This window comes from Schistocerca gregaria, chromosome 7 (assembly GCF_023897955.1).
Source record: "Schistocerca gregaria isolate iqSchGreg1 chromosome 7, iqSchGreg1.2, whole genome shotgun sequence".
In the NCBI taxonomy this organism is placed as follows: Eukaryota; Metazoa; Arthropoda; class Insecta; order Orthoptera; family Acrididae; genus Schistocerca; species Schistocerca gregaria.
The window spans coordinates 55,448,568-56,602,000 of record NC_064926.1 but is presented as its reverse complement, the minus strand read 5'-3'; the positions used below and the strand labels follow the sequence as shown (position 1 = coordinate 56,602,000).

Below are 1,153,433 nucleotides of genomic sequence, written 5' to 3'. Positions count from 1 at the left end.
TTCAGAATAAATGTTCCAAGCACATACCGTTTCAAGTGTTACTCTCCTGGACAGAAGCCGGAATAGGGCCTGTTGTATTGAATCCTGATGCAATTTCTATGTTTCGTCGTCAATGTGAAGCTACAAGGGATTCCGTAAACTTGCAGTTGTGCATCGGAAGCTACTACTGGACTCTCAGGAATGGTTCGTAGCATAGAGCAATTGAAGTGTTACTCGCCTGCAGGGAAGTCGGCATAGGGCCTGTTGTACTGAATCCTGATGCAATTTCCGAGTTTGGTCGTCAATCTGAAACTACAAGGGATGCAGTAAACCTGCAGTTGTGCATCGGAAACTGCGACTGAACTCACAGGAAAGGTTCCAAACACAGACAGGTTCAAGCGTTCCTCGCCTTGTAAGAAGGCTTCAAAAGACTTGTTGTATTGAATCACGATGCAATTTCTGTGTTTCGTCGTCAATCGGAAGCTACTAGGGTAACAGTACATTGGGAGTTGTGCATCGGAAACTTCTACTGGACTCACAGAAAAGGTTCGAAACAGAGACCAGTTCAAATGTTACTCGCCTGGAAAGATGCCTTCATAGGGCTAGGTGTATTGAATCGTGATCCAATTTCTGTGTTCTGTCGTCAATGTGAAGCTACAAGGGTTTCAGTAAACCTGGAGTTGTGCATCAGTAACTACTACTGGACTCACAGGAAAGGTTCGAAGCAGTGACCGGTTCAAGTGTTACTCGCCTGGAGAGAAGCCTGCATAGGACCAGTTGTATTGAATCCTGATGCAATTTCTGTGTTTCGTCGTTAATCGCAAGCTACAAGTGATACAGTAAACTTGCAGTTATGCATCGGAAGGTACTACTGGACCCATGGGATAGGTTACAAGCAAAGAGCAGTTGAAGTGTTACTCGCCTGGAGAGAAGCCAGCGTTGGGCCTGTTGTATTGAATCCTGATGCAATTTCTGTGATTCGTCGTCAATCGGGAACTACAAGGGTTTCAGTAAATGTGGAGTTGTGCATCGGAAACTACTACTGGACTCACAGGAAAGGTTCGAAGCATAGACCAGTTCAAGTGTTACTCGCCTGGTCAAATGCCTTCATAGGGCTAGTTGTATTGAATCCTGATGCAATTTCTGTGTTTCGTCGTCAATGTGAAGCTACAAGGGTTGCAGTAAAGCTGCAGTTGTGCATCGGAAACTACTACATGATTCACAGGAAAGGTTCGAAGCACAGACCGGTTGCAGTGTTACTCGCCTGGACAGAAGCCGGTATAAGGCCATTGTATGGGATCCTCATGCAATTTCTTTGTTTCGTCGTCAATCTTTAGCTACAGGGGTTACGGTAAATCTGGAGTTGTGCATCAGAAACTACTACATGACTCACACGAAAGGTTTGAAGCAGAGACCGGTTCAAGTGTTACTCGCCTGGTCAGACGCCTTCATAGAGCTAGTTGTATTGAATCCCGATGCAATTTCTGTGTTTCGTCGTCAATGTGAAGCTACAAGCGTTACAGTAAACCAGCAGTTGTGCATCGGGAACTACTACTGGACTCACAGCAACGGTACGGAGCTGAGACCGGTTCAAGTGTTAATGTCCTTAATAAATGACTTCATAAGGCTAGGGGTATTGAATCCTGATGCAATTTCTGTGTTTCGTCGTCAATCTCAAGCGACAAGGGATACCGTAATTCTGCAGTTGTTCATCGGAATCTACTACTGGAGTCACAGGAATGGTTCCCAGCACAGAGCAGTTCAAGTGTTACTCGCCTGGAGGGAATTCGGCATAGGGCGTTTTGTATCGAATCCTGATGCAATTTCTGTGCTTTTTCGTCAATCTAAAGCTTCAAGGGTTACAGTAAATCTGGAATTGTGCATCGGAAACTACCACTGGACGCACAGGAAATGTTCCAAGCACAGACAGGTTCAAGTGTTACTCTCCTGGAGAGAAGTCGGCATAGGACCTGTTGTATTGAATCCTGATGCAGTTTCTGAGTTTGGTCGTCAATCTGAATCTACAAGGGATACAGTAAACCTGCAGTTGTGCATTGGAAACTACTACTGGAGTAACAGGAAAGATTCCAATCACAAACCAGTTCATGTGTTACTCGCCTGTAGAGAAGCCAGCATAGGGCCTGTTGTATTGAATCCTGATGCAATTTTTGTGTTTTGTCATCAATGTGAACCTACAAGGGATACAGTAAACCTGCAGTTGTGTATCGGAAACTACTACTGGATTCAGAATAAAGGTTCCAAGCACATACCGTTTCAAGAGTTACTCTCCTGGACAGAAGCCGGCATAGGGCGTGTTGTATTAAATCCTGATGCAATATTTGTGTTTCGTCGTCAATCTTTAGCTATAAGGGTTACAATATATCTGTAGTTGTGCATCGGACACTACTACTGGACCCACAGGAAAGGTTCGAAGCAGAGACCGGTTCAAGTCTTCTCGCATGGGGTGATGCATTCAGAGGTCTAGGTGTATTGATTCCTGATGCATGTCTATGCTTCGTCATCAATCTGAAGCTACAAGGATTACAGTAAACCTGCAGCTGTGCATCGGAAACTACTACTGGACTCACAGGAAGCGTTCGAAGCAGAGACCGGTTCAAGTGTATCTCGCCTGGAGAGAAGCCAGCATAGGTCCTGTTGTATTGAATCCTGATGCAATTTCTGTGTTTCGTCGTCAATCTGGAGCTACATGGGTTTCAGTAAATGTGGAGTTGTGCATTGGAAACTATTACTGGACTCACAGGAAAGGTTCGAAGCATAGACCAGTTCAAGTGTTACTCGCCTGGTCAGATGCCTTCTTAGGGCTAGGTGTATTGAATCCTGATGCAATTTCTGTGTTTCGTCGTCAATGTGAAGCTACAAGGGTTGCAGTAAAGCTGCAGTTGTGCATCGGAAACTACTACATGATTCACAGGAAAGGTTCGAAGCACAGACCGGTTGCAGTGTTACTAGCCTGGACAGAAGCCGTTATAAGGCCATTGTATGGGATCCTGATGCAATTTCTTTGTTTCGTCGTCAATCTTTAGCTACAGGGGTTACGGTAAATCTGGAGTTGTGCATCAGAAACTACTACATGACTCACACGAAAGGTTTGAAGCAGGGACCGGTTCAAGTGTTACTCGCCTGGACAGACGCCTTCATAGAGCTAGTTGTATTGAATCCCGATGCAATTTCTGTGTTTCGTCGTCAATGTGAAGCTACAAGCGTTACAGTAAACCAGCAGTTGTGCATCGGGAACTACTACTGGACTCACAGCAACGGTACGGAGCTGAGACTGGTTCAAGTGTTAATATCCTTAATAAATGACTTCATAAGGCTAGGGGTATTGAATCCTGATGCAATTTCTGTGTTTCGTCGTCAATCTCAAGCGACAAGGGATACCGTAATTCTGCAGTTGTTCATCGGAAACTACCACTGGACGCACAGGAAATGTTCCAAGCACAGACAGGTTCAAGTGTTACTCTCCTGGAGAGAAGTCGGCATAGGACCTGTTGTATTGAATCCAGATGCAGTTTCTGAGTTTGGTCGTCAATCTGAAACTACAAGGGATACAGTAAACCTGCAGTTGTGCATTGGAAACTACTACTGGAGTAACAGGAAAGATTCCAATCACAAACCAGTTCATGTGTTACTCGCCTGTAGAGAAGCCAGCATAGGGCCTGTTGTATTGAATCCTGCTGCAATTTCTGTCTTTCGTCGTCAATCTGAAGCTACAATGGTTAAAGGATATCTGGACTTTTGAATCGGAAACTGCTACTGGACTCACAAGAACGGTATGAAGCAGAGACCGGTTCAAGTGTTACTGGCCTTAATAGATTCCTTCATAAAGCTAGGTGTATTGAATCCTGATGCAATTTCTGTATTTCGTCGTCAATGTGAAGCTACAAGAGATACAGTAAACCTAGAAGTTGTGCATCAGAAACTACTACTGGACTCAAAGGAAAGGTTCGAATCAGAGACCAGTTCAAGTGTTACTCGCCTGGACAGAAGCCGGCATAGGACCTGTTGTATTGAATCCTGATGCAATTTCTATGTTTCATCGTCCATCTTTAGCAACAAGTATTACAGTAAATCTGGAGTTGTGCATCGAACACTACTACCGGACTCACAGAAAGTTTCCAAGCACAGACAAGATCAGGTGTTATTCGCCTGGATTGATTCCTTCATAGGGCTAGTTGTATCGACTCCTGATGCAATTTCGGTGTTTCGTCGTCAATCTGACGCTACAAGGGTTACAGTAAACCTGCAGTTGTGTATCGGAAAATACTACTGGATTCAGAATAAAGGTCCCAAGCACAAATCATTTCAAGTGTTACTCGTTTGGACAGAAGCCTGCATAGGGCCTGTTGTATTGAATACTGATGCAATTTTTGTGTTTCGTCGTCAATATTCGGCTATAAGGGTTACAATAAATCTGTAGTTGTGCATCGGACACTACTAGTGGACCCACAGGATCGGTTCGACGCAGAGACCGGTTCAAGAGTTACTCGCCTGGAGAGAAGCTCGCATAGTTCCTGTTGTATTGAATCCTGATGCAATTTCAATCTGAAGCTACAAGGGATAGTGTAAACCTGCAGTTGTGCATCGGAAACTACTACTGGACTCACAGGAAAGGTTCCTAGCACAGAGCAGTTCAAGTGTTACTCGCCTGGAGAGAAGTCTTCATAGGACTAGTTGTATTGAATCCTGATGCAATTTCTGTGTTTCGTCGTCTATCGAACGCTACAAGGTTTATAGTAAATCTGGAATTGTGCATCGGGGACTACCACTGGACTCACAGGAAAGGTTCGAAGCAAAGACCGGTTCAAGTGTTACTCACCTGGACCGAAGCCATCGTAGGGCTAGTTGTATTGAATCTAGATGCAATTTCAGTGCTTCGTCCATAACCTTTAGCTATAAGGGTTACAGTAAATCTGGAGTTTTGCATCGGACACTACTACTGGACCCACAGGAAAGGTTCGACGCAGAGACCGGTTCAAGTGTTGCTCGCCTGGACAGATGCCTGCATAGTGCTAGTTGTATTGACTCCTGATCCAATTTCTGTGTTTCGTCGTCAATGTGAAGGTACAAGGGTTACAGTAAAGCTGCAGTTGTGCATCAGAAACTACTACTGGACTCACAGAAAAAAGGTTCGTAGCGTTGATCGGTTCGGTGTGACTTGCTTAGAGAAAAGCCGGCATAGGGCCTGTTGTATTGAATCATGATGCTATTTTTGTGTTTCGTCGTCAATCTGAAGCTATAAGGGATACAAAAAAACTGCAGTTGTGCATCGGAAGCTACTACTGAACTCACAATAAAGGTTCCAAGCACAGACCTGTTCAACTGTTACTCGCATGGACCGATGCCTTCATAATGCTGGTTGTATTGAATCCTGAGCAATTTCTGTGTTTTGTCGTCAATGTGAAGCTACAAGGGTTATAGTAAACCTTGAGTTGTGCATCGGAAACTACTACTGGACCCACAGGAAAAGTTCGATGCAGAGACCGGTTCAATTGTTACTCGCCTGGACATATGCTTTCATAGGGCTAATTGCATTGACTCCTGATGCAATTTCGGTGTTTCGTCGTCAATATGAAGCTACAAGGGTTACAGTAAACCTGCAGTTGTGCATCAAAAAATACTACTGGACTCACAGGAAAGGTTCCAAACACAGACAGGTTCAAGCGTTCCTCGCCTTGTAAGAAGGTTTCAACAGACTTGTTGTATTGCATCATGATGCAATTTCTGTGTTTCGTCGTCAATTGGAAGCTACAAGGGTTACAGTACATGGGGAGTTGTGCATCGGAAACTTCTACTGGACTCACAGGAAAGGTTCGAAACTGAGACCAGTTCAAATGTTACTCGCCTGGAGAGAAGCCTGCATAGGTCCAGTTGTATTGAATCCTGATGCAATTTCTGTGTTTCGTCGTTAATCGCAAGATAAAAGCGATACAGTAAACCTGCAGTTATGCATCGGAAGGTACTAATGGACCCACGGGATAGGTTACAAGCAAAGAGCAGTTCAAGTGTTACTCGCCTAGAGAGAAGCCAGCATTGGGCCTGTTGTATTGAATCCTGATGCAATTTCTGTGATTCGTCGTCAATCGGGAGCTACAAGGGTTTCAGTAAATGTGGAGTTGTGCATCGGAAACTACAACTGGACTCACAGGAAAGGTTAGAAGCATAGACCAGTTCAAGTGTTACTCGCCTGGTCAAATGCCTTCATAGGGCTAGATGTATTGAATCCTGATGCAATTTCTGTGTTTCGTCGTCAATGTGAAGCTACAAGGGTTGCAGTAAAGCTGCAGTTGTGCATCGGAAACTACTACATGATTCACAGGAAAGGTTCGAAGCACAGACCAGTTCAAGTGATACTCGCCTGGAGAGGAGCCGGCTTAGGGCCTGTTGTATTGAATCCTGATGCAATTTCTGTGTTTCGTCGTCAATGTGAAGCTACAAGGGATACCGTAAACTTGCAGTTGTGCATCTGAAGCTACTACTGGACTCTCAGGAATGGTTCCAAGCATAGAGCAGTTCAAGTGTTACTCGCCTGGAGAGAAGTCGGCATAGGGCCTGTTGTACTGAATCCTGATGCAATTTCTGTGATTCGTCGTCAATCTGAAGCTACAAGGGTTACAGTAAATCTGGAGTTGTGCATCTGAAACTACCACTGAACTCACAGGAAATGTTCCAAACACAGACTGGTTCAGTGTTACTCGCCTGGACCGATGTCTTAATAGGGCTTTTTGTATTGAATCCTGATGCAATTTCTGTGTTTTGTCGTCAATGTGAAGCTACAAGGGTTATAGTAAACCTGCAGTTGTGCATCCTAAACCACTACTGGACTCACAGGAAAGGTTCGAAGCAGAGACCGGTTCATGTGTTACTTGCCTCGACAAATCCGGTATAGGGCCAGTTGTATTGAATCATGATGCAATTTCCGTGTTTCGTCGTCAATCTGAAGCTGTAAGGAATACAATAAATATGCAGTTGTGCATCGGAAACTCTTCCTGAACTCACAGGAAAGATTCCAAGCACAGACCTAATGAAGTGTAACTCGCCTGGCCAGAAGCCTGCATAGGGCCTGATGTATTGAATCCTGATGCAATTTCTGTGTTTCGTCGTCAATCTGGAGCTACATGGGTTTCAGTAAATGTGGAGTTGTGCATTGGAAACTATTACTGGACTCACAGGAAAGTTTCGAAGCAGAGACCAGTTCAAGTGTTACACGCCTGGTCAGATGCCTTCTTAGGGCTAGGTGTATTGAATCCTGATGCAATTTCTGTGTTTCGTCGTCAATGTGAAGCTACAAGGGTTACAGCAAACCTGCAGTTCTGCATCGGAAACTACTACTGGATTCACAGGAAAGGTGCGAAGCACAGACCAGTTCAAGTGTTACTCGCCTGGAGAGGGGCCGGCATAGGGCCTGTTGTATTCAATCCTGATGCATTTTCTGTGTTTCGTCGTCAATGTGAAGCGACAAGGGATACCGTAAACTTGCAGTTGTGCATCTGAAGCTACTACTGGACTCTCAGGAATGGTTCCAAGCATAGAGCAGTTCATGTGTTACTCGCCTGGAGAGAAGTCGGCATAGGGCCTGTTGTATCGAATCCTGATGCAATTTCTGTGTTTCGTTGTCAATCGGAATTTACAAGGGATACAGTAAACCTGCAGTTGTGCATCGGAATCTACCACTAGACTCACGGGAAAGGTTACAAACACAGAGAAGTTCAAGTCTTACTCGCCTGGAGAGAAGGGTGCATAGGGCCTGTTCTATTGAATCCTGCAGCAATTTCCGACTTTTGTCGTCAATCTAAAGCTATAAGGTATACAATAAACCTGCAGTTGTGCATCGGAAACTACTACTGAACTCACAGGAAAGGTTCCAAGCAGAGACCGGTTCAAGTGTTACTAACCTGGACCGATGCCTTCTAAGGGATAGTTGTATTGAATCCTGATGTAATTTCTGTGTTTTATCGTCAATGTGAAGCTACAAAGGTTACAGTAAACCTGCAGTTGTGCACCGGAAACTACTACTGGATTCACAGGAAAGGTTCGAAGCAGAGACCGGTTCAAGTGTCATTTGCCTCTACAGAACACGGTATAGGGCCTGTTGTATTTAATCCTCATGCAAATTTTGTGTTTTGTCGTCAATCGGAAGCTACAAGGGTTTCAGTAAATGTGGAGTTGTCTATAGGAAACTACTACTGGACTCACCGGAAAGGTTCGAAATAGAGTTTATTTGAAGTGTTACTCGCCTGGACAGATGCCTTCATAGGGCTAATTGTATTGACTCCTGATGCAATTTGTGTGTTTCGTCGTCAATGTGAACCTACAAGGGTTACAGGAAACCTGCAGTTCGATGCAGACACCGGTTTTACTGTAACTTGGCAGGACAGAAGCTGGCATAGGGCCTTTTGTATTGAGAACTGATGCAATTTCTGTTACGTCGTCAATGGGAAGCCACAAGGGTTATAGTAATCCTGCAAGTTTTGCATCAGGAACTACTTCTGGACTCACAGCAATGGTTCCTATTATAGACCAGTTCAAGTGTTACTCGCCTGGACACAAGCTGGCATAGGGCCTGTTCTATTGAATCCTGATGGAATTTCTGTGCTTCGTCGTCAACTACAGCTACAAGGGTTACAGTAAACCTGCAGTTGTGCATCGGAAACTACTACTGGACTCACAGGAAAGGTTCCAAGCACAAATCGGTTCAAGTGTTACTCGGCTGGGCAGATGCCTTCATAGGGCTATTTGTATTGAAGCCTGATGCAATTTCTGTGTTTTGTCGTCAATGTGAAGCTACAAATAATACAGTAAAACTGCAGTTGTGCATCGGAAGCTAGTACTGGACCCACGGGAAAGGTTATGAGAACAGAGCAGTTCAAGTGTTACTCGTCTGGAGAGAAGCTGGCATAGGGCCTGTTGTATTGAATCATGATGCAATTTCTGTGGTTTGTCGTCAATGTGAAGCTACAAGGGTTACAGTAAATCTATAGTTGTGCATCGGAAACTACTACTGGTCTCACAAGAAAGGCTCCAAGAACATACCGGTTCAAGTGTTACTCGCCTGGACGGGAGCTGGCATAGGGCCTGTAGTATTGAATATTGGTGTAATTTCTGTGTCACGTCGTCAATCTGAAGTTACAAGGGATACAGTAAACCTGCAGTTGTGCATCGGAAACTATTTCTGGACTCACAGGAAAGGTTCCAAGCACAAATCGGTTCAAGTGATTCTCGCCTGTAAAGAAGTCTGCATAGGGCTTGTTGTATTGAATCCTTATGCAAGTTCGTTGTTTTGTAGTCAATCTGAAGCTACAAGGGTTACAGGAAACCTGCAGTTGTGCATCGGAAACTACTATTGGACTCACAGGAAATGTTCGAAGCAGAGACCGGTTCAAGTGTTACTCGCCTGGAGAGAAGACGGCATAGGGCCTGTTTATTCAATACTGATGGAATTTCTGTGTTTCGTCGCCAATCGTAAGCTATAAGGGATACAATAAACCTGCAGTTGTGCAAGGAAAACAACTACTGAACTCACAGGAAAGGTTCCAAGCACAGACCAGTTCAAGTGTTGCTCGCCTGGACCGTCGCCTTCATAGGGCTAATTGTATTTAAACCTGATTCAATTTCTGTGTTTTGTCGTCACAGTGAAGCTACAAGGGTTACAGTAAACCTGAAGTTGTGCATCTGAAGCTACTACTGGATTCACAGGAAATATTCCAAGCATAAACCGGTGCAAGTGTTACTCGCCTAGTCAGAAGCCGTCATAGAGCTACTTGTATTGAATCATGATGCAATTTCTTCGTTTCCTCGTCAATCTGAAGCTACAAGGGTTACAGAAAACCTGCAGTTGTGCATCGAAAACTACTCTTGGACTCACAAGAAAGGTTCCAAGCACATAACGTTTCAAGTGTGAATCGGAAACTACTACTGGACTCAAGGGAAAGGTTCGAAGCAGAGACTGGTTCAAGTGTTACTTGCCTGGACATATGCCGGCATAGGGCCTGTTGTATTGAATCCTGATGCAATTTCTGTGTTTCGTCGTCAATCGGAAGCTATAAGGGCTACAATTAACCTGCAGTTGTGCGTCGGAAACTACTACTGGACTCACAGGAAAGGTTCGAAGCAGACACCGGTGAAAGTGTTACTTGCCTGGACATAAGCCGGCATATGGCCTGGTGTATTGAATCCTGATGCAATTTCTGTGTTTCATCGTCAATCTGCAGCTATATGGAATACAATAAACCTAAAATTATGCATCAGTAACTACTACTGAACTCACAGGAAAGGTTCAAAGCACAGACCGGTTGAAGTGTTACTCGCCTGGACCGATGCCTTCATAGGGCTAGTTGTATTGAATCCTGATGCAATTTCTGTGTTTTGTCGTCAATGTGAAGCTACAAGGGTTACAGTAAACCTGCAGTTGTGCATCGAAAACTACTCCTGGACTCACAAGAAAGGTTCCAAGTACATAACGTTTCAAGTGTTACCCGCCTGGACAGATGCCGGCATATGGCCTGTTGTATTGAATCCTGATGCTAGTTCGTTGTTTCGTCGTCAATCTGAAGCTACAAGGGTTACAGTATACCTGCAGTTGTGCATCGGAAACTACTACTGAACTCACAGGAAAGGATCCAAGCACAGTTCGGTTCAAGTGTTACTCGCCTGGACAGATTCCTTCATAGGGCTAGTTGTGTTGGCTCCTGATGAAATTTCGGTATTTCGTCGTCAATGTGAAGTTACAAGGGTTACAGTAATCCTGCAGTTGTGCATCCGAAACTACTACTGTATTTACAATAAAGGTTCCAAGCACAAATCGGTTCAAGTGATAGTCGCCTGTGCAGAAGCCGGCATAGGGCCTGTTGTATTGAGTCCTGATGCAAGTTCGTAGATTCTTCGTCAATCCGAAGCTACAAGGGTCACAGTAAACCTGCAGTTGTGCATCGGGAAATTCTACTGGACTCATAGGAAAGGTTCGAATTAGAGACAGGTCCAAGTGTTACTCCCCTGGACTGAAGCCGGCTTGGGGCCTGTTGTATTGAAACCAGGTGCAATTTCTGTGTTTCGTAGTCAATCGGAAGCTATAAGGGATACAATAAACCTGCAGTTGTGCATCGGAAACTACTACTGAACTCACAGAAAGATTCCAAGCACAGACCGGTCAAGTGTTACTCGCCTGGACCGATGCCTTTGTAGGGCTAATTGTATTGAATCCTGATGCAATTCCTGTGTTTTGTCGTCAATGTGAAGCTATAAGGGTTACAGTAAACCTGAAGCTGTGCATCTGAAGCTACTACTGGATTCACAGGATATATTCCAAGCATAAACCGGTGCAAGTGTTACTCGCCTGGACAGAAGCCGGCATAGGGAGTGTTCTATTGAAACCTGATGCAATTTCTGTGTTTCGTCGTCAACTGAAGCTACAAGGGATGCAATAAACCTGCAGTTGTGCAGCGGAAACTACTTCTGGACTCATAGAAAAAGTTTCAATTACAGACCAGTTCAAAAGTTACTCGCCTGGACAGAAGCTGGCATAGGGCCTGTTCTATTGAATCCTGATGCAATTTCGGTGTTTCGTCGTCAATGTGAAGCATCAAGGGTTACAGTAATCCTGCAGTTGTGCATCGGTAACTACTACTGGATTCACAGGAAAGGTTTTGAAGCAGAGACCGGGTGCAAGTGTTACTCCCCTGGGCAGAAGCCGGCATGGGGCCGGTTGTATTGAAACCTGATGCAATTTCTGTGTTTCGTCCTCAATCTGAAGCTACAAGAGTTACAGTCAACCTGCAGTTGTGCATCGGAAACTATTCCTGGTCTGACAGGAAAACTTCGAAAAAGAGACCAGTTCAAGTGTTACTCGCCTGGAGAGAAGCTGACATAGGGCCTGTTGTATTGAACCCTGATGCAATATCTGTGTTCCGTTGTCAGTCTGAAGCAACAAGGGTTACAGTAAACCTGAAGTTGTGCATATTAAACTACAACTGGATTCGCAGCAAAGCTACCAAGCACAGACCGGTTCAAGTGTTACGCGCCTGGACACAAGCCGGCATAGGGCCTGTAGTACTGAATCCTGATGAATTTCTGTGTTTCGTCGTCAATGTGAAGCTACAAGGGTTACAGGAAAAATGCAGTTGTGCATCGGAAACTACTACTGGACTCACAGGAAGGATTCGAAGCAGAGACCGATTTAAGTGTTACCTGCCTGGACCGATGCTGGTATAGGGTCAGTTGTACTGAATCCTGATGCAATTTCTGTAATTCGTCGTCAATCGGAAGGTATAAGGGATACAATAAACCTGAAATTGTGCACCGGAAACTACTTCTGAACTGACAGGAAAGATTCCAAGCACAGACCGGTCAAGTGTTACTAGCCTGGACCGATGCCTTCATAGGGCTAATTGTACTGAATTGTGATGCAATTTCTGTGTTTTGTCGTCAATGTGATGGTACAAGGGTTACAGTAAACCTGCAGTTGTGCATCTGAAGCTACTACTGGATTCACAGGAAATACTCCAAGCATAAACCGGTGCAAGTGTTACTCGCCTGGACAGAAGCCGGCATAAAGATAGTTGTATTGAATCCTGGTGCCATTTCTGTGTTTCGTATTCTATGCGAAGCTACAAGGGTTACAGTAAACCTGCAGTTGTGCATCAGAAACTACTACTGGACTCACAAGAAAGGTTCCAAGCACATATTAGTTCAAGTGTTACTCACCTGGACAGAAGCTGGCATAGGGCCTGTTGTATTGAATACTGATGCAATTTCTGTGTTACGTCGTGAATCTGAAGTTACAAGAGATACAATAAATCTGCAGTTGTGCATCGGAGAGTACCATTGGATTCACAGGAAAGGTTCCAATCACAGACCAGTTCAAGTGTTATTCGCCTGGACAGACCTTCATAGGGCTAGTTGTATTGATTCCTGATGCAAATTCTGAGTTTCGTGGTCAATGTGAAGCTACAAGGGTTACAGTAAATCTGCAGTTGTGCATCAGAAACTACTTCTGGGTTCACAGGAAACGTTCCTATTGCAGACCAGTACAAGAGTTACTCGCCTGTACAGAAGCCGGCTTGGGGCCTGTTGTATTGAAACCTGATGCAAGTTCGTTGTTTCGTCGTCAATCTGAAGCTACATGGAATACAGTAAACCTGCAGTTGTACTTCGGAAACTACTACTGGACTCACAGGAAAGGTTCGAAGCACAGACCTGTTTAAGTGTTACTCGCCTTAACAGATGCCTTCATAGGGCTAGATGTATTGAATTCTGATGCAATTTCTTTGTTTCGTCGTCAATCTGAAGCTACAAGGGATACAGTATACCTGCAGTTGTGCATCGGAAACTACCACTGGATTCTCAGGAAAGGTTCCAAGCACAGACGAGTTCAAGTGTTACTCGCCTGGACAGACCTTCAAAAGTCCATTTGCATTGATTCCTGATACAATTTCTGTGTTCCGTAGTCAATCTGAAGCTACAAGGGATACAGTAGACCTGCAGTTGTGCATCGGAAGTTACTACTGGACTTACAATGAATGTTCCAAGCGCAGAGCAGTTCAAGGGATACTCGCCTGGAGAGCACCTGGCATAGGGCCTGTTGTATTGAATCCTGATGCAATTTCTGTGTTTCGTAGTCAATCTTTAGCTACAAGGGTTACAGTAAATCTGGAGTTGTGCATCGGAAACTACTACTGTATTCACAGGAAAGGTTCGAAGCAGAGACTGGTTCAAGTGTTACTCGTCTGGAGAGAAGCAGGCATAGGGCCTGTTGTATTGAATCCTGATGCAATTTCTGTATTTCGTCGTCAACCTGAAGCTATAAGGGTTACAGTAAATCTGGAGTTGTCCATCGGAAACTACCACTTGACTCACAGGAAAGGTTCCAAGCACAGACCGGTTCAAATGTTACTTACCTGCACAGATGCCGGCATTGGGCCCGTTGTATTGAATCCTGATGATATTGCAGTGTACGTCGTCTTTGCGAAGCTACAAGGGTTACAGTAAACCTGCATTTGTGCATCAGAAACTACTACTGGACTCACAAGAAAGGTTCCAAGCACAGGCCGGTTCAAGTGTTACTCGCCTGGACAGAGACCTTCATAGGGCTAGTATTTCTGAATCCTGGTGTAATTTCTGTTCTTTGTCGTCAATGTGAAGTTACAAGGTGTAACATTACAGGACATATTGGGACATATTTGAGTATTCGATACTGTAGGCTTTTGGGGGATGTCGATACAGATATGCAAGATGTAAAGGGAGGCTTTGGTGATGTTTGAATGTAAAAAAGTATTCTAGATAATAGATGTTTATATACTTTTGTATGTAATCTTACCAGGATATTTTTGTATACTTTGTTATGTTGTATTTATATGATTCCTCAGGAGAGCATACATTCTTTGTGTGCTAAGTGTTTGGCGAGCACTAGGTCCCCTAGATATGCAATTGTCATATTTCATTTTCGTATTCTGGCATTGCATCTTACACTTATTCTGTGATCCTGTATAATCAATTTTCTCCATCTGTCAGTCTATCCTCTCTTAGCTTTAAGAAATTATTTAGAGTAAATTTTCTTGAGTAATTAGACTTTAGAGAATTCAAATTTCTGTGTCCTTAAAAACCGGTTCACCGACTATTAAATGCTTTTGCTAATGTTTAACTGGGTTTGACCACTGTATGCTGTATATTCATAGCGGACTGTGCTATTGCAGCCTGTGATAGCCTGCAGTGTATATGGAAACCATACGGACTGTGAAGATGAGACTGAAATACAGTGTGTGGCATTGAGGTATACCGACCTTTAAGGAAGAAGATCACTGACCTTCAAAAAAGAAGATCACCAGTCTTCAAGAAAGAAGACACGAAAGATATGTGTAAAAACTTTTCTGTTTTGTAATGTAAGGACATCAACCCTTCCGTGTTTCATGTGGAAGTGCTGATGGGAGGGTTGTGTAACTTTACAGGACATATTGGGACATATTGAAGTATTCGATACTGTAGACTTTTGGGGGATGTCGATACAGATATGCAAGATGTAAAGGGAGGCTTTGGTGATGTTTGAATATTGTACTGTGTCAATATTGGGACATTTTGCACAGAAAGAACAAAAATAGAATTAATGTAAATATATATTAGTGTTAGTAACCTATTTTCATTCAATTTTGTAATTATGTTTCATTTTGTAAAAGAAAGACTCACTGTTTGCTGTAGCTCTGATTAGTTGTATAAGTTATCAGTTTTTAGCTGAATTGTTTCGTATAATATGGACGAGATACTTTTAAAAACTCACGAGCTAAAGAGAAAGTCTGTAAATGAACGTTTAATGCACACTTCTGGAACTTTCTATGGAGAAATTCTATATTATGATCGCAAAAATACGAAAACTTGTGAAAACTGTTTCATAACCTAATTTCGAAAGACGATTTGTATCAAGAAATATTGCTAAAAAGATTTATTTACGTTTTGAAACACGATTTAAATCATTTTACATATAAATAGTTGTTCTAAATCACTCAAGAAATATCCAGAATCAAATGTCAAGATATTTCTGGAAACATCGGTACAAATCTGGTGAAGGTTATCCAGAAGCTGGTAGAAAAATGTTATAAAATCTATTTGGAAATTATGCTTGTAAGAATTTATATGTACTGATCCTTTTACTTACTTTAATCTGTACTAAAATTCTGTAATGTCTAATTTAGTTTTAAGTCGTGAATTGCTATCGTATTGTAAACAAAACATTGTCAAAGACTCTCATTGTTTGGAAAGATATTAATACACCTACGAGTTGTCAGTTGCCAGTTCGGATACGCATTGCGGTTAGCTCTGAGAGTCAGTTGTTGAGTCTGTGAAGTCTGGCAGTTCTGTTTGTAAATAAACGTCTGTAATGAAGAATTACTTGTTGTCGTCAATATGAACTAAAGACCTTTTGCACGAAGCAGACACCTCCTAATGCAACGTTTTAATTTGGTGTTGAGGAGCTGAAATGTTATAAAGGGTTACAATAAACCTGCAGTTGTGCATCGGAAACTACTACTGATCTCACAGGAAAGGTTCCAAGCAGAGACTAGTTCAAGTGTTACTCGCCTGGACAGAAGCCGGCATAGGGCCTGTTGTATTGAATCGTGATGTAATTTCTGTGTTTCGTCATCAATCTGAAGCTACAAGGGTTATAGTATACCTCAAGTTGTGCATCGGAAACTACTACTGGACTCACATGAAACTTTCCAATCACAGACCGCTTACCTGGACAGATGACGGCATTGAGCCCGTTGTATTGAATCCTGATGAGATTCCTGTGTTCGTCGTTTTTGCGAAGCTGCAAGGGTTACAGTAAACCTGCAGTTGTGCATCGGGAACTACTACTGGACTCAAAAGAAACGTTCCAAGTACAAACCGGTTCAAGTGTTACTCGCCTGGACAGAAGCTGGCATAGGGCCTGTTGTGTTGAATGTTGATGCAATTTCTGTGTTACGTCGTCAATCTGAAGTTATAGGGGATACAGTAAACCTGCAGTTGTGCATCGCAAACTACCACTGGATTCACAGGAAAGGTTCCAAGCACAGACCAGTTCAAGTGTTACTCGCCTGGACAGACCTTCATAGGTCTAGTTGTATTGAATCCTGATGCAATTTCTGTGTGTCGTCGTCAATGTGAAGCTACAAGGGTTACAGTATACCTGCAGTTGTGCATCGGAAACTACTTCTGGACTCACAGGAAAGGTTCCAATTACAGACCAGTTCAAGTGTTAGTCGCTTGGACAGAAGCTGGCATAGGGCCTGTTCTATTGAATCCTAATGCAATTTATGTGTTTCGTCGTCAACTGAAGCTACAAGGGTTACAGTAAACCTGCAGTTGTGCACCGGAAACTACTACTGGACTCACAGGAAAGGTTCGTAGCAGAGACCGGTTGAAGTGTTACTCCCCTAGACTGAAGCCGGAATAGGACCGGTTGTATTGAATCCTGATGCAATTTCTGTGTTTCGTCGTCAATCTGAAGCTACAAGTGATACAGTAGACCTGCAGTTGTGCATCGGGAGCTACTACTGGACTCACAATGAAGGTTCCAAGCACAGACCAGTTCAGGTGTTCCTCGCCTGGAAAGATGCATTCATAGGGCTAGGTGTATTTAATCCTGATGCAATTTCAGTGTTTCGTCGTCAATGGGAAACTACAAGGGTTACAGTAAACCTACAGTGGTGCATCGGAAACTACTACTGAACTCACAGGAACTGTTCCAAGCACAGACCGGATCAAGTGTTACTCGCCTGGACAGAAGCCGGTATAGGGCTTGTTGTATTGAATTCTGATGCAATTTCTGTGTTTTGTTGCCAAACGTAAACTACATGGGTTACAGTAAATCTTCCGTTGTGCACCAGAAACTACTACTGGACTCACAGGAAAGGTTCCAAGCACAGACCGGTTCAAGTGTTACTCGCCTGGACAGAAGCCGGCATAGGGACTGTTGTATTGAATCCTGATGCAATTTCTGTGTTTCGTCGTCAATCTGAAGTTACAATGGTTACAGTAAATCTGTAGTTGTGCATCGGTAACTACTACTGGACTCACAGGAAAGTTCGTAGCAGAGACCGGTTCAAGTGTTACTCGCCTGGACAGATGCCTTCATAGTGCTAGTTTTATTGAATCCTCTTGCAATTTCTGTGTTTCGTCGTCAATGTGAAGCTACACGGGTTACAGTAAACCCGCAGTTGTGCATCGGAAACTACTATTGGATTCACAGGAAAGGTTCCAAGCATGGACCGTTTCAAGTGTTACTCGCCTGGACAGAAGCCGGCATAGGGCCTGTTGTATTGAATCCTGATGGAAGTTCTGTGTTTCTTCGTCAATCTGAAGCAACAAGGGTTACAGTAAACCTGCAGTTGTGCATTGGAAACTCATACTTGACTCAAAGGAAAATTTCGAATCACAGACCGGTTCAGATGTCACTCCTTTTGACAGAAGCCGGCATAGGGCCTGTCGTATTGATTCCTGATGCCATTTCTGTGTTTCATCGTCAATGTGAAGCTACAAGGTCACACTAAACCTGGAGTTGTGCATTGGAAACTACTACAGGACTCACAGGAAAGGTTCGAATTAGAGACTGGCTCTAGTGTTACTCGCCTGGACAGAAGCCTGCATAGGGCCTGTTGTATTGAATCATGATGCAATTTCTCTGTTTCGTAGTCAATTTGAAGCTACAAGGGTTACAGCAAACCTGCAATTGTGCATCGGAAATTACTGCTGGACTCACAGGAAAGGTTCCAAGCAGAGACCGGGTCTAATGTTACTCGCCTGGACGGAAGCTGTCATGGGTCCTGTTGCATTGAATCCCGATGCAAATGCTGTATTTCATTAGCAATGTGAATCTCCAAGTGTTACAGTAAACCTATATTTGTGCATAGGGAACAACTACTGGACTCACGGGAAGGTTTCCAAGAACAGACCGGTTTAAGTGTACTCGCCTGGACAGAAGCTGCCATGGGGATGTTGTACTGAATACCGATGCAATTTGTGTGTTTCATCGTCATTGTGAAGGTCCAAGGATTACAGTAAACCATCAGCTCTGCTTCGGAAACAACTACTGGACTCAGAGTAGAGGTTCGAAGAACACATAGATTAAAGTGATACGCGCCTGTACAGAAACCTTCACTGGGCCTGTTGTATTGAATCCCAATGAAATATGTGTGTTTAATCGTCAGTGTGAAGCTACAAGGGTTACAGTAAACCTCCACTGTGCATCGGATATTCCAAAAGATCCAGACAGCCCACTAGACCTGCTCATGCTGGTGTGCGCCCGCAGGGAGGAACCGTTCGATATGTGCTAGTTTTACAAGTATCGCGTAAGGGCTCATGGGAGAACATACTTCGATTACAAACTGCCAGCAAGTGCTACTCCACCGTTAAACACCCAATCTTATGGTATGTGGAGTATACTTGTAAATTCGGAGCTCCCATGGATCCTACGTGAATTAAAAAGTGACATTCTGTGCATACAGTAGTCCTACACTAGACAAGGGCATATCCGCAACTTTCCTCCAAGTGCGACGACTGTGGCGGGAGGGGGGGGGGGGGCAGGTTGCATAGCATCTGTCATAATCCTAAACAAAGAAACTCATCCAGTCAAAAATTACAGAACTCTGTTCCGAGCACCTAGTTAAATTTGAAGTCACACACAAGGGGGATACTTGGATCATCGCGTCGCTGTACGCCCAATTCTGTCATTCCATCAAACGATACGCAGATCTCATCAGAGATGTTGCGCAATACGCTGGCAACAAAAAACTTCTCATCTGTGCAGACATAAATGCGAGATCAAGCCTGTGGCATTCAGACAGAACTGACGACAGAGGTAGAATAATAATTGACATCATCGAAGAAAGCAGACTACACGTACTGAACAAGGAAGGACATCACCCGACTCACATCGGACTCAACGGTCAATAATCAAACATAGACATCACCCTCGTTGACAATGCCGCCATCAACCACGTACGAGACTGGACCGTACTCGACCAGATCACTGCTAGCGACCACAACATCATCACACTAACCTTAAGTGGTACGCCAAACGTCAACACAGAAACACTACCACAAAGACTTTTATTCGACAAAACAGACTGGGACAGGGTCAGACAAAAATACACGAGGTACCGTACGACATCACCGGCAGTGTTGATTACAGAGCACACATGCTGACAGATATCATCACACACACACAGAACACCTGCATAACCACACAAAGAATGAAAAGCACCAAAATATTCCCTGGACTATGTTGTGGTTGGCTGGAGAGCCAACCCTCTGTTATTATAAAGGAGGCCGAAATGCACGCGTTTTAGCTCACGCAGGCTGGCGTGAAGTCTGGAACATGGCAAGGGAAATAGAATTGAGAAAAACGGACGTAGCTTCTGGAATACTTAACTTTAATCCACTCATGGAGAACGTCGCTCTTTATGGTACATGATTCACAATATCAATAGTACGAATACTGGCGCCTTGCTAGGTCGTAGCAAATAACGTGGCTGAAGGCTATACTAACTATCGTCTCGGCAAATGAGAGCGTAGAAGTCAGTGAACCATCACTAGCAAAGTCGGCTGTACAACTGGGCGAGTGCTAGGAAATCTCTCTAGACCTGCCGTGTGGCGGCACTCGGTCTGCAATCAACTGATAGTGGCGACACGCGGGTCCGACATATACTAACGGACCGCGGCTGATTTAAAGGCTACCACCTAGCAAGTGTGGTGTCTGGCGGTGACACCACAGACTACACAATTAACACGACTCAAACAAGACTCAAAATGTAAACGTAAGCTTTACCGTCGAGCAATTTCAGATAGAGAAAGACAACCACGACTACACGACTACCGGCTTGCCAAGGACAAATATAAACTTGAGCTGAATAAGACCAGGAAAGACCACTGGAACAGCCATGTAGCAGCACAGACACAACTACACATTTGGGGGGAACCATAGAAAATCGTGACAGAGAAAATTAAGAGCCCAATGGTTCTGTGAACGCTCCGACAGGAGGATGGTGAGATGACTAAGGGCTGGAGACACACAGCGGAGTTCCTGATGAGCAAACTCCTGCCCTACGACATCACAGACACAGACACACCGCAACATGCAGCACTGAGACGCGAAGGAGACACAGTATACACCACACCAACCGTCACCTGTCCATTTGCGCAGGAAGAAGTGGCGACAGCGATCTCAGAACTCAAAACCAAAAAGGCGCCTGGACCGGATGGTATCCACTACTGAAACACACGTGGTTAAACGATGCATTAAGGGTGGGCCGTGTGCCTGCAGTATGGAAGACCGCGAAGGCGGTTATCATCAAAAAGGCTCCAGACAAAGACCCATCAGACCCCAAGTCATACAGACCAATTTGCCTTATCAATACACTCGGTAAAATGCAAGAAAAACTACTCTGCAAAAGACTACAAGCACACCGAACACTACGGGGACTGACACCACACCAACACGGCTTCAGGGAAGGGAAATCTATAGACGACGCAATTAACAGAGCACTCCAAATAGTACACGACACACCCTCCAAATACACACTTGCAATTATGACAGACATCTCAGGTGCCTTCGACAACCTCTGGTGGCCAGCCTTGTTCAAGAGGCTCAGACACCTGCAGATACCGGAGTCTCTGTATAATAGTTTCATGGACTACTGCAGAGACAGAACGGTCGTTTGGCAAATGGACAACCAGAAAGTGATTAGACGAATTACTAGTGGCTCTCCACAAGGGTCGATCTGCGGCCCCATCTTCTGGGGCATAGTTATAGAACCGCTCCTACCGTTACTAGAGGAGCACATCTTGACAGATGGAGTTGTCGCTTATGCTGATGATCTACTCCTCGTAGTTTCAGTTAACAACCCTGTCCAGCTAGAAGAAAGAGCCAATGGAACACTTAGGACAATAACCCATTGGTGCACAGATAATAAAGATAGCAGGAAACAAAACAACTTATACATTGCTAAAGGGTATCCTGCACAGGAACCCAATAGTCAAAATTGGTGACACAAACATAAAAAGACTAGCAGTCGCACGCCATCTTGAAGTATACATTGATGAACGATTGAACTTTCACGAACACATGCGAATATACACAAACAAAGCAGAAAAGATACTACACAATCTGGTTAGGCTAAATTCGGAACAATTCAGACTACCCCTGTCAGTGACACGAACATCCCATTGCGCTCTCTTCGAGTCAGTGCTATGCTTTGCTGCCAGTACGTGGGCCCACAGGTTAAATCTCTCAACCAGCAGAACCACTGTACGTCGAGGCCAAGGAAGTGTTCTACTTAGACTAACAGGGGCATTCAACACAACATCAAATGACGCATTATGTGTCGTCATGGGAATCTTCCCCATAGATTTCACCATCAGGTACCGCGCAGCAATGTACTGACTTAGGATGGGGACAATAGACCAGGTTCGGCAGATCTCTGGTGTACCGATTGAGACAACACGCCAACTCAGGGCATGGCGAGTGGTTACCTGGCACAGCGAGTGCGCCAACAGCGATAAGGGCCGCCGTGTATACAACTTCTTCCCTGACATCCGGGAAAGACTAAAACTAAAACATATTGATTCCAGCCGCGGTATGGTACATTTCGTCACAGGACATGGCCCTTATCCTACGGACCTGTACCGCGTGAGCCTGCACATGCGGGGAAGAAGGTTCCCCTGAACGTATTGTCTTCTTCTGCGGACAACGCACGAACATAAGACACACAGTACACATAAATCGGCTGAACACACAGAACGAACTACGTGCCATAACACGCGACCCGGAAAGGTGGACTGGACTCAACAAATTAACGGACGAAATCTCGAAGATCCAACAAACAGAATACTTGCGCAACAGACACTACCGAAGGCAAGTCGGTCCAAACGGACGTCAATATGCCCAGCGGAACATAGTTATGATTAGCACCATGAGTGATGAAGAAGAAACAGATACAGACCAGGGCACCAACACAGATATTGAAGCGTCCAGCACGGATGATCCATAGTGTCAACCAAGTCAAATTCAAAGAACAGAGTGGAACAACCGACAAGAGGTGCACAAGTCACACACAATCCTAAAAACAGATTGCACCTTATATGTAAATAGTTAACAGCATCTCCATGTCTAATAAGAGCTTAAAGCTAGGTATCTCTTCAAGGGATCTACTCCTTCGGTTAAGAGGCAGTGCACAGTCTGAATGGAAGGATCTTAATTGTGGTCCCTCTCTTTTGAGCCCAACCCGACGGATACCTATGGTAGATCGGAGAAAATAACCGTTCAGGCTGTGTTGCTGACGGGGCCGGAAGGTGCTAACTGCCACACCACGTATCATTGTCTCATTGGCTCAGCGTGAACGGTTTGTATAACCAACCTACACAGCCTATACCTCAACTTCCACTACACTAATAACTTCTCATCTGAAGCTTAAAGTTCGGCACCACTTCAAGGGACCTACGTCCCCTGGTAAGAGGCAGCGCACAGTCTTGATGGAAGGATCTAAATTGTGGTTCGTCTCTTTTGAGTCCAACCCGACAGATACCTATGGTAGATCGGTGAAAACCACCTTTCAGGTCGTGTTATCGGCGGGGCCGTTAGGTGCTTGCGTCTGATGTACTCTACTGGGAGCCTTGTAGGCTCAACACAAACCGTTAGCGTCATTACCTTATTACTATTACCACAAGTACCCTTTCATCAGAAACTTGGAGCCAAGCACAAAACTAGTTATCTCTCTATTGTATATCGCATATAGTTTAGCAGGCTGGACATGGAGGTCTTAGTTTCTAGCATTAACGTACTCTAATCTCTTCTAGTTATGTTAGCTTTTAGGATAGTAGATGTTAAATGCATGGTGAGCAACGGCCAGCGGCTTGACGGTCATTCCAAGACCCGGGCCGCCTCCCACAACCAGGAGACGGGCAATATTATACCTATCCCTTCTCTATTCAGTTCTCTTCATTTCTTCTTTCTAAATATTTAATTTCGTTTTGTTTATTAATATCTTACTCGATTTTGTATTAATTTCAAGTTTTTCTAATGCTGCACACACACACACACACAAAAAGAAGATGGATCTGAACAGAGCCCGCCTCAACGTGGCGAGACACGGCAACGGTGTGAGTGGGGTCGGGAGCCGGTGTGGTGTTACTTTCAGTCACTCCGAACACCGGACCCAGTCACAGCGGCTAAGTGGCAACATAAGACCCAACATAAGAAATTAAACGGTGGGTCATAAAATATACGCAGGTAGTGGAAAAAAAAAGTGTGCGTCGGAAACGATTACTGGACACACAGGAAAGGTTCCAAGCACAGACCGGTTGAAGAGTTAATCGCCTGGACAGAAGCCAGCATTAGGTATGTTGTATTGAATCCCGATGTATTTTCTATGTTTTTGAGTCAATGTGAAGGTGCACGTGCTACAGTAAATCTCCAGTTGTGCATCGGAAACAACTAGTGGCCTCACAGGAAAGGTGCCAAGGACAGCCCAGTTGAAGTGTTACTCACCTGGACAGAATCCGGTATGGGGACTCTTGTATTTAATCCCGAAACAGTTTCTGTGCTTCATCGTCAGTGTGAAAGTCCAAGGTTTGGAGTATACCTGCAGGTATGCATCGGAAACAACTACTGGACTAACAGGAAAGGTTCAAAGCATAGACCGTTTGAAGTGTTACTCACATGTATAGGAGCTGGCATGTGTCCCGTTGTCTTGAATCCCGATGCAATTTCTGTGTTTCATCGTCAGTGTTAAGAACCAAGGGTTACAGTAAACCTGCAGTTGTGCAGCGGAAACAACTACTAGACTCCCGGGAAAGGTTACAAGTGGAGACAGTGTGAAGCGTTAATCGCCTCGACAGAGGTTGGCATGGTGCTTGTTGTATTCTATCCCGATGCAATTTACGTGTTTCGTCTTCAATGTGATGGTGAAAGGATTACAGTGAACCTGAAGTGGTGCACTGGAAACAACTACTAGACTCACATGAAATGTGCTCCCAGCCGCCGTTGGATAAGCAGCTGCCAGCAGAAAGTCGTATGCTCCTAGCTCACTCATTTGTTACATAATTTAATTCTTAATTTCTTTGCGTGTTTTTGGGTACTTGCATTGTTTAATTCATATATTTCGGGCGTATTATAGTATTTGAGAGTTGTAGCATCGCGCCTTAGTACCTGAATAGTGTAAATTCGCGTAGTCGTCTGTCTTCTGGTTTGTTTTGAACGGCCAGTGTCAGTTGGTCACAGCCAGTGTGGTCCCTGCCGCCGTTGGATAAGCAGCTGCCAGCAGCAAGTCATATGCCCCTGGCTTAAGTATTTGTTACATAGTTTAATTCTTAATTTCTTTGCGTGTTTTTGAGTGCTTGCATTGTTTCATTCATATATTTCAGGCGTATTATAGTATTTGAGAGTTGTAGCATCGCGCTTTAGTGTTTACTTGGTAGATTCTTACTTAAACTGCGTGTGAGTTTCGTATAGGAGGTGTAATTTCGAGTTTTAGTTACTGTAATCGGAAATTCAGGCAGATCGTAGCGCAGTCGTTAGGAATTTGTACAGGTTAGTTGATACATTCTTTGCGTGTTTCGCTTGCGTTATCTAGGCACGGACTCGTATTTCAGTAACTGTTGTTCAGCATCGATTAGAATGGACAGGGACTGCGATTGCTGTGTTCGGATAAGGGCTGAGTTGGCTCACAGCTGCAAGCGGCGCTGACTTCGGTCGCGCAGCTGGAGGCTGTTGCCAATGGGCACCACTGTGGGGGCCGGACTTGGGTATCACGGGGATGTCAACCTCGTCCCGTCTGCCCCACATCGGTCTGCCGCTGTGGTTGCCCCGGTTGCTGCCCGCAGTGGTGATGAGCTCTCGCCTGTGGTTGATTGGGAGGTCGTTCCAAGGCGTGGCAGGCAACGAAAGACGCCCCTGGAGGCTGATCAGAAAGCCTCCCCGGTGCGTCTGACAAACAGGTTTCAGGCACTGTCTCTGGCTGAGCCAGATGCAGCTGCCTGCCCTGTTTCAGAGGATCATTCTCAGCCTCCAAGGTCCGGGCAATCGCAGAGGGTGGGCTTATTGGTAGTTGAGAGCTCCAATGTTAGGCGCGTAATGGGACCCCTTAGGGATATGGCGGCTAAGGAGGGGAAGAAATCCAGTGTGCACTCCGTGTGCATTCCGGGAGGAGTCATTCCTGATGTGGAAAGGGTCCTTCCGGATGCCATGAAGAGCACAGGGTGCAGCCAGCTGCAGGTGGTGGCACATGTCGGCACTAATGACGTGTGTTGCTGTGGATCTGAGGAAATTCTCTCTGGATTCCAGCGGCTATCTGATTTGTTGGAGGCTGCCGGTCTTGCTTACGAGATGAAGGCAGAGCTCACCATCTGCAGCATCGTTGACAGAACCGACTGCGGACCTTTGGTGCAGAGCCGGGTGGAGGGTCTGAATCAGAGGCTCAGGCGGTTTTGCGACCGTGTTGGCTGCAGATTCCTTGACTTGCGCCATAGGGTGGTGGGGTTTCGGGTTCCACTGAATAGGTCAGGAGTTCACTACACTCAGCTGGCGGCTACACGGGTAGCGGAGGCTGTGTGGCGTGGACTGGGCAGTTTTTTAGGTTAGAAGGCCTCGGGAAAGTACGGGGTGGGCTGCAATGTCAAAGGGTGCATGGCATATACAGGACGTGTTTGGATCAAGGAACAGTCGGAATTATAGTTGTAAATTGTTGTAGTTGTGCTGGGAAAGTCCCTGAGCTTCAAGCACTAATAGAAAGCACAGAAGCTGATATCGTTATAGGTACAGAAAGCTGGCTAAAGCCTGAAATAAGTTCTGAAGAAATTTTTACGAAGGCTCAGACGGTGTTAATGAAAGATAGATTAGGCAGAATTGGTGGTGGAGTGTTTGTGTCTGTTAGTAGTGGTTTATCTTGGAGTGAAGTCGAAGTAGATACTCCGTGCGAATTGGTATGGGTAGAGGTTATACTTAACAGCCGACTAAGTTAATAATTGGCTCCTTCTACCGACCCCTAGACTCCGATGATACAGTTGTGGAACAGTTCAGAGAAAGTTTGAGTCTCGTAGCAAATAAATACCCCACTCATACGGTTATAGTTGGTGGGTACTTTAACCTTCCCTCGATATGTTGGCAAAAATACTTGTTCAAAACCGGTGGTAGGCAGAAAACATCTTCCGAGATTGTCCTAAATGCTTTCTCCGAAAATTATTTCGAGCAGTTAGTCCACGAACCCACGCGAATTGTAAATGGTTGCGAAAACACACTTGACCTCTTAGCCACAAACAATCCAGAGCTGATAGAGAGCATCATGACTGATACAGGGATTAGTGATCACAAGGTCGTTGTAGCTAGGTTCAATACCGTTTCTTCCAAATCCATCAGAAACAAACGCAAAATAATTTTATTAAAAATAGCAGATAAAGTGTCACTAGAAGCCATCCTAATAGACAATCTCCATTCCTTCCGAACTGACTATGCAAATGTAGACGAGATGTTGCTCAAATTCAAAGATATAGTAGCAACAGCAATTGAGAGATTCATACCTTCGCTGCGCAATGTTACCGACGACTGTACCACTAAAGCGGAGTTATTGAACGCAGTTTTCCGAAATTCCTTCACCACGGAAGACGAATGGAATATTCCAGAATTTGAAACACGAACATCTGCTAGCATGAGTTTCTTAGAAGTAGATACCTTATGGGTTGCGAAGCAACTCAAATCGCTTGAGACGGGCAAGTCTTCAGGTCCAGATTGTATACCGATTAGGTTCCTTTCAGATTACGCTGATACAATAGCTCCCTACTTAGCACTCATATACAACCGCTCGCTCACCCATAGATCTGTACCTACAGATTGGAAAATTGCGCAGGTCGCACCAGTGCTTAAGAAGGGTATTAGGAGTAATCCATCTAACTACAGACCTATATCATTGACGTCGGTTTGCGGTAGGGTTTTGGAGCATATACTATATTCAAACATTATGAATCACCTCGAAGGGAACGATCTATTGATACGTAATCAGCATGGCTTCAGAAAACGTCGCTCTTGTGCAACGCAGCTAGCTCTTTATTCGCACGAAGTAATGGCCGCTATCGACAGGGGATCTCAAGTTGATTCCGTATTTCTAGATTCCCGGAAAGCTTTTGACACCGTTCCTCACAAGCGACTTCTAATCAAGCTGCGGGCCTATGGGGTATCGTCTCAGTCGTGCGACTGGATTCGTGATTTCCTGTCAGGAAGGTCGCAGTTCGTAGTAATAGACGGCAAATCATCGAGTAAAACTTAAGTGATATCATGTGTTCCCCAGGGAAGCGTCCTGGGACTTCTGCTGTTCCTGATCTATATAAATGACCTGGGTGACAATCTGAGCAGTTCTCTTAGGTTTTTCGCAGATGATGCTGTAATTCACCGTCTAGTAAGGTCATCCGAAGACCAGTATCAGTTGCAAAGCGATTTAGAAAATATTGCTGTATGGTGTGGCAGATGGCAGTTGACGCTAAATAACGAAAAGTGTGAGGTGATCCACATGAGTTCCAAAAGAAATCCGTTGGAATTCGATTACTCGATAAATAGTATAATTCTCAAGGCTGTCAATTCAACTAAGTTCCTGGGTGTTAAAATTACGAACAACTTCAGTTGGAAAGACCACATAGATATTATTGTGGGGAAGGCGAAAGAAAGACTGCGCTTTGTTGGCAGAACACTTAGAAGATGCGACAAACCCACTAAAGAGAGAGCTTACACTACACTCGTTCGTCCTGTGTTAGAATATTGCTGCGCGGTGTGGGATCCTTACCAGGTGGGATTGACGGAGGACATCGAAAGGGTGCAAAAAAGGGCAGCTCGTTTTGTATTAACACGTAATAGGGGGAGAGTGTGGCAGATATGATACGCGAGTTGGGATGGAAGTCATTAAAGCAAAGACGTTTTTCGTCGCGGCGAGGTCTATTTACGAAATTTCAGTCACCAACTTTCTCTTCCGAATGCGAAAATATTTTGTTGAGCCCAACCTACATAGGTTTAGGTGTTCGTTTTTCCCGCGCGCTGTTAGGGAGTGGAATAGTAGAGAGATAGTATGATTGTGGTTCGATGAACCTCCTGCCAAGCACTTATACGTGAATTGCAGAGTAGTCATGTAGATGTAGATGTAGATGTAAATGTGCCAAGCGCAGACCGGTTGAAGTGTTACTCGCCTGGACAGAAGGATCTGGCATGTTTACTGTTGTATTGAATCCCGATGCAATTTCTGTGTTCATCGTCAATGTGAAGGTCTAAAATTTACAGTAAACGTGCAGTTATCCATCGGAAACAACTACAAGACTCACAGGAAAGGTTCGAAGCAGAGAGAGTTCGAAGCGTCACACGTCTGGGCGGAAACCGACATAGTGCCTATTGTTATCAGTCCCGATGTAATTTCGCTGTATCATCGTCAGTACGAAGTTCCACGTATTACAGTAAACCTGCAATGGGGCATCTGAAAATACTACTGGGCTCCAAGAATTGGTTCCAAGCACAGAAAGGTTGTTACGTTACTCGCCTGAACAGAAATCAACATTGCGCCTGTTGTATTCAATCCCGATGCAATTTCTGTGTTTCATTGGTAATGTGAAGGTTCAAGTGTTACAGTAAACCTTTAGTGCTGCATCGGGAAAAATTTCTAGACTCCCAGTAGGGGTTTTAAGCGCAGACCGTTTTCAAGTTACTTCCCTGGAATAGGAGTCGGCATGGTGCTTTTTGTATACACCGCGATGCAATTTCGGTATTTCACCGACAGTGTGAAGGTCCAAGGGTCACAGTAAAACAGCAGTAATGCATCGAAAACCAATATTTGACTACCAGCGATGGTTCCTAGCAGAAACCATTTGCAACGTCACTGCCTGGACAGAAGCCGGCATGGTGTCAGTTGTAATACATCGTGAAGCAATTCTCCGTTTCTTCGTCAATGGGAAGATCGAAGAAATACAATAAACCTGCAGTGGCGCTTCGGAAACTAATACTGGACTTCCAGGAAAGAATCCAAGCGGACACCGCAGAAGCGTTACTCGACCGGACAGAAGTCAGCATGGTGCATTTTGTATTTAATCTCGATGCAATTAGCGTGCATTATCGCCGATGTGAAGGTACAAGGTATATAGTAAACCTGCAGTGGTTAATACGAAAATACTACTGGACTCCCAGAAAGTTTCCAAGCACAGACCTTTTGCCCGTTAATCGCCTGGAAGAAAAGTCGGAAGAGTGCTTTTTGTATTCAATCCCGATGCAATTTCAGTGTTTCATCGTCAATGTGAAGGTCCAAGTGTTACAGTAAACCTGGAGTGGTGCATCGGAATCTAATTCTACACTCCCAGGGATGGTTCCAACCACAGACCGTTGAAGCCTTAGTCGACTGGATAGAAGTTAGCAAGGTACCTATTGTATTGCATCGCGATGCAAATGTGAAGGTGCAATGGTTATGATAAACCTGGAGTGCCAAATCGGAAAGTTCTACTAGACTCCCAGGAAATTTCCAAACACAAATAAAAAGTTGCACATTAATGAATCCCGCTGCCCCCAAACTCAGAGAACAGCCAAAGATCCATAAGCAGAACTCTCCAATTAGCCTAATTGTTAACTCCAAGAACACACCTGCATATAAACTTTCACAGTTGTTAAATAATATCTCCAGGTAAGTTTCCAAACACAAATAATAAGTTGCACATTAGTGAATCCCACCTCCCCCAAACTCAGAGCACAGCCAAAGATCTATAAGCAAAACTCTCCAATTAGACCATTTGTTAACTCCACGAACATACCTGCATATAAACTTTCGCAGTTGATAAATGATATACTCAGAGAATTTTACACTTTTGAAACCACATACACAATAAAAGATGCACATGAGTTAAGAACGCTCATCAATTATGTAAAAATCCCCAGAGAAGCTAGATTTGCCTCATTTGACATTATCAACCTGTTCACAAATATACCTGTCAAAGAGACAATAGAAATTATTAGAGAAAACCTCATCTCACACAAGAAACTAACCATACCAGAGACTACAGAGTTAGTAGATCCAATTGAACTAGTACTGTCCCACAAATACTGTTCATTCAATAATAAAATCTATCAACAGAAAGAAGGCTTAGCTATGGGTAACTGCTTGTCGAGTTTCATAGCTGACATTTTCATTAACCACTTACAGAATATGTTCTTCAAAGGAGAAAATAAACGTGTTCAAAATATTGTATATTACAAGAGATATGTAGATGACACACTACTTTTAGCTGATCGCTCTAAAGATGAACTTGAAGAACTCCTCACATATTCAACTCACTACACAATAAAATAAAGTTCACAAAAGAACATGAAACAAATCAATTCATAAATTGCCGGCCTCGGTGGTCTCGCGGTTCTAGGCGCTCAGTCCGGAACCGAGCGACTGCTATGGTCGCAGGTTCGAACCCTTCATCGGGAATGGATGTATTTGATGTCCTTAGGTTAGTTATGTTAAAGTAGTTCTAAGTTCTAGGGGACTGATGACCACAGATGTTAAGTCCCATAGTGCTCAGAGCCATTTGAACCAATCAATAAATTTCTTAGACCTCACAATTGTGAATGAACAACAAAAACATAACTTGTACATTTACCGAAAACCAACCTGCACTGACATCACAGTACATGAATCTTCATACCACCAGAACACACATAAGTATGCTACATTTAGATCAATGTTGAACTGGGCAAATACATTACCTTGAAAACCCAAAGCACTAACACAAGAAAAAGATACTATCAAAACAATTGCAGTTAATAATGGTTACTCTGTAAAATCAATTGATAAACTATCTAGAAAAATTCAGACGAACATCACTCACAAAAACACTGAAAAGAGAACTACCGACACAAAACAAATCATCACAAGCATTCCATTCTTAGGCACAGTACCACAAAAAAATAGCTAACTTATTAAAAGAATATATTAAAATATCTTTCTCCACAGACAGCAAACTTGGATACCACTTACCTCACACAGTGAACACAAACAAGCCTATAACACAACACAGTGGAATATACACTCCTGGAAATGGAAAAAAGAACACATTGACACCGGTGTGTCAGACCCACCATACTTGCTCCGGACACTGCGAGAGGGCTGTACAAGCAATGATCACACGCACGGCACAGCGGACACACCAGGAACCGCGGTGTTGGCCGTCGAATGGCGCTAGCTGCGCAGCATTTGTGCACCGCCGCCGTCAGTGTCAGCCAGTTTGCCGTGGCATACGGAGCTCCATCGCAGTCTTTAACACTGGTAGCATGCCGCGACAGCGTGGACGTGAACCGTATGTGCAGTTGACGGACTTTGAGCGAGGGCGTATAGTGGGCATGCGGGAGGCCGGGTGGACGTACCGCCGAGTTGCTCAACACGTGGGGCGTGAGGTCTCCACAGTACATCGATGTTGTCGCCAGTGGTCGGCGGAAGGTGCACGTGCCCGTCGACCTGGGACCGGACCGCAGCGACGCACGGATGCACGCCAAGGCCGTAGGATCCTACGCAGTGCCGTAGGGGACCACACCGCCACTTCCCAGCAAATTAGGGACACTATTGCTCCTGGGGTATCGGCGAGGACCATTCGCAACCGTCTCCATGAAGCTGGGCTACGGTCCCGCACACCGTTAGGCCGTCTTCCGCTCACGCCCCAACATCGTGCGGCCCGCCTCCAGTGGTGTCGCGACAGGCGTGAACGGAGCGACGAATAGAGACGTGTCGTCTTGAGCGATGAGAGTCGCTTCTGCCTTGGTGCCAATGATGGTCGTATGCGTGTTTGGCGCCGTGCAGGTGAGCGCCACAATCAGGACTGCATACGACCGAGGCACACAGGGCCAACACCCGGCATCATGGTGTGGGGAGCGATCTCCTACACTGGCCGTACACCTCTGGTGATCGTCGAGGGGACACTGAATAGTGCACGGCACATCCAAACCGTCATCGAACCCATCGTTCTACCATTCCTAGACCGGCAAGGGAACTTGCTGTTCCAAGGGGACGATCCACGTCCGCATGTATCCCGTGCCACCCAACGTGCTCTAGAAGGTGTAAGTCAACTACCCTGGCCAGCAAGATCTCCGGATCTGTCCCCCATTGAGCATGTTTGGGACTGGATGAAGCGTCGTCTCACGCGGTCTGCATGTCCAGCACAAACGCTGGTCCAACTGAGGCGCCAGGTGGAAATGGCATGGCAAGCCGTTCCACAGGACTACATCCAGCATCTCTACGATCGTCTCCTTGGGAGAATAGCAGCCTGCATTGCTGCGAAAGGTGGATATACACTGTACTAGTGCCGACATTGTGCATGCTCTGTTGCCTGTGTCTATGTGCCTGTGGTTCTGTCAATGTGATCATGTGATGTATCTGACCCCAGGAATGTGTCAATAAAGTTTCCCCTTCCTAGGACAATGAATTCACGGTGTTCTTATTTCAATTTCCAGGAGTGTATAAATTACAATGTAACAGTTGCCCTGCATATCACATAGGAAACACTGGAAGAACCTTCCACACACGGTATATAACCCACCTTACGCCTTTCGAAAAATCTACCATAGCTAACCACATATATATTAATAGAGACATATTTGACAACATCTACAACAGCCTAACTGTACTTCACACACAACCCAAAAGTCGAAAACGTAATCTACTAGGACAGTTAGAAATAATGCTACACAAAGAAAAATATTCGAAAAACTTGTTGAATGAACAAACAGAGTTTAACAGCCACCATTTTTTCCACGCCTTTAAAGGTATATTTTTTCCTGAGGAATCAAATCTCTAATAGTACAAACAGCTGACAGCCTACAACATGGTGTCAAATAATTGTTTTATTAATACCTGTGCACTAGTAAACTATATCATATTATTTTCTGTGAAACAAGTAAATCGATTATGTTTAGAAGTGGAACATCTGTATGAACGAATGATCTTTGGCATGTTTACGATCTGCTACTACAATGTGCGATAAAGTGTGTGACAATGTATATATCATAGTATGCACTGCCAAATTAATGATGTGTATTGTGTATACCAACTGCACAACAGAAGCAGACATCATACAATGTTAAACTGTAAGTTAGTTTCATATTATTAACGCTGTTAAGCTTATATCTACAATATACCATGTTGTAACACGAAAATGTAATATTAACAGGCAAACAACTAAAACACTTGATGTAAATCACTAAAAAAGCACCTGAAGATGAGTCTCCAGGGATCGAAATGCATAGTGCAGTAAATAAACACAACTTGTGAGTGAAGGAGGTTTGTTCTTCATTTTACAGACCATTTGTCCGTTACTCGCCTGGAAGAGGGGTCACCATGGTGCTTGTTGTATTCAATCCCGTTGCAATTTTTTCCTTTCATCGTCAATGTGAAGGTCCAATGGTTACAGTAAAACCGCAGTAATGCATCGGAAACTACTACGGGTGAGAAGGTTCTTAGCAGAAACCATTTGCAGCGTTACTCCCTGGACAGAAGTTGGCATGGTGCCAGTTGTATTGTATCCTGATGCAATGTTCCTAGCACAGAGCATTACTCCTCTAGACAGATGTCGGCATGTTGCCTGTTATGATCAGTCCCGTCTCAGTTTCTGCGTTTCATCGTCCATTTGATGGTCCATGGGCTACACTAAAGCTGCAGTTGTGCATCGCAAATAACTACTAGACTGCCAGGAAGGGTTCGAAGCACAGACCGTTTGAAGCGTTACTCTGCTCGTTAGAAGTCGTAAAGTTCCTTTTGTGTTCAATCCCGATGCAATTTCTGGGTTTCATCGTCAATGTGAAGGTCCAAGGGTTACAATAAAGTTGCAGAGGTGCATCGGAATTATCTACTGGTCAGCCAATAAAGGTGACATGGCCACAGGCAGGAAAATCCTCATGTAAAAAGCTTTCCCTAAAGTCCTGGATCGTTTTCAACCAAACTACGTACACGTACCACTTACTATCAGGAACGAAATTGTGTGGGGTAACAACCAGAAAACTCCTACTGGCGTGGAAGTGATAAAGAGCAGAGAGAAGTGTAACGATGAGATCCACTGAGAGGGGGAAGGAGGAATTCGACACAGGTTAGGGAGGAGGAAATGGACAGTGACTGGGCAGGGGGGAATTGACAGAAAGGGAAGAGGTAATGGACAGGTAGGGAGGTGGACGAGATGGAAACGTGAGGGGGAGGTGGAGAATGACAGGGATAGGGAAGGTAGATATGAACAGAGAGGGAGAGTTGAGGTTGAAATCGACAGAGAGAGAGAGAGGAGATGGATAAAGAGAGAGGGAGGAGAAGCTGCAGGATTTTATGGAGAGATTAGAAAGGAGCAGATAGACAGAGGGAAAAGTAGCAGATAAACGGAGTAAGAAAATAGGAGGGGATGGACAGGGAGAGAAAAGATGAGGAAATGGACAGAGAGACGATGAGGACAAAATGAACTATATGAGGGAGGAAGGGGAGATGGACAGAGAATGGGGCGAAATAAGATGGACAAAGGGCTGGGGAAGGAGATGGACAAGGAGATGGGGAATAGGAGTGGGGAAAGGAACAGATGGATGAGTAGATGGACAGAGAAAGGGAAGAGGATAAGATGGAGAAAGGAATAGACAGAGATGGTCAGGGAAGGGGGTAGGAGGTAATTGCTACACGGAGGGGAGGGGATGAAAGAATTATGAAGGAGGAGAAGGTCTTAGAGTTGATGAGAACATGATGGAGGGGTGGAAGGGGATTGGCTTAGAGTGGGGAGAAGTAAATGGACAGAGAGAGTCTGAAACAAGACGCAGACTAATAAAAGACTGGAGTAAATGCATAACTGAACAACACTGAGTAGTCAGCTAGCAAGTTGAAACTGGGAAATATTACACCTATTAAAATTCTAGATTTCTAGATCCACAGTAAATGATCTTAGAAAGAGCTCACTGCACATGTGTCTCAAGTTTTCACTAGTCCTCTACCTTCTGTAGAAACTTAAAAGAGTTATCACGGAACAGTACCAACTAACATTCCATCATTCCTTATTTGATGTAGACACAACAAAAAACGTTTTGCAGCACCCCAGTTCCCAGAACTCCTGATGATAGACGTTTACTGCGCCTGTCAGACGAAGGGTGTCCGACAGCCGATCAGTTCCAGTCATTCCACCATGAAGAAGGTACACGGCTCACGTGTTGTCTGTAGTACAACCATGTCTGGACGGTCAATACCGCGGTTCGATCGCGTCCGCATTGCTACTTTGTACCAGGAAGGGCTCTCAACAAGTGACGTTTCAGGGTGTCTCGGAGTGGACCAAAGCGATGGTGTTCGGACGTGGAAGAGATACGGAGAGACAGGAACTGTCGAAGACATGCCTCGCTCAAGCCGCCCAAGGGCTACTACTGCAGTGCGCTACCTACGGAGGAATCCTAACATCAACGCCATTAAGTTGAATAATGCTTTTCGTGCAGCCACAGGACGTCGTGTTACGACTCAATCTGTGCACAACAAGCTCAGGATGCGCGACTTTACTCCCGACGTCCATCTTTGCAACCAAGACACAATGCAGCGCGGTAAAGATGGGCCCAGCAATATGCCGAATGGACTGCTCAGGATTGGCATCATGTTCCCTTCACCGATGAGTGTCGCATATTCCTTCAACCAGACATTCGTCGGAGACGTTTTCTGAGGCAACCCAGTCAGGCTGAACGCCTTAGCCACACTGTCCAGTGAGTGCAGCAAGGTGGAGGTTCCAGGTGTTTTGGGGTGGCATTATGTGGGGGCGACGTACGCCGCTCGTGGTCATGGAAGGCGCCGTAACAGCTATATGATACGTGAATCCCACCCTCCGACGGATAGTGCAACCATATCAGCAGCATATTGGACGACAATTCGCGCCCCCATCGTGCACATCATGTGAATGACTTTCTTCATAATAACAACATCGCTCGACTAGAGTGGACAGCATGTTCTGCAGACATGAACCCTATCGAACATGCGTTGAATAGATTCGAAAGGACTATTTATGGACGACGTGAATCGCCATTGAGGAGTGGGACAATCTAGACCAACAGTGCCTTGATGAATTTGTGGATGCTATGCCACGTCGAATACAGGCATGCATCAATGCAAAGGATGTGCTACTAGGTATTAGAGGTATCAGGTTGTATAGAAATCTAGACCACCATGTCTGAAAGTCTCTCTGTATGGTGGTACAACATGCATTGTGTGGTTTTCATGAACAATAAAAAGGGCGGAAATGATTTTTATGTTAATCTCTGTTCCAATTTTCTGTACAGATTTCGGAGCTCTCGGCACCGAGGTGATGCAGAACTTTTTTTTGATGTGGCCACAGTGGCCGAGCGGTTCTAGGCGCTTGAGTCTGGAACCACGCGACCGCTATGGTTGCAGGTTCGAATCCTGCCTCAGGAATGAGTATGTGTGATGTCCTTAGGTTAGTTAGGTTTAAGTAGTTCTAAGTTGACAGTGCTCAGAGCCATTTGAACCATTTTTGAGCAAACTCGCCATCACAAAGCCCAAAATCAGTACAGTTTAGACAGATCAGCATGTCAGTTAACCAGCACAGAAGACGGCCGCTGTGCACGAGCGGTTCTATGCGCTTCAGTCCGGAACAGCACTGCTGCTACGGTCGCAGGTTCGAATCTTGCCTCGGCCACGGATGTCCTTAGGTTAGTTAGGTTTAAGTAGTTCTCAGTCCAAAGGACTGATGACCTCAGATGTTAAGTCCCATAGTGCTTAGAGCCATTTTGTACCAGCACAGTAGATAGCTTCCCAATGGTGCAAATGAGAATATTGAGTTTTCTGTAGCTAACAACGAAGCCGTTTAAAGCAAAAATGCTGCGCGTCTAAAAAAGATCTCATATTATATACTCCAGGGAAATGTTATAGGTCCTCTACTGTTAGCAATCTGTGCTAACGGTTTACCAGACAATCTGAGGAGCCTTCACAAATCGTTTGCAGATGATGCCGTCATTTAGTGTCTACAAAGTTGGCAGAAAATCGAAATATCATTCGAAACTATATACTTATATTGATATGGCGTCTGTTCTTTCAGACATGTCCGTAAGAACGGACATCATATCGATATAAGCATAAAGTTATGGACTCACCGGCAATGACCTTCTGTGTGGATGCACACATATTCCCCAAACTCTTACGGGACCTGGTAAGAATGTCTTCCACGCGTAATGAGTGTGTTGGCGTGGGACACTACGAATGTAGTGTGGACATAGAAGGTGAGAATGTGGGTCTCGCAGGAGGCGTCCGCGAGATAGTCACTGCAGTCGCACTATCCTGTGTGCCCTCGGTGGCTTAGATGGATACAACTTCTTCCATATAAGGAGGAGATCCCAGGTTTGAGCCCCGATCGAGGCACACGTTTTCACCTGTCCCCGTTGATATATATCAACGCCCGTCAGCAGCTGAAGATATTAATATATTTCTAATATCTTGAATCTATGGAAGCTGCATGTTAGCAGTGGACTATTCAAGCCGGTGGGTGCTGTGTGAAGTTTGTAGCCCCTCTATAGAGAGTGGGTATTAGGAACGAATATTAGATTAAAATCTGTAATACGAAATGACCAAAGAGCCAAAAAACTAAAGTGGTATTTCAAATTGATAGATAGTTAAAATTTTACGAAGAGTAGATATATGAAATAGAGTAACTCAAAGGGAATCCAAAGAAGACATAACAGAGCTGGGTTTGGTTTGAATATAATATATGAGCCAATGCCCAGCATTGTTGGCTCTCTTTTAGTCTTTGTTTTCAATGGTGTATGTTCGCAGTCTTCCGTGGTAGTCGGAATTTAGGGATTATAAGCCTAATTAAATATCATTCTGATAACTGGATTAGACATGTAAATAATAGATTATTCTGCGATATTGGGACGGAAAATAGTTGGGCCTTATCATACTAATATCTTTACAGAACCCTGTCAATGCGACTCTGCTAATAAATGAGATGTGGGATGTAGTGCCTGTGAAAAGACTAAATTTGTGTTGAACAGACATTGAAAGAACTCGAACTTATAGTTAATATCCTTGTTGTTATTGTGGCCTTCAGTCCTGGGACTGGTTTGATGCAGCTCTCCATGCTACTCTATCCTATGCAAGCTTCTTCATCTCCCAGTACGTACTGCAGCCTACATCCTTCTGAATCTGCTTACTGTATTCATCTCTTGGTCTCCCTCTACGATTTTTACCCTCCACGCTGCCGTCCAATACTAAACTGGTGATCCCTTGATGCCTCACAACATGTCCTACCAAGCGATCCGTTCTTCTAGCCAAGTTGTGCCACAAAATCCTCTTCTCCCCAATCCTATTCAGTAGCTCCTCATTATTTATGTGATCTTCCCATCTAATCTTCAGAATTCTTCTGTAGGGTCAGTATTGCCTCACGTCTTCCCGTATTTCTACGGAATCCAAACCGATATTCCCCGAGGTCTGCTTCTACCAGTTTTTCCATTCGTCTGTAAAGAATTCGCTTTAGTATTTTGCAGCCATGACTTATTAAACTGATAGTTCGGTAATCTTGATATCTGTCAACGCCTGCTTTCTTTGGAATTGCAATTACTATATTCTTCTTGAAGTATGAGGGTATTTCGCCTGTGTCGTACATTTTGCTCCCAGATGGTAAAGTTCTGTCAGGACTGTCTGTCCCAAGGCTGTCAGTAGTTCTAATGGAATGTTGTCTACTCCCGGGGCCTTGTTTCGACTTAGGTCTCTCAGTGCTCTATCAAACTCTTCACGCAGTATCGCATCACCCATTTTATCTTCATCTACATCCTCTTCCATTTCTATAACATTGCCCTCAAGTATATCGCCCTGGTATAGACCCTCTACATACTCCTCCTACTATCTGCTTTCCCTTCTTTGTAATATCGTATCGTGAGGATTAGGAAGCTCAGACATTGTAAAGCCAGAGACATATTTATGATTTTAATGGTAAATAACAGTTTCATGGGAAATCAAAACTTTGCTGATAGGAACGCGTAGGAATGTGGTATGGACTGACTGCTATTATACCAAAAAGATACACACTAGGATCAACACCTTCTTCACTGTTTCACCAGTGGTATCTCTCATGAATTTAAGAAGTGAGTTTTCTCAATAAAACAGAATATATACGAGGCTTTCTCCATGTTTTCTAAATCTCGAAAATCAGCTAGTACATAAATAATTATATCTGTGAAAATGCAAGGGTTATTGAGAAAAGCTGATTAATCTGTTACAAACAGATAATAGGATTTAACGAAGGCATATTGACTAAGAAGGTAGCTGAACCAAATTATTTGGGGAACAAAAAATAGAAAAAATAGACTGCAACCCGATTGCTATGTTATTCTGGAGTAATAAATAAAATCACTGTCTTTGGATGCGTAATGGTTGAAAGTGTATGAAATATCTCTAGAAATAGAAAACGAGATAAATTTTCAACGGCTAATGCACACAATTAGATTAACAACGTGACTCAAAGATGTTTAATGCCCGACCCACACGGCAGGGAATGGTTCTCTACTAGCCGGGACAACACAAACTTGTGAGATCAGCTCCGCTGCCGAAGGAGGAGAACGTGAAGCGCAATCAGTGCAGTTGCGACGACGTTGGGTGTGATGGTTGGTTTGTGGGATTGAAGGGGCCAGATGCTACAGTCATCGGTCCCTTAGGTGGGTGTGAGGGCATATGTTGGAGTGATATGGGACCCCTGATAGGTATAGATACGACTGTGACATGTGACACGTACCTAAGCACCTGCCTGATCATCTGAATCCATTCACGTCCACTGTGCATTCCGACGGACTTGGGCAATTCCAGCAGGACAGTGCGACACAGCACACGCTCAGAATTGCTATATAGTGGCTCCAGGAACACACTTCTGAGTTTAAAAACTTCCACTGGCCACCGAACTTTCCAGACATGAATATTATTGAACATATCTGGGACATCTTGGAAGGTGCTTGTCAGAAGAGATGTCCACCTCCTCGTTCTCTTGCTGATTTATGGACAGCACTGCAGGATTTACGGTGCCAGTGCCCTCCAACACTACTTCAAACATGATACGTGTGAATTAATGCAGTCCTGATACTGCTCATACGGTCTAAACTAGCCAATAGTATAGCATTGGTTCTGAATGGTAATGCACACCAGGGAGATTACGATATGTGTGTGTGTGTGTGTGTGTGTAAGGGCAGCATCCAGTGATTTCTTGTCGTTACAAAAATTGTGAATCAGTGACATCGTCTAAGTTCTTCCAGAAAGCGACACTAGCATTTGCCTCTGAGTTACACATCACGGATGCACAAAGCAGTTAGAGGATATGTGGCGCTTGCATCGACACTGACGACGCCCGCGTATTCCTCCGCCTTCGGCCGTAAAATGCGGTGGTAAGAGTGCGAGGCGTACCTCTCGGCGGTTTTATTCGGCGACGCGTACGTGCGGTTTTTACGCGCTCGCTGGCTGCCGACGCACGCCGAAGCCCGAAGGCCTCTGGGAGCGGTGAGTCGCAGACACGGCTTGGCTTTAATGTCTCCCGGGGGCGCCCTCCTGCCTCGCACCGCCCCGCCGAACACGGAACACGGACACGCCGTCTGCCGGCGCAGGTACGTACCTCACCGCGGGGAGCGCGCCGAATGGCAGAACGGCCCAGCGCAGGTGTACGTGGTTCGCTGGCGGGCTTCTCGGTACTGTGGGGCGGCAAAACGTCCTCTGTCCATGCCGACAACGAAGAAATGCGGCGGTACTGTTCACCTACACCGAATGTCACTTTCTTTGAACTCGAATATTTTCCGTCTGTCCTTGCCATGACTGATATTGATGTCGCATTAGATGTAGGAAATACCAACTCATTTTCCATAGACGTAACGTGTGGGGCGGGGGTCCTTAAGCGCACGATGAAAAATTAAAAAAGGAAATTTCGTTAATTGTTGTACACATTTATTAACAACATGGCTTTTAAGTAGGTACTGATGTGCAAGTTGGGTCCAGAACTTGGAAATATCTTTTATCAGAATCTTGGCAAGACCAATGAATTTCCCATTATATGTACACAGAAAGGAGCAGTACTTTGAGACCACCACAAACAATAAAAAGAACATACCAATTTCGTTAATTATTGTTCTTGACTTTTATTTACACTATACATTTTAAAGATATACAAGGCGAATAACCTAAAACTTGCGCCGCACATGTTGTGGAAATAGGAAGAGTTGTTGATGTGTGATTTTCACTGAATGCACTGGTAATCAGCAGCTTGTATTATTAGCCAGTAAACAGACTGTAACAATACTTCGAAAGTGTATATTTCCTGCAAACCTGTTTTTTTTTTTAAATGGAGCATTGCCTATCGACAATAACAAACTAAAATTAGTATAAATTAGAGTGCTAGTGCTGTCTGTTCCATCACTCTGGCACTAGCCATCTACAAGATATGGTATTTTGGAAAGTTTCCATACTGACACTTCTGCAATACCTGTAGCAGCACATACTAAAGAACAACGCAAGGGCACATACATATTAAATAGTTGATAGTACTAATACCAATTCTTCAATATTTATTTCTTAGTCGCTGTAGAAAATAAACTATTGGATCTAGTAAAACATGTCTCCAGATTTTATAAACCATGTTTGTTTCAAGAAATTACATACTCTCTCTCTCTTCAAAGATTTATATGCAATTAATGGGCAAGTAATTAAAACTGATGACTATAAAACATGTTTATCCAATTTTTCTCTTTTGTCTTGATTATTTGCTCAAATACATATTTGTATTCCAGTTAATTGTTCTATATTTTTGTTACCTCAATATTCACTTTGCAATTGTTTTTTGGAGATAAGGAAGCAACTATTCTGTAATGAATATGTTAATTTTTGCCATGTTAGCTAGTGAAACAGAATAAAAAGAAGCATTCTCGAAATGTTTGTTATTATTTCTTTTTTCCAGAACTCTGAGTTAATATAATTATAACTTGTTGCTTCCAGTCTTGTAATTTCTTTTTATTTAGCGAATGTACAATAAAATGTTTCTTTTAATCTTCTGTTTGGACAATTTGAAAATCTCTAACAATGCTACTGAGTTGTTTATTAACTCTTGGACTAAAAATAACTCAAATAAATTATATGTAGATTTTACTCTGGAATTATAATTTGTCCATGTTAAACAGGCTTTTCCTATAGCATTATCGCTGTCAACAATTACATTACTTTCTTCTTGCTTATGCAAATTAAAAGGTGTTGTTTTATATTCATACACTTCTTCTTAGTTAAAAATTCGTGCAAAATTTTGTGATATGTCTAAATCTAATAAATAATAGTGTTCTTTACTAAGTTCTTTCTGGTAACTCTATTAATATTTTATCAATCTTAGTATGTGCTATTTCTACCTTGCCATGAATAATAACAGGATTCTATCGACATCTACTTTAATAGCTAGTTTAGTACCTTTACATATTGATGTAATCGAATCTAAAAATGAGGTAACTTTGCTTTAACAACCTGTTTTGCAGAACAAGCCTTAGAAAATATATCTTGAAAGAAAGTATTAAATGATCGACATATTTCTTTCTTATCTAACTACATTTTTTGTCAGAATCTCTTGTATAATGCATTAAATCTATAAATTTAACTACCATGATATTATTATTACAGAAAGGCTCTGTACTTGGCATAAACTCTTCAGTCTTTTTTTCCTTTTGTGTAGATAATATCTCCTATATTTGCGATAACATTATTGTTATTTAGATTTTCTGTAAGTAGCAGTAAGCCAAATTTATCACTAATTGGTTTTGATTTATTGCAAAGTAGTTGTACAATAGTAAATTTTTTATTTGTAGCATACATTTATTTGCTACACACATTTATTTACAGCACACATTTTATTTTCAGCTACCATTTATATGGAAAAAATTTAGTTCGATATGTGAAAAAGCAGCTAAAATTAGAGATGCAATATATAAAATTTAATTTTTTTCAAAAGTACCTGGAACAATGTAGATGAAAGTAAAGTGCAGTGATTTTCTTTTCTATCTGAAGTTGTCAAACCACTGAATCCAAGAGATGATTTATACAGAAGTCATACAAACACAATAACCTACAAACACACACCTACAGCAGATACTGTTAGCAGAAAAATAAGATATATTCATGTTTGTAGTCTCTATCCAACTGTGCAATATCATGATTATCATCATATAGGTCATCCAACAAAGATGCATAAACCAAAATATTGTAACAGAGAATGGTATGGGCTTATAAAATAAAAAGTAGTGGCACCTAGAGGATAGTATCACTCTGTTTGACCTGCATGAATGAAGATGGATAAAAATGAAGAACTGTTGTTTCCTTTGTATGTTAATGTGCTCAAGAAAGAAAAAAGAAATTTAATGACATAGAAGAGAAAAGAAGATTTATTGGAACTTTTATTACTATTGAAGTAACTAAAGCAATATAAAACGGATGTAAAATTATAGGTATGCATGGTTTATGGAATTTTAAAATAAAAGGAACCATCTGTTTAAAAATCATGCAAAAAATCATTATGCATAAACTGGGATACTCACCTCCATAAATCTGAAAGTAATGAGATCTATGTTCAGTATGTGAAAGAAAAAATATGTATTGGCTTAGATCCTGCTAAGATAAAAGAAAATTCAGGAAAACAAGCTTTTCCAAAGATATGTCTAACTGCAGTATAGGGGAAACTTTGAACAATGCTGAAATATGAAAAAAATGAGTATGTTGCAGATTTACAACAATTTTAGGAGATACTACTGGATGATTGATTAGATAATATAGGTTTAAATGAAGTAGAATTTCAAGGATTATTATGTGAAAAAAAACACAACTACCAACACTTTATAGCAACATTCACTACATCAAATGCAACATTCAGATTATGTGATAAGTCAGATAAACTAGGAAAAGTTATTATATATTTTGATACAGGCAGTGCAATTTATATTGATGGTTAAAATATTGTGGAAACAGGTTGTATGCTAGTTGAATGGACCAATGAATTAGAAAATAGCTGGATTCCAGATTGGGCTTCAAATGGACCTAAAAGTTATTGTTTTGAGAAAAATGACAAAAATATAGATACGAAAACAAAGAGAATCACTTTAAACTATAAAAATATTCAAAAGCTGATGGCATGTCTATGGTACTATTAACTGGGGATAAAGTGAAAGAAAAGATACACTTAGAGTACAAATAAATAATTGGAGATGTAATTACTAAAACTTGAAATGACATACAAAGAAATGAAAAAACTTAACAATAATAGTAAATGAATTTCATTATCTGTAATTTCTGCATTGATGATTTCAAAATAATCTAGTATTGGATAAACATCTAACATTGAATAAAATGAAAATATTCAATTAATTTTATTTAAGAAACTCTTTGGTGATGTCCATCCCCTACTGAATTTGGTCCACCAACTGAATTTTTTTAAAATTAATTGTAGTGCACTCAAAACTGGCTTGGATTTCTATATATGAAGTAGTAACTGGGTACATTAAATGCACCTGGCATGTTTTTGGTGCACAATCTGTTTTAAGAGTTACTTAATTTAATCTTCTATTTTTCTCTTATATAAAATCTTTGTACCAAAAATCTTTATAAATATAATATAATGTGATTAATTTAATTAATTTGTAAAATAGGTTGTGTAACAAAAACACGCCAAGTGCAGTCAACGTACCCACTTAGTACTGTTCGGTGTACCCAGCTTCTTATCACTTCCAGATCGAGGCTCATTAAGACTTCAATGGTAGCAGATTGTGCCTCCAAAGGTCTGCGTTTTTCTTATAAATAAATAATTCCATAAATATTTTCGTAGATAATATGTTTGTCTTATGGTGACAAATTGTACTGCTTGTTTTGTCGGTTTCCAGTGATTGTAACTGTGGAATTACTCACAGAAGTACGAGCTTTACTGGCCATATCCTTCCTGACAAACAACTAACCTAAAAAAAGGGTGAGAAATTTAAATTCTGGTTTACTTCAACAAATATTTAACTTGAAATTTTGAAGTTGTAATGAACGTTACTTGACTGTTAAATGTGAACGTGCTTCACAAAGAAGCTCTTCCTGTTAGTTAAGAATGTCTTGAAATGGACCTAAGCTTTCAGGACTGTCCAGGAATGAGTATGTCTAATACGTTTACTTGTATGATATAGGATCATACATTCGCTATAATGATCAAGTGGTAGCGATAACAAACTGTAACCTCCACACTGTGCATTGCTGATGCTGCCCACCTCTCCCCTGAAAAGCTTATTTAATTTTATTTTTCACGAGACACATGCGTTGTCATCACTTAGGGATGTGTGAATGCAGTCGTCTCAGTTTTTGGGGGAGGAAATATTAGTAAATTACAGTTCCAATGCACAGTAGGTCTGTTGCGACAGATCTGGGCAGCATGTGGGCTGAAACTACGCTCATAAAATTCCGGAAATGTATGTTGATTCGTGTGTATATGTAAACCTGCAGGACACATTTCCAAGGTTGTTTAAATGATAAAATTCATCACTATTTAATGAATATTTATTTATATGATAGTTCTCTTTAACAAAACAACCACTTCCTTATTTCTGTTCATAAGATATTACGCCTCAGCATTTAAATAAACTTAATTCTCTAGCTAATTCCACAATGGCTGCCACGCAACAATACAATTAGATCTGCTCTGACAGTACCTCTTTCTATTCTAGTGCCTCAAGTCATAGTAAAAAGTATTATTAATCTAATGGCAAGAATGCTTATCAGCAAATAGCAGAGAACCACTGATTCCCAAACTGGGGCTAATTATCCGCTGTGAGGTAAAATGAAAATTTCTGAGGGGTAAAAACTAAATGTTTCGATACTGTTTCTGTTACCAAATTCAATTATTTTCAAAATATAATTATTATTATCACATTTCTGTAAAACCCTAATATTGATTATAAAGTTCTCAATAATTACTTTTCTCACTAATTCTATGGCGGGGTTCTTCACATAGTCCAACTACTACACACATATTCTTTGCTTTGGTTTGTGCCTCGCTGATGATAAAAGTGAGACATATACGTAAAAAACACTAAATACCTGAAGAAAATGTCTTTTCCAAGTTGTAGATAGCACCTGTGGTAGTCCATAAATTACTTCATTACTCGCTTAGAAACAGATAACTGACAGTATGACACCGCAGTAACTACATAAGGGCTAGTGTAGGGCTGCACACTTATAATAATAATTATTATTATTACAGTGATTAGACACAGACCCATTAACAGCCAGAAGTCGTCCAATTTCTGGCAGTTCAGAAGTAAGGAGTGCAGTAATGAAGACTAATCCACCCATCTCAATCTGTCTGATGTTAAATGGAATTGCAGTGTCCACGTCAAGCAGATGCCGCAGTGGAGAGGGGTAATGCAGGGGAAACATGTATTGACAGAGATGCGTGCCCTGAATATAGATAATTAGCATTCTTTTCTGAGAAGAAGTTGTGGATTGTACTAGCGATGCACCAAAGAAAGTCTTTCATTGTACAGTTTAGTTAGGTGCTAAAGGTGGTTGTAATGTGGGAAGAGGAGGGGGCAACAGATCGCAGGAGGCACTAGTTACTGTCTGATTGCACTCAGGGGTAATGGTATAAGAAAGGTTGGAACCACTGGTCAAGTCTGTTGAACAACAGTCCGTGCCACAAAACACTGTCGATACAGGTAATGTATACAATCTATTTCAAAACCAGCACATTTCTCATTTCTTAAGTGAATTTGTGTCATTATATCAACATAGACCAATTGATGAATGTGCCTTCTGGCATATGGTTTAGCTCTGCTTCGGGCCTTTGTGGATCACTGAGTGAGGCTGAAGATGGTCTGTGTAGTTGAATCCGGTCACCACTAATACATTACCTTCCGATTTGTAATCAAGACTGATTTCTGCATTATAACAGAAATTACATTGCTGTTAGTCCAAAACATGTTATAAAAATTATTACCTTTAAGTATTTTCCCCAAATACTGTGTGTAAGAAATTTGGGTGGTTACAAAACAATCATCAGCATTAAGAAGGATCTATCTTTGGGAACTCTGAACTCCGACATAAGGTGGTCAGTCAGTTAGTGTCAGGACTGTAGAATAGGTAAGCCTGATTCTACAATTCACTTCGTCTTCTTACATTCCAGCCTCGTTGAAAAATCTATGTTAAGCTTTCTGTTGATATTCTTGAGCCTCTGCTCCACACTAAAAACTGTAACCGATATATATTTGTGGTGGTTGACGCATTTACTTATTTTCTTTAACTACTTCTAAGTGTGCCACCTGGAGCTACCGCCCAACACTAACAAAAAGTTTTCTGTTTTTGGGGAACCCATGGCCATTGTGAGAGATAAAGTTTCAATTAATAACGCAGTGTGTGAAACTCAGAGGACAACAGCAACTAAGTTGATGCTCCCACTTCCAATTAATATGCCTATATCCGATCTGCTTTGATAAACAACCTCCTTCCTGAGGATGTTAATCCCAGTGACATTAAAGAAAACCGGCAAACTGAGAAGAACAATATTCGTCTCACGCACTGGTTGAAGGCTGCAACCCATTACAGAGGCAGACGTCCCATATTGTTTTTAATTTTTTTTTTTTTTAATTTTTGGGAACAGAGTAGGTTAGCCAGAAGATTTTAGCAAACATGGTCCCACACCTTGTTTGTTTGTATGTTGCCATCAACAGTGTATCCTCAATTAGATTTATTGTTCAACACAAAGCCACCAAGAAACCGAGCAGGCATGCCAACCCTGGCACAACCGTGATGACTAGGCTGCAGAAATTTCGCTGGGAAGCCCTTACACATCTCCCATACAACCTCGATCTCTCCCCATGTGATTTCCATGTTCTTGGAGCTCTGAATAAAGACATTTGAGCCTGCCTGTTGGTATGTTTCAGATGAAGAGATGTATGCCTGGCTGTAGTCACAGTCCCGCAGGCAACCGCAAATATTTTTCCATGAGGGCATTAACTGATTTGTGTCAGTGAGGTAAGCATATTAACTGTTACAGCAATTGCTTTTGAAATAATAAACAGATTTGGCGTGTCCCAAAAGCCGTCAGGCGCCGACACCAAATACACACCGCCATTGGGTTGTTAGCCAGCTCAGCCCCTGTGACTACACTACGTTCCGGCTCCGTCATTTGCAGCGCGATCTGCAAAGGGTATCCGTGTGCATCAGACCAAGGCACAGAAGGCTTGAAAATCGGCAAGAGAGGTACCTTCTGTCACGAACCTTTGCTGCATCCACCATTGTCACATTCAGCCAATCAGAAGGAAATGTATCTCCGCCGTACGGGTATTTCGGACGGTGCCCGCCACCGTCATGGCAGTTACGAAGCAGCCAGTCAAGAGAAGTAGTGTACTCCGACTTCAGCGAGGCCTCTACCGCTCGCCACTTTCGCAACCACGGGGCCTCGGCAATGTGCTCTCGGGCCTGCTGGTATTTTATCAGACATTTGTGGAGACTGTAGAAACTGTGAACTCGTACAGATCGTAACTTACGTGTTAGTCTGTTCCAATGTGCTTTGCTCAGGGAGAGTGAGGATTTAAATATTTCGTAGTCAAACTAATGGAGAACGAACTGGGACAGTAGAAGCTTTCATTGTGTTGTTTCCTCACCCAAAGCTTGTATTCCAAGCACTTGCATTTAGTTGTGTACTTATTCTCCTGGTACGAACTAGTTATGAAATGTGTTACTTGTTTATGACCGTCAGTGAAGACTGTATGTGTTGAACTCATTGTGTTCATAAATACGAGGGTTGGAACTTAAATTGTGGCTACTATTTATTCACAAACTGTCTATTCACAACCGATACAAAAGAGTTACATGTTTGCACCTGTGACTGTCCTTCAAAGTAGTCACCAGCGTTGTGTAGAACCTGTTGCCAGCGATGTGGAAGGCGTACTTTACCGTTGGCAGAGCCTGTTCTGCTAATGGTGCGAATGGTGCGGCCAGCTCCCCCTACAGCCGCACACAGCATACACACATTCTAATCATCCTAGCAAGAGTGACTGAAGAAGTAAGCTAGGATAATGAGGCAGAATACTAGATATTCACCTTCTACCCTCCTGACGTGTCACCCATGCTGATGTGTTGTGTTAATGAGCTATGCAGTTATGAGTAACTACTGAGCTACAGAGTGAATGAAAGTACACTGACAAAAACGTAAGATTAAACCTCTTAAACAGAAAAACACAAACGAAATATAATAAGTGTAGTACGAGGCAAATACGAGAAAAGATAAGCATATAACTTGCCGCTCTGTAGACATATATCAAGTGAGAGACTTTGTACTACACTCTCATTGAAATTGAAATCAATTTTTTTTATCTGACATATCGACAAGAGTTCTCACACAAGAGATACGGACTGCAAGGAACTGGAACGTTTAGTCGAACCAAGAGTGAGATTATGACATCCTGAGAATGAAAAATATCATAGTCTGGATGTAGGTCAGAATCTATGGACTGAAATTATTGGAAAGCATAAGTCTGCCACATTTCTATCGGAAATATTAGGCGTAAACTATAATATCAAATACTAATTTCTTCAAATGAGAAGGATGGCGTATTTTATGGTTCTAGTTGCTGTTTTGTACCTTCTTTGGGATGTGGAAGGTTTGCATTAGTGGTCCACAAAAATGATTTTTACTGCTTTCTGGTGTTTTTAAGTGAGAAGGCTAGTGATTGTGTTGTATATAGTAGTATGTAAATGTGGTATATGTGTTTCTACTCTTCAGAGCTTTAAGTGTTCAGATTATCTTATTAGAAGATTTATGCTTGTCTCTAATACGTATGCTGCATGACAGTCAATAAAGCTTACTTGACATATGACTGTAAAACAGCGAAACATACTGTTTGCAATATTGCTTTTTAATCTAACCACGAATTATGTAACATAACTTTCCTACATGTATCTTAAGTATTAGTAAAACTTGTATAGCTATTCCGATTGTTATGACAAGACGGAACTACTTCCATCTGGTCGTAACTGAAGGTTCTTTGATTGCTCTGGGAGAAGTTTCATCAAACTAGAACACATGAAATATTAGTTCGCTTTATTATGTAAATGAATAAAAGATTTGAAACAGTTCTACGTCGCAGTACTGCTTGATAATTTACAACCGTAATCGACTATGAAAGCATCACGTGGTGCACAGATTAACAAACTATCGCTCTTTTTAAAATATTAAACATTTACAGCAGTATAAGTTCACCTCAAACTTTAACAGTTCGCTGGTCCTACATCGTGGTGTTGACTCCAGTAGATAAGACAACGTGCTGGGGTGACGTCTTGCATGCTTGACACTATATTGACCTCAGTGCGAGGGCGCTGCAGTGCTAGGGGAAAGGCGTGGTCTCCAGAAGCGCCTCCCATACATCGTTAAGGATTGCAGTGAGTTCATACTAACGTCTGTCGTATGGATATGCGTTGCCGACTTGGGTGTGACACCGTGACCTCAGGACGATACCGCACCAATAACTAAAGACAGAGTGTACAGTACTCACCATTTTCATTTCGAGACAGACATAGCTCATTCTCATGCATTCTGTGTCTTTTTAATATCAAAAGCCCCACTGCAGTATTCGTCTCCAAGCACAGAGGTTTCGTGGTATCCACGCAACACTAGGCTGTTAAAATGTAACCTACATTGTACGTAGAATAGATTCATCCTTCACCCCACCAAAAGCTGGCGAAGGACATCAGATGCCCTGTGGCCAAGCTGTCGGCCGTGGGGTGACATCCGTTGGAGGCGTCTGATCGCTGTCGGTGCAACTGTGAACGCAGCCTTATTAGAGTAGTAGTTCGACCATTGGGCACATGGGTGCTCAACAGAGGGCCGTGCTGCAAGTGGTACTGTTGAACATCGATAACTGACGAAGGTTAGACAAGTTGACGGACACTGACATACTTCATTGGACCATATGCTGGTAGATCGCTTGACAGCAGTCACTGACTTGATGCTCTTTGGCAGCTGGGAGGTATGGTATTCCCATCTCCTAGTGAATTTTATTTCATGTGTATCTGGTCATATGTTCGAATTAAGGCATACAGACTATAACTTTATTGTGAGCACTTCATTTTCCATATTTCATGTAAATTTACATAATGCAACAGATCATGTCCAGCGATGTTATAACACTGATGATGGCAGGTTAGCTTGACATACTCTCTTATAATTCAAACGACTTCTCTTGAACTTTGATAGGAGATATAGTAATGGTAAATGTATTAATGAGAATTACATGAGTACTGAATAAATGTATTAAAAATATCGATATTGTTACTAAGTTCTGTTGTTTGCCACCATTGTTCAAGATATTGTAACTTAATGAAATGCTTCCAGCGTGGATGCGTCTACGATAACAAATGTGAAGGTCATTATTGGGGATTGTGAACTATCAAATAACGGTATATATACAACGGTACACACACAATATATATATATATATATATATATATATATATATATATATATATATATATATATATATATATATATATATAAAATGCACAAGAAATTTTGTCAACATAGATTACAGCCATGTGTGAACGATAACGAGTTTTTTCCACAGTCCTTGCAATTTTGCGTGATTCTCTAATGAACGTAATTGCATTTTATGGTAGAAGATAACTGAACCACATCCACCCTCCAGGCAGTGCTCTCTACTGGCGCACATATGCGGTCTCCCTGTATCTTCATCAAGATGCAGCAAAGATCTTAGTGGAATTTCAGTCTTTACGCACTGTAGATATACATTGCTGTTGAACATAGAATTCTCAAGGTAACAGTGCTCAACTACATCTGCAATTTACGGAAATAAGTTCCTTGCACCATCCTGATACAGAAGCGACATGATTTCTTGTCTCTCACTTATGAAGAGACAGAATTTTCTCTTGACAATGTGATTAAAGAATTGCTAACTGAATATTACGTCTTTACTTCAAAGTATTATAGCGATAAGAGCAAACACTGTTTACGAATTTTAGTAAGAAAAGATAAAATTATATTCTGACGTCAAAGTTTGTTTGAAAATACAATTTACTCTACATTCAACGTTAGCGACTCTGCTTCTGATCATTTCAGATAATTCACGTTTGCAGCACAGTCTTGTACATATGTTATTGTAATTGCCGTGTAGCATATACACGTACATTATGAATACTGTATCTGGACAAAAAAGTTGTACTTCATTGTAACCTGTTTTGTATTTTGTTCCCTGTACTGCTGTGGACCAACCTGGAGGAGACCATCCGACCTACTTAGTACTTTCCCTTCTCTCTACGCGGCATTCCTTGCGTTGGTGACCCTAACTCTACACATGAATAATGGACAGATTCTCCTGGGTGCCTGTTCATGAGTAGAAGCAGAGTTTGTCTTCTTCTATCATCACAGGATACCAGTATCTGTTGTAACTTCTGTTGGTAGTAGCGTTGTTTTCATTTGTCATTAGTTAACTCCTTAGTGAAGTAGATTGAGGCATAGATTTCGTGAACATTCTTATGTATATTAGATATGTGATTTAGGTAGTTTAAGTGTCAGTGTGGACATAAAGGAGATAATGTCAAGTCATCTTAGGATAGTTATCAGTTTTTATTTAATTTATTATGGTGAAAACTAGATCGCAGTTCAACATGGCTTAACAGCAAGCGGATGTACAGCCTGTTGAAGAAATCGAGGGGATTTGAGAAATAGCTAATGCATGTTCACCTGCTTGGAATCCGGTGCTTGAAATTTTAAACTAATAAAGATTAATCACTCTTTGCAAAAGGATATGGCAGTTCGCCAGGAAAGCTTACCAACCAAAGAAGATATCAACGTCTTACAGAACGAATTGACAAACATACCCACCGAGGAGGACTTATCAGATTTACTAACCGAGAAGGAAGAAACTGAAGTTATGCAACAGCAAGGTAATAAATAACCTTGCTACCCACGTCACAGGATAACCGATTGATGTTGCAGGACATAAGAGGGCACAGAAGCAATTTCCACAGCAGACATCATATCTTACAAATGAACTACCAGAAATGAAAACTCGTCATGAATCGACAGATTCCCCTTTTGCTGAATTAATTAAACAAGTGTCCTACATTAACTTTCGACACGAGAAATTGATGCACAAAAATTTCGATCAAAATAAGCAGCATTTTTTATCAGAGATAAAAGCTTGGCATTTAGAAACGAAGCTGAAGCTACTCAGCATGTTGGTGCTCAGATTAAGTTAGCAATAACGTACCTACTGTGCTGTAATATCTCCCGTATCCTGAAATAAAGAAGGGAACTGCCTATTATTAAACAACAGGCCAACAACAGGTCGGTTAGAGCTACGAACAGTGAAAAACTCAGATAGTTTCAGATGTAGAAAAGGCCTCAAAAGGGTCTGAGCAGTCCCTGGGGTCTATACAAGATGCTGAAGCAGATGTATGTGATTCTGCACGGCCACAGACCTCGAGGCCACATCATTGTTTTGGGGAGCCCTATCGTTGTCAACCAGCAGGAACAATGCATGGAAATTCAAGTCAAGATAGAATTCTACCCACTAGTGGATTTGCTGATAAGCTCACGGGAGAAAAAATTCTAGAGCCTACGTACTTTCAGTCCTTTATATGCATCAGAAAACAGTAAACCCCATAGTCTTTGTAAATGGATGTAACAGTATTTTTGCACAATCCTGAATTGACAAACAGAGAATAACTTATGCATCAGGGTACATACAGGGGCAGGAAGTTTGTGGGCAACGGATCTTTCGAGGTGTTCCTCAAGAAGCATCGTCACATATCAGTGACTATGCAAGGATGTCGTCAGTCCAGACCCCTTTTCATTTCACAACAACAGTCCACGACATTATTTTGAAAAGTACATTAATTCTGAGAATTCTACAGACTAATTTACCGATAGATGTAAGGGAATACCCATTATATACACCGGAAAGAAATTTAGGGGGATATCTTTCATCGCTTGACTCAGTTGACATAATACAAGAAGTAGTGTGAGCTCGTTTATCAAATAACGGATATAATTCCAATAGCGTGATACTGGCCATCTGAGAGATAACGACCAGCTGGGATACGAAACAAAGGCAAATCTTTCAGGAGGCTATTATGAGACGTCTAGTTTTGGAAGTAATGAGAATCAGAATCATAATGGGAATAATAAGTCCAAACAGAAGCTGTAACAACCGTTACGATCGCCGCTATAACCCTGTTTGTATTGCAAATCAGAATACTCAGCAGTGGAATCAAAGCCAAATGCCAACCGCAAATAATAGTTGCTGGAAAAACCAACCGACGGTAATTAAAGAAGCGGCTGGAAAGCGCAATGCTCGACCAGGGGCTAGTACATTAAATTAAGACCTGCTGCCTGTAGTCACAGTTGAACAGCTGAACGTTGGGACAGGGGCCAGTCACAGTTAATTAGATATTTAAAATATAATGAAGGCAAAGATATAAGGCAACAACTCTCTACAGACATATAAAACTATGACAAGAAGTACCCAACGGTACCAAAATCAAGCCGTTCGTTGTGGCCGAGTGATTGTAGGCGCATCAGTCTGGAACCGCGCGAGCGCTACGGTCGTAGGATCGAATCAAGACTCGGACATGGGTGCGTGTGATGTCCTTAGGGTGGTTAGGTTTAAGTAGTTCTAGGGGACTGATAACCACAGATGTTAACTCCAATAGTGCACATAGCAATTTGAACCATATTTCAACCAAAATCAAAGATGGGGACATGGTGGAGGGCAATCATTTAAATATTGTTATAGGCATTGGAGCTCCCGTAAATGTGATACTGGCGATTTTTTTCGCAAGATACCGGATGGGAAGAAGTTACCCATACTCGCAGTTAGCAACTGTAAGATTATTAGAGCTACTAACATGAAATGTTGGAGCGTAAAGATGCACGTGGAGATAATGATTTCATTAGGGAATATAGCAGCGGGTGAATGCGCATTTCTAGTTCTTAATTGATCAACTGCCGGGTGCATCTTGTAACTGACCTTCTTTCGTGAAAAGGACGCAAAATTCGACTTGTCAGCGGGCCATCTCTCACTCTGGTTTAACGGAGCTATGATTGAATTCGAAAGGAGGATGACAGACGCGGAAGATTCTGTAGACAAATCCAGCTTCACCTTGTTATGATCAGTGCCGCAAACCACGAATTTCTCTTGTCTGGAATATACAAATGCTTACAGTGTCAGAGCAGGTACTGCAAAAAGTACAGGAACTGCAGACTCTTAATGTGTTACAGAAGCAGTAGTTAGGAGACGTCCTATTACATTATTCTAAAGTAAATTGAAGGGGATCATTGTTGTCAGTTGCAGCCGGACATTACGCGGAATCAGTGGCGACTAGTGAAAATGTGTACCAGAATGGGACTCGAACCCGGGATCTCCTGCTTACCAGACACGTGCGTCACACACTGAGCCATCTTTTTTTTTCCAAAGAACAGACAGCACGCACAATCCGCAGCTGTGAAACATTATATGTGTGTTTAAGGGGATCGATGCTGGCAGCTGGAGTGGCACTTCACGCGGAATCAGCGGCGACCAGCGAAAATATAAATGATACGAATAACTTGGCAGTGGATCCACCTTCTTCTGTGCGGATGCTGAAATAGTCCGACCTCTTGTGGGAATCTCAGAGTAGTGAACATGGAATCAATAGGCAGGAACTGTGGATAAGAGGCGCTCAATGGGAGAGCGGTTCGACTGCGAGGCGTGCGGAGATTTACATCTACATCTACATTTATACTCCCCAAGCCACCCAACGGTGTGTGGCGGAGGGCACTTTAAGTTCCTCTGTCATTACCTCCCTTTCCTGTTCCAGTCGCGTATGGTTGGCAGGAAGAACGACTGTCGGAAAGCACTCGAATCTCTCTAATTTTACATTCATGATCTCCTCGGGAGGTATAAGTAGGGGGAAGCAATATGTTCGATCAGTCCCCTAGAACTTAGAACTACTTAAACCTAACTAATCTAAAGACATCACACATATCTATGCCCGAGGCAGGATTCGAACCTGCGACCGTAGAAGTAGCGCGGTTCCGGACTGAAACGCCTAGAACCGCTCGGCCACCGCGGCCGGCTGCCGATTGGGAAGAAGACACTGGATATCAAGAAAATGGAAGTGAAGCAGAATCGTAGGAAGATATTGAAATACCGCCAAGAAGAATTCGACGAACGCTACGGTTGCCAACTGATTCGGTGCACAGTACCCAGTACACAGTGGCCAGACTTTGATTTACGGAGGACAGATAATAAATCTGAAGGATCACCGGGTCCAAACATATTTCCCAAAGATACACAGAGCCTTGAGGATATCGTAGAATTATATATTGGGAACGATTTATTTGAATATATTAGCAACGAAACCAACGAGTACTACAGACAAAATTGCAATAGAAGGAAATTGGATTTAAAAAATGACAAATTTGTCGACGTTACGGGACCCGAACTTAGAAAGTGGTTTGGGTTTGCTATCCTTATGGGAACTGTAAAAAAAAGCAAGGATCGATGATAATTAGTCAACGAATCCGTTGATAGGCACACCGATATTTCGCGAAACGATGTCCCACAACCGATTCAGACAAATATGATCGTTTTTACATTGTTCCGACAGCAAAAATAAACTGGGTAATGCCGACCGGCTTGTCAAAGTGCAATTCGTAATTGATAATTTTTTCAAAAAGTTTAAAGAAACGTTTAATTTAAGTCAAAACATCTCAATTGATGAAGGAATGATACCGTGGCGAGGACGGTTAAATTTTGAAATTTACAATCCGTCGAAAATTACGAAATACGGCATACTCATTCGAATGCTGTCTGATTCGAATACGGGACACATTTCCTCAATCAAGATATATTACGGCGCTGGACAGCCTTCAGCAAAAACGGTGATGGAACTATTAATACCTTCTGATGGAAAATGGCATTACCTCTGCATGGGTAATTATTATAACAGTGTAGAACTCGCAGAGAAGATACTTGAAGAGAAAATTCGAGTTTGCGGAACGATACGGGAAAATAGAGGTATTCTGGAAAATTAAAGCGGGCAAAAGTCAATGTGTTTGAAGCCTGTCATCAACGAAAAGGTGACAAGCGGCCGGCGACAAGCCAAGTAATCCGCGTTAACGCTGCCGGCACCAAGCGAATAAATTTGTACGAGATGTGCGGAAGGCAAAGTGTTAATAGAGATGGATGTTCCCCAGAGGCTGTACAATAATGGTTGAGTAAAAATTCCACGGAGCTGCTGTGAAAACACGGAAGATTAGTAAATAGGCTTTCCTGCACAAACATGAGCACACACACAAATTATGTATAGTTATTCCTGTGCTCCAACTTTTACACATTGCAATAATACAAATTCTTCTACAGAATAGAAGAGTTGTCAAGGATGCATGTTTGTTATTCATGTCATTAAACAAATTACGCTTAGTTTTGCAGCTCCGGGAAGTGAATGGGAGATTAGTGTCTGTATAAAAAGACGTAAACACTGGGCCAACGGAGGCCCGCGAACGACAGACAATAGGTTCGGTCGAACGTTGGTCGGCAAGGCACTGGCGTTCCGCCTCTCACTCTCACCAAAGTGAGAGGTTGGGGCCAAGAGATTCGGCCGTGTGGAATCGCAGTCGGCTAAGATAACTAGTCAGTGTTGCTCCGATTTTGTTGCTGCTATAAAGCAGCTTATTAATTACTATTCCACTGTCCGGTATTTCGAGGAAGTAAGAGGATTTAGCAGTCGTTGTATGTGCAGCATCTATAGTTCTGCAACAACCTGGTCTTTAGAAAAACAACAAGAAGAAACGTCTCTGGTAGACGACCTATCTTTTGGAAGTTAGGAAGCAGAGTCGTGGGCTAAATTGATGTCTCACCTTAAAGGTGACTGTAATATGGGCTATTTCATATTTTTCTTGAATGAAAGCTACAGTTCTCAAATTTTTATTGAATTATGTAGATCCTAAGATGACACTTCTTTTAGGAGAACTCTACCTGTAGCACAAACTTTCATCATCACCTCCTGTTTCGTTTGTTTCTCTTTGTTGTTCACAGTAAAAATACGTGAATAAAGAGTCCTTTTTCTTTTACTTTACAAGAGCTCGCTTATTTCCCTGTAAGGCTTTTAATATTTTTAGTTTGTTTTTGTCATCGCATTTCTTATGGTCCCACAAACATTCCCGTTCACGATAAAAGTGTCATCTTTAATAGTGTCACTGTGCTCTAGATTTTTAAACACAGTAAGTACACACGGACTCAAGCGACAGTCGCTACTGAACCAACCAACAGTGAACCCGGCGTCCACACCAGGAGACGGATACCAAGACAAACACACCGGCAACGCTTTGTTGTTGCCAGCTGCTTCTTTCGCTTCGATATGTCACCCATAGACATTTTGACCATCGAGGGCATTAGTTATCGTTCTTTGGCCTAGTATGTGCGCGCCTTTATATTTTGTTCATTTTAACAATAAACCTCAAGTAAACAAACACAAACGCGGTGATTGTTCAGCAGCCATAGCGCACATACAATGGTGTGGTTACGCTCTTGGAAGCCGGTCCTGTTTATGCATTACATGTATTATTACTAAAGAATAGTAAATGCAATATATTAAGGGCCATCAACATTTCTCCCAATCATACTTTAGCTGTGCAGATTTTATTTCAAATCTCATGTCGAGTTTCAGCCTCTGCACTGTTATCCTCTGATAGCCGCGCTGTTAATACGTACTGTCAAAATTCCTGATGCCCCAATGCAGCACCAAAGCGAAACACATGCGTGGACCGCCGCGGCGAGAAACTAACTGTTGTTCTTGATGTTTATCATAAATTTACTACGTTAAAGGGTCTGTATACCGGATGAGTAGCTAAACCAGTATAGTAGTGTCGGTACAGTTCGTGGATCGATGGTAGAAAGCTCACTTCTGTCGGTTATTTTCGAATACTTAAATCTTTTAAAGGTAAGATTTATCAAATACATTTTACTTAACATATATTTAATGTTCATTATAATCAAAAATGCACCTTCTCTTGTTTTTATAACACACTGCAGTCGTTTCCTTGCAATATGAACCCAGCAGAACATAACTCTAATGGAGCTGGAGCTAAGTGAAGGGATCCGTCACAAGAAATGACAAGGCATTTAAGCTGCCAGACGTACTGCAATTAGTCAGCGAAGCTTTTGTCACACATCACTTCCCAACGCTGGCGGGACACAGCACGGCGCGTCTTAAGAGAAGAGGAGAAATGTGGCGCTTGGATGGCTTTGTAGATTCCTCTACGCGTTACCAGTGCAGCAGATAGCGGTTCCATTATGGAAATGTATATCTCAGATTCCAATATCGTGGGAATTCAGAGATTAGCAGACGACTGAATGTAAATAGTACGTTCAGTTCAAATGGTTCAAATGGCTCTGAGCACTATGGTACTCAACTGCTGTGGTCATCAGTCCCCTAGAACTTAGAACTACTTAAACCTAACTAACCTAAGGACATCACACACATCCATGCCCGAGGCAGGATTCGAACCTGCGACCGTAGCAGTACGTTCAGTGACTTCAGCACTGATCTACCTAGGGTTTTCCAGAAAGTTAGTCTGTGGAAACCACAGTGAAAATCAGAAACATTTTATTTGCAGGAGGTTGCTACACTTTCCAGATACTTATCTACATATTCGCCGCTCCGACTTACATTTGTCGGAGCATTATACCAAATTTACAACACCATCGTCATAGAAGGCAGCCGCCTGTGCTTTCCGATAATTCTCCACACTGGTGTATAGCGCAAAGCCTGCGTCCAAGTGTTTTCGTATCCAGCGTTTCATGTGAACAGATATGATACTCAGAAGGAGCCAATTAGGGCTGTGTAGTGGGTGATCGAACACTTCCCATCGAATAGGCTGCAGGAGCTTCACTGCCCCTGCAGAGCGCGGCTGAGAAGTGCCGTGAAGAAGGAAGTGCGTGCCAGTTGTGTTAGGTGGGCTGCATTCATTAAGGCGAAGCCTCTCAGCGGGCCCTTCTACTTGGCGGGAGACATCGTTGTCCTAGGCACCTTTACTCTTTCACAGTGCGCTCACAACTGAAAAGATCGTGTTGATGCAGTCGACGGTCATACTAGAGACACTACGCAACACATCTGTGCAAAGCTTCATTGGTACTTTCTGCACAACCCTCGTATACGGGTATACGGTGAAATCCCTGCAATACGCTAACGCAAGAAAAAGTTATTACAATACATCCAAATGTCCGCTTCGTATCACAGCATTTTCACGCAAACTGTAACTAATATGCTTTTTGGTGACACATTTTACTAGCAGAAAAGTTATCTTGTGTTTAAGTTAGGAATTTTAACCACTCTTGTTTTTAATTGCGATACTGTGGCAGCTCTAAACGAGAGCACTTGGTGCTTTCCGCCTGGTCCCCTAAGAAGCGTGCGTAATTGGAATTTCGCCGAATATTATTTCATGCTCTCGAAAGACTAGCACCCAAAACTATATTCTTTCTCTACTCGTCTCTTTTTACGTCATAACTGCAACTGTTCACATAAATGCAGGTTAGTTGGACTAGATGTATAGCCAGTGCTGACCAAGTTAAGTGCACCGGTAAAGCTGTTGTCCCGTGTTATCGCTCAGTGGACGTGCGCGTAGCTCACGGCATAAAACCTATCCTTATAATCGTACTTCAGCTCCACGTGAAACGAAACCCAGTGAGATTCCAGCAAACTCTGAAGAATACATGGTGTAATGTTTACATCAGGTTTATTCTTACGATGAGCACAGTGTAGGAGAACGTAAGTGGGACCGACGCCGCCGTCCTACGGGCTGCAGCTGTTTGCTCTGGGCGGCAAACACGGGTCTTCCTGCGGCGGTGGCTGGCGGGCAGGGGAACACGCCGGTTGTTGACTGTGGCGCCGCCGCCGCAGCCACCGGACCCGCGCGACACCCTTCATTAAAGTGTAAACACCGCCCCGCGCTGTCAGCTGCGGGCACTTTGGAAGCTCCGCCCCTTTGACGGCGTCTTAAGGCAGAAGCGTGTTTCCAAAGCCAGGCAAATGTTTGTCTCCACCGAGCGATCGATTTGATACAGTTTGATCGACTCAGTTTCAACAATGTTTCAACCTCTCGCTGTTTCTCTCCTGCTCTTTTTCCCATGTCTTTTCTTAAAGGAATGTACTGTCATAAAGTATGTAAAACATTTTTGGCGAAAATGGTATCAGAGTGTTGCTTGAAATAGCAATAGATCGCTTTAGTTATAGAGGGTGAACATTCATAAAACCGACAAACTGCAGGGATGGATTTCTGACTGGAAATGGAGGAAGAAAGTTCCTACGAACATGTGTGAGGAAATGGACGGTGTGACCGCAGAGAACAAATCGTTCCGGAGCACAGTATAGAGCTAAAAGGCATATACGTCACAACACATGGCACTGTATGCCAGCCATCTTCGGGTGAGCCGGAGCCCAAAGGTGGCTGGCATTTGTCCAGCCGAAATATCGTGCAATGAAGTTTACGACGACCAGCTGCAAACCCGAAATCTTTTTGAACCAGTTGATTGGAAGGGAAAATTTCAAATTTTATATAGTAGCGGTTGTCGTGCAGGATACACATAATCGTAATTTGGCTTACTTTATGTTGGCGGGCCAGTTGCCTGGAACTTATGCTAGTGTTCGGCTCCATATTCTATAGAACAGAGTCGTCCAAAATTGATGTACCCACAACTTACAAACACACAGAACCCACATATGAGCACGCATTACCAAGAAACACCCACAATGACAAACAAGTGGTTCACTCTCACCTACAACAACAAAGCAGTCCACAGAATAGGCAACATACTAAAAAAACAAGGGGTTAAAACATCGTACAGGACAGACAACTAAGCACAGAGAAACCTAAGGACAACCAACACAAGCACAGACAAACACAACACATCTGGTATTTACCAACTAACATGTCAGGACTGTAAATCAGTTTATATAGGGCAGAGAAGCAGAAACTTTAATACCAGATACACAGAACACAGAAGAGCACTAAAAAGAAACAGCTGTCATTCCACGCTTTCTGAACACCTCACGGACAAGAAACATAACCAACAAACATCAATGCTGATTTGAAAATTCTCAAAAGCAGCAACAGGCCCCCACAGAAACTAATAACTGAAGAAAATTATCAGATACAAAAAGCCATAGTAGAAGGGAAACAAGTCATAAATGAATACACAGCTCTCTGCACTGGAGCTCTTTTCTCTGTCCTCAAAGAATTATTAGACAAGACCAACCTATAGAGCTCCCACACAACCTCCCCCAGACCACCCCCCACCCCACACACAAAATCCCTAAAACACACACACACACACACACAAATCCTAAAACCTACTGTGACATTCATTCTCTTTCTCTCTCTCTCTCTCTCCACCTTTTCACACCACACACACACACACACACACACACACACACACACACACGTACACAAATTCACAGACACCTCTGAAAGATTCAGAACAACCGCCAGGAAGGCCTTCAACTGTGTTCCACTGCCCACCATGTTTGTTTTTACAGCTGGTAAACACTGAAACAGTGGCAACTCAATATATAGTGAAACTTCCTGGCAGATTAAAACTGTGTGCCCGACCGAGACTCGAACTCGGGACCTTTGCCTTTCGCGGGCAAGTGCTCTACCATCTGAGCTACCGAAGCACGACTCACGCCCGGTACTCACAGCTTTACTTCTGCCGGTACCTCGTCTCCTACCTTCCAAACTTTACAGAAGCTCTCCTGCGAACCTTGCAGAACTAGCACTCCTGAAAGAAAGGATATAGCGGAGACATGGCTTAGCCACAGCCTGGGGGATGTTTTCAGAATGAGATTTTCACTCTGCAGCGGAGTGTGCGCTGATATGAAACTTCCTGGCAGATTTAAACTGTGTGCCCGACCGAGACTCGAGTGAGGCGTGAGTCGTGCTTCGGTAGCTCAGATGATAGAGCACTTGCCCGCGAAAGGCGAAGGTCCCGAGTTCGAGTCTCGGTCGGGCACACAGTTTTAATATGCCAGGAAGTTTCATATCAGCGCACACTCCGCTGCAGAGTGAAAATCTCATTCTGGTCAATATATAGTGTTTGACAGTGATGAAAATGAGGAAAATGAAATCGTAAGTAAAACACTATGTAAATAGACTCTCAAACACACACATAGAATTAATTAGTTTCAGGCATAGAGATAACTATTCCAAATCGGAATTTTAGCTTAAGCAATTTATATACTTTAATGTGTAAGTGGTAGCAGATGACAAACTGTGGAACAAAACAGTCACTCTGGAAACACAACACATCAGAAAAACCACACCATGTGGTAAAAAGGTATGAATTAATCATTTATGTTTTTTCAAGTACCTATAATTAAGATTTTAAAACTAACAATTTCACGTATACAAACAGTAAAGTTCTTCTTCTTTAACAGATGAGAAATAAAAAACCACTGAAGATGCTGCAACTGCAGTGAAACATGTTCGGGTTAAAATCAAAATTGTGTTTTGCTAAAGGCAGACCCTTTCCCAAAACATACGTATTGTTAAAGCAAAAACGGCAAAAAGAGCTTCAACCCCAAGATGATTTACACCCACCTTTATTGTTATCTTATAGTTAAACTCCGCATACCTCTCTTCTAATTCTTCCTCCAGACAATAATTTGACGGGTATAAGAAGACAAGTCCTGGAATTCCAAAATTATATCTAAGTATTTTTCCTATAAATTATCCCTTATTGGCTTTAACTGTAAACTCTGTTCCTTCCAGCAGTTCTTCTACATGAGTACATCCGGTGGTTTAAATCTTGCCTCTTATTTCCAGCTTAATGCTGTTGTTGTAACATTGAGATAAAATTGTAGTAGTTAAAATATGTGATCAAGTGGTCAGGATCAGCTCGAAAAGGGACGATTTGTAATGTTAAAAGAAGATGATGTGTCGCTCCTTCAATTATTATCTACATAGTAAATTCTCCAGGTTCATCAGTGCAAGACATGGTGTCAAGGCGAAGCTACCATTTCACCTGCATGGTAGTGACAGTCTGACTTCAACAGAAATGCGGCTATACCATATAAAATGAAATTCTCTTACGTTAAAATGGCTGTTCTAATGTGAGCTACCTGGAATGTTGTAAGAGCTATGTGTATATGACTATTACCTCCTATATTTGGACATTACGCAAGATTTTTGTCAGGATTTTTAGTAAGATCTAGAGTTGCGATTACATAATATCAAATCACGGCTTCTGCATGGAAGGAGACGGCCAGGAAAGCAGCAATTTGGTGTAGATAATTATAAGACAGTGTTTGAAAATCATTCCATCCCTTCTCTGGTAGGACTGAAAACTGATTGTGCATTATATCTGTGCTCTATGGGTTTAAGCCTTCCACATTTTTGTCTATAAGAAACATCAGTTACGTATTTTATTCCAACTATCCTGTGTGTTTTCTGAGCAGCATAGTTTACACCATGTGATGTCCAGTTTTAAGTGAGACCTCCTGCATTGTAATGTATTAATGTCAGTTTAGCACCTGATAGACACCTTGAAGTTGTGGTGGAAAAACATGATGTATGACAGTGTACAAAGCTGTAGTCATACACTGCTTGGAAGTGTTACAGCAGAAAAACAAAGTATCAAACTGCTTACGAAAGAACAACACAGGGACTCTTTCTTGCAATTGATAGTTTGTGGTATACGGTGCTTCTTCAGTACACTGGTTTGTGTAAACGACTTTGGTCACTGCCCACCTGCTCCTGTGGACCTATACCTGTATAGTTAATAGGATCGCCTCAGGTGCTCAATGCCAACATGCAAATAATAATTGTTTTCGATATATCGGAAGAGAGGAAGATGGCAATATCTTATCGAGTTCTGTACTGGGTGACATTAGGTACGATTTTATAGTCCATAGTTTTTCTCTGCTGGATGTTTAAAAATAATGAGGATACAGAGAATGTTTGTGTGACAGACATTAATAAACCCTGAGGCACACAGATCTTCAGACTGCACTTTCTGTATGATATATGAAAATGAAGTGAAATGCAGTAGCAAATCTTTCTTCCAGTGATGTGGAATCTTCCTAATTTTGCGGATGACAAATACCACTGTAAAGGCTCATACTGTTTTTCCTACTACCTAATGTTGCAGGAGAATCCTTCGTTTGGCACTGGCCTTATATGAACTACACAGTTGGCAGAGCTACGAAAAAACTATTCCTGCAGTATCGCGATAGATACGAGAGTTAAGCCCCTTTATGACACACCAAAGTACATGCTTACTATCATTTGCCAAAAACCTCGTTTAGATATCTAGAACCTTTCACAAAATAGGAAGATTAATCAATTAATGTGAAGGGATCCACTTCAACACTTTCTTAACTTTTTGCTTGAATATGGCGTAAAAAATTCCGTATGTTTGATGCTTTTGAGCACAATGTTAATTAACTTAAAATGTTACACTATGTGCGGAGTATGTAATTTTTTTGATAAATATTTATGGATGAGACAGAAAAAATTCAGCCAATTTGGGTACTTTTGACTTCTTTGTAAAGTACCTTCAAAATTCGAGACCTTGCACCGTTTATGTAATTTTTGGATAAATACTTCTGAATACAGTACAAAAAAATCTGCCTTTTTCATACTTTTGACAACGGTAAGTATTGCTACATTGTGAACAGCTATTTTCTTTTAATGATCTGTAAAGTTGTGGGATTTGATTGAAGAGCAGGAGAGGAGGGTCGAGAAGGATGTTACAAACCACAGCTGGACTAGTTCTGCTATAATGGATTTTTTAAATATTTTCCTCAGCCTCTAATTTTTAAACTATGCTGCATCAGATATTTTAAAATCACCAAATCTGAAATCTACATCTACATCTACATGACTACTCTGCAATTCACATTTAAGTGCTTGGCAGAGGGTTCATCGAACCACAATCATACTATCTCTCTACTATTCCACTCCCGAACAGCGAGCGGGAAAAACGAACACCTAAACCTTTCTGTTCGAGCTCTGATTTCTCTTATTTTATTTTGATGATCATTCCTACCTATGTAGGTTGGGCTCAACAAAATATTTTCGCATTCGGAAGAGAAAGTTGGTGACTGAAATTTCGTAAAAAGGTCTCGCCGCGACGAAAAACGTCTATGCTGTAGTGACTTCCATCCCAACTCGTGTATCATATCTGCCACACTCTCTCTCCTATAACGTGATAATACAAAACGAGCTGCCCTTTTTTGCACCCTTTCGATGTCTTCCGTCAATCCCAACTGGTAAGGATCCCACACCGTTCAGCAATACTCTAACAGAGGGCGAACGAGTGTAGTGTAAGCTGTCTCTTTAGTGGACTTGTTGCATCTTCTAAGTGTCCTGCCAATGAAACGCAACCTTTGGCTCGCCTTCCCGACAATATTATCTATGTGGTCCTTCCAACTGAAGTTGTTCGTAATTTTAACACCCAGGTACTTAGTTGAATTGACAGCCTTGAGAATTATACTATTTATCGAGTAATCGAATTCCAACGGATTTCTTTTGGAACTCATGTGGATCATCTCACACTTTTCGTTATTTAGCGTCAACTGCCACCTGACACACCATACAGCAATCTTTTCTAAATCGCTTTGCAGCTGATACTGGTCTTCGGATGACCTTACTAGACGGTAAATTACAGCATCATCTGCGAACAATCTAAGAGAACTGCTCAGATTGTCACCCAGGTCATTTATATAGATCAGGAACAGCAGAGGTCCCAGGACGCTTCCCTGGGAAATCTTGGATTTTATTTAATTTCCCACTAATTGTCAACTGCCATATTTAAATTTTAAATTACCCGCTATCTGCCATCTTGATGTCATCACCTATCTGCTGCACAATCCACCGTGTGCAATTAATAACTTTCTTGCCATGTGACTTGTTGGTGACATAACGTGAATACAACGACATCTGCTAACACTAATTTTTAAATATATAATTTGTTATATCTCCTATGTTATATGTGGATAACTCGGACTGAATCTATTTTGATTGACAGTTATTGTGAACTACAAAGCTGCAAGTTAGCAAAAAAAGCCAACAGTGAACAGTGACGCTTTGCTGTTTAGGGAGCACGGCACGGTCACTGAAAATTCATCCTAATGGCCCTAATGCATCGGAGCTGTAAAGTGCACACCATACATCTACAGGAGTCTGCAGCGTTGCGACCAGCGAGCCTCCACATCGACGCGAATGGTGGATACAGTCTCCCTTTCTCGTCCCAGTATTTGTGACCGCATCTCGAGATCAAACCCCAAGCCACACTCTAATGCAATTCAACAGCTCTCGCCCGAGTGTATGATCTGACTTGCTTGCTGGCCAAAGCGCAAATCATTTCTGCGTCCGTCATTTCGCTCTCATTTTCCAAAACATTACGTCTGCGGTACCCTTGAAAAACTGAAACTGCCGGTGGAGACGGGGCAGCACTTCTTTACGCTAATAGCATAATCCTCGTCTCTCGGTGCAATCTCCCTCCAGGAAACAGCCAAATTCCTGTCCTCCAATCCCGTCATGTTCCGCGGCAAAGAACATTCGCCCTCCCAATGAAAACGCTGTATCTCTGCTCGCATGGGAAGCCACTTGACGTCTAAAAAACGCAGTGGCCTTCCGACGACAGTGTGTTGGGCCTCCTACCACGCCGCCTCTTTTTTTATTTTATTTTATTTTATTTATTTAACCTGATCAGATTAGGGCCATCAGGCCCTCTCTTACATCGGACCAGTGTTCCACACATGCAGCATTTCACACATCAGAGTTACGTCATGACAATAGTTTAAATATGAAAAGTAGATTAGTGACAATATGAATAAAGAGTAATGACTAAGACCTAATAAAGTAAATGCTGGCAATATTTTTACAACACGTGCTATACATACAAATTATGATACAAGCAATAAAAATAACAGTAAAAAATCAAATAATAATGATAAACATGAGAAAGTTGACAATAGTAATAAACATTAGTGCAGATGTGCATCAATATCTTGGTGTGTAGAGTAGATGTTTACTAGTATAGCGAGTTTTGGGGAAATGATATTTAAGGAGGGGGAAAGAGGGAAGTAATGAGGTGAAGTGCATTCATGTACAGGGGGAGGCATTACTGTTGCTTAAGTAGATACGTCATTAACTGTTTTTGGAGCCGGACATGTTTTTAAGTTCTCTAACATAACGAGGGAGGTTATTCCAGAGTCGGGTTTCCGCTACTGTAAAGGGCTTGGAGAAGGTGGCTGAGCGATGCAGTGGAACAGAGAGCATTTTATTATGATGGGAACGTGAGTTTCTGACATGTTGTTCCGACATAAGCGTTAATGGCCAGGAGAGACGAGAGGGACAGTGTACATTTATAAGGCGTAGATGAGACAGAGTGTATGGAAATCTCTGCGTTTGTCTGCACGCAGCCAGGACAATTTTGCATATGCTGGTGAAATGTGATCAAAAAGTACAACGTCACAGATATATCAGACGCAGGCATTCATAACCAGTTCCAGATGTAGCAAATTTTTTTGAGAGAGGCCTTGTAGGATAATTGCGCTGTAGTCAATGATTGGGACAATTAGCGTTTGTACTAATTTATTTTTCAGATCGAAAGGGAAGAGCTTTTTTTTTATTTTTGTAGAACATGATGCTTTTTTGCACAGTGCAGGTACGTTCTCTGCCCAATTTAGATTTTCATCTATTATTACTCCCAAACTCTTTGCTGAGGGAGAGAAGTTAATATTTGTTCCATTTCGATTAAGAGATGGTACGGATTCCCGAGTCAAAATGTTTTCATGACCCTTACAGAGACGGATGTAGCAGCAACAGCCACGGAAACACATCTGGTGGATACATTTGCATCCACATCTTCATCTGCATCAATACCCGTAGCTCACCGTACGGCGTGTTGCGAAGGCTACTCCGCACTATTATTAGTCATTTCATTTCCTGTTCTACTCGCAAATAGAACGAGGGGAAAACGGCTATCTACATGCTTCCGTGTGAGCCTTAATTTCTCGCATCTTTGTGATCCTTGCGCGCAATCTATGTTGGAGGGCGTAGAACCGTTCTGCACTCACCTGGTGACAGTTCTAAAGTCCACAGTCTCCCATAAATAGCTGGATCATGTAATACTAGTTGGGGGCGACTTTAATCTACCGAGTTTAAACTGTGATGTCTACGGATTCATCGCTTCATCGCAGGAGGTGCAGACAGACATGTGAAGTACTTTTCAATAAGTGTTCTGAAAATTGTCTTGAGCAGTTAGTTCGGCATCCTACACGCGATGGAATTATATTACATCTTCTAGCGACAAATAGGCCGAACCTTATCTACAGGTACAACAGAAAGAAGGATTAGAGGCCAACGGTGGAGGAGCGTATCTCGAAGGTGACACCAATGGACGCTGATGCCTCAGGTGGCTGTTCAAAAGAAATGAAAACTGCGGTACAGATAAACATTAGAGAATGCAGGTTTATTTAACAGAATATTTTTCCACTAGTAAATCACATCAGTACCAGTGCCAAAATGCCTTCCTTTGAGAAAGATTGCATGTAAATTACAATAAACACAGGACAGTTTAAGAGTACATTGTGATTATAATTAAAGTTGGCCGGCAGCTGTGACCGAGCGATTCTAGGTGCTTCAGTCTGGAACCCCGCGACCGCTACGGTCTGCCTCGGGCATGGATGTGTGTGGTTAGTTAGGGGACTGATGACCTCAGATGTTAAGTCCCATAGTGCTCAGAATTATTTGAACCATTTTTTGAATTAAAGTTTAGGTACTTGACAGTGTCCCCATGGAAGCCAAGTGATCGTAGGACAATGAAACTTGGTGGGAACGTTTGTAAGCACATGCGGAAGTGAAATAACGAATAAACCATTGAAAGGAACATATTTTGTTTTCCATATGAGAGGGCAGCCTTTGTTCAAAAAATGGTTCAAATGGGTCTCAGCACTATGGGACTTAACTTCTGAGGTCATCAGTCCCCTAGAACTTAGAACTACTTAAACCTAACTAACCTAAATACATCACACACATCCATGCCCGAGGCAGGATTCGAACCTGCGACCGCAGCGGTCGCGCGGCTCCAGACTGTAGCGCCTAGAACCACTCGCCAAAGCATTTGTTAATTGCGTACTATGTTCACGCTCCAGGTTACAAACGTTGCTCAGTGTGACGACCACCTGCAAACACGACACTCGCTTCCCACGTCCGGGTTCCCGGGTTCGATTCCCGGCGGGGTCAGGGATTTTCTCTTCCTCGTGATGACTTGGTGTTGTGTGATGTCCTTAGGTTAGTTAGGTTTAAGTAGTTTCAAGTTCTAGGGGACTGATGACCATAGATGTTAAGTCCCATAGTGCTCAGAGCCATTTTTTTTATTTTTTTTTGGGAACACGACAGCCTGGAACCGACCTAGTGATTCCTCCACCGTTGCCCGAAACAAGGGTGGACAATGAAATGTTCAGCTGTCGTGACACATCTAGTGCACCGTTTGAAAATCTCACATTGGGTCCAGCTTTCTCAGCCATGGCAACAGTAACTTCTTAAACAACTTGTGGCCCATTTGGCTGGCGGACGCGTCTAGGAACAATTACCAGTTCGAGTCTCGGTGCGGCACACAGTTTTAATCTGCCAGGAAGTTTCATAGCAGCGCACACTCCGCTGCAGAGTGAAAATTTCATTCTGAATTACCAAATCGTTTGTTAATACGAATTTCCGAATCACGTTCTTCAAGCCCGTTTCAGGAAGAGGACCTCTCCGTACTCATTTAATCAGTCTATAGCAGCGGAGAGCAGTAGAATATTGCTTTTGTTTTAATAAGACGGCTTTACGAGTAAGGCTTTGCTCAACTGTTGCAGACCCATGTTGACTCCTTGCAACTATCCTGCGATGGTATGCTGTTACTTGTGTGTCAACCTACTTCGCAATGCTTGTACCGGCGCGTAACGACAAGTCACGGCATTAACACTACTAATAACGCAGATCCAGCAGACGTAACGTCATTCCCACAAACTTGTGTTCCCATACCGTAAATACCTTCCCGTTCAGTAAATACCTTCCCGTTTGCACTCGCTCAAGTAGCGACAGTTTAATTACCGGGTGATCAAAAAGTCAGTATAAGTTTGAAAACTGAATAAATCACGGAATGATGTACGCAGAGAGGTACAAATTGACACACACGCTTGGAATGGCATGGGGTTGTATTAGAACCAATAGCAATAATTAGCATAACAAAGTAAGACAAAGCAAAGATGATGTTCTTTACAGGAAATACTCAATATGTCCACCATCATTCCTCAACAATAGCTGTAGTCGAGGAATAATGTTGTGAATAGCACTGTAAAGCAAGTCTGGAGTTATGGTGAGGCATTGGCGTCGGATGTCTTTCAGCATCCCTAGAGATGTCGGTCGATCACGATCCACTTGCGACTTCAGGTAACACCAAAGCCAATAATCACACGGACTGAGGTCTGGGGACCTGGGAGACCAAGCACGACGAAAGTGGCGGCTGAGCACACGATCATCACCAGACGACACGCGCAAGAGATCTTACACGCGTCTAGCAAAATGGGGTGGAGCGCCACCCTGCATAAACATCATACGTTCCAGCAGGAGTTTATCAGCCAGGGTGGGGATGATGCGATTCTATAACACATTGGCGTACCTCTCACCCGTCACGGTAGCACTTACTGACGCGTTGCTGACCACCGCCATGTGTCAGACATTTTTTAATTTTTTTCGGTTCTAATAAAACCACATGTCATTCCAAACATGTGTGTCAGATTGTACCTCTCTATCTACATTATTCCGTGATTTATTGTCTTCAAATTTATACTGACTTTTTGATCACCCAGTATAGCCAACCTGTAATGATAAAACAGCCTGGGTTCTCCATAACCCGTACAACAGGGGAAGTGAGGAGTTTCCCAGATGGACTGATTATCCCCAGGAGTCATAAATCAGCATAACAAGAGGTTTGGACCTGAATGTATGTGTGGATGGAACCATCATTGACAAACTGTCCTCATTTTCTCTTTTCCCTACTACCTATGAGAAGTCTTTCTGAGGACCGTGTTCGATCAGTGGCGCTTGTTTGTCTTTTCTCATAACCTCTGCGATACATGTACCAAAGAAACTTTGTCTCATCACACACAGGATACCTCAAAATTTGTAGCGAAGACTGAGAGAGGTGAAAGTACGTGGTAGTGGAAGCAACAACATTCTAGTAAACATGGATCTGCATATAAGCCATTTGTGAGAAATGAGCCACCGACGATATCAGTACGATGTTCAGGGCTATTCAAAGCCATTCAAATACTTTCATGTTATTGTGAAAAATGTTTGTATTGTGGTTAAGTACTACATGATTTTATGTATTGAAACACCAGCTCCAGGAGTTTTTTGTGCCATGTTCACAAATGTTCAACGTATAAACTGTTAGTCACACAGCACACGTCAGGTTTATGGTCTAAAGCGACTCGCTCGCGCCCCAGTGTGTCTGCATCGATGTGAGTCGCAGCTGTCCTGATACGATGTCAACAATGCTGTGAAGAAGTAAACGTGTGAAACCGTGTCTTTAATGTATCCCATAGTTACAAGTTACTCGGCGTCAGGTCCAGAGAACGTTGGGAACATTTCAGCCATTGCCAGCTGATGCACGAACGATACATCATCGTGGTGGCTCAGTATCTAAGAAGTCACAAACATGATTGTGGAAGTGCAATGGAACATCATCCTGTTGAAAAATGAAATTGTCACCTTGCCCTTGCTAATACGGCATGAACCACGGAAATTGCCTTCTCCATTCGTCTGGCAGCCACGAAACTAGAGATCACTGTAACAAAATAAACTTTTGGAGTTGCTGCTGCGAGACACGCCTCGCTATTAAGGAGGGTGAGAAATAATCGTAGCTGGTTATCTATCTAGCACTCTCTCCCAGTGAACCACACGAATTAAACCGTGCAAGGCAGAGTAACGCTAGTATTCGACCCAGAAGCGGATCAATGCATAGGGGTAAAAACATAGTTCCCTTAAATATGAACAGGGGTGACTTGCTGTGAAATCAAGTTCAAAATTACGAAGAATTCCTGATTTTAGTAACACAAGTTAATTTCGTTGAGAAAGCATTGCCAAGTCATTCAGTAAAATCTACTCCAGATCCAAACATAATAATAATAAACGCAAAACTGAAAATAGAATTGAAATGTTGACAAATTTCAGGAAGGGAAGCATGTGATCCTACACTGAAGAGGCAAAGAAGAAAAGCCGCAACACTACGTGGCATGGACTCGACTAATGTCTGAGGAAGTGCTGGATGGAAATGACGCCATTAATCCTGCATGGATGTCCATTAATCCGTCAGAGTACGAGGGGGTGGAGATCTCTTCTGAACAGCACGTTGCAAGGCATCCCAGATATGCTCATTAGTAGATCGGCGAGCCAAAACGCGTCCTCCAGTTGGACGACCGACCGACGATCCACCAAGACCGTGGCCCGGCTCAAGTCATGTGTGGTGGCGGCAGTGGTCAGGCGAGCCATGGTGACGCAGGCCCCACTGCGGCTCCAACCCGACTGGGGGGTCCACACCGCGCTCCAGACGCGTTCCAACTGACTCGCAGGCGAACTCGCCACCCGAACACCCGACACGAACTGCCTAACTTACAGCAGACAACGAGCGGGTAGTAATAGCAGTCGAGCAAAGATACTACGAGAGAGGATATATTGATGCGGGGTGCTAACGTCGCTCACGGTCAGACAAAGCAGCAACTCAGTGACACTAGTAATTGAAGTTAACGTAGTGAGATGGAAGTGCGTTAAAATAAGGGTGTAAAATACAAAATGGCGGGAACACGAGCCAGGAACTGCTCAACTCCCACAACGGGAGGAAAAATATCACTTTCCAATAAAATGTGTCGAAAGTCCTCTTCCCGAAACTTACGTCTGAAAATTGTATGTCACTATAAGCCAGCTAATGCAGATGTCTTATAACTGGAACCTTTAAACGCTGTTTTCTAGCGTCCGGACACAAAAAGAGAAAAACTTACATACAAATAATGTTGGTCTGGATGCCGAACAGGTGGCGAAAGCGGGTGACCGACATTCCCAGAAACTGCCCAATTCTATTAGAAATCTTTCGAGATAGTTATTTCCCCTAGAGACTTTTCTCTTAACAATGCCTCAAAATACTGGCCGCATTATGCTGACAGTCTCTCGAGGAACCCGACAGAGCACAACGCATGTTTGTCTGCAGCATCCGTCCTGCTCCTTCCTGAGTCCATGTCCGGAAGCTGACACAATCCAGCGCAGGGTAGAAAGGTCCTTTTTGTTGGACTCCTCTTGCTGCTCTGCGGCTGGCACAGCACACAGATACCGTCTCAGCCCATATCCTGTATATGAGATCGAATATATACAAATGTCTTGATGCAATAAAAGGAAGAAATCACCCATGCAGTGGCTGTTGTTGGACTGCAACTGGAAACAAACAGCCTCCTGGATTTCGGCAGGATTAGTTTTGACACGCAATTGATTTTAATGTCAAATTGACTCCAATTTATATACAAAAACTTAGCCGATTTCCATAATTACGTGTTACTGGACTGAAAGGAGGTAAGACAATCCACCTTGACCCTTTTAACTGTTTCCATACATACAATCAAATAATACCTTACCCCAATAGAAACATTTTTTCAATCACTTCAAAGTCTCTAGATCCTTTTGAAAATTCCTGTATTGCTCTCGTTAATACAAGTGTGCTTTAAATGCAAACTTTTAGGTTAAGTTCCCGTGTATCTGGGTTAAAATTCCATCTTTGGCCTACCTTAGAAAGAACCAGAGTACTACCTCAGAAAATTGCATGTTAAAACTTACTGTGCACTGACAGTTGTTAAGGGAGATGTTCCACGTGCTGCCCTCGCATTCGATGCTGCACCTATCTCTTCAGTGGGTTACGCATGCTTTCGAATAGCTTTGGATCATCTCCTGGATCTTGGCAGGACTGTAAAGTTCATTGCTTCAGATCTCCAACCGCATCAGCTGCACATTTCACTTTTGACATTAGCCCCTAGTTAAAATGCGGATGACTGAAGTTAACTGACCTTGCAGGCCAAGGTACTGGCCCTGATAGCTTGGACTATAGTGGAGCGTGTGAAGTAGTCCCACATCAGTAACAGAACGTGCTAGTGCCCCATCTATCAGCCACGTTCATCAACCATGGGCCATGACTGAAATTCGAACTATTTTGAACTGCAACCTAATCGAAAAGTTTACATTTCAAACACATTTCTAGTAACTAGGACCATATTACACGCTGAAGTGAGTGACAGCACCACGCCACACATTCGCAATTATCTCCCAAACGGCTGCTTTGTGGACCCATGTTTACTGGAGGAATAGGTACAGATATACAACAGAGTAGTGACATATGAAAATCTGTGCCATATAGGGAGTCGAACCGGGATTTCCTGCTCATCGCGAGCCGTCAGCTTACCCTCTTCGGCTATCCGTGCACACACCCCGGACTGACCCAAACTTCCATATGTCACACAGTATACCTTCTTATGTCGTACTACACTATATTCATGACCTAACTGCTAGGAACATTACTTGGATTCCCACAACAGTCAGATTGTGACAGCGAGGAATCGAGACCCATCCTCTTATCGTCATGTACCCGGCTAGACATGTAACACTGGCATGCATATCTGTAAAGAACAGACCTTGTTGATGATCTACAGCTGAACGCAGTAATTCAGAACTGCTTCGCTGACTACGAATTCAAAAATGGTTCAAATGGCTCTGAGCACTGTGGGACTCAACTTCTAAGGTCATCAGTCCCCTAGAACTTAGAACTACTTAAACCGAAGTAACCTAAGGACATCACACACATCCATGCCCGAGGCAGAATTCGAACCTGCGACCGTAGCGGTCTCGCGGTTCCAGACTGTAGCGTCTAGAACCGCACGGCCACACCGGCTGGCACTGCGAATTCCTTGACGACAATTGTGTTAGGTGTATATATACTAACCAATTGTGACATGTGAAAATTTATGCCAAACGGGGACTTGGCCTAGGATTCCCAGCATTTCGCGACCGGTCAGCTATTAAATTCCAATTATTTAGTACAGTACTGGATCGTAAGCAGTGTCCGTTCTCACAGACTTAGTAGTAAGTGTGTTTATTGGAACTCCGATGCTTCTGTTCTAGAACACGTTCACTTGTTGCTCTCCATATGACACATACTAAAGAATGCATACAATGCTGCTAGTTGTTTTCAGCTGTAAAACGCATCTTTAGGGTGATAATTTCCTTCCCTTCTATACCGTCCCTCCTTTCAAACACAGGCACTCACGTGATTATAAATAAGTACAATTTGTCACTCGGTGGAAGACATGTCCGCTTTATGGACCTGCATCAAGGATCATTTACTGGTACACCTCTCACACAGGTTTTTTTGCACTCGTGTTTAATACTGTTAAATACTGTCGTCTTAATTAACCGGTACGATGGCGGGAGGTAGTGGACGCCACGTGCCCATGTGCCATAAACATAGCAACGGCGACAGCTGAGATTTTTTATGCAATGCGGTAACAGGCCCCTAAAGCATTTCTACGAGACGGGTTAAACTGTAAACGTAGAGGCACGGTCCACCTCGTGAATTGCTTATCGAGCAGTGAGGACAGCACTGCTGTTGGCTATTCCTAATGAAGAAGATGAGATTGGTGTTTAACGTCCCCTCGATAATGAGGTCATTAGGCACAGAGCACGAGCTCGGCTTAGGGATGGATGGGGAAGGAAGTCGGCCGTGCCCTTTCATAGGGACCATCCCGGCATTTGCCTGAAACCATTTAGGAAAATCACGGAAAACCTAAATCAGGATGGCCGGAGGCGGGTTTGAACCGTCGTCCTCCCGAAAGCGAGGCCAGTATGATAACCACTGCGCCACCTCGCTCGGTCTCCTAATGAAGAAGAGGAATATATGCGGGGTGTTTGTTTTACACTGATCATCTTGCTTAGGCGATGGTCAAAGCATGTAGAAGTTCAAAAAATGTGTAACACTGTGCTGTCTGCAATAATGTCATTATTTATTATGTTACTGGTTTCGGTTGTGAACAATCATCAACGGCAGCTGTACAGCAAGGACAAGTGGACAATGTGATAATGTCAAATGAAATAAGAAAAAAAAGTTAAATCTATGTCGATCAAAATACTCATGAAATCAACAGAGATGTATCACATGTCATACATGATTTAACGTAAGTTACTACAGAAAACCGTAAGTGCGCAGAAAAATCATAAATTGTGAGAAGATTAAAATATGATGGCACATTAACACAAGGACAATATGTGATGAACAGCAAAATAAGTCAAAGAACTTGAAAGGCAAAAGTTGACAGTCTTCACCAAATCTAAGTAACTCCCATTGAATACTTCTGTGATACTCAGATTAAAAAACTGAAGTATTATTAGTAGCACACTTGACTGATATTACATAAAATCACCAATAAAATAAAATATAAAATAAGAAGTAATCAGGACTGATGAATGTAAGTATAAAGTCAAAAAATGTACGCATGTAAAATGCAAGTGTTCTGGCGTAAAAGTCAACGCCGCCACGGCGGTTAGGAATGGTAGAGCAGGGAGTGCTGTGAGGAATACGACAGCCAATATTGTGCTGACCGACCCCTCTCTAGGACAAAACGGAGACAGCAGCGGCCTCTTGGCGAAGGGAACGTAAACGCCGTGCCTCCTGGCCGTGCCCAGGTTCAAGAGCTCTACAGTAGCGACTTGGCAACTGTATTGTTTCCTCACATTAGGAATTGTATGTACTGAAGAGATTTTTCTATTTTGCTCGTCGTCCATTGCTTGCGGCGCTCCACTGTAAATTTACAAGGTTAAGAATTGTCATTTATCTTACTGTCATAAAAATTCATTAATACCATTTGCTTCGATTGTCGTCTAGCGATCCAAGAAAGCAGTTTCATAGGTACCCCATACTCGACGAGTAGGCAATTCACATCATTGGCGACGAGAAGGTCAATCAATTCCAAAGCGACAGCCACCATTGATCGTCTGTTTTCCTTTATCGTGAGTTTTTCTGTTTTGCTGGCGCCTTAATTTTACTTTGTCTTTTCCTTGCAGCGGTGTATTTACTTCATTAAATTGTCTTTTACAGCGTTTTGCTAATCAGTGTTTTCAGGTGGGCGTTGCAGAAATTTTCTTTACTTTCCTACATATTTTTATCGCTTGCATTGGTTGGTTGGTTGTTTTGTGGGGGTCGAAGGGACCAGACTGCAAAGGTCATCGGTCCCGTTTTCCACGACCACGAAGCACCCACTAGAGATATAAAACAAGCAACGGAGATGACTATGAACGACACAGAACGAGAAAGACACAGAGGACGACTAGATAACTTGAATTAAAAGCACACGGAGTGTGACAGTGGTTGGCGACCATGGAAAAGAAAGGGTAAAGCAACCACCAAGAGACACACTAAGAACTCCTACGTAAAACCGTAGGCCAAAGGCCAGGATCAACACAAAAGAAAAGGACAAACACTTAGACCGAGTGATAAAAACACCCGCACGAATAAAACTAAAAATTAAGTCTGCCATTACAGCGTCATCTGTTAAAAGTGCAGGGAGCGTACGAGGAAGTGCAAACGTCTGCCTGAATGCATTTAAAAGCGGACAGGCCAACAAGATGTGGACCACAGAGACAGAGAAGTGGGTCCTCACGACGCAAGAGATGACCGTGCGTCAGGCAGGTGTGGGCAATGCGTAGCCGGCAGAGAAGAACTACGTCCTTGCGGGAGTCCCGCAAGGAGACTCACACGCATGTAGTCTCCTTGACGACCCGAAGTTTGTTGGGTGAAAGCTCCGTGCGCCATTCGTCACGCCAGGTGCCAAGGACCTTCTCCCGCAAAACTGATTGCAGATCACACTCCGAAAGGCCAAACCCCCAAGACCGCCTGTTTGGCCATCGTGTCAAGACGTTCAACACCCGGGATGCCGACATGACTCGGGATCCACACAAAGACCACGGAGCGGCCGCAATGGGAAAGAGTATGGAGGGACTGCTGGATAGCCATCACCAGACGAGAGCGAGGGAAACGGTGGTCGATAGCTCGTAAACCACTAAGGGAGTCACTACAGATAACGAAGGACTCATCTGAGCAGGAGCAGATAAACTCAAGGGTGCGAGAGATGGCGACAAGCTCTGCAGTGAAAACACTGCACCCAGTCGGCAGTGACCGTTGTCAGATTGTTCCCCAAGAGTGAGAGCATAACCAACTCGACCAGCAACCATCGAACCGTCGGTAAAGGCCACGTCAGTGTCGTAAAACGTGGCAAGGTCGAAAGAAAGGGGTTGCGGATGGCCTCAGGAGGGAGGGAGTCCTTCGGGCCCAGTGCCAAAACAAGCCGAAGGCATGGGCGGGAGCACAAGCCACGGGGGTATACGTATATGGGCCAGGAAAAGAGGTGGGATAGGGAAAAACTCAAGCCCAGAGAGAAGAGCCCGGACGCGAAACGCGATCGTACACCCTGACCTAAGCAGGTGTTCTGTGAGATGGACGACTGAGTTTGGGAACAGAAGGTAATCTGGATGCCCTGGCAAGCTAAAAACATTTGCATTATAAGCGGCCGGTAGTCTTAGGCGCCGGATCCGCAGTGGAGGGACACCACCCTCCGCAAGTATGCTGTTTACAGGGCTTGTGCGGAAAGCCGCTTGCCTTGTGTACATTTATTTCTTCCAACACGGCCACTGTACCTATCCCATCCTCTGCACAGGCGTCTCAGCTTTAAGGGATAGATGCGACACAGCTCATGCAGATGTTTCAGTTTCAGAGTCAACAAATCGCGGCTCTACTCGATGTGGCACAGCACTGCTGGCGAATCAAACGAATTGTGTGATTTTGATTGACAAGTTATTTTAAATGCTTTTGTACTGGCTTAGAGGAGTCGGTCGGATGGTGTGGATCAGCCAGGAAATTTCCGCGGGGCGCAGTGGGCTGGGCCCGCTGGCGCTCTCTACGCACTGCCGGAGTGCGTGGGAGCTGTTGCGATTGCTACGAGGTTCGTGGCTCACCCACCCAGGAGCTCAAGGTTGAGTAGTAATTTAATTACCCAAGTCAGTCTGTTCACATTGTGGCGTTGGTTTTCATGGTTGGTTGTTGGAGGTACTCACGTGAGCAGCAGCGAGTGTCCGAGTTAGCGAAAGTTTGGCCCCATCCGGTGGAGTTTAACTGCATTATGGTTATTTGAAGTCCAAGTGCACCAGCGGAATTTTCTGCCTTGTGGCCGTTAGCTTCCGTTTACCTGCCCTGGCCGCTGACGTAAAATTCAGGCAGTGTCCTTTCCTCACTGTGTTGTCGCTGTCCAACACGTTTGTGTAGTTTTGACAGCTTTTGCATACTTGGTTGTGGGCGACTACTCCTTTTACGTTTTGGCATTGGAGTTCCTTGAGTACTGGTCGGGTGGAAAGCAAGTCGTCTTGTCGGAGGGTCCGTTGACTGTCTCTTGGTTGGGTTACCGGCGGATCGGATATAGTTGGGCCGACTACCTGTCTTTCCTAAGCGAACGTTAACTTCTGAGCTTCGCTGGCTGTGCTGACTTTTCTTATTGGTGTTTGATTGTGTATTTTAATGGCTCATAGGCGATGGTTGGAATTTGTATGCTTTTAGTTGGGTTTTAAATAATGAGCCTTCAGCCGTTTAGAAATTGAAAGTTCCTTACTTGTCAAGTGTTGTACTGTTTGGACTTTCAGCCTCATTTAATTTTTTTTCCCTGGATAATGCTTTGGGCCTTCTGTCTTTTGAAAATATATTGTAGATGTGTATGTTAATCATGGGCCTCAGCCATTTTAAAATTAAAATTCCTTACTTGTCAAATCTTACATTGTTTGGGCCTTCAGCCTCATTGAAATATTATTTAAGGATAAAATCTTGCGCTTTGTGCCTTTTGAAAATTTATTGCAGTTGTGTTTTAAATCATGGGCCTTCAGCCGTTTTAAAAAATTATAGAGGTTGTGCCCTAATCTACAAGATTGTGTGGCATATTCAGTCGATAGTTAAGCTCGAAAATTTCCACTGTTATGTTTGGGCAACTAAATAAAGTTATATGTGTTCGAGTGTAACTGACAGTCACTCCCTTTTGGCCCCTTTCCACAATTCCAACTACCTGTTCTGTCCTGCGGATTTAAGCAGGCGTTTCAAGTAGACTGGACCAGTTTGATTTTTTTTAAAACTTGAGTTGCCTTGGTCATGTCGTAAACGGTCAAGGTGTACATCCTCTTTAGTTTCATTTGTTAGCCATACGAGACTTGCCAGTTCCTCGTAATGTCACAGAATTGCAGGTAGTCGGAAGGAGGATGAACTATTACATTCAGTTCATACCGAATGCTGCACAAATAGCAGCTCCATTGCATAGCTTGCATCGCAAGAATGTCCCCTTGTTTGGACAGATGAGCGCCAAGTAGCTGCTCAAAAACTTAAAGAAGCGTTGCTCAGTGATCGATGCTTAGTTCACTTTGATCCTGAGAAGTATTGCAAGTTAACACTTCCGCTTACGGAATCAGTGCAGTGCTTTCGCACAGAATTGGTGACAAAGACAGATCTATCGCTTTCGCATCAAAATTGCTGTCCAACGCTCAGAGTAAAAAGAGGCTTTGGCTATTGTGTATGGTATCACCAAATATCATCACTATTTGTAGGGCAGAAAATTCGAATCAGTAACGGAAGCTTTTTCATTCCTTATTTTATCCGACGATTTGTTGTTGTCCCAGTACCAGTATGAGATTGTGTCGACTGATGACTCAACATAATAATGCGGACGCAACTTCACGTCTTTCCATTGGTCCTGATACAGATTTAGATTCTTCTGTTGCATCTTGTTGTCACATCGATACTCAGCATTCTGAATTTCTTCAGCATTTTCAGCTGAATTATAGGAAAATTGTACAGGCCACAGAAGATGACCTAGCTTTGAACTTTTGCTAAAATACATTCGCACATCTTGGCCTCACTCATTGAAGAGCACAAAGAACTCTGTGGTGCGCCGATACTTTGCCCTTGGGAATTGCCTCGATGTACAGAAAGGTGTAATTCTTGTTCAAAATGACAGTGGACAGTCACGTGTGTTGAATTCCACCACATGCACTTAGCCAACACGACGGGGAGCCATCCCCCATGTGCCACAACAGCACGGATCTTCTGCCTTGGAGGACAGCAGTTCGCACCGAGGACAGTACTGCTACCATCCCTCCACACCAGGGCCAGCTCCTCACCCATTAACCGTTATCACCTACAGGAAGTCATTGGACGTACGTGTTGCTGGCACTGCTAAGGGCCACATACTGCTAACTAAGTGACGTAAACAGTGTCAGCAAAGCAGGAAGGGGGCATCAAATGACCATCCCACTGCCGCTGTCTACCGACTTTGCCAAAAGAAGTGTTGCAGTTACTTCACCGAGGACACTGGGGGTTGTTTGTATGAAACAGTTAGCGCGTCGACACTGTACTTGGCAGGATATGGACGCCCAAATAGAACAGATGACGACACAATGTCACGCATGTGCAAGAAATCAATTCGCTCCACCACAAAAATTCTTTGCTTCGCCTAAGTCGCAATCGCCATGGCAACGTGTGCACACAGACTTTGCGAGACCTTTTTTGTTCAAATGGTTCAAATGGCTCAGAGCACTACGGAACTTAACATCTGAGGTCATCAGTCTCATAGAACTTAGAACTACTTAAACCTAGCTAACGTAAGGACATCATACATATCCATGCCCGAGGCAGGATTCGAACCTGCGATCGTAGCAGTCGCACGGTTCCTGACTGCGCGCCTGGAACCGCGAGACCACCGCGGCCGGCGGAGGGGTACGCCGGAAGCTTGACGTCACCTGCAGCCACAGCTTCCGGCCCAGTGACACGCCCGCATTCCTTCCTCCGCCGCCGTTGTCACACTCCCTACACGAGGACGGTCCGTTACTTTAGTGGGTTATGAATGTTGTGACGTTATTACAAACGCGGGAACGAGGATGAAGAACGCGAGAGAAGAGAAGGCGGTGGAACGACGTCGGCCAGTGGTGGGCTGATTAGGACCGCACCACGACACGGGCGGCCTCTACAGGAGGAGGATATAAGCTACGCTCCTGCCACCCTCCGCCGCTCAGTATCGGCTCAGTATTCGGGCAGTATTCGCCCTGCACAGTATTCGCACAGTTGTAGACTGGCACTCGCGCAACAGTTCTTAGTGATCCCTATCCATTGATTGTTTGGACATTGTCTACAGTGAAGTACATTATTATCTGCATGTCTCCCATCGCTTGCGACACTTGTTTAAATACAAGTTAAGTATTGTCATTCTTATTTGTAATAAAAACTATTGATGGTATTTGCTTGAATTCTTCTATGGCATTCCGAGAATGCAGCATCGTTTAGGCACCCTATACGGGACAAGTGGGCAAGGCCCCACACAAGTAGCTGATATGGCAAAATTGTCAATGCCTAGTCCTGTTGCTTGTACTGTACAGTCACTTTTGCAACACCCAAGTAACATTTCATCATCAGTATCATCGTTAGAACACAAAGGTTCACATTTACGTGTTAAATGAAACTTGTCGTTTCTCAATTGCAAAAATAGTCTCTCTTGATGTATGTCGAATACTGTGTCATCTATCATGATTGGGGAAAAGTGTTTTGGTAAAGGGCATGTATTTTTTGTCGTTGACTCCGAATGTGTAATAAAAATGACGGTTCCCATTTAAAAATATAAAGTTCACCCCATCACGCAGGAGGGGTCGTTAGGAAGTGGTTAGCTGTAGCGTACACACATGTACTCTTAAGTAATATTAGCTTCTCACCTACAAAATATTTTATGTACAATGCCTCGTAATCAAGATATTTAGCACTGTCAAGTCAGAACAAACACATTATATGTACGGGGACGCGGGTCGAATATTGAATAGAGAGTTTTAGCGTTTTGTTATCGTTATATGCGGAGGCGTTTGCTACAGTTCCCCATAGTCGTTTAATGAACAAAGTAAGAGCATATGGGCTATGAAACCAATTGTGTCATTGGACTGAAGAGATCCTACATCACAGAACGCAGTATGTCAGTCTCAATAGGAAGAATTCTTCGAAGTAAGAGTGTCTTAGGTGTGCCGCAGGGGAGTGTCGTAGGACCATTGCTCTTCACAATATATATTAATGACCTTGTGGATAACAGCGGAAGTTCGCTAAGACTTTTTTGCGGATGATGCTGTAGTATATCGAGAGGTAGTAACAATGGAAAATTGTACTGAAATGCAGGAGGATCTGCAACGAACTGACCTCTCGATGCACCACAGTATCATCTGCAAAGAGGCTCAGTGAACTTCCGATACCATCCACCAGGTCATTTGAGTATATTGTGAATAGCAACGGTCCTATGACACTCCCCTGCGGCACACCTGAAATCATTCTTACTTCGGAAGACTTCTCTCCATTGAGAATGACATGCTGCGTTCTGTTATCTAGTAACTCCTCAATCCAATCACATAATTGGTCTGATAGTCCGTATACTCTTACTTTGTTCATTCATATGCCAGACTGAGATTCATTGGAAGAATCCTAAGGAAATGCAATCCGAAAAGTAAGGAAGTAGGTTACAGTACACTTGTTCACCCACTGCTTGAATACTACTCACTGGTGTGGGATCCGTACCAGATAGGGTTGATAGAAGAGATAGAGAAGATCCAACGGAGAGCAGCGCGCTTCGTTACAGGATCATTTAGTAATCGCGAAAGCGTTACGGAGATGATAGATAAACTCCAGTGGAAGACTGTGCAGGAGGGACACTCAGTAGCTCGGTACGGGCATTTGTCGAAGTTTCGAGAACATACCTTCACCGAAGAGTCAAGCAGTATATTGCTCCCTCCTACGTATATCTCCCTAAGAGATCATGAGGATAAAATCAGAGAGATTAGAGCCCACACAGAGGCATACCGACAATATTTCTTTCGACGAAGAATACGAGACTGGAATAGAAGGGAGAACCGATAGAGGGTAGTCAAAGTACCCTCCGCCACACACCGTCAGTTGGATTGCGGAGTACGGATGTAGATGTAGATGTACATGAAATATGGAACAAAAGAAATAACTGAGTAGAGTTGGTTTAAATAGTGAAGAAAATTGTAAATTACTTGCAAAACATTTACATGTTTTGCTAACTAAGTCATAATTTGGACTCCTCAGATTTCATGAATATGAAACCAAACATTGAAGAACGGAGAGAAATTAATAAAAATCCGGAAAATGCATTACAGCTGTAATAGCTCGAACAAAGATCATACAGTGACACCAAACGTGTTTGGAAAAAATACGAAAAACAGAAAACATATCCGAAGAACGGGAAGATACCCATCTTAAGAGAAGAGACGAAAACTTACAGAGGATAATTTAATCGTAAATCTGACAGTAAATTATTTTCAAAAGTTTCGACACTGTTAACAACCAAGTGCGAGGCAAACCAATTGGAGAATTTGGTGTTAAAACTGAACTGCCGACAATTATCTTTTGGAAGTTGTAGCTCTTCTTATTTTCCACGTGTGCTAAGAAAAGCTGCGGTTGATGTACGCCATGTGCACGACACAGCTTTGATACATTGGTTACTTCATTAAGATATTTCAGCGTTTGATGTGCTATCTTGAGTGAGACTTTTTTGATCTTATTTCTGAGAGGGAGCTGCTAGTTCTTCGATGGCGTAAAAATCCTGGTGATTTGCTGATAAAACAGGGCCACGGTGTGTGTAACAGCAAAAAACATCTAAATCACAAGAAATTTGTATTTTAACGCTCCTCTTCCTTTCCTCGACCCATCGACCTTGTCAAGGAGTTGAGGCTTGTGTGCCCCAGTTACGCAGAAAACAGTACTGAGGATGCAACCACAACGAAGGTATGTCTATCGAGAAACAAGACTAACCCATAAAACCTGAAGAGGAACAAAACATTTTCCCTTGTTTCAGGGCCAATTGTCTGGATAATTGATTGATCTGGCCTTTTAACACAATCCAACACGGTGTTGCTTCACATTTGCTGCGGACGGCTGCAAGCAAAGGGGAAACTACAATTGTTTTCTTCCCAAGGGGACGCAGCTGTACCGTAAGAAACAAAACTTACACTCTACCGATTGGAGACCGGAATGTTGGATCACTTAATCGAATAGGTAGATTAGATAATTTAAAACGGGAAATGGGTGGACTAAAATTAAATACCTACATTGTGGGAATTAGTGAAGTGCGGTGGTAGCAAGAAGAATGCTTCTGATCTGCTGAGACTCGGGATGCTAACACAATGTCAAACAGGAGAAATACAGGAGAAGGCCTAATAATGTGTAACAAAGTAAGAATGCAGGTAAGCTACTACTGAACAGCATAGCGAAGTCTTCATCTTAGTCAAGACAGACATCGAATACAGCATGACAATTAACTAACATTACGTGTCTTACCAATAGGAGATTCAACTGTGATAATGTTTACTCTCTTCCCATATCCTCGATCCCCATATCCTTAGTTGCATTTGTGCGCTTCTATATTTTGCGACACTGGTGTGCGCTGAGTGGTGTTTTCAGATAAATGCAGTTCATGAAATCGTACTACAATGAGGATGTAAATGAAGCTTTATATGTGGATTTTGTACTCCTCACAACATGTAACACATAGTTGACATTTCTGGTATTAGGTTTACTTACTACGTCTTCGTATCCAATGTTAGGTGATTTGTAATTCGGAAATGAAGCTGTGATAACGTTCATTCCTTTCTTATTTCCACTATTTCCTTTCTTTGGCTGGATTAGTGATATTTTATGGTTTTTAACACTGACGTGCGCCGATTGGTGTTTAGATAAGAACGCAGTTCATGTAACAGTACAAGATATATGACGCAAATGAGGTTTCACGTGTGGATCGGTTTCATACGTCGATTTTACATTTCTCAATATATGTAATACATAGCTGATATTCCTGCCATTGGGAGCAGTTAGGTATAACGTCGTAACTTTTCTTACACGTATTCTCTTGCGAAAATGAGGCACATAATTATCTCCATTCCTTACGCGATGAACAGAGAAACCTATAACGCGTAGGCATATGTTATCGATATGAACTTGGAGTGCCTGTTGGAATATTATTGCTGTACGTTGGACAGCTGTTTCAGACTTCAGTCTGGATGTGGACATATCGAAAGAATAAGTTGATGCTCGTGTTTCAAATGATGCTGTGTAGATTCTCAGTGGCTAGATGTTAAATTAGTGCTGAAGATAAAATGTGCGTCACTCTACCACACGTATTATAAACGTCGGTTCCATTTTTATACAGATAAAGTGACTGCTCGTAAGTGTCTCCACATGAGGGCTGCTCGGACTTGTATGTCACATCTGTTGCGACGAGGCTGTATTCCATGTTAAATTGACATCTCTGCCATTCGGTTTGATTTTATATAAGTTTAATATACAAGTTAAACTTTATTCTTTCCGTATTTGGTATGTTTTGTAGGTTTCTGGACACTGAATATAAAGTCGAAATTGACCAATAGCAAATAAACCGAAAATTGTACAGCCCACAATAGCCAACGGTTTTTTTTTCTGAAAGATTTATGTACCAGCTATCTCCTCAGATGATGAGACTGTAAGAATGAGGTACTTAAGGAACATGAAAATTTGATTCTGAAGCGTATCTAGAGTTAGGTTGTAGGAATAGAATGGAATTTAGAACAGAGCATGATTTAATAATTACGAACACTTCGTCTGAAAACCATAAAAGAAAGTCATATACGTGTAACTTACACAGTGACACCGGAAGATTATATGCTCGTAAGACAGAGATTTAGAAACTAGATTTTAAAGTACAAGACATTTCCTGGAGGAGAAGTTGGATCCGACCATAATTTATTGGTTATCTACTGTAGATTAAACCCGAAGAAACTGCTGAAGAGTAGAAAGTAAGCAGCTGGAACCTGGATAAAATGAAGCAACCAGACGTTGTTGCGTTCCAGACTGAGCGTTAGTCTACATTGGATTGAAACAAGGGAGATGAATGTAGCAGAATGTGGATGTGTAGCTTTGAGAGGTGAAATCGTGAAGGCAGCAGAGCATCACATGGGTACCACACCAAGGTTTAGTAGAATCGTTGGATAACATAGGGAATTTGATTGACGAAATAAAACATGCAGCATATAGACAAAAGGAATTACAGACGTCTAAAAATGAGATTAACAGAATGTACAAAATGGCTTAGCCGGAATGTCTAGAGCACAAATGCAACAAAGGTGCATAACCAGGGGAAAGACAGATGCCGCCTATAGGGAAATTGAAAAGGGCTTTGCAGAAAAGAGAAGCAGCTGTATGACAATCAGGTAGCGAGCCAGTATTAAGCAAATAAGTGAAGCTGAAAGGTAGAAAGAATATATAGAGGATCAAAGCAAGGGAAGAAAAACTGAGGACAACACTGTAGAAAGAGAAAAGCAAGGAAGATAAGACGAAACAGGTGTCATGACAGTGCGAGAAGAATTTGGCAGGGCACTGAAAGATCTAAGTGAAAACAAGGCCCCTAGAGTAGACAACATTCCTTCAGAATAATTGAGATCCTTGGGAGAATCTACTATGACGAGGTTATAATGCGAGATTAATCTCATTTCATATAAATAGGTATCAGTAGCGAAGTACCCTCTGCCTCCCTCAAGGTCAGCAGACGACAGATTGTCCACTCAGTTCCCATTCAACCACTGGCGCATGACGATAGCAACAGGTAAACAGCACACATACACATGACATGTGCCAGAGTTTATGTAACGTCAACGTCGTACAAGTTTTTGTAAGTGATTATACCTGAGGAATAGAAATTGTGTAAGACATTAAAGACATGTAAGTTGTAACAGTATGAAAATCTACATGACAAATTTCATATGTGCTGTCATTGGCGTGAAAAATGAGTGTGTGTTAATACGTTGTTGCAACATAAAGCACAAGCAAATAGATTCCTTGAAGATTACGGAAATTGGGCGTCAAGTGCCAGTCGTCACGGAAGTGAGCAAAGATTTGTTCCTGAACGAACGAGCGTTCACATATTCAAATGTGTGTGATATCTTAAGGGACTTAACTGCTAAGGTCATCAGTCCCTATGCTTACGCACTACTTAACCTAAATTATGCTAAGGACAAAAACACACACACCCATGCCCGAGGTAGGACTCGAACTTCCGCCGGGACCAGCCACACAGTCCATGACTGCAGCGCCATAGACCCCTTGGCTAATCCCGCGCGGCTCTTAAGCAGTTGAATGGGTAACAACACATAGAAAGACTCACGTTATATTGATAAATTAGTTGGGGCGTCGTTGAAGAAATAAATTTTCAACTAATAGTGACAGTAGTAAGTTGTGATCAGAGAACAGTTATCAAAGTAGTGCTGTGGAGACACTTGTGAGACAATGGGCAATGTTTCGTGTCAGATGTGATCGCCAAACACTCAACACACAGGAGTCCTCGATCCGAGTCTGTGGTCAATGGAAATAGGTTGGCGCCGGTGCGTGGTTGTGCTAGCAGGAGAAGATGTGAGTAGTTGTGGCAAGGGCCGGGAGTCGGCAGCAGTGAGCAGCGCTAGACATTCTCGGATCCTGATAGATGCACCGACGTCTAGACCATGTGGCTCTCGTGTTGCAGCGGCAGACGACAGTATTACGCATCTACTTGGACTTTGTCTCGGGCAGCAATAGGAGCAATGAGTGTGACCCAATCTGGAGTGTTGAACGGCAGATGCATCGCCCTCACTGTGGGCCTCATCATTCGTGGCTCTACCTGAGACACTGTTCGACTGTCCGGGGACAGTCTCATTGTTGTCGCGAAGGAACGAGCAGAGAAAAAGGTCAACACAAATGGACACGAATGATGTATTGTTGCCATTAAGTGGTCTTAAACGTGGATATCTCATTGGTCTAAACATGGCACACAGCACGGGCTCACTTCCTCTAGCAGAGCAAACAAATACAGTAGAATTTGTGATACATCAGTACATAGCACGGAGTTGCGCTTAGCTTGCAGTCCAACCGATCGTGTGAGTACGGTAACTCGGAAGGGTGTTTGTTGGCGTGTGTAACATCCACGAGATAAATTTTAGCTACAGTGCGACGAGAGGAAATTATGCCTCTAATAATTGTAAATATTATATATTCGACATATGAAAAAACAGTGAAAACGATGATAAATATTAGTTATTTATATAATATTTTATGATGTGATTGGACATAGAGTTCATTATTATTATAAATATGAGTGAATAATTATTTGTGATTTTCTTACACAGTAAGCATTATCTGTGTTAATTATTTCTTTCCGCTGCAAGGAGCGCAGCCATTGATGATAGCGATTTGTATGGCGTTTTTGTCTGTGTTTCCCTTAGAAAAAAATCAAATGTTTGCTTGATGAAGTCTAAATAGTGCACACTACGAAAGTAAAATTTAATAAGCATTTCAAATAATTATTTGTTCTAACAACAGGAAGTCGCTATCAATTGTCTGCCGCCAACAATTATCTCAGCGGAAAATTCAAATTACTCATCTCTGCAGACGTAAATGCCGAATGTAATACAAATGTGTAAAAATAAATGTACACCAGTGGTCCCGAACTCATTTTAATGAAAATAATTCGAATCAGATTGGTTCTTTAAAAACAGTGCTCATAGCACGAACCTTATAACAAACTTTTCTAGCCGATGTATGGAGCCGAAATTAATTACGCACGAGTTGCGAAGAATATTGTTTCAGGTAACATACGTGCGTTGTGGGTGGCTATATTCGGTGGTTTTAATGATCATTTTGCTGAAGATAACTGCTTCCATCATAATCAATAGTTGTATAGGATCTCTTGTATGAACTGTGATTTAGCGACACTTACACAACTTCCAGGCAACACTTTAACACGATTTCTTTAGCAACTTGACCACATCTTTAGGCGGTAGAAAAATTATTTAGTAATTACTCAATGTAATAAAATAAGATTATCATTCTCATTTACAAATTAATTAAATACCAAACCACTGAAAAAGTCAGCGAACGCCACACGTGTCACTAGAGGTAGTGTCCTCGTAGAGATATTACAATGTTACCAGGCAGAGGCCTCTGCAGTTACTCGTCTCTGCCACTGCGATGGGGCTTCCTGGAGCAACAACTCCCCCACATCCGAAACTCCGTCTACTTCTCGTGTGTTTATCAACAGGCCTATAGCGTTCTGCGGGACGCTCTTCCTGGCTAGCCTGCTGCTGTAGCGTGGCCGGGTAAAGTGTCGTATCTGTTCTTATCAGTTTAAAATCTTATACGCCCTGCTTCGCAAAACCAGAATGTCAAGCGGCAATCCGTGCCGGCCCACGTGCCCCTAACACACGTCGGAATGCGGACTGCACGTCTCCTGCTCTGCCGTCCGGTCGACCTGCTCCCACCTAGGTTGTGCGAGCCGCTCGTAACCTTAGCAACTGGTTCTTATTTACGCAGCTGCAGCCTACTCCTTTCCACCTCCACAGTACTATTACGGCCTCTGCACCACTTGTTAGCAGCAGACACAGAGGCTGCGCTAAATGCTGAGACGGGGTGGAGTTTTACAATTATTTATTGAACTTTCTTTACAATTTCTCCCTCGTCGTTGCTGCCCAGCCCTGCGGATCTCTACGCCTGGCTGCTGATGTGTAGATTCTCCGACAATGCGCGCCGCCGATCGCACTCGGGAGCCTCAGGCCACCAGCGCTTCGCTAAAGTCAGGATGCCCTGTGGTTGAGACGATTTCGTCGCCACCCGGCAGCCCAGTACGGGCACGCCCACGGAGCCCTGCCGCCGCCTGCTGCACCGGTGGCTGGGAAGCCGTCAATCGCGTTGTCTGCGAGGTCCCGTCATGGACGGACCACGTTCCGTGGGGCCGGGTTTCCGTGAAGTCCGGGCGTCAGTCCCCGGCGCCGCCTGTGACTGAGACCGCGCTGCGGCCGGTCCTACTGGAAGTTCTCGCTGTAGTCAGTCAGCCATGGTGCCGACCGGACTCGGGCCGACCTCCAGAGTTGAAGTTGGCATCTGGCAGCGAACGGATGACTCCTGCGAGCTGGAACAGACTTCCGGAATCGTCACCTACGAAGATTGAACATTCGGACACGGACCACGTCCGTTCTCAGATCCGGACTGCTTCCTAATGGCTTCTGTCTGTTGCTGCCTGCGATCGACTGTTTATATCCGGCAGGAGGACTTTTTTACCCTCGGTGGAGCTTCTTGTTATTACTCCTGTAGTATATTGCAGCGTAACGTAGCGTGCTGGCCTCACTTCCCGTCACTCAGCACTCTCCAAGCTTTGCTCCGCGCTGTGTGCGTCCTTGCGCCAGCCTGTTGGTAGACTGTCGCTGTCAGCAAGGCCATCTGTGCCTGCCTACATCGCAACGCCTCGGTCGCCCGCGTGCCTCTGTTTTACCATTCTCCACTGCGTGAAGCAACGCCTACTACATGTGGCCGCAACAATACTAAAGTGATGTCTGTTGGTAGTTGTCCCCAATACTGTCAAAATTCAATTGAACAAACACATGACATACAAACCAAGGAATAAAAATGTTCTTAAGCTTGCAATGTCTATCACCAATTTATGAAAATAATGGTAACGGTGCAGTTATAATGTACGGAAAGCCTTATCTGAATAGACCCAGAAGACATACTTATTTGCAAAATACACTGCCCAACAGTGAAAATGTAATTGGGCTGAAATAAATGTTTGTTAACTGCAAAAACCACACTGATAAATAAAACGACGATGAATTAGCTCTCGTTTCCAGGTTAAAGAGGGTAGTATTTGATTATAATTATATTTTATTAGGATTCATTCCGTTCCCATCTAGGCTTAGAGATCCCGCTGATGGGAGACAGGATGGTGAAGTTTCAGACAATAGCTGTGTGTATTTCGTCGCTGTTTCAGCCAGGGCTTGTAGCAATACGGAGAAGAGGAAGAGGCAGTGAGGAAGAGTGCATGTTTCAGTCTGTTCTAAGCTGTGTTCTGTTCGTGTGCTGGAAGAAAGTGTTACTGATGTGTAGTTAGTGCGTGTCGCCACTGCAATTGCTGTCATTCAATTTGCCTTGCAAATGTGTAAAGAGCACTGAAAATGTTTGCTACGGGTTACATTGAAATCGTAAAGGAGACCAATACCCCGTATATTAGGAAGGCATACAGACTGTTCTCTTGCTATTAAATCGTGGACCAGTGCAAGTCCTGGGCTCCTCAAGTATGTTCCATATTTTGTGTGTCGAGTCTTCACTCGCTGTTGAATCGTAAAAGATCTTCCATGGGGTTTGCTATACCCATCATTTGGCGAAAACTCTCAGCCCATGTGAATGATACTTTTGTATGACAATTCCATTAACACGTGGCATTTCCAAGAAAAAATTATTGCTTGACGAAGCCTAACAAACTGTCGGCCGTGATACGGTCTGCCTGCTATTGTCTCTCCTGATTATTACAATGACGAGGCGGGTAGTGAAAGTAGAGGTTCAGCATCACACTCAAAATCCATTTCTTCGAATGATCCAGATTTTGGGCGTAGCGACGAGTGTACAGAGATTTATAAAATAAAACAGTGTGAACTTAATAACCTAGTGAGGAATCTGAAAATGCCAAATGGTAAAGTTTCATTGGCAAGGGCGCCCGTACAATAGTTTGTATGGGAAGGGCTACAACTGGGGGAGGGGAGGGGGGAATGGCATATTTTTAATATTTTGGAAGGCGAATGGCGACTTGTAAGTAGCAATAAAAATTTCGGTTCTGAGTATCTTGAAAACCTCTGTAATACTGACTTTTAAATCATTTTCTAGAAAAAAAAGGAAAACAGCAGAGGGCACTATATTTTCCCTTCCCTAAGAGCAGGGTGGAGGACGGCACCTCCTTGGCTGTAGGTGTGGGCGACCTCGACCGTTGGCGTTAAAGCTACAACAGCGGAATTGTCTTGATAAGCAGGTAAATGTGACTGCTTTCCGTAAACGACGTATACCGTTCCTCCCGCCTTTCGTTAGTGAAAAGAACTTGATATTTCGTAGTGATGTACACTGTCTTACGGCAGGTATGGGAACTGACTATAATCTGATGACTGGAGGTTGTTCATAGATTTTTCCAAAGTACTGCATAGTGGCAACGTATTACTATCGATTCCGATTGAGTATGTACCTTATATGAAAGAGAGATATGATAACATGAAAAAATTATTATTGTGATTGATCTATGACAAGTTTAAATGGCAGATTCCGGGGGATCTGAAAGTCGTAGGCAGCACGGCTACAGCAAATTCTGTTGTTTCCTGTACTTCTGAAATAACCGCGCCAAATCACTTCATTATAAAAAGAAAAATTGGCTTAAGTGTCAATTACTTGAACCAGGTCTCACAATGTTTTGAACGAAGCACTTGTCGAAACCAAGAACATAATTCTCCCGTTGACAACTGGTCCTAATGAAAAACTTAATTAATATCATGGACGAAACTGGGGAAGCATTTCTATATTTGCAAGGGGAATTTTCACGCCTTAGTGAAGAGAAAAGAAAAGAGGGAATTTTCGTGGGTTTCCAGACACGCAAATTGTACGAAGACGAGGAATTCAACACCATCCTGACAGGTGATGTAAAGCTAACGTTCGATGCCTTTGCCCAAGCTTCAATAAACTTTCTAGGAAATACGATGGCAAAAAATATAGGGCTCTTGAGGAAAATTTTCCACACTGGTACAACAGACTGGCGTGCAACATGTCTTCAAAGATACATATTCTAGATTCTCACCTGGACTTCTTTCGTGACTACTGTGGTACTGTAACCGAGGATAACGGAGAACGCCTCCACCAGCAATCTTCGGACATGGAAATGAGACACCATGAAAAGTGACTTGTACAATGCTATCCGATTACTGATGGACATTAATCAGTAAATCCCAAGCAGAACACTACAAACGCCTAGCAAAGCTGTTGCGCCTTCGGTGACCTTCATCGGAGGGATAACGACAAGGTAAGTACATACATAAGCTTATACAGGTAATAATGTAAAGTTATCATAACTTCACGAGAGCTAATCTTGTATTTTCACTAACATTTTTGCTACCAGCACACTCGAAAACATAAAGATTAGCTATTTCCAAGCTAGTTACAGACAAAAAGTAAATGTTTGTTGGCTAGTGATATTGGCCACTCTACATACTAAGAGTACTGTTGCACAACATACTATGTACTATACGGACCGGTTAAATAAACGTTATTCTTAATTGGGTATTAGCTTATTGTGATTGCTGTATTATTATAGATCCAATCACTAAAGATAATCATGCTTAAGAAAGGAATGCTTATTTAGTGAACAAATCCTTATCCTAACAGGCAATAAAATGGCTAAATAGAGACTTAACTGAACTTTACCCGCCACCAGATGACTTATTTAAGCATACTGATTAACTTTTTGCTAGTTTCACGTAGTCACAGTTGGCGAACATATCCCATAGTTATCCTGTAAACAACCATGAACGAAACACAAAACACTCAACACAAATCAAGGAAGAGCCCACCGATAATCAAACTCTGCGAGTTCAGCAGAAGGATAACTAGTGAGAAAATATTGGACGCCTATACATGGATAAATCGACCATAGTTAGACCTCACTGACTGCTCTGATGCCATGCTGAGACGACCTAATGAGGAGTGACTACTCATCAATTGTAGGGTATTTTGACATGAGAATTAAATAAATTGATAAATTTATTATTCCCCCCCCCCCCCCCCCATACTCCCCACCTCCATCTCCAGATGTCATGAGTTTTCCTCAGCCTGCACGGGTCGTAATGCAATACATGTACTGCGGAAAATCTTCATCCCAGAAGGTTGCACAGGGGCTGGTAGTTGACTGTACGTTTCCTGGATGAAGGATCACAAACTGCCGAAATTAGAGGCTCTCCTACCTCTACTCATCCCTAGTCCACCTATGCTGACGACATATGATTTTTCAAATGGTGGAACCGCTATCGAGCTCTTCGCGGTTTTTCTGTGGCCCACCGCCCATCTGCTGGCAGACGAGTGGCACCTGGCCTGCCTTAAGGCGACGGTCCAGCATAGGCCCTTCGCTATCTCGAAAGGATGTATAGTCAGCTAAGCAATATGAGATAAATTTAATGTCACAGCTCCGCCCCATATGCCGAGCTTTTGGTACAGAATTACGATCGACTGCAGGACAAAATGAGCATCTCATTACTTTGTGACACCCAACGAAGTGCGTCACCGGTGATTACAGACGATCGAACTCCAGGGGCCTATACATGTCCACCCTGCGTAAAATCAGAAAAAAATCTTCCAATATTTTGCTACAAAAACTATTTGTGCTAACCAATTTATTTTTGCTTGATGGACAAATTACGATGACTGAGAGCGTATTTTGCATTCAAATAAACTGTCACGCACATATGTATTATGTACATTTAAGACACATGAAATGCCATTACAGAATACAATCTTTCATACCATTTAGTCATATGTCGGAAAAAACACAGTCATTTTACGTTTGACAACAAGAAGCTGTAATACAAGAGCTCGTTGCTGCTTTGTACACGATGGCAGGTTTCATTTTATCAGTGCCATGCTCTACCACACTGACATTTACGAAACAGATCGCGAGAGCCTGTCTTCTAATAGAACCACCAACAAGATTTTACTGTTCTATATCTCTTCCAATACATCGAAATCAAATTCCGTTTTCGTACTTACATTTGACGTTTTCGATCCATAACTCAGTTCTACCAACATGTCTGTGTAGTTTCTATCATATAGCAGATTCTTGTTCAAAATGGGATCTGAGAGCTATGGGACTTAACATCTGAGGTCATCAGGCCCTCAGAACGTAAAACTACTTAAACCTAACTAACCTAAGGCCATCACACACATCCATGCTCGAGGTAGGATTCGAACCTAAGACCGTAGCGGTCTTACGGTTCCAGACTGCCGCGCCTAAAACCGCACGGCCACTTCGGCCGGCCAGATTCTTGTGTTCTAGTTTTGTAAGTAAATTCATCATCGCAGCCTGTTTTACACAATCTTGTCACATGTCGGGAAAAACAGTCATTTCCACAACTAGCTATAATTCAAGTGGTGTCTGCTTTATAATTAGGGGTAATGAAGTACAAAATTACATAGGACATTGGATAACACCTATTTTAAACACACAATCGTGACGATAAAGCAAAAACATTTATGATCCTATGAAAACAGACACAGACGATTTCTATTAGTTTTATGAACGAAATTGATGTAGTTTTGAGACAACTATCTTCATCCAAACTTTAACTAAAGGTTTTCAAACATAGTCAGATCCGAAATTACTTACAAGTCGCCATTCGTCTTCAAGCAGAATCTCCTATAAGATATTATCATGTCTCTCTCTCTTCCAATATATCGAAAAACAAATACCATGTGTGTGTTGAAATCGAGCGTATTAAATATACATGTATCGATGCACTGAAGCAGATAGCCAAGCCTCCAAGTCGCTCGCAGTGATCTGTGTAAATTTTTGTCAACTGTACTGGAGGAAGACAGTATCCAAGACACCTTCAGTCACAAAAGAGGGTTCGGGTTCCTGTATAGCTCCTTTATAAGCAGTTTAATACACTTTTGTTTATTTAACTGTAACATATCCAAGCAGCGTACGACTATCTGTACACCACCATATACTTCGTTTTTCCACTATCACTTCAAGGTCTGTGCCAAGAGCTAAACCTACGTTAACACGTTTCAATCCACTGGCTCTCATCATAAAGCTGGAGAAAGCTGGACGTTCCATGGTGTAAATTATGCAGCTCCCACAACACCGAGGTTGGTAGAAATACAACACAGAGGCAATGTCTCTTATTGACAAAGACTTGGAAGACATTACAGTATATAGAAACTGGAAGAATTTTTGCCATAGTAGAGTGTTTCCAACAGCTATAACTTACAGTTATAATCTCTTCTTCCACAACGACACAATAGAGGTGCCTCGATTTTCCATCTCAAAAAGTATTGTTTCCTTATTTTTCCGTCATGCACATGATTGCTGTTCTGGTGTTGATTATGGCCCGAATGTGGTGTTCATAACATGTGTGAGGTAGTAGAACTTAAAAGATGTACTGTGGATGGCATCACAATATATGGAAGTTGGTTGAGTGTGAAGCATTGAGGAGAACTTCAAAACAGCTGCCTGAATGTTATGACCTTTATATCTAATACCAAGCTCCACAATGACAAGTAGCAGATACCCAGTGTAATGCCAAGGCTGTCTCCCTCTCAAGCAACTGGTTTCAGTCAATCATTATGTGCTAGTCAATAGCGAGCCAGTGGTCGGATGGGATGGGAAAGACACCATTGATATGAGTCAATGTACTGTCATACGCGCCACAGTTGATAACGCGATCAATTTTACCAGTTGTTCCATAATTTCAGCGCCAGCTAGTAACACAGGAGAATGATTCCCAATGTCGGCATGATCACTAAATCAACCCTCCACTAGTTTGTACATATCATATACTAGATCGTGAATCCAGATAAATGACCATGTGTACATCCTATTCAGTCACGTACATACCATTTGCTTAGTAATTTCAACACTAGCCAATGACGCAGAAGAATGCTTCCCAATTTCTACATCATCGCCAAATCACCCCTCCATCACTTTTCAGATGCAAAATACTACATTGTAAATGCAGTTTGATGACGGTGCAGTATGTCCATTAGGCCACATACACAAAATTATATGTATGTATATAACATAACTGCCTTGGTATAGGATGCTGTTCGGTATACTTTGGAGTATATGGCCGAATGGTCGTACTGTACTGTCATCTGCCTGTATTCGCAATATAGTATACTATACCTGCAAAGTAATGGAGGGATGCTTTAGCGATAATACACAAATTGGGACGCATTCTGTTGAGCCACTGGCTGATGTTGAAATTACAGAATAACTGGTAAAATTGCTAAACTTCACCATGCTATTAGCGGCAGTGCATATAACAGTTAACAGTGCATGACTCATATCAATGGTGTCTTTGAGATGCCATCCATTCACTGGTATGCTGTTGATTGCCACATAGTGATTGACTGGGACAAATTGGCCGAGATGGAGAGACCCTTGGTGTAACGCTGGATTCTCCTATTAGCTACTTTGGAGCATAGGATTAAATGTAGAGGACATCACTTTCAGACAGTTGTTTGGAAGCGGGCCTCAGTGCTGCAGACACCACCTACTTAGATATGCTGCAATGTCTTTCACATTTTTTCCTCACCAATAAGGTAATAATACCTCTTTTTATTTTTGCTGCCTTGCACGTTTTGTGAACAGCACCCTCCAGCGATAGTCAGCATTGGAAGAGTCATGATGTGCAAGACGGAAAAATGGGGAAAAGATCCTTCAAAACACCAAGATATCCGCAACCTCGTCGCTATAGAACATGAGATTAACTCTATAGCTCTTCAGATAGCTGTTAGACACTATTCCAGTTTCTATATCGTGCCATTTCTTCCATATCCATATTTTGTCAATGAGAAACTTTGCCTCTGGGTTTTAATCGTACCAAACTGTGTGTTGTGGGAGTTGCATAGTGTAGACCATGAGATGTTCAGTTTTCTGCCGAGCTAATTGATTGGAACGTGTTAATGTTGGTTTAGCGCATGACACAGACTTCGAAGTCATGGGAAAGGAACAAAGTGTAAGGTCGACAAACCTTTTTGCAGATCTGTGCAAACAACTTGGAGCGCTCCAATGGATTGATACGTGTATGTGTAATATGCTCAATGTCAACATGTAGGAGGTAATTTCTTTTGATATATCAGGAGATAGAGAGAGACGTGGTAAAATCTTCTAAGAGGGTCTATTACAAGGGGCGGTATGATTGGTGAATGTTTGCATGAAGGTAGTTGTCTCAAAACTACACCAATTACGATCATAAAACTAATAGAAATTTGCTGTGTCTGTCTTTTTGGATCATGACTGTTTTTATTATTTTGGTCACTATTGTATGTTTGAATATGGGTGTTACCTCAAGTCCTATGTTATTTGATACTTCATAACCCGTAATTATAAAGTAGGCAACACTTGAATTACTGTTCCTTTGTGAACCTAGAAATTAATGACACTCTTTTTACCCGACATGTGAATAAAGTCATGGTGATGAAATTCCTGACATAATTAGAATGCGAGAATCTGCTGTATGATAGAAACTTTAGAGACATATTGGTAAAGGTGAATTATGGATCAAAAATATCAAACGTATCAACGCAGATGGTTTTTCATTGGCAGAGAGAGACATCGTAAAATCTTATAGGAGGTTCTATTACAAAACTGGCACACTGGACATGTTTTATAAACCCCAGTGTGATATAGCACTGCATTGATAAAACGGAACCTGAGATTGTGTACAAAACAGCAACATCCTCATGGTTTATAGCTTGTTGTTGTCATACTTAAAATAATTGTGTTTTTCCGACATGTCACTAAGTGGTACAAAGATTGTGTTCAGTAATGTGATTTCACATGCCTGAAATGTTTGTAATACACACTTGCATGAAAATTTATTTGCACTGATTTGCATGTGAGAGACGCTCTCAGGTCGTGCAAGTTGTGTATAAAACTGAAAGAAATTGCTTAACATAAATGTTTTTCCTTAAGAGATTAAATTCTTACTTTTTTTGTTTTGATGGCAGTTTCGAAATAATGAGGACTTTACTCGATGACTGGTAGTTTTCGCAGCAAAATAGTGGATGTTTTGTGCTGATTTTACTCTAGGTAGACATGTATAAGCCTCTGGAGTTCAATCATTTGTATTCGGCGGTGGTGCACGTTATTGGATGTCGCAAAATAATGAGATGTGAATTGTATCCTGCAGTCGAACGTCAAAACTATTCTGACTTGACTCTGAAAACTAAAACAAAATTTACTGCTCCTGTTTTAGTGGAAAGATGACTGTTATTATCATCATGATTGTTTCCTGTTTTAATAGATACTTGCTTCTAAGAGATACGTTTTTCCCCTACAAACGTTCGTCACTTGTGGGGACGGTGTGTGGTTGCCCTAGGCATCTGTGTCTCGCCCAGGGTGTGGCACGTGAGGCAGGGCTGTGCCACTAAATTTTAGATGAGCAAACATGTTGCACCTGTGGCAGCCCTCCATTTATCTCCTATCGTTTAGTTGACTATACATCCATAAGGGCCGATGCTGGACCGTCGGCTTAAGCCAGACCAGACGCCACTCGTCTGCCAAGGGAAGAGTGGTAGGCTACAAAACAAAACAAAAAAAAAAACCTGAAGCGCATGGTAACAGTTGACCATTTGAAAAAGCCTGTGTTCCCACCTAGGTGGAGAGCGGGGTAGCGGTGAGGGGAGGTAATAAGACCTTTAATTTAGGCAGTCTTTGACCGTACATCGTGGAGAACGCACATTCAACTACCACGCCCTCTGCAATCTGCTTTTGGAATGACGATTTTCCCCAATACATGTGTTTCGTTATGACCCATTCATTACACTTGCTGGTTATTTCACGACAATTTCAATGTACAATGAGTGCAGTGAAGTATTTTCCACGAATTGTGGTAGCATGTATTGACTTCGATGATCTGTGCTGCAAGATGATTGTCAAGCAGGAGTCTGTAGCAAACTCTGACGCCAAACAGCAATAGACACACTTCTCAGGTGATACTTACTAAAGTCATGTGATACTAAACTGGTCTTTGTCCAATACCAGCACTCCAACCTTTTCGCCCGCAAGTTTGTAGCTGAATGGTAGTGTTGCAAAGCGTCTGCCTTCAGTATCGAGTGGTACTGTGAATTTTTTTCCAGTAGAATAACACCAGTTGTATGGTACCATCAATCTTTGAACCGTACTGCGTACAGTGGTATGGATATAAACTGAAGCGCCACAGAATATTGAAATACAGAGATATGTAAACAATCGGAATATGGTGCTGCAGTCAGTAACGCCTACATAAGACAACAAGTGCCTGCTGAGTTGTTAGATAGCTTACTGTTACTTCAGGCCGGCCGGGGTGGACAAGCGGTTATAGGCCCTAAAGTCGCAGGTTCGAATCCTGTCTCGGGCATGGATGTGTGTGATGTCCTTCGGTATGTTAGGTTTAAGTAGTTCTAAGTTCTAGCGGAGTGATGACCTCAGAAGTTAAGTCCCATATGGCTCAAAGCCATTTGAACCATTATTTTCTTGCTACAGTGGCACGTTATCAACATTGAAGTGAGTTTGAACTTGGCGTTGCAGTCTGTGCACATGCGATGTGATACAGCGTCTTTGAGGTAGCGATGAAGTGGGTATGTTGCCATACCACCGTATCACGAGTGTATCCTGAATATCAGGAATCTGGTAGAACATAAAATCTTCTACATTTCTGCGACTGGGAAAATATCCTGCGAGAATGGGCCAAAAGGCCCACTCGCGTACACTTGATGACTGCACGACACAAAACTTTACGCCGCACGAAGAAGCTTCAACCCCGACATTGGACTGTAGATGGCTGGAAACATGTTTCCTTGTTTGACGAGTCTCGTTTAAATTATATCAAGGACATGGACGTGTACAGGTAGGGAGACAACCTCATGAATCTGTGGACCCTGCACGTCAGCAGGGGACTGTCTAAGCTGATGAGGGCTCTGTAATGGTATAGGGTTGGAGTGATATGGGACCCCTGATACGTCTAGACAAGACTGAGAGATGACATGTACATAAGCATCCTATCTGATCACCTGCATCCATTTGTGTCCATTGTGCTTTCCGACTGACTTACGACACCATACACGTCCAGAATTGCTGCAGAGTGGCTATGTGTTTAAACACTTTCGCTGGCCACGCAACTCCCCACACATGAACAGTATTGGGGATGCCTTGCAACGTGCTGTTCAGAAGAAATCTCTAACCCCTCGTACTCTTACGGATTAATAGTGTCAGTTCCCTCCAGACATTCGTGGAGTCCATGCCACGACCTGCTCTGGCACTTCTGCATGCTCGCGGATGTCCTACACGACATTAGGCAGGTGTACCCGTTCCTTTGGCTCTTCAGCGTGGTTCTGCAATTGAAGCCCATTTTTGTGATTGATTTGATAATTAGGCCCAATCTACTCTTCAGCTTCCCAACAAAAATAAATAAAGTACACTAACCTAAACTTCCTCATCTACATCTGGAAATTTTCATGTGTTGATGGATGTACTTGGGCTTTCCTTTAAGTAGGACCAGGCTTTGAGTCCCAGAAAGGGCACCACCAATTTTAATTTCCCATCTGTTTCCAAGTGGGAGGTGAGGTGAGAAGTCAGCACAGCGTGGGACGAAGAAATTCCCATAATTTTGGAAGTTCTCACCAAAATTCGAAATTCACAAGAACAGGCCGTTGGGAAGAGGAGTGTTGATGGGGTCGAGGGGGGGTGGGGCTCGGGGAAACCACGTGCATGCTGAGGGAAGCACATGACGTCATCTTGGTGATGGGGTGATGTGAGGTACTGAGGGGGCGTAATTAATTGATTCATTTAATTAATTTGCTTGATACCAAAATTGCATCAGGAGCCTCAGTTCCCTACTAACCTCGTTATCGGCAAAACCGTCGGGGTGACCACGTACTGTGTGATAGGGTTATCGGCTCATGATCTTTCCTCCACTTTGGAATTGACCGTAACTGAAACTTAGAGAGTGCTAACCATAAAAGTGACTTCACATTTGTGGTGTCACCGCTAACACCACAATTGCTAGGTGGTAGCCTTTAAATCGGCCGCGGTCCGGTAGTATACGTCAGACCTGCGTGTCGCCACTATCAATTGATTGCAGAGAGAGCGCCGCCACACGGCGGCGTGCATTTCGGCCTCCTTTAACCATACGGTTGGCTCTCTTACCAACCACAACATTGGCGACGAGGCAAAACCGTCGGGGTGACCACGTATTGTGTGATAGTCAAATTATTTCCCCGACGTGTCGTAGCAACTCTGTCCTACGAAGAAATTTTGACTGCATTAGATGCATATTTTAAAGAATCAGCCAATGTAGTTGCGAAACGGTATACCTTCTTCCGTACGAAACGTATGGCAGATCAGACTAATCGGGAGTGGGTTGCAACCTTGCAAGGTCGTATAAAGGAACAGATTTTGAAACTAGTCAATCCTTCCCTTCAACAAGTGATGGACATATTGGATCGGCAGGACACACTTGACTTTGCTGAGGAATCATTTGAAACTTTGCCAGCCGTGTGTCAGGTTAACCGGCCCGCCGAGCGAGCTGCACGGAGCAGTAAACAGGCCTCGTGCCCGGCTGCGCCGCTGCCGCCAGGCTCTCAGACACGTGTACCGCGACGGCAAGCTATTGCAGTGATCAAATCATGCCCGCGGTGTGCTACACAAAACTTGTGTCATTTTAAGTCCTTCGTTCTTCTTCTGCAGTGAACTTGTTTGGTTGCGATTTATTTCAGTTGTTTAACTTGTCCATAGTACATCAGTGAACCAGACTGTGCCTTCTGACAATGTTTCTCGTCTATGTGAAGAATTTACAGACATTTTTGCACCGGGCCTCGGTTGCGCTAAGAACTATGAAGCACGTTTGGAACTGAGAGTAAACGCGCAACCGAAATTTTTCAGAGCGCGCGATGTTCCCTACGCATTGCGTGATGAGGTCGCACAGACATAACGCGATTTGGAATTACGAAGTGTAATTGAACGTGTGCGAGCTTATCTGGGCATCACCCTTAGTAATTTTGCCAAAACCTTCCGGAAAATTGAGACTTTGTGTGGACTTCTAGGGAACAGTGAATCCGCAACTAGTGTTTGCAACTTTTCCTTTACCCCGCCCGGAAGATCGTTTTGACAAACTGTGCCCGGGTAAATATTTTTCGAAGTTGGACCTCGCTGATGCGTACTTGCAAATACCGGTGGACGAAGAATCCCAGCGCGTTTTGGTAGTTAACACGCATCTTGGTTTGTATCGATTCAAAGGACTGCCATTCGGGTGTGCATCCGCCCCTGCATTGTTTGAGCAATATCTACAAACTGTTTGTGCGTCGGGGCCTACTGCAGCAAATTATCTGGAAAGACGGAAGAAGAACATTTGACCAATCTCAGAACATTACTTCAGGTCTTGCGACAAAATGGTCTTCGCTTGCGAAAGGATAAATGTGTGTTTTTTGCTCGGGACTTGCCATACTTGGGACATGTACTCCATGCCCAAGGCATACATTCAAGTTCGACGCACATCAGAGCCATACAAGACTTGCTTTCGCCGCGGAATTTGAAGCAGCTACAGAGTGTCCTGGGAAAAATTACGTATTACAATATATATGTGCCGTATGCCTCTTCCATTTCAGCTCCGCTTCATCGCTTACGCCGTAAGGGTGTTCCGTTCGTCTGGACGACGGAATGCGAACGCGCCTTTCGCCAGTTGAAATCGGCGTTGCTTTTCAATACTTGCCTTACGCCATTCGATCCCCAGAAGCCCCTTTTGTTGATGGTGGATGCATCGGATTTTGGGGTCGGTGCTGTTCTTGCGCACAAAGATGGATCTCACGATCGCTCTATTGCCTATGCGTCCAAATTGCTCTCGTCTGCTCAAAGAAATTATTCACAGATCGAGAAAGAAGCATTGGCACTCGTATTTGGTGTTACAAAGTTTCATGATTTCTTGTGTGGTCGTCATTTTTCCATCATCACTGACCACAAAACTTTGACATCGTACCTCCACGTACAGCGCAGAAATTCATTCTCTGGTCTATTTACCTCTCGCAGTACCGCTACGATATCTTGTATCGGTCCACTGCTAAGCACGCAAACGCCGATGCGTTGTCCCGCTTGCCTGTTGCTGAGGATAGGGCATTCGATTCCTCCGAACTTGCTTGCATGTTCATTGATGCGGAAACTGATGATGTGGTCGAATCGTTTCCGATTGATTTTCGTCGTGTAGCTACAGCCACAGCTGCCGACCCTGTCCTTGCTCCCGTTCTGCGTTTTGTTGCTACGCAATGGTCCTTGTTAAAGTCGCGGATCGGGGACCCGTTGGTTCGCCGATTTTTTTGCTCACAAGGAGAGACTTTTTGTACGACGTGGTGTTTTGCTGTTGCGTTCTGATAATGTTCAGTCCAGGGTCTTGGTACCACGTTCGTTACAGTCCTCTGTATTACAGCTTCTCCACCAAGGACATTGGGGTATAGTGAGAACGAAACAACTTGCTCGTCAGCACTGTACTTGGTTGGGAATCGATGCCGCGATTACGAATATGTGCTCTTCTTGCATGGTGTATGTCGAACAACAAATCAGCACCACCGTGGAAATTCTTTGCATGGCCAAACGCCACTTCCCCTTGGCAACGCTTACACATCGATTTTGCTGGTCCATTCTGGAATTCTCGATGGTTGGTTGTGGTAGATTCATTCAGTAATTTTCCTTTTTTTTTTTTGTCCGGATGTCTTCCACGATGTCATCTGCCACCAACCAAGCGTTATCCGCTATCTTTTGCATTGAAAGTCTTCCACAGACTATTGTTTCCGACAATGGCACACAATTCATGTCTGCAGAATTTCAGTCATTCTACAAGGCCAATGGTGTTCAACATCTGACGTCCGCACCGTTTTCGCCACAGTCAAACGGTGCCGCTGAACGATTGGTCAAGACTTTCAAGTCACAGATGTTGAAGTTAAAAGAGTCGCATTCTCGGGAGGACGCGTTATTGCTCTTTCTGTCCTCGCATCGCTCTCAGCCCCGAGATGGTCGCTCGCCGGCTGAGTTGCTCCACGGTCGTCGTCATCGAACCTTGATGTCTTTGGTACATCCGCCGCATCAGGTTTCTGTGCAGCGGCAGACACCTGCTTTTGCTCCCGGCGACGTTGTCTACTATCGCCAATATCGAGGTTCACGGCGTTGGATCGAAGGGCGCATTCTTCGCAGCCTCGGCCGCGCTATGTATCTGGTTTTGGGGGCCTTTGGTGAGGTGCGTCTGCATCTCAATCAGCTGCGCCTCTGTCGTCGCACGGGATCTGCCGCTCGCCGTCTTCTTTCAGCGACGGTGCGGTCCGGTCAGCGCCCTGGGGACCCATCTACTGGCTCGTCTCAGCCCCAGGTGTTACCGACGCTGCCTTCCATTTTGCCCCATGGCGACGCGACGCGCCGCCGCCGCCGCCGCCGCCGCCACCGCCTGTTCTCCCGCCGACGCCCGCACTTTACGCGTCGCTGCAACCGCCGGGCGCCTCCCTGGGTCACGCGCCGCCGATCGCTTCCCGTGACCAGTTGTCCTCCGACATGGAACTCTTGCCCGCTCCGGACCATATGTCGTCTTCGCCCGTCGGTTGCCCCGGCCCGATGGAGGTCGACCCTTCGGCCCCTCCTTTCTCTCTGCGGGCGCATACACCGCATGTTGACGTGCACCCTGGAGCAGGTTTACAGGCGTTTCGTAGCTCCCCGCGGTCCGAATGGCAGGGTGCGGGTGGCACAGCCTCGCCTGTTGTTAGGCTCCCCACCTCGTCGCATACGTCAAAATGCTGTCCTCCCCACGGCGGGCGGAAGCTTTATGCCACAACCGTACGCCGATTTGCGGGGGAGGAATGTGGTGTCACCGCCAGACACCACAGTTGCTAGGTGGTAGCCTTTAAATCGGCCGCAGTCCGGTAGTATACGTCGGACCCGCTTGTCGCCACTATCAGTTGATTGCAGACAGAGCGCCGCCACACGGCTGGTCTAGAGAGACTTCCTAGCACTCGCCCCAGTTGTACAGCCGACTTTGCTAGCGATGGTTCACTGACTTCTACGCTCTCATTTTACAGCTACGTTATTTGCTACGACCTAGCAAGGCGCCAGTATCCGTACTATTGATATTGTGAATCATGTACCATAAAGAGCGACGTCCCCATTAATGGATTAAAGTTAAGTATTCCACCAGATACGTCCGTTTTTCTCAATTCTAATTCCCTTGTCATCTTCCAGACCTCACGCGAGCCTGCGTGAGCTAAAACGCGTGCATTTCCGCCTCCTTTAACCATAGGGTTGGCTCTCCTACCAACCACAGCAACATTCACTCCTACTTTTTTAACATTGCTGGAATTTTCTAAATTACTGCGGAACTCTTGTATTCGCACTTAACGGACTTGCAGCATACTGCACGAAAAGTCACTAGAAAAAGTTGCTCAGCTCGATCAAAGGCGTACCCATACTTCCAATACTTCCACTAAAACTCCCTCGCAGAATGGTGCAGCGCGACCAAAGTCGTGCCCATAGTCCTGCGAAAAAGGTAGTTTCTTCCCCAGCGTCATGTACGACACCAAATGGGCCATGGTATCATATCAGGTATTCAATAAATATTCTCTTCTCTTACTCGTCAATGGATGACAACGATTCCACCCAACAGAGAACCGTCTGATGTGGACGAAAATCAATCCATGAAATTTCTTCCCATACTGTCGCAGACGGCATCTAATTCGTGCAAGATAGCATAGCGCGGGTGATCGACATTATAGACCATCCAACATAAATTGTAACTAACAGACTTCAAAAAACTGCAGTTCTGCCTATACTTCTATATTACGAACACACAGGTGAAAACGTCACTACACTAATCGTAATTCATATGAGCTCTAAAGACGAAAGTGTTCTCCAAATGGCCTGATACGTGAAATATAGCGCTGACAAATTGATTTCTGGTTTTCAATCATTCTAGTTCAAAAGTATTTTGCGGGGAAATCCTCCTTATTCGGTAGGGTCAGTTTCATAAAGAGAAAAATTTCTGACTATTGTTTCTGTTTGTTCAGAAGCCGAAAGGATTTTACTAGTACCTAGAGTATGCAGAATTCTCGTTCCTGCGCTTTCTTGTCGACGCGATCCTTCCTGCTCCGAGCTACCAACTAAATGCTGTGGAGTGCTTGCTCCACGATTCCACTGTCCTGTATACTAGCCTCCACTTTCTAGATGAGATCCTGTGGTTGTCGGTTTTTCAAACCAGTAACAGTATTCTTGACCACATGTAGTGCCTCATTATGACGTCTCGAAATTCTTTGATGAGACGTCCCACGGCCTGTGCTGCCTGTTGCAGTATATTCTGAACAGGTTTCCCAGCTCTTTTATTACCCGTTAGCCTGAATTCAGACTCTGATGATAGGATGCGAAATAAGTTCGTTCGATTTTGCGTCTTCTTAACGTCTCTTTCCACCTTCCTGACCTGAATTGTGGTACATTATCAGAAAGAATTCTACATGCGCAACCTGTGGCAATATATCTTCAGATAGGATATGCGATATTGTCAATCCTGTATCCTCTTCCAGTGGGGGTTCGAAGGAGTCTAAGGCAAGACAAACTGATCCGTCTTCCCTGTTGAGTAACTTGAGCGGGTTGTTAGACGTTGACCTGGCGGGTTCTGTCACTCCACAGGCCAGCATTTGCGAAATTGCTGTATCGGCTTTATCTCTGTAGACCAGAGAAACTGGATAAAATGAACAAAGAATTTCTTGGTGCATGGACCGTAAATCCATTTTAGAAATTCTTTAGAGTTCCAGTTTTTGGCAGAAAAGTTATTGCATTCTACAATAAAATGTCACGTAATTCATTACGCTCATCAGGTTTAGTGTATTGTATTGCCTTTACTTTCTTTTCAATCATCTCTTCAGTTTCTCTAGTGACTACTTCCTCGTTCTGCATGTTGGCGTTGTTGGACACTTTCTCATATGAATGGACTTCCACATTATGGCAAGTCTTACGGTGTTGGTTGGCAGTTGTGCGTGTACCGTGTCCTCTTCAAGTTACCAATTACCGTTTTACGAATTCAAGTGCCGTTCCACAACATAACTTCGCCTCTCCTGAGGACAAGAATGATCCTGTATTCATTCGAAAATTTCATCTCAATGATCATGTCTATTGACCAAAGTTGGCACGATCAGGAAGTTGGATTCAAGTTTGTGTACTTCACACATGAATTCTAGTCGAGTCTGCAAGTATTCTTCTGTACAGAGCCCTTTCTAGTTTCATCTTATTCATCGACTCTTTTCCAGAACTTCAGTGTTGTGCTGCCTCCCATATTGCAGCAATGTAGCTTCCACTGTCCAAAATGCCATGCAACTGGACGTGTCCTATGGTGACAGTAACCATGCCTTTTTACTTCTTTTCTTTTTTCCAGCAGAATCTCTGAAATGTCCACATAATTCAGAACAAGTTCTCAGTTCGGTCCGATAACAGTTTCAGAGTTGTGCTGAACCCTTTTCGCAGAAGCCTGGCGTCAAATTCTTATTGGTCTACGATTCAGTTTTGTCTGGCGGAGTTTGGTGGGCGTACCTCCATCTGCTCGACTTCCTAATAATTCTGGTTCGTTTCGCTCCAGTTGCGTTCATGGTGTCGCTTGTTATTTCTCCTACTGAATAGTTGCCAGTTTCCTCTTAGTTCGGATCTCTGTCCTTGATTATCTAGTCTACCTGATGCGTCATCGCTCTCATTTCTCCTGTCGTTGTTTCTATGATATGAACAAATACATAGATATGTAAACAGGCAGAATACGGCGCTGCGGTCGGCAACGCGTATGCAAAACAACAACTGTCTGCAGCAGTTACTGCTGCTGCAATAGCAGGTTATCAAGATTTAAGCGAGTTTGTACGTGGTGTTGCAGTCGGCGCACGAGCGATCGGACACAACATCTTCGAGGTAGCGATGAAGTGGGGATTTTCCCGTACGACATTTCACGAGGATATCGTAAATTCCAGGAAACCGGTAAATCATCAAATCTCCGACATCGCTGCAGCCGGAAAAAGATCCTGCAAGAACGGGACCAACGACGACTGAAGAGAATCGTTCACCGCGACAGAAGTGCAACCCTTCAGTAATTTGCTGCAGATTTGAATGCTGGGCCATCAGCAAGTGTCAGCGTATGGACCACTCAACGAAACATTATCGATACGGGCTTTCGGAGGGCCCACGCGTGTACCCTTGATGGGTGCACAACACAACGTGTTACGCCTAGCCTGGGCCCGTCAACATCGACGTTGTACTGTTGATGACTGGAAACATGTTCCCTCGTAGAACGAGCCTCGTTTCAAATTTTTTCGAGTGGTGAACGTGTATGGGTATAAAGACAACTTCATGCCTCCATGGACCCTGCATGTCAGTAGAGGACTGTTCAAGGTTCTGGAGGCTCTGTAATGGTGTGGAGCGTGTGCAGTTGGAGTGATATGGAACCCCTGATAAGTCTAGATGCGACTCTGACAGGCGACACGTATGTAAGCACACTGTCTCATCACCTACATCCATTCATGTCCATTGTGCATTCCGACGGACTTTGGCAATTCAAGCAGGACAATGCGATACCCCACACGTCCAGAATTGCTACAGAGTGGCTCCAGGAACACTCTTCAGAGATTAAACACTTCCGCTGTCCACCAAACTCCCGAGGCATGAACGTCGTTGGGCATATCTGCGATGCCTTGCAACGTGATTTTCAGAAGAGATCTCCATCCCCTGGTTCTCTTATGGATGTTTGGATAGCCGTGCAGTATTATGCTGTCAGTTCCCTGCAGTACTACGTCAGGCATTAGTCGAGTCCATGCCGCGCCCTACAACCATATCAGGCATGGGTACCAGTTTCTTTGCCTGTTTGAAACTATATGCTTGTACCTGTTTCTTCAGTGTAAAACTATCAGCACACGTAGCTAATAGATCCGAGATCGCAAAAAGATGTAGACATGCACAACATAAAAGCAAAGGAAACTGCAGAAATTGTCATGAGTAAATCCGCAACAAAATGTACTAGAACCAAGCGGGAACCCTACGAATGGAAGTATAAAAATGAAGTGCTCAGATTAAAAAGGGAGTGAGACAGGAATACAGTCTTCCGCCCCTGCTGTTCAGTCTATACATCGGAGAAGCAGTGGCGGATGTAAAGGAAATGTTGAAGAATGGCATTTAAGTTCACCAGAAAAGGATATCATTGATAAGATTCCCCGGTGACATTATTACTCTCAGTGAAATTGAAGGAGAAGTACAGAAAATCTAAATGGAATGAACAGTCTCACGAGTACAGCATGTGGATTGAGAGTAAACCCAAGAATGAAGTAATGAAGAGTAGCAGGCATGAGATTGACTATCAACTTGCCATCAAAACTGGCTTCCACGAAGTAGATGAAGTTAACGAATTTCGTTAAATACACGATAGACGAACCGAGGAAAAATAAAAAGCGGACTAGCAAAGGCAAATACGGTGTTTCTGACAAAGAGAGGTCTACCGGTATCAGACAACCAGACATAACTTGAGCAATGAATTTCTGAGAATATACATTTAGAGCACCGCATTGTATGGTAGTGATTATTTCACTGCGGGAAAACCGGAAAGGTATAGAATCGAAGCGTTTGAGAGGTGGTGCTACAGAAGAATGTTGAGAATTAGGTGGTTCGATGCACTAAGGAAGGGGAAGATGTTCCGAAGGGTCGGCTTAGGAAGGAATATATGGAAAACACGAAATTACAGGGAACTGAAGAGGGTAAAAAATTTAGGGGAAGAGAAAAATTGGAATTCATCTAACAAATAACTGAGGACATAGGGTGCAAGTACTTCTCTGAGATGAAGAGACTGGCACACCAAACGAAACCGAGACGGGCTACATGAAATCGGTCAGAAGACCGAGGGGAAACAAAATGTATCTAGCGCGTTTTGAAGAGTTCAGCGTAGACACCGTAGAATAACGATCTGTAAATAGTGATGTATCGCTTCGTACAAGGAGATAAAGACTCTGCACTTAAGAGTAATGAGCTTAACGTTCACAAGAAGGGTGCATAAGACGTGTCACGCAGTGGTTGCCATCTAAGATGATGCTGTCGTCTTGATCGCTAACTGCGAAATGGGCTGACCGTTACTGTGCTCCGCCGTGAATAGGCCATCGTTTGCGGCCGTGTAGCGAAGCTCTAGAGGGTGTTACTACGCCGAAGTTGTTCGTTTGTCAGTGCGGCATGCAGTGTCTATACTTTCCTATGTTTTTGTTGCGAGGGGCCAGCCTTGCTTTGCCACCCCACACTTTGTACGACATCACAGTTTATTGTTCAGTAGTATTCTTTCCTACACGTGGTTCTATCCTGTCCTTCGTACCTTCTACCTTCCCTCAGTCTAATTGCCTCTGCATATTCTCATAACACGTTTTAAGTACGTCTGTCCTTGTGTGTCCCAATGAATCTATCATCTACAGATATTTTTTACAGGCACGTTAACTACTTTTGGATATATAACGTACCCACTAAAAACCTGTTATTACTCCTGGCTGCGGTAGGCTTACGTTCTTACTCGTTCTTTCCAGTTTCGTTCTGAAGCACAGCGCTCCTTCTGTTATTTCAGTGCTGGAAACGGTCGCTACCAGACTTCCTTCTGAAGCGACCGAGGGGATGAGACGCGAGACGACCCGAGCATCAGTATCTTAAAAAAATACCCCGAGAAAGGAGCAAGAGGTAGGGCCGTATCTGAGGAAGACGGCGCAACCGTTCCGTTACCAAAAGAGGGTTCCATGCAAACGTCGAAACGCCCCCAATCCGATGCTGCCTATAGAGAGTTATAAAATGTCTCTAACGTTCTAATTGAACTTAATGATAAGTTAAAGATGTTAGTAGATGGATCAAATGCTGAACATAAATCTGTTATCATTTTCAGGTCAGGGTTTTTATTTCCCTGATACTTCTCCTGAACGAGGTCAAGAAAGAAATTACGTACATAAAAAGACTTCTTCCCTAAAATCCGATGATTTTAGTAGAATTCGCAACAAAGCTGTACCCCTAGATACATTCCTAGGAACATTAGGTCTTGTCAGGCAGTTGGCGGGCACTCTCCCATATGTACTTTAGCAAATGGGAAGAGAATATTCACAACTTGTCAGTTCTGATGAGCGGTGACAGGCGATTTGAATTTAACCTTGTAAAATGTTTATTTTTGTTTGTGTGTTAATTTAAATGTGAAACGTACCACTTATGGGCAATCGGCATTTCTACATTCAGTGTGATTGCAGTAAGATAATGTCTTTTGATGTTGAGTCCCATAGCGCTTAGAGCCATAGTGTCTTTTGTATGTGGGTGTACAGTTACAAATCCTGGTAACATAAGATTAACTGTTCTAATCTGAATAAAACCATGTCACTGTGAAAGGGCCCCGTATCTCTACAAAAACGTGAGAACCAAATCTAACTGGAAAGTATCAAAGAACAAATATTAGCTCACGATGAACATGCATCTGTCCCCTAGACATTACTACTGCCTTATTAATGCTTTGAAAATCATTCATAACTATACACCTACATCTACACAGATATTCCGCAAGCCACCGTACGGTGTGTGGTGAAGGGTACCCTGTACCACTATTTGCCATCTCCTTTCCTGTTGCTCCCGCAAATAGAGCGTGTGAAAAACGACTGTCCATATGCCTTCACATGAGCCTGATTTCTCGTGTCTTATGTTCGGGGCCCTTACGCGCAATGTTTGTTGATGGCTGCCGAATCGTAAGGCAGTCAGCTTCAAATGTCACTTCTCTAAATATTCACAATAGTGTTTCTCGAAAACAGCGTCGCCTTCCCTCCAGGTATTCCTGTTTGAGTTCTCGAAGCATCTCCGTAACACTTAGGTGTTGTTCGAACATACCGGTAACAAATCTAGCAGCCCGCTCTAAATTGCTTCCATGTCTTCCTTCAATCCGACCTGGTTCGGATCTGAAACAGTCGAGGAGTACTCAAGAAGAGGTTGTACCAGCGTCGTATATGTGGTCTCCTTTACCGCTGTTTTCTAAAATTCTCCCAATGAACCATAGCCGATCATTCGCCATCCCTACCACAAATTTCATTTGCTCGTTCCACCTCACACAGCTTTGCAACGCTACCCCCAGATATGTAAACGACTTGAGCAGGACAGTAGTAACGCTGTACCACAAAATTACAGGTTTGATCTTTCTACACATCCGCATTAACTTAAAGTTTTTCCACATTTACAGCTAGCTCCCATTCATCACACCAACTGGAAATTGTCTAAGGTGCCTTGTATCTTGCTACAGCCACTAAACGTCGACACGTTACCGTACAACGCGGCATCAGCAAATACGGTTACCCTCTCCATAAGATTTATGAGGCCAATGTAGCCATTTTAGCTCTGGTTTGTCACTGCTTGACTCCGTCAATGGCGACACTGGTCATTTAAACTGAACTGTAAGAAAGGAAAGGCTGATGAACCAAAGCATGATGACCACAGCCATACGCGAAGTTCAGTGCTACATGATGGCGCTGAAGACAAAACAGGCAGTAAGGAAAGTGCTGGTATACGAGCGAAGCTTAGAAGAATGGCAAACCGTTCTAGACACAACACTGGTGGTAAGTGGGTAATCCACTGACATAAGCGACTCTGATAAAAGGCAAGTTGTTCTGAGCCAGTGACTGCGCACTGGCGAGGCTGTTCAGCTGCCCGTGTCCTACTATCTTGGTTGGAGAACGGTGAAACGACAAGTAGAAAACAGGATATCGAATGTGCTCACCTCATCATAGCATTTGCAATTCGGAGGCTTGCCCAGACTGTAGACAAGTTTAGGCAGCGATATGTGACTGATCTGGCGACAGCGTACAATGCTGGTTGAGGCACAAGTGATTCGGAGCACTCTATTCAGCTTATATTGTTGGAGCTCCGCAACAGATAATACTTACTTGTCCCAATGTTAACACGATGACATCCACTTTTACGACAGCCGTGGCCACGGGTTTCCCGATGTTGGACTGCGGGTCAGCGACAACGTGTCGCACTTCTCAATTTCTGAAATTTCAGACGCCGGAAGACACCTATTCGACTATACAACCCTCCCCCACCCCACCCCCCTTTGCACCCCCAAACATAATAATCAAAACTTTCTATTTCTGAAGACTTGTAGTAAATTCTACAATAACAAATTATTTTTTACAAGACACTTTTCTGAAATTCAGGTTTATGAAATATAGTTTGTTAGAATTCAGGTGATAGAACCCCAAGATTCAATACAAACAACAGATTCTACCGTCTGTCGCCGTAGCTGTGTCACTCGGGTCTCTTATTCTGCTCGATACGTATTGACACAAGCTGGTAGCCTTCGTGGCTCTGACTTCATGTTTCCAACTGCTGCCATCCGCAACGTTCAAACAGTTGCGTTGTAGCTGTTCGGTGGATGCGTGGCCTGTGTTAATTAACAGAGCGTTTTGCGACGAATGATGATGAAGGTACTCCTGGCCCATCGGGGTCGCGTACAATCTCACTTTGGCTGCATACACATGTTTCTTCAGTCAGATTCTGTTTCACCTCAGATTTTTAGCGCAGCTTCTCTCGCGTTCGCTGATCAAACATTCTCTTTCGGCATTTTACTTTCTCCTTCACCGCCACGCCCCAAAGAGAGTTCTTTCAAGTAATCCCTCGAGTAGCTCCTTTCCTCCATACACGGCTCCTGCTTGCTTACATCCTTGCACTCCATTTTCATAAGACCGATGCTGGCTTTCAGTGTAATCATTTACGACACACCTTGAGTCGGGAGAAAAGCAACGACAAACAAATTTATCCTATACATCACTGCACGCAGTTTGCTACAGTTGGCGATGGAGAAGATAATATTTACAATGAAGGCGGAACATAGTGGAAAACTTGATGACAACATGAATAAGATAACTAATTCAGAACGCGTTACTGTACAAGTGTTTGGTGAAGCAAACCGAGTAAATGCCTACCTGATTAAACGACTAGGGTTGCTATAGAAACATCAGATTTTGTTTTTGTTTTGTCAGCTGTAGATATGGATCTAGATTGTAACAGTTTTGCGTTATTTTTATAATATGTTAAAATACTTATACTCCTTGTATCTTACATGTTTTTAGAGTAAAAGAGGCACAAGTGCAAAAGCATTTCTTTACTGTGCTTTATTCTGAAGAGTTGCTTCTGGCAACACTCATGACACTCAGAGTAAGATAAATGTTCGTTACAAAACAAGTACGTAATTAATGAAAATTTAATATAACTAGCTGAAAAACAATAGGTAAATAGCAAATAAAATAAAATAACCAAAACAACGATACATTGGTGTGGTTCCAACGCGTACAGAGATTTTTCATTGCCACTTTCCATAATCGTCTCACAGTCAGCGACATGATAGAATGAGACTCATTTTCATCGTGGTATCTCTTGAAGAATGGCCTTCCTGGAGCAACGCTTGTAACGCTGTACCACGGAGGCGTGCATTTTTCAGGCTCTCTGGTCCCTTTCCTTGACCGTGTGCTCTTTTTACACCCATGCTGTTTGGGAATGGGATATATTATCGTAGAACTCATGATAAATTGTAGGGATAAAGTCCATTTTTCGCAGAAGATTTTTCCATTTCTCAAATTTTACTTCATTCTCGTCTTGAAGCAAAGGCTGCAGAAGAGTAATTGATGGGCGACCAATACTGTGCCTCCTAAAATTCGCTTCAATAAACTCAAAATCTCCTTTTAGTTGATATCCGAACTGCATTGTTAGAGATTTGGACGTTTGATGGTTCTGATCCTACTAATACTCCTTAACACAATTTTGTTTCTTTGAGTGTCTGTAGCAATGTTATCCTTTGCTGTGGCATCCATGGCTTTAGCTGGGAGAAAGTTTTCTGTTTTCATTTCCGCTACGGGAATGGTATGCATGCATTCGCACTCTAGTATACTTCCTATTTTACCAGTAAGTGTATCCCAACTCTTGGATATTTCGTGTTATAGATGCATCCCACTCCAAAGAAGCACAAAAATTTCTGTATACTTGTTCTTACACTCCTCACCATAAACGAAAGTCGATGGATCTAAGAGAGCGCACTGCCCTGGGGAAGTAAGGTTAACTCTTAAAATACGCGAATTGTCAATATACTTTGATTTGAATGTCTTTGAAGCTGCCGGATAAATCGAAAAGCTGGTCCCCTTCTTTTACACCAAAGATTGTGCCCAGGACATATTGACCACAAAAATTTCTGTCTACTTGTTCTTACACTCATCACCATAAACGAAAGTCGATGGATCTAAGAGAGCGCACTGCCCTGGGGAAGTAATGTTAACTCTTAAAAATACGCGAATTGTCAATATACTTTGATTTGAATGTCTTTGAAGCTGCCGGATAAATCGAAAAGCTGGTCCCCTTATTTTACACCAAAGATTGTGCCCAGGACATATTCACCACAAAAATTTCTGTCTACTTGTTCTTACACTCCTCACCATAAACGAAAGTCGATGGATCTAAGAGAGCGCACTGCCCTGGGGAAGTAAGGTTAACTCTTAAAATACGCGAATTGTCAATATACTTTGATTTGAATGTCTTTGAAGCTGCCGGATAAATCGAAAAGCTGGTCCCCTTCTTTTAGACCAAAGATTGTGCCCAGGACATATTCACCTTTTTTCTGCTGCGACAACAGCATTTTTCATTCTGGTTCGCAACCTGACGTCCAGCACAGTTTGGACACTAGACCGCCATTGCCTGGCAACCGATGTAGATTTTTGCTGACGCGGACGACGGCATCCAGTGTAGGCTTTTCTGTTGTCTTTCGAACCACGTTCCCTATGTCGTGGTAATGCATAAAGCTTCGAAAGAACACCAGAACGACCTTAATTACATGCACTTGTCTACCTTCTTACGAAATTTGAACTTATTCGTACATGTTTGAAACATATAAGTGGCGCGCACAAAAATGTCACAAACAACGTTATTTTTGCGCTTAAAATCAGAATGAAGCCAGGTTCTTGAAAACTAATTATCAATTTTACCATAGGAATATATCTTTATTTATTGATCCACTTTAAAATGTTTCCTCGTATTCACTTCACATTCAGTTTACATACCACATTTAGTTCGACTTTAAACCACCGCCGACAACAGATAAAGATTACTTGATGTACCCTCGTGCAGAGTGTGAGCCGATGAGTATAAGTTTAAGGTTCAGAAATAGCGCGCTTCAAAATCCTTAAATAAAAGCATGCTTTTTGAATATTCACCCAGACAAAACAAGATTTTTTCAAATGGCTAAACCGTATATTAGACCAAGGAGGACCAGATTTGAACCATCAGTCTTGATTCAGTCCGGAGTGATTTATGGGTGACTGTTTTTAAACGTAAAATCCGAACGAGGGTGTCCGTTCTTTTTGCACGCAAAATCCGAACGATGCACCTGAAATTGGTGTCATTAGCTGAGCATCAGCTACAGCCCAATGAAAGTCTCTTGCAAAAAGAAATTATTCGATTCATCCAAGTTGCCGTTCATACCTTGCTTAATATACAGTAACATACACTATGTCATCAAAAGTATCCAGACTCCACCATAAACACACGTTTTTCGTATTAGGTGCATTGTGCTGCCACCTACTGCCAGGTACTCCATATCAGCGACCTCAGTGGCCATTAGACATCGTGAGAGAGCAGAATGGTGTGCTCCGCGGAACTCACAGACTACGAACGTGATCAGGTGATTGGGTGTCACTTGTGTCATACGTCTGTACGAGAGATATCCACACTCCTAAACATCCCTAGGTCCACTGTTTCTGACGTGATAGTGAGTGGAAACGTGATGGGACACGTACAGCGCAAAAGCGTATAGGCCGATCTCGTCTCTTGACTGACAGTTGAAGAGGGTCGTAATGTGTAATAGGCAGACATCTAACCAGACCATTACACAGGAATTCTAAACTGCATCAGGACCCACTGCAAGCACTACGACAGTTAGGGAGGAGGTGACAAAACCGGTAGATGCCAAACAACGCCTCGCTTGGTGTGTAGAGGATAAACATTGGGCGATGAACAGTGCAGAAACGCTGTGTGGAGTGACGAATGACTGTAGACAATGTGGCGATCCGATGGCAGGGTGTGGGTATGGCGAGACGCCACTGAACGTCATTTTGCAGCGTGCGTAGTGCCTAGAGTAAAGCGGTGTGTTATGGTGTGGTCGTGTTTTTCATGGAGAGGCTTGCACCCCTTGTTGTTTTGCGTGGCACTATCACCGCTTAGGCCTGCACTGATGTTTTAAGCACCTTCTTGCTTCCCACTGTTGAAGATCAATTGGGGGATGGCGATTGCATCTTTCAACACGATCGAGCACCTGTGTATAATGTAAGGCCTGTGGCGAAGTGGTTATACGACAATAACGTCCCTTTATTGGACTGGCCTGCGCAGAGTGCTGACCTGAATCCTACAGAACACCTTTGGGATGTTTTGGAACGCCGACAGTGTGCCAGACCTCACCGACCGACATCGATACCTCTCCTCAGTACAACATTCCGTGGGCTGCCAGCTGTCACCAGGGCTAAGGGTGGGCCAACACCATATTGAATTCCAGCATTACCAATGGAGGGCACCACGATCTTGTAAGTGATTTTCAGCCAGGTGTCCGGATACTTTTGATCATATAGTGTAGATTGAAATCCCTGGGCTAGCAGGACAGAACGGATGAGGTTATATTTGTGGAAAGGGGCCAAAATAAGTTATTGTCAGTTGCACCAACATATAAGATTTATTTGTTAAAACACACAATCAGACAGCAAGAATCAAAAACTCTCAAGGTTTTAACCAAACATCTCCTTTGATTTAATTTAGATCGGCTGAAGGCCACGTCTAAAATCCCAGGCACAAGCAATAATCAAAGAATTGTGGTACAGGAGTTCTTCTGGAAGTTTCACTTGTTTAGAAAAAGAAAATTATCTTCATTGTAAATAGGCTGAAGGCCTTAGCTTAAATTTTTCCCATAGAACTCGGCTGAAGGTCTCACATTAATCAAGAACAGTGTTACGGCTTAGGGTCGTGACAAAGGTTTTCAGTGTTTAATCTAAACAGGCTGTAAGCTCGGCTGAAGGCCGCATATCAGCAAAACAATTTAACGGCTTAAGACCTAGGAAGAAGCGCTGTCAATTTGAAAAGGCTGAAGTCGTTATCTTAAAATATTTTGTGTAAAACTCGACTGAAGGTCTCATGGTAAAGAATAACAATATTATGACTAAAGGGAAAGAGAAGGACTTTGAATTTTTAATTTAAGAGAATTAAAACTCGGCTGAAGGCCACACACCATGCAGCAAACTATTTTGCTTCTGAAGGCCTAAAGGGAAGAGCTTCTAAATTTCAATCAAAATAGGCGAAAGGCTTGTGGTACCCCCCTTCACCCATTTACCACATATGTTCACGACATTAGCAGGCGAAGACCTAATCAGCGTCATAGTATCGACCATGCTCGTTACCGTGCCTCAGGTCAAAACAATCTGATTTTTGTGGAAGTCGCTTATGTCTACGAACTTACCAGATTACGGCCCGCATGAGTGCTAGAGTACTTCTCTATTCGTTACTCCATCAGGTGTCTGTAACGCCACCAGATGGCACTCAGTCTCGTGGTGGGCAGTGGTTATAATATGCATTGTCTGGAGGAAAACGCATGGTCCAATGTTCCCCAACAACTGTGGTACCACACCTCGAACGTTAGGTAACGTGCATTCTTCAAACGGAGTGGCAGAAAATTAATCTACATCGATTGTTTCCATCTCTCGAAATATTCAGTTTGGTTTGGAACACGAAGTGGTATTCATTTCGTATCGCATACGAATAAGTAGCATAACACTGCAGATGCTAAAACAAGACGTCGCAATTCATTCATGATATGGAGCTTCGTGTGGGAAGTCCTTCTCTGCCTTGGAAGGCGATCAACGCTGCAGCAATCGATGCTGAGCTGGTAGATGTGTACGGCTACAGTGCACGATAATTTGACACAGTAGCTAGTTAGTATAGGCGTTTTCAGTGTGGTCACACACGACTGAATGACGAAGACCGAAGTGGTCCTGAATCGCTTTGTGATGAACTGGGATTCGGAAGAGAAGCGAATACACTGGTCCTCAAAGACCAGCCTATCACCTGAGTCGATAGTGGCATAATAGCTTATCATGTAGAGAAATGTCCAAAGTACCTCAGGATTGCACTCATACCTATCATATTAAGCAGGATCTCAATGGTCTGGAAGAAGCAGCAGAAATAACGCCGTATTGAGATTTCTTTACACTACGTGAACTGAATAGAACCACAAATGACATAAAAGTTTGGAAAACTTCAGGTGGTATCCATACAGATCGTCAGAAAATTTGTCGCAAGTATACAAAAGTATGGTTGGTAGAATTTCTTAGTCACATTTTGCAATCTGGTGTTATACTGCATCGATTTAAAACAGCAAAAATTATCCCCATTCTGAAGCCTGGTAAACAGAACGGCACACTTGAAAACTACCGCCCCATACTGCCCCTTAGCGCAATTTACTAACTACTAGGGCGTACACTTGTTTACAGAAATGCTCAGAAAGCACTGAGCACTGTAGCTCTTGACCAAACTTTCTTCCGACCAGATAGACGTTGTGTTGATCAGGTTTTGACTCTTACAACATTCACTGAGGCGAGACATCAAGGAAAACCCAAATCTCAGTTGCACTTGTAGACCTTCAGGCAGCGTTTGACACTGTTTAGAGGGAGGGTATAATTTAAAAGTTTCTTCGTATTCACCCATGTAAAAGGTTGGCAAAATTGATAAATAAAATGCTAGCTCACAGTTCCACACTACCATGGAACTCACAACAAGCAGACGAAGGAAACTCGCTAGTGGCCTTCCACAGGGGTCAGTCCTGGCACCACTGCTTTTTAGCATATACATCGCTGACGTCCTTGAAGCAACATATTTAAAATCAGGATATCCTGACAATTGGGCGCTGGCCATACAGGATAAAGCCATGGAGGAAACTAATACAACATTGATATACGATCTTGTCATTATGACTAACTACATACAAAATTGGAGAGAAGCCATTGGAGGGGTTGCTGGTGCCCCTTTCGAATTCCTGGCACCACTAGCGCTATCTGTCTTGTGATGTCCCTCTGGTCTGGGTCCACTAAGATATTCGCTCGAGGTTGTTGATGAAGGCAGGGGGTGTTGTGGCGTGGCGACTTGGGGAGTGGTAACAGAATGAAGAGGACAGCGTGATTGGTCCAGCAGGCGAGTAAGGCAAGCACCTGTACAAACATCTTGGGCACTGAGCTTCTGGGGATATTTGTGGGCCGATTTAAATCCGTGGTTGACTTCGATTCCCATCTTCGTGCATAGGCTGGCCAGCAAGCTCTGTCACGTGACATACCGATGAGAGTTGAAGCCAGTTTCGTTGTGCCGAATTCTGGGAACCACTCTGGAACTGTCAGTTTTCAACTTCGATTCCTGAACTCCAGTTAAGTTTTGTATTTTGTGGTCTTAACTCTCATTATTGAGGGCCAGCCTGTTTTCTGTTTGGTTTTTAATTAACTGAAGTTGTTATTGACGAAGCCCCCATTTTCTCTACTTGCTAATATTATTTAACTCGAGCTGTTATTAAAGAATTCCTGCCTGTTTTGTGTTTCATAATTTTTCTTAACTGATGTTCTTATCAGAGGGGGCTTGCCTGTTCTGCATTTGGTAAATTTTACTTAACTGAAGCTGTTATTGAAGAAGGTCTATCTCTTTACTATTTAGTGAATTTACTTATCTCATGCTGTTATTATTGATGGCCTGACAGTTAGCATTTGGTAATTTTGCTTAAGTGAACCTCATATAATTGGAGGCCTGTCTGTTTTCTATTGCTAACTTCACTTATTGAAGCTGTTATTAAAGAAGACCAGCCCCTTTTCTATAAAGTGATATTACGTAACTCAAGCTGTCATTATTGAAGGCGTCCTGTTTTACACTTGGTAATTTTGCGTATCTGATGATCTTATCATTGGAGGCCTGCCTGTTCTGCGTTTGGTAAATTTTACTTAACTGACGGTGTTATCATTGCTGGCCTGCATGTACCCTTTTAATTGAAATAAGAGCTATTTCATACTTTAATATTAATTAAAGCCTTCCTATTTTTACAGCCCTATTATTGAGATCTGGTATCCTACATAATTTGGGTTGTAACTAACCGAAATGTGATTGCCAAAGGCCTACCTCTTTCAGAGGTATTAGGTCAACGTGGTAGTAACAGGAAACGACACATTATGGTACGTGGGCCCCACCCTTTCGCCTTAAATCCCTTTATCTATAATCTTAGGTTTCAGGAGGCTACAACTTAGTTCAGCAAAAACTGAAGTTACTAACCTTAGGACATCACACACATCCATGCTCGAGGCAGGATTCGAAAATACGACCGTAGCGGTCGCGCGGTTCCAGACTGTAGTGCCTAGAACCGCTCGGCTTCTGCGGCCGGCAATGATATCTCCTGGGCAATATTAATTACACCTATAAATTATAGAGCGCAGCCTTCAGTCGTCCTTTTTTGTGGGTTGTATTACGCAAATATAGATTTTGGCTATTGCCTAGCAATTATCAATGCACTATTTTCTAATCTCGATGCATTTTAGTTCTCTGTTGTTCGGGCGTCAGTCACAGTTCTTTGAATACTACTGAAATGGACGACAGATGGCTGCGCTCTATGATTTATAAATCTCATAACAGACGCTGATTGCATCCACTTTCCTAATGGAAGGTAACCTGATTAAGTATACCTGTCCATTGGCTACAGATAATTGGTTATATTCCACAACCCTCACTTGTGCAGACAGCATGCGTGAGTTAGAGAGGACAGAAAAATACAAAACAAAGCTCACTTCCCTATTCATGCATTCTCAGAAGACGTAAACTTTGCTTAAGAACTGCAACGAAATGACTTCGACATAATAGAATGTTGACGTTGAGACTGGGAAATGGTTTTATTGTCTTTTAACTTACGGGTGAGTGCATATCGGGCTAAACAGCATGGTGCGAACCACGGGAGATGTGCGGACTGTATCTATAAATGACACATTTATTCTCCTGACCCTCCCCCCATGAACCATGGACCTTGCCGTTAGTGGGGAGGCTTGCGTGCCTCAGTGATACAGACAGCCGTACCGTAGGTGCAACCGCAACGGAGGGGTATATGTTCAGAGGCCAGACAAACGCGTGGTTCCTGAAGAGGGGCAGCAGCCTTTTCAGTAGTTGCAGGGGCAACAGTATGGGTGATTGACTGATCTGGCCTTGTAACACTAACCAAAACGGCCTTGCTGTGCTGGTACTGCGAACGGCTGAAAGCAAGGGTAAACTACAGCCGTAATTTTTCCCGAGGGCATGCAGCTTTACTGTATAGTTAAAGTGATGCTGAGGGAATGAGATTAGGAAATGAGACACTTAAAGTAGGAAAGGAGTTTTGCTATTTGGGGAGCAAAATAACTGATGATGATCGAAGTAGAGAGGATATAAAATGTAGACTGGCAATGACAATGTAGATTAGGGTGTCAGGAAGTCATTTCTGAAAGTATTTGTATGGAGTGTAGCCATGTATGGAAGTGAAACGTGGACGACAAATAGTTCGGACAAGAAGAGAATAGAAGCTTTAGAAATGTGGTGCTACAGAAGAATGCTGAAGATTAGGTGGGTAGATCACATAACTAATGAGAAGGTAATGAATAGGATTTGGGAGAAGATGAGTTTGTGGCACATGTTGATAAGAAGAAGGGATCGGTTATTCTCAGGCATCAAGAGATCATCAATTTAGTATTGGAGGGCAGCGTGGAGGGGAAAAATCGTAGAGGGAGACCAAGAGATGAATACACTAACCAGATTCAAAAGAATGTAGGTTGAAGTAGGTACTGGGAGATGAAGAAGCTTGCACAGGATAGAGTAGCATGGAGAGCTGCATCAAACCAGTCTCAAGACAGAAGACCACAATGACAACTATTCTTCTGACTCTAATGCCAAACCGGAAAGTACCACAGCGAGAATGATGATTTCCTGAATGCGACTGAGGATGCCATAGATTATATTAGAAGCCCGCACATACGTTTGTGTCTTTGTGTAGATATTTATATCTTTATTTATACTTATATCTATATTTTTCTTTGCGTAATTGTAATTAGTTTGTAAATTTTATTTGTTTTCTTCTTGAGATTTTGTGAATTTATGTACTTTAGTAGTGTTCTTTACAATTTGTGACATGTGCCTTAAAGGAGAAAAATTGCTTATCTGCCGTGGATCCCTTTTCGTCTCGCACGGCTATTTGGACATGTTGAAAGTCGTCGTTGACTGGGTTCCTTAAATCGCCCCACCTGTAGAGGAGAAACCGGCACACCGACGCATCAGCAAAACTGTTGGACCTGTAAGGCAAGAAGAGAGACAAAACTTAATCCTACCGTCGACAGCGATGCCATTAGACACACAGCACAAGCTGGGTAAGGAAGGTTGGGTAAGGAAACCGACCGTTTCATTTTCGAATGATGTATCCCAATATTTTCCTGGAGCGATTTAGGGAAATCACGGAAACCCTAAGTTTGGATGGCCGGACGGGAATTTGAACCGTCGGACTCACCAAATGCTAGTCCATTGTGCTAAAGACTGCGCCATTTCTCTCGTTCTTTGCAACTACGCCAGTCCAGACCCAGACGTCTTTAGACGCATAGCCACTATGGACGAGTGCTTTCTGTACTACTAAACGTCCTAGGCAAAAGAAGCAAAGTAGAGTTAGTGTTCATAACCAAGGTAAACGAGAAGATCCGAAACCATCGTCGGTTAGTGTGACGGTAGATGCATTTTGGGCCCAACATGATGTGGTGCTAACAGATGTAGCTCATTAGAAGCAAATCGTCATTGCAGCAAATTACTGGAATCTCCTGACCATTTTACTGGAAACTGTAGAGACATAGTGTTACGGCTCATTCTAAACACTGTTGACTCACCCATGCAACTTCCGTGATCTGCAAAATTCACTTCCGTGATCTGCAAAATTCTCCCAGCATGGCATCCAGTGATTCCTTCCTTTTCCTTCGGATGAAGAAGCTACTCCCTGGCTGACATTTCCAGAAGGAGGAGGAGAGATTTCCGAAGAGCAACGTTTCGTGAAACGCTAAAATGCTGACTTCTATAGCCGAGGTCTCCGCAGAGTCGTCTATCAACGGAAAAAACCTGTCGAACTACAGGGTGAATGACCAGAAAACGACTAACACCAACAGCATTGTGTTTCATGGGGGCACCGTGATTTTTTCGCGGTTAAAATAATAATTTATGCGTACCTCGTAGCTCTTGCTGCACGTGAACTTTGTCGTGAAGATGCTGCCCCGACGAAACTGTACGTTGCTGTCTTGCCTTGACTGTGACAGTATGCGTACCCGAGCGGTGTTCTCGTGACGCTATTCATCTGATGACGGCTGTCTCTGTGTGCGTGCGGAAGCGCGTGTGCTGGTCACTCAGCCGCACGCGTCCCTGCCGCTGCCGCGTTCTGCATGCTGCATGCTGCACGCTGCATGCCGGCTGCTGCTGTGCCCGTCGATACGGCCGTCCAGCCCACGCCGCGCGCACCACGTGTCGAGCTGCCGGATGTCGTCCACGCAACGGAGGCTGTTTACATACTGCGGCCTTCCCACAGCGATGATCAGGAACTACAGAAGCACAGTGCTTTGCTGAGCCTCTACCAGCAGTACATGCGTACTCATCCGTTCCATCTCGGCGTTCTGATTCAATAACAGTGGTGTCTCAAAATGTTCAAATGTGTGTTAGTTTCTAAGGAACCAAACTGCTTAGGTCATCGGTCCATAGACTTACACACAACTTAAACTAACTTATGCTAAGAACAACACACGCAACCATGCCCGGGTGGGGTCTCGAGCCTCCGGCGGGAGGGGCTGCGCAGTCCGTGACATGACGCCTCAAACCATGTGGCCACTCCGTGTGGCCAAGAGTGTCTGAAGTAATTAGTTTTCCCAGAGATTGTCCATGTTGCAATCGAGCAACACCTGTTTCCAGTAGCTGTTGTGCGAACAGTCCTATTGCGTTTTAACTGGCTGTGCTGTTTTCTGTCATTAAGCAGCTACTTATTTTGGAGCACCTTCCCCTTACAGCGAAGTTTTGTCACCAGACGGCGTGATAAACAAGAAATATGAGCTGGCACCCGGTGCACCTTTTTTAGTTTTTATAACTTCGTTGGGAGTAAACAAAGACTTACACGCAGGACACGTATACATTACATTACATAATAATGAACTATACTGGGGGTGTCAGGAGGGAAGGTACACGCTTTGGAGGGATGGTAGCATTCGTGACTCTGAACTAACAACTTCACATGGGCGTACGATCTATTTCGAATGGTTTCCGAGGTACAACACTGTTAATGGCACTTTTATAAGTTTTTGTTCAAAGATTGGAAAGCCACACCCTCCAGCAAAAACAAGTCACAGTACAAAATTAAACTACATTGTTTTGCTACTAAGAAAGGCCCTATTCATTTATCTCTAGTACTGTGTTTCCGAGAAGAGAGCGCGAACATATTGAAATTCTCGCGCGAGATGCATGCACTGTAGTTTAGGTAGTTTTTCTAAGCCATACTGAAGTGTTTTCCGACTTGATAGACCTCAAGTGTTGCGTATCGAACTGTCCGTCTCAACTTCCTCCACAGTACTGTAGTAGATTGTAAACAAGGACTATGTTTGAATAACGCAGAAAATAAATTAAAAAAAGCACTCCGCCTTCAGGCCACAAGTTGCCCATCGGGGCCATCCGACCGCCGTGGCACCCTCAGCTGAGAATGCGGATAGGAGGGCGTGCGGTCAGCACACCGCTCTCCCGGTCGTTACGATGGTTTTCTGTGACCAGAGCCGCTACTATTCGGTCGAGTAGTTCCTCAATTGGCATCTAGAAGCTGAGTGCACCCCGAAAATGGGCAACAGCGCATGGTGGCTCGGATGGTCACCCATCCAAGTGCCTTCAACACCCGAAAGCCCTTAACATCGGTGATCTGCCATTGCAGATAATAAATAAGACTGTACATTAATAACTTCTCCCTCGGAAACCATTTGAAAATGGGTACATGTCCGTATGGAATTTTATATTCAGAATCACTGATACCAAGTTCGCCTGCACAGTTCAGTAGTCAGCGTACATGGCTACGATACAGAGGACCCAGGTTGGATTTTCGGTACTTTCAATGCTGTTTCCTCGGTGGGAGGACTGGTACCGCCTGCACTCAGTCTCGTGATGTCTACTGGGGAGGAACGTGACCGAGAAGTGACGGTTACACGAGCTGAAAAGGGCCGGGAGATGTGTGCTGACCACATGACGCCCCATACCGCATCCGGATGATGCCGCAAGGCAGAGGGTAACACGGCGGCGGGTAGACATCCCGTCAGCCTTCACGGTCTGGCGAGGAGCTCGTTCACTAATATTGTCACCATCACCATTCCTTTTCCCTCGCATGGTATTTAAGCACTTCAATGATATCATTTCTTAATAACAGTATCCTCTTGGGCCGTGCGTGGCTCGTGGTCATGCCGTTACTGCTTCACATTTTATCTCGGCGGTACTCCCGTCTCGTTTCTTATTTGATTTACTGACGTCACTAAGTTGCTGGCTTGCTTGGCCGTGAGTGGCCGCAGCAGCGCTTATCGATAAGAGCACTGGTACTATCTCTGGAGCGACCACTAGTATTTGCGGGTCGTCGTGTGACGGGAGTTCAGTCGGGACGGAGCAGCACTGATGTCCAGACAGCCATGACTCGCCAGACCGCTGCCGACACACATGAGTAGGTACGACCGTGGTTAGTCGTTCGATCGATTGTCTCATCGGATGACGTATATTTGGTCACCGACTGCTTCTGGGTTCTCCGTTTGTGTCGACTTGTGATTCATCCATGTTGTTCCACAGTCACTGGTATTCGTGTTGTTCGAGTTGTTTGTGGAAGTGTTTTCGTGGAACCGTGTGTAGCTTGTGTGCTTTTGACTGAGCAACTATTTTAATGATGTCTGCGTGCTGCATTTAGTCAGTTGGTTGGGACGGAGCAGCGAGGAAGTCTCCGCGGTCCTAGGCCAGGCCGGGACCAGTGGCAGCGTGCACACCCTGTCGGACAGTGAGGCGCTAGCTGTGAGAGTGACAAAGTTCGTTGCCTTCCTAACCTGGATGCTGAAGGTGACTGATCAGATAACCTGTTATGAAACGTAAACTATTGTGACATCTCTTCGATCATTTACAGGTTGTTGCTCCCTGGGCCTTTCGGGCTAGCAGCAACGTATGATGTATTGGAGACAGTGAAATCTTGCAGCAGTCTTGATTCATTATTAAATTGACTGTTACTTGCCAATGAGGTGCACTATTGGTATTTTCTGCCCTGTAGCCGTTAACGTTCCAGTGACCTGCCCAGGTTGTTAGCGCATTTTTCCAGAAATGTGCCTTTGCTCGTCTTGTTGATGCCGTATGGCACGGCGTGTGGTTCGACAGCCTTTAAGTTGTTTGGTTCGTATTTTGCTTAGAGTGCTTATTGTTCCCCTGGCTGAGTTTAGACGCTAATTTCTGAAGATGTAGTGCTGTCCGTTTTCTCGTCCTCAGCCGATATTTTCCATCGTTGTGCCGTTGGTCGGATGGAAGGGAAATGGTTACATTGTTGGTTGGCGCTTGGGCCGTCCCTAGATTGGGTTTCCATCTGATTATTTAACTACAACCCTTGGCTGCCTGCCTCACCTCACCTTACGTTTGAGCTGCCTTCTCAGGCTGACCCTTGGAACACTCGTGAGCACCATTCGTTCTGTTTGTTTTAGAGTGTGATTTTTCATGTTAGTTTGAAGTATTGTTCGAGGCATTCGTCCTTTTATTAATTCAGTTCCTTTAAGTTTTACATAAAGGCTTTCAGCCATGTTAAATTAAAATTTTGAAGATTGACTTTATTTTATATAAAAAAGGTTTTCCTTAAAATGGGTTCTATCAAAAAAATTTGTAATCCAGGTCCTAAGCCGTTAGTTGATCGATGTGTCATGTGTGGCCTTCATCTGAGGATTTATGTGAACCCCTTTTAATAAGGTGTTCAGACGTGCGTTTTTTTTAAGGAAATTTTTTGAAGAAGGAAGATGTTTTAAATTGTTGTCTGACTTGTTGCTCAGGCCTTCAGTAATTGTTTCAAATTTGTTTGTGGCCTTCAGCCGTATGTTAATATTTCTTTAATTAGATTTTTGGCCGTTCTGTTCTAAGTTTAAAATGAAATTTCTTGGCTAGTAAAATTGTTTATTAATGTATTTTAATTATAGCTGTCCTTTACACGTGTAGTGTAGGCCTTAATTCGCTAATTGTTTCAATTGCATGCTTTTTTTGATTTTTTTTACCTTCTATTTTTAATTGTTTTTGATTTCTAAGTGAGAGCTTCATCCGTTCTTGTTTATGGTGTGGTTTCGGGCCTTCAGGCCGAGAAAGCATCTCAGGTCTTCTTTAACTAGGCCTTCAGCCGTGTTGTTAATTGTGATCTTTAAAGCAATGTGTAAATAAGTGTTTCTTAGAAAAATAAAGTTGTGTGTTTGATTGTGCAGCTCACACTAACTGTTTACGACCCCATCCACAACCTTAACCTCATCCTATGCGCTCTCTGAGTACCTACCAACCAGGTTTCATCTCTATTTTCAAAATAAGTACAAATATACTTACACAATAGTTGATCACTATAATTCCTTTATTCGAAGAAAACAACAGAAAATGACATCTTAATACCTGAATGAGATTTTCACTCTGCAGCGGAGTGTGCGCTGATATGAAACTTCCTGGCAGATTAAAACTGTGTGCCCGACCGAGACTCGAACTCGGGACCTTTGCCTTTCGTGGGCAAGTGCTATACCATCTGAGCTACCGAAGCACGACTCACGCCCGGTACTCACAGCTTTAGTTCTGACAGTACCTCGTCTCCTACCTTCCAAACTTTACAGAAGCTCTGCTGCGAAACATGCAGAACTAGCACTCCTGAAAGAAAGGATATTGCGGAGACATGGCTTAGCCACAGCCTGAGGGATGTTTCCAGAATGAGATTTTCACTCTGCAGCGGAGTGTGCACTGATATGAAACTTTCTGGCAGATTAAAACTGTGTTCCCGACCGAGACTCGAACTCGGGACCTTTGCCTTTCGCGGGCAAGTGCTCTACCATCTGAGCTACCGAAGCACGACTCACGGCCGGTACTCACAGCTTTACTTCTGACAGTACCTCGTCTCCTACCTTCCAAACTTTACAGAAGCTCTGCTGCGAAACATGCAGAACTAGCACTCCTGAAAGAAAGGATATTGAGGAGACATGGCTTAGCCACAGCCTGGGGGATGTTTTCAGAATGAGATTTTCACTCTGCAGCGGAGTGTGCGCTGATATGAAACTTCCTGGCAGATTAAAACTGTGTACCCGACCGAGACTCGGGACCTTTGCCTTTGCCTTTGGCGTGTCTTTCGTACTACGAGTTGGGCCAAGACATTCTGGATGCCGTGAAAATGAGCTAGGGTATTGTGTTTTTTAACTTTCTCGATGACCAAGTGTCGTGCTTTCTTCTACATGTCAATGATGGTGTTGTGGAAAATCGCGAATTTCAAAATGACGCCAGCAGCGCTTACAGGGTGCGGTGTCGGTTGTGATTGGATGCTGACCCTTGCGATGCACAGGCCCTAACACTGGTGACCAGCTGAGAAAGGACCCACCACACAAGATCACACAAATTAATTTAAAAAAAGGGTACAGTCACTTAGTATTAGCGTCTTATTTAAATGAATATTAATAGGGCGGCCCAATTCAGTACGAAACAAATGGGTACCACACAACTCTCATAGATATATTAATAAGAGCTTCTGTATTCATTAAACACGGAAATCACCCAATTCTATTAAAAGAAGCGTTAACAAACGGTCAAGGAATCACAACACTAACGCGTAATATTGGTACACGTGGGTGAGGAAGATGAAACTCAGATAACTTAATAATTTGCACACATGACCAGTGACTGGATACATTGTTATTTACATTGAAGAGCCAAAGTAACTGGGATAGGCATGCATATTCGAACAGGCAGAGTACAGTGTTGCAGTCAGCAACAAGGTAACAAGTGTCTGGTGCAATTGTTACGTCGGTTACTGCTGCTACAACAGCAGGTTATCAGGATTTAAGTGAGTTTGAACATGGCACGGCGCTCGAACGATTGGACACGCATCTCTGAGATAGCGGTGAAGTGTAGATTTTCCCGTACGACCATTTTAAGAGTGTACCGCCAATATCAGGAATCCAGTAAAACATCAAATCTGCGACATCGCTGCGCCCGCAAGAAGATCCTGCAAGAACGGGACCAACGACGACTGAAGAGAATCGTTCGACGTGACACAAGTGTAACCCTTCCGCAAATTACTGCAGATTTCAATGCTGGGCCGTCAATAAGTGCCAGCGAGCGTCACATTCAACGAAACATCATCGATACGGGATTTCGGAGCCGAAGGCCCCCTCGTCTACCCTCGATTACTGCGCTACACATAGCTTTATGCCTTGCCTCGGCCCATAAACATCGACATAGGACTGTTGATAACTGGAAGCATGTTGCCTGGTCGGATAAGTTTTGTTTAAAATTGTATCGAGCGGATGGACATGTACGGCTATGGAGACAACCTCATGAATCTATGGGCCCTGCATGTCAACAGGGGACTGTTCAAGCGGGTAGAAGTTCTCTGGGGCGTGTTAAGTTGTAGTGATATGGGACCCCTGATATGCCTAGATACGACTCTGACAGGTGACACCGACGTAAGCATCCTGTCTGATCTCCTGCATCTATTCGTGTCCATTGTGAATTCCGATTGAATGGGCAATTCCAGCAGGATTATGCGGCACCCCACACCTTCAGAACTGCTACAGACTGGCTCCAAAAACGCTATTTTGAGTTTAAATACTTCCGTTGGCCACCAAACTCCCCATACATGAACATTATTGAGCATATCTGGGATGCATTGCAACGTGCTGTTCAGAAGAGATCTCCACCCCTTCGTACTCTTACGGATGTATGGACAGCCCTGCAGGATTCATGGTGTCAGTTCCCTCCATCACTACTTCAGACATTAGTCGAGCCCACGCTAGGTCGTGTTATGGTACTTCTGCGTGCTCGCGGAGATGCTACACGATGTACCAGTTTCTTTGGCTCTTCAGTGTAAACATGGAAAGCCCACGGAAGATCAGAGCGAATACCACGATACTGAGAAAATGCGGATGCAAAACTATAGGCTAGACGTGTGACTTCGAATTCACGTACTCGGCTCCTGAAAGGCACGAGCTGACTTCGTGTGTAAACTGCGACTGCGCACGCAATGGAGACTCATCGTATCAGGAGCGCATAACGCGAATAAACCGGACAGCGCCACTAGAAGCTGGACTTTCAGATTCGGCATCCTTTTCGTACTTAATGCCAGTCATCCTTTTAGTGGCAGCAAGGCTTGTCTCCTCAGTTACATGCCCTGACCTAAAGCCTTTACTCTGCAAAAGCCATGACAGAAGTCTTTACTCTGCAAAGACCTCTACACAAGTGTTTAATTCCTGGATACTCTGGAACTTTGCTTTCCATCACAGCGTGAAACAGCTGGCAAATGGTGGCTCCGCCCACAAATACAACTCAACTGATGATGTTAAACAGTCTCCTACTCTTGTAGATTTTTACTGTGTTCAGCCAATAGCCTTCCGAGGTGTGGATTAAGGCCGAAAATCTTCCCCGCTGCTTGACACATTTCCGAAAATTGTCTGTCAGTTTCTGTGCACGTAAACACAGAGAAAAGGTGCGGTATCTCCAGAAAGTAACTCTATGACTCTATCATGAAGCTGGAGTTAGAAAGCTTAAACCGAACAACATTCAGATGTATCGTAAAGAAAATTTACACGTCCTGTGGGAATCCGCACTTGCCTAGAGATTCTTATCTTGCTGAAAGTCTTCTGCAAATAACTGGATGTTTCTTTATACATAAAAAGGAGTGTCGCGCATCCTGCCTGGAGAGGGAGCTGGAGGACAAGAACGGCCGTCAATAGTTGTCTGTATACCTCCGACTTCGTTTCTGCCCAGGGTTCAACATTTTTGTGATGGACAACTCCTCTTAAAAGATTTCTTATAACGTGCTGCCAGCTTGTAAGTTTGCAACTCTCGGGAACTCCAGGATACTGCAGAGGGAAGGTAAAGGAGCAAACAGTGAAATGGAAACAGCCACTGATGATGTTCACTCAGATCTGCAATTACAGAGCTGTGAAACTCAACTACTACTTGATCAAAGAAATCTGCAGATCACCTTTTGAAATATGTTATTAGACAGTTTCAGAGAAAAGAGGCCATGTCACATTAGGATTGCTTGCATAAGCTCCTAGTTTGATAGACGTTGAACTACTCTTTCGTTGAACTAATCATTCGAAGTTTATCCAGTTCGAGATGTCTAGAACTCTACGGAACAGCTAGTGAAACGTATCAGTCAACATCCCCACAATTTGGTAGTTCTACAGGACCAAATGAATGGCTTCAGTTACGTGTGGCATACGTGGTAGTTCTCTTGCTAGCTAAACTAGGACCATTATCAAAGCTAGACACAGTTTTACATGATATTATCGTGATGTTTCCTATGGGTGACAACTTTTCTACACTAGTTCCTGCCGTTCTATGTCTACCAAACTGTTGATGGGACTTGATGTAACACTAATGTAAATTTCAATACTACTTCCCCTATACTTTGCTGTAAAAGCTACAAGTATTTTGCGAAGAAGGTCATTATTTTTGAACTTCTAACTTCTTCACGCACCCACATCCGCTGGCTGCTACATTTAACTTGCTGAGCTTTGTAAGTGTCTGATTTTACATTACGATATGGATATTTATAAATGACGTTACACTGTAAACACTGCTTCTTTAATGTAATTCCATGCCTTCCACTTCCTTCACTGTCTTATATTTAGTTATTTGATGTCGATGAACAGCTTCTCTCGCCTTGTTGGCAACGATGGGAAAATTTTTTACTTATGGTTGTCTGCAGCTTCTAAAGAGACATCTTGTCTCTTAAGAGACATCTTGCTGTATACTATTACCCACCTTACAGTCAGGCTACCTTTGGTGACCTCTGCTACAGAGCACAAACAAATAAATGTATACATATCGATGTCTATACGACAAGAATCTTTTGTGTACCTTATGGTAGAAAAATACACATATTGTGCACATCTATAGCAAATGACATGTGTGTTAATCATAAAATCTATGTTACGTTATAAATGATGTCGGTCGAGAAAATACTGAACAGATAGATATTTTAAATCTTATTGTGACCATGTATATATGAACAAGTCCGCTGTTCGTGGTCTCGCGGTAGCGTTCTCGTTTCCCCGACCACGGGGTACCGTGTTCGATTCCCGGCGAGGTCAGGGATTTTCTCTGCCTCGAGATGACTGGATGTTGTTGCGTCGTCTTCATCATTATCATTCATCCCCATTACGGTCGGAGGAAGGCAATGGCAAACCACCTGCACCAGGACCTTGCCTAGTACGGCGGTGCGGGTCTCCGGCATCGTTCCCCTACGCTCTTTTAATGAGTATGGGACTTCAACATCATTTATGAACACAATACGGTCCATTATCTATCTTACTTCTGTGGTACACAGCATGTTATGTTTACGTTATAGCTTACAATTTCTAAATGGGCACATCTCTTGGTCGTATTAAGTCAGGGCTGGCGGAGAATTCGGCTCGTAACTCATGCCTCTGCCCACGTGCCACAGTGATCAGCTAGACTGAACATTTCCCCCATCATCACGCCACACTCTCTGAGCGAGAAGAGGGGTAAACGGCAATAGAGTCGTACTGCTTTCATACTTGTTTTCATATTTCATATTTCTCATCTCCGAAGAGATGGACACACAATTCTAATTTTCGTTCCTGCAATCCTTTTTCTTTCATGAATTTGACAATATCGAGATTTAAATAGAAAAATAGTTCCCGGCATGCCCGTTGAGTTAACCAACGTACTTCGCAGTAATAAATGGTGTCTCCAAACTCTTTGTTCAGTTCCATCGAAAACTGTTGCAACAGACAGCGGATTAAAGCGTGACACTTCTGAAAACCACCAAGGTTCCAGTTATAAAATAAAATCCTTCTGATACCAGTGACACTGCAGGCTCCTTGCTTTCCACATTTTGAGTGGTAGTATGGATCAAAACAAGAAAAAAAAATCCCAGTAAATGTGGCCTGTAAAGAGCATATCTCAGATGCTATGAGCTCTTTTTCATATTCACTATTCTCTAACACGTCTCTACTGCTAAGCAAGTGCTCATAGCTCTGAAGGTATGCAATGCAGAACTGTTGTTTTCTGGATACTTCTTTCTTGTTTTGGTCCATTCTAACAGATCTCAAAATTTGGAAAGGAAAGAGTTTGTGCAGTAGAAGAGGTCCACTGTCAAAGTTATCAGAAAGGTTTTAGCATATAACTTTCGACTGCGGCGATCCCAGACCAGGGGCCCTTACTTCATATTGACATATTTACCCTTTTCCATCATCCCTGAAAGTTCGTCACATCAGTACAGACTCACCCTGCATACTGCATACCACGTTTGGACAAACAACAAGTTTTATGTATCGATAGAATATATAAAGTATATAAGGGTAAAATGTATAAAGAGGTAAATTGATATCACTGTTATCACTGTTATGTCCAACGTACTGCCTAAGGTGGATACAATAAAATCTGAACCTTCATCTTTGGAGACACTAACATATTTTGTCGAAGTTTATCGAGTTTTACAGAAAACTCTTACTGAACTTGGTTAAAACATCGTCAAAGGTCAGTCTGTAAATCAAGCAGTGGTTCGAGTGTTTGGTCATGTAAGTGTTTAACTCTATTTTTTTTTTATAGGATATTATATAATAGATCTTTTTCAGGCTCTTGAGGAATGGTGACGCGTTTAGTGATGTAATTAACGGAATGCTTGCACTCTCTTAAATGAGCACTAAGTGATGAGGAATTTGCTTTACTATGATTCAGATTTTCTCTAAACCACGTACTGAATTTCTCACAGTTTGCAAAACAAACTTCTTAGCGCGGTTGCTACGTATTGTTTTATGTACTCCATATATGTTAATGCCTGACTCTTACTTACGTTGTGCATAACGCATGTTCCTGAAGAGTTCTCTGTCGTGAAACCAGTTAGCAGCCCAGTTTTTCGAAACAAACGATTAAACTTATCGAAAATGTGAACCTATCATGGTAAGACTATGAACGTATATATTTTTTATTTTGCTCATCCCTTTGTAACATTAGATAATCTCTGCTTCTGATCTGCTTTCTTCTGTTTCTGGGCGTATAACCTAACAACTTATGTTGGGTCAAAGCATTGTCAGTTGCTATCTTTTCCACTGCATATAATTCGGTATTATTCATTTGAAGGATATTTGTAGATCCTGTCCTGGGAAGCCTGCAAACGAGTTCTATACAACTGCAGGCAGGGAACCTCCCGACAGTCGACACCCATGCGACCCTACCACGTGGCTAGGACTACTTAAGGTTGGCCCAGTACAGGTACATTTTTAAAATTCTCCGTAAATGCGGTCTGGTACTACCGACAGTGTTGCAGACCTGGAGGATGGGGGGAGGAGGGGGTGTCATGGGACACCTTGCTGTTTTATTCACACATGAGCCAATGTCACGCCATTCCCTCCTGCTGTGTGATCAGGCCACAGGTGGGTGCGCAACACGGAGGCTCAAAATTCATAAACGATCTTTGCTGCCCTGGATCGAGTTCAAATTCCGTCGAATGGCTGCTGACGGTCCATAGTGGTTTGCACCCTGTACACGAAAGCAGAAATTGTGGTCGCGCTGCAGTCCACGGGGGTGTTAACACGAGCAGTCGGGATGCTGCCCCAAAGTGTCCCTAGAGAAGGGCTGAAACATCCGGGGATATCAAAGGATGTCGAGAATGTCATCATGCTGCCCATCGCACTGCAAACTGCCGGTTTTGATCGCAAAATCCTTGGGAATCAACGCCCTAACGAAAGGGGTGGTTTCAGTGACGCTCTTTATATGCCACCCCTAAGGCCTTTTCGCGGCCACTCTGAGCGGCGGTGTGTCTGAAATGTTTTTACCGGCCACACATAAGGAAACTGCGATATTTCAATGTTGGGCGTCACGGTTCTGACCTCCATCATAGAGGAGTCAAAAGAAGGGGTGAAATGCAGGCAAGAGGAGACGTGACGACCTTCCCATCGTGTGAGACATCCACGATGGTGATGGGCAATGTTGTCGTGAAATCCGATGACAATTTCACATCATTCACCTACCTTAGACGTCACATGGATTCATGAGCACTGGCCTTTCTTAGTTTGTGTCGACAAGTGCTATCTGAAGCGTCGCCGTGCGCAAGGGTGAAGTTGCAAGGCGCCACGCTTTTGAAACATTACAAAAGACGTTTGGAGGCCCCTTTGTGTCAAATTTGAACCTTCTGTGTCACATTTGGAGACAATAATGGGTTTACAATAGTGATCCTTTAATTGTGTTGCGCAGTGTGTATTTTTGTAAGATCCATATGGGCTGTTTCTTGTGCCTACGCAAACATTTTGTCCGTGTACCTGATTCCTAAGATAGAACTATGGGCCCACTGATCTTGGACATGACAGCTGAGTCCTCACTTATTATCTGTCGTCAACTGTTTACATTTCTTTGTTTGATCCTGGTTGTTGCTTTCGGGACATTCCCTCGATCAACAACATGTGTGTATTTAAGTCGGCTAAGGTTCCAGCTGTCTTTCTATGAAATTTAACTTAACTTATTCCCTGTTATTGAAATTCACGAGCGGTATCTTCTGCCTTGTGGCGGTTACGTTCCGGTTATCTTCCCTGGTCGTTGACGTAATTTTCTGCAGTGTCTTTTTCTAGTCGAGTTGTTGCTGTCCAGTGCGGTGTGTAGTTCGACAGCTGAGGCGTTGTTGGTCGTTGTGGACGCCAATATTCTGTTTGTCGTGTATTGAAATCTTGTGGTTGTTTTGCTGGTTGCGGGGAGCGGAACTGATTTGATTGATTGGTCGATCGGCTGTCTGTAGGTTGGGTTTCCTCCAGTTTAAGAAGTCGTTTGACAGGATGCCTGTCTCACCTAAACGGGCGTTAGTGTCACAATCCCATTCCGACCCTCTGAAACTTCTGAGCGTTTTTCCGTGTCTCTTACTTAGTAACTTCCCTGTTTGAGTTTTAGTTATTTGGTTGATGTGTGGCCTGCAGCCGAGTGTTTATATAACCTGAATTGATGTCCCGTTATTGCCCTTTAGGCATAAAATTGTTGTTCCTTATATGGGACTTTTATCCGAATTTTACTTCAAATCTTTAAGGCTTTAAGCCGTTAGATTATTGTTTTGAGGTGTGTCCTTCAGCCGAGTTTTAATTTCTCTTAAATTAATGTTCTTGTCCTGCCCTTAAGAGATAAGAGTGTGATGCTTTTGTACGGGCATTCAACCGAATTTTGCATTCAATGTTTTAGGATAAGGCCTTCTGTCTTTTGATTAAAACTCTTCTTATTGCTTAATATGCTACCTCCAGCAAAGTTCCATTAAAATAAAGTTGTTAAGACCTTAAGCCGATTAGATTTAAGATCCACAAAATATTCTTGGGTAAAACCTCCAGGAGAACCTCGCATTTCAATTTTTGCTTAGGCCTTCTGTTTTCCATTTTAAATGTGGCCTTCAGTCGATCTGAGGTTAATCAAGGAGGTCGATTAAAGTTTTGAGTGTTTTACATTCCGGTTGTAATACTGAGTGTTGATAATAAAGTATGCATTTTGAGTGCAGCTGACAGGAACTCATTTTGGCCCCTTTCCACAACCTAGCCCGCTCTGGTCTACTAGCTCAGGCATTTCATCTATGTAGTATTTTATAGTCTCTCAGATACGTATCCGGTGTTTAAATGATTTCTGACAAGAGATTGTTCTGTCGTATTGGATACATGCTTCACCGATACACCCCGTTATAATTGAGAAACTATATACTTCCTTAACTGCCCTGAAAAAATTGACTGGAACAGACATACAATCGCTGTCGTTCAGGTGTAACGAATTAGCCCCACAAGGAACAAAAAAATGCTCATACTTTAAGATGTTTAATACTTTTCGCACTTTTTTTTCGAAAAAGAACCTTTCGTACCTTTTCGTTATTGAACCCTTATGATGTCTTTGGAACATCATATTTTTCAGAGATCCTGGCATTTTACCAAACGTTTAAGAGAATATTTGTTTGACATTCACCAGTTATTTCTGTAACTGGACTAGAGTAGCGGAAATGTCATTTGTTATTTTTTTTCATCAGGCTCTGTCTGAACTAAATGAATGACCCATAGATATCTCTTCTACGTGGGGTACGTCAGTAGTGCTGTCTGAGGTAACTGAGTTGTATGTTGCATTCTGAAATCCATTTGAGAAATATTACTAAATACATGTTGATAACAATGATGAATTCATTTCGTAATAATTTACCGAGATAGAGAACACTGGTTTCACGGGAACTTGCTTGTTGCCGTCGCTGTTTCAACCTGACATCAAACATGACAGTTATTATAGTAGTTGAGTGAAAGTCGCCTTATTGTGTTTAGGGAGAGTGTGTGTTGTTCCCCGAAGTGTCAACCACTGCGTCCCGAAGAACTGTGTTACCCAAAGCTACTAATTTAATATGTCTTTCGTAATGCTAGGTTCCAACAAGAGAAAAGAAATTATGACCCAAAACAAATATGAAATAATATCTTACAAGGTTTTTCTCCAATTGCAGAATGCGAATAAAAACAGTTTCACATCCTCAGATGGTGTTTAATTTCTCTTCCTGTTTTGTGCTTCTCTTTTTCGACGACATGCGGCAGGCAGTTTAGTTTCTCATTGTAAAGACAGTAGAAATACGGAAAGGGTCTCCTATACGATAGTTTGTAGGAGGAGACTAGACCTGGGGGTTTGGAACATTTTTAATATTTTGGAAGACAACTTACAACCAGCCATAAAAAAGTTCGACTTCCGACTCTGCTAAAAGCTGCGTAATACGGACTTTTATATCATATTATTGGAACACGAACGCCCGACTACCCTATATTGTGTCCTTTCCCTTAGACCCACGGCGGTCATTGATTCGCAGCCTACCCTTGTCCCTCCTGTAGGCTCCCTTAAACACAGATTAACTTCACTGAAGGGCCTGGTAGTAAACAGATACATTTCCCTTATTTTATCGTGATGATAGTTTGTTCCTATGTAATTCGGCGTCAAACAGATGTTTTCGCATTCGGATGAGATAATTGGTGATCGAAATTTCGTGAGAACATCAGTTACGACGAGAAACGTCTTTGTGTTAATGATGTACACCCTAATTCCTGTATCACATCCGTAACACTCTCTCCTCCATTTCTCGTTAATACAAAACGTGCTCTCTTCTTTGAATTTTCTCGAGGTGCTCCGTTAGTACCACGTGGTAAGGACTGCACCGGGCTCAGCAGTACACCGGACGCTGACGGACAAGTGTAGATTAGGAAGTCTCTTCAGTTGATCTTTTGCAACTTCTAAGTGTTCTGCCAATAAAACGAAGTCTTTGATTCGTCTACACCACAACATTTTTATGCGTTATCCCCAATTCATTTTGTTCGCAACTGTAATTTCTAGGTATTTAGCTCACTTTAACGGCCTTTAGATTTGAATTATTTACAGTGTATCCAAAGATTAACGGTTTCCTTGTATCACTCACATGTATGATCTCACACTTTTCATTATGTAGGGTGACCTTCCACTTTTTGCACCATGTAGATATGTCAATCAAATCGTTTTTCAAGCGGTTTTGATCATCTGACGACAGAAGGATAGCATCTTATGCAAACAACCTAAGACGGCTGCTCAGATTGTCTTCTAAATCGCTTATACAGATAAAGAACAACAGAGGGTCTATAACACTAACTTGAGGAACTCTAAAACACTCCTGTTGAACTCAATGACTTTCAGTCAGTTTCTGCGAACTGTGACCTCGCTGACGGGAAATCACTAATCCAGTTGCATAACTCAGACGATATTCCATAAGCATTCAATTTGATTACTAGTTGCTTATGAGGTACGGTGTCAAAACCCTTCGGGAAATCTAGGAATGTGGAATCAATTTGAAATCTTTTGTCGACAGCACTCAGCACTTCTTATGAGTAAAGAGTTGGTTCAGTTTCACAAGAACGATATTTTCTAAATCAGTAGTGACTATGTGTCAATATACCGTTGTCATAGAGGCAATTCGTAATGATCGAACACAATATACGTTGGTGAAGATTTCTCGGGACTCCAGCCGGGTGGTAGCGTTGATTCTCGCGACGTTTCGGGAAGTGTCATACTACCCATCTTCTGGCGACACTTCCCGAAACGTCGCGAGATAGCAACGCTTCCACCCGGCTGGAGACCCGTGAAATCTTCAAGAGTTTACGCCAGGAAAGCCTACAGTCACATATACAATATACGTTAAAAATCCTGCTGCATATCGATGCAAATGATTTGGGCCAGTACTATAGTGGATTCCTTCTGTTGCCTTTCTTGAATACCTTTGTGACCCATGCAACTTTCCAGCCTTGGGTACAGATTTTGTATCGAGCTAGGGGATGTATAAGATTTTTAAGTATGGAGCTATTGCATGAGCATACTCTGAAAGGGACCTAACTGGTATACAGTCTGGACCGGAAAAGGAGACCTACTTCCAAGTGACTCATGTTGGCAGCTGTCATTGATTCAAATTCTGAATATTTACTTCGTCTTGCTTGGTGAAGGAATTTCGGAAGGCTGTGTTTAGTGACTCTGTTTTAGTAGGAATATCATCGATAGTATTTCCGTTGCTATTGCTAGGAGAAGACATTGATTGTGTCTTGGCGCTAGCATACTTAACATACGACTAGAATCTCTATGGATTTTCTGCCAGATTGCGAGACAAAAGTTTCGTTGTGGAAACTATCATAAGAAATTCGCATTGAAGGCCGCGCTAAATTTCGATTTAGCATTTCGATTTAGTTTTAAATTTATCCGATAGTTGTAGAGGAGAGCGTTGTACATAAGGAACCGTATATGCGTAATGTCTACCGGTCGGTGTTTCTGTCTAGTGAAAGATTTTACAATAACTGGTAGGAACGTCAACTAGAGGCCGCCATATGGGGTTCTCTACATTTTTTACTATTTTTGTTGTTGTAAGACACGAGGTTGTTTTGAGCAGCGTTTGTAAATGTTTTCAGTTGTGTACACTTAAGGGCTGTTTAAGGTATTAAAGCTGCTTTGAGGGTATTAATTATTCTTGAGTTGCAGAGTATCATGGTGAGTGCAAAACAGTATATTTTGAAAACTAGTTACATGCGTGAGGACGGGTAGGCTATACATCTACGTTCGTGCGCAAACCTGTACCTTGAAACGGAATATCTAATTTTACCACGGTACACGTGACACGAACTGAATTTCCCTGATGTCACAACAATTTTCCATGCCTCGGAAACGGAAAACAGTGATACTTGCGAATTCCTTCTCTTTTGAAATATTTTTAACTTGTGGCGTTTTCTTACTTTGGCTTCACATTCTGTTTATTAGCATTTAGTACAGTAATAATGTAACACACACGTTATTAAATACAGTGTGACACGGATTGCTCGACTGCGACACTTTCAATTTTGAAGTACATCAGTGAAGGAGGAGAAGTTGAAAAATACACGTCTTCAGAGACGATTCCGAAGTAGACAAATATTTAAAATCTCAGATATTTCATAAATGCTTTTTTTACCTATAAATATATTGTACCATGCATAGAAGTAATAGATTAATGGATTATTGATATTGTAACCTCTGGTTGCCCATTACAGAATCAGAATGTAATTATTATTTATTCCAATTGGTTCCTCAATGACATTTCTCTCAGAGAAGATACACTGAGGTGACAACGTCATGGGATAGCGTCACGTTCATATACAGATACCGGCAGCGACATCTACACAAGATACGAAGAGGCAGCGCATTGGCGGAGCTGTCATTTGTACTTAGGTCATACATGTGAAAAGGTTTCCAAGTGATTATTCCCCCACGGTTGGAATCTACAAATTCTCAACGCGAAATAGTAGCTGGAGCTATATGCATGGGAAATTCCATTTTAGAAATTGTTAAGAAAAACAATATTCCCAGATCCGCTGTGTCAAGTGTATGCCAAGGATACCTAATTTTAGGCATTACCTCTCACCACACATAACGCAGAGACCAGCGGCCTTCACTTAACGACCGAGAGCTGCGAGACTGTGTAGTCAGCTGTATATCGAGCAACTATTCACTGCTAAACTTATAGATTGTGCTGTGCGTCAGCCTCAGCGTACAAGTGATACCATCGGAAAGCTAACCTAGGATACAACAGAGATATACTAGTTGCAAGCTTGAGAACGAAGAGTAAGGTGAGCGTTATTGTTGTCAACAGTAAGAGCCGTGAGTGAATACAACAAGTGTGTTTCCAAACGGACACATAGCGCATACTGGGAACATTACACTGTTTTTCAGAGGAATATAAATACGAACATAAATGGAGTTAAGAAATCAAACTATATTAACTTACGTTAACTGATTATTTCATAGGTTCTTGGTATAACAACATCATTGTAAACTAAAAACACAATATTTGTGAGCCATGGCGGCTGGCGGTAGGGTGCTCTACTTGCATCGCTGATATCGATATTCGGCTGTTTTCTATCTTTGACTGCTGCTCCCGGCGGTTTTCCGGGTGGACGTGTGACTGGAGAGTCTCCGGTCGGCGTTCAACGAGCCAGCTTGTGTTGAAAACAATCCCGCGTCCCTAACCGTGGTGCACGGGCCTCGCCGCGCTCGCCGCCCTTGTCTTTTGTCGCGCCGGATGAACGGTGCCTACCATTGGGGGCTTTGACGTGCAAAATTGTGGTGGGTTCGTGGTCTCACGGTGAACAGCTTCCCAGCTCGTAATTTGCAAGCTCCCAGTTACGTATGACTTTTATTTTGTGCTTAACTAAGAAGATTGTAGAAACTTATTGTGGCATGAGTAGCTGCCCGTGATTGTTCTGAACTTGGTGCCACAGTGGCTATTTTAAGAAGGCTGATGTTCCTCATTTCGTTTCTCATCATCTGCGGAGTGTGTGCTTTAAGAGGTTTCCATGCAAATTTTAACTTGTTTTAGGACATATTGACCGCTTGGGGACTGGTTGCCGTTCTGTACGCTCCCGGTAGCCGTAGAGTTAACGGTTCAATCATTTGTCACGGCAGGATTTGGTATGTTTATTTAATGTTGAAAGTGCCTTAAGGCAAATGGAAGTGATCTCTAAGTTTTCTGCTAATTTTCTGGGAGACGGGTAATGTTGGAGTATTCCTCCATAAGAATTTGGGGGCATGCTTATTATATATTCCAGTTGGCTGTGATTTGACCTTGATTTCACTGCAATCTATTTGTGCTGCAGGCCATTTGTTAAGTCTGCTCTTTTCCTGGCGTCGTTGCTGTTATGGATTCTTGTCAGGACCGCTCACTGTGAGGCCGGTCGCACTATATATAAATATAAACCGCTTGCTAGTGGGCCTGTGCACAAGCCGTGGGCGTCAACGCTAGTATTGCCTGTCGGTCGTAGCGTTATAGCTTCCAAATACTGCTGTGGGCCTTAACGCTGTTGTCTTAAGTGCAATTTGGAAATCAATCTGAGTCATTATGTCCGTTAGTTAAGTGAGGCCACTTTGTTAGTATTAGCGTTTCTGTAAGTCACTTTACTGGTTGAGTTATTACTAGCCATTCTTATTCAACACTTACGTTAATCATTTGTGTATCTTTAATGAATGTGCAACTTGTTATTTTTCCTGTGTACCGGTTTGCGACCTTGGTTGACCCACTTTGCATTTTCAGTATAAGCATGTTTCACTGTGGACCTTTATGTAGGCAGTTCAGTTTTATTAAGCTTTAAGATCTTTATTTTTTTAATGAAGTTGTGGCATTATGTGGCGGTCTAACTTTCGGTAGGACGTGTATAGTGTTACTAGTCTTTTGAGATATGGTTAAACAGGAACGATTGTATATGATTGATTAGTCACCATGCCTACTATCTATGATTTTGGTTGGGGACGCAATATATGATTCTTATTCGTGTTTATGTAATTCAATTAAAGTGAAGATTTGTATATTGCATCAGTAAGAGGCCAAATGTCCGAATTGAAGTTTATGATAAAGTCTGTTTTGAGTAAAATTAAAATTCTAAAACAATCACAAGCTTTTCCATCCCCATTTGTACCAGGCTTCCTATTTACTTTGAATAACTGCGATGAAAGTGTAATTTTTGATTTTCTAAAGAATTGAGTAGAGAATTTGTATGATCCATGGGATTATTTATTTATTTAATAGGTTTACGGCTTAGAAGGCCATCGTCAGACGTTAACTGAGTATCATTGTTAAAGACGTCACAATATTTTTAAGTAAAACTAGAACAAAATGTATCTCATATAGATAGAAGCATGAACCCACACCAAATTTCAGATACTGTAGCGGTAATGCAATTTGAAGATAATAAGTTAAACAGTAAATCAATATAAGGAGAGCAAACCAGGAGAAACATTAGCACTAAACTCGAAAATAGTACCTGTATAGCAACTTAAATTAACAACTCCAATAAAGTAAAATAAGTACTTGATAACTTTACTAAAGAATGGCTTGAAGAGGTATTACCTACGGAAAGTGATACATAAATACAAAAAAGACAGAAGTGACATTTGTAACATCTATGGATAACATAGACGCTCACAGTAAAATAAATATAAACAGGGAGATGTAGAAATAGAAAGGAAAGGGTTTTCGGCCTTTGTTCGCTAAGGGAAGGACATGGGTCTGTGAGTGCTGGTTGTGGCCCTCACCCAGTACATGCACAGGTAATCTGGAGTTAGAATTCTGCCATCTCCACCTGCTTTAATGTCCAGCCAGCTTGGTTGCTATGCCTCTGCCTAATTAATCAATAGCCCTATACTTTATTCCAACGTTTTCCTGTATTTATCTATTTTGTTGTGATTGCTTATGTATTCCTTTTGCAGTGTTGTTACGATTGCCATTTCTACCTTTTACTCTGTTTATATATCTGTCTCCAAATGTAACATTTCTTCAAGCCATTCGTTAGTACCTTTTTCAAATAATAATTTTATTCTATTTGGGCTGTTAATGTAAATTGAAATATAGTGACTGCATTTTGAATTGAAGGTTAATGTTTTTCTTGCTTTTCTCCTTTTGTACTTATTTGTTGTTCAACTTTTTATTATTTTAATTGCATTATGGCTGCACCGTGTCAGATGGCATGTACATTGGGTTCGTACCTCAATTTAGATGAGTAAAATATTTTCCGAGGTTGCTTACAATTATTGGGACATCTTTGACGACGATAGCTAATGTCTGTGATCTTGTAAGACGAAAACCAGTTACACAAATAAATCAATCCTATACATAGTACACAATAACGTGTTTCACTTCTTCCATTTTTAAAATGAAATTACTCGCTAAGGGGCTACCAGAGACCACCACTCCCCTGCATCAAATTACTATGAAAGTAGCTCTAATGAACCTGAGAGATTTTGTCGATGGAATTCGGATTTACTCTCTACAATTTTGAAATTACACACGCAAATAACATGAATGCATCGTCATCCGTTGTTAGTTCCAAACATCGCATCTATGATGGTGTCTGATATTTATAACCACATTATCAGCACACAGTTGGTTTCAGTATACGACTTGCAGCTCAGAAGAATGAGGGATTGGCATAAGTACTTGTTGTACATACTGTGAAACTCAGAGCACGAATAGATTCCATTACCACAGCACAAAGAGGCAACCCCACGAAAACTGAAGACTGTAAAGGGCAATCCAGTACAGTCAGGTGGCAGAAAAGCGCTTCAAGGAGCACTTGGTTCTGATCAATCACTTCACATTATTCTAAATTGTTCTGCCCTGTCCTCTACGAAGTGAATCGTGTCATTAGTCTGCAGTAGTACTTTTGGAATCATACAGAGCTCAGTAACTCTTTTTTTTCTTGAAAAAATTTATTCAACTTCACTAGTTACGAGTGCTGTAACATCCATCATCTGAAGGTCTACATTTCTTAAGATGTCCTAACGCAATTCGTTTCTTGTCCGTCCCTGTAATGTCTCTACTTCTTCATTTATACATACTATTAAACTCCCCCTCTCCCCCTCTCCATCGCTTTTCTCTGTCTGTATGTGAAGGATATTCTGAGGACTTCGGCGGTATACGTAAGGCAATCACTAACACACAGACGGATCGAAAGGAAGATTTGTGGGTCTAACGTATAAACATTTTGTGCAAATTGCCTGGACTATGAAGGCGTTTGTCGATTAAGTCTTGCGTACTGCGGAATTTCCTGTCGTGTGCTGTTTAAATCGTTTAAGTTATGCTAGTACGACAGATACAAACATTTCTCTTGGACCAGTCTGTCTATTACAGAAACGTATCAGAATCCCTACAGTTGTTCACGACATTAGCCTTCATATACAGGCCGAAACATACTTCGGATGATTTTAATTCTTCACAGTTCAGCCAATTACCATGAAAAATTTATAAATTATCCACACAAATCTTCCTTTTGAATCAGTCTGCCTGTTATTATTGAAAACCACTTCAGTACCCCTACCGTAATTTATACGATTAGCCCCCATATACACACAGAAAAACACGGCGACGGTTTTTAGTATATATTAGTTAGCCCTACAGAAGTTGTCCTGTCCAAATTTCAAAAAAATCAATTTTTGATCATTTTATGAGTTAGTGAAAAGCTATCGGAAATGTATATGCAAAGAATAATGAGACTACACCTTATTTTTGACTGGTCATTGTGTCTGTTAACGATTGTGGGCATGGATATTCATTTTGTCGAGGAGTTCATTCAGAAGTAAGTCAATAGGAAATATTGCACGCGACATTAATTCTATCCCCGTTGCTGGAAATGTGTGCTGTATCTGTAATGAGCCATTCACTTTTGTTCCAAATTGTAAGTCTAAATTGAATTAAATCGGAATTTCATGTCAACCAAGTGGTTTATCTTGTGTGGAAGGGTCCAATTGTGTGGAAGGTGCCTACGTTGCGATTACCTAGAAAGTTTTCAGCAGACTTCCACAAAGCATATTTGTTGCGCCAGAAACCAACGACAATGGTTGTGTGCGAATGGGACTGACTTGACTTTGTCACTCCAGGGGTTTCAGGGGTTTCTTTTCTGTCCTTCAACGCTTTATAATGGGTACACGAATCATTCGTAGATCAAAGAGCATCTGATTGGTGTGCACGATACTCAACTGTTACGTTGTACGAGACTGTAGCTTGGTGAGTATCGAACGCAAAATTTGCCTTCTTGGACAATTATTCTAATTCATTGTCGCTCGATTGGTCTCTACTAATCGATGATGTTTCATTCGATGCATATAATCCTCGTTTGAATTTTTCTTCTCGAGTGCGTACTGAATGTGTCTGTGACAATCAATACGTTCAATTTCATTTCGCTCTTCCCATTACTCTGCTGTTCTATTAGATCGAAATTTGGATTGGTCTGTAGCATGCGAGTTCTGCGACCTAAAATGCTCCGTGTTATTGGCGAAATCGCAATACGGGTAAATTGTATAAACTGAGGGGTTATCTCCATTACGAAGCAATTTGCGATGCGAATAATCATAAATGACCTGATAATGGAACATTGATTCACAGTTTTGCTACCGTGTAATAGTCTGTCTCTTCAAACGTCACATTAATTCTCATATAAAACGACAAAACTTTACTCATTTCATGAAACGACTGCAATGAACTTACATCAGAATCACAGTTCAACTGAAAATGCATTACTGAAAATGCATAACGGAAAAAAAGTCCAGTTATGGCCGAGAATGCAGTTTGCCCGAATTTTCCGACTTTCCTTTGCAATTGTCCAGAAGCTTTTCCTTGAAAAATGTGCAGGTCCATGATAAAAAAAGAAAAAAGAAAAGAAGTACACATATGTATGGTTCGAATCGTGAGTTACGGTCTTGAACTCATACAAAAATCCCATGTTGATGTTCTGGTTTTCAGTCCTGAAACTGGTTTGATGCAGCTCTCCATGCTACTCTATCCTGTGCAATTTTCTTCATCTCACAGTACCTACTGCCACCTACATCCTTCTGAATCTGTTTAGTGTATTCATCTCTTGGTCTCCCTCTACGATTTTTACCCTCCACGCTGCCCTCCAACACTAAATTGGTGATCCCTCGATGTTTCAGAACATGTCCTATCAACCGATCCCTTCTTCTAGTCAAGTTGTGCAACAAGCTCCTCTTCTCCCCAATTCTATTCAATACCTCCTCATTAGTTACGTGATCAACCGACCTAATCTTCCACATTTTTCTGTAGCACCACATTTCGAAAGCTTCTATTCTCTTCTTGTCTGTTTATCGTCCACCTTTCACTTCCATACGTGGCTACACTCCATACAAATACTTTCAGAAATGACTTGCTGACACTCAAATCAATACTCGATGTTAACAAACTTCTCTTCTTCAGAAACGCTTTCCTTGCCATTGTTTGTCTACATTTTATATCCTCTCTACTTCGACCATCATCAGTTACTTTGTTCCCCAAATAGCAAAACTCCTTTACTACTTTAAGAGTGTCATTTCCTAAGCTAATTCCCTCAGCATCACCTGACTTAATTCGACTATATTCCATTATCCTCGTTTTCCTTTCGTTGATGTTCGTCTTATACCCTCCTTTCAAGACACTTTCCATTCCGTTCAACTGCTCTTCCAAGTACTTTGCTGCCTCTGACAGAATTACAATGTCATCGGCGAATCTGAAACTTTTTATTTCTTCTCCATGCATTTTAATACCTACTCGGAACTTTTCTTTTGTTTCCTTTATTGCTTGCTCAATAAACAGATTGAATAACATCAGGGATAGGCTACAACCCTGCCTCACTCCCTTCCTAACCACTGCTTCCCTTTCATACCCCTCGACTCTTATAACTGCCATCTGGTTTCTGTACAAATTATAAATAGCCTTTCGCTCTCTGTATTTTACCCCTGCCACCTTCAGAATTTGATGGACAGTATTCCAATCAACATTGTCAGAAGCTTTCTCTAACTCTACAAATGCTAGAAATGTAGGTTTGCCCTTCCCTAATCTTTCTTCTAAGATAAGTCGTAGGGTCAGTATTGCCTCACGTGTTCCAACATTTCTACGAAATCCGAACTGATCTTCCCCGAGGTCGGCTTCTATCAGTTTTTCCACTCGTCTGTAAAAAAATCGCGTTAGTATTTTGCAGCTGTGACTTATTAAACTCATAGTTCCGTAATTTTCACATCTGTTAACACCTGCTTTCTTTGGTATTGGGATTACTATATTCTTCTTGAAGTCTGAGGGTATTTCGCCTGTCTCATATATCTTGCTCACCAGATGAGAGGGTTTTGTCAGTACTGGCTCTCCCAAGGTTGTCAGTAGTTCTAATGGAATATTGTCTACTCCTGGGGCCTTGTTCCGACTCAGGTCTTTCAGTGCTCTGTCAAACTCTTCCCGCAATATAATATCTCCCGTTTCATCTTCATCTACTTCCTCTTCCATTTCCATAATATTGTCCTCAAGTACATCGCTCTTGTATAGGCCCTCTATATACTCCTTCCACCATTCTGCTTTCCCTTCTTTGCTTAGAACTGGGTTTCCATCAAAGCTCTTGATATTCATGCAAGTGGTTCTCCTTTCTCCAAAGGTCTCTTTAATTTTCCTGTTGGCAGTATCTATCTTACCCCTAGGGAGATAAGCCTCTATATCCTTATATCTGTCGTCTAGCCATCCTTGCTTTGTCAGTTTGCACTTCCTGTCGATATCATTTTTGGGATGTTTGTATTCCTTTTTGCCTGCTTCATTTACTGCATTTTTTTATTTTCTCCTTTCATCAATTAAATTCAATATTTCTTCTGTTACCCAAGGGTCTCTACTAGCCCTCGTCTTTTTACGTATTCGATCCTCTGCTGCCTTCACTATTTCATCCCTCAAAGCTACCCATTCTTCTTCTACTGTATTTCTTTCCACCATTCCTGTCAATTGTTCCCTTATGCTCTCCCTGAAATTCTGTACAATCTCTGGTTCTTTCAGTTTACCCAGGTCCCATCTTCTTAAATTCCCACCTTTTTGCAGTTTCTTCAGTTTTAATCTACAGTTCATAACCAATAGATTGTGGTCAGAGTCCACATCTGCCCCTGGAAATGTCTTACAATTTAATACCTGGTTCCTAAATCTCTGTCTTACCATTATATAATCTATCTGATACCTTTTAATATCTCCAGGGGTCTTCCATGTATACAACCTTCTTTGATGATTCTTAAACCAAGTATTAGCTATGATTAAGTTATGCTCTGCACAAAATTCTACCAGGCAGCTTCCTCTTTCATTTCTTAGCCCCAATCCATATTCACCTACTATGTTTCCTTCTCTCCCTTTTCCTACTGACGAATTCCAGTCACCCATGACTATTAAATTTTCGTCTCCCTTCACTACCTGCATAATTTCTTTAATCTCGTCATACATTTCATCAATGTCTTCGTCATCTGCAGAGCTAGTTGGCATATAAACTTGTACTACTGTAGTAGGCGTGGGCTTCGGGTCTATCTTGGCCACAATAATGCGTTCACTATGTTGTTTGTAGTAGCTTACCCATACTCCTATTTTTTATTAATGATTAAACCTACTCCTGCAATACCCCTGTTTGATTTTATATTTATAACCCTGTATTCACCTGACCAGAAGTCTTGTTCCTCCAGTCACCGAACTTCACTAATTCCTACTATATCTAACTTCAACCTATACATTCTCTTTTGAAATTTTCTAACCTACCAGCCCGATTAAGGGATCTGACGTTCCACGCTCCGATCCGTAGAACACCAGTTTTCTTTCTCCTGATAACAACGTCCTCTTGAGTATTCTCCACCCGGAGATCCGAATGGGGGACTATTTTACCTCCAGAATACTTTACCCAAGAGGACGCCATCATAATTTAATCATACAGTAAAGCTGCATGCCCTCGGGAAAAATTATGGCTGTAGTTTCCCCTTGCTTTCAGCCGTTCGCAGTACCAGAACATCAAGGCCATTTTGGTTAGTGTTACAAGGCCAGATCAGTGAATCATCCAGACTGTTGCCCCTGCAACTACTGAAAAGGATGCTGCCCCTCCTCAGGAACCACATGTTTGTCTCAACAGATACCCCTCCGTTGTGGTTGCACCTACGGTACGGCTATCTGTATCGTTGAGGCGCGCAAGCCTCCCCACCAACGGCAAGGCCCCATAAAAGTAATTTGAGATTTTCCCAAATTTTCTGATTTTCCTGGCAAGTTTTCCATTTTTTTTATGAAAACCGTATTTGGTCCATTACGAACGTATAAAAGAAACAAAATTGTCAAATCAGTCCAGCCATTCTCATTTCATGCCCTTACCAACGAACAGAATTCAGTTTTTGCTTCTTTACTAAAACTGTTAGTCTGGACGACGTGAAATGCAACGAGAAAGTCTGGATTGTAGTGAGGAAGGCGAAGAACCGACTTCCGTTTATTAGGTGGATGTTAGGAAAATGTGGTTCATTTGTAAATTAGATGTCACAAGAGCACTAGTTCGACCTATTCTCGAATATTTGGGATTCCAATCAGGTCAGGTTAAAGGACGACGTCGAAGCATTCCATTGGCAGTCTGCTAAATCTGTTACCAGTATTTTCGATCAACACGCAAGTATTTCGAATATCCTTTGAGAATTCAAACTGGAATCCTTGGGGAGAAGGCAACGTTCTTTTCGAGGAACACTATTGAGAACAATTAGAGAACCGGTATTTGAAGCTGACTAGAGTACGATTCTACTGCCACCAACGTGCCTTTCGCGTAAGATGAGAGAAATGACGGTTCACACGGAGGCATACAGAAAGGCGTTTTCCCTTCGCTCCGTTTGCGGGTGAATCCGGAAAAGACATGAATAATAATGGTACAAGGTAACCTTTGCTACGGATCATGCGGTAGATTGTGGAGTGTATATGTAGATATAGATGCAAAAGCCATGGACAAGGACTGAAGTTAGAAAATGTGCATATGTTTTGAGGCAGTGTAGCGTCACAGTGCGCAAATTTTCCAGACTACGCTCATCCAGGATTTGAGATTCAGAGCACTTAGAACATCCAACAAACTTTACACGTAATTTCAAACTTTTTCTAAACTTTTCATCGCTGACATATCCCAAAAAATGATTAACGGTGAAGGCTTAATCGGTTCCAACGTTATCGCTGTTCAGAATTAGACATGGCATTTCAATTTAAAGCATCGACATATACTTCAGAGTGTATTGCGAAATTAGAGTACGACTAAAGATATATCAGAAACGTTCAGATGCGTGCAAAACTAACTTTTCTTAAAACGGAGAGCAAATTATCCATGCTGTCTTTCATCGAGTGTTTGACAATGAAAGATCTTAGTGACTTCCAACAAACTTGATTTCAACTATGTTGGAACCTTTTTCTCTCGTACAGTCCCTCAAAATAATGAAAGGCAAACAGTTTATCTCTTACTAAATTTTCGATATTCAAGTTCTGGACCTCTTAATGACCAACTCATGGGTGAATAACACTTTTGGCTCTTAATTTTTTGCTGCCTGAAAAAAAGTGACGCATCCAGCAGACATGGGCTGGTGCTAACGTGACCTCTTCAATGTACGCGCCGTTGGTGGTTACGTGAATGACGGGAAATGTAATTCTCTGGCACAGGAATAATGGTCATGATAGCGCATTACGGGCGTAATGTTTCGACGTCGAATGTTTGGTGACCACTATGAAGGAAACAGAGGTGCCGCTTACTCGAGTTATCACCAGTCCGAGGGGGCTTCATTGTGTATCTGTATTTCGCCGGTTGGTGGAAACGTACAGTGTGCATATTTCGGGTGCATTTCTATGTGACACTTGCATGATGTACGACTGCATGGGAACGTGAGAACAGCCACGCTCTTGAAGGTTCTTATCATCTACGTCTGAACCTCCCAGGGGAGGGTCGAATACAAATTATAACCCCCTCACATCTGCGCCTCCCATCCGAGAACACGCAATGGATTCCATGAAAGATTTCGTGTCACACCACACCACTGGTGAGAGAGTTGCAGCGGTGTATGGTGTGTCAGGTGGCAGTTGACGCTAAATAACGAAAAGTGTGAGATGATCCACATGAGTTCCAAAAGAAATCCGTTGGAATTCGATTACTCGATAAATAGTACAATTCTCAAGGCTGTCAATTCAACTAAGTACCTGGGTGTTAAAATTACGAACAACTTCAGTTGGAAGGACCACATAGATAATATTGTCGGGAAGGCGAGCCAAAGGTTGCGTTTCATTGGCAGGACACTTAGAAGATGCAACAAGTCCACTAAAGAGACAGCTTACACTACACTCGTTCGTCCTCTGTTAGAATATTGCTGCGCGGTGTGGGATCCTTACCAGGTGGGATTGACGGAGGACATCGAGAGGGTGCAAAGAAGGGCAGCTCGTTTTGTATTATCACGTTATAGAGGAGAGAGTGTGGCAGATATGATACACGAGTTGGGATGGAAGTCATTACAGCATAGACGTTTTTCGTCGCGGCGAGAGCTTTTTACGAAATTTCAGTCACCAACTTTCTCTTCCGAATGCGAAAATATTTTGTTGAGCCCAACCTACATGGGTAGGAATGATCATCAAAATAAAATAAGAGAAATCAGAGCTCGAACAGAAAGGTTTAGGTGTTCGTTTTTCCCGCTCGCTGTTCGGGAGTGGAATAGTAGAGAGATAGTATGATTGTGGTTCGATGAACCCACTGCCAAGCACTTAAATGTGAATTGCAGAGTAGTCATGTAGATGAATCACCGTGCCGTTAGCACCAAAACGCAAACGGCTTCGTTTGGAGTGGTTCTGTGAAGCATCGACAGCCAATAAATGGCGTCGTACTCTGCTTAGTGGTACATCAGGGTTCCTCACCGCCCTGCATGAGTATCTGTGACCTGAGCAGATGAGCCATTCTTCCCACGTTTTGGTGACGCACAGCGGTGCTATTCCTGGTATCATGGCGTGGGGAGCCATCGGATACGACCTCAAGTCACTGTCTATAGTGACTGAGGTGACTCTGAGGCAAAACGCTACGTCACGGACATCCTGTGTCCTCACGTGTTACCTTTCATGTGACTGTTTCGTGACACCGTTTTTCAGCAGGGCAACGCTACTCCACGCATGATACGTGTGTATATGAACTGTCTGGGCGGTGATTACGTACTTCCGTTTCCAGTAAACTCCCAAGACTCGTCTCCAGTAGAATCTGTATGGGCGCAAATCGGATGTCAACTTCCTCCCAGAACCAATATTCACTACATCGACGACCAGTTACAATAGTTTGGGGCTAGTTTGCCTCAGGAGGACATACAACGGCTTTATGAAATCGTTGACAATAAAATCAGTGCCAACATCCGCGTCAGACAGGATACAGTTTTATACTGATAAGTGAGTTCGTACTGCCCAGTTCTTTGTTAATATTACTCGACTTTGTCATCACCGAAATATCATATAGACTCTCAACCCGTGTAATTTCATTTTGTTACCTTCTATTGGGTCCTTCACTGTCTTAGTCAGACAATATATTTGGAGTTTCTTGAAATTTAGAAGGAAAAATGGTGTGAGTCATTTAAAAAAATCCGTTAAATTTCAAATCCTTTATCCATCTTTCTCGTGGTTGTTTAGGTGTAAAGTGATGATAGATTTTGACGATGGGACTGAGACAAAATATAAAGCCACTGTCAGCAAAAGACATGCCCACTCCGCTATGTCACAAAGGGTAGTCCTTTGTCTCCGCTCTTCCTTCTAATTAACAACGACTCTACTTTTGTAGGGCCGGAATCTAAGTAAAGTATCGTGACACGAAGTCTATGAAAATACGATGTTCCGCCGCTACCACCTGCATACGTCCGGACTGAGGACCGCTGCAAGACGATAATGAACGTTTTTTGCTCTTGACAGGTGCAGCCTTGTAGTTACTCATTGTTTCTCTTTCCCATACTTGGACCAGAAAGTCTTAACGTCGATGGAATACAGATGTCACAGCTTTTACGCGTACTTGGGCAGCGTGACTATCTCGAACACCAATACCGCCAACCAAGTGGGAAGAAACAACCGAATCCACCCCGTTAGTCGCATGGTTCAGTATTTCATGGGTTCAATATTCTGACAGCTTGCAGTGATGTGATATCAGTGACAGCCTCAGTGTAGTTGCTTACATTTTTTAAACAAATTCTGAAATATAAATCGTTGTCTAAAAGGGAAACGAGATAGTTTTCATATTATCTTGTACCGTTCGTTTTCATTAGAATTATGTTAGTACTCCGAATAAGGAGTGTTCATACTGTGTGCGGACGCAGGAACAACCGGACACAGTTCACGAACAGCTAATTTGTTCTGAAATTTTGAGGCACACTCAAGAACTACTTAAAGAGGGCATCCACTAAGAACTCTGTGGATAGCCATCTGAGAAAACAGAACTCACATTCTTCCAAGGGAATGAAAGAGACGCTAACTATTCAGGATCGTTCCTACTCGAACGTCGAGAATCAAATTACCAGCATCCAATGTGGAAGGCATGCGTGCTCGGAATCGTATAGCTGCGTCTCTGCCGACGGAGACTGTTAGGAGAAAACGCGAGGGAATTTTATAAAACATTATTTGCAACATTACATGGAAAACAAAAATATATTCCGTGTCACTGGAGCGCAATGTAATAAAATCGACCTTCCGCGTGAAGAGGAACATTAGGATTGAAGAAGGAAACAAAAAATCGTCAGTAACAATTGTTGTTTCATACTGTTTAACGGCAGTAATTTCAAACACGAGAACCGTATACGATCTTGGGAAAGAGAATTGTAAGAAAAACCACTCTGTAATTGTGACCACTGAAGATGCTTATTTCAGTGCATATAATCTAAATAAGACTATTATTAAAGTCGCAAAAAACGGTGTACGAGGTGTGGCAACAAAACAACGGCATTGTTGCTGTCACGGAGTGCGCCAAAGATGAATGACCAATTAACTGTAAAGTTTGAAGCTTTTTCAGTCGAATGCAGCACCTCTGATGTCTGCAGACAAATCAGTTGGGACAGCTGTTATCTTGTTTTGTCAGAAAAAATGAAAGTGTAATAACAGGGTAATGAATTGTCGTTGAGTTTCACACGGAACCTGGAAAAACCGCTACCGGAATCTAACTTTCAGTACAAAAAAAGTGTATGTCGAAGACTGCTCGTCACGCACGCGAGTTCTTCAGTGAGTCAAGCGTTTACAACATGGGCAAGAAGCTGTTGAAGACGACTTACGCCGGGGCCGCCCTTCAACGTAAAAAACGGATGAAAGTATAGAAAAAGTAGGTTATCTGATTCGATCTGACAGTCGTTCGGGTATTCGACCGCTTGTTGAAACTGAAGAAATTGACAATGAATATTACAGAACCAACTGAACATGAGAAAAGTGTATGCGAAACTGGTGCCGAAAATTATCACGATAGAACGAAAGCAAGCTCGTTCCAATCAAATGGCTCTAAGCACTATGGGATTTTACATCTGAGGTCATCAGTCCCCTAGACTTAGAACTACTTAAACCTAACTAATCTAAGAACATCACACAAATCCATGCCCGAGACAGGAATCGACTGTAGCAGCAGCGCGGTTCCGGACGGATGCGCGTAGAACCGCTCGGCCACAACGGCCGGCAAAACGAAGCTCGTGATAAAGCTTGCACTGACACTTTGAATATCATCGAAAATGATCCTAATTTCTTGGCAAGAATGATGGCATGTGATAAGTCTTGGTTCTTCACTTATGATCCAGAAACTAAGCACCAATACATGCAGTGGAAAGGCCCAACTTCCCGAAGAGCACAAAAAGCTCGAATGAGGAAGTAATGATTTTTCTCGATATTCATGGAACGGTGTATCTCCACTGGTTTCCTAAAGATCAAACTATTAAACGACATTACTACCTAGAAGTTCTTGCTCAACTCCGTGACTAAATAGGAAAATAACGACCACAAGTGTGGAGGAACAACACATGGTATCTGCATTAAGACAACTCACTTGCTCATATCGCATTGCCTGTTAAGAGATTTCTAGCTAAGTAGAGCATCCCAGTGTTAGAATGCTCTACTCTTCGCTGACCTAGCACCATGTCCCTTTTATCTATTCCCCAAGCTCAAATCTGGATTGAAAGGAACAACATTTCAGTCCGTTAGAGATGTGAATGGAAGAACTACATGCATCATCAAAGAGCTCACAGAGAAAGACTTCCAGCACTGTCTCCATAAACGGAAAATTCTCATGTTGTGTTTGGGGGTAGAGGATAGGAACATATTGAGGTTGACCATAGCTAAATGTGGAAATAAGTGTCATAGCAATAATAAAATACCTCGTATTATTTATTTAAGTCTACTGGAGTTCCTTCAGTAACAATATTATGAAAAGGATAGTATAAGTCGCAGATAGGCACAACACAAACACTGTAATAGACAGTTGAGAATATAGTAGCAAGCAGCACACATCGTAGAATGATGCTCTTGTAACTAAAGCCGACAAAGACAAAACAGTAATTGTGGCTTATACGAATGAATATATAGAAAAAAGTTCGAAGAGAATGGCATTGTAGAGGCAGAGGTGGACCCGGTGGATAAACTATAGATAAGAATTAGAATCGGTATGAATAATGCCGAAAAATTGGTAAGCCAGTTTCGTAAAAATGGTTAGTAAATGCGAATCCTAAACCACCAATGCTGAGGAGCCAATTTGAAGTCCAAAAACAGGGGCATCCGATCCGTACAATAGCAGACAGCACTCATAGTTCTCATCACAAGTTTGCTTGTTTTTTGAACACAAAGCTTAAAGAGTGTTATATTTTTGGGAAAAGGCTTTAGGTGAAAAATTCTGAAGACTTGATCAGTAGATTAACTAATGTTAAATGCTCTCCTGAGACAAAATTACTTTCTTTCGATGTAGTTCGCTTATATACTAACATCCCAGTAGACACTATTCTGAGAATAGTATAGAAGAATATGGTAATGGCAAGAAAATAACTGTACCGGAAATTACTGAGCTCATGGATCAGCTTAGAATCGTTCTCAAATATAACTATTTTAACTTTGACTATAAATTGTACACACAGCCTTTTGGTTTAGCCAGGCCGACCTGCTACCAGAGATTTTCTTTAAATTCTTTTCGCCTTTTTGAAATGAATCAGTGCTCATGTTAGTTTCCTGGCCAGTCGGCCACCCTGTCATGTTTCGCACGTGGCCATTAAGTTTGCATTTATAATGACAGGTGTACGCATTTTTATTGCATATTGTAATAATATCCACTGTATGAATGGTGTGTTTCCATTCATTCGTAATTTCTTGAATATTTCGTTTATCTTGATACATTTATTTCTAGGTAATAATACTTCTGAAGAAGACCTTCTTGTATGGGTTAAAACCTAGGTGAAGAGCTTTTGACTATTACTTTTTGCAGCTCGTGGCTGTTTCTATTGCATTTGCACAATTGTTGCTGCAGCAGTGCTTAAGCACACACACAAATGCACACACCTTACGCAAATGCAACTCACACACAAATGAGCACAGTGCCTGGCGGCTGAGTGCACAGTACAAGCAGCAGCACATGATGGGAGAATCAACTGGGTGACGGGGGTAAGGAGGAGGCTGGGGTGGGGAGAAGGGGGGATAGCAGAGTAGAGATGGGGGTGCAGTAAAGTTCTGCTTATGGGAGCCAGAGGGACGAGTGTGAGAGATGGTAGGGCGGTTTACATGTAGTTGGGGGATTAGATGGTGGCCAGGGAGGGGTAGCGGAAAAGGAGAGAAATCGAAAGACTGTTGGTGCATTGGCGGAATAAAGGGCTGTGTAATGCTGGAATGGGAACAGGGAGGGGTCTAGATGGATGAAGCCAATGATTAACAGTAGTTGAGGCCACGAGGTTTACGAAAATGTGGGCAAAGCAGAACTATTTTTGTACAAAGCTGGAAGGTTCATTACAGTTCTGTAATTACCCTCCAGCAAAAACAGATCTACCAATCACCCACCACCTCGCAAAGTCCCACTGCCCACCCAGAGAGGAGCATTCCCCTTGTGACTCAGTATCATCCACGACTGACCCAACTGTATTGCAATCTCCACTAGGGTTTAGATTAGTTCTTATTGTAACCTGAAATGAGGAATTTCCTACCCAATATCCTTCCCATAGTGGCATTCTAGGCTCATGCCCCTGTCATATGCTTAGATCAATGACCCGTCCTATACATCCTCCAACCACCACCTGCACCAGTATCATCTATCCAATCAGAGGCAGGGCTACCTGTGAAAACAGTCATGTGATCTTCAAGCTAAGCTGCAACCACTGTGCTGCATTCTACAAGGCCATGACAACCAACAAGTTGTCTGTCTGTCTGTATGAATGGCCACCGCCAAACTGTGGCAAAGAAACAGCTTGACCACCCCACTGCTGAGCACGCCATCAAACATGGCGTTCTTAATTTCAATGACTGATTCACAGACTGTTCCATCTGAGTCCTTCCCACTAATACCAGCTTTTTATTAATTACACAGCTGGGAACTCTCATTGCCGTATATCCCACATTCCTGTAACCCTCCTGTCCTCAACCTTTGTTAATCATTGTCCTCACCCATCTAGCCCCTTCCCTGTTCCCATTACATCGCTACACAGCCCTCGATTCCACCAACACACCCACAGTGTTTTTATTTCTCTCATTTTCCGCCGCCCCCCATCCTTCTTCTTGCCATCCATCAAACTTCCTAACTGCAATTAACTGCCGAGCCCTCTCTTCACCTTGTCTGTGTGCTCCCACAAGAAGCACTTTACAACTCCCCACCCCTACCCTGATATACTATCCCATCCCCACCCCAGCCTCCTCCTTAGCTCTACCAGCCGGTTGCATCTCCCAGCTGATCGCAGAGCCGCCTCGTGTGTGTATGTTGTGCATTTTCGATGAACCGCCTCTTGGCTGAAAGCTCATTTTCTGACAGTTTTTTGTTGTTCCTATCTTCGACTGAGCATCTCCGCTATACTCCGAGTAGCAACTACACTTTTCATAATATCGTTATATTCCAGCGTGCACTTTCCATTTTTACCGTTTCTTAGGTCCTCTATATGTCTCCAGACATTTCGACACTTGATACGAAATCGACCCTAGATACATTTGACAATCGCAGAGTGTGGAAAAAATTCATTGCACTACCCTTACTAATACAAACACATTATGGGCCTAGTTGTTCATGTATTTCAGAGAAGAGATGAGCATTTTGATACTGATGCCACGTACAAACAAGCTGCAACTCCGCCTAGTAGAAATGCTCTTAAGTTACAGAGGTTTACACACACACACACACACACACACACACATACCATGTGTATTTTAAATCTGCTGAACACGAAACACGTTTCACACCTTAGTGCAATTTGTGGCAGACGCTATGAACGAATACAGGGAGCTGGTAGTGGTGATGAGGTGAACTTACGTTTACAAGAGCCCTGCGCCATACAAGGCGGCATACGACACATGTTAGGAACTGCACAAGTTATCACTGCAATAATCAGCCTTTGTAAAAACTTCAGTGTGGTACACATGAGAAAGTCATACGACGACTAGGCCCTTGTAATACAATTAATCTCTCTTTCCGACACATGTAAATATGACAGAGAGTGGTGAGACGTCTGTCTATCTATATAGCAAAACTAAAGCATTTCTTCGAAGTTTTAATTGTGATCACAGATGCTAATAAAAATTAGCATTGCGGACCAGCAGAGGATCGGATTTTCGTTTCACTGACTTGCATAACGTACTGCGGAACTTCGGCTTCACGTGCCAAATCTATCAGACATCCCATGGAAACATGATGAACGAGGATGGACATCACCAAGTACGACACTACCATAACGAATAGTCGGCACTGTACATTTATGCAAAGTGACTCAAAGTCAAGCTATAATTAATCTTATCCTAAATAACTAGACAACTGAAATACAGTTTAAAAATAGCTTCGAGAAACCTTTTGAATATTTCAAGAGAACGAACAGGGAACAGACAAGACAAATACTATGTGACAAAGATTTCGAGAAGAAGGTTATAGAGATCACAGGGGATCTAACTGATGCAGTTGGTACTGCAGTTCCTGGAAGCAGGAATGCCATGCCTGCAGAAAGCACACTGTGAAATGCGGAGGTCACGCAGCTGTGGAGTAAGATCTGTAGAACGTATCAAAGAGGTCTTTGTGAAGGTAGTGGCGCAGCAGTAATTGCTTATTAGTGACAGTAAAGCAAGATTTCTAAAACAAGTTACGATGTCAGTTAAGAAGGGACGGGTGGGACCAGTTTGTTTTCGAACACCTGCAGATTAACTCATGCCCATGTCCTGTAAACGTGTGACACACAGGTCGAAGTCACTGACGATTCTGTCGACGTTGACAGATAACGGTCAGATAAAGGTGGCAGCAGTCAGTCGAACAATCATTTACAGTTCCATTGCCAGATGGCCGGCGAGAGGAAAACATTGATCGTCTTTAGATGTTGAGGGAACAAATGGCTGTGAGTTATGAGAACATTGTGATTATTAATGAAGTTGACTTACCATGTGCTGACAAAATTATAGCCGAGATATTAAAGTGTTTGGGAACATCCTTTGCTCACGCATAAACTGTTTGTGTCTTGCTCGTGGAAAATTTTGAGATATTTTGAAAGAGAAGAAATAATAAAACGTGAAGGAAGTTAGCCAGAAAAAAACCCCACATACCCTTTTGATTTCTGAATGCGGCAATGAATCTATTTTAAAAAGTACGAAAAGAAAAAAAAGGAGATTCATTTCCACATGATCGAAACTGGAATGGACTACAGTCAGTCTGGCGTAAGTTAGGAGATGTTTACTGAGAACGCTATTAGTCAAGCTTTAGAACTGGTTCAGGATTAGAAGATGCTGTGCAACACCGCTATTTTGATTGGTATATCTGCTGTCTTTTATAATATTCAGTATCACCGTGGTTGAGGCATCTTAATGCTTCAGTTAAATGTTATAAATGTTTCTTGAGCGCTGTGCTCATAGTGAGGTTACTCTTTCTGTTCCCAAGAACATTCCAGCAAAAATAATCAACAAAGACTTGTCTCAAGGCTCATTCATTGGGCGTACCCTTTGGGTTATCCTTCTGGAAACTGTTTCAGACAGTCCATAAAGCATATTAGATCCACTGTGTGCAACTGTTTATGCTAATGATCTGCTACTAGTCAAGTAAAAGAACAGACTACAGCTAGAGACGGTAGTGGAAGTAGCCCAGCATAAGGTTCAAGACGTGGGCTAATTGAGTTTTCCATCACACGCCAAATGTCTACTCATAAAACCTTACAATCTGACCCTGTTATCAGAATTAATGATGTCCCCATACGTAAAAGTGTCAGATGTATATGGTCTCTCATTCCAAAATAGCATTCGAAATTTCATTATCTGTAAGAAGTTCGTGTTATGCCTCGAGTAACAAAGGGAAATATCTACCCGGAACCGTCCGATTTACATAGCAGCAGAATTGTTACCTACCGGTAGTACAGTTTATCGTTGCACAATATTGCTGCTCGTATTGCTGCTCGCATTGGCTGGGATTCCATGACGGTCATTCAGATACATTATCGATGGATTAAAGAGGGTTCTACTTGACTCCATGATGGATAGCAATGGTCCCACGTGAGTAGCACCCGATACGACATCAACGATCCCATATGACTATTGGCGTAGACAACAGGTAAATTGATCTCTTGGGCGTGCGCGATCCCACGTCACAAGTACCTATATGGAGAGTCTAACGATGTCTGGAGCACATGGAACTGTCGACCATCTTTTCAGATGAGACCTAGTTCTGTGTGCAGCTTCATAATAAATGTATCAATGTGTGAAGGCTCTGGGGAGAATGAACGTTGCTGGACTGCATACGTCATCGCTGTACGAGCCCATCACCTGACTTGATTTTTTTTTTTTTTTTTTTGGTGACGTTGGGTCGACAAGACGACCACTTCTGGCTCACATAGCTGACTATTTGGACAGCAGGTATTACTTTTCCCAACTGTTAGGGCCGATGGTTGTGCCCTAGTCTATGCCTCGGTGACGTTATTTTTGAATATGATAACACAGGAGCACTTGTCATCCTTGCTGTCCAGAACTGCTTCGGTGCAGGTCTTATGCTGCTATTCTGGCCAGCACGTCCTCCAGTTGTCTCGATGGTTGAGAACATCTCGCCATGGCTTCTCATAGACTCGCACGCCATCACATAGCAGCCACTGCTGTTGACGAACTCTGGTACAGAATAGACGATGTACGAAGTGACGTAGCCAAATCGGTCATAGCAACCCAGTTGAAATTGACGACCAGCGAAGGCGGAGTCGGTGTTGCAGGTGACATCTGTATGCAATAATTTCCGCAGCTGCGAGTTTAGTTACATATTATTTTCCTTGTAAAATACACTCAAAAGATATATTATACAACACATGTTGTAACTATAGTAAAGAGTTACATTTTGTTTTCCTTCTCAACCGGTGTGTAGACTGTCTATATTTATCATAAATATCCGCTATTTTGGGATTGTTATGTGAGTGACCGCAGTATAGAAGAATAAAAAACATGCAAACAATCGAAGTAATTTCCAGAAATCAATAACTTTTATCAAATGGTTTACTATTACCGTAGTAGAAATCTCTTTCTTTGTCGCTAATTGCTTCTTAACGGTAACACTTGCAGCATAACAGACCCAGAAATTGGAAGAGAGTCACTAACTTGTTTATTGTTCTGTTAAAAATGTCACCAGCCACGACACAACCACTTTGAGTGCTGTTCTCAGGCGCGAAGTGAGTTACTTGCTGTTCTTAAGCAGCCGGAAATTGCCCTGTTTACATGCTATGAATGGATGTCTTGAGAGGGCACAGATACCAAGGGAACCTGAAGTGTCTTTTCTTGTGGATACTGTCTCCTCTAAAATAAGCACATGATTCAACACCATTCGTCTTTTGAACGTCTGTGGCGTTTCAATGGTAACGCTAGGCATCCTGTACAGGTTAGGTAAGAGAAATTAGAGTTTTGTACCCAATACGTTAAAGGTACTATTTTCCACCCAATACTAAAGCTGAGTCAGCGAGACACAATTTACCTGTTTAAAAACCGGCGATATGCCTCGCGAAGCAGAGGCAAACACTCTAGGTTGGGGTTCATTAATTGTCGCCAGATCAAATGTAAGCGAATAATGCTACCCTTTAGGCAAATGGCAGCAGGGAATGGGAAATAACGCCAGATGTACTCATTGTGTACTGTTGGAAGCTTCATTCAGCATGCTGAAGAGGCACTTCGGACATCTACTGGGGTATCAACGGACGATCAACCAGCGGGTTGTGGCACATTTTGGAACAAATGGTGCCTGTAGTCTGGGCTCAGAGGTCGTACTTGGATAATTCAAGCCGAGAAGCTTGCTCTTGGAATTTCAGTGCTCACAGTCTGCATCAGTCTCCCAGGAGTTGTTAGTGATCCTAGTTTTGAGTAGAAAGGAAGCCATAAATTAGCGACTGCAAAGGTTCTGTTATGGTCTAGACTGCGACTTTCTAGACTTGCATGGTAGACAACTATAGGATCCAGCTAAATTAGTCAGGTGCACACTAAACAACAGAGGTAGCTGACTGCTGATGCACACAACTTTTTTATTTTGTCTTTCTTTCGCAACAAAGTGCCACAATTTACAGCGCTCATAAACAGCAGTTAAGCTCTCGTAATAATAGATTCAGAGAGAAAATTAAAATCATAAATATTAAAATCAGAAATTCTTAGTACGGAGATTTTTATGAAAAATTTACGTGCGCATCAACAATTAGGCTAATGGGTAACAAAGGTGTTTTATTTGTCACAGTAGACACCAAATTCAAATCTACCGAGAGTGAAATTAAAGCTGTGTGTTAGATTGTTTTGGAAAGTTAGGGTATACATGACTGGGAGCTATCTTTAGATTTACTCAAAAAAATAAAAGAAATCTTCTGAAGCCAGGATCGCTAAATATTATTTAATTCACGATAATTGGTTTCCACAGACTTGTTGACATCTTCTGATTTACGAATGTAATAAATGATTTTGAAAGGTTTGTTTTATAGTACAGCAAAAGATCAGTTTTTCAGGAGTTGGTTATTATATAACAAAATAAATTAAAGTGTACACATATAATCACATAGCGGGAAAACGTTTCATTCGTAACATAGAGTAATAAAGCAGAATGTGTGTTGTACCCTGGTTATTAAGAAACTTATCATTGTTACCTAAGATTCTATGGATAACATAACTGTGGGTGTAGGTCATGTAAATGGACTGTCTTACTTTTAATACATTCACTTATTTGTTACAAAAAATAGTAATTATGGTCAACACCTAGCTAACAAAAGTATTTATTTGTGTTCCACTTGCTTTTTATGGTGCTGTAACTACATAAATGTTACTTTTTACTTCCTACATAACTCTTTATCCTATCCTAGATAATTAATGACGTTGGTCACGTACTTCTTTGTATAGAAATTCATTATGGACAGTTTCAAACTTTACTGACGTACCTGTGATATGACCGATATGAGGCTGATACGGTTTTGGACTTAATACTCCTATGTCCACATATACAATACTGCATACCTGTCTTTCGTATTTTACTCCAATTAAGTGTACTTCTAGCAATTTCCCACATGTTTATTATTTTCACACCTGTCATTTTAATGTATCTAAGTGTCATCCAGTGTTTGTGTGTATTCAACCACACACTTGTGTAAATTAACTTTTTTAATTACTACGAAAGCGCACTGACATATGATCTTAACTGGCAATGGCGAGATTATCATCTTCATTCACGAAAGTTGCTCTAAATAATTAAAAAATATATTTCCTGATGATATCAGACAATCTTTAGAGGACTATGCTACGGTGCCAATAACGTGTAACTAACGTTGTTTGGTTCATAGTAGAATCGACATAGAATCCCCCATCATTAATATTCCATTTTAACGCTAGTAAACTTCTCTTTGTTGTAGAAACTTTCTTCTGTGAATGTATGATTCACAGAGTACGTAAAGTGTTACAAAATTGTGTAAGTTAAACGATGTAGTTGCATGTGTACTAGCGACAGCTGTTGATAGCTTCTCGCTGAGCTGCACTTTTGTTCAGTTCCTATGTTGTTGCACTTTATATACGACTTCATATTTTACACTTATGTCCCTTGAGTGAATGTATTGACGTTATGTGTATTTTATATTCTCATCTTCTTAACACTGACAAACCAATGCGGAACTTGTCCATACTATGTGATTCATATGTATACAGTTTACATTTCTGAAAGTATGTAATTTATTTTACTATATATTAACCAGCTTCTGGAAATTTATTCTTTTGCAGGATCATAAAATTCGCCTTCTAATGTCATTTATGCTTCGTTACACTTGTAGATCTGTAAATGACAGAAATCTTCTGTCGGAACCGGTCAGTGTGAAATAAATAATACATTGCAATCTTGGCTTCAGAAGAAATATCTTTTCATGTTTGGGAAGGACACAGTTTCTAGTATGATCATAAACCTGAAATTAGGTCTTTCAACCGGCCAAAAGACTCGCCTCCAGATGTAACCATGAACTTCCGACTATGTGTATTCCCAAATCATATCGTCATTATCAGAGCAGACATTAATCATCCAACAGACTATTGAGAAAATTACTTTTTGTAAGTGGCAGGCGTGGCACGAAATTCATCAGAACAATGCTAAATACATTACCTATAACTTCAAGTGCGCCGCAACGTACTGGTTTGGATCGGTGAAATTGTTGCTGTACGTCAATGACTTTGATAGACGCAAACTATCGCATTAAAGACTAGCTTCACATCTACAAGGACCAGCTCGAAATAGGAATTTAGGAAGATGCTATAAATAACTACGTGTCGCTCTCGTATGGAACGGGGAGACAAAACTAGGCAAGTTAAAGCACACACGAAGGTGGTTAATTCATACCCCGCTCAACATGACCTTTGAACATTACACCTATATACTTCGAGGGGATGTAGAAGGTGTCTTGTGCAACATAATGACCCTTGTTTGGAAACATCATCCAACGACGCTACAGAGCCTCAGTTATAGACACAGGCATTTATATATGTTAATCCCATGATGATGTTACAAACTTTCAGGAATGATAAAGAAGGATAAACGTATAAATTTCAGTTAAGGGACTCACGTCCGGATACGAGAGAGTCGAAACTTATTAGCGAATGTCAGTCTTGGTACTGTTCTTGCTAAAACTGTAGGGTAATCAGCTTTGAGAGATGGAGGTATAGACCAAACTCAAGAAAAAAATATCTAGTGAACAAAGGCACTAAAATGCATAGCTTAAGAGGTATGTGCACTTGTTCCGTAAAGAAGATGAGTTTCACAGTAGCGAAGATGAGCAAAAGCTCATAGCACATCAGGTACGTATTTTGGAACCCATATTTACTGGAAATTTTTGTCCATCCTAACATCTCTGAAAGTGCATACATTACAGTCTAAGTAACAGTACCGGTACATGTATACCACGCATACCGAAACGATTATCGCATGTAACTTTCGACTTCTGCATATCCGGACCAGGGTCCCTCATCTCAAATTGATACATTTATCCTCGGCATCATCCTTGAAAGTCTGTAAAATCATTATGGAATTGCCCTGTATATACTTACATACAAGGGCTTCCGAAATCTCCGTTAGAAACTTGTAAGACTTGAGAGTGGGTACACAATATTTTGATTAGGAAGACATCTCAGGAAACGTACATCTTCCATTCTAGATCGGTTTCAATTCAGACTTGTAACACGTCCCGTCCCGTAACAAAACTCTTGGATTCATGTCCTGGTATGCAATGGGTTAGACAGTATGACTTAGACAACTTCTTGTAGAGTCTTATGCAAAGTTTAATTTACGAAACTACTGTAGCGACAGAGTAAGATGTACTGGCACGAGCTTTGGCCGCTCCATTAGAAATTCAAGAGACAGCAGATGGGTCACAGAGAGTGTACCAAAACATGCTTCGTAGGTACACTGTCTGTAGCAACGTTAGTGGTCGCCACATCGAGCCTTAGCTGTAGTGCATTAGCACTGTTCTGTACGTATGGTATGCTATGTCCTTTATTGCTTTCGAATAATGTAAAGAGGTAATGAAACTTCCTGGCACATGAAAACTGTGTGCCCGACCGAGACTCGAACTCGGGACCTTTGCCTTTCGCGGGCAAGTGCTCTACCAACTGAGCTACCGAAGCACGACTCACGCCCGGTACTCAGCTTTACTTCTGCCAGTATCTCGTCTCCTACCTTCCAAACTTTACAGAAGCTCTTCTGCGAAACTTGCAGACCTAGAACTCCTGAAAGAAAGGATATAGCGGAGACATGGCTTAGCCACAGCCTGGGGGATGTTTCCAGAATGAGATTTTCACTCTGCAGCGGAGTGTGCGCTGATATGAAACTTCCTGGCAGATTAAAACTGTGTGCCCGACCGAGACTCGAACTCGGGACCTTTGCCTTTCGCGGGCAAGTGCTCTACCAACTGAGCTACCGAAGCACGACTCACGCCCGGTACTCAGCTTTACTTCTGCCAGTATCTCGTCTCCTACCTTCCAAACTTTACAGAAGCTCTTCTGCGAAACTTGCAGAACTAGCACTCCTGAAAGAAAGGATATAGCGGAGACACGGCTTAGCCACAGCCTGGGGGTAGCTCAGTTGGTAGAGCACTTGCCCGCGAAAGGCAAAGGTCCCGAGTTCGAGTCTCGGTCGGGCACACAGTTTTAATCTGCCAGGAAGTTTCATATCAGCGCACACTCCGCTGCAGAGTGAAAATCTCATTCTGGTAAAGAGGTAATGTTTGTTTAAGTGTTTATACAAGCAAATGTGCTTAAGTGATAAACGGAATCTGATAAACGTATGTTTCTTTATGTTTCCTTTCGAACTGTTACGTAATAACTGTGCTGCGTCACCCCTAGTTCTGCTCCTCAATCAGAAGATGATGATTTGAGTCGCCGTATAACCGAGACGGTAGGTTTCTGGACATGGGTTCCTATTCAAAGTAATATGTACTGACTCCCCTCTCCAAATCCTAGACGTTTGTTGCGGGAATTTCCAAATCCCCTATCTATAGGCACCGGCGCCAATAGCTTGGAATCTCTGTAGCATCGTTGGATGACGTTTCCGGAAACTGATTCCTATCTTCATTTTGTTCCTCAAGACACCTTCTACATCTGCTCGAAGTCTGGTTGTGTAATTGTGAAACACCTTCCACATGAGGAGCACTGCCGCACGGGATTATCCGAGCGGTCTTAGGCGCTGCAGTCATAGACTGCGCAGCTGATCCCGGCGGAGGTTCGCGTCCTCCCTCGGGCATGGGTGTGTGTGTTTGTCCTTAGGATAACTTAGATAACTTAGGTTAAGTAGTGTGTCAGCTTAGGGACTGATGACCTTAGCAGTTAAGTCCCTTAAGATTTCACACACTTTCTTTTTGAGGAACACCAATAACAGGTGCCCCCTGTCATGCACATCGCAGTGCTTTGCCTAATATGGATAATGACGCAGAATAATCAGCCACGTCTGTTTTCGCGAGATTGTGGCACAGCCCCTTCGTTATTCCGTAACTGAGTTGGCCGAGCGATTTGAAACTTATTGCAAGGCCAGGAAAAAATTCAAAGTCGAAGAATAATCTCGCAGGAGTACGGAAAGAAAAACAAGCAGAGCGGGAAAAATAATTAGTCATCCATAAGGAACGTGATTACCAGCGGTAACATCGTTTGTAGTCTTAATAAGTTGTTGTTGTGCTCTTCAGTCCGAAGTCTCCTTACCTCTCTATAAATACCGAAACCTACGTCCTTTTCTACATCTACATCTACATGACTACTCTGCAATTCACATTTAAGTGCTTGGCAGAGGGTTCATCGAATCACAATCATACTATCTCTCTACCATTCCACTCCCTAAAAGCGCGCGGGAAAAACGAACACCTGAACCTTTCTGTTCGAGCTCTGATTTCTCGTATTTTATTTTGATGATCTTTCCTACCTATGTAGGTTGGGCTCAACAAAATATTTTCGCATTCGGAAGAGAAAGTTGGTGTCTCAAATTTCGTAAAAAGATCTCGCCGCGACGAAAAGCGTCTTTGCTGTAATGACTTCCATCCCAATTCGCGTATCATATCTGCCACACTCTCTCCCCTATTACGTGATAATACAAAACGAGCTGCCATTTTTTGCACCCTTTCAATGTCCTCCGTCAATCCCACCTGGTAAGGATCCCACACCGCGCAGCTATATTCTAACAGAGGACGAACGAGTGTAGTGTAAGCTGTCTCTTTAGTGGACTTGTTGCATCTTCTAAGTGTCCTGCCAATGAAACGCAACCTTTGGCTCGCCTTCCCGGCAATATTATCTATGTGGTCCTTCCAACTGAAGTTGTTCGTAATTTTAACACCCAGGTACTTAGTTGAATTGACAGCCTTGAGAATTGTACTATTTATCGAGTAATCGAATTCCAATGGATTTCTTTTGGAACTCATTTGGATCACCTCACACTTTTCGTTATTTAGCGTCAACTGCCACCTGCCACACCATACAGCAATTTTTTCTAAATCGCTTTGCAACTGATACTGGTCTTCGGATGACCTTAATAGACGGTAAATTACATCATCTGCGAGCAACCTAAGAGAACTGCTCAGATTGTCACCCAGGTCATTTATATAGATCAGGAACAGCAGAGGTCCCAGGACGCTTCCCTGAGGAACACCTGGTATTACTTCAGTTTTACTCGATGATTTTCCGTCTATTACTACGATTGTATTCAAACTCTATTTTCCATGTAAAATTTTTACCCTCCTCCCCCCCCCCCTTTCCACTTCCTTGCCTTACCAAGCAGACAGTTGCTTGATGCATCTGGATGTGTCTTACAAACTGATCCCTTGTTTTAATGTGGATATGCCACACATTTCTCCCCTATTCGATCCACTACCTCCTCGTTAGTTATCCAGTCTCCCCATCTGACCTTCAGCATTATTCTGTAGCACCACATTTCAAAAGCTTCTATTCTCATCTTGTGTGAACTGCTTATCGCTCTCTTTCACTTTTGTACAAGTCTACAATCCATACGAATTCCTTCAGAAAAGACTTACTCACACTTAAGTTTATATAAGATGTCAGCACATCCCTCTTTTTCAGAAACGCATTCCTTGCTGTTCCAATTCACTTAGTTCCTACTTTGGCCGTCATCAGTAACTTGGCTGCCAGCCGGAGTGGCCGAGCGGTTCTAGGCGCTTCAGTTTGGAACCGCGCGACCACTACGGTCACAGGTTCGAATCCTGCCTCGGGCATGGATGTGTCTGATGTTCTTAGGTTAGTTAGGTTTAAGTAGTTCTAAGTTCTAGGGGACTGATGACCTCAGATGTTAAGTTCCATAGCGCTCAGATTTGAACCATTTTAGTTACTTGGCTGCCCTAGTAACAAAACTCAGTAAGTAATTTCGGTATTTCATTTCATATTCGAGGTCCTATAGTATCGATTACATTCTATTGCCCTTGTTTTGCAACTATTTCTTTTCATCTTATAACAACTTTGTAAGACACTGCTCATTCCGCTCAACTGCTCTTCCAGGTCCTTAGTTGTTTCTGACGGAACAACAATGTCCTCAGCAAGCAGCAAACGTTTTATTTCTTCTCTCCGAACCTTAATTCCCTTTCCAAATTTCTCCTTAATTTTCTTCGCAGCGTGCCGAATGTCCAGACTGAATAACACTGCGTACCGGCTGCAACCCTGTCTCAGTCGCTTTTTGTATACAGCTTCCCTTTACTATCCGTGGACTCTTACTACTGCAGTCTGGTCTCTGTACAAGGTTTAAATAACTTTCTGCTCCGTGTAATTCATCCCTGCTACCTTTAAAATTTCAAAGTCTGTGGTTTAGTCTATATTTTCAGCACCTGTCTCTATATGTACACTCCTGGAAATTTAAATAAGAACACCGTGAATTCATTGTCCCAGGAAGGGGAAACTTTATTGACACATTCCTGGGGTCAGATACATCACATGATCTCACTGACAGAACCACAGGCACATAGACACAGGCAAAAGAGCATGCACAATGTCGGCACTAATACAGTGTGTATCCACCTTTCGCAGCAGTGCAGGCTGCTATTCTCCCATGGAGACGATTGTAGAGATGCTGGATGTAGTCCTGTGGAACGGCTTGCCATGCCATTTCCACCTGGCGCCTCAGTTGGACCAGCGTTCGTGCTGGACGTGCAGACCGCGTGAGACGACGCTTCATCCAGTCCCAAACATGCTCAATGGGGGACACATCCGGAGATCTTGCTGGCCAGGGTAGTTGACTTACACCTTCTAGAGCACGTTGGGTTGCACGGGATACATGCGGACGTGCATTGTCCTGTTGGAACAGCAAGTTCCCTTGCCGGTCTAGGAATGGTAGAACGATGGGTTCGATGACGGTTTGGATGTACCGTGCACTATTCAGTGTCCCCTCGACGATCACCAGAGGTTTACGGCCAGTGTAGGAGATCGCTCCCCACACCATGATGCCGGGTGTTGGCCCTGTGTGCCTCGGTCGTATGCAGTCCTGATTGTGGCGCTCACCTACACGGCGCCAAACACGCATACGACCATCATTGGCACCAAGGCAGAAGCGACTCTCATCGCTGAAGACGACACGTTTCCATTCGTCCCTCCATTCACGCCTGTCGCGACACCACTGGTGGCGGGCTGCACGATGTTGGGGCGTGAGCGGAAGACGGCCTAACGGTGTGCGGGACCGTAGCCCAGCTTCATGGAGACGGTTGCGAATGGTCCTCGCCGATACCCCAGGAGCAACAGTGTCCCTAATTTGCTGGGAAGTGGCGATGCGGTCCCCTACGGCACTGCGTAGGATCCTACGGTCTTGGCGTGCACCCGTGCGTCGCTGCGGTCCGGTCCCAGGTCGACGGGCACATGCACCTTCCGCCGACCACTGGCGACAACATCGATGTACTGTGGAGACCTCACGCCCCACGTGTTGAGCAATTCGGCGGTACATCCACCCGGCTTCCCGCATGCCCACTATACGCCCTCGCTCAAAGTCCGTCAACTGCACATACGGTTCACGTCCACGCTGTCACGGCATGCTACCAGTGTTAAAGACTGCGATGGAGCTCCGTATGCCACGGCAAACTGGCTGACACTGACAGCGGCGGTGCACAAATGCTGCGCAGCTAGCGCCATTCGACGGCCAACACCGCGGTTCCTGGTGTGTCCGCTGTGCCGTGCGTGTGATTATTGCTCGTACAGCCCTCTCGCAGTGTCCGGAGCGAGTATGGTGGGTCTGACACACCGGTGTCAATGTGTTCTTTTTTCCATTTCCAGGAGTGTAGATATGATATAAGGGTATGTTTACCTTTCCTGAACCTATCATCTATAACAAATCATAGAGTCCGCATTTCCTCGTTTCTCAGGATCGAAATCTGATCTTCCCTGGTGTCGGCTTCTACCAGATTGTGCCTTCTTCATGAATAATTCATGCCACTATCTTGCAGCAATGATTTATTATACTATTGGTTCGCTGGTATTCATACCTGTCAGGAACTGCCTTATTTCGTATTGGAATTATTTCATTCTTCTCGAAGCCTGAGGGGATAACACCTGTGTTACGTCTTGCATAACAGGTGCAACATTTTTGCCACTGCTGACTCTCCCACGTATATCAATAATACCGTGGGAATGTCGCCTACTCTAGGGAACCTGTTTTCGCATAGGCGTTTCAGTGCTCTGTTAAATTCTTCTCGTATGAATATATCTCCCATCTTATCTTCACCTACTCCTTCACTTCATATAATGTTTCCCAAAAGTCTATTCGTCTTGTTTAGAAAATCTGCATATTCCTTCCACTTTCTCTCTCACTACTGGCTTGCCGTCTGAGCTCTTTATATTAATAGAGCTGGTTCTCCTTTCTCCAAAGGACTCTTCAATTTTCATATAGAGAACCTCTATCATTCCCCTTTTTATGAGTGTTTCTGCAGTTTTGAATTTCTTCGCTGGCCATTCCTGCCAAAGACAATTGGCATTTTCTGTGATTGTTATGTGTTAGACGTCTTTCGCCTGCTTCGTTTGCTGCTTCTTTAAATTTTCCCCTTCAGTCACTTGAATTCATTATCTCGCCATTGATACAAGGATATCTACTTGGCCTTTTGTTTTACCCATGCGATCCTCTACTGCCTTCCTCATTTCACCTTTAGAAGCTACACATTCCGTTTTCATTGTATTCCTTTCCTCGATACAGTCCAACATCGAGTAGTACTCGCTCTGAAACTGCAAACAACCTCTAGCTCCTTCTGTTTATCCAGTTGCCATACCCTTAATTTCCTAAGGTTTCGCCATTTCTTGGGTTTTTGTGTGCAGCTCATGACCAACATATTGTTGTAGGAGTCCTCATCTCCACCTAGGAATGTCTTACATTTTAATGGCTCGCTCCTAAATGCCTGCCTTAGCATTACATAAGCAGTCTAGAACCAATCAGTGCCTCAAGCCCTTTACACGTATACAACCCTCTTTCATGATTCTTAAACCAAGTGTTGGCCATGATTAAATTATGCGCTTTGCAAAATTCAAAATTCTACCAGGTTAATTCCTCTTGAATTGATTTATCCCAGCCGAAATTCTCCTACTACTACACTATGAGATCAAAACTATCCGGACACCCAGAAAAACATATTAGGAACATTGCGCTCCCACCTACTGCCAGGTTCTCCATATCAGCTAACTCATTGGTCATTAGACATCGTGAGAGAGCAGAATGGGGTGCTCCGCGGAACTCACGGACTTGAACGCGGTCGGGTGATTGGGTGTCAGTTGTGCCATACAGCTATATTCAACATTTCCACGGTCCTAAGAATCTCTAAGTCTACTTTTTCCGTTGTGATAGTGAAGTGGAAACGTGAAGGGACACGTACAGCACGAAAGCGTACAAAAATTCAAATGGCTCTGAGCACTATGAGACTTATCATCTGAGGTCATCAGTCCCCTAGAACTTAGAACTACTTAATCCTAACTAACCTAAGGACATCACACAATCACACACATCCAAACCTGAGACAGTATTCGAAGCTGCGACTGTCAGACTGAAGCACCTAGAACCTCCGACAGTTGAAGGGGGCCGTAATGTACAATAGGCAGACATATATCCACACCATCACACAGGAATTCCAAACTGCATCATGATCCACTGCAAGTATTATGACAGTTAGGAGGGAGGTGAGACAACTTGGATTTCATTGTCGAGCCGCTGCTCATAAGCCACACATCACGCCGGTAAATGCCAAACGACGTCTCGCTTGGTGTAAGGAGCGTGAACACTGGACTATTGATCAGTAAAAAAACGTTGTATTGAGTGATGAATCACGGTATACAACGTGGCGATCCGACGGCAGGTTGTGGGTGTAGCGTAAGCTCGGTGAACATCATCTGCTAGCGTGTGTAGTGCCAACAGTAAAATTCGGAGGCGGTGGTGTTATGGTGTGGTCGTATTTTTCATGAAGGGCGCTTGCACCCCTTGTTGTTTTGCGTGGCACTATCACAGCACAGACCTAAATTGATGTTTTAAGCACCTTCTCGTTTCCCACTGTTGAAGAGCAACACGGGGATAGCGATTGCACCTTTCAACACGATAGAGCACCTGTTCCTAATGCGCGGCCTGTGGTGGAGTGGTTACACGACAATAACGTCCCTGTAATGGAGTGGCCTGCACAGAGTCCTGACCTGAATCCTACTGAACACCTTTGGGATGTTTTGGAACACCGGCTTTGTGCCAGGCCTCACCGACCGAAATCGATACTTCTGAGTGCACCACTCCATGAAGAATGGGCTGCCATTCCCCAAGTAACCTTCCAGCACCTGATTGGCCATATGCCTGCGAAGTGTCATCAAGGCTGAGGATCGGCCAACATAATATTGCATGCCAGCATTACAGATGTAGGGCGCCACGAACTTGTAAGTCATTTTTCGCCAGGTGTCCGGATACTTTTGGTCACGTAGTGTACTTCTTCTCTTCCTTTTCCTGCTACTTAGTTCCGTTTTCTAATCACTTCTTCATCTGCGGAGCTACACTTTCATGCGAAATTTAAGTACGACATAGATAAAGTAAAATACTAACTACATGGTTGGAAAGAATGAAAGTGAGCAGAATGTTGTCAGAGGCCTCACAGTTGTGCGTAGATGTCTAGGCTCTAGCGCGAAATACGGCTTACCCGCAACGCGAGGAAGTTGAGGAAACGCATATAAACCGTGCATATAAAGCGAGCAGTTAGTGGTTAAGTGCGGTGGTGTTTTTCATTACTAAATGTCCAACGAAGAACATGTGGGTGACTTCACACGGGGAATAATCATCGAGAAAATGGAAAAAGGACGAAATGTGACTGGTGTAACCCCCCAGAAGCTTCATTTTGTCACAGCATTGTTCCACAGTCACTGTTGCCCGGACGAGAGGAACTTACATAAATGACCACAGCACTATGTAACAGGTAATAAGGGACGCTCAACGGGCAGCGGGTGTAGTTCCAACTTAACAGGACTACAAGGCACACGATCTCACTCTCCACAGTGGCAGGGCGACTGCAAGGAGAGGGACTTTTTTGCGCGACAAGTACAGTGTTCTGCTTACAACCGGATATCGCGTGCACTGATATCGGTGGTGGCTACAGCATAGGGATTTGATTTTTATCTGAAACGAATTTTTTTTAAATACCCGGAGATGTGTTTTGAATCATTGTCCTGCTGAAATAACCAGCAACGTCGTATAATTTTTCTACTATGTGAAGCCATAGTCTTTTCTAAAATATTGGCGTTCAGGATACGATCCATTTTACCTTCTATTTTGGCTAAAGGACCATCACCACGTCTAGAAAAACATCCCCAACCCAAGAAAATAGCACAACTGTGCTTAATGGTCGATAGTTGGTAGCTTGTGTTGCCGCTTAGGATTTTTGGTGCAGTGAAACATTAGATCAATCCATAGCATGTTTCTCTGCAAACTCTGTCCTGGTCTTCCTATTTTTTGAATTTGTGAGTGTATTACGTGATGGTCTTTTTCCATTTAAATAGCCTGTTACTAGGCTACGTTTTACAGTAGAGACCTGTAGGTTCAGTCCATGAAGGTGGTCCATATTATCCTTAATTTGTCGAGACGATTTTCTTGGATCAGCAGGTGACTGGTTACAAATAATTCTGTCCTCCCTCTTGCTTGTTTTACGAAGACGACCTGACCTTTACATATTGGTTGCTGTTCCATTCTATTTTCTGTTTCCGTGTAGACTCCACATACTTGTAGACTGTAGTAATACGCCATAGTTTCTAGAAACGCTAGACTGTGACATTCCCTTCCTCATGGCTTGCAATACCGGTTGGGTCAAACCAACCGCATATTCTTTGTGCTCTGGCTTGATTCTAGTTGTCCCTACAAATAAACAAACACTGTCTGAATCCGTAAGTAACAATAGTTAATGGGTATCATACCACCAAAGCAAATTAAGAAAGACTTTTGAGGTAAAGAAATATATATGTATATTGTTATATTAAGACGTTGCTTGTTTACTAGATATGTACCTAGAGTGACGTGAAGCTCTTGATGGAGTAGCGCACTTTTGCATCCGTTGCTCCGCTGTGACTCGAAGCAGACATTACTGACAACATAAAACGGCAACTACAAACTACCTTTGAGCGCTGCTGTACTTTCCGTCTTTGCAACTAAATAAAACACAGTTCTTTTCCGCCCCCGTTTCACTTTTTTTTTATTAATGATACGTCTTCAGTAGCGATCTCCAGTGTTGTTAATTTACGTAAATTATCAGTTTCGCTTCTTTCATTTATGAAGCAACTTTAGTAGCGACCTTCATTGTTGTTAATTCACGTACATTGTTCTGGAGACGCCTTTACCCGGTCTCCAAACGCCAGATGGCCGATTTTTCGAACGACGGAAAACGAAAAAATTACGCTAATTTAGTTTAGTTTAATTTTGTACTGGGACACCCTTTCGTTAGAACCTGCAGTTTTATGCAGGAAGGACAAAAAAAAAAAAGTTACCCTTAAACCTCCATGCTCACCCCCAAATCCCATCCGCAAGGCGTTTTGTACAGTTCGTTCAAAAATTTGCGGTTACACGAATGTTTTGGCCTAAACATCTTTCGTTGACTGTATATTCTGTCACTACTCCAGGTCGACCCACCTTTATGCGCTGATACGTGTGAACTGGCTCGCACCACCGCTTCACCGTTATTACGAACGTAGCGGTAGAGGTTTAGACAGATCCTTGCTACCCGTTCTGCATCGTCTTCGCTACCCCAAAGCCAAGATTCCATTCTCCAAGTACGTCACATACAGTTTATCCGGTGACCTCAGCGCTCATTACCGTGAGCAGTTTTTATTACTTCTTGTCTTTTCTCCTATCTGTCTACATCTGCGTACACACTTCGTAAGTCGACGTATCAGTTTTGATGGAGGGTTCCTTGCACCACCACTAGTCATTTTCCTATTTCACTACCAAATAGAGCGAAGGATGTCTGACCTTCGTGGTACATACACGATATGTTCGTTGGTAGCAGTGGAATAATACTGTACTCAGCTTCAATTGCGGCTTCTCTAAATTTTCTCGGTAGTGATGTCCAAAAGAATGCCGTGTTCCCACCTGAGATGGCTACTTGCGTTTCTGAAGCATCTCGGTAAAACTTGCGTATTGTTCAAACCCTACCAATAGCAGAGGTATCATCAGCCCGTCTCTGAATTGCTTTGAGCCTTCATTTAATTCGACCTGTAGCGGATTAAAGGAGCAATACTGGAGAATGGCTTGTAGAAGTTTCGTACAGGTCATCTACTATACGGATGAACTACACTTCCCTAATGTACTCCAAATAAACCGAAACCGAGGTCGATCGTTCTCCTTCCCAGCTACCATGCTCGTTCCATTACATACCGCTCTACAGTGTTACGCCTAGATATTTAATCGATAAGCAGCACATTACTAATGCAGGATTCGAACATGATGGGATTGTTTTTCATACTCATCTGTGTTAATTTATGTTTTTCTACGTTTAGAGGAAGCTGCCATTGCTCACTACAACTAGAAATTTTGTTCAACTCATCTTGTATCCTTCTACATTTACCCAACGCCAACACCATCCAGTACACCACAGCATCATCAGCAAATAGCCTCAGATTGCTGCCAATCCCGTTCATCAGATCATTTATGTATACAGAAAATGAACACTCGTCGTTGAGGACAACCTATTCGTTTCTAGTACTTACGAAGTTCTCGAGCCCCTCGGAACTGGTTCTCTATTTTCGTACCTTCGTCAACAGTCCTCAGTGTGGCACAGTGCCAAACACTTTTCGGAAATCCAGGAATATGGAATCTGTCTGTTGTATTTCATCCATGGTTCGCAGAATATCGTTTGGGGAGAAGGCGACCTGAGCTTCGCACGAGCGATGGTTTCTAAACGTGTGATAGTCTGTGAAAAGACGTTTTCTGTTTCAAGAAAATTGATTGTATCTGAGAATACGTTCAAGAATTCTGCAGCAGAGTCATGTTAAAGCTGTAATTTTGCGGGTCCGTTCTTTTGGGTTTTTTACATTCAAATTTTCACCGTTCACAGGGAGACTTCGCGCTGTACGAGAGATCTGCAGAGAGGTTTGTTTTCCAGTACTAAGAAACAGCCCAATACGTGACAGTAAGCCGTTGATTACGACACTGATCACGCGCGTGCGTCTCAGTTCGTAACTGTAAACTATTTCCATGGAATAAAAGTTGTTGCAAATCCTCGTGCTCTTTTCTCTCAACAACTTGCGGGATGAAAACTCTGACCTTGTTTCGAAGAGAGTGGCGCGTAGAAATCATTTGCTGACGCCTGCCATAAAGTTGCCTGACAATAATCGGCGAATAGATAACTACAGAGGGACCACGGGGACCGTGTTATGTCGTCTCTGACTCCTTTGTAGATAATGCCTGCTGTCGAGTCCAGCGAAGGCCATGTAGTTATTTCCATTAGGACTGAAAATAATTTGTTCGGTTGTTGTAAGCCTGCAGAAACGGGACCTCCAGATTACGTGATACAGGGGATCGTTCAAGAACATTTTTCCCCCACAAGCGACATGTTATTAACTAGCTCCACCGCCTGCCGCCTGCCGTTCTCCACCACACCCTCATCCCCAGCCCCACATATCTAATGTAAGTTACATTTTCTTCCATTCTTTACAAAAAAATTTAGTAATAATTTTTAGTGTGATGTCTTTGGGAATGTCTTGTTTTTTAAATTTATAATAAGTACTAAACAGATATTTCTCTGTAATAAAAATAAATTTCAAAACCTTATTCCAGAGCAAAATATTAAGAGAAGAAACCGTTCATTTCCATTTAAAGTATTAGGTCCACAATATTACTTCTTTTTTTTCTCTAAGTTCGAGGCATCATTGTGAAAACTTTACAAAAAATTTGAGGTTCAAAGTATTGGCCATCGCTGGCCACTATTTTCTCCCATCCTTCGGGAAGCGTAGGAATCCCGTGACGCAAGAACTGGGAGTCCATTGAGGACATCCTGTTTTACACTTGTTCATATGCTGAAATGCTTGTCAGCCAGGCCGTGTGCCATTGACCGAAAAAGGTGGTAGTGAGACGGAGCAGCGTCTGTAGAATACGTCGAGATGGGTAGGACCTCCCATTTCAACTTTTCCGAGTACGTTTCGACCTCTTTTTCAGACGTGGCGTCGATCACTGCTATACTGCAAAATCGCAGTTTCATGTTTATCGCTGTATTGCGGTCGTTGGTCTGTCAGTGCACGGCTCAAATGCCTCAACTGCTTTCGATAACAATCTCCTGTGGTTGTTTCCGTCGGTTTCAGTAGCTTTGGCAATCTTCTCTCTTCCAGGCCATGGCGGTCTCAGACGTAAAAGTCACCGTTCTTGACAAGTTGAAACCATTCTCTGCACGATGTTTGACTAACAGGTGCCTCCCCCTAGTTCATACCGAGCATTGTATGAGCCTCAGCCGCGGATTACTTCTTCTTAAAGCAGAAAATTAAAACTTCCCGCCAATGTCAATGACGAGAACAGTCCTCGTAGGTCGACGTATTCGGTGGAGAATAACTTCTTGATACAATTAGACATCGAATAATATGTTGATGGCGTTATGTTTATAAATGCCTAAGCTTATTGTATGGTGGCGCGTCAATAAGTAAGTCGCAGAATGTGGTAGAGTCGCCAGTGCCGTATGTACTACCCTGAGATTTTTTCCTTTGTAACAGGCTCTCCCTGTAAATACCGGCAGCATGGCGTTCTTCAGGCAGCTTTCACAGTCAACGAGTGACCTCTCGGGCTGTAACAAGTTTATTCGTTTCTTAAATTTCTGCAACCCACCAGAACTCTGGCTCGTGCAGGTAGCGAAATACCCCTAGATGGCAAAACAATGTGACACCAATGTATAAGCAGTGAGACAAGGAAGTTCATTGTTTGTCTTCTTTTCATATTCAATAGAATAAAACTTTCCATGAGACGAATTTCACTATCAACGTTCTCTGTGGACCGTCCCTGGTCTCATGAAAATCTTGCTGTCTAGTCGGGCACACATTTAGGGCAAAGCTTCCAAGTTGCTCTGACCGTCGATCATGTAGTGCTGCCTGCGGCATCCTGCGCTACGTTCCACGCGACATGTTTTCTATTTTCTAGATATATACGGGCGCAAAATTTGTAATGACGTCTGGCAATTGGCGTTTGCGACTTGACCCACCATCGTATGACGCTTGCGACATACTACATCCACCACTACTTCCAGCTACTGCAATCTATTGCGAAACGCCGAAATCCAAGTTGTGGACCTAATAATCACCGAGAATTTTAAAAAGTTTTAGTGAAAAGATTTTCTAACTGTATATCTAGGGTCTATGACTTGTAGACTCCGTAAATGACGCTGTGGAAGCGTCAAATAATAATGGAAATTTGCCCAGTTACTTAAGGATTTAATTGCAAGGTTTAATTTTTAAATATGCTTGTACTAACTTGGAAAATATTTCATGTTGAAGTCAGTGATAGCTCTTAGCCACAGATGAGCTGTTATTGCCTAAATGACTCTTTTTCGGCTCCAGAGTTCCTGGAACATTTTTGTTGCCACGAACCTTATCGTATACTTTTATGTGTGTCAGTTAAGGCTACTAATTATTTTTCAGACTTCACGCATATATGGAGAAGAACTGACAGATAAGACAACAGAGGAAGAATAGTAATTAGAGGAGAAAGAATGAAGACTGTACAAAAAAAGGAAAATCAAGCACTGCTAGTGGAATCAGCAGAGGAGCTACAGAATATGGTGTAAGTAGGCTGTTTAGGTTTTCTTATTGGTAACGCCACATAGCGCTCGGTATGAAAAGTCACTGGCTGTGCTGTGCGCAGTCTGTGTTTAGTTTGCATTGTTGTCTGCCATTGTAGTGTTGAGCTGCGGCAGCTGGACGCTAACAGCGCGTAGCGTTGCGCAGTTGGAGGTGAGCCGCCAGCAGTGGTGGACGTGGGGAGAGAGATGGCGGAGTTTTGAAATTTGTAAGAATTGGTGTCATGAACTGATATATATATATTGTGACTATAAAGGTAAATACATTGTTTGTTCTCTATTAAAATCTTTCATTTGCTAACTGTGCCTATTATTAGTTAGTGACTTCCGTAGCTTGAAACTTTTAGTTAGCTGGCAGTAGTGGCGCTCGCTGTATTGCAGTAGTTCGAGTAACGAAGATTTTTGTGAGGTAAGTGATTTGTGAAGGGTATAGGTTATTGTTAGTCAGGGCCATTCTTTTGTAGGGATTTTTGAAAGTCAGATTGCGTTGCGCTAAAAATATTGTGTTTCAGTTTAAGCACAGTCTTGTATAAATTTTTCTAAGGGGACGTTTCATAATGGTATCGATAGCTACGATATCACTGCTTAGGATGGCACGGCGACAGACACCGACGACAGCGCCCTCTAGCCGGCGCCGGAGAGCTCTACGAGCATCGCTACAGTGTCGCCCATTTGATCAGGTGCAGCCAGCCAGGACACTTCGTACAAAGTTTTGTAATCGTTTATCACCTGTTTTTGCAGCAGTAAACTATTTTCTTGCAGTATCGACTTGTCTTACCTTTTCCCGTTCTTACCCACGCACCGCCTCCCTGGCGGGATACAAAACAAAAAATGTTGTATATTATTACAAGATGGGAAGAAGAGTATGGAATAAAGATAAACATACGAAACACAAAAGAGATGAGAACAAGCAAGAAGAAAGCTCCAGTTAACGTGTCCTTAGACGGTAAAAAAGACAGAATAGGTAAAATCGTTTCTCTACCTGTTAATTTAAATGAAATGGACCGGAAGCTCTGCTGAAGATGTAAGGAGGAGGAGATCTGCGGAAAAAGAGAATTTGAAGAGATGACGCAGTTATTAATAGCTAGAAGAATTGCAGAGGAGCTGAGGAGAAATTTTGCTACATGTTATGTCTGGACTGTAGTTTTACTCTGCAGTGCATCATGGAGAGTTGAAAACAAAGAAGAAAGAAATGTAGAAACTTTGGAAATGTGGTTATGGAGTAGAATATTTAAGGTGAAATGGACCGACAGACTTAAAAAATGAAAACAGAATGAAGAAAATAGGAAAAGCAAGAAAATTAAAAGAAGTCCTCCGAAACAGGAAATTATCTTCGCTTGGCCACATACTGCGTGGGAATTCTGGAAGAGGGAATTACGGATGTGAAAATGGAAGGAATGAAAGGGAGACGTAGGAAGAGATGTGGAGTTGTGAATGACATTTGAAGAGAACGAACATAGAGACAGGTGAAGGAAGATCGTCAGAACAATATGCGATGGAGATCCGTTTGTTGAAACGTGTCAGAAGACTGATACAGCAAATAAAGAAAAAAGAAAGACAAATTTTGCACTTGGCACCTCTTGTGCGCTTTCCAATTTGGAGATTTAGCTGTCGCTTGCGTCGTTGGGGCCCTAAACTACATCCGAGTAGATCCATCTTATGTCATAAACTCAGTTTCATGTCATTCTTCTTTATCTTAAGGAAAGTCTCATCATTACTTCCACTACATTTCAGTAAAGAAATTTGTCGCAGTACAATTGTTAATTCATGCTTGCATATTACACAGTGGATACGTACGATGGAAATTGTCCCACGTTCTCGGAGTCTATCATGATGTAATGTTGCAGGCATTCCGCACATGAACTATGGTATTTCCTGAGTAAGAACGCTCTCGTGATTGGTTCACTGTTGAAAGTTTTCATTATATGCCCAATGTAGTTTCCGAATAATAGAAAAGTGATTACAGATTTTACGTGAAAAATGGTACATAACTTCTCTATTACTTTCAACGTAATTGGTATGTCATTTCATTTAATGTTGAGGAGCCAACCGGCACGCTACCACTTACGGTGGATCATATAGACACTGAGGCATTCTTTAATGATGATCGCCGGTAACATTCGTCGAATCGGTGAAACACATTTAAATTTATATTGAAAGAAACTGAGAATCGAACTTTCATGCCATTAATCTACTGTTTTAATGCATCCAGGTAGTCATTTGAGACGTGCCTCCGCACATTATAGGATTGTCAGTTTTTATGAATTTTGTTTGCAGTTTCCCATACGAATTCCTGTTCTGTGGTAATTTAGTTTATTTTGCAGTGCGACCTAAACATATTTTTAAACGCAGGACAGCTACGTCTAATGAATACTGCTCCAAGCTACTAATATGAAAGTCTGATGTCTACAAACATATACACAATCGACCACACGTATAAAAAAATAAGAAAAAGAGATAAAAAACATTTGCTGTCGTAATTAAAATGCTACAGCACGGTAATGTCTTTAGCAATAGTTTTTCTTATTATATTTTTACCAATCTTTGAAAATCTCGTGATGATAAGGGAATAAGAGTTACTCGCATAATATCACGACATAAAATTTTACTAATAGAATTCAAATTATTCAGTACATAACTTAGTTGTCAAGTTTCGCTTGTGACGAAAGGAAACAACGACACCTTGTAGCTGCACTCTCTACCATCAGGCTTACTTTAGAGATTAGACGATGTAATCTAATTCGGCTGAGGTGTGACTTAGTTATCCATATTTATAGGATGTGGTAATTTATGTCACGTATTACAGTGAGATATTAAAGTGCTATTAAGTAAGCAATTAGTAGCTTTGTTAACGGTCTACGATCGCGAGGAAACAACCGCGTCCGTTCACAGTATCGACTAGCTACACTTCAGCGAAAAGAGTGCGCGCTGCAGCCGCTGGTTGTGTGGTTGCCTCCTCCTCGTGCGCTGCAGCCCGCTCCACTACTCGCGACGCGCGCGGCGCGTGACGTCATAGCGTGCGATCGATGCTATCCATTATCCTACAAACGGCGCCCAGATGGCAGCACACGCGCGCATGCGGGACCCCCTTTTCAATTATTGTTCCCGTGCCCAAAGTGCAGGCGTGTGTCGCACGTGTGCAGCTCACACGCAGGCACGAACACGTGGCGCGAGCACGGCGCCGCCACTGTAATGACGCAAGAATGAGCCAACAGACAGATCAGGTGGGTTAGCAAATCGTTACGGTGTGACTCTTCTTTACACTTATTTATTTAACGTTAGTGATTATAAACATTTTAGAACAAACTTTTATATTTATTGCAATACTTTCTATGTATTTATATACCACTTTCAAATTCACATGTAATTAAACCCATTAATTGAAACTATCTACTCTATGGCTTTATTAATTAAATTATTATTAAATTAAAGTTTATTAAAATCTCTGTAAGTGTTATGTAATGGTTATCGGTAGAATAAGCACATTTAGACAATTTTTCACTTCTGGCAAACAAATCAGAAATGGAGAATCTAACACTGCGCCTTCCATGACACACTAAACCAAATTATCTTTTCCTACTTTTAGAATCACTGAAAGCACATGACATTTAAGAGAATTTGATTCGAAAACTTTAATAGTTAGTGCTGCAGTATTTAATGCATGAAACGTGACAGTTTTTTTCATAATCAGTTATGGTGTGTTGAAATTTAACGCAACATATCAAATTTGCATGTTTTGTAATTACTCTTTGTATAACAATGACAAACAATTGAAAGTCAAGATACATATCTGCTCAAATATTCTACAGTTTATGGAGACAGTTAACAATGGACACAGAATGAAAATTTAATGGGCGTGGTGGGTTGTAATCTGGATTGGAATGGAAGACATTGATTGAACAATGAAGGAATAGACAGTTCACAAAGACAAGAGACCGAGAATGAACACGTTGTAACGTTGTGTAAAGTAAGCGACTGTTTTCATCAGTACATTTTTCTTTCGTTAAACTAATGTTGTTGCAGAAAAAATGGAAAAAAATGTGGACGAATATATGGGAAAATAAACAACTAAACTCTTAAATCAGAAATGTGGTAAACGTACGTTGCTTGCTGTTGTACAATTGAGGAAAATCTTTTTTTCCCTAGAGCTTTTTTCATATTTTTCATTATTCTGTACACAACCTTACAAGATTAGTGATGATTGTCTTGCTAACTCAGTCACGCTATTATAAACTACAAACAAAACATTGATTTGTTAAATGAAAAATTTAGTGCTGCGTAGACGTGTTCGGTCGGAAGTTAGTTTCGATCACATTAACTATTTGAAACAGTTGTTCTTACGTATAACCTACACCCTTCGAGAGGTTCTGTTTGAGAACGACAAGAAAATATGATTTGATACATTTATATTAACATTAATTTACGTAAGGTAGACACGTTGAGCATAATTCGTACTTTTATACTTTGTGGAAGTTTCCTTGAGAACCAGCCACTCGGAATACTGAATTTTGAGCTGTCTTTACAACTAAACGTACAAATAGTGTATTTCATTTACATGTATACAAAGGGAGGTTTGTGAGGGGAGACACATTGAAACGAAGGTTTAGGAAGAGAATGAGGGTGGATTGTTGAAGAGGTGTGTTGTTTGAAGCAGAACGGCAACAGCAGAGAACTGTCGTCGGCTGGAGGTTACAATACAGCAGCAAATTAACGTGTCTGCGATGAAGTTCACGCTGCGAACGGCCCAGCTGCACATCCAAAGATCCCCTCGTTGCTGTGTGAATGAAAAATCAGGAACAAATGCTGAAAACGGATCAAAAACACTTTTTTCAAACAGATAACTCCACTGATAATTAAGTATCTTCACAAGACGCAGGGAATTTTCTTCCCTAGAAGTTCTAACTCTTCACGCGAAGTTCTTTCACCATCCTTTAACTTTGGCACAACTGGTCACAATTCTTCTCTTTTTTTATTCCGTTTTTTGTTTGTATGTTAAAATCAACAGCACCATACGTCACTTGTCTACCAGCGCTTCGGTTCGCTGTGTCAGTCGCTGTGTTAAGACCTGCGTGGTCTTCACAGTTTAATTCACATCACGTCTCTACATAGGAACATGTTCGCACTAGCGACAACTGCAGCCGACTTCAGGCGGCCGAAACAGTACATAAACGGCAGCAGAGTACGACGAATAACAATTTTCGATGTAAAGATTAAGCGCTTCATATTGCAACCCCGTCGGGATGAAGTATCTTTGAAAACATGACGGCAGTTTTCGTAACTACCGTGACGACCGCGTAACGTAACTCGTGCTTTGTTACAACATACACCTGAGTTAATTCATTCGACTTCCTCTACAACTTCGAAATGGTAAGTGTCATTAAAAAAGAGCTAATACGCTTAAAATTTAAATATACTATAAAATTGACGAATTACTTCAGTTTAAATTTAAAATACACATTTTTCATAAAATGTATCTGCGAAATATTTAAACATTAAGTACGATAACTAGAATGGGTAATGCTTACAAAAAATGTTCACCGTAAACAGCAGGTGACATAATATCATTCTCCAAAGATTAGATAGCAACGGAACTACACATGCAAGAAGAACATTGATCTAACAAACATTGCACAAAAGCCGCATCTACAAATTGAGCAGTGTGTGTACACAAGAATACAAGGTCTATCAGGCGTTTGACAAAACTGTAACAAGAAAATGAGCCGGATGGAACAGAGTGACAAGAAGATAAGCTTTTCAGTGGTGTGAAGAAACGAATGTGAGATGGAGCACATCAGTAGCGTAATGAATCGTACCTAACGCAATTTCATACGGAGGGAGGTGATGGCTTCTGAAACATGTTTGATCTGACATAAATAAAGGTATTGGTTCGACGCTATAGTTCTTCCTGTAACTGCACGCTTGGAAAATCCTGGAAGTGAAAACGGATCATGTGGGAGAAGGCTTCATCGCAATTCATCCCATATTTGACTGGTTATAAGGAGTGGGATTTCAGTTTTTATAAAAGGCTTCTATATGACAATTCTGTACGCACTTTCACTACTCTTCTGGTTAATTTGGTTTATCAGTGCATCCACAGTGAATATGCTTGAGATGAGGAATTCAATAACTCACTGTCGAAACTACCTTGCAATCATAGCAGTTGGCTGTTCTAATATTATGAAGAATACACGTGATTGGAATTAATGAGTGTCTCGCTTTGAAACTGTTTGTCGGCCATAAACCACTGGAATGAATCCACTTGGTGTCAGAACGAGGTTAACCAAGACGCCTGATATCCTGGCTTTCCTAATCGGTTTTCAGACAGTGAGATGTCCTGGGAGGAAAGGGAAGATGGAATTAGAAACCATCTGTTATATATCTGGAACGGATTGGTTCATGGTTCATGCACATAGCAGAAGACGAGAAAACAGAAGAGTCACCATCAACGACTGCTAGTGCTGGAGCTGTTCATGGAGGAAATTCACTGACTGTTAAATTGTTACAAGTATGGCCCCTACGCGATTGTTAACTGAAGCTACCTGTGACTTCTTACATTCGATTGCCTGAAAATGCTAAAACCTTCCCCTCTCCCGCCCTCTCTCTGTCTCCTTTTATCTGATTACCTAAAATGGGATCCACACATGGCCTTGTGGGCAACGAAAGGGACAAATACGCTTAGAAATTGTCGTGCACACAAGCGAAGCCACGTCGTATAAAAGTTTTCGCCTGGTTATTACCCACACGACAACTTTTTATTTATTTTTAGTTCTTTTTTCATTGCTTGTTAACCGATCATGACAAATCTTCACCACGTTGAGAAGCTACTCTAAATTAAACTCTGTGGGATGTGAGAAGCGGGTGGACAAGCTAACCGTGATGAAAAGAGACAATAAGGCGAAAAGTATGTACAAACTGAATGACGTTTCTGAATAACATTCTGAAAACCGTTAACATCACTTGTTTTCTGCAAATAAAGTCAAAACTGTGCAGAATGGTATAAAATGTTCAAAAAATTGTGTAAGCTACAGAGAAGCACCAGAAATATATAATATGCACAAAAACTGAGAGGGCACACTAATAATGAAGCATCAAGAACGAAGTGCTCCGACTGAAGATGGCGCAAGGCAGGGAATCACATTTTCACCCCTACTGTTCAATCTTTATGTCGAAGAAGCAATGCCAGAAGTGAAATAATGGTCCAGGAGTGGGATTAAAAATCAGTGGAAATAACATCGGTGATAGGACTGGCTGATAACATTCGTATCCTCGCTGAAAGTGAAGTAGAATGAACAGTCTAATGACTACAACAATAGGGATTGAGGGTAAATCGAAGGAAACTGGAAAAACCTTAAGGACTGTTAGCAGAAATGGGGCTACCGACCAGCTTAACATCAAAATATAATAGCAAGAAGCATATGATGGAATTCTGCTCCCTTCGAAACAAAATAACACGTGATGGTCGATGCAAGAAGTGCATAAAAAGCAGACTGGCGCAGCTGAAGAGGGTGTTCCTGACCAAGGAAGTCTACTAGTTTAAGATATCGGTTGTAATCTGAGGAAAGAAGTTTCTGTGTACGAGGTGCTACGGAATGGTGTTGAAAATTAATTGGATTGAAGAGTTAAGAAATGAAGACGCTGTCCACAGGATCGGAAAAGAAAGAAACGTATGGAAAACGCTGACACGGAGACGGGACAGGAAGAAAGGATATGCATAAAGAAGTTAGGGAACAGCTTTTCATTGAACGAGGGAGCTGTAAGGAGTAAAAAATTAGGGGAAGGCAGACATTGGAGCATATTCAACGAATAATTTGAAGACTTTGGATGAATGTGCTACTCCGCATTGAAGAGGCTGGCACGGGTCAAATACGCGGCGGTCTTCATCAGTCATCTAACAAGTCATGCAACTGACGACTCGTAAAAAAGGAGGTCGCGTATATGGTAAACCTGTAGCGTCCAGTTGCAGGAAGAATTCGCCTCATGAGTTCGCTACCATCTCTATGTTCTCTACTTATTTTCTCCTTTCCTGCATAAGTAATACATATCCATAAAAAGTACTGATTTTGCTGATGCATCGAACTTTTTGGGCCTGTACGTACGTCGGGGAGGGACCAACCAATGTAGCTCGCGCTGTCGTACTCGTACAGATTCGTGACCCGTTTTCTGGTACGGTAGTACGTGTGGCCAGCTGCTCCGCCTGCAGTCGTCACGGCCACCGCGCTCCGAGCATCACCACCAGAGACTTGGGCGCGCGGCGTCTCCTACAGGTAAACGGCTGACCGCGCTGTCTCGCCTTTACGAGAGCAGCCACAGAGCGTAGGCCAACTTGGCGAAGGGGGAGGGCAGTGACGAAGAGTTTCCCATTCCGACTGGGGTGTGCAATGTGAAGCGCCGGTCCTAGCCCTCCTCGGGGCCCATCATCATCATGAACTTCTTCTTGGCGATCTTGGAGTACTTGATGTCGATGGGCCGCGTCGTGTCGTACAGCGAAGGCGCCTGCAGGATGATGAGCGCCGTGCCCATGACGCACGCGATGGTGAAGATCCACAGGAACAGCCGGTCCAGCACCATCGCCACGTACTTCCAGTCCTCCTCCACCTGCGGGCACCGCGTCACACGGCGTCAAGCAAGTGGCACACAGTAGAGAATCGAAAAATAGCAAGTGGAACAGGTAGGGGACAATAATAACTGAACAATCTCTTCACTTAGAATGAAATTTTCTTTCTACAGCGGAGTGTGCGCTGATATGAAACTTCATGGCAGATTAAAACTGTGTGCCGGACCGAGACTCGAACTAGGGACCTTTGCCTTTCGCGGGCAAGTGCTCTACCAACTGAGCTACCCAAGCACGACTCACGCCCGGTCCTCACAGCTTTACTTCTGCCAGTACCTCGTCTCCTACCTTCCAAACTTTACAGAAGCTCTCCTACAGGAAATCTCATTCTGGAAACATTCCCCAGGCTGTGACTATGCCATGTCTCCGCAATATCCTTTCTTTCAGGAGTGCTAGCCCTGCAAGGTTCGCAGTAGAGCTTCTGTAAAGTTTGGAAGGTAGGAGACGAGGTACTGGCAGAAGTAAAGCTATGAGGACGGGTCGTGAGTCGTGCCTGGGTAGCTCAGTTGGTAGAGCACTTGCCTGCGAAAGGCAAAGGTCCCGAGTCTCGGTCCGGCACACAGTTTTAATCTGCCAGGAAATTTCAATCTCTTCACTTGTTGGCATACATCGAAGTGAGCAGCATATGACAAACATTCACACTGGATAAAACGCTTGTTACCGTCTAGAACATCACGGTAATATTACATTATAACGCCGCCACTAGCCTTGGTAATAGCCTCAGTTCAAAAAATGTTCAAATTGGTGTGAAATCTTATGGGACTTAATTGCTATGGTCATCAGTCCCTGAGCTTACACACTACTTAACCTAAATTAGCCTAACGACAAACAGATACACCCATGCCCGTGCGAGGACTCGAACCTCCTCCGGGATCAGCCGCATAGTCCCTGACTCCAGCGCTTCAGACCGCTCGGCTAATCCCGCGCGGCAGCCACAGTTCGGTCAGGAAGAGAGTCCATAAGTTCCTCCATGTATCCCATGTTTTGATGAGCGGAACAGGCAATGCTACCAAACTGCTGGGATGCTGATTGGCATAATTCACCGGTTGAAGAGCGCCATGTCTCTATCGCTATATATCGCTTGCGCCTTTGTCGCGCATATTACGCCGGGTTGGGGTGGTTAAATCGTATTTGGGAAATTAATGTGAAGGGGTGGCCGGATGCTCTTCCTGCCGCCACCCCGTACCCCCCGGGAAGGGATCAGAGTACCCCATCTGCCTGTGTCCAGTGTAAATCACGGAAAAATGCGGATGTATTTCAAATGTCTGTGATTCGTGTAACTGAGGCGGGAAGTAGGGACCAGCCCAGTATTCACCTATAGGGATGTGGAAAACCGCCTAAAAACCACATCTAGCCTGGCCGGCACTCCGGTCCTCGTCGTTAATCCGGCGGGCGGATTCGATCCGGGACGGGTTGAAGAATGCCATGTGCACGCGAGGGCAACTATCAGATGCCTCTTAGACTTCAGCAAAGCGTTTGACGCTGTCGACTTGCAAAACTTAGCGGCCTAAATTTCTCACCAGATGGAGTGCAATGGTTTCGCTCATGCTTGACGTCTCATCTGCTATGTGGCGTGTCGGGCAACATAAGCACACTATGGAGGCAGGTAATATCAGGGGCCCCAGACTTCGGGTGCATTTCATTGCACGTAAGTGATATGTGAATAGTTTTGTCCTTCTGTAAATACCACATGTACGCTGATGATCTCCAGCTATACCTACGTGTAAAACCAATAAACTTGAAGACAGCTGTCGAGGTATTTACACGACGAATTAAACACATCATGGATCCACATTCTTTGAATTCAATTGACTGATAGTGAGGCACAGACAAGGCACGCAATAAACTGTAGCCGCTACATGGCTCTTATATATGCATCTGTAAATCTTAAAGTACATTTGTTTTTATTTTATTTAAAATTAAAAATTTCTTTGAATGTCTTTAACTTACGAAAACAAACCTACTTTACAGATATGATTTTATTTTTTAGTTTTATTTTTGTTATTATTTTATGGATAGTATTATATTACTGTATATATGCAATCGGTTCGTATCTCAGACAGTTTTTTCTTTTTTTTTCAGTTGCTATTCAATATTCCTACAAGACACGTAAAATATGACGTGATTCTTGAATGGTGGAAGCGGTCTGAGAGTGTGGGTGATGGAAATAAGTGTATATAAATGACTTGCAGATAACTTGAGCACTGTAAGTTGAAGATTGCTATGTCTAGGCCTAGCGAAAATGGAGGGGGCGTCTAGATCCAAACACAGCCATTTTGCTGTGCTCAAGTTTTTTGTATGCACTTATTCCCATCCGCAATACCCCCTCGACCGCTTCCATCTTCGTTTTACATGTCTTGTGGGGATATTCGGTAGCAAGCGGAAAAACAGCTGAGGTATTTACCGATTGTATATACACAGCAATGTAATGTAACAAAATAAACACTAAAATTCCACGTATAATTCATATTATAAGAACTTTTTCTAGAAGTGTATAAACACTAACTTCATAAAAATCAGTATCGTTTTCAAACGTTAAAGAGTTACTCACAAAGAAATATTTAATTGTAAGTGAAATGTAAACAAATACTGCAGTTATCTGTACGCCTTATCTGTGCCCTACAATCACTCAGTTGAACCATGTACTTCAGAGAATGTGGACCAATGACGTATATAACTCCTCCTGTAAACGTCAACATTTGCACTAATGCGCACTGTTGCGAAATGCATCAATGGAATGTTACGGGTGCCTAGACAACCCTAGTTACACTAGGCAGTTTTTAACTTTGTTGTTTTTATTTGTGACAAACCTGTTTTTATTTTTAACAATCCTGTGTGGATTGTGCTACACACTATTCACTATAGCGTCAACAAAGCACATGTGATATAGTCATAATGGAAAAGGACGTATAAAATAAGATTTTGGGGATATGAAAATGAAGAAATTCCATTTCTGTATTTGTGATAGCAAATATAAATATCGATTTTATATGTACTGTATGTAAATGCATCAACTTACATATCAAAAGATGACAGCCTTAACAGTTGACAGCCTTGACAGTTGAAACTGGTCGTCAAACTAAGTAGTATTGAATGCAGTCTTTGCTATTAAAAGTATCTTTGACGCTATTAATCGAACAAGAGGGATGAAGGACAACTCGAGGTTTGCTATTAAACTGGAAGGTAAGCGGTTCTGTGCTGTCCAAGATACCCAATTAATAGCAAGATGTCCGTGTATTGCAGCCAAAGTTAATGGCTTTGAGACAACGACTTTTATTGCCACTAGGTCAGAAGCGTGTTTACTGTGAGTTGGTCGACTGCCAGAGGGGTTTGCGAGGGGTAGAGGAAAGTGAGCCTGGTCACCAATAGATGGTATCAGGGTTAGCGAATGTGCAGAGGGAAAAGTCCCTGCTGCCTCCTGCAGTGCAGTCACCCAAACCTGTACGTCATGGACTAAAAAAAGTGGAAATCTCGCACGGAGGTAAAAATATTTTAATGTTGTTACTAATCTAAACCGAAATCAGTTTTGTATTTACATGTTTAATAAAGATCGTAATTGCAGCTACTACAAACACGGCGCAATCAGAGAAAAACGTCTTGGAAGGAAAGATCCAGTGCACGAGACTTACTGGGAGAACAGGAAGCAGGTAGGTACGACAAGACCAGATCACGAAAATCGCCAGACTCTTTCTTTTGCAGTCCAAAAGAGTAGTTAGCAACTGTATGGTTCATGGGTCATGACACTCATCAATGAGTACATTAACATGTATTTCTTCTGCTGTTGATGGTTACAAGCAAAGGAAATAGCACGAAATAGAGGGATGTGCTGCTCAGCAAAACAGCAGAGAGCAGTTGATATCTCACACAGTAAAAACCAGGCAAGTGCTAGTAGGAGTCAAACTCCAATGCTTCTGTACAAACGAATGTGTGTTCTTCTTCTTCTTTTGCTGGTGCCTTGTCCCGCTGTTTCGCAGGGTCAGCCAGGTAAATTTTAAGGGGAGGCCGGATGCACTTCCTGCCACCCTGGATGGAATTAGTGTACCCCATCTGTCTGCATCTAATGTAATCCATGGAATAGTGTGAACGTATTCAGACTTTTGCGAGTGGTGTAAATCAGGCGTAACATGGGAACCAGCTCCGTATTTACCTAGTGGGATGTGAAAAACCACCTAAAAGCCACATCCCGGCTGGCAGTTGGTAATCCGCTGGTCGGATTCGATCTGGGGCTGTCTCGCCTACCCAAGACCAGGAAGCAGTTAATCCACACCGAGAATCGAACATCACGACGAATTTTCCTTGTCAGCGAAATCGACACTGGCAAAGTATGTGTTTGGGGAATTCCAAGGTTTTCTACTATGTATTAATTTTTTGTTTTAAGTTTGAATTTTTTGTGTCATTTCGCACTCGTCACATTAATTAATTAATTAATTTTATTATTTTGCTGTTATATTAACATGCTTCGCTAACTTTCAGTGGTAGATGCTTTGAATTCGTCAGCTGTCACTCTTTTGCGATTACTGATAAGATATGTCTGACGACTTTAGAGAAGAAACTGGCGGAGCCGGCAACAGTGCTATTGTTGGTTCGCAGATGTCGCATTGTTCTGTGTAACAAATTAAAGGGTATTTTATGGGATTTTGGAAGCTTATTCCAAACAATGCAAGTGCAACCGTGCACCGGTTACGAGAATTGCGTTGCTCTGAAATATAGCAGATGATGTACGTATCGTAAACATAGACTCTCAGGAAATGTATGTATGCATCGCTCAGTTACCTTCTCCAACTCCTTTACAGTAGCGGGAACCCGACTCTGGAATAACCTCCCTCGTTATGTTAGAGGACTTAAAAACATGTCCAGCTTCAAAAAACAGTTAATTACGTATCTACTTAAGGAACAGTAATGCCTTCCTCTGTACATGAATGCACTTCACCTCATTACTTCCCTCTTTCCCCCTACTTAAATCTCCATTTCCCAAAACACGCTAAACTAGTAAACATCTACTTTAAACACCAAGATATTATGTACATCTGCACAAACCTTCATTACTATTGCCAATCCTTCTCATGTTTTTCATTATTATTTGATTTTTTTTACTGTTATTATTATTGGTTATTATTGCTTTTAATCATAATCTGTATGTATAGCACCTGCTGTAAAAATACTGCCACCATTTAATTTATTAAGTCTTAGTCATGTTTATCATTACATTTTTTACTGTTATTATTATTGCTTTTATCATAATCTGTATGTGTAGCACCTGTTGTAAAAATACTGCCGCATTTACTTTATTAGGTCTTAGACACTACTCTTTATTCATATTGTCACTAGAGTAAGCTAATATTCTCATTTAAACTATGGTCATGATGTAACTCTGATGTGTGAAATGCTGCATGTGTGGAACACTGGTCCGAGGTAAGAGAGGGCCTGATGGCTCTAATCTGATCAGGTTAAATAAATAAATAATAAAACGATAATGAGCCGCTTGGTGGATAAGTCGGGCGGCGTTATGCCTGTCATCGCTAGCCGCAGAGGACTGCACTTCATCGTATCCTAGCCAGTTAGTACGAAATATTTGTAAAGTATATACTAAGAATTACTCTGTCTCTTACTGAAAATCAGATCTAAATTTTTATAGTACTTCCTGATATATTCTACAGTGCAATGTAAGTCTGTCATCTCTCTCGCTCTCTCTCTCTCTCTCTCACACACACACACACACACACACACACACACACACACACACACATACAAACACACACACCCCAAGTGTGATAAAATTAAAAATTAACTATTTCGGGATTTTTTTCCTTTACTTTTACTGCGAAACCTTGCTTCATGTGAAACATCATGATTCTAAACCAAGGGGAAGTACTCTATAAGTTTTGGTGAGTGACCCAGTGAGTATCTTTTTATTGCATTTACTTAGAAGCTTGAATCTCTTACACCTCCGAAACACCGTAGACCTTAGTACGTATCATAAATTTCAACCAGATACTCTAACTACTCCTGTGAAAAAGGTGTCTTTACAGTCGGACAGATCGATAGACAGATGGCAACAAAATGATCCTATAGTGCATGGGTGCCTACCTTTTTAATTTTTCTGGACTATATTAGAAGAGGACGAGTATTTTTATGCCTCACCTAATACACTTAACACTATCTGCTGAAGAAAAAGAACAATGGGACAATAGGAGTTTCAAATTCAAAATATAACTTAACAAAAGTCGAAATTTTATAGATTTTCTTTATTTACCGGTCTTGTGACAGATGCTACCTTCTTGGGCTGAACGGAGACTTGCTTTCGGCTATAAGGCTTACTGTTTTTACTAACCGAGGTAAAATAGTGCAGTGTTCTAATACTGTCAACAAAGTAGTGTTGGCTGTAGCGAAATACTAACGACTACCACTCGATGCTTTCAGACCGATCAGAAAATTGATCGATCAACTTACAGTTAACAGATTCTACAGAAAAGGGAACTTAAGAAAATTCATAAGGGCTGCACGCATAGGTATGGAGGAGACTACGTGTATGGTGTCACTCATCACTGATCAACTGACTGCATCTTTCGCCAAGAGACTTGACACAATGATAGGCGAGCACATCCCTCATGAAGACGCCAAGGTGTGAGTATCCAGTGCCTAAAATGTTTGCTATGTGCCAGTCTGGACTTTCGAGGTGTCCAACAATGAAGGATTCTTCAGATCCTTCGAATGACGATGAGGTATCATTTTCCACTAGCACCCGACGAACATTTTTAGTGCGCCACGCAACAGCATTCAGGGCCCCATGAGGATTAAATAATGAAAAATACATCTCACACGCAAGCTAATCGTCTTTGAGACGTGTTGGGAAATTGTGCTATTTCATTCTGTAACACAACACAATAATTAATAACAGATTTCCGATTCAGTTAACATCATTCCTTATTAGTCACATTTCCTTCTTGTAACCAGTTCCCAGTTCTATAATTTTGATCTCTGTTGCCTTACCTTCAAAAGATTTGCGCCCAGCGACAATTAAAACAGCAGATAGAACGAGAGGGTCAGCACCTAACTTTCCGCCCACTGCGATACCGCCAATGTGACCACAACAATATTCAAACATGGTATGTGGAAAAAAGAAGCAGGAAGAACATTGCTTGAAAAAGATGAAATGAAAAGCTGTGTTAATGGTGCCACTGAAGCTGAAAGAAAAAGAAATTTGACACTGCCGTAAGAAGTGATATGTGTCGTAGGGAACGTTAAGATGGACAGTGGTGTGGCAATGCAGAGATTAATTTTAGAAAGCGTAGCTGAAACTGAAGGAATGTCTTCGTAAAGGGCTATAAATGTAAGGTAGACTTAAAACCACAAGAGCTGTTTAAATTTATGTTTTACTCTATTCTGATAGAGAAAAAGTAGATAGTAGAATAACGAAAAATTGAGGATAGTTTGGGAAATATTAATAACCGTCAGAACTTGAGAGCTGCATCTTTTGTAACCGTGTTGGTACATAAACAAAGCATGTGAGTAGTTTTCACGCACATAATCTGAATAAAATAATTAAATTTGAAGCTGACCGTTTAAAAAAACTATGTTGGTGCAATAGTTTGGTAAGGATACAAGGTCATCCATGACGTGTTGGAATTAACAAGTACCTTTGACACAAAGGAGCCATAAATACCTAAAGTTGTATTTAATGGTAGACGCTACCAACACCGAGTTGAGCTTTTTGGTTTGGATGTTACCATGTGAAAGTTTCCTAGAGCTCTGGACAGTGTACTGGGGCAGGACTCACAACAAGGTGGATGATATATTAACTACAAGATTCACGTTTAAGGAGCATTGTACAGTTTTGGAAAAATATTTCTGTGCTTTGAACAGAGTATAGATGATTTTCAAATTCGGCAGAATGGAATGTATGATAGAAAGGCCAAAAAGTGTTGACTACTGTGAAACCAGATCAAATGAGAATAAGCAAGTATGCTCCTTCCAAGTTCAAAAGACAACTGTGTTCGCTATTTGGAATGGAAAAAGTATTCAGAATTTTATCAAAACGGACATTTATTTGGCTGAGACAAGTCAGAAAGAAAGAACGTGATTATGGACTCAAAGGTTGCTGCAATTATTGGACATTGTGAAGGAAGAGTTGACGATACTGAAAGAAAGCCACTAGCAACACCTGAGTTCCCCTATTTGTTTAACCACATACAACATTAGGTGAAGTACACGATGTGAATTGTTACTTTGTCAAATAAAAAACTGCATAGCAAAAGAGGCATATGAAGTACATACATAGTTACACTGACATTAACCAAATGTATACCTCTAGTACAGCTTTTTATGAAGTCGTTTTTTATCAAATTGTTTCAAAAAAGTCATTGTGAGGTAAGAACGTCCCACAGTCCTGAGTGAGGAAGGAGATAAAATCCTGGTTTCGTTCTAGGAGATTCAGAGAGAGATACAGGGTGTTTCAAAAATGACCGGTATATTTGAAACGGCAATACAAACTAAACGAGCAGCGATAGAAATACTTGCAATATGCTTGGGACAACAGTACATTTTCAGGCAGACAAACTTTCGAAATTACAGTAGTTACAATTGTCAACAACAGATGGCGCTGCGGTCTGGGAAACTCTATAGTATGATATTTTCACATATGCACCATGCGTAGCAATAATATGGCGTAGTCTCTGAATGAAATTACCCGAAACCTTTGACAACGTGTCTGGCGGAATGGCTTCACATGCAGATGAGATGTACTGCTTTAGCTGTTCAATTGTTTCTGGATTCTGGCGGTACACCTGGTCTTTCAAGTGTCCCCACAGAAAGAAGTCACAGGGGTTCATGTCTGGCGAATAGGGAGGCCAATCCACGCCGCCTCCTGTATGTTTCGGATAGCCCAAAGCAATCACACGATCATCGAAATATTCATTCAGGAAATTAAAGACGTCGGCCGTGCGATGTGGCCGGGCACCATCTTGCATAAACCACGAGGTGTTCGCAGTGTCGTCTAAGGCAGTTTGTACCGCCACAAATTCACGAAGAATGTCCAGATAGCGTGATGCAGTAATCGTTTCGGATCTGAAAAATGGGCCAATGATTCCTTTGGAAGAAATGGCGGCCCAGACCAGTACTTTTTGAGGATGCAGGGACGATGGGACTGCAACATGGGGCTTTTCGGTTCCCCATATGCGCCAATTCTGTTTATTGACGAAGCCGTCCAGGTAAAAATAAGCTTCGCCAGTAAACCATATGCTGCCCACATGCGTATCGCCGTCATCAATCCTGTGCACTATATCGTTAGCTAATGTCTCTCGTGCAGCAATGGTAGCGGCGCTGAGGGGTTGCCGCGTTTGAATTTTGTATGGATAGAGATGTAAACTCTGGCGCATGAGACGATACGTGGACGTTGGCGTCATTTGGACCGCAGCTGCAACACGGCGAACGGAAACCCGAGGCCGCTTTTGGATCACCTGCTGCACTAGCTGCGCGTTGCCCTCTGTGGTTGCCGTACGCGGTCGCCCTACCTTTCCAGCACGTTCATCCGTCACGTTCCCAGTCCGTTGAAATTTTTCAAACAGATCCTTTATTGTATCGCTTTTCGGTCCTTTGGTTACGTTAAACCTCTGTTGAAAACTTCGTCTTGTTGCAACAACACTGTGTTCTAGGCGGTGGAATTCCAACACCAGAAAAATCCTCTGTTCTAAGGAATAAACCATGTTGTCCACAGCACACCTGCACGTTGTGAACAGCACACGCTTACAGCAGAAAGACGATGTACAGAATGGCGCACCCACAGACTGCGTTGTCTTCTATATCTTTCACATCACTTGTTGAAAATTGTAACTACAGTAATTTCGAAAGTTTGTCCACCTGAAAATGTACTGTTGTCCCAAGCATATTGCAACAAACGGTGTATTTATATCGCTGCTCGTTTAGTTTTTATTGCCGTTTCAAATATACCGGTCATTTTTGAAACACCCTGTATAATGCAGTTATCAAGTTTCACTTGTACAGAGCTTCTTGTAAGGCTGTTACTCATTTAGACTCAAGAACTGAAATTCATCTGTGGTCCAAGTGAAACTTTTATCGGCCATCCAAAATGACAGGAGAAATCATTAAAGTATCATAGAATACTATTAACACATAGCCATTAAGAATCAGCCCATGATACCCCAAAGACGCAGAAACGAAAATATGTCCATTGAAGTAGCTTTCTAACAGTTATGGAAAACGAAGAACAGGAAGCATCACTGGTTTTATTTGCTTACGACATTTTACTCCTTGATATGAAGTACTGGACGTGGTCGAGCGGTAGTTAGGACAACGGACCTGCATTCTCGATGAACGAAGTTCAAATCGAAGTCTGGCCATGCAGATTTAGGTTTCCCATGGTTTCTCTAAATAGATTAGGTTGATTGCTTTTACGCACCTGAATAATTGGAACAGTAATTCCGTTCATAGTTATAGCAACTGCATGTATATGTTATGTTCTACCTTGAGGTCAAATATCATTCTGAGGTGCAACAGTAATTACGAATTTACTATCGGCAAATCCATAATTAGGAAGAGATTTAGTTCTTTTGGGAAGGACTCAGGTGATTCGTGATGAAAATGTTTTGGGTCTCCAGCCGCTTTGCTATATCGAAGTCCCATGACGTTTTCGGACACCTACAGACAATAGGCACTGTCTCGACGCTTCATCAGTAGAAGAGAAGACAATCATCGAAACATCGTAGTACGTCTACAATGCCACCTGGCGAGAACCCTGAGACCTTGTGATATAATATCATAATCGGTTATCGAAGCAATGTCTATCATAGCACATACGAACAAACACTTTGAGGCAAATCTGAATATATATCACCTGAATTGTATTTTTAGGGTTCCGAAACTCAATTAGTAAAAACGGAGCCCTTGTAGGTTTACTTTGTTGCTTTTTTGTCCATATGTTAAGACCTCTGTCAATCAGGAAGGGCTCCGGGTGTCGAATTGAAATTTGTGTCAAATGATTAGGTCTATAGTCCATTGGAGGTGTAAAAAAATTCAAAATTCTAAGTCAATACAATTAAAAGATGTGGCCTTTCGTGCCACATACTTTGATACTCGGAAACTCACTCATCAGAACCTATAGATGACCTATCTACAGGGTCATTCATCTGACCCTCCAAAATAATGTCGTTTTATACAATTTACAAGGAATCACCAACTACAGGATGTAGTTCTCTGCAAAGCCTTCAAACGCCACTCGCGAGATTTTCCTTTTCTCTCGCTCGCTTGTTTTTTTTTTATGCGGCCCGCCACGAATTCCTTTCCTGTGCTAACCTCTTCATCTCATAGTAGCACTTGCAACCTACGTCCTCAATTATTTGCTTGACATATTCCAAACTCTGTGTTCCTCCAGTTTTTGCCCTCTATAAGTCCCTCTAGTACCTTGGAAGTAATTCCCTCATGTCTTAGCAGATGTCCTATCATCCTGTCCCTTCTCCTTATCAGTGTTTTCCACATATTCCGTTCCTCTCCGATTCTGCGTAGAATCTCCTCATTCCTTACCTTATCAGTCCACCTAATTTTCAACATTCGTGTGTAGCACCACATCTCCAATGCTTCAATTCTCTTCTGTTCCGGCTTTCCCACAGTCCATGTTTCACTACCATACAATGCTGTACTCCAGACGTACAGCCTCAGAAATTTCTTCCTCAAATTAAGGCCGGTATTTGATATTAGTAGAATCTCTTGGCCAGAAATGCCGTTTTTGCCATAGCGAGTCTGCTTTTGATGTCCTCCATGCTCCGTCCGTCATTGGTTATTTTACTTCCTAGGTAGCAGAATTCCTTAACTTCATTGACTTCGTGACCATCAATAGTGATGTTTAGTTTCTCGCTGTTCTCATTTCTATTACTTCTCATTACCTTCGTGTTTCTCCGATTTACTCTCAAACCATACTGTGTACTCATTAGACGGTTCAATCCGTTCAGCAGATCATTTAATTCTTCTTCATTTTCACTCAGGATACAATGTCATCAGCGAATCGTATCATTGATATCCTTTCACCTTGTATTTTAATTCCACTCCTGAACCTTTCTTTTATTTTCATCATTGCTTCCTCGATGTACAGAGTGAAGAGTAGGGGCGAAAGGCTACAGCCTTGTCTTACACCCTTCATAATACCAGCACTTCGTTCTTGATCGTTCACTCTTATTATTCCCTCTTGGTTGTTGTACATATTGTATATGACTCGTCTCTCCCTACAGCTTACCCCTACTTTTTTCAGACTCTCGAAGAGCTTGCACCATTTTATATTGTCGAACGCTTTTTCCAGGTCGACAAATCCTATGAACGTGTCTTGATTTTTCTTTAGCCTTGAATCCATTATTAGCCGTAACATCAGAATTGCCTCTCTCGAGCCTTTACTTTTCCTGAAGCCAAACTGATCGTCACCTACATCATTCTCAATTTTATTTTCCATTCGTCTGTATATTATTCTTGTAAGCAGCTTCGATGCATGAGTTGTTAAGCTGATTGTGCGATAATTCTCGCATTTGTCAGCTCTTGCCGTCTTCGGAATTGTGTGGATGATGCTTTTCCGAAAGTCAGATGGTATGTCGCCAGACTCATATATTCGACACACAAACGTGAATAGCCGTATGTTGTTTTTTTTTTTGCTACTTCCCCTAATGATTTTAGAAATTCTGATGGAATGTTATCTATCCCTTCTGCCTTATATGACCGTAAGTCCTCCAAAGCTCTTTTAAATTCCGATTCTAATACTGGATCCCCTATCTCTTCTTAATCGACTCCTGTTTTTTCTTCTATCACATCAGACAAATCTTCACCCTCATAGAGGCTTTCAATGTATTCTTTCCACCCATGTGCTCTCTCCTCTGCATTTAACAGTGGAATTCCCGTTGTACTCTTAATGTTACCACCGTTGCATTTAATGTCACCAAAGGTTGTTTCGACTTTCCTGTATGCTGAGTCTGTCCTTCCGACAATCATATCTATTTCGATGTCTTCACATTTTTCCTTCAGCTATTTCGTCTTACCTTCCCTGCACTTCCTATTTATTTCATTCCTCAGCGACTTGTATTTCTGTATTCCTAATTTTCCCGTAACATGTTTGTACTTCTTCCTTTCATCAATCAACTGAAGTATTTCTTCTGTTACCCATGGTTTCTTCGCAGCTACCTTCTTTGTACCTATGTTTTCCTTCCCAACTTCTGTGATGGCCCTTTTTAGAGATGTCCATTCCTCTTCAACTGTGCTGCCTACTGCGATGTTCCTTTTTGCTCTATCTATGGCGCTAGAGAACTCAAACGTATCTCGTCGTTCCTTAGAACTTTCGTATCCCACTTCTTAGCGTATTGATTTTTCCTGACTAATGTCTTGAACTTCAGGCTACTCTTCATAACTACTATATAGTGATCTGCGTCTATATCTGCTCCTGGGTATGCCTTACAATTCAGTATCTGATTTCGGAATCTCTGTCTGACCATGTTGTAATCTAATTGAAATCTTCCCTTATCTCTCGGCCTTTTCCAAGTATACCTCCTCCTCTTGTGATTCTTGAACAGGGTATTCGCTATTACTAGCTGAAACTTGTTACAGAACTCAATTAGTCTTTCTCCTCTTTCATTCCTTGTCCCAAGCCCATATTCAATGGTTCAAATGGCTCTGAGCACTATGGGACTCAACTGCTGTGGTCATTAGTGGAAACTTGTTACAGAACTCAATTAGTCTTTCTCCTCTTTCATTCCTTGTCCCAAGCCCATATTCAATGGTTCAAATGGCTCTGAGCGCTATGAGACTCAACTGCTGTGGTCATTAGTCCCCTAGAACTTAGAACTACTTAAACCTAACTATCCTAAGGACATCACACACATCCATGCCCGAGGCAGGATTCGAACCTGCGACCGTAGCAGTCGCACGGTTCCGGACTGCGCGCCTAGAACCGCGAGACCGCGAGGCCGGCAAGCCCATATTCCCCTGTAACCTTTTCTTCTACTCCTTCCCCTACAACTGCTTGCTAGCGTACAGAAAAATTTAACAGGAGGCTTTCATGAGGAATTTAATGTAGTTAAATTTTGTATTGGAATTCGTTTTTCCTAGAGGCAGTAGTTTTTAAGATATTCAAGAAAAACGTACAAAAGTGAGCTTTAAGTGCATACCCACTCCCATACTCAGCCTCCACCGGACAGGATTTCTAGTATGTTGTTCATGGCACTTCCGCCAAAAACTGAACGAAAATTTGCGACTGCGCGAGTTATGCTCCACATTCGACCTTCCTTAGTCTTCTTTGACTGGCTAAGTCGAGCAATTACAAACTGAGAAATTGAAAAACTGTGGCCTCCAACGGAAATGTATCCTAGTACAGAATTTAAATACATCAAATTTCCTAAAAATTTTTCTATAAGATTAACAGTTTGCGAGTAGCGAGCGGGTGAATATGAAAATCTCGTGTATGCATTTCGGAGGCCAGGTATAACATTGCGGTTTGCATGAGACGACATTGGTAGATGCAGTTGAATCATACTGCTTATACGTGAATAAGTTTTTACGGAACCTCAGAGCGTGAGTCCCAATCATATCTGTCTGTTTCTTCATACACACGACATACACATAGCAACATTGATACATTGGCGTTTCCTTTCTAATTCCGTCCTAGGGCTAGACTTGTGATGTATGTTATGTTGAAAGGGAATTAACTGTACCAAATTTAAGAGAGATTTTAGTTTCTTTAGATCTGCACATTGAATGATGTTGATATTTTGTCAATTGCGACAATAACCTCATGTGTGGTGATATCCTGTGAGGGACATGTATTGTACTGTTGCAGTGCAGTCCATCTGAAACGTGCTGCCTAAGACTTGGGACTGCACCTCTCTGATGTATATATTACTGTTTAATCGTAAATGTCTTGGATGTAATATGGTTGTTGAGGATTATGTGACTAATATTGATCGCTGGTTCCTTAAAGGAAGTATTTCGTTTTAAAATATGTGCTCGGTCAGTCTATTTAAATATGATTTTAACTCATCTTTCAAATTTTCCAGTCTTGTTTTCTTAAAAAACTTTCAGTAAATGATTGCTACTGCCTGTTTAAATGTTTGACCGACTTAAAGGAAAAGAATGTCTCTTTTGTAGTTTGTACTGATTGTTCCTTTTGGGTAATACCTGACTTATGTCTTCAATAAATGAGTTTCTAGTCAATGGTGATGCACTGTTCTATTGCTAGCCTACCCCTTCCACTCCACAACCTATTGAGCTGCTTTGTGTCGAAATTGTGTTCAGACCACCTCTCTGACCTGACACCTGAATCTGTAAACGGATTTTTGAGAAGGTCCGAAAGGCACTTCTGAGTGAACTGATGTGGCAGATTGTGTAGATCTGAGGTATTCTTAATTTCCCTGAATACCATCCATAAGTAATTATGCAACAGTGCAAAAACATTTCCGACGGCTGCTGTATGTGACACTCCTTCGTGAGTCGAATTTACGTGATAAATACTGTGATATGTGGACATGTTTGGACTAGTCAGTATGTACATGGCACATAAATAGAAAAAAAACTGAACGATCAAGCTAACTCTGGGACCACGAACTCTGAACTGGCTGCAGATGGCTTAGCTCTTCATATGATACTGATGAGATGCACGAAGATTTGTATCATTATTGACTGGAGCCAAGGCGTAGGAAGCGTCAGTAGCATACGCCGGTAAGGTCTACAGGGACAAATGTCGCCCCTTTGCTCTCCGGCGCCGGCGCCGGGGGAGGGCACTTACGCTCTCGAACTTGTCCTTGTTCTTGACGTGCTGGGCGATGAAGCGCGCGTCCTCGATGGTCTTCTCCATCTCGTGAGTGGGCTTGTCGAAGGAGGGGCTGACGTCGTGCGGGTGCAGCGCGGCGGCGGCGGCGGCAGCGGCGGCGGCGGCGGGGCAGGAGGCGGCGCCCCCGAACAGGTCGTCGTCGGCGGCGGGCAGCGGGATGCCCGGAGGCAGCGGCAGAGGCAGCGGGGGCAGGCCCTGGTCGCCGAAGGCGGCGGCGGGCAGCGCCAGCGGCAGGTCGTAGTCGGCCGAGAAGCGCTTGCCGCCGCCCCCGCCGCCGCCGCCGCCCCCGCCGCCGCCCAGGCTGACGCTGCCGCCCACGCTGCCGCCCAGGCTGAGGCTGCCGCCGCCGCCGCCCGTGGCCGCCGCCGCGAAGCCCAGGTACTTGTCGACGTCGGGCGGCGTGTCCAGCAGCACGCCGTCGGGCGCCTCGTCCTCCTCGTCCACCGCGTCGTCCTTCTTCGGCCTCTCGATCAGCAGCACCTTGGGCAGCATCTGCGGGCCAACAGTACAGAGCGCGGTTACCTCAGGCGCACACTGCAGGACAGCTCGCGTGTCCAGGTGGGGAGGGTTGACCAAGCAGCTACCAATTAGGTAGGACTAGGTGCGGCTTGGCCAAATGGTTTGCGCCTGCCCAGATGCGAGTACTAGGGCCGTCTGGCGGGTTGCATACACTATATGCGCCTGCAAACGTACAACACTACTGGCTATTAAAATTGCTACACCACGAAGATGACGAGCTACAGACGCGAAATTCAACCGACATGAAGAAGATGCTGTGATATGCAAGTGATTAGCTTTTCAGAGCATTCACACAAGGTTGGCGCCGGTGGCACCTACAACTTGCTGACATGAGGAAAGTTTCCATCCGATTGCTCACACACAAACAGCAGTTGACCGGCGTCGCCTCGTGAAACGTTGTTGTGATGCCTCGTGTAAGAAGGAGAAATGCTTACCATCACGTTTCCGACTTTGATAAAGGTCGGATTATAGCCTATCGCGATTGCGGTTAATCGTATCGCGACATTGCTGCTCGCGTTGGTCGAGATCCAATGACTGTTAGCAGAATAGGGAATCGGTGCGTTCGGGAGGGTAATAAATACGGAACGCCGTGCTGGATCCCAACGGCCTCATATCACTAGCAGTCGAGATGACAGGCCTCTTATCCCCATTGCTGTAACGGATCGTGCAGCCGCCTCGATCCCTGAGTCAACAGATTGGGACGTTTGCAAGACAAGAACCATCTGCACGAACAGTTTGACGACGTTTTCAGCAGCACGGACTATCAGCTCGGAGACCATGGCTGCGGTTACCCTTGCCGCCGCATCACAGACAGGAGCGCCTGCGATGGTGTACTCAGCGACGAACCTGGGTGCACGAATGGCAAAACGTCATTTTTTTTCGGATGAATCCAGGCTCTGTTTATAGCTTCATCCGTGTTTGGTGACATCGTGGTCAACGCACATTGGAAGCGTGTATTCGTCATCGCCATACTGACGTATCACCCGGCGTAATGGTATGCGGTGCCATTGATTACGTTCGGATTGACGGCACTTTGAATAGTGGACGCTACATTTCAGATGTGTTACGACCCATGGCTCTACCCTTGATTCGATCCCTTCGAAACCCCACATTTCAACAGGATAATTCATGACCGCATCTTCCACGCCCTGTAAGGGCCTTTCTGGATACAGAAAATGTTCGACTGCTGCCCTGGCCAGCAGATTCCCCAGATCTCTCACCAATTGAAAACTTCTCATCAATGGTGGACGAGCAACTGGCTCGTCACAATACGCCAGTCACTTCTCTTGATGAGCTGTGGTATCGTGTTGAAGCTGCATGGGCAGCTGTACCTGTACACGCCATCCAAGCTCTGTTTGATTGAATGCCCAGGCGTATCAAGGCGGTTATTACGGCCAGAGGTGGTTGTTCTGGGTGCTGATTTCTCAGGAGCTATGCACCAAAACTGTTTGAAAATGTAATCACATGTCAGTTGTAGTACAATATATTTGTCCAATGAATACCCGTTTATCATCTGCATTTCTTCTTGGTGTAGCAGTTTTAACGGCCAGTAATGTATTTCAGGCACAGATGATACAGAGTCTGCATGACATCTTCTATTGAAACCAGCATCTCAGTGAACTGATTAGCGTCGACATTTTTTTGTAGGCGACTTCTGCGGCACTGTCCAGATTATCTTTATCTCAGCAGCAGAATTCTTCATAAAGCTTCCTTAATACAATTGTAAAAATTTGATCAGTGCTTCAGATATGTGAAATGAAGTAATTTTTTTGAAATGCAACAAATGTTGTGAAAACATTTATCGAGATTAACTCAGTCAATTTACAAGCTGAAGCTAGGGCGTGAACGATATCCTGTAGATTTGAATGGTCTTTCGGTTCAGAGTACTTTTTGTATCTGAATATTACGAACTGAAATATGAGGCCCATTATATATCTATCTCGCACAAATTCATTGGTCCTCAGACCTAAAGCTTAATGAATGACGAAAATTTCGAAACGGTAGGATATTAATACGTAACTAAGTAGAATAGCTCGAAAGACGCATGCAAAAGAGCACTTTAAATATTTCAGTAACTCGTAAACTATTTTGTTTTCGTTAAAATTTTGCAACTACGTTCTGTAACCGTATCGATACGTAATGTAGGTTCTTTCATTTGTCTCTCGCTGAGACGTCGCTGCAGAAGCATACTGCCTTTGGTGACTTCCGTTCGTAGCCAGTCAGATGGTTGGTTGGGTGATGATCGCAATGAGTTTGAAGGACATACTTATTTCTTCAGTCATGTTATCAGTCAGATCAGAGTCTGTGGCAGCGGCCACCAGAATTGGTAAAAATGTTTCATTTATTATGCTGACAGACAAGGTGCTGTAGTGAATCCATTTGTGTGGTACTCATGTCGAACGATTCCTTGTCCACTGACCTCATATGTAGGTACTAGGTGTTGTAAAATTTCAGTCTTTACAGTTTTCCTGAGCTTTTAAGTTTGTTACAGGATCGTGTCCTGGTCATTTAGTCCGGAACATTCTGCATTCAATTCCGTCACTCTCTCATACAGATAAGGTCATTCTGCATTTTACTGGAAGTCGTGCATACAAATTTGAATATGTGTGATTACTGAAATTTTTGACTTTCGTTTTATGTGTACCTCGGTAGTCGTGTGGCTTGAATCCTTTTCTTACTTCATTTCAAGTCAATATAGATAACTTAATTTCCTTTTTGTAAGTTTTACTTTCCTAAGTCACTTATTGAACATTTATTGGTATTATGGTGCTGCTTTTGCCTAACGCCGTTTTGCACAGATGCGTTGTCTTTCTCTCTGTTATTGATTGTAAATAGCTGAGATTATAATTAATTAATAATAAAAAAATGCAGCTCTATGGATGCAAATTCTCAAATGTAAAGTTTAGATCGCAGAGTTCAGAGGTTCTGAGACAAATTATCTACAGTCTGTGCCTTTATCTTCCATTGTATATTCAGATCTTTCGAACCACATCATTATTCAAATAACTTGGAGAAGTATTATCAGCAAATAGTTACTTACATATCTACGATAAATGTACAGAGGTTGCAAACAGGATCTAATATAACCATTGCTAAGTGTTCAACTGTAAGTTGGTTACTGTTATACACTAGTAATTTTTAAACTCTTTTACAAGGTTTTTTTTAAAGTTTGTGGTAAGATCTTACGGGACCAAGCTGCTCAGGTCATCGGTCCCTAAGCTTAGACACTATTTAATATAACTTAAACTAACTTACACTGAGAACGACACACACACCCATTCCGGAGAGAGGACTCGAATCTTCGACTCTGTAGAGCCGCGAGGACCGTTACAAGTTTTAACAGTGGTTGATGTTCAGTTACAAGAGCTGTACCCGTCTTTTATTAGTTTCTCAGTTTACTGTGTATGCTAGTGAGTTAATTTCTTATTCTGTTCCTCAGTCAAATAGTGTTACGAAATTATTTATTAGGTCATGAATTTGTTAGTAACAAGGGACGGTTTCGCTAAATCAGGTGTTAAAGATACTACTTGCAGTGTTTAATCATATTTAAAGCAGTAGACTCTTCGCGAGTTTTCTGTATAATTAAGGTTTTATAATAAACTATGTTTCCTGTTTTGTTGTTCTTTCTGTTTGTGTATTGGATCAAAAGAAACTCTTAAAACATAAATGCTTATTTTGCATAAAAATCAAATATTACAGATAAAAGCAGAAGTAATTTCCTATGAAATCATGAGACAACTTATCACAAGTATTTTTGAGGAATTGTATTTATCTACTCGTTTCCTGCCCAACTAATATTTGATCTTCTACTCCTCTGGAAGCGGTGACAATGCAACAAAAACACAAATTAACTGTTTAAATGTATTTCCGTCGTTCGTAAATAGACAGTACTGCCAGTACAACTTTTCGGTCTGTTAGTTACCCTGTCAGCTGGAAAAACGTAAAACCGATAGCCATCGCATTAATATGTGGAATTTCAGAGGAATTTAGTAAACTTTGCTACTTCATGTGTAACACTAATATAACAAGTCGTTCAGTTGTTAAATACAGTGGTTCATTCCAGCTATAAATGAGTGAAGCTATATCTGCCCTCCGTCATGTGGCTTATATGTTGCTTTCAGACCTCAACGCGACACAGAAGGGACGAGTGTGGCATACATATATATAGGATTTAACGCCATTACGTATATGGACGTAGGTATTCGTGGTCTCTGTGAATTACCATAAAGGTCTTCGCTATTGGTTTCTGTACTTCAAGTAAGTCACTTTATTAGAAATTTGTGATCTGCCACCTCCACCATTTTTGTTGAGGGTTTCGTTCAGGAACTAGCTATTCACTGTGCGACACTATCAAACATGCACTAATTAAGGTCAGTATTTCCCGCGTTTGTCGACACAGATGTTGATGACTGGCTGTTGAATATTATCGCAGAGAACGGTGCAAGCATTTGCTGGTGCGCAATCTGTTAAGGGCATAGTGTGTGTGGCGACTTCTTTGTGTTTGACACATGCCACTTCTCTGATAGAGGCACTGAAGACAGATGTCCATGCCGTTGTTAGTGTAAAGCCATCATCACTATTACGATTGTTCGGGCGTTGAAAAATTTCGACTGCCTATCTTCATTTACATTCAAAAATTAGTTATCTAAAGATGCAAGTACTGGCAGCATGTAAATCCTGTCCGAAATTTTTGATTTGTTCAGTTACAGTTGACTTACTTGGTTGCATCAGATGCATGTCCCATTCGTGCCCTTTCACAACGTGTCTCAAATATGAACACACCCTAAGGAGTACATAGAAAATTGTGCTGCTGAAGCCTCGCGGAATGAGCGCGCGGTTTGAGGCGTCATACACGGACTGCACGGCCCCTCCCGCCGGAGGTTCGAGACCTCCCTGGGGCGTCGGTATGAGTGTTGTTCTTAGCATAAGTTAGTTTAAGTAGTGTTTAAGCCTATAGTGACTGATGACTTAAGCAGTTTGGTCCCTTAGGAATTCACACACATTTGAATATTTTGTGCTGCTGAGGCTCACAGGAAACTTTGGAGGAGCACCGATGGAGGCATTATTAGTCACACTAAGCGAGTGCACAATCCATATTACTATAAGATACAGAGGTTCAGTTTACTGGCTTCGCAAAGGGAATCTTCCCAAGGTGAGAGAAGTTACTGGACAGGAAATAACAACCAAACTGCAGCTAAAATTATGGAAAGGCCGTGAGTGGCAAAGACGTTGGGACAATATCAAAATAGGTCACCAAGTGTATGGTCTATTTCCAAACATCAAGCAAAGGATGTTTATGAGCCATGTAAATCCGTATGGAGATGTGATTCACTGGTAGGCTATGGAACATTCACCGAACGTTTATACAGGATAAAAAAAGTCTGACAGATATGTATGCTTGTGGCGTCATTGGTGCACCAGACGATATCGTACTAGAGCGTACTGACAATGAAGCCCTGCGGATTCAAATAAAAGATATTGGTACGCTGACATAGTTAGATACAAATAAAAATGGCACCTGTGGATGAAGTAATATTATAATCTTTCTGGGGAGATCTGAGTAAATAATTAGAAAATAAATGCACTGTAAGAGGAAATACGATTGTACATAAAAAATGTAAATGTCGTGTGACTAGGACCTCATGTCGGGTAGACCGTTCGCCGGCGACAAGTCTTTCGATTTGACGCCACTTCGGCAACTTGCTCGTCGATGGGGATGAAATGATGATGAATATGTGGCCAATAACGAGGCGACTATTGCTGAATTAACAGAACGAATGGTAACTGGTAAGTGACTTACTTTTGTCTCCCATCAAGAACAGGTTGCGTAGTGAGGCGGGGGAGGGGGGGGGGGGGGCTAGTGGATAAGTTAAATCCCAAACCAACTGCAGTCGACGGCACTAGCTTACCTGTAGCCCCATCTCAGGACCGAACAAAGTAAGTTTGGCTTTCCTTGTGGATAGTAAGACTTTCCTGGACTAACAATCGGGTATCACTAACATGGACGAAAGTTAACGTACGCGTATATCATATACGTATAAATCGGCACTGAATCTGCGTGAGAGGTAAAACGAGTAACACCTGTTCCCCATTACTCGTTCTACACGTGGTCACCGGTTCGTCACTCACCCTCAGCAGACGGGCACTCGCAGGGAGCTACCCAATAGGTGAGTCGTCCCTCCAGGCAGCTAAGGAAACATGGTGGTAAGCTACACCGTAACAAAGCGCATGACGTCTTCTTCGATTAGGAACTGTATTGTGCGATATTTAACGAGTAGACTCCAGCAATCATCCGCAAGTTTTGTCTCTTCGGTCTGGCGGTCATTCTTTCTCCATTGGACTGTATTCTAGCACCACCTTTTCCGATAGAACGCCATTTCTTCTGAGAATATGGCTGGCCCCTTGCCATTTCGGTCGGCCGCTGTGGCCAAATGGTTCTAGGCACTTCAGTCCGGAACCGAGCGACTGCTATGGTCGCATGTTCGAATCCAGCCCCGGGCATGAATGTGTGTGATGTCCATTGGCTAGTTAAGTTTAAGTAGTTCTAAGTTCTAGGGGACTGCTGACACCAGATTTTTTTTCGGTTTCGTAGTGTGTGTTTTCTATGGGATATTGCAGACGTCGGTAACTGATCTGATGTGTTGTGCCCTTTTCTCGTCTTCCCTACTCAATCTCGACACAGAGCTTTTTATGATTATCGGAGCAGTTCTAATTTTCCGCCTTGAATATTGATGAAGTGTCCAGATCTCATAGCCGTAAGTGAAAACGGGGAGAACACATTGATTAAAACTAGTTTTTTCAGTCTTATTGCAATGCTTGATTTGCAGTTCTTCTAAATGCCTGTCACCCTAGTTTGGTACGTCGAAAGACTTCCGATCTTATCTGTTCTGTCCTACTTACAAGATAGCTGAGAGCTCTGTTTATTAGACATAATTTTGATATAGGAATTTCATTAGGTAGCAGGAAAAGGAAAGAAGGGAAAATAGCAAGTGAATATTCACTCGGGGAAAGAAATGAAAGAAGAAGATTCCCGGTGAAATTTTGCACTGAGAGAATCATGAGAGAAGGTTATATACGCGAAAGAGATATGAAGATACAGGGAGCTTTCAGACTGAGTATATAACGGTAAGACAGAGATTTTGGAACCAGATTTTAAATTGTAAGACATTTCTAAGCACAGATGCTGACTCTGAGCACAATTTATTCTTATGATCTGTAGATTAAAACTGAAGAAATTGCAAACAGCAGGAAATTAAAGCACCTGGATAAGTTGAAAGAACGAGAGGCTGGCATTAGGCAACTATTGATTGCAACAAATATATATGGTAGAAGACGAATGAGAAGCTTTGCTAGATGAAATGGTGAAGGCAGCAAAGGGTCAGACACTAAAAAAAGATAAGGCCTTGAAGAAACCCTTGTATGTCACAGAAGACAGTGAATTTAATTAATGAAAGCAGCAAATTTAAAAAATGCAGCAAATGAAGCACTCGGAAGCGCATACAAACGTATAGAAAATGAGACTGACAGGAAGTGAAATATGGCTAAGCAGAAATATCTAGAGGACAAATGTAAGGATTTAGAAGCTTATATCACCAGGATATACAGAAAAGTTAAAGATACCTCTGGAGAAAAGAGCAGCAGCTGCATGAATATCAGGAGTTGTAACCAGTCCTATGAAAAGAAGGTAAAGCTGAAAGGTGGAAGGAGTGTATAGAGGGTGTATACAAGGGAGATGAGCTAGAAGACAGTAACACAGAAAGTGAAGTGACGTAGATGAAGAAGAGATATGATACTGAGAGAAAAATCTGACAGCGCACTGAAAGACTAAATTCAAAACAAGGGCCCTAGATTAGACAACATTCCGCCAGAACTACTGATAGCCTTCGAAGAGCCAGCAAATGACAAAACTATTCAATCTGGTGTGCAATATGTAAGAGACAGGCGAAATACACTCATACTTAAAGAAGAAAGTAATAATTCCAACTCTGAAGAAAGCAAGTAGTGAAATGTTACAAAATACTAACACAAATTGTTTACATAAGAATGGAAAAACTGGTAGAAGACGACCTCTGCGAAGATCGATTTGGATTCCAGCGAGTTGTAGGAACGCGCGAGGTAATACTGACTCTACAACATATCTTAGAAGATTGGTTAAAGAGAAGAAAATCTAAAGTATTTTCAGACTTAAGAGAAAGCTTTTGACAATGTAGAGTGTAAAACCATTTTTGAAATTCTGAAGGTAGCAGGGGCAAAATACAGGAAGCGAAACTCGTACATAAAAGAGACAAAAATTATAAGAATGTAATTACAATGGAATCCAGACCTTCAGCTGCTTACAGGTGTTGATAAATATCAACGGGGTCAGTTGAAAACGTCTGCGCACTTTGGGACTCGAAGCAGGGAACTCCCGCTTACATGGCAATCGCTCTATCCGTCGCAGCCACCGAGAACACAGAGGCTAGAGCGACTGCAGAGACTTACCTCTCTCACGCTCTCCGTGAGACCCACATCTCCATCTTACTGTCAACACACTACAAATGTGGTGTTTCCCGTAAGATTTCGGGGAATGTGAGTGCATCCGCACAGAAGACGATCATTGGCCGGTAAGCCTGATTTGTATGAAGATGGTATCTGTTCTTTCGGGCATGTCTGAAAGAATAGATACAATCTTCATATATAAAAATTGTGAGTTGAGGGGCGTGAAAGGGAAGCAATGGTTCAGAAAGGTGTGAGACTGGGAATGTAGCCTACCCATGTTATTCACTCTATACACTGAGCAGGCGGTAAAGGAAACTGAAGAAAAATGTGGAGTAGGAATTGAATTTCAGGGAGGAGATAAAAAACTTTGAGGCTTGCCGATGACATTGTAATGCTGTCATAGCCAGTAAAGGACTTAGAAGAGCAGTTCAACGTAGTGGACACTATCTTTTAAGGAGGATATAAGATGAGCATGTGGAGCTACAGAAGGACACTGAAGATAGGGTAGATAGCGTAACTAATAAAGTAGGTCCTGGATAGAATTGGGGAGACAAGAAATTTGAGGCACTGCTTTACTAAAAGAAGAGATTGGTTGGTATGACATGTGCCGAAACATCAAGGGATCACCAATTTGGTATTGGAGAGAAATGTGGAGTAGTTATTCACAGATGAAGAGGGTTGCACAGGACAGAATAACATGGAAAGCGCCATCAAACCAGTCATCTGACTAAAGACAGCAATAATAACAGAAACAACAACAACAACAACAAAAACTCTGGGCTAGAAATAATTTGTGATCGGCCCGCTGTTTGACATACCTGGCGAGATCGGATACCAACTCGTTACCGGTACAGAAAATTGCAACAGAGATCAACATAAACATCATTTCCACCCTTTTTATTGCTCATGAAAACCACGCATTGCATGTTGTACCGCCATACAGCGAGACCTTCATAGCTGGTGGTCCAGATTGCTGTACACACCGGTACATCTAATGCCCAGTAGCATGTGCACTTGCAATGATGCATGCCTGTATTCGTCGTGGCATACTATCCACAAGTTCATCAAGGCACTGTTGGTCCACTCCTCAACGTCGGTTCGGCGTATATCCTTCAGAGTGGTTGGTGGGTCACGTCGTCCATAATCAGTCCTTTCCAATATATCCCAGACATGTTTGACAGGGCTCATGTCTGGAGAACGTGCTGACTATTCTAGTCGAGCGATGTCGTTATCCAGCAGGAAGTCGTTCGTAAGATGTGCACCATGGTGGCGCGAATTGTCGTCCATGAAGACAAATGCCTCACCAATGTGCTGTCAATATGGTTGCACTATCGGTCGGAGGATAGCATTCACGTATCGTACAGCCGTTACGGCGCCTTCAATGACCACCAGCGGAGTATGTCATCCCCAAATAATGCCACCCCAGAACATCAAGGAGACTCCACCTTACTGCACTCGCTGGACAGTGTGTCTAAGGCGCTCAGCCTGACCGGGTTGCTTCCAAGCACGTCTCCGACGATTGTCTAGTTAAAGGCATATGCGACATTCATCATTGAAGAGAACGTGATGCCACTCCTAAGCCGTCAATTCGGCATGTTGTTGAGCCCATCTGTACCACGCTGCATGGTGTCGTGGTTGCAATGATGGAACTCGCCATGGACGTCGGGAATGAAGTTGCGCATCGTGCAGCCTATTGTTCACAGTCTGAGTCGTAACAGACGTCCTGTGGCTGCACGAAAAGCATTATTCAACATAGTGGCATTGCTGTCACGGTTCCATAATCCGTAGGTAGCGGTCATCCACTGCAGTAGTAGACCTTAGGTGGCCTGAACAAGGCATGTCATCGACAGTTCCTGTCTCTCCGCCTCTCTGTATCTCCTTCATGCCCGAACAACATCGCTTTGGTTCACTCTGAGACGCCTGAACACTTCCCTTTTTGAGAGCCCTCCCTGGCACTAACAACGCAGATGCGATCTAATCGCGGTATTGGCAGTCTAGACATGGTCGAACTACAGACAACGTGAGCCGTGTATCTCCTTCCTGGTGGAATGACTAATAGACGCTGCTCATGCACGGTTGTTGACATCTCTGGGAGGGTTTAGTGACGTCTCTGAACAATCAAAGGGACTGTGTCCGTGATTCAATATCCACAGTCAACGTCTGTCTACATGAGTTCTGGGATCCGGGGTGATCCAACCTTTTTTGATGTGTGTATTTTCTCGTTGATTGTAATTTCTCTCTTCCTTCCCAGCTCAATATTTGTGACCTGCCCAATCTCCGCAAGGGCAGCACTATGCACCTAAAGTCGGACGAATTGCCTACACAGTAGTAGTAAATTGTATACGTAAACCTGCCGCGCCATCATTCTATCAATTAGTGTAAAACGTATCAAAATCCATATCAGTTCCTGAGGTTGGGCTTCACATACTGAAAGAAAAACGCGCCTGAAGATTTCACATCATGTATAGCGAAATGCGGGCAATGTACGCAAAACTAGCAAAAAATATGACTTTTGGTGCAACCTCAGCTTCATTGTCGCTATGCAAAGGTTGTTCGACGCCACGCCACAATGGATTCCGTGTGGGTCACATACAACAAAAAGTGTCGTTGAGGCGACAGTGAGGCTGCTGCGAAAAAGGGCGATTACATAGGTAAGGTGCCACATCGTCAGAATAATTCCACTTCTAATTCCTTCTACGAGTTTAATATTGTCTGCTGCATTGGAACTAGAAGCCGTGCCCTGCCGTTGGCGGACTGGTTAGTACGCTACCAATTTCGATATCCATCTCTTTCGGTCTGCTTCTGAACTGAGCTGCAACTTTCACGGTCTCTTCTTATAAACACCGCAAACTCGTAGAGGTTCTGTTGGCGTGTTGCAAGAGCCTCCAAGAAAATGGATGTGGCCAGGATTTGTGCTTACGGGATGTTTCCGGCAATGAATTTCCCTGGGGGAAAACATTGACTCTGTCAGAGTCGCTAATTTTACAAAAAATTAAGGTGGAGCACCTACACAAAATTAACCATCAAATTACGCTCATATTCTCAAATTAGCAGTACAGTGACCTAGCAGTTACTGATACTGAAAGCGGGATGCGAATTCCGTGATTCTTCTTTCATACGTACCAGCATTAGCAGTAACAACGTGGTGAACAAGAGTGAGGGTATTGCGATATACAGCAAATGGAAGCTGATGCACTCTTAACAAGACACGGGGATGCCACCCCAATGTAGATTTTTTAAAGGCCTGTGGATGCCTGCTAACCGCACTTCACTTCTCCTGTACGTAATGTAATACGAATTACGAGTGTAAAAAAGATCTTTCAGCTATTCCAGTATTAACGACTTCGTGTACACTAATTAATTTGCATTTACAGTCACTCTAATTGGAACACAAAGGGAAACATAGTCGAAAGTAGGCATTAAATAACGATGTGTAATGTAAGAGTAAAATAGCTGCCTGTGGCTTTAGAGGTGGTGGCGGGAACGGAGTTTCCACTTTGACAAACTGGCTCTATAAGTGGAGTGATTTACTGCGGACGAAGTCACGCGAAGTGCTTTTCCACAAGATGTCCCTAAGTTGCGCGCTGGCTTCAGGTGTCAGCTTGGTAACGCCCTTCCAAGTAGTAAACCAAGCTTCAGAAAGATAACACCTGATAACATCTTTCCACGTAGTAAACCGAATCCCAGATAGCGAAAGACGAGCTCCGTCCAAATGTTCCCTTGCTCTTAAAGCGATTTATGGGCGTCAGCTTGAATAATTTCCGCCACAGGGAAGTGCAACCTGTCTGATATAACTCTATGTGACTAAACCAACAGAACGGGAGTACAGACGCAAAGTCCCATTACCAGGATGCTCACCTACAAAAAAAATTTGATTTTCGATAATCTACTCATTTAGGGCCTAATACAATAAACCATGTACTGAAGCTAGAAACTATGCACCAGGTGATCAAAAAGTCAGTATAAATTTGAAAACTGAATAAATCACGAAATAATGTAGATAGCGAGGTACAAATTGACACAAATGCTTAGAATTACATGGGGTTTTATTAGAACCAAAAAAAAAACAGAAGTTCAAAAGATGTCCGACAGATGGCGGTTCATCTGATGAGGATAGCAATAATTAGCATAACAAAGTAAGACAAAGCAAAGATGATGTTCTTTAAAGGAAATGCTCGATATGTCCACCATCATTCCTCAACAATAGCTGTAGTCCAGGAATAATATTGTGAACAGCACTGTAAAGCATGTCCGGAGTCATGGTGAGGCATTGGCGTCGGGTGTTGTCTATCAGCATCCCTAGAGATGTCGGTCGACCACGATACACTTGCGATTTCAGGTATCCCCAATGCAAATAATCGGACGGACTGAGGTCTGTGGACCTGGGAGGCCAAGCATGACGGAAGTGGCGGCTGAGCTCACGATCATCGCCAAACGACGCGCGCAAGAGATCTTTCACGCGTCTAGCAATATGGGGCGCCATCCTGCATAAACATCGTACGTTCCAGCAGGTGTTTATCAGCCAGGTTGGTGATGATGCGATTCTGTAACATATCGGCTTACCTCTCACACGTCATGGTAGCAGTTACAAAACCAGAATCACGCATTTCCTCGAAGAAAAAAGGCCCGATAACGGTAGATGTGGTAAATCCAACCCATACCGTGACTTTCTCGTAGTGCAATGGAGTTTCCACGACAGTTCTAGGATTTTCGGTAGCCCATATTGTGCAGTTGTGGTCGTTGACAGGCCTTCGGAGCGTGAAATGAGGTTCGTCGGTCCACAACACGTTACTCAACCAATCTTCATCTTCCGCCATCTTTTGAAAGGCAAATGCCCTCCGCTTCACTAAATCGCCAGGTAACAGTTTATGATGCCGATGGATTTTGTACAGATAGCATCGGAGGGTGCGCCTCAGTGCCAACCAAACAGTAGTGTATGGAATGCCTGCGCGACGTGCGACTGCACGAGTGCTGACTTCCCCGTGCATAGACGAACCCGCTGCAGTCTCCATTTTTCCTGAACTGTCTCAGCAGCATTACGCCTTGTGCTCGGTCGGCCACTACGGGGTCTATCGTCTAAACAAACCGTGGCTTCCAACTCCGAAATCACTCTCACCACAGCTGTATTTGTCAACGGACCTTTACCGGTTCTAATCCCCATCCTATGGCGATAGGATGGTAACGCTGAACTAGCACATTCCCCATTAGATAATACAGCTTCACTAAAAGCGCCTTTTCAGGTAACGTCAACATGCTACGACTGCTGGCGCATCTTATTCTCTCTCTCATTCCAGCTCCTTTCATACACGATTGCCATGCGCAGTCACTGACGCTTTTCCGTCAGCGACATCTGTCGGACATTTTGTGAACTTTGTTCTTTTTTGTTCTAATAAACCCTATGTCATTCCAAGCATGTGTGTCAATTTTTACCTCTCCATCTACATTATTCTGTGGTTTATTAAGTTTTCAAATCTATACTGACTTTTTGATCATCCAGTATATGTCTTGAAGCAGGTGATACGCGGCATCAAGCTGTCCAGACTATATTCATCCGGTATTTAAGAGTTGTAAGTTCCAGCGACTTCAAGGAAACTGTAAAGATAATTCCAAACAGACGCCAAACTGCTATTTTTCCTTCAGCCGAAAGAAGCCTTCTGTCCACATTCAGAGTACATTTGTCTGCACTGGCCTGTCTATTTCGTCAGACTGGGGAAAGCGGAAAAATTTCATATACGTCTTATTCATTACATATTTTTATGTGCGGCAAGCTTCTATATACAACTGTATTTTCGCTAAGAATTCAGTTTTTCATAGAGCCGCCGCTTCACCCTTCCTTATTCTAGCTGCTTTCGGTGCAGTGCCAGAGGGCAGTGGTGGTGATAACGAGACTAGGCAGTGTGCACAACTTCGAAGACTCTTGCAGCACGATAGAGAAAACGCGTCAAAGGAGACACGGTGACGTCGCTGCGATAGGCGGCGTACCTGGATGAAGAGGCGGTGCACCCAGGGCCGCATCCGGTGCGTGACCGGCGACCGGAAGTTGACATTGAGCACGGCGATGGTGACCACGACTGACAGCGTGACGAGCACCATGGTGAAGAGCAGGTACTTGCCCAGCAGCGGCACCGTCAGCGACGTGGGCGGGATGATCTCGGCCAGCAGCAGGAAGAACACGGTCAGCGACAGCAGGATCGAGATGCACAGCGACACCTGGTACACGACACGGCAGTCTCCTCAGCGGAGCCACTCCCAGCGACCACGAAACGGATCAAAAGTAAGGTGTGGCGCAAGGGTCAGTATTGTGAATGTCAGGAACTGAAGACAGTTTCTTTGAACTGTTTGTTAACTTGGATGAAAAATGCGTTAGTATCATCATTTAGTTTAGTGCGTGCTGGAAGCTACATTCGGAACTGCTCTTGTGTCTCCCGTTTACTGAGAATGCAGTAACGAAGATCAGCTCGCCAAATGAAGTCCTCAGAGTCCACCTGTAAACATTTGAAAGGAAATAGTGTAAAGTACCGACTGGCTACTGTAATGTAATTGCCACTGTCAAGTCGTATTGTAGAACACGATACTCAAAAGTAGTGTATAATCTTATAAATACACATGATTCCTTATTGTAGGCTATCTCTTCAGGCTTTGCATTGTCTTTTAGTTTTGAATAGATAACTCTTAATGTTGATTATTTTCCACAGAATTTTCCTTTATTTTGCGCTTGAACCTTACGATTCGTTAAACTGATAGTGAGTGATAAAAATACGAACGTATGAGGCAGTCCATCGTTAACGTCAAATAAATTTCAAATTCGTCAAAACCTATCTTAATTTGAAAGCCGAACCTAATTTTACATTCCAATTAAACTTAAAGAACAGAAATCATGTGGGCGACTTTCAAATTCTATAATTAAAGAAATAATATATTCGCTAAAATGCACAGTAACATCTTTAAATTTCAGTAATATAAATAATTTTGAAACGAGAAAACATTCATCGTAAAGAAAAAGCTGAACATTCTAGGATGTAGCAAATAATGTAAAACTAGTGTCAACAGGCAACGCAGCTGTACTTCACGCAACGAAATATGTATCACAATAAGCTTGGTCAACATGTGAGTTGCAGTCAGCATATTCGTTGGCAGTGTAAGTATGGTAACGACCACTTCTATAACGTTGTTATGCGCCTTAGGAATATAAAATAAAACTGGAATCGATGTGTGTCGGATAGTTACAAAATAAGAAAACACGTTCAGCTAATCCTGTCGCAAAGAAAAGCATAAATTACGAAAGTAAAATTCTGTGCTATGTGTCTAACAATGTTTACTTCAACAATTATTTGTGTGGAGACTGGAAATTGATCCTGAACGTAAACAGATGTTGCCTATAGCGAATGAAGAGGTGAAGAGATGCATTACTATTAGATCAGATCATTGGTTTGCGGCTTAGTACAGATTCAAATGCAGATTTATGAAAAGCACAAAATTACAAAGCATAATTCAATCAAATGTGGAATATGCACACACGATTATAATGGAAGTTCAACCGCAGTCTAGTAACGTCAAGTCATTTAAAACGTGGTATTTCAAACTTGTTGAGAAACGAAGAATGGTGGATATAGCCTACTTCTTCTGAAATCAGTGCCTTCCGAATGATACAACACGTGTTCTACTAGCACAAAGTGGACGCTGTACACTTCACAGGAGTACAGCAGAGACACTGTTGATTGCTTTTCTCACGTGATACCGTGAAGGCCATAGATAAAAATAATCAGGTGGGTGCAGTATTTTTTGACTCCCGAACTGCGCTATACTCCGTACAACACGACCTTTTATTTAAAAATGTACATTCGTTGGCATATTATTTTAACTGAAAAGTCAGAGAAGTTAAAGAAATTTCGAGCGTGTCCCAGGTGATGTATTTGGGATCCTTGCTGATCGTGTTCTTTATTGATGTCCTGGGAAACAATATTAATAGTAACATCAGGTTTTTATATGAGAAATTTTTTTCGTGAGGTTCAAAGTGTTTCAGATGTTGGCATTTTACTTTAAACATTCAGAAATATAAAACTGTTTTCTCTACATAAAGCAGAAAAGTGCTGCCCTTTGACTATAATATCAGTAAGTCGCAATGGGTTTCAGTCAACACAAACCCGGTTATAGCAAAGGCAATCTTGGGTAAGACAGCCGTCCGACTTGTTTGCATTGCAGCGTTCTGGGGAGGTGCAGCAAGATTACAATGGAGAACGCTTACAAAACAGCATTGCGTCTTATCTTAGATTATTGGCCGAGAGTGGGACCTATGTGAAACAGGGGATACATAACGTATACCAAAAAGCGTGACACGTCTCGTCATAGGTTTGACTGAGTCACTGCAGAAAATCCTTAATTTGCAGACGCTTGAAGACGGTCAGATATCCGTTGAAAGCCTGCTTACGAATGAGGAATCTGGAGATACTAATCAGCAGCCCTCCCGCAGGGACGGCAAACAGCAGATTAGAAAATTAGCTCTTTATACTCATGAGGTAACAGGTGCTATTGACAGGGGATGTCAAATTGATTCCATATTTTTATATTTCCAGAAGGCTTTCTACACCGTTCCTCAAAAGCGTCTTCTAATCAAACTGCGTGCCTACGGAGTATCGCCTCAGTTGTGCGACTGGATTCGCGATTTCCTGTCAGAACTGTCACAGTTCGTAGTAATAGACGGAAAGTCATCGAGTAAAACAGAAGTAATATCCTGCATTACCCAAGGAAGTGTGATAGGCCCTCTGTTGTTCCTGATCTACATTAACGACATAGGAGACATTCTGTGTAGCCGTCTTAGATTGTTTGCAGATGATGCTATCATTTACCGTCTTGTATAGTCATCATATGATCAAAACGACGTGCAAAATGATTTAGATAAGATATGGTGCGAAAAGTGGCAATTGACCCTGAATAAAGGAAAGTAACAAGTTATTCACAAGAGTACTAAAATAAATCAGCTAAATTACGATTACGCGATAAGTCACACAAATCTGAGGGCTGCAAATTCAACTAAATACTTAGGGATTGCAACTACAATTAACCGAATTTGGAACGATCACATAGATAATATTGTGGGTAGAGCAAACTAAAGATTGCGATTCATTGGCAGAACACTTAGAAGGTGCAACAGCTCTACCAAAGAGACTGCTTACACTACGCTTGTCCACCCTATTCTGGAGTGCTGCTGTGCGGTGTGCGATCCGCATTAAGTGGGACTGACGGATGGCATCGAAAAATTTGTAAGAAGGGCACCTCGTTTTGTATTATCGCGAAATAGGGGAGATAGTGTCACAGACGTGACACTTGAATTGGAGTGGCAAAAATTAAAACAAATGCGTTTTTCGTTGCGACGGGGTCTTCTTATGAAATTTCAATCACCAGTTTTCTCCTCCGATTGCGAAAACATTCTGTTGGCACCCACTTACATAGGGAGAAATGATCAACACAATAAAATAAGAAAAATCAGGGCTCGCACAGAAAAATTTAAGTGCTCATTTTTCCAGCGTGCCGTTCGAGAGTGGAACGGTAGAGAGACAGCATGAAGGTGGTTCATTGAACCCTTTGCCAGGCATTTTATTGTGAATAGCTGAGTAATCACGTATATGTAGATGTAGACGTGGGTGTGCACCACTCACATAGGAATGTAGGCAGCAATTCCTCCGGGTTTTCAGAACATGTACACTATCTGATCCAAAGTATGCAGACAGAGCTATCAGTGGACTTTTATATTACAATAGTGCACCCTTTGTCCTTAGGAATGCCTAAACTTTGCTTGGGACATTTTGTGTGAGCAGTGAGAAGGTCTGTGGGGTGATGTCAGCCCATTCTTCCTCAAGACGCGACACGTGAATGCTGGACAATGGGGTGTGGAGCTAAGTCGAGCCTCTAAATCATGTGTGAGGTATTCCATTGATATCCGGGAAGGACTCGGGACAGGCTATTCCAGTTACGCATTGTTATGCAGTGAAGCGTATTCATGTCCTTCCGCATTCACCGTTTTCTTAAGAGCAATATGGGGGCCACACTGTTACCACGAGAGGCACCCACATACCACGCCAACACTTCCTCCGTACGTCACGGTTGCCGGTCCACGTGATGGTAGGTAACTATCTCCCGGCTTTCACCAAATCCATAACATTCAGAGTGCCACAGGGTACAGAATGATTCACCACTTCACTTGTTTCTAGCCATTCACTGTCGAGAGGCGTCTCTCTTTCCACCGCATGTGTGGCTGCTCGACAGTTGTATCCCATTATCTTTAACTGCCTACGCACTGTCACTCTGTTAGCTATATTTCTGGCAGCACAGTGCACCTAATGCTTCCGTTGATTTCATACGATTATTTACAGCCCCCCCTCCCCATATCCCCCCCCCCCCCCCCCGTACACACACATACAAAGCACGACGGTCCCGTCCCTGTCAGTGACCACAGGAGTTCTGCCCGATCTTGGTTTAGGTGAGCTTGTCCCTTCAATTTTGCTCTTTACATTCACACCTTGTAGTGTACTTTGGCAACATCAGAAATGCTGAAATTTCTCCAATGGATTTTTTGCTCCAAAGACTAGTCCACGTTTGCAGTCACCGAGCTGTCCTGACAGACCTGTTCTGCCGTTAGGGCTTCTGTACTGACAGCACATACCTTTACACTGGCAGGTCCGCCTATCGTGACAATATGTGGTAACTTCAGGTTCACATAGGTGTGTCCGGATACTTTTGACCAGATAGTTTATGCAGATGTAGGTGCCCCCCTCTTCAACTCCATCTCCACTGCTTCGATTTAACTTCCATCGGAATCGTCAGCACTAAACGCATCAACGCTGTCAACTGTGGAGTGTACACTAGTATAATGTTTCTTCGGTTATTTTTCTATGCGACGCAATTCATGCCCGTAACCTTCTTGTCAAATAGAGAACATCAAACATATTTGTTTAAGTTAGTATGTCATACACAACGCATTTCAAGAGTACAGGTAAATATTGTAAGAGGTGGAAGTGCAGCAGTGGAAATCAGTATAAAGGTATGAGTATTTGCAGGAAAATTAACGTTGTCGGTTGGAAGAGTTGTGTACAATGTACGTAACGACAAATCCAGTCAAACGGTAGCGTATTTGATGTAAGTAGTACAGTAGAGAAATACATTTGACGATTCAGGTGGTAGAGCGTGGAACTTGGTAAAAGAAAGTCTGTTGTGAGCAATGTTAGTGTGTGTGTGTGTGTGTGTGTGTGTGTGTGTGTGTGTGTGTGTGTGTGTGTGTGTGGGTGGGTGGGTGGGTGGGTGGGTCGGTGGGTGTGTGTATACGTGCCTTTACGGGTGATAGGAAACAGACACCGTTAGTGAAATGTTTTGTACGTAAACCGCATCTGTGACAGTACCACGCGGAAAACACTTACCATGTGACGAGAAACGTAATGGGACTCTATTCGCCAAACTGCAAAGAAGTTGAACCGTTCAAGTATAGCGATTGATAATATCTTTACAACGGGCGCACGATGTGCACAGAAGAAAAATATGAGCAAAGTACAGACACAGAAAGGGTTACTTTTGGGAAGAGCAAGGACCACAAAGCATTATTCTTCTCAGCTCGTTGCTGATTTAAAGTTGCCAGTAACTGCGAGTCATGTAAGCCACATTTTATCGCATGACCATCATCTTGCGTTCAAAAAACGACTGCATAAACACACCCTAACAACCTAATATAAACATGCTGGACCAGACAGTGCTGAAAAACTTATGTCATCGGCTTCAGAATGGGATAAAGTGATCTTCACTGGCGAGAAGAAGTTTAATGTAGATGGACAGGATGGATTTCAGTATTACTGGCATGATAGGATAACAGAGGAGCAGGTAATAATGAGAAGAAATTTTGGTGGTGGAGGTGTTATGATTTGGGCAGCCTTTTGCGCTAAAGGTAAATCACGTATTGCTTGGCTGAACTCTCGAATCAACTCCAACATGTACACTGAAATGCTACGGCCAAAACTGACTAGAGATTATGATGAGGTAGTGAACGAAGGCTAATGTTTCAACAGGATAATTCATTTGTGTATGTTTCAGCTCCAATCAAAAGGTAGTTTGAAGGCAAAGATATCAACGTCATGCCCTCGCTCGCATGTAGCACGGATTTGAGCTCGCTTGGAAAACCTTTCGGGTACGCTTGTAAGGTGGGTTTATCGCAATGGAAGGCAATTTGAGGCCTATGTGACTTAAAAATAGTGATACGAGAAGTGTGGGTGACACTTTCAATAAAAAACATATAAACGCCATGCAAATCAATGCCGTAAAGAAACTTTGAGGTAATTAGGAAAAGCAGAGATTGGACAAAGTACTAACAATGCAATAACACAACAGAATACTGAGTGCCTTTATACCAATTTCGACCCAGGAAATGCAGGTACCTTATTTTGTTACTCGTGCAAAGAAAGAAACTGTGTAATTTCGTCATGATGTCTTATATGAATTTACTAATTTTATGGTAAGTTCGATACATGTCTGCTTCAGACATTGTACTATTGCTTTCGTGCAACCTGCTTTTACACTGACTTCATCTACTGTACAGACGAATTAGTATAAAACAATTAATATAATATACGTATTGTTCTTATTGGTTACGGAGGTAAGTTTTCACTTCTCGTGTTGGAACCACCGTCGATATAAGTTTACGTATCGATTACCATTTTTCTTCAAATTCAAGTTGTAGAGTTGTGCTTCAGCTCACAGAAATGAATTTTTCAACTGTGATTGTGATTTTGATTTGTTGGTGAGTTCTGCTGCATCATCTAAGCATGCGGCGGTTATTTACAAATGTTGAACACGACAATAGAGTATTTGTAATGGAACGGTGCTGATATCTGTGAAAAATTTCCTAACACCAGAATAACAGAGTATGAGTGTTTAGTCACGTTTTCACTTAACTTCAAGAGACTGGTGTAGTGCTCGGGAGTCACATGACATCTGAAACTGCAAATGAACACAGTGCGGATGAAGTACGAGGCGTTATGTTATTGGTGGAATGTAGTCCTTTAATAAGCACACACAGAATTTCTGTGTTCCGCATGCGAGATTATGGTGAACAATGCATATGCATGCAACAACGATAACACGACCTCGGTGGTTGTCCATTCGAAAGTGCCTTGATTTAGTTAGTTTCAAGTAGTTCTAAGTCTAGGTAACTGATGACCTCACATGTTAAGTCCCATAGTGCTTAGAGGCATTTGAACCAAAGTGCCTTGCTGTCGGAGGTAGAAATTACGAAATGTAATTTTGAACATAATCGTCTACAGAATGAGATTTTCACTCTGCAGCGGCGTGTGCACTGATATGAAACTTCCTGCCAAGTTAAACCTGTGTGCCAGAGCGAGACTCGAAGACAGTGCTTGGGTAGCTCAGATACTGGAGCCCTTTCCCGCGAAAGGCAAAGGTCCCGAATTCAAGTCTCAGTCCGGCATACACTTTTAATCTGCCAGGAAGTTTCATATCAGCGCACACTCCACAGCAGAGTGAAATTCTCACTCTGGAAGCAATCCCCTGGTTGTGGCTAAGACATGACTCCGCATATCCTTTCTGCCAGGAGTGCTAGTTCTGCAAGGATCGCAGAAGAGCTTCTGTGAAGTTTCGAAGGTAGGAGACGAGGTACTGGCAGAATTGAAGCTATGAGAACGGGTGGTCAGTTGCGCTTGGGTAGCTCAGATGGTACAGCTTTTACCGGCAAAGGAAAAGGTCCCGAGTTCGAGTCTCCGTCTGGCACACAGTTTAAATCTGCCAGGAAGTTTCATAATCATATACCTTTGCTCAACACCGCCTAGGGATATTTATTTGGTTTGCATTATAACAGCTGTACCTCTGAAACCAATAATAATTGCCGGCCGCTGTGGTCTAGCGGTTCTAGGCGCGCAGTCCGGAACCTCGCGACTGCTACGGTCGCAGGTTCGAATCCTGCCTCGGGCATGGATGTCTGTGATGTCCTTAGGTTAGTTAGGTTTAAGTAGTTCTAAGTTCTAGGGACTGATGACCACATATGTTAAGTCCCATAGTCCTCAGAGCCACTTGAGCCAATAATAATTTGACAGATGTTACACACACACACACACACACACACACACACACACACACATACATACATACATACATACATAAACACATAAACACAAACATCACTTGTGTTTAAAAAATTGCATTTCAGACAGTAGTTTAAGCAGTCTCTTTTTGAATACCTTTAACGTAGCCAATCAATAGTCACTCTTTCCATTAATGAGGTTATTTTTACACGAATATTAAAGCTGCAAGTCCTTTCAAGTTATGTACATGCTTCGCCACAGGATACAGACTACTCATATGGACAGGAATGTTGGTTTTTTCAACGTTGGAACGGCTGTTTCGTGACCTTGCAGTGACAAGCAGTATGTTTTGGCCACTGATTGGCTTACCTTCTCCCCCGAGTCGGAAGGCAGGTAGAAGACGAGCACGGACAGGAACGAGATGCCGACGCAGGGGATGATGAGGTTGACCGTGTAGAAAAGGGTCTTGCGGCGCAGCGTGATGTTGAAGATGATGTCGGGGTACGGCTCCTCGCAGCAGCTGTAGAACTTCTCGTTCCGCACCGCGGGCACCCTCATGATGTCCCACTCGACGGACAGGTAGTAGTCCTGTAGGTCGATGCCCACGTCGATGGTGTCAGAGTCCGGCGACTGCGCGATGTGCCGGAGGTCCACCTGAGGGCGACAACATTTAACTAACAATCCCTCACATGTGTGGGACTCCCTTACCCTTACACAAGTCTTCAATTAAATGGCTGGATGCAACTTCAATCCTGTACGCAGATGTGGAGCTATCAATGTTACACACTTTGTGAAAGAGCTCCAATAGCTACAAATGAAATTTGATCATGCCAGACAACTAAATACAAATAGCATGAACAACTTTAGGCTCCAGATTACCTCCTAAACTATCCACTACTGTAACTTCCTGCAGATTAAAACCTTCTTCCGGACCGCTGTAGAGTGAACATTTCATTCTAGAAACATCCCCTAGGCTGTGGCTAAGCCATGTCTCCGCAATATCTCTTCTTCCAGGAGTGCTAGTTCTGCAAGGTTCGCAGGAGAGCTTCTGTGACGTTTATAAGGTAGGATACGATATACTGGTGGAATTTAAGCTGTGAGGACGGGGCGTGAGTCGTGCTTGGGTAGCTCAGTCGGTAGAGCACTTGCCCGCGAAAGGCTAAGATCCGGAGTTCGAGTCTCGGTCCGGCACACAGTTTTAATCTGCCATAAAGTTTCATATCAGCGCAAAATCTCCGCTGTAGAGTGAAAATTTAATTCTATCCTCTGCTGTATTTTACACAAAGTACTTGATCATTTCTGTTGGATTCTTATGCTGCGGCATCTAATTTCTCCAGCAAGGAGATAAACACACACATTAATACAGGTACAGCCACATTCGGAACATTCTTGCTAGAACCCATTTCACCATTGTCCTCATATAGGTAAATTGCACCCTAAGCACATTTATGTAATCATCAGAGTAACGAACCAGCCACGCATAGCAAAGCTTGCTGTCTGTTCTACATCTACATCTACATCCGTATTCCGCAAGCCACCTGACGGTGTGTGGCGGAGGGTACCCTGAGTACCTCTATCGGTTCTCCCTTCTATTCCAGTCTCGTTTTGTACGTGGAAAGAAGGATTGTCGGTATGCTTCTGTGTGGGCTCTAATCTCTCTGATTTTATCTTCATGGTCTCTTCGCGAGATATACGTAGGAGGGAGCAATATACTGCTTGACTCTTCGGTGAAGGTATGTTCTCGAAACTTTAACAAAAGCCCGTACTGAGCTACTGAGCGTCTCTCCTGCAGAGTCTTCCACTGGAGTTTATCTATCATCTCCGTAACGCTTTCGCAATTACTAAATGATCCTGTAACGAAGCGCGCTGCTCTCCGTTGGATCTTCTCTATCTCTTCTATCAACCCTACCTGGTGCGGATCCCACACTGCTGAGCAGTATTCAAGCATTGGGCGAACAAGCGTACTGTAACCTACTTCCTTTGTTGTCGGATTGCATTTCCTTAGGATTCTTCCAATGAATCTCAGTCTGGCATCTGCTTTACCGACGATCAACTTTATATGATCATTCCATTTTAAATCACTCCTAATGCGTACTCCCAGATAATTTATGGAATTAACTGCTTCCAGTTGCTGACCTGCTATTTTGTAGCTAAATGATAAGGGACCTATCTTTCTATGTATTCGCATCACATTACACTTCTCTACATTGAGATTCAATTGCCATTCAGTGCACCATGCGTCAATTCGCTGCAGATCCTCCTGCATTTCAGTACAATTTTCCATTGTTGCAACCTCTCGATACACCACAGCATCATCTGCAAATAGCCTCAGTGAACTTCCGATGTCATCCACCAGGTCATTTATGTATATTGTGAATAGCAACGGTCCTATGACACTCCCCTGCGGCACACCTGAAATCACTCTTACTTCGGAAGACTTCTCTCCATTGAGAATGACATGCTGCGTTCTGTTATCTAGGAACTCCTCAATCCAATCACACAACTGATCTGATAGTCCGTATGCTCTTACTTTGTTCATTAAACGACTGTGGGGAACTGTGTCAAACGCCTTGCGGAAGTCAAGAAACACGGCATCTACCTCTGAGTCTCGTGGACGAATAGCGTGAGCTGGGTTTCACACGACCGTCTTTTTCGAAACCCATGCTGATTCCTACAGAGTAGATTTCTAGTCGCCAGAAAAGACATTATACTCGAACATAATACGTGTTCCAAAATTCTACAACTGATCGACGCTAGAGATATAGGTCTATAGTTCTGCACATCTGTTCCACGTCCCTTCTTGAAAACGGGGATGACCTGTGCCCTTTTCCAATCCTTTGGAACGCTTCGCTCTTCTAGAGACCTACGGTACACCGCTGCAAGAAGGGGGGCAAGTTCCTTCGCGTACTCTGTGTAAAATCGAACTGGTATCCCATCAGGACCAGCGGCGTTTCCTCTGTTGTAGGAGTTTCGTGAAAATAGCGGATTCACAAAGAAATGGACCTCTTTAAGTTCCAGTGCCGTAGTATTACAAAAGTTTTAAAACGGTTTCCTCTGCACTCACTGAGACATGGTCCTAGATTGTTCCCAGAGAGACTATTACTTGCGAAGCTAAATAGCACGCACATAAAGACCTGTGGGAAGTCCCATGCTTCGTTTCAAGGAGTTTTGCAAGCGCGTCAAGGTAAAATTTCATTTGAAATGTAGCAGCTTCGAGGCATGTGAATCTGAGTGGTTCCTCTGACTGTTTGATGCAGTGTGATGGCATGACAAGGATAAACTGTACACTGTGAAGTAGAAGCAGTAAGACAAAACCACTCAATTCACTTGAGGTTAGCATCTCACCTGCGAAAGATGTGGCAGGAAATGTCGAGCTGCTTTTGCACTGCTTTTATATGCAGATGTAGCAAATTTAATAGTGCTTTACGGAGCGATGTGTCACAGTGATAACGCACTTGAGTTCTACTCTGTACCACGCTGGCATAAATTTGGTTTGATTAACCTAGATCGCTCATGGCGCACACCGAGACAGTTCCAAAGCACATACTTCGAGACGTATGAGCACTTGTTCACCTTCGATACTATGGAACACACATCTTCTACTGTAAGCTCATTGCTTTATTTGTGTCGGTGGAGTAGTATGGACTACAACAAGATAAAAATGTGTAATAAACATGGGCTAAAAAATAAGTACCATAAGATCTATGAGTACATGTTCAGTAGAAAAGATGTGTTTCTTACAAGCGAAGATGAGCAAGTGCTCATAGCTCTTAAGGCGTGCACTTTAGACCCCCATGTCTACTATACTTTTTTCTTGTTTTGGTTAATACTTCCTTCTCCCAAAATATGGAAAGCAAAGACTTCGCAGTAGTAAAGATCTGTTTCATACTATAGAAGATGAACAAGTGTTTATACCTCTTAAGGTATGCATTTTATGGCCATGTTTACTAGATATTCTTACTTATTTCTTGTGAAGAAACCCGCCCCAAAATTTTGTCGGTGCTTTTTTGGGACACCTTGCATATTTCACTCACAGATTCTCTTAATCCAGCAGGAAAAAGGGACTGGACTGTACTGGACTTGCAGTTCCATATTTTGTTACAAAAAGGAACAAAATGATAAGCACTGAAATGTATTAGTAAATTTGTTGCTTATCTGTAGCTTGTAATTGTGTACAAATTATATAACCGTAAGGATAAAAACTCAAACGGAGTTCAGTTTGGATTTTGCTGTTAAATGTCAAGTAGAATTAGCTTCTATCACTTTGTGGCAATGAGCTGCACTTCTTGCTCACATCACAGCTACATCTGCATGCTGGCTTCAGATTGAACTATATTAAACTACGTGTAGCACTATTTGTTAATTTTTATTTAAATTACTAACTTGTTATTGAAAAATGAGTTCATAAAACCATTTATTTGATATGAATGATAGATTTTTAAAAGCGGCTGACATTAATCTGTGCATGTTGGAGAGTTTGATATCAAGAGTCCTCTACATTAACTATAAGAGTTTACAAAACGTCTGTGATGCAAGTTTCCAAGTTTGTAATGGTAATGCGGGCTACCACTCTTTACTTCTATTTGTCAAGTAATACCCTATGTGATAGATCCACCCTTCAACTACACCACCAGAAAACAATGTGCAGTGGACGTCTGACTCCGTGTAATCATTATTTTGGCTCTAATGATGAGACTGAATTGGACTCTAACTACATTAATTGAAAAGCTCTATAGAGTCTGATTTCTACTTAAATTAGTGGTATACAGTGTGATTACACATCTGCTGTCGAAAAAGACAAGGGTGAAATCTCATGAGCAAACACAAAAAACACTAATTACACTCCACCAATGGCGGCACATCCTCCATGTTTTTCGGCCAAGAGCATACTTAAAAAAAAATACCCGTTACTGCCTCTCGAGAACAGAAGAGCAGATCTTTTTTACCAGACGTCTCTCTCTATTGTGGCATCGAGCAGACGCTCCCTGCCAAACTTCCATGTCTATGTCGCGACACAGATTCCCCATGCACATGGGAACACTGGCTTGGTAACCGACATCCCCATCAGCTGCAGCTCTTGTAATGCGCAGTACGGTGGACGCCAAGCTGCGCCAACCTATTACAGTGACCACAGCAAAATATTTTCCTTAGCAAGCCGATACGGCGTTCTCAGAAACGTCCACAGGAGAAACATTGTCAGGGCTGTCTATGAAAGCTGAGTTGCACTCTCTCTCCACTGCATGGATGTATTAGGAGGGCCTCATGCCGACATGATCTGACGAAAGAGTCATAAAACTCAGCCCCAGCCTTCGCACATACATGTCCCATTCCCAAGAGACGTACATCCATTAGGCACACAGGCAAATCCCCTTCTGCTGAACCCTATGCACCACCATTCCTTCCATAGGCGAAAGCACAGACCAAAACCCCTCACCTTTCATTCCACAGTAGATGAGCTCAATCCTTCACATTACATAAATCCAACTAGGGTAAGATAGATACTGCCTACAGGAAAATTAAAGAGACCTTTGGAGAAAAGAGAACCACTTGTATGAATACCTGGAGCTCAGATGGAAACCCGGTTCTAACCAAAGAAGGGAGAGCAGAAAGGTGGAAGGAGTACATAGAGGGTCTATACAAGGGCGATGTACTTGAAGACAATATTATGGAAATGGAAGAGAAAGTAGATGAAAACGAAATGGGAGATACGATACAGTGTGAAGAGTTTGACAGAGCACTGAAAGGCCCGAGTAGGAACAAGGCCCCGGGAGTAGACTACATCTGCAGCTCGTGGTCGTGCGGTAACGTTCTCGCTTAACACGACCGGGTTCCCGGGTTCGATTCCCGGCGGGGTCAGAGATTTTCTCTGCCTCGTGATGCCTGGGTGTTGTGTGATATCCTTAGGTTAGTTACCTTTAAGTAGTTCTAAGTTCTAGGGGACTAATGACCATAGATGTTAAGTCCCATAGAGCTCAGAGCCATTTGAACCATTTTTGAGTAGACAACATTGCATTAGAACTGCTGAAGGGAGAGCCAGTCCTAACAAAACTCTACCATCTTGTGAGCAAGTTGAATGAGACAGGCGAAATACCCTCAGACTTCGAGAAGAACATAATAATTCAAATCACAAAGAAATCAGGTGTTGACAGATCTGAAAATTATCGAACCATCAGTTTAATAAGTCATAGCTGCAAAATACTAACACGAATTCTACACAGACGAATGAGAAAACTGGTAGAAGCCGACCTCGGGGAAGATCAGTTTGGATTCCTTAGCAATATTGGAACAAGTGAGGCAATACTGACCTTACGACTTATCTTAGAAGAAAGATTAAGGAAAAGCAAACCTATGTTTCTAGCATATGTAGACTTAGAGAAAGGTTTTGACAATGTTCACTGGAATACTCTCTTTCAAATTCTAAATGTGGAAGTGCTAAAATACAGGGAGCGAAAAGGTATTTACAATTTGTACAGAAACCAGATGGCAGTTATAAGAGTCGAGGGCCTTAAAAAGGAAGTAGTGGTTGGAAGGGAGTGAGACGGGTTTGTAGCCTCTCCCCGATGTTATTCAATCCGTATATTGAGCAAGCAGTAAATAAAATAAAGAAAAATTCGGAGTGGGTATTAAAATCCATGGAGAAGAAATAAAAACTTTGAGGTTCGCCGATGATACTGTAATTCTGTCAGAGGTAGCAAAGAACTTGGAAGAGCAGTTAACGGAATGGACAGTGTTTTGAAAGGAGGATATAAGATCAGCATCAACAAAAGCAAAAGGAGGATAATGGAACGTTGTTGAATTAAGTCGGGTGATGCTGAGGGAATTAGATTGGGAAATGAGATAAATTAGTAAATGAGTTTTGCTATTTGGGGACCAAAATAACTGATGATGGTCGAAGTAGAGAAGATATAAAATGTAGTCTGGCAATGGCAAGGAAAGCGTTTCTGAAGAACAGAAATTTGTTAACATCGAATATAGATTTAAGTGTCAGGAATTCACTTCTGAAAGTATTTGTATGAAGTGTAGCCATGTATGGAAGTGAAATATGGATGATAAATAGTTTGGACCAGAAGAGAATAGAAGCTTTCGAAGTGCGGTGCTACAGAAGATTGCTGAAGATTAGATGAGTAGATCACATAACTAATGAGGAGGTATTGAAAGAATTAGGGAGAAGAGGAGTTTGTGGCACAACTTGACAAGAAGAAGGCACATGTTCTGAGGCATCAAGAGATCACAACTTTAGCATTGGAGGGCAGCGTGGAGGGTAAAAATCAAAGAGGGAGACCCAGAGATGAATACACTAAACAGATTGAGAAGGATATATGTTGCAGTAAGATATGGGAGATGAAGAAGCTTGCACAGGATAGGGTAGCATGAAGAGCTGCATCAAACCAGTCTCAGGACTGAAGACCACAACAACAACATGTAAATTGCTAGCAACTGAGTGGCTGTTCTCCACTGATGGTAACCGCTGTATCCAATAGCAGACTTCATTGTCAGTGAGAAAGACCCACTTCCAACATGAGTAGAATTTCTTCACCTGAAAAGACTGCATGTAAAATTACATTCCAACCAACACAGTGCCTAATTGTTGCTAATTCTCTGTATTGTTTATTGAATTTGGCACTGTGCCTCCTTAACTCGATATAAGTGGCCTAATCTGCATACTGTCCATAACTGTGATCAGTTATGTAAAAGACAGCTAAGCCCAAAGGACTAGCCACGTGCTAGCTCTTTTATACATTTATTTGCAGCATAAAGTCGCGAACAGATATTTAGTTCAAGCTGGAAAAGGCTTTCAGATGAAACTTCTGAAAATTCTGTGATAAACTATTTTCACAACCTACATTCATGGTAGATTGATATGTGGGTACACTCCTGGAAATTGAAATAAGAACACCGTGAATTCATTGTCCCAGGAAGGGGAAACTTTATTGACACATTCCTGGGGTCAGATACATCACATGATCACACTGACAGAACCACAGGCACATAGACACAGGCAACAGAGCATGCACAATGTCGGCCCTAGTACAGTGTATATCCACCTTTCGCAGCAATGCAGGCTGCTATTCTCCCATGGAGACGATCGTAGAGATGCTGGATGTAGTCCTGTGGAACGGCTTGCCATGCCATTTCCACCTGGCGCCTCAGTTGGATCAGCGTTCGTGCTGGACGTGCAGACCGCCTGAAACAGCGCTTCATCCAGTCCCAAACATGCTCAATGGAGGACAGATCCGGAGATCTTGCTGGCCAGGGTAGTTGACTTACACCTTCTAGAGCACGTTGGGTGGCACGGGATACATGCGGACGAGCATTGTCCTGTTGGAACAGCAAGTTCCCTTGCCGGTCTAGGAATGGTAGAACGATGGGTTCGATGACGGTTTGGATGTACCGTGCACTATTCAGTGTCCCCTCAAAGATCACCAGAGGTGTACGGCCAGTGTAGGAGATCGCTCCCCACACCATGATGCCTGGTGTTGGCCCTGTGTGCCTCGGTCGTATGCAGTCCTGATTGTGGCGCTCACCTGCACGGCGCCAAACACGCATACGACCATCATTGGCACCAAGGCAGAAGCGACTCTCATCGCTGAAGACGACACGTCTCCATTCGTCCCTCCATTTACGCCTGTCGCGACACCACTGGAGGCGGGCTGCACGATGTTGGAGCGTGAGCGGAAGACGGCCTAACGGTGTGCGGGACCGTAGCCCAGCTTCATGGAGACGGTTGCGAATGGTCCTCGCCGATACCCCAGGAGCAACAGTGTCCCTAATTTGCTGGGAAGTGGCGGTGCGGTCCCCTACGGCACTGCGTAGGATCCTACGGTCTTGGCGTGCATCCGTGCGTCTCTGCTGTCCGGTCCCAGGTCGACGGGCACGTGCACGTTCCGCCGACCACTGGCGACAACATCGATGTACTGTGGAGACCTCACGCCCCACGTGTTGAACAATTCGGCGGTACGTCCACCCGGCCTCCCGCATGCCCACTATACGCCCTCGCTCAAAGTCCGTCAACTGCACATACGGTTCACGTCCACGCTGTCGCGGCATGCTACCAGTGTTAAAGACTGCGATGGAGCTCCGTATGCCACGGCAAACTGGCTGATACTGACGGCGGCGGTGCACAAATGCTGCGCAGCTAGCGCCATTCGACGGCCAACACCGCGGTTTCAGGTGTGTCCGCTGTGCCGTGCGTGTGATCATTGCTTGTACAGCCCTCTCGCAGTGTCCGGAGCAAGTATGGTGGATCTGACACACCGGTGTCAATGTGTTTTTTTTTCCATTTCCAGGAGTATATATATATATATATATATATATATATATATATATATACTGTACCGCAAATACTGAGGAATGGACAGAGCTACTTACGTGCAGGTTTCAGAGGATCAGATGGTAGTCAGGGGCTCGTATTGTTGGCCAATCAACAGATTGTAGTAATACTTAGAAACTATATTTTTGTGCTGACGTTCACTATTTTAAACGGAAATACTCCTATTTACTATAAAAAGTAAAAGTACGGTAAATTAGTGCGTTAGTGGTGTCTGTTGCGCGATTGCAGTGCAAATCGTGTAAGAGATATCGTAATTTAAAAAATCTCCCACACTGACAATTTTATAATATCTGTGGTAACAGATTATAAAGACCAACACAAATGCATGCGCTAGTTATGGGGATTCTGACCAGTAACGAGATAACTGACCGTCGCAGGTTGTGTTTAAAATGACTACCGGCGTTGATAATACACATTTCCAGAGGGGTATGGAATGATCCGGGCTAGCATTTCAATGGATATATCCGCGCTAGCTGCAATAATACATCGATGCGTATCATCGTGTGTAGTTGGTGTGTTGCAGACAGAGTCTTTAAGGTTTCTTTAAAGAAAAAAGTCTGCAGGCGTCAAATGTGGGGAACGGTCCGACCAAGGTGTAGGTCCTCCGTGTCCAAGTCAACGATTTGGAAACAATTCATGAAGACATGATGTAGTACTTCGGGCACTTGGACTGGGGCCAGCTTTAATTTTGGTACCACAGGTTCCTCCTAATCTGCAGAAGAACGTCTTCTAGCATCCGCAAAAGCCTGCGATACTTGTGCGCGTTCCGTGCTCTGTCTATGAAGAGCGGACGTATGAGCTGATAGCTCTGTCCCACACCACATGTTTAAAGTCCATGGACGCTGGCGTTCCATCTGATGAGGTCAAAGGGAATTGTCAGCAGACCAAAAGTGCATGTTTTGGCGTTTCACCTGACAAAGATAGATAAATATGTCTTTATCACTATACAAGATACATGATACATCTAGAGTTTCCTGTCTTAATGGCCATGTACAGAAGTTAAAACGTTCCTCAAAATTATGTGCATGGAGATCTTGCTCAAGGGAGTTGTGATATGGGGGCAACTTACATGAATGGAGAATGTGTTGGACACTTGCCTGACTCATGCTACTTTCTCGTGCGATAGCGCAGGGCCTGACGTGCGGATCAACTGCAACAGCAGCAGAAACATTAACTGCCACCTCTTCTGTTGTCACTTATTTCCTTCTCTTACGTGGTCTAGTTATTACCTACCACTTCAACGTAACAGTTTGAAAAGGTTAATAAATAACTGCTGAAATGGTTGGCGTCTGTTATGATATGTTGCCGCATACACTGTATAAGTACGAACTGCATTCACCCTACATTGTCCATACACCATGAGCATGTCGGCTTTTTCTGCATTGATATATACCATCATCCGCGACCTACTGCCTGGACTGTGGAAACACTAAATGCCTAGCAAGTCTCAATGCACTCAGGGAACACACAAGCACACGGTAAGCAATTGTAACAACATCGCACGTAGCAACTATGCAGATTGAATGGCTCAAACAACTATCTCTGTGGAAACTTCTCAAAATATATCTCGTAAACGACTGGCACTAGAGTCCTGCGACAAACACCAGTGACAAACTAATTGACACAGCTTTCACTGTGCTAGTGTCAATAGGCATTGTTCCATTTAAAAAAGTGTTTGTTTGCTAAAAAAACATTTTCAAAATATTATTGCCGCCTTTTTATCGGTTAAAAATACGAGCCCTTGGCGACCAATCCATTCTGTGAAAACGGCACGTCAATAGCACTTCCCATTTCCTCTATATTTGCGGTGCAGGTCTTTGGTGATTCACCCTCTATAACCTCTGAATACAACACACAGACACACACACACACACACACACATACATACATACAAATATATACCAGATGATCAAAAAGTCAGCATAAATTTGAAAACTGAATAAATCACGGAATAATGTAGATAGAGAGGTACAAATTGACACGCTAGCTTACAATGACGTGGGGTTTTATTGGAAACAAAAAAAAAAAACAAAGAAAACACATAAGTTGAAAAAATGTCCTAGAGATGGCGCTTCATCTGATCAGAACAGAAATAATTAGCATAAAAAAATTAGACAAAGCAAAGATGATGTTCTTCACAGGAATTGCTTAATATGTCCACCACCATTCCTCAACAATAGCTGTAGTCGAGGAATAGTGTTGTGAACAGCACTGTAAAGCATGTCCGGAGTTATGGTGAGGCACTGGCCTCGGATGTTGTCTTTCAGCATCCCTATCGATGTCGGTCGACCACGATACACTTGCTACTTCAGGTAACCCCAAAGCCAATAATCGCACGGACTGAGGTCTGGGGACCTGGGAGCGCAAGAGATCTTTCACTCGTCTAGCAATATGGGGTGGAGCGCCATCCTGCATAAACATCGTACGTTCCAGCAGGTGTTTATCAGCCAGCCTGGACATGATGCGATTCTGTAAGATATCGGCGTACCTCTCACCCGTCACGGTAGCAGTTACAAAACCAGAATCACGAATTTCCTCGAAGGAAAATGGTTCGATAACTGTAGATGTGGTAAATCCAACCCGTACTGTGACTTTCTCGTCGTGCAATGGAGTTTCCACGACAGTTCTAGCATTTTCGGTAGCCCAAATTGTGCAGCTGTGAGCGTTGACAGATCCTCGGAGCGTGAAATGAGCTTCGTCGGTCCACACCATGCAACTCAACCAATCGTCATCTTCCACCATCTTTTGAAAGCCCACATCGCAAATTCCCTCTGCTTCACTAAATCGCCAGGTAACAGTTCCTGATGCCGATGGATTTTGTACGGATAGCATCGGAGGGTACGCCTCAGTGCCAACCAAACAGTAGTGTATGGAATGCCGGTGCGACGTGCGATTGCACGAGCGCTGACTTCCCCGCACATAGACGAACCAGCTACAGTCTTCATTTCTTCCTGAACTGTCTCAGCAGCATTACGCCTTGTGATCGGTCGGCCACTACGGGTTCTATCGTCTAAACAACCCGCGGCTACGAACTTCGAAATCATTCTCGCCACAGCTGTATTTGTCAACGGACGTCCAGCCGTTCGAATCCCCTTCCTATGGCGATAGGATTGTAACGCTGAACTAGCACATTCCCCATTCCGATAATACAGCTTCACTATAAGCGCCTTTCAGGTAACGTCAACATGCTGCGACTGCTGGCGTATCTGATTCTCTCTCTCATTACAGCTCCTTTCATACACGATTGTCATGCGCAGTCACTGAATTTTTGCTGTCCAGCGCCATCTGTCGGACATTTTGTGAACTTAATTTGGTTTTGGTTCTAATAAAACCCCATGTCATTCCAAGCATGTGTGTCAGTTTGACCTCTCTATCTACATTATTCAGTGGGCTCCCGGCACATCCATTGTAATTTCATGATAAGACGTACCGGGAACAAACCCGTCAAGAGCTGTTAGTTCGCGTATAGAAAGTCTTTTACAAATTATGTTAGCCTTGCAAAGGGTCTTTTTTGTAGCCAGGACATTGTTTACTTATAGCAGGTGCTTGATATGGCGACCCTCTGACGCGACACAAGCTTGGAAACGCCGAATGGTGTTTTGCCGAACTCTTTCAAACATTCCTCCCATTGCCCTGATTGGAGGCACGTCGAACGCGGTCAATTAATTCCTCTACGTCTCTTGGTGGGTCGGGTCCAGGTGAGTGAACTAGAAACTTGAAGAATCCCCACAGGAAAAATTACGGTGGCATGAGTTCTGGTGATCGAGTGGGCCATGTCCTACGAGCACCTCTGCCAATTACCCGGCCGTCGAAGAATTCAATTAAATATCCGCGCACAGCACGACTGTAATGTGCGGTCTCCCTATCATGCGGCAATCACATGCGTAGCCGTGTGTCCAGGGGATCATCTTCCAGCAGGACAGGTAGAGTTCTTGCCAAAAGGGAAGGTAATTTGCACCAGTAAGTCCATGATGTAGACGGTCCGGCCCAATAAGATGGTCACCCACAAACCCTGCCCAAATGTTGAGCGAAAATGGTTACTTGTGTCCGTGGACAGATGTAACCTGAGGATTTCCCCTTGCCCAGTAATGAACGTTTCGAGAATTGTAAAGGCCATCCCGATGGAAGGTGCCCTCGTCGGTAAACAACAAAATGGCGGGGAAGTCGGGATCTGGCACAACATGTCATGCCGGCCGTCATCCCTCAAAATCTCCCAGACTAACCGATGCGTGACCCCTATGTCGTGTCCAACCTGTCGAGTACTTGTCTTAGGTGCTTCCTCGAAGCGTTCGAGAACAGTCTCTCCAAATGCAGCATCCCGACGTGTTGGAGGTCTTCCAGCATCACCACGATATCCTACTAACGAGCCTGTTTGACAAAGTCGAGGGTGAATTTCTGTGGACATTTGCGAGAGTGGTTTGCGTCTTCCTAAGTACCGTTCCTCATGCAACCGTTGAGCTTCATGCGCATTATCTTCGGCTAGTCCTTAAACAAAAACCATATCGTTGTTCTTTAAACGAATACTGCGCCGCCACGCTTAGGTTGTGACTAAATCACAGTGACATGTGTGTGCTCCGAATCGAAGCTTATGTGTGAAGGCCTCTGGAGGTGGAGACAAACAGCAAGACCTATTCGAGAAGTGTGCATATGACGTTGGGGCAGTGAATGGGCGAGGCACGTTTGTATGTGTGAGCCGACAACCATAGCGCTGCCCGTCAACCGGCGAACGGCAACAGGGCAATCCCACGGCCAATCGGAGAGCGTGGCGTCAAGTTTCCGTAGTTTAAAAATGGTGCGTTGCCGACCTTCATAACATTTGTAATTTTGGTTCCTACTGGCAACAGCTATCCAGGGTTAAAATTTCGTGTCACAATTTTTCCCCACCCAGTAATACGTTGTTTCAAAGTATTTATGACTAACGTCTGTATTTATTCCCTGAAATCTTTATTCGTCTGGGAGAAATAGAACACATTATGGAAAACAATGTTTGTTACAGACATAATGTTCGATGATGCTTCCCAGCAGTGCTGGACAACCTTCAAGATGTGGCAGCCCTGGGATGACAAGATTTTACTGAACTTGTAGGGCCTACTAAACATTTGTGCAGAGTAGTGCTTCTCAACAAGAAAACGGTAAGCATGAGTGGCTCTAAGGGTAGAAAGGTATATTAGAAGCGAATCAAATACTTAAATGTTTCTCGTGTGTGTGTGTGTGTGTGTTTTCATACGTCAATTACTGTCAGATTATTTTTATTACCGCTAGACTTAAACTTAATTTGTTCTTTAATGCTCAGTGATTTGCACTTCTATACGTGTTACTGTAACATGCCAAATTTGTTATGTATTAAGTAACTGTGGTGGCATTGCCATAAAATTTATGAATTTAGCATTGTACGGTCCTGTATCTTTGTTTTAGAATACAACGTCGTAACAATTAGGTAGGCTGATTTACAGGTATAGAGGTCTACCATATATGATAATTATATCCATATCATAACATAACTGATGTGCGGCAGGTTACCAGGCGTACAGTGAGAAAAATTTAATTATAACTACCCGTGTTTATAAAATAGAGCGTCCCTGACCACATTACATTGTGTCCTAAACTTCTGAAATTATCTTAATTTGGGAAGTGTTACTACGACGAAACAGTTCAGACTGTTTTGTTAGTTTTGAGCAGTTCCTCTGGAAGTGAAAACAAATGGATATTTTACATAGTTATTCCGGAAATTGAATGGCCATCAGAGTGGCGAAACACCGGTTGTCACAGAAGGCCAGGAACAATGTAATTACTGAGAAAATATCAATACGGGGAAAATGCCAACAGAAATTGAAGTGATCGACAGAGAGGAAGATATGATCGAGAGTGTTACGGAAACACTAACAATACCGTGGTACATTCCTTTTGGCAGATTCAACTGTCCTGCTTAATTTACGAAACTCAGTTTCAGGGTGACGCAACTGACTGACTTAAAACCTGATAATGTGTCATCAAGCAAAGGTGTCCCTGACAGCTTCTCCGAGTGACTTCAATAGAGGGACCAGAAAATTATCTCACTCAACAGCCCAATACACGGGCTCATTATATTGCTATATTGCTCCACGTGTGGTCCATAAACATTGGTGTGGAAGAGAAGTGTCACGTAATATTTAAGTCTTAGAGAACAGTCCTACGCCTTCTGTGGTATGACTGGTTCGTAGAGCTGAGTATGAAAGCCGTGTCGTGCACGCCGCATGTAAATTCTAGGAGAAAACGTGTATATAAACTATGTTAAATACTAAATGAATAAAATTAACCATGGAATACTTCTCTTTATAACTGCAGAGCAAACTTAGATTGATCTACACTTGCAATGGATTATGACTTAGTGCTTATGTCTTCGAAAATCATAGATATGTTTTTCATGAAAGAGTCCATATGAGTTTTGCGGGATACATATTGCACAAAACTGTGAAATGTGTTTTAACAACTTCAAGTCTGACATCTGCAAACCAAAACGCTGGTACTCGTCTATCTCAATGATGAGAGGAGCGTAGGGAGAGATGCGGGAGACCCGCACCGTCAACTAGGCAAGGTCGTAGCGGAGGTGGTTTTCCTTCTTCCGTCCGTAATGGGGATGAATGATGATGATGAAGACAACACCACAACACCCAGTCATCTCGAGGCTGGGAAAATCCCTGACACCGCCACGAACCTAACCCAGGTCCCCGTGCGCAGTAAGCGAAAACACAATCGCAAGACCACGAGCTGCGAACTCTATCTCAATAGGGAACACACTTAACCTGAGGGTTCTGGTTCCAGACTGAAGCTGGGCAATGGAGGGCTGTAAATAGATGGGAAGCCACCTTGTAAGATTGCACGATTTCAGAGTAAGCAATGGAATAAGCAACGCCCGTTAAACAGATGGGGTTGCGCATACGGGAAGTTTTAAAGTGGACCGAGCGCATGAGACTAATCTCAAGGAGAGGCAGGTAGGAAACCGTGATTCGTCAGAAGAATATTTAGGACTTTTAGTCCACTCACGATTACCAAAACTTGTTCGAGTGACGCTTCAATAGTTTTCGTTATTCTAGGACCCGTATCACATAGGACCGAGAGAAGAAATGGAGGTAGTTCAGTAAGTCCAAATGCGACAAGGATATATTAGTCCATCTCCAGTGGCAGGCGTGAGATGTGAGGCGTTGTGCGTTACTCTTTGGTTTTCTCTGCAAATTTTGTGAGCGTTCTCCACTAGGAGAGTCAGCCAGTATAAAACTCATTCCTACGTATGCATCGTGGAAAGATCATGGAGGGAAAATAAGAAGGATGCGGTCTCACACAGAGCCTTACCAGCAATCATTCTTTCATTCACATTTTACGACTGGAACACGAGAGGCGATATGACAGTGCCACGAATAGTGCCCTACTCCATAAGAGGTCTGCGAAGTGAAAGTGGAGAAAAAAGGCATATGTATGTAGGCTTGAAACAAGAAAAAGAAAGTGTTACGGAAGATTGTGAGAAGATAGTCACTTTACTGAGGGGAAGATAATGCAGTTTACCTACTTCTGGAAAGGGAAGCGAGAAGTAACCGGGCCGTTTGAGTTCTGAGGAAATGTGGCTAGAGGTAAGGCAGTCGAGATGTGTTGTTACACTGATTCGACTTGAGGCAGAGGAGAGAGTGTCACGGTTATACCAGTTTCAACTAAGGCGGGCCAATGATCGCACTGGTGGCAAGTATCTATAGGATCGTCAATAAGTACTTCCACCATTTCAGAGGATAACTTTGCAAAAACTAGAAGATGTACAAAATAGACGCATATCTGGGGTAGAGCATATCTTGTCATCACACGTGTTCAGTATGGGAACCGTTTGTGACGCTGCAAATCTCAGCATGTGCGTGCAATTCTACATCTACTTCTACATAAACATCTACATAAATACTCCACAAGGCACCGTACGATACGTGGCGGAGGGTACCCTGTACCACTACCAGTAATTTCCTTTCTCGATCAACGCGCTGACAGAGCGAGAAAGAAATGATTGTCTACGTACCTCCATTTGTTGAGCTCTAATTTCTCGTATCTTATTTTCGTGGTCCTTACACAAAATGCATGTTGGTGACAGTACGATTGTTCTGCAGTCAGTTTCAAATGCAAGTTTTCTATATTTTGTCAGAAGTTTTCCTTGAAAAGAGAGTCGCTTTCCCTCCTGGAATTCCTATTTGAGATCCCAAAGAATCTAAGAAGTATTTGTCTGTTGTTTGAACCTAGAGGTAACAAATCTGGCAACTTGTAAACATAAACTTCAAGGACTCAAGAAAAATTTTATTATATTCGAAGTAAGGAATATTTTAAGATTGTGCAGCAGACTGATGTTAAGGATAGTGTTGGAGCAAAGGGAATATGAGCACACTCTCTATTGTTGCCTGATATACCCAATATGGCAGCGATGACATCATACAAGATGGCGGCATGTAGACTTGGCAACAGTGTATGATGGCATCCAAGATGGCGGCTGTGACGTCATCCAAGATGGTGGATTTTGGTGGGAAGTTTGAATTTTGCTGGGAAAGTGCGTGGCACTTTTCCACCAAAATTCAAACTTCCCAGCAAAATTCGCCAACTTGGTTGACGTCGCAGCCGCCATCTTGGATGCCATCATACGCTGTTGCCAAGTCTACACACCGCCATATTGGATATCGCCATCCTGGATACATCTGGCAACAACGCAGTGTGTGCTCATACCCCCCCCCCCAGGCTCAATACTAAGGATATTCCTGTGTAATTCTGAGGGTGCATTGTCTTACCAGTTTTTTGGACAGGAGTACCCACACTTTCTTCCAGTAACTTGAGACTTTGTGCTGGGTGAGAGATTCGAAATAAATGCAGGCTAAATAAGGAGCCAATGCCGTAGAGTACTCTTTGCGAAACTGAGTTGGGATTCCATGTGGACCTGGCGACTTATTTGTTTACAAATATTTCCCTTGTATCTCTACACCCTGGATGGTTATTACTATGTCATGCATATAAGACTGTGCTGTGAACTCTTTTGAATCGAGAAAGTGACAGTCTTTGCTTCTTCAGTATTTTACGAGTCGCCCATATAGTTTTTTTTTCTTTATTGTGATTTCATTCCCCTGCCCCATATGGGCAGCGGAGGGCTGTCAGCGGCACAATCCGCCGCTCTTCAGTCGAGTGACACAACAGTTAAAACAAGAAGGAAACGATACATACATAAGGAAATAAAAAAGGGTAACATAAAAGAGAGTAAGGGAAGAAAATGGAGGTAAAATATACACTAAAATGGAGACGTTCATGGGGGCAGTTAAAAAAAGTCACCAGAAAGTTAAAAAACACAATTGGCGATTCTTAAAACACAGAGAAGACACAGGATGCGCAGGCACAGGTTAAAAGTGGGCCACAGTAGTAAAAACACTCCAGAACAACACACTTAAAACCCACTTGGAGCACACATGAAGAACAATAAAACTACCAGGTGGGACCTGCCGAGGGAAAAGGTCGAGAGCATGGAAAAGGATGAGAGAGCAGGCGGCAGTTGGGGAAGTGGCGGGATGAAGAGAGGAGGGGCATCAGTGGGTTCACGAAGAGGCAGGAGACATGTGGGGTGGGAGAGGAAGAGGGAAGGCAGGGCAGGAAGGAGTGCAGAGACACTTGAAGGAGGCACAAGAGATGGAGGGGAGTAGGAGGGGGAAGCCGCTCAGGAGGAGGGAGGGGGAGGAAAGGGCGCCCAGAAAAAAATGGTTAAAATGGCTCTGAGCACTATGAGACTTAACATCTATGGTCATCAGTCCCCTAGAACTTAGAACTATTTAAACCTAACTAACCTAAGGACCGCACACAACAACCAGCCATCACAAAGCAGAGAAAATCCCTGACCCCGCTGGGAATCGAACCCGGGTGTGGGAAGCGAGAATGTTACCGCACGACCATGAGATGTGGGCAGGGAGCCCAGAGGAGGATGCTGGGAGAAGGGGTTAGAATTGGTAGGAAGGGTGGATGTCAGGGCGCAACTCATCATCCGGGAGGTGTAGATGGTGGAAGTTGTGTTGGGAAAGGAGATGGAAGGTGTGAAGATGGAGAGAGAGTGGGACACAAGGGTAAAGGCGCGGCAACTGGTTGGGGGTGGAGAGGATGGGAGAAACCAGGGGGTGATGGGGATCAAGGCGGCGGACAATATACAGTGTGCAGATGTGTTCAAGGAAAAGGAGAAGGTGGGGGAAAGGGATTAGGTCGCACAGGTTGCGCATGGGGGATGGAAGGCAGATGGGGAAGGCGAGGCGGAGCGCATGGCGTTCAAGGGTTTGGAGGGCTTTATACTTCCGGGGAGGGGCGGAAATCCAAGAGATGCTGGCATAACAGAGGATGGGGCGGATCAAGGATTTGTAGGTGTGAAGGATGGTGGAAGGATGCAGACCCCACGTCCGGCCAGGCAGGAGTTTCAGGAGGCGGAGGCGGTTGTGAGCTTTGTTTTGGAAGGTAAGGAGATGGGGAGTCCAGGTAAGGTGGCGTTCGAGTGTGAGGCCAAGGTATTTGAGGGTAGGAGTGAGGTGGATAGGACGGCCATAAATGGTGAGGTAGAAATCATGGAGGTGGAAGGAGTGGGTGGTGCGGCCTATGATGATCGCCTGGATCTTGGAGGGGTTAACACAGAGGAACCACTGGTTGCACAAAGCGGTGAATTTGTCTAGGTGGTTTGGAGGGTACGTTGGGACCGTTGAAGGGTAGGATAAAGGGCTAGGAAGGCGGTGTCATCAGCAAACTGGAGAAGATGAACAGGAGGGGGAGGTTTGGGCATATCAGTAGTGTACAGAATATGGAGGAGAGGGGAAAGGACAGAACCTTGGGGCACGCCGGCAGAAGGGTAGAAAGTATGGGAGTTGGAATTGTGGATAGTCACATAGGACTGACTATGGGAGAGGAAGGAAGCAACAAGACGGACGAAGTTGATGGGGATAGCATAGGTCTGAAGTTTGAAGAGGAGCCCGGGATGCCAGACATGGTCATAGGCATTCTGGAGATCAAGGGAAACAAAGATAGCGGATCGAGGGGAGTTAAGTTGGAGGGAAAGAATATTGGTAAGGTTAAGGAGCTGGTCGTCAGCGGAGAAGGAAGACCGGAAGCCACATTGGGTAGGAGGCGGTGCTGGTTAAGGTGGCGGTGAATACAGCGAGAGAGGATGGCCTCGAAGACCTTACTGAACACGGAGGTGAGGCGGATTGGACGATAGAAAGATGTATCAGTGGGGGTTTGTTAGGTTTAGGGAACAGCAGGACACGGGAAGTCTTCCACAGGTCAGGGTAAAATCCAGTGGAGAGGAGGGCATTGTACAGGGTAGCAAGGACAGACAGGAAGGATGGAGGGGATTCCTTGAGGTGACAGTAGGTGACGCCATCATGACCAGGGGCAGTGTTGCGTTTGGAGCGGAGGACACGTGTGATGTCTTGTGCGGTGATGGGAGTGTTGATGTCTGAGGGGGTAACCGATCCAAGTACTGGAAGCTAGGTGCGAGTGGGGGGAGAGAGGTGTCAGTGCGGTCAAGGACATTGGGAAGAAGAAGTAATCAAAATGGGGATCGTTAGGAATGCAGAAGATCTCGGATAGGTGGGAAGCAAAATGGTTAGCGTTACTGAGGTTGTCAGGAAATGGTCAATCGTCATGGAGGATGGGGTAATGAGGGGTGGGATGGCTACCAGTAAGGTGGTGGAAGGCTGACCAGTAATTGGAGGAGTTGACAGGGAGGGTGGAGTTGAGGCGTGTGCATGTCTGGCGCCAGTCCCGGCGTTTCTTGGCTGTAAGGAGGTTCCGGATGTGTCACTGTAATTGCCGGTGGCGGGTGAGAGTATCCCGGTCACGAATGTGGAGGAAGGAGCGGTAGAGCCTGCGGGATTCACGCAGAACAAGGACGGCCTGTGGAGGAAGCGTAGGGCGGTGAGGGTGGATGGGGTTTGTAGGGACATGAGCCTCCACAGCGTCAGTGATGGTCTTCTGAAGGAAGGAAGAGGCATGGGTGATGACATCAGGGTGGTGAAAGGAGAAGGGGTGGCTTTCGACCTGTAAGGCAATGGATTCCCGGTAATCCCAATTGGCACGGTGGTAGTCATGGACAGACTTTGGAGGAGCAGCTGGGGCCCATATAGTTCACAGGCCCGTTTATATAGGTCTCCTGTGTCGGCCCCCTGGCGCACTCCAAGGAAATACTATTATTTAAGCGACAGCAGACGAGTGCTCGGTCTGTTCTGAACCCTGTATTACTTTTTTCCAGGTAACGCCTTCAGTGCTAAGCACAACCTGTGTCTTATGTGTTGCTGTATAAAGCACTACGTTCCATAAATCGTCTTTGTTCCTCCTACAGCAAACTTGGCGACAAGTGAGGGTTATGTTTTCTTCGCGTGCTAGTGTCAGTGGTAAGTCACCCGACAAACATCTCGATGGAAGAAATACTCCAACGTATCATTATAGATATACTCGAACTGCCCAGTAGCAAGCTTCCGTGGAACAGGCTCTCGCCACTGCTCTCAATAAAGTGGTGTCTGTGTGTTCGCAGCAGGTTACCCTTCCGTCAGTACAACAGTCGCCTTTTCCGACATATGATGAATCGGCTGAAGATTGGGGCCCTTACGAGACACAGTTACGCCAGTATTTCCACGGCATCGTCGGTTATGATCACAGTAGCCCCGTGCTCCCCCCTTCTTGCCCTTGCTCCTTCGTCCAACTCGAGCATGCTGCTTGCTCTAAGCGTTCGGCTGTTTGCAAGAAGTGTTTAAAGAAAGACCTCTTTGCATCGGTGTGTAACTCCTCTTCAGACGTGGCGGATACAGTAGCACCGATAGACATAAACTGTACCTCTACAGGTCTTTTCCATCTTTAATCCACTTACTAAGAACATGCTTGTCAAGAGCAGTATTTACAATGTCTAAAGAGAGGCCTCGTTGCATCGGTGTGTAACTTCTCTTCAGACGTGGCGGATACAGTAGTGTCTTTTCCATCATTAATCCACTTACTAAGCACATGCTTGTCAAGAGCAATATTTACAATGTTTTTAAGCTTAGTCCGTAATTCTTCTATATTCATCACACTGAAATAAATATCATTTCATCGCCTAAGTGAGAAACTAACAACAGCTTCTCTGCTCTTTCTAGCATGAACTCTCTCTTAGCCTTCGTGGCTTATTTCGTAACCGAAGTCGCTGTGATGACACCACGATCTCTAATCCTGGTCTCTCTACTGACGTCACAAACAGAGTGCCTGTTTGTAGCTGCAAGGTGTAAGACATTTCCATTGTGCGTGGGCCGTCAAAGCAGCTGCACAAGAGTAGTGGAGAAAACAGGCGTTTTATTGTATGTTCCTATCAATGTTATCACAGTGCGGTACGTACATTTTCATGATGTCAGATTCATTTTTGTTTCTCATTTTTTTTCGCTTCTAACTTTTCTGTTTTCGACAGTTTGTCTATGAATGAAAAAGCTTGAACTAGTGTCCTGTATGTATTTGTTCACTTGTTTTTGTTTTAGTTTCTGCGGCGCGTTAGTAAATGGTGCAATAAAAGAACGGAGACATTTAAAAACTGTTGCTAAATGGTCTAATAAACTTTTAAATAACTGTCTTCTACAAACGAATTTCAGTCCAGAAGAAGGGGACAGGCCACATACTAATGAACTACAGTGCTTGTCATTAAAGTTGCAACATTATGAAACAAACATGCAACTAAGGACCAATTATCATCCAGAGTACTACATGCTGGAGTAAACAAACGATCAGTATTTCAGCGCAGATACAGAATGTAGGTAGGAGCAATGCTAATACTCAAGACAGTTTGGGAAAACGTGTTAAAAAGTACTTCACGAGATTGTCTGTCTGTAGCCCAGCAATGAAACCAAAGACGTCCCAGTCTTTATCCAGAAGTTTAAAGTAGCCTCCAGCTGGTATTGCACCAACTGGGTATTTACGCGCTACTGACTGTAAACAACATTCTTTGAATGACTCTAAAAGTGTCAGAGCGGAATCGGGTGGCCACTAAAGACAGCAGCCCACTTTGCAAACCGAGCGAGGTGGATCAGTGGTTAGCACACTGAACTCGCATTCGGGAGGACGACGGTTCAATCCCGCGTCCGGCCATTCTGATTTAGGTTTCCCGTGATTTCCCTAAATCGCTCCAGGCAAATGCCGGGATGGTTCCTTTGAAAGGGCACGGCCAACGTCCTTCCCTGTCCTTCCCTAATCCGATGAGACCGATGACCTCGCAGTTTGGTCCCTTCCCCCAAAACAACCAACCACTTTGCAAGTCAGTTCACTGAGTTGTCGGTCTGCAAGTTCTGACTCCCCTGCCCATTTGTGGTACTCTCTGATTATGGTGCCCGATACATTGATATGTGTAATTTTTATTGTACGTCTAGTAGTTTTTATGCTTCTGAAACTCCAGTAATGCTGAATAAATAACTCTGCATGTCGTTCTTTGTGATTGTGTTGCCAGCTCTTCTGCCGAATACTCCGAGACTAAATGTGCTACAAAATCGTGGGAAGAACATTCAATGTAACTGATCCTGCGACAAAGAGTATGTTCTGAAAGCAAAAATTTTTCAAATTATCAAGTACGTCATTTCATTCAGGTCATACACTTAGTAAACAATATAAAAAAATGACACAGGAATTCAGTATCCAGTAAGGATTCCGTGGTGACCACGTGCTACATTACGTTTACGTTTCACAGTCACAAACAGACAGCAGAGCAGGCGGTTTCGCGGTGCCACCCACCAGGTATCCGTCGTAGGTCCACGAGCCGAACTTCATGAAGCACGTCTGCTCGTCGAACGGGAAGTACTCGACGTCGATCTCGCAGAAGGACTTGTAGATGGCGGGCGGCTTCCAGACGACCTTGCCCGTGTGGTGCAGGATCGCCTTCGTCATGATGGTCACCTCGTAGTTGCCGTCCGCGCTGCGAACACATACGTCACCTGCTGGAGGACACCAGAGTGGCTGCACACCCTGTCCCAGGGCGACATACGCACAGCCGTGGCAGAGCGCAACAAGAGGGTGCCCAGCGTGGAAGCCTTTTAGCGTTAGTCCACGCTGCATTGAAAGTGATCTACCGTTACACTGGCGGAAATAAATGAACATCTGACACAGGGACACAGTTTGTTTGGGGCACAGAGCATAAGACATGTGAGTGCATAAGAACAGTATTTGAATTATTGAAAGGGTGTCGTTCGAGCATCGTACTAGTTTAATAAACTCTGGCGACAAGAACGGATGGGAAGGAAGATAACGCCTCGAGGAACTGCTACCGTCTGTAAAACAACCTCGTCATCGCTGCTTCATACTGCTAAATACTGAAGTAGGCTGATGACCTGCATTAGATATCCAACTACTGTTGTCGGCAAGGTAACTACACCATTAAGCAGGACTAATTTTAGAGCTGCGTTGCTGGCTGCGACCATTCGGAACAGTTTTCTATATGCTAGAGTACCAAGAAATGCTCACTGTTGCACTTCATCATATGGCATTTTTCTTACTGAAACGATTCAACATGTGATATAATACGAAATGCGATCGCTATATGACACAGAAGCAACCTGCATCGGTGGAGCACATATAAACATAACTGAACAGACTGAATGTGGTTCACTCTGGGACGACAGCGATACGATGCTGATATGACTCTCTTATCGCCGGCCACAGCACGAATTGCTGGCTGTTCTACAGCTAGGAAGGACATTTCACGTCTTTTGATGTAGGTGTAAAAAAAAGTTTTCTGTAAATGAAGCAGTGCTGCATAAGACTCTATAGTTAGTTTCTCAGTAAAGTTTTTACTTTCAGAGTAGGAAATTAAGTAACTGTTTTTGGATTTGGGTGTATTCCCATTACGACGTCTTTCTTCTTGGAGTCTGAGGAAGGTATTCGATAAAGAAATATTTTTTCCATCTTACAGTCTGATACCACAGGTTGATAATGAACTGATTTATTTCCGATAATGCCCACAGGTGCTCCGATACTTCGAAATTAAGTAAATCATGGGGAATATTTTATTTAGAGGTTTGTAGTAAAACTGTAGTCGTTCACCAGTTTACGTTTGGTGGTATTCTTTTCCTATAATGCTGCATACCAAATGCACCTAAGATATCGAAATTGATTTTAACGCTAGAATGACAGACATTATCTTTCCAGTCCTAAGAGGTGTACATTAAATACGACGGGCATTCAACAAGCAATACAACTCTCTCTGCCAGTTCCGGTTTAAAAAATGCAGGATTTGTTGTGGGACATCGTGGCCTATTCTCGCTTCAGCCCCTTTAGTTTCACGAACTTCCAATTGGTGGCGGTGCCACACGCTGCCTTCTAGATCGCGTCCGTAACGGAGATGCGTTCCAAGCAGACAGCTGTAGTTGAGTGTCTTTTTGCGCAAACCCAGAACATCGTAGGTACTCACAGAGGCTTGCAGGATGCCTATGGAGACCCGGCAGTGAACAAAAGCACGGTAAATGGTCGAGAGAGACGAATGTCGTCATCTCAACACAGCCGCTCAAAACTATCCCATCTCCCGCACGGCGTACGCAGCTGTGCTACCCTCAGAAAATTGAGGAAAAGACTGCAGCGTGTTTGTCGCCACAAAAATGCAAACGAACTCCTTCTTCTCGATGACGACGCAAAGCTTCACACAAATCGGCATATCCTAGAGCAGCTCACAAAACTTCACTGTATTGTTCTTCCTTATCCTGCCTACAGCTCGGATCTCGCACCTTTCAACTCCCGACTGTTTCGATCAGTGAAGGACGCACTCCGCGTGAAGCAGTGTGTGGATGATGGGAACACTATTCATGCAGCAATCCGTTGGCTCTGACGTCGACAAGTAGAATGTTATCATGCGGCCATACAGGCCGTCCCAGTAAGGTGACGTATGGCCATCGCACTGAACAGAGATTATGTTGAAAAATAGGGATTTATTGCCAAAAAGACAGGGACATAGTAAAGTGTATTGGAACCCTGAAAAAAACCAACCCACTTTCAGAAAAATATGTGTTGCATTACTTACTGAACGTAATTATCCAGGCTGTGACGTGCCAGAATCACGCCGCCTGCCTTGACTTGCTGTTTGTCGCACAACTGCTGCCGAAAAATGGGTGTAACATCGATAACTACCACGCCTCACTACCGTCATTGCTCAGTGTCGTCTCGCATATCGCATCGCCTCAGTGAGTAGCCAGTTTCTGGCGGTGATAAACGTACAGCGGCGTTGACCATGTTAATGATACTATGGTACTGGTAAACTAACTCTCACGTTAGATAGTCTGCCGTGAAGGAAACGACAGCGAGGTCGGTCACGCTGTCATCTTCCACTGATCCGCTCCTAACGAGATGACGCATCATTTTGAGGCTTGGAGATTTGTATTTTAATGTCCAGTGCCGTTTATATTGGCAACTTTTTTACACTCTATGCTCTACAAGAAAGCGAAACACAACCCCACATTAAAGGTTTTGCTGAAATCGCAAATTGCTGAAAACTGACACATCGCGTTGGTTTGAAGTTCTACAAATTTTACACTGTAATTTATATTTTAAGATGTGTCCTACATTACAATCCGTGACAATATTTGCGAGCCCCTCGCCTCATCCTCATACTGAACCGCAGAGCCTAACACTCCGTTACCGCAGCATAACATGGAAGGAGTCTCTATGTGTCCTCGGAGTCTTCCGCGGCGGCATGACTAGGTAATATCTTATCGGTTTTCCAGCAGCGTCAATTCCAATAAAATCCTAGAGCTTTCTATGGCTAGCTCCGCCATGTAGACAATTTTGTTGGAATTGATGTGGCTTGAAAACCTAAAATATTTTATCAAAGGAGTTTATACGTCTATTGTCTATAGGTATGCACACGAAAAATTAAACATCGCTAGATGTTTTAGACAACGTGGGAGCCTATATTGCTGCTGATTTATTTATCCCTTATGCTTAAACGCTGTGTTCAATAAGTTGCCGAAGCGCCGCTATTTAGTAGTACTGTACATATGCAAATGAATTACAACTTATCATCACAATATTACGACGTGGTAAGATCTTATGCGACCAAATTGCTGAGGTCATCGGTCGGTTGCACACTACCTAATCTAATAAACTAACTTACGCTAAGGACAACACACATACCCATGCCCGAGGAGGGACTCAAACCTCCGGCTGGAGGAGCCCGGCGGACCTTGACAAGGCGCCTCAGACCACGCGGATACACCACGCGGCTTATAATTAAACAAAGTATTCTAAATTGTCACGCACTTTCGGAACCGAAATTGTCTGTGTCTGTGTATTACACTGAAGCGCCAAAGAAACTGGTCAGGCGTGCTAATTCAAATATAGTGATATGTAAACAGGCCGCATCCGTCGTAGAGGTCGGCAACGCGTATATAGGACAAAGGATGTTTGGCGCGGTTCTTAGATCGGATACTGCTGCTACAATGGCAGGTTATCAAGATTTAAGTGAGTTTGAACATGGTGTTATTTTCGGTGCACGAGCAACCGGACACAGCACCTCCGAGGTAGCGATGTAGTGGAGATTTTCCAATACGACCATTTCTCGACTGTATCGTGAATATCAGGAATTTGGTAAAACATCTAATCTCTGACATCGGGCGGAAAAAGATCCTGCAAGAACGGGGCCAATAACAATGAAGAGAATCGTTCAACATGACAGAAGGGAAACCCTTTCCCAAATTGCTGCAGATTACATAGCTGGGCCATCAACAAGTGTCTGCGTGCGAACCATTCAATGAAACATCATCGGGTTGGCCTTTCGCAGCCGAAAGCCTACTCGTGTTCCCTTGATGACTGCACGACACAAAGCGTTACACCCCTCCTGCTCCCGTCACCAAAGACATTGGACTGTTGAGAGCTGGAGACATTTTGGCTGGACGGACGAGTCTCGTTTCAAATTGTATCCAGCGTTGAGCGGATGGATCCTTCATGTCAGCAGGGGACTGTTTATGCTGGTGGAGGCTTTGTAATTGTGTGGTCCGTGTGCAGCTGGAGTGAAATGGGGCCCCGATAGGTCTAGATACGACTCTGACAGGTGACACGTACGTAAATATCCTGTCTGATTACTTGCATCCATTCATGTCCATTGTGCATTCCGTCGGATTTGGGCAATTTCAGCAGGACTATGCGACACCTCACACGTCCAGAATTGCTACAGAGTGGCTCCAGGAACACTCTTCTGAGTTTAAACACCTCCGCTGGCCACCAAACTCACCAAACATGATTATTGAGCATATCTGGAATGCTTGCAACGTATTGTTCAGAGGAGATCTCCACCCCCTCGTACTCTTACGGATGTATGGACAGCCCTGCACGATTCATAGTGTCAGTTCCCTCCAACACTACTTCAGACATTAGTCGCGTCAATTCCACGTCGTACTGCGGCACTTGTGCTTGCTCGCGGGTGCCCTACACGATATTAGGCAAGTGTACCAGTTTCTTTGGCTCTTAAGTGTACAATGAACGTACACAAAAGTAAAAGTAGGAATAGATATCTACCTAAATCCAATTAAAAAATTCATTCATTGCCAATGCTCACGTGAGTATAATTTTCAGAAGCAGAAAAGGCAGGTGCTAACAAGTATGCAGTTGGACAAGTTTTCCACCTTCAGGTCTACAGTGTGAAGAATCAAGGAAGCGACAAACCTTGTGGGGGGGGGGGGGGGGGGGGGAATTGTGTTAGGATTTACTTATTGACAATCGATCTGCCCGCTTGAGGCTCTTTCATAGAAGAGGTGAAAGTCTTGCCTCCAGTGAGATTATAACCGAGAAGAACATCCTCGTCCGCTTCCAGGACGAACACTTTACCTCTAGTCTAGGATGAAACTGTGTCAAACAGCGCTCCCTTCTTATCCCCATGGGAACTGAGACACGGAATTCTCAAAGTAGGTAGCGAAATAAGCTAGAGTTTTTGTTGGAATGAGCTCTCAGCAGTTAAAACTATGAATCTGTTAACTCTATGCCGTCTCTTCAGTGAGAACAATCAGGATATCTAATCTAAACGACAAGAAAACATCAAGTGAGTTTATCAGGATAAATCTGAACCATACAGGAGGTAAGTAGACGGACACATAGATGCCAAACGTTTTCTACAGTGTTGCCAGTTTGCCATTAGATCAGTAACAGGCAGACTATGTTCGCCTACCCAACGTGAATCGTGAACTGGGCGGCTCTTGGGAAACGCCCTTCACTTACCCGTTGCAGTCTGCTGCCACTGCGTTGACTGGAAACAGAAATGACTCGTATAGCTCAATGAGTTTTACTCGCATTTCTGTACCTATAATTTTGCTCTAAAGCGTAGTTGTGAATAAGTTAATGGCAAGGAAAATTATTTAGGCAGTACTCTTCTTCAGTAGCTTTATATTTATCTGTGCTAAGCAAACAGCAAACTAAAATATCTATTCAGCGGAAGCCATTCGTTTTTCAGCATCACCAGATTCTACTGCCATTATGAGTAAATAACATTCAAATATTTTATGACTGAAAACAGTTTACCTTATGAATGGAGTTATGTGACCTATAACACATAATAACACAAATGAAGATGCTGCTTGTTGATGTTCACATTTGGCAATCAGATTTCATATGCTGTAAGTAACATACCGTTTCAATCACAAAAGTAAACAGCGCAAGTGAGTTTTTTGTAATGACCAAAAATTAGAATTAAAAAGCCACTAAGATAATTGAGCTAGCGAATCTTCGCAGTGCAACTTCGATTCCAGATTCGGATAACACGACAGAAGGAGCAGTTATGATGAGAATGTAAAGCAACGAACAGAAATGGCTGTCAATTATGTTCCAGATACACTGACGGGAAAAACATCGCTGTATCAAAGCGGATTGTGTGACATACGCGAAAGTAGATAACGGTGTTTCTGCATCTTAAAGGTGGTGCATACTGAAATTTCACGCTAGTCACGTAAGAGTTTCGCTAATAGTGTCACTATGAGGTTGCAAATAAGGTTTGCTTTAAATAAACATTGCAGTGGTTGCGATCTTTGTCCACATTTCAGGTTGGACATGGTGAATTGATGTTAGTCAGGTTGCATTTGAGGTGAAAAAGATGCTATTATCAACACCTCAATGAGTATGAACGCGGTCGTATAGCAGGGCTACCGGAGCCTGAATATTGCTTCTGCGATGTTGCAGAAACACTTGTGAGGCAAGCAGCCACTGTACATGATTGTTGGCACCGTAAGTCACGAAAATGTAGGGTCGTAAGAAGACCGGGCCCCAGACGGCCGTGTGTCGCTACCGAGAGGAAGGATCATCGTGTACGACGTGAGGCCCTGGCGCATTAAAGTGCCATCTAAGCCACGGCACACAGGACTATTACAGATAGGTTACTACAGGGGCTGCTCCAAGCCAGACGCCCTACAGCGTGCATTCCACCACTTCCAAACAACGGCCTTTTGCAACTTCAGTCGTGACAAGCGAGAGCTAATTGGAGGGTAGGATGGAGGATGTTCGTGTTTTCTCACGAAAGGTGAATCTGCCTCTGCGCCACTGATGGAATTGTGTTGGTTAGGAGGAAAGCTGAGAGCCTGCACTCTACATGCGTGCTAGACACACTGCACGTACACCTGGAGTTATGTTTTAGGGTGCGATTTCATAAGACAGCAGGAGCCCTCTTCCAGGTATACCACACACCCTGATTGAAAATCTGTACGTTAATCTGGTGATTCGATCTTTTGTGGAGCCATTCATGAAAAATGGTTCAAATGGCTCTGAGCACTATGGTACTTAACTACTGAGGTCCTCAGTCCCCTAGAACTTAGAACTATTTAAACCTAACTAACCTAAGAACATCACACACACCCATGCCCGAGGCAGGATCCGAAACTGCGACCGTAGCAGCAGCGCGGTTCCGGACTGAAGCGCCTAGAACCGCTCGGCCTCTTCGGGCGGCGCCATTCATGAACAGCACTCCAGTGGGTGGCAGTCTGGCCTCAGTAGCCAGAGACTGTCATCACATGTGCGTGTATTGCGTCTGCGTGAATGCCTGTGCAAGTTGTCTATTTCCGACAAAGGCCTTGTAATCCTAAAGCTCACGTTCTGGCAGCCTTTTTGTTGTGCCTGTCTGCGACTCAGCATCTTAGCCATGTGATGAGTAGCAACCATCCTTTTCATAATATTGTTAAGTGAATGTTAACTACTCATAATGTCAGTAGCATCGAGGTTTGCTAAAAAAACGAAGCGTTCCCAGTGAATGATGTTTTTACATTGCAGTTTTCTTAAAGCAGAAAAATATAAACACCGAATACAGCTACTAAAATGAAGGACTGACGAAATGATGTTCGACTTGCATTTGGTAGATCTGGATACGATCTGTAGCTACGCTTTAAACATAAATCAAAGTTACAGAAATGTGAATAAAACTCATTGATGTATACTAAGTATTTCTACTTCCAGGCTATGCAGTTGCAGCTGACGACAACGCGTCTATGAAAGGAGAGCTCCCCAGTTCCAGTCAGCTCAATATTGAGGTCGGCTGGGGAAACGTAATCTGCCAGTTGATAATGTAATGAATAATTAGCAGCACTGTAGAATAAACTAGCGTCTACGTAAACGCCGATTTACTTCCTGATTTGGTCCAAATGTACTCTGGTAAACTCCCTCGATCTGTTCTTAGCATTTAGATCAAATTTTCTTAATTATCCCCATTTATGGGTTGACATAGATGTAGAAAATCAATCGTACTGCGTCAAGGAAACTCGTCCAACAGGAATTGCTGATTACTTCGCTACCAACGTAGCGACTTTCCTGTCTCAGCTATTATGTGTGTGAATTCCTAAGGGACTAAACTGCTGAGGTCATCGGTCCGTAGAGTTACACATTACTTAAACTAACTTACGCTAATAACAACACACACACACATGCTCGAGGTAGAGCTCGAATCTCCGGCGGGAGGGGCCGCGCAAATCGTGACATGGTGCCTAGACTGAGAGGCCATCCGTGCGGTCCTCAACTATTATATTTCGGGACAAAAAGGGTGCGCTGTTTGACTTAGTTTTGTGATATATTAGCAGTAAAGTGTTCACCATTCAAGCGGAATAATGGGTTAGTTTTCGGTTCAAATCTCAAAAATGGTTTAAATGGCTCTGGGCACTATGGGACTTAAAATGTGAGGTCATCAGTCCGCTACAACTTAGAACTACTTAAACCTAACTAATCTAAGAACATCACCCATACCCATGCCCGAGGCAGGATTCGAACCTGCGAGCGTAGCGGTCGTACGGTTCCAGACTGAATCGTCTAGAACCGTTCGTCCACAGCGCCCGGCTTGTTTCGAATCTCGCTGGAGACTATTTTTATTTTTCCCTTAAAAGCGCCACTAGCACGCACATCGACGAACTGCAAATATCCCAAGACAATCCTCCATACGTTTTGCCGCTACCTTAATTCTGTATCTTGTAGATCTAGAGGTGAAACGTTCGTCGAATTGCTCACTCGTAATGGTGTCTCTTTTGTCCTAATGTTTGTAATAAAGTCCCAACGTTATCTAAAGCGGTATGACAGTGTTGGGATAGTTTTCGACTCAACGCCTAAAGAAATCGTCACCACGCATATTATGCTGTGTTAGCAGATATTAAAGCTGTGCAGTTCAGCTTAAAAATGAAGCGAGCGATATCGTAAATTCCGTCACTGACTGTTCATACTTTACTGGACGAATTAGCTTCCCCATTTCTCCAACTGTAACTGTAATTGATGTATTGCATGGATGAAATTATAGTTCATGAGGAACATTCAGTTTCTATGGTTCTTGTAAATTAAGAAAACGATATGTATAAAAAGAAGAGAATCGAAGTGTCTGAATTTTGATACTACAGAAGAATGCAGAAAGTTAATAGGGTTTATTTATAAAAGAAAAAGACGGACCTGTGGAAAATATCAAGTAGAGAAGTGAGCAGGATGATATAGTTTGAAGACAACAGGGACTAACTTGTGCGATACCAGAGCGAGCCATATATAGTGAAAATTGTAGGAGAAGACAGAGGTTTCAACACATTCTACAGATAATTAAGGATGTTCCTGAACAAGTCCTACTGTGGTACGAAGAGGTCTCAGGAGAGGATGTCACACGTGGTCTGCCCTGTCCTGGTCTCCGGAATACAATTTCGGTCTCTATAAACTGTCGTCTCATCCGAGAGGCAACACAACGATTCACATTAAGCCATTGGGTCACATCAGTCTGCGACTCTCCTGCTTCAGTTTGCTGCTTTAATTTTGGAGACAAGTGTAGAAACACTTCAACAGCCTGTGTTTGGCACCTGTGACGCTATGCGGAGAGAGGCCTGAACGAGTGAAAGAGGACGGCAATCCGTGATGCGACGTGTGAACGCGCGCATTCCATCCTGTGGAGGCCATTTTGGATATCTGTTGTGATGTGGATGCAGTACAGCTCTGTACTGTGTTCCAGGACAATTTGTTGTCGTTGATTGTACTCCGTACACTTCCGGACACATGTTCATAGGACTTCTCCATTTCCAGTCGAGAATACGACCCTGCAGTTTGTTAGTTTTTTTTTTTTTTTGCTTGTATTCTTTTACGCTATATAAGATATGGCACAACTTGACTAGAAGAAGGGGTCGGTTTGTAGAACATATTCAGAGGCATCAAGGGATCGCCAATTTAATATTGGAGGGTAGCACGGAGGGTAAAAATCTTAGAGCTAGACCAAGAGATGAATACACTAAACAGATTCAGAAAGATGTAGGTTCCAGTAGCTACTGCACAGGATAGAGTAGCATGGAGAGCTGCATCAAACAAGTCTCTGGACTGAAAACCACAACAACAACATATAAGATATTATTATTTACCAGTTTAATAGTTCAAAATGGTTCGAATGGCTCTGAGCACTATGAGACTTAACATCTGAGGTCATCAGTCCCCTAGAACTTAGAACTACTTAAACCTAACTAACCTAAGGACATCACACACATCCATGTCCGAGGCAGGATTCGAACCTGCGGCCGTAGTGGTCTCACGCTTCCACATTGAAGAGCCTAGAACCTGACGGCCAAATCGGCCGGCAGTAGTTTAGTGCTCAGATACGAATAGTACGTTCTCTTTGATCAAGTGATCGCTACTGACAGTAAAGATGAGTTCTGGAATAGTGTGATCTAACGTTGTGGGGAGTCGTTTATGGCAACATATACTGAGTCATAATCACATCCGACCTTAACAGATACGTTGCTATGTGAGAAGCCTGTTGCTTCTCAAAACTGGAGTGCCGTGCTTCCTTTAGGGAGATCATAAGCCGTTTTCCTAAGAGGTTTGATCTTGCTACTTGTGGTTACCATCTAATGGTACGTCTTAACGGAGATACGACGTATCTGATAGTCACATCAGAAGGAAACATTAACTCACAAGTAGGTGCGCATTTGCGGAATGCCGTGACATCTGGCACAGTTCACACGCTCGCAGTAACTAGAGATGGAAATTTAATTAAGCCGTGGCCCGCTACGTCGCAGCAGAAAGTGGCGCTGTTTCTCGAGGAGGTTACTGAGATCCCCATTGCAGCTGCAATAAGCAGTAATGCAGCGGCGGATCTGGTACCGCGGAGGCTTAATTTTGGGTGCCATTCCGCTTAATGTTAACGGCGGGCGGGCTCTTATCTGGGCAGCAGCAGCAGCGGTAGCGATGACGTCTTCTGCGTGCGTGCGAGGAGGCGGGGAAGCACAGGGGTCGCAGTGCAAGGATCTTGACTTTACCAGCACTCTCAGAATCAATGGGCAACACAGTCGGTGGTTATAATTAAACTACAGCTATCCACAGAGGTCCCGAATGGGCTGTTATTATCGTATGGCAGCGAAGCTTGATATGTATTCTAATATGTTACTGCAGAACCGATTTGCGCAGGAATAAAAGTAGTCCAGATTTGGCTCCAGGTGCAAATCTGGCGCTGTGAATGGAAGAAAGCCTAATTGAAATGTTTCCATATGTAATGGATTAGGAATTGGACGTGGGCAGAGGAGGTCAAACAAGTGACAATGCCGTAATATTGATCTTATTACGAAGGTGAGTCAAATGAAAAGCGTTACCCTGTAAGCTGGTAAGCGTGCTCCAAAAATCGTGCAGAATGGCCCGTAGGTGGCAGCATAAATATAATAGACTGGCCCTGACGTCTTTTTCGTGGCTCCAACATCTCTGGGATAAAGTGAATGTTGGCAAAACATGGTTGTTTCGTGTTCCGCTTATGGCTGTACTCAGCGTTTTGTCGGGGGAAATGGCGTTACTTTTCAACTGTAAGTGTTTCTATGATAGTGCAGATGCGTTTATTGAAATCTGCTGAAGTGACTTTTATATGCTTTTTGCACTTGAAATAGAATATCACGTAAGTTAAACTGTTGAAAGTGATGCATTTGAAGTCAGACTCATATTACATTTGGGAAAGTATTTGTGATTATTCGGTTACAGAAGTAAGTATAACTGATTCTCGTTCCTACTCATAGGTTCCCTAAGGATACAGGTCCTGAAACGGAAAAACTTTAAGCCATCTGTACATACGCGCCTTTTTTGTATATACATGTGAGATTATAATAAGGTAAGAGCACCTATAGTCGACACATGAAGAGAATGTTTTTCTACCTTCTAATACTATTTAATAAGTGTAGACTCCAAAATTATTTTCTGGAACTTCAAACTCTCATCTGTCATCTAAAATTTAATATTTTTTAAACTGATAGTTTAAAATCTTGTAAAAATAGTAGGAACTGAACCTTTGAAGCGCACCTAAAATTCCTACTCTAAAATGAACCAGCTCCTTAAGTCGACAATTTTGGCACCTATTTTTGACATAATTCCCATACCCCATTTTCTTTTATAAGTGACTAGAGCTCAAAACGCGGCGAATCCAACGTTTAAAATTTTGACACGAGTCCATTCTCACCGTTTAATAGAATTTTAACGACATTTTACTTTAATTGATTGTTTATAGTAATTTCGTCCTGCTGCCCACCAGAGGGGCGTTCGATATATTTGTTTGATTTTATGAATGGTACTGTGAACAAATCCAGGTCAAATGTAGTTTTGCCATAATTTTTCGCAAATAAAAAAGTAATTTTTGTTGGAAGCGTTTGGCAGTAAACTGAGAAATGTGGGTAAAATACGATACAAACATAGTACGGCAGATCGCTGATTTGAAATCCCTTCACGTTTTGCCAACAGTCACGTGTTTTCATGTTTGAGCCACACCTTCTTCACAGCAAGGCCAGTCTACTAGTATCTATGGTCGAAGAGATGCACACATACCGTCGCAGTATTAGTATAAAGATGGCCGCCCCACTTGCGACTTGAACCAGGGAAGAACAGCGTTCTGTTATTCGGTATTTGCGTAGTGAAGGTGTGAAACCTATTGAAATTCATAGACAAATGTAGGCTCAGTTCGGTGATGCATGTTTGTCATAGCAGCAAGTCTACGAATGGAGTAGGAAGTTCGCAAATGGAGTGACTTCAGTGGAAGATGCTCCTCGTCCAGGTCAGCCACAACGAGTTGTGACTCTACAGAACATTGCAGCAGTTGAAGCCTTAGTGATGGAAAACCGCCGAGTGACACCCAATGACATTGCAGAATGTTTGCAGGTTAGTCATGGGTCAGCACATCACATTGTGCATGCTCCTCCACTTTCACAAAGTGTCTGCAAGGTGGGTGCCACGGCAGCTGACTCCTGAAATGAGAGAACGACGTGTTGATGCTTGTGAAGAACTTCTTCGGCGCTTTGAACGAGAAAGTGATTGCTTACTTGCAAGAATCGTTACTGGGGACGAAACCTGGGTTCAGTTTCACCAACCGGAAACGAAGAGAGCGAGAAACACAAACCTTGCCACAAATGATTTCAATATGTTTGGACCACTCAAAGACGCAATGGGAGGAATGAAGATCCGTTCTGATGAAGAGGTACGCCACGCGGTGCATGAGTGGTTGTGCGCACTAGCAAAAGAATTTTTTTCTAAAGGAATTTATGCACTCGGTAAGTGCTGGAGGACTTGCATTGATCGTGGGGGAGATTATGTTGAAAAGTGATACAGCTTTGTACCACTTATGCACAATAAATAATGTTTAAAAAATGTTTAAGGTTTTCATTTGACGCACCCTCGTACTAACCGTTACTTACATAACTTGTTCAGTATGAGCACTGGAGATGTTGACGAGATGCACCAACCGTAAAACGATGTGATCACCTGGTTTTTTTTTTTTTTTTTTTTTTTTTTGGTAGCAGTTCCCGCAGCCGTGTTGGTTTAGGTACCGTAAGACTCGCACGTCACGTGCACGCAGATCAGCCCAAGCATCTGCAATACCTCTGGAGATAAAGATTCGTGGAAGGTTGCACTGAGCAGACCTTTCACTCGGCGAGCGAAAAGAGGCGTTCCACACAGCAGCGCTCTTCCAGGAATGGCATGCTGTGCAGGGAGGTGTCGATAACGTGCAGACATCAAGGTACACCTGTCAGGCCCTCTGGGTGTGTTTCTTCAAGGAGGAATGGACTAAGAGTGATGGTACTTGTGAATACATACCACAGTCACATACGGCGGGTGCAATGGTTGTTCGTGCACGGCACACGGTTTAAGCGTAAGTTGACCCAAAATTCGAGTTATGTGTGGTCACTACACCATGTAGTGCAATATGCGCCTAGTCATTCCATAAAATACTGACTGGCCACATCTCATCAACTTCGATCAGCCCCAGAAACCGAAGAACAAATTCAGAGCGTACCTGCGGATCGTGAGGTTTCATTTGCTACACCGTCTGGATCTTATACGAGTACCAGTGCTAAATATACTTTACGTATTTTTGACCATGGGACGGACAGTTCTCTTGTCACTGCACGAGCATTAGCTCTATCCGGAGTACGTGCTTCATGGACAGTTACAGCAACAGCAGCATTGTCAGTAACTTCCAAGTGGATAGGACGCCTTTCTCTTCTATGTGCCACACTAAGCTCACCCGTGTTTTCAAATTTAATCATCATCTTCTTTCATCATTTAATAACATCGGACATCTCCTCAGTCCTTTCAGTTGGCGATACTCTCTCAATGCACAACATTAAACAGTAAACACTATCAGTGCACGTTATCGGTAGCCATGCTGTCCACTCACGTTATGGCTTGTCACACGGCACCGTAGATATCATACCATCACATAAACGGTGTCCAGCACCTGGTGGCCAAGATTGGAAAAGAGTTTTTCTTGAGTACATCGGTTCCACATTAACGCCTTAGCATATCTACCAATTTTCACATCCATACGACAATTACAGCCCACAGTGTACCTCCGTGAATAACTAACCATGCAGTGTATACAACTGTCTCCACATTTATCTTCCATAGACATTAAAACTCACTGTAGAGACATCAAGGAGAAAGAACGTAAAGCAGTAAAATAAGATAAATAACAGCTAAAAAGGAGTTATGTGCCTGATGGTATAAAGACTTCTCTTTCATGACTTGATGTACGGGGATCATTCCGAATGCAGGACATCCCATATACCACCATGGAGACAAGACCATATACAGAGACCACAATATTACAGTTAAGGGGAGCAAGCCTGCAGCAACATACTGGCATTTTTGAACACAGTTACCAACACTTAGTAAGCACGTATTCCGACGACGAACAAAAGCCTGCATACAGGTCTCGTAAAACTGTTAAGATATTGACAGATCTCTTTCATTTGGAAGTATGACATGTTCCATGGTAACTGACCTTTCTCTGTGTCATGGTACAGAATGTCGCACGATCGACTAAGTTATATAAATATTTCTGAAAAATATACAGCATTTCCTTCTTCTGCTCAGCGATCAAAGGCCATGTGCTGCATCAACTCTCTGCTTCCACCGCCTATCTCTCGCAGTCTCTGTCCACACTGAGGAAATTCCTAAGGCTGCGATGTCCTTCTCCATGTCATCTTTCTTGTACGAGGTCGGCCAAATGCTCTTGTTGCCTGGAGAGTTCCTTCAAATGCTTTTTTGGTGATTCTGTTCTTTTCCATTCCAGCCCATTGGAGTCTCCTACTTTTTAATTTCTGGATTGTAGTGGGTTGCTTCATTAGCTCATAAATTTCATTGTTCTTTCGAATTCTCCACACGCCATTCTCCAACATAGGTGCCCAGATCTTTCTCATTACTTTTCTTTTGAAAATATTTCATTCTCCGTAAGCGTCCGTAGAGTACTATGGGAGAGATAATAGTGTTGTATATCTTCATCTTTGCGGTGATTGACAAAGCTTTGTGTTGGTTGCTTGGTGAGTACAGACATCTTTCGTTTATATCCATTGTTATGATATTTTTACTGGTGAAAGTTGATCTAAGGTATTGCATAGATGTAAATTACTCTCCCCTACCACTTTCTCAAATGCAAAGTTGAAGAGGACACATGAAAGAGTGTATCCTTGTCGTAAGCCTGTTTTAATTGGAAAGGTGGGAGATATGGATCCTCTGAACTTCACTGCTGCCTGAGAACCACTCATGCACAATTGTATCATCCTAATGATTTTACTTGGTATACCAAATTTCCGTAACGTGTTGTTCTTCTTCTATGGATGCTGTCATAGGCTCGCTGGAAGTCAATGAAGAGACAGTGGATGTTTTTGTTGAATTCCGAGTATTTCTCAAAGATCTGTCGTACTACGGTCGCAGGTTCGAATCCTGCTTCGAGCATGGATGTGTTTGATTTCTTTAGGTTAGTTAGGTTTAAGTAGTTCTAAGTTCTAGGGAACTGATGACCTCCGATGTTAAGTCCCATAGCACTCAGAGCCATTTGAACCATTTTTGAAATGTCGTATAGTAAACAAATTGTCAGGTGTGGAACGGTTTGTTCGAAATCCAGCCTGGTAATCTTTGATAATGTTTTCAGTTTAGGGTTTAAGTTTTTCCAGGATGATCATTGACAGGATTTTGTACGTTATGTTCAGCAAACTGATCCCTCTGTAATTTTTCCATCCCATTCTGTTTCCTTTCTTGTGCGTGGGACAAATTATTCCAGTTTTCCAATCTTCAGGCAGGGTACAGTTTCCCATATCATTGTGATAAGGTTATAAATTTCTTTGTGTAGTTTGCTTCCGCCTTCTTTTAATATTTCTGCTGATATCTGGTCTTCGCCTGCTGCCTTGTTTTTCAGATTTTGAATGGTATGGTTCCCTTCCAGATCTGTGATTCTACATTCGTCATTATTAATGGTGTCACTTTCAAACATTAAATAATTAAAGATTATGTGCGGATCGGTGGAATTTAACATTTCTGCGAAATATCCTTTCCATCTTTCGAGGATATCTTCCAGCTGTGTTAGCATCTTTTGATTTGTATCTTTTATGAGTAGGTTTTTACTTTGATAACCTCTCTTACTTGTCTTTGTATACTGAAAAAACATCTTCGAGTTTTCATTCCTGCTTTCCACTTATATAGATTTCAGGACTCCAGTTAAATACTTTCTTTCCTCTGTTCGTAGAACTCTTGCTGTTTATCTTCTAACCGTCTTGAAGGTCTCTCTCCTTATTATGCACTCTCCTTATTATGCAGCCACACCATCGTGGCTTCTTTCCTCTTGTCCATTGCTCTCTGACACTTTTCGTGGAACCATTTCTGTTTCTTCGTTTTCTTTTTCCCGTCCAGTGTCTTTCTGCTACCGGTGCCGGCCCTTTGTGGCCGAGCGGTTCTAGACGCTTCAGTGTGGAACCGCGCGACCACTACGGTCGCAAGTTCGAATCCTGCCTGTGGCATGGATGTCCTTAGGGCAGTTAGCTTTAAGTAATCCTAAGTTCTAGGCGACTGATGACCTCAGATGCTGAGTCCCATAGCGCTCAGAGCCATTATTTTGTAAATCGGTTATTTATTTCAGTCGCATAGGATTGTTTAACTGACTGTTCCTTCACTAGTTCGATGTCTAAATTGAGTTTTGGTGTGACTTTTGGTTGTTGATTCCAAATCGTGTTCATTTTCATCTTTCCTATCACTAGCAAATGATATGAGCGAATTTCAGCTCCTATGTACGTTCTGACATCTCTTATAAATGAAGTGCAACAATGATCTGTCATAACATGGTAAATCTGATTTAGTGTTTTGCCCTCTGCAGCGCACCATGTAACTTTGTGTATTTCTTTGTGTTGGAACATCGTCGAGTAAATTCTCATATTCTTTGACAGTGCAAAATTGATCATTTTCAATCTATTTTCGTTTGTGGTCGACTGCTTGCTGTTTTCCTATTGTTGGGATGAAGATATCCTTTTTACCATTGTTTTCGATTAAAGTCCCCTAGCATAATTCTCATATTTCTTGTTGGAATACCTTCCACTACTCTTTATAATTCTTCATAGTACTCATCTTTCTCATCTTCAGCTGAATCTTCAGTCGGTGCATGGACAGTTATGAACGTTATATCGTACCACCGGTGTTTGATTTTTATGTAAGACATTCTTTTGTTAATGGGATGGAATTCCTTAACCCGATTAACAATCCTGTTCCTGTGTAGCTACAATGTCCATCTTGCATGTTTTTACTTCAGATATTAAAGTTGCTGGTTTATTAAGACTACGAACCTTCCATGTTCCAAATGTGAAGCAGAGTTTCATTTGTTTCCATTTCGCGAACATACTGAATTTTAGTGGCCATAAAATTCTGTATCTGAAGAAATAACAACACATTCCAAATACACTCCTGGAAATGGAAAAAAGAACACATTGACACCGGTGTGTCAGACCCACCATACTTTCTCCGGACACTGCGAGAGGGCTGTACAAGCAATGATCACACGCACGGCACAGCGGACACACCAGGAACTGCGGTGTTGACCGTCGAATGGCGCTAGCTGCGCAGCATTCGTGCACCACCGCCGTCAGTATCAGCCAGTTTGCCGTGGCATACGGAGCTCCAGCGCAGTCTTTAACACTGGTAGCATGCCGCGAGAGCGTGGACGTGAACCGTATGTGCAGTCGACGGACTTTGAGTGAGGGCGTATAGTGGGCATGCGGGAGGCCGGGTGGACGTACCGCCCAATTGCTCAACACGTGGGGCGTGAGGTCTCCACAGTACATCGATGTTGTCGCCAGTGGTCGGCGGAAGGTGCACGTGCCCGTCGACCTGGGACCGGACCGCAGCGACGCACGGATGCACGCCAAGACCGTAGGATCCTACGCAGTGCCATAGGGGACCGCACCGCCACTTTCCAGCAAATTAGGGACACTGTTGCTCCTGGGGTATCGGCGAGGACCATTCGCAACCGTCTCCATCAAGCTGGGATGCGGTCCCACACACCGTTAGGCCGCCTTCCGCTCACGCCCCAACATTGTGTAGCCCGCCTCCAGTGATGTCGCGACAGGCGTGAATGGAGGGACGAATGGAGACGTGTCGTCTTCAGCGATGAGAGTCGCTTCTGCCTTGGTGCCAATGATGGTCGTATGCGTGTTTGGCGCCGTGCAGGTGAGCGCCACAATCAGGACTGCATACGACCGAGGCACACAGGGCCAACACCCGGCATCATGGCGTGGGGAGCGATCTCCTACACTGGCCGTACACCTCTGGTGATCGTCGAGGGGACACTGAATAGTGAACGGTACATCCAAACCGTCATCGAACGCATCGTTCTATCATTCCTAGACCGGCAAGGGAACTTGCTGTTCCAACAGGACAATGCAAGTCCGCATGTATCCCGTGCCACCCAATGTGCTCTAGAAGGTGTAAGTCAACTACCCTGGCCAGCAAGATCTCCGAATCTGTCCCCCATTGAGCATGTTTGGGACTGGATGAAGCGCCGTTTCACGCAGTCTGCACGTCCAGGACGAACGCTGGTCCAACTGAGTCGCCAGGTGAAAATGGCATGGCAAGCCGTTCCACAGGACTACATCCAGCATCTCTACGATCGTCTCCATGGGAGAATAGCAGCCTGCATTGCTGCGAAAGGTGGATATACACTGTACTAGTGCCGACATTGTGCATGCTCTGTTGCCTGTGTCTATGTGCCTGTGGTTCTGTCAGTGTGATCATGTGATGTATCTGACCCCAGGAATGTGTCAATAAAGTTTCTCCTTCCTGGGACAATGAATTCACGGTGTTGTTATTTAAATTTCCAGGAGTGTAGCATTCGTACGTTCTGCAGCAATTAAATGCATAGAATTAAATAAATTTACAAATGGTGCACAAAATGGAGTGTCGTATCTCACAACAACATAAAAAGACAGCTGAAAATAACAAAAATCTGCTGTTGGCTGTCTCTAGTATGTATACCTTCATCTACCCTCAAAACAGAACTGACATAGCGTGCAGTAAACATCGAGTGTTCCTACGACTCCATCGACTCCTACCTCATTTTTATGTACTTACTTCCGGCCGTGCTCTTAAAATGAAAATGAAAATGAATCATTAATTTGAAAATCCTGCTAGCACACGTGCAGGCTATCTACTACATACACTCCTGGAAATTGAAATAAGAACACCGTGAATTCGTTGTCCCAGGAAGGGGAAACTTTATTGACACATTCCTGGGGTCAGATACATCACATGATCACACTGACAGAACCACAGGCACATAGACACAGGCAACAGAGCATGCACAATGTCGGCACTAGTACAGTGTATATCCACCTTTCGCAGCAATGCAGGCTGCTATTCTCCCATTGAGACGATCGTAGAGATGCTGGATGTAGTCCTGTGGAACGGCTTGCCATGCCATTTCCACCTGGCGCCTCAGTTGGACCAGCGTTCGTCCTGGACATGCAGACCGCGTGAGACGACGCTTCATCCAGTCCCAAACATGGTCAATGGGGGACAGATCCGGAGATCTTGCTGGCCAGGGTAGTTGACTTACACCTTCTAGAGCACGTTGGGTGACACGGGATACATGCGGACGTGCATTGTCCTGTTGGAACAGCAAGTTCCCTTGCCGGTCTAGGAATGGTAGAACGATTGGTTCGATGACGGTCTGGATGTACTGTGCACTATTCAGTGTCCCCTCGACGATCACCAGAGGTGTACGGCCAGTGTAGGAGATCGCTCCCCACACCATGATGCCGGGTGTTGGCCCTGTGTGCCTCGGTCGTATGCAGTCCTGATTGTGGCGCTCACCTGCACGGCGCCAAACACGCATACGACCATCATTGACACCAAGGCAGAAGCGACTCTCATCGCTGAAGACGACACGTCTCCATTCGTCCCTCCATTCACGCCTGTCGCGACACCACTGGAGGCGGGCTGCACGATGTTGGGGCGTGAGCGGAAGACGGCCTAACGGTGTGCGGGACCGTAGCCCTGCTTCATGGAGACGGTTGCGAATGGTCCTCGCCGATACCCCAGGAGCAACAGTGTCCCTAATTTTCTGGGCAGTGGCGGTGCGGTCCCCTATGGCACTGCATAGGATCCTACGGTCTTGGCGTGCATCCGTGCGTCGCTGCGGTCCGGTCCCAGGTCGACGGGCACGTGCACCTTCCGCCGACCACTGGCGACAACATCGATGTACTGTGGAGACCTCACGCCCCACGTGTTGAGCAATTCGGCGGTACGTCGACCCGGCCTCCCGCATGCCCACTATACGCCCTCGCTCAAAGTCCGTCAGCTGCACATACGGTTCACGTCCACGCTGTCGCGGCATGCTACCAGTGTTAAAGACTGCGATGGAGCTCCGTATGCCACGGCAAACTGGCTGACACTGACGGCGGCGGTGCACAAATGCTGCGCAGCTAGCGCCATTCGACGGTCAACACCGCGGTTCCTGGTGTGTCCGCTGTGTCGTGCGTGTGATCATTGCTTGTACAGCCCTCTCGCAGTGTCCGGAGCAAGTATGATGGGTCTGACACACCGGTGTCAATGTGTTCTTTTTTCCATTTCCAGGAGTGTATGTGTATATTTTGAGAACCGTAATTTCGAAAAAATTGTAAAGGTGCCTTAAAACCAACTGAATGTTTTGTTATATAACGCGTTTTGGCATATAGAGACCAGTTTACGTGAAGATACTAGTTTGTGAAATTGTGTTTCGAAAACTGCGGTACCCGCCACTGCACACGTATAGTGCCTGGTTACGCAAGAACTACATAAAATACAACCAACTAAAAGATCTGGTTATGGAACTGACCGCATTCACAAGACAAAAGTCCCTTGGTTCCAGTTGGCGAATGCATTGTAAAGGAAGACTGTGTCCAGAAAGAAAACGTAAACAATTGGTTATTCTGAATTTTTTATTGTGTATGTTTTCCTATGATTGAAATAACTCCTTGGGTATTTTAGAATAATTTATTTAAGTAAGTTCGCTTAAAAACCAAGCTGAGGTGTTTTCTTTTATCCATTCAAGAAAGACGTGTGTTATTTCTTTTCTTATACAGCGATTTCATGCATACAAGCATTAACTCCGTCACATTCGTGCAGCTGCCAAACCTTTCATTTCAGACAGGAGTTCGGCACACAAAACGGCGAAATTTAAGATTACACTGCAGTCACTATGTCTGCAGCCACATACGAGACCATTTTCGCGAACTGTCTCCACGAAACAAATTTTGCAACCTAATGTTGTTGTGTATACTAGCATTAACTTCATCATTGAACTATCCTTTTGGTGACTACCTTTAGCTTTTTGTTCAGTTAATGAGGAGTTTAGCATCGATACTTTCGACTGTGGATTGAAACCCAGCCTTAGATTCTTGCACTTGGATGTCACCTATGAAGCCTGTTTCACTTCCTTCCATGGACTTCTTTAGTTACGCCATCTAGAATAAACTAGTAAATTCATTTTCTTCCTCCAGCTTTTCACGATGTACTTTGGGTACTCTGATTTTGTGATTGATTTTCGTGAGCAGCGATTGAGCTATCGTAGATCTGGCTGAATCTATGGTTTTGAAACAAATGCACCTTCTTAATTTTTCCAAGGACGTGATGAATATATTATCTACTGTTAATGTGTTTTCGTTCAACAGGTCTCCTTCGAATAAACTTTTCTGTAAACTAACCAGCAACTTCGGACACAAGGCGAGGGACACATCCCACGTGACAATGACTGTACCTTTGCATTCTGAAGTCCAGACTTACAGATTATCGGATATGTGTTTGTTGATGACTGTAATCATTGACGATTTGGCTTTCTTTAACTTTCTGGAAACTGAACACCTCTAGGAACTCGATTCTCAGTGATGTAACTTCGGCTTGCATGTGACAGATGATAGCCACATTCTTCTATAAAATATTCTTTGAATTTTTGCCGCGTCAGTTAAGGGTAAAACATCGAGCTTCCGACGGTTACCACCAACGTCTTCCTCAGAAGCAACTGGCGGACAAGGACGCGGACGGAGGAGGCATTCCGGCCCTGAGTAGAGAACTGAATTACGCCCACACACGTCACACTGTACCTATTGTGGATATTATTAGTGGGCAGGAATATCTCACAGGATGACGCCAATGAGGTAAGATCGGCACCAGTAGCGTTTTAGCCACAGAGAAGCCTCCCGTGACAAGCGGCAACAAAGCAGAAAGAGATAAGATGTTAGCGCATTACGGAGAGATGACGATATTCTTGTGCTACCGGGTTGCAGGGAAAATGTCACATTTGTTCTTAATGTTACTGAATATCATAGAAAATGTCATCCTCAATGGAGGATCATACATACAAGAGCCTAAAATGGGACCCAACTCCGTTACGCAGCAAAATATCGGTGGAGCCTCTGAATAATTTATTGTCTACCAGTGGACATCACGAAAAATTTATGAGCTCTAACTCTAGACCGACCTGGCTCTTTGGATTACATAGAGTCCGCAAATAAGGCATGCCACTGAGACCTGTCACTAGCACTGCAGGTTCTGTCACCTGCATTTTGGCCAACGATCTAACCAATTAAATGAATCTGATTGTTGGCCACTCCGAAAAACACGTTAAAAATTCTGAGATGTTCACTGAGAAACTTAGGCAAATCAGACTTCACTCAAACGATGTTTTATTCAGCTCATATGTGGTCTCTCTCCACAGGAGTGGAGATCACATTGCAACTGTTGGTATGGATTTTTTTCTGAACTAGTGAAGTATTCTGGACAATATAGCGACCACCAACTACTTGTATGATATCAGTTTTATGAAATGAATGAGGGACTGACTACGCGTACTGCCAGCAGTGCCCTACATCTACACTCCTGCAAATTGAAATAAGAACACCGTGAATTCATAGTCCCAGGAAGGGGAACTTTATTGACACATTCCTGGGGTCAGATACATCACATGATCACACTGACAGAACCACAGGCACATAGACACAGGCAAGAGAGCATGCACAATGTCGGCACTAGTACAGTGTATATCCACCTTTCGCAGCAATGCAGGCTGCTATTCTCCCATGGAGACGATCGTAGAGATGCTGGATGTAGTCCTGTGGAACGGCTTGCCATGCCATTTCCACCTGGCGCCTCAGTTGGACCAGCGTTCGTCCTGGACATGCAGACCGCGTGAGACGACGCTTCATCCAGTCCCAAACATGGTCAATGGAGGACAGATCCGGAGATCTTGCTGGCCAGGGTAGTTGACTTACACCTTCTAGAGCACGTTGGGTGGCACGGGATACATGCGGACGTGCATTGTCCTGTTGGAACAGCAAGTTCCCTTGCCGGTCTAGGAATGGTAGAACGATGGGTTCGATGACGGTATGGATGCACTGTGCACTATTCAGTGTCCCCTCGACGATCACCAGAGGTGTATGGCCAGTGTAGGAGATCGCTCCCCACACCATGATGCCGGGTGTTGGCCCTGTGTGCCTCGGCCGTATGTAGTCCTGATTGTGGCGCTCACCTGCACGGCGCCAAACACGCATACGACAATCATTGGCACCAAGGCAGAAGCGACTCTCATCGCTGAAGACGACACGTCTCCATTTGTCCCTCCATTCACGCCTGTCGCGACACCACTGGAGGCGGGCTGCACGATGTTGGGGCGTGAGCGGAAGACGGCCTAACGGTGTGTGGGACTGTAGCCCAGCTTCATGGAGTCGGTTGCGAATGGTCCTCGCCGATACCCCAGGAGTAACAGTGTCCCTAACTTGCTGGGAAGTGGCGGTGCGGTCCCCTACGGCACTGCGTAGGATCCTACGGTCTTGGCGTGCATCCGTGCGTCGCTGCGGTCCGGTCCCAGGTCGATGGGCACGTGCACCTTCCGACGACGACTGGCGACAACATCGATGTGCTGTGGAGACCTCACGCCCCACGTGTTGAGCAATTGGGCGGTACGTCCACCGGGCCCCCCGCATGCCCACTATACGCCCTCGCTCAAAGTCCGTCAACTGCACATACGGTTCACGTCCACGCTGTCGCGGCATGCTACCAGTGTTAAAGACTGCGATGGAGCTCCGTATACCACGGCAAACTGGCTGACACTGACGGCGGCGGTGCACGAATGCTGCGCAGCTAGCGCCATTCGACGGCAAACACCGCGGTTCCTGGCGTGTCCGCTGTGCCGTGCGTGTGATCATTGCTTGTACAGCCCTCTCGCAGTGTCCGGAGCAAGTATGATGGGTCTGACACACCGGTGTCAATGTGTTTTTTTTTTGCCATTTCCAGGAGTGTATATGGAACATTTAGAGGAACATGCACTAAATTTGTTTCCATTGCGCCCAACTTCATTGTATCACTGTATCGACAACACGTTTATGGTCTCGCCACATGGCACCAAAGTTCTTGCGGATTTCCTTAAACACATTAGTGGCATGCACCCAGTTCACTGTCGAGAGAGAGAGAGAGAGAAAAGGCAAGTTGCCACTTTCATATGTTTTGGAACTGATTTATATCACAATACATAGATTATTCACCATCCAGTCCAAAATCGAGCCATTTTAAATAAATTATTGTGCAAGACTGCAACTGCTTGCGATGGGAACCTCTTGGATTTCGAAATTAATCATGTCAAGTAGACTTTCCGAAAGAACAGTAATGATTCACGTCACGTGAAGGTGGCGCTCTTCAAGAAGCAGAAACATGAAAATACACTCCTGGAAATGGAAAAAAGAACACATTGACACCGGTGTGTCAGACCCACCATACTTGCTCCGGACACTGCGAGAGGGCTGTACAAGCAATGATCACACGCACGACACAGCGGACACACCAGGAACCGCGGTGTTGGCCGTCGAATGGCGCTAGCTGCGCAGCATTTGTGCACCGCCGCCGTCAGTGTCAGCCAGTTTGCCGTGGCATACGGAGCTCCATCGCAGTCTTTAACACTGGTAGCATGCCGCGACAGTGTGGACGTGAACCGTATGTGCAGTTGACGGACTTTGAGCGAGGGCGTATAGTGGGCATGCGGGAGGCCGCCGAATTGCTCAACACGTGGGGCGTGAGGTCTCCACAGTACATCGATGTTGTCGCCAGTGGTCGGCGGAAGGTGCACGTGCCCGTCGACCTGGGACCGGACCGCAGCGACGCACGGATGCACGCCAAGACCGTAGGATCCTACGCAGTGCCGTAGGGGACCGCAGCGCCACTTCCCAGCAAATTAGGGACACTGTTGCTCCTGGGGTATCGGCGAGGACCATTCGCAACCGTCTCCATGAAGCTGGGATGCGGTCCCGCACACCGTTAGGCCGTCTTCCGCTCACGCCCCAACATCGTGCAGCCCGCCTCCAGTGGTGTCGCGACAGGCGTGAATGGAGGGACGAATGGAGACGTGTCGTCTTCAGCGATGAGAGTTGCTTCTGCCTTGGTGCCAATGATGGTCGTATGCGTGTTTGGCGCCGTGCAGGTGAGCGCCACAATCAGGACTGCATACGACCGAGGCACACAGGGCCAACACCCGGCATCATGGTGTGGGGAGCGATCTCCTACACTGGCCGTACACCTCTGGTGATCGTCGAGGGGACACTGAATAGTGCACAGTACATCCATACCGTCATCGAACCCATCGTTCTACCATTCCTAGACCGGCAAGGGAACTTGCTGTTCCAACAGGACAATGCACGTCCGCATGTATCCCGTGCCACCCAACGTGCTCTAGAAGGTGTAAGTCAACTACCCTGGCCAGCAAGATCTTCGGATCTGTCCCCCATTGACCATGTTTGGGACTGGATGAAGCGTCGTCTCACGCGGTCTGCACGTCCAGGACGAACGCTGGTCCAACTGAGGCGCCAGGTGGAAATGGCATGGCAAGCCGTTCCACAGGACTACATCCAGCATCTCTACGATCGTCTCCATGGGAGAATAGCAGCCTGCATTGCTGCGAAAGGTGGATATACACTGTACTAGTGCCGACATTGTGCATGCTCTGTTGCCTGTGTCTATGTGCCTGTGGTTCTGTCAGTGTGATCATGTGATGTATCTGACCCCAGGAATGTGTCAATAAAGTTTCCCCTTCCTGGGACAACGAATTCACGGTGTTCTTATTTCAATTTCCAGGAGTGTATAATCCTGGAGTGCGCTTCTACATTTCTGTGGTGCTACAGGTAGGAAAACAGGCAGAGCCCTGGCAAGACAAACAATAAGACCTATTTACCGATTTCCTAAGGCGATAAAGGAAATGCCGCACCCAGTTAAGGACACTTAAGGACAACGTCGGCCTGAGGTCCCAGGGGTTTATAATATCCCCCGTGAGCGCGGAAGTCACTGCATCCATTAGTCCACCCGTGCTGGTCCCGACTGTTGTGTAGAGCATAAATGGCACTTTAATACTGTAGTAAAAGGAAGGTTTATCCCAAGCTTCTAGTTATTGGGATTCTGTTATTAAAGACTGTAGAATTAAAAACGTGTAAATACAACTTCAGTCGGAACAGCGGATACAATATTAGTGTTGCACAGAAGCGAGTTCCCGACGCAGGGATGAAGCAGAGTAGTTCGCAGCAATTTTTAGGATTCTACAGGAGCAGTGGCGCCATCCGTGTATATGTTGAAACCATTTTTGGCAGCATGACCGAATTGTCTAAGAATCACAAGCCGGCGACAAGCTATTTAAGGTCACCACAGCTGCATTAACGACAATCAGTTGCTCCTTGCTCCAGACGAAACACAACGATGGTAATCGTCGTAAGGTCACAGTTATACCCAGGACTGAAGCGGAAAGAAGTCCGATAATATTTTATACAGGAGTTAGTCTATTTTTCCAATACTGAGTCTTTAACATCAGCATACTCATATGGAGGTCTATATCAAGTTTGATGGTAGTTGCTTTATAATTGCAGCTTTTTCGAAAAACTATAGACAGTAATTTGATTCTGAAATTTTCAGCTGTTTTTTGCATCTGGATTTGGTTTATAATCTTTGATTCCCTTACAAACATGAAATCCTTGGTCACAGTGAAAGTTGTTGAGATGATGTGACTTGTAATGAGTGAATCACGAATCACAAATCCAGAAAAAAAATCGTCTAAGTATGTATATTAGCTTGTAGTGGTGTAGGGCTCTTCATGGTATCCATTATCGCACCAGCGTCATTTGATAACGACCCACTAAGTTCATTTATTTTAAGTATTGTGTAATAAAGACAATGTTCATATGGATTAAGAATTTTTTTTGAAAACTAAAAATGTGTGTCTTTGTGTCTTAGGCTTCATGAGGGCCACAGCAGATAAGCAGCAGCCGAAGGGATCTTCAGCCTGACACGAAATGTTGATTTTTGCCACACATAGATTTCACAGAGCCAACAGCCGCAAGTAGAAAGAAAAAGCCGTAAGCTTCCCTTAGGTGCTATGGCCAATGTTACGAGTAGATATCCCCATCCCTTCGTAGATTTATGCACAGCGATGCAGGATTCATGGTGTCAGAGCGCTCCAGCACTCTTTCAGACATTAATCGAGTCCATGCCACGTAGTGTTGCTGCAATTCTGCATGCTCGCTGGGGCTCTACACGATATTAGGCTACATACCATGTTTCTTTTCGCTCTTCAGTGTATATCTGCCAACAGCCGATTTTCGATGTGTAAAAACGAGCCTCCACCTGACAGTGCCGAGCAGTTGTCTCTGAGAAATGTTACGTCATTTACACAATGTGATCCATAAGCAGCATTTCCTATGACCTAATAACTGTTCAAGTAACATACACGGCCACTGAAAGGAGTAGCTTGTTTTATAAGTCAATTTTTAAGCTGGCAGTTTTCAGGAGTTCACTCGCTGAGCAATCGTTTATGTAAATTACACAGAACTGTCTTCAGTATATTAGGAAATAACAGTAAAACCAGCAGAAATAAAATTTGAAGAACTGTATCTGATTGTGGTAAGTGATTTGTGAAAATTCTTCATCTTTGATTGCATAAGACACCGGATGCATTGGAGACGTGGAAGAGACGCTGCATCAGTAAAACTACGTGATCATCTGTTGTTCGCAGCAGTCCCGTGGAATCTTAGAATCGTGTTGCCGTATACTGGTCTTTATATTAGGTAGAGACCCTACGCATCCCTGGTAAACGCTTTCTTTCAGATATTCCCAGATCACAATACGCACGGATTCACATCAGGTGATCTTGCAGGTTATGGATCTGCAAAACGTGAGGCGAGATCAACTACGCGGAAGTAAGCATTAAGTAGATCTTTCACTGCAGGAGCACCATGAGATGCACTGTTTAGCAGGAAAACAGTGTTTTCCATACACTTATTCTCTTGTGCAGCAGGTGTCACATACTGTACTAAGAGATCTGGATAACGTGGAGACGTCACGGTACTCGTGACAGGACCTCTGAGCATAGTCTCTTTAAAGAAGAACGGACTGGGGATAAATGTTCTTTGGGATCAACGCCACAAAGCCCCTAAATCAACATTTCTGTGTACTCAGTGCACCTTGTAGTGTGAAATGTGCCTCGTCAACCCATAAAACAATGGCCAGTCAAATCTCATGAACTTTCAATCCGTTCCATAAATCGAAGAACATATTCAGAACGTTGCTGCTGATCATGAGGTTTCAGCTGCTGCATCGTTCGTATCTTGTACGGATTACTATTGTAAAATATGCCGCAAAAATTTTCCAAACTCTTGACAGGGGATGGAAACTTCTCCTGCCACTTCACGAAGACCAGCATAACCCGGCGTAAGTTATCCACGGTCAGTTACAGCAACAAAAATGTTCGTAAATATCTTCTACCGGGTTAGGGTGCCTTTCTCTTGCAGGTGCAACAGCAAGCTGACTCATGTTTTTGAAATTCGTTATCATATTAATTAAACCTTAATAATATCAGGCCTCTCCTCTCCCGGCCGCGGTGGCCGAGCGGTTCTAGGCGCTTCAGTCCGGAACCGCGCGACTGCTACGGTCGCAGGTTCGAATACTGTCTCGGGCATGGATGTGTGTGATGTCCTTAATTAGTTCTAAGTTCTAGGGGAGTGATGACCTCAGATGTCCCATAGTGCTCACAGCCATTGGAACCTCTCCTCTGGCCTTTCTGTCGGCATTACTGTAACTGCTACCATTCACGTAAAGCACGATCTCACTTCTCGATAGCGAAACTATTCACTGTTATAGCCTTCCAAATGAGATCATGGTTGTCAATACTGTCATATACACAGTATACAGCGCCGTATTTTCATCTGGTGGACACAACTGGAACTAACTTTTTCCACCGCAAATCGGTTCTGCTGTAACGCGTTAGCATTTCAACCGTTGTTCGATGTTAACACCCCACACTGGACCTTCGTGATCAGCTGCTCTTTAATTGTAACCAACCAGTACAATAAGGATAAGATTAAAACTGAGGAAAGAGTGTTTGTTTTCAAATTGTTATGTCACCACGGAAATGTTAATGCGACCCATGTTAGGTTTACAGCCCCCAGTTTGAAAAGCCATTGTGTAGACAATTGCCTCGTAGCCTACAGGCTAAGATGTCGAACACTACGGCGCCTGGGCAAAGCAGAAGTTGGCGACGTAATGTAAACAAATCGGGCGACAACAGTGTAGACGCAACAGGCGTCACCAATGTCAACACGAGAAGCGTTATAGGGCAGTACAAAGGCGGGGTGCCACAGCAACGTTGTAGGCGAGGCATCCATGCAGGCGGTCGCTGCTTCGATTATGTGCGCCGTGGCAACACATACATTAATTCGTCAAAAGTGTCCTGATACCCCTATATAACAAGGACTTGGCCACGAACTCTCACGAGCCTCTGACTCCCCAGTGCGAAATCCAAACCGTTAGGCAAATTATCACAGGGTATTTCGTGAGTCATCATTTCAGATCACTTGTAAGAAGTCGACCACTGTCCATTAACGTCGGTCATTACACAGCCTCACGCGTCGCTTAGCACGAATAGAGAAATGTTGAATCTCCCCCCCCCCCCCCCCCCCCAGCCCTCCGGGACAGAAGTAGTGTACCCCAGCTGTCTGCGTCTAGTGTAAATCGTGAAATAGTGTGCATGTGTTTCAAATGTCTGCGAGTCGTGTAACTGAGGCGGGATTTGGGGACCAGCCGGTATTCATTGAGCCGTGTATCGACTGAGCATCCCTGAGTGGGTGATTTGTGGCCGCCTTAGACGGGTCCGTCAAATTTCTTATGTTCTAATGACATTCCAGCGCACTTCTGTATAAAAAAATTTGAAATTCTTCCAAGTTTGTAAATTCATTTTATTGCTATTAATCGGGTGTTTTCTGAGACCTATTTCATTTCTTTAATGGCCGTGTAGGCAGCTTAACTACCTCACCGTACTTTACTAACAAATTCTGTATTTACCTTAGTAGCCTGTTTCCTAATGTTCTTTAATTTTTTTAAATTGTTGTATTGCTATAAATCACTTTGATTGCCGTTAGCGGCGTGTTGTAAAATGTTGTTTATTACCGTACTGCTACTTCTGTGTTCTATTTTTTAAATTTTTAAATTGTTGTATTGCTATAGAATACTTGATTGCCATTAGCGGCTTGTTTAAAAGGCTGTTTATTGCTGTACTGCTAGTTACTGTAAGACACGAATAAAACAGTTGTGAAAATCTTGACTCGACAGTAAACTACTAGAAATTTGCCCCCGTTTCCCAACTTTTGGTGTGGCTTGTAGTAACCATAACCAATGTGTGTGTCATTCACCTAGGAGGATGTGGAAAACCGCCTAAAAACCACATCCAGGGTGGCCGGCACACCAAGCGTCGTCGTTAATCCGCCGGGCGGATTCGATCCTGGGCCGGCGCGCCTACCCGAGTCCAGGAAGGAGCGAGTTAGCGCGCTCGGCTATCCTGGCGGGTAAAAGTATGAATGTGAGTGTACAAGGTAAATTTCAATATCTAGATCTGTGGAATCCGAGGTAGTCTGCTAATGTGGCAGAACAGCACGTACAAGCTTGCCGAAGTGGCCGGGCGGTTCTAGGCGCTGCGGTCTAGAACCGCGAGACCGCTACGATCGCAGGTTCAAATCCTGCCTCGGGCATGGATGTGTGTGATGTCCTTAGGTTAGTTACGTTTAACTAGTTCAAAGTTCTAGGGGACTAATGAGCTTAGCAGTTGACTCCCATAGTGCTCAGAGCCATTTGAACCAAGCACGTACCAGGTAGCAAAGAGATCTCTGGTCGCCTCTCTTGTACAGGTCGTCACTACGCAATAGGGAGTTTCCGGAAGAACAGAACACGTGGGTTCCAAAAGAGTCCGCTCGGCAGTGTTCCGGGAGACGCGAGACGGGCTACACCGTTAAGTGTAAGTGTGCCTGTTCGTAGTTGATTCATTATTTTTTGTAGATTTCAGCTCAAGTCAAAATTAACGTCTTGCTCTCATCTCTCATCGCTTGTTGAGCGGTATACGGAATTTTCTTTGCTAATTTCGGAACATGATGAGCAGTTGCATTTAGCCATTCATGTTGTCCATTGTTCTGCTCTACCTTTGCTCAAACACGTGGACTCGTCATGAATCATGTCAATTCAGTCTGATTTAGTTCGTTGTAGATCCCACGAGTGTAGTATAATTAAACAGATTTCTGAAACTTGGCCAATTTAGATTTCAGTTAATACTCTAGTTTCCACTTTTCTTTCTAGTCTCAGCACGTCTTAAGTACGGATCTGAGAGCCTTAAGTTCCCAGATCGCATCTCACACTAAAATATCCTGTCCAATTTGGTTATCTATTCTGAATTTTAGCACTCATGTTCTGCAGAATTTCTGTTTGTGACGACCACGTGTTCGTGGATTGTGAGAGCCATTACATGTCACAGTTACTGACTCTCGGGGTAAAACTTCCAAATCAGTTTCAGAACCTCTTTCATGGTGCAAGTATTAACAGTGTATTCTTATCGGTGAATTCTTGTTCACTTGCTTCGTGCACTGAAGGTAACGACCGCTTGCCAACCACGTGCACACTGATCAAGTTTTTCTTGATTCTTATATTTGTCCTGAATATCGATTATATGTGTATAAGTGAGTCAATGTCACTACTTAAAGATTACTCTGACCATTCCATAATTAATAATAAATCATTCTGGGGTCTCCAAGACGCAGTTGTAAATGTGACTATAATTCAGCCGAAAGTGTTGCGAAGAACAGTTAACATCAATCATTTATTAGTTGTTTAGCTTATTATTTTGTTCAGCTGTTCTTGAATCAACATGATATTTTTTTCAGAGCACACGCTTACATATTCCCTACGAATCTTCCATTTTACGTCGTACTGCTATCCATTGTGCAACAGATAAACATGGCCAAGTTATTTATTTATTATTTATTATACTATCTTAATTGTGCAGATCAATCAGCGACAGATACCCTTCAAATGTCCGTGTGGGGTTCCGATAATTTCCAAAAACCTTAGTAAAATGTGAGGTGAAATAAAGGTAATATACACTCAGCTGCACAGTCTCTTTTTTTATGTGGCCTACAGTTTGCGCCCAGAATTGAAGTGGCTGAGGTGGCTACATTAAGTTAAATTGTTAAACAAATAGATGAAGAGGCTGATGTAGAAACCCTTCCATGTGTGGCTTATGAAGAGCTCCTCCGTCAATGTACTCCACTATTTTCTGCTCCACGCACATAATTATTGTCCTACGTGGACAGTTGGTAGCACTTTAAAACTCGCAAGTTATTCCTTCTAGTGACTCGATGTGAATTTTTAGAAACCCTATTGGCGATACATGGTGGTCCCTGCCCGTCTGTACCGTAGATCTACCTGCTCTCTTTTCTGGCTGCGGATGTTACTTCGCATTTCCACTGCACAATAACATCACAAACAGTCCACTTGACCAGCTCCTCTTTTCAAGCAAACAGTAAGTCCAGCAAGTCCAGGCCAGTGCACTGTCTAGTAGTCAGTGTGACAAACAGGCAAAGAGCCAGTGTTGCAAATAATATGGCGCGACCCGGAAGCTATTCTTTCACTCGCTCTAGAGTGAAGTCTCAATCGTTGATTGAGCAACGTGACATCACCGAGGGGGGATCATGAGGCCATTCTGATAGCACGAGTAAACACTTCAGAACAATATCTCTCAGTTTGCCGATAGGGAGGAAAAGCACCAAGCTAAAGCACTGAAAGCCACTGTTGTGACAACGGTATGTGGTAAAAAAACGCTGATGAGTCCAGTAAACTAGTACGTTCGCTCTCATCTTCAGCAAGACATAACGTCATTACCTGACAAGAGCAGCAATAAATATTCAGCCTTCTAAGCCCATATGCAATTCAGTTACAGTGAGTCAGCAACGGTGCCCACCCTGGGACTCACTGCCGACCAGCCGCCAGATGATTACCGGAAGTCGCGCTGAAGACTGCTCCTCCTTACTTGTAATTGTAAGCAGACAGCAGTGTCCACAACCTACCTCTGATGGAGATGCCATGCAGGAGCTCTGCACTACCGCGTACATTCCCTGAATAGCTGCTGGAGTTTACTGCGGCACACACCTTCCACAACCACAAGAATGCCCTAGCAAAAAGCAGTCAATGATCTGGTGGTCAACGGCCCTGAACGAGGTACACCTGCTGCGTGCTGCCCTGCACAGGACCGCGGTGTTACGTAAGCAGCCGCAATCCAGACAACAGCATCGAGAATCTGCAGATGTGGACGATCCTGTACATTCGAAGGCTGTGTGCTGCGTTCATTGCCCTAGCCACGGCCATGGAGAAGATGAATCAATTTTGACACTTAAATCGTATAAATGCATGTCTACTAATGCAATATCATTAGGCGCAGATAGCGGACACTGTTCTTCAGCACCCTACACCACGCCTCGCAATTCTGCAACTGTGAGCCGAAGTCCTCATAAATTGGAATTAGAAGTGTTTACGTTGGCCGACGCCACTGTAGTGCGACCTAGTCTGTATCATCGTCATCGTCGCCAACCAGAGATCTATTCCGGCATCATGCAGTGCGGTGAGTGAGCATCTTACTGTTAGCCTTTCTGGTGGTGTTTACTGTGTATGGCCACGTCGAATAGTGTGGATATTCATGAAACTCTCATCATATTGTTTGTAAAACCGCAGGAGTCTGCACACTTGTCATTCTTTATGGGAGATAACAGGGAATATACAGGGTGGTCCATTGGTCGCGAACAGGTCAAATATCCTACGAAATAAGCGTCAAACAAAAAAAAAACTACAAAGAACGAAACTTGTCCAGCTTGAAGGGGGAAAGCAGATGGCGCTATGGTTGGCCCACTAGATGGCGCTCTCATAGGTCAAACTGATGTCAACTGCGTTTTATTTTTTTTATAGGAACCCCCATTTTTTTATTACATGTCAGCGTAGTACGTAATGAAATATGAATGTTTTAGTGCTTTAGTGGACCACGTTTTTCGCTTTGTGATAGATGGCGCTGTAATAGTCACAAACATATGACTCAATATTTTAGACGAACAGAAGGTAACATGTAGGTTTTTTAAAGTTAAAATACAGAACGTAGGTACGTTTGAACATTTCATTTCGGTTGTTGCAATGTGATATATGTACCTTTGTAAACGTTACAGCGTGATTACTTGTAAATAACACATTAATCCAATAAATGTTCAAAACGATCTCCGTCAACCTCAGTGAATTTGGCAATCGTGTAACGACATTTCTCTCAACAGCGAGTAGTTCGCCTTCCGTAATGTTCGCACATGCGTTGACAATGCGCTGACTCATGTTGTCAGGCGTTGTCGGTGGATCACTATAGCAAATATCCTTCAACTTTCCCCACAGAAGGAAATCCGGAGACGTCAGATCCGGTGAACGTGCGGGCCATGGCATGGTGCTTCGATGACCAATCCACGTGTCATGAAATATGCTATTCGACACCACTTCTACCGCACACAAGCTATGTGCCGGACATCTATCCTGCAGTGAAGCATCTTGTAGTAACGTCGGTAGAACATTACGTAGGAAATCAGCATACATTGCACCATTTAGATTGCCATCGACAAAATGGGGCCAATTATCCTTCCTCCCATAATGCGCGCACCATACATTAACCCCTCCAAGTTCGCTGATGTTCCACTTGTCGCAGCCATCGTGGATTTTCCGTTGCTCCGTAGTGCATATTATGCCGGTTACGTTACCGCTGTTGGTGAATGACGCTTCGTCGCTAAATACACTCCTGGAAATGGAAAAAAGAACACATTGACACCGGTGTGTCACATCCACCATACTTGCTCCGGACACTGCGAGAGGGCTGTACAAGCAATGATCACACGCACGGCACAGCGGACACACCAGGAACCGCGGTGTTGGCCGTCGAATGGCGCTAGCTGCGCAGTATTTGTGCACCGCCGCCGTCAGTGTCAGCCACTTTGCCGTGGCATACGGAGCTCCATCGCGGTCTTTAACACTGGTAACATGCCGCGACAGCGTGGACGTGAACCATACGTGCAGTTGACGGACTTTGAGTGAGGGCGTATAGTGGGCATGCGGGAGGCCGGGTGGACGTACCGCCGAATTGCTTAACACGTGGGACGTGAGGTCTCCACAGTACATTGATCTTGTCGCCAGTGGTCGGCGGAAGGTGCACGTGCCCGTCGACCTGGGACCGGACCGCAGCGACGCACGGATGCACGCCAAGACCGTAGGATCCTACGCAGTACCGTAGGGGACCGCATCGCCACTTCCCAGCAAATTAGGGACACTGTTGCTCTTGGGGTATCGACGAGGACCATTCGCAACCGTCTCAATGAAGCTGGGCTACGGTCCCGCACACCGTTAGGCCGTCTTCCGCTCACGCCCCAACATCGTGCAGCCCGCCTCCAGTGGTGTCGCGACAGGCGTGAATGGAGGGACGAATGCAGACGTGTCGTCTTCAGCGATGAGAGTTGCTTCTGCCTTGGTGCCAATGATGGTCGTATGCGTGTTTGGTGCCGTGCAGGTGAGCGCCACAATCAGGACTGCATACGACCGAGGCACACAGGGCCAGCACCCGGCATCATGGTGTGGGGAGCGATCTCCTACACTGGCCGTACACCTCTGGTGATCGTCGAGGGGACACTCAATAGTGCACGGTACATCCAAACCGTCATCGAACCCATCGTTCTACCATTCATAGACCGGCAAGGTAACTTGCTGTTCCAACAGGAGAATGCACGTCCGCATGTATCCTGTGCCACCCAACGTGCTCTAGAAGGTGTAAGTTAACTACCCTGGCCAGCAAGATCTCCGGATCTGTCCCCCATTGAGCATGTTTGGGACTGGATGAAGCGTCGTCTCACGCGGTCTGCACGTCCAGCACGAACGCTGGTCCAACTGAGGCGCCAGGTGGAAATGGCATGGCAAGCCGTTCCACAGGACTACATCCAGCTTCTCTATGATCGTCTCCATGGGAGAATAGCAGCCTGCATTGCTGCGAAAGGTGGATATACACTGTACTAGTGCCGACATTGTGCATGCTCGGTTGCCTGTGTCTATGTGCCTGTGGTTCTGTCAGTGTGATCATGTGATGTATCTGACCCCAGGAATGTGTCAATAAAGTTTCCCCTTCCTGGGACAATGAATTCACGGTGTTCTTATTTCAATTTCCAGGAGTGTAGGACGCGTGCAAAATTTCTCTTGTGCCCAGTGGCAGAACTGTACACGACGTTCAAAGTCGTCGCCATGCAATTCCTGGTGCATAGAAATATGGTATTGGTGCATTAGATGTTGATGTAGCATTCTCAACACCGACGATTTTGAGAGTCCCGATTCTCACGCAGTTTGTTGCCCGTTGAGTATTTTGATCACAATAGCCATACATCAACACGATATCGACCTTTTCCGCAGTTGGTAAACGGTCCATTTTAACACGGGTAATGGATCACTAAGCAATTACCGTCCGCTATGTACAGAATGTTACGTGATACCACGTACTTACACGTTTGTGACTATTACAGCGCCATCTATCACAAAGCGAAAAAAGTGGTCCGACTAAAACATTCATATTTCTTTACGTACTACACGAATATGTAATCAAATGGGGGTTCCTATTTTAAAGAATACGCACTTGATATCCGTTTGACCTATGGCAGCGCCATCTAGCGCGCCAAACCTAGCGCCATCTGGTTTCCCCCTTCAAGCTAGGCGAGTTTCGCTCTTTGTAGTATTTTCGTTTGATGCTTATTTCGTGAGATATTTGGCCCGGTACTATCAATTGACCACCGTCTACATTTACTGACAGTCAGGTGCAGATGTTTTAATATGTCAGGGCATGATTTGGCATGAACTAAATGAGTACTGCCTGCATGAGGTACTTACAAATTACTTCGTAATTTGTCACACGACTGTTCTGAGTCACGTTGGTCCATGATCCAACATAAAACTTGTTCTTTTCATTGTTGTGTCTTATGTAAGTGTAGCAGTCGTCATATCACTGTCACTGTTACGGGAGCTGTAAAATACGCAAAATGTGTAGAAACAGGTTCTGCTACTACAGGTGAAACTGTTACTACTTGAGTGGAGTAAGTACAAACTTATGAGCAGGAAGATGAAGAATAACGTAGCAGATTGTAACTTCATAAGCAGTAGTACAGCAGCAGCAGTCGGGACCAGGGTGAGCCAACGTTCTGTAGAGTGTATCCTCCCTACCTCTAGATCTATAAGCAGAGGAACTGATAACGAGGATTCCCGAAAGACAACGGAGGATGTAGATGTGCTCACTAAAGTTGTGTTAACTACAGCCAGATTCGGCAATTTGACAGATGGAACATCTTTACGTATGACTAAATTAAGGTAAGTGGGCCACTTTAAAATGAAATAATGTACCACGAGTCGCTTAGTTAACTCAGAAACAGTCCCGGAGTTAGCAGATGGCTGTGTCAGCATTACCGCAACAGAATACATAGAGATTTTTCGGGGTAAAGGTGTTCTGAAGCCCATTGAGTGAGCAGAATCCTTCCCGGACAGAATCTGGAAAGTTAGTGCGCAAATATTGGAGCTGACTCTAACTTCAGAGGCTGATTCAGTTACCTTGCGTGAAATTGTATGACTGTTGCTATCATGTGACCAAGATGGTGATAATTTTTTTCGATTGGTACAAAATGCTTTTGTCGCTGCAGCGTCCCTCTTCCACCGGATGTATAGGTCAATTTTGTAGCAGCAGGACCACCTCCTAGCAACAATTATTGTGTGACCAAACAGTTTATTGGAGAGGGATGATTCTGCCTTATTAGAGATATTATTCAAAATAAGCCACATCAAAAACAGCCAATGATGTCTTCGGAACGAGTCTTTTTAGTGTTGTTTGTGGAAATGATTAATTAGACTCTCCAGGAAAAGTACTGTAATGCTTACCATACAGATTACTCATGAATCACAATATTATAGTCGTACTTGTGGCGTAATGTGGTACGTAATTTTATCAAGGAACTGAACTTCACAAGAGCTATATGCTAGGAGCTCAAATGCAGTTAATGCAAACAACGAAGCAAGCGTTCTGGAATAGGGAAGAAGAATGCAAACGGGAAAGCATTCCCAGCAGAATGTACTACTGCACGTAAGCATGCAGAGACAGAATGGTGCTCGTTACACACAGTACAGGGCAAGGAACACACATTTTTATTGTACGTCACTGACAGGTTCGCACCTGTCAGTCATTAGTCTGCACCTCTGTGACAGGAGAGACTTAGGTGTCCACTATACTGGTAACATGTGGTAGGCAAAAATGACGTGGAGTCATTAGACAGAACACTGTTCAACTTAAGCATTGGTCATACGAGTTTTAATTAGTACATGGGAATGCTGCTACCTGTTTATGTATATTATTCTGCAATTCTCAGACTAGACTTGCTTGAAGAATATAACACTAAATCCGATCTTTTGCAGTTTAGAGCTGAAATCAGTGGAACTTTATTTCCATTGGGATCAACAACTGCAAGCGAGGGAATGCCTCAAAGTACACCATCACGAAGGTGTTTCCAACTGAACTGCGACCTCGTAGACTAAATATTAGTTCCCATGATAACGTACCAACAGGTATAGGGATTCCTGTAGATTGCGATGTGCCACAAGAAATGTCGTGTGTAGTAGAACAACAATGTAAGGAAGAGTTAGGTAAAATGCATTGTGTTTTGTGCAGAAGTGTGGTGCTCATTAAGCAACAGAAACAGAGGGTTTATAGGTTGTATTAGCCTGAATAATTTTGGCATATATAAGGACAGTCTGCCAAAGTGCTTCAAGATGGCCAGTTTAGATTTTCTGGATGAAACGGACATTGATAGATAATGCGATGAGCAGGATCACAAGTAAAGCATTATTGCATCTGCAGTACATATAACAATGAACAGATTTAGACGAAGTGACTGACAAGTGATGGGAACTTCGTTGGCACAATTTCTAAATTTGTTTAACACAAATGGTTCCTTACCAGCGACACCTGTTGCACAACACCATAAACCCATAGGTAACGATACAGATACTTGAATTCCAGAGCTGTGACGGACACTTATCCCTTCCAAAGTGTTACTGAGACATTTGACAATCTACGCCAATCCAAATATTGTTCAACAATCGATCGAAGAATTGCCTTCACAACGATGCAGATACTTGAATGCCAGAGTTGTGACGGACACTTATCCCTTCCAAAGTGTTACTGAGACATTTGACAATCCACGCCAATTCAAATATTGTTCAACAATCGATCGAAGAATTGCCTTCACAACACCATAGGACCATTATCAGTATCTAAGAGTGGCATTTGGACACTAAAATAGATTTCAGAAACTGTTAAATGAGAACCGAAGAAACTCTCAGAAAATATTGGACATTAAAGATATCCATTGGCTTGTGAATCAAGACAGCCTAATAGTATGGGACAGAATTACTCCAAGACAGATAAGGAAATGCTAGCAGTCGTTTATGGTATTCCTTATTTCCGCTATTATTTGTATCAACAGAAATTTAGGGGGCTAACAGGCCAGCCAGCACTAAAATGGTGTTGGAATTAAAGGATCCTTGTAGCAGATTGACAGGATGGGCGTTCACACTGAATGAATTTGGTTATCAAGTGGCCCATAAACCAAGAAAGATGCGTTAAGCAGCAAAATCGGTGTACTGCAGACACTAATAGTGTGGTTCAGTGGCAGAAGTCACCAAGCAGCTGATGTACATTGTCAGGTATTCAGACCACAGCTACAGTTCGTGGCACACAACAGCTTAGTCTGTAAATTCGCAAAATGTGGACCATGTGTGATGGTTCTGGCAGCATTCAGGGACGAAGTTTTGCAACAAGAGCATGACGTCATGTTACAAGGTGATGGTGGTGACAGAATTATGGAGAGGCGATTCGCCGAAAAATAACGGTGGAAAACTAGAAGATGTGATATGGGACAGTGTGTAAAAGAAAAACTTTGTCTTGTATGCTGAGTTCTGACCATGGTCATGAGAAATACGTGACCGAATATGGACAACCATCAGTTGTATAATGGAGTAGTGACAATGAAAATTTGGCCCAGGCTAGTATTTAAGACAGGATCTACCACTTAACGCAATTAGTCGCCTTAAACTGACTTTAGAGTTTGCTGTATATTCGTTATCTTCAAGTACAGCTGTGAACAGAATTCAGACTACACGGGACCAAGAATTGAAAGCCAGAGCGTAGATGGATGCGTGGGACTAAAAACGAAACACCAGCACTTACCGGACCAATGAGGAAACGCCTAAGGACGTTACTAGCGTTAGCGGACAGCCGACGGAATCCTTGGAACCAAAAACGGAGAAGGAAGAGCATAAGTGTAAATAATAATAATGAGCGTATGGCATTGGTGGCCGGGAGACCCTCGCGGGGCGGTTCAGACGCCGCTCCACAAGTTCTTTAACGCCACTACAGCGACTTGCGAGTGATTGAGGGTGAATTGATGAAACACACACAACCCAGTCATCTCGAGGCAGAGAAAATCCCTGACCTCGCCGGGAATCGCACCCGGGACCCCGTACACGGGAAGCGAGAACACGGACGTAAGTATAAATAATGGACCTCTCCCGCACTATTGACCGATTTCCCTGCTTAATCATCCCCGCAAACTCCTAGAAATCCTAATCCAAATCCCCGTAAACCAATTCCTGGCAACCAACAATACGCTGATCCACGAAGAAATCCGTTTTCGTGCTGGGCATAGCACGTTGTAGCAAGCCATTCTCCTTGTGGAGCACATATGCTCGCAAAAATACGAAGGGGACACTGCATCGGATGCATTTCCCTCGACATCGAAAAGATGTTTGACATAAGTGCAAATTATGAAAGATATCCTAATCTAATCACTGCACATCTTGGAAATCGTCAGGTCCTTCCTAACCAACAGGAAATCCTATTCTTCGTTAGACGGAGGAGACAGTCCACAAATGCGGGAATGCCCCAAGGTTATTTGCTTGGCCCCCTGTATACTAGACAAGGGGAGGGAGCGGCACAAAAAGCCCTCTGTGCCGATTGCACTGCAGTATATCACATCGGCAGAAACATCAGTTACATACTAGCCAGATACGGCGCCATATAAACCCTGTTGTTAATGGTGTGATACAGTGAAATCTGAAATATACGTAGAGAAATGTCAGGCAACATCTTCACCACATAGAGGAAGCCAACAATCAGAAACATACAGGGAAACGACCAGGGCCTGCGAAAGAGAGGTTTAATTAATTATCTCGGACTAAAAATCAACAAAACACTTACCTTCAATGTGCCAGACTCTTTCAGTTATAACCACTACTCAAAAGCAGAGTGTTATCAACAGAAGATAAAATATAAACATCGAAATTTGTCATTCTACCAGTACATCATAAGTATGGACGTAGCAGCAGGCATAAGTTTGGACAACGTCGAGAGACCCCAGGACAGTGTACTTCCCATCATCTCAGATGCACCACGATTCCACCAGCAACGAAGGGCTTTTGGTCACACAAGGGCACCCCACAATCTATCACCTGATCACACAAAAATCCATCTCATTCTATGAAGCATGCCATAACTCACAGTTTCTTCTCATCAACTGACATAGTGAAAGAGAGCACCCACGTCACAACACGCCCACCATCGCTATCCATCGCCAATTCAGATTATAGGCTCCACTATCATCGTTTAGTGTATAAGTAACATTTCCATTACCATGAAAAATTCACTTTTACGTACACCATCATAAGTCAGGTAACACAGTCGCCAGGCTATTACACATGTTCCCATTTTCTTCAAAAACTCCACGTTAACCAAGAGGAAGACAGAGCGCCACACAATGCTGGACTTCTTAGAAAGAAAAAAAAAAAAAGCTTGAAAACGCACAAATTCGATGGAGTCGACAAGCATGTCGAATCTGATGAAATATCGTGCAAGAACGACTCTGATATCCGCCAGAATACCCAACACCTCAAGATGTTAACAGATAGCCGGAAAAGTCTGAAGAATAACACTATTATTAACTTCTTACTGAAAAATAATTAGTACTGCTTCATCCCTTCCCCATGTTTTCTTTTCCCTTCTTGAGTCCGTGTTGTTCTTGATTTCTTATTCTTCTGCCTAGAAAGACCAAGCTTAGTATTTTATTCTTAAAAATGTGTCTTAGATGTTGTTTCTTTTTAGTTATTTTCTTATTTCTGTAACCTCTGTTACTTTTGAATTCTTTTCCCAATTATGCAAGACTAATTTTTTTTTCTTTAGCCTGTTCCCATTCAGCATTATCATTATATAAAAACGTTTCATACATTTTATTTCAATTCTAATGATACATTTCCTACATTGCAGTTGTCCTTAAAAGCCAAGTTATCTGTTGTAGGGGTTTTTTTTTGGAGGGTGGGGGGCGGTTGGGTTCTATTGTCCAGATACAGCAACAAAAAGTTACCTATCCCTTTCCCCACTAAAAAAGCAACGAATCGGAAACGTGCCTGTATTGGCGCCTGGTTATAAATAGCCTGCTAAACGTAATGTAAGAGGATATCACAATGTCAGCAGACGAATACGACTGATTGATATAGAAGAAAATTGAGGGACAACCGATTTTTATCCGAAACAGATGTTCATTGTTGTCTAGTGTCTACATTAGCTGGAACAGCTAGACCTTGAAATGGGTGAGATACATTATAAGCTATAAAATCTCATGGCACAACCCTCTGAAATTTGGTATTTCTGGAGAAGGATTGAGGACTGAAGAAAGATCTAGGAATTACGTTTGATACAATTCGAGAACCCATGAAATGTTTCAAGCCCCATTTTGGTATTAGAGATCAGTGTCTGGTGCGTTTGATAAAGCTGTCTTGGGAGTACATACAAAGAGGAGAGAGAAATAGAGAATGGGAGCATGAGAGAGATAGGACGCAGGGGTATAAAGAGACAGCAACAAGGAGAGGTGGAGCCAGAGTCGCGGCGTGTCGGTAAATTCCAGGTTTAATTAAACAAGTTGGACCCAACGGGGCAATCCCTGGGGTAGTGAGAGACGGGCCCCCACCCTTTAGCCTCCCAATTCCCCTCCCCCCCTCTCAACACGTGCCGGGTAGCGACCGCTTTTAGAGAGCCCGGCTGTTCCCGGAACTGCTGGCTTGTCGCGTTTCCCACTGTAGAGACAACTGAACACACCGTGGCTTGATGCACTTAGCAGAGTTAAACGCACGGCGATTTACGTCTCCTATTAAACCAGTCCGATCAAAGTGTTAACTTGTCACTCACTTCATACTGCAGCTGCACGTTTCACCACACTGTGCTAACAGTTTGATGGGGCTAGAACACCTGGGCGGACTGACACTTTTACAGCGAGACGTTTCTGCAGAGCCTGGAATTCTTGCGGGAAAGCGGCTTTTACGAGATAGCACTGAGCCACACTAAGAATTTATTTCCTGTCTTGAATTGTAGCGCAGCCTACTATAGTCTACGATACCCTTTACTAGGAATTACACTGTGTGATCAGTAGTATCCGGACAACCCTCAAAACATTCTTTTTCAATATTAGGTGCTTTGTACTCCCACCTACTGCCAGGTACTCCATATCAGCGACCTCAGAAGTCATTAGACAGCGTGAGAGAGCAAAATGGGGCCCTCTGCGGAACTCACGTACATCAAACGTGGTCAGATGACTGGGTGTCACTTGTTTCATTCGTCTGTACGCAAGATTTTCACACTTCTAAACATCCTTAGACCCACTGTTTCCGATGTGATAGTGAAGTAGAAACGTGAAGTGACATGTACAGCACTAAAGCGTACAGGCCGAACTCGTCTGTTGACTGACTTAGATAGACAACAGTTGAAGAGCGTCGTAATGTGTAACAGGAAAACATCTGTCTAGACCACAGGAATTCCAAACTGCATCAAGATCCACTGCAAGTACTATGACAGTTAGGCGGGAGGTGAAAAAATTTGGATTTCATGGTCAAGTGGCTTCTCATTGGCCACACATCACGCCGGTATATGCCAAACGACGCCTCCATTGGTGTAGGGAGCGTAAACATTGAACGATTTAACAGTGGAGAAACGTTGAGTAGAGTGACAAATTACGGTACACAATGTGGCGATCCGATGGCAGAGTGTGGGTATGGCGAACGCACGGTAGACGTCATCTGCCAGCGTACGTAGTACCAACAGCAAATTTTCGGAGGCGGCGATGTTATGGTGTGGTCGTGTTTTTGATGGAGGCGGTTGTACCCCTAATTGTTTTGCGTGGCATTATCACAGCACATGCCTAGATTGATGTTTTAAGCACCTCCTTGCTTCCCGCTGTTGAAGAGCAATTCAGAGATGGCGATTGCATCTTTCAACACGATTGAGCACCTGTCCATTATACACGGCCTGTGGCGGAGTGGTTACACGAGAATAACATCCCTGTAATGGACTGACCTGCACAGAGTCCTGATCTGAATCCTATAGAACACCTCTGGGATGTTTTGTAACTCCGACTTCGTGCCAGGCCTCAGTGAGCGAAATCGATACCTCTCCTCAGTGCAGCACTCCTTTGAAGAATGGGCTGGAATTCCCCAAGAAACTGTCCAGCACCTGATTGACCGTAACCTGTCATCAATGCTAAGGGTGGGCCAATACCACATTGAATTCCAAAATAGCCGATGGGGGGCGCCACGAAATTGTAAATCATTTTCAGCCAGGTGTCTGGATACTTTTGCTCCCATAGTGTAGTTCCAAAATGCCTTTAAAAGGTTGCAAAAATAGCGACCATCCACTTTTTATTACACTATTCGGCGTCTACTAGCTTCTGGCTGCATTGCCCATCTTCAAACGAGGTCAACGCTAGGTTGGTCGGTGACAGTATGGTAGTGAGCTAGCCCACGCAATGAATATGAAAGCAAAAAACTACGATAAGTGTCTAGGATTCCATCAACACGTATCACTTCCGCAAAAATCTGTTACAGACTCTAGCTCAGCTCTTCTCACATTTCGGTGGTCACGTCATCTTTTGATAAAAGACGCAAATGTGTAGAAACAGTATTGAGATATTGCACTTACGACAGAACTAACGTGCATCACACCTATCTCTTCACTAGCATTCAAAAAATGGAAATACAAAACGAACACATATGTTCCATAAACAGTCACGAAAGGTAAGAATTTATAAATGTCCTTCATTACAGCACACGCTACTTAGACTAAATGGCCTGGAAGAACAAGTTAACAGATGCACAATCCATGGACGAAAGTATAAGTAGCGTCTGTTTTATCTTAATACAGATAAATATCTCGAAACGGACGATTCGCGCGAAAATAGCGTTGTAAATGAAAAGTTGATATCAGTAAAGGGGACATTCGTTTGTGCAACACTGGTGACCTCCTAATCACACCTTCTGCGCGGGTGGGGTTAACTTTGTATTTTCAAATGGGAAACCCACGTCCGTTTTTATTACATATTTGTATTCTACACTCAAAAATACACTAGTTTTAATCGAACCATTGTTTCCCATTCGTGGCAGATGGTGCTGTAATCGACCAATATCAAGTGTGTCTGTTTTTGCAATTCATAACCGACGCATTTGGTTCTATATTTCATTTGCGATGTAAATGTACAGCTTTGTGTTCTAACAGTTGTATTTATGTTCGAAATTTACTTTGTTGTTTCAAACTTGATTGTAGAGAATAATATGGTTAGCCGTTTCAGTGTCTGGTTAGTGTCTGCTTAGTGTAATCCAGGAACAACGACGTGGCCGTAATACTTTTCTGTTCCCACTGGACTACTTGATATCGATGTGTCTCCTTGCCTCTCATCACTGTGGTTCATTGTTTCGGTGGATCACCTTGTACATCACAATTTGGGTGCTTCTTGCAACCTCGCCATGAATTAAAATTATTTCGATCCCCTCTGCATTAGATACAACATCCATTAGGCTAGCTGTGCCAGAATAAGCTGTATAACGAAGTGGTGCTGAGACATTCGGTATTCGTGGTTATAAAAGGGCCCAGCGCTGCAGTGGGGTGTACCATGTGTCGCTGAGCGGTGGGGCCAGCTTGTCAATGTGTAGATGGTACGCGTGTATCCAAAGTAGGTGCGCTTTTCACTATCACTTAATGGGCACTTTTACCTTATTAAAATGGTTATGATTTGTATTCTGTCGGTAGCTGTGTACCGCCAGCTCTAGAGCACGGTGGTGTGACGGAAGCACAGAACGCAGTGACTAATGGCGGGATCCGAGTGCAGTCACCGAAATGAAGCATTCCGTCGGTTTAGGGACTCACCACAGTCAATCTCGTAGGGAACAGAAAACGACCTTACAGTTTATCTGCCATAAATATCAATGTTTACCCATGTTATTTGTAGTGTACTGCTATGTCGCCCGAACAAGACAAGCCAGGGCAAAAGCACCACACGCGCGAAGATGCGAGCTGCTGCCAGTGCCATAGAGACTAGCCACTTGCGCGAGTTCCACCAGCGCCACGAGGGGCGCATAGGATGAAGACATCAACTTTGTCTCGGCTCATTAACCGGCCGAGTACAATGCGCAATGACCGAACGACAACGGACAAAAGCCTACTCTGAAGATGGAAGAGCAGCTCTCGCTCAGTTGCTTACAGATCATCGTCCACGGCTGATTTAGATAGGGAACGTCGTTTACTGAACACTTAAAAGTGAACAGACAGTTGTTGCAAATTGCGTTTGCTATGTACTGTGAATTTCATCTACGATTACTTGCATTTAGCCATTGAGGGCCTTTTTTGTGTTTATTACATGCAGTGTTGCAGACTTAATCATTCAACATGTCGCAAAAGTAAGTAAACCTTTTCAACTCACTTTGTGTGACTTCGTTATTAATTTGTTGGAGTGATGTAGAACCTTCGTCTTCCTATCCATTTACCTGACCCTGGGGCATAGCTGTATAACAGTGACGGGGAGAAGTCGCCTGCACCGGAAGACGTTTCACGAAATAACTCGGCCTCCTCAGCAGTAGCGACGAGGCGTTAAGAAAACTGGTGACGACGGTTTACAAAATGTACAATCGCACTTGCAACATTCAAGTAAAGTTTCAACATCAGTGTCAACCGGTAGAACGTAGATTCAAATGTGTCGGTTATTAACTGCGAAGACAGGCCCACTTGATATTTGTCGATTGCAGCGTCCTCAATCAGCAATGGAAAACAATGGTTTGATTCAACTATGCGTATTTTTTTGGCGTAGGATTAGAAAGTAGGATAAAAATGGGCGGTTCCCATTTGAGAATACAAAGCTGACCCCGTGTCCACGCGAGGGGTGGCTAGAAGACTGCCATTTGTAGCAGCGACAGATATCTCCTTTAATAACATTAACTTTTCACCTACAACACTTTTTCCCCACTATGTGTCGTTTTCGAGATGTTTAGTTGTCTCGATTATGAATTCTGTGTCACTGCCTGAGCCGTGCACGGCTCGCGCTCATGCCGTTTATTGTTCGTCATCTGGTTTTTATCGTTCTGTCGCCTCGTGTTTTTCTTTTAATTTGATTTACTGGCTTCACTAGGTTGCTGATTTGCTTGCCCGTGAGTGGCAGCAGCAGCGCTTATCGATAAGTGCACCATCGTACTATATGTGGAGCTAAGGCTGGCATTTCCGGGTCGTCGTGTTTTAGGAGTTAAATGGGGAGCTCAGTCGGGACGCAGCAGCACTGAAGTTCAGTCGGGGACGGAGCGCCAGTGAGGTGCGGACAGCCAGTGCTTTCCGACCGCTGGCGACACACATGAGCTGTCCGACGGAAGGAGACTGGAGCGGGACGACAACTGTTGGCTGGTCGATCGGTCGGTCGTCTCATCGGGCGACGTGTATTTGACCGTTTTTAGGCTTCGTCAGTTGGTCATATTGCCGAAAGTGCGTCGTTTCCTTCCTTACGCAGAGATCTCGTGGCCAATTGGCAAGAGTTTCCTCTGCGTGGTTGGGTCCGAGGCAGTGCGGACGGGTCGCCGTCTCTCCGAGTTCCGAACGGAAATCGAGTTGGCTCGGGATGGAGCTGCAGTGAGCTCCAGACAGCCAAGACTCGCCAGACCGTTGCTGACACATATGATTTGAGTGGGGACGACCTTAGCTGGTCGTTCGGTCGGTCGTCTCAGTGGACGACGTGTATTTGGCCTCCGACCGCTTATGGAGGCTCTGTGTGTGTCGACTTGTGATTCGTCCTTCTTGTTCCACAGTGATTGGTTTTAGGTTTGTCGGAGTTCTTTGTGCAAGTGTCTACGTGGAACTGTGTGTAGCTTGTGTGATTTCCACTGAGCAGTTATGAATGCTATCTGCTGGCTGAAGTAGGCAGTCGGTCGGTTGGGACCGAGCAGCGAGTGTATGTTTCCTCGCCGTGTTGAGTGCTGCTGGCATCTTCGTTCTCGCTAATATTTTCGGTTGTCTTGCCGCTGGTTGGGTGCAAGGGAATTGATTAAGTTGTCGGTTGGTTCTTCAGTCGCCCCTAGGTCGTGTTTAGCGTTATACTTTGCTGTCTGTCTCACCTAATCCATTGTTAAATTTTCCTCCCCAGGCTGACCCTTGGAACACTTCTGAGCACCACTGTTCTGTTGTTTGTTGTTGTGATTTTCTTTGTCGGAAGTACTGTGCCAGGCCTTCAGCCATGTATTAATTTGTCTGTTCTATGTTTAGTATATGGCCTTCAGCCTTGTTTTATTTAAAATACTTTTTGCTCTGTATTTAGGCCTTCAGCTGCGTTTGTTTCAAAACCTTTGACTTTCGGCCGTAATATGTAAAACCTTGTCTCTAAGATTTCTCTTTACTTATCTTGAATTCTGAAAGTAGCCTTCAGCCGTACTGCCTAAATGTTTACCTTAAGGTTGTCTTTAATTATTCGGAGTAATTGTTTGGGCCTTCAGCAGTCAAGATATTTCAAGTTTCATTAAGATAGTTTGCTGTTGTACTGTGCAAATGCCTATCTTTAAGGGTTCCCTTTAATTATGTTGAAATATTATTGGGCTCCCAGCCGAGGAATTAATTTGAATTTTCCTTAATATGGCCTTCAGCCGGAATTTGTAAAGTCTTTGCTTTTAAAGAATTTCCTTAGCTGACCTGAAAAATTGTTTCGGCCTTTAGCCCAGAAGACATCGTAATTTTACTTAAGTAAGGCCTTCAGCCGTTACTCTAAATCCTGGTGTTTTAAAGGCAATCATGTAAACTTATTATGGAGAAGCTACTTGGGCCCTCATCCGTGAATTGAAGTTTGTTGTTTTAAAGAGAAAAATGTCCATTGGTTTGAGGAATAAAGTTGTGTGTGCTCTTGTGTAACTAACAGTAATTGACCATGGCCAATTTCCACAACTTGATCACTCTGTCCTGCGAAAACAGATTTCACTGCCTACATTTGCTTCCTAAATTCTAAAAAGGCCTTCCATTTTGTCATGTGAGACACGTTGTAGCATGTGCTCAACGAGTCGGGAGTTCCAAAACACCCGGTATCCTTAAAGGTCTTTATAGTAGCCACACTGCAACCATAAAACTAGATGGCATATACTCGCAATTTTTCGATGTGACAAAGGGCGTCAGACGAGGTTACATACTGTCACCTCAGCTCTGCAGTATCAGGAAAGGGCCGGATGGTTGGGGGGGGGGGGGAGGGGAGGGGGAGGGGATTTCAACTGGCGACAGGAAAATCAACAATTTACGTTTTGCAGATGATACTATAGTCATAGCATGAAGTGAGGAAGAACTTGCTAATCTGTTCTCAAGCGTGAAAAATATTAATCTAAACCTTAGCCTAGAAATAAACATGAAAGAAACGAAACTAATGGCTATAAATCGCCAAGGCATCGATAAAAACCAACTTACAGAATGTTTAAGGAATCTGGAGATAGCGAGTGATTATGTATATCTAGGCTCTCTGATCAGTTTTAAAGGAAAGCGTGATAAAGAGGTAAGACGACGAATCGTTCTTGGCCGAGCCGCAATGGTCAGACTCACTAACAAATGGCAGTATCGGTCAATATCCAAGACAATGAAGATGCGCTTGATAGAAGCACTGTTGTTTCCTGTATTCTTCTAGGGATGCGAGAGCTGGACCGTGAAAGGTGGTGACAAGAGCCGAACTGATGCCCTCGAGATGTGCTGTTGGCGGAGGATGCTACGTGTACCGTGGACACAAAAAGGAACATATGTTTCAATAATAGAAGAACTTAAAACCACAAAAAAGTTCCCGTGTTAGCCAAAGATACCTTCAGTTCCTTGGGCTTATCGTGAGAAGGAAAGGGGATAATTTAGAGATCATCGTGCAGGGAAAAACTGAGAGCAGAAGACCACGTGGGAGAGCAGCAAACAGATCGTTAGATCAAGTGAAGAAGATTACCAGCCTGCCGCTTCTAGTAATATTAAGAGAAGCCGAAGATCACTTTGGATGGAGACATCTGTCTGAAGTTTCAACTACATAAGAATGAATGAGAACATGAGTTCACGACACTGAGCAGTGAGTAAAACGACTAGTAATGGTGAGTTGTCTCGGATTAAAGCAATGGCCCTGTGTACACTGACGGAAGGGGGCAGTTTACACGACGATCAAACGCTACGAAGAAGGTACTCCACTAATTCTAAGCCTTTGGAAAATGTTGTTAAATTTTCCATCCTAATGTGAGCTGCTTTTTAGTATAGAAAATGATCATCCTATAGAAGAGGAACGGTACGGAAAAGAATGGTCATTCGGCGTGTCTAACGTTACTGGAAGTTTCCAGGTGGAGATCGCAACGCAAGAAGCCCACAGGAGGTGAAGGTGTTAATTAGCATCTTTCTGACTTTGAGAAAGATGGGATCAGAAGCATGAGGTACTTTGTAACATGTACTGGCAGAACGCGAGGACGGATGGCTGTAGAGCAGAGAGTGCAGAACGAATGGTAACGGTACTGACTAAGGACGACAGTGCACCAAGGAGACTAGTGACAGGTCCTTCAAGGAGAGCTATACCGCGACAAGGCGCTGGGATTGTTCGTCTTGCTGTTATGGCGGATGACAGCAACTGATATCAGTACATTGATTATGAGTGTAGCCGTCAGGAGCAGATGACGGAAAGCTGCGTGAAAATCTGTAACGTGTGGACTACTCTGAAGGAGTCCTCTGGGCTCTGCAATTTTCCTTCTGAGGTTTTTATAGATCAGTTGGCACTCAACACGTAGGTGTCGATAACATATGGAGCAGCAGTTGATAGTTTATTCGGTAACAGCTCTATTCGCCAATGGAGCCCTTGATAATGGAATTAAAAACCGCTCGACAGTGTAAAGTGCTATAAGCTATTGTAATTCCACAGAAATGAAAACATACTAACAACAGGGAAAAGACATATAATGTACAGAATGACCCAAAAGTCTGTTAATATTTGATATTGCATTAATTCTTTGAATATTGTAGGTAGAGAAGTAAAGCTTGACACACGTGCCTGAAGTGACAAAGGGCATTACTGAAAGTTAAAAAAAAAAAAAAAAAAAGACTTCGGCCGAACAGACGATGAAGGCCCAACGGTACCGACCGGGCGCCGTGTCAGCCTTAGGATATGGAGGAGCATGTGGTCAGCACACCGCTCTCCCGGCAGTATGTCAGTTTCCGAGACCGGACCCGTACTTCTCAGTCAAGTAGCCCCTCATTGTGCCTCACAACGGCTGTGTGCACCCCGCTTGCCAATAGCGATCGGCAGACCGGTCGGTCACCAATTCAAGTGTGTAGAATCAGATGTAGTGAGAAAGGGAGTAAGATGCGACAGGAAAAGCGGCATGTTGACGTTTTTCAGAAAATGCATTGTTACTGGAGCTTTACTATCAGAATGGAGAGTCCGCCAGACCAGACTTACGAACCTATCACGTTAAGAAAGGTATTCGAACGGCTAAAGATTTTGTGACTGCTGACACTGTGAGGAAAATGATAACTAAGTCCGATGTCACGTGTTATTTAGACTATCGGCCCAGTAGCGGGCAACCAGACTCAAGTGCTACTGTCGCTTGGATAGTTCAGGAAGAAATTGAGATTTTAGCAAGTTCATCGCTGCTTAGTGAAATTGCACGTCGCACCAGAATTCCATGTAATATTGTTCGGAGAGCACTAAGACGATTCCTCCAATGCTATCCCTTCAAGGTCCAGTGTAATCATGAACAGAAAACTAACAATTTTGTTATGTGAGAAGTATTTCCGGTGTGGGCACTTAAATAAATGTGGGAAAATGACGACTGGTTGTCTTAGGTGCTGTGGATCGGTGAAACCCATTTGACCTTCCGAAGGCCTGTCAACACCCACAGCTGCAGAATTTGCGCTACCGGACATCCTAGAACTGTCGTGGAAATTACACTGTGTGACGATAATGTCACGGCGTGGCGTGGATTTACCACAACAGTCGCGATCGGACGCTTTTTCTTCGAGGAGATAAGGGGTGCTGCTTTTCAAAGTGTGAGCGCGTCAGGTGCTAGGTACGCCGATCTGTTACAGAATCGAGCCATCCCTAGACTGGCTAGTAGAAACCGACTTTTATGCAGGATGTCGCTCCACCACATATTACTTCACGTTATGAAATATCTCTTGCGGAGATGGTATGCTGAGGATCGCGTGCTGAGCTGCACCTTCGTTATGTCTGCCCTCCTAGTCCCCGAGATTTTAAATCGTGTGGTTATTCGTTGTGGAGTTGCCGTAATGGTCCAATATCGATAGGAATGTTAGAAGACAATTTTCGAATGCTACTTCTTACCATACATATTGATATGCTACACAGCCCTGTTCGTAGATTTGTCCCCTGATTACAGGTATTGATGATGAATGACAAACGGCATGCTGAGCATTTCCTATCAAGAAGACTTTGTTAGATAAAAATCAACTTTTATGCTAACTATTGCCTTTGTATCTATAAAACGCCACCTGTTAGTCGTTTTGTCCATATTATTTGTTTCAATAAAACCCCTTGTCATTCCAAGCACCTGTGTCAATTTTTACTTATTTGGCGACATTATTCCATGAGTACTGAATTTTCAAACATTAACCGACATTTTCATCTCTCTTTACATATATGCAAGAAACACGGGGGAATAACGGGAGTGTAAGACAAAGTGGGATTCGCTCAGACCAGAAAGTGTGTAAGGTGAGGATATAGTCATTCTTCCCTACTGTTCAATAAGTAAATCGCTGAACCAATTATGGAAATAAAATAAAAGTTAAGGACTGGGATTAAAATTTACAGCTGAAGCATATCAATGACAGGACGAGGCCATATAAGACATTTTGAACAGAAAATCAGTGTGATGGTCATGTAATGTAGACTGAGAGTAAACCAAGTAAAGACTGAAATATAGCAGAAGTGACATTAGCGATGAACGTGACTTCTAACTTGTGGTTCATTAACTAACGTGGTTGGGTTCACATACTGTTGTTTAAAGGACAAAAGTCTTTTGCAATACCACTTGATGGCCCAAAGAACCGTAATTGAAATTGTGAAATAAATAATTCCTGCAGTCTACGGCGAATACGATTTCTTTTAAAAAAAATAACTGTGGGATGCTGTAGTAAAGTTACTTATAGAATTCTGCTACCTCGGAAGCAAAATAACATATAATGGAGGAAATGAGAAGCAAGGAGGATGTAGGAATCGGACTAGTACTGGCAAAGAAGGCATTCCTCGCTAAAATTAGTCTATTGCGTAAAACACAGGATTCACAAAAGGATGCTGAAAAGTGGTCTCTGATAAGATGATAAATGAGAGGTTCAGCAGCAGAAACTATGAGAAAAGGAATATGCGGGAAATGCCGACCAAAGAACAGTAGAATGATAAGACATAGGGAGAATATAAGGGAGCCGTTGCGGGAAAGAAAGGGGGAAGATATACGTTGAAGTACATCCAACAGATAAAGGAGGGCATTGGGTAAAGTGCTGCTTTGAGATGAAGTGGAAGACTCTAGAGAGAAAGTCATGGCGGGACGCATCAAATCAGTCTCCGAAGGGTTCCCAAAGGGAAAAAAGGTGAGCGATGTCGTCGCTTTTATAGTTTGTTTGCTATGGCGCTCAAGAATGCAGACCTCTGTTGCCAGTTGGAGCGACATCGACGGCGTTTACGTGTCCATTGCAGTATAAGAACTTTTTTGCGACGTTAGAGGAAGCTGGCACAATATGATTCGTGCCACCAGCCCTGCTCTAATCTACGGCGTATACCTGTCGACGCAAACAGGTGCACATCTGTAGCAGTGACACAGTGCTGAGTGTGGACGCAGATGTTCTGTCCATTACAGTGGTACTTTGATGCTGAAACGCTCTTGTCGCTGCATACGACCCTCTTCTACTCGATGTTTCCATACAGTTTTGCAGCAGCAGCACTACCGAATCACCAAGCATTTTCTCGGAACTGATCATTCTGTCTCGTTGAACATATTATTCGAAACGTGTCTTACTCAACAATTGCCGATGACGTCTTCGCAAGATTAGATTAGATTAGATTCAGTATTGGCTCCATAGACCCAAAAGGTGAGCTGATTCTGGTGGGTGTGGAACATGTCAGAAAGTATAACATAAAAACATACGACATTTCAATATAATATCAGGAGATTGTCGAAATAGGTGAATACAATGCTGTAAACTGGAACAGCTAATATTTACAGAATTATCACGCTGACAGAATGAAACATTGTTATGCACTATTAATAAATTTATCGTACACAAAATACATCTTGAGTGTGACCAAGTGCTGTCAAAACTGAAATCAAACACACATTTTTACTTAAGGTGGCATAACACTCTCTGTTAAGGTATTCATCTATAGCGTAGAAGGGGTTGCCTATAAAAAGTGTTTCAAACTCTGTTTAAACCTTATTTTATCTGAAACCAAGTTTATAGTGGTTGCTGGCAATTTATTGAAAATGTGTGTTCCTGATTATTGGACTCCTTTTTGGACCAAGGTAAGTGATGCTAGGTCTTTATGTAGATTCTTATTCCTAGTATTGATACTATGTATTGAGCTATTGGTTGCAAATGCATTATTTACAGAAAAATTCCGTAAGGAATAAATATGCCGAGAAGCAGTGATAAAATACAAAGTTTCTTGAATAGATTTCTACATGATGTTTTTGAATTTACACCTCAACTGATTATTATCACACGCTTTTGAACCCTAAAAACGTTTGCTCGGCTTGATGAGTTGCCCCAGAATATGATCCCATACGACGTAATAGAATGAAAGTAAGCGAAGTATGCAACAGTATCTTTATATCTCATACATCTGACATCACTCTTTCTCACTGCAAATATTGACTTGTTTAGGAGATTAAGCAATTCTGTGGTATACCCTTCCCAACTGAATTTATTATCGAGTGGCAATCCCAGAATTTTAACACTATCAACCTCTTCTATCTGCATGTCTTCATATGTTATACACATGCTGGATGGAAATCTCTTACACGTTCTGAACTGTTATGTGCAGCTTGGAATTGTCAGGTTCTCTGAACAGTGCAATGGATTATCTGAGAGCAGTCTTTAAAAATAACTTCAGTAAAATGGAAACGACACTAACGTCTCCAAAAGAAGTAACATTTATCATCAAATCCTCAAAATCTAAGTATTCCAGCGGGTATGGTAACATATCTACGAAGTTAAGCAAAGAGTGCTCATGCGAGTTGAGTTCTAACTTATTTCTGTAATCAATCTCTCATCGGTGGAACATTTCCAGACTGGCCAAAATCTGCTGACGTTAAGTCTCTTTACAAGAAAGGGGATATACAGATACTATCAGACTATCGAACAAGTTCACTTTTGCCGGCTTCCTCAAAAATATTTGAAAAGTTGCTTTCAAGTGTCTCCTTAAGTATATGACTGCAAATAATATATTGTCCAATCACAGTTTAGATTTCTTAAGGGTTCTGATATAGAGGAAACTATTTACACTTGCAGTGAGAATGTACTTAATTCATTAGATAATGAATTAGATGCTACCGGCATTTTCTGTGAACTTTCAAGAGCCTTTGATTGTGTGAACCACATCATTCTCTTAAGTGAATCAGAATATTATGGTGTAACCGGCAATGTTGCGAAATAGTTTCAGTCTCATCTATCTAACAGGAAAAAAAGGGTGTCATTGCGAATACCTGTGCAGTAAACAGGTCAGTCTTCATCTAATTGGGAATTAATTACATGTAGTGTTCCTCAAGGTTCCATCTTGGGTCCATTGCTTTTTCTTGTGTACATTAATGACCTGTCATCTGTTACATTACAGATGCTAAGTTTATTTTGTTTGCAGATGATACAAACATTGCAATAAGAAGCAAGTCAAGTACAGATTTAGAAATAGCTGCCAATCAAATTTTCACTGACATTTATAAGTGATTTAAAGCTAATTCACGATCATTAAACTTTGAGAAGACCCACCATATGCAGTTCAGAACCTGCAAGAGAAAGGCTTAGTTACACTTTCCAGGAACAAAAAACTGCAATGCTTACGATACAGATTACTCACGAATCAGAACATTATATTCGTATTTTCAGCATGATATAGACTGTAATCTTATAAAGGAAGTGAACTTCACGAGAGCTGTTCGCTAGGTGCTCAAATGCAGCTAATGGTAACAAAGAACTACCCAGTTCATAAAAATAGAAAACGGTGTGTCGACGGCTGCAGCGGGTGGAGGGACACTCACTTGTTGTAGAGGACGATGTCGGGCAGCCAGATGTGCTCCGAAGGAACGTGGAGGGTGTCCACGCCGCCGTAGTCGTCCGGGTTCCACTTGAGCTTGTAGTCGTTCCACTCCTGAAACACGAGGCCCCCGTCTCAGTTCCAGCAAGCACCGTCGTTAAGTTCACTTAATGACAATCTGAAATGCTGCAAGATTTTCGAAATTCTGAGAAAAACAGAAGTAAGCTGTAGGAATAGGTGGATGATGTACGAGATATACAACAACCTAGTTGGACAGTAACAGTGAAGGATCAAGAACAATGTGAACGCATTAAAAACAGTATTAGACAGGCATGCAGTTTTTCAACACTTCTGTTCAATCTCTACATCGAAGAAGCAATTACAGAAATAAGGTAAAAGGTGAAGCGTGAGGAATAAAATTTAGTATAAAAGACTGACAGTAATAAGACTCAGTGATGAGATTACGATCCGCAATAAAAGTGAAGAACAGTCTAACGAATAGACAGAATGGATTGACAGTAGTCGAAGTAAGACAAAAGTAATGAGTGGCAAAATTGAGAGTAGCGAAAAAATTAACATCAAAGTGGGGCTGCAGGAAGTACATGAATGCCAAGAATTCTGTTACCTCGGAAGCAAAATGACACACAACAAACGAAGGAAGGAGAAAGTAAGAAGCAAATTAGCACGGAGAAACAAAGCATTCCTGGCCAAGACAAGACTACTAATACCAAACATCGGCCTTAATCTGAGGAGAAAATTTCGTAGATTGTACGTTTGGGGGAACTGCATCGTATGGCAGTCAGTAGTATGCCGTGGGGCAACAAGAAGACGAGAATCGAAGCTTTTGAGATGTGGTGCTTCAGAAGAACGTTGAAAATCAGATAGGCGGGTAAGTAATGAAGGGGTTCCCGCAGAATCAGCTAAGAAAGGAACGCATGAAAACCACAGACAAGAAAATGGGAATGTGGCATGAAATGTGTTAAAAAATCGGAGAGCTACTTCTACAGTAGTATAGGAAGGGAAGGTAGGTTTGAATACATTCATCAACTAACCGAGAACTTAGGGTTAAGTGCTACTCGGATTCGTAGCGGGCCGCATCGAACCTGATGACTCATCTCTTTTCCAGTTTAATATCAGTATAAGAGCGCTATTTGGAATGTGAATTGACCAACAACATTGATGATTTAGTAACTCTTACACTATCGAATGCTTAATTAGGTATGCCCATGATATGAGGGGATATTTCCTAAGGATGATTACTCAATGTTTGAAAAGAAAGTAAAATCACAAAATAGTCATATACACATACCAAAAAATGTACCCAGTAAAATTCTGAAACTGTAAAAACAATTTTTAATGTCAACAAAACGAGGTACACCTTCCAGGACATAAAACTATCAATAAACGGCAATACAATCCACAGATGTCACACATACTTCGCAGCACCATCAAATGGTCTCATTATGTTTGATTCAAGATCCCAATTGGCAGCCTATGTCAACCGTCTGGACATTTGAAAAAGTCACTGTTGGCAGCTGGTGATCATCAGAGCAGTTTATCCAATGCATTCGGGCATTACAGTTCGTGAAAAGTAAAACTGGAACAAGTGCAAAGTCCACCAGTGAACAGCCATACTTGTGGCCAAAGCTATGGAAGTCTGGGTGTTAGCAGTAATCCTCTGCCACCAACTATAATGTAAATATCGCTGATGGCTCCATCTGCGCGTCGCCCGTCAACAGGACAGTCGTCTGTTCCACGTCGTTACTGTGAACTAACAATTAATCATTTTCATTGAGGGTTTCTTGCGATTCTGCAGCCTCCAGCGCGGTTCATATGTGGAGTGAACTTTCTCCAACTTCTACAATACAATACAAAATACGAGGGAAAGATAGATACCAACAGACATATGGAATACAGATGAAATACTCTGTAATATGGATTTTGTATAAAAAGTAACAGGAAATTTGTTATTTCGTGTATTTTTCACTCCTGTTGATAGGTTATTTTCGAGGTTGTGTTTGCAAATATACCTGAAAAATACATGTATGATGTTGGGCATCGTGCTTAGTTAATCTTTTGTCACCTGTCAAAAAGGCTACATCTGTTTTCGTAGTAAAGCTGATTATGTATTTTCTGTAAACATGGTTCAGTAAATTTGTGTGACATTTTCATACCAGAACTTAATTAGGAGCAGTAAAGTTTTAGAAGTGTTAAATACGGCTTTTAGTGACTCTGTATTGAGTAAAACAAGATTCCCAGTCATATTTTCGTTTCGAAGAGGACCGTGGTGAAGTTGAAGATGGCGAGCACCTTGGACGCCTCAATGTATGATCAACCGTTGGAATCGCGGTTAAAGTGAAAGAAATGATTATGAAAGATCGGCTACAATCAGACGCTTATCATGTTGGCATAATAGTTGACATGCTTTGGAATTCTGTTGTGTGTTTTGGGTGCGAAACGCATGGAAGCTACATTTATATAAAACTGAAGAATTTCGAAGATGCACAGTGTCGAATTCAAGAACAACGTAGCAGTACGACTGCAGATAACGGTCTTATCTCCACGCCCACGCTTTCAGGGAATCCTTCCCCCTGTGGACGCCTGTCGGCTAATCGTCTGAGGTATATTCGAGGTAAGGATGTAAACTGACAGATGTTGCGTCTCCCCCAGTTCCACCGCCCGTGCATGTAGATTATTTGTGTATGTACATTCAAGGTCATAATGAAATTTGATGGCAGTGGCTGACCGTTCCCCCTTTTCGCTGCCACGCCTATGGGGCACTTGTGTGTGGCACATTCAATCTCAATATGTAGCCTGGTACACTGTCCACGTGACTCTTGTAATTACGTGACGATTAAAACGACGGAAAACCAATCAACTCCTCCAATTCTAATCCAGGTCGTCCAAGATGAGGTCATCCTCCCCCGATCCCCATCCCTCCCGTCGCATCCACCCTTCTCTGCCTAGACCAATTGGTAGACTTGAATCAAGTCTACCGTCCTCCCTGTCATGACTATTCCAATTGTGGCATACATGTTTGTAAACGATTAAATCCAAACAACATCGTGGCGGCACAGAATTCTATGTTGCGTACAACAACGAATAGCTATACAAGAGAACGACGACAGTGAACATTTGTGCCTAACTGCGATACGAGACCGGATATCCCAGTCTACGCGATCGGTCGCCTTGACCACCATGTCTGTCCTGTGCAGGAATCACGGCCAGACCCAAACTTCCATGTGTCGTCTTTCCTGTGTCATACATCCAAAGGAATAGGCACTGTGACGTCTAGAGCTGTTATGAAATACATGAAATGTATTCGCAGTTGCGAGTACGAACAACCATCAACTCCATCTACCCTGACTATAGACGCCTTGTGGTGTGCTGATTTTAATGATGCATTACTGGAAATATGCTCAGGAATTCGAGATATGTAATAAAACGTAGATTGTTTTTTAAGAGTGGCTACATTCTCCTCTGCTGCCAGATGCCTCCTATAGTGCTCAGAGCCATTTGAATCATTTTTGAACCAGTACACGTGATGCTTTTCGGTTGCTGGCCGTGTGTCAGAGAGAGAGAGTGTACCCTCCATCTCTCTTATTTCTCAGATTGGTGGTTGGTCCTATCATTTTCAGTCATCTTCATGGGCTGTTGCCCACGTCGATGGCGGTGCTTCTCCAACCCTCAAGTTGTGGCTACGCATTTGGTTATGTGTGGCAGCATGAGACCGTCACAGCAGCAACAGGATGGTCGTCATCATACAGCGGCGTGCTGTAGTGCGATTCGCTCAAAGATAATTACAAATGGGTATGAGCCATGAACTTTTTATTTGCTTTCAAATAGCGTGAATGTCCATCCCATTCTTAACCTATTCAAGTGCTGTTGGTGGTTATTGCATAATATTTTTTGTTTTTGTTTTCGCGATGTGGGGCCACAATCATAATATATTTCTTTAAAGTCAGTACCGCCACTAGACTGTTTTTATTTGCAGTGTTACATTTACACGGTCATTATTTCGGCTTCAAAGTGCCTTTATCAAATGTTCTAAGTGTCATACAGCGCGTAAGATGGCATAGAGTCGTATTTAAAATATACAATGTGTCTAATAGTGTATTTTAAATATGACAGTATGCCATCTTAAGCACTGTAAAACACTCTAAACACTTTATAATGGCACTTTGAAGCCGAAACGATGCTCGTGTAAATGTAACACTGCAAATAAAAAAAGTCTATAGGCGGTACTGACTTTAAAGAAAGTTATTAAATAAAATGTAAAAATAGAAACGTGTTGTCAGTCAACATTTTTCCGTCATTATTTACAAGTTTACTGTAGCGCCATATCATCATATTCCACTAAGGTAACCATACCCTTCGTTTCTTAACACTTTATTAATCCATATATAAGTTCCTTGTAGACTTAGCACATACTGGTTTCAGAGTGCTATTAGTTTAACATGGGATGTAGGTGTATTTGTTGAGATATCACGAAGTTCTCATAAATTAGCTTGTGACATTGCTGTATTTATTTAAATATCACGCTCCACTAACAGTTCAGACTCTTACTTAAGTGCATCATTAGTTGATGATCTTGAAGAGCGTGTGTTTGGGTAAAGCGGGTCTAAAATGCAGCAGATTCTAAATAGCAGTGGGATGTGGCCATATTTAGGAATTCCTACAGAATAAATGTCATACATCATTAATTTACGTTAATTCACTGGTATCCCAGACAATCATTGTAATGAAAATGTATCTTATGTAATATACAGTACTTACTGTCATTTTGAAATTCATATTTTGATGTGATTAAGTTACAGTATTTCATCAGCAATCCAGTTATGCACTGTAATCTCAAAGTACTTTACATCATAAATTATGTTAATATTACCCACCATTTTTCAGAGAAGGCCATGACTTTTTTTCCAGGCGATTGAAACATTTTACAATAAATTGTGTTTATCACTGAAATACTTCCATAGAACTGAAGAAGTAATTTCAGAAAAAATACTCTCGGAATTCAGAACTGTTACGAAATATATGGAGGACAATGATTTAACTAAGGAGTAATTGAATAATGTGGTGCTGCTTGGAAAGTTACAAACCTGTTATTATAGTGACAATAATTAATCGCTCTGTCAATTTGGTGTAGTGCGCCCAACACTACAGATATTTGCGCATATAAATTATTTTTGAAGTAGCAGCGTGCCTAAAACTTACCAAACCTTTCCTTTCAGTATGTTAAAATATTAGTAACAGTCATGAGATAAACTCTGTTATTAATCACGTAAAACTACCTCAATATTTTTTCTCGAATTGCCGCTACTGATCATTAATACAAAAAATGGTGTGGCCTATACGTTAAAAGTTTCACAAGCGTGTCTGCATTTGAGTTCTCACAAACACGCGCGCGTTACAAGATAAGGTCCGCCTTAGGTAATATTGTTACATGGATTAGCTCAACTCACCACTGTTATGGTTTACAACAATTCTTTGCGTGAAAGAGTTCATACTTTTGATGAAATATGTGTTTTGCGGTGATGATGGTATGCTGTAAGGATGTTGTTGGTAACTGCTACTCTGTAAGATGCCTGTCATATCATAAAACTATGCAATACGCAAGGAAGCCTGGATACTGTGGATGTAAAGTAAGTTAAACGAATAGTGTAGTGTATGTAAGCAGTGTTAACATTAATTTCAAAATAAATACCATACTCGCTGATAATGCCGCAACAGTGGTGGAACTTGTTTGGGTGAGAAGAAATACAAATGGTTTCCATAAGCCTGACCTGTTCTATAAAAATACTATATATTTATTAAAAATCTAACAGCAACATAAGAGTGTTTCACTCTATTTTTCTGGGGTATGTGGCTGACTAGCCAATAACATGTAAAAAAACATACAGCATAGCATTCTTCAGTGTCTCTTGAAAGCTTATGATTAACATAAATAATGGTTCCATTACAGAATACCCAAATCTACTATCAAAAGAAGTATACGATGTTGAAATAAGGATGTGGTAATGTAAAACATGTATTGCTCATGCTGAGTGAGGAGAATATTCTCTGGTAGTATCCGAAACATTTCTCTACATTTGAAATGTTCTTCTCATAGTGATGACGTTCGCAGCAGTTCCTCTTTGTGTTCAACGATGTTGCAGCAAAGCAAAGTCTTTCCAAAAACCCGTTGCCTAATTTTGTGGACGGTTTAGATTTGGCTTCGCTGTACCGAAATTTGCATATTTTTTGCGTCATGGCGTCTGCTGTACTGTACCCAGGTTCGTAGGGGTAACACTAGGCATAGCATAAGAAAATATTGTTTTTCTGTCTGTCACGTAGAAACGTCGATTTCTTATGGCGTTATGAAAATCAGTACCTGAACACGTGATTAATTTATACGCACAATTTCTCTTTTTTTTCCCCGGCTCACTGTGTGGCTTCTTTAAATAACTTTATAGAAAGCCGGCATGACTCGATTGAACAGAAAGTGCGTCCCTCAACAACAGAGTAAGTTATCAGTCTGTAATGACCTCATCTTCCGCGGTACTTTAATGCTATCATAGCCGTATTTTCCGTTTACTAATCCGGGCGTCAATCACGGTATTTAGTCGTATGAAGAGGGGTTTGAACTGTAAGCTGCAGTCGTCGTCAGATTAAATGTTGTTGCAGAGAATTATAAAACCGCGGAACATGCATTGCTATAGAGGTGTGCCTTAGCCTATTCGTGAATCCGATATGAGTATGACTGCAGTTTGCAGTCGAAATAGATTTGTGTAAGAAGAAAATCTGTGATTATAGTCGAGATAGATCAAAGCTAAGATAATGATTTTATTCCATACTCAAATATGACTGTTGTTTGGCATTATACTTCCTCGATTTTTTGCCTCACTGAAAGGGAGAAGTCGGAGCATGGTCTCCTGAAAATGTGTTCGTAGCCAGTACAAAGGCAGCAAAGATATTAGTCCTTTATACGGGGTGATCAAAAAGTCAGAATAAATTTGAAAGCTGAATAAATCACGGAATAATGTAGATACAGAGGTACAAATTGACACACATGCTTGGAATGACATAGTGTTTTGTTAGAACCACAAAAATACAAACGTTCAAAAAATGTCCGACAGATGGCGCTTCATCTGGTCAGAACAGCAATAATTAACATAAAAAAGTAAGGCAAAACAAAGATGATGTTCTTTACAGGAATTGTTCAATATGTCCACCATCATTCCTCAACAATACCTATAGTCGAGGAATAATGTTGTGAACAGCACTGTAAAGCATGTGCGGAGTTATGGTGAGGCATTGGCGTCGGATGTTGTCTTTCAGCATCCCTAGAGATGTCGGTCGATCACGATACACTTGCGACTTCACGTAACCTCAAAGCCAATAATCGCACTGACTGAGGTCTGGGGACCTGGGAGGCCAAGAATGACGAAAGTGAAGGCTAGGCACACGCTCATCACCAAACGACGCGCGCAAGAGTTCTTTCACGCGTCAAGCAATACGGGGTGTTTTTTGTTTTTTCTTTTTTTTTTGGTTCTAATAAAACCCCATGTCATTCCAAGCATGTGAGTTAATTTTGACCTCTCTATCTACATTGTTCGGTGGTTTATTGTTTTCAAATTTATACTGACTTTTTGGTCACCCGGTACATAACTTTGAACACAGTTAAGCAAATTTTTATTTTTAACACCGATGCATACTGTATCGCAAAACAGTAGTTGCGTAACACGTGTTATGACTACTATTCATTTTACGAGAGTAGGCATCTATGTATGTGACCTTTACGTGAGTTCTGATAATTATTTCCGTTGCCTTCCCCGAAACTGGCAGAAATTATTTTTCGTGTTTCGTTAACACACAGTTCGTTAGGAGAAGCGAAAAAAATAGAAAACCGCTGACGGCACTTGTGGCTGAGAAGCACCGGGACAGCTTTTTATTTTTCGGAAGGCCTTGCCCGAAGCGGGAACAGTTTGTGTTGGCAGCAGCGGACAAACTGGGCGGCGGTCACGGTAAATTGTGTGCGCCGACATCAACTTTTTTAATGACCAGGCGGCAAATGCACAGTGGCTCGCCATGGGGAGGGAGGGTCGAGGTGGGGGGGGGGGGGGGGAGAGAAGGGGTGGCCTCGTTGCAGCGGACGAGCAACTCCGATGGCCGGCGGGGCTCCAGTGCAGCCGAACTAAAAGCGACCGCCACATCAGCTGACGGTATGCTTGACAATAAACTGCACAATTAACAGCCTCTCTCCGATTTTAATTTATTTACCACTCTCGACGGTCACCATAAATCAAACTAATCTTGATCACAGTGCGGCATACTGTTAAGCCGCCTGCGCTTATAGCTGAATATCCTTATAGAAGGCGGTCGACGAAGTCAATAATTGGGTTTAAACACGTGCCATTTAGCTGTTTATGTGGCCGTTAGTAGTTTTTTGAGACACGATCCTCGTAAATTCTTCTGCTGAACATGGTCATTACATTACAACCCGTTTGGTTGTAATGTAATAAATGCACATGTAGTAACAGTTGTTATGGGTTTCACTAATCTTCTCAAAAACGAAAGTGATATTTGTCGTACAAAATAAAATTTATCTTGACAAAACACAAATAGTGAAATTTCCTAGGGTTATTAGTCGAGCCGTGGTGTCGTGATGTCGTAACGTTTCTATGAATTTCCTACTCGCTATCTTCAACTGACGTTCACTTCGACTGATGATGACGTACACGAAACTCGTCGAGATGTAGCGACAACGTGACGGTGCAACTCGGAGGATAACGGGAGAAGACTTAATCAGTGAAATCCGCTAAGAAACCCTGCATTCTCACAAACACTAATAAAATGTTTATGTTCATGCTTCAGAAACTTATCAGATGTGGACGATAGTAGTCCAGTACTGAGCTGCACAACTGATGTCTCACCAGCAGCAAAACAGCACACAGAAAAGTTTGCAGTGAATCGTTGACGTGTTTTAGAAACGTGAATTTCATGCAACTTGTTATGACCTCACTAGACCTCTCGAGTCAAAACAGAGGGTTCTTTGATTGATCTGGTAGATGACTGTTCGGAAATGAAGCACATGATGCAAGGCGTATTCGGAAAGTAATTAAGCGAATAATGGAAACCGCTGTGAAAATCCGGTGGTACTTCGCACAAATGTGTTGGGCAGTGTCTTTAGTGTGCCTGCCGATCGTTTGATGTCACTCTTTTCGGTTCACACATTAAAGTGATCATGTAGAAATGCCTAAAACAACAGTGTCTCCCACCAAGTATGTGGATTTGGTGAGAGATTTCGCCTGAAGCTACGCAGCCCACATAGCATATACACTCCTGGAAATGGAAAAAAGAAAACATTGACACCGGTGTGTCAGACCCACCATACTTGCTCCGGACACTGCGAGAGGGCTGTACAAGCAATGATCACACGCACGGCACAGCGGACACACCAGGAATCGCGGTGTTGGCCGTCGAATGGCGCTAGCTGCGCAGCATTTGTGCACCGCCGCCGTCAGTGTCAGCCAGTTTGCCGTGGCATACGGAGCTCCATCGCAGTCTTTAACACTGGTAGCATGCCGCGACAGCGTGGACGTGAACCGTATGTGCAGTTCACGGACTTTGAGCGAGGGCGTATAGTGGGCATGCGGGAGGCCGGATGGACGTACCGCCGAATTGCTCAACACGTGGGGCGTGAGGTCTCCACAATACATCGATGTTGTCCCAGTGGTCGGCGGAAGTTGCACGTGCCCGTCGACCTGAGACCGGACCGCAGCGACGCACGGATGCACGCCAAGACCGTAGGATCCTACGCAGTGCCGTAGGGGACCGCACTGCCACTTCCCAGCAAATTAGGGACACTGTTGCTCCTGGGGTATCGGCGAGGACCATTCGCAACCGTCTCCATGAAGCTAGGCTACGGTCCCGCACACCGTTAGGCCGTCTTCCGCTCACGCCCCAACATCGTGCAGCCCGCCTCCAGTGGTGTCGCGACAGGCGTGAATGGAGGGACGAATGGAGACGTGTCTTCTTCAGCGATGAGAGTCGCTTCTGCCTTGGTGCCAATGATGATATGCGTGTTTGGCGCCGTGCAGGTGAGCGCCACAATGAGGACTGCATACGAACGAGGCACACAGGACCAACACCCGGCATCATGGTGTGGGGAGCGATCTCCTACACTGGCCGTACACCTCTGGTGATCGTCGAGGGGACACTCAATAGTGCACGGTACATCCAAACCGTCATCGAACCCATCGTTCTACCATTCCTAGACCGGCAAGGGAACTAGCTGTTCCAACAGGACAATGCACGTCCGCATGTATCCCGTGCCACCCACGTGCTCTAGAAGGTGTAAGTCAACTACCCTGGCCAGCAAGATCTCCGGATCTGTCCCCCATTGAGCATATTAGGGACTGGATGAAGCGTCGTCTCACGCGGTCTGCACGTCCAGCACGAACGCTGGTCCAACTGAGGCGCCAGGTGGAAATGGCATGGCAAGCCGTTCCACAGGACTACATCCAGCATCTCTACGATCGTCTCCATGGGAGAATAGCAGCCTGCATTGCTGCGAAAGGTGGATATACACTGTACTAGTGCCGACATTGTGCATGCTCTGTTGCCTGTGTCTATGTGCCTGTGGTTCTGTCAGTGTGATCATGTGATGTATCTGACCCCAGGAATGTGTCAATAAAGTTTCTCCTTCCTGGGACAATGAATTCACGGTGTTCTTATTTCAATTTCCAGGAGTGTATGTCATGCGTTTCTTTCTTCAAGACCATTTTCGGCCGCATTCTGCAGTGCTTATAAAGACGATCCTGCAGCGTTTTTGGTGGGAAGTATTTGATCACCCATAATACAGCCCATTATTGACTCCCTCTGTTGTTCATTCCTGCTCACATGAACAACAAAGACAACATTTTGCCAAAACAGCGAAAGGCAGACCAGCCAAGAGAATTGGCGAAAAGCACAGGCGGCTGCTGTCAGTGACAAGGGTACTGAAAAGCGGTGACTGTTTAGAGAAGTAGCTGGAAGGTGTAGCTAATTGTTGCTGGAAATTTTTTTTGATTTTCACAGTGGTTTTCGTTTCGCGACCTTGGTTTCGGAAAAGCCATTATACATTATATAAATGTATAGTATCCGTTGCCATAGGACTGTGTCGAATATTTACAACTGTCTTTGAACTGCAACACTTCAGTGGATGAACACAATCATAGCTTTGGTGTCTCCCTCTGGTGGGAAAGGTTGCTGTTCCCGTGCATTTAAAGGACGCTATGAGCTCGTCAGTTGCCCCTCTACCATTCTCCACATCTACAAGTCCTTAATCCGTCCCATTGTCTGTTATGCCAGTCCCACCTGGATTTCTGCCCCCCCCCCCCAAATTCTATAAGTCCCTCCAGATCCTTGAGCGCCATGCACTCCACCTCGCCTTCCGTATACGCCTCCCGTCCCCCACGCGGATCCTCTATGATCTCATTCCCTTCCCCCATCTCCTCCTATTCCTTCAACATATCCACATCCTCTACACCTCCCGTCACCTTGATCCCCCTGACCCGCAGGTTGCTCCTCTCCTCTCCCATTCCTGCCCCCTGCCATGTGTTCACTGTTGTGTCCCCCATACCCTCTATCTCTACACCCTTCATCTCCTTTCCCAAGGTGGCCTCCATAAACTCCCCCTCCTGGATGATGCCCTCTCGTCCTCCATTTATCCCTCCTATCTAATCCTCACTCCTTTCCTCTGTCCTTTTACCGGGCCTCTCCTCCCCCCCCGTCCTCTTATTTCCCCACCTCCCCTCTCTACCTTTTCTCATTCCCTCTCACGTCTGCCCTGCCCCGCTCCCCCCTTATGAGTCCTCTCCCTCCTTGGTTCTCCCCCTTTTCGTTTTTTCCTCTCCTCCCTCCTTGTTTTCCCCCTCCTCCAGGTCTCCCCCCCCCCCGCCCCATCTGCCATTGGCTTGGGAATGTCATATTTGTGCCGCCATTTTCGTGCAGTGTTTTACAGTGAGTGTTTTCCAGTGAGTGTTCTGTGTTGTGTGTCTTTTGGGAAGTGTTGCGAACAGCCATCGTGCTGTCGCTGGGTGTGATTTTTTCATCTCTTGCGACCAGAAACCAGACTGTCAGCATGTTTTTTTTAATTGTGTGTAGTATGTTACTTGTCAGATTCATGTGTATTTGATTAACATTGCCATCTCCTTTGATTTCTGTTTTAACTTTCCACATTTTTCCGCCATTTTACACATTAAGTTACCGTTTTATAGCCCGCTTTTCTTGTTTATTTTCTTCTTCCGTTTTTAAAAAAGTCTGTAGGCTGTAGAGCAGCGTACAAAGCTTCCGCCCGCCCACCCCCTTCGTGGGGAATTGAAAATCAATAAAGGAAAAAAAAACAACTCGCCAGTTGATCAGTCTCGGTGAGCCTGGAGTCAGTCTGGGGTCAGTCTCTCGTCCCCAGGTTGCTAGTGTATCTCTCGTCCGAATTTGTGGTGCAGTGAGAGAAGTCAGCGAGTGGTCGCCTGGCATCTAACAAGGGGAAACCACGACGTTTAGACGCGGATTTACTGCATACTTGTTACACTCGTAGAACTCCATGAGGACAACAAAATGTGTAAGCAGTAGCCCGTACTTCTGAAGCGTTACTGAGAAAATCGCAAGATAATTTCGGTCGTCAAATGTAAATCTGTGCATAGCCATTTTAACCATGAAGAGGCGGCGGCTGAGTGGTGCCGGCACGGTAGTTCAACGTGTTCGGTTAGAGCGTTAGCTTTCCTTTCTAATAAAAGAACTGAGCGAACGGATGAACGACAAAACTGAACGGGTACCATCGGACGTCCGCCCTGAACAAATTCAACCATGAATATAGAACAGAATTTTTTTTAAAAAAAATGTGGTTGGCGTTATGGCCGCTGGATTGCTGGATCGAGCTACGTTCGTCAGGTTTCTTTTATTTTCAACACAGTAATTTTCTTTGTTATTTATATTAAAATTGATATAGTGGGGAAAATACGTGTAATCGGATGAACTTTTATTAAATTTACAATGTTATTCGACAGTCTACTAATTTTTATTATCACAAATAATGTAATATGCATAAGTAGTGACTAGTAAACGACCAGACGCATAAAGTGATATTGAAAATGTATGCTCGGCCGTGATTTGAGAACTCCCTTATACCTGGAAGGACCCCGAAATGACTTGTTACCTCCAAGTTTTGGCCGGCACAGACGGCTTTCGAAGGATGTACTATTAATCGTCGCTTTCGACTTTACGGGTACAAGTTGGAGGATGGTATTCTTCGTAAACACATGGAAAACGTGAAGTTAAACGGCACCAGCTGCATTGAATAAATGCTATATTTTCTCATACGCAAGGTCTTTTGACGTTTTCCGTGGAAAAACAAACCTCGTTAACATTTTCTAAAACCTCTCTTTCAGACGATAGTTTGGAAGCAAACCATGCACAACACAGCATTTTCTTCAAAATCGGCGCTGATAATTGGTTATGCAGTTCAGAGTATATTTTAATAGCGTCTTCCTGGAAGCAATTACTCGTTCTCTTTCGATTAAATACGAATAGTTTTGAAGACACGGACAAGCATACATTTTCAGTATCACTTTATGCGTTTGGTGGTTTACTAGTCGATAGTTATTAATATTATACTATTTGTGATAATAAAAATTAGGAGACTGTCAAATAACATTGTAAATCTACTAAAAGTCCATCCGATTACACATATTTTTCCCATTATATCAATTGCAATATAAATAATAAATAAAATGACTGTGTTGAAAATAAAAAAAAAACTGACGAACGGAACTCGACCAAGCGATCTAGTGGCTCAACGCCAACCACTTTCTTTTTTTAAATTTTGTTCTATATTGTTCACCTAATTTGTTCAGGGCGGACGTCCGATGACACCCGTTCAGTTTTGTCGTTCATCCGTTCGCTCATTTTTTTATTAGAAAGGAAAGCTAACACTCTGACTGAAGAAGCTGAGCTACCGTGCCGGCACCACTCGGCTGCAGCCCCTTTATGGTTAAAATGGCCACGAACAGATACATATTTGACGACCGAAGTTTTCTTGCGATTTTCTCAGTAACGCTTGAGAAGTACGGGCTACTGCTTACACATTTTGTTGTCCTCATGGATTGCTACGAGTGTACGAAGTTTACAGTAAATCCGCGTTTCAAACGTCGTGGCCTCCCCTTGTAAGTCTGTGCGTTACGCCGCCAGTCTGCTCGAGCTGCTCACAAGGGAACCTCCCCATCGCACCCCCCACAGATTTAGATGTAAGTTGGCACAGTGGATAGGCCTTCAAAAACTGAACACGGATCAGTCGAGAAAACAGGGAGAAGTTGTGTGGAACTATGAAAAAAATAAGCAAAATATACAAACTGAGTAGTCCATGCGCAAGATAGAGAACATAAAGGAGAACATCAGGTCAGGAGCGCCGTGGTCTCGTGGTTAGCGTAAGCAGCTGCGGAAGGAGAGGTCCTTGGTTCAAGTCTAAGTCGTTCGATCCACATGGTACATCACAGATCGCCGTATCACGCCTCCACAAGATAAACATGGCGGAATCGCCTCTCTGCGTAGGCTGCGGGATACCAGACACGGACGAACACGGTCTCACATGTGGCGCGGCAGAAGACATATGGCGCTTGGTGCGACAAATTTTGTTGTATTTTCTGCTAGTGACTCCGGAACACATTACACCTCGGTTTCTACTATTTCCGGATCAACAGTATTTCCCGCGCGCCAAGACCAACGCTGTCACGTGGATTCGTGCGCATGCGGTACACTACTTATTTCATGATGGACCTAAAGACGTATTCGACTTTTGGAACTACCTACAAGAACGTCATTGCAAGATCGTACGGAAACCAAAATACAGACAGTATTTTTCTAATTACTTAGGGAGTGCCCTACGCGACCCTCCACGCAGCTGGATCATCAACAGGTAGGAAAAGACACCCGTTGAGTGACCTGACAAGACTAAGTTCGATTCTCGGTGGAATAACGTGATATACGTGAAGACGTACCTGGATGACGAAGCGTAAGGAGAGTAGCGACACACCCTTCTGCATCCTGTATGAAGCACTTTTTTTCGTTTTCCTAATATACATTACCTCGGTGTACGAACGTGCCGAGATATTGTTTCCTTTTTCTCAGAGCACGATGCGGTGCTAGATACATTGATTTTTGTTGTGGTATAAAGTAAAACAACAGTAAGAATGCATTAAAACAGAAAATAAAAATAAATAAATAAATAATAATTCCCACAAAAGATTTCCCCTTCCCATCTCTGATTCCTTGATTCCTTGACGGACGAGGGGACACTGTGACCAGGCCTCGGGTTACGATCATTCTGCCTTCCCCACTGTCCCCCTATAAAAAAAATTTAAAAAGTCTTCCCTGGAGTGAAAAGATTATTTTTTTTTATTTTCAGTAAACAATTATCTGTCCGTCTGTTGGGAGTTATTATCACATCCACGAGAAAACCTAAATCGGTCAAGGTAGAAGAATCTTTTTACGCATTCGCCAAGTGTACAAGTTAGGTGGGTCGACAACATATTCCTGTCATATGACGCACATGCCGTCACCAGTGTCGTATGGAATATATCAGACGTGTTTTCCTGTAAAGGAATCGCTTGACCTATGACGTTGCGATCAAATGTTTTCGGTTCCCATTGGAGAGGCACGTCCTTCCGTCTACTAATCGCACGGTTTCGCGATGCCTTCGCAAAACAGACACTAAACTTATTACAGTGAACAGAGACATCAATGAACGTACGGGCAGACCATGTGTTGTTGTTGTCTTCAGTCCTGAGACTGGTTTGATGCAGCTCTCCATGCTACTCTATCCTGTGCAAGCTGCTTCATCTCCCAGTACCTACTGCAACCTACATCCTTCTGAATCTGCTTAGTGTACTCATCTCTCGGTCTCCCTCTACGATTTTTACCCTCCACGCTGCCCTCCAATGCTAAATTTGTGATCCCTTGATGCCTCAAAACATGTCCTACCAACCGATCCCTTCTTCTAGTCAAGTTGTGCCACAAACTTCTCTTCTCCCCAATCCTATTCAATACCTCCTCATTAGTTACGTGATCTATCCACCTTATCTTCAGTATTCTTCTGTAGCACCACATTTCGAAAGCTTCTATTCTCTTCTTGTCCAAACTAGTTATCGTCCATGTTTCACTTCCATACATGGCTACACTCCAAACAAATACTTTCAGAAACGACTTCCTGATCCATAAATCTATATTCGATGTTAACAAATTTCTCTTCTTCAGAAACGCTTTCCTTGCCATTGCCAGTCTACGTTTTATATCCTCTCTACTTCGACCATCATCAGTTATTTTACTTCCTAAATAGCAAAACTCCTTTACTACTTTAAGTGTCTCATTTCCTAATCTAATTCCCTCAGCATCACCCGATTTAATTTGACTACATTCCATTATCCTCGTTTTGCTTTTGTTAATGTTCATCTTATATCCTCCTTTCAAGACACTGTCCATTCCGTTCAACTGCTCTTCCAAGTCCTTTGCCGTCTCTGACAGAATTACAATGTCATCGGCGAACCTCAAAGTTTTTACTTCATCTCCATGAATTTTAATACCTATCCCGAATTTTTCTTTTGTTTCCTTTACTGCTTGCTCAATATACAGATTGAATAACATCGGGGAGAGGCTACAACCCTGTGTCACTCCTTTCCCAACCACTGCTTCCCTTTCATGCCCCTCGACTCTTATGACTGCCATCTGGTTTCTGTACAAATTATAAATAGCCTTTCGCTCCCTGTATTTTACCCCTGCCACCTTTAGAATTTGAAAAAGAGTATTCCAGTCAACATTGTCAAAAGCTTTCTCTATGTCTACAAATGCTAGAAACGTAGGTTTGCCCTTCCTTAATCTTTCTTCTAAGATAAGTCGTAAGGTCAGTATTGCCTCACGTGTTCCAACATTTCGACGGAATCCAAACTGATCCTCCCCGAGGTCTGCATCTACCAGTTTTTCCATTCGTCTGTAAAGAATTCGCGTTAGTACTTTGCAGCCGTGGCTTATTAAACTGATAGTTCGGTAATTTTCACATCTGTCAGCACCTGCTTTCTTTGGGATTGGAATTATTATATTCTTCTTGAAGTCTGAGGGTATTTCGCCTGTCTCATACATCTTGCTCACCAGCTGGTAGAGTTTTGTCATGACTGGCTCTCCCAAGGCCGTCAGTAGTTCTAATGGAATGTTGTCTACTCCGGGGGCCTTGTTTCGACTCAGGTCTTTCAGTGCTCTGTCAAACTCTTCACGCAGTATCGTATCTCCCATTTCGTCTTCATCTACATCCTCTTCCATTTCCATAATATTGTCCTCAAGTACATCGCCCTTGTATAAACCTTCTATATACTCCTTCCACCTTTCTGCCTTCCCTTCTTTTCTTAGAACTGGGCTGCCATCTGAGCTCTTGATATTCATACACTTGGTTCTCTTCTCTCCAAAGGTCTCTTTAATTTTCCTGTAGGCAGTATCTATCTTACCCCTAGTGAGATAAGCTTCTACATCCTTACATTTGTCCTCTAGCCATCCCTGTTTAGCCATTTTGCACTTCCTGTCGATCTCATTTTTGAGACGTTTGTATTCCTTTTTGCCTGCTTCATTTACTGCATTTTTATATTTTCTCCTTTCATCAATTAAATTCAATATTTCTTCTGTTACCCAAGGATTTCTAGCAGCCCTCGTCTTTGTACCTACTTTATCCTCTGCTGCCTTCACTACTACATCCCTGAGAGCTACCCATTCTTCTTCTACTGTATTTCTTTCCCCTATTCCTGTCAATTGTTCCCTTATGCTCTCTCTGAAACTCTGTACAACCTCTGGTTCTTTCAGTTTATCCAGGTCCCATCTCCTTAATTTCTCACATTTTTGCAGTTTCTTCAGTTTTAATCTACAGGTCATAACCAATAGATTGTGGTCAGAGTCCACATCTGCCCCTGGAAATGTCTTACAACTTAAAACCTGGTTCCTAAATCTCTGTCTTACCATTATATAATCTATCTGATACCTTTTAGTATCTCCAGGGTTCTTCCACGTATACAACCTTCTTTCATGATTCTTAAACCAAGTGTTAGCTATGATTAAGTTGTGCTCTGTGCAAAATTCTGCTAGGCGGCTTCCTCTTTCATTTCTTAGCCCCAATTCATATTCACCTACTATGTTTCCTTCTCTCCCTTTTCCTACTGCCGAATTCCAGTCACCCATTACTATTAAATTTTCGTCTCCCTTCACTATCTGAATAATTTCTTTTATTTCATCATACATTTCTTCAATTTCTTCATCATCTGCAGAGCTAGTTGGCATATAAACTTGTACTACTGTAGTAGGTGTGGGCTTCGTATCTATCTTGGCCACAATAATGCGTTCACTATGCTGTTTGTAGTAGCTTACCCGCATTCCTATTTTCCTATTCATTATTAAACCTACTCCTGCATTACCCCTATTTGATTTTGTGTATATAACGCTGTAGTCACCTGACCAGAAGTCTTGTTCCTCCTGCCACCGAACTTCACTAATTCCCACTATATCTAACTTTAACCTATCCATTTCCCTTTTTAAATTTTCTAACCTTCCTGCCCGATTAAGGGATCTGACATTCCACGCTCCGATCCGTAGAAAGCCAGTTTTCTTTCTCCTGATAACGACATCCTCCTGAGTAGTCCCCGCCCGGAGATCCGAATGGGGGACTATTTTACCTCCGGAATATTTTACCCAAGAGGATGCCATCATCATTTAATCATACAGTAAAGCTGCATGTCCTCGGGAAAAAGTACGGCTGTAGTTTCCCCTTGCTTTCAGCCGTTCGCAGTACCAGCACAGCAAGGCCGTTTTGGTTAATGTTGCAAGGCCAGATCAGTCAATCATCCAGACTGTTGCCCCTGCAACTACTGAAAAGGCTGCTGCCCCTCTTCAGGAACCACACGTTTGTCTGGCCTCTCAACAGATACCCCTCCGTTGTGGTTGCACCTACGGTACGGCCATCTGTATCGCTGAGGCACGCAAGCCTCCCCACCAACGGCAAGGTCCATGGTTCATGGGGGGAGGGAATACTTATATGCCATTGAAAATATGTTCAGAAATTAGGCACCTGTTGTCTTCGATTGTTATTTGAAGGAGCGACTTGTTTGGTGTCCACGTCGTGGCATTTTCGGCATATGTTTATGGTTCAAGTGTAGATAAACAGGAGGAAAAATATAATATACGAGGATCGTCCCGAAAGTAATGCCTCCTATTTTTATTCATGGAAACTACAGGAGATACAAAAATCCCAACAGTATAGCTAAAGAGACCAATATTTCAGCAATAGACCATTCGTTATGCACTTTTACCAACGATGAACGACAGCCTGCATGCCGCGCTTGTAAGAATCGAAACTAGCTGAGGCTAACCACTGCCTTACAACTTAGACAACAGCATTCTAGTCCTGAAAATATTCGCCACGTAGTCCATCTTTCAGAGGCTCAAAGAGATGGAAGTCTGAAGGTGATAAATTGCGACTGTACGGTGGATGCGGTAAGACAGTCCAGCCAAGTTTTGCGGAGAGTTGCATGGTCGCAAAACTGGTGTGGGGCCAGGCGTTATTACGTTGCAGTTGAAAGTTGGTATTCCTCTCTTGCCTTATCCTGAAAATTCGGGCTTTCAGTTTAATGAGTGTTGTCTTGTAGCTTGCTGAACTGACAGTTCTTCCCGGCTCCAGGACATCCAAAAGAACCACATCCTGGCTATCCCAGAAGTCTGTGCAAATCACTGTGCCAGCAGAAGGCTGTATCTTGAATTTCTTCTTTGACAGGCAATTCGCATATCACCATTCGTTCAGTGCACTGCCTTTTTGATCCGGCTTCTAGTTGTGACACCACGTCTCATATCCGGTGACGGTGCTATTCAGAATATTTTCACCTTCAGCTTCATATTGGTCCAGCGAGTCCCGAGAAATTTTCATTCGATGAGTGTTTTGTTCTTCTGTAAGCATTCGCGGGACCTATCTCTCACAGACTGTGCCATAACCAAGATGTACCAACATTATTCCCACGGCATTACAGGCGACATTCAGCTTTTCACACAATTCTCTGGTCGTTATGCGCCAATCAGCTCTTCATTGCGAGGGATGACACCTGTACGTGGTCCACCAGACAGTGGCTTGTCATCCAAACCCTTTTCATCACCTTGAAAATGCCGTACCCATCGCCTCACATTTCTCACGGTCACTGTTTTGTCTCCATACACCTTTGGCAAACGTCGATGGATTTCAGTCGGTGCAATTTCTTTAGCAATGAGCAATCCAATCACACATCGCTGTTTTATACGCGCGTCCATATCGGACTCCACTTTGGAATACTCCTCTGGCGCCAACTACTGCAGAACAACGGAACTATCTTCAAATCAAAGAGGTGGGTTGAAGCATTAGCACTACACGACATCTGGCGCGGATATCCCAAGTCATCACAAAAGGGTAGAAGACAGTACTTTCAAAACGGCCCTTGTATAAAAAGACTCACACAAGAGAAAATATAAATGACTTCATCTATCTAGGAAACATGATTGACAAACAACTGTATCGAGAACTCCAAGGGAGAGAGTGAAACTTATGTAGAAAGCTTTCTTCAAGCAAGAAATGTTCTGCGGTCTAAATTTGTTGTAGTGCTTATGAAGTGGATCCATACGTTACAGGTTCATCTGAAAACTGAGTGCTCGATGTGGGAAAACCAAAAATAAATGAATTGGAAGTTTTCACCTGCCTCGAGATGTCTGGGTGTTTGTGTTGTCCTGATCATTTCATCATCATTCCTGAAAGTGGCGAGATTGGACTGAACAAAGGTTAGGCAATTGTACGGGTGCTGATAACCGCGCAGTTGAGCGCCCCAAAAAGCAGACATCATCATCATTATCATCATCATCATCATGAATTGGAAGAATGGGAAACGTAAAACTAAAAAATTATACGATGTGAAACAGAAGTGCTACAATAGGTGGACGAAGACGAAACGTGTATAAAAATCTGAAGGGGTGATAGTTAAGACACGCCCGAGACATCCAGGATTAATTAGAGCGACAGGGAAGGAAGAAACAAATAATATACTTGATGGAGCGTGGAATAGAACTTGACCCGGTCATAAAAACCACTGGATTCCAGAGGAGATGAAGTTCAAATCACCTTCGAATTACGCTGACTTCAAGTTTCTTATTTGTTTCAGTTATTGTCGGATGAGTAGTCATCTGATTCCTTTAATATGACCATGTTTTTCATTCGATTCCAAATGACCTAAGCTTCCAGTATCACATATACAACATAATTTCAAGGCTAAATACAATGTTGTGGATGAATGCACTCCATTCGTCATTGATTCCGGACAATGTCTTCTTTTAGTAGATTTGTTTCCTGTCACGCTGGTAGGGTAAGCTACCAGCAGACTTTTACGTTGACCAGTATGAGTCATGTACGTGTAAAGTAACTAAAATGGGTTGAAGTTAATAGAGGCGATGTTAATGAAATTACTTTGATAGCAGTCACCTGTTGGTAATTGAAGAAGTAAAATATTAGTTCTTACATTTGCGAATATAGACAGTAAACTTGCGTCGATTCAAAGATCAACTCTCAAAATTTCGCAGGAAATCAGAATCAGCTTTACCTGAAGGAAACTCAGTAACTAATTAGCGAGCTGCAAAGAGACGGTGCACCAGAGAGAGAATTCTTAGGACGGAGCAACCATTTACATTTCGAAGGGTGCGAAGTTTTTTGCCGATAAATGGCGGTAAAAAGAGAAAATAAGATAAATGATTCGGTTAAAGCAGAAATAAAACGGGGTTTTCAAAAAGCCTCTCCGCAGTGCCGTATTATTGTTAGCAGTGCGTGCCGTATGATTGTTCGCCTGCCTGGGTTTTTCAAAGAAACAATAAACGCACAACGATACTGCAGTGATATTCTGTAACAATCCACAGTAGAACTCGTGTCAAGTGAAACACAGAACGGTTATTTTCAACAAGATGGTGAAACCGCGCATACAGCCCTCGTTTCAATGTCGCTGTTTGCTAATGTTTTTGGTGCTTGCATAATTTCACAGGGATTTTGTCCTGCACGATCGACTGAGCTAACACCATCTGACATTTTCTTCCAGAGTATAGTGAAAGCAACTGTCTATAAGAACCGTTCAAAATCCATCGATGAATTGAAAACTGCAATATCCGCTTTCACCGAATTATTCAATGAATTAATACTTGCATTTCACTGAGTTTCATTTCGGTATATTCACTTCGGCATAAGGCACTCGCAGCTAACAATAATACGGCACTGCGGAGAGTCTTTTTGAACACCCCGCATCTGGTCGTGGAGGTAACCAGGGGAGCAAATGATGTGACAGAATAGGTGCAGATTTAATGTTCGCAAGTGAAGGCCCATTTTCTAAGCGCTCCTCGCAGCATTAACGCATAAATTTGTTGCGGCCTCTCCTGAGCCCTGTAACCCATAAATTCTCGTAACATTTCGTTTTTAACACCACTAGCGCCCCCTTCCAGCACCGGATTACTAATCCTTGTGCTTCACTGTGAAAATAAACACGCTCTCTCCACACCAGCTTATCTTTATACTTGCTACACTTCTCACAATCTTCCTTTTTTATGCGCCCGTATTTCATCCTTAAAGAAAATCTCTGGCATATTTTCCATGCCATTTCAGAAAGTACCTTTCACAAAGCGAAATCTCTACATTTTTGTTAAAGCTATAAAATTCATGAAGTACTCGTCTGATTACAAAAAAAATACCTTTATTTGGCAACATTAATGTAAGGTGACTTTACTACGTAAAATAAGCTATAAGACAAAATAAAATAAAATAAAATAAAGGAAGACGGATCAAGAAGGAATTATCCGAATGGGGCAGAAGCGAGTAGATGTGATGTAACTGTAAAGACAAACAAGAGATTTCAACTTCTGAAAAATTGGATGATTTATTCCAGAGAAAGAGCTTCGCAGATTAAGCAAGTCAATAATGCGCTGCTCCACTTTTGACGTGCAAGCAGTTTTTCGCCTTGGCCCTGGTTGATAAAGAGCTGTTGGGTGTCCCCCTGATCGGTATCGTGTCTATTTCTGTCCAACTGGTGCTTTGTGTTGTCAGAATCTCGAGCTGGTTGGAGGGTCCTGCCCATAACGCTCCAAACTTTCCCAATTGGGCAGTGGTCCGCTGACCTTGCTGGCCAAGGTGGGGATTGGCAAGCGTGAAGACAAGCAGCAGAAACTCTCGCCGTGTGTGGGTGGCCATCATCTAGCTCTTGACACTCTAACACACCAATTGGACGAATTTAGGTCCTGTGTCTCAGGAGGACATCCAACAGTTCTACCAATGAATGATAATCTGAATAACTATTTGCATGAAGGCCAGATGTGGACCAGCGCATCATTGAGTTGCTCGATTTCTGAAGCTATTTCTCTTTTTCTCTTAAATAAATCATCCAATTTTTCTGAAAATGAAAGCATCTCTTTGTCTGCACATGTACATTACTTCTACTGTTTTTCGTTTCATTCGGATAATTACCTCGTAGTGCTTCGTTTTTTTCTCATTTTTATAATTTTCTTCCTTCTTCTTCTTCTTAGAGGGTATTAGCCTAATTATAAGTCTCACCAGATGTATTTTACTACTATTTCATTACCTTAAATTCATCAATCAAAGATCCTTAGACTACCGTATTGTTGTTTTTGTGGCTTCAGTCTGAAAACTGATCTGCTGCTGTACTCCACGCAGTTCTACATGTGCAAGCACCTCCACGTCTACATATCAACTGCATCACCCACCACGTCAAACCCACTTATCATAGTCAAGGCTCGGCCTTGTCTCGCAGTTTTAACCTTCAGTTACCTGATTAGTTCTTGCTTGACGCCTCAGAACTTGTTGCATACACTGATCTCTTCATTTAATCACGTTCTCCCATGTTCATTTTTTTTCTTCGTGATTAGACAAAACCTTCATCACTCATCCGGTGTACCCATCTAATCTTCACGTCTTCTCTGCAGTTGTACGTTTCAGAGATTGTCTGTACTGTTTATTTTCCATGCCTCACGGCCATATATTGCTACACCCGAAAAAAATTCTTTCAGAAAAGAAGTCTTCCTAACACTGCACTTTATATCAACTGTACTTTTGCAACCGTCAATTATTTTGCACTTCAAGTAGTAGAACTCGTCTACCATTTTTATTGTATCATTTCTTAATATAATTCACTCAGCATCGAATCATTTAATTCGACTGCCTTCGTTTCCCTTGTTTTAGTTCCGCTGATATGTGTATTTTAACCTATTTTCAAGACACCACCCATTCCGTTCAAGTGATAATACAAGAACTTTTCCAACATTGGCAGAATTATCGTCAAAATTTAAGGTTTATAGTTCTTTCTCTTGAAAGTTAATTTCTTTTTCAAATTTCTTCTTGGTTTCCTTAATTGTGTGCACAATGTACAGCTTGAATAACGTGGAAAATAAGTTACAGCATTGCGTAACTGCCTCCATTTCATGACATTCGAATGTACCTACACTGTGATTAGTATAAAAATCGCAGATAGCTTTTCGCATCCTTTATTTCATCTCATTTACCCTCTTAATTTCAAGATTCATATTTTCAAAGAACGAATTCCACTCAAAAACGTCAAAAACATTCCGTAAATCTATGAATTCCATTAATTTACTTCAGTCTATGTTCTAAAACTAGTTGTGGGATCAGAATGGAAACACTCAAATAAAATTATATGCAAGTTTCGTAAATGTAACCAATGCTCCTAACGGAAATCCTTAGTGATCTGACGCAACAACAAGTTGTGGACACATCTTTCTTCCGAGTGTAGCAACTATTGTATGTAAAAACTAAATAATTGCCTGGTATTACCTGGTGTGTGTTTTCTCCAGTCTTGCATTAGTCCCTCTCCTCTTTCCCTGTCCATCTGTCAATCTCCTTTTGCAATCTCTCTCTCTCTCTCTCTCTCTCTCTCTCTCTCTCTCTCTCTCTCTCTCTCTCTGTCATGTCCTACTCCCCCACTTTTCTTCCATCCCCTGCTCCCCATCTCTTTCGATTTCCTCCTAAACCGACCTCTCTCCATCTCATACTCCCCCTGCCCTGTATCCATCTCCTCATCTGTCGAGTTTGTTCTGCTTCTCCTTTGTCAATCTCCTTCTTCCCCTCTTTAAGTAAGTATCTTTCTTTCCCCTTTCTCCATACATCTCCTTCTCCCCCCCCCATCCCCTCCATCAGCACCTCTGCCCACTCTCAGTCTATCTACTCCTCCCCTCTTTCTTTGCCCATATCGTCATTCCCACTTCTCTGTGTCTATCCCTTCCTTGCCCCTCTCTGTCTCTCCTTCTCCTCGTCCACCACACTTCTCTGCCCATCACCGCCTATCGTAATAGGACGTTGGCCGTTCTTACGCCACAGTATTTCATTGCAGGCAGTAAGAATCATGTGCACCAAGTTTGGCTGAAATCGATCCAGATGTTTAAGAGGAGCTTTTTACCGGCAGCTTCACCAATGTACATACATTTAAGATATATTGAACACATAGTTAACCCATTTTACAAATATTTGCACACATATTTCACCTATATCTGTAGCCCATTTTGCCCTGGAGTTTTGTTTTCACGCATCTCAGTGTGTACGACGTCTTAATTACTCTTTGTCGTAGAATGATAGTTTCCAGGCAAATTCAGTGGTATATGTGAACCCTTTGTGTAACACGTGTCGCAAATACAGTTAGTAGTAAAGACGTAATGAATCAAAACGTCATGCCTGACAGTTTTACTGCATGAACAACGAAAATACATTAAGCAATCCCCTTAATTTTTGTAAGAGTGCGTGTCAGCGAGAAGAAATTTCGTAAATGTTTGAAATTATTAGTAAAATTTCTGACAAGTCACTAAGTGCTCTCATTTTCTAACACTGGATGAATAAATTCTGGATATTCGCAAGTCGTGGGAACACTTTTTTTTTCGTCACAACCGCACCCCTTTGTTAGATGCATGGTTCTTACCCTGACAGTGACATTTATCGGACAACAAATGATATGTTTTGCAATTTTGAGCCACGCAGGATTAGCAGAGCGGTCTTAGGTGCTGCAATCATGGAGTGTGCGGCTGGTCCCGGCGGAGGTTCGGGTCCTCCCTCGGGCATGGGTGTGTGTGTTTGTCCTTAGGATAATGTAGGTCAAGTAGTGTGTAAGCTTAGGGTCTGATGAGCTTAGCAGTTAAGTCACGTAATATTTCACACACATTTGAACATTTTTTTGCAATTTTTGTTGAAATGGACCCAGTGGTTTAGGAGGAGATGTGGACCACATACATACATACATACAGAAACACATTTTTATGAAATGTATGGATATGTAGGGATCATTAACCTGAGCTGACGTTTTGATATTCGGATGAAAGCAACAGTTGCCATTACAAGGGGTTCAGCGCTATTGGCAGCGAGGTATGAAAACGTAAGGCATTTCTCTTAGCCAGTGTATTCAACACACACACTACGAAAAAAACTTCGCACCACGAACTAATTTCCGAATATGACGGAAAATCGGTAGATATGACGTACATGAAAGACAAATAAATAATAACAACTTTCAGAAAAAAATGAATGATTTAGTAAAGAGTTCCACAAATTGCGCAAATCAATAACGTGTTGATCCACGTCCGACCTTGTGCAGGCATAGTTTTTATCATAGCACTGATGGATGCAGTTATAAATGTCCTGCGGAGGGAAATCGTGCCAAGTTCTGTCCAGTTACTACGTTCGATCGTCAAAATCCTCAGCTGGTTGGTCTGCCAATTATGCTCCAAACTTTCTCAATTAGGGAGAGATCTGACGACATGGTGGGCCAGGGGAGAGTTTGGCAAGCAGGCAAAGATGCAGTAGAAATTATCGCAGTGGGCAGACGGGGGTTATATGGCTGAAATTTAAGTACATGATGACTCGCCACCAAGGACAACAAGGGGTCCTGCTATGAAAAGAAATGGTACCCGAGACCACCACTCTTGGATGTCGGGCCGTATGGTGGGCGACAGTTAGGTTGGTTCCACACCGCTGTTAGAGGCGTGTCACAAATCATTTTCGACTTCTGACATCATTTACTGGAGTATAATCGTCTTTAGTGATGAGTCGCGCTTCGAACTAAGAGCCAGCGAAGACCTCTCTGGAGACGCCCTGCAGAGTTTTGCGATACGAACCTTACTGTTGCGTATCATGAGACACGACAAGCAGGAGTGCTTGTCTTGTATCCCATTCTTTTTCATAGCAAGACCCTCTTGGTTGTCATCCGATGCACCCGCACATCGTAGCGGTACGTCGAAAATTGTCTATGACCACTTTAGTTGCCCTTCATAGCGAGCCATCCTGGACTTACACGTCTTACAAGACAATGAACGAACGCATTCGGCGAGTGTTTCACTGTTGATTTCATGATTGCCAAGCAAAGTCACCAGATCTCTCTCCAGCTGAGAACGTAATCGGATAGAATTTTGCACGAAATCCGTCAGGAAGACGACCAACAAATCTATCAATCAATGCCAATCGAAATAATTGCTTGTTAAGGACAAGAGGTGGACCAATGGGACGCTGACTTGCTCATGTAGTGAAGTTCTTTTTTCTGAAAATTTAATCATTTGTTTGTCTGTACATACATATCACATCTACCGATATCTACCGATGTACGTCAATTCAGATAATTCCTTCGTGTTGCGTGTGGTTTGGTTTTGTGTCTTAGAGTGTACTTCGCAGAAGATTTAGCTTCCACTGTAATCGAATATTCCACTGCTTCCAGTTAGCCTGAGCATTATACATTCTGTTGCCAGTGCATCATGTGTAATTATTTCAGCCTCAAAGGAAGTGGCTCGCAGTTTGTAATGAGTCCGTCACACAGTGAAGCTGTCAGTCTGTATTCAGGTGGAGCGAGAGCAATTTACTCGGTGCAGCCACCTAGCTGAAGAGAGCATTGAAGAAAAGCATCCTCATCTAGGCGACATTCAGGTGGAGAGTGTACTCGGGACGAGATGCAGAGAAAATCACCGTACAACCCCAAATCTCGCAGAAAGGGCAAGTCGCGTCTTCGCACCAACCTTTTAATGAGACCACGTAGGACTGGAAATTGAAATATATGCCTTAATCTTTTCACTCAACTGTAAGTATAATTGCGGTAACGTCCCACGGCGGTCTGACATACCAGACTAGAAACTTAAACCAGACACACTCCTTTCTCGCTCCCCATGATATTACGTCTACCATCTACTCAAAATGATACGCGAATCTGTGCTTGGAGGTATTCACATTAACATAACGGCAAGCGCCTCCATGTAATGCGGAGCACTAATTATCTCTAACACTTGGCGTCGTGAAATGGTATTGAGTTGCCGACAAAGTCATGTTTCCCTCGGAGTTCACTGTAGCGCGTTAAGCTAATACCATGTAGAGCAGATCATGTGATTCTTGACCTCACTCGATGTGACACAGTTCCCAAAAGGTAGTGTCTCGTCATATAAATGGGGTGGAGAGAAATATGGAAACTCCAAAAACACGACACATTACCATATCAAGCACGATACAGAAAATCTGTTGTAAATCAAGACAGCTTAAAATCGTCTCAGAATGGGCCGATGGAGGTACTGCGTGACAAAATAGTTTGCAAGCGAATGGCCGGACGTCAGTGTACAACGGGCTCGATACTTCGGTAAACGATCACGTTACCATCATCAAGTACGCTGACGAACGAAATGCCTCGTTTTCAGTTTCCTCTCCCTCAGGCAGAAGAGTCAGCTGTTTGAGGGGATCCTGCATACTCTTTTCAGCTTTACGTTTTTCACATTTTATTATTTATTACATTGTAACATAATTTTGTTTCATATGTGCAGTTTTCGTGTAGTAAAGATTAAACAGTTTTGGATAAGAGAGGATAAAACTAAATATATGAAGCTCATACGAAGTAACAGGAGAGGGCGATTTCTGGCACAATAAGTGCATCGTCCCCCTTAAGTTATCAAACTAGCGTTAACCTAATCTAATGACTCTTATTTCAACAAGGTGCTCCCTTGGGTACATGTTATTTTTATTTATGATATAATTAATACGCAATAATTGTCAGAATCATTACCATGATTTATTGGCAATATGGTGGAGTTGGTACATGTTTACACACGTCTCCAATGCTTTTAATATAAATTCCAACTGTCATTTTTAATTAAATACAGAATTCGCTGCTATTTTATTGATTTTTGGGAAACTCACTTAAAATATTGTCTTTAAATGTTCAATAATTTTTTCCTTGTATTTCACCTGTGGCTGCTTTCTTCAGGAAGATACATGTAAAATTATTGACCAAACAATAGTGGTAACTAAAAATTACAAGGATATACAGCACTAAAAATTTTTATTTAACAACAAAATGCGCGCCTAGCCCGTTTCCCTTAAACGAACTTAACACCACACGCTTCGTGTGTTACATAATTATCAATCGCCCTAAAACTATTTGATTATCGTGTAACTGTAAATAAATTAACGGTTGCTTCGACACTCCTGGAAATGGAAAAAAGAACACATTGACACCGGTGTGTCAGACCCACCATACTTGCTCCGGACACTGCGAGAGGGCTGTACAAGCAATGATCACACGCACGGCACAGCGGACACACCAGGAACCGCGGTGTTGGCCGTCGAATGGCGCTAGCTGCGCAGCATTTGGGCACCGCCGCCGTCAGTGTCAGCCAGTTTGCCGTGGCATACGGACCTCCATCGCAGTCTTTAACACTGGTAGCATGCCGCGACAGCGTGGACGTGAACCGTATGTGCAGTTCACGGACTTAGAGCGAGGGCGTATAGTGGGCATGCGGGAGGCCGGGTGGACGTATTGCCAAATTGCTCAACACGTGGGGGGTGAGGTCTCCACAGTACATCGAATTTGTCGCCAGTGGTCGGCGGAAGGTGCACGTGCCCGTCGACCTGGGACCGGACCGCAGCGACGCACGGATGCACGCCAAGACCGTAGGATCCTACGCAGTGCCGTAGGGGACCGCACCGCCACTTCCCAGCAAATTAGGGACACTGTTGCTCCTGGGGTATCGGCGAGGACCATTCGCAACCGTCTCCATGAAACTGGGCTACGGTCCCGCACACCGTTAGGCCGTCTTCCGCTCACGCCCCAACATCGTGCAGCCCGCCTCCAGTGGTGTCGCGACAGGCGTGAATGGAGGGACGAATGGAGACGTGTCGTCTTCAGAGATGAGAGTCGCTTCTGCCTTGGTGCCAATGATGGTCGTATGCGTGTTTGGCGCCGTGCAGGTGAGCCCCACAATCAGGACTGCATACGACCGAGGCACACAGGGCCAACACCCGGCATCATGGTGTGGGGAGCGATCTCCTACACTGGCCATACACCTCTGGTGATCGTCGAGGGGACACTGAATAGTGCACGGTACATCCAAACCGTCATCGAACCCATCGTTCTACCATTCCTAGACCGGCAAGGGAACTTGCTGTTCCAACAGGACAATGCACGTCCGCATGTATCCCGTGCCACCCACGTGCTCTAGAAGGTGTAAGTCAACTACCCTGGCCAGCAAGATCTCCAGACCTGTCCCCCATTGGGCATGTTTGGGACTGGATGAAGCGTCGTCTCACGCGGTCTGCACGTCCAGCACGAACGCTGGTCCAACTGAGGCGCCAGGTGGAAATGGCATGGCAAGCCGTTCCACAGGACTACATCCAGCATCTCTACGATCGTCTCCATGGGAGAATAGCAGCCTGCATTTCTGCGAAAGGTGGATATACACTGTACTAGTGCCGACATTGTGCATGCTCTGTTGCCTGTGTCTATGTGCCTATGGTTCTGTCAGTGTGATCATGTGATGTATCTGACCCCAGGAATGTGTCAATAAAGTTTCCCCTTCCTGGAACAATGAATTCACGGTGTTCTTATTTAATTTCCAGGAGTGTACAGAGAAATGACGCGAAGCCCGCGTTAGGACGCAGGAACACGCCTGTGTGTGTGTGTGTGTGTGTGTGTGTGTGTGTGTGTGTGTGTGTGTGTGTGTGTGTGTTCGCATGAGCCAAGCGCATAGACGTCACTTCCCGCTGCTCCCGACGTTGCTCTGCATTTTAGGGACGAAAACAGCCCGGACAGTACACGAATTTGCCAGGAAGTTTCATATCAGCGCACACTCCGCTGCAGAGTGAAAATCTCATCCTGGAAACATCCCCCAGGCTGTGGCTAAGCCATGTCTCCGCAATATCCTTTCTTTCAGGAGTGCTAGTTCTGCAAGATTCGCAGGAGAGCTTCTGTAAAGTTTGGAAGGTAGGAGACGGATACTGGCAGAAGTAAAGCTGTGAGTACCCGGCGTGAGTCGTGCTTCGGTAGCTCAGATGGTAGAGCACTTGCCGGCGAAAGGCAAAGGTCCCGAGTTCCAGTCTCGGTCGGGCACACAGTTTTAATCTGCCAGTAAGTTTCATATCAGCGCACACTCCGCTGCAGAGTGAAAATCTCATTCTAGTACACGAATAGTTGCTGCGTCTATGTTCAAGCAAACGCTACGCAATGTAGTGTCTCCCAAGCGTAGCAGGATTTACTGCCATGATGACTTACTTATAATATGTCTCGCACTGCTGAATGATCGAGCAACGCTCACGTATGTAACAAGAGAGGAATACCCTCTCCCCCCCCCCTCCCGCCACCCTCATTTCCCGCTGCACCTCTGGACGCAAGTAGAGGTCAGTGCGTGCGACAACGGTCGTGTGTGCTCTCTAACCTTTAACAGACGTGCCCTCTGCATTCGATGTTGAGATGTCTACTGTTACTGCTGTACTGCTCGCCAAATGCTGGTGCCTCTGTTGAGAGATGGCGATCCATCAGATAAGAAACATGTATCATCTGATTTTTCGAAAACCACTGACTGCAAAAATTTAATTTTTGGGCATCCGAGAGTCTGATATCCTCCTTCGATAAAAAAGTGCATTTCTTTCATTTGCCGTCATGCAAACAGCGCAGCATCAAACTAAGTAAAACTTAGAAATTAAAGAATTTTCAGAGGTTAAAAACACGGTGTGTTAACTCTGTGTATGTTAATTTTCCCAATTATTTCAGGAAATGGAATGTAGAGACATCAAAATGTCCTTTAAAGTCTAGACTAGATTGATGCCTCTCTTCGTTTTCGAGTTACTGGGTGCTACAACCGATGGACTTCCGTGTGAGTCATAGCCACTTCTGATCATGCAGATTTATAGGCTTCTATGAATACTTATAATCCGATTTTAAGAAAACCACCAGGTGAGAAAACCTGATTCTTGTACATCTTACAATGTGTTATCTTGGACAGAGGACTGCTCTCGATCAAATTAAGTGAGACTCAACGCGAAATGTTAAAGATTTTGCAGAGGTAAAAACAAAATGCGCAATCGTTGTGTATAGTTGATTTTAGCTCCTTCATTGCCTGGAATAAAAAGTTAATGAGCTATCGAAATTTTACTCAAAACTGAGAGCAGGAAGATACCTCATTTCGTTCCCGAATTACTGGTTTTTATACCCGACAGGCGGTCGCGACCGTTGACGTCCTTGTGCAACACGAATCATGAGGTCATAAAAATCGTCATATCTCTTAAACGATTCAATGTACCGAAACGAGTTTTTTTTAATAATAGCGCTCAATGAGGGATATATGTTGGTCGTTAAATACTAGTAACATTTTTATTCACTGAGACCTGAAAGTCAAAAAGTAACTGCTCTACAGCTCTTAAAAGTGGGAGGCTCAGGACACATACAGAAAGAGAGTTAAACGGCAACCTCCTTCCCCCCCCCCCCCCATCACCCTCACACACACACACACACACACACACACACACACACACACACCCGCTCGCCATAGCCAACGGGACAGAGAAGCGAGGTGTGTGCCTCCGTATGATCGGTAAGCGTATCTCGGTTAGAAAACCAGCAATGTACCTTTTTTCCCCCTAGCCCTACATATTCGTGCAGACCACACGTGCATGAACTTGCATCGCTTCTAGTCGCTTGTGATAAAAAGTATCCGGACGCTTTGGCACCCGCGCGCGCACTCACACACACACACACACAACCTCTTTATGTATGAAACTTGTCTCTTACTTCCTGAAATGTAACGTTATTAATATCCCTTCACCATGGCACATTTTTCACCTTTGTAAGACATGTACAATAAGCTTTGTTACGTTCATTGTGCTATATTTTGTAACGAGTAATAGCGTTACTGTTGTGGTATACAGTGTACACTTTAATAATGCATATGCACAACACATCAGTTCTCCATGACACGAAGCATTTATACTTTTGCAGTGATATATGCCTACATACGTATGTTTTACAAAATTCACATTCAGTTCCGTTTTGACGATTCCTGTATTTATTTTTCCTCATTCTGACAGAATGTGTTCCAATTACGTTCCACCTATGGCAGATGGCTCTCTCTTCATTTCAGTTCCACTATCGTTGCAATCAGATATACACCATGTCATTCGAAGGAGTCGTCAAGCAATTTTTTATTTTATTTATTTATTTATTTATTTGCCTACAGCTAGAACCATTCATGATGGCGCACAGAGAGAATCTCTGTACGCTGGTGTGAATTTTTCTTCTGCAGAGTAATTCCATAACTTTATTCGCTGTGTTTTATCTAGGAGTTTTATCTACAAGTTAATTTAGTCTGCCTTTTAAGATGTCAGACGACTGTTTAATAGACAGACAAAACGAATGCAAGGATGTGCACTATCGACCAAGTTTTCTCTGTCACTCACGAACTCTCTACCATTTTATTTAGCCAACTGGGACTTGGCATAAGGGAGAGAATAACTGTCGAACTAATGTAATTTTATTCCATGACTGAGAAGTTGAAAGAATGTGCTAAATAACAGCTCAAGTCCTATTTTAAAAAAACGCAGCTGATATCCGTTTGTCCTATGGCAGCGCCATCTAGCGGGCCAACCATAGCGCCATCTCGTTTCCCCCTTCAAGCTATACAAGTTTGGTTCTTTGTAGTTTTTCCGTTTGACACTTATTTCGTGAGATATTTGGCCCGGTCACGATCAATGGACTAGCCTCTATGTCTGATTCAATGGCCGGTTTCAATCGTAACAGTCATCTTCAGGTACAAATGAACAAGAATTCTGGTCAGGTAAATACAGAGTTATAAACACTAAATCAAATAGGGGTAATGCAGGAATGGGTTTAACAATGACTAAAAGTACAAGCACGGGTGAGCATCAATAAGATGAACATAAACAAAAGCAAAATGAGGATAAGGGAATGTAGTCGAATTAAATCCGGTGATGCGAGGCAAATTAAACACTTAAAGTAGTAAATCGGTTTTGCTATTTGGGGAGAAAAATAATTTATGGTTGTCGAAGTAAGAGAGGATATAAAACGTAGACTGACCATGGCAACGAAAGTGTTTCTGAAAAAGAGAGATTTTTTAAACTCGAGTTTAGATTTAAGAGTGAGGAAGTCTTTTCTGGAAGTATTTGTTTGGAGCATAGCCATGGATGGAAATGAAACATGGACAATAAATAGTTTGGACAAGAAGAGAATAGAAGGTTTCGTAATATGGTGCTACATAAGGATGTTGAAGCTAATGAGAAAGTACTGAACAGAACTAGGAGAAGAGGAATTTGTGGCACAACGTGACTAGAAGAAGGGATCGGTTGGTATGACATGTTCTGAGGCATCAAGGGATCACAAATTTAGTATTAGAGGGCAGCGTGGAAGGTAAAAATCGTGGAGGGAGACCAAGAGATGGATACACTAAGCAGATTCAGAAGGATGCAGGTTGCAGTAGTTATTAGGAGATGAAGAAGCTTGCGCAGGACAGAGTGGCATGGAGAGTTGCATCAACCCAGTCTCTGGATTGAAGACCACCACCACCTCAACAACAAGAACAACAATAAATCAGCATATTCAGTTATTGTCGTAAGAATGACCAACACGTATATATATCTATACGTGCTTATGGAACGGACAACTTTTTATTTATTTAGTGTCAAACCTACTAAACTTGGAAGAGAAATTCGATTAGGTAAACTGAATACCGTATTTTTTATTTTCACTTTAGAATTTTTTGGGTAAGATAATAATTTTCATAATATCATTACTTTCATTTTTGCAATATTGCTTACATGATGTTACAGACGCAGAACTGGAACGTTTTCCACAATTCACCTGTATATGGCTACACAACGCAACCTGATGAACCTTGTTGGCCTCATTTCGTTAGTCCCCAGTCAATAAGACCTTTGGAACCCAGTGAGCATGGCTTGTCAATGGAAACATAACTTCAACGTACAATGTATCGTAGCTTTGTTACTAACGGGAACACAGACCCCTCACTGTGTCCGTCTACTTTTCCAACGACACAACAGAAAATGGCAAATTAATAGGTGAATTCTTCGCAATATGATGTTAGCAATACACTAAAGACAGATCCAAAGTAAATTAGGTGAAGGGAATATATATGATGATAGTATACTCTCGGGACCGAAAGCTGCTGAAACCATTGTCTTTATTATGGTCGGGCTGAGGGTGAAAGTCACGTCTAACAGGTCTAGGTGAAACCAAGCTAATTGCTGGATGATTTTATGGGCCACCCGAGTCTTCTGTGACCAATCTAGAGCAATTCAAAGAATTTCTATGATCAGAAGCGCTTTAATGCTCAGATAATGCAATACTTGTTGGAAGCGACTTTAACCTACCGAATATAGACTGAGATGTCTGTGCAGGGGGTACAGACAGTCATGTTGAACACATTTTCTGAAAACTGTCTTGTGGAGCTAGTTCGGCAGCACCAATGTGAATATCTTAGACCTTATAGCCACGAACACGACAGATCTTATCGACAACGTCAGTATATAAGTAGGAATAAGCGATCACGATGTCATTTATCAACTACGATTAGGAAAGTCAATAAATCAGTTAGGAAGGCTAGAAAGAGCAGATAACCAGCTGAAATTATCTCATTTAGACAGTGAATTGACATCATTTAGTTCCAGTAAGGTGGATGCAGAGGAAGTATGGGCAAAGTTTAAGCAGATTGTAAATCGTGGTGTGGTGATATATGTGCCTCGCAAGTGAATTAAGGTCGGAAAAGATCAACCATGATTTAATAATGAGATTTGGAAAATGCTGAGGGACCTGTTGCACTCTCAGTTCAAAAGAGAACTTGTAAATGACGACAAGCAAAGGCTAGTAGAGAGTCTGGCGTCTGTGAAAAGATCTATGCGCGAAGCATACAGCTGCTACAACCGTCATACCTTAACTAAATATCTTGCAGAGAAAGCGAGAAAATTCTGATCTTATCTCTCAAATCACTGAGTGGGCCTGAGGCTTCCCTATAGTCACTAGTTGACCAGTCTTGTGTGGCTGTTGAAGACAGCAAAAAGAAAGCTGAAGTTTTAAATTTCACATTCAAGAAATCGTTCACGCATGGGAATCGTACAAACATACTGCCGTTTGTTCAAAGTACTTACGGGCATTCAGCCAGGTTGAATTTTCGACAACTTCCGATATTTCGGCGGATGCACACTCCGCCATTTTCAAGGCTTAACTGCAACGACCAGACGAAGTGCAGAAAACACGAGAGCTCGGTTCTGCGAGTCTAACAGAGAAGATAACACACACCTAAACAAAAGCCACCAAAGATGAACGAAGTCAGAGCTATCGATAGTAAGAAACTATGGACTGGTAGTTGAGGAAACGTTAACTCTGTCCCTATGTTTTTTTAACAAGTGAAAGAGTAGGATTCCAGGCCGAGTTTAAACAAAAGCCTCCATCCCTATTCACAAGGTTGCTAGCCAATTTAATTTCAACAGACTCCTTAATCACACTATCCCAATAGCCGGACGTGCATGCTAATATCTCGGTATTATTATACCACATGGGGTGACCAGTGTCCAAACAATGTTCGGCAATAGCAGATTTGCTAGGCTGCTGTAGTCGCGTGTGCCGTTTATGTTCAATACATCGGTCCTCCACGGTCCTGATGGTCTGACCAATGTATGCCATGCCACAACTACAAGGAATGCGATAAACACCTGCCTTACGTAAACCAAGTTCATCCTTAACAGACCCCAAAAGCGCTTTAATCTTAGATGGAGGTCGGAAAACACATTTCACATTGTATTTCCGTAAAATACGACGTAGGTAAATATTTGCATGCACGTCCGGCTATTGGGATAGTGTGATTAAGGAGCCTGTTGAAATTAAATTGGCTAGCAACCTTGTGAATAGGGATGGAGGCTTTTGTTTAAACTCGGCCTGGAATCCTGCTCTTTCACTTGTTAAAAAACATAGGGACAGAGTTAACGTTTCCTTAACTACCAGTCCATAGTTTCTTACTATCGATAGCTCTGACTTCGTTCATCTTTGGTGGCTTTTGTTTAGGTGTGTGTTATCTTTTCTGTTAGACTCGCAGAACCGAGCTCTCGTGTTTTCTGCACTTCGTCTGGTCGTTGCAGTTAAGCCTTGAAAATGGCGGAGTGTGCATCCGCCGAAATATCGGCAGTTGTCGAAAATTCAACCTGGCTGAATGCCCGTAAGTACTTTGAACATAGTTTACGCGAGGAGAAGCTCAGGTATCATATTGTCGTTTGTCCTTCGCATAGACTCCCGTATGGACGACACAGTAATAAGCATCCCTGGCGTAGAGAAACAACTGAAGGAGGTGAAAACAAGTAAATCACCAGGTCGGGATGGAATGCCAGTTCGGTTCTTCCAAGGGAACTGCATGGTATTGTTCCTTTACTTAGCTCGCATGTATCTTGAATCTCTGGGAAAGTGCAAATTCCAAACGACTAGAAAAAAAAGTGCAGATGACTCTGTGTTAGAAGGTCAAAAGAACGGACCCGAAAAATTACAGACCAATATCCCTAACATCGGTTTGGTACATATCCTTGAGCGTATTCTCAGTTACAATATAATAAATTTTCTTTGGACCGTGAAGCTTATGTCCACGAATCAGAATAGTTTTAGAAAGCATCGTTCGTGCGAGATTCAGCTTGTCCTTTTCTCAAATGATATACTGCAAATTATGGATGAAGGGTAACACGCAGATCCCATTCTCCTAGATTTCCACAAAGTGTTTGACACCTTGATACCGTACACCATCGCAGGCTGTTAAGGGAGGTACGAGCATATGGAATAGGTTCACAGGTATGTGTGTGTCTCGCCGGATTACTTTGTTATAGAACCCAGTATGTTGTCTTCAATGACCAATATTCGTCAGACACAAACATGTAGCCAGGAGTGCCCCAGGGAAAAATGATAGGACCACTATTATTCTTTATACACTTAAATGGTTTGACGGACAGGATGGGCTGCAATCTGCGGCTCTTTGCTGGTGGTGCTGTCGCGTACGGCATGGTGTCGAAGTTGAATGACTGTAGAAGGACACAAGACGACTTGGACGAAATTTCTGGTTGGTGTGATGAATGGTACTTTAAATGTAGAAAAATGTAAGTTAATGAAGATGAGTAGGAAAAACAAACGCGCTATTTCGAAAACAATGTTAGTAGTGTCCTGCTTGACACAGTCACGTTGTTTAAATATCTGAGCGTAACGTTTCAAAGCGGTACGGAATGGAACGAGCATGTGTGGACTGTGGTAGGAAAGGCGAATGGTTGACTTCGGTTTATTGGGAGAATTCTAGAAAATTGTGTTCATCTTTAAGGGAGACCGCATACAGGACGCTACTGCGATCTATTTTTGTGTACTGTTCGAGTGTTTGGGATTAAAGGAAGACATAGAAGCGATTCACATTTGTTACTGGTAGGTTCGAAAAACAAGAAAGTCTTACGGAAATGCTTCATAAACTCAAATGGGAATCCTTGGAGGGAAGGTGACGATCTTTTCGAGGAACGCTGTTGACAAAATTTAGAGAACCAGTATTTGAAGCTAACTGCAGAACGATTCTGTTGCCTCCAACATAAATTGCGTGTAGGGACCACTAAGATAAAATACGAGAAATCAGGACCTCTACGGAGGCATGTAGGTAGCCGTCTTTTCCTCATTCCATATGGGAGAGAAAAACAAAAGGAAATCATTAGTCGTACGGAGTACCCTCCGCTACGAGCCATAAGGTGTATTGCGGAGTGTCGATGTAGATGTAGGTAGCTCCTATGAAGAAATAGAGCGAATGACGTAATATAACCGTGTTCTACCTGTGCTACTGTGATTTGTGGACACACATTCGACTGTTAACTGCGGGATCCGAGTAGTTAATGAAAGAGAAATTCAGCTTTAATTGCGCAACAGTTAATTAAATTGTCTTGCATATGCGGTATCAAAAATCTGTTACTTACGAATTGATAAAGAAACTTGACTTGTCACTCACAGTCAGTAAAAGCAGCTGATTGTCTCTCTCTTTTCTAACGGTGTGAGAGGCTGAAGCGTCAATACTCTGATATGCAGAACAGTAAGCTCTGAAAAAAGTAGTAGAATCAGACGTCTTGAACATGAGTTGCTGCTGGCATCCTTGGGAACTGCGATCAAATTCAAACTCTCCCGAATTGTCTGTGGGGGTACCTCTCTGTAAATATTTGAAGAAATTTCTCCGGAATATTTTCCGCTTGTTCAGCGGTCGTATTCCGGTTTTGTTTGAGTTCTTTCTTCTCGTCGAGCTGATTTGCTCTCATCTCAGATAGCGTATAAAATGTGATAGGATGAACTCTTCCCATACCTGTGCTAACATTTCAGAACTGTTGTGCACTTTATGCTGAAATTTTTCACAGAAAATGGCTTAAGGGTAACCATGAAATTACACGAGGTGATGAATGTCATGGGACAGTGATGTGCACGGGTAAAGATAGAAAAGGACAGTGCATTAGGGGAGCTGTCATTTTTACTCAGGTGATTTACGTGAAAACTTTTTCGACGCGATTGTGACTGCAACGGGAATTAACAGTCTCTGAACGCGGAATCGTCGCTGGGGCTTCACGCATGGGACAGTACATCGTTAGGGAATTCAGTGTTCCGAGGTCCATAAGGTCAAGAGTATGCCGAGAAAACCACATTGCAGCCATTACCTTTTATCATGGACAACGCAATGGCCGATGGCCTTCAATTAACGAGCGAGAGCGGCGGCGTCTGCATAGAGTTGTCAGTGCTAACAGACAAGCAAAAAAGTGTGAAATACCTGCAGAAATCAATGTGAGATGTACGACGTAAGTATCCGTTAGAACGGTGCGTTAATGGACAGTGGCAGCAGACGACAGTCGCGAGTGCATTTGCCAATAGCACGACATCGCCTGCAGCGCCACGTCTGGGCTCGTGACCATATCGGGCGAACCGCAGATGACCGGAAAACAGTGGCATGGTCCGATGAGTCCCGATTTAGGTAGGTAAGGGCTGATCGTAGGGTTCAAGTGTGGTGCAAACCGCTCAAAACCATGGAGCCAAGTTGTCAACAAGTCACTGTCCAAGCTGGTGGTGTGGGCTATGCTCAAATGGAATGGACTTGGTCCTCTGGTCAGACTGAACCTATCATTGGCTGGTAATGATTATGTTCGCCTACTTGGAGACCATTTTGCAGTCATTCATTGTCTTCATGTACCTAAGCATCGATGAAACTTTTATGGATGACAATGCGCCAGGACAATGGGTCACAGTTGTTCACGAGAGGTTTGAAGAACATTCTGGACAGTTCTGGACAACGATTTGACCGCTCAGATCACCCGAAAGAGATCCCATAGAACATTTATGGAACTTAATCGAGAGATCAGTTCCTGCACAAAATTCTGACGTTTTATCCATTGTGGACAGCTACAGAGGCAGCATGGCATATTTTTGCAGCTAACTTCCAATGACTTCTTGAGTCCTTGCCACATGGAGCCCCTGCAGCACCCTGGGAAGGAGGTGGTCGTACACGACATTACGGAGTATCTCATACCTCTTGTTACCTCAGTGTATAGCGCCAGCTGAACAAATATTGTTATAAAGTCAGCATGTCACGCAAAACATCGAAATATGAATATAGGATAACATGTGAAATAAGGTATTAGTAGCAGAGTTACTTTGAAAGGTGAATTATAAGACAGTGATTGCTTTGTATGTATAATTTTACAAGCTGCCTATAGAATAAAGATTTACTTGTGATCTAAAAGAAGAGTTGCCTTCGGAGGACGTGAAAGGTGATACTCTGATCATGTGTGAAGGTGGTTACAATGAGCGAACACGGATTGGGGTATTGCATGACAACCAAAATATAGGATTAATCGCACACAACAAATGTGAAGCTTTCTGTTCTTAAAGATGGCACAATGTACGATACGAAAAAGTTAAATATGTAGTGGCTGTCTGCTAGGGATGAGGAAACAGATGTAGTCTCAGTTAATATTATCTGCATATGCTCATGGGAAGGGATGAAGTGAACACACAAGTGATACAACTACTAGTATAGCATGTAAGTTGCTGCAGCATCATTTACATAATTGTTTCTTACTTGCAGCTTCTGACATTGTATGATGGCTACATTCACAGATATGTCAGATGACACCTCACATTTTTATCGAAGTACATTTTATTAAATTATACAATGAGGAGCCATAGAAACTGGTACATCTGCCTAATATCGTGTAGGTCCCCGGCGAGTAAGCAAAAGCGCCACAACACGACCTGACATGGACTCGACTAATGTCTGAAGTAGTTGTGGAGGGAACTGACACCATGAATCCTGCAGGGCTCTCCACAGATGAGTAAGAGTACTAGGGGGTGGAAATCTATCCTGAACAGTACTTTGTAAGGCCTCCCACATTGCTCAATAATGTTCATTTCTGGGGAGTTTGGTGACCAGCGCAAGTGTTTAAACTCAGAACAATGGTGCCGGAGCCACTCTGTAGCAATTCTGCACCTACAGGTTTTGACATTTTCCCGCTGGAATATCCAAAGTGTGTCGGAATACACAGTGTATTTGAATGGATGCAGGTAATCAGACAGGATGCTTACGAACGTGCCACCTGTCCTGTCAGAGTCGTATCGAGACGTATCAGCAGTGCTGTATCACTCAAACAGCACACGCCCCGCACCTGCTTCAACAGTCCCCGTCTGACATGCAGGGTCCAGTGACTCATGAGGTTGTCTTCATACCCGTGTACATGTCAATCCGAGCGATACGATTTGAAACGGGACTGGTTCGACTAGGCGACATGTTTCCAGTTAGCAACAGTGCACACTCGGTATTGACGGGCCCAAGCGAGGCGTAAAGCTTTATCTCGTGCAGTCATCAAGGGTATACGAATGGGCCTTAAACTCCGAAAGCCCATCTCGATAATGTTTCGTAGGATGATTCGCACGGTGCCACTTGTTGATGACCCAGCATTGAAATCTGCAGAAGGGTTGCACTTCTGTCACATTGAACGATTCTATTCAGTTGCCGTTGCTCCCGTTCTTGCAGGGTCATTTTCCGACCGCGGTGATTCCGGACATCTGACGTTTTACCGGTTTCCTGATATTGACGGAACACTCGTGGAATAGCCGTACAGGAAAATCCTCACTTCATCGGTACTTCGGAGGTGCTATGTCCCATCGCTAGTGCGCCGGCTATAACACCACGTTCAAACTCACTTAAAATTTGATAACCTACCATTGTATCAACAGTAACCGATCTAACAGTTGCGCCAGACGCTTATTGCCTTATATAGTGCTTGACGAACGCAGCGCCGTATTCTCCCTGTTTACATATCTCTGTATTTGAATATGCATGGCTATACCAGTTTCTTTAGCGTTCCAGTGTAATATATATATAGGTACACTATACACAAAGAGTGAAGCGACTGGAAGACATGGTTGGATGTCAATATTACGTGCACAAAATGTTCAAATATCTGTGAAATCTTATGGGACTTAACTGCTAAGGTCGCCATTCCCTAAGCTTACACACTACTTAACCTAAATTATCCTAAGGACAAACACACATACTCATGCCCGAGGGAGGACTCGAACCTCCGCCGGTACCAGCCGCACAGTCCATGACTGCAGCGCCATAGACAGCTCGGCTAATCCCGCGCGGCTTAGGTGCACACCATTGGCGGCTATACAAATGAGTAGAGTAGCAGTTCTGTGTGACATGTAGCCACCAGAGTGGTTATTGTTGTCCGTGTTTCGTGTCGTTATGAGGCCTGGTGGGGTATATAAGGAACGTGACCAAGGTCAGATGATGAGTGGTCACTGTAAAAGGCCACAGAGTTGTAGCATACTCTTGTGGGTGGCCGTTACTAGCACACGGCAGAGTTTCAAAGGGGCCGTAAACCTCCATTTGGCTGGCAGTTCGAATCGTGTAACATCCAGATTTGTGAGGAATTAGGACGTGACAGTTTCCCAGATTTGGACTGAATGCGAACGTCAGGGCAGGCGGACTAGTAATGGTTCGAGCCGACAAGGGAGAACCAGCGTACTGTGCACCGGGAATATCGTACACCTTTCATTTCTCCACCTGCTTTCCGAAAACATGTAAGGGATTCCCTGTAACCTTCTGCACTATCTCGCAACATAGCTCGTACACTGGTGGAAGCCGGACTTCGCTTTCACCGTCCCAGGTGCAGGCTGCAGTTCACAACAAACACGGCTGCCTTTTGAGTGGTGCCGGCCTCATATGTTACCTCTCATGTGACAGTGCCATTTTTCAACAGAACAATCCTCGCACACATACAGCACGTATCTACGTGTCTAAATGAACTGTCTGCATGATGTTGGGAAAATTCTGTGGTCAGCAAGAACCAGAAATCTGTCTCCGACAAGACAGGTGTGGGAGCAGATCTGACGTTTACTCCGTCCCACTGCCAGTACCCACTATAACATTGACAACAGTGGTGAGCCAGGTTGCCGCAGGAGAGCGTACAACAGCTCTTTATGACACCATTCAGAACCGAACTAGTGCATGCATAGAGACTAGCAGGGTGAAACGTCATACCAGGAGATTGCTAGGAAATTTGATTCAATTTTGTAATCACGGGAATGCCATCAGATATCCTCTCAATCCGTGAAGTTTCACTTCATTTCCTCATACTCTCCTGAGTATTTCATTTTCATTAGGCTGTGTACATTCCTTGGTTCAGCACCCGTTCGCCTCGATTCTTTCGATTCTGTGAGAAAGGAATCGTTCAGGAAAGTATTGTGCTTGCCAGATTACCACGTGACGAAAACATGTTTCGGTATTATGGTCCTTTGTGCGGTGTTCACGCACTTATAGTGTGCAGACACAGTGCTGCAGGGAACCATCGTGGCAGCCTGAGGCTGGTGACGGCCATAGAGGGACGGAAGAAGGCAGTAGAGAGAGAGAGAGAGAGAGAGAGAGAGAGAGAGAGAGAGAGAGACTCCGGAGAGACAACAGTGAATGAGTGCAGCCACGGTCGGGAGTGTGTGTGTGTGTGTGTGTGTGTCTGTGTGTGTGTGTGTGTGTGTGTGTGTGTGTGTGTGTGTGTGTCTAAAACTGACAAAAATTAACGATTGTAAAAATGAAGTCGAAGGTGCAGAAGAGGCGTAATGTGATTGACAAAAATTGTACTAGTTATGTACGATAACAGTTGGTGCTGAAAATATAAGTGCTTCATAACAATTCGGCCAACGGCCTTGCCGCAGTGGATACACCGGTTCCCGTGAGATTACGGAAATTAAGCGCTGTTGGGCGTGGCCGGCACTTGGACGGGTGACCATCCAGGCCGCCATGCGCTGTTGCCATTTTTCAGAGTGCACTCAGCCTCGTGATACCAATTGAGGAGCTACTCGACCGAATAGTAGCGGCTTCGCTCAAAAATACCATCATAACGATCGGGAGAGCGGTGTGCTGACCCCACGCCCCTCTTATCCGCATCCTCCTCTAAGGATCACGGCGGTCGGATGGTCCTGGTAGGCCACTCGTGGCCTGAAGACGTTGTGTTTTAATAACATTTCGAAACTAAAAAATAAATATGGCGGTGGGCTTATTATTTACTAACAAAATCGTCCTCTTACTAATATTTGATAAAGAATGTACGTTGATGTCATCTTAATTTGTGTAAACTGCTCATCTAGGATATGCCACCATGGTAGAGGTGAAGAAGGGTATATTTTTGCCATGCTCTACAAACCATCACTTTGGATGTAGAGGGCGTACCAAGACACAATGTAAGCATTAAAAGAGTGGAATTCAGTATTCAAGAATAAATATCAATATTATAATCCAGTGAAAGTATACCTAAGTAAAATGGGTGCACAATAAACGGTTCAGTGTCAATTACATGGCTACATACAATAAAAGAGATAGTTTTATACTACATACTTAATATCTAATATTACTGCAGTTCAGTTAGGCTTGGCTTTCCTTGCCAGAAAAAATCCAACGGTTTCATTTCAATACCTTCCCATGCGAACTTCATACACAGTATCTGGAGGAAATGTTTTCGAAAGATGAAACAGCGCGATTTGGAATTCAGTGCTCTTCTCCATTTGACTTCATTATAAATGGTGAATAACGTAAGTGGTAACTCCCTAATATTTCATAGTCATGTCAATGCAAAGAGACAAGTTGCTCCGCTAAAAGATAGTGTGACAGAGGCCGAGTGATATAATTTGCGATTAGTGATCGAAATCAGTCGAGATGTAAAACCAGGTAGGTTTTTTTTCTAAACGTGCTTTTTTAACGAGCATCAGTAAGCTGTGCAAACAGAAGTACAACTATGGCATTTGTTAAAGTTTTCACAGAAATTTTCAAAATGTGAGAACAATATTCACTGGGCTGGTGATATGGTGTTTCAGCTTCATCTCATTATAAACATTGCCCTACAATGTGGAAACAGCCCTCTGGTAGCAGACTTCCGATTTTTTTTCTTTTTACATAAAGTCGTAGTTGGAACATTGATACGTTCTATACAACTATCCTCCTCACCTTACGACCTGCCTAATGCTATTAAAAACTTCCCTCGTTTCATCAAAAAGCAGTTCCTTTAATAACGTTGCTGGTAATGATGACACCAAAGTATTCTCATTTCCTCTCACATTTTAATTTGCTGAAAACCTCGTTGCAGTATGTTTAGCAGACTTCAAACGATATGGAGTGCGATGACTCAATTATACAGTATCACATCGATGTGTTCTCACGGCACGATGATTGTCAATCATCGTGGAACCTTTCATCGAATTCTGTTTGTGTTTTCCACTCCGGGTTACTCACTGTGTGATTTATGTATGACACTATGAATTTCAGTGTAATGTAATATGTAACTTACATGCTTTCAGATGAAAGCCAGAACAAGGAAGCGTGTTATCTGATATTACAGATCCAAAATAAGATACATAATGGAAGTAGAAGGTTAAGTTACAAGGCGTATTTCCTAAGAGTTATCAGGCGCATTTTCACTGGCGTTTCAGCAGATATTAGGGATTTCGTTTTTGCATTGTGTCAGCAGAAAGAAATACTGTTAATCACGTTTCTCATACGGCGCCCATTGTAGAGATGACAGTTATCGCTGAAACAACCGGTTTTTGGTTATATCGGGTTTTCACCACGACAGTTCAACCTGACTCTTTAAACCGTGGATTCTCAGATAAATGATTTTCGGTTTTTTGTTCGTATTAGTTTTATTCCTATTTTTTCCTGTAATAACCGAAGAAGTCGAACAAAGATTGAAAAAAAATATTGACTATCTCAGTTTCAGGATACATACTATAAAAATATTAAATTAAATAGGCAAATAAAAGGACACTTGGTCTGTCCATCTTACACTGCAGTTTTTGAAAACTGGTAAGTGGTTCAACGCTACAAAAAATCATCAGAATTCTCCAGTTATGAAACTTTGTTCAAAAATTATCTTGTAATCTTGGAACATACCATTATTTGGCCATTACGAATAGTCATACTGTTTCTCGTCTTAATTTGTCCCTTTTCATGCACTACAAACAAATAATGGCGTATTATATAGACACAAGGCAGCAGATCAACTACTTTCTACTTTCATTGTATACTGTGAGTGAATTGTTAACTTTCACTTTATTATTGTTATCAGTAGTTCCTGCCTCTTTTATTATTTCGCAGAAATATCAAGAAAATATTTCATTTTTAGTGCAAGCGAACCATTGTACTACATTACTACGTCACTTCATAAATTTATTTCCGCCCTAGAAACTACCGTATACACGACGTAGAGTAAGTTTTGCACTATGAACGGGCAGAAGCACCCTAAACCACCACACATGGGAACAAGAAATTATTGTCTCAGAAATGCTGTACCAATTCTTATACCATGTGTTTGTTATTAAAATAACTCTGGTCTCTCTTTCCATTTTCTGTAACAACGGATTCCTTCAAACTAATCTAAATCTTACGAAAAAAATTACTCCTTTTCTTAAAAATGGTTCATTCAAAAACGAGAAGTATTTGGTACAGCTGCTATGGGCAATTGATATTTCGGTTTTTTACTCGTTTATTAGTAGAAAATAAAAAAAGTATTCTTATAGGCTTGACTATGCGAATACCGAAATATATATTAAAACTAAAATACAGGTATGGGTTTTAATTAGTCGACTTTTGCCAATCCTAGCCCTGTGTCGACGGGATGTGTCGGTTTGTTTCTCGTTCCATACAAAACGATTTTAAAATAGGAATTTTACTTGTCCATTCTATAGAGTGGTCCTGAATTAGTCTAACGCGGTATTTGTTTTATCTATCTGTAGTAACAGGGACAGTAAAACGCGAAGAATTATGAGTACTGCTCTGCTCCATGCTGACTGCTACCGCCAAGCTTGCAGCGCATATCAGATGCTGCTGTGTTGTTATCTATTCTTCATGTTTTACTCTACCTGTTAATACGCAAAGATAAATAAAATATCGGAATAGACTACTCTGGAAACGCACTATGAAATGGGTACTTAAAATTCCCATCGAAAAATAGTTTTGTTTTTAATGGGAAACAAATCGAAGTCTTTTGTTGACACTGGGCATCGCTTTAAATACGGGAAGAGCAGTAACTGTTTGGTCTACATTGCTACACAATGCAAAAACGAGACTGCAGATATCGGCCGAAACACTAGGAAAGATACCCGGTATATATTTGAGCGTGACTTCACAAGTCACGTCAAAGTGTTCATTCATTATGAAGCAATCATAAAATAATATGCTTAAAAAGAAAGAAATAGGGAGCTGCTAAAATACTTGTACACTAAATTACAAATTTAACTAACTTATTTTGAGGACTATACACATACGTCACATAGTAAGTCGTTAACGGAGCAGGCCGTGGGGGACCGGAACTGGAGCATATAGTATATTTATTGGTGCTGTATCGCTCATCGTTATAACCTTCATAATCATTATCCGTCACCAGACGGATCCTGTAAGACAAAGCACTTCTCCAGAGTGCCGTGTGTACTATGGTAGATGCGCCTATTTAGTTTCTGCGTTCTTTGTCGTCACACATCCATCTTCCATCACGTCGACATCTCGAATCTTTTTATCTGTTGGCCTGCTCATCAGTTACCACAGTCCGTTTCCCACAAACCTCCATTTCGTTTCCGTTACAGTCTCGTTCAAGTCTTCCAACTGTCTCTTGTTTGTCCCTCTAAGTAGTTAGCAATTCCTTTATAATTTTTACAAGAATAGTCCATGTCTCACTGCTATAACTGAAAACTGAAATTAGAGACTGTTACTAAACTTTCCTTAAGCTCAGTTTTGAAAAAAATTGTAGAAGTACTGTACGCTCAATTCAGGCATGTGTTCATTTCTTTTGCTGTCCATCTTGTCATCGTCTGCAGTTTCCTTAAATAAAAAATCTCGTTCAGCTTGTTGCATGAGATCGTTATTAGTCAGTATCTTTATAGTTAGTTTTATTTCATTTTCTTTAAGAATTTTTTCAAACTTATCACTGATTCCTCAAGTAGTAATTGCTGTTTATCTGCCCTAGAGACAAAATGTACATTGTCGTAAGAAAAAAGGTGGTTCAGACATATTCTTCTTAGGATCCTGATATAATCTGATGGAAACTGTAGTATTGATCCATATTTTGTAAATTGGAATATAATAAGGTGAGAGGCAAGTTATCTACAGCTACAGAAATCAGAGTGTAGTTATAAAACCCGGGGAGTAAGAAACGGAAGCTGAGAAGTGAGTGAGACACGGTTATAGCCTCTTGCCTTTGCTATTTCCCCTATACACTGAACAAGCTGAAAAGGAAACCAAGGAGTAATATGGAAAGGGGAATAAATTCAGACAGAAGAAACGAACCCCTCAAATTTACCGATGTCGTTATAATTCTGTCACTTACTACAAAGCAGTTGGAGGAGCAATTAAACTGAATGGATAATATCTTGGCAAGAGGCAATAAGATGAGCAAAAACATAAATAACACAAGAAAATCGAATGTAGTAAAAATAATACACGCGATGCCGAGTGAATTAGATTAGGAAATGAACACTAAAAGTATTAGATGATTTTAGCTATTTGGATAGAAAACTGATCATGGCCGAAGTGGAGACGACATGAACAACAGTCTGTCAACAGCAAGAAAAGCGTTTCTGATAAAGCGAAATTTCTTCTACATTCGAAATGTAGGTGCTGCGAAGTTTTCTCTGAAGGTATTTGTCTATACAGGTGTTGAACGCGGTTGATAAACAGTTCAGACAGGAAGAGAAACTCGAATAACTGATGAGGAAGTAATGATTCCAGCTGGAGAGAAAAGAAATGTATCGGTCAACTTACCTGAGAGCAGGGATCAACTGGTAGCACACATCTTGAAAGTCGACATAGCGTCAATACAGCAATCACTTTTGAATGACTGTAGGTTGCAGTATCTACGCAACGCTGAAGAGACTTCCACAAATTGCTGCCGTGTGGACAGATGCATCAAAAAGATCTTTGGCTCAAATCAGGTTTGTACCTTGTTTCCCAAGGCTAGGTATGACTGTATGGTATTGAGTAAATAATATTTAAGTAAAGGAACTCCATGCACTAGATATTCCTGCCTTTTTCGTAGTGTCATTTAAGTTACATTCTGTTTTTAGAGGTTATAAACTTTGTCCTAATTTGGTAGTACGTTAGCCGAATAGAGGCTTGGGAAAATTATTACCAGTTACCAAAGTGGGGCAGATCCTGTGTTATTCCCTTAGGAATAACCCAGGCAGATAATGCCGTGTGAGATTCATTTTATGTCACAATTGATTCTGTCGTTTTTCAATTTTCTACGTTCCTTTAATGTACTCACCAACAGGAGGAACTTAGTTCAAAGGTTGATTCTTATTTAGTCACTGTCTATGTCAGTGGCTTGGCACCTTGTATTTAGAATGATTATCGGCTGAGAAGGGCGCAACAGCAGCTAGACAAACAGTGTGAGGAGTTTGATGACGTTAATTAGTTCCGGAGGTACTGCATAATTTAGCGCGTTAGGATTACGGCCGGCACTTAGGGTTCTCCCAGCGTGGAACTAGAGCAGTAAAGCCCTTCAAGTGGAACGGAGAACTTGGAGCAGGGCTACAGAGCTGAGCGGGTCAGTAGTGGCCTTTAATTTTCTGTTGTAGCTGTCAGTCATCGGTCGTGGCTCTTCAAGCCAGCCCCAGAGCTCAGCTTCACTGCAGTTCGCTTTAATAATGTACCACGTGCAGTACTTTTATGTCAGATATCAAGACCCAACTTTATGACCCTAAAACTAATTTAATATTATCTTAGAACTTGGCACAAAATTTTTGTTCCGCGGACCGTTACACGTACAAAAGACCAGTAACAACCCCGTTTTAATCTTTAAGTAATCGAACTTCCGTACATAAAACAGCTTCGGACGTCTGGTTATTTTAAAAATCAGTTAATGTGTCAAATATTTAACGTTAAGAACGTAAATTTTTTATCATTAAAATATAAACCCCTATTTCCGAAAATTTTTTAACCAAAACTAGTGGAACAGAAAGGTGATAACCTCTTAATATGTTTAGAAAAAGTTTGATATTATGTGTAAAATTTATTGAATGTTGTTAATTACTCTTATTACCAAACACCGGATGAGAAGAGTTTGGGTAATTTAATCTCCATTTTAAGAAGAGCCACTTCCTGAACTTTGTGTCGTACTAGGACAGTAACAGCGAAAATGTAGTAAACAACAAGGTTTCTACTTTCTTTATTTATTGGTGGATGTTAGAGAGAAAGAGTTTCACAAACGTTTCACACTATGAGTAAAGTTTTCTTAAGTCACATTCTCAAATACCAGTGACAGTAGTCTGTTGGACAGACTGCGCGACTTGAGTTACAATGCCTCGATACTTCACTGCTTGACTTATTGTCTGGGAACGGGAATGTAGTAGTATACCTCTTCATGGATTGATTGGGGATAGTATTTTAAATTTTTTAATTTAAAGCAGTAATTGCCAGGAACGCCGAGACTCAAACTTTTGTCGCCACTGGAGTCCATTAGACAGACCGCAAGTGACATTGGGTGATCGTTTCATCCATCTTGTATAATAGATCTTGTCCCTGGTGGTCTTGCTGCAAGGCAGATGGCTGGAAATGGGAAAGAGCCAGCGTCGTAGCTCACCAGGGAAGCTTCCTATCGCACCTCCAACCCCCTTCTCCCTCCCCCGTCGAACCACCCGACCAGCTTTAGTGGTAAGATGGCGCAGTTGCCTAGTGAAACGTTGCTGCGATGTCTCGTGTAAGGAGGAGAAATTCGTACCATCCCGTTCCCAACTTGTAGCCTATCGCGATGGCAGTTTATCGTATCGCGACATTGCTGCTCGCGTTGGTCGAGAACCAATGACTGTTAGCAAAATACGGGTTCAGGAGGGTAATACGGAACGCCGTGATAGGTCCCAACGGCCCCGTAGCACTGGCAGTCGAGATGACAGGCAACTTATCCGCATGGCTGTAACGGATCGTGCAGCAACGTCTCGATCCCGGAGTCAACAGATGGGGAAAATTTGCAAGACAACAACCATCTGCACGAACAGTTCGACGACTTTTGGAGCAGCATGGACAATCAGCTCGGAGACCATGGCTGCAGTAACACTTGACGCTGCTTCACAGACAGGAGCGCCTGTGATGGTGTACTCAACGACGAACCTGGGTGCACGAATGGCAAAACGTCATATTTTCGGATGAATCCAGGTTCTGTTCACAGCATCATGACGGTCGCATCCGTGTTTGGCGACATCGCGGTGAACGCACATTGGAAGCGTGAATTCGTCATCGCCATACTGGCGTATCACCTGGAGTCATGGTATGGAGTGCTATGGGTTACACGTCTCGATCACCTCTTGTTCGAACTGAGGGCACTTTGAACAGTCGACGTTACATTTCAGATGTGTTACGTCGCGTGGCTCTACCCTTCATTCGATCCCTGCGAAACCGTATATTTCAGCAGGATAATGTACGACCGCATGTTGCAGGTTCTGTAAGGGCCTTTCTGGATACAGAAATTGTTCCACTGCTGCCCTGGCCAGCACATTCTCCAGATCTCTCACCAATTGAAAACGTTTGGTCAATGGTGGTCGAACAACGGGCTCGTCACAATACGCCAGTCACTAATCTTGTTGAACTGTGGTACCGTGTTGAAGCTGCATGGGCAGCTGTACCTTTACACGCCATCCAAGCTCTGTTTGACTCAATGCCCAGGAGTATCAAGGCCGTTATTACGGCCAGAGGTGCTTGTTCTGGGTACTGATTTCTCTGGACCTATGCACCCAAATGGCGTGAAAATGTAATCACATGTCAGTTCTAGTATAATACATTTGTCCAATGAATACTCGTTTATCATCTGCATTTGTTCTTGGTGTAGCAATTTTGATGGCCAGTAGTGTAGTATTGTAAGGCTCCAATGAGTACGAACGTTGTCAGATTGCATTCGTCTTCGTCATACGGGTAAACGACTTAATGCGATGGTGGGGATTGCCTCCCAGTTTGCTTTTCCAGCAATTTAGACAGACGCTACTGCAACTTTGAAGCGTTAATTCCAGTGGCTGTGACCTGTCTTTGATTCCTTGTGACTGTTGTGCCCTACGAAAGTGCACTCTCTGGCACAACAGTATGTTCTCTGGTTCGCTCCGAAAGGAGACTTAGTGGAACTATAACATGTAAAACATTGGTTCTCATTATTAAAATATAGATATGAGTACTTAACCTTAGGTCACAAAGCCTATTCCTATAGTACATATACACATATCCTAATAAATATTACCACTAGTTATTATTTTCATAAGAAGACACTACAATAAATTGAAGATATAATTAAAATGGTATAATTCAAAACAAAACAATCACTCTAAGTATTTTTTTGCACTTTTACAGTTTTTATTGCTTCATTTACACCACCAGTCTGTGCACTGATTTTATCGATGTTCTTTGCAGTGAGCACGACGGCATTCTCTGCAATATGAAATTGTCACGCTACTTTTTTTTAGAAGTAAAGATGTGACAAAGAGGTCTCTTGCCGTTCGTAGGTTTTCCTTGACTTTGTGATGGCAACCCATTAGATAGGACATCTCGTGTGACACTCGAAGACTGAGCGTTTCTAGCCTCTTCGTCATGCGGTGTTCAGCGAGTTCTTCACGCAGGCATATAAGAAAGTCCTTCATTGGCAATCTTTTGGCTCCCCGCAGCTGATATTTATGAGTATGGATCACCTAAGCGTACCCACACCTAATATTTATGGTGTCATAAAAAACAAGATGTGAGATATCTGTAGTTAGAAACTTATCACATGAGCTCTAAGTTAATTACTGTTCAGGAGTCAAGCGGTGAAACACACATAGTGGCCATCTTTTTCCGACTACATGAATAGTTGCTGAACCTCTGGTCCAGCACGTATACTCCAAATTTGGTGGCACTGTAGTTCTCCGTTATGTGTGGCTTCTTACTGGTGTCATGGATAGTGGGTTATTCGTGAGCAGTTGACAGAAGGACAACCATTTTATTTGGTTTTGGTTTGTATGGAACTACGGTCATCGAAGGAAATCGTAGACGTACCTACACTTCTTAAGTTATAATGAAATCTACACCTTTAGCTGCTTACAGGCCGTGATAAATATAAACGGGGACAGTTGAAAAATGTGCACCCCGACCGCGACTTGAAACTGGGACCTCCTGCTTACATGGCAGACCCTATATCCGACTGCTCCACCGAAGACGCAGACCATATTGTGACTGCAGAGACTTATATCTGGCACGCTCCCCGTGAGACCCACACTTTCCAACTTTCCGTTCACACACGACATTTGTAGTGCACCCGCCCACCACACTCATTATTCGCGGTAGTCAGTCTACCGATTCCCGTAAGACTTCGGGTAATTTGAGTGCATCCACATTGAAGACGATCATTGGGCGGTAAGCCAATCTATATAAAGCTGGTATCAACGCCTGTAAGCTGCTAATTTCATTCTCCTAGAGCTGCAAGATCACCAATGATATCTGTACAGGTACCAGCTTCATACACCTATATTTCTGTTTTTCGTGGACAGTATCTCTAGCGGTATTTGAAGTTTGTTTTTGTTAGATGGGGTGAATTTATACTTCAAAAGATCATGTGCCGGTTTCACTGAGGTAAACCAGTTGTCTACTATGACCTTTCTATTTGACTCTCGTAGAGTCTTGGTCATCTCCTTTACACAAAATACCCAGAGAGGGATTCCATTTACATGGAACATGTACGTTGTTTTTGTGTCACAAGACGTTACTATTTTGATCACATATTATTTGTTTTATATGGGATATACACGCGGAAAGGACATCGTCCACGAAAACCCAACAGTTGTCCATCTACAGTAACAAATGAGCCTGGTTTATAACAGGTTCTGCAGTTATGAACAAACTGTTCCCATATTTCGAGTGTGGTGCGAAATAATCGTTTTATCTTTTAGCATGACGGGTTTCTTTGTTATAAAATACACAGTCGAATATCACATTCGGTTGAACTATTCGGCAAGTCTTGGATTACTTCTGCTATCTTGGATCCGCTATAGAATCAAACACGTCTGTCGACATGCAAATTGATGCTTCATTGGAATTTCTGCGACAAGTTATGGCAAGCTCCCTACGCGTGTTTTGAGAAACAAGAAACTCTCTCTGACCCGCAAAATTATTGTACACCGAATCTGCGTTCTCAGTATCCTTTTGTATGCATCGGAAACATGGACTACTAATGCCAAACAAGAACGTCGCCTTATTGCTTTCCACATGCGGTGACTGAGATCCGTCCTCGAAGTAACGTTGAAGGACTGAGCGACCGACGAAGCAGTACTACCAAAAATTAACTGCAACAGCATTTCAGCTATCGTGAAGCAGAGACGCCTCCGCTGGCTAGGGCACGTCTACCGTACGGATGCTGAGAGATTTCCAGGTGAGGTGATGCTTAGAGGGATTTCCACAGGCAAAAGACCGGCAGCACGTCCTGTTTTGAGATTCAAAGACTCCTGCAAACGGGGTATGTAGAGCTTTGGCATCAACAACAATAGGGGGCATGCACGGGCCACCATGAGACCATAGTGGCGTAATGATATATCATCTCGAATGGCGATGCTTCATGAAGGCTTCTTAGGGAGATTAAGGCACAAAAAGCTTCGCAATGCTACCACTGCTCCTGTCTCAGCATCTAGATATACTTGTGACAAATGCGGCAAGAGATGCAGTGCTGTTATTGGCTTGGGGAGCTGTATGAAAAATGTATCTCATAATTACACAGACACTGTAATAATCATCTACCAAGATTTGTAGCCAATATACTGTGTTTGTCAGGTTAGACACTCATGTTTTACTCACGATGAAGTTTATTCGCCCAGATCGCATAAAAACACAGAACGATAACTAGTTTCAGAGAAATTCAATCGCCATTTTCAAATACACTCCTGGAAATTGAAATAAGAACACCGTGAATTCATTGTCCCAGGAAGGGGAAACTTTATTGACACATTTCTGGGGTCAGATACATCACATGATCACACTGACAGAACCACAGGCACATAGACACAGGCAACAGAGCATGCACAATGTCGGCACTAGTACAGTGTATATCCAAATTTCGCAGCAATGCAGGCTGGTATTCTCCCATGGAGACGATCGTAGAGATGCTGGATGTAGTCCTGTGGAACGGCTTGCCATGCCATTTCCACCTGGCGCCTCAGTTGGACCAGCGTTCGTGCTGGACGTGCAGACCGCGTGAGACGACGCTTCATCCAGTCCCTAATATGCTCGATGGGGGAGCGATCCGGAGATCTTGCTGGCCAGGGTAGTTGACTTACACCTTCTACAGCATGTTGGGTGGCACGGGATACATGCGGATGTGCATTGTCCTGTTGGAACAGCAAGTTCCCTTGCCGGTCTAGGAATGGTAGAACGATGGGTTCGATGACGGTTTGGATGTACCTTGCTCTATTCAGTGTCCCCTCGACGATCACCAGAGGTGTACGGCCAGTGTAGGAGATCGCTCCCTACACCATGATGTCGGGTGTTGGCCCTGTGTGCCTCGGTCGTATGCAGTCCTGATTGTGGCGCTCACTTGCACGGCGTCAAACACGCATACGACCATCATTGGCACCAAGGCAGAAGCGACTCTCATCGCTGAAGACGACACGTCTCCATTCGTCCCTCCATTCACGCCTATCGCGACACCACTGGAGGCGGGATGCACGATGTTGGGGCGTGAGCGGAAGACGGCCTAACGGTGTGCGGGACCGTAGCCCAGCTTCATGGAGACGGTTGCGAATGGTCCTCGCCGATACCCCAGGAGCAACAGTGTCCCTAATTTGCTGGGAAGTGGCGGTGCGGTCCCCTACGGCACTGCGTAGGATCCTACAGTCTTGGCGTGCATCCGTGCGTCGCTGCGGTCCGGTCCCAGGTCGACGGGCACGTGCACCTTCCGCGACCACTGGCGACAAGTTCGATGTACTGTGGAGACCTCACGCCCCACGTGTTGTGCAATTTGGCAATACGTCCACCCGGCTTCCCACATGCCCACTATACGCCCTCGCTCTAAGTCCGTCAACTGCACATACGGTTCACGTCCACGCTGTCGCGGCATGCTACCAGTGTTAAAGACTGCTATGGAGCTCCGTATGCCACGGCAAACTGGCTGACACTGACGGCGGCGGTGCACAAATGCTGCGCAGCTAGCGCCATTCGACAGCCAACACCGCGGTTCCTGGTGTGTCCGCTGTGCCGTGCGTGTGATCATTGCTTGTATAGCCCTCTCGCAGTGTCCGGAGCAAGTATGGTGGGTCTGACACACCGGTGTCAATGTGTTCTTTTTTCCATTTCCAGGAGTGTATTTTTTACAGAATTTTTTCTCTTCTTTTTTCAACACGGCCAAGCGATTTACTCTCCTTAAAAAAAATTTGAAGATGGCGATTTAATTTCACTGAAACTAGTAATAATTTTGTCAAGGGCCTTGCCCCTGTGATTACACCCGTTCCCCTCAGATCACCGAAGTTAAGCACTGTCAGGCTGGGCTAGTGCCTGGATGGGTGGCGATCCGGTTTGCCGAGAGCTATTGGTAAGCGGGGTGCACTCGGCCCTTGTGAGGTAAACTAGGAGCCACGTGATGCAGAAGCAGCGGCTTCGGTCATGAATACTGACATACGGCTGGGAGAGCGGTGTGCTGACCACACACTGCTCCACACCCGCATCCAGTGGAGCCTAGAGGCCGACGATGACACGGCGGCGGGTCGGTACTGTTAGTGTATTTCGACACCCGTTCGGACAGAATTAGTTTTAGTTTTTAGTAGTAAGCATAGTGTATTTTTATGCGATAATGGCCAATAAATAGAACCAGTAGAACAACTGTGTTTAGATTCTGAGATCGCCTTCAATACAGCTGACAATGCCAGGTAATTATCACAATTATGTCAGCTGTTGTTCCAATTAAAATGGTTTTAAATTTGTCTGTATCAAGTGTTACTTTAGTAACCGGAGACAGTTGTGAATACTCAGAAAACTTATGTGGAGATGGATTACACGATTTTAACCCTCGTCATTTTGACAACGTACAATTGGTAGAAGCTTTAAGTGTTATTTTTTGTATTTTCAACATTGCAGCACTGTCGGTAATCGTGATAATCTAATATATAAGAAACTATCAGCCTCTAATGCGACAATGAAACCAACCTTTACCTACGTTTAGCCAAAGTAATTGAGCCGTCTTCAGAAGATATACCTGAATCTATAATACGTCTAAAATGGCATCGTCTAGGCTGTTTTAGTTTTATTTCTAGACCATGCTTTTTTAGACATATTATAGATTCAGGTACATCTTCTGAAAAAGGCTCAATTACTTGGGCTGAAACCTAGGTAAATGTTGGTTTCATTACCGCTAATCGAGGCTGATAGTTTCTTGTGTATTGAAGTGTTATGTTTTTTTGTACCGCATTGCTGTATTTCATTATTGCTTCCCAGCTTTCGTAATGGTTGTACAGTGAGTATGCATTGTCAGAATTCGTTTGTTTGATTCAGCGGTATTGAGTACTGTGTCTTAAATTTTACGAGAGTTTGTGTCTAAGTATCCAGAATTACAAAAGGTAACTATTTCAACCATTTCAAGCAGGAACTATTTCACTATTAGTTGAATAAGTGTATGCGATAATATGACGTCCAGAGTATGTGACGGCAAGTATTTGAATTTTTATTTTATATCATTTTGGATGAGCATTCTGAGTGGAGACGACCAAATTTCAAAGAAAAGCTTACAAAAATACTTGAAGAAGAAACAGATAAAATGGACCTGACAGTGATTCTGGTTCCAGCGAAGAAATTGACAATGTAGGGATGGATCGAATTGTAATCACTGACGTTGATCGTGAAGATATCTCAAATCGAAGCAGTCCCAGAGACAATCTTGCGCTTGGACAAAGTGGACGGAAACGGAAGCAGCTTGAATCTGAAAATTCTAACGAATCTACATCTGGAAGTGAAGAAGATGGTAGAGTTTCCTCGTCATCAAGAAATACGAAAATTGTGTTGCCACAGTGAAGGTTCTAAAAGGTAAGAACAATTCTCTCTGGCCTGCAGTATCTGTCACTCCTTCAAGCTGTCTCACGCCAAGCTGTAAGATTATCCACTCCACTCAGGCGCACATTGGACAAGCTAAGGGAGTGAAGACTCCTCAAGCAGACATTTTCTTTGTTTTTCACGCTCAGACGTTACGCGCTATAGTGGCACATACCAATGAAGAAAGAGATAAAAGGAAATCAGAATACAACGCACAAAACCAAACCTGCGTAGCAGAGATAAAAGCCCTTGTCCGGACCTTCTTAACAACAGCAGCTTTGATAAACAGTCATCTGTTTTAGGAGAATCATAATTTCGGTCTTACTGCTGTTTACACTCAACGATAATAGGTGGCATACATGACTAAATCTTGATAAAAGCTCTCGGAGCTCTTCTGAAGAGTTCGCAACAATTGCAGCATCAGGAGGAGGTCAATAGCGGTTATCTCGTAGCTCTTTTTCTTACTTTTCAGAAGACTGATGTTGAAAAGCCTTCCATCTTTTCTGTTATGTAGGTGTACGCCAACGATGCAAATCCCAAAAGCCACTTGGAGCAGAACCTAGAAGAAAATTCCTAAAATTGACAACACACAGCCTTGTTTTACTTAACAGTTCATATTGAATGTCTTAGACAAACTATCATCGACGATTAGAGAGTCATGCATATTGTCATTAAAAGATCTTATTAAGGGCAACGAAGTAGGTGGACATTAATTTTTTCCAGTATGCTGTAGAGTCCTCCCCCACCGACGGTATCAAAGGCCTTGTTGAGATTGACAAAAGCAACATACAATGGAACTGTACTTTCGCGGCACTTTTCTTGAAGCTCGCACAAGCGCGAATATCATTTCACTTGTGGATCTGCCAGTTCGAAATCCGCACGGTGACTCAGGGTAGATCGAAACAGCCAAAATTTGAAATATTTTCAGGATTATCCTCGCATGCACTTTTCCAGAAATGCTCATGAGAAGTGTTCCTCTATAGTTGCTACAATCCCTCTGTCGCCTTTTCCCTGATAAATTGTTACTGTATTTGCATCTCGCATACCTTGAAATATTGTGCCTTCTTCCGAGCACTGCCCTAGGGTTTGAAACAATATCGGCGAAACATTGTCAAGTTTGATGATGTCAGCCGGTAAGTTATCACGGCCTGTACTCTTGCCTAGCTTTAGGAATTTAAGTTCGAATTTTAATTCGTTGATATTAGGACGCTCATCAAGTTCAGACATAACAGTGTAAGTTGGTAAAGTACCTAAAACTTCTGAAGAAATGTTGACTTCTTCTGAGCATAGGTCAGCATATTTCTGCACTCATCTATCTACCTGCTGGTTTTTGTCGTTGATTGGGTCACCATTAACATCTTTTACTGCTGGTCCAGTGGCCGTTTTGATACCCTGATACATGCCACGGCAATCTTCTTTGTCTCGGCAAATCTGACTACAGTTTCAAAGGCTGGTCGAATCTCTATTTGCACAATGGCGAGAAACTCGTTGCAGATCTGTTTTGCGGGCCTTGTAATCGGCTATCGCTCGATTGTTTTCAGGATTATTCATCACCTGTATATGAGAACGACGTTTCTAGTCTATAAACGGACGCAACTCACTTACACATTAAGCAAACCAGTCGCTTTGAGTCCTATCATAATTCCGAAATATTCTAATAGCGCTTTGCATAATATTATCTTTAGCTAGATGCCACTTACTTTCGGCGTTCTGTGCAGTTATGAGCTGCTCAGGAATCAGTTTCACCTCAATATCTTCTCTGAACTTTTTGTATAGCCCATCATTCTGGACGGCTTCAGTGTTGATCTGCACTCTTCGCCAAACGCTCTCAGCTGAGTGAATGTACTTTGGTGTAAACAGTGATTTGGTCATAACTAAAGAGTTATCAAACACTGCTTCAAGTCATTTAGGGAAAGCAGAGGAAAATTTAATTTGGATGGACGGGCATTCAAACCATTCTTCTCCCGAATATGACTGCAGTGTTTGAATATTGCAGTACCTCCTCCGAGTATACTGACGTCTGTACTTTCGATAAAGGCAACATGGAGCCCAAGGAATCCGATCAGCAGATGGTTTTTCCGTCTGACGACTATACAGGAAACATTGTAGGGAAATACAGCGATGAGTCATTAAGGCTATCATCACTGACCACCTGCTAAAATTATGTCGGTCCAGCTTTGGAACGCAATACAGCAGGGATTTTGCATAGGTATGGATTCGACGAGTCGTCGCTAGGTTCCCAGATTTATGTAGCAGCAAATGTCTAGACTCAGGTTGTAGAGTCCTCTGAAGAGCGAGATGCCGAAGCAAGGTTGGCACCTAGCACACAAACACCGGAAATTATAGTCGCTACAAACCGCATCGACGAATGAGCGACAGCGGCGTAGCCACGCCCAGGAATGTACAGTGAAGCGCAGTACCGCTGAGCCTCATTTCGCGATCATGGTAGGCCAGCTATGTGATCAATGTATTAGGCAGAAATATAAGTGAAAGATATTTTTAAATGTACGAGAGAATTGCATTTTGTATGCATCAAGTGATAAGTTGATCAATGCATATATATTTTAAAAGAAAGTGTACAATGTACATGCAGCTAAAACTCAGAAACGATTCCCGGTATGATGAATGGAGTCACATAGTGTGGTAGCCCTCTATTCCTCATTGATGAAGAAGGTTGCCATTTCTACCTGAAGGGCGTACTATTGAAGATATAAGGGACGGAAAGTTTCGCCCTCTAGAAATTTGCAGTTCATTCGAGAGTATTTTAGAACAATTCAGAACATTATATAGTTTTTTAGAGAATTCCACAACATTCCAGAATATTCTAGAGTGTTCCACAATGATGCGTGATGTTCTGGAACGTTCGGGAATGGACTGGAACATTCGGGAAAAATTCAGAATTTTTGGGAACATCTGGAACATCCTGGATTATTGTGAAACACTCCAGAACACTCTCGAATGTTGTGGAATGTTCTGGAACATTGTGGAGCATTCGTAGCCGTTTTGATACTTTGTGAAATTCGCCTCTGGTGGGGCTACCAATTGGTAGGGGGGCATAAAGCAAGACCCACCGTGGGTTCGAGCATCAGTTTCTTATCAGTGATGAAGGGAGGAAACGAAAAAGTCCTGCAGTGAGTGAATAAAAAGAAACAGTGAAGTGTAAATAGTCAAAGTGGTACAGTGAGTGAATAAAATCGACAATAAAGCGTTAAAAGTGTGTAAAGTGTACTTAGTGTAGTTGTTAGTAAAAAGTTAATTTGATTTATATTTTAGACAATGCCCAAACATAAAAGTGGAGGAGAGATGTGTGTACATATTGATGTACCATGTATTCAAAAATCTGCTCTTATGCCTGTACACCCTGTACATGTTGTGAAAAGTTATCGCGCTATAGCACTGGCGTCGGTTATAGCCTAAGTTACTTTTCTGTCTGGGGAATACTCGTGTGTTAACAATCACGTGTTCTGCTTCATAGGAGCTCTTCAGTTCACTAAAGAACCTGGTGTTATATCGCTGTACGCTGGCGTTTTATTCATTAGGTGACAGTCAGGAAGATTACCGAAAGGTTACTGGAAGTCGTGGAAAACGGCATCACTCTTAACGCTGGAATTTACTGGATGTCGGGTATTGCGGACCATCGGATCGTGATGGCTTTCACACGAGCGTTGTTTCTGAATTTTCTGTCGTTATCTGCAAAGCAGATTTTCGGTCTGAAGAAATTTCATAATGCTTGACAGTAAAAAACGTTCCAAAATTTCACAACATTCTGACGTCAGTGAAATATACTTTTGTGCGTCTGCTCGACAACCCTTATTGGAAAAGGGAATGACCTGCACATTTTTCCAGTCACTTGGAACGCTTTGCTCCCGTTGCGACACACGGTCCTCTGCTGATACAAGAAGAGCAACTTCCATCGAATTAAGCGGTTTTACTGACTTTAGGTTATACATTTAAGGTCACTTACTGTAACGCTGTCTGAAGCAGCGCACTATCAGACCAATAAAACATAAAACAGTTAATCGGAAGACGCCCGCATAATCTCAATAAATTGTTCCTTGACAGAATCTGTTAACTCCCTTGTGGTTTTGTTCGTGCAAAAAGGAACAGAATCTGAAGTGTATAACATATATTTCATTTGATTTGTGTATTTAGTGTGTATACCCTACAGAAAATCGACAAGCATTGGGACATTATTGTCTGTCAGCTCGTAAATGTAGAGAGGTGTAGACATTCTGCCTGAAATATGGACAGTTCATTTTATTTAGAGGGAAATACACTGTCCCATCTTATGCGACTGATTCGCTGACAATTAATGGACACATAAAAGATAGTAGGCACTGCAGTATTTCTGATACCGGTTACTTAAAAACGTATTTAACTTTATATTGTGAAGCACATGCCTTTACTTAATATTATTCGTTTATAATCGAGTATTAGGTTAGCTCCTTTGCCGTCTTTACCGTCTAAACAGTGTCGAATTTGTCCAGCAGATGTCTGCATTGTTTACCACAGTTCGTATTACGAGTTACACAATCAGGGTGGGGAAAAAGTCAGGCCCTGAAAATAATTGATTCACCATAAGATAACCAGCCCAATTTCATAATCCGATCAGGTTGCATGAAATGTCTCTCCTAGTATATCAGTTTCTGCGAGAACTCATTACGTCGTTTGTGCACAACAAAACAATGTATGAGCAAACCGCCAAGAAATAAAGCAGGATAATTTTTGTGATAAGCCGGTCATGGTACGTATCAGGCTGTGATTTTTAAAAGGTAGAGTAGAACTGTAACCGCTATTGTACTAGTTGCGAAACTGATAATTTCCTACTTATGTTAGCCGGCCGGTATGGGCGAGCGGTCTAGGCGCTTCAGTCTGGGACTGCATGACCGCTACGGTCGCAGGTTCGAATCGTGCCTCCGGCATGGATGTGTGTGATGTCCTTAGGTTAGTTAGGTTTGAGTAGTTCTCAGTTCTAGGGGACTGATGACCTTAGATGTTAAGTCCCATATTGCTCAGAGCCATTTGAACCATTTGAACCGTGCTTATGCTAAAATGCGGAGTCTCCAATGTGATAGGCTTTTGTCGGCACAGAATCGAAAAAGTATTTTGTTTTACATTCTAGCACCATATTGAGGCCACCTTCCAGCAGCTAGGAAGAAGTTAATGTAGGGCAATACGCGGCGGTGCGCTCAGACAGTCGCAGATCATGATGTTGTTTAGGTAGACGTCACTGGAAGCGACATGACGTAAGTGGCACATGTGGTGAAGTCATGGCGTGCCGCGGTATCGGATCTTCTAGCCAGATATCTGCTGTAGCCATTCTTGCATGTGGAGTACAACGCTTTAGAATGTGTACCGATCTGTTCACTAATTTATATCGTGAACTATACTGCAGAGAATCAAGTGTTGCTGCATATCAGTCTCTTCGGCTGAAGTTTTCACGCTGTATTTCAGCGGATAATACTTATAACTGAAGTGACTATCTTCGATAAACTGTCTGCGATACCTATAGTTACTTAATAGCATAACAATTGATTTATATTCTTACGTCTAACTATGATAACAAATAAATGTGGAGCTTGTTCCTTCGGACATATCCGAAAGAACAGATGTCATTTTGATTCTGCAACCACTATGAATGAAGACATAAAAGTATGAAACACATTAGCTGCCAGTGGCCACTGATTTATATCAATGGGGAAAGTTGAAAATTTACGCCTGACCAGGATTCAAACCTGGACCTCCAGCTCACTGGGCAGATGCGCTAACCACTAAGCCATCGTGAGAAAGCTATCAGCAGAACCCCGCTGGCTACCCTAACACGCCTCCCGTCAGACTCAACTTGAGAAAGCATACTTTAAAGCGTAAATCTCTGCAGAGACTTTCAGAACAAATTCGGAGTTCAAATTTCCTTTACTCGTAAATGCCAAACCTATAAGCTATATTTCCACATAAAATATGATTAAATAAATATTGAATTAGATCACTAAAAGCATTAGTATTTCATGCGTTTCTATTATAAATATTGTGCTATTTTAATCGTCAGCAAAAGCGGTCAAAACATTACAATTTTATTGAATCTTGCCGTGTATCTTCGAAATAATGTTGGTTTGCTTTAGCGAAAATGGAAGATTTTTATTTGACATTCCGCAGTCATCTATTAAAATACAATATCTGCACCTGAAATGCGCAACAACGCAGGGTCAACGTTAAGGAGACCTAAACAATAAAACGTAAGTAAAAAAATCAATTGAATGCACTCCAGTTATTCTTAGATTTTGATCTCGTTGTCCTAGCATCATGTAATGAGTGATTACGATAATGAATTTCTGCGTTGAACTGTGAGTGGCGTTTCAGATGAACGGTAGAAGAACTTGTAAGTTACACATCTCAGCGCTATATTAATAATCGCATTAGCAATGCTTTGGTTTTAGCGTAAAATGGTGATGGTTGGAGCGTAAGACGGAGGAGTTGGGACTCAGGGGCATTAGAGAATGTCAGTAGCACGTTCGCTTCTCAGAGCCATGGAATGGAATGTAAAGACAAAAAAGTCGTTTTTTGCGCTAAAATGTACTTACTGGTGTGCGCGCCGCGATGTTGTTGTTGTTGTTGTGCTCTTCAGTCCAGAGACTGGTTTGATGCAGCTCTCCATGCTACTATATCCTGTGCAAGCTTCTTCATCTCCCAGTACCTACTGCAACGTACATCCTTCTGAATCTGCTTAGTGTATTCATCTCTTGATCTCCCTCTACGATTTTTGCCCTCCACACTGCCCTCCAATACTAAATTGGTGATTCCTTGATGCCTCAGAACATGTCCTACCAACCGATCCCTTCTTCTGGTCAAGTTGTGCCACAAACCTCTCTTCTCCCCAACCCTGTTCAACACTTCCTCATTAGTTATGTGATCTACCCATCGAATCTTCAGCATTCTTCTGTAGCACCACATTTCGAAAGCTTCTATTCTCTTCTTGTCCAAACTATTTATCGTCCACGTTTCACTTCCATACAGGGCTACGCTCCATACAAATACTTTCAGAAATGACTTCCTGACACTTAAATCTATACTCGATGTTAACAAATTTCTCTTCTTCAGAAACGCTTTCCCTGCCATTGCCAGTCTACATTTTATATCCTCTCTACTTCGACCATCATCAGTTATTTTGCTACCCAAATAGCAAAACCCATTTACTACTTTAAGTGTCTCATTTCCTAATGTAATTCCCTCAGCATCACCCGACTTAATTCGACTTCATTCCATTATCCTCGTTTTGCTTTTGTTGATGTTCATGTTATATCCTCCTTTCAAGACACTGTCCATTCCATTCAACTGCTCTTCCAAGTCCTTTGCTGTATCTGACAGAATTACAATGTCATCGGCGAACCTCAAAGTTTGTATTTCTTCTCCATGGATTTTAATACCTACTCCGAATTTTTCTTTTGTTTCCTTTACCGCGATATGCAAAAAAATAAAATAAAATAAAATAAAAATAAAAAATAAAAAATAAATAAAAAAATAAAAAATAAAATAAAAAAACTAAAGCCAAATCTTGCGTGAACAGAACCAGTAACTGCATAATTACGCCAGACATAGGCGATAAGTGGACTTGCATTCAGAAACATTCAGATTCATGTGTAGAAGAACAATGCTAACAGTGCAGCCCTCAGAAGGAACTGATGGGGAATTCAGTGATAGGTCCTTAGAACTGTGTCACATTAATTTATAGTATAGCATCCACTCATTTCCCTCGTATTGAACGTCATACTGTATGATACATTGCAGCATAGCTGAAGATACCGGCGGTATGTTTGTTGTCGTGTTCCTTGACTTCAGGAAGGAATTCGACATTGCTGGTTGTCGGAAAAAAAGGAGAAAGAGAACGAACTTACAGAGTATCGGACCAGATTTGCTACTGTAATCAAAACTTCATTAAAGACAGAGCTCAACTCGCCACTCTTAACGGAACAAAGTTGAGAGATTCCGGAGTACCCCAATAAAGTGTAATAAGTCCGTTACTATTTACCATATATGTAAATGATCTAGCAGGAAGCATAGGAATGTCATTAAGACTGTTTGCAGGTGATTGTCTATACGAGCCGGCCGGGGTTGCCGAGCGGTTCTAGGCGCTTCAGTCCGGAACCGCGTGACTGCTACGGCCGCAGGTTCGAAGACTGCTTCGGGCATGGATGTGTGTGATGTCCTTGGGTTAGTTAGGTTTAAGTAGTTCTAAGTACTAGGAGACTGATGACCTAAGATGTTAAGTCCCATAGCGCTCAGAGCCATTTGAACCATTTTTTGTCTATAAGAAAGTAGCAACGCCCAAAGGCACTATCGATTTGCGGAACAATCTGCAAAGTGTTGATGAACGGTTCAGGTTCTTACAGTCTAACACCAAACATAAATAAATATGACATATCGTGCACTCATAGAAAAAGGTATCCACTACTGCACAACTACATTATTGATGAGAAACTGGCCGTAAAATATCTAGGAGTGACTATCACAGAACGACCTTGAACGGAATGATCACATATAAAGATTTTAGGAAAAGCGAATGGCAGACAAAGATTTGTAGAAAGAATATTAAGGAAACATTACCTACCCACGGCAGAAGTGGCTTACAAGGCGTTTGTTTGACCGACTCTTGAGTATTCTTCACAAATCTCAGATCCTTACGAATCATCTCAGATCCTTACGAATCAGGACTTACAGAAGATCCAACGAAGAGAGGCGCGTTTCGCCACTAAGTCGTTTCGACGGCACGAGAGCAGTACAGAGATACTTGACGAATTCAAGTGATTGACGCAACAAGAGAGGCGATGTGCTTCACGAAAAGTTTTACTATTGAAATTTCTAGAGAGCACTTTACGGGGAGGGACGAACAACATATTATTCCCTCCCAAAGACATCTCGCGAAATGCCACGACGAGAAATTTGGAGCAATTAGAGCTAATAGAGAGGCTTCGCGACAATCGATCTCCTCATTCTGCATTCGAGAGCGAAGCAGGGATTGGAGCAAAAGCTACTGGTACCAGAAGTATCCTCCACTCTTCCAGCGCAACGAAAAGCACAGCCATCGGACATTGCTCGGCCTACTCCACGCTCTTCAGCATCCGGCGCCGAAAGAAGGCCCCAAGTATCGCTTCGCGCCGCATGATGTTGTCTTTTACGGGGTTTTTAGAAGCAGCTGACGATGGGTGCGAGGCGAGATGGTCCGCCGTCTTGGCGCTTGCATGTACCTTATTTCAGGTCGAGATGGCTTTCAGCGCCAACATCAAAATCAACTTCGCCTCCGTCATGTGTACGATGTTCTTTCGGAATATCTTCCCCAGATTCACGGATCCAGAGGACAACGCGGCCACAGCAGCCGCCCGAGGGTGTCATCACAACACCGCGGGACGATCCCAAGGAGACGGAGCCTTCGCCTCCAGCGTCTTCTCTCGTCCTTCCGATGGAGCTGGACCCGTCCACACCGCAGCAGTCGCCACCTCCTTCATCTGGCTCATGGAATCAGGAGGTGGAGACGAGTACCCTTCTGGTGTATTTTTTTTTTTTTTCGGGGGACATTTCCGCCAGAGCGAAGGTCGTATGGCGGAAGCTTGACGTCTCCTGCAGCCACAGCTTCCGGTCCAGCCGTTGGACACTAGCAGAGGCATTAGCAGAGAGGCCTAGAAGAGTAGTGATATTAACCATAGCAGTGACTTATGAACGAGTGTGAATAACGTGCATGGACATTGTATACAGGGTGGTCCACTGATCGTGACGAAGCTCCATGAGAGATTGTTAGGCAGATTAAGGCACAAAAAGCTTCGCAATTCTACCACTGATCCTGTCTCAGAATCTAGATATACTTGTGACGAATGCGGCAAGATATTCCGTGCTGCCATTGGCGTGATAAACTATATAAAAAAAGTAACTCATAACCTGACAGACACTGTAATAATCATCTACCAAGATGTTGTGGCCAATATACTGTGTATGACAGGTTAAACATGGATGTTCTTCTCACGATCAAGTTTGTTCCTCCATATCGCATAAAACACGCAATGGTAAATAGTTTCAGATAAATTCAATCGCCATCTTCAAATACACTGCTGGAAATGGAAAAAAGAACACATTGACACCGGTGTGTCAGACCCACCATACTTGCTCCGGACACTGCGAGAGGGCTATACAAGCAATGATCACACGCACGGCACAGCGGACACACCAGGAACCGCGGTGTTGGCTGTCGAATGGCGCTAGCTGCGCAGCATTTGTGCACCGCCGCCGTCAGTGTCAGCCAGTTTGCCGTGGCATACGGAGCTCCATAGCAGTCTTTAACACTGGTAGCATGCCGCGACAGCGTGGACGTGAACCGTATGTGCAGTTGACGGACTTAGAGCGAGGGCGTATAGTGGGCATGCGGGACGCCGGGTGGACGTATTGCCAAATTGCACAACACGTGGGGCGTGAGGTCTCCACAGTACATCGAACTTGTCGCCAGTGGTCGCGGAAGGTGCACGTGCCCGTCGACCTGGGACCGGACCGCAGCGACGCACGGATGCACGCCAAGACCGTAGGATCCTACGCAGTGCCGTAGGGGACCGCACCGCCACTTCCCAGCAAATTAGGGACACTGTTGCTCCTGGGGTATCGGCGAGGACCATTCGCAACCGTCTCCATGAAGCTGGGCTACGGTCCCGCACACCGTTAGGCCGTCTTCCGCTCACGCCCCAACATCGTGCATCCCGCCTCCAGTGGTGTCGCGATAGGCGTGAATGGAGGGACGAATGGAGACGTGTCGTCTTCAGCGATGAGAGTCGCTTCTGCCTTGGTGCCAATGATGGTCGTATGCGTGTTTGGCGCCGTGCAGGTGAGCGCCACAATCAGGACTGCATACGACCGAGGCACACAGGGCCAACACCCGACATCATGGTGTAGGGAGCGATCTCCTACACTGGCCGTACACCTCTGGTGATCGTCGAGGGGACACTGAATAGAGCAAGGTACATCCAAACCGTCATCGAACCCATCGTTCTACCATTCCTAGACCGGCAAGGGAACTTGCTGTTCCAACAGGACAATGCACATCCGCATGTATCCCGTGCCACCCAACGTGCTCTAGAAGGTTTAAGTCAACTACCCTAGCCAGCAAGATCTCCGGATCTGTCCCGCATTGAGCATGTTTGGGACTGGATGAAGCGTCGTCTCAAGCGGTCTGCACGTCCAGCACGAACGCTGGTCCAACTGAGGCGCCAGGTGGAAATGGCATGGCAAGCCGTTCCACAGGACTACATCCAGCATCTCTACGATCGTCTCCATGGGAGAACAGCAGCCTGCATTGCTGCGAAAGGTGGATATACACTGTACTAGTGCCGACATTGGGAATGCTCTGTTGCCTGTGTCTATGTGCCTGTGGTTCTGTCAGTGTGATCATGTGATGTATCTGACCCCAGGAATGTGTCAATAAAGTTTCCCCTTCCTGGGACAATGAATTCACGGTGTTCTTATTTCAATTTCCAGGAATGTAATTTGCACAGAATTGTTTGTCTTCTTTTTTTCAACACGGCCAGAAGAAAAAAAAGTTGTACAAATGATCTGAAGATGCCGACTTAATTTCACTGAAACTAGTAATCATTGTGTCAACGGGCTTGCCCCTGTGGGAAAACCGGTTCCCGTCAGATCACCGAAGTTGTCGGGCTTGGCTAGCAATTGGATGGGTGGCCATCCGGTCCGCTGTTGGCAAGCGTTGTCCACTCAGCCCTTCTGAGGCAAACTTGAGAGCTACTTGATGCAGAGGTAGCGGCTTCGGTCACGAAAACTGACATACGGCTGGGAGAGCGGTGTGCTGACCACATGCCCCCCCCCCCTCCATACCCGCATCCAGTGGCGCCTAGAGGCTGAGAATGACACGGCGGCATGCCAATATTGTTAGTGTCTTCCGAGACTCGTTCGGACAGAATATAGTTTTAATTTTTAGTAGTAATCATTGTGTATTTTTATGCGAAATGGTCCAATACACCATTATAATAAGAAGAACAAGCGTGTTTAGTTTCTGACATCGTCCTTAATAGAACTGGCAATTTTAGGTAATTATCACAATTATGTCAGCTGTTGTTCCAATTAAAAAAATCGTTCTAAATTGGTCTGTATGAAGTGTTACTTTAATAAACGGAGACAGTTGTAAATACTCAGCACACTATTGTGAAGGTGGATTAAACGATGTTAACCCTAGGCGACAAAGTCTCGTCATTTTGACAACGCACGATTGGTACAAGCTTTATGTATTGCGTTTTTTTGCGCCACGCTTCACAGCTTCCCCAAATATCTCACGAAATAAGCGTCAAACGAAAAAACAACAAAGAACAAAACTTGTCTAGCTTGAAGGGGGAAACCAGATGGCGCTAAGGTTGGCCCGCTAGATAGCGCTGCCTTAGGCCAAAATGATATGAACTGCGTCTTTTTAAATAGAATCCCACATTTTTAATTACATATTAGATGTAGTATGCAAAAGAAATATGAATGTTTTAGTTGGACCACTTTTTTCGCTAAGTGACAAATGGCGCTGTAATAGTCACAAACATGGTATCATGCAACATTCCGCCAGTGCGGACGATATTTGATTCGTGATAAATTACCCGTGTAAAAAAGGACCGTTTACCAATTGCGGAAAAGGTCTATATCGTGTTGATGTATGGCTATTGTGATCAAAATGCCCAACGGGCGTGTGCTATGTATGCTGCTCGGTATCCTGGACGACATCATTCAAATGTCCGGACCGTTCGCCGGATAGTTTCGTTATTTAAGGAAACAGGAAGTGTTCAGCCACATGTGAAACGTTAACCACGACGTGCAGCGACGGCACATAGCTCGCGTGCCGTTGAAGCGGTATTGAATACCATATTTCATGACACGTGGATTGGTCGTCGAAACACCATACCATGGGCCGCACGTTCAACGGATCTGACGTCCCCGGATTTCTTTCTGTGGGGAAAGTTGAAGGATATTTGCCATCGTGATCCACCGACAACGCCTGAAAACATGCGTCAGCGCATTGTCAATTCCTGTGCGAACATTACGGAATGCGAACTACTCGCTGTTGAGAGGAATGTCGTTACACGTATTGCCAAATGCATTCAGGTTGACGAACATCATTTTGAGCATTTATTGCATTAATGTATTTACAGGGAATCACGCTGTAACAGCATACATTCTCAGAAATGATAAGTTCACAAAGGTACATGTGTCACATTGGAACAACTGAAATAAAATGTTCAAACGTTCCTACGTTTTATATTTTAATTTAAAAAGCCTACCTGTTACCAACTGCTCGTATAAACTTTTGCACCATACGTTTGTGACTACTACAGCGCCATCTATCACAAAGCGAAAAAAGTGGCCTAACTAAAACATTCATATTTCTTTACGTACTACACGAATATGTAATAAAAAAGCGGAGTTCCTATTTTAAAAAAAAGACGCAGTTGATATCCGTTTGACCTACGGCAGCGCCATCTAGCGGGTCAACCATAGCGCCATCTGGTTTCCACCTGCAAGCTACACAAATTTTGTTCTTTGTAGTTTTTTTCTCTTGACACTTATTTCTTGAGATATTTGGCCCGTTCACGATCAGCGGACCACCCTGTATTGTGAAGGACACTGACTGTTCCCATGTCGCCCATCGCTTGCGACAACTCGTGGTAAATCCAAAGTTAGGTATTGTCAATCTTCTTTATTGTAATAAAAATTATTAATGTGATTTTCCTGAGTTGTTGCATAGCTATCAGAGAAAGTAGCATCCTATAGGCACCCAATAAGAGACGGGTGGGGAGGACCCCCACATCAACCTCCTACCATCAGGCAGCTAGCGGAGAATGATGTAGATGTACATCTAGCTGCAGTGACGGTACTACGGAGAAAAGAACATTCTTTGCTGGATCTGACATAGGCGGGAAAAGCATATACACTCTCTTCCACATATTTCACATGGCCAGCTTACAAACTGCTAAGCCCAGCTGAATTTCTCGTAACAGTGGCCTTGCTACAGAGGTTTGGGAGATCATATCGTTTCGTTCATTGTAACCTGTAGCGACGCGGAAGCATACACGGTAAAGTGTAACTGCCGCAGTAGTACACGATGTAGTCACTGCTTCCGCTTTGGTGATGAAGTCGCTGCAGGTATCATACGTGGCGTTAACTCATTCCAGTTTGAATAAAAAACCTTCATGTATTTCGTAACTTTGCAGATAATTCTGCTGAAATGTTACCGTTTGTATTTAAAAAAAGACCTCCCCCAAAATATCTCAAGAAAATGAAACAGCTTATTTTGCTAGAAATTGTAGAAAATAAATTGCTCGCCCATATATAAGGAACGTGTATCCGTTTCCAGAAGGATTCGCGCTTTTTCCATGACAAAGATGCTCCTACATTATAATACGTACGAGTTCTTGTTATTGCAGTAGACCATCTCCTCCCCTCTCCTCTCCAACTCTTTAAGTAATTGAACTTAGATCATAAAACAGTTTCTTGACAAATTAGTTTGTGTGTGAAGTACTTGACTTTAAATGTGAAACATTTATGGTTGAAGACACAAAATTCTAATTATGATGATTTTAGTAGTTCGTGGCTAGATCTAGAAAGGCATATGACCGGGTTCCTAGGAGGAAGTTATAGTCTGTTCTACGAGATTATGGAATAGGAGGCAAACTTTTGTAAGCAATTAAAGGTCTTTACATGGATAGTCAGGCAGCAGTTAGAGTTGACGGTATATTGAGTTTATGGTTCAGAGTAGTTTCAGGGGTAAGACAAGGCTGCAACCTGTCTCCACTGTTGTTCGTATTATTTATGGATCATATGTTGAAAACAATATACTGGCTGGGTGAGATCAAGTTATGTGAACACAAAATAAGCAGTCTTGCATATGCGGTTGACTTAGTTGTGATGGCAGATTCAATTGAAAGTTTGCAAAGTAGCATTTCAGAACTAGATCAGAAATGTAAGGACTATGGTATGAAGATTAGCATCTCCAAAACGAAAGTAATGTCAGTGGGAAAGAAATATAAACCGATTGAGTGCCAAATAGGAGGAACAAAGTTAGAAGAGGTGGACAATTTCAAGTACTTAGGATGCATGTTCTCACAGGATGGCAACATAGTGAAAGAACTGCAAGCGAGGTGTAGCAAAGCTAATGCAGTGAGCGCTCAGCTACGATCTACTCTCTTCTGCAAGAAGGAAGTCATTACCAAGACTAAGTTATCTGTGCACCGTTCAATCTTTCGATCAACTTTGTTGTATGGGAGCGAAAGCTGCTTGGATTCAGGTTACCTTATCAACAAGAATGAGGTTACGGATATGAAAGTAGCTAGGATGATTGCAGGTACTAGCAGATGAGAACAATGGCAGGAGGGTGTCCACAATGAGGAAAGCAAAGAAAAACTGGGAATGAAGTCTATAGATGTAGCAGTCAGGATGAACAGGCTTAGGTAGTGGGGTCATGTTACACGCATGGGAGAAGCAAGGTTACCCAAGAGACTCATGGGTTCAGCAGTAGAGGGTAGGAGGAGTCGGGGCAGACCAAGGAGAAGGTACCTGGATTCGGTTAAGAATGATTTTGAAGTAATAGGTTTAACATCAGAAGGGGCACCAGTGTTAGCACTGAATAGGGGATCATGGAGGAATTTTATAATGGGGCTATGCTCCAGACTGAACGTTGAAAGGCATAATCAGTCTTAAATGATGATGATGATGATGATGATGATGATGATGATGATGATGATGATGATGATTGGAAGCCGTTCCATAGCCTCCCTGGAAAGGACTATGTGATCTTTTAGGCGCTTGTCGTCCGATTCACGAAAAATTGCGGTTCGTGCAGGTCGACACACTGACGGGTATTGAATTGATTCCGGTTCCAAGCGATAGTTCCTGTACGGGCATACACGTGCTTTTGCCCCTGAAGAAACCTTGTATCTGGCAAATTATGTCTCTCGCTTGCCTACGTAGAGTTTATCGAAGATGACAGCTCGCAACAAATGGAATGAAAATTGCTACAGTAACGTTTCAATGTTCTCATTGACTAAGAAATTCACAGAAAAGCTTTCAGAACACTATTGAACGACCATTTGCTATTGAAGAGTGACTGACGTAGTTACGCAGAACAAGCCTAAAATCGACCGTCGTTGTTCGTGACTCCAACTATGGTAATACAGATATGCCTGGATTCCCAGAACGACTCGGCTGTTTTACATACTAAATATAGCCCCACATCATAATACATCCCTGTTGTTATTATCTTGGCCATGTATATTGTTAGAAACCTGTGCGTATAAGAGAAAAAAAATAGGAAGCGAAGAACGGCTTCGATATGTGGCATTCAACTAGTGTTTGTCGATGTACTTCACTGCGTACAGATTTTCATTGTTTTCGCGAATGACGCACTTGCAAACATACGGAATATTTCATTGACGTCAGTGTTACAGTGCGCAATAATAGCCACACCTGTTAAATAACCTGTAGCGTATCGGTTGTTGCAGCAATTAACACTGTCTGAATTATATGGTTACACAATAATCGAGGTGTAGATTAACTCACGCTGGACGGTTGCAGGGGTTTTAATAACTCCTACATGGAGAACGAATTAAATGACGTAACAAGTTTTATGGTGTGGGCAGCATATTGCTTGATATAATAAAGAGTTCGTGTTGAAAATCACGCAAAACGTCTTACTTGCGAAACATTTATAAAGAACACAGAAAAGCGCCTGGTGAAACTTCCAGCTGCCTGTCACATCGTCACAATAGATCTGTGCCATTTCAATGAGACCGATAGCAGGTCATTGTAGCAATGTCAGGACTACGGCAAAGGCAGTCTAGATGCGTCAGGCCAGTCCAGATAACTTCTGTAGTCGTTTGGATTGGCCTGACACAAATGCAAAGTTTTCGCTGTTGAGAATTAATGCTCAACATTCTACTAGCGGCGTGCTACGCTAACGTGGAGCGGAGATTTCAGGTCAGAAGACATGCACCTGCAAATAAGCAAAAGATTAATTATGTAAATTTGTTTTTCGAGTTAATAGTTACTACTTGACGCTTCCTTTCACCTTCAGAATTCTGTTTATGTGACAACATTGCTCGTTCGCTAAAATAACAGACCTCAGGTACCTTTTTTCTTTTTTTTGAGAAAAATTTCGTCATTCGACTGTTATTTCTATTTATTACGACGACATAAATTTGTTTAATGCACATATCTCCAATAACTGCTATATATATATTGGAATGAAATATTACGATCGATTCACAGAGTAGTATTAAAAATTTATTTAAATTATTTATTAAATACGTTAAAGTTATAAGTTTTAAAATAGAAAAAAATATTATTTAGAGACTAAACACTGACCTGTTCAACCCACACGTTCGTCGTCATAATCTGATTCTTCAGATTCTGGAAAAAGAAAAAGTTAGTTTAAGGTGACTGCAGTTACATCTTGAAGTTTAACAATTTACAAAATTCATGTTTATTTATGATAATTATTGGTTTATTTAGGTTTCTATTTTATAACACAAGAACCTCTCTTAGATGGTACAACGCTTTCAAACGAAGCAACTGGAAAGTGAATACTTCGTCCACTGATTCCAAAATGTTATTTCAAACCTGAAAAACTAGCTTTGAATTAATTCACGAAACGGATGCCTGTATTTGACTATAATCAGTAACACATTTGCCGTCGATTAGTGAAGAAATGTAGACTCCACTAGCTAGATTTATAAACCAAAGAGCGATGCAAGGAACCAGGTGTTGAGGTAAGTGGTACGTATGTGTAAAAGTGGGACTGCTAACGAACTTGTAAGCATGATCACCTGCAGTAACAAAATTCTGATGTTTTTCGGTGATATTTTCAGCGAGTTTTGGTTCTCCGGTTGCTTATACAAAATACTCGTAATTATATACTTACGACCTCTCCTGTTTTTTTCAGAAATGCATTTGTTCCTGTGAATACACTTCCAAAACACTTAATAGGCATCCAGAAAAATGTATAACAGAAACCGTTGATTGATAAAAGCACTCTTACACAAAAGACGTACACTTTCATCAGAGTGTGTTCGTTATATTCTTTCTGAATGCAGTATAGTACGTAACAAATGCACTACTATTCTCTGACAAGTGTTGTTCGCAATAGTGTGTTGACTGCAACAGTGTTGACCACGATAGAGTCGGCAGTGACGCATCTTCGATTACCTTATACGTTAAAGAATACCATGAGTAAGGATTAATACTCCCGCAGCTGCAACGTGGTCCAGATATCGAGAAGAGTCTTGTAAAATAGGCTCCTCGCATGAATTCAGAAAATGAAGACCACTAGTGTTGGGTCCGGTGACCGCTCTGCCCGTAGAACACCAACACGTGGCCAACCTACTATTATACAAATTTTACATAGTGTGACACCAAACATGGAGTACAAATTGTCTCGTCATGTGGAAATTACAGCAACTAACGAAGGCACAGTCGCTCATCTAGGAACTGAGAGAGGTTATGCTGAAGAAACGTTTTGTACACGATTCCGTTCAGTTTACCCGTAAGTATGTAAGGTCCAATTACACAATTGTTCACAACACTATCCAAAACACTCACAGCGAAACTGTGTTGGTAGGATCGTGCTCCAGGGAGCGTAGTTTTTAGCCATAACAAACATGCCTTTTCCTACTGTTGAACATGCCGTCCTCTCTTGTAAACATGGTGTCGTCTGTAATAAAACAACAAATCAGGAAGACTGGTTTTCTCCACAGTCCACATCAGGTGACCCGGGCTGCTGCGTACGGCCATTCTCCCGTAGGCGCCTGCATACAGAAGCGAATGTACCGCGATGCAGTTGGCATTGTCGCGGGACAAGCTTACAGGGAAACTTTCCATCGCACCCCAATCAGATTTAGTGGAAAGAGGGCTCAGTGGATAGTCTGTCAAAAACTGAACACAGATCAAGCATGGAAACAGGAAAAAGGTGTACTGAACTTTTAAAAAGAAGCAAAATAGAAGTAGTGAACGTTTGAAGGATCACAAGTGCGGTATAGACCGACTTAAATTAGAAACGGTGTCGCCGTGGAGAGGTCACAGTGTTGGACTGCCATGCGGGCAAAGCCGCATTCATATCCTTCTCGTGCCCTACATTTTTTTTTTTTACAATATTATGAACTGTCTTTTGGTGACATTACCAGCAACGGTGGTAACATTAAGAGTGCAACGGGAATTCCACTGTTAAATGCAGAGGACAGAGCAGATAGGAGGAAAGAATACATTGAAAGCCTCTATGAGGGTGAAGATTTGTCTGATGTGATAGAAGAAGAAACAGAAGTCGATTTAGAAGAGATTGGGGATCCAGTATTAGAGTCGGAATTTAAAAGAGCTTTGGAGGACTTACGGTCAAATAAGGCAGAAGGGATACATAACATTCCATCAGAATTTCTAAAATCGTTAGGGGAAGTGGCAACAAAATGACTATTCACGTTGGTGTGTCGAATATATGAGTCTGGCGACATACCATCTGACTTTCGGAAAAGCATCATCCACACAATTCCGAAGACGGCAAGAGCTGACAAGTGCGAGAATTATCGCACAAACAGCTTAACAGCTCATGCATCGAAGCTGCTTACAACAATAATATACAGAAGAATGGAAAAGAAAATTGAGAATGCGCTAGGTGACGATCAGTTTGGCTTTAGGAAAATTGAGGGCACGAGAGAGGCAATTCTGACGTTACGGCTAATAATGGAAGCAAGGCTCAAGAAAAATCAAGACACGTTCATAGGATTTGTCGACCTGGAAAAAGCGTTCGACAATATAAAATGGTGCAAGCTGATCGAGATTCTGAAAAAATTAGGGGTAAGCTATAGGGAGAGACGGATCATATACAATATGTACAACAACCAAGAGGGAATAATAAGAGGGACGATCAAGAACGAAGTGCTCGTATTAAGAAGGGTGTGAGACAAAGCTGTAGCCTTCGCCCCTACTCTTCAATCTGTACATCGAGGAAGCAATGATGGAAATAAAAGAAACGTTCAGGAGTGGAATTAAAATACAAGGTGAAAGGATATCAATGATACGATTCGCTGATGACATTGCTATCCTGAGTGAAAGTGAAGAAGAATTAAATGATCTGCTGAACGGGATGAACAGTCTAATGAGAACACAGTATGGTTTGAGGGTAAATCGGAGAAAGACAAAGGTAATGAGAAGTAGTAGAAATGAGAACAGCGAGAAACTTATCAGGATTGATCGTCACGAAGTCAATGAAGTTAAGGAATTCTGCTACCTAGGCAGTAAAATAACCTATGACGGACGGAGCATGGAGGACATCAAAAGCAGACTCGCTATGGTAAAAAAGGCATTAGTGGTCAAGAGAAATCTACTAATATCAAATACCGGCCTCAAATTGAGGAAGAAATTTCTGAGGATGTACCTCTGAAGTACAGCATTGTATGGTAGTGAAACATGGACTGTGGGAAAACCGGAACAGAAGAGAATCGAAGCATTGGAGATGTGGTGCTATAGACGAATGTTGAAAATTAGGTGGACTGATAAGGTAAGGAATGAGGGGGTTCTACGCAGAATCGGAGAGGAAAGGAATATTTGGAAAACACTGATAAGGAGAAGGGACAGGATGATAGGACATCTGCTAAGACATGAGGGAATGACTTCCATGGTACTAGAGGGAGCTGTAGAGGGCAAAAACTGTAGAGGAAGACAGAGATTGGAATACGTCAAGCAAATAATTGAGGACATAGGTTGCAAGTGCTACTCTGAGATGAAGAGTTTAGCACAGGAAAGGAATTCGTGGCGGGCCGAATCAAGCCAGTCAGTAGACTGATGACCAAAAAAAAGGTCGACAACGCAGAATTCTTAAACTACGGAAATTTGCGCCACGAGCTCCGATTGTCCTCGGCATTGACTGTCCGTCCGCTCACTGAAATGTTTGTCCTTTGTCTGTAACCTTGACAGTTGTCATACTATTCACTGCTTATAGAATATAAGTCATATGGTAAGAATACTTTACCGTCCCAAGTAAGCACAATGAATAATGAGAGCAGGCGAGATACCACTAGGACATATCTCAGAAATGAAAACAACAGAAGTGTGTGACTTTTTTTTTTTTTTTTTTTTTTTTTTTTTTTTTTGAGGTCATCATTCTTCTGAATGGTTTGATGCTGCCCGCCTTGAATTCCTCTCCCCTGCCAACCTCTTCCTGTCGAAGTATCACAGGCAACCTACTTCCTTAATTATTTGCTGGATGTATCCTCCGTCTTCCTCTACAGTTTTTGCTCTCTACAGCTCCCTTTAGTACCATTTATAAAGAACACAGAGAAACACCTGGTGAAACTTCCAGATGCCTCTCACATCGTCACAATGGATCAGTGCAATTTCAATGAGACCTTCAAGTCCACAGATAATACCTCTCCTGTCCGATTCTGCGCAGAACCTCGTTCCTTAACAGTCCACCTAATTTTCAACATTCTCCTGTAGCACCACATCTCAAATGCTTCTATTATCTGCTGTTCCAGTTTTCCCACAGTCCATGTTTCACTACCGTACAAGGTTGTGCTTCAGACGAACATTCTCAGAAACTTCTTCCACAAATTAGTGCCTGTCTTTGATACTAGAAGACTTCTCTCGGCAGGAATGCCCTTATTGCCGGTGCTATTCTGCTTTTGATACTTTGCTTGCTCCGTCCGTCACTGGTTATTTAGCTGCCTAGGTAACAGAATTCCTTAACTTCATGTAGTTTGTGACCATCAATCCTGATGTTAAGTTTCTCGCTGTTCCCATTTCTGCTACTTCTCATTACCTTCGTCTTTCTTCTATTTACTCTCAATCCATATTCTGTACTCAATAGATTATTCGTTCCATTCAGCATATCATGTAATTCTTCAATTCCATTCAGTATAGCAATGTCATCAGCGAATTGTATCACTGATATCATTTCACCTTGTATTTTAATTCCACTTCTGAGCCGTTCTTTTATTTCTTTCATTGGTTCTTCGATGTACAGATGGAATAGTAGTAACGAAAGACTACATCCCTGTCATACACCTTTTTCAATCCCGAAGGTTTCGTTCTTGGACGACCACTCTCATTATTTCCTCTTGGCTCTTGTTCATATTGTATATTATCCGTCTCTTCCTATAGCGTACTCCTATTTTTCTCAGAATTTCGATCATCCTGCACCATTTTACGTCGTCGAACGCTTTTTCGAGGTCGACCTGTGAACGTCTCTTGATTTTCTTTTACTGTTGCTTCCATTATCAACCGCAAAGTTAGAATTTCCTCTCGGTGGCCTTTACCTTTTCTGATCGTCATAAAGTACATCCTGAATTTTCTTTTTCAATCTTCTGTGTATTATCGTTGTTAACAACTTGGATGCAAGAGCTGTTAAGCTATGCGATAATTCGAACACTTACCAGCTCGCGCAGTCTTCTTAACTGTGTGAACTATGTTACAACAAAGGAATTCAAGAGCCAAAACTTCCAAAACGGAACGAAATTCAAAAAAGTGAAAAACGTATGTTTTGACAGAGCACGGAGAAACTGTGTGATTGTGAAACTGTTACGCTCATTTGTTGCAGCTTATGTGACAAACTATTATGTTTTCATCATTTCCTGAAGAGTGATCACATTCACATTCATACGATCACCTAAATCTCACAAGGACATAGTCTCACTCATTCACCAGGTGTACAGATTAACCGTGTCGGTAAGAGACTGCCCTGTTACGACGCACCTACTGTCACTAATGCCATGTGCGGACGTACCAGACGTGTTTCTCGGTGGAGGATTCGGTTGACTTGTCGCGTTGTCATGAGATGTTTGTGGTTCCCATACGAAAGCCACTTTCTTTGGGCTGCTAATAAGCCAGTTAGTCAAAATCAGCTGTCACTACAGGTCCCAACCTTACAGCTCGCTGTTGCAAACGGACGTTACACTATGACACAGACACAAATTTAAATACAGCGGACAGACAAAAAATAAATAAAATAAATTTTGCAGGAGGGAGGTTTCAACACGGCTCGCCCGGATGGCAGTTGCAGGACACTGACCATTTGACCATTAAGCCTTGCTCTGTATTGCAGTTTTCTACTTAAACCTTTCACTGTTCTATTTTGCATTTTTTTCACAGATCAGTTGTCATGCTAGATCTGTGTTTAGGCTTTGACAAGTTGTCCACTGGGCCATCTTACTACTAGAGGGGTGCGATGAGGTGCTTCCCTTGTTGGTAAGTATCGTCGTGCCGCGCTTCCATTCCATTCAGTGAACCGACACACGAGACGCAAATGAGCCAACTCTTCATCAGTGAACCTATCGATATTGATGTGTTTCACCCTTTAACGTACAACTAACTCTGCCGCAAGAACAAACTAAACAGGATCATGCAGGAGTGGCTGAAAACTTGGAGGCAAAAAGTACTGTTGTCAACAGCGAGTGAGCCGTGCTCACTCCGAACTATGCGTTTCCTTTAACTTGGCTGTCAATCTGCGTTTGGTTCCCACCGTTGTTGCCGTTATGCCATGGTTCTTCCTCATTCTACGTGTGGCAGCAGCAATGTGTGCCGATATTTGCACCGTGTACCAGGTCTTGTGCATGTTGTTTCCGGCTAGGGTGCGTGCGGGCAGTCGGTCTGGGTCTGCTGGCGGTCCCTGTGCAGTGTCGGAGCGTGTGTGGAGCTGTCCGATCGCTACGAGCTTCGTGGTTCACCGACCCAGGGCGTCAAAGTTGAGTGGTGTCTTAAGTGCCCAAGCCACATCCGTTCATGTTGTGTCGTTCTTTTTGGTGGATCGCTGTTGGGGAGCTTTTCCTGTGAGCAATACCGAGTGTTTGTCGTGGTGAAATCGAGCCACCATGAGGTGGAATTAACTATATTGGTTCACTACAATTCAAGTGCACCAGCGGAATTTTCTGTCTTGTGGCCGTTAGTGTTCCGGTTACCTGCCCTGACCACTAACGTAATTTCAGGCAGTGTCCTTTCCTCACTTCTTGTCGCAGTCCAACACGGTGTGTAGTTTTGACAGCTTAATACATATTTCATTGTGGATAATCACGTCCGCAACAGTTAGGTCCTTGAATTCATGTACTGATTGGTGGCTATCAAATCGTTTGGTCGGTCTGTCCGTGACTGTCTCTTGGTTGGGTTACCGACAGGTCAAATGAAGTTGGGCCCACCACCTGTCTCATCTAAGTGAACGTTAATGTTTTGAAGGCAGCCACCCCCCCCCCCCCCCCTGGAGGCGTCTGAGTGCCGCGTTATCTATACTGTCATTTTAATGGGTGTTTAATGGTCTGTTGGCAATCTATTACAAAAAATTGTTCAAATGGCTCTGAGCTCTATTGGACTTAAGTTCTGAGGTAATCAGTCCCCTATAACTTAGAACTACTTAATGCTAACTAACCTAAGGACATCACACACATCCATGCCCGAGGCAGGATTCGAACCTGCGTCCGTAGCGGTCGCGCGGCTCCAGACTGTAGCGTCCAGAACCGCTCGGCTACTGCGCAATCTATTGCAACCAATGACTTAAAATAAAAAAAAACAGTTTCATTGAGTTTTATATAAATCAAGGGCCTTCAGCCTGTATAAGTAAGTTCTAATTCTGGCAAGTGGATATTTTGTTGAAAGTTACTGTTGCTGTGCTTTCTTTTCATTCAGAGCGCTTTCAACTACTTACAACATAAAGATTAATTTTTTGAATTTTTGGAAAGTCAACAGCGGGTCTTCAGCTGCTTAAAGCCTTATTCTCAAAATTTCCCGTAAGGGAAAAAATTGCGGCCTTCTGCCTTAAAAGATTATGGTAATACATATTTTAAAATTTTGAAATTTAATTGAGGCCTCCAGCCGTTTGTATTGCACCTGGTATATGTTGGTTCTATCCACTTTGCCGTGCCGTGAAGCATTCAGCTTAACTGTCTTATATGTATATATATATAGCTTTACGATCAATGACGAGCAGGGATATTTTAAGTTGAGAAAGAAATTAGCATAAAGTGTGTGGGCTTAGTGGATCCTGTTATGAAGGCAACCACCATGAAATAAAGGAATTTACAGTCTTGTTAATTTTGTGCGTAACTCTTGTAGGTGACGATCCCTGACAGAGTGCCAAAAGCCTAAATGAAACTGTTCGTACATTGCTATTGAGTATACATCCATCATAAGTGACTTCCTAGCTCATAGATTACGTGTTTGGTAGGAGCGTGCGTACACAAGACGTCTTAAAAGAGATGGTCAGGGACGTGGGAGGAACGATAAGTCGAAGCGAAAAAGTCGAGCAAACTGTGCTAAAAAATGCATGCCTTGAGAGCTATGAACACTACTTCATGTTCGATACTATGAAATATATATCATTTACTCCAAGCTTTTTGCTTTCCATACGTTGACAGGAGTTACACTACTGGCCTATAAAATTCCTACACCACGAAGATGACGTGCTACAGACGCGAAATTTAACCGACAGGAAGGAGATGCTGTGATATGCAAATGATTAGCTTTTAAGAGTATTCACAAAAGGTTGACGCAGGTGGCGACACTTACAACGTGCTGACGTGAGGAAAGTTTCCTACCGATTTCTCATACAGTTGCCCTTTGTTGCCTGGTGAAACGTTGTTGTGATGACTCGTGTAAGGAGGAGAAATGCGTACCATCACGTTTCCAACTTTGATAAAGGTAACCTATCGCGATTGTAGTTTATCGTATCGCGACATTGCTGCTCGCGACGTTCGAGATCCAATGACTGTTAGCAGAATATGGAATCAGTGGGTTCAGGAGGGTAATACGGAACGCCGTGTTCGATCTCAACGGCTTCGTATCACTAGCAGTTGACATGACAGGCATCTCATCCGCATATCTGTAACGTATCGTGCAGTCACGTCTCGATCCCTGAGTCAACAGATGGGGACGTTTGGAAGACAACCACCATCTGCACGAACAGTTCGACGACGCTTGCAGTAGCATGGACCATCAGCTCGGAGACCATGGCTGCGGTTAACCTTGACGTTGCATCACAGACACAAGCGCCTGCGATGGTGTACTCAACGACGAACCTGGTTCCACGAATGGCAAAACGTCATTTTTTCGGACGAATCCAGGTTCTGTTTAGATTTGATGGTCGCATCCGTGTTTGGCGACGTCGCGGTGAACGCGCATTGGAAGCGTGTATTCGTCATCGCTATATTGGCGTATAACCCGGCGTGATGGTATGGGGTGCCATTGGTTACACGTCTCGGTCGCCTCTTGTTCGTATTGACGGCACTTTGAACAGTGGAAGTTACATTTCAGATGTATTACGACCCGTGGCTCTACCCTTCATTCGATGCGTTCGAAACCCTACATTTTAGCAGAATAATTCACGACCGCATGTTGTAGGTCCTGTACTGGCCTTTCTGGATACAGAAAATGTTGTTCTGGCCAGCACATTCTCCAGATATCTCACCAATAGAAAACGTTTCGTCAATGGTGGCCGAGCAACTGGCTCGTCACAATACGCCAGTCACTACTCTTGATGAACTGTGGTATCGTGTTGAAGCTGCATGGGCAGCTGTACCTGTACACGGCATCCAAGCTCTGTTTGACTTAATGCCCAGGCGTATCAAGGCAGTTATTAAGGCCAGAGGTGGTTGTACTGATTTCTCAGGATCTATGCACCCAAATTACGTGAAAATATAATCACATGTCTCTTCTAGTATAATATATTTGTCCAATAAATAACCGTTTATCATCTGCATTTCTTCTTGGTGTAGCAATTTTAATGGCAAGTGCTGTAGTATTGTCACAAATAACAAAAAGTTGTCCAGTAAAAATCGACTCTAAAGTGTTTACCTTAAGAACTATGAGAACTTGTTCTGTAGAGAAAGATGTGTTTCACATTAGCGAAAGTGAACAAGTGCTCGTAGCTCTTAAGGTATGCATTTTAGAGCCCACGTTTACTGGTCTTTCTTGCTTCGACTGACCACTCCTTTCATATCCCTGAGTATTGACCATTCGTCTTGAGCCGTGACGGACGGTTCGGTGCAGATGATACACCCGACATCATCTGCCTAGGGCACCAGATGGACGATTTAAGAATCGCCATAGGATCGGAACACCATTCTTCCGGCCGTTACTAGTTTCTCAAATCTTGAAGCACTCCGTCTGCAGGCCACAAGTGACCCAGCGGGACCGTCCGACTGCCGTGTTATCCTCAGATGAGGATGCGGATAGGAGGGGCGTGTGGTCAGCACACCGCTCTCCCGGTCGTTATGATGGTTTTCTTTGACCGGAGCCGCTACTATTCGGTCGAATAGCTCCTCAATTGGCATCAAAACGCTGAGTGCATTCCGAAAATGGCAACAGCGCATGGCGGCCCGAATGGTCACCCATCCAAGTGCCAGCCACGCCCGACAGGGCTTAACTTCGGTTATCTGACGGGAACCGGTGCATCAAGGCCTTTGCCTCAAATCTTCAATCTGCTACTTATTTCTAAGTAGCTCTTCAGTGAAGAAAGACCAGTTATCAACATGCTTGTCAACATTATTGACAATCACAGACTTTGCAGTGTACACAAAAACTATACTCATTTCCAACGGAAGTGAAAGGAGAGGTATCAGCTATCTCTCTTCTCTCTTAAATCCTTATTGCACAGATAAACGGTGTTGAAATTCCGGCGTAATTTCATCCTGGCGTTCCTTCAGTCCGACAGTGTTCGCAGGTTGGTGGCAAGTGCGGCTAACTGTAATATGGAAGAATCGAGTTCGATTTCCGGCACTGACAGAGGCTTTTTCTTAGTGTAATGAGGGGAACGAGATGCCCTCGACCTCAAGATGACACTTGAGGAACTATTTGCGCAAGTTTGTAACGACACCAGCTCTGTTGAACCGACAAACGCAGGGAGACAGATGTGGTAATGTGTATAACGTCAGGCGGTCCGTCTGAGGCCAGAATCGCGGTGCGTGCTTTCTTTACTCGAGCAATGATTTCAGGTGTTTGAACTCTAACTCTTTATGGATAGACACAGTTTTTACTTGCTACAGAGGCGATTTAGAGCAATTTTGCCACCATGTTTTTTATTGCGTATTTTGCTTGAGGTTTTGCCAAATCACTTCTTCTCTTGCACATGTTTCCATAAATTATACTTCGCATATCTCCCCACAAGTAACATGCACTGTTTCAGCTTTAGCACCATTTTGTGCAGCATTCAACTGGCCACAACACACGTCTACTTTTGTCGCTCTCCGGCCGTGGTGGCCGAGCGGTTCTAGGCGCTTCAGTCCGGAACCGCGAGACTGCTACGGTCGCAGGTTCGAATCGTGCCTCGGGCATGGATGTGTGTGATGTGCTTAGGTTAGTTAGGTTTAAGTAGTTCTAAGATCTACGGGACTGATGACCTCAGATGCTAAGTCCCATAGTGCTCAGAGCCATTTTTTTCTTGTCACTCACTTAAAACTACTGACACAGCGAAGAACTCGGGGCAGCCAATACAGGAGATGCACACATGCAGACTTGTGACAGCAACCTATTTGTGCAACGAAATCTCGGCTTCCACTATTTTCCGTGCAGTTCCACGTCAATCTTACAAATATTTTCCAGGAAAGTTTTATTTCACCCACCCTGTCTAAAGATCAGTGTACTGTTTGTACTGCATATGTGGGGTGCAGATATTTTTATATGTGGTACCTCAGTGTCTTGACACATCAGTGTGTACGCAGATCAAAGTGTTTTTTGTCCCTTTTCTACATCGAGCAGTCTACCCACACACATGTCACAAACTTTGCTACCTGATGTTTACAGCACAGTCATAATTGCACCCCTAAGTAGACTTTGCGTGTCAGTATAGACTACCATTTGGATCCATATGTACACACTTCAACACCTTATCTAAAGCCGACAGAAAAACAAACGTTAATGGGTTATTCTTGCCACATATGCTTGGAGGTACTAACCAACTATAAACGTAGGATTTTTAATAAGTATTATCATTCTTAGTCTGTAAACGACGTAAATACTGATGTAGTGTTGTTCAGTACATCGTCGTCGATCACAAACAGAAATAATGTGTACTTATACCCGTTACAACGTGTATAACACTTAACTGTTATATCGGTTAATGTAGCGCAATGTTTTACTTTATACTTACTTAGACTTAGCTGAGTAAATGATGAGAAGCTAGTATGATTAGAACGCATGGTCTACAAGCCACGTTTGAACAATTCCATCTAAACATTCGAGGTGCTGCTGTTTTTATTTCGAATACTGTCACTGCGTAAATACGCCACTGCGCCCGTTACATGTGCGTATATGGTAAATTTGTGTAACCACCCTGAGTGTTTATAATAGTTTTTGACTATCTAGGTCAGGAGTTTTAACAGCTGGTCGTTTCAGCTATTTTTTTTTTCTTTTTTGCTTTTTGCATCTTTAGGTATTATGTTCGACTACTTGAAGCCTTTGCCTATGCAGTACATCATCAGTGGTCTGTCATGACGTACATCGTCACGTGAGATGTACCACTGAGATAGATCGAAGAATCTAGTACTTCGTCGTCGTTATATTTACGCAGAATGAAGTGGGAGATTGTATTGTTCATGTATGTCCCATAAACCGAGTTTTTATTTATAGTAGTACAAATGAAAACTCAACGTAATGTGTATCTTTACTCCAAATGTAATTTATCCTGACCAAACATTATTCACATGGTTATAATTTACTGTCATAAACTCCCTACAACATAGACATTTTTATTAAGTCAGGACCTCTAAGTATTATGTCAAATTCACTTTACCAGGTTCAGGACGTTAGTTTCTCCGAGTGTGGAAAATTCACAAAATGCTACAATATATAATACACAAGATGCTATAGAATAAAATGCTGTATATAGCAACGACTACATTAATAAACACAATTTTATTACAGTATAGGTACACTTAACTGCACAATATGAAATATATGTTGCAATGAAATGAACTTATTTTTTGGGAGATCAGTAATGTGCACGTGTTAACCCAATAAAAAGTTTTCTGAAGAGAACTATATTTCCTATTAAGATTGAGACAAACCTTATGGATAAATGTCTAATGATAATGATAGCTTGTGTAATGTATAGGTAGATGTACTTGCATATTAAAGCTAGGAAGCTTGATTCGAATCGTGCCTTAATAAAGCAGTGGGTAAAGGCATTTCACATGAACATTAAGGGTCAAAATTCAAACAGCGGTCCGGCGAACGATTTTGTTGCCCTCTCGGTTTATCAGAGTGTGTATTGCAACTCAGGGTGAAGAGAGTAAATGCAGGATCAACGTACGAAATGATTGTACCTGAAGATTTATTGGAGAGTTCACTATAGTTCAGCAACCAGTTCTCAGTCACTGAATAGTATGAAATTAGTAATAAGCAGTAATACCAATACCTTCTTGGGATGAAAACAGAAACGAATAGTAAATGTTGTTTAGCCAAGGAGAACGATTATCTGTTTTGCAGGGAACTCTGAATAGGCGAGAGACTCCGCGACTTGCAGCTTCTGTTTCTCTAGATTCAAAATAGACGACGGAAGCTTTGCTGGCAGCAGGGGAGACGAGAGAGAAAGACGCAATTCGAGTAAAAGGTTGGCTGGATTCGCACGACTGTGGGTTGTAGGAGCGAATACAGCGGCGGGTCGGTGAGACAGCGGTGGGGGTGGGAGTGGGTGAATGTGGATGAGAAGGGGGGGAGGGGTAGGGGGGGGGCGGTTGCAGCTGAGTCCGACGGCAGAGCTGCCAGTCCCCTGAGAGCCTGGATTATCCTAACTTACGACGTACGCGTCCTGAGATTCGATCCGCCGTCCCCTGAACTCCGAGACAGTCGAGCGTCTCTATTTGTTGCGTCCTATCCGTCGTCCACTTGCCGTAAAAACTGTGAGTTGCGACTGCTGTGGTAAGCGTAAGCTCTACAGACACTTTTATTACCCACTAAAGAACACGTACGACTTCACTCTGCACAATAAAAGCAAACCGAAGCCAACTGTCGATTTCGAGTCTTTCCTACCGTGTTTAGTGTTTGTTGCTGAAACTGGTTTTAAATTTTAGGCTCTCTGATAAGCTGATGCTGCCTGTCAGTGTGTGAAGTGTCATACTGACGACACGTTTTTCTTACTATTTATTCCTTGTCATTAAAAAAGCCCTGTCTGTAATTCACGAAAATTTGCATACTTAATTGTATAACATTCTCAAGCTCTGTCATAACCGGTTGATACAGTCCATCACTCTCCCGTCACTTAAGCCGTAGGTCTCCATTTGAGTTAGCCAAGGTTAATATGTATTGATAAATGAAAAGACATAACAAGTACGTTGCTGAAAAGCGAATGTGTTTTGCTGTAACTACCACAGAGAGGGTTCGGACAACCACAAGCTCGTCACCTAAATACACTCCTGGAAATTGAAATAAGAACACCGTGAATTCATTGTCCCAGGAAGGGGAAACTTTATTGACACATTCAAGGGGTCAGATACATCACATGATCACACTGACAGAACCACAGGCACATAGACACAGGCAACAGAGCATGCACAATGTCGGCACTAGTACAGTGTATATCCACCTTTCGCAGCAATGCAGGCTGCTATTCTCCCATGCAGACGATCGTAGAGATGCTGGATGTAGTCCTGTGGAACGGCTTGCCATGCCATTTCCACCTGGCGCCTCAGTTGGACCAGCGTTCGTGCTGGACGTGCAGACCGCGTGACACGACGCTTCATCCAGTCCCAAACATGCTCAATGGGGGACAGATCCGGAGATCTTGCTGGCCAGGGTAGTTGACTTACACCTTCTAGAGCACGTTGGGTGGCACGGGATACATGAGGACGTGCATTGTCCTGTTGGAACAGCAAGTTCCCTTGCCGGTCTAGGAATGGTAGAACGATGGGTTCGATGACGGTTTGGATGTACCGTGCACTATTCAGTGTCCCCTCGACGATCACCAGTGGTGTACGGCCAGTGTAGGAGATCGCTCCTCACACCATGATGCCGGGTGTTGGCCCTGTGTGCCTCGGTCATATGCAGTCCTGATTGTGGCGCTCACCTGCACGGCGCCAAACACGCATACGACCATCATTGGCACCAAGGCAGAAGCGACTCTCATCACTGAAGACGACACGTCTCCATTCGTCCCTCCATTCACGCCTGCCGCGACACCACTGGAGGCGGGCTGCACGATGTTGTGGCGTGAGCGGAAGACGGCCTAACGGTGTGCGGGACCGCAGCCCAGCTTCATGGAGACGGTTGCGAATGGTCCTCGCTGATACCCCAGGAGCAACAGTGTCCCTAATTTGCTGGGAAGTGGCGGTGCGGTCCCCTACGGCACTGCGTAGGATCCTACGGTCTTGGCGTGCATCCGTCCGTCGCTGCGGTCCGGTCCCAGGTCGACGGGCAAGTGCACCTTCCGCCGACCACTGGCGACAACATCGATGTACTGTGGAGACCTCACGCCCCACGTGTTGAGCAATTCGGCGGTACGTCCACCCGGCCTCCCGCATGCCCACTATACGCCCTCGCTCAAAGTCCGTCAACTGCACATACGGTTCACGTCCACGCTGTCGCGGCATGCTACCAGTGTTAAAGACTGCGATGGAGCTCCGTATGCCACGGCAAACTGGCTGACACTGACGGCGGCGGTGCCCAAATGCTGCGCAGCTAGCGCCATTCGACGGCCAACACCGCGGTTCCTGGTGTGTCCGCTGTGCCGTGCGTGTGATCATTGCTTGTACAGCCCTCTCGCAGTGTCCGGAGCAAGTATGGTGGGTCTGACACACCGGTGTCAATGTGTTTTTTTTTCATTTCCAGGAGTGTATATTAAATGGTAACTCATGCGACAGGAAAAGTACTAATCACTTTTGCCGAAATGATATAAAAAACTATAAAATTTGATGCACATATTATCTCATGGATATACTTCATAAATTTACACTGCAGTCAGTTGCTTCATCTAACAGCCTTGAAAGATATGTTTACCATATTGTGACTTCAGCACACTTTTAATATTTAGGATACTCTGATCTCAGAGCTGCAGAGTTGTAAACTTATGAAGGTCCAGTTAGAAACAGAACTTGTAACTAAGCAACACAAATCATGTGAATTGGTTATATAGACAGTTGGTTGTAGAAATAGCCATATTTATACACGAAGACTACAACTTCATTTATTCGTCTCGTTAATCGATTTTCCGAGTAAAAGACGATACCATATTCAGGAATAATATTTTGTAAAAGACGTTGAAGTAAAAAGGTGATACGCAAAAGCTCTAACTGAGACATTAAGCACAAAATTAAGTTCTGAATAAATGAGTTAAATAGAATAGGATGGGAGGAAGTGCAGGTGAGCCATGTTCCATTATACGTACACAGTGCGCCAGAAATATTTCCTGTTTTAAATTACAAATATTGTTTTGATCAACGCATACTCTTTATACACACAGTATTCCAGGAAGAATGCTCAATATTTACGAATATGATAGGAACGCTCATTAGAAAAGCTTCAGATGGACATACACACTACGCCAATTGGTTTACAATATAAATGATATTTAAAATACATTTGTTTTCGGGATAGTGGTGCGCAAGCATGTTTCTTACTCACCTAATCTCTTTGATGTTTTATTATAACCCCATATACCTCGTTGCTTGCAATCGCTCTGCTAGGGGTGTCTTTCTGCCATTAAAGCAGCCCGTTGAACGTAAAGTAGTGCGAGAGATTGAGAGTGTATCAAAGAGACTGAGACTGTATTTGTACACGCGATGGCTGAAATGCCACACAACTGTGCTACAGAAGAATATGCAGATATGATACATGTTTACAGTTTCTGCCATGGTAGTGCTCCTGCTGTTGTTTACGAGTACCTCGGTGCTTTCCGACACGTCGAATACCTGATCGAGTTTCCAGTACACAGCGAAAAACAGGTATTCTTCTATGTTCCCATTTTCCTTCTGAAGTTGTAATTCAACAACCTGCGCGGTAACAGCAACACATAGTTGAAATGGTGCAACGTGATCCTTCTACCAGCGCACGGCGACTCTCTGCACGTATCAATGACCCACTAACACGTGTATAGCGAAAATTGCATGCAGAAAACTTCTACCCACTTCACATATAGTCTCCATGATTTTCACATTGGAGGCAGTGCCACACAACACGAATTTCGTGACTTGTTAAATGATAATCAGCATTTTCTTCTGTTAATATTATTCACTGACGAATCCGCGTTTTCACGACATGGCATTAACGATACACGTAACAGTCATCGATGGTCGCAGGAAAATCCACACGATATAGTGGAAACCGAGTTCCAAGTTCGTTTCTCGAGCAACTGTTTGGTGCGGCATGACGGGTAACATGTCCATGGGTCCAGTCATTTTAGGAGAGCAAATGATGTGACAGGATTACTTCCTTATCTAAGAAAATTCGTTTGTTGAAAACCCTTATGACATTCCACGCTAACTGCGTTGTTCTTCCAGCATGATGTAACCCATCGTCATTTTACCTGACGTGGAGGAAACGAGTCAAACGCATTAACCTAGCCGGCCGCTGTGGCAGAGCGGTTCTAGGCACTTCAGTCCGGAACCGCGCTGGTGCTACGGTCTCAGGTTCAAATCCTGCCTTTGGCATGGATGTTTGTGATGTCCTTAGGTTAGTGAGATTTAAGTAGTTCTAAGTCTAGGGGGCTGATGACCTCAAATGTTATATCTCATAGTGCTTAGAGCCATTTGAACCATTTGAACGCATTAACCCTAATCGCTGCATTGGTCGTGTTACTACAGTTAAATGGCCACCAAGATCACAAAACCTTACGCGATTGGAATTTGGTTCATGGTTTTGAATGAAGTCTGAAGTGTAAAACCGAGAACTGAATACGCGAGATGAGCTGCTTAGTCGCATCATGGACGCTGCTGCCGTATTAGGACACGTGCAGAGGCTTTCCGACAAGCAACACAGCACGTTCTTGCAAGAGTGCACAAATACACTGAAGTTGACAATGAGCTATTTGAACACTTATTGTGAACTGTAGAACAGCCATAATGTGACACGTACAATACAGCTTCGAGGTAACTGTGATACATTGCAAAATGCGTGTCGTAATGTTTACTGTCGTGAATATGTACGTGTGGAAACCTGACAACGTATTGAATAATATAGAAAGTAAGCAACAATGTACGAGTACATTTAATAAGTTCTATTTCGAAAACCGCCGCATTAGTACATTGTCTGTATGAAGCTTTATGCTTCAAACGATCGTTCCTGTCATATTCCTGAATATTGACTGTTCCTCCGGCGGCACTTTGTATGGATACAGATTCCGTATACAGTAATGTTAAACAGTCGCTATTAGGGAGTTCAGAATACATTGCTTTGTGGAGGAATTGGAACATACCAACAAATTAATCTTCGTTATGTCTTGGACTTCCGTGAGATGCCTCTCAGGTTCGCAGCCGGGGTGGAGGCATCCCTAGCCATGTACCGCGAACGACATAACTATGTGTCGTATCGCCCCGCTGGTTAACGAGGAAATGCTTCTCATCATGCGTACCTGAACCTGCTACACTTACAATTCAGTTCCGCTTTGAGCGCACGACAGCCTTCATATCTTCCTTACTTCAACAACAGCAGCATATACGCTGTAGTATTCCAACTGTTTTCAGGAAGTTACATAGTCCGGTCACTGGAGTTGCACTCATACTTCGTTAATAGTACAGCATCTCCAGCCGATTCTTCTCAACTTCCCGAGAAAAAATGGCCTCAAAAGCAAAAAAGTGTAGCAGTTGAAAGCTACGAACCAGAAACACTTCATGCTACTACGGAACCTAAATTCAGTGTTTAAGCAGTGAGTATCTCATGTGAAGAGCGACTCTTTCATCAAATACAACACCTAGTCCCGTCCGGGTCCAAGGTACGTTTCCTGGAGAGGGAAAGAGGGTCATAAACTGTCCAGTAACAGTAATGGGACAACCTGTTAAACCCCTGAATAACCATCTTCTGCAGCGCAGACCATTGTAAGACGTACAAATAGAGAGTCAATGGAGCTCTGCACTGTACGGATAGGGATATGGAGCCATGCCGGCTCCAAATGTTTAAGGGTGTGTGAATTCCTTCGTGGGTAGTCCGCTTCGTGAAAATGCTGGACTTCCTTTTGATAATAAGGTTACAGTAATTCTTCACGCAACATGCGATGAACAGTTATGTAAGATGTTCCCAACTGACGTGCTGAGCATCTTGGTCTTATGGTGAGTAGTTATTCAGCTATTCGTAGAATTCCGTTGAAATGTCTTAAAGCTGCAGAACCACATTTTGGTCACCAGCCCGACTTAGAGGACCTCATAGTTTTTGGTGCACTACAATGAAGGATCTTGTGTTCAGAATGAGACAGATTTTTTAAATCTGAGACGGCATATCTCCCTTTTCCTTACCGCAGATTACTTAGCTTCTCCATAAATAAGTCGTATCTCAGCTACATCTGCAATAGTGTATGCCTACATTATGCTAGAGTCGTGTTTGCACAGTTCCTGCAAGGCTAATGTCCCTTGACTACATGGCCTGTGGGCTGTAATTGAGGGGTGGACGCAAGAAACAAAACCGATACTCTGCACTGACAGGTATCGATTCACTTCACAGCCATGCAGAAAATATCAGGTCGTAAAGTTTTTGGGAAGACTGTTCGACGCCGAGGAAAAAAAGTACCCACGCGCTGCTGCGTGTACGTATTAAGGTACCACATAAAAATACATGCACTGATAACTGTTTTACCCTGTACGCACACGCACACGCACACGCACACGCACACACACACACACACACACACACACACACACACACACACACACACACACACAGAGAGAGAGAGAGAGAGAGAGAGAGAGAGAGAGAGAGAGAGAGACAAAGAAATTTCGAAACAATACGCTTACAGTAAGACAGTAAGTTGACTGAAAGAGGGGAAAGACTGATAGTACAAACCGTGAGGGATTAACGAATCATCAACTTCGAAATGGACGTAATTGTGGGTGTAAAAATAGTAGACGAAGGCCAAGATTTGAATAAAAATAAGCAGATTAAAATGGAATTAGGATGCGTTAGTTAAGGCAGAAATGAAGAGGCTTGCACAGGATAAACTAGTATGGAGAGCTGCATCAATCAGTCTTCGGTCCAAAGATCGGGAGAATAGCAACACATATTTACCATATTCAGTGTATAACATTTTATGTGTTGCACAATGCTAAGGAGAGATGCGTTGCACAGTGATGTGGTAACTGCCATCGTAGGAAAGGTGGACAGGGGCAGAAATTATTAGGATCAAATTAACACTGTGAACAGAAGGTTTACTTAACATGTATTTCTCCATGTCTACCAACACTACCAACATTGAGAAATAAAGCGTCCAGTTATCACAAGGTCAACAAGGGTGGGCTCTCTCTACCAATGCACCAACAGTGGTGTCGGAGCCGCAACGAGGTGACATTTGCGTAGTATCACATAGTGAAGAGGCTCTATGGAGGAATGGACTGCCTGGGTGCCACTGGAGATGCTATGTCGCTTGTAGTCCAGTGCTGCTGGAAGCATGGCTCGCTGGCCGCGCGCCATTGGGTCCACCAGGCCCCATGCGATTGCAGTATCACTGGATATATAGTTGTGTTTATGAAAATTAAGGAATCGGTACAATAACGATAATGAGAACTGAGCAGTCTGCAGTTTGGACTACAGCAGTCGACGTACAGCTATTAGCGCATATAAATTATATTTCGTAGACTACTGAGTCTAAAATTAATAAAATCTTATATTTCATTATGTCAGAATAGTACTAACAGTGATCAGCTTACCTCTTTTCAGCAATAACATTTTTTTTTCTTTCGATTGTCTAGTGGCAGAATGTCGCTCCAAAGGGAGAATGTCAGAGGAAGACAGTGGCGTACCACTTCCAATATTACCATGCCTTGTAAATCACTGTGGTGTTCAATGCAGTCGTTCGATTTTTCACAGAATTACTTTCTTAACTTCTCCTCAACTATCTGCTGTGTTGAACTGTTGGTCCAAGTTCTTGGCCCTCGATGACAGTGTTACAGTGTCATCTGCAAACCTTAAATACGTCATCTCTTATCGCTGAAATTCAAATCTCTTTCCAAATTTCCCTTCCGTTTTGTAATCTACAAGGGACGTTTAATGAGCAACGCAACTTTTTTTTGTAACCTTGTTGATTTTATCCAGGATTCCAAATATACCATATTATTCCCCATTCTTTCGGCTACAGAACTTTATTTTTCAACATAACCTCCGCGCGGTGGCAAGAAGCCATCCTACTGAGAGAGGCTGTATTCCCGCTTGGTATCACTCAACGGTGCGACGTCGTATCCAACGCCTTGGTGCATCAACAACCTCTCCATAATCCATCTACTGCTTCTCACGGAGTGCATCCTTCATTGCGTGAAACACGTAGGCGTTAGAAGGTGAAAGATCTGGGCTGTAGTGTGGATGCGGAAAAACAGTCCAGTGGAGTTTTGTGGGCTGCTCTCAGGAATGCACACTTGTATTGTCATGAAGAAAGACAAGTTCGTTTGAACTTTTGTTGTGACGAACACGCTGAAGTCCTTTCTTCAATTTCTTGAGGGTACCACAATACACTTCAATGTCGATCGTTGCACGTTAATGTAGGACACCAAACAGAAGAACCCCTTGAGAATCCCAGATAAACTTCGACGTATGTGTAACGATTGGGAGTGAGACTTTGAACATTTTCTTCGGAGCAGAAGTAGTGTGACGCCACTAAATGAGTTACCGCTTCGAAGTCATGAACCAGTATTTCATCGCCTGTGATGATTTTCGAAAAAAAATAATGCGACGATCAGCCTCGTGATACGCAAGCAATCCCGCACATATGATCTTCCATTGCTCTTTATGGTCTTCTGTTACGCTGCGCAGAACCCTGTGGGCAAACACCTTCGAACACTGCAACTAATGGACGACTGTGTCAGCATAATCAACAGAGACGTCCAGGTCAGTAGCGAGGTATCTGAGTCAGATCTGTCAGTCACCTCGAATGAGAATGTGCGCACGTTCCGACGTCGCGGCAGTCGCAAATACGAGCGGCTGGACGGTGTGTGGCAGATTGGTAACGTTTTCGCGACCTGTTTTCGATCAGGACAGACGCCTCGCCCAACGACTCAGTGTGCTTTTGTTCACTGACAGGTGTCCATAAATATTCAGCAAGTGCCTATGAATATCTGCGATGGTCTGGTTTTCCGTCAAAAAAGTCAGTCACAGCTCTACGATTGGAACGCACCGCTGTTACATAGGCCATTTTGAACGGTACGTGTAGTGCAAAACTTTAACATAATGCAGCGCTTCGTGAACCGTGAATTGTTCAGACAATAAGAAATTCAGCCTTCAGTTGCAAGGTAAGATTTTTTAGTATACCTAGGTTTCCATGCCAATAATGGTATATTCTTCAGAACCTATAAATTAACCCATACGGACATACATTAAATATTGTAATTGATCATCAGTCTAATAATTTCATAATAAGGAAAATCGTGATACTTATAAAAATTAAATTATTTTGAGAGCCAATCGTTGGCCATGCCATTAAATAAAACTTGTACAGTATAAAGAGGCATAATCATAAGATTTTGTCTGTCAATACTTAAAACTATAAGAGAAACGTAGACGGAGCTACTCCGGGCCAGGAATAAGGGTCACACATAGCCACGGGATTGCTCGCGACGCCTACATTCCTTGTCGCTTCCGTGTGACCCTTATTCCTGCCCCAACGTAGCTCCGTCTACGTTTTTCTTATAGTTTTTAGTATTGACAGACAAAATCTTATGATTATGCGTCTTTACTCTCTATTAGTTTCATTCTGTGGCATGGCCAACGTTTGGCCCTCAAAATAATTTTTTTTAAAGTATCACGATTTTCCTTATTATGAAATCATTAGACTGATGACGTATTTCAATGATTAATGTATGTCCGTATGAGTTAATTTATAGGTTCTGAAGAAGGTACCATTGTTGACATCGAAACCTAGGTAAACTAAAGAAAATTACCTTGAAAGTGAAGGCTGAATTTCTTATTGTCTGTACGTATAGTGTCGCCATCTGTCGGAACTTAATGAAGCTATAGGGGCTGGGACAGGAATATTCTACGAAGTCCCAAAACAAATTATGATTCTTTTAACCGAAATTTTCAGAGAAAAAACGTGTTGCACTGTATTTTACGGCCTTTTGTTTCTAGTCGATTTGAGCTGGGTTTGGCAGACATTACACAGGGAGAAATACGCCGCCAAATTAATGGCGACGGAAATCGTTCCGCAGTTACGGGTGATGAAATTTTTCCGCCCGTGCCAGGAGCTGCCCGCAAGGTGGGCGGTGAGACCGGACGGCAGCTGCTGGGAGCGGCTGGCCCGCGCTCGGCTACTTTAGGAGCTCCCCGCCTGTCCTTTGTGAGCGCTAATTACGGGCTTACCCCGCGGCGGTCATCCCGCGGGGCGGGAACGGAAGGGGAGAGAGAGCGCAGTGCGCTTTGGCCGACTCGACTCATCGACTTCCGCGCTTCCGCACTCCCAGAATTAGAAAACCGCTGCCGCCCGGGTGAAACCGTCGGAAAATACTGCCGCTGCTTTCAAAAGTTCGAGCACCTGCCGTCGATGGCCCCTGGAGCGCCAAGAAACGAGTCCCCTTTACGTTCTGCAATCAGCGATCTCGTCTAAAATCTAGTACTGAAAAGGCTCGAACAAAAGCTCATTCATTTCTGTAGTATAGACTGAATGGTACGGGTAATTTCGTTCGAACACGAGGCGCTGCGCACTTCAGTACCGAGCTGAGGGTGCACAGGTCTCTATAGTACGATGCAGGGATGGAGAGATAAAACTGGCCCGAGGAATACTTCATGCTCCTTAATGTGGGATACCCAGTCTCCATCATCCACTGCTGGAGCGGACCATTAAAGCTTGGTTGCCTATCTTAAGGGGCACGGTGTATTCTCTGTACCAGTTTTGTTTACCCTACCCTGTATTGGAAACAACAGTCGTCCAGCGCCGACTCGAGAAGAGCTCCAGCGCCACGAGACATATCTGTTTAAATACAGCTTTAGCTTTACCTTAGCCGCTAGTGTGGAGAAGTGAATAGTATCCGTGGAATACATTACCCAGTTACTTTGACCTAGTCCAAAATCATTCTGTGTTGGACGATAGATTAAAGCTTTATCTGGTGTCGTAGGCGTACTTTCCCCCTGGCAAAATCACCACTACTTCCTTTCTTTCCAACAGGGGAACAATATCTTTGTCGCATTCTAAACTATTTATGCTGTTCCAATCCTATTATGTTTCTGTTTTCTTTCTTCCATCTCATCTACTAACAATTTTCTTTTGAGCAACTAATTTTTTGACTCACATTCACCAAGAACGTAATGAGGAATTTGCTTAATACAATTTTAGTAGCACATTTCTTCAGTTCTACAGATTTATTACTTTACGTGTTATTATTATTATTATTATTATTGTTGTTGTTGTTGTTGTTACTGTTTTCATTATTACTATTATGTTTTCACAAGACGATTCAGGCGCCACTACCGATGTCGTTTTATGCAACTCGCAATTTTATATGTCTCGAAAATATCTGTCCATCCGGTACTTTCAGCAAATACAAACATATCTTGATACTTACGGCCTCACCATAACAGGGAACAGTAGTATTATTCTACTAGTAATGGAACTTATGAGTGTGCCTTCTAGAGAATATGTCACTGAAACGTGGCGAAGCACTGAAGTGATATTGTGATGACCTTAAAACTAATATACGCTGTAATGTTCACCAGTTGTGCTGCACAAAACTGTTTGATAGTTGATAAGGGCAGAGCGGGCGTTGCGGAGTCAGCTTTCGTATGAGGTGCGAGTGTTCGAATGTGGGACGACGATTCCAATTATTTGTATGTTTATTTAGTTTTTAATTCACATAATGTACGTAAATATCCTCTTTTTATGCCAACTGTGTGTGAATGAAAGTGTTCGTGACACTAAGAAGGGCCGATTTGTCTTCAGGCCGGCTAAGTACGGAAATGAAATGGGGGGAACGGAACTGCACTGCAAATGTTTAGTATTTCAGTCCGGGCTCTAAGTGGTGACAGTTGTGGTTTGTGCACATCTGGGCCCGCAGCTGAGTAAATCTTCTTGTCCGGTGTTCTTGATCTGCAGCGTTCAGTGATTAGCTGCCGGAGGTGCTCTGTATATTCCGGCACTTGATTGTAAACTACTTCTTTCAAATTCCCCGACAGGATAAAGTATAATCGTGTTAAATTCTCGGTCCAAGCAACAGGTCCTCTTTCTCCTATCCATATCCCTGGAAGTTCCTCATTCAGATGGTTACGAAACAACATCGTTAAGCGATCTCGTAATGGCTCACCCTCCTTCAGCGGTGAGGGTGCCTGAAACAGAACATGCAAATAGCAAATGCCCGTCAAACTGCCCTAAAGCAAGTACGGTCCAATAAGACGATCACGCAAATATTCACTCCCCATAGTACACAACCAGTGATATCTTGCAGTTTTCCAATTGCGCATGTTGTGGATGCTGTCGCTTCCGTAATTGTGGATCTCATCTGACAACAGGTGTGTGATAAGAACGCTGTATCATTTTTCAGTTATCCTAATAGCCACTGACAGAAATTCATTCGAGTTTCGGAATCCCAGCCATGGATGTTGTATTGTAAATGTTATTGATGATATTTATTTGAATGGATGAGTGGCTGGTGTTCGACTGTTGTTCAGTTTCCCTGATACCTATGCGTAGATTAATGAGAGCTGTATCCAGGACGCTCTCTTCGTTTTCACCAGATATTACGGTCATCTCTGGAACAGAAGTTACTTTTAGAATCATACATGTTGGCCTTATGTGTCTTTCAACAGTGTGGAATGTCAATGCAGTCGGGTGAACCCCATCTGAATACCGTTCCTGATACTGCCTCTTGATAGTGCCTCGAACGCATATTGTCTTGCTTCCCGGTGAATAACGAGCATTTATACGTCGAAAACATAATGAATGACAGCAGAGGCCTTTCAGACCGTATGCCAGCGCAGTGTGCGCAGGGCGCAATACCAACAACAGAGTCGTTCTCTCATTTGAATGCGGTAACATATATGTGCATATATGCATTTGGCTGGACAGCCATCATGTTCGTACCAAGGTTCCTCCTGGTCTTCAGAGGAAAGTCTTCTTGCATCGGTGGAAGATGGCCTGTTAGGAGCCTGCGATACTTGTAGCCGTTAGGTGTTCTCGCTATGGAAAACGGGACTATTAACTGATGGTTCAGTATCCCACACCACGTGCTTAAATTCCATAGACACTCAACGGACCAATAGTGGATGTTTCGACCTCTTACCTGGTTAATGTGGCTTCATCACTAGACAAGATAGATGATAGATTTGGAGTATCCTGTCTTAATGCAGAAAATGGTTCAAATGTCTCTGAGCACTATGGGACTTAACATCTGAGGACATCAATCCCCTAGAACTTAGAACTAATTATACCTAACTAACCTAAGGACATCATACAAATCCATACCCGAGGCAGGATTCGAACCTACGACGGTAGCGGTCGCGCGGCTGCAGATTGAAGCGCGTAGAACCGCTCGGCCACACTGGCCGGCTTCCTTAATGCACATATAAAGAAGTTAATACGATTCTCATAATCGTTTACACGTAGCTCTTGACGGAGATAGATACGATAGAGATAGAACCTATGTCGATGGAAAATGCATAGGACACTTGCTTGACTTATACGACTTCGGGTTTTCAATGTACGAGATCTCGTAATTGATACGCACTAGAATCTTGCAAAAATGGTTCAAATGACTCTGAGCACTATGGGACTTAACGTCTGTGGTCATCAGTCCCCTAGAACTTAGAACCACTTAAACCAAACTAACCTAAGGACATCACACACATCTATGCCCGAGGCAGGATTCGAACCTGCGACCGTAGCAGTCGTGCGGTTCCGGACTGAGCGCCTAGAACCGCTAGACCACCGCGGCCGGCTAGAATCTTGCAATAAACACTACTGACGTTCTAATTTACCCTACGTTTAGTCTGTTAGTGTCAAGAGACGTGGTTCCCTTTAAAGAAGTGTGTTTTTGCACAAAGAATATACTTTCTAATTATTATTAAAATCTGTTTATTACCTATTAATGCGAACCCCTGAGTACTAATCCGCTCTGCGAAAACCGCACATCAGTAGTTCTTATTTCCGCAATATTTGCGATGCAAATTTGAGATCATTCGAACTGTATAAGCACCCAAGTTGTGGAACAAAAGAGCAACGATGTGGTTTTCTTTTAGATTGGTGACTGTACCGCTGTCTGTGCTAGAGTAGCAAACAATGGTGACAGCGAGAGGGAATGATTTATAGTCAAGGACAGAAATAGATGTTGCTCTGCGATACTAGAATTCTCCACCCATGGTGGACAACACCAGTAATTCTTTAGAATGCTTCAGCAACTACCTGTAACATCAGCCATATTTTCCATCTATACCACGAAACTGCCGTGTGCTGCAGCCACAATGCCCCTATGATGACGCCATCACTACCGCGGCTACATATTACCGCAAAATACGGCCCGTATAGAAGCACCGCGCAAATTGAGCCGCGTACCGGTATAGCACGTGTGACGTGAATTGACGCTAGAGTGCGACGCGCACGTTCCGCACGTGTCGCGCTTTTCCAACGCATATTTCGATGCCTACACATATTTCGCATGCGCCGATTGGCGACGCTCTGCGCTGATAGAACAAAGCTGTGGCCATCCTGAAATGATTTTATAGAAACTATTCTGTGAAAATATATGATTTTTGCCTTTCTTGTAGCGGTATGTCAGCTTCGTGGTGGATTGCCCATCATCTCAGTTATGGTCATACCTATTGTGCTATAGTTTTAGTAAGACACTGCGCAAAATTCAAAAAGTTTGCAATGAAGAATAGAAGTTGCTACGATTTTCCGTTTGGTGCGTATTACACCATACGTTGCTGAGTATGAAATTTAGCTAACATACTGAATTTTTGTTGAGACTTGGGAGGAGGTCTCGATCTGTTCATATGGTTGAAATGGCTCTGAGCATTATGGGACTTAACATCTGAGGTCATCAGTCCCCTAGAACATAGAACTAATTAAAGCTAACTAACCCAAGGACGACGCACACATCCATGCCCGAGGCAGGATTCGAACCTGCGACCGTAGCCGTCGCACGGTTCCAGACTGATGCGCCTGGAAATGCTCGGTCACTCCAGCCGGCCAAGTCTCGATCTGTCTCCATTCTTGAGACAATGGATCCTATGTAGCGATTCGCTCCCGATCTCACGCCTGCAGGCTTCAAACATACACATCTTTCATATCTCCTAAACCGATGAACCTTTTGGGGAATAACGGCACACAAGGAGGCGATTACTTTACAGTTCGTAAACACACCTAATTTTTTTTTATCTATGACGATATATCAGAAGTTGTATTTTGCATTAATTTTTCTTTCATTCCAGTGACAAGTGAAATAAGCGCTCCCTAGTATGAAAATAAACATGAAATTTCTTCTCTTATGTTACCGCAAACCGACACAATGACGTATTTCGTAAGTTATTGAGCTCTCTGGTCATCAATTACTTGTTTAATGAGACACTCTGTTTCAGAATTATGTGACTGTTGCCGTTGCAGAAATGAGTTTGTGCAAATTATACTTTGTTCTGGCAAAATTGTAATGCTTCTTCGAATCACACAAAAATAAATTACCAATTCTGTTAGAATTTTGATTGAATTCCATAACTTATCGCATTTTTAACACTGAGCGATTGCTACGGAAACTTACCAAAGGATTTTATTCTCTTTCTTCACCTCAGAAGTATTAAAATAATGACTACCGTACCCTTCAGGCGGAATGAGACGCACAGGCCAGATGCTGGTTACTGACCTACGCCTTGCCAAACTAATAATGTATGATTAGCGAATAAAATAGTTGTTACTGAGAAAAGTAAACAAGGAGATCCCTTGAATTCGAAACAGCTTTCCTTCGACTGGAACAAATACTGATAGTATGAACGGATTTCTCGTGTAAAACAGCAAATTATGACAATCAGGGCAACTTTAACGTAAGACACACAACGGAATTCTGTTTGGGCAAGATTGTGGCAACAGCCATGTCATCAATACTGGCTCTTATTTAGCTGTCCTTTTAAAAACATGATAGTATAAAACAACACCCTCACATTTGTTGTTTGTTAAAATATTCATTTAGGGACACTTTAATCACCCAATTACTTAGTTTTTTATTTTAATAATTAAGCTCTAACTATACGTATGCAGCTGTTTAAGCGTATGTTTGCCAAAATTTCTGTCTGCCAAACCGGGTCATTTCCTTTACACTGACTAAAAGTTGTCGTAAAGACAAACGGAGACGCTTTTCGTGAGCTCATAAAGTGAATTAATAAAGGTAAATATTTTCTCGAATTTGTGATTCCTGCCGTCTGTAGCTACGACAAAATTATGGGCGTTTGAAAGGTCATCACATATTTGTTTGACAGTACAGTGCGCTAACACTGATTTTGCAGTTACTGTTGATTTTGTTCTGCCCAACATAACGTTTTTCGCTGTCTCGGAATCATTAAATAGTTTGCAACGTAGCCTAGAAGTAGAGTCCACTGATTGGAAAGACCTATGCTGTATAATAGTACATTGGTTATATCGCTGATGTTATTAATTTGCACCGTTTAAATGAAATGGAAATAAATAACTGTATTTTTAAGTGATTGGAGAGTACACATTTGTGTCATGACTTACCCTACCTAAATGATCTTTAATGTCGCGCCGGCCGCGGTGGTCTCGCGGTTCTAGGCGCGCAGTCCGGAACCGTGCGACTGCTACGGTCGCAGGTTCGAATCCTGCCTTGGGCATGGATGTGTTTGGTTAGTTAGGTTTAAGTAGTTCTAAGTTCTAGGGGACTGATGACCACAGCAGTTGAGTCCCATAGTGCTCAGAGCCATTTTAATGTCGCTCTTCCTCCAGGTGCAGTGGAAAAATAATACAAATTACAAATTCCACTTCACAGATACTTCTCTCTCAATTTATGAAGAATCACTCTTCCGAATACTTTTCTTGGAATGAACACGTTCTGCTTCTCATTTTGAGTTCTTCTGACACAATCAAACACTTAAATAACTAATTAATCGTAATAATTTTCAAGTAGAGAACCGAAGTCCATATTGGTGCAAAGATTATATTGAACTGAGATAAGGGACGGTAATAGAAGCACAATAGTACTCCTTGAGCGTCTAAGTCACCTGCCACGATAAGGACTTCCGTTATGCACCATGACGGCTGGAGTTGACACACAGACGGATGCAAGAATTTGGAGAAAAATAGGCAGTATAAGAATATTTCCCTGGAAACTGGAATCCGGGACACCGATTTCTTTAAACTGAAAACAGGGCTGTCCCTGGAAACCGGGACATCTGGTAACCCTGTTTAAACGTACCAGAGCACCTCTTTCCTGCCTGATATAATTACACATAAAAGTTATTAATTTTACATTTACTATACGCAGGTTTGGATGACTGAAAGTTTTGTAACTCGTCTCTACTGCTGTGGAGGCAGAGTTGCCACTGTTGTTACGGTAGGCCGAGTTTGCAAGTTCGTGAAACGGCTTCTGGTGCAGTACACCGCTAAGGCAATTTCTCCCTGCCACTATTACGCAGATGTGCCCCAAGGTCAGGTAACAGGATAGGAGAACAAAGGTTCTGCAACACTCCAACAAATTAGTAACAAAGTTACACAAATATATTAAAAAGGTCTGCTTATCTTTGTAACTTGTTTGTAGAATAACTCAAAAGAAAGGCCCTCAGTGATTAAGTGCAAATATTCTTAGGTAAACATCTCAGTACATAGCAAAAGCAATTTCCAACAGTTGTCTGTTAATTTCTAAGAGTTCAGTAAACGACGTTTCCTGTCTATGTCCGCCCTGGACGATCATCTGTAAGAAAGAAGCGAGAGCTGCTCTTCTATCTTCCGTGTAGGCTTCTGCCCGCTGTCGTACGGCCACTGACGGATTGTACTCGGCCGGTAATTGGCCAAGGCGAAGTCGATATGTTCATCTTCAGTGCCGTCCGTGGCGCTGGTGGAACTCGCGCAATTGGCGAGTCTCTATGGCACTCGCACCAACTTGGGTGTTTATGCCTGTGGTGCTTTTTCCGTGGCAGTATCTTGTTCGGAGGACACAGCGGGAAGTGTTTAAAGTAATAATTTGGTTACACCGCATATAGCGTTAGAGACACTATTACGTCAACTACTTCTCCTAGATCGTTTAAATCAGCGAAAATGGACTTAAATTATCAATTTTTTTGTTTTTTCTAATACTGACATGCGAATCTGGCGTCGTAGCCAAGGTCGCTGACGAATGCTTGTGCAGTAGCACTCGACTAGGAGTTAAGCCGGTTCGAATCTGGGTGGTGGAAAATGTTGAGGAGAGGTGGGAGCGTAAAATTCCTGGTCGCAAGTGTTTGAGAAAATTTTTTGATTAAAGTCCAGACCTCTCTGCGGTGTCTCATGCAGTGAGGGCATGTGACACCATTGATGGTGATCTGACCGTTAGATGGGACGTTAAGGTTCCCGGATCCCTTGGTACTCTTAGTAAGGAGTAGCCTATGTCGTGCGACTGCTACGGTCGCAGGTTCGAATCTTGCCTCGGGCATGGATGTGTGTGATGTCCTTAGGTTAGTTAGGTTTAAGTAGTTCTAAGTTCTAGGGGACTAATGACCACAGCAGTTGAGTCCCATAGTGCTCAGAGCCATTTTTTTGAGTAGCCTATGTCCCGGTACCGGGTTTCGCCTCCGGTCTTCCTTTCATCGCTGTACAGACACTAATCACCGTCATACACACGACACGAGTACACGCTTCATACTCCATAACAGGTCCAAGAAGGCAATAGCGAACCACCTCCACTATGATCTTACCAAGGACGTTGCCACAGGGTACCTGCATCTGTTCCCCTACACTCGTTATTTCAGTGTCGTACCAAATTGGCTTTCAGCTACCATGTTAAGAAGAGGAAAAAAGAGACAGATGTGCCAGTAGAGCACAGAATACTTCTTGACTTGTAGCTTCGAAATGAGCCAAGCGTTTACATCATTTACATCTACATAGTTACTCTGCAATTCTGCCTGGCAGAGGGTTCACCGAACCATTTTCATACTACTTCTCTACCATTCCACTCTCGAATGGCACGCGGGAAAAACGAACACCTAAATCTTTCCGGTAGAGCTCTGATTTCTCTTATTTCGTTATTATGATCATTTCTCCCTACGTAGGTGAGTGTCAACAAAATACTTTTACATTCGAAAGAGAAAGTTGGTGATTGAAATTCCGTAAATAGAACTCGCCGCAAAGAAAACCGCCTTTGTTTAAGTGACTACCAACCAAACTTCCATGCCATATCAGTGACACTCTCGCCCGGGTTCCCGGGTTCGAATCCCAGCGGGGTCAGGGATTTTCTCTGCCTCGTGATGGCTGGGTGTCGTGTGCTGTCTTTAGGTTAGTTAGGTATAAGTAGAACTTAGAACTTAGGGGACTGATGACCATAGATGTTAAGTCCCATAGTGCCCAGAGCCATTTGAACCATTTGACACTCTCAGCCCTATTGCGCGATAACACGAAACGAGCTGCCCTTCTTTGCACTTTTTCGATGTCCTCCGTCAATCCTACCTGGTAAGGATCCCATACCGCGCATCAGTATTCTAGCAGATGGCGGACAAGTGTAATGTAGGCTGACTCATTAGTGGGTTTCTCGCATCTTCTAAGTGTTCTGCCAACAAAGCGCAGTCTTTCTTTCACCGTCCACACTATATTATCTATGTGGTCTTTCCAATTTAAGCTGCTCGTAATTGTAATTCCTAGGTATTTAATCGAACTGACAGCCCTTAGATTTGTGCGATTTATCGTATACGCAAAATTTATGGGATTTCCTTTAGTACCCATGCAGATGACCTCGCACTTTTCTTTGTTTAGTGCTAACTGCCACTTTTTGCACAATACAGAAATTCTTTCTAGTTCACTTTGTTATTGGAACTGACCATCTGATGATTTTACTAGACGGTAAATTACAGGGTCATCTGCAAACAATCTAAGGGGGCTGCTCAGATTATCACCTAGATCATTTATATAAATCAGAAACAGCAGGGGGCTAAGACACTACCTTGCGCAACGCCAGATATCACTTCTGTTCTACTCGATGATTCACCGTCTATCACTACGAACGGTGACCTCTCTGAGAGGAAATCACGAATCCAGTCACACAACTGAGACGATACTCAATATGCACGCAATTTGATTAATAGTCGTTCGTTAGGAACAGTGTCAAAAGCCTTCCGGAAATCTAAGAATATGGGATCGTTCTTTACTACAAACAGAAAAACACAGGAAGTAAGAAAAGAATACAGATACTGAAACGTCCTGCTCTTTAAAGTAATTTAGACGAAAAGTTGCTTAGTAAAGTTGAAGTGTTGTATCTGACGAAGCTCCAGTTCGTGCTGTGTCGTCCAAACAACACATAGCCAGGACAAAAGCACGACAGGCGCGAAGATGGGAGCTGGTGCCATTTGGATTAGAGTGATTTGGGGGAAGAGGCCATACAGCGAGGTCATCGGTCTCATTGGATTAGGGAACGTTGAGGAAGGAAGGCGGCCGTGCCATGTCAAAGGAAGCATCCCGGCATTTGCCTGAAGCGATTTAGGGAAATCAAGGAAAACCTAAATCAGGATGGCCGGACGAGAGATTGAACTGTCGACCTCCCGAATGCGAGTCCAGTGTGCCAACCATTCTGCCACCTCGGTCGGCCGTGGTGCCACTGCCACAGAGACTCGCCACTTGGGTTAGTTCCACCAGCGGAGCGGGCGGCGCCGCTGAGGATGAAGATATCGACTTCCTCTCGGCCCATTGCAGGGCAAGTACAATCCGCCAATCATAGGACGACAACGGATAGAAGACTACTCACAAGACAGAAGAGCAGCTCTCGCCCACTTGTTTAGAGATCATCATCCACGGCTGACTTAGACAGGGTATGTCATTTAATGATCTCTTAGAAGTGAACAGACAGTTGTTGTAAATTGCATTTGCTATTTACTGTGAAGTTCACCTACTGTTATTTGCACTTAGACATTGAGGGACGTTTTTTGTTATATTTCAAGCAGTGTTGCAGGTTTCATTATTCAACAAGTCACAAAGATAAGGAAACATTTTTAATTCATTTGTGTGACTCTGTGACAAATTTGTTGGAGTGCTGTAGAACCTGCGTTCTCCTTTCCTGCCTGTTACCTGACCGTGAGGCATGGCTGTGTAATAGTGTGAGGAAGAACCAGAAGCCGTTTCACAAGTTCACAGAAGCGGCCTACCATGCAAAGCCGGTCTCCACAGCAGTAGCAACGAGGCGTTTACAAAACTTGCGACGAGAGTTTACAAAAGTTCGTGTACGGAAAAACCTAAAACAACAGATTCCTCAGGTAATTTCAAGCCTCATTTTACTTTATAACAAGTTGGTTATTCCGACGAGATACTCACAAGCAGTCGCAATATTGGTTTCCGTCGTCAACAAGGGTTCGATGGATGTCTGGAAGTGGATGTGGGTTCACTGTCAGCGTGACTATCTAATTAAGAATAGCGGAAATGGACGCAAATTCAACCCCCGATATGAGATAAACTCTCTGAAATTGGGCACATCGCTGACTTGTAAAAATAAGTATCAGTATCGGTGAAAGTTAAAGTGAGCCGCCCTTCTAATGGTGATGATGAAAATGCAGGTGATATACAGTTCATATAGCAAGTTTTTGAACCAAATCAAAGATTTTCTTTCACGTGGGAAGTGGCTTACTGAACGATTAACCATTATCCCGAACCGCTCTGTTGACGTAGACGTTTAATAGAGTTGCTACGTGCTAGTGACGTTTCTGCTTGTGGCGATGGCGCAGTCTACGATCGACCGCAACTGTTCCGCTGTGCCCCCACTGTGGCAGCAAATTTCTCAGCCCGGCAGCTGACGCTGTTCCCACGCACCCGTGAGATTGATTCCTTCCCTCGAGTAACGAGTTTGTTTTGGTCGATCTGTGTCTTCAGCACGAGCACGCTCCCTACTTTACTGTCGAAACAATTTATTGGAGTTAGTACATGGCTGACCTTAGCATTCACTTGGCAAATCTTATTTTAGAATTGAAGGTTAAGTACTCCCTCCAAACAATTGTTGTAATGCGATTGTTCGTTATTCACTAAAGGATTTAAATTGTCGTTATTCACATATTTTAATGTTACAGCTACGGCGGCTCAGCGTGACCATTCAAGAATTGGAGCATTGTTTAAAAAAAAATGTTGATTACTGTTTCATAATAATTTCAGTCAGTTTCGTTCGCCACGCTTTCCGTCATATGTTGTAAGACGAAGGTGCAATGAATAGAAAACAATTATAATTTTTTTCCACAGATCCAGATCTTACTCACATAGCAGTGACCTGCTGGAAAAAATAAGCTCCAACGCTTTAAGTTTTTCAGCATCTAATCACTTCATTGGACTCAGTTTCAATTGAGATAGTCTTCTTATTAGTTACCATCCTGAGGCAATTAGACTTACACTTTATTTATGAGTCACACGATATAGCTAATCTCTGACCTTTTAATTGTATAAAATTATACCTTACTTCAATCTCAGAATCAAAATTAATGCTGCCAAATTGCAGCACATTTAAGATAACAAATTAAAAGTATTTATATTTCTGTTCACATACACTACTTCGCACGCCCTCAGAAGTGTTCCAAAACACAACTTCAATAACACATAAATTTTTGAACAGAATATTTTCATGGCTTCAGTAATGCTAGCATGTGCTAATGACCTTCAATAATTTATAGGTAAAAGCTCTTATTCTATTATCATATAAAGGAAAAGTCATTTATGAAACTTTGTTTAGTAATTCCACTCTTAAAATCTTAAGAGACACAATGGCTCATAGGCACTGCTTCCCTGACGATAGTTATTTTTGTTTTGGTTGCAGAAGTTTCACTGAAATGGTCACACATCGCCCTTCCATTGGCAGCAGAATTGCAAGGGGTGTGTACCTATTTCTGTCTATGTAACACATTTAAACGTTTTTTTACCTCAAACGTCGTCAACATATGCCCAGAATAAAAATCTGCCGGCCGCGGTGGTCTAGCGGTTCTAGGCGCGCAGTCCGGAACCGCGCGACTGGTACGGTCGCAGGTTCGAATCCTGCCTCGGGCACGGATGTGTGTGATGTCCTTAGGTTAATTAGGTTTAAATAGTTCTAAGTTCTAGGGGACTGATGACCAGAGTAGTTAAGTCCCATAGTGCTCAGAGCCATTTGAACCATTTGAATAAAAATCTACAACAAGCGTATTAAAAAATTACTAAACTCCGCCCGAACACGCCGTGAAGTACCGACCGGCCGCCGTGTCATCTTGAGACCACAGGCATCACGGGATGCGGATATCGAGGCGCCTGTAGTCAACACACCGCTCTCCCGGCCGTTATGTCAGTTTACGAGATCCGAGCCCCTACTTCTCAATCAAGTATCTCTGCCTCACAAGGACTGAGTGCACCCCGCTTGCCAACAGCGCTCGGCAGACAGGATGGTCAACCTATCCAAGTGCTAGCCCAGCCCGACAGCGCTTAACTTCGGTGAACTCACGGGAACCAGTGTTACCACTGCGGCAAGGCCATTCGCAACAATCGAGTCAGAAATATTTAAAATGACCATTCCTACAGCAATGGGTTTGTCAGGATAGCCTTTAGTAGGTACAAACCAAATATGTCTTACAGATATACCGTGAAATCTTAACTTTCAATAGAAGGTACTTACAGTCAACATTCGACTCGCATGGTGTAAACGCTTTGCCATCTCAGCAGACAGTTTCTACACTTGCTGGCCTACTCCGTGTTTCATTAGCTGCTTCGAGATAGTGTCAACAATTCCTTGAACAACCGGTCGGAGTGTCCGAGTGGTTCTAGCCGCTTTAGGCTGGAACCGCGCGACCGCTGCGGTCGCATGTTCGAATCCACCCTTGAGTGTGGATGTGTGTGATGTCCTTAGGTTGGTTAGGTTAAAGTAGTTCTAAGTTCTAGGCGAGTGATAACCTCAGATGTTATGTCCTATAGTGCTCAGAGCCACGTTAACCATCAATTCCTTGAACGATGATTGTTTTGAAGGAAAAGTGCTCCCATAAGTCGAATGTTGACAGTAAGTATATATTTTATAATAAAATTGAAGAGTTCCCAGTACATCTGTAAGGAAAACTTGGTTGCTGATGATTCTAGTACACATAATATTATTTTCACGAACCCATAGCTGGAGAATTAGCTATTTTAAATATTTTTAAACTCATCTTCTAGATTCCATTCATGGATATATATTGAAGAAATCTGAGTAAAAAAATAGGCGAAGATAGGTTAGCATGTAACTACCTCTAAAATTTAATATTTTATTAAAATGATGTGGGCATGTGGTATGATTCTTCAGGTAACCCCACTAATAACATTTCTAATTGGCGCAACACAAGTTATAGAGGAAGTTATTACAGAATTCATAGGACCCAGTTCTATGAATTCTGCAATGTGCACTCTCAAAACTGAGACGCAAAGTGTAATGTAGATAACGGAAGATGATAAATGCTCCTCAACTAAGTTGCTAAGCATAGATGATTACCGAGAATAAAGGGAAGTAACGTACTCTTGGAATCAAATATGCACACCAGCCAGTCCTTGCACTGCGACAGGTGGGAACGAGGGCAGGGGTGCAGTGAGAAGAGCAGTGGTGGCCAGTCTGGGTACCACTAAGCCAACGCATACGTCTTTAGATCTTCCACTAACGGCCCTGTATTTTAGCAGCCGCTCAATAATGAATCAGTATATACCACAGTGCCGCCACTCCTACTTGCCGCCCAAAGATTACTGATTTCGGTCTCTGTATCCACTTCACGCAAGGCACAATGCGTCTTGAAATTAAGGGTCACAATGTTATTTCCATTTCTAAATTTATTGCATTATTTAACATAGCAAGTAGTGATAATAGAGCAAATATAATAAATTACTGACGATGAAAAACGACTGGTGTTCGAACCTCATACTCCACATGGATCTATCAGACAGTTTCTAAGCCAACACACTCATATTTAGATTTCCAAACTCAGCACAGCATTTTACTGGCTACTGAAATGAAATACTCAATCATAAAATTATCCCAGAGGTGACGAAATTTTTTCTTTTTACCATTTGGCGACCAAGCGAAACTGCTGTTTAATCTTTGTACCTACTTACGGCAAAGCATATGAGAACCTCAAATGAAATGCCACAAAGCTACTTCCAAGCCGGGATATCTGTATTATTTATCAAAATACGTTAACATTTGTTCTGTATCAGTACAAATCATGCATGGCTCACATTGGTAATTTGTAATTTGTAGGATAATTTACACTTGACATCAGAACATGAGTCTAGTTCGAACTCTGAACACACCTGATGCAAGCCAGTTAGTATTCCTCAAATTAAAAGCCACTATATTATTCCCACGTTTATTATGCCTATTTATAAAAATCCTTTCTTAGTTAGGCTGTAACCGGCCAAAAAATGGCCAGAGTCCAATATTAGGGCACAGCTTACGTGGTGGTCGGACACAGTGTTTAAGACAACCTACTTCCCGTACAACACTAACATCCAGAGTCTGCTGATCATGCCGCAGAGCATGGGCTGATCGGGTCCTGGTACTGGAATCACACACACGGCACTCGTGTGGACCCCGTACAAGATCGCAGAGTCCTTACAGTGTTCTGTAATCCACACCATGCACGACACTGCACATGATTGCACCCTATATAACAGTTCTTTTTACAGAGAGCAATTTAAAATTCTAATTTTGCCTTTTAATATCTATGTTATAACATAGTTAAGAGTATCCACTTCCTGCTGGGCGTCACATGGCAACTCTTCCAGATGTGATAGCGGAATTTGCTTTCAGAACTTGAAGTTTATGACTTTAAGAAACGAATGGTTGTGAAATGGTGCTAGTCCGTCTGCTGTAAGCTTTGCAAATCGCTTTTCTGTTGCTGTATACACAATGACAAGATCATTAATTAAAAACAGTGATAACCGTCTTTTTAGTAGATTTAAATCACTATGGAGGTTTATAAACAGATATTTTGTGTGTCCTGTTATGTAGTAAACGCCCTTAGATCCATCACTTTCAGTTTGTACTCCAACACATGACCGTTTTCAATTCTTACTTGCAGAAAATTCTGATACCATGTATAGCATTCATATCCATATTTTTCCATATACTGTTTTTAAAGTAATTTTTAACTGTTGTTCGCACAGCTACAACGAATTGTTCTCTTCCTAAGTCCCTTAGTGCTCAGAGCCATTTGAACCATTTGTACCTCACACTGTAAATTACCCCATTGGTGTCAGATCTTTATGTACACTCCTGGAATTTGAAATAAGAACACCGTGAATTCATTGTCCCAGGAAGGGGAAACTTTATTGACACATTCCTGGGGTCAGATACATCACATGATCACACTGACAGAACCACAGGCACATAGACACAGGCAACAGAGCATGCACAATGTCGGCACTAGTACAGTGTATATCCGCCTTTCGCAGCAATGCAGGCTGCTATTCTTCCATGGAGACGATCGTAGAGATGGTGGATGTAGTCCTGTGGAACGGCTTGCCATGCCATTTCCACCTGGCGCCTCAGTTGGACCAGCGTTCGTGCTGGACGTGCAGACCGCGTGAGACGACGCTTCATCCAGTCCCAAACATGCTCAATGGGGGACAGATCCGGAGATCTTGCTGGCCAGGGTAGTTGACTTACACCTTCTAGAGCACGTTGGGTGGCACGGGATATATGCGGACGTGCATTGTCCTGTTGGAACAGCAAGTTCCCATGCCGGTCTAGGAATGGTAGAACGATGGGTTCGATGACGGTTTGGATGTACTGTGCACTATTCAGTGTCCCCTCGACGATCACCAGAGGTGTACGGCCAGTGTAGCAGATCGCTCCCCACACCATGATGCCGGGTGTTGTCCCTGTGTGCCTCGGTCGTATGCAGTCCTGATTGTGGCGCTCACCTGCACGGCGCCAAACACGCATACGACCATCATTGGCACCAAGGCAGAAGCGACTCTCATCGCTGAAGACGACACGTCTCCATTCGTCCCTCCATTCACGCCTGTCGCGACACCCCTGGAGGCGGGCTGCACGATGTTGGGGCGGAAGTGGAAGACGGCTTAACGGTGTGCGGGACCGTAGCCCAGCTTCATGGAGACGGTTGCGAATGGTCCTCGCCGATACCCCAGGAGCAACATTGTCCCTAATTTGCTGGGAAGTGGCGGTGCGGTCCCCTACGGCACTGCAGGATCCTACGGTCTTGGCGTGCATCCGTGCGTCGCTGCGGTCCGGTCCCAAGTCGACGGGCACGTGCACCTTCCGCCGACCACTGGCAACAACATCGATGTACTGTGGAGACCTCATGCCCCACGTGTTGAGCAATTCGGTGGTACGTCCACCCGGCCTCCCGCATGCCCACTATACGCCCTCGCTCAAAGTCCGTCAACTGCACATACGGTTCACGTCCACGATGTTGCGGCATGCTACCAGTGTTAAAGACTGCGATGGAGCTCCGTATGCTACGGCAAACTGGCTGACACTGACGGCGGCGGTGCACAACTGCTGCGCAGCTAGCGCCATTCGACGGCCAACACCGCGGTTCCTGGTGTGTCCGCTGTGCCGTGCGTGTGATCATTGCTTGTACAGCCCTCTCGCAGTGTCCTGAGCAAGTATGGTGGGTCTGACACACGGGTGTCAATGTGTTCTTTTTTCCATTTCCAGGAGTGTATGTTGAGAAATAATGAAGACATTTTAGATGTGAAAAGAACACTGTAGCAGTTAACATGGAAGTTCATTTAACAGTCGTGTTGGGCACCAAGCAGGGATATTGGAAAAAAGATTGCTGGCTCTGGGGTACATGGTGACAGGCTGTTTCGTTTCAAAAGCTAGTAAAATATGAAGATTTGAATGGAATGTCTAAGTCTAAGTATATCAGTTTAGAAGAACCCTGAATGACATATTTGCGGTGCAACGACGGAACAACAGTTATGTTTTGTCGTCTGGTGTACCGTAACCTACAGTTTACAGCAGTTGGGTCAGTATCTTTATGTCTCGACAAACAACGCAGTCAATTCAGACGTGGAAATAACATTGGGGTTTTTAATTTTGAAAGTCCACTGTGTCTTGCGCCAAGTGCTTTCGTATATTCTACAACTCCCGTATTTGGGTGCCACGTAGAGTGCAGAGAACAAAGTGGTTGGCTTAATATGTTACTTACTGGCCATTACGCTTCAGTTTCCAGTAAACTGCTGGGTTATGGTGTCTATGCTGGCTTCGTAGTTGTCTGATTGCCCTATTCCCAAGAAAGGGGCCTGGCTGAAGAAACAGTTGAGAAAAGCGATTGGCTGTTTTCTTGGCTGCAGATGATGAAGTTATTGTAAGAGTCAGGTATCTGTATAAGAAATATTGTTTTGTAAATAAATAAAATCCCCTTTTCTTGCTGTACTGTAATTTATTTCTTCCCTATGCTGGTAACATGCAGATAAATAAACCAAACAGAAGGAAACATATAAATGAATTCACAATATTTACGGCTTTAAAAGGACAGTTTCCGAGCAAATCTCTGTAAAGAGTGGCAAAGGAGTAATAGTGCACCACAAAAATAAAGGTAAGCATGGCGGAATATAAAAAGTGCTCCTGCTGAGGAAATGAAGTGGTAGTGCAATCTCCAGATGACACGACACGCAGATGGCAACAAACTGTAAGTAATTACTTATTTACATAAAAACGTGAGGTGAACTGTTTGACAGTTTAAATGTAACATATATAGAAACAAAACTGTATCGTTCCAGATCCTACTGAAGATGCCTTAGAGTAGAAAAAAGCGAAACAAAACAAATATTTATGTGCTTGCTGCGGAGGGTGGCCATGAAAACAAAAGTTGATGCGTGTATAAAAATTGCCTTAGTAGTTCTCTGAATTTGTCGTTTCCAAGAAAGGGTGTGGCTTAGGAAACTGAAGGGATGGGAACGGGAGGAGGTATAACTCCCGACAAGGAAAAGGAATCATGAGATGGGAGATGAGTGGATGGGTTTGTGAGGGTAGGGGGATGGGATTGATGGGAATGGGGTGAAATGGTCAAGGTCAAAATAAACGTCAAAGTACGTTAGGAAAAGCTGTTACCGATAAATTCTAGTTGTCAGCTTTACGAATATAGACATATGAATACACAGTTAAAACACACACACACACACACACACACACACACACACACACACACACACATATACACACATTAAGAAGAAGAGAGAATGTGACAACATATTTGCGTGCGTAATGATAGTAAGAATGGACACTCCATAGGCATTTGCAATATTTAATCCATTCCTTTCCTTAGATGAAGAAACAACCTAAAAGACACGCACAAGTGAGAATGTGCAGCAGCTCATTATTGCCATGCATCAGAGAAACCACATTTTCTACCTACAACTTTGGTACTGTAATACAGGACATGTAAATAATACTCATATGTTGTTTTATGTGGTGCATAAAGGACAGAAGACCTGGCGTCTGGTAACTTACTCCAGTAGTCAGTGAATGAATATCTCCTACACCGTAAAATATTCGGCTCATTACCATAAAAAAGCTGCGGCCATAGAATCAAAACGAAACACCTCAGCAATGGGGGCTAATGATTCTACATCTGTCATGATTGCATTTCCGAGTAGTTACTTTCTAGAGGTATAAGACCACGAAAAAAATTTTTGCATCATTAGCAACAACGCGTGCACGTCATCAAATATCACAGAGGACTATCATGAAGACATGTAGCAATAACAACTGTATGACCGAAGCTGATTTCGATGGCTGAAGACTACCGTATAAACATTAGATAAGAAGTAGATATTTTGTGGGTGGCTCTACAGTTGCCATTGTTTGAATTCGCAGCCACTTCTGGTGGAATCTGGATGTTTACGTTTCTATTTCGCTAGTAAAACCTGCAATGCTTGGCAATTCCTAAATATGTTCTGTAGTTGGATAAGCGTCCTAATCTCCTTCTCCACTCCCTTCATTTCTTCCTCTGTCCTCCCTGTTAGTGCAATTTTTGTTGGTCTTCATAATGTGGTGTATGGAAACAGACAGATTCAGGACAATGTAAGGAGACAAAATTCAGAAAGCAAAAACCCTATCGTAGAAGAATCAACTGCATACCTACATTACAACTACATCTACCGTAAATGTCAAATATAAGACACAGAGTCATCTGTATCTATCATTCAGAAAGCCTCGTCCTGTTAATGATGTGAGGGCCTGGCTTGTGAAAAATAAAAATTACGATACACTTATGGTCAAATGGAATACGAAAACGTCAGACAAAAAACGTAAACGGGAAAGCTATATGCTTAAACGCAAATAAATACAGATGCTTGGCGATTCACGCATAGACTGCTGTTAGCGGATCAAAGTTTTCATTTTACGTGCTTGCAAAAGAACTGTGTTTCCCGGAACAGGCAGAGGGAAAGAGAGAAGCGGCCCTGCGTTGCTGGGGAAATAAAAACTTTATGAGAAAAACCGAAGTACAGAAAGCTATCACGATAACTTCATTCGTGAGAAATGTTGAAAATAAATAATAGACTCGACAAAACATTTACTTTTATTTGCAACTAAATTCATACAATATACGAAAATATACGCAATATAAAGCCTACTGCAAGCAGTGCTGTGTGCTACGGTCATACTAAGTTTGCTGGAAGAAGCCGTTTGGCGAAATTAAATACAGGATGCAAGTTGATGGAAGAGTCCTCAGGATGGAATTTCTGAGCCTTTGACAGTTAAGTATACGCAAATACTCTGTCTGTAGAAGCTCTTTCCATATCTCTGTTTTAACGACAGTGAATGAGAGGAGAAATTAGTACTCTTCTGTCAGTATTCTGTATACTTTCCTGTATTTTGGATCAGACTATATCTTCCTTGCAGCTTCGCCTGTGTCCATGTATGTCACATATAACACGCACGTCGTTTGGTCCATCTCCTGCTTCCCTATCCCCTCGCATCACCTATTTGCCTCACTCTCTGTCAATCTCCTCTTACCATCTCTCAGCCCGTCTGCTCTTTCTTTCCCCTCTTTCTGTCCATTTCCTCCACCCCCTCTGTGTTTGTCTGTCGGTACGTTCTTTTCTTCATTACGCTACATGTGGTTATCTCTTAACTTCGTTAAACGCTTTTTTCTATACTGATAAATACAAGTGTTGGCAATGGCGTCTTTATAAAAGAAACAGACCTTAGCCAAGCTATGTTGGGTAATCTAATCCGTCGATTCTTCTGTCTGTTACTTCTACCTCAGATTTTAAACAGAGACATAACTTCCGTCAAATGCACTGTTCTGGGCTCAGCTCTCCTGCTCCAGTACATATAAAAATATATTTAGCAATCTCTAACGGAGGCAAATTGCATCGCATCTAAGCAATTAATTATTGATGCCATCCATGGTTCTATAGTTTTCAAGAGCTCATACATTCCGTCACCTTTTGTAATCGTGATTCCATTTTTTTCCATTTTCCCTCTGCGCGTCTTCGTACCCCAAAGAATATGCGATTTACCACAACTGCACTACGTTTTTTGTGTAATGATAATCTCTCGGCTTTCTTAACGTTTTCATGCGTATTAAAACTGTCTAAAACAGCCCATCAAACCGTGATTTGGAACCACACGGTTGTCTCCCAATTCTAGCTGGTAATGCTTTCAGCATCTAGGCGGGGCACTAAGGCAGCCTGCCATCAGAACCTCCCCCTATCTCAAGAACTTCGTCAGGCAAGATCTTTCCGATTCTCCTGATGTGCCAACACTGAATCCGAACCTCGACAAGGTCGAAGAAGGGTCCACTACTCAACACTTGATTCCCGCAATTTGTCCATCGGTAAAACAGCACGTGTGTCCGCCAAACGTAATCCGCGGACTAGGTAGCTCGTGGCTAGCGGCGCGTACGTGTGTAGTAGCAAAGTGTAATTTAACAGCCACGTCACTCTTTCTCGTTTTCGTTACCTACCGTGATAGCAACGCGCCAAGCGACCAGAAATCTACACTTCTGAATAAGATAACTGGTGAGTGCGAATTATATGGTTTATATTGATTTGTAACATCGATTTTACAGTAGGGAGCGTAGGTAAAGGCATAAAAATCAACAATAATTAAAAACGACGTCACATTCGCCTTTCTCTGGTTTCCTAAAGACACTGATATGTATGAAACAGTGCATTAAAGGACAATTTACTAACGATTCTCTTGTTACATTCAGATATTTTTCGAATTGCTAGTAAACATCGGAAGAATTGACCTTTTTGCAAAAAGGTGTCATATATAAATTCAACAATGGGAAATTTTTTTGCTACACTTCCAGCGAAATCAGTAAATATGGAAGGTAGAAAGTTCAAGGCAACGTAATAACTACATAATTTGACTTACTAAATAAGCCCACCACGCCTGTTCCGGAGGGGAAAACCAGTCAGAGGTGATAATAAAACGTTAAAAACAATAAAACTGTCCCCCAAGACATAAGGAACTTATTCCAGAGTTGTTGCTACATCTGAATCACAAAGGACAAGAATTGTCAACAACTGTTGAAGCAAAAGTAATTACATTCACAAAATATCCGGATATCTGAAAGATATAGAGATATAAAGAACACATGAGAGCATTCAAATATGGTACAAATCATTCAACATTTGCTGATCATCTAAAAGGAGAACACCATAGACCAAGCAATACTGAAAACGATATGAATATCATAAAAATCGGTAAAGACAGACACCTCCTCCATTTCCAAGAAAATTTCCACTTACAAAAAGCATTAATACAAAATAAACAGTTGCTCAGTGACCATATTAATATTGGATACAAGACTCTCTATACAGAGTAATTGATGAAGTTACATTAAAAAGAAAGAATCTTTTCCATCCATCACGCCCTGCCACTATCCCACAACCCCCCCTAGAGGGAGCTGTAGGGAGTGTGATAGAAACTGAAGGGAAGACAGAGATTGGAGTACATCCAGGAAATAACTGAGGACGTAAGTCAGTGAGAAGAATGACTACACAAAAAGGTACCTCATGCGCCCAGTTGTGGATGGCGTTAAGTCTGGTTGCTTATCTTAAGGTACACGAAATATCTTCGAAATCAGTTTTATTTTGACCAGCCTGCCAATAGACGGACCTAACCTGAAATTTATTAACATAACAGCCAGGCTTAGGAAGAATAATTTCATCTTTGCCAGCAGAAATACGGATCATTCACGAGACCGTTACGTCGCAGGTGTGTGAATGAATCGAACTTTACCAGGTGAAGATAGTAATCAAGACCTCTTTTGCGTAATACATATAATTGATTTGCGTTAATGGTGAACTAGCTCAGCGGTTACGGTGAGCGAGAGTAAGAGGATTGGCGGGCACCGCGTCGTCGCCTGCGCACCAAGGCCACTGCGGGCACCCCTGGGCCCCATGCAAATCACGTCACCACAGCACGGCACGTGCCGGCTACGTCACATGGGACGTCAGCAGGGGGCGTGGTCAGCCGCAAGTCAAGCCCGTAAGATCGATCTTTACAGGATATACGTGAACCTCGTTACATTTCGAAAGTAAGAGGATTTTCCTAGCCATTCTCGGAAGGGAGAGGGATAAGATCAACAGCACTGTTGGCATCGGCGCAAAGGTTGCTTATGTGCTCGTTAACATGAAGCAGGTTTCCACGTAGTTCTGCACTCTCACCTAGTAAATATGGCCTTCTTCTTCTTTATCATCTCCTCTTTCCACATAAAGCCAAATGTGGCCTCTTACAGTTCCCCCATCTTTTATGCTGTGCCAGGATTTCTTTTCCCATTTAAAGTTCTTTATTTTACTCGATATTCTCTTTGTTTCCATCCATTTATTCCTTGCACAATCCGAATGTTTATCCAATTTTGACTGTTTTCATTTCCTATTTTATTGATTGAACAAAAGACAGGAGAAAGAAATACAAGGAATGAAAATGTGTTTTATTAAAGGGATGTACCCTTTAATAAAACACATTTTCATTCCTTGTATTTCTTTCTCCTGTCTTTTGTTCAATATGGTTCACTCCCATATACACACATCAAAAAAAGTTTTGCATCGCCCCGGTTCCCAGAACTCCTGAAAATAGACGCTGACTGTGGATGTTGTATAACAGACATCATCCCTTCGACTGTTCAGAGACGTCACTAAACCCGCCCAGAGATGTAAACCACCATGCATGAGCAGCGCCTATGAGACGCAGCGGGTCCGACAGCCGATCAGTTTCAATCATTCCACCACGAAGGAGGTACATGGCTCGTATTGTCTGTAGTTCAACCATGCCTAGACGGTCAACAAGAGAAGTCTCCAGGCGTCTAGAAGTGAACCAAAGCGATGTTGTTCGTACATGAAGCAGGTACAGAGAGACAGGAACTGTCAAATGGTTCAAATGGCTCTGAGAACTATGGGACTTAACATCTGTGGTCATCAGTCCCCTAGAACATAGAACTACTTAAACCTCACTAACCTAAGGACATCACATACATACATGCCCGAGGCAGGAATCGAACCTGCGACCGTAGCGGTCACGCGGTTCCAGACTGAAGCGCCTAGAACCGCACGGCCACACCGGCCGGCAACTATCGATGACATGACTCGCTCAGTCCGCCCAGGGCCTACTACTGCAGTGGATACCCGCTACCTACGGATTATGGCTCGGAGGAACCCTGACAACAACGCCACCATGTTGAATAACCCTTTTCGTGCAGCCACAGGAAGTCGCGTTACGGCTCAAACTGTGTGGAATAGGCTGCATGGTGCGCAACTTCACTCCCATCGTCCATGGGGAGGTCCGTCTTTGCAACTACGACACCATGCAGCGCGGTACAGGTGGGCCCAACAACATGCCGAGTGCACGTCTTAGGATTGGCATAACGTTCTCTTTGCCGATGAGTGTCGCATATACCTTCAACTAGACAATCGTAGGAGACGTGTTTGGAGGCAACCTGGTCAGGCTGAACGCCTTAGACGTACTGTCCAGCGGGTGCAGCAAGGTGGAGGTTCCCTACTGTTTTGGACTGGCAGTATGTGGGGCGACAAGCGCCGCTGGTGGTCATGGGAGGCGCTGAACGATACGTGTATGCCGTCCTTCGGCCGACAGTGCGATGATACCGGCAGCATATTGGCGAGGCATACGTCTTCATTCTCGCCCCCATAATGCATATCTTGTGAATGACTTCTATCAGGATAACGACATCGCTGGAGTAGAGTGGACAGCATGTTCTCCAGACATGAACACTATCGAACATGCCACTCTGAAGGACCTACCCCGAATCGCTGTTGAGTAGCGGGACAATCTGGACTCACAGTGCCTTGATGAACTTGTAGGCAGTATGCCACGACGATCACAGGCATGTATCAGTGCAAGAGGACGTCCTACTGGGTATTAGAGGTACCGGTGTGAACATCAATCTGGACCACCACCTCTGAAGGCCTCGCTCTATGGTGGTACAACAGGCTATGTGTGGTTTTCATGAGCAATGAAAAGGGCGGAAATGATGTTTCTGTGAGGTTTCCGGAAGTCTCGGAACCGAGATGATGCAAGACTTTTTGTGATGTGTGTAATATTTATACAATTTCGGTTATGTTTTTTTCTTTGTTTTATGCTTTAATGTTCTATTATTTATTTAAATTTCTTTAATCGTCTGGGGAACAGCTCACAGTGACACTGGAATTGTCATGCTAATACTGTGCACATCAGTAGCTCAAAATGTGTATTACACAGAATAGGTAGCACGTTTTATGAGGATCGGACAGGTAGTCGGTTGTGGAACAACCATCACACTATTTGCTTAAGTGCTTTATTAAAGCTACAAACACCCACATCAGGATGGCCAGACACAGCAACTTCATGTTCATGAATATGTGGTCTGTGTCTTAAGAGGTGCTCTGCCTCATTCAGTTGGTCTCTATTGCACAATGATTCTGGATTTACACACTGTTTGTTTCAGGTTAGTCGTTTCACAAAAGAACACAATTTCGTTCTCCTTCGCCGCACATACTGACGACACCTACTGGTGACTCTTCTACTGTGATCATGTTGTGATCCTTGCCCCACCTACCGTCACTTCAGAAAAGTGACCTCATGCCCCTACATATTCGAATAAACTCCTCAGTTCGACACGCAAAACTTCATTTAGTGTTTATTTGTGTAATGTTACTGGCAGAAAGCTAAAAAATTACGACCAACGTCTCAACAGTGTGTTGTTGTACCTATGGAACAATGTACAATAGCCGTTCTGCGTGGTATACATTTGGCAAGTTCTTAGTAAGACTTCCGTAGTTATGTGGAAGCAGGTATCTAAGCACAGGTCACCAAATTCCCATAAATTAGAGGCCTGTGGTTCATGGGCATGGGACTGGTGCCTGATATCGTCCTAATTCTGTACCACTGGGTGCTCCTCACGCAAATTTCGTGATAAAGACATCCGCGTGAGTCCACTGTCATGATCTGCAGACCACTATAACTCGATTCTGGCCTTGGGTCATGGACAGTTCTCTTGCCACAAGAAGTTATGGCCCCTGTGGAAGAAATTAAGCATGAAGAAATTCAATTATTGCATAGTAATGTGCATGCAGTCCAGAGGTGTCATGGTGCCTTCGATTACTAACAACAGAACCAATGGAAGTCTATGTGAATACCCCCACAGCATGACATTGCCCCATGGGGCTTGCGTTCGTGGCGGCGTGAATGTTTCGAACAGCCGTTTGCCTGGATCCATCGATCTGTCGTAACAAGAAACATGGTTCATATAGTTCACCCGACCACGCGACATGTGTTAAGTTATACACTGTCCCATCTCAGTAATCCCATGCCAACTGCAGACGTAAATGTCTATGAAGTTAGGTCAACATGGGAATACACAGGGATCTTCTGCTGTTAAGACCCATTGTCAACAATGTGCGCTAGGTAGTGTGCTCTAAAACACTTGTGCCAGCACCAGCATTGTACTCTGTCTGCAGGTTGCTGCCTATCCTACCTTGTTATAGATGGGTGTCTTTGGCCGGCAGTTTCTGTGATGAGGCTTGGGCGTTCATCACCTTGCGTCGTTTCACAGTCCGTCTACTACTGTCCTGTAGTAATACAACAACACATCAGGTTCGCCATTTCCAAAATGCTCGTTCCCAGTAGCCAGGCAAAGAGACTCCGCCCTTTATCAGAGCGGCTATGTCAGTGGATTTCCCCATTTTCGGCCCACATCATCACTAGGATATCCTGCCATTCGTCTCTCCCTTGGCTATATTTATTTTATTTATTTACTTAACATGAGCTGTTTATTGCCATCAGGATCTTTCTTACATCGCACCTGAGTTTTATATAAACAGTACCTTTTTTAGACCTTAGTTACCTATGAAATAACAGTTTTTATATGATAAATAGTATTTAAATGAAATAAGTGTCAGAAGCTGTAATGTTAGTAAGTAATGCTGGCCATGACGTAGTAAAGTTAACACTGGCAGTGCTTCTATTACTGCAGTTGTTTCCATCAATAATAATAATAATAATAATAATAATAATAATAATAATAATGAAAATAATAGTAAAGATAATAACAATAATGTCGGTGGCATATCTAAAAGGAATTTATAGGTGTTCGAGAGAGAGAGATTTTCTGATATAGCGAGTTCAAGATTACTACACCAGCTAAGACTACTGGGGGAAAGAAGAAGAAGATCTGGGTGGAAAGAACGGTGTACAACGGTAACGACTGTGGTAATCCTTACTCTTACTTCAGTAAATATTTCATTAACGGTACTTCTTTATATTTTCGTGGCGTAATAATTGTTCCAACAAACATCGCGTGGGAAGCAGCATAAATGCCACTTCTTCTTCTGATATTTCGAATGTATCCCGCTCAGCCATCTTCAGAGTGAGCCGAGCTGACTGACTCTGTAACGTTTGCTAAGTCGTTTTAAACCCTCAGACCGTGCCACTGCACATGTGGACACAGATACACAAGGCGCCAGAGACATTGACTACCGGCAAAGAGGTAAAACACATGTATGAAATTAGATCTATGGCTCACAAAGGCGTCGCAACTGTGCAGCACGCATACATACATCGATATCGCAGCCATAGATCTAATATGCAAACGTTGTTGAGCCGTGCTTCAGCTCGCGTTGGTGCCGTTTGTAGGTTTCTGTCCTCTGTTGGAGGCCAGACAGTATCGTGTAGTTGGCACCACTTGGTTTCACCTGTCTGCAGCGGTTACCCATGTGGAGTAACTGTGTCCCTATCTGTGGGGCGACGTTGTTCTTCTTCCAGGTCGTGTCAGTGTGCAGTTCGGTTGGGGGCTCAGGAGGAGCCAGGTCTGCGCAATGCGACAACACGCGGGGACCGCTGGCGGCACGCATGAACTGCCTGATCGGAGGCCTGTGGTCACGAGGGAACACGACCTCGTCGCAAACCGCGTCCTGCAAGGTTTAAATTGAGTGCATTTGGATTCAAGTAGAGAAACCTCCACCATTGTGGTATCTCGCGATTCTCCAGTGACGTGGGTTCGTGTTGCTGCTCATAGTGTTGCCAAAGCAAAGAGCAGCGAGTGGAGTGCTTGAGGGAGGCGAATCTGATTAGCTTTCCTGGATTTCTAGTTACTATTTATTGCGTTCAGTTAGTTACTATTTATTAAGTTCAACTAGCGGTATTTTTCCTGCCTCGTGGCCGCTAACGCCCCAGTTACCTGCCCTGGGGGTCACTGTATGTAACGGCAGTGTACGTTTCCTCGCCTGGCCGCAGCTGTCCGGTGAGACGTGTAGTTCTGACAGCTTTCTTGCCTGTAGGTTGGTTGGCGATTCTTCTACTCTGGCGGTAGTGATTCATTTCTCGTTCTGGGCGCTCTAAGAACATTATTCTGCAGGCAGAGTCCAGACCGCTAGTTTTGCATTTGGCGTATTTTTACATCTTTGCATTTGGTTTCTTGGACGTCAGGAAGACTGCAGTCATGGATTGTACGGCTGATCCCGGTGAAGGTTCGAGTCCTCCCTCGGGCATGGGTGTGTGTGTTTGTCCTTAGGATAATTTAGGTTAAGTACTATGTAAGTTTAGGGACTGATGACCTTAGCGGTTAAGTCCCATAAGATTTCACACACATATGAACATTTTTTTCAAGTGATTGCAACTCTTGGCTGCCTATCTCATCGCTCGCGAAAGTGTTTTTGACAGACCTACTCACAGGTTGATTTCTGGTGCACTGTCTGTGACTGGCCTTTGTGTTCTATTATTGTATTTGTTGTTTTATTGTATGTTCCTAATTGTTTTCAATATAATTGCCATTTTTGGCGATACAGTAGGTTTAAATGATTGTGCTGCCAAGTTTATCATCATTTTGTCTCATCTGTTTGGTGATCAGCTACTTGTGCTTTAAATTAACCTTTGCTGTTGTATTTGTTGTTTTACTGTTTGATTTTTAATTTTTTTTATAATTGCCATTCTTGGCCCTACAGTAGGTTTAAATGGTTGTGCTACCAAGTTTACCATCATTTTGTCTCACCCGTTTGGTGATCAATTGCCTGGCTTTTTAAATTAACCTTTGGTACTTCATTGCCGTCTTACAGTATGTTTGTTAATTTTTTTTAAATTACCGGTCTTGGCGTTAAAGGCCTTCAGCCATGACTGTGGTTACTTGCCTTAAAATTCTAATTGGTATCTCACTGGCTTGTTTTTAAAACATTATTGCTCTTCGTGTAGTTGCTAAACATGGAAACAAATACAAGAATCTCCTGACATATTTTTCATATATCCATTCTACAATGTCTTACAGACTAATTTTCAAGGGTAACTCATTACTTGGGAAGATAATATTGACTGCACAGCAGCGAACACTAAGGATAGTATTTAGCGTTCACTCAAAGATGTCATGTAAATGTCTGTTCAAGGATCTAGGCATTTTAATTGCTATGTCACAATACATATATCTGCTAATGAAATTCGTCTTAATAATCTATCACAATTTCAGATGCACTGGCATGTCCATACCAGCAACAGACGAGGGGAGAACGACCTTTAATACCTATGGCTAAAACTGTCTGTGGCTCAGAAAGGAATTCAATATGGGTAATAAAAATTTTTGATCATTTGGCAATTAACATAAAAGTCTGTCAGATAGCGAAGAAAGTTTTAAATCTAATTTAAAATTATTTCTCCTAAACACCTGTGCTATTACTTTGACAGATTTCTATCTAAAACTGGTACCTACTAATTATAAACATAGTTGTATTAGTAGAATTACAAATAATAAGGTATTTGTTAATATTTACACTAATCACGTATACATATCCTCTAAAGTGACTCGTTCCGCATAACTTCGATACAAGACTCGTTCAAATAAACAATGGAACATGTAACTAAGTAACGAAGTTGAGATGCAATCTCCCGTCATCCAGTGCCCCTTTTTAATAATGCACACAAGTTGGTACTGACATTCTGGATAGGTTCCTTGAGGTTTGTTAGTTTTGCACTTAGCTACAAATGTTCATCATCAGCGTTCATGTTGTATTACCACTAGGATAAAACTCATGACACATCATTTACTCACAATAAAAAGATTATAGGACTTAACACCGAACCGTGTTGGATGCCTGACACTACATGCCACAATTATGACATTATCGTGTCGGACATGACGTCCTGCTGGCCAGACATCATGTACGTGAGAAAACACTGCACTGCAATCGGCGAGATGATTAGACTGCTATGTGTGGCTACAAAGATGTCGAAGTCGACACTGTCAAAGACTCTGCTCAAGTCAAAGAACCACATGATAACTGCCTGTTGTGAATCCTTGGCAATCTTCAGGTCATATGTTACCTTTATCAAGGCAGATGTTGTGCTGCGATGTCTATACAAGGTGGTCATTGATAGTGACCGGGCCAAATATCTCACGAAATAAGCATCGAACGAAAAAACTACAAAGAACGAAACTCGTCTAGCTTGAAGGGGGAAACCAGATGGCGCTATGGTTGGGCCGCTAGATGGCGCTGCCATAGGTCAAACGGATATCAACTGCGTTTATTAAAATAGGAACCCCCATATTTATTACATATTAGTGTAGTGCGTAAAGAAATATGAATGTTTCGGTTGGACCACATTCTTCGCTTTGCGATAGATGGCGCTGTAATACTCACAAACGTATAAATTACGTGGTATCATGCAACATTCCGCCAGTGCGGACGGTATTTGCTTCGTGATACATTACCCGTGTTAAAACGGATCATTTACCAATTGCGGAAACGGTCTATATCGTGTTGATGTATGGCTACTGTGATCAAAATGCCCAACGGGCGTGTGCTACGCATGCTGCTCTGTATCCTGGACGACATCATCCAAGTGTCCGGACCGTTCACCGGATAGTTACGTTATTTAAGGAAACAGGAAGTGTTCAGACACATGTGAAACGTCAATCACGACCTGGAACAAATGATGATGCCCAAGTAGGTGTTTTAGCTGCTGTCACGTATAATCCGCACATCAGAAGCAGACAAATTGCGCGAGAATCGGGAATCTCAAAATCGTCGGTGTTGAGAATGCTACATCAACATCGATTGCAAACGTACGATATTTCTACGCACCGGGAATTGCATGACGACGACTTTGAACGTCGTGTACAGTTCTGCCGTAGGTCACAAGAGAAATTACGGGACGGGCAGATTTTTTGCACGCGTTCTATTTAACGACGAAGCGTCATTCACCAACAGCGATAACGTAAACCGGCATAATATGCACTATTAGGCAACGGAAAATCCACGGGTTAATGTATGGTACGGCATTATGGCAGGATGGATAATTGGCGCCCATTTTATCGATGGCAATATAAATGGTGCAATGTATGCTGATTTCCTACGTAATGTTCTACCGATGTTACTACAGGATCGCCGGCCGCGTTGGCCGAGCGGTTCTAGGCGCTTCAGTCTGGAACCGCGCGATAGCTACGGTCGCAGGTTCGAATCCTGCCTCGGGCATGGATGTGTTTGATGTCCTTAGGTTAGTTAGGTTTAAGTAGTTCTAAGTTCTAGGGGACTGATGACCTGAGACGTCGAGTCCCATACTGCTCAGAGCCATTTGAACCAATTTTACTACAAGGTGTTTCACTGCATGGCAGAATGGCAATGTACTTCCTACATGATAGATGTCCGGCACATAGTGCGCGAGCGGTTGAAGCGGTATTGAATAGCATATTTCATGAAAGGTGGATTGGTCGTCGAAGCACCATACCATGGCCCGCACGTTCACCGGATCTGACGTCCTCGGATTTCTTTCTGTGGGGAAAGTTGAATGATATTTGCCATCGTGATCCACCGACAACGCCTGACAACATGCGTCAGTGCACTGTCAGTGCATATGCGAACATTACGGAAGGAGAACTACTCGCTGTTGAGAGAAATGTCGTTACACGTATTGCCAATCCATGGAGATTGACGGACATCATTTTGAGCATTTATTGCATTAATGCGGTATTTACAGGTAATCACGCTGCAACAGCATGCGTTCGAGAAATGATAAGTTCACAAAGCTACATGTGTCACATTGGAAGAAACGAAATAAAATGTTCAAACGTACCTATACTCTGTATTTTAATTTTGAAAAAACCTGCCTTTTACCAACTGTTCGTCTAAAATTGTGAGCCATATATTTGTGACTCTTACAGCGCCACGTATCACGGAGCGAAGAAAGTGGTCTAACTAAAACATTCATATTTCCTTACGTACTATACGAACATGTAATAAAAAATGGGGATTCCTATTTTTTAAAAAACACAGTTGATTTCCGTTTGACCTATGGCAGTGCCATCTCGCGGGCCAACCGTTGCGCCATCTGGTTTCCCCTTCAAGCTAGACGAGTTTCGTTCTTTGTAGTTTTTTAGTTTGATGCTTATTTCGTGAGATATTTGGCCCGGTCACTATCAATGGAGCACCCTGTATACACTGAGCAGACAAAAGTCATGGGACACCCCCTAATATCGTGTCTGGCCTCCTTCTGACTGGCACAGTCCATCAAGTCGACGTGCAATGGACTCAACAAGTAGTTGGAAGTGGCGTGCAGAAAAATTGTCATGCTGCCTCTACAGCCGTCCATAACTGCAAAAGTGTTGCCGATGCAGGATTTTGTGCACGAACTGACCTCTCGATGTCTACCATAAAAATGGCTGCAAATGGAATCCAGGTCAGACGATTCAATCCACTTCACAGCCCCACGCGATTATGGAGCCACCAACAGCTTCTACGGTACCTTCTGACAGCTTGGGTCGACTACTTTTTGAGGACTACGCCACAATCTAACCTTACTGTCAGCTCTTACCAACTGAAATCGGGACTTATCTGACTAGGCCATAGTTTTCCTGTCGTTCACGGTCCAACCGATATGGTCACGGCCCCAGAAAGGGCGTCGCAAGCGAGGTATTGTTAGCAAATGCACTAGCGGCGCTCGTCTCCTGCCACAGCCAATTAACGACAAATTTAGCCGCACTGTATGAACAGATACGTTCATCGAGGTTACTTCAGGCGGTGTAGCTTGTCTGTTAGCATCGACAACTGTACTGAAACGCCACTGCGTTGTCCGTGATGAGAGATAACGCCTGAAATGTGGTATTCTCGGAATATTGAATTCCCAAACGATCTTCGAGATGCAATGTCATATTCGACTAGCTCCATTCCGCGTTCAAAGTCAGTTAATTCACGTAGAGCGGTCACAACCACGCCGGAAACCTTTTGACATAAATAACCTGTATATAAATAACAGCTCCGCCAATGCACTGGGCGTTTGTGCCTTGCGTACGCGATACTACCGCCATCAGTTTGTGCATATTGCTATACCACTACTTCGGTTACGTCAGGGTACTTTCAAAGCCGCATCAGGTACCCATAACTCCAACGGACTACAGCTCGCGTTGGGCAGTTGTGATAATATATTGGCACGTCGGCGTAGAATGCCACAGACAGTTATACACAGCTTGGAAAGTTCACTGCCGTAAATACGTATCTGAGTCCACGACTTTGAGACATATTTCTCGTGTAATTCCAAGAGATAAATAGCAGAGCGTATCTGTAACGGTCACGATATTACGGATACAGGCTATGGCGTCTGAATGTATGTGAATATCTTCACATGCGAGTAGACCTGGTTGTGGGGTGCACTCCGTATTCGCTGTAATGCACTTAGGGAGTGTTGTAGCGGTGTCGCAGACGCTGCCCAAGTAATGGCGACGGCAGTGATGGCGGCGAGGAGACCGTCTGCGGCGACGTGGAGGGCAGCTCGGTGTTTGCGCGCCCGCGGCAGCACTCGTCGCGGCGTTCTTCTCTTGTCTAGCTTGGCGCCGCATTCAGGCGTCGACCGCGACTAAAAGCTTGTCAGCGCCTCTGGCGGCCGCTGCCCGCTCTATAGCTAGCCGCACGACCCCTGGGGGACCCCGAAATCTAGACCGCCCTTCCCCGCACCAACCATCGCCAGTCACCAAGAGCGTTACAGATTAGGTCACCAACTCTCCACTCTAATTCCTTCCCCTCTCCCCCCCCCCTCCCGCACCGTCATACCGAGACAGTCTTATACTACAGAACAATGTTGGCATGAGCGCTAGATTTTTCTTTCGTGGCCTACTAGCGTCAGAATTACACTGCAGCATGCCAAAAATGTGGCGACATCACACCATTACAGTTACTATGTATACAAAAATTTAAGTTCCCTCCTGGGGTCCATATATACATTCTAATCCGAGAAAATGCAGTATGGATTTTGGCTCGTTTGTAACTAATAACCGGAAAAAAACGTCTCGACACCAGTCAGGAACAGTTTGACGTAAACGACAGTTGTTGGGCGTTTTCCTCCATCTGAGAGATCATATCTATTCAAATTCCTCGCCAGTGACAAAGAGTGGTGCTTTTGGCACAACTATGAGGGTACAAATCACGTTTGCCCTAAAGACACGTTGTAACGGTCGTGAGCGTTGGTTGCCTTTGCGACTGGACGTGCTGATGTTAGTCAAGAATGCCTTTAAAGCGACAAAGACACCCCACTGTGCTTGAATGAGGCTGTGTAATAGGATTAAGACAGGCTGGATGTTAATGCAGAAAGACTTGGCAGAAATGTCAACACTGCACGTGAATGCTGGCAGTGATGATCACAACAACGTATGGTCGCAAGAAGACTCTAATCCGGACAGTCACGTGGCACTACCGAGAGAGAAGACCATCGTGTTCGGCGTATGGCTCTGGCTCATCGTACTGCCTCGGAAGCGGAAATTTGAGCAGCAGTTGATACCACAGTGGCACAACGAACTGTTTTCCATCGGACACTTGAAGGACAGCCCCGAGTCAGATGCCCTGTAGCGTGCATTACAATGACCACAAACCACAGCCATTTGCGACCTCAGTGGCGTCAAGCGAGAGCTCATTGGACGGCAGGGTGGAGGTCTGTTGTGTTTTCTGATGAAAGCTGGTTCTGACTTGGTGCCAGTGACGGCCGTCTATTGATTAGGAGGAGACAAGTTGAGGACACGCAACCAAACTGCCTACGTGCTAGATAGACTGGACCTACACCTGGAGTTATGGTCTGGGGTACCATTCAGTTTGACAGCAGGAGCACTCTTGGGGTTATCTCACGCGCCCTGACTGCAAAATTCTGGTGATCGACCTGTCGTCATGAGGAGCACTTCAGGTGTTGATTTCCAACAGGATAATGCTCAGCAACATGCTGCTAATTTAATCCAACGTGCTCTAGAGAATGTCGACATGCTGCCTTGGCCTGCTACATCACCAGATCTGTGTCCAGTAAGCACATATGGACCATCATTGAACGACATCTCTAGAGTCATCCCTTTATTGACCATATAAATGTAACAGGAATGGAACACCATCGCAAAAACTGACATCCGGTGCCTTTATAACACAATGCATGCATGTTTACATGCCTGCATTCAGCATTCTGGCTATTGGCCGAATTTCGCATTTGCAATGGCTTATCACGCGCTTAAATTAACCTGTGGTATTGCAATGTTAATCACTTAAATACATTACCTAGACAAACGTATTCCGAAATTTCGATACGCTACATTAATTATTTTTTGGTGTTGCGACTTGTTTTTCTTCAGTGTACATAAATTGAAGTCGCCTCGCCACGTCCGTTTTTCAATAACAGATACGCTGATTCACGATGTAGGTTTTGTATGTAATTTATAAATATTTCGTACAAACTGTCTGAATTACGATCAATTACAGTTAAACTGTGACGACACAATCATTGACGCCTGTGATGATTGGCCGAACAGCCGCCGTAACTAGAGCAAAATTGACCTGTTGTAGCAGGGAGAGTGGCCTAATTACTATCTGGTGTGATGGTATTGTGGTGGAGCCTTGGGCTAGAAGTAGATTGGTTTCAGGGTCTAATACTGGCTCGATTACATGTTTTTAGATCTGTCTTTTAACCTAGCATTCGTTTTTAGTTATATGGAGATTTCCCCGTTTGAATAACTGCTTAGAGAAATGCAGGTCCCTTTGTGTTATCCAGTAGACTACAGTAGTTTCACACCAACTACATTGCGACATAACATGAGTCCTAAACCTGAGATTTTTCAGTTATTAATGCTTAGATTAAAAAGAGCAGGGAACGAAGCTTTACACCTTTTATACAAAGACTTTTGCAGCAACGCAACAGATTACGCAAGTTTAAGTTTTCTTCTTTCCTCGTATCAAAGACAGATCCGAATACAATTCCCTGGCTGGTAAGACGAAAGATATTATTTGTTGGGACGTTAGAATTATGAAGAAGACTGGTAAACGAATCTCCACTGGCGAGGAAGATATTTTAAAAGCAACGGCACGATCTTCTCGAAAGAGATTCAGAAATTTCTTGATGATGAATACACGGGATCTCGGAATAATTCTACAGAAGGTTGAGGGTCGCATTTAGATACAAACAAGAATTTCAAACTGACAATTTGTTCTTACTTCAGATAACCGATGGCAAATCTGATTTTCAATTCACTGCAAATTCTTGGAACAACGGGAAGTTAGTTACACAAATTTGATGTTTTATAATAAACATGATTAATAACGAAATGATAAACACCTCATCGTCATGCTGTGATGTTTGCCTACAGGTGTGCAATAATGAAGCATTTCTGACCAGTAGTGTACCTGCGATCTTTCGAGAGCAGTTATTGCATAATGTAAACCTTGAAAACCCAAAGCATGTGGTTTTCTTTTATTGTACAAGTAAAACGTGTTAGAAAATGTACTTCAGAGACTTTGTTTTCTGTACATATAGTACGTTTCTTCAGCAGAGCAGCAGATGACTTGACTTTCAGCTGTCTAGCTTCATAAATCAAATTTAAATATGGATACGATTCTTTACACCCCACGGTGAAAAAGTCCGTCATAATCAGTACACGACAAAGAACTGTGGAAATGATCTCAACAACGCATCACAGTGCGCACTAAGCTTCACAAGTGAAGTGCAGTCACACGAGCTAAACACTTACTTTTTTCTTTTATTTGTTCCATCCCAACCAGACTCCGATTCATATTAATCACTTACGCGTATCTACTGTTATATTTACTTTGGTAGTCAACAAGTTACGTCACGAAGCTCTGCAATCATTGCCATGTCATTCCATGTGCAAATTCAACATGAAACACAGAACATTCATGCCTCCAAACAAATCAAATGAGGTGGCGCAGTGGTTAGCACAATAGACTCGCATTCTGGAGGACGACGGTTGAAATCCGAGTCTGGCCATCTTTATTTAGGTTTTCCGTGATTTCCCTAAATCGCTTCAGGAAAATGCCGTGCTGGCCCCATTGCAAAGGGCACGGTAGATTTCCTTCCCCATACGTCCCTAATCCGATGGGTGCAATGCTCTCGCTGATTGGTCTTTCCCCCAGATCAACCAACCAAACTCCAGACAAATACCATGCGATGCGCCGCTTAGCCACGTTAAGTTGTATGAACGTCATGATAGTTACTTACAGAGCGTTCTTCTTTGAATAATTTTGCTGTCTGAAATTTATTCACGAACTAGCACAGTGGGCCGCGAAAGAAATACGCCATGCCACCAAAGCCGTCAGGGCGTAGATACTTACTGCTATGTGTAGGAAGCCGGACCGGGTCGCTAGTTCATTTATAAAATTCATATCAAAAGTAAACTTTAAATTGTGTGATAAGCCGTGCTTCAAGGCATATTCCTCTGCAGTACGGTTGGTCTTCCAATGTTGAGTACATCAGCAGAGGAAATAACGACCCAGAAAGTAATCTTGCTGAAATTATTTGAGATTGTAACTGACTTTTGAGTTATTAAGACCTCTGATAATCCCTCCAGTTGCTAGTGGACGAAGGGCGTGTGCATAAGAGTTCGTCTCTTAGGCGAGCGAAGTATTTTATGCAGCAGTTATTTTAAAGGATCGATCGTTAGGATATCAGACCAAAAAAACCTCTGTCTCCAAAGTACAGGTAAATTTTCTCTTTAGTACTGTGATACCAGATTAAGTTAAGGCCAATATTTCGCTGGATAGCAACGGGTTGATGAAGTGACACAACGAATCCATACGTCGTAGATACGATACGTATCCAAATTCTTTAAGAATGTTGTTGCATCTCCAGTGTTACACACTGGGAGGCCGGAACTACTATATACAGGGTGTATAAGTGCAGATATTTTTATATTTGGTACCCTGACATGTTCACACATCAGTATATTGATTATTTCTTCTTTGCGTCTAAGTCTCCACATGAACACACGCTATAATTTACCTGATATTTTCTACGTGGTCGTAATTTCATCACTAAGAGGACTATGCCTGTCAGTGTAGGCTAACCGTTTTGCATCCACACATCCAGACTTTAACACTTCACCTGCTGCCCATCGGAAAATAAGCATTAGTACTTGCTTCTGTCATATGTACTTGGAGGTACTAACTAACCCGAAAAGATATGACTCTCAATATGTTTAATTATTGGTCTACAAATGAAGTAAACACGGATGTAATATTCTTCCGAACATCGTTCTCAGTCACTAATGAAAATATATGCAATTATACGGGCTATATTCTGTATATACAGAACAGCGTGCAGATGTCTTTGTAACCAAAATCAACCAACTAGCTTACTCTCTCACAGCTGTGATCTTACAAGGAAACCAAAAGGCAACTGTCACAGTTTGACTAACTCTTGTGATAAGGCTTTCTATTTTTACTTACTGGAAGAATATGTTGTGGAGCTAGACATCCATTTGAAAAAAAATAATCGTAGTCGGCTCCCACATGTTCGCAGTGCGGTCCGATTTGAAATGGGTCATTCTCATCAACAGCTATCAACCATAATTATTACTCGCTAAAAGAAGTAATTGAAATCTTGTAAAGAAATAGCCGGCTGTAGTCTCTACAATGAAAAAATTAAAACATTTGAGATTACTTACAACACCCGTAAAATAAGCAATCGATTACAAGCACCGGGTGATTAAAAAGTCAGTATAAATTTGAAAACTTAATAAACCTTGGAATAATGTAGAAAGAGAGGTAAAAATCGACACACATGCTTGGAATGACATGGGGTTTTATTAGAACAAAAAAGTATTGCTAGACGCGTGAAAGATCTCTTGCGCGCGTCGTTTGGTGATGATCGTGTGCTCAGCCGCCACTTTCGTCATGCTTGGCCTCCCAGGTCCCCAGACCTCGGTCCATGCGATTATTGGCTTTGGGGTTACCTGAAGTCGCAAGTGTATCGTGATCGACGGACGTCTCTAGGGATGGTGAAAGACAACATCCGACACCAATGCCTCACCATGACTCCGGACATGCTTTACAGTGCCGTTCACAACATTATTCCTCAACTACAGCTATTGTTGAGGAATGATGGTGGACATATTGAGCATTTCCTGTAAAGAACATCATCTTTGCTTTGTCTTACTTTGTTACGCTAATTATTGCTTTCCTGATCAGATCAAGGGCCAACTGTCGGACATTTTCTGAACATTTGTATTTTGTTTTGCTTCTAATAAAACCCAATGTCATTCGAAGCATGGGTGTCAATTTGTACCTCTCTATCTACATTATTCCGTGACTTATTCAAACTTCTTGATCACCCTGTACTTCACAATTTCAAATTGTCTTTCCTTTCTATAACTTAAAAAGAATTTTCTTGTGTTTTTTCTTTGTTGCTATTTCATGCCCCTCGTCCCTAATAGGCGGGAGAGTGGGCTGGTACCGGAACAATGTCCTGCTCTTCAGCCAAAGGCCTCTACAGTGCAAGTAAGTGTCATCACAAGACGAAATTAAAGACGCAGACTTAAAAATCCTTCAAAAACTATGAGAAACTGGTTGTAAGATGCTATTCACATAAAAAATACAAAATGTTTTATTAGTTTTAAATTAAAATAAAGAATCCTACCAGTGAACCGAAAAAGAAAAAAATGGAAATTTAAAACTTATTGGTTAAGGAATGATGCGAATTTGAGGCGATGGTAGAGGAACCATGTAGGTGAAAGCAATCGGATGGCGAAAGCAAGGCATAATGCATAATTTGCAAGGACTTGGAGGGACTTATAGAATTTAGGAGAGATAGATATCCAGGCGACATTTGCATGGGGGATAATGACTAGTATTAATTTTTGTAGGTGTGGAGTATAGTAGAGGGATGTAATCCCCAAGTTCGTCCAGTTAGTAGTCTTAGACTATTGGGAGCGAACTGTTAAAGGCTTAGTAGATGGTCTTTCCTTCTTAACTGGCGGTCAGTTGTTTGCCCAAGGTATTTTATTGTGTCCTCTCTTGCATTAAATCTGCTTTTAATATCTAATTTTAATTCTAGAGTCCTTTCAATGCCCGAAGATCAAACATGAACCATGGACTCTGCCGTTGGTGGAGAGGCTTGCGTGCCTCAGTGATAAAGATTGGTGTACGGCCTGAAGGCAATGAAAGGTGTTGAAAGGCTAGACAAACGTGTGGTTAGTAAAGAGGGGCAGCAATCTTGTCAGTTGTTGAAAGGGCAACACTCTGGATGACTCACTGATCTGACCTTGTAGCATTAACCGAAACGGCTTTGCTGTGTTTGTACTGTGAACGGCTGAAAGCAATGGTAAACTACAGCCGTATTTTTTTCTGAGGATATGTAGCTTTTCTGTATGGTTAAAATATGATGGCATCCTCTTGGGTAAAATATTCCGGAGGTAAAATAGTCCCCCATCCGGATTTCCGGTCTGGGACTACTCAGGGAGACGCTGTTATCAGGAGACAGAAACATGACGTTCTACGGATCGCAACGTGAAATGTCAGATCCCTTAAGCGGGCAGGAAGGCTAGAAAATCTAAGAAGGTAAATGGATATGGTAAAGCTAGATATAGTGGGAATAACAGAAGTTTGGTGGCAGGAGGAACAAGACTTCTGGTCAGGTGAATACAGGGTTTTAAATACAATATTAACAGAGGTAATGCAGGAGTGGGTTTAATAATGAATAAAAAATAGGAGTGTGGGTAAGCTACTACTCACAGCATAAAGAGCATATTATTGTAGCCAAGATAGACCACGTTTACCACAGCAGTACCAGTTTATATGCCACCTAGCATCGCAGATGACGAAGAGATTAAAGAAATGTATGATGATATAAAAGAACTCATTCAGATAGTGTAGGGAGACGAAAATTTAATAGTCATAGGGGCTGTAATTCGATAGTAGGAAAAGGAAGAGAAGGAACAGTAGTGTGTAAATATTGGCTGGGGGTAAGGAATGATAGAAGAAACTGCCTCATAGAATATTGCACAGAGCATATCTTAATCACAGCTAACACTTGGTTTACGATTCATGAAAGAAGGCTTTATATTTGGAAGAGGCCTGAAGACAATGAAAGGTTTCAATCTGATTACATAATGTAAGACAGAGATTTAGGAACCAGGTTTTAAATTGTAAGACATTTCGACATGTCCCTCTGACCACAATCTATTGGCTATGAACTGTAGATTAAAACTGAGCAAACTGGAATAAGGTTGTAATTATGTAATAGGCGTATTTAAACTGTTTTAGCATGTAATTATCTGAACTGTTTCTTATTTAAATTGTTTTGTTAATTAAATTGCATTGTGTATTATTGAGAAAGAGCGGGAAACCGCGCATAGATACATTTTGAGAAAGAGCGGGAAACAGCGCGCAGTAATACATCTGTAATGGTAGCAGGGATTGTCTGCACCAAAAACCATTGTTGGCGGCGAGACCGCACTTTTGTAGCATTGAGCGTTGGAAGCGAGCAGTTGAGAGTAAGATGTGAGACGAGGCAGTCGTAGCTAGCGAGACATGAGAGGAGGTCGCTGTAAGCGAGGTATGAATTAACACTTTGAAAGAAGCGGTGTGCTCGCCAGCCACTCGCTATATGTAGCGCAATGCTAGTTTTTAAGAATTTTTGTAAAGAACTATGCCCCTTGTAATTGTTTGTCAAGATCGTTCTCAGAATATAGTTATGTAATTTTGATGGAAAATTAGGTATGTAGCGCAACGCTACTTTTTAAGAATTTTTGTAAAGAACTATACCCCTTGTAATTGTTTGTCAAGATCGTTCTCAGAATATAGTTAACTTCTACCAGATTAAATGCATTAAGAATTTTCTATCCCAAAATCATTCACGTAAATGCTTTACGGAATTTATTGTTATCATAAAAGAAAAGTCTAAACTGAGCTTCAGCTTTTATCAAATCTAAATTAACTTCAACTTAAAGAATTCCAGTCACAAAGTATTATGAAACTCCACCAGCAGCTTATAATTATGTTAAAGAGAAGTAAGTATATTCATTCCATAGTTTGCTGTAGCAGTCAGATGGCGATCCAGTATAAATAATTAAAGGTAAGAATCAGTCTTAATAATTTCAGGTAACGACTGAGGGCCACGGCGACAACACATTTTATGTTTCGTCGTAATAATCAGCAGGTAGTCTTGACAGAGCAGCAGTTAAAAGATTTTAAGAGACGCAGCGTTCAGTCAGCAAGCAAACGTGCATCCAATATTAGACGGGAAGGTTTCACTTGGCGATATCCATCCAGTACGGCATTTTAGTGAATCTACTGTGGATATGAATATACTGACTTTGATAATAGTGTGAATAAGTTACTGTTAAGTGGCGCAACGCATATACTAAAGTGTATAACTTTTATTCACAGGTCATCGGCAATTCTGTTTGCTTTATTGATTCGGCGTTGAAAAGTGTTTGTTCAGTGTTGAATCCGCTTTGAACAGTGATATATTTTGTTGCGTGTGATGATTATAGACAATGTCCCGCAGAATAATTACTCGTTCTCAAACTGATAAAACTTTTTGTTGCGTGTGATGATTATAGACAATGTCCCACAGAATAATTACTCGTTCTCAAACTGATAAAACTGTACAAAATACTGACGAGAGATTCTTTTCTGGAATAGGCAGTAATAATACGTGTGAAAACCCTGATTCTGAAACGTTAGGTGAACAGACATTTAATAACTGTAACAATATGGAAGCGTTTAACGAACAAGTAACTTCAGAAATGCCCACAGACAATGAAACGGTAGTGCAAAATAATTTGGCATTAAATGCAACAGACTGTACACAGTCACAAATTCCGCATAGTAGACATAACAGTTTCAGTAACGAAACCACTACAATGCAGTCAGACAGAGAGACTCCATTAAGCACTGATTTAGATTCAAACGGTACACAGCTACACAACCTGCGTAGCAGATCCAACAGTTCTCATGACCAAAATTCCGAAATTACGGAAAACGTGACGCAGTCACAATCATCTGAGGATGTTCAAATGAACACAGATCTACAGCCTTTAACAACGAATACAAATACACACAGAAGTCAATCCGAAACGGATCCAGTAATGGCATTTTTGCTACAAATGAGACAAGACATGAATCAAAACTTTAACAGAGGGTCACAAGAATTAGAAAAAAGGTCACAAGATCTAAAAAACGAAATTAAGGCAGAACACGCACACACAGATCAGAAATTAGACAACATGTACCAAAATCTAAAACACGAAATCAAAGTAGAAATTCAAACAGTCGCTGAAAAATGTTCACAATCAACACAAGAATTACGCGACAAAATTCAAGAAATATCCGATAACCAAGCAACATTTGCAGTTAGTATACGGGAAACAATGACAGAAAACTTTGCTAAACAAAACGCTCAGATTGATGAACGTTTTAACAATCACACAGAAAACTGTTTGATACGTCACCGTAAACTGGTGCGATCGCAGGATAAAGAACGAAAAGAATTACTACAAACAATCACTAAACAGCGTCAGGACGACAAAAAGAAAGTGTTTGCCCAGGGCAAAACATATGTAGACAATCACATACAGTCGATCTCGGAAGAAATCGAAACGGTCAAAGAAACAAATAATCAAATACAAGACAGGCTTACAGAAATCCAAACACAGACAATCGATGTGAAAACTTCTACAGACACTGAAATCCAGAATGTTAAAGATAAATTAACAGAGGACGTTCAGACACTAACTGACAAAATAGAACACATAGAAATTAACCATGACACAGAAAATTTAAAGGCAGATTTTAAGAAAGTCACCAAAAGCAACCGTAAATTACGAAACGAACTGACAGAAAAGATCAATGAACTCACTACAAGAATAGATCTTTTAGATACTAACAATGACGAGAGATCAGACGACACTGCACCAGTCCCAGTGCAACAGAACTCTAATAGTAATAACACGCCATTGACAAATATACAACAAACTATCACAGATCTAAAATCGCGTAATGATTCATTGCATCAGCAAATAAATTCTCTACAGCAAGAGATAGCGGACGCACAAGAAACCGCCGCACATAATCATTTTCAACAGAACACACACCGTTACGAAATGCCTCAGATCCATAATACATATAATGTTGGTAGACTTCAGAGAGTAAGAGATTTTACCCAGGAAGAAAGACACCCGAATCCATATTCAAGACAATACGACAACACTTACACACACAGACATGACAGTTTTGATCACAAACATTTTCTTTCAGTTAGAAAGTTTAAAACATTTAAAAACGACAGGGCGCAAATACATCCGTTGGATTTTATCCAACAGTTCAGGGGAGCACTTCCACCATCATGGCCAGTACAACATAAGTTAGAATTTATTGTCAGTTTTCTTGAAGGAGAACCAGCACGACGAATGCGACCAATTGCTAGACAATGTTTTTCCGTAGAAGCATTTGAGGAAGCATTTTTATCAGCATATTGGTCTGACACTACACAAAACAGCATCAAAGATCGGCTACTTAGTTTGCCAAACTTTGAAAATTCTACCTTTCCAACAATCACACAATTTTTCGAGTACATGGTGGAATAGAACCAGTACCTCAACGAGCCATACAGTCAATCGGCATTAATACAGCTTTGCATTTCAAACTGACCAGAGCTTTGAAAGTGTCATTACTGACAGGGCAACAAAAGGACAATGTATCCGCTTTTAGAGACATCTTACAACTATTAGAAGCACACCAGGCAGACTACGCATTTGTTAACAAAAATTTTTCACGACAGAACGGAAAACAAACAAACTCAGCTACTTTTGAACAAACACGATTTGGTAATAACAATCCGAGTAAACGCTTTCGCAGCGAAAATGACAACGAAAACAGGAGTAATGAAAAACATTATACTGACACGGTAAATTTATATTCAGGACAGCAACAGAATCCGAGACTTAACACGCAACCGAATAGGTCAAATTTCCATATGAATCATCGCTCAGATAATGCGACCGGGGAAGGCCATTACGCGGGTCGACCGCAAAATGAACAAAAACAAACGTTTCTACGGGGTGCAGGTGGGCTGCCGTACAGTCACAGTTATAACGACAGGAGAAAAGAAAACGAACGCAGACCGCCGAGGACGTTCCACAATGACAATTTTAACGGAAACTACAACAGGGCCCAACAGCTGCGTTACCGTATGAATGTACCAGACACCAGATTTCATCCACCAGACACTGCTAATAATCAAAACGGCAGAACTGTACAGTTGATAGAACACATACCAAACTCCTAAGCTGAAAATCACATATCGGAAGAATTATGACTAGAGAAAACCTGCAATGAATCTCTTAATGTCGATACTATGAAATCACACAGAGAAAACATAACGACCGAAAATGCCATTACATTTGACGACGTGAGAGACACATTGTTACAGGAAAAACCAATCCTACAGAAAACAATATATCACCCAATAATAGAGATAAATTTACAGTCGCACAATATTTTAGCGATAATAGATTCAGGTTCACCTATGTGCGTAATTAACGAAGACACATTTAACAGATGCAATAGCAATAATGATTACCCAGTATTTCCTTTAAACAGAACGAAGGTCAAGGGAGCTTTTGCAGGAAAAGGCATTGAAGTTAAAAGACAGACACAATTAACATTTGTCTTTGCAGGGGAAACGTTCCACAGTGATTGTTGGATAGTTCCGAATTTAACAACAGACATGATATTAGGAATAAATTTTCTTGTTCAGTACGATGCGAAGATTGACTTCAAATCGTCATACCTCACACTACAAAAGGAAAACAGGGAAGTGATCGTAAGATTTCAAAACACAGTATCCTCCGAAGAACAAAATATGCACAGGATCGAGATTATTACTGATTCTCAAGATAACGATTGTTATATCGCACTATACACGAACACACTTAATAATGACTTGGTAGAGGAACAGGAGTACAATATGTTCGAGACAATTACACGCAAGGTAGACAATAGTGTAGCAAAATGCGACGCAGAACGCATAGAACTTGAAAATATTCTGGTACAACACAAAGCAGTTTTTGCCAATGTTCCAGGAACAATGACAGGATTTATATACGAATTTCAGGTGAAACCACACGAGACTTTCAAAGCAAAGCATTATCCAATCCCACACATACACACAGAAGCAGTTAAGAAAGAATTACGAGCAATGATCGATCAAGGAATAATAGAACCAGCAGCCAGCCAATATATAAATCCACTACACATTGTTGAAAAGAAGGATGGATCACTACGTTTAGTTTTAGATTCACGTCAAGTTAATAAAATAATCATTACAGAAACCGACCGACCACAGACGTTAGAAGAGTTACTGCAAAAATTTCATGGCACCTCCATTTATACTACACTCGACCTCAAATCAGGGTTTTGGCAAATCCAACTACACCCAAATTGCCGAAAATATACGGCATTCCTTTGCTTTGGGGAATGCTATCAATTTTGTAAACTTCCGTTTGGACTAACGATTTCGTCTGCCGCCTTTATACGAGGCATGAATACTATTCTACCACAAGATCTGAAAAACAAAATTACTACATATGTCGATGACATTTTAATTGCAGCAGAAAACTGGGAACAACACAATCATACTCTTCAACAATTACTGAATACATTCGAGCAGAATGGTATAACTATAAACTTGCGTAAATCTGAATTTGGTAAAGCGTCAATAAAATTTCTAGGGCACATTATCTCACAAACAGGTATCGCACCAGACCCTGACAAATTGCAAGCACTGAAAGACATCGACGTGCCAACAAACAAAAAGGAACTTCGGAGCTTTTTAGGTCTTATCAATTATTTTAGAAAATTTATCCACTACAAAGCATTAGACACGCCCTTGCTATACCAGCTTACAAGTAAAAACACACTTTGGTCATGGAATGAAGACGTTGAAGCTGAATTCGAGAACTTGAAAGAAGCATTATTAAAAGCACCTTTGTTATCACACCCTGACCCAACACAAAACTTTTCCGTTGCAACAGATAGTTCAACCACAGCACTAGGAGTACATATTTTCCAAGAAATAAAGGAAGAAGATAAGACAGTCGTGAAACACATTGCTTTTGCAAGCAGGATACTTTCTCCAGCAGAGCGCAATTATTCTGTAACAGAATTAGAGACACTATGTGTAATTTACGCTTTTAAGCGATTCCGTCATTTTCTATATGGCCGACATACAACAATATATACCGATCACCGAGCAATCCAGTTTTTATTGTCAGCAAAACTTACGCACGATAGATTAAGCCGCTGGAAATTATACTTACAAGAGTTTGATTTTACCATTATACACATTCCAGGCACGCAGAATACTGTTGCCGACGCATTGTCGAGGTCCATTCACAATAAACGCATGGAGAAAGAAAATACCTTTTGCTACAACAACCATAGTATTATGTATATTAAACAAGTAGCTTTCGAAAACTTTATATCAGCAGCATTACAGGATATAGAGAGAGAACAGCAGAAAGATGAAACACTGAAAGAGATTGTAACGCTTTGGAAAGACTGAAGTAACGCTAAAGTCAGACTGCATTACACTGTACATCAAAATATACTCTTTATTCGATCATACCGAGACGGTAATAATTGGCTTTTATGCATTCCGGAAGGGATCGTAAATAAACTGATATGGTATACACATCTAAGTTATGGACACTACGGAGCGAGGAAATGCTTTCTGATTCTGCGACAAAATTGCCACTTTAATAACATGGAAAAACACATAAGAAAAGTAATAGCATCATGCAAGATATGTCAAAAAGCTAAATCATCAACAGTGTCACACATTCCACCATTGTATCCCATCATACCGGTTAAGTTAAGACACATGGCAGCAGTGGATCTTTTCGGTCCAATCCCCAGAACAAATAATGGTTATAGTTATATTTTTGTAGCTGTAGAACTAACATCCAAATTTGTAACATTTTCTCCACTAAGGAAAGCAACAGCAAGAACAGTATCAAGAGCGTTTGTAAGAGATTTTCTATCAGTAGTAGGACGTGTACAGAAGGTTATTTCGGATAACGGTCCGCAGTTTAGGTCAGACGTATGGAAGAAAATGTTAGAAAGTAAGAACATAACACCTATTTACATATCAAGATATCACAGTTCTTCCAACCCATCAGAAAGAATAATGAAAGAGATCGGGAAGTTATGCAGAATTTATTGTCATAAAAGACATACAACATGGGATAAATATATTTTACAGTTTCAAGAAGTGATAAATGCAGTACCCAATGAATCTACGATGCTATCACCAACCGTAATACTGACAAATAAAGACCCACCGAACAAAATTACCGAACTAATTACTTTTCCTAAGACGTGTAGGCTTCGACATTGTGAAATAATAGACACAGCATTAGCAAACACTAAAAGAGCTGCAGATCGGCGGAAGAAACAACAGAAGCAGGTAAGTCGACTACAGAAGTACGAGATTGGCGACAAAGTACTGATTCGCACTCATTTTCTTTCCAACAAAGGTAAGCACAGATGCCGTAAATTCGAACTTCTGTATGCAGGCCCTTACAGAGTTCGTAATATTCCACACGCTAATGTAGTGCATGTGGAAACGCTACGTAAGAAGAAATCATTAGGGAATCATCATGTATCCAACGTGAAACATTTCTTGACTTAAATTTTTGCATTTCAGCTGACGAAAGGACGGCGTGACACGTAAGTATGCAACAATGGTAGTTTCAGCGCGCTTCAGTAACAAACAAAGCCGCGACACGCAGCGGGCCGCTAATATTTCACCGTACCTTAAAGAACACAGCAGTACTTAATGATGCTACGCCAGCCAAGACAAATAAAAACACGAGAAACATTTCCTAACTTAAAGATAACATGCAGACAACGACACGACGTATGAATTTGTGCACTGAGAGCTCATAAATGAAAGAAATTTTTTTATAACGTGACATAATTACTTAAGAAAATGTCGATTTTTGCAATAGCTAAACTGATAATATAGATCGTTCATTAATCAATTATTTTAGTGGTAACATTAACATGTACTGTTTATTCCAGAATGCAGCATTGTTGTCACACATCATCAAAATGAAACGTAGTTTTAGTTAGAATAAGGATGTGAATCTTTAGGTCACGCAGATAGCTGACGCTAATTGTCATTACAGAAATTTTATAGGTCATGCCGGGAGCTGACGTGATTTTGCAGCAGTTAATATTATGATAAAGTGTTTTATAGGTCATGCCAGGAGCGGACGAGAAGTACCGGATGATGTTTATTGAAGTCATGCCGTGCACTGACGATAATTAATACTGAATGTTTTATAATAAGTCATGCCGTGCGCTGACGTTAATTAATGCTGAATGTTTATAACAGGTTATGCAGAGAGTTGACACAGATGCAGAAGAAGAATGTGTATGTTATGTTAGTATATAAGAAATGTATAATGTTAAGAAATAATTTTGCTAGCATGTGACACATTGCAACACTATGGATGGGGACCACACATTACAATGTCTAACCAGAATAATGTTTACCTTAATTTTCAGCTGCAAAAGAATACTTTAAATAATTTTATGACAGTAATTTTATTGTATATTATGACCTGACATTTGACGACTCATAACTGACGACTACACCCCTGAATGGAAGATAAAATTTTAGGACAGTAAGTCAAGAAATGCATTGTCAACAAAATTTATAATTAATGATGTAAGAAACTAAGATATGTAAATACAGAATAAGTAATAATGTACTTGTCTTTAACAAATCTGTATACTATCAAATACTGAATAAGTAGGAACTTTTATGTCTTTTATATATGGGAATAATTTTCTGGAAGAATTCTTAAATTAAAACTACATATTGTTACAAATTACGACACAACATATTTTGTCATAGGGAAAATTATTTGGTAGTCAAATTATGGTACCAACAATGTCCGTGAACCCATTGCCAAAACAATTTTACCCGTACCTTAATTCCTGTGCATCCCCATGGTTATTGAGCACAGAATCAGTGAATTGTGAAACACGTGACTTCAACCAATGATGTTCTCGACGAGGTGTTTGCATACCTAGATGCACACCACAGTCCGATGTATGTCAATTGGTGCCTGCATACCTAGATACACACCACAGTATGATGTACGACAATAGGTGTTTGCATACCAAGATGCACACCACCAACCTTAATGGACCATTGGAGATGGAACTTAATCCTGATGTGGCTGCGGCAACTCAGGCTATTCGACGACGTACTTAGTGTTTGGGTACACTAAAACTATGGAGCAAGGCGATGATGGAACCACATGGCGAAACCTGGTGTTGTGCTATGTGAGGGAAAGGAACAGACTTTTGAGTGCATTCACAGACAGTTGCCAGTGCTGTGACCATGCTATCCAATTCCTTTTGTACCTTCCTTAATTGTGGTACTAAGAGATGCCAATTTGAATTAAATGTTTCATAATGTAAACTTTCAATTGCTTCATATGATCTGTATATTGATTTTCACATTTACTCTTATTCTTGTTGTTAAATTTAAGGGAACCAAATTTTACTTGATGTACAATTCCTACTAAAACCCTTTCTATTTACATATTCTCTTTATTAGAGATAGACAAATCATTTCGTATGACAGCATTTGTGTATACACTTTGTTCAAACTATTTTCTATAATCAAATTTTATACTTATGTTGAGTCCATATGACTCAACAACGTAGTAAAATTTTAAGAAAGCCGAGTAGCGGCATATGTAATTATGTAATAGGCGTATTTAAACTGTTTTAGCATGTAATTATCTGAACTGTTTCTTATTTAAATTGTTTTGTTAATTAAATTGCATTGTGTATTATTGAGAAAGAGCGGGAAACCGCGCATAGATACATTTTGAGAAAGAGCGGGAAACAGCGCGCAGTAATACATCTGTAATGGTAGCAGGGATTGTCTGCACCAAAAACCATTGTTGGCGGCGAGACCGCACTTTTGTAGCATTGAGCGTTGGAAGCGAGCAGTTGCGAGTAAGATGTGAGACGAGGCAGTCGTAGCTAGCGAGACATGAGAGGAGGTCGCTGTAAGCGAGGTATGAATTAACACTTTGAAAGAAGCGGTGTGCTCGCCAGCCACTCGCTATATGTAGCGCAATGCTAGTTTTTAAGAATTTTTGTAAAGAACTATGCCCCTTGTAATTGTTTGTCAAGATCGTTCTCAGAATATAGTTATGTAATTTTGATGGAAAATTAGGTATGTAGCGCAACGCTACTTTTTAAGAATTTTTGTAAAGAACTATACCCCTTGTAATTGTTTGTCAAGATCGTTCTCAGAATATAGTTAACTTCTACCAGATTAAATGCATTAAGAATTTTCTATCCCAAAATCATTCACGTAAATGCTTTACGGAATTTATTGTTATCATAAAAGAAAAGTCTAAACTGAGCTTCAGCTTTTATCAAATCTAAATTAACTTCAACTTAAAGAATTCCAGTCACAAAGTATTATGAAACTCCACCAGCAGCTTATAATTATGTTAAAGAGAAGTAAGTATATTCATTCCATAGTTTGCTGTAGCAGTCAGATGGCGATCCAGTATAAATAATTAAAGGTAAGAATCAGTCTTAATAATTTCAGGTAACGACTGAGGGCCACGGCGACAACACATTTTATGTTTCGTCGTAATAATCAGCAGGTAGTCTTGACAGAGCAGCAGTTAAAAGATTTTAAGAGACGCAGCGTTCAGTCAGCAAGCAAACGTGCATCCAATATTAGACGGGAAGGTTTCAAGGTAGGAATTTAAGGAGATGGTACCAGGACAAAATGAAAGACCCAGAGGCTGTAGAGGGTTTCAGAGAGAGTATTAGGGAACGATTGACAAGAACAGGGTAAATAAACACAGAAGAAGAGGAATGGGTGGCTTTGAGGGCTGAAATAGTGAAGGCAGCAGAGGATCAAGTAGATAAAAAGACGAGGGCTAGTAGAAATCCATGGGTAACAGAAGATAAATTGAATTTAATCGGTGAAAAGAGGAAATATAAAATGCATTAAATGAAGCAGGCTAGAAGGAATACACACGTCTCAAAAAGGAGATGGATAAGAAGTGCTAAATAGCTAAGCAGAGATGGCTAGAGGACAAATATAAGGATGGAGAGGCATATATCACTAGGGGGAAGATAGATACTGCCTATAGGAATATTAAAGAGACCTTTGGAGAAAAGAGAACAAGATCTGCGATCGAAAACCAGTTCTAAGCAAAGAACGGAAGGCAGAAAGGTGGAAGGAGTAAATAGAGGACCTACACAATGGAGATATATGGAATGGAGATATTATGGAAATGAAGAAGAAGTGGGTGAAGATGAAATGGGAGATATGATACTGAATGCAGAGTTTGACAGAGAACTGTGATACCTCAATCGAAACAAGGCCTGGGGAGTAGACAATATTCCATTATAACTACTAATAGCCTTAGGAGAACCAGCCCTGAGAAAACTCTACCATTTGGTGAACAAGATGTGTGAGTAAGGTGAAATTCCTCACACTTCAAGAAGCATATACGAAGCCAATTCGGAAAGTGAGGGACGATTGGTTTGGAAATGGAAACCACTGTGAAAATCCGACAAGGCTTCTCACAGTTGTTTCGGGCAGTGTCACACGTATGCCCATCGATAGCATCAGGACGCTCTTTTCAGTTGTGAGCGCAATGTGAGCGAGTAAAGGTGCCTAGAACAACGATGTCTCCCACCAAGTAGGAGGGCCCACTGAGAGGATTCGCCTTAATGAATGCAGCCCACCTAACACAACTGGCACGCACTCCCTTCTTCATGTCAACTCTCAGCTGCACTCCACAGGCGCAGTAAAGACGCTCTTGTAGCCTTTCGATGGGAGTGTTCGATCACCCACAACACAGCCCTAACTGACTCGTCCCGAGTATCATCTCTGTTCACATGAAATGCTGGATACGCAGACAACACTTGGGCGCAGGCTACATGGTATAGACCAGCGTAGAGAATTATCGGAAAGCACAGACGGCCTGCCTTCTATGATGATGGTGTTAGAAATTTGGTATAATGCTCAGACAAATGTCTAAGTCGGAGCGGCGACTATGTGGAGAAGTATCTGGAAGGTGTAGCCGAATGAGCAAACAAAACAGTTTCGATTTTCACCGTGGTTTCTATTTCGCGACCGATTGTCCCTTACTTTCCGAACAACCCTCGTAGATTGGGAAATGAGACACTTAAATTAGTAGCTGAGTTTTGCTTTTTGCGGAGCAAAATAACTGGTGATGGTCGAAGTAGAGAGGATATAAAATGTACTCTGGCAATGGGAAGGAAAGCGTTTCTGAAGAAGAGAAACTTGTTAATACCGAGTATAGATTTAAGTGTCAGAACGTTTATTCTGAAAATATTTGTATGGAGTGTAGCCATGTATGGAAGTGAAACATGGACGATAAACAGTTTAGACAAGAAGAGAATAGAAGCTTTCTAAATGTGGTGCTACAGAAGAATGCTGAAGAATAGATGGGTAGATCACGTAACTAATGAGATGGTACTGAATAGAATTTGGGATAAGAGGAATTTGTGGCACAACTTGACTAGAAGAAGGGATCGGTTGGTAGGACACGTTCTGAGACATCACGGGATCACCAATTTAGTATTGGAGGGAAGTGTGGAGGGTAATAACCGAAAAAGAAGAGATAAATACACTAAGCAGATTCAGAAGGATGTAGGTTGCAGTAGTTATTCGGACATGGAGAGGCTTCCACAGGATAGAGTAGCATCAAACCAGTGTCTGGATTGAAGACCACAACAGCAACAACGGATCAATGCAACGGACCCCAGCAAAATCCATCAGAATCATTCGCAATTCTGCGTGCCCCTAAAATTAATTATAACTATTGTTATGTTATTTAAAGCCAAGAAAAGTTTTGTAATGACAGCAATGCTGCTTCACATTTAAAACTCTGTGGTCCAGTTCTACGTTTATGTTATACATGTTCGTTTGTTCCATTGTCTTTCTATTTAATTCTGATCATTCCCAGCAGATGAAATATTCGTGTCTGACAAAGAAAGGTTCTCTCTCACTTTCTGTCTGTGTCTTTCTCCATTGTTTGCCGTATTAAAATGAAATAAAATACGTATTATCTACTGTGACCTCTCTTTCCTTCAAAGTTTAAAATGTTTTACTTAAATTACATTCCATGACGGTGTGAAAGAGGAAATATTTGCACCATGAGCGCACAGTAAATACGAACATTTCCAACGGAATACGAGTGAAAAATATAGAGGAGGAAGTGTTACCTTAAACGTTACTGGAATACGAAACATTAGGCTGAGAAATACTCCACTGACAATGGCCTAATGCTCATCAAACAGAACGGCTCGCATTCATTCCGGTCAGCACATTGCCACGTTCAGGTGACAGGGATCACCTGACGGTGCAGTTGACCGCGGTGTGCTGACATTTGCCACGCCGGACATTTGCCTCGATTTTACCTGCCCCCAAGGGTTGGGTCCCTTGTCTCCCCATCCTCCTCCTCACCCACCACCCGACCCGCAGTAAAGGTGCTTACTGAGCCTTTCCCCTGGTTTACTTAACATAGGACCAGTATCTCTATGGGTTTCCCGCAACATTTCTAGAGAGAGTTTCGTTGTGGAAACTATTAAATGCATCTCGCATTGAAATCCGCATCAAATTTCGAGCCCCAGGAAAACTTCGCCAATCTTGGAGATTTTGCGCTCGTCTAAATTATACGTGCCTTTTTCGGTGCTCCTGCAGCAGCCATCTGTCGTGTTTTGTGTACCATGGGGAATCAGTTCAGACTGTTATCATTTTATTTGGTATGAATCTCTCGAGTGCTGTTGATACTATTTCTTTGAACTTAAGCCACATATGGTCTTCACTTACATAGTTTGGTGGGATTGGAGACTGTCTCTTAGAAAGATTTCAACCGAATTTTAGTTGCTTATAGTAAATAGATATATTTCGCGTTTAGTTTTGTTAAATTTCTTTGTTAGGGAATTGCGCCTCGCTACGACTGTGTATTCACTAACCTGTGTATCTGTCGTGACGTTCAGGATTATTTGTGGCTAAGAGGTCAAGTGTGTTTTCGTAATCATTTACAATGTGAATGACCTCGTGAACTAATTGTTGAACATAATTAAAAAAAACATTTAGAACAATTACGGAAGTTGTTTGCTATCTACAGTAAGGTCTGAAAATGTATTTTTGTCAACATACAGAATGCAGATTCCAGTCACTGCCAACTATAATTGTATGAGTAGGGTACTTATTTGCGATGAGACTGGAGTTTTCTTTGAAATGTTCAGCAACTATTTCATCTGAGACCGGGGGTCGGTAAAAGGAGCCAGTTATTAATTTATTCCGGTTGTGTAATATAACCTCTGCCCATACTAAGTCACAGGAACTACCTGCTTCAATGTCGCTTGTCAGCTGGAAAACACATTACATTATTTTTCTTTAAGTAGTGATTCTTGTTTCTGTTGTTGTGGAGATCATTACGGCTTTTCCCTCCCAAACCTAGGATGCTTTCTCTGTGACCCTGTAAATACCAGAGCTAGACAGTGTAGAAGAACAATGTACGTTACAAGCAAAGCATTCTGTATTACTTTATTTCCTTATTTCTAACACCTTAAAACTGTACGTTCGAATTTAGATGACATGTCAACCATAGATGTTCTTATCTCTGTTTATGAACGTACTTTCAGTCATGTTTTGAACATTGTCCCGCTACACTTTATTAACTAACGTTTCGCCGCAAGGGATATCAGATTTTAGAGAGTAAATTAATATGCTGTATGTCGTTCTTCTTTTCGAACATTCACATGCCCATTTCTTCTTTCCTTGTTGTCTTTTGGGCATGCAGTTGTAGTAATTAAAGTAGACACAAATTCAGTGATCAAAAAGAAATGATTAACGTACATTCGCATTCTCTTTACATCGTTCGTTTCTTGTTGCTCCCATGTTGATGGACTGTTTCTATAGCAATCAGGAAGCGTGAAAGGAAGCTACCGTACAGACAGAGGGATCTATATTTATACTTGGAAAAACTAATTACATACTGACATAATCGCCGGAATTGCTCTCCTTTCCCAAAAGTTATAAATATTTCGATTTCGGAAAAGAAGCTTTGTATTTCGCCAGGATGTCGAAGAAGAAGGTTCCTTGCCTACTTGTTGTATTGAGGAAGATGTGGAGACGGCGGTTTGAAAGCGGACAGAAGCAGTACGAGGAAGGGCGTCCCTTACCTGAGGGATCGCTACTCAAGCTACCTGGCGAAGGGGCAAGTGTGGCAAATGTCCGGCGTGGCAAATGTCCGGCATTCGTTGACCGCTGCTTACCTGGGGCGTAACAAAGGAGCAGAAGGATGGGGGACGTCCCACAACCGCAGCGTTCCTGTTGATAAACAGCCGCTGCAGACAGTAAGAACCCAGTTTGGACGTCGAGCCAAGAGACAGTCCGGTCCTCCGACAGCGATCCACAAGAACTCACGATGGTCTTCACTGGCTAGAGGATGCTATACGGCAACATTACCATTAGGGAAACTCTGAGTACCAGCCCACTACCGTAGCATTCTTCGAAGCTTTGTACTCAAGCTGCCAACGGCCTTACCGAAGTGGAAACATCGGTTTCCGTCAGGACAAAGGGACTTGGCTAGCACTAGGATAGGTGTCCGTCCAGGTCTGCCGAGTGCTGTTGGCAAGCAATGTGCACTAGGCCAACTGAGGAGCTGAGGTACTGACCACTTGTCCCTCCATATATGCATGCGGTGATGCATAAGGGCTGAGGATGACACCGTGGTTGTCAGTGTCGTTGGGCCTTCAAGGCCTGTTTGGACGACATCTTTTTTTTTTTTTTTTTTTTTTTTTTTGTTCTGAATCTAGCAGCCAGTCTATAATCATACACAGCTCTGTGCCTAGCAATGTTCATATCAGAATTACATGTTGTTTGTCTTCTTCAGCAGGTCAGGTACTCACCTCCAAATAACTGAGGAAAGCAACAACTCTCCTGTTCTACTATTCTTGCCTCCATTTACTCACATCTGAGTGACATACATGTCACTGTTACCCAACAGTCGATAAACAATCCCAGTGCGTAGCCACAGACGAAGAGGTATACAGCGGGAATGAAACCTGTGATGTGTTATTGTAAGTCAACACGTTGAGCCACATTGATACAGCAGGGTGCCACCCTACGACGAAAGCCACTTGCTCCTGCCTATGGTCTGAATGCCGTGTCGGAAGCATGTCTGCTGCTGCTCACTGCCTCCCACTGCTGTTCCATATCCACACCGCTGTGTGGTGCTCCTTGCCACTGCCCACGCATTCCATACACTTTGTACACCCACCGACTCAGACCTATTTCCTTGGACAGCAATGAATGTATGAGATTTTCTGAGTACTGAGTGTTAGAGTGGTGCTATGTGCTCGCGAGTGACACTTTTCCCTGATTCTAGAATCTCCAAGCCCTATGTCTCGTTTAACGCCATGTCAAAATACAAACAGTGCATTCCACAAATACAAAATAAATTTGTCACGTCACGATTTTTCTCCATTTACTGTGGTTAATGTTGTCATTTTTTTCTATTATTGTGTTACGTGTGGTTTACCATTTAAAGTCTCATCTGACACACAACGATTTTCTTACCACACATGTGCCACGCAGAATGTTTATGCAGACAGTTCACTGATGATAATTTTTTTTGGGGGGGGGCGGGGGGGGGGGGGGGGTAGGGTCTTGTTAATCTTATGGAATACACAGCAGCCATGTAACATTATTTGGTCACACTTCTGTCACAATTTATTGTGTTGCTCAAAAAAAAAATTGTCTCAAGGACCCATCACATATGTAATAGCCTCTGTATTGTTACATATGTTATAGTAGTTGTAAATCTTTGTCACTGTGCACACAATCCTGTTATCATTACGAATGATCACACAACTTACATACTTTTTTTATCAATAATTTAGTTGTATATTACATTTTATGCCACTGCCACATTAAAGGAAGTCTTCTGTCTACATTTTAGGTTATTTATATAGCATAAATATACACTGTGTTACATATCTGAAGTTATTGTAATGTACCTGTATGTTCCTTCTTGATACACCAACACACCATAGTAATGCAGGGTGAATACAGGGATGGATTTCTGACTGGAAATTGAGGAAAAAAGGTCCTATGAACATGTGCCCGGAAATGCATTATTGCAGCAGTAGATGACGCTCTCTGACCACTTGCTGTATGTTTCTTGTGTGTTGCAGATTTTGTTATTGACGCAGGGCACTGTAAGCAACATAATGGTCCGGTATTCATGACGGGAACAAGCCGAGATTGTATTTGTGAAGGGCATCCTGTACAAAACGGTCCTCCCGATCTGGAGTACTCACAGCAGCCGCCTCCCTGCACGTTCGTCTGTCTGAAAGCACCCATGATCACACAAACGCCCAAAAATTGCTCGAAGTGTTACGTGTGGGTACTTGTTTTGGTATAGCCGAGCTGCCTCTCGAGCGTTTTCATCTCCTTAGCCTCACACAAACACCATCTCAGCTTACTCGCGACATTCATGCCCTTGTTAAGTCGGCAGGTGATGGCTGAAGTGGTCACTGCAACAAATATCTTCTAATACCAGTATTTCTGGCCCCTGTATTGAACACAAGCGAGGGAGATTATTCCAGCGCGTCTGTCAGGATCCTGAAGATGACGTGGTAAAACGCTCAAACTGGTTGCCCAATAATATAAGGTTGGAAAGTAACGGCTGAAAGGCGTTTAATTTGACATACTCTTTTTCCAAGCTAGATCATGAACGTGTCTGTGTTGTTCTAATGATCTCCTCTGGCCAAGAGCTCGAAATGTTCTTGTCACTTTTGCTCACCTCCTGTTACTAAACACCAAGATGTGTCGCAAGGAAGGAAGAAGATCGGGGAGCAGTTGCGCTTTACAAATCTTGTTGAACACTGACGGTAAGTCAGTGCTTATTTTAAGCTACGACACAAAGTCGTGCGGGAGACTTGCGACCATTGTGTAAATACTGCGCACATCTGTTCCATCATTATTTGGTTGCTAGGAACAATAGTTATTGTTAAAACTTGATTAATTTAAAACTTCGGGCATACCTCACCGTCAGAATATCCTATGAGAGAAAATACTTATTTGATATCCTGGTGATGTGCTGTGCCCAAAACGCCTAAATGAACAGAGTTTTAACAACAAGCAGACTGTTATTATTAGCGGCCTCGTAAATCTTACTTGTTTTCTAAGCTACGATAGTTTGCAACATCGCACTGATGTGACGAAAGTTATGCGTTGTTGCTGATACATGTTCTATCTTCGATATTAATGATGTAAATAAATTTTGAAATATTTCAGGAAATGTGCATATCTGACAGTCTGACACCTCAGTTGAAACGTTGATGAAACGCGGCCTTATCAGTACGACATATCAACACAAGTACAGAGAAACAAGTGGATGTTGAGGATAATGATACCCCCAGCAGAGACTAAAAATTTCTTCTGCGTCAAGAAGATAATGGTGGCTGTTTTCTTCGTCATAATGGGAGGGTGAAAACGTAAGGCGCTCGACTTTCTAAAAGCACTGCGAAGTGGTCCACAGAACAATGCCAGCCTCAGGCACCAGGAGACGCTAAAACCATTCATCCCAGAGCAATGCCAGACAGTCGGTCCTTTCAGTACGAGACTGGTTCAGTACACTGCCCAAACATTCGCGAACTTCAGTGCCCTTCGTTGTACTTTACCAATCACCACATATCATCGACCTTGCAAGCAACATGCGAATTTCTCTAGTTTCCACGCAGGTGGCCTAAATCTAGGAAAAACGTATAGGCGGTATATGATAAATTTCTGCATTTAATTGAGTGACTTCGAAAAAAAAGGTCTTGTTAGTGGTTTTAAGAATGAACTGACGTACTGATTGGAGTATTTTTTAAAAGGAAAATGAAACCAGTTTTACGAGGAGCATTGAGTAAGCATTGGGACTCATTATTTCTAGGCCAATTCCGTTTAAAAAGTGATGTAATTGTAATGGAACATCGTAGAATATTCCCGATTCAGTTCCTACAGTTTCATGAAGTTTAGATAAATGATGGTGCTATATGTAGCCTTCAAAATAGTGTATGAGACGGAAGCGCGTTCTATGCAGAGAACTGTCATTGTGTTTCTTTTGTCGGAAAAGAATGGCACCCCAGATATTCACAGGCGCTTGCAGAATGTCTGTCGAGACCTGACAGTGAAAGAAAGAGCGGTGAGTCGTTGGACGATTCGTATGTCACCATCGCAATAAAGTCGCACAAACATAAAAAACTCCAAGATGCCACTCCAGGTGGGTATAAAAATGAATGTGAGCAATGGAAAATAATGAACAAGAAAACGAAGCAGATCTTAGGATATCATAATGGTGTTATTATTTCCTCCTTCTTACTCTTTAACATATAAATTACAACGTAAAACATAAATGAATGATTAAGGGAACTAGTAACTACAAAATCATAAATGTTTTTTTCTGCTGATACATTTATTGCAGATGAAAACCCTTTTATACCACAAATGTTTATATATCAATGTCAAATGGACATAAAGAGATACAATGAACTTCCTAACTAATATTACTGATCAATTGCCCAGATCTGCCCTTTTCATGGATGCGCTATCTAATATAAATAACTCGAGATAACTGACATCATCTAGGTACCACATACTAGAAGACACTTCTTTCAAAGACGACCTACTGTGGTGTGCAACCTCAGTGGAAATAAAGTTACGTGATCACAGCTATTTAGCTTCATAGCTCTAATAAGCAGAAGCGATTATCAATATCACCTTATCCGCCCGATGTGTCGGAGTGATGGTTTTCGTACACGTCTTCGACGACAGAAGGACTCCAGCCACAAAACATATTAAAAAAACCTCATTCAAAAACTAGGACGGCAGAAGGCGGTCCTCTGACTAGTATAATCTAGTACTGTCTTCTCCTCTCTGTGTTATACAGAGCAGAAACGTGAACTCCTATCCACAAGGATGGAATGCAGATAGCATCTCTCCGTGAGTATACACAGAATAAGTGCTCTCAAGCACTGTACGCTGCTTACTTAAGGACGACTCCCTACCTGGAGGTGCAGTCCAGAATCGTGTAAGTTCACAACCGTACAATGCCTAACCGTTCAATAACTATAAACTCTCCTGAGAGCAAAGGTAGCAAGTCCATCCGGACCAAAAAAAGCTGATACTGAACGACTGTCAAACACGGGCGCTCAAAATGGAAGACCTCTTTCTCTCCACCACTGGCTTCCCAGAGAAGCACGGCTCCCCTTCCTCGTAATTCTCACTCTCTACAGATTCTTCTGAACGCCGACCAACCATATTTTAGTCTTTTATTGTCCAGCTCAGAAGGTTTGCAAGGAAATACCTACTGCCCTAAATTAGGAATTCATACTATGGTACGCTTCTCAGATTTCCGAGGTAACACTTCCTCGTTCCTCTCTGTCACGTCCAAGATTTCAGAGTTTCCGAAGTATTATTCCGTTATCCTTTCGGCCTCGCTACAATACCGACGGCCGCCGCTCTATTGTGCTTCAGCACTCAAGTGCCCTAACCGTCCACCTTGGGCTACTTCCTGTGTTAAGCAGGACCAAGACACTTGTGCGGGATTTTCCACACAGGGCCTGAGTTACGCTAGCCGTTTCGTTTCCACTGGCATTCCAACCTCTGCTAGTATAAGCAATAATTCATTACCCCATTTTGATAATAAAGACAATCCAATACCTTTCATGTAATAAGCGTGTATTACTAAGTGTATGTGACAATGTTCATATATACGAGGCACAGCCTATCATATGACACCTACTTGATTGATTGAAATCATGGCAAAATATGTAGATGAGTCCTTATAAGGTGCGAAATTATAGCCACCCAACAAAAGTATAAGGTTCTCGCGCATGCTGGCCGGCCACATACAGCTGTGACTACCGCAATGTTGGAACGTGTTGACACTCTCATTCGTGATCATCAACGGGTCACAGTGAAGTGCCATGCTGCACAAGTGGACGTCTCTGTAGGTAGTGCTGATACGCTCTTCCACCAGCTGGGGTACTCAGAGGTATGTATCGGCTCGATACCTCACCGTCTAACAGAAGACCATAAAGAGCAATGAGTTTGACCTAATGGAAGACACATTCCGCGGTAAGCAGTACGTGGATGAAGGCGAGGCTATTGATGTAGCAAGACATTAGCTCAGACATGTGGCCATACCGACCCTCCGAATATGGTGGCACAAGGTCGTCGCATTCCAGGGAGAGTATGTTGAGCATCAGTGTTTTGTAGCCAAAAGAGTGAGGAATAAAATGGTGTATTAGATTCCTGAACAAAAACAGCCTGTTCCAGAAAAAAAGTGTTGCTTAGTTGTTTTCCCCCCTTCGTGGTTACAAACCTGCTGCATATACCAAGAGTACGCCTGTCGGACCGGCATCCCTGCAGCCAGATAGTCATCGGATACGCACATACCGTCTAGGCGTCGCCTCCCAAGACTTCGGGAACCGGCGAGTGTCATACCGCAACAAAAAGACGGAGATGCAAGCGTCCGTATAGGTCCTCCTCGCAGGATATCTACTTCCCTCCGCCGTGTCACTTGCACTTAAATTCATCCACAAGTGTACCTCCGAACACTGCTATATACAGCGGTGCTGTTCCACTCATCGGTAGTTAACAACACTGGCTCCCAGCGGCAGCCGGCGAGTGACAGCACCGCACAGTGTCAAAGGTATCGACGTGCATGGTAGCCACTACTAACAAAGCCAACCCTTGCATGTCCTGTAGTAGGCAGCAAGACAACCGCTACTGCTCTTATAACCCAACCCAACTATCGGAGAAGCTACCTTGGCTCTTCCCTTGGCAATGTTTTCCCTCTGCCCTTCAAACCGCTACCCTTTCTTCAATTTTCAACCCAATATATCTCCAGATGTGCGCGAATTAATGATTAACGTTAACCAGACTAACGCAAACATCACAATAGCCACATCCAGCGTGACCTCACTAGTGAAAACTAACCCTTTTGCAGAGATGGCAGTAGACCTCTTGTGTTGGCCATCATGCCGGTGTGGACATGGAAGTTCTCTACTCATCGGTAGATCTCCGCCGACGCTATGGGCGGGTGATCCTAGCCCTTCAGCAGCGGCCCGTTGGAAACACAAGACATCGGACTTCGCCGAATTCGCCTCCGAGGAGTATCTTCGACCAGGTTCCGCCAAGTACACTCTCCTTTCTTCCAGTGGGAAACTTAGTTGGAACAGGAGACACAGAGAGTTTGGTATCATGTTTTGTAAGAAGAAGATGTTGTTTTGCCAATGTCCTGTTGTCTTGTAATAAACTTTTCGATTCTTGATTTAGTACATTTGTCTCTGAGGCGTCTCACTACGTGAAATACAGTACCCGTGAATTGTAACAAGGGAATGCCTTAAGTTTCACTATTCCGGGATGCGGGGAAGCGCGCCTGCTCGGAACCGAATACACTCGTGGGATTAGCGACATGGGTCTGTGTGCTGGCCAGCTTGGAAGAGATTTCAAGGTGGGGAGGGGGCGACGGGAAGGGCAACGGCCATCATCCACCGGCATTAATTTTTTATCGAAAGAACAGGTAACTAATGGGACACAATGCAATTGTTCCGGGGCCATTTTTCGTCTATCATGTGCTCAGAATTACGAGTGATTGAAAATTACCAGGTATCATTATGGCTCATGAATAATAAATAAAATATACGAGGAACGCAGGGTATTTATAAAGTATCTGAAAGACTACGAATAGTCTTGACTGGTTGTCACGGAATAATAGGAGAGAGAAAGCTAGACAGCCTAAATGGAGATTTTGGCACTAGGACGAAAATAAGGGAGAAGAAAAAGTTCTAGGTTACAGTTTCCAACAATTGTTAGCCAACATCCTGTTTTAAAAATACCAATGAAAATGAATCTCCTTGAAAGAGGTCAGGAGATGCCCGAGGACACCTAGACGACTGTATTAGAGTCTCCCTCAGATTTCGAAATGGAATAGTTCACTGAAAATAAACGAAGATGTAGTGGATAGTGAATTGTAAGAATAATGGAATGCAATAATGGAGTAATTATTCAGGGGGTGCAGCTCCCCGAAAGAACAGCAAAAGTGTAGGAAAAAATATATAAATCACTTATAAAATACTTGGCATTTTGGACGAAGGAAGGAAATATAATTACGTAGGAGACAACCGCACTGCAGCTCCCCACGGCCGCACTTATGCAGCTGCCTGCCAGAAATGAACAGTTTCTGTAACACCATATGTCGCAATGCTCGAGAAACTTCTAAGTAAGACTTGAGAAATCCTCAGACAGCAAATACACTCCTGGAAATGGAAAAAAAGAACACACCGGTGTGTCAGACCCACCATACTTGCTCCGGACACTGCGAGAGGGCTGTACAAGCAATGATCACACGCACGGCACAGCGGAAACACCAGGAACCGCGGTGTTGGCCGTCGAATGGCGCTAGCTGCGCAGCATTTGTGCACCGCCGCCGTCAGTGTCAGCCAGTTTGCCGTGGCTACCGGAGCTCCATCGCAGTCTTTAACGCTGGTACCATGCCGCGACAGCGTGGACGTTAACCGTATGTGCAGTTGACGGACATTGAGCGAGGGCGTATAGTGGGCATGCGGGAGGCCAGGTGGACGTACCGCCGAATTGCTCAACACGTGGGGCGTGAGGTCTCCACAGTACATCGATGTTGTCGCCAGTGGTCGGCGGAAGGTGCACGTGCCCGTCGACCTGGGACCGGACCGCAGCGACGCACGGATGCACGCCAAGACCGTAGGATCCTACGCAGTGCCGTAGGGGACTGCACCGCCACTTCCCAGCAAATTAGGGACACTGTTGCTCCTGGGGTATCGGCGAGGACCATTCGCAACCGTCTCCATGAAGCTGGGCTACGGTCCCGCACACCGTTAGGCCGTCTTCCGCTCACGCCCCAACATCGTGCAGCCCGCCTCCAGTGGTGTCGCGACAGGCGTGAATGGAGGGACGAATGGAGACGTGTCGTCTTCAGCGATGAGAGTCGCTTCTGCCTTGGTGCCAATGATGGTCGTATGCGTGTTTGGCGCCGTGCAGGTGACCGCCACAATCAGGACTGCATACGACCGAGGCACACAGGGCCAACACCCGGCATCATGGTGGGGGAGCGACCTCCTACACTGGCCGTACACCTCTGGTGATCGTCGAGGGGACACTGAATAGTACACGGTACATCCAAACCGTCATCGAACCCATCGTTCTACCATTCCTAGACCGGCAAGGGAACTTTTTGTTCCAACAGGACAATGCACGTCCGCATGTATCCCGTGCCACCCAACGTGCTCTAGAAGGTTTAAGTCAACTACCCTGGCCAGCAAGATCTCCAGATCTGTCCCCCATTGAGCATGTTTGGGACTGGATGAAGTGTCGTCTCACGCGGTCTGCACGTCCAGCACGAACGCTGGTCCAACTGAGGCGCCAGGTGGAAATGGCATGGCAAGCCGTTCCACAGGACTACATCCAGCATCTCTACGATCGTCTCCATGGGAGAATAGCAGCCTGCATTGCAGTGAAAGGTGGATATACACTGTACTAGTGCCGACATTGTGCATGCTCTGTTGCCTGTGTCTATGAGCCTGTGGTTCTGTCAGTGTGATCATGTGATGTATCTGACCCCAGGAATGTGTCAATAAAGTTTCCCCTTCCTAGGACAATGAATTCACGGTGTTCTTATTTCAATTTCCAGGAGTGTATAACGGTACCAGTAGATATATGGTGATTAGGAAAGTCATCGCTGTAGACAGAAGAATGATGAGCGGCATGATGAATACCAAAGTGACGAAATTATCCACGAAATGAAGATAAGTACTCACTTTTCAAGCAAGAAACAACGGAAATGAGATCGGAATAGCACAATGAAGTTACTAGGCCAGTGAGAGGAAAACTGTCTGTAGAAGGACAGAAGGGAAGTACTTGGATGCAACAGAAAGAGGTACAGTTATCAGAAATAGGCAGAATACTGACCACTCTGTACCCAGAAAAACTCCGTGGAGACGATGAATGACTTTCAGAGAGACCATAGCGTTTTTAGAGAAGCATGGTCGTCACTGTACCGCAAAAGGTAACAGCGGACAAAAGTGGAAACTAACGTTCATGTGGTTGTGCAAAATGAATTTGATTCAACGAGTGATGAGAATACTAGAGGAAGCAATCTTCACCTTGTGCTTAGTAATAAAGAAAATTTAAAGAAAGAAACAGAATGCCTTCATGTCATCCGCGGACCTAGTGGCAGTCTTTTGTAATTCTAGTCGTAATAATACACCGGACATAAAATGGAATCTAGGTCCGAGACGGAATAGTGATTGCATCTTCTACAAAAACAATTTAAGTCCCCGACATTTAATGCAAAAACGAGAATTTTGCCTTTTTATTTGAACATCCGCTTACAAGGTTTAACTTCCGAATAAAAAATGTACATCTAAATCCATAAGTGTCATGGAACGCAAATTTTCGTAACGAATTTGCCTGTGAAGAACACAAATGGTTTAGTTGTCCATAGTAGGAGTTATCACCTACAGGTTTCACATGAGCATATATTGCTTTTCGTAAGTTTCTAAATCTGTTCATGTGGTAGTGTAGTTAAATCAGTTCTTTCAAGGAGTGACTCCCTAATCAGTAGACCTCTCTCTGTATGTGTATGTGTCTGTATAACACTGGTTAGGATCATATAGCTTCTTTCAAAAATGGGTTAATTATTTAATACTTTCAGTAGTTAAATACTTTTTCTCAAGTCTGTTGATTAATGGCACATCATATGCTAACTCTATTGTTATACGATTCAGTTTGCCGTTGCGTCATCTGACATACTGCTTTCTATACATTTATTATTGTTATTATTATATTATTATTGTTATTCTATGTCATCTATGACATGAATCACTTCTTGATATTTGGTCAACGTTCGGTCTTTACAGAGAGCCAGTCTCTGCCTTTCCTTGTCATCCGATTGCCTTTCTGATAGCATACCAGCAGTCTTGCACTTCATGCACACTTCCCTGTTTTTTGTATTAAAATTTCTTAAAGCATCGGTCGTCATACATGTCGAGAGCCAGGATTTTAACGTCCCGTCAGAATGGATGAAGCGGCAAGAACATGCTCTAATAGAGAGGGTGAGTGGCAGGTTCTTAAAGCGCTGGCAACTACCAGAACGTTGCTGCACTTAGTGGTCTCCCTGAGTTAGTGCCAGGGTGTTGTGAGAACAGTTAACAAATCCAGACACAAGAAACCGTAACTGATTGTCGCTAATCAACTATTAAAAATAAGAAGTGCTTTCTCAAGAAAGGAGTTGTTCGCGAAATATTGATGAGTGATATGACGATAAGTTTTGTAATGTTTGCCTGTTTGAATCTCTTGCGAACAGACCATTTCAATTCACTAAGTCGATTACAGTTTCCAAACTGAACATGACGTCACAGTTTTATCCATCGCTAATTTTCCGGAACAGAAATCTCTTTGTCAGACGTGACTGATTCGCGTAGATTCTGTACACATATTATTCGTTGTTTATGTACCTTTGGCTTATTGTAATTCACAACAGCCACGTCTTATTCTTCTACGCCAAAAGTTGGTATCCTGGCATAGTTTACTTTCCATTTTTAAACATTTGCCTTTATATTTTTCTTCCTGTTTTTTTTACCTTTATAAACACGTGTTGCTTTTATTTCATCTCCGAAAGAGGCGAATGAATTTTTTTATTTGTTCTTTATTTATTATTTTTATTGTTGTGTATGTGTCTTTTCTAGAAATACAGTATTACGGTTAAAAATGTATACTATACTTGAACACTGGTTTATTGTTCAATACAACCAAAATTTAGACGAAAAAGATGAAATGTTTTTCGTAGGTAACACAAACCGATTCAGACCCATTAACAACTTACTGAATGTCTTCAACAGTTGCATGTGCAACGGGTTCATCTAAAAAACTTTGTAGCAATTGTGGGTCCATGAACAAAGACCATATTAAAAACAAATCACTCTCTAATAATAAGCATACATGGGACTAAGCGACGTCAAAGCCATCAAATAGCTTTATTTAACGTTTCATTTCCTATTTTATAGGGATGCGTTTATATTGCAGTAAAGTTCCAGTCCGGGTCTGAAACAGTTCATGTACAGGGTGATTATGATTAAACTTTAAAAATGCTGTGTAAATAACACCACTGGTCATAATGACGTCAAATTGCAACGAAATATTATAGGAGAACGGGGGAAATGTATGTCAGAAGAATAAAAAAAGTCCAGTGTGAAAATTGATCTATACATTGCTCTGTATGTGTCAGAATACATAAATAAAAACATTTAATAAGGTAAAACAGCCGTTTTAATACTCTTACTACAATCTAGTAACTTTTCAACGGACATATTAATAGATAAGATTTATCTCCTGCTCCCTGCTGCTGCGAAGTTGTGGTTGTGTTAAAGACTAGGTATAGACTGAATGATACTTTCGTGACATTTGGAAGGAAACAACGACGCATAGAAAATCTTCAAATGTGTTTGAATTCCTAAGAAACCAAACTGCTGAATTCTTCGGTCCCTAGACTTACACACTACTTAAATTAACTTTAACTTATGCTAACAACAACATACACACCCATGCCCGAGGGAGGACTCGAAACTCGGCGGAAGGGACGACGCTGTCAGTCACAATGGACTTACTCATGTACGTTCCACCATTTATTAATTTTACACTAAAACACACAGCAAAATATTGGAACTCATATTTTCTCATGAAAGAGCGTTCCAGTTGCAGCCCAGCTGCATTCAGGGCATGTTATACAGTGTTCAAAAGAATTTGGGGGACACGCATATCTACATCAGACATGGTAGATCTGTTTGACACAGAATGTATCTGCGGCCTTATTGGATGGTACGAGATCTACGCTTTCATTGTAGGCAACAAATAAAAATGCTCGCCATCTATTAGCTGTGTTAGGCATTACATTGTCACGTGTCGTCTCAGAAGGAAGTGATTACCCGTGTTCCAGTGTTTTCTAGTCAGGTAGACAGATGGCAGTTGTAATTTGTGGACGTTGTATTCAATCAAGCTCATGCAATGCGACTTCTCAGTGCAGTGCAAATTGCAAAGGCGGTCTGTTCGATCGAAAAAGGACGGACTTTCGCTCGTGTTGCTGCAGATACCACTGCCTTTCCGTGCGTCATGCATAGGTGGTGGAGACGCTGTAGCCAGACATGTCAGCACGCAAAGCGAGATGGACAAGGTCGCCGACGCATTACAGTCCCACGTGGAGGCCAAAATCTGACAGTCTCTGCGTTGGGACGACGTGCGGCTGCCGCTTGAACACAGAAAGCCGCTCTCAGAAGAGGCATTACATACGTTTAATAAGGTAAAACTGCCGTTTTAATACTCTTACTACTATCTACTATCTTTTCAAAGGACATATTAATAGAAAAGATATCTTTACTGCTGCCTGCTTGTGCTAAGTTGTGGTTGCCTTAAAGACTAGGTTTACACGATAAGTGTCAGGTTTTAATGAACAGATTACGAGGAAGGACCTTACGACCAAGACGTCCTGTTCGAGTATCCCACTTGATACGACAACATCTCGCAGCTCGTCTTCAGTTCTTAAGTTACCAGGTCAAGTGACAACTTCGTTACTGGCGAACAGCGTTATTTGTAGGCGAATCCATATACCCTCTGACGCAAGGTATAGGAAGTGTTCGTGTGCGCAACCCCTTGGTGAGCAGTATCTGCTAAAGGTTTTCCAGGAAAGCTAGGGATCGCCAAGGTTCTCTGATGGTCTGGGGACGCTTCAGTCTTGAAATCCGTACGGATCTTGTCGTTGTCCATGGTGTCTATCCACCTGATGCAGCACGTAGTGGCTACTACATAGGCTACTGGCCTTCAATTGTTTCTAGTGACAGGCCGTAGTTGGCGGGTATCAGCAGCGATGTCTTCCAAAGCTTGGACGTCGAAACCCCATCGTGCGTGTGTGGAACATGCTCGGCAAACGTGTTCGTGGTTGTCCTGTACAACTGCAGATTCTCCGAGAACTTTGGCTCTCACTGAAGAATCAGAACGGATACCTAAGGCAACCACGTAGGCGTCAGGGAGGAATAAACGCTCTTGGAGGGCATGCACTTTATTGAAGCTCTCAAAGGCCAAAGAAAAGCACCCAGGAATGATTGTCTCCACTTTCTTTTCGACGGTTATCGGACAGAGCGGTTCTTGTTACCTAAATGAGCGGAGGTGTAGTAGTATTTTGTTTGGTACGGTATAAATTTATAAGTTTCAGTAAGAATGACATTTATTAATCAGCACGAGGACATCCTATCACAGAATATTCAGGACACTCATTTTGATGCACCAGTCAGTAGCTGACACATGTCTCCACATGCGCATCTCATGCACGCTCTGTCGATAGTAATTATCTGTCATTACGCATGAATGCGTGACAGGATCAGACGTGTTTACTGACTAATTCAATGCAACACGAATTGATGCTCACCATAAAACAGCGCGTGTTCATTGTCGAGAGTTAGGTGAAGCACAAATCTTGAAAAACGGTTTGCACAAGAGCTTAAGATTGCCAAGTGTTTTGACAAAACCTTCAGCAAAGCGTGCGTTGCAAACTTTAGTGGAAAAACAGCGCAAAACGGGCCTTATACCGAATGAAAACTGTATCAGTTCGAAAACTTTGTTGAACATAAGTCCGACCTCAACGCCGTTTATCTGTGTCAGAGAGTATAAGTGACCGTCATGACACAAGAATATCAGAAAAGACCTATATCAGTAACCTTGTAAATTTAGCATTGTGCATGGCTTAACTAGTCCACTTTCACGTGTTGAGTTCTGACAATGGTATCTGAGTGATAAGGAATCAGGACTTTTCGATTTCAGCCCGTTCTGATAGATGCGCCATCACTCATCACAAAATCCAAATCCATAGAATTAGCATTTGCATAATGTCTATATTGGTGATAATGATTAGTGGTTGGAGGCGCTAAACGGATCAAAACAAGGAAACAGCTCTCTTGTTGACGTGATCTCTAAAGTTCATACCTTAAGAGATAAGTGCATTTGTTCAACTTCACTGCTGTGAGACATTCTTCTATTGAACAAGTGATTCTAGCTCTGAGGGTATGCACTTGAGAGACCACGTTGACCAGACAGCTCTTGTCAGGGTTCGCTCGGCTCCCCCCGTAGGAGGTTCGATTCCTCCCTCGGGCATGGGTGTGTGTGTTGTCCTTAGCATTAGTTCCTGTAAGTTAGATTAAGTAGTGCTTGAGCCTAGGGACCGATGACCTCAGCAGTTTGGTCCCATTGTACTTACCACAAATTTAAATAACCAGACAGCTTTCCCGTTTCCTTACAAAATTTGGAATGGAAAGCGTTTACAGTAGAAGAGATTTTTTTAACAGTATCTAAGATGAAGAAGTGCTCAAAGGGCTTAAGGCATACATTTTATAGACTATGTTTACAAGACTTTTTTGCTAATGATGGTATCCTTCTCATATCCGTGAACACTGACTAGTCAACGTGTAATGATATTTCCCACCGTGTTGCTAGTTATATCTGGTTGTTTTCATAAAAGACGGCTGTAGTGACACCCCAATGTTTTCTTTGACCTCCTTGCATCTATGTTTTTATGATTGGGTGGTCGTAGATTTTTTCATAGTTCGATAACGCTCCATAATCGTAATAGTTATTGGGATCATAACGGAAATGTAAGTCTCTCATAGGGTGTAGAACAATTTCCGCTACCAGTCACAATAAAAGTTTATTTATCCGTCACACGACCGCTCTCGAGCTGGTGCTCACCCTCAGGTGTTTATACATTCATGTACGTGTCACCACAGCATAATCATGTAGGTATACTTCATATTTATGGTAAGTACAGATAGATTTCTGACAAATTCTGTCTTACCACTTACAATTGTTCCACTCGTATCTGTTTAGTCACCAGAAAATAATTTTCTTTGTATTCAAACAGTGATCTCCAGCAATATAAACATGAACATGAATGAATAAACACCTGATTATGGGCACAAGAACGAATGCGGTCGTTTGGCGAATAAATAACCTTTTATTGCGACTGGTTGGGGAAATTTTTCCACACCCTGTAAAGGAAAAGTCATGGAGTTCAACAGCATCCACTATGGATAAAATTCACTTAAGTCTCACATGGTCAGTTTCAGTGTATTTTTAAAATCCTGTTGCGAAATAAAGTACTAATACAAGTTATTGTATGAAGATTTCTTAACGGAAGAAAGTATTAAGTGGAATTTCAAAGTCATTCTGTGTATCATATGATATGGATGATTTTCCCAATATAGGAGCCTCGACTGAGGTTTCCAGAGCCTGTTTCACACGGTTAGTCCTGCTAGAACATGGTCGACGCACTTGTGTATGCAGGTCGGTAGACGTTCTAGTTGAAGGTATTAATTCGTTGTTTGCCTTGCTGGAATTTTGTCACGAATTCTGTACTAGTGCTATGCAACCAAGAGATTACACATTTCTCTCAAACCCTCGCAGTGCACACTAATAGTGATGAACTGAATGGGAGGAACGACCACGTACTGGGTATGAAAACATTTAGCCACAACAGCTGTTCACGACTTTTTTAAAGAGTGATCTGACGTTCGTAGACAGGCAAGCATGCCATCGACGAGTTCAGATAACGCGTTAGATGGTCCTTAGCGTCTCTATTACAGGCATGTTATTTCCATTTCCTCCCTGGTAATTTGATCTGTCGTTCAGGACATCGTTCAGGATTTGAAATGACTACCACCCTCGTGTCGTTTTCCATTCCACGTACCCACGAACCTTTATATGACAGTTTTTACAGGTACCTTGTGCAGCAGTTCTAATCGCTTTCTATTCTGCCTGTTGTGTGTTTCACACTTTGGCCATCATCTTAGGTTTCTCCACGCAGGAATATCTTTATCCTGTTATTTCATTCTAGTGCCATTCTATTTGTTGTCTTTTCATTGATTTTAATCCTGTAGCTCTTTTTTATCCTCAAATACCTCCACTGTTTCCAGACTTCCTGCAAATTTCTTTCGGCCTTTGCTAGAAGGACCATATTGTCTGCAGCCTTCGCCCACAATTTCATTCTTTCTTCTCGCATAGTAAGCGAGACTCAGCTACATTCCCTGACTACAGGCTTAAAAGTGCAGGAGACAAACAACAGGCTAATCTTATGGTTACTCCCACAATACAGCCCGCAAACTCTCACTGCCACTTTACAATTGGAACATAGAGAATTAATAAATCGCTTGCTTCTCCATTTCACTCCCTTACGCTCCTTATACACTCCTGGAAGTGGAAAAAAGAACTCATTGACACCGGTGTGTCAGACCCACCATACTTGCTCCGGACACTGCGAGAGGGCTGTACAAGCAATGATCACACGCACGGCACAGCAGACACACCAGGAACCGCGGTGTTGGCCGTCGAATGGCGCTAGCTGGACAGCATTTGTGCACCGCCACCGTCAGTGTCAGCCAGTTTGCCGTGGCATACGGAGCTCCATCGCAGTCTTTAACACTGGTAGCATGCCGCGACAGCGTGGACGTTAACCGTATGTGCAGTTGACGGACTTTGAGCGAGGGCGTATAGTGGGCCGGGAGGCCGGGTAGACGTATCGCCGAATTGCTCAACACGTGGGGCGTGAGGTCTCCACAGTACATCGATGTTGTCGCCAGTGGTCGGCGGAAGGTGCACGTGCCCGTCGACCTGGGACCGGACCGCAGCGACGCACGGATGCACGCCAAGACCGTAGGATCCTACGCAGTGCCGTAGGGGAACGTACCGCCACTTCCCAGCAAATTAGGGACACTGTTGCTCCTGGGGTATCGGCGAGGACCATTCTCAACCGTCTCCATGCAGCTGGGCTACGGTCCCGCACACCGTTAGGCCGTCTTCCGCTCACGCCCCATCATGCAGCCCACCTCCAGTGGTGTCGCGACAGGCGTGAATGGAGGGACGAATGGAGGCGTGTCGTCTTCAGCGATGAGAGTCGCTTCTGCCTTGGTGCCAATGATGGTCGTATGCGTGTTTGGCGCCGTGCAGGTGAGCGCCACAATCAGGACTGCATACGACCGAGGCACACAGGGCCAACACCCGGCATCATGGTGTTGGGAGCGATCTCCTACACTGGCCGTACACCTCTGGTGATCGTCGAGGGGACACTGAATAGTGCACGGTACATCCAAACCGTCATCGAACCCATCGTTCTATCATTCCTAGACCGGCAAGGGAACTTGCTGTTCCAACAGGACAACGCACGTCCGCATGTATCCCGTGCCACCCAACGTGCTCTAGAAGGTATAAGTCAACTACCCTGGCCAGCAAGATCTCCGGATCTGTCCCCCATTGAGAATGTTTGGGACTGGATGAAGCGTCGTCTCACGCGGTCTGCACGTTCAGCACGAACGCTGGTCCAACTGAGGCGCCAGGTGGAAATGGCATGGCAAGCCGTTCCACAGGACTACATCCAGCGTCTCTACGATCGTCTCCATGGGAGAATAGCAGCCTGCATTGCTGCGAAAGGTGGATATACACTGTACTAGTGCCGACATTGTGCATGCTCGGTTGCCTGTGTCTATGTGCCTGTGGTTCTGTCAGTGTGATCATGTGATGTATCTGACCCCAGGAATGTGTCAATAAAGTTTCCCCTTCCTGGGACAATGAATTCACGGTGTTCTTATTTCAATTTCCAGGAGTGTAGTTGTACGCTACACAGGATTGTTTAAAATTAGGTGTGCTGATAAGATAAGGAATGAGGAGGTTCTGCACAGAATTTGAAAGGAATATGGGGAAAAGCCGTCCTGGGTGGCCGAGCGATTTTAGGCTGTAAACGCGCTACCCCTACGGTCGCAGGTTCGAATCCTGCCTCGGGCATGGATGTTTGTGATGTCCTTAGTTTAGTTAGGTTTAAGTAGTTCTAAGTTCTAGGGGACTGATGACCACAGCAGTTAAGTCCCATATTACTCAGAGCCATTTGAACCGTTTTTGAATATGTGGAAAACTGATAAGGAGAAGGGGCAGGATGATAAGACATCTGCTAAGCTATCAGGAAATGACTACCATGGGGTTGTAGAGGGAGCTGTAGAGAGTAAAAGCTGTAGAGAAAGACAGAGATTGGAATAGATCCAACCAACAATTGAGGACACAGGTTGCAAGTGTTAATCTGGGATGAAGAGGTTGGCACAGGACAGGAATTCGTGATGGCTAGCATCAAACTAGCAATAATAATAATAATAATAATAATAATAATAACAAAAATAAAAAAATAAAAAATAAAATAAAATAAAAAATAAGAAAAAAATAATATAAGCGTAAGGATAAGTCCCATTAACTTTCTACAAAACTCAATCCCAAAATTGGCAAGAGTCTTCCTGCGTCTGGCGTTAGGCAGATCCCAGATGAGGGTTGTCAATGACGTTGCTCACGCCTCAGGCAGCTGCGAGGCTAATTTGGTGTCGAAGTTTCTGATAGGTACATTTTTAAAGTGCTCTTGCCATCTTATTTTCGTGCATATCAATGTTGCACGCCACAGAAGGACTAGAAACAGGAGGTCTGAAAAAGCATAAGCACACTTCGCTGCTTCTTATCACGTTAGAATTTCGTCCAGTTCTATTGAACTTTCCCCAGTGATTCTCCCACAATGTATACAAGAGCAAAAATTGTGGTCGCAGTCCACAGTCCCATAATTTCCTTGGTCCTTGAAGTACGGCTGAAACGCCCAATGGATGGCAGAATTACCATATTATCAAGAACGCATTGCGAACTGTCGTCTTAGATCGCGAAATGTGCAACAGTCAACGCTCTAACGGAAGGAGTTGGGGTATTGACGCTCTCTGTGCCACCTGTCGAGATGTTTTCTCGTTCCTTTTCAGCGGCGGTGTGTCTGAAACGTTTTCCTCTGCCACCTATTTTCAATGCAGGGCATCGCCCTTCAGACCTCCATCGGAATGCCGTCAAAAGAAGGATGTGAGGACCATCCCATTGTGCATTATGTGAGACGCACACGGTGGCGTTGGGAAGAATCGTGGTGTAATTTGGAGCCAATGTGACATCATTAACCCATCTTACAGTTCAAATGGACTTCTGAGCTGCGGTCTTTTCATGGATATGTCGACACCTCGACGTTTGAAGCGTCGCCCAGGCAGAGAGTGACGCCAGAGTACGTCACGCTTTGGCACTATTACAGAAGAGGGTTGTAGGCAATTCGAACCCAAATTTCAAACTTTTATGTCGCAATGGGAGGCAACTGCGAGGATCGAAGAAGTCATTCTATAGTTGTGTTGAGGAATGTAATTCAGGTTCTATCTCATCTGTTCCTACAACTTTCCTATTTCCCATTGCGTCAATTGAAATTTTTACTTCTTTCATTATGGTTGGTCTAGTTAGTGTAGTTACCTGAAATTCATTAAGTCGTGTTGACAATGCACGCGAGGTGTCCACTGAGTATGGATGATTGTAGCTGCGTCTGACCCACCAGATGTCCGTGCTCTCTGTCTTGGCTGCGGGTGTCAGCGGTAAGTGTATTCACTCTTGCAATGCCACAAGAAACGAGCAGCTATTGATGTTTCGATAGCGGCACAAAATCAACCTTGAGAAGTCTGTACTAGGAAAAGTGAAGCTCTCTCTATAGTACACAAGTTGTTAAATCTGATCAAAACCATTTGCAACGCGGTCATTATTTGAGGCTGGTGCATTTGCAACAGGCTCATTGTTTGAGGCAACGATTTCCGTTTTCCATTACATTAGGGGATTAAATAAGTGGAGAAACGTTTAAAAGAAGTCGAAAAGTCAAGAGGTACACGAAAGATATAAACACTTCTAAAGGTATTTTATGAAATCTGGAAAACGTAATTCAGCACCAGGAGCTGTTCATACAAATTTCTTTTTTATAAAGCAGTTTCGGTCTAGAGGCCATCACCAGGTATCATGAAATACTCACAATAGCATACAAGTTTATACAAAACTGATAGCATCAAATGTTATACAATCCTGATTCGTCACTGTTGTCAAATTCATATATAGTATACAAAATGGATGAGCGTATTATTTGTGTACATATGTTCCAAACTTACTTCTAAACCACTGGACCGATGTCGACCTGGTAGCATATCACTTCCTATCAGGAAAGAATCCCTGTACGTTAAGAACCACCTACCAAAGACGTGGGTATGGATGTGGATGAGAAAAAGATGCATAGCCCACGACACTCGAAGACCCACTTTATACACAATTTCAATATTTTAAGAAACCTTTTCTCGCCGACAACCCCCACAAAATTATGAAAAAAAAAAGATTTTCGCTTACTACATTTTCGCTGTTCATGCAGTAAAACTGCCGTACAATTTCATTACTTCTTTACTTTTAACTTCACGGGTGATACATTTGGGTACAGTATGAACATATACCACTAAAGGCACCAGCAACATTTTATGACTATCCAATACTTTGTTCAGCAGATTTGGCGTCATAAACAATGAGATGCTTGGGAAACTGTCACATCATGCAAGATGTTTAAAATTATTACTTCGTTGTTACTAACTCTATTCGCAACAGATTTCACAGACTGTATCTACATGTGTCGCTGTATGCACCTACAAAAATATATCACTGTACGAACTAAAATTAACGACATATCGCGTCAGATACTGAGAATGCATGGAAAACTGTGGCATCATGTATGACTCTTTAATTTATTACCTTTTTACTTCTAACTCTAACGGCAAAAAATTTTATAGACAGCATTCACATATGCCACTGAATGTACCTCGGAAAAAGTTTCATTGTATGGTAGATATTTAAGAAATATGTCAGAAAAATTTAGATGTGTGAAAAACTACGGAATCATGCATGACGTTTTAATTTATTACTTCTTTACTACTATCTCTCTTGACAACACATTTCACATAGAGTAGCAATATATACTACTGGATTTACTTCCAAAATTTTGTAATTGTACAACACATAGTTCAACAGATAAGACGTCATAAACATTGCTCTGTGTGGAAACGAAACTGCAGGACCAAATTTACTACAGATATAGGTAAAATATGTATACAAGTACGTAGAAAACATGTGAAATATATTTGAAATGTTCGGACGTGGGCATAGCGATGGGTAGAAAGCTGATATCAAACCCCTGGAATGACTGAACCAAATTTGGTTCACATATTCGTTACGTTCTGAAAAGAATTACGTGGGGATAAGAATCATCCGCCTCGTGAGACCTTAACTTTTCCAGGCGAATTGAATGTTCGAACAACTTACGGGTTTTCTGCCGAGTGACGTCGTCGACCACAGCCGATATTTCGACAGGAGCACACCCTGCCATTCTCAAGGAACAAATTCAAGGAGGAAGAAATGTGCAAGGAAATTTAATACCTCGGTTCACAGAGGAGAAACAAGGAAGATACCACACACAGAACAAGTGTCAACACAAACAAAGATGACTAACACCAGAAATATCGAAAGTGACTAATCAACAGGTGAGGTAGCACTAATTCTGTCCCTCTGTTTTTTGATGAGAGACAGAGCCGGATTCCAAGCAGCATTTAAACAAAATCCACCATCTCCGTTAATTAGGTTTCTTGATAGTTTGATTTCAACAGCTTCCTTAATAACACTATCCCAATAGCTGGACGTGCAAGCCAGAATCTCCGTGTTGTTGTATTCCATAGGATGACCGGTGTCAAGGCAGTGTTCTACAATAGCGGAATTGGTCGGCTGTTGTAAGCGCGTGTGACGCCTATGTTCAGTACATCGGTCTTCCACAGTCCTGATTATCTGACCAATATATGACATGCCACAACTGCAAGGAATACGATAGACCCCAACCTCACGCAAACCAAGATCATCTTTTACGGACGCCAACAGGGCCTTAATCTTAGAAGATGGTCGTAAAACACATTTCACATAATTTTTCCGCAAAATACGTCCAATCCTGTTGGAAATGCTTCCTTCGTAAGGCAACAAGGCCTTAGACGTAGGTGCCACTTCGTTGCTATCGTCACTCATCCGTTGCACAGAAGGCTGATAGCGCAACGCACGTTTGATCTGCCTGTCACCATAACCATTGTGACGAAAGGTGACTTCAAGATGTGATAGCTCAGCTGCCAAACTTCCAGGGTCTGAGATAACGTGGGCCCTGTGAACCAAGGTACGAAGTACTCCTTCACGCTGAGCAGGATGGTGACAACTATCAGCTCGCAGATACAAGTCAGTGTGAGTAGGCTTCCTATAAACAAAATGTCCCAACGTACCATCAGTCTTCCTTTTAACCAACACACCAAGGAAGGGAAGGCAACCATTATTTTCCACTTCCATAGTGAACTGAATATTCGGGTGGATTGAATTCAGGTGTTCCAAAAACCAATATAAATTCGCACTACCATGAGGCCAAACAACAAAAGTATCGTCTACATATATGAAAAAACACGGAGGTTTCAAAGTCGCTGACTTCAATGCACGTTCCTCAAAGCCCTCCATAAACAAATTGGCCGTAATAGGTGACAACGGGCTTCCCATTGCAAATTCATCAGTCTGTTCGTAGTACTGACCATTGAATGAAATGTAAGTGGAAGTCAGCACATGTCGAAACAAAATGTCAGGGTGTGCTCCGGTCGAAACATCAGCGGTGGTCGACGACGTCACCGGGCAGCAAACCCGTAAGTTGTTCGAACATCACCAACCTCCTTTTGGAGTGAGCATGATAATGCTGAGAGAGTATGCGGAAGAAGAAGATGGACAGAAGGGGACAGAGTAGGCTGACAAAGGGGGAGGAGGAAATGGACAGCGAGAGTGGGTGGGAGGAGACAGACAGAGAGATGAGCAGGAGGAGATGGGGAGACGGTGGGGGGTGGCGGGTGGCGATGGGGGGTAGAGACAGAAGGTGTTGGAGATGGAAACAAAGGGGGTGCAGGAGGAGATGGGCAGAGAGAGGGGAAGGAGGAGCTGGAGTAATAGAAGATTAGAATTTTAAGTATCCGTACTACGCGGGGTACTCAGCATGTACTAATATAAATAACGAGTACGTCGTTTATGGTAATAGTGCACTAGACAGTGCTTCCCCTCGTGTTATACGAACGGCCAGCACACAACGCTTCGTACGACAGGATATACTCTACATACCGCACAAGTGATTACTGGAACATTTTTGTTATTAATGATGTTATCTACATTACTATTTGACAACAGCGACGAATCTCGGAATTTACATTAGTTGACGCCATAGTTTTATATTGCCTTATATGCAGTTGTAAATACTTTGTTGTAAATACTTGTATGTTGTGATACCTCATGATGGATCGTGGAATGAAACTATTTGTACGATGAAGAAAACTTTATTAGAGGCTCTTTGCTGTGAAGCATGAGGCTTCCTAATATTTACGAGCTGTGGGCACCTAGTTAATGGAATATTATGAAAGAACCGGAAATTTGTTGAACGAACCGCATAACTCAATATTTACATGACTTTAGTAGTTCGATAGGCTGTTTCAATCATAATAAAGTCAGAAGGCTGACTGTTCACATTTCCATTGCAATTTTCGCAAATATCTACGCAGAAAGTACGCCAAAAAAAGCAGTATTTGAGAGTGCGATCCCATACGAAAGTCAGTGCGATATGGAGTAAATGCATTTCCTCCGGCATTTACTTTCTGAAACGGGCGGAAGAAGGTTTTTACCATTGATTCCGCCATTCGACGCCGGTGAAAGGAGAAGAAAGGCCAGAGAAATTCAGCGAGAGTCACCGTCGACGAGAAGTGCGGGTGTGCCCTCCGCGGTGCGTCTTTACATTAGGCGGCCAGCTCGTACGCCACCTTTTCAGCAGAGTGATGACGTGGCAGGGGTGCGGGGCAGGGGGAGGTTCGCGGGCCGCAGGGCGGCGTTAAAAACGCTGTCAGCGGCGGGGGCGGCTGAGGCGGAAATACGGCGCGCGCCATTCACTGGGGATTATTGCGAGGGCCCGGGGCTGCGCGGGCCGTTGCTAGGCAACGTGGCGCGGTGCGGCGCGGCGCGATGAGATTATTCGCGGCCCAACACGCGTCTTCATCAGCGGGGCGGCCGCCCCGGATTGCCGCCGCGGGCGCTCCGCTCTGGAGTCCAGCCACTTCCAGCCAAGTGGGTCGCAGAGGGCGAATTCCACACCTTCCCGGCTGGCCTCGGCGATTCGGAGAACTTGGTACGACTGAAATGCTTCGTTACTTTTCTGCACATTACGTGTTACTGGTGGCCTAGCGAACATAACTGGCGGCTGGGCACCAGACTTTATTGGCGCCATCCTCCCCTCCCACCACCAGCAGCCGGGTCGCAACACTTTATTGGCGTGCCCCCCCCCCCCCTCCCCCCTTGTCTGCTCCACAGCGTGCGGGGTACGGCACTGCACTTTGTAGGCGCACCCCCCCCCCCCCCCCCCCCCCGCCGTCCAGCCATCCCCCCTCTTACTGAAGCACATACGGTATGAGGGTTGCACCGCCTTTTTTCTTGAACATTTCTCTATGGAACATAATGCGAATTACACAAACAAAAGAATAGTGTTTTATGTACGCACCCTACTTCTCCACGTAATCCCCATCCCTCTCTATAGCATTCCTCCAGTGCGGAGAAGGGCGTGTATGCCCTGTCGGCAGAAATCTTTGTTCTGTTTGAATCACCTTCTCATAGTTCACAAAATGTCTTCCTCGAATGGCTACCTTTAATGCCCCAAACGAGTGACAGTCCACATCTACATGCTTAGTCTGCAATTCACACTTAAGTGCCTGGCAGAGGGTTCAGCGAACCATTTTCATACTACTTCTCTACCATTCCAATCTCGAATGATTCGTGGGAAAAAGGAGCACCTAAATCTTTCCGTTCGAGATCTGATCTCTGGTTGTATGATGATCATTTCCCCTTACGTAGGTGGGCGTCAACAAAATATTTCAGCATTTGGAAGAGAAAGTTGGTGATTGAAATTTCGTATATAGATCTCGCCGCTGAGAAAACCGCCCATGTTCCAGCGACTGCCACCTCAACTCGCGTATCAGTGACGCTCTCACCCCTACTGAGCGACAACACGAAACGAGTTGCACTTCTTTGCACTTTTTCGATGTTATCCGTCAATCCTAAGTGGTAAGGATCCCATACCGCGCAGCAATATTCCAGCAGAGGACGGACTAGTGTAATGTAGGCTGTCTATTTAGTGGGTCTGTCGCAGCTAAGTGTTCTGCCAAAAAAGCGCAGTCTTTGTTTCGCGTTCCCCCCAATATCATCTATTTGGCCTTTCCAATTTAAGTTCCTCGTAATTGTAATTCCTAGGTATTTAGTCGAATTGGCAGCCCTTAGGTTTGTGCGATTTATCGTATATCCAAAATTTATCGGATTTCTTTTAGGACCCATGTGGATGACCTCGCACTTTTCTTTGTTTAGTGCCGACTGCCACTTTTCGCACGGAACAGAAATTCTCTCTAGATCACTTTGTGATGATTTTATTAGACGGTAAATTACAGCGTCATCTGCAACCAATCTAAGGGGGCTGCTCAGATTATCACGTAGAACATTTGTGTGGATCAGGAACAGCAGAAGACTTACGACACTACCTTGCGGATCGCCAGATATCATTTCTGTTCTACTCGATGATCTACCGTCTATCACTACGAACCCTGATCTCTCTGAGAGGAAATCACTAATTCAGTCACACAACTAAGACGATAGTCCATATGCAAGCAATTTGGTTAATAGTCGCTTGAGAGGAACAGTGTCAAAAGCCTTCTGGAAATCTAGGAATATGGAATCGAAATTGGATGGGTTGGTTACACTAGAATAAAATCCTTGAAAGGGACTGGCCTGTACAGAGTCCTGACCTGAATCCTACAGAACACCTTTGGGATGTTTTGGAACGCCGACTTCGTGCCAGGCCTCGCCGACCGACATCGATACCTCTCCTCAGTGCAGCACTCCGTGAATAATTGTCTGTCATTTCCTAAGAAATCTTCCAGCACCTGATTGAATGTATGCCTGGAGAGGGGAAGCTGCATCAAGGCTAAGGGTGGGCCAGCACCATACTGAACTCCAGCATTACCGATGGAGGGCGCCACGAACTTGTAAGTCATTTTCAGCCAGTTGTCCGGATGCTTTTAATGACATAGTGTATTTTCATTAAGTTATCTGTTAGAGTTATTAGTCTATTCCCATGTTATAAATACGTTAATCTTTACATAAGATGATTTTGAAACTGTTATGTAAGTTTTTCTAGTAACACGTCAAGACAAGTAATTAGTAGTTGGGTCTTGTTACTTTAATATGTTTTTCCTGCTTCTAATGCGAAACTGTCAAGACAGTACCCATCACACAAACTTCTGCCTCTTTTCCAGTGTATGATTCAGATGCATCAATTCTGACCATTCAGTCTTCGGCAGGGTCGCGAACTGAACAGTGACCAGTAAATAGAATAAATTTTCTTTACTTCACGTCTGTGGTAAAACTTTTTTTGTCCTCAGACTACCTGTTTCGGTCTGTAATGATCACTTCTAATCTGTGTTATAAAAAGTGTACTAATACGTTTGTTTTGAATAGTAGTGCTGCCGAGAAGATGATTCTTTTGTAGACTATTTGACGATGCTGGAGCTGATTTTTTGTTTAGCATTTGACAAAGTCACTATGAGTCCAATATATTAGGACATGTTTATATAAAACATGTTTTTTTTGAAAACGGGTCTGAAGATGATCTTTATAGACCGAAGTCTGAGAATAAAAAAAAAGAAAAACAATAATTTGCGACTATAGACGTGAAATTAAATTCTGGCATTCGTGTTGTTTACATTAAGGTGAACAAATGTATAAGTATTTTTGTCTACATATGCAACTATATATAATACCACCATAAATGAAATGATAATGTAGCATAATTGGGCAGGAGAACCCTTCTCGAGTTGTTCGGCCGTATAATACAAGTCTTTATGTTTCACGCCTCTCCACTGACTTCAAGGATCCAGCAAGGATAAACTAATACTAAGATTGTTTATTAGAGCAATAGAAACGCCCAGTCCCCGAGTGAATAAAATCTCCGACCTAGCCGCGATTCAAACGCTGGACTCAACGATCTTGGCGTCGCAGCCATTAACCCACGAGCTGCAGACAATGACACCGTGGTACACCGCAGTGTTTTATTTGTAGGTGTGTCCAGACAGTCTGTGATATTTTTATGATACTATCTGGGTGGTACATTCTACTCCTATATCTACATGATAATTCTGCAATTCACAATTAAATGCCTGGCATACGTTTCATCTAGCCACCACCAAGCTCCTTCTGTATTGCTCCATTCTCCAACATCGTGCGGGGAAAAAGCGAATACTTAAATCTTACCGTGATAGCTCTGATTTCTCTTATTTTACTATAGTAACTATCTCTCCCTTTGTAGAAAGGCGTCAAAAAATATTTTAGCGTTCGGAGGAGAAAGTTGACGATCGAAATATCGTGAGAAGATTCCGCCACAAAGTAAACCGCTTTTGTTTTAATGTTTGCCACTCCAATTCGCAATCATATGCGTGACAGTCCGTCTCCCATTTTTTGATAGGGAACGATGACCTCAGCAGTTTGGTCCCGTAGGAACTTACCACGATCGAAATATCGTGAGAAGATTCCGCCACAAAGTAAACCGCTTTTGTTTTAATGTTTGCCACTCCAATTCGCAATCATATGCGTGACAGTCCGTCTCCCATTTTTTGATAGGGAACGATGACCTCAGCAGTTTGGGCCCGTAGGAAGTTACCACCACCATTTCTTGATAATATAAACTGAGCTGCCCTTTCTTGAATTTTTTCGAGGTCATTCGTGAAAACTATCTGATGCGGAACCTACGTCGCATAACATCACTCCAGAAGACGGCGGACTCGCGTATTACTAAGTACTCTTTTCAGTAGACCTGTTGCATTTTCTCTGTTTTCTGCCAATAAATCGCATTCTTTGGTTTGCTTTCCCCACATCGTTACATAACTGATCGTTTCTGTTTACGTTATTCTTAATTGTAAGCCCTAAGAATTTAGCTGAATTTACAGCCTTTAGATTTATGTGACTTACCATGTAACCGAAATTTAGCGGATTCCTTTTTGCACTTATTTGGATGACTTAATACATCTCATTATTTACTATCAGCAGCCACTTTTTGCACCATACATGTTGTATGGATCATTTTGCAATTTGTTTTTATCATCTGCCAAGTTTTCAAGACGGTGAATGGGTGTTGCATGAGCAAACAACTCAGATTGTCTCCTAAACCATGTATCGGGATCAGGAACAGGAGAGGGCCTAGAACACTTTCCTTAGGACCGTCATATTACTACTGTTTTACACTATGACTTTTAGTCAATTGCTCCTGTCACCTATCTGACTGGAAATCACTAATCCAGTCGCGTAACTGACACGATAATCCATAAACACAAAATTTAATTAGAAGTCGCTTGTGCAGAACGGCGACAAATGCCACCTGGAAATCTAAAACATGGAATCATATTGACATTCCCTGTCGATAGGACCCGCTATTTCGTTACGATAAAGATTTAGTTTTGGTTCACAAGAACGGTATTTTCAAAATCCGTGTTGGATGTTTGTCCATAAATCGTTCTCTTCGAGGTAATTCATAAGGTTCTAACTCAGCAGATATTGCAATGTCCTACTGTAAATGGACGTTAGTCATATGGATCTGTAATTCAGCGGATTACTCTTACTTCCTTTCTTGGGTATTGGTACTGCTTGTGTTACATTCCAGTCGTTAGGTACGGATCTTTCGACGAGAAGGCGGTTGTATATAATTGGCAAGCATGGAGCTAGTTAGCAATCAGCGTAGTCTGAGAAGAACCTGACTGAGATACAGTCTGGACTGGAAGCATTGCCTTTATTAAGTGATTTAAGCTGCTTTGCTTCACCGCCGATATCTACCTCTAAGTTACTCATGAGGGCCGTTGTTCTTGACCAGAATTCTGAACTATTCACTTCGCGCAGTCTGGACTAACAGTTCAAAACAATTTTATGAGAAGGCCGTAAGAACTATTTCGGACGATGCTTCATGCCAACCACCGACTTTAAACATGTATTTTCACCGAGATATTGACGGTTAGATTGAAGTCAGTACCAACTATGATTTCATAAGTTGGGTACGTATTTGAAATGAATCTCAAGTTTTCTTTGAACTGTTCAGCAACGGTCGATGTGTCGGTAGAAAAGAACGATTATTAATTTATTCCAACTGTCAGTTATAACATATAATCAAACTATGTCACAGGAACTATCTAGTAAAATTTCAGTACAAGATAATTTACTTCTGACAGCAATAAACACCCCACCAAGATCTGAATTTTATCTGTCCTTTCTAAAAAACGGTTAGGTCCTTAGTAAAAACTTCGGCTGAACTTACTTCCAGCTTTTCTAGCTTTCCATACCTGGAACGATTTGAGCTTCAGCGCTTTCTGTTAATGCTTGGAACTTTGGTTCTTTCCCAACACAGCTACTAAAATTTACAACCACAATAGTGATTTTGTTAGGTCTACTTTCCCGTCTTTTTCCTTGCAGCATTTCAGTCTAACGCACTTTCTGTAGTTTCCCGTGACCTAGTAAGATATAACTGGCCTGTCCCCTTCAAAAAGTCCCCAGTCTTAGGTTGGTCACGGTGTTGGCCCTGTATTCTCACAGAGTGCCATTCTGCTCTACGTTTTGATTTGAATTATTCACGGTTACCCACACCACGTCGGATGGCTGCTACCAACTTTCTCCCATTCCATTCTCCAACTGAGCTGAGCTTTTCTCTCCTAGCTTAGAACTTACGAAGTGGTTCGAAGTCGTCTGCTGTATGTCAAACGCGAGGACAGTGAGCTGTCCCGTGGCCCATGGTTTTACAACCTGGTGACAGCAGCTTGCAGCTATTTGTCTCTGCAGACTACGGAACACTTTATTAATAACTTTCACAGGGTGACAATCATTGAACTATATGAAAAAACCTAAATTAATTACCAACTAATGCGTGCGCACACTTTATTCAACATGTAAACGTCATTACAACTGTTTGGATTTATGGCCCAATGAAGTGTCGGCACATCGATGCTGTCAATGACCTCCTGACTGGCTGCTTTCGGCTCAGCAGTGGTTTTCGTGTTATTGCTGTACACCTTGTATTTAATATAGCCCCACGAAAAGGACTCACAGGTGTTCATATACGGAGAATGTGGTGGCCAATCGAAGCCCATGGCAGTGGCCCTTGGGTGCTCCAGAGCCGCAATTCTGTCCCCAAAGTTCTCTTCCAGGACACCAAACACTCTCTTGCTTCGATGGGGTCGCGCTCCGTCTTGCAAGAACGACGTCTTGTCGAAATCAGGGTCACTTTGGATAATGGGATGAAATCATTTTCCTAAAACTTCACTTACCCTTCCGTGGTCACCGTGCTATCAAGAAATGTCGCACTGGACACTGTACATCACACAATCACCCTTTGAGGGTGAAGAGGGTTCTCGATCGTATAATGCGGATTCTCAGTCCCCCAAATTCGCCAATTTTGCTTATTGACGAACCCATCCCATTGAAAGTGGCCGTCGTCGCTGAACCAAACCATATTCACATCAAAGTTCCCGTCATTCCCGCAGCCAACCACGTAGTTTGAACGTTCTAATGCAAACCGTCCAGAAGTTATGACGATATTTCTTCATATAGTTCAATAATTATCAAATTGTAAATTAAGACAGTTTGACGGTAAAGTTATTGCATGTGGAACAACGGCGTTAAGTCCGGTTCCCAATTTATCCTGATGTCAGGGAAAGAATCATTTTTATGCCATTATGAGAGTGAGAGTAAATCTGTCGTCAACCCCACGGTTGGTTTGGACACTATGGTGGTTTGCGGGCTATGGTCTTATTGAAGGTGATACCTGTCTTCCGCCGACCTTTGAACTGAATCTACATCTACATCTACATTTATACTCCGCAAGCCACCCAACGGTGAGTGGCGGACGGCACTTTACGTGCCACTGTCATTACCTCCGTTTCCTGTTCCAGTCGCGTATGGTTCGCGGGAAGAACGACTGTCTGAAAGCCTCCGTGCGCGCTCGAATCTCTCTAATTTTACATTCGTGATCTCCATGGGAGGTATAAGTAGGGGGAAGCAGTATATTCGATACCTCATCCAGAAACGCACCCTTTAGAAACCTGGAGAGCAAGCTACAGTGGATGCAGAGCGCCTCTCTTGCAGAGTCTACCACTTGAGTTTGCTAAACATCTCCGTAACGCTATCACGGTTACTAAATAACCCTGTGACGAAACGCGCCGCTCTTCTTTGGATCTTCTCCATCTCCTCCGTCAACCCGATCTGGTACGGATCCCACACTGATGAGCAATACTCAAGTATAGGTCGAACGAGTGTTTCGCATGCCACCTCCTTTGTTGATGGACTACATTTTCTAAGGACTCTCCCAATGAATCTCAGCCTGGTACCCGCCTTACCAACAATTATTTTTATATGATCATTCCACTTCAAATCGTTCCGTACGCATACTCCCAGATATTTTACAGAAGTAACTGCTACCAGTGTTTGTTCCGCTATCATATAATCATACAGTAAAGGATCACACAGCCGCTTATAGGTGGAACTACACTGTATGGTGAACTTGGCATCTTTTACATCAACAAACCTTTCCATTGCTGAAAGGACTCATGAGCTCAGAAATTAAGTCCCATAGTGCTCAGAGCCATTTCAAGCATTGCTGGAAGAAGTGATACGTGATAAATACAAATCCTCTAACTGTTAGTACACTCCTGGAAATGGAAAAAAGAACACATTGACACCGGTGTGTCAGACCCACCATACTTGCTCCGGACACTGCGAGAGGGCTGTACAAGCAATGATCACACGCACGGCACAGCGGACACACCAGGAACCGCGGTGTTGGCCGTCGAACGGCGCTAGCTGCGCAGCATTTATGCACCGCCGCCGTCAGTGTCAGCCAGTTTGCCGCGGCGTACGGAGCTCCATCGCAGTCTTTAACACTGGTAGCATGCCGCGACAGCGTGGACGTGAACCGTATGTGCAGTTGACGGACTTTGAGCGAGGGCGTATAGTGGGCATGCGGGAGGCCGGGTGGACGTACCGCCGAATTGCTCAACACGTGGGGCGTGAGGTCTCCACAGTACATCGATGTTGTCGCCAGTGGTCGGCGGAAGGTGCACGTGCCCGTCGACATGGGACCGGACCGCAGCGACGCACGGATGCACGCCAAGACCGTAGGATCCTACGCAGTGCCGTAGGGGACCGCACCGCCACTTCCCAGCAAATTAGGGACACTGTCGCTCCTGGGGTATCGGCGAGGACCATTCGCAACCGTCTCCATGAAGCTGGGCTACGGTCCCGCACACCGTTAGGCCGTCTTCCGCTCACGCCCCAACATCGTGCAGCCCGCCTCCAGTGGTGTCGCGACAGGCGTGAATGGAGGGACGAATGGAGACGTGTCGTCTTCAGCGATGAGAGTCGCTTCTGTCTTGGTGCCAATGATGGTCGTATGCGTGTTTGGCGCCGTGCAGGTGAGCGCCACAATCAGGACTGCATACGACCGAGGCTCACAGGGCCAACACTCGGCATCATGGTGTGGGGAGCGATTCCCTACACTGGCCGTACACCTCTGGTGATCGTCGAGGGGACACTGAATAGTGCACGGTACATCCAAACCGTCATCGAACCCATCGTTCTACCATTCCTAGACCGGCAAGGGAACTTGCTGTTCCAACAGGACAATGCACCTCCTCATGTATCCCGTGCCACCCAACGTGCTCTAGAAGGTGTAAGTCAACTACCCTGGCCAGCAAGATCTCCGGATCTGTCCCCCATTGAGCATGTTTGGGACTGGATGAAGCGTCGTCTCACGCGGTCTGCACGTCCAGCACGAACGCTGGTCCAACTGAGGCGCTAGGTGGAAATGGCATGGCAAGCCGTTCCACAGGACTACATCCAGCATCTCTACGATCGTCTCCATGGGAGAATAGCAGCCTGCATTGCTGCGAAAGGTGGATATACACTGTACTAGTGCCGACATTGTGCATGCTCTGTTGCCTGTGTCTATGTGCCTGTGGTTCTGTCAGTGTGATCATGTGATGTATCTGACCCCAGGAATGTGTCAATAAAGTTTCCCCTTCCTGGGACAATGAATTCACGGTGTTCTTATTTCAATTTCCAGGAGTGTATATTTGTTAACTAATCGAGAAGAGTATTGGTGTGACGGTAGGCTTTTGTTCAAAAAAATCGCAACACTGATGTTACTTATGGAGGAATGGTAAGTCGTTTAGGTAGACTGACAACCACAACCACACGCATAAGGCATGAACAAGTCTAATGTTACACAACTCATTACCTGTGGTGTCGTCCGAAGAAGAAGGTGCCAAAGCAGCCTTGGCAACTCGCAAGGAAACCACACAAGAATACTGTCACTACTTGCCGCACCAACGAATCAGCAAAGCGGGGCGTAGCCACGCCTCCTAGAGCTTCACTACGCCAACGCAATCGATGCACTACTGACGTCTGAGCAGCGGAACGCTCGGATCGGTTGACAGTTACCGATCAAGACGACAGCATCGTCTTACTTAAGCCACCAGCATCTTATAGGGAACAGCAAGACTGCGAGTTCGCTAAAGGCCAGTGATGTTTCCGGTACTCGACATCCCTCAGCTCCTAACTGCCATCGCGTATGTGCTGCCACAAATCCTGTCTCGACGCCCAACAACCAAAGTGTCTGTAAATTTCTTGTAAATTCATCCTCACACGGGATGAGTTAGCTAAAGTCGATATGGGGATGAACGAATTTTAAGATGACACTTCCTGTTGAAACTTCCTGGCAGAATAAAACTGTGTGCTGGACCGAGACTCGAACTAGGGACATTTGCCATGCTTTCTTACAGGAGTGTTAGTTCTGCAAGGTTCGCAAGAGAGCTTCTTTAAAGTTTGGAAGGTACACTTTCCCGCGAAAGGGAAAGATCCCGAGGTCGGTCCGGCACACAGGTTTAATCTGCCAGGAAGTTTCATATCAGCGCACACTCCGCAGCAGAGTGAAAATCTCATTCTGGACACTTCCTGTTGTTTCGTGTTGCAGAGATATTGCCGTGCTTGAAACACAAAATAATTTTTGCGATATTTCGGGAATGTGCTTTGAAAGGTTGAGCCAATAAGTGACAAGAAGGCTCTCTACGTCACAAGCAGAAATGGCATGACGCAATTTTGTATTTGATATTTTCAGTTGCAGTCCATATTTGTTGTGTTTTGTACACCATAGATCCAAAGAAACTGGTTCACCTGCCTAATATCGTGTAGGGTCTCACCAAGCACCCAGAAGTGCAGCAACACGACGTGGCATGGACTCGACTAAAGTCTGAAGTAGTGCTGGAGGAAACTGATACCATGAATCCTGCAGGGCTGTCCACAAATCCGCAAGAGTACGAGGGCGTGGAAATCTCTTCTGAACAGCACGTTGCAAGGCATATACTGAATAATGTTCATGCCTGGTGAGTTTGGTGGCCAACTGTAGTGATTAAACTCAGGAGAATGTTTCTGGAGCCACGCGTGTTTCTGGAGCCACGCTGTAGCAATTCTAGACGTGTGGGGTGTCGCATTGTATTGCTGGAGTTGCCCAAATCCGTCGGAATGCAAAGTGGACATGAATGGATGCTGGTAGTCAGACACGATGCTGTCAGAGTCGTATCTAGACGTATTACCCTCCCATATCACTCCAGCTGCACACGCCCCACACCATTACAGAGCCTCCACCAGCTTCAACAGTTCCCTGCTGACATGCACATTCCATGGATTCATGAGGTTGTCTCAATATCCGTCCACGTCCACGTACACGTACGCATCCAGCCAATCCCGAGTATCCAGCTAATTTTTGATTTATACAACTAACACGAAGGCTAAATTTCTCTCCTCCAATAGAGCTGTCATCTTCACTTCTAAGTAAACGTTTTTATCTGAAATGTGGTTCATTTATTCATGGTTAACTCGTGCACAGTTTGATCGGACACTCATATTAACAATATCTATGTACTCACGCAATATTCGCACCATATTAGGAAAACGAAACAAACAATGAAATAGAGAGGGTGCCCTTCGACCAACTACTCTACTCTTGCCGTTTTCTCTTCCCACAGTTGGTTCCACCATGCTTCCACATCTTCATGTTAAAGTACCATTCTGGCCATATAAGAAAAATGTTGTCTTCTCGGTTCGCAAGGCTGGAGCCTATAGAATATCATGCCTATGTGGCAATTCGTACTTTGGTCAGATAACACACACAGTTCAAGCAAGGTGCGTGGAACATGATGGTCACACTTGCCATTTTATATCCAGCAGGCCGCGAGGAGTGGCGGCTCGGTTTGAGGCGCTATGTCACCGATTCCGCGGACCCTCTTGCCGGAGGTTCGAGTCCTCCCTCGGGCATGGATGTGTGTGTTATTGTTAGCATAAGTTAGTTTGAATAGTGTGTAAGTACAGGGACCGACGACCTCACCAGTTTGGTCGCTTTGGAATTCCCACACATTTGAACATTTTGAACTATCCAGCAAGTCAGCCAACGCCGCGCATTTCACCTCCACATTACATTTTATGAATTATTCTACCACGTAAGTGGAGGCCAGCCATCCTCAGGGTGAGTCACAAGAGTGTCGATAAGATGCTAAGCGCGGCCTTATAGTGTCCACCGTGGCGGTACTGCGCATACTGGTCAGAGATGCTGGTCGGCGGCAAAGAAAGATGCTGACACACGCGCCACCTGTGACTAAGGCGTACAGACTACCGATTCGCTCATCGATGTATGATCGGCGGCGGTGACACCATGACGGCTGCTCTGCAGTTTAATTACCCCAAGACCCAGATTCCATGCTTTGTCCGAATTAAAACCATGATCTCTGTCTATTAAATTATTAGCTAATCTAATCTCTATAGCTTCCTTGAAGACAGATTCCTAAAAGTAACAGGTAGATGTTAAAATTTTCACATCACTGTAATTCATGGAATGTCCAGTATCAATACCATGTTCAGCCACAGCTGACTTGCCTGCCTGCAATAAGTTTTTGCATCTTCTTTTCTCCACGCGTCACTCATGAACGGTGCGTGTTGTTTGACTTATGTACGACGTCTCACAATTTCCGCAAGGAATCTGATACACACCCGTCGATATATGTTCACGGATAATCTTATTAACTGTGATGGTGGTTTTAGACTTGATAAAGCTTGGGACTTGTTCATTGCTTTGATGACTTGGAAAATACAATATCTTACGCCTGACATGTAAAGCGACAGTTAAATTTAGACAACTGAATCTTAACTCCGCAATCTGGGAGGTCGACAGAAGGCGCGCATGCAATAGCACTGTTGCGCATTTGGCAAACACAACTCTGATTGAAGATAATAATGTCAAATAATAATAATGAACATAATAATAATGAACATAATAATGTCAAATATGACAGAGGGTGCTAACGCAACGCGACCGTGAGCCCCCGAGCTACAGGCATGCGCCACAGAATCAATCTTCAGTATAAAGCCAGTGTCGTACCCCCAACGATCTCCAGTGTAAATCTCGCCTGGAGATGATTGAATCTCTGGCGAAACATCTTCCCTAGGAGTCGACATCATTTAGCTGCAAACCTAATACCCCAGGAAATGCCAATATGCCGAGAAAGTTTCAAAAATCACATAACATAACCATATTTTATATCATAATATTTGGCTGGCGTGTGGCCTTGCACAGAGGTGTAATATGGAAGGTAATCAGAGCATAAAAAAAATAGATTTCAGGATACGGTGCTTCAGCAGAATCCAGAAGCCTGGATGGGTAGGTCGTATGACTTATGAAGACGTACTATGCAGTTGTTGTTGTTGTTGTTGTTGTCTTCAGTCCTGAGACTGGTTTGATGCAGCTCTCCATGCTACTCTATCCTGTGCAAGCTGCTTCATCTCCCAGTACCTACTGCAACCTACATCCTTCTGAATCTGCTTAGTGTACTCATCTCTCGGTCTCCCTCTACGATTTTTACCCTCCACGCTGCCCTCCAATGCTAAATTTGTGATCCCTTGATGCCTCAAAACATGTCCTACCAACCGATCCCTTCTTCTAGTCAAGTTGTGCCACAAACTTCTCTTCTCCCCAATCCTATTCAATACCTCCTCATTAGTTACGTACTCTATCCACCTTATCTTCAGTATTCTTCTGTAGCACCACATTTCGAAAGCTTCTATTCTCTTCTTGTCCAAACTAGTTATCGTCCATGTTTCACTTCCATACATGGCTACACTCCACACAAATACTTTCAGAAACGACTTCCTGATAAATAAATCTATATTCGATGTTAACAAATTTCTCTTCTTCAGAAACGCTTTCTTTGCCATTGCCAGTCTACATTTTATATCCTCTCTACTTCGACCATCATCAGTTATTTTACTTCCTAAATAGCAAAAGTCCTTTACTACTTTAAGTGTCTCATTTCCTAGTCTAATTCCCTCTGCATCACCCGATTTAATTTGACTACATTCCATTATCCTCGTTTTGCTTTTGTTAATGTCCATCTTATATCCTCCTTTCAAGACACTGTCCATTCCGTCCTCTTACTATGCAGTAAGAGGAGAAAAGAGGCTTATGCCACTGCTCGACCACAGGTACAGATCGGTTGGTACGATTCATTCTGAGACATCATGGAATAGTTAATTTTAGTTAATTTTGTGATGATGGAAACTGTGGAGGTTTGGCGGGAGGGAGGGGAGGTAAGTAAAGTGGAGGTTCACTATAGTAACCAAGTTCAAATGCATGTAAGTCAGAGTAGCTGTACAGAGAAGAAAGGACTCGCAAACAACAGATTAGCAAGGAGAGCTCATCAAAACAGTATTTTTGGTGAAAATCATAACATTCATAACAGGGATAACATATTGTTGACATACAGTAATTGATTAAGATCTCAACCCTGTTGTACTACAGTGAGTTTCATGGTGACTTCTCCAATATACATATGACTCGTTGATATCTATCTTAAACGTAGCTGCCAACTTACTGAATTAAATTGTTGGGAAAAATCAGTTCTTTAATTTTCCAAGTAATATATCGGAATTAACAATATCAAAAACATTGTTGAAATGAAGCAGTGTTAAAACGGCCTCGTCAACCGAACCATGGCGTGAGTAATGGCGTTGGTCACATTGATTAACGCTGTTGCTCAGCTATGGTGTCATCAGAGGGATGACTAAAATTGGAATGTTTAGAGATCTAAGCTAACTGTTAATCCGTTCACGAAAAATCTACAGGGTGGACCAAAAGCCTGGTAACATTTGAAAATTCAGTACTTCACGGAATGATGTAGATAAAGTGTAAAAATTGACACACATGCTGGAAGTGACATGGAGCTTTACTGAAACCAAAAAAAGTACACAAAATGACCAAACAGATGGCGCTTCCTGTAATACAGAAGCAACAAAAAGTAGAACTACTAATTTCTAGCAAAGACAATGTTCTTCATAGCAAATGCTCAACACGTCGGCCAACATTCATCTACCATACCTGTAGTCGAGGGACGATATTGTGAACAACAGTGTACAAAATTCGAGTAGGTATGGTGAAAAATTGCTGTCGCATCTCTTCTAGCATCCCTACTAAGGTCGGACGATCGTGGTAAATTTGCGACTTCAGGTAATCCCACACCCAGCTAAGCAGTCAGACGGTTTATTTAGTAATCTCAGACCACACAGTGAATTTGTCTTCATGCGCAGGCGTTTTCACGACATTTCTATGATTTTCGCTGCCCAGATTTTGAAGTTGTGGGTGTGGACTGTCCGCCGGTGTGTGATATAGGTCTTGTTGGTCCACAGTATGTTAGACAACCAATGCTCATCCTGCTTCATCTTTTGATGTGCCCGTACCGCAAATTCTCTCCATGTCACAATATCGGTGGCTAACAGTTCATGATGACGCCGGATTTTGCACGGTTAGAACTAGAGGGTACAGCTTAGGCTCTCCAAAACTGTAGTGTGTGCAATGCCAGTGTTGTAATGACCAGATGAAACTAAAGTCGTCCAGTTGTAGCTGTGGGTTGTTTGACTATTCCGGAAAATGGTTCATCTGAACGACATACGAGAAAAACCACTTCACTTTACTACAAGAATGATAAAACATTTACCCAACTCGATACAATACATGACTGCTTCATAATTTGCAACTACCACAGACTATTAAAATATCACTTGATGAAGCAATTAACAAACTCTTCTCTTAAAGCACAATGTTCTACTATTGCAAAAGTACATTTCCGTATGACACATTAATAATACATTGGTGCAAGTCGATGACGTTGATTGCATCAGCTGAGATCATAAATTGGGGCAGACTGCATCCACTCTCAGCTCTGTATTGTCCTCTGAAGGATGGAGAGGGCACGTTTTATTCAGTCTCTCCCAGTCTTTATCGCGGACTGAAGTGGAACGTCGCTAATGTCTGTGGCATAGATGAGCATTGCTGATTGTGGTGTGGTATCACGATCTTACCACAGGAGCGACGTGGCATTGGACGTCTGCTGACTTCACCGTGTGCAGATGAATTTGCAAAAATCTCCATTTCTTCCTGAGTTCTTCGAGCAATCGTAGCACTTCGATGTTGTTGCCCACTATGGGGCCGATCGTCTAAACAAACCCCTCACTTCGAACTTGGAGATCATTTTCTTCATAGAGACACTTGTCACAGAATGTTTACCTCTTCGAATAATCTTTTTATGGTGGTATGGTCATAGCTGCAGTAGGTATCGTCCATTCTGATAGTTCCTTTTCTTGTGAAGTCAAGTTGCCGTGTTTCGCAGACACATGTGACTTCGTCGAACGTCCCATGTCGTTTCTTCAGAGATTCTTGATTCAGAGATTCTTGATTGTGCAGTTCTAATCCTTTTGGAAGTCCTCTGCATACATTCTTGGGGTTGGGAAAGACGTATCTTCTCTTTACCAGGGTCGTGGTTGTTGTTGCAGTCGTTTCTGGCTCTGTGAGTTCTGTAATGTCGTTTTGTCTCACACAAACACATCCATTCTCTCACGATCGCATACTCATAATGATGACGGGAAGCTTGTGATTTGGTCGATGACGTAGTTTTTGTGGTGATCGCTCTGTTACACTCAAAATGATGTATCTTGTGTCTTTAGCTTGTTACGAAGTGTTGTGTGGCGGTTTTTCCTTTATTTCTTTCTTTTCTGCGAAGCTTGTGATCTGGTAATGATATTTTTAGTTATGAGAAGTGGTTTTTGTGGTGTGCGCTTTTGATTTACTCAGGGTAGTAATGTTTGCCGCGCGAGGTAGCCGCGCGCTCTGAAGGGGCTGCCCCATGGTTCGCGCGGCTCCCCCCGTCGGAGGTTCGAGTACTCCCTCGGGCATGGCAGTATGTGTTGTCCTTAGTGTTAAATTAGTTTAAGTTGGAATAAGCAGTGTGTAAGTCTAGGGAACGATGACATCATCAGTTTGGTCTCATAGGAACTTATCACAAAGTGTTGTGAAGAGATCAATTTTGTTTTTTGCTTTATAATTGTGGGAAGCTTGTGATCTGGTGAAAGAGATCATTGGTAGTGACAAGTGTTTTTCGTGGTGAGTGCTTTTGACTCGCTGAGACTGCGGTATGTTGTTTCTTTGGCTTGCTGTGATGTGTTGTGTATCGAATTATTTTTATTTGTGTCCAACGTTACCTTTTGTCCGACTTTTGCACTTGTTGTCGGTTTCAGTGAAAGCACACATCGGTTGAGGCACGTGTGTTGAGTTTTACCTCTCTACGTACATGATTCCGTATTTAATGCACTTTAAAGTGTTAACGGACTTTTAGATCCTCCTGTACACTTATTATCCGAAAAATTATGACCACCTGCACTAAAGCTTGTTGGTCCACATTTCGAACGAAATACATCAGTGATACTGCATGGAACTGAATCAGTAAGTGATTGGTACGTTTCCGGAGGTATTTGGCACCAGATGTCGATGAAAAGGTTATGCAAGTTCGTTAAATTATAGGTCGATGTTTTTTGGGTTGAAAGAAGACGTCTGATAGCGGCCGAGATGTGTTCAATCGGGTTCAGACCAGGGGAAATTTCTAAACGAAGCAATCAACGTGAATTTACTTGCACGCTCGTCAGAATAACGTAGCGCTATTCTGGCCATGTGACACGGCAAGTAACCTTTCTGAAAGATTCCGTCACCGTTTGAGACGAAATCAAGCTCGGAGGGAGACGTATGGTCTGCAATAAGTTTCACATAGTGGTGGTGGTGGTTAGTGTTTAACGTCCCGTCGACAACGAGGTCATTAGAGACGCAGCGCAAGCTCGGGATAGGGAAGGATGGGAAGGAAATCGGCCGTGCCATTTCAAAGGAACCATCCCGGCATTTGCCTGAAATGATTTAGGGAAATCACGGAAAACCTAAATCAGGATGGCCGGAGACGGGATTGAACCGTGGTCCTCCCGAATGCGAGTCCAGTGTGCTAACCACTGCGCCACCTCACTCGGTCTTTCACATAGTCCACAGTTGTTACGGTACCTTGAGTTATTTCAACACGGCTCACGGAGTCCTGGGTGAATGTCCGCCATAGCATAACACTGCCCTTACCAACCAGCCTCCGTGGCTTGGCGCATGTTTTGAGCACCAGCTCGCCTGGAATTCATTTGTGGACACGACCATAGTCCTTGTCTAAGAACAAACGTGGTTCATTCGATCAGGTGACACGTTTACATTTATATAGGATCAATGACGACATCGGATTCCCAGTGCAATCGTAAATGACGATATTGTTGGACCAAGATGGGTAGAGGTAGGATCCACTGCTGTGGGCACTCACGTTCAACAATGTACGCTAGACACTGTGCTTCGAAACACTTGTTCCACACAAGCACTGTACACTGACGTCTGATCTACCACAGGTCGCCGCCTATCGCCCTTTCAAGAACGAGCAAGCTTGATCCGGCAACACCTGTGATCAGGTATTAATGTCCAACACCTTCTCAGGTATTCGTTGTTTCACCGTTTTTCAACCACTTTCCGCAAATGTTCATGACAGTAGCAAGCGAACAGTCGACCTGCTTCGAGATTTCTGAAATTCTCGTTCCCAGTGCCGAGTCAATAAAAATCAACTCTTTGTCAAAGTCGCTTTTGTCAGCGGATTTGTTTAATTCTGGACCATATCGTCGCTACAATAATTTCCTATCGGCCGAGGTGGCCGAGCGGTTCTAGGCACTACAGTCTGGAACCGCGCGACCACTACGGTCGCAGGTTCGAGTCCTGCTCGGGCATGGATGTGTGTGATGTCCTTAGGTTAGTTAGGTTTAAGTTCAAAAAAATGTGTGTGAAATATTATGGGACTTAACTGCTAAGGTCATCAGTCCCTAAGCTTACACACTACTTAACCTAAATTATCCTAAATACAAACACACACACCAACGCCCGAGGGAGGACTCGAACCTCCGCCAAGATCAGCCGCTCAGTCCCTGACTGCAGCGCCTTACAGCGCTCGGCTAATCCTGCGCGGCTAGGTCTAAGGAGTTCTAAGTTCTAGGGGACTGATGACATCAGACGTTAAGTCCCATAGTGCTCAGAGCCATTTGAACCAATAATTTCCCACTTGTTTCTTCCCCACTCGTATACTTTCCTGAACAGGACACGTGACGGCAACGTCACTAGACCGTACTCAGTCACGCGGTGGCCGAAGATCTTAATATTTTGGCTCATCAGAGTATTTCTACGATGTCGTTGTTGTGGTCTTCCGTCCTGATACTGGTTTGATGCAGCTCTCCATGCTACTCTATCCTGTGCAAACTTCTTCATCTCCCAGTGCCTACTGCAACGTACATCCTTCTGAATCTGCTTAGTTTATTCATCTCTTGGCCTCCCTCTACGATTTTTACCCTCCACTCTTCCCTCCAATACTAAATTGGTGATCCCTTGGTGCCTCAGAACATCTCCTACCAACCGATCCCTTCTTCTAGTCAAGTTGTGCAACAAAATCTTCTTCTCCCCAATCCTATTCAGTACCTCCTCAATAGTTATGTGATCTACCCATCTAATCTTCAGCATTCTTCTGTAGCACCACATTTCGAAAGCTTCTATTCTCTTCTTGTCCAAACTATTTATCGTCTATGTTTCACTTCCATAGCTGGCTACACGTAGTACAAATACTTTCAGAAACGACTTACTGACTCTTAAATCTACACTTGATGTTAACAAATTTCTCTTCTTCAGAAACGCTTTCCTTGCCATTGCCAGTCTACATTTTATATCCTCTCTACTTCGACCATCATCAGTTATTTTGCTCCCCAAATAGCAAAACTCCTTTACTACTTTAATTGTCTCATTTCCCAATCTAATTCCCACAGCATCACCCGACTTAGTTCGAATACATTCCATTATCCTCGTTTTGCTTTTGTTGATGTTCATCTTATATCCTCCTTTCAAGACACTGTCCATTCCGTTCAACTGCTCTTCCAAGTCCTTTGCTGTCTCTGACAGAATTACAATGTCATCAGTGAACTTTTAAGTTTTTATTTCTTCTCCATGGATTTTAATACCTACTCCGAATTTTTCTTTTGTTTCTTCTACTGCTTGCTCAATATACAGATTGAACAACATCGGGGAAAGGGCCACAACCCTGTCTCACTCCCTTCCCAACTACTGCTTCCCTTTCATGTCCCTCGACTTTTATAACTGCTATCTGCTTTCTGTACAAATTGTTAATAGCCTTCGCTCCATGTATTTTACCCTTGCCACCTTCAGAATTTGAAAGAGTGTATTCCAGTCAACATTGTCAAAAGCTTTATCTAAGTCTACAAATGCTAGAAACGTAGGTTTGCCTACTCTTAACCTAGCTTCTAAAAAATGTCGTAAGGTCAGTATTGCCTCACGTGTTCCCATATTTCTACGGAATCCAAACTGATCTTCCCCGAGGTCGGCTTCTACCATTTTTTCCATTCGTTTGTAAATAATGCGCGTTAGTATTTTGCAGCCGTGACTTATTAAACAGATAGTTCGGTAATTTCCACATCTGTCAACGCCTCCTTTCTTTGGGATTGGAATTATTATATTCTATTTGAAGTCTGAGGGTATTTCGCCTATCTCATACATTCTGCTCAGCAGATGGTAGAGTTTTGTTAGACCTGGCTGTCCCAAGGCTGTCAGTAGTTCTAATGGAATGTTGTCTACTCCCGGGGCCTTTTTTCGAATTAAGTCTTTCAGTGCTCTATCAAACTCTTCACGCAGTATGATATCTCCCATTTCATCTTCATCTACATCCTCTTCCATTTCTATAACAGTGCCCTCAAGTACATCGCCCTTGTATAGACCTTCTAAAGGTCTCTTCAATTTTCCTGTAGGCAGTATCTATCTTACCCTTCGTGAGACAAGCCTCTACATCCTTACATTTCTCCTCTAGCCATGCCTGCTTAGCCATTTTGCACTTCGTGTCACTCTAATTTTTAAGATGTTACTTGAAAATAGAATTGAAAGGGAGCGAGAATTAACTCTAAACAGACATCAGAAGAAACTATTTAACCTAGGTGTAGATTTTAATATTGATAACGAAACGGCGTATAAAAAGTTGCATACTTTTGTGAAAGAGTCGTTAACTTAACTGAGATAGAATTAACAAAGGATGAGCAGAACCTTTTAAATATGTTGTTGTTGTGGTCTTCAGTCCTGAGACTGGTTTGATGCAGCTCTCCATGCTACTCTATCCTGTGCAAGTTGCTTCACCTCCCAGTACTTACTGCAACCTACATCCTTCTGAATCTGCTTAGTGTATTCATCTCTTGGTCTCCCTCTACGATTTTTACCCTCCACACTGCCCTCCAATATTAAATTGGTGATCCCTTGATGCCTCAGAACATGTCCTACCAACCGATCCCTTCTTCTTGTCAAGTTGTGCCACAAACTTCTCTTCTCCCCAATCCTATTCAATACCTCCGTATTAGTTATGTGATCTACCCATCTAATCTTCAGCATTCTTCTGTAGCACCACATTTCGAAAGCTTCTATTCTCTTCTTGTCCAAACTATTTATCGCCCATGTTTCACTTCCATACATGGCTACACTCCATACAAATACTTTCAGAAACGACTTACTGACACTTAAATCTACACTTGATGTTAACAAATTTCTCTTCTTCAGAAACGCTTTCCTTGCCATTGCCAGTCTACATTTTATATCCTCTCTACTTCGACCATCATCAGTTATTTTGCTCCCCAAATAGCAAAACTCCTTTACTACTTTAAGTGTCTCATTTCCTAATCTAATTCCCTCAGCATCACCCGACTTAATTCGACTACATTCCATTATCCTCGTTTTGCTTTTGTTGATGTTCATCTTATATACTCCTCTCAAGGCATTGTTCATTCCATTCAACTGCTCTTCCAAGCCCCTTACTGTCTCTGACAGTATGACAATGTCATCGGCGAACCTCAAAGTTTTTATTTCTTCTCCATTGACTTTAATACCTACTCCGAATTTTTCTTTTGTTTCCTTTATTGCTTGCTCAATATACAGATTGAATAACATCGGGGAGAGGCTACAACACTGTCTTACTCCCTTCCCAACCACTGCTTCCCTTTCATGCCCCTCGACTCTTATAACTGCCATCTGGTTTCTGTACAATTTATAAATAGCCTTTCGCTCCCTGTATTTTACCCTTGCCACCTTTGGAATTTGAAAGAGAGTATTCCAGTCAACATTGTCAAAAGCTTTCTCTAAATGCTAGAAACGTAGGTTTGCCTTTCCTTAATCTTTCTTCTAAGATAAGTCGTAAGGTCAGTAATGCCTCACGTGTTCCAGTATTTTTACGGAATCCAAACTGATCTTCCCCGGCTTCTACTAGTTTTTCCATTCGTCTCTAAAGAATTCGTGTTAGTATTTTGCAGCAGTGGCTTATTAAACTAATAGTTCGGTAATTTTCACATCTGTCAACACCTGGTTTCTTTGGGATTGGAATTATTATATTCTTCTTGATGTCTGAGGGTATTTCGCCTGTTTCATACGTCTTGCTCACCAGATGGTAGAGTTTTGTCAGGACTGGCTCTCCCAAGGCCGTCAGTAGTTCCAATGGAATGTTGTCTACTCCGGGGGCCTTGTTTCGACTCAGGACTGCAATATAACCTAAATCCCGCAATTAACTGAAATACAATAAAAAAGACTGTCGCAGAAGTGAAAATTGCATGTGATATCGCACAAATGAATACATACGAACAGACCAACACGGCAGTTGAAGTATAGAAGTCGATTATAGATGAAATGCAGTCTGCTCACAAGAACAGAAACGAACTACTAACTCTTAAGGGCTTGAATAAAAAGTTAGAATCACATAAGGCTATCGTCACAAAGGCAGATAAGGGCGGCACAATGGTTATAATACATGATACAGACTATATAGAGAAAACTGAAAAGTTCTTTATGCAAAACGGAATAGTAGAAGTCAAGAAAGATCCAACCAAGAAATTTCAAACAGAAATAAGGAAACAAATAGATAACAGTTTATTTCTATTCACAGAGGAGGAAAAGTTTAAACTGAAAGTAATGAATACTCGAATCCCCGATTGTGGTCACAAATAAAGCTCCATAAAGTTGAAAAATCGATTCGCCCAATCGTTAATAACACCAGCAGCCCAAGTTCTAAATTAAATAAAGAGGTAAATAACAGATTGAAGGCGGCATATACATATCGTCGGACTTTCAACATTAGCAACAGTTACGAATTTGCCGAGCAAATTAAAGACGTACTTGTACCTCAGAATGCGTCATTAGCTTCATTGGATATCACCAATCTGTACACAAACATTCCCGTAAAAGAAACGATTGAGATCATTAAGGACAATCTCCTCACTCATTCTAAATTGGCACTGGGGGAAGTGATTGAACTAGTGGAAATGTTGGAACAAGTCTTGTCGTTCAATTACTTTACTTTCAATGGTAAAATTTGTCAACAGAAAGACGGGCTGGCAATGGGGAACAGTTTAGCTGGGACGCTGGCTGACATATTTGTAAATCACTTAGAAAACAAATTCTTTGATGAAAATCCTAATATCGCTGAGAAAATTGTATATTACAGGAGATATGTTGACGACTCCATTTTATTATACAAAGGAGATAAAAATGATATTGAAAACTTAGCACAGAAAATGAGCTCTCAACATCCGAAAATTAGTTTCACCATGGAATTTGAAGAAAACAACCGTATAGATTACTTAGATTTAACACTAATAAAGAAAGATGGCAAGCATGAATTTAGCATATTCAGAAAACCTACGTGTACAGATCTCGTTATCAATGAGCGCTCTTGTCACCCATATGGGCATATTTTACTTCGATGGTATACAGGCTACTAAGATTGCCACTAAGCCTACAGGAAGTAGAAAAGGAGTTAAGTGTTTTAAAACAAGTGGCCGTAGCCAATGGATATACGTGTAAGCAGGTGATGAATACAGGTATTTATAGGAAGAAAAAGAAGAGGCAAATGGAACAAATAAAAGGAAGTCAAGTAGCAGTTAAGAGGAACAACAAGAAAAAATATGTAGCTCTCACTTACAATGGAAGAAATACAGATAAAATTGAAAGATGCTTTCGTAAATCCGACGTTAAAATAGGGTTCCGAAAAAATAACACGTTAAAATTGAAGCTCCGGCATAGAATATGTAATAGTAGGAATAAATTTCAGGATTCAGGTTTATATAAGATCAAATGTAATGACTGCTGTAAACAATATATAGGGCAGACTGGTAGGAACTTTGAAACCACATTCAGGGAGCACACCTACTCTCAAAACAAAACAGCTTTTGGGGCGCATATGGCTGCGACGAAGCACTCAGTCACGAACATTGAACACAATTTAGACATCCTGCATAGAGCTCATAAGGGACGGTTTCTTAACATTTTGGAAGAAATTGAAATATACACCCACAAAAATAAAGATCCGGATTTAATCCTCAACGAGCAAAGCGAATTCAGTCATAACGCCTATTTTAGCATTTATGACGAGCTACTAAGATGACAACTGTTGCGTGTGGAGATCCAGGCCGAGGGATGAGAGATGGTGCGCGGTGGAGAAGCCGGAAGACGCGTGCAGTGCCTGGCGTCGTTGACGGGGCCCTCCTGTGCGGCCCTCTTGCCCGCGGCGATGGACGTCAGACGACTGAGCGGACCGCGGCACAACACCGAAATGGCGTGAACCACGGAAGCAGACCGTAGAGGAAAACAAGTTCACACCATCACCATAGATATATAAATCGCCCTATGTTTTTTAGATCGTATAAAAATGATAATTTTACTGTTTTTTATTAATGCTGACAAGTACAGATTTTAACCTTGACATCTACATATTTTAATTAAGTATTTTTAATTAATAAAAAAAGCTCTATTGAATACAGTATGTGCAAATGGAATGTAACAAATGTACCAGACGCCACCTGTCGGTAATAGTGTTATAACTAATATAAATGACGTGCACTCTGCCAACCAATTTTATGTGACGTAGCATGTGAAAATTGCTGGATTTGGACGGTTTACTCCTGTAACTGAAATATCAGGCACGCTCTGGTACATTTGATGTTGATTAGATAGGATGAAAAAGATTTGCTTCCGTGAAATAGTAAATTAGTATCATTATTTTTACAGATCTGAAGATGGTTCTGAATTAACAGAAACCGGTCATATGAATAAAAAATTTGCAATCAAGACGGTTTTTAAGTAACATTATAAAATCACTGATTGCTGTTATCCCATAAGACATTATGTCTGTTTTTGCAAAATCATTTTTAAGACGTTTATATTCCTTTTTTCCTGCTTCATTTACTGCAGTTTTATATATTTTGTATATTTTACTGCATTTTTTATATTTCTACCATGGCAGGAGATAATGGGAACGCGGTATCTCAGATTCTGTAACAGAGGCCCCGGCGGCATCGGCCCCGCACGCACGCGGGTGGAAACAACGAAGTGAGGAGTGACGCGGCTGGGTGGTGGTATGGGAATCGGAGGCGGCGGGGGAGGTGGCGGGGGCGGGGCGGCTGTTTGGCGCAGCCGGGTGTCTGAATGACGCGCCGAGGCGCCGCCATTGACGACAGCAGGTGGCGCTGCGCCGAGCGCCCGTCTGTTTACAGGGCCGCCGCCTCGCGCCCGTATTACCGTTCGCTCTGTAGCGGCGGGCGCGCAAACCCCACCCTCCCCGCGGCTTTGTGCGGTCCGCTCCCCAGAAAGGAATTTCCTTTCCCCTCTGCCTTGACGTGTGTGTGTGTGTGTGTGTGTGTGTGTGTGTGTGTGTGTGCGCGCGCGCGTGCGTGTGTGTGCGCGTGCGTGTGTGTGTGTGTGTGTGTGTGTGTGTGTAACCCCGCGGCTGGCGGGCGAGAGAGCTGTACCTAGTGAACGGGCGGTTTTTCTTTCGCCATAAAGGATAACGCTTGCAAAATAATCCTTTATTCAAAGAGTCTGGCTCGGCGAGCTTCCGCCTCGGGTAGTGAGATTCTTCCAGATACCCCCCGTGCAAAGGCATTATTTCTGCCTTTATGTGTTCACCAGCCCATGTCTTTTTTGTGTGGGGAGAAGCCTGCTGGGAGAGATCTCATATTTTGCTTCTGCAGCGGCAGTCAGATCACTCCCCAGTCTATCGAGCAGCCGAGATGACAGGTTATGAGGTAACACAACTACAGGCAGTAAGTAGTCTATATCTAAATCTGCATCCATAGTCTGCAAACAGCTGTGAAGTGCATGACTGAGGATACCTCTCACTGTGCCAGTTATTACGGTTTTACCCCATTCCATTCACGACTGTAATGTTGGAACACTGATGTTTAAATTGCCTCTGTGTGTGCTGTAATTAATCTTATCTTGCTCTCATGACCCCTATCAGAGAGATACGTTGCGTGTTGTAGTATCTTCCTAAAATAATCATTTGAAACTGGTTCTGAATACTTTACAAGTATGCTTTCTCGGGGTAGTTTACGGGTCTGAGTCCCCAAGTTCAGCTCCTTCGCCATCTCAATGACACTCTCCCGCGGGTGAAACAAACTTGTCACCTTTCGTGCTGCTGTTCTCCTATACGTTCAACTTCCCCTGCCACTCCTATTTGGCGCGGGTCCCCCACACTTGAGCAATATTCTAGGAGTGATTTGTAAGCAATCTCCTTTGTGAATTAACTGAATGTCGCCAGTATTCTACAATAAACCGAAGTTTACCACCTGTATTTCTCACGACTGAGTCTGTCAGCTCATTCCTGTTCATATCCCTGCAAAGTGTTAAACGCACAGTATTTGTACGAGTTACTGGTTGCAACTCTGACATATTGCTATTGTAGCCACACAGTGCTGCGTTCCTTCGTTTCGTAAACAGCACAATTTTACACTTATGAACATTTAAACCAAGTTGCCAACATTTGCACCACTTTGATTTCTTATCAGGATTTGACCGAATATTATGCAGATTCTTCAAGAGAGTACTTCGTTTCGGATAATTTCATCACCAGTAAAAAGTCTGTGGTTACTGTTAACATTCTCCGGAAGGTCACTACTATAGAATATGAACAGCAAGAGTCCTAACGCACTTTCCTGCTACACGTCAGCACTTACTTCCATATCTGTAGAGGACTCTCCATTCAAGAAACCTTGCTGCGTCTTTAGAAAATCCTTGATCCAGTCACAAAATTCGCTTGGTAATCCGTATTATCGTACTTTTGGTAATAAATGTACGTGCGGTACTGAATCAAATGTTCTTCATAAATTATGAAATATTGCATGTATTTGACTGCCTTGACCCAAAGCTTTCTGTACGTCAAGTGAGAAAAGTGGTGTTTGATTTCACATGATCGATGTGTCCCGAATTCCGCTAATTGGAGTGGAGGAGGTCATTCTGATCGAGATCTGAGTGTATAAAAACAGAAAGAAATATGCAGAAGCGTAATACATACTGAGACTGACGAACTACACGTAATATACGCTTAGTGAAACCACCTACCCCATAATGTCAGCGATATTTGAGGGAAAGAAGACCCGCAGATTTTCGTGCATGCAACATAATTAGTCACAAGGCAATTATAATAAATCAGTCAATTTTTATTATCACTATGTACAGGCGGATCTTGCTAAACTGAAAGGAACTGCAGAAAACGATTCCTGACGATAATGAGTAGAAAAGACCATAAAATGCGTTTCAAGTAAGGCACAGCTACTTGGAAGCTGGAGATAAAAGCAGGTTGTGAAATAAAACAGAGTGAAAGCACTCTGTAGGTCTCAATGACTGAAGCACACATGTGAAATAACCGAACAAGTGTCCATACTAGTGTTTTAACTCCACATTTAGGGCTGGAAGCGTACTGTCAATGCCAGAGATCGCCTCGGAGACAAGTCCGGAGGTAATAAATAAAGCCTCCACCCATCGTTAGTGATAAGCATAATGACAATTGTCGCGGACAACAGTCCTGCCCTGTTGAATGAAGGGCTGAAAATGTAGGCGCCATCCGGACAAGATAGAGAGATACGGATGAATACTGAGGTACTGAGCACGAATGGACGGTTTCTAATGTGCCCAGAGATAAAAAAAAAATGCTCCTCTTCTCCTATTGTCTCATCATTCAATTAAATGTTCAAAATTCTGTTTGTCATAATCTATATATCTCCATGATTTATCTCTAAAAATAAATTTTATGCCTCCCGTTTCAGGTAGTTACACATGCATGTTAAACTGTCTTTAGACGTATATATCTTGCAAAAATTGGAGACAATAACAATAGTCGTGGTAGTTCAAGGTGCGTTAAGTGATCTATATGAAAACTTGGTAGTTTCAACACAGAAAACCGAAACGACAATGAGTTATCAATATTTGTAATTACAACGCATTTGGAAAAAATGTTAGGTAAAACGCAAATATTTTCTGAAGGAGACTGAATCCGTAAATAAACTAATGAGGGCTGTCATTTGTAAAAGTATGCGACTTTGTGCTGATCTCTCTAGTTAGATCCTCATTTTTATTTATTTCGAACACAGGTAGGATTCTCTAAATGGATCACCAGATACGGGCTGACAGATCGGAAAATAAACTAATGAGGGCTTGTAACACCATAGCTCCAATACTCCAGTGATTTATTTTGCTTTTGTTTCATGTAATATTACTTTGTTAAGCTTCTGTAAATGTGTTTGAGTGAATAGATAACACAGAATTGTATACTCCTTTCTTTGTGCAGACTTTGATGTCATGGTTTGGTTCTAGGCAAAGTAGTGTATCTGTCATTTAAATTCTTTGTCCCATTTGGAGGGAACAAAACTTACTATACATAATTGTGATTTTGTGTGAATAATTTTTTGTAGAAATGTCAATGTGTGGAAATGTTCTGTTTTATTTAATGCATTTGGTTTCTGTTATGTAAACTGCTGATCCTCACTTAGGGTTCTTAGTTAGTTTGTAGGTAAATGGTGTAGTGGTTCCCCTCGGGAACGGAACTGTGTAGCGCGCGCAAATTGTGGTTGGCCTAGGTAGAAAAGGTGGAACAAGAGTCAGTCGGGGACGAGCTACGAGTCGGCGACGAGCTACAAAACTGTGCACTGCCATGTAAATGTTGCATATTGTGCTGGTCCCGAGAGAGGCTTTTTCTGCTACTTTCCAATGCCTCGGATGGATGGATAAATAGCTGGAACTATTCTGGAATTTGTATCTATCATCGCCACCAAGAAATGTCAGAGTCCAGCAATTCTACCTGCAATTCCACCTACCGACATGCAATCGCCACCACATTGCGCAATCACTATCATGGAGCACTATAGTAATGTACAGTGAAGGATCAGCTTAATGGATGTGTTAGTGTGCTGAAATATAAGGTAATTTATAATTGAGGTTATGTACCTACCTTGATTTTTCTCCTTATCATGACACCTCTCAGGTTCCTCTCCGTTTGAACTAAAGTGATTTCCGAGTGTCTCTACAGAAAGAACATTAAAGACCAGTGTTTTTGCTAATTAATGCCTCTTGAACATAATAAAAAAAGAAAGTTAATGAAAGTAATTTTCCTAATAAAACTGCTTATTAATGTATTGTTGCCAACTTCAAATTAAGAGTTCGTAAGACTGAGGCTTATAAAGTTTTGCTTCGTAAATTATCTCATTACTGCCTGTTGTAAATCACAGAAGGTGAGTCAGTATCTTACATATATGTTAATTTTGTCTCTCAATGTAGTAAGAGTGGAAAACTGCAGTATGAAACGTTATATACTCATGTTTGCTAAGTGTTTGTCTCTCTTGTGTATTAGAAGTGCATATGAATAGTATACCAGGATCCAGAGTCTGTCTATTGTGTTAATGCTCGGTAACAAGTAACGGAAAGACCATTAATTATGAAAATCATAATTTCTTTATTCAAATGATACTGAGAAGCAACCTGTTATTGGATTCCAATTAACTTTCATTTAAAATAGTAAAGAGACTTAACTTATATCCAATTAATGATTCTGTAGTGAATAGTAATAATAACGTTATAAAGACCATCCAGTTTGTGCAAGCCCTTAAAGTAATAGTGTGTTTCGGTATCTGTTATAAATTTGCAAATAGTTTGTGCTGCTCCAGTTGTTAGCTTCAATCTTAAAACATACGTATGTGTCAAGAGTTCACTGCACTCGCGTGTGACAAAGTATAGGTTGTGTTTATCCATTAAAGTTACTAATAACTATTTTCTTGAACGAGAATGTTAATCATTCTCTTGCCTAGTTAGGCTGGCGACCGTTTTCTTTACCCGTTAAACAGTACAGATAGGTAAAATTTTGTTTGTTACTGTTCAAATGTTTCCGTAATTCTGACTTTCACTTCCGATAAGCCACCTCCGTTAGGTACAACACGGTCAACACAACAAAATTCCTCTCATAGGGTAACACTGCTCTGTTGCGTTATACCATAATTGCTTTAATAAGATTGTTTTATTTTACAACCTGCTTTAAGGTTATGGTACAACAGCAGTAGCAAATTGCAGCAGATGGTAGTGTTATAGGCTGCCATTTGTAAAAGTATGCGAGTTTGTGCTGACCTCTCTAGTTAGATTCTCATTTTTATTTATTTCGAACACAGGTAGGATTCTCTAAATGGATCAGCAGATACGGGCTGACAGATCGGAATCTGAAACTGCTAGATCCTCTCTGCAGTGTCGTCCGAATTCACAGCCAGGGGAAAGCACCCAGAGGCGCAAAGATGCGGCCCGGTGCTAGTGGCGTAGAGACTCGCCACTTGCGAGAGTTCCACCAGCGCCATGGGCGGCGCTGAAGATGAAGGTAACGACTTGGCATCGGCCAATTGCCGCCGAGTACCGGACGACAACGAACAGAAGCCTACTCGGAAGATAGAAGAGCAGCTCTCGCCCACTTGGTTGTAGATCATCGTCGAGGGCTGACATAGACGGGGAACGTCGTTTAGTGAACTCTTTAGAAGTGAACAGACAGTTGTTGTAAATTGAATTTGCTATGTAGTGTGACGTTTAACTACGATTTGCACTTAGCCATTGAGGGCCTTTTTCGTGTTTATTCCAAGCAGTGTTGCAGACTAGTTACAACGTAAGTTTGCAACTAGTTACCAAGTAAGTAAACCGTTTGTCTACGTTGTGTGACTTTGTTACTGGTTTGTTGGAACGTTGTACAACCTTGGTTCAGCTATCCTGTTACCGATCCTGGAGCATAGCTCTGTAATAGTGGCAAGAAGAAATTATCTTCCAGAATGAGATTTTCACACTGCAGCGGAGTGTGCGCTGATATGAAACTTCCTGGCAGATTAAAACTGTGTGCTGGGCCGAGACTCGAACTCGGAACCTTTGCCTTTCGTGGGCAAGTGCTCTACCAGCAGTTTTAATCTGCCAGGAAGGTTCAGAAATTATCTTAGCGGTGTACTGCACCAGAGGCCGTTTCACGAAATCACGAACTCACCCTAACGTAACAACAGTGGCAACTTGGCCTCCACGTTAGTAGCGACGTGGCTTTTAGAAAACTGGCAACGAGGGTTTACAAAAATCTCCCCTTGCGCCTTACAAACGGGCGTAATGTGTTATCATAATTATGGTAACCGACTACTGTAAGAGAGAGCAGTGGGAAAAATCAGTCCGGAGGGGAGGTTGTCTTATACCCATAATTCTGTATAATACTTTTACTGTGTACTGGATTGCAGCGTAATTAGAAATCAGTGAACATTCCGAAAAACTATGTTTTTTCAACAGAGCTTATCACAAAATGGAACAATGTAGTTTCAAGTTTGGACTATATTTGCACTCAAAAATTTAGGAGTATGTAAACTGGCAATATCGAAATCGTTGGATTGGGCACAAACTGGGTGCAAATAGGACCTCCAGAGAGGTCAAATCTATTTATGGATGATTTCTTCACTTGCTGATTTTTCAGGCACAAAGCTTACACTACACCTGCTCCAGCCATGAGATCTTGAATAATAAGTAATATTATTACAACCAAGTAACCTCACACTAGATCTGACTACAAAGCAGGTAATAACAAAATTTTGAAACTTATTACAGTATATCTAAAGTGAGGCCTAGAAGATTTGATAAATACATACCTCGCTAGACAATGACATCACATACGAACCTACAACCCTGTCGTAGTTGCGGGAAAACAAACAGGTGTACCTGTAGTCGTCGAGTAAAAGAGAGTTAGATTCAGGAACTATAAAACTTAACATTTGTACAAATCATCAGTTTTTTGAGACTCGAGGAAAATATTGATGAAATAATATGTTACAGTGAAACTCTCTTGGACGGATTTCTTACGAATTTGGGTGTTGTCACCACGAGGGACAGGCTTTACGTTAAGAGGACTAAGAGTTGGAATCAAACAGAACGATACTGAGCTTACCATTTGAAAGCAAGTAAAGGACAAAAGCCAATAACAATTTGTCCATTTTATTTGGACAAAAGCCAAGTTATGTGAATACCAGGAGACTCTGATATATTCCTACTGAGGTACCGCTGTAATGTCTAGCGTGAGACACTTAGTTTATGAGCACTTTGGTCACGAGCAGAGATGTTGTGATGATTGCCCTAGTGCGAGCGTCAATATTTATTTTAATCCTCAGTTATATCGTCAAGGTATCACAATTTCAATGGCCATTACCTGCCGAGAGGCCAAGCGGGCTGCAGGTAGGGGAATGATTTTATGCTGATACTTGTACGACTCTATTACAGAAGTTACGAATTAGAATGAACTTCGTCGCATCCTGATGTACTGAGGGGAGCAAACAGTATCCGATAACGGGATGGGCGGTCAACCACAGCAGAAATGCAATCCAGACATAAACGAGTCTCAGAAGGTCAATCCAGAATAACGAAAAAATATGACAAACAGATGTTTTTAGTAGATTTGGAGATTGTATTGTGTTCGTGAACGACTTAACCGCCCTGCCATGGCTACATTCCCAACCTTTTTGGCTCGTGTCTCATCTTGGTACAAATAAGTTAGAATATCTTAAAAGGCGCTTTATATATAAATAATACAATGCAAGAATATTTCGCGTCTGTATTTGCGTTCTTATGACTTGTAGTGTGGTGTTTAACCATGTGATTGCCTTTGGCAGTGGTTATTTAATGAAGTTTAACACTGAAACACTAAACAGTTTTACTTAAATCAATAGGTACACGTTTACCGAAATTGACAAATACGAGGAACATTCAATAATTAAAGAGACCAAATGATGTAAAAATGAAATAGTTTCCAGGAGGAGTTCGACACTTTCATGACTCTCGGCTGGCACCACTGGGATGAGCTGAGAACAGCTCATGGTTAAAATTCTTTTATTAAATCCTCAATATGGCATCTGACAATATCGCTGCCGCGTGAAGTTTCCACATTATTTGAACAACGTTCACTGATTTGTGTTCTACTTACTGAAGGTGAAGAACCGGCTTTAATCTTTTATCGAATGTTTCTACTTTAAGTTGAAAATGGCAATTATCGTGAAAATTTTTACAAGTAATAGAACCGTTCAAAAACTGTCAGACCTCAGTGCCTGATGTCTCTTGGGATGCCCAAGGTCTCATCTTTTGTGATTATTTGGACGATCAGCGAGGTGATAATGCTAAATTACAATGCTGCCTTCATAACGCCAAACATGCCCAAGAAAGCGTTTGGAAATGGGTTGGGAGATACTACCTCATCCTCCCTACAGACCAGTTTTGGCTCCCTCTGATTTTCATTTGTTTGGTCCATTCAAGGAGGCATTACGGGCAAATAAGCTCAGCAGTTACGAAAAGTTCAAATAATTTGTGAGAAAGTGTGTACGTAGGCTGTTTAGGTGTTCTTATTGGTAACGCCGCTTAGCGCTCGGTATGAAAAATCACTGGCTGTGCTGTGCGCAGTCTGTGTTTAGTTTGCATTGTTGTCTGCCATTGTAGTGTTGGGCAGCGGCAGTTGGATGCTAACAGCGCGTAGCGTTGCGCAGTTGGAGGTGAGCCGCCAGCAGTGGTGGATGTGGGGAGAGAGATGGCGGAGTTTTGAAATTTGTAAGAATTGGTGTCATGAACTGATATATATATTATGACTATTAAGGTAAATACATTGATATTCTTCACGGGTTTGCAGCCGGATCATTTCGTCCTCCAGACACAATATTTCGGCGGACGAAATGATCCGGCTGCAAACCCGTGAAGAATATCAGCAGTTATTACGCCGGGAAAGTCTACGAAATCACAAGGTAAATACATTGTTTGTTCTCTATTAAAACCTTTCATTTGCTAACTGTGCCTCAGTAGTTAGTGACTTCCATAGTTTGAATCTTTTATTTAGTTGGCAGTAGTGGCGCTCGCTGTATTGCAGTAGCTTGAGTAACGAAGATTTTTGTGAGGTAAGTGATTTGTGAAACGTATAGGTTAATGTTAGTCAGGGCCATTCTTTCGTAGGGATTTTTGGAAGTCAGACTGCGTTGCGCTAAAAATATTGTGTGTCTGTTTAAGCACAGTCTTGTATAATTGTTCAAAGAGGACGTTTCACATAGACCAGTCGTGTATACGTTTCAAGTGACTCAAACAACAAGGCAAACAGTTCTTCGCATCAGGCATAAGAAAACTATTTCATCATTGGGAAACATGTGTTAATATGTTCAGTATTATGTTGATAAGTAAAAGAAGTCTCAATTTCTAAAACTACACAGTTTTTTTCTACATTTTCTTTAGTCACACAGTGTTCGTTACAGTTATTCTATGGAAACGCTAGAATCTTCGTGTACGTTGAAACATTTATCACCTGTATGGAAAAACGATTTTAGCTTGAATCCCAACTTATATACATGAGATCATTTCTATCAAGGCGATAGCAGCTATGTATTATTGCGAATTCTAAGAGAAATGCATTTTGGGCCCATTCAGCTGGCAGATGCACCGGGATCGGGCTTTAGAAACTGTGTGAGTCCAGGTTCGACAAGGAGGGAAAGTAAAGTGACTTACTAACCGTGGTTTTACTCTCCAGTCATAGTTTCTGCTTTAGGCACTTGCTCCAGTGCAACTTCACTGCAGCCAGGAAGTACGCAGTATCCATTGCCTGAAGATTCTGCTTTCTTCCTTGTACAGTCTGATCACCATGGACCATCAAGTGGCATCGATATACCATTGGTGGCGCGGTAATGTCACACAATAAAACACTTCAGTAAAAGTCCCTCTGTTAGTGTTCACATTGTCTCAAGTCATTAATGTAAACATGTAAGCTAGTTAATTTGAGTTTATTATTGATAGAAGTTGTATATTATTACATTTGAAACTTAAAATTGTGACTGTTCTTTAAACGATTCAGCATAAGATGTTAATTCTGGAAAGAGCAATACCGATCAATTTAGTTGTGTTATAACATACATAATTTGAGTAGGAATGAAAATAATCCTACTTTTTATTAATTGCATGCGGCCACACAAGGTGCTTTACTTTCATTAGTCTGCCTTACTGCGATTTCTTACGTGTTAGGGCAATATTTGTGATTAACAAAATTAATTAACCCAAGGTACGTCTCGAATCTAGACAGTGCAGTAAATGATCAGCTTTGCCGGTATGTACTTGAAGGAAGAAGAGAATGGTGTGCATACAGTAGCTTCGAGCCAACAACTATCTATGAAAACACTTTATTACTGTCCATCACGATGTATTACGCGTTTGCCACTTGTTAATGCAAAGCAATCGGTGTACAAGATTTTTTGGCAAGGGATAACAAGGGAGAGACGGGACTGCAGGTATAATCCGTTAAAAAAATGTAATTGACGCTGTGTACGTTGAGAGGATACACGTCTGTTGTCCAGCGATTGGGTGGATTAGGATTTAGGACTCGTTTTCCGATGGGAAGAGTAGGAACACTATCCACTCAGGTTCGCTAGGTCAAGTAAGATCCTGTTTGAGTAGCTGTGCAGCTCATTTAACACGCTTGCCGGTAGAGGGGTGTTATATCCAAAGTTATTTCAGCGTTACTTGAAGTCTGTCGTTTATTTGTGTCCTTCTACAAAAGGGACGTTCAATACTAATGTTTTCTTTGCGAGTATGTAAATGATAGTAGCTACAATATTCGTAAAACGATCATGTCAACACTAAGTCTTTTATACACAGCACGTAGGTAAATGACATATTATTGTATAATCTCATTTGAGTAAATACGTTTGTGGACACGAGTGAATCTATTCGATGCTTTAAGATCATTACTAGTAAAGGTACAGCGTCGCGGTTACGTCTGTGAGAACCAATTATAATATTGCAACAATCCACTGGTCTTTCCAGATAAGTCAAAAATGGTTCAAAATGGCTCTAAGCACTATGGGACTTAACATCTGAGGTCATCAGTCCCCAAGAATCAAAACTACTTAAACCTAACTAACCTAAGGACATCACACACAGCCATGCCTGATGCAGGATTCAAACCTCCGACCGTATCAGCAGCGCGGTTCCGGACTGAAGCGCCTAGAACTGCTCGGCCAAAGCAGCCCGCCCAGATAAGTCACAATCACTCTTTTATAACCAGATTACGACTTAACAAACCCACAGACAAACTGAGAATATCTTTGTCTGATACGAAGCCATGTGTACAAGTTTACGCTTTCACTAGTTCCTGTACTCGTACTTGTCATTAACACATCGAAAAGTATGTCATATAATAAAGGACGATACGCATTTGTGGTAGACCGTCAGGCCCCGAAGTGAGCTGCATGCCACACAGGAAACATTCGGAAAACGAAATGTATTACAGAGGGCTGGACTTCTACTTCTAGTGTTTGGATTATCACTAATTTACTAACGAATACAAGTGATTTCTCAGCATGAGTAGTTCGTGAGTGCTCGACTGAATGTGTATACTGCCCAGTAACTTCCTTTCGCTTTGCACTCTTACTTCGTTGTGCAAGCACTGCTCGCTAGCTCACTAGTTTAAATAGCGTACAGCAACAATGTTCACCTGCAATACAAGATTCGGTTAATACACTTTATTACTGTCCCTCCTCTCGTCTGCAGTTCACAAATATAATTTGCGGTCATCATTTTTGACGTGATAGAAATGTCTACGATTTTAAAAATGTTACAACAGCCATTCTTCGCCGTGGCACGAGGAAGTAGGGGTGCGGTTATCGCTAAAACAATCTGCGCCATTTTAATGTTAGTGTTAAAATCGCTCAAAATAACAGACTTCTGAAATAACCGATGTTGAGCTGTTGATTCTTGTTATTTCCTTTCATAAATGTAGAAATAGAATGAAGACTGAAAAATTTTGACATCGTTCTAAAATACATAGAACAAAAATATTAAAATAAATAAACAAATAACAGAAAACTTAATCCACCCACCGTTCACTGGTTTTATCGAGAAGTGATAAGTGATTGAATACTTCAAAAATTCACTAGCCCTTTTGATTCTAACATGTAGAAACAATGCTCAAAAATAATGTTGTAACTAGCGATCATATCACTATTTGGCCTTATGAACAGTCGACACTAAAGGGTGAAAACTGAGGTCGAAGAACTATGTCTCGCTGTGTTAATTTGTCCGTTTTCAGATAGTAAAAGCAGACAAAGGTTCATCAGGTAGACACAGCTACTTTCTATTTTTATTGTAGACTATGAACAAATTTCGTTAACTTCTTATTATTGTTACCATAATTTTCTTCCTCTTACATTATTTCATGGCAAGTCAAACAAATCTTTAATTTGTTAAAGCAAATGTAGTATTATACCTCATTGCTATGTCACCCCATAAAAGTATTTCCGGAATAGGGATGGTGTCATTGGGCAATACAACAAATGCTGGCGACGACAGAGAGAAACTAGCGTATAGACCAGGCGAGGGCAAGTCTTACACACTCAACGCAACGAATGTGTCTACCTTGAACCCAGGCACGCGGCAACAGGGACATTTGCTGAGCAGTGCTTTACCACTACCTATATAATGTGTTCGATGATCGTTTCTGTCGACATTGTATTAAAATACCACTAATTGCTTTTCCAATTTTCTAAAATCGCGCAATACTTCAAATCAATAAAGTCTTTAGTAATAAAGATTACTTCTCTTTTTTTTAAAACAAAGAAGGTTTATTGAAAAACGAAGAATTTCAGTATTGGTGCTATAGCTAACTGATTTTCGGTTTTCACTCGGTTATTAGTAAAAAACAAAAGAAATTACAACTGTTATAACCGACACCAAAAAAATACCTAAAAATACCGCTTATACAGAACTAAAACTCCGGTGTCGCTTTTAACCGACCGTTTTTTTCCCACCCTACCAGGAGGGTGCACGAGTCTTGCCCAACACCCTTGCAACCTTTTACCCCAGGAAAACAAACTCAGTACGCATTTGATAGCAGGCTGCTTGGAGTTAGGGCGGTACTTGAGTGACTGGAAAGATGGAAAGTTCCAGGATCGAATCGAGAGCTTCCAGGATAGACTCTTTTGCTCTGTCTACTAGAACTTTACGGTCAAAATAAGGTACACAGTGCCCAAAGTAACAGGGAGACGACGGAGACTGAAACAAATATACCCCCAAAAGCAACCGTGTGTAGGAAATACATATTGTGCGAGAACGAGAATGTAGGAGGTTCTTGTGTGTGATTGAGAATAAAACTGTGTTAAATGTAAGACATTACACTATTGTACTGATCACTATTACACTACAATAAATGTTCAAAATGAGCGCCATTAACCTCAGCCCAGAGTCTTTATCGACGTAACAGGTGGTACAATGTTAGGTAGAAGATGGATGTCTGTTCTGTATTTGTGTGGCTTCTGCAGGAATTCTTGCAACCAGATCCGAATCCGAGCCTACATTGGGAGAATACACCTCTCTTTCACGTCGCCCCAGAGAAACAAGTCTGAGGATCCTGAAGGCCGATCTACGGGTCCTGTCCAGGCCGATCCACGGATTGCTGAAAGTACTTACTGGTTATTACTGCTGGCACTGGTACTGCAAGGTGTGCTGGGGTCACATCGTGTTGAAACCATATCCACCTTCTGATATCCAGGGATACCTTCGGCAATAACGTTGGCCAGTGAACTTCTAAAACATGTATTAAGCAGGCATGTAACAAGCAGCCACCATGTAAGGCCTGTAAGCAGTCGCCCACGATACCGGCCTACGTATTTTCTGCAAAACGTCTCTGATCACCTCCCACAGGTGTAATATGTGGTTCTTCATACAAATTGTGACGATTGTAAATGCCTTACCGACTAAATTGGATCTCATCTGTAAACATAACAACGTCAGGAAAATGGGGTCTTCGTTAGCCTCTTGCAGGAACAGTGTACATACTCAGGATGAGATGAATAGTCACGTGGTCCCATAACCCGTACTCTCATAGGACGATAAGGATGGAGCAGCTGTTGGCGATTGACGTCGGCCACACAGTGAAAAAAGTGCATGTTTCTCATATCTCCGCCTGTGTAGGGCTCCATGTTGACACAGCAACAGGCTCTAACACTGTCCGCTATCTGCTGACTCAGTGCCGAATAGCATGACACCACACCATACTAAATATCTCAAACTAACCTTTAGTGTAACAACATTAGACACAACAGTTTTTATCTGCTCCGCTGGTGTATTACTTACGGATGCTCATTGCTCACACGATATGGGTTTCCGATACGTGGTTTTTCTACTAAATATACGAGTATTTGTTCTTCTCTTCTGCACCATCCATTTTAGTTTGGGCACTGAACACCCTGTATATAAAGCTTTAACGTAATAATAATAAACTACTGACATAGAGGAAAATATTTCAACACAACAGTTTGTTTACATGATTGCTCTGTACACCGCTTTAGCATAACGTCGAAGAAACTGAAATTCTGAGAAACACAGCATTTGAGAAACGTAAGTCTGAAAATTTGAGAAATGCATATGTATCAATAATTTATGGTTTGTGATAGCACCAAATTATCTCAACTTTCATAATTTACGCAGTATCAAAGTGTACACTTACCCATATCACTATTTCACTAATCACTTCGAAGAGAGATATACCGACTACGTCTATGCTAAAATGCTGTGCTTCAGCCGTTTCCCCCTGTATTCTTTATTTGGCTCTTTCACGATCTATGTTCTTTCACTGAAACTCCTGTAGTTTTCCGTTTCTTCCTGAGGACTTACGAACTGTGGCGAATTTGTTGTTAACAGCAGATATAGCCAGCCTATGCTTGTGTTCGTTTACTGGATGGAGTGTTAGCTATCAAGCACATCCAGCATGGGCCGGCCTTCGTGTAAACGAGGAAGAAGTAGCTGATACAAATCACACTCACTGAAAAGTCGCAGTTTTCATTATAACAACTTCACTTTATCTAGGTGCAGTTTCAGTCACAACTAGAAGTCGAAAGTAGCATGTAGCAACTAAAAGTGCCATTTAAAAAAAATGCATTAAGTTCCTATGGGACCAAACTGCTGAGGTCATCGGTCCCTAGGCTTACACAATAATTAAAATAAGTTTAACTATCTTACGCTAAGGAAAAGACACACACCCACGTCCGAGGGAGGACTCGAACCTCCAACGGGGGCCATCGCACGATCCGTGCAAGGCGCGTGAGACCGCGCGGGTACCCCGCACGGCAGAAAAAATTAACTTTTAAATCAGTGTGGCAAGTGTTGGCGGTAGTTCGCAGTTCTTTTTAAGAACATAGTGTCACTCCATCGAGGACAGCGCCGATTTCAGAGACAAGTCTCAACTAGAAGTTGCAAGTAGCGACTAAAATTAGCATTTAGCATTCACGGTCGTGCGCCATCTACTGACCGACGCTCGTAATTCGTCCTATGAACATCCAGTGCGAGGCTGTACCTGTATAAGGTAACGATGGTCGAAGAAATGAACCAATAACCTAATTTTTTCTAGGAAATGTTTCACATTTAATGTTTTAACTGGCAGCATCCGTTTGGCTACTGCGTATGTAAACATATATATGATGCACAGTATATGTTTATTTTAAAAATGTGTGATAACATCTGCCTATGGAGAAGTTGTAAGCTGAATAAATGCACATAACAGTTTTAATGTTTATTTTAGCTTCTTAGTACGCTTAAACATATTTTTGTCGGCCATATGGCGGGTTTACCGTTTTTTTCTCATGTACGGCTTAACTTAAATTCAAACTTCTGTATTTCTGACTATTCCTAGCGGAGTAATGTGTGCTATCATATATGTTGAACTACGTTCAATTTAATTAAATACTAAAGAAAAATATTGTTGAATACTGACTCGTTGTATAACCACTGACCTCTTCACATATGGAGCTATCGAACTCCAAATAAATAAACAAACAATAAAATATTGGGCCCTCCTACCCTTCTTTCTCTCGCCCCTCTCCCTCCACGCCCTTTCTCCTGAAATCTGGGTTGTGGTGACAGGCTGGTCCCTAGAGTAAACCTTAGTCTAGGTTACGTTCAATGGTTAGAATTCGCGACTAGCAAATAGAGTGTGTGGTAACAGATGGGCCTATAATGTTACTTAATTTTTACGTTCGCGCCATATTTCAAACCACACAACAGACTTTTCATCATTATTAGGTAATGGACAAGGGTCTGACGGATATTTCGATATGTATTACACACATATACAGTACATAATTTACGAGGCATTATCCATTACTTAACTTATGGATATTATTTTCAATTCTACAAACACATGTGTTATGTGCATCATCAACCATTGACTGAAACTACTGACGATGGCAGCTTTTAACTGGATGATCCGTACTTCCTGCTCTTTTTACTTGCGTATCACGAACCTTAAAACACATAATATCATCTTTATCAATAATTGCTTGGCAGAAAATTTAGGTGTGGGACGACTTTGACAAGGGCCGAATGGAATTTTCATTATTCACCCAGAGTCTGTTTCACAATTATTCATCATCCGTTTTAAATTGTATAACGACTTCAGTGACAAAATTGACAAAATGTCGAGAAACTGAGTTTGCCCGCTTCGCATGCGAGAACATAACACTACAGTTGCGCTGATACATTCAATTCATCTGACAAGAAATATTAATAATCACATATACTTGCCAATCCCTATTAGTTACTACTTGCGAGTGATCACAGTGTAAAATCTACTGCGATAAATTTCAGAAATCGCATTTTAACTTTAGTAGATAGGGGAAGGTTGTATTTGTCGTGGCCTTCAGTTCAAAGACTAATTTGTTGCAGCTCTCCATGCTACTCTGTCCTGTGCAACAATCTTCATCTCCGAACACCTACTGCTCCTATATCCTTTTGAATCTGCTTACTGTATTCGTTTCTTTCTCACCTTCTACAATTTTTACAGCCCTGCCCTTCCGTTCAGTAGTAAATGGTGATCCCTTGATGTCTCGGAAAGTGTCCTACCGTCCATCTCTTCTTCTAGTCAGGTTGTACCACAAATTGCTTTTGTCCCCTGTTCTTTTTAGTTCTGTCTCATTATTTACGTGATCTATCTATATAATCTTCAGCCTTTTTCTGTACCACACATTTCTAAAGCTTCTATTCTCTTCTTCTATAAACTGTTGATCGTCTGTCTTTCACTTCCATATATGGCTAAACTACATACAAGTACTTTCAGAAAAGGCTTACTAACACTTTTATGTATATTGAATGTTAAGAAATTTCTCTTCTTTAGAAATGTAATACTTGCAATTGCCAGTCTACGTTTTATATCCTTCCAAGTTCGGCCATATGAAGTTATTTTGCTGACAAATACTAAAGCTCATCTACTGCTTAAAGGGTCTCATTTCCTAATCTAATTCGCTTAACATCGCCTGATTTAATTCGCCTACATTCCGTTACCCTTGTTTCTCTTTTGTTAATGTTGATCCGATATCGTCCTTTCAATACACTGTCCAGTCCGTTCAGCTGCCCCTCCAACTCCTTTACCGTCTCTGACAGAATTACAATATTATCGGCAAGCCTCAAAATCTTTATTTCTCCTCTGTCCTACCGCATATTTTTCTTTGCTTCTTTTGCTGTTTGAAGTAAGGACACAAGATGTGAATTTGTGAATTGCGATTTTAAACTGTGACGAATGGGAACTAAAATTCGCAGTTACCGAAAAGTAATATTCACAGAAATGAGTGACATCGGAAAGTAGCTCACGTCTAGTATCCACGGTTAAGAGTAGTTTCTAATTTCTAGAACTGCTTTTTGTTTCCGAGATTTTTGCTTCTCGACGTAGTTTATTCTCCGAAAGGCAGCAGTTCCTACACATAAAATTGCAAGCCCTTCCCCAAAATCATTTGGGTCCTCTCTTCCCACCTCTCCCTTGGATTTGCTTCTGTCAACACTGTCAGAGTTCCACCCAGTTGAGCAGTCTTCCACTCGGTTTCCGGTTGGCCGGCGTCCGTCTGCTGGCCCAGAGGGCGTGGGAGAGCCGGGGTAATATCGGCCGGTAGTGCGTGCAGGCCTCACCTCGGCCCTTCCTTATTGACGACGACACCGCTGAAAGGTTGCGACCGGAAGCTGAAAAGACCCGGTAAGCGCCTTACGGGTACCGTGCGCTGCGCCGAGCGAGGCGAGGAGCTGCCGAGAGCGGGCCAGGACCCTCCCGGGCGGGGAGTGCGGTGGCCGGGGTGGCCGCCTCTGACGTCACGCCCACACAGGTAGTCTCCAGGGAGACTGCGAGGGGCGTGCTGCACTGCCGCACTGGCCGCGCCAGATGCCCAGAGAGCGGCCCGCCATTTTGGGCGCCAGGCTCCAGCCAACACTCCGATTTACCATAACTGCGTCAAATGCAATGTCTGTTTTCCTCCTTGATGACCTCTTCCACTTCTTTTCTTTTTTTAAAAAAAAGTTATCGTGAGTGGTGAGACCATTAACCCCTGTATGAACATCTTAATCTGCTGACGTTTCCTATGCTTCGAATAGATAAAGTCTGAGCACCATTCAACGAAGTCATTAATCAAACTTGGAATTTTCAGTAATGTCTTCTGATGAACTTTGTCCCTCCCTGCCTAAATCATAAATCAACACTTCAAGTAATTCACTATTAGTCAAGGGCTACTTGCCCCGTAGTACAAGAGACAAGTTCCCGTCAGTAACTTGTTCCTGCTATTTCCTGAAATTCCTGTAATAATTTCTCCGAGACAGAGACGGGCCGTCTCGCTTCAGTGCTAATCCACTGAATACTGAAAATTTCTAATTAGCTTGCAGTGTTGTTTGTCCATCAGTCTGTCACAGTCTTCTCGTAGCTGAAGTGTCTGTTGCTCCATCACGTGCTGCTGACGAGCACCAGAAAGCTCCGGCTGCTCGGACTACTCGCTGAATCTCTACTCCAGTTTAATCTGCCCCTCTCTGAGCCTTTATGTCTTTCTACTTTGATCCTGGGTGCACAAGGCCCTCTGCAATATTTGTCTCGAATATTCCTTTGGAAACTTTCCTCGACGTGCGATCGTGTTAATGTTCGACTATTATTCTAACTTCCATTACAAATTTTCCATTATGGGCTCCAGAATGTTAACGCTGACACGTGCCCTAGACCATCGAACTAGAATAACACTCAGCGGTGTGTTTGATCAGCCGCTGAGAAGCAAAAGGCTTCGGTTGCCTCGGGACTCGTTACCTCATCCCGTCTGTCACTCACCTGTTCCACACGTCTGAAAGCCTGTATCTGCTTCTAGTTATGATCGAACACATAATCCAAATTATTAACAATTTCTGTTCTGACACATCAATAAAATTAATAGCACTGTCTACGGTCATGAGAGATTCCTGGTCCCAGAATTAACTTGGGCTATCAACTGTTTCTACACTGAAGCGCCAAAGAAACTGGTATAAGCTAAACTAAATTCCTCCCGAACAGGCAATGAAGGCCCAACAGTACCGACCCACCGACGCGTCATCCGCAGACCATAGGCGTCACTGGATGCGGTATGGAGGGTCATATGGTCAGCACACCGCTCTCCCTGCCGTATGTCAGTTTACAAGACCGGAGCCGCTACTTGTCAGTCAAGCAGCTCCTCAGTTTGCCTCACAAGGGTTGAGTGCACCCTGCTTGCTAACAGCGCTACACTGACCGGATGGTCACCCATCCAAGTGCTAGCCCAGCCCAACTTCGCTTCACTTCGGTGATCTGACGGGAACCGGTGTTGCCACTGCGACAAGGCCGTTGGAAAAGAAAGTAGTATGGGCATGCGTATTCCAATCAAAAGATATGTAGCCAGATATGGCTGTAGCAACGCCCTTCCGTGTTTAAACACTTCCACAGGCCACCAAATTACACAGACATGAAAATTATTGAGCATATCTGGGATGCCTTGCAACGTGCTTTTCAAAAGAGATCTCCAACCCTTCGTACTCTTGCGGATTTATGGACAGCCGTGCAGGATTCATGGTGTCAGTTCCCTCCAGCACTACTTCAGACATTAGTCGAGTCCACGCCACGTCGTGTCGCAGCATTTCTACGTGCTCGAGAGGTCCTATACGTTATTGGCAGGTGTACCAGTTTCTTTCGCTCTTCAGAGTATATATTTACGTCGGTGTATGTACTTACGTGTACTTGGAATAGACGCCCATTTTGCATCAGTTAGTAAAATGTCGGCTATCTCTTTGTTGCTAGATTGTTACAAATCACGTAATTTCTACTTTCTACTTCTGTAGAATTTTTCCGTGGAAAGCTTTTGTCAGCTACATTGATTGTTTATTTCCTTTGATGCTTTATGTTTAAAGTTGAATTTGTGATAGTCAGCGATGTGAACTGTGTTGAATTGATATTGTAGTTTCGTTATGATTTTTATCGATGGTTCTCTTTTGTTTTCGTTTACTGTGTGTTATTATCCGTTCTCTATTCCAATATGTCAATAAAATTTTCTACATAGTTTCTACGTTTAAGATCGATTTGTTCATTTAGAATACCGTTTGGATGACTTTTTGTGTGCGTATCTCTCTTCAGTTCTTCCAGAATCTCGGTATTTTGTGGAGAACTTGTAGTGCGTGGTCGATATCCTCTGTTTTATGATTTTGGTGTTTTAGATGTATTGAAAAGCTTGATTGATTGCTGTCGTAATATCTTATGTGTTATTTAACCAAATTAGAGCCCTCTAATCTGTGAAACTGAAATGTATTTTCTGCGATACGTTCATAGTTTCTGTTCAGCATGTCCTTACAAATATTTACACAAATTATCGTTATCCAACGATCATTCGTTGTTCATGGTGATCCTGCAAAGAAGCGAAAATTTAATTAGAACCACTCTGTCTTCAGTAATAAGATTAAGCTGCCTGTGGACGACAGATATTTCGCTTTATGTTAGTATTAACATAAAAAAGATTTCAACAACTTCGTATGGCATCTTGGAAAAGACAAGTAAATGTAATTTTCTCTATGATTAAAAAGGCTGATGGTTTAGGAGTACAGGTCAGCTCTCTTTCGGATCCCAAACCTGTTCACAGATTTTCTGACCCTGTAATCTATTAAAGCTATGGCTCATTTAATTATGATTTATATTTCAGTAATATCAATCAGTTGATAAGTTTCGGCTACATTTGTACTTGCAAAGCATTGTCATTTGTCCGTCAGGGTCAGATGAATGAACGCTGTTTTTCAAAATAGTCGGTTAACTGAACTGCTACATTTTTTGAATCAACCAAACGGGCAGGACCCACATATAAGCTATTATGCTATTATCGCCTTTAGTTTGTATAGATTCCCAATTCTTGGTAGCATACTACAGGGTGACATATTAAAAGCGTTTCAACATTCTAAATATGAATTTATTACAGAAATACTAAAACAGTATTACAGGACGTTTGTATGGTATCTATGGAATCACAAGCAGTCAGCAATGTTGTGTGTTGTTCTAGAGATGGCTTAGTGATAAAAACACGAATGGAATTCACGCCATATAAATTTAGATTTGGGTCAAAGATTATGTTTCCGTGTGTCACAGTGGACTTCGCTGCGATAATCGATTGTGCAACTATAACACAATCTCATTAGGGCTGTTGCATTGTAATGTACCATTTCAGAATCACAGCTGTCGATGGCTACTGGTCACATTAGCGCAGATTTTTCAGTTGCTATTCTCCACTGGGGCTCTTTTCCAGCCTGGAGATAAGGCGCAGGCCTACCTTTAATCAGGATAAATGGGTGGTGATCTGGGCCGATCCTATAATTGTTAAAGGCGAGTATTTTCCACAGGGCGGCCGGTGTTCCGCAACACCCAATAGGAAGAAAGAATTAAAAGTGTTGGCAGAACGCAGCACAGTACAGGAGGATCTGTGAGTGTCTGTAGAAAACAGCCAGTTCAAGGACCTAAATTCTGCTTAGGAGACTGATGGGCTGTAAGGACTAGATATAAGACTAATTTGGGGACCACAGCTTGTGAAATGGCTACAAATTAAAATTGTGAAATTTGATTTATTTCAGGAGGTGGTTATACAACGGTTCTACCCTGTGCCAGTCCAGTCAGTGTACACTACTGTATTCTTCCTGGCGCAGAGACTGCCGTATTGGAGTAGTGCGTTGTCGATGAGCGGTAGAACCTTTTTCTGACAAATTAGCTGGAATGAACTGGAGTGGTAACAGCGGCTGTTCCTTGCTAGAACCCTGGCTGTGAAGCCGAGGAGTGCGGCTAATAAGACGTTACTTAGTGACACTAAGTTCAACGCTATATGTGCCCTGTGATTTTTGGCGCGGAACGTAGTTACTGTTCTGCTAGCAACTTACGCTGGTCGCCACTAAAGTTTGCTGGTGGACTCACTGCGCCTGCCGTGTAGGCTTTCCCGATCAACGTCCGTTGCCGGAGGGATGTCTAGGTTACATGAGATGCTACCCTAGGTCACACTACCGCGTCCGTCGACAAGCGGTTGGTAGTAAACCTACGGAGTAATAAACTGATAAGTCAAAACTTATCATCGTCTACCGTCACGTTGGATACCGCCTTATGGCGTTGCGAGCACGTGAGTTAGTAACAAAAATATGTAAGCGGAGCAGATACGGACGGAGAATCAGCTCAGCTAAGATGTGGGCTGAAAATTGGGAAATCCATTGAGATGAGCGACTTTGACAAAGATAATATTATTATTAATCACAGAACGTGAAGAAGTATCTCGAAAAGGGCGAAGCTGGTCGAGTTATCACGTACTACTGTTTGAGCATCTATCGGAAGATGTGGGAGGACAGTGACACAACGACTAGGAGGTAAATGTTTGGACATCCACGACCCTTCACAGAACATATTATAGTGCTTAAGAGTTGTAGCATAGCGTTTTTAGTACCTGAATAGCGTAAAATCGCGTAGTCTCCTTCCGCCGCCAAGCAGTGTGTCAGCAATGCGCAAGTAGCAGCATTACAGCATTTACTAGGCACTCTTGTATTTTAATAAACGTTTAAATTTTGTGTCGAATTGTTTGTGCTCTCTGTAGATTAATTCAGACGTTCTTCGCACAACGGTTTTTAGCATGGATAGGGACTGCAACTGCTGTGTTCGAATGCAGGCTGAGTTGGCATCCCTTCGTTCCCAGCTTTAGGCAGTGTTGGCTTCGGTCACACAGCTTGAGGCTGTTGCCAATGGGCATCACTGTGGGGGTACGGATGTGGGTTTGTCAGGGACGGCCAGCTCGTCCCACGCATCCCCCAATCGGACTACGACTGTGGCTACCCGGGATACTGCCCACATTGAGGCTGATCCCTCACCTGTGGTAGAGTGGGAGGTCGTCTCGAGGTGTGGCAGGGGGCGAAAGACATTCCGGAGGGCTGAACGGAAGGCCTCTCCAGTTTGTCTGACGAACCGGTTTCAGGTTCTGTCTCCGGCTGATACTGACGTTCGGCCGGAGATGTCTGCTTGTCCTGTTCCAGAGGTTGCCCCTCAGTCTGCAAGATTCGGGCAGTCGCAGAGGGTGGGCTTACTGGTAGTTGGGAGCTCCAATGTCAGGCGCGTAATGGGGCCCCTTAGGGATATGGCAGCAAGAGAGGGGAAGAAAACCAATGTGCACTCCGTGTGCATACCGGGGGGAGTCATTCCAGATGTGGAAAGGGTCCTTCCGGTTGCCATGAAGGGTACAGGGTGCACCCATCTGCAGGTGGTCGCTCATGTTGGCACCAATGATGTGTGTCGCAATGGATCGGAGGAAATCCTCTCTGGCTTCCGGCGGCTATCTGATTTGGTGAAGACTGCCAAAGCTCACCATCTGCAGCATCACCGACAGGACTGACTGCGGAACTTTGGTACAGAGCCGAGTGGAGGGTCTGAGCCAGAGGCTGAGACGGTTCTGCGACCGTGTGGGCTGCAAATTCCTCGACTTGCGCCATAGGGTGGTGGGGTTTCGGGTTCCGCTGGATAGGTCAGGAGTCCACTACACGCAGCAAGCGGCTTCACGGGTAGCAGGGGCTGTGTGGCGTGGACTGGGCTGTTTTTTTAGGTTAGCTGGCCTCAGGCAAGTACAGAAAGGGCAACAGCTTCAAAGGGTGAGGGGCAAAGTCATGACATGCGGGGACCAAACAGCAACCGGTATTGTAATTGTAAACTGTCGAAGCTGCATTGGTAAAGTACCGGAACTTAAAGCGCTGATAGGAAGCACCGAAGCTGAAATCGTTATAGGTACATAAAGCTGGCTGAAGCCAGAGATAAATTCTGCCGAAATTTTTACAAAGGCACACACCGTGTTTAGAAAGGATATATTGCATGCAACCGATGGTGGCGTGTTTGTCGCTGTTAGTAGTAGATTATCCTGTAGTGAAGTAGAAGTGGATAGTTCCTGCGAAATATTATGGGTGGAGGTTACACTCAACAACCGAGCTAGGTTAATAATTGGCTCCTTTTACCGACGTCCCGACTCAGCAGCATTAGTGGTAGAACAGCTGCGAGAAAATTTGGAATACATTTCACATAAATTTCCTCAGCATATTATAGTCTTAAGTGGAGATTTCAATTTACCAGATATAGACTGGGATACAGATGTTTAGGACGGTTGGTAGGGACAGGGCATCGAGTGACATAATACTGAGTGTACTATCCGAAAATTACCTCGAGCAATTAAACAGAGAACCGACTCGTGGAGATAACATCTTGGACCTACTCATAACAAACAGACCCGAACTTTTCGATTATGTAAGTGCAGAACAGGGAATCAGTGATCATAAGGCCGTTGCAGCATCCCTGAATATGGTAGTTAATAGGAATATAAAAAAAGGGAGGAAGGTTTATCTTTTTAGCAAGAGTAATAGAAGGCAGATTTCAGACTACCTAACAGATCAAAACGAAAATTTCTGTTCCGACACTGACAATGTTGAGTGTTTATGGAAAAAATTTAAGGCAATTGTAAAATGCGTTATAGACAGGTACGTGCCGAGTAAAACTGTGAGGGACGGGAAAACCCCACCGTGGTTCGACAACAAAGTTAGGAAACTACTGCGGAAGCAAAGAGAGCTTCACTCCAAGTTTAAGCGCAGCCAAAACCTCTGAGACAAACAGAAGCTAAACAATGTCAAAGTTACCGTAAGGAGGGCTATGCGTGAAGCGTTCAGTGAATTCGAAAGTAAAATTCTATGTACCGACTTGACAGAAAATCCTAGGAAGTTCTGGTCTTACGTTAAATCAGTAAGTGGCTCTAAACAACATATCCAGACACTCCGGGATGATTATGGCTTTGAAACAGAGGATGACACGCGTAAAGCTGAAATACTAAACACCTTTTTCCAAAGCTGTTTCACAGAGGAAGACCGCACTGCAGTTCCTTCTCTAAATCTTCGCACAAATGAAAAAATGGCTGACATCGAAATAAGTGTCCAAGGAATAGAAAAGCAACTGAAATCACTCAACAGAGGAAAGTCCACTGTACCTGACGCAATACCAATTCGATTCTACACAGAGTACCCGAAAGAACTTGCGCCCCTTCTGACAGCCGTGTACCGCAAGTCTCTAGAGGAACGGAAGGTTCCAAATGATTGGAAAAGAGTACAGGTAGTCCCAGTCTTCAAAAAGGGTCGTCGAGCAGATGCGCAAAACTATAGACCTACATCTCTGACGTCGATCTGTTGTAGAATTTTAGAACATGTTTTTTGCTCGAGTATCATGTCGTTTTTGGAAAGCCAGAATCTACTCTGTAGGAATCAACATGGATTCCGGAAACAGCGATCGTGTGACACCCAACTCCCCTTTATTTGTTCATGAGATCCAGAAAATATTAGATACAGGCTCCCAGGTAGATGCTATTTTCCTAGACTTCCGGAAGGCATTCGATACAGTTCCACACTGTCGCCTGATAAACAAAGTAAGAGTTTTTAGCAAACAGAACACAGCATGTTGTTATCAATGGAGAGACGTCTACAGACGTTAAAGTAACCTCTGACGTGCCACATAGGAGTGTCATGGGACCATTGCGTTTCACAATATATATAAATGACCTAGTAGATAGTGTAGGAAGTCCCATGCGGCATTTCGCGGATGATGCTGTAGTATACAGAGAAGTTGCAGCATTAGAAAATTGTAGCGAAATGCAGGAAGATCTGCAGCGGATAGGCACTTGGTGTAGGGAGTGGCAACTGACCCTTAACATAGACAAATGTAATGTATTGGGAATACATAGAAAGAAGGGTCCATTATTGTATGATTATATGATAGCGGAACAAACACTGGTAGCAGTTACTTCCGTTAAATATCTGGGAGTATGCGTGCGGAACGATTTGAAATGGACTGATCATATAAAATTAATTGTTGGTAAGGCGGGTACCAGGTTGAGATTCATTGGTAGAGTCCTTAGAAAATGTAGTCCAACAACAAAGGAGGTGGCTTACAAAACACTCGTTCGACCTATACTTGAGTATTGCTCATCAGTGTGGGATCCGTACCAGATCGGGTTGACGGAGGAGATAGAGAAGATCCAAAGAAGAGCGGCGCGTTTCGTCACAGGGTTATTTGGTAACCGTGATAGCGTTAGGGAGATGTTTAGCAAACCCAAGTGTCAGACTCTGCAAGAGAGGCGCGCTGCATCGCGGTGTAGCTTGCTCGCCAGGTTTCGAGAGTGTGCGTTTCTGGATGAGGTATCGAATATACTGCTTCCCCCTACTTATACCTCCCGTGGAGATCACGAATGTAAAATTCGAGCGCGCACGGAGGCTTTCAGACAGTTGTTCTTCCCGCGAACCATACGCGACTGGAACAGAAAAGGGAGGTAATGACAGTGGCACGTAAAGGGCCCTCCGCCACACACCGTTGGGTGGCTTGCGGAGAATGAATGTAGATGTAGATGTAGATGTAGAACGTGGGGTTAGGAGGCTTGTCAGGTCTGTAAAGTAGGATAAATGGTGGTGTGTGGTATATCTGCCGATAGAGCACAATGCTAGTGCACGCACAAGTGTTTCGTAGCGCACCGTTCATTTTACATTGTTGAACATGGAGCTCCGGAAGAGACCACCCCTACGTTTTTACATGTTGAAACAACGACATCGTCACTTACTATTGCAGTAGTCACGGAACCATGGGTATTCTTCGGCCGTCAATCGATGGAAAAGTGTTGGCTCTTTGGGGGAATAACATTTTTACAACGCTGGTCGTCTCCACAAAACTCCGTCATTGAGGTGAACGGTGGCTTGAAACGAGTAGCATGTCACGGACGCAGAATTGGGCGGGGGGGGGGGGGGGGGGAGGGAGGGAGTATTAAGCGTTGGGAGACATTCTCCTGCGCTTGCGTGGGATCTAACTGCATCCCTTCAGCAGTATTCCGTGACTCGGAGCCAGAACAGTCTGAGGAGCATTATAGTGAAATCATCAAATGCGCTTGACGTAAACCCTATGGAACCCGTCTGGGTCGCTATAGAGCGCCATCACCGCGCACCTAAATCAGCGGCCAATCAATCACACGAATCACATTTCGTTCTAAAGACGGACAAACAAGCTATTAAGCAGTGTCCACAAATTTTTGGCTCATCACTGTATGTCGCGTAATTTGTTTCGCTCATAGCACGGCGCTTAGTGTGCATGGACTCCACCCGCGTGACTTCCCGCGACGCTAATGGATTTCCGATACGAGAGGTGAGAAGGAACGTTTCAACGTGCCGTACGCATTCGCTACTGAGTAAACAGTGTCCCCGAGACTCGAAGCATCGTGATACTAAGCACAGCAAATATTTCGTTAGTCACGCATTTTGCTCCCCGTGCGCAGACCGTATTTGAGTCGGACCGAGTGGTAATTTTTCTATCCCTCCATTTCATTATCTTTGGTAGACTGAAAGTTACGGAAAGATTCCGATACTCATCTGTCGTCTTTCCCATGCTCTTATTCCTCTCACTTCTCTTTCTCATCGGAGCAAGTCGTTGATAACATCGAATAGCGTAAATTTTGTACTGTCAGTAGTCATGTTTTTCTTTTCCCCGTGCGATTCTTATCCATCTCAGGCAGATTCGACAATATTCGTAATCCCCCAGTTCCTACTATTAGATCCGTTTAGCCTGTGCATTAGACAGCGTGGCTTGTGCGGGAAGCCTGAGTCTCCAACACAACTTATGCTACCTTTTTTTTTACTACAACACATAACACTGGTGGTGCGTATACCAATGCTCTCTCTTAGAGTCACAAATGTTTAGCTGTCAGGATACTGGCATATCGACACTACAGCGCTGCTGGTACCTTGCTGGTAAGGCGCGGACCCAAGGGTTTGCCCCTGCAGCTGTCGGGGGCCTTAGGCACCACCTCAGTGGAGCCATTATGCGTTATACTTGGAACATACCCGATATAGGTAACTATTAAGGATCGCGAGGCAACACATTGGTTGAAACCAAGCAGACCAGAGACAGAGACCTCAACGAGAAGGCAATGCCGGCCTGGAGGGTGCTCATCATCTGGAGAGTGAAGTGATGGCAGATAGAGTTAGGAAACTGCGAAAAGGCCAGTTAGAATACATGTATCAGAGCGTGCGTTAGACAGAAGTATTTAACTGCAAGAAAAACGTAGATATGAAGCACAGCACGCACTGCCGTACAGAGTAACTTATCCTAGATGTAGTATCGCACTATGTCCTGGTAGGATGCTGTAACTAATGCTGTGTCCCTCGATCTCGTATGTCGAGTAGTAGTAGATCGGGCGATGGGTGCCCGGGAGAGAGAGGCTTAGGGTCACGAGGAGCAAACTAGTAGACTCTGGTAGTAAGTCTTTCTTCTTTAGACTGGACTATATTACTGGTGCAGTAATATAATCCTTTAGTAACTGTTGGAGACCTCAGTGTGTATTTACTTCTTTAGTTGTAACTGAAGTAGTAGCACCTTTTTACTATAGAAGCAAGCCATTACTACACACTACTGGCACGTGCGTTACGTTCTCTCTCGGAAAACATTGACTGTCGGCATACATCATTGCATGACCTTTCGCGTAATTTGTGTTCATCACTATAATTTTAGAAGGTAGAAAGGATTATTAAATTAAATTATTAAAATTGGAAAATCTAAATGCTATTGTATTAATTGGTGATAATGTATGTGCATTATGAAAAACAAAGGTGCTATTAATGGATGAGTCTACTGTAAACCCTGCCATATACAGCTACAAACGTCCATTTCTTGTAGGTGACACCTATTAATTTAAGAACCAGTTTGGGATACGAGATAGCAGGCAACATGGGGGCAGCCTAGAAATGTTCAAAAACATACCAGAAAATGAAAAAGAGCGGTTTGATAAAATACTGAAAAAGTACATAACTACTATTGAATCTAAAAAGTACGAAGTCTACACGCTAAAAATGAAAAAGGATGCTTTGGAAAAGATACACATTGAATAAAACGCAGAAGCCCTTACACAAAGATCACAAGAGTAGCTTAAAGGGCATGAAAGTGAAAGCATAGAAAATGAAAGCTAAATGTAGTGGAGTACAATTCCAAACTGGCATCGGAGTAGGTGAGACTAAGGTCGGCGATATAAGCCAAATGCTTGTTGACAAGATCCCACAAGTTTTCTAGGGGACAGCTGAAGTTAACGACCATGACACATCCGAAGATAATGTCATGCTTTCAAACTACTGCCGGCCGCGGTGGCTTTGCGGTTCTAGGCGCTTCAGTCCGGAACCGCGAGACTGCTACGGTCGCAGGTTCGAATTCCGGCCTCGAGCATGGATGTGTGTGATGTCCTTAATTAGTTCTAAGTTCTAGGGGACTGATGACCTCAGATGTTAAGTCCCATAGCGCTCAGAGCCATTTGAACCCTTTTTTCAAACTACTTCGATGATGAAAGCTGCTCGAAGGTGGTAATGGAACTGCTGAAGGTGGAAGTTTATCCCACAGTCAGTAACCTCGGCCTGCATTCTCTGGTGGGAACTTATTAGAAGGTGCGCCAAGAAAGATAGGGAGAGAACATGCGGTTGTAGTGAAGAACCGAGAGTTATTGAAAAAAGCAGACGAGCTTCATTCCTTAAAAATGCGTTTAACACGAGACGAATACAATGCAAAAATGTTATTAATGCAAAGGCAAAGAGAAACCACGATATAAGAACATAACCCAAAATGGAAATTAAAAATAAGTTCTAGAACTTAATGGAGCGAACTTCAGGTTTCAGTTCTTCAGCCAATGTGCTCGAGATATATGGGTTTTGTGAATGAATTAGAAAATATTCATATGTATAAAACATCTTTTATTTCCTTCATACTTTTTCAAATGGTTAATAGGTTCTTGTTTCTTGAATGGCATAACATTTGTGTTTATCACTTCAGAATTGGTACTAATTTTTGTTGACACTACGTTCTAATATGTATCTGCATTTGTAGAATTATAAAATAAGTCTTCTTTTTTGAAATATTCGAAACGTTGTATGCCTTTGCGTGCTCAATTAAGAAATAAAATGAGTATGTTAATTCCCTAGCAAAAAAGCAAAAAACAAAGTAATTATAAAATTACACATAAATAAAATGTCACTTTACAGTGCAGTGATAATAATCCGGTGGCTTATTTATACATTTAAGGAGAAGTCTTTCCACTATCATCTCATTTGATTAGCAAATTACGTACAATTTTAATTCAAGTAATTAAGTATAACAGACCTGGCAGCTTGCCCTGCAGTATCTGCTTCTGGCTGAAATGCATATTGTTCGATGTCATTCCCCTCCACAGCGTCAGGGTGGAACACATCTCTAACTTCTGTTCCAAAGTTATGTAAGACTCCAGCAGCCACAACAACACTCCCACACTTGTTTGATTTAAATCACATTGTTTTAGTGAGAATTTGGGAAAGTTTCTTCCAAACAACGAGCGCTCGCTCTATTACACATCTAGTAGCAATATGGGTTTCACTGTAGCGTCGTTCGGCTCCTGTGTGGGCTCGTAACACAGGCGTTATAAGGCGTCTGGAGAGCTCCAGCAAGCAACACATCATGTTGTCCATTTTCAAATTCTGCAGCAACTCTGCCATTGTCCCAAATGCGTGCATCATGTGTGGATCCCGGCCAACTTCTTACCACGTTCAAAATCTTTATATTGGCATCACAGATGATTCGTGTATTGACAGAAAAGAAATTCTTGCGATTTCCGTATAGTTCTGCTTGTGCTCCAGGAGGACAAAGTATGAGTGTATGTACACAATCTATGATCCCACCAGTTCGATAGAATTCCTTTTCGTTCTTTGAAATATTTTATTGGCTGTGTGGTATGGACACATACAGTGGTCTTAAGGCAGTTAAACTGTTTATCACACTGTTAACAGCTCTTGCAACTGTAGTACGACGGATATTAATGAGATTCCCTGCTACTATTTGATAAATACCTGTGGGAAAGAGTCACCTTCCACGAATAAGTTGCAGCCCAGGAGACAAAGCACGGTTTTTGTCAGAATTACGATACAATAAGGCTCCAGCTTCCTTACGAATCCGAAACCGCTCTTTGAAACCACTGTCGTTACACATCACAAATGGGTCTCTTCTCTTCTTTACAACCCTCATTCGTGGGATGTTCACCCCTTCCCCCATCTCCGTATATTCTTCTTAACCCAGGTAACCCATAGAATTTGACACTTAAAACGCAGAACTCAAAGACTGCACCTTAGTCTAGTACTTTACACCTACTATTGGCCTTATTTCCTCCTTAAGTTACTACCGTGGTAGTGTACTCTTCAGTGGTGCTCTGTGCCAGTAATAGAACAAATAAATTTGCTTCGGGAATAAGTGGAAAACTTACTCCTGGAGTAATTAACCAATTTAGTTCAGTACTATCGACTGGAAGTCGTCGGTTTCCTTCTATCTTGTAACTTACTACTTTAGTTTCACTTACTCCTGGTTGGTGTTCGCCACCCTTAGTGTTATTTCTGAGGTACTCCGCTCTGGATAATATTGGAGGTGGCATCTACCTCTTTCTTATATGACTATCCTCCCAAAAGGAAAACTGCTTATTTAAAGTGTTTCTATTTCCTACATAATCTTAGGTTTAGAAGTATTTATAGGTTCAACATTGTTATAACTTTTTTAAGATTGTAGGAAATGAAATGAGGTTCATAATATGTATATGAATAATTTAATATATTGAAAACACGATCTGTCGCAGGGTACTTTGTAGTAGACAGCAAATAAACGAAAAAAATATACCATAATAAAGAAACGTGGCTGTCGTTTGAGGAAAAACAATTTTTTCGTTTTACTACCCATACATGTTTTCGGATAGTTTCTCCAACGTCTGCAGGGTTTCTTTATTATCTGTTGAACAACACACGAACGATTTATGCATTATCGTATTTATCAGTTTTTTGAGATTACGGTATTTACTTTACTTCAAGCAATGACAGAAATATTAAGAAGAAATATAATCATATAACTTATTAATACATATTATGTTCAAGAATTTGTTTGGTATTTGCACAATAGCTATAAATATTGCCTTCTGGTATGCAATCTGAAATCGATAAGCGTTTATCATCGTTTTGTTACGTAGTTTCTTGCAACATTTTAAGGTGTAATATAATATTATCGTTTTCTTTTCTTCTTTTTATAGCACTGCTGTCGTTATGTTGTTTTGCGAAATGTTGATTTGGGTGGGGGCAGATTATGTATGGAAATGTGTGTACTTACTTTTTGTACATCTCGCATTTCCGTGTTTCTACAGAGTTTTTAGCGGACCTTCGTAACAGACGCTGCTTCACTGTTTGTATGATGTTCATCTGTCCCTCCATTTTTTTCTGGGTATTCTGTGCAGGAAGCTTGAATTTTATAGGGACATTAGGCTATGAGAGCGTTTGTGTCTATATTTGTTTGTGCCTGTGTGTTTGCACGTGTGCGTGCGTGCGTGTATGCGTGTGTGTGTGTGTGTGTGGGGGGGGGTGTATGTGTGTGTGTGTGTGTGTGTGTGTGTGTGTGTGTGTGTGTGTGTTATGTGTCTTGGTTTTCCGATAATTCCTTTAGAGCTGAGAACAGAGTTCGATTGGATAATGCTGTGTACCCATTCATCACTTCTTTTCCTTCCACTGAGCTTTTTCTGTATGGAAACTTTCCTCCATTACAAGTTTCAGCGTAGGACTGTTGCTGCATTTACGAATTTTAAACTGTGTATTTCTGTCTGTTGATCTGTTTCTCTTGTCTTTGAGATGATCTGCAAATGTGGAACGACCGGTGTTACTCTCAGGTACCCATCTTTGTTAAGTTGATATTGACATTTCTATTTCTTGGTCCAAAATAAATTGAGTTGCAGTCTTTACACATGAGTTGGTAACCCTGGGTACGTTATGTCTTCTGTGTCAGTATTAGTTGGCCTCAGTTTCTTTTGTCTAGAGCTGTCTGCTCTGTAGGCAACTTTCAGTCTTTGTTTTTTGAGTATACTGCCTATTCTGTGAGCTGCATTGTTGGTGTAGATGAGTGTGTTCCATTTGTTTCTTGTTGTCGAAAGCTTTTTTCCAGATGTGTTCTATGTGCTTGTGTTCTCTGTACGTATATTGTGTGTGCCGGTGGTTGTGTATTGGTACTGATCTGTTTGCTGCCTTTTGTAGGGTGCACTTTTCACTTTTGTTTCAGTTTTTTGGTTTGTTTTATACTCATTTTAACAGCTGTTTGATTATTTATAGCTAATTTTTGTAATTATCTACACTGAGGAGATGTCTTCAGTATCTGTGTTGCATGTATCGGTATCCAGCCTCCTTTTGGGTTATAGGGAGGCTTGATTGTGATGAATTGCTGTGCTGGTGCGTGTGGATTTTCTCAACATGAAAGACTGGTGTAATGTGATGTGCAACACATTTAGCTTTTTGTCCTTTTACGATGCCAAGATGAATTTTATCTGTGGGTGTACCGTCTATAGATGACTATGGAGTTGTTGTGTGTGGTCGGGTGCTTTACCTAGAATGCATATGAAGTCATCTACATAATAATACCAGTATATTGTTCCGTATTGTTTGAGCTTCGCTATGGTGTCTAATACTATGTTTTCAGTTTGACTTAGGAAGATGTTGGCTAATATTCTACTGATTAGTGAGCCAATGCGGAGACATTTCTTTTGTGATTAGAAGTGGATGTCAAATGTGAAACAGTTTTGGTCTGCGACTAATTTTACAATGCTTGTTTTTTTTCTTTAATGTCTGGTATTGGAATGTCTTTTTGTTGTTCTAATATTTGGTAGATGATGTTGATGGCTTCTGTGGTTGGGATACTGGTACCACATGGATGTGACGTCAAATGAAGTGACTCTGGCTGTTGTTGCTATGTTCATGTGGTTCATCTCTCCTATAAGCTCATAAGTGTTGCATACACTTCTATTGTTTGTTTGTATATAATATTTATATAAGAGTGCGTGCTTTTTTCTGGCTAGAGGATAAGTGGGTGAATTTCTGTATTTCATGAGTGGCCATATTGATGTCTCCTGTTTGTGGATTCTTGGTAGACTGTTTATTGTGTGTGCCTTGAAGGTCTTTTGTTTTAGCCATTTTAGTTTCTCTTTTGTGAATATGTGTGAAACGGATTTTAGAATTGCCTCTGAATCTTTCTGGTACCTATGTGTTGGGTCACTGGCTTGCTTTATTGCGTTGTTCTCTTCCGTAATTTTTGGATTTTTATTTTTGTACTCTTCCTGTTTTATTATTACCACTGTGTTGCTGTTTGTGATGACAGCTTTGTTGTTTTCAAGTTAATTTATTGTTTCTATGGATTTTTCTTCCTCATCTCTTCTGTCTGTCAATATGTTATTTTCTTTCCTTTTTACTAATTTGATTTCCTTTGCTATTAGCTCTCTTCCTACCCCTTCATTGAAGCTAGAGTCGTTGTTCATCTCTTGTTGTTTTATTATATATTCTCCTTCCATTATTATGTTTCCCATTATTCTGTGTCCGACTCCGGTAGCTGAGTGGTCAGCGCGACAGACTGTCAATCCAAAGGGCCCGCGTTCGATTACCGGCTGGGTCGGAGATTTTCTCTGCTCAGGGACTGAGTGTTGTGTTGTGCTAATCATCATCATTTCATTCCCATCGACGAGCAAGTCGCCGAAGTGGCGTCAAATCGAAAGACTTGCACCAGGCGAACGGTCTACCCGACGGGAGGCCCTCGTCACAAAATAAAAAAACATTGTATTTAAACCGTCCTTCGAGTACGTTTAGTTTTTGTTCTCTGAATTGTATGTCACTAAGGTTGACAAGTCGTGTTTGGAATGTGAACGTTGTTTGTAACGTAAATTGTGCTAGTCAAAGACTGAAATAGCAAATCTTTGTTTACAGAACATCATAATATAACGGCATATCAGTGCTATAGAAATAAGAAAAAATTGTAGATTCATATTAGGTTTTAAAAAGATGACCGAAATTACGTAACAGGGCTACGATGATTGCTTACCAACTGTAACAATAAGATATAATTTCACTCTTAATATTAATATTTTTCTCAGTACTTATAATAATGTAAACACAACAGTATAAAAAAACTGATAAATATCATAGTGCATAAATTCTTTATATATTGTTAAAACACATAGTAAATAATCCCACTGAAGATGGAGAGACCTCTTCGAAACAATTATGGGTAATGAAACAAGGAAAACTATGTTTGCTCAAGGCACCTGCAAGATCTACCACAGGTTTCTACATTGTCGCCACCGCCAGAAACAGCTTTTCTTTCGTCGCATACAAGCTACAATAGGAAAATCACTCCATATGGCACTTTACCTTCAGAACTAAGATATCAAATCTGGTGACGAAAAGTAACTTCAACCACGACAGCTAATGTCATTAAATAACTAGTTTGCCCGTAGCTATCGGCAGTTCTTGGTGTGTTATTTGTCGCACCGTTCATTTGTGAATGAACGTCAGTGCGCTCAGTGCTCTGTGGAAACGGTGTGTTTTGTAGGCTTTATAATTAATGACTTGCAGTAATGATACTAACGAGTAATCAATACTTCGTAACGACTGTGTATATCAATAATAGCGAATACGTACGGTATAACCTTTAGTTGTTTCGTTTTTTCAGCATTACATGATGGAGCACCTGTTTTCCCCTAAATTTTGGCCTTATGGCTTCCTCTGGTACCACGGAAGTTATTCCACGATGTCTTAAGATATGTGTTGTAATGCTGTCCTTTCTACCATTTAGTGTCTTCATACACACTAAAAAACTCCGTCCAAATACGCCTGGGAAGCCCCTAAGAGACCAGCCGACCGCCGTGTCCTCATTAGCGGTAGCGTCTCTGAAAGTACATGTAGAGGGGCACGTGGTCAGCACGCCTTTCTTGTGCCGTTGTCAGTTTTCGTGACCGATTTCATATACACGGCTTATCATTATAATTTCAACACCTGGAAGCGTAGGATAAAAAGAAATTTTATTTACTACTTACGTACAGTAAAGGAGGGAGAATACGTCAATAATGTTGTAGGTGTTTTGGGGGTAAACAGGGTGCAAAATTTATCATTCGGAGGTGCCACCTCTGATATCGTCAATGGCTAGTAATCCAGTGGGGCATCGAGCCGAAATGACATTGGATGACAGATATGGCTACATCATTCCATGCAGTTATTACCCCATCCCTGAGTTTATCAACTTTAGTGGATTTTCTGCTAGGTTAGCTTTCTGCTTGTTCAGTTTACTGTCTGACTGACATACAGGAGAGGCTACAACCATGTCTGATCCACTTCTCAAGTAATGCTTCTCTTTCACGCCTTCCATTCTTCGTACTGTAGTTTGCTTTCTATACAAATTGTGGATAACCATTCAGTCAGTGTCTTTTATTCCTGATACCTTCAATGTACCCCAGGTAATTCGTCAACTTACTGACCAGTATTTGCCGAAGCATAACGACGTGTCATCTTCGAGATCACATAACAGCACAGGTATGATCCTGACTTCCTCTAAGAATTAATGAATAGCTGCGTTTCCAACGGGCACGGTAACAATTCATTCAGATTCTGACTAAATACGTGCTTGTTGGTCTCCAATTTGAACTAAACTGCAATGGATAATATGTGCGATTCAGTAACATCGATTCCAGATCAAGCGTCTTGAAAAGTACTGGTACAGAAGGCTCACCTCTCCCTCAAAATTTCTTCCGAAGATGATTTTATTTGTCTGATGTCTGGAGGGTAAATAGAAAATGTCTTTTTCCAGAAGGTTTTCAGTCAAAACCCACTTATCTCTTTAAGTGCACTGCTGTGCAGAAACTGACGTTTTAATTTAGGAATGACAACCCATTCAAAAAGAGATTTATAGATTACTTTTGCATAATCTGTTCAGCAGTAAGTTAGTGGGCCGAGACATTCCTAAAATTATCAGCGTTGAATTAGAAGTATTTCCTTTATTTTTTTCTTTTCAAATTGTTTTCCATGTAAAATATTTGTATCTAAAAAGGGAAGTAGCTTTCTCGCGCATGTCTCCACGTGCAGGCAAATCTGCAGAACTGCTGTAGGGATTCTGATCTGGTTTTGACTAACAGATACACTAGTTGACTAGGGAGGTTTTTCTATATCAGTTGTAAATAGTTCGTACAAACGCTGTGAATTTTAATGACCTGAGACGCAAGCACTCCGTCTTTAGGCCACAAGTGGCCCATCGGGACCATCCGACCGCCGTGTCATCCTTAGGTGAGGATGCGGATAGGAGGGGCGAGTGGTCAGCACACCGCTCTCGCAGTCGTAATGATGGTTTTCTTTGGCCGGAGCCGCTACTATTCGGTCGAATAGCTCGTCAGTTGGCACCACGAGGCTGAGTGCACCCCGAAAAATGGCAACAGCGCATGGCGGCCTGCATGGTCACCCATCCAAGTGGCGGCCATGCGCGACAGTGCTTAACTACGGTGATCTGACGGGAAGCGGTATGTCCACTGCGGCAAGGCCGTTGCCATAATGAACTGAAGTTAACTAATAATAGCGGTGCCATTTCCACCTTGCTAACAGCCGCCATAACGCGAGAGATTAGCAAACGATAGCTAGTTCATATCTGGTGTGGCAGTCTAGCGGTAGAGCGTGCTGGTGGGAACTGAAAAATTGTGGGATCTAATTCTAGCTGGGTCGCGTTTTTCGCACTGTCTTTTAAACTAGCATTCACCTCTCATTGATACGGGGATACTCGTACGTACTTCGAGATATGACGACAATTATAGCCTTCCAAACTCTGTTTCCCTCATATTAGCAACCGCAATTCGCCCTCTTCATTCACTACAAATTCTTCGAACTATGGGCAATGAGTTACTTAACTTTGAATTTTCGTAATAAATACAATCAACGACGAAAAGATAACCATCTTATCGTCAGGCTGTTATGTGAGGCTTACAATTTGAAATAATCAAATACTTTAACCAATAGCTTCACTGCAATCGTTTGAGGACAATTGAATCGCGAGAAAGATGCGAACCCAACTCGTGTGGTGTTTCACTTTTTATGCTACAAGTAAAACGTTTTCGGAAACTACTTCGGGAACTCTGCTTCGTTTGCATACAGAACGTTCTTTTAGCAGTGCAGGAGATGACGCAACTTTTAGCTTACTTTCAATCAAACCAAGATTTGGACACGATTCCTTGTGTGGAACAGCGAAAAAGTATGCCATGAAGAATCCACGACAAAGAATTGGAGCAATGAATCTTAACACTTAATCTCAGTGCGTACTATGTTTCCCAAGAGGAGTACTGTAACACTAGCCAAAAAAGCTGATCATGCGTGTTTTTCTTATTTTTTCTTTTACTGGTGCCATCTCAGACATCCTCCGATACATTCTGAATCACTCACAAACCCATACACCATTGATTCGCATACATTATTTACCATGGCTGTAAACATATTGCTTACGTCATGATGTGCTGGCATCATTACCATGAGATGGCACTCCAAACGCCATTCAATGTGGAACACACAACATTCACGCATCTAGACAACCCTCCTGCCGTGTGCAGCGTGCATCGCGTAAGTTATATGGAAGTGATGATATGCAGTTACTTAACGTTGTTCCCTGAAATTTATTCAAATCTCTACGCAATGGCCCGCAAGCAGAATACGCTACGGCACACAAGTCGTCTGGCCATAGCGAATTAAAGCTAGCCTTGCGAAGCGGAGCCAGGTCGCCAGTTTATACTATGAATACATAAATTACTGAATTTTTAAAATTGATATGCGGCTCGCTCACGCATCTTTACCGGCGCCTCTGTTGACTCTGAAGGTACATGGCTCAAATAACTGATGAACGATGCCATGCGTGATCGTTACCTCCCGTTTCTTTCACTGAACAATTGAAAACTTGTCATGTCCAGTATTAATGGTCTTCAAACCATGTCTATGTGCTTTGTCCTCTGTTTTTTAAAAACAAATCTATTCGTTTCGATTGTGATCCGCCAACTATCTTCCAGCATAGTTTTGTTGTTGCTAACATTGATGAACAAATCCTTTAATTTTGATAAGCAGTCTGTTAGTTTCTGGGTAAATTTTACAGAACTTTCCTAATAAATCATCGCTTCCTACACGTTTAGTGCAGCAATTTGATGCACAGTTAATTTACACGTGCGAAAATTGTAAAAAAAGAGTAAATATATTATCTCGTGTAAACGAATTTAAGAGGAAGGCGTTATATTTCTATGATGACTACTTTCTCTCTAAAGTGGAAGACTACGGGGCTGATCAACTTTGGTTCGTTGAAATGGTTACATATTGGTAGTTTTGCACATGGGGCCTCCGACGCGTTTCGTTACACGATCGATATGAAATTTCAAATGAGAACGCATTTAGTTGAAGAAAATTGAAGTAAGGCTATAAATTTGTAATGTGGAAATAATATTGTGCAAAGCTGACCTTTTGTCTGGAATTAACGATTGTAATGGCCCAGGATGACCCTTTTACTTTTATGAAATTTAATCTATATCACACACATCTCATTTGTAAACGGGATGAAACGGGAACTAGGCGATAGTCCACAAAAATATGAAGGATTTCAAAAAGTACCAAATAAGTGGCACCCTACTGTACATCCTTACCGATCATATTCTAACAGTAAGCTCTTCCAAGTTTCACTGGGACAGATGTTCGCATTTGCAATTTTGACGTAATTTCTGGTGTTCGGACTCGCTTCTAATTATCTCTGTGTTGAAAAGGTTGTTCCGGAATACTGAAACTGTTATACAGTCGTCTTTTATTTTGGGCACCTTGTATGAGGAGAGTGTTGTGCTCACTTCAACACAACACCGCAAGGAGAGTACACGAGCTGAGGACATAGTGTAGCGGGATCCGGGACAAGTTATCAGATGGATGCAGTGTCATCTGGAGAGGACAGTCGGTTGTGAACTGAGATCATCTGAGGTCGTAGCAGTTGCGGAAACAAACTATTTATTCATTAAACCTTCCCCGTTTCTCAACGACCGGATCCGAACTTTGGGGCAGTTTTAGAATTCCTTCTAACACGGGATCTTTGTTCAATTGAGGAATGTCTTGTAAGGAGGCGGCAGGTAACTTGTCCAGAGATGCATAACTAACCTCGCATTGGTTCGTTGAGCTTTGGGAACAAGAAAAAGCTAAACGGTGGTAGACCATGTGGGGAATATGAAATAACGCTGCCCAACCACATTCGCACATCCTTACAACTCATGGAACTGTTTGTCTGTAAGGATGAATCTGTGCCAATTATGATTTTTGGTCAAACTCTGCAGTCGTACGCCTGTGGTATTAACTGTGGCGTAAAGTGTCTGCTCTATATTTCATCAATAACGACAATTCGGTGCAAGGAAGCTAGTTCATAGACGTGTCATGGTCATAGTGTTACCACATCGACATAAATAGAAATTTGACTCTTTTTTAGCTCTGCCACAAATAGCTACATGTGGGTTTATGTGTCAGATTAGACCTTGTCTACTAGGTTTAACTGGGACATAAATACCATGCAAACGAAATTAGTAATGGGTAAAAAATGAATAATCACCTCCGGGTGAACAACAAAGCGAACATAAATGTATACAATAGTCACACTGCCTTTCATCAATAAAGAATCACAAGCAATTGTCGATTTCCAATGAAAACAACAAATCCACAAGATAAACGATAGGTACTGTACTCTAATCAGGCTATTGTATTAATAGCATTCTGTGGAATCGATTAGAAGGGCAGCCGTTATTATGGTGACACCACCTACATAGGCGGGCGATAAATTTGCTTTAGATTGTGTTATAGTTCTTGAATTCCAATTTGGCGATGCTACCATTCTATTTTCAGACTACATTCCCTTTCGTGGCTGGGACTTATCACTCCAAGATAAAACTTTAACCCCAGTATATGAGCTACAAAAATGTTGAGACCAACATGTAAAAGCATCACGTCTGTCTCGCTTTTCCAGATAAGCGTCAATCCTTTACCCATAGAAAAGCTGTGAAACTAGAGTTTGATGAAATGTGGCTTCATCAAATCATGTTCTAGACGACGGTTCTAGACGTCAGTTAACATACTGACCTCTCTTATAGACAATAGAGGGTCATTACGTATTAGCTCTCTCATTGTCATGAACGAGTCATTATTCACCACACCTATTATCTAACTACAGATATTGTCAGCACAAACTAAAATCTAAATAATTGAATATAACTAATTCAACAAAGATCTGCATATTACAGAATCAGAAACATAATGGAATTTCGCAGGGTCCAGTTCAAATTATGTATGGAGGCCCAGAATCACATCGGTGGCCTGCCTTGGCCTATCAGTTATGAGTATGGGCTGATGGAAGCTCTGAATTCCTTTGCAAGATACGCACTCAGCGAGTGAAACTCTCCTCCAAGTGCTTTTAAACGCAATAGCCACTACTGTCTGTTGATCAAAATCTGACGACTTCTGAATTTGAAAAAAAAATGCGTGAAAATACGGAGGGAACGAGACTGCTTATATTTCGTCCATACTATACATGAATGGAAATAATTCGAAAGAGATCGGATAAAGAATAAGAAACTAGGCCTGTAACTGGAGGAAAGGATACCAGAGATGCATCTAATCAATGAACTCACTCAAAAATTTTTTGAAGCAGATTAGGAGACAGGAAATACAGGGTTATAAATATTGACCCGATATGTGGACTTACATTTCCTAACGCGCTAAGGAATCGCCTGCATGTTCTACGACTCACAGTCGAAACTGATCAGTGTAATGCAATTTTGTCATATGATGACATGATGGAGATCGTGGCTGTTGTTTGAAGACAAATGTTGATGGTGTTAGGACAGCAAGCAGCCACAAATTTACTTTGAGTTCCTTTATTCAAAGGAAACCGTTACCGGTTTCGAATCGTTGTGATTCATCATCAGACGGTTTACACGCTTTCTTTCTGACATTTGGTGTGTTTTATAGAAAAAAAACACTCGAAACCGAGGTTTCACGACAATTAATCTATAAAAACACACCAAATGTCAGAATGAAAGCTTGTAAACCGTCTGATGATGAATCACAACGATTCGAAACCTGTAACGGTTTCCTTTGAATAAAGGAACTCAAAGTGAATATGTGGCTGGTTGCTGTCGTAACACCATCAACATTGATCAGTCTAACGTGCAAGTTTGATCTCTCGCAAACCAGTCGCTTCGCAGATATAGCTGCTATTCCTCATTACCATCTGCTCCATCACCACCCTCCACATGTTCCCCTATGTCGTCGGCAAGTGACTGTCATCCGACTCAAGTTCTAGGTGACCACCAGTTTACCTATATTAAACCAACTATTCAATTTTTGCGGCAGCTGATTGTTGTTTCTATCTGTACGCCAGAGTTTAGGCTGAATCGTCGCAACACAGGTTCTGAACCACCAGTGAGTCAAAAGTAGAACCCATTACTTCATTAAATGCATAGTTAGGTTGACTGGCATACTGATCTATAAACTCAGAGATAGAAGTCTCATGCATGGGTAAACATCTAGTGGTACTATAACGCACACATATTCTTCGTGTTGTTTATGTTCATGGAGTGAGAATGAAAACACATTTCTGAATTTAGGTATTTCATTCATTTAAATGTTAGGACGGCTATTCTGAAAATATTTGACTCTAGTGTAGCCTTGTACGGAAGTGAAATATGGAAGATAAGAAGTTCAGGCAAGAAGAAAATAGAAGATTTTAAATTTGGTGGTGCAGAAGAGCGCCGAAGACTATATGAAGGAAATGGAAGATTAGGGTTTAACGTGCCGTCTAAAATGAGATCATTAGAGACGGCCGAAGACTATATGTGTAGATCGAACTGCTGTTTGTAAGGTACTGAATCCGTAGAGGATGAAATTTGGTGGCAGTAATAGTAGAGGGATACCAAAGGTGGAATAAAAGTTCACATGGATCCAAGTTGTGTTAGTTAGGCAGCGATGAAAAGGCTTGTGCAGGATAGAGTAGCGCTTAGAGTTGTATCAAACCATTCTTCAGACTGAAGACCACAACAATATCAACAACAGTAGTCTTTTCATGAAGCAGATTTTAGATTCAGTATTGACTGTCGTAAATTTGAATACGATACATGGCGCCCAAAATGGAATCAAAGAGTTATCGAGACAAACATGTTTCTTTTATTACATTTAACTGAAAGAGATTTCTCAATTGCGACACCTATCAAACACAGTTGCAGTTATATCGAGTGGGTAGTACGTCATCATAATAGATCTTAGTGAGGCGTCTTTACAGACATCGTTATATGAGGATCTCTTTATTAAATTATAGTATAGAACAAAGCCCATGATTTGTACCAATTTTTTCTGTCTTTGTTCGACAGCGACACTGCCATACTCAAACACAGTATGCGAGCCATTTAAAGGATGTAAAAGTTCTTAGGGAGAAAATGGTAAGCATTAAATGCACTTAGAGTACTATTTAACACACTTAAAAAAGATCATCTAGAATGAAAATTAGTAAATGCAATTCTTCTGACGAAGCTGTGGATACGTTGGTTACATTTCGATTAACTAAAAAAGTATACACGGTAAATAGAAGAAAAAATTTAGTTCCGTTGTGTTGAAAAAGCTCCACTGCTTCATTTACAGGCCAATCAGTGGTTCACTAATGGCTGACACAGAAAAGTAAAGCACCCAGAAGATACCGCCGGATGCCAATATAAATTCGTAAACGTACACGTCATCAGCGAGTATATACATGATTAGCGCTGCAATTCTCTCTGACAGGTTTAGAATGAGCACCAAAGTACTTTAGTTTTGTTGGTGTTTAGTGTCTCTACCACACATAGTAGGATACAAGTATATAAGGCATGTAAGGAATGTCATAGGTTGAGTGATTATTGTGGAAGACATGGCGATGCGGTTTACTCTTGTGAGACGGCGTTGTCAGCATTTAACAGAGTTGGAAAAGGGCCGCATTGTGGGTCTACATTTGGCCGGCTGGTCGAACCGTACAATATCCAGTTTCGTGCGACATTCAGATTTGACAATGGACGATCATGGACTGCATGGTACCATGACGGCAGGCATACTGGTCGCCAAGGTTCCTGTCGGCCACGACTGACCACCACGAGAGAGAGACGCCATGTTGTAACCGCTTCACAGTTGCGCCTACTACTCAAGGATAACTAATGGATTCCCTCCAACATTCTTTGTCGTCCTGCACCACTCCTCAGAGATCATCAGCAGCTGCACAGGGGAATTATTGTCCTGTGAAAGGGCTGCCATTAACACGAGAAGCTTGGCCGTTACCGGGAAACATGAAATGGTGATAAATGACGTTGCATTGTGACCAGCGACGAATCACCGTCCTTAACAATCCTGAACTTGAGAAGGATTCCTATTCTTACAATGTCTTCGTTAGTATCAGCGATGTAACTCGCCGTGTCATGATGTGGGGAACCATCGTGTATGACGTGAGGTTTGCGGCAGCACACCGGTACGTCACGGACAGCTGCTTCATCTTACCTCTCATGCGACAGTACCACGGTGCCGTTTTCCAACTGGACAATGCTCGTCCGCTCATGGCACGCGTCTCTGAGAACTGTCTGCGAGATGGTGAGGTACTAATGTCGCCAGCAAGATCCCCGTTTCTGTTCCGAATAGAACATGTGTGTGACGAAGTCGATTCAATCACAGCGTCGTATCCAATTAACAACAGTTGTGAGGCGACGATACAATCGCTATAAAAGAACCTTCCCAACCGAATCAATGCATACATCCAGGCCAGGAGGGATGCAACGTCATAGTTATAAGTGCGCTCATCCTGACAAGCTGTTGTTAAATTTCACTCGAAGTGATAATTACTGAAATAACAACACATACCCTCCTCCACTTACGGGAGCTTCACGTTTTCTGTGCCGCACTGTAGTTGGCGGTCGCGTACTTCCACGCAGACGTTTTGTGAATAACCCTGATGATAGTCATCAAATTGCATACCAAATGTCGGGAGAGTACTTTCGGAAAACAAACCCCAGAATTCCAAAACTTGGAAGCAAACTCGTCTCCAGCACCTAACCTATTCCCTTCAGCGGTTAATAACAAGGAGTTTTAGCTAGTCCAGACCTTGTAAAGAGAACCCGGAAAGCAATGATTACGCCATTTCTTCCATCTCCCAGACAATTTGCAATTCTACTCTTGTCCAAGGGTGCAGATCCAGCTCCTAAAAGATGTTTCACGATTACCGGCACTCAACAAATCGAGTGTCATACTACCTCAAAGTCTCTTACACCTGGCTATGTCCTGTGGCAGATGGGGGTCTACCGACGTTGGCAAAGAGGTACATTATTCGTCTCTGTAACTGAACGGAATAGCTGACGCGCCACCGGAACCAGCTGGGACTACGGAATTACCGTAAACGTGTAAGACACTTTAATCCAAAGGTCTCAAAGTCGTAGTTGCCAGCGACCACCTTCGCCTCTGAACATGCACAGCGGACGTCTGCAGCACAAGAGCGCAGACGAGATATGAGGAATCACCGAGGAACTCGTGAAGATTAATTCAGCCTTACCCTCCGTGGAGGCGAGTACCCCCGCTGTACCGGATGATGAACAAACCACTAAGAACAGATCGGGCTGGTCTCGATATTCCTTATTAATCACAAGAGATATATTTACTTGTAATATTCTTATCTTGTACGTATTTTTATTGGTCGTGCTTTATGCTCTTCTCGATTTGTGAATTGGCGATATACTGTTATGAAGAAAAACGCAACACCAAAATGTAATTAACAGAGAGTAATAAAATTTCGGGAATACGTTTGTCTGGGTGACATATTTAAGTGGCTAACGTAACAGGGTCACAGGTTAATTAAAGCGCCATTGCCAATGTGAAATGCTCGTACATTAATAACTGGTGTAACTGCCAGAATGTTGAGTGCAAGGATGCGAAGGTGCATACATTGTTTTATAAAGGTGTCGAATGTCAGATTGCGGAACAGAGTTCAATGCGTGCAGCACCTGGCCCCTCAATACAGGGACGGCTACCGCTGGCTGTGGATGACGCTGGAGTTGTCGTCCAAACATGTCCCATACCTGCTGGATTGGAGACGGACCTGATGATTGAGCAGATGAAGGAGACTTGTTGACCTGTAGAGCATTTTGGCTTATTACAGCTGTATGCAGGTGAGCGTTACGCTGTTTGAAAACATCGCATGGAACGCTATTCATGAATGGCAACACAATAGGTCGAATCATCGGACTGACGTTCCAATTGCAGTCAGGGTGCGTTGTACACTCATGAGAGTGTTGCTGGTGTCGTAGTGAAGCGCAGCCCAGACCACGTCTCCAGGTATAGGTTCAGTGTGTGCAGCACGCGAACAGGTTGGTCGCAGGCCTTACCTGGTCTCATTGCAATGAATACACAGCCATTACTGGTATCGAGGTGGAACCAGCTTTCATCAGCAAACACAAAAGTCCTCCACCCAGCCCTCCAATGAACTCTCACTTGATACCACTGAAGTCGCTACCAGCGGTGGTTTGGGATAAATGGAATGCATGCTACGGGTGTTCTGGCTCGGAAATCTCCCCGAAGTAACCGATTTGTAACAGTTCATTGTATCACTGTGGTTCCAACTGCTGCTCGAAATGCCGCTACAGATGCAGAACGATGCTCCAGAGTCAGAATCCCAACAAGACGGTCCTCGCTCTGCCACCTGCTCGTCCGAAGCGCAGTCTTCTTGAGACCTAACGGTATCGTAACAATAACTGCCAGCAGTCGTGTACAGTGGCCACATTCCTCCCACGTCTATCTGCCATATCGCAGAAGGAACATCAAGCTTCTCGTAGCCCTATTAAACGACCTTTTTCAAGCTCAATGTGGTTGTGATGATGACGTCTTTGTTGCCTTAACCCTTAACTCGCCAGATGATTTTCCTGTGACGTATCCCACAAGGTGGGGTCTCTGAGACCTGTATGTTTAAACCGAGATTTAAGGCAAACATCATTTGAAATTTTTAATTTACCGTACATAACATTTATTTTTACAATTATTTAAGGGTAGTTTAAACGCTTCTAGTTTATTTTACTGTACTAAACAAAGGCGGCTGCGTTTTAATATTTATCACACAAAATCACATAATTTCGTGTGGTTCTTTTAAATAGTACACACAAATGGACTGTTAGAGTGATGAATTTTACATTCTGAAAATTTATACAATCTCTGTAGCAAATATATTTTCAAATAGAACTATCTGGCAAGGATCCCGCACTGCGCAGCAGTAATCTAAAAGAGGAGGGACAAGCGTTGCGTAGACAGTCTCCTTAGTAGGTCTGTTACATTTTCTGTCTTGCGTTTGCCTTCCCCATAACATTTTCTGTGTGTTTCTTCCAATTTAAGTTTTTCGTAATTGTAATATCTAGGTATTTGGTTGATTACGTTGATTTACTGTTTAACAGAAGTTTAACGAGTTCCTTTTAGCACTCATGTGGATGACCTCACACGTGCCCTTTAGATAGTCACTCAACATCTGACGTTGTTCACGTGCCTTATGTACGCTACATGGTCTGGTAAGAACTTAAAACCTAGTGGACTATGATGGCCGTTCTCCCTGTCAGGAGAATTGGAACACTAATCATTTATATGTCCGCTGATGGTGTGTACGTGTACCAATCAATCATGTTATTCAGAGTGGACGTTTCAAGATAATTTCTCCTGTGAATCATTCCGAAGTATGTCTTCCAATACTCTTTACAATAGTTTTTAATAAACACTTCAATTGTATTTGATCTGTTTTGTACCGTAATAAATATTGATTTGATGTGTAACTCACAATGAAACGAAAGAGAACAAATTTCAACAAGTTCAGTAATATCTCAGAAGAATTGCTCTTACCTGTGTACATGGGCTTGGCACTTAAGTGTTTTACGATATGGGTGAATTAATTCTCCATGCAAAGTGCTTTATGCAAAGAAGGCTCTACGTCTCAGCGCTTCTAATGTGCCTAAGAGCTGCTCCCGCTCCTCTAATCTGCATAACTGAATATCTTAATGTACTCAGGGCTGACATTTCGCAGTAACTTAACCACTTCAACCGCAGACGCATTTATTCGCATTGCCGCTATATTTCCTTACCGCACGCGCACGGCCAGTGGCAATCATGTAAGTGCAGACATAAAGTTGTGGCTTTTGTATTTCTCGTGAAACGGCTATGATAATTCCAGAAAAGCATTTTTCTGTTTAAAAAAGTTACGTTCCTTATACGAGTTTCCTGTCCGTAAGTTCCATTTTCATTGTTCTTATTTGCATGGATTTACGTTACTTAAGAGAGCTTCCTGGCCGTGAAATGTATTCTGCGATTTCAAACACGATAGTCTTGTTTGGCCAAACTAATGTCACCTCAGATTCTTTTTGATGTCACGAGTCTAAGTTAGCCTTATGCTGATCACCAATCGCAGACTGACATTGAATGAAATTGGGACAGTCATTAGCATCAGGAGAGAGTACTTTCAAAAGCCAAGAATCAGGACGTCTATTAAATGTTTCTCTGGTCTCCATCATTCAGGCAGTATTTAACGTGCCGTCGTTTCATGTTTGTACTGTGGGTACCTCAATTCGGAGACGCTGCATTCTGAGCTACAGTAGCCTAAAATGTGTTGATGACTTGGGTCACCGGTCGAACAACAGCTGAAAGACGGGATACATTACAAGAAATCACTTACTAACTCAGTGCGCATACATGCCTTTCCAGAACTCCCCGCTCCGCATGGAATGTTGAATCCTACGCTCCACACATTCCTTATGTAGAGCAGTCAAATTAGAACTGCCCAAGAAATTATTTCATGCAGCCAAAATTACATATCTGCATCCGGCACAGATAATATGAGTTCGGTTGTCTAATTTGTAGAACGTCACAAGGGACAAAGCATATTCGCAGGAGAACAGCCATTAAATGTCGTCTAATGGGTCGGGTAGATTGATGGGAGTAGCACAAAAGACCTCGTATATTATCAATGTGGTAACTTTTAGTGTCAGTGTAATATGTTAGAATCCACATTTAGTCTCTTTAAACCACCGGTCGTTCAATTCTGATACTCATTTTTTGGTAGAAGTTTAAGGTGAAACATCTTTTTTAACGTATGTCGTGACGTTAGCATATGATCAGTCGTTTACTGTGGCACCTTTTGAATCTATTTCAAAACAGACAGATCCATTTTATCTGAGAGTTTCCTTGCTATGTTCGAAGTCCACTCCTGGGTGACACAAGCCACGAAGTTTTTGGAAAGTAGAGATTTCTTTGAGTAGTTACTTAGATCCTGCTCAGCATCGCAATCCTCCTGTTGTAATTTACCCGCCTTCGACACACTCAGCTTAAACATTCAGTTTGTTCGTTGAACCAACTTTTATGTCTGCATAGTCACAGTTCTTTCCACCATACCATCACTAAATTCAGAGTCGCTGACAGCAACAACCGTGTCTGCCAACAAAAGTATTTTCCGTGGTCATTCGTTATGGCTGCATCACGAGACAACAACGTGCACTACTTTAGATTGGAACGTGACTGTAGAAAGACACGTAATCATGTTATTTCCCGCTACAAGAGGTTGTAACACCAACACTTTATGTCAGCCAAAATTTTCAGTCGTTTATAGATGATGTTTTGCCTGCACGTTGTGGATATTCGGATATTCTGTCGCTATTTATGATTGTTTGTGATTTTCTACAAAATATGAACCAGTTTTATACATGTATGGTATGGATTACTGGTCCTTGCGTAGGGTCGATAGAACTGTAATGACAGAATATAGAAAGCTTGGTGGTGAGGGTTAGGGGGGTGGGGGGAAGACCCCTCTGTATTAAGAATGTGCCAATGGGACTGGTGGAAGACTAGAAGAGGGCGTGACGACGGAGAATACAGCACGGGTCTTCAGTCTGGGTTCATTGTCAACGCATCTCGCATGGTATACGAGGCCAAAAACTTTATGGCTTTCTGGAATCATTGCCTCTGATGGTCATTGGCTTAGATGGTAACGATGTGGAATGTGTAAACATTGCTGCACGAGTCTGTTAATTTGAAGGATGGCCACATATGAGCCACTTAAACGCTAACGCTGAAACTACACAGTATTCGACGACACCAACAAAGACCTTCGCATCGTTGTCACGAGACAATGTAATGTTCTCTTTAGCATTGTGAATCACTTGGGCAAATGTTTATCACGCGTTCTTTTTCCAACACAATTTAATTATCGTATGCTTCAAGAATGTTACTAAGCCAAGACGTTCGGTCTGTGATAGATTCCTGACCTAACTCCTGAGAATTATTTAAGCTTTATAATTTTAAGTAGAAAAAGTCTTCCTTTCTTAACAAAGGCTTTCGCATATTTCAGTTGTCTACAGAAACAAGTGTAATTTTCAGTCTAATAAAAAAGGGCCATGAATTTTCCCTGCTGCGTAATGTAACAGAGTTAGATTTTCTTGAGAAGTCAATAAAAGTTTTAAAAGTGAATTAATTTTTGCAGCATTATTAAACAAACATTCAAGATAAAAAATGAAGGCGTTTTCTTTAATGTTTAACTGTTCGCGAAGTGAGCAGAGTGTATTTTAATTTAAGTGTACCTGTGTATTTGAGACATCTACTGTGGCGTCGCAACTAGTGCGAGCGCACAGTTTTCTATCAAATATTTACTGTGAAATGTAGACAGACTGTAAAGTAGCCATCAGATTAGCATATGTGCTGTAGCGGGCAGATTACCGGTGTCCGTTCGTCTGACGTCACGACCATATGGCATGTCTGTACCGTGAGAATGTAAGACCTGTGCGCTAACTAGCCGCGTGTATAACGTGGAACTTTCATCTTTAATAACTTCTAACTGAGGAACCTGAGGAAATTAAAAGTTAATATACTAGTTTCTGTTATGAATAAAAATAAGTCATCCAAATTTGAGCTTTGAAACCTGCATATTTTGGAAATTAGAAAAATCTTACAGAAAACGCAAATTTCTACAATTTTCGAGTCTAAATAAATACCATTATGTATAGATCACCTTCAGTGACCATCCAACTATGAAACAAAATCACCTTCCGTGCTTTTGTATTTATTTTGAGAATTTTACTTTTAGAAATTCACCTATAACTTTGTTAAAACCATAAATGTTTTGAATTTTTGTGAACAGTTATTTTATATGAGTAGGTGAGAGTGAATGAGTGTGCCTGAGTGAATGAAAGAGGGACATTCGCCATTCTTTGCAAGTGTATAAAATCTAGGTTGGAACTCGCAAGTGTTCAGACGATGTAACCGTGGGAACAGAGTCGCCAGTGGTTCCCCATCTTAGTGAATGTCGGATGTCCAAGAGTGTATGGTATTGTACAAGCAGCCAGAACGTTCGCGAGTATTTAAATAATTTCTGGAAATAAAGTAAAGTCTAGTTTTCCTTTCGGTTTGTTAAATTATACAGTAAATTTTGTGTAACAAGAAATCATGACGTAAATGATTCAGAAGTCATGACTGGTGCGTGCTAGATTTTGGCGCGAGGCGCACCCAAAGAGTTAATTCTGATTGGCTGTGTGATGTGTGAGCCAATGAGATGCGAGGACGGTTAGCAGACTAGGAGAGTGAGTCGCGAGTGGAGGAGGAGTCGCGAAGGAACTGTGATCGAGAAGAGACATGCTTGATGTGTCCTCGCGAATAATGTGTAAAATGAAGTCATAAAACGGCTTCATCGGTTCGGTACTGTGCGATTTGAGACTGGAAGAGTCCAGTAACGCGTAGTGTGAGTTTGAGCGAGTTGTGACTTTTCGTTCCGCGAAAGACGCGAGTAACTTTAATAATTAAAAGCGTGGCGGTACTTCGTAAACTTTTACTAAGTGCTTATGGCGAGCATTAACGTTAAAAAAACGAACTATTATTGAACATCGACTGCAAACGTGTATGTTAGAAAATCGTCTGTGTTGCAGTTAAGTAAATTCCGTAACTTTGAAAGCTAATTCTGGCGGGGTTTGAGTGTGGATAGAATTGTGAACTGAACTTTCTTCAAACGTAGATTAGCGGGCTGATGATCAGGCTTAAAGACAATAAAGAGCTTAAATAGAATTACCAACTTCGCGTTCTCGTTTGAGTAAACAATTACTACCATTCCAATAACTCAATTTATTTAGGAAGATTGCTCATAGATTGTATTTCAGCAAACATGTATCGCGGCCTCCGGTGAGCGGCTATTAAATTGCAGTTTCTTCAACACTGCTTTTCTGCAATTTTTCCAGTAGCTGCTATCAGGAGAGGCGAGTGCAGCAACTACCTAAGAAACGAGGTAGGTGGATTTTCTTTCAGGGAAAGGAAACTGCGCGATAAGAGCCTGACCCGTCGCAAGTGGTGCATCGGCCCGGGAAATAAAAATAGTAAATTCCAGTGAATTTCAAAAAAAAAAAGCAGTAGTGACAATTACCGGACAATACAGAAGTGCTCGCTATGTGTAGGAACTGTGTAGCGTACAAATTGATATCGCCACGTGAATAGGAAGGACAGTGAAAGTGTCCGTGAACTGTAATGTGTTGTACGGAACGGAAGAATTTTTCGGTGACTACGCGCCGATTGGAATAGCAGTCTACGACGGCGTCTGGCAGACGACGAGCTACGGAGACTACGCAGAGGCGACGACAGCAGTGGCAGTTGGCAGCGCTGATTCGAGCGGGGGCCCGGAAACTGGTACAGCATTGCAGTGTATGGTGAACGGACCCGCAGTTTCATCTAGCAGCAACGCAGCACGCCGAAGCACAAAGTTAAGTACAGTGCTTTTGAAAACTTTGTGTGTTTGTGGAGTCAAACTGAGAAAAATGGCTGAGTTTCAACCAAGTGACAAAAAGGCGGAACTAAGTTGTGATAGTGGGATGGAGACAGGGGAAAATGACCCCATGAATTTTAGTTTAGACGTGTCTCAACCCAATTTCAGTAGTAGTTTGACTGATTCATCCTATGTTAATTATAGTTTGGAGTCAGATCCAAATATGTCAGTGCCCAGTGAGTTACAGTTACCCATGCCGGTAGTTAATGTTAATAGGGACATTGTATCAGCAAATGAGGGGGCGAAGGATAATGTCGCCAGTATGCTGATGAATCTATTAACTAAAATGAACGTGTTGGATTCCAATATGTCAAGTAAGATGGATTCCATTATGTCAAAAATGGATTCCAGTATATCAAAATTGGAAACTAATATGTCACAAATGGATTCAAAAATGTCTAAATTAGGATCTGATTTAAGTAATGAGATGACTAAAATGGGCGCTGATTTAGATTCCAAAATATCCGATCTCAGAGACTGTTGGAAGCAAGATTTAGCAGTGCTCAGTAGTAAAGTAAATGTTGAAATACAGCAGGTTAAACTAGAATGTACAGAAAATATTGTTCAAGTGCAAAGTGAATTGACGACACGAATCGAACAGGTTACTGAGGATCAACAGCAATTTAAATCCCATGTTGATGCAGAATTAGATAAAGTATGTGAGCACATAAAAGTGGTAGAGAATTCCAATGAAATTAATCATGCCGCCTTAGAATGTAAAGTAAATGATACCAAAATTCGGTGTGAGAAACTTGGAGAGCAAGTTGTAAATAAGGTCAATAATTTAGAGACTCACATAAGCCATTTCAGTGAAAGTGTGAATGAGCAACTTTGTGGGCATGAATGCAGACTAACCAAAGTAGAACAGTGTGTTTCTAACCATAGTGGTAGTATAATTTCCAGTGGAATAATTGAATCTACCGAGGTTGCGTATGTTACCCACAGACAGTTTTTAAAATTTGACCCAAGTAAGAACATGCACCCCAGAGAATTTTGGAACGATTTTGAAGACGTTTTGCCGAAAGTATGGAGCGATAAACAAAAGATAGGCTTTATCACTTCAAATTTGATGGGAGAGGCCAGAGTATGGGGGAATTTAGCCTCTGAAAAATATGCGAAATTGTCAGAATTTAAATTAGCGTTCTTTGAGGAATACTGGGGAAAGAGAAAGCAGATGGATGTTCTTAATCGGTTCTGGTCGGGAGAGAAGTATGACCCCAAGAGAGAGGGCATCAAACGATTTGTTCAAAGGTGGGTAACAACTCTGTCCTACCTTAGTAATAAGTTAGAAACAGAACAGATCATATTAGGGGTAGAAAATAAGCTACCGTGGAACTGGAAAACTAAGATCATATCTGCGCCCCGAGATAACATTGACAAGTTTGTACAGTATTTAGAAAGGGTTGAATCCGTCCAAAAAGAAGAAGAAAACATGAGGAGGGAGCATCGCCCGCCTGCTAGGCAGAATGACAATCGCGCGGATGTAAACATTAATAGGATGGGTGTTCAGAGAGGCGGCGGATACCGTAGCAGTTCACGTGGTAGAGGAAGAACATATGTTAACAGGTTCAATGAACGCGAGCAGTATGACAGCGGCCGACAGATGTCAGGAGGTGAGGCGGTCAGCTGGAGGCATAGTGATGACGCACCGCGCTCGGAAAACCATTAATTGTCTACGAGTGTGCTGGCGATCGTAGGCAACAGCGTTTAAAGTTAAATCCGCTGGCAAAACCATTCATAAGAAAGCAGCCTGAACGACCACCTAACATAAATGTTGTTGCTACAAAATTTAGGGAGGATAACGTAAAACAGACAGAGATAGTAGCTTTAAGTCAAGTGGAGGTTAATGAACCAATTAACTGTAAGAATAATCATAAGAAGCCACTTATTGAAGAACTAAGTACTAGTTATAAGGGTAACAATCAGAAAGACATTATGCACAGTAAAACTAATGAAGAGCTGTCGGATAGGGGTGAGAACAGTAATAATGGCAGGGTTGTGACTGTGCTTGATAAGATAATTGATGTTGTAGATAGTTACGAAGAAGAGGATAGATTAGAGGAGGAGGTAGAGGTTAATGACGACGCCTTGGATAGGGTCGTAGAAAAGGAGGTTAATGAGAAAGAGGGGGAAACATTGGAAAAATGTTTTGACTTAGCAATAGTGGATAGGCTAATAGGAGCTGCCACTAGAATTGAGGGTGATAATAAGCATGAAATAAACCCTGTAAGTGTGAATGTGATTGCCACCCAAAAGACAGGCTTCGAAAGGAGAGAAATTGTGCAAGATTTATTGGAGGAAGCAGAACCCAAAATAAATAAAGAGTACTTAGGGCAACCGATAGTAGAGCTAAGAGTATTAAATGAACCAGTTAAATGTTTGATAGATACTGGATCGGAAGTCTGTGCAGTATCCCAGAACTTGGTAAAAGAACTCCCTAACAGTAAACAGATTGTTAAGATGCCAGTAAGTGGCTTGAACATTGTAGTAGCAACCGGTAAGACTAAGAAGACAGTAAAACAGGAAGTGTTTCTACCCATAGCATTTAAGGAAGTAGAAATAAGACAGAACTTCTTAGTTATAAATGGACTGAGTGTAGACATGTTGGTGGGGGCTGACTTTTTGAATAAATATGAAGGATGGGTGAATTTTTCTACCAATGATGTTATGGTAAAAATTAAGGGTAAACTAATTACTATACCTTTCATTGGTAAGCAGCTATGTGAGGATCCTGAGCAGAATGATTTTCCTATATGTATTTGTAAAACAGAGAAATTCTTGGAGGGCTATAATGAGTACGGTGGCAAAAAAGTAGAGGATCCGTCTGAGCTTGTGAGTGTCAGAAATAGGATCGAGGAGAAATTACTAAAGAGAGACGTGGCCAGGAGTGAGTAGTTACCTCAGAGAGCTTTGCACTCTTTGCAGAGCTAAGTGCGTGACGAGCACTAGGTCTCGAGTCGTTTGACAATATTTCTTCCACTTTCTTTTCCGTATTGTCAACCTACCTCTTCTTTCATTCAGAACTAAAATTCTATCGTCTTTCCTTCTTCTCTATCGTAGTTTTTAAGTGATAAAGTGTTTAAGTAATGAGTAGGAAAGAACCTCAGTGCAGTATAGGTTAAGCGTAAGGAATGAGTGTAAGAGAAAATCAAAAAGGATTAAGATACCTCAGATAAGTAATAAGTCTCAGTAAAGTAAATGTTTGGCCTAAGGTGTGAGTAATGCCCTTAGAAAGGTAAAATAACTAAGAAATGTAAGAGCCTCAGAAAATATGGTGACGAACATTGAAGCTGTTTGTTAAGTAACAGAACGATATGTTAAGACGTAGCATTAAGCTAATGTTTAGGAAAGGAAATGGAGCAGTACAGCAAAACTGTCTGTTCAATGAAGTCAGAGCCTCAGGAGGTGATTTAGTGGTAAAATGAGTAAAGGTACAGTGCAACAAGGTTGACTGTCAAAGGGGTAAAGGAAGTTAAGTTAAAGGGACAGTGCAGCAGGACTGACTGTCAAATGAAGAGAAATATGTGAGAAAAGGAGAAAGAATGAGCATAGTGTTTGGCTAGCTCGATATTAGGAAAAAGTGAGGCTACGAAGGTGAGTAAATAAAAAGCTTAATGTTGGTAACCAGAGGTGGCGTTTGTTGGTAAACAGAGGAGATGTTTGTAAACAAAAGGAAGTGAGGCTACGAATGTAAACAGAGCTGAGGCGACGTTGGTAACTCAGGAGGTGGATGTATGTTAGAAAGTATGGGTAACGAGGTTTCGCAGATTAGTAGGAAACGCTTTAACAAATACTAACCTGAGTGTGTGAAGTATGAGTATGAGAGTTGTAAATTAAACCCGAATGTGACTAGAGAAAACCTGATGTTGACAAGAAATTGAAGTAACTCCAGATATGTGAGATGAGGAAAGTACCCATGACATCGATTCCATTTTTGACCAGAGACACACAAAGCTCCCCAAGTTTGTCGTAGAGATTAGTATAAGGATTGTAGTGTTGATAAATGAATAAGTAAATATGTATTTTTCAGTGTTTAATTTATGATACAGGACTACAGGAGATTGCCTGGAGACAGAATTGTAATATTGATAATTTTGTGTATATTTTATATTGTTGTGTATTGTGCAGGAACTGGAGAGTCACCAGTGCTGGCGGAAATTTATTATGTATTTGTGAACTATTTGTAGGAATTGTTTTTCTTAGTATTTCTTATGTAACCATAACTTGTTTGATTATGAGATGAAGAAGTAATTAAAGAGTAAATGTGCCACTTCGGTACTGCATTAGGAAAGTCAATTCACTTTTCACTTAAAAAAAAAAAAAAAATTTGAAAATTGTACATACTGTAAAGTAAATTTTATCAAAAATATGAGACTTTAGAGTCAAGCAGATAGCGCCATTTATCGCTGCTGTAGGTTAAGACGTAGCAGTTAGAAAGGGAACTGAGGCCAGCTGATGTTTCAGGTGCGCCGAAGTAAACAGAGGTGGTAGCACGAGACTTGAAATGGACCTCCCAAGCAGGACCCGGTCGAACTACAAGTGCTATCAAAATCTTAAGTGTAAGTGGTAAAAAAGTGACGCTCACCATAGCGATAGTAGTGTTAGTGTGCGTGTGACGTACATCAAGATAGTATTTAGGTTTGTTTTCTCTTTCAGGAATTTGTAAATAGAATTTTGTAATCTGAAAAATTTTTTTTGAATGATGATAAAAGTGCATGTTTAGATATAAGATGTTTTGTAGGTCGTCAGCCCTAGGTATAAGTGGATGATTGATGTACAGGAACTATAAATGTTAAATAGCTGTTTGAGTAAATCTTTAATAGAAATTTTTTTAGAAAACTAAAAATTTGTCATGAATGAAAAAATTTAGTTTCCTCAGGAGGTGTGTGGCGTCGCAACTAGTGCGAGCGCACAGTTTTCTATCAAATATTTACTGTGAAATGTAGACAGACTGTAAAGTAGCCATCAGATTAGCATATGTGCTGTAGCGGGCAGATTACCGGTGTCCGTTCGTCTGACGTCACGACCATATGGCATGTCTGTACCGTGAGAATGTAAGACCTGTGCGCTAACTAGCCGCGTGTATAACGTGGAACTTTCATCTTTAATAACTTCTAACTGAGGAACCTGAGGAAATTAAAAGTTAATATACTAGTTTCTGTTATGAATAAAAATAAGTCATCCAAATTTGAGCTTTGAAACCTGCATATTTTGGAAATTAGAAAAATCTTACAGAAAACGCAAATTTCTACAATTTTCGAGTCTAAATAAATACCATTATGTATAGATCACCTTCAGTGACCATCCAACTATGAAACAAAATCACCTTCCGTGCTTTTGTATTTATTTTGAGAATTTTACTTTTAGAAATTCACCTATAACTTTGTTAAAACCATAAATGTTTTGAATTTTTGTGAACAGTTATTTTATATGAGTAGGTGAGAGTGAATGAGTGTGCCTGAGTGAATGAAAGAGGGACATTCGCCATTCTTTGCAAGTGTATAAAATCTAGGTTGGAACTCGCAAGTGTTCAGACGATGTAACCGTGGGAACAGAGTCGCCAGTGGTTCCCCATCTTAGTGAATGTCGGATGTCCAAGAGTGTATGGTATTGTACAAGCAGCCAGAACGTTCGCGAGTATTTAAATAATTTCTGGAAATAAAGTAAAGTCTAGTTTTCCTTTCGGTTTGTTAAATTATACAGTAAATTTTGTGTAACAAGAAATCATGACGTAAATGATTCAGAAGTCATGACTGGTGCGTGCTAGATTTTGGCGCGAGGCGCACCCAAAGAGTTAATTCTGATTGGCTGTGTGATGTGTGAGCCAATGAGATGCGAGGACGGTTAGCAGACTAGGAGAGTGAGTCGCGAGTGGAGGAGGAGTCGCGAAGGAACTGTGATCGAGAAGAGACATGCTTGATGTGTCCTCGCGAATAATGTGTAAAATGAAGTCATAAAACGGCTTCATCGGTTCGGTACTGTGCGATTTGAGACTGGAAGAGTCCAGTAACGCGTAGTGTGAGTTTGAGCGAGTTGTGACTTTTCGTTCCGCGAAAGACGCGAGTAACTTTAATAATTAAAAGCGTGGCGGTACTTCGTAAACTTTTACTAAGTGCTTATGGCGAGCATTAACGTTAAAAAAACGAACTATTATTGAACATCGACTGCAAACGTGTATGTTAGAAAATCGTCTGTGTTGCAGTTAAGTAAATTCCGTAACTTTGAAAGCTAATTCTGGCGGGGTTTGAGTGTGGATAGAATTGTGAACTGAACTTTCTTCAAACGTAGATTAGCGGGCTGATGATCAGGCTTAAAGACAATAAAGAGCTTAAATAGAATTACCAACTTCGCGTTCTCGTTTGAGTAAACAATTACTACCATTCCAATAACTCAATTTATTTAGGAAGATTGCTCATAGATTGTATTTCAGCAAACATGTATCGCGGCCTCCGGTGAGCGGCTATTAAATTGCAGTTTCTTCAACACTGCTTTTCTGCAATTTTTCCAGTAGCTGCTATCAGGAGAGGCGAGTGCAGCAACTACCTAAGAAACGAGGTAGGTGGATTTCCTTTCAGGGAAAGGAAACTGCGCGATAAGAGCCTGACCCGTCGCACTACGTAAAGAAAGAAGGGGCAAGAGAACAATCTCCTTGGTTGCCGTAGATGTAGTTTGACTCCGAACGGTGCATAATAGTTTCGTAAGTAGTGATTTTCTGGTTAATCTGTGTTTCACATACAGTTGTAAACCTACCAAAGGCTACCGTAGACTATCATACATTAGCAGACTACGGCTAAGATCTTAACCGGGTTGTCATTACGTTAGGTTTGTTGCATACCTATTGAGCGTTACCTAATTTCGATCGCTCAATGTTTTACTAAATTCCCGTTGAAAGCGCAAGCGGTGAAACGTATAGAAACTGAGCGAGGATATATAAAAGGCCAAGTAACAAACGGAACGTTTTGTTGTACGTAGTTGTACTCTAGTATGTTGCTTAAAATGCCCAGCATTTATAGCTAAATCAAAATTTTCAATATTTAATTCAGGTTTTATTCTAAAATTTTTGATTTGTGACGTGAAAGAGCAAGATGTTGTATGCTAATACAACGTGTAATCCTACCGTGTAGGACATTATTTGTATACTATACCAAAACTACCGAACTGTAGTTTTGGTAGGTTGAAACTCTAGTCTCACATTAAAGTATATATTCAATGTTATACATGAAAGTTGGATTAATCTCTTTCTCATGGGCTAGTTAACGCAGAGAGTTGATTAGTATTGTATGTAATGCGTATTTGAACGATCAGCTGCTTTTATTTTACACTCAAACATCTATCGGTTTCCGTCTTGGAACATTTTCACTGATGAAGGATTAAAATGGTTTTTAGCCACCATGGACTAACGTAATGTCTGAATATAACAGTAAAACAGCTGATGGTTCAAATATGCATTTCATACATTACTTAAAGGCTATTGATAGTAACCTTCTAAAAATGTTTAGTTAATTAGTAACTGACATTTTACTCAATAAGAAGTTTGTCCGAATATGGTTGGCAACCGTAATTTTACCTCACTATAATACGTAATTACAGGTTTGTGTAGCCCAACGAACACGATTTTCTGTCCGCATAGTTTTGTACGCTGTTCATGCCATGTTTTTGGAGAAGATTAGATAACTTTTAGTTCCATTGCGAACATTGACCATTATTAGAACGAACATGGTCAACTTTTTTTTGTAAAGTAATAGCATACACAATTTGTGTAATAGTTTTGTGTGAAGGGATGCAGTAAAGTGCACCGTTCATTTCGCCGAGTAACACGGTACTAACCACGGTACGAGGTGTACATGGTGTGAAGCCAGCCACCCCCGAAATACGTCCGCAGTTCATTCTGTCGTGTGATACCGCACCTCCCAGTGTACGATGTTCACACTATGTGAGGACACGCCTGAGATGCGTCTCCCATCGTCTGTAAGAGTCGAGTAGCACAGCAACCTATTGCCTGACAATGTGCCTCCGTTCCTTTCACAGTCGTTTCATGGACATGAAGAGGTTTATGTAGCTTCACACGTGACGTTCACGCTGACCTCGGTCTTATCGATAACGTCATTGCCTCTCCACTTAGTGACTGGCTGGTGGCTGTAGAGAGCGGTTACGGATCGAGATGGCTCCCAAAACTTTCGTTGCTTGTACGATAGATCATCGTGGCCGCCATCAAGGTGGAATGATGGTTTAGACACGTCTAGTTAGGTACCTCTTAATTCTGTTGGCCACCAGCGCACTGTCTGTGTCATGTGAGAGGGTTGCCCAGGAAGTACTGCACTGCAGTTTTTCTTCAACAAATCTTTACTGAACACATGGGAACTACACACTCTATTTTTCTACGTAATCTCCATACCGTTCTACGCCCTTCTTTCAGCGTGAAATAAAGACGTGTATGCCCTGTCGGTACCAATCCTTGTCCTGGTGGCAGAACCAGTGCTGTGTGAATTACCTCCTCATGTCTTCCAGGAATGGCCCAGACAAGTGGAAGTCCGAGGGGGCTAGGTGAGTTGTGACAGCCGTGGAGGGTCTCCCCGACTTCTGCAAATCGTGGACATCCGCCTCCTCATAACCTTACCCTTCGTGCCAGCGACTAACTGTACATCTGTCGGCAGCAGATGCTCCATAGACTTTGCAGAAGCGTTTGTGAATATTCCCCACCGTTTCTTGCTCTGCAGTGAGAAATTCGATGACGGCACGTTGCTTGTAACGTACATCACCTACAGACGCCATTTTGAAACTATTCTGTAGCTACGCTACCAGTAGGAAGTGACGGGAGCTTGTCGTGCTAACTCAAGAGACTTCACATAATATATACGTAACGTTTCGCATTCGTAGTATTGTTTTCGGTTGAAAAAAAAAGTGGTTTATTACTTTCTTGCAGCCGTCGTAAGTCGATGGTTGAAATATTAGTCAGCCCGCCAAAAATCACGCTGGTATCTGTGTAGGGCTGAAGTTGGTGTAGAATTGTACAAGGTGATCGTCTGACCCTCCACCAATGTCGTAAGTCAGGGCAGTAGAATCTGTGTGTATGTGGCAGTTCGTTGTGTCAGCACAGTAAGATGGCTGAACGTGGTCATTTGACAGGATGGCTGAAGGGAGCTATCGTGTTTGTGTGTACCCATTATCACAACATGAGTTATGTTGCGAGATCTATTGGCGTATAAACGTGGAATTTCCGGCGCCTTTACAAGGAACAGTGTACTACTCGGATCCTTGTAATGTGGTGCAACAACAGTAATCGTAAAAACAGCATAACCGACAGGCACGATGAATGAGTGTCGGTCGTTGTCAACGGAAACAGCTTTCGAACTCGACAGAAACTGGTAATTCCAGTGAATGCAGGTCCATCTCAAACAGTTCCCGGGTGAACTACATGCAGTAGACATTTGAAATCGGATACCTCGCAAAAGGCCATCGTTCGTTATGGAAGATAACGCTGCACGTCTTCGGTGGACGAAATTACTAGGTAAGTTGACGGGAGGCGACTGGTGGAATGTAGTGTAGTCCGTCTGATCGCATTTTTGGATCTTTGAAATGAGGCAAGGTCTCGATTGACGCCACAAAAGATGCGTTTAACTAGGACTGTGATATTTTGGAATTGTTCCACATACCACAATTTGGGCTCACATATTCCCGTTACTGCGAACATGAACAATAATGTTTATTGAAACGTTGCCAGTGATCAGGTTTTGTCCTTTCTTCTACATCTTTAGTATGAGTATGCTGTGGTCAATCCCATTTTCCACGACGATAATATTTATGTTTAGACGATTGTAAAGGTACTGGGTGGTTGTAGTTAAACAAACAGTGTTTCCAGAGCTGCAATACGGGCTGTATACATTACAGGAAGCTGAAACATAGTTGGTATATTCATTAATCAGTGCGCTCACGAAGTGTGCTGAAAAATAACAGTTTCAGCTTCTGCCACCAGGTGAAAACATGGCTCTGTAAACAGTCAAACTGTGAAATCTTCCCTGTTTTGATGTCAGTATACTGTTTGTCACTTGGCGACATGAATTGATTTCTTCTGTAAAGCGGTTGTTGGTGTAAAGGGTTAAGAAGGTTGAAGTTTTCCGTACGAAACTCTACGGCTATTGAGAGGAAAGAAGAAAGACCGCGGACTGCTCGTAAAGTTGTTTTATCAGCTGTAGCAACGCCACATTGCGGAAAAAGCGCCGACAGAAACGGTCGTGAAGAGGTCCCATGTCAGTAAATAGGCTAAAGAATATGATGGACAAATTTGCAGAAACAGGTGAATAAGGTCGTGAGGCATGGAGAGTGCGAGACAGATCAGTCCCAATGGCAGTTTTTGATGAAGTTGCTGTAGCTATAGCCGAGACTGCTGTACGTGCCGCAAATTCTGCAGCCAGTGGTCGAGCTGTGTCATGGAACTATAGACGACATAATCGTCTTGAGAGCATTCTGCAACTGTATACAAGTAGTTATTTAGGATATTCTCGTTTATTGTTGCGTCTCAGTTGCAAACTTTTAATTCGGTTACATGTTTAGATTATTCTATACCATCTTCAGGTCTCAGTAACAGCATCAGCTACCCGTCGTGTCTTCTCGGAGCAACATATCAGAGTACATTTTGTGCTCAGCATGCAAGACGGGTTGCTGAAGCAGTTAATTCGATCCGAAGATAATACAGAGGGATCGGAACATGAAACTGAACAAAAAAAGTGTGCAACTGAGACGGAACAATAAATGAGAATTATCTTAAATATCTATGTCATAGAAATTGTATCTCTCACAGACAACAGCTCGAACGATTTTGGGGTGCATTTTACAGTTGTAGCCCAAAAATATTCAGAATGTGTACCAAATGAAGTCCGAAGATAGCCTGCGAGGACGTGACATTGCTCTTCGTTTTGTGGTCCGCAGGGAAATGGATGACATGTGGCAGGGAATTATTCTTGGGTCGGACGAGGCAGATGTTGCTATTTACGGTGCCGTGAATTCACAGAAATGTTACATCTGGCTTTCTGCCGCACCACTAATCGCGCAGGAACATCCACTGCACTCGGATTATCTGACCGTGTGTTGTGCTTTCACAGGCTTCTTTATTCTCGGTTTTTCTTCGACGAGATGACACTTCGCGGGCCTTCTAGTTGTACAGTAACATCTGCTCGTTATGAGGACCCCCTTGGGCAACAAACGATCCCACATTTGCCAGAAAACAAGTATGTCCACACCATTATTTTCATGCAAGTTGGGGCGGCACCACACGTCGCTCTTTAGGTGAAAGATCTGCTTCAAGAAATCTTCAGTAATGGCTACATCACTTATAGGCAGTTTCAAGATCTGTGACATTCTAGATGCCTCGACCTAAATCCATGTGTTCCTGGTTCTTGGCATATCTGAAATACAGTGTCTGTCAGGGGACATGTGGACTCTTCCTGATGTGAGGGATAGCACACGACGACATATCGGTCTTATTACACCGGATGTGCTGCGGTTTACCTTTGACAATGTCTTGCTACAAATGCAGCATGTTGCTGAGTTGGGAAACCATATTGAACACATGTTGTAACTTGTGACTACACCCTAATAAACGAGAAAGAACCACCGTTACCATGTGTTTCATCGTTCCTCTCCTTTTCCTGTATACACATCTCATTCTGACTGCTTACAGTGCCTTATTTTCACCTGGTGACAGATAGTGGAAATATTACTTCTTGAGCATGCTCGACCAGCGCATCTCTTAATGAAAATACCTACGATGTTTCAGCATATTACGATGTACACAGCCCACAATGCAGCCCGTGGAGCACCGCCAGTTTAATTATAACCATGCAGTCCGTTCCAGGACCGACAAGCACTCAGGCAGTCTATCGCACCTCGGCAAGCCTGGTAAACCACCAGATCTTAATGCATTTCCGATCTCTAGGACTATTTGGAACAGCGTATGAGGCGTAGAGAAGTGGTAGCTCTACGTGATCTAACCGTCAGTAGGTGGCTTCAGCTGGATGTGGCATAACTGAACAACCTTTTGGACTATATCGCTCGCGGGCTCGAGGCCATTATCAGGACTTAGAGGCGGTGTTCAAGGTCGCTCAAGATCCGGTGGCCGACGCGCAGTGACCACTTATCGTCCAAAGCAATGGGCGAGTTCATTCCTTTGTTCATAAGCGAAGCCTACACGTGTTTGCCGCCTTGCGGCCAGTCGGCAATCTCAGACTCAAGGCACACGCTTTGCAATCTATAACAAACGATTTTACAGAAACTATTCAGTAAAAAAATCATTTTTGCTTTATTTGTAACTTTATATGTGAGGTTCAGTTTGAGGTGCCCATCATTTCGTTAATGGTGACAGTTACCGTAGTACTTACGTGGAAGTAAGAAACTGCAGGAAATTCGAAAAAGTTTACAGTGAAAAATAGGGGTCGCTGTGATTTAGTGTCTGGTGCGTATTACATAATATGTTGCTGTGTGTCAAATTAAGCTAAATGAATTCTTCTTTAGCGTCTGGTGCGTATTACACCATATGCTGCCGTGTGTCAAATTAGGCTAATAAACTGAATTCTTCTTTCGACTTGGTTGGAGATTTCTATGTGTCACCAACCTCGAGAAAAGTAATTTGACGTCGCCCACTCATTTGCGAATGCACCGCGCCAGTGATAAAAACAGAGTGAAATATGCACAATATTCCTCATATTTCATAATCGGTTTCAGATACCGAAATCAAATGCTGGCAAATGATAACACTCAAAGAGGAGCGCATTTTGCCATATGGTTATTATGCAAAACTTCATTATTTAGTATATTTTTTTTAACTATCTATAGACTTTCCCGATGAAAGAATGTACTTTCTACGGGCCATCGACGGCTGGTGAAACGAAAAATGCTATGAGTTTTGGAACAACATAACTGAAGTCATAAGACGTTTATTTTCTACCGAGAATGTGCGTTTTCATAAGAAGCTGACATTACTTTTCCTCAGTTCGTCACTTAATAATCTTAGAAAATCACTGTTTCTGGACTGTCTCGCAATTGCATCTGAACAACATTTTAGTGCGGTGACTTTGTGTAAACTCCCCTGAGTTTTGGCAAAACAAGCAAATTTTAACATGGCAACAAGATAAATGTGTTGGTTTTACTGAAAATTCCCCACTCGTGACTCTTCTCTGAAAGTTACAAATAGTTAACAAAACAGGCAGAAATAAATTGCTGCATTTTCGGCGGAATTATTTTAGGTACTAACCAAAGAATAGGTGGCATGTCTTGTTGACTGGTCACCATGCAAGTGTGGGCGTGAAGGGGCCCCGCTTAATATTTCCCAAAAATGTGGGTGTAGGCTTCAGTTTACGAGGGTTGCCCAGAAAGTAATGCATCACTTTTTTTCTTCAATAATGAGATGTACGTACACAATAGAATGACGTTTTATATACGCACCCTATTTTTTTACGTTATCTAAATCCCGTTCTGTGGCCTTGCTACAGCGTGAAACTAGGGCGTGTATGCCCTGTCCGTACGAATACTTCTCCTGGTGGTGGAGCCAGTCTTCCACTACGTGAATCACCTCCTCATCGTCCTCGAAATGTTTTCCGTGAATGCGTCTGTCCTCGCGAATTACATCAGTTCGCTACAGTGTGACAACCGTGGATGGTCTCCCGGACAGCTGCAAATCGTGGAGCTCCACCGAACCGCCTTATCATGACCTCACTCTTCGTGCCCAGCGACTAACTTTACTTCTGCCGACAGCAGATGCTCCATAGACTTTGCACAACAGTTCGTGAATATTCCCCACAGTTTCTTTCTCTGCAGTGAGAAATTCAATAACAGCTCGTTGTTTGTAGAATACATCACCTGCAAACGCCATTTGGAAACTGTCCTGCAGCTTCGCTATCTGTCGGAAATGACGGATACTTTGGAGCGCTCACTCAGGAGACTTCAAATAACACATATGTAACATTTCGCAATCGTAGAATTGCTTTCCACCATTGTTGTTGTTGTCTTCAGTCCAGACACTGGTTTGATGCAGCTCTCCATGCTACTCTATCCTGTGCAAGCTTCTTCATTTCCCAGCACCTACTGCAACCTACTTCCTTCTGAATCTGCTCAGTGTATTTATCTCTTGGTCTCCCTCTACGATTTTTACCCTCCACGCTGCCCTCCAATACTAAATTGGTGATCCCTTGATGCATCAGAATATGTCCTACCAAACAATCCCTTCCTTTAGTCAAGTTGTGCCACAAACTCCTCTTCTCCCCAATTCTGTTCAATACCTCCTCATTAGTTATGTGATCTACCCACGTAATCTTCAGCATTCTTCTGTAGCACCACATTTAGAAAGCTTATATTCTCTTCTTGTCCAAAGTGTCTCGCGGTTCTTCTAGGCGCGCAGTCCGGAACCGTGCGACTGCTACGGCCGCAGGTTCGAATCCTGCCTCGGGCATGGATGTGTGTGATGTCCTTAGGTTAGTTAGGTTTAAGTAGTTCTAAGTTCTAGGGGACTGATGACCACAGCAGTTGAGTCCCATAGTGCTCAGAGCCAGTTGAACCATTCTTGTCCAAAGTATTTATCGTCCATGTTTCACTTCCATACATGGATACACTACGTACAAATACTTTCAGAAACGACTTCCTGACACTTAAATCTATACTCGAAGTTAACAAATATCTCTTCTTCAGAAACGCTTTCCTTGCTATTGCCAGTCTATATTTTATATCCTCTCTACTTCGACCATCATCAGTTATTTTGCTTCCCAAATAGCAAAACTCATTTACTACTTTAAGTGTCTCATTTCCTAATCTAATTCCCTCAGCATCACCCGACTTAATTCGACTACATTCCATTATCCTCGTTTTACTTTTGTTGATGTTCATCTTATATCCTTCTTTCAAGACACTGTCCATTCCGTTTAACTGCTCTCCCAAGTCCTTCGCTTCCTCTGAGAGAATTACAATGTCATCGGTGCACCTCAAAGTTTTTATTTCTTCTCAATGAATTTTAGTACCTACTCCAAATTTTTCTTTTGTTTCCTTCACTGCTTGCTCATCGGGGAGGAGCTACAACCCTGTCTCACTCCCTTCCCAACCACTGCTTCCCTTTCATGTCCCTCGTCTCTTATAACTGCCATCTGGTTTCTGTACAAAATTTAAAAAGCCTTTCGCTCCCTGTATTTTACGCCTGCCACCTTCAGAATTTGAAAGAGAGTATTCGAGTCAACATTGTCAAAATCTTTCTCTAAGTATACAAACGCTAGAAATGTAGGTTTGCCTTTCCTTAATCTTTCTTCTAAGATAAGTCGTAGTATTAGTATTGCCTCACGTGTTCCAACATTTCTATGGAATCCCAACTGATCTTCCCCAAGGTCTGCTTCTATAAGTTTTTCCATTCGTCTGTAAAGAATTCGCGTTAATATTTTGCAGCTGTGATTTATTAAACTGATAGTTCGGAAACACCTGCTTTCTTTGGGATTGGAATTCTTATATTCTTCCTGAAGTCTGAGGGAATTTCACCTGTCTCATAAATCTTGCTCACCAGATTGTAGAGTTTTGTCAGGATTGGCTCCCCCAATACTGTCAGTAGTCATGAAGGCCCGAAGGTACCGACTAGCCGCCGTGTCATCCTCAGCCAATAGGCGTCACTGGATGCGGTATGGGGGGTCATATGGTCAGCACAATGCTCTCCCAGCAGTATGTCAGTTTACGAGACCGGAGCCGCTACTTCTCAATCCAGTAGCTCCTCGGTTTGCCTCACAAGGGCTGAGTACACCCCGCTTGCCAACAGCGCTCGGCAGACCGGATGGTCCAAGTGCTAGCCCAGCCAGACACCGCGTAACTTCGGTGATCTTACGGGAACCGATGTTACCACTGCGGCAAGGCCGTTGGGGGGGAAAAAATGCGGTACGTTACTTTCTGGGCGTTTCCTCTACAGTGCTCTGAGCGATCCACCAGCACTGCCACTTTCCCCACCTTCCCCAGCCGACTGCGTGTCTATCGGCCACAGCATATTGCGCACTCTATACCCGGTATTATAGTGACGTCACGGTGTGCCCTTATAAATTGGGTGAGCTTGCTGAAGCGGCCGCGCGCGGCGCTAGGCGCGGCAGGTGGGCTACGTACCACGTCGATGAGCTGGGAGAGGCGGAGGCCCATCTTGACGGTGAGGCGGTCCGAGTTGTTGCCGACGGGCCGGATGAGGCGGTTGTAGTTGGACAGCAGGTCGTCGTACAGCCGCTTGGCCTCCGGGTTGGCCTGCGTGCCGCTGCCGCCCACCACCGCCAGCACGAGCGCCAGCAGCACGCTCCCCATCGTCCGCCTAGTGCGCCCCTGCAGACACCACGGCAACAGCCGCGCTCACCAGCTGCGTCCTACACGCCGAAGCTCAAGCAATGTGACAACACACTGTGCGAAGATAAAGGACCAAACTACTTCCCGCATGGTGTGTGTCTGTCAAGCCTATGTTCCCGCCACTCAAAACGTGAAGGTACGTCCACCACTGTAAAACATGATCGTTACAGTTGCCCAGCTTTTTTGGTGTAGGGAGGCACAATGTTGCAAGGACGTACTGACCTCCAGATCTTTGAACACCGTACACCAGCAGGGCAGCGTTGCTGATAAGGGATCCTGCCCATCGTACCGTCCTCAGATTTATTTATAAGTTGGCACAGTGGATAGGCCTTGAAAAACTGAACATAGAGCAACAGAGAAAACAGGAAGAAGTTGTGTGGAACTATGAGAAAAATCAGCAAAATATACAAACTGAGTAGTCCATGGGCAAGATATGCAACATCAAGGAGAGTGTGAGCTCAGGAGCCCCGTGGTCTCGTGGTTAGCGTGAGCAGCTGCGGAGCGAGAGGTCCTTGGTTTAAGTCTCCCCTCGAGTGAGAAGTTTAATTTTTTATTTTCAGACAATTATTATCTGCCCGTCCGTCCGTCCGATGCGAGGTAACTGCGCCGTAGTATGGGCACACATAATCAACTTCGCTCTCCAAAATTCTAGGACACGTTCAGATTTTCATGGACATATGCAGGATTTGTCGGTCTACACGCGGAAAAATTTGAAAACTCTAAAAACATATGTTTTGATAGAGCACAGGGAAAACTACACGACTGTGAAACTGTTGTATTCATTTGTTGCAGTTTATGTGACAAACTCTTATGTTTTCATCATTTTTTAAAAAGTGATTATCACATCCACAAGAAAACATAAATCGGGCAAGGTAGAACAATCTTTTTATCCATTCGCCAACTGTACAAGTTAGGTAGGTCGACATCATATTCCTGTCATGTGACGCACATGCCGTCACCAGTGTCGTATAGAATATATCAGACGTATTTTCCTGTGGAGGAATCGGTTGACCTATGACCTTACGATCAAATATTTTCGGTTCCCATTAGAGAGGCACGTCCTTTCATTTAGCAATCGCACGGTTTTGCGGTGCGGTCGCAAAACACAGACACTAAACTTATTACAGTGAACAGAGACGTCAATGAACGAACGGACAGATCATAACTTTGCGAAAATAAAAGAAGAAAACTTTTCGCCCGACGGAAGACTTGAACCAAGGACCTCTCCTTCCACATCTGCTCACGCTAACCACGGGACCACGGCGCCCCTGAGCTCAGACTATCCTTCGTGTGGCATATCTTGCACATGGACTACTCAGTTTGTACATTTTGCTTATTTTTTTCATATTTCCACACAACTTCTTCCTGTTTTCTCGATCGATCTGTGTCCAGTTTTTCAAGGCCTATCCAACGTGCCAACTTACAACTAAATCTGAGTGGGGGGGAGGGGGTGATGGGAAGGTTCCCTTGTGAGACCCAGTCAGATACCCCATGTGCGTCTTTTCAGGGGCACATTCCACCCTGACTTCGTTTTTATGGATGACAATGCGCGACCGAATCGGCAAGTGCAGGTAGAGGAGGTTTTGGAAAGAGGGGACATTCGACGAAATGACTGGCATGCCCGTTTCCCAGAGTTAAATCCCATAGACCCCGTGTGGGACGTGTTGGTGAGACGTATTTCAGAACGTCCACGTGTACCAATGACAATTCAACAGTTGACAACCGCACTGGTGCAGGAATAGAATGGCCTAAAAACAAAAACCCTTTACGAACCGTTATGTGAGCACGTTCCAGACCGCGCCCTGCCGTCAATGGTTATGACAAATCCTTCTAAGAACCACGTCCCACCTTGTTTAATGTCCAGTGGAAATTGGGTATGGCAGTGACTTCAGTGCAACTACAGGGTGTTTATAAATGAATATCGGGGTTTTAACACTTTATAATATTTATTATATTAAACTTATAAATGATATATCAAATGAAAGAGCAACTCAAACAGTTTTACCAAGAACCTTATAAATGCACGGGACGCATCAAATCTATAGCCTTGTTCTTCCCAAACGTTGATAAGTGTGTCTTCAGTGATTGTAGCAACAGCTGTTTTAATCCGGTTTCTTAATTCAGGGAGGTCTGCTGGTAGCGGAGGCAGGTACACACGATCCTTGATGAAGCCTCAAAGGAATGACTCGCATGGCGTTAGGTCGGGTGAACGTGGAGGCCATGCAAAGCAAGCCCTGTTATTGGGACCCTTGTGGCCTATCCAGCGCTTGGGTACAATGAAGTTGAACCAATGTCTAGCGGATTGCGTCGGAAACATTGGGCGCTGCGCAACCGCACTGGTGCTAAACACAACTGTTTGAGTTGCTCTTTCATTTGGTATATCATTTATAACTGTTAGTTTAATGTAATGAATATTATAAAGCGTTAGAACCCCGATATTCATTTATAAACGCCCTGTATTTTCATTGAATGAAGGTGTCATTTCTCTTCGTCGCTTTCAGTATTTCTTCCAGTTACCCCCTGTGTTATACTGCAGTAGTTTTTCCATGTATGATTCAAGTTTAATCGAGCTTTGTTACTTGGCAGTGACACGCCTTGCCAAACTCATTTCCGTCCTTAAGTTTTGCACACCAGTGTACGCGTTACTGCACTACAACACTGTAAAGAAAGAGTTTTGTCATCAAATCTAGGACTTGTCTAAATGTACAAACTAGGGACATAAACTGCCAGATGATAGGCAAGAAGATGGTACCAACTGCCATTAGGTATTGAGGAGAGAGCTTCGAGGAGTATTTACAAAACTATGGAAATCTGCAGAAGTCGTAATCCCGAGGAATGTCAGCGTTAAGCATCTTACCCAAGCAGAATCTCATAGACACATCTGTCCACCAAGTATTTTTGACATAATGGTTTACTACGTGCTAAATAAGATGCCTTACGGTTGAAAGAGCTACAAAAGAACGAATGACGCTCAGGATGGTCTGATAAAGTGGAAAAATGTGGAGGACACTATGAGTCAAGCCCTCGAGCTGGCGACGATTTCACAGTCGTCGACAACATGCCTGAGATAAATGCTTCCTACGACCACCCTTGGTGCCTGTGTTTATTAGAGCGGCGCAGGCACTTAAACTGTCCACCTAAGGTACAAAAATGCCTTATAACCCATTGTGCACCAAGAGAGGCTACTCTGCTCAACAGAAATCTTACAAAATTAATCAAAAAAGACAATTATCTGTGTTAGATTCATGGGTCCAGTTCCTGCTGTAGAATACACGTGGTAGCCCTGGATCATTCAGAAGGCATAAATTATCTATTTCCGCCAGCCGTTCTAGAATTTGTCCATTCTTATCTGTATTTCTGTGACATGGCAATTGAAGTCTCTTCAAATGAACTGTGCTTTCTGTAGGCGAAGCTGGTGACAAGGTTAGGCTATACTTCTCTACTGGGGGGCTTGCATACTGATGTTACACTATAGGAGCCACAATCGACAGTCAGTAATTCTGTGTCGAATTGGGTCGATGTTACGGCTATCTCATGCGTTGTGAAGACAGCCCTGTCTTACGATATGGGTGTCATAAAGCTAATTTGAATCCTTCTGGTTTTTTCTTACTCTCTCGCCTTTGTATGTCTTTCTTAGATACACAGTACGTCCCATTAATGCATGCGTAAAAATATTGACAGGATTTGTTGTTTGTTGCCTCTGAAAAGAGTATTTTATTCCGGACTTTCCGACGTTGCAAGGATTGGTTTGCCTTTTATTGCAACGTTTAAACTGGACCCTAGCACTGATAGACGTGTCTTGGCCTCTATTCTTACGTAGTGCACGAGTGGAGGCTCCTCCCTCGTTATTGTTATGAACTGAAATTGATGACTCACTGATCTAATTCGCTTGATGCAAGTCCTATGGAACCCACATGGGTCGCTATCGGGTGCCATCACCACATACCCAAATCAGCGGCCCTTTATTTACGCGAATTACATGGCATTTGCGTAGGCATTTGTTGTTATATACTTCCAAAAACCTAACAACAAAATCTCGGGTCCCTGATACGCAGAATCACTCATGTATTTTTTTTTCCAAGGACAGACTAACAAGCTATTAAGCAGGTAGTCATAATTTCTGGTTCATCAGTGTGTAATAATGTGGCATCGGATTTTTAGGTCGTAAAATAGGCTCCTTCTGGATCTCAGTTACTGTGTATAAGAAACCTAACATAGTCCATAAAAGGTATTATGCACAAAAACTAAAGATAATGTTAAATTCACGGTGTTGACATATGACCACATTATTATTCATTAGAATGAAGGAAAATGAAAATATGCACAAACACAAAAACGTTTGTTTGGACTGATCCTAAACCTTTCTAGTTTCTCCAAGATATTATTACATTATAAAACATGTACAGCCATGTGATGAAATGCATGTAATACGTGGAAGTAAATGTTGGAAAACCAGTGTTCCAACATTCAGAGAATAGTTGGCTTCACAGAAAATAATTTAAACTTTTTCTATGTTTTCCAGAGAAAAACTACGGCGCTTGTCACTCAGCATTAATTTATATGCCGGAAATGAATATTCCATATTAACGGAATTGGCAGGGGCGTGCTGCACGTTCCGCACGTGTTGGACAGGAATGCTACTATCAGGGGCGCTGGCTTCCTGCTAAGTATGCGTGCCGCTGCTCGCTAGTCCTTCGGCCATTGTCCTTCTGCAAAACAGTTAGCATTTTTGCTCGCACTTTTCCTCTCACTTCACCTGCCACTTCATTAATTTTCTTTTTTACTTCCCCAATAAACAAATGTTTTTATAGATACATCGCCCTGAGGCTTCTGAAGTGGAAATACTTCTTGCCATGAATGCGTCCTTGGCTCTAATATAAGCAGCGTCCCGTTGAATTGAGACATCTTTGAGTAATTCTTTTGCCAAAGGTGAAGGGTGGCATCCTGCAGTAAGTTTTCAGTTACCTCCCGAACGGCTGGGACGGTTTACTATAGTTCGCAGCTGCTGCTCACCGCGTGCCCCAGTGGAAAACAACCGGTTTAGGTGGCAAGGGGACATCTCGAAGTTGTTCTCCGAATGATCGTATAATTGACGGTGCCTGAAGAAAAAGTTTCTTTACCGTGGGGACTAATTTATTTACCTTAAAAACCTGTTAAACGCTTGATACCATGTGCTATCAAGTCAAATGCAGTACCAACCGATGGAATAGTCGAAGAAATTGAAGCGCTGCAAACATATATGCACCCTGTCTTCATCGACGTTATTTGTGTATAGTAGCTTCAGCTCATTGTTGACAAAGTGGGCAGTTGTTTGCAGGTTAGTCTTTGAGAGCTGCTTTGAACAAATCAAAGAAGCTGTTGTTGCTGCATCTAGGTCCAACTTGCCAACAATCAGATTTATAATGTGCTGACCAAGATTGGAAGTAGTTTCATCAACAGGCATATATATATATATATATATATATATATATATATATATATATATATATATATATAGTCCAAATGTCTTCTCGAATTTTTTGCAGTGCGTCAGTGTAAATTGAATTCACATAATCTTTACGCGACGTTGACTCTGCAGGAACAGACTAATGGCCATACATCTCAAGAAAACCTCTGAAATTAGAATTCTCTAGTTTCCTAAAATGAGTGTTTGCTGCCACAACAGTATGACACAAGTTAATGCAGAATTCACTCTTTTTGTTGAATTCATCAACTGTCTTTGTTAAAAGCGTTTGGTTCAGTTTCTATTTTCTTACGTTTCGGCTTACGTAACGCTTCATCTGCGTGCTGAGGTAAGCAGGACATTTTTCAATCGAAAGCCAACAAAACTAAGAAACCATAGGCTAAATAGAACTGTGTATAAAAAGTATTCGGGATCGTTGAGGGACACCGCTACTTAATTTTAGTAAAATAAAAATATAAAATAGAAGACATACAATACATTTTAGCAGCTTTAGTTGTCCACTGTCCTGTCACTGAATAGATTTTTATTACAACTCGAAACCATAAGAAAATCGGAACTTGGTGCGCCATTTGAAAAAACATTTATGCTTCGTCCTATGGCTATGGCATTTTCACATGCTTACTTTTCCTTTATGTCAAAACTGAGCCCAGCATCCCAAACATTATGATGAAACAGAACAATTGAGTCCTGCAGCCTCTTAGCATAGTTTTAAACGATACTAACAAAAATAAACTGCGTTACAAATGCTCTGGTGTGGTAAAATGCGAGAAGAAATTCACACTTTGGAAATGGTAGGAAAAACTAAGAACGATTAGTCTCTTGGACTTGGCAGAAAATAATCTTACAATTTTGGCAGACTCAGTCTTGCACCACTATAGACTGAAGTAGCTGTTTTCGGCATTTTCTTGTTGAGCTATTCTCACACAGAAACTAGAGTAGATTTTCATCAACGAAAATGTTACTCTTTGTACGTCCATCAGGACATTACGTACATGTTTAGTTTGGCGGGTGGGTAACAAAATTTCGACAGTGGCCTCGCAGTCCTACGATGAGAGTCCGTGTGTAGCCAAGAGGAGAGGCGAGGTTCGTTTACTAGAGTGGCTAGGCAAGTTTAAATCTTCCCATGCGTATGGTTTTTTTTCCCCTCTGAGACCAGTTTAAGGAGTACTAATAGCTTTCATTATGGAAACAGACAAGTGGCAGGTGTTCTATGAGCTACAGTCCTTTTCCCAAATATCGCTTCTAGCCCTCCCACCTTAGATTCTTGTTAGCAGATGGACTTTATCGTCTTGAAACACAGCATAGCCACTGGGGAACAATTAGGGAACCGACATTGTGCTATGGGAAGGACGTGGTCAACAAAAATGGTCGTATAACCTTGGCAGTAATTTGACCTTGCAGAGTAACAATGGTGCCAATGCAACACCGCTTTATGCCTGCCCAAATGATCAAAGAATACCCTGATGTTTCACTCTTGTGATGTTAACTCTGCCAGAAGTTGGAACTGTGGGAAACAAGACTCATTCGTCCAGATGAATTCCTCCATTTCTCCATTGTCCAAGTTTCATGACCCTCGGCACCACATTTTCTTGTCACTGGCATTTGCACCATTGATGAATGGCTTTTGTATTCCAGTTCGCCATGCAGTGACCTGCCTACAGAGCCCCCTTCTTGTTGTTTTGTTGCTGACAGGGTTCGTGAATGTGACGTTCAGAACTGCAGTGACTTTTGCAGCTGCTATCCTCTTATTTTTCGTCACAGTCCTTTTGAATGACCATCTGTCATGATCACTGAACTCACAGTTTCCTCTGTGTTGTGACTGACCTGTTTTGCCGTTTCCTCTGCAAGCCGTATAAATCTTGCATACACTGCCTCTTGGAACACCATTCACTTTGGCTCCCATGATTAGGGGGGTACCGGCTACATGAGCACCAACAATGTGCCCACTTTCGAACCCACAGACCTCTAATATAATGGACTCACAACAGCACAGAACACTGTTCGGAACACGACGTCCCCTTACAACGTATTGAGGACATTGCTCAGGTGTCGCTAGTGGTCAAACACAACTGCACAACCAGTAGGCTTGGCTGTCATGTGCAGTTATGTTTGTAAGGCGTCCGGATTTTACGGACCTTATATGAGCTTGATCCATAACGACAGTACGATACAGCATGAGACCCTCAGAATGTAATAATTACATTGTATCAACAAAAGGCAATTGCAGTAATCTGATGTACCAAAAACGAACAAAACAATATCTACCAATATGGACAGAGGCATGAATAATTCAGTTAAAGTGAAACGCATTTTGGAGACGAACCGAGAAGGTGGTTAATGGCATCGGAAACCTCGCTGAACAAGAGAACGGCGATCTTCAGCGCAGAAAAGCTTAAGGCTAGAACAATACATCATTCCTTTTAAAATAAATACGGTCGGGACCGAGGGTAAATGGCTGGACGGCATTAACATGGCTAGGCTGCAACTCGGTCATGGAACATAAAATTCACCTCTAACAAGACGGCGATTGGCTGAAGCTATACTGGGCGATGCAGACTTGACATGTTGGGGAGATCCACATTATATAAAAGCATTTTGAGAACTAAAATTTCTATATATCTCTCTTGTCTCGCAGCGGACCGCACAAGTATTTGGAAAATTGCGAGGGCGCTGAGCGTTTTGCATTCTGTGAAGTGTGGACGATACGCTTCACGTATTGTGGCGACAGACAGCAAAGAGGTATTTAATTATTACTATGGGAATTTTTGCAGGCAAAGAGATTGTGCACATCGCTCCAACCCATAGCGAGTGTGTAATAGCCATTATTTCGATTAGGGAACATTAACGTTCTGCGGAACACAGGAAAGTTGAGACTGAGTGAAATCAGTACCATCATGCATTAGCCCACAGTAAATGTTGAGTTGAGAGTTTTGCTCACTACAACTTGCGTATGCTTTGACCAGCTATGATATCATAGATGGAAATGAGCTAATGAAGAGTTTGATCATTCTTTCCTGTGAAAAAAAGTCTTATGTAGAGATAACGATTTTAATAATCGTCAGTTCCATATGTCCACGAGTTAAATATTTTGTTATTGAGTGTTGAAAGTAATGCAAATGGTGCAAATTGCTCTGAGCACTATGCGACATAACTTCTGAGGTCATCAGTCGCCTAGAATTTAAAACTAATTAAACCTAACTAACCTAAGGACATCACACATATCCATGCCCGAGGCAGGATTCAAACCTGAGACCGGAGCGGTCGCTCGGTTCCAGACTGTAGCGCCTAGAACCGCACTGCCACTTCGGCCGGCTTGAAAGTAATTGAACATGATTGTTATGTATCACTTGTAGCTGTTTTGTATTTCTAGAATAGACCCCAAACTTTCACTTTTGTGAAGTCGTGCATTCTTGTTAAGTGACAGCAGCATTTCTAATGATTTTTGTTGCGATATGCGCATGACATTAGATGACTTACAGGGCCAGATTCATATTTATATAGAATGTCTGTTTAACACCCTGGGCTTGAGAAGACAGTTCAGATGTTTGTCCATTTACGCGCTAAGTGGTAAGCTAAGTTTGCAGACATTAGTCCACTCGTTGCGCAGATACAAAGTGTAGACAATCTCACATGTTCAAGCACGCATTTCTCGCAGTATTTTCGTTAAACCCACGTATGTATTAGTTACTCTAAGAAACTGCATAAAAAGTGTATGTGTTGTTGTATAGATCGTTCCAAAACGTAATGTATAGTGTGGGCAATGGAATATTTTCTGGGCAAATTTTATTTTTCCGACACTGTATTAAAAAGGATCCATTTAGTTAATTAGATGATGAGTCACTGGTAAAGATAAATAAATGTTTGTGAGTATTCGCGACTCCAGCAGGCAGTACGAACCAGTAGATGTCGAGACAGGATAGTTGGTGAACGGCAATTTTATGGCTGCTTAGTTGAAGGTTTTATACAGAGGGATTTATGGCTTCCTTGTTAAATGCAAGCTTCAGACGACAAGGAGGGCACCTCAAAACTTACAGAAGAGACGGGCATAACACTATTTTCTTGTGCGCATTAATCTTCAATACCGGTATGCTGGAGCCACCTCTCATTTCACTACAGGTGCACAGGCACGGCTATATTACTTGATAGAAAGTGTCCAGGCGCTTGTTAGTGGTTTTAATTCTGGTAGAGATATATCAAGTGGGGTGTCGCAATGTCTGTGGAAGAATAGCAGCCCACTACTCCTCAAGTGTCATAATCTGGGAAGATAGTGATATTCGACACTGCGGGCTGGAGTGAAGCCGACGTTGTTAATCACCCCAAAGGTGCATCAATGGGTTCATGTCACCTTTGCTGACAGATTCTATTTTATGACAGGGTGCATTGTCATGTAGAAGCAACCTATCGTCGGCTCCAAACTGTTCCTGTGCTAACTATCGGTACTATAAATGATCTGATGTAGCGTTCTCGAGGCGTTCGCCAAACCCAAACCTCTTCCATCTGATTACCACTCCAAATCGACCATTGTTTTTGTATCCCTAATCACATTGTCTTATCTGGACACTGGTAGCACACTGCAACTCACGATTAATTTCTTCTGTTGATTTCAAGTGATCCTTTGCACCCGCTCTCCGCAGTGCTCGACGACCCCTGTCCGTCGCCAAATGAAGTCGGCCTGGTCCTGGTTTAGTGTCTGTGGTTCTTCCTTCCCGTTTCCACTTCACAGTCACATGACCAAGAGACGATTTCGGCAGCTTTAGAATGGCTGAAGTGCCCGTGATGTTACTTTCCTAGGCCACTGACCTCTCCTGACCGACCCGTTCTCCTCTTAGTCCTTCCCTCCTGACAAGAAACTTGTACCCACCTCCTTCTGCAATGCTGCGTCAGCTTCTTGTGACGTCTAGTGCTCAGTTCCGCATAATCGTTTATGTATCACAGAGCGTATATGTAAACTTAAAGGAACCTTTTATAGTCTGACCTAACGGTTGTGTGGCATGTTTGAATGATTTAACGCCCCGTGATTCGTTGTTAGGTGTCTGCTGAGCTGTCATGCACGTAAAGCTAATACCCAACAGACCTGCACTATTTTCGTTAATCAACGTAGACATTGCGTCGCAGTCCCGTTAGGACACTTTGGGTCAAATACAAAACTGCTATGCTATCTTGTGGCGAGTTACGGCGTTACGACCCTCGAAGATTCAAAAACAGCTGTGTAGAAAGTCAAAGCGCTAGCGTTGTTGCAGCTGACATTCTGGCCGCCAATGTAATAAAACGTGTCAGATACTCGTCGTAATATGGCATTCGTTGAATTCGACCAGAACACCGGGAGGCAGGTTCCTGGTTGCTCCTCTATGACGACGCCCCAGCCCACAGAGTGAAGTTTGTGCAAAACTTTTGGTCAGCAATTGGACCACAGTGGAAGATCACGCACGGTATTCGCCGGATATGGTACCAGCCGACTTCTGGTGGTTCCCCAAACAGAGGTTTGCTATTAAAGCACACTGTTATGACACAGTTGAGGACATCCAAGGAAACTGCACTGTAGTACTAAATGTAACTCAAAAGATGAACTGGAATTACTGTTTCAAAACACTCTGAAAACAATTTCAGCTGTGTTTTGATTCAGGAGGAGATTATTTTGAATAAAGGCTGTCCTTCTGAGAAAGTATTGCCGGAATTTCAATTTTCATAGCTACACTCCTAACGGAACTGGGACACACTGTTCAGAAATTCAGGATAAGAAACGGAATCGTTATATGTTCGGCGGAGTTGCATAACTGCTGAAGTATCAAGTGCATAACGATGGTCTGAGAAGATTCAACGTCTGTTGTACGCTATCTGAACATGTCACCAAGAAATATTTCGGGGAGGCTTTCGTCTGGATGAAGGGGTAGCGTATCCAGACACGACAATTTACCTGTTGTAACGAACAACGCAAAGATTGCCAGCTGAGGGGCTCCAATCTTAAGAACGTGCGCTGAACGGTGTTCACTAAGACATATGCAACTCCACCGGCACTGTACCTTTCCGTCCTATCTGCTGCCCATCCTGCTCTTCAGATTGGGCAAGCGTACAGCTATATTCTGTGATGGCGTGTGGACGTCGAACAGTTAGACACCACGCTTACTGTTACTGTCATTCAAACATTATCTATAGGCATTCATGACAGTAGCCCGCTCACAACCAGTCTCATAGTTTGTGATAAGTACATTCCCAGATGACTAACCATACCAATTTGCCCTTTGTCAAAGTTACTTCTGCCAATGGTTTTCCCAACTTGCGGGCCGCTTCATCACAGGAGTGATTGCCCATTCATTTTTTTCACTTTTTTTTTCATCTCCAACAAAGGGGTGGAATAGCAGCAGACAACAACCGGTATTCTATAAAAGATTATAAATATGTGGGAGCGGTTCTGAAATACACACTAAAAAAAAAGTTTTCCATCACCTCGGTTCCGAGAGTTCCGAGATCAACATAAACATTATTTCCGCCATTTTCATTGATCATGAAAACCACACATTACATGTTGTACCACCATAAACTGAGACCTTCAGAGGTGGTGGTCCAGAGTGCTACACACAGCGGTACCGCTAATACCCAGCAGCACGTCCTCTTGCATTGATGGATGGCTGTATTCATCGCAGCATCCTATCCATATGTTTATCAAGGCTCTATTGGTCCATATTGTACCACTCCTCAACGGTAACTCGGCCTAGATCCCTCAGAGTGATTGTCGTCCATAAAAAGTCCTTTTCAATCTACCCCAGGCATGTTCGTTACGGTTCATATCTGGAGAACGTGCTTGCCACCCTAGTCGAGCAATGTCGTTATCCTGAAGTAAGTCATTCACAAGATGTGTACGATGGTGGCACGAATTGTCTCCCGTGAAGACGAATGCCTCGCCAATATGCTGCCGATATGGTTACAATATCGGTCGGAGGATGGCATTCACGTATCGGACAGCCGTTACGGCGCCTTCTATGACCACCAACGGCGTACGTCGGCCTCATATAATGCCACCCGAAAACAGCAGGGAACCTCCACCTTGCTGAACTCGCTAGACAGTGTGTCTAAGGTGATAAGCCTGATCGGGTTCCCTCCAAACACGTCTCCGACGATTGTCTGGTTGAAGGCATATGTGATACCCATCGGTGAAGAGAATGTGATACCAATCCCAATTCCAATTCCAGTAGCGACGTAAAGAGTAAAATTAACCCTGCAGCCATGGAAAAATATAGGTCCATTTAATATAGCTGCTTGGTATGTTCCATTTTCTCCAAGTCTTGTAGGCGATGACATCTCGATCGGCGAAAGATTCAGGTCCAGAAATGGAGGCGTTTTCACAACGGACGATCACTAGGGTAAACCAACCAGTACCAAATTTCCAGTAGCGTTGTCCAGAGTAAAATTAACCCTGCAGCCACGGAAGAATATAGGTCCATTTAATATAACTGCTTGGACTGTTCCTTTTCCTCCAAGTTTATTCTCGAGGCTAATAATATGTTTGTAGACAGGCATGCGGTGGCGGCGTTGACGATACACATTTTCTGAAAGTACACCAAGTAACTGGAGACATTACTTCGTACTATAATTATTAGTAAAGTGTGATCCGTGATCTCTGTAACCGGGAAGCGAACATCGCGAACCGGGTGCTCAAGGATGCAACAGCTTGAAAAAATTCGAAAGCATAGTGCCGCACTGCCCGCCTAGCGAGTCGGTGACGCAACCCGCCTGACATGGCTCGGCGCACCAGGGTACAAATGCTGCGAGTAAGACCACATACAGCACGTGTACGGGAGAACTCCCACCGGCCAGCGCGTTACGTAATCAAGGTCACTCGTCTCCTATATAAGCGGGCAGTGCTTGCCGGCAGATACATTCTGCTGTGAGCTTTATCTGCAACAGCTTTAAACACTATGCCTCGTCGACGTGTGTATCGTCAACGCTGTCACCGCATGCCTCTCTACAAACATATTATTAGCCTCAAGAATAAACTTGGAGGAAATACAACAGCCCAGGCAGTTATATTAAATAGACCTATATTCTTCCGTGGCTGCAGGGTTAATTTTGCTCTGGTCGTCGCTACTGGAAATTCTGATAGTGGTTGGTTTACCCTAGCCATCGTCCGTTGTGAAAACGCCTCCCTTCCTGGACTTGAATCTTTTTGCGACCGAGATATCATAGCCTACAAGACTTGGCATTGTGGTATTGATCCGAAGACGCGAAGTAGACCTAGTTATGTTTATAGTAATATGTCATTTACATTGTATACACGCTCCTGCAGAAAAGTTAGTAATGATGATCGGCATGTTGTTGGGCCCATCTGTACCGCGCTGCATCGTGTTGTAGATGCAAAGATGAACCTCACCATGGTCGTCGGGAGCGAAGTTGCACATGATGCGGTGCGCACAGTTTGAGTCGTAACATGACGTCCTGTGGCTGCACGAAAAGCATTATTCAGCATTATGGCATTGCTGTCAGAGATTCTCCAAGCCATAATCCGTAGGTAGTGGTCATCTATTGCTGTAGTAGCTCTTGGACGGCCTGAGCGAGGCATGTCATCGACAGTTCCTGTCTCTCTGTTTCTCCTCCATATCCGAACAACATCGCTTTCGTTCAGTCCGAGACGCCTGGACACTTCCCTTGTTGAAAGCCATTCCTGGCACAAAGTAACAATGCGGACGTGATCAAACCGTGGCATTGACCATCGAGGACTTGTTGAACTATAGACAACACAAGCCGAGTACCTCTTTCCTGGTGGAATGACTGGAACTGATTGCCGGCCGCGGTGGTCTCGCAGTTCTAGGTGCTCAGTCCGGAACCGCGCGACTGATACGGTCGCAGGCTCGAATCCTGCCTCGGGCATGGATGTGTGTGATGTCCTTAGGTTAGTTAGGTTTAAGCAGTTCTAAGTTCTAGGGGACTGATGACCACAGATGTTAAGTCCCATAGTGCTCAGAGCCATTTGAACCATTTGAACTGGAACTGATGGGCTGTCGGACCCAGTCCGTCCAATAGGCGCTGATCATGCATGTTTGTTTACATGTATAGGCGGGTTTAGTGACATCGCTGAACAGTCAAAGGTACTCTGTCTATGATACAATATCCACAGTCAATGTCTATCTTTAGGAGTTCTGGGAACCGGGGTGATGCAAAAATTATTTGATGTGTGTACATGCAAAAATGTCCACGTGCGAGTAGGACTCGAGCACTGTCGGTTCCGTACAAACTTTATTATTTATACAGACAGTTCATCCATAACGGTAATAGGGATCTGGAAGATTTCTGCCTATTATCGACATTGATACTGGCAAGATATCGGCCCCAGGAATTCCAAGACTACCGAGAATGTTTTAATTTCAATTAAAGAACGTTTCAGCCAGAACTGGGATAACCAATAATAATAAACGTCGTGTGGCCAGGGCCTCCTGTTGGGTAGACCTGTCGTCTTTAGAGTTGACGCCACTTTGGCGACTTCCTTCTCGATGGGCATGAGTGATGATGATAGATACAATCCAGTCCCTGACCGGAAAAAAATTTCTGACACAGCCCTTGGCGTGACAGTCCGTCACGCTGACCACCTTTTTTTAAATTTTAACCATCAGTTTTTTAAATCTTATTTTGTTCGAATTTGTTCATTGCATTTCTTCGGGGCGGACATCCCTTGACACCATTCAAGTTCATCGTTGATATATACACTCAGTTTTTTTTTTTATTACAGAGTGGCAGCTAACCCTCTGACAGAACACGCTGAGATATCGTGCCGGCATTAAATGGTTCAAATGGTTCTAAGCACTGTAGGACTTAACATCTGAGGTCATCACTCCCCTTGACTTAGAACTACTTAAACCTAACTAACCTAAGGACTTCAAACACATCCATGCCCGAGGCAGGATTCGAACCTGCGACCGTAGCAGCAGCGCGGTTCCGGACTGAAGCGCCTATAACGGCTCGTCCACAGCGGCCGGCGACCACTCAGCTATCGGGGCGGACTGGGATTACGAATGATAAAATAAATATTTTGTTCGTTTAACGTCGTTACAACTTAACAACTTTGAATTTTTTCCTTTGGTTGTACTGTGAAATCTTAACGCGTTGCAAACTTTATGTTTATAGGCCGAAGGGAAGTACCCTGGAGGTATTCATAGTGAATATTCGAGCATCAGAATATGTGAGTTAAACAGCGTAGGTTTTGGTTGCATTGACTTAGAAGCTTACACTTATTACATTGGCAAGCAACTATAGACCTTACTATCTGGCATGAATATCAGCTTGATACGTCTAACCCATCATGGGGAAAAGGGGCGGACGGACAGACAGAGGGTCACATAACAAATTATAATTTATTTGTATGATATAGTTATAAATTCACAATTTATGGATTTCTTTTCTATAGTTGTACTGTGTAACGTTGCTTCTTGCGAAATTTCTACATATTACGAGAAGTACCCTATAAGTTTTGATCAGTCAGTTTTCGAGTATTGAAAAATTTGACAAGAATGGCCGTATCTTTTGACTGCATTGTTTTAAAAAGCTAAACTTTGTTAAACCGACAATGGACCGTAGACCTTAGACTTCAGAAGTTAACACATTCCCGAGAAAAAAAAGAGTTGAAAACACCATTACAGGCAGACAGAATGACGGGCAACGAAGTGATACTATGATGGTTCCGTTTTTATCGACTGTGGTGCCCAGACCTAAAGAAACAAATGATCTTTTAAAAGACACATTAATGAATTTTTACTATCTTCAATATTTGTTAAAAGGTTTGAAGCAACAGTTACAATGTAAACGCCGACAATAATATTAATAACGCCGTAGAATTATCGTGACGCTAGCTGGGGATGAACATGACAATTGTGATGGAAGTTGGAACGATGACTATGGGGCATCGTGCTCTTGAGGAAGCGGCGGAGAAGGAAAGGGAAGGCTGTTGTGAGGCGTAGAAGTATGATTACGGCTGGAAAGAGGGGTACATTTCATACACTCCTGGAAATGGAAAAAAGAACACATTGACACCGGTGTGTCAGACCCACCATACTTACTCCGGACACAGCGAGAGGGCTGTACAAGCAATGATCACACGCACGGCACAGCGGACACACCAGGAACCGCGGTGTTGGCCGTCGAATGGCGCTAGATGCGCAGCATTTGTGCACCGCCGCCGTCAGTGTCAGCCAGTTTGCCGTGGCATACGAAGCTCCATCGCAGTCTTTAACACTGGTAGCATGCCGCGACAGCGTGGACGTGAACCGTATGTGCAGTTGACGGACTTTGAGCGAGGGCGTATAGTGGGCATGCGGGAGGCCGGGTGGACGTACCGCCGAATTGCTCAACACGTGGGGCGTGAGGTCTCCACAGTACATCGATGTTGTCGCCAGTGGTCGGCGGAAGGTGCACGTGCCCGTCAACCTGGGACCGGACCGCAGCGACGCACGGATGCACGCCAAGACCGTAGGATACTACGCAGTGCCGTAGGGGACTGCACCGCCACTTCCCAGCAAATTAGGGACACTGTTGCTCCTGGGGTATCGGCGAGGACCATTCGCAACCGTCTCCATGAAGCTGGGCTACGGTCCCGCACGCCGTTAGGCCGTCTTCCGCTCACGCCCCAACATCGTGCAGCCCGCCTCCAGTGGTGTCGCGACAGGCGTGAATGGAGGGACGAATGGAGACGTGTCGTCTTTAGCGATGAGAGTCGCTTCTGCCTTGGTGCCAATGATGGTCGTATGCGTGTTTGGCGCCGTGCAGGTGAGCGCCACAATCAGGACTGCATACGACCGAGGCACACAGGGCCAACACCCGGCATCATGGTGTGGGGAGCGATCTCCTACACTGGCCGTACACCTCTGGTGATCGTCAGGGGACACTGAATAGTGCACGGTACATCCAAACTGTCATCGAACCCATCGTTCTACCATTCCTAGAGCAGCAAGGGAACTTGCTGTTCCAACAGGACAATGCTCGTCCGCATGTATCCCGTGCCACCCAACGTGCTCTAGAAGGTGTAAGTCAACTACCCTGGCCAGCAAGATCTCCGGATCTGTCCCCCATTGAGCATGTTTGGGACTGGATGAAGCGTCGTGTCACGCGGTCTGCACGTCCAGCACGAACGCTGGTCCAACTGAGGCGCCAGGTGGAAATGGCATGGCAAGCCGTTCCACAGGACTACATCCAGCATCTCTACGATCGTCTCCATGGGAGAATAGCAGCCTGCATTGCTGCGAAAGGTGGATATACACTGTACTAGTGCCGACATTGTGCATGCTCTGTTGCCTGTGTCTATGTGCCTGTGGTTCTGTCAGTGTGATCATGTGATGTATCTGACCCCAGGAATGTGTCAATAAAGTTTCCCCTTCCTGGGACAATGAATTCACGGTGTTCTTATTTCAATTTCCAGGAGTGTATTTGGGTTGTGGTACTTGGTTGAAGTTCCGGAGGGAGAAGAATGATGAGGCATGTAAGTGTATGGAAGGTGGAATGTGGATGCAGTGGCGCAGCAGGGTGCCTGATTTGATGATTATTGTGTCTGATATTGGGTGCTGAGTCTGGGTTTTGTGATTAATGTATTGGTTTCGAAGGTCCTCTACGAAGAAAAGAATCTTTGGTAAGTGGAAGAACTGGTGTAGGGTGCGAGTTTGGGAAGGTAGGCGGATGCGAAGCAGGTGTTTCCGGAATTTTAAGGAACTTGCGGACTTCAGGAGAGGAGATGCAGGCGACATTGCCGTAAGTTAGCATGGGGCGGATGACGGGTTTCTGGTGAGGATAATGGTAGAGTGATATGGAGCTCATATGCGGCCTGTTGGTAGTTCTAGGAGTACTAACCTGTTTCGTGCTTCTCTTGGAAGATAAGGAGGTTTGTGTTTCATTTTCGTTTTCTATCAATTGTTAGACCTAAATACTTTTCTCCGTTAGTGAGAGAGATGGTTGTATTTTAGGCGGAAAGGTGGGTGTTTGGAAACACAGGGTGGTGCGATCAAAGATGGAGGCCTGGCATTTCTGTTTACATGCTTCTTGTTTGCTGCTATTACTTCTTGTTTGTTGGTCTCCCGACTAAGAGATGCATGTGGCGATGGAGTGCGGCATGGGAGCGTTGGGAGGTATCTGTATGTCCTTCTTTTTAGAGATGGTTGCGGGACTCGGCTGTTCGATACAGCAGGTCAAATTAGACACCTTCCAGCCCTCTAGTTTTCAACCTTATGTTATTTGGCAACCTCTTCCAACGTTTTACTACGCCATTATCAGGCCTGTAGCCAACGTGTAGGAAGATTCTACCTCGGTTGTGATGGAAACAGGGGCCATCAATATTGGTATCAGCAGACTTTTGCTATAGTGATCGATGTAGCAAATGGCTGCTCATGCCAGTATTGCTGGCCCCTGGTTTGATCACAACCGAGGTGGAGTCTTCCTACCCGTCGGTCAGGGCCTGAAGATCGTGTAGTGAAACGCTGAAACTGTTTGCCAAATAAAATTAGGGTGGAAACTAGACGGCTGGCAGGTGTCTCGTTTGACATGCTGTTGGAAAGTATGGTGGGAAGCTAGGTAAGCAGAGTTGTTCGCATGTTGCAGGAGGGTTGCGGAAAGGTGGTGGTTAGGGAAGGCCTACAGTGACGTGATGTAAAGGAAAGTGGGGTGGACACGACGCAGTGTTCACGCACACCTGCAATGCGATGAAATTTGTGACAGTAGCTGTGATTGACTGTGATACGTATAGCTCACGTTGGTGAAGACAGGATGGTATTTTGTGGCTGGGTGTGGGTTTTTAGTCTAAAGAGCAGTCCAAATTGCAATATGCAGTGATAGTCTTTTGCACACCATGGGGATAAGTATAGTTTATTTTAATTTATTTAGTCCGTGGGAAATTGAAGTTATCAAGGCATAGAAGATAGTGGTCGATGGATTGGTTGAGACGAAAGCCACACTGGATCCTGGGAGTGGCTAGATTGCCTGCATGGTTCTTATGTATTGGTTGGAATAGATTTGATTCAAATGTTAGTTCCAGGCGTCTATGATCTGCTTATTTACTTATAAACCGAGTCACTCACATGTAACTCCGCTAGACGGGATTAAGTCTCGCAGTGACTATTGTTCGTACTATTTTGATTCATGAGAGTATGTCACGTTGACAGGGAGATGTGTTCTGAGAAACCCACGACCGTGCATGCCTCTGTTTGCTTGGCACGAGTTGCGCCGGTCTGCGTCACATAATGGTTGTGTGTGTGTGTGTGTGTGTGTGTGTGTGTGTGGGAGAGAGAGAGAGAGAGAGAGAGAGAGAGAGAGAGAGAGAGAGAGACGGAGAGAGACAGAGATGCTGTTGGTGGTAGTGTGTGTGTACGTGTGTGTGTGGGAGAGATGGGGACAGACAGAGAGAGAGTAAGACAGTTGGAGTGTGTGTGTGTGTGTGGGTGTGTGCGCGTGCTCCGGAGAGCGCTAGCCGAGATTGCCGGTGAATAATAGAGCAGCCGTCCGTCCGTCCAGGCGTCCAGGAGTCCAGCCCTGCCGATCGCTCAGCCGTCGCGTCCCGCCCCGGCCGACCCGTCCGCTGGAGGCTGGAATCTGGAGGCGGGCTGGAAACTGGAGAAGCCATCGGCGGCCGCCGGCGCCCGCCCCTCTGCCAGCATCCCGCGCGCTGCTCCGCTACTCCCTGCAGTAGACGGCGGACCCGCTCTCGCCTCGGAATGAGCGCGATGAATATTCCAGCCGCGGCGGATGATTTACGAAACGACGGAGAACGCGCCGGCGCCGGAATTGGAGGCGGCGGCGTCTCTCCCGGCCGGGGGCCGAGCGGCCGACTCTGTCTCTCTCTCCCTGCGGGCTGTCTGCGGACCGACTCGTGCTCACTCGCTGGTTAAGCGGCCAGCACCGGAATATGCATATGCCGCCATTAATACTGCACGCGGACGCGGCTCTGCGCCCGCACTCTTGCAAAGCGAAGCAGACGCGAAATATCGCTACCCGGGTGCTGCTGGTACTACAGCCAGGGCCATGCGCTCAGTTCTGCCAGAAAAATACAAAAATTTGCATGTGATTACAGTACGACCCTGTACCGCAGATGCCACCGTTGTTGAGGACCCAGTTTCTATTTCTGGTAAAGGCGACGATTGGGACTGCACTGGATACTCGGGTATGACAACAACTGTGTTACTAAACGCCTAAAACGACCTCCAAGTCTCACTCGCAAGTATCACGTCCAACATCTTCTAGGGAAGAAAATAGAAAATTGGTTTTCAGTATTTCGCATAATTATTGATCGAATTTTAGAAATTTAAAAGCAATCATATTTTACCTGTTAAGTAGTATCTTCCGTTAAAGGTTCAAACAATCAGGGAAGTGTTACAGTCATAAACTGTGTACAGTCCCGTCAGTCAAACCTTTTCGAGGCTGGGTTAAAAAAAAGAAAACGGACAAGTTCGAGTACGAATAGCTTTCTGAGTGCGCCATGCGAACTTAAATAAAGCACTCCGTCTTTAGGCCACAAGTGGCCCATCGGGACCATCCGACTGCCGACAGTGCTTACCTTCGGTGATCTCACGGGAACCGATGTATCCACTGCGGCAAAGCCGTTACCTCAAACTTAACGATGTATGTAAGTAACTCGTCCATAGGGTTTGGCGAGAGTTTCAGAGTATCAGAATATGTAACATATCTTCTAATTGCAATGAGTTACAAGCTTAAAAGTTTTACATCACCAAGCGAACGCAGACCTTACTATTTTGCATAAATTTCAAGTTGACACCTTCAACCGCTATTGACATAACGACGGCCATATCTCCTGACTGCACTGTCATAGAACGCTGCGGAACCGTTGGCTTTAGTATTTGTCATGAATATCAACTTGAAACGTCTACCCGTGATTCTGTCATGGTTCCGTTTTTAGGTACTGAGTTACGGAGCCCTAAAGAAACAAATGGCGTTTTAAAAACACATTGATGAATTTTAACTATCTTACATAATTTTATAAGGTTTTAATCAACAGTGGAAATGTAAACACTAATGATAATATTAAGTGGTCTTAATGGACTGATAGACAGACTATCAACGGGCAGAATTTGCAATTTTTTATGTGTCGCAATTACAAATAATCAATTTCAGAATTTTTTATTTTACTTGTACAGTAAAGACTTGCTTCTTGCCAATTTCGTTCATTCTAGGTCAACGAGATGCACAAAGTACGTTTTGATGGATGACTTTGTGCATATCAAAACATGAGTTGGTAAATCGTGTGGAGTTGGCAGGACTGATCTGCTGAAGCAGCGACTTTTTACCTTTAGTCACTTCGTTTAATGTTCTAACCAACGAATTTGGTTACGCAGGTGTCAGACATCTCAACAGAATGTCAGATACTTTAAATAATTACTAACACTTAATTTCATCACATACATGTGCTTACATTGCCCCTCAGTCTGCTAACTACTGGCGACATGGCCTAAATCATAAATCATCAACACTTAACACACTACTGGCCATTAAAATTGCTACACCACGAAGATGATGCGCTACAGACGCGACAATTAACTGACAGAAAGAAGATGCTGTGATATGCAAATTATTAGCTTTTCAGAGCATTCACACAAGGTTGGCGCTGGTGGCGATACCTACAACGTGCTGACATGAGGATAGTTCCCAACCGATTTCTCATACACAAACAGCAGTTGACCGGCGTTGCCTGGTGAAACGTTGTTGTGATTCCTCCTACAAGGAGGAGAAATGCGTAGCATCAAGTATCCGATTTGGATAAAGATCGGATTGTAGCCTATCGCGATTGCGGTTTATCGTATCGCGACATTGCTCCTCGCGTTGGTCGAGATCCAATGACTGTTAGCAGAATATGGAATCGGTGGGTTCAGGAGGGTAATACGGACCGCTGTGCTGGATCCCAACGGCCTCATATCACTAGCAGTCGAGATGACAGGCATCTTATCCGCGTGGCTATAACGGATAGTACAGCCACGTCTGGATCCCTGAGTCAACAGATGGGGACGTTTGCAAGACAACAAACATCTGCACGAACAGTTCGACGACGTTTGCAGCAGCATGGACTATCAGCGCGGAGACCACGGCTGCGGTTACCCTTGACGGTGCATCACAGACATGAGCGCCTGCGATAGTGTACTCAACGACGAACCTGGGTGCACCAATGGCTAATCGTCATTTTTTCGGATGAATCCAGATTCTGTTTACAGCATCATGATGGTCGCATCCGTGCTTGGCAACATAGCGGTGAACGCACATTGGAAGCGTGTATTCGTCATCGCTATACTGTCGTATCATCCGGCGTGATGGTATGGGGTGGCATTGGTTACACGTCTCGGTCACCTCTTGTTCGAATTGAGGGCACTTTGAACAGTGGACGTTACATTTCAGATGTGTTACGATCCGTGTTTCTCATTCGATCCCTGCGAAACACTACATTTTAGCAGGATAATGCACGACCGCATGTTGCAGGTCCTGTACGGGCCTTTCTGGATACAGAAAATGTTCGACTGCTGCCCTGGCCAACACATTCTCCAGATCTCTCACCAATTGAAAACGTCTGGTAAATGGTGGCCGAGTAACTGGCTCGTCACAATACGCCAGTCACTACTCTCGATTAACGGTGGTATCGTGTTGAAGCTGCATAGGCAGCTGTACCTGTACACGCCATCCAAGCTCTGTTTGACTCAATGCCCAGGCGTATTAAGGCCGTTATTCCGGCTAGAGGTGGTTGTTCTGGGTACTGATTTCTCAGGATCTATGCACCCAAACTGCGTGAAAATGTAATCACATGTCACTTCTAGTCTAATATATTTTGTACAATGGATACCCGTTTATCATCTGCATTTCTTCTTGGTGTAGCAATTTTAATGACCAGTAGTGCATAATTCATTAGCATTCGAGTGCCACTTGGCCTATAATAGGAGGAGACAAGTACCAATCAGTAACTTGTTCTTGCTATTGTCTGAAAGTCTTCTTACTTAATTCCTCGAGTCTTAACGGACGAACAGAGAGAAGGACAACAAAGTTACCTATTGAGTTACTAAATCCTAAAAACCTAACAGCGTTAAGATAATGATTTTAATGCGACCTGTACCGTACATACTTCCCATCACTTAAGCGCATCACACAGGAAGTTCAGTTCATACATCCATGTGAAACTGTCAGAAAAAAATGTCGTTGGGAACTTGCAGAACTCGCTCGGCGCATTGAATTGGGTATGGGTTACGTCATCAAACCGTTAATCCTTCATGTGAATTTCTCCGTATTTTCGTTTTGTGATAGGTTTGTTTTGATAGGTCCAAGTCTCGTAATGAGTGATAATTTTTTCCAGAAAATAATTATCCGCGTTTAGCGTTCCAATCGAGTTGCGGCATGCGTTCACGCGCCCCTCTTTTGTTCGGGAGTCAAGGTGTGCGGGACAAACTTCACACGCACTTTTCTCTTATTGCAGTCTTTCTGCAGACTATATTCAACACTCGATTGAGAGATGTTGCTCCATTTGCGATTAGTAACACAAAAATCTTGACACACCATAACCGCATGCCCACTATCTAACACTTTCTAGTCACAACTTATTGATCGAACGCACATCCGTTCCTCATACTTGTTTGTTCGACCTCCACCGCAGTCACTGCGCTGACGCTGCTTGTACGCCAGGAATAAAATCGGTATCTGAACTTTTAGAACGCGTAGTGTTAAGTGTTGAAACAGCGTAACTCAAGGCGTGCCAATTGTCCATGTTATAACCAGTGTTTGAAAACTGGTGCACTTAGAGACTTCCAACAAGTTTTAAACATAATTTCGACCTCTTTTGAAATGTCCCTGAATAGCTGAAAGAAAACGTTTATTGCTTAGTACATTTTTCCTATTCACACAGTAAAACTTCAATATTAGGCATGATGTTTTAATTTATTACTTCTTTACAACTAACTCTATGCGAAGCACGTATTGCAGACATACGCCAATAAATGTACCTGCAAAATTACATGATTATAAGACACATTTCTTCATAAACACTGAGATGCCTGAAAAACTAACAGTTCTTAAAGTGATTCTTCAAAGAACCGGGGGCAGGGTGAAGACTGGTACTTTTAAAATGTCCATTTACATGTCTATCACATGTCTTAACCACGTTTCCTCGCAAGCTAACGATTTAAGGAGAAATCTTTCAGAAAATTTGCCGTGCTAAGACCGTATGCCAGTGGAAAAGAGGATTTACGTCATTTTTCGCTCTTTCCAAATTTGAAACGTCACCGAACGACTGTGCTCCAGTAGGCTCGCAGAAGCTTTGAGCTGCGGATAGCTACACAACAGCACAGTCACAACAAATTTTCCGCTACAGTGCGCGCTCTTTCATCTATTAGAATCACGGAAAGAACTGACAGGACTCTTTCACAAGTTTCATCTCTTCCGTTCTAATTTTATTTTATATGTTCAAAGGAATAATAAGATTGCCAGCGCATTATTAGTCCCCATTTATTTTCATATGGCGTTCAGTTGATGTATTGACGATGCTGTATAATATTACCGAAATGAGTTCTAAGTAACTTGGGAAACCATGAATGCAGTTATTGACTACTGACGTTTATGTTTTGCCGTAGGCACTGCTGTAGAAATCAGCTCACGAAGCTTCTTGTACGCAATGACAACATCATCTGACATTTTCATGCGGATTGCTTGTCCATCACATAACATGTAATTCAAGATTACTGTTGCAACACGCCGTTACACGGTGAACACCTCACAGAGTGAAAAACACGTTTGTGTTTAAGAGAGGGTCTCGAAAAATGTAGGGAATTTAGTCAGGACAGACACGATGGAAGGACGTTGCAAGTCTCAGCCTCACCACAAAGGTTATTTACACCGGACCGCGAATCAACACTCATTTAAGTCCAAGTGCATGAAGACGTGTTCTAAGAATTGTATTTGCATTCCTAGTGCAATGGGTTCGCGATATTCAACATTTCTTCCTGATTCAAAGCACTGTTTGGTTACATAGACCATACAAACAGATTTACAAATTTTAGACACTTATTGAAGTAGTGAGGCGATTAGAACAGTGCAAGTCAATTGAGAGGGGCCTCCAAAATGCAACACCTTTCATCCCTGCCAGTTTTTCTAAAAAGAATTGTATTTTGTTTGCAACATTCTTATAGATTCCCATGTATTATTATACACGTATTTCCAGTAACTTACGTTAGATGGGTGCTCTATGACCAACCTTCAAAACGGCGTCTGAAACTGAAGTTCGTTAACTTGGTGGAAGACAGAGCACGACAGATATTTACAGGCGCTTACAGAGTGTGGACTGAAGCATATAAGTTACTGGATGAAAAGTCTTTCGTCGACAGAACGAGTAGAAGGAAATCTGTTCCGTTTCCCACACCCTCGCTTCTAAATCATCGACAAAATCAAGTAACTCAATACTCAGCTTGACACCTATTTGGCTGTACTGAGACACCTGTTTGATACGCTTGTCTTCTAGTCAGTGAACTCTAAACATTTGTGCCGAATGGGTTTCCCGAAGCCTGACGGAAGAATATAAAGAACACAGAAGGGACATCTTTGCCGAACTACCTGTTTGCAGCAAGGCTGATGGTGACGATTTCTTGTCAAGCACTGTCACAGGCAACGAGAGATGGAGTCACCACCTTCAGCGTGAAATATAATGGCAACCTATGGAGGGGGAGGGATTACCACGCAATGTCTCCTCCCAGCAAGAGGTTCAAAGTAGTACCTTCAGCTGGTAAAGTCAAGGCTAAAAGCTTCTGGGGCTCTGAAGTGGTTATTCTGGTCGATGCTCTTTCTCATGGTCAAACAATCACTCCACAGTCAACTGTCTGATTAGTAGCAAATTGAATAAATGGTTACAATATGTTCATAACCTAATACGTATGCACATCTCCATTATAACGCTAGATGGCATACAAGCCTGCGCATCCAAGTGGAGATCACAAACCTTCGGTGATCTATTCTTCTTCATCTGCCCTACAGCGCTTATCTCGCAACGTCTCACTTCATTCCCTTTGAACCACGGTAGGATGGACTCTGCGGAAAGCTCTGAGGCAACGATGGTGTGAGGTGTCGGTGGAGCGTTTAGTGTACCATTGAGATGCTACAGAATCACCTATGGTGACAGATAACTTCCCATAAGATCATATAAATTAAAAGAAAACAAAGCCACGGAACAGAAAACGGCTTTTGTAATCAAGTTACCACGAGCAATTCAATGAAATAATAAATGTGGGTACCACATATTGATAACCCTATCCGACTGGAAAAAGAGATTAATGTTCTCTATAATAGTACGATTTATTTCTGAAAGAAATGAAAAATGATTTATCTTCTGCGTCAGGAATACAAATCTTTATCAAAGGGACAAGGGACCACAAACATGTACTTGTATGGGTGGATACATGACAGAAACAATATAAAACCCGTGTTCGCCATCGCCTAAGCAAATAGCGGATAGGTATAACTGGCTGTCAAAATTAGATAAGCAAATCGCAATCTCGATGCAAGATAAATGGTTTCGCACTTGCCTCATTTCTGTGAATGCAAATATGGCCCATATTTAGCACTCTAGTGATGTTCCAGAACAGAGAATGGCAACAGTAATGGCTGAGAATTCTAAGTCCAGGCCCAGCATCTGAGTCCAGCTCAGCTGAAGACATGTCGCTTGTAGCTCGGAGAGGAAGGGTGCTGTACTTAGTCCTGTCTCTGGTCCAAGTTAAGGGCTCACTGTCAAGCCTCTTGAGCAGTTTCTATCTTACTCTTCCTCACAAACCTTAGCTGCTTTTGGAAGCACCTGAATCATGCTGACCAACTGCAACGGACCTTGTGGGCTCGGACCAGTGATAATTCAATCAACATAATAATTAATACCCTACACTTACAGAGTTTGCTGTGGTTAACCAGTGAAGTACATTTCTCTCTGGGAGCTGTGTAGAAGACACAAAATCTTTCTGTCTATGTGACAGATTTGTAGATACAACCAATGACAAGCCAATAGCAAACAAACAAACAAACAAACACACACACACACACACACACACACACACACACACACACACACACACACACACACACAGAGAGAGAGAGAGAGAGAGAGAGAGAGAGAGAGAGAGAGAGAGAGACAGAGAGAGAGAGAGAGAGAGGGAACTCTTCCCCGATACCATAATAACTGCTATGAGTAAATCAGGGCTATCCTAACTAAATTTTCAACAACATTTCAATTGGACTCCTTTGAGCGTATCGGTTGAGTCCCATGCTAGCAGTGTCGTTCTTTTCCCTGTCCTACAGATCTTATTTTCTCTGAGAGGAAATCATTGTAATTCGCAAAAAACGAAGTTTTATAAGTGATTGGGTCATCCCGACCTATCACTCCCGTCGCGTTTGGCTGCCAGAGTGCTCTTCTCTACGTGTAACTGGCTGAGACTACATTTTCACCGAGTGAGGTCGCGCAGTAGTTAGTACAATAGACTCCCATTCGAGAGGATGACAGTTCAAACCCGTGTCCAGCCATCCTGATTTAGACTTCCTATGATTTCTCTAAGTCGCTTCAGGAAAATTCAGGGTGGTTCCTTTGAAAGGGCACGGCCGCTTTCCTTCCCCATTCTTCCCTCATCCGATGACACCAATTATCTCGCTGTTGGGATCCCTTCCCCCACATCAACCAACCAGCCAAACTAACCCAACTTTCAAACAGTTTTATTTCACAATAGAACTGAACGGTTACTACGTTAAAAAGTAGCGTTCTATAGGCAAAGAATTGGGGAACAATATGCTGAATTTAAATCGCAAATCATCTTGCTTTGCTAGCAAATTGCGTTGCATTAGATATTGGCTAACCACCGTGTACGACATTTAAATGAAGTTGAATGGCTCTTGAGATCAATACCTGCAAGAACGTGTCGGAAAAGACTGCTTCTAACAAACTGACGAGTAAAGACTCACGCATTATGGATCGCAGCTGCTGCTGACACTGATTGCCAGCATTTTTACAGGGTACAATTATTGAACAATATGAAAAAAAGAAATGTAAATTAGTTACAAACTACGGAATGCTCACACTTTATTGAATATGTAAACGTCACTACAGATATTCGGATTTGGGTGTTCGATAGGCCTGCCATGATTGGCGATATGTGGCGCAGTCGAGTTGCGAAATTCTACATGACCTGCTGCAGTGTCGGAGTATCGATGCTGTCGATGACCTCCGGAATGGCTGTTTTCAGTTCAGAAATGGTTTAGAGGTTATTGCAATAAACCTTCTAGACCCACCAAAAGAAATTGCATACGGTCAGTTTCGGAGAATATGGGTGCCAATTCAGGTCCATGCCAGTGCTCTCTGGGTACCCCAGAGCCAAGATGCGGTCTGCAAAGTGCTCCTTCAGGACATCAAACACTATCCTGCTTCGATGGGGCCGAGCCCCATCTTGCATGAACCACATTTCGTCGAAACCAGGTTCACTTTGGATACTGGGGAGGAAATCATCTTCCAAAACCTTCACATACCGTTCGGCAGTCACCGTACCATCAAGGAATATCGCACCTATGCACCTATTATACCGTGGCTGGACGTTCACGCCACACAGTCACCCGTTAAAGGTGAAGAAACTTCTCGATCCCGAAATGCCGGTTCTCAGTCCTCCAAATGCGCCAATTTTGGTTATTGGCAAATCCATCGAAATGAAACTGGGCTGCGTCGCTAAGCCGAACCATGCAGGCGCGTGCTAGTTCCCATCATGTAACGCGGCAAACCGCACAGATTGAACGTCGTAACGCAAACTGCACAGAAGTTATGATGATTTTATTTCATATAATCTAGTAATTGTCATACTGTACTTTGGGAAACAACTATATCCTGTTTCGCTATCTCATAATGTCAGCTACCCATTTCAAACACTCGGTGAAGTTTGAAAACTAACGAACGGACTGACCCTCTGGTAGTCCTGTTTCAAACTACAGTGTAGTATGCACTAGTTTTCCGAAGTAGCAACCCCACAGACAAGGTCATTGTCCAGTTTTAAGTGGTCTCGTACATCATCAGCATCTCACGGTGTTCCACACCATTTGCAGTGCTTCTGTCCTTAGCGATATTGACCCTCCACTGACAAGAAGTTGATCGCAAACCAAAATATTTTTTCACATCAACAGGAATTGCATTTTCATATATAAGAACATTCAGCTTATCTTGAGGAAAAGAAGTTAGTTAGTTACTTACGTCCACGTTCCGTGGATCATTTTGTACGATAAATCGTCACGATGTGGGACGATTCATTTTACACTCATATTGCAATTTAATTTGTACATCTATTTGTACTCTAAACATCACCATTATTTTCCTCCACCGAAAAGAAAACAAGGTATACAGACTGAGTTATAAATTCCTCCCCACCATTTTTTAGACATTACGAACATAGAAATTTTTGTACGGAATAGAAGGAGTTGTCAAGGAGAAACTTTTTCAATTTATTTTCAAATTTTATCTTGCTGTTTGTTACACATTTTATATCACTGGGTAAGTGGCCAAAACTTTTTGCTGAAGCATTGTTCACCCCTTTCTGTGCTAGAGAAAACCTCTGTATTGAGTAATGAATATCACTTCGTCTTCTAGTATCGTAATTATGTAGCTCATCGTTCCTCTTCACCAGTAGTAGATTATTTACAACAAACTTCACGAGGGAATAAATGTTCTGTGAAGCAACAGTCAAAATACCCAACTCCTTAAACAGATCTCTACATGACGGAAGCGTGTGAGCACCACATATTTTTCTTACAGCACGTTTTTGGGCAATGCAGACCTTCCTTCTTAAAGATGAGTTACCCCTGAACATTATTCCATATGACATCACTGAATGAAACTAAGCAATATATGTCACCTTACTGATTTATCTCTCCCCAAAATTGGCTATGATTCTAAGTGCAAATGTGACTGAACTAAGTTGTTTTAGAAGTTCTAAGATGTGTTTTTTTTTTTTTCAATTTAAATTCTCATCAATATGGACACGTAAGAATTTTGAAGTTTCCACCCTATGTCTTATTTCATCACCATATGTTACACTTATCACTGGTGTAGTAGCCCTAGATGTGCATAACTGGATATGACGTGTCTTTGTGATATTCAGGGTGAGACCATTCGCAGAAAACGTTTCAATGATACTTCTGCCAATTTTGTTCACCATTCCTTCCATTTCTGTATGTATACTGGGATTGATTACCATACTGGTGTCATCTGTAAAAAGAACTAAATCTGCTTGTTTTACATTAGACGGTAAACCATTTACATACTTGAGAAACAGTAGTGGACCTAACAGATGACCTAACAGTACGGCGAAGCCGGCCGCTGTGACCGAGCGGTTCTAGGCGCTTCAGTGTGGCACCGTGCGGCCGTTACGGTCGCAGGTTCGAATCCTGCCTCGGGCATGGATGTGTGTGCTGTACTTAGGTTATTTAGGTTTAAATAGTTCTGATGACCACAGATGTTAAGTCCCATAGTGCTAAGTGCCATGTTTTGAGTACGGGGAAGGACATACGTGATTTCTCTCCAGTCAGAATTATGTCCTTGTATTCTGTTGGTTGAATTACTAGTAAATACAACTTTCTGCATTCTTTTGGTCAGCGTTGATAGTGAGTAAATAAGTAAGTAACTAGATAGGAAGGAGCTTCCCGTTGTTGACGACATTATTAAGGAATGGGTTTATCTTCAGGCAGGGAAATTAGTCAATAACTCTGATCCAAAGGGAGACTGAAGGAACTGGAGCAAGAGGGTGTATAAACAGCAAATTTGTGTAAAACTCCATACGTTAGGACACAAAGATTTTTAGTGGCCAGAACATTTTGGATACATGCTAACCATTCCTGAATAAGGAAAGGGCTTTAAAAGACAATCTGATGTTCGTGAAATCTTCGGCACTAAACATAGAGTATGTAGTGCCTCAAGAATTTGTATATTCAGTTTAACGCGCAGTGTTTTTTTGAATATCCGTTCATTAAGTAAATTCCATTCCGTCTTGCAAACATTTGATTGAGGGCAGTAACATGCAACAGGAATAATAAAGTGCAAGAGGCATTGGCCTTTGTAATTCGACTTCTGAACTGAGTACCTAAGAATGTCCCAAAACGGCAACAAATTGACGTCGGTGGCCTTGTAAGGAGCTCCAAAAAATACTGTCTTCAAGTACAGAGAAAAATCAAGTAAATAGATAATTAACAGCAAAATGCAAAATATTCTCATCGTAATCATTAATTTTACTGCTACCCGCGTAAAATGTCAACATCATAGAACAGTAAAAACAACATTCTATTCATTCTACGAGCAAGTTACAAACTTTTGTGTTTGTCTGACAGTGAGGAAAATAAATTTTGAAAAAAAATCATCTCTGACCCATCTGGCGGATCATATCCAGCGATAAATCGGCCAGCGCTTTTTAAATCAGTCCGTGATTTTATTTAGGATTAATAACTGACGTCCAACACGCTGAAAAATGTGATAAATGATCATTATTGTATCAAGTGTCCAACGCAAGAGATAACGTTAATGGATTCACCGCTGCAATAAATTGTTTTGACATTTTACCAAAAGCTGTAGTATTGGATAACAGAATAACAATAATAACAAAAACGCAAATGCAATGTCGCTACTCAGAAAGTGTGTAACGTAAGACAAGCCTGCCGCCACTACCAATCAAGAAGCTCAGTAGCAGCTTATACTGTACACTCTAACAGACAGACAAAATATACTTATTCCACACAATAGATTTGACTAATTTTCGTCGTAAATATTGAAGGCAGTAAAGGTAAGACGTTGCAGCGACGTTGTTATACTAGCTGAGACTGCAGGCTAGAATTAAACGTCCAGTAATGTACATTGCCAAAAGTATACAAATATTTTGACTAATTTCCCTTTCTATTTATAATAATGTGTTGTTGCATCCCTTTATATGTCATTACAAACATCTGTTCCCGGTCTTAGTTACAATTTGTAAACAAAAGGCCTGAAATATCGATTTTCTTCTGAAGTGGAGATATAGCAACACTGTATCTAATACCCTACGTTTAAAGCCAGTTAACGTGAAGGTCTGTTTTACATGCAACAGTCTTTGCCTTGACCAGTATCCAGGATCGACTTTTCACTTGTTTCGCCGATGTATCGCATCCGGTAGCTAGATACTGTGCGATGTAAATGCAGCACTAACACTTTGATATAAATGAGTGTGTGCAAATTTTTTTTCTGGAGTTAGTTTGTTAAGAAGGGCATTACCTCCCACGTAGATAAGAAAAAAATATGTTTCCCATTTCGCGCAATTTTTTACGTTTGTAGCATTTATTATAGGATTTTGAAAGAAGTATTAGCCTAAGTATAAGAGTTTTAATATGTGGTGAAATAATGCCTCAGCTTCCTAACGAACACCTTTCCTTATCATTGTATGTCATTGTTAAATCTCACCATTGGTCAGTCATCCTTTATTTCCAAATGTGTGAACGTGTGTGTACCACTCTGTAATGTGAATGCTGTTGCAGATTTTGGGACGTTCTCAAGAAACGGAAGTCAACTCATTCAGTCCCATAATCACTGAGTGTTTTTAAGTTCCGTGAGGATTCTGCATTACCGTACTCTTAACAGTTTCGAGATGAACTATGTTTATTCATCATGTCCATGTATTGACTACATTATTGTAATATATTCTCGTTATGTGTATTAGTAAACTGCAAAAACTGTTCACAGGTTGGCTATCTAACGGGTTCTAGAGGAAAGAAAAACAGATTTTCAGTAGTGAATACATTTATTGATCAAATTTAAAGCGCTTTCAAAGTCTACCAAGTCAGAATTATAACTTTAGGATGGAGGCAAAACAAAGTAAGTCAGACAGAAATAGTGGATACAAGTATGTCTTGAGGAAGAAACTACACGGCGCGAAAATTAACCACACTATATTCATCTCGTATTCAAGAACGAGAGCACATAGTAACGTTCAACAAACACAGTTTCAAACTTTTACCAAACTTATATTGCTAACACCTGCTTCCGTCAACGTAATAAAAAGAAAAATAGTTCAGAGCCACCTAAATTTTCACTCTTCCTGCAGCAAAACTTCTACCTTATGGATGGTATTTTAATTATAACATTCTCTGGCTCATATTTCAGGACATACAATGTCATATACATTGAGATGCGTGAAACGCTAGTTTCTCTTAAAACGGAGCACAAATTACGTGGACAGTAAAAAGGCTTATCACTGATGTGGTTTACTAGTTTTAACTGTAAAAACAATCATAACTAAGGTTTTTCATTCTCAACAAGTCTTAAATACATAACACCATTTCGACTGTTCAAAGAATAGTGGGTTGTGGAGGAGGTTTTACAGTTACTGACGCCTCTGGAATGACACGAAGGGAGATGATGTACCCGACGGTGTCTATGGCGAAATACTCATCAACAAATGTGGCCCATTATCTCACTTTGCAAGGCCATTGGGAGAGGATGAATTATCCAACCTGGAGATTGGTGCAACGTCTAGTGATCAAGAATTTTACTGTGTTGTCTGTCGGCACCTTATGGACCACTTCCAGTGATTAAAAATTCAACTCCTACGATTCGAACCATATACCTCCTGTTCGAATAGACAAAGAGTAATGCTTAACACTCTGTGTACATTAATATTTCCAAATAACCATCCCGGCTTCCGCAGTGAGTAATTTAGTGAAAATATGGAAAAGTAATTTTTTTCTGGGATCTGAACCACAGTTCCTGTTGTGTCACTTATTCGAGAATCACTGCTCTTGAGTGTTTAGTGACATACGTTAGGACTATATATGCTTACTTCATTTAGCACCACCCGAAATGCGATAAGGATTAATTGACCTTCAATGAACGGTTGGCAACAACTGTGCTCAATTTGCGTCAACGGATTCGGTTGTTAACGTGAAAACTCCCTCACTATACACATTTATCAGTGAAAGGTGTGATTTCGTGTGTTCAGTCGAGTAGTTGATCCAATTTTTCTGCAAGATATTTCGGTGACAGACGCAGTTTCGTCCTTCACGTGCGGCAAGAAGCGTTATTATGCATGCTCAAAAGTCCTGGCAGCGAGCACGTGTAATAATGTGCTCGCGGCATATGCAGGACGAAACTGAATCGGTCGTCGAAATATCTTGCAACAAAATTGAATCAACTACTGGGCTGACCACACGAAAGCACAGCAATAATGAATGACTCCAAGAAAAGCTGGTGGAGTACATTATATTCCAAAGGTTTTCTTCTTTTGATGCACTGCCAATCACTTCACCGCCGAAACGCCATACACTCAACGCCTTTTGATTACTGTGACACAATTCGTCTTCCTTTTCTCACAAGCTAAATTAACGATTCCCTGTCCGATTTCTTTAAGATATCATCTACCTCTTTGTTCTCCTGCATTTAATTTATATGGTAATTTTATTCGCTTATTCTATCTGTGTTTCCGTCGTTGTTGTGGTCTTCAGTCGAAATACTGATTTGATGCAGCACTCCATGCTACTCTACCCTGTCCAAGTCTCTTATCGCCGAAAATATATTGCAGCCTATATCCTTCTGAATATTCTTACTGCATTCATCTCTTGGTCTCCCACCACCCCCCTCCCCCCCCTACTTGCTTCCCTACAGTACTAATTGGTAATCCCTTGATGCCCAAGAATGTGTCCTGCCAACCGATCCTTTCTTCTAGTCAGGTTGTTCAACAGGTTTCTCTTCTCCCCAATTCCGTTTAGTATTTCCTTATTAGTTACGTGATCTATTCATGCAATCTTCAGATTCATCTGTAACACCACATTTCAAAAGCTTCTATTCTCTTCTTACCTAAACTGTTTATCATCCATGTTTCACTTCCATAGATGGCTACACTCCAAACAAATACTTTCAAAATGTTCAAATGTGTATGAAATCTTATGGAACTTAACTGCTAAGGTCATCAGTCCCGAAGCTTACACACTACTTAAACGAAATTATCCTAAGGACAAACACAAACACCCATGCCCGAAGGAGGACTCGAACCTCCGCCGGGACCAGTCGCACAGTACACGACTGCATCGCCCTAAACCGCTCGGCGAATTCCGCGCGGCCAAATACATTCAGAAGGGACTTCCTGACGCTTTTAAAATTATTATACTCGATGTTAACAAATTTCTCTTTTCCAGAAATGCATTCCTTGTCATTGCGAATCTACATTTTATATCCTCTCTACTACGACCAGGATCAGTTATTTTGCTTTCCAAACAGCAAAACTCGTATACTACTTTAAATGACTAATTCCCTAATATAGTTCTCTCAGCGTCATCTGATTTAATTCAACTAAAGGCATTATCCTCGTTTTACTTTTGTTGATGTTCATCTTACAGCGTCTTTCCACGACACAGTACATTCCGTTCAACTGCTTCTCCAAGACATTTGCTGTCTCCGCCAGAAATATAATATAAACGGAAACCTGAAAGTTTTTATATCTTTTCCCTAGATTTTAACGCCTACTCCATTTTTTTTTTCTTTCTTTGACTACTTGCTACATATACAGATTGAATAACATCGGTGATAGGCTACAACCCTGTCTCACTTCCTTGTCAACCACTGCTTCCCTATCGTACCCTTCAACCTTTATAACTGCCATCTGCAGTATCATATCCCCCTTCTCATCTTCATCTACAACCTCTTCCATCTGCATAATATTGCTGTCAGGTGCATCTCTCTTGTAGAGACCTTCTATATGCTCCGTCCACCTTTCTGTTTTTCGTTCTTTCCTTAGGTCTGATTTTCCTTTTGAACTCTTGACATTCCTACAGGTGGTTCACTTTTCTCCAACAGTCTCTTTAATTTTCCTGTAGGCAGCATCTACCTTACCTCTATTGATAGAAGCTTTTCCATCCTTACATTTGTCCTCTAGCCATTCCTACTTAGCCATTTTGCACTTCCTGCCGTTCTCATTTCTTAGACGTTTGTATTCCCTTTCACCCGCTTCATTTATTGCTTTTTTTGTATTTCCTCCTTTCATCGATTAAATTTAATATCCCCTGTGTTACACAAGAGTTTCTAATAGCCCTCGTCTTTTTACCTACTTGTTCCTCTGCTGCCTTCCCTATTTCATCTCTCGAAGCGACCCATTCTTCTTATGCTTTACTCCGTTTCACTGTCTCCTGTCAATAGATCCGTAATGTTTAGTCTCAGACCTTCTACAACCTATGGTTATTTCAGTTTATCAATATCTCACCTCCTTAAATTCCTGCCTGTTTCCAGTTTCTTCAGTTTTACCTTGTAGTTCATAACCAATAAATTATGGTCAAATTCCAGATCTGCTCTGGAAATGTCTTACAGTTTAAAACCTGGTTCCGAAATCTCTGTCTTACTATTATATAATCAGTCTGAAACCTTCCGGTGTCTCCAGTTCTCTTCCTCGTATACAATACAATCTTCTTTTATGACTCGTAAACTAAGTGTTAGCTATTAATAAATTAAGCTCTGTGAAAAATTCTACCAGACGGCTTCCCCTTTTATTCCTTTCCCCCAACCCATATTCACCTAATACTTTTCCTTCTCTTCCTTTTCCTACTATCGAATTGCTGTCCACCATGACTATTAAATTTTCGTCTCCCTTAACTATCCGAATAATGTCTTTTATCTCATCATACATTTCCCCAATCTCCTCAGCTGCGGAGCTACTTGACATATACACTTTTACTACTGTGGTCGGTGTCGTTGTCGTGTCTATCTTGGCTACAATAATTCGTTCACTATGCTGTTCCTAGTAGCTTATTCGCGTTCCTTATTTTTTACTCATGAAACCTACTCCTGCATTACCCCTATTTGATACTGTATTTATAATATTGTATTCACCCCATCAGTAGTCCTGCTCCTCCTGCCACCGAACTTCACTAATTCCCACTGTATCTAATTTTAACCTATGCATTTCCCTTTTTTAAATTTTCTAACAACCTGCCCGATTAGGGGATCTGACATTACACACTCCGATTCGTAGAACTCCAGTTTTGTTTCTCCTGTAACGACCTCCTTCTGAGTAGTCTCGCACGGATATCCGATTGGGGGACTATTTTATATCCACAATATTGTACACGAGAGGACGCCATTGTCATTTAACTACACAGTAAGCTACATGCCCTCGGGAAAATTTACGGCTTGTTCACAGTACCAGCACAGCAAGGTCACGTTGGTTGATGTTACAAGGCCAAATAAGTCAATCATCCAGACTGTTGCCCTTGCAAGAACTGAAAAGGCTGCTGTCCCTCTTCAGGAACCACACGTTTGTCTGACCTCTCAACAGATACCCGTCCGTTATGGTTGCACCTGAGGTATGGCTATCCGTATCGGTGAGGCATGCAAACCTCCCCACCAACGGTAAAGTTGATGGTTCCATCTAATATCAGTTAATAGCGTTCTTTATGTTCAAGGTTTCGTTAACTTCCTTTGACAGAATTGCGTTAACAGCTGATCATCTGAAAACGTCTTCCAGTTTTCCACCCCATTTTGTGAATACCCCCTTTCCTGTATTGCAGTGCTATAACTCTTTTCATTGCTCTAAAATTTCAAAAAAATGCCAAACGAACTCGAAAGTCATTCAGTTAACGTCCTCTCAATAACGCTCAGATTAATAATCGCATACGTACATGCATATCGTGGATCAACTGTTTAAGCTAAACTTTCAGTGTCGGACCTAACAGATCTTCCTCTGGGGAATGCTTACAGTCCAGTGATCTGAGAACTGTTGCGGATCTGCTGATGAAAGAAGAGCGGACACATTCGCATGCGACTGATCTGATATGGCCAACAGAAACGCATTCATTCCACACAGAAGAGATACTGTATACATTTGTGTCGTGAGCTAGCATCAAGCCGCGCGGGATTAGCAGAGCGGTCTAGGGCGCTGCAGTCATGGACTGTGCGGCTGGTCCCGGGAGAGGTTAGAGTCCTCCCTCGGGCATGGGTGTGTGTGTTGGTCCTTAGGATAATTTAGGTTAAGTAGTGCGTAAGCTTAGGGACTGAAGCAGTTAAGTCCCATAAGATTTCAGACACATTTGAACATTTTGAACTAACATCAGTTGGTTAATAACGACTACTCTATCGATGAAATCCTGTTTCCAGAACGTGTCCTAACCTGACTGTTTCCCTTTGCAAGCGATATACAGCCTCTGCTTCACAAAACTAGCTCATATCTTCTGGCTTCCTTCCGCTTACACTCAATGTATATTCTGTACTCACTATACTGTATACTCTAGATAACAGATCCTGAAAGACTTCAATTTCACTGAAGATAGCACTGTTGTTGGCGAAACTTTATCACTGATATCTTTTCACAGTGAATTTCAATCCCGTTCTTCTATTATTGTTTCTTCGTTGTGAATATTGGGCTGTAGTCACTAAATATTTTACACCTGTCTCACATTCTTTTTAACCCCAGCACTTCGTTCATCTTTTCCCATTGTTATTCATCCTTTTTGGTTTTTGTATTATTGTATATTACCCTTCTTTCCCTGTAGCACATTGCTGTGTTCCTCGAACTTTCGGAAACTCTCTACCATTTTAGATTCTCGAATACTTTTTCCACAGAATCCCACGAATCTGAGTTGATTTTTTGTTAAGCTTATCTTGACAGACAACAAGACTATGATAATCCTTTTCCTCAGATAGACAGTGATTCCCCCATAACTAGGACTCGATTGTACAAAACGTTTGTTCCACTTGCACGACGAGACGCCGAAGTCGTCTGCAGCGGGTTCGGTGTGTAAGTCAAGTGCCACTTACCGGAACTTGGTAACTTGCGAGTGTACTTAGCTGACGAATTCGCGCAACTAGAACTGCACTTGGGAACGGCCCATCAAATTAACGCGGTTTGCTCACTTTTACGAAGTACCGCCTCACACTGGTAGACTCACACACACGGCGAACTGCCTTATTCAATTTTATCCCGCTTTAGGAACTTTAATTAACTGCTGAGTTTGTTTGCTGAGAGGACAGGCGCTCGGCACCGCCGCTCGTTAGGCTTAACGCGCCGCGCACTTGGCGACCGCGCGGCGTATTGCCCGGGGTGAGGGTTGGAGGGGGGGGGGGGGAGGCAGTCGTATTGCCAGAGAGCCGAGGCAGGCAGTAGAAGTGGAAGTGGTGCGTGGGCGTGGCTACTGTGCTGGCGACCGGCTAGGGAGCACGAGGGAATGACGGCGTGATGGAATGCACCAGGCTGCGGGGATCAGAAGCTGGATGAAGGTGTGGCCTGGGGGGGGGGGGGGGGGGAGGTAGGGGGGTGGCATGTCCAGCATTAGCGAGCCTGTGACGTGATGCTGCGCAGCTCAGTTTCAATCAGGCAGATAGTAGTTCGCTACAGCTACTACATAATTGATGTATGCTCAGTTGTACTGCACTTGTGCTATCAGTAAACCTTTAATCTATGACTGAATACATTATTGAATGTGTGCCAACAGTATTGATTGGAATATGATCTCTTAAACCTAAATCTATCAGTGATTGATTACAGTTAGAGGAACATGACGCACAGACATGCAACTTCAATTACAACAGTCGACGGACGTGAAATGGAACCAGTAATTGAGTAGGATTTGAGGCAGGATTTTGGGCTACGCCTATCTATAAAGGTTTGTGTTGCAGTCTTCAGTCCCATAACTGCCGGAACCTACATCTGCGTGAGCCTCTTTGCTACATTCATAACTACATATTACTTTTGAATACATTCTGGGAATGGCACTGATCAATATCTTACAAATATTTACTATTAAAAACAGTCTTGATCGCGATTTTTTTCTCAAGGTGACCGGTTTCGGCCACTACTGTGGTCATCTTCAGACCATTGAGTAGGAACCTCTGTCTGTTGGAGAATCCCTACTCACCAAAAACAGTCTTGATCACGATTTATTTATCAAGGTGACCGGTTTCCACCACTACTGTGGTCATCTTCAGACCACTGAGTAGGAACCTGTTTCTGTTGGAGAATCACTACTGTGATTCACTACTGTGATTCTCTAACAGAAACAGGTTCCTACTCAATGGTCTGAAGATGACCACATTAGAGGTGGAAACCGGTGACCTTGATAAATAAATCGTGATCAAGACTGTTTTTAATAGTAAATATCTATGTCTGCCTCTGCAATTTCTACCTCTCATACTTCATCACCGAAGTGATGATGCCTTGATGCTTGTGGATATGTGATACCAACCGATCCATCCCTTTGTCATATTGTGCAATAAATTTGTTTTTTTTTTTCCCCTACTTCGATTCTGTACCTCTTAATTCGTTACTGGACCTGCTATCTAAACTTCAGTATCCCTCTTTAGCACCACATCTCGCTTCATGTCTTAACTGCTAGTGTATGTATTTCAAATCCGTACGTCTGTACACATCAGACAAATGCGTGCAGAAAGCTTTCCTAACACATTAATTTCTATTAGATGATAAAAAATCGCTGGTGTTTTTAAAAATAATTTTCATGCTACAGCCAGTACGTATTTCACATCATCTCCAATTTTCCCATTCACAGCATTTTGCTTCCAAATTAACAAAGATCTTCGAATAATTCAACTTTCCCACTTACAAATTTAATTCCTTGAGCATCACTTGATTGAATTCAAATACACTACTGGCTATTAAAATTGATACACCAAGAAGAAATGCAGATGATAATCGGGTATTCATTGAACAAATGTATTATACTAGAACCGACATTTGATTACATTTTCACGCAATTTGGGTGCATAAGTCCTGAGAAATCAGTACCCAGAACAACCACCTCTGGCCGGAATAACGGCCTTGATACACCTGGGCATTGAGCCAAACAAAGTTGGATGGCGTGTACAGGTAAAGCTGCCCATGCAGCTTCAACACAATACCACAGTTCATCAAGAGTAGTGACTGGCGTACTGTGAATAGCTAGTTGCTCGGCCACCATTCACCAGACGTTATCAATTGGTAGAGATCTGGAGAATGTGCTGGCCAGGGCAGCAGTCGAACATTTTATGCATCCAGAAAGGCCCGTACAGGACCTGCAACACGCGGTCGTGCATTATCCTGCTGAAATGTAGGGTTTCGCAGGGATCGAATGAAGGTTAGAGCCATTGGTCGTAACTCATCTGAAATGTAACGTCCACTGTTCAAAGTGCAAACAAGAGGTGATCGAGACGTGTAACGAATGGCGCCCCATACAATCATGCCAGGTGATACACCAGTATGGCAATGACGAATACATGCTTCCAATGTGCGTTCACCGCAATGTTGCCAAACACGGATGCGACCATCATGCTCTTGTAAAGTGAAAGAATGCCCTTTTGCCATTCATGCACTCAGGTTCGTCGCTGAGTACACTGTTGCAGGCGCTCCTGTCTGTGATGCAGCGTCAAGGGTAACCGCAGCCGTGGTCTCCTAGCTGATAGTCCATGCTGCTGCAAACGTCATCGAACTGTTCGTGCAGATGGTTGTGGTCTTGCAAACGTCCCCATTTGTTGACTCAGGGATCGAGACGTGGCTGCACGATCCGTTACAGCCATGCTGTTAAGATGCCTGTCATGTCGACTGCTAATGATACGAGGCAGTTGGAATCCAACACGGCGCTCCGTATGACCTTCCTGAAACCACCGAGTCCATATTCTGCTGACAGTTATTGGATCTCGACCAACAGGAGCAGCAGTGTCGCAATAAGATAAACCGTAATCACGATAGGCTACAGTCAGACTTTTATCAAAGTCGGAAACGTGATGGTACGCATTTCGCCTCCTTACACGAGGCATCACAACAACCTTCTCCAGGCAAAGCTGGTCAACAGCTTTTTGCGTATGTGAAATCGGTTGGAAACTTTCCTCGTGTCAGCACGTTCTAGGTGTCACCACAGGCGCCAACTTTGTGTGAATGCTTGAAAAGCTAATCATATGTATATCAGAGCATCTTCTTCCTGTCGGTTAAATTTCGCGTCTGTAGCACGTCATCCTCGTGGTGTAGCAATTTTAATGGCCAGTAGTGTATATTCCATTACCCTTGATTTGCTTTTGTTGATGTTCATCTTATCACTTCTTTGCAAGACACTATCACTACCGTTCAACTGTTCTTCCAAGTCCTTTGCCGTCCCTGACAGATTTACAATGTCGCTAACTTCAAGGTTTTTATTTCTTCTCCCTTAACTTCAATTCGCCTCCGAAATTTCTCATTGATGTCCTTCATTGACTGCTCAATGTTACACTGAATAACTTTGGAGGTACGACACAACCACTTCTAACTACGCCATCAACAACTGCTCCTTCCTCATGTTCTTCGACTCTTATAACTGCAGTCACATTTCTATATAAGTTGTAAAAAAATTTTATCTTGTTAACATGCGAATTTTAAACAGCGTATTCCATTCAACATTGTGATAGACCTCAAATTCTACAAAAACTAAAATTTATGTTAGACTTTCTGTAACCTATCTTCTAAAATAGGTCGCAAGGACAGTATAGCCTCATGCGATACTACATTTCTCAGGAGCGCTGACAGATCTTTTCAAAATCGAATCTACCAGTTTTTAAGTTCTCTGTTAACAATACGCTTCAATATTTTCTGTCATGACATTTAATCTGATATTTCTGTAGCACCTGCTTCCTTTGGAACTGAAGTCATTGCATTATTGTGTTCATCAAAAAACGTGAAGAAATTAGAGCAGGTTATGATGGTGGCAGTGAGCAGTGGCAGGGTTCTCTGTCACGTCATCGTCACAGCTCGCTATTCTGCATACCTCTTGAGCCCTAGAGCGTATTCCACCAACTGTGGTCCAGAGACCCCACAGATGACTGAGAGCGAAGTAAATAAGTGTTCCGGAAATAAATTAGCAGTTGCTACACAGCGTGATTCAGGAAGATAAGCAAATATTTTAATATGTTATTCTACAAGTAAAACTAAAGAAAACAGTTCATATAAACATAGGTCCACAAATGTTTAGTTAAGGAGTTACGACTAATAAGGGATTTCACCTGAAATTCAGCAACTTGGCTAGTATGAAGCCATCGCAAAACTGTACGAGGTTAAAGTAAAGCACGGTTTCCATTTATTTTGTTATTATTGGTCTGGTGAATCTAATAAAACATGTCCCAGATGTGTATCTGTAGCAGTTTTCCAGAACATCTAGAGAAGCAAAGATTATTATACAAGTAAATTTGTTTACTTTCCACTAAGAATGTAGAAACGTTTATATCATTGTTGGCAACCGTTAGTGAGATGCTTCAGTCGTTTCCTAAGCTTGAAACGAGTTAGTTTTCTGTGTTGTTTAGTGTGCTACCGTATTAATAAAAGCAGATTATCTGACACACTCATAGAGTTTCAGTTAACGTCATTACCATCATTTTTCCAAAATTAAATTCTTTGAAAACTTTGTGCAGTTGTCTGGAATTAAAAAAAAAAAAACAAATTGGGCCAAGTAATTATTAAATTAAAAATTTTACGAAATTACTTCTACGCTTCTGTGGATTTCTGGAAAACTACTGCAGATGCACGTGTGAGACATGTTTTATCAAATTCACCAGATCAATAATAACAAAATAAATAGAACTCGTGCTTTTCTTTAACCTTGTACAATTTTTCGGTGGCTTCATATTAGCGAAGTTTCAAAATTTCAGACAAAATCTTTTATTAGCCGCAACTCCGAAAATAAACATTTGCGGATCTATTTTCATATGAACTTTTTCCTTTAGTTTTACTTTTAGAATAACATATTAAAATATTTGCATATGTTCTTGAATCACCCTGCAGAGGCAGTAAATGTACCCCATTTCCACTCTCCCATGGTCGTGGGGGTTCGGTTTTTATTTCTTTCTGTTAGACTGTATTTGTTTCATAGCATGCAACCAACTTGCAACGATTGTGCACTTTTTGCGCTACGTATTTCTCTTATTTATGCTGCCACTCGGTTCCGAGGGATTAGAGGCGTGTATTCCAATTTTATCAAGACGAAAGCACAAGGGCTTTATTAGATCAGTAGCTCGTAATTTCGATAAACTGAGTTGTTTCAGCGATGGTCTCCTTCTGACTGCTTGAAAATAACTAAATAATGTGGTGTTGGCATTTACTAGTAATCTAACGTCGATGTATCGTAAGGGAGTTGTGCTAACGGCAATTATTAGTAGTCTACACCCATGCATCGTAATATTGCGTTAGGTTGGTACTACCTTAGTCTCGAATTGACCAGGTTCTTTGTTCGACCTATCACGGCATCTTGTACAGTTTATAGGCAAGCTTCGACGCACATTATCTTTGTTAAATGCAGGCTTAACAGAACTCCACTACGAAATGTGAGTTTTCTTCTACTATGCCGATTTGGACCAGATTTTAAAATCACGTCTGTCATGTAAAGATGTGACACAAGCCTAGTTTTGAAATCCAGAACTTCGTTGGTTTTGAGTTCTGAATGTCAAAATAATTTTTGTGGTATTCTTGAAATATAACTTTTACTACTCAGGCATCAATTTTCGCGTTCCAGATTTCTTAGGTACATTCACAAGACAAAGTTGTACAGTTGCATGGATTCATTTTTTGAGAAATACCATTTATTTACTTTTTGTATTATTTTCAGATTTCAAACTGAAATCTCTTTCATTATCGGTACACAAACGTAGTGTTATAGAATAGCGAGACATCGTTTTAGATTATACTAATGCAGAGAAGTATGCAAATACTTAAAGACTACTTCATACAAAAATTTCATTGAGGCTGGTTAATATTTAGGATGAAAGAAATTGGCAGTGAACTTAGAAAAATGAACTTAACTGGAAAATGGGCTTAATAAAATAGTGCTAGTACAAGATCGTCTATTAAAATTCATCAGTATCATACATCTTTCCTTCCGGCTATTGTATGGCTTTTTCTTCTCAGAATTTTAAGACTAGGATAGCCGTCTTCTTCTCCACGCAGCACCTTGTGGACTGCTTCGTTGCTCTCTCGATAAGCAGATGTTCCTCTGGGAGGTTAATAAAGAAGTGCTGGGACTGCAGCGCTCTTCATTTTTCAAATGTTCCACACTGAGCTCAGAAATAGTTTCTACAAGACCCGGAAGCATCTTCGGTTTAGACACGAAAACTTCTCTCGGACACTTCGACCAAATGACACTGTCCCAAGGCTCATTTGCACTTTATGTCTTGTCATCAGTGCATCTTGCCAGTAGTGCACCAGATGCAAATTACTGACAGACAGGTACTATCTTGACCATAAGATCAGTGCTAAGAGGAATGTGAATATTATCTCTGTGAATTGCTAGTACGTCATCCGATATTTGTAATACGAATACGGCCAAATCTTTTTGGCATCCCACAGCACACACTTCCCGAAGATGTGACACAGGAATTAATTTTTTTTAAGAAAATAGTGTTTCATGTTGAAATCTCCCCTTACAGGATTGTAGTTTGATGGGCGTTTCGCCAATATTTACTGCACTTCGTAGATCTTTCAGGTGTCAACTGTTGATTTCCGCACAGAGAACACTGCCTTGAAAACCAACCTGCGAGAAAGACCACTGTGCAGCCTCATAAACTTAGCATCTCCCTGGCAGACATTCATTAGAGTTGATCAAATAGAAGGAAGAGGGCAGATGTGTGTGGAGCGCTGCTAAAATATGAGTTAGTCATATAAAAACGGATAAAAATATAGAAGTCTCACCAAGAATCAGGCCCGAAAAAGGAATTCTGTTAGTATTATAAGTAATCTATAGTGGATGACAATTGGTCACCACGAACAATATACTCTATGAACACTGTTGCACCTGAACAAACACGTAAACAATGTAAATAAAACGTAAAGTATTTCTGTTTTGCAAAGGGGAAAGATTGTAATGAACTTATTCACAAAAAGTGAAAGGCAAATGCACAGTGTATTTGTATTAGACACTTTTCTATTGATTATTGCGTTTTATGGCATAAAATATGAGATATAAACTGTGTGATATTTCGGTAGCATTTCCATGAAATAAGAACGAATTTGCACTAATTATTGTTCCTTTCCTATTAAATAACAGTGAATTATTTTTGTACTATTTTTTTCATTGTATAATATGCTAAAATAGGCAGAGAATTGAAATTAAGTGTTCATAGTGGGACGGGGTCGATCAAAAAATGTGTACTGCAATTTTGTTTTTGTTAAAGATGCAATGATAAACGAGGGAAGTGAACTGGTGTTGCCACGCCGTAAGTCATAAGATGGAGAGGACGCTGCTAGATCCACCCCAGCCGCTGGGGAGACACGCTGCTGGTGGTGAAAGATGTCGCAGACAGTGGCGCCGAGATCATCGCGGGCGGCTGTGGCGGGTCTGGGGTGGCAGCAATCTTCTCGCTTCTGCCTCCGGCGCGCCTCGCGGGGGTCGAAAATAAAAACTCGACGAACGCTCATTCTCTCCCCCTGTCCTTCTCTCTCTAGCACCCCCAATCCCCCCTCCCTCACTCTCTCTCACCACTGCACCCTCCTCCTTCGCCACTCAAGTGCCTGACCGCAGTAGCAGTTTCACGAGAAGCTCTCCGTTCAAGCGGAACTTTGGTCGCTGCATTATACGTCATACAGAATCCTCCCCGGGCGCGAAACCAAATTTTTTATCTGCTTCCTCTCATGAGGAGGACTCAGATGCCTGGCACACCACCGGCTCTCTCTCTCTCTCTCTCTCTCTCTATCTCCCTCCCCCTCTTGCGAACAGTTTGTCTCCGACGTCACTTGATGTAAACGATTTTCTCCAGAATCGTTTACGGAAGACGCCTCCTTGGCTCACATCAATGTGACTCTATAGCGAAAGGGGCTACATACATATCCTATTCTTGATTTATTAGCATCATAGGTTTAAATAGTGTATTATTTTCGGGTAATGGTCATCACAACCACCAAGTCTCAGTGTCCATGCGAGTTGAAAAACTTACTTTTCACTAGCATTGCATAGAAGGTGTAGCGATTGCACATGTAGATATTGTTATATGTGGTCCCTTAGTGTATCCAAACATTAGAGCGTTTTTTTTTTTTTTTTTGTTTTCTTCCTCTCGGTCAAACAGTCCTGCCACAACAATCTGTGCGAACTTACGTTTTCTGCACAGTCACAACTGCACCACTTAGTGCATTACGCCCGTCAGTATAGACTAATTGCTATGTGTCTACACTCCGAAGTAAGACCTACTGTAAATGGGAAAACCATAAGACCTACTGTGAATGGGAAAAATAAGCATAATGGCTTGCTCTTTCCGCATGTCATTGGCGCTACTAACCAACCTGAAAACATAATACTCCTAACAGCCATATCTGCACTTGTACCTGTTACGCACACTATATATGCATAATGGAATTGATATGGAGTGATACATCCTTATCCTTATATTCAAAATTCTTGTGTAACAGTGTTAGTTACCTTACTCCTCCGAAACAGATCAATCGATTCTGATGAAATTTGACATGTATATTCGGTACGTCTCAAAATCGGTCACAATCCATTTTTCATACCCCTAAGTGGTGAGGGTGGTCCACCCCAAAAATGCTGTTCTTATTTTCTGGACAGAAACTTTAATTTTTATTTTTTAGTGATGTGGCGATAAAAAATACACACAACCCTAATTTTTCACCCTTCTACCACAAACCCCTATTTTTAATAGCGATTTTAATAATTTAATAATTTTCAACCCTGGTCAATAACTGACCAGTTATCACTTGATCAACGGCTAGATCGGTTCTGATGAAATTTTACATGTATATTCGATACGTCTGAGAATCGATCTGAATCTATTTTTCATACCGCTAATTGATGAGAGTGGTCCACCCCAAAAAATTTTTCTTATTTTTTGGACAGAACTTTCTATTTTTATTTTTTTATGATGTGGCAATAAAAAATACACACAACCCTACATTTCACACTTCTACCACCAGCCCCTATTTTTTAATAGCGATTTTAGTAATTTAATAATTCTCAATCGCAGTCGATAACCTGATCTGTTATCCCCACCAGGTGTCTGCCAGTGACAGTCTTTCACTGTACGATATATAGGTAATGGAAGAAAACGTACCAAAAGCAACGAATCGAACATCTCTTTTTGAATCGACGTAACTACACCGAGAAGTTTAACTAGGTAGGACGCATCTTTCGGCAAACCGACATTTATGCCTAGCGCATGCGTATCGATTTCCATCATACGGAAATATATCACACAATGAAATTCTTTTAGTTGAACAAAGAAGATCCTATGCTCTCCTTTGTTCCTCTAAAAGAATTTAATTGTACAATATTTATACGTACAATAAAGATCGATGCGTGTGCGTTTGGCCTTATTCATTATGCTGGCGAACACGTTTCGACACAATATTGCCTCTATGTTTGTATGCTCCTGGACGAGCCTTGACCGCGCGATCTACCGTGTAATAGAACTAATAGTGGCCGATACTGCTAGACTTCCCCCTAAGCCATCTCTCGCTCCATACACGGTTTTCGGCCATCATTATTGTTTGTGTCACGAGCTGCGCCAACAACGGCTATTGTGTTACACGTATATATTGTGTTACACTCGTACATTATTCTTATAGACTAGAGATTATTTATATGGCGAAACAAAGTTTGCCAGGTAAGCTATAACATATACAGACATACTCCATATCGATTTTACTATACTGGATGGGCACACTGGGACAGTCATCCAAACTTACATCAGCCCCTGCAGCTGTGTACGATGTAAGTTGGTTTGGCTGCCTTAGGATGGATGAAATACTTTCCAATCCACTTTCACTTTGCTCATCCTGTTGATGGATCTCTGTGATGTGATGGTGATTCAGAGAAGAGTTTAGGCATATATTTTCTGTGCAGATAAGAGAAATTGATGCACATCTGCACGTCATATCTTACCTGCTCATTCCATATCTGTGAGCCAATTATTTGAAAGTATTTTACCGAAATCCGCAGTTATTAAAATTTTGTAAACTATCTCGGAATGTTTCGTAAGTCGTAATTCAGCTCTCATTTTGCCACATTCTTGATCCATTCTGTGAATCATTTGCTATCGTAATTAATGCCCCAGAGCACACTTTGACAGTATGAACACGTGTTACTAATTTTTTGTCCGATAGACTCTTGAGTCAATAAATTGTGACCAAGCGCTTAATAGCCTGTTGGTCTGCCAGTGGAACGTAAATAGAAGTGATTCTGTGTACACGGATTCTACAAATCCCTAGTAGGTTGTGGAGTCATAGGTATCACATACCTGTGCACACGTCATGCAGTTGCAGTGAATTATTGCCTGATGGTTTGTGGGTTCACAGCAGAAGTCCTAAATTGTCCAAAATTTGTTTCTTCGTGTTTATCTCAACGTGAATTCACTATCGCGCTCCTCAAACCACTATAGCACGTTTCCCCCCTTGTCACATGCACAATTATTCTACTGGAAGGTGCTGTCTGGTAAGGGAAGACACTAAGCATAAAACGATGGATATAGCCCGCAGTAATGATCATCTAGTCCACAGTTGTCACAACATCCTCGATTAATACCACAGGTAGCATGAAATCCGAGGTCAATGTCCCCAGTAGCATAATACTGTCCCCATCGACCTGTGTCCAGGAAGTTTAATGTGTATCGACAAACCTTGATAAAAGCGTACCCACACATATGCTGTAATAAGAAACGTGATTTATTTCATCAGGTGACATATTTACACTAATCCTAGATCCTATCTCGATGATCCTGTACTACGTACAATCGTAATTGAGGTTTTCGTTTGGGTCAACATGCGATTACGTAAGGGTCGCTTGCAACGGATCACAATATGCTTTGCCATTTCTGAGATGCACGGTTTCAGGTGCTGCGACATAACAATTGAATTCCGTCAAAGTGGCTTATGTCAGTGAATTTCTCCATTTTAGATCCACATCGACGCTGAAATGATTCTCCAGTCATATTTGCTCCGCTTCAGTAGATCCTTTACCGGATCATGTACCAAAAACTCCACCAGTCTTCTTTCCGTCGTCGTAATGCTTTGACTCATCACTGTGTTTTATACTTCTGGCCACATAGCTTACTTATAAAAAGTATATTCAACGTACATAGAGATCAGTTTAACTTATTACACTTTTCAGTTTAAAAAGCATTGTGTTGCGTCCTTTTCAATATATTTAAGACAAACTCTGATTCATTCACTATTTGTGTCGTATCTAATAAACAGAAGTCTGACTATGAAGCGAAGATTGCAATGGACTCAATATCGTACAATACCCTCAGGAAGGTATGTGATAGCCTTCAGATACTTCATAGGTGAAACTGCTCTTTTAAGCGGAACAGTAACGAAACGAATAAACGGAAGTTGTAGGTACGAGGGATTAGGATACATGTTAGATTGTGTGCAAAATAAGAAAGAACACGCCAGTATGGGAACCAATATAGAGGCAGTCTGTCGAATATTGGTAAGTATTGGTAAAATAGTAAACACTGTTATTTTCCATGGCATGTAATACAAACATACGAAAATCGTAATAATGACACTGTTCTTTAACTTTTACCACAAAGTAATAAATATTACAGATGTCAACATATACACACATGTCCATCCTTACTGACAGAAGTTTATCTCTGTATGGTACACCCTTTTTTATTTTCTTTTGCATGTGCCGTTTTTCCCACGGATATGCAGGGTCGACGTGGTTAATCGGATGTGGTAATGTTAGTTGAAGGGGTAGTCGGATGCCCTTCCTGCCGCCACCCCGTACCCCCCAACTGTCTGCGACTAGAGTAATCCATGGAATAGTCCGAAAGTGTTCAGTAACTGAGGCGGGGCGTGGGGATGTGGGAAACCGCCTAAAAACCACATCCAGGCTGGCCGGCACACCGGCCCTCGTCGTTAATTCGCCGGGCGGATTCGATCCGGGTCCGGCGCGCCTACGCGACTCCAGGAAGCAGCGCGTTAGCGTGCTCGGCTAATCTGGCGGGTATCTCTGTGTAGTACACTGTGCAACACTGTTAAAGGACCATGTTTTCGGAACCCCATAGTTACTCACCATTGCGATGTACGTATTAAAAATTGGGCTCAAATATGCCTAAAATTTTCATCTGTATCGACACAAAAGCGTAGCGCTTTATGACGTCAGCCTTGGTTTCAGGAACGCTTCAGACAGCAAGGTGTCGAGAGCTACTACAAAAACACGAGAGGTCAGAAATTCATGTGAGGTGTAAGGTGTTTTAATGACGTCACACTGGCAACACAGTTCACCACAATTCTGTGGAAAATCATCGCGAGCGTGTCACACGATGGGTAGGTTGCCGCACCCATTTCTACCCACCTTTTACACCCTTTGAGCCTCGTATTTATGACCGAGGAATACGTTTTAGACCCACCGCCTATCAGAATCGAGGCAAAAAGACTTCAGAGGTGGCAATACGGCGTCTAAGATACTTTTACTCTTCTGAAACCCCTCAGACGCTTTTATCATTTGCTGTGGATATAGTGGACTAGCAACCCCACTGAACGTCATCACACCAATATGGAGTGCAGTACGAATGGACTTTTTGTTCTAATGTAGAGTATGTAACCATAAGGGAGAAATCAAAACAATACGACGAAATTAGTACGCTATCCGGAGCCTATTCAGCCGTCTTGCTTTGTGTCCTCATGTGGCGCAATCATTAAGGTGTGTGACTTTTACATGTCTGTGATTAAAACGAAAAAAAAAAAAAACGCTCCCTCTAAGGCACCTCAGTTCAACAACACTGCCGGTGCCACCCACTTCACATTTTTCGAGCACTTCAAAAATGTAGCTACACAGAAAAAACCCGTGAGAGAGTCCTGGCTACCTGCTAACAGGCATGCCAGGAACCCTGAGTTGTCACGTGGTTGCATACTTGCAGGATCCTAGGATTCTCGGCAGGGATTCTCATTGCGCTGGAAAATATTTAGAATTTTGAAGTGAGGGTTTTGCCGAACTGGAGGGCCATGAACGAACCCTTTGGTGTCTTATTCACACATCTGTTAATGTCGGATTCCTCCATGATCATGACACGTGAAGTCGTAAGGCAGGACAGCAGAAAAAGCATGAGCACCCTTTGTTGCTCCGCATCGCATTGAGACTTCATTCAGTGCTTTTGGATTGTCCCTTGTGGTACCACACTGTATACCACAGCAAAAATTCCCATCACACTGCACTACGAAGGGGAGCGATAACCTTCAGTGGCTTTTGTGGCACACGATGCCTTTAGGCGAGGGCTGAAGCGACGGCAGGGTCTCAGCAGTGGCAAATATTACCAAGAAAGTCATTCTGTCGATCATGCCACTGTGAACTGTCGTTTTCACCAGATAAATGTGTGGGAAACAAAGTCTGAAGGGAAGCGTCGGTTTCCTTAAGCTACCTCCCGAGGCTTTGTCGTGTCTATTCTGTTGCGGCGGCGTGTCTGAAATGTTTTCCTCGGCCAAACACAAAACAAGCTCGTGATTTCAACGGTGCCGTCAAAGTTCTAACCTCTGTCACCGTGGTGTCAAAATCTGGGGTGAAATGTTTGTGTGAAATGTAATACCAACGTGATGTGATTAATCCACCTTGCACCTCGCGTGAGCTCCTAATTTGTGGCCTCATTTCGCTGTTTAAAGAGTCGTCGACGCAGAGGGTGACTTGGCGAAGAGTCACGCTTTAGGATCATTGCTTACAAAGGTTGTAGGACTCTATGAACCAAATCTGAAACTTATACAGCATGTTGTAGTGGGAGATACTTACGCGGTTTCAAATAAATGAACTATTAATGTAGTTGCACAGTGTAGTTATTAATGTAGATATTCGCTGATAGCCGCCTCCAAGCAGAGCTCTGGTCAGACAATTGTTTTCGGAATCGTCTCCAAATCTGCCTGAAATGTCTTAGAGACTCCGGAACGTAGTCGAATTAGACTATTCGCTCCATTTGGAGACGAGCGCAGAACCATATCACTACGCCTCCTCATCCTTACTACGACACTCTAAATCATTTGATGTGGTCAGAGTAACAAAGATCGCTGTGTCTTCCGCACTGACATTTTCGCCATGTACTGGATACCTGCAGTATGGAATACTACAGTCTCTTACGGATCGTTTACGAGCCTTAAGGAATCGTATTTTTGATAGTAGTAATTTATTTTCTGATGTCAAGATATATGGGACGCATACAGTATGCACGTTTTAATAGCAGAGTTTCCCCCGAAGCAGTGCTCCGATACCATCTGGCTTCCCAGAATAGGGTGGTGGTGGTGGTGGTAAGTTCCTACGGGACCAAACCTGAGGCTATTTGTCACTGTGCTTAAAGTAACTTACGCCCATACCCGAGGGACGACTCGAAGCTCCGACGGGGGGACCAGTACAGGGAAGCCAGCTGTTCTAAATCAAGTGAGAAGAAATTACATGTGTTTTGTTTAAAATATGGTCAGTCCAGCTCATTACAAAATTTCAGTGATACTGACAAGCAGTTATGTGAGTTAGAGAGTGTATATATCGTTTCTAAAAAGAAAGGAATGTCAGCAGCTTACGAAACCCAGAAAACTTTAAACTATGTAGAAGGGTAGGGTTTCAACATCGGTCGTCAGATGTGATCACTGTGACACCTGGAAATGGAAACTGAACTCAGGAAACTAATTATAATGGTCAGCGGTGACTGTTTGGAGATGCTGTCTATCAAGTTTCCTTACTAGCAGCCCAGAGGATTGTTTTGGGCCCGCATCTCGTGGTCGTGCGGTAGCGTTCTCGCTTCCCGCGCCCGGGTTCCCAGGTTCGATTCCCGGCGGGGTCAGGGATTTTCTCTGCCTCGTGATGGCTGGGTGTTGTGTGTTGTCCTTAGGTTAGATAGGTTTAAGTACTTCTAAGTTCTAGAGGACTGATGACCATAGATGTTCCATAGTGCTCAGAGCCATTTGAACCATTTTGAACCTTACTAGCAGCAACCCCATGATGTGTTTATTAATCCATAATCATGTTCCAGATTTCAGCATTCGAGCGTTTGTTCCTGAACGTAATTTTTCGTTCTGAATCCTACTTACCAGGAAATTACGTTAGAGCTGAGAAATTGGGGGGGGGGGAGGGGGGGGGAGGGAATAGGCATGGAAAGAATGGTGCTCTGAGTCTCTTATGAAAGTGGACGACAAAAGTAGCTCCATGATGAAAACGAAACTTTGCAGCCCAAGTAAAAGCTATTTTAATATTTCATGCCAGTTTTTTGTGAATATATTGTATTGGACTGAAGGATAATCTTCTGTAATAACCCTGCTTCAAGCACATCTAATTCACGAAAAAATGCGATAAGTTCGTGAAAACTCCCTAATCAGTGAAAATACATACTCGTTTATTTTCAAGAGATGGTTTAATCAATGTGCGTGTGGTTTTCAGGGCAAAGCAAAAGTGCAGATAGTGCTAAGGAACAGAATGTGGCTGGGTACGAACTTAAATACGTTTATTAACCGTAGCAGAACTGTCCTTCGTTTTCGAAACATATCTATTCAGATGTTGAGGGATCACGGATTTCATTGCAGATTTGTTGAACCGTCCGTGAAACTGTAGCTTTTGTATTGCAGTATTGCACTCGACGTGTCAGTGCTGTTCCTGGAAAAACTTCTCGTCCCTGGTCACATCGCTGAGAGAGCAAAGAACAGTGTTAGTAGCGGCGTGCGAGAAGCAGATCGCATTACGCTGTTTCAGCGAACCGCGTCCCGTGTTTGTTTAGCCTTCCGCCAATACCGGCCGTGGCTGACGAAACAAAGCACTAACTGCGCCACACTCACTGCGCTGCCAGGTTCACGCCACATCCGGAAGATAGCAGCACCCATGCTGCTCGGCTGCAACTCGATACCGATAACATACGCAAAAGTGAGGTTTTAAACACCGAATATTTTCAGAATGAGATTTTCACTCTGCAGCGGAGTGTGCGCTAATATGAATCTTCCTGGCAGATTAAAACTGTGTGCCCGACCGAGACTCGAACTCGGAACCTTTGTCTTTCGCGGGCAAGTGCTCTACCATCTTTTTTTTTTTTTAACGCTCTCCCAACAGAGCTATTTTTTTTTCTATCTAGCCACGTTTTTAACAAAAATGAAAAAAAAAGGATTTTGGAAGGTTTGTTTTTCTGCTTTTTTTAACTTTTATTTCATTTTATTTTTATACAAATGTATAAAAGGAAGGCCGTTCCTCTTCGGCTACATAAACAGAATAATAGGAAGTCGTCCCGTTACGATAAAGGATGCTCCATACTATAGCCCGCTGCGAATTTTTCGATGACTGTCTTCTCGTTGCTGTGTTGTTTCCGCTGTTTGTTCAAATCTCATTAAAAAAAAGGAACTGGGAAGAGGTGCTATGGTTATCATCTCATGTCATCGATAATCCAGCTGCGAGGCGGATTATGGAATGCGCTCCAAAGGAAATTAGAAAAATATTGCCTATATTTAGGGTTCTTGACGATCGCACAATGTCGTTCGTTGAGATAATACCAAAAATCGGGTACTGTCTTTTCGCCATTACCGAAGAGGTAGTGAACAGCGTGGCCGCTGATCCACGTCACAGAGTTCGTTTTTACTCTTGGGAAATAAATCTTATCGGGGAAAAGAAGTGATCGGGTAGTTATCCTGTCAGGAGTCTTGCGTGTGAGAAAAGCCAATATCTGACGCACCAAATACCATACGTCCTTTGCCGACCCGCATTCGAAACGATGTTCATCTGTGTCAATCACTTGGTATGTGGCACACAAGGGTGAATAAGCGAGGTGGATGCGATGTAGGCGGGACTGGCACAACTGTTTCCCATTAACAGTTACGTACCATGCAGATTGCACGTCAGTATCAAGGGTGGTGGCATTCACTGCCTGCCACACAGCGCGCCACTTTGTATTGGGGTGTTTGCTTTCAATCACATTCGGCGTCCTGTTCATTTGCATGGCAGCATATATCGCCCTCGTCATCATCAAGCGTGTGGGTAGTAGTGCGGTGCGGATGTAGCTTAATTCAAGGAAGAATTGACTGATGTAGAAGAAAGGTGCAGGGATGTCCGATATCATCAAAAGGGTGTGCGAGATTGGTCGTAAGGCTTCCAGTAAGGGACGAGTGAGGCACGTCGGACTTCGTCGCCACAGTTGCAGGTGACAGCTGACGAACAGGGCCTTCGCTCTGTTCTGAACATGACGAAGGCCTAAACCCCCTCTGCTCCTCGGGAGGGTTAGGGACTCGTAACGAATCTTAAATAACATGCCCGTATTAACAAAGGATCCCAAAACCGCCAACATGCGGTGAGCCAGGGTAGGTGGTATGGGGAGTATCTGTGCAAAATGGGGGATACGTGACGCCAAATAGACGTTAGCATATCGTGTCCGTTGCAGGAGGTGTAGATGTCTCAGACGGTGGTCACTTATTCCTGCTCCCATCTGATTCAATAAACGCCTGTAGTTAAGGGCTGTTGAACGCTTCATATCAGATGTGAAATCAATGCCAAGACAGCGGATTGTGTCACTGATTAGTAGCGGCGCGGCGCTCTCGCCGGGTAGGCCTCTGCCTATAGACAGAACGTGTGATTTGTGGAGATTGAGATGGCTCCCCGATGCCGCACCGTAGGTCGCCACCCACGCCAATGCTGCACGAACATCGTCATTATTGCGAAGAAGGAGTACTAGATCATCTGCATAGGCAGTGCAGCAGAAAGTGTGTCCACCAAGGGACATCCTGGTCAGGCGTTGTCGGAGGCCGCAGAGGAGTGGTTCCAAGACGAGGGCGTACAATATCGCCGAAAGAGGGCAGCCTTGTCGCACCGATCGCTGGATCTGTATCGGCGGCGTAAGTAACTATGACGTCCGGATACCCCATGTGTCGCAGTACCTCTATCAAAAATGTGTGGTCGATTCTGTCAAAGGCCTGGCTAAAGTCGAGTGAGGCCAAAACTCCTGGCAGTTGGCGAGCTTTGGCTAGCGATATCTCTATATCGGCACAATGCAGTGCGAATATTATGGTCAGCACCTAACGATGCCCGGTCCTGCGACACAACACATCGTACTGATCGCTTTAGGCGTGCCGCCAGATGCCGGGTGAAAATCTGTTGAGTAAGGTCAAGGGTCAAGGTCAAGGTCAAGGGCCGATAGTCACTGATCCTGGATCCGCCTCGTGGTTTGTGTATGGGCACAATCAGTCCTTCTAGGAAGGTCCCAGGTATCTGCGTCGTGGGAGACGTAAGATCGCGACAAATATCATTCCACGCTGGTGCCAGCAATTGTTGATACGTCCGGTAAAATTCCAGAGGAAGGCCATCAGGTCCCACGGACTTATGAGCAGCCCCAGCCTGTATTGCTTCAATGATTTCCTCTTCCGTTACATCAGCAGTCAAATCCGCCGCCGCTGTCGGAGAGATCGAGCCATAAGTGAGTTGAGGGACTTCGATCACCTCTGGGGGATGTCGATGTTCCGGGTACAGCCTAGTGTAGTGAGCATGAAGGGCGTTTCCTATGTCGCGCTGGGTATCAAGGCGTCGTCCGTCTTCCGTCGTGATAGCTTGGATTAGTATCCTGCGTCGGCGCCGTCGTTCTGCAATGACGTGGTACATAGACGGTTCCTCCTGGGCCACTCTGTCTTGAGTGCGCGCTCTGACGATCGCACCCTCAAGGTGGCAACGTGTTAATCTGATGATCTGTGCCTTGGCACGGTTCAGCGTCACCTGCCGTGCAGGTGAGTACGGCAGTGTTGCACATTCCCTTAAGATGCTGTAGTAAAAGTCCATGGTATGTCTCTTCCATGCTGCAACATCTCGGCCGTAGCCTATCAAGGTCTTTGGCGCAGAGTAACCACCACGACAGTGTAGACCGGTAGGTGCCACGCCGTGTTTTCTATAAGGCGGCGGCATTCCTGAGAAGCTAGGTGGGCGACGTTCAACTTCCAAGGACCACGGCTGTGCCATATCTTCTGGCGGCCGAGTGTAATAGCGCAGATGTAGGCGTCGTGGTCAGAAAAAGCTGTGGGCCAAACTTCAGCAGCTCTTGTCCCCACAGCTATGGAGCGCGAGATGTAAATCCGGTCGATGCGGCTGGAGGAGTGGCTGGTGTAGTGAGTAAATCCTGGCCGATCGCCACAAACATGTTCCCACGAGTCCACCAATTGAAGATTATTTATAATTGTCGTAAGTTCTGCGCAGGGAGAATGATGTAGTAGCTGATCCTTAGGTGCTCGGCTACAGTTGAAGTCCCCTCCCATTATCAAGGCGTCCTGACGGCCCATAAAGAGGGGCGTGATTGTATGAGCGAAAAAGGTGGATCGTTCGCGACGCCGACCAGATCCTGACGGTGCATAGACGTTAATAAGTTTGACTGCTTGGATAGTAAGAGCCATGCCTCTCGCGTCATGGAGATACTCGACGTCTTCTGCGGATGTACCGTCGCGGAGGAGGATCGCCACACCACTGCCATTGGCAGATGCATGTGAGACCCAAGTCTGGTAGCCATAGGGTCCCTTGAAGTCGGCGACATACACCTCTTGAAGGAGCGCAATGTCGATGTCTGCTGCGTTGAGTAGATCCTGTAGCATCGCTAGTTTATGTCGGGCACGTATGTTGTTGATGTTAACCGTCGCTAGACGGTATGTTTGGTCAGCCAGGTCGGCAACTGGGTTGTGTAGGAGGCCAGGTGTGGGCGGCAGGAGCGGCCCCACAGAGGCTGACGATACAGCCGTAGTCACTGTTGTTGGCTGGTGCTGGGTACAGCCGAGGGAGCATCTCTGCCTTCGGCATCCTCCTGGTGCTTTGGCTCATCCTCGACATCATCCGCCCAAGAATCAGATGCAGCAATTGGTAACTGTTGATTAGTGCTGTCAGTAGAGCGCTTGCGCGTATGTTCAGTAGCAGAAGTGATGTTGTCAGACCGAGGCTCAGAAATTGTATCCGCCGTAGCATAGTGATGGGAAGGTTGAGTTGCGGTGGTAGAGTCCTGAGCGTCGTCCGACGCCGGATATTCGTCTGGGTCGCACATCCGAAGCAGGCAATCATCGGACGGCGTATGGCGCCGTTTCTTGCGTTTTCGAGGGGACCGTTGTTTCCGGACATGTTGTTCTGTGTCAGAGTGCGGGCGACAATCATCTGATGCGGTCTCCATTGGTAGGAAGGCAGAGCTCGGGACAATTTTAGTTTCTACTTCCATCTTCTCTTTAGGCTCGTCTTGGTGGCACAATTGATCACCGTCTTGAGGCAAGTCTGCCGAAGGCGTCGTAGAGGGGGATATGCTGTCCGCCACACTGTCATCGACCACTGACTGCAATATGGTGTTACGATCCTGGGCAGGAACAGCTGCTGCGGTTGCAGCCGCTGCATACGTGATGGGGAGTGAAGTAGGCGTCGCCGGGGATGGAACTTCACCAACCGGTGTCTGAGTCAGTCGGCGTTGAATGCAGGCCGATCGGACATGTCCTTCCTGGCAACAGCCGGCGCAAGTACGCGATTGTCCGTCGTACATGACAATGGCTCTGCAGCCGCCCACGTTGCCGTACGGTTTGAAAGCTGTCATCACAACATCTGGCGGGACTTCGAATGGCAGCTCGAAGACCCTCAGAGTGCGAAGGCCTAATCCAGCGTGGTCGATCGTGACAGTTCCTATGTGACCAACAGAATGCTTAAATTTAAGGCCATGAGCGTGTCGGCACACAACATCAGTGCACGCCTTTTCATTGATCATTTTTATGTAGACGACACTTTGTGTTATAGAAAAGTGGATCCCAATGATGTCTTGAGGTGCAATATGAAGTTTTTCTCGGATGAAACGTCAAGTGCTCGAGGTCTTGCGTAGTCCGCTTGAAATGTGATCTTAATTGTGGACTTGCGGTACGAGTGCGCCATAGCACTACCGAGACACGGACGCGTGACACTCGCCGCAGCGGAAGGTAAACAGTAAACACTCGGGCGCGCGGTGCGCTGACAGGGGGACACGGGCACGACGACCTTGTCCCACCGCTGCTAACAGCGGACTAACCTTGCAGACCTAGCGCTCCTGAAAGAAAGGATATTGCTTCGGTAGCTCAGATGGTAAAGCACTTGCCCGCGAAAGGCAAAGGTCCCGAGGTCGAGTCTCGGTGGGGCACACAGTTTTAATCTGCCAGGAAGTTTCACCGAATATTTTGTTTCCACCTCTTCGGGTAAATTTATTTTCCCGTGTTTGATGCCGTCCTCATTTCTTGTGATCCGTGGTACAAACAGTCATCTCTGCACTGCCACATGGCCTACGTTTTAACTCAGCTGTCCACGCTAGTCTCCCTCGAGTAAGCCTCTTCATCTTTGCATAACTACTGCAACATACGATTATTCGAATTTGCTTATTAGTCCCATACCTTGATCTGTGACTGGAAGCAGCCCTTGCATTTTTTTCCCAGTATGGTATATATACAATATGTAATACGTTTAAGTGCAGAAGTTTCTGTGTTTGGTACCTTAATATGTACGTGAACAGTGTGATAGACGTTTATTCTCTGATTTGAACGTTCTTCCCACAGGCACGTCACAAATTTTACGACCTGATGTTTTTTGCATGGCTGTGTCTAGGCTGCGAAGTGGATGATACGGGACAACAACATTACCAGCGCATTTAACTTGGACAGTAGTGGCTAGCCTGCTGCTCCAACTAACCTGCAGTGATGTGAAAAGTTGCTGCTGCGACGTAAAAAGAGACACACACAGGAGGAACATAGCTTCAAACCTCATTTAATTTTTAAATGGAATGAAATAATATTTGGCAAAACTCCAACGATGCTGCACTCTTCTTAAGTGACCATAAGGAAAGCATATCATGCTATTCTTCTTAGCCAACGTACTATAGTAATTAAAAAGATGAGTAACGGAAATTCCTAACTTGATCACAGGTTGATATCTCTACGTGAGATACCTGTATGTGATACAAAGACGTTTGCAATGATGTCCCAGCATAGCAACATATCGAAGCCACTGAATGTCTTACAGTCAGTCGTCTGGTAATCTCTTTACTTCTTCCATATCATATTCCGAGAAATACATTTCAGTACTGAAACTGTTACAGGCTAGACTGATAATGAGCTGACCGAAAACAGAATCCACGAAGCCATCCAAGCGCCACATTTCCTTCTTTTATTTTATGGCGTGTTCTGTATCTCTCCAGCGTTCGACAGTGATTTGTGACAAAGATTTGTGCATTAACTCCATTACGTCTTGCAACTTAAATAACTCACTTTTTCTCGCTAAAATCTCTTAACTTGGCTGAAGATCAGATCTTTGGAGTACATGTTGCATTGTTAGGGTAGCAACCGTAAAATGCAGCATCTGAATGGTGTGCCCAATGCTGTGAAAATTGTTGTTGTCATGTTGCCTTAAAGCTTATCACTTTGGCTTGTACGGGACAGCATCTGAGGCATGGAACGCTGCACAGAGTCCAAATAAAGATAGTCTTATCTTTCATTTTTGTCCTAAACATTTAATAAGTTATTTTTTCTTAAGTTAAGCATCCATGATTAACAATCTTTTAGAAAATATCGATAATTAAGGCTTTCTATTTGCCAAGAAAACCGGTTGTGAGCAATGTGTAATTAGAAATATGGAGTGCATTTTCATTGAAAATGATGATTAGATGTGTTAACAAGCACATATTTTATGAATTTTACACAGGGCGAGGTTTGAACCCTCATTTCACTAACTGTAATGCGTACCTATCTACAACGTTACCGCCTAAGCTATGAATCCCGTTTATAAAATCCTGTGAATTTAGAAAATACAGATGCTCGGAAACGCTCAAAGCTGGTTCTTTACTGCAAACTTGTGAAAAACATTAAGAACGACTTGTTTCCCGCCACTTAGTGTATTCATGCGCATGTTTTAAGAAGGAGCAGGAAGCAGAGTCAGCCATTCTCACACTATGCGTTAAAGCGCGAAAATCAGAGCACAACAGTAGAGAGACATCGGCTGCATGCGATATTTGAAATAAAAACTCTAGAACTGAAATATGATTAAGAGAAATTTTGATGGCTGTTAAATGATTAGAATACCTTGAAATGTCATTTACAATAACACAGTAATAAGGAATTTAATACATAAGCAGGGCGTGCTTGCAAGACCATAACAACACCAGTGTAGCTATAGTACGGCTAATGGCCAGTCATCGCGTTAGTGTTTGTTTACATCACGTTCGTTCTTACAGCGAACAAAGAACATCATGTGCTGTATTCAGGCTCTGAATCTGGCAACCAATTGTGGTGCACTGAGAATTCTTCTATGCTATGGGACAGGAAATGACTACTACACGACTAACGAGATTGCTACACGTTGGGAGCCAACAATTAATTGATACCAATAATTAAATGAAATCAAACGCAAACGGCACGAAATTAAGGGTTTTTTGTACAAAGGTAAAAGGATTGTTTAGATGATTAAAACATGAAAGAAATGTATTTATTTCAGTGGTGTTGACGCAAACCAAAACAAAATTACAGATTCAGGACCGATTTGACTGGGCGTGGACACGAAACAGATATTAAGGGGAAGGGGGTGGAGGTAGTGGGGGGGGGGGGGGACGAATCGTCTCACCATTATTCGTTATCGATCGTCGTGTACTGCTGTCGGTGGCAGGCGCTGCGTCTTCTCGGAGCTGTGCTGCATGAGTCGGCTGCCCTCACCAGCAATCACGACTTTGCGGTGGGTCCCAGGTACGCTCTCCGCCGCCCGTTGTTGGTTGCGTGGCCGAAATTGTGGTATCACGGCGTCGGAAGGCGGATGTTAGCGACAGATGGAAGAGACCATCCACTCTCTTATTTGCCTCCTTATCCATTTCTCAGCTCAACTCTTCTTCGAAAATTCCTTCCTTTCGTCTTTGTCATTAGCGAACAACATTTTCAACACAATCCAATGACGGATCGCCGTTTCATGTCCAAGCCTCCTCGTGCAGTATGGGAATTTCGTATCTGGCATGTGGCTCGGGAATTAGCATGTTTCTCATGATTCACATTCTTACGGTGTTTTCCTGCATTACCAAGCTGTTGGGAGAGTAGTTCTTCGTAACTGTTATCTGTGCCTGAAGCTTGGACAGACTCATGTCTGAGCTTCGTTTCACAGTCTGCTGGCGCCTAAGATTTGTACGGAACCTCCTTAATGCCGAGAATAACGTATTCTTAAGAACGCTGACTTCCCTTTACACACCACTCTGTATGAATTCTCCGGGCTTTGTGTTCACTCCTCCCTGTGCCCCTGGGGTGCCGGAATTTTCGATATATTCCTACTGCCTAAGGCAGGTAAAATGTCTGCTGCCAGGCCAGAAGAACTCACATGTTTCCACGCATACATTCTTGGCGTTCGGTCCTTATGGCTGCAGGTGTCCATCAGTTCTCGGCACCCTTGTCGTTGTCACCCACGCCCTTCACAACGTGGCCCCTTTTGAGCGAGGTGAGGGCGTCTGCACGGCTTCCCAGCGTGTGCTTGCAGAACCTGCAGTGTCCTCCTCTCCGGCGCTCGCTACCGGGTGTCTGTCTCCCTCCTCCTCCACGGGCGCTGGCACTGCGAGTTGGCAAAAAGGCCGGAAGAGGATGTGACACGCAATCGACTGTACAGACAGCAAATACTGATATGGGATAAGTTATGCAACGTCTGTCCCACTTTTTTAAGTAGTTTTATAAGAATTGTTGATGAGTCGCACAAGTATCTTCTAAGCCCATCACATCCGACAAGTGTCCGAGTTCGTGGTGGTAAGGAAAGTTGCTGCACATTTTGCATAGCAGAGTGAGTTCCCCAGGCAGTATTCGGGTGACCATCATCCTGTTGGAGCATCAGCTCGCCACTGGAAACAAAGCCACTGTGCACTTGGTATGTCTGCTAGAGGCCTCATCGGAGATGTGGAGGCGGCGTTGCCTTTGGCCATCGAGTGTGCAGGGTGCAGTTGTCTTCAAGTTGTGGCTCACGTCGGCACCAACGACATCTGTCACAAGGTTCTGAGGCTGTCCTCAGTTCATACAGACTGCTGGAGGAGGTGGTCAAGACTGCTGGTCCTCGTGCACGGGGTGCAAGCGGCGCTCACAATTTGCAGCATCGTCCCCAGAGTTGAATAGGGTCTTTTGGTTTCGAGCCGAGAAGAAGGTCCCACTCAAAGACTTCGTCGACTCTGTGACGGCATGGAGTGTAGATTTCTAGATCGTGTGCGGATTTGTAGCACTCACCTTGGTAGGTAAGGGGTGCACTACACAAAGAAAGCAGCTACTCGGATAGCAGAGTACTTGTGGAGTACTTAGGCTAGGCAGTAGCTTGAAGTGCTCTAATGAGCACTCACCAGTCGATTCACGGCAAGTGAAGTCAAAACGGCCTTCAGGATAAAGACACTTCGACTGTCACTTTGAAGTATTCGTAATAAATCTCCCGAATTTACTGCCCTCCAAGAAAGTTTTCGCACTAAGTTTATTCTTGGGGCAGAAAGCTGGCTGAAACCTGAAATAGAAAGTTCTGAAGTATTTTGTGAGTCGTGGAACGTATATATGAAAGACAAATTAGAGGCCATAGGAGGGGGAGTGTTCAGTGCAGTTGATAAAAATATTGTCTGCCTTGAGGTCGAAGCTTAGTGTGGCAGTGAAGTCGTCTTGTCGCGTATAAGAAGTGTAAATAAAACTAAGTTAATTCTTGGATTTTTTTACCGGTCGCTCAATTCCTCTCTGAGAGTTCTAGAGTCAGTATAGAAAGGGGTATTAGCGATCATGATGTCATTATAGCAACTATGATTACGAAAATAAATCAGTCAAGAAGCCTAGGAGAGTGTTTCTGCTAGATAGAGCAGATAAGAAGTTGTTAACATGTCACTTAGACAGTGAATGGGCATCACTTTGTTCTAGTAAGGTGGATATAGAGGAATTATGGGCAAAGCTTAGGCATACTCCAAATCGTGATCTGGAGAGTTACGTGCCTAGTAGGTGGATAAAGGATGGTAAAGATTTAGTAACGAAATTCGGTGGATGCCGGGGAATCAGAGATTGTTGCATTCTAGGTTCAAAAGGAGACGCACAAATCTCGACACGCGAAGGTTAGTAGAGATTCGTGCGTCTGCGATAAGAACTATGCGCGAAGCATACAACAGCTACCACCGACACATCTTACCAAAAGATCTGACAGAGAACCCGAGCAGATTCTGCTTGTACGTAAAATCGCTAAGCGGATCTAAGGATTCCATTCAATCCTTGTTGACCAGTCTGAAGTGGCAGTTGAAGATAGCAAAACGAAAGCGGAAGTTATAAAATTAATTTTCAAGAAATCGTTCGCAAAGGAGAAACGTACAAGTATACCATCATTTCACCATCGGAAAGACTCTCGTATGGACGACATACAAGTAAGTATACCTGGTGTAGAGAGACAATCGAAAGATCTGAAATAAAGTAAATCACTAGGTCCTGGTGGAATCCCAGTTCGATTTTACAAAGAGTGCGGCACTTTGCCCCTTACTTAGCTTGCACTTGTCGTGAATCTCTCGTCCAGTGCAAGGTTACAAAACTAAACTAAATTCCGTCCGAAGAGGCTTTGGAAGGCTCAACGATACCGACCGGCCGACATGTCATCCTCAGCCCACAGGCGTCAGTGGATGCGGATATGGAGGGGCATTTGGTCAGCACATCGCTCTCCAGGCCGTATGTAGTTAACGAGACCGGAACCACTACTTCTCAGTCAAGTAGCTCCTCAGTTTGCCTCACAACCGCTGAGTGAACTCGGCTTGCCAACAGCGCTCGGCATCCAAGTGCTAGCCAAGCCCGACAGCGCTTAACTTCGGTGATCTGACGGGAACCAGTGTTACCACTGCGGCAAGGCCGTTGGCCACAAAGTCCCAACTGGAAAAAAGTGCACGTGAGACCAGTATATAAGAAAAGTTAAAGGAACAGACCTGCAAAATTACAGACCAATATCCCTAACTTCTGTTTTCTGCGGAATCCTTGAACATATCCTCAACTATATTGTAATAAATTTTCTTGAGAGTGAGAAGCTTGTGTCCACGTATCAGCAAGGTTTCCGAAATCATGACCCTTTTCTTACATGATATACTGAGATCTATAAATGGAGGCTAACAGCCAGATTCCATATTTATAGATACCCCGAAAGTATTTGACATGGTGACCCATTGCAGACTGTTAACGAAGGTACGTGTATATGGAACAAGTTCACAGATATGTGAATGGCTCCAAGACTTCTTAAATAACAGCACCCAGCTTGTTGTCCTCGACGGCGAGTGTTCGAGACAAGGCTATCGTCAGGAGTGCCACAGAAAGGTGTAATAGGACCGCTGTCGTTCTCTATACACATAAAAGATTTGGCGGACAGGGTGGCCAGCAGTCTGCAGTTGTTTCCTGATGACGCCATGGTGTACGATAAGGTGTGGCTGTAGGAAGATGCAAGACGACGTAGACAAAATTTCTAGTTTATGTGATGAGTGTGAGCTACCTCTAAATGTGGAAAAATGTAAGTTAATGCGGATGAGTACGAAGAACGAGTCCCTGAAGGTTCGGATACAGTATGACTAGTATACTGCTTGAGAGTCTACATCTACATCTACATCTACATGACTACTCTGCAATTCAAATTTAAGTGCGTGACAGAGGGTTCATCGAACCACAATCGTACTATCTCTCTACTATTTCACTCCCGAACAGCGAGCGGGAAAAACGAACACCTAAACCTTTCTGTTCGAGCTCTGATTTCTCTTATTTTATTTTGATGATCACTCCTACCTATGTAGGTTGGGCTCAACAAAATATTTTCGCTGACGTATATGGGCGTAACGTTGCAAAGCGAAATGAGGAGGAATGAGCATGTGAAAACTGTGATAGGGAAGTAAAATAATTTCTTGGGAGAGTTTTAGGTGAGAGTGGTCCACCTGTAAAGGAGAGCTCACATACGTGACGCTGGTACGACCTCTTCTTGACACTACTCGAGTGTTTGGGGTCCGTACCAGCTCGGATTTAGGGAAGACATCGAAGAATTCAGAGGCGGGCTGCTAGATTTGTTACCGCTAGGTTCGAACAACACGTGTTACGGAAATGCTTCGGAAACTCAAATGGAAATCCCTGGAGGGGAGGCGACGTTCTTTTTGTGAAACGCTATTGAGAAAATGTAGAGAACTGGAATTTGCAGCTGACTGCCGAACGATTCTTCTGCCACCAATATACATCGTATGTAAGAAGTATGAATATAAGATACGAGAAATTATGGCTCATACGGAGGTGCAGAGACAGTTGTTTCGCCCTAGTTCTATTTGCGAATGGAACAGGAAGGGAAATGACAAGTAGTGCTGCAGGGTACCCTCACCCACGCACCGGACCGTGGCTTGCGTAATATCTATGTAGATGTTGATGTAGATGTACTATAAGAACGGCAAAAGAACAGACGTAGCAACATTCTGCACGTACCGAGCGCTGGTTAGTGTCCCCTCCAGATACATCAAAGGTGAACTTCAGTTGTGCCTCATCGCTGCCAGGCTATAAGATCTGGTGTCTGGCCACTGTATCTTGGACGAATGCACTCTGTGCATGCAAAAACGACCATCACCTGCGGGCAGGTAGAATCCGCTTACATCGTCGAAGACCAAGACGCGCCATTCCATCTTCCTAGTCACCCTATAACGGCATCAGTTGAGCCGCACACGTCTCTGCTGTGGCGTGAGTAGAAGACAGGTTAGAGATGTGAATGCCATGAATCCTACTGCTAATGACCAGTTCACAGCTCTTCGTGTTGACATGTCCCCTTATGTGTGCTGTAGTAGCTGTACGATCTGCCGCTGCTAGTGTTATAATACGAAGATCCTGGCAGGCTTCTGCGCTGCGTGAACGTCCAGAACCTCGTCTATGGGTGATGAATACTCACGTGACTACTGATATCAGCATCGCAGCACACCTGATTTAGCACCATCCCTCTACTTGGAAGGACACAATTTGACCCCTTTCGAACTCGTTCACTAGGAAAGCATGAGTGCGTCTTCGTTTCATGGCTGTCTGCTACCTTCACACGTTTGCACCACACTGAGCCTTATGGCTGTGAGCATTCTCTATTGGAGCACAGATCTACATCTACATCCATACTCCGCAAGCCACCTGACGGTGTGTGGCGCAGCGTACCTTCAGTACCTCTATCGGTTCTCACTACTATTCCAGTCTCGTATTGTTCGTGGTAAGAAAGATTGCTGTATACCTTTGTGTGGGCTCTAATCTCTCTGATTTTATCCTTGTGGTCTCTTCGTGAGATATACTTAGGAGGGAGCCATATACTGCTTGACTCCTCGATGAAGGTATGTTCTCGAAAATTCAACAAAAGCCCGTACCGAGCTACTGAGCGTCTATCTTGTGGAGTCTTCCAGTGGAGTTTTTATCTATCATATCCGTAACGTTATCGCGATTACTAAATGATACTGTAACGAAGCGCGCTGCTCTCCGTCGGATCTTCTCTATCTCTTCTATCAACCCTATCTGGTACGGATCCCACACTGCTGAGCAGTATTCAAGCAGTGGGCGAACAAGCGTACTGTAACCTACTTCCTTTGTTTTCGGACTATATTTCCTTAGGGATCTTCCGTTAAATCTCAGTCTGGCATCTGCTTTACCGACGATCAGCTTTATATGATCATTCCATTTTAAATCACTCCTAATGCGTACTCCCAAGTAATTTATGGAATTAACTGCTTCCAGTTGCTGACCTGCTATATTGTAGCAAAATGAAAAAGGATCTTTCTTTCTATGTATTCGTAGCACATTACACTTGTCTACATTGAGATTCAATTGCCATTCCCTGCACCATGCGTCAATTAGTTGCAGATCCTCCTGCATTTCAGTACAATTTTCCATTGTTACAACCTCTCGATATACTCCAGCATCATCCGCAAAAAGCCTCAGTGAATTTCCGACGTTATCCACAAGGCCATTGATGTATATTGTGAATAGCAACGGTCCTACGACACTCCCCTGTGTCACACCTGAAATCACTCTTATTTCGGAAGATTTCTCTCCATTGAGAATGACATGCTGCGTTCTGTTATCTAGGAACTCTTCAATCCAATCACACAATTGGTCTGGTAGTCCATATGCTCTTAATTTGTTCCTTAAGCGACTGCGGGGAACTGCATCGAACGCCTTGCGGAAGTCAAGAAACACAGTATCTACCTGGGAACCTGTGCCTACGGCCCTCTGAGATGCAGATGGCGTTCGGGTAGCTGTACGTATGTGTTGGCGGACGGTCTTGAAACCACTATAAGTATACCTACTCCCTCCCCCAGCTGGCATATGGTGTCAAGGGATCAAAATCGAAGTTGCGTTTCAATGTGTACTATTTTTTTCCGGCAATGTATGTAGCGTTGGTTTGTTTTACATCACAAACAAAGTGATTATTAAAGCGAAAATGTACGTGCCCATTCGATAGAGGGACCTCTATTAGTCTAGTGCGATATTTGTTTTACCGAGACGTATTAACAGAAACTGTAAAACATAAAATACTCCGTACTTGAGAAGAGAGTGAGCTGCCCAGTCAGCGAGAGATGGGTAGGTGCTGTCGTTGCTGGATTTCTGGGCATTCTTCGTGACTTACTGGCCCTGGTAATACTCATCGATAAAACGAATATTACTGAGCCGTGCACGGCTCGTGTTCATGCCATTTATTGTTTGTCATCTTCTATTACTGCACTGCCACCTCGTTTTCTTCTCCCATTTACTGGCGTCACTAACTTCCTGCCTTACTTGCCCGTGAGTGGCAGCAGCAGCGAGTATCGATAAGTGCACTGTCCTACCATCTCTGGAGCGACCGATAGTATTTCCAGTTCGTCGTGTGTCTGGCAGTCAGTTCGGAACGGTCCAGCAGTGCGGGCGGGGAACGGAGCGCCGGTGAGGCGCCGACAGCCAGTGCTCGCCGACTGCTGGCTACACACATGCACTGTCCGACGGAGGGAGTTTGGAGCCGGACGACCGTTGGTTGGTCGTTCGGTTGGTCGTCTTATCGGCCGATGTATACTTGGTCCTTTCACCATTTACGGGCCTGGGCAGTCGGTCGGTTCACGTCACGTTGGAGTGGGTGAGACCGTTGACTGTCTGACGGTTGGGTTGTCGTCGAGTTGACAATCGTCGAATTGACAATGGTTGGGCCGACAGCCTGTCTCACCTAAGCGAGCGTTAGTGTTTGAATTACAGGCGGATCCTCGGAACTTCTGAGCGCCCTTGGGTGTACTGCCTTTTCTGGTTTGTTCTTGTTGTTCGTACTTGTATGGCCTCTAGCCGATTTTTAGATTATGGTTGTTTTACCCTTAAGGCCTCAGATCGTCTGGACCTTCAGTCTAATTTAAGAAATGTTTAACGTAAAGCCTTTGGTATTTTTAAAAGTAATGTTATCCAGTCTTAAGTATTGGGCCTTCAGCCTATTTTGAATTTAAGTTGTTTTGCTCATAAAGTGTCAGACTCTTTGGGCCTTCAGCCGATTTTGAATTAAAGTTTTTCTGCTCTTAAGCTGTCAGATCGTTTGGGCCTTCAGCCTAATTTAAGAACTGTTTCACGTAAACCCTTTGCCATTTTTAAAATTAATGTTATTAAGTCTTAAGTGTTGGGCCTTCAGCCGATTTTGAATCTTACGTTGTTTGCTCTTAATGTTTCAGATTCTTTGGGCCTTCGAAATAATTAAGGAACTCTTTTAAGATAAGGCTTTGCCTTTTAAATTTCAGATTTTGGTTGAGCTTTAAGTTATTAGCTTTCAGCCGCTTCTAAATTAAAGGGACGGGATTGTACGGCGCATTCCGTCAATAATTAAGTTCCAAAACTAAAGCTGTGTTTTTATTTTTTAAAGTTTTCTTGGCCCTTGTAATGTTTGATCAAATAAAAGATTGTATGTTGGAGTGTAGCTGACAGCCGCTTGTTTTGGCGCCTTTCCACAACTTAAACTACCTATTCTGTCCTACGAGTTTAGCAGGACGTCTCAATTACATTGGACTAATTTGGGATCATTCTGTCGAATGGACGTGTAAAATTCCGCATTAATAATCGTTTAGTTGGCCACGCTTTCAAATTTAGATATAACATTTGCTTGTAGGTATATAACCATGACGTATCTTGAAATGTGCTTTCACGTTTGGAAAAAGAAAAAAAACGGAATATTTTTTTGTAATTTCAGAAAAGTGGATTGTATCATTTACAAATAGAATAAGAAAGAAATACTAAGCCTCTATCAGGGCGGGGCAGAGGCGAAAGTCTGGAAAGACTACGAAGCTGAAGTGAAGTTAGTGCTCTAAGCACGGAATCTGTAACATTTTGTGTTACTTTCTTGCAGTAGTCCACTTTTATTTATGTACTATACTAACTACATTTTTTCATATATGAGCGTGTGCGGGAAGTTTTTCAGAAGGAAGTTAAAAACCAGAGTAATTGAAAAGTCAAATACAATAATAGACTATTACATTTCCCAGCTATGCTGCTGCTTAGACTCTCAAACGTGGACAAAATATCACGTTTTCATCTTAAAAGTAAGGATGTTATTTTTGTGTTTAATAATTCGGCATTGGCAGTTTTGCAACGGACGCTGACGCAGGGATGGTACTGATTGTTGCCCTGGCGCAAATTGCAGTTGTCTGTCTACTGTCTGTTTCATTACGATGCAATTACATCACGATGCCTCGTTCATCTATACTCATAAAAACCAACAAACAAACAAAAATTCATTTCGTTTTCTTAATCACTATATCGTTCCCATTTTAAACAAATGAATTTTCCTCTACCAGACTGACATTTCACTCCGCACCAGAGAGTGCTCTGATTTGACACTATCTAACAGATTGAAACTGTGTGTCGGATCGAGACTCGATACTGTAATGTTTACCTTTTGCGGGCAAGTGCTCCCCTGATTGAGCTACGTTTTCTTTTTAAGAAAAAAAAACAACTTATTACAATTTATTGTGATTAAATATAAAATAATGTAACCCAAACTTCATGATAATGTTGATACATTGCTTAAGCATTATCAGCATGTCTTTACAATTATTTACATTAAGCAAGAAATTAAACAATTGAAAAAATAGGTAGGCTAACAGAATAGGATACAAGGTCAGTGTGTACTTTCTATCCAGAAGAACATAACTTCATAACAAGAAAACAGCATTGTCGTTAACTTCTTCTTCGCCAGCGTTTTCTCTATACTATACTGATACGACTTTTGAACTGATATTCTAGCATGATTCATACTTGCCCTCAAGGCTTTACTTTTGTCATTTACTGCAAATTTCACACAAGTTCGCCTGCTTGCTACGAGGAACTAGCTTCCCTGGATGAATCTATATGGAGTATAAATGGATGAGGCAGGACGTCAGATTGTTTACAGAATGAATTTTCACTCTACAACCGTGCGTGTGTGCTGATTTGAAATTTTCTCGTAGAGATCCCGGGTTCGAGTCCAGCTCTAGCACATGGTTTTAATCGCTTTCCCCTACACAGCAACTCATAATGTTTCAGTAGGTACATTCTAACTTATTCCCAAAGTATACTAGAAGATTGACGTAAACTCTAAAGTAAACCTGAAGGATGTGAGAGCAAAGAAATTTCTGACATACTGCTTACATCAGTTCTTGTTTTGATTTCGTAATAGCTCGAGCATCTTTGAGCTACCAGTTTTAACGTAACCATCCTATAGTGCTAAATAATAACGAAGTTTATTTGACATTAGCAAAAAGAGTAAGTTACAGACTTTTAGTTGATTTAACCGGAACACCGAGAGACAATTTCATTGAATGGTAACAAAGAAATTAGATACTTTTACACAAAAAACTTTTCGATGCTGAGGAATTAAGTCCTGAAGTTTTGCACGTAAATTAATCACATGACAACTGCTTTCATTTCAACTTCCGTTTATTCATCCCATTAGCAACAGTCAGATGCACCACTCAGTAAAATATTCGTTTCTACTTTTTAAATCATTACAAATATTTTTCAACTTCACTAATGAACACAAAAATGTTCTGGAACATTCTGTGAAAATTGGGATAGCACTTAACAAGGATTGCCTAACAGTTAACTACAGGTTAAATGGCTCACGACTAAATGGCTGACGAACTAACTTGTCGGACGTATCTGTATAAACGTAGTCTATATATGACTGTGTCAATTAAAGTCTAAGAATGGATTATTCGAATTATAAGACGAATGGACTTACAATAAAAAATTGCATGTTTACGAAAACTCTGATATGACATTACACATTGCAAATGGTAAAGGTTTGAGATAATTAGTATTTTGGTTGGTGTGCATTTCCAGAATGTAGATTTAGAATTTACTCCGGTTCATTCATCTTGAATTGTACTGTAATTAGGTAATAATTCTGAATGTACCATTTCAGAGAATGCTGTTTTGGTATGTCAAATTGTACAGCAATTGATTTCGTAATATACAGTTTGAATATGCTGTTAAATAGAATCACTGTTATGGAAATTTTCGAGAATGAGGAATTTGCGCCACAAAATTAAAAATTTTGCGTTATCCGATATTTCATTCAGGAGTGCCTGCCTCTGACGTTTAAATATCGTAAGTATAACAAATTATGACCATACGCGGACATCAGAATCATCACTGATAACGACATGCACCCACACCATCGCGAGGGCATTAATCATGCCGCGCGTCTCCATCAGCCCATCTAAATCTACATCTACATCCATAATCCGCAAGCCACCTGACGGTGTGTGGCGGAGGGTACCCTGAGTACCTCTATCGGTTCTCCCTTCTATTCCAGTCTCGTATTGTACGTGGAAAGAAGGATTGTCGGTATGCTTCTGTGTGGGCTCTAATCTCTCTGATTTTATCCTCATGGTCTCTTCGCGAGATATACGTAGGAGGGAGCAATATACTGCTTGACTCTTCGGTGAAGGTATGTTCTCGAAACTTTAACAAAAGCCCGAACCGAGCTACTGAGCGTCTCTCCTCCAGAATCTTCCACAGGAGTTAATCTATCATCTCCGTAACGCTTTCGCGATTACTAAATGATCCTGTAACGAAGCGCGCTGCTCTCCGTTGGATCTTCTCTATCTCTTCTATCAACCCTATCTGGTGCGGATCCCACACCGCTGAGCAGTATTCAAGCAGTGGGCGAACAAGCGTACTGTAACCTACTTCCTTTGTTGTCGGATTGCATTTCCTTAGGATTCTTCCAATGAATCTCAGTCCGGCATCTGCTTTACCGACGATCAACTTTATATGATCATTCCATTTGAAATCACTCCTAATGCGTACTCCCAGATAATTTATGGAATTAACTGCTTCCAGTTGCTGACTTGCTATTTTGTAGCTAAATGATAAGGGACCTATCTTTCTACGTATTCGCATCACATTACACTTGTCTACATTGAGATTCAATTGCCATTCCGTGCACCATGCGTCAATTCGCTGCAGATCCTCCTGCATTTCAGTACAATTTTCCATTGTTGCAACCTCTCGATACACCACAGCATCATCTGCAAAAAGCCTCAGTGAACTTCCGATGTCATCCACCAGGTCATTTATGTATATTGTGAATAGCAACGGTCCTATGACACTCCCCTGCGGCACACCTGAAATCACTCTTACTTCGGAAGACTTCTCTCCATTGAGAATGACATGCTGCGTTCTGTTATCTAGGAACTCGTCAATCCAATCACACAATTGATCTGATAGTCCGTATGCTCTTACTTTGTTCATTAGACGACTGTGGGGAACTGTGACAAACGCATTGCGGAAGGCAAGAAACACGGCATCTACCTGTGAACCCGTATCTAAGGCCCTCTGAGTCTCGTGGACGAATAGCGCGAGCTGGGTTTCACACGACCGTCTTTTTCGAAACCCATGCTGATTCCTACAGAGTAGATTTCTAGTCTCCAGAAAAGACATTATACTCGAACATAATACGTGTTCCAAAATTCTACAACTGATCGACGTACTGTCATTGCACGGATGAGGAGCAACAACTACGCTGGCGGAACCACAAGGTTAGTACACCCTTTTAGAGGTTTCTAATTAATTCAAGATTTAGCGTTGTAAGAATGCATATGGGATACATGAAATGATTACATTTAGAGATGAATAGCAAAAGCCGTTCTGAGACCCACATAGGTACGTGGTGTAGCCTGCAAGACGAAAATGCAGGTACTGATTACGGCATCAAGTCGATCGTACAGATGACGAATAGTGTCCAGGGGTATGTTACACCTGTTCACGTAGTTTTATAAGAGTTGACTGACGAGTCACGTGAGTCGCTTGTCGTCCCGCCATATCCCACACATGCTCGATCGGAGACACGTCCGGAAAGCATGAGGACCAGTTATTTGCGGCACGCCTTGCACAGCACGTTGAGTTTCATTGGTAGTGTCTGGGCTCGCGTTATCCTGTTGGAGTAATTTACCACTTTGCTGTTGCAATAACGTCAAAAGAAAGAGTCTTACAACATTCTGCACGTACCGAGCATGGCTTAGGATCCTCTCCGGAAAAATCAATGCTGAACTACCCCCAGATTATAAGGCCTCGGGTAGGGCTAGTGTGTGTCGGACGAATCCACTCTACCTGACAGGACTGCGGCGTACTCTCAAACGACCATCACTTGGTGCAGGCAGAATCTGCTTTTATCGCTGAAGACGACGGCGCGACATTCCATCTACCCCGTGATCCTCTGACGACACCAGTACAACCGTGCACGACGATGCTGTGACGTGAGTGGAGGACGCGTTAAAGGTTCGGGTGCTCGTAGTCCCACTTCTAATGCACTGTTCTCAACAGTTCATGCTGACACGTCCGTGCTTCAAGCCCTCTTACCTGTGCTCTGGTAGCTGCACGACCTACCATTGCCGCACTTATACACTGGAGCGCCAAAGAAACTGGTATAGGCATGCGTATTCAATTACATAGATATGTAACCAAGAAGAATACTGCGCTGCGGTTGGCAACGCCTGTATAAGTCAAGTGCCTGGTGCTGTTCGCTGCGGTCGGCAACGCCTATATGAGACAACAAGTGTCTGGTGCAGTTGTTAGATCGCTAACTGCTGCTACAATGGCAGGTTATCAAGATTTAAGCGAGTTTGAACGTGGTGTTGCAGTCGGCGCACGAGAAGCGGGACACAGCATCTCCGAGGTAGCGGAGAATTTGGGATTTTCCCGTAAGACCATTTCACGGGTGGATCGTGAATATCAGGAATCGTGTAAAACATCAAATCTCCGACGTCACTGCGGCTGGAAAAAGATCCTGAATGATCGGGACCAACGGCGGCTGCGGAGAATGTTTCAACGTGACAGAAGTGCAGCCCTTCCGCAGGTTGCTGCAGATTCCAGTGCTGGGCCATCAACAAGTGTCAGCGTGCGAAACATTCAACGAATCATCATCGATATGGGCTTTCGGAGCCGAAGGCCTCTCGTGCACCCTTCATGACTTCACCACAGAAAGCTTTATGCCTCGTATCGGCCCGCCGACACCGACGTAGCACTGTTGATGACAAGAAAGATGTAGTCTGGTCGGACGAGTCTCTTTTCAAAATGTATAGAGCAGATGGACAGGTATAGAAACCAATTCATAAACCAATGGCCCTGCGTGTGAGTAGGGAGCTGTTCCAGATGGTGAAGGCTCTGTTATGGTGCGGGGCGTATGTAGTTGGAGTGATGTGGGACCCCTGATACGTCTAGATACGACTCCGACAGGTGACACGTATGATCACCTCCATCCATGTATGTCTATTGTGCATTTCGACTGACTTGGGCAATTCCAGCAGGACAATGCGGCACCCCACACGTCCATAATGGCTAAAGAGTAGCCCCATGAACACTCTTCTGCGATTAAACACTTCCGCTGGTGACCAAACTCCCGAGACAAGAACACTACTGAGCATATCTGGGATGCCATGGAACGTGCTGTTTAGAAGAGATCTCCATCCCCTCTTCCTCCTACTGATTTATGGACAGCCCTGTAGGATTCATGGTGTCAGTTCGCTCCAGCACTACTTCAGACATTAGCGGAATCCATGCCACTCCGTGATGCGACACTTCCGCCTGCTTGCGGGGGCCCTACACGATATTAGGCAGGTGTACCAGTTTCTTTGGCTCTTCAGTGTAATACGACGATCTCGGCGGGCATCTGCCCTGCATGGACGTCTAGAAGCTCGGCCACAGGTGTGATAATTTTAGTGTGATGACTGGCACCTGCATCGTTGCACAACTGAAGCAGCACTTCAAACTTGTGTGCCAGTTCTCCGAAGGGATCATTCCACCACATGGAAGACCACAATTTGATCCGTTTAAACACGCTTGGTTGTCTGTAAGAATCACGAGTGCGTCCCTGTGACATGGTTGTCTGCTTTCCTCAGACGTTTGTACCATACTGAGCCTTCTCGCTGTGAACATTCCGTATAAAAGTGTAAACGCAGACAGCGTTCTTGTTGCTATGCCACTTTTTAGATTAGATCAGATTAATTATTTATTCCATAGACCCATAAAAGAGGGAATCCTCCTGGGTGTGCAACATGTCAGATAAACACATTACAAAAATGTAATAATAAAAACTTGAGTTTCATTAATTTTAGTGATCCTCAGTCAATAAACAGTAAAATTATGTACATTAATTAAATTTAAACTTCTAACTTTTACAGGTTTAATACTTACATCTATTTAAGAAATTTCAGCCACCAACTTTCTCTTCCGAATGCGAAAATATTTTGTTGAGCCCAAGTTACATAGGTAGGAATGATCATCAAAATAAAGTAAGAGAAATCAGAGCTCAAACAGAAAGGTTTAGCTGTTCGTTTTTCCCGCCCGCTGTTCAGGAGTGGAATGGTAGAGAGATAGTATGATTGTGGTTCGATGAACCCTCTGCCAAGCACTTAAATGTGAATTGGAGATTAGTCATGTAGATGTATATGTAGATGTAGATCTGCTTTCATTAAATCCATCATTCAGACATTTGCTAGTTTCGTGGCTATTACAACCAAGTATTGTCAAAAATTAAAGTGAATTATTCATTTCAGTGATGCTCAGTTAAGAACAGTCAGATTATGTACAAGATTTAAAATAAAACTTCCACTATTTAGAAACTGAAGACTTAAATCTGCTTTCTATACATCCATCATTCACACAATAGGTAGTTGCTTGGCTGTTGCAACCGAGTATTGTCAAAATGTAAAGTATAATAAATTTTAATGAAAATGGTCTATTGCACTTGAGAAACTCATGGATGGAATAGAAGGAGTTGGCCACCAAAAATCATTTTAAATTATGTTTAAATTGTGCCTTGTCTGAAACTAAACTCTTAATGGTTGCTGGTAACTACGCCATACGTTGGCAGACGACGTTGAAAGCATTAGTAGCACATCTATTATCTCCCAGATGGCATATGCCGACATCGGATAAAAACCTGCGTCGTCTTTGCAGGTGTACTAATTTTTTTCTGGCAAAGCAGTAGGTACGGGTCTCTGGTGAGAGGAGGGATGAGACGATTGGGATAAATAGAGCACGGCTCAGCAGGGCGCAGCACGCAGCACGGGGAATCGATAGGCGTGGCGTGCGCTGACCGCGGCAACGCTTCGCCCAGAGAGGGTCAGCCGTGGCCCGCTGCCAGTGCAGAGCGCAGAGCTGACATCCCAACACTGCCGCTGCCGGCGCGGACAGCTCGGCAAACTGGGGGCCCATCTAGCGCCCGCGCTGACAACTATCGGCACGCACTCATCCCGCCGGCGCCAGAGAGCAGCAGCGGCGGCGGGGGCCGCGATTGGCCTCCTATCGAAATATGAAGCGCGCGCTAGGATTGCCTCTCTTGCAACAGCCGCGGGCGGCCGCGCAGCAGAGGCAATTCTGTTTCGCTGTATCGCCTATCCCCGACCCGGCGAAGAGCTGCATCGGCGGAACAGATAATTCCCCCCATCTGACCCGTATTGAAAGCTAAACGGGTATCTGGACAGCACACTTTTCTGCACACCCGTGTCACAGAGCAGAGCGGTCTAATTCACTTTTCTGAAAGCTATTGCTGGAATCATTCCCTGGACACTTTTAATAATATTTTCTTAAGCAATATTCACAAAGAACCAATTAATTAGATATATTATTAAATGTTAAATCCGAAAAATCTAACTTCCCTAGTCGACACTTCTTTTAACAATTTCGGAGATGCATTTGGGAGGGCGACGGTTCAATTCACAAACGACGATCTCCATTCAGGTTTTCCGTGATTTCTGTAAATCTCTCCAGCCAATATATATATATATATATATATATATATATATATATATATATATATATATATATATATATATTGAAAGGGCGCGTCTGATTTCCTTCTCCAACTTCGTAACATATCTAGCCTGTGCTCCGCCTCTAGTCATGACGGACGTTGAAAATGTGTGGTGGGCCGGGACGAGAATCCGGAGACTCCGTTTCTCTAGAACGATTGCCTTAACTGTTTTTTTAATTTTTTTTCGTCACCAATGTGTTGCAAAGGTTTAACAAATCTCATAATACGTAGAGGAAGGTACATGGAAGCCGGTCCAAGAAGTCGTCTCGTTTCGACGTTAGGACGCTCATGGCGCTAGTAGCTGCGGAATTACCGATGCACACATTCTCGTATCGGTATGATTGCCGTTGGTAGTTCAGTCCCAACAAAGAAATGGTTCGTGGTTCAACTTCTTCTGTCATGGATAATCCAGCTGCAAGGTGGGTTATGGAACGCGCTCCAGAGAAAATCGGAGACGTATTGCGTTTGCTCGGGGTTCCGTACGATCTCACAGTTTTCTTCGTTCAAGTATAGCCCAAAATCGAGGACTGTCTTCTAAACCATACGAAACGAGTATTGGAAGGAGTAGCCGCGTATCCATGTCACAAAATTCGCATTTTCTGTTGGAAAATGTACCGCAAGAGGAGCGACAGTGCAGTTATCCGATCGGGAGTCACGGGCCTGAGGAAAGCCATCACGTGGTGTCAAACATCTTCGCAGATAAGGCTACGGTCATCCGCAGGTGACACACTGTGGCGAGTCCGCGAGGTGAATTGGATTTAGGCGAACTGGCACACCTGCTTCCCATTAACCGTTATGTACGGGAAGTCCGTATCAAGGCCGGACGCACTCACTGCCTGCCTCACAACATGCTGTTCCGTATGGTGGTACGTATTTCCCTACTATGGCGTTTAGTGCCCACCCCAGTTTTAAGTAGGAGTACGGGTATATCGCCCTCGCCGATATCAAGCGTATTCGCTCTATCCTGAACATGAATAAGACACAAGGCACCTCTGTCCCTCTGGGAGGTAAGGACTCCTAGTGCACCTTAGACAGCATTAGCATACTACCAAAGGATCCGAAACCTGCCAGCATGCAGCAAGGCAGAGATCCTGGGCTCTGAAGGGTATGCACAAAATTGGGAATGCACGACGCCAAATAGACGTTGGCATATCGTGTCTGTTGCAGAACGTCTATAGAGTCCTAAGGTGATGATCAGTTAGCCCTGCTCTGATCTGATTTAACAGATGCGTGCAGTTGATGGCTATCGAGCACTGCAGCTCAGTTGTGTAACCAGTGACCAAGCAACGTATTATATCTCTCAGTGTACTCGTTGTCTGCCCCTGTTAGCTGAGTGGTCAGCTCGACGGAATGTCATCCCTAACGGCACTGCACGTCCCTGGTTCGATTCCCGGATGGATCGGAGATTTTCTTCCCTCAAGGACTGGGAGTTGTGTTGTCCTCATCATCATGCTTTCATCCCCATCGACACGGAAGTCGCCGAAGTGGTGTCAAGTCGAAGCACAGCCAGGCGAACAGTGTGCCCGACAGGAGGCCCTAGCCGGACAGCATTTCCATTTCCATTTCCTGTACTCGTAGGGAGGTGACTCACCCATCAGGCAGCCCCGTATCTACAGACAGGCAGCGCGTGCGATTTCTGGACGCGGAGGCTACTGTCTGATACCAGGACGTTGGTCGCCGCCACACGAATGCTACGCGGTCATAGTCGCTGCTGCGAGGGAAGACCACTAGATCAACACCATAGGCATTCAGCAAAACGCATGTCCACCAAATGTCATTCCCGCCGGGCTTTGTCAGAGGCCACAGAGCAGAGGTTAAAAAGCGAAAGCGTCGAATATCGCTGAAAGAGGACAGCCCTGTCTCTCCGAACGCTCAATCAGGATCGGCGTCGTGAGACCTTCATCGTACAACTCCCTGGCGTCGCGCCACGAAGAATATGCATCACTATCTTTATAATGGTGTCCGGATCACCATTTGTCGTAGTACTGCCGTTAAAAGCGCGTGGTCAATATTACCAAAAACGCGGCTGAAATCGGGGGAGACCCAGGCCCCAGACAACTGACGAGCCTTGGCAAGTGCAATCATGTGGCGATAGTGACAGAATGCTGATCTTATGCAACAAGCAGTTGAGTGATAATCTTCATATAACTGTTGAGTAAGATCCAGGGACGATAATCGCACTTTCTGGCTCCGCCTCGTGGTTTACGACGGGACGATCAGCCTTTCAAAGAAGGCTTCACGGAGCTGCACCGTGGGAGACAGCAGATCACAGGAAATGTTCGTCAGCTATTGCTGGAAAGACCAGTAAAGCTCAGGGAGAAGTCATTGCGTCCTGACGCCTTTTATGTGGCTACTGTCTGTATTGTTTGAAGAATCTCCACCGCTGTTTCATCTTCAATGATATCCGTTGCATGGACAGTGGGATCGTTCCAAAAGTGAGCTGAAAGATCGCCGTCATCACTCCTGTCACCAATGCCGTCCCCTTCTGCAAATGATGTGGTACATGGACGGTCCCTTGTGAGCCAGTCTGCGCGCCTTGACGATCGACCCCTCAAGGTAGTGGCATGTGAGGATAGCGATCTGGGAGACTGCATGGTTCACCATCGTCTGCCACGCATGGGAGTGTGGCAGTATGGACTGTTCCCATAAAAGGCTCTAATAGAAGTCTGTGGAATGTCGTCTTCATGCTACCACGTCTCTGCCTTAGCGAATGAAGGTCTTCTGAAGGGCATGTTTGGTGTAGAGTAACCACCACAAAAGAGGAGACTGATAGGCGCCAAGCTGGTGAGTGCAATACTTCCACATGTCCTCTATGAGCCACCATCATTTCGTCGAGGTGGGCTATATTTAACTTTGATGGACCGCAGCTGTGCCATACCATCTGATCGCTGAGGATGAGAGCATAGGTATGGACCGCTTGGTCGAAAAACGCCAGGGGCCGCACATCAGTGGCTTTCATCACCCTGACAATGGAGCACGAGATGTGAACCCGTCCGATGTGGCTTGAAGAATCGCTAGTACAGTGCTTAAAGCCAGACCAGTTGCCACGAACGTGTCCCCACGAGCCGATGTGCTGGAGGTTATCTTGGCAAGTTCTTCACATGGAGAGTAATGTGGTAATTGATCCTCGGGCGCTTAGGTGCAGCAGTAATGTCCTTCCAATTCCAAGGCGTCCTGCTGTCACACAAAAAGAGGTATGATCACATCCAAAACCAAGGTAGACCGTTCACAACGCTGACCCGATCTGGACGGTACCTAGATGTTTATGAGCAGCGTCACAGAGACACTTGACGCCTTTGGCAATTATACCGTAACAGAGGAGAACTACGACTCTAGTACCAGTGACAGATACATGTAAGACAGAACTCGTGTATCCGAATGGTCCTGCGAAATCTTCGACATGCACCTTCTTAAGGAGGGCAGTGTCAGTGACCTCTGGGCTGAGCATGTCTTGGAGGTTGGCCAGTTTATGGTGTACATATATGTTACAGATATTAACTGTTGCTACGTAGTAAGTCTGATCCGCCACCACTTCCAGTAAACCAGTAAGCTGTTCGGTACAGTGTTTGCGGCCACCAGTGATGGTACCCTCAAAGCTGTCGATGCAGGCGTGGTGAATTGATAGTGCTGTAGACAACGGAGAGGCCACCTGCGCCAACGGCCGCCCACGGGGTGATTCGTCATCGATTTCGTCTGTCCAAGCGTCAGATGTCACGCTTGAAACCGATGGAGAGTGCTGTCAGTGGAGAACTCGTGCTCGTCCTTAGGAGCAGAAGGTGGATCGATGCGGCAAGCGCAGGTACTGTAGTCAGTGCGACATCGGGCTACTGCGTTAAGGACAGGCGTAGTTGTACCCGACTGCCGGCCGCTGTGGACGAGTGGTTCCAGGCGATTCAGTCTGGAACCGCGCTACCGCTACGGTTGCAGGTTCGAATCCTGCCTCGGGCATGGATATGTGTAATGTCCATACGTTAGTTAGGTTTACTAAGTTCTAGAGGACTGATGACCTCAAGTGTTAAGTCCTATAGTGCTCAGAGCCATTTGAACCATCTACAGACGCATGGGTGGAAGAATTTTTTGCATCATCCAATGGCAGGTCCTCTTTCTCGTCATGCATTCGAAGAAGGTAGTCTTTAGATGTTTCACAGAGCCGCTTGTTGCATTTTCGCGGGAGTAGTCGTTTTCCTTAAGCAGCCCAGCAGAAGACAAAATGGAATGATTTGTGCTGTCGTCAGCAGGCTGTGTCTGTCCTGGGCAAGAACATTTTCTGTTGCTTTCGTAGCCGCAGCGTAGGCCGGAGGGAGTCGCAGGGGTGCAACGTCGACTAGCGATGTGCGAAGCAGTCTGCGACCGGCACAAGTTCGCGGCTGTCCATCACAGATGGCGATGGCCCTGTAGTTCCCCCCCCCCCCCCTCCCCCCTCAGCCTGATAATTAAGTGAGAATGCTGGTGCTTGGTACCTTTTCAATTCCATCATAATTTGCCGCACACCGTTTAAGACGTGTTACGTCTGAAATGGTTGCCACTTTTCAGTCAGTTGTCTCATAAATCCACCGTACGGTTTGAACACTCTCATCAGAACAACTGGCAGGATTTCGAAATTGAGCTCGAAGACCCGCAGACTGCGGGTGCCAAATCCAGAGTGGCAGCCCTATATGACCGTCAGACTGCCTAAACTGGAGATCATGAGCGGATCTACGCGTGACATCTGTGCACATCTCGTCCTTTATCAGTTTGATATAGACGACGCAGCTAATAATTAATAAATGAATCCTACTGATGTCTCGAGATGCAATATGGGGATCGTCTAGGATAAATCATTCAATTTGATGTGCCCTAGGTCTTGCCTGGTCCGCTTGATATGAGATCTTAACTGTGGCCTGGTGGTACGGGCGTGTCGTGGCGCTCTCGAAAGACGGCCGCCGTATACACAAGTGGCCATTAACATTGCTACACGAGGAAGATGACGTGCTATGGACGCGCAATTTAACCGACATGAAGAAGATACTGTGATATGCAAATGATTAGCTTTTAAGAGCCTCCACACAAGGTGGTGACACCTACAACGTGCTGACATGAGGAAAGGTCCCAACCGATTTCCCATACACAAACAGCAATTGACCGGCGTTGCCTGGTGAAACGTTGTTGTGATGCCTCGTGTAAGGAGGAGAAAAGCGTACCATCCCGTTTTCCCACTTTCATAAAGGTCGTATTGTAGCCTATCGCGATTGCGGTTTATCGTATCGCGACATTGAGATGCAATGACTGTTAGCAGAGTCTGGAATCGGTGGGCTCAGGAGGATAATACAGAACGCCGTGCTGAATCCCAACGGCATCGTACCAATAGCAGTCGAGATGACAGGCATCTTATCCGCATGGCTGTAACGGATAGTGCAGCCACGTCTCGATCCCTGAGTCAACAGATGGGGACGTTTGCCAGACAACGACCATCTGCACGACGTTTGCACCAGCATGGACCATAAGCTCGGAGACCATGGCTGCGATAATCCTTGACGCTCCATTACAGACAGGAGCGCCTGCGATGGTGTACTCAATGACGAACCTGGGTGTACGAATGGGAAAACGTCATTTTTTCGGATGAATCCAGTTTCAGTTTACAGCATCATGGTGGTCGCATCCGTGTTTGGCAACATAGCGGTGAACGCACATTGGAAGCGTTGTCATCGCCATACTGGCGTATCACCCGGCGTGATGGTGTGGGGTGCCATTGGTTACATGTCTCGGTCTCCTCTTGTTCGCATTGACGGCATTTCGAACGCATGTTGCAGGTTCTGTATGGGCCTTTCTGTATATAGAAAATGTTCGACTGCTGCCCTGGACAGCACATTCTTCAGATCTCTCACCAACTGAAAACCTCTGGTCAGCGGTGGCCGAGCAACTGGCTCGTCACAATAGACGAGTCACTACTCTTGATGAGGTGTGGTATCGTGTTGAAGCTGCATGGGCAGGTGTAACTGTACACGCCATCCAAGCTATGTTTGACTGAATGCCCAGGCGTATCAAGGCCGTTATTACGGCCAGAGGTGGTTGTTCTGGGTACTGATTTCTCAGGATCTATGCACCCAAATTGCGTGAAAATGTATTCACATGTCAGTTCTAGTATAATATATTTTTCCAATGAATACCCGTTTAACATCCGCATTTCTTCTTGGTGTAGCAATTTTAATGGCCAGTGTACTTGCTGAGGCAAGAATGCGAACAGTGAATACCGGCAGACAAATTGAACGATATGTAGCACGCGAACGAGATATCTGCCCCTTACCTCAGCCAAAACTCAGCTGACTCAGCCGTTGCGGCCACAATGACACGCCTCCCATCCGACCCAGATTATCAACTTATCGCACGCTGCGTTGTAGCGTCCCTAGTCTATTACACATTCTGCTCGCACCGCACCAAAACATATGTCATAGACCAATTTCGCTCAATTACATGAGTGTAACTGAGTGGTGTTTATCCAGTCGGACATGTCAGAAAGAACGGAGAATCATTTACATGGGTTTGGTGACTTCGACGCCTTCGGACCCCTAAATCGTAATCTTCCTTTCTAAAGTAAATTTCACATTAGAATGCGGGATCGTCGTTGTAACCTTCATCTGGATTTCCGTCTGATTCCTGTCTTCTTTAATTCTAGTGCAATGAGAATAATAAAAGAAAAATTTCAAGATTTTCCGCGGTCACTGCCGTTCTGTTAGAAACGCCAGAGGGCGAAGAAGATGAGTTAAACGGATAATATCCGGCCATTGTGGCCGAGCTGTTCTAGGCACTTCAGTCTGAAACCCCGCTGCTGCTATGGTCGCAGGTTCAAATCCTGCCTCGGGCATGGATGTGTGTGATGTCCTTAGGTTAGGTACGTTTAAGTATTTCTAAGTCTAGGGGACTGATAACCTCAGATGTGAAGTCCCATACTGCTCAGAGCCATTTGAACGATTTTAAATGGATTATAGTGTCTCGAGAGGACGTTATCAGATGAATGTTGATTTTTTTTTTTTTTTGTCATTTCGCCACCTAAATAACTGAACATGACCAATTTATGGGACATATACACAGGCCAGTCACGTTCGTGTGACCACCGCCTATGTCCGACGTCAAGCAGTAACCACTCGAAAGCTGCAGGTGTCAGCACTAGCAGTGAAGGGTATATAGAGCGAGTCGGGGGAATGTGGGAAGCAGTGTAGCCGCTGTCGTAAAGCGGAAACGGAGCGACTTATCTGGCGTCAACAGGGGCTTTCGGTTCCAAGGTGGAAGCACATTCGTAACGGCGAAGTCTCTAAACAGTTCACGTGCTGCCGTGGTTAAAGTACCGGCTGATCAAAATGTCACTATCACTTTGAAAATTTAATAAACCACGGAATAACGTAGATGGGGAGGTAAAACTTGACACACATGCTTGGAATGACATGGGGTTTTATTAGAACCAGCAAAAGCAACCCATATTGTTAGACGCGTGAAAGATCTCTTGCGCGCGTCGTTCGGTGATGATCGTGTGCTCAGCCGCCACTTTCGTCATGCGTGGCCTCCTAGGTCCTCAGACCTCAGTCCGTGCGATTATTGGCTTTGGAGTTACTTGAAGTCGCAAGTGTATCAAATGGCTCTGAGCACTATGGGACTCAACTGCTGTGGTCATTAGTCCCCTATAACTTAGAACTACTGAAACCTAACTAACCTAAGGACATCACACACATCCATGCCCGAGGCAGGATTCGAACCTGCGACCGTAGCAGTCGCACGGTTCCGGATTGCGCTCCTAGAACCGCGAGACCACCGCGGCCGGCGCAAGTGTATCGTGATCGACCGACATCTCTATGGATGCTGAAAGACAACATCGGATGCCAATGCCTCACCATAGCTCCGGACATGCTTTACAGTGCTGTTCACAACATTATTCCTCGACTACAGCTACTGTTGAGGAATGATGGTGGACATATCGATCATTTCCTGTAAAGAACATCGTCTTTGCTTTGTCTTACTTTGTTATGCTAATTATTGCTATTCTCCAGAATGAGATTTTCACTCTACAGCGGAGTGTGCGCTGATATGATACTTCCTGGCAGATTAAAACTGTGTGCCGGACCGAGACGAACTCGGGACCTTTGCCTTTCGCGGGCAAGTGCTCTACCAACTGAGCTACCCAAGCACGACTCACGTCCCGTCCACACAACTTTACTTCTGCCAGTACCTCGCAGGAGAGCTTCTGTAAAGTTTGGAAGGTAGGAGACGAGGTACTGGCAGAAGTAAAGCTGTGAGGACGGGGCGTGAGTCGTGCTTGGGTAGCTCAGTTGGTAGAGCACTTGCCCGCGAAAGACAAAGGGCCCGAGTTCGAGTCTCGGTCCGGCACACAGTTTTAATCTGCCAGGAAGTTTCATATTGCTATTCTGATCAGATTAAGAGCCATCTGTCGGACCTTTTCTGAACGTTTTTTTTTTTTGTTCTAATAAAAACCCCTGTCATTCTAAGCATGTGTGTCAGTTTGTACCTCTCTATCTATATTATTCCTTGATTTATCCAGTTTTCAAATTTATACTAACTTTTTGATCACCCGGTACACCGTGCATGGTAAATGTTTCCACCAAGTTTCATTATCTTACTTTCATTCGTTTTCTCGTTGGTCCTCTCTGAAGTACCGAGAGTTTAATTATAACCATCTTGTACTTTATTCATTGGATATCAGCGTACATTTTTCAAGTTACAATATTTATTCCGCTGATTTAGACTGAGCTAATAAGCTATCCTCTCAGCTCCCACTAAAATCTATCTGTTTTGGCAATCCAAAGCGACGCAAGAGTTTCCATGAACATACTGCTTGGGCGGCACAATCACGTAGTGCTCACGTAATACAAAAATTACCCGGAGGTCGTAATATAGTCAACTTTTTGGAACCATAGTTTGTTGGCATCAATAAATGTAAAGAACAACCATAAATATGTAAAGTAAATGTAAGGAAACAATACTGATTCCTCATAATAGGAATGGGGGCTATTGCCGATACAACAGGTTATCGGATTGACAAGCACATTTCGTCTCCAGTTTAACTGTTAAAACTGCTAAAAATAACTGGTTTCTGTCATAAAAGATTATCGGTTTTTTGTTGCTACTACTTCCAGTAATAAACGTAAACTTCGGAAAAAAAACGAGAAAAAGTAATGAAGGTGAATGAGTAGGAGGTGACGATCGTTATGGGGTTCAGGCTGCGACAGAAATGGGTCTCATTGTCCCCAAGAGGGACTGCGAAGATGAGGGAGACGGGCACGGAGACAACGGAAGCGAGAAGTTGTTAAGTTGATCACTTGCCTGCGTCTTCCCTGCGACGTCACTCATTGATGGTGTCAATTTTTCAGCTTGGAGCAACCAAAAAATTATGGTTCCCAAGTTTATAGCACTTCCGTAAAATTACAGATATATCTATGAAATTTACTTTCTCTTCCAAGGAACATTGTGGATGTTTTCTCTTTGTGTGACGACGAACATGGAAAAACGGGCTAACCCTCCAATGTAAAAACTTAGAGATAATCGCTGCCATCTGTTGCTGGGTACGGGAACTAACAAAATTTATATTGGTCTCACCCCTAATTATCACTTGAGGCAACAGATGGCAACACTTATCTCTATGTTCTTATATTCGAGGGTTAGCCCGTTTTTCCGCATATGCCTTCATAAGCTGTCAGATGGTTGCTGTGCTTCCTCCCGTTTCTAATCTTTTACAGTACGAAATATTGGAGCGTATTTGTTTGTTACCGGCATTTGTAAAATACTTCCAGACGAGAGACGACACCACTCTGCAACTCATAGATGTCCGAGGACGAAGGAGAGAAACTACCGTATAGGCAAAACGGGGACGTTCTTGCACACTGCATATACCGTCTAATAGGCTACGCCACAGGGCAGGAGGCACATTATTGTGTATGCAATGCTGTACCTATTCTTATGTCGTATGCATGCTGCTAGTTTTTAACTGAAGGTGTTATTAATAGAATAGTGCTGGGCGTTTTTCCCAGCTCTATGATAATCCGATGTTTCAAAGCAATGAGAACTGATACGTGTTACAAACCGGAGACAATAGGAAGGACCAGGCACCTCTGCTTTTTTCTTTTATCACTCGTTTATTACATCAGAGAAATGCACATTTTAAGACAAAATTTAACTACATGGAATATTGCTCCTAGTAAAGGTTAACATAAGCAGTGACAAATCTTAGTTCTCTTAAAGGTTTCTGCTGGCAACAAATTTTAAGGAGGCAATGTAAGGTTCATATCAATATAGTGCAAACACGTGGCTAGTGACTGAATCGCGACACAGACACTTTCACAACTTCGGCAACAAATAAATTGCGTGAATTTGTACTCACAGTGACCAGCTAATCAACAAAAAACGGCTCTGAGCACTATGGGACTTAACTGCTGTGGTCATTAGTCCCCTATAACTTAGAACTACTGAAACCTAACTAACCTAAGGACATCACACACATCCATGCCCGAGGCAGGATTCGAACCTGCGACCGTAGCAGTCTGACGGTTCAGGACTGAACGCCTAGAACCGCGAGACCACCGCGGCCGGCAGTTCATCAACAGCCTTGCCATTCAATAAGTAATAGACCATCTGGAACGAAATAGCAACACCCAGGAACTAGGGGAGATAATACCAACAGTCTTTAAATGTCTTGCTCCCCATTAAATAAACAAACTTACAGTAATTAAATGAATAACAAATGAAACACACTACGCTCCAATCAAACTCTTCATTGGGAGCCAAGCCAAAATGAAGGTTCCATTAACCGACTAGCACTGAAGTCACACTAAAGCTCATCTCTGTGTTCCCAGACACACATGGGGCAAACTTATACAAGACAAGATTTTGAAGGGAGCACATCAGTAGAGCTAACTCAAGCCACTGAAAATTTAGGTACTAGACCGGGGCACAAGGTGCTATACAATGAGGTTGCCTTAGTGCTACACTGCGTTCCAAAATATTAATTGAAATGGCCACTTCAAAATGAAGTACACGTAAACCAGCATTAATTAACGAGAAGTGATACCAGGTCGCTCGAAGGGATGACAACACTTACTTGAGAAGATGAATGCCGGAGGCGGCAGTAACATTAAACACCTTCTCCGAGTTTTAACCAGGAGCCATTTACCACTATACAAGTAAACATTTAACCAAGCACTAGGAAGGAACCCCAAAGAGAAAATTTAAATAAAACCCCCTGAAGATTATAAACTATTTAAATTTAAAAGAATTAGCTCTCCCGAAAGGCACTGTAAGCAATAAGGCCACACTTAAGAGGCCACCAAAATTGGTTACAAAAGGTCTTATACATTTGCTCCTTTTCTATAAAAGAAACACAAGGCCGCTTAACTTCTGCTGGACGTCCGGTATGCCTCGTGTAGGATACACCAGGCAGCAACCCAAGCTAGGCGGTAGCAAGGAACGGCGAGCAAAATCAGGAGAGCAGACAGGCAGGCAGCCAACACATATCCTCCATCCTGAACCGGCAGACCGCGTAGAACCAACTCCACATATACGTGGCTGCTTCCCACCTCGTACCTCGTACCGAGAGAGGTGGCGCAGTGGTTAGCGCACTATACTCGCATTCGGGAGGACGACGGTTCAATCCCGTCTCCAGCCATCCTGATTTAGGTTTTGCGTGATTTCCCTAAATCGTTTCAGGCAAATGCCGGGATGGTTCCTTTGAATGGGCACGGCCGTTTTCCTTCCAAATCCTCCCCTAACGCGAGCTTGCGCTCCGTCTCTGATGACCTCGTTGTCGACGGGACGTTAAACACTAACCACCACCACCACCTCGTACCTCGCGGCGGCTCTGCAGGTAGCCCGAGCAAACGTCAACTGCCATGTGGAAAACAGCAAGGCAAGCCAAGATAAGGAACATCGAAGAATCGATAATGGACATCCAAAGACTGGCTCCCCAGTAACGAGCGCCACGGCTCAAGAATTTTACGAATTAAAATTACATGTTTGTAAAAAAAATAATTTAAAAAGCAATCAGTTAAACCACTGCTGAAATGGCTAATTTCATTGCCAGTTTTTTAACCGATTATCAGTAATAAATGTAAAGAAAAACCTGTTGTAACTGGGACCAAACAAATACCGAAAATAACGATTATTAAGAACTAAAATACCGGTAATGTTCTTAACTGATCGACTTTTCCAATTCGGTCACGTTGTCCCGGGTTCAATGCCCGGCAGCATCGGGCATTTTCTCCGCCCGGGAATTAGGTGTTTGTGTCGTCCTAAACATTCACCATAATTCAGGAAAGTGGCGAGACTGGATATGAGAAGATTGGGAATGAGTACCGGCGCTGAAAACCACGCCGTTAAGAGCCCTACAAACCATGCCACCATCATCATCTTTCCCAATCCCTACAGAAAATTCTGGTGCTCGCGACGGACACCTGCAGGTGCCTGCGTGCCTGTGAGAGTCGCAGCTGAGGCGGCAATAGCAGCAGCTGCGGCCGGCAGCGGCACTGTGTGTGCGGCGCGGCGCGGCGCGGCGCGGCGGTCAGAAGCGGTCGCCTCCGCGCTTGGAATCGTTACGCTGCCGGCTGCGGGCCGCGCGCCACGCCTACTTTCCCGGGAGAGAGCTTGCGTTGCCATGGCGACGGGAACGCCCCGCGCCTCTCGGCACGGCGGTGCGGCGCGACGGTGTGTGACGTCACGCCCAGGTGCTGGCTCCTGCTACCGGCTCGGCCGATGCCCGGCCACCTGCCTCGTCCCCCAACACAGTAAGCTGCACCTGCATGCGTACTCGGCAACATACCATACTGTGCGTGGCGATGGACGTCTTATACCGCGACAGTAACTCCCTTTCCTGAGCCACTCGCAAATGGGGTACGGGGAAAACTACTGTTTTTGCGCTTTCGTACTTGCTCTGCTTTCTTCTATCTTCCCTACATTACGTCATGTAAACGTTGGTGCCAGCTGAATTATGCAGCATTCTATTACAATTTCGGTTGTCTAAACTTTCCGAATAGCATTTCACAAAAGTTTCCATGATACTATTGTTTTCATAGAACGTACCGGTAACAAATCTAGCAGCGCGCCTCTGAATTGCTTCGATATCTTTCTTGAATCCAATCTGGTGCGGATCCCAAACACTTTATTCCGTACGTGTCCTCTTTACACACCACTGTTTGCGTATATTTCAGCAACCAGAAGTAATGGTTTCAGTCACTCCAAAATCGGAGGATGTGTAGAACAAGCTTGTCCAAGCTGTGCCCTTTTGTGGCTGTCCAGACAGGTCGGTATTAAGGCTTGCTCAGTCGCTGCAAGGCCACCAAACGAACCGGAAATGTGCAACAAGCGCCGGTGTTACGTCAAACGGTGCGTTACCAGCATGTGAATCCGAATGAGGCAGAATGAGTAGTCTCTGGAAAACGAGGTTTATCGTACCGTGACAGAGCAGCATGCTGGTATGACAGTGATGCGTGCGTTGAATCAGTGGGTGGAAGAGGTTCGCACAGAGCAATGAGCGGGTACCGGACTACACAGTGTCACGACTGGAGGGGATGACGCCCATATTGTCAACAGTGTTTTTGATCATTGTAACCGGTGTGGACAGGTCTGCATCGACGATTAGACGCCGTATGTTGTGGGCTCCTCTGTTGGCATGGAAGCACGTCCTTTGACCAGAAACCACCATCGCGACGCACTGAAATGTGCCAGTGAACGCCGTTACGCCCGAGATAAGTGACGAAGGGTAGTGTTTTCGAATCAAATCCGCTTCAGCTTGTCCTACTGGTGTGGCCGTGTGTTAGACGTCACCACCACAAACGCCACCGAACAAACTTCTTTGTTGAGCGGCCTAGACGACAAACGGCATTTACGAGGGTTTGGCGTCATTGTTGAGCGGCCTAGAGGACAAATGACACTTGCGAGGGTTTCCGCACCTAGGTTACAATAAGCAACATCGCTTCCTACGTATGGAGCAGGAACCGGTACGTCGGTACATCATGGAAGATTAAGAGCCTCAGTAATTTTTCCACCTGCAAGCAGCTCCACAGGCCATATTCCAAGAGGATAATGACTGTCCGTATGTGTATGTGGCGAAGAATGTGCAAGACTTCTTCACAGAATGAAGTGTACCACTGTTTCCCCGGGTAGAAAATTCGCCGAAGTCGGCCATCAAACATGTCTACGAAAATTTGTTCTTTCTGGCCTTCATACAAACACTGTCGAGGCTTAATGGACGCGCCTACAAAACTTGTGGCACTTTTTTCCTTAGCATCATATCGACACGCTATTTGATTCCATACAGGCTCTGTTTGCAGCGCGTGGCGGCTCCACGCCGTACTGAATTCTCACGGTTTTTTTACTTATTTGAATCAGCTTATACACATTGCAATCAATCAATCAAAAATTGCACTAACGTTTGAACACTTGAACTAATGGAACAGTTACTTATTTTGTCGATTGGGCCGTCATTTTTTAATCACAAACTCAGATCACTGTCGGCCAGCCATTCCAATGTTTCGGTGGTGAGGTCGTGGATGTCTTGTAATACACCCCTGTGAGATGTACGGAGGTTAGGTGGGCGACTGTTCGCTCTTCAGCTGCACATCGAGGGCATTCTGAGGCTCCCCATGGAGTCAAGCTCTTGTTGCACATATCGTGCTTTCCGCAAATCACGTTGATGCTGCGCCGTCTTCTGAGAAGCGAAAATCCTAGTAAATTCGGAGTAGGATCTGTGACTTAGTGGGAATTACCGACATTCTGATATTACCGAAGTGAGTCCAGTGACAGAAAATTAAACTACATGAAATAGGCAACAAAATAGGTTTCATTCATTTTTTATTATAAATTATTTAAAAAAAATGTGTTTTAATGATATAAAATCAATGTTTAGTGTCAGTAGAACCTGTAGCTAACGGGCAATCTAAATTAAATATTGTAAACAAACATCTTCAACTGAATGCGCACTTCTCAAAAATCAACAAATGAATCATCATCCTGTTGCAGATCCGGTTACAGTGAGCCGTAAGTACGGGTATTGCGGCACACGTCACAGAACACGGAGCATGGCGCGCCCGTCATTCGACATCCACATCGTCTCCCAGGTTCAACAGAACGCTAGGGCAAGAGGTCGTTAAGGATCGCTTCATTTAACAATACCCATTTTGTACTTTATTAACGACTGTGGAATAGAAAAAAACTGCGGCAGCGTACTGTAAAGCCACGTACGCCAACCATTCTTTACAGAAACCTACCTTTGTGTAAACATTTTCTTCATAGCTGCAAATAAATGCGCAGTTACTGAACTGAAAATAGCTGAAATCGAACACTATGAAGCTATGTTGCCTATTGAGGAGAGTGCGGGAAATTCCAGGGAGGTGGTGACCGAGTTCTAGGAGGAGGGAGAGTGGGGAATGTCCAGAGGAGGAGTTGCTCGACGCAATAGTGGCGACCTACACTCCATCGCGCTTCTTTCCACGTCGTCCTCTCGACCTTCTTACAGATCTGAGAACAAAACTGAATGCCTCGAGTGTAAACATGGGAACGGCCTATCGGTGTTTCGAGAAACTGCGCACTGGAATTCATTAATATCCCATGAGTGTGATATTTCTAATACATCTACGTCTACATCTACAGCTACATGACTAATCTGCAATTCACATTTAAGTGCTTGGCAGAGGGTTCATCGAACCACAATCATATTATGTCTCTAACATTCCACTCCCTAACAGCGCGCGGGAAAAACGAACACCTAAACCTTTCTGTTCGAGCTCTGATTTCTCGTATTTTATTTTTACGATCATTCCTACCTATGTAACTTGGGCTCAACAAAATATTTTCGCATTCCGAAGAGAACGTTGGTGACTGAAATTTCGTAAAAAGTTCTCGCCGCGACGAGAAACGTCTTTGCTGTAATGACTTCCATCCCAATTCGCGTATTATATCTGCCACACTCTCTCCCCTATTAGTGATAATACAAAACGAGCTGCCATTTTTTGCACCCTTTAGATGTCCGCCGTCAATCCCACCTGGTAAGAATCCCACACCGCGCAGAAATATTCTAACAGAGGACGAACGAGTGTAGTGTAAGTTGTCTCTTTAGTGGACTTGTTGCATCTTTTAAGTGTCCTGCCAATGAAACGCAACCTTTGGCTCGTCTTCCCCACAATATTATCTATGTGGTCTTTCCAACTGAATTTGTTCGTAATTTTAACACCCAGGTACTTAGTTGAATTGACAGCCTTGAGAATTGTACTATTTATCGAGTAATCGAATTCCAACGGATTTCTTTTGGAACTCATGTGGATCACCTGACACTTTTCGTTATTTAGCGTCAACTGCCACCTGACACACCATACAGCAATCTTTTCTAAATCGCTTTGCAACTGATACTGGTCTTCGGATGACCTTACTAGACGGTAAATTACATCCATTGTGGTTTTATTATTCAGACTACCTGAATAAATGGTGTTTCCAGGACATGTACTTATTCCAATTAACTCCTCCTGTCCTTCTCTCTGTCCATCTGCTACTCCTCTCTGTCCATCGGTTCTTTCCCGTTCTTTGAATCGCCTCCAACTCTACTCGGAGTACACCTCCTCCTGCGTTTCTATCTCCCCCTCTCTCCATTTAATTCCATTCCACTCTCTCTGTCCATCTTCTCCTTACCCTCTTTCTATCCATTTCTTACTCTCTCTCTTTCCATCTCCTCCGCTCTACCTCTATCCATCTCCACTTGCCTTTCTCTGTTTTATTTCTTCCTCCCTATCTCTCGGTTCATCTCCTCGTCCCATCTTTCTCTTTCCTGTTTATTTCCTCATCTCCATCTCGCTGCCGATCACCTCCTCCAACCTCTCTCACACTATCTCTTCCTCTTTCCTTACTCTGTCCATTTCACCCTGCCCCCTCCCCCCCCCCACACACACACACTGTAACACCCTCAATCATATGTGTGTCCATATCCTCCTTTCTCACACACTCAGTCCATTTCTCCATCTCTTCGTCTTCCTTACTCCCGTTATCACCTCCACCCCAATAAGATGTTGCTGTATCTTACCCCTGCAGTATTTCTTTCCAGATATAATGATACCACTTCCGTTACAAATCGATCCAGTTGCTTAGGACGAGCTTTCTAGCCGCGCTTCTACCAGTGTACGCCCATTTCATATACATTAAACGTATTTCACACATATTTGTACACATATTTCATCTGTATCTATAGCGAATTTCGTCCAGAAGTTTTTTATGCACATTAATCTCTAGGGTGTTATATCTCCTGAACAATGTGTCGTACAATGATATAGTTTTCCAGGCACATTCAGTGGCATTTTATTATGCTGTCAGCTAAATACGTTATGAATGAAGTTGTAGTAAAAAACGTGTAAGACGTGTATATTTCTATTGTCTATTGTCAAACCACAATTTATGAAACATGTTTATATTTTATTAATAGGATTAAGTAGGAATAATTAATGGTAGCAGGGAATGTGTGCACCAAAGTATTGTTGGCAGGAGAGACAGCACATTGATATAATTTTAAAAAGGGCGGGAGAGACCGCGTATGGATACATTTTAAGAAAAGAACGGGAAAGACCGCGCATTGATACATTTTGTAATGGATGCAGGGATTGTCTGCACTAGAAAACATTATAGCGGGAGAGACCGCACTTTTGCGTTCGCAGGAAGTCAGTAGTGAGTGAGATGTGAAACGAGTCGGTAGCACGTCTGAAGCGAGAGGTTGAGAGGAGCGGTGTGCCTGCCAGCCACCAGCTACGATTTAAAAGAGATTATAAACGAATATACAGAGACATGGGCTAACTATTATCATAAGAGGAACTAATATTACTGAATTATTTTTTTGAGATACTCAAGAATACTGACGGTATGTTTGCGCAATGCTAGTTTAAGATTAATGTAAAAAGTAAGTCCCATTTGAAGGTTTGTAAAATCATTTCATTCAGAATATAATTAATTCTTGCCAGCAATATTGCCTTACTGATTATAATACATCCCAAAAACCATCAACGTAAAACTTTGCAAAATTATATTGTTGTCAAGAGAAAGTTTAACTATGAATTACGTAACTTCAGTCAAATTAATTAAAGAATAACGTCAGCTTTGCTATTAAAGAATAACGTCAGCTTTGGTAATAAATACAGCCACTTATTATGACAGCCCACCAGCAGCTAATAGAGTATACTAAAACAGAGTAAGTATATTGATGTCGCAGCTCGATGTAGCATTCAGATGGCGCTCCAGTAACAGTAAAAAAGGTAAGGAACAGTTTTGGGTTATTACAGGTAACGACTGAGGGACACGACGGCGGCACATTCTATGTTTCGTCGAAATAATCGGAAAATCACTTTTAAGAAGCAGCATATAAATTTGTATGCGAAGATTGTGAGAGAGAATTAATTTCAAAGTGAAGATTTCATTTGTTATTACTAAGCAAGAGATAGAAATCCTAAGAGACGGTTTCATAGGTTATTGTAGAATGGAAGGTTGCGTAACAATAGAGATATAGAGGAGACTGGAAGGTTCCAAACGTAATAACTTTTTAACGCCATGCATAATGCTGTATGTTTTCAGGCATCTCAGTGTTTATGACGTCATATATCTGGAACTATGTGCTTACATTCATAAATTTTGCAAGTACATTCAGTGGTATATGTGAAAACTGTTTCCAAAATATTTCTTGAATACAAATAGTAGTACAGTAGTATTAAATTAAACCATCACACCTGATACGTCAGTTTTACTGCATGAGCAGCGAAACTGTAGTAAGCGATAAACTTTTTTCCTGTTATAATTTTCTTGGGGTTGTCAGTGTGTATCGACAAGGTCACAAACGAAGTGGTTCTGGAAAGAGCAATTGAGAAGAGAAGTTTTTGGTGTTTCATCGTTAAAAAAAGAATGCAGGGCGTCTATAAAGACATAAAGGACTCCTGAACACAGTCATAGAGGGATATGTCGAGGGAAAAAGACCCAGAGGAAGACCACGACTGAGGTATATGGATCAAATCGTGAAAGATGTGAGATGTGACACCTATAAAGAAAGGAAGAGAAAAGCTGAAAGACCCACAGAATGGAGACAAGCTGCCATTGTAGCTGTTGCAAACCTATCCTTGGATTGACCACTACGGAAGAAGAAATCAGTGCACAGAGGTTTCGTATAGGTTTGAGATTATGTGTGAAGTTGGTTGCATGTCACTAAATGCTCTCACTCTCAAGTACTGAATTATGGGTATTAACACGTCGTGGGGTACAATGCTTTCCCATGCCCACTCCTTTAATAGATAGGTGGTTCTTACCGCCACAGCGATGATTTCCCGACAGTAAGTGACATATGTTCCCAGTTTTATTAAAATCGGTCCAGTGGTTTAGGAAGAGATGTGGGTACATACATACATTTATATGTAAATACATATAGTTACATACAAACATACATTAATTTTATAGTGTCTATGGATAAGTTATCATTTTTAAATAGTCAATTACATTTTTTAAAAATTTCAAAAATTTTCTTGAAAACTAAATGCACGTAATGTGTGTTAGCATTGACTTGTCGCTGTTTAGCCGCGCTGAGTAACCACGTGGTTTAGGGCGCCTTGTCACGGTTCGCGCGGGCTGCCCCCTTCGGAGGTTCGAGTCCTCCCTCCGACATGCGTATGTGAGTTGTCCTTAGCGAAGTTAGTTTAAGTTAGATGAAGCGGTGTGTAAGCTTTGTAAGCTTAGGGAACCATGACCTCAATACTTTTGTACTGTAGGATCTTACCACAAATTTACAAATTTACCGATGTTTACTTGTTAAGCGAGCTAACAACACATGATTGTGAAACTTAACAAACATACGAATTTGAACTGTCTTAATTGTTCCAGTTTATGATACTAAGATATTCGTAATCACTTTTTGCAATAACGAAGCATAACAATCTCAAAAGATTAAACTAATTTTATTTTCGCCTTGAAACAGCCGGTAAACAAAGTTAAATATACCCTTACCATTTCTGTCATTACACTGTGACCAAAATTCACGGAAACTATGGTATTACTTCAAAATTTATTCTCATTTATCTGATTATCTAAAATTTTTCAAACAAATTTGTGTTCAGAAACATATACAGGTTCTTTATATGAGTCGTAGTTATACACATCATTTCGGTTTTGTGCAAGTAGTCCCTGAAAAACATTTTCCTGGCACAAATACTCCACGCGTTACAAGTACTGGCAGCCAGATTTGCGACTGTCTACAATGACGCTTTCTGACGAAGTTGTTAATCGCGAGAATCTGATATTAGAGGTAGAGCTGCCATTTCTCGATATATCGCGGAAATCTCAACTAATACACTGAACAACAAATTTGAAGTGAAAGTGTGCAAATTGTATGATATTGATACAAAATCATCATATTCATAAATATTTACCTCTAGTTTATGTTAATAAAGTGATCTACAGTTTTATATATTTATTTCATATTTATTTATTTAATTATTTCATGTAACTATTAACAAAAATTTGAAAATTAAAATTGTTGTCATAATCTACTCATTATCTTGAAGGTTTAAAACAGTAAGACAAGTATTAAAGCTATGAACTATCTACGTGTCTTTTGGCAGCGTGGCTTGCAAATCACCTAGACAATTTTTACCTAATATTTGATAATGAAATCGCAGCTGCCCCCCCCCCCCCCCTCGAAGATATTAGCAGTTTTTTTACTAGTTTACTGTTTTATTTAATAAGAAATGCTGCATGTTTTCTCGGATTGTACAAGTGCATTCTTGTATTTAAAATGTTTATTAAAAGCAGTTTTTCACTGGTTTACTACTTTATTTAATAAGAAGTGCTGTTTGGTGTCTCGAGTCCTTGTTTCGTGAGACAACATTTCAATCCTTTTATAACTTTATATTAGTGTATTCGTCAATAATCTGCAACAAATGAAACCAACATTATTACTATTTCACCTCTTGAACAATAAAGGTTTTACGTGCTTAACGTCAAATGTATAACACATTTGCAAGCTAATATGATGTCTGAAGCTGTTTAATATGTGGGAGCTTGATTCATTAAAGAAATGGAGATGAGAGGACCGCGTTTATTTGTTAAAACAGTATTTTAATGTGTGCGATTTTCTAATCCTTTGTATCGTGTAAATGATCAATTCTTTGGAAAAATAAATAGGATATTTTTGGTAGATTATTTAATATAGTTTTCTTTTCTATGGGGAAAAGATTTCTCTAGATGCCGTGTTTCTCGAGGCATTCCAGAAAAACTGGAATTTGCTAGCATTAAGCGGCTTCCCACCTCCGAACCGACGCTTATCTTCCCCCCCCCCCCTGCCCCCCCCCCCCACGCACAAGGAGTCACTGACTCCCTCACAGGCCTAAAAAAAATTGCGACTATAGGAACTGTTTCTCCTATTCGTCCTTCGACCTGTTACGATCTCCGTTTTCTGAGCGTAGTTTAGGAGTTGGATATCTAAGTCGAATAAATTAAGGTCTGAGACTGTAGCCACGGGGAAACTGACAAGTGAATGTCAAGGTGAGAAGAAGTTTAAGGAGTTAAATCGAAGAATAAAATATTTACACAAAAAACTTGATTAGGAGTCGTGAGTTCAAGAAATCTCCGCGTTGTGCAGTAGGAAGTTTACGAGGCCGGTTGTTAACTTTTCGATTTTTGCGAAAATTTATGGTTAGCGTCGACACCGAGCCCCTTGTTCATAATTTGATTGTATTATTAATCATATTCGTGCTATATCAACACGAAATACCTGTGGCTTCTCTGGAATAAATGGATATTGATTAGAGAATTTTGTTTGTGCGAGTATAAGGACGTAGATTACTGGCGAGGTCAGTTGTCTGAACATTAGTTAGTTAAACAAGTGGACATGATACTTTAACCTTTCCCTGATCACTCACCGTGATTGCCCTGTGAGGTTTCAACACGTGCAGTTGGTCAGTTAGCCACCTTACTTCCTGCTGGGACCAGATCTGTGGTCCACTATGTCTAGTAGTCCTCTACTGCAGGAGATTTGTGTGTTGATTATATTCAGAACTAAATAAGATTCTAACCATTTTGGTGAGCTCCTTTGTGACGCTAAGATGACTACCTGCAACTGGAAATAACGGACGAAGTACTATGCTGCAGCAGTTCGATGCTGGAATGGTGTCTGAGACGGCGCCGGTTTAGTTCCCATCCAGCTATGCTGATTTAGATATTCTGAAATTTAACTAAATCACTGAGGCAAATCTTTGTGGTTCCTGTGGAAAGGACACTCTGGCTTCCCATACTTACACAGTATGAGATTGTACTCTGTGTCGACGGAAATTTAGGTCCTACACTTCCTCCAGATTTTTGTTCCGATACTTTCCTGCTACAGTTGTCATATTCCGTTTCTGTGGAATCCTGCCCACTCATCTCTTATAGGGTGCCTAAGGAATGCTGATTTTTCGGATAGCTATATAACAATTCAAGCAAATCACACCAATGGTTTTTTATTACAATGAAGTAGATTGACAAAACTTACATGAGTTGGCGCAAGCGATGGGCGACATGCAGACAAACGATGGCCTTCGCTATAGACAATGTCCATACAAGCAATTAATATAAGGCACTTGTCTCACTATCCACATCCATACTTCGCAAGCCACCTGACGATGGCCGTATTCAAGCTGTGGGCGAACAAGTGTACTGTAACCTGTTTCCTTTGTTTTCTGATTTCATTTCCTTAGGATTCTTCCAATGAATCTCAGTCTGGCATCCGTTTTACCGACAATTAATTTCCTTTCTACATCACTCCTAATGCCTACTTCCAGGTAATTTATGGCATTAACTGCTTCGAGTTGCTGACCTGCTATATTGTAGCTAAATGATAAACGATCTTTCTTTCTATGAATTCACGGCACATTACAGTGGTCTACGTTGAGATTCAATTGCCATTGTCTGCACCATGCGTCAATTCGTTGCAGATCCTCCTGCATTTCAGTACAATTTTCCATTGTTATAACCTCTCGATACACCACAGCATCATCTGCAAAAAGCCTCAGTGAACTTCCGATGTTATCCACAAGGTCATTTATATACACTGCGAATAGCAACGGTCCTACGACACTCCCCTGCGCCACAACCGAAATCACTCTTACTTCGGAACACTTCTCTCCATTGAGAATGACATGATGCGTTCTGTTATCTAGGAACTCTTCAATCCAATCTCACAGTTGGCCTGACAGTCCATATGATCTTTGTTCATTAAACGACTGTTAGGGTGAAGGCTCTTCTCGCTCCGGTCTACAAGTCTGCTTCTGCTACTGTCCGGCCGAGGCTGGAGGCTGGTCGTGTCGTGGTGCGGTGTGCGGTCCTAGCCAGTAAATTATCGGCTCACGTCGTCTCACAGCCTTCTCTTCCCTTGCGTTCTTCATCTACGTGCCGGCGCTTGTAGTTACCCCGAAACAATTTCGAAACACGGTCTGCCAAAAACTAACTGCAAGAGCATTTTTGAGTAACAGTGGGACGGACCCAACACTTAAGGGGTTGATCCATTCTACTGAAGCAATAGAAAGAGCGTCATTGGATTTATTTGTATGAGAAAACCAGTGGCACTAACTCTGCTAAGTAGTTGTAGTGTTGTAGAGAAGCGAAAGAGCTATGAGGATAATTTAGGAGGTAACTGGTTCGAATTCTCGCGGAAGACGAAATTTTCGCCATCGATATAGAAAATGTTTCCCTAATGATGATACAGGTATCCAAGGATGTATGCGAATGGCAAGTTTATTATTCAGACATAAACAACCCAACTTCTGTAACGTCGAAGTGCAAGATGAAAGTCAACATCTTGAAGAAATACAGCAAGTCCCTATTTATATATAGGAGCTTCAAGTATTACGTGATACCACTTACAATTGTGAACATAATTTGTGCTGGAATGATAACAAGCCGGCCGATGTGGCCAAGCGATTCGAGGCGCATCAGTCTGGACCCGCGCGACCACTTTGTTGACAGGTTCGAATCTTGCCTCCGTCATGGATGTGTGTGATGTCCTTAGGTTAGTTAGGTTTAAGTAGTTCTAAGTTGTAGGGTACTGATGACGTCAGATGTTAAGTTCCATAGTGGTCAGAGCCATTTGAACCATTTGATTACAAACCGTAGAATCAAAACGGATAGAGACAGTACGTTATTGTGATATATTAAATCTTGTGATGATGTTATTTGCAAACTTAACTTCACTTATTCGTAGAAATCACAAATATAATCTTCCATCTCTGAGCCAGCACAAGCTGAGTGAGTACACAGGTTTTGCAACCTCATTATGGGTAGACGCAGGAACTACAACGCAGGAAAACAATTTAGACTTCCTGGACAGTTTTGACATGAAAAGGCTTTATTTTTAAAACGGGAACTACACTGCAGGTGAGTGAGTTACGTCTGCGCATGCATAGCTTTGCTTTCTACTGAAACGGCAAAAGGTCTCAAAAACAGTACGGAAACAGATGTAAGACTCGCAGTGTCCTCAAATCGTTTAGGAAACTATCCTTGTAATTCTCTGAAGCCCACAATGGATTCCTCAAACGTCGTGTTTCCTTCAACGCCAGTGAGCTTAGGGAACTGGACTGTTGTTGTCAGAATTTGTTCCTTTTACAGTGCGATTTTCTTGTTAAATGCATCCCCATCGAAAGAGGAATAACTCGTTCCCACCCTGCAATGTCTTATTGTGGGCTGTGTGCAGTCAAGTACACTTCAAATAAGAGGCCTGCAAATTCTTTTGGAGATTCTAATTTTCTTTCCAGTACTCTTTTTACCTCCATAAATCAACAATAGCTGGTACCAACTCGAAAAATATTTCCAGGCGTGCCTCTTCACTTAAACAACGTACCTTGCATTAATGTGTGAGGTCTCAATCTCTTAGTTCAGTTCAACGTAAAATTGTTGCTACTGACAGTGTAATTGTGCATGTGACTTCAGAAAGTTTCGTAAAACTAATTTTTTCACGTGATGCATGCAAGTTTAGAATAAAATGCTGCTTTATGTACTGACCAATGAATGCTGTTTGTCAATCGTTACAATTTCTTGCCCTTTCACTGTCAAGTAAATCTTTGAAATATTTCTACATGCTACTGCAATGTCTTGCAGTACCCGTAGAGTACGCATAATAGGTACCGAGAGTTATCATATCCCAGTTCTGCCATTCCCACTAATCTTTATTGTGTCGTGTGAAAGTTTTACCGACTGAAAAATGCCTAAACGTAACACTAATGGGACGTCGTGCTGCACTGAGTACTTCCGAGAAGGCCCAAGGAAAGTCAAGACAGGCTGAACCTCGACCCCCATGCGTTCCGTCCATCTGGCTCGTGTGCAGTTAGGCACTCCGTGGCTGGCCATGATTGTAGAGTATGTAGTCAGTCGGGATTCCGATTTAAAGTAAAACAATATTTTTTTATATAATTTGTGTTAAATGCTCTCTATGAAACGGCAGGGTGTTGTTCTGCAGCTTATCGAAGCAGCTGTCTCGTTAGGAGCACGGTGGTAGTTTGTCCTGCGCCCCCCGATATCAGGACGAGGTGCCGAGCCGCCAGCCTTAAGCGATTTTCGATGACCCAGCGTTGCCGCCGCGTCTCAAAGGATTCCGCTAGTATCAGCTGCAGGCCTCTAGAGCTCCTAACTACGCCAACAGAACTCTGTGTAAAAAGAAGGCGGCAAAAACAGGCCGTGAACTTCTGCCATTAAAGCGTAAACTACTGCCACCAAATACTCTTTCATACTTTAGTCAAGGCGAGAGGAGTTATTTACAAAAAGTATTAGATAACATTATCCAGGGAAAAGGAATCATTTCTAAAGGTTACTGCTCTAGATATCCCTAATGATACATATATTGTTGCCGCATCCACAACATAGTGCAGTTTGTTTAACAACAGAAAATGTCTAAGGTTCTGTTAAACTGAATAAAATGGTCTAAGTAAAGTATTGCCGTTCAGATACAAAATGCTTAGGAGTTGGTCTACGACCAAATGAGTGAAGGTGATGAAATTTTGACTTTAAACAAGTATTTCTGAAACCAAGTAAATTAATATAGTGGTTTCTCTCGCAGAGCGTGAATACTGAAGTGCAGCAATAAATTTTTTGGTCTTTATTAACTTTTCCTGCAACAGAGAGGAAAAGTGGAAAAAGCCGAACGATTATCAATTATATGATAATTGAGATTTGCTTTTATCTCTAGGGTGATGTTAATTGTTCTGAAAATTCATCAATAATACGAAAATAAATCTGGCATAGTAATACAATTATTATAATGATTTTTCTTTCAGAGTATGTGTATTGAGCTGCATCAATAAAATTTTGGGTCTTTATTAACTCCTACTGCAACAGAAGGGAAAATTAAAAAAAAAGAGAGCATTTGAACTATTACCTGTTACTTTATCCTGCTTGTAACCGTAGCACGACTTTTATTGTTCTGAATCCTTTATCAATAATTGAAAAACTAATATGGCACAGTAATTAAATGTTAATACTAATTTCAAAGTGACATATAAAGAATGTTTAGGAGCAAAAAATGAGATAACAAATTTGTTTCATAAAATTCCGAAAAAAACCTCACAAACATGCGTTTATTGCCCACTGAGCCACAACATGTCAACTTCAAAAGAAAAAAATACGCTTTTCTTACGACTATTAGGATTGATTCGTTTGCGACATCTCAAACTTTTTTTTTACTTTTCTGTCACCTTCATTCCAGTGGTAATCTTCACACCATTTGGCGTTCACATGTAATGATAAACATCCAGGATACATTTCTTCAATTCATCCGATTTACATTTGTACGCCTGAAGTGTATGATGGTCAAACAAAGTCGTGGCCTACGTGACAGACTCATACGTTGACATACAGACACTTGCAACAATGACCTCCTCAACCCACAAGTAGCCTCTTATGGGCAGCTGTTGGGTATCCACCGTGTCACATTGTTGTTGCAATCATCAGGTCAAATTTTTGTCTCATTCACAGATGTTTGTCCACAAAACAACCGCTCGAGAAACGATGGTAAAATTAACTCCAAGTTTCTTGTATGGTCAACTCACCCCTATTCCACCAAGAGCCAAAAAAGGTTTATGTGTCTATAAATAGTTAAGTATAATAGATTAACTTCTGTTACTGCTCTAGTTGTCATTGCGAAGGGTCGATGCACGACAGACATCAAATCTAGACACATGAATTTTCTTGTGTCAGTTTCATATCATTAAGAAAGTAGAGAAAAACAGTACTTCTGAAAAAAAAGTTAGTTTTCTTATACATGCACGGGAAACCACACATTTAGCCATTGCCACCAATTACAAACTAGCGAAGAGTAAATATAGTAGCTAAAATAAATCACATCACCAGTGTGTAGTTTGAAATAAAATATTTTTCGAACTTTTCCTCAACTTCACTCCAGTAGTCAACTTCACCCCATTAGTACTGCAGAAGAATTTTGGAATTACTCCAGCAGAACAAACGACTGTCCGGCCAGTCATCCGCATTGCCGTATCGAATTAGTTTGCGCCTAGAGATAGGTAACCCAATGAACATACTAATAAAAACGGCTGCTGTCGTTGCACCTTCCCAGGCAGCAGAAGCACTGACTTCAATGAATTGCACGTGCGCATTGACGTTTGTCGTCTAAAAACAAACGGTGCCCATACTGAGCACCTGTAATGTGAGTTAAAAACTTGGAGAGATGCTATACCCACTGATATGAGTCTATTTTCTGTATGGACTGTAGAGTTCGCGCCATTGTCTTCCGGAGGACAACAGGTGCTTGTGAATAACGCTGCATACCGATATATTTATACCTGCAGGGATGGAACCCAGGGATGGAACCCAGAAAGAATCGTAGCGGACATGTATAGCTTATATCACAATGTAAAAGAGATGATCAGGAACGCAGGTGAGCAATTTTCGAAGAGATGTGACGTTATGTGATGACATACGCGTGTGGAAATTAGAGGAATGGAGTTTGTGGAGGTCTGCGGCGGTTCTGCTGTCTCTACTGTATCTGTCGCGTTCCGAGCATAGAAATATTGTAAAACAGGTTAGGGCGTGAAGTGAGACACATAGACAACAGATTTCCTTTCACACCATATGCAAATGGCATACCACACAAAATCAAAACACATTATAAAAGTAAGCGCACAATGTGCTTGCCGCAGAATCGTATTAACGTTTCTTTCTCTGATCTGCGAGAACGAACATCCTTTGAGAGCCGCTCTGGGATAGCCGCGCGGTCTAGGGCGTCTTGTCACGGTTCGCGCGGCTGCCCCCGTCGAAGGCATGAGTCCTCCTTCGGGCATGGGTGTATGTCCTTAGCGTAAGTTAGTGTAAGCTAGGTTAAGTAGTACGTAAGCTTAGGGCCAATGACCTCAGCAGTTTGGTCCCATAAGGCCTTACCATAAATTTCCAAAATTCTTTGAGGACGTTGTGGGTAATTTATCACGCAAATCGTCTTTGATATGAAGGGAAAGTTCCTCTAACCTCTAAAAGCAGCAAGCGAACGTCACACGTACTCCGCTACCCTAGTAGCCGCTTCCCGTGTGTGTCGTACGCCTGATCTATTAACGGGAATGCCACAACTTTGCACCCCGTAGCAGAATTTTAGAAGTTAGCATCCGGTACTGTCGCAGAGTCATCTGAGCCGCTGGTTTAGACCTTCCACTCTGCTCCACACCGGAGGACAGCGATCAACCTGGGTACGATGCTACAAATAGTCATCTGAGCATGCAACCTGCGTAATCATAGTCAACATCCACGGAGGCCAACATGGAACATGGAACTGCATACGGCCGAGGACGATCACTTGAATTTTTACGCAGAAGAGCGTAACCGCACTTGTAACACTTTATGTACAATCGGTCTTGCTGCTTCCGATTGTCATGACGCACGGCGAATTTCCTCATGAGGAATGCGTTTGAAATGCATCTTGCACTCTGTTAACACGTGTTTGACACACGAGGGGGGGGGGGGGGCGTCAAATTCTGGGATGCTCTATAACACTCCCCGTCTCTTATAGATACTCAACTAGTTATTCTTGTTTTCACCTGCGGTGCCCATCTATAACGGTATCGATGTTTTCGCAGTACAGTTACCACACATTTAGATTCTACCTACCGGAGAACGTATTGCGTCCTCTATTCCACTGTTGCCAGTTTAATGCATTCCATTTCAAATCTGTAACAAAGGGCAAAGGAAATTAATACTTTAGGAGTCGCTAACCGTTGCATGATAGATCACAGTTCTCTCTGTGTAATATTTTCCAAGTTGTAATTCTTTGAAATGATAGCTGGTTTTTGTCGGCACCCAATACTTATTTGTTCACTACACTTTCCCCTGTAGATAAATTTGTTCAATGAAGTGATTGTAAGTGTTGTTGCTGACACTATTTACCTTATTACACGGGTGCCTCTCCTATCATCTCTCCCTTTTTGTTACAGATGTTAAATCTTTACAACGAATCCCATGCTGCGGAGCCTGCATTTATACTCATCTGTCCGAGCTTTGCAGTGATCTGCAGCACAGACAACGTGGGAGAGGGACGCCGGGACGACAGTAGGTGCTTTCGCACTCGGAAGTTTCTGAAGGAGGGAAGCCCGTTCATTCAGTGGGCTATCGCAGCGCTGCAGTCGGAAGTCCCGCGGCAAGGTCGCCAACTTGTCTGAGGGCCCTGTATAGTGTCGGGGGAAGTTGGCCAGCCGCTATCGCTCCAATTACTCGTGAAGTGATTTGGAAACTAGTGGCAAAGTTCGCCCTCAAAAGACCCAATCAATCTGCGGGCGGCCGGGCAGGGCAGGCTGTGCTACGCGGGTGGCCGCTGCTCCAGGAGCACTGTCCGTGCAGGCAGCGACGCCGACAGCCAATCTAAACTACGCACCCGACAACACCGGATAGCGTGACCTAATTACCCTCGCAAATTAAAATAATTCAGTTTCATGTTAGTTATCCAAACTTCTGAAAATGCGCAGATGAAATTGCAGCAGGCTAATAATTTGCATTGTCCCTTTTACTCCCGTTTACAGAGTTCTGTTGTACTGGTTTGCACACAACTTTTCAATGCTTTCGACACTAAATCGCTGGTGCTTTGAGCTCGACCTTTATTTTTTTTTCTGTGTGACTTGATGCGGCCCGCCACGAATTCCTCTCCCGTGCCAACCTCTTCATCTCAGAGTAGCACTTGCAACCTACGTTCTCAATTATTTGCTGGTTGTATTCCAATCTCTGTCTCCCTTTACAACTTTTGCCCTCTAATGCTCCCTCTAGTTCCAAGGAAGTCATTTCGTGATGTCTTAACAGATGTCCTCAGTCTGGTCCTTCTCCACGTCTTCATTCCTTACCTTATCAATCAACCTAATATTCAGCATTCGTCTACACCACCACTTTCAATTCCTTTGAGTCTCCTTGTTCCATTATGCTCACAGCCAATGTTACGCTACCATACAGGACTGTGCTCTGGACGTATATTCTCAGTAATTACTTCCTCAAATTATGGCCTACGTTTGACACTAATAGACTTCTCCTGGACAGGAATGCCCTTTTTGCCAGTGCTATCTTCTGATAACCCTCCTTCTCCACAACTTCTTTTTCCGAACTTGCTAATATTTACAGCAATACAATACAAAAAGTTCCAACTCTGGGTCTTTATTGTCGACTAATTTTTGAGCCTGCTTGATGACTGCTGGGTCCATTGAGTCTAGGGCACGTATGGAGTGACTGATTTACCAAAGTTGTCTCACAAGACAGCTTCACGTCTTATCCAAGGGCCCCACGTTGTGTTGACAGGATACTGTTGAAGGCGGAGCCCTGTCATTTCTTTATGGAGAACTTGACCAATGGGAGCCTTTACCAGAATCTTGTTCAGAGCAGCAATGAAATCATTTACACAGCAGTAACTTTCGCAAACTCTGTGTAATCCATGTACATAACGCATGGTTGACGGGGTACAAGGCATTCAATTGTTGGGAAGCCGAAAGAATGTAGCCGGCTTGATCAATCACCATAAGATTGACTTTTTCGTATTGTATGCCCCTGGCGAAAGGTTCATATATTAATGTTTGCATTATCTCATAGGCATTTTTCTTCTTAAGTTATACATTTTACAAAGCATTCACAAGGTAAGTGAAAAATCGTCCCATTCAAGATATATCTTTCCAGATGTAGTTACATCTGAAACTAATCCCAGTTCATGTTTGTCAATAACCTCTTTTAATTTGTGCAAAACGTTCTGACAAATTGGCGTTTGTGATTTTATCTCAGGGTGCCCTCATCCAGTACTGGCCTTTGTTTGTACTTCTCAAAAAATGATGCGATTTCATATTCTGCTAACAGTCATTGGATTTCGACCAACTTGAGCAGCAATGTCGCGATACGATAAACCGCAATGGCGATAGGCTACAATTCGACCTTTATCAAAGTCGGAAACGTGATGGTACGCATTTTTCCTCCTTACACGAGGCATCACAACAGCGCTTCACCAGGCAACGCCGGTCAACTGCTGTTTGCATATCGGTTGGAAACTTTCCTCATGTCAGCAAGTTGTATGTGTCGCCACCGGCACCAACCTTGTGTGAATGCCTTGAAAAGCTAATCACTTCTACCTGTCGCTTAAATTTTGCGTCTGTAGCACGTCATCTTCGTGGTGTAGCAATTTTAATGGCCAGTAGTGTAATAGTCGATGTAACCACCAGAACGTTCAAGGCTAGCAAGCAAACGCGCATGCATTGTGTTGTACAGGAGTCAGATGTCTGTTTGTGGGATGGAGTGACACCCCTGTTGCAAGTTGTCGTTCAGTACAGGCACGATTAATATCGTTTGCGGATAAGACACTAGTGTTTTCGTCCAATAACGTACCATACGTGCTAGATAGGGCACAAATCTACCGATCGAGCCGTTCAAGGTAACATGTTGACACTCTGTAGAACATGTTGAGTTACAACAATGATATGTGGGCGAGCGTTATCCTGTTGGAAAAGCACCCGTTGATTTGCTGTTAATGAATGGCAGCATAACAGGCCGAATCGCCAGACTCACGTACAAATTTTCAGACGCGGTGCATGGGATAACCACGAGAGAGCTCCTTCTCTCATACGAAATCGCACTCCCGATCAGGTTCAGTGCGTTTAGCGCTCATCCCTCATCGTAATATACGTGTGCGGCAGTGAAAAAGACAAATAAAAAGATTTTAGCCTGTGGGCGTAATGTGCTGTTCCAGTCTCTTCTGTACCTAAGGTCCATCGCCGTTCCCTTTGGATTCCTACGTAATTCGGTGCTCTCTGATACACACGATCGAACAGCGGAGAAGGGGTACTCAAGCGTCAACTTTAGGTTACAATATCTCCGGATGTAATTAACATTTTACAATGCAACAAACGGCACTGATTACGTATTTATTTATATGTTTAGATGTTCTAACAAAACTAACGGGGTTCCATTTAAATAAACGTAGGTTTATGTTAAAAGAACATACCTCCGTGCATTTTTATGGTTTGTATTAACCAACTACACTAGCCCCTCTCCACACGTTCGGTCTGTGGAATCAATTCGTCAGTGTTTGATGTGGTTTACGAAATATATCCAGTGGTAACTTTAGGTGACTCACCCTGTATAGTGTTGTGGTAAAGGCGAACCAAAAACTAAGATTTACAGGCAGAACACTTAGAAGATCTGTCATGTCTACTTGAGATACTGTCTACACTACGCTTGTGCATCCTCTTCTGGAGTACTGCTGCATAGTAATGGTTCCTTAGCATATGGGATTGACGGAGGACATCGAAGAAGGCTCCACTCCAGGAAACGTTTCCTGATAACGTTCAATGTTAACAAATCTCTCTTCTTCAGAAGAGATATTCTTCCTATTGCTGATATGCATTGATATACTGTCCGCTTGTTCTGTCATTAGTTACGTTGCTCCCCGAATAGCATAGAAGTGGGTTATGTTTAGTGTCCCATTTCGTGATCTACTTCGTTCAGTGTCGACTGGTTTAATTCTATTAAATTTCATTTCCCTTATTCAACTTTAATCCGTATAAAACTTATAACTCTTTCCAAGGTACTACCTATTATTGAAAAATAATGATTCGCACAATAGTTGTATGTCATTTTGTTATTAGTTTTTCAAGTCTTGTAACTACACTACTGGCCATTAAAACTGCTACACCACGAAGATTTGCTACAGACGGGAAATTTAACCGACAGGAAGAAGATGCTGTGATATGCAAATGATTAGCATTCACACAAGGTTGGTGCCGGTGGCAACACCTACAAAGTGCTGACATGAGGAAAGTTTCCAATCGATTTTTCATACACAGATAGCAGTTGACCGGCGTTTCCTGGTGAAACGTTGTTGTTATGCCTCGTGTAAGGAGGAGAAATGCGTACCATCACGTGTCCGACTTTGATAATGGTCGGACTGTAGCATATCGCGAATGCGGTTTATCGTATCGCCACATTGCTGCTCGCGTTGGTCGATATATAATTACTCTTAGCGGAATATGGAATCAGTGGGTTCGGGAGGGTAATACGGAACGCCGTGCTGGATCCCAACGGCTTCGTATCCCCAGCAGTTGAGATGACAGGCATCTTATCCGCCTGCCAGTAACGGATCGTGCAGCCACATCTCGATCCCTGCGTCAACAGATGGGGACGTTTGCAAGACAACAACCATTTGCACCAACAGTTCGACTGCGTTTGCAGCAGCATGGACTATCAGCTCGGAGACAATGGTTGCGGTTACCCTTGACGCTGCATTACATAAAGGAGCGCCTGCGATGGTGTACTCAAAGACGAACCTGGATGCACGAATGGCATACCGTCATTTTTTCGGATGAATTCTAGTTCTGGTTACAGCACCATGATGGTCTCATCCGTGTTTGGTGACATCGCTGTGAACGCACATTGGAATCGTGTATTCGTCATCGACATACTGGCGTATCACCCGGCCTGATGGTATGGGGTGCCATTGGTTACACGTCTCGGTCACTTCTTGTTCGCACTGACAGCACTTTGAACAGTCTACGCTACATTTCAGATGTGATACGACCCGTGGCTCTAGAATTCATTCGGTCCCTGCGAAACCCTACATTTCAGCAGGATAATGCACGACCGCATGTTGCAGCTCCTGTACGGGCCTTTCTGGATACAGAAAATGTTCGACTGCTGCCCTGGCCAGCACATTCTTCAGATCTCTACCAATTGATAACGTATGGCCAATGGTGGCTTAGCAACTGGCTCGCCAAAATACGCCAATCACTACTCTTGATGAACTGTGGTATCGTGTTGAAGCTGCATGGGTAGCTGTACCTGTACCATCCAAGCTCTGTTTGACAATGCCCTGGCGTATCAGGCTGTTATTACGGCCAGAGTTGTTTGTTCTGGGCATTGATTTCTCAGGATCTATGCTCCCCAATTGCGTGAAAATGTAAACACATGTCAGTTCTAGTATAATATATTTGTCCATTGAATACCACTTTACCATCTGCATTTCTTCTTGGTGTAGCAATTTTAATGCCCAGTAGTGTAATATAGCAGCATTCAACATTTGCAATGGCTTATCTCGCCCTTACATTAACCTGTTACAATGCAATGTTAATCACTTAAATACGTTAAATAGACAAATGATTTCCTGAAATTTCATTTTTCTACATTAACAGTTTTTGGTGTTGCTATTGTTTTTCCGTCAGTGTATGATATATGATAATAGCTGCGCAAACACAGGTGATGGTCAGCGATGGCCAAAAGTGACCCATCAAATATTTTTGAATAAAAATAGGAAATTAATTAAAGCGCTGTATACACTTCAAAAATCACCTTCAGGAGACACTTCAAAGCTGCACGGCATGCAAAATTCAAAGTTCTGCAAATATTTTCTTGAATTAAAGAGTACTTTTTGTACCAAAAATTGATACACACATCATGAAGAATCGTCTGACTGTAAAGGTGTACGCCAGCCGGGGTGGCCGAGCGGTTCTAAGCGCTACAGTCTGGAACCGCATGACCGCTACGGTCTCAGGTTCGAATCCTGCCTCGGGCATGGATGTGGGTGATGTCCTTAGGTTAGTTAGGTTTAAGTAGTTCTAACTTCTAGGGGACTGATAACCACAGACGTTACGCCCCATAGTGCTCAGGGCCATTTTTTTTTGTAAAGGTGTACAGTATTGCATCGTAATGAAATACACGGTGGCTGAATTAAAACTGACCCACATAATATTTCATGCACCCATGACAGGCAGGCAAGCCTTGATAATCCTCGGTGTGGATAATGTAAGTTGAAGCTGTGTTGCATATCTTAAGCTCTATGAAATATTATGCGGGCCATTTTTATTCCGGTCATCCTGTATATGCTATGGGAAACTAGGTGGAGCAAGAAGTGTAATTATTTTAAATGTCGCACTATTGATGTGAGTGAGACACTTAGTGCACAGATTAGATACTAAAACAATAGGTACTGAAAAGAATGAGAGATGAAAAAATGTACGAAATGTATGTGTCAGAGAGTGAGACTAAGAAGAGAAATATTTACTGTCCATAACGTTTATAAACTTGGCACAGGATGAGCAGCGTGGGGAAACATTGTACAAGAGCTCGATATATGAAAGAGGCTACATGTATTAATTAGGCGACGGAAAATGTACCTCAATGCAGAAAATGATGAGGGCGGTACGAAACCACATGAAAGACGGATTCTGAAAATAAACAAAGCAAAGAAGGTAAAGCGGCTGTACTTGTATGTTAATTACGGCTTACCATGTCCGATACTTTAATAGGCACACATGGCAGTAAAGAATGAAAGATGCATCTGTTCTGTCAAAATCCATAGCGTCGCAATTTCAGCTACAATTATGATACGTGGAGCGAAGTACCAACCAGCGCGAAGGGTTCCAGAACGTGCGAGCGACAATGTCACTGGTGTAATCTAACGTCATACGCGTGACACGCGGCTAAATAATTCAGAGTCACTCCGGAAAGCACTCGAGCAGAGTTAAACATTCATTGCAGTAACGACCACAGGGCCGGCGGGATTAACGCAAGAGGGCGCGGGTTCCAGCAGCTGGAGCGTTGAAGACTGCGCTGCTGCTGCAGGACACGAGAAATTGCTTCTCAACCGCAAGTGAAGGAACGATCAAGCAAGTTGAGGGCTGTGCCCACAAAGGAAAACAGAACAGCCGATGCTGAACAAGTAGTATGTGAGACAGTGTGCTAGTCCTCAGCTAGTGTTCAAGTAATAATCAATGAGATCGTTCCAGAAGGTGGGCCAAGAAGCTGTGGTACTGTAGAAAAATCTGAGATTTTGGTTCAAGCCTGTTGTTTTGGTCCTCAGTCCAAAGACTGTTTTCATGCAGCTCTATACACGAGTCTATTCTGTGGAAGCGTCTCTGTCTCTGGATGATTACTGTGACATGCGTCCATTCGAGCCTTCTTACTGCATTCATACTTTAGACTCCTACTACAATTTTTAGCCCCCACCCTTCCCTGAATTACCATATAGGCCATTCCATAATGCATCAGAATCTGTGTTATCAAACGATACATTCTTTTAGTCCAATCTGCCAATAATTATTTTCCCAATTCGGTTCAGTACCTACTTATTAGTTATTCTATTTACCCATTAAATCTTCAACATTCATCAGTGACAGCACATTCCCACATTCGTAAAAGCCTACACTCCCAACTTGCTAATACTTATTTTTAGTCGGCCGCTGTGACCGGGCATCTCTAGGCGCTTCAGTCTGGAACGGCGGGACTGCTACTGTCGCAAGTTCTAATCCTGCCTCGGGCATAGGTGTGTGTTACGTCCTTAGGTTAGTTAGTTTTAAGTAATTCTAAGTCAAGGTGACTGATGACCTCAAATGTTAAGTCCCATAGTGCTTAGAGCCATTTGAACCATTTAAGTGTAGTAAATTAAGTTTTCCATAAACTATGGAATGTGTGTAAGAGGATGATTTCTTGATTAATGTCATTATGGGCTCAATTTCAGACACTTTCTACCACGGTACGTTCCTCAGTTTATATGATAACAAGCAAGCTGTTAAGATCTTCGAGGAAAAGATACAACACAGAAAGTGAATAATGTCGGAAATTCTGCGGTACATTCAGACATAATGGATACGTAATGACAGTGCACTAATAAATATCAGTTGAGCGCTTTGTAAGAGATATATGTCCGGCCGTTCCAAAACGTAATTCAAGAAAACTTTTTAGGTTATAAGCATCGTCTTTCCGGAGTATCTGTCTATTACAATAACTATTACGCTTTATCGTTCTGGGTTCCATATATGTGAAACATTACAAAGAAACTCAGGGGGAAGTATCGGTTTCATAAAGGACAAGATAATCAGCTTAGTTTCCGAAAATTAGTTCAGTGGCTCTAAGCGCTATAGGACTTAACATATGAGGTCATCACTCCCCTAGAATTTAGCACTTACTTTAACCTAACTAACATAAGGGCATCACACCATCCTTGCCCGAGGCAGGATTCGAACCCGCGAACGTAGCATGCGCGCGGTTCCGGACTGAAGCGCCAAGAACCGCTCGGCTACAGCGGCCGGCTTAGTTTCCGAAATATGAACGGAGATTTCATGTCTGTCGCTGCACATCCAATTCATCGTTACATGAGTGACAGGAAATTAGCAAAGCACTACTGCCTTTGACAAAACACTTTTCAGTACAATGAAAAATCAGTGCGAAGTTCGAAATTTTCCTTTTCTTTATTTCAATGACTAGTTTCGGACTGAGACACATTTTCAAATCTTCGTAACAGAGACAAAAACTATATTTCCGAAGATGTGAAAACCAGATAAAGTATGTGCAACGAGCAGTTACAGCGCATACAGATGGAACACTTTTCTGTCGAGTAGAAGCCTCCCCGTCGCTCTCCTAGCACTCTGACGTTTGCTGTGTCTTTCTGCAGCAGAGATAAAACAGGGCGGACGCGTGCACTGCTTCGCCACTTGGTGGTTGGAGCTCCCGTTTCTGCGCCGACGCGTCTCTTTCACGTTTCTGCTGCGCGCCTTTACGGTGCAACGCGGAACCACGCATATTTGCAGTAATTAAAACGTCGCACGTTCCAGTCCTAATTAAACGAAAAGACAGCTTTAGATGGACTCTCGGCCTTATACAACATCCACTTTCTCTAGTCACGCAATTGCAGAGTGAGAAACGTTACGAGAACATTTTCGGAGTAATGTGCACCCCAACTTTTGATTCGGCCGTCGCTGGTCAGAGTTTTCTGGAAATTACCAGCTTTGCAAGCGAATGCTATAATTTTTATTCATTGTTCCGTACCTCATCGATGAAAAAGGGAACCCTTATAAGATGATTCTGTCGTATATCTGGCTGGCTGTTTATCCGACTCTTAAGACCCCTTTGTCTCAGGAACTGGTGGAGGTACCAAGCTGAAATTCATGTCGCACCGTATGGTCCTCGGGTGGTGTGAAAAAATTAAGCTTCTTTATCAATGCCATGAAAAGATAGCGTCATTTATGTCACATATTTTGATACTCAAAAACTCATTCATCAAAACGTATAGGGTACGTTGAACTAGAATCATGAAATTTGTGGAAAACCAGGGTTTCTCGGCATAAGTGAAGAAAAAAATCGGAATGTTGTTAATTTTTAATGATATCGAATACAAAAAATATTGTTTCGTCCTTAGTTCTCCGTCTCTCTATTTTTCCGCCTGTTAAAACTACCTTTTCCAGTGAAGGGGTAGAGCCATCAAGTTTAAATTTAAATCAAATATTAAGATCTACGGTACCTTGGTGGTGTAAATGAAATAAGCTTCCAAGTCAGAGCATGCAAAACGCCCGTTTATGTCATCATTTTCACACTCGCAAGTTCACTCTTCAAAAAGTGTAGACGAAGTAACTGCAAAGACTTCGGGCCTTGCAGTCTAGCGAGCGAGTATGATAGCTCAGTCTGTTCGATCGCTGGCTGCCCTCTGTAAAAAGAAAAAGAACTGGACAGAGAGAGAGGGAGAGAGAGAAAGGAAGGGAAGTGTTCAGAGATGTATTTGAAGAGGTGTCATGTGACGTCCACCCAGACTAAATGACGACAAAACGAAGAAGAAAGCAGTAAAGCGCTTACCTGGAAACCGAGAGATCGCAGGGTCGATTCTCGGTTGCATGGTGTTTTTCTGGTCTTCATTTTTCATTTTAGCGCAGCCTTCACCTCTAAACGATTTGGGGAGTCGCCAGAAACCACGCGGGGTCGGATTCTACGTTAAAATTTTGATCGTTTTTCCTCATTTGGATAACAGGCCTGGGTGAAAAATAAGCGGATCACTGAAGTGCACTCCAGGCGATAGAGCCACATGAAAATATTTTTTATATACATATACATAATTAACCTTTTACGGAAGCCCCAGAGCGCGAGTCCTACTATCAATTCTCCTGTTCTTTAAGACTACAAATTGTATTCATTCGCGTAGAATGAAAGAAACCTGCAAAATGAAATACATTTAAGTGTTATATAAATTTAAGTGTGAGTCTATTAAATGTTGATGGAAGTTTTTTCATCAGCATGGGTAACAGCAAAATGATGGACGACAGTTGCAGACAGTAGAAATTACAGTGCTGTACATTAAAATTGCCGCACCTTTAAGATGGCATACAACATAATATACCACATTAGCTTTGATGTGCAGCCGCACGTGACTAGCGCCGCCGAGGACACATTTTTGTGTCGTTCCTTGATGTGGCAACAGAGCGAAATGCGCCGGTATTGGTGTAGCAAGAGACAACAGTGGACGCAGGAACGGCACCACGTCACTCTCAGTTCCAAGTACAGAATCGTGAAAGAGATATCAGTGTGTGCATGCTAAGGTAACTCTCGTCACTGCCAAAAGGGCGTAGCCCTTGCGAGAAAGTATCTGTGCCACTGGACAAAAATACGTTCATCTCAGATTCACCCATAATTCGGACAACAGCCGCCAAATTTTGACATGTGAAGGCCTGTGGCTGTAGACCATGGTTCATTCAGATAACTCAAGTCCCCTTGCTGCCAATCCTGTCCTGACCTACCCTGGTACAGAGGGCGATCGACTGCTGACGTGGTCAGCATGTTGTCCTGATCTGTCACCCACTAAAAATATCTGGTCATGGCTTATCGAGACACTGGGATGTCAGCAATCGCCAACTACGACGACAGATAAACTGGCACAGAAAAGCATTTAACTTAGCACCGGATCTACACTTATTATCGAGACCTTGACGGTAGGGCATGTTAGTTTCGACGGAGAATCATCGACAGATACAGAAATAACTTCAGGTGTGTCCCAGGGAGGCTCACATAGTTACCTACAATGAAGTACTGTCGCTGCAGAAATATTCAGTCGGACGTTGATAACATTTCAAAGTGCTGAAAAGATTAGTAAACTGCTAGAAATGACCGAAACTGTCAAATTTAAATTCACAAAATGAAAAAAACGTAGTATCCTAAGACTACAATATCAGAGTCACAACTTCAGTGTCACAGCCTAAACAAATTCCAGGGTGTAATAGTATGTTGGGATGTCAAATGGAAAGATCACACTGTCTACCAGAAACTCAACTGTAGATTCAAATTAAGGCGGGATACGAACGATATGGGCCCCATTTCCAAAACAGACCACTATGTTAACGCTTTCTGAACCCAGAAGTTTAAGGACAGTCCGGCAAGTAGCTGCGGCAGTTCCATTTGTACACAGTTGCCTGCTTTCCACTGCCACATCTGTAACGACCTACTTTTTGACGAAACCACAGAAGATTTGGTACTTTGCTGCGAAGAAATATCCAGGATTTCATTTTAACGAAACGAAATATAAGAAATTATAGTTACAACTAGTTTCCAAATTAAGCCATGAGAACTAAATCACGACACAAAAACACTCTCGAAAACGGAAAAAATTAGAAATTTCATATTCTTCTGATTATTTCTGAGGGATACGTCACATGGTTTTATTGCGGCCTGAGTATCTGCAGAAAACTTTCCAGGCTGGACAATTCGCCGACTCAAAGCCCATCACACCTTCGGTGAACAACAATCCTCACACGTTTCGTTATTCACAGGAGATACTGGCAAACCATAGCCACATGAATTAAAGCAGACATAGATGGAAATATGGCCCATTAAAGAAAAAATAACAGTGAGATGGACTTTCCAGAACGTATACGGAAACTAATGAAAGGTACAAATTCCCCATTTACTCGCTACCGGCGCATAGACCGTAGACCTGGGTTCATAAGAGTTAAGTGACGGCCAATTTGGATTTTATACTGCAGAACTTATGAAGACGTAAAAATTGTAAACGTTTTTGATGTTATACACTGATAAGAACAAAGCCGCAACACCAAAATGTAGTTAAAGTAGAATAATGTAATTTCGGGAATACATTTGCCTAGGTAACATATTTAAGCGATTAACATTGTAAGATCACATATTACTGTGCTTGCGAGGAAAGCCATTCCAAATGTCAAACGCTGGTATATTAATGACCGATGTAACCATCAGAATGTTGAATGCAAGCATGCAAACGTGCATGCATCGTCTTGTACCAGTGCCTTATGTCAGTTCCTGGGATGGGGTTCCATGCCTCTTGCACTTGGTTGGTCAATACAGGGACGGTTGGTGCTGGTTGTGGATGACGCTGGAGTTGCCGTCCGATTTCCAATATGTGCTTGAAGACAGATCATGTGATCCAACAGGACAATGGAATATGTAGACACACTGTAAAGCATATTGGGCTGCAACAGTGGTGTGTGCGCGAGAGTTATTCTGTTGGAAAACCGTCCCTAGAAAGCTGTTTATGCCACAGCACAACAGGTCGAATCACCAGACTGGCGAACAGATTTGAAGTCAGGGTTTGTGGGACAACCACGAGAGTCCATCTGCTGTCATACGAAATCGCGCCCCACACCAAAGTTCCAGGTGTTAGTGTGTCTAGCACGCAAACAAGTTGGTTTGCAGGCTTTCAACTGACCTGCTTCTAACCAATACATGGACATCACTGCCACCGTGGCAGAGCAAGCTATTATCAGAAAACACAACATACCTCCACTAGACACTCGAATGAGCTCTTGATTGACACCACTAGAACTTGGAACTACTTAAACCTAACGAACCTAAGTACGTCACACACGTCCAAGCCCGAGGCAAGATTCGAACCAGCGACCGTAGCAGCATCGCGGTTCCGGACTGAAGCATAAAAAAATCACATTGGATATACATGCTATACCTAATTTATGAGAATTTCTTGGAACTAGAGTGCGATTTCGGGAAATGTCGCTTAACATTGTTTACATCAGAGGTCTTCATAGAGTCTTTCAACCATTTCACTTTTAAATGGCAATACTGTAATGAAATTCTGTTTGTTGTCGTCGACTGTACAGAAACAGCGATTTCGTGAAGGTATTAACTTTAATATTCATTTGTGTCATAGTGGTAGCCATGTGGCCCACTGACACCCTATTGATTGTGATAACTTTGTTCTGCTGAAGGTCAGAATTTTGAAATGACAGTGTGTAAGGTATTTGTTGTTGGAAAGCACAGTACCAAGTTAGTGTCCTCGGGACGTAAGGATGACTGTTCGTTATTTGCCCAACCTGCAAACCGTTGATACTAATCACAGTGGTTGTGAGCTATATCATTTTTAACAGTAGTTAGATCTCGAAGTCCAGGCTGAATATCTGGAGGAAAGGTCATAGACACCGAGTCTTCGTGGCAGAATGCATCTTGCCACCATGGAGGGCGCATTTCCACGCCCGTGTCTATTAGAACGCAGTGAATAACGCGGCACTGGCACTTGCCGCTCACCCTTTCGGGGCCGGCCGCGGTGGACGAGCGGTTCTAGGCACGCAGTCCGGAACCGCGCGACTTCTACGGTCGCAGGTTCGAATCCTGCCTCGGGAATGGATGTGTGTGATGTCCTCAGGTTAGAAAGGTTTAAGTAGTTCTAAGTTCTAGGGGACTGATGACCACAGCAGTTAAGTCCCATAGTGCTCAGAGCCATTTGAACCATTTTTGTGCCTTTCGGTATCCGCCACTGAAAGTGGAGTCGCCTCTGGTGACGAAACGGTTCACTCACTGGACTGTTTTGTTCGAGCTTAAAAAGACATCTGCAGCTCCCTGGATATTGCTCCTGGATAGCCTCTAACACTATTACCGTTGAAAAATATCGGCATGTCGATATATCCACATATTTCAAAAATATCGATATGAATCGGCGTTACATTTTCCACGAAATATCGATGTACTGATTTCGGAATGGTGATATCAAAGGCCAATATTTTTATTGTGCATTACATCTTTTTTGCATTTTTCGGTAAATACTTGAAACTGTTCTTTTGAAATTTTATTAGTACGTAATTTTACTTTTACAATGTCAAGGAGTCTTTCACCTCTTCCAGTCTTTCCCATTGATTGTATGAAGCAACAATAAGTCCCTCGAGGAAGAAGTGTGATTGCGCTGGGGGAAGGCGGTGTGAATGAAATAACAAGATTTCCGGTGCGAAGAAACAGCACGTCAGTTGCTCTGAAAAGCAATTTTCAACGTAACTGGCGTGCTATTCCTTCATCAACATTCTTCAGAAACAGTTGCTGAAAATGGACAAAAATCTAAATGAAAAGATTGTTCTGTGTGGTGGGCGGAGACTTGTGAGGGAAAACGCTGATGTAATCGGCGCTACCAGCAGAAACTTCAAAGTTTAACATCACCACGCAGGTTTGACACTACAGCTGCTAGTTCCCTGGCGTTGACAGAAATGGAAAAGACAGGGAAGTCGACATAAAGTGTTTCGATATGTGAGGAAACCGAACGATTCGCCTATCGGACATCTTTTATTGTGCCACTTACGTGCAGTACACCATTGTTATCAAGGTGGTTATCGCTGATCGTGAACGCCTATCGTTTTCCTTTAAATTCTTGTTCTGAAGGAGATAAGCAGGCTGCTAGCTTGTTGATGCACATAATATCGAATACTAATCAATACTTACGTATACAGCTCTAAAACTGGCAGTATATATATATATATATATATATATATATATATATAATGTGCAACCAATATTTTTGTAGGCAGAACCGTCTATACTAATTCAGTCGATATATCGATACGTTTTACGATGTATCGTAGGTCGATAACGATGTATTTTTAAATTTAGATATAACATCTTTCCGATGTCCTTGGAAATATCAAAAGTCATAGCTGACTCCACGAACTCCACCATCATCAGCGACAGGTACCGTCTGTTACTTTTTCAGCTTTTTTCCCGTCAGTGTGACGTGAGCGATTATAATCTGCGTTCTAGCCACGCCGAGTAGCGCAGTGAAGTTTTTATAGTGGCTGCGAGTGGGTCCAAGATATCAGACGATTGCTAAGCATGTTCATTGCCCTTTATGCCGATGCGGTGTAGTATCCACTGAAAACACAATTCATGGGGGTGTCGTACGTACTGCAAATTGTAACAGTTGCACACCCGCGAGTCCATCATGCCGCTTGTGGTCGACTGTGAAGTGTTTCCTCACAGATCTGGGGACAACATGGTTGTGAAGAGAAGCAGCGATTAGTATATTAATCAATAATTCAAGAAGAGTCTTAAATGCATTTATTATTGTTATAATACCGCCAACCGGTTTCAACCCGACGTAGGGGTCATCTTGTCGGCATTTATACCATTGGTCGACTGCTGGTGGTGTCTCTCCTGTCTACATAAGGGCAGGACACTATCCTGGCATTATGTAGACAGGAGTGATACCACCAGCATTCGACCAATACTATAAACGCCCAGATGATGACGCCTACGTCGGGTTGAAACCTTTTGGCGGTATTATAACAATAACAAATGCGATTAAGACCTTCCTTGAATTATTGATCTGTCCTCACAGACTGGTCGGCTGTTCCACACAGGTCTTTCTGCTATCGTCTCCGTGAGTGTCCACAGACTACGTTTCTACTGTTTCCTGATCACCATTGGGAGAAATAGTGTTGATAGTGTTACACTGTATTGTGTCGATAGCGCGACCGGAAGACACGGCTGGCTGCCACCGCGAGCGGGTCACCTGCGATGCCCGCTCGACCCGCCGACACGGCGTGGGCGTAATCGCTCCGGCGCGGCGGTGGCGGCCGCAGCTGCGGGGCGCGGACGGCGCACAGCTGCAGCTGCTGTTGCAGCTGCGAGGCCGCAACTGCGGCGGTCATTGTCCGGCGTGTCAGCGCCACTCGCAATTATTTGGGCCGGGCGAGGGCTGTGTTTCCGCTTTTTATGCCCGTGATGAATGGTGGCCGTGGGTAGGGGTGGCGCGCCGCCCGTCAAATCGCCCGTCCGCCCCCACCTCACCTCACCTCTCACCTCCATCACACTCGCTGCCACTAACTCCGCCCACCACACTTTTTTTGTCACGTACAATTGCCGCAGCCCTCTCTCGCCGCGGGAACATTTTTAATCCGCGCATTTGTACCTCTCTCCCCCTACCTCCTTCCCTAAAGTCCACTGTTCGCCTCTCCTTCGTCACTGTTAATTGCGGACCTTAATGAAATGCCGTATATGTGTGGAAAAATAATTTTGAGAGATGGATTCATGAAACTTTAACTTCTTTGGCTGAAACGCGCTGCTTTGCGCTAACATCTACATCTACATCTACATCCATACTTAGCAAGACACCTGACGGTGTGTGGCGGAGGGTACATTGAGTACCTCTACCGGCTCTTCCTTTTATTCCAGTGTCGTATTGTTTGCGGAAAGAAAGATTGTCGGTATGCCTCTGTGTGGGTTCTCATGTCTCCGACTTTATCCTCATGGTCTCTTCGCGGGATATACGTAGGAGGGAGCAATATACTGCTCGACTCCTCGGTGAAGGTATGTTCTCGAAACTTCAACAGAAGCCCGTACCGAACTACTGAGCGTCTCTCCTGCAGAGTCTTCAACTGGAGGAGTTTATCTACACTCCTGGAAATTGAAATAAGAACACCGTGAATTCATTGTCCCAGGAAGGGGAAACTTAATTGACACATTCCTGGGGTCAGATACATCACATGATCACACTGACAGAACCACAGGCACATAGACACAGGCAACAGAGCATGCACAATGTCGGCACAAGTACAGTGTGTATCCACCTTTCGCAGCAATGCAGGCTGCTATTCTCCCATGGAGACGATCGTAGAGATGGTGGATGTAGTCCTGTGGAACGACTTGCCATGCCATTTCCACCTGGCGCCTCAGTTGGACCAGCGTTCGTGCTGGACGTACAGACCGCGTGAGACGACGCTTCATCCAGTCCCAAACATGCTCAATGGCGGACAGATCCGGAGATCTTGCTGGCCAGGGTAGTTGACTTACACCTTCTAGAGCCCGTTGGGTGGCACGGGATACATGCGGACGTGCATTGTCCTGTTGGAACAGCAAGTTCGCTTGCCGGTCTAGGAATGGTAGAACGATGGGTTCGATGACGGTTTGGATGTACCGTGCACTATTCAGTGTCCCCTCGACGATCACCAGAGGTGTACGGCCAGGTGTTGGCCCTGTGTGCCTCGGTCGTATGCAGTCCTGATTGTGGCGCTCACCTGCACGGAGCCAAACACGCATACGACCATCATTGGCACCAAAGCAGAAGCGACTCTCATCGCTGAAGACGACACGTCTCCATTCGTCCCTTCATTCACGCCTGTCGCGACACCACTGCAGGCGGGCTGCACGATGTTGGAGCGTGAGCGGAAGACGGCCTAACGGTGTGCGGGACCGTAGCCCAGCTTCATGGAGACGGTTGCGAATGGTCCTCGCCGATACCTCAGGAGCAACAGTGTCCCTAATTTGCTGGGAAGTGGCGGTGCGGTCCCCTAAGGCAGTGCGTAGGATCCTACGGTCTTGGCGTGTATCCGTGCGTCGCTGCGGTCCGGTCCCAGGTCAACGGGCACGTGCACCTTCCGCCGACCACTGGCGACAACATCGATGTACTGCGGAGACCTCACGCCCCACGCGTTGAGCAATTCGGCGGTACGTCCACCCGGCCTCCCGCATGCCCACTATACGCCCTCGCTCAAAGTCCGTCAACTGCACATACGGTTCACGTCCACGCTGTCGCGGCATGCTACCAGTGTTAAAGACTGCGATGGAGCTCCGTATGCCACGGCAAACTGGCTGACACTGACGGCGGCGGTGCACAAATGCTGCGCAGCTAGCGCCATTCGACGGCCAATACCGCGGTTCCTGGTGTGTCCGCTGTGCCGTGCGTGTGATCATTGCTTGTACAGCCCTCTCGCAGTGTCCGGAGCAAGTATGGTGGGTCTGACACACCGGTGTCAATTTGTTCTTTTTTCCATTTCCAGGAGTGTATAATCTCCGTGACGCTTTCGCGATTACTAAATGATGCTGTAACGAAGCGCGCTGCTCGCCGTTGTATCTTCTGTATCTCTTCTATCAATCCTATCTGGTACGGGTCCCACACTGCTGAGCAGTATTCAAGCATTGGGTGAGCAAACGTACTGTAACCTACTTCCTTTGTCATCGGATAGCATTTTGTTAGGATTCTTCCATCGAATCTGCATCTGTTTTACCAACGATCAACTTTATATGATCATTCCTTTTTAAATCACTCCTAATGCCTACCCCTAGATAATTTATGGAATTAACTGTTTCCAGTTGCTGGCCTGCTATATTGTAGCTAAATGATAAGCAATCTTTCATTCTATGTATTCGCAGCACATTACGCTTGAGTATATTGAGATTCAATTGCCATTCCTTGCACCATGCGTCAATTCGTTGCAGATCCTCCTGCATTTCAGAACTATTTTCCATTGTTACAACCTCTCGATATGCTACAGCATCATCCGCAAAAAGCCTCAGTGAACTTCCGATGTTATCCACAGGGTCATTTATGTATATTATGAACTTTCGGGAATGTTGTTGCAAAATTCATTGGACAGGCTGAAAAAAAATAATGCGGTGGATGATAAGAGGCACGCCTCACTCATCTTGTATGACAGGTAAGAATATCACAAACTACTGAGCCACCCCGACGTCTCACAGGTAGCTTTAAATATATATGGCTGGACCATTTGTCTGGCGTACCGGTAATAAAAGATATACGCAAATATTCCTCGTGGATCAGTCTGTCTATTAGTAAAAATCGTATCAATATTACTACAGTAGTTACTAATATTAGACTTCACATACAGGCATGAAAAATCGGCGAGGGACTTTAATTTGTAATATTTCTAAATTTGTGATGAAAGATATCTGTAAACGAGTACCTCGCCTGTCCGTGAAGGCCCAAGCTGGCGCCTCATATGATACGAAAGCCATAATTAGCATAACTATTTTCATGAAATAAGACATTCTCTATAACAAATGCACAATATGACAGCTACCATTCATCAACAATACCTGTAGTCGAGGGACGGTGTTGTGAAGAGCTCTGTACAGGATGTCACTAGGTACGGTGTGACAAGGTCTTCGGATGTTGTCTTTGAGCATCCCTAATAAGGTCGGACGTTCGCTGTAGACTTACGACTACAGGTAAATCCACAAATAATAATCACGCGTATTGAGGTCTGGGGACCGGGGAGGGCAAGCGTGACGGAAGCTGCGGCTCAACACGTGATGCAAGGGACTTTCATACGTGTAGGAATACGGTGTGGAGCTCCATCCGGCATAAAAGTCGTATTTTAAAGGTGTTTATCAGTGTGAATATTGATGATGCTATTTGGTAACATATCAGCGTACATCGCACTCATCACGTTGACAGTTTCAAAAACAGCACATCGCGCCTTCTGGATGATAGAGAGTCCGATCGCGACTGATGTGGTAAATACACATCACACCGTGACCTTCATGTCATGCAGTGGCGTGTCCACGGTAGATCTAGGACTTTCCGTAGCCAAAATTCTGCACTTGTGGATATTGACAGACTCTCGGAGTGTGAAAAAGGGTTCGTCGGTCCACAACACATTACACCACCAACCATCATGTTCCCCAATAATACGCTCTCATCGTCACAAATGGTTCAAATGGCTCTGAGCACTATGGGACATAACATATGAGGTCGTCAGTCCCCTAGAACGTAGAACTACTAAAACCTAACTAACCTAAGGTCATCACACACATCCATGCCCTAGACAGGATTCGAACCTGCGACCGTAGCGGTCTCGCGGTTCTAGACAGTCGCACCTAGAACCGCTTGGCCACACCAGCCGGCCTCATCGTACCAAAATCAGTGGCTAACAGTTCATAATCACGCTCGATTTTTAGTGGAGAATATAGTACGGTACGCCTTAGTGCTCTCCAAACAGTTGTGCGTCTAATTCCGTTGCGACTTCACGAAGGCTGACTTCACAATGCTGAAGTCTCCATTTCTTCCTGGACTGTCCGAGCAACAGTCGCACTTGGGTCTGGTCGCCCACTGAGGGGCCAATTGTCTAGGCATTTCGTCCTTCGAACTTTGTGATCATTTTCTTCACAGCGACAATTGTCACAGGACGTTTACCTGCTGCGATACTCTTCTTACGTCATTAGGATCGTACATCTGTAGTAACGGATTCTCCATTCTGATAGTAAAACTTCACTGACAGTGAATTTTCTGGCAAAGTCACGATGCATCGATTGCTGGCGCATCTGATTCCCTCTCCAACTACAGCTCATTTTATACACGATTTTTATTTGGCGTTACTAACTTGCTGCAGTCCAGGGCACTCTATTGGCCAGATTTTGCACCTGTTTTCGGTTACAATAAAACTTCATCTCATTTATGGGATGTGTACCTATTTCTACCTTTCTACATGCATTATTCTATGAATTAGCGCATTTCCAAATGTTTACCGACTTTTGGATCATGCTACACATTCCAAAACACGTCATATACTCATAACGCCTCTAGGACGCATTCGAAATCGTTCTTCACAGGGGTCACATTATTTTCGATCACCACTATAAATTCTTTATAATCACTGGCATTGTGTTAAGTACTAACACATTAATGCCGTAAAACTGAGCTACTAAACTGAACACAGCAGGACTGACAGTGAAGTATCCTAATAATGCAGTAGTAAAATATTTTCTGGAAGGCGAATAAACGAGGCCATGGAAATGCTGGGTTCAAAGTAAGCCAGCGAAAGAACGGATACCCCACTCTGCGAGTCACCCTCGCAGTCAAAATCGCCTAAATTGCGAGCAAGACGTAGTCGCCCGTTAAAATATGGAGGTTATTCGGAAAGCAAAGAACGATCGATCGAGAAATGAAAACCACGGTGAAAATTAAATCAGTTTTATTTGCAACTGTTAGTGACACCTTCCACATACTTATTTACGTAGTCGCCGCTCCGAATTACACTACTGGCCATTAAAATTGCTACACCACGAAGATAACGTGCAACAGACGCGAAATTTAACCGACAGGAAGAAGATGTTGTGATATGCAAATGATTAGCTTTTCACAGCATTCACACAAGGTTGCCGCCGGTGGCGACACCTACAAAGTGCTGACATGAGGAAAGTTTCCAACCGATTTCTCATACACAAACAGCAGTTGCCCGGCGTTGCCTGGTAAAACGTTGTGAATCCTCGTGCAAGGACGAGAAATGCGTACCATCACGTTTCCGACTTTGATAAAAGTTGGATTGTAGCCTATCGCGATTGCGGTTTATCGTATGGCGACATTGCTGCTAGCGTTGGTCGAGATCCAATGACTGTTAGCAAAATATGGAATCGCTGGCTTCAGGAGGGTAATATGGAACGTCGTGCTGGATCCCAACGGCCTCGTATCACTAGCAGTCGACATGACAGCCATCTTATCCGCATGGATGTAACGGATCGTGCAGCCACGTCTCGATCCCTGAGTCAACAGATGGGGACGTTTGCAAGACAACAACCATATGCACGAACAGTTCGTCGACGTTTGCAGCAGAATTGGCTATCAGCTCGGAGACCATGGCTGCGGTTACCCTTGACGCTGCATCACAGACAGGAGCGCCTGCGATGGTGTACTCAACGACGAACCTGGGTGCACGATTGGCAAATCGTCATTTTTACGGATGAATCCAGGTTCTGTTTACACAATCATGATGGTCGCATCCGTGTTTGGAGACATCCCATTGAACACAAATTGGAAGCGTGTATTCGTGATCACCATACTGGCGTATCACCTGGCGTGATGGTATGAGGTGCCATTGGTACACGTCTCGGACACCTCTTGTTCCCATTGACGCTACTTTGAAGGGTGGACGTTACATTTGAGATGTGTTACGAGCCGTGCCTCTACACTTCATTCGATTCCTGCGAAACCCTACATTTCAGCAGGATAATGCACGACCGCATGTTGCAGGTCCTGTACGGTCTTTTCTGGATACAAGAAAAGTTCGACTGCTGTCATGGTCAGAACATTCTCCAGATCTCTCACCAATTGAAAACGTCTGGTCAATGGTGGCCGAGCAACTGGCTCGTCTCAATACGCCAGTCACTACTCTTGATGAACTGTGGTATCGTGTTGGGCAGCTGTACCTGTACACGCCATCCGAGCTCTGTTTGACTCAATGCCCAGGGGTATCGAGGCCGTTATTACGGCCAGAGGTGGTTGTTCTGGGTACTGATTTCTCAGGATATATGAACCCAAGTTGCGTGTAAATGTAATAACATGTCAGTTCTAGTATAATACAGGGTGATTCAAAAAGAATGCTACAACTTTAGGAATTTAAAACTCTGCAACGACAAAAGGCAGAGCTAATCACTATCTGTCGGCTAATTAAGGGAGCTATAAAGTTTCATTTAGTTGTACATTTGTTCGCTTGAGGCGCTGTTGACTAGGCGTCAGCGTCAGTTGATGCAAAGATGGCGACCGCTCAACAGAATGCTTTTTGTGTTATTGAGTACGGCAGAAGTGAATCGACGACAGTTGTTCAGCGTGTATTTCGAACGAAGTATGGTGTTAAACCTCCTGATAGGTGGTGTATTAAACGTTGGTGTAAACAGTTTACAGAGAATGGGTGTTTGTGCAAAGGGAAAAGTTCTGGACGGCCGAGAACGAGTGATGAAAATGTAGCACGCATCCAGCAAGCATTTGTTCGCAGCCCAGGAAAATCGAATCGCAGAGCTAGCAGAGAGCTACCAATTCCACAATCAACTGTATGGAGAGACCCACGAAAAAGGTTAGTTATGAAACCTTATCGTCTGAAATTGGTTGAAGCACTGTCTGCAGCTGATAAGATTAAAAGAATCGATTTCTGTGATTTTATCCTTGCTCAAATGGGAACAGATGAATCTTTCGTTTGAAAGATTGTGTTTAGTGATGAAGCAACTATCCACACTAACGGGAAAGTCAACCGTCACAATGTCTGTATATGGGGCACTGAGAATCCGCGGGAAACAACTCAATATGAACCTGACTCGCCTAAGGTGAACTTTTTCTGTGCCATTTCAGCCAATAAAGTTTTTGGTCCGTTTTTCTTCGAAGGTGCTACTGTAACCGGACTACAGTATCTGGAGATGTTAGAGAATTGGGAGTTCCCTCAGCTCGAACAAGAAGCACAGCAATTCATATTTCAGCAGGATGGAGCGCCACCACATTGGCACTTATCTGTCCGTAACTACCTGAACGTCAACTACCTGAGGCGATGGATCGGCCGCCAGGCAGCCCGTGACAGAGCACTTCATCACTCACCTCCAAGAAGCCCTGATCTAACCCCCTGCGATTTTTTCTTATGGGGGTATGTTAAGGATATGGTGTTTCGGCCACTATCTCCCAGCCACCATTGATGATTTGAAACGAGAAATAACAGCAGCTATCCAAACTGTTACTCCTGATATGCTACAAAGAGTGTGGAACGAGTTAAAGTATCGGATTGATATTGCTCGAGTGTCTGGAGGGGGCCATATTGAACATCTCTGAACTTGTTTTTGAGTGAAAAAAAACCTTTTTAAATACTCTTTGTAATGGTGTATAACAGAAGGTTATGATATGTTTCTTTCATTAAATACACATTTTTAAAGTTGTGGTATTCTTTTTGAATCACCCTGTATATTTGTATAATGAATTTCCCTTTATCATCTGCATTTCTTCTTGGTGTAGCAATTTTAATGGCCGGTAGTGTAGATATCTGTCGTATTGTTCTACCTGCTTTCCGAACCCTCTTGTGCCTTCCGTCAGTTTTCTACACTGGACTGCATTCTCTTGTCTGTGACAAAATGTTATTTTAGTGACCAACGGTTCACATGAATGGAGATGGATATCAGAGGGAGCCAAGTCGGGGCTGTACGGTGGGTCATTCAACATATCACACCGAAAACGCTTCAGGGCGTCCGCATTGCCCCTGCAGTGTGCTGCCGAGAACTGTCACGAATAAGGAAGTGCATGACGGTTACTTTATGGGGGGTTACGCTAAATTAGACGAAATCTCACGGCAGGCGCCCATACTTGGCTGGAGGCACTATTTCCTAGGCATCTTTACGCCCTCACTTTGCGCTCGGAACGGAGAAGAAAGACGTTTGAGACACTACCCAACCCACCTGTGCAACGCTTCATCGGATTTCCACTGTGGTTTCCATTTCGCAACCGACCATTCCTTACCATAGGTCTTGTACAACGTAGTTTAGCTGTTGATCCACCTGTAACGGTAGAAAATTCAATATCACGTCACAGGACACATTCCAAGTCACAGTTTCTATCACAAAAAATTTATTAAACAAAATACGAAATCGACTCTGGTGTATCATAAAGTTGCAAAGAATACTGTGCAATGTTCGTACGGTAAGTAGTTTTGTGAGTGTTACGTACTACAAAGGGAGGAAAATAAAACTGACTGTCAAAATAATTTCCGCACTTAAAGGTAGATCACACTCCGGGTGAATGAAATAAGTTAGGACGCCTATCTTAAGGGTTAAGTAATTCTTTTCGAGAAACATTGATTTGGCCCACTTCTAGTATCTTACCTCTTGCTTCCTCAAAGCTGTACATAATTCTCAGTCCTTCTTGGCTCTAAACAACGCAATACCTGCACTTGTTTCGTGTTGTTGAAGATCCTGGATAAAGAACGCAGAGCTGAGCATTCAGACTCTTTTCGTGTTTTCGTGACGTGTCACTGTACTCGTTTTCACTTACTAGTGCAATGTTTCTTCTATATTTTTCTCAGAGACATGAAGTGCAATTGCGTATTCATTGCGTGGAGCTTTCGCGTTACAATAAAATCTATCAATTTAGTACCATTTTAGATGATGTAATGCCAACAGAGCGGTCATTTCAGTTCCATTTCACTGTGTGATAAATAGTCCTCTTATGCTGGACCAACATACGCTACTCGGACATTAGGAAAGACAGACATTCTACATCCAAAACATAAAAGCCTCGTCTTTGCTTCAAATATTGTGCAGTGGTTTCGGGTATACCCCGCCGACAATGTGTAACGTTTGGAAAAACGAGGTAATGATGCAGAAATGTAGCCATAGTTACTCCAGAAGTATTGGTACCATTCCTTAATTTTATTATATATTAATGCCGCGTAACCTCTACTCTGCCTTTGAAAAGTTGCATATACGCTAACGCCCCTTCAATTATACGTTGGTGCAATATTCCACGAACTCTTAGGAAGCTAACCTTACGTAAACGCTGCCTTACTTGATTTATCACAGTGGACATAGAATACAGATTTCAAACTTAATCCTATCTAAAATTCAAGCAATTCTAGTCGCTCTCAAAAGACTCATCACCAGTCATTTTAGATTATTACTTCCACTCCTAACCCTAAATGATATAGGAATAAAAGAAATGACTGTAGTCTGTAAGAATGTTTTTGCGTCTCTCCTTGTATTATAGAAATTTGAAAAATTTTCCTCTTGAGCTAAAACAGAAATTCGCGGGATCGCTAATATTACCATTTCCCATCCATTTTGAATCTCTCGTTCCAGGATTTTTATTTGGGAACAGATGGCGGAAGGAGCTTACGATACACAATCGTGTGTCATATATGTGTCACGTTCACTTTTTCAACCATCCTAATTAGATAGACGTGCAGACATACGCCACCTTCCATTTGCTGTGCCACCTGTCCACTCTTCGCCCTCGACTTATTTATGTTTCAGTAGAAGACTTGTATCGTGATTCCACCTTTCTCTGACGACGGTTTCAAATGTAAAGTATGGTTAACATTATCGTTATACTGAAAGGCAGCTATTACTTTTACGTTGCTGCCGTGGGCTGCGCACAGTGCAGTGTGACGTAACGGTTAGCGTTGCTAGTTGGCGTGCTGTCGCTCACAAGTAAATCTACCAGCAGCAGTTATTTGTCATTTAGTCTTTATCATCTATGGAAGATTATCGGAATCTCTTATGTTTTTAATATTTGCATATTGTGGAGTATTCGATGTATGGACGAACAGTAGCATTCGCTTAAAGTGTTAAGTATTATAATTTATTTGGGAACCTACGTTCGGATTTGGACTTGGCTCTAGTTACTACGTGACCTTCTTATTCCGGCTATAACCGAATCAGTTATTATTGTTATTTTAAATTATTACTATTACTTATGTTACAAATTTTGGTTATTGGCATAACTATACCTCAGATGTTCACGTAAATGAACCAGAAGTACGCAAAGAAACCAGAAGAAAATGATTGTGTCTACTTAAAAAAAAAAATGGCTCTGAGCACTATGGGACTCAACTGCTGTCGTCATCAGTCCCCTAGAACTTAGAACTACTTAAACCTAACTAAGCTAAGGACATCACACACATCCATGCTCGAGGCAGGATTCGAACCTGCGACCGTAGAAGTCGCACGGTTCCGGACTGCGCGCCTAGAACCGCAAGAGCACCGCGGCCGGCTTGTGCCTACTTACGTGACCATGTTTTATATTATAACAGCCTTTCAGAATTGGAAAAACATTTTGTCTACACAGTAATTTTTGTAATATCAGAAAAAATATTGCACACAGAAATAATGTGTCGTATCATTTAAAAATAAAATGAGAAAATATATTTTACTTCTATTAAAGCACTACCTAGGTGCGAAAATTTTGAAATTGTTCCACGGTACATTACTCACCCCTACAGTAAAATTGCAACAAAGTAGTTCCCCTCCACCCCTTCCTTCTCAACATTAAATTCTTAAATTAACATTTCTATTGATAGTTTAATTTGCATTCAAACCAGAAGTTTTTGTAACAAAATTGAGGGAGATTTTTCTTAAAGCTTCTGTATGTTCCTTGGGGTGATTAATCAGAATTACACGTTTGTTGCCTTTCAGGAGATCGCCTTCAGAACGAAAAATTTAAAGAGCTCATAATTTTCGCAGTTTGTCCAGTTGTTCGCTCATATGGAGGAAACTGCAACATTAAAGTAGAATAAATGTCCCCAAAAAAAAGTACTAGCCCCGTTGGATTTTCTGACGAGGAGCGTCGGTGATAGAGTCTACTCAGAATCAGAAATTTTATGGCCCTTGTGCGAAAAAGTAAAAAACGCTCACTCGCACCCTCTAAAACTCGAAAGTTGTACATGTTATCAACAAAAACCTGTACACCACGTGAAAGTATGTTAAATTTCTTACACTAAACCTCGGAAACTTTCAGTTGTCTCTTAAGGGGGTGGGGGCTAATCGGAAAGTAGGAAAAATGCCATCTGAGCACTGCCGCCAAACGAACCGTACTCTACATCTACGCTACTACTCCGCTAATCACAATAAAGTGCCTGGTACAGGGTTCAGTGAACCACCTTCAAGCTGTTTCTCTTCCAATCCACGGCGGAACGGTGCGCGAGACAAACGATCTCTTTAATTTTTCTATTGGAGCCCTGATTTCTCTTATTTTATCTTGATGATAATTTCTCTCTTTGTAGCTGGGTGCCAACAGAATGTTTTCGCAATCAGAGGAGAAAACACGTAATTGAAATTTCATGAGAAGATACCGTCGCAATGAACAACGCCTTTGTTTTAATGATTTCCACTCCAATTCACTTATCATATTTGTGGCACTATCTCCCCTATTTCGCGATAATACAAAACGAGCTGCCCTCTTCGAACTTTTTTGATGTCATCCGTCAGTCACAACAGGTGGGGATCCCACAGCACACAGCAATATTCCAGAATAGGGCGGACAAGCGTGGTGCAAGCTATCTCTTTAGTAGGCCTGTTGCACCTTCTAAGTCTTCTGCCAATGAATCGCAGTCTCCGGTTTGCTTTACCCACAGCATTATCTATGTGATCGTTCCAGTTTACGTTACTTGTAATTGTAATACCTAAGTATTTAGTTAAATATGCAGCCTTCAGGTTTGTCTGACTTATCGCGTAATCGAAATTTAACGGATTTCTTTTAGTACCAATGTGAATAACTACACACTTTTTTTTATTCAGGGTGAATTGAAACTTTTCGTACCATACAGATATCTTACCTAATCATTTTTCAATTCTTCTTGACCATCTGATGACTTTACAGGACTGTAGATGACAGCATCATCTGTAAACTATCTAAGAAGGCTACTCAGATTGTCTTCTGTGTTGTTAACACTTCCTTGGGAAACGAGGGATATTACTTTTGCTTTACTCAGTGGCTATGCGTCTGTTAGTACGAACTGTGTGACCGTTCTGATAGGAAACCACGAATCCAGTCTCACAACTGAAGTGATATTGCATAGGCACGTAGTTTGGTTAGAAGACGCTTGTGAGGATCGGTGTCGAAAGCCTTTTGGATATCTCCCACCTGTCTCTCTCTCATGGGCACTATACTTTCAGTGTATTGTGCTATTTTGAATTACTGATGGGTAAGCGAATGTGATGAAAATATTACCAGTCGCTTTACAATATGTTAGGGTACATGACCTGAATGGAAAGATGAAAATGAATTCTGTGTGTAGTAATGTACATGTGTCATGAACTGACTGAATTTTGAGCCAAGGAATGGGTCATTACATCGCATAGATACTCCATCTAATAAAGCAAGAAGCAATTTAGTGGTAGAACACGACAGATAAATATGTTGTATAGGGAACAATCGATGTATGAAGAAATACCTGTAGTGACGTCATGTGCACAGTTCGCATTTGGTGACCCTGGGCATGTTTATTTGGCAGTAGCACATTGTGATGAAGGGCCTTTGGTAATGAAGGTCCAGACAAATTGTGACAGTCTGTGGGAGGTCCCGGCTGAACAGTGAGTTGTTGCTGTTCGTCAGCTGAAAACCTTGTAACTAGGGAATTAATATTTTTACAGAAAAAAGTTGATGAGTAGAGGTGCATAATGCTACGAAATATTACATGAATTAATACATTCTATTGCCTCAGTTGCTTCAGAATGTGGTACATCAAGGGGCTTGTCCACGCCACCTTTATCTTCGCCTACCACATCGAAGCTGAAGTCGATGTTACTACACAGCCCCTCACTTCACTGGTACAGTTTCCTGCTGAACAGTCCGCCTCTCCTACATACACGATAGCCTTGCAAATCTGTCTTGCATTTTCGAGGTTTAAGACGAAGAAACCTCTCAGAAGCCTGGAGCTTCAATGTGGTAACGGCAACCAAACCATTTTTTTTTTTTTTTTGTCAACTTCAACCTCCAATGTCTGGATCCAAGTAAATCCCTATCCACTGTTGCATCTGATGGAAAACTCGGCAGGTGTGTTGTCGAGCTGCAGCTTTAGCGAAGGGTATGGAAGTCGTATTTTTCTCATACTTTGTAGCTTGATGTCACATACTGCTTATACCTCAACTGTTGAGTGTTCTGGTTGTGTGGTTACCGCCATACAAGGCAATCAAAAGTTTTCCACCAGCAGTTGTTATTGAGTTTTGAGGGCTGAAGGATCACTGAATTTAGTAATGTGTGATTCGAGATACGTATTTTTGGAGAGGGTTTTGAGAAATTTAACCTTACCTTGGATCAATAATGCGGCTGAAGAATTACAACCACTCACTGAGTGGAGGCAGAGCTTGTGGTTGACAACACTGTCCTCCACTGCACTTAACAAGTGGTAGAGGAACTGAGGGCCTGTACTTCTCCCTGGTTCGAGGAAATATGCGAGGAGGGAGTTTAGATTCCAGTCACTACGACCAGAAGGTCAACGTCTTCCTCCACAGCTGCGACGCTTTTGTAAGTTGAAGCCAGCGATTCTGCCGTCCACAAACCACCAGTGTGTCTGGATCATTAACTGCCAAGGTCAGAGTGAGTGTCGACGAGCGGGAATGCTCAGCACGAAACTATGCCAGTAAAGGGAAGGGTCGTTGTGCAACGTGGACAATTTTCACACACAAAACAAAGACGCCCGGCACAACCCCACTGCACTACCAGAAGATGAAGCAGCACAGGCGACGGAAGGCATTAATTCCTGTAAAATTTTGCAGCTTTATCCACCTCTGCTAATCAGTTTTTCTCCATCATAACATTAATCATTCAATTAGAATTTCTTCAATTGAAGAACAGCAACAACTCAGTGTTCAACCTGGACGTTCCACGGCCTCTGACGCTTTGTCTTTAACTTTCACAGCCCAATACCCTTATCCTTGAGCTCCTAGTCCCCCAGAACCATTGCATGGGTCACCAACAGCCACACGGAGACAAGGAAACTGCGCACATGACGTCAGTACAAGTATTTACTGATACATCAAATGGTTTAAATGGCTCTGAGCACTATGAGACTTAACTGTTGTGGTCATCAGTCCCCTAGAACTTAGAACTACTTAAACCTAACTAACCTAAGGACATCACACACATCCATGCCCGAGGCAGGATTCGAACCTGCGACCCTAGCGGTCACGCGGCTCCAGATAGTAGGGCCTAGAATCGCTGCGCCACTCCTGCCGGTTTACTCATACATCGATTGGTCACTATACAACTTATTTGGTTGTTGTATCCATATTATATCACTAAATGCTTTCTTTCTTTTCCATATCTGCGTGATATGGTGACACAATCCTGCTATCAACATTTACTCAGTTCATGACACATGTATATTACTATACGCACATTTCATTTTCATCTTTATATTCAGTGTGAAGTACCCAATACGCTGAAAAATTAATTTCATAACGTTTTCATCACACTTTCTTTCTTATCATCTTGAAAACAATCTCTGTACGCGTAATACAGTGAACTTATGGGGCCAATGACGGAGGGACAGGTAGGAGGGTTCGTTCGGCTGTAGGGCGCAGATGGCATTTCTCGTACTTTTCGCTCTGCACCCTCCTCCCTTATGAGGAAATTGAATGTTTCCGAGGTTTCGTATACAAATTTTATTATACTTTCACTTGGCGTGGAGGGTTTTTGTTAGTAAGATGTGTGTGAGTGGTCGTTTTTAACATGTTCGCAGAAGAGACATAAATTCGCTGATTTTCAGCCCACTCTGCCACCGCCGCTCCTCGTCAGAAAATGAAACGTAACTAGTCCAGTTCTAGGAAATTTTGTTTACCTAAATTTTGTAGGAGGTAGTCATCTTAGAAAAACGCATTTTTTCGAGACATAAGAGGAAAACGGCAAAAAGTGAGAAAAATATGAGGTTTTTCGTTCTGAAGGCGACCTGTCACAAGGCAGAAATTACGAAATTCGGAATCAGTACTCCAAATAACATATACAACCACTGAGAAACGAATTTCGCCATTTTGCTACAGGAATACCACATTTTGACTCGGCTATAAAAGGAGAGAGATACAGCAAGCACAATTGCAACAGTAATTAAAGAAATACTTTGCTATATGTTGTAGGCGAATGACATATTTCGAATGTGATACAAACATTTATTCGTGTAATCACACTTTCAGAATTGCCGTAATTTGGGAAACGCGAAAATAATGAGAAAGCTATCAAGAGAATCTGCCGTTTAATAAGTGAGTGAAATAACAGCGAATTAGTAATCCTGATTTCTTGTGATAAAATTGACGGTTTTGTCATAAATAAACAAATAAAACAAGCTTTATTGGAAGGAACATTTTTACCTGCCTACAACAAAGACGGCGTAAATTTAAAAAAAAAACTGACACGAAATATGTGTAAAGATGTAGATCACAATATACGTCTGAGGAACATCAGCACTGAAGAGTTAAGATGGTTTAGGTAGTTTATAGTAAGAATTTTAGATAAAGTACTCTTAAACATAAATGTTTCACAATTAGGTTCCACTTGCAACTTGCTGTCAGGATAAGCTTCTGAAATATTTTCTAACCCGACAGCGTTAGAGAACCTTTCAGTGACGAGGGAATAACACTAATCAAGGACCAAATCAGTGCAATATTGCAAACGCAGAGAAACCTAAATGTTATATTTGAAAAGCTAAAAGACATTAATTAGAGCTCTTTCGTAGATCCAGTATCAGGAACGATGTTGACGAAGGGGAAATGCAAAAATCGTTATTGATTACGGAAACACATTTCCGATTTCCATTTATTTAGTGGTTAATTTAGGGTGCCGAAACAGCACAATGTTAAGTACACAGAAACACAAGGCAAATAATTGTGGAGTGAAAAGGTTACGCTTTCAATGATATAAGAGATTGGAATAAACAGTACACTTTTAAAATAAACTCTGTACTTGCTTTTAACGAAATTCAAATGTCAATACATATATAAAAACAAACATTAATTTAGAGAGAATTTGTGCCCACAGTTAATCTTGCCAGCGACCCACTAATGACACTATTGTATCTAGGACTGGATTGCGTTGGTGCGAAGACTTAATTTAGTGAATATATAAAAATGTCTTAGCCACATCCAGTATCTAAAACGCCCATGCCAAAGCTTAACGTTCAACAAACGTTTTTTTGTAAAAATAGGTCTTTTATCTACTGTCCAGTATAACGCGATTTGGGTGTTACAATAGAAAGCACTACACATCGTTCATCCCTCGAAAGTCAGTCGCACAGACCCCTTCAGATGAACTTCAAAGAGTGACGCTGTTTGACTTGAGTCTTGTATTCCTATGAGGAGAATCGCGGGTCGGTGGGTGGCTGGTGAGGATAATGCTACTACTAGGAGCGAGACTTGCCTCCTTCTGAGAAATCATTCGGCAGCTGTCACATTAAACGGGAGAAGTGTGAGGCGGGGCAGGAAAAGGATGGAGAGGAGCGCGACAGACGACGTGACAAGGTACACCACATCGTCTCCACTGAGAGAACACTACCACATAGGTACAACACGCCAATCCTTTCCAGTGGGAATCTTAGAGAGCACCGACAAATAGCTCTCCTCACACGGGCACACAGTGCAGTGCTGGCAAACTCAAGAAATAAAGAGTGCAACAATTTGTGAGCAGGTAGCATTTTCATTCCATACTTTCAGAGTGCCAGATTCTTCTTAGGACGTTGCTTTTTTATGGCAACACTGAATGACATTATGTTAAGCAGTAGCATAAATAATATTTATTTATCTATAATAGTTTAATTACTGCAACAAATTGTTCATGCAATGAATTTTTAAGACATGTTTAGTTTTGGGTCCTACCTGGGACATCATGCGTCTAAAATCATTCAGACTCTGTCAACCTTCTCTCAGTATCCATAGTATTAAGTTGGAGCATTCTACACATCGTTACTGATTGCCATTCCTACAGAAAATAATGTTTAGTTAAAACTTTTTTTAACTTAACCTTCATCAAGTTATAAAATGTGAGGTATAAAATAATTCTATGAATGTTGATAGAGGCCTGACACAGACTGAGTGATGTTAGACGCTTGACGTTCCAGATAATGGCACCGAAAACTAAACCTGTCTTCAAAATTCATCACATAAAGGAACTGTTGTAATAATTAAATTATTATAGCAGAATAAGTAAATATAATTTATCCTATTAATTAACTTACTGTTTTTCGATGTGGGTATAAAAGACTAACGTAAGTGTTGTAACTGAAATTATGGGTTGGAAGTGCTACTGTTCCATGAGCATCTCCCCATACGTACTGTGTTTATATCCTGATATTAAAATGGAGTGAGACTGCAATGTTAACGATTTCTTAAATATTTGTGTAATCTGAAATATCAGTATAATGTCATACAAGACAACAAACTGACTGAAAACATTCATAAAATGATCATTCTAAAGCTTCCTAACGTTTCAGGGAAATATTCGTTCACAATGTTTTGTAAAACGTGAAGGAATTACTCCGTTTTCCATCAGGTATACTACTTTTACAATTCTGAACTGGAGGGCTATAAAATAAATTGGTCAGTTAGTAAGTTTACTATAAATTTCCCACCCGCCCCTTTATCACCAAGTCTTTAAATAGTCTAACTCTCATGTGTAAAACAGTTAATGTTAATGTTAATGAAACTACTCAGTTTAGGATTATTCATACATAACCTGTTCAAAAAGTCTAAACCAAAAGTGGTAAATCAAAAGAGTGATAATATTATTATATCTTAACGTAAGACCTTTTCCCAAAATAGTGCGTAGTGTGAAACCGTTTATTTTATGCATGATTACAGCAAAAGTAAGCGGCAGTTGCAAGACTATGCTTTCCGATCTAAGAAAACCTAGTTCTTCACAAGCATCTCAATGTTTATCACGTCATATTACCTTAAATATAGAAAAATATAATTATGCAGGTGAATTCATTGGTATTTATGGGTACTTTCTTTAAAACATGTTGTGAGTGGAGTTAGTGATAAAGAAATAAACAATTAGAACTTCGTCTGATCCTGGTGCTTCAGAGCCCGATGAGAGAAATCGTAGTAAGCGATAATTTTTTTTCCTTTCCTTATTCTGTGTCTGGGGGAGGTGGTGCGGCTCAAAGTCAAAAAGTTTAAAAAAGATTTGAAATTCTGTGTAACGTTTTAGGTAGTGGTTCTGTTCATCATTCTCAAATACAAGTGAATATAGTCTGGGTACTTAACGTGCCGTGATTTATGCTGACTTAAGAGATATACACAGTTTGAAAAGCTAATGATTCTGTTACTGTGTAAGAACTATGACGTAGGATTACCTTGCTTAATGAGTAGATTGTGAAGATAATTACATCTGCTAGAAGCCACATTTTTCGTGTCCGTAGAAACAGTGAGATAGACAACCTGCAATTGTAACTAGATGATCCGTCGACCGTTTTAGCAGCTTCCTAGTGTAGATTTGTAGATTAGGCATCATTATTTTACCGCGTCAGAGCTTTGATAGGTTTTTTGGCGTCCTTATTCTATTCTAAGCCTAAAAACTTTTACAAAAATGCTACACCCCTACACTTAGGAAATTTTTTCACATCTCCCTTCACCATTGCATTTTATACAATGTATACTGATAATAGTTTATCTCCAAGTCACTTTCAATATTAGTACGCATATGGCACTCGGATTTGCTGGTACACTTTCCCGTAGTATGTAGCTGACCATTTCGTAACTGTGCCTGGAGGCTATACACGTAACCGATATTTCAGTGAGAGCAGAGAGTTCCGTGTGGTGGGTGCTGGTTAGTTACGTGATTGCAGTCTGCTCAATGAATCACCACATTGTCTGTCTTCGTACGCGATAATGTTGGTAGAACAGAATTAGACAGACCTTGATTGTAATACTAGTGATCGTTAAATAAGTAGCATTCTTCACAAATTCTTTATTAATTGAAGAAAGAAGAATCCAAACAGTTCCAGTAGAATATAGTCCATGATAACTACCAGACAATCAGTTCAATGGTTCACGCATCCAAACTGTTAACGAGCATAGTTAGAAGAAGAAGTGTCTAGAAGTATCAGGGATCCACATCAACTACAAACTCTCCACACCATCACAGAGCCTCCACCAGCTTGAACAGTCCCCTGGTGACATGCAGGGTCCATGGTCTCCTGTGGTTGTCTCCGTACTCGTACACGTCCATTCGCTCGATACAATCTGAAACGAGACTCGTCGGAGCAGGCAACATGTTTCCAGTCATCAACAGTCCAATTTCAGTGTTGACGGGCCTGGGCGATGCGTAAAGCTTTGTGTCGTGCAGTCATCATGTATACACGAGTGGGCCTTCGGCTACGAAAACCCATATAGATGCTTTCTCGTTGAATGGTTAGCATTGAACGATTTTCTTCAGTCGTCGTTGGTCCCGTTCTTGCAGGATATTTTTCCGGGCACAACGACGTCGGAGATTTGAGGTTTTACCGGATTTTTGATGTTCACCATATATTTGTGAATTGGTCGTACGGGAAAATCCCCACTTCATCGCTACCCCCAAGATGCTGTGTCGCATCGCTCGTGCATCGACTGTAACACCATGGTAAAACTCACCTAAATCTTGATAACTTGCCATAGTAGAAGCAGTAACTGATCTGACAACTACGCAAGACACTTGTTGTCTTATACAGGCGTTGCTGACAGCTGCGCCGTATTCTGTCTGATTTACATATCTCTGTATTTGAATAAGTCTGCCTATACCAGTTTCTTTGGCGCTTTAGTGATCTACAGGTATCGATGCAAAATATGCAACATCTAAAAAATCCAATAGGGACAGATGACAGTGGAAACCCAAGAGAGAAGTGCTTGGATTGAACAGGATGTAAGGCGAGGGACAGACTGTGTATTCCAGTTGTCAATTTGTGTATCGAATAGGGAATAAAGGAAATGTAAGAAATCTGCAATAATGGTGTCAATATACAAGGTGAGAGGATATGAATGGTAAGATTCGTTTGGTGGTGTTATTACTCGTATCATGTGCGACAGGTAGGAAGAAGAACAAAATTTTTTGATTGCGGTGAACGGTCTACTGCGTTCTGAATATGTTCTGAGAGTAAACCAAAGAAACATGAAATTATTGAGGACTATCAGAAAATAAATTAGCGTCAAACATCATTATAAAACTAGGGGCCACGTGAGAGACAAAATGAAGGAATACTGCACCCTTGCAGGTAAATAAAGGATGCTGCAAGGGAAGCAGTGTAGGAGAGGCAAAGATACCATATTCCTAGCGAACGGTGTGTATTGCTGTCAATAATATGACTTGACTTGAGAAAGAAAATTCAATGTAAGACGTGACGACAGCATTGTGCTGAAGTGAATGGTGTACTGTGGGCAGGTAGAGGGTAAAGAGAATCGAAGAGCTTGGGATAATGTTTTACAAATGGAAGTTGGGTATTCAGTGGAATGGAAAGATACGAAATGACGCAGCTTCCACAGAATGGATGAGTAATATGTCGAAACCGCTAACTAGGAGACGGGATGTGGTGATAAGACATAAGATAAGGTGTCAGCAAGAACAGGAAGGCAAAACCAGAGATGTCAACTCTAATTCCAAATGTTCCTTTAAAAAAGAAAAGCCAGAAGTATTGCCCCAGTTTAGTCCTCGTAACAATGGAAAACCTGAGTGAAGTAGCCATTAGTGTCAGAGGCGATGAGAAATAACAGAAAGCGCTTCAAACTGAACAAAAGCCCCAGGGCTCGATGGAAGTCCTATTAGATTCTATACACAATTTAAGGGCGCGTTAACAACTCTGTAAACGTTAACCTATCGTAGATCCCTCGAACAAAGACAGCTGAACAATCAGTCTCCAGTTCATATTGTAGATGAACTAACGCTTAGAGAGCGGTGATTTTAGTTAGATTTCACTGTACGACAAATAGTCCCCTTATTCTGGACTAACATAAGCTATTCGGACGTTAGCAACGATTTCGACATTCTACTTTCAAAACCTTAGTAGCCTCGCCTTTCCTTTCAAGTATTGTGCAATGGTTTAGCTTATATCTCTCCCAGAGAGTGTAACGTTTGAAGAAGCAAGGTAAAGAAGGAGAAATGTATCATCTGTGACGCCAGAAGTATTGGTGACATTAGTAATTTTTATTATTTATTAATTACGTGTAAACTCTACTGTGCCTACCAAAATGTTGCATATATGTTAATGACCCTTCAGTTATTTGTTAGTGCAATATCCAACGAGACCTAGGAAGCAAACCTTATGTAAATGCTGTCTTACTTGATTTATCACAATGGACATAGAATATGGATTTCAAACTTAATCCTTTCTAAAATGCAAGCAGTTTTAGTTGCTCGCAAAAATTCGTCACCAGTCATTTCAGAGAAGTTCTTCCACTCCTAACTGTTTCAAAAAATTGGTTCAAATGGCTCTGAGCACTATGGGACTTAACATCTGAGGTCATCAGTCCCCCAGAATGTAGAACTATTTAAACCTAACTAACCTAAGGACATCACACACATCCATGCCCGAGGCAGGATTCGAATCTGGAGCGAAGCGGTCGCGCGGTTCCGGACTGAAGTGCCTAGAACCGCTCGGCTACTATGGCCTGTGAAGAACTGTTTCCTCTTGCGCTAAAACATAAATTCGAAGGATATTACCATGTTTAGACTATATTGATGCTATTGTTCCAGTTTTTTTTGTGAGAACTCATGACGAAAGGAACTAATCATACAGAATCGTATGTTCTACATCTGTGACGTTCAGTTTTTCATCCATCCTAATTACATATTATCATGACTACGAGCAGAGAGATGTGCAGACTTAGGCATCATCTCTTTACTGTGCCGTCTATTCAGACCTTACACTCGACTTACTTAAGTTTCACTATAAAACTTGTAAAGCGTGTTAGAAACACTCGTTGTCAGCTAAGGACGATACTCACTATGCTGCTGGTTAACATTATCGTTATTCTGAAAGCCAGCTAATAAATTGTTGCAGCCAGTTGCGCACAACGCTGTGTGGCACAACGGTTAGCGTCCATGGCTGATGTGCTGTCGGTCGCATGTAAATCTACCAGCAGCAATTATTTTTTATTTAGTATTTATCATTTACGGAAGATTATACAAGTCTCTTATGATTGTAATGTTCACGTATTGTGGAATATCGTTACAAATGCCGGCCTCTGTGACCGAGCAGTTCTAGGTGCTTCAGTCCGGAACCGCGCTGCTGCTACAGTCACAGGTTAAAGTCCTGCCTTCGTCATGGATATGTGTGATGTCCTTAGGTTAGTTAGGTTTAAGTAGTTCTAAGTCTAGGGGACTGATGACCTCAGATGTTAAGTCCCGTAGTGCTTAGGGCCATTTGAACCATTTCGTTACAAATTGAATAAAAGCCCCAGGGCTGAATAGAATTCCTGTGAGATTGTATACCCAATTTAAGAATGAGTTAACCCCTTTGTTAACCATAAGCTATAGTAGATCCCTCGAACAAAATGCCATGTCCAGTAGCCGGAAGAGAACTCACGTCACACCTGTCTACAAGAAAAGTACCACAAATAGTCCACAAAACTACCGTCCAATATCTTTGACATCCATTTGTTGTAGAATCTATCAAGATATTCTGACTTTAATAAAACGAGGTATATGGAACAGAACTACGACCCCCACGCCAAACTGCATAGATTATAAACACAGGTCATTTGAAAACCCAACTCGCACTTTTCTCACACGACATCCTGAAAGCCGTGGATCAAGGTAGGTAGAAGCAGTATTTGCGAATTTCCGAAAAGCATTTGTCTCAGTACCATAGTGACGCTTCTTGTCAATAGTACGATCTGTGGGGTATCAGGTGAAACTTGTGACTCAACTGAGGATTTATTGGTAGGAAGAACGCAGCATGTTATATTTGATGGAGAATAATCGACAGATGTAGGAGGAACTTGCGGTGTATTCGATAGAAGTATGTTGGGTCCGTTGCTGTTGATGTCGTATGTTGATTATCTTTGGATGATATTAGCTGTTAACTTCCCACTTTTTGCAGATGATGCGGCTATCTTCAACTAAATATAAGCCGGCCGGATTGGCCGTGCGGTTGTAGGCGCTACAGTCTGGAGCCGAGCGATCGCTACGTTCGCAGGTTCGAATCCTGCCTCGGACATGAATGTGTGTGATGTCCTTAGGTTAGTTAGGTTTAATTAGTTGTAAGTTCTAGGCGACTGATGACCTAAGAAGTTAAGTCGCATAGTGCTCAGAGCCATTTGAACCATTTGAACTAAATATAGTCTGAAAGGAACAGCACAAATATTCACGATCAAATAGGTTCAGTTCTGGGCAAAGCACCTACCAAACTTCGGTTTATTGGCAGAATACGAGGGAAATTCGGTCAATTTACAAAGAAGACTGCTTGCAAATCACTCGTGCGACGGATCCTAGAATATTGCTTGAAAGAGTGGGACCTGTACCAATAAGACTAATAGGGGATATTGAACGTATACAGAGTTAGGCAGCAGGGATAGTCAAGTGGCTATTATACCCACAGAGCAGTGTCAGAGAGATGTGGTAAGAACTAAACTGGCAGACCGTTAAAGACGAACGGAAACTGTCCCGAGAAAGTCTGCAAAAGTCTGGCGTCAAACGAAGACTGTATACTTTAACCCGCTACATACCTCTCCTAAGGCGATTGGGAGTAGAACATCATATTAACTATGGCTAACACAGAGGCACTTAAATTACCATTCTAACCACACTCCGTACGTAAATCTAACGGAAAAAGCAATAAGAACTGGTACAATGGGACACACCGTCTGACACTTATTGGACGGAATATAGATGTAGATGTAGGTGTATAGGGTGCTGCTGATGATGTGTAAGTCTTTAAACTAAGGTCATCAATCCCCTATTCTCCCTCAAGGGCACAAGGCCCAGTCTGTCTGCGTATACAGTAAATTTTGCATACAAGTGTGAGAAAATGATCTAGGCGTTGGCGTAGCGTGGATCTGAGCCGGATATGGGACCCACCGCAATATTCACCAAGTGGGACGTGGAAAACCGCCGAAGAACCACATGTGATACCTCGCCGTTAATTCGCCGGATGTATTCGATCCTGGGCTGGAAACCCCCTGTCGCAGAAGTGGTCGTTATAAAAAGATCGACTATTCGACTGTCTAGATACAAATGTAGAATTTCTAGCAATTACTTCCTGTGAAGCTTCTAAACTGCAGCTTAACAGTCTCTGGAGCGGAGGGAAATATTGTGAATTTAGCAATGACCACCAGTTTTTGGATTTTATTTTGCTTTCACTATCTGCCTCTACAGGTGGCTTCCATACACGGGATCCGGGTTCATTTCCCGGTAGTGACAAGGATTTGTCCGTGGTTGGAAGACTAATACGGATTGCAGTCAGCCACGTGAGACCAACAGAGAAGCTATTCAGCCTATTGGTGGCGTTTTCAAAGCCTCGAGAAATCCGACAACGACCTGGAGATAGGGGTGCTGACCACATGCCTCTCCATACCGCAACCGATGACGTCATAGCCAGGGGGTGGCACGCGGCCGTTCGGAGTCAGGTGGCCAGTCTAGTACCAGTTCGCAAGACTACTTTTTCCTCTGCTTTCACTTCGTTCACGAGAAATGCTGGAAACCTACAGGCTGTGCAAAAATGTAACAGGACACAGAGAATGCACCAAGAAACAATTTAAAGTAAGGAGAAGCCAGCTTAAGTGGATTTGAAAGTAAAATTGTCTATCCCTCTGTCTAGCATTACTATTTTTCAGCTTATTTACAACTAACATGCGACAAGTTTACGCGTACTATGCTGTTTATTTACATGCACAACCTTATGTCCTGCAAGGAAACAAGGTTGACGAGCCTGATTACCAGGAAGTCGTGATGCAGATTTTGTTTACTTTACTTATCCATAATGTGTCTCTGTTGTGTCGTATTTACATTGTCCCGTGAAAGAATGTGCTATGAGTCAACGACAGACCAATTTATTACTCAGTGCTACCCACAGGCGTACAGTACAGCACGATGTAGCACTACCTGTGCAGTTTTCCAGAACTCTCTGTTGAAATGCTCTCGCTGCAGAAAGGCTGTACAAGGAACTATTTCCTAACAGGCATCACCAGTCATGACGAGTGTTTATATCTCTCGATCGACGAATGCGGGAGACTGGTTCATTGAAAGTTAGAAGAGAGGGAGCTGGGAACATGAGGACCACTCGCACACTCTATTTTGAAGACGAAATGCTGGAACATGTTGCAGCGGACCCTACAACAAGTACTCGTCGTACTGCATGTGAAATTGGCGCTACACATACTAGCGTATGGTGAGTACTTTACGAACAACTATAGTAATGTGCGGATGAGGAAAACCCTCATGCTGTAGTAGAGTCATCACACCATCATGTATGTTTTGCTGTAAATATCTGGGCTGGCATTGTGGGTGACATTGTGAATGGGCCATATCTTCCACATATCCGTCTGAATCGTCACCTGTACTTGAGGATCTGATGTTGGCCGGTTGGTTTTGGGTGAGGGATCAAACAGCGAGGTCATCGATCACATATGATTATGGAAGGATGGGGAAGGAAATCTACCGTTCCCTTTCAAAGGAATTATCTTGGCACTTTCCTAAAGCGATTTACGTATACCACGGACATCCTAAATAAATATGGCCAGATGCGTGTTTGAACCGTCGTCCTCCCGAATGCGAGTCGACTCTGCTAACCACTGTGTCACCTCGCTCGATTTGAGGTTCGTACAAAGAGTTCTACCTGAGTTATTGGAGAACATACCCTTGGACGTTCGTGAGAAGATGGGGATACAACATTAACGGTCACCGCGCCGGTGCTGTATTTTCTGGTCCCGGGATTTTAAGGAGAGGTCCTATTCCATCTATTCCACGACCTGCTAAATGACCTGACCTGAACCGCCGTCTGCTTCACGTCTGCTGTACAGCGAGCTACCTTAATTTAAGTATTAACTGTATTTTTCTTACTTGTCACTTCTTCTTCCGTGTGTTTTTGCTTTTAGGAAGCTTTAATTGTCGAGTGCTATTAATAGTGTTCCATAGATTTCGTGTTTGTTTTGAATACAGTCATAGAGGGTCCCTTTAGTCAGCCATAGAGTCAGTAGTGTCAGTGTCGCCCTAACCGCCGTCTGCATTACGTCTGTTGTGCAGCGAGCTACCTTAATTTATGTATTAACTATATTTTTCTTACTTGTCACTTCTTCTTCCGTGTGCTTTTGCTTTTAGGAAGTTTTAATTGTCGAGTGCTATTAATAGTGTTCCATAGATTTCGTGTTTGTTTTGAATACAGTCAGAGAGAGTCCCTTTAGTCAACCATAGTGCCAGTAGTGCTAGTGTTTGTTTTCAATACAGTCCAGAGAGGTAGTGCTACTTTCATTGTTTTCTACAAGAAGTGGTTAGCAATCACAGTTTAGTCAATAAACAGCCGCCTTTAGTGAATTAGCAGTCTAGTTAAAAATTGATTAAGTCTCTTCAGTAAATTGATTCCTTAGGATGGATAGGATGTGTGACTGCTGTGTACGGACGCAGGAGGAGTTGGCCACTCTTCGCGAACAGCTGAGCGTGTTGATGGCCGCGGTCAGCCGTCTTCAGGCTGCTGCCTCGGAGTGTAGCGGCAGTGGGGAGTCTGGTGCGTCGCAAGGTACACCTCAGGTGTTACATGCTTCACCCACTGTCCCTGCTGTCGAGACATCTTCGCGGGTACCGGGCGCTGTTGGGCCACCCTCTCCCCAAGGGGAGTGGCAGGTTCAGCGGCGTTCGCGGCGCACGAGGCGGAGGGTCAATGTGGAGGCTGGCCGTGTGGCGTCGCCGGCTGTGCCTGTGAGTGGACATGTGGCTGCTCCTTCAGCAAGGTCCGAGCAGGCACACAGGGGGAGGGGTTTATTAGTTATTGGGAGCTCCAACGTTAGGCGGGTGATGGAGCCCCTTAGGAAAATAGTGGAAATGTCGGGGAAGAAGGCCAGTGTTCACTCTGTCTGCTTGCCGGGGGGTCTCATCCGAGATGTGGAAGAGGCCCTACCGGCGGCGATAGAAGGCAGTGGGTCACCCGACTGCAAATTGTTGCTCATGTCGGCACCGATGACTCCTGCCGTCTGGGTTCAGAGGTCATCCTCAGTTCGTACAGGCGGTTGGCGGAATTGGTGAAGGCGGAAAGCCTCGCTAGCGGGGTGGAATCAGAGCTAACTATTTGTAGTATCGTTCCCAGAACCGATCGCGGTCCTCTGGTTTGGAGCCGAGTGGAAGGTTTAAAATAGAGGCTCAGACGATTTTGCGGAGAGCTGGGGTGCAAATTTCTCGACCTCCGCTATCCGGTGGAGAAATGTAGGGTCCCCCTGAATAGGTCAGGCGTGCACTACACGCCGGAACCGGCTAAAAGGGTAGCGGAGTAATTGTGGAGTGCACATGGGTTTTTTTTTAGATTAGAGAATTCCCTCCCTAGGCCCAACAAGACGCCTCCTGAGACGCGGCAAGGTAGGAGTAGGCAAAATGCAACAGGGAATAACAATATTAATGTGCTAATAGTAAACTGCAGGAGCGTCTATAGAAAGGTCCCAGAACTGCTCTCATTAATAAACGGACACAACGCCCTTATAGTACTAGGGACAGAAAGTTGGCTGAAACCAGACGTAAACAGTAATGAAATCCTAAACTCAGATTGGAATGTATACCGCAAAGACAGGCTGGACAGTGAAGGGGGAGGCGTGTTTATAGCGATAAGAAGTGCAATAGTATCGAAGGAAATTGACGGAGATCCGAATTGTGAAATGATTTGGGTTAAGGTCACGGTTAAAGCAGGCTCAGACATGGTAATTGGATGTCTCTATAGGCCCCCGAGCTCAGCAGCTGTTGTGGCTGAGCACCTGAAGAATAATTTGGAAAATACACTCCTGGAAATGGAAAAAAGAACACATTGACACCGGTGTGTCAGACCCACCATACTTGCTCCGGACACTTCGAGATGGCTGTACAAGGAATGATCACACGCACGGCACAGCGGACACACCAGGAACCGCGGTGTTGGCCGTCGAATGGCGCTAGCTGCGGAGCATTTGTGCACCGCCGCCGTCAGTGTCAGCCAGTTTGCCGTGGCACACGGAGCTCCATCGCAGTCTTTAACACTGGTAGCATGCCGCGACAGCGTGGACGTGAACCGTATGTGCAGTTGACGGACTTTGAGCGAGGGCGTATAGTGGGCATGCGGGAGGCCGGGTGGACGTACAGCCAAATTGCTCAACACGTGGGATGTGAGGTCTCCACAGTACATCGATGTTGTCGCCAGTGGTCGGCGGAAGGTGCACGTGCCCGTCGACCTGGGACCGGACCGCAGCGACGCACGGATGCACGCCAAGACCGTAGGATCCTACGCAGTGCCGTAAGGGACCGCACCGCCATTTCCCAGCAAATTAGGGACACTGTTGCTCCTGGGGTATCGGCGAGGACCATTCGCAACCGTCTCCATGAAGCTGGGCTACGGTCCCGCACACCGTTTGGCCGTCTTCCGCTAACGCCCCAACATCGTGCAGCCCGCCTCCAGTGGTGTCGCGACAGGCGTGAATGGAGGGACGAATGGAAACGTGTCGTCTTCAGCGATGAGAGTCGCTTCTGCCTTGGTGCCAATGATGGTCGTATGCGTGTTTGGCGCCGTGCAGGTGAGCGCCACAGTCAGGACTGCATACGACCGAGGCACACAGGGCCAACACCCGGCATCATGGTGTGGGGAGCGATCTCCTACACTGGCCGTACACCTCTGGTGATCGTCGAGGGGACACTGAATAGTGCACGGTACATCCAAACCGTCATCGAACCCATCGTTCTACCATTCCTAGACCGGCAAGGGAACTTGCTGTTCCAACAGGACAATGCACGTCCGTATGTATCCCGTGCCACCCAACGTGCTCTAGAAGGTGTAAGTCAACTACCCTGGCCAGCAAGATCTCCGGATCTGTCCCCCATTGAGCATGTTTGGGACTGGATGAAGCGTCGTCTCACGCGGTCTGCACGTCCAGCACGAACGCTGGTCCAACTGAGGCGCCAGGTGGAAATGGCATGGCAAGCCGTTCCACAGGACTACATCCAGCATCTCTACGATCGTCTCCATGGAAGAATAGCAGCCTGCATTGCTGCGAAAGGTGGATATACACTGTACTAGTGCCGACATTGTGCATGCTCTGTTGCCTGTGTCTATGTGCCTGTGGTTCTGTCAGTGTGATCATGTGATGTATCTGACCCCAGGAATGTGTCAATAAAGTTTCCCCTTCCTGGGACAATGAATTCACGGTGTTCTTATTTCAATTTCCAGGAGTGTATTTCGAATAGATTTCCCCACCATCTTAAAGTTCTGGGTGGAGACTTTAATTTGCCGAATATAGACTGGGAGACTCAAACGTTCAAAACGGGCGGCAGAGAAAAAGAATCCAGTGAAATTTTTTTAAGTGCTTTATCTGAAAACTACCTTGAGCAGTTAAACAGAGAACCGACTCGTGGCGATAACATATTAGACCTTCTGGTGACAAACAGACCCGAACTATTTGAGTCAGTTAATGCAGAACAGGGAATCAGCGATCATAAAGCGGTTACTGTATCGATGATTTCAGCCGTAAGTAGAAATATTAAAAAAGGTAGGAAGATTTTTTTGTTTAGCAAAAGTGACAAAAAGCAGATTACAAAGTACTTGATAGCTCAACGTTAAAGTTTTGTCTCAAGTACAGATAGTGTTGAGGATCAGTGGACAAAGTTCAAAGCCATCGTACAATATGCGTTAGATGGGTATGTGCCAAGCAAGATCGTAAGAGATGGAAAAGAGCCACCGTGGTACAACAACCGAGTTAGAAAACTGCTGCGGAAGCAAAGGGAACTTCACAGCAAACATAAACATAGCCAAAGCCTTGCAGACAAACAAAAAGTACGCGAAGCGAAATGTAGTGTGAGGAGGGCTATGCGAGAGGCGTTCAATGAATTCGAAAGTAAAGTTCAATGTACTGACTTGGCAGAAAATCCTAAGAAATTTTGGTCTTATCTCAAAGCGGTAGGTGGATCAAAACAAAATGTCCAGACATTCTGTGACCAAAATGGTACTGAAACAGAGGATGACAGACTAAAGGCCAAATACTAAATGACTTCTTCCAAAGCTGTTTCACAGAGGAAGACTGTACTGTAATTCCTTCTCTAGATTGTCGCACAGATGACAAAATGGTAGATATCGAAATAGACGACAGAGGGATAGCGAAACAATTAAAATCGCTCAAAAGAGGAAAGGCCGCTGGACCTAATGGGATACCAGTTCGATTTTACACAGAGTACGCGAAGGAACTTGCCCCCCTTCTTGCAGCGGTGTACCGTAGGTCTCTAAAAGAGCGAAGCGTTCCAAAGGATTGGAAATGGGCACAGGTCATCCCCGTTTTCAAGAAGGGATGTCGAACAGATGTGCAGAACTATAGACCTATATCCCTAACGTCAATCAGTTGTAGAATTTTGGAATACGTATTATGTTCGGGTATAATGTCTTTTCTGGAGACTAGAAATCTACTCTGTAGGAATCAGCATGGGTTTCGAAAAAGACTGTCGTGTGAAACCCAGCTAGCGCTATTCTTCCACGAGACTCAGAGGGCCATAGACACGGGTTCACAGGTAGATGCCGTGTTTCTTGACTTCCACAAGGCGTTTGACACAGTTACCCACAGTCGTTTAATGAACAAAGTAAGAGCATACGGACTATCAGACCAATTATGTGATTGGATTGAAGAGTTCCTAGATAACAGAACGCAGCATATCATTCTCAATGGAGAGAAGTCTTCCGAAGTAAGACTGATTTCAGGTGTGCCGCAGGGGAGTGTCATAGGACCGTTGCTATGCACAATATACATAAATGACCTGGTGGATGACATTGGAAGTTCACTGAGGCTTTTTGCAGATGATGCTGTGGTGTATCGAGAGGTTTCAACAATGAAAATTTTACTGAAATGCAGGAGGATCTGCAGCGAATTGGCGCATGGTGCAGGGAATGGCAATTGAATCTCAATGTAGACAAGTGTAATGTGCTGCGAATACATAGAAAGATAGATCCCTACAAAATAGCAGGTCAGCAACTGGAAGCAGTTAATTCCATAAATTATCTGGGAGTACGCATTAGGAGTGATTTCAAATGGAATGATCATATAAAATTGATCGTCGGTAAAGCAGATGCCAGACTGAGATTCATTGGAAGAATCCTAAGGAAATGTAATCCGAAAACAAAGGAAGTAGGTTACAGTACGCTTGTTCGCCCACTGCTTGAATACTGCTCAACAGTGTGGGATCCATACCAGATAGGGTTGATAGAAGAGATAGATAAGATCCAATGCAGAGCAGCGCGCTTCGTTACAGGATCATTTAGTAATCGCGAAAGCGTTACGGAGATTATTGATAAACTCCAGTGGAAGACTCTGCAGGAGAGACGCTCAGTAGCTCGGTACGGGCTTTTGTTGAAGTTTCGAGAACATACCTTCACCGAAGATTCAAGCAGTATATTGCTCCCTCCTACGTATATCTCCCGAAGAGACCATGAGAATAAAATCAGAGAGATTAGAGCCCACACAGAAGCATACCGACAATCCTTCTTTCCACGAACAATACGAGACTGGAATAAAAGGGAGAACCGATAGAAGTACGCAGGGTACCCTACGCCACACACCGTGAGGTGGCTTGCGGAGTATGCATGTAGATGTAGTAGATGTAGATTACTTCCTATGGGGAATCTAAAGTGACTTGTGTATGAGACTCCAATGGATACGGAGATGGAACTACTTGCTTAAATTGTAGCTGCCTGTGATTCCAAACGCATCAGGGATATTTAAGCTGGCATTGCGGTTGAAGGCCATCACTTTTAGCAAATTTTATAAGATACAGTTCAAGTGGTACGTTCATTGTGTCAATGATGGTATTTGCAGGTAGCTGTAACTCATGTCAATGAAAAAAGGGAGCATCCTCTACGTTCTTCTAAATTTTTGTACGTTCTTACGGAAACGCCAGAAAGTAGGTGAGGTAAGGTAACCGATTTTTCTCTGTCTTTTCCTCGTAGAGATCTCGAGCTGCAGAAAGGTACCGATGCAGTGAAGCACAGACTCCAGTTCAACGTAAGTTTAGGAACATTATACGTGTATGTCATCGTGCCAACTTTCGCAAGAACGCATAGTGGAATCTCAGTTGCAGCTCATCATTCATTTATAGACAAACAAGACACTAGGTGGCTTGCTATCTTCACCTTCAGTTTGACACTTCGTAACTATTCCAGTAGACTCTGAAGGACATAGTCATGTGAACTTAACCTTTCAGTCCAGCTTCAATAAGAGTCTCATTTTACACTCCAGAGGCCAGGAAAAATGTGTGATATTTTGATCGGCAAAATGTCATTTACGTCAAATTTGACACTGCTTTTCGAATACTTCTCAAGTCGATCTAGTCCGTTACATGCTATAGACAATATTTTAAGTAACACAGGTTAACGTATGTGGTTTTCAAAACGAATTTTCTTTAACTAAAGTTATGCAAGTCAACATGAAAAAGTAGAGAATAAGTTAGTGGTTAAATAAATCCATTAATATGATATGTTTTGCAACCAACGAAAGTGTTGTAGATGACGACAAATTTAATAAACCAATTTTGAAGGTGTACGGGCTGTTCCTCGAGGAGTATTAATTTTGAATGTTTTTTGGTTGATGTCCAACAGGACCTGATTTTTTAGCTCCAGATTTTTAATATTCGTTTCATACCAGTTTATGGGGCTATCAATAATTTTTTGGTACAAATATTTTCTAGCTGTATTTCTTAGTTTGTTTCATAATTTATTACATAGTTTATTCACAGTTTGTTTCATTAGGGCCCCTCATGTTTGCGAACTCACTGTGTCAGTTACATAGAAAACAGGAATTTCAGAATATTTCACCCTCTTGCAAACTTTTTTCAATGGCCGTTACGCTTTGTTGAGTGCTACTCTGTGTTGAACAGCTTGACGCTGGCAAACTATGTAAGACCAGTCAGAAAATAGGCGCTCGCAAGAAGGTGTTCATGAATTCTACCACACGTTTCGCAATGGCAGCGACTGAAATATCCGTCAGGCCATAAAGAATTGGATTTTCTGTAATTTTCCTAAATGTCTTAACGCGGATACCGTTATGATAACTTTGTAAGAACACGGGTGATTTCCACCACCTGTCTGAGCTGCTTCTTAATCTATAATGACCGCGTCGTCGACGCGACGTTAAACACGAACGATAGGCATGTTTCATATGTATGGTACTTAATGACTAAAATACTCACCAGGTCTTTGCTACTGATTGCTTATGTAAAGTTTTGCAGGGCAACAAAAACTTGAGTTTCAGTACTTTGTATAATTTTTGACTGAACATGCCGAGGCTCAACGTTGCGCAGGTGTGTATTTAATCAAGGGTTTTATTATTTCATTTACTACTCCACCCTCCCCCTGTCCGTGTCCACCTTCCCTCAGTGTTCATTTCCTTCCCCCTGTTCATGTCCACTTGCTCGACCCCCACTATCTGTCCACCTTCTCATGTAGCCCTCTCTCTCAATCTGCTCGTTCACCTCTCTCTCTTCATCTGCTCCTCCCCTTCTTTCCGTCCATCTGCTCCTCCACAATCTACACATCTTCTCCTTCCCCCTCCACCCATCTCCTCCTCCTGCAAACAAGTCCGTCTCCTCCTCCGCCCCACAGTCTCCTCCTCACCCCCTACACCCTCTCTGCCCATCTCCTCTCCTCCCGTCTCAGTCTACCTCTTCCACATCCTCCCTCTGCCCATCTCCACTTTTCCCCTCTTTCTGTCAGTCTCCTGTTCTTCATTTTATGTCCATTTCCCCGCTTAACTCTATCTATCTATCTCCTCCAACTGCCTATCTGTATACTTCTCCTCCTAACACTTCTCTTCCCGCAGTGTCATTTCATTCTAATAGGAGGTTGCTGGTTCTTACAGCAAAGAATTTCTTTCCAGATAGTCAATCAGATGAGCATCAAGTTTGGTTGAAATGATGGTTCAAACGGCTCTGAACACTATGGGACTTCACATCTGCGGCTATCGGTCCCCTAGAACTTAGAACTACTTAAACCTAACTAACCTAAGGACATCACGCACATCCATGCCCGAGGCAGGATTCGACTGTAGCGGTCGCGCGTTTCCAGACTGAAGCGCCTAAAACCGCTCGACCACACCGGCCGGCTTTGGTTGAAATGAACCCATGGTTCTAGAAGTAGATTTTAAGCGTGGCTTTTCTCACAGTCACATGCAATATGTTTCACGCGCATGTAACATATTTAATAGATACTTCATTTGCACCTCCATCGAATATCACCTAACAGTTTCGTTTTGACGCAGTTCAATGCTTTTTTGGTCATCAGTCTACTGACTGGTTTGATGCGGCCAGCCACGAATTCCTTTTCTGTGCTAACCTCTTCATCTCAGAGTAGCACTTGCAACCTACGTCCACATCCAATCTCTGTCTTCCTCTACAGTTTTTGCCCTCTACAGCTCCCTCTAGTACCATGGAAGTCATTCCCTCATGTCTTAGCAGATATCCTATCATCCTGTCCCTTCTCCTTATCAGTGTTTTCCACATATTCCTTTCCTCTCCGATTCTGCGTAGAACCTCCTCATTCCTTACCTTATCAGTCCATTCGTCTATAGCACCACATCTCCAATGCTTCGATTCTCTTCTGTTCCGGTTTTCCCACAGTCCATGTTTCAATACAATGGCACCTGGATAAACTAAAAGAACCAAAGGTTGTACAGAGTTTCAGGGAGAGCATAAGAGAGCAATTGACAGGAATAGGGGAAAGAAATACGGTAGAAGAGGAATGGGTAGCTTTGAGGGATGAAGTAGTGAAGGCAGCAGAGGATCAAGTAGGTAAAAGATGAAGGCTAGTAGAAATCCTTGGGTAACAGAAGAAATATTGAATTTAATTGATGAAAGGAGAAAATATAAAAATGCAGTAAATGAAGCAGGCAAAAAGGAATACAGACGTCTCAAAAATGAAATTGACAGTAAGTGCAAAATGGCTAAGCAGCGATGGCTAGAGGACAAATGTAAGGACGTAGAGGCTTCTCACACTAGGGGTAAGATAGATACTGCCTACAGGAAAAATAAAGAGACCTTTGGAGATAAGAGAACCACTTGTATGAATATCAAGAGCTCAGACTGGAACCCAGTTCTAAGCAAAGAAGGGAAAGCAGAAAGGTGGAAGGAGTATATAGAGGGTCTATACAAGGGCGATGTACTTGAGGACAATATTATGGAAATGGTAGAGGATGTAGATGAACATGAAATGGGAGATACGATACTGCGTGAAGAGTTTGACAGAGCACTAAAAGACCTGAGTCGAAACAAGGCCCCCGGAGTACACAACATTCCATTGGAACTACTGACGGCCTTCGGAGACCCAGTCCTGACAAAACTCTACCATCTGGTGAGCAAAATGTATGAGACAGGCGAAATACCCTCAGAATTGAAGAAGAATATAATAATTCCAATGCCAAAGAAAGCAGGCTATGACGGATGTGAAAATTACCGGACTATCAGTTTAATAAGTCACAGCTGCAAAATACTAACGCGAATTCTTTAAAGACGAATGGAAAAACTAGTAGAAGCCGACCTCGGGGAAGATCAGTTTGGATTCCGTAGGAATATTGGAACACGAGAGGCAATACTGACCCTACGACTTACCTTAGAAGCTAGATTAAGGAAAGGCAAACCTACGTTTCTAGCATTTGTAGACTTAGAGAAAGCTTTTGACAATGTTGATTGGAATAATCTCTTTCAAATTCTGAAGGTATCAGGGGTAAAATACAGGAAGCGAAAGGCTATTTACAATTTGTACAGAAACCAGATGGCAGTTATTCAATCTGTATATTGAGCAAGCAGTGAAGGAAACAAAAGAAAAATTCGGAGTAGGTATTAAAATCCATGGAGAAGAAATAAAAATGTTGAGGTTCACCGATGACATCGTAATTCTGTCAGAGACAGCAAAGGACTTGGAAGAGCAGTTGAACGGAATGGATAGTGTCTTGAAAGGAGGATATAAGATGAACATCAACAAAAGCAAAACGAGGATAATGGAATGTAGTCGAATAAAGTCGGGTGATGCTGAGGGAATTAGATTAGGAAATGAGACAATTAGAGTAGTAAAGGAGTTTTGCTATTTGGGGAGCAAAATAACTGATGATGGTCGAAGTAGAGAGGATATAAAATGTAGACTGGCAATGGCAAGGAAAACGTTTCTGAAGAAGAGAAATTTGTTAACATGGAGTATAGATTTAAGTGTCAGGAGGTCATTTCTGAAAGTATTTGTAGGAAGTGTAGCCATGTATGGAAGTGAAACATGGACGATAACTAGTTTAGACAAGAAGAGAATAGAAGCTTTCGAAATGTGGTGCTACAGAAGAATGCTGAAGATTAGATGGGTAGATCACATAACTAATGAAGAAGTACTGAATAGGATTGGAGAGAAGAGAAGTTTGTGGCACAACTTGACCAGAAGAAGGGATCGGTTGGTAGGACATGTTCCGAGGCATCAAGGGATCACCAATTTAGTATTAGAGGGCAGCGTGGAAAGTAAAAATCGTAGAGGGAGACCAAGAGATGAATACGCTAAGCAGATTCAGAAGGATGTAGGTTGCAGTAGGTACTGGGAGATGAAGAAGCTTGCAAAGGATAGAGTAGGATGAAGAGCTGCATCAGACCACTCAGGACTGAAGACCACAACAACAAACAACAATGCTGTACTCCAGACGTACATCCTCAGAAATTTCTTCCTCAAATTAAGGCCAGTATTTGATATTATTAGACTTCTCTTGGCCAGAAATGCCTTTGCCATAGCGAGTCTGCTTTTTATGTCCTCCTTGCTCCGTCCGTCATTGGTTATTTTACTGCATAGGTAGCACAATTCCTTAACTTCATTGACTTCGTGACCATCAATCCTGATGTTAAGTTTCTCGCTGTTTTCATTTCTACTACTTCTCATTACCTTCGTCTTTCTCCGATTTACTCTCAAACCATACTGTGTATTCATTAGACTGTTCATTCCCTTCAGCAGATCATTTAATTCTTCTTCACTTTCACTCAGGATAGCAATGTTATCAGCGAATCGTAGCATTGATATCCTTTCACCTTGTATTTTAACTCCACTCCTGAACCTTTCTTTCATTTCCATCATTGCTTCCTCCATGTACAGATTGAAGAGTAGGGGCGAAAGGCTACAACCTTGTCTTACTCCCTTCTTAATACGAGCACCTCGTTCTTGATCGTCCACTCTTATTATTCCCTTTTGGTTGTTGTACATATTGTATATGACCCGTCTCTCCCTATAGCTTACCCCTACTTTTTTCAGAATCTAGAACAGCTTGCACCAATTTATATTGTCGAACGCTTTTTCCAGGTCGACAAATCCTATGAACGTGTCTTGATTTTTCTTGAGCCTTGCTTCCATTATTATCCGCAGCGTCAGAATTGCCTCTCTCGTGCCTTTACTTTTCCGAAAGCCGAACTGATCGTCACCTAGCGCATTCTCAATTTTCTTTTCCATTCTTCTGTATATTATTCTTGTAAGCTTTTTCGATGCATGAGCTGTTAATCTGAATGTGCGATAATTCTCGCACTTGTCAGCTCTTGCCGTCTTCGGAATTGTGTGGATGATGCTTTTCCGAAAGTGAGATGGTATGTCGCCAGACTCATATATTCTACACACCAACGTGAATAGTCGTTTTGTTGCCACTTCCCCTAATGATTGTAGAAATTCTGATATAATGTTATCTATCCCTTCTGCCTTATTTGGCCCTAAGTCCTCCAAAGCTCTTTTAAATTCCGATTCTAATACTGGATCCCCTGTCTGCTCTTAATCGACTCCTGTTTCTTCTTCTATCACATCAGACAAATCTTCACCCTCATAGATGCTTACAATGTATTCTTTCCACCTATCTGCTGTCTCCTCTGCATTTAGCAGTAAAATTCCCGTTGCACTCTTAATGTTACCACCGTTGCTTTTAATGTCATCAAAGGTTGTTTTGACTTTCCTGTATGCTGAGTCTGTCCTTCCGACAATCACACGTTTTTCGATGTCTTCACATTTTTCCTGCAGCCATTTCGTCTTAGCTTCCCTGCTCTTCCTATTTATTACATTCCTCAGGGACTTGTATTTCTGTATTCCAGATTTTCCCGGAACATGCTTGTACTTCCTCCTTTCATCAATCAACTGAAGTATTTCTTCTGTTAACCATGGTTTCTTCGGAGCAACCTTCTTTGTAGCTATGTTTTCCTTCCCAACTTCTGTGATGGCCCTTTTTAGAGACATCCAGTCCTCTTCAACTGTGTTGCCTACTGCGCTATTCCTTATTGCTGTATCTATAGCGTTAGAGAACTTCAAACGTATCTCCTCATTCCTTAGAACTTCCGTATCCCAACTCTTTGCGTATTGATTCTTCCTGACTAATGTCTTGAACTTCAGCCTACTCTTCATCACTACTATATTGTGATCTGAGTCTATATCTGCTCCTGGGTACGCCTTACAATCCAGTATCTGATTTCGGAATCTGTCTGATCATGATGTAATCAAATTGAAATCTTCCCGTATCTCCCGGCCTTTTCCAAGTATACCTCCTCTTGTGATTCTTGAACTGGGTATTCGCTATTACTAGCTGGAAGTTGCTACAGAATTCAATTAGTCTCTCTCCTCTTTCATTCCTTGCCCCAAGCCCATATTCTCCTGTAATCTTTTCTTCTACTCCTTCCCCTACAACTACATTCCAGTCGCCCATGACTATTAGATTTCCGTCCATACTGCATTACCCTTTGAATATCCTCATACACTTTCTCTATCTGTTCATCTTCAGCTTGCGACGTCGGCATGTATACCTGAACTATCGTTGTCGGTGTTGGTCTGCTGTCGATTCTGATTAGAACAACCCGGTCACTGAACTGTTCACAGTAACAGACGCTCTGCCCGACCTTCCTATTCATAACGAATCCTACACCTGTTATACCATTTTCTGCTGCTGTTGATATTACCCGGTACTCATCTGACCAGAAATCCTTCTCTTCCTTCCACTTCACTTCACTGACCCCTACTATATCTAGATTGAGCCTTTGCATTTCCCTTTTCAGATTTTCTAGTTTCCCTACCACGTTCGAGCTTCTGACATTCCACGCCCCGACTCGTAGAACATTATCCTTTCGTTGATTATTCAGTCTTTTTCACATGGTAACCTCCCCTTGGCAGTCCCATCCCGGAGATCCGAATGGGGGACTATTTCGGAATCTTTTGCCAATGGACAGATAATCATGACACTTCTTCAACTACAGGCCACATGTCCTGATGATACACGTTACATGTCTTTAATGCAGTGGTTTCCATTGCCTTCTTCATCCTCATGTCGTTGATCATTGCTGATTCTTCCGCCTTTAGGGGCAATTTCCCACCCCTAGGACAAGAGAGTGCCCTGAACCTCTATCCTCTCCTCCGCCCTCTTTTACAAGGCCGTTGGCAGAATGAGGCTGACTTCTTATGCCGGAAGTCTTTGGCCGCCAATGCTGATTATTTATCAAAATTTAGGCAGTGGCGGGGATCGAAACCAGGACCGAAGACTTTTTTGATTATGAATTGAAGACGCTACCCCTTTTTTTTCTTTTTTCTTTTTATTTTTTTTATTTTTTTTTTAATTTCCCTTAAAAGCCCCTTAGGAAAATGGAACTAAAAAAACCCCTAAGTGCCACCGCCACTTTTCATCCTATAACAAAAAATCTGATCCACTTCAGGCGTTGGCTCCTGAGTAAACCCACCCCAGAGAGCTGCCTATATATCAGGGAAAATATGGGAAATCAAGGTTAGGGCTATCCTTTGCCACTTTTTTTTGTTACATGTGAATTCTAGTAAGTAAGTGTTACAAGTAAGTGTTACAACAACAAAGGTGGCATAAAAGAGTAATCCAGAAATAAAAACATAAATCACTGATGTAATTCCAACTAAAAGGTTCTTCAATAATGTAACTGGTTCCACTTGGAGCCTCGTCATCGTTATCTGATATCTCCAATTGCGCCTTTGAAGGGCATCTGCAACGGAGGCATTCAGCTTCGCTAGTGCCTCAAGGAAAACAGCATCCTTGCAGCAGCTTGTCTCTTCCTTCGCTCATGGCTGACAAGGCAGAACGTTCAGCCGTTTGTGTGATGCGGCACAGAACATTAACCGCAGCTCGGCACTCCCCAGCTGAGTGGGGGGTTAACGAAAACGCTGCGTAAATAATTTGCGAAGAGCGTACGGTATTTCGGTGTGCGTTCGAGGGCATTGTGAGCATTTTGCAGGAACCACCAGTAATCAAGCTGCTCTTTCTCTCCGTCGCGAAAGATGTAGGCGACTGTAAGTCCTTTGAACCATGTAAGCGCATGATATTTTGCAGCCGGAAAGTAAGTTCCATCGGGACAGAGTAGGGTCTGAGGGTCAATCATATCAGGTGTGACCCGGAGGTAACAAGCCAATATCTTCTGTGTTAGTCGCCAAACTCCGGACGATGATGCGCAAGTAAAACGATGTTCATCAGTATCCAAAAGGTGACAATCTGGGCAATAAGGGGAGTCTGCCAGTCCAATAGTGTGAAGTCGCTGTAGTGTGGCATATTTTTTGTTGGCAATCTGATACCACTTCGAACGCACCGTGGAGGACAGAAAGTTGTGGTGTATCGTTTTCCACACTCTTGGCCAGTGAACCGTAGGGTACTTGTTTTCCACCACGTTATGGGGAACAGCACGCATAAGGTTGGTGTAAAAATCTTTCGCCTTTGGTGGACGCGTGGCGGAGAGGTTCGAGCTGACATAGCTGTAATCAAGAATGAAGGTCGACACATGGGAGAGCTGTGGTGCGACGTGCGCAACCGACACCGGCGGGACGTTAGAGACTGGCATCAGAACCTGTAGTAAACGACCTGTGAGAGAGGTATAAAGACTTTTCCATCGTTTCCTCATGTTGCTCATGTAAAGGCTAGCTGCTCTCGCCCTGACGTTGACCAATCCCAGCCCTCCTTTGTGCACTGGGAGGGTAAGAGTGTCGTATCGTACTTTAAAGATATGACCTGTGGAAACGTAGTAACTGAAGGCCGCTTGAAGCCGGCGACCTATCTGCAGCGGTAGTGGGAGGACTTGTGCCACGTGATTGAGTTTTGATGCCACGTAGAGGTTCAGGTATTCAACACGTTGTAGCTGGTTCAAGTTCCGGAGCAGGTTCTGTCGCACCATTGCGCGTATGATCTGTAATAACCGTCGGTAGTTTGCTGCAGCTGTTTTACGTACATCTTTCTTGAACGTGATTCCCAAATATCGCAGATCAGAAACTGGTGGGAGGGGAGCGAGGGCTTCCGGTCCGAGACCTCGCCCAATATCCAACGCCGCCGACGTGTTGATGTTCAGAAGACTGCCGGCGGCCTGTCCGTATCGCTCAATCCAGGTTAGTACGCTTTGAACTTCGTCATTGGAACGAACCAGCAGTAGCAGGTCGTCAGCGTATGTCCTATAGCGAAAGGTGACGTCCCGCAGCGTGATGCCAGATAGGCGGTGGTTAAGGCCCCCTAGGAGTGGCTCGAGTGCGATGGCATAAAGGTAGGTAGAAAGGGGACAACCCTGTCGTAGAGACCTCTTAATGGGTATTGGTGCCACCGTCCTTCCATTAACCTGGACGTGTGAGCTGGCTGCGGTCCAAAGACGCCGTAGGGTGTCGATGAGGCCCGGGGGGAATCCCATACAGTCCATCACTCGTAGGAGGAAGTTGTGGTGCACTCTATCAAAGGCGCGGTTGAAATCTACGGAGACGATCGCCGCTCTCAGACGGCACGCAGAAGCGATTGCTATTAAATCCCTGCAGTCACCGGTGGCCATGTGTATGTTGGCTTCTCCCCCCTGCGACGTCTGTTCAGGAGCGAGGATCATCGGCAAAGTCGTCTTAATACGGCTCGCCATAATCCTGGTGAAAATCTTGTAATCGGCGTTCAGCATTGTAAGCGGCCGATAGTCGTTAATCGATAGCCCTCCACCTGGCTTATGTACCGGTATGAGAAGTCCTTCTACAAACGCTGGCGGCACAACACAGTCTGGAGACGTGAGTTCGCGGAACATTATAACCCAGCGAGGCATCATGATGTCACGGAAAGTCCGGTAGAATTCGATGGGCAATCCATCAGGTCCAGGAGACTTATTGGCCGCACCTTTGTCCACGGCGTCTTCGACTTCTTCAAGTGAGATTTCCTCTGTTAGTGCATTCACGGTAGCCTCGTCGATAGTACGTGTTACCTGCTGTAACACTTCAGTAGTGGCCTCGTCATCGACGATTCTTTCCTTGTAAAGATGACGAAAATGATCCTCCACCGCCTTTACTATGGTTGCTTGGGTCGTACATAAGCGACCGTCGTGTGTCCTGAGTTGTGTAATTAAGTGTTGGCGTTGTCGGCGCTTATCCGCCACAACGTGATGCATAGTGGGTTCCTCCGCAAACGTTCGGTCGTGCCGTCGCGAGCGGACGACTGCACCTTCTAGTCGGCGCTTCGTCAATGATAGTATGTGAGCCTTGATTCTGCTTTGATCATGTTGTCTCTCCGGGGAAGGGGGTAAGGCGTCGAGGTCCCTGAGAGTCGCGTAGTAAAAATCGAGGGTCTGTCGATGCCACGCAGTCACGTCCTTGCCATATTGCATAAGTGTCCTACGGATTGCTGGTTTGGCACAGAGGAGCCACCACTCCAGGGTCGAGGCGTATCGAGGGTGGCGGCGTTCACAGTCAGTCCACGTTGCTGCAACTTGCCGACGGCAATCCAGGTCCTGGAGATGAGTTATGTTGAGCTTCCAAAAGCCATTGCTGCGCCAGACTTGTTGGGGGCGTAGGTGTATAGTGCAGATATAGGCACTGTGATCAGAATAGGCTTGAGGCCATAGTTCGGCGTCCACCACACCTTGTGTGAGATCTTGTGACACATATATGCGGTCGAGTCGGCTGGCCGAATGACTGGTAAGATGAGTGTGGCCAGAGCGGTTACCGTGGACTTTTTCCCACGTGTCGCACAAGTGAAGTTCTTGGATCATCGCACCCAGTTCCGGACAAGGCGTGTAATGTGGGATTTGGTCCTTGGGGTGAAGTACACAATTAAAATCGCCGGCGAAGACGCTGTGGTCGTATCGCCCTAGGAAAAGGGGAGCGACATCTGTGGAGTAGAATCTGGCGCGGTCGTGACGTCTTGTGGTACCCGACGGCGCGTAAACATTAATGAATCGGGTGTTGAGTGCCGTAAATGCTATTCCTCGAGCGGAGGGAAGAAACGTGACGTCGGTAACTTCAATTCCTTCACGCACTAATATTGCCACTCCGGTATCTGCAGGGCTACCGGGCGTCACATGTGTGGTGTACCCGTAAAAGTGCGGGAGTGCCGTCGTTTTCGCTTCTTGTAGGAAAGCAAGGTCAACCCCCATGGCTCGTATGGTTTCTTTCAAAAGTTGGATCTTGACAGGAGAACTGATCATGTTGATATTCATTGTCGCCAGGCGGTAAGCCTGGCAACGAGTTGTTTGGGCGAGGTTATCCATAGTGAAGGTGGAGAGAAGCGAACATCGGAAGTGATGTCACCCCCCGCCGAACGCGGTCCTCCTTGTGCTGCTTATGCTGCATGATCCGGCGGCGCCTCAGCTGGCCGCGGGTCGTGATCTTGTGTCTCAACGTCCTCGGCCCATGAAGCGGGCGCGGATGTCTGTTCATGGTCCATAGCCTCAGAATGTTTGATAGTAAGGGACCGGGCGACTTCGCTACCTGCACTGGTACCTTCCCGCTGCTCAATGTTTCTGTCAATGGGCCGATGGTCGAAAGCTGCACGTTTTTCTGTCTGTTCTGCAAGGTTGGAGTCAGTGGAAACAGCTTCAGCTTCGCGGCTGGCTTCTTGAGTGGTCAGTCGTTCTTCCCCGGCCGAATGCGAACCGCTGTGTTCCGACACGGTCCGACGACGCCGCTTTCGGCGTTTCGGTGATCGCTGTTTCCGTACGTGGCCTTCATTGTCAGAAGACGGCACTGACTCATGTTCCGCCGGAACAAACGCTTCGGTCGGTACAATAAGGGAATCAATTGCCATCTTACTGGCGTCAATGTCTGTCGCGTTCGGTAGCTCCAGAGTCGTAGTGCTATTTTCCACCACTGGCCAGGTCGGCGGATCATCCAGGTCTTTGTCCGTGGAAAGTGATTCTTGTTCCGCTGAAGCGGTCGGCCGTGTCTGTTGTGTGGAGAACGTCGTGAGCGCCGCCGCGTAAGTAACGGGTAGAATAGTCTTCGCCGCTGGTGGTGCAACGTCCTTCGGTGGGAGTTGTGTGATCCGACGCTGGAGGCACTCGGAACGAAGGTGACCTTCCTTACCGCATCCGGAGCACGTCTTTGGTTGGCCGTCATAAATAACTATGGCCCGGCATCCACCTATCTGTAGATAGGATGGCACGTGTCGTTGGAGATCTATGCGCACTTGGCGTACTCCATTGAGTACTGGATACGTCTTAAACTGGGTCCATTTTTCAGCCACGTGTTCGTGTACCGTGCCGTAGGGGCGGAGCGCCGCTACAGCTTCTGCCGCCGGGAGTTCAAATGGAAGTTCGAAGATGCGTATAGTCCGCAGTCCCATTGCGGCATGGCCGACCTCGACGTTGCCAACATTTCCATCTGCGTGGCAGAAGCGGAGTTCTTGTTTCATCTCTCGAAGCACCTTGTCGCAAGTAGTTTCGTTTATGAGCTTTACATAGACCGTGATACTGACGATCGAAAAGTGAATGCCGACAATGTCGGCAGCCGGGATCTTGGCTTCCTCTTTTAAAAAACGTTCGACTTCGAGCGCCTTTGGTCGGGTAAAGTCGTTCCGAAATGTGAATTTCAAGGTTGATCTTATGTACTGGTTTGCCATGGTCTTGGAGCGCTACGGCGTCACGTTAGTGTCGGCCGAAGAAAGTAAACAAGGCGCGCGGGCACTCTCTGCCAGCGGAGAGCACACACCGCACGTCCGCTTCGCTCGGCTGCGAGAGCCGCACTACCCCTAGACCACGGGTACAACATGCTTATGCCGTCGTATAACCTCGACTATGTTGGGAACAATGACATATTTTTGCGATACATTCAGTAATATGTACGAATACCGTCCAGAAATGTGATGCAATTAGAGGTAGTAGTAAAGAAGTAATAAATTAAAAAGTCATCTCTGGTGCCGTTGGTCTACTACATGAACAGCGAAAATAAAGTAAGCGACAAAGTTCTTTTCAGTTTTTCATTTTGTGGGTGTGTTATCGGGAAAAAATCTTTTGAAAGTTTGCGATGGTTTTTTGCAATGCAGTAAGTGCTATAAGTCTTGAATAATGAAGGAATATTGTCTGGCTATCTGCGCGTCGAGATCTACGCTTCTTTTTCGCCCCACCTTTTAGAGAGGTTCGTGGCGGTTAACCCAACAGTGGTTCTTTCCAGGTAGTAAGTGTTATGCGTAACAAGGTCGGTTGAAACCAGTCAAGTGGTTCAGGAGGAGATGTGGAACACACACACATACATACACACATCCAGTCTCATAGTATCTCTGGAAAATCTTGTCTTAAAGAGGTGTAATTCTTCGTTTAACGTTTTACGTAGTAAGTCAAGTATTGAAACTAGAATTTGTCTACATGTCTTGAGCCACCTAAACACACGGCGGCCCGTTCACCCAGACTGTTTTCGTCGAGTATTTAGGAATTTCTGCACTTAGTGACGGCCAATAAGCTTTACAAATAAACTCATACCTGCTCTCGCTGATACCACTCACAGAATTATACAAGGAAAAACATTTTTCGCTGTCAATGCAGTAAAACTTCATCAGAAATTACGTAAAATTTTATTATTTCTTTACTATTAACTCTGTTGGTGACAGATTTTGCAGACTTTCACCCATGGAAGTACCTACACAAACTTATCATTGTACAACACATAGCTTAGGAGACGTATCGTCGTAGTTATTGTAATGTCAGAAAGCAGCTTTAATTAAAACGTAGCAGAAATTACATAAGGTACACGCTTTCAGTGTATGATAATCAGAGTACTCTGTCAAACATAAAACACAATCTGAAATCTTTTCTATACATGTTTCTAGCTTTAAATGGTTTACAAGCTTCAAGCTAACTATGTTTCACATTAACTGATTTGTAACGCAATTGGACGATTGCAGCCTTAGAATGAAATAAGGTAGCAGTCTGATGTTCTGGAGGATGTGAGGCTTTGAGCTTCGATGGCACATAATGTACAGCAATTGCGCAGGAAATGTAAAATTCCCAAATAGGAGCCCCGGTCCGGCACACATTTTGAATCTACCAGGAATTTTCAGACGCTTGATGCCATTCTACACGTAGGGGTTCTGAACCGTAAATTTACTTTCAACTGTTTTCTTAAAGAATTTACTTTATTTACTAACGATTCATCAAGAACATTAAGACATTTAATCACACTATGTGAGCGTGGAAGTAGTTGCCAGAGGGTAACTGATGAAAACAAATCAAATTTTTTTCAATAAACGGAAATTTTATTCCTAAAGGCCTTTTTTCAAACAGATTTAAAATTATAATCAGAAAACACCCTGTAAATATCAAGTTACAATTAATTTAGAGACAGAAAAAACAAATTTTTTTGTCGTCAGTATGAGATTTCGAGCTGAGAACCTTGTCGGTCCCTTTTAACACGGCCGCTCACAACCACCTCTGAAAGACAACACTAGTGCAAATCTGCAACACACCACATTACTTTAAACTAAAAAAGGGTGGCCACTTTAAATACTAAAATGAGCATTTAAATAAAAACCCATGAAATGCAGTCTTACATAAAATCTACAAACATGCTCTACATTACACATATACCACCCCAGAAGTTTTTTTTTTTTTTTTTTTTTTTTTTTTTTTTTTTTTTTTTTTTTTTTTGTCGTCAGTCTACTGACTGGTTTGATGCGGCCCGGGACGAATTCCTTTCCTGATGATCTGATGATAGGCAAGATAAAAACATATTTCAGGAATTCGGCCTTTACACCTTAAGCAAGAAATTCGTTAGACCGAATCCTACAAACATGACAGTTAACGTGTGGTAGATCGACAGACAGCCTGACAGACACGAACTGCCTAACAAATGCGGACGAGAGACAGACGAGGAATCTGGGGACGAGATACTGACCAAGAAAAGGTGTAGAATTTAACAAGTAAATGAAACAACATATCACGAATCACTTTACTTAAAAAAAAACTGCGATGTCTGGCGAAAACCTGGCGCAGCACCCCCAAAACGCTCTGCCGAATCGTCCGCTGCCAGCCGCTTCAAATGGACGCAGGAAGGCGATCTCCCGTCTTACAGCGTTGGAGTTCGTGCCGGCCAGCCGGATGTCGTGGGTTGGCTCCTGTTTCTCTCGTGTCGGACGCGAAGCCACTACCCCTCGCTATACGGCGCGGCCCACTGGACTCACGTGGCGACCTCACATGCGCCGGCGCTCAAGACGGACAAGTCATCTCGTGTCCCAGCGCGCGGCCGACCAGCCGATCGATCCAACCACCAATGACCTTTGCCTGAGCAAAGTCGAGCAGACTGGCGGCCTAGCACATACTATCACTCCGGGCGACAGACAGACACTGACTGACCCACACTGACCCGGCTGACCTACTGACCAGACTCGCCCCGTAGCGAGCTCATAGCGCCCCTTAAATGCACGTGAACATACTACCTTTCCCCTTTCCCACCAGAAGGAGACACCAAAGCTGCGATTGCCACAGCGGCGCCACCGCCAGACACGGAGGGCGATTGCTTTACACAACGCGTTGCTGCGCGCTCTTCGAAACAGCAAATTTTACCACGGCTCAGGATCAAACAGTTGATTAGTTCCCAGAATAAGATTTTCACTCTGCAGCGGAGTGTGCGCTGATATGAAACTTCCTGGCAGATTAAAACTGTGTGCCCGACCGGGACTCGAACTCGGGACCATTGCCTTTCGCGGGCAAGTGCTCTACCAACTGAGCTACCGAAGCACGACTCACGCCCGGTACTCACAGCTTTACTTCTGCCAGTATCCGTCTCCTACCTTCCAAACTTTACAGAAGCTCTTCTGCGAAACATGTAGAACTAGCACTCCTGAAAGAAAGGATACTGTGGAGACATGGCTTAGCCACAGCCTGGGGGATGTTTCCAGAATGAGATTTTCACTCTGCAGCGGAGTGTGCGGTGATATGAAACTTCCTGGCAGATTAAAACTGTGTGCCCGACCGAGACTCGAACTCGGGACCTTTGCCTTTCGCGGGCAAGTGCTCTAGCATCTGAGCTACCGAAGCACGACTCACGCCCGGTACTCACAGCTTTACTTCTGCCAGTATCCGTCTCCTACCTTCCAAACTTTACAGAAGCTCTTCTGCGAAACATGCAGAACTAGCACTCCTGAAAGAAAGGATACTGTGGAGACATGGCTTAGCCACAGCCTGGGGGAGACGGATACTGGCAGAAGTAAAGCTGTGAGTACCGGCCGTGAGTCGTGCTTCGGTAGCTCAGTTGGTAGAGCACTTGCCCGCGAAAGGCAAAGGTCCCGAGTAGGGTCAGTCGGCTTTCGGCCGTGGTCGCGTGCGGACCGGCTCCGCGCGCCGGACAGCGCACCGTAGTTTGTTTACTTCCGCGTCGCGGTATTTCGTGTTGTGTAGCGTCGATTTCTATTGCACCTCATGGCGCACTGTTACCGCCGAGCGACAGTTAAAGTAACATTCCAAGCCGAACATGCTAGACCACGCGCTTTTGAAATTGAGCAATTCATTCGCGAAGAGCTACGTCTGGACCCTCAGGAAGTGATAGGTATTCATTTCTCTATCACTAGCAGCATCGTCTATATTAAGATGACGACGGAGGAAGCGTGTGCTAACGTAGTTCGACAACACGCACGCGGACTCAAGTTCAAACATTCTGACGGGCATATTGGAGAGGTGACGGTCGATCACGCTGGTTTCGGACTTCGAACAATCCGGGTTTTTGAGCTCCCTTTCGAAGTGCCGCAAGATGTGGTCGTCGAAGCTTTCCGACCCTATGGCAATGTTGTGGGGCACATCGCGGAGAAATGGCAGACATTCACGACATACAACGTGTTGAATGGTGTCCGCCAAATCAAAATCGAACTCTCCAAACATGTACCATCCTATCTGCTGATAGGTGGCGTGCGAGCCATCGTTATGTATGATGGCCAGCCGCGGACGTGTGCCGGTTGCGGACAGGAGGGCCATGTTCGGTCAGAATGTCTCCGCCGACGTTTGCTCCAGGTCCCGACCAGTGACTCAGCTCCCAAAGTGACGGCCGCTTCTTTACCAGATAGCTACGCCACAGCCGTACGCAGCCCCGATGCGTCACTTCAGGAAGCACCTCTTCTCCACCCGGCACTCCCCACTGGAAATGACGGTGCTGCCATGGCCTCACCGGCACCATCTCCTCTGACGGCTACGACACCACCAACTCTCCAGAGCTCGATGGACATCGACGCGAATGCGGTGCCTACCTCTGCCTTTCTTCAGACTGGCGCGACCTCGGACATCGAACATCCACATTCTGATTCAGAACAGCACCTCCGAAAGCAACGGTCGCCCAGAAAACGGAAGAAGAGGAGTCAAACGCCATCTGACGACACACTTCTTCATGTGGCATCACAGGCAGTGGAGCTGATACACGACAGTGATCTCCCTTCGAGCGTTCTGACGACAGGAGAGGCCGCTCCTGATGTCCCATCTGAAGAACGATCTCACACGAATATGACGGATTCCAAGGAGGGTGCCTCCCTGGACCCCACTACAGCAGCGTCGCTACAACTCGCCCCCGAGGAGTGTGACAGTCGCTCACCGTCTGTTCCAGTCTCCTGGGCTGATGATATCGACGAAGGAGCAGTTCGAGATGGTGGTCCTCCCATCAGGCAGTGCCCCATGGAGGTGCCTGACCCACCCTCCAGCCAGTGATTACGACAACGGTGACTACGTCAGATGTTACACGCCAGCCAGACATCTCTGCCGGAACATCTGTGCCAATGGTGGGAGCACGCCCCCAACATTACCGCATAGCGACGATGAATCTGGCCACCATTCGGGCCCCCCATAAACTGGCAATGTTCCGTGAGACCATTTATGCTGCTGATGTCGACATTGCCCTCCTCCAAGAAGTGTTTGTCGCCGATTTCCATGCCCCCACTGGCTACGTGGCACACATCTCCCATGCTTCTGACAACGGTAGTGGAGTTGCCATCCTCCTCCGTTCTGGACTCCCTGCTGAAGATGTAGTGTACCTTGCTAATGCTAGGGGTATGGCTCTCACGCTGTTCGGCGTCCGTATCCTCAATGTATATGCGCCGTCCGGCTCCAGTCGACGTCGTGATCGACACACTTTCTTTGCAGACGAGGTAACGCCGCTGTTTGAGGGTCCCCTAGATGATATGGTCCTCGGTGGCGATTTCAACTCCACGCAAAGGCCTGAAGATCAATTACCGCATCATTCCCCTTATGCGGCCCTCTCCGTCATCATCGACAGACTCCAGCTTGTTGACACATGGACAAAGGTGCATGGCACCCGTGCAGGTTTCACATATTATACGGCGCATTCATCTAGTCGTCTCGATCGTATATACCTCACACGTTCCCTTGCTGCCGACACTCGACATGCCGAAGTATGGCCTCTGGCTTTCTCTGACCATGACGCCTACATCTGCGATGTCGTCCTCGCCCGCCAACAAGTGTGGCACAGCCGCGGCTTGTGGAAATTCAACGTTTCCCACCTGACTGTCCCTGACTGCCGACGAATCGTTGAGGATGCGTGGGCCCTCTGTCATCGTCGTCGCCCCGCCTACGCATCCACCTTATCGTGGTGGGTATCATGCGCGAAACCAGCTCTGCGCAGGGCGCTGATAGGATATGGCAAAGACTTCAAAGCCTGGCAAGCGAGCACCATGGACTTTTATTATGCAGTCCTTCGTGACTGCACTTCGATGGCCTTCTCTCCTGATCGTCAGATGATGGTGCATCGTGCTAAAGCGCAGATCACTTCCCTCACGCGACGGCGCTTAGTCAGATCCTGCACCCGTGACCATATGCCTCATGAAACGCCATCGATGTACCACCTTCTCAGGGAACGCCGACGTCGTCGTCGAACCCTCATCCACGATCTCACAGATGCGGAAGGACGACGACACACTACGCAATGCGACATTGGTCACGCTTTCTATTCTCATTTCCGTCAACTGTTCGCTGCCGTCCCTCATCCCCCGGCCTTAATTGAGGAGGTGGCAGCAATGACTGTCAACACCATGCCAGAGGATGTGGCTCAAGAACTTCAGGAACAAGTGACCTCTGATGAAGTCCTAGATGCAATCAAGGTGGGGGCTGCCAACAAGTCCCCTGGACCTGACGGCCTCCCCCTCGACTTTTACAAGTATTTTAGCTACCTTTTGTTACCTGCTTGGACGTCCATCTGTCGTGAATTGATGTCACCCACAACGATGATCCCAGCCACCTTCCTTGATGGGGTCATCATCCTGGTCCCTAAGCCACATGGGCGATCACGGATCTGTGATTACCGGCCCATCACTCTACTCAACAGTGACATGAAAATTTTCACCCGTTTGTTGGCCTCACGCCTCAAGAAGGCAGCAAGATCCGTCACCTCCCTTGATCAGACTTCGTTGGGCGGTGACAACAACATCCATACGGCCCTTTGCCGTTATAGGGACATGATTGCGCTCGCGCGCTCGCGACATTTACCTGGCGCATTGGCATCGCTTGACTTCCGTCAAGCTTTCGACCGTGTCGACCATACTTTTCTGAAATCGGTCCTCCAACGCATGGGTTTTCCGGTTCGTACAATCACCGTGGTAATGCGGCTCTTGAGCGGCGCAACTTCAAGAATACTCTGTAATGGTCGCCTCACCGCGCCTCTAGCGATCGAACGCTCTGTCCGACAGGGATGCCCACTTTCCACGATACTGTATGCTTTGGCATTAGGGCCCCTCCTACAGGGGCTTCGCCAACGCCTGGTGGGCCTGACATTGCATGGGCACCGCTTCTGTTGTACAGCCTATGCTGACGATCTAGTCCTCTACCTCCGCAATGAAGACGATGTTCGCGCTGCTCTGACTTGGGTGACGACTTATGGGGAGGCATCGGGCAGTTCTCTTAACATTTCCAAATCGAAGGTTCTGCTCATTGGTGAGGGTCTACCAGAAAGATCTGTCGCTCCTCTAAGTGTGGCCACCAGTGTCCGCTGTTTGGGCATTGATTTTATGAATGACCTCCGTCGCTCAGCGGCAACCAACGGTCGACGTCTCCTACAAACGATCAGGGCTGGCCTTGTGGACCACCGGCTTCGATCCCTCGACATTATACAGCGCGCGCAATACGTGAATGTTTAGCACGCCTCACGCATCCCCCATGTGGCACAAGTGTTCCCGGTTCCGATTACCCTCGCACGTCGTATGTTGATGGCGATGGGATCCTTTGTCTGTGCCGGGATGTTATTTAAAGTTCAATATTCCTCCCTTGCCCTCCCGCGGGAGCGTGGTGGAGTGGGCTTATTCCATATGCCAGACAGAGTTACCGCACTTTTTGTTAGCTCCCAACTGAAAGTCTGGCGTCGCTGCCCGACGAGCCTGACCGGACTGCTTTTGCGTGAATACGCACCAGTCTCCATGTCAGCCCCGGTCATGTTATCCGACATTCCACCCCCCTTTTATCACTTTCGGTACTTCTTCTTTGAAATCAGTTACATTCTGCACTCCTTACCCCTTCTCCGTATACTCCAGACAAAGACTGTATACGACACCTTACAAATGTGTCAAACCCCCAACCCCATTGAACACAAGTTTCCCCAGATCATATGGCGCCGTGTGTGGAAAGCAGTGCATGCTGGTTACCTCGACACCAGCGTTCAGTCCACCTGGTATATCACCGTCAATGGCAAACAGGTCAACCAGTCTCGTTTGCACCGCATCCGCCTTGCTGACACACCACTCTGTGTTCACTGTGGTGTAGAGGACACGGACGCTCATCGGTTCTCATGTGGTCCGTCTGCTGACGTCTGGAGGCTCGCGCAGCGTATCCTGGCTTTCCTCACCCGACAGCCGCCTGCTCAGATTATTTTCCTGACGCTTCTATTCCCGGATGTGATTCATTACCCCACAACAAAAACTAATGCCGTGAATTGGATACGCGGTCATACAGTCCGCTACCTTTTTGGGCCCGATGAGAAATCAGAACTAGGTTATTGGACGTACCTTAACGATCGACATTGTGCACTTGTTCGCAACCCCAGATACAAGCAGTTCTTTTCCAATTTTCTACGGAGCGCCTTTCATGACCCGCCTTCCAGCTGGAACGTCCAAGCCATGAGATGCTGATGCTTTTTTGCCGATATGATGTTCTGAACGTACTACACACGGAATCCCCACTAAAATTTCGAGAAGACACGTTTGGATGTTCCGCCAATCAGACGGCGCAAGCGACTCCTAGAATTCTGGTGCAACGACTGCCATAATACAAAAACAATGAATAAATAAAAACATACATACAAAAAAAAAAAGTTCGAGTCTCGGTCGGGCACACAGTTTTAATCTGCCAGGAAGTTTCAGTTGATTAGTTGTTTCGATGCCCCTCCGCACACCCAATTACCCTGACAGTCGGCATCCGCCAGCTGAGCTCACGATGCCAGCGGATAGTAATACAGGAACGCTCCTTGTTGTGGGAATGTAGCCAGCGCCAGCCAACTCCTTTCAGCAGAATGGAGGCAGCGATGGGTCTCGAAGACGTGCCCTGGCCGACGAGGCGGTCGTCAGCCGGGGTGGCGATTAAGGCGTTATCAGGGTAGACGGGGTTCGGGGGGAGGGAAGGAGGCAGGGAGAGAGCGAGGCAAGGAGTTAGGAAGGCGGAGGGGCGTGCCGTGACAGCGGCGCAGGCGGCGCTCCGGCTCGCTCGATAGCCGCGTCGCGATTGTGTTTTAATGAGAGCGCGCGCTACGGCGACTGGCGCCTGATAGCCAGCCGCGACCGGCGGCAGCGGCCAGCTGGGGCGTCATCTGCAGCTCTGCGTCACAGCCACTGGCGCCTCAAGCACGACGTGTGGCGCGCTGGTGAGCAGCGCAACATTATAACCACTTGCTTAACACCATATTATTCCACGTTTGGAAGGCAGCACTGTAACTATTCTGCATTGTACAGTTTCGCAAGTTCCCGGCAGGTTCCAGAGGTTTGTGGCACGGCATTTCCGCGCACGTCTCAGCAATTCCTCTGTATTACGATTAAGTGGTTAGTGACTTCGCAGCTGGCACATGATAGTGGCCCACTTCCGTTGCATGGAGTTCAGCTCAGAAGAAACTGGTGACCAACGTAGTAACGAGAGTTCGTTATCATGCTGCCCATACCAGCGTAGCACGATTCTGGTCTTTTGAACGGTCAGTTATCCTGTTGGAAGATGCCGTCGCCGTTGCGGAAGACATTAAGCAGGAAAAGAAACAAGTGGTTCGTAACACTGCTCACATTTATTTTCAGCCATAATGGCTAATGTTTGTATACCGTGACTGTGTGTGAAAATTATTTATTTCAAGTTCCTGCTACCAGTCACTTTTTATTTTATGTTTAATCTAACATAACGCAACGCGTTTCGAACATATTTTGTTCATTTTCAATGGTTTGTACATACATATATACATCGAGAAATGTTACTTAAAATAAACAATTTCAAATTAGGTTAATCTAGAACACTTTGTTTTTTACTGTAGCTGCTGGTCTGGCATTTGGGGGGAAGTAGGGGGGGCAGTGTATATATAGAGATCGAAGTCAGTGATGTCTCCTGCTGGTTTTCTACTCTGTTGTTGGTTATGTATCTGACAGCCTGTATCGGCTGCAGATAGATTTGCATCAGTTATGTGTTACGAAAATAGTGTGAAAGGCTTTTATATGGCAGTTGATCACTTACAGTTACATCCTCTTGCTGCTTCACTTGTATCAGTGGTGTAATGGCGGAGCTGTTGATAGACATCACACTATTGCACATTATTTTGTCACTGAATGTCACTGCACAAATTGCTTCGATGTTGTACACACAGCACAAGATGGCGGACTGTAGCATGTGAGTCTGTATCGATTATCAAGGGTTTGTATCGATATTCTTGGTTATGGTAGATTATTTACATCGACATTTCGTGAATCTATTGAGTTAGAATTGGCTTAAGACTGTTGAAGAATTTTGAGTTTTTGAATACGGTTATTTCATTAAGAATGTTATCTCCATGCTTTGTGTTATGTATGAAAATTTCCATTTCTTCCATGATATCCATTCTTTTACTTTTTCCTATTCAAAAACTCAAAATTCTTCAACAGTCTTAAGCCAGTTCTAACTCAATAGATTCACGAAATGTCGATGTAAATAATCTGGCTTCGAATACTGACGAAAGCCCAGGTGAACGTCCTCCAAAGTGGAATACTGCTCAAGCTCCACAGAATTTGTGTCACCGTGTATCTTACAAGCGGCCGTTTATCAGGATGAAGGCGTGTCCAGGCACCATCGACCTGACACTCGGCATCCGTCAGCTCAGCTCAGGACGCCCACGGATAGTAATACAGGAACGCTCCTTGTTGTGGGAACGTTGCCAGTGACAGCTCCGAAGACCTTTTACCAGAAGGCCATTATATATATATATCAGGGGCATTTCATCTTGTGTTTCGCCAGATATTTATAACTTAGGTTGCGAAATTTGTAGCTGGAGTTACCACAAGCCTGTCATGCACCGCCAAATCCTGACCAAAGGCGTCATCTTGTTTCACATTACTATCAAAAAGGTGTTTAAAACGAAATGTGCCCATTCGATTGAGTGGCCCCAGATTAGCTTCTTTCAATATTTGTTTCGTCGATGTACGAGATGTGACAATAAAGTAATGAGACTGATTTTCTTTTTAAGATGTGGCAACCTTGGAGGCTTGCGTTGGCAGAATATCTTATACCTTGGTATATAAGCTGGTCTTAGTCCAAGTGGCACATGCATGCAACTGCTCAGTCATGAGTTGCGCTGTAATAAGTTAACACTTGTTGTGTCTCTAGTCACTGAAATATAACTGCATAATATTGCGCAACGGTATACCATTTCTTTTTGCGTTAAATTGGGTGAAAATGCGACGACAACTTACGGTAAGCTTCAGAAGGATTTTGGGGAGGAGGTTTTGTCAAGAGCTCAACTTTTTCCTTGGCATTAAATGTTTAGTGAAGGCAGAACGAATGTTGAAGATGAAGACCACAGTGGACGACCATGCATCCTTGTGTGCTTCTTTAATTCCAAGTTAACTGTTCAAGTGAGTGGGTGCCTCCCGGACACACATTTAACCAATATTACTAGAAAGAAATTTTAGAAAGACTTCGTAAAAGAGTTCTTCGTGTCTGTGGAAACATTGCTGATAATTGGATTGTTAAACACGATAATACGCCATCCTATACTGCTCCGTCAGTACAGCAATTTTTAAAATTAAAACAAATTTCAGTATCACCACAGCCACCTTATTCACCAGATATCGCTCCGAGCGACTTTTTCCAATTTCCAAGAGTCAAACCTGCGGTCAACGGACACAATTTTCAAACAATACAAGATGTCCAAAAAGCTGCGACGAGAGTCTTGGAGGATATTATACAAGATGAGTACCAGAAATATTACCATCAATGCCAGAAGCGCTGGAAATAGTGTGTGCAATCAGAAGGGAACTTCACTAAAACGGTAAGCAGCATTTTTTTTATATCAGTCTCATTACTTTACTGTCGGACCTCGTATGTTCACATGAACAGTAAAACACGAAATAGTTCCAGAAATCCAGCAGCAGCTACTCGCAGCTCTGCTGCTTGGTGCTAGCAGTCAGCACAGGCCATGGCGTTTTGTCCCTACTGGGGTATTTGTTATTCTTCGAGTTTTGCAGTTCCTGTTAATACATATCAATAAAACGAATGTTGGCATAGACTAATTTGAGACTACTAAATCGAATGGCACATAAAATTCCACTTTTAAAACCATTCTGCTCGTAATGGGAAACAAACCAATGCTTTCTGTAGCCACTCACCTCACTAGGTGACTTGTTTCCATTGATCTACGGTCTGGTCCCAATGATGCTGTGTCCACTCTAGTACTAATCATCAATGTAACTTGGTCGATATGGAAGTATCTATGCGTCATGTCGTCTAGATCCCGGTGTTCAAGAATGTACGCCATACCGTATGGGGCGAGAAAGTTGTTCCTGCACCACCATTGTAAACACTCATCAGATTTTCCATGCATCTGGCTGTATAGAGAGCACAAGCTTGTAAACTCCACTCACACTAATGAAGTGTGCACGACCTACAGCTTGTCCCTGTTCGTAGTTTCTTCGTCCTTCAAACAATATCTACAGATGCTCAAGACACTACCACGCATACAGCTCCGCCATTACCGATTTGCTCGTCCTCAGACGCCAATCCATTACAACTTATACTTTGACCATGTGGCTTCTGTCAGAGAATTTTCGCATCTGCTTTCATATCATAGCTAGCTTTATTCCTCACTCGTTTCTGCTCCATACCCATATTTTCCTTATCACATCCCGTGTTCGCCACGTCATCAGGTGACATTCACTTCCGTGATGGACAGTGTCTATAACGTTTTGTCTCATAAGTGTACTAATGGTAACATATCATTCTTTGATTAAAGGCCATAGGTGAAACTTGCAATGGACGTACGACGATTCCCGGCCATTGGAAGAATAATATCTCGGCTGTCATAAGTGTAATGTTCACACTAGCGCTCCAAGGCTGCTAGCGAAGACCTAAAGTCAGTGAGTCATTAGCTGCTAAGTGTTTCTATCATTTTGGAATTGTGTACTTGTGGTTTCTGGACTACGATTATCTTCGGAAAATCAGCTACCTGTTCCTAGCACGGCAGGGGAGTAGAAGGGAGCCGTCTGACCAACTGGAGCTCGTTTTATGGGTGTTAATGAGCAAACAACGTTAAAAATAAAAAATCAAGAAATGGTTCCCAGTAGTGGTTCAGAGATTGAAAGAGTGTTACTGAGAGTTAAATAAGCCATACGCTTCAATGTGAGTGCAGGTATGGGGTCAGGAACTGTTTGAGATTAGAAAGAGCTTACCTTTCAAGATAAAACATGTGTCCATGTTTATGAGTTCCCAAGTATTTTGTGTTGTTACTATGTTCCATTGTACGTAGTGACCTTTCTGTGTGTGACAGGTGTAAGTAAACGGAAGGGCTGAGGATTAACTTTCAGTGTCGGCTTCTGTGTTTGTTTGGTTATATTAATTGTTGTCAATCTTCGTATCATCGGATGCTGGGTTACCGAGAAATGGCCACTCAGAAAAGAATGGAGGTTCACATCGAGGAAATTACTTTCTTTCGAGGAGTGATCATTTTAAGGTGAAGATGGCGACCAATTAATTTTAGTCAGCCATGCTGGCGGTAATATTGGAGGCAAATGAATATGATAATCTTTATTTGGATTAAATAAGGGTTTACTACGTCGTAGACAAAAGAGGTTGACCAGTCCAAGAGGCCTTCTATATTGCGTTATTGGCAATGTCGAAAGTATAACTGGCTTCCGAAATGCACTCCGACTGGTCTTCAACCGGCCGATACCAATTGGAAGTGATTTATTTCATCGCACTGTTACAGTCAGATTTCGCTGTAAGTCATCAAATGACAACGGTCATGCGGACGTCTTCAGCATGCAGGATACTGTGCTCTATACGTATGAGGATTGAGCCAGTTAACAAAGATACTGCACATAGTGTGTTTCATGTTTAATCGAGGAAAGATAACACTTTATTCCTCGTTATATACAAAATATTTTTTGAAATTGATTTTCATGTACCTCTTCGACAAAGCGTACCCTAAATTTGAGGCCATAATTTTACGTTATCATTTTCCGTGTGACAGCTAGCGCATATCAAATGTTATCGATAGTTTAAAATGCTGCTACATGGTGGCGTATTGCACAGTGCCCCGAAAACAGAATACATTTCCCTTTCTTCACGTCTATGGTCACAAATTCTTATGTCATTATATTACCGGTTTCGATCCATAATGACTATCTTCAGATCTGTTTTATAAAAATATGACCTAATCTACTGGAGCCTTAGTGGCATCGTCAAATGCTGAATATGAAATAAGTTGTAGCATCGTCAAACATTCATAAATAGTAGTATGCACAAGAGTCATCATTTCAGCAGCGCTATTGTTTGTTTTGAACAGTGGTGCTGCTGACAAGATGACTCTTGTCTATACTATTATCTACGTATTTTTAACAATGCTACCGCTTATTTCGTATTTAGCACTTGGCCATGCCACAATGGCTCCAGTCTATTGTGACATGTTTTTGTAAACCAGATCTAAAGATGGTCATTAAACCGGTAGTCTGATGACATAAAAGTTTGTGACCATAGACGTGAAGTAAAGGAAAGTTATCGTTATATTAACTTAATTTTGGAAGTGTTGTTCTCTCCATACCAGGGAAAAATGTTCTCATAATTAATACTTGGAACAAGACACAGAAGATACGATATTCAGATAGGATCCCGCGCTTTTGTATGTTCAAGTGGAATGCCGAAATATCCATAAACCGTTTGCGTAAACGCTTACAATTTCTCAAGCGGCATCATGCTGCTGCAACAATTGACGCAAACTCGATATAAAATCGAGCGAAGCGAAATTTTTATTAGCGTCTGGTCTTTCATGGTAGCGTAATAACAGGTCATGTTTAAAAAACACTGGTTTATCACACACCCATTCTTGTGATTGTTTTCGTACATACGCATAAAATTTTGTAAGAAGGAAGTATTAGATGGGACCGACTAAACTGATGCCAAACCTTCCTCCTCAGGTATTTCATTCTACTATATTTTGTTATATATTTCCATCGTTATAATCTGTCGTATATGGGACAAACTGTGTTAACTTCATGCGAACAATGGATTCGTACTATATTCGGCAGCACGACAATGTGCAATAAACAAATTCTACAGAACAGAATTTCTCTATGTGTGTGTTAACTACAGCGAACGCTTCTCTTTAAGATTAGACAGTTCCATCACATAATTTCGTGGACAGTCTTCAGTCACAATAATTGTTTAGAGTAATCGTCTGACATGATATTCGAAGTGTATAATTTTCTGTGTCTCGATGTTTTCACGTAGCGCAGTAAAATTAATTCATGCTTCTAATCAGGCCTTCAATATGCTGCAAAAATGCCTCAGTTCTTAAACATTTGAAGCATCTTCAATCAAGTCACATTTCAGTTTTCGAGAGTAAAAGGCTAAATCCTGGTGGGTCGAGGCAGATCACGGATACCGTAGAGGAAGGTGCACTTCCACCAAAGACGAAAATAGAGTGTTCTTCTACTTTTATTACACTTCCATATTTACGATCTGGGTAATCCACGTGTCTTCTATCTTGAAACGTAACGGTCACAATAACACAGATGGCATTGGCATTCTAAAAGAAGTTTTGGGATAAGGATCCATTAGTCGTGAAAATACATGGTGGGTAAAATACAGAATGTACTTCAGGCGCCTTAAGAGAGGGAATACAAATTACGAGGGCTGTAAGTTCCGACCAGTCGCAAAATGGATACCAATGTGAAAATCCGATGAAGTTTTGCACAGATGTGTTAGGCAGTGTCTCTAGTACTCCCGTCGATAGCGTTACGATACTCTTTTCAATTCTGAGAACAAAGTGATCATTTAAAGACACCTAGAACGTTGTCTTTCGCCAAGTACATGGGCGTGATGTCGTGCAGCCCACATAACACAGCTGTCATGCGTTTGATTCTTCATGACAATTCATGGCCGCACTCTGCAGGGGCAATGAAGATGCTCCTGCAGCGTTTTTGATGGGAAGTGTTTGATCACCCACAACACAGAACGTTAATGGCTCGTCCTGAGTTTCATTTTTGCTCTCACGAATCGCTGACAACATTTTTGCACAGACAATGAGCTGCAGACGAGCGTAGAGATTTGGCGGAAAGCACAGGCGGCTGTCTTAAGTGACGAGGGTGTTGGGAAGTGGGAACAACGCTACGACACTTGTCTAAGTCGGAGCGGTGACTGTGATAAGAAGTAGCTGTAGTAAAGTGTAGCTTACTATTTCAAATAAAATATTTTTGATATTCATCGTTGTTTCCATTTTGCAACCAATCGTAACTTACTTTCCAAGTAGCCCCCGGCTCTACCCCACGTACTGATGTTGCAACATCGCTTGCCAATCTTAAATAGGGTCATATAATCTCTAGGCCAGCTTTATTTCCTCACCCTGTATTTCAGTTGGTACGATGTCCTCATCGAGCAAAGAGTGTGAGATAGTGAGTGACAACAGACGAATGCCTGCTGCAATGGCGTTAGTGGAAAACAAAACAATACCGCCCGAGATGTGTCTACAGTGAAGTTTATTTCTATTGCAGTCTGTAAATTTCTCAGAAAATTAATTACGATTCGTTACTAGTATTTGTGAACCTTTAATGCAAGGTATACCAGGATACAGAGACAGAAAAGAATTCATTGAGCAGCATCTATGAAGCAATCTCTGAAACGGACTCCTCGAAGAACCACAGTGTGTAACACACGGCCTGCAAATTAATGGATCACTCTACTATGAATTTCTCCACCTATAGTTAAAGGGAAGAACCTAGAAGGAGAAGAGGATTCTGTGGTATCCTGCCTAAGCGTGTACATACAAGGTGCCTAGAATGTTGCTTTCTGGGTTAGCTAAAAAACAATTCAAGCAAATCACATAAATGGCTTTTGTTACAATAAATTGGATCTACAGTACTTAACTTCGTGTTGCAAGCAATCGGCGCCATGCAGATAAATCAATGCCCTTCGCTACATACAGTGTCCACGAAAGTTAATGATACAAGTTCATATGCACCACAAGTCACGGCTCTTTCAGCGCCCGTCTTCTACTGCCAGTCTACTAGTGCAGCCGCGGCTAGGCGGGACCTCGCTTTTATTCTCTTGGTGTATATGCCACTCTTGTCGTGGTGAAGTCGTTGTCAGCATGCTATTTTCTGACGTCGTGTCAAAGTCCTCTCTGCTGTATTGTTACTGATCTTCGCGCTGGCGCTTGTCGTAACTCCGGACCATTCCTCCGCCAACCCGCCTAAGCGGCGGACCATTGTCACCTCCGGAGCGCGAAAACGGCGGGGGAGGCAAGAGTGTGGGCATATCGCTGGACCGGAAACTGTGGCTGCAGGAGACGTCAAGCTTTAGGTCGCTGTATCGTTTTCTGAAGAAAGCTAGACCACAGTTACTGTAACCAGTTGATGGACTGGATACTGACACTCAAAATTCCCATCCGAGCTCGCTTGCACATATGCTTTATCTGGGAAACGTCTGCCGATCTAACTGGCGACGGGAGTATGTCAACATCACCCACTTAGCTCGTTGAGGAAATACGTGCTGTGTGTGGACAAGCAATGCGTTGCTGAAGAGTGGCACGTCGATGATGTCCAGGGTTGTACAGAACCTCGATTCATGGCGGAACGCAATGCTACGCCATTCACCAGCAGTCCATAGATCATGGCACCATTCCAGATGTAGTTGTTAGTCTTGTAGTGGTAAATGCAGCCCATGCATAAGTCGACAGTTACCCATCTAACAGCTGCTAGGTTCTAACAGAATCTCGTAATGGCCCCTTTTTGTTAGAGGACCCACAGAGCTAACATGCAAGATGGGTTGCCACCCACTTTCAGGAGCGCGGAGAGAAACATCTCCAGCGGACAGAAACAATAACAGACTTCCCAAATAATCACGGAACTACGTCGCCAGACAACATTTGACCGTGTTTCACAAATCGGAAGTCATTTGACTGATGTAGCATTCCGCCGACCTAGCTTTGCAAGCACGCCTAGACCGTCACATCGGCAGTGTTTACCAACCACTAGGAACAGCCCAGGGCAGTACTTACGCCAGCCCTAGCATTGTAGTAGCACGTTATATTTGAAAAGTCAATTTTGGTCAGTATTTCTGTCATTGTCTTCTTTCCTTATCTGTCTGGGGCTACCACAAAAGTTGTGGGCTATTTTTCTGTTTTTTCTTGCGTTTAACTCTTAGTGTATACCAAGAAGGCGTTTTTCTTTAATTATAATAAAGTGTGTTCAAATTGACTGTTAGTTTTTTCCTGCCGACCGCAGGACACTACCAATTCTACGAATGTATAGCAGCAACTCAGGAACTGTATCACTTCTCTTGAATTACGAATTGTATGTACTGAGGCGACTTCTTATTTGTCTGTCGCCATTTGCTTGCGACACATCATTGTAAATTTCTCAAAGCTAAGTATTGTATTTTAATTTTCTGAAATAAAGCTCATTAATCTGATTTGCCTGAATTGTTGTCTAGCTATTCCAAAAGCAGGTTTCCTAGGCACCCCATATTTGACAAGTAGGCAGGACACAACAATGTCTTCAACGTGTTTGTTAAAGACTAAAGGTGAAAGGCTGGACTTCTACCAAAAACCTTAATTTATTCTTGCAATTTTAACTACCTCTCAGATCACGGAGACAGAAAACTAATGCTGCAACTTTACAGGAATGAGACTTAGTTTGCTTCAAAAATCTTGCATCAGTTTTGACCTGAATGCAATGTGAAAACGTTCTTCGAAGTCAACATAGCCTATAAACAATTGGATCTGGATTGCAGCTAGTTCAATGCCAAATGATGGGAATGGCGTTGATGACGTGACGATATACCTTGGCAACACATATGAGCAGCTGTCAAATGATTACCCTACTGGTCACATCACTCCAGTGAGGAAGGCAACGGAAAAGGCTCTCATTAGATTCCACAACAAATGAATGCGGCAAACATGAGTGTCTTGAAACTTCCTGGCGGATTCAAACTGTGTGCCGGACCGAGACTCCAACTCGGGACCTTTGCCTTTCGTGGGTAAATGCTGTACCAAGTTTGGAAGGTTGGAGACGAGGTACTGGCGGAATTAAAGCTGTGAAGACGGGGCCTGAGTCATGCTTGGGTAGCTCAGTTGGCAGAGCACCTGCCCGCGAAAGGGAAAGGTCCCGAGTTTGAGTCTCAGTCCGGCACACAGTTTTAATCTGCCAGGAAGTTTCATATCAGCGCACACATTTCATTCTGTGAGTGTCTTTCTGGGAACAACACATTCCAGAAGCGAAATAGCTCCGCCGTCGGATTTTCAAGTCGGCACCGTCCCAGGAAATGGAACATCGAGTTATGCAATATTTCTTCACAAACTTTGATAAACATTGGACAGGTACTTCATAGTGTAGCACCTGTTAGGTAAACTATTTTATTTTGACATTGCTGAGAGCAGCACGCAAAGAACAAATAAATAAGAGAACAATACTAACGCAGAGAGTGGTAACAGGTAGTTACATTAATTACCAGTGGTAAGGCTGAATGAGAAGCCCGCGGGAGTTAGGTGTGTACGTGGGAGGCCTCCCAGCGCTGGTCGGCCGGTGTTAGACTAGCAGTTCTGCAGCCGGCAGGTGATCGCGGGCGCTTCCTTCCCGCTGTCAGGCATAATTAACGATGCAGCCGCTGCGCCCGGCAGGTAGAGGCGAGGCGAGGTGTGGCAGGCTGGCCCGGCTGCGAGTTGCAACCTGTTGCGATCGGCCGGCGGCCGCAAGGCGCGGTTTCCCCGCCTCGCACCTACCGCGTCTGTGTACAGAGCGCCCACGCTGTGGCCTACTGCTGAGAATCGCTAACATCGGTAGGCGGGGCACTTCAAGCCACCCGCACACATAGTCCCTTCACAATTTATCAGTAAATCACCTACGATTCCAGTATTTCTTTCTCGACTAAACTGCTCCGTTCCTTTCTTCGATTCCGTCTCAAACGTATCGCTTGAGAGCGATGTAGGAGACCCCGCTTTAAATTACGGCTTTTCGTGAATAACAACAACAGACCTGAAACTTCCAGGCAGATTAAAACTGTGTGCCGGGCCAAGACTCGAAATCGGGACCTTTTCCATTCGCGGGCAAGTGCTCTACCAACTGAGATAAAGAAGCACGTCTCACCCTCCGTCCTCACACCTGCGTGAGTCGTGCTCGGGTAGTTTAACAACCCTACCACAACAATGGTAAAAAATTAATTATGATTGTAGTGTTGCTAACGCTAGTAAAAATTGCATTTTCGGGCAACAAAAAAGTTATAATATGTGGCAGGTGTCATTAGAGCACAGTTAATAAAGCAATTTCTTGAAATAATGGATAAACTAGGCACTCATATTTTCATGTTTCTCACGCTGGTCTCGATGTGAACTCATAGCTCAATTGTCGTAAATCTAGGTAGTGATGATTACAAGCTCGGATGCAAAGAGGCATAGGTGTTATTGGCTCTGAGCACTATGAGACTTAACATCTGAGGTCATCAGTCCCCTAGAACTACGTAACCTAACTGACCTAAGCACATCACACACATCCATGTCCGAGGCAGGATTCGAACCTGCGACCGTAGCAGTCGCGCGGTTCCGGATTGAAGCGCCTAGAACCGCTCGGCCACTTCGGCCGGCCCTAGGTATTATTCTGCGATATTCAAAATTTTGTAGATGTCTTTCATTAACCATTCTTGACGATTAAACTTTTGCAAGTTAGGACAATGGTGATGTAAAAAAGTAATCAGTACTCCGAACTTAAGCTACTCTCCTTTTTTATTACATTTGTTGCAGTATCACGTAACTCATTCCAAAACACCACTTCACAATATAAAAATACTTGAAAATATCTTACTCACTGTTAAAGTTCACATTTCATAAACTGAATACTATTTGCGTCTTTTTAACTTGACGAATAAACCTTGACTCTCTAATAACCGTTTACGCGAGCAAAAATCAGAGTTACAAGTACGTCAAAGATCATAGTGACAAAAGAAACAATACAAATAAGAATAATATCATTGCAATATATACTTACCGATGTATCGAAGCACCTCTACATTAATGAAACCAAATCTGAATGTTGTCACAGAAATATATTAACTGTTTTACAGAAACACAATAGAATATTGCTAGTATCGAGAGGTTGAGGTGAGGTGCCGTAATGGTTACGTAATTCAAGTACCATTACAGTAGCTCAGTTGGTAGAGCACTTGCCCGCGAAAGGCAAAGGTCTCGAGTTCGAGTCTCGGTCTGGCACACAGTTTTAATCTGCCAGGAAGTTTCATATCAGCGAACACTCCGCTGTAGAGTTAAAATTCTTTCAGAAACATCCCCCAGGCAGTGGCTTATCCATGTCTCCGGAATATCCGTTCTTCCAGGAGTGCTAGTTCTGCAAGGTTCGCAGGAGAGCTTCTGTGAAGTTTGGTAGGTGGGAGACGAGCTACTGTTGGAATTCAAGGTGTGAGGATGGGGCGTGTGTCGTGCTTGGGCAGGGAAGTTGGTAGAGCACTTGCCCGCGAAAGGCAAAGGCCCCGAATTTGAGTCTCGGTCTGGCACACAGTTTTAATCTACCAGGGAGTGTCATATCAGCGCACACTACGCTGCAGAGTGAAAACTCATTCTAACAACAGACCTGTGTTTATACTACTATACCTACTATGAAATCGGAATTTCCCTATAGGCGGTGCTAGCCATCAGCATAGGGCCTGTGAGACAGCGTCTGCAGCGCCATCTGCTTCCTGATGACGAATTTCGACACACAGTAACCAATGTGCCTCACATCGGTATCTGCTTAAAACCCGTATACATTTTGAGTTTTGTGCCTACGATCTACGATTTGCAGGTAGCATTGGTTCTCTGTTATCATTTGAAGGAAACCGCTGCGGAATCGCATCGAATGCTTGTCGACGCTTTCGGCGAACATGCTCCTGGGAATATACAGTGGTTGAGTGGTTCAAAAAATTCAAAAGTTGTGGTTTCGACGTAAGAAACAACGAGCGTGGGAAACCACCGAAACAGTTCAAAGACAACGAATTGCAGGCCTTATTGGATGATGATGATACTCAAACTCAACAGGAACTCGCGGAACAATTGAATATGACGCAGAAAGGCGTTCTCCTCAGTTGAAAGGTTCAGAAAGAGGGAAAATGGGTTCCGCATGCACTGAATGAAAGAGCAAGCAAATCGAAGGACCACTTGTGAAATTCTGCTCGTCAGATACAGAAGCAAGTCGTTTCTCCATCGATTAGCGACAGTTGACAAAAATTCATATGTTATGAGAAATGTAAGCGTCGTAAACTGTGGTTGAATCCAGGAAAACCATCGATATCCACTGCAAGTCCAAATCACTTTGGATAGAAGACAATGCTTTGTGTCTGGTGGGATCAGAATGACGTCATGTATTATGAGCTGCTAAAACCTGGTGATACCGTTAACACTGATCGCTACCAGCAGCAAGTGATCGATTTAAATCGTGCATTACGAGAAAATGACCAGAGTATGGAAAAAGACAACACAAAGTCATATTGCTCTATAATGACGCACCATCACACAAAGCGAAACGGGTCAGGAAAACGATCGAGCTATTGATTTGGGAAATACTATGGATGGCGGCTTATGCTCCACACTAGGGTCCGTCCGATTATCATCTGCTTGCATCATTGGGATACGCTCACGCTGAACAGTTCTTCAGTTCGTATGAAAATGTACGAAAATGGCCGTCTGACTGGTACGCTTCAAAAGAACTGTCTTTCACGAGTGGCATTCATAGTCTGCCGGAGATGGAGGAGAAATATATAAATCACAATGGACAGAATATTGTTTACCAGTTTCAAACAACAGGCGTGTAATTATTGCCCCCAAATTCCGTTGTCATACTTCTGCTCCTAGTAATTTTAGAGAAAGATTTGGACAATATTGATTGGAGTACACTGTTTGAGTGGGAATAAAATATAGTGTGTCAAAGGTTCAATTTATATACAACGCAGCCTTCATTTAAAAGAGTGGAAATACGCTAAATGTAGTTGAGGAGGGAGTGAAATGGAATTGTAGCCTTCCCCCCAGTGTTTTTCACTCTTTGGACAAGGAATTCAAGTTCAGGAGAATAAATTAAAATTGTGAGTGTTGCAGGTGACATTGAAATGATCATGAGAATACTGGAAGAGCAGTTTAAAGTGTGGGTCGTATACTGAAAAGAGGTTGTCGGATGAATATCAACAATAGTGAAGCAAGGGTTATGGGACGTAGTCAGATTAAATCAGCCGTAGGTAAGACAATTACATTACGAAAGAAATACTAGAAGCAGTAGACGACAATGGCTGAAGTCAGGATATTTCAAATGCTATTTGGCAACAACAAAAAACGCATTTCCGTAAAGGGAATTTTGTTAACTTCGGAAATATATTTAAATATCGGTTAACGATTGTGAATGGACTTTTTGGTGTGTAGGCTTCTATAGGAATGAAACAAGATGAGAACAGAAGCTTTCGGACCACTGACGCTACAGATTACTACTGAAAACAAGATTGTAAAGTATAGTAACTAACGAGAATGTACTGTATCGAATTTTCTGGGAAAAGAAATTTGTGGCATAACTTCACTGATATTATCGACTGAAAATATATATCTAGAGGCACCAAGGACTGAAGGAAGTGTGGGGTAAAATTCGAGAATCAAACCACAGCTTGATTACACTAAACAGTTTCAGAAGCACATAGGTTTCAATTTGCATGTGGTGATAAAGTGAAGTTTCACATGAAGAAAAGTCTGGCTGTGGAACACTAGGGGGGGGTGGGAGGCGGTGGACTAAACATGGTTCAAATGGCTCTGATCACTATGGGACTTAACATCTGAGATCATCAGTCCCTTAGAACGTAGAACTACTTAAACCTAACTAACCTAAGGACATCACAAACATCCATGCCCGAGGCAGGATTCGAACCTGCGACCCTACCGGTAGCGCGGTTCCAGACTGAAGCGCCTAGAACCGCTCAGTCTCAGCGGCCGGCGGCGGTGCGCTACCTGCAACTATGTTTTACACTGAAGAGCCACGTTTTGTACGTGGCTTCGCCCACTGCACAATAGCACGTGCTCTGCACATATCCTTCAATCTCTTTAACCACTCCTACCCTCCCCGTACCTATCCAACCCCTCCATTCTCTACCTGGGCCCCATCCCTTTCTATCTCTCCCACCCCCACTCTCCTCCATGCCTTCTCTCCATATCCTCCTCTTCCCTCTTCGTCACCTTTTGCCCTTATTTACTTGCCCTTCCACTGCGTCCTACTCGTCCTACTCTTTCACATCTCTGAGTACATCTCCTTCTACCTTTGTCTCTGAAAACACCCTCTTCCCTCTCTATCCATACATTTTCTGCTCCCAACCTGACTATCAGTTCCGTTCTCCCCTCTTTCTCCCTCTCCTCATCCGCTTTTTCTGTCCATCAGTCTCCCCCTAGGCCCTATCCCTCACCATCCATCTCATCCTCCCACCTCTACACGTCCATTAGCTCCACTCCATCTCTGTCTGTCCATTTACTCACTCCAGTCCTTAATACTCTGTGGATCTCCTACTCCCACCTTAATCTGTCCACCTTCTAGTCACCACTTTCTCTATCCATTTCATCCTACCTGCTCTTACTATCCACCTCCTCCTTCCCCTTCTTTCTGCCCTACCATATATATTTTAGTTCTTCTGTGTTTTGTTTTCTATGTGTTCTCATTTCAGGTATAGCTACTGAGCCGTGTATCGACTTGTGCTACACCTTGTGTTAGGTTGCATTGGTTTTCCTTTTCTTTCCCTGACATATTTGTTTTATATGTTGTCTGTCATCAAGTAGCTGCTTGGTGGTCTTTTCCCTCTGCTATAGGTATCTGCGTTTTTGCTTCCGGGAAACTGCTATGGAGGAAGTGAGATCTTTGACCGGTTGTAACCTCGTGTGGTGGCGCGGAAATAGGGGGTTGGACGCAGAGTGAGTGTGGTGGACACGGGAGGGGAGTGTGGCTCGCCAGCTTGAAGCAGGCTCGGTCGGTTGTACCGAGTCGCCACGTGATGTATGTCGGTTGTGTGTAACGAGCGAGTCGAGTTGACGGCAGAGCTCCCCGCGTGTTGGTTGTATACAGAATCGCGCCACGAGTAGTTGCTGTTCATTTCGCCTTGGTGGGACGTTAACAAGCGTCTTTAAATCCTCCGTTTCAACACTGGAGTTTAAAAGGAGACACCTAACATGAAGGAGCGGTCACTACCCGTCAACGTTGCAGAGAAGACGTGAACTCCGGTGAGAGAGCGTGTTGTCGCGTGAGCGTGGCGACACGTGCGCGGTCGGATGTGTGGATCCTTGCCATCGGAGGTCGGGTACTGCCTGTTCGAGCATAATTGCACGTTAAGTGCGTGGAAGGATTAATCATTTAGTAATAATTTTGTGTAACCAGCGTCTCTTCTGCCTTGTGGCCTCCGGCGACCGTGTTTCCTGACCCTGGCACCGGTGTAATAGAAGACAGTGATCTTTCGTCCTCCCCACGTTACGGTCCGATGGGAGGTGTAGTTTTGGCAGTTTAATTGTTTCGCTATTCTATCATGGGTTATGAGTAAATTCATGCTTCTTGTTGGTTGATCATGTGGTCACTCATTCAGGACTGTGTGGTGTAATGTTTCCTTGCACGAAGTTTGCTCTAATACTGTAAGCATGTTAAGCCATCTTGTAACAAGTTTTCGCTGGCCTAAAAGTCGGTGCAGTGACCAGCCTGAGAGTGGCAATTGTGCTTACGGGCGTATTTAAATTGGTCTGTATTCTGTCTAGCCTGAGCATCCCTGAGTGGATGATTTGTGGCCGCCTTACACGGGTCCGTCATATCTGCTATGTTCTAAGGATATTCCAAGACACTTTTCGTTAATTTTTTTTTAAATTCCTCTAAGTTTGTAAATTTCTTTTATTGCCATTAATCGAGTGTTTGTTGAGACCTGTTTAATTTTTTTAATGGCGGTGTTGGTAGCCTCACTACCTCACCAGACTTTATTAACAAAGTTCTGTATTTACTTTAGCAGCCTGTTTACTAATGTCCTTTAAATAATTTTAAATTGTTGTATTGCAACAAATTACTTGATTGCCGTTAGCGGCGTGTTTAAAAGGATGTTGATTTCCGTACTGCTAATTTCTGTAAGATACGAATAAAACATTTGTCGAAATCTTAACTCGACAGTAAACTACTAGAAATTTGGTCCCGTTTCTCAACTTGTGGTGTGGCTTGTAGTAACCGTAACCACTGTGTGTGTCAGCTAGTTTCCCTGCTTTTAATTTGTTTAGCCTAATTCAGATGGAGTGACTGTGTGGTCGCTTCGTATGCATGAGTGTGAAACAGTTCAAGAGTTCATTTCCACATTTGTTTGTTTTGGTAAGTGTAAGGACGCTGATACCTCGATGTTGAGCGCCCATAAGATCTCCACCATATACACTGAAGAGCCAAAGACACTGGTACATTTGCCTAACATCGCGTAGGATCCAACGACCACCCTGAAGTGCCGGAACACTACGTTGCATGGACTCGTCTAAGGTCTGAAGTAGTGCTGCAGGGAAATGACACCATGAATCCTGCTGGGCTGTCCATAAGAGTACTAGGGGATGGAGATCTCTTCTGAAAAGCAGAGTACAAGGCATCCCAGATGTGCTCAATAATGCTCATTTCTGGGGATTTTGGTGGACAGCGGAAACGTTTAAACCCAGAAGATTATTTCTGGAGCCACTCTCCAGCAATTCTGGACGTGAAGGGTATCGCATTGTCCTGCTGGAATTGCCCAAGTCCGTCGGAATGCACAGTGGACATTAACGTATGCAGGTGATTAGACAGGTTGCTTGAGTATGTGTCACATATCAGACTCGTAGCTAGAAATAACGGGGGTCTCATATGCACACGCCCCATACCATTACAGAGCCTCCACCAGCTTGAACAGTCCCCTGCTGACATGCAAGATCCATCAATTGATGAGTTTGTCTCCGTAGCCGTACACGTCCAACCCCTCGATACAATTCAAAACGAGTCTCGTCCGACATGGCAACATGTTTCCAGTCATCAACTGTCCAGTGTCGGTGTTGACTGGCCCAGGCGAAGTGTAAAGCTTTGTGTCCTGCAGTCATCAAGAATACACGAGTGGGCCTTCAGCTCCGAAAGCCCAAATCGCTATTTCGTTGAATGGTTCGCACGACGACACTTCTTCATGGCCCAGCATTGAAATCCGCGGCAATATGAGGAGGGATTTCACTTCTTGCACTTCTTGCAGGAACAGCCATGTCGGAGATTTGATGTTTCTCCTGATATTCACGGTACACTTGTGGAATCGTCGTACGAGAAAATCCCTATTTCGTCACTACCTCATAGATGCTGTGTCCCATTGTTCGTGCGCCAACTGCAACACCATGTTCAGACCAACTTAAATCTCGATAACCTGCCATTTTAGCAGCAGTAGGCGATCTAACAACTGCGCCAGAGGCTTGTTGTCTTACATAGCGGTTGCCGACCGCAGCGCCGTGTTCTGCCTGTTTACATATTTATGTATTTGAATATGTATGCCTATAGCAGTTTCTTTGACGCTTAAGTGTATGAATCACATGGTATGGAATATCACATACAGATATACAACACTTCCCATATGAAATTGCTGCCACTCACGGACAAGTTACCTACAAAAAGTCAGTGTAGTGGTTCAGTTAATGTTCCATCCAAGTCATTATGCAACAACGCTAAATTCAGACAAAGAAAGGTATTTTCAGTATAAATAGGTACAATTCTTGCACCGCTTGATTTATATTGGAAGAAATAATTACAATCCTAACATTTATTATTTATCTTTATTTCGTGCTTCCTATGAAGCTCTCCAAGGCATGATTTGTAGCTTGATGACTGACATATTTCTTGAGCTATTCCGTCATTTATGAATTGTCTGTTCAGGACACAATTCTCCACACAAGCGAGACAAAGGGATATACATCTTCAGGGAAGTAGTACGCTTCTGATCTAAGCGTAAATAAAAACCCACTCAATTGACCCATAGCGTCCATATTTATAATGTCGCCTTTACCACTGAAATTTGCGCCAAAGAGAATCTTTATAATTACATTAGTTTTCTAATTGGCTCGTTCCTTTTGATGAAACCAGAGATTTTTAGACAGAAATACAGTATTCTTTGTTCAAATGTTATTCAGTTGTGGAAAAGAATATTTTATAATACAAAAGGCTTTATCAACAGTAACTTTTCAAACTATTCTTTTTTGGAAAAGAAAATCATTCCTTCAATTAAGGTATCTCAACAGCGAAATTTTAGGCAATATACACTATTCACGTATATATTTTAAATATGTTTTCAATGAAACAAGCTACACAATTACAATCAGGAGTAAGTAATTTTTGTATAATGAAGTTTATTGTGAAGTATCATTAATAGAGTTTCGACAGTTTGTGGAACTTAACGTTTACGCACTACGTTTTTAACACGGAGCGTAAAAGAAGTATAAATATTATCTGGATCTTTAATTCTACCTTTGGTTTCTGATTACCTTCTTTTTTAAAAAATAAGTCATGTCATCAGGTGCCTCTATCATATTGCGTCAAACATAGGTACCGTAAGTGGCAGTGGCTCATAAGAGATGCTTTTGTCAGTTAAGGAAATGAAATGTGCATAACGCATTGTAGGCCGGGAGTCTCCCATTCGGGGAAGTTCGGCCGCCGAGGGGAAGTACTCACTGCATTGGACGCCACAGTGGGCGACTTGCGCGTGGCGGACGGGGATGAAATGATGATGAGGACGACACAACACCCAGTCCCTGACCGGAAGAAGTCTCCTGCCTTAGCCGGGAATCGAAACCGGGCCCTTAACGTGACATTCCTCCGCGCTGGTCACTTAGATTGTGGGGTCGGACTTTGTCAATTATAACACATACAGACTAAAATAATTACTCGCCTGTATCACATTTACTGCGAAGTTCAGATATAGGCCCCAGTCTAAATTCTTCTTAAACATACCTATCGCTTATAAAAGTAATGGAAATTTCCTCCAGATCCACTTAAATATGTCAACAAATTTTGATAAATACTGATGCTACATGATGGTACAGTTTCCATTACCATCAGAGTACATTCGCTTTTGCTCCTTTTTTCTTTTTTACCAAACCCATACAATGTATTATCCTTCGCTGTGCGATGTGCATTGAGGTCGTGCCGGTAGTACCGGACGTGTTGTGTGGGATGCGCTGACCGTGCTAGTGCTAACAGGTCCGGCGGGCTTTGTGGGATTCAGTTATTGTCGGCATACGGCGGGCTCGCCCAGCAACGCACCGGGCCGTTGCTAACGAGATACGACTGCAGCTGCAGGCGCGGCGCGGCTCTTGTCTGGCGGCTGTGTGCACTCAGCGGGGCAGAAGGCGGCCGGCATTATATGGGCGTATCGCAGGGCAGCAGGCGGTAGGCGCCAGGCGCCAGACGCTACCCGCCGCTCACAGTTGCTGCCAGAGAGGTGCGGTGCGGCAGTAGCAATGGTGACGCCGTCGAAGTTATTAGCACGACAGCAGTAGGTTACGTCCGTGCTGAAAGAGGTCTCAGTCGGAAGTTGCAGGGCAACAGTCCTTCGTCTTTTATTTCTTCGCCCACTTTAGGCTAAAATGTGAATATCAACTAACGATGCAAAGTACAGGGTCAGTGTAAAGTCTGTCCATGCTAGGCACAGGTGTGCCGTCTGTGGCAAATGGTGGCTTAATTCATATTATTCCACATGTGCTTGGTTTGTTGCCTGTAAAATGTGTAGGCCTTCCTTTATTTCTCTGAATGGCACTGCCTGCATTTATTTCGTCAGCACCCCTACTGCATCACACATTGTGCCGCTGCAGTTTGCTCATAAGGAACTGATGAAGTAAGCATCTTATTGCGTTAGATAGAACAGCAATCAGTCATAGAATTAAGTTGCTTTAATATTACATTTATAGTCACAATGCAGATCAGATTTCGACCTGTGTCAGGTCATTATCAATGCTAAGACAGACACACTAGTATATATCACAATGTGATTCACAAAAGTTATACCTGTAAGTCCATCACATCGTTGTCTGTTAATGTTACCAAGCTTTCACTTGAACACGAACAACTGCTACAATTCCACACTGGCATGTATGGTAACATTAAAAGACAACGAAGTGATGGACTTGTAACTTTTGTAAATCACATTGTAATATATACTCTTGTATTTGTTTTAGCACTGATAATAACCTGACACAGGTCGAAATCTGATCTGCGTTGTGACTTTAAATGTCATATTAAAGCAACTTAATTTTACGACTGATTGTTGCTCTATCTAACCCAATATAACCACAGTCGTTGCGTACACCCACCCCATGGAGCGCAACGTGATGAAGCACCTTATTGTTAGCGTAACCCCATAAAAAATCGAGAAGGTGAACATCGTTGGCATGATGTTGGAACATCTCTACAACTTCTGCTTTCATCCAAGAGCTGATGAACAAATAGCTTACAGTGTGGTGGTGCACCCCTAGCCATCGCAGAAAATTGTGTAACTGAGGTGCGAAGAAGTTACCACAAATTCGTGTAAGGTGTTGCCGTAATGATATGCTCAGTAAAAAAGAACGGTCGAATGATATTTCTGTGCATTAAGCAACGCCACGTTTATGGCTGTCCATTAACTGTTTCGCGCGCTATGTGTGTTCACAGCCCCAGAGATCCGGACATTATGCTTATTTAGTTTCCTGTAGATACGAGAAGTCACTTCACTGGAAAAACAAACTATATTCAATAAGTCGTTGTGTGCAACGATTTTACGCACAAAGACGTCATTGCAACCTCAAAACTTCTAAATTACGCTAACTGTAACAAGGGCGACAGAGGAAAGAAACGAAGCACTGTCATAGAACATGCCGAATTGTATAAAAAAATTCATGAACTCTACCAATTCCAAACAAAGACATAGACTTGTAACCTGTATCCATTAAGCGCACCTTGAGTTAACCTAAACGTTATGGCTGCATCTAGGACAGTTACCTAGAAATAAATATTTGTAATCAGGGAAAGACTGTTTACTCACCTGTAAATATGTAAATAACTTGATTGTGCTAGCTCAAAGCCATGCATACCTTTTTGAGCACCAAATGAAGCTTAACAGACTTTATGTACTGAAGAAGCTAAGAAACTGGTATATGCTGCCTAATACCGTGTAGGGGCCACCGCGAGCACGCAGAAGTGCCGCAACAAGACATGGCACGAACTCGGTTAATGTCTCAAGTAGTGTTGAAGGGAATTGACACCATGAATCCTGCAGGGCTGACCATAAATCCGTAAGAGTACGGAGGGAGGAGGGGGGGGGGGATATCTTCTAAAGTGCACGTTGCAATGCATTACAGGTAAGGTAAATTATGTTCATGTCTGGGGACTCTGGTGGGCAGCGGATGTGTTTAAACTCAAAAGAGTTCCGGAAACCAATCTGTAGCAATTCTGGACGTGTGAGATGTCTCATTGTCTTGCTGAAATTTCCGTCCGTCGGAATGGACAATGGATGCAGATGATCAGGCAAGCTTCTTACGCATATCACTCCAAATGCACACGTCTCAGGCCATTACAGAGCCTGCACTAGCTTGAACAGTACATTGTTGATATGCAGGATCCTTAAATTATAAGGTTGCCTCTACACCCGTACACGTTCATCTGTTCGATAAAATTTGAATCGGGAGTCGTCCGACCAGGCAATATGTTTCCAGTCATCAACAGTCTAACGTCGGTGTTGACAGGCCCAGATAAGGCGTAAAACTTTGTGTCGTGCAATCATCAAGGGTACACGTTTGAGCATTCGGCTTCGAAAGCCCATATCGATGATTCGGTGAATGGGTCGCACGGTGACACTTGTTGGTAACTCAGCATTGAAATCTGCAGCAATTTGCGGAAGGGTTGCACTTACGTCACGCTGAACGATTCTCTTCAGTTGTCGTTGGTCCCGTTCTTGCAGGATCATGTTCCGGCCACAGCGATGTCGGAGATTAGCTATTTTACCGGATTCCTGATACGGTCGTACGGAAAAATCCCCACTTCACCAGTACCTCGAAGAGGCTGTGTTCCAAAGCGCGAGTGCCGACTATAACACCAATCCAATTTCAAACTCACTTAGATGTTGATAACTTGCCATTGTAGCAGCAGTAACCGATCTACAAACTGTCTCAGACACTAGTTATATAGGCGTTGCCGTCCGCAGTGCTGTATTATTTCTGTTTACATATCTCTGTATTTGAAAAAGCATGCCTGTACCAATTTCTTTGGTGCTTCAGTGTATATCGCAAACAGCAGATTTGCTGACCCATTTTGACCAGAGTGTTACTACCTGCATTATCTTATATTTTCAGCCGTTTCAGTCTTCGATATGTGTTAGGTTACACACCGTATACGGATACCCGACTCCTGCCGAAAGGTGTGTAACATGTATGCAGTTGTTACACACCCATTCTACAACGAGTTAATATCTCCACAGTGTCAAAGACATTTCATATCTGCACTGGGATGAAAGGGCGGGTGTGGTAGCACAGCATTTCATTTTGCACGGTGAACGCGGCAGGTGTGTTTGCGCTCTGCCGGCAGCAATGGACACCTCCCTCCCGCCACGGACGAGTCGCGGCGATGCCCCCGGCTGCACGTGCTTCGCGTATGGCTGCCACCGTACGGCGCGCTAATTCGTGCGGCAAATGAAGGACAGCACGATGCACGGCCGGCCAAACAGCGAACGGTAAACAACGCTGATGGGCGCTGTGTCTGATTACCGGAATATCGATGTCCGCTAATCCCGGCTCGCCTGCCGCCGTCCGGGTGACCGCCGCTACCACCACCACCATACCGCCTCCCCCCGCGACCGTCACCACCCCCTGACACATCACAGCCACGGGCGCTGTATTCCAGTGCCTGTGGAAGCCTTTGACCGATCTCCACGCCTTGTGCTCTGAGCAGCAGCACATGGGTGCCCACTGTGCGAAATGTCCGCTGTGATTATGTGACTTTGGCTCGCAGCAGTACATTCCCTGCAGTTCCTGCCAATGGCATTGCCGACGTGTAACACCATACTGCATCCCATACTGGGCTACGCTATTGCGAATTTCGCTACAGACAGAAGCTACACTATACCTACACTATACCTGCACTATACTCTCTCATTTCCAGTAATAGTATTCTCACTATAGAATTATAATGACAAGGACAACACTTTTCAGACTATAACCTCTAACTAAATTTATTTCCTCATTCCATTTTTAAACAATAGCATTCATTTTATGTATGCTGCAGTCTTTTACTGACATTGTATGAAATTTTAAAAATTATTCCTAACAAGTGGCGTTTTCTCTCAAATATGAGCCAGTGTTACAAGCTACAACAAGGTCATGTACCTAGGAAACATGCTCTACTCAAATTCGGAAGTGTTACAATCGAGAAAATCTTGTCATTATTGCATCTGAGTGTGTTGCACTAGACAATAATCATCACTAATTGAGATGGAATGGCATAAAAAGTTAAAAATTGAAAATATTTTGAAATGGAAAAAACAGCTACTGGCAAGAAAACAAGTTTTTGTTTTCACACAGCGAAAATTATGGAGAAGTTGAAGGAACCCAGTTTATTTTGAGATGTCATTTGTAGCACTGTGGTGCCCATCGTCGGCACCCACGGGCTCTGCAACTCATAAAACGGCAAGGTGTCGATACATGCGAAGAAAATGCCACACGTTAGACGCTCATGTGATGTGAAAGGAGGATTTATGATGTCACATAGACACCAAATTGACCAAAATTCTACCCAATGCCATCATCGACGTGTGACATAATGGGAGGGTCGTGTCATCCGGTCTTACAATATTTCAGCCCTTCTCTTCATGCCTCTGCAGTGGAGATCAGATCCGCGTTGAAATAACGCATGGGTGGCTAAGGAGAACATTACAGTAACATTGCCGCTCATAATCAACACGAAAAGGCCGCGGGGGATGACATAAAGGGCACCAACGAAACTACCCCACATCTACATCTACATGGATACTCTGCAAGTCACATTCTGGTACCTGGCAGAGGATTCATCGAACCACCCTCACAATTCTCTATTATTCCAATCTCGTATAACGCGTGGAAAGAATGAACACCTATATCTTTCCGTACGAGCTCTGATTTCCTTATCACATCATGGTGATCGTTCCCCCCTATGTAGGTCGGTGTCAACAAAATATTTTTGCATTCAGAGGAGAAAGTTAGTGATTGGAATTTCGTGAGAAGATTCCGTCGCAACGATAAACGCCGTTCTTTTAACGATTTCCAGCCCAAATCCTGTATCATATCTGTGACACACTCTCCCACATTTCACGATTACAAAACGTGGTGCCTTTCTTTGAACTTTTTCGATGTACTCCGTTAGTCCCATCTGGTAAGGATCTCACACCGCGCAGCAGTAATCTAAAAGAAGGCGGACAAGCGTAGTGCAGGCAGTCTCCTTGGTAGGTCTGTTACATTTTCTAAGCGTCCTGTCAAAAACCGTAGTCTTTGGTTAGCCTTCCCCACAACATTTTCTATGTGTTCCTTCTAATTTAAGTTCTTCGTGATTGTAACACCTATTTAGTTGAATTTACGGGTTTCAGATTAGACTGACTTTTCGTGTAACCGAAGTTTAAGGGATTCCTTTCAGCACTTATGTGGATAACCTCACACTTTTCGTTATTTAGTCACTCTTCGCACCATCCAGATATGTTTTCTAAATCGTTTTGCAGTTTGTTTTGATCTTCTGATGACTTTATTAGTTGATAAACGAGAGCGTCATCTACAAACAACCGAAGACAGCTGCTTAGATTGTCTCCGAAATCGTTTATATAGATAAGAAACAGCAAAGGGTCTATAACACTACCGTGTGGAACGCCAGAAATCACTTCCGTTCTACTCGATGACTTTCCGTCAATTACTGCGAACTGTGATCTCTCTGACAGGAAATCACAAATCCAGTCACATAACTGAGACGATATTCCATAAGCACGCAATTTCACTACAAGCCTCTTGTGTGGTATAGTGTCAAAAACCTTCCGGAAATCCAAAAGCACGGAATCAATCTGAAACACCTTGTCAAAAGCACTCAACACTTCATTCGAGTATAGAGCTAGTTGTGTTTCACAGAAACGATGTTTTCCAAACCCATGTTGACTGCGTGTTAATAGACCGTTTCCTTCGAGGGAATTAATATGTTCGAACACAATATATGTTCGGCAATCATCTGCTGCATACCGACGTTTACGATATGTCGGTCGGAAACAACAGTTTGCAGTGCGATGTACAACAGGACGATTTGGCCCAGCTGCCCACCTCCTCCACCCACCCCCCCCCCCCCCTCCACCATACTGTAATGGCATCCGGAGGGTGCAGCTCTTTGCATTGAACGTGATGTGACACATTTTGAATGTAGTGCAACTGAAGTTTTTATTTGGTATACACTGGTATACAATTTGGAACCGCTATGAACCGTTCAAAAGCATTCGAAAACGCATGAAAATGATTTGGAGCAGTAACGTGATTTAAAAATGCTCTTTCAACTCTCAGGCTTCGCGCCCTCGTGCGGTGTGATCACCAAGAGGTGCAACATTGACATGCGCATGGATAAACTGGCACAGCGCCCCTCTTAGAGCCTCCGTGTTCGGCAACACCCACGGTGCTACCTACACACCTTTGCTGCGTGCATTAAATATGTACCTGTCAGAAACGTCGAGTCTATGCAGCTGAGTGTGCCTCATGGCTGCTCTGGCGGGGTGACGTATAATGCTTAACTCTAGAACGCTTAGAGTGGTTTGAGACAAAACTTGGCTAAAATAAGTAACTGGAGAATGCCAACGTACACAGCTACTTACAGATAACTGTTGGCAGTAACAGCAGCTCAAGTTTGGAAGACGTGAACACTATCATTTTCATACTAGGAAAATATCACGTCTCAGTTTCACATAACGGTCAGCATGTATAAGGCCAAAATCAGTCCCTTTTTTGAACAAAAAAACTCCTACAAATGTTACTGCTGCAAGTGTCACTGTCTCTGTGACATTTTCTTCCACCAATCTACTTTTAATGTTAGAATGCGTTCTTGGCACAGCAGTTTTACTTCGATCAACATTGCTTAACGATCATAAGTAGACATGAAACGACAACGGCAAGGGATATTATACGTGAACTACCAGCAATGGAAATTCATATGCATCACACAGACCGTCGTTACTATACTGAATATATCTATTTTACTACCGCGACGTTTTCAGTTATGGTGAATTTCTGATGCTGAGCATTCTTCATTGAGTAGCATAACCCCCTTTTCCATTGCATCTTCTGTTCTTAGCCAGCGCTTCATCAGCAGTCTTCGTTATTGCTTGTCTTACATTGTATTATTTCTGTACAATATATTCTACTGATTCTGTCTTCCGCAGATACCTTATCATGCTATAAACACCTTTCATAATTTGGGAGCGGCCTTATCGTGGGCTATTGATATTGTAGGTAATTCTTCCGATGTATTTCTGATCCCGTTGATGGTGATCTCATTACTAACGTATGAAGATGGAATCAGCGGGTTCAGGAGAACTACACCCGACGCCCTGTGGGATCTCAACGACCACACATGACAGTGCTTGACAAGACAGTCATCGTCGATAGTCGGTTTTGGAATGTACTACAATCATGGCAAGTATGTTGAGTCAGGAAATGAATACTGCAATGGCATCTTCATCACGTGCAGACAGCATGGCCAACATTGTTGCGGCTGTGCTTGAGCGGTGTATGGTGACAGTTGTGCTCGCAGGGTCAACACGTGACCCAAGAATGTCACCACATCATCTTTTCAGACAAGCCCCAGTGTTTTATACAGCATCTTGATGGACATACAGTATCTATGGATGGAGGTTCCGTGAGTAACAAAGAAAAAGACTGTATTTGTCACTTCTGTGTAGGGCCATGACCCACTGTGATGTTATGGGGTGCCACTGGGTATACAATACGATAAGTACTGGTTCACGCAGACGGTAATTTGGACAGAAGCCGTTACCTTTCCAACGTGACAAAGTAGGAGTCTGTGTCCTTTATTTGACGTCTCTTTTAACAAGATAACGCAAGTTCAGATGTTGTCCTTGCCGAGAGAGCAGAGACAGTTTAATTGCTACCCTGGTCTGCACATTCTTTAGAGGTGTCGCACATTGAAAACATCCAGTCATGGATTGATGGAGTAAAACTGAAGCTTCATGGATTCACATCTTTTATCGAAAGGGAGTTCGATTTGATGGTTAACTGTGTTAGAGTGGTTCTTATGGCCAATGTGGATAGCTCCGTGTAGTGCGGTCCGTACCCTCTGTACACCCAAATCATACAAATATGCCTGTCTGTCCTTTTCCCTACTATATTGTGTAGACACATAAGTGAAATTTTGTTACTGGCTATGATTTCCGTTTTTGACATTTTAAAGCCCGCCAGCGTACATAATTTTAGTGCCTAGGTTTCATTAACAGTTCTTCAAATATTCCCATATTTTAACCCTCAAGTATACGCAGCCTGTGAGAACTTGTAATATATGGCGTGTACAGGGTGTATCGAATACAAGAGCTGATATTTTTATATGACGTACCTTAATATGTACTCCCTTCAGTGTGTTGGCTGTTTTTTCTCTGTGTCGAGCACACTTCCGCCTAACACGTCACATAGTTTACTAGCCAATTTTTTTCTGTCCAGCCTTAACTACAGTTCTAAGTATAGACTAACCATTTAGCGTTCACGCAACCACACGTCAACATACGCCCTGCTGCCCTGTGGAAAGTAGGCATTACTTGGTTTGCTCCTAACACATGTACTTGGAGGTGCCAACCAACCTAAAACCATACGACTTGTAATAGCTACATTACTAACCTACAAATGAGCTGAATACTGATGTATTGCTTTACACTACACCGCCCGCGCTCACCAATAGAAACATCAGCACTTATAGCCGTTCCAACCTGTCTTTTGGCTCACTAAATGAGTTGTGGCTAAAAGCGATACCTGGCGACTGTTGAGTACGTATAGAAGCAATACCTTCACCCATTTATAGGCGCTTGCTACAGTTGTGCTTCTACTTTACACCTCAGCCGTCACAAGTCTGAAGCCGTCGGCCCACGGTTGTCGCGCCGAATTTTGCAAACTCACTGTTTATGACAGGTGTTCTTCCGGTAGTCGTCGCTCCCTGCGATGCTGGACGCATGACGCCAGTGGCATAAGTGAAGCTGTGACTACAATGTTCTCTTCCATTCATTAATCCTTCTAAAATCCCTAATTTTGGACGTAATGGTTACGTTGATTTCGAGGACTGATAATTCGTGGCATATTCAGTGTGTGGAGTACACGAAACCATATATTTATATTAATTTTAATGTTTTCAAAAACACGTTTATTTATTACAATGGTGAAGTCGTGTGCGTCGTTTGGTTTGCATAGACAGACGTGTGACAGTAGATAATTTAGTTTCACAGGCAACGTTGTTTCTATGAATGCAATATAATTTGCAAAACACGTTATTTGCAAGTCTAGATGTATGTTGGTTGATGAGTGCTGAAGACATTCAGACAGTAGAATAACAATGTCCAACCCACTACATGAGCCTTTTCTGTACGCTGATACACAGAACTTGAGGACAGAAGTGTATCCCACATGATGTGTCACTGACAAATAACATAGCTCGAAACTTGGGCCACACTCAGGAAAAATGGCTACAGTTTAATACAGAAAGCAACAGAAAAGAATAAGCAACGAGGCGAACGAAAATGACACTTTTATTGAAACAAAATAATAACGCCGTGGTCACCGCATTTATGATGGTCCTCAGGAGCTTGCAAAACGCGGATCATTGTTCTTGATACGATGTATAATGATTGCGGACGGCAGTACATGCTAGGAACGTGCTCCCACGCTGTTCAAAACGTAAATAAAGATTTCTTGTGCTAGAGCGTCCAATAGCTCAAAAGCATCCCACGCATGCTCGCTGACTTTTAATTCGGACAGACCATTCGCCGATTATCCTCTCTTTTCAAGACATCATCCACATCCACCGTTAAATGTCGGGGTGTCTTACGTACTCTCACGACTCGCTGTACGATGGTACTTCTAGCAATGTCGAATATAACTATTTTGGTGGCTCAGGTGTTACTGTGTGGAAAGGTATAATGTTGCCTCGAGGTAATGACCTGAAAATCTTTGAACGCAGTACACAAATCGTTTGAAATTATTGTGACGCAGTGTACGTTCGCCATGTGCCCTTTTTCGGGGGTGCATTGGGTCATGACTTCATTTTTATGGATGACATTCTACGACCCCATCAAATAGCGGAGGTTGACGAGTTGTTGGGACGAGAGGACATTCGGCGATCGAACTGGCCTACCCGTTCGTCCGATTCAACATTCATCAAACACTTGTGGGATGTGATGGGGACACGACTGCAACATGTCCACACGCATCATCGACCTTCCAGTAGTTGTAAACCACGTTGGCAGAGCTAGAGAAAACTTTAGCTCATTAACAGCCTTGTATCGAATATGGCAGCAGACCATAAGCTGCCGTATGTGGTGATCACAAGCCCCATTAAGAGCCATTTCCTGCTTTTTGTAATCCCCAGGTGACTACTATAAATAGCGGTGACGTGAGTGTAACTACTGTCACTGAGTAAATGTCATTACTGTTCTTTTCATTCTGTATTTAATTCAGTCACCCTCTGTATTGACCGCCGCGATAGCTGAGTGGTCAGCCTGACGGATCGCCGTCCTACGGGCCCGGGTTTGATTTCCGGCTGGGTCGTTGATTTTCTCCGCTCAGGGAATGAGTGTTGTGTTGTCTTCATTATCATTTCATCCCTATCGCCCAATGTGGCGTCGAATGTAATAAGACCTGCACCAAGGCGGCCGGTCCTGCCCGCAAGGGCCGCTCATTTTCATTATCTTCTGTATCATACTGGGTTAGATGCAATGGGATCACAACTCGATACTAATTCAGTTGGGAAGGGCATATCACTGAATTGCTGAAGTACCTGAACAAGTCTGTATCTGCAGTGAGAAAGATGTGAAATGTTGGAGATCATATTCTGGGGTAACTCATAAAACCAAGAAAAATCCTTTAGGGTGCAAAACCGCGTAATGAGAATCAATTTCTGGTATAAATTGAAGAACATCATGTATAAACCTGTTCAAGAAACAGCGTATTCTAACTACTGGTTCTCAGCATACTTATTCCTTAATGACATTTGTTTCAAGTAATGTACCTCTATTTCCAACCCTTAGCTCAATACATAGTACCAGTATTGGGAATAAGAACAATCTACATGAAGACCTAATATCACATCACTCGGTCCAAACGAGGGTTTCAGTATCCTTCAACAAAAACTTTCAATAAACTGGCAGCAACCATATAACCTTGGTTTCAGATAAAGTACAATTTAAACAGAGTATCAAAGTCTTTTTGATACGCAACTCCTTCAGCTCTATAGATGAATATCATAACAGGCATTGTTAGACCAGCTTAAGTAAATATGTCTGCTAGATTTCAGTTTTGACAGCACTTAATCACAACTGTAAAGATTAGGTATTTTGCGTATGATAAATTTATTAAAAGTCCATTTCAATCTTTCATTCTGACAGTGTATCAATTCCGTAAATATTAGCAGTTCCAGTTCACTGTAATGTACACACCTATTTTGACAATCTCCTGACAAGTGACCAGGGTAGAAATATTGTATCCAGATGTTTTATGTTTTTTATGCTATACTTTCTGAGGTGTTCCACACCCACGAGAATCACCTCATTTCTTGTCTAATCTAATCTGTACTGTAGCAGGTCTTTCGTTGTATGGTCCAAGCTTCACCGAGCTACGTCATTCGGCTGTGACACATCATGTGAAAATTACTTTCGATCTTAAGTTTTCCACTGCCGTGTACTTCTTTGTTTCGGTATCTGTACTAAACTACTAAAAAGTTATAATACAGATTCACTCATTAGGGTTAAGAACCGGATATTATCGACATAAATGCATGCCAATTCTGATAAAAAAAATTAAGCAGTCAATACACGTTGTTGAGTAATCGTCAGAAAACTAAATGATTTCTATTAAACTGATATTTGGTCTTCTACACCCGGGGAAGAGGCGAAGGGAATCAGTCACCATGCAACAAGTATGAGAATCCACTGAAGAACTGTCGTTATATCGTTTGTAAAAAGGAAGAACTGTTAATGCGATGTTTCAGACTTCTACCCTCTCACAGGCTAAATTCAGACACGATTACCCTTATATCAAATTGGGATTTCCGGAGAAATTTACTTAACTGTAACACTGAATGTGTAGTACAATTACAATTAGTTGTTCAATGGTTAAAATCAATCTTGATTTTTGCAAGAAATGAAGAAAACTCTAACAGACGGCTCCAGTTCACATGGTGTGATAACAGAAAATAGGGTATCATACCTCTGTCACGTGACTGTGGTTTTGGTTTCATATATTAAGACGGGAGAGGTAGGGCAGTTCACAATCTGTAATATCTATGACCCTAGGTGCGCTTATAGTTATGGCCCAAACCAAACTGTGCGACAGACGCTTGAAAACGAAGGGAAGATACGGAGCAGAGAATTGACTCACCACAGAAACCCGCCACTTTCACTGCTATCTAGTATACTGCAGGGTCGGCTACGCTCGGCCGGAGTAGAGCGCGCTGTGGCTAGGTGCACGGGACGTCGGACCACGGCTGGAGGCGGCGCCCAGTATAAAGACTTTACGGTCGGTTTTACTGTCTCCCTCCCCGTGTTGTGCCATGTGGAGCTCTACTGTGCTCCTCTGGGCTGCCGCACAAAGTGGCGGAGGGGCGACTGAAGGGACAGCTACTCTGGTGGCGAGTCCCAGGTGAACGACCAGATATACTAAAATTTCAATATAACTTAGTATTTGCACTGATGATGATCCAAACCTGATGCATACTATCTTTGAGCCGTGTCACGGCTCAGCATTTTGATTTACCCGCGAGATCATTTCACTTGTTTTCGCACCAACGATAGGGGACGTGATCGCAGAGCGCTGTTGGCGCTGGTGCGCGGAGCAAGAGTTATGGGAGAACGGCTCGGTCGGTAGATGGCGACAGGACGGAAGCGGCGAGTCAACTGGTGCCTGCCGATTAAGGACTGCGATGAGTGCGGCTGTTTGCGAGCATGTGGGAAGGACGGAATGCTCGCTTGCTTAGCGTGGTTCTGCATGACCAGCTGTTGTTTGTTGGGCCTAGAACTCGAGAGTAACAGGAAACTGCCTTGGCGTGGTTCTCGTCACCTGGCTAAGGCCGAAATTTCCATATACTTTATTATATTTCATGATCATTACTTATTATGGGGTTGGTACTTGTAGCCAACATTCTGTGACTTGTAATAAATCAGAGAATATCATCACGTGCCAGGCGTCTACTGTGAATAATTCTTAATTTGTTTCATTGTGTATGGCACGGTATTCACTATCATCGATCATTTTATAAAAGTTCAGCTCAATCATTATTACATTAGATCTTGTTAAACTTGGTGCGTTAAAATTGCAAATTTTCTAATTTTACTAATGTTGCTTGGGATATAGAGCTGTGTTGTGTATGCACTGAAAAGTACTGTTGTGAGTGAGAATCACACTTGAGTGTGTAATGTTTTTTTAGTTACATTCTTACGAAGTGAGCATTATTTATATTGCGTGATTTGTTGGACTTTTTAGTGAGTGGAACTTTAATTTGTGTGATTCGGTTTTTAGAATATTTTTCGTGGTAGCATTTGAGAATCAGTTGTTACAAGTAGTTGCTAGTTCTGAATTGCCACCTCGTTAGTCAATCATTTATTGACAGATGTGTTTGTCTCTCTGTAGCAAGTAAGAGGCAGCAACTGTAGCTTCTTAGTACCAAAACTGCTATGCAGAAATTTGAATGGAGAAAAAGCAGTCATCCTTTATTATAAAGTTGTTTTATAGTATGTTGGAGGATCATTCTTTTGAGCTGTGTTTACTCTGTATTAATCAAATTTAGGAATCACACAGCTGGCAGAAATGACTGTTGAGGTCGTATTAAACTGTATGTGTGAAATAATTCGTCTAGTTTTGTGAGTGATGTGTTAAATTATTTATTGGTAAGCTGTTTTTAAGATCTGCACTTATGGTGTTTTCACCTTATGTTGAACCAAAACAGCACTCTTGAGGTCTTTATGACTGTACATGATATATAATATACCTTTTAATAACAGTACCTTTATGTAATGCTTCAGAGTGGGGCTGCATGTTCTTCTAGAGAATGGTTAAAAAAATTTCTATTGGCAAAATTTCCTTTAATCTGTTAATTTTACTAACTTAGATGTATAACCAATTATTGCTAAATAATAGAATTTTGTCAACTAGGCTTGGACCAAATAAATGTGCCTACACCTTCCCCATCCTGGATCTGCTACCGTCAGTACATCACAATCTGGTTCGTCCACGTTTTGAACGCAACAAGCCAGTGATTCTGTGCTGCATGGACCCGACTACCGATGATGGTTGCCGGTGGTATATTGCACCAGTGGCTTAGGCAAAGGTACCGTAATTCCAGGTAAATTATGGGCCAATGGTTTGCGGGTGCGGAAACAATGTCAGATAGCTTCCGAGTTGTGTTTTATTGGCTTAATATTAAGTACACTATCATTTTCCTTAAACCACTGTAGCTCCATTCCGGCTTTATGACATTAACAGTTATTCTCATTGGAAGATGCCATCGCTGTCAGGGAAAACATCAAACGAAAAGTTACGCAGGTCGTCTGCACTAATTTTCCATAGCTATTACGGTGCCTCCGTTACCAACATTGGTCCCATGGAATAGCAGGTGCACGTGTCCCGTAGTAGAATACCGCCCGCACCAGACTACAGTCCTAACACGGTACATGCTTCTACCAGCCATTCGCCTACGAGTAAAAAGTTGTGTATCTGGACATGACCTCAACAAGAAGTATATTCAATAGGGAGACACCTTTCCGCTGTTCTCAGATTGCATGTAGATTGCAATAGTAATTAACTGTGTCGTCAATTCAAAATGGGAACATGTAGTACTCGGAGGCTGGGAAAAGCGTTGTCGAACGACGTGCGATGATCGTTGTGCATCGATACATTTATATCTTTACCAGTACTGTACTCTGCCGTAAGATTTGCCACAGATCGACCTCAAACCTTCTACACAGAAGGAGCAAGCCTCCGGGCTCTACGTTCTTTGCTGAGGAGAACTGTCCTAAATCTTGCCTCCGTCTTGTGGTTTCATCGTCCTTCAATCACTATCCATAGATGCTCACGAAAGTAACAGACAACGGCAGACAATCTCCGATAGTAACTAGCTTCGGCGTTTCCAGACGCCGGCTTATAAGAATCTGCCGTTTGTCAGAGTCTGTTATTGAATTTTCTCATTTTGAGAATACTGATGGAGCGAACTGTTTTAGTTCTAAAACCATTCAGCGACATAGGTCACGTAAAATACTTTTTTTTATTTAAGATAACCGATTTAGACAGTCTTTGTTGTCATCTTTAGGTCTAAAAATATTTTTGTTGAGGAACATATTAATTTCACATTGAAACTCATACCAAGTTGTAATGCGTGCTGATTATCGTCGGCATGACAACTTGGTGTGAGTTTCAACGTAAAATGAATGTGTTTCACAACAAAAAGTTTTCTAACAACTGAATATGGCAGAAATTTCTGTCGAAACCGGTTGTCTTGAATAAAGAAATTTTTATCGATCTTGGCCGCTGAGAATTTTTTAGAAAGTCGATTATGTCAGTGTATTTCACACTTACGGTCAGTGTCGTCGTGAGATTGTTACCCGATTCGTCTCTGAATTGCATCAGGTGCCCCACAACTAACTCGTGTTCACCAGCGCCCATATTTTTTCTCATCAGCGTACATTTGTAATTCATACATATCACAAAAATGGATGTATTTGTATAGGGTGGGGCAAATGGAAGTGGCCTCGAGAACAGAGTATCAGGGTACAAAGAACCACAGCAGAGGAAGCACTATTTCAGATGTTGAAAGCGACCTCCATTCATCTTTTGGCACTTTAGGGTCCTGATCATCAATTTCCTGAAGGTGGATCGAAGCTGGACTGCTGGAATTGCTGAAATTTAATCTGAAATATTCTGCTGCAGTTGTAGAGTACTATGAGGGTTGCTGAAATACATCTTGGACTCCTCACACAAAGTAATCGCTCACTGACAGTTTAGGTGACTTGGGTGACCAGCTAGGATACCGACCAGACTGGCCTCTGATGACAACTCTGCTAGGCGGGAAAATTGTGTAAATGTACCCAGGGTTCAGCCGGCAGTAGGGGCAGTTGCTCCATCCTGTTGGAAGTAACTGAAGGTCTTTTCCTCTTTCGTTACTTGCTGCCACAGATGTTTTCAAAATGTTGCCAATGAAACGCGCCGAAGTTAGCCCCTAATGAAAGAAGATGGAATCAGTAATGCGGCGTGCAGATACTTCGCACAAAACCCCAACCTTGTGATCATCCATCGGTGTTCCGTGAAAGAAGTATTTGTCCGTAGGATCGACGTGGTATGCTGGTCTCTTGCACCAGGAATCGTGTTACACTTGTAGGTCTCTGAAGCATTTTCTGGTGAACTGCAGCCGCATTTTCTGGTGTGCGGGCACGTTTCGGAATGCTCCCTGACTTGATCAAAATAGATCATATCTGACGCGATTTTAGGACTGTGCCTTGCATGGCACTCTTTGGTGGTACTTTGACAACATTAGGCGTCTCAGCAAACACCTGAGCACACCGCTTCCACGACGTTGGTGTCACGTAACTCTGAACAACGAGCACTTGCTGCTCCACTGCGAGTACCATCGTCCCCTTTGCACTGCTACAACACTCGCACTGACACAGCCCGCACTACACTCTGAAACGGTATGACGCACGTAGGGGGCGTACACGCGGTGTGCGCGTGACGGTATATGGTTATAGGCATAAATTCACGTAAAATTGTATCTATTCGTCCGAGTCACTCGTATTTGGCCCGACACGTACATATATGTTTGTGTATATGTGCCACATGTCCTCCTAAACTGCTTGACCGATTTGAACCAGTCTTGGTACACATATCACTTACTACCTGGAAATCATCAGTAGGACGGAAAGGGAACACTTACCTGTCAAAGGGATGTGGGTGAAAAAGGAGTGCAGACCATGACGTGCACACGCATCTCGTGGTCGTGCGCTGGCGTTCTCGCTTCCCACGCCCGGGTTCCCGGGTTCGATTCCCGGTGGGGTCAGGGATTTTCTCTGCCTCGTGATGGCTGGGCGTTGTGTGATGTCCTTAGGTTAGTTAGGTTTAAGTAGTTCTAAGTTCTAGGGGACTGATGACCATAGATGTTAAGTCCCATTGTGCTCAGAGCCATTTGAACCATTTTGAACCATGACGTGCGAATACCTGTAATTTAATTCTCCAATGTTTGACAATGACAGCACTTAGACACTTCCAACGATCTTTACACATAATTTCAAACCTTTACGGAACTTCTCGCTAACGATCCCCACAACATTACGAAAGAAAAATGTTTATCACTTACTACATTTTCGAGGCTGTCGCATGAATAACGACCTTTATAAATTTATATTTTCATTACTACTTACTTTATTCGCGACACATTTTGCTGACTCGTGCCTGAATATTTGCCTCTTCACACATGCCCTTTAAATTTGTTACTTTGTTGCTACTGATTTTACCCAAAACACTTTTCGCAGACAATATCTATATACGCCGCTGAATGTACCTCCAAAATTATATCATTTCACGACACATGGTCGAGAAACATAATGTCAAATACTCAGATGAGTTAACAACTGTGGCATCATCTGTTACGTTTTAATTTGTTACTCCTTTGCTTCCCACTCTGTTCACAACACAATTCGCAGGCAGTAGTCACACTACTGGATGTTCATTCAAAATTTTATTATTGTACAGTACATAGTACACTAGACGTCATAAGCGTTGAGCTGCATGGAAACGAAACCGCGAGTAAAAACTTGCTGGAAAAACATGCGAAATTTGTGTATAAACACGTGCCGTGTAGAAAGATAATTCTAAACCCCTAAAACTATTTCCGCGAAATATGGTACACCTGTTAGTTACAATTTGGAATGAAATGGCTGGGAAGCACCAGCCTCTTATCGGGGTGATTGTGATGATGTGGAGCGAGGATAGGAGGAGAATGATAAAGGACGAGTGGGAAGGAGGAGATGTACACACATCGGGGGAGGAGATGGGCAGAGGAGGGGGCAATGGACAGGGAGAGTGGAGAGGAGAAGATGGAGAGAGGAAGCAAGGAGGAGAATGTGGACACAGACTGGGGAGGAAGAGATATGGAGAGTGAAGGGGGGAGGGGTACGTGAACAGAAAGAGTAGGAGGAGAAAACTGACAGAAAATGGGACGAGAGAATCAGAGAGAGAGACGGGAAGAGATAGCCAGAAAGTGGAGGTTGAGGAGATGGACAGAGAGGGGTTGTGGAGGAGATGAACTATTAGAAGGTTGAAGTAAATACATACGCGGTTAACGTTGGGTAATGAGCTAGTGATAATATAATTCAACCCAATCTCCACTAAACCGAGGGCATATGGACCAGTGACTTCACAGTTATCAGCATACTCTCAAATACATATAAAATATTAGGGCCACACCAGCGGCACCAGAGGAAATTCCTAAAAAGGAGGTGTGTGCGGTTATAGACCTACACGTTCCAGTTCTCACGGATGCCTGCAGCATTCTGTGCCATCCTACACAGTCGGTCGGGAGCTAGTAGCAGCCGGACTATATAACTTGGTTTCCATGCGTAGGCTGCTGTTAACATCGCAACACAAAAGAGTAACAAGGGGACGTTCCATACTGTAAATGACGGATTTTGAGTCGCTTCAAATATGTTGTAGAGGCACTTACCCTGAGTACCTGGCAACAAGGTTTTTTAGTGAAGGGCTTTGGTTTTTGAGAAAAATGATTTTGAAGTTCATTGCGCGCTTTGTATACTCTAAACATTACATACATTCTGAGAAAGTCGGCGTAGTGCAGCGGTATAAGTTCACGGCGACAGCTGTGGAGGTACCGTGTTCGAATACTGCTCTTGTAACTTTTTTTTTTCAAGATCGACTCAATTTTTCTTTTTTTCTGAGAATATCAGCAAACAGTGTAAGGTGTGCGAAAGCATAAAGATATATTCAGTTATCATTTTTTTCAAATATTCAGTTTGTTTCTGGTTCGCAGTTGGAGTTCCAAATGTTCGCACAACGGTCGCTTCTTGTATTACCTGAAATCGATCTCCGCCCATTACCGTCCCCCCTCCCGTGGATACCGTTAGCCGTAACGGGAACCCCAGCATCTGGTTGCAGCCAATGAGGATGCGAGTTGTATTCCTTAACGTTTGCATCTACCTACAGTGTCAGTTGCTCGTAATGCGTCTCTAGTGATGTGTGTTAGAAAAATTCTGTGAAATGAAAGAACCAAGTGTTCTGCAGTATCGCAGCCAGAATAAGATCCACAAGTAGAGGAGCTGAACGAAGAATCAGAAGGCGAAATCGCAAATGCCATTGAATAAGCTGAATACGTACTCCGCGATTCAGCGCACTTAATTTTGAAAGCATCATTTGATACGCATGGTTCGCTTCGAAATTTTCGGATGTAAGAGAAATCTTTTTGAATGCAAAAGAATTGTGTTTCCCGGTATCGCTCACGAAGAAACCGTGCGCCTGCAAGATGGTTGCTGTGCGTAGTGCTGCGAAAATCTGTGCTTCGGTTGTTTCTATGATAAGTATCATCCTCAATATTGTTGTGGCACACTAAGCAACGTGGACGATGAAAAATAACTTTTTGTAATATTATATGACAGAAAAAAATTAATAACCGATTATACCTTTATAATTTCGCACACCTTACACTGTTTCTTGATATTCTTTGAAATAAAATTGAAGAATTCAGTCGATTTTGAAAGAAAAAGAAGTACACGAGCAGGTTTCGAACATTGTAGTCCTAGCGGGGTAGCCGCGAATCTTTACCGCTGCGTTACGCCGGCTTGGTCGGAATATATGTAATGTTACGGGTGTAAAAAGCACGCAATGAACTTCAGAATCATTTTTCTCTAGCGGGGTAGCCGCGAATCTTTACCGCTGCGTTACGCCGGCTTGGTCGGAATATATGTAATGTTACGGGTGTAAAAAGCACGCAATGAACTTCAGAATCATTTTTCTCTAGCGGGGTAGCCGAGAATCTTTACCGCTGCGTTACGCCGGCTTGGTCGGAATATATGTAATGTTACGGGTGTAAAAAGCACGCAATGAACTTCAGAATCATTTTTCTCTAGCGGGGTAGCCGAGAATCTTTACCGCTGCGTTACGCCGGCTTGGTCGGAATATATGTAATGTTACGGGTGTAAAAAGCACGCAATGAACTTCAGAATCATTTTTCTCTAGCGGGGTAGCCGAGAATCTTTACCGCTGCGTTACGCCGGCTTGGTCGGAATATATGTAATGTTACGGGTGTAAAAAGCACGCAATGAACTTCAGAATCATTTTTCTCTAGCGGGGTAGCCGCGAATCTTTACCGCTGCGTTACGCCGGCTTGGTCGGAATATATGTAATGTTACGGGTGTAAAAAGCACGCAATGAACTTCAGAATCATTTTTCTCTAGCGGGGTAGCCGAGAATCTTTACCGCTGCGTTACGCCGGCTTGGTCGGAATATATGTAATGTTACGGGTGTAAAAAGCACGCAATGAACTTCAGAATCATTTTTCTCTAGTGGGGTAGCCGAGAATCTTTACCGCTGCGTTACGCCGGCTTGGTCGGAATATATGTAATGTTACGGGTGTAAAAAGCACGCAATGAACTTCAGAATCATTTTTCTCTAGCGGGGTAGCCGAGAATCTTTACCGCTGCGTTACGCCGGCTTGGTCGGAATATATGTAATGTTACGGGTGTAAAAAGCACGCAATGAACTTCAGAATCATTTTTCTCTAGCGAGGTAGCCGCGAATCTTTACCGCTGCGTTACGCCGGCTTGGTCGGAATATATGTAATGTTACGGGTGTAAAAAGCACGCAATGAACTTCAGAATCATTTTTCTCTAGCGGGGTAGCCGAGAACCTTTACCGCTGCGTTACGCCGGCTTGGTCGGAATATATGTAATGTTACGGGTGTAAAAAGCACGCAATGAACTTCAGAATCATTTTTCTCTAGCGGGGTAGCCGAGAATCTTTACCGCTGCGTTACGCCGGCTTGGTCGGAATATATGTAATGTTACGGGTGTAAAAAGCACGCAATGAACTTCAGAATCATTTTTCTCTAGCGGGGTAGCCGAGAATCTTTACCGCTGCGTTACGCCGGCTTGGTCGGAATATATGTAATGTTACGGGTGTAAAAAGCACGCAATGAACTTCAGAATCATTTTTCTCTAGCGGGGTAGCCGCGAATCTTTACCGCTGCGTTACGCCGGCTTGGTCGGAATATATGTAATGTTACGGGTGTAAAAAGCACGCAATGAACTTCAGAATCATTTTTCTCTAGCGGGGTAGCCGAGAATCTTTACCGCTGCGTTACGCCGGCTTGGTCGGAATATATGTAATGTTACGGGTGTAAAAAGCACGCAATGAACTTCAGAATCATTTTTCTCTAGCGGGGTAGCCGAGAATCTTTACCGCTGCGTTACGCCGGCTTGGTCGGAATATATGTAATGTTACGGGTGTAAAAAGCACACAATGAACTTCAGAATCATTTTTCTCTAGCGGGGTAGCCGAGAATCTTTACCGCTGCGTTACGCCGGCTTGGTCGGAATATATGTAATGTTACGGGTGTAAAAAGCACGCAATGAACTTCAGAATCATTTTTCTCTAGCGGGGTAGCCGCGAATCTTTACCGCTGCGTTACGCCTGCTTGGTCGGAATATATGTAATGTTACGGGTGTAAAAAGCACGCAATGAACTTCAGAATCATTTTTCTCTAGTGGGGTAGCCGCGAATCTTTACCGCTGCGTTACGCCGGCTTGGTCGGAATATATGTAATGTTACGGGTGTAAAAAGCACGCAATGAACTTCAGAATCATTTTTCTCTAGCGGGGTAGCCGCGAATCTTTACCGCTGCGTTACGCCGGCTTGGTCGGAATATATGTAATGTTACGGGTGTAAAAAGCACGCAATGAACTTCAGAATCATTTTTCTCTAGCGGGGTAGTCGCGAATCTTTACCGCTGCCTTACGCCGGCTTGGTCGGAATATATGTAATGTTACGGGTGTAAAAAGCACGCAATGAACTTCAGAATCATTTTTCTCTAGCGGGGTAGCCGCGAATCTTTACCGCTGCGTTACGCCGGCTTGGTCGGAATATATGTAATGTTACGGGTGTAAAAAGCACGCAATGAACTTCAGAATCATTTTTCTCTAGCGGGGTAGCCGCGAATCTTTACCGCTGCGTTACGCCGGCTTGGTCGGAATATATGTAATGTTACGGGTGTAAAAAGCACGCAATGAACTTCAGAATCATTTTTCTCTAGCGGGGTAGCCGAGAATCTTTACCGCTGCGTTACGCCGGCTTGGTCGGAATATATGTAATGTTACGGGTGTAAAAAGCACGCAATGAACTTCAGAATCATTTTTCTCAAAACCAAGGTCCGTTTCTAAAATACCGGATAACCAGGTACTCAGGATAAGTGCCTCTACAACAGATTTGAAGCGCATCAGATTCCGTGATTTACTGTATGGAGGGTCCCCTTGTATGATTGAAATGGTGCTGTGACAGGAAACATGGAATGCTGATGACATGGCGTCGCATTATGTTCAGCGATGAATGGCGCTTCTGCGCTAGTCCAGATGACGACCGTCGACAAGTATCGTGGAGACCTGGGAAGCGGTGTCATTGTTGTAACGCTTTGCTAAAGCACAGGGGTGTCACTGCGCAGTGGTATGAACAACCATCCGATACGACCTCAGATCACAGCTGGTAGTGAAGGGAGAAGCTCTGACAACAAAACCGTGCGTCACAGACATCCTGCGACCACATGTGGTAACTTCCATCTGACAGTAGCATGGTGCCATGTTCAATAGGACAAGCTTCGTCCATACACGGTACTTCTCTCGATGAACTGTTTGCGTGATGGCCATACCTGTCCCCGACAGAATCTGTATGTAGGACCATTTCGAATGTCAACTCCGTCCCAGGGCCAATATCCTGAATATAAAGGACCAGTTACAACACTTGTGGCCCATCTTGTCTCAGGAGACGATGCGACGGCCCTGTGACACACTTTCAAACCGAATAAATACACTGAAGCGCCAGATAATCGCCTACAGGCATACGTATTCAAATACAGAGATATGAAAACAGGCAAAATACGGCGCTGCGGTCGGCAACGCTTATATAAGACAACAAGTGTCTGGCGTAGTTATTAGGTCGGTTACTGATGCTACAGTGAGAGTTTACTAAGATTTATGTGAGTTTGAACGTGGAGTTATAGTCGGCTCACGAGCGATTGGACACTGCATCTCCGAGATAGCGATGAAGTGGCTATTCTCCCGTAGGACCATTTCACGACTCCACCGTGAATATCAAGAATTGGGTAAAACATCAAATCTTCGAAATTTCTGCGGCCGGAAAAAGGTACTGCAAGAACGGGACGAACGACGACTGAAAAGAATCGTTCAACTTGACAGAATTGCAATTCTTCCGCAAACTGCTGCAGATTTCAGAGCAGGGCCGTCAACAAGTGTTAGGTTGTGAACCATTCAGCGAAACATCATCGATGTGTGCCTACGTAGCCGAAGCCCACTCGTGTACCCTTGATGGCTGCAGGACACCAAAATTTTACGCCTCGCGTGGGCCTGCCAGCAACAACACAGGACTGTCGATGACTAGAAACATGTTTCTTGGTCGGACGAGACTAGTTTCTAATTCTATCGAGCGGATGGACGTGTATAGGTACGGAGATAACCTCACGAGACCATGGAACCTGCATGTCAGCATAGGACTGTTCAAGCTGGTGGAGGCTCTGTACTGGTATGGGGAGTGTGTAGTTGGAGTGATGTGGCATCCCTGATACGTCTAGATACGAGTCTGACAGGTGACACATACATAAGCATCCTGTCTGTTCACGTGCATCCATTCATGTCCATTGTGCATTCCGACAGACTTGCGCATTTCCAGCAGGACAATGCGACACTCCACTCGTCCAGAATTGCTACAGAGTGGCTGCGGGAACGGTATTCTGAGTTTAAACCCTTCCGCTGGCCACCAAACTCCCAAGAAATGAAAATTATTTACTATATCTGGGATGCCTTGCAACGTGCTGTTCAGAAGCTATCTCCACTCTGTTGTACTCTTACAAATTTATGGACACCCCGTCATGTTGTCAATTCTCTCCAGCACTATTTCAGTCATTAGTCGAGTGCATGTCACGTTGTGCTGAAGCACTTCCGTGTTCTCGCGGGTGTGATACACAATATTATGCAGATGTAGTAGTTTCTTTGGCTCTTCAGTGTATATTCACCGATTCCAGAGTAGGGAAGGGGGTGCGAAATGTCGTACTGACAAGATGTTTGTAAATTTGATTCGATGTTGTTATCACTGAAATAACATCACAAACCCCTCAACCAGGAAGTTACATTTCGTTGCCTACTCGCCTTCAGGGTTCTTTGTTTCTTTTGTTAGGCAGTGCATTTAATTTTGTTCGACCCAATTCAGGGTCGCAGCACTCTTCTCAAAGGCTAAATTTTTTATACTAGTACACTGTCAAGCTGTAATTTGGCGTCAGCATTGATCATAGCTGTGTCTGTGGGAACACGCATAATTTCACACCTGCCTTCAACCTACATTCTTCATGAATTGACTTAGCATATATTTCAAGTATGACAAGAAATTCTATGTATGAATCCAATTTGTTGGGTTTATTTTTTTTCTGGAACTTATTTCATCAATTTCTGCTCACCATCTTCATTGTACGAGGGTCACTCCAAAAGAAATGCACACTATTTTTGTAAAAATACAGTTTTCATTCTGCATGTGTGCAAGTTTTACAGTGTGTATATACATTCTTCCCGCTTGTTTTCAAACTTAGTTCAACCCGTTCCTGTGAGTGGTGACGTCACAGCGTGTCTTCAAGATGGCTGCTGCACTTGACGTTCGTCAGAAGCAACGTGCTATCATAGAATTCCTGTGCTGTGAAAACGAGACAGTGGGAAACATCAAAATGAGTTTGGAAAAGGTGTATGGAGCTGATGCTGTCGATCGCAGTACAGTTAGTCGGTGGGCAAGCAGGTTACGTGATGAAAGCGGGCACGGCAATATTGAGGATTGTCCTCGCAGCGGCAGGCCTCGTACTGCACACACTCCAAACAATTTGCAGAGAGTTAACGAATTGGTGACTGCTGACAGACGCACAAAAGTGAACAAATTGTCACGCCACGTTGGATAGGGGTAGGAAGTGTTTGCAGAATACTGAAAGTGTTGGCGTTAGAAAAGGTTTGTGCCAGGTTGGTTTCCAGGACGTTGAGAGTGGCTCACAAAGAAACAAGAAAAACGGTTTGCAGCGAACTTTTGGAACAGTACGAGAATGGTGGAGATGAATTTCTTGGAAGAATTGTGACAGGTGATGAAAGATGACTTCATCGTTTTTCACCAGATAGGAAGAGGCAATCAATGGAGTGGCATCATGCAAATTCACCCAACAAAAAAATTCAAAACCACACCTTCTGCTGGAAAAGTTATGTCTGCGGTGTTTCTCGATTACAAAAGACTCTTGCTTGTGGACATCATGCCAAGTGGATCCCCCATAAATACTGATGCATATGTGACGACACTGAAGAAACGTCATGTTCGACTGAGTCGTGTTCGACCACATCGGCAAAAGCAGGATGTTTTGCTGTTGCAAATGCACGACAACATCTCAGTCAAAAAATCATGGAAGCTATCACAAAACTCGGATGGACAACACTGAAGCACCTACCTTACAGTGCTGACCTGGTTCCATGTGCCTATCATCTCATTGGGAAAATGAAAGAATCTCTTCGTTGGACAAGGTTTGAAGATGATGACTCCCTTATACACCCTGCGAAACAGTGGCTCCAACAGATTGGTTCAGAATTTTACCGTGCGAATATACATCCGCTGTTTCCAAGATAGCGTAAGGAAGTTGAGAGGGATGGAAATTATGTGGAGAAAAGAAAATATTGTTCCTAAAGAATGTATCTATACACTGTAAAACTTTCAAACACGTAGAATAAAAGATGGATTTAAAAAAAAAATAGTGTGCATTTCTTTTGGAACGATCCTCGTAGTTTTAATGTATGCTTGGACAGCTTCGATTACATTTACCGTAGTTCACACTTCATGACAAATACGTTCACCTCCACGAGAACTTGGAACAGTGTGAATTGTTCTCCCACAATGACAAATGTGGAAGGTATCCTGATCGAAGCAGCTCTCTCTTTCCATCCGACTCTGGCGGCCTTGTGTTCGCCGCTCCGTTTTCCTCTTTCCGACATCCTTTCATGTAGGCAGCCGCTACGCCCCTCTGTAGCCGGCGCTGTGCTCCAACAGATTACAGGTCTGTTAATCTCGCTTTCATGTGTCTCTGAACCAATGATTATGCCCTCCAATTGATCGTTTACGACGAGGAAGTTTTCTCTTTAGCGCAAAGTCGCACACGATTTAGATATGGCCCAGACATGGAACAGTCGGCCGCTTGTGAAACAATATCGGGCAAACCTACATATAGTGTTACGTTCCGGGGGTATGTTGCCCTATAAAATGTAGAGGACAATTATGGGGTGAGAATCGTCTCTGGGGCGGCCGTTTCAAATCCAGGAGGCGCCGATATCATTCATCATGAGTATCTGGCCAGATGGTTTTTTTTTTTTCACTGTTCGTGAGGATTTACCGTTCTGACCATTTTACTTGTAACTCTAATACTCTTCAACAAATCAATGCCGGATCGTGTTCACATTTTCACTCAAGCTACATATTATTTGCAATACCCCTTCCTACACCGTCTTACATTAGTTGCCTGTCCTTGGGCTCTTTGTGACATATTTAAACATAATTCCAAATATAGTGATCGTGTAAAAGGGTTGCTTTTTTTTTCAGAGTAAATTGTACGTAGGCATTTCCGTGTACATAAATTTCTGAATGTTATTCCAGAGCTACACAACAAGAAGAAACATTTTACTTCCATTTTGTTAATTCCTGAGTTACTTAGAAGCTATTCGTGAAAGCAGAGATGAGTAGACATAACGCATTATTCTAGTTAGAATAAAATTGTGCAGTATGTTAATCTGTATGGAAGGAATGGAGTTACAGAATTTCTGTGACTTTTTAATATATTAATGAAATTTTTTTATTTTAAATATCTCACTTTCAAACGGATAAAGTCGGAGAGAAATTCGAGGAATGTCATCTAATTTTATTTTAAAGTGCTAAACACAACACACTTTCCACTAAGCAGGTACGATATTTCATGTGGAAAAATAAAAAAATTCAAGAACTGCGTTATAGAAATTTGTCACGAAAATGGCTTAAAATTAGTAAATGTGTTAAACATTTATATGTGCGACTTGAAGGGAAACACGAATTTGAGTGTGATCGAAAGAGAAATATTCAATTGAGAAAGTCCATTTATAATTCCTACTTTTTCCAGTGTAGTTACTGACAATTTTTGTGTTGCATAAAGTATTATACTAACTTCAAGGTATTGCTCTCAACTGCTACAGCTAATCTCAAATATGTCTTCACCAAGTTGAGTTATGGAAAGCTGCTCCTTTTCCCACATTGAACGTAGTTAATTAGAATTGTAATTTTGGTTAAGGTAGGCTCTGTGCTAAATTTTTGCTCGATTACACGGGAATGTAACCTAAAAGTTTACATCTGAAATAAATCAGTGCTAAATAATACGGTGTTCCACATAGAAGTCAGTGGTGGTTCGTAATCGCACATTCGCAGTTATATCGCAAACATATGTTCATATTTTGATCTAAGGTGCGCATATGTCCGTTCACTATGCAAACGAAAACCCTCGCTGGGGTCTCTCTGCGAACGGAATCCAGAATCCGTTATTCTAACGTTAGGATTATGCTTGTTAGTGATATACGATATCTGCCATCTCCTTCTATAGACATAACAAAAGCTGCGCTTCTATATTAGTCCATTCCAAATATTCAAGCATCTGAATTGTATTCGACGGCATGGAATGTGGATCCAGGGTTCTGGTCAAATTGTGTCTTCCTGGTCCATTCTCGATAGTCCTCATTTCTGCCACCGTAGTTGGGATCTCTCATCTTCAGCACTTGCCACTTCTTAAAACTCCGAGGACGTTTTACACTATTCCTTGCCCTCCACATCTGCTTTTCCTCTCCTGTACACATTCTCTACCAGGTATTAAAATTACCTTTCTCCCAAAATTTTCTACATTTTACCTATCCTGCACATCACTTCAACTCGCAGGTCATTATCTCATTGTCTCCATAATCCTCTTTAGTCTCGGGCAGTGTTTGCACCCATGCGTGCCTCCGTCTCTCCATATCCCCAATATCCTATCAAAATGCAACATCAATAGGACACCTGACCCACAGATGCATCTAGATGTATCCAGATTCTTATACTTGGAACCAAATAAATGCGTGTCTTACCAACGAAGCGACTGGTACACGTCACCTACTTGCCAATCGTAGGTTTCTCTTTAGCGCGATGAGTTCACCGTGTTGCCCGTACAACATATAAAAGAGCACCTACACTGCTGCCTCCAGAGAGTGCCATCTTTTATTCAAGTTACAATCACTCATCTTTTCTTAGATAGGGGCTTCATACTTCCCCCAGCCTCCCGATCACCATATACCCACTCTTGCTCATTGCTGTTTCCAGCTCCCATATCCGTCACACTTCCCGTCCCATCATCATCTCATCATCTCCATGCCCCCTCTCAACCCCCCCTCCCCCCTCCATAACCACCTGCCCCTCGATCACACCTTCGAAGACATAACGATCCATCCATCTTTATTGCCCATCACCCCTTGTCTCTCGCTTCCTATCCTGGCACCATCTATCAGGACCACGCCAGGTCTCAGTTCACTGACTAAGGTCAAAGTTGATTTTTTTAAATAGATTGTCATACAAAATATTAGTGCATGGAAACAATGAAACATTTAAAATTTCTGTCCGGTGTTTATTTAACAACACTTGTAACTTTAATCTGAGAAATTATGTTTGTTCCCAGCCGTTGAGGACGCATAGAGAATCACTAGAATGATACCTAGATATTTTAGTGTCAGCGTAACGAATTTCAGATGGAAAGATATAATGCTATAATTGTTTATTAAACAGTAATTTAATTATAGCGGACGTTAGAGCTACTGTTCCATTCAAAAAGATCTTTTTGTCTGCTTTCGCAAACGGATACGTTACTGAGAGACACATGTGTTTGTGGAACCGTATAAATTCTGGCGGCCTAATGTCAAACACTTCTCCCCCTCACATATAACTCCCACCCTCGGGATCTGTTGACTCCGCGAGCAGTTTTTTATTAGTTTGTTTTGGTGTATTTTTTAAAATAAAACCGTCTATATAGCTTAATATATTTATTTATTTATTACAACTCTTCAGCTACTGCGATAATCAGATCACAACTGAGAAACTGCAAAATAAGGTTCAGCATCATTGTTAAAAACGTAGATTCGTCATTCACACGAGAAATTTTCGGTGGCTTTAAGTTTGGTGAAAATGCTTTCTTTTAGTTTCATACTTTGCAACCTTATGATTGCCTTCTCTTTTATCTATTACGCCTCTATCAAATGAATTACTCCCGCAATGGTATTTCATGTTGTTTGTCCAATACCAAAGAGTTTTCGAAAAAATGCAGGATGTACAGGAAGCTTCTCCGCCCCATGTTACAATATGATAGCTACATATTTAGTTTTGTGTAATAATAACGTTTTTATTTATGTTGAAACATTAACTGAACCACAATATGTTGGGCCATTCATTTTTTAGTAGAAATTTCAATTAAAATGAAAAATAATGAGATACTATAAGTCACGAATTGACAAGATATTTTACTTGAAAACAGTTTTATGTAAGTCTGCAGGCTTCTGTGGCCGTGGGTTATTATGTCGCATCATATTTACTCTAAAATAATAGACGTGTCGATCCCTCTGCTGGAATCTTCCTCAGGATCTTACGATGTTCACTACTGCTGGAGCGCTGTCAGAGACCAGTGTCGTGTACTCTTGTAAAGTGAGGTTTTCTCGGGTTCGTGCTGAAGAAATGGTAGTACTGGTTAAAATTTTTTACCATTGCTGCGCCATCGTCATAGGCTAACATTCCCTCACTGATGCAGAAGAAGGGGCGCTATTTGCTTTACTCTAGAAAATACTATTGGTAGCCTTCGTCATTGGATAGAAAGGCACTATTGCACACTTGTGGTGGAGAAGGATTATTGGTTGTCGTTCATCATTGGCTAGTTTCGAAACGGTCATAGCAAGAGAGGGGGAATGTTTACTCTAAATATTATTGTCGGCCGAGGTGATCTGCAGCGCTTTGTTTATGCCGCACGCACACCGCGGCAGCATATTAATTTCCTTGATGGTGCTGAGCACGTTCTTTATCTGGTAAACTGAGACATCTAGTTCGTGAAACAAATACTTTTGTCAAAGATTCGAAACACTTTTTTAGAAATTATACGCACTCTCAATATATCTGCAGGTGACATTAATTTTAGCTTCGATGTGACATCGTTATTTACTGTCGTCCCAGTATCAGATTCAATGGAGATCATAAGAGAGAAAGTTGATCTAGATGTTTGTGACTTAACTGAATTACGTCTCCGTTCGAACTGTTTTAAATAAAATGGTGAATCCTATGAACAGGCTGACGCCTCACTAAAGGCATTTCGGCATTTGCAGCTGACACATTATTATGGAACGTTTTGAGCATCAGGCATTAAGAAGTCTTCCACTAGATTTTAGGAGAGGCGCTTCGTCATCCCGTCAGATTCCTCGGGAGAGGCCACTAGAAGTTTCTGGAGGCTCCCTCGAGGCATAAGGGCGCCTAATAAGGTGTATTTCTACGTGCTCTCCGCGGATTTTCAGTGGTCAGTACCGTAGAGCAGAAAAGCGTGACAAAAATTGGTCGGTGAGGACAGCGAAAAAAACGCGACCAAAGTGTCGTCTTCTTCGTTGGAGTGTAGGCGGTCAGCTTTGAGGGCGCGAGGAGGTCAGTGGTGACAGCTTTGGGTTCATTGACAGTGCAGTGCAGTTATAGAAAGTTCCGTCGGATCAGGTTGGAAAGTTATACAGATTCCGAAGGATAATTTCCTTGCTCTGTATTTTCGGATAAAAGCTGCGAGTAAGTGGGAGTAAATTTGTAAATTCAATGCTGAATTTCTCGGGTAAACTTTGGGCATTGCACAAATTAATCCGTGTTGGGTGCAGTAGATGAATTCACGTGAAGTTGGCACCCGTCTGTCGAGAAATACAATTTTTTGTTATATACGCTGTAGTTCTAGAGTTCTCTGGACAAAATATAAAAAGTTCTGCACAACTGGGTGAAAAGAATCAACAATACTCGAGAAAACTTTACTCTTGTAAAAGAAGGTAATTGCCAAATTTGCGAAAAAATGGTCCAAATTCTGAGTAGCTCCCCAATAGTCCTACAGAAAATCCTGATAACTTTTTCTCTGCCGATAATGGTTTACAACATAATTGCAGTAATGAGGGACCTATTTTCATTACTTGCTTATTTGGCTTCTAACTTTTCCAGAGCTCTTGATACATGTGCTGTAATTATATGGTTCTCTGCATAAAATTTGAATAGTTCTGTAGAAGTTTAAGTTCACAGTTCCGAATAGCTGTTATGAGAGATAGGTGAACTCATTTACCTTTAGGTACTAGTTCAGGCGTGATCGTTCCTTTTCGAGAACGAGCGTTTTTACTCCTTCACCTTTTTTTATCTAATTGTGTTTAGATAAATTTACAAAGAAAATAACACGTTCACTCAAGTATTTCTTTTGCATGATAAATTCATTGATTATCTAACGCAGGTTAAGTCAACAAAAGAACTGTTTTAGCTCAATGCGTTCTCAGAAAACAGCACATTGGTTGGATGATATGACAAGCCAGTGACCACTGGCCAGGCAAAGAAACGTCAAGACAAGCTGAAAGCAAGCAAGTATTAAGGAATCTGTTTTGGACCTAGAGCGGATAAACCCAAAAGTCATTCACTTTCGAGGGAAGCTCGTGCTCCTAGACAGCACAGTGTCTCGGATTTCAGTAGCTTTACAGAATATTGTAAACATTTACATGGGTATTATTCGCGTGAAATACTGGAAGCAAACTACCATATGTCAAACAAACATTAATAGCCCACTTTTACGATTTGCTGGCGTGTAACTTAACTTCGCATCAAAATATATTGTACTGGAAGTGAAAATTAATTTCGGAAAAGAACGGATTCCTATACAAGAGCTGAACTGACTACTTAAATTGGAAAGATTGTATCAGCAACTGCGGCAACTATATAAATAAGCTGGGAGATCGTTGAAACTTAACAAGCACCAAGTGACAAGACATTTCTTAAAAACCTTGACGACAAACCACACGTCATTGCTTTGAATGTTTTTACAATCGAAAAAAATAGCGTTTTCTTAAATCAGTCCGCTCCCTAAGCTACATGCATAAAATCAATAATTTCTGAGCGAGCAGAGGCAGTCATTAACAGACGAGAGTTAAACGAATATAAAAATGAAAGAATCAGTAAAATATGCACTAATGTACTTAAAATATAAATTTTACGCAACAACTTTATCTGAAAATCAAAGGGAAGGAAATTCGAGTAGTGGTTCAACGTTGATATTTTCCGCATCAGTCGTTTAACGTATTACGGAAAAGGGCAGGGAAAAGCTGTCCCTCAGACTCGCACTGAATGGCTTTTCTGTTAAATCATTTTCTATCGCAACGGCTTGTGTTGTATGAAAACATTTTGGAGAACGGTCTCTTGTGTTTACCTTGCAGGCATAAGGTATAAGAGACAATTAAATTGGTAGTTTTCTAATTAGCAACGAATTTTCTGCTCGAAGATGCATCTCAGGGGGAATCCTTTCGTGCTGCAATGGGATTAATCATGCAAGGTGTATAGCGAAAACCACATATGTTTCGAAAAAGTTATGTTCTTTGACGAAATTGAATTACGACCACAACAACAGACTGCAATCTATTCTGTTCGTATTTTCCCTACCGCTACAGATGTCTAAGCATGAACCTGTACCGCTTCAGAAGCCAGAGCTCTGTATTTGGATTTCAGAATTCTTTCGTAACTTTATATGTATGTATCATATTGTCGATAGTGATATTCCGTGTGCGGCTTTACAAAACCAGAAATATGACTAATGGTGCCAGTCCCCCGTTCTGTCGCGCTAAACTTCTGTATCAAGACAGCCTCTACACTGAATCTTAAGCATAACCAACAGACTAAGATTTATAAGGATTCAGGGAGAAACTGATCGACATACGACTAATGAGAATGAACTGTTCGTTTCTAATAAAATAATAGTGTATGAAAAGAAGACGATTTGAGTGACAAGTTCTTCATGATAGCTTCTGCATAGTGGCCTGTAAACTAAGATATGATCGCTCTGTACCTAGTTACTAAACAAAACGTTGTAAATTATCCGACTGAGTAAGGTGTCACGTTCATGTAACATTGCATAAAAAATTTACAAAAAACAAAGAACGGGTGTCATATATACTTCAGAATATGTCTGAGTATCTGCAAAAGATCCGAGGACAATAGAAGTCTGTAGAGGAACAAGTACAATAAAAAAAACTGACGCACTACGAGGTAGTTATGCATGTTGGTCACAAACTGATATTTACACAGATACCGACAGAAAACGGAAAACTGTAAATTTTGGCGGCCGATGGCTGAATGTGGACGCTACACAGCAGTTTCACCGCGGAGCTAGCAAGGTTAATAACCAGGGGACATGCCGATACCAGAGCATAAAGTCTTTGTGAATTTCATTCAGTGCACTCACATCGACAGTAACTATGCCTCGTGGACTGGCACGTAAACAATATAAGTAGATATCAGCATCTGGGAGAGGACGTATAGATCGGCCCTAAGAAGCCGGTTGGAGTAATCGGCGGACTGTTTGGTATTTGAATAGGAGCGATGCCATTATTCGATGATGTTGGCAGGAATGGGTAAACCATGGCTGAACACAGCTTCAAGAAGAAAGCTGTCGACCTAGACAGACGACGGAAAGATAATGTCGCGAGCGGTCCTCAGAAAGACTCACAGAGCGCCAAATTCATCATGATCATCGATCCGCCGTGCAAAATTGTGCTTCAGTGACATCCAGTACCAATAACAGGCGGCTGACAGAATGTGAGCCAACTCGCGGAGTCCCATACACCGTCTACCATTGACCTCTGTACACCAACCAGGCCGTTTGCAATGCTGCCGGTCGCATTCGAGCTGGAGTCTCACTCACCGAATTAGAATTGACCAGTGATGAGTCCCGCTTCGAACTGAACTCCGACGACCAGCGAAGACGTGTCTGGAGACGCCCAGGAAAACAGCGTTGGGATTCCAACCTGAGTGTCGCCTGCTATACGCGCCGACGACCGGGAGTGATTGTCTGAGGTGCCATTTCATTTCGTTTCACTACCGAGTGAAGTTTGATCGTGCTCGCGAACCGTTTACACAATTGAGTTCTCTCGTTCGTTGTTTCTCGATCGCTTGAGATCTCTTCGGTGAATACAGGCTTTATATAAGACAGAAGCGCGTATTAATACTACCGAACAATGGGATACACCGTCTGAATGGAGCTAGAAACTTGACAGCCTAACATACAGCTGCCAACAAATGAGGTACTAACGCTACACAAAAAACCTTTTTCCCATAGATCGAGTCCTCGTCCAGTTGGGCTTCTAATGTTCCTAAATGAATCTAGTCACTTCGATTTTCAATTTATTCGTTTAGATAATGTGACCACCACGTGGCACACAAAATTGACTGAAATTTCAGCGGGTCCTCTTGGCAGAATTGTTTGAAAGATGCGACAACACCGATGTTTCCTTCGTTTTCATTACCACATTTGTCTACTTTTCAGCCATCGGCGTGACCGCAGTTTCGCAGGATGGGCCAAACACTGCCGTCCCAGAAAACGTTTGATGCACCTTAAGAGAGGCAAAAGAGTATGAAGTATTTTCAGTGCTCTTCCTAATATACCTACTGTGAATGAGCTAATCTGTGCTTGGGGAAACCGGAACCCCACCGGCAAAATTTCCCCCGTTGTTCAGGTATATATTCTGAGTATTTTGGTATAATGCAGACTAGTTACGGAGTAATTGCACTACTTCAGATTTCTTACACTGCTTTATCTTTGTATCACACAGAGTATACCTGCACAACAGTGAGAACTTCTTTGCTAACAAACCTTTAAGCAGTCATGCAGCAGCTCAGTTTCAACCATTTGGATGCCAGTGATAGTAGTGTGTCACAAGATTTATTCTCGTGGTACTTTTTGGCATAACAAAACCTTTTCCGTTTTAATGCTCATGAAATATGTGAGAATAGACCCATTTGTGGGTTATTTTAATTTATCACAAGTCCATTGCCTGTCGATACCGTTCCATGTGTGTGTAATTTCATAAAGTTTGGGTGTCATGGCCTATAGAAGGGTTAAATTCTATCGCAAAATAGAATGTAGGGGCTATATAAAAAAAATTGGAAAGCTAAGCAAGGAGATTGGCTGAAGCTCCGTAAAAAACCGACAGAGTCGAGAGCAGAGGACCTCAGATGGCTACAGTCAATAGGAGTGTTCCCGTGGGGGCAGTTTGATCAAGGAGACGTTGTCTCCGACAGCCCGCCATTCATAGTCAGCTATCCTGAGGTGCGAGCGCTGTTGCAGAGCTCTTGCTGATGCACTGAATAAAAGGTATGTAATTGGTAATATTACCTTGGATAATGTTCGCAATGTGTCTTTTAGAGTGGAAGAAGTCAGGGAATGAGAATTCAGAAAGAGGACGTAGTTAGTTTGATACTTAATTTTAATCCATTAATGTTGAACGTCGCTCTTGACGGTACATGATTCACAATATTATCTGTTCAGAATACATTCTTGAAGAGAGTAATTGTAATAACCGAATATGGCGCCTTGCTAGGTCGTGAAAATGGCGTTGCTGAAGGCTATGCTAAACTGTCGTCTCTGCAAATGGTAGCGTATGTAGACAGTGAACAACTTGGGCGAGTGCTAGGGAGTCTCTATAGACTAGACCTGCCGTGTGGCGGCGCTCGGTTTGCAATCACTGATAGTGGCGACACCCGGGTCCGACGTATACTACCGGACCGCGGCCGATGTAAAGGCTACCACCTAGCAAGTGTGGTGTCTGGCGTTGACACCACACATTCTTTCTAAAGAACGATGTTTCTCGCCATTTGGCAACCATAAATTACTCAATGTAATTTTTTTATGATCTGGAGATGGCTTGTATAAAAGCTGAAACTACTAATCAAATAACAATGTATTTGAAGCCTTGACTGATAAGAGTTTTTCTTAATCCACAGCATTAGAAGTTGCATTCACGAACTTGATATCTAAAACAGTTATCTTACATGTGCCTCCATTGTATGGAGACCAACACGCCCATCAGCGACTGAGGTCTAGGAGGAATTTCCTCCATACAACCGAATGAGTCTTCTCTGAACTGAAACCTCCCCTCATTGTTGGCTTGTCCATGGTGAGTAAGCTAAAGTGAGACTTCACTATCCCATCTAGACTCTACGGCTGTGGCGAAGATTAAAAAAAAATGGTTCAAATGCCTCTGAGCACTATGGGACTTAACATCTGTGGTCATAAGTCCCCTAGAACTTAGAACTACTTAAACCTGACTAACCTAAGGACATCACACACATCCATGCCCGTGGCAGGATTCGAACCTGCGACCGTAGCAGTCGCGTGGTTTCGGACTCAGCGCCTAGAAGCGCTAGACCACCGCGGCCGGCGAAGATTAAACCGCAGCATACTTTACGAACCGCAGCATGTGCCATCGGAGATGCACAGTAGAGGACCTGACGGCAGCGGCACCTGATACCCCTGATTTAACAAATTGCTGGGCAGACGCTTTGATATATTGTGTCACTCAGTACCATTACATAATGCAATTTGTATTTGTATCACTGTTTCCTGCTGATACGAATAAATAAATGAAATAACGGAAAGAAATAATTTTCTTTTAATCTAATCCCATGATGTAACTATTCTGTTTGGAAAAAGTACATATTTTTTTATAATGCGTGCTCAAGAGCTGCAGTAAGTATGCTCACAACTCACTATCCCAGCCTCGTTCAGATAGAATGAAATAACCAATAAATTAAAGGAAAAAACCTTATTAGTGGGAGCTATGTGTTTGAGTTACTGAAGCACAACAATACCTGTAACTGTTAAACTGTTTTTCTGATTAGTCTCGCAGAGCCCATCAAGTGCGCCACCTTCTGAGTACAACGACAGCGTAATTGGACGGTGCATCTCGTTGTAGCCTTCTAAGCCGGGCTTTTGCGTCTGTAGGCCCCACGGGATGCGACGCCGCCGCAGGAAGAAGTGCTCCTGCAGGCGCCATTCCGCGGCCACCGTGAGGCGCAGGCATCACAGGAAATTGCTCTTCCCCTGAGCGAATTAATTTCCCCTCCGAATCTCGTAAAACGTGCGACATTGTCTCGCTCGGCAGGCGGCGACGGTGACGGTCGCAAGAGGAAGCGGGGCAATAAAAACCCAAAGTTCACCGTTGCGCGCGGCTCAGATAGCGCGCGGTACGCAAAGGTAAACGCGGTGGTCCTGTGAAAGAGGGCAAATGAAGGAAAAAGATCCTCTTCTTCCGTGGGGCTGTTTGCACTCGATTGAAACACGTTGTAGTTAGAGAGAAATTTCCCGCGAAATCGTAACACTTCTGGCTATTGGACATAAAAGCCTTTTGCCCACGCATCATTGCTTAGGACAGATTGTGTGGCTGATGCAGGATCCGTGGGAATTTGCGCGGTACGCAAAGGTAAACGCGGTGGTCCTGTTAAAGAGGGCAAATGAAGGAAAAAGATCCTCTTCTTCCGTGGGGCTGTTAGCACTCGATTGAAACACGTTGTAGTTAGAGAGAAATTTCCCGCGAAATCGTAACACTTCTGGCTATTGGACATAAAAGCCTTTTGCCCACGCATCATTGCTTAGGACAGATTGTGTGGCTGATGCAGGATCCGTGGGAATTTGCGCGGTACGCAAAGGTAAACGCGGTGGTCCTGTTAAAGAGGGCAAATGAAGGAAAAAGATCCTCTTCTTCCGTGGGGCTGTTAGCACTCGATTGAAACACGTTGTAGTTAGAGAGAAATTTCCCGCGAAATCGTAACACTTCTGGCTATTGGACATAAAAGCCTTTTGCCCACGCATCATTGCTTAGGACAGATTGTGTGGCTGATGCAGGATCCGTGGGAATTTGCGTCATCTCTTCCGACTGACTGTTGTAAAAGATGGAGTCATTACCCTCTTGCGTGCGTGTCTCAACTCGTATTTAGATTTACTGTAAAAAATTAAGTGTTTTCATTACACTATTGGAAGGCCTTCTGGTACTGAGCTATCACTAGACAATGAAAAAATCATTTTATTATCAACTTTCAAAAAACTTCCGATTAACTAGAAATAGACGATTCACTTCGCGTGTAAATCGGCTTCCCGTCAAATGGCCGACTAGCGGTGTGGTTCGCACCGAACAGTTCAGTTGTTTGTGGAAGGGTTGAACAGTTCGGTCTTATGGATTTCAGTGCGCAGTATGAAACTTCCTGGGACACAACGTGTGTCGTGAACTGACACACACGCACCGAAACCTGCGCAAAGTCTCAAATCAGCAACAGAGCAAGAAAAAAGGAATCATTAATAAGTTCATAACGCGCGCAAGACGAATAGTGAGTCACACACCTCGAACGTTAGATGCGATACGTGGAAAGAGTTCTGAGAAGCAATGGTTACTTGAGCAGTTGCAGGAAAAATGGCACGAAGTCTGACACTCGGCGAAGTGACACGCCGGGAAGAAACACGTCGGTTACGGCCTTTCTGTCAGACGCCCGTGGGGTGATGGTCGTTTTATGTTTTACATTAGCCTCAAATAATTAAGTACATTGTAACATTGTTGCATTAATTTGATGTGAAAGCGGTGCTGATAGACAATAAAAGCGGGTTAAAAGCTGTAAGCTGTCTGGGGTTAGTTAACCTTGCATTACTGCGCAACTGTTTCACCAGGTATCCAGTCTAGCTTACCGAATTCTCAACCAGACTAACATTAATTATAATCTTTTAATAGTCATACGACAAGCGGTGATATATATAAAAGAGAATTTAAATAAAAATAAATATATCAGTTTATATTTGGAAATTTATTTTAACATTGATCATTGAAATTTCAGCATATTGAACTTGATTCATAACTAAAGTGGTACCTTATGTAGGACTTTGAAAATGTGAGATTGTAATCTTACGGAACACATCAAATATGGACCCAAGATTGGGAGACTGCATACAACATTGCATTCATAAAATAACACACGAAGAACGTTGAAACATATGCAAGAGGAAATTAACCAATAACAACCGATTCAATTTTCACCCAAAGAAGTTACGTTCGTAGCGCAATCCTGTCCGTTATGTAATTACCACGCACTGGTATATTAAATTCATGCTAACTCTCTCTGAAATCTTCCCGAAAAGAATAACTGAGGGCTACTTTGATGATTACACCACATGCTTCCCGTGGTCAACTTGGCTTACACAAAGAGTGTAACCCCACAATAATTCTGATAATTAAAATAAATTAGATCGAAAAGCAATTTAAAAAAGAAGAACCTCGAACTGGTTACTATCGTCTTACTATTAACCTGATGGGTCAAACAATTGTATAAGCACGTGGTACTGGTCTCACAAAGTACACCCCACGTGGGTTGAACATAAAGAAAAGTTGCTATATTGAAAAATATTGTCAAGACGAGACGTTATAATCTCACGAACATTCGCATTTAAGATTGATGATCTTAGTTAGAGTTGCTTATCAACACGTAGTTCCACTTTAGTCACAAAGTAGTGACAAAGCAACTACTGGAATATATTCTGAAGTTCACACTCGAACTACACTGCGTTGCAATTTAAGATAACATTAGATATTTTAGAGCTAAACCTGAAATAAAGGTGATTAAATTTTCAGTTACGCTGAACTTAGGAAATCCATTGTCCTGCGGACTTAGCAGACACGAGCTTAGCCGGAGATCTTGCCACTTCAGACGCTCGCCACGGACAGACTGACCTGCACTACTGTTTGTAGGTTTCCGCCGTCTGTAGAGGGCCAGTCGGTATCGTATAGTTGGCATCAGTGCGGTTGTTCTCGTGTTGACTGGCGCCACTCGGTTTCGCAAGCGTTGCATGTCCGCTGGTGGCAGCAGCGACGGTTATCGATTTGTAATAACTGTTGCTCTAACGTTGTTTTTCCGGATCGTGTGGGTGGGCGAGTTCGGTTGGGGACTGACGAAAAGCCAGGTCCGCGCAGTGTGAGAACACGCTGGCACCGCTGGCGGCACACATGGACTGCCGGAGGGAATGGCTTTGGTCACGAGGGTGCATGACTTCGGATCCAGCAAGCTCTAAGATGAGTGCATTTCAATCCAGGTATAGAAACCTCCATCACTGCGATATTTTGCGATTCTCCAGTTACTTGGGTTCGTGTTGCTGCTCGTAGTGTTGCCGAGGCGAAAAGCAGAGAGTGGAGTGCTTGGGGAAGGCGGATCTGATTACCTTTCCTCGACTTCTTATTACCATTTACTGCGTTCAACTTGTTACAATTTGTTAAGTTCAACTAGTGGTAATTTTCCTTGGCGTCTGGCCGCCAACGCCCCAGTTACCTGCCCTGGGGGTTAGTGAATGTAATGGCAGTGTACATTTCCTCGCCTTGGCACTGCTGTCCGGTAAGGCGTGTGGTTTTGACAGCTGTCTTGATTGTAGGCCGGTAGGTGATTCTTCTACTCTGGTGATAGTGATTCCATTCTCGTTCCGGGCACTCTAAACACAGTATTCCGGACATAGTGCACACTGCCGGTTCCGGCTTTGGCGTACTGTTCCATCGTTGCATTTGGTTTATCGGACGTCAGGTAGCTTTAGCAAGATTATCATTAGTCATTCGTTAGACTGCCACTAGTTTGAGTTACCATCTTGTGAAGTGAATGCAAGTCTTGGATGCCTATCTCGTCGCTCGCGGAAGTGTTTGTTGCCGGACTTTCTCAGATGTCAATTCCTGGAGCACCGTCTGGATCAGTTGCTTATTTTTCTAACTAACTTTTGCTATTTTATTTGCTGTTTTACAGCAGGTTTCAATTTTTTTAATATTATTGCCGTTCCTGATTGTGGTCATTTGCTTTAAAATTCTAATTTGGTATTCACTCAGTAAGCCTTTAAAATCTTATTTACTGCCATTCCTGGCGACTGATGACGGCTGCTGTGTTTGTTGCGACTTGTCTTTAATATTTAAATACCTGTAATTTGTCAGTTTTAAAGCGTTCTTAATTTATTGCCTATCCTGGCGTGTAAGGCCTTCTACCCGTATCACAGTGGCTTGCTTTTAAAATAATATCTGTTGTATCTGTGTTTAATGGTGATTTGCAAAATCCTAACTCACTGAAAACACTATTATTTACACTGTTGTTTATTCCTTCATTAATAACGTGTGATATGTTTTTTATTTATTGTTGAGTCTGGAATTACTGACTTAAAATAAATTGTGTGTAACTGTAAAAGCCAGCCAATAATGACTGATTACGGCCCCGTCCACAACCGTAACCGAATCCTACCTTACCTTGACTACCAGGTTTCAGACTGTCTGCTGTGCACTGTTGTCAAAGTCCTAAATCGGTTGTTCTTGACTTCTTTGTCGCATAGTCTGATCAAACGATCTCCCGCTTGTTTGTACGTCGTGACTCCCACGCTGACATTCGGTTAGAACACCTGTGCATCCCCGGTAGTCTCTACTTAGCGATGTCCCCATCGGTTTCTAATGAACCGGTAAAAGACAAAAGAGACCCACTTCTAATGTCATGAATGTACTCCATACCCTATACACGAATAAATGTGTGCGTGGGAATGTTTGTAGAATTCATCGACAGTAGAATCGCAGAACATAAATGGAAGTGCAGCTTGGAGCAAAAGGAGAAATCGGCAGTGACTGAGCACATGCTGTGTGAAACTAGCGACATAGTTAACATCGCTGACAAGGAAACTAATGCTGTGGAGAAGCGCTACCATGCCAGCGTCTTCAGGGAAGCTATAGAAGTCGACAGACATGAAATAGGTTCAACAAGAAAGAGGGAAGCCTCAAGTTAAACGGATCCTAGGTTCCCATGATGTGGCTGACGACAATTGCAGGCAGCAGGGAAAGAACCGGAGCGTTAATGATCAGGGAAAAGTCCTCAGCTGTTATCGCGAAAGGTACGTGTAATGTACGGCCGCCAGTTGTACTCTCGTCCGCCACCAGCGATGGAGAGTGAAGCACAGCCAGAGGCAGAATGTCAGCAAAATCCTCAAACAAACGTCTGTCGCAGAACCCTGTATGGTTTTAAAAGGAGCAGTTGTATATTGACTGATAAAAATTATCAGTAAATTTGCTTTTGATTCCTGAGGGTGGACGCATTGCTGTGCTCATTGTTGTACAAGTTTCAGCTTTATCTAACAACCCTGCACAGTAAAAAAAATGTTGGCATCCCCAAAAGCTTCAGGGCTTCTTACTTCGGTAAGAGAGACTTAGCCTGCTTCTTGGTAGTTCAATTAAAGTGTCACAGCAAAAAAAATAATTGTGTGTGTTGTTTTGACGTACCAAGATACAGTTTGTCCAATCAGACATCCTTCAACTCCAGTAGAATTGAAGACAGATACCCGCCGTCTGTGACAACAGAGAGTAGGGAATCGCAGATTCATTGATCACAGACACTCCTACTTCGTACTCAGCTCCAATGGATATTTATTTTATGGCCACGTCTAGCAGTAACGTTTATTCGAAACTGAAATACATGCGAGAGATGAAATCGCATTTCGTTTCAGGACTCTTGATTACGCTGTCAGAATGTCACTCGCGTTACTAGAAACCCATCGGAAAATCTCATCAACCCAAGAGACTACGGGGAAGTAGTAAGGTTTTGATTTTTACAAGGAAAGAATAAATATGTGACTACGAAACAAGGTGGTGGTGTTAGCCCATCTCTATAAATTTATTATGCAATGGGACACATTTTTCTAACAATAGATGACTTGGTGGAGACCTAGACTTTGGAAGTCTGCTCTTTAGGGAAAGTTGACCACGAAAATCACTTAGTCATTATTTAAAAAAAAATCCCTGCTATGCATTTGTTCCTCTGTCCAAGGAAAGATAAGGAACACTCTTGGTGAAGTGTCTAGAGAACTCGCTGAAGTGAATGTGTGTATCACCAGCGGCCGGTTGTCATACGCTAATATGCTACAGCACACTATAAATCTCGTAATAATGTTACGCAAATTCTCGTAGAATGTGAGACGACATCGCAAAAATTACTCTATTTCGTTTCGAATAAATGGTGGTATGCAAAAAATACCGGACGAAAATACGTTAAGTAGTCCTCCCTTGGCGATAACTGAAAATCAATGACGAGTGCTGAAACCCTACTACAATCAGATCACAAATGGGACGCAAATATCTGTTTTTGACTACAAATGCTTTGGTGGGACGTCATCCCTTCAGGCACTTCTTTCCATTTTACTTTGTTCCTCACAAACTTAGAAAATAAATTATCAAATTTAAATATATAGGCTCTACCAAAAAGAATAGTCCGTTTAAAAAAAATCATAACTATTACGTTATTTCAGATATGTGCATGTACAACGTACTGTCGGAAAGAGCAGACTATCGAGTTTTACATGGTTCCCGCTAGGGAGCAGCAGTGTGCGCCCAATTATGTTCTACTAATAATGGTGTTGGGACAACAGAAGGCGTTTTGTGTTCTACATTTTCCGCAGTGTGGGTCAGGAATAACCGTCCATCGTGACTTTCGTACTAGATATGGTGTGAATCCTCCTACAGCAGTTTCACTGGCAAGAATAATTCCGAGAAACGGATTGTTTGTGTAAAGGTAAATCGCCGGGCCGTCCCCGAGTATCTGACACAGATGTAGAACGCATCTGCCATAGTTTCACTAGGATTCCCCGAAATCCGTTCGCCTTGCAGCTCGACAGCTCAGCATGTCCCCGATTTCCGCCTGGCGTGTGTTGCGTCGACCTTTACATATAAAACCATGCTAAATTCAGTTACTGCAAGCTCTTCTTGAACAACAGCGTGTGTTCTGTTCAAATGGTTCAAATGGCTCTAAGCACTATGGGACTTAACTTCTGAGGTCATCAGTCCACTAGAACTTAGAACTCTTTAAACTTAACTAACCTAAGGACATCACACTCATCCATGCCCGAGGCAGGATTCGACTGCAGCGCCTAGAACCGCTCCGCCACTCCGGCCGGCCATGAGTTTTGTAATTTCGTTCTTGGCAAGATGGAGGAACACAGTTTTCTTCCACGCTTAGTGTTTACTCATGAGGAAATGCCCCACTTAAATGAAAAGGTGAACCGTCAAAATGTGATAATATGGGGTACGGAACAACCACATGAAGTTGTACAACATGAGAGGGGCTCTCCGAAATTTAATTTGTTTTGTGCACTTTAACGGGAAGAGTGGTATAGTTCATTTCCCTTTGCCGAGAACAATGTTACGGGAGACACATAACTCGATACACTTGAGAACTTCCTTTTCCCACAGTTGGTGGCTGATTTGAACGACTTCATTTACCAACAGGATGGGGCACCGACACACTGGCATCTGGAAGTGCTGGAATTTTTTAATCAAAGGATTACTGAACGATATATCCTTAGAACTGCACAAAATTTTACATTCATACATTACCGGCCTCCAAGTTCACCGGACAGGAATGTACGTGATTTCTTGTGGGGGTTTATAAAAGACTCATTTTATGTGCCTGCGTTACTATTAACAGTGAATGAACTGAGATATCCCATAACATCAGCTATGGAAGCTGTAACTCAAGGCATAATCGTTGCAGTGTGGGAAAAATCTGAACACCGCATTTATATACACAACTGGTCATTAAAATTGCTACACCACGAACATTACGTGGTACGGACGCGAAATTTACCGACAGGAAGAAAATGCTGTGTTATGGAAACGATTAAATTTTCAGAGCATTCATACAAGGTTAGCGCTGGTGGCGACACCTACAACGTGCTGACGTGAGGAAAGTTTCCAACCGATTTCTGATACACGAACAGCAGCTGGCGGCGTTGCCTGGTGAAACGTTGTTTTGATGCGTCGTGTAAGGAGGAAAAATACGATTAAATTTTCAGAACATTCATACAAGGTTAGCGCTGGTGGCGACACCTACAACGTGCTGACGTGAGGAAAGTTTCCAACCGATTTCTGATACACAAACAGCAGCTGGCGGCGTTGCCTGGTGAAAAGTTGTTTTGATGCCTCGTGTAAGGAGGAAAAATACGTACCATCACGTTTCCGACTTTGGTAAAGATCGGATTGTAGCCTATCTCGATTGAGGTTTATCGTGTGGCGACATTGCTGCTCGCGTTGGTCGAGATGACTGTTAGCAGAATATGGAATCGGTGGGTTCAGGACGGTAATATGGAACGCCGTGCTGGATCCCAACGGCCTCGTATCACTAGCAGTCGAGATGGCAGGCATCTTATCCGCATGGCTGTAACGGATCATGCAGCCACGTCTCGATCCGTGACTCAACAGATTGGGGGCGTTTGCAAGACAACAACCATCTGCACGAACAGTTCGACGACGTTTGCAGCATCATGGCTGCGGTTACCCTTGACGTTGCATCACGACAGGAGCGCCTGCGATGATGTACTCAGCGGCGAACCTGCGTGCACGGATGAACCCAGGCACTGTTTACAGCATCGTGATGGCGACATAGCGGTGAACGCACATTGAAAGCCATTCGTCATCGCCATACTGGCGTATCACCCGGAGTGATGGTATGGGGTGCCATTGGTTACAGGTCTCGGTCACATCTTGTTCGCACTGACGGCACTTTGAACAGTGGACGTTACATTTCAGATATGTTACGACCCGTGGCTCTCCCCTTCATTCGATTGCTCTAAACCCTACATTTCAGCAGGATAATGCTCGACCGCATGTTGCAGGACCTGTATGAGCCTTTCTGGATACAGAAAATGTTCGACTGCTGTGCTGGCCAGCACATTCTCCAGATCTCTCACCAATTGAAATCGTCTGGTCAATGGTGGCTGAGCAAATGGCTCGTCACAATACGGCAGGCACCACTCTTGATGAACTGTGGTATCGTGTTGAAGCTGCATGTGCAGTTGTACCTGTACATGCCATCCAAGCTCTGTTTGATCAATGCCAGGTGAACCTGCTACTTACGGCCAGAGGTGGTTGTTCTGGGTACTGATTTCTCAGGATCTGTGCTCCCAAACTGCGTTAAAACGTAATAACATGTCAGTTCTAGCATAATATACACTCCTGGAAATGGAAAAAAGAACACATTGACACCGGTGTGTCAGACCCACCATACTTACTCCGGACACTGCGAGAGGGCTGTACAAGCAATGATCACACGCACGGAACAGCGGACACACCAGGAACCGCGGTGTTGGCCGTCGAATGGCGCTAGCTGCGCAGCATTTGTGCACCGCCGCCGTCAGTGTCAGCCAGTTTGCCGTGGCATACGGAGCTCCATCGCAGTCTTTAACACTGGTAGCATGCCGCGACAGCGTGGACGTGAACCGTATGTGCAGCTGACGGACTTTGAGCGAGGGCGTATAGTGGGCATGCGGGAGGCCGGGTGGACGTACCGCCGAATTGCTCAACGCGTGGGGCGTGAAGTCTCCGCAGTACATCGATGTTGTCGCCAGTGGTCGGCGGAAGGTGCACGTGCCCGTCGACCTGGGACCGGACCGCAGCGACGCACCGATGCACGCCAAGACCGTAGGATCCTACGCAGTGCCGTACGGGACCGCACCGCCACTTCCCAGCAAATTAGGGACACTGTTGCTCCTGGGGTATCGGCGAGGACCATTCGCAACCGTCTCCATGAAGCTGGGCTACGGTCCCGCACACCGTTAGGCCGTCTTCCGCTCACGCCCAAACATCGTGCAACCCACCTCCAGTGGTGTCGCGACAGGCGTGAATGGAGGGACGAATGGAGACGTGTCGTCTTCAGCGATGAGAGTCGCTTCTGCCTTGGTGCCAATGAAGGTCGTATGCGTGTTTGGCGCCGTGCAGGTGAGCGCCACAATCAGGACTGCATACGACCGAGGCACACAGGGCCAACACCCGGCATCATGGTGTGGGGAGCGATCTCGAACACTGGCCGTACACCTCTGGTGATCGTCGAGGGGACACTGAATAGTGCACGGTACATCCAAACCGTCATCGAACCCATCGTTCTACCATTCCTAGACCGGCAAGGGAACTTGCTGTTCCAACAGGACAATGCACGTCCGCATGTATCCCGTGCCACCCAACGTGCTCTAGAAGGTGTAAGTCAACTAACCTGGCCAGCAAGATCTCCGGATCTGTCCCCCATTGAGGATGTTTGGGACTGGATGAAGCGTCGTCTCACGCGGTCTGCACGTCCGGCACGAACGCTGGTCCAACTGAGGCGCCAGGTGGAAATGACATGGCAAGCCGTTCCACAGGACTACATCCAGCATCTCTACGATCGTCTCCATGGGAGAATAGCAGCCTGCATTGCTACGAAAGGTGGATATACACTGTACTAGTGCCGACATTGTGCATGCTCTGTTGCCTGTGTCTATGTGCCTGTGGTTCTGTCAGTGTGATCATGTGATGTATCTGACCCCAGGAATGTGTCAATAAAGTTTCCCCTTCCTGGGACAATGAATTCACGGTGTTGTTATTTCAATTTCCAGGAGTGTATTTGTGCAATGAAAACCCGGTTATCCTGTGCATTTCTTCTTGGTGTAGCAATTTTAGTGGTCAGTACTGTATGTTCCGCATCTGAAGGGGCATACTGAACATCTATGAAAAGGAAAGAAAAAAAATGTAGATTTACATCCCTTGTAAGTCAAAAGTCAATAGGCTACCATACTGCAGCACCAGTATATAGACAAAATTTCGCACGGGCTGCCGCTGTTGTGCGTGTTCGTGTGTTTGTTTGTATGGCACAGGGCATGGAACTAAGGTAAAATTTTATAATCCAAGAAGAAAAATGCGTGACTGTGACCTCTGCGGAGGGAGCTGAGTCGATGTCGTGGAGCAAACACACTACACACTACGATGAACAACTTTCAGTCACATTTCGTCGGTGGTATCGTCCTCTCACGATTTGTTCCTTGCACGCGTAATCTGGTAACACCACACCGTGGCACTCTCTAAAAACACTCAGCTTCACCTGCTACTTCCTTCTTCGTAATTCAGTCTTTTTAAACTATCCTGGAAGCGTTTTCGTCACCTAACCGTACAGAACACTGTTGCGGTACGCTTTTATCAACTCAGCATTCATTGTTGCACAGTTATTACGCTTTAGAAGGAATTACTGCATGATAATCTCCACTTTATTAATGAGCGACGCCGTTTTGTTTAGACATGCAACGATGCTGTGTTACCGGGATTTCAATGTGCATCATGACTTGAGAGAGAACAGAATTGGGCTCAATTAAAGCAATAAATCTTCTCACGAACACTGAATGTGTGGAACTATCCACGACCACCTCGTGTATAAATGAAGATACGTTTGTACAATTAGTTTATCATTCTTTTGATAATTTCTTCTAGAATACGAAATAACAAAAATTCTAAAATCAAATGTTGTTATAGTAATGGGGGATTTTAATGGATAAATAGGGAGGGAAAAATCGCTTCGAAAAATAGTAGCATATTATCCAGCCCATAAAAGAACAAACAAAAACGGCAGAAGACTAATGAGTCAATGGAGTGTAATGAAATGCTAGGGGAATTCCAGTTATGTCACGTGGCTATTTCTAAATGCAGTTTTAAAGAAATAATGAATGTAAAAGTAGCCAAAAACAGGGAATTTGATTTTGATCATTACCTGACTAAAATTAAACTGGAACCTCTCCCAATAAGAACCAAAAAATATAGCAAAAAATAATTAAATGTAATACAGACAGGCTCAACATCACCAAAGAGGTAATAAAAGACTTTGAAGAAGAAACTAAAGTAACTAAATCAGGGAATTGAGAAGAAATATCGAACGAAATCAACAGGACTGAGAAAAATGTATTTGGACCAACAACAATGAAGAAGAAAGTCAGGTAAAATGAAATCTGTGAAGAAGCAGTTACAGAAAGAACAAAACAGTGGAAGAAATGGAAATGTTCTGGGAAGCCTGAACACTTCATGAATTTAGAATGCAAATGAAAGGAACAGCAAGAATAATAAAGAGTGGTAAAGGATCTTTTGAGAAATCATAACTTCTAGACATACAAAACATCTTTGTAAAAAATAACTGCTGGAATTTCTATCAGATGTTTAAAAGTCATCTAAAGTGCTACGAATCTCAAAGTATTTGCTTCGCAGATGAAAATGGTAAAGTAGGCTTAAGCAATTTAAATATTTGGGAGAAATTATCCACGAAAATGACTTACAAAAATTCGCTGTAGAAAAAGGAGTACATAAAACGGAGAGACCATATGGAAGAACTAGGAACGTCTACAACAAAATGCGTCTATCTAAAAATTTAAAGATACAGCAATACAACACAGTAGTAAAACAAGAATGTCTTCATGCAAGTGAATGTTTAGTACTGAGCTGCAAATTACACAAACTTGAAGTCCTAGAAAGAAAAATCAATCGATAAATACTTGTGGCAAACAAGAAAATACAGAGGTATGGAAATTAAGAAGCAATGAAGAAATTTATCGCAACATAGAAAAAATAAATCAAACAATACCAAAGAGGCGACTGCTATTTTTGGACACTTACACAGAGTGAACAGCAACTAGATAAACAAACAGATTTTTAAATATCTTAGGGACCAGAAGTCAACAATAGAATGGGTAAAGGTTTGGAAAGAAACAACATAAGTGAAAAAGGTGCAACAGAAAGAGAGATTTTCAAGAGGAAAAGGTTGAGAATGGAAGGCCTCCGAGGTAAGAGGGAGAAGAAGACAGGGTCAAAATGGTTCAAGGAGAGAGAAACGATACATAGTGAAAAGATGAAAGAATACTGGAGGAAAAAGAAATAAGAAAACGGAAGGAAGAGTTCAAATTCCTGCGTGGCTCTTGGATTACCCAAACAAAGAAAGAAGGAGGGAAAGAAGAAAATGGGACCATATTTTGTTTTCTTTGTTTGTAATACCCATGGGCGCCTTGCAGTAGATGGAGAATAACATTTGTAGACACTCTACGTCATGGCTGCATTCCATTGTCTAGCGAAACGAAAATTTGAATTTATTTACTACTTTCAGATGAATGCGATATTAGCTGTTTCCAAAACCAAACACTTCTACTCACGTATATAGTAAAATTAATTGTTGTTTGAAGGTCGTGGAAGCTAATTGGAACATACATTGAGAGCAGGTAACTAATTAATTACGACTAAAGACAATTTTTAAACTATTTACAAAGTTAAAAATCAAGCTGCATCGCTGTGAAGTCATGATCTGAAAAGTTTTGTACGGTTGCTGGTTTTCAAAAATTCAGAAAGGAGAAGAGAGATCTGTTAAAGCTAATACTCATCACTTTCGACTCCAGTTCTGCTCAGAATTCGCCATTCAGACTGCATATACGTACCTGCAATCAAAGAAAATTGTAATAATAATTAATTATAATAATGATAACAATAATAATAACATATGTTCAGTATTTCGTGGTGACTGTTATAACTATAAGAGTACCTCTCCTAAACCAAACGACTTCTTCGACGTAAGAAATACGTACGCCTTTTACACCTACCATTCGATTCTCGGCATCGAATGATTTGCAGTAATCGGACATCACTTGTGTCTCATTACCGTAAGCAATTTGACTTATTTTATTATTCAGAAAACTAAGTGTCTTATTACTAGTGTATACGAAAACCTTTCACAAAGGTAAGTCCTAAACGTCCATTGTATTTTACGAAACATACATAACCACATTGCGATATTTATCTTAATTTTTAACTTCCTATTCTTTTGTCATGGAATGTAGTCAAATTAAATCGGATGATGCTGAGGGAATTAGACTAGGAAATGAGACACTTAAAGTAGTAAAGGAGTTTTGCTATTTAGGAAGTAAAATAACTGACGATGGTCGAAGTAGAGAGGATATAAAATGTAGACTGGCAATGGCAAGGAAAGCGTTTCTGAAGAAGAGAAATTTGTTAACATCGAATATAGATTTATGTATCAGGAAGTCGTTTCTGAAAGTATTTGTTTGGAGTGTAGCCATGTATGGAAGTGAAACATGGACGATAACTAGTTTGGACAAGAAGAGAATAGAAGCTTTCGAAATGTGGTGCTACAGAAGAATACTGAAGATAAGGTGGATAGAGCACGTAACTAATGAGGAGGTATTGAATAGGATTGGGGAGAAGAGAAGTTTGTGGCACAACTTGACTAGAAGAAGGGATCGGTTGGTAGGACATGTTTTGAGGCATCAAGGGATCACAAATTTAGCATTGGAGGGCAGCGTGGAGGGTAAAAATCGTAGAGGGAGACCGAGAGATGAGTACACTAAGCAGATTCAGAAGGATGTAGGTTGCAGTAGGTACTGGGAGATGAAGCAGCTTGCACAGGATAGAGTAGCATGGAGAGCTGCATCAAACCAGTCTCAGGACTGAAGACAACAACAACATTCTTATGTCACAATGTGCGAAGTGATTATTGTTTCTTCGAGCTCCATCGAGTGGTTCATAGCTTGCAAGAATAAAATCGTTAGAAGTATTATCATTTTTTCTCAAAAGTTTGCTGTCGTTTGCGGGGAGAAAAGGCTAAAGTAGGTCACAGGCTGCAGTGTTACAGCATAGCGAAGACCAGGAGGAACATGTTTTTTGTAGGCTATCTTTCCTATTCTGCTGGAGAATATGGAACTCTGCCAACAAACTGGTTACACATTCGCAGATTCATGACTTACGGACTAGCTACTCTGATATACGATTTATGACATGGTCGTAAATCGTACACGGGAAAAACTCCCATGAGGCTCCGCCCGAGTGAATCGAGAGCAGCATATTACCCGAGAATACACACTTCTGAAAGGTAGCTGCAGACCAACGGTCAAGCTTCCGAGCAGCTGGCAGCTCCAAATACTGCCTGGGGGAGGGCGTAGGGGGGGAGGGAGTGAAAGGAGGGGTCAGTGAATTGGGGCTACGTGAAGCAGTCCTTACCCTCTGCGTCTTATGCCGTGCTTCTAGACCTTGGTCTGTGTTATTTTCAGCCCGAAAAAGTATTTCTTACTAGAGGATTTCACTTTCGGCTTTTAGTTTTAATGTGCCACTTAACTTACCATTCATTTCTTCGCTACGCAAAAACTTCTAAGGCCAACAATGAATTGATTTTTCAGTATTTCATTAATTATTACTCCACTTTAAAAATTTGAAGTGTTGTCTTAATCAACTCATTAAGAGGTAAAAACCTTATGTTAAAGTTTTACTATAGTGAAACAAGTACTAAGGTAAACAACTTTGTATATGTCTTCAGGCACCATAGATTACTGTGCGCAGATTACCCAAAACAAATCCTGTTCTGGATTTCAGAATGAGAGCACTTAACGACTTCCAACAAACTTTACACATAATAATGAAAGAAAAAATCTATTGGTTGCTACATTTTCGCTCTTCATGTGGTACAACGTTATTTGAAACACAATTTGCAGACAACATTCATTTATACCACTCAATGTATCCGACACGAAGATGATTACAATTTTAGCAAAAATTGATCATTTATTCTAGATAAAAGGCTGTATAAACTGAGCTAGCCAATTGTGCGTTGGTCCACCCCTGGTTCTTGTAAAAGCAGCTATTATGCCATTCATTGATTGATAGAGCTGTTGGATGTCGTCCTGAGCGATATCGTGCCAACGTATGTCCAGCTGGCGCGTTATGTCGTCAAGATCTCGACTGGTTGGGTGGCCCAGCTCATGATGAACGAAACGTTCTCAGGTGGTGAGGGATCAGACAACCCAGCTGAGCAAGTTGAGGTCTGGTATTCACGAAGAGAAGTAGCCAGGATGACTCACCACGAAGAGCAACAATACGTGGCGACGAATGTCGTCGTCGAAACGCTGTAACGCTGTTCTATAAGGGTACTGTGGATGGGAACCGTAAGTGTCCTACTGTGAAAAGAGATGGCACTCTAGACCATCATCCTTGGATGTCGGGCAGTACGGTGAGCGGTAATTAGGTTAGTATGTCACAAGGGCATCTACAGACACGTCTTCGGCCTAAAATGTTTATGACTGGCGGAGACTTGTCTTCACTGATGAGTCTCGTTTGGAACTGAGTCCCGAACACCAACGAAACGCCGTCTGTAGACGTCGTGGAAAGTGGTGGAATGCCAACCTCATTGTCGCAGCAACTTATGGCGTGTAATTGTTGTTTGTCATCAGCGATGCCCTCACAGCATAGCGGTATGTCGATGACATACTACGCCCTGTTTTGTTGCCTATGACGCCAAGCAATGCTGGGTTCACATTTCAGCAAGATAAAGTCCGTCCCGCAAACGGCGAGGATTTCTACTGCTTGTCTTCCTATCTTGCTGTGCAAGGTCGCCACATCTCTCCCCAGTTGAGAACGGTGGGAGCCGGCGGATGCCCTACAAAGCTACTGATTAATGACAAGACAAATAACTGTTTGCATAAGGGAGGGAAGTGTTATTGATCTGCTCATTTTGTGAAGCTGTTTCTCTTGAATAAATCATGCAATATTTCTGAAACAGCAATCATCTATTTTTCAGCAATTGTACATCACATCTACGGATGTTTGTCTCGTTCCGGAATTCCCCGCGCTGTCACTTTTATCGTCCATAAGAGTGTATATCATTATACAGCACGTAGTTGAAATGATATAATGTCAGAAGAATATAGATGAGTCAAAAACTAGTTAAACACATTAACTTATTTGCAAAATAATAAGACGTTTGGCTCTTTAAAGATGCAGTGTCAGACGAAGGGGCAGGGGTCGTTTTTCCTGGTGACATTCATATTCTAAGCAGAAGTTGTCGACATTCTAATCCACTAAAATGAGACGGTTGTCATCATGGAGAAACGCATTCCAGTAGTTACATATTAGTGATATAAACTGTTTATACAGCAATTACTGACAACATCCGCAAACAATTGAAGAATCTGCCAGAAAATACTCTGAAATTAGAGCAGTAGAGAGAGGAAGGGATATTACATCTTGAGGTCCTGTAGGCTATAAGGTAAGCAGATAAGGGCACAAGTTCGGATTTACAGGGAAAGCAGTAAATATGGATACCCAGGTCAGCGCTGTATTCCTTGGCTTCCGGAAAGCTTCCTATACAGTCCCGCACTGGCACCCAATCAGCTAAGGGAATAGGAGACCAGAAGCATGATTGGACTGAACAGTTTCTAAGAAACAGAACACAGCAAGTCATTCTGTTCGAATAAAATGATTGGACACAAATGTAACGGTATGCCTCGACCAATGGATTGTTATAGGACCAGCATAAGGTGTTTCGCGGATGATGCTGTTGTATACAGACGAGGTCCAGTATTAGAAAACTGAAGCTAAATGCAAGAAAGCCTACAGAGTATCGAGGTTTGGTGCAGGAATTGCTAGTGGACTCACAGCATGAAGGATAGTTACGTACTCCGCATAAAGAGGTAGAAAGAGACCCATTATTGAATTTTTTTTTTTTTTTTTTTTTTTTTTTTTTTTTTTTTTTTTGAGAACGGTATTTGGAACTTGGCACATCCATTAATCTAAGATGAGACTGAGATTTATTGGAAGAATTATCAGGAATGTAGCTTATTATACTCCAGTTTGAACGCTATTTATACAGTGTGTAGTGACTACAAGAACAGAAGTTTTACTGCGGTACTTCTATATGTACGCTCATTAGCGTATTATTCGTTTTTTCCTGTGACGAACAGTCTTCTCACAAACTTGTCACAAACTTTACGACCTGATGTTTCCTGCATTGCTGTAACTGCACCACTAAGTGGACTATGCCTGTCAGTTTAGAGTAACCTCTTTGCATGGCCACACTTCAAGACCTGCAGTGAAAAAAAAAAACCCTAAACTCCGTCCGAACAGGCCATTAAGGCCCAACGGTATCGACCGGCCGCCGTGTCATCCTCGGCCCAGTGGCGTCACTGGATGCGGCTATGGAGGGGCATGTCGTCAGCACACCGCTCTCCCGGCCGCATGTCAGCTTACGACAACGGAGCCGCAACTTCTCTGTTTGTCTCAAAGTGGCTGAGCACATCCCGGTTACCAACAGCGCTCGGCAGAGAAAATGCTCAACCACCCAAGTGCTAGCTCAGGCCAACAGCGATTAGCTTGGGTGATCTGACGGGAGCCGGTGTTACCACTGCGGCAGGCCGCTGGTCACCTGACCTGCTGGCCAGGGGAAAATAGCCATTAATTTCTTGCGCTTGCCATGTGTACTTGGAAGCATTAACGAACCTAAAAGTATACTACTCCTATTGCTGTAATTATTAGTCTGTAAATGACGCAATTACTGTAAAATATTGTTCAGTACACGGTTCTCAGGCACCAAGAGAACTGTTATCCTCTATATTGATCGGCTGTCAGGGACCTGTACGTATAGCACTGGTAAGTAGAGCCAAAGAAGAACAGTTCGTTACCTACAGGTTCATTTAGTAAGCGCAAAAGCGTCACGAACATGCTCAGACACTTTTAGTAGCAGACACTGTAAGTGAGGTTTCTCCATCACAATGCCGGCCCGTGTGGCCGAGAGGTTCTAGGCGCTACAGTCTGAAATCGCACTACCGTTACGGTCGCAGGTTCGAATCCTGCCTCGGACAAGGATGTGAGTGATGTCCTTAGGTTAGTTAGGTTTAAGTAGTTCTAAGTTCTTGGGGACTGATGACCTCATAAGTTAAGTCCCATAGTGCTCAGAGCCATTTAAACCATTTTTCCATCACTTTGCCACTTACCGTCAGCATTCTAAGAGTGTCAACAAACATACTGCTGTCTACTACGTATATTTCGCGAAGAGAGGGGGTAAGGTAACATTATGGAGACTCCAGCTCACATGGAGGCTCACCAAAAAATCGTTCTTCCTGCCAAACATTCGCTAATGGAGCAGGGAAGACGTTAAGTGACAGTGGGAAACAAACTACCCTCTGTCACACATTATAAGGCAGCTACCTGAGTGTAGATGGACGCTGATGTAGAAACATAAATTAGCGCTGCGCGGTTTGGCGCGCCATGTCACGGATAGGGAGGCGTTTCCCTCCAGAGGTTCGAGTCCTCCTTTGGGCATGGGTGTGAATGTTGTTCTTAACATAAGTTAGTTTAGCTTGAGTGGTGTGTAAGTCTAGGGACCGATGACCTCAGCAGTTTGTTCCCTTAGGAATTCACACACACACACACACACACACACACACACAGGCGCGCGCGCGCGCGCGCGCGCGCGCGAGCTCATAACTCAGCCGTGCCCTTCGCAATGAATCCATACCAGCACTTTTCGGATTCAAGAAAATCACGAAAATCTAAAGATGAACGGCAATATGAACAGCAATATGAGTCCAGTGTCTCACAGTCGCACTCGATTCATTCTAGAAAAATCTGTACCGACGGGGTGAAATTTGTACTATACGAGTGCTATTTTGAAAGTAAGGAATGGTCGGTGGTGAAATGGAAACCACAATAAAAATCCAGTGGAGCTTAGCACAAATATATTGGGCAGTGTCCATAGTATGCTCGTAGAGAGTTTCACGTCGCTCTTGGCAGTTCTGTGGGCAAAATGAGTGTTGATAGATGCCCAGAAGATAGTGTCCTCCGCCAAGTATGGGTACCTGCCATGAGATTTCACCTGATTTCATGCAATCCCACATAACGTAACTGTTACGCATTTCCTTCTCCATGACAATTTTCGATCACGCTTTGCAATTAAGACGCTCCCGTAGCGGTTTCGATGGGTAGTGTTAGATCATCCACCATACAGCCTGGACTTGGATCCCTCTGATTTTCATCTCTTCTCAGATGCCCGGTTGGCACAGACAACGAGCTCCAGTCCAGTGCACAAAATTGTCGGAAAGCACAAGAGGATGCCTTCTATTATGAGGGTATTTGAAAGTTGGTACAACTCTACGACAGACGTCTAAGCCGGAGCACGACGTGTGGAGAACTAGTTGGAAAGTGTAGCAAAATGTTGCAAATAACAGTTTTGATTCTCACTGTGGTTTACATTTCGCGACCGATCGTTCTTTACTTTCCGGAAAGCCGTCGTATTTCTCATCGATTATGACCTACCCCACGTAACTTGAGTCATGAAATTGTTTTCACTACGCTGCATAGTATTGACCTCTAGGTCGTGTGACAATGCAAAATCAAATCCCAGCTGAATTCTAGCTGCTTTCCGACTTCTCAGCAGCGGACAGTATTTACTTCCTGGTTTATCGATAACGCGAAAGTCAGTGGTTACATAATTAGACTGTCGTGAAATTGGGAGCGCTTGTCTGTCTGGGTAAGAGCGCGCATTAATTCCACTCTATCTTTTGACCGTTGGTTCTGTTGTATTAAATATGGATGAAGAATAACATGGTCATCTTGTATTTTGAGTTATAACGACTGAAGCAAATATCTTGTATTTTAAGCATATTTCCGGGTAGACTCGTTTACTGCCGATAATATTTCACTGAGCTATTTCCGAATGATTAAATTTCGTGGGTGTCCATGAAACATTTGCCTAACTCTTCTTCTAACAAAAACAATTTTTTTGTCCCTTAAACATTTTGCACGGTTGCTCTGTGAAAATAATCCGATACAGTTCAGAAACGACATACCTGGGGAGCTACTATGTGGTCAATTCCATAGAGAATTAGCTTTTCTTTGTCAGACTCCTTCTGGACATATTATCGTCTTTCACTGTTACGAGTCAGTTTTATCTTAATGACTTAAGAAGCCTTGTGTTGAGAATAATTTTACTTCCCACTCTTAACGCTTGTTCTTGTAATCAGTGGACAGCTTATATTTCAACTATTAATTTTATGCAAGAACTGATGAATATGGATAAGCGAAACGAATCAGTACCCATGGTATGGTGGTGATATTGGTTGTCGGGCTTCCGCCGTCCTAATAAGAGGAGACTAAGCATGTCATTGAGTATAATTAACCTCATCAACCTTTGAGTAGATCACATTTACAATACGAGTGTTAAACGCTGTGTACTTTACTGTAAGTCTTCGTTCTGGTAAGTGTTTATTAGAGGAACGGCAAATACACTCCTAGAAATTGAAATAAGAACACCGTGAATTCATTGTCCCAGGAAGTGGAAACTTTATTGACACATTCCTGTGGTCAGATACATCACATGATCACACTGACAGAACCACAGGCACATAGACACAGGCAACAGAGCATGCACTATGTCGGCACTAGTACAGTGTATATCCACCTTTCGCAGCAATGCAGGCTGCTATTCTCCCATGGAGACGATCGTAGAGATGCTGGATGTAGTCCTGTGGAACGGCTTGATATGCCATTTCCACCTGGCGCCTCAGTTGGACCAGCGTTCGTGCTGGACGTGCAGACCGCGTGAGACGACGCTTCATCCAGTCCCAAACATGCTCAATGGGGGACAGATCCGGAGATCTTGCTGGCCAGGGTAGTTGACTTACACCTTCTCGAGCACGTTGGGTGGCACGGGATACATTCGGACGTGCATTGTCCTGTTGGAACAGCAAGTTCCCTTGCCGGTCTAGGAATGGTAGAACGATGGGTTCGATGACGGTTTGGATGTACCGTGCACTATTCAGTGTCCCCTCGACGAGCACCAGGGGTGTACGGCCAGTGTAGGAGATCGCTCCCCACACCATGATGCCGGGTGTTGGCCCTGTGTGCCTCGGTTGTATGCAGTCCTGATTGTGGCGCTCACCTGCACGGCGCCAAACACGCATACGACCATCATTGGCACCAAGGTAGAAGCGACTCTCATCGCTGAAGACGACACGTCTCCATTCGTCCCTCCATTCACGCCTGTCGCGACACCACTGGAGGCGGGATGCACGATGTTGGGGCGTGAGCGGAAGACGGCCTAACGGTGTGCGGGACCGTAGCCCAGCTTCATGGAGACGGTTGCGAATGGTCCTCGCCGATACCCCAGGAGCAACAGTGTCCCCAATTTGCTGGGAAGGGGCGGTGCGGTCCCCTACGGCACTGCGTAGGATCCTACGGTCGTGGCGTGCATCCGTGCGTCGCTGCGGTCCGGTCCCAGGTCGACGGGCACGTGCACCTTCCGCCGACCACTGGCGACAACATCGACGTACTGCGGTGACCTCACGCCCCACGTGTTGAGCAATTCGGCGGTATCTCCACCCGGCCTCCCGCATGCCCACTATACGCCCTTGCTCAAAGTCCGTCAACTGCACATACGGTTCACGTCCACGCTGTCGCGGCATGCTACTAGTGTTAAAGACTGCGATGGAGCTCCGTATGCCACGGCAAACTGGCTGACACTGACGGCGGCGGTGCACAAATGCTGCGCAGCTAGCACCATTCGACGGCCAACACCGCGGTTCCTGGTGAGTCCGCTGTGCCGTGCGTGTGATCATTGCTTGTACAGCCCTCTCGCAGTGTCCGGAGCAAGTATGGTGGGTCTGACACACCGGTGTCAATGTGTTCTTTTTTCCATTTCCAGGAGTGTATTTTACAGGTATGACGAATTGTTTCGACTGTCAATACCTAGTTACTACTTTTGGAGTGTTGCTATGAATTTGATCGTTCTATTGTCCATATAAGCATACTAGATTTATACTACTTGCGACTAAGGTTACTGCTGTCGATGAGACAAAGACGTTGAAATAAGGTTTTTCAGTGGCATGTTAACTTGCATTTTTATTCGAATGAGTAGGTTTTAGATTGATTAGTATTTTGCACCACAGACTACCTTTCATTAGCTAGGTTCCACACTCGTTCTCCGGTTTCATATTATTCGTTTTGCTACGTTATGATTGACGTTGTTTCAGTAACTTGCTTCACTGTCACTTTAGTATGATAACAATGCCGTGAACAGTGACTTATTTTCAAAGAATATTCTTAAGAACTTATTTTATTGACGAGCGATTCATCAAGAACATTAACACAATTAATCAAACTATGTAAGCATGGAAGTAGTTGCCAGGGAGTAGCTGATGAAATCAAACCAAATTCCTTTTAACAAATGGGAATTTTATTCACTTTAATAGTGCCTAAAAGCATTTTTAAAGGAAACCGATTTAAAATTATAATCAGAAGACACCCTCCAAATATCAAAGTTACAATTTATTCAGAGACAGAAAAAACAAGTTTTCACTGTATGAGCTTTCAGGCAGAGAAGCTTGCCGCTCCTTTTTGACACGACCGTAGTTACGACCGCTCACAACAGCCTCTGAAAGACTACATTGGTGCAAATCTGCAACACAACAAATAACTTTAAACTAACAGTTAATAACAATTTACACGAGAACACAAACTATGCACCCCCCGTAGGAGGGATGGAAATGGTACAAAACACTAACAATTAAAATATTAATCTTGCCACCGAAGGTGCAACTTGATTTTAACTTCTAAGAAAAGTCCTACGGTGAAAGGGTGACAACTTTATATACTAAAATGATCATTTAAATAAAATCCCATGAAATTCAGCCTTATATAAAATTCTACAAGTTTGGCCAAACAATAGTTAAGATGCTCTACAGTAAACAGATACCGCCTCTCAATATCATGTGCAATAATATCAAACTTTCCAAACATCAAAACATATTTCAGGTATTAGGCCGTTACACTCCAAGCAATAAATTCGTCAACACACCAAATCCGACAAGCAACCCGAACAGCAGGTTGCTCTAACCCATCCCTACTTCACAAGGCCGGCCGGAGTACCCGACCGGTTCTAGGCGCTTCAGTCTAGAACCGCGCGATCACTACGGTCGCAGGTTCGAATCCTGCCTCGGGCATGGAAGTTATAGGGGATTGATGACCTCCGCTGTTAAGTCCCTTAGTGCTCAGAGCCATTTAAACTCCACAAGGGAAAAACGGACCACCCAATTTATAAACAACTTCCTTCCAGCAGGTGGGCAAACGGAGAAGAATGGTGGGACGAAACCAAAGCAAAACGGCTGGTGACCTCACCAAGAAAACAAGTAGAATTTAACAAGAGTAAGTCAAAACACCATATCATCAGTCACTTAACTCCTAATAAACTGCGATTTCTCGAGAAGACCTGGCGCAGCTCCCCAAATCGCTCTCCGGTACCGTACGCTGCCAGCCACTTGAACGGACGCAGGAAGGCGGGCCGATCTCCCGTCTCACGGCATCGCAGCTGGCACCGGCTAGACTGATGTCGTGGTTTGACTCCAGTTGCTCTCGTGTCGACCGCAAAGCCACTACCCCTCGCTATACGGCGCGGCCCACTGGAATCACGTGGCGACCTCACATGCGCCGACGCTCAAGGCAGACCAGTCATCTTGTGTCTCTGTGCGCTATCGACCAACCGATTGATCCAAACGTCAATGACCATTGCCTGAGCAAACTCGAGCAGACTGGCGGCCTAACGCGCAGACAGCTGCAGGAACTAAGCCCCGACCGGGCGACCACTCGCTGAGTTCTCTTATTGGTGGAGTGGAAAGGCTCTCATTTTGCCGGCTCTAAAGGTTGATCCCAACGACAGACATACTAGCACTCCGAACGACAGACAGGCACTAACTGCCTAACAAATACGGAGGAGAGACAGACTAGGAAGCTGGAGACGAGATACCCGCCCAGAGTGACCCACTTGCGAGCTCATAGCCCCCTTCAATGCACGTCATATAGCAACCTTTCCCCTTTCCCACCAGGGATAGACACCAAAGCTGCGATTGCCACAGCGGCGCCACCGCCAGGAACGGAGGGCGACTGCTTGAGACAATGCGCTACGGCTCGCTCTTCAAAACAGCAATTTTTACTACGGATCAGATGGGTTATGTAAACACTCCCTTTACTTATATATGTCTGATTAGCAGTGCATATTCTCTTTAGCAACTTTTATTATCTGTAAGTGTAACCGCTTGTCACCTAAGTTTTGTTATATTTACTCTCTTTCATTTAATGTTTCCCATTGATTTGTAATAAAAAATTATCATGTATATACAATTTCATTTATTTATTTATTGGTACCATATAAATTGTTAAATTCCAGAATGACTGCATTTAATGAAAACGGCGAAAATGTAATTAATTTTATTGAATTCGTTCATTACGTAATATGTTTATAATATATTTATTTATATAATAACTCGTAGATAACTGATGCCACATTGGTTGTTGTATGTATGGTATATTTAATAGGGCCTGAAGATGACTTTGTTACAACGTTGAAACTAGTTGACAAAATAAAATCGACACCTTAAATACAACTGGAGGAATTTCTTCATTTTTAATATAAATTTATACCAGCTGACGTGCCACTGTCCTCCATTTCAACTATGGATGCACTTAGACATAACATAATGTTTCGTGGAAGCGCGCAGTTCTTTGTCCGGAGAGTTGCTCAACCATTCCTTTGCCGGCAGCGGTGGCCGTGCAGTTCTAGCTGCTTCAGTCCGGAACCGCGTGACTCCTACGGTCGCCGCTTCGAATCCTGCCTCGGGCATGGATGTGTGTGATGTTCTTAGGTTAGTTAGGTTTAACTAGTTCTAAGTTCTAGGGAACTGATGACCTAAGATGTTAAGTCCCATAGTGTTCAGAGCCATTTGAACCATTTCAACCATTCCTTTCTTGTCCTTACGTTAGCAGGAAGATGTCATTTCTCGTCACCAGGAACAATAGAAGACAGGAATGGAAAGTGTTATTTACGAGCCAACTGGCGACGAAAAGCAGAGTTGCACATATGGTCACCCACTAATATTTGTTTTTTTCGGTTAAAGTACACTCCTGGAAATGGAAAAAAGAACACATTGACACCGGTGTGTCAGACCCACCATACTTGCTCCGGACACTGCGAGAGGGCTGTACAAGCAATGATCACACGCACGGCACAGCGGACTCACCAGGAACCGCGATGTTGGCCGTCGAATGGTGCTAGCTGCGCAGCATTTGTGCACCGCCGCCGTCAGTGTCAGCCAGTTTGCCGTGGCATACGGAGCTCCATCGCAGTCTTTAACACTAGTAGCATGCCGCGACAGCGTGGACGTGAACCGTATGTGCAGTTGACGGACTTTGAGCAAGGGCGTATAGTGGGCATGCGGGAGGCCGGGTGGACGTACCGCCGAATTGCTCAACACATGGGGCGTGAGGTCTCCACAGTACATCGATGTTGTCGCCAGTGGTCGGAGGAAGGTGCACGTGCCCGTCGACCTGGGACCGGACCGCAGCGACGCACGGATGCACGCCAAGACCGTAGGATCCTATGCAGTGCCTAAGGGGACCGCACCGCCACTTCCCAGCAAATTAGGGACACTGTTGCTCCTGGGGTATCGGCGAGGACCTTTCGCAACCGTCCCCATGAAGCTGGGCTACGGTCCCGCACACCGTTAGGCCGTCTTCCGCTCACGCCCCAACATCGTGCATCCCGCCTCCAGTGGTGTCGCGACAGGCGTGAATGGAGGGACGAATAGAGACGTGTCGTCTTCAGCGATGAGAATCGCTTCTGCCTTTTTGCCAATGATGGTCGTATGCGTGTTTGGCTCCGTGCAGGTGAGCGCCACAATCAGGACGGCATACGACCGAGGCACACAGGGCCAACACCCGGCATCATGGTGTGGGGAGCGATCTCCTACACTGGCCGTACACCTCTGGTGATCGTCGAGGGGACACTGAATAGTGCACGGTACATCCAAACCGTCTTCGAAATCGTCGTTCTACCATTCCTAGACCGGCAAGGAAACTTGCTGTTCCAACAGGACAATGCACGTCCGCATGTATCCCGTGCCACCCAACGTGCTCTAGAAGGTGTAAGTCAACTACCCTGGCCAGCAAGATCTCCGGATCTGTCCCCCATTCAGCATGTTTGGGACTGGATGAAGCGTCGTCTCACGCGGTCTGCACGTCCAGTACGAACGCTGGTCCAACTGAGGCGCCAGGTGGAAATGGCATATCAAGCCGTTCCACAGGACTACATCCAGCATCTCTACGATCGTCTCCATGGGAGAATAGCACCCTGCGAAAGATATGATATACACTGTACTAGTGCCGACATTGTGCATTCTCTGTTGCCTGTGTCTATGTGCCTTTGGTTCTGTCAGTATCTGATCCCAGGAATGTGTCAATAAAGTTTCCCCTTCCTGGGACAATGAATTCACGGTGTTCTTATTTCAATTTCCATGAGTGTATGTCCTACAAATGTTGCAGGATAATGACACAATTCATTACATTTGCCAGTTCTCGAGTACAGCGACGTGGATCATTGTAGATTAATGCGAGAAATCCTTTTTTCCCATGCTGTATCCAATGTCAGATTTCTGCGAACGGCTGCCTCCTTTTCTGCTCGACGGTATTCCAATATCAGAAAACAGTTAAGAACTTAGATGTAACTGTGGATGAGCATCTCAAGTGGGCGGAGAATACAGTCTCAGTGTGCCGGAATACGTCCGCTTGTCTCTATGCTCCCTAAAAGTTTCGGAACATATTTCCACATGACGTGAAACGCCAGATCGTGCAAGCACTCGTTCTAACGAAACTCCACTATTGTGATGTAATTCAAGATGGCATGAGTAGTGGAAACGAAAGATTGCTAGAAATAACCATGAATGCCTTTGTCCTTTACACCTGCAACATTCACCGATATGATCATGTTAGTGCTTCATACTCCCAGCTAGGGCGGCTGCGACCGGAAAAATTGCGTGACTACCACACTCTATGTAACTTTACCGACTCCTCGTCATGCAAGCACCCCAGTACCTTGCTTCAGAGATTAAACAGCCTTCATGCTATCATAATCGAACCACGAGGTCACTGTTATTTGGTATCCTAATTGTGCCCACTCAAAAAACAAAAACTTTTGGAAACTGCTTCTCAGTTGCCGCTTTCCGCCTCTGGAACAAACTGCCCCTTACGTTATGCAAAAGTCAAACCGCTGCTGCTTTTAAAAAGAAGTGGAAGCATTTCCTACTATCATTCTCATAACGTTTTCCACAAAATTAATGTACAAGTCAAATCCTCCCCTCTGTCAAATAGAAACGCTAGCGTCTCCTATCTTGCTCCTTTCTCTTCTTCCTCTTCATCTATCTCTGTTAGCAACGCAATCTTCTTTTCCTTTATATTTCCTTATTTATGTTTCATCATGTCTCTATTCTTCTCCTCTCTTCACCACGTCTCCTTCAGGCTCCCTGCTGCTAGCACTCCTATCTAAAATCTCTTTCATGATGTCTAATTATAACAGTACTTATCGTCTACGAGTATAAACCGTATATGTATGTATTTTTCCAAGTGTGCCTTTGTAATTGCTTATTTCACTTTTTGTACTACATGTAGTTTGACATGCCTACTAAAACATACGAATGTAAAATAAGTAGAATGCCTGGTTAGATGTAAGAGAGGGCTTGCCAGGTTAAATAAATAAACTATCATCAAATAACAAATTGACAATCTGTAAACTGAAATACCAAGAGTGAACTGAAAGTAGAAAATGAAAATCGATAGGTAAACACATATCAACCGGAATAGGAACATGAAAAACAAAAAGACTATGCACAAGTCTAATACAATAATGGATGGCCATATGTATGTAGGTACAGAGTGTTGGAATTTCCCGTTAAAACGTAGCGTTTCCGTTTTACGACGGTTTCATTTCAGATGTGTAACTCGTACAAGTCTGCTGAGGGAAGAGAAAAGTTCCAGGGTTTCTTCTCCTGGCGTACAATAGCGCAGGCAGGACAATATGTACTACGTCAGATGGTCATCCGATGACGTCTGCCTAGCTGCGAGACTCCTGGAGGGACAGAGGAAGAGTTCTGTTCGCACGACTTCTGGTCGCTGCACTACAAACTGGAGAGACACCACGTGGGATGCTAAGTGTGTACCAGAACATGCCTCGTAGGTACATGGCCTGTAACAACTTAGGCTGTCGACACGTCGAGCCACTGTTGTGCTGCATCAGTACGGTTCTGTACGTACAGTATGCTGAGTTATTTTCTGTTCTGGAATAATGTAAATTCGTAATGTTTGAGAGTTAATACAAGCAGATGTGCTCAAGTGATAAATGGATGTTTTGTTATGTTTACTACCGAGCTGTTACCTACTAACACAACTCCGTCAGGCCTAAGCAGAAATGGATGAGTTAACATCTGAACTGAAATCATCGTAGAACGGAAACGGTATGTTTCTGGACATTGATTCGTGTTCAACATATTATATACTCACTCTTTTACACGTCCCAGAAGTCGGTAATGGAAATATCTGAACACACTGTATGTATGAATGTTCCACATTTCCTCCTAAACCAATGGACCAGTTTCAACCAAACATGGTACACATATCACTTACTGTCTGGAACGAATCACTGTGTCTGTGTGTGTGTGTATGTGAGGGGGGGGGGGGGGGGGTCCGAACCGTCTATCGATCAATCGGGTGGCGATGGGGATTAAAAAGCAGGGTAGTCCACGACCCGCGAATACCCGTAACTTATTCATCCAGTATTGAGAACATTAAGTGACCTTCAACAAACTGTAGACATAGTTTTAAACATTTACGAAACTTTTTCTCGCTGCCATATCCTATAAAATAGCAAATGAAAAAAGTTTATCGCTTACAACATTTTCGCTGTTAATGCAGTACAATTGACTCATGAAGCTTTTGATTTATTACCTCTTTACTATTGACCGTATCCCCGACTCATCTTGCAGACAAAATTCACATACACCACTAAATGCATCAGAAAAGTTACCTATTGTATGACATGGTTTAGGAGATATGGAGTCATAAACACGGAGACGCGTGAAAATCTGGCGCATCATGCATGGTGTTTATTACTGCTTCGTTGTTAATTCTATTCGCAACACATTTTGTAGACAGTATCAATATACGTCCCCGAATGCATCTACAAAATTCTTTCATAGTACGACCCATAGTTGAGGGTATATGACATCAAATGCTGAGATGCGTGAAAAACAGTCGCCCCATTCATGATATTTTAATATAGTACTTCTTTACTTATAAACTCCATTGACAAAACATTTCGCAAACAGCAGAAACATATAATATTGGATGCACCTGCAAAATTATATCATTGTACGACTCAGAATTCAGGAGATACGACGTCACAAACAGTGATGTGCATGATAACGGAACAGCAGTGTAAAATTCTGCAGAGGTACAGATGAAATATGTGTGCAGGTATGTGTTAAATACATTACATTGATGTGAAATATATTTGATATGTGTGTATGAGAGCAAATCCGGGAGGAAATAGCTCATCGTAAAATCCTGGGAGGACATGAACCAAATTTGGTACAAACAATACTTGCGATAAAGAAAGTAATACTGTCGTGGTAAGAAGCACCAACCTGCTCTTGGGATGGGGGTGATGATGTGGAGAGGAAGGAGGGAAGAGGAGTGGACAAAGAGGGAAAGGAGGTGATGTATAAAGTTAAGTGAGGAGATGGTGGACAGAGGGACAGGGAGAGGAGAGTGATCAGAGAAAAGGGGGAGGATAAGCTACACTGAGGGAGGAGAGGAGAAGATATGGAGAAAGAGTACAAGAGAAGAAAGGTATTGACAGAGGGAGGAGGAGATGAACAGCGAGAGGGGCAGAAGGAAATGGGCACAAAGGCGGGGGTGGAGGAAGTGTGCAGAGTGATGTGGTGCATGAGAAGGGGTTAGAACTGGTATCGAAGAGGTGAAGAGAGTTGTCGGCGAGGTGGACAAATAATGGAAGATGAGGAGTTGGACAGGAAGACGGGGTGGAGAATGTGGAGGGACAGGGGGCTAGAAGAAGATGGAAAGGTATAGGGGGAAGGAGGTGATGAAAAAATATAGGACTGGAATAAATATATACCCCACCAACACTGGGCACTCAGATAAGCATATCATACAATCATCAACAATGTGCAAGTCGCCGAAGTGAAGAGAGGTACGAAGTCCAGCAATGTCACACTGCAGCAATAATGCCATACGATCATTTCTTTTCAGTTTCCATCCAGGTTCTTCATTTGTTCATAAATAATAAATTATTTCCTTTGTACATGGTGGCTGAGTTATACTGGTGAGCTTCCAAAGACGATCACATAAACGGAACAATATTAGAGAAGGAAAGTTGCTACTCATCATATGGCGGAGATGTTAAGTCGCAGATAGGCACACCAAAAAAGAGTCTCACAATTGAAACTTCATCGTATGGCGGAGATGTTGAGTCGCAGATAGGCACAACAAAAAAGAGTTTCACAATTGAAACTTCCTGGCAGATTAAAACTCTGTGCCAGACCGAGACTCGAGCTCGGGACCTTTGCCTTTCGCGGGCGAGTGCTGTACCATCTGAGCTACCCAAGCACGACTCTCGCCCCGTCCTCAAAGCTTTACTTCTTCAAGTACCTCGTTTGCTACCTTCCAAACTTTACAGAAGCTCTCCTGGAGGTTTCATAATAGCGCACACTCCGCTGCAGAGTGAAACTCTAATTCTGGTATTCCCACAATTATAGCTTTCGGCCATTAAGGCCTTTGTAAAAAATAGACACACATACGCACATACACATTTGCGACTGAACATCTTCGCTATATGGCGAGTAGCAACTTTCCTTCTCTCTTTTTGTTACAGTCCATAGTGGATTTTACATAGGTAGAACAGTTATTCTTTCTTGAAATCCATTTGTTTGCGACAAAAGCTATGAAGTTTTTCCAAAGTCAGTGTTTCTTCGTATTGTTCAAAATACTTACAATTCACTGCTTAATAGCACCTTCATGCGACTTGTTAATGAAATATTTGTGGTGTTTTCCCCGATTCTCTCGCTCTGGCGCAGATTCATGATAGCAACTCCGCTTGGCATCACTTTCCTCCTTCTGCACCCTACAGACTATCGAATGAATCCACATCAGCTTGTCCATCCTTGCTAGCACGTTCCTTTGGCTTTTCAAATGGCAGTGTCGCCTTTTTTTCTTTCTCACTGTCAGTAATTTTAATGGTGTAATTAGCAAACCATCACAGCTATCTACAAAGGCGTTTCACGTGATCATTTTTCGTGCTTGTGCTGTAAAGCATAAACCGTCACTGCTTTCATTTGGAACGAGTTTTTACCTAGTTGCGTGACCTAGCTCTCGCTCCGGCCGCGAATATAGAACGTGTTCACAAGCGCTGAAAGGGTCTGACGTGAGCGATATGGGCGTACAATGGTGTGTGCCTATTCGACAAACGTTCTCGAGAACGGAAACGACCAGTGGATTCTTTTCCAATCACTAGGAAAGTTTCATTCCGCCGGCGACGTACGATACGTCGCTCATCCGCAGCCGACGTCTGACAAATGGAGGGACGCGGAAGGAATCAGCAGCGGAGTCTGCGCTGGCCGATCGGTGACGGCGCGAGTCGCCCTTCATCGGCAAGGCGGTCCGCTGTAGCAGCAGTCGAGGGACGGCAGGACCAGGCAGCGGAAGGCGAGGCGAGGGAAGGTCAATACGGCGGCGGCGACTGCCAAGGCAGCGGCCCAGCCCACACAGCGCGGGCGCCGAGCCAAGTGGCAGTGGGTGGCGGCGGGGCTGCAGGGGGGCGTGGCCCCGCCTCAGCCACCAATACCTCGCGCCCGCATCACGCGCTCCACCCAGCGCGCGCTTCGCGGTGTAACCTAGCAGACCGGGGCTCGTGTAGTATTATACACTACTGGCCATTAAATTGCTACACCAAGAAGAAATGCAGATGAACAACGGATATTCATTGGACGAATATACTATAACTGACATGTGATTACATATTCACGCAATTTGGGTGCATAGATCCTGGGAAAATAGTACCCAGAACAACCACCTCTGGCCGTAATAACGGCCTTATTACGCCTGGGTATTGAGTCAAACACAGCTTGGATGGTGTGTACAGGTACAGTTGCCCATGCAGCTTCAACACGATACCACAGTTCATCAAGAGTACTGACTGCCGTATTGTGACGAGCCAGTTGCTTGCCCAAAATTGAGCAGACGTTTTCAGTTGGTGAGAGATCTGGAGAATGTGCTGGGCAGGACAGCAGTCGAACATTTTCTGTATCCAGAAAGGCCCGTACAGTACCTGCAAAATGCGGTCGTGCATTATCCTGCTCAAACATAGGGTTTCTCGAGGATCGAATGGACGGTAGAGCCACGGGTCGTAACACACCTGAAATGTAACGTTCACTGTTCAAAGTGCCGTCAATGCGAATAAGAGGTGACCGAGACGTGTCACCAATGGCACCCCATACCATCACGCCAGGTGATACGCCAGTATGGCGGTAACGAATACACGCTTCCAACGTGCGATCACCGCGATGTAGCCAGACACGAATACGACCATCATGATGCTGTAAACAGAACCTGAATTCATCCGAAAAATGACGTTTTGCCATTCGTACACCCAGGTTCGTCGTTGAGTACACCATCGCAGACGCTCCTGTCTGTGACGCAGCGTCAAAGGTAACCGCAGCCTTGGTCTCCGAGCTGATAGTCCATACTGCTGCAAACGTCGTCGAACTGTTCGTGTTGAGTTGCAAACGTCCCCATCTGTTGAACCAGGGATCGAGATGTGGCTGCACGATCTGTTACAGCCATGAGGATAAGAAGCCTGTCACCTCGACTGCTAGCGCTACGAGGCCGTTGTCATCCAGCACGGCATTCCGTATTACCCCACCGATTCCCTATTCTGCCAACAGTCATTGGATCTCGACCAACGCGAGCAGCAATGAGGCGATACGATAAACCGCAATCGTGAAAGATTACAATCCGACCTTTATCAAAGTCGGAAACGTGATGGTACGCATTTCTCTTCCTTACACGAGGCATCACAACAACGTTTCACCAGGCAACGCCGGTCAGCGGCTCTTTGTGTATGAGAAATCGGTTGGAAACTATCCTCATGTAAGCACGTTGTAGGTGTCGCCGCCGGCGCCTACCTTGTGTGAATTCTCTGAATATCTAATCATTTGCATATCACAGCATCTTCTTCCTGTCGGTTAAATTTCGCGTCTGTATCACATCATCTTTGTGGTGTAGCAATTTTAATGGCCAGTATTGTATATTACCCGATACACCACAGTACTGTCACTCAACACTGGACTCGCGTTCGGGAGTACGACGGTTCAATCCCGCGTCCAGCCATCCTGATTTAGGTTTTCCATGATTTTCCTAAAGCGCTCCAGGCAAATGCCGGGATGGTTCCTTTGAACAGGCACGGCCGACTTCCCTAATCCGATGATTCCCTAATACGATGAGACCGACGACCTCGCTGTTTGGTCTCTTCCGCCAAACAATCCAATTCTCGCTCATATACGAGGCGTATTCGGAAGGTAAGGTCCTATTACGGGCGAAATGGAAACCACTGTGAAAATCCGATGGAACTTTGCACAAACGTGTTGGGCAGTATCTTTAGTGTGCCTGTCGTTCGCTTCACGTCGCTCTTTTCAGTTCAGAGCGTAAAGTGATCAGGCAGAAACCGTTAAAACAACTGTGTCTCCCGCCAAGCATGTGGATCTGGTGAGAGATTTCGCCTGAAGCTATGCCGCTCACATAACATAAACGTCAAGGGTTTATTTCTTCAAGACAATTTTCAGCCGCGTTCTTCAGGGGCAGTGAATACTTTCCAGCGGCGTTTTTGATGGAAAGTGTTTGCTCTCCCACAATACAGCCCTTAATTTTCTCCCTCTATTGTTCGTCTCGGCTCACTTGAACCGCTAGCTACGAAGACAACAGTCTGGCACAAACAATAATAGGCAGACCAGCATAGAGAATTGGTATAAAGCACAGGAGGCTGCTGTCTGTGACGAGGGTTGTACAACACCACGAGAAACGTCTTTAAGTCGGAGCGGCGACTGTTTAGAGAGGTAGCTGGAATTTGTGGCTAACTGTTGCAAATAAATTTTTTTTGATTTTCACTGTGGTTTTCCTTTCTCGACCGACCGGACCTTACTTTCCAAACAGTTCTCGTAGGTATATCGTCATAAACATTTATTTATTCAGTTTAAACTAAATACTTGTAGTGATATTCCATTTAATACAAAGGAATTACTTTACTTGAAAATTTGCTTGAATTTTGTAAAATGCTGCGTAACTTATGATTGTTTGTAGGAAACAGATGTCATATTTATCTTCAGTACAAACTGAAATGAAGCAATCTGTGCCAAGCGCATGAATAATCACAAGAAATTTGTACAAAAAGAGGCAGGCGAAATTATGAATTAATTCTGTTTAAAATCAAAATTTTTTATTAGTTACTAGTTGGTTAACGGGACGTTGACAGGGTATTCATTTAACCAATTATTTCTAGAAACGAAAACAAAGAAGGAACTATAATTGTAGTTTAATATCAAAAAATTTCCTTTCTGTGTACTCGTGAAAACACGTTTAAAATCATGAAACAGTCGTAGAAAGAAACACGTATAAAGTACAAATGTATTAAGTTCAAATGATTCTGAGCACTATGGAACTTAACCTCTGAGGTCATCAGTCCCCTGGTACTTAGAACTACTTAAACCTAACTAACCTAAGGACATCACACGCATCCATGCCCGGATGCAGGATTCGAACCTGTGGCCATAGCGGTCGCGCCTTTCCAGACTGAAGCGCCTAGAACCGCTCGGCCACCCAACCGGCCTACAAATGTATAAGTATAGTATCCAAAATAAGATCTCTGTAATATTTATTCCTGTGTGCTGGCCGAAGCTGCTTTGCGTGACTACAACGCGATTTTGTAAACGTCTCTATGGCAACGTCCCTTCTTGCTCTATAGACGCCTGTTATTTTCGCTTACAGCCATTTGCACTTCACAATTGAAAGCTGTCAAAAGCTGTCAAAAGCGCTTCCCACTAAGTAAACAATATTAAAACGTCATGCATAATGCCGCATTTTTTCACTCATCGGAGTGTTTATGATGTCATATCTCTTGAACTATGTCTCGTACAATGATATGTTTCTGTGGGTAACTTCAGAGCCATATGTGGATACTTTGTGTGAAATGTGCTGCAAATAGAGTTAGTAACAAACAAATTTATACGTCTTCGTACTTTGAAATCCGTCGCTTACCTCGTATCCGTGTTTAAAACTTTATACATGTACATATCGGAAGTTTTTTTACGAATCTCAGTGTTTATGAAGTCATATCTCTTGAACTATGCGTGATACCATCACAGGTTTTGTAAGTGAATTGAGCGGCTTATGTGGATACATTCTGCGAAATTTATTGAGAACAGAATTATTAGCACAGAAGTAGCAAATTTAGACGTGATGCATGTTTCGGGAGTCTTTCACTCATCTCACTGTTTATGACGTCTTATCTCCTGAACTATCATAGGGAGGTGGTTTTTACCTCCACAACGACTGATTCCTGAAAGTAAAAGATGTGTGTACCGAACATTGTTGAGATCAGCCCGCTATTTTAGGAGGAGGTGTGGAACATTCACGCAAACATCCATCCATTTTTATACTACGTATGGATTAAAAATAATCATGTTGTAATTTTTTTAATGAAAAAACAAAAGCACCTGTGAAAGCTACGTTTATGTAAAGTGATGTGCGAAACGCCACATTTAACTAATTTTACATGTGTCATTCGCCGCTGAGAGTAAACTATCGTGTTCAATAACGCCTAAGACTGCCGAAAATGCTTTGTGACAGCAAATCATGGAATTATGTGAGCAGTAATGTTTCTAATAATGTGCGTTGTGTACTGAGTTTTAGGTAGCTAGTTTGTGACTTCATTGTTTCAAAATGTAATACAAGTTTGTTTTCAAGTTTAGATCAGAAAAGAATGGAATAAAAGGAACATGTAAGATTTTTTCAGGGAATTCGACTTTTCAATTTATGAATTAGCATTCACTAACTGAAATTTAGTTACCGATATATTCTAACAGGAAGAACTACGGCAACCTGACACGATTAGAAACGGTGAACACCAATTCTCGACAACAGATTACACCAAATAATTATTAATCATGAGTATGACATCATCTGTTCCAACAACTACAAAGTTATTTGCCATACGATTTACGTAGAGCTTGAAGTAAACGTAATAAATAAAAATTTTAAAATTTGGCTTTACATGAATTTATTCTCTCGACTGGATTAACAACAGAGATGTTACAGCAGCCACCAACTGTTTACCGTAGGGAATAATTACAGACTCCTCACCTCACCGTATACACATACGCCATTAAACGTTCCGAACACCTGCTCAGTAGCGTGCCGATCCGGCTCTGGAACTCGATATAGGACTGATTCTGCGTAGCATGGTTCGATGAATCCTTGGTACATTTCCAGATGTTAATGGTAACACATGTGTACTCACAGCTATTGCAGTTCGGTAGTTTGTGGATAAGAACCCGCCGACCGACTGAGTCCCAAATGTCTTCAACTGATTTCAGATGAGGAAAATCTGTTGGCGAATACTTCAGCGTAGGTTTACCTTTACATCACTCATCCGACGGTAGCATGATTCTGGCCTTGAGACACGGAAAGTAATGCTGCACAAAAATGTTGTCATCGTCAGGGAAGAAATGAAGATTGAAGGTATTGCAGGGGGTGCACAATGATGTTCACTTCCATCACAGCTGCCGCAATGCTCTTTATTCCTACCGCATGATCCACAGAAGTATAGCTTAACGGATTAGTCTTATTTGAAAATTTCAGAACTAAAATTTTTATTACGTTAAAATGTTCTCTCTTTGTTGTGATGATCATCCCAAATTCACCAGAAACTCCGTTGCCAATTTGCAAGACGATTTGTGAAAACTGAAAAACACTGACAGCGAGAAGATAGCTGTGCACACCGTGTCCACTGTGGCAGAATGTAATTTGAAAGACGGTGCAAGGGACTTTATGGAAATTATGAACGTGCTCGAACTTGAGATCCGATAAGGCCTTTGTAACTTTTACACAAGGCGGACGAAAAGAATATCGAGTGAGTATGGCAGCTGTGGCACAAGCGGGAAACCCTCGGCCATGGAGAAGATAGAGGAGGACCTCTTTTAGGACCTGGAAGGACTACTGTATCATACAGGGTTCGCCGAACTACAGTTATGTTTAACTACAAAAAACTCGAAAACGTGTTATTCAAATTGTCAGGAAACAGAATTACAAAACTTTACGAACGATTCTGTCGGAATATGATGATGGCATTGTAAACTAAATTTGCGGTATCTTCAGAAGTCTGCTGTCGATGTACACTTTTGTCTCCATTTTGTGGACTTAGAAGTGACACTTGCTCCAATATGTCACCGTTTTGTTAGAGCATAACATTTTTCAGTTAGCTTATGTACGCTAATGCCAATGCTGTCGCTGCAGTGGTAACTCCGGCTCCCGTTTGATCACAGAAGTTAAGCGCTGTCGGGTTTGGCTATAAACTGGATGGGTGGCCTTCCGACATGCCGAGCGCTGTTGGCACTCGCCGCTTGTGGGGCAAACTGAGGAGTGAGGTGCTACTTGCCTGAGAAGTAGTGACGCCGGCCACTCAAAGCAGAGCTCAACACTGTGCTCCGCAACAGTTGTGCCTGCACCAGTATTGTACTGTGCCATCAGATCTGCAGCCTGTCGTAGGAGAAGGGACAGGAAAAATACGTCGGTACTGCAGTGAGTAAAAATCGTTTACTGGTGCAAGAAAGAATGCATAACTTTGTACAGATTCGAAGCCTTCGACCCGTCGTATGGAGAGCAAACTGAAGCGAAGTTTCCTGGATGGCTGCACCTCATGAAATCGGGACGCAGCAGTCACGGAACTCGTGGACCTCGACAGCACCGGCTAGAGGGCGCTGTCGTCTGTGTCTCGTGGTAGTGACAACCTTAGAAACTATACGTTGCTATCGATACCACAGGAATTACCCTCGTGTACTGTGTTTCCCCACTCCCTTCTTGCAACTGCTGTTGGGTAAGGTACTTCCTGTTTTCCCTTTCCACTATCTTTAAACGTACGCAGCGCTATACAATTAGGTTAAAACAGAACTCCGGACAGCAAAAGCGGACGGTTTTATTAGGATAAACTACGTTTCGTCCTAGAGATGAACTGAGATTTCACTCCTTCATAGAATAAAACAAAAGGATACGACCACCGCATACCACGAAAAGCTAATCGATGATCGCGGGGAGAGAAAGCGACGCTAATTTTGCAGCTGCCGTCGACAGAGGTCCCTTCATGATCGATCTGTCTCGCCCACGAGCTATCAGTTAAGCACTTCATGACGGGTGGTTAATTAACGGAGTGGAACGCTAGCGTAATTGCAGCTACGGAGCGTGAGATGTTGAGGTTTCCGTAACGAAACTTAAATTAAAATCGGGAATTTTGTGTGTGGTACTTTATTAACGCTTCTGAATAGCAGTTGCACTTGCTCCGCCGGTGTCCTGTGAGGGTCTCATTTCTCTGCATCAAAGTTACTTAAAACTTTTAATGCATAGCACTGCAAGAAATACGGCGTTGTTGATACGTTGCTGATTTAAACTTCGAATTACTTTGCTTTTCACTTACACGTTCACTGATATCCCCGACATCATGAAGAGATTTTATAGTGTTGCGTTTATCACATTCAAAGTAAATTTGCACTGAAATGCCCGCATCTCGTGGTCGTGCGGTAGCGTTCTCGCTTCCCGCGCCCGGGTTCCCGGGTTGATTCCCGGCGGGGTCAGGGATTTTCTCTGCCTCGTGATGGCTGGGTATTGTATGTTGTCCTTAGGTTAGTTAGGTTTAAGTAGTTCTAGGTTCTAGGGGACTGATGACCATAGATGTTAAGTCCCATAGTGCTCAGAGCCATTTTGCACTGAAATAGTTGAAAGTAACAGATAGCACTAAGGATCAAAATGAAATCTTTAGTATAATTTCATGACTGTAACCGCGTTCTAATCTTCAAATAAATCTTGAAAGTATAATTTAAACAGTGATGAAAACATCTAAATTGCTTAGGACAGTATTAAAACACATCGTTTTGTAGGCGATGTTTGATTTACGTTTTAATTTTTTATTTAGTGCATCGTGCAGCGCTTGAGCGCCGTCATGAATTACCGACGTGTTAAGCTACGTCGACGACACAGTAAAGCTGTCAGTTAATAACACGTTGAAGGTGTAATGTCTCTTGCAGCGGTCTCTCCGCGATATTTTTCGAAATTTTATAAATTAGATAACTCAGTGCATATCTCGAAATATCTCTTCTTATCTTACCGATTCCTAAACTTTAATGCACGATGATTATGAATGCAAAGTAGTTTCAAGCCCTATTATTCCTTGGAGCGTCCATTTACTCCTTAGAATAGCTTCTGTGCTATCTATGTTTTCTCTTATGAAAAGAGTGAGGGAGTTCTTGCCGATTAGCCGTGAAAGAAGGAGGATGTATATATATGTATTGTTGAGCTAGTCGCCATCTTGATGAGATTCTGGATGAGAAGGAATTTAATACATGAACTAAACTAAAGTAAGTGTATTCGCGTATTATTTAACTGATTATTACTGACAGTGTCTGCTTACTACGCTGTGTTGCACGGGATCAGTGGGGAACGTCTGATTTACACTGGACAAACCTGCCGTTTTGTATGCTCAAGATATCCAGTTACTTCAAATAAATAGGCTAACACGGTCTTACCAGCAGATCTCCGGTCTTCCCCATGTGATCACCGAAAGTTAATGATTATTACAAATGTTTTCAGGAGATCGACTGACAATTTTCGTCACACCGAGACTTCGAAATGGCTTCACTGCCTTATGGAATTTAAGTTAAGCTCAATTTAATCAGGATAGAACAGTATTGAACTGTGTGAATGTGATAAGTCTGCTTTGTGAATGAAAATTCCCTTAACATACGCATGTTTTTACTATCCTGATCAGTGAAGCTAAATCAGGCCGGTGTGAGAGAGGTTAGAAATTTTTTGAATTCAACAAAAAAAAAATTAAAAAGAGACTGTTGCAACAAACTTCATGAGTCTTACCATTTTCTCAACGTTGATCTATTAGGTGTACTGGATTGGAACATAGGTAAACTTTGCTTGAAGTATTCTTCAAATTATCCTGATTTTCGATTGTAAGCTAATTCATCTGTGTTCTCGACCGCGTCATTTTCTGAAATGTTGACCGAACGTTTCGGTCACTGTCTCAAACGGTCTTCATCAGAGTTTGTAATACTAATTGGGGAATGTACATTTTATACGACGCCGTCAGTTTACTCGCAGAGCACAATGTAGCTATCGCTAATACCATCTTCAAACAGAAAAATAAGTTTAAAACCTCATGGCAATACCCACGGTCTAAACACTTGCACATGATCGATTACGTAATTGTGCGCACCAGAGTCCAACGTGAAGTCATTATCACAAAAGCAGTGGCAAGTGTTGATGACTGGTGGACGGGCCACCGACCGATACGGCCTTCGACGACACTCCACATTCGCCTACAACACAGGAAACAGAGAAAACATGCAAGATGTAGGATGAACGCAGACCTTCTCAAGAATAGTTTCAACAAAGAAAAATTCCAGTAAGCCTTGGGCGAAAGGCTACCACATAAATATCCTGAAGGCACGGAAGAACATTGGGTGACATTAAAGGTTGCAATAATTTCAGCTGCTAAAAAATCAGTTGGATACTGCAAGACCAAACACGAAGACTGGCTTGGAGAAGATGACCAAGTATTCAGGTACTACTAAACAAAAAGAGAAATGCACATCAGGCTGGCAGAGCAATCCTAATTCAATCACTAAGAAAAGAAAATATCAAAAAGAGAAGACAGAAGTGCAGCGGAGAACTCGTGCTCGACAAACAAGTGATGAACGATACCTAAAGAAATGTGACGTCTAACAGAAACTAACAGTACTCAGCATTACGAAAGGTACATATAGACCAAAAACTCAAGGTATATGCCATATTAAATCTAAGGATGTCTCTACCGTGCTGAAGGATAGCGTTTCCATCGCCACACGAAAGAAAGACCATTTCCACGAACTCTTAAATCCGAAACAATATATTTTACAATTCCGCAAGAACCTACGAAACATCATGTTGGAGAAGTGCGGAGAAAGCAATTTTAACAACTCAAAAACCACAAAGCCGCCTTATCAGATGGAATCACTGATGAATTTTTCACAGAACAGACTTATCTTCGCTGGAGATATACTAATTCTAACTGTCAAAATTTGGAGCACACCAACCGTATCTCCTGAGTTCAGAGATGCATTAATAGTTACCATCTTCAAAAAAGGCGACAGAAGTGACTGTGGTAACTAAAGTGAAATACCACTTCTATCTACTATAACGTTCTACGAGTCGGGGCGTGGAATGTCAGAAGCTTGAACGTGGTAGGAAAACTAGAAAATCTGAAAAGGGAAATGCAAATACTCAAGCTAGATATAGTAGGGGTCAGTGAAGTGAAGTGGAAGGAAAACAAGGATTTCTGGTCGGATGAGAGTCGGGTAATATCAACATCAGAAGAAAATGGTATAACAGGCGTAGGATTCGTTATGAATAGGAACGTAGGGCAAAGGGTGTGTTACTGTGAACAGTTCAGTGACCGGGTTGTTCTAATCAGAATCGACAGCAGACCAACACCGACAACGATAGTTCAGGTATACATGCCGACGTCACAAGCTGAAGATGAACAGATAGATAAAGTGTATGAGGATATTGAAAGGGTAATGGAGTATGTAAAGGTGGACGAAAATCTAATAGTCATGGGCGACTGGAATGCAGTGGTAGGGGAAGGAATATAAGAAAAGGTTACAGGAGAATATGGGCTTGGAACAAGGAATGAAAGAGGAGAAAGACTAATTGAGTTCTGTAACAAGTTTCAGCTAGTAATAGCGAATACCCTGTTCAAGAATCACAAGAGGAGGAGGTATACTTGGAAAAGGCCGGGAGATACGGGAAGATTTCAATTACATTACATCATGGTCAGACAGAGATTCCGAAATCAGATACTGGATTGTAAGGCGTACCTAGGAGCAGATATAGACTCAGATCACAATATAGTGGTGATGAAGAGTAGGCTGAAGTTCAAGACATTAGTCAGGAAGAATCAATACGCTAAGTAGTGGGATACGGAAGTTCTAAGTAATGACGAGATACATTTGAAGTTCTCTAACGCTATAGATACAGCAATAAGGAATGGCGCAGTAGGCAGCACTGTTGAAGAGGAATGGACGTCTCTAAAAAGGACCATCACAGAAGTTGGGAAGGAAAACATAGGTACAAAGAAGGTAGCTGCGAAGAAACCATGGGTAACAGAAGAAATACTTCAGTTGATTGATGAAAGGAGGAAGTACAAACATGTTCCGGCAAAATCAGGAATACAGAAATACAAGTCGCTGAGGAATGAAATAAATAGGAAGTGCAGGGAAGCTAAGACAAAATGGCTGCAGGAAAAATGTGAAGACATCGAAAAAGATATGATTGTCGGAAGGACAGACTCAGCATACAGGAAAGTCAAAACAACCTTTGGTGACATTAAAGGCAACGGTGGTAACATTAAGAATGCAACGGGAATTCCACTATTTAATGCAGAGGAGAGAGCAGATAGGTGGAAAGAATACATTGAAAGCCTCTATGAGGGTGAAGATTTGTCTGATGTGATACAAGAAGAAACAGGAGTCGATTTAGAAGAGATAGGGGATCCAGTATTAGAATCGGAATTTAAAAGAGCTTTGGAGGACTTACGGTCAAATAAGGCAGAAGGGATAGATAACATTCCATCAGAATTTCTAAAATCATTTGGCGAAGTGGCAACAAAACGACTATTCACGTTGGTGTGTAGAATATATGAGTCTGGCGACATACCATCTGACTTTCGGGAAAGCATCATCCACACAATTCCGAAGACGGCAAGACTGACAAGTGCGAGAATTATCGCACAATCTGCTTAACAGGTCATGCATCGAAGTTGCTTACAAGAATAATATAGAGAAGAATGGAAAATAAAATTGAGAATGTGCTAGGTCACGATCAGTTTGGCTTTAGGAAAAGTAAAGGCACGAGAGAGGCAATTCTGACGTTACGGCTAATAATGGAAGCAAGGCTAAACAAAAATCAAGACACGTTCATAGGATTTGTCGACCTGGAAAAAGCGTTCGACAATATAAAATGGTGCAAGCTGTTCGAGATTCTGAAAAAAGTAGGGGTAAGCTATAGGGAGAGACGGGTCATATACAATAAGTACAACAACCAAGAGGGAATAATAAGAGTGGACGATCAAGAACGAAGTGCTCGTATTAAGAAGGGACTAATACAAAGCTGTAGCCTTTCGCCCCTACTCTTCAATCTGTACATGGAGGAAGCAATGATGGAAATAAAAGAAAGGTTCAGGAGTGGAATTAAAATACAAGGTGAAAGGATATCAATGATACGATTCGCTGATGACATTGCTATCCTGAGTGAAAGTGAAGAAGAATTAAACGATCTGCTGAACGGAATGAACAGTCTAATGAGTACACAGTATGGTTTGAGAGTAAATCGGAGAAAGACGAAGGTAATGAGAAGTAGTAGAAATGAAAACAGCGAGAAACTTAACATCAGGATTGATGGTCACGAAGTCAATGAAGTTAAGGAATTCTGCTACCTAGGCAGTAAAATAACCAATGACCGACGGAGCAAGGAGGATGTCAAAAGCAGACTCGCTATGGCAATAAAGGCATTTCTGGCCAAGAGAAATCTACTAATATCAAATACCGGCCTTAATTTGAGGAAGAAATTTCTGAGGATGTACGTCTGGAGTACGTTGTATGGTAGTGAAACATGGACTGTGGGAAAACCGGAACAGAAGAGAATCGAAGCATTTGAGATGTGGTGCTATAGACGAATGTTGAAAATTAGGTGGACTGATAAGGTAAGGAATGAGGAGGTTCTACTCAGAATCGGAGAGTAAAGGAATATGTGGAAAACACTGATAAGGAGAAGAGACAGGATGATAAGACATCTGCTAAGAGATGAGGGAATGACTTCCATGGTACTAGAGGGAGCTGTAGAGGGCAAAAACAGTAGAGGAAGACAGAGATTGGAATACGTCAAGCAAATAATTCAGGACATAGGTTGCAAGTGCTACTCTGAGATGAAAAGGTTAGCACAGGAAAGGAATTCGTGGCGGGCAGCATCAAACCAGTCAGTAGACTGATGATAAAAAAAAAAAATCTACTGCTGGAAACATACTGGCCCGAATTCTTTCCAACGGCTTGACATCTCTCGCTGTAGCTTGTTTACCTGAAATTCAGTGTAGATATAATCCTAATCGCAGTACTACAGAAATGATTTTCTATGCCAAACAAACGCAGCAGGAGTGTAAAGAACAACAACATGTATTGCACATGGCTTTCGTAGACCTTGACAAGGCTTTTCACTTAGTCAAGAAAGGTGTCTTGTGGAAGATCTTAACTAAAACAGGCTGTCGTGTGAAGTACAGTAACGTTCTTAGACTACTTCACGATAACATGAATGACATGGGTCTTGTCAACAATAGCCCAGGGAAGAATTTCGAAATCACAACGGGCGGGAAGCAAGGTTGTTTCATAGCTCCCATTTTGTTTTCAATTTTTTGTTGGAACTGTATTTTGTTGACGGGAAGCTGCCAAAGGGCATAGAAGTAGAATACCAGACTGGCTACGGGCCACGACTAAGGTATCCATTACAGTCATCACTGAACTTAAATATGAAGATGATAAAGTCTTTCTTGCCAACTCAGAAGATCTACTAGCTATCCTAAATGCGTTTGATGTAGCATACACAAGCACTGGTCTAAAGCTTAACATCCAGAAGACGCAGTTCCTATACCAATCTGCACCCAAACCTATCGCCATATTCCGAAAGAGTTGCAGACCAAAGCGAAACACTGCAGAACATAGAACACTTCCCATACATTGGCATCCATATTTCAACAAAAGAAAATTTTGATGCTTCATATGTGCCAGTATTGCTTCTGGTCCTCTTCGAAGAATAATCTTTGATTACCATTTCATCAGTATTAATACCAAGCTCTACGTACATCAGGGAACTATTATACCATCTCTTACATATGCGAGCGAAGCATGGACTTCTTACAGAAGGCACACACTATGTCTGGAAAAGTACCGTCAGCGCTGCATGAGAAAGATTGAGAGGGTGAAATGTCAAGATCGGCGCACTAACATCAGTGTTCTGTAAGAAGTAGACTCTACGAGCATTGTAGCCATGATCACAAACGTACTCCGTTGGACGGGTCACATTGTTGGTGTGCCTGAGCCCGTATACCGAAAAAAATTACGTACTCCCAGCTAAAGGATGGCCACAGAAAACTATGAAGACAACAGAAACTATACAACGACTAACTAAGAGACAACAAGAAAATATGTCAAATTGATGCTGATGACTGCGAAACTACTGTACTTAACCGTCCATTATGACGTCGGAATGTTTTGGAAGATATTCAGCGCTTCGAGCAACTGAGGCGGAAAACAGAACTGACAAGCGCAGTGCTAGGAAACAATGGTAACTCCTGGAGATAAACACCGCTACTAAGCTAGTTCTCTCCAGAACAAACGTGTGTCAACAATGTGGAAAAATCTGCAGTTTCAGGATTGACTTCTACCGTCACTTCACATCCCATAGAAACTGAGTTCCAAAGAAAACAATCATACTTGTCAGCGAGTAATAGCCCATCATCATAATCATCATCATCATCATCGTCATCGTCGTCGTCAGCTTAGTCCCTGTTATTTATTAGATGAAATATATTGTCACATGATTAGATGTCGGAGTTTGAAAGGAAGACACGTGATGTATTTTAACGATTGCAATTTAGGATACAGTATTATCGATCCACAGTGGCAAATTAAAAAGAAGCTGCTTATTTGCTCTCGCGGTGTCCGTTGGAGATTAGGAATGTAAGTTTCCCCATCGCAGAAGAGTCATCTGGGGGTGGTGGTTGGAGGAGGAGACGAGGGGACGTGTCTGAGGGTGGGGAGGGGCAGCCGGTTGGAAAGAGGAAGTCTAGTCTCACGAGTATATTCAGACAGTATGCCAGCTACTGTGCATTTGGCCGACTGTGTCGGTGGGACACTTGGCTATCACAGTCGCTTCTCGCATTCTTGTATTGAGGGAAGCTGCCTGTCTAGTTAGCACTCGAAGCCCTCTGTGCCCCATTAGCACTGACCTATTACATCGTCTTGTCCGGCGTGCCATCCACCTGCTATCATTTCACTGTAAGACATAATGAACACGCGTTAGCAGAAAATGAGCAGTTAAAAGTGCCACAAAACACACTTTGGCCAGTAAAATAGGTTATGAAGGTGGAATGAAGTAACTCTCACAATAATGAAAGTTTGAAATGAAAACCAAACAGGGAGTGAACCGTCACCAACTTTGTTCAGCATATCACTAGACTTAGTGACCAATCTGTGGATAGCAATAACCTGACGACGCAGCTGGAGGTCAGAAAGAACAATAGGGCGTAAGTGGCTTACCAAGCCTTCGTATACGACGAAGGGACAGTAAGCGAGATGGAAGAAGGCTTAGGGCCAAAACTCGGCAGCCTACGCTAGATAACCTAAGGGCGGATCTGAGGATCGCCTACATGAAGGCAAAAGCATCGAATACCATCGAATAATGGGAAACATCAGAACGCACTTCTAAGAAGGTGGAGAAACTTAAACATGCTGGAAACTATAGGAAGATAGAACAGCAATGAAGGAATAAAAGCGAGGATGAAGAAGATGAGATCAGCCTTCTGCACGACCAGAGGCATACACAGAGTGTTTCAGAACCTCTACTATAAAGTTTGAGGGATGACTGATCACACAAAGACGATCATTCTTCTTAAGGGCCATATACCTTTCGGTCCATCGTTTACAAATGATGTGCTTGGTCTTGAAACGCACATAAAACCAGCTGCTGTGAAGCTCTCAGTGAGGTGGTTATTCTGTGGAGACGCACTAGTCCTGTTATTCAGCTAGAACTGTTGAAATACTCCAGAGGTTTTACGTAAACATGTGGACGGGATTTGTTGAGAGTCATCTTCTAAGACATGTAATTCTCCCACCTAAGCTAACTGTAATAGTTTATTTACAGTTCCTACGAGCCACATTTCTGGAACTTCTGGACAGCTTATGTCTTGCTGCACGCAGAGGCCTCTGGTTCCATCGTGATTGAGCCTCAGTAAATTTCAGAGCCGATGCGCGAGGGCCGCTTACTGTTGACTTTAATGAACACTGAACACGACGAGGAGCACCTGTTGCGTGGGTTGCGTGTTCGCTTGACTTGCCGCCCTCGGTTACTTTCTTTGTGGACATGTCAAGAGCATGGTTTACGTTACTCCAATCTCCACTAGAGTGCCCTTGATAGGCCAAATCAATGATACATACCACTGAATCCGACAGTGTCGCGATACCCTCTCCAGAGTTGGATGGGCATTAATACGAAGGGGGTCACCATGTACTGAAGCATAGGACGCATTCTTTGAACCATTCCTCTAAATTACTGTGAAAATATGCCTAATAAAAAAAGGGTAATTTGTATGCAGTTGTACTTATTCATTATTATAACTTAAAGGATGCGTTTATATATTCCTCAACATGCTTGATAATAAAGAGAATATATCTACTGACGTAAACATCTGACACTAGAAGGCGTCGTTGATGAGAGATGCGGAAATGTGTGCAGCTGAGTTGATAAAAGCGGAAAGGAATGGTGCAGAACAGCTATAGGAAGAAGAGAGAAAACTTTTGATAAAATACAAGGTTGTGAAATAGGTGGCTTGGTATTATGACCTAGGGAAGAACTGTACCAGAGCATGGGCACAATATCGGGACAAATCAGACTGAAGGGGCCAGGGTTTCCCGGAAAGGTAATGAGGTTGAATAAGGCTAGAATAACGAAAACAGTATGGTAAATAACACGGACGGCAAAAGGAAAAACAGGAAGGGCTGATCATAATCGGTGATCGAGGTGGAAGGAAAGAAATGAGTGTACCAGTGGCCGTTGACACAGAAGGGTACAGGTAAAGATAGAGATTCACGCGTGGAGCAGACAAGAGAAGACCGAGAGAGAAGAGAGAAGATGCAAAGGTTTTTGGAGTAGAAGAGGAAAACGCTATCCATGGCGAGGCTGTCAGTGGTCCTACAAGTGCCGTGATGAAAGGAGAAAAGGAACGAAAGTAAGATATTGTCAACTGACACACAGTCTCCCCCTCCGGCGAAATGATACACCAATACCTGACACCTGTGGAACGCCGGAAAGAACAAGATAGTACTCACGCAAAGATTTTCTTGTGAAAATGCTTACATACACACTAAACAACAGGAAACGGCCGGAGTGGCCGTGCGGTCTTAGGCGCTACAGTCTGGAACCGAGCGACCGCGCCGGTCGCAGGTTCGAATCCTGCCTCGGGCATGGATGTGTGATCACCTTAGGTTAGTTAGGTTTAATTAGTTCTATGTTCTAGACGACTTATGACCTCAGATGTTAAGTCGCATAGTGCTCAGAGCCATTTGAACAAAACAACAGGATTGGTGTTAGCTTATATCACCCTTTTCTATCATCCATTGTATGCTGATACTTTATAGGGTGCAGATATTTTTATGTGTAGTACCTTGATATGTACTCATTTCAGTGTATTGGTTATTTTCTCTCTGCATCGAACAGTATTCCTACAAACATGTCACAAACTTTATGATCTGATGTTTTATGCATTGTTGTATCTGCACCATTAAGTGGACTACGCCTGTCAGTATAGGCTCACCGTTTGGTGTCTACTTGTGCACGTTTCAGTAACTGACCTGCGACCCAAGAGAAAATACAAATTAATTGTGGGGTCTTGCCCACTCGTGGCTAATAGGGTGCCTACGGGGTGCAGCGTTCTCGGAATGCTATGCAACAATTCAAAAAAATAAGGATAGAAATTGACATTACTTAACAGGAGCATCGCTTTTATTCACGTCTTGCAGAGAGCGCGCCTGACGCGGAGCGGTCCAATTCCGCTCACCAGTGGCCACCGTTTCCTCACTGCTTTCTCTGGCCATGCGTTCCAGATCTTCGGTTCAGCGTTTGTGGCTACGCCAGAACATCAATGACTTGCTCTAGCCACATGTGTCTGAAAGTAATAACCATCCTACAAATATAGCAATTTCAAATGGCTCAGAGCACTATGGGACTTAACTGCTGAGGTAATCAGTCCCCTAAAACTGAGATCTACTTTACCCTAACTAACCTAAGGACATCACACACATCCGTACCCTATGCTGGATTCTAACCTGCGACCGTAGTGGTCGCGCGGTTCCATGCTGTAGCGCCTAGAACCTCTCGGCCACCCCAGCATGCACACAAATAAACCAGTTGTAATAATTATAATTATTTATGTGCAAATCACGTTTATGCTGTTTAAATGTTGTTAATTAGACCGTCCTCAATTACCAACAGAAATATAATATTATAGCCGGGAAAAGTGCACAGTTCGCGACTTAACACAAATAGGACATTCATCATTGAGGATGGCCTTTTTATCAATTTACGACGGTTTGTTTTTGCAACAGAAGAGTTGAGAATCCGATTGTGCGGGTTTGTAAGTGAACTGAACAAATACAGCCACAGCGAACCATTGGACATTTCATTCCGTTTCATTTTAACCGTTTTAACACCTGAATTTTAAAGACCGTTCACTGTATGAATTATAGAGAAATACAATAGAAATATCTTCACTTATGTACATTACAACCTGTCTGAGGGGTGGTCTAAATGTTTCTCTTCCCTGGCCTGCATGTCGGTGCTTATACACCAGCATTGGAGTCGGGCTGGGATGCATGTACGCTGCATTAATCCCCTCAAACAGAATTTACTTTAGCACACTTTTAAAATACGAAATTATATTATAAATCTGATTTGTACCCTTTATTGTGCCTGATACTTTCGCCATTCAATCGATTTTCTTATACGAAATCTTTTAGGACCACTACTCTTATTTACGCAGAGTGCAGATACTGTAAGATCCAAAACATATCTAAATTTGAGATAGTGGATTTCTTTTACGAGAGAACAATAGTAGGAAATATATCCCTGCAACCTTCGAAAAATTAAATGTGCAATAAAAACAAGAAATACATCAGATATAAAAAGGCAAAACCTGTTTTTGTAGCAGAATGATCATGGTAAGACAATGACAACTCTGATCGGTAGCAGAGGAAGGACTGGCGTCAGATCAGTCACGTGACTCTTTTGTCTCAGCAATGTCTTACGTTGTACCACAGAGCATCCATGAAGGGACGAGCCCCCTACACACCAGCTTGGTGCCATAAGCGTCTGCTGATCCACACAGTTAAAGATACACTCTCAGATGAAATAAAGAAAACACGAGGCACCACGAAGTAATTATCCGAATGGGAGGAAATCGGTAGTTGTGATGCGTATGTACAGACAGACAAATGATTACAATTTAAGAAAAAATCGATTATTTATTCAATAGAAAGAACTCCACAAACTGAGTTAGTCAATAATGAGTTGGTTCACCTCTGGCTCTCATGTTAAGACTCGGCTTGGCATCGGTTTATAAGAGTTGCTGTATGTCCTCGTAGGCACCATGAAGTAATTATCCGAATGGGAGGAAATCGGTAGTTGTGATGCGTATGTACAGACAGAAAAATGATTACAATTTAAGAATAAATCGATTATTTATTCAGTAGAAAGAACTCCACAAACTGAGTTAGTCAATAATGAGTTGGTTCACCTCTGGCTCTCATGTAAAGATTCGGCTTGGCATCGGTTGATAAGAGTTGCTGTATGTCCTCGTAGGCACCATGAAGTAATTATCCGAATGGGAGGAAATCGGTAGCTGTGATGCGTATGTACAGACAGACAAATGATTACAATTTCAGAAAAAATCGATTATTTATTCAATAGAAAGAACTTCACAAACTGAGCTAGTCAATAATGAGTTAGTTCACCTCTGGCTCTCATGTAAACATTCGGCTTGGCATCGGTTGGTAGAGTTGCTGTATGTCCTCGTGGGGGATGTCATACCAGGTTCCGTGCAAATGGCGCATTAGATCGTGAAAATGCACAACAGGTTGGAGAGCTCTGCACATTATACTAGAAACGTTCTCTGTTGGGGAATTTTGGAGTAGTGATTCTGAAAGGACGAGTACAAACAGTGGACACTCTCGACGTGTGAGGAAGGTCATTATCTTGAAGAAATGCAAGCACGATTGCTAGCCATGGAGGGCGACAAAATGGGGCATAGAATATTATCGACGTACCGCTGTGCAGTAACGGGGTTGCTGTGACAGCCAAAGGGGCTCTACTAGAAAATGAAATGGCACCAAAGGCCCTCACTCCTGGTTGTCTAACCGTATCATGGGAGACACGTTGGTATCTCACCACTGTCTAGGCGTCTCCAGACACATCTTCAGATACCTATTAGTAATATCAATAATGGCAGCGTTAACGCTTCCTCAATTGAGGACATTTGACACTTAGATTTCTAAATGTCTGCCAAGGAATAGCAGCCTGTTCTTCATCATGAGCTGAAACAGAGGAGTGTTAGACTCATGTTCAATTCATTCTACAGCTTTTCCACTGCGTTCAGGTTGAGGCTCAGAACAGTCCAGTAAATTCCAGGAATGTTATTTTCTACGGAACATTGCTTCACAGATGCTCCATGATAAGAAGATGTACTGTCATGTTGTTATACACAATGCTTCACAGATGCTCCATGATAAGAAGGTGCACTGTCATGTTGGTATACACAATCATCGTTATCCCAACTGTTCCTCTACTGTACGCATTACAAGATGCTATCGTATGGTTTCATAAACTTCCGCACTTGGCGTTTTCCTAAATGCAAAATCCATCCACACTCTAACTACGTTAAACACTATATTTAACTGTAGGTATTACCCGTTGTGGCAGGCAATGATCCCCAAGCATTCGCAAACCCAGCCCTTCCGTCGGATTTCAACAAGGTATAGCGTGATTCATCACTCCAAATCATACGTTTCCGGGCATCGACTGGCCAGCAGTATTACTCGTTAAACAATCTCAAGTATCTCTTAGAATCAAATACAGAAACGTATGACTAATGAGAAGCAGCTTGACCGTTACACCATATCCTCTTTAGCTCCCTACCAATAGTCATTCAACTAACTGGACAGCTGGTATCACTTTGGCACTCACGGATGATTCTTTTCGCTAATTTTGTGTGAATTATCACAACCATCCTCTACAGTGCCGTCTGTACATGAGATACATAATAATCCACGCCTTCGTTTATATTGGCTATCAACCTCTTGTGACAATTGTCATTAAATTTCGATTCTGTTCTTATTTTAGTCAACTGAAATAGCATGAGAAGTAGCAGTCATGACGTAAGAGTTTTCTACAAGCCTCACCAATATTTACTTCTATATGAAGTTTCGAATCGGTAGAACAGAACATATATCTGTAACTTAAGTTCCGTTTCACTCACTGTCACATGCTCAACATCGGATCCATGTCGAGTTAGACAGCCAGCAGAAAACGCCTTTGAAAACCCATAGGAACGACCTCTAAAGTCTTACATGAGAACAGATAGCTGCGTTTGTTTGGGTGAAAGTGCACTTCGGTATGGAAGGAAATGAACGAGTTAATGAACGCGACAGAGAGGGCACACTCTAAGGATTATTACTATACCTTGAACTACCACTTACAGAATCTAACCGTTTTACCTAGGAGAGAAAAATGAAGATATTTCTTCTAGGGAAAGTCTACACTACTTCCAGAGGTATGGTTTATATTCTGCATTGACCATTGAAAGGGGTTATTAATTGTAGCTAAGATGAGATTCACCCATAGCAGTTTCCCAACCCAACTTCACGCGGTTCATTTGCTAGTTTAACCCAGGTGAGACCGTGACAGTAATTCGCCACGCTACATGAAACTATCATCCTCGCTTGGTAGAAGTAGCGCTCACAGGGAAGCATCTATGTATAAACGGAAGAATATCAACGTCTCTCAGCCAATTTAAATGATGTATCTCGTATCCTCCAACAGTCCACAGCCCGGTGTTATGTCATGGTATATTTTTCCAAAAAAAGTTACACTGTACCATATTACCGCAATAAGTATTGTCTCTATGTGTACACTAAGACAAAAGAGACCGCGTAGCGAAGGAATTTTCCTAATGGAATGGAAATCGGTAGATGTGGTTACCTCTATGTGCACACTAAGACGAAAGAGACCGCATAGCGAAGGAATTATCTTAATGGAATGGAAATCGGTAGAAATGATGTATACGTACGAATAATCAAGTGATTACAAATTTAGAGAAATTTTAGGACTTATTAAAGAGGGAGAGCTTCATAAATTCAGTGAGACAATGCCTGTCCTTATGCAAGCAGTTGTTCGCCTTGGGACTGCAACGGTGATCCAGCCGATACCGTGTTCTATCGTATCCTTGTTAGCGAGAGTGAAGTTCAAAACTGCACCGCAAAACACCGATGGCCCATGCAAGACGACTTGGGCGCCTATGCAATTATTGGTAGTAATAGAAATGTTGTTTATTGCTTTAAAAACTGTAAGACGCGAACGCCTACTCCCCCTAAAGTAACGCGGCATGACTAATCTTTTTACAGTTATCAACACCTTTCATCCACACTGAGACAGATTACGATTCATTTATTTTACAATGATTCCTGGTCTTGAGAACCAAAGGAATGTTGTTGTTGTGGTCTTCAGTCCTGAGACTGGTTTGATGCAGTTCTCCACGCTACTGTATCCTGCTTAAGCTCCTTCATCTCCCAGAACCCACTGCAACCCACATCCTTCTGAATCTGCTTAGTGTAGTCATCTCTTGATCTCCCTCTACGATTTTTACCCTCTACGCTGCCCTCCAATACTAAATTGGTGATCCCTCGATGCCTCAGAACATGTCCTACCAACCGATCCCTTCTTCTGGTCAAGTTGTGCCACAAACGTCTCTCCTCCCCAATCCTATTCAATACTTCCTCATTAGTTATGTGATCTACCCATCTAATCTTCAGCATTCTTCTGTAGCAAGTAATATCTCCTGATAACGACATCCTCTTGAGTAGTCCCCGCCCGGAGATCCGAATGGGGGACTATTGTACCTCCGGAATATTTTACCCAAGAGGACGCCATCATCATTTAATCATACAGTAAAGCTGCATGCTCTCGGGAAAAATTACGGCTGTAGTTTCCCCTTGCTTTCAGCCGTTCGCAGTACCAGCACAGCAAGGCCGTTTTGGTTAGTGTTACAAGGCCAGATCAGTCAATCATCCAGACTGTTGCCCCTGCAACTACTGAAAAGGCTGCTGCCCCTCTTCAGGAACCACACGTTTGTCTGGCCTCTCAACAGATACCCCTCCGTTGTGGTTGCACCTACGGTACGGCTATCTGTATCGCTGAGGCACGCAAGCCTCCCCACCAACTGCAAGGTCCATGGTTCATGGGGGGACCAAAGGCATAGTCGACATGAAATACGATGAACCCTTATCTCTGTTGTAAACTTCACAAATCTGAAATGTCCGATAAGCGATAACATCACGTGATTTGCAGTTATCTAGCCCTTTTAATCTATTGAACTTTGGTCGACGTACAAGAGCAACGGTGACCCAGCCGTTACCGAGTTCATTCGTATGCTTGTTAGCGAGTGAATGGGCGAAAATCTCGTAGCATGTCCTACTGGATAGCATGCCAAATTCAGACCAATTATCGCGTTTGGTCATCAAAATCCAGAACTGGTGGGAGGGACTTGCGCATAATGCTCCATATCTTCTCAATTGGGGAGATATCCAGTGACCTCGTTGTCCAACATAGGGTTTGGCAATCACGAATACAAACAGTTGCCTTATATTGGCGGGTATTAGGTTGCTGAAATGTAAGCCCTGGATGGCGTGATAACAAAACGGGGCATAGAATGTCATGGACGTACCACTGTGCTGTAAGCGTGACACGAATGACAACCAAAAGCGTCCTGCCACGAAAAGAAATGGTGACTCGGACCGTCGCTCCTGATTGTCGAACCACATGATGCGCGACAGTCAAGTTGGCATCCCAGCGCTTTCTGTGGCACCTCCGGACGCGTCTTCGGTCTGTAATTTCACTGACTGGAATAGAAGTGTCTTCAACGGTGAGTCCCACTTTTTTGGTTTGGAGTGTGTTTGTCATAGACTGCCAACTTTAATTGTAACCGTTTCGAAACACTTGTAGTACGGGACTGCATGACATTAGGGGCGTGCAGGTATGTGACGCAACAATAAGAATAAAGAAGGAGAGCAGAGACGAAAGGGGAATCATTCCAGCGACGATACAGTCTGCAAGAGGGGAAATTTACTGACGTAATCTACTTGAACCAATTGCGTATGGTTACGGCTAGAAATTTGGTACGAGCATGTCGGAAACGGTGAAGCGGGTCGCGTCGGAGGTTCGCATGCTACTGTCGTGGGCGTCCTCAAAACTGACTGAAGGACGGTGAATCCAAGAGTAGATGATAAGGTTTGGGTGTTCCGTTCATAAGAGGAAGTGGGCTGAATGCTTCCGCTCTCTGTGAAGCAGCATAGGCGATTCTATGGTATATCTAACAACAAAATATAGTTCCAGTGCAAGCATAAGTCTTTAAGACTACTCTTTCAGCGCACAATACTGAAAATAGTACTCGATAGCACAAGACACCCTACGTGTATGTCTTCTGAGACGGTGACATAGTCACTTGCGAATGCAGGCGGATCTGGCTTATCTTCAATGGATGGTAGATCACTGAAGCCCTGTCTCCTGGTCGGATTAATTACGAGGGTTGAATGAAAAGTAATGCCTCCACCTTCATTAATTGGGTTTCGATGGGACTATATTAATAAATATAACGCGCAAATAATCCTTAGAATTTGAACTTTAATTCCCAATATTCACGTATCCACATTATCGCCAGCCACTTGGATACGTTTCTGCCAACGATGAACAAGTTTTCTGAAGCCGTCAAGGAAGTAGTTGACAATCTGTTTCCCGAACCACAGTCTCACAGTTCTGTCAAAGTCTTCATAACAAGCAGAATGATGTCCTCGCGCATCGTCTTTCATTATCGGGAACAGACAGAAGTTAGAAGGTGCTAAATCTGGACTGTATGGAGGATGCCGTATGGTGGTGAGATTCAGTCTCTGAAGTTCCGCAGTGGTGGTACGTGCTCTATGTGGTTTGGCATTGTCATGCTGCAGGAAGACATTTCCCTTTTCCTTTCGGATCCTCGTTAGATGTCGTTTCAGAGTTAGCAGCGTTGTGATGTAACACTATGAATTTATTGTTGTTTCATGATCAAGGAAATGAACATACACCACACCATCAGCGTCGCAGAACACTGTGGCCAGGATTTTTCCAGCTGAGGGCTGCCTCTTGAATTTCTTTTCCTGTGTTGAGCTTTTGTGTCGATATTCCATGGACTGAAGTTTCGTCTGCGGGTCATAATGGTGTACCCAAGTTTCTTCTGCTGTCGCAGTTGAATGGAGAAAGGCGTCACGTTCATTCTCGTAATGCGAGAGGAGTTCCTGACAAATTTCAAGTCTGTGCCCTTTCATTTCAGGAGTCAGCATCCGGGGTACCCATCATGCACAGATCTTCCGATAGCAAATCAAAGCCATAACGTGACACATGTTCTAGTGAACTGCCGACTGTGCTTGCAGTTTCTCTCTGAGTTATCCGATGACCGTCCTAAATCAATCTGTCAACATTTTGGTTGTGAATATCGGTGGTTGCTTTCACAGGACGTCCAACATTTTGCTTGTGACAGATGGTTCCGCCTCAACATCTTTAAACATACTCGCCCAACGACGTACAATACTCACATCAACACAATCACCATAAACTGCTTTCATTCTCTGATAAATCTCCTTTTGGATGACACCTTCTCCTCTCAAGAATTCAATGACTGCACGTTGCTTAACTCGATTTGACCGACCGTCTGCGCAGGGTTCCATTCTTTCCACTGTAACAACACAACCGTTATTGACTTCCCGCCAACTGGAGATGTAGAGAAGAGGCGACGGAACAAGTCTGTACCTGCAGCATACCAATGCTGCCAACTGTTAAAGAGTTACGAAGGTGGAGGCATTACTTTTCAGTCAACCCTCGTACATTTCTTTATACAATAGCTCGACTATCGTATCCGAAAATGTGGTCCAGACGAACAAGTTTAGCGCACCGCACCACTTATTCAGGCCATTCGGTGCTGTTTTAGACTATGTGGTTCGTTAACCTTTGCATTCATGAGACCTTTGGTAGTAATCGAAAGGATCAAGACTGCCGTGATCTATGTAAATTTTACTTAGGACGTTCTGCACCCCTTCACACTCAATTTCTTCCTCATCTGTGATGGCACTTTCCAGCATGATAATTTTCCGTGTCACATGACCAGTACAAGCACGATAGTCAACTCACGTTGATCTTTCGCCCAGAAAATTCACCCCATCTGACACGAAGGAACACGCGTAAAACTTGTCAAATCCACGCCACATTGAATCGCTGCTGCATTGCTTTCGAGAGGTGGTCCATCACAGTATTAAGTAGGTAGTCGTTAATTTTTGTTCATCAGTATTATATGCAAATATTTCGATTACGTATACTAAGATTTAGGCAACATTTTTGCTTATACGCTTGTTGCTTAATGGTACGTGGAAGGAGGACAAATTCATGCATATTCAATAAAGACTGTTGTATGCATATGTGTATGTACATATGCACGTTACACATTGCTCCTAAGCCACTGGGCCGATTTGCACAAACTGCCTGGAATGAATCGCTTGTGGGTAAGAACTCCTTACCTGACAAAGGGGTTCGAATAGGGGTGAAACAGTAGCGTAGGTCACAACACGCAAAAATGCAGAGTACATTCATTCAATATTTTTGTGTACGAGCATTTAGTGAGTTGCAACAGACATTACACATTATTCGCCGGTCGTTGTGGCCGAGCGGTTCTGCGTGCATCAGTCCGGAATCGAGCGACTGCTACCGTCGCAGGTTCGAATCCTGCCTCGGGTATGGATGTGTGTGATGTCCTTAGGTTTGTTAGGTTTAAGTAGTTCTAAGTTCTAGGGAACTGATGACCTCAGATGTTAAGTCCCATAGTGCTCAGAGCCATTTCAAAACCATTGGAACACACGATTCCAAACGTTTACACTACGTTATCTCGCTTACAACCCCCACAAAGTGTGGTACGGTAAGGAAAATATTTGCATTTTCGCTGTTCATGCAGTGGAACTGACCCATCAGGCATGCCGTTTTAATTTATTACTTCTATGTTACTAACTGTATTCGTGACACATTTTCTATGAAGCATTCACTTGTGAACTGAAAGTATCACCAAAATTATATTCCTGCACGTGATACAGTTGATGAGGTATGTCGGCACACAACTGTCTCGTCAAGCATGGCATTCCAACTTGTTAGTTCTTTACTACTAATTCTGTTCGCAATACATTTCGCAGACAGTGCCCACATAAACCACTGGAAGTTCCTGCAAAATTATGACACTGTATGACATGTAGTTAAGGAGGTATGAATTCATAAATATAGAGCTGCGTAGCAATGAAACTGAATGGCGAAAAACATAGAGTTGCGTGGCAACGTAACTTCGTGGCGAATTTGGTACTCATATTACTAGTTTGAAAGAAACGCTGTCGGTATAAGAACCAAAAAACTCGTTTTGGAATGGTGGTGATAACTTGGAGAGAGTAGAACGATTGAGAAGATGGACAGAGAGCGAGAAGGATGGAGGAGATGGAAAAAGATGTGCAAGAGGAGCAGTTCGATAGGGAGGGATGGGAAAATGGACAGAAAAAGAGGAGAGGAGGAGAGTGACAAACAGAGGGAAGGGAAGAAGGAGATGGACGGAGTGAGGGGAAGCGCGGGATGGACTAAATTAAAATAGGAATAAATACACTACTGATGTGTGTCATAGTCACTTTCTTCCTCCTTTTACACTACTGGCCATTACAATTGCTACACAAACAAGAAATGCAGATGATAAACGGGTATTCATTGGACAAATATAATATACTAGAACTGACATGTGAGTACATTTTCACTCAGTTTGGGTGGATAATCCTGAGAAATCAGTACCCAGAACAACCACCTCTGGCAGTTATAACGGCCTTCATACGCCTGGACATTGAGTCAAACAGAGCTTGGATGGCGTGTGCAGGTACAGCTGCCCATGCAGCTTCAACTCTATATCATAATTCATCAAGAATAGTGACTGGCGTATTGTGACGAGCCAGTTGCTCGGTCACCATTGAGCAGACTTTTTCAATTGGTGAGAGATCTGGAAAATGTTGGCCAGGACAGCAGTCCAACAGTTTCTGTATCCAGAAAGGCCCGTACAGGACCTGCAACATGCTGTCGTGCATTATCCTGCTGAAATGTAGGGTTTTTAGGGATCGAATGAAGGGTAGAGCCAAGGGTCGTAACACACCTTAAACGTAACGTCCACTGTTCAAAGTGCCGTCAATGCGAACAAGAGTTGACCGAGACGTGTAACCAATGGCACCCCATACCATCACGCCGGGTGATACGACAGTATGAAGATGACGAATAGACGCTTCCAATGTGCGCTCACCGCGATGTCGCCATCGTGATGCTGTAAACAGAACCTGGATTCATCCGAAAAAATGACGTTTTGCCATTCTTGGACCCAGGTTCGTCGTTGAGTACACCATCGCAGACGCTCCTGTCTGTGATGCACCGTCGAGGGTAACCGCACCCATGGTGTCTGAGCTGATAGTCATTGTTGTTGCAAACGTCGTCGAACTGTTGGTGCAGATGGGTGTCGTTTTGCAAATGTTTCCATCTGCTGACTCAGTGATCGACATGTGGCTGCACGATCCGTTACATCCATGCGGATAAGATGCCTGTCATCTCGACTGCTAGTGATACGAGGCCGTTGGGATACAGCACGTCGTTTCCCATTACTTTCCTGAACCCACCGATTCCATATTCTGCTAACAGTCATTGGATCTCGACCAATGCGAGCAGCAATGTCGCGATACAATAAACAACAATCGCGATAGGCTACAATCCGACCTTTATCAAAGTCGGAAACGTGATCTCACGCATTTCTCCTTCTTACAAGAGGCATCACAACCTTTCACCAGGCAACGCCAGTCAACTGCTGTTTGTGTATGCGAAATCGGCTGGAAGCTTTCCTCATGTCAGCACGTTGTAGGTATCGCTACCGGCGCCATCATTGTGTGAATGCTCTGAAAAGCTAATCATTTGCATATCACAGCATCGTCTTCCCGTCGGTTAAATTTCTCGTCTGTAGCACGTCATCTTCATGGTGTAGCAATTTTAATGTCCTGTATAGTACATACGGGGCGACATCAGGTACTCTGCTAGTGAAAAATAAAATGGTTACGTTAGCTAAGCAGAAGAAGCAGGCCAGGTAGCAATAGGGCACTGTGCGTGCGAATTAGTCCCGCACTGAACACGGCGAACTGTAGCAAGCGGTGCCCATCTGGAGGGGAAGCCAGTGTACGCAGCGGCGGTATGCGTGTGTAAACAGCGGTATGGGCTGGGGCAGACTGCGGGAGCAGACGGAGGGCGGCCCGTGTTGTTGTGAGTAACAAGTTCCCGGGAGGCGGCGGCCGCTGAATATTGCAGCGCCGTGCAGCCAGCGCCCGCGCCCAGTTGCACCTGCCCACTTAGTTTCTCTGCGGGGGCGGCGGGCGTCGGGAGCGCTCTTCTCCCCCCACGCTCTGCGGCTGCCGAGACACTGGCGCAGATGGGCTGGAGGGCGCCCGTCGGGTTGTGACGTACTGATTCTCTGGCAACACGGTCGCGAAAGCACAAGAGTTTCATAGTGCTGGATCGGTAAAATGCAGCTGGCTCGGAAAGTAGTCAGATACGCGAAGCATCTGACATCATGCGCATGTGTAAGTGACAAAAAGGTATGACCGGACTCTCTCGAAAAGCTTGTAACCTACCAACAGTTCAATTCCGTAACCTCGCATTAAAAATGTGACCAACCTCTCAATAAAATTGTGACTCATATACACTCCTGGAAATGGAAAAAAGAACACATTGACACCGGTGTGTCAGACCCACCATACTTGCTCCGGACACTGCGAGAGGGCTGTACAAGCCATGATCACACGCACGGCACAGCGGACACACCAGGAACCGCGGTGATGGCCGTCGAATGGCGCTAGCTGCGCAGCATTTGTGCACCGCCGCCGTCAGTGTCAGCCAGTTTGCCGTGGCATACGGAACTCCATCGCAGTCTTTAACACTGCTAGCATGCCGCGACAGCGTGGACGTGAACCGTATGTGCAGTTGACGGACTTTGAGCGAGGGCGTATAGTGGGCATGCGGGAGGCCGGGTGGACGTACCGCCGAATTGCTCAACACATGGGGCGTGAGGTCTCCACAGTACATCGATGTTGTCGCCAGTGGTTGGCGGAAGGTGCACGTGCCCGTCGACCTGGGACCGGACCGCAGCGACGCACGGATGCACGCCAAGACCGTAGGATCCTACGCAGTGCCGTAGGGGACCGCACCGCCACTTCCCAGCAAATTAGGGACACTGTTGCTCCTGGGGCATCGGCGAGGACCATTCGCAACCGTCTCCATGAAGCTGGGCTACGGTCCCGCACACCGTTAGGCCGTCTTCCGCTCACGCCCCAACATCGTGCAGCCCGCCTCCAGTGGTGTCGCGACAGGCGTGAATGGAGGGACGAATGGAGACGTGTCGTCTTCAGCGATGAGAGTCGCTTCTGCCTTGGTGCGGATGATGGTCGTATGCGTGTTTGGCGCCGTGCAGGTGAGCGCCACAATCAGGACTGCATACGACCGAGGCACACAGGGCCAACACCCGGCATCATGGTGTGGGGAGCGATCTCCTACACTGGCCGTACACCTCTGGTGATCGTCGAGGGGACACTGAACAGTGCACGGTACATCCAAACCGTCATCGAACCCATCGTTCTACCATTCCTAGACCGGCAAAGGAACTTGCTGTTCCAACAGGACAATGCACGTCCGCATGTATCCCGTGCCACCCAACGTGCTCTAGAAGGTGTAAGTCAACTACCCTGGCCAGCAAGATCTCCGGATCTGTCCCCCATTGAGCATGTTTGGAACTGGATGAAGCGTCGTCTCACGCGGTCTGCACGTCCAGCACGAACGCTGGTCCAACTGAGGCGCCAGGTGGAAATGGCATGGGAAGCCGTTCCACAGGACTACATCCAGCATCTCTACGATTGTCTCCATGGGAGAATAGCAGCCTGCATTGCTGCTAAAGGTGGATATACACTGTACTAGTGCCGACATTGTGCATGCTCTGTTGCCTGTGTCTATGTGCCTGTGGTTCTGTCAGTGTGATCATGTGATGTATCTGACCCCAGGAATGTGTCAATAAAGTTTCCCCTTTCTGGGACAATGAATTCACGGTGTTCTTATTTCAATTTCCAGGAGTGTATATTTCAATAATTAAGTGACTGTGAACCTAAACTGGTAAATCTGGACGTCGGCAATGCTGCGTCATGGCCCCGAAAAGTCATTCTGAGTAAACTGAAAATTCTTACCTGATTTAAGTCGCCGGATAACGTGTATATATCTGCTCCTATAAGACATTTTTCTGGCACAGCCGTGTGCAATGATGGCCACTAGATTTTGTTACGCATAAAAATAACACTGATTTTTCTTTACGATAATTGGCATGTCTATGGATAGGAGAAATTAGTAAAAACTTTAAATTCAGATGAATGACTATCAAAAGTTATCTTTATAAGAAAGATTATTATTAAAAGATTTTTTTAAAAAATATTTACTTGGGACTTGATATGACAATAGTACATAATCCGTTGTTACAAATTACATATGCGTGCTGGTATAAATAGTAATTTTTGGTTTTACCTTATACTACATCGCTCAGGCACCGCAATCGTTGTCCACGATTAGCGTTTGTAATTCCGCACAAGACACTAGTGCTCTCTGTGAGCTATACAACTAGACAATTGCTCTCTAAGGGCGACCTGACCCAACCGCCCGACTCCAAGCTACTGCTGCTGACACTGCTGTCTGGTCTGCGATTCTACTGTACCTTACATATCTACTAGCAATTAATTCCCTATTCTCGGACCTCTTACAAGCTCCTCATACACAGAGGAAGAAAGAATGTTTGTAGGTGTGCCCGTTTATATGCTTGTTTGTTGGCAGCGCTGTAGACTGCATTAACATCACTAACAGCCCTTTGCGTCCTCGCTAAGAGACTCTCTGTGGCTGGACGGACTCGCACTAGTTAATAGTTAGCAGAGTTGGAGGGGAGAAGTGTTAGCGCGAGTAGACGATTTGGACGTATGTCCATCATGGAGATTTAGTGTTGGTTGGAAACGGATTGTAAAATGATAACTGATGTATCTGCTGTTGTTTGGGTAATACAATTATTGATGATTATATAACATTGGAACAGGATGTCACATGAGTAAGGTAAAATCAGCTAAATTCATTGTTTGCTCTGCAATAAAATCTCTCCTTTGCTAACCACTCGCGTATTAGCAGTTAGAGGCTATAGTAGGTAGAATCTTTTTACTTACCTGGCTGTAGTTGCTGCTTGCCGTGTTGCTGTAGTTCGTGTAACGAAGATTTTCTGTGAGGTAAGTGACTAATGAAACGTATGAGTTATTGTTACAATTCCTTCTAATTCAGGCCCATTCTTCTGTGTTATTATTTCCATTCAGTTTGCGTTGCGTTTGTGTATTGTGGGCAATAAATGAATAGAAAAAGTTTTAGTTGTATTTGTCAGGGAAATTTCTGTGGATCAGTGTTGAAATGATAGAAACAAGTAAAGCATTTAGCAGTTTAAGGAGTTTCAGTTGCATTCAGCAGTTTAAGTAAAAACGAGGAAGTTTTACCTGTCGTCCCTTAGCCGAGGGTGTTTCACTGGAATCTTCTGATTTTCTTGTGATTTGAATAAGTAGTGGTTGATTAGAAATTAGTTATTGTTTACTGTTGGCGCATAATTGTATACATGGAATTTCTTTTGTAATTGTAGCTTCTTATTGTTATACTGTATTGTAATGAGCAAATCAGATGTCGCATGCATGTGGATTTGCACTAAGTATCTCGCAGTCACTTTTGCAACTAATTAGATATTTATTATTTTCAGTTCTATCTTCGGGTGTTGGCACCAACTCGTTGTCAATAGGGACATGGACTAGGCAGTACATCACAAATACCGTACGTTTAGGTTTTGTGTCATTACCCTTTACTCAATTAAGTGAAGTCACATTCTCTGCTTTTCAAAATACGAATATTGCCGATGGAAATGCACTGGCGAAAGGCACAGAGGAACATGTTTCTGGCACTAATGAATTGTTATTGCAACTAACTGAAAAAATAGAGGAAAATCAGAAACAAACACAGCAACAAATGGAAGGAACACCGCAACAGCTTCCAAAGATAGACACAATGGAACAAAATTAAGAACGACCTCAGCAACAGCTTCGAAAGCTAGACGCAACGCTTGAACAAACATGTGAAGATTTAGGTGCTCAGCTAGTTCGTGTAATGAAGATTTTCTGTGAGGTAAGTGACTCAGGAAACGTTTGTTAGAATTCCTTCTAATTCAGGCCCATTCTTCTGTGTTAATTATTTGCAGCCAGATTGCGTTGCATTTGTATAGTGTGGGCAATAAATGAATAGAAAAAGTTTGAGTTGTATTTGTCAGGGAAAATTCTGTGGATCAGTGTTGTAATGATAGAAACAAGTAAAGCATTTAGCAGTTTCAGGAGGTTCGGTAGCATTCAGCAGCACAAGTAAAAACACAGAAGTTTCATGTTGTATGTACACGAAGTAGGGAGCCCTTTTATTTACGTGATGTTCATAAATGAATGGTATGGTTTGAAAAACTAATAACATGTCGTTTTATTACCTTATATGAGAAAACTTTACAGAATAAGCAGCAGCAGCTGTCCAAGTTTCTGATGTGTTACACGCTGTTAACTTGTGATGCTTACTGTGCGGCCGTAGCGTACGTTTCCAAGATAGCATTTCAACAGGAAAAGCCTTTCTGTGTGCTCTCGATTTTGAGGGAGCAGTTTACCGTGAGTTTCGTGTACGATTTACGAAAGACCCGCCACACAAAAATAACGTTGGTTGATGGCACTGACAGTTAGTGGAAACGGCACGGCTTTGTAACGGGAAGACTCTGATTGGACCTCGTGTGTCTGAAGCAAGCATCGAAAGAGTGTGCGAGCCGTTTCACCGCAGTAGTTGCAACTCACTTAGTAAAGCAAGCAAAGTGCTTATGATATGGAAGGCGATGCGTAAGCTGGTACGTTTAAAAGCCTACAAAGAGGGAATAGTACAGACCGTTACACGGGTAGACAAAGTGAAACGACGTGACTTTTGCGCAGAGCTGCAGTTAAAAATACAGGACATTAGTTTTGTTGAAAGACTCATATTCTGCGATGGAACCACTTTCCAAGTGAGTTTTAAGTAAAACATAAACAATGTTCTTTTCTGGAGAAGTGGGAAATCACATACACTGTTAGAGCATCTGCGTGACTCCCTCAAAGTGGACGATCTATGTGCAGTATCTCGCGAGAAACTGCAGGGCATATTTTTCTTCCAACAAAAAACTGTAACACTAAGTCATTTCGAGATGTGTTGGAAACCTGGTTGTTTTGCCCCAATTTAACACCAGTTATGATGTGATTCTCTAAGTTTTCCCGGGGTACTGGGTATTCTATGAGGTTACAGGATTGTAGCCGGATCATGTTGGCTTCTTCACACACTATCTCGGATCGCAACCGTTCAGCCATCTTTAGGTAGTGTCCGGACCAACGCTGGATTGCATGTGATGAAACAGCAGACAACAACATTCCCCCCTGGCCGCCTCGTTCGCCGCATTTAACACCTTTCAAATTCTAGGTTTGCACGTATAAAGCAATAAATCGATTTATTATTTATTTTTAAAGCCGCACCGTTTATAAACACACTGTATGTTAAAGCTCACCTAAACTCTTTATCATGCTAAAACAGAAAGAAGACTAACTCACTAACACAGTATGAAACACCTCACTAAATGAACTGCTCAAAATTTCTTCCGTTAGCAAGGATACATTAATCATAGTTCTCACTGACTGCCTTATGCAATGATGTATCACTGGAGAACTGCCTTTGTTTCACACCCTTCCACAATACGTGCACGCTGACTCTGTACATCTTTTACCAGCGTTATGTGCATAAGAGGTTTCAAATACCCTCACAAGCGAGGTTGAGTTAAGTCCGAAATACTCAGAGGCCAAAGGGTTCGTTCAACTCTGTCTGTCTTTCTGTCGCATAGTCTATTATTTATAAGTCTACAAACATTAATAGTGAAATGAGGAGAAGCTCCACTGTGCATTAAGTTCGAGGTTTTTTCTGTCCCTGAAAGCACATGAAGCAGAACAGGTAGAATATTCTTTAAGAAAGGATAGTAAGTTTTTCCTCTAAACCTGCGCGAAAGAACGTGAATCCATAACTAACAGTCAATAATGCCGGTCCAGACTAACAGAGGAAATCATTGTTGATGGTGTGACTGTAAAATTTCGTGAGGATTATCGATAGCCCACATATGCTGATTGTGCAAGTTTAGAATCTGATAATGTGGAAACGATGCCCATCCGGGAACAGCACATTTGCATTCAATTGAGGGTTCACACATTCACAGAGGCGTATCTATGCAGGAAAATTAGCTGGCGGTGGCGTCTGTACAAGCTGTACGTGGTACGCATATACCATGGTCCTACGTACCATTCTCCACACAGTCATCTGGTCAACATTATTTGTTACGGCTAACTGTTTTCTCCTGACACTAGGGTTGTGATGGACTTCTAGGGCTCCCACAGTCGCTAATAGCTCTCTCGAATGTCCCATGCTCCCTAAGACGTCCTCTGTCACGGCACAGTCGTTTTGGAGATCTGTACCGATACAAACATTCAGCGCCACAGCCATTACCATATGCTAATGCGTACAGCAAACGGGAATCTGCAATTGAAGATAAGTGCTTGCACAGTCCATGATGAATCCCAAACATTTCATGTTATGCGCATTGCACAGTCTGCAGTGAACACTAAATTGGCGAAGCTACATAGATGCACAGTGCGTGGTGATCACTGCAACAGCTGATGCTACGTGCTTGCACAGTCGGCGATGAATACTAAATAGCTGAAGCTACGTACTTGAACAGTCCGTGATCAATATTAGACAGGTGATGCTACGTGTCTGGTGCTAGTAAGTCAATGAACTTAATCGCGTGTCAGCGTAAAGAACGAAGTTTATCGCATGTTAACACAAACAATGAAGTGAGTAATATGCAACCTTGCATTCGTTAAGTTGGAACAACAAAAATTGGGGTGAACCTAAGAATTACAACTTACTGTTCATTCTAACCACACTAACCATGCAAGTAAATTTTCATGTAACGCTAGTACTGTCTGTTTCTGTGTGTTTCCCCTAATTGATGCGATTATGAAGAGCTACAGAAAACGAGTTCTAAAATAGAAATGAAGTGTTTCTGAACCCATGTCCATACAATACATTTTACTTCTCTAAGTGTCTAGGAATGTCCCCTTAAAGTTGCCCTACATGATTATTTTGTAAGCTATATTTTCTGTGAGAATTTTATTTTACCCACCCATTAATATCAACGAGTTCGCTGTACAGCGCAGCGAGTAACGTGCCATTTTACGAGATCGGGAGGTGAGCCAGACCCATGTAGCATGAGTGTGGGGGCTTAACGACTGTGGGCTTCTGCACCGAGCAGTATGAGTTAGCCTCGAGCGGTTACCCACCATGCTCATTCAGCAAAATATGCTGGGCTAGTCCCTAAATTCCGCCTCAGGGATTACGATAGAGAAACTAAAACACTGTAACCCACGTAACATAGATTACAATATCCTTCCGTTAGCATAACGACAATGGCAGGATGCTGAACAGTCAGCTACAGTGTTAGACAGAAAAATAAAATTTGCGTAATCCTGAAAAATTGGAATCCGTACTAGACGGGATAAGTGGTAAGTGGTAGAGTAGAGCGAGATGAAGAAATAAAGACCGAGTGGGACAAGCACTATGAATTATAGAAGCAGAAGACAGAGAGGAGAAAACACATACCAGCCAGCAGTCAATCTTCGCAAATCAACAGTTTGTTCTGGACAGGTGCTCTATTCAAGAACTAATCCTGGCACAGGCAAAGCTCCTACCGAATGAGCTATCCAGGCTCAATTCAGGAACCGCCATGACAGCTCTGCTTCCCCCTACCTCTCCTTCTACATTCCACAGAATTTCACGTCGATACCTTGCAGGTGTAGTGGCCATAGAAGAAAGGAAATGTGGAAATGACTTATCCACACCGCAGATGGTTCTTTCCGAAATCAGTCTCCCACTTTCCGTAGGAGCGTGTGCTTTTAGCTCAAACTTGTAGATTAAAACTTACACAGGTATTCAAAGTGATGCGGAACTTCCGCGTAGTTCGAGAAATAGAAAGAGTTACTGGAGGATGGTAAGGTCCCGGGTTCGAGTCCCGGAACAACATACAGTCATAAGCCGCCACAAAGAAAGAAACGCACACATCGTTTCAGAGTGAAAGGTGCATTATGGGAGCTAGCAGATAGTTCAACATAGTAACAGAACGTAAGATGAAAAGAAGGTATATTGGAAGCATAATAAAGAGCCTGGAACACGACCTAAACCGTTTAGATCACGGGAAATCACCACATCCAACAACCTGCAGACTACGGTGCCTAGCTGCTGGCGTCGTAGTCGTCGACGACTGATAGCCTGTGCGATTATTCATTTCCGTTTTTTGTAACTGCCGTAGTGTTCTAGCACGTAGGGCCCTAAACTTTGGTCATGCGTTAATTCCAGAATACGCTGTCGTATCTCCTGATCTTTGTGTCGTACAGATTTTGCAAGTATATCCGATAGTATATGGGGATATTGTCTGCAAAATGTGTTGTGAACAGAGTCAGTAGTAAACGAAAGGTTTGATCATTAACGTAATTCTGAAAAGTTGTCGAAGGACGCACGTAAAACAAATGCAATTGTTAAGCAGGATAGTTGTTTCGCAAATAAATAATTTGTAGTCCTTTGAGTAAATTACTATTACCTCAAGTTTCCATTGTTATTTATGATGAAAATATAGTCTTGTAAAGTCGTACGACTCTTTTTGAAGCACCCTGACGTTTCCTCACAGATGTATTGCAGCACCCCAAACGTTCTAACGTTCTAATTTAGTTTCCTTTACTTCCTTTCTCACCCTTTCTTTTCTTTTTCATTTTCATCTTTCCCTATTTCAGCTACAGTTTTATGAGAGTAAACTCGTCTTTTGACCGTGAATATCCCAAAATGTGTAAGCGCAAAGAGTTAGGATTTGACCTTCATTTCCTCCTGGGGAAGAGTTTCTTACGAGAGATAACATTAAGTGGGTGTTAAGAGTCTTTCAGTTGTAAAATGTGAGAAAAGAACCATTGAGAGAGTGCAGTGAAACACAGAATATTATAAGAATTCCTGATGGAATCGATGTTGGATAACAGCAAATCATTTTCTCTCTATTAATGTAATTTCACGTTCATGTTGCAATGAATCTAAGAGTGAAATGAAAGGTGCAACATCACCATCAAAGAATGGCAAATGAGTACCTGAAAGATATATATAGGCCCGTAAAAAACCGAGAAGAATGGAAGCTGCTGGTTAAGGAAGACAAGTTTCAGATTATCCAGCAGCTCTGTGTGGGGGATCAGTTCTTACTCTGTACACTGAAACTGCTGTAGTCATCAGTCCCCTAGAACTTAGAACTAATTAAACCTAACTAATCACACACATCCATGCCGGAGGAAGGATTCGAACCTGCGACCGTAGCGGGTCGCGCAGTTCCAGACTGTAGCCCCTAGAACCGCTCGGCCACCCCGGCCGGCCCACTGAAATACGCTAACGGTAAAGCCACCATATGGGATTATATTTCTGCATTTCATGAAGCCTGCGTATCTGCACTAAACGTTAACTGATACATAAATAATGTTAAAATGCTATATGGTAACCAGTAGAAACTAGATTTTCATCTGCCACTTGGCATACTGCTAAAGCGTCGTTCTTTAGCATAAAAAAGGGAAAAAAATTAAAGGACTCGTGTTTGTTCAAACGAAAGTTCTGTATATACGGTGTTATTCCGTTTCAGGATGATATTGGCCACTGGTTTGAAGCAAACGATAAGTCAGAAAGAGTTAAAGAGTTTCAGGGTTTTATGCTATCACTTGCATTCCAAATTAAATAATATTGATATCCGCTATTAACAACTTATCGTGTGGCAGATAATGCTATAGCGTGATTTAAGAGTGACGCGTTTTCGCGAACAAATGGTGTGATCGTCGAACTGCTGTTGACTGAGAACTGTCCGTGGAGTTGCCGCGCAATCCTATGGAGTGAGCGAAAGTTGGTGCGACCGCGGAGCTAACTGGCCATCAGGGTAAACTCGCCGTGCGGCCAGAAGTTGGGGAGCAGTTGTAATGGCCTCGGCCAGAGCTGCTTGCCTCTGCTCGCTGCCCCCGGCTTCCTGTGTCGGGAGCGGTGGGTGGGGATGTGGGGGGGGGGGGGGGGGGAGGGGGGATAAGGCGCACCGTTTAGGACCCAATCGCGGATCTGTCTGCGGTTTTTGCTAGGGACGGCGCCGCGCGGCTGACGTATCTGCCTCCGTGTGTGTGGGTGCGGGAGTCAGGCGTGGAGACAGCGATAAAGGCAGGGACACACTCGTAACGATCTCGTGGGACTGGCCAGGAGAAGGGGGCGGGCAGTGGTCTGCTACGCAGAAGACGTGGGAGGACCCGTGTCCTTTCACCAATGCGGGCAATGGCTGCGAATAGTCCGCCGTTATCAGCGCAGAGTAGGGCGAGGCCGGTCGGTATCGTTGATCGTTCTCGAGAACTCTGTCCGCCGAAACAGCAAGAATAAGCAGTGGAGGACATGGCTCCATCTCAGGTGGATAAAGGATGACAGCTGTAATGTTATTCAAGAAATCACGTGATTACTCAGTGGGTAACTTAGTGATGATAGCAGAAATCTCGCGAAATATTTCATGCACCTTAGAATAGGCAACATCATCCGCTCTGGGTGTTCATGATGTATATTAACTTGCCTACTTTTAAAGTGCATGAAATAGTTTTGGGTCTGGGTTTATTCTGTTTACCTTGCCTACCTGTGTGTGTGTGTGTGTGTGTGTGTGTGTGTGTGTGTGTGAGTGAGTGAGTGAGAGACAGAGAGAGAGAGAGAGAGAGAGAGAGAGAGAGGAGAGAGAGAGAGAGAAAGTGTACTCGAAAAGTAATTGCAATTTTCTTGTAAAGGGCTAGTTACCCAGTATCTGAACTCTTTTATTTAATTACTGGTTCAAGATAACGAAACGAAATTTTGGGCAAATGGTAATATGCACAGTGGCGCAAATTTTGTTCGCAAAGGAACATTGTTAAGTGTTCTAAGAATGGTTCAAATGGCTCTGAGCACTATGGGACTTAACATGTGTGGTCATCAGTCCCCTAGAACTTAGAACCACTTAAACCTAACTACCCTATAGGCATCACACACATCCATGCCCGAGTCAGGATTCGAACCTGCGACCGTAGCGGTCGCGCTGTTCCAGACTGAAGCGCCTAGAACCACTCAGTCACACCGGCCGGCTGTTAACTGTTATATCTCCCGTCATATTCAAGCGAGGCCATTTCCTCTTTTTTTTTAGTATAAAGATAACGTTGTTAACGGCATTCAATAGTTCTTTGAAAATTGTACCTGTTAAACATGGTGTTAAAGCTTCGTACATATACGAAGAGAACCATGATCGTTAGTTGCGCTGTACGTCTACATGAACTGTTTGCTACAAGGCGCCTTATGATATGTGGCGGGGCGTACTTTCTGTGCCACTTCCGCTTTCCCTCTTTTTCTGTTCGAGTCGTGAATGGTCAACGATAAGGATTGCATGTAAACTCTGTGTGAATGAGAAGTTACCTGCGTTGTCTTCTCGCTAAATATAAATAGGACAAGCAATGTATTCATTCACACTTCTAGGAACGTACGTTCTTGGTGTTTTAAGAGTGAATCAAACTCTGATGCGAAAGTCGTCTCTTGTTGCGTCTGCCACTGAAGTTGGCTTAGCATCTCCGTGACATAATCACGCTCACTAAATGAACCTGGAACGAAATGTGCTTCTCTTCTTTGGATCCTTTCCATCTTCTCTGTCGATCCTATGTGGTACAATGTTCCTAGCTTGGACCGTGGCGTTACCCATGGATAAACAGTTATTTATAAATAGATGTTAATGCCGAAACTCACTATTCACGCGTATGCACTATCATAAAAGCCACTTTGTGAGATGTTTTAGTAAACCTTCAAATTTAAATCTCTCTTAAGTTGATCAGGAATAATCATGTCTCAGTTTTTCAATGAGATGGACAAGAGAACTGTGACTTTCAAGAAAAGCTCGAAAAGCATTAAATGAGGAAGCAACCCAACATACGCGAAAAATATGGCCTAGTTTTAATAGCTGCGAGAATAATTCTTGTGAAACACTTTGTAGTAGTCTGATTTTTGGGATTTCTGGAAAACACAGAATATAAAGAATCTAAAAAAACTTTATATGGTATACATCTACTACATCATTCATAACATCGTGGACAGCTAATTTCATTTTGTGGTTCATACAATGAACGACAGTTAAATCCTTATGTAAATGACTACGCAGTAGAGCTGCTACGCCTTTGTAAGGTGCAAGCATTGTTTAGCCACCATCTGTTGCGACACCTACTAGGAGGTTTTTTATTTCATAATTTGTAATGCCATACGTTTCGAGAGCTGCTAACAGTGTGCTGAAAATGCATTCTCCTGTCCCACTTTCTCATTCAACAATGTCAAAAAAAAATTCGGAAGCTACTCCCTCAAAGGACAAACGTATATATACTATTAAACAAGTTTTCTAGGAAACCGTTGTACTTTCGTTCATAATGATACAAGCTCGCAAGTAAACGGATGCCGCACCTTAGACGAAAGCAACAATGACAACATGTTAATGATGATTTAGTTCTAAACGTTTTGAAGTGCTTAACTACTACATGCATGGAGAGCGGCATGAAATCAGTCTCTGGACTGAAGACAACAACAATAACTACTAGGTAACACTTTTTCAAAATTAATAAGCAAACATATTAATAATATTAATAGCTAGACTCTATTAAGAACTTTCAGTGTTCGGCTCCACAAATTTAAATTATATGTATAGTTTTACTCCAGTGCGTAGGAAACAAACATTTCAGGTTGGGATGCATAAACTAAAACCAGAGGAGGGGATGGTCTGATGCACAGAGGGGGAAATCCCCCCCCCCATCCCCCCCTGCAAACCGCACACTGCATCACACACAACCATGCCCGAGGCAGTATTCGAACCTGCGATCGTAGCGGTCGCGCGGCTCCAGAATGTTGCGCCTAGAACCGCTCGGCCACCCCGCGCGGCTCCAGAATGTTGCGCCTAGAACCGCTCGGCCACCCCGGCCGGCAGTAGTCAGCATCCAGTACTAGCAGCCGCTCGTTAGTAGTCGTACCAACACTGTTCCAGCCCGCGGCACAAGCTGCTTTAAACTCCAGCACAGCATATCGAACCGACGAGACAGGATCAGCACTGAACACGACCTAAAGGAATCCGGCACAGCAGTACACCTGACAACACGAGTAGTGTCCAGAAGGACAGAGTACGCTTAGAACGCTATGTGAGACACAACACACAGCCGCTATACTATCTTTCGAGCGGAGTTTACGAACCGTTGCGCCTTAGACACCACGGGCGGCAAATCGCTTCCTAGAAGTCACCGGCCTGAGCAAAGGGCTGAGACAGCGAGATGCGGCAGCCTGAGTCTGCCACTCGGGACAGCAGATTCCTCACCGGCTTCCTAAGCCACCAGCCGCTGCCGAAGATTCGGCGACGAGATGTGTTCAGAGAAATAATTGAAGTAATACGCAATCCTGTTTTGTTGCGTCTGGCGACGCCACCCAGTTTCCTTTGCGTTCATCTTGGCAAGCAGTAGGGTTGTCCGGCTAGGGAGTGAAAGTTCTATCGCATAAGCAGTCAAGGCGATATAAGGCCGGTATTACACTATCCTACTTCCTTGTCAAATATCTACGTCCAATATCTTTGTCAAAGATATCTGATGCTGTAATAGGGAACTTTGTCAAATGTCGAATATTTGATCAAATCTAGGGCTTCGCTGTAGATTTAATCAAAGAAGTCGCTTGTCTTCTCTTCACTGCAATGTTACCAAATCGAGCGCTAGCACCGCTGCAGCATTCTGTCGTCTGTAGTGTTTTTATGAACATTGCCGGTAAATACAATTGGTGTGTGCCGACAACTACAAAATTAATAGAAATGTGGGAAGCTGATGAGGCGCTTTATAACGTCAGGCATGCTCAATACAAAAATAGATTAAGAAGATTGGAGACCTGACCTGACCTGACCTGACTTAACCTGACCTAACCTAACCTAACCTAACCCTCTCCTGTAGCAAGGAATCGAAGTGTTACAGTGAGCCTGTCTTCTACAGATGTGGCAGTTCCTAAGTGAATATTGTGCTTTGTGAGGATACATTTCATTGAGCACATACAGAAATGTATGCTCATCCATTCTTAAGTAATTGATGTACGACTTGACGTCTTCCACTATAAACCCATGTAACAAGTTTTGTTGAATGTTTTTATCGTGTCCTAAAATCCACGGCTTCACCCAGGTATTTTTCCTTTTTTTCCCTCTCTTCTCTTCCGCATGTGCACACGGTGCAGTTGTGGTACCTGCAACTGTTGCGGTTAATAACAAGTTGTTGTCAGCCATCTCGAACTTTGACGAAAAATATGATGACAGTGTAATGCCCCTTCTAGCGCTACGTCAAAGATATTCGTCAAATATATTTGACAGAATATTTGATCACGTCTTTTATCAAATCTTTGACAAAGAAATTTGATAGTGTAATACCGGCCTAAGGGAGGGAAGCTCTGTGTGAGAAACGGGTAAACTTAGTTCTGAGTGTGTGATCGTATTTTGACTGTTTGTAGGGACCAGCACTACATTTGCCTAGGTGAAAGTGGCAAACAGTCTGGAAACCTGACTCACTTAGATCTGTGAACCAGCCACAGTCATTAACAAGCCGCGCCGAATCAATCCCAGTCTGACTCATGTCCGTCCGCCTGCTTAGCTGGATGGTAACGTGCTTGCCTCCCATGCAAGCGGATCCGGGTTCGATTTCCCTGGGTTGGAGATTATCTCCGCTCGGGGACTGGGTGTTGTGTTGTCATCATCATTTCATCTTCATCACTGACGCGCAAGCCGCCCGATGTTGTATAGACTGAAATAAGACTTTCACTTGGCGGTCGAACTTCCCCGGATGGGGCCTCTCGGCCAACGATGCCATACGCTCATTCCATTTCGTTTTTCTCATCTCCGTGACTCGCAAGCTAACGCCCCGCACGTTGTGCTGTATGAGCAGGTTCAATGAACAAAGTACTGACGGTCACTGTAGGTCAACGGCGATGTTATCAACGAAACTTCACGATCAGCGTGGCAAGGAATACGTGTTTTGGACGTAACAAAACCTGTCGGCTACAAGTGCCTCACTAAGCTTATATGCATTAAGCAGTACCAGATGTAGGCGTATTTGTTAGCCGTTTAAGAACATTACACTCCTAAATTAGTTTTATTACGAATAAGAGCTAGCTGTTTATTTATTGGAAGGGGTGTGTCTGTACCTGGACGACAGACGACTAGATTTTAACTCATAGCCACGGTTAACTTGCATAAAAGAAATGATAGTTCATGACTCTAATTGCTGTACAGCTGGAATAACCTGTGAACATTACTATCAGGTAAGATAGTATTCTCAACTTTAGTCAGCTAGTTTTGTGCCACGTCGTTTAAACGACTGCGCAGAAAGGAATGAAAGAGCGTTTCCGTAGGCTGGTATCAAATTCTTACTATATATCACTACTTTTTCTAATAACAAGATCAAAAAATACCGAGAACCGAAAAAGCGATAGTAGGACTCCCATTTGTATCACTCTGAAACTTTTCACGCATTACGATCTAGAGAACACGGATATGACGCGGTTAGGAAACGCTGTAATGCTTGAAAAAATGAAGTTTGGATCCAAACACGTAGATAAACTTAATCTGATGCTTATAGCTTAACGGAAAAATATTATCATTTGGGTTCACGATCACTGGTTCAAAATGGCTCTGAGCACTATGGGACTTAACTACTGAGGTCATCAGTCCCCTAGAACTTAGAACTACTTAAACCTAACCATCCTAAGGACATCACACACATCCATGCCCGAGACAGGATTCTAACCTGCGACCGTAGCGGTCGAGCAGTTCCAGACTGTAGCGCCTAGGACCGCTCGGGCACAGCGGCCGGCTGTCACAGAAATTATCAACACAACATCGGCATGTGTCAACATGGCTTCTGCGCATCGCGTTGAGCGTTAATCATAAAATTCCGAAAAACCTATGCGTCATACCACACGACGATTGTTCCACAGACATGAAAGTGGCAATGGGTGAACCTCTGGAAAGTGCAATATACACATATAATTTGTCAGGCAGGACATGTGGCACTTTAAGGTTATCTTCAAGATCTGGTACACTGCAGCAGGAAAATTTACGGAATGCCTTATATATTACATTTATTGACGCAAGCTAGCAAACAGAGAGTGCTGCTGCATATTTATTTGGTGCCAGCATAGTATCGAAATCATGCCAATCAGTAGCATCTACATTGCATAAGATAAAATATTTTTCAAAATACATGCCCATAGTTGAACGGAAAGCTCCGTTGCCATTTGGCTCAACGATCAATTATCAGCGACTAGAGTCAATGACAACCTTCTAGTACCAGGATCGTCGTGTCCTGAGCAATTTAGACATCAATGATCACATAATTCGATCCATGGGGAAGAAAGATACCAGATTATTTAATGTGACTAATACCTTTTCATATAACTTAATTAGCATTGTAAACAGGTTTCTTAGCACATGTCGAAGCTAAAAGTCAGCTAAATATTTTGGAAGAAATCGAAATTCTCAAATATGTGAGGAAAAGTCCGGATATTTCGAACGACGAGACCGACCCAAAAAGATTCACAGAAAATTTTGCCATTTTTCTAGCAAACAGTAAGTGTTGCTATAGGTACCTTTCACTAGAAATTTCGTTAATATAGACATTAAAATTTAAAAATGAAATTATATATTCAACTAAATATTCAACAAAATCAGTGCCATCGGACGTTGACCAATTTGCTATTGCAACAATTGTAATATACAAAATTAACATGCTGATCACAACTGTCATAAAATTACATAATTATATGAAATTTATTTGCCAACGAATCTGGTATGTGCTAAAAGATCAATATACAACCCCAAGTCAAATTATATGAACAGGTATCAGTTGCACTGAGTAGTATGAAACCATAAACACTGTTCACATTACACTACACATTATACGCATAAAAATATTTTCTAAAATATTTTGTCTTTTGTAAGGCATATGGCGCTGATGATGGGAATGCACACAACGCTAGTCCGGCAATAAACAAATAGATAAATAAATGTAATCTCTTTTGGCCAGCTTGCATCGTATTTCCAGTCAGAACATTATTGTTGTGTACAAGAAAGTATCGGAGCGAAGTGTACGAATACTGGGACCAAACTTACACTTCGTTTAACGGATGGTAGATCTCTTTATACGCGAGGAACGATAAAGTGAGGCCTATAAAAAAGATAAAGAACGCAATAACATGTCAATTCAAGTCAAGCGCCGAACGTATTCATCTCATCACATCCTATAAGTATTTAGTGTTAATACTCAAGAGCGATATGAAATGGGAAGATTACGTAAAATAAGTGTCAGGGGAATACAATGGAAGAATCGGATTGTTTGGAAGAGTTCTCTGTAAGACCAGTGGAAGTGTAACGAAAATCGCGTACTAGTCGCTAGTGCGGCCAGCTCCACAGTTCTAGAGTAATATTCCAAAGGGTGGGAGTAGTTATCAAGTAGATGTGACAACAGACTTGGAAATAATTCAGAGAAACGCCGATAGGGTTGTAATACTTGAATATCACCCTTAATTATATGTAACTGGAATGCTTTGGGAACTTAAAATGTGAATACTTGAAGAAATACGTTCTCGAAAAAACCTAGTGGGCTAAATTTAGCGAACCTTTATTCGGAAACCAATGCGCAATGATTTTGGTACCACCATCTTATATGTCGTGTAGAGATCGCGAGAATGAGCCACGAGATTTTCGGGCATGTACAGTCGCATACGGACAGTCGTTGTTCCCTCGGCAAATACGCTAGCGCAATAGAGAAGAAAATCGATAATTTTAGTAGAGCGTACACGTGACTGCGGAGCACATGCAGGATCGGCAAAATAAAGCTGTCCTGCAAAATTTTTCACGCGTCTTAGTATAGGTAACACTACGGACGTAACCCACACCAGCATGATGTAAGCTGGGTTGCCTACCCTGAGGTGCGTTAAATATTTTTCGGGGCGGTTTTCGTTTACCCAACTCGTATGTAGATGGAGCGAGTGGTCGTTTAGCGGCTCATATCCAGTCTGGCTTCACGGACGACAGGTCACCCCATCCCCCTCTCCCAAACTGACAGCAGCCCCTGCTTCCATCGAAGGGGTTCCAATTAATGCGATCGCTGCCGGTGACGTGCATACCGGCTTGCTGACCGTGCTAAACGCTTTCCGGTCGCTGACAGTAGTTGCAAGCTCTGTCTGTCCCGTCCCGCACTTAACCCCATATCCACCCCCAATCCCCCGTTACACACACACACACACACACACACACACACACACACACACACACACACAAATGCAAGAAATGATCCACATGTGCTCTCTACAACAGTGCCTCGAGTAGTCAGCTCACACTCTGTTCACTCTACGCGCACAGACTACTATAATATCCACAATGAAACAGGTTTCCAGGTTTCATGGCCAAAACATTCGTCCTTTTCTGATGCTTCCCGGTGGAGAGAATAAAAGCAACAGACGCGACCCACAGAGATAATATTGGCTCGAAAATTCATTTTCCGTCCCATAGAACATTGAGAAAGACGCCACGAGGAACTGTCGTGATGGATTAGAGGGAGGTGCTGTTTGTGTGAACTCATATTTCATCCACTTTCTGTGCGTAAACGTTATGAATGGAGTCTCACACAGTTTCAATGAGAAGGATCTCACCTTGCGTCGACGACAGGTAATAAACGCCCTCCGGTTTCATTAGCATTTCATCCGTCCCTCGAGAGAAAATTCTTGCTTCAAATGTAGCCTACAGTTCAGAGAGTACTTTCGACAAGATGAAGTGCTGTGGGCTACGACTCACGATGCTGGACCATAGCTCCCATTGTCAATTTGTCACCACACCAAAGTTTGTGTAGAGGAAAGATCGCTCTGAGAAGAACTTTGAAACATAAAATGACGTTTAATAGAGACAGGACCACAGGAAAAACTTCTACTGTGAAACGCTTAAAAGGGAAATCTTATAGAAACATTTTCCCTCCCGTTTTGGTTCAGACTGTTGGTTTACACTGAAATACAATTGTATCCGAAAGAGTTTTCTAATAGACTTACAAAACATCCAGCATCTGAACAAATTAGTTACGGGCTAAGAGTGAGTTCTAGAGTAATCGTATAAGGCATATAAACGAAACGATTTTCTGCTGTAAATATTTATTGCACGCCGTTACCATAGACGCCTACAAATGGGAAATTACACAGTTTTAAAGAAGAAAGTGAAGAACACAATTCACCACGAAGGAAATATAAACCTCTTTCAAGTAACTCATTTACGAATTACTCCTGCTGAAATTTAATGTGTACTCTTTCAGCAAATAATGTTTTTTCGTCACAGATCACAGCACGTACAAGTCATTTGCAAGGGAGTCTTGTTGCTGCAGTTACATCCTTAGTTCCTTAAATACTTTAACGAAATGTCTAGTACGTTAATTATCTGATGTGCTTTAATTTTTGAAAATTCTTTATAGGTTACAAGCTATACACACATTATAATAACACAACAAAAATAAAGAGTAAAATGTCTACAGTCTGTTAAGAATTTACGAGCAGGGACATGTAAAATGTCTCCTAAGGAAATTAAAAACGTTACAAAATCCATGATTTCATAATTTTTCCTGCCGAACGTATCTCAGTATTACGACCATACGTATCGCAGGAAGGAAGATGAAAATCTGTACGGAAAACGTGTTCTCACACTAAATATTCGAATAATATATAACGTGTTTCGTGATTACAAATGGCGGGCTTTAGGTTCAAATGGCTCTGAGCACTATGGGACTTAACTTCTAAGGTCATCAGTCCCCTAGAACCTAGAACTACTTAAACCTAACTAACCTAAGGACGTAGCGCCTAGAACCGCTCGGCCACCCCGCCCGGAGGCAGGCTTATGAAGGTGTATGTCTGTTAAATGTTAAAGTCACATTAGTGTAACCACCACATGCGTTCGACGTCAATGCACAATAACTACTCACAGGCAGCAAGTGTTAGCATTAGTACTGGCAGCTATGTAAATGATGTAGTTGAGACACAGGAAACAGTGCAGTCGTAGTCGCAATGAGGAAACGGTGCGACATGCCTGACGACCAAAAGGGATCGATCATTGTCTTTTGGGCCAATGATGAAACCATTCCGTAGCAGCTAAGTCACCGCGCTTAAAGTACACCGTGCATAGCAAAGTGACACCATCCAAAACCGACACCAATGCAACTGTGGCGCACCACAGGTGACAGGGGTGAGGGACAGCTGCGGAAATGTTTGCGGGAGACCAGATGCGCAACTACTGAGCAACTAACTGCCCAGATGAACCAACTGTCTTCTCAACGGACATTCAGCAAACATTCCTGCGTAAGGGCCTCCGCAGGAGGCTCCTAGTTCATGAATCCAATTGGGTTTAAATCTGGGCGCTCTCCTGGTGGCCAGGATAGTATGGTAAACTTGTCCTGGTTGTCTTCGAACCACGCACTTAACTGCGAGCCGTTTGATACGCTGCGTTGACGTGCTGATGGATGCCTGCGTGACGAGGAAGAACAAACTGCATGTAGGTGTGGACGTGGTCCACAAGGGTAGTTGCAAACTTGTCTTGATTCACTGTGCCTCCGAGAGTGACGAGATAACCAATGGATTGCCTCCGATCTGGACCATGCTAAAATTTGCACGCCAATACAGCAACTAGTTAATCCAGTGAATGGCACCAGGTATCCTTTTCTGACAAATTACTTTTTATGCTCCATCGGACAAATGGCTAAAGGTGTGTACGGCGTGAAACATATGAAAGCAAACATATTGCAACAGTCGTCCGTCGCATGCTAGTGGTGGTCCATCGACGGAGATTCAAAAGCCACATGGTGACAGGTGTATGCTCGCACCAACGTCCATTCAAGGTGGTGGCGCGTGTGAGCTGTGATATGCGCGTTGGTCCGATTCATTATTGTACAACATTCAGGCGAAAAGGGAATCGCAGGGCAGCCCCTCAACACTTGGTAATAAAAGCTCAGGTATTGCCTCCTCCAGACTGTCGAGTCTCTGCCATGTGCCATCATGGGTCGGCAGTTGGCAGGTTTTGCACAGGACGGCCACCATGACAACGTAGATGGGCATTACGGTGGCGGCGACATGAGTCGTGAGTCACCTTGATAAGCTGGCGACAGTTGAGAGAAGCCAGTAACGGAACATTCAAGTTTCAAACTCCCCGTCTAGCAGTCGAGTGAGACTGTGCAGATACGCGCCACATCGTCAGATAAATCAATAGGGCAAACCTTAGCCAGGAGGATTCCTCCCACCAGCGAGAGTGAAACACAGAAGCGATCAAGCGAATGTGCATTATAGTGCATGAGACTGGGGCGGTCGCTACAAAGCTGTTATCATGTGGCCACAAATCGGAGACGGTCTACGTCCGTGGTAAGCTCTGCGCAAGGCGTATGACGCGATAGCTGATCTTCAGGATAGAACGTGGAATTAAAATTACCACCCAGCACCAATGCATCTTGCCGCCCCACAAAAAGTGGTAAGACAGCCTCCGCAAAGAAAGAAGAGCTTTCCCATCTCCTCACTCATCCTAAAGGGTCGCAGGTGTTAATAATTCGGGCACCAAAGAGTGTGAGAGCCATGCCCCTCGCATGCGGAAGACATTGGACGAGGTCGATAGATAACCCATCACATATCAGGATCGCCACACCGTTGCCGGTGCCTGACGTGTGGGCGACGGTAGGGATACACTCAAACAACTTAAGGCGGATTTAAATGTAAACACTTATATAAAAAGATCATTACAGCCATAGTTATTAATGAAAGACCTAAAATTTTTCATGAGTAAACCAAAGAGCTATATGTAACTGGAAAAATATAATAAAAGAAGCAGGATTAATATTTTGCTAGAAATCTGAATCTTTAATTGGTTATTGTCCTTTTTACAAAAAGCCAGAACTCAAATGCTAATCATGCAATCAATCTGAAAATATTATTTTAGTGTTCCAAGAAGGTTATAAGACCATTGAACTACAATCCTTGATTTGTGGTGCAATTTGTTTTATTAACTGAGTTCCTAATTTTGTACATCCAAAAACTCGCTTTGTTCTACATACACTAGTATAAAAATCAGAATGTAACGGCAGGATCTCGTATTTCGTAGTTCCAATGAGACAACAACATGTTTGGAGCAGCTCCTGAAAATTTGATAGAATTAGCGCATATACTTTTTGAGAACAGCCTTCTAATAATGAAAAAAATGTAAAACAGAGGTAATGGTATTCAAAGATTTTCTTCGCATACATTTACATATAATAAGCTTATCTCAATTTTAAAAATCTTCATACCGGTACACGTCATCCACCAGGCTTCTCTCCTCTCCCCTGCGAATCTGCCTGGCCGATATTTGTAGGTAAGACCGAGATCTGTCACATCGATTATGTAAAATGCATTTGTTGTAAACACTTCTGGATCTATATCAGCTCTCTTCAACACTTCCATTCTGACATTATTTCCTCATTAATATATAAAACTGCATCATAGGCACCTACTATGAGTAATTCAAGTCCACAGAACGTCCTTCTTGAGCATCTAATTCAAACTAATTTATTGAGGCTTTCATTTGCATTCTGTGTCTTTCCATGAAGACACACTGTCAGTAAGTCAGGGTTTGCAAGAAACCTTAATGTGGTCATAAGCGCATTGATAACAGGTTCTGGCAATGAGTGTTCATATGAATACGTCTCATTTCTTCTGTTGTACTTACAACAATCGTCTTTCAGACACAGATTATCCACTGGTGATTGGTCATTGGACAGTTTGTGGAAAAAAAGTAAGCCCACACGGCGTGCCTCACCGCCTGTACATTTTTTTCTGTACTAGTAGCTCCCCCATAAAACAACTGAAGAAAATTAATTTCGTTCAGAGTGAGCCTGCCTTTTCTTCTAGTGGTTTTCCATCTTCAAGCACTTCACCTTCCTTCTCCTTCGACAATTGAAAAAGTCTACCACGAAGCGTCTTTTGGATGTGGCGGACACATTCCAACTTTTTGGTTTTAGAATTGTACAGTTTGTTTATGTGTTGCCGCTCTGACCGAAGAGGAGTCCCCAGCAACAAGGTATTTAGTGTATCTTACACCTTACTGGACCTTAGATCTGGAAAAAAATCCTCACAACTGCAGAGACCTACATGTCCGTTGAGCCACCATAATTTTTAGAGCTAGGTGCTGCATGATTTTCTTGCCACAGTTTTCTCGCTGGCATCATTACTTGTTGCATTTTGGTGGCAGTGTTTAGAAATATTACTAACTGATACTACACCATATAGAGATGTGTGAAACCTTTTCATTCTCTCTCATCTAGATCAACACACAGGTCACCAGGTTGTAGGAGATTCACTGTCAGGAATATCTACCACACCATCTGTTTCTTTTTGGTTTATTTCCACCAGTTCTTTCAGTGCTTTCGTCATTGAAACTTTTCCAGCATCACGTACAGTATCAGAAAAATATATATTATATTTTCAAACCTAGCACAAGATGGACGCCTGCTCAGGGAACCAAAAAACAAATTACCTCCTTCCCTGCTTTGCCCAAGGCATCTGATAGCAAATGCAAACCTAAAATTGCCTTCATAGGTACCAGTGTAAATTTTTTCGGAGATGGGCAATGAAAATTCATAGACACATGAATCACAAATTAATTTAAAATCACTAGCTATGTCCATACTTCTTTCTTCGGCAACAGCCATGCATTCCTCATTTTTACAGCTAACAAATGAACATGAAAGCTTTATAACCTAGCAGAGCACCTCTAAATCAATATGCCTGAATCCAGTGACATCCGTATCGATATCATGCACCCAACTATACAATAATCCTGTACCAGTTTTCGATGCTGAAGCCGAAAAGCTTCATTTCGTGCTGCTGAATATTTTGTCTTGGTAAATCGATTTCCATGGAACCTATGTTTCCTAAGTACAGTTTTTCTACTACATGTTATGCAAATATGTTCACTTCCACGTAAAGGTTCTCTAATTCAACCTCCCACGAACTAGTATGTGTGTCAAACTTGTCAGTGAAAAATGTAGACGTCAGCCAGTGATATAAAAGTCAGCCAGTGATATCGGAAGGAAATAGTTTTACACTCACAAAAATTCCGCTGATGCAAGCAGCGTCCAAAATGTCAGAAAAGTTAGAAGTGAGTGCCAGTGCAGAGTTAAACAGTTTAATACTTAAAAGGCATTTATAACGCTGCAGATCACGATAAAATTCACAAACAGCGTAAACTCTGAAGATTAAGTAAATAATATTTTTGAAAAATCGTTATTTGGATACAAATGTCCCATAAAAACTATCGGTATGAACTCCTTGTAAGAGGGCCACGTCCAAGTCCACGGCACGAAGTGTATCGTGGAGCTACGACAGTTCACGTGTAGCTAGGACAGCGTTGACACTGATCACAGCTTGGCGATATGTCTGCTCTGACACTTCTACCGTCAAGACATGGGGTCCACCTGTCACCATCCAGCCGGTGCTGATCGCATAAGATGATCGAAACTGTGGCAGTCATTGTGATGTGGTAGCGGGGACACAAGCGACTGAACGTGCCCAACCACTGTATTCATAGGCCGCACGGCTCTCTCTTCTACATCGTCGGCCCAAGATTCATTGAGCAGCACCAGTGCTGCGTTGTCCAGGGATAGAATCATCAGGACGCCGCCAGAGACAGCTTGACAACAGAGGGCGCAGGCGGGTGAAAGGAATGCATCACAGGCCGCAAAGGACAGAGCGTTGAGGTATATGTGCGAAGGAGGCATGCCCAACATCACGTCTTCCGAGATAATGCGAGTTCCGACGCCGGTTCGCCACCCCGCGCGGCCATCCTGAGGAGGCAATCGTCAGAAGGCGTTCGACAGCGTTTCTTGCGGTTCCTCGGTGACTTCTGCTACCGGACGTGTTCTTCCGTATCGGAGTGGGCTCGTCCGTCAGCCGATGTCGGCCCAACCGGAAGGTTAGTCCAACGCTCGAGTCGACGTTCATCGCAACTGTAACTTTGCTTTTCATGTACCTCCGCCGGAGGTGATGCAGAGGGAGTGTGAAGATTCGGCGCCACGCGCCACGTCAGTGACCAGCACCGATAGCAGATCGGAAAGAATCTGGCCGGTGCATCCGACACCTTCGCAGCAGCGTCACAGGTGACACGGATGGTGCGACATCTCCTATCGGTGTCAGGAGTCCGCGGAAGCCATCCGACCGATCGTGGCTGACGGGCGTACATTGCGACCGCCCGCACGCCGCCAATCTTCGTATACTAAGGCACCTCCAGTTCTAGTTTGATTTGTCACACGCCATTTAAAACTTGGTCGGTTTTGATGATCAGCCGTGTTACTGCGAAGTGACTGATGACGTTGACGACAGGCAGATATGTCCACATCTTGAGGCACCTCAAAAGGAAGTTCGAAAACACGCTGTGTGTCGAGCCCGAACCCTGCATGATCACCGAAACAGATCCGACGTGGCCATCAAGGTGCTTGAAACGGAACACAACTTCAGCAGAAAGTTCTCCAGTCCACAATCTGGTGTAGAGGACGCTGCTGGTAATGGAGAATTGAATTTCTACATCTTGAGGTGCCAGATCAAGGTTGTCAAGTATAAATTGTTCCACTCGGTGCCCTGGTTCATGTTCAGCTTGGAACGTGATCTTCATAGTCGTACGGCGGTAAGATAAGGGCATTACAGGTTGGAACTTAAAGGGCGATAGCGACGTAGTACCGCGCTCTAGGGTGTAAGCAAACAAACGCCTGCGAGGGCTGCTCTGATCGCCGAGCACATCCGCCTCCTATCTCTGCTATGAGAGGACGCCGCCTCGCTCATTCAGGCTCTGTGTATGTTACGCCAAAGTTCCGAACATTCCGTTCGCCACACCTTAACGACACCCACCCATTAACATCCTATTACCAGATTTATGCTTCCCGTAGGAGTTCGGACGTTGCCCGCAGAATTATAGATATGATAGGGATCTGTTCTATTGACATAAAAACAGACGGCACTCGAAGCAGGTTAGCGACATATATGTATAACTATGGCGAAAGGAACAAAAAGGAAACAGGGTGGGAAAAAGCTAGGAAACAATTATTTTCGGCTGCACAGGGAACTGCAGTAATGCAACGGCGAGAGTTCAAATTTTTGACAGAGCCGGACTCGAACCCGAAAGCTCCGCTACTCTAAAACAGTAGCCGTAATCGCCTCAGCCATCCGGCCAGCAGGTACAAATTCCCAATTTTCCACTCGTAGGACGTGTCCGTCAGAACAGGAGCCCCTCATATATGTAATCCTGTGAACGCGTCGGCTGTTTGATGAAAACGATTGCGTGTCATACGCAAAAACGAGCTGCGGTCGGCAACGCCGGTATAAGATGACAAGTGTCTGGCGCAGTTATTAGATCGTCTACTGTTGCTACAATGGCAGGTTATCAATATTTACGTGAGTTTTAACGTGGTGTTACACTGGCCATATGAACGACGGAGCACAGCACCTACGTGGTGGCGATTAAGTGGGGATTTTCCTGTACTACCATTTCACGAGTGTACCGTGAATAGTATGAATCTGATAAAACATCAAATGTCCGAGATCGCTGCTTCCGGAAAAAGATCCTGTGAGTACGGAAAAACGACGACTGAAGAGAATAGTTCAGCGTGACAGAAGTAAAACCGTCCCGCAAATTGCTGCAGATTTTTATTCTACGAAGTTGACAAGTGTTAGCGAGCGAATCATTTAACGAAACATCATCGACATGAGCATTCTGAGCCGAAGGCCCTTTCGTCTACTCTTAGTTACTGCACGACACAAAATCTTTACTCCTCGAGTGGGCCATTCAGCACCGACGCTGGACTGTTGATGGGTGGAAATAAGTTTCCTGGTCGGACGACTCCCGGTTCAAATAGAATCGAGCGGGTTGACGTGTACAGGTATGGAGACAACCTCACGATCTAGGGACCCTGCACGTCAGCTGGTGGAGGCTCTGTAATGGTGATGGGTGTGTTCACTTGGAGTGATATGGAACCCCTGATACGTCTAGACACCACTCTGACAGGTGACACGTACTAAAGCACCCTGTCTGGTCACCTTCATCCATTCATGTCCATTGTGCACTCCGACGGACTTGGGCAAATCCAGCAGGACAATGCGACACCCTACACGTCCAGAATTTCTACAGAGTGGCTCTAGCAACACTCTTCTGAGTTGAACACCTCTACTGGCCACCAAACGCCACAGGCAGGAACATTATTGAGCATGTCAGGGATGCCTTACAACGTACTGTTTAGAAGAGATCTTCGCCCCCTCGTGCTCTTACGAATTTGTGAACAGCCCTGCAGTATTCATGGTGCCAGTTTCCTCCAGCACTACTTCAGATATTCGAGTCCAGGCTGCATCGTTATGCGGCACTTCTGCCTGCTAACGGGAGCCCTGCGCGATATTATGCAGGTGTGCCAGTTTCTTTGGATGTTTTGTGTATATGAGGTGCTGATAATGCTTCCTCATACGAGTATGTAGCATTTCCACGTCTTTCACAGCCATCAAGGTCTAACACTGTTCACGCTCTTTATACATTCTGTCAGGCATGTTGGCAACACTAAACTCGAGGGACAGTCATACAGTCTCCCAGTGTTGAATCTGTGACAGACAACTGCACGTCCCATCATTTACGTAGCCCGCCGACAGTGTGCACTAACATCCGGCCATCTTTACTATGCGGTTTACTGTTTCTGTCAGCAGCGTAAGTTAGAAGTTAACAATATTTTTTCAGAAATGCTCTCATAACTACTGCCGGTCTTCATTTTGTATCCTCTCTACTTCTAATCTTATTTTGATGCGCAAATGTCAAACGTCATCATCAGCTTTAGGTTCTCTTTCTATAGCCTAATTCTCTCAGCACCGCCTGATTTTATTTGACGGCAATCCATTACACTTTATTTACTTTTGTTCGTGTTCAGTTTAAATCCTACTGTGCAGGTGATGTCGACATTTTAGTCACCAGTAATAAAGATAAACTCTCCATTGCACCCGCTCCAATTTAGAGGTAATATGGCCCAGTGGGTATCTCGTCAAAAACTGAACACAGATCAGGCATGAAAATTGGCAGAAGGTGCACTGAACTGTCAAAAAGGAAGCAAAGTAGAAACAGTGCAACGTGGAGCGACCTTGGAATAATATCGACTTCATGGTTGTGTGGTCACGGTGTTGGAGTGCAAAGTAGGAGATCCGTGTTCGAATCCCCCTGGTGCCCCATTTTTCTTTTCTTTTTCACAGAGTTATGAACATGCCGTCCGGTCATTGATGTGCCTGTTCCACTTCAGTCTTGACAACTGTCATACTACACATTGGTTATAGAATATGAGTCACGTGATAAGAATATTTTACAGTCAGATCTGATGAATAGTGAGAGCAGGCGAGATGCCGCATACACCTCTCACAAAAATAAAAGCAGCAAATAGTTGGGTGTGAAACACGTTAATCAGTACTTCCAAAATGGAAAGCAAGAGTCATCACATGTGGTACATGAAGAAATAGGATGTACGTACGCCTGTAGGTCCTTTCCTAGTTTGAACACAAATCTCTACTTTCCAACATCGTGACCACATAACTACGATGCCATGGCTATTCAAATTTGCCCGATATTGCACGTCTTCAGCTTGACTCGTCCACTGTTTCGATTTAACTTCTTTCTTTACAGCTTAGTACACCTTCATCCTGTTTTCATACTTGTTGTGTGTTCAGTTTTTGATGGGCTACCCACTGGGCCATCGTACATTCAAACCTGAGCGATAGGGACTTGCCCTTTTAAGAACGCGACAAGGAGAGTCACCCAACTTTTTCAAACCATATATACGGTGACGTAGCTTAAGATCCCATGTATCACACCCCGCAGCCTTTCACCCAGGTAGGCTCACATTTGCGAGTAAGTATTTCAGAATTTTGCGTGATAAGCAGGAGCTTTAGAAAAGGGGTGCAATGTTACTTGGTGGCTTGGTGTGGTGGGTAGGCTAATTGCTTCCAATGCAGGCAATTGTTGCCTCAAGTCTTCTCAAGAGCAGGAAATCTTTTTTAATTTTTATATCCTTATCGACATGACTTTAATCATTTCTTTTATTGAATTAATTCTAACTTAGAGTAACTTACGCTAAGGAAAATACACACAGCCATGCCCGAGGGAGCACTCATACCTTCCCCGGGGGGGGGGGTATGTGTGGAGGGGGCGGGAGAGGGGAGGGGGACGGAAGCCCCTCAACCCGTGACAAGGCGCCCTAGACTAGAATATCTTCTGCACAATGGAAAAAATAACGTACATGACGGTATAAATGAAAGAAAGTTCTACTGGTAAAACGAAATTCAAGCAAAATGAGAAACAAATATAATGAACGCAATAATATGGACTAAAAAAAAAACAGGATTGAACCATGTGCGGCTCGCGTTCATGCCGTTTGTTCTTTGGCATTTTGACACATCGATTGGTGTTTTGTTTCTTCCTTACTTACTGGCGTAAGAAAGTTGTTGGCTTGCCTTCTTGAGTGGCAGCAGCAGCGTTTATCGATACTAGTACTGGCGTACTATCTTTGGAGTGACCGCTAGTATTTCCGGGTGGTGGTGGTGGTGCGTTTGGTAGTCAGTCGGTTGGGACGGAGCAGCGTGGAACTCTGCACAGCGAGAGGCCGGGCCGGGACTGGAGCATGCACTGTCGGGTCGTGAGGCGCTAGCTGCGAGAGCGACAAAATTCGGTGCCCACCGAAACTCGATGCTGAAGTTGACTGATCAGTTAAACTGTTCTGAAGCCTCAACTATTGTGACATCTCTTAGTTTATTTGCTGGTTGTTGCTACCTGGGCCATTCAGGCTAGCAGCAACATATTATGTGTTGGCGAAATCTTACAGCCATCTTCCTATATTTAATTATTAAATTGTTTCCAGTGAAGTGCACCAGCGGTATTTTCTGTCTTGTGGCTGTTAACATCACAGTTACCGGCCCTGGTCGTTAGCGTACTTTTCCAGGAGTGTGCCTTTCCTCGTCGTATTGATGCTGTACAGCACAGGGTGTAGTTCGACAGCCTTTTAAGTTGTTTGGTTCATATTTGCTTAGACTGGTTATTGTTCCCTTGGCTGTTTTTAAACGCCAATTTCTGAAGAGGTAGTGCTGTTCGTATGTTCGTCTTTGGACGATATTTTCACCGTTGTGCCGTTGTTCGGACAGAAGGGAATTGGTTAAATTGTTAGTCGGTTCTTGGGACGTCCCTAGTTCTGGTTGCAATCCGATTATTTTTCAACTCTTTGCTGCCTGTCTCAACTCACCTTACGATTGAGCCACCTTCTCAGGCCGACCCTTGGAACACCACTTGTTCTGTTTGTTTTAGATTGTGATTTTAATTTTAGTTTAAAGTATTGTGCAAGGCTTTCGGCCGTGTATTAATTCAGTTCTCTTTAAATTTTACATAAAGGCCTTCAGTCATGTTAAATTAAAATTTTGAAGGTTAAATTTATTTTTAAAATATTTTTTTCTTAAAATTGGTTCTACCTGAAATTGTTTGTAATCCAGGCCCTAAGCCATTAGTTGTCGATGCATTATGTGTGGTCTTCACTCAAAGATTTACGTGAACCCCTTTTAATATGGCCTTCAGCCGTGTGTATTCTTTAAACTTTTTATAAGAAGGAAGGGGTTTATTTTAAATTGTTTGTCTGAGTTGTTGTTCAGGCCTTCAGTCATAGTTTTAAATTTGTTTGTGGCCTTCAGCCGCGCAGTAAGTTAATATTCCTTTAATTAGGCTTTCGGCCATTCTGTTGTAAGATTAAAAGGAAATTTGTTGGTAAGAGAAATTGTTTATTAATATGTTTTAATTATAGTTGTCCTTCAGACGTGTAGTGTAGGCCTTCAGCCGCTAATCGTTTTCAGTTGTATGTTTTTCTTAAAGAAAAAATTTTTACCTTCTATTTTTAATTGCTTTCGGTTTCTAAGTCAGGCCTTCAGCTGCTCTTGTTTTTGCTGTGGTTTTGGGCCTTCAGCCCAGAAAGCATCGCAAGTCCTTTAACTAGGCCTCCAACTGTATTGTTTAATTGCGATCTTTTAAAGCAATGGGTGAATGAGAGTTTCTTAGAAAAATAAAGTTGTGTGTTTGATTGTGCAACTCATCTATTCGTGTGAGCTCTCTACCTACCAACATGATTTCAACGAGGATAAAACAAATTAAATGGAAATTATTAGATAAAATTTATTAAAAATATGTTAACAGATATTTCAATAAGAAAAAAAATGAAGAAGCTGATATTATGATTAAAATTATGTGACAAAGGAACAGAAATAAAAAATTACAATTAAATGAATTAAGGGGGTTTCCTTGTCTGCAGGTCCGATTTTTACCTCATTTTCATTTTTACCAAGATAAGTCAAACAAAGCTTATATCCTTTTATTCATCTACCTTTTACTTTCACTACAACTTGTTTTTATCCAACAATAATTAAACAAAATATCGCCGAAAATCTTTTACCGGTAGACGGGCCAACCTGGTTCATGTAACAGTGGTCTAAAGCAGACTGGAGTAAAAAATTATTAAAATACATGAGTGTAGCTACGGTCAGAATCTCTGGAAAGTGAAAAGATGTAACTTTTTCACAAAATGGCGGCTATTTGAAGTAACAAAAATGAACTTAGTTGGAGTATTCAAAGTTGTATAAGAATCGATATTTTGAAAATTGTTTATCTTTTAGAGATTCGAACCATAGCCAATTCAATTCTGAACAGAAGTAGCTAAGGCGTATCAAAATCGGCCGAACACTTTTTCGGCAATACAAACACTCAGCAAAAAACTAGGACTTTTAGGAAATCGCGTTTAAAGTTTTGGAGAAGGTATTCTTCGGTTTTTTGGGACTTACCATCAACCTGCAATGCGTGGAGTATGCATAATTCGTTCCCCGATCTCGTAAATCTCGTTCGCGTGAACCGCTACTGGCCGTAGGCGCGCGGTGCCCTGGGTGTTCAAGGTGGTCCGCGTTTCACCTTCTGCAAAAATCGAACACCGAGTAGCCAAGTCTAAGGCCGATAACATTTATTGTCTGTGCGAGTCCACGAGGCCGTCGTCCAAGATAACTGTAGACAAATTATAATTTCGACTACTTCTTCACCGAAATATCTTTTGGGGAAAACGTCCGAAACAGAAAATTTATGGACTTACTTGACTTCTGAGTGTTCCCGCCATCATACCTTTCCAGTAAATTGTCATTCCGTAGGTCTCCGTGTACAGGTCTGAATGGCTCCGAGCGCCGTCAGTAAGCGCTAGACGTGGCAGGATTGCCGGTCGGAGGATCGTGTATTTCGACCGTATGCAACAGTTTACGGGCAAAACGGTTTCACCCACATAATATAAGGTATCACTATATGAAAGAAAAATCATTTTTTTTGAAACTTGAAGACAATTAATGCCTCTTAATTCAAAACGAATGATGACCAAAGTCATTTCTATAAAGCTTTGAAAATAACAAAGTAATTGCTGTACCTTACGAGATTCGAACTCACAACGTCTTTCCCCCAAGCTAGGGCTGAGTCTCGACAGATCGCAGCGTGGCAACTGCTCTACCTAGTACATCACCCCGCCCGGTACCTAAGTCGTCTACAGACGATTCCGAGTCCCGACATTGAAATATAGACACCCATGGTCGACCGGTAGGGGCAGGGCGTCGCCGAAAACAGATCCCAGAGAGCGCCGCCCGAGTGCCCCGTCCGGCAAACAAGTTGGGCCCACGTGGGTCGACCGCACCTAGTAAAGTCACGTATTTTAGAGCCTTTCCACCCTCGGGACTCCTTAGCGATTTCGTTGCCACAATGGCTAGACGGTATTCGACCTTAAAGGCGTTCAGGCTTAATTCCACGGATGGTAGCTTCGCACCATCGGCCACTCGGCCGAGTGCGTGAACCAAATGTCCGAACCTGTGGTTCCTCTCGTACTGAGCAGGATTACTATCGCAACGACATAGTCATCAGTAGGGTAAAACTAACCTGTCTGACGACGGTCTAATCCCAGCTCACGTTCCCTATTAGTGGGTGAACAATCCAACGCTATTCATTTCGTCATGCAACCGGATTACGTAAAAACTTTTTTAGCCACTGTCATACAAAATTCCGAAATTTTTATCGTCAGGTATTCTCAGATGAGTTCTCACCAGGTTCAAAGGCTGCAGTGCGTGATACCTGGGATATTAACGTACATAGACACATACATGGTTTCAAAAAGCCGATCTCACCGCTGGGAACCCCTTCATGTGAGATGTTGAGCATGTTTCTTACAAGGAACCACTGATACAAGAAAGAAAATATGGAGGACTGCAGTATCGAATAATCGAATAGGGTCGGAGTCACTGCGCAGATCTGCAGACTAAAAGCACAAATTTTATTCCAAAGAACATAGTTCAACTGTCAGCTTCCATGTGCCGATTTTAAATTCCACATGGTACGGCGGCGAGATCTACGGCCAAGTTTGAGCGCCTTTGGAACCCGCGCCAGGCTCTCGGATGGGAAAATAGTGCGGAGTGGTGCGGAGCGGATGCCGCCCCCTCGGTTGCCGGCGGCGGTGAGTGCCTGCATTGTTATGGTAATGGGCGGCGGGGCGGCTGGGCCGCAGGTGGCGGGGCGACGCCGCCCCAGCAGGTGCGTTGGCGACGGCGCCGCTCAGTAATGACCCGGCCTACGGAAGTCACTCACCGCCCCGCACCTCCCCCCCCCCCCCCCCTTCCACACCCGCTGGGGGCCAGGGCTGTTCACTCTGCGCGCCGCTAAATGCAGTTTCTGTATTCCTGTACGCCGAAGGCCCGCTACTGCGACACACCATCACGGACAGCGAGAGCGTACCCACTGCTGTACTCGCCACGTATACAATTACTATCAGCTCTGACAAAGTGGATATCACAGCAGCTGAGGGACAGTTCTGAGTAAAAGCAACATTTACTGCTGAAAGAAGCACGAGACTCGTTCAAAAAGTAGCGGCAATTTCCATTTTTAGAAAATAATGTTATTTGTTAGTATACATCAGTGTCATCTCCTAGTTCGCATTAGATGTTTTACACTTATGCCGCCACTTTTTCCGATCCCCAAAACACTTCTGGATCTCTGTCTTTGGAAAGGCACATAGCTCTTACAGTGATTAATTTTTAACTTTATCTATGCTTGTAAAACGAGAGCTGTTAAAGTTTCTATTCATTTTTGCAAGCAGAAAGTCAGATGGGACCATATCTGGCGAATACTGAAGCTGGGGAATCACTATATTATTGTTTTTTGCCTAGAAAGTCATGGAAAAGGAATGAAATGGAAGAAGGTGCATTTTTCTGCTGCAGAGACCATGAAATCTTGCGCCACAATTCCAGGCGTTTCTTTCTGGTTACTTCCCACGAATGGTGTTGAACTTGTATGCAGCTCTCATTAAACGTTTGGCCTTCTGACGATCCAGATTGCATTCACTAGAACGAATGAGGCTTAGTTTCGACGTCACAACCAAAAATCCATGTTCCGTCACCTGTTATGACATGTTTGAGCAGTTCTGCGCCATCGCTGACTTCCGTTACCGACCCGTGAGCAACTCAAAAAAAAAAAAAAAAGGTGCAAGTGGCTCTGAGAACTATGGGACTTAACATCTATGGTCATCAGTCCCCTAGAACTTAGAACTTCTTAAACCTAACTAACCTAAGGACATCACACAACACCGAGTCATCACGAGGCAGCGAAAATCCCTGACCCCGCCGGGAATCGAACCCGGGCGCGGGAAGCGAGAACGCTACCGCACGACCATGAGCTACGGACTGAGAAACCCCCATTTGCCCTGCTTTTGCTCGAAATTTAACACCTCTGGCACAAATTTGGCTGTAATACATTTCATACCCAAAATATTTGAAAACATATTCCAGAATGAGCCACTTAAGATGTGGACTTCGTCAGCAACATCTCTGATTGTGTTTCGGCTATCGTTCACAACCATTTCTTACACTTTTTCCACGTTTTCATCTGTTGTCGATTTGCTGGTGCGTATGGAACCGTCGCCATCTTCAATATCTTCTCCGCCATCTAGGAAACGGTAGACTACTCGTAAATACTTTTCTTACTCATAACAGACTCAACAAAATCAATATTCAACATTTATAAAACTTAGTTACACTTTATTCCGCTTTAACTACAAAATTTAGTGCAAATTTAAAATTAATTGTGGTAATCGTAGACAAATGACGATAGACAAATCGTACAATATGGCTACCAGTGTACAGATACGCTTCAGACATACTTACCAACATATCAACGAAAGACCGTGTGAATCGGACTAATACCAACCGCGATTCCTGATAATTTTTGAACACACCTCGCACCAACTGTATTTATCACATATTTGGAGAACATGGAGGCTAGGCACAATATCTGACTAGGAATCATTTTGTATCAAATAATGAGGTTAGTTTACACTTCCAAGGACGTCCAAGTCAATTCGCTATCGCTCGTCGTACTAACTTGTATGACGTCGATCCCGGAAGAATACACATTGTCTATCAAGTTGAGCTGCAATTAACTCTCTCTGCTCTCTTCTGGGCATACATGAAACCCTAAATACCCGGCTGGTGGAAGGATAGTTAGCCACGCTGTATTGTTTCCAACATGACTGTAAGATATTACGACAAAGCATACCCGATAGTCTAACCACATAATGCCTGTATTTTAGACAACCCGTGTTAGCTGTAGCTCGTGTACCCTTTCTGCACCGGCTATGCGGCAACACAAGGTGTTTGAGGGGGTGTTGAGTAGACGTTAGTGGGCAAACTAATATTAGTTTCGTTGGTGGGGGTGGGGAGGGCAGAAAATAATGCACAGTTTTTTACTATATCAAACTCAGAAACTACGTTTATTAATCATAAAACACACAAGGTGAGGTATCCTAGTAGTGGAACATGCAGTTGGATGCTCCCTTCTCACATCACATGCATGCGCAGTTACGAGAAGAGCAGGACCTCGTTGATGTATAGTCCTATGTAAGGGTGTCGCGATGTTTTCGAAAGAAGAATTAAGGAGATGGAAAAAATTGAGTGTACAAGAGGACGGGCAGTACGACACTGCAATCAATGCTTTCAAGAGGTTTATGGGAAGTCTGCACAGTCTTGCAGAACAGTGGCAACGTGGGTAATAGCTACACATTCGTTGTCTACGTTGCCCATGTGTCAGTGAAAAATAAGTGTCTGCTCTTACCACAATATTGGACTGGCTTGAAAGACAGGGTTATCGCATACTACTCGGATTCAAGCTCTGAACACCTTGGCATGAGTTAAGTTGCATTAACATAGGCTTCACATCATTCGGTGAAAGTAAAGAAATGTTTGTTATACGACGTTTCTCATATCCTTTTTAAATAATTAGTAATACCCATGTATAACGCTATGGAGGGGAAAAAGGGAAGCTCTTAAGCTTATTGTTGGGATGGTTGAGACACCGACTAAATCAGACTGACTACAACTGTAAAGCCACTCAAATGAATGGCATCGTTACAAGTCACGACGTCGATCGAAAAATCGTAGGAAACACAGTAATACTCATCCACCATTTTGCTCGACAATGCCCATGTGTCAGTGAAAAATAAGTGTCTGCTCTTAGCACGATATTGGACTGGCTTGAAAGACAGGGTTATCGTATACTACTCTGAGTAAAGCTCTGAACACCTTGACATGCTTTTTTTTGGTCAGTGGGGCTGAGCTGTGCTGTCCCACTTGAAGAATTACCGCTTACATTTACTGTATGGGCCGGCCGAGGTAGCCGAGCGGTTCTAGGCGCTACAGTCTTATCCGCGGGACCAATACGGTCGCAGGCTCGAATCCTGCCTGGAGCATTGATGTGTGTGATGTCCTTAGGTTAGTTAGGTTTAATTAGTTCAAAGTTCTAGGGGACTGATGACCTAAGAAGTTGAGACCGATAGTGCTCAGAGCCATTTGAACCAATTACTGTCTGCACTCTCTTCCCTCACGTCACGTTCCTTGTTTGCTGCACTGTTGACTAGCATGTAATAAAACTCAATATGCTGCATGGAAACACTAGTCTAATCTATAAGAAATTATCAGCTTCGATTGCGGTAATGAAACCACCTTTACCTATGTTCCAGCCTAAGTAATTGAGCCTTCTCAAAAAGATATACCTGAATTTATAATATGTCTAAAAGGGTATGGTCTAGAAATAAAACTAAAACCATGCCCTTTAAGACGTGTAATAGATTCCGATATATCTTCTTAAGAGGGCTCAATTGCTCGGGCTGAAACCTAGGTAAAGGTTGGTTTCATTACCGCAATCGAGGCTGATAGTTTCTTATATATTAGATTATCACGATTGCTGACCGTGGTGCAATGTTGAAAATATAAACAGTAGTGTAATTTTGTGCAACATACTAATTAGAAGCAGACCGGTTGTGAAAAGTGACATAGTGGAGCACATACAACATTCTGGCCTACAGCATATAACCGGACATTAAAAGGATATTCCAACATTTATACGGAATCCAAACTGATCTTCCACGAGGCCGTCTTCTACTAGTTTTTCCATTCGTCTGTAAAGAATTCGCATTAGTATTTTGCAACTGTGACTTATTAAACTGACAGATCGGTAATTTTCACATCCGTCAAAGCCTGCTTTCTTTGGCATTGGAATTATTATATTCTTCTTCAATTCTGAGGGTATTTCGCCTGTCTCATACATTTTGCTCACCAAATGGTAGAGTTTTGTCAGGACTGGCTCTCCCAAGGCTGTCAGTAGTTCTAATGGAATGTTGTCTACTCCCGCGGCCTTGTTTCCACTCAGGTCATTCAGTGCTCTGTGAAACTCTTCACGCAGTATCATATCTCCCATTTCATCTTCATCTACATCCTCTTCCATTTCCATAATATTGTCCTCAAGAACATCGGCTTTATAGTCCCTCTGTATACTCCTTCCACCTTTCTGGTTCAAATGGCTCTGAGCACTATGGGACTTAACATCGATGATCATCAGTCCCCTAGAACTTAGAACTACTTAAACCTAACTAACCTACGGACATCACACAACACCCAGCCATCACGAGGCAGAGAAAATCACTGACCCCGCCGGGAATCGAACCCGGGAACCCGGGCGTGGGAAGCGAGAGCGCTACCGCACGACCACGAGATGCGGGCTCCACCTTTCTGCTTTCCCTTCTTTGCTTAGAACTGGGTTTCCATCTGGGCCCATAATATTCATGCAAGTGGTCCTCTTTTCTCCAAAGGTCTCTTTAATTTTCCTCTAGGCAGTATCTATCTTACCCCTAGTGAGGTAAGCCCCTACATTCTTACATTTCTCCACTAGCCATGCCTGCTAAGTCATTTTGCACTTCCTGTCGATCTCATTTTTGAGACATTTGTATTCTTTTTTGCCTCCTTCATTTACTGCATTTTTATATTTCCTCCTTTCATCTACTGCATTCAGTATTTCTTCTGTCACCCAAGTATTTCTACTAGCCCCCCGTCTCTTTACCTACTTGATCCTCTGCCGAATTCACCACTTCAGCCCTCAAAGCTGTCGATTCTTCGTCTTCTGTCTTTCCCCCATTCTTGTCAATTGTTCCTTTATGCTCTTCCTGGAACTCTCTACAACCTCTGGTTCTTTCAGTTTATCCAGGTCCCACCTCCTGATATTCACACCTTCTTGCAGCTTCTTCAGTTTTAATCTACAGTTCATAACCAATACATTGTGGTCAGAGTCCACATCTGCTCCTGAAAATGCCCTACAATTCAAAACCTGGTTCCTAAATCTCTGTCTTATCATTATATAATCTATGTGACACATCCCAGTATCTCCAGGCTTCTTCCATGTATACAATCTCATTTTATGATTCTTGAACCAAGTGTTAGCTATGATTAAGTTATGCTGTGTGCAAAATTCCACCAGGCGGCTTCCTCTCTCATTTCTTACCCCCAATCCATATTCACTTAATACGTTTCCTTCTCTTCCTTCTCCTACTATCGAATTCCAGCCACCCAGGACTATTAAATTTTCGTCTCCCTTCATTATGTGACTAATTTCTTTTATCTCATCATACATTTCTTCAATTTCTTCGTCATCTGCAGAAAGTTGGCATATAGGCTTGGACTACTGTTGTAGGTATGGGCCTCGTTTCTATCTTGGCCACAATAATGTGTTCACTATGTTGTTTGTAGTAGCTTACCCGAACTCCTATATTTTTATTGATTATTAAACCCACTCCTGCATTACCCCTATTTGATTTTGTATTTATAACCCTGTATTTACCTGACCAAAAGTCTTGTTCCTCCTGCCACCGAACTTCGCTAATTCGAACGATATCTAACCTTAATCTATCCATTTCCCTTTTTAAATTTTCTAATCTACCTGCCCGATTGAGGGATCTGACATTCCACGCTCCGATCCGTCAAACGCCAGGTTTCTTTCTCCTGATAAAGACGTCCTCCTGAGTAGTCTCCGCCCGGAGATCCGAATGGGGGACTATTTTACCTCCGGAATAATTTACCCAAGACGACGCCATCATCATTTATCCATACAGTAAAGCTTCATGTCCTCGGGAAAAATCACGGCCGTAGTTTCCCTTTGCTTTCAGCCGTTCGCAGTACCAGCACAGCAAGGCTGTTTTGGTTAATGTTACAAGGCCAGACCAGTCAATCATCCTGACTGTTGCCTTTGCAACTACTGAAAAGGCTGATACCCCCATTCAGGAACCATACGTTTGTCTGACCTCTTAACAGACACCCCATCGTTGTGGTTGCACCTACGGTACGGCTATCTGTGTCGCTGAGGCACGCAAGCCTCCCCACCAACGGCAAGGTCTATGGTTTATGGGGAGGGTATTCATCGTATTGGACGAAAATACAGACGGACAGCATGCTACTTCATTATCTACTGTTCATCACCATAACACGATGGTGAAGCAGTTTGAACTGAGTAGTATCTAGTGAGTATCTAGCGAAGACCTCTAGGGCAGACGTCAAGCACCTTATTAAGTCTCTTGTTTCATCTGACATGTTATAAGTTAGTCGCTACTGACGAAACAATGCAACAGTAATCACGGTTTCACCTTATCTTAATATCCACTTTTGTGAGTAAAACTAATTTTCCCGTGGTCTGCTTTAACTAACTGAATACGTAAACTTTCCGACTTTCTATTTCAAACGAGAAAACCACTAAAGCACAGGGTATTTATTCTTGCAGCAGTCACTGAGTAGTTATGCACCCAGCTTACTTGGCTACTGTTTATTGTTTTGCTTGTTGTGACCAGCAGCCTCATTCTAATGAGCTCATTTGTTTCATTAGCTGCGTTATCCAATTACTAAGTTACAGTCGCCAATGGCTTCGCCGCAACGTGAACACCGGTTCTCGTTCGATGAACGCAGTTAAGCCTTGTTGAACTTGGCTAACAGTTGGTTGGGTGACCGTCCCAGATTTCCAATCGCTGTTGGCAAGCGGGATACACTCAGCCCATGTGAGACCGATTGAGGAGCTACCCTCGACTGAGATGTAGCGACTCCGCTCACGAAAACTGACAACGGCCGGGAGATGGGTGTGCTGACCACATACCCCTCCATATCCGCATCCAGTGACGCCTGTCGGCCGATGATAACATGGCGATCGGTCGGTAACCGTTGAGCCTTCCGAGTCCTGTTCGGACGGAGAGAGAGAGAGAAGTTACAGTCAATTACCTACTCGCAAACAAGCGAAACTGACTGCAGACTGGTTGTTTATTGTCTGTAAAGCAGCTTTAGTAGTCAAAGTACTGACACGTAAATTGTTTAAAGAGACAATACAAGTTTGTTAGTGCTAGGCAGTTAGTAGAAAATTAAAAACCACAGTGTCACAGTACGAAAGGTGTATCACAGGTTTGCAAAATCTAGAAGTCAGAATAAATGTACAAGTTGACAAAATACCGATAGTACGGATCACTGCCCACCGAGAGCTCGGATGTCACTTGACGGCTTTGTGAGCACATGAAGCGGCAAGGAAAGTATACAAATGGTGCAGAGACGAATAGAGAATCAGTGTAGCCACGATATGGGTCGCAAATGGGTAAATCCTCTTGCACAGTCGACTTTCTTGAGGAGGAGGCTCATAGCCTGGTGCCTGTGAGCGAGCACATCAGAAACGGCGGAGCTGATTGACAGTTGGCATCATACTGCCGACAGCAAATGTACTACATCTACATCTACATGACTACTCTGCAATTCACATTTAAGTGCTTGGCAGAGGGTTCATCGAACCACAATCATACTATCTCTCTACTATTCCACTCCCGAACAGGGAGCGGGAAAAACGAACACCTAAACCTTTCTGTTCGATCTCTGATTTCTCTTATTTTATTTTGACGATCATTCCTACCTATGTAGATTGGACTCAACAAAATATTTTCGCATTCGGAAGAGAAAGTTGGTGACTGAAATTTCGTAAAAAGGTCTCGCCGCGACGAAAAACGTCTATGCTGTAATGACTTCCATCCCAACTCGTGTATCATATCTGCCACACTCTCTCCCCTATAACGTGATAATACAAAACGAGCTGCCCTTTTTTGCACCCTTTCGATGTCCTCCGTCAATCCCACCTGGTAAGGATCCCACACCGCGCAGCAATATTCTAACAGAGGACGAACGAGTGTAGTGTAAGCTGTCTCTTTAGTGGACTTGGTGCATCTTCTAAGTGTCCTGCCAATGAAACGCAACCTTTGACTCGCCTTCCCGACAATATTATCTGTGTGGTCCTTCCAACTGAAGTTGTTCGTAATTTTAACACCCAGGTACTTAGTTGAATTGACAGCCTTGAGAATTGTACTATTTATCGAGTAATCGAATTCCAACGGATTTCTTTTGGAACGCATGTGGATCATCTCACACTTTTCGTTATTTAGCGTCAACTGCCACCTGACACACCATACAGCAATCTTTTCTAAATCGCTTTGCAACTGATACTGGTCTTCGGATGACCTTACTAGACGGTAAATTACAGCATCATCTGCGAACAATCTAAGAGAACTGCTCAGATTGTCACCCAGGTCATTTATATAGATCAGGAACAGCAGAGGTCCCAGAACGCTTCCCTGGGGAACACCTGATATCACTTCAGTTTTACTCGATGATTTGCCGTCTATTACTACGAACTGCGACCTTTCTGACAGGAAATCACGAATCCAGTCGCACAACTGAGACGATACCCCATAGCTCCGCAGCTTGATTAGAAGTCGCTTGTGAGGAACGGTGTCAAAAGCTTTCCGGAAATCTAGAAATACGGAATCAACTTGAGATCCTCTGTCGGTAGCGGCCATTACTTCGTGCGAATAAAGAGCTAGCTGCGTTGCACAAGAGCGATGTTTTCTGAAGCCTTGCTGATTACGTGTCAATAGATCGTTCCCTTCGAGGTGATTCATAATGTTTGAATACAGTATGTGCTGCAAAACCCTACTGCAAACCGACGTCAATGATATAGGTCTGTAGTTAAATGGATTACTCCTACTACCCTTCTTGAACACTGGTGCGACCTGCGCAATTTTCCAATCTGTAGGTACAGATCTATCGGTGAGCGAGCGGTTGTACTAGAAGGTAGATGAAGCCGCGAGTAGGAGGTTAGGTGTTGGAAGTCCACACGTCATCAGAGACGTGGAGAGCGGAGGCTTCTCTGCTCTGTAAAGCAATGTAGGCTGCGATCTACGGCCGATCTGACGGCTCAACACAGTGCTGCTGTTCCATAGGACACAGTTCAGCGCACATTATTAAACTAAGGGCCCGCCACAGATTACCCATACGTCTTCCCTTTTTGTCCCAGCTACATACTTAATCACGATAATCATCGAAATTTTACAGTGGATCAATTCAACCGTGTCACTTGGTCGAATTAATCACATATCCTGTTACATCGAGTCGATGATAGTGCCAGGGCACGCCGTGATACATACGAACTGCTGCGCGACACGTACACCACGCCACAGACGTAGACCACTGGAGGGCAGTGTTATTCAATGCAGGAAATTTGCCCGCTATTCCAGGCGAAATGTGGCAGTCATCGAAGGCACCATGACGGCTAAGGACGTCATGAACTTAACTTCGGACCATCTGCGTCCTCTTACGCTTAGCTATCGTATCTTTCAGTGCCATAAACGTCCTTGTCACAGGGACAGAATGGTGCTACAGTGGTTTGAGGATTCAAATAGTAAACGCACGAGGATCTCTTGGTCATGTGATACATCTACAACGCTATGGAGTACTATTAGTTCCCGTCATGTAGATAGGCAGCCCAATTTTTAGCCGTTCTGCACATCCCCCTCCACTAGCCTTTGGTAGCCAATAATATTCATTCTCTTTCCGAGTAGCTAGTAGCGTGTTAGAACTAGACAATGAGAACCTTGTTCCTGCATGCTGCACTGTTGCCGTACTTCGCGACAACGGAATTATACATTTAACATTCGACATTTTTATTTTTGCAGCAGTATGTGTGTCTGTAAACGTTTAAGTGCGATTAAATGCAATGAATGTAAAGTGCTTCACAAGCAGGCGAGTGGGATTATTTACCGTATTTATAACATTTTCAAATGGTTCAAATGGCTCTGAGCTACTTAAACCTAACCTAAGGACATCACACACATCCATGCCCGAGGCAGGATTCGAACCTGCGACCGTAGCGGTCACGCGGTTCCTGACTGAAGCACCTGGAACCGCTCGGCCACATAGACTGGCAAACTTTTTGAAACGTGAATTTAATGAATGTTTCCTGTGGTTGACATCTGAAGACGCAAGAACGGACGCCAGAATCATGTGATGTCGGCAAGAGAACTGTAAAGAGAATTGCATACGAAACTGTCAGAGCCGTAGGAACTGCACAAAAAGTTTCATGTCGCCTGGAAAGCATCGGAAAATACAAAATAGCCAAGATAACATACACTGAACGCTTGTGCATGAGGCACAGTATCGTTGGTACAGTTTGTGCTGCTTGCTAAAATTGATTACAAATAGGAATATGACAGGGAATTGATGATGGATATAAGCCTAATAACACGCGAGAATGTAGCTGGATAAATTCGTCAGAAGTCAGAACTGGATAAGGCCCTAAATCTACAGAAACAGTTACTTGTCGAGATATCGGTGGTTTTCGCAGTTATTGGTCAGCATTCCCTGGAGTTACTCGCAGATGATGGTTAATTGTTCGCTTGTTTAATGGATTATAAATGCGGTCTTTCACTGTAATTCGGATGCGTTTATTTCCGCTCATAATACCTGGTAATAGCAAAAAAAAAAAAAGACAATTTATTGACCATTTAGAAAATAGTCTTTTACACTAATTATTTTTTATTCGCAGTGATTACACTTAACTATAGTCAAAGACATCCACACACACACACACCCCTCACACATTTTTAGAAGTTCTGTTGGTTAGAAGCAGTTGTCAAGCAAACATAGTGATTTCAGTTTCTGCTTGAAGCTAAATTTCTAGTGGATTATATTTTTATTGGAATACAGCTCAAATTGCAATAAATGATGATTATTACAAAGCAGTTCAAAAATCTTGTAGTTAGACAATTGTAACTTTGAGAAAAATTGTGGCATGGACTCGACTAATGTCTGAAGTAGTGCTCGAGGGAACTGACGGCATGAATCCTGCAGGGTTGTCCATAAATCCGCAACGGTACCGGGGGATTGAGTTCTCTTCTGAACAGCACGTTGCAAGGTATCCCACATATGCTAAATGCTGTCCAAGTCTGGGGAGTTTGGTGTTTAAACTGAGAGCAGTTTTCCTGGAGACACTCTGTCGCAAATCTGGCCGTATGGGGTATCGCATTGTCCTGCCGGAATCGCTCAGATACGCCAGAATGCACAATGAACATGGATGGACGCATGTGATCAGACAGGATTCTAACGCAACTGTCAGAGCTGTATCTGGATTTATCAGAGGTTCCTTATCACTCCAACGGCACACGCCCCACACTATTACAAATCCTTCGCCAGCTTGAACAGGCCTCTGCTGAAATACAGTCCCCAGATACATGAGGTTGTCACCATACGCGTACACGTCCATCCGAGACTCGTCCGATCAGGCGACATATTTCCAGTCGTCAACAGGCCATATTGGTGTTGATGGGTCCAGGTAAGGTGTAAGACCTTCTACGCAGTTATCGGGGATAAATGTGTGGGCCTTCGGCTACGAAAGTCCATGTCGATGATGTTTCGTTCAACGGTTCGCACACTATCACTTGTTGATGAGCCAGTACTGAAATCTGCAGCAATATGCCGAAGGGTTGCGCTTCTGTCACGATAAACGATTCTCTACAGTCGTCTTCGGTCCCATTCTTGCAGGATCTTTTTCCGGCCCCATCGATGTCGGGCATTCGATGTTTTACCATGTTCCTGATATTGACGGTACACTCGTGAAATGAACGTACGGAACATATCCACCTCATCGTACTTCGGAAGTGCTGCGTTCCATTGCTCGTGCGCCGACAACAACACCACGTTCAAACACACTTAAACCTCCATAACCTGCCATTGTAGCAGCAGTAACCGATCTAACAACTGAGCCAGACGCTTCTTGTCTTATATAGGCGTTGCCATATTCTGCTTGTTCACATATCTCTGCATTTGAATATGCACGCTTGTACCAGTTGCTTTGGTGCTTCAGTACATAACTAGATACATTCCTTTACAACAGGAAAGCATGAGTATTTACAATATCCCTTGATGCATAAACTCACAAAATCTTCTCTTTAAGAACAATGTTCAACCTTTACAAGAATACACTTTCATCTGAGACATGAATAATGCTTTAATACTACTGCTGACTGCTGCATCTAAAGTCAAAAATTGGACAGAGTGCTTCCAGTTTGTTGTGTCTATGTTGACCTCTGTGCGAGGGTGCTGCGTATTGGGAGAGAGGCGTGGTCTTGAGGAGCACCTTCCTTCCACCATTTCTGATTGCAGAGAGACATCGCTGACGTCTGTGGTGTACACGCACGTGGCCGATTTCGGATGATACCACAAATATATTTGGCAAAACCCAATAGGAAAAGAGCGACTGTACTACTACTTAGAATATAAGACTCTACTAGAATTTTAAGCAATTAAGTCATCAGAAATAGATTGTCCCAGGGAAAGTAGGCATTCGTCAACATAAGAGTTGAAATACTGACCAAGTAGTCATAAAAAAGTTACTGAAACCGTATATGGAGTCTGCAGTGGTGTGTCAAAATCGGACTTGGGGTACACAGTGAGAAAACTATTAGGTCTACAAATTTGCTTCCATCGTTTTGCAGCAGACGGCAGTAGCGAAAAGTGGGGTCCAGGTGTTTGACCATATGGAGAATACAATAAGCTTAGGCATCTGTAACATAATGCCATAAAATATTACTCGATTTGTGATTGCATCGTAAGATTATTCTCGATTAAGTACGTGCCGGCCGCTGTGGCCTAGCGGTTCTAGGCGCTTTACTCTGGAACCCCGCGACCTCCACGGTCGCAGGCTCAAATCGAGCCTCGGGCACGGATGTGTGTGATGTCCTCAGGTTAGTTAGGTTTACGTCGTTCTAAGTTCTAGGGTGCTGATGACCTCAGATGTTAAGTCCCAGAGTGCTCAGAGCCATTTGAACCGACTAGATTAAGTACGCCGTTTACGGAAGTTCTAATTTTCTGCTTTAACATGAAGAAATCTGTGGCTGTGGCTCTCAAAATGCTGGGTAAGACCAATGGTGAGGGAACCTATTAGTGGAAGAACGTGCAGAGAATGTTTTCAACGCCTTAATAACTCTGATTTTGATGTCGATGTCCGGCATGGCCGGGGAAGACAGAACGTCTTCGTAGCTACTTAAGTAGAAGAAGACAGTCACAGGACATCATTATCGAAAGCAATTGATGCGTTCGAGCCCAGCACTGAAACACTAACGGTCACAATACAGCGATAGACACGTAAAGGTAATTTTGCAGCACGTCATTGCTCGACCCCATGTCGCAAAACCAGTCAAAATATAGATGGAAACGTTAAAATGGGGAGTCATATCACTCCAGCCGTATTCTCCATATGTTGCTCTCTCACTACCAACTTTTGCGATCAGTGGCCTACAGTCTGGCTGACCAGTTCTTCCGATCATACGAACAAGTGCAAAATTCAGTTGATTCATGGATCCCCGCAAAAGACGCCCAGTTCTTCTGCCACGTGATTAGTATGCTATCCGAAAGATGGGAGAATGTAGTGGCCAGATGTGGGCAATACTATGAATCATAGTTTTTTGTAAGCTTGTCGTAATAAAGCCACGAACTTCGAGAAAAAACGGCGAAAGCAAAGTTGTAGACCAAGTAGATAACGATGATTAAAATCTGAAAGAAATATGTACCATCGCAAAGCATTCGCTTTGTGAATTGCTTTATTTACGGAAAGAAATTAGCGTAAATCAAACCGTCTCGGCCATGTAAGTTGTAAGATGTGTGAAGATATGAAACTATTGGATTAATAGACACCTTCAGAAACGTCCACGAAAGCCTACGGCCACATGTAAGGGCAATACAAATTTAGATGAAGGACAGAGTCTGAAAGTATTTGTCGTGTTTTATGTAACTGTCTTTACGTGCCTTTGAAGGCGCTTGTGTATCTTCTTGCTGTCGTTGTGGTCTTCAGTCCAAAGATTGGTTTGATGCAGCTCTCCATGCTACTCTATCCTGTGCAAGCCTCTTCATCTCTGCTGCAACATACATCCTTCTGAATCTGCTTTACTGTATTCATCCCTTGGCCTTCAACTACGATTCACCCCCCTCCCCACTACAACTCCCCCCCCCCCCCCCCCCCCCCCCCCACACACACACACACATTTGCCTCCAGTACCAAATTGAGGATCCCTTCTTTTAGTCAGGTTGTACGACAAATTTCTCTTCTCTCCAAATCAATTCAGTACCTCCTCATTAGCTGCGTTATCTACCCATCTAATCTTCACCATTTTTTTGTAGTACCACATTTCAAAAGCTTCTACTCTCTTCTTGTGTAAACTGTTTGTTGTCCACGTTTCGCTTCAAAATGGCTCTGAGCACTATGGGACTTAACATCTTAGGTCATCAGTCCCCTAGAACTTAGAACTACTTAAACCTAACTAACCTAAGGACATCACACACATCCATGCCCGAGGCAGGATTCGAACCTGTGACCGTAGCAGTTGCCCGGTTCCAGACTGAAGCACCTAGAACCGCTCGACCACACCGGCCGGCTGTTTCGCTTCCATACACTGCACATCATACAAATAATTTCAGAAAGGACTTCCTGACAAACATATACTCGATGTTAACAAATTTCTTATCTTCGGAATTGGTTTTCTTGCCATTTCCAGTCTACATTTTTTCTTCGTATGTTCAGAATTACTAAGTGAATCGTTAACATATCTTGGAAAAGTAATACGCAGAAATGTGGTACAGCAGTTTTCACTGCAACTTCCCACGGGAAAAACTATTTCACATGACATGAAAAGAGTTTATAAGGCCGTTTCTGGTAGGAACATTACCATTTGCTACATTGACCTTTTGCGTTTTAACGGTAGCTGAATCTGAATTCGGAAAAGCAACGACGCTTCTGGAAATGTTGGCGCCGTGTGAAGATGTGTTAATACACCAGTTGATTACTCGTGTGGAGAAAAGCTGACGGAAAGGGCTTTTAATCCTTTTCACTGCAGGAAACTGCGCTCAGTCCTCTGCGGAGCGAAGCATAGCCTTAACGCTGCTGACTGCGGGGTCGCGGCAAGCCTGCTCTGGAATATTTCGGCAGACCGCCACGATTCAAAATTCAGCAACTAAATACTCCAGTGCGTTCCTGACGGAGCTCTGCCGCAAAATCTTCCTCGTACAACACTCGCAGATTTTAAAGTGGCACCGTACCCTACTAAACCTGTGTTTTTGGGGCGTAAAAAGGAGGCAGGAATACTGTGACCTGTATTCATAATGTCAAATTCAGGGGAAAGCACTAAGATATGCAGAATTAGTTACCTGCTATTGTTATTGTAGTAATTCCTTGACGACGTAAAGCAGTTTTTGCGAACCTCGACCCATAATGCACCTGTATCCGTCCACTCCATAATTATGATGGGTCGAAGAAAGAAGATACTGAAAGCCACATGGATTCCAAAATATCTCAATATTTAGTAGTCACCTACAGAATGGAGAAGGAAGAATAGGTTTTAAAGTCCCTTCGACAACAAGGTCATGAGAGACGGTCATCTACAGAAATGAAGACTTCTCCTCTCAATTGATGTTTTTATAATATTATGAAGTTGTCTTTAGCTTTAGTATAAATATAACGTTTATTTTGTTATTTGCAAATTACCTCATGAACGTAGTTCGCCTAAATTTTTACCGTAGCTTGTCGAACACCTAAAGAATTTACTTCAGCAAATTCTAAAGCTAATTGTTGCATGCAAATAGTGCGGAGTGAGGACGAAAACAGAGACTGAAATGTGCTAATAATTGTTGCTATAGACTTACACACTGTGCAGCCAAGTTAATGTGACCCTCTGTCTAAAGTCTGTGTAACAGCCGTTTTCATCTTGGACTGCTGGAAGATTTTCAGGAAGATAGTCAATGAGGTACTGGAAGGTATTTGGAGCCACGCCGGATCCAGTGCCGTGAGCAGATTCCTCGGTTAAGGATCCAAAGCTAGAAAAGGCCAATCAAGGTGACCTCACAGATTCCGGGGAGTTTGGTGGCCAAGGTGTAAGTTGGCTGCTAGTGTGTTGGCAGCGCTGTGTAGCGCTTTGCATTGGATCTCTGTCTGCTCTTTCTTTTGTAAGAGACTCTGTGGCAGGTTGGACTCGTTGTTGGTAGTTTATCGCCAGTAGTGTTTGTCAGTTAGGAGTTAGTCGCCAGCAGTGATGGAAGTACTGTTGGGCAGTTAGAGGTGAACAACCAGCAGTGATGGATGTTAGATGTAAGAAGTTAGCATTGATGGAGGATAGAGGTCTGCAGTGTTAGCGTAGGATAACCATCTGTACATGTTCGAGTTGGAGATTGAATATTATTCATATACCTTTGTACTAGATGGCGATTTCTATTCGTGCCTGAACTTGATATCACATTTATAAGGTAAAAAAATACATTATTTGGTTTGCAACCAAATCATTCCTTTGCTAACCACAAGCCTATTAGTGGTTACCGGCTTTAGTAGTTAGAATTTTTTATTTAGTTGGCAGTATTGACGCTCGTTGTATTAAAGTTGTTCGCCTAATTAAGATTTTTGTGAGCTAAGTGCTTAATGAAATATATAGGTTATTGTTAGGATTTCTTTTTACTTAGGGTCATTCCCTTGAATTAATTATTTGAAGTCAGGTTATCTTTTCTTTTTGAGCAGTCAGATTGCGTTACCTTAGGATATTGTGGGTCATAGTCATTTAGCAATTTAAGTACTGCCACACTCATTTAAGTAAAGAAGTTTCAAACGTAGAACTAGACGCTATACGTAGCGCTGCTTGTGGTTACCACACGACCTACAGATCCTTCATTCTTTCTTCGCAGTGATCACGCGCCGTTTTAAACACACCCGACTCCATTCAGAATTCGTGGCGTGAATTGGTTATACGCCCCTGTAAATCTTATATATTCTCGATCGCTTGGGGATATAGCAAAGCATTATATGTTTCCGTACTCAGAAGTCCAACAGTTTCAGGCCAGGTATATGGAGAGGCTATGCTATCGGACCCTATCGATAAATTCTTTTGTCATGAAACGTTGCGAAGAGGTACCGTCGCACGATCCGTCGTGAATAAACTACACTCGTTGTCTTTTACCACAGGTAACGTTCTCCAAAAGTACTGGTAATTCGTCATCCAAACATCGGAGGTACACGAGCGACAATTCCTGTGCGCACACTGATACTAAAGTAATCCCGACGCTTCAACTCCATGATTGCTGAGAACTGGCATCTGTCGACACGTGCGTGTTGTGGTAATTTACTACGATATCTCTTAGTAATCTCACCTCATCGGTACATAAAATCCAGTCTCAGAATTGCGGATCTTCAGTAACGTGTTGTACGAGGATGAGTCAAACGAAAGCCTTAAATATTTTTTTAAGTATTATTTACTTTGCAGAAGTGGTACAAAGCTGTATCACTTTTCGACATAATCTCCACAAGCTCAATGCAAGTTGAGCTGGATAGTGACAGATGGTGACGCGAGACTGGTCGCGCACATGGTTTATGTATCGGCCGATACAGGCCTGGCGCTATGGTTCGAGTGTGGTCCAGACCCCACGAAACCATGAAAGAAAATGAAGTGATAATTAAATCAAGACCCTAAGCTATCGACAGGCGTTGACATACATCAACGGGGACAGTTGAAAGTGTGTGCCCCGACCGGGACTCGAACTCGGAATCTCCTGTTTGCATGGAAGACGCTCTATCCAACATAAAAAAAAAAAAAAAAAAATCTGCTCGGGGCGGACGTCGTAAGACATCCATTTAAATTCGTTGTTGATCGATTAAGTCAGTTTTTTATTACAGAGGGAATTAACCCTCTGGAGTAACACGCTTTTTTTGCGTTTTGTTCGTAGTATTTGGTCGATGCAGACGTCACATGACGTCCATTGAAGTTCGTTGTTTATCTTTTCACTCAGTTTTTTTTTTTTTAATTACAAATACACGCCAGGTCTCTGACCGAACGCTGAGCTACCGTGCCGGCTTCCATCTGAGCCACCGAGGACACAGAGGACAGTGCGACTGCATGGATTTATCCCTTGCACGCTCCCCGTGAGACCCACATTCTCAACTTCATGCCTACACACTACATCGGTAGTGTCCCTGCTCATTACACTCATTACTTGCGGCAGACAATCTTACCGAGTACCGTAAGAGTTCGAGCAATGCTTGCACACCCAGCACAAAAGAAGAAGGTCAATGGTCGGTTAGCCTTTACTATATGAAGATGGTATCTGTTTTTGGGACATGTCCGAAAGAACAGATATCATCTCCATATAAATTAAAGAAAATTGTCAACAAGACAACGTGCAAACTGGTGGTGGCTCCATAATGGTGCGGACCTTGTTTACATGGAATGAATTGAGTCCGCTTATGGTCTGCGACTTGTTTGCCACTTGCAGCAATTCATCTACTTCATGTTTCCAAAAAACGATGGAATTTTTATAGATGACAATGCACCGCGTCACCAATCCACAATTGTTCTAGATTGGACATCCACATCTCTCGATATGACCCCACAGATTACTTGTGGGAGATAATCGTGAGGTCACTATGAGCACAAATTCCTCCACCTGCAACTTTTCGCAGTTACGGATGGCTACAGAGGCACCATGGCTCAATATAGCTGCAGGGGCGTTCCAACTACTTGTTGATCCCATGCCACGTAGAGTATCTGCACTACGCCAAAGAAGGTCGGATACCATGTCTGGATATCCTATGACTTGTCTCATCTCTTTATAAATAATTCTGTGCTACACAGTGTATGAGTGCTTGAAACGTACACGTCAGTAAATCTTCTCACGACTGACTCTGCATCAACTGGCTGCCGACTACGAACGTGGAAAATGCTGGACGCTTTCACTGACAGGTGAAACCCAAGCCTGCTTTCTCTGCGTATCACCATCATAGAGGACCAGGTCAGATGCGTCCCATTAGATTTTGACTGTGGTTGATTTCGACTAGAACTGTAGAACACAGATACCTACGTAAATTATAAACGGTCATCTAAAGACGTACAGAATTAGTGCTTCGATCCATTCTAGAGGGCGGCTTATCTAACGGCATTTACTTGTTTTGTCAATGTTACCGACACTGTATCGTGTCCGATAAGAGTAATAAACGTGTTTTTTGTGTCTTCCACTTTTATCCTGTGATGTTTCATTCACGGACGCTTTTAAACCCGCATGTACGTGGATAATCATTAAAACTGCAACAACGTTGAAGACTGCAAGCAACAACCTCAAATTTGCGTGAAGTATATCACACACTTTGACGTGCAAATGATGAGAGTTTCAGCACAATCGCACAAAGCAGGTTGGATAACATCTCCATTCTGCATACAATGGAGTTATTTCTAGTGGTGGCAGAGGACGGCGTACAGAACCTTATTACAGCTCATATGTTTTTATGTTGGTTAGTACCTCCAAGCCGGCTGGAGTGGCCGAGCGGTTCTAGGCGCTTCAGTCTGGGACCGCGAGACCGCTACGGTCGCAGGTTCGAATCCCACCTCGGGAATGGATGTTTGTGATATCCTTAGGTTGGTTAGGTTTAAGTAGTTCTAAGTACTAGGGGACTGGTGACCTCAGATTTTAAGTCCCGTAGTGCTCAGAGCCATTTGAAGCATTTGAAGTACCTCCAAGTACATGTTGCAAGAGCAAGCTTATTTCCCCATTGACAACAAGTAGGTGTTGAAGTGAGAACGCGTAGACACAAAACGGATAGTTTCTACTGACACAACATCAGGTCTTAAAGTTTCTGGGATGTTTGTGGGAAGATTGTTTGAAGCAAAGAAGAACTACCAACACCCTGATGTATGTACATATTAATGTGCCACATACAAAAATATCCGTTACACCCTGTATAATGGATGATCAGGCAGCATGGTTATCAGCTGGAACCAGTGTCTGTGGTCTATATGTGTGAGTTTCGTTTACGCCACAGTGTACATGTGTGTACGTTGTCTATTTTTGAGAAGGGTCTTTTTCGCCGAAAGCTAACTTTGCCACTGTGTTTTTGTTGACCCTTTCTGCGACTCAGCCTCTTCGCTATATGGTGAGAAGCAACTATTCTTTTCATTATATTGTCACATTGCAGCCTGGATTTTCCACTGTTTGGCAACAAATGTATGTAAGCGAAGCATGCACTGACGGCCGATCACCCTAGGAAGATACGGGCTGCAAATGGGGAAATTCATTGAGATAAGCGAATTTGACAGTGAGCAGATTATTATTATGCAGAGCATGTGAACGAGTATCTCGAAAACGGCGAACGTGATCGAATGTTCATCTCCGACTCTCGTGAGCATTTACGGGAAGAGGTAGGAGGACAGTGAAACTACCACATAGCGCTAAATGGTTGGATGCCCACGACTCTTCACAGAAGGTGAGGTTCGGTGACTTGAATGACCTGTAAAGTGGGATATATGGTGATCTGTGGCATCTCTGCTAATAGAGCACAATGCTGGGGTACGCACAAGTGTTTCGGAACACATCGTTCACCGTACAAATTTTTTTTTCCACCGTACATTGTTGAACATCGAGCTCTGCAGCAGACCACCCGTACGTCTTCACCTGTTGACCCAACGATATCAGAAATTACGATTGCAATGGCCGCGCAACTGTTGGAATTAGGCTGTTGAACAATATAAACGTAACGGCTATTCGGCTGAATCAGAATTTTTCCGACATCGAGGTAAATGGTGGCTCTAAACGTTTAGCGCGCCACGGCCGCAGGTTGATGGGAGCATTATCATGATATAAGAGACAATCTTCTGAGCTTGCAGTGGTAGTAACTGAAGACAGGCTGCAGCTGAGAACCACCTGCATAACTTCATGCTTGTCTTCTTCCCCGAGCGCGATGTCACCTTCCAGCATAACTGTCCGTGTGTCGGAGCCAGAACTGTGTTACAGTTGTTTGTGGAGCATTATAATTAACCCACGTTTGTCTCCGCTACCAAATTCGCCTGATGTAAATCCTATGGAAACCATCTGGATCACAGTCAGTTGAAAAATCTCCAGCTGGGATTGGTTGCCTGTTGTTCAGTTTATATATCATCGTGTTATCTCAGTGATCTTGATGGCGTTAAATTGAGATCACCATGTATGCAAACGAGTGGCTAGTTTTTAAGTGAATTACAAGTCCTGTGACTAGATATCTAAAGTCACATACTACCACAAACCTATCAACGAACTGTTGGATCCCTTATACGCTGAATCAGTGATGTATTCCGTTTCAAAGACGGACAAACAAGCTAATAAGTAGGTAGACATAATGTTTTAGCTCTTCACTGTATACGACGTACTACACTGCATCTGTACAGTAAGAAATATTTCAACTCATGGAATGTACACTGACTGGCTATGAAACTGAATCTTCTAGTAAGGGAGCACGAAATGGAACTTCACTGGGTGAGGGAATGTATGATGTCAGTGACAATAAAGTCGAGAGAAATTGGCAAAAAGGGCTTGGTAGTATGAGACAACTTACCAGGATAACGTTGCAGCTCTTGTAGCCTACGTGGATGCACTGCATCGATTGGGAAGGGTGTAGAAAAGGCGCTGAATCATCTCCTGAGGCATGCTAACCCATGACTGTTCTTACCGATAGTTGATATCCTGGGACTGCCACTAAAACTTCGTTGACGTCCTTACACATGTTCTACCGGGGACAGATATGGGGATCTCGCTCTGAAATTACCTCGACACCACGCAGAGGCTTTACAGAAACGAGCTTTGTCCTACTGAAAAGTGGCGCTACAGAACTGTCAAATAGTACGTAAACATGAGGACGCAAGATGTCCGTGGTGTACCGTTGCGTTGTCAGAATTCGCTCAATCACTAATAGCCGTGACCTAAAGTCGTAACCTGTGACGACCTGATGAAAGTGCAATTGTCCCATAGCAAAACTGTGGGTTCTTTGACTGCTGCCAGCCGGGGTGACCGAGCGATTCTAGGCGCTTCAGTCTGGAACAGCGCGACCGCTACAGTCGCAGGTGGGGATGACCTCAGAAGTTAAGTCCCATAGTGTTCAGAGCCATATAACCAGATGTTGTTGACTGCTTGATCAGAGGTCACGGACTGCACAGAATTCCTCTGCCCAGTTGTATATCGGCCTCTGTGCGGTGGCGCTGCGGAACTGCGTAATGGGATGTGGCTTTTGCAGTGCCTCCCGTCTGTCATTACAGTATACAGCGAGGCATCGCTATCTTCTGGGGCAGCGATACGAGGTGCCCAGATCTGTATGGCACCACGACCTTTCGGCGATGACATGTACCTAAAGGCTAACAAAAACACAATGAAGTGCGGCGGTGCATCTCCAAAACAGTGGAAGAATCGGCGCTCTCCCCAGGTCGCCTTCATACTCGCCGACAATGGTCAACTGGGCTGCACACAAACGCGATTCATCGGTGAATGCAGTTCGACACCATTCACCAGCAAACTGTTCTTCACGGCATCACTCCGAACCGAAGCGCGTTAACTACAGCCTATGCATGGGACTGTTATTGCGTAGTTCTCCCGCTAACAGACTCCGACCAATGCTGCAGGATGACTCAGAGAGTAGCAGGAAGGCCATTAGTTGCTGTAGCACACCAGTAGCAAATGTGAATGGCTTACGATGTGATTGGTATGCATATGGCGATCCGTCATTGTGGTGATCGGTCGGAATCTTGACAGCGAATATGCCCGCCTCACGTTCCCATGCAGACCAACCTCAGTCCACCGTCACATCCTAATGCATCACCAATTTCCATATTGCACGATTCGACCAGGTTCCTAAATGGAGACCCATAATGATGCATTTTTCGAACTTTGTGAGGCGCTGATAATGCGAGTACGGGGCATCTCAGGGTCCTTTACAGTGTTCGCTCAGCATCTGATGCTGTTCACGGCCCTTACATTTTCTGCTAGGTCTGATAACAACATTAAACGCGAACAATACTAATGAAGTCTGGTGGCTGTTGAACCTCTTACAGAGAACTATAGCTGTAGGCATTTAAATGCCGGCCAATGAATTGTATCGGTACGAAGCTCTACATCTACACCTACACCTATGTAGATACTCCGCAATCAAACTTACGGCGCATGGCGGAGGGCACCTAGCAATCCTACCAGCCATTTCCTTTCCTGTTCCACTCGCAACCACAACAAGTGGAGAACGACTGTCTATACCCCTCCGTATGAGCTTTAAGCACATTGTGTGTTGGAAGCAAAAGAATCGTTCTGCAGTCAGCTTCAAATGACTTTTCTCTAAATTTTCTCAGCAGTGTTGAAAAGAATGTCGCCTACCCTATTTGAGTTCACGAAGCATCCCCGCAACACTTGCGTATTGTTCGGACCTGCAATAACAAATCTAGCAGCCCGCCTGTGAATTGGTTCAATGTCATTCTTCAAGCCGACCTGGTGCGGGTACCAAATTCTCGAGAATACCTCCCACTGGCGTCAGAATGCGGTCTCCTCTACAGATGAACCATACGTTCCTGGGATTCTACCAATAAGCGGATCCGACTATTCACCTCTCCTCACATGCTAGTTCCATTTCACATCATTTCGCAATGTTGCCTCCAGATATTTAAACGACTTGACTGTGTCAAACAGGACACTGCTAATGCTGTATCCGGACTGTACAGGTTCGTTTTTCCTATTCATCCTCATTAGCTTACATTTTTTTTTTTTTACATTTAGAGCTAGCTGTCATTCGTACCACCGACTAGAAGTTTTAAGTCATCTTGTATCCTCCTACAGCCTGTCACTCAATGATGAGACCTTGCCGTACAACACAGCATCATCGGGAAACAAATGCAGATCGCTGCCCACTCTGTCCGGCAAATCATTCGTGTATGTAGAGAACAACGGCGGTCCTATCACACTTTCCTGAGGCACTCCTGACGATACCCTGGTCTCTGATGAACATTCGCCGTCAAAGACAACGCATTCTGTTCTATAACTTAAGAAGTCTTCAAGCCTCTCACATGCCTGTGAGCCTAATCCATATTCTCGTGCTACGACCGCTGTGGTCGAGCGGTTCTAGGCGCTTCAGGCCGGGACCGCGCTCCTGCTACGGTCGCACATTCGAACCCTGCCTCGGGCACGGATGTGTGTGCTGTACTTAGGTTTATTAGGTTTAAATAACTTCCTGGTTGATAAAAACTGTGTGCCGGACCGAGACTCGAACTCGGGACCGGTGCCTTTCGCAGGAAAGTGCTCTACCATCTGAGCCACCCAAGCACGACTCACGCCCCGTCCTCACAGCTTTACTTCTGGCAGTACTTCTTTTAAGTAGTTCTAAGTCCAGGGGACTGATGACCTCGGATGATAAGTCCCATAGTGCTTAGAGCAATTTCAACAATATGCTCGTGCCTCCTTTAACAGCCTGCAATGGAGCATCATGTCATACGCTTTCTGGAAGTCTGCCTGTTGCTCGTTATCCCTATATCATGTGAGAAAAAGGCAGGCTAAATTTCGCACGAGCGATGGTATCTAAAACCATTCCCATTCGTGGACATAAGCTTCTCAGTCTCAAAAAATTGTTTAATTCCAATTGAATGTCCAAGCATTCTGCAGCAAACCGATGTTAGCGATTTTGGTCTGAAATTTTGTTGGTCCGTTCTTTTTCCCTTCTTATACACAGTTAGACTGACGTCTGACCTTTTCGTCTAGTGTTCCAGCTTTTTATTTCTGAAGCTCGTGTATTTACGAATGAAGATCCTCCGTGCAGCACTTCACAGTGTTCAGTGGACCGCAATGCTGTTCGCGCCCGCTCCCTCCTGACGCTTCCCGACTGACGCGCACACCACGTAAACTGACTGCTCGTATCCCACCCCCCCCCCCCCCCCTGCCGCTCCCTCCCACCAGCGGGTCCGGCCATCCGTTTGATGAGGCGCCTAATGAAGCTTTGCCACTACAGTCAGCGCGCCGTCCCCGCACATCTTTGTTCAGCCTCTCGGCTTAGATCCGACGGCAGCGCTGGTAGCGTCTCTTCGTGCGTGTACAACTTTCCAGCTCAAATTCAGTTTTCAGTCGGACTTAATAGCACCTGTTTTGCTTTTTGTCTTATGGCCACGACAGAGGCAGAAGCCAATTAAGCGTCTCGCTGCAGTGCTGGTTGGGTGAAAGGCATAAATATTTAACACAATCACACACAAAAAAATAGACATGACGCACGGCAAAGAATTACCCATTACCCCCAGAAGAGAAATCGATAAATGTGTTGTACATCTACAGACAAGCCAGTGATTATAACTTCAGTAAAACTGAATGATTTAGTTAATTTATTTATTCACAAATTCATCAGAAACTCTTTGGTCCGTATGTATCCCTTACTGCGGCAGTTATTACACTTGTCATTGATTGATAGAGTGTTGTCCTGTGCAACGTAGTAATAAATTCTGTTCAATTAGCGCGTCACATTATCAAAATACCGAGCTGATAGAAGGTCCCCTGTCAGTAATATTTCAAACTTTCTCACTTATGGAGAGATCCGGTGACATTGCTGGTCCGCAAGCAGTAGAACCCTCACCGTGTGCAAACGAGCAACATAATTCTGAAATGTAAGCCCAGGACGGTTTGCCATGAATTTCATCAACTCTGGGCGTAGAAAATGATCGAATCACCGCTGTCGTATAAGGCTGCCGCCGATGACAACCAAAGGGGTCTTTATATGAAATGAAATGACGCCCCAGCCCGTCTCTCCTGGGCTTCAGTGTGACAGTCAAGATGGTATCCCATTACTATCTTTTGCCTGTCCAGACACCTCTACGCTGGTCATCGGAGGAGCTTAGTTCGGAGCGGGACTCATCAGTGAAGAGATTCCAGGCCGAATGTGCCACACACCACTGCAAATGGGATTCCTGGTTAACAGAGGTGAATGGTAGTCGATGGATGGGCCATCATGGCTCAGCCCCTTTTTGTGAGCCTCGTATTATGGGTCCTTGTGCGTGCACGTGCTATCTATCTTAATGATGAATATGGGATTCCGAGAGCCTCCCTGATGATTGCTTGGTCCTCACATTCTGTCTCTCTCTAGGTTGACCGCTTCCTTCTAGACGCTTTGTTCAAGCCTGTTTCACCCACGGATCCAAACATCGTTGATTAGTAGCATCGTCCCTATACAATTGTCGAGCACTCTGCCGAATACCCTGACGTCTGCGTTTATTGTTTATGCACTTACCTGCGAGACGTAGCTACTGTCTGAGTACACGGAATGAAATAGGCAAATGTTTTATTCCTGGTACCGAAAGCTCTACTGATAATTCACATTGCCAGATGAGCGTTAAAATGGCGATGCAGCGTCACACATTTGTTAAAATTCTCAAATTCATTGGTAGACGTTACAAGTGAAGCGTTGTGCATCACGGACAGATTTGTTATTGAAATTTCGTGTGAGGGCTTTCCATGACGAATCAGACAATACATTGCTTCCTCCCACATGCATCTCGCGTAATGACCACGACGAGAAAATTTGAGAGCCAGTACAGAGGCTTACCGACAAGGATTCTTCCCATATGCCACTGGTGAGTCGAACTGAGTATGGTGGATCAGTTAGTGGTACCCTACGCGACACACCATTAGGCGGCTGGCGAAGTAACATGTAGTAGTAGATTCCTCTATCCACCGTCAAAGTTTACAATTTTGCATTTTCATTGATAACTGTACGAATATCAATTTGTAATCTATTTGCATATCTTCTTCGTGGTGTGTCCGTTGGATGGGCTGGGTAAAAAGACTGCGAAATTTGGAAAACTGGTTTCCACTGGATAACGTTTTTCCCTTTTTGTGTGCGTCTGGTTGAACGCGGAGCAGAGGCGAGGTAGGGATTCCACACATTCTGTCGAGGCTACCTTTCCCCCTCGGCATAACTAGTTCGCACGTTTACCATCGTTTGTTCTTATTCTGTCTATAGAAGTCCCCACTTTCTGGGATAAATCCAAGGTTTCCTCTGTGTCACAAGGCACTGTTGTAAGCACTTATTGCCGAGGACACTTCCAATTAAGTTTTTAATATATGGATGCACTTACAAGGTGTCAGCAAGTAGTTTTCTGGCTTTTATGCACACAGGGATTCTTCAGGGTTATCTATAGGTGACACTAATACTCTAGAACAGAAGTTGATAGATAAACAGGAATTTAAAGTCAGTTAGTGTAAGATGAGAGATGGTGAAAATCTGTGGAGATGTATTTGCAGCGTGATGGCCATTTTGGAAGTCATCATCACAAATGAAACTCGTAATTTTCCAATGGAAAAGTATTCTGAGCCGTGCGTGGCTTGTGTTCCCGCCATCACGTATTTTACACAGTGTTTTTAACGCACGTCCATCCCAATACGTTATTTTATATTACTAAAGTCACTGAGTTGCCTCTTTGCCTTACTTTGAGTGGCGTTAGCAGCGCTTATCGATATATCCTCTCTCGTAGTATCGTTGCTTGACTGCTGTTACTTCCCGGTCGTTGTCTGTCGTTAGTCGCAGTTTGGATCGGGAGTTCACGTCGCGAGTTGGGTGGCGAGATCGGCTCTGCCAGTCAGTTGGAACGCGTCTGGAGTGCAGCCCGGACCTGCCAGTCGGAGAGTTGCAATGCCGTACTAGTGCAGTAGGGTTAGAGAGTAAGGTGTACGCCGACATGGCTCGTCCGAACACTGCCGTCAAGTATCACTTGAGCCGGGCCACGGTCTTGGTGGATCGTCGGTCTGTCGTCCAACGAGTTTGGCCCGCCGATCGTTCGTGAGTCGGCTGTGTGTGTGTGCATCAACTCCCGATTTGTCATCGTGTGTGCTTAGTTATTGTTGGGTATCGTTCAGGTCTTCGCACAGTGTTTGTCAGGTTGTGTGTATAGTTTGCTTTAATTCCACTGATCACAATTTTAGATGTTGTCGGTATTCTACGTGAGTCGGTCGGTTGTTGCGGTCGAGGGAAGTTCTCCGCGCGGTGCAGTCGGCTGGGGCCGCTGGCTGTCCCTGCGCAGTGTCGCTACGAGCTTTGTGGTTCGCCGACTCAGGACGTCAAATTTGTGTAGTGGTATCAACTACCCAAGCCACGTCTATTCATTTTGTGGTGGTTCGCTTCGGTGGTTTGCTGTTTGGGAGGTTTTCTGGTTAGCAACAAATGTTCAAATGTGTGAGAAACCTTATGGGATATTAACTCCTAAGGTCATCAGTCCCTAAGCTTACACACTTAACGTCTATGGTATCATATTCTGAAGTTTAAAATTTAATTGTGGCCCTCGTCCATTTGTATTGAACATTGGGTATGTTTCTTTCAATTATTTTATTGCTATCTTAATTGGATTTATAAGTTGTTAAGATTTCTTGTTGGAGGCCTTCAGCTGTGCAAGAGTTGCTAAATGACAATTAGAAGCAGAAACTGACCCCAGCACTTGGCCCTTTCCACAATCCTGTTACCTGTTCTGCCCAGCGGGTTTAGCGGGCGTCTCAGGTTCATGTGGCACATGTGAGACACAGGGACTTACGTTGGAGAAATGATGGTACCTTTTATTTGAGAATAGCTTTATTTATTATTGTATTTCCTGCAGAAGTTGCGGCAGAAACTCGTGACAACAGATGATGGTTACATGATGTGCTCAAAATGTTATTCTGCGTGTTCATTTAACACTTAGGAATGCAGCTGGGTGATGTCGTCGTTAACCGCCGGTAATTCGACTGGAACACACCTAGTCATTTTCAAGGCATAACTACAGCAAGTAAGCGCTTACTTGCTGAAGTTATGCCTTGAATGTCGTAGGGTGTATCCTTTCGAAATATCGGCTGTTGTCGACGACGTCACGTGGCTGCATTCGCGTAAAATATTTGAACTTTGTATACGCCGGAAAAAAATGAGATCTCACATTCTATAGCGAGATGTAAGGTGGTTGTTATCGCTTCACCTATTACACATGGACTTTAACCTAGCAATGTACCTCAATGCGATCCTGAGTATTAACAGTCCGGTCCCTAAGCTGCGCAAAGTAGCTGATCTCCACCGCACACGCAACAACATCTACTAGTCCCTAAAAATAGAAATCTAATGGGCTTCAGTCTTGGAAATGCGGTGGCAGCTCCAGCGGAACTGTAAGATCTATCCATGCCAGGAGAAACTGGATATCCAATTACGACAGAACATCTAACAAGTAATGAGGTGCGGCGCCATCGCATTGAAGAAAATTCTGAACTGTCGCGTCTTCAGACATCAGGGAGGGCGGCACCTATCCACCCAACAGCCTACTACTGGCTGCTGTTACACTGCCCAGAAAGAAGAAGGCCCAGCTATGTCAAAACGCCACATTTCATATCGAAATTTTGTCTTAGATGTGTGAACTACTTTCATTGGATCCATCCACTGAGGATTAGAAACGGAGCGGTATCACAGTACTAAACGCCTCATTTCAGCATTGTAAGAGTGTATACCTTTACCTCACAGGTCTGTTTGAAGTTGAATAAGCCCATTATTTCAGCTTAAAAGTCTTGGTTACGTCGCACAGCGATTTCGCGAGCCACGCCGCGACTGGCGCGAGCGAGGTAGTCGTGCGGTCTAGGGCGTCTTGTCACTGTTCATGCGGCTCACGCCATCAGTGGTTCGAGTCTTCCATGGGGCATGATTGTGTGTGTGGTCCTTAGCGTAAGCTAGTTTCATTAGTGTGCAAGCCTAGGACTGATGACTTCAGCAGTTTGTTCCCACAGTCCTTACGACAAATATTCCGCTGGAGCACTTGGACTGTGGTCGCTGAAGGTTCCTTCACAATGACTCACCGTACCGTTCGGCACATTTAATTCCCTACATGCATGCACAGACGTGTCAAACAGCTTACGCAGCGAGGTATAATGGGATCTACAGCTCAATGTGGAATTCATCACAGCCGAAATTTGTATTTCTCACTTACATGGTTCAGATCGCTCTGAGCACTATGGGTCTTAACGTAAGAGGTCATCAGTCCCATAGAACTTAGAACTACTTAAACCTAACTAACCTAAGGACATCACACACATCCATTCCCGAGGCAGGATTCGAACCGTAGCAGTGGCGCGGTTCCGGACTGAAGCGCCTAGAGCCGCTCGACCACAGAGGCCGGCTTCTCACTTATATCATGGACTGGTGATAGTCAAGCTCGGTGCCATAAAACAGCCATTGTAACAACATTCGGGACTCTAACCACGAAGTGTGCGACGTATGGTCTATCTACTGGACAGGCGATTGGCTAACGAGTTAAGTGGCTAGAAAAGAAAAGAGAAGGTCTAGGAACCAGCTCGAGTTCGCCTAAATGAATACGGAAATCGTAAAACGGTAGCCCATTTCGCTACCCTGTTGTCAACCAACCTACCGTCTTGCATGCGACAAAACTAGCTAGAAAGCCTACCGTCGTCTTGAAAAATGACGCTAAATTTTCAGTTAATGTTTTGAAGCAATTTTTACACCGACGTTAAACCAATTTTCGGGTGTGATTCCCTAATAATGCTATCTTACTACGAAATTTTAATGACGACGATAGTGTTTTCTAAAAGGAAATGGGGATTTCATTGAAAAGTTCTGAAGAAGGAAAGAGCTTAGCAATTTTTATGCAGGAATACTGTTAGATTAAAGAACAGACTGCCATCACGATCCAAAGTAATGTACTTTCCGTGCTGAGACTAATCACCTAGGGCAAATGTTCAAAATACTAATAAACAGTGGCTGTATTTACACTGAAGAAATTGATCTGACGACGTCGTTGCTCTGAACGGCTTACACCAGCAAACACCATCACGCATTCTTATCACTTAACTGATAGCTATGAATGCAAGGAAACGCTTCAGAAGAGTGTGTGCCGTAGTCAGACAGTTGGGTTTCTTATAGGAGCGATACTGTTAAAAGGCAATTATAGGAGCGATATTGTTTAAAGGGACTTATAGAACGATATTGTTGAAAGAGACCACGGAACAAGAGGAAATAGAGTTCTGCTAAGGTGCAACGTATACAGGTAATTGGTTGTAGGTTCAAACGAAGGAAACCATTCATTTCAATGAAAAATGCGGTGGTCTCGCGGTTCTAGGCGCGCAGTCCGGAACCGCGCGACTGCTGCGATCGCAGGTTCGAATCCTGCCTCGGGCATGGATGTGTGTGATGTCCTTAGGTTAGCTAGGTTTGAGTAGTTCTACGTTCAACGGACTGATGACTACAGATGTTAAGTCCCATAGTGCTCAGAGCCATTTTTGAAAAAGACGAACGCAAATTCTGGTAGAAATGTAATCTCACGTTCAAAAGAATTTTATGACATAACATGCGGACGATTACAGTGCGGCTCAGATATCACAGAATAACAGTGGTGTAGTTCACTAACAAAACTAAAAAAATAAAAATACAATGAATGTGTTCTTCCTAATATTATATGAGCGAGAGAGGGAGAGAGGGAGGGAGGGAAGGAGAGAGAGACTGAATACCACCAATGTTCACGGAAGTGTTAATCAGTACTAAATACCGCTGTCGACTTGCGCTCATGGTTCCGAATGGATCACAAACGAAACGCAACACGAGAATGTGCTCTTGAGTACAAACTTGACGCAAAAGCAATACAACGTATAAAATTGACTCAAAACAAATACAATCAGCGAGAAATGAAAGTGGTATGCGAGTAACGCACATTTCGAGCCACGAGTGTGCAGTGATCGCACCCAAGTATATGAAACAGCATGTTGAAATCACATTTATGCGTCATCTGTCCTAAAAGTAACATAATAAACTCCAGTTAAGCACTAAGATGACAAGACTTCGACCCATGCAGTACACTTCTAGAGCGCTGTTGCATACTGTAACACACGCTAAAATGTAGTAGGCTTATTAATTTATATGAAAATTATGTATTTCAGAAAACAATTTTTTTCAGCAGTTTCTGATTACGAAATTGGAACTCTCCCTCGTAGATGAAGTCGCCAACGGATGTCTGTCTAGTGGCGACTGACTTCCAAGTAGCAAGATCGAATTTTGGAAGAAATTTGCACCGCGCGCTTTCTTCCGCAAAAGCGGGAGGGGGGCGGGCGGGGGAGGTGTTGACGTGCAGTGATCACCAGATATTGGGTGGGGGGTGGGGTGGGGGGGAAATGTATGCTCGCAGCGTCCGCGACCGCGATACCTTCTATAATGCTGCACATGCCGCTCTCCCCCTTTTCCCCACCCCTCCCTCTCCGTGTAGTTCGAACTGGTAAGCACCACAAGGCAATCAGCCACAATTTCCTAGGTGCAGACTTAGCGAACGCATGTTTCCCTAGCTGGGGACCTGCAAGTGCCGACAGTCCTCTTTAGCCGAAACACTCAGGAGGTTGTTTCAGTGACCATCGTGCAGCGCAGTTATGGAACGTCGTGTCACAGGGAAAGAAGAACTTGGCTTAAATGCCCAGATGGCAATAAATGAAAAACTCAGTCGCAATGTGTTCTGCGCGACGATGAGACGCATGGCTGTTGGGAGCGAACAGTGGATAAGACCTCTGGGGAACCTTAGCAGTATAACACTTACCCCTTTCAGTTCTCAGGGGAATGGTTGTACCGCTGGTGGGTATGATCACGGAACCTAACAAGATGATTCGTGCTAATCTTGCAGTGCCGCTGCCACTGATACGAAGGTTTCCGCGACGGGTACTCCGACAAATGAACCTAAACAGACGCGTCAACATCAGAAGAACGCTGGTCAGAAATCAACATCTCATGGAGATCTCCTTCTATCTGACGTTGCTGATGATGCCGATTTGGAGATCTGCCTGAAGCAGTTATTTAGCCCCAGATTAAGCCTCTAGCCGTTGCAGGATTCCCACATTGGCAACGAGACGGAATGAAACAAAAATCTCACCCATAAATGGCTCCCGACTGCGGAGGAACTTCATTTGTTCAGGACACTTGTGGAGGAAATGAAACTGTTAGCCGAGGAATATCCCCTGTTCTTGTGTTTGCAAGTTACGCATTTTAAATCCACTGACGCCCCTGTGATAACTTGTTTATACACTTCATTGCCGAGAAGAATTCAGTGTGGAAGTGCCCAAGGGACGGTTATCTGTGTTCGTTAAAAAAACGCATTACTCATCCGTTCCCTACCTGCTAACTGACCTGCAACCAGATGACGTTGAAGCTCGTGTCACAAAGAAATTATTATATGCTCTCTGTGTTTACCACCAAACGATGAGGTAGACAGCACTCACAGGTCTTATAGATTAACTTTCCGACCATTTCTACTGCTGAGAGTCTTCAATGCACACGTTGTGTAACGGGACTCAAACTCTACTGGCCCCAGGGCTCGAGTTTTAGAGAGTCTCATGCTGTCTCAGGAGCTGTCCATCCTCATCATAGATAAGCTCAATTACTTCAGCGCTGATACGGGGTTATCGACAGCCCTGGCTCTCTCTTTCTGCTCAACTGCCTCCGCAGATTCAGCGCAGTGGAAAGTTACCGATGAACTTCATTCCATTCAACATTTCGGAATCAGAATTCACCTAGCAGATGTAGCGGTTCTCGAAATGAAGCCTCCAGGACGGATTATCAGCAGAGGTAACAGCACGCTGTTCCGAGAAGCTAACTGTGTTTGAAAACCTAGGCAGCGTTCAGGAATGGGTGAACTACATCAAACAAGTGATTCATGATGCTTCCAAATTATTTATCTCAAGGTATTCAGGTAATATGAGGAGACAGGTTGCACCTTCGTGGAGTGATGCATGCTGCTCAGCAATGGCAGTCAGGCGCGCGGCTCTGTGAAGGAGTTACCAACCTTTCGAGCAGCAAGAGCCAAAACTAGTCGCATAATCAAGGAGAGTAAGAGATGGTCATGCCATGCGTCCCTGGATACTAACAGTCACTTCAAATGTTCACCAGAAGTGTGGGGAGCAACAAAGAGGATTTCTGGTAAATACTGTACCTACAGACTGCAGTGGTGCTGAGTCCAACCCCTTCTGTTTCTTCAAGTGAGAGCTTCATTCGGCAGTGTCTGAGGCTCGTAATCCTGACCCCAGTCACAGCTAAATCCAATACAGCATTCTGCGAAACTTGCAAATGAAATGCTCTCAGAATGTCTGATTCGATATTAAACAGGACAGTTTCCCAATACATAGGAGGAGGCAATGGGCAATGTTGAAACCTCTCTACACCAGGAAACGACTAAACGTCTCCCAGTACCTACCGAAGCGTCGCCTTAACGAGCTGTGTAGGAAAGCATTGAGACGAGTGCTGAGCCTTCGTCCGGTCAGGATTTTAGAGACCAGATACATCCTTAGCCACTTTCAGTATGGGTTTAGGAGATAACGATCCATTGCCGACAACCTTACCCTGCTAAAGGTGGCTACTCAGCACGTTTTGCAGAGCAAACAGAACTGCATGGGTTTGTTTATCGACGCGAGTAAGGCAGACATTGCTCAGGGGCGAAATATTCTCTGATAGCTTGTACAATAGGGAAGTCTATTTAAATTTTGCACCTGCAGCGTAAGAGTGGCGCTAACTGTACGACTACGAGGATGCAGATCAAGTTTGTTTTGAATACACGCATAACGGTCGCTAGAGTTATTTTTGATGTTAATCAAGAATGCCTTTAAGGCGACAAAGACGCTCCGACATTTCCCTGAGTTTTAATGTGGTCGTGTAATAAAGCTATGAGAATAATAAGGCTATGAGAAGCAGGACGTACTTCGGGGACATTACAGAATGACTTCGCAGGAAAGTAGCCACTTTACATCACCGCTGGCAAAGGTGGTTACGAAAATGTACAGCCGCAAGAAGACCAGTCACTGGACAGTCAGATGGCACTACCGAGATCGAAGACCATAGTTTTGGGCGTATGGTTCTAGCGCTTCATACTGCATCGGCAGCCGAAATTTGAGCAGTAGTTGGCGCCACAGCGACACCCTGTAGCGTGCATTCCACTAACCCCAAAGCACCACCATTTGTGAGTTCAGCTTTGTGAAGCAAGAGCTCGTTGGAGGACAGGTTCGAGGTCTAGTGTGTTTTCTGATGAGAGCTGGTCCTGCTTCAGGGCCAGTAATTACCGTGTTTTTGTTAGAAGAAGGCACGTTGAGCGTCTATGGCCTGGGTTGCGATTTCGTTTGACTGCTGTTGTAGTCTCGTGGTCATCCAACGCGCCGTGACTGTAAATTTACACAATCCGGTGACTCGAACTGTTGTGGAGCCATTCTTGAACAGCATTCTAGGGAGTGTTTTCAACATAATAACGCTCGACCACATAACACGGTTGTAACCCAGCGTGCCCTGCATAGTGTTGGAACGTTACCATGGCCTGTCAGACAGCCAGACCTCTCTCCAAAAGAATTCTGGAGCTGATGAAATATGAAGATATTCACCATGACTACATTTCAGCAGTTTTACACGAAACAGCTTCAATGCACTATAAATAGCAGTCAACAATTTGCAAAACGTGGCTTTATAAATTATTGAACATGATTTCGATGATTTTAAAACCGTCTTCTTCAGAAGATGTAGGAAGTAAAATCACATTATCTGTAGTCGATGTGGGAGTATTTCACATGTACTAGACAGACCCCACACTGGCTGGCTGTTATTTCTAATGCTTGAAACTGATGACATGTATTTCGACTACTAAATTCCTCGTTTGTTCCGACTCGCTGAGTACACTTCGCTCTCTACAACAGTAAAACGGAGCTGCTGAAGTAGTCGAAAACATCCTGGACACCCCTCTCCACCTGCAATGACTGGGGGCGATCTGTCTTTCATCTGGGTTCCAGAGCAGACGGTTTAAGGGAAACGAAATGGCAGATGTAGCAGGGAAGTAGGCGTCTCGCAGTAATCACATAGATCAATGTGCCATTCCCCTACATGCTTTCGCCTTAATGTTGAGGTTTAGAATGATGCGATGGTGGGAAGAGTTGTGGCAAAAAGTAACGGAAAATACGCTTCGTCTGGTAAACTCGATAACGGTTCTGTGGTATACTTCCCTATCAGTCAAACAGACACTATTTCTCACATGTTTTCGGACTGTATACAGCCCAGAGACGCAATGCATTTTACTCTGGTGAGAGGACCCACCGACGTATGATGGTTATGTGATAGGAATCGTGATTTACCATATTTTAAGAGACTGTGTTTTTTATTCGTAAAAGAAAACAGTAACTAATAGGCGATAGATTTACACGCTGTATTAACGCAATAAGACTTTTTGAAATGACCGACTTGTGTCCTAAAATGCCAGGAAGAAGTTTTTAGTGCATTGCGTATCAGCTTGTTACTTTTCCCTGCGTCATTATTGTAGCACTCATCTGGTATTACATCGCCAGTTTTAGGACATTGGACCAAATTTACCCTTCTTAAAATATGTGAGATGGTGTGATTGTGCTGGTATTCTTGAGTGAGGTTCGGAGAGAATGAATGTAATTTTGGCAGTCTTACTCTTATTTCCTTTATGGCCTCTTAGACGTTTTAAACGTATCCGTTGCTACTAATTTTCGTGTGGCCGCTGATAACCTAGGCGTTGAGGGCTCATAAACCTCAAATACACAGTGTCCTAGATCAACTTCCAATTGATTCACAGATCGAGGACATTTATAATGTCAGCAGTTATCCGTCAGTTCCACTGGGATGCTAAACTAAACGGCCCCCTTGGTGGTATGTTTTGGCACAGAGTTTCACCCTCTCGCTTCTGCCATCATCATCCAACACAAGTGTGGCGCCATCCATCAACGTTACTGTTAAGATCAGAGGGAACTACAATTGTCCTGCCATAACTTTGGGTTCTTTGATTGTTCTGGGAGTTAGCTCACCTGAACTGCAAGATATGAAATATTAGTTCACCTTGTGACACGAATGATAAAAAGATTTACTTAACTTCATACAAGCCTTCGTATAAATACCATTGAGTATCCAAGCCTCACTTGGTGCACTTATTAACAACTCTCCTCTTCAATTACAACCATTAACATTTACAAAGGCACATATTAAATTTGAATAACTCTGGTGCTATTCGATAATACCGAGTGCTTCAGCTGATGTCACGAACTGGGCAGAGCCCTTCCTTGCTCCGCTTTATATTAACGTCCTTTCGATTGTGCTGCAGCGCTGAGAGAGAGTGTCTTCTTCGGTCTCTCCCATTCGTTGCTGGAGGTAGGAGCGAGACCTCGCTAGTATCTGTGGTGTCGATATGTATTGCCGACTTTGGTGTGGCCCTGAGATCTTTGAACAATACCAGAGTTACATACACTTACACCCTACAGGAACAGAAACTGGAAGAAAGTGGTTCGCTAAGCGCAGAGGATGAAAACAATTTCTGATTTTGTGGCGTAAACTATTCATTGCGTCTCCCAGCCAGAAATACCACTAGATTCTATTTATTCCTTTACGTTATTGACTTTTTGCAGCTGGCGCCATTACTTCTATAAAATATCTCTCTAAATGAATTGATGTTTACGTCCATGAAGACTGAAATTGATTTATTCTGTGTGTTTTGTAACACTGACCTTTCGCGCCCAGCTGAAGGAATATCGCGAAACTCCTGAACTGTCTACTCTGGTACTACCTCCTGAGCTGACGCCATTTCTAGAAACATTACTTTTTCTCAATGGACGCAATAACCCCTGTACTATTTTTTCATCTGATGACGAGAAAGGTATGGTTTACTAGTTCTAATGTGTACATAGACGCAATTGCAACCTAACACACTGATATAAGCTCAAAAACAAATTTTATTATACACATGTAGATGTGGCTACGTGTGGCATATTGCCTGTCATCATTTTTTTTCAAATGGTCGCCGATTCGGAGAACTCTATGTTTAGTTTATTAGATGACCACGGTACAATGATGATATCTGTTGAATTCATGTAGAACATTCGGTCATATTAATGTTCTTCTTGATGACGACGACAAAAGTGGAAAGTGTCAAAGCTCCTGCTGTCACTTAGTCATATCACACTCGATAGTACCAACAAGGATACTGAGATAACATACCTGTCAGGAAGATGCACAGTGAATTCTGAACAAGTACGCGAAATTTGATAATCAGTAGAATTACGCCACTAGTTCGTGACTGTTCATTGATAAATCAATTGCCAATGAAAATATGAATATACGCAACTTTCGGGATTCGAAATGGTTACCTTGAAATCTAGGAACAGATATTTCATCTAGTGTGCTCATCTGCATGCAAAAACTGGGGAGGCAAGGGACGAATCACAAAGGAAGAGATGTGCGCATTTGTTGATGTGAGATTTAGCTTTCGATATTTCAAGCACAGCAGGAAGTTCGGCGAAAACGAGTGAGGGGAGAAAAGGCAGGGGAGAGGAGGGGAAGGCGTTTATAAACACTCGCTACTTAAGTATCGAATTCATCCTTTTCCCTTTATGGAGTTAAACACATCAAATTTAGCGTGTTAAGGATTCCATGTACTTTCTTACACAGAGAACTTATTTTGGTTCCAGTGGGTCGTCTAAGGGTTTCTTTGCCTATGTAACACCTTGTTACCTTTATTGCTGGTAATAGCACATTCCAGTTCGGTAGACAATATTTAACGGCGTCACAGGTAGCATTAGTCTTTAAGGTGAGCAGCGACCTGACCGGAAACTGCCAATTAGCGCGACCTTCTACATACTGCCATTTATGGCACGATTCTAGCTCGTTGTTAGCCGGAGTATCCGGAGCAACGTTCATACTGCAGGAGACGGGTAAACTCTGTGGAAACTGCGAATAACTGCGATGGCAGGGCAAGCATTTAGTATCTGCATAGAACACGTAGTTTGCGACAGGCAACAAGTAACCACTCCTGATTAAAACACGAGGCCATAAAATGCTTTACCGCTGCACAAGAACTATGGCACCGGTGGCTAATTTAGGAGAGGACTGATAACTTACGTAATAACGTACTGAGCTGTAACTAAAGCTGATTATGTAGACCACGATGAATTAGACTGCTTTCTGTTTTTCGCTTCTCTTGCTCATGGATTATATGAAACAAGAAAACCACCCTAGCCGGCTTGCGTGACCGAACGGTTCTAGGTGCTACAGTCTGGAACCGCGCGACCGCTACTGTCGCAGTTTCGAATCCTGCCACGGGCATTGATGTGTGTGATGTCCTTATGTTAGTTAGGTTTAAGTAGTTCTAAGTTATAGGGGACTGATGACCTGAGATGTTATGTCCCATAGTGCTCAGAGCCATTTGAAGCATTTTTTGAAAAGCACTCTACCTATTGTTGAGTATGTTTTTTCAGTACCGCGATGACATCAACAACCATACGACTTAATCGTTCCACAAAACAGACAATGAAGGTTTCGAATAAAAAAAATGTAAAATTTGTTGTTGGACTTCTAGAATGTTCCTGCTTCAGCCGCTATAGTTTCATGAACTTCTGATATGTGGCGGCACCACACGTAGCCTTCAAACTTGCGTCTGTAACGGAGTTGTGTTCCAAGGAGAGAGCTGTCATGGAATTTGCTTGGCCGATATTCATAGGTGCTTTCAGAAAGTCTAGGGAGACGAGGCATCTGTCATCGTTGCAACAAGATTGCGTGACTCCTGCACTGATGGAACGTACGGACACTCGCTTTCGAAGTGACCGACTGATCCCAATCAAAGTCCTCGCTGCTCAGCTGCACGTCTCCGTTCGCAGTGTTGAGACACGCAGTTCAAGTGCTCACAGGTACCTGCCCGTAGGTTTCTTCGTCACCTAACAGAATTCCCTGAAGATCAACGAAGGACCGTCTATGTGGAATTTCTTGCGCGTTACGGGGCTCAGCATGACAATGTTTTGTTGAACATCGTCACAGGTGATGAAACACGGTTTCTTCACTTCGAGCTGCAAACAAATCGGCATGGAGTAGACCAACACCACCTTTCCTCGGAAGAAAACGTTCAAAACCGCACCGTCAGCCGCAGAAACCAAGGCGACGGTCTTATGGGATTCAAAATGGCTCAAATGGCTCTGAACACTATAGGGCTTAACATCTGAGGTCATCAGTCCCCTAGAACTTAGAACTACTTAAACCTAACTAAGGACATCACACACATCCATGCCCGAGGCATGATTCGAACCTAGCACCGTAGCAGCAGCGCGGTTCCGGACTGAAGCGCCTAGAACCGCTCGGCCACAGTGGCCGGTTCTTGTGGTACTCTTAAGCAGATACGTTTGATGTGCTCCGATGTGGTGATTGATCAACTCTGAGGTACGCTACGCTACCCTTAGGAAATTGAGGAAACAACTTCAGCGTCTTCAAACGCTTGGTAAGGCGGGTGCCAGGTGGAGATTCATTGGGAGAGTCCTTAGAAAATGTAGTCCATCAACAAAGGAGGTGGCTTACATAACACCCGTTCGACATATACTTGAGTATTGCTCATCAGTGTGGGATCCGTACTAGGTCGGGTTGAGAGAGGAGATATAGAGGATCCAAAGAAGAGCGGTGCGTTTACTGACAGGCTTATTTGGTAAGCGTGATAGCCTTATGGAGATGTTTAGCAAACTCAAGTGGCAGACTCTGCAAGAGAGGTGCTATGCATCGCGGTGTAGTTTGCTGTCCTGGTATCGAGAGGGTGCGTTTCTGGCTGAGGTATCGAGTATATTGCGTCCCCCTACTTATACCTTCCGAGGAGATCACGAATGTAAAATTATAGAGATTCGAGCGCGCACGGAGGCTTTCCGGCAATCGTTCTTCCCGCGAAACTTAAGCGACTGGAACGGGAAAGCGAGGTAATGACAGTGGCAGGTAAAGTGCCCTCCGCCACACACCGTTGCGTGGCTTGCGGAGTATAAATGTAGATGGAGATTAACGCCTTCTTCTGCGACCCTGAGAGGAGCTCACAGAATTTCATTAGATTATTCTTCCCCATCCGTCTTTCAGCCTCGATCTCACACTTTTCTGTTTTCGTCTGTTTGGCTCAATGAAGGATGGACTGAGCAGGAATGATGGGAAGATTATTTATACAGCAAGACGTTGGCTCTGACGTTAGCCAGTAGAGATGTACATGCGGGTATACAGTCCCACACAGTAACGTGGGGCGTAAGGCCACCGTATTGAATGCAGATTATGTAAAAAATAGGATTTTATAAGCAAAAGTGTCGGGATAATACGATGTACTGGAATCCTGAATAATGCCAAGTTGCTTTCAGAAAAAAAATTCGCGTTTCTTCCTGTACGCCACTCGCATTTTCAAAAATGCTGTAAGAGACATTTTCTGACAGTTAACAACAGTGCACGTGTCAACGTCAACTTTCTGCAGGCAGTATATGATATTTACTTTCATGTCGCTTCGATGACGTACGCTGGGTGATTGTTAATGATCTTGAAGTGCAAGGGTTATTAATAAAGTCTGTCCTGTCCACATGTGGTTTTCTGCATCTCATTACTTCTAAGCGACAACATCACTTTCTCTGTCCTGCAAGGGTAGTAGTTTCGTATAATATCTTGGAAAGCGATATTAGACCATTTTGGCACAAACTACGCATTTGGTATATAGCCATAGACATATTTATAAGCGGTATCTTTGGTGCTTGCAATTGGATTGAATTTTTTTTCCTTTCTGGCTGTCTGCCATCGTGTGGTAGACGCCTGTAGTACATACTGCCATTACTAAACGAACACTTATCCCGGTGTCGTGCTCCAAACTGGAGGTCCAGGCTAAGCAGCGAATTTCCACGTAATTTCAGTGATCTACAGAAATATGAAGGAGATACCCCAAACAAACTTTTACCATTTTTTGAACTAGTAAAAAAGCATTTGTTGCTGTGTCGTAGCGGACCGCACAATTTATGGAGACAAAAGCATCGTTTTGGAGCCCAAGTATCGCAACCTGTGTCCACATAATTTCATCAAGCTTAACAGATTTACAGAAAATTCCTCAAAGTGTGATATCCTTAACATGTTCCCTCACGTACTACATCTTGGATTATTGTTAGTAGAGTGATTTCAAAGCCAATGGTAAATGGATTAATGTCAAATGAGTGAAATCACTTTGCTAGTCCTGATACTAGTACTATTGCTCCAGCTGCTCCTGTTAGTGCGAAACTTGATCACTGTTCGATCTACTAAGCAAGGAATTACGTTCTCGGTAAAGGAGCTGAATGCCGCGAGAAGACATCATCTGCAGTCCTAAAAAAAGGAATATGGAGTATACGGATGAATTTATTTTTGTAACTACTAAAGTGAGCAGACATGAAACAAAGTACGGAAGAGGGTCAAAGCCACACACGTACAAAATAACGGGAAAGAAACGAGGTCATTATGTAGCAAAGCATTCGCTGCCAGAGTCAGGATCTCCGACGGGGTCAGTTTTCATTAATAATACATGAACGGTCGTGCATATGTCAGGGCGCGTGGTTACGCTAATGTCACGGTGTGATGGAAGTGCCCCGACCCGAGAGCACGGAGGGAGGGCTCCGTGACGCAACAAGCACGGTGCACCGATGGACGCACACGGACAGTGCCGTCCTTACATGAATCGCAGTTTACTGTACGTCAGCAGTAATACTCATGACGTGCCGAAACTCTTTCTGTACCGAATAATTATGGTTAAGTAGAGAAGGATTCCTATTAAGTTTTGAGCTCCCGAAGCTTTTTCCATTCTTCCAAAAGAATGGGGGCATGAAATCGGGGACAACGCTTTTATGAACAGTGACTGTACACTAAAAATGTGATATTTACATGCGATGAGTGAGATTAAAATAATGGTATACGAGTACCTTCTACTCTAATAGAAAAGCGAAAACAGGAATTGCTTACGCGAATCTTTCTCGCTTCATTGGTTGGCTGGTAGACCAACTCCTAACCAGTAACGTCACTGCTATAATGTCAACATTAAAAAAAAAGGAGCAAGAAAAACACGACGGTCGTGAAGTAACACATTATCTTTTCTCGGTACAAAAACCAGTTCTCATCGAAACAACAGAACGCGATAATACGGATGTAACATCCTGCAAATTACTTCTCAGGAATGTAACCACCTGCCGTTGGCCTCATTGCCAGTAGTTAAGATTTCTTCAGGCGCTGCTTGCGAATAAGACCAAAAACGCTGTCTCTGAAGGACCGCCACCTCATAACCGTGATGAACCGTACATCACTCTATGAAGAAACTGTGTCCAGCTTGTGGATAGAAACACGGATCACACCCACGATCCCAGAAAGGTGGCACAAGGGAACCACGGAACTATCATCCAGTATGGCCACTTACAAATTTTGTAGGATGTCTGAATTTATTGCAAGCTTAATTGAAGTGAATTACCTCACACAGAATGACGTATTTCATGCCAAACAGCAAAAATTCGGTCATGCGAAACTCAGATTGCTGTTCTTTCATGTGACAACATGAAAACCTTGGATCGAGTCTGTTAACTAGTACAGTGCTTCTAGACTTCCCAAAAGCAGCTGCTTCAGTACGATACTGCTATCACAGAGGATATAAAACGACTATTCTGACTGAATTGACGATTCTTGGTATGGAGGACGCACAACGTTATCTTAAACGGAGATTCATCGACAGATTAGGAATAATTTCAGTTGTGGCCCAAAGAAGTATTGTATAAACCATACAGTTTACTAAAGGCAAAATTCTGTTGTTTGTTAGCCCGAGGTAGGCTCTTCGTCTTGTCCACGCCTGGTATTTGCTTCAGGGTGCGTCGGTGTTCCCTTTATACTGAACACCAGAAAATCCTGTAGAAGATTTCAGCACAGCGTTTGAAACTATCATTTCGTAAGAAGAAATTGAGAGCCAACGTTAGGCCGCCTCACATGTAAGATTTTACCTTCAGTGATGCCAGCCTCAAAGTCAGTAGACTTGAATGTCTTTATTCATGCCATATATTAACAGCCTCGCAATAAACATTCCTGACGAACTCAGATGTTCTCGAAATGATACAGTTATCTGCAATAAAGAATAATGGGCAGTACTGTGGCTCGCTTTGGAGCTGTTTCAAGGTTTCTGTCCTCTGTTGGAGGCCAGATCGTATCGTTTAGTTCTCATGGTTGTGGTTGTTTGTCTTCCTCTCTTGTTGACTGGCACCACTTGGTTTCGCAAGCGTTGCCTGTTTGTAGTGGCAGCAGCGGTGGTTATCGGTGTGTAGTAACTGTTCAAAATGTTTCAGATGGCTCTGAGTACAAAGGGACTCAACTGCTGACATGATAAGTCCCCTAGAACTTAGAATTAATTAAACCTAACTAACCTAAGGACATCACACACATCCATGTCCGAGACAGGATTCGCACCTGCGGCCGTAGCGGTCGCTCGGCTCCAGACGGTAGCGCCTAGAACCGCACGCCCAACCGGGCGGCTTCATCGTGTTGCCAAGGTGAAGAGCAGTGCCTGCCTTTTTAAATTTACCTTGCTACTGAATTGCTGTTTTACAGTATGTTTGTTAATTTTTTTTTATAATGGCCGTTCTTGATGTTAAAGGCCTTCAGCCGTGATTGTGGTTACTTTCCTTAAAATTCTAATTGGGATCACAATGGCTTGTTTTTAAAACATTATTTGCCTTATCTGTATTTTATGCTCATTTGGTACATTGTAACGCACTGAAAGCACTATTAATTACGCAGTTGTTTATTCCTTCATTATTAAAGTGTGATATCTTTATTTATTGCTGAGTCTGGAATTACCGTTTTAAAATAAATGTGTGTAATTGCAAAAGGTATTTAACAGTAACTGATTACAGCCCAGTCCACAATCGTAACCGAATCCTGCCTTCCTTGCCTACCAGGTTTCAAATAATCTGAAAAAAAAGCTGCACAATTATTCAGTCAGATCTTGAGTAGTTATCAAAATTATAGATAGAGTGTAAACTTTCATTAATTCTCCAAAAATTTAAATTGTACTCCTCACATAACGGAAAATTTTGTATGAGTCAACTCATACAAACACTTGGATTTTAACAGTTTGTGGGGATTTGAAACAGAATAATCACAAGTGCGCCACTGTAGGTGAAGCTGGGGGCAGACTCTGTTCATCGAAAGGATACTTGAGATACGCAGTAGCCACAAAGGAGGCTGATTATAAAAACACTCTTGCAGCCGATCCTAAAACATTCCAACCAGATAAAACGCAGAGGGAATTTTCAATGTTGACAGGGAAGAGCAGCAAACGGCCGTTGCAAGCTGAATCGACCAGCGCAACACCGACACGTAAACGCAAAAAATTTTTAAACGTCTTGCATTTGAAGATTCACGCCAACTAAATTTTAAAATCCTGCTACAGTGTTTCAAAATACATTTTAAGTGATAAATGTAGGGATACTGCAACCCACCTACGTATACCTCCGCTAGGCACCACAAAAGCAATAGAGCGTGAAAAGGGACATTTAAGCTGACATTTTTCGTACTCTGTATATGTGAATGGAAAAGGAAGAATTTATAATGTTTGGTAAAATGGAATGTACCCTCTGCCCTGCACAACGTGATGCCTTACATTGTACAGTTTTAAGTGTGAGCCCTTTGGTATACCACTATAGAGTCTAAGGGAGAAACCAATTCCGAGGTTGCTAGTGTGAGCATTACTTCTTGCGCTCTCAGTCGACTGCTAAAAATACTGGTGTTATGTATCCTATACCTCCCACAAGAAAATCAGAAAAGATCGCTGTTGCCGACACTGTAGAGCACCCGGCACAACCGGCAGAGTCCATAAACAGGCGTGCACAACCACTAGAATTGCCACGAACTCTCTTTCTAAGCTGCCCCTGATCCCGAACATAACGTTATTAACTGACCACCAAACGAATTTGGTACGACTTTTAGATAGTTTAAAATGGCCAGCTTGTTCCTTAGTGTTTTAGGGGCAAGTTTTTGATTTTTTTGTTATAATATTTTGTCATGTTAACCTCATCAGGTTCTACTTATTGTTGTAAGGGCGACGATTACCTAGAAACTGAGCACCCTTAAACCGCACATGCGCAAGCGCTCGCAGCACTGTAGTTACCTGCCGAGAAGTCGGTGGGTTTTAAATAAAGGAATCTTAGATTCTGGTTAAATCATATTGCATAAAATACTTGAAGAAGCATTTTTTTCTTCTTAGTATACATGTCACCTACATAAATACTCACGTACCATCTTTACATTTCCTAAGCGCAGTATCAAGGACAGTATATCAGACGGCCGCTGTGGCCGAGCAGCTCTTGGCGCTTCAGTCTGGAACCTCGCGATCGCTACGGTCGCAGGTTAGAATCCTGCCTCGGGCATGGATTTGTGTGATGTCCTTAGGTTAGTTAGGTTTAAGTAGTTCTACGTTCTAGGGGACTGATGATCTCATATGTTAAGTCCCATGGTACTCAGAGCCATTTGAACATTGTATTATGAGAACTGTGTCAAATACAAGTCTACCAAACCCCATGAATTTCACCTGTTTGGCTCTAAGTTGTGTTAGAGTTTATACAATCATCTATAGCGTAACCGGAATTAAGAAGGTATATTTCTATCATACGCCTCTGTCATCGTTTCCAATCGATATATCACTTTTCTTGATAGATTTTGTAGGTGTAATTCAGACCATTGTTTCCGGCAGGACTCTCTTGATGGTAAGAAAAATGCAGGAACTCAAAATTGGCCTTAACTCATGACTCATTTCCAGCTAACGTGGTAGTGACTGAAATGTGGAACAAAGCTACACCGACGATGAAACCTAAAGATCATGGACATACACTGAAGGGAAAAAATTGACGCCAACAATGACTAATTAATGTATTGTAATGAGATTTCTGGAACAATTTCGACTAGCAACGTACTCGTATTAAAATAATTAACATTGCAAGATTCCAGGTTAATATAAGTACGAGATCAGCCGTTGCAAATGTGAAGTGCTGTAACATTAATAACCAGTGTAGCCACCAGAACGTTGAATGCAAGCGTTCAAAAGTGCAAGAAATGTGTTGTACAGGAGCCGGAAGTCAGTTTATGGGATGGAGATCCATGGCTGCTACTCTTGATCGGTCAGTACACGGAAGTTCAATGACGGTTGTGGATGACGCTGGAGTTGTCGTCCGATGATGTACCATATGTACTCGATTGGAGACATCTGATGATCGAGCAGGCCAAGAAAACATATCGACCCTCTGTAATGCATGTAGAGTTGCAATAGCGTTATATGGGCGAGCGTTATCCAGTTGGAACACATCCTTGGAATGTTGATCATGAATGGCAGCACATACAAATTTGAAGTCAGGGTGTGTGGAATAACACTGAAAGTGCTCCAGGTGTTATGCGAAATCGCATCGTAAACCATAACAGGAGGTGTGGGTCCAGTGTGTCTAGCATGCAGAGAGTTCGGTTGCTGGCCCTCACCTTGACCCTCTCCGAAAACCACACAGTCATAACTAGCACCGAGACAGAACCATCTCTCATTGGAAAACACGACAGACCTCCATACTGGTCTTCAGTCTTGACACATCTAAAGTCGCAAATGGCGGCGGTTTGGGTTCAGTGGAGCGCACGCTACCGGACGTCTGGCTTTGAGCTGTTCTTGAAGTAACCGATTGACAACAGCCCGTTGTGTCACTCTGGTGATGACTGCTGCTTAAATTTCAGCTGCAGACGCAATAGGACGCGCAAGAGCCATACGCCGAACACTATGGTCTTCCCTTTCAGTAGCGCCAAGTGACCGAGCAGAGACCAATCTTCTTGAGACTGTACATTCTCGTAAAGACGGCCGCCGGCACTCATGTACAGTGGCTACACACCTGCAAAAAAAAAAAAAAAAAAAAAAAAAAAAAAAAAAAAAAAAAAAAAAAAAAAAAAAAAAGAAAGTTCAAATAGCTCAGAGCACTATGGGACATAACATCTGAGGTCATCAGTCCACTAGAACTTAGAACTACTTTAACCTAACTAACCTAAGGACAACACACACATCCATGCGCGAGGAAGGACTGTAGCGCCTAGAACCACTCGGCTATCCCGGCCTTCCCCATTTCCTGCAAAGTCTCTCTGCAGTATCACAGAAGGAACATCGAGCTTCTTGTATAGCCCCGTTACATGACCTCGTTCAAACTGAGTGATGTTTTGATAATGTTGTCTCTGTCGCCTTAAACTAACGCTCACCACCACTACGACGTGTATTTAAAGTAAACCTGATTTGCAAACACTTAGTGGTGCTGCTAGCTCTACTGTTATGCGATCTGAACAGCCGCCGTCTTACACATGTAGAAAGACGACTACCAACTTTCATTTACGTTGCAAAATTATTGCTGCTGCGACTTTTTTCCCGTCAGTGTATGACGGAGGGCGACGTACAAGTGAAGAAAGGGCGAACGTAGAATCAGAAACTAGAGAAACTCACAACTAAATCGTAGCACAGATCTATAACAAGGAAGGTACCTACAGAAGAATGAATATACAAGAAGTGAAGAACCTCTTGTGCTCCAACATATTTATATTCTCAGTTGGAGTGTAGAGTTGGAAATTCAATCTGATGCGATGTCTGTCGTTAACACAACTATTTACTTACGATGATGTTTGGACAACATGGTTGTGGAATAACAGCGATTGTTAACTTCGTATTAGGAAAAGATCTTAACCACTTTTTTCTTTTTTGTATAGTGCCGATCGGTTTCAGCCCATCGCAGGGGACATCTTCAGGGCGAACATACCTGATGGCGTCACGTCTACAAAGGTATGGCAGGAGACCTTGGTAGACGTGACGCCACCAGCAGTCGACCAGCGGTATGTTCGCCCTGAAGATGGGCCCTGCGCTGGGCTGAAACCGGTCGGCACTATATAAAAAAAAGAAAAAAATAGGATTAAGACTGTTTTGCTAATACTAAGTTTATTTACTTACAGTTACTGTGCGGAAGCCTTCGCCTTTCAGAGATGAGAGGATACTCACCTGAAACAAACGAAAACACATGTCACAGAATATTTATACGTACTTCACTGACAAACCAACGTAAATGAAACGTTCAAGATCTATGAATACAGCAAACATTAAGTGCACTTGAATAGTACTAGTTTTTTGGGGGGTAAATATATAGAAGTAGTCTGCAAAAGGAACCCGACATTAAAATTCGCTACACAAATGAGCACACAAAATCCTGCACCAGATGCCCCAAATGCATCCATTCATCATAAGAAAAATACCTTTTTTTCGAGTAACACATGAAATCCAGCAAGAAGAGGTCAGCTCCAGCCCTCCGAAAGCTGGCTCATAAAACTATAAACACCTAATTCTACACCAATAAAATAAAAAATATCACATCTATCAAAACACAAAATGAAAAGCTAATATTACGCCTACATTTCGAATTGTAAACTAAGAGAATTGGCTGTGCATAACAAGTCACTGCTCATTTAAACGCTCCATAAGAGTTGAACATCCCCAACAACGCCTGAGATTAGAATATTGACGCTAATTCAGTGATAGAATACTGTAACGCCAACGCTGCCACATTTTGATAATGATTCCAGAGGGATGTGAAAGCATGAAACACTCTAAAATATACTGTTCTAAACTGCTTGAAGACCTGAATGCGGGTAACGGAGTACTCCTATGTGTCAAAGACTGTGTAGCCGTATAAAAAAGAGTGGAGAGTTTCAGTCTGTGTAGCTACAGGAATCTCTCTTGTAGAGACGGTGCTGACTATGGAATCACCGAGAAAATATGAACTTCAGAGAACTCAGCGTGCCAAGTACTGCCCGGACTGAAAATACTAAATACACTAATACACCCGCAAGCCTGGTGAGTGTTTTCTCGCAGCTACGGATCCAGGTTCGGTGCAGTGAGGGGCAGGGGCATTGGGTCGAAACCACCTATCAGACTCCCTAAGTTTTAACATATAACGAATGCCTACTGTTTTACTAACCTAACAACAACGTAAAGAAAACGTTTAATTTTAAAAATAATGGATTACGCACATCAGCGCTTAGTACATCGATTTAAACCAACTTTCAAAGAATTAGAGTACAGTCAAATATATACTTTGTAAAGCATTAGTCGGAAAAATTGTAAAATTCATGGGTATGCAGTTGATTTCAGAAATATAAAAGCAATAGGTTCTCACTTGTTTGAAAACGTAATAATTCACGCGATATAAAGTTGAAATGCTTGTCCACCACTATCAATATTGAATACTAGATAACAACCAGCATTGTACTTGCATTTATTTTGTCAATTTTCTTTTTGAAACGAAAACATAAAAGTAACTGTATTCGTAGTGTGATATCAAAAAGATTTAATTTCCATGTATTCCTGAAAACATTTTTGAAAGCATGAAACAGTCGTAAATTAAATATGTATCTACAAACTTGTAAATACTGTATCCAAATTAGAAAACATAGTATGCAAAATACAATTTGTCTGTAATAGTTTATTTAGGTCAGTACTTCATTATAACTAATATTTCTACTTACATGTCTACAACACGATTTTGTAAAAGTCTTTATGGCAACGCGTCTTCATAGCCCTACAGAGGGCTATTGTTTTTGCCAACAGCTAATATCACCCCGCTGTTGAAAGCTGTCAAAAGTTGTGCCAGATCTTAGCGATTCTCTTGACTCGAGTGTAGAAGTGTATTAGTAGAAAAGAATAAAAGTATTAAAACTTCATCAATGATACGGAAATTTTCGTGCATCTAAGTAGTTATGAGGTCGTATCTGTTTAATTATGTGTCACACATGGATATATTAGCTCAGGTGCATTCAGCGGCAAATGTGGAGACTGCCTGCGAAATGTGTTTCAAAAAGAACTAATAGCAACGAATCAATTTACTCAAATGTCATGCATGATGCTGCAGTTTTACATGCTTCTCAGAGTTTATGGCATGATATCTCCCAATCTATGTGTCATAAAGAAATCTAATTTTGTAGGTTTATTCAGCGGCAGATGTGGATACCGCCTTAAAAATTTTTGCGAATGGAGCTACTAGCAAACTAGTAATAAATTTATACTTCGTGTACAATTCGGCAGTTTTTCACGAATTTCCGTACTTCATCATACGTCGTGAACTATGTTTGGTACCACGATATAATATTATAGGAGCATTTAGTGGCGTATGTGGATACTGTCCACGATGTTTATTGCAAATAGTGTTGGTAGCACAACGGCAATAAGTTTAAACAACGTGCATGATGCGGCAGTTTATCATTTATTAGTGGCGTCATAGCTCCTGAATTATAACAGGCAGGTGATTCTTACCTCCACAGGACTGTTGGCGGATAATAAGGGATACGAGTACCAAGTGTGGTTGAAATTGGTCGCATGGTACAGCAGGATATGTGGAACATATATAAATTCATTTCTGCAATGTGTATGGATTTCACTTATCATTGTTGTTGTGAATAAAAGTCTGTAAAGTATGGCTGTGTGACCGTCTGAATGAGAGGAATGTAGATTATCCAAATCTTTTACGCTCGCAACTCGGTGAGTCATCTTACCTTTCTTTATTTTTTTAACCGGGGCTTCCAATTGTTGGAGGCAGACTTGCTCACTCTGTGAATGGACACTGAACGGTGTGATGCTCGTGTTCATGCCGTTTACTGTTTGACTTCTTCTCTTACGGTACTGCCTCCTCGTTTCCTTATTCCGTATATTGGCGTCACTAATTTCCTGCCTTACCTGCCGTGAGTGGCAGCAGCAGCGCTTATCGATAAGAGCACTGCCGTACCATTTCTGGAGTGACTGATAGTGTTTCCGTGCCGTCGTGTGTCTGGAGTTGGGTCGGGACGCAGCAGCAGTGAAGTCGGGGGCGGAGCGCCGGGGTGGCGCAGGCTGCCGGTGCTCGCCGACCGCTGGCGACGCACTTGAACTGTCCAAAGGAAGGAGATTGGAGCGGGAGCGACTGTTGGTTGATTGGTCGTTCGGATCATCGTCCGACGTGTATTTGATCCTTTGACCGTTTCCGGGCCTAGGCAGTCGGTCGGTTGGGGCAGTGCAGCAAGGAAGAATTCGTGGCGCGTACTCAGGCCGGAGCCGCTGGCGGGGTGCTCGCACGTTTGGAGTTGTGAGGCGCTTCTTGCGAGGATTACTAAGTTCGTCGCCCACCGATGCTGAACACTAAAGTTGAAACCTCACTATCAAGCCTGAGCTGTTATCACATCTCTTCGTTTGATCCTGGCTGTCGCTTTGTGGGAGGTCCCACGAGCAATAACTTGTGTGCATTGAAGTCGGCTATAATTGCAGCCATCTTCCTGTGTCGTGTTTAACGTAATTTAATTCATTCCTTCGTTAATGAAATGTACCAGCGGTATCTTCTGCCTTGTGGACGTTGACGTTTCGCTGATCTGCCCTGGTCGTTCTAGTTTTGGGCAGTGTGTTTTCCTCGTCGTGTTGGTGCTGTCCAGCACGGCGTGTAGTTCGACAGCTGAGGCGTTGTTGGTAGTTTTGGGCGTTTATTCTAACTTGGCGGGATTGGGCACCAGTATGCGGAACGTTGTGCTATGGACACCTTGTTGTTATTTTGCTGGTCGGTTGGAGCAAAACTGATCTTGTTGGTTGGTTCGTCGGCTGTCTTTCGGTTGTGTTATCTTCCGATTAAGAGGTTGTGGGTCTGGCTGCAGGTCTCACCTAAACGTACGTTAGAGTTACTTCCCAGGTCGGTTCTTGGAATCTTCTGAGCGCCGCTCCTTGTGTTTAACATAGTGATTTCCTTTCAGTCTTAAGTATTTTGCGTCGCCTTCAGACGAGTTATAGCTTATTAAAATGGCAACGCTTTTCTTCTTAGGCCATAAGCTATAAATAATTGTTTCTTGTTTGGTACGTGGCCTTCGGCCGAGCTTCAGCTTTTCAAAATTAAAACTGAAAATTCCTTGTGTATAGGCCTTCAGCCAAGTTTTCAGCCTTTCCAAATCGAAAGTTGAAAAATTTTGTCTTGGCCTTAAGCTGTAACAAATATTTTCTAGTTTTTATGTGGCCTTCAGCCGAATTTTCCAGCTTAAATTAAAAATAGCAAATGTCTTTGTCTGGGCTTTAAACCGTGAGATTGTTTTCTGCATGGTGTGTGGCCATCAGCCGAGTTTTAATCTCTCTTAAATTAAAATTTCGAAAACCTTGTCTTGCCCTTAAGTCGTAAGATTGTTATTCTTTAGTATGAGACCTTCAGTCGGGTCTTAGACGAAATATTTTAAGATAAGACTCTCAGCATTTTCACATTGAAAGCTCCACATCCTACGCCTTAAGCCGTTAAATTGTTTTGTTGATACGCGGCCTTCAGCCTAGTTTTCAGCCTATTTAGATTAAACTTTCTATGCCTTAAGTCGTAACACTGCTCTTGACTAATGTGAGTTCTACAGGAAACATTTGAGCTAAGGCCTTATATTCAAGATAAAATAATTTTTTTTTTATAGAGAAGTGAAACCTCCAGAAGAACTCCTGTACCTCAGTTCCTTGCTTAGGCCTTGTGCCTCGGATTTTCTATGTGGCCTTCAGCCAATCTAAATCAAATGAAATGAGGTCTTTCGTTAAAACCTTGAGAGTTTTGATTCTTGCTTGTGTGACTGTGTTTTAAGAAATAAAGTTTATATGTTTAGTGCAACTGACAGTAACTTATTTTGGCCCCTTTCCACAAATATAACTGCATGCGCTCTGTCCTGCTAGCTCCGGGATTTCACGTATATTGCCAATATTTTCGCATTTTAGTGATTAGTTCTTGCGATATGCCAGAATTTATTATACGAAGCTGCTACTTCCGATAGTAAAATTAAGTATAAAAGAGTGGCACCCATGTATTTAATAATGATATACACGCTCGTATTTTACCGGTACTCATGAAATGTGATTACCTAAAAAATATTTAGTGGATCACTACTTAATGTTTAAGACTAAATAAGTATTCTTGCACTACCTTTGAGATTTAGTTCTCGGGGCACGACTCATTCCTCTAATAAATGTTGACTTAAGAATCTTGTTCCCTCCTGGATGCATATTTTCGGAGGCTGATATCTAACAAGTTTCAAGTAATAATACGTCGTCACAAAAACTCTGTCAACTGTCGATCAGCATAAAAACACAGGGCGGCCCTCTGGCGGTAGGAGTTGCCATTTATACATTCAACTCCATTCGCAAACTCTGTGACGCTGGTACAGCAAACGCGGCAATATTACAAGAGAATTTGGTCCACCGAGTTCTCTCTATAGCGTTACCACGATTGCTGTACCAGTGCCTCAGAAACCATGAGGGAATTCGCTCTATAATTTTATACATTGTTTAGCTTCTTTGGATGACGTTTCCAGATGCTAGTTCACGTCCATAATTTGTTACTTTAACATCTTCTGCCACCCCTTGTAGACTGTTAGCGTAGTTCTATTCCATTATGCATATCGCCGGTAATTTCAGCCGCTACTTTAACCCCAAGTAGGTTCTTAAGTTGGAATTAATGTCCCTTCTTCAGAAACTCTCGATTTTCAGCAGGACAATGCACTACTATATCGGGCGAGTAATCGGCAAGCCGTCTTAGAGCAACGAACTGCACCTGGCTTCCATAGTCTGTGTGTTGTCCCAATATATCGTCCGCATAACATTTCTGGAATCTTGTGGGATCGGAACTTGTGAGATCTGCTCCACCGGCAACCAGGTCTGATGCCTTGTTGCAGCGTTCAAGATGCTCGGAGGGAAAATTATCGGTACCATGTTTAGTGTGTCTTTCATTCAGTTCCTCGTTTCTGTAAATCTTGATTTCGAGAACCTGGTGCTTCTTTGACAAGACTGAATTCTGCAACCGGATATTATGTACGGTTCTGCTGTCCTGATAACTAGTTCAAATCAAATCCGTAGAAAGGTACGACATTTCGTTTCGGTCACATGAGCCTTTTTCTCACTGACGAGCTTTACGAACATTGCACGGACGTTATGTGATTAAAAGTGTACGGACACCGCAACGTACGGTGCAATTCATCACTAGACGTCACCAAGAGGGGCCGGAGGAGGGGAGGGAGAATAAATGAGTTGCAGAATACTGTGTATGATCAAGCTTAGGACTGTTGACATTATTGAAAATATGGGGAATCCGATATATCTAAATTTAAAGGAGTTCATTATTGGCACTCCAAATATCTGCAAAAAGTATCAATCTACGTTGATATACTGTCGGTTTTAAAGTTATATTCCGTACATCAACAAGCTAGTAGCCTACCTACCTTCCTTAGAGTAAGTACTCAAAGAAAAACACTTTACTTGAAAATCTGTAAGTTAAAAAAGAGACTTTGTGAGTATGAAAAGCTTGTATTACAAGACGTTTTAGGTCGACTGTTGTGTTTTTAATGAACAGTTGTGTACACGGTGTATCATCATGCAGTATTTCATTAAAGTTAACCTCTCAAACCTCATTTCCTTAATTTTTCGTTGACTACATGTCAAATAAATCTTTATTCACACCGATGTAGGAAATGTGGGTGGTGAAGCTAGACGAGCCCCAATTACGTCAGCAATTGTTCTCACACGTCTCGACCCGCCGCAGACAGCAATATTGTCATTTTGATTTTTGTTCAACATTTGTAGCAACTGCTTTTGTAAGAATGCCGATATGAAGAAATAGCACAATCGTTACACTGAAAATGTTTTTTAACGCAACAGGAAGTGATGAAAGCTCAAAAACTAACACCACTCCTTCACACAATGAAAGTAAAATGAAATTCTACTATAATTTCAAAATAATTTTCAAATATTTCCCGAAAATTGCGAAAAAAGTATAAAACAAAATAAATTATCGGCACTCGATATTTACGGTTGATAGTAACTTATCGTTATACCGGTGAAGAAAGCATCGCTGATATGTAGCGATATATCCTGAGGTAAATATAATATCGATACATAAATTTGTCCGCAGCTAGTGGTCGCGAAGTAGCGTTCTCGCTTCCCAAGCCCGGGTACAAGGGTTCGATTCCCGGCGGGGTCAGGGATTTTCTCTGCCTCGTAATGACTGGGTGTTGTGTGAGTTAGTTAGGTTTCAGTAGTTCTAAGTTCTTGTGGACTGATGGCCATAGATGTTAAGTCCCATAGTGCTCAGAGCGATTTGAACCACATTTATTGATACATAAATTTACATATATATACCCCTAATCGAGTAGCTACTCATTTTCCACGTATGGAAATAAAACATGTCCGATAAACAGTTTAAACAAGGAGAGATTAGAAGCTTTTTAAATGTGTTGTTACAGAGGTATGCTGAAGATTGAATGGGTAGATCACGTAAGTAATAAGGAGGTCCTGAAGAGAAACGGGGACAAGGAGAATTTGTGGCACAACTTTAGTAGAACAAGGGATCGGTTGGTAGGTCACGTTCTGAAACATAAAGGGATCATCAATTTAGTCAGCTTAGGGGGGGAGGGGGAGATCATAGAGGGGGACCAAGATGATTGCAGTAGTTACTTGGAGATGAAGAGGCTTGCACAGGATGGAAGCTGCATCAGGTCAGTCCGTGGGCTGAAGACCACAACAATAACAATTTTTTATAGTCAGTACTAAGGAACACTTCAGATGCTGTAAACAGCAACGCCACTTGTCAGAGGTTGACTGAAATCGTTTGATTTGGAATGACGACTGATTTTGAATGACGATGTGGCGACCCGGTGAAAGGCTTGCGGTTTTACGAGTGACGGAGAATGTTACCTACCATCACCAGTAGCCCCAACGGTAAAAAATGGACGAGGTTGTACTACCATATTTTGTTGTTATTGTGTGGATGCTTCCTGCGCTTTACTAAACGTTAAATCCGGAAGCACTTTACGACACTGCGTAAGCCTACTGCGTACATAGTTAGAAGACGACGGTTCTTTCTATCCGAATTACAATACCGACATTAAGCAGCACCTGTGAGGCAGTGGTTTGTGGACAACAACAGTCCTGAAGTGGAGTAGCCAGCCCTGAGTCTTGAGCTTGGAGAACGCCTTGGGAACGAGTTAGGATGGCAACTCAGCTCCAGACATCAGCGTATAACATCGCTACCGTCTCTTGTTTCGTCTCTCCAGAAATAATGGACTTCCATTCCTCCACAAGCATTCAGACATCTCACCGAAAGGGCCATTAGCAGAGATGATGCCGTCTGCTTGACACTTTTGATCCGATAGTGTACGTGTTGTCAGATTTCCTCTTGAATTTTTTTAAAAATTTTTCTGTATCTATCTTTCAGGATTGGCTAACTGAAAACGGTAGATTTTTTAGTGTAAAGTAGGACTGAAATATATACGATGACGACGTTCCGCTACAAGTAAATATTTGTCTGTCTTCCACATACAGCCTTTCGTGTAAATTAATTGACATCAAACGGTTTGATAATGGGCAATAGCGTCAGTTGCAGCGAAGTGAGGTCCCAACTGGATGTCAGTGAAGTGGAGGAAATTGTATTTTGGAGCTCCGGATTTATAATCTACGGGAAGAAAAAATTATTTTTAACCGTCATCTTATAGGTCTCTGGCATATATTTCATGCTTTCTCCCTCAGTCCACTAGAGTGAGAAAGTGGAACGCTTTATTGCTCGTAAAAACCAGATATTGCCTGTTGTACCATCATACAGCGAGAGCTGCAGAGGTGGTGGTCCAGATTGCTGTACACACCTGTACCTCCAATACCCTGTAGCACGTCCTCTTGCACTGATGCATGCCTGTATTCGTCGTGGCATACTATCCACGAGTTCATCAAGGCACTTTTGGTCCAGATTGTCCCACTCCTCAACGGCGATTCGGAGTAGATCCTTCAGAGTGGTTTGTGGGTCACGTCGTCCACAAACAGCCCTCTTCAATCTATCCGACGCATGTTCGATAGCGACCATGTCTGGAGTACATGCTGGCCACTCTAGTCGAGCGATGTCGTTATACTGAGGGAAGTGGTTCACAAGATGTGTACGATGGCGCCGAAAATTGTCGTCCATGAAGACGAATGCCTCGCCAATATGCTGCCGAAGTGGTTGCACTATCGGTCGGAGGATGACATTCACGTACCGCACGGCCGTTACTGCGCCTTCCATGACCACTAGTAGCGTACGTCGGGAGGGAACCTCCACCTTTCTGCATTCGCTGGACAGTGTGTCTAAGCCGTTCATCCTGACCGTATTTCCTCCAAACACGTCTCCGACGATAGTGTGGTTGAAGGCATATGCGACATCCTTCGGTGAAGAGATCGTGATGCCAATCCTGAACGGTTCATTGGGCATGTTGTTCGACCCATCTGTAAATCGCTGTATCGTGTCGTGGTTGCAAAGAAGGGCCTAGCCATGGACGTGAAGTTGCGCATCATGCAGCCTATAGCGCACACGACGTCCTGTGACTGCACGAAAAGTTCCTCCGAGTCATAATCCGTAGGTAGCGGTCATCCACTGTAGTAGTAGCACATGGGCGGCCCGAGCCAGGCATATCATTGACAGTTTCTGTGTCTGTGTATCTCCTCCATGTCCGAACAACATCGGTTTGGTTCATCCCGAGATGCCTGGACACTCCCTTTGTTGAGAGCCCTTCCTACCACAAAGGAAGAATGCGGACGCAATTGAACCGCGGTGTTGACCGTCTAGGGATTGTTGATCTACAAAAAACACGAGCCGTGTATCTCCTTCCTGGTGGAATGACTGGAACTCATCGGCTATCGGACCCACTCCAATAGGCGCTTCTCATGCATGGTTGTTTACATCTATGGGCGGGTTTCGTGACATCTCTGAACAGACAAAGGGACTGTGTCTGTGATGCAATATAAACAGTCAACGTCTGTCTTCATGAGTTCTGGGAACTGGACAGATGCAAAACTTTTTTGATGTGTGTACAACGAACTGAAATGCTTTCACTCCCTCAATAATCCCTCATTGATGCCATGTAGCAGAGGCATTTTATGTGTGGATGAAAGTAGTTTAGGTCATCTACAACAGTCAATTTTTTAGTGTTCCATTTGGTCAAGAGAATAGGAATATTTCAGGATGGCATATCAGAATCAGGTATTACAAATGGTTCAAATGGCTCTTAGCACTATGGGACGTAACTTCTGAGGTCATCAGTCCCCTATAACTCAGAATTGCTTAAACCTAAGTAACCTAAGGACATCACACACATCCATCCCCGAGGCAGGATTCGAACCTGCGACTGTAGAGGTCGCGCGGTTCCAGACTGTAGTGCGTACAACCGCTCGGTCACTTAGGCCGGCAATCAGGTGTTAGAAAAGGAATTTAATGTAATACAGCAGTGTAAGATAATTATTGAATGAAGAAGAAATGTTAGTACAAAGTCTGAAGAATAATTTTTAACACAACACTGTAAGTATACCTCGTAAGTGACCAAGAAGGACAAGTCGTTTGAGTACTTTTTTTCCGCAGCCAGTGCATTTGAGCATAGGCGTTGAATGTACCGTGTTCTGGACAGGAATATACATAGCGCATTCAGAGAGGAGAAGACATAAACGAGAAGGAAGTGAGCAGAGTTATCTCAGCAGACATTACGTAATGTGAACACACCGAAAGGAAATATGAGAATCAACGCGTCCTCCGCGATACGGAGGTTAATCGAAAGGGTGGAGAAGCTGCAGTTGGAAGCCGTTTCTCCGTAATTGACGTCGTTAGTGAGGGAACTTGTGAAATTGCCGAGAAGAGCTCAGGGGTGACCCTTAGCGGTTGGAATGTTTGGCGGAAGTTGCCTTTCAATAGGCCAGCAGCCACTAACGAACTAACATGAATCTGCGCGAATAACGCCGTTAAAACAGAAAAGGAGTAATGCTCCAGGTAATCAACGGCAGCTATGGTCACGAAAAGTTCGCTGCAAAAGTCTTCCAATATTGCTTCATTTGATCGTTTCTTTCCGATTTCAGCACAATTGGCCACCTACACACAAATGACGCAATCAGACTAATGCTTCGGAAACTGGCTATGACTACGATCACTGATCCTACAGACAGTCTTACAGATATAAAATATGGTACATTTTCAATAATGTGAATGATTTCTTCAGTGAGATTATTTTTTTATACCAAAGCGGAATGTTTAGCAATAGATTCCAGTCTAACGTTTCTACTCCTCCTGCACGGTACATCGTCAAAGACATTGGGATTGTTATTCGTTTCCTCTGACATGTAAAGCATATGTAAACATCTTCACAAACATTTTACTAAGAGAAACATTCGGGCTTTTCTCATTTTTCAAAAATTGTTCAAATGGCTCTGAGCACTATGGGACTTAACATCTGAGGCCATCAGTCCCCTGGAACTTAGAACTACTTAAACCTAGCTAACCTAAGGACATCACACACATCCACGCTGGAGGCAGGATTCGAACGTGCGACCGTAGCGGTGCGCGGTTCCAGACTGAAGCGCCTAGAACCGCTATCTAATTTTTATATAATTAAATTGTACGTATTTGAGGAACAGAAATTCGAAGTTCTGAGACGCCTCTGCAGCAATAGGCGTTAGATTCGCCTTATCCATTACTGGTTTCGACAAAGCGGTCTCAATAAGTCTATATCAGATTCAGCGACACGTATATTGATGAACCACAACATCAATAAGACGTTGGTGCACCTGTGGCGCTCAATACAGAAGCCTTACTGCTTAGCATGAATGCGACAAGTCTTTCGTACTTTCCGGAGGTATTTGGCACCTGACGTCTAAATCCAGGACACGCGACTGCCGGAAGGTATGGGCCGTTGTTGCCCACGCACGAGTTAGCACTCGATAATATCGCAGTTTCGTTAGATATAGTTCTGATTGGGTGAATTTGGTGTCCAGGACATCAACTTAATTCCACTACCATTCTCCTCTAACCCCTGCACTATATTTTTGGCATTGAGACACTGACGTTTCCCTACTAGGAGAAGCCATCGCGTGATACATCAAGAATGAAGGGATGCAGTATACTGTTCACGTAGTCTACGGCCGACATTGTGCCTTCGATTACAACCGCAGGTCCCGTGTAGGGCTAGTACAATGCCCCAACCCTTCCGCAGCTGCTAGAATAATCTGTAGCGTCCCTGGAGCTGTGCGTATTACGTGGAGACGTCTTCTCGGTGACGATTTATGCGAACAAGAATTCCGCCTGGTGTAACAAGAAACGTAATTAAACCGACCAGGTGCCTTATTTTGCTTATCGTATCTAATCAAGATGATACTGTGCCATATAACTGGCGATTACGCTGGGTCAACATCGGAACACATACAGGTCGTTTGCTGTGTATCCTAAATTTCAACAATGTGTGCTTAACGGTGCGCATCAAAACGCTTGTGTGTGCCCCAGCATTGAACTCTGACGTCAGATCTCCCATAGATCGCCGCCTGTTCCGCTTTACACAGCTGCCAAGTCTCCCAACAGCTCTACCTGCGTTGAGGCGTGGATATCCAACACCTTGTGTCGTTCTCGCGGCTTCATCATCCTTCAGCTTCTTCCTGTAGATGCTGACGACACTATGATGTCAACAGTGAGCCAGCATCACTATTGTCGATGTACTCTCTCACAAAAATGGTTCAAATGGCTCTGAGCACTATGGGACTTAACTTCTGAGGTCATCAGTCCCCTAGAAGTTAGAACTACCTAAACGTAAGTAGCCTAAGGACATCACACACACCCATACCCGAGGCAGGATTCGACCCTGCGACCGTAGCGGTCGCGCGGTTCCAGACTGTAGCGCCTTGAACCGCTCGGCCACTCTGCTCAGCGTACTTGCTCCCAGGCGTCGGGCTATAACGATATGCCATTTATCAAAGTCCTTAGTGTCAGTATGTTACCCAATATGTGACCCGTATCGACGCTACAATGATTTACCAGTCGTCTCTGCTCCGTCTATATACAGGGTGTAACAGGTATAAATGCACGTATTTCTAATGGCGATTGAGGACGGTGTAATGAACAGCATTACATCGCTATTTACTGCTCTCGCAAAGTAATTATTACAGCTTTTAGGAATAGTACGTTTTCACGTTGGTTATTTCCTCCAAGTACGTCTGTCAAGAACCAGGCATTGCTGCTAGTTTTCCACTGGGCTATAAGCCAGGTGCTGAAGTGTGGACAATAAGCAGACGTAGTCGGCTTGGTGATGCAGGGTAGAACGTGCAGAATACATAAGGTAGTAAATTACGTGAGGCGATTTCGCGAAGACTGTTGGAAACAGAGCAAAAGCATCCAGCACACCAATAAGTTTACATATCAGGGGTCCACACATGAAAAGATCTGCAGTTGGCACTTGTGTTTTCGTTACCAGGTGACGTGCCCGCCACATCACCTGGTGGCATGAAGTGCCAATGTGGTAGGTGTCATGATGATTTGGCCCATCCGTATAGACAGGGACAGCAAATTCCAGAGAATTCGTAGATTAATTTTTAAACTTTGGCTGTTAAACTTCTGGTTGATGTTTCAAATACTGCGGTAACTGAAATCGTTATAGGTACAGAAAGCTGGCTGAAGCCAGAGATAAATTCTGCCGAAATTTTTACAACGGCACAGACGGTGTTTAGAAAGCATAGATTGCATGCAACCGGTGGTGGCGTGTTTGTCGCTGTGTTTATCCTGTGTTTATCCGCGTGTTTATCCTGTAGTGAAGTAGAAGTGGATAGTTCCTGTGAATTATTATGGGTGGAGGTTACACTCAACAACCGAGCCAGGTTATAATTGGCTCCTTTTACCGAACTCCCGACTCAGCAGCATTAGTGGCAGACCAACTGAGAGAAAATTTGGAATACATTTCACATAACTTTTCCCAGCAAGTTATAGTCTTAGGTGGAGATTTCAATTTACCAGATATATACTGGGACACTCAGATGTTTAGGACGGGTGGTAGGGACAGAGCATCGAGTGACATTATACTGAGTGCACTATCCGAAAACTACCTCGAGCAATTAAACAGAGAACCGACTCGTGGAGATAACATCTTGGACCTACTGATAACAAACAGACCCAAACTTTTCGACTCTGTAAGTGCAGAACAGGGAATCAGTGATCATAAGGCCGTTGCAGCATCCCTGAATACGGAAGTCAATAGTAATATAAAAAAAGGGAGGAAGGTTTATCTGTTTCGCAAGAGTAACAGAAGGCAGATTTCAGACTACCTAACAGATCAAAATGAAAATTTCTGTTTCGACACTGACAATGTTGAGTGTTTATGGAAAAAGTTCAAGGCAATCGTAAAATGCGTTTTAGACAGGTACGTGCCGAGTACAACTGTGAGGGACGGAAAAAACCCACCGTGGTTCAACAACAAAGGAAACTACTGCGAAAGCAAAGAGAGCTTCACTTCAAGTTTATACACAGTCAAAACCTTTCAGACAAACAGAAGCTAAACGCTGTCAAAATTAGCGTAAGGAAGGCTATCCGTAACACGTTCAGTGAATTTGAAAGCGAAATTCTATGTACCGACTTGACAGAAAACCCTAGGAAGTTCTGGTCTTACGTTAAATCAGTAAGTGGCTCGAAACAGCATATCCAGACACTCCGGGATGATGATGGCATTGAAACAGAGGAAGACACGCGCAAAGCTGAAATACTAAACTCCTTTTTCCAAAGCTGTTTCAAAGAGGAAGACCGCACTGCAGTTCCTTCTCTAAATCCTCGCACAAACGAAAAAATAGCTGACATCGAAATAAGTGTCCAAGGAATAGAAAAACAACTGGAATCACTCAACAGAGGAAAGTCCACTGGACCTGACGGGATACCAATTCGATTCTACACAGAGTACGCGAAACAACTTGCCCCCCTTCTAACAGCCGAGTACCGCAAGTCTCTAGAGGAACGGGAGGTTCCAAATGATTCGAAAAGAGCACAGGTAGTCCCAGTCTTCAAGAAGGGTCGTCGAGCAGATGCGCAAAACTATAGACCTATATCTCTAACGTCGATCTGTTGTAGAATTTTAGAACATGTTTTTTGCTTGCGTATCATGTCGTTTTTGGAAATCCAGAATCTACTCTGTAGGAATCAACATGGGTTCCGGAAACAGCGATCGTGTGAGACCCAACTCGCTTTATTTGTTCATGAGACCCAGAAAATATTAGATACAGGCTCCCAGGTAGATGCTATTTTCCTTGACGTCCGGTAGGCGTTCGATACAGTTCTGCACTGTCGCCTACGGAATATCAGACCAGCTGTGTGGCTGGATTGAAGAGTCTTTAGCAAGCAGGACACAGCATGTTGTTATCAATGAAGAGACGTCTACAGACGTTAAAGTAACCTCTGGCGTGCCACAGGGGAGTGTTATGGGACCATTGCTTTTCACAATATATATATAAATGACCTAGTAGATAGTGTCGGAAGTGCAATGCGGCTTTTCGCGGATGATGCTGTAGTATACAGAGAAGTTACAGCATTTGAAAATTGCAGCGAAATGCAGGAAGATCTGCAGCGGATAGGCACTTGATGGAGGGAGTGGCAACTGACCCTTAACATAGACAAATGTAATGTATTGCGAATACATAGAAAGAACGATCGTTTATTGTACGATTATATGATAGTGAAACAAACACTGATAGCAGGTAGTTCTTTAAAATATCTGGGAGTATGCGTGCGGAACGATTTGACGTGCAATGAACATATAAAATTAATTGTTGGTAAGGCGGGTACCAGGTTGAGATTCATTTTCAGAGTCCTTAGAAAATGTAGTCAATCATCAAAGGAGCTGGCTTACAAAACACTCGTTCGACCTATACTTGAGTATTGCTTATCAGTGTGGGATCCGTACCAGATCGGGTTGACGGAGTAGATAGAGAAGATCCAAAGAAGAGCGGTGCATTTCGTCACAGGGTTATTTGGTAACCGTTATAGCGTTACGGACATGTTTAGCAAACTCAAGTGGCAGACTCTGCAAGAGAGGCGATCTGCATCGCGGTGTAGCTTGCTCGCCAGGTTTCGAGAGGTTGCGTTTCTGGATGAGGTATCTGATGTATTGCTTCCCCCTACTTATACCTCTCGAGGAGATCACGAATGTAAAATTAGAGAGATTCGAGCGCACACGGAGGCTTTCAGACAGTAGTTCATCCCGCGAACCGTACGCGACTGGAATAGAAAAGGGAGGTAATGACAGTGGCACGTAAAGGGCCCTCCGCCACACACCGTTGGGTGGCTTGCGGAGTATAAATGTATATGTAGATGTAGGGTTCATCATTGGAGGCTAGGGCGATTGCTGCATGTAGTTCCTTATTGACAACGTACCTGATACGCCCGTTAAACCCGCTGGGTAGAACAGGTAATAGGATTGTGGAAAGGTCTAAAGGCTGAGTTCAGTTTCTGCTTCTAATTGTCGTTTATTATAATTTAATAACCTTTACTACCAAAACGGCACATAGCCGAATCTTTACCAAATGTAACTCTTTCACGTTTGAAGGCCTCCAACATGAAATCTTAACAAGATAAAATCCAGTTGAGAGAGCAATAAAATAATTTAAAGAAGCAACATGTGCTAGGTGCAATACCAATTGTTGAAGGCCACAATCATGTTTAAAACCTTAAAATATATAACCATAATCTTTTAAAGGCAGAAAACAGCATTGTTTAAGCTTGAAAGATATATTTAAGAATTAATTCTTCAAAATTTTAAAAAAAGTAAAAACTATAAGCTTTAAATTTAAAGTAGCTGACAACAGACAATTAAATACCGGTGGCTCTCAGAAGCCTCCACGGATGTTGGTCTGCCCTCGTTCACTCAGGCGAGACAGGTGGTGAGCGCAATTATAATTGATACGTCGGAACCCAACCAGAGGACAGCCATGGACCGACCGACACACGAATTGCTTGACACCAGTCGGTACATGAGAAGTCAAACACAAAATCTCCCCAACAGCGAACCACCAAAATGAACCACACAACATGAATGGACGCGGCTCTTACTTGAAACCTCTATTCTGAATTCCTGGGTCGGTGGACCACGAAGCTCGTAGCGATGGGACAGCACACAGCGCAGGGATCGGAAGCAGACCAAGCCGATTGCTCAGCGCGGAGATATCTTCCCTGGCCCACACCAACCGACCGATTGCCTGCTGGTCCGTCCGCGACTGCTGCTGGGCCGCGACTCCACTTGCTGGTGCGTCTTCCACTCACTTCCAGACACGCGACGGCAGAAATACTGGATCGGACCCAACCATGCAGAGGGAACACTCCCACTGCCTAAACGACATCCCTGCACCAGGAAAGTACCGATACAAGCTCCACAAGATGGTAATTGAAGGGGCCCAGATGCGCTCGGAGACTCAGTTACATGTCGGCCTATGAGACGACCGACCTCTCAGAGACAACATTAAAAATAACTTGTCAAAGGAAACAACACCAACTATATACACAACCTGACAAACACATGCACTAAGACAAGAACGATACCCAACAGCAGTTAGTCTACGAACCCACGCGAATTGTAAATGGTTGCGAAAACACACTTGACCTCTTAGCCACGAACAATCCAGAGCTGATGGAGAGCATCATGACTGATACAGGGATTAGTGATCACAAGGTCTACATCTACATGACCACTCTGCCCTTTTTTGCACCCTTTGGATGTCCTCCGTCAATCCCACCTGGTAAGGATCCCACACCACGCAGCAATATTCTAACAGAGGACGAACGAGTGTAGTGTAAGCTGTCTCTTTAGTGGACTTGTTGCATCTTCTAAGTGTCCTGCCAATGAAACGCAACTTTTGGCTCGCCTTCCCGACAATATTATCTATGTGGTCCTTCCAACTGAAGTTGTTCGTTTTTTAACACCCAGGTACTTAGTTGAATTGTCAGCCTTGAGAATTGTACTATTTATCGAGTAATCGAATTCCAACGGATTTCTTTTGGAACACATGTGGATCATCTCACACTTTTCGTTATTTAGCGTCAACTGCCACCTGACACACCATATAGCAATCTTTTCTAAATCGCTTTGCAACTGATATTGGTCTTCGGATGACCTTACTAGACGGTAAATTACAGCATCATCTTCGAACAGTCTAAGAGAACTGCTCAGATTGTCACCCAGGTCATTTATATAGAATTAGGAACAGCAGAGGTCCCAGGACGCTTCCCTGGGGAACAACTGATATCACTTCAGTTTTACTCGATGATTTGCCGTCTATTACTACGAACTGCGACCTTCCTCACAGGAAATCACGAATCCAGTCGCACAACTGAGACGATACCCCTTAGCTCCGCAGCTTGATTAGAAGTCGCTTGTGAGGAAAAGCTTTCCGGAAATCTAGAAATACGGAATCAACTTGAGATCCCCTGTCGATAGCGGTCATTACTTCGTGCGAATAAAGCGCTAGCTGCGTTGCACAAGAGCGATGTTTTCTGAAGCCTTGCTGATTACGTGTCAATAGATCGTTCCCTTCGAGGTGATTCATAATGTTTGAATACACTATGTGCTCCAAAACCCTACTGCAAACCGACGTCAATGATATAGGTCTGTAGTTAAATGGATTACTCCTACTACCCTCCTTGAACACAGGTGCGACCTGCTCAATTTTCCAATCTGTAGGTACAGATCTATCGGTGAGCGAGCGGTTGTATATGAGTGCTAAGTAGGGATCTATAGTATCAGCGTAATCTCAAAGGAACCTAATCGGTATACAATCTGGACCTGAAGACTTGCCCGTTGTACCTAGGCTCAATATCGTTTCTTCCAAATCCAAAATAATTTGATTTAAAAAAGCGGATAAAGTATCACTAGAAGCCTTCCTAAGAGACAATCTCCATTCCTTCCGAACTGGTATGCAAATGCAGACGAGATGTGGCTCAGATTCAGAGATATAGTAGCAACAGCAATTGAAAGATTCATACCTCATAAATTGGTAAGAGATGGAACTGATCCCCCGCGGTACACAAAAAAGGTCCGAGTGCTGTTGCAGAGGCAACGGAAAAAGCATGCGAAGTTCACAAGAACGTGAAATCCCAAAGATTGGCTAAAATTTACAGACGCGCGAAATTTGGCACGTACATCGATGCGAGATGCCTTTAATAGGTTCCACAACGAAATTTGGTAGAAAATCAGAAGAACTTCTGGTCGTATGTAACGTACACTAGCGGCAAGACGCAGTCAATTCCTTCGCTGCGCAGTGCCGATGGTACTGTTACCGACGACTGTGCCGCTAAAGCGGAGTTATTGAACGCAATTTTCCGAAATTCCTTCACCAAGGAAGACGAATGGAATATTCCAGAATTCGAAACACGAACAGCTGCTAGCATGAGTTTCATAGAAATAGATACCTTAGGGGTTGCAAAGCAACTCTAATCGCTTGATACGGGCAAGTCTTCAGGTCCAGATTGTATACCGATTAGGTTCCTTTCAGATTACGCTGATACTATAGCTCCCTACTTAGCACTCATATACAACCACCCGCTCGCCGATCGATCTGTACCTACAGATTGGAAAATTGCGCAGGTCGCACCTGTGTTTAAGAATGGCAGTAGGAGTAATCCATCTAACTACAGACCTATATCATTGACGTCGGTTTGCAGTAGGGTTTTGGAGCATATACTGTGTTCAAACGTTATGAATCACCTCGAAGGAAACGATCTATTGACACGTAATCAGCATGGTTTCAGAAAACATCACTCTTGGGCAACGCAGCTAGCTCTTTATTCGCATGAAGTAATGGCCGCTATCTACAGGGGATCTCAAGTTGATTCCGTATTTCTAAATTTCCGGAAAGCTTTTGACACCGTTCCTCACAAGCGACTTCTAATCAAGCTGCGGGCCTATGGTGTATCGTCTCAGTTGTGCGACTGGATTCGTGATTTCCTGTCAGGAAGGTCGCAGTTCGTAGTAGTAGTCGCCAAATCATCGAGTAAAACTGGAGTGATATCAGGTGTTCCCCAGGGAAGCGTCCTGGGACCTCTGCTGTTCCTGATCTATATAAATGGCCTGGGTGACAATCTGAGCAGTTCCCTTAGGTTGTTAGCAGATGATGCTGTAATTTACCGTCTAGTAAGGTCATCCGAAGACCAGTATCAGTTGCAAAGCGATTTAGAAAAGATTGCTGCATGGTGTGGCAGGTGGCATTTGACGCTAAATAACGAAAAGTGTGAGGTGATCCACAAAAGATTACTCGATAAATAGTACAATTGTCAAGGCTGTCAATTCAACTGAGTACCTGGGTGTTAAAATTACGAACAACTTCAGTTGGAAAGACCACATAGAAAATGTTGTGGGAAGAAGAGCCAAAGGTTGCGTTTCATTGGCAGGACACTTAGAAGATGCAACAAGTCCACTAAATAGACAGCTTATACTACACTCGTTCGTCCTCTGTTAGAATATTGCTGCGTGGTGTGGGATCCTTACCATGTGGGACTGGCGGAGGACATCGAAACGGTGCAAAAATGGGCAGCTCGTTTTGTATTATCAGGTAATAAGGGAGAGAGTGTGGCAGATATGATACGCGAGTTGGGATGGAAGGCATTAAAGCAAAGACGTTTTTCGTCTCGGCGAGATGTATGCACGAAATTTCAGTCACCAACATTCTGTTCCGAATGCCAAAATATTTTGTTGAGCCCAACCTACATACGGTAGGTAGGAAAGATCATCAAAATAAAATAAGAGAAATCAGAGCTCGAACAGAAAGATTTAGGTGTTCGTTTTTCCGTCGCGCTCTTCGGGAGTGGAATGGTAGAGAGATAGTATGATTGTGGTTCGATGAACCCTCTGCCAAGCATTTAAATTTGAACTGCAGAGTAGTCATGTAGATGTAGATGTAACTAAGCACACACGAAGACAAATTGGGAGTCGATGCACACACACACACACACACACAACACACAGCAGACTAATGAACGATCGGCGAGCCAAAACGCGTCGTCCAGTAGGACGACCGACCGACGATCGCCGAAGGCCGTGGAACGGCTCGAGTGATGTGTGGCGGCAATGGTCGGGCGAGCCATGCCGACACAGACCTCAGTGCTGCTCCAACCCGACTGCACTAGTGAGTGAAGCATTGCAGCTCCGCTACTGGCAGGTCCGGACTGCGCTCCAGGCACTGACTGGCAGACCAGAACTCATGACACGAACTGGCGACAAGAACTCCCTATCCGAACTGCGACGATCTGTCTGCTTGCACCTTCCAATTGGCTTACGACAGACAACAACCGGGAAGTAATAGCAGTCGAGCAAAGATACTACGGGAGGGGATATATCGATACGCTCTGCTAACGACGCTCAGAGTCAGGCAAAGCAGCAACTCAGTGACAGTAGTAATTTTAAGTAAAGGAGTAAGGTGGAATTACGTCAAAAACAGGGTGTAAAAGACATGAAGGTGGGAACACGAGCCACGCGCGGCTCAGTACCCAAAATAATCTTTTATCTGTCTTTTTACTGAGAGATTCTAATCGCCTTGCATCAAATTTCTAAGACGACTCTTGCTCATGATCCTTTATTTAGTGTTGGATACACGCTGCACAGGACAAGAAATAATAAGCGCTGTGATCAAACTGAACTTTCTCAGCAAATTATGTCCAATAGCATCATTAAAATCATAGAAAGAGCCCTATCACCTACGTTCTGATAGTGTACGATGCCTGTATAAGTATTACTAAGGTGTGTGCTTCACATGGTGCAAGCTGTATATGTACACTCCTGGAAATGGAAAAAAGAACACGTTGACACCGGTGTGTCAGACCCACAATACTTGCTCCGGACACTGCGAGAGTGCTGTACAAGCAATGATCACACGCACGGCACAGCGGACACACCAGGAACCGCGGTGTTGGCCGTCGAATGGCGCTAGCTGCGCAGCATTTGTGCACCGCCGCCGTCAGTGTCAGCCAGTTTGCCGTGGCATACGGAGCTCCATCGCAGTCTTTAACACTGGTAGCATGCCGCGACAGCGTGGACGTGAACCGTATGTGCAGTTGACGGACTTTGAGCGAGGGCGTATAGTGGGCATGCGGGAGGCCGGGTGGACGTACCGCCGAATTGCTCAACACGTGGGGCGTGAGGTCTCCACAGTACATCGATGTTGTCGCCAGTGGTCGGCGGAAGGTGCACGTGCCCGTCGACCTGGGACCGTACCGCAGAGACGCACAGATACACGCCAAGACCATAGGATCGTACGCAGTGCCGTAGAGGACCGCACCGCCACTTGCCAGTAAATTAGGGACACTGTTGCTCATGGGGTATCGGCGAGGACCATTCGCAACCGTCTCCATGAAGCTGGGCTACGGTCCCGCACACCGTTAGGCCGTCTTCCGCTCACGCCCTAACATCGTGCAGCCCGCCTCCAGTGGCGTCGCGACAGGTGTGAATGGAGGGACGAATGGAGACGTGTCGTCTTCAGCGATGAGAGTCGCTTCTGCCTTGGTGCCAATGATGGTAGTATGCGTGTTTGGCGCCGTGCAGGTGAGCGCCACAATCAGGACTGCATACGACCGAGGCACACAGGGCCAACACCCGGCATCATGGTGTGGGGAGCGATCTCCTACACTGGCCGTACACCTCTGGTGATCGTCGAGGGGACACTGAATAGTGCACGGTACATCCAAACCGTCATCGAACCCATCGTTCTACCATTCCTAGACCGGCAAGGGAACTTGCTGTTCCAACAGGACAATGCACGTCCGCATGTATCCCGTGCCACCCAACGTGCTCTAGAAGGTGTAAGTCAACTACCCTGGCCAGCAAGATCTCCGGATCTGTCCCCCATTGAGCATGTTTGGCACTGGATGAAGCGTGTGAAACAGATACTACAACACCTGCTAACGGTCATTTTGAAGACAACGGCGAACATTAAGCAAGACGTCGAATACTGACCAGAGTCAGTGTTTTTTACGGAGTATCATCTTCTTCAGCACTGTGACAAACAGATGAAGAACCAACGGATGGTATGTGTAAAATCTGTTCATAGTGCTACCCACAGTTACACAATGGATGTGACTGTGACGGTAGATCGTATATTAACGAAGAACCTGTATATTTGTTTGCAGGAAACGTGGGGGATGTTTGGTCCGCAGCTTACAATGAAGCTAGCAGATACATGTCCAAGGAATACCCGTACTGGAGCGACTAAATGCCGAATAATGACCACAGAGTACATGAAAACCTTTTTCTTTTCGGTCCTTTACAAAAATACCTTTTTATTGATGGTCACGAAACAAAGAATACAGTCTCGTAGAAGAATGATTCCTAACGAGAATATTATGTTGGAGAAACTGCCACCATGGACAACCAAATACTGCCAACCTGGGGACGTATATTTCTCTAGGCTGTACAAGCTCTATTGCAGAGCTCTTGTTGATTTTATACACTTACAAATAGACAAACCACGGGTCACCTTACATGGTCGATATTTCATTATTCTCCTTCACTGTGTTATCTAGAATCAGCTTTTCCTGCCATGGCGACCTGCATTAACATTACGTGACAGAGGTCCGGATAGGATGTTGATGTCCGTGTCACGTCATTTGATTGTGTGAGCACAGTGGCTTTCGATACTGGACTATAGTCTTGATACGAATCACATACACTACATGAGAAAAAATAGTAACTGTAAAGCAGGCTGTTTCCGGCATTTTAGATAAACAAATTACTCCAGCCACTCACACGATTACAGATGGGATAAATTCGTTTTTATTTGCATTTTGTCGATGTGTTACTTTGTGCTTTCATGCAGATTGATTGGTTCGAAGTAAGTCAATACCAGCTTAAGGATATGGAATTACGAAGCCGATTGGTTACAGTGGTATTCGGCTAATGAGAGTAGAGGCCTTTGGCGCGCTTTGCTACTGAGAGAGGTGTTGACGCGTGAGTCGAGAAGAGTCCGTGATCAGCTCTTGAGACGAAATCAAACGTAGAGCGGAGCTGTAGGTACTTGTTTTAATTTGAGAGATAGTGATTCTTTCAGAGAATTTGGTTTATCGGTAAAAGTGTATGATCATCTGCTGGTGATGTCCACGGAAATTACGAACGATTATGTTTAGTGAGTACTGAGAATTTGTTTCGGAGGATATAAATTCGACGTGGCTTGCTGTGCATTCATAACCGAGTAATTTCAAAGGCCAAAAGTATTGATTTCTTTAATATGTGAGTCTATGTATTAAACACCTATGTATTCTACAAACACTTTATTAACTAATGAAAAGTGCGGTACTTTCGCCACCTGGTTTGAGGCAAAACCTGTAATATTGCTGCTAGAAGGAGACGAAGCGTGGGATGTTATTGTAAAAGGATTAGTAAAAACTATACTAATTTTCGTTAGTTCATCTCTGGAAATGTTCACCAGGACAGGCTATGCTGGAATGGTCCGTATACAAAGTGCCAATACAGAACAGACGTTTCAATGCAAGGAAGTTCTTCATTTAATAGTTATACCCATACCATGTAGAATTAATATACTTCAGCAGTGCAACAAGTCAATTGAATCTATGCAACCTGAGCTGATCTTACCTGAGGAGCACTGCTTGTCGCCTCCTCACAGGCCTCGTTTTTGAAGTAATCACTCAAATGAGTACCAGCTTCTGCAGTACGAAGTAAGAACATAAAACCACATCACTGTACACTCCTATAGCTTGCAAAATGTGTTGCATATGCAGGACGTAACGGTTATAAGTGCAGATATTTTCATGTATCGTATCTTAATATGTACTTGCATTGGTGTGTAGGTTGTTTTGTCTCTGCATCGGACGTTCTTTTCACAGACGCGTCACAAACTTATGACCTGGTGTTTTCTACGTGGCTCTACCTGGGCTACAAAGCATACGACGCCTTTCAGTACTTATTTCCGGTTTCGCATCCATGCATTACATTTCAGTATCTGCCCTGCTGCTCGCGGCAAAATAGAGATTAATTGCTTGCTTGTACGAGGCCTACATGGAGGTACTATGCAACATAAAAAATACGACTTTCAATAGCTATAACTGTTAGTATGCAAATGACACAAATTCTGATTTAATGTTGTTCAGTACATGGTTCTCAAACACCAACAGAAATATCTACACGTGTACCCGTCACACCCTGTGTGTAGCTGTACTGGAACGGATAACGAGGACTGTGACCAACAAAACGCTGCTACTCATCTATGCACTGGCGTACAAGTGACACCCATGGCCATAAAATATATTTTCAGATCTCGATATATGCTGTACATAGTCCTGTGCATGACCATGACTTTAACTACTCCAGGAATTTACGGCTCGATAAATCTTGTGTTCCCTTCAATCTTTCGAACGCTGTCTCCGCGCACTTGTAGAGTTATTATGTACTGTGGGTTTTAAGAATAAAATAACCGACTACCGTGTTTTCTAAATTTGCAGGTAACGGGTCGTGAGTCAGATGTCATATGACTGTACGAGCAGTCTCGATACCCTACCCACTTTTGCATATCAGAAAATCTCGACCTTGCTCGAACGCGAGTATCGTTCGTCTAGCATTAGTTGTAGGTCTCACTTCGTCCTCTGTAACTGGGCTACAATTTGGGCCGGAGCGAACAGGGATATGCTGCGTAGAGCTGTGATCCACATTAACAGAAGATATCAACTGTCCAGTGAAGTTCCTTGTTTATACTAGTTTCTCAGTATAGTATCTGTAAGTACCACATTGAGAGTTTATAGAAATCCTTAAGTCACCGAAATATAAGCTATTCGTTACTTATCGTGACATCCTCTGACAGTCAAAATATGCGGAAGAATGTTTTCTAATCGTAGCGAGATTGTGAAGCCGTTTACCATTCTATGACGCAGACGTGTACACGATCTCCAGGGTACTTTACCAAATTGCATGTGTTCGAGCTTAGAGTTTCCTCAAGTGATAAGATAACCTGAACGTTCGTACGTAAGATGATCCCATCAGTAAAACCAGTTCAGTCAGCCCAGGACACAATCTTTTGCTTGAATCTTCTACATAAGAAAAGGTATTCTCCTTGGTAATTTCAGATTCGGTGAAACGAAACGGCGAACGCAGCAATCAGGGAGTTGAGGTCTTCATGTACTGTGGAGTACTGCAACGTCTCTTTCCGTGGATTGAAGTCGTGTCCGATGCACAACCTCATGTGTCCTAGGGAGCAAGGGCACGTTCGTGAAGCCATTTACCCGACAGCTGGGGACTTCAGCACTAAATATGATGCATCATATTGTCCAGAGGTCGCGTTGCCACACTGAAGTCGACAACGAAAATTGATACCACAGGTATTAGCGAGGACTCACTCCATCAGCAACAACCGACGGAAGGCATTCCAGAATACTACGCTCCCCTCTCAGTGTACAAGCTACCTATGAGAGCGAATTATCGAAACCAAAATAGAAAGACCTAAGGCACTTTCACAAACAAAAACAAAAAACTAAAATAATTACAGGAAAAAAATAGACATAATCAAATTCAATAACAAAAACAATAATTAATATAAAGAAAGAAAGACCCTGAAGTCAATATTGTGTCGAGCATAGAAGAGCCCCGCTCCACTCCCAGACCTCACCTACAGCAGTCAAGAACATCCTCTACGACAGGAACAATTACTGTTACTGGGTAAACGTACTTTCCAAAATGTTGCGTTTTGTACTGCAAGTTTGTACAGTTTGTTAATCTGTGCACCAAGTGATGCTTTCATAGCCAGTGACAGCTGTAAGTTATAAACCAATCTTGTGGCAAAGGACCGTGTCAGAGTTTAGTAAATCTTGTATTAATTACTGTAGTAAAGTGAACTAATATTTCATGTGTTCTAGTCAGATGAGTCTTTCCCCAGCGCAGTAAAATTACCCACAGTTACGGATGACAGTAGCTTCTTCTGGGCACAACACACACTTTCTCCCTAGTCTTTTGCATTTCGGTATACCTTCTTCTTTTGGAACATGCCTTTCTATTCTGCAGTTTTCTTGCTATGGTCTTACAAACATTTCTGACTTCGTTGTTATGATATCTCTGATGAGCGCAACATATTAAATGGTGACAGCTGCAACCGTTGTTCCAAAACTTCGCGGAAACGTGACGTTAATTATGCTTTGCGGGCTCCTTTGAAGGACAGGGCTAATTTAGGTGCATGAAGGTAGATACAGGTCTGCAAAAAGGAATTGCCTGTCTGATCGATTGGAATAAAATCGTGGCAAACACCAGTCTGACAACCAGGATTTTAATGCCGTTCTGCGGAACAGAAACGTTACACACATTTACAGCACTCAAATGCATCGGCAGTTGTGCACTATCGCCTTGGTGCTGGCCGTCACGCTGAGTATGCGAAATCTAAGCTTCTGCCCTACAGTGGCAGTTATTAGGTTCTCCACGGAGTGCGCCAGTTTTCATGTATCAAATAATAAACTTTATTCCTTCAAACCAGAATAACAAAATACAACATCATGTTCAACACACCTTCCAATTTCAGGTATGGAAAATCACATCTCACATATGACGTCTTTTACTCTGTAGGGACGCAACAGTACTGTCCTTAAAGTTCCGTATGGGTGCCTCATAAAGCTTCACTTAAATTTCGCCAACAAGACGTTGTTCCTTTAACTCGCGAATGTTTCGGAGTTCATTGACACCACATGACATTGGTGCCCAGTGTTGTTCATCCGTACCTGAAATGTGGTGGTCTGACAATCGTTGCTAGAGCAACTCACCTATTTCGTGGGAAGTGAGACACGCAGTATTATCCTGATGAAACCAAACTCTTGAATGTTTATGCTATTGAAATGAAACCACAAAATTCTCTTGTCATCTCACGGTATCGATTTCTGTTAACCACCACAGTTTGCCCTGTTGCAACTTCATTGCAATAAGAGCCAATGATATCGTTCACCGAAAAGCCGCAACACACCGTCAGTCCCCTTCGATGCAGTTTTGTCTCATGAAACATGTAAGCATTTTGTGGCTCCCAGAAACGGCGCAGTACTGATTATTCAGAAACCCAATAGCTGGAACGGCGCCTCGTCACTAGTTATGAAGTTCCTCACAAGACCGTCGTCTTCCGGTCGTCTTCTGAGAAACTGGTCAAGAAAATGTCCCCTTTTCCCATGGTCGGCTTCTTTCAACTGCTTTGTTAACTGAATTCTGTAAAGATGAAAATAATAGATCGTACCGGATAATTCACGATAATGAAGAATATCGTATGCCCAGGTCTTGGGAACTACGCACAATCGAATTCATTGGACTAACAGAGACCGCAGTTTTTTGTAGAGATTGACTAGAAAGAGGGCACCCAGAACATCCTTCGTTCAATGTTGAACATGCTTCGTTAATATTTAAAGTACATATGTGGACTTTTGACTACTTCGGTGCTTCACTGTGCATTAAAATCGTGGACAGATGATACACAGTTACTGCATATCGTTCTTTGGCCTAACAATGTATTTTTACTACACTGAAGAGACAAAAAATTGCTATACCAGCGTAATTTCTTTTGGGGGCCCCGTGAGCACGCGGAAGTGCCACAACACGACTTGGCATGGGCTCAACTACTGTCTGAAGTAGTGCTGGAGGAAATTCACGCCATGAATTCTACAAGATTGTCCATAAATCCGAAAGAGTACGAGGGGGTGGAGATCTCTCCTCTCAGCACGTTGCAAGGCATCTGATATATGTTCAATAATGTTCACGTCTGGGAAGTTTGGTGGACAGCGGAAGTGTCTAAATTCAGAAGAGTATTGCTGGAGCCAGTCTGTAGCAATTCTGGACAGGTGTGTTGTCGCATTGTCCTGCTGGAATTGCTCAAGTCCGTCGAAATGCACAACGGACATGAACGGATGCAGGTGATCAGACAGGATGCTTACGTACGTCTCACCTATCAGAATCGCAACTAGACGTATCAGCGATCTCATGTCACTTCAACTTCACACGCCTTACACCGTTAAAGGGCTTCCACCTGTTTGACCAGTCCCCTGCTAACATGCAGGGTCCATAGATTTTTGAGCTTATCTCCATTCCCGTACCCATACATCCGCTCGATACAATTCGAGAAGAGAGTCGTACGAACAGGCAACAAGGTTGCAGTCATCAACAGTCCAGTGTTGCTGTTGACGGGCTCAGGCGAGGCGTAAAGCTTTATGTCGTGCTGTCATAAAGTGCACAAGAGTGGGCCTTCGGCTCCGAAAGCAAATATCGATGACGTTTCGTTGATTGGTTCACAATCTGACACCTGTTAATTGGCCAGTATTGAAATCTGGAGCAATTTGCGCAATGATTGCACTTCTGCCACGTTGAACGATTCTCTTCAGTCATGTTTGGTTCCGTTCTTGCAGGATCTTTTTCCGGCCGCAGCGATGTCGGAGATTTGATGTTTTACCGGATTCCCGATATTCACGGTACACTCGTGAAATGGTCGTACGGGAAAATCCTCACTCATGGCTACCTCACTCATCGCTCGTTGTCGACTGTAACACCACGTTCCAACTCAATTAATTCTTGATAGCCTACAGTTGTAACATCAGTAACCGATCCTACAACTACGCCAGACACTTGTTTTATTACATAGTCGTTGCCGATCGCAGCGCAGCATTCTTCCTCCTTGCATATCTCTGTATTTGAATACACATGCCTGTATCAGTTTCTTTGGCGCTTCAGTGTATTAGTACATGCTGAGAAATACTAACTGCCCATGGTTAGACACGCCGTAAGGAAATGCAAGAAATTCAACCGGAGAACTAACGGAATGTTTATTTTCAGTCCATTTTCCAGGATGTTCTTTAAATCTTCACCGGATTTTCATTGTGTCTCTCATTTCTCGACTGTCGGACATTTTAGAAAAGGTAGTTGTGGTATCTTTGTACCTGAAAATATTTTGAAAAAATAAAATAGTGTGAAGGGAAACGAGGTTCGCTGTGCATCTTGTTTGAAACTTAATTGTTTCGTTCACTCAGAACTTTTCCTGTTTACGATAGTAATAGCCATCTTACTATTCGCTGTCTAGTTTACAATAATTACTGTTCCGTTCCATCTTGGGTTTGTTTACTGGCGTTGTGATTACGTTCACAGATGAAGAGTTAGTCAATATCCACCTAGTGAACAGATTTTCTGAATACAATTGAAGAACAGCACAGTGAATCTACGAGGTGCGTTTCAAAAGAACTCAGTCCTCCCATGAAATACTTGTCCTAGCAAAATGTCAGTTTCGCAAATAAAAAGCACATTCCTTTGTTGTTTAAATACCAACTTTTACATTAATATCATGTTTTTCAAAAATTGTTGAAGTGTCCAGGTTTTCCCCTTTCTATTCCACAGTGTAAAAGTGGATGGAGGAATTCAAGTGCGGCATCACCTCTGTCGAAGATGCTTCTCGCTGTGAAAGACCGGTAACAGCTAGTAAAGAGGGCAATGTCATACAGCCCACGCTATCATCATGGCAGATCGATGTTTGACAGACTACTACATTGTTGAGGGAGTGGACTTCTCAGAAAATAGTTGGGCACATCGTAAGTGTTATACTTGAAATACACAGTGCCTGGTGACGACAGGTCCCAAGAACAATGACAACAGAAAACAAACGCCAATGACACGTCACGCGCGCCGAAATTTGACTTTTTTGTGGCACATCTAGTGAAGTTTTTCGACAGCGGATGAAGCATTGATTCACCACTTACAACCTGACTCCAAGGTTCAGTCGAAACAGTGAAAATATATCCCCTCACCGACAGCATGATGTTGAAGTCATCCCTTGTACTCTAAACTTTCACGTAGCAATTACATTACAGTAGACTGTCATCTCTAGTCAACGAGAAACCGGAACCTTTCATGTGACGTGCGATGAATCTCATTGAGAAGTTATTTCCGCAGAAACAGAGTTTACGGGAGTAACAAACCGAATAAATCACAATTACATTATTATTCGTGTGTAACGCGGCACTGCACACCACGAGCGCCACATACCAAAATGTTCAGAAAACATCACTGAACAGCGGCAGGTTAGGCTGCAGTTGCTGCCTCTAATTACAGGAAAATTATACGTCAAAGTACCGATGGATTGTGGTGAAATTACGTAGATGCATTCCGTCGAATATTCAAACGTCGTACACGGTGATCCATTGATCGTGACCGGGCCAAATCCCTCGCGAAATAAGTGTCGAATGAAAAAACTACAAATAACAAAACTTGTCTAGCTTGAAGGGGGAAACCAGATGGCGCTATGGTTGGCAAACTAGATCGAGCTGCCATAGGTCAAACGGATATCAACTGTTTTTTTTTAAATAGTAACCCCCATTTTTATTACATATTCGTGTAGTACGTAAATAAATATTAATGTTTTAGTTGGACCACTTTTTTCGCTTGGTGATAGATAGCGCTATAATAGTCACAAACATATGTCTCAGAATTTTAGACGAACAGTTGGTAACAGGTAGGTTTTTTAAATTGAAATACAGGACGTAGGTACGTTTGCACATTTTATTTCCGTTGTTCCAATGTGATACATGTACCTTTGTGAACTAAATTTCTGAGAAAGTATGCTGTTACAGCGTGATTACCTGTAAATACCACATTAATGCAATAAATGCTCAAAATGATGTCCTTCAACCTCAATGCATTTGGCAATACGTGTAACGACATTCCTCTCAACAGCGTGTAGTGAGCCTTCCATAACGCTCGCCCATGCATTGACATTGCGCTGACACATGTTGTCAGGCTTTGCCGGTGGATCACGATAGCAAATATCCTTCAACTTTCCTCACGGAAAGAAATACGGGGACGTCGGATCCGGCGAACGTGCTGGCCATGGTATGGTGCTTCGACGAACAATCCACGTGTCATGATATATGCTATTCAATACCGCTTCAAACGCACGCGAGCTATGTGCCGGACATCCATCATGTTTGAAGTATATCGCCATTCTGTCACGCAGTGAAACGTAATAAAATCGGTAGAACATTACGTATGAAATCAGCATACATTGCACAATTTAGATTGCCGTCGATAAAATGGGGGCCAATTATCCTTCGTCCCATAATGCCGCACCATACATTAAACCGCGAAGGCCGCTGATGTTCCACTTGTCCACCAATAGTGGATTTTCCGTCGCCCAATAGTGCATATTATGCCGGTTTACGTTACCGCTGTTGCTGAATGACGCACCGTCGCTAAATAGAACGCGTGCAAAAAATCTGTCATTGTGCCGAAATTTCTCTTGCGCCCAGTGGCAGAACTGTACACAACGTTCGAGTCGTCGCCATGCAATACCTGGTGCACTGAAATATGGTACGGGTGCAATCGATGTTGACTTATCATTCTCAACACGGACATTTTAGAGATTCCCGATTCTCACGCAATTTATCCGACGCTGATGTGCGAGTTAGCCGCGACAGCAGGTAAAACAACTACTTGGGCATCATCATTTGTTGCAGGTTGCGTTTGACGTTTCACATGTGGATGAACACTTCCTGTTTCCTTAAATAATGTAACTATCCGGCGAACGGCCCGGACACTTGGATGATGTCGTCCAGGATACCGAGCAGCGTTCATAGTACACGCCCGTTGGGCATTTTGATCACAATAGCCATACATCAACACGATATTGACCTTTTCCGCAATTGGTTAACGGTCAGTTTTAACACCGGTAATGTATCATGAAGCAAATACCGTCCGCACTGGCGGAATGTTACGTGATACCACGTACTTATACGTCTGTGACTATTACAGCGCCATCAATCAGAAAGCGAAAAAAGTGGTCCAACTAAAACATTCATATATCTTTTCGTACTACACGAATATGTAATAAAAATGGGGTTCCTATTTTTAAAAAAACGCTGTTGATATCCATTACCCCTTCAAGCTAGACGAATTTCGTTCTTTGTATTTTATTCGTTTGATTCTTATTTCGTGAGATATTTGGCGCAGTCACTATCAATGGACCACCTTGTATACACAGGGGAGGAAATATAGTTCGCACGAATCCCTGTTCAGAAAGGTCTATTGGCTGAAGCTAGTGCCAATTTCTTCACCTCAGCTGACTATTTCGTACAATGGGATTGCTGTGCTATTTCATTACTTTTTTGACACTCTGTGGCGAATATTTCTTAGCGTAACAAATCGTAAGAAGCGGCAGTTGAACAATTCCAGGTGAACTGTGTTCCTAGAAGTCGTTCCAGGCAGACCGGTAGAACTGTTCACTAATACGTATATTTTTAGTGCATTGTTTTACATTCACATAACAAATGAAGATCATGAGAAAAAATGTATTCCAATAACTTAAGGGACTATAGATCCTACGTATCTTGATCTTGGAACCATTACCTTCGACAACATAATTAACGTTACTCAAAGTCATGGGATACCTCCTAATATCGGACTTCCTTTTTCCCGGCGTAAGACACCAGTTCAGCACGGAATGAACTCAGCAAGTCGTTGGGGGTCCCCTGTAGTAATACTGAGCTAATCTGCCCTTATGTCAGTCCTTAATTGCCGAGATGTTGCCAGTCCAGGATTTTGTGCACGATCTCACCTCTCGATTATGTCTCATAAATGTTGGATGGGATTCATGTCGAGCGAGCTGTGAGGCAGACCAGTCGCTCAAACTGTCCAGAATGTTCTTCAAACCAACTGTGGCCCAGTGAGATGATGCGTTGTCATCCAAACAGGATCCACCGTTGTTTGGGAACATAAATGAAGTCCATTAGTAGCTGTAAATTGCCGGCCGGAGTGGCCGTGCGGTTCTAGGCGCTACAGTATGGAACCGAGCGACCGTTACGGTCGCAGGTTCGAATCCTGCCTCGGGCATGGATGTGTGTTATGTCCTTAGGTTAGTTAGGTTTAATTAGTTCAAAGTTCTAGGCTACGGGTGACCTCAGAAGTTAAGTCGCATAGTGCTCAGAGTCATTTTTGAAGTGTAAAATGTCTCCATCTGGACGAATATAGCCATTTCGAGTAAAAAATTTATTCAGTTGCACCGGACGACCCAGTCCATTACACGTAAACACAGTCCACACTATTTCGCACCCACCACTACCATTCACAATGCCTGAAGTCCATAGCTTCGTGGGGTCTGCGCCAAACTCGAACCCTATCATCAGGTCTTACCAACTGAAATGGCGCCTTATCTGACCAGGTCAAGGTTTTCCAGATCTCTGGGGTCACGACACCAGGAAAGGCGATACGGCGTTGTCGTGCTGTAAGCATGGTCGTCTGCTGCCGTAGCCCATTAACGCCGAATTACGCCGCAGTGTCCTAAACGGTACGACCGTCGTACGCCCCACATTTAGGTCTGTGGTTTGCGCATGCATTGTTGCTTGTTTGTAAACACTCAGCTCTACGCAAACCTCGCTGCTCTCTGTCGTTAAATGAGGGCCATAGGCCAGTGCGTTGTACGTGGTGAGAGCAATGCCTGAAATTTGGTATTCTCGATGCAATCTTGACACTTTGAAAGTTGAAATATTGTATTGCTCAATGCTCTCCAACGCATCTAGCTCCAACTATCATTCCCCGATTAAAGTCTGTTAACTCCCATTGTTCGGCCACAGTCCCGCTGTAAACTTTTTCTCGTGAATTACCTGAGTATAAATGACAGCTTCACCAATGGACTGTCCTTTTGTGCCTTGTGTTCGCGATACTGCATTTATGTATATGTGCATATCGCTATGCCATAACGTTTTGTCATTTCAGTGTACAAGGCCCATGCTCATAGTAAGCGAAGCCACTGTTTACAAATAAAATTGAGATAAAATTCTTGGATCACTTCCAACTAAGGCCACGTATCCACTGTACCTGCTGAAGTGACCAAGGTGTTTTAGCACTTATCTAACTAAATGGAAGGCCAGTGGATAGACCAAACGTCCGAAACAAATCGTTATATTCCATAGGACTATTTACTGTAGTAAAACGTAGCGACAAATCCGATGAAAACGTGTAACCCACTACGTTGTTTCTGGCCTTGGGAGATGATTACCTAAGACTGTGACTTAGGGCAGGGGAGAACGGGAAAACTGGTGTCTGTGAATAGGTTCAACGTTGAATCATATGTACACAGATTACAAATATATGCTGTTATATTGTGGAAGAAACATATTGTGGTGGCACTCAACTTTAAATTAGTAAAAGTGAATGACAAGTAGGATGGAATAAAGAGCCTGTAGTGACCTACAGTAACACTAACCTCAATCAAAGGAATCAAAATTCTAAGTATTTTGGTTGTACGGTTATCTCACCAAGAAACCTACGTTGTTTGATGCAAGGCTATATCTGCAAACGACTGTGAGTTTACTAAAGGATGCAAGGAAAATAACCTCAGTCGATAATAATAATTCAAGTTCGTAACAATATTTTGAGACCGTAGTGAACAGTACACGAAAATAAAATACTTAAACCAGTTCATAACATGTAAACCTGGTGGTTTGTCAATTACGTGGAAAACATTGTTAATAAGATTGCAAAAACACAGAGGTTTATGCGAGTGCTTCTACTTTTCCAGCGTTTTAGAACTACTGTGCAGTCGTGCAGTTATAATCTCAAACAATGCTACAATCTTGAATTTCAAATCTGGTTAAGGCCGATATGCCCCGGAAAGAACAGACATTTTGTATTGCCGAGTCCTTAATATCGCGGAGAGTGTACAAGGTGCTGCATTAATTGTTGGTTCATTGTAGGTACAGCGCAATCAATAGTGAGGTGATAAGCGCATTTACTAAACTAAATGGACTAAAATCTTTAAGATGATTTTTATAACGGTAAAACATTTCTATGATACAATTTTCTCTACTCTCACTCGCTCGCACTCACATTTTCACACACAGGAATTCAGTGGACAGTTTAGATTTAAAAGTGAGTGTTACAAGAAGCAGACGACAACTACACAACAGCTAAAATTATACAGGGTGTCCCAGCTATCTTGTCCATCCAAAATATCTATGGAACAACAACAGCTATTGGAAAACGACTTTCACCGGTATCAATGTAGGGCTGGGGCCCATGAATGTACAGATTTGGAAACATTCTAAAACGAAATCATATGTGTTTTTAACACAAACGTATGTTTTTTTAAATGGACCTCCTATATTTTTCTTCAGTAATCCATAGCATGACAAAGCACATAGAAAATGGCGTTGATTGCATCGCAATATTCCCATTACATCCCGAGACATTAAGACGCGAAGTTGACGCTTGAAACATCCGACATGCGCTGCTAGCGCACGTCCTGAGGCTCAGGCGTGAACCCCATGCTGCCCGTAATCGCGATGTGATTGACATGCGTGATCACATTTCCATACTTATCAAGAGGTCCGAAACGAATAATACGGTCTGCTGCCATCCTGCATTAACGTCGTACATTCCAGCAGGTATTTATCCCATAGGCTAGGGGTGATGCGGTTCTGTAACATATCTGTGTACCGCAACGTTAGTCACAAAGTTAACTTCGCTTATCGTTAATCCTTTACTAAAAAGGTAATGCCGTTCAACGTTAAAACTTACCTTTACTGTAGATCTAGCGCAAGTGACAGTTAGTCATTCACTCGTAATAATAAAATTCATGTTGATGGTTTTAGTGCAACGAGCAAGTGGACTAAAAGTTTTACCGTTGTTTAGGTAAAAATTTTTGATTTGGGAAGTTCAGGTAGGAAGTAGAAGATGAATGTAAATATGTTTAACAAATTAGTTTTATTATCACACAATTATCAATGTTATATTTATCTAATGCGTTACATGACAAATTGTTGCACACAAATGTTTCTTAACATCACTGGGTAAAATGGCCCTTTGTAGAAACTTCCACTGTGATACCAGCACTACATACTAAACATCGCGTTCACATCTCATGCTCAAAGTGATGCCCATTGGCTTGTATATATAGGGCCACTCTGCGGATGAAGGATGCCCTACTTCGTGGTACTGTTTCCTCTTTGATGGCTGTACAAGCATCAATAATGCGTTGCTTCATGTCCTCTGGTGTTGTTGCTTCATGTTGGTAAACAGCATCCTTCACTGCTCACCAAAGAAAATAATCCAGCGGTGTAAGATCCGGAGATCGGGCAGGTCACCTGGAACTTACGGTTCAGAAGTCGTCGTGCTCGTAAGGCGTTATGTGCAGGGCATCCGTCATGCTGATACCACATGACCATTCTCCGGTTCAGAAGTACGGTGTCCAAGAGAACAGGAAGATTGTGTCCTATAAATCTGGAGTATTGTCTGCCATTTTGGATTCCATTTATAAAGAAAGGTCCGATAATGGTATCTCCAATAATCCCACACCAAACATTAACTTTCCACGGACGTCGATGCTCTATCTGATGGAGCCATTTTGGATTGTCTGCTGACGAATAACGCATGTTCCTCATATTGACAATTCCTTTGTTGGAGACTGATGCCACGTCGGTAAAGAGAACATCTGCAAAAAAATTTGGATTAGTCAGAAGTTTTTGGTGATCCCAGCGACAAAATGTTACCCTATTGCGGAAGTCGTTTCCATGAAGATCCTGGTGTAAATGAACATGGTAAGGATGAAGTTTATGACGTTTAAGAATACGCTGTGCGCTTGATTTCGACACACCAACTTCACGTTCAATTTGACGTTTGCTGATATGAGGATTTACAGCTATGGTAGCGAGCACAGCAACTTCAGCACGTTCATTTGTGCGTGTTCTAGGACGATGTCGAGGTCTTGGATTTAAACTTCCCGTTTCACGTAGACGAGATGTGAGTCGACCAAACATCCGGCGCGAAGGGGATGGCTTGTCAGGGAATCGTCTTCTGTACAATCGTTCTTCCTGAACAGCATAACGTCTACCTACAACAGGGTACAGTACAGGTATGTAGAGTAGGGTAGAAAACAGACATATTAACTTAATAATCAAAATGTTCGCTAACAGTACTATCAACAAACAAGCAATCTCATAACGTATTTCCCGTCAACGTACATTCTCCATAGATCAGAAGCATTTCTACCATATCTTCATATGTGTACATTATACTGTACAGTGTAAGTTACACAACACAACGTTATTCGCAATGTGTGCTACATCTGTGCCGTCACTAGATTACTCTGATTCCCGACTACACTGGCAAGCGGTGTACTGCACGCCAAAGCAACAACAAATGGGATGCTCGGAGGGTGGTGGAGTACAGGAGTTTGCATGGGTCGCAAATCATAAACAAGGCGAAGAGGTAACTGTGGCAGTAGTGGGAACTACGTTGGACACTTGACTAGGTAGAGCCAGGCCCTGCGTGACAGGCACAATGGGTCACAAAAACGCATTAGATAAACCTTATTTTGGGTGCAGGATAAATAAGACAACCTGACGGGTGTATACCGATCAGTACTGATCATATTGTGAACGTAGATTCGTAAAACGTGCAAGAGGGAAACTATTATGTGCTTATGAGAGTTGATGGCAGCAGACCGTATTATTCGTTTCGGACCTCTTGATAAGTATGGAGGTGTGATTACACATGTCAATCACTTCGCGATTACGGGCAGCATGGGGTTCACGCCTGAGCCTCAGGGCGTGCGCTATCAGCGCATGTCGGGTGTTTCAAGCGTCAAATTCGCGTCTTAATATCTCGGCATGTAATGGGAATATTGCGATGCAATTAACGCCATTATGAATGTGCTTTGTCATGCTATGGACTGCTGAAAAAAAATAGGAGGTCCATTTAAAAAAATATAAGTTTGTGTTAAACGGACGGAGGCTCTAGCCACATGACATTTGTATTTACTGTGAAAAAAAGGATGTACTAGCCAATGTGAGCACACATTTAAATCTTCTACCTAACAAACATTGTAGAAGGTCAGACATTACATAGAATCTCAACCTTAAACACATTGAAACCATCGTCACCTAATATAAAGTACACATCTGTTCATAGGCTAGCACATATCTTGACGTAAAATGCATTCTGTTAAAATGTGGCATACAGAGATCCGATCGCCACAAACAGTGGACTTCGATGGGTTCTCTCACTGAAAGCGGAATCCTTAGATCAGAGGATTGTGTCCTAAGCGGAGATGTGTGAGAGTACTATTCAGCACCTCGGCGTCCGGTAGCATGGTCGCCACGGCTAGAATGTTTCACGAGACACAACTTGATGGCTTTCAATCGTAGGCATCCCGCCTGCCACAAATACACGACCATGCGTCTCAACAGCGAGGTAATTCATCTAGGGGGCACGTGAAAGACCCTGTAGCTTTCCAGGGTCCTCATTCTATACGATTCAAGGCAGGCTTACAATCTCTAAGGTACAAGAAATGGGAACTGTATGATAAGCAACCTCATATCAGCTTGTATTTGACTGTACATCCTATGTGAAAATGAAAGTCAGATGAAAGCATTCCGCTGAATTAAACATCACAGTGGTAACATTCATAATAATGAAGTGTATATTCAAGGAAAGAAGCCATAAAATCATTTCGCCTTCAGAATTTTTCTGGATGGCCAAACAGAACGCTTTTCATAAATGGAAACAGGGCTGGAACGTATCAAAGTTGTTCGGGAAAATATTATATGCATACGTTGAGCCAGTTATTTTACATAAATCACGTATTCCGTATATTTGGCTGTTCAGTCGGCTGATGGCCGTAAGAAATTACACCAGCTCCTTTCTGTGACTGGAATAACAACGGAAGGTGATAACAATCACATCTTATTTGCACGTGCTAAGTAGGAAAGGAATAGACAATCTATTTGCAACCTTTATGTCGTCCGAAAATAGTTTGCCAAGAGAGACACCCTCCTGCACTCTCTGAGGAATCCTGCGTATAATACACTTCTTTCTAATTTTAACAGCACACTGGACTCTCATTCGGGAGGACGATGATTCAATCCCGCGTCTGGCCATCCTGATTTAGGTTTCCCGTGATTTCCCTAAATCGCTCCAGGAAACAAGCTGTCGAGATACCATTGTAGTAAGACTACAGTATTGGGAGCTGTTTTAGCACTCATGTCATGTTAATATGTGTTCTATATATACAGTCTGTCTAATATAGGTGTCGAAGTTTAGTACTGGTACTGTCCCTATCACTCTGAATTTTATTTCCTAATTTTGTGGTGTCAGTATATCACTGCTAACCTATTCTGTAAAATGTTACACAGTATGTCTAATATCATTGTTGTATGTTGTTTGTTTACCTTTTTGTACACAAGTTATTGTTAAAATTGTTGTATTGTTCCTCTCTCTTTTTCTTGAAATTATCCAACCTTCTCATTCACTACGTTACATACATTTCAGTCAACAGTCGGCTTGAAATGTCTTTTGTTGAGCTTTTATCTGTGTGTTTGATGTTGCGCCAGCTACTTAGGTTGTTCACTGTATATCAAGTACACTGGTGTCCAAAATTAAAGCAAAAAAGGATATCTTGCATTGTTGCTTATATTTTGCCACAAAACAGTATAAACAGATGATAGTAAAGTAGAAGCAATGTAAAGAATACAGAACGCAGACAACTGCAACATGCATACCGGTAGACAAAACTGTTCTTAGTTTTTTCCAAATTTTCTTGCTGTACTAAAGCGGTAATCTCGTGCTCTTACAACCAAATAACAGTCCTCCCTTCTGAAGTCACACTTTATCGGCCCTGCCCTGGTAATCGGTATATGGTCTGTATAAGTTGTCGCCACATCCGAGAAACAACAGAACGATTCACATAAAGCCATCCGACCATATCTATTTGCGACTGCTCTTCTTCCTTCTTTCTGTGGCCCTCCACTGAAGAGTCTGGTAGGCACCTTCTATGTTCCATACTACACTGTCTGTGACTGTGTACACAGCGATTGTGCATGTGGAGCTACCCGGCAAACACTACCTCGTTTTATGGGTGCCCTGACGTCATCGTTGTCATGGTTGTCTGTGACGGAAAAGTCATATTGCGTGCACAACACGATCGTTAAGGACATGTGGTTGACAGTATGATTATATCGTGAATTATACACAGGAAGACGAAACATCGGTTTGTTGCATTAATTTTGGACACCAGTGTATTTACCGTTTAGCTGGTTAAATTGCAGTTGGACCCCCATTATACTGAAGTTCCATAAGCCGTAGAACCCGGCAGAATGACACCTCCTTTCCCTGTCACTGTAGGTGCAAAAGGGTTCTGCACGTACATTTACATCCATGCTCTATAAATCACTGTGAAGTACATGGCAGAATGTACATTCCATTCTTATATGTGTTCCCTTCATGTTTGGAGCACAGTATAACTGGCCGTAGGAACGCCTCTGTGTAAGTTGTAAGTAAGCTAACCTCGTCCTCACGACCCCTGAGATAGCAATATGTATGAGGCTGTAGTATATTGCTAGATTCATAATTTAAGGTAAGTTCCAGAAGATTCATAAGCCTGATCTCTCGCAGTACTTTTTGTCTGTCTACGCGTGTCTGCCAGTTCAGTTTCTTCAGTACCCAAGTGACAGTTTTCCACAGGGCAAACAAACTTATCGCCATTCGTGCTGCCATTTTCTTTATACTTTCCATATCTGTTGTTAAGTCCAACTTTGTACAGGTGCCAACCACTTCAAACTATAAGGACATATGGTTTTTAAGAAATCCCTTTTGAGGACTGCTGTTTCTGAGTATTCCACCAATGGACCTAAGTCTGCCTAATCTATTACTGAAAGTATGGCATCATTGCATTTAATATCTCTGCAATTTATTACAGTTATCAGTATGAGCTGACGGACTCCAGATGTGGATCGTTCATACTGGAGTCGGATAGGCGCGCCGGCCCCGGATCGAATCCACCCGGCGGATTACCGACGTGGGCCGGTGTGCCGGCCAGACTATGTGTGGTTCTTAGGCTGTTTTCCACATCCAGCTTTGTGAATACCGGGCTGGTCCCCACGTTCCGGCTCAGTTACACGCATTGCAGACATTTGAAACACGTTCGCAATATTTCACGATTTACACTAGATACAGACAGCTTGGGTACACTGATTCCGTCCCTGGGGGGTACGCGGAGGTGAGAGGAAGGGCATTTGGCCACCCCTAAAACCTCGCCACATCCGTTGTAACCCCGCCGAACCTGCGACAGCTGCGGGACTATGGCGTAAGGAAAAAAAGCAAAAATGTCCTGAAAAACCTGCAGTTGAGATATCAGAAATATTGAAAAATATAGCTTTTGCTAGAGATGAATCTTTCTTTCTGTTTGTTTGGATCATTAATTTCAGAAGCATTATAGGGAGAAAACTGGAGGTAATTGACTTGTACCACTATTGAAATAAGCCTTCCATATCTTGTAACCTGAATTCCTATACAGCGGAGTGTGCGCTGATATGAAACTTCCTGGCAGATTAAAACTGTGTGCCGGACCGAGACTCGAACTCGGGACCTTTGCCTTTCACGGACAAGTGCTCTTCTAACTTTTTTTTCTTTGGTAGAGCACTTGACCGCGAAAGGCAAAGGTCCCGTGTTCGAGTCTCGGTCCGGCTCACAGTTTTAATCTGCCAGGAAGTTTCATTATTCATACTGTTTTAAAAAGATAAGTTGTTATCGGCAGATGGTTTAGTAAGCATCAGGTGCGCGTTTTTCTAAAATTGCAAATTTCGCACAAATTATTTTGAAATGATAAATTCTTATTGGTAGACAGTCTAGTAAGTACTAGATTCAAATTTTCTTCTATCTAAAATTTATTGAATTGTTTTCGAACATCTGCGTTAGTAAGTGCTGTGACGTATTTTTCTAAACTGCAAATTGTTTACTTTGTAATCAATGTTTCATTCCAGTATTTCACACGGGAAGAAATATACTTGATTGCCTCCAAGCACTCACTGATTAGACTTGTACAAATAAATCGCCATCATGCAAACTGTGAATGATGTTGCTGCCGCTGGGCTAGCTCTCATACTCCACAGCCCTGTGTGGTGACGCTTGTGACCTGTCCCTAAGACTGTCATTTCGAGTCTGATTCTACTCTTAATATTGTCTACATCAATACATAATATAAACAGCAAGCTTCTAACACAGTTCCCTGGGGCACACATCAAGATACTCTCCTGTCCAGTTCTTTTCCTGTTGGGAGCTAGTTCAAACGGGGAATATGGTAACACGATTGCACATCGTCTCCTCCAGCGCCCTCAAGACAGCCACATGTGGCAAACGGGTAGATCGCCTGAGGGGCACGATTTGCGAGTGGGCAGCAGCAGGAGCGCCACTTAGGCCGTAGGCTGGGTCGTCCCGGGCGGGCGCGGCGGCTGCGGCCTGGGGAGGCGGCAGATATCGACTGGCAGGGCGGCGGCGGCGGCGGCGGAGGCGGAGGGGCGGCGTCGAGTGCCCAGCCGGGCAGGCGGCAGCAGCGGCGGCGGCGGCGGCGGCGGCGGCGGCGGCGGCGGCGGCGGCCAGGCGGCGACAATGGCCGCGCCGCGCTCTCACGCAAACAATGCCGGCCTGGGGTCACTCGGCGCCCACGCCTCCAGCGCCGCCGCCCGCCCGACGCCTCCCCGCGGCAGGCTCCACCTCGACAACGGCCAACCGAGCGCGAACGGCAAATCACATGTCACATTTACATGTGTGCTGCAGCCAGAGGCTTAACAAACTGCATACACAGGATTGGCTGATTGAAACTCACCTGGATGGTAGTTCATTCCCCTTAAGACACACGACCCAACCAACATTTCTGCAGCCAGGAGCAGATTATGTAACCTGGGTTGCCTTTTTCAGGAGTATGAAATATTTTCTGGGGCAGTTTTATTTTAACTAGCGTGCAAATGGTTCAAAAGTTTCAAATGACTCTGAGCACTATGGGACTTAACTTCTGAGGTCATCAGTCCCCTAGGACGTAAAACTACTTAAACCTAACCAACCTAAGGACACACATCAATGCCCGAGGCAGGATTCGAACCTGCCACAGTAGAGGTCTCGCGGTTCCAGACTGTAGCGCCTAGAACCACTTGGCCACTCCGACCGGCTAACTAGCGTGCATATGTTTCTACAGACACTTCAGGTCACCGTACAGTAAATGTCGGACGGTATCTTGTACCGCTATTAGCCGTATCACTTTCGCTGCAGTCACAAACGGTGCAGTGGACAAAAAGTTATCTGTATGGGAAATGCCATGCTTAAACCGCAGGACAGAACAGGAGAGTCAGAATAAATTGTGGAAAGGGGCTAAAATAGGGGGCTGTCAGTTACACTCGAATATACAACTTTATTATTTTATGAAACATTACAAGAGCCAAAAAAAATTTCTTTAACACACAGCTTTAATCTTTAGGACTTAATTATCGGCTGAAAGCCACTTTAATTTAAAACGGCCGAAGGAAAATAACTTAAAACGCAAGCATAATCAGAAATTTAAACGGAAAGCCTCATCTTAAAACAGTTGTTTAGTTAGGCCGAAGTAAACAAATTCAAATTGGCTGAAGGCCGAACACTTAAAACTCCAAAATATTAATTTTCTAAAATACTAATGTCCTTGTGTGAAACATTTTTTTAATTTAGTCCGAAGGCCTTAAGTACAAACAACTGAAACTTAAACCAGCTGAAGGCCAAAGACCTAAAAATTCAAAATAATTTTAAAATGCCAAAGGTCTTACGTGAAACAGTACTTTAATCTAGGCTGAAGGCCTTAAGAGTAAAACAACTCCAATTTGAAACACAAAACCCGCTGGAAACTACGCAAGGACCGACAACACGAACAAATTTAAAAAAAAGGTAGTACACACAAGGGTGATCAGATGTTCGTGGATCGGCATGGAATTCAAACACTAATGTGGTGTCGGTAGCTACGATGCCACAACGTAGTTCGGCTCTGCTAGGTTGGCACTTCGAGAGACACCGACGACAGCGCCCTCTAGCCTGTGCCGTCGAGGTCTGAGACCTCCGCGACTGCTTCAGCCCATTTGATCAGGTGCAGCTAGCCAGGACACTTCGCTTCAGCTTAGTTTGCTATTGAGACTTTGCATCAGTTACGATGGGGCCACGACGTCGCACCTACGTGTCATCACCAAAAGTTATGTATTCTTTTGCTAAAGTAAAGGTGATTTAAATTCATACAGTAGTACCGACGTAATTTTCCTGCTCCTGCTTCTACCCACGCGCCACCTTCCAGGCGGGACACAAAAACTAACGCTCGCTTACGTGGTTCAGGCAGTCGGCCCATCCGCTGGGAACTCTACCAACACACAGTCAACAAACCAATGATCAAGATCAGTTCCGCTCCACACTTGCACCAAAACTCAAACGATGCTAACAGCGGAGACTGGAACAACAACCAGAGCGGATCACAGCCAAGCCATAAGAGGTGGACGTTCCAAATACACGTTGTCTAATCAGAGGACCGACCAAACGGCCAAGCAAGGTCGTTGCCACTCAAATGTGTGTCTCGGCGATCGTCGGGCGAGTGATGGCTACACTGTCCCTCATCGCTACTCTACACCAACTGACCAATTCAGGGCCAGTACGCCGACAACCTTTAAATACTTGTCAGTCAAACCATAGAAACTACACACAGTTTCACGAACATCTGCACGAAGAACTAGGCAATGCTAACGACAGTGACTGAGCTATAACGAGGGAGAATGAGTCGGCACGCACAGCCAACCCATGGTCGATCGCCGGCCAAATACACGTCGTCCGACAAGACGACCGACCGACGATCAACCAAAGTCGTCCCCCACTCAAATCATATGTGTCGGCAATCATCGGCGAGTGCAGGCTATCCGCGGCCCCCTGGTGCTATGACACGACTGCGCCAACCGACCGACTGCTACACTTCAGCACGGACACAGCACTAAAATAAATGGGCAGTGAACATCAGAGGCTACACACAGTTTCACAAACACTTGGACGAAGAACGCGACCAATGTTAAAAACAGTGATTGTGCAATCACCAGGACCCATAAGCGATCGGCGAGCAAATACAAGACGACCAACTGACGATCAACCAAGACCGTCCCCAACCACGTGTGCCGGCAACGGTCGGGCGAGTCATGGCTATCCGAACCTCACGGCAGCTCCAGCTCGACCGAACTTCTGCCGCGTCCCAACTGTACGACTGCCAGATCCGAAATCCGCTTCTGGTGTTTTCCAACTGACTTCATTGACCGGTCCGAACTGCATTACTGGCGCGTTCCAACTAACTGCATATCCGAAGTAACTCCCAACACATGACAATCGGGAAGTAATAGCAGTCAGCAAAGATAATACGTCATGGCTTATATCGAATACCGCCGCTGCTGCCACTCACGGGCAGGCAAGGCAGCAACTCAGTGGCACATGTAATTGAAGCTAACATAACGAGGTGTCAGTACGAAAAAATACGATTTTAAATAAGAGATGGCACGAACACAATCGACGCACGGCTCAATATGCTTTCCCTCGAGCATTAATTTCCTCATCTTGTCTTCTCAGCTCTTTTACGAGATCTTCATTTCTGGCAGTAGATTGATTCAACAGTTTCTTGCGCTGTCTAAACTTTATCTCTACTGTTTTGCTAAAAGAACATCTTTTTCCCTCCAGAGATTTCCAGTTCTGATGACACATGATTTCGGTATTGCGTATTGATAGAACCTACTAATACTGTATGCTAATTACTGACCTGGATTAATTGACATTTTTCCACATTGATACCAAACTGACACTCATCAGACCAAATAACAATTCTCTCCTAATAACCCAGTATCCTCCTACATTTACTAAATGGATACACAGTTCTATACGCGACAGCGTCATCGGAAAACATTCACCGATTGGTATTAAGGACCATTGTCGATTGCATTAAATCGTTGTCGGTTTTAAACCATGTTGTTCTATAATATTTCTCAACAAACAACTGACAGATGGCAGTACCTACAAATGTTCCCACAATCATCTGTTGTTCTTCGTTTTCTGTGCGAAGCAGTGTATGTTAGCCTGTTCCGAAAGCAAGCGAATTTAACAAAACTGTTGTCTTCATACCTTCAATGGACGTCTGATGTCAACTTTTCCAGTATGATTGACATGTAGTGCTTACCATGGCAGACGTGCAAGTGACAGCCTTATGATATAGACATACCATTCTTTTAAGTACTGTCTAATGTCACCTGTCACCTTTTTCCTTTTTTTTACATCTTGTTACTTACATGAATCTCACTCCGCAATCTGACTCTAAGTGGTAGTCCAAGAAGTGACGTCAGAAACTTCATACCAGCTGCAGCAATTCTTCGTTGGTCTCCTTTTCATAAAATACATATTTCACTAATATACATATAGGCACACTTAGTCACCACGTTCTGTAGTCTTAGTGTTGCCTCTCTCAAAATACAGTAGGTTTACCAAGGTACCTCCCTATAAACCATTAATAGCATTATTATTCTCTGTATTTTGTGCCACATCTGAGTTAGTTTCGTATATTGGTCTGAGTGTCCCGGCATTTTTATACGAATTTATCTGTTCTGTTATTTTACTTTTGGTTACTGTTTTCCTCCTCTCCTATGTTTTCATTCCATTGCCATTACTTCTTTCTTATTTTTAGAGATAAGCATAGCATAAGTTTCTAAAATATTAATCAATTTAAATTGATTGTTACGATGACTCAGTCGCCTTTAACTAACTAGTGTTATCGAATTTGTTCCTTCCGAGAACGATCTTCTCGGAAGTTTTAGAATTATTTTCTTCTAGAGCTTTTTTGATAGACAGGGTCGTCAGAAACTGTCCCAACAGCTTGTAGGATGTCCTGAGAAATAATTGATGATAAAGAACTGAAAAAGAGAGCGATACACAAACTAGACATGGGACTGTAATGCGGATCGAAATCGAGCCAAGAGCTGAGCAGCCTCACGCGCAGTCACCTACACTATGAGAACATCTGACATCGCATCTGGGTCTCATCTGAGGAGTCCTTGATTTTCCAGTCGTCCATCTATGGTGCACGCAACACGGTGACTAACCTGGATTAAGCGCTGCAGGCGAAGTCATGCTGCAAGGAATGGCACTCCCGTCGGTCATTGCTGCCATAGCCCAATAACGCCTAATTCCGTTACACTGTCCTAAAACGGATACGTTTGCCGTAGGTCCCACTTTGAGTACCGCGATTATTTCACCCAGTGTTGCTTGTGTGTTAGCCCTGACACTCCTACACAAACGCCGCGGCTCTCGGGCGTTAAGTGAAAGCCGTCGGCCACAACGATGCCCACGGTGAGACGTAATGACTGAAATTTTATATTTTCGGCACGCTTTTGACACTGTGGATCTCAAAAAACTGAATTGCCTAACGATTTCTGAAATGGAATGCCCCATTCGTCCAGCTCCCACTACCAATCTGCGTTCAGTCTGTTAATTTCCGTCTGAAATATTATCACATGAATCACCAGTGTACATACGACTGTTCCCTCAACGACTTGCCCTTTTATAGCTTACGTACTTGATACTACCGCCATCTGTATAGTTCTAGGTGCATATTGCTGTGCCATGACTTTCTTTGCCTCAGTGTAAATAGGCCAAGATAGCTACCATTTTTATATTACGATAGCGGTGACAAATCATTGGAAACAGTAGCTATCGCAAAAGACTTTGTAGTAAACGTCTAACGTAACCCAAAGTATGTTGTCCACATGGAACTACACTGCCTGAGAAAAAAAGTGCAGTATTCAGAAGAAAACTAAACGGAACATCACGGTTGAAGAGATATGTGTCGTTATTTCAGAGATTAAAAATTCCATCCGAATTAGCGATGAATCTGATGCTATGACCTCTCTTATCAGTAAAACGTTGTATTCCCTTTGGCCTGCATTAATGTACTGTTTTGTTGCGAAGAGCCTGACAAAGGTGTTGTATCCCATACTGAGACAAACTGGTTCAAAAATGGCTCTGAGCACTATGGGACTTAACTACTAAGGTCATCAGTCCCCTAGAACTTACAACTACTTAAACTTAACTAACCTAAGGACGTCACACCCATCCATGCCCGAGGCAAGATTCGAACCTGCGACCGTAGCGGTGTCGCGGCTCCAGACTATAGCTCCTCGAACCGCTCGGCCACCCCGGCCGGCAGACAAGCTGGTCCCAAAATTCAGTAACCTGTACGTGACATTCCGGGTACTGGCACCAGGATATCGGTGACGTCCGAGCTGGTCCCAGACGTGTTCTATCGGGATCTTACTGGCCGTGCGAGTAACCTCGTCAACACGCAGGCAGTTCGTAGGGTCATATGCTATGTGCAGAAGGACAGTGATCTATTGAGGAAAGGCACCACGGTAATGTCGCATCATAGGTAATGCACGAGGGTGCAGGATGACAGCGACATATTATTGTATCGCCAGGGTTCGCTCAATCATTACCAGCTGTAACCGGTGTCACTTCACAGTATGACGTCAGCAGAGACACCACTGCACCTCTCCAATTCATTGGTAGAATAGAATGTTTCCCCACCACACATACAGGCGTGAGTCACCCATGGCACCGCACAACAAAAATTCATCACTGAACACTCTGCGACTCCTCTTAGTCAGGGCATCACTCTTAAAGCACCTGCTTGTGTTATAATGTTAAGGGCAACATATTCACAAGACGATAACTCCCTAGACGAGCTGTGCTAGTCTCTAAGTAATGCGCAGCATGACACGGCAAGTTGCATGAAGTCTTTGATCAAATTTAGGATAGCAGGCGCAGAAGTGATGCTGGTTACGATGTGATTGTCGCGCAACATGGCAGTCCTTCAGTTTGGTGCTCAGAGATGTTCGATTATAACCTTGAATAGAAGTACGCTTCCCCTTAAGTTCTCATTCAGTCCAACCTCGTGACACTTTCACACCCTAATTCCCCAGTCATCTCGATATTACGCAGTTTCATTAACTGGCCAGATGGAAACCAGCAATGAGGAACCTTTCAAAATCTCTCAGCTATCGCACATGGGTATGCAGCATCTCCGTGATAATTCAAAGTACGATGCTGTCTGCACCACGTATATACCTTACCAGGCCTGGTAACATCTCTATACATGAACAACACTAGTGCACCCAGGTGGCATAAGTGTACACCTTTTCTAGTTCTTCCACATTGAGTGGATACTTAATTAATTTACTAATAGTAAACTATGTTGGTCCTGTAGTTTTTGGTACAAGTAAATCATCACTCATCATATCAATGATTAACGAATGCATCTGACTACCAAATCAAACAATGGTCAAATAAAATCAGTTAATTGTCCATAGGTAACAAAATGTCACTGGAAAAGAAATTAATAATGAATGAAACCATTAAACTTATACCTTGGTAAACTTGGGTAAAGGATGTGGAATTGTAATTCGAAGTTAACGCATATGTGATCAAACATTTTAGATAAAAGGATAATATACCATGATTGCCTTAGGATACTTCACAGACACAGAAAATGCTTTAGAAGGACGGGCATGTGCATCTACTGCTGGAATTGAAAGCTTATTGAACCACTAACGGCAAATAAATCTTCGAAATGGAGACTGGAGCTACTTGATATTGTTGCCTACACCTCGCCTTCCCCAATACTTTGCTTTGCTTTCCAGATGCGCCTCACCATATTTAGAATCAGAAAACTGTGGCTGAAGTGGCTGCAAAATCAGTCACTGCCTCTGTATCAACCTCTCGACTTTGACTGTGTCTAAGTTCAACTCGTCCAGATAAGAGAATGTGTCCTGTCTGGACGTGGAAAAGACAAGGTCTGTAATAGTAGTATATCGTCCGCAAAGCTCTTCTGATACTGAAAACTTTGAGCTCAGTTTTCTTTTTTTTTTTTTGGGGGGGGGGGGGTTCTTATCATAGATTATCTGAAAACTGATTCTTGTGAATGCCAACCTGTAAGCTGTTTTCTTACAAGACGCTGGATTACATTCCTTACTCATGTGTCAGGTAGTTAATCAGTAGAAAACGTGGTATTCTCCGGGCTGCAAAATGGGTACGACTTTCTCCCTTCATCTGCCTATCATTGTTCACTAGCCAACATGCTTTCCTTTGTAAGCACAGTCACACAACTATTACCCATAAGTACTCAAACTTCACATGAAAAGAATTTAATAAGGATTGATACCATTAAACTAATAACTTGGCTAACTTCAGTAATCAGTATGGAACTGTATTTCGAAGTTAACGCTTACCTGAACAAAAATTTTACATAAATGGCTAATGTTCCATGATTGCCTTCAGTTAGTTGATAGACACAGAAAATACTTCAGAAGGATATGCGTGTGCATCTACTGTATGAACCATAGGAGCAGTCTTTAAGTTTCTTCAAACATTCAGTTTGGTGATATTCAGTCGGGTGTCACCCTCCCACCAACTACAAAGATGTAACAATTGTTCCCACTCCACTCTCTCTGATGTTATACCAGAGCTTGTTTTTCGGCAACATTTGACATTCCACAGTTTCGCTTTACACAGCATCTCTTTCCTAACTCCGGACATTATGCGGCATGGATCCCATGGACACATCTTGCTAAAAACAATCAGTGTAGTCTCGCATATCCTGGAGATGTACTCGGCATTGTCTGGCTGCAGACACTCAGCGGTTGTGTTTCTTTCTTTCCTTACCTCCGAGGAAAAGAACTCAGGTCTGGCCGATTTTACTTCCCTCGCAATTCCCGTCACAAAGGGAAGAGAGTGGCGATACTGCAGATAATGCTGGCAGCGGAATCCCTGGAGTTTTGTGGCCTAAAGTGTAGCCCTCGCCCTTACCGGCGTTCACAGTGGCCTCTCATTTGGCTACGCGTGTAATTTAACATAGGATCAGTTTCTAAGTAGGTACGCGTTGGTAATCACTACAACAAATTCATATTTCACTATACAATGGACTTTAATTTATTCTAATTTAATTTGACTCACCGTTATGGGTTTTGCACAAGTTACGGGACAGTTAAGTTAAAACGGACACATAACGTGGATATTCTACCTCTCACATAGAATTGCATTCATTACGTACCCATAGATGGTGTGTACATGTACAAAGTTACTTCGACATCAGACTATGCGGTCTGGGTGGTTCATTTTTTATTCGTCAGGGAGCATAATTTACCTCTAGCTCTGGTGATGCGGGTATTTATGCCTGAAACATTTAGGAATAATAGAGTAATACAGGCCGATGTCTTCAGTCATTCTGCATTAGGCGTGTTTATTAAGATAAAGTATTTGCTAAAGTTCCGCAAATAGCCATCAGGTATACTTATGTGGGATACTTCACATATTCCTGAGGATAATGATTATTAAAAAAAATTTTCTCTTGTCAAATGAATGCTCTAGCCGAACACTATTCGAAGATAAGCGACAACAATTTTAAAATTACCCTGAATTGTCAACGGTAATATTGTTTCCCACTAAGCTTTAAATATCATGTATCCATTGCTCTCTTGATTACTAATTTAATGAAAGCGCAGTGTAGCGACTGTCATAAAAAAATAAGAGCTGAACTCTGTGGAAGTATGTGAAATTTATTTAAATTTTTTTGGGTTGGAGACGTCAAAATGCAGTCAGTCATATAACATCTTAGGCCTTGGTTGATGTGTGAGGCAAGATCTACAGCAATTCCTAGTATTCGTCGAAGGTGACTATTCCAAAGAGGGAGTAGAACGCCCACATTAACAGAAGGAGGCCAATAGGTTAGTTCCAGATACGCAACGGAGAAACAGAAGTCAACCAGGCACGATTTGGTAACTGATGAAAGCTAGGGTGTCGATTTAATTATCATTTCATTCTAGAGAAGTTGCATGGTTATCATTCGTATCTGTTCTTTCGGGAACACATACTAGCTTCATAAGATGCCTCTTACTACTCAACATTATGCGGGAGATACGTGTCACGCTTTACGGATATCATAACGCTAATGAAGTTTCATAAATCGAAATATTTCAATCGCTAAACTGTTGGGTGTAGTGAATAAATGTTTTTCATCTGAAACTATTCTCACCTTTGTGCTCTAGTTCCTTGATGCCGATGTCCACTTTGCAGCTGTGTCTCTTGTCATAGCGACCATTATTGTGACACTACAGCATTAGGTGCTCTCTTCTGTTGGGATTACATGATAATAACGAAAGGAAACTTTTTCTTGATTTCCTCAAAATTTTTTTTTTTTGTCACTAAACATCTTACTGATGCATTTCTTTTATGGTACAGAATTTACACCATAAAAACATTCTACTGATGAAGTTTTATTGCTGATGTAACTATTGAGAGATGATAGAATAACGGCAAAGAAACACTAAATTGGCTTTATCTGTCGTATCATTACTGATTGCTAATATTTCCAGCATGCTCTCTTTCAAATTTCGTTTACTGTATGAAGGACATCACAACCCACATCTTCAGAAGGCTCTCCATTACATCAACCAAGGTTCAAACTGGTTTTTGTGGCTTCTAGCTGTTCTCATCTGGCACAGCTATCCGTGACTGACAAAGGAATAGCATTTGATAGTGGTTGTACGTGATCACATACATACAGTTTTGACGAAATTTATGTAATTTTATTGAATCTTTTGCAGTCGAAATAATTCAGCTCTATTTTAAATTCCAATTTATTTGCAGTAGTCTCAAAACTTTCGTCATCAAGTTAGATGCTGCACAAATTTATACCATTTTTGGCTGCCTGGTTGTGGCCAGGGTACAACAGTGGTAAGACCTTTCATTTGCTTTTGTCTGTAATTTTGTCACTCAGTTGGAAATTACGCTGTTGCTTACAGACTTTATAATTACAGAAATCGGTTTGTTGCAGTTCCACCAATTACAAAATGTCTCTGAATGTCGTGTTTGTGAAAACAGATTTAGGGATCCTAGTCAGGTATAATGAAAGAAAAACAATTTTTCCGTCATCGTATTCAAAACGTGATTTTGCCGAAAATTTATTAATTATACCTAGTTTAACGAGTAGATCGATACTGATAAGTCGGAAATATCACTGGTTCAAACTGGTGTGGACTTAGCTCCGTTGTTGTTTTCTGTTAAGAACTTTATGTAGATGCATACTCGTGTATCTACATTCAGCTCCTCTGGAAAATATCACTTCCCATTATACCGTTGTGCGATGTATGTAATATAGTTTGGAGGGCGATATGTACCGTCAAAGACATAAGAGCCCTGTGCTGTTCAATCAGACTGAGCTGCCTTTACTGGAAAGATTTTTAACCTTTTTCCTTAAAAAAATCGCGTTGCTCCTTCCTCGCTGAACACAACAGATATGTCGCGCGCCTTTGTGAGCAGTGCCATTGAAAGGGAGCCACAAAGGAGCTGTTGGTAGCGTACGGTCTTAAAAATGCGTCTCATGAATCGGAGTCCCGTGAATGTGGTGGCGCCTGCTGACGCTGCACCGCGCTACTGTGACGCGGGCTGCGTTTGCCCCTGGGAGCGAGCGCCGAAGAACTGCGGAAACGAGACGCCCTGGCAGCAGTACTGTGTCACGTGCTCCTGCTTACAGCGATCGGGAGGGCTCTCTTCACGATTATTATAGCCAAAGTAATCCCTTTCCTTGTATGTCACACCAGGAAAACAATAACTGATATAAGGAATATAAAATATTCGAGTATACTCTCGCCGTATTCCGTGAAACAAATTCTCATACACCTATATTTATATACACTGTGAAGTGCATGGAAGATGGTGGTTCCCATTACGCCACTAATTAGGGATTCTCTCCATACTGTTAACGCATGCATCACCGGAATAATTACTGCCTAAGCGACAATATGAAAGAAGTAATTTTTTAATAACTAGCTGAAAACGTGAAATTGCCAAAGCACGAGGGTCACTCATAAAGAAATGCACACATACATCTTATATTCTACATGTTTGAAAGTTTTACAGTGTGTAGATACATCCTTTAGGAACAATATTTTCATTTCTCCACATAATTTCCATCCTTCTCAACTGTCTAACGCCATCTTGCAACCAGCGCCTGTATACCCGCACGGTAAAATTCTGGACCATCCTGTTGGAGCCACTGTTTGGCAGCGCGCACAAGGGAGTGATCATCTTCAAACCTTGTTCCACGAAGAGAGTCTTCCAGATTCCCAAAGAGATGATAGTCACATGGAGCCGGGTCAGGACTCTAAGGCGGGTGTTTCAGTGTTGTCCATCCGAGTTTTGTGATTGCTTCCATGGTTTTTTGACTGACATGTGGCTGTGCATTGTGGTGCAACAGCAAAACATCCTGCTTTTGTCGATGTGGTCGAACACGACTCAGTCGAGCTTGAAGTCTCTTCAGTGTCGTCACATATGCATCAGAATTTTGTTGGTTCCACTTGGCATGATCTCCACAAGGAAGAGTCCTTCGGAATTGAAAAACACCATAGTCATAACTTTTACAGCAGAAGGTGTGGTTTTGAATTTTTTTCATGGGTGAATTTGCATGATACGACTCCATTGATTGCCTCTTTATCTCTGGTGATAAATGATGGAGCCATGTTTCATCACCTGTCACAATTCTTCTAAGAAATTCATCTCCACCATTCTCGTACTGTTCCAAAAGTTCGCTGCATACCATTTTTCTTGTTTCTTTGTGAGCCACTCTCAACGTCCTGGGAACCCACGTGGCACAAACATTTTTTAAAGTCAACACTTTCAGTATTCTGCCAACACTTCTTTTCCCTATCCCAACGTAGCGTGACAATTCATTCACTTTGGTGCGTCTGTCAACCTCACCAATTCGCTAACTCTCTGCACATTGTCTGGAGTGTGTGCAGTATGAGGCCTGCCGCTGCGAGGACAATCCTCAATATTGCCGTGCCCGCTTTCATCACGTAACTTGCTTGCCCACAGACTAACTGTAATGTGATCGACAGCAGCAGCTCCATACACCTTTCCCAAACTCATGTGGATGTTTCTCCCTGTCTCGTTTTCAAAGCACAGGAATTCTATGACAGCAGGTTTCTTCTGACGAACGTCAAGTCTAGCAGCCATCTTTAAGACATGCTGCGACTGCGCCACTCACGGGAACAGGTTGAACTAAGCTTGAAAACAAGTGAGAAGGATGTATCTCCACACTAAAAAACTTTCACACATGCATAATGAAAACTGTATTTTTACAAAAATAGTGTGCATTTTTTTTGGAGTGGCCCTCGTAGTTCATAGTGTAATATCAAAACACCTTTGAAGATGTGAACTACACTCCTGGAAATTGAAATAAGGACACCGTGAATTCATTGTCCCAGGAAGGGGAAACTTTATTGACACATTCCTGGGGTCAGATACATCACATGATCACACTGACAGAACCACAGGCACATAGACACAGGCAACAGAGCATGCACAATGTCGGCACTAGTACAGTGTATATCCACCTTTCGCAGCAATGCAGGCTGCTATTCTCCCATGGAGACGATCGTAGAGATGCTGGATGTAGTCCTGTGGAACGGCTTGCCATGCCATTTTCACCTGGTGCCTCATTGGACCAGCGTTCGTGCTGGACGTGTAGACCGCGTGAGACGACGCTTCATCCAGTCCCAAACATGCTCAATGGGGGCAGATCCGGAGATCTTGCTGGCTAGGGTAGTTGACTTACACCTTCTAGAGCACGTTGGGTGGCACGGGATACATGCGGACGTGCATTGTCCTGTTGGAACAGTAAGTTCCCTTGCCGGTCTAGGAATGGTAGAACGATGGGTTCGATGACGGTTTGGATGTACCGTGCACTATTCAGTGTCCCCTCGACGATCACCAGAGGTGTACGGCCAGTGTAGGAGATCGCTCTCCACACCATGATGCCGGGTGTTGGCCCTGTGTGCCTCGGTCATATGCAGTCCTGATTGTGGCACTCACCTGCACGGCGCCAAACACGCATACGACCATCATTGGCACCAAGGCAGAAGCGACTCTCATCGCTGAAGACGACACGTCTCCATTCGTCCCTCCATTCACGACTGTCGCGACACCACTGGAGGCGGGCTGCACGATGTTGGGGCGTGAGCGGAAGACGGCCTAACGGTGTGCGGGACCGTAGCCCAGCTTCATGGAGACGGTTGCGAATGGTCCTCGCCGATACCCCAGGAGCAACAGTGTCCCTAATTTGCTGGGAAGTGGCGGTGCGGTCCCGTACGGCACTGCGTAGGATCCTACGGTCTTGGCGTGCATCCGTGCGTCGCTGCGGTCCGGTTCCAGGTCGACGGGGACGTGCACCTTCCGCCGACCACTGGCGACAACATCGATGTACTGGGGAGACCTCACGCCCCACGTGTTGAGCAATTCGGCGGTACGTCCACCCGGCCTTCCGCATGCCCACTATACGCTCTCGCTCAAAGTCCGTCAACTGCACATACGGTTCACGTCCACGCTGTCGCGGCATGCTACCAGTGTTAAAGACTGCGATGGAGCTCCGTATGCCACGGCAAACTGGCTGACACTGACGGCGGCGGTGCACAAATGCTGCGCAGCTAGCGCCATTCGACGGCCAACACCGCGGTTCCTGGTGTGTCCGCTGTGCCGTGCGTGTGATCATTGCTTGAACAGCCCTCTCGCAGTGTCAGGAGCAAGTATGGTGGGTCTGACACACCGGTGTCAGTGTGTTCTTTTTTCCATTTCCAGGAGAGTAGTTGTTCAAAGGCATACGCATAGCATACAAATGTATGAGTACGTTCTTTTGGCGTGTCTATAATGCGATTTTCTGAAAGTCTCTGTGGCAACGCCTCTTCACAAATTAATAGACGGTAATTGTTTCACTTACAGGAGTTTGTGCTTGCGGTTGAATGCTGTATAAAGGGCTGCGAAGTGTCAGAGATTTCCTTAAGTAGGAGTGCTAGTACTAAAGAATAAATCTGTTAAAACTTCGTGCATGATGCGACATAGTTTCATGCATCTCAGCGTTTATGACGTCATCTCTCCTGAACTATGTATCATACAGTGACATACACTGAAGCACCAAGGAAATTGGTATAGGCATGCGTATTCAGATAGAGAGATATGTTAACAGGCACAGTACGGCGCTGCGATCGGCAATGGCTACATAAAACAACAAATGTGTGGCTCAGTTGTTAGATCAGTTACTTCTGGTACAATGGCAGGTTATCAAGATTTGAGGTTGAACGTGGTGTTATTGTCGGCGCACGAGCGATGGGACACAGCATCTCCGAGGTAGCGATGAAGTGGGGATTTTCCCTTATGACCTTTTCACGAGTGTATCGTGAACATCGGGAATCTGGTAAAACATCAAATCCCCGACATCGCTACGGATAGGAAAAGATCCTGTAACAACAGAATCAACGACGACTACAGAGAATTGTTCACCATGATAGAAGTGCACCCCTTCCGCAAATTGCTGCAGGTTTCAATGCTGGGCCACCAACAAGTGTCAGTGTGCGAACCATTCAACGGAACATCGGCGATATGGGCTTTCGGAGCCGAAGGCCCACTCATGTTCCCAAGGTTACCATACGACACAAAGCTTTACGCCACGCCTGTGCCAGCCAACTCCGACATTGGGCTGTTGATAACTGGAAACATGTTGGCATGGCGTATGACACTCGTTTTAAATTGTACCGAGCGGATGGACGTGTACCGGTATGGATACAAATTTATAAATCTACGGAACCTGCACGTCAGCAGGGGACTGTTCAAGCTGGTGCCTGCTCTGTAATGGTGTGGGGCGTGTGCAGTTGGAGTGCTATGAGATCCCTGATACGTTTAGATACAGGTGACACGTACATAAGCATCCTGTCTCATCCCCTGCATCCATTCATGTCTATTCTGTATTCCGACGGACTTGAGCAATTCCAACAGGGCAATGCGACACCACACACGCACAGAATTGCTACACAGAGGTTCCAGGAACACTCTTCTGACCTTAAACACTTCCGATTGCCACCAGACTCTCCAGAAATGAACATTATTGAGCAGATCTGCGATGCCTTGCAAAGTGCTTCTCAAAATATATCTTCACCCCTCGTACTCTTACAGATTTATTGACAGTTCTGCAAGATTCATGGTGTCAATTCCCTCCAGCACTACATTACATTACATTTATCGTTTTCCATCGATCCCTTGGAGAGGAGTCCCTGGGATGTGGAAAGAGCAAAAGTTTTTTTTAGATACTTTTTTACTCAGATAGATGCATATTCTAATGCAGACAGGGTTATGAGCTATAATCCTTGGGAAGACAGTTATCGATTGAGTGGAAGGATTTGGCTAACAGGAAGTTCTTTAATTCACTCTGAAACCGATCTTTATCACTTACAAGACCTTTGATATGCTGTGGCAAGTTATTGTATAAATCAGTACCCATCTATTTGACTCCTATTTGTAGTAATGTTAAGCTTTTATAGTCCTTATACAGATTGGTTCTGGTATAATGTGTAAAAAGCGACATGTTAGAAATGACAAATAGCATCAATGAGTATATGTACTGAGAAGTAGTAGTTAGAATTCCAAGATTTTTAAGGAGTTCTCTGCATGATGATCTAGGACTGGCACCGGATATAATTCTAATGACTCGTTTCTGAATTTTGAAATTGGTCTCTTTTTGAGATGAGCTTCCCCAAAATGTGATTTCATAACTCATTAGTTAATGGAAGTAGGACGAAGAAACTAACTTCTTAATTTTTACCTCACCTACATCTGCTATCATTCGTACTGCAAATGTAGCTGAACTAAGATGTTTCATTATGTCTAGAATGTGAGTTTTCCAATTTGTGTTATGGTCAATTTGTAGCCCTAAAAATTTGGCACTGTCTACAGCTTTAATTTCATTGTTTGAATGCATCAGACTATTAGGGTCAGGAATTCTTTGTGAGGTACTGAACTGTATGTACTGGGTCTTTCCAAAATTCAGTGACAATCCGTTTGCTGTGAACCACCCCTTGTTACTTTCAAGTATTTCATTAGGTGATTGCTCAGTGAGATCATAGGTACTGTTTTTATATTAATACTTATATCATCTGCAAATAAGACAAAATTTGCATTTTGGTGACACTGCATATGGAAGGTCATTACTACATAATAGGAACAACAAGGGGCCTAAATTAGAGCCCTGGGGCACCCCTTGTTTGATGGTCTCATATTTTGAATTACTATTATTATGTGGTAAGCCTGATACAGTCACACACTCTTTTCTATTAAAAAGATCGGATTAGAACCACGAGCCTGCTAATCTTGTTACCCCATAATATTTTAATTTGTGTATAAGGACATCATGCTTAACACAATCAAAAGCTGCAGCCAGATAACTTTTGAATTATTATGTATAATATATAATCTGTAAAAGTGAATATAGCTTGATCAGTTGACAATCTTTTACTAAAACCAAACTGATTGTGAATGAGAATGTTTTTAAACCACTTTTGAAAATATTGCCAATAACGAAATAGGACAGAAGGTTGCCACTGATGATTTGTCTGCTTTTTTGTATAATTTTTTGACAACAGCATATTTAAGCCTTTTTGGAATAGTACCACTGTGGAGGGATTCATTACGTAAGTAACTCAGTATGTCACAAAGTTCTGAGGAGCACATTTAGTTATGGTAGTACTGGTTTCATCATAACCACTGGAACATTTGTTTTTAAGAGAGCTAACAATATTAGAAATGTCTTTCGGTGAGGAAGGATACAGTTGAATTTTGTCACACTTTTGCATAAATGCATTTTTTACATATTTTAAGCTGTCTTGTGAGGAACTATGCAAACATAAGTTGTCTGCTAGTGAAAGGAAAAAGTTGTTGAATGTGTCTGCAGGTTAAGAGGTATCTCTAATCAACTCATTTTAGAATTTTACAATATAATTTTTAATGTGATTTAGCTCTGTAGTCATCGTTTTCCTGTGACGTCAATTACAGTATTCTTTTTGTTTTGCAAGATACTTTTAGTTCATTTGTAAGCCAAGGTTTTAGAACATTTAATTTATGGGGAGACTAGAAGGTTTCAGATTAATTATATAATGATAAGAAGACAGGATTGTAACCTGTCCTCAGTATTATTCAATCTGTAAATTGCGTAAGCAGTGAAGGACACAAAAGAATAAGAAAAATGTAGTAGGTCCAGAAGGAAGAAAGAAAAACTTTGAGTTTTGCTGATGACACTTTAACTCTATCAGAGATGTCAAAATACTTGGAAGAGCAGTTGAGCGGAATGGAAAATGTATTGAAAGGAGGATATACGATGAACATCAACAAACGCAAAACGATAATAATGGAATGTAATACAATTAAAACTGGTGATGCCAAGGGAATAAGATTAGGAAACCAGACCCTTAAAGTAGCAGATGAGTTTTGCTAATTGAACAGCAAAATAACTGATGGTACCCGAAGCAGAGAGAACTTAAACTGTAGACTGGCAATGACAAGAAATTCGTTTGTGAGGAAGAGAAATTTGTTAAGATTGAGAATAGATTTAAGTGTGTGGAAATCTTTTCTGAAAGAATTCTATGAAGCGTAGCCGTGTATGGAAGGGAAACAGTTTGGACAAAAAGACAACAAAAGCTTTTGAAATGTAGTGCTATAGAAGAATACTGAAGATTAGGTTGGTAGATCACATAACTAATGAGGAGATACGGAATAGAACTCAGGAGAAAAGAAAATGTGACACAACTCGACTAGAAGAAGGCATTGGTTGGTAGGACACACACTGACATATCAATGGCTCACCAATTTAGTGCTGGAGGAAAGCGTGGCGTGGGGAAGGAGGGGGTAAAAATGGTAGAGAGAGATCAAGAAATGAATATTTATTTACTTATTGCTTATTTAGCCTGGCCAGATTACGCCATCTCTTGCATCTGACCTGGAAAAACAGTTACCAAAGATTCCTAAAAACGTTTAATGATCATGATAATAATAGTGAATAGCAGAAGTAATTACATAAATTACTTTATTGGTTAGGAGATTGAAATGACGGTGACAGTAGAAGCTAGGCAACAATAAGATATAAATATAGAACTCTGCTGACAAGAGGTGGGGTTGTTGTGGGGTAAAGGGAATTTGCGAGACTAAGCTGCGCTTCCCAGTTCTCTTGTAGATTGAACTGAATTTCCTAAAATTTTTCCAGTGAATATCACGCTTGCATCTCATTTTCCTGCAGCTACTTTTGTTTGATATGTCCATTTCCAATCGTTCAGGATGGTTGCTAGTCGGTATTTTAGAGTTTTATATATGTCACATTTGTTAGATAGAACGTCTGGAAATTATTTTGTTAAAATTTTGGAAAAAGTCATATCCATGTTATCAGATAGAATTATACGCTTTGAATTATGGGTTTCTTTACTATGATTCGTGAGACCACATGATCCAGTTTCAACTATAAATCTTAGAAGAAAATACAGACCTCAAATTACAATAAAAGTGAGACAGTGAGTACAAATAAATAAAATTTTACAGAAAACATTTATTAACGACTGCAAGCAACACCTGTAGGAAACAAAACTAGAGTATGACTTTGAATCTTTCATCCTATAATAGCAGACGTATGGGCTATAATACTGGATTTTTTTATCAAGTCTTCTAGACGCCTATTGATAAAGAAACGTGCTGAACAGCGCCTACCTTACTGTGTAATGATTTAAGGGCTAAAATGATTTATACGTCCGAATGAATGTTAAAATCTCTTTTGAAAGAGTTAATACTTCCGAATTTTTAATGTTGAGAGACACAGAGTTGTTTGAAAGTAATCCAAGCAAACTCTCACAGGAATTCTTAAGCAAAGGGAAATGACAAAGTTTTAAGACATCTTCATAAAAGCCGCCTCCAACTTCACAGTACTTTGGAAATTTTCTTGAATACAGCACGTGCAGTTCTTTTGAGATTGTGTTGACATTCATTTTAGGGCGCAATATTCGTAACACGAACCATCAGTTCGTCTCTAGCATTTACTTCTTCCTTCTGGACTTTGCCTTTAATCACCCACGTAGGGAAAAATATAAAGCGATGAAGTCCCGGGTAATTGGTTGCCAACAAACGTAGTCACTTCTGCTGTTCCATCTTCTGGGATGCCTAATGTGTAGGTGATGTGTCATTTGATGACATTCTGAAGGAACCATACCAAACGGTATATCAAAAGAAACCTCTTCCAATAATGCTGCAAGCTTGTGTTCAAAGGTTTCTACATAATAGGGGCTTGAAATGTGATGCAATAACACTACATTACCAATAAACATTTTGCCTACCACAATGCACAACACATTAAAGGCATTATTCTTCAATTTTCCATTATCTCACGAAAAAATTTCATTTGCTCTCTTAATTTGCTTCTCGAATGTGTTGAGTCTGTTGTGGATGATAAGGATAGAAGCCACACAAACGTAGTGCCCGCCATGCCCTTGTATGATTAATACAGAATCGTATTTGTTGAAGCACTACGTTCTACCAACTGCAGAACGTGTAATCTGCTCATTTCATGTTCTGATGAAGTATGAGCGCCTGATATCGTTCCAAGCTCACGTAATTTAGTGAAAACACTAGTAAATACTTTGTAATCTGATACTCCGTGTGTAGTAAATTGTCCATCGTTTTCTATACAAGCAACAACAGTGTTTCCATTATAAAATCCGTAAACAAATACCATATCGGTGCGTTTAGAATCTGCAAATGCTTGCAGCGTGTGTAGAAATGAAGTAGAATTGGCCAACAAATCACAGTGTTTATCAGATTAGACAGAATTTTGACCCATGATAAACACATTCCCAATAAAGATACAAACACAGGTGAAGATAGTGAGGAAGGTGGCATCTACTACATGGTCAGCATCAGTTCTCCGTGGAGCATCCCTTGGATTTCCTATATTCTACCACAGAATACTTGAAATGGAGATTGTACCATGATGTACGTGATATATGCAGATTAACTACGTTTATTTAATGTTATAACACTTCCGCTGCATAAAAAATGGAAGGTGTGTTAGCTACCAATAACCTGTTTTCCCAAATGTTAGTAACTTGTAACAGAGTTTTCATAAAACTTGCAGTTCATTTGATTTCACTGACAGATTTTTGGTATGTAGTGGAGTAACACTAGCCTACTAAATACATTACTGAGAGTGTTTTCTCGACTGCACTGTGAATGGAATATTTGCTCTTAGGTATAAATTGAAGTACACGTCATGTGATAACGATAGACGCTTATACAGATGGCCGTAGTATCGCGTACACAAGGTGTAAAAGTGCAGGTCATTGGCAGAACAGTCATCTGTACGCAGGTCATTCATGTGAAAAGGTTTCTGTTGTGATTATGGCTGCACCACGGGAATTGACAGACGTTGAACGCTTAATGGTAACTGAGCTGAGCGCATGGTACATTCCATTTACGAATTCGTGGGAGAATTCAGTATTCCACTGCCAACAGATGAAGAATGTGCCGAGAATACCTTATTTCAGGCATTACCTCTCACCATTAACAACGCACGGCCTTCACTTAACATCTGAGAGGAGCGGCGTTTGCGTAATTTGTCAGTGCTAACAAAAAACAACACTGCGTTAAAGAGCCACAGAAATCAATGTTGGCGTACGACGAACTTATCCGTTAGGACAGTGCGGGGAAATTTGGCATTAGCGGGCTACGGCAGATGAACGAACGCGAATGCCTTTGCTAACAGCAGTCGCGTCAGCGCTCCTCCTTGGATCGTGATCATATCAGTTGGACCATAGACGACTGGAAAACCGTGGCCTAATTTCAGTTCGTTAGAACTGATGGTAGGGATCGAGTGTGGAACGGACCCACGAAGCTATGGACACAAGTTATCAACAAGGAACTATGCAAGCTGGTGGTGGCTCCACAGTAGTGTAGCCTGTGTTTGCCTGGAATGGAAATGGTTACGTGGGAAATGTTTACGTTAGGCTTCGTGGAGACCATTTACAGGCATTCATGGACCTCTTGTTCGAAAGCAAGAATGAAGTTCTTATGGATGACTGTACGCCATGTCAGAGGGCAACAATTGTTTTCAAACTGGTTTGAAGAATATTCTAGATATTTAAGGGGGGTAGGATGTCAAAGGGGCCGACTTGGTGCAGAAGAGCCATCAGAGGACATTTTAATTTCCAGTGTCTATACTTTTACAAATAAATTCATAAAACTTTGTCAGAATCACCAGAAAGGAATGAGGATTCACACTCATTGCAGTGGAAGTTCGAAAACATAACAAAATAATTTTTTTGGGTGTGAAAATTCATCTTGTTTTCACTTACTAATGGCTGCATTTGTAGCTATAGGTACACTTCTCTTCATAAGTTAGAGAGATTCTTCGATGAATATTGCACAGCATACACAGGTGCGTGAAACTCTAGAATTTATTTAATTTATGAAAAAAGGAATGAGCTGTTGTATTTTAAACTTCATGTTTAGAGAAAAACCAAATTTAGTAGTTAATTACCTCAATTCTTACCACAGTTTTTAATAGATTTGGAAAATTCTAGAGTTTCATACACCTTTAAGTATGGTTTGTATGTTGTGCAGAATTCATCGAAGAATCTCTCTTATTTATGAAGAAAAGTGTACCTATACCAACAAATGCTGCCATTAGCAAACGAAAAAATGATGAAATTTCACAAGTAAAAAAATTATTTAGTTATGTTTTACAACTCCCACTGCTAAGAGTATCAATTCTGAATCCTTCCTGGTCATGTTGACAAAGTTTTATAAATGTATTTGTAAAAGTATAGACAGTGGAAATTGAAGTGTCCTGTGGTGTCTCTCCTGCTCCAAGTCGGCCCGTTTGACGTCCTACCCCCTTAAGAACGCTCGAGATTGTTCGAGAGAATGATTTAGCCATCCATATCGCCCTACATGAACCCCATAGGATATTTACGGAACAGAATCGAGAGGTCAGTTCGTGCACGCAATTCAGTGCACGTAATTATGGACAGATATTTACGGAACATAATCGAGAGGTCAGTTCGTGCACGCAATTCAGTGCACGTAATTATGGACATCTCTGCAGAGGACTTCCGACGTCTTGCTCATGCCACGTCGGCATGTTCCACTACACCGGGGAAAAAAAGAGGTCCAATATTTGGAGTTGCCCCATGACTCTCTGACATGATTCTATGAACATGTTGTACTTTGGAACAGTTTTTCACAGTAGGAGAAACCTTACTTTTCAGCAATAATTTTAGTAATATTAGGAAAGGGCTGCAGCGCACATAAACCATTTCAGAGTGGAACTAGATAGTTATATTAAACTTTTACTACAGAGTTGGCTAAAGGCGAAGGTCCGAAAGTGTTCCAAGGTCCAACATTCTCCCCTGATAATAATAACAGCTAAAAAATTCAAGTGCATAAACTGAAGCTCAACGTCGCAACTTGGAAGTAGAAAAAAAATGACAGCCGATAAAACGATCCCAACTGTAGTGCCAACACGGAAAATGAAATCTTCCCTCAGTAAGCATCTGTGACCAATAGAAATTGAAAACACTTTTTGTGGATTGTTTCACTGGAGTTAGTATATATTACCAAACCATAAAATGTTTATTTTCCCTCTGAAGCAGCCAGTAGACGCAGCACAGAACTTGTTTCGATCTGAGACGGGTTCCAAAGACGCAATCAGGTACAGCAGCGCCGGAACGGGGCCGCATCGAGCCAGGCTGTAGGCAGGGTGGGGGGCGGTGTGGGGGGGGGGGGGGGGGCGAGGGGCACCGAGCATAAAAGATGGATTGCTGCGCGTCGTGGGGGAGGCGCTTACTTCCGGAGATGCAGCCCGGCGCGAAATATCGACATACGGCACATGTGTCGTGACACGGGAGCCCGATGTGACAGCTAGAGGCCACAGCACGCGGCTGGGAAGCCAGGATACCACCGTGTCCAACGTCGTGGGAAACGTCTCCGCGGGTTGCACTGGATGCCTAGCACGACGGCGTCGCACGTAAAGACCACACAAAGCTCTCACGTCCTTACGTTCACTTCCCACTGGCGCAGATAGTCACTTCGGCCTTCACTTAGTCACATCCATGCTCCTAATTTTCTACAGCGGTTACACAGTCAGGGTTGCCTATCAAACGGCTACCAGCGGCAACAGAAATTTCATATTATTATTGATTGAATTTAAAATTCTGTAATAATATACTCACTACGGTGGATACTATTAGGTAAAGATTTAGGACAGTGTCTGAAATATTAGACACTTCAGGAGGTGTAACTAACGATGAGCAAAATTACCCAGACTATATTCATCCAGTGTTTGAGAATTAGAGCACTTAACGATTTCCAACAAACTTTCCACATAATTTCCAACATTTTGAAACTGTCGTCTAGCTGTCGCTTACTTTAGTTCTACTGTGCGAGAAGTAATTTTTTTTACTTCCTTCCTGATAACTCAGTTTGCAATATATTTTGCAGTCAGCGATCACTTATACCACGTAATGCTCGTGCAAAATTCTGTCATTGTATGCCACATTGCTCAGGAGGTATATCGTCATGAACATTGAGATGAGTGAAAACCAGCTTTTCTCAAACGGAACCCTGAATGTATTCATCCAGTCTTTGACAATTAGAGCACATAACGGGTGCCAACAAAATTTGGACGTATTAAAAATTTACTTCTAAACCTTTCTTGCTTACATCCCTACAAAATAATGAAAAGGAAACAGTATATCTCTTACTGAGTGGCCGTTGTCCATGCTATGACACTAAGCACTATTTATCTACAAGGTCTAAAGTCAACATACAGAGACATTATCAAATTTTTTGTTTAACGTTTTTGGTTTTGGATTTTTCATTAATCTGTGACTGAATCTCAGGAACTAACAAAATGAACATAATCAGAGATTTGCGTCTTGCAATATTCTTTACGTCAGGTACACTGTGCAGTAACTTTGACGTGACCATCCGTCAAAAGCTACACTGAAGCTCCAAAGAAACTGGTACAGGCATGCGTATTCAAATACAGAGATATGTAAACAGGCAGAATATGCCGCTGCTGTCGCCAGCGGCTATATAAGACAACAAGTGTCTAGCTCAGATTCTAGATCGGTTACTGCTGCTACAATGGCAAGTTACCAACATTTATGTGACTTTGAACGTGGTGTTACACTCGGTGCACGAGCGATGGGACACAGCATCTCCGATGTAGCAATGAAATGGGTATTTTCCAGAGTGACTATTTCGTGACTGTACCGTGAATATCACGAATTAAATAAAACATCAAATCGCCGGCAACGCTGTGGCCAGGAAAATATCCTGCAAGAACGGGACTAACGCCAACCTAAGAGAATGGTTCAGCGTCACCGAAGTGCAACCCTGCCACAAATTGCTGTAGATTTCAATGCTAGTCCTGCAAGAAGTGTCAGCATGCCAACCATTTAACGAAACATCATCGTATGGACTTTCGGAACCGAAGGCATGGCTGCATGACGCCAGGATTTACGCCTCGCCTGAGCCCATCAACACCGACACTGGACTGTTGATGACTGGAAACATGTTGCCTGGTCGGACGAGTCTCGCTTCAAATTGTATCGAGCGGATGGACGTCCTCGGGTATCACAACAGCCTCATGAATCCACAGATCCTGCATGTCAACAGGGACTGTTCAACCTGTGATGGGGCATGTGCAGTTGGAGTGATATGGGACCCCTGATACGTCTATATACGAATGTGAAAGGTGACACGTACGTAAACATCCAGTCTGATCATATGCATCCTTACATGCCCATTGAGCATTCGGACGGACTTGGGCAATTCCAGCAGGACAATGCAACACCTACACATGCAGGTTGCTTGAAATAGTTCAAATGGCTCTGAGCACTATGGGACTTAACATCTGAGGTCAGTAGTCCCCTAGAACTTAGAACTACTTAAACCTAACTAAACTAAGGACATTACACGGATCTGTGCTAAAGGCAGTATTCGAACCTGCGACCGTAGCGGTCGCGCGGCTCCAGACTGAAGCGCCTATAATTGCTCGGGCACTCCAGTCGGCCAGATTGCTACAGAGTGGCTCCAGAAACACTCTTCTAAATTTAAACACTTTTGCTGGCTACCAAACTCCCCAGACCTGAACAACATTGCGCATATCTGGGATACCTTGCAACGTGGTGTTTGGAAGAGATCTCCACCCCCTCGTACTATTACTGAATTTTTGGACAGCCCTACAGGTTTCATGGTGTCAATTCCCTCCAGTATTACTTCAGACTTTAGTCGAGTCCATGCCACGTCGTGTTGCGGTGCTTCTGCGTTTTCGCAGGGGCCCTGCACGATGTAAGGTGTATCAGTTTCTTCATCTTATTAGTGTAGAAGAACCATCGGCAGGTCTCAACGGAGGAGCAACGCCTCTCAAGAGGCCCAGCGCAGTTCTCGATGAATCGTTAGGAGCAGAAGAGTTCCGTGGATCACGACCTTATACCCCAAAAGCTTTAAAGTACTCGTAGACATGTGGAGGCATGCGCAGCTGCGCTATGTTTAGAAGCTAAGGATCTATGACCATTCGATCGAGGTAGTCCGACAGATTCACGATCGGGTTTAAATCCGGGCAGTTTTGTGGCCAGGGCAGTACGGTAAACTCATCCAGACTCTGTTCCCAATCACAAACACTGCTGCCTCTGTGAAAGGTTGCATTGTCTTGCTGGTAGATGCCATCTTGCCGAGGAGAAACATACTGCATGTAGGGATTGACATGGTCCTCAACTATAGACACGTACTTGCATTGAACTATTGTGGCTTTCAGAAAGAGGACATAATCCAGGGACAGTCGCAAAGACGTCCGTCAGACTGTAACGCTCTCTGCTCCGACCTGGAACCATTCGGCAACTGTTGCAGGGGGTGTGCTTTCAGACGTTTCACGCCATACACGCCAACGGTCACATGTCCGATGGACCATAAAACGCGATTAATCAGAAAAGGCCACCTGTCGTCTCTCAGTGGACTTCCAGTTGCGGTTGTCGGCGATGGACAGCAGTCAAAAGTATGTTCCGAAGGCCCATACTTTCGGGGAACGGTCGTTGAGAAGACACCATTGGTATTCCCTTGCTTTAACTGAACGACCAGTTGCTCAACAGCTGCACGTCTATTGACCTACACAGATCCCCGCATCCATCGATCACCCTTATCATCACCTTCACATGGTGAACCACAGTTGCCTCGGCGCCGGTTTTGGATAGAGCCATTTTGCCATGCACGCTATACAGCACGGGATCGCCGGCTGCGGAGACACATACACAGCGACGATCGCTGAATGGTCGTTGAGGGGTTACTGTTGATAGCAAACTTGGTTCATCTGAGCGAGCAGTTGATCAACAAGTGCACATTTATTCTTCCGTACACATCTCTGCCACCATCTTTCACTTCTGTCATATATGGCCTGTGCTCCACCATAGCTGCCTGCGCGCCAACGCCATTTTGCCATGCACTGTGTACTTTAACCAAGGAGGGGCGCGAATAGCTTAGAAGCTTAGCCGCTTCGGAAATCCTTAAGCCTTTAGCCCGAAAGCTAATGTTCACGCCATTTTGGACGTCACATAAATCGCTCCGTTTCCACGTTGTGACAACGACTGCCCTGTTTTCGGCGTTTCTCAGACACGCTTTGTTCACCGTCCACTGCCAGTAATGCCAGCTTCCGTCTGTAAGTGCTTACTGCAGGCGACATCGAACATAGACGGTGGCCACATTAGATCTACATCTACATTTACATCCACACCTGACGGTGTGTGCCGGAGGGTACCTTGAGTTCCTCTACCGGTTCTCCCTTCTATTCCAGTCTCGTATTGTTCGTGGAAAGAAGGATTGTCGGTATGCCTCTGTGTGGGCTCTAATCTCTCTGATTTTATCCTCATGGTCTCTCCGCAAGATATACGTAGGAGGGAGCAATACACTGCTTGACTCCTCGGTGAAGGTATGTTCTCGAAACTTCAACAAAAGCCTGTACCGAGCTACTAAGCGTCTCTCCTGCAGAGTCTTCCACTGGAGATTATCTATCATCTCCGTAACGCTTTCGCGATTACTAAATGATCCTGTAACAAAGCGCTGCTCCCCGTTGGGTCTTCTCTATCTTTTCTATCAACCCTTTCTGGTACGGATCCCACACAGCTGAGCACTATTCAAGCAGTGGGCGAAAAAGTGTACTGTAGCCTACTTCCTTTGTTTTCGGATTGCATTTCACATTAATGTGATTGGACAATGTGTTTAACACTTTAATGCATTTGTAAATGAATCAGATGTTTGACGACATTCGTACATGACAGTGGGAATCTGTAAAGACTCGGCGGTTGCAAGGTGACTACCGGTTATTGTCTATGTCGTGTTATGTACATAACAGTTACTACTTGTTTTCCAAAGTGACAGTTGTTGTTGTTGTTGTTGTGGTCTTCAGTCCTGAGACTGGTTTGCTGCAGCTCTCCATGCTACCCTATCCTGTGCAAGTTTCTTCATCTCCCAGTACTTAACTGCAACTTACATCCTTCTGAATCTGCTCAGTGTATTCATCTCTTGGTCTCCCTCTACGATTTTTACCCTCCACTCTGCCCTCCAATGGCCCTCCAATGCTAAATTTGATATCCCTTGATGCCTCAGAACATGTCCTACCAACCGGTCCCTTCTTCTTGTCAAGTTGTGCCACAAACTCCTCTTCTCCCCAATTCTATTCAATACCTCCTCATTAGTTATGTGATCTACCCATCTAATCTTCAGCATTCTTCTGTAGCATCACATTTCGAAATCTTCTGTTCTCTTTTTGTCCAAACTATTTAACGTCCCTGTTTCACTTCCATATATGGCTACACTCCCTACAAATAATTTCTGAAACGACTTCCTGACACTTAAATCTATACTCGATGTGACAGTAAAGTGACATATAAAAAGTTTACTACTGTGCGCCGAATATTAGATACAAACCGTGTGACCAACCAAGATTGTGAAGAAGTTTTATTACTTACATGTACATTCATCACTAACCGCACTAGGTGCCACCTGGTTAGTATAATGGACTCACATTCAGGAGCACAGATTTTCAAATCTGCCTCCAGACATCCAGATTTAGGTTTTCCTTGATTTCCATAATTGCTCCAGGCAGATACCTGGATGGTTCCTTTGAAACATCAGGGCAAATTTCCTTCCCCTCTCTTTCGTAATCCGACTTTGTGTTCCGTCTCCAATGACCTACCAAATCTACCTTCCTCCTTCCTTCCTTCAGGTACTAGTTTATCCTTACCACATCTGGAAATCTCACATCTACTGCTCTATCGGTTTAGACAACCCGGTATGTACGGTAGAAACATTATTTTTACACTACGTAAGCAATGAAAGTGAAAATGGTTCGTTTGCGGCGTAGTTTCCAGATAATAATCGTTTGTTTCTTCTACTACAGTCGACATATCATGACCATTGCTATAGAACATCGGAAAGAAATGATTGCTGAATGCAGTATAAAAATTCATTTACTACAGGAGATCGATGTAACCGGAAATAACAATCGAACGCATAACTTCATGCTTCATCATAACAATGCGAATAGTCACACAATTTATGATCTGACAAAGAAAACATCTAGCCATTGCCTTATTACAGGTATTCATGTGAGTTATGAGGTATTCACCCCTTTTGGCTGACTCTGAGCATTACGGGACTTAACATCTGAGGTCATCAGTCCCCTAGAACTTAGAACTTCTTAAACCTAACTAACCTAAGGACATCACACACATCCATGCCCGAGGAAGGATTCGAACCGGCGACCGTAGACATCGCGCGGTTCAGGACTGTAGCCGCGGACGTCTCACCCCTTTTGGTCCCACACGTCAAACAAATGCTGTGGTGAGATCGTTTTTCATCACCTCAAGAACCTGGTGCAAGTCATGATTTTTAAGATACCAAAATCAGAGTGGAGTGTAGGTTACTAGAATTGGTTCGAAATCATCCAAAAGTGGATGTATTTTGATGCCGAACTTTCTAATGAACAATAAAACAAATTGGAGCTTCGATGAAAACGTCTTCGCTGGCATTGTTCAATGGTTGATTTGCCTTCTAACACTCATTACGTACTTGATAATCGACTGGAAACATTAAATGTTGTGAGTAGTTGTTGTAACTGGTAAGAAAGAGATAATTTCATGAAGCTTCATTTCAGAACGCTGTAATTATTATGAGCGTTGTAAGAAAATCAAGCAAGAAACACAGTCCCTCACACCAGCATCAGGTGTTCCGTAGCAGTTCTCGGAATTCCATCCACAGATAGTCGGCTTAAAATCAGCAGATAATTACATTGAGTGTTGTAGGACTATGAATCAGTGTAATTTTTGTACCTATATCCAACTAGAGGATGGAGTGAGCTGACACAGAGATCAAGACTCAGGGACACAGTAGTTAACATCAAACACTAGCCACCCACATTTGGGTTGTCTGCCTTTTCCCAAGAACCAGAATTCCTCCCTTCTTTGGAACGACCAAATATCTTTCTCCTCTTTTACCAATTCGAGCTTATTCCGCCTCTAGTGACCTCCTCGTCGGCAGACGCTAGACTCTACCATTCCTTGCTTCCTTTCGGCTTTACGGGTGAAAATGTTTAACTAATAGGCAATCCAATACATAATGGCTAATCTCTAAGCGCTATGCAGAATGGCTTTCGTAATTGGGGGCAAAGTTCAGAAGTGATCACTGAGAGGATTAGGAGAAAACAGGTCATATGCGTTGGCCTCAGTAGCTACATTGTCAGCGGGACGAATTGCTAATCGAAGCGGTTGAGGTTCGATTTTCCGGCCGGGTTGGATGTTTTATGCACTCAGGGACTGGATATTGTATTGTCCTTACACTCTTATCGTCATAATTAGCGTTCAAGTACTGCTATGGTTGTATGGGTGCGCCCCGACCGGTAAATTAAAAATGAACTCGTATGACTTATGGCGGGAAAAGGATTCCCAGGGATGAATTCCGATTGATGGTGGAAATAAAAGATCTTTGACAGTGACCGCAGTGACAGAATTTGGGAGGTGGATATCCAGCATGCGGTAAGCCAGACGGTCGTGTGGAACATTCACCACGACAACCCTCAGTGCTTGTGCCACAACACGTGTAGGCCCAGTAAGCTACGGATTTATCTCCGCAGAGACTGGTTCCTCGTGCAGGCAGTCACAGTATTGGAATTTCTGGCATCTAATTCGTTCACAGTAAGGCAACCTTTAGGAGCGTTGATATCATTGACCTCCAAAAATCTTCAGAATCCCTGTGGTATGGTTGCAACGATAGATAACAAGCGATTCAGCCTTAACGTTTGGGTGGGTGTCATTGGCTTCCACAACGCGTCACAGGCGAAATACTTCTGCAGTATCTGCTGCTTACACTACTTTCGTTGCTGGAAAACGTACCTTTGGAAGTACGAAGGGTGATGTGACTACTAAACGAAGGTGCTCCAACACACTGCCTTCTTGAGCGTTGACTGAGGGCACTAGTACAGAAACAACATTGGCAGTTGCCGCTTGTGTCCTTGTGTGTGCATCCAATCATTGAAATCTACACTGTTAAAGAACGTATATCTCTACTTACAAGTTGGTGTACCGTTATTGGAAGGCATTTCCTTCCATGGTTAGTTTCCTACTGCTTGACCCCATTTAGCAAACTCACCATGTAAGTGAGAATAGAGTTCAAAATTATTTGCACTGTGTCTAGTTCATTCTCCATCAATAAGATGAAAGAAAAATGTTACAATTAAAAAATTAAGTTATTCAACTATTTTAAGAAATGACGTACGGCAAGCAACTGGAGCAATTGAGCGAATTAACTTTCTATGAAGATGGCCGTGAGTGCACCTGAAAATTCAGATGTAAATCTCCAAAAGTGCATCATAAGTATACAGAAAATAACTAGAGTTATATAGGTTTCAATCAGTGACTGAGAGAATACGAATATTCTGAAACTTAATTAGAATTTGGTTGGAAGTATCAGCTGATAAACTGGTGTAAGATCAATTAGGGCAATTCTTATCAGATTGCCGATTTGAAAGGTTAAGATGGGCATACAAGGCTGTGCATCTTAACATTTTAAGATGTTTAACGGAACCATTTATACAATGGTGCAAGAGCCACAACTGATGACATTGTCCAAGACTCGTGGCTGCAACTGTCTCACCATTGTATCTCTGCGAACAGGGTAAGTACAAAAACAAAATGCTAGTTTATCAGCGAGTCTGGCTGCCATTATATTGAATACTCAGTATAATTTGTAGCAGGGACATCTTTAGTAGAAATAGACTGATTATTGTCAGCCTTAACGTTATGCCTGGCTCTAGAATTCTGCTCAGCACTTCTTTTCAGATAATGTAATACATTTCACGAACTCAGTTCTTGAAAATGAGAGTGATAGCGAATCTCTAAGTACCCTTCACGGATTGTAAAGGTGAACAGGGTAACAGAGAAAGTACGTCTAGAAATTTGTGACTCCTACTTTTATATTTTCCCAGTAATTTATGTACCATAAAAATTAATTCTGCCTGTGTAGACACAAGTCGTACGTTCTCATACCTTATGCTTTCTTAATGTTGCTAAATATGACAAAATTTGTCCGTCGTAACACTCATTACATCATTGACTGTATATTGTCAGCACCATGGAATCGGAGTTATAACAGCAGCTAAATTGGGAAATTACGCCGACGTGTTGTTCCGGGTTTGTGGTCAGGCCTCATTGCTGTTTATTCACACCGAACGTAATTGCCCCCACAGGAATGGCAGTTGATAGGTGGCAGGGTCGCTTATGTTTGTTGTAACAAGTTTAAACTTTATTTCGGCGAGATGAAGTTTGTTACATCACCCTTGCTCACAATGTCCCGTTTTATGCCACGAGGCTCAATCGATAAGCGAGAATGTTCCGCATACGAAGACGGACGCAACTAAATTCGCAGATGAAAGCTACTAGCGGTAAAACATCCTTATCTCTACACAGCCACTAGCCGTTTTTAATAAAAACCGCAATAAATTGTGGTTTGTGTTGAAGCAACATTTGTGTTATATCTTTTTGTTACTCGTTGTAAGCGATAGGAGCGGAACCCACTGACGTTCACATATATTTTTCTACCAAACTATGTTTTGCAAAGCAGCGAGTTTAATGCAAACATTTACGAATTGTCTTATTAAAAGGATATGATGCAAAGGCTGTAATTTGTGTATACAAACGAATGATAAATGCGTTATGTTATGCAGTATAATCAGCAAAAAAGACATCTAGTTTCTCGGCGGTGAGGATGTAATGAGAAGAACTTCAGTTTCCGGACGTTGTGTGATTATAAAAAAGTCATTACTAAATGTATGATATACGAAAATGTCAGGTACGCCAACACGTAAATTTAAGTGCGAAGATGAATTTTTCGAAAGAATTTGTCTGGAGTGTAACTTTATGCAGAAGTGTAATGAGAAGATAAACAGTGTCGATAAGAAAGAAATGGAAGATTTAGAAAAGTGATACTACAAACTGTACCGAAACGAGATATTAACGAAAAGCAGCCTACAGCAGAAGAGAAAACAAGCTTTGAAATACCGAGCTACGGAAGAGTGGAACTAAAGAAGGTTGCTGAAGATTAGATGCGTAGATCTAACAACTACTTAGGTATTGTTGAATCGAAAAGGGATAAAAAAGTAACTTGTGGCATAATTTGTGTAAATTAATGGATCTGTGGATGGGACACATCCTACGGTATCTAATAACTACTGAGATACTGCTGAATCGAAAAGGGATAAAAAGGAAACTTGTGGCATAACTTGCGTAAACTAACGGATCTGTGGATGGGACACATCGAACGGTATCAAGGAATGGTCAGTTTGGTAATTCAGGGAAGTATGGGGGGGGGGGGGTGAAAACTGTAATGGGAGATTTAGGGATGAATACATTAAACAATTCAGGATGCATATAGGATGCAGTATTTTACAGACAAGAAGAGGCTAGCGATGGACAGACTAGCGTGGAGAGCTGCAGCAAAGCCAGTTATCGATATGACGATCACAACAACTACTACTAATACGCTCTTTGTGTTTGTATAGTATTTGAGGAAGAATACATACACTATTAAATCTGTAGATGTACGAAAGGGAGAAATTTAGTTCTCAGAGCTGCAAGCTCTGGCAGTAACTACAGCTCTAACCTGGCTTGGAATAGTGTTGAACGTGTCTAGGATGAAGAATATGAATACCTCACTCCATGCTACTCCAACTTTGTGCCAAAACGAATCAACTCTAGCGATTTGCTGGGAGTGGCACGTCAGACTCGTGTCGACCCATAATGTCTCAGACATCTGGAGAGTGTGCTGGCTGAGGCAGGAGTCGAAAACCATCTACAGCATCGAGACTGATTAAGACAGCAAAGGCAATGCGAGGCCTTGCGATGTGTCCTTTAAAGACATCGTCTCGAAGAATTATAAGAGAGGGGATATCATGGACCTTAACAAGTCGAATACGCAAAGGCTCCTGGCCAAACTGCTGGCCTGCGAACCAGAGGTGATGCGTATTTTGTACCCAGTGCACTACTGCGTTCAATATCGTCGACGACGAGTCTCTTTCTGGGAAAATGGAACTATGATCGTCGTGCTAAAAATGTCCGTCGCCATTCAAACGTCGTCTCACTGATCGTGTGGTAATTTGTGTTACTGCAATTACCGCTTTTTCTTGGCTCAAGAGATGTGACATCGCTTTAGGATCTTGCACGACCGACAATGTGACTCTACTCTTGGGCGAAGTTTGGAAATTTGTTGGCAACTTCTATGCGACAAAACTGATGAGGTCATCGGTCCCTAAGCTTACACACTACTTAATCTAACTTACGTTAAGGACAACACACAGACACCCGTGCCCGAGGGAGGACCCATACAGCCGACGAGGACAGCTGAGCGAACCGTGACAAGGCGCTTAGACCGCACGGCTATCCAGCGCGGCACTCTCGGACCCTAGTCGTGTGGAGCTATTGAGAGATCTTTCATGGCGTTACGTACAGTGCATCTGAATCCATCGATTTTTTATTCGCATGAAAGTCGTGGGAGCCCGACCCAGGCGAGGGCCCACATTGGAGAATGCCAGACCAAAGCCTCGCCCATGGGACGATCTTGCTGCTGGTTGTAGTCATCTCTCCATCTTGAAAGGGACTTAACACGATTTCCCTTATACAGAATATACTGACTGGCACAGAAAACTTTTAATGCAACTTAAGACAAATAACACATCTAACACCTCTGTTAACTGGGGCGCATTGTGTAAGCAGGGCTGCCTGTCTTAAGGCACATCAAATACTTTTTGGGTAAGTTTTGTTTTCCCCACTCTTTGAAAGAAACAGCATCCTCACAGGACCTAAACCCAAGCTGTCCACTGTCACTTTATATGCGGCCAAAACAGAACCGTTACTGAATAAAGTGGATCAAGCACTTTGGTATTAAAATGTAGCACTTACATACACCAACAACATGAGTATATGTCAAATTGCAATTGTACTCACACATCTGAAAGTAAAATAAGGGCACAATTACCAGTTACATTTCTACAAGAACACTAATTACAAAGAATCCGGTAGTTTACGAGTGAGCTTCCCAAAAGAGCTTTATACTTTCAGAATAATTACTGCTTCAAAAGGAATTTAGTTTCGAAGAATACTGAAGATTTACAGTGGTATAAACTTTAGATATAATGATAAAAAAATTTAAAAATTTAAAGTTTCTCTTTTATTTTCTTTACGAAAAGACATTTTTTGGTAATATTTTAAGAAAAATGAATTCGTTGTTACACATTTAAAACGGTCATGTAAGACAACACCGAAGGTATTAGTAAAGGACTGATGCCATAACCTGGTTCCATAGACGTAGCTCGATGTTTTCTAGGTGACACTTGAAGCAAGTCAGATACATAGTCATTCCCTCTTTTCTCTGTCTCTTTACCTCTTCCTTCCCATCTCTCTGTCCCTCTGGTCCTCCAGCCTCTCTCAGTCTGACTTTTCCTCCCTCCTTTCTACGTCCACCTTCTCCTATTTACTTCCTCTCTCCGTGTGCTCCTCCTCTCTTTCTCTGCCCATCTCCTCCTCTTCCCTTTCTCAATCCACTTCCCCCTCCCCTCACTGTGACCCCATCGCCTCCTGCCCAATATTTGTGTCCACGTCCTCTTTCCCCCTCTCTGCGTGTCCCTTTCTCCACGTTGTTGGCCCTTACCCCTTCAGTATTTCTTCCATTCAGTAATATGTGTACCATGTATGCTAGAAATCGATGAAGAGGCTTATGAGGAGCTTTTCAGCCTTTGGTTTGCCAATGTACACGTATGTCACACATATTCCACATATTTTTAACATATTTCACACATATTTGTACACATTTTTCAACCTGTATCTATAGAAACTTTTGTCCTGCAGTTTCAATTTCACGCAGCTCAATCTCTGTGACTTCACTCCCCCTCACGATCTGTCCTTCTCGTCATCCTTCCTTCTCTCTCCATTATATCACACCCACCCCAACAGGAAGTTCGTGGTTCTTAGTCCTGCAATTTTTTTTCCAGATTGTAGTTAATATGTGTACTAAATATGGCTGAAGTAGCTCCAGAAGTCTGGATGAACTTTTTACCCGTGGCTATGCACGCATACACACATTGTTGTGTTGGCAGAAGAGCCAACACCGTGTTACGAATGGAGGCCGAATTGCACTCGTTTTAGCTCAGGCAGGCTGGCGTGAGGAGGGAAGGACTATACTGACGTGAGGTCTGGAACATGACTGGGAATAAGAATTCAGAAAGCAGACGTAATAAGTTTGATACTTAACTTTAGTCCATTAATGATGAATGTCGCTCTTGAAGGTACATGACTCACAATATCAATAGTAACTGAAAGTGGCGCTTTGTTAGGTCGTAGCAAATGACGTAGCTGAAGGCTGTACTAAACTGTTGTCTCTGCAAATGAGAGCGTATGTAGACAGTGAACCATCGCTAGCAAAGTCGGCTGTACAACTGGGGCGAGTGCTAGAGAGTTTCTCTAGTCTAGACCTGCCGTGTGGCGGCGCTCGGTCTGCAATCACCGATAGTGGCGACACGCGGGTCCGACGTATACTAACGGACCGCGGCCGATTTAAAGGCTACCACCTAGCAAGTGTCTGGCGGTGACACCACACACATATCGAGTGTTTTACACTCATTTTCAATATATTTCTCGCGCATTTGTACAGATAGTGAACCCCTGTGTCTCCCGAATTAGACCCTCACACATGTTTATGATGTCGGATCTTCTAAATTACATCTGTAATGCTGTAGCTGTGCAGGGACATCGAGTGGCAAATGTACCCACTGTCAATGAAATGTTTTGTGAGTATTATTAGGTAAGAGTGAATACATTATTACGTCCTGGCTGACGCAGCATTTTTTTGTGCTTCTGATTATTTATGACGTTATATCTCTTGAAATATGTGTCGAACAAATATAAATTCAATGTAATATATGAATACTGTATGCAAAAAGTGTTGTCAATATAGCTATTAGCAAGGAAATAATAAATTAAACGTTATGCCTGAACAGCGAAGCGATAATATTTTTTGCTATCGTCATTTTGTGGGGGTTTACAGTGAAAATCAGTTACGTAATGGTTTGAAATTATGTGTAAAGCTTGTCTGCAAGTCATTAAGTGCTCTTGTATCACCCTAACCCACGCCAGTGCTTCGTGTCCGTACACTGATTCCCTCCAAGTCGTAAGTGATGTGTGTACAAGTTGACTGAAATCGTTTCAGTGCTTTAGGGGAAGATGTGGAACATACGTTTACATACAGGGTGGAACAGGTATAAGTGCAGGTATTTTATATGTGGTACCTCAATAGGTACATACAATAGTCTGATAATTATTTGTTCGCTGCATCGAAAAGTCTTTCCACAAACATGTTGCAAATATACTACCTTATGTTTTCTGTAGAGTCACATTGCGCCACTGAATGGACTACGAGTGTCAGTATATGCTAACTGTCATGTGTCCACACGTCCACTAACACGTGCCTGCAGCCCAGGGTAAAACAAACGATATTAAAGCGCCTGTGTTACTTTGATTACTATGCAAAGTTCCTTTGGACATGCAAGCATGGTCAAAGGAATAGGCACTGCGGTGACTACAGCTGTTATGAAATTCATTAAATGAAGTAGCAATTACGAAAAGTTACTACCATTAGCTGTAGAATGTAGTGACGACAGTTATAAATTTGTTCCCGACCGTGATTTACCACTTATCGCGAGCCTTGCTATTTGGCTACCTATGCACGACTCAAAACCAAACCCAAACCTCCATATGTCGTCAACAATGCACCTACGTCCTCCTGTTGTACATCCATTATGTATATTCCCCTGCAGGTGAGACGTTGTACTTGAAAGTCCTTTTCCTTTGGACATGAATGTCCAAATGAACTTTGCATCGTAATCAGAATAACACAGGCACTGCAACATCGTATTTATCTACTGATTCCGGCAAGTGACATTTCAGGTACAACGTCTGACCTGTACGAGAATATTCATAATCGATGTACGAGTACAGGTCTTAGACGCATGGTTGACGCCATATGGAAGTTTGGGTTAGATTTTGAGTCGTGCACGGGTAGCGAAGTGGTAAGGCGAGCGCTGGCGATAAGTGGGAAATTCGGGTTAGAATCCCGGTCCGGCACAAATTTTCGTTGTCATCATTCCGTTCTGTAGCTGATGGTTGTCCTTATTTGCAATTGAGAATTCATGTAATGGACAAACATTAATGATTAGCTCTTGCCAATTGTACTTGGAAGTACTAAACAGCCTAAAAACATACTTCTCCTCATAGGTATAATTATTAGTCTACGAATGAAGTAGAAAATCATGTAATTTTGTTCAGTACACATTTCTCAGTTCCAAATAAAACTAACTGAATTTATAATTGTTATATCCTGTATGTACATACATCCATTATTACAGTACGTTTGGAAATATGTGGATGTCAATTTCCTATAGAATAGTATAATACTTGTAACAGATTAGCCTATGTATGGAATACAATAAAACTCTCTCTATGTCAGGTAGTAAAATAGTGATCTGTCCACTACAATATTGGCAGAATAGCCTACAGTTGAGGAAATACACATCAGGTTACAATCTTTGATAACTATGCGGATAGAATTCTATACTGTTGACATTATATTTTAGCATATTGCTAAAGGGATAATGGTTTCTGATGTACAGCAATTGTAACCATGATCGGACCACAAAAATATCTAAAGATAATATCTTTAGAAGCTATTTAACTGTGGCTAATATTTGATTCATTTCAACAATGCCGAGTCCTCGTGTGAAAAACTGACAATCAGCCACATGTTCTAATGAATATTCATCATAAAAATGTATCGATTTTTAACTGTTAGTACCTTTCGCAATTTATATGTCAGTGAAAAGGTTAGTGGACAAAGTAAACAAAATGCATTTAGAATACGTCAGATCTGCTGAGCCAGGATAAAATTAAAATCTAGATTACATAAATTGTGTCCCAAATCGATCGAAATTTGAAAAACGCACAACTCACGCAAATTATTGTATTAACGCCATGTTTGGATTTTTGTAGCAACATTAACAACATTAACTTATATTTTTGTCTTTACGAGCATTTTTTTCTTTACGAGTATCTGCTACCAAAACTGCGATCAACTTTCTTGACTGTTGAAAGCAGAACGCTAAAGTGTATTTAAATAAAATGAAGTCATCTACTTGAAATGAAGGTATTACTTCAAATGTTTTATCTAAACTTCAAAAGTTATCAGTGACGTGCATAGATATGTCCATGTGTAAAAACTGTGTTCAGTTAAGACAGATGTGGCATATTTAGCACAGAAAATGGAGAAAGGGTTCGATCCAGGTTTGTTATGACAATGATGAATTTTGTAACATGTACATACGAGAAAGTGCTGCTCAATGTTAGCGCCCTCGTTGGAACTGTAACATGTTGTATACCTACGTGAAAGAAGAAGTAATACACAAACCTTGATGATTGCAGAAGATAACGGCCTTTCCTTAATTTTATGCAATTAACATCATGGAACCTCTTATGCTGATTTCGACAAAACTGTGACTACAAGCTGGCTATAGTAACTATGCAGTTTTCACTTCTACGAGGTAATCAAGTACAAAGATAAGTGTATTGTGCTCCATTATTTTCTTAGGCAAAAGAGGAGTCTTCAGTGTTGTACTCGGCGGCTGGAGTGACTTCACATGTAATTTGTGCCATCCGAATTTCGAGGAAATGTCATAAGCTTCGTTGTAAATTGTCACGGAGGAAGGTGAAGAAACATGAAAATATTTTATCTCCATCCAGTCTTAGCTGTATCGAAGTTGGTCAAAATGCTAAACACTGTTGCAGAAAGGAAGAACAAAGCACTAAAGAAGATAGTGACAGCAAAATTTCAGATAATGAGCAGCCTGATAAAAGTACGAATATCACTACAAACGAGACAGCCGATTAGAGGGGATCTACGTAAAATCTCTTATTTATCTTAAGTAAGCGTTCTTTTTGATTGCATTAGTCAGAGAAATACCGTGTGTTGAGTTTTTTCAGTTTATTTCTGAGTAGAGTGTGCTGACATCTGACACGAATAGCGGGCAGAAGTTCCCTTTCCGACATGCGACAGTTGGCTGGCCGCATTGTGTGACTGGTTTATTTTCTCGCCAGTTTTTCCAGCGTGCCCAGCCATCCATGTCCGCAAACACGGCCACCGGGTTTTAATTACGGGCCGAGTAATGCAGGTACCGCAGCGGCTGACCACAGATAAAGTGGCGGGAATTACCAAACAAGCAGACAGACGCTATCAGTGGCAGGGACCTTTCAAGAAACGTCATCGCTTCTTCAGAAGCTTACGGAATAAATATGTATGTACAGGTAAAACGGAAGAGGTTTTTCCTGCCAACTGAACAACAGTTCGATGAAAGTGGTTAAAGATCGACAGTCACCCAATTTAATCAATATATTACTTATCTGGAAGAAGAGCTATTGTAGGATGGTTCCCACGAAGAACTGGAGGTAGTATGGTTAAAACAGACTGGTAAACAGCATTGAAACTATCTATTCAGCGGTGATTTTTCACTCTGCAGCCAAGTGTGCACTGACCTGGAACTCTCTCGCCAAAAAAAAAATTCAAATGTGTGTGAATTTCTAAGGGACCAAACTGCTTAGGTCAACGATCCGTAGACATACACCCTACTTAAACTAATTTAAACTAACTTATGCTAAGAACGACACAAACACCCATACGCGAGGGAGGACTCGAACATCCGGCGGGAGGGGCCGTGCAGTGCGTGACAAAACGTCCTAGCCGATTAAAACTTTGTATAGGACTGCAAGTGAAATCCGAGTCTTTCGGCTTATGCGGACAAACCTTCTAGCATTATATCCTTCCCCCCAGGAAAGCTAGTCCAGTATGTTATGCAGGAGAACTTCTGTGAAGTCTGGAAAATGAGACATGGGGTACTGGAGAAGCAACGATGTGAGGCCAGGTAGTGAATCGCGGTCGCGTAGCTAAAGCCTTAGAGCCCCCGAAGTCCCTGTATGGAACAGAGTTTTAATTTGCCGAGAAGTATCAAGTAAACCATTCTCAGGTGTTTCCGAACCAATCTCTCTACAAACTGAACAACATTGTTGTTCGGTAGCTCAGTTGGTAGAGCACTTGCCCGCGAAAGGCAAAGGTTCCGAGTTCGAGTCTCGGTCGGTCACACAGTTTTAATCTGCCAGGAAGTTTCATATCAGCGCCACACTCCGCTGCAGAGTGAAAATCTCATTCTGGAAACATCCCCCAGGCTGTGGCTAAGCCATGTCTCCGCAATATCCTTTCTTTCAGGAGTGCTAGTTCTGCAAGTTTCGCAAGAGAGCTTCTGTAAAGTTTGGAAGATAGGAGACGAGGTACTGGCAGAAGTAAAGCTGTGAGTACCGGGCGAGAGTCGTGCTTCGGTAGCTCACGACATTCTCGCTTCGCGCGTCGGGCGACTAGGTCGTGCTCTTAGTTCCGCCTCTACCGTAGCGCAGCGTGTTTTCCTCGTCAGTTTAGTGCCGTGTTGGTCTCCGTGCGCGTCGCATCGCTGGTTGTCGGCTGGTGTTTGGTGTTCGTGCGGCCCTTCCTGTCGCGGCGTCGTCTCTCGCCGTGATGTCCACCATGGTTCCCACGAAAGTTCCGCGTACAGGTACAGTCAGTTTTACCTTTGACAAATCCACGCGTCTCGTCCAGCCCGGTTCTTTGGAGATACATGACTGGTTAGTCGATACAGTTAAGGTCACTACTGATCAGGTGCATACCGCATATTTCGACAGCGAATTATATGTGTTTTTTGTTAAGTTTCTTGACCCGCTCCAGGTTGATAGGCTACTTTCTCGCCATGGTTCTCAGGTACCCTTTACGCACCGTGATGGTTCCACTAGTATGGTTCTCTTGGCAAATGCAGAAGTGATATATACGAATGTTCGGGTATTTAACCTTCCGCCCGAGGTTGACGACTCTTTTCTGAAGTCCGTTTTGCTTCCTTATGGGGACGTACGCCATATTCGAAAGGAACGCTGGTCTGCTCAGCACCGCTTACAGGTATATAGTGGTATTCGGTCGGTGGAAATGGTGGTCAAAAAACCTATTCCTTCTCACCTACAGGTATGTGGTTATAGGGTCCATATCACGTACAGTGGCCAGGAAGGAACATGTTATTATTGTAATGAAACTGGTCATTTCCGTACTAATTGTCCGCGGCGTGTGGTGGTATTAAAACCTACATACGAACAGCGTAAAAAATTGACTTTAGCTAATCTTCTCCCGCAAGGATCTCGGACTGAATCGCTCACTGTTACTGAGGGACGCAGTGATCCGTTGCCCGACAACGGCCGTGATTTTCCCCCGTTGTCCTTGAGTAGGGATGTTACTGCCCTTAATTCCGATGTTCCCGCGCTGATTTCTCACAACAAGCGTCGGCGAACACAGGATGATGCGGCTGATGAATCTTCCCTATTGGCTCGCCCTTCCGATGGGCCTCCGGTAAAGGACTCTCTTTCTCAGTCGGAAATCGTGGATGAGGAAGCCACAGGTGCTATCACGCCTTTGCAGAAGCTCCCTGACACCTTATCTGACGTTGTTCCTGCTACCGCGGCAGCCTCTTCGGAGACGCCCGTGACGGAACCTGCTTCTTGTTGCCACGTGTCTTCTCCGGTGCTCTCTGACACTTCTCCTATTGACTCTGTTTCGCATCCCCCTTCTGGAATTTCTGTCGCCCCCTCTGGGTCACAGCCTCCTCCCATCAAACAATTGATTGATTCTCCAGAGCCAGTGGATCCCGTTGTTATTCACCAACTGTCCCACCGTGAACCCATGTCTGCGGACGAGTGGGATGTAGAGGCCTCTCTCTCGCAATCTGACACGGAATGTCTACATGATGCTCCTACGCAGCCGAACGCTGCAGCGTCGGCACCGCGGAGCCGCAGTCGAATCCGTAAACAGCCACGGAGAGCCGCGTCACGGCCGAAGAAAAAGCAGTGGGAAGATGAGGGTTCTGTTTCGTAGTTTTTCTCTCTGTGGTTCAGCGCTTGTTTCTGGTATGATTACTTGTATGCTGCTCCGTCAGCTGACGGCTCTCTACCGATCTTTGTTTTTCTTTCTAGGTTGAAGTTCCATGCAAGCATATACATTTCTTACTCTGAATATTAACAGAATATGTTCTGAGCTTCGGCTCGCCGCTTTGCGACAGTTTATCTATCAGTCTGGGGCAGATGTTGTTTTTTTACAGGAAGTCCTATTCGACCAGTTTTCCATTCCTGGGTTCTCGACGTTTTTTAATGTCGCTTCCGAACTTTCTACGGGCACTGCCTTGTTTTATAGAGAAGGCATTCCGTTGATGAATTTCGAAGTACTCGACAGTGGCAGGGGGATCGGGTGCACGTTTTATGATCTCAGTTTACTCCTTCTTTATGCCCCTTCTGGTTCGGGTTGTACTACCGCACGCTCGAGTTTCTATAAAGAAGAAGTCATTTACCTGCTTCGTAAATCCCCGACAAAGATAATTTTAGGTGGGGACTTCAATTGTGTTCTACGGCCGGTAGATCAGTCTCCTAATTTTAATTTCAGTAAAGAACTCGACGACCTTGTGCGCTCCTTGCACCTGCGTGACGTGTGGGTTTCTCGCTATCCTACACTTGTGCGACATACCTACTTTACTCCCACGTCTAGCAGTCGCCTCGATCGCTTTTACCTTTCCGATTCCTTGTGTGGGCAACTTCTGGCTGTTGATGTGATACCAGCCTGTTTTACTGATCATTGCGCTGTAGCCGTTACGTTTAATTACGAGCGACAACCGGTAAAATTGTTTCGTCCTCCTTGGATGCTCAATATCGCGTATTTGCAAGATACCTCCCTTGGTATCGTCCTGGAGGACATTTGGACTCGTTGTTCTCGTACTATGGACCGGTACCCGTCTATCGTGGCATGGTGGACACTGTATGCAAAACCACACATCCGTAGGGCTCTCATGCGTTTTGGGGCTGCGAAGGTGGCAGAAGATCGACGAACGCAAGAATTTTACTATTCTGTCTTACGTCAACTGTACGATAGTGCTACGCATGCTCCCCTCCGGGTTACTGATATACAGCGCATCAAAGCCAAATTGCTGCAGCTCAAACGCATTCAAATGGAGGGCCTGCGGACGAGGTCTCAACCACGTTCCCTTCTACAAGAGGAACTGACGTCACTCTACCATCTAGTCCGTTTACGGTCGCGCCGGAAACGTGGGTGCCTTGCCTCCCTCACAACCGCTGACGGCCGCGTGTTCACCTCTCACCGTGACATTTCTGACTTCGTTTACAGCTATTTTACTGATCTGTACGATACTCATGTCCCGGCGGAAACCTCTCTTGACGACTTTACCTCCTTGTTGCCTCGCGTCGTCACTCCTCAATTAAACGACGCCTTTCTGCGTCCCTTTCAGAAGGATGACATATATGATGTTGTTGCAGGATCGCAGTCCCGCAAGTCGCCTGGATTAGATGGTATTCCTAAGGAGTTCTATGTTCAATTTTGGCCGCTCATTGGTGACACCTTAACGTCAATGGTAAATGAAGTGATGCGGGGAGTCTCACTTCCTGCTCCTTTTCAGGAAGGCAGAATGGTCCTCCTCCCGAAATCCACAGGTCGACCTGCAATTGATTCCCTCCGTCCTATTACTCTCCTTAACTTTGATTATAAACTTGTCGCTCGAGCAATTAATATCCGTCTCTCTAAGCTGCTCGATACCATTATTGCCGCCCACCAAAGCTGTGTGCCTGGACGCACGATACTGACTTCCGTTCTCGAATGTCGCGATATAATCTCGGTGGCGGCTGCCGCTAATATCCCAGGGGCTTTGCTTTTTCTTGATTTCCAAAAAGCGTTCGATCGCGTCAGCCATGATTTTTTATCGAGAGTGCTCACCGCTGTCGGCTTTAATAATGATGCTCGACAAGTCTTAACTATTCTTTTTACCGGTATCAGTGTCTCGGTGATTGTGAACGGTCATCCTACCCCCCGGATATCGATCAGACGGGGGTTACCCCAGGGAAGCCCCTTATCCATGTCACTTTTTGTTCTATCCTTAGAGCCCTTACTTCGCCATCTCACCATGCACTTACGTGGCTGGAATATATTGGGGGAAATTTTTGCAGTCCGTGCATACTCCGATGACGTCATGGTTTTAGTACGACATGCCGAGGATATACCGCGGCTTAAGGATACCTTGGATTCATTTTGTGGTCTTGCTGGTGCTCGCATTAATGATCGCAAATGCACGTTCCTGCCGTTGAGAGGCTTTGATCATGTCGTCATTCCTTGGGCGACGGTTGTCGATCGCCATAAGACCTTGGGGATCATAGTGGATCGTAATCCGATCAAAATGGCGGCACTAAATTGGCGTGAGGTTACGAGTCGTGTTCACGGGGCGATCCTTGAACATGACCGCCGTTCCCTTAGCCTCCTTCACAAGGCACGGGTTTTAGAGACCTATGTCTTCAGTAAAATATACTACGTTGCGCAGGTCTTCCCGCTTCCCGCGATGATGGCCCGCAGGCTGAAACAGCTGTCTAGTCGATTTCTGTGGCGCCGCCATGTCTTCCGTGTCCGGTATGAAGTTGTGGCCAGGCCTCGGAAGCTTGGAGGATTGGGTCTTTCAGATATCAAAGTGAAGACGTCCATCTTATTTGCCCGCCGCAATGTTTTAACCTGTACGCGGGCTCCGCATTCAGTCACCTCTCGTTTACTTTCCCGCCTCCGGCCGGCCAGTCTGACCCCTCCTGTTGATGTTGGACGGATTAATCCTAAATTGCGGCACATTCGTGAATACTTTGTACTTGTCGGTATTCTGGGTGCTGATATACTTTCTATGACGCATATTACTACCAACATGCTACAAATCCGTTGGGGTACAGTATGTTTCCCTTCTTCTGTTGAACTTGCTTCCCCGTCAACGTCATGGAAAACGGTCTGGTCTCATCTTAGTCTTCCCATTTTGCCGATGGAGATTGTTTCAACGTGGTATAAGGTCATTTACCGTCTGATACCTACCGGTGATCGTCTTTTTCGTATTGGCCTTCGTCCGACTGATCAGTGTGAGGAATGTCATCAAACTGACACCTTACTTCACAGGCTAGTTGCTTGCGGACGGGATCATTGGCTCTGGGTCCGCCGTCAATTAGCTTTTCTTACTAGAGGGCCTGAAACCGCATTCCCAGACGACATTTTCTTACATCCGGACATCTCTTATTTTCCTCAGACGAAAACGAACACGATTGTCTGGCTCTTGGGTTACTATGTCCATTACGTCATTGAAGGCGGTAATGACCCAGATCCCCGCGTTTTTCACCATTATTTGTCAACTGCGCATTGAAAATGGCAGCGGTTACCACAATACCGAACGCTTTTTGCGAATATGCTTTTTCTTGTGTTTAACCGTCAAGGGGTTGGTTAAGTTCCCCTGTGATTCCTGTTTCTTCCCTGAGCTCGAGTCCCCTCCCTTGTTGTATTTTTTCGTAATTTTTTTTTCTCTCTCTCTCTCTTTTGCATGTATATATATATATACACCCAAAATTCATACGGGTGGGGTAACGGGTTGGTCTTCCCCTTCAGAAGAAATGTTTTATTTGTGTTTCACCTAATTTGTTGATTTTCTTTTTGCAGCTAATATTAAATGATGATTTGACTATGGTTGTCTGAATTCTCGTGAAATATACCAAGTCAATCTGATAATAAAAAAAAAAAAAAGTTGGTAGAGCACTTGCCCGCGAAAGGCAAAGGTCCCGAGTTCGAGTCTCGGTCGGTCACACAGTTTTAATCTGCCAGGAAGTTTCATATCAGCGCACACTCCGCTGCAGAGTGAAAATCTCATTCTGGAAACATCCCCCAGGCTGTGGCTAAGCCATGTCTCCGCAATATCCTTTCTTTCAGGAGTGCTGGTTCTGCAAGTTTCGCAGGAGAGCTTCTATAAAGTTTGGAAGGTAGGAGACGAGGTACTGGCAGAAGTAAAGCTGAGAGTACCGGGCGTGAATCGTGCTTCGGTAGCTCAGTTGGTAGAGCACTTGCCCGCGAAAGGCAAAGGTCCCGAGTTCGAGTCTCGGTCGGGCACACAGTTTTAATCTGCCAGGAAGTTTCATATCAGCGCACACTCCGCTGCAGAGTGAAAATCTCATTCTGGATTGTTGATAGTAATGTAACAGAGATTTATTGTAAGTTTCCTTACAACTATAATATTCACTCAAGAACGTTGTAGTAACACTCAGGTTCACATGTGGGAGCTCCAGGTATTTGGTATAGCGAAACCTGTGCTATTGACATGATCGACAGCAGCTGTGTAACTGAAATCGAAAAATCTAGCTATCTTTGTCCACGAGATTCTTTTGTGGAGAGGGGAAAGCATACGGGACACTCAAATGAAAACGAGACACATGGAAAATAAATAAAATCCGTATAAGAGCGTGTAGGATTCGCGCACCAAAGCTTTCGCACCAACTTCATTATGTATATGCGTGGACAGTTCATCCATTTTGGAAATCTAGAAATTCGACGATTTTACCCAAAGTGGGTAGATACGCAGTTGGTCCAGAAAAATGTAGACACTCTTTTATTGTTAATATCTTTGGAACAAGATAATACATCGTAGGAATTTTCGGTGGAAGAGTAGTCCATTGTTTTTTCAACAGATCTTGGCGCACGTTTCTCAACAGATGACAGCGCAGCAGTCAATGAAATAAGACTGTCCTCTGAGCAACGCAATGCATTTTTGAAGCGTTACTGGAAGTATGAAAACATGGTGAAGGTACAACGACAGTGACGTAATGTGTACGGAACTCAGCCATCCACCAGCACGTACAATTGTTTATAGTATTCGGGATAAATTTGAAGCCGTCAGTACTGTTCAGGATGCGCATTAGAAAAGGCCTGGACAAGCAGAAAGATGAACAAGTGCAGCCTCCAGTGCTGCTGTCATGCAACATTTTACTAGATCACCTCATTAATGTGTGAAGCAGGGTGCACATCAAGCCGGAGTGAGACAATCAAGTGCACTACTAATTCTGAATGCTGCAAAGTTGAAAGTCTACATTTCCAGATCCCTGCAGGATAGATAGAGGACAATCGGGATCTGAAGACGGAGTACTGCGAATGGTCTGAACTCATGGTTCTCAAGGACGAACGTTTTGCACTGATGGTTATATGGTCTGCGTGTACTGGGCTCCTGAAAATCCTCACGTTCACGACGACAAACGTGTTAATTTAGTGGGTGTTAACGTGTCGTGTGTGATCTGTTGTAGCGTAGTTCGATAGACCCATTCTTCTTTGAAGCTAACGGGGCTGTTGAGGTGTATCTTCATATGCTGAAAACTTCCGTTCTACTTGTCATCCAAAAGGTATTTGGGAATGAAATATTTTTACTTACAACAAGATGGCGCGTCGCTTCACAACCACATAGATTCCTGAGGCAACTTGGATGAAAATCTACCTGGACGAAGGATAGGTCGACGAAGAGCCGTTGGGTACTCACCACTGTCACCAGACCTTACACCTCTTGACTTCTACCTTTGGGAGACCTTGATGATTATGATGTTTGGTTTGAGGAACGTTCAACTGCGCAGTCATCAACGCCTGTACAGACTACAAGTTTATTCTCAGTCCAATTTTTACACAATCCAAATTGACCACGGTTACGAATGATGATGATGAAATGATGAGGACAATACAAACACCCAGTCCCTGGGCAGAGAAAAATCCCCAACACGGCTGGGAACCGTACCCGGGACCCAGGACCCAGAAACGCTAGCCACTAGACCACGAGCTGCGGACTCGGAGACCTTGAGAAATGAAGTTAATCAGCATAGCCAGATACACTCAACGAGCCACAAGAAACCATCGATGTGTCCTGTGCAGCTGTCGTATCGGCAACACGGATAGCTGTAGTTCGGTCAACAGTTCCGCGGCATCGACGTTGTTTGGCTGCTAATGAGGGTAAATTCGAAAACATAAAATAACCTTCGCTCCGTGCAAGAATGGTATTGACTATCACATACCAGTAATAGTGTCTACATTTTCTCGGATGGGTACATCAAACCGTTCCTGAGCAAAAGTGATCTCAACAGACAGGGTAATATATTTACATATTAGCAACTGTCGGATTTATTTTCCTTTTCTTGTACTGCGGAACATTGTATCTTGCCAAATTTAATGATTTTAGATCAAAGTAAAATACCCTGCAGGTGTTGGTGGGTGAGTCTGCGAGTGTCAAAATGTGTGACAAAAAGTCAGCCACGTTCAAGTTTGACTAGCGCACTTAATTATGCATATAGACAGTGCATCCATTCAGCGGAATCGGCAATTTCGACCATTTTTGCGTGCTACAGACATTGATACTGGCAATGGGACTCTAGTAATAACGTAACGTCGCTTGGGAGGGAAAGACTCGAGCAACTTTATTCCGAGGCTCATATTCCCGTAAAAGCAGTAAAGTATTTTTCGTCTTATTGTGTGTAGATAGAACTGTATTCCCTTCTCTATTTAAAGCTAAAATGAATTACTTTTATGTATCAAGTGTATTTTCTGTATAAAGTATGTATAAAACTAAAAATATAATGTATTAAGTTATTTAAGGACTAATACATTCATGTTGCATTGAACTACATTCTGTTTCTACTAACAAATTTACACACACAAATGTATTTCTCATATAAAGCTAAAATTCATTTATTCGATAATCAAATGAGTATTTAATCTGCATAATACCAGGTGTATGTATGTAAGATATAACATAGAATGCACCGCAACCACCAGCAATAGGAGAAACAAACAGCTGCTGATTATCATGTAGTCTACGGACTTGCAACACTCCCAGTAATTCACCAATACACACAAACACAGTAAACATACATAGGCACAAACCATTTCAGATGAGAATAGCTCCAGGTTATACCAAGAACTTCTCACATGAAATAGGTAGAAACAGGCCATTACCTACCAACACGAAACATAAGCTATATTACACATCCAGTCTATTGCTTCAAAATGGTTCAAATGGCTCTGAGCGCTATGGGACTTAACTTCTGAGGTCATGAGTCCCCTAGAACGTAGAACTACTTAAACCTAACTAACCTAAGGACATCACAGACATCCATGCCCGAGGCAGAATTCGAGCCTGCCACCGTAGCGGTCGCGCGGTTCCAAACTGAAGCGCCTAGAACCGCTCGGCCACATAGGCCGGCTGAAAAATAACACCATGATACTGTCGCATTACAGGTGACACAAGAGGACGCTGGATGTGCTTGACCAAATCCAAATCCCTCACAAATGTGGATATTCGACGTGACCACCTAAAAGATACATAAAACGGGACACCCTAAAACACCGAGAGCTATTGATAGCACTGCCCCATACGGGTACGCAGCATTTCTGTGTCTTTATAATGATCTCTCAATAGCTTACGCTATCCATACCTTTTGTAAGAGGCTATCAAAATGTTTCTGTTCGAAGGGCGTACAGTCCAGTGTCGATATGGCTATTAGACAGAATCACCGAGCGCATTGAGTCAATCATCAAACCGACCCACCAGACTGAAAACACCCGATTGGTAAAACTCGGTGTACGGCCGCGTGAAGAAGAACGTAACTGTCTCAACAATGAGATTTTCACTCTGCACCGGAGTGTGCGCTAATTTGAAACCTGCTGTCAGATTAAAACTGTGTGCCGAAACGAGACTCGAACACGGGACCTTTGCCTTTCACTAGCAAGTGCTCTACCATCTGAGCTACCCAAGCACGACAACCTTACTTCTGCCAGTATCTCGTCTCCTACCTTCCAAACTTCACAGAAACTCTTCTGCGAACCTTGCAGTACTGGCACTCCTGGAAGAACGGATATTGCAGAGACATGGCTTAACAGCAGCCTGGGTGATGTTTCCAGAATGAGATATTCACTCAGCAGAGGAGTGTGCACTGATATGAAACTGCCTGGCAGATTAAAACTGTGTTCCAGACTGAGACTCGAACTCGGGACCTTTCCGAGCAGGTGCTCTACCATCTAAGCTACCCAAGCAACTTTCCTCCAGAGTGCTAGTTCTGCAAGGTTCGCAGGAGAGCTTCTGTGAAGTTTGGAAGGTAGGATATGAGATACTGGCAGGAGTAAGGCTATGAGGACGGGGCGTGGGTCGTGCTTCGGTAGCTCAAATGGTAGAGCACTTGCCCGCGACAGGCTAAGGTCTCGAGTTCTAGTCTCGGTCCGGCACACAGTTTTAATCTGCCAGGAGGTTTCTACGTAACTGTGTGCTGCGCATCTTCATCGGACAGGAATCGGCGACTCTTCAGTGCGATTTTAAGGGACCGAAGGTGTGATAATCGCATGGGGAGTTGGGTCTTTTGCTGAGTGGGGACCTGCGCTGTCATGTATTAGCACCACCATTTGGCGTACTGTTGCACACCTGTGATTTTCGACGGACATGCTGCCCCACAAATATTTTTCATTTTCCAATAGATACGTACCGGTGTAGCCAAGAAAAAAATACCAGCACGTTGGCCCTGTTTCCACGCATTTGGTAAAAGCGTCGGCATAGCTCTCGTTCGCCGCACACACGTTTTAAGGACAAAAATAACCACACTAATCCAACCACCCTAATCTGTTGCCTACATATCGGTGCTTATATAACGACATCGGAGTCGCGCTGTGTTGCATGTACGCTCCAGCAACGCCCCCAACATGAGACTTTTTGATATCCCCTTGTATGTTCCCTAAAAGGGCTGGTAACAGCGCTAAACACTAGCAACGCTTCTTCGCTCTGGTAGCCCATCAACCTGTCACAGAAAATCGCATACCCACCGACATACGTGCACGAAACTAGATTGCCATCCGACTATGCCTTCTGGGTGCCTAACACTTTTCTTTAGCCAATGCATCCTGTTCCACAATACAGATAGTGAGGCAGCGGGAAACTGTTGACATTTCGCTCAGTTGTTCTGTCATCATGCCCCACACGTCTGTTTTGGATTGCTGTGTAACACCTCGCTACCTGCGGTGGTAGCGGAGCTTCGTGCCGGGTGCCTCTGCGTCGTGATCGAGTGCAGTGCAGCCTCACGGCCGCCTTTATGTGCCGTGACGCCCGGTTTACGGCGGCGCTGCAAGTGAGCAGCAGTAACAATAAAATGGGATCATCTTTGTGAACGCCCTTATCGAGGGTCCGGCGGCCACTACAGTGTCGCCAGTGCGTTTTGTCGCCACATTTTGCTCAGCCTAGGGCGTCACCGTTTATCCCGCTGTATTTTTTCATCTCGTGAGAAATTGCTTCTTCCCAGCGCTGAATCGTTTTAGACATTATTCTTTGGAAGCATTTTTTATCTCTGACATGTGAACCGATTTCCAGTTGGCGCCTGTGGCAACTTCATACCATTACGATCGGTGCATCTAAATTATACATATTGTAAAAAAAATATATGTATGTCGTTTCCCTTACATCTCCGAAATCGATGGACCTGTACCAACCAGACTTGGTACACGTCATACTTACTATGTATAAATAATTAGTGTGGGGCAAGAACTAGCAGACTATTGTTTGGAGGGAACTATGCTGTGGAGAAATAACGGGGAGAGGAAGAGACGTAGACAGACACTGCGGAGGGTAGGAGGAGATGAACATATGAGAGGCAGAAAGAGTTGAACAGAGAGAGGGGAAGGAGATAATGGACAGAGAAAGGGAAGAAGCAGAGATGGGCAGAAAAAGGAGGGGGGGATAGGAGATGGACTGCGGAAGGGAAGAGAAAGACAGAGAAGTGTTGGAAGAGAAGATGGACTGAAAGAAGGCAGAAGAGGTGGACAGAGACGGGGAGGAGGAAAGGGACAGGGAAAGGGACAGAGAGAGAGAGGGGAGAGGGGTGAGAAGTTGAGGAGAGAGGGGGCTCGAGAGGGACATAAAGAGGAAGGTGGAGCTGGGGACTGACAGGGGGGAGCAGGAGATGGGCTAATCTGGAATAAAGTACGTACACGGGCACTGCCGGATAATCAGATAATCCAAAATAAACAAGAAAACACTGCCATTTTTCAAATTCCTTTACATGAAGTGAAATATTGTTAGCTCCTCAGTGTTATTTACTTTTTCAAGTGAGAAATAAAAACTTGCATTTGTGTCATACAACATACATGGAGGCTTGAGGCAATAGCTCTTCCCAACCCACGTCAATTAATGGTATGGATAAAATTCTACTACATAGCATAATGAAAAACACCTATAGCTCACATTTTATTGTGCAGTAATAGTATCAAAAGCAAAGTGAAATCATATCTCCTTGACAATTCCCTCTATACCATAGATTAATTCTTGAATATGAGTAAATAAATCTGGAGATATAATATATGCATTTTGTGCCATTTAAAGGAATGGGATAGATAAAATAAATATTTAGGTATAACACTATAACGTTAAAAACACCTTGTTTCCTGTGCGCATTTCTTGTGCATTTGACACTTTCCACATCCTATTGATCAATGGAACACGTAACTAATTAACTAACAAGTAGATATTTGCGACAGTTCCAAATTTCATACATCAACATTTACTTAAATCATCCGAGCTTGAATATTGCAGAATTTTGTCCAGCGAGGTGGCGCAGTGGTTAGACACTGGACTCGCATTCGGGAGGACGGCGGTTCAATCCCGCGTCCGGCCATCCTGATTTAGGTTTTCCGTGATTTCCCTAAAATCACTCCAGGCAAATGCCAGGATGGCTCCTCTGACGAGACACGGCCGACTTCCTTCCCTAATCCGACGAGACCGATGAGCTCGCTGTCTGGTCTCCTTCCCCAAACAACCCCAACCCCAACTTTGTAGGATCCAGAACAGAACGATATCGACTGAATACAAAGGATACTTCTTCGTATGATAATAGGCTTCTTTTACTAGTAAGTCATTGTAATAGAATCAGGGAGAACGCCTAGCGGAAATATACCATGCATTTCACGAAAACCTGCTACGTACATTCCCAGAAACGATTTTCAAGTCGGAAACAACAAATGTTTTTCGAACTTAACGTATCAGTCCCTCACCGACTGTGAAGTTAAAATTAGACTAAACGTTCTTCGCACGGAGGCTTGAGACAATAGCTCTGCCCTAGCCAGATCAGTTAATGGTAGGCAAAGAAATTCTACTACATGGCACAATAAAAAAGACACCCTATAGCTCACATTTTATTGTGGTTCACAGAGTGCAGTTGTCTATGTAGACACACTCACATTTTCACGTCAGATCAAGGTAGCCCTTGATATATAACTGTGCCCTAATTGTTAATTAATTGCAAGTTTTGCAACAGTTGAAGCGGAGATCATAATTTTTAACAGTTTTAAGCAAGGAAGAAGTATCTTATCGTAAACGCATTAGGAAATACTCATAATGATCAACCATGGGAAAGTTCTCAGGGACGTATGTATGTCACTGACTACATATCATTTGAGTAAAATTCTACAAAATTACAAGACTTTTTGAAGAGTGACAGGTATATTTCTGTAGGTGACATTGAGTATTTACTATACCTACCGTTATCATAGTGATAGTATAGCAAGTGAATAAGGTATGAATCTCAAAAATTCATTTGAAATTATTTATGAAGAAAGCAGATTGGACAAGGTAAACAAAATGGTTTCACTAAGCATGCAGAATGAGAAGTATCATGCCTGCGGTGAAAAGTCTATGTTCAACTACCAGTTTCGTTAGCTGCCGCCCCAAGATACGTAAAACTTTTGAACCACATCAGATGAAATGTTCAACATTTAAGAAAGAGTAGAGCTAGTCTTCGACGATTAGTAAGTTCCGCGAAAGAAGAACTGAAGCAGAGGTGTATCTAATAGATGGAAGCTATTTTTCTGCCTGAAAATTGCAATTGAAGTATCACCGCTGAATGTGTTATTTTATTCACAGTAACATTTTATTTCTGCAAAAAATTTTAGCCTTACAGAAAGTGATCACGACCTCCACGAGATGGTGGTAGAGAACAACCGTAACGTATTGATTAAGAAAGCTAAACCTATTTCGAAATAAGTAGTAAATGAAAAAGAAACAAACAGAAAACATAAATTAATTAATTTTTCTTGGAAAATAGCTATCTTTTAAAAAATAAGTATACATGTGAAAATTACAGGAAAAAGGCAACGTACTTTACCATACTACATGAAACAATTTAAAAAGGAACAGAATAAGAAGTGATACTTTCTATAAATTATATAATCTCGTGGTTATTACTTTTCTACTGTTAAGGTGTACTGAGAATATGAGCAAGTTGAACAGGAATGGAGAGCGAAGGACAATAAATGAAATTTCATATTAAGTTTTCTATTATATCTCTCACTGAAAGAGAATGAACATTCCTTCACGCTTGTGCGCTCGCTAAGCAGGCCTGAAATGAAAGGCGCTGCATGCTTTCGATCTAATTCGTCTACAGTTCCGACCTGGTAAGCATGCCATACTGAAGGTCAGTACTTAAGAATCGGTCCAGCTAAGGTTTTGGAAGCTACCTCCTTAGTGGGTGGACTATAGTTTCTAAGGAATCTTCCAATGAATCGTACTGTCATCTGCCATTCAGACGATTACTTGTATGTCGTACTTCCCCTTTGAGCTCTAGTTATGCGTACTTTCAGACTGGATGTGACGCCTTCCACTGATCGATCGGTAAGCAAGTGATAGGACAGTAACAAGTCATTCAGGTTACATACGGGCGTTATGCTACCTGTTGAGAGTCAACTAAAATTCCCTGCGCCCATGTCGATGCTCTTCAGGTCTTCCGGAATTTAACTACAATTTCTTACAGCTGCTATTTATCTGTGAACACCAGGAACATCCACGAAGCGTCTCGTGCTGTGTATATATGTGGTTACTCTGTAAGAATTTCGTTGTTACACCGGAAGCTACGAATTACGTCAGAACATTTCGCTCCGTTCCTTTTACTATGAACTGCTTTGCGGGATTAGCCGAGCGGCCTTAGGCGCTGCCGTCACGGACTGTGCGGCGGGTCCCGGCGGAGGTTCGAGTCCTCCCTCGGGCATGGGTGTGTGTATTTGTCCTTAGGATAATTTAGGTTAAGTAGTGTGTAAACTTAGGGACTGATGACCTTAGCAGTTAAGTCCCATAAGACTTCACACACACATTTTACTATGAACTCTTCAGTCCTATTACTTAGCTGATTTAATTTGCCGTGCAATCGTAATTTGGCCGGATAGGCAGCAGTGTGCAGCTGTATCGAAGACCTTCTGGCAGTCAAGGGACACGACAGCAACCTGAATGTTGGTCTCAGCTGTTTCCCGGATCTCAGGAACGAAGAGAGTGAATTAGGTTTCACATTTAGTTTGGGAATGCCGTGTTGATTAGCGCATAAGACATCTTCAGTCTCCAGAAACATGGTAAAACGTGATGTCGAAATGTATTCAATAATTGTACAGCATAGGCTCACTGTTGTGTCCATGTATTTGGCGAAATCATTTTGAAAATTGGATTGACCTGAGAATTTTTCCAATTACTGACAACGTTTCGAAGACCTGCAGTAAAATAATGATAGAAATAAAGCAGTTTATTTCCCTTACACTATTCAGAGCCTTCATAGAAACATGAAGGAACATGAGAAGACAAAGAATCTTCGCTTGCTGATTAACGTGAGTGGATTTAACAGTAAATTTACAGATATCCAAGGAACGAGAGAATTCTATCCGTTTGAGAGTATATGTAATTGACGTTTTGTTAAGCAGCATGGATGATTTTCATTCATGGAAACCAAGTATGAAAACTGGTCAAACGTCTATGAATCATTAGATATATGAACATTATCTGCGAGCGAGGTTTATTACCTTGCCAAACTGCGAAGAAGTCGTGAAAAGCATAGTCCGAGATTCTCTAAGGTAAACTCACGCTCTTTGGAAAAGTTAAATTCTACATTAATGTTTTTCAACAGGGTAAATCTCTTTACGTTCAAGCCTCTCTTTATCTTTGGATGAGTTTTTAGTCTTACAGTCATGTCTATATGTAGACAGACTTTGAGTCCTCTTCCTACAATCCAATCTGATAAGTCAACCAACTCTCTCTCACTTTCTTGTATCTCAGACATATGTTAGTAGAGACAGGAAATGGCAGAATCTAAAAAAGCGACTTTTTCAACCGTCCAGCGTGCGTAGCAAGCAACGCGAGATAAACAGCAGGCAAAAGATCTCTGGCGTTTATTACGCAGCTCAATGAGATACACAGCACAGATCTGCTGTAGTGTTGTGACTTCACGTCACGAGGCTGCGATGTAAACGGAGATACTTCTCCAGAATACAAACTAAAGTTCGTCTCTGAACCGTATCTGCCGCAGCTAGCAGCCTGGCGTTGTTCCAGCTGAGATAGAGATGACTTTATCTAAGACAATATGTCGAGAACACACTGCATTTGGAGGAATAGGAAGCAACCAAAACGCAGAATGAAGCTTTGAGTGTAATTCTGAGCACTGCCTGCAATACCTACTAAAAGACATAGCTATGAATAATGTGTATGTTTTGTAGCTATTGTTCAGTTAATCAATGAGGCACAAGTCACTTGCGATGTTCATCATCAGCAGCAGCATTAGGGAATAAACCTTTTCTGGTTCGTTACCTTCGTAAAACTAGTCGAATCTAGTTGACAGTGCCTTCGTTATAAAGGCATGCGTTTCTGCCGCTGCTCCCTCCACTTGCTCGTATATTTTCAAATATTCTGTTCATTCTTCACTTATTTTATTCATTCCTCTCTGAGATCATATTGGTTTAGCTCCTGTGTTATACCTACGTGATTTTGACACAGGCCACTCAGTTGTGTCTGTAGAATATATACATCTGGTCTGTGGTACTGATGACGTTCTTATTTGTAATCGCGGATCACATTGAGATGATACGCTACGCTACGTGACAAGCGGGAATATAGGGCGAGAGCGACTCTATGGACACGGCTTTGACACACGTGATAGTGATAACACTATGCGATGCGATAGGTGCGATGCGACTCGCCATACGACAAGCAACAGCGCTACACGAACCCCGTTTTTGTTTCAGTTTTAGTTGCATTCGCGAGCTTTTCCTCAGAGGAAGTTATTGCAGCTTATCATTATCTAAAGCTCAAGAAACTGAAAACGATAGGGAAATTCTGGGTTTACTTGCACAATGCTACAAATATAAAATACTTTTGGGCTGTGGTTTCACTTGAGCGCTCCCAAGACGAACACAAATTCGAAGAATTCGACGGAATGAGTCCAGAGTATTCCCTACGTTTGGAATAACAATCATCTACTCGTACAAAGCAGGACAGACATCTTCTACTTGATGTTTCTTCTCCTAACAAGCTACTTATAAGAATAAGATAAATTGTGTGTGAATGACCTTGAAAACACCATCACGAATTTTTTTAACCGCTTAACATGGCACTTCATATAGTGTGGTTCAGACATAAATAATGCTTACTGACTGATTGAGCTAGGATAGTATTACTACAATTCAACTGAAATACTGAGAAACTCACATGTTCATTTTTTGACAAAACTGAGTTACTTGCCATTTTGTACCTTAAATGTGTACTATATGTTATATTAACATATGATACGTATGGTATAGAGAAACTCCACATGATCTGGCATTTTCTGTGTTATGGAGTCATTGTGTCACCTAAATCAAAGAGACAGCCAACATATACAACATATATTGAGCTTTTTATTGAATTTTATGTTGTCAGCAGTGGTTTAAAAAGAGAGACTAATCGATACGTGCTTATAAATGACAAGAAAATGCTTGACGTAAGGGAATTTCTACCATTCCTACCAAAACAAAATCTCATATAGAACTTCTAGACTGACATAGATAAATCGCCAAAATTTATCAAAGAATGGACCACGTGATGAGTATAATTCCAAAGAGAATGGAAAATAAAGATAATCTGTTTGATTTTTGTGCATACTAGCAATAAAGTATGAGTTATGTTACGATTTTTGCTTATTTATTACAAAATATTGAGAAAGCCCGTATGATTAATAAATAAACCTGAACTTAACCTTACGGAAACGTATCATGATTGTCTACAGTCCATTGGCATTCTTCCCTATGCATTCATTTCAACGAAAAATGAGAAGAAACCCGGAATTTCAGCACAGCTTTGTGACCTGAAATGTTTTTTCCTGGACATGCAAGGTTTCTCAATATTCCCATTCAACTGTTTAGTATATGATTCATTCTGCTGAGTACTCAGAAGAAACGTTGCTGGACTTGAAGTAAGATAAGTTGCCATTTGTGGTGTAACAATGGAGTTTATCTCAGTTTTGCGGGTAGACAATTGCTTGAAGAAATGTAAGAAGACCATGACGATAAGAAAAATCTCGACGTGTCCTCCTCGGCTACCTCCTGTTGCTCATCTCATTTAGAAGTACCCAGAATCCAGCTTTCAGTTCCCGTTTACGCCTGTCACACATTTTCCTGAAATCAAGAAAACATCCACTGAAAAAAAACCTCCAGTCAGAGTCATCGTCTGATGTCTCCTGGTGTCTTTTCTTTTCATTAAGTTCTTCATTTGCCTCGAAAGGCAGCAATCGAAAAAGGGAAACACGAAGCAGATCTGCACTCGGCGCAGCAGGCAGAAATGTAGCCTCGCGTAGAGAGCATGGCTGCCAGTCTCATCGCGGACGATCTCCAATATATCTCAAATATTTTATCGGGAATTCTAAAATATATCGTTCCCCTTCCATCGTCCAAAGAAATTTCGATATGTAGCTATATTTCGAAAGCCGCGCGGGATTAGCCGAGCGGTCTAGGGTGCTGCAGTCATGGAATGTGCGGCTGTTCCCGGCGGAGGTTGGAGTCCTCCCTCGGGCATTGGTGTGTGTGTGTCTGTGTGTGTGTGTGTGTTTGTCCTTTGGATAATTTAGGTTACGTAGTGTGTAAGCTTAGGGACTGATGACCTTAGCTATTAAGTCCCATAAGATTTTCACACATTTGAACTATATTTTGATAAATCAATATATGGCCTAAGACGCATCAAACGTAAACTGCCGAGCGATTACATTCTATATTGCAACCTTAACAGAATACGGGCTGTGTTTTACTTCTCTGTGAAGTTTAACAATAACCACGGCAGTTACGAAAACAAAACCACTTCATTATCAAATTAAGATACCAGACTGTAAGACACGGATTTTTGTTCCGGAACAGTTTCTCAGTATGTAACTACAAATGATGCACAACGGAGGACAAACAAGATTCCCAAATCATGACTTCTTCATTTTTACTGAAGAAATACAGAGGTGGATGTAGCTTAACTTCATTCACACACAACAATTTTTTTTAGATCGGATGACTCGAAATCATTCTCCCCATGTACCGCACGGCACATTTTGCTCATCTGCCTGTACCACCGGGCTATGGGATACGACAGAGTGTGGCGGTGTTTTTTCCTTGTCCTCCAACTGTGAACCAGCTAAATCGCTTTCACTATGTTCCTATGTGCCCCACCGAGAGGGTTGCTTCTCTATCGTATCACGAGTAGCACCGCCAACCGTACCGCATATCGCACCACCTCTGTGAGCAACGCCAAACACTTTTGAAACTCTACCAGAATGGGCCACATAGTTCGAAATACTTTCGGATTTAGGCAAGTATCCTGGAGTGATAAAAAAAATTTCGTTGCAAAAAGAGAACGACAGATCAGGTACCAAATGACTTCGTGTAGTTTCCACTGCTAATATAAATACCCTTTATGACCAGATAATCGAATGTTTCCGTTTAAGCAGGAGCACTGTAGCTAGAGCATGTCAATATGCTCGGCTAAGATATCCAGAAGAGATCTGCAGAACTCAAAGTATCGTGATGGGGTACAGTCACATTGCGGTTTTCGGGCTCTTAAGGTAGCTGACATGTAAAATTAACAAGCTCTTGATACCCCAAAGGACGATCTGCCCATGGCGAATCTGTATGTGCCATGGTTGCCACATTAGTTGATATGAGACTAAAGACGCATTTCAGAATCAGTTTAGAAAAGCTGGAACATAATTACAATGAAAATCTCAGTTGTACATATTCTAGCTTGTGTCTTCCGTCAGTCCAGTTTTCGCATTGTCCCATGTCAGTTACACACATTGAGAAAGAAAGTTAAATACGCTGAAGGGGAGGAGGAAAGGACATGAAACTTTACTGGTTCAGATGGTATGTGAACCCACTTATCAAAATGACATAGCGTCCTCTTTGACGTGTATTCTTATATTGATTCGTTAAGGAAGCGTGCCAAGAAGCTGTTATTTCCTCTTCTGAAGAAACTGGTCCACAGCTGTTTTAGCAGGTCTTTGATATTCTGGGTACTCGCACCGAGGAGAAGTTGACGCACGAGCAGGACCCATATTCGTTGTATTAGGGACAGATCTGGGGTATAAATGGCCACGGGAGTACCTCAACATTAGGCATACACTTCATACACATCCTGTGTGGACGAGTATTGTCCTATTGCCAAATAGCACCATAAGACATGGGGTTTCTTATATATTTTTTATTCATATGGTTCTCATCTTGTGTAAAAAATACAGGTGTATAACGTTAGCATACGTATATAACAAGAATAAAGAAAGACAAAACTGCATATAAAATTAACTAAATGCCAATATCTAAGTTTCTAATCCATGTAACAGCTGTATCGTCAGCTTGGATGAGGTCGTTCCAATTCCCCTGATATGAACGCAAGGGCAATTCATTTCTGCTGTGCTTGATTGTCTGGTTCGGAAACTCGCAGTCACAAACCGACACTCTGCAGCACCCAATTTTGCGAAGTCAGTCTGCGCATCGACCATGCCCAATGCGAACTCTGTACTATTTGACCCATAATTTCCTGTCGAGTTCTGTGCCAGAAATATCTCAGTTATACTTTTGGAACCACTCACACTCTTCAAGATCTGTCGAATTCTGTGCCAGAAATATCTCAGTTATACTTTTGGAACCACTCACACTCTTCAGGATTTCCAATAAGTTGACCGTTCTGATCCCCCAGGTCTCTCACCTCCATATTACTGGCATCTAGCTGGTCTGCTTGCCATAACGGTGGGTTCGTTGAACGGAGTATTTCGTCGCAGGCGCTGTCGGTCGTGGCCGAGCTGTTCTAGGCACTTCAGTCTGGAACCGCGCGACCGTTACGGTCGCAGGTTTGAATCCTGCCTCGGGCATGGATGTGTGTAATGTCCTTAGTTAGGTTTAAGTAATTCTAAGTTCTAGCGGACCTCCGGTGTTAAGTCCCGTAGTGCTCAGAGCCATTTGAACCATTTTTCGTCGCAGGCTTGGTATGTCTTCCCGTATGGGTAATTCAAGGTTCTCCTGTAGCTTGCAGTATTTCCTAATCAAGGCCTCGCTTCCACGGTTTCCAGGTGGGTAGATGGTGCTCAACAGACGAAGTCAATAAACGGGTGTCGGTCGGATTGCTCCAGTTACAATCCGTATAGTGTGGTTGAGCTGGACGTCGACCACGTTGGTGTGGCAGCTGTTTGGTCACACCGTGGCGCGATAGTCGGGTGCTGAGGAGACCAACGCAATGGATGATGTGCTCAATGTGTCCTAATGTCATACCATTTTTAATTGATCTTGTTATGAGTCTTTATCTTGGCAGCGGTATTTCCAACATATTTCTTATACTGAAGTATGCGCTCAAGGCTGACACCAAGGTACTTAGGATACTTGTTATGGCAAAGAGTGTTTCCGTAAAGTTTCACTCTGAGCTCTGTGTTAGTTTGTTTGTTGTTCAGATGGAAAGGACGTAACTCAGTTTTACTCCTACTGGGCTTAAGTCACCACTTTTCAAAATAGAAGCGCACAATGGCTACATCTGTGAGAATTGGCTCTGCTTGTTCGAAATCTTTGGTTCTACAAACAAGTGAGATATCGTCCGCATTGCAAAATTTTGTTGACCTGGTATTGGGGAAGTAGGCTATGTATAGACTGAATAACAGGGGGGGGGGGGGGGGGGGAGGCTAAGAAAGAGCCCTGCGGTAGATCATTACTTAGTTCCCTTTCCTTGCTCACATTTTCTCTGAAGTAAAGGCAGAAATACCTATTGTTTACCATGATGCTGATGAGAGTTCCGGTTTTCAGTAACTGGTAACCAGTGAGACGCTGAATGTCAGTGACGTACCACCGTGCCGCCAGAGTTCCTCACACTACGACGCGAGGAGTAACGCTGCAGTGCCTCTCCAAAAGATTGGACAAATAGGACCTCTCCAGACGTCACTGGCATATTCGTTAGTCATCTGCGTTAGTACCGAATCGCGCCCCAGAAGTCTGGATTCTACGCAGTTCGACCAGCTGACCAGATGGGGGCTCTCAATGACTCAACTTTCAAGGTATGACACGAGCTGATAACACTTCTCACACGAGTATGCGGCATGTCCTACCATTTGGCTATCTGAGCACGACTCACGCCCAGATTCATACTTCCGTATGTCGTCAGACATGTTTCTACAACCTGTACTCGTACATTCATTGTGCGTATTCCCATACAGAGGAGATATTTTGCTTGAAAGTTGTTTGCCCGGTGTCGGCGGGTAAATACGATATTGCAGTTGCTGTGTTATTCCGAATTAAGATGCAAAGTTGCGCGTCCGTATTACGAGGTAGGATTGACGGAGGACATCTGAAATGAGCAAAGAGGGGCACTTCGTTTCGCACGCAGTAGGGGTGAGAGTGTCACTGATATGATACGCGAGTTCGGGTGGCAATCACTGAAACAAAGGCAGTTTTCTTTGCGCCGAGATCTATTTACGAAATTTCAATCACCAACTTTCTCTCCCGAATGCGAAAATGTTTTGTTGACACCCACATACGTAGGGAAGAATGATCATCATAATAAAATTAGAGAAATCAGAGCTCGAACGGAGAAATTTAGGCGTTCCTTTTTCCCACGAGCCATTCTACAGTGGAAACGTAGAGAAGTAGTATGAAAATGATTCAATGAACCCTCTGCCAGGCACTTAATTGTGAATTTCAGAGTAACCATGTAGATGTAGATGTATGTGCAGGCCAAACGCTGTCATCATCTTTCACAATGTAGTAGCGTCTTAAGCTCTTAGGTAGATAAGCTCATGTTGTCTCATATTCAGACTACTGCTGAGATGTAACACTTAAGAACGATGTTATTTGAGCGTCACGGTTATAATTATAGACAGATATGCAATGCGTTCCCATCAAAGGCACTTCAATGTAGAGATGTAATTGAGGATGCAAAGGCGGCCACTGCAAATGTCTTCTTGTCGGCTTTTGGCGTCATGTCGTAAAAACCAATAACTGTCCTCAAGTGTCACGATATAAAGAGAAGCTTATGTCCACCAGCAAAATTGAGGAATTCGTTGCTTTTAAAGACAGACGACAGAAAATACGGTGTTTATAAGTACGCTTGCCCATGTGGGACATGTTGTGCTCAACTCCATCAATAAACATGCCTGGGACAATCTGACAAATCTGAAGTAGTCGAGTATTGCTTGAACATCGGATATTGCATGTATTGCAAGAATACGGAAGTTTCATCCCTAGCATCTCCATTCTGAGATTTTGTTCTTCAGGAAGCCATACATCAAGCGCACGGCGAACGATCGTATCACCTGGGATACCGGATCCCATTTTAGTACTGTCAGCAATCCAACGTTAGCTGCAATTAAATTAGAACAGAACAAACCAAATCCTTTGATGTTTAACAGACCCACCGCTTTGCAGGAGCGTCCGGCAGGACAGTCATTGCCCACTGCGAACCTGCGTATGGCTTTTCTTCAGCTGATGACTGGGGCATTAAGAGTATCGCTTCCATTCCACGGTGATCGCCTCCCCTCTGGGACGGAAATCCTGCCACTCGCTTGATAAATTTAGACGCCGCCACACCAGGCGTACGCTGCAACTACACTCTTGGAAATGGAAAAAATAACACATTGACACCGATGTGTCAGACCCACCATACTTGCTCCGGACACTGCGAGAGGGCTGTACAAGCAATGATCACACGCACGGCACAGCGGACACACCAGGAACCGCGGTGTTGGCCGTCGAATGGCGCTAGCTGCGCAGCATTTGTGCACCGCCGCCGTCAGTGTCAGCCAGTTTGCCGTGGCATACGGAGCTCCATCGCAGTCTTTAACACTGGTAGCATGCCGCGACAGCGTGGACGTGAACCGTATGTGCAGTTGACGGACTTTGAGCGAGGGCGCATAGTGGCCATGCGGGAGGCCGGGTGGACGTACCGCCGAATTGCTCAACACGTGGGGCGTGAGGTCTCCACAGTACATCGATGTTGTCGCCAGTGGTCGGCGGAAGGTGCACGTGCCCGTCGACCTGGGACCGGACCTCAGCGACGCACGGATGCACGCCAAGACCGTAGGATCCTACGCAGTGCCGTAGGGGACCGCACCGCCATTTCCCAGCAAATTAGGGACACTGTGGCTCCTGGGGTATCGGCAAGGACCATTCGCAACCGTCTCCATGAAGCTGGGCTACGGTCCCGCACACCGTTAGGCCGTCTTCCGCTCACGCCCCAACATCGTGCAGCCCGCCTCCAGTGGTGTCGCGACAGGCGTGAATGGAGGGACGAATGGAGACGTGTCGTCTTCAGCGATGAGAGTCGCTTCTGCCTTGGTGCCAATGATAGTCGTATGCGTGTTTGGCGCCGTGCAGGTGAGCGCCACAATCAGGACTGCATACGACCGAGGCACACAGGGCCAACACCCGGCATCATGGTGTGGGGAGCGATCTCCTACACTGGCCGTACACCTCCGGTGATCGTCGAGGGGACACGGAATAGTGCACGGTACATCCAAACCGTCATCGAACCCATCGTTCTACCATTCCTTGACCGGCAAGGGAACTTACTGTTCCAACAGGCCAATGCACGTCCGCATGTATCCCGTGCCACCCAACGTGCTCTAGAAGATGTAAGTCAACTACCCTGGCCAGCAAGATCTCCGGATCTGTCCCCCATTGAGCATGATTGGGACTGTATGAAGCGTCGTCTCACGCGGTCTGCACGTCCAGCACGAACGCTGGTCCAACTGAGGCGCCAGGTGGAAATGGCATGGCAAGGCGTTCCACAGGACTACATCCAGCATCTCTACGATCGTCTCCATGGGAAAATAGCAGCCTGCATTGCTGTGAAAGGTGGATATACACTGTACTAGTGCCGACATTGTGCATGCTCTGTTGCCTGTGTCTATGTGCCTGTGGTTCTGTCAGTGTGATCATGTGATGTATCTGACCCCAGGAATGTGTCAATAAAGTTTCCCCTTCCTGGGACAATGAATTCACGGTGTTCTTATTTCAATTTCCAGGAGTGTATCACCACCCGATGATGCCAAACAGTTGTTTCGATGAAATAAAGTGTACTTTGCACAAGATTTTCCGATAGCAAACCAGGGAAGAGTATTTGCAACAGGTCCATCCGGAGAGCCTAAAGAATTGAAATCATCATACATAATAATCATCACATCATACCTGTAAATAATGAGAAGTTGTGTTTTACTAATAGATTTCGAATTTATAAGCATATGCCGCATTCAGCGCGTCGAGACAAGGAACGACCGAGCTACGGAGCAATAACGACTCCCGATAGTCGTAACTACTGCAGTAAATCTGAGGTTACAGCCTCGTATTCTACTGGTGGTGATGGCGGCACGGTTTCCATCTGTTGCGCAGAGCATTGCTTCCGATTTCAACGAAGGATTAATTAAGCGAATTTATTGAAAGTATGAACACCAATCACAGTTCTCTGTAGTCACCACTGGACCTCGTGTTAGCAGGGCCGGAGGCGCAGGTCGCAGGTTCGAATCCTGTCTCGGGCATGGATGTTTGAGATAACCATAGGTTAGTTAGGTTTAAGCAGTTTTAAGTTCTAGGGGACTGATGACCTCAGAAGTTAGTCCCATAGTGCTCAGAGCCATTTGAACCATTTTGAACCACGTGTTGTGTCGTGAACGGCTGTATTTTGTCAGTAGCAAGGGAAAGCGCCAACAACAATTTTGCACCATCGTTAGCCCTGATGGCGTTTCGATCACAGTAGCAATGTTGCTGGTTCTTTGCTAATGTCATTGTCGCAGTAGTTTTCGCTACCGTTTCTCTAATAGGAGTCCTCCAGTCGTGAAGAGGTATTAACGTGCACAACGTCAGTTGCAGGGCATCTTTTAACCAAACAAGTTGACAATAACTTTATACAATTATTTGAAGCAAACCTATTAACTGACGTCATCGATTCACATGACGCACCACATCCAGTTAATGTTCAACTCTATGTACCGCCCGTCGACAAGACATGTGATTAAAAATTATATGAATGAAATGTGGAATTTCTTACGCCTCTAAAAGTAATGAAAACCATAACTAAAAAAGCCTTTCTAGTACATACTCATTTCGCTCCTGTAAAGACATAAAGATATTGGTCTGCTTGGAGTGCGTAGCGAAGTCTCACTGAACTGCCTTCCGCCTTCGAACAAAATCACTTTTCAGGAGACAAAGCATGATTTAGTTTCGTACGTATTTTGCAGTAGTGAATCAATTTGTATGAAGGTGTTCCTTCCTTTCGTCTTTTCCTTAAGCATTCTTGAGCGTCCATGGATTTAATTTGTTGCCATTTCTTTCTTGACTACAACAATTATTTTTATATTTACAGGGTGTTTCAAAAATGACCGGTATATTTGAAACGGCAATAAAACTAAACGAGCAGCGATAGAAATACACCGTTTGTTGCAATATGCTTGGGACAACAGTACATTTTCAGGCGGACAAACTTTCGAAATTACAGTAGTTACAATTATCAACAACAGATGGCGCTGCAAGTGATGTAAAAGATATAGAAGACAACGCAGTCTGTGGGTGCGCCATTGTGTACGTCGTCTTTCTGCTGTATGCGTGTGCTGTTCACAACGTCTAAGTGTGCTGTGGACAAGATGGTTTATTCCTTAGAACACAGGACTTTTCTGGTGTTGGAATTCCACCGCCTAGAACACAGTGTTGTTGCAACAAGACGAAGTTTTCAACGGAGGTTTAATGTAACCAAAGGACCGAAAAGCGATACAATAAAGGATCTGTTTGAAAAATTTCAACGGACTGGGAACGTGACGGATGAACGTGCTGGAAAGGTCTGGCGACCGCGTACGGCAACCACAGAGGGCAACGCGCTGCTAGTGCAGCAGGTGATCCAACAGTGGCCTCGGGTTTCCGTTCGCCGTGTTGCAGCTGCGGTCCAAATGACGCCAACGTCCACGTATCGTCTCATACGCCAGACTTTACACCTCTATCCATACAAAATTCAAACGCGGCAACCCCTCAGTGCCGCTACCATTGCTGCACGAGAGACATTCGCTAACGATATAGTGCACAGGATTGATGATGGCGATATGCATGTGGGCAGTATTTGGTTTACTGACGTAGATTATTTTTACCTGGACGGCTTCGTCAATAAACAGAACTGGCGCATATGGGGAACCGACAAACCCCATGTTGCAGTCTCATCGTCCCTGCATCCTCAAAAAGTACTGGTCTGGGCCGCCATTTCTTCCAAAGGAATCATTGGCCCATTTTTCAGATCCGAAACGATTACTGCATCACGCTATCTGGACATTCTTCGTGAATTTGTGGCGGTACAAACTGCCTTAGACGACACTGCGAACACCTCGTGGTTTATGCAAGAGGGTGCCCGGACACATCGCACGGCCGACGTCTTTAATTTCCTGAATGAATATTTCGATGATCGTGTGATTGCTTTCGGCTATCCGAAACATACACGAGGCGGCGTGGATTGGCCTCCCTATTCGCCAGACATGAACCCCTGTGACATCTTTCTGTGGGGACACTTGAAAGACCAGGTGTACCGCCAGAATCCAGAAACAATTGAACAGCTGAAGCAGTACATCTCATCTGCATGTGAAGCCATTCCGCCAGTCACGTTGTCAAAGGTTTTGGGTAATTTCATTCAGAGACTACGCCATATAATTGCTACGCATGGTGGATATGTGGAAAATATCGTACTATAGAGTTTCCCTGGCTGCAGCGCCATCTGTTGTTGACAATTGTAACTCCTGCAATTTCGAAAGTTTGTCTGCCTGAAAATGTACTGTTGTCCCAAGCATATTGCAACAAACGGTGTATTTCTATCGCTGCTCCTTTAGTTTGTATTGCCGTTTCAAATATACCGGTCATTTTTGAAACATCCTGTAACTCACAATTTGTACAGTGAAGAGCAAAAGAAACTGGCACACATGCCTAATATCGTGTAGGGCTCACGCCAACACACAGAAGTGCCGCAGCATGACGTGGCATGCACTCGACTAACGTCTGAAATAGTGCTGCAGGGAACACACACCATAAACCCTGCAGGCCTACGAGAGAGTGGGTATCTCCTCTAAACACCACGTTGCATCCCAGGTAGGCTCAATAATGTTCATGTCTAGAGAACTTGGTGACGAGCGGTACGGTTTCAACTCAGAAGAGTGTCACACTGTTGCAATTGTTGGGTGTCACATTGTCCTGCTGGAATTGCTCAAGTCTGTCGGAATTCACAATACACGTGAATGGACCCAATTGCTCATTCAGGATGCTTATGTACAGTCGTGCTCAAAAGTATCCGAACAACCTGAAGTGCATTTCGCCTGATTCGCATGCAACCGGCATAATGCGGCTGTCTAGCAAGTGCTCTAATCGGTCCTTGGTACAGTCGTTTGACTATTGAAAATGGTTTCAACATGTCACCACTAGAAAACACTGCTCTGTATCGCAGTAACTCAAGATGTAAAGTAATACCACGATGCTACAAATATCAGGGAACGCCTTATCATAGATAAGACTGTCCTTAAGGCTTGTAAGCTCACATTTGTTACAATAAATGACATACCTGAAATGGTACCACTCTCATTATTACGTCAGATAGGTAATGCACGTAGTAAGTTCGTCGTATTCATAACTTCCTCTTCAAAGTAACATAGAGTACTTATTATTTAACACAAAACGACATTAATAATTTAAGTTATCCACGAGCAACTAGTTGAGAATATGTATGAACTTCAAATGACACGACGAACCGTCTCGTTCTGCGTATGGATTCAAACCCAGGTCAGGCAGACTAAGCAAAGATTTCGTGACTGACCCAAACTAACAGTCATTTCTGATTAGGCATACAGAGAGTGATATTCCTCGCTTTTAGACAGTATCAGTTAGCAAATATCAACTTTAAGTTACATATCATAAACCTTTTTAACGATCTCGAATTCCTACCCAGATCTATTGTCCCTGTTAACGAACTACGGGAGATGTTAAATAACGCTTCTTCACAAGTAACATACTTGAAGGGCCGTGAGGCAAAGCTTTGTGTTGGGCAAGCATTTGAACCCAGAACCTAATCAGATTCATATCGAAGCACAACCAACTGTTACATATCGGATTTTCTCGGCAGTACCTGGACCACACTGAATTTCAGACCACACTGCCATTATATCTTCTTCACTTGGTGTAGCCAGAAGAGAATGGAATATTTCTCTTCCTATCTAAATTCATTGACAGAAGTGGGACTCGAACCCAGACCACAGTTATAAGATCCTACCACTAGTCCAACAGACCACCAAATGCTCTTTTCCAGGACTCACTTTTCTATCATAACACCACTGCGCCACACTGGATGAGAATTCTGACACACATGTTCCCTGTAGTAAATTGCAGCATGTTCAGTAAATGCATTTACTTGGTTGACCAAATCACTATGAACTAGCTGCTCCGGCTACCCAGTGCATACATTCGACTCTATTTTGTAAACATCACAATAAAATCACGTAAGTGCCACCTACACAGAGCTGCCAACAGTGTAGGATGCAGAAATGTAAATATGAAGTGTTCCTTTCCACTTGAACTATTCTATCTGTTTGTCAAAAACGTCGTGCAGTGCAAAGGAAAAGCTGTAACTGTTTCTCTCAGAAGTCTAGACTCGGCCATTTGCATTATCTCACATCGCTGTGGTATGCGGAAGTTCTGGAGGATTGTTGTTCAGCTCTGGAGCTGTTGTAGATATCTGTCAGCTAGTAGCGAAATGGTAAGTGTCGTGCACCATACTTGAAAGATCGCGAGGTCGTATACACTTACTGGTAAAGTTTTTTAAAACTCAATTCTGCTGTCTGCTTAAATTACCAATCTAATGGAACTTTGAACGTAATGCTCTTCACTTCTCAACCAAAATTGTCAGATGTGGATAAAGGGCTAACTTCTATGACATTTTGTTCTTTTCAGGTTTAACAGGCAGCCAAGCAGCAGATGCAATTCGAAACTTTTGTATTATCAATAAACTGCATGTCCATCGTTAGACTTTTATAGATAACATCAGAAAATTCGCATATATCGTTGATGACTAATTTCGCTCTAATGTTTACTATAGTTTCACCAACACTAAATGAAACCTTTCGGAAATTGTGCACTGTATTACAGTAATTAAGTAAAATCTATTCCTAACACATTTTCTAAATATCATGTACAAGTAAAATGGTTTTGTTTCTAGACACTCATTTCAACATTGTTACACTAACAAATAAGAATTATTTCCAAGAATTGCTTTGACAAAGAAATATACATAAATAAGTATTGAGATATTATCCTAACAAATGGTACAAATGTTAAAAAAAAGGTAAAACATCCAACAAGATAATTTTGTACTCTTTGTTTTTACATGGAGAAAATAACTAAAATATAGTTATTCTTTTATTTTTATGAGGAGAAAATAAGTGGCATATTGTTTTAGTGTTATGTCTTACTTTTGTTCTTTATATACTGTCCATTTCAGAACTAATGACTTATTTTTATCGATAGTCTATTTTTTACTTAAGTCCATAGTCAATAACTGTTATTTTGTAGTTTATTAGCTATCTGGTGTGCTTAACTTATTTAGTTTCTTACACATTTCTTTTGCACAATTCCTATATCACATAATTAGATTTCACACAGTCACATAATCCTATTAATCTTTAAGCATGAGGTTGGCGAATGTTTTTGCATGAAGGTGATGGACTTGAGCGAGATGGATGTGGGCGAGTATTTGATGTACAGATTTGTTCGTCTTTCCTTGTTGGCTTTGCAAGTGTGTGTTTTGCTGTTGTGGAGGTCCCATAATGGAATGGAGATGTGAGTGCAGAATCTCGTGGTTTACTGGCTTTGTATGCGTGAAAGGTATCGTTATGTGTCACTGAAAGTGGTCGTTTTTCGTTGTAATACTTTGCAGACAACTAGTTTACAAAAGGATAGGGATTTGGGAAGGTATGTCGTCTATTCTTCACCCATCTTCTTTCTTGGTCTCAATCTTGCGAATCTTCAACTTCTGTTCTTCCTGCTTCTTCTCTGGTTCTTACTTCCTTCTTCGTTTTTCTCTGGGCAGGATATGGAAATTTTTATTGATAACTAGTCGCTTTGAACTTCTCCTCCTAGTAACAGTTTGATAAATTGTTTGGGCGTGTCATTTTTACTCTGTAGGAATTTTCTTCAGTTTCGCGCATCAGCATGCTGTTTAATAGCAGTAGTATGACTTTTACACATATTTTTTTGCCAGTGGTGGCTTGCCCAAGTAGTCTTCTCGTCGGACCTTTTTTTTTTTTTTTTTTTTTTTTTTTCTCGCTCCGCTGACTCGGGGCGCTGAGGGGCTTACGAGCGGTGAAAGTCTGGTGTCTGCTTGTCAGTCCCTGCACCGGTCCATTCTGACGTTCATGTTGTGTCTCTGCAGGGTTCCATGTTCTGTCCCAGCAGATATACAGCCCACTTCTGCTACATGGGCCTTCTGTTGGTCTCACTGTCCTTTCCCTTCTCTCGACGCTTCTGCCTTGTAGGAATCGTGTCTTGCCAACTACGTCGTTTTCTTTCTCGATACTTCTTGTGTTGCAACTTGTAGGTCGTTGCATCTGGTCTTTCCAGGAGTTTTTACAATGGTTCTTACAAAAAGTTTTACTTAGAATCATCTAACATATGTCTAGAACCTAGATTGTTTTACGCCTTCTTAAAACGCTTTACAAATTTCGGCGCCCTTTCCATGTTACAGTTCTAAGATATTTTGAGGGTTAACGTCAACTCAAGAATCGTCAAATTCGTTTTTTATTTTTCTGTAGTGTCATGGTTTATAGCATTTTAGTATTTCATGCTGTTAGTCTATCTACACTTTATCCCTTCACCTATGGTACTATTGGTATTATTAGTGAAACTACTTTCTTTTTCCCACCTTCCTCTCTCTTAATTCTTCTTTCTCCTGACGATCATATCTGCAACATAATCTTTAAATATTGTGCTGGTTATTTACCAGTAATAAAATTAATCTTCAAACTTGTACTGAAAGTGTTTAATACTGCCAGTCTTAGGTAAAAATACCTCTGCTTTATCTCGTAAAATAGTCATCTAATTCTCTTTGACTGTGTTCCAAAATACCATGAACATCTTGCAATTTTTCGTCAATTTCTTTATGTACTTCTAACATGAGTTGAGGCGATTCCCCCTTTTGTGCATAACATTCTAATTCTTGATCCTCTTTATCTAACTTCATTCTTAATTGTTGGTTTATAACTGGTATTTCTTCTAATTCGATCCTGTTCACTACGCTCTTCAATGGTCTACAACAACTCTGTTTGCAATTTCTAAAATTTCGCTATATTTGAGCTTCTATTTTGACTATGTGGTTATCATATCTTTCCAGCGCTGCTTTTGTGATACGTTTGTGTAGCACACTGTTTTCAGCAACTTGATTCGCTGTACCTGCTGCTTGTCTAGTAATTTCGTTTATCTGTTTCTCTAGTATCTTGACTTCTCCCTGCCTGTTGTTACGTAATGTTTTGATCTCTTCCTGAATGTCATTACGCAATGTTTGTCCGTCCACTTGTACCTTGTCAATGTCTGTTCTCAATTGATTGTAAACTGTTATTAAGTTTCCTATCACCTCTCGAGAATCTTTTGCCTCGTCTTCAATATGACTGTTTTGTGTAACTGTTTTGTTCTTTAATCTCACGCATTTATCTCGTGTTTTCTGTATTCTGAATTTGAATTTGGTTCCCTATGTCTTTATTTTGCCTTGTCATGGTTTCCGTAATTTGTTGTAATAATTCTGCCAGATTGGTGGGTCCTATGGCGTTTTCTTCCGACGTCCTACGCTCCTTGTTTTCGCCCAAGAGTTGGTTCGCAACCGATTGCATTGAACTGTGCTGTGACATGTTTCTACTCGCATTCCTTGTACTCTGTGGTGAGGGAGCTCTGATTACGTATTCAAGACGCAAGTTAGAATCCTCATCGACTGTCTCTCTACTTTCCTACGCTACTGTCGTATGCTGACTTATGTTTTCTATGCCTTGACGTACATTATCCTCGATATGGTGCGTTATATGTCCTATTTCTCGCGATACTGCATCGTCTGTTGTGCTGCCCTCTATTCTCTGTCCATTTTCATGCTGGGTATCTACATCAATTCGGTCAAGGTCTCGATCTACAATTGCTAATCTTTCCGAATCCCGTATTTTCTGTTTTTAAAGCAATTCACACGCCCTAGTTCGCGTCAACATGCGCTCATACGATCTCACGTGTTTCATAAACTTTTTGTTCACACGACTTAACAAACAATTCACTTACTTGTTGGGTCAGAACCAACTTGTCAACGATGTATCCACCACCTGTGCGCTTGTATTGGAAAGAAAACTTAATTCTAACAACATTAAAATTCATAACTTAGTTATGCTATTGTCTCTGCTAGAATGTTTATCTATTGAATACTTTATTGCTATCTATCGCTGCAGCTACTGATTTCGACTATGTATAACTTTAGGGAAAAAAATTTTTACTACAAAAATTTTTGAGCAGGATATTTTTCTGACCCAGTTAGGCATGTGGTTGACCTTCAATCATTGTATTTTACCATCCTGGCAGGGCCGCCATTTTCTAACATTGTGCATTGTGTCTGTTTGTTCTATATTGTGTCTACCTACCAATGACACTCTGAGCGTGTTTTTTAGGGAATTGACTAGTTTGAACCTGGGACCTGTTGCTGCTAAGGAGACGCCAGAGGACACATGACATGTAGAATTCAGAAGAGTTCAGTGAGACTAGCGATGATATAACCAAATGATTTCAGCGTCAGCTCCACTGCATTCCCTGTAAAAGAATCTTAATACTAACTAAATTTAGTGGAAGGGGATCAAGGCTTTCCTATTTTTAGTTAGCTGGTAAAATAACGTCGAACAAGCACTTAAGTTTGCCATTGGAAATTTTATTATACTCACAAAACATTGTTTGTAATTGCACTATTGATAAAAGGAAATGTTTTAATACAGGATGGTAAAAACCAACTGCGTTCAACAAAAATGTGAACGAATATTCCCTGAATGGGTTTCCATGTTCTACAATGGATCGAAGGATGATCTACGCCATATCACATCTATAATCTAGGATTAAATTCAGTTTCACAAAAGAGAAAACCATCAAGATGGTCTACAGTGACCCTCAATTATCTTTAATTACTTATCTAACTTGTTGTAAATTACAGTGGCTGATGTGGCTTCTCAATATCTATATAACAGAAAAATCATTGCATTTCAGATTTTAACTTCAAGTGGCAAATGTGAACAACATGACCTTTAATTGACGATCAACACTAGTATTGTGCAAAAAGGGGGTGTAACAGACGAGACTTCTGCAGTTCTGAGTTAAGCTTTATGGGCTGTTATACGGCATCGTGTGCGTTCATTACCTTTTCGGTGTTCGTGAGGGGGCGGCGGGCAGCACAGCTCCGCTCACCTTGCCATCTCGCAAGCAACTCTCTCCTAACTTCTCCTTACTACAATTTTCCGAAGTTGTTTTAAAAAAAGCTACCTGGGTGTGTTTTCATCTCACCAATCATTGTCTCAATGTTAACCTTAAGCTCCGCCTACAAAAATTCTGTCTATCCAATGAGGAACGTTATATTTTTCGTGGTGGGGCAATGTTTTCAAAGTTTTCAACGTAACAGAGACACGGAAAAGTCTCACGCTAAAACTTGCAGCTGGTGTGGTCCTTTTAGCGTTATCGTAAGACCTAACCTGTTTTTCTGGAGGGCTCTATCTTTTAACATAGGCTGGGGCGTGGACCTAGCGGTTAGCTGGCGACGTGGTTGGTAATGACAGTGGCACGTAAAGTGACCTCCGCCACACACCGTTGGGTGGCTTGCGGAGTATAAATGTAGATGTAGATGTAGTGGGCCTTCAGCTTAACACGGTTCTGCTCTCGGCTTCTGTTCTCATTTCTCCCTTCGGAACTGCGTCTGTCTCACGGTGGGAAGGTATGACATGCATTTTAGACATTCTTGTGTTAGTCTGTGGTATTCCATTTGCTCACTCGTTACTCGTATTACTTTGGTTCATTTAATGTCACGATCTATTCGGAGCTATGTGACATACTACTGCTTATCATGTAAGGGTTTTCATGGAAGGTGTTGGATTTGCCAGACACCTTACAAGGGTTATGAAGTGAAGGGAATTATGTTCAAAGTTCCATTAGATTGGTAACTTAAGAAGACAGCAGAACTGAGTTTTAAAAAAAATTGCCGTGAATGCATTGGACTCGCGACCTCTCAAGTAGGTTCAATAGCTCCAGAGGTTAACAACAAGTCCTCAAGAACTTCTGCATACCACAGCGCTGCGAGATAGTGCAAATGGCCGGGTCTAGACTTCTGAGATACACAGTTACAGCTCTTCTTTTACGCTGCACGACGTTTTTTACAAACAGATAGAATAGCTCAAGTGGAAGGAACACTTCATATTTAAAATTCTGCATTCTACACTGTTGGCAATTCCGTGTAGGTGGCAATAACGCGATTTTACTTCGGTGATTATAAAATAAAGTTGAATGTATGCAATGGCAATTCGGTCAACCAACTAAATGAATGTACTGAACATGCTGCAAGCCACTGAAGGGACTCTGAGTGTCAGCATTCTCATCCAGTGTGGCGCAACGGTGCTACGATAGAAAAGTGAGTCCTGGAAAAGAGCATTTGGTGGTCAGTTGGACAGGTGGTAGGATCTTATAACTGTGGTCTGGGTTCGAGTCCCACTCCCGTAAATCATTTTAGATAGGGAGAGAAATATTCCATTCTCTTCTGGCTACACCAAGTGAAGAAGATATAATGGCAGTGTGGTCTGAAATTCACATTGAAGATGATATTCCTTCTCTGCCAAGTAGACGTCAGGTTGAACCACAATAAAGTCTGGAGTGGCGACATGTAGAAACTCTAACACCAGTAACCTTTCTTATACTAGTTATTGATTTCTAGTGACGATACAAACGCTATGTAGGGTCACAGGACACTTATTCCATCTTTTATCTGAGCTTCTGTATGTCGATAAAATTGGTTCTGAACTGGAAATGCAATTCAGGCCGCTCTTAACGCGGAATTTGATCCCTTCGTGACAATACAGCGCGGCTACAATTTGTTGTTTGTTCAAAACTGCAGATTTCTCAACATCTCCACATACTACGCGTGAATGGGTTCGAATCCTGGCCCGGCACTAAAGATTTCATTATGTATTATGAAGCTCCAGCATGAGAACATATATTCGCTGGTGGTTAATAATTTTGATTTTTATGTTTTCTCATTCGTTGTCAACGATAACGATATCTGACGTTTTTGATACTCAGTGGGAAACAGAACTATTTGTGAGATAACTGTAAATTCAATATGTTATTCCGAGCTGCTGGTGGAGAAATATTCGGTAGCTGACGTCTCTTTGTGTGTAGTCAACAACGATATGTGTGGGGCTCTATCCCCAGTGAGCACTGAAGTCTTCGTCATACTATTTCTAGTTCAAACATGCTCACATGTCACTGCTGGTGCAACAAACCCATGTTTAGCGTTCGTTTTCTCTACAATACAATAACGATAGGTGCCAGGTTGGAGCCCTGAAGGAAAAAATTAATGTTTCGTCTCGTCATTTCAGTTAAAACAACTAGCTACTGCCAAGAGAATCCGATATGTCACAGTTGGTTGTGCTGCGATATCAATCCGATTAGGTCCTGCGTTCGAATTCCTGTCCAACACAAAGCTTTCTCTCACGGCCCTTCAAGTTAAGTTACTTGTGAAGAAGCAATATTTAACATCTCTTGTAGTTCGTTAACAGGAATAATAGATGCTGGGTAGGAATTTGCGTCCGTTAAAAATGTTTGTGATATGTAATTTAAAGTTGATATTTGCTCACTGATACTGTCTAAAATCGAAGTATATCACTTCTGTACCCCTAATCAGGAATGACTGTTAGTTTACGTCAGTCACGAAATCTTTGCTTAGTCTGCCTGACCTGGGTTTGAATCCATACGCAGAACGAGACGGTTCGTCGTGTCATTTGAAGTTCATACATATTTTCAAATATCTGCTCGTTTATAACTTAAATTTTTAATGTCATTTTGTGTTAAATAATAAGTACTGTATGTTACTTCGAAGTGGAAAGCATGAATACGACGAACTTTCTACGTGCATTACCTATCTGAGTAATAATGAGTGGTAACATTTCAGGTATGTCATTTGTTGTAATAAATGTGAGCTTACAAGCTTTAAGGACAGTCTTATCTGTGATAAGGCGTTCCCTGATATTTTTAGCGTCTTGAGTTACTGCGATACAGAGCAGTGTTTTCTAGTGGTGACTTGTTGGAACCATTTTCAATAGTCAAACGACTGTACCAAGGAGCGATTATAGTACCTGCTAAACAGTTACGTTACGCCGGTTGCACGCAAATCAGGCGGAATGCAATTCAGGTCGTTCGGATACTTTTGAGTATGACTGTACTTGTCTGCTGTCAGAGTCGTAACTAGATATATCAGGGGTCCCATATAACGCTAACTTCACACGCCCAACATCTTTACAGAGCCTCCACGAGCTTGAAAATTCCCACCGCTGACATGCAGGGTCCATGGATTATTAAGGTTGTCTCCATACCGGTACACGTCCATCCGATCGATACAATTCGAAACGAGACTGGTTCGACTGGGCAACATATTTCGACTCATCAATAGTCCAATGTCGGTCTTGACCGACCCAGGTGAGGCGTAAAGCTTTGCGTCGCGCAGTCATCAAGGGTACACGAGTGGGCCTTAAGCACCGAATGCCCCTATCGATGATGTTTCGTTGAATGGTTCGAACGCCGACACTTGTTGATAGCACAACAGTATGCAGAAATGTTGCACTTCTGTCACGAAGAACGATTCTCTTCAGTCGTCGTTTGTCCCGTTCTTCCAGCATATCATTCCGGCTGCAGCGATGTCGGAGGCCTGATGTTTTACCGAATTCCTGATGTCCACACTACACGCGCGCCCACTGTAACAGAACGTTCAAACTCTTAAATCTTGAAAAACTGCCATTGTAACAGCAGTAACCGAACTACAAATTATGCCAGACACCTGTTGTCATCCATAGCCGTTGCCTCCCGGCAGCGCCGTATTCTGCCTCTTTAAATACCCCTTATTTAAATACACGTGATTATGCCAGTTTCTTTTGCGTTTTAGTGTATATGGATAATCACAATAACTATCAATTCACTTTTCCTACTCTGAGACAAGACGGTAAATGCCTTCATGGAAAACTGTTTTTGGTTGCTATGGAACCATAACTCGTGTTGTACCGCAGCGTACGTCCACAAATGCCTTACTTCAGAGCCGCAGAAAATGAAAATGGCACGACTAGAGGTGGGGAGTGTATGAAGGATGTGTAACGGGCTTCCCAACCAAACGTCTGCAGCGTACTCGAAACGATCTTCGCAACATGTGTGCGAGGGACATGAAAATCGTATGTGGAGGGATCAGTACTGTATGAAGGATGGGTAAGGGCTCACAAATGAAACTTCTGCAGCGTGCTCGAAACAGTCTTCTCAAGATGTGTGCAAGCTCACAATCTTGGTTGCGTACGCAAACACAAGTATTTTTCTGTGCTGGCACTGACCGCCTTCTCTGGCAGTGGGACAGATGTATTAACAATTACGGCCATTACTTTCGCAAGAATAAACCGTTTATTTACTCTTTCCTCTATTTCTCGTTTTCATTTGAGTGTCTCTCAACAGTCACACTGTCAGTTAAGAATGTTTCATGATTACTTAACTTAGAGAAAGATAATGTAAATAGCAACAGATCGAAAACAGAGCATAAGATATGAACGCAAAGAGGGGTATAGATTGATACAGTTGAACTGGAATCGAGTGGCATTATAACCCACTTTTACCATAGACAGGCCGCATAGTATTTCTCTCCTAATTTGTGGACATTGCTGTGAGGGCTTACGAGGGATATCTCGGTTAAATCACATCGAGCTATCATTTACGAGTTGAACTGCGGTGGTGAGTCATTAGTAAATTGGCGGCATGTTATGAAAAGAGATGGTCAAAGATTTATATCTTTGTCACAAAATTTTCGTGACCATACGCTCTAACGAACATTTCTGAATTCACGAAGGGCATCCAATATCAGTTATTTGCTACAATGTGTACTGATGACTGATGTTTGCTGATTTCACAAAACAAGGGGCTGCTCTTGATGCGGATAACAGAACGATGACACATGTACCAATGCCTTCATGGAAAACTGCTTGTTGTTGCTATGGAACCATTACTCGGATTGTGCCCCAGCGTACGTCCACGAATGAGCTACATAAACATGAAAATGGCATGGTGAGAAATATTCTTGTCAAATTCATAACATTTATTTTTAAGTTTTTCGCTAAAACTAATATCGATTATTAGACTCTTTGAATATTAAATAATTTTCTGTATCGCTTTTTCAGGTCTTTGGTTGTTTATATGGTTATTTATTGCGATCGGGGAAAGTAAAACCTCTCTAAAAAGAAGGTTACATTTTCCATATTCAGACAGCCCTCCTGCTGACAGTGTCAGGTAACAGGTAACTATTGTATTCTTGGCAACTTGTATATTTTACTATAAGCTACTCGTCTTCGTGGAAAGGTTTGGGTCTTTTTTTATTTGAAGGCGTACGGGGCCAGCTATAATCCATATTTCTGCGTTCTGGTTAGATCCCAGAGATGTAGCTGGGGAATGGTAGCGAACACAGCTCCAACAGCCCCTACATACGGGCGCCGGATACGGTTGACCAATCTCACATGATCAAATTTCCTTTCCGCAAGACCACTGTGAGTCTATGTAACCGTAGTTCCAGTGCCTTCTTAACTGTAGTTTACTCCGACAAAAAAAGGAAAGCACGCATAAGAGGAGGAAGAAACGATGAAATTGCACTGGTGACTACACAATCGAGCCGAATTTACTAAGACCTTGGCAGTATAAGGCCACCTACCAGTATGACGTTGTACCCAATTTGACCTGGATGCATGTAATGATTCGGTTCGAAAAGGAATGACAAAGTCGTTACTGCAATGGTTTGAGATATTCTGGGTCCTGGCACTGAGACGGAGTTAACGTCCGTGTTTTTCCCAAATTGCAGACAGATCTGGGAATCTTGCTGGCTACTTGAGTACCACAACATCACGCAGGAAGTTCATAAAGACACGTGCAATGGGCGAACGTGCATTGTCCTCTTGGAAAATGGCACCAAGTTACCATCCTGTGAGTGGTTCCAGGATGTCCGTGAAGTACTGTTGTGCCCTCAGAGTTCTCTTATTCAATAACAGCCGTGTACTGGGATCATACTGAAAGGCTCAACAAACACGTGCAATAGGTGAACGTGCATTGTCCTCTTGGGAAATGGCACCAAGATACCGTCCTGTGAGTGGTTCCAGGATGTCCGTGACGTACCGTTGTGTCCTCAAAGTTATCTCATTTAATACCAGGCGTGACCTGGGATCATACTAGAAGGCTCAACAAACAGTTGCAGTGGGCGAAAGTGCGTTGTCCTCTTGGAAAATGGCACCAAGATACCGTCCCGTGAGTGGTCCCAGGATGTCCGTGATGTACCGCTGTGCCCTCGGAGTTCTCTCATTTAATACCAGGCGTGACCTGGGATCATTTCGGAGGGCTCAACACACCACAACGCTACGAGCAACACCGTTTTGGGTGCCGAAAACACTGAAGGAATGGGACTTCCCTTCAGGTCGCTGCCAAGAACGGTCACCCCTGGAACTAGATTAATCGGTGAATGCGGCGCTATTCTTTAGCAGTCTATGCTACCCGGTTACAGCACACAGCAAATGCAGGCGCTGGAGTTGTGCTGTTAATAGCCACCTGCACGAGGGACGGTCACTCCATTGCCGGCTGCTGCTGGTTTCTGACTAATGGTGCTGGATCACACAGAATGTTGCTGGGGATCTATTACTCATTGTCGAATAGCAGACGCAAGTAAGAAGTGGTTATAATATGCTTGGCGCACAACACAGCTATTCTGTCTGATCACGGGGAGATGTGGTCGTTTGCAACCTCGGCGAGGAATTTGGCTGCCCTCGTTTTGCCATTCAGTCCAACATCGGACCGCTGTCACATCTGAATGTTTCACAAATCTAAATACTGTAAGATTCGACCAGCCGACCAAATGGAAAATGGCTCTGAGCACTATGGGACTCAACTGCTGTGGTCATTAGTCTCCTAGAACTTAGAACTACTTAAACCTAACTAACCTAAGGACATCACACACATCCATGCCCGAGGCAGGATTCGAACCTGCGACCGTAGCAGTCGCACGGTTCCGGACTGCGCGCCTAGAACCGCGAGACCACCGCGGCCGGCGACGACCAAATGGAGATCCACTATGAAGTCCCTTTAGTACATCACCAGGTATTGATAACGCTGTCTGACACGGGTTCGCAGGACCTGTATCCTTCACAAATTTGACGGTGTTTACGCCGCTTGTGTATTCTACCAGACCTGATGACACTGAACACGAAAAATACTAATTCACAGTGATGGGCCATTCTACCTCTCACAGAGAACTGCAAGACCATAGTCATTTATTTTACGTGCCCTCCAATGGTGTGTTTGTGCACGTAGTCACACTGACGTCTGACCATGTCTTATAGGTGCTTTTCTTTGTTTGTCAAGTATTATACATGGATACATTTCCTGGATGAACAGCTAACGGTATGTATGACTTTTGGTAGCCGAATGCGCAGCTTGCTTATTGCGGTGCTGTGCTCACTATCGATGGAAACATCGCCACTTGTCGCCAAAACTAGATTGTGTACTCCCCTGTTATTTACTTTCAAAACATAAGACTTGCATGAATTAGACAAATGGAAGACATGGAAAACACTTATAACAAGAAGGGACGAAAAGTGGGCTTTGTGTTAAGACAACATTAGTAACTTGCATGGCACTAGAGGGAGATGTAGAAGGTAAAAGCTATAGGAGAAGTCAGGGACTGGACTATATCCAGCATCTAACTGAGAACTAGCATGCAAGTGGAAATCCTATGTACTCACATTTTTACAGTGTGCCAGAAGTGAGCTGTGGCCTAAGCGAAGTGAGTGAGCGACTTATTGGCTGCTCGTTTCCTGGGTATATCCTTGGCCTAAGGCCAGAAGACAACGATAGTTCACATACCGTAAGTATCCGTGCTCCTCAATGTTAGCAATGGAAAGACGGTATGTGATCTAAATTTTGTCATTTTGTCAGTCTGATCTTTACGAGTTAGCATCATTTCCATAAACTTAGCGTGACTTGTAAAAGCCAATGTGTTTCATTTACTGAAGATTCGTGTTACCACACTACATAATTTCAGTCCTCGTGTCAGCCATACTAACACGTACAATCGTGTCTAAACGGGTAAGCAACCTTAAACACTTGCAGCAAAAAGTATTTTGCGTAATAACATTATTTTCCCGATTTCCTGTCCGATGTGAAGGAAAAAAGAGAGACTGATGATAACATCTCTTGGTATCAACCAGAATTGCCCTTATTTTTCCATCACGTCTACGTCTATCGTCGAGGCTCACCTCAGGCTGACAGGCAGCTGCCCTGTTGTGACATGGTACAGTGAAGCAAACGACAACGAACAGCAATCCCGAAACTTCTTCTGGCGATTCTAGAACTTCAACAGCTCACCTCCTCTGAGGTACTTTGCTTCTCTTAAAATGACTGTGACTATAGATTGGTGAATATCTCCGTGACGCTCTCGTTTGTACTAAAAGAACTTGTGAGGTATGCGAAGCTATTCTTTGAATAAACTTCCTTAACCCTAATTTTAGGCTACGGGCTGACAAACCATACTGAATAATCTGTCGGATGTGGCTTTCATACTCTACTTCTCTTGTGGGTGAATTAAATTACGTTTTAATTCTTCTACTGAATGTCGTCTGGTGTCTGAAATTTTGCCATTATTGAAAGACAATAAACTGTCTTTTTTCCCGCAAAATTACATTTGTGTTACTCCTCATATCACACGGTTTCTCTTTACAGGTTTACGGTTCTGCGGCCATTTCCTTCATCTCTTACATTTTGGTTTGTATAAGAAAAATGTGTTCTAAACAAGAAGAATGCTACTCAGTCAGAAAACTACAAATCATTACTTTTTGAGTCACACTCACCGGTGAATATTACATCATTGTACCCAAAATTATTAGAGTTATTAGTCAGTAGAGCAATCACGATAGGACTTGTAATGAATGCGGCCACCTGAACTGGTGTTTCCAGTGATCAACCATAAATTATGAGCTTGAAGAAATTTGAAGTTCCTGTGTTTGAAAATTCGAGGAAAATATATGGTGCGATCAATAAGAAACTGAAGCTCGTAACTGGTGCACTGTGCAAAAATTACATGTCTCATGCGTACCTTTACCTTATTTGCAAAAAAGACATGCCTCGAAGTCTTTGTGTTGTCGATTATTGTGACGGAACTACTGAATTTCGGAGTATGCACACAATTTGAGTCCAACCTCAGTTTGAAGTCATTTCTACGCTGCAGATATACAGAAATATAGGACTAGCTTCGATACTAAAGTATTCGATGCATGTTAGCCTTACCTACAAATAGGGTGGGGTTAAATTGACACTACTTTTCTAAACTCTAGCTCTAGCGTAGTGGTCCTATAAACGTAAGCGTGTTCGGAAATTTTCCCTCAACGCGTTTTATTACCTTTTCAGGGGTGCATCCCTTTCATGGATACGAGAGGTGAAGTGCGTTTATCGCTTTTATCGCTAAAACATCGAGAAGTCGATTAACCTTTATGTCCACATGGGTAAGTTAAGGTTTTAATTTCATAATCATAACTTTGCTACAACGCCAAACGCCCCAGCAACAAATTACTCGCTCGTTAAAACACGTTCTACATTCACGGCAGTGCTTCATCCTCCGCTTATCTCGCCCAAAAGCTCTTTTTCGCCGCAGCAGGTCACTGAACTAAAATATAAAATTTTGAGAGCAGTGCATTTTTTAACTTCAGTGACGTTCTGCCTCAAACAATATGGAGGATTCCCAGTCTACGCGCATTAATATATTGCATCCTTTTGGAATAATAGTTTATATACAGAAATATTCAAACTGATACATATAGACGCTAGTTTCCCTGAACTTACTCTGCCTTATGCATTAGGAAGCACTAGGTAAGATCTGTGTAATGCCAACAGATGATATGGGGAGAGTCCTGAACATCCACTCGTCTGGTATTTTAAAAGTGGAAAAATATTGTTGCACATCAACATGGGAGTATTATACGATCTTCTACTTCCACCTATTAAGAAACTTGCAACAAACCATACGCCAATATTCGACGAACATGTAACTTGTTTATAAACAAAACCGTGAACTAATACTCTTATGCATCAGAAACTTCGTTGCTCTTCTAAAGGAACATTTAGAAATTTTGCAGCTGCTGATCAGAAGGTGACTGCAGCGTTCTACACTACATCTGTGTCCATATTCTCGAGACAATCATGAAGTGCACGTAAGAGGGTCATTCCAATAAAGCTAGTTATAATGAGTTCTTCCATTCCATTTTCGTGTGGAGCGCGGAGAAAGGAATGTTTAAATTCCTCTGCGTGCGCCGATGTTGTCCCATGAGCACTACGGGAACGATATGTAGCGAATTGTAATATGCTCTTAGATTTATCACTTAAAGCTGGTTCTTTAAATTTTGTGAGTAGGCTTCCTGCAGTATCTTCAAGTATCTGTCAGTTCAGTTTCGTCAGGGTATCTGGAACGAACTATGGGACACATATGCTGCCCTGATCTTTGTCATTCAGTATCACCTGTTGGTCCTATTTTATATGGATCCCACACATTTTAACTGTACTCTAAGACGGGTTGCACGAGTAATTTGTAAGCAATCGCCTTTGTAAACTGATCGCATTTCCCTGCGGTTCGACCACCTGCCACATGCTTTAGCTGCTGCTGAGCAAATGTGATTGACACATTTCATATCCGTACAAAGATGTACATCGAGGTATTTGAATTACTTGATTGCTTGATACAGTGACTCAGTGACTCTTTGATGCTGTAACCATAGGAGAATAGGTTTCTTATTTTTTGAAGTGCCAAATTTTGCATTTGAGAACATTTAAAGCAAGTAATCCATCTTTCTTTCTGTCTGAGTTCTTCTCAAGTCTCGACTGAATATCTGTGCAGCTTTTTGGAGGAAGTGCTTCATTACAGATAACTGCACTGTCTGTGAAAAGTCGCCGCGCTTTTCATAAATCGCTGTTCGATTGTGACCAATCGATTTATCCAAATCGACTGATTCAGGTAAAAACTGCTTAGTTTGTCATAAACTAAAATCCACCTCATAAAAGTTGGTTATGATGTAACATAACAAACACTTTCGGCAGCTACAAGCTATACGTGAAATTATCCGTCTCTTTTTCGTACTGATCCTTTTTATTTGTATTTAGTCTGTCGGCGTGTAAGAGTCTGTTTATAGTGCGACCGTCTCGCGTTTCCGCTTGTGAGTTAACCACGCAGACTAACGTCCCGAATTGTTTTGAATATACACAACTGCGGAAGAACCGGCGGGTGGACGTCATGCATGGAAGTGTAGGAGGAAGGTTGGAGGTGGGGAGGGAATTACACGTGCTAATCAACGGGAACATTCGCTACACAGAAGCTATGACGGCCGTTCAATAGGTAATGCAACACGTTTCACTTCTCGGCCAGTTTCCGTTGAGAAAATTCGAAATTAATATTGGGATCTCGTGGAACATTCCCCCCTTAAGCCAGTGTAGATTCATGAAGTTCCGATAGGTGGCGGCGCCATACGTAACCTTCGTAATGACGGCTGTGACGAATGTGCGTTCGAAGCAGGGAACTCTCACAGAGTTTCTTTTTTCAGAACACTAGAGCATCGCAGATATTCATAGACTCTTGAAAAATGTCTACGGAGGTCTGGCAATGAACAAAACCAAGACGACTCGTTGAGAGAGGCGTCTGGCACCAGCGCAACAACGTCGCGCAAACCTGTTTGATCTGTGCCGGCCCAACGCACATAGCTGTAACTGATGCAATGTTGGAACGTGCGGACACTCTCATTTCAGATGATAGACGGATGACAGCTGGACGACTGTTGGGAGTGCTGGTGCACTCGTCGGGCAGTTGACGGCCTTATAGTCCTTTGGGTTCATCCGCACTGTAGGCCGGATCTCGCACCTTCCGACCTCCATCTGCTTGGCCCATTCATTAATGCATTTCTTCAGTGTGAGAGTGATGGGGAGATTATTCATGCAGCAAGACATTGGCTCCGACGTCGACCAGATGGCTGGTACCGTGTGGCCATGCAGGCTTTCCAAGTAAGGTGGTGTAAATCCGTCGCATTAGGCGGAGATCGTTGAAAAATAAGGATTTATATCCATAAAGGTGTTGAAAAACATAGCACAGTGGAATCCTGCTTTTAGAACAAAATGTACTGCATTACTTATTGAACGTACTATAGACGAGACTATGCTGCTAGTGGGCCGATTGGATTGAGGAGTCGTCTGCGAGCAGCGGGTAGCTGGCAGCGCAGGAGTAATGCGGCGTGCAGCAAAGAATACCCCGTCGGCGCCTGATACTGATGGAGTACTGACATACATAAGTGAATGTTTAGTTTCATCTAAAGTTCTGATCTACACGTTGTGTTGTAAAGATACATGCGCTAATGTTATTTTGAGTTACGCTGAAGTTTATGGATTGCTTTACGAGAGGTACTAAAATGTATAATGATCTTAATTTTAGCTCTCGGGACTTTGTGACTGTAGTGGAACATTGGTGGTACTGGGTGAATTAATGGGTGAATTTGATTATTTAAGTACCATCTTAGTTTCAGGGTTGGGAAGGACAGTTTGATGGATTATTGAACGTTATTACGAAAGTGATATTGCGTTTATTCTTCGACTGGAAGCTTCTCTGAGAATTTGGTGATTTTCCAGTAGTCGCTGTTTTTCTTTCGATATTCTTCAGTCCGTATTTAAAGTATTCAGTGCATAGAATCAGTTAGCTAATTATGATAAAAAACGTGTATTTCAGCGAAGACCCGTGCTTTGTCGCACCGACTCTGATCGCAACCAAGCGCTACCTGGCTCTGTCGCCCTATGAGTAGAAAATGGTTAAAATGGCTCTGAGCAGTATGGGACTTAACATCTGAGGTCATCAGAACCCTAGACGTAGAACTACTTAATCTTAACTAACCTAAGGACATCACACGTGCCCGAGGGGGAATTCGAACCTGCGACCGTAGCAGCAGCGCAGTTCTGGACTCAAGCGCCTAGACCCGACCGGCCACAACGGCCGGCGCCAATTAGTAGACGAAATACCAGAATACAGTTAGGGACTGCGGAAATAGGAGAACTGCCAGGAGGTTCCTTAATGTTGTCAAAGTTTCCATATTTGGTTTTACTTTTAGAAATTATCCCTGATTATATTAACAAGTATTGTAGGTCAGAACCGTCTCTTATTCGTGGGGACATAATAGGTTTTCTGGGTGATGGTTCCCATAAAACGACGCAACAAATCCTGACATATTAATTTTGACATCTGCATCGAAAAACCTTTTGAATCAATTTATACTTCAATCTGAACAAGAGGTCAGAATACCTCGTTTCTGACAACTAGTTTCATTTAAGAGGCAATTTCACAATCACTATTTATTAACTGCAACATCGATGAAGATATATCAATAACATTCTTAGCACTTTCTCTAATCTAAATCCCATTTTAGTTTCGTAATCCTTTTATCAAACAAAATCATTAAATATACGTCATTACAGCAGTCTTGCGGAGTGTGCCATTTTTCTAGTGATTTTAGCTTCTGTACAGTTTTAGCCCTTTCCACCGCTTTCAATACAGTTCAATCAAGATAAAATGAACTATCTGCATTATTAGGCATCGCCACAAGCTAAATTTACACGGTAGTCAATTTTAGCCTCACGACACGTCGTAATTGAGGCGTAGGACTTGTCTGACGTCATGAAAACGGCAGCATTACCAGCTAGAATAAAACCAACAGTCTCAGCTGGAATGTGGTACTTTGGGCAGGAGCCCTTGCGTATGCAGTCACATGTAACGAGAGTCTTGGCACAAGGGTTAGCAGACAACAGACATGCGAATGTTTATGTCGTTCATTGCATCGTGTCGAAGGTTGAATTTTTTGTTTCTTTTTTTAAGAGAAGGGCAATAAAACAAGATTATTCGAGGTGTCTGTTTATTATTTAGAAGCCTGAAAGGTCACCTCAAACGCACATATATACATAATCGTGGACCTGCACACTGGGCAACAAACGATTACAGTGTTCAAGGGAATTGTATAAATGGGAACCTATTTCGTTAACGGTGTGTCTAGTTAATGCCAACTACAATACACCATAAGTAAATTCAAGTCAACGATCCCTAAATTAATCGGCTTTCAGATGCAACAATTCATATGCGTCGAAGTATTTTGACCTCGCACTTCGAACGCGGTAGTTCAATTTCTTCATAATACTTTTTAAAGAGCCCCTCAGAAACTCAGTTTGGCACGGCTATAGTATCAGCATTAGCGGGACTGGCTTATTTAAGCCGTTCCTCAAATGACCTGTTAAGTCACTATGAACGAAACGAGCTTATGACTTTCATTACATCTTACAAAATAGGAAACCGAAAGCGAGAAGTATAACACAAAGATGAGAGCCGACAAACGAGTGGTATTAAAGGAGATAAATTCAAGCAATTTTATGCTGTTGTGTGCAGTTCCTGTTACGTTATACGGGACCAGCGCTTATTACGCTAAAATTTAGATTATGATAAAGACGTTTTACGTGAAGCAGCGGATTACCTATAGAAATTAAAGTAGTCATCCCCCATAGGCCTATCACAAATATCTATTTCGGTTGCGATTTGGATATTTTGCCACTGTCAAGCATTCTGAAAGCAGACTGTCATTACATAAAATACGTTTTATCTACCCTTTTAGAGGTTTCCAATTCACTCAAGATTTATTGTAGCAACAATAAATGATTATATTTATAGACCAATAGCACAAGTGTTTCTACGGAACCAGCTATCGACCGATGTTGAAACACCCATACTGGTTCGTAGTGCAGCCTCCACAGGCGGCAACGCTGGCGCTGACTCTGGTGTCCAGTCTAAAGTGCAGATGGCGAATGCTGTCCTGCTTGACCTGTTCACGTAGCTCTATAAGAATTGTTCGCTGACGAGATGCACGATCCACTCCTCGCCCCATCATATTCTACATGTGCTCGATTGGAGACGATTCCGGAGATTGTGCTGGCCGGAGAAGTCTAAGGAGCACGTACAGTTTTACGGGCAAGGTGTGGGTGGACGTTATACTGCTGGAACAGCACATCACGTCCCTGTTGCAAGAGCTGTAACAGAATGCATCTAACAAAACTCTGTAGGTACCGAGCGCTGTTAAGAGTCCCCTCCAGAATCAGGAAAGGTGAACGACAGTTGTACCTAATCCCATCCCAGTCCATATGGTGTTGGGTGGGGCCAGTCTGTCTTGGAAGAATGCACTCTACGAGACAGAGCTAACAGGTGTACGTGGCATGCATGGACGACCATTAATTTCGTAGAGACAGACTCTTCTTTCATCGCTGAAGACCACGGCGTGCCATTCCCTCTTCCAAGTGATCCTCTGGCGGCACCAGTTAAGCCGTGCACGTCGATGCTGTGGCGTGAGACTACAGGTGTGCTTGCTCGCAGTCTCACTGCTAATAACCGGTTCGCGGCAGTACGTTAAGACACGTCGGGGCACACTAACCATAATATACGTGTCGTGGTAGCCGTAGATCTGCCACTGCTGCCCTTACAGTACGACGATCCTGATGGGCGTCCGTGCTACGTGGACGGCCAGATATTCGTCGACACGTGTGAGAATGTTCACGTAACACGTTTACACCACACGTTTGCAACACACTGAGTCTAAAAAAATGAAGGAAAATTACTGCAATTACTGTGTCAATAATTACTTAACAAATACTTTATATCAGATCTTCATGTAAACGTACTGAAAAAGTTTGTATAATCCATACCGCCTGCCGACCACCAACAAAGTAGCAACAGCCACTAAAGAACGGTAAGGACCAGTTTACCTACCACCGACATAGAGGTTTTGCTGAGTGAGTTTGCGAGTATCAAATTAAGTGGTATAAATGGTCGTATCCTTTAATTGCACTGACTTACAAGCTTCAATTTTTTACACAGCCAAGGCAATGTAGACTTCAGTGTTTGACATAAATTGTCAGCTTGATTCCTTTACCGTTCCCGATAAAAAGATGTCTTAAAAGGAACACAGACAAGTACATGGAGAACAAATGGCATTACAGCGTGATATAATTTCAAATCTACAATTCTCGGATTTTTTCTCTTACCTGTATTGTGAAATCTCGTTTTTGCCGAATCTCATGACTCTATGTCAACTGGAAGTACGTTACAGGTTTTAGCACTCCGTCTTCAGTCCACCTACCACCGAGCGCCGTGTCATCCTTAGATGAGGATTCGGTTAGGAGGGGCGTGTGATCAGCACACCGCTCTCCCGGTCGGTATGAAGCTTTTCTATGACCCGAGCTGCTACTATTCGGCCGAGTAGCTCCTCAATTGGCATCATGAGGCTGAGTGCACCCCGAAAATGGCAACAGCGCAGGGCGGCCCGGATGGTCACCCATCCAAGTGCCGGCCACGCCCGACAACGCTTAACTTCGGTGATCTGTCGAGAACCAATGTATCCTCTGCGACAAGGCCGTTGCCTTATAGGTTTTGGTGAGTGAGTTTTTGAGCATCAGAATGTGTGTCATAAATAGCCGTATCGTTTGACTGCAATGACTTCAAAGCTTAAATGTTTTACATAGGCAAAGGATCGTAGACCTTAATATTTGACGTATGTTTCAACTTCATGACACCACTCATTCTCGAGAAAACTGGTCTTAACACACAGACAGACAGGCAACAAAGCGACCATTTAAGTATTCCGTCTTTACCGATTGTGGTACGGAAGTCTGCAAAAAGCACTGCACTTTTACATTAAAAGCTGACTGACCTGCTCTGGGAGAAAATGTTTTAGGGAGGCCAAATGTGTCCTATAGGGTTGAAGGGTGTGGGTAAAAAATATAGAGGTCCGTTAGGTAGGGACTATGCATATCATGATACGTGTTGGGGTGGATTGTTGGAATACTTAAGGTGAGGAGGAACTGATGAGTGGGCAAAGCTGTGGTAGCGAGAGAAGAGATGAGGAGAGATGGAGAGGGAAGAGGAACAGGGGAGAGACGGAGAGGGAAGAGGAACAGGGGCGACCTGATTTGCAGTAGGCGAGGAAGAATTTTAGTCAGTAGAACGGATAAATGTCGGCAAAGAATTGTCTGGGAGAGGTAATCAGAGGCGTTATTGGAACATAGCGTAGGATATGCGGAGGTGTTCGATGTAGCTGAGGAGGGAAGGGAGTTGGATCATTTGGCTGGAGATCAATTTAGGAGAAGGAAAACGGATACATAAAGCCATTTGGGGTTCATGGTGAAGGATTTGAAGACACCGATATATCTTAGTAGAAGCTCCATGCAACATCTGCACAGGGAAGGGTGGCTCAGGTCATTGTTTTGTATGTGTGGAGAATAGTGGAAGAGTTTAAGGTCCAGTTAGTAATTTCAGCATAACGTAGGCTTTCTAGACGGTTATTAGGTGAAGTTTACAATTTAGTTGTTGGTCGATTGTTAGTCCAATATGTTTTAGTGTTTAGTTAGTTGATTAGGACGGCTGGCATTGGTGAGTAAGAAGTGATGGAGGAGGCTGCAACAAGTGGTTTGGCTACTAATTATTGCCTTGATTTTGGTATGTTTGACAATAAGAAACCATTGGTTACGTGAGGAGGTAAACTGACCAAATTGGATTTGCAGAGATCGCCTGCATATGTGGAGTAAAGGATAGAGGTCTAGGAAAGCGATAGCATCAACATACTGAACGACGTGAACTGGAGGTAAAGGAGAGGAGAGAGGACAGAGTTTTGGGCCACACGTACAGTGGGGAGGGAATTTTATATTGTCTAAAGTAACGAAGGGTGTGCGAATAGATCGGAATGTACATACGTTTCGTGGTAGATGTATACCCTCTCATTCACACATTATGGCACATCACGAGGCATACGGCAAGTACATAACGGCAGGCAGCTTGGATTAAAAGTCATGGGATACCGATATGCACGTATATAGGTGGTGGTAGTAACACATAGACAAGCTATAAAAGGACAGTGAATTGGTGGAGCTTTCATTTCTTCTCAGGTGATTCATGTGGAAAGGCTTCCGACGTGATTATGGCCGCACCATTGGAAGTAACAGATTTTGAACGAGGAATGTTGGTTGGAGCTAGACGCATGGAACATTCAGTTTCGGAAATCGTCAGAGAATTTATGATTCCGAGACCCAAAGTGTCAATAGCGTTTGGAAATCATTTAGGAATCTTTATGATTCAGAGACACACAGTGTCAATAGCGTTTCGAAATCATTTAGGAATCAGCTCTCACCAGGGACAACGCAGTGGCCGACGGCCTTCACTTAACGATCGAGAGCAGTAATGTTTTGTGTAATGTTATCAGTGCTAACAGACAAACAACGGTGCGTGAAATAACCGCATACATCAATTTGGGAGGTACGAGCCGGTCGGTGTGGCCGAGCGGTTCTACGCGCTTCAGTCTGGAAGCGCGCGACCGCTACGGTCGCAGGTTCGAATCCTACCTTGGGCATAGATGTGTGTGAGGTCCTTAGGTTAGTTAGGTTTAAGTAGTTCTAAGTTCTAGGGGCTGATGACCTCAGATGTTAAGTCCCATAGTGCTCAGAGCCATTTCAACCAATTTTTTTGGAGGTACGATGAATGTATCTTTTACGACAGTGTGGTGAAATCTGGCGTTAATGGGTGACGAAATTTGACGTTAATGGACTGCAGCAGACGACCGTCGTGAGTGCCTTTGCTAACAGCACGACATCGTCTGCATTGCCTCTCCTTGGCTCTTGATCGTATCAGTTGGACTAGAGATCTGGAAAACCATGGCCAGGTCACAGTGTGCGAGTGTGGCGCAAACCCTACATAGCCACGGATCCGTCATCATGGCACTGTGCAACCTTGTGGTGGCTCCAAAACAGTGTGGGCTGTGTTTACATTGATGGACTGGGTTCCCTGGTCCAATTGACTGGAAAAGTTTATGTTCGGCTACGTGTAGTCCATTTGTAGCCATTCATGGACTTCATGTTTCCAAAAAGGATGCGCCATGTCACATGGCCACAATTATTACGATGGTCTGGACGATTGGAGCGCATTGTTTAGGCACCCATATTTCTCGATATGAATGCCATCAAACATTCATGAGAAATAATCGAGAAGTCAGTTCGTTCACGAAATCCTGCACCGGCAACAGTTTTTGTAGAAGCAACAGGGCTCAATATTTTTACAGGGGAGTTCCATCGACTTTTGAATCCATACCTCTTCGAACTACTGCACTGAGATGGGCAAAAGGAGGTCCGACATGATATTGACATGTATCCCATGGCGTTTGTCACTTCAGTGTACGTTCCGAAATTAATCTCTCGTGTAACAATTGTAGTGGTTCGATTGCAATACTGCTAAAATGACAAGCACGTAAACACACAGAGATTGTGAACATTGAAGTTTAAACATTTCTATGTGAGGTCTGTATCACATGTGTGCCGGCGAATCTGTTTAATGTACAGTGTATACAGGTTGAGTTACTTGAAACGTTACATCCCTTTCTTTCGTAAACGGTTACACATGTCGAATCGCTGTTTTCGGCAAATCTTAGAGCATCTTTATTTGGTTAATGTTTTTATTCCTGGTATCAACGGAGATACTGATGCAAGCAGGTTTCTTTAAATGGTACCGTATACTCTTTATAACTGCATTCGATATCTCTTGAGAATACAGTTACTTTGATGTAGCGTTTTTCAAGTTGACTTTGCAACCTGTTGTGAGAAAATTCCAGAAATGCCCTAGAATGTGAGCGTATGGTGGCCGGGAACGGCATTAGCGGTGCAAACACCGACTAGCAGATCTCTCGTGCAACACTGTAGCAGAATGCCAACACATTTGCGATGGTGATGCTGTCGAGGGTTGGTTTGCGGGGCGCTCAACTGCGCGGTCATCAGCGCCCGTTCACATTTGTACACAGTCCAAATAAGCCGCGGTCACGAATGATGAGGATAATGAAATGATGAAAATGTCACGAACACCCAATCCCTGGGCAGATGAAAATCCCCAACCCGGCCTTGAAACGTACCCGGAACCCCGTGATCCAGAGGCAGTAACGCTGTGACTAGACCACGAGCTGTGGACAACACACTTGCGTATTTACTTGTCTGCACTGCAGGCCGCTCATTCCTGCTTCAACATTCGTTGTGTGCAGACACACACACCAATGAGGAGAAGTTGGTCATGCTATTTTTATATGCTTAATATAAAAGAAATTTCGTAAAACAGTACACGGTGTAGGGCTATCTATCCGAATCGCCCAGTATCCGACGAGCCAGGCATTTACATGAATTATTAAGACGCTAGAGCGGACAGGCTGATTGAACGTCTAAAAGGGGAAAACAAAGAAGACTGCAGCTGCCAGAGAACACGAAGGAGCTGTTCTGGCTATGGCGCCAATAATCCGCATGGTGGTACGAGACACATTGTTGAGGCACGTGTAATCAGACTGCAGCTGACAGAGAACACGAAGGAGCTGTTCTGGCTATGGCGCCAATAATCCGCATGGTGGTACGAGACACATTGTGAGGCACGTGTAATCAGACTGCAGCTGACAGAGAACACGAAGGAGCTGTTCTGGCTATGGCGCCAATAATCCGCATGGTGGTACGAGACACATTGTTGAGGCACGTGTAATCAGACTGCAGCTGACAGAGAACACGAAGGAGCTGTTCTGGCTATGGCGCCAATAATCCGCATGGTGGTACGAGACACATTGTTGAGGCACGTGTAATCAGACTGCAGCTGACAGAGAACACGAAGGAGCTGTTCTGGCTATGGCGCCAATAATCCGCATGGTGGTACGAGACACATTGTTGAGGCACGTGTAATCAGACTGCAGCTGACAGAGAACACGAAGGAGCTGTTCTGGCTATGGCGCCAATAATCCGCATGGTGGTACGAGACACATTGTTGAGGCACGTGTAATCAGACTGCAGCTGACAGAGAACACGAAGGAGCAGTTCTGGCTATGGCGCCAATAATCCGCATGGTGGTACGAGACACATTGTGAGGCACGTGTAATCAGACTGCAGCTGACAGAGAACACGAAGGAGCTGTTCTGGCTGTGGCGCCAATAATCCGCATGGTGGTACGAGACACATTGTTGAGGCACGTGTAATCAGACTGCAGTTGACAGAGAACACGAAGGAGCTGTTCTGGCTATGGCGCCAATAATCCGCATGGTGGTACGAGACACATTGTTGAGGCACGTGTAATCAGACTGCAGCTGACAGAGAACACGAAGGAGCTGTTCTGGCTATGGCGCCAATAATCCGCATGGTGGTACGAGACACATTGTTGAGGCACGTGTAATCAGACTGCAGCTGACAGAGAACACGAAGAAGCTGTTCTGGCTATGGCGCCAATAATCCGCATGGTGGTTCGAGACACATTGTTGAGGAATGTGGAATCATCCAGACGAATGTCATTCGCATTCTGTACCGACAGAAATTCCATCCCCACCATCTGTCAATACATCAGGCCCTCGACGTCTGTGATTTCGAAAGTCGCGCAGAATTTTGTCGGTTTGCCCTCCAACAATTGCGAGACGACCCTACCTTTTTCGACTGTGAGCTGAAGCAATGTTTACAAACCACGGCAAAGCAAATTTGCGTAACATGCCCTATTGGACAGGCGAAAATCCATACTGGCTTTGTCAGGTGCAATATTGGCTGGGGTGTGGCGTAAACGTATGGTGCAACATCATAAGAGAATACTTTGTGGGAATTTATTTCATCTCAAGCTTTCTAAATCGGCATTCGTACGCACACTTTCTGACGAACTTTCCGCCTGTTTTCCTAAAGAGGTGCCACTGGTTATTCGATCGTGTACGTGGCTGTTATGTGGCTGTAAAACGACGCTCGTCCAGCTCACTCGTCCTGTGCTGCAACGCAAATACTAAGAACTGTCCTGGACGTTGGATAGGACGAAATACTGTTAAGTGCTCTTGATTTCTTTCTTTGAAAACATTCATTGATGCAGTCTACGACGAAGCCGCAACTACGCCAGATGATGTTATCGAATAGCCAATGCGTTGTCTATCACATCAATCACTGTAAATCTATCTGTTCATTGCTCTTTCGAATGTCGATAGCAAATACGCCTTCCAGTTTGAAGACATGCTTAAATAAGAGACAATTTATTTTTCTGGAAGACAAAGTTCCATGTAACTGGTAACACTGTTATCATGCACTTATGTTCTACGTGAAACGAAGTTTCGTTAAGAAGAATATTTATTTTGCGGCGTACAGGTGATCACCAAAGCATTTTTCATCAAATGTTTAGTTTAACGGTTTGATATAATTTAGATCAGTGTAGGTAGAGACAAATGTCGGACAGAATGTGTTTTACTACTGAGAAACACAGGAAAAGACATGTCAACTATTGCTTCCATAATTGAGATACTTAATGCAGTATTTTATTGATAAGAACGAACAGTGATTGGTTTTTGCAGAGTATAAGATCTTTTTATTTTTGAAGAATGAACAACTGATTTCTCTGTTTTAGCTCGCGTAGCGCTACGCTAGATTCTAGACTGTGTCTCATTTCAACATACATCATTCTTAGATGAACTTGCATCTAGGTCGTAAGTTGGTTCAAGATGAAATAAAGCTTTATTCTCTAAGTGCATTCGATCTTACAGTATACAATTTAACCCGGTATGGGATGGCACAATGCAAGTTAACCCGTGGTGCTGACTATATAAAATGATTGAGAACGTAGTAAAACTTAGTAACAACATATATTTTTAAAAAAAAACAACGTAAATTATAGTTATTGACTGAATACAGTAAACAACTAACAGTTTTGTTAAGAGAACAATGGACAAGGATCCTGGGTGGCACAAATGAGTCAAGTACTCTGGCCCTAAAAATGTGGATAACGCAATCTGAATTGATCTGACACTGAGCAGACTTTGACTGATTAAGTCTACAGGAGTCCGTATAGGTTCAGCTGAGAGAAATTGGAGATTGAGATCCCTACAGCCTGACAAGGCCAGAGCAGCAGTACGTCACCCTGTTTGCTTCGTGGGGCGATGTAACTTGCAGCTGGCGAGATGTGTGCGGCGGAGACAAGGTGTAAGGCCGCACCTGTAAATCGATCGCGACCACAAAAGAAATACAAAATTTCACGGTCTATCGATCAGGCAGACGGGTCGCAATTTAATCTCTACCTAAGCCCTGAAATCACAGTAGATGTCAATGTGTGGCACACCCATTCGCTGCTCGTACCAAGGACCAATTTCGCTCACTTATATGACAGATCACACAAGGATACCAGACGTCAAGACTGGTGAACCAAAAACGAAAAGTGCGCCCTCGGTAAACGAGTAGTCACACTGTCGGTACAGTAAGAGCTACATCACAGCCTCTAGAGTCTAAATCCTTGCAAGAGAATTCAGGACAGGTCCCAAGCACCAATCATACATGCCATACCATGCTTTCAGACCGAAGTCCAGAACCTGAGTGCCTCGCACATCTCCAGATAAAAAAAAATCCGTTTTTCCGCCAAGTGTACAAACGACATCCTGAGCCAATCAGAGGGCTTCAGAGGCCATACGTCTCCCCACCTACACGACAGCACAAACTCACGCAGCACCTGCGCAGAGCTAAGAAACCTGCATGTATGGAAAAAAGAAACAGCCAATTATTGGCTTTTTTAAGTTTTTTGCTGAGGGAGAAGATGTTTTTCTCTGAAGTAGCGTTGCTTCCCACAGCAGCAAGCGAACAGATACAATCTTAGATCTTTATCTGAGTCGCCTGTTCCGTGGAGCATGTTAGTCTTAGTTGTGAGGTGTAATAAAGATTGTATCTCTAAAAATTTTTTAGATGCCAGAGCTTCTTATACAACTGAGGCAGCCAATGGAAGTGAGTCACAGACCTATTTGCAGTATCGGCGAACATGAAAAGTTGTGGTTTTTATTACGCATGGCTCTACACACAACGCCTGGCTAACGACTTCACTGTGTAGATGCGTCTGTTCAGTCCGTCACAATCAGCCTAACCTTCAGCTGGCGCCAACGCAGGTATAGCGGCATTGTCCTGCTGGAGACTTGTCTCGACTAGGGGCTGCTCTGTCTGCCCTGTATTACTGTGGGCCTGTCCAGCAAGATTTACTCAGGAATGGATTGCTGCCAATTGATTTCAACTTCCAACATGCCGTTTCTACGAATAACAACCATACAGATACCTCATGCTTTTAGCGCCCTATAAGGCTCCATCAGCGTCTGCTCAGTCAGTTAACTTTCCAAGAGTCTCGCTCAAGGTGCGTAAGACTGTAACAAAATCTCTAATAATAATCTATATACGAAAAATAGGTGAGAGAGTAACTTGTCCCCTCTCCAGTTACGCAGCCTACTCAGAGGCACATGCTTGGCAGTGTTTGCACCGCTAATGCCCTTTCCGACCACCATTCTCTCACATTTTATAATTTCTCGAAAATTTTTTAGACTAGAATCCTAAATGTAAAGGTAGAGGTCCAAATACGTAAAGCACGCTCACAGAAAAGCAACCGATGAGTGAACAAGTCACGTGATGTGCTGATGTATGTTGGTCAAAAGTAGATAATACCTATGTACGTAAGTACACGTACGTGTAATCGCAATTTACACGTCGTATCATAAATTTAAGGACTTGCCTAGTCACGACAAACAATATCTTTAAAATATGGTGTAACAGAGTCGAGAACCTCAAAATGTAAGTTGTAAGTACAATCGAACAGTAGTGTAGTACCGTGGAAATAACGTGCTACTGTGAACAGGCACAGGAAGACTTACAAGCAGGTACACTATGGTATCAAAAGTATCTGGACATCTGGCCAAAAATTACTTACAAGTTCGTGGCGGTGCCCTCCATCGGTAATTGTAGAATTCAATATTGTGTTTTCCCACCCTTAGCCTTGATGTTAGCTTCCACCCTCGCAGGCATATGTTCAATCAGGTGCTGGAAGGTTTTTTGTGAATGGCAGCCCGTTCTTCACGGAATGCTGCACCGGGGAAAGGTATCGATGTCGGTCGGTGAGGCCTGGCACGGTCATTACAAATCATCTCAAAGGTGTTCTATAGGATTCAGGTTAGTACTCGGTGCACAACAGTCCATTACAGGGATGTTATTGTCCCTCAACCACTCCGCCACAGGGCGTGCATTATGAACAGGTGCTCGATCGTGTTGAAAGATGCAGTCGCTATCCTGGAATTGCTCTTCAACAGCGGGAAGCAAGGAGGTACTTAAAACATCAATGTAGGCCTGTGCTGTGATAGTGCCACACAAAACAATGAGGGATGCAAGCGTCCACCCCTCCCCCCCCCCCCCCTCACCACCACCACCTCCCACCATGAAAAACACGACCACTACCGCCTCCGAATTCTGCTGTTGGCGCTACATAAGGTGGAAGATGAAGTTTACCGGACATTCGACGTACCAATACCCTGGCATCGGATCGCCACATTAAGTAGCGTGATTCCTCACTTCACACAACGTTTTTCCACTGTTTACTCGTTAAATGTTTACCCTCTTTGCACCAAGCGATGCGTAGTTTGGCATTTACCATCGTGATGTGAGGTCATAGTGCAGTGTATCATGATGCATTTGGGAATCCCTCTGTGATGGTGTGGATAGATGTCTCTCTATTACACATTACGACCCTCTTCAACTGTCGGCAGTCTTTGTCAGTCAACAGACGATGTCGGTCTGTATGCTTTTGTGCTCTGCGTGACCCTTTATATTCCAGCTTCACTATCACATCGGAAACAGTGGATCTAGGGTTGTTTAGGAGCTTGGAAATTTCGCATACAGACGTACAAGTGACACCCCATGACCTGATCACGTTCAAAGTCCATGAATTCCACGGAGTGCCCCATTCTGCTCTCTCACGATGTGTAATCACTACTGAGGATGCTAATATGGAGTACCTGGCAGTAGGTGGCACCACAATGCACCTAATTCGCAATAATATGCAAAACGTTTGTTTTTAGGGGTGTCCAGATACTTTTGATCACCTAGTGTACTAATTAGCAACATGCACAGCACGGCCAAGAGCACTTGCCAAGACCACTTCTGAACAGATTCGAACTGTATCTTAAGTCTTCAGCATGGTGGAAACAGTCGAAGAACGTCCTATTTCCGCGGGGAGTCTGTTCATTCGGGATATGTTCTAGCTGGTGTCTAACAGTAAAGTCTTTCAAAGTAGTCGAGTTCTCTTCCATTCCAGATTCCTGGAATATTTTCTGACGTCTTTCAACGTCATACATCGAGCGCTGGCTGTTGACTTGAGATAAACAAGAGTGAATAATTCTACAAAATTGCATGACTCATTTCCATAGCAATGTGAACGCAAGGAAATGTAGCGACGAATGAGATGTTGTTTGACAGGGATGTGTTGGGGCTGGACGAAACTGGGTCAAAGCACACCGCCACTGATGCAGGTGAACTAGTATGGGAAGCAGTGTTATCACCGGTGTATACCTGGTGCACTGCTGTGGAGCTAGCGAGCAGGTGGCGCGCAGGAGCAAAGCAAAGCGGACGCGACACGTGCTGGCAGGGCCGGGGGTGGGTCGCTACACTTACGCGCGGGGGCGTCGGCGGGGCGGGGGCGGCGGGGGCGGCGGCAAGTGCTGGCGAGGGAGGCGTGCCTTATCTGCTCGCACGCGCCACGCGCTGCGTGCCCACCGGCTGCAGGCGCCGCCGCTGCCTGTGTACGCGCCGGCAGGCTGATCCGCATCTAGATTGCTCGACCAAGGGCCACGCTTGTCCCGATGCCGCTACAGGGGTTAATAAGCGCGTGCGACAATCACTACACACATCTAGGCCGCCAAGAGCAAGATGCTTCTCCAGAAAATATACAGGGTGTTACAAAAAGGTACGGCCAAACTTTCAGGAAACATCCCTCACACACAAAGAAAGAAAATATGTTATGTGGACATGTGTCCGGAAACGCTTACTTTCCATTTTAGTGCTCATTTTAGTTTCGCCAGTATGTACTGTTCTTCCTCGATTTTCTGTCAGTTGGCCGAATTGAAGGAAGGTAATGTTGACTTTGGTGCTTGTGTTGACATAAGACTCATTGCTCTACAGTACTAGCATCAAGCACAACATTACGTATCATTAACAGGTTAGTGTTCATCACGTACGTGGTTTTGCAGTCAGTGCAATGTTTACAAATGTGGAGTTGGCAGATGCTCATTTGATATAGGGATTAGCACGGGGCAATAGCCGTGGCGCGGTGCGTTTGTATCGAGACAGATTTCCAGAACGAAGGTGTCCCGACAGGAAGACGTTCGAAGCAATTGATCGGCGTCTTAGGGAGCACGGAACATTCCAGCCTATGGCTCGCGACTGCTGAATACCTAGAACGACGAGGACACCTGCAATGGACGAGGCAATTCTTCGCGCAGTTGACGACAACCCTAATGTCAGCGTCAGAGAAGTTGCTGCTGTTCAAGGTAACGTTGACCACGTCACTGTATGGAGAGTGCTACGGGAGAACCACTAGTTTCGGTACCATGTACCATGTACAGCGTGTTCAGGCACTATCAGTAGCTGATTGGCCTCCACGGGTACACTTCTGCGAATGGTTCATGCAACAATGTGTCAATTCTCATTTCAGTGCAAATGTTCTCTTTACGGATAAGTCTTCATTCCAACGTGATCAAATTGTAAATTTGCACAATCAAAATGTGTACAATCACGTCACCAACACAGATTTTCTGTGAACGTTTGGGCAGGCATTGTTGGTGATGTCTTCCATCTACGGTCAATGGAGCACGTTATCATGATTTCGTACGAGATACTCTACCTGTGCTGCTAGAACATGTGCCTTTACAAGTAGGGCACAACATGTGGTTCATGCACGATGGAGCTCCTGCACATTTCAGCCGAAGTGCTCGTACACTTCTCAACAACAGATTCGGTCACCGACGGATTGGTAGAGGCGGACCAATTCCATGGCCTCCACGCTATCCTGACCTCAACCTTCTTGACTTTCATTTATGGGGACATTTGAAAGCTCTTGTCTACGCAACCCCTGTACCAAATGTAGAGACCCTTCGTGCTCGTATTTTGGACGGCTGTGATAGAATACGCCATTCTCCAGGGCTGCATCAGCGCATCAGGGATTCCATGCGACGGAGGGTGGATGCATGTATCCTCGCTAACGGAGGACATTTTGAACATTTCCTGTAACAAAGTGTTTGAAGTCACGTTGGTACTTTCTGTTGCTGTGTGTTTCCATTCTATGATTAATGGGATTTGAAGAGAAGTAATAAAATGAGCTCTAACATGGAAAGTAAGCGTTTCCGGACACATGTCCACATAACATATTTTCTTTGTTTGTGTGTGAGGAATGTTTCCTGAAAGTTTGGCCGTACCTTTTTGTAACACCCTGTATATCCAGCAACGTCAACAAAGAAAGTTCCTGAGGCAGCACAGCGAATCGAATACGCAGCTGGAAATAGAACAGCGACTGTTGTACGTTCTTCGGTATTTCATCTTTCATCTAATGCTCTGGGGTTGGACGAAAATTCGTAAATACCTCGAGAAATGCATTATTGAACACAGATGCAGATGTGAGCCGAGCCTGCAAGTTTCGCCACCGTATTTCACAATGGATAGCACCTGCGTAATGTTTTCGACACCTTGCAAGTATCACTCGCGGTCGGAACAGTGTTCTGTATAGTTACAAGTGTATTATGTCACAGCTAAATGAAATGGAACAAGGGCAAATTGTTGTTGCTCGTAAGATGGGTGAGTCTTTAACCAAGGGAGCCGAAGTGCTTGCTGTTTCAGGAGGCATCTCGTCGAAGATCTGTGCCTCATACAGGCAAAGAGGGAAAACAATCTTCCACTATGTCTGCACAATACAATTAACTCTTCAGTGGAAACTTCTCCATCTGCGCGAGACATTTTCTGAGGTCGTCCGGCTACTGCCACTGAGGCCACAGGTACTCTCGCATTTATATAGCGCATAGAGGGCACCACCATTCATCAAGTGATGCCGACGATATGCCTATCTTTGGAAGGCGTCATCATTCTCGATTAAGAGTAATCGATTGTCATTCTGCTGGCGCAACGTTGACATCCATATTTTGTCCAACTTTAAAACTTCTTCTTTTCGATTAAAATTATTATAGTGATTGTGAACGTCTACTGCTTATCTACACATGCGTCCATGATAATGAGATTTTCGTGCTAGAACGCTTGTCTCATTAAATTTAAGTTCGTGGTTCCCATCTCGAAAAACATGCTCAGCTACGGCCGATTTTTCAATGTGTCCTAAGCGACAGATTCTTTTATATTAGGTTAAGCGGGTGTTTACAGTTCTTTTCGTTGTTCCAATATATACTTGTCCACAACTGCATGGAATTTTGTATACCCCAGATGTTGCTAGGGGGTGTCGGGCGTCTTTTGCAGTTCTTAAATATTCCTTAACTTCATGGTGGGTCTGAAAATTGTTTCGATCCCATACTTGGCCAGAACTTTCCCGATATGGTCCGTGACTTTATTATATATCCGTTTTTCATGAAGGCTGACCGTAAGTGATTTAGTTCATCTAGTTCAAGCCTACATTGTATAACAATTAACTATGTTACAAGTGGTTTTATGTTCTGGACAACAGCACCTGAAGTAATCCATATTGGACAAACAAACACTATAGGAACCTTTATTTACAGTAACGCGACCGGCATCCTGGTAGCAAATAAAGTCCTCGTATCTACATACGCCAATGAGACATTAAGCCTGTCACGTTGAAAGGAGGAGGACTTAATCTCCACAAAATAAAGTGCCGTTACCGCAACAAATTGTGAAATGTTAAAACCACATTCACATCACACCAGACAGCGGTGTGCATCATCACTGCAACCGCCTCATCGTATAGCGCCGGGCTCCCACTGAACGCACTTATATGTGTTAGGGCGGGGACGCTAGTACAATCACACACATAATCGGGGAAAGGTACAAAAATTTCCGCGCGTATGCAAATACCATAGGAAAGATAACTCCTCCGTTACCCAACACTGCTGTACAAATTATAAAGTGTTTCATCATAAAATAACAGGTAGAAAAAATCGACCGTTGTCTTTGCTGCGAATGATCCAGTCTCTGCAAGGCCAGAATCAATAAACAAGCAGTGCAAACCCTATGGCCAGCCACGGTGGCCGAGAGGTTGTGAGCGCTTCAGTCCGGACCCGTGCGACTGCTACGGTCGCAGGTTCGAATCGTGCATGGGGCATGGGTGTGTGTGATGTCCTTAGGTTAGTTAGGTTTAAGTAGTTCTAAGTTCTAGGGGACTGATGACCTCAGATGTTAAGTCCCATAGTGCTCAGAGCCATTTTTTTTGCAAACCCTATGACATTATGTCCGTCATAGACGATCAGAATTGGACACTCTCTCTGTGTTATCGATAGCTACGTTGTAGGTGCAGGTTGTCACTACGATACAGACACCGACGACAGCTCCCTCTATCCGGGCTGTGCAGCTCTACGAGCGCCGCTCCAGATGCAGGCCATCTGATTCCGGGTAGACGACCTAGCAGCATTGTTCCTATTTCCTAGTGGGCGAGCCACTACAGATTTTGCCTTTCTACCTTCTTGCCGATGTTTGATTTATGTACAGCTTCGCGCCTACGTGCTCATCTTCAGTGCAACGTTACGTATGTTATTGACTAACATTCTCTATTAAATGTTCTGTAAAGTTAAGCGCAGTACCTAAGCATTTCACCTGTTGCTGCTCCTACTCACTTTCTACATTTGGCCTACCCTTGAGTTTACAGGAGCAGACGCACGCGACGCCTACTAGGAGGGATACCAAACTCTCATCCACATAACTGTTGTTATTTGCTCTAGCATCTCGTTTATATTCTTTCATCTAATTTTTATGTTGAAATACTTTATAATTTTTATGCCAGCATTGTGCCACTGGCACCTCGATCGCTGTTATTACGTTTCGATCCACGCGGAAATGTTTGTAATATTGCCCGCTTATGTGTCGCGTTAGTTCCCGCCGTCGCGGGGCACACGAGAAATACGGGTCCCTCGTCGTATGAGAGACGTCAAACTTGTCGGTCTGTCCGCCGTACTTTGCGAATGTTAGTCTCCGTACAGGGCCCGTGGGAAATCAATATGTAATTGGAAAGGTACTCACTGCAGGTCTATCGAGAGCTTGCATGCATTTAAACGTGCAGTCAAGAATTACCATATTTGTCTGAAATAGTTACTCGCTCCCCGCCAGAGACGATTGTTGGCACTCATCAAAACCTGCAGTGTCACGTGCTTCGACATACGTGCCATGGGCTGTCATTCTGGTGGGTCTCACTTCACCGTGACCGACGTTGACTAGCAGTGGTGCCCTGTACGGCGAGGCTGTTGGAGCGATGGTGTGCGCCGCTTGCTGGTGTGATTTTAACATGGTTTTAACATGTTGGTTTCCAGTTGAGGAATTTCATTCGTGACCGCTCTTTGTTGCTGGCAACAGCATTTGATTTTGAGTTCCCCTCCTTCCCATAATATGGGCTTAATGTTTCTGTGACGAAAGTACAAAAAACTGGATCTGAGCATTGTGGGACTTGACATCTGAGGTCATCAGTCCCATAGAACCGAACTACTTAAATTTAACTATCTTAAGGGCCTCACACACATTCATGCCCGAGGCAGGATTCGAACCTGCGACCGTAGAAGTCGCGCTGTTCCAGACAGAAGCGCCTCGACCCGCTTGTCCACACCGGCCGGCCGATGAATATCCACCTGAGAGGATATGTTGTGATATCATGAAATGGGTTGTGTTCCTGTAAATAAATGTTCATATACCGCTATAAGCGGTTTATCTGCAAATATGCAATCTGTCTCGCATTGTGGTTAATTTCGTCAGCAACTGTTACTTCTCTGAAAGCGTAAAACCAGTTGCTGTACCATAACTTCCAGGTCACCATGACGTCATTTTTCAACTAAATAATCCAAGAACTCATTCTGTCTTTGCTGCAATGATACAGACTTGTGTTCGTCTTTTGCTCTGACATTTACGTTTTCCTGGCCTCTCGTCCACTGAAACCATGCAGTCATGGGTTGCCGAGAGAATGGCATGCGGCTACTTGGCAGCCTCTACGGTTGATGAATTATTGATGTAGTGGAAGCAGCATGGAACTGCGTACCCATATCTACCGCCCGAGCGGGGTCCTACTCGACGCACAGTCGGCTTAGAGCTAGTGTGGCTGTCAGACGTGACTTCCCTGTTTACCAAATTACACTAAGTGTACACCCTCGAACCACCTGTGAATTTAATCATGTATTACATCCTCTACACTATACAGGCTTATTAAGTATTATTTCGTTAACTGTTATCCTTCCGGGTGTTACCGAAAGTCGAGGAGCATACTGTGCGTTTAACGAAAAAGTGTCGCGAATTGTATTGGTCAAAACTAGAAGAAATATTCGAACAGTAATACGTTCGGCAATCAGTCCCTGTTGAGATGTGAGCCAGTCTGTCCTCCTCTTCGCATCTGTGTCTTGCGTATAAAGAGAACTAGATGCAGTGACCGAGCGAGGTGCAGCAGAGGTTAACACAATGGACTCGCATTCGGGAGAGCGACGGTTCAGACCCACGCCCGGCCGTCACAGTTTAGGTTTTCCATGAGTGCCCTAAATTATTGCAGGTAAATTCCGGGATGGTTTCCTTTACAGGGCACGTTCGATTTCCTTCCACATGCTTTAAGCAATATGAGCTTGTGATCTGTCTCCCGTAACCTCGATGACGACGATACGTTTAACCGTATTCTTTCTTCCTTTTACTAGTGGCAGTGCTGTGCGCGGTTACCACGTATCCTTATCTCCTCTTCAGCTCTTCTTGTCAGTGACACACGATTGCAAGTACACATGGCTGTTTTCGGATTGCATCACTCGCTCCTGTAACTTCTGCGTGTTGGCGGTGGGTTGGGATTAGACCAATGCCTTGATATTTAAAGGTATTGGCCCTCATCGACCAATCCATTGCCCATGAAATGTTGCTGTGAGATACTGTGCCATGATCTTTAGAAATTGTCATGACGCCGAGTCGCCGGTCGATATGACCGAGAGGTTCTAGGCGCTTCAGCCCGGAACCGCGCCGCTTCTACGGTCCAGGTTCGAATCATGCCTCGGGCATGGATGTGTGTGATATCCTTAGTTTAGTTATGTTTAAATAGTTCTTAGTCTAGGTGACGGATGACCTCAGTTGGTAAGTCCCAAAGTGCTCTGAGTAATATGCACCATTTTTTTTTAATGCCGCGTCATACGTAAACAACAGGCGTTGTCCTTCTGGAGGGGTAATGTCCCCCATCAGTGCTGCTAGCGATATGAGGCTGTTACCGACAATTGCTGCCATACTTCGACACTGAAGAGATACTGCTGCCGCACCTTAATGTTGGCTTGGTAATTTGTGTCTTCTCACTCTTGCGTATTGTGATTATTTATTAGGCTTCGTTGTCGCTTCAGTCTTGCTTCATCTGCAAATAAGATGCAGGCTGCGAATTGTGTATTTTCGGCAAAGTGTTGTAGAAACCATTAACAGAACCGTAATAATGCATCATGGTGTGATAGGCGAAGACATGGCATTCGCTGAATATTTTAGGGCGAAAATAACTGATTGTGCAGAATTGACCACACATAAATCTGACTGATGCCTACACGTGTAGATTCTCGATTTCTTGGCACTCTTGTTTCAGTATCTACTTCTACATCTCTCAGTACCTGTTCCTCTATTACCAGCGTCTGAACTGTGCAAGGTCTACCGTGGTCCGTTGTCCTTCATGCGAATGATCCAGTCTGCGCAAGTCATCGGAATAGTCTGCTGAACATTATTGCAGATGGAATGTCCTGTTGTGGATGTTTCAGTATACAGTTTAAGGGCGTGGCGATTACGTCCATGAACTGACCCATAACAGAGTATCGAGTCTGCCCTTTTCCTCATATAACTGTAGCGCTTATTATATCTACACTGCACTGAATCGCCATAGCAGCCCTGTTCAGGTAACGTGGTGCATGGGCAGCACAACTTCAGCTGCCTGGTGTAGCAGGTCGTTCCACTGCTACAAATGGCTTCAGCACCATCACTTGCAAAATACATCCGTTCGGAGAGGTACAGTGAACTGCAACAGTAAGACCGATTGCACCATCGAATGAACAGTGCACAATACTCCTCACAAGTATAACGGCCCTTATGTCAACAGATGCTGGTTTCCGGACATATAATTATTGGAAATTTTCTTCTACTCTTGACCAATACCACTTCCTGTAAGAATAAGTGACAGTTTTTTAAGTACCGTGTATATCTCATATGGTTGAGGATGTAAGTTTACACGTATGGACGTGTAAACTTGAAGATTAAATTTGTACCAGCATAGATACAATGGAAAAAGAAAACCCGCAACACATTACCATGCCTAATACGATGTAAGAAACCCGTTGGCATTCAGAACACCTTCCAGTAGTCTCAGAATGGATTGATTCAGGTCCTGTATGATTTTCAACGGAGTCCTGTACCATTTCTCCTGCAAAATAGTGGCAAGATGAGATAACGATGATGGACATGTGTAGAGATAACACACACTTGTTTTGAAAAAAAAATCACAAAGGCTCAATAATATTGAAATCTGGCGACCGTGGGGGCCAGAGCAGATGCGATATTTCATCATCCTCCTAACAAAACCAGTTATGGACGCTGCGAGGAATGTAAGCGAGGGCCATGTTGTCTTGAAGCGCAGGACACCATTTGCGGACAAATACTGTATAATGGGACAGACATGATCAACCAGAATGCGCATATAATTCTTTACACTAACGCGGTGTTGCAAAGTATCCATGAGGCTAGTGGAATACCATTACATAACTGACCAAATCGTCCCTGTACCTTTTCCATGTTCCCCCTTTGGTCGTAAACTCGGTCAGAAATTCGATACAGAGTGAAAGAAGACTCATCCGATGAAACTACTTCCCTCCACTGCTCCGACGTCCAGCCTTTTATTACTTCGGCAGCACGTTTTCTGCTACGGGCATTTGCATCACAGATGAGTGGCTTTGGAATTCCAGTTCGCGCTGTTCGCGGAGGCCCCTTTCTTTTGTTTTGGGACTAACAATTTTCGCGAATGCGACGTACATTTCTGCTGTCACTCTTGCAGCTGCCGTCCGCTAATGTTACATCACAGTCCTCTTCAATGATGGTCCGTCACAATTTGTCCACACACACTTTCGTCTACCGTGGTAGAGCAACAGTCCACGAAAAGCAAAGGTTTCGCATTCGAGTCTCGGTCTGGCACACAGTTTCAATCTGCCAGAGCACACTCCGCTGCAGGGCGTCAATTACATTCTGGAAACATGCACCTAAGCCGTGTTTCAGCATAAACGTTTCTTCGAAGCGCTTATCCCGGAAACGCCTGTGAAGCTTGGAAATTGGAAATTTGTGGTAAGATCTTATGGGGCCAAACTGCTCAGGTCATCGGTCCCTAAGATGCACAGTACTTAAATTAACTTAAACTAACTCACGCTAAGGACAACAACAACAACAAAAAACGGTTCAAATAGCTCTGAGCACTATGGGACTTTACATCTGCGGTCATCAGTCCCCTAGAACTTAGAACCACTTAAACCTAACTAACGAAGGACATCACACACATCCATGCTCGAGGCAGCATTCGAACCTGCGACCGTAGCTGTCGCGCGGTTCCAGACTGAAGCGCCTAGAACCGCTCGGTCACACGGCCGGCTAAGGACAACACACACACACACACCCATGCCCGAGGGAGCACTCGAACCTCCGATGGGTGGAGCTGAGTGGACCGCGACAAGGCGCCTTAGACCGCGCGGCTGTGAAGTGCGGAAGGTAGAAGATGAGTACTGGCGAAAGTGAAGCTATGGGGATAGGCGTTAAGCCATGATTGGATAGCTCGGATGGTAGATCTATTTCAAGTGATGGGTATGGAGTTCGAGTTTCGGTCCGGCACAGAGTTTTGATCTGACAGAAGATTTCAGATCAGTACACAGTACGCTGCAGAGTGAAATTTTCGTTCTCAAGTTTTTGATTTATTACTTTATTATCAATTAATAACACAACACTGCTCTTAGAAGTATTTCTTATATGTAACGTAACGTGACTGAATGTATAATGCATTTGGCAGGAGCACTGGGCCGGCCCGTGTGGCCGAGAGGTTCTAGGCGCTTCCGTCTGGAACCGCGGGACCTCTTCGGTCGCAGGTTCGAATCCTGACTGGAGCATGGATGCGTGTGATCCACTTAGGTTAGTTAGGTTTAAGTAGTTCTAAGTTCTACGGGACTAATGACCTCAGATATTGCTCAGAGCCATTTGAACCATTTTTTTGGAGCTCAGTGTTGTTAATTTGAAAAAAAAAAGTAGTATAGAGTCGCGTGCCAGACATGTAGAGTTCGGTGGACTCGAGGTTAGAAAGGCGTTGTCGTAGCTCCTGTCGCTAGTCATCTTGGCACTTGGTCTGGAGAAGGTGTTTGTGTCCTCAATATCGCACGATTGACTGAATGGACTACTGCTCCATCCCAGCATCTTTGAGGTAACGTTGCGACTATTTCCTGCTAATGTGTCAAACCTGGGTTCTAGAGCTGAAGCGAGTGACGCAACTGATTGAACGCGGAATCGAATTCCTGTCAGCCAAGGAAATTTTCTGTTTGCCTTTAATCTAGCCTGCACCTCCCAACGACGTGAGGAGTTGTTAGAAACGACGTGGCTTGGCTGCCAAGTTAAACCCTAGGTCTCCTTTCTCCAATTGCAGTATGTTTAGGACACGCAAGTTACAGATGTGGCGTCGAATTGAAAGACTTGCGCCAGCCCTTGAGTAGCACGAAATTATTATTATTATTATTATTACTGTTGTTGTTGTTACTTTAACGAAGTCTCAATACACACTTTAAGCTATAGAAAAGGCCGCACTACGGAGGAATTATTCTAAGGGTACAGAAATAGTATGTGATGCACATGTACAGACAAACAAATGATTATAATTTCAAAGAAGCAGGAGGATTCATTGAGAAAGAACTTAACAAACTGATCAAGTTAATAACGCGTTGGTCCACCTCTGCCTTATGAAAGAATTTATTCAGCTTGGCATTGATTGACAGATTTGTTGAATGTCCTCCTCTGGGATATCATGTCAAATTCTACCCCACTGGCGCGTTATATCATCAAAATCTGCCCATAAAGCTCCAAACTTTCTCAACTTAGGTGAGATCCGAGACCTTGCTGCCCAAGGTATGCTTTGGTAAGCACAAAGCAAGCAGTATAACCTCTCCCCGTGTGCGGACGGAAATTATCTTGCTGAAATGTAAGCTCAGGGTGTATTGCCATGAAGGTCAACAGAACGGGAGTAGAATATTGCTGGTGAAGCGTTGTGCTGTAAGGGCGCTGCAAATGACGACCAAAACGGTCCTGCTCTGAAAAGAAATGGCAAACCAGACAATCACTCCTGTCTGTCGGACTGTATGGCGGGCCCTCCGCTGAGCGGGGTGTCTCCACATCCGTCTTCTCTGGTTATTGAGGCTCATTTAGCAATGGGAGTCATCTCTGAAGGCAGTTCTACTCCATTAAATGAGATTCCAGGCGAAAGACGTGTTCGGTGAGACTGTTTTAGTTTCAACACATTTCAGTAGAACGGTCCCATTATCCCGTCCACAAGCAGCTTGACTAAAGAAGAGGGCGATAAAATTAAAAATATTGAATATCCAGAGATATGCTCTGTATAGTCCTGAAATAATCTTCCTATTTATCGATTTGATTCCATTAAATACGACGGATTCTATCGTATGTGCGTTCAAGTTCTCAAACCAAACACAAATCTGGTCCAGTAGTTCGTAAGCTTTCATTTCTTTCGCTGAGCGATGTACTGGATTAGTCAACTGCCTTTGTCAAGTCAAAGGACGCGTTATCGATATCGCTGCAGTCGTATCTGGTGCTCTGGGTCTCCTGGACTAAATCTCTGTCTGTGTAATCAAAAAAAAAAAAAAAAATGGTTCAAATGGGTCTGAGCACTATGGGACTGTTGTGGTCATCAGTCCCCTAGAACTTAGAACTTCTTAAACCTAAGGACATCACACACATCCATGCCGCCGGCCGATGTGACCGAGCGGTTCTAGGCGCTTCAGTCTGGAACCGCGCGACCGCTACGGTCGCAGGTTCGAATCCTGCCTAGGGCATGGATGTGTGTGATGTCCTTAGGTTAGTTAGGTTTAAGTAGTTCTAAGTTCTAGGGGACTGATGACCTCAGATGTTAAGCCCCATAGTGCTCCGAGCCATTTGAACCATTTGAACATCCATGCCCGAGGCAGAATTAGAACCAGCGACCGTAGCAGCCGCGCGGTTCCCGACTGTAGCGCCTAGAACCGCTTAGCCACTCTGGCCGGCTCTGTGGAATCCATTTTGGTTTTTATACAGGAGTTTTTTGTTCTCCAAAGACGTCACGACATCTGAGCATAACACGTGTCCCATAATCCTACAACAGATTGACAAGCTGACACAACAACGTAGCTAGTTCGTGCGTATTGTGCTTTACCTGGAGATTGCAATTACAGATTCAGTCGTCAAGTAAGAAGTTACGTAGAAGTACCTACGGTTTCAATCATTTGGACAGGCGGGTAGCATAAGGAACAAATAGGTAATAGTGAAGTAAGCCACCTACAGTTTATATACATAGCCTTTGAAAAAACTATAAGAACGGAATCTGGTCGAGAACTATTTTTAATGCTCTGTTAGTGTGAAGAGAAGATAACAGCCTTGCATTGGCCCTTGCTGCATTCTGGAACTTTTCAATGGCGCTGAACCAATCCACTCTTCGCTCAGTAATTACTTCCTTTCAGAAAGACGGCTGCCTTTCTCTGAGAGCGATGACATTCTTGAAAAGACGAAAATGTTTCAGCTGATGCTCATAAAAGAAAGAAATTGTCGAAAGGAACACATATTCATAAAATGATCAAAGCTATGGCTTCCGATGAAGATCTCACAGAAGACTTCATTTACGTGCATTTTTCCTCTTCGCCAATCTTTTCGTTTCTAAATGTGCACCGGAAACTGTCTACCATATTTGAGTCAATAGACGGCTGTATGGGAAAAGTATTATATCTGGCAAAGTGATATTCTTGGATTACTATGAGTAACTATTCTTCGACTCACAATTAATCCGCTTTGCTAGGACTTAAGCGGAACACCTGTCTTCAACAAAGTGAGTATTATTTTAAAATAAAAGATAATAAATCGAATAACTTAGAACGCCGACTACATATAGTAAGTTTCCTAGATTACGAGCGATATTCCAAATTTAGTTTTCAAGGAACGCTGCATTTACAGCAATTTGCCGAAGTCCTCCATAAACCACAGGATATGCCCCGAAAGTTAAACATCTCCTGTGAAAATATAACAATAGACAGATGTATTTTACACGACTGGCTCACAGGCATCGTGTAAATTCTAATTTATGTACTACAAGGTAATCTTTCTTTATTAAAAACATAATTTTTAACAACAAAAGGCCACCCTCAGTCGCTTCTAATTAGAATCCTAAACTAACCTACGAAAAGACGAAAGAAGTAGAAAGACAAGCCTAGGAAGGTGTAGAAAATATATTTAAGAAGTTGACTATCTGTTTAAAATGACAGGTGAAGTCAGAGATCAGGCCATTCTTGGAAGGAAATGTTTACAATCTTGTGAGCATGCCAAGATTCTGTTTGCATCCGAAACCACCACTATCAAAAGAGGAGGAAAATTAAGGTTTAAGAAAGATGAATAAAGCGTTTAACAGTTGGTTCAGTCACTAACACTCTCAATTGTTATTGAGAGTAATACTTAACGGAGTTATGTTGCAAGTGAGTCGTGGTGAATAGTTGTGGAGCGGAAGAAAAGATTCAGCAGCACTGAGAAAGGAATCACAGAGATTGAGATTTTCACTCTGCCGCGGAGTATGCCCTCATATGAAACATGCCCGCGAAAGGCAAAGGCCCCTAGTAAGAGTTTCGGTCCGGCACACAGTTTTAATCTGCCAGGAAGTTTCAACCACAGAGACTTAAGTCCTCCGCCTCTATATACATACGTCCATCTTTTGTGTGTGCGTGCGTGTTTGTGTGTGTGTGTGTGTGTGTGTGTGTGTGTGTGTGTGTGTATGTGTGTGTGTGTGTGTGTGTGTGTGTGTGTGTTCTATTGCAAAAATTTTCTCTTCAGCTACTGTCACTTGATAATGTCCAAAACCAGGAAGAAACGTCTATTATCATAATTGAAGGCCTAAGGAGATAGGATACACGTCACCACTGTTGATATAACGAAGAAACACAGTCTCGGTTTTATTGCCAAATACTTCTTATTCTAAGAAAAAAGGTGACAATTTTTCTTCATTAAAAGCTCTCGTAGAATGTTAGCTTTGTTGCCAGCAATAATTGTAAGCGAGGCTGTTAGATGTAAGAAGGTAACGTGTGGTCGTGAGATTACAAGGTAAAGTAATGTGACAACTGGGTGCGCTCCGTTTTCGGAGATGTCGAACTACAGTCAGCAAAGAAAAAAACGAACGACTGTTAGACATGCACTAACTCTGATCATCAGCAGTTAATAATTTTGTAGTTTTATGAGAACGACAAAGTCTCTGCTAAACTTTTCAGGTGACATCTTCAGTTTTTAGTAGAATGGATCCTTAAATTCTATCACTCAGACGGGTACGACATTCTCTGCATAAAATAGTGAATCACAACATGTATGTCTACTATATTGGACAAACAGGTCCTAAGCGTCGTACGTGGATTTTAGGCAACCAATTATTGACTACATCGTTATATTCTTTGATACTTTATGGTTTTTGGCCTGCAGAGCTGTTATGAAACCATCTGTTTGAAAAGTATACACCATGCTGCGAGTTATGTCCCATTGAGTGACTATAAATAATGTGCGTTCATAATCCTGATTTTACGTTAGGTATATCAAGGAACATGTACTGGCAACTACTTTCAGTCCCTCCGCAACATTTTCACACCAATTTGGCTTTTAGAAAACTTCCTAAAGAAAAGTAAGTATTTCGATCTGGTTAAAAGACTTAAACATAATCTCAAAGTTTCTGGACAATAAGGGAAATCCATTTGCGGAATACTGGCGGGATCGTCAGTCACTCCAGTAAAAATGTTTAAATCATGTTTCGCAGTAACTGCTGGGAAGGAAGCATTACAGCTGATTTTATTAGTTAATAAAGGAGAATGAACAAAGAAAATAATTATTGCAGAGCCAGTGTGACGTATATCTTGATTTTTGTAAGCCAAACAGACATTGGTGAGGTCGACATTAACAAGTTTCAAATCACAAGTGCACTCCTAAATTCTCTCTTCGCTCTTGATACTCTGTTATTTCCACTCATATGTTTTTGATCCTTGGAAAATCTGTCAAAGTGCAAGCCCAAAAATGTTGGTATTGGACATTTACAACATATGTTTTCTAGTATAAATACGAGTTATGGAAGAGACAGGACACTTCGTTGTGATTGCTGATGAATTAACTGAAGAATGTATTTTTGTCGTTCTTCATCAGTAAAGCATGCACCGGCAGTGGACGTGTTGCTAAATTAAAAACATAATGAGGGAAATCATACAAGAAATATTGTTGGCAATGAATTTTTAAAGTGCTCTTTTCAACAGTAGTGCAACCACAAAACTTCCGCTTTTAATTTCGCTTTCATGAATTACTCATCAATAATTTCGCATGGATATTTTCAAGACGATTTTGTCTATATTAAAGATTTGAGTCAAGTGTCGAGCACAGATATTAAAGTAAAGATAAGCTTTTGTTTTCGAATCCCCATTAACTAAAGCAGTAAATGACACGATATCCTCCGCCTCGTATGCATCTATTCCAGAGTAAATTTAGTCTACCAACATACGTCGATATTCGTGATAAGAACCTCAGGCTAAAACGTAAACAATCCTAAAGAGATCTTTAAGGAAGGATGGAAGGAGGATTTAGGTTCAACGTCCCGTAAATGACTGTTTCATCAGAGGTGAAGCACAAACCAGAATTAGGAAAGGACTGAAAACGTAATCGGCCGTGTCCCTTTTACAGACATCTGTTTATGTTGGCCTTAAACTATTTAACGATATCACGGAATATTTTAATGCTGGTGGCCAGATTGGGTTTCAGTCGCTGTACTTCCCAATACAAGTGCATCCAGTGTCTTCGAGCAGCGTTGCGTCGCTTGGTGGCGAACATGACAAAGTCGTAATGTATATACTGATGTACTCGTCACATTGTTTGGTCTTCAGTAATGTTCCCTTCAACTCTCTTGAAGTACGGGGCCTTAATCAATACAGAGTGGCAGAGAAAGCAAATTTCGTTTTTATTAGAGTCTTTTATGGTTAAAAAGTTAGAACAAGTAGTCCCGGCTTCTCAAAACTGAAACGTCGATCCATAAAATGAAACAAGAAAAACTCCAAGAAATGGTTAGTGCATGACTTAGTCCAGCAGAAAGACAGATAGGAAAGTTTGATTAGAAAACTGACGCATAGTGTTCCATTGTTCAAGGATACATCTGATAAATGTTTAACACACGTATTATTATATTTACGCCACCTCCCTGGAAATATGAGAGGAAATCTCGATGCCATTTAGCAGGAATTTATAATGTGGCAGCTGAAGCACAATTATTGTAATGTTATGATGCAAGTAAAAGTATGTACAAATAAAATATTTTCATTGTCTTCTCGTAGGCCATGAATTATAACGGTGAGGAAGCCACTAACTAAAGCTAATTAATAGAAAACAGCTTATATGGACTGCAAGGAATCTCTGTCTGAAACAACTGATTCAGTTCTGATATATTCTCTTTCGGTTAATTTGATTCGTTACTCTATGTATTTATATGTTGTGCTAGCCTGTCACTTCCGCTTACCAACTATACTCTATTCGCTCAGCGATTTGTCTTGTATATTATATTCGTTGTCCATCCCAGTTGTTATTTTTCTGTATTACGCAGTACACGGCAAAGTTAACCATTAGCGACGGAGTAATGTATTGCTTCTCCTCGTACTGTTTTCTACAGATCTTGTTCTTCAACTAACTTCTCAACTTCCTCTCCATTTCATATCTTACATATCCGCTTATTTTCTACACCATAAATGCTTTACTCCTAACGTACAGTTTTCCAATACCATAAATAATTCCATGACTACGTTCGATACCGTTACATTTACATTCCGCAAGAAAGACTTTTTTTCTTGTTGGGTCCCCATTTAGTAAGAGCTATAAATAAATAAATAGCGGTACTACAAGAAAAGCTGGTCCGGCATGAGAGAGATGTGAGTGATTTGCTCCATTTTACTTCAATGAAGACCTTTGCAGGCGACCATATAATTCCCGAGGAAATTCTCTTTATGGTGTAGTAACATGCTTAATATGCCCAATTTTTGCTGTTGTGGAATACCTAATGCCCTCCATACTACATACCGCTTTTCCGTTAAATAAAATGAGCAATAAATCACTATAAACCTGGTGTGACAGCATGGACGTCGTTTAGCGTACTTCAGACCAGCAGTATTTAGTAAATAGTGTTTCATCTGTGAACGAGAAGACGTCATATCACACTATGAAAAGACAATTTGTCGGAAACATTTGCTGGACTGCCAGACATTTATTAAATTAAATTAATACATGGTGTATGTTGGATTGATTTTTTCCGAATTTCTTTTTATTTGCAACGTAGCACTTGGCATTTTTTCTAAAATAATTTTGAGGTACTTATAATTTTTTAACTGCCATGTAAGAAATGATTTTAGGTGGACTGGAAACAATGACAAGCGTTGTCTTTGTGGCATATACCGGACGGAACTTTGTCTATAGTAACAAAGGCTACAAGAAAAGTAAGGTTTTAAAGAAAACGAAAGGCTGTTGCATATAACACATTATTACGGCATATACATCTTCAGAAAATGTGATATATTTTGCACTCTTTATATTTTATAACCGCCATGAAAGTGGACTTTCATTACGAAAATATAACACATAATTAAATTCGTGTACACAATTTCAGTAGCGTATTAATTCGGAACAAGGATCATAATGTATTTATATTAAAGTACTGATATGATGTAATCGTAACAAAGTAAGTAAATAAATAGCATAACTACAAAAACTACTGGTTCGCCATGAGAGAGATGTGAGTGATTTTCTTCATTTTACTTCAATGAATACCTCTGCAGACGACTATATAGTTCCCGTGGAAATTCAATTTATGGTGAAGAAACATTCTTAGTATGCCCAATTTTGGCTGGTATGGAATACCTAATGCCCTCCATACTAAATAAGGCCTTTGTTTATAATGCATTCTTCTGGCAAAGAGAGTAGGTTAAGACAATGGAAAATTTTACATGCGGGATCAATTCTCCCACATTTGTTACACCAAATGAAGTCATCTGGAAGCAACTGTTGGATCCGTGGATCTGTGTTACGAAATTCGTGAAATCTGTACCTGTTCCAGAAACCAGTGAACGCAACAGCTCTCGTGGCTGGACCAATAGCGCCAATTTCGTATTGCCACTTGCGTACCACAATGCAGTAGTTTCGTTTCCGTATTTCATTGCATTACAATGTTGGCACACAACAATCATCGATCCGATAGCAACTAAATGCTCTGCACTGCGATCAGTTGTCATGTTGTAACGGAATGCAGCTCGATGATTACACGATATAACATTTGTCTTCGTGCACGACTATTCAAGTTTCTTGTCTTGCGACTGGTTTCAACGGTCCAGTGATATCTCGTTCGATGCATATAATCTATGCAAACATTTTCTCTTTCGTCTTGAGCGAGCTGAACGTATTTGTGGTAACCGATTCCGTGTAACTTCATTTCGCTCTTCTCGTTACTCTGCAGTTCGATTAGATCGAAAATTAGTTTGGTTAGCAGTATTATGAATTCTGCGAACTATATTGTTCCGTCTTATTGGCGAAATTGTACCGACGTTAAATTGTATAAATTGAATTCAATTGTGTCCATTGCGACACAGTGTGTGATGCTAATAATCATGATTCAACTGAAAATAGGCAACTGATCCGCTTTGTTGTTTCTGTACAGCCGTTTCCACTTCAGAACTCGCACTATTTCATAGGTAAATCTGTAATTTTGTTTGAGATGAAACAACCAGACCTAATTCATTTCATTCAGCGATTTCAATGGATTTACAGTGCAATCTCAGTTTAACTCGAAATAAACTACCGAACTACTATGTAAACGATTGGCTTGATTTATAATGTAACTATCAGCTGATAAACGATATATGCGCACATAGTGGTGTAATGAATTGAAACTGGAATAGAAGTAAAATAACTACAATTTTTGGACAGATTGCGAAACAATACATACGTAAAAACAAATGAAATTTCATTTTAATTTAGGCTGGAATGTGTTTTCCAAGATTTTCCTCTTCATCATTCTGATTTTTTTTTTCATTGAAAACATTCAGTTGAGTTATTTCCATCACAGCAGCATAAGGAACACACAAACACAGAAATAATAGATTAAATATGTCGTTCCTATCGTCAGTTATGATGTAGAGTGCATACAAAAATTATGAGTATTGACGTTTGCCAGTATTTTTCGACTTTCCTTTGAAACTGTGCTCTACTTTTTTTTATAATTTTCCAGGACCGTAACGAAGAAAACAAAAGAAGAATTACGCATATTCATGGATCGAATCGCAAGTTTTGGTCTTGAGTTCGTATAAAAATTCTATAGAAAAGATCACTTTAAAGTATTCTGAATTTTACAGTTTTCTGTAAAACTTGTCTAACTCTTCTCTCCCTGTAAACCCTATTCCGATTATTATGAACATTTTCTTTTCAACTAGCCAAATCGGTCCAACCGTTCTCAATAGATGAGCCTACTAACGAACAGCAATCCATTTTTATTTATATATATGCCACTAACAGTTTAAAACGGAGAGAGTTGCCGATGTAATATTTCACGTTCTTTGGTGAAGCTGATATTTCCAACAGTAACACTAAAGTAGGTATCGTGCCAACATACGTTCAGGTGATTACGGGAAACGTAGAACTGAAAAACTTTGCTAATTGTATAGCTTGAGCAGAAAGTATTAAACTTAAACATTTATCCTATGAATTCATATTCCACAGGGCTATAACAAAATTTGGCTCATTCGAAAAAAACGTTAGTGCCGCATGTCTGTTGACATCTTGCACCCTTGGTTAACAACTATATTACACCTGGTACGCTTACGTATGTGGCACATAGTCAACCAGGGATCCATCAGCTAGCTTCTACTGAAGTGGGAACTGAATTCAGTGAATGCCTTTCTTTCTGTTGTTACAGTTATACAGTTGTAGATAACTGCCTAGTTAAGGGACGCGATATTAACACAGGGCGAGCAAAATGAAAATCTACCGAAAAGTATTCATAATGAGACTGACGATGGACTGGCACTTGCCAATGAACATCACAGGTAACACTCAAAAGGATCGCCGTTAACGACGATGGAGCGCGGTGCTCGGTTTATCAAATTGCGAGACAAGTGCAGCAACTCACCTTGGGGGACGGCAGCAGAAGTGTTTTCAGTGTTCTTCTGCAACTGTTCAGCTGTGTAACGATTACTGGAGTACATCTGATCCTTCAGTTTCCCCCACACCTAAAAATCGCAGGGAGAGCCATCGCGATAGCCAGGAGATTACTCTGAGTAACCTCTCCTCATTGAATATCGCATGGATTCATTAGAAGGTTGTCAAGCCAGTGTGTTGCATTGCTCCCTTGAGCTGAAAATATTCATAAGGTAGTTCTCTCTCTGCAAGTTGATCCACATACTTCCCCTCACACAGCTCAGCACTAATAATTTGGCGAAACCATCATGTCACATTGCTGACACAGGACGCTGCGCACCAAACACGAATCTTAAGACTATGCAATACCTCTTGAGAGTATTGATAATGATTTTCGTTGCACAACGGCGCATATTCTGTGAGTTAAAATTGGAAAATATCCCGAACTAGGTCTTATTTGACGAAATAAGCAACTGAAGATTCCAAAAGCCCTCATACCACTCCACTCAGAAAAAACACAACCAGCAGAACGCAGCAGTCCAACGTTCGTCTGGACGCCTTAACTCACGCACAAGTCCAAATTGGTAAGGGAAGAACTGCAGGTGCTCTTTGATAGTGTTTCTACACGTCGCTCTCTTAGTTCTCATTTGCAGAGATTTTAGATTGAACACTTTTCCTGGCTTTCCTTCATTCGAGTAACGTTTGATGGTACCAGAACTCTTTTCGGATGGTCAGAGTTTTTATATGTGACAAATTCCGTTTCGTGCCATTTTGCTACTGCGTTTTGCGCTGCAGATTTTACTTGAGGTTTTGCCGACACACATACAGTTATAAATTCTTGCGCCGGCACTTCCGCACACGTTTATCACGAACTGTGTTTCATATAACAGTGTACAACGAAGACACGCTATTTTATCGTAAGCACCATTTCGTGCTGCATTCATCTGGTCACCAAACACATCCGTTCTTCTCACGCACTCTGATGTGATGTGACATCGAAGTAATTGGGAAAGAGCATGTGGGAGATACGTATTAACAGGCATGAAAACGATACGTGCATGGATATCACGATTTCCAGCGTTTTATATAAGGGGCAGCTCTCCTTTTCATTAAAAACTGCCAGTTCAGCGTCAGTCTAATATATATTTTCCGGACTGGTTTTCGATGAATGAATTAGAAGGACCACGACAACGAAATCTGAAGCTCAGTCTAACTGCTTACTAACAAAAACTGCGATAATTTCATATTGTCTCGTTATTAGCAGAGAACTAAGTATGTAATCGCTCTCAGTACTTCTGTAGTCTTGTAGATTCATACAATCTGTAGTCTTCATTTTCAGCGTAGTAAGGATTAAGTTCATAAGAGAAATTATTAATGACGTTCAATAAGAAGAGTGTTTAATACATAGAATTAGAGAAATATATGTCTACAGTAGTGACTTTCTTTGTTGCTATTAGAGAATCTGAAGTAGGAACTCTAAGTTGAAAATTATAATTATTATTTGTGGATTCCATTTCAGGAGGTTCATTGCTAATGATAGCTCAACCATATTATCACACTTGGCGTTACTGAGAAGTTTCCATTTCATCGGACATAATATCTGACCGTTTAAATTCCACGACAGAACACAGTCCACGAGCACAGTGTGTATCACTGAAACTTAAGTTGACACATACTGAAAAATTTCTATCTCCATTTAGCATGATGATAAAGATAATAGATACATTCATATTATATTTTCAGTAGCAAGAAATTAACAAATACAGTAAATACACAAGGGTGTCTTAGGTGTAGTCAGTAATCACAATTCAAAGTTTAATATAGACAGCTTGTAACTGTATCTAAGAATAATAGTTTACAGCTGTATAATCTTGATAAAACAAATATGAATACCAAAAATAAGTTATTTTATTTTTTATTTTATTATTATTTTTTCAAACATTTCAGAATTTCAAAACTGAGTGCATTCCGGGATTCCATTTTAAATAGTGGTCATCAGACTTGAGTAAATATACCGCCTATAAATAATTCAGTTCCTCATTCACAATTTCAGTAAAAGTACACACGAATCACTTAACCAGGAGGCTGTAATCATTAAGGGAACAATGTCGCTACTTAATTTGATCACTGTGACAATTAGCATGGGGAATTCAAATGGTGAGAAGTATATTGATGTAGGAAACGCACATTTATAGTCATACTGGTTGAAATTACGATAGCGATATTGTCTGTACAAACAGTCTCATCGTTCATGCAACTACATTTACAGCTGAAGAATATAAATTACTCATAGATATACTTAATAGCTGTAACTCAATATTTTCAAATTTTCCTTCCTTTGTTTTTAGGTTTTTGTTCGTGCATTGATACATTGTGGGTCCAACGACGTTTCTGCTCAATATAATTGAAGACTAACCCGACAGAAAGCCATAGCATATTATTACTCCCCGGTTCATTAAAGGGGTGCCAATTACCAGGTGAAGCAGCAGAGTTTTAGTCGGGGCAAGAGAGTAGACGGAGAAGTGAAGGTACAAGAAACTGGTGGAGCCTCACTGTAGCAGGAGAGGGAAAGGAAATTAAAATAAATGGTGTATGAATTTACTAGAATGGCATTTTCAATATGAATGTCTCTCGCTTTCGATGACAGAACTTTAGTAAACCTTTAGATGCAGTTGATAATGACACCTCATAAAAAGAAAAGAGTGGTGAGGTTTGTACAGCTTCTCTGTAGTTGTAGCTAAATGATGTAACGATATAGAAACTAAGGTCTTAGAGGGCTCCCAGAAAATAGTATACTTTGCGATTGTTTACTAAAGTTACAAAATATAATACAAATTGTGGGTGGGTGTGGAATAGTGGGCGTAGTCTGTCGCTCGTCAACATGACATACACCACTTCAAGCATGTGTGGGTCAAGGAAAATACAGTTTCGTGGCTTCTTTGAACACTTTTGTCAGGTTGCAAAAGTAGCATGCCAAGTAACTTTGATAGCATATGGGTCGATGTTATGGTGCAGATTGCGGGCCCCCCACGGAGACAGGAGAGGCGTGTCTGCCTCCGGCGCCGGGCGCAAGCAGGGCAGGGCAGGCGCCGAGAGCTGAAGCCGGGACTGGCTACTCACGGCTGAGGAGAGTGCGCTGGCAGAGGCAGCATCGCCAGTGCCGCGGCGCCGGGCCCTGCTCGCGCATCACACGCCAGCGCCGGCGCCAGCGCGCATCACACGCCCGCACCCTGTCGCCGCCGCCGCTGCTGCAGCGCCGCGCCTGCGTTCGGCTCGGCTCGCTCCGCCTCCGCTCGGTCCAGCGCCGGCTCACCGCAGCCGCCCGCACCGCACGGCTGCACGCTGCAGACTGCCGGCCGCTGCCGGGGCAGCCCGCGCCCAGCCCGGACTCTACCCCCACCACCGCCGCCCCTCTGCCGGAGCGGCCCGAGCGCGCACGAGGCGCGCGCTGACGCGCCCGATCGATAGCCGGACGCCTGGTGGGGGCGCCGCCCGCTCCACACCGCGCCGCGCGGCCGGCCGGCGGCCAGTAGCCGCAGCGCCGCCAGGCGAGGTGGTGGTGTGGGCCGCCGAGGAAGGCGGAGCTCGGAGAGCTGCAGCTCACAGTGGGCAATCAGCAGTCATTCTGGTCAAGTAACGTAAGGAATTGAAAGAGACGTCTACATCCATATTCTGAAAAACGAATTTTACGGCAGAGGGTACTTCTTCACACTGAGGCGTTTATTAGGGTTTCTTCCTGTTCCACCCATGCAAAAAGCGCAGTGACAACGATCGCTTCAAAGCCGATGTGCGCCGTAATCCCTCCCTACGGGAGCGATATGCTGGAGATTGTAAGTTATTCATAGATTTTTTTTTCTCAGCACTATGGGACTTAACATCTACGGTCATTAGTCCCCTTGAACTTAAAACTACTTAAACCTAACTAACCTAAGGATATCACACAACACTCAGTCATCACGAGGCAAGGAAAATCCTTGACTCCACCGGGAATCGAACCCGGGAACCCGGGTATTCCTAGATTGATCACTTACAGCTCATCACTGAGCGTGGCAACTGGTGCGTGTGACGACAACTAGCGAACCAAAATACGGCCTATGAAGAGAGACAACAGACACAACAGAACAGATATCCTCACTTCAAAAACAAAGATTACCAACGCCCACGTTATCGATACTACAATATTGATTAACAAGTGGTGAACATTTACAGCATCACAAATTCCATCCGTCTGTTCTTATACCAGGATCAGAGAAAGATTCTGTGCAGAACTGAGCTAAAACAACCTCCTCTACATACCGGGTGATCAAAAAGCCAGTATAAATTTGAAAACTGAATAAATAACGGAATAATGTAGATACAGAGGAACAAATTGGCACACATGCTTGGAATGTCATGGGGTTTTATTAGAACCAAAAAAATACAAAAGTTTAAAAATGTCCGACAAATGGCGCTTCATCTGATCAGAATAGCAACAATTACCATCACAAAGTAAGACAAAGAAAAGATGTTCTTTACAAGAAATGATCAATGTGTCCACCATCATTCCTGAATAATAGCTGTAGGCGAGGAATAATGTTGTGAACAGCACTGTAAAGCATGTCCGGAGTTACGGTAAGGCATTGGCATCGGATGTTGTTTCAGGATCCCTAGAGATGTCGGTCGATCACGGTACACTTGCGACTTCAGGTAACCCCAAAGCCAATAATCGCACTGACTGAGGTCTGCGGTCCTGGGAGGCCAAGCATGGCAGAAGTGGTGGCTGAGCACACGATCATCACTAAACGACGCGCGCAAGAGACTTTTCATGCGTCTAGCAATATGGGGTCAAGCGCCATCCTGCATAAACATCGTACGTTCCAGCAGGTGTTTATCAGCCAGGCTGGGGATGATGGGATTCTGTAACATATCGGCATACCTCTCACCCGTCACGATAGCAGTTACAAAACCAAGACCACGCATTTCCTCAAAAGAAAAAGGCCCTTAACGGTAGATGTGGTAAATCGAACCCATACCGTGACTTTCTCGTCGTGCAATAGTGTTTCCACGACAGTTCTAGGATTTTCGGTAGTCCAAATACTGCAGTTGTTGACGTTGGCAGACCCTCAGAGCGTGAAATGAGCTTCGTCGGTACACAACACGTTACTCAACAAATCGTCATCTTCCACCATAGTTAGAAACGCCCACACCGCAAATGTCCTCCGCTTCACTAAATCGCCAGGTAACAGTTCATGATGCCATGGAGTTTGCACGGGTAGCATCGGAGGGTGCGCCTCTGTTCCAACCAAACCGTAGTGTATGGAAGGCCGTGCGATGTGCGACTGCACGAGCGCTGACTTCCCAGTGCATAGACGAACCCGCTACAGTCTCCATTTCTTCCGGAACTATTTCAGCAGCATTACGCCTTGTGCTCGGTCGGCCACTACGGGGTCTATCGTCTAAACAACAAGTGGCTTCGAACTTCGAAATCATTCTCGCCACAGCTGCATTTATCAACGGACCTTTACCCGTTCGAATCCCTTTCCTATGGCGATATGATCGTAACGCTTAACTAGCACATTCGCCATTCTGATAATATAGCTTCACTAAAAGCGCCTTTTCAGGTAACGTCAACATGCTGCGACTGCTGGCGCATCTGATTCTCTCTGTTATTTTTTTGTTTATTGTAATTTTTATCACCTCATACAAGGCGAGCTGTCAGCAGCATTGCTCTTCAGCCATTAAGTGGTACAATAATATGATATATAGGTGACACGGATAATACAATAAAAACCATGGGAACTCTCTCTCTCATTACAGCTCCTTTTATACACGATTGTCATGCGCAGTCACTGACGTTTTGCTGTCCAGCGCCATCTGTCGGACATATTGTGAACTTTCTTTATTTTCGGTTCTAATAAAACCCCATGCCATTCCAAGCATGTGTGTCAATTTTTACCTCTCTAGCTACATTATTCCATGGTTTATTAAGTTTTCAAATTTGTACTGAGTTTTTGATCACCCGCTACAACAAGTTCCCTATTAAAGTTACAAACGAAGGGATTTAGTAATTGACAATGAAGCAAGCAATAATCCAAACAGACAAATGTCCGGGAACGACGCATTACGCCATGTTACGACTGAGAACATGAATTCCTCATAACAGAGACCCTGAGGATTCCAACGGTGGATACACACTCGAGGACAAACACATTACAAGTGTTCCACGTGGCGACTGTCAATGTGAAGACGGACTTCGGAACATCTCCTCACCGATGGTCTTAAACGTTCAGTTCATTGATAATCATCCACAAAACGCTCCGGGAGTTTTTCGTCACTAACGGGGGCTGTAAGAACTCCCACACAGGATAAACGCCCTGAGGCGAAACAAGAATAGCACACATCTAAATATAAAACAAAACTTGCAGGTTTCAATGCCGCTGATTCCAGGGCACGTTTCTAGAAGTATTGTCTACATATCTATATACAAAAGAAAGGCGCACTTTCCCATTCACCCAATCACAATTAATACGCCAGAAAATGCTAATGTCTAACGTCGTTATTTTCATTGCACTGGCAGCTACATCCTACAGTGAGAATCAGTTCTAGTCCTTCTACATTTCCTGGAAAAGTGTAGTGGTCTTCAGTATGCTTTCTAACAACAAGCAAATCCATCTTTCCAGCGAGAAACTCGTTCAGTTGCATGAAAAATACTGAAATAGGGTAGTGGTTCTGAGACAAATTTTGAAATATAGTCATTAGATAAAAGCAAAACCCAGTTTTTCATTGAAAGAATGTTCCTAGATAAACGTTGGAGTATACTGACATTCTGAAGTCCTTATGAATATTAGATATCCAAAAACTTCCAGTGCCTTACTCCTTCTTCTTTCAAAGCACTGTTGGATGAAATGCTCCATGGTCTTCTCCGCAGGCACGTTAGAGCGCATCGACGATGTGACACCTGTGTAGTGCAGCCATGGTTAGCAGTACTCTCAGGGTCTACATCTGCATCTACATGTTTACTCTGCAATTCACACTTAAGTGCCTGGCAGAGGGTTCATCGAACCATTTTCATACTACTTCTCTACGATTCCACTCTCGAATGTCGCGTGGGAAAAAGGAACACCTAAGTCTTTCCGTTCGTGCTCTGATTTCTGTTATTTTATTATGATGATCATTTCTCCCTACGTAGGCAGGCGTCAACAAAACATTTTTGCATTCGAAAGGGAAAATTGGTTATTGAAATTTCGTAAATAGATCTCGCGTAAAGAAAGCGGACTTTTTTCAGTGGCTGCCACCACAACTCGCGTATCATATCAGTGACACCTATTGCGCGATAACACGAAACGAGCTGCACTTCTTTGCACTTTTTTTGATGTCCTCCGTGAATCACACATGTCAGGGACGACACGTGGGGACCACACTGCGTCCAATTTCTCCTATAGTGTTGAAGAGCGGAAACAAGCAAGACAGTTGTGAATATTTTGCCTGTGTGTAGCCGTTTGGGAAAAGAGCCTATAACGTTAATATATTTCGTCTTTCAGCAGTTTGAAAAGAAAAACTTCCATTTCAGATAGATAACGGTCAGTATCAAATTCCCAACTTTTGTTTCCCTTCTTACCCATTTCATGTTATTTTATTCCTTGACCATAGTTCACTCATTGTAGATTGCACAGCACGGTGGAATAGCCTCATACTTGAGGTACTCTGCATATTTTTCAAAGTACCACATCCGTAGATACTACTTGGTGGTATATACTCATTTTAATAGGAACCCGAAATACAAAATCCATTGACTTTGTTATAATGACAATTCGAACATTAGGTGCAATAAAACAGTTACATATGTGTAACATAGGTGAGATATAGTTCTGACATAGGTGAATGTCTGCTAGGAAAGAATCACACAGTGAAAGTAAATAATCTGCGACTCTAAGCGTTTCTGAATTTATACTGTACTTTTATACCACACCTTTGAACCAATAGTTAGGAAAAACTTGTTTGATTGCAACCTGTGGCCGGATATACCCTCTTATTATCGATTTCTTAAGAAAATATTAGGGTATTAAAATGACATTGCCGCCCGAAGTGGCCGTGCGGCTCTAGGCGCTGCAGTCTGGAACCGCGAGACCGCAACGGTCGCAGGTTCGAATCCTGCCTCGGGCATAGATGTGTGTGATGTCCTTAGGTTAGTTAGGTTTAACTAGTTCCACATTCTAGGAGACTAATGACCTCAGAAGTTGAGTCCCATAGTGCTCCGAGCCATTTTAAAATGAAATTACGCTTCACTCTTGAAAACGAGAAGTAATTACAAGACAAAAGTACGATACCCAAACTCTTTGTGTAATACTTGAGTTGCGACTCACTATAGAAGACTTCAATCAATGGTAAGCTTCAGAATGGGTGTTTGTGCATAGTGATCTTTTGTAACCTTGGTGCCCTCTCTTCCAGAAATGCAACTCTCTCTAGGCGAGCACAAAAGATGACTGCACGAGAGTTCTATTAAATTCAGATTACAGCATGTTTACTGTGTAATCTCAGCTAGCAGGTGAATGATAAATAGGTCAATGAATCAAGAAACAAACGAGAAGTATTTGCTTAAATGTCATACATGAAAAATCTTTGTGGACGAATGTAGCTATAGCCCGCCCGGCTAGCCGTGTAGTCTAATGCGCTGCTTCCCGAGTAGGGAGGCGTGCCGGTTCTTGGCACGAATCTGCCTGGCGGATTAGTGTCGAGGTCCGGTGTGCTGGCCGGCCTGTGGATGGTTTTTAATGCGGTTTTCCAACTACCTCGGTAAATACGGGCTGCTTCCCCATATTCCGCCTCAGTTACACTATGTTGGCGATTGCTGCACAAACACTGACTACACGTATGCGTACCCCATACCATACAAACATTTGGGGCTACACTTGTCTAGTATGAAACGTTCCCGAGAGGCACTTCTTTGACACTTATAGGAACAAAACATTCACTTAGTTTTAGATGTGGTTTTAGTTTTAACAACATAGAGAGATCAATGCCTTATTGAAACTTTCTGGGAGTATCCTCTAACATGATAGAGCACTTGCCCGCAAAAGGCAAAGGTGCCGAGTTCGAGTCTCGGTCCGGCACACAGTTTTAATCTGCTATGAAGTTTCATGTCAGCGCACACTTCGTTACAAAGTGAAGATCATACTCAATGGCTTATTGTTCTCCATTAGTAGGAGCACAGGTTCTCATTTACGTATTAGATATCCATGTAACAACTAATTCCGGTGGACAGTATCAGTAGTGACTGATAGTTTTCAGGCTGATGATGACACAGGCAGGGGAATAAATTGAATCAAAAAGATGAAAATTCTCTTTGGCGGGAAAGACAGATAGCAGGAGCGTACTACGGACCATAAATACTGGCCATAGTGCAACTGAACAAGCGGTGTAGGTGCTTTGTTCCTGATAGATTATGGAGCAAATCGACATTATCAAAGGCTGGTAGTGTAAAGGAAATATTCATAACGACAGTAATAGATCCTGCATACGACGTGACTTGTCAGCACGCTGAGTCATCTCGCCTGGCACGGAGTTTCTTTCAGGCAAGCTAATGTAGGCTGAGCGAATTCGTAATGTGGATCCAGAAACTTCAGACGCCAGCTTATGGATAATTTTCTGGATTTCTTGCAAACGGGTCATACTTCCGAAGTCGTATTTGGAAACCAGCGACTGAGAAACTCTGTGTGTGTGTGTGTGTGTGTGTGTGTGTGTGTGTGTGTGTGTGTGTGAGAGAGAGAGAGAGAGAGAGAGAGAGAGAGAGAGAGAGAGAGAGAGAGAGAGAGAGAGAGGAGGGGTGGGGTGAGGAGGGAGAGCCATTATTGCTCACCTTCCAGCAGTGACCTGAGCAGATGTTTGCATGCACACTATTGATTAGAAACGTTAGGACCATCTGCTTAATATCATGTTGGTCCATCTTCGGAAAGCAATACAACTCTAATTCTGCTTAGAAAGGATTCGACAAATCCATGATAGCTTCCCGGAGGTAATTGGCACCAAATATATACGCGTATGTTACGCAATTCCCGGTAATTTCCAGCCGATGGTTTGTGGGCGCCTGATAACGCTCCAGTTCTAAACCACCAAGTTCAGGTCAGGCGAATTCAGTGACAAACACGTCAAAGGCAGTTCACTATGATAATGCTCAAATCACTCTTGCACAGTTCTTGCCTTGTGACTCGGACAGTCATCCCGCTAGAAGATGCCATCGCCATCGTGGAAGATAAGTATGAAGCGATGAAATAATTCACAATAATATCCACGTAGTACCTTTGACTACCACCACAGGCCCACGGAATCCCAATTTAATGTCCTTCACAGAGCAAAAGAGCCACCATTGGCCTGCGTCTGTGGCGCAGAGAATATACTGCAGCAGGCGTTCGCCTGGATAACGCTGTATTCACTCCCGACAATCAACCTGGTATATGAGGAAAAGCGATCCATCTGATCAGGCGACACATATCCATCGATCGATGGACCTCTGCCACTGCAGTCGTTATTTGCGACGTCACTGGGTCAGCACGGAAACACGTAGGGATCGTCAGCAGCGGTGACCCATGATCAGCAATGTGAGCTGGACGGTGTCCCTTGAAACACGCCTGGGCCAGATATGTAGTATATCACCTGACCTGCCACCGACAGTGCTTTACGTAGCGGTAAGCCACCGCTCTCCAAATCACACGGTGTGGAGTAGACGTCCAACACGCGGTTTCACTTTTCGAGAACCAGTTTCCACGGATACTGACGACAGCAGCACGCGAACTGCCAGTTAGATTCACCGCTTCAGATATGCTCCTTCTCAGGTGCGTGGCCACAAGAAAGTGCCCCCTTCCCAACGACAGTGGAATTTGTCATTTACGGTCCATACTGATTTGCCGTGCGTTTCTGATTCATTTATACTTAGCTTATCTGACCGCTTCACGTCCCTGCAGCGCCACCGAGACCAGCAGTCAGCAGTCTCGCAGTGGGGAGCCGGCATACTGTATGGGTCGGCGGAGTATTCCCACACAAACGGCTGGTGGACTCAGAATCACCAAACGTTTACCTGGATCCATACGGGACTTGGAAGAGTCTGGAAAGGAAGTGAAGCCCTAGGCAGCTGATAGACAATACACTTGGGATAGCTTTGGCTGAAGTTGGTTAGGGTTTCAGTTCGAATTATTGGAATGACAGTACAAAGATGAAGTACATCTTATTCTCGCTTACTGGCCGTCACTGCGTCGTCATTTCTCAAGGTACTCATAAGGTAACTTGAGGGTCTGGAAATATGCTGTGATACGATAGAGATACGTTTAGACGTGTGGTGAACAGTTCACGGCCAGATCAAACGGTGGCCAGATGGAAGAAAAATCTTACCTTTCCTAAACTACACGTGGAATTAACCTATTTAAAAGAATGTACAAGATGCACAAAAGAAACGACCAACCAGTACGCAACTACTTTCTAAGAAAAAATATTGTTTATAACCAAACATTTTCCTTTCTTCAGATGAGTAGTCGAAGTCTCACAAAACAATAGCACTGTTGTTAATTGATTGCTGAGTGGAAGATGTAATGTTTGTCGGCTGCTGAAACCACGATGAAGTCAATAATCATAATGCATTGAGTCAAAAGCTCTTCGTTTTATTCGCACAAATGTTAGAACCGTGTCTTTCGAGGACTGCGACCGCCTTGCAAGTAAAGGGAATTAATTCAGAATGGCATATTTATAGCCTCGCAGAGAGAAAAATAATTTTAAGACCGATCGAAAGAGGAAATAGAATGTCTTAAGCTGGTGATTGATAGTGAAAGTTGTCGAATGAAACTGAAAACTCTTATTAGGGAGGGTAACAGTGTTATTATCAGAAACGTGAGTAGCACTCCGAGAGTAATTTACTGACATTCAAGGAATAGCTACTAAGTTCTTTAGCGTTACATACATACCATCCAGTGGAGAAATGTACGTATCTTGTAGATCAAACTTCCACTGAAGGCGTGTTCCTGCCAGATAAACAGAGGCCCTGAAGAAGGCCGGTATATTATTTTTTATATCCACAAGTGGACGGCCTTCAACGTAAATAAAGTACATTTGGCAGCCTGCATTAAATCCATGACAGTTTGCTCATTTAATGGAAACATCATTTGCACTTTTGAGGCAATGTTAATACCTTCATTAGAAAATAAATGCGTGTAGCAAATTCGACCAGCTACTGTAATCAGACGCCTGGCTGAACAATAACAAACAGAATAATCTATCATTTCAACATGGCCATTAAGTTTAACAGATTTCATTTCACTCATGAGCCATTGCTGTGTTCTGTAGTTCCGTCTTATCCATAAAGATAATATAAAAATTTATTTATGAGAAATTGTGCAGCAATATCAATTCGTCCTTATCTACTTTGGGATTGCTATGAAACACAGATAATAATACAAACGTAAAAATTGAGCAGATGACTGGATACACCGCCTCTGAAACGGCTCAGAAAACGAAAGACGCTTTGCAACATTTGTGTTATGTAAGGCAGGCTTCTTTGTGACAGGTATAATGCAATATATGTGAACACAGCCAAGCACACACGAAACCTATCAATGTCAGTCTACGTTTTATTTTATGTGAATATTATTTCTATTAGAATTAATCTCTCGCCGCAACCTTAACCAAACAATGCATAACCAGAAGCTTCTAGATCACTAGAACGCTTATTCTTCCTCTCGTCCTAGTGTATTTAGATTCTCTGAAAATTTCAAGGAAGGACATTAGGATACAACGACTAAATAATTTTAGCGTTCCATTCCCGTTGATGTTGTCTCGTTGAACATAATAACTGGCATCGCCCTTGAGAGTGAGTCTCACATTAACAATAAAACTTTGGTGGTATTTTGAAGACTGTATCCGGAGGCAATCTGTATCTATACTGACGGCTCAGAAACCAGTGACTATGTTGAAAGCTTACACCCCAGAGCATAGTTGCAGAAGTCAGGGCCGTTCAAATTAACAAAAGCAGCAAGTATCATAAACCGTGATTATGATGAGTTTTATTTGTGGGTCACTCAACTGCGCGGTCATCAACGCCCGTACAATGTCATAATTTGCACACAAACCAATATTTCTTACCCTGCCCGATCTAGCCACTGTCACGAATGATGATGATGATGATGATGATGATGATGATGATGATGATATGATGAGGACAACACAAACAAACAGTCTCCAGGCAGCGGAAATCCCCAACGAGACCGGGAATCGATCCCGGGATCCCGAGATTGAGGCAGCAAATTTCATAAACCGTGGAATTTGTTACTATATTTGAACTCTACGTCGCTGTTCGCGGATGACAGCATCTCTACATTTCCTTTTCTGTGACACTTTATCTGCTCTAAGTGTACTTAAAAATTTCAAGACGTATTTGACTGAACCCTATTTGTATATAGGGTTTTCAAAATGTTGGAGTATACGCGTGAAGAAGACCCAGCAGTTACCTTCACTTGAGAGAAATCACACAGTCAGATCACTGGCAACGAAGCTGTTGACCGCTTACCTAACGAAGCTGTTGTGATAGGACATATGACCTGGACTTCGATACCAAGTGGAGATCACCAAAATGTGCCACAGAGAAGCGTGACAGAATCCAGGAAACGAAAGTGACAGGGAACAAAATGGCACGAAGACAACAGTTATACAATAATTAACTCGTCTCTTATTTCATGAAATCGCATACACATTCACGTACCTCGCTTCTCTAATAACTAGACTCAAATTTACACATCAAAATTTTCGTAAACATTTCCGTAAACATCTTCATCAGCTGTACATCAAAGACACTCAATTCTACTTCTGAGGAGAAGAAGACACCGAATCACATTTCCTTTGGCTGTACAAGACTGCAATCATTCTGGAAGAAACAGTGAAGCCCTGTTCTCCATGGCAGACCTGCTTGAGGGATCTGTAGCAACATGAGGCTACAAACTTTTCAACATAATATATACATGGTAATGTATCCTCATGAACTACCACCGTATAACAGCCAGTGTACTATACAAAACAACACATGAGATTTTAGTGAAGTTTTGATGTATGGGTCACACGTAAATTCAGTATTTTCAGTCTATAACGAGTGTGTGTGTGTGTGTGTGTGTGTGTGTGTGTGTGTGTTCTGTTTGGGTGTTATACAGGGTGAATCACCTAAAACTAGCACCGTCAATATTTCGGAAATGGAAACGGCTATTGATGTGCGGTTTTCACAGAATGGATTGATAGCAAAGGGCTCGTATTGTTAACCGATAAACAGACTGCAGTAATACTTCCATGCAACTCTTCATGGAGAGAGATGTGATAGGGGTGGAAACCTACGTCGATGAAGGATGCGTAGGCCACTTCCTTCAAACAGACCACTTTCTCGTGCGGTTGCGCAGGAGATAGCTTGCGGATCACCTGCTTAATTTATTAATTTCCTACACTTCTGTCGTCATTTACCTTCTGTTACGTTGTCTAGTTGCTACACAACCACTTTCACGTAAGTGGCTGAAGAGGTTGATAAATAATTGTCGAGATGGTTCACGTCTGTTGGGATATCTTGCCACATACACTGTTCAAGAACAAAGTGCATTGTTCCTACATTTTCCTTACACCGTGAGCATGTCGACGTTTTCTGCATTCGTAAATCTCATAGTTCTCTGACGACCTTGGACTGTCACACGCAGAATAGCAAGTTGCAGTACACTCAAAGGAAAACACAAGCACACTGTAAGCAAACGTAACAACTTCGTTCGTAGCAACTAAACAGGTCTAAAGGCACAAATATGTGGCGGTGCGGAAACTTTTCGAAATACGGTATGTTCAAATGCGTTTGAATTCCTAAGGGGCCGAACTGGTAAAGTCATCGGCCCCTAGAGTTACACACTGCTTACACTAAATTATGCTAAGAACAACACACACACCCGTGCCCGAGGGAGGACTCGAACCTCCGGCGGGAGGGGAAATACGGTATCTCGTACTAGAATCCTACAACAAATACCACTGACATTCTGATTTACAGCACTGAATCTGTTAATATCGCTAAGCTTCCGCAATGTTCGCAGTGCAAATCTCAGGTGATTCACCACACTGTATGTTACTATATTTCCTATCACGTATACTAACAAATATGTTATTGTAGTGGAAAAATGTTTTTATGCATTGCTTAAGATATTTAGGCAACCATACTTTCTTTATACACTCCTGGAAATTGAAATAAGAACACCGTGAATTCATTGTCCCAGGAAGGGGAAACTTTATTGACACATTCCTGGGGTCAGATACATCACAAGATCACACTGACAGAACCACAGGCACATAGACACAGGCAACAGAGCATGCACAATGTCGGCACTAGTACAGTGTATTTCCACCTTTCGCAGCAATGCACGCTGCTATTCTCCCATGGAGACGATCGTGGAGATGCTGGATGTAGTCCTGTGGAACGGCTTGCCATGCCACTTCCACCTGGCGCCTCAGTTGGACCAGCATTCGTGCTGGACGTGCAGACCGCGTGAGACGACGCTTCATCCAGTCCCAAACATGCTCAATGGGGGAGAGATCCGGAGATCTTGCTGGCCAGGGTAGTTCACTTACACCTTCTACAGCACGTTGGGTGGCACGGGATACATGCGGACGTGCATTCTCCTGTTGGAACAGCAAGTTCCCTTGCCGGTCTAGGAATGGTAGAACGATGGGTTCGATAACGGTTTGGATGTACCGTGCACTATTCAGTGTCCCCTCGACGATCACCAGAGGTGTACGGCCAGTGTAGGAGTTCGCTCCCCACACCATGAAGCCGGGTGTTGGCCCTGTGTGCCTCGGTCGATTGCAGTCCTGATTGTGGCGCTCACCTGCACGGCGCCAAACACGCATACGACCATCATTGGCACCAAGGCAGAAGCGACTCTCATCGCTGAAGACGACACGTTTCCATTCGTCCCTCCATTCACGCCTGTCGCGACACCACTGGAGGCGGGCTGCACGATGTTGGGGCGTGAGCGGAAGACGGCCCAACGGTGTGCGGGACCGTAGCACAGCTTCATGGAGACGGTTGCGAAGGGTCCTCGCCGATACCCCAGGAGCAACAGTGTCCCTAATTTGCTGGGAAGTGGCGGTGCGGTCGCCTACGGAACTGCGTAGGATCCTACGGTCTTGGCGTGCATCCGTGCGTCGCTGCGCTCCGGTCCCAGGTCGACGGGCACGTGCACCTTCCGCCGACCACTGGCGACAACATCGATGTACTGTGGAGACCTCACGCCCCACGTGTTGAGCAATTCGGCGGTACGTCCACCGGGCCTCCCACATGTCCACTATACGCCCTCGCTCAAAGTCCGTCAACTGCACATACGGTTCACGTCCACGCTGTCGCGGCATGCTACCAGTGTTAAAGACTGCGATGGAGCTCCGTATGCCACGGCAAACTGGCTGACACTGACGGCGGCGATGCACAAATGCTGTGCAGCTAGCGCCATTCGACGGCCAACACCGCGGTTCTTGGTGTGTCCGCTGTGCCGTGCGTGTGATCATTGCTTGTACAGCCCTCTCGCAGTGTCCGGAGCAAGTATCGTGGGTCTGACACACCGGTGTCAATGTGTTCTTTTTTCCATTTCCAGGAGTGTATGTTGACAGAATGTTCGCTGATAGATTATTAGTCGTTAAACTTGAGTTCCTAGCCGTTTTAAGAAACATTCAGACATTTTACGAAATAGCTGTTAGTTAACGTCTTGAAGAAGTTAAATGCCTTCAACATTTCGTTGCCCCGTCAGCAACTGTATAAATATTAATTTCAATTTTAATAATCAACAGCCTCAGTTGTACCATTTACCTAGAATTTACCTAGGTTTCAGTCGGGATCTTCCCCCATGAACCATGGACCTTGCCGTTGGTGGGGAGGCTTGCGTGCCTCAGCGATACAGATGGCCGTACCGTAGGTGCAACCACAACGGAGGGGTATCTGTTGAGAGGCCAGACAAACGTGTGGTTCCTGAAGAGGGGCAGCAGCATTTTCAGTAGTTGCAGGGGCAACAGTCTGGATGATTGACTGATCTGGCCTTGCAACATTAACCAAAACGGCCTTGCTGTGCTGGTACTGCGAACGGCTGAAAGCAAGGGGAAACTACAGCCGTAATTTTTCCCGAGGACATGCAGCTTTACTGTATGATTAATTGATGATGGCATCCTCTTGGGTAAAATATTCCGGAGGTAAAATAGTCCCCCATTCGGATCTCCGGGCGGGGACTACTCAGGAGGATGTCGTTATCAGGAGAAAGAAAACTGCCGTTCTACGGATCGGAGCGTGGAATGTCAGATCCCTTAATCGGGCAGGTAGGTTAGAAAATTTAAAAAGGGAAATGGATAGGTTAAAGTTAGATATAGTGGGAATTAGTGAAGTTCGGTGGCAGGAGGAACAAGACTTCTGGTCAGGTGACTACAGGGTTATAAACACAAAATCAAATAGGGG

The 1,153,433-nt window shown here is 43.3% G+C and overlaps 1 protein-coding gene across 1 annotated transcript; it reads right to left on the bottom strand.

The window, feature by feature from the left end:
• Positions 1-189,095: 189,095 nt before the first annotated feature.
• Positions 189,096-1,139,291, bottom strand: LOC126281519 (acetylcholine receptor subunit alpha-like 1). The gene is made up of 9 exons (XM_049980559.1): positions 1,139,090-1,139,291; positions 590,030-590,236; positions 391,255-391,299; positions 314,924-315,033; positions 257,417-257,597; positions 233,704-233,988; positions 225,242-225,469; positions 210,218-210,754; positions 189,096-194,438 (listed from the first exon to the last, which is right to left on the bottom strand). The coding sequence occupies exons 2-9, from the start codon at positions 590,216-590,218 to the stop codon at positions 194,238-194,240; spliced, it is 1,776 nt and encodes a 591-aa protein (XP_049836516.1). The 5' UTR covers positions 590,219-590,236; positions 1,139,090-1,139,291; the 3' UTR covers positions 189,096-194,237.
• Positions 1,139,292-1,153,433: the final 14,142 nt, after the last annotated feature.

Bases quoted from the DNA above. Each gene is read 5' to 3' on its own strand.
- LOC126281519 (XM_049980559.1), bottom strand. From the start codon at position 590,218: ATGGGGAGCGTGCTGCTGGCGCTCGTGCTGGCGGTGGTGGGCGGCAGC. The intron at 257,598-314,923 runs GTGAGTGTCCCT...ATGTGTTCGCAG, and splicing joins GACATCGTCCTCTACAACAA to CGCGGACGGCAACTACGAGG. The intron at 194,439-210,217 runs GTAAGTGCCCTC...CGGTGCCCGCAG, and splicing joins ACAAGGACAAGTTCGAGAGC to GTGGAGGAGGACTGGAAGTA.